A 1,117,389-nucleotide genomic window follows, 5' to 3' on the forward strand; every position below is an offset into this window, starting at 1 on the left:
ACCTGCCCACCGCTGATCCCTCGCCGAGGACCGGTTACTATAGCACAGGTGAATGGCCACCATTTGAAAACAGGACCCCACAATCACAATTACACAGGAAGACAAGCCAAAGGGAGCAAGGGGAGGAAACTTGGACTCTCGAAAACCTGGCCTTCCGTGCTTTTTGTTTTGTTATTCAGTTACAGGATGTGGGCATTTCAAGATTCAAGATTCAAAAAACTTTATTGTCATTCGAACCGTACATCAGCTCTGCAGGGCAGAATGAGACAGTGTTTCTCAGGGGCAGTGCAATCATAACATAACAAACGCAACACTAAATAATAAACATAACAACAAATAGTAAAACACAACAGCCACATGTCAGTTAAAATCAAGTTATAAGTGTTCAGTGCAAGTTAAAAGTGTCTAAAGCAGAGTCAGGTAGAGCAGCTATTTAGCAGTCTGACTGCCTGTGGGAGGAAGCTGTTTAGTAGCCTTGTGGTTTTAGTTTTGATGCTCCTGTAACGTTTGCCTGATGGCAGAAGAACAAACAGTTCATGGGGAGGGTGTGAGGGGTCTTTAATGATGTACCGTGTCTTCTGGAGGCAACGACTCTGAAAGAGGTCTTGGACAGAAGGTAGGGAGACCCCAATAACCTTCTCTGCTCCCCTAACCACCCTCTGCAAGGCTTTTTTGTCGACAGCACTGCAGCTGGAGTACCAGGTTGTGATGCAAAAGGTCAGCACACTCTCAACCACGCCTCTGTAGAATGTAGTTAAAATGTTAGTGGGGAGTGATGCTTGTTTAAGCTTCCTCAGAAAGTGCAATCTTTGCTTGGCCCGTTTCACAATCCCAGTGGTGTTCCTGGACCAAGTGAGATTGTCCATCCCAAGTTGTCCATCCCTATTGCCCATCCCTAGTTGTCCCTTGAGAAGGTGGTCTTACCTGGCCAAGACATTGGGTATATTTAAAGTGGAGGTTAATAGGCTCTTGATTAGTAAGGGTCTCACAGTTAATGAGAGAAGGCAGGAGAATAGGTCTGAAAGGAAAGTAAATCAGCAGTGATCAAACGGTGGGACAGACGCAATGGGCTGAATGCCCTAACTCTGTTCCCATATCCTAGCATCTTTGCTCCGTGTGGGCAGCACAGCAGGGTGGTAGTTAGTGTAACGCTTCACAGCGGGGGAATCCCCACCTGGGGTGGGGTCCATGGGCTATCGGTTAATGGTAGGTGTCCATGACATTAAAGATGTTCGGAACCCCTGCACGCTGCCAGTGAGCCGGGTTTGGCTCCTGCCGCTGTCATAAGGGGAATGTATGTTCACCCTGTGACCGCGTGGGCTTTCCTACGGGTGAGCGAGTTTTGGGTATGCTGTGTGGGCACTGGAAGCACGGCGATCACAACCGCACACCCCCAGACTGTGTTGGCCACTGACACAAACAGCGCACTCCACTCTACGTCTCAACGTGCGCATGGGGGAAAGAGGGTGCACTGAAATAAAGCCTCCTCGCCCGGCAAAGGCTGTCTGCAGCCGGCAGATCCACCTCTCTCCATCCCGGTGGTCTCCCGAAGGACCGATTGTGTGTCCGTTACGCCAGATGTCCGTAACTCAGGGAGGATCTGTACTCCGCTGCAGTATTAGCCAAAACTGTTATATAAAAAACCATAAACAACTTTATCATCTATGAGGTTGTCACTCGTATACAACAGTGACAAAGAAGCCTGTGCCGGAGAGTTTTTAAAGTGGAAAAGCCGTTGCACTGGCCCAGTGGTACGAGTAGTCATCACGACTGGGGTCTCCCTTGGCTGCAGTGGATGACCACGATTGCTTCTGTGCCTTCTCATGCCCTTCACTCTCCACATAGCATTGTGCTCCTGTCCGTGGGGTCTGGCTGTAGATCTCATCCGCCCAGTCCTCCAGAGCGGACTTTTCATGCTAGGACAGGAACGTCGCTATCTCAATGGGGCATGAGACCTGCTGGTTACCCTCACACAGTTTAGCCGCCCCCCCCCCCCCAAGCTGGGTGTGGCCGCTGTCACATGCGAACAGCCACTTGGACTCTCACAGGAGTCAGCTGAGTGTCCAGTGGGGACCAAAGCGAGTGAGCTGGCCCAGAGGGGACACGACAAACCCCTTATCCACCAAAGATATTACCATTCCATACACCCCACCACTGGAGTATAATTGGTCAGCAAATGCCCCAATTCAAGGCTGCACGGGAAATTTCATCACTAGTGGATGGTTCTGCAGCCATATAAATCCACTCTGCCACTTAATGAGATCCCAATTGTTTATTTCCGACCCTTCAGAGTACAACATTGTAAATCTCACTCAACCTTGAACGTACTCTGCATGAGATTTGTATGTTCACAATCCTCGAGATATTTCTTCAGTAGTTGACTTGTTATCCTGAAATACCCTCTCTAGTTGTGGACTCTGCAGCTGGAGGTAACAGCCATCCCCCTCAGAATTTTGTACATTTGTCCTGAGGTTTATTTTTATTCTAAACCAGAAAACGCTCATGTCCGCTCCGCTCAACATTCCTCCGGAGGTTCTCCCATCCCAGCACGTTGCTGCAGTTCCAGGCGCCACCATGCGGCAGCAATCAGAATCGCAGGCAGTGTTGCCTGTTTCAACACAGCACCACCCAGTGGCACATTAGTGACCTGCAGGATCGGAAATTCCTCAATCAGAACAGGAATTACGGCCGTTGGTTCCCTGGTCCTCTGCCAGCTCGCTTGGAAATATTCTCTGTTAGTCCCGCACCATTATTTTCACTCCACAATCCAACAAATGTTTCCTCCTTCAGGTACTTAACCAATTCCCTTCTGAATAACAAATTTCACGACGTACGCCAGTGATATTAAACCTGATTCAAAACTCTTCCAATACACTCCTAAGCAAATCACAACGATTAATCAGATTTATCATTGACATTTGTCGTGAAATTTGTTGTTTAGCAACAACAGTACCGTGCAATACATAAAATATAATAAATAAGAAATATATAACGCAAACACCAGGAAATCTGCAGATGCTGGAAATTCAAGCAACACACATCAAAGTTGCTGGTGAACGCAGCAGGCCGAGCAGCATCTCTAGGAAGAGGTACAGTCGACGTTTCAGGCCCAGACCCTTTGTCAGCACTCATATATGAGCACGAGACTGATTTATATATAAGAAATATATAAATCAATTTAAATAAGTACTGTAGTTGCATAAAGAGTGCAAAAATAGTGAAGTTGTGTACATGGGTTCATAGTCATACTTATTGATCCGGGGGGGAGAAATTGGTTTTCGTTACAGTCGCACCATAAATAATTAAATAGTAATAAAACCATAAATAGTTAAATAGTAATATGTAAATTATGCCAGGAAATGAGTCCAGGACCAGCCTATTGGCTCAGGATGTCTGACCCTCCAAGGGAGGAGTTGTAAAGTTTGATGGCCACAGGCAGGAATGACTTCCTATGACGCTCTGTGTTGCATCTCAGTGGAATGAGTCTCTGGCTGAATGTACTCCTGTGCCCACCCAGTACATTATGTAGTGGATGGGAGACATTGTCCAAGATGGCATGCAACTTGGACAGCATCCTCTTTTCAGACACCACCGTGAGAGAGTCCAGTTCCATCCCCACAACATCACTGGCCTTACGAATGAGTTTGTTGTTTCTGTCGGTGTCTGCCACCCTCAGCCTGCTGCCCCAGCACACAACAGCAAACATGATCGCACTGGCCACCACAGACTCGTAGAACATCCTCAGCATCGTCTGGCGGATGTTAAAGGACCTCAGTCTCCTCAGGAAATAGAGACGGCTCTGAACCTTCTTGTAGACAGCCTCAGTGTTCTTTGACCAGTCGTTTATTGTCAATTCGTATCCCCAGGTATTTGTAATCCTCCACCATGTCCACACTGACCCCCTGGATGGAAACAGGGGTCACCGGTACCTTAGCTCTCCTCAGGTCTACCACCAGCTCCTTAGTCTTTTTCACATTAAGCTGCAGATAATTCTGCTCACATAATGTACAAAGTTTCCTACCGTAGCCCTGTACTCAGCCTCATCTCCCTTGCTGATGCATTCAACTATGGCCGAATCATCAGAAAACTTCTGATGTGTATCTGTACCATGTATATCTGTAGAAATCTGTTAGTCTTTGGTGATATAAAATCTTCTTAAACTAATGAAATACGGCTGCTGGTGTGACTTCAGAAATGAATCAGTATGTTGTGCTCAAGGTAGAGCTTCACAGATGCTGGTAGTCAGGAACTTGAAACTGCTCACCCTTTCCATTACTGATCCCTCAGTGAGGGCTGGTGTGCATTCTTTCATGACCTTCTTGTGTCAGATCTGGTTCTTTTGGGAGTCACATTAACCCTGTGTCCTCTGTTTACTGAGGCTCCTGCCATGGGACAGCCTCTCCAAGTTCAGCCCAATCATTACAATTTATGGCTCTGAATACCTTTATTCATTCAATCTTTCCTTGAACTACCTCCTCAGACAACAAGACTACCCAAACATTTTAATCGCTGGTGAGATTGCTCTGCTACAGAGAGGGGAGACTGCCTTTTTAAAATCGCTGGTGTTAGCGCTCTGCTACAGAGAGAGAGAATGCTGCCCAAGTTTACTGCCTTTTGGATGTGGCCTCAGACTTTGGACTTTTTTTTCAGTCTTTTTTTCCTGCATTGTGCTTTTTGCCTGACCTTTCCCTTTTTTTTTGGTGTGGGGGAGGGGAAGAAGAGGGGGATTTGGGGATCGATGTGCCTGTTCCGTTTTTGTTCTTTTTTTTTGTGTGGAGAGGAGGGATTTTGGGGCTGCTGATCTTTTCTTTCTTGGTTTCACAGAATTGCACAGTTGTATACTTTGATAATAAACAAACCTTTGAAAGGAGTATCTTCAGATTTGTAGTTTCCCTCCCACAGTCCTTCTTTACCTGGTTCAGAGCTGGAATAGTCCACGCATAAATTACAGGTCGACCTTCACTAATCCGGCACCACTGGGACCCAAGGAGTGCCGGATTAGTGAAAATGCTGAATTACAGAGGGATCACACTAAGCATAACCAGTGCCGGATTAGTGAAGGTCAACCTGTACCACAAAGACTAAAACTCACAGCAACAGGCTGCAGCTTCACAAAGCAGGCAGGTTTACTGTATTCAGTCAGAATTCTGACTGCTTGCATCACTGTCAGGTATGGAAGGACCAACACAGAGGATCAGGAAAAGCTGCAGCTCCATAATGGGCAGTACCTTCCCCACCATTGAGGACACCTTCTAAAGATGATGCCTCCAAAAGGATGGTCCACCATTAAAGATCCCCTCCACCCAGGACATGCCCTCTTCTCAATGCTACCATCAACAAGGAGGCACAGGCAAAAGACACACAGTTTCTGTTCCTCTGTCATCAGATTTCTGAACTGACAACGAACGGATGAACACAACCTCTCTTTTTTTTATTATATACATCTTAATCATGGTAATTTTGGTACATTTTAAGTATTGCCCTGTACTACTGCACCAAAACAACAAATTTCACAACAAATGTCAGTAACTCAGTAATAATAAACCTGATTCTGAATGAACTCCCATGACAGTGGAATTAAAGTGTACCTAATGCATGAAATGAACTACTGAGTACTGAAGGACAGGGTCTAAGATTTATCTGCATAAAGAAAATACCATGTGATTTAAATTTTTACTATCTCTTCTTTCAGTTAGTCCTGACAAAGGGTCCCGGCCCGAAACGTCAACTGTACCTCTTCCTATAGATGCTGCCTGACCTGCTGCGTTCCACCAGCATTTTTTGTGCGTGATACTGCGTGATTTAAATTTATAGTATTAGGGGTAATCAGGTGGAGGGTGGAGATACTCCGCTAGTCTATAGTTCACTCTTAGACAAGATGTACTATCTGCTTGCAACCCCCCCCCCCCACCGCCAAGATCAGGGTCATGTGAAGCCATGGGAGCAACTGGTGCAGACCACTAGTCCTGGTTATGCGACCACCGATGCCAGGCAAACGATCTCTGAAGAGTATCCATAATGGCTGGGGTCACCTGTCTTGTAAAGACACTGCCCAGAAGGCAGCAATGGCAAGCCACTTCTCTTGAAAAATTTGTCAAGAACAATCCTGGCCAAGATCACGATTGCCCACATCATAAATAAGGCACATAATGACGGATGCAATAAGGGGTAAAATACCAAAATGATCATAAGGATGCTGAAAGCCGGAAGAACCAAAATGCACAGCACCCCAGACAACATCCGCAGGGAGAGAAACAGTTAGCCAGGGTCAGTAAAGACGTGTGGGAGTCTCAGACCAGAGGCACAGCCTCAGAATACAAGACAGTCCCTTTGGAACAGAGATGAGGAGGAATTTCTTTAGCCAGAGGTTGATGAATCTGTGCAATTCATTGTCACAGGTGGCTCTGAAGGCCAAATCATTGAGTATATTTAAAGTGGAGGGTGACAGGTCCTTGATCAGTCAGAGCGTCAAGGACTACGAGGAAAAGCCAGGAGAATGGGCTTGAGGGGGGGCAATAAATCAGCCTTGATGGAATGGCAGAGCAGACTCAATGGGCCAAATTCTACTGTGTCTTATGATACACTACTGAACGTCAGATATTGTTACCTTTTGTTTAAAAAAAGAGCTAACAGAAAGAGTAGAACTCGTTAACACCTGCTCCCCTCCAACAGATCCACCATAGGTTAAAAGTGCTCTCTCAACCAATGGAAGCCTATTCATTGCAAGTGATCCGCAAGGGCTACTTTTAAGCAAACAAAACGATACTTTGCAAGGAATGCACATTGCAGTAATTGCTTGCTATTTAATACAATTTTGCATTCTAGTGCACAACAGTTGTACAAACACGCAATACTTCAGTCAATGTCATTTAAAACCACTGTGTCAAATTTCAGAGGCTACTATTGACAGACAAACTCTCTGCTGTAACATGATCAGAAGAAATGTGCAAAGTTATGTTGCTAAGCAAACTTGTCAGTCGCTTAGTGTTTTTTAAAGAAGTTTGTAGGACAGTTTGGGGATAGAGAGGGGAGTTGGGGTCAGGTTAGGGTTTTAAGGACAGTGACAGGGGGTGTTAGATAACAGGCCTCCGCTCTGCTCAAAGACATGGATGGGTTGAAAGGGTCATCTGGAGTCTGGGCCCCAGTTTCATATTCAAAGGCCGGCAGTGTGAGCATCACTGCTCCACACAGAGGGAGCTCAAAATCCAGTGACATTGGTGGGTGACGAAGGACATCTGCAGATGCCGGACTGTCCCAGTATCGGACGACCGTGCGCGCAGAAGACATGGGGGTGCAGCCAGAGTTCAAGGCTGGAGTTCAGAGACGCATCATTGGTCTGTACCGAAGGTGAAGCCCAAAGGCCGAATGGGAGTCTAGAAATCAAAGCCAGCTGGCTGAAGCCTAGATTGGAGGTCTGTCCTGAAGTTGGGTTGGAGGAGAGTGTGTGAGCGAGAGTGAGTGTGAGTGTGATGAAGGGAAGGGGTTTGTCTCTGCTGAGCATTGTTGACGTGCTACGTTACCACTGTGTGCGGCAACACTTGTGGGCTGCCCCCGTACATCCCTACGTTGGTTGGTTGTTAACACAAACGACACCTTTCACATGTACATGTGATCAATGAATCTGAACGTGAAAAAAGCACAAGATACTTTTCCTCGACTGTTCAATACCTTGCAAACTCGTGTGGCTGACTTGAATCAGAAGGCGGAATCTCAGATTATAATGTTATTTTGAACTCATTTTAGTCCTGTCATCAGCTGCTGCCTGCTGGAACAAGAGCTGCCGCCTGCCTTCAAACAGTAAGACACACGCTGCCATGGCTGAGTTGAGGCTGTCTACACCTGGAGTCATGGGCACGTACAGTCGTTTCCCTCTGGTCTTCTCCACTAACATGAGTGCCTCCAGGCTGAGTCCATGCGTCTCGCCGCCAACCACAATGGCTGTGCGCTGCCCTGCCCAGGCCTGGTAGCAATTTTGAGCATCCACTTTGGGTAGCGAGAGCAGGAGTTCGCTCTCATCATCCTCGCTGTCGCTCTCCTTGTACTCGACTGCGTGCCGGGACGCGCCCCTCTGGTCACGTGTAGAGAGAGATTCGGGAAGGACAGGTGGGTTCTCAACTGGACAGTTATGGTCTGCCACGTGGACACGAGTGCTGGTAGACAGGTAGTTGGGAACCACTTCCCACTCCAGGTTTGAAAGCACGGGGATGCGGAAGTGAGCACCCATTCCTGCTCGGAGCACTTTGGGTTCCCAAACATCCACACAACCTGGGAGAATGGGGAGAAAGAGAGAAGAAAAATCAGCTTTTAATAATCCCCCGCGATGCTTTTCTCAATATATCATACAGGAACTTGAGTAGGAGTCTGCTTGACGATATCGGCTGCTGTAGCACAGACGTACATTAGGAGCATTGTTTGCACAAGGCTGGGATTGGTATGATTGAGCAGGAGGACCGGGAGCACCTCCTTCCTCACCTTGGCTCTAACTCCCAATAATTATTCATAACTAATCACATTTTTCTTCCTGCCAGAGGAGTGAAAAAGATTTGTGTAATAGGTGTAACTCTACTGGTCGAATGTATTGGAGAACTGAGACAGAGGGCAATAGAACTTTTCAATACAGAATGTGGCTACGAACAAATTATAGAGCTGAAAAATCTGCTTTACCTCTTGTGTAATGGAACCCACAAAGATCTCCGTGCTCTTTAAAGTTAACCTGTCGTGTGTACCTGATGTTGACTGAAGGCTGATTTATACTTTGGCGTAGTACCCTACACAAGTGGGCTACGCCGTTATGAGCATTTATACTTGCGCGTTGGCGTGTCTGATTCGCTCTGCAATTCACTGTCAAAACACTAGTTGGCGGTGGGGTTTCTATGCCACTGTGTTGAGTTTCTTCGTGTTGACACTCAACGCAAAGAAACTCAAACTTCAAACAATGGCGACTGAAACTGAAGGAGGGTGAATTTTCTGTGCTTGTCCAGCCACTGAGAGACATGGACGAGGAAATGCATTTCAAATATTTTCAGATGTCAGCAGGTAGATTTGATGATTTGGTTCATCGTCTCCAACCATTTGAGTTTTAGCTTCAGGTGGAAGTCAACAGGCTGTAGCAGCTAGCTACAAACTGGCGTCAAGCACAGGGTCCTCCATAATTTCGGAGGTCTGTAAAGCTTTATGGAAAGCATTGCAGCCAGAGTTCCTTCCCTGCCCTTCAGTTGCCCAATGGGAAGCTATTGCAGCGTAGGAGGAAATGCGATGCTACCAAGCGGACCAATCACAGTTGCTGCGGTCTGCGTCGCCGCGACGCGTAGTTACATTTTTGGGGAGGTGCGTGTCAGGCTACGGCGTCGATTTGACGCAGAAGTATAAATTGGCCTTGATTCAGCACTGTCGGCAGTCTGATGTCTAATCCTCTCAACTTCTCAATCTCCCTTCCTTTAAGATGTTTCTTAAACTCATCACTGAACAACCCTATGGTCATCTACATGAACATCCGCATGCATGCAGAGTCTTTAATCTGCCTGATAAAGCTCCTGTGGCATCTGGGAAAGTAAAAGTAACACACAAACATGCTGGAGAAACTCAGCAGGTCAGGCGGCATCCATGGAGAGGAATAAAGAGTTGCTATTTTGGGCAGAGACCCTTCAAGAGTTCCTGATGAACATCTAAGGGCTCAGGGGACTATAACAGTCCTGATAATACTAACCTTTTGTCACTAATATTTTACTGCATCCAGCTGCCACAGCAGATCGCAATATTGTGCCCAAATTGCCGGGATCACGGATGTTGTCACAAATAAGGAAAAGAGGCAAGGTATGCTCCTTTTGAATTGGATACTTCATCTTGGAATATTCCGGCTTCAAAAAAATCCCTGCCAGAAACAGCAAGAGGAGGAAAGTTTTAAATCCTTACCCCACGCAGCACCGATGACCTCCAGTGGAAATTCCACACCATGCAATGGTCCGCACACTATTTCTAAGTCAAGATCTTATACTCAAGTTTGGTCTCCAGTTGATGTTAACAATTGCATGGCACTTCTGAAAGGGAGCAGAGGGTTCAGCTTGTGGCCTGGAGAACCAGCCTTCATTACATTCCCCTCTGCCGTACATCAACATGGCCATTCACTGATTCAAGGTTATCATTATACGATGTGGGCAGTCACGGACTTTCTGTGACCATGACTGCTCTTGGCAAATTTTTCTGCAGAAGAGGTTTGCCATCGCCTTTTTCTTGGGCAGTGTCTTTACAAGACAGGTGACCCCAGGCATATCAATACTCTTCAGAGACTGTCTGCCTGGTATCAGTGGCCGCATAACCAGGACTTGTGATATGTTCCAGCTGCTCCCATGGGTTCACATAGCCCTGATCAGGGGAGCTAAGCAGATGCTACACCTTGCCCAAGGGGGACCTGTAGGCTAGTGGAGAGAAGGACAGCCTTACACCTCCTTTGGTAGAGACCCATCTCCACCCCACCACCTGTATTCCAGGTACTCGTATAAAAACACTTTGTGATCGCTCAATGCAACGTGTTAAATTAGGATGTAAACTTGTTATTTCCTCATAGTTTAAGCTTTCCCATGTTTGCTTTATTTTTATATTATCACCTTCCTATAAGCAATTGTTCAGTGAAATTTCCAGTAATTGTGGCACAGCTGCTTCTGTATTTTTCAAGAAACGTATTGGTTCCTCTGTTACAGGTGTCATGCTGTTTGAACCCGCCTACCTCAGAGGTCAATTGTTGTAAATGGAATGTTATCTTTTTAGTCTGAGCTAGTATCACAGACACATCGTGAAATTTATTGCTTTAAGGCCACAGTACAGCGCAATACATAAAATACGCTGGGGCGGGATATTAGGAGGGAGGGGGTGGCAGGGTTGGGGGTGAGGAGGAAGAGGTTGGTGGGGTGAGGGATTGGATGGCGAGATTGGGGATGAGGAGAAAGAGGTGGGGTGGGGGTTTGGGAGGGAGGGGGTGGCAGTGTTGGGGGTGAGGAGGAAGAGGTTGGTGGGGTGGGGGATTGGACGGGAGGGGGTGGAAGGGTTGGGGGTGAGGAGGAAGAGGTTGGTGGGGTGGGAGATTGGACAGGAGGGGGGTGGAAGGGTTAGGGGTGAGGAGGAAGAGGTTAGGGTTAATCAGGGTTGTCGGGGCTGCATAGCTTGAAGGACCAGAAGGGCCTACTCGATGGTTTTCCCTAAATAAATAATCTAAATAAACTGGCTCTTCATATGTGGTGAGATCTAGGTGGTGGCAGGGAGTTCAGTAGCCTCACAGCACTATTGACCCAGGTTACCGGTGCAATAATAACAATACGCTAACAGCTAAGCTACAGTGCCTCTTGGACCTGGCTTATGTTCTGACTCTCAGTTTGCAATGATTCCTCTTTTAATTCCTTTATTTTAATGATGTTTGGTACTTACCCAACGCTCCCTGAGGTGTTACAAGATCAGACCACATCTTAATCTCTTCAAACTTCACTTTGATTAACTCTGCGTGCTTCAGTTTCTCAACAGGCAATTCCTTCAGGCTGTCTAAGTTGCTGAAGAAGAGAGTCTCCAGCCTCGCTCCGGCTCTCAAGGCGTCCGTGATCAACCGCCGACCCTCAAGCAGGACTTTCCCATGCTGCTCACGGAATTTCTTGGACTTTGCAATGATCATAACTTTTCTGTAGACAACAGTAGGGTATATTAGTTTCAAACAAGAGAAACTGCGCAATATGCAATCAACAGGTTCACCATCTGCATCACTTTACAATAGAACCATACAACTGTTGTAGTGCAGGGTAGGCATTTCGTCTTTCCAGAAGCTAGTAGAGTGATCCCAGGAATTCCATTCCACATGTTCTTTTCCTAGCACAGGATGTGACGGCTCAATAGAATAGCGGTTAGTGTTCCGGGTCCAATTCCCGCCACTGTTTGTATGGAGCTTGTCCATTCTCCCAGTGACCATGTTCAAGTTGAAACATGAATACAGTGTTCCTCCAGGGCCAAAGGTGCAAAACACAGAGCCAACAGTCACACCACACAGCACAGATAGCACATATAACCACGATAACAGAAAAAAAGTTACAAAAAGTGTACATTAAAAATAATATAGCCCATGTCCCTGTGTGTGGGTTCCTGCCACATTGCAAAGATGTACGGAAACAACAGGAATTCTGCAGATGCTGGAAATTCAAGCAACACACATCAAAGTTGCTGGTGAACGCAGCAGGCCAGGCCGCATCTCTAGGAAGAGGTGCAGTCGACGTTTCAGGCCGAGACCCTTCAGCAAATTTGAAAGATGTATGGGCTAGGTTTACTAAGTTGTGGGCACGTTATGGCACTGGAAGCATGCCCGCACTTGCCGGCTGGCCCCATCACGTCCCCAGAATGTGTTGGTCGCTGAAGCAAACAACGCAGTCTGTATGCTTCAATGTACATGTGACAGATAAAGCTGATCTTAGATCTTCAGCTCTGCAAGTGATTCCCTCTTGCTTGTTTATTTAGCTGCTTTGCCGGCACCTCCAGCAGGCAGGGAATTCCATTGTATAGATTTTTGTTTACTCAATTCCCCTGGTACCTTTTGCCCAAAATTTTAAACGAGTCTCCAGAATGATCGATTAAAAGAGCTGCCCACTACCAGCCAATCAACAAGATTCAGCACAGCCAACATGGATCTATATAGCAAAAACCACGTCTGACTCAACGGCCATTTGAGGTTGTAAGGAGTAGAACAGAGAAGGGGGAACCTTGGATTTCCAGAAGGTTTTCAATGAGGTCCCAGAGGCTGGTTCAGCATTAGAGCACATGGATTGAACACAGAACAAATCCTCTGGCAACAATGGTGGTCCCATCCTTTTTTAAGATCAATCTAACCCTTCACCCCTACACTACCCTCCATGTGCCTATCGGTAAAAGTTTCTTAAATGCTGATGTCTATGCCTCTACCACCACCCCTGACAGTTCTACACACTTCCCCCTTCGTTCTCAGTCCTGTAAGGTCTCAGCCCAAAACATCAACTGTTTTTTCATTTCCAAAGATGCTGCCTGACCTGCTGAGTTTCTGCAATATTTTGTGTGTGTTACTCTATGTAAAGAACTTAACTCTAACATTCCCCCCCCCTCCAACACTTTCCTCCAATCACCTTAAAATTATGCACATTTGTATTAGCCGCTTCCATCCTGGGAAAAAGCTGCAGGCTGTCCACTCTATCTAGGCACCTTTTCTCTTTTTAAATCTTTTTATTGAATTAGTACACAAAAGGTAAATCATGTAAGCACTGATACACAGTTGCAATATAAATTTACGAAAGATATTCATACAAAAAAAATTAGCACAGACAGTGCAGTTTAAATATAAAATAACCAAGTAATATAATAGTATACTAGTTTTCAAACATGTGAATAAGAGGGAAAAAAAACCCCAAAAAAACTCACTGTGCAACTAAACTAAAAAGCAAAGCAAAGCAATGGGCTAACTAGGTATCAAGTAGAGTTAAACAACTTAAAACAATCATGTCCTCAAACCTGACCTCAAAAAACAGTTAAAAAGCAAGAAGGGAATGTAGATATGGCCAGAGAAAGAAAAAAAAAGTTACATTAAATGAAAATGTTGAATAATAGGCACCTTTTCTCGCACACCTCCATCAAGTCACCTCTCATCCTCATTCGCTCCAAAGAGAAAAGCCCTAACTCACTCAATCCATCTTCATAAGACATGCATTCAAATACTGGCAGCATCCTGGTTAATCTCCTCTGCACCTTCTCTAAAGTTTCCACATCCTTTCTATAATGAGGTGATCAGAAGGGAACACAATACTCCAAGTGCAGTCTAAGCAGGGTTCTGTAGAGCTATAATATTACCTCACGGCTCTTGACCTCAAACCCCAACTAATGAAGACCAACATTATGAAGGCAAAAACTTTGAGGGACCTATTGATTGAGAACTGAAGAGTTGAAATAATTGGACCCATATCATGTTGGTAGGGTTGGAGTGAGGAGGAAAAGAGTTGCTGGGACAGGGATTAGAAAGGAGGGGGTGGTGGAACGGGGTTTAGGAGGGATGGGTGGTGGGTGAGGTAGGGTGCAGGGATTAGGAGGAATAAGGAGGGAGGGAGGGGATGGTGGGTGAGGTAATGAAAGGTGGTGGCGAGAGGCAGTGGCGGGGTTGGGGTGAAGAGGAAGAGGTTAGTGGGGTGGGGAATTAGGAGTGATGGGAAGGGGGGAGATGGAAGAGGATAGCGTGGATGGGAGTGAGGAGGAAAGGATTGGTGGGGTGATGACATTAGAAGTGATGGGATGCGACAACTACCCCTGCACCCATCGTTCCCCGCTGAGGAGATGTTTGATCAGTCACCGTTCCTTACGCCAGCCGCTTGTCCCCGGGGAACGCCCTCTCGAATGACAGCTCGGGCTCTGCGTCAGGGCCGAGGGGCTGCCGCCCGGCCTGACCCCGGGGTCCAGCTCCCTCCGGGTCGCGGGGCCTCTTTACGTCTCCAACAGCTCCCTGCCCGCGGTTATCAATGATCTCAATCGGCCTCCTCCTCAGCGCCCTCACGTATCGTCTCCCCGGGCCGGGCGGCAGCGAGAACCGGACACCCGCCCAACGGCACACGGAGCCCATGAGCGCCGCCATCTTTGCGGGCGGATACACGCATGCGCCGCGAGGGGACGTCACGTGACTCTGGCTGGTCCTGGGACCGCCCATCGAACAGGCAGGGTCGCTCGCTGAATTTGTGCTCAAGTACGGAGATGCGATGGAAAACTTGTTTGCAACAGCGTCAAAGCTGCTGAGCATGTAAGCAACATTCACTAAATGTTGGCTGACGTGAGGATTTGCATAAACACAAGGGATTCTGCAGATGCTAGAAATCTGGAGCAACACACACAAAATGCTGGAGGAACTCTACAGCAGCATCTCTACAGAGGAATAAACTTATATAGGGTCTCGGCCCGAGTGTTCGACTGTTTATTCCACTCCAAAGATGCCGCACCACCTGCTGAGTTCCTATTGTGCGTGTCTCAAACATTGTATCTTTTTAACACAAGTTGGGCTTTTCCAATACTTGGAGCTTTTACTTTTAAGTTTCGCTCTTGTTTACTCCACATTTCCTCAAACAAATACAGAATAAAGAGAGCGTCCGACAGCAGTAACTAATTCTAACTGGCACGCATGCGCCTAGAGCTGCACTTGTAGCAAATCGGCGGGGGTCAGGTGACTTCGCGGTCACGTGAGGCGGCGGCGGCCCGCTCCGGCTGCAGCCATGGTGTCGGGCAGGGCGCTGCATTTTGTCTTCAAAGTTGGCGATCGCAGTCGCAGCGCTAAGTTTTACAGAGATGTCTTAGGCATGCAGGTGAGCTTGATGCTTCTCTCCGCAGCGGGCCGGTGGGTGTCATGCGGCCCAGTCGCGAATTTCCCACCGTGCCCTTTGGCGGGGTTATCTCGGCAGACGATGAGGGGCCTTTGCGGGATTCACAGGCTAAACCACGTGGAGTGGCAGGTGTTCGTTTTTGTTTCAAAAGATAAACAGATGAGCACAGGAGATACTGCAGATATTGGAACTCCAGAGCAATGCGCACACAATGCCGCAGGAACTCAGCAGGTCAGGCAGCGTCCATGGAAAAGAAAGGGGAATTAGTGAGAATAGTAAAGAGCGGGAAAGGAAGGTGTACAGATCGACAGCTGCTGATGAGGCGTCTCGGCCCGAAGCGTCGACTCTTTAGTCTTTTCATAGTCATAGTCATACTTTATTGATCCTGTGGGAAATTAGTTTTCATTACAGTTGCACCATAAATAATAGTAATAGAACCATAAATAGTTAAATAGTAATATGTAAATTATGAAATAAGTCCAGGACCAGCCTATTGGCTCAGAGTGTCTGACCCTCCAAGGGAGGAGTTGTAAAGTTTGATGGCCACAGGCAGGAATGACTTCCTATGACGCTCTGTGTTGCATCTCGGAGGAATGAGTCTCTGGCTGAATGTACTCCTGTGCCCACCCAGTACATTATGTAGTGGATGGGAGACATTGTCCAAGATGGCATGCAACTTGGACAGCATCCTCTCTTCAGACACCACAGTGAGAGAGTCCAGTTCCATCCCCACAACGTCACTGGCCTTACGAATGAGTTTGTTGATTCTGTTGGTGTCTGCTACCCTCAGCCTGCTGCCCCAGCATACAACAGCAAACATGATCGCACTGGCCACCACAGACTCGTAGAACATCCTCAGCATCATCCGGCAGATGTTAAAGGACCTCAGTCTCCTCAGGAAATAGAGACGGCTCTGACCCTTCTTGAAAGCTGATGTCTGACCTGCTGAGTTCCTCCACCGTTCTGTGTGTGTCCAACTCTGTGTTTGTATGACTATACCGTTACAGAAAAAGATCACAGCACAGAGCAGGCCTTTTGGCCCATCTAGTTTGCACCAAAGTCTTACTCTTGTCTAGTCTCATCGACCCACACTTGAACTAAACTCCTCCATTCGCTTCCCAGCCACGTACTCGTCCAAACGTCGCTTGCTGGTGTTTAGCCTCCGCAAAGTCGTGTGTACGGCCCTCCCCGCTATTCAGCGTCTCTACGAGGAGCGCGGCCACAAGAAAGCAGCACCCATCGTCAAGTTTCTGCGCCAACCAGGCCCTGCCTGCTTCTCGCTATCATCGGGGAGGAGGTACAGGAGCCTTGGGCCCCACTCCACCAGGTTCAGGAACAGTTAATACCCTTCAACCATCAGGCCTCCGAACCAGCATGAATAACTTCACTCACCCCAAAACCGAATGGATTACACAACCGATGGACTCCCTTTCAAGGACTCTACAACTCATGTAATTAGTGTTGTTTATTTACTTATTTAATACACTCAGACCCCACAAAGCACTGATATGTTACAACCTGGTTATTCAATTCCTTATTGAAATTTTTAAAAACGACAAAACTTCATTCTGAGCAATACTTGAACCTTCTATTACAGTAAACATTCAATCAGCCAATGAGAGTGCTTTGCTTGCGCTCTGAGCCACTCGTAGCCAATCACGTACAAGTTTACTCTCTGCCTCCCCTGCAGGTGTAAACATTCCTACTCCCTTGCCAGTTCCTTCTGTTTTTTTTCACCCATGATGTCTGGAGAACATTCTGCAACTTCCAGCTAAGGTGTCTAGGAAAAAAAAATCAGCATGGATGGGGAACTGGAAGTGATACGGTGTTTGGAAGCTGGTGAGCGTCAGGTCGATGTTGGTGCCTCTTGAAATTGGCTACATCAACGATAAAAAAAAAATGCAGACAAGATAAAAATGGACCAGTTCATTGGTGATGACCCTGACTGGGAGCGAAGCAATAAAACAAAGAGAGATCTTCTCGACGTGACTTTTTGCCGCTACTTTTTGCTACTGTAAAGATGAAGCCCCATTCTGACATGTCTATCCACGGCCTCCTCTACTGTAAAGATGAAGCCCCATTCTGACATGTCTATCCACGGCCTCCTCTACTGTAAAGATGAAGCCACACTCAGGTTGGAGGAACAACACCTTATATTCCGTCTGGGTAGCCTCCAACCTGATGGCATGAACATTGACTTCTCAAACTTCCGCTAATGTCCCACCTCCCCCTCGTACCCCATCTGTTACTTATTTTTATACACACATTCTTTCTCTCACTCTCCTTTTTCTCCCTCTGTCCCTCTGAATATACCCCTTGCCCATCCTCTGGGTCCCCCCCCCTTTTCTTTCTCCCCGGACCTCCTGTCCCGTGTTCCTCTCATATCCCTTTTGCCAATCACCTGTCCAGCTCTTGGCTCCATCCCTCCCCCTCCTGTCTTCTCCTATCATTTTGGATCTCCCCCTCCCCCTCCCACTTTCAAATCCCTTACTCACTCTTCCTTCAGTTAGTCCTGACGAAGGGTCTCGGCCTGAAACGTCGACTGTACCTCTTCCTAGAGATGCTGCCTGGCCTGCTGCGTTCACCAGCAACTTTGATGTGTGTTACTTGAATTTCCAGCATCTGCAGAATTCCTGTTGTTCAGGCTTATTTGTGTGTTTGTTACTGTGTTTACATAAAATGATGTATGTCTCGGGTTTGATTTTTTTAAAATCAGGCACAGATGTCCATTTATGTGCATAACACTGATTTACAAAGCGCTCCACCTGCGAGGAATGTATCCTCAGCACTAAGCGGTGTCTGAGTGTTTTTTTTTCTATTTGCATTGATTGTCTTCTTTTGAACATCGGCTGTGTCGTTTTTAATTGATTCTGTTGTATTTCTTCGTTCTACTGTGAATGCCTGCAAGGAACAAGGAAAGCTCTCATGGTTGAATATGGTGACGCATACGTCTGTTGCACTTTTCATGGTGTTATCACTTCTACACATCGGCAGTGTTCATAGCACTCGTGGCCTCTTGGGGTAGTACAAATTTCACTCATTTCATCCCCTCCCCACCCAGTCCCCTCAGTGTCCAGTGACAGAAGATCCCTAGACTGCTGTCTTTCTCCTCAAAACCTTTGTGTTGGCTGCACCGAGGTTAACTGGGTCCCTCGGCATTGAATGTGGCAGTTGGCGGCGTTCCTTAACAAACATCTTGTTGGAATGGACGACCGTTGAGTTTCTAAGGCCTGTTGCTGATCAGCAAGTCGGGCAGCGTCTGTGGTGGGAAGTTTTTGGGTGGAGACCAGGCACGTGAACTCGTGAGCACAGTTTCAGTATTGCTTCTTTTGCACTGTTTACCTGAGGATTTCAGGCCCTCGTTGTGCAGTCACAACAGGACCTTAAACTGTGGCCCTTGCCCATAGGGATTTTGTGGCAACTGCGTGAGCTTCAGGATTCCCTGATGTCTCCCATCTCCATCAGAAGTCTCCTTAACCTCCATTCAGTTGAATCCTGGAACTTTAGTGATCCAAAGGTTCTTCAGAAGTCAAGGATGAGGCATAAACTACTGCCGCGATGAGGCCAAACTCAGATCGGAGGAGCAATACCTTGTAATCCGTCAGGGTAGTCTCCAACCTGGTGGCATGAGCATCGATTTCTCCAACTTCTGGGAATTGTCCCCGTCCGTCCGCCTGCCTCACCGTTCCGACATGTTAGTCCATGGCCTCCTCTACTGCTGCGATCAGGCCACGCTCGAGTTGGGAGGAGAAACACCTTATATTCCATCTGGGTAGCCTCCAACCTGATGGCATGAACATCAATTTCACAAACTTGCAGTAATTGGCTCCACCCTCTTCTTCCCCATTCCCTTTTCGCTCTATCACCATATCTCCTTGCCTGCCCGTCACTTCCCTCTTGCTCCTCCCCCTTCCATTTCTTCCTTGGTCTCCTATCGCAGCGGTCCCCAACCACCGTGCCGCGGACCGGCACCAGGTCGCAGAGCATGTGCTACCGGGCCGCGAGGAAACGATATGAGTCAGCTGCGCCTTTCCTCATTCCCTGTCACGCACTGTTGAACTTGGACACAGGGTTGCCAACTGTCCCGTATTTGCTGGGACATCCCATATATTGGGCGAGATTGGTTTGTCCCATACGGGACCCCCCTTGTCCCGTATTTCCCCCGCTAAGGTAGAGCATTCCTATGAAACCGTTCATAAGCCGAAATGGCGTAAAGTGCAGAAGCAATTACCATTAATTTATATGGGAAAAATTTTTGAGCGTTCCCAGACCCAAAAAATAACCTACCAAATCATACCAATAACACATAAAACCTAAAATAACACTAACATATAGTAAAAGCAGGAATTATATGATAAATACACAGCCTATATAAAGTAGAAATAATATATGTACAGTGTAGTCGAGAAGATTAAGCCAAAACCAACTTGTGGGGAAAAAATTGGCACGTACGCGCATGCGCACACAGGTGCCCGCGAAGGCTTCATGGTCATGGTAGTCTTTCCTGGGGTAAAGTGTCCCGGGATTTGACTGCTACTTTTGCCCCTTACTTGGGAGTGAGAAAGTTGGCAACCCTAACTGTAAAAGACATGTTGAAGTGAGTTGAACACTGCCCCCCCCCGCAAGAATATTGTCAATATTAAACCAGTCCGCGGTGCAAAAAAAGTTGGGGACCCCTGTCCTATCGGATTCCCCCTTCTTCCGGCCCTTATCTCTTTCACCAATCGACTTCCCAGCTCTTTACTGCACCCCTCTCCCTCCCGGTTTCACCTATCACCTACCACCTTGTAGACCTACCTCTCCCCACCCCCCCCACCTTCTTACCCTGACCTAATCTGTATTGTTCCTGTTCTGCTGAAGGGTCTCCACCTGAAATGTCGACAGTTTACTGTTTTTCAGCCGCCTGGCCTGCTGAGTTCCTCCAGCTTTTTGTGTGTATTACTAAGCATAAAACTTGTTGCTTGCAATTGTTTTATTAAATGTTATGAGAACAAAGAAGAAAGAAGATGCATCGAGAGAGACAAAGGAAAGAGAAAGACTGAAGAGAAGTCATGGTCTTCTCATACCAGTCTAGAAATGCCCAAAATTCCACCACTAACAATTAGCCCATAAGATTCAAGTGACATGACTCCTACCACTGAAGCAAAGAAGTTTCCAGAAAAAGAGGCCATTGTACCTACTGGAAAACTCACAGAATGATTGAATGTATGGTTCTGTACTTGATGGAGTTTAGAAGAATAATTGGGGATCTCATTGAAACCTATTGAATATTGAAAGGCCTAGACAGAGTGGATGCGGAGAGGATGCTTCCTGTAGTGGGGGAGTCTAGGACCAGGGGCACAGCCTTAGAATAGAAGGACCATACACAAAATGCTGGAGGAACTCAGTAGGTCAGGCAGCATCTATGAAATGAATAAACTGTCGACGTTTCAGACCCAGACCCTCCTTCAGGAATAGAAGGACGTCCCTTTAGAACAGAGGTGAGGAGGAATTTCCTTGGCCAGAGGGTGGTAAGTCTGTGGAATTCATTTGTCACAGACGGCTACAGAGGCCAAATCATTGGCTGCATTTGAAGTGGAGGTTGGTAGGTTCTTAATTAGTAAGGGTGTCAAAGGTTACAGTGGGAATGCAGGAGAATGGGGTCGAGGGGAAAAATGGATTGGCTGTGATGGAGTGGCGGAGCAGACTCGATGGGCCAAATGGTCTAATTCTGCCTCTATGTCTCATGACAAAGTTAAACTCCAAAAATAAATGATTCTGCACCTCAATCCGACAGTTCCATGGAGAGTAACCTATTGTTGGGTGTTTGTACAGGTCCTGCGACACGAAGAGTTTGAAGGAGGCTGTAAAGCAAGCTGCAATGGGTGAGTAGCACAAACAAAATGCTGGAGAGACTCAGCAAGTCGGGCAGCATCTATGGAGGGGGAATGAACAACGGGTGAGAAAAGCCTTGCATTGCTTGTGGGAGTGAAGGGTAATTAACCCAGGGCAGTAAAGTTACTGGTTGCTTTCCAATCACCATTAGTTTTTGGTTGCTTGGACAAAACACAAAACCATGCCAGGAATGTTTAATTGCACCAAACTTTAAATACGTCATTCTTCAGTACTCAAGTGTAAAGGGAAATGAAATGTTTGTTACTCTGGATAAGGTAAGATAAAACTTTATTTGTCCCGAAGGGAAATTACTGTTGCAAAGCTGCTCGGTCAGAAATACAAAATGTAAGCGTTAGAGGTACGAAAAAATACAAAATGTGCATCAAAGAGTACAGATGTGCAATGAAACTATCTAGTTATATACCTAAGGAGGAGAGGTCGTAGAGTCTTAGAGCCGCAGGGAGAGAGGGTCTCCTGTGGTGTTCAGTGGTGTTAGTCAGTGACTAAAGGTGCTCCTGTGTTTGTCCAGTATGTCACGGAGGGGGTGAGAGGGACTGTCCGTAATGCCCCATAGCTTCTGCAGCATCCTCCTGTCAGACACAACCACCAGGGAGTCCAGTTCCACCCCCAGAACAGAACCAGCCTCCCTGATCAACTTACTGATTTTCTTGGCGTCAGCTGCTCTCACCCTGCTGCCCCAGCAGACTGCGGCACAGAATAGATATTGCCGGCCACCACCGAGTCACAGAACATCTGCAGCAGAGTAGTGAGACGTTGAACGACCAGGGCCTCCTCAGGAAGTACAGTTAGCTCTGTCCCTTCTTGTACAGGGCCTCTGTAGCATTCAATGCAGTACTGAAAAAACGCCATAAGCATAAAGAACATAATAAATCTCAAAGTAATCCTCTGAAACACAGTGAGATATAGAAGCAGAATTAGGCCATTTGGCCCATCGAGTCTGCTCCACCATTTCATCATGGCTGATCCATTTCCCCCCTCGGCTCCAATCTCTTGCCTTCTTCCTGTAACCCTTCGTGGCCTGACTAATCAAGAATCTATCAACCTCTGCCTTAAATACACCCAATGACTTGGCCTCCACAGCTGCCTGTGGCAATGAATTCCACAGATTTACCACTCTCTGGCTAAAGAAATTCCTCTTCATCTCCTTTCTAAAAGGACGCTCCTCTATGCTGAGGCTGTGTCCTCTGGTCTTAGACTCTCCCACCATGGGAAACATTCTCTCCACATGCAATATTCCCTCGAAGGCGTGCGCATGTGCACATCTTTTGCTGCTGGCAGACAAAGGAATTTAAACTGCGCACAAAAGGTTGTCAGCCTCTACCTCGTTGGCATGTTAAATATATTTCACGATCGTACACAATCACATAGTCATAGTCATACTTTATTGATCCCGGGGGAAATTGGTTTTCGTTACAGTTGCACCATAAATAATTAAATAGTAATAAAACCATAAATAATTAAATAGTAATATGTAAATTATGCCAGAAAATAAGTCCAGGACCAGCCTATTGGCTCAGGGTGTCTGACCCTCCAAGGGAGGAGTTGTAAAGTTTGATGGCCACAGGCAGGAATGACTTCCTATGACGCTCTGTGTTGCATCTCGGTGGAATGAGTCTCTGGCTGAATGTACTCCTGTGCCCACCCAGTACATTATGTAGTGGATGGGAGACATTTTCCAAGATGGCATGCAACTTAGACAGCATCCTCTTTTCAGACACCACCGTCAGAGAGTCCAGTTCCATCCCCACAACATCACTGGCCTTACGAATGAGTTTGTTGATTCTGTTGGTGTCTGCTACCCTCAGCCTGCTGCCCCAGCACACAACAGCAAACGTGATCGCACTGGCCACCACAGACTCGTAGAACATCCTCAGCATCGTCCGGCAGATGTTAAAGGACCTCAGTCTCCTCAGGAAATAGAGACGGCTCTGACCCTTCTTGTAGACAGCCTCAGTGTTCTTTGATCACATTTCCTTTTCCAGTTTCTGATGTGGATGGTGTTGACAATGCGATATTTTGTGATGATTTGTTTGCAGATTTTAGGACTGTCTTATACTGTTTTTATTGAAGAAATTATTCAGTGCGCACATGTTGTCACGGGGGGGAAATTGCACAGCGCAAGAGTCTTGCGCACACTGGCCTTTCAACATTGTCCAAGTAACTGTGTTAAATATACACAGAGTGATTGTACAAATGTAAAGAGTTGCTAGGTGATGTGTATGTAGTGGTGGAGGGGTAGGTTACCATAGAACCATAGAACATTACAGCACAGAAACAGGCCCATTGGCCCTTCTTGGCTGTGCCGAACCATTTTCTGCCTAGTCCCACTGACCTGCACACGGACCATATCCCTCCATACACCTCCCATCCATGTATCTGTCCAATTTATTCTTAAATGTTAAAAAAGAACCCGCATTTACCACCTCGTCTGGCAGCTCATTCCATACTCCCACCACTCTCTGTGTGAAGAAGCCCCCACTAATGTTCCCTTTAAACTTTTCCCCCTTCACCCTTAACTCATGTCCTCTGGTTTTCTTCTCCCCTTGCCTCAGTGGAAAAAGCCTGCTTGCATTCACTCGATCTATACCCATCATAATTTTTTATACCTCTATCAAATCCCCCCTCATTCTTCTACGCTCCAGGGAATAAAGTCCTAACCTATTCAACCTTTCTCTGTAACTGAGTTTCTCAAGTCCCGGCAACATCCTTGTTAAAGGAACCTTTAATGTGTTCAGTTCAATCTTCTGTATTTGAGGAGTTGGTGTGATGGCGGGGAGCCTGACCTTGCCAGTCCATTATTGCCACTGTGTTTACATCCAGAAACCCCGCTCGATGGCACAGGTAGGTCACCTTCACTAGAAGGACAGTGGTTGAGTGCCATCTTCTCACAGGCTATTAAGGAGGAGGCAGTGAACATTGGCCTTGCCAGCGATGATGAATAACCAGTGGTTGGTTTATTACTGTCACATGCGCTGAGGTACATTGGGAAAACTTGGTCTTGCTTGCTATCCAGACAGATCTCTCCGTACGTAGCTACACTGAGGCAGTATATGGACGTTGCCAGAAAGCGAACAGTAGGAATTGTAAGTGCCCTGAATTCTCTAATCTCTGTTACAGACCCTATGACGGCAAATGGAGCAAGACCATGATTGGCTATGGCCCCGAGGATACGCACTTCGTGTCTGAGTTAACGTATAATTACGGAGTGGGTGAATATCGCTTGGGCAATGACTTCTTGGTAAGGGTGTCTCTTAACCATCTGTCTCTCTCTGTCTGCTTGGGGTGCATGTTTGCTTGATAAGGATGATCACAGACAAACAGGAGGGGTGTTTTTGATTTGCATTTTAGCTGGTTTGGCACGGCGTTGTGGGCTGTACTCGTCCATGTTCTAATTTATTTCAATTTATTTAAAGCTGACTTGTTTTTATGTTCAAGTTCAAGGTTATGGTCAGTCATTAAACCACACTTATGTTAATGGCTAAAAGAAGTATTGTTCCTCTGGGACCAAGGTGGAAAACGGTGCACACCGTCCCACACAGCACATAAAGTCACAAAATAATATCAGCTCCAATCCCTGGGGGTGGCACGTCCTGAAGATTGACAAGTTGACATAGCTTCACATTTCTCTTGTCCTGGAAGATCTTTGCCCTGAAACGTTAAATAGTGCAAAGCAAAGGGATATTGCGTTGACTCTGCTTTCTCCTCAGATGCTGCCTGACCTGCTGAGTGATTATATAGTTTTCTGCTTTCGGTTAAGCCGTGATCTGAGGGTGTGAGTGGGGCGTGGGTAGAGGTTGATCTGCCCGCTGCCTCTCCTACACTGAATACAGAGTGAGAGAGAGTGAGCCCACTGTGCCATCCAACCATTAACACTAATTCTACGTCGATTACTTTTTAATAGAAGCTACAGCACAGACTGCCCTTCAGCCCATCTAGTTCATGCCAAAGTGTTACTCTGCGTCGTCCCATTGACGTGGGACCACTTGGACCGTAGCTGTCCGTACCCCTCCCATGCATGTACTTGGCCGAACTTCTCCTTCGCAGGTACATTGAAAATCAGTGAGATGTGTTGCTTGTGTTGGCAGCCAGCCCGCAAGTGTCGTCGAACTTCGTGGTGCCAGTGTAGCGTGCCCACGATGCTCAGCGGAACAGCAGCCAAAGAAGTTCCTTAACTGCCCACCTGCACACACAGACAGGCCACCTCTGGGTCTCCGACTCCTGGTCCTTGGCCCCAGACCCGCAGACATCGGACGTCCAAACTCCACTCCCCACCTGGACTCTCTGGCACAAGTGATCCCAAAGTACAGTACCTCATATTAGTAGCCTCCAACCTGATGGCATGAACATTGATTTCTCCAACTTCTCCCTCGTCCCCTTTGTGTTTTTCCATTTCCCGTTCTGGCTCCCCCCCTTACCCCTTCTCCTCACCAGCCTATCACCTCCCTCTGGTGCCCCTCCTTCCCTTTCTCCCATGGACCACTCTCCTCTCCTATCGGATTCCTCCTGTTTCGGCCCATTATCTCTTCCACCTATCACCTCCCAGCTTTCCATCTTATCCCCAACTTCTCCCTCACTGGCTTCACCTGTCGCCTGCTGGCTTGTGCTCGTCCCTCTCCTTCCCCCCCCCCCCATTTCTTAATTAATATCAAATCAAATCAAATTTAATTGTCATTCAAACCATCCATAGATACAGTTGAGTGAGACAGCGTTCCCCTGGAGCTGAGGTACAAAATATTCAACATAGCCAGCAACATTCAAAAATAGCGAGTAACATAATTTAAAATATCGAGCAAAGAAGCATATTCACTTGGAAAAAGAAGCATATCTATAGTCCAGGACCCTGAACGACAATGTCCAGCAGCTGATGGTACAGTCTCCCTGCAGTGTGCAGACACATGCAATCGGGCTTGTCATTCCATCACTCGAACACTGGAGGGCAGCACTAGCCAAGCTCAGCGCACACTTCCGCATCTATCACCTGGTCTGTGGCAGCAGGCAAGCCCAAGGCTTGAGGCCTAGTTCTTGCTACAACCAAGGCTGCACAGCTCCCGTGTCGACTGTCCCTTCACCAGACAAAAGGTAACAGGCCTGTACTGTACTGTCCAACAGAGTTGTGCGATCATAAGTGAAATGTCAGAGACAACCTCCCACGGTTATACTGCACCAAGTCCAGGGCTTCCGAGTATAAGGCAACACAGTCTGCAGCCAGGCCAGCTCCTCCGATATCCCGGCTGGACCCCTCCTTTTAGTTAATCTCTACCCGTCCACACTATAAGCCGCTTCCACAACTGTCATGAATTTCCCCATTTTTCCCGCCCCATCTGCATCCTGATCATTTGCGCATATTACAAACAACGAGGGTCCCAGCACGGACCCTTGCAGGGCGGGGCACCACTAGTCACTAGCATCTGATCTTACATTGTTTCTTTCTGTAGGGAATTACGCTCCAGTCGAGTCAGGCGGTGAGCAATGCCAAGAAGGAGGGATGGCCGTTGACTGAAACTCACAATGGAGTGTTTGTTACTGAGGCCCCAGGGGGATACAAATTCTACTTGGTGGATAAGGAGCAGCCTGGGTCAGGTTTGGACACATTCTAGTTCCTTTTAATCGGTTGTTAGAAAATTGGCATGGTTTGGTGCAGTATTTGAACTTGAGGGTGGTGGGTGCAGATGTGTCTCTGCCAAAGGAGGTGTAAGGCCCTCCTTTCCTCCGCTGGCCTGCAGGTCACCCTTGGGCAAAGTGTAGCACCTGCTGACCCCCCCCCCCCCAGGATCCCAGGTCACGGGAGCAGCTGGTGGATGGTTGTATGGGCAGCCGGTGCACATCACAAGTCCTGGTTATGTGACCACTGACGCCAGGCAGACAACCTCTGAGGGGTATTGATAATGGCTGGGGTCACCCGTCTTGTAAAGACACTGCCCAGAAGAAGGCGATGGCAAACCACTTCTGTAGAAAGGATTTGCCAAGAACAGTCATGGTCATCAGACCGTGATCGCTTGATCGCTCACGTCTTGCAACACAGCGCATAATGATGATAATTTGAGCTTAAGACCAGATGTGCCGCAAGTTTTGCCATGCTTCCAGCACCAACTTGGCACGCCCACAGCTTACTGACCGGTATGTCTTTGGAACGTGGGATGAAACGGGAGCACCCGGAGGAAGGTGACGGGGAAAACGTACAAACTCCTTACAGACAGTGATGGGAGTAGAATCCCTGATCTGACTCCTGGCACTATAGAAAAGAAGGAGGCAGGGGTGGGTGCAGAGAGGGTTAAACAAGGATCATGTTCCCAAGATGGAAGAAGAGTCCGATTAGTATTGACTGTTTGATATTTTGTTCGGAGCATAATCAAATCAATATTTGTTCCTCTCACAGGCCCATGTCTCCAGTATTGAGGCCCTAATTATACATTATATTATATAATTATTTTTTATGCCATGGACCAAAATCATTAAGCAAGAAGTTCATGGACCCCAGGTTGGGAACCCCTGCTCTGCGTTAAAAAGATAGGAGATCAGCAGATTCTGAGATACTCAAACCACCCCATCTGGCACCAACAATCATTCCACGGTGAAAGTCACTGAGATCACACTTCTTCCTCATTCTGTCATTTGGTCTGAAGAGCAACTGAACCTCTTGACCATGTCTGCATGCTTTTATGCATTGAGTTGCTGCCACATGATTGGCGGATATCTGCATTAATGAGCAAGTGTACCGAATTGAATTGACTTTATTACATCCTTCACGTACATGAGGAGTAAAAATCTTTACATTATGTCTCTGTCTAAATGTGCGATCTATAGTAATTTATAAAAGCAGAACGGTCAATGAAGTGAGTCACTGAGTGTAGCTGGACGGCTGGGTTGGGAAGACCACGTTGATCTGCTTGGTGCCAGAAATGCTCTTATCTTGGGAAGAGATTGGAAATGGAAATATTCAAGATGTATTCAGAGTTTCTTTGAAGAATTGGAGTATCCACACAGGTTCAGGACCCTTCAAAGTAGAGAAGGAAGGTTTGGGGTAGTATTGGAGCCTGGAGCGGGTGCGTCACGAGCTCACAGAAGCCCCGTGTGAACGGCAGAAGGAGTGGGTCACCACGCTATTCTCCCTGCCAGTACCTGGGAAGCCTCTGGTTCCTGCAGTGTTCTCACCCACAAACCCAGCGCGGAAGGAGATCATCCTTACTCCTGACCGACTGCAGAAGAATGAAGATATTCTTACAGAGGCTATACCGTGCACTTAAATGGGAGTTCTCCAATAGGGAGTTACAGTATAGGCACTAGATTCTGCAGATAGATAGATAGATATACTTTATTGATCCCGAGGGAAATTGGGTTTCCTTACAGCCGCACCTCTGGATGCTGGAAATCCAGAGCAACACAGACAAAATGCTGGAGGAACTCAGCAGGTCAAGCAGCATGTATGGAGAGGAATAAACAGATGTTTTGGGCTGTGACCCTTCGTCAGGAATAATAAAGGATCTCAGCCCAAAATGCGGACTGTTTATTTTTCTCAATAGATGCTGCCTACCCTGCTGAGTTTCCCTGCATTTTGTGTGCGTGTTACGTGACTGTGTTTTTCCTTGGCTGTCACACAGTCCCACCTTGTCCTTTTTCTTGAAGTGTCCATGTCCCTTGTGCTGCAGACCCACCCCTGGTTCTCTGTATCCTCCCTGACTCCCTCCTCCCGCTCTCTTCCCACCATTAATTTCCGCCACTACCCCGCCGGTGGCAACAGCACATTATGGGAAGGCTGCGGAAGCTTTAGAGAGGGTGCGGAGATCTACCAGGATGCTGGTTGGATTAGAGAGGAAAGGTTGAGTGAAAGAGGATGAGAGGTGACCTGACAGAAATCTACAAGATGATAAGAGGCATTGGTGAGTGGACAGCCTGAGACTCTCTCCCAGGGCAGAAATGGCTAACACGAGGGGGTAGAACTTTAAGGTGATTAGAGGAAAGTCGGAGGCAGGTTTTGTATGCATAGAGTGGTAGGTATGAGGAACACACTGCCAGGGGTGGTGGTAGAGTCAGATGCATTAGAGACATTTAAGAGACTGTTAACTAGGCACGTGGATGATAGTAAAGTGGAGGGCTCTGTAGGAGGGAGGGGTTAGATTGATCTTGGACTAGGTTAAAAGGTTGGCACAACATTGTGGGCTGAAGGGCCTGTACTGTGCTGTGGTGTTCTGTTTTAATGTTTATGACACTGCACGTTAATCATTGTGTCTGGCTCAAACGTTAACTTATTGAGGGGGAAGCCAAAGCTCGAAGCCTGTAACCCATCTCAAACTTAGTTGTCCTCAACGCGAGAGATGCTGGAAATCTTGAGCAAACACACACAAAGCAAGTCAGGCAGCATCTGTGGAGGGGAATAAACAGTCGACATTTCAGTCTGAGACCCTTATTCAGGACTGGAAAGGAAGGTGGCGGGGCGAGAGCCAGAATAGAAAGCCTGGGGAAGGTGGGGGTGGAGTTCAAGCGGGCAGCTGATGGGTGAGACCAGGTGAGGGGGAAGATGGGTAGGGGAGAGGGATGAAGTAAGAAGCTGGAAGGTGATAGGTGGAAAAAGTAAAGAAGGAGGAATCTGATAGGAGAGCACAGTGGATCATGGATGAAAGGGAAGGAGGGGCACCACAGAAGCTGACTGACCTGCTGAGTTCCCCTCAACACTTTGAATGTGTGTGTTGTCCTGGATTTCCTTGCAGCAGGGCACCAGGTCTACAACTGGACTGCAGGATGTGAATACATCAGGGAGTTGCTTGCCCGTATCTGGGGGGGAAAGGGAGGTTGAGTACTTGCCTCCACCACGGGAGTACAGCCACTTGATGAGTTTTAAGTGTTTCCATTGAATTTCAAGTGTTGCTTAAAGCCTCTGTTGCTCTGCAGACCCGGTGCAGAAGGTGACCCTGGCTGTGTCAGACCTGCAGGCCGCAGTCAAATACTGGTGCGATTTACTCGGGATGAAACTCTATGAAAAGGACGACGCCAAGAAGCAGGTCTTGCTGGGTTACGCCGACGATCAGGTGAGCTGCGGCCAGTGCACATCCACAAAACGCGGGCAAACGGTGCGAGCTCGGGGAGCTGAGTATTGCGCTCAGTTCCGGTCGCCTCATTATAAGAAGGATGTGGAAGCTTTAGAGAGGGTTCAGAAGAGATTTGCCAGGATGCCGTCTGGTCCAGAGGACATGCTTTATGAAGATAGGTTGAGTGAGCTAGAGAGAAGGAGAAGTAATTCAATAGAGCTGGACGAGATGAAAAGAGGCATAGGTAGTGGATAGCCAGACTTTTCCCTGCGGCAGAAATGCATAATACCAGGGGCAAAGTCATAGTCATAGGAAATTGGTTTTCGTTACAGTTGCACCATAAATAATTAAATAGTAATAAAACCATAAATAGTTAAATAGTAATATGTAAATTATGCCAGGAAATAAGTCCAGGACCAGCCTATTGGCTCAGGGTGTCTGACCCTCCAAGGGCGGAGTTGTAAAGTTTGATGGCCACAGGCAGGAATGACTTCCTATGACGCTTTGTGTTGCATCTCGGTGGAATGAGTCTCTGGCTGAATGTACTCCTGTGCCCAACCAGTCCATTATGTAGTGGATGGGAGACATTGTCCAAGATGGCATGCAACTTGGACAGCATCCTCTTTTCAGACACCACTGTCAGAGAGTCCAGTTCCATCCCCACAACATCACTGGCCTTACGAATGAGTTTGTTGATTCTGTTGGTGTCTGCCACCCTCAGCCTGCTGCCCCAGCACACAACAGCAAACATGATAGCACTGGCCACCACAGACTTGTAGAACATCCTCAGCATCGTCCGGCAGATATTAGACGACCTCAGTCTCCTCAGGAAATAGAGACAGCTCTGACCCTTCTTGTAGACAGCCTCAGTGTTCTTTGACCAGTCCAGTTTATTGTCAACTCGTATCCGCAGGTATTTGTAATCCTCCACCATGTCCACACTGACCCCCTGGATGGAAACAGGGGTAACTGGTACCTTAGCTCTCCTCAGGTCTACCACCAGCTCCTTAGTCTTTTTCACATTAAGCTGCAGATAATTCTGCTCACACCATGTGACAAAGTTTCCTACCGTAGCCCTGTTCTCAGCCTCATCTCCTTTGCTGATGCATCCAACTATGGCAGAGTCATCCGAAAACTTCTGAAGATGACAAGACTCTGTGCAGTAGTTGAAGTCCGAGGTATAAATGGTGAAGAGAAAGGGAGACAAGACAGTCCCCTGTGGAGCCCCAGTGCTGCTGATCACTCTGTCGGACACACAGTATTGCAAGCACACGTACTGTGGTCTGCCAGTCAGGTAATCAAGAATCCATGACACCAGGAAAGCATCCACCTGCATCGCTGTCAGCTTCTCCCCCAGCAGAGCAGGGCGGATGGTGTTGAACGCACTGGAGAAGTCAAAAAACATGACCCTCACAGTGCTCGCTGGCTTGTCCAGGTGGGCGTAGACACGGTTCAGCAGGTAGACGATGGCATCCTCAACTCCTAGTCGGGGCTGGTAGGCGAACTGGAGGGGGTCTAAGTTTGGCCTGACCATAGGCTGGAGCAGCTCCAGAACAAGTCTCTCCAGGGTCTTCATGTTGTGGGAGGTCAATGCCACCGGTCTGTAGTCATCGAGGCGGTTGTAGGAAATTATAGGGGTCATGTCAGAGATCTTTGCAGTTTCTGTAGCTCTGGGTTTTCACGAATGGGGCTGCTAGCATCTGGGCTCAGAGCCGTACAAGTGGAATTCACGTAAATGGTTTGTAAGTGGGAACTGTGGCCGTGGACCAACCTCCCCCACAGCCCTGCAGCAGACAGCGAGTCCATTTCGCTGGCCTCCCCAGCACTCCTCCATGTCTTCATGGATCAGGTGTTCATAAGCTGGGGGAGGACCGGTAACCACAGCAGGTTCTGCAGTCACTGGAAATCCAGAGCAGCGCAAGCAAAATGCCAGAGGAACTCAGTGGGTCGGGCAGCATCTACGGAAGGGAATAAACAGTCGATGTTTCAGCTGGAGACCCTTCCATCAGGACTGGAAAGGGGGGTGGGAGCGGCCAGAGTAAGAAGGTGAGGGAGAGTAAGGAGTACGAGCTGACAGGCGATAGGTGAAGTCTGGTGAGGGAGTGGGGATAAAGTGAGAAGGTGGAGAAGATAAAGGTCTGGAGAAGAAGGAATCTGATGGGAGAGCAGAGTGGACCATGGGAGAAGGAGGAGGAGGAGGGGCAGTGGGGGTGATAGGCAGGTGAGGAGCAGAGAGGAGCCAGAATGGGGAATGGAGAAAGAGTGGGGAGATGGTGGAGAAATTAACGGAAGTTAGAGAAACCGTGCAGTCAGGTTGGAGGCTGCTCAAATGGAATATAAGGTGTTGCTCCTCCAACCTCAATTAGCAGATGATGGCTCCTACCTGAGAGGACCTGTAACTATTCTTCCCTACGTTTCCATCAGGTTCCCTCCAGAGTCCTCCACTCGCCTAGACACTAGCAGCATTCTGCAGTAGGCAGCTCACCGGCCATCCCACACATCTTTGGGACGTGGAGGAGATCAGGGCACACTGAGGCAACTTCGAGGTCGTAGGGAGAGTGCAGACTCCCCGCAGGAGGAACTGAACCCAGGACGCTAGTGCTAGGAGGTAGCCGTTCTACTGGCAGTGCCACGGTACCCCTACCCGCGAGCAGCATTCTGCAGTGGCCAGTTAATTAAATCAAACATGTTGTTTAATTGTCAGTCCAACCATATATGGATATAGCGGAATGAGACAGTGTTCCTCTGGGGCCAAGGTGCAAAACTATACAAGCGCATTCTAAATAATGAGAAAGGAAAAAAAGAAGATAATCATGTAAAAAAACCAAGTTTTTAGACCAAGTTCCTGACCGACAAGCGACAAGTCCTGCTAATTGATTTTTCTTGGCAGTCCAGCTGGTAATTCTGCTGATTCAGCACTGGGGGGCAGTACTAATGGGAGCAACCACCCCCTGACCAAGCCCAAGCACCATGCTACAACACAAGCCCGAGGACTGAGGCCTAGTCCTAGCTATAACCGAGACCACACTGCTCCCTCACCACCAAACAAGGGCAGCAGACCCCCTCGGGCAATCAATGGCCCAGGGTCTTGAGATCGCAGAAGAAACGTCCAAGACAGTCACGGTTTCACTGCGTCCCACCTTCCTGCCAACTTGAAGGCACCAACTCCGGTACCTCTGAGTAGCAGGCAGGCACATGGTCCCCAACAGGTCAGCCGTCCCAAATCCAATCCAGCTTCTCCTGCGGCCCGACAGCTCGGCTCAAACCCCACTGCGCAACGTCCCCTACCAACCCACACGTCTTTGAATGTAGGAGAAGATCAGTTGTGGTTGTAGGGCGACCGTGCAAACTCCACAAAGGCAGCACTGAAGCCAGATCATTAGTGCTGCAAAAGGCAGCTTCTTACTAACAATATGACAGTCGAGGGATTTGGTAAAATAATGGTTTAGTTACTCAACTCACAATCAGAACAGTATCTGGTGTGTTTTTTTTTCATTTCTACATACCAGAGAGACAGAAATTGCTTTAGTGTCTGATGCAGAAGGCAACTCCTTTCATTTCTGTGGCGGTCACCCCCCCCCCCCGCCCTTGCCGGCACGGTAGCGTAGTGGTCAGCACAACTCTTTACAGTACAGATGACCCAGGTTCAATTTCCACCGTTGTCTGTAAGGAGTTTGTACGCTCTCCCCGTGATTGGGTGCTCTGGTTTCCTCCCACATTCCAAAGACATACCGATTGGTGGGCTGGTTGGTCCTTTTAAGTTGTCTCGTGATGAGGCTCAGATTAAGTTGGTGGATTGCTGGGTGGCATGGCTCGAAGGGCAGGCAGGGCCTACTTCAAGCCAAATCGCAATAAATAAATAATTAAATATATTTTGTTGCCCGAGGCGTGGGGCTTGAATCCGCCACCTTCTGACTGAGAATCAGGTGTGCTACAGCCTGAGCTGTGACAGGCGTTGATTGACATTCGGAGGCCAGTCAGCATCTTTCCAGAGTGAAGTGAACTCGAGGGGCTGTGCCGCAGAAGAGCTGACGTGTTGCCTTGCTTGTGTTACAGTGCAAGTTGGAACTCCAGGATATTGGGTGCCCTGTCGACCACGCCACAGCCTACGGAAGGATTGCATTCTCTTGTCCGAGAGAGCAGGTAATGATGGAGCTAACAGACAAAGGAAGGCTAACAGGCCGTTTATTATAAATGACACCTGTTGACCATCAAGCCTCCTATGGTGTAGATCGCAGTGGTCATCTAGTGTTAGGGGTCACTGTTCTGGCCATGGACAGAGGAGAATTCCCCACCAGCTTTTCCCCCAGTTTTAGCTGCCCCATCCCAGGTGCTAAACAAAGGTCATTATTAGTGGTTAGGGATCCTGCCTGGTCCCCTAATTGAAAGTGCTGAAGATTGGTGTTTTACTAAGTTACCAGGTGTAGAGACCCAGATGAGGAAAGAGAAGCAAAAGATTCTGACGGCGTTGGTGAGCCTGGAAACCCCAGGAAAAGCGACGGTGGATGTGGTGATCCTGGCAGATCCGGTGAGCATGACTACTGTGTCGACATGGTGGCTTGTGGATGCTTGGAGTAATGTGTTTGTTACACCGGATGTTTGAGTGATGTCTGGTGCTGAGTGTTTGTTACACCGGATGTTTGGGTGATATCTGGTGCTGAGTGTACAGTCGATACTGTGTTTGTTGCCCTGGTGCTTTGGGTGATGTCTGGTGTAGTCGCTGTGCAATGGAACTCATTTGTGTTCTGTTTCCCCCACCCCACAAGGACGGCCATGAGATCTGCTTTGTGGGCGATGCAGCTTTTCGTGAACTCTCCAAGGTGGATCCCAGTGCTGCCAAACTACTAGACGATGTGAGTCCCAGCATTAACCTCACCTCACTCGGAGTGTGTAGTCAGACTGGATGGGAAGCAAAACATTCAGATGGATAGATGGTTTTCCACTCCCTTCCTGCTGTAACTCAGAACTGGTGTTAAGACAGAGAAGGGGGGCATTGCTAGCTCTGTGAAGGGTCAGTCCAACTAGTCGTGCTTTGCTTGGAAAGCCTTTAACTTTCTAAGGAAACTGAATCAGTGCTTCCATTTTACAGATCTCATTTATCAGACGGTGTGCATTATCTAAAAGTTCACTGGACCGTTGTGGGTGATGAAACACTCGGATCCCAGAGCTATAAATGCAACAAGCCCTCATTCAGTCTAGATAAATATGAGCAGGAAGCTGTGCTGGGAGAGTTTCCATGAGAATCAAGTACATTGTGTTTTGTGTGGTTTGGGTTTAATGTTGAGGTGTGACTGGTGATGTTGAATTAATGTTTGTTACTGGTGGTTTGGGTGATCTTTGATATGGATGCTTTCTAATGGAACTCATTTGCTCCACTAGGGTAACAGGGGCAACTGGGGCAATTGTTCCCCATCTATCTCACCAGTCCCACAAACACTAGTTCATAAGGACGTGTGTGACCTGAGCAGGTCCTGTACTAAAGAGTGTTGTGACTGACTAAAACTGAGTGACGCAGGAGCTGTAACTGGGAAATATAAAAGCCCACTTTATGCACACAGCAAACCTCCAAGAAGCCAGTGGAATCTCACTCTCCTGACAGTTTTATAGTTCTTCATGCTTCTTTGGCTCAAAGATAACAAACATTTGCAATTTTAATTGCTATAATCACCACCTTAACCTTAACATGTGGGATATAGTGAGGTACATTTACAGAATTTCACATTTAGAATGGCAACTAGCAGAATCCCTTTGAATAATTATTACTGGTGTCTGCTTCAAAGGCCACTGAGTCACACTCCAGACACCCAAAATATATCCCTTTTCTTAGTGTTGAAAGACGACACCATGAATATATAACTAACTGGAAGGTTAAATGACAAGCTAGATCTGTCCCGGGTGGCAGGGATAGACCTTCAGCAATGTGTTAATAGCAGGAACATTCATTGAGTGCAGGGGTTCCCGGACCCTTTGCTTAATGGCATTGGTCCATGGCATAAAAGAAATTGGGAACCCCTGCTTTGTTTTGCTTTCGCCTATGTTATTTCAATGGGGGCAGCATCATCAGCTCCTGCACCCAATAATTGCTTTCACTAGCCACGGGGAGTTAAGTTGAGTACAGTTTTTATTTCCTGACGACCGGTTCTCTTTTTAGTTCATCCGTAATTTCATGACTCCAGAGTGATCCCTAGCCCAGCATGGCTTGGGGTGGGTGGATGGATGGGTTTTTAAGCCTGGGGGAGGAGGTGGATGACGTCTGCAGTGTGGGGGACTGAGAGTATCTAATCCACCAGCTGAGGGAGTGACCCTTGCTTTCCTCTTCCCAACAGGCCATAGCAGCAGACAAGAGCAACGAGTGGTTTGCCAAGCATCGTAAGCAAAAGCCGTCTGCGTGAAAGGGGGCTGGAGGTGCTTGTGCATGGATCATGCTGACTGTGTTTCCGAGGGGCTGTGTTGTTTAAGGAATGATTTCATTTCTCTGTTTCCCTGACATGGAAAATGGTCACCAGAGACTTCCACCATGTTCTTTGACAAGTAAACCTGTCCCCCCTACCAAAATTGTTTATTATTTCACAATAAAGTTTGGTTATAGTTACACTGGTTGGTGGAAATGTTGACCCGGTAGTTCTTGTCTCTGTTATTTCATCCCTATGGTGTCACTTCCTTGGTGTTGATAATTGGTTATGGTAACTACGTGAGGGTGTGTGGGCTCTCTCTGGTCTGATTCTTTGTTTAGGTTCTTAACGGAGCAAAAAACGCTCAATTTTACATCTCAGGCTCCCTGTGCTCTTTATGTCTTACATAAGTAAGCACTTCTAACCAACAGTGATAGAAGACTTTTTAAAGATTAGTTTGATTTGTCACAGTGAAATGCATCATTGGTGTCAGCGATTGGCATAGTCTGAAAATGTGCTTCGCCACGCTTCTGGCGCGAACAGAGCGTACCCACAGTTTACCAACACTAACCTGTGTGTGTGTCTTTGGAATGTGGAGGAAACCCATGTGGTCATGGGGGAAACGTACAACACTCCTTACAGACAGCGGCAGGAATTGAACCCGCTGCGGATTGCTGGTACTGTAGATCGTTAGGCTAACTGCTATGCTACTGTGCCATCTCGGATTGTGTTTTCAGGGGACTTCCGGTAGAGCTCATGGAGTGAAGTCGTGTTCTTGACTCGCTCCATTACCTCTGAGTTTTTCTTCTTATGATCAGCTATATTTTAACTAACCATTAAGGCATCGACTTTTACAATACTTTGAAACAAATTGGGCTCTTTGATCATCGGATGCTTTTAAGGTCTGCTATGTCTAAGAATGGAAAAAATGGGAAGGACGGTAAACCTCTGGTCAGACCGAAAGGTACCGATTTTCCTCCGACTGAACCACCGGTGACTTTGAAAGCTATATCGGATCTAATTCAAAGGGAAATTTCAACCTCTATTACGGAGCTGATTCGTGTGGAAATTTCAATTAATTTCCAGAAAATTGCCGATTCAATCGATAAAATACAAACATCTGTTACGGAACATCAGTCGGCTATATCTAATCTTCAAAAATCCACGCAACAAAATGAACTCAAGATGGGGAAAATTGAAGAAATTAATATAATGAAGAAGAAACTTGACTTTCTGACCTTTAAAAACTCTGACTTAGAATCCAGAATGTGACGGCAGAATCTTCTAATGATTGGGGTGCGTGAAGCTGCTGAATCTGATAACCCAATGAAGTTTTTTTCTCAACTTTTAAAAGATGCATTTCCTACTGTATTTCCTGACCAACCACCGTTATTGGATCGTGTTCACAGAGTTCCATCATACTCGTCTAAGTCAGATAAACCTCGACATGTCATCTTACGTTTTCATTACTTTCAAGACAAGGAGGAACATTTTCGATTCGTTCGATCTAAAGGTTTCATTGATTTTTTGGATCTTCATTTCCGGTTTGTGGAGGATTTCAGTAAACCAATTCGGGATCAACGGGTTCGTTACAGATCTGTGATGTCGGAACTCTACAAGATGGATTTAAAACCAGCGCTGCTTTACCCAGCACGTCTAAGGATACGTACGCCTGACGGAGCCCTCCGTTTTTTTGAATCTCCATCGGATGCCCAGAGTTATCTGGATTAATTTTCACCTTCAACATCTTAATCGTAATTTTTAACTCTCCGTTTGATCGGAGGTTGTGAATCTGTCGGCCTTAATTTTTTTTGCCTTTTATGGGCAGAAAAGTTTATTTTTGATTAATTAATATGGTTGCTAAACTTACTTTCTATCTGCTTCATTCCTTTCTTTTTCCCAGGGGATTCTGGGTGGTTATTTCCTCAGTGTCGTTCTACGTATTTCCTTTGAGGCCTTAAATTTTGTAGTTTTTAAATTTTTTTTTGTAGGTTTTCATAACTAGTTTATATAACTTCATTTCTTTTTTTGTTTATTCATAGGGTCTGGGGTTTGTTGCGTTTTTTTTATATTTTCTGGCCTTTTCTCTGTTATATTAAGTGTTTGTTTTAATTGATTTACTTTTTTTATTCTTTTACTGTTTTATAACTAGCTGATCTTTTTTATATTTACACTTGTTTAGTGAGCGTCTATCGGAAGTCATGGGGGTAGTTTTAGTGCTTGCTTCTTTCTGGCTGGTCTGTTTTAGATTTAGCCTTGGGGTCATGTGGTGGGAGGGGCTTCACGTTTTAGTTTTTTTCTTCTTGGGCTATTTACACTATTGAAGTATTGGTTGCGTTCTCCTTCCCGGTATCTCTTATTTGTTCTGTTCCCTTTCCAGGTTTGTGGGTCAAGCCTATCGTCAATCCTCCTTTTTGCAGGTTGATTTTAGGGTTTATGGAGTCTATTATTAATTTTGTCTCCTGGAATACTAATGGTTTTAACCATCCTATTAAAAGGAAAAAAGTTTTTAAAGTGTTCCGGAGACTTAAAGCACAAATTCTATTTTTACAAGAGACCCATGTGCGGAGGGGGGACAGACTATGTTTTTTTAAATTCTGGAAGGGACAACAGTTTCATTCGAACTCTTAACGCTAAGATTCGAGGCGTCTCTATTTTTATAGACTCCTCAGTTACTTTTATACAAGATGATATTATCTCTGATCCGAATGGTAGATTTCTACTGGTTAGTGGTCTACTATTTAATAAAAAGGTAGTTTTGGTTAATGTTTATGCTCCGAATATGGACTGTCTGGAATTTTATAAATCATTATTCAATCAGTTCCCGAATTTGAATGAGTTTTCATTGATCTGGGGCGGAGATCTTAATACCTGTTTATCTCCAGCTTTGGACTGTTTGGCTCCTCTACGGACCTTACCTAATAAATCTGCAACTTTGATTAATTCATTCCTCTCTGATTCTGGGTCGACGGACATTTGGCATTTTTTGCATCCTCAGGAAAAAGATTTTTCTTTTTTTTCACATGTTCACCATTCCTATTCAAGAATTGATTATTTCTTTATTGACTCTCGTCTTATTTCTTCAGTGATTAATTGTGATTATGACTGTATAACCATTTCGGATCATGCTCCACTTAAGCTTTCTATTAAAATTCAGGCCAATACACAAAATAATAGACAATGGCGTTTTAATTCACTATTGCTTCAGGACTCGGACTTTGTTAACTTTATGAATGAACAGATTGATCTTTTTTTTACAATCAACTATACAGGGGATATTTCTGTGAACATTCTTTGGGATACTTTTAAAGCTTATATTCGTGGTCAGATTATCTCGTATTCTGCTGCTTTGAGGAAGAAGCTGAAGCAGGAGGAGTTGGTAATTGTGGACAAGATTAAGGAAATTGATAAGAAATATGTTACAGCTCTGAGGAGTTATATAAACAAAGAACTGAACTTCAAATGGAACACAGTTTATTACTTTCGTCCTCGATTGTAAACCAATTAAAGAAAACAAGAAGTGAATTTTATGTACACAGTGACAAAATTGGCAAACTGTTGGCTAACCAATTGAAGTCTAATTATGCTAAATCTTAAATTAGTCAGATTTATAATCAAAATGATTGACTGATACTTGATCATACGGGGATTAATCAAACCTTCTTTGATTTTTATTCTTCCTTATATCAATCAGAGTCTCCTCGAGACTCTAAATATATGAATGATTTTTTAGATAACCTAGACTTCCCTGAGATTTCACAGGATATGTCTTCTATGCTAGATACTCCCATTACCACTGATGAGATTAAGAATGTTATTTCCTCTATGAACCTGGGGAAAGCTCCTGGCCCTGATGGGTTTACTGTAGAATTTTATAAATGTTTTGCACCTTCATTAATCCCTTGGTTCTGTAGGGTTTTTGAGGCTTCATTAAAACTTGGTAAACTTCCCGAATCTTTCAACAGAGCGTCAATCTCTCTAATATTAAAGAAGGATAAAGATCCTGCTCAATGTGCATCTTATAGACCAATATCTTTATTAAATGTTGATTCTAAAATTTTTTCTAAGTTATTAGCAAACAGATTAGAAAAAGTACTTCCTTTTACTATTTCGGAAGACCAAACGGGTTTTATTAAAGGCCGTTACTCTTTTTATAACATTCGCACACTGTTAAATATTGTTTATACCCCCTCACAAAATGTTCCTGAGTGTGTTATCTCTTTAGATGCTGAGAAAGCTTTTGATAGAGTAGAATGGCCTTACTTATTTAAGGTGCTTGAAATGTTTAATTTTAGCTCGAAATTTATATCCTGGATCAAACTGTTATATCATTCTCCTGTGGCCTCGGTCCATACTAACTCTTTAAGCTCACCTTTTTTCCCTCTTTCGAGGTACTCGACAAGGTTGTCCTCTTAGTCCTTTATTATTTGATATTGCATTAGAACCTCTTGCAATTGCCATTGGAGAATCTCCAAATATTACTGGGATAACTCGGGGCTTAAAGTCCCATAAAATATCACTCTATGCTGATGATTTACTTTTATATATTTCTAATCCTCAAAAATCCATCCCTGCTGTTTTAGAGTTATTAGCACAAGTTAGTCTTTTTTCAGGTTATAAATTAAATCTTAGTAAGAGTGAACTTTTCCCGATTAATAAACAACTTCCCTTATATCATAACTTTCTGTTTAAATTGATTAATAATTATTTTTCATATCTTGGGATTAAAATTACTTGTAAACACAAAGATTTATTTAAGATTAACTTTTTACCCTTAATTGACCATATTATTCAACTTTCATCTAAATGGTTTCCATTATATTTAACTTTGATTGGTCATATTAATGCAGTTAAGATGTTTTTTCTGCCAAAATTTTTATATATATTTCAGGCATTACCGCTTTTTGTTCCAAAATCTTTTTTTGATAAAGTTGACTCAAAAATTTCTTCATTTATTTGGCAAAATAAAAACCCGAGACTGGGTAAAATATATTTACAGAAAGCTAAGAGAGATGGAGGTTTAGCATTACCTAACTTTAAATTCTATTATCGGGCAATTAATATTCGACATATGAAATTTTGGTTACTTGACCAGGATATACTATCCATTCCTAAATGGGTAGCATTGGAATTACAATCTGTTCAGGGCTAGACACTTGGCTCTATTTTAGGTTCCTCTCTTCCTTTTGATTTGAAACGCCTCAAACAGGTTTCTAACCCGATAGTTAAATATACTTTACGTATTTGGTTTCAATTCAGAAAATTTTTTGATCTTAACCAATTTGGGCTAGCGATTCCTATTTTAGGTAACATTTTTTCCTCCCTCTTTTACAGATCGTGCTTTTCAAATTTGGAAGACTAAGGGTATTTCACGGTTTTTGGATTTATTTTTAGATGGTTCCCTTATGTCTTTTGAACAATTATCTAATAAATATAATTTATCAAGAATACATTTTTTTAGATATCTACAAGTTAGAAATTTCCTAAGTACTATACTTTCTTCCTTTCCAATGCTTCCTCCTACATATATTTTAGATACTATAATTAACCTTAATCCATGTCAGAAAGGTGCATTGGCTATGATTTATAATATTATTATGAAACTTAGGAAAGCTCCATTTGATAAGATTAGGGTAGATTGGGAACAGGAATTGGGTTCTATCATTTCCGTGGATGACTGGGGGCAGATTTTACAATTAGACAATACTTCCTCTATCTGTGCTAAACATTCCCTAATTCAATTTAAAGTCGTTCATAGAGCACATATGTCCAAAGATAAATTAGCTCGCTTTTATTCTCATATTAATCCTTTTTGTGATAGATGTCCGGGGCAGATAGCCTCTTTAACTCATATGTTTTGGTCTTGTCCTACTCTGGAAACTTCTTGGAGAGACATTCTTAATATTATCTCAAAGGTATTGAATATAGATATCTCTCCTCACCCTATTACTGCTATCTTTGGACTACCTAAAATTTCCAGTAATCTTTCTCCGTCAGCCCATAGAATGATTGCATTTCTTACTTTAATGGCGAAAAGATGTATCTTACAACATTGGAAAGAGCTTAATGCTCCAACTACCTTTTTTTGGTTTTCTCAGACGATATTATGCTTGAATTTGGAGAAAATTAGAAGCAATCTTTATGATTCCTCACTTAAATTTGAACAGACCTGGAGATCTTTTATTCAATATTTTCATTTAATGTAATTTTTTTTCTTCTCTTTTTTTGCTCCATATTTATATACCCTTCTTGTTTTTTTTTACTGTTTTTAATGGAGGTCGGGTTTGAGGACGTGATTTTAAGTTCTTTAACTCTACTTGGATCCAAGTTAGCCCATTGCTTTGCTTTGCTTTTAGTTTAGTTGCACGGTGGGTTTTTTTTTTGGGTTTTTTTCCCTTTTCTCTATTGATATATATATATATAAAAATTAGTATACTATTATGTTACCTTAGTATGTTATGTTTAAATTACATTGTATCATTTTTTTTCTGTATTAATATCTCCTGTAATTTTATTATATTCTAACAGTGTATTAGTGCCTATATGGCTTACCTTTTTGTATACTTATTCAATAAAAAGATTTAAAAGGATTGTGTTTTCAACCTGGTGAGAATGGAAATCTGTAGATGGGAATGCAGAAGATCAAGGAGGCTACCATACAGTTTGTGGATATTCACTCGGTTATTGAAGGGGATCAAAGGGGAGGTAAATAGTGTTGACCATAAGAAATAGGCCAATCAACCCGTCAGCTCTGCTCTGCCATTCCATCATGGCTGATTTTTTGTCCCTCTCAACCCCATTCTCCTGCCTTTTCCCTATAACCTTTGACACCTTTACTAACAAGAACCTATCAATGTCCGTTTTAAATATACCCGGCCGTCTGTGGCAACGAATTCCACATCACCACCTACTCACTGATTTAAAGGAACATCTTTTTATTTTGAGGCTGTACCTTTTGGTCCTTGACTCTCCCATACTGGAAAATATAGTGGAACTGCACATTGGCTAAGAAGGAGCACAAGTGTTGGGACCCACATTGCAAAGTACGCCAAAACCCTCCGCACCATTGAACACATCTACAGGGAGCACTGCCGCCAGAAAGCAGCGTCCGCCATCAGGAATCCAGACCACGCTCTCTTGCTGCTGCCATCAGGAAGAAGGAAGCCTTGGGTCCCACACCACCAGGTTCAGGAACATTTACTACCCTTCAATCATCAGGCTCTTGAACTCACCTTGACTGTACTGATTTCACAATCTATGGACTCCCTTTCAAGGACTCAACAACTCATGTTCTTAATGTTACAGACAGAAGATGAAATGATTTCCCTACTTCAAAAGGTTAGAAACTGAAAAGAATTTGAAGGTATTAGCAATCATTTTGAATGTTACAATGATGATGAGGATTTGGAGGATGAATTGAATGAAGACAGTCCATTTTTTGCACTAGAAAGATACTTTAATGATCCCAAAGGAAATTACAGTAGATTGCCACCTTGTCATGGTGGAGAAGCTTGTGTGGTCCTGAGATCCCGAGAGCAATGCCGTCTGGAGCTATGCTCCTGGTAGGGTCACCCATGGCGGTAAGGTCGAGGGTGAGGTCCCTGACAAAGAACAATCCAACCAAGACCTCAACGGTGAAACAGGCGGAAGAAGTTACTTCGAACTCAACAGCTGTGAAGGCTGCAACAAATCCATCAGCTCCAATCGTCGTGGTTTCCATGCCATTGGAATCAGTTGGTTGGTTTGTGAAGTATCGTGTGCTTCTTGGAGTGCAACATCAAGTACACGTTAAACAAATACACGCACAGGCGTCTTCACTCTGTGGGCCACTTCTTCAGAACGAAGACCATCATCCTCAACCTCAAGGGATAGCCACGACGACAGTGCCACAGTAGCATTACAAGTGCAGAGATGTACTAATATTAAGAGAAGAAAAAAAAATGACCTCAACAGTCTAACAGGAGAGGGTCATCACTTCCCCAGCTGTAGGTTGACTCATTATGGAGCCTAATGGCCGAGGGTAAGAATGACCTTGTACAGCACTGTTTGGAGCAGCACAGTTGTCTTAGTCTATTACTGAAAGTGCTCCTCTGTTCAGCCAAGGAGGCATGGACAGGGTGAGAAACATTGTCCAGAATTGTCAGGATTTTCCATAGAGTCCTTTGCTCTATCACAGCCTCCTGTGTGTCCAGTTTGACTCCTATGACAGAACCACCTTTCTAATCAGGTTATTGAGCCTGTTGGTATCACCCATGTTGATGCCCTTGCCCCAGCACACCACCGCATAGAAGATTGCACTGGCGACAAATGGCTGGTGGAACATGTGAAGGAGAGGCCTGCATACTCCAAAGGACCTCAGTCTCCTCAGGAAGTAGAGATGACTCTGGCCCTTCTTGTACACAGCCTCTGTGTTGGTGCTCCACTCAAGTCTGTCATCCAGGTGCATCCCCAGATACTTGAGGGTCCTCACCACATCCATGTCCTCACCATCAATAGTAACGGAGCAGTGGAGGCTCAGTCTTCCAATAGTCCATCACCATCTCCTTTGTCTGACTGATATTGAGCTGCAGATGATTCAGCTTTCACCATTTGACAAAGGTATTTGCACTGATTTTACAGGCAATCAACCCACAGCAGTATACACTGTATGAATTCCTCGGTAACGATTAGGGACTAATAGTTTTATTGCACTGTAATAATATTGGTAATTTGTTATGTATTTCATTTAAATACATAATTTGTTGCTTAGTTAAATGGTACTTGGTCTTTTAAATTATTTCTATGAAACTTTGGGTAATTGGGGCAGCCACTTAATTGGGCCAAAATGTACTGGTCTGGATGTGCCCCAGTTAACAGTAATCCATTGTCTATGCAATTCAGTGTAAACGACATCACATCTTGTACATTGGAGAAATGGATAACAGCCTCAGGATTAGACTCACAGGACACACTGGTAACGTTACAGGGGAGAACAGAGCACATCTGTGAGCAGCCTCTTGCAGTGACAAGGGATCCACCCCAGTGACCCTGGGCCTGGAGACTAACATGAACTGGTTGTCCTTTGGAGAGCAGACAGAATATGGACTGCAACATTCAACTCTGCTCACCAAATGATCTGGTGGGCAGTAAGGTGAGAGGGGGACAAATTAATACAAGAATTTTGAGCTATTTTTTTTGTACGCAAAGGGTGGTATCTGTAGAATGAGCTGCCAGAGGAAGTGGTAAAGGCAGGTACAAAAATTTAAAAGACAGTTGGACCAGTATATGATAAACACAAGGGATTCTGTAGATGCTGGAAATCCAGAGCAACACACACAAAATTCTGGAGAAGCTCAGCATCCATGGAAATGAATAAACAGCCAATGTTTCAAGCCGAGCCCTTTCATTGGGATAGGAAAGGTTTAGAGGGAGAGGTTTAAGCATAACTGGGGCTAGGTTGGATGGGGCACCTTTACAGCATGGAGCAGTTGGGCTGAAGGGCCTGTTTTCGTGCTGTACATCCCAACTCTTAATGATCCTTCATTCTCCCAAGAACTTGGGAGAAACATTTTCCCTGAGAGAGACTGGAAGGTGGAAATCGCTGACACGGTTTGAGTGGAAGGACCTGCGTGGGAGAAGAGGTGAAGGTGGAGGAGGCTGGCGATTTGCTGGAACTTCCGGTAATGGAGGATTAAAATGGGGATAGGACGGTTGGGGCTGAATGGCCTGAAGGTGATGTAGTTGTGACACTGGTGGAGAAAAGCAGAGGCAGAGCCTGTTTGTGAAAAGGGTTTAACTCCGGACTCAAGCTCTTCAGCTACACACCGCAGATTAACAGCGTGTGCTGGGCTCTGTGAAGTTCTGGAATTACGAAAATGACTGAAAGTTTTACTCTGTTAAAGTGCCAGTATCGAAATAACTGCTGTGTACATACATCTATCAATGCTTCTGGACACATCTTCAGTGATGTTCCTGGAATCATCGGGTGTTTCAGGTCTTTCAACATCGTACACCCTCCTCCAGGTGACCCAGCCGGGGCTGATCAGACCCCAGCTTGTGTCCAGATGGCTAGCTACTTATGACTCCATGGCTCCCCTCTTTTGAGCCACAGCCATCTTGAGGCCCTCTCTGCCGCATCGGTGGTACTGCGGATGGATCTCCTCTTCCTCTCTCCCTCGATGCCCAAAATGCTGAAGGCTGTAACTAAGGAACGGGCTGCAAATCCCCTACAACCAACCTCCACTGGGCAGCTTCCTATCAACCCCTCCCTTCGCCGTTGCCTCCAGAATTTGGTTAACATCTTCATCAAACTGTTTCCACAGTGAAGTCATGTTAGCTGCAGGCCATTTGATCCGCCTCCTGTTAGACTTGATGTTTGGAGGGATTAGTTTGCAACACTTGGCGGTTTCGGGCACTATGGGGTGACTCCGGGCCTGGCCTCTCCTTCATCTACCAGGTTGGACACCCGCGCGTTGGGCTGCTCCTGCTCCCGCCAAACACTTCATCCTCGCTTGGTGGATCTTCAACCGTGATCGTTCTTGCAGATTTTGCCACATGCACACTGCTTCCTCATCGTCGTTTGTTCATTGCCTGGGTCTGATGTCGTTGTGTCCATCCGACTGGGGTGCTCATCCTCCCCCCCTCGCGGGCACCCCTGGGAGTATCTTTCCCTTAGATTGAACTGAACTGATTCCTCACCTACAGACTCACTTTCAAGGACTCTACAGATAAACCAGTGGGATCACAAACGTGGTGTCAGGTCCAATTTTGCAGTTGGTGTGGAAGTGGTCACCAACACAATAAGTTCAGAGTACAATCAAATCCAGAGCACAAAAATTCTGTCTCCTCACTATCACATGATCCAATTACTAGCCAATATGTTCTGAAATTTGATGCTCTGCTGTTTGACATGTATTAATGCAGCTTGTTAGGAAATTATTGTGGAGAAACTGTTGGGAGTGAAGGATTCAGGTCTTCAATTTTTATTAAACCAACTGTTTTGACAAGTTTGATTAATATCTGTTATATTTACTCCTAGTTGACTCTGGTTTAATGACTTGCATAAATAGAAATAGATTGTTTCATCTTAACTTTGAAATTCTCACTATAGTTGCTGTCAATATGCTGACAACTTGTTAATAAATCTCCAGTTTAATGTCTGCTTCCACTTTTGTTTCTTTGTACTCGTACCTTATTCTCGTCGTTTATTGTCATTTAACTATATACATGTACATAATGTATATAAACATGTAATGTGTATAGAAACAAGCCAACGCTTCCCCTAACCAGGGTGTAAAACACAATACTACACACTAAACACAATAACTTATGATGACATCTACAGATGAATCATGCATAAATAGCAAACTAAAGTGCATAAATTAATTAGTTAAATACTGTAAGGTACAGAACAGATTAACCAGTGATACTTTAAATGCGATGTGGCAGGAAGTCAGAAGTCTAATGGCCTGAGGGAAGAAACGTCCTAACCATTCCTGTTTTTATGCATCAGAGTCTCCTGCCTGATGGTAGGAAGTCAAAGAGGGTGCTGGGTGGATGGGTGGGATCCTTATCAAACAAAAGAAAATCTGCAGATGCTGGAAATCCGAGCAAAACACACAAAATGCTGGAGGAACTAAATCTGGGATCGAGGGGTTTATCATGTGAGGAGCATTTGATGGTTCTTGGTCTCTGCTCTATTCACCCCTCAGAAAAATGAGGGGTTACCTCTTTGAGACCGATCGAGTGTTAAAGGTGTTGATTGAGTGGACGTAGAGGGGATGTTGCCCATGCCTAGAGGACACAGCCTCAGAATAGGGGGACGTCCTTTTAGAACGGAGATTATGAGGAATTTCTTTAGTCAGAGAGGGGTGAATTTGTGCAATTTGTCGCAACAGGCAGCTGTGGAAAGTCGTTGGGTATATTTAAGGCAGAGCTTGATTGGTTCTTGATCAGTCAGAGCGTGAAGGGATACGGGGAGAAGGCAGGAGATTGGGGCTGAGAGGGAAATTGGATTAGCCATGATGAAACGGAGGAGCAGACTCGATGGGCCAAATGGCCTAATTCTGCTCCTATATCTTATGGTCTTAAATCCTCCATATGGATTTACATTTCAGTAAAGTAGGAAATAAAGCCATCCAGAAATGTTTAAAAAGTTTCAGTTAATTACTTTTGCTCACGAATGGAGTCACGGTCTTCTCATTGAACAGACCTGCTGTAAAACTGAGAAGCCATTGAAAATTTACCTGGACTGCAGTCGCAAGTCATTAACCCTGATGTACGAGACTCTAACCAGCTTTAGGGAAAGGCTGAATAGGTTAAGACTATTCCCTAGAGCGTAGGAGAATGAGGGGAGACTTGATAGAGGTATACAAAATGATGATGCGCATAGAGTAAATGCAAACAGACTCTTTCCAGGTTGCTGAGACTAGAACTAGAGGTTAAGGGTGAAAGGTGAAATGTTTAAGGTGGAACCTCTTCCCTCAGAGAGTGGTGTGAGTGCAGAACAAGTCGTACCGGAAGTGGTGCGTGTGGGTTCGATTTCAACATTTCAGAGAAAATTGGATGGGTTCATGGATGGGAGGGGTATGGGGGGCTGTGGTCTGGGTACTAAATTGATGAATAATTTGGCATAGATTTGATGGCCTGATTGTGCACAGTAGCAGTCTATGACTTCACATGTGTTTTGGAAATATATTGTAATCATTATAAAATCATGGAATGTACAAACCAATATTTCATCTCAAGCAGCTGCCAGTAGGTCACAAACAGGAGAAAATCTGCAGATGCTGGAAATCCAAGCAACACACACAAAATGCTGGAGGAACTCAGCAGGCCAGGCAGCATCTATGGAAAAGAGACCAGTTGATGTTTTGGGCTGAAACCCTTCGGCAGGACTGGGGGGAAAAAGCTGAGGAGTAGATTTAAAAGGTGGAGGTAGAGGAGAGAGAAACACAAGGAGATAGGTGAAACGTGGAGGGGGGGGATTATGTAAAGACTGGGAAGCTGATAGGTGAAAGAGACAGAGGGCCATGGAAGAAAGAAAAAGGGGGGAGGAGCACCAGAGGGAGGTGATGGGCGGGCAAGGAGTAAAGTGAGAGAGGGAAAAGGGGATGGGAAATGGTGAAGGAGTGGGGGTGAGGGACATTACCAGAAGTTCAAGAAATCGATGTTCATTTTACAGGTTGGGGGCTGCTCAAATGGAATATGAAGTGTTGTTCCTTCAACCTAGATGCGGCCTCATCATGACAGGCCATGGATGGACATCGGAATGGGAATGGGAAGTGGAATTAAAATGGGTGGCCACTGGGAGATCCTGCTTGTTCTGGCCAACAGGTCAGGCAGCGCCCATGGAGGCAGAGGGGCAGGACACCGCTGACTCATCCAAAGCTGCCATTAGCTCTTTCTCTCCACAGATGCTGCCTCATCTGCTGAGTTCCTCCAGAAACTGGCCTTTTCTTTAGCGCCAGGTTCCAGTATTTCTTGTGGCATTTCCTTCACAAGTCGTGCAATTCCAATGACCTTACAACATCCCATCAGATATCCTTAATGGCAGTCCCCCAACATTTCCTGGGGTATTAACCCCATGAAACTGTCAATGAGATGGCCTTAAACTATGGATTTCTAAAGTTTAATAATAAAAACTGGAAGCGGGGTGACATCAGATGGCAGGTGCGACTTGGACATCAAAAGAAGAATAGTGATGGCAAAAGCCACCTTTACGACAATGAAGAGTATACTGACCAACACTAAACTAGGCATGACAACCCGCCTCAGAGTACTGAAATGTTACGTTTATCCAGTTATGTTATATGGCTCAAAATGTTGGACAATATCTAGTAACATGAGGAAACGAATTGTAGCAGCAGAGATGTGGTTTTTGAGGAGGATGCAAAGAATATCATGGACGAAACAAATATCTATCGAGGATGTCATGAACAGAGCAAGCACAAAAAGAGAAATAATGTATGAGATCATGAAAAGGCAATGTAACTTGATTAGATAGATAGATAAATAGACATACTTTATTGATCCCGAGGGAAATTGGGTTTCGTTACAGTTGCACCAACCAAGAATAGAGTATAAATATACCAAAATAAAACCATAAATAATTAAATAATAATATGTAAATTATGCCAAATGGAAATAAGTCCAGGACCAGCCTAATGGCTCAGGGTGTCTGACCCTCCAAGGGAGGAGTTGTAAGTAAAGTAGATTGGATGTATGATTAGGAAAGAGGAGTTAGAATGCACGGTAATTATGGGAAAGATTGAAGGGAAGAAAGCAAGAGGAAGACAAAGACAAATGATGATGGAGACAGCAGCCAGAGAGCTGGAAATGAATACCAATGAATTGATCCACTTGACCCAAAACAGGAGTGTGTGGGCCATAGCAGTCAAAGCTCAAACTGGGCACGGCACCTGATGATGATGAATGATAAAAAAAACAAGTTGAATAACTCAGCAGATGACAACTGTGGGAAGAGAAACCACGAAAGTTTCAGGTCGACCCTTGGATGAAGGGACTTCTGTCTGGAACATTAGCTCCGTTTCTCTTCCCAAAGATGTTGTCTGGCCTGTATATTTTGTTTTATTTGCTGGAGCTCGATGTTGCCCTAAAGCATTTTGCAGGTAACCGTGGGCTATCGAAACGTGGCCGCCGTTTGACGTGCACGGCGTATCGATGTGTCGGCGGTGGATGCATCGCGCCTGGCGGTCCATCGATGTCTCAGCACTGAATGCATTCCGCCTGGCGGCCGATCGACGTATCGGTGCTGAACGTGTTGCGTCTGGCGACCCATCGATCGGTGAGCCTGGAGGAGTGATCGGCAACATGGCCGGGAGCAGGCTGGAGAAATTCGGCAGCGTCTTCACAAGGTCCGGGGATGACTTGTGGTTATGGCAGGTGGGGTGGGGGCATGGGAGAGGAGTTTGGGGACAATGGAAAAGGTAGAGGGAGAGTTTGGAGAAGGAGGCAAATCCCTGCTGCCAGTATCCCGAATGGTTGTTCATATGCACAGGCTGCTTATAAAGACAAACACGAGAACGTCTGCAGAGGCTGGAAATCCAGAGCAACAGACACAAAACGCTGAAGGAACTCAGCAAGTCAGGCGGTATCTATGGCAAAAAACAACTGTTTACTCTCTTCTGTAGACGCTGCTTGACCTACTGTGTTCCTCCAGTGTTATGTGTGTTTTACTCATTAGCAGACGATTTGAGCCGGGAATGACCTCCAGGAGTAGCAGTGTTTTGCTTTAGTGGGAATTGCGGAGCTTTTTTGAGATTAGTAGCACTGGTACGCCATCCATTTCCCTTAAACCTGTTCGGTTAGATTACAGCTGATACGCTGGTGGCTGAGTATCCTCCCTCTGAGTTGTTAGTTCGTTTTCATTTCCTTGACTCACTTGGTACAATGTGGTATATTAAGAATTCAGAAGGGTAAGATTTCGGATTGTTCACAATGATAAATGCAAAGTGTCCACCAATGCTGATAGTCATGTTGGTTAAACCGTAGGGTCCGAGACTTGTTGCGCTCTGGTGTGCTGAAGGAATCTGAGAAGCCTATCTGGTATGATGTGTATGCTACGTTCCCTCCGAAACGTGAACCTATCTACCGGAAACCAAGAGAACGATTTGGAAAAGCCCAAGACCCAGTTCAGGAGATATTCTACCAAGAAGATGTGATTCGAGCGTAAGTTCTGCTGACACTTTCACAGCCAGCAGGGCAGATAATGTTTGAAAGTATTTCAGTCATACCATTCACTGTATCTCAATTCTGTGATGTAGGAAAACCAGCCGGTGATTTCCGCAAAGCGAGATCTCACAAAGAGCAACCGATGACAACCAGGTCATTTAATTTTGTGTTGTTTGGTAAAGGAGAAGTAATGGCCAGGAGACATTGGAGAACATACAAGCTCTTCAGATTAATGTAATGGGATCTTTAATGCTTGCCTAAGAAAGTCGATGGGTCACTGGAGATTGCATCTTTTGAATGAAATACCTAAGTTTGATATTTCATTCAAGAGACGCGGTCTCTAGTGACACAACACCCCCTGCCTAAATTTTTCTGTAGCAGGACTTGAACCCACAACCTTTTAACTGAGAGGAGAAAAGGCTGCAATAGTTCAGTGGTTCATTGGTTGTAAGGGTGTTGGGGTGGAGATAGCTCTCTACAAAAGAGGTGCAAGGTGCTCCTTCCCTCTGCCAGCCTGCAGGTCACCCTCGGGCAAGCTGTTACACCTGCTTAGCCCCTGATCAGGGTCACGTGAAGCCATGGGAGCAGGTGGTGGATGGTCGTATGAGCAGCTGGTGCATATCACAAGTTCTGGTTATACGACCACTGATGCAAAGCAATCTCTAAAGAGTATTGATAATGACCGGGGTCACCTGACTTGTAAAGACACTGCCCAGAAGAAGGCATTGACAAGCCACTTCTGTAGGAAAATTTGACGACAAGAATCATGGCCATGGAAAGACCACGATCGCCCAAGTCTAATGACACGGCACAGAATGATAATGATTAGTTATAAAATGCTTTGAGATATCTTGGTAATGCAGCAGAGATCATTCTTAAGGCAGACCTCTGATGTACATTGAAAGGAAACACCTGGTCCTTGTGGTTATTGAACAGGTTCACCATTGCTCTGTGCACTTGTACTTCCTGGTTGTCAGGAATTTTGAGAGCTGAAGCAGGATTTGTTTACTTTGGACATGTCATTCATTCAGCTGCTGGGAGTTGGGGAAAGGGTGGAACTTTCAACAGGTCCTGGATGTGAAGGTGGTTGTAGGGTATGTAACCTTCTCCCCACCCATACGAGGAGTGGGAGGAAGGGGACCTGGAGCATTAATGGCTTCGAAAGCATAGACTGAAACTTTAAAACCCTACTTATTGTAATTTGTAGTTTTTTTTTATTATGGCTGCTGCTGGAAAATGGGTTGAGATCTGATCTCCACCTCTGAGCTAAGGGTTTCCTCTTCCACCCTTCTCCAGACACTTCCAATAAGGTTACTGAGTGGGGTGACCTCATCAGAGGAAAAGAGGAAGAAGCTTGTGACAGGTCACGTAAGATGACACTTCACTGTGTGCACAAAAGCAATTCGGACTGATAATGGGTAAGAACAGTTTAGAAGGCTATGGGCCAAGAATGGGCAAATAGAATTAGCTTAGATCGACTTGGATATTAGACAGAATTGTTGGTTTCTGTGATCTCTTGCTCTATGACTTACTATGAGTGATTGCTGGGAGCTGCTTGGAGTAAATATGCCACATTGAGACCCAGTCCCATTTCATTCTAAGGTTCTCTTAATTGCAGGAAATTCTACAAGGTGTATGGAAATGGGCCAAGAGCATTTGACCTTGCAAGATCCAATTTTGTCTCCACGTGCCAAAGGTAAGGGAAGCTCCTGTTTATTTTCCAGCATGCCACCCCGACCAGGAAAGTTGCTTTGCCTTTCTAGCTCGCGATGCCCAGTGACCAACCCCATGATTAACTCTAAAGCACACTGGGTCTCAGACGTGGGCAGGTAAAAATGTGGTGACTATAGGCAATGGTAAAGTATGGTCACGTCAGACAGGGTAAAGCGCGCAGAGGACGGATGTAGTAACACTCGGGCACGATAAATGTTGGTCAGGTATAGATGCGTGTAGTACAGCTCAGTGGGTAGCACTGTTAACCTGAGCAGCAGGAGGGACTGGGCTTCCATGCAGGGCCTAGAGAACAAGGGTTTAGGTTGACTTTCACTGTCGTGCCGAGGGAATGTTACAGTGGCTAGTGCTGTGTTTTGGATGAGATATTAAGCTGAGGCTCCATCTGGCCTCATTGTGTGACAGGTAGATATACAACACTATTTCAAAGGAATTGTGGTCTTTCTGATGCCTGGCCACTCAGTTAACTGTGCAGAGTAGATTATCCATCATCTCTGTAAGAAACTCGGGTTTATATATGGTGACATATATGTATTTAATAATAAATTTTACTTCGAACTTTGTATATTTTTGAAAAAATAAGAATAATTAATTCTTTACCTTTTATATTTATTAATTTCTTGTTCTATCACATTTAAAGAAAAAACTATTGTTAAGTGGAGAGTATTGTTTTTCCACAAACGGAGCCTCGGTTTTGATGTTTAGAGGTTCTCACGTGGGCTGGCGGGAAGCCTCAGAGCAGAGCTGTGCTGGGTTGCTTGCATTCCAGGTTTGGCACGAGAGCTTACAAAACTGTCGAAACTACTGTTTCTAGGTTTGTGGAGAAATACCAAGCTCTGGAGGCAGAAGGCGAAACCGATGAAGAGAAGCTTTTCGAAGGAGCGAGCAGGGCACTGCTGGCGGAGGGCATCATTTTACGCAGGTGGGCCAGCACCAAGGTATGTATGATGTGGTTTGTCTGCCTGTGGCTCCGGTGACAAGGAGAGGAGATGGTCCAGTATCCACATCAGCTGTGACTGAGCTCCATTGTGCTGAGGGGGGACAGGAACTGCAATGTGTTTCTGTTGTTAACCTGTACGCCTTTGGAGTGTGGGAGGAAACAGGAGCACCCTTAGTTTCATTTTTCTGACCTGTTCTCTTTTCCCAAGGCAGTCTAAGAATCTGTCTGCTTCAGTCTTGAGTGATTCTCTCTGGGGTGGGAAGCTCCTGCCACACTAATTAAACGCTCCCAATGGCGTGCGCCTCAAATGGCTGCTGATAACCAAGTCTAATTCCTGGCCTCCACGTGTGGCTTAGCAACCGAGCTCAGTGGAACTGTTTCTGCTGACAGGAGAAGGGGAAAAGGTGGGTTGCTGGCGCCTTAAAATCAGTCGCTTCGGCCAGAAGGGGCTCGACAGCTGTGGTGGGCAGCTCATCTAGGAGAAGGAAAACTCTGGTCTCAAACTTGCGGCTGTATCCGTTCACGGGGAAGGCTTGGAGAGTAAACCCCGAGGGACAGATCTGGTGCTGGAGTCCCTAAGGCAGGCCTACGTTGAGTTCATTGCTGACTGGCAACCCCTGCAATGTCGCTGTTACCAAGCTGTACCGTCTGTCCCTTTGGATTCGGCAGACGCGTGGAGAGGTGGAGTTTGCTACGTGGGCAACAGCCTGCTCTCCATATCGCATCACCCTGGCTTACACATCTAGACAGCAAGGATGCGACATGACTGATCGAGGCCTCACTCATATACTTAGAGAGCTGGGGTGCCTAAGAGTGTTGATGGTGACATAGATGTACTTTGATAATAAATGTACAAACGTTATCTTCATCAAATGTCTTTATTTGAGGCATCGGTGGTAATCAGCGTAGTACCTTTCTACTTACAGAGTACTTGAAAATTACCCTGGTTGCTCCCTGATAGGTAGTGAATCCTCTGTCTGTGACCTCTTGCCTTGTGTAGTATTTTTCCAACCACTGCTGGGATATTCAACACTCATCTGCTGGCTCCTCTTTATCCACTCCGATTGCGGTACCTTCGTAGAATGCCAAGGCATTTGTCAAACACTCGGACCACAGAGGATAATGTTACGTAACCACGTAATCGAGACAGGTTATATGAAAACAACCAAACATTTATTAAACACGGAGAAACAGTAAAACACAAACGAAAACCTTAACTGGAAGTCAACCACTATGCGGCCGTTCAACAAATCGTCACTCGATACTGATTCTTAATGCGATAAATGCGAAAACAGTTCTTAAAGCGGTAAAGTCAAATACAGTTCTTAAAATGGTAAATTCGAAAGTCCAACAGATTTATACATTCAATTGGGGGAGACTTCTCTGGAGAAGGATTTCTTTATAGACGCGACTTTCCTGCTGGTTCTGTCCAAAGGATTAACGATGAAGGAAATAATCAGCTTAAAATAACTGACCTTAATTTCCAGAGAGCACCTTGCGTGAACTTCCTTGCTCTTTTGGCAAGAGTTATCTTCAATGCAGGTCGCTACTTCTTCAACGAAGACTCAATAAGGTCGATCCTTTATTAAACTGCCGAACATTCCCGACTTCTCTTAGTCCTTCATATCCTGTACTTCGATAAAGTCTTCACTCTCCAGTACTACTGGAAAAAGGTACATCAACAAATCTAACAGAAATTGCCAGTCCGGCATATTGTACCTTACAACAGAACATAACACTCCGTTTTAAAAATGAAACTGCGTCATAAAGCAAATACGCAACAGAAACGGAGACACAGACGAACTTTCTAGCTGGAAAACTAAAAACTAACTGCGTCACCTGAGGTCTTCCCTTTTATACCCGTGAACATGTCATCACATGACCTCACATCGGCGGGAAAATTACATCAGGTGACCTCCAAAAGACCATTACATCATTCTCACAAGAAAGTCACAAGATCTCCTTGAGGTATGTAATAATAATAAGAAACCAAGTTCAGGCTACGCTTGGAGTACTGTGTGCATTAGGTGCAAGATGGTCATAGTGTTGCTATCCTGAAGACCCACGTGCAATTATTCAGAAACGGCTTCGTCCTCTCCAGCAGATTACGTCCATGAGTGTTATGTTTTTATTTGAACTTTACGTTAATTTTTGTAATTTATGTTAATACTTTGTCTTTGCTGCCGCAGAACATAATATGTGCCACGGTAGTGCCTTTACAGCTCAAGAGTGTCGGAGTTCAGAGTTCAGTTCCAGCGTCCTCTGTAAGGACGTTTTTATGTTCTTCCTGTGAGTGTGTGGGTCTACTCTGCATGCCCGGGGTTTACCCCCATAGTCCAAAGACGTAGCAGTGAATGGGTTAATTGTAAATTGTCCTGTGATTCTGATTGACCATGGACATTGCACCCTAATTTTCTTGGATACAAACCAGTGCAGTATGGGTTAAATAGGCTAGGGTTGCTGGGGGTTGGGGGGGGTGGTAGGTGAGGCTCGTTGAGCTGGGAGGGCCTGTTCTGCGTTGTACCTCTAAATAAATAAATATGCCAGTGATAATAAATCTGATTCTGATACCGAGGTACTTGATTGTATTGTGATTTTCCAAATGTCCTGCTACAATAATGCATTTCCCAGCCAGTTCCTTTACTAGCTCTTTTTCCCAGTCTGGATGTTGGAGAGGTCATACGAGAGGCAAACGAGGTTAAATTGACCGTTCTTCTGTTGGTTGTTGCTTTCCCATCATTTGCTCCCTCTGCTGGCTGACTCTGGTACTGATAGACAGCCGAGGGTGAATAAAGTCTCTCTGCTGAGTTAGCGGGTGACAGTTGCCATGGCAACAGCCTCCTGTGGTCCCGGTGGTGGTAATAAACAGCGGCTGGACATTTGATCGCGTTCCTAATTGAATAGTGTTTATCAGTTTGCTGCTGTGTCAAAAAAAAATCCTTATTACGCTGGCCAAGTTCCTCAGTAGCCTTGCCCCACCACGTCTCCACAGTCTGTGACAAACCCTGAGTTTAGTGCACCCCTGTTCCAGTCCAGGTTCAACCTCTGTACCCTCGGTGGGCAGGCGTTCAGCTGAGGTGAGACTCAGGACTCTGGAATCCCCTCCATAACCTTGATGTTCAATTTATTATCAAGGTGCGTATGCAACCCTGAGATTAATTTTCTTACAGGCATTCTCAATAAATCCATAATGGAAAAATAACACAGCCGAGTCAATGAAAGACCACACCTTCTGGGCATTCAACCAGTGTGCAAAAGACAGCAAACTATGCAAAGACAAAAAGAAAGAAATAATAATAAATAAATAAGCAATGAACATTGAGAACATGAGATGAGGCATCCTTGACTGTGAGTCCATAGGTTGTGGGAACAGTTCAGTGCCTGGGTGAGTGAAGCGGTCCCCTCTGGTTAAAGAGCCTGATGGTTGAGGGATTATAACAGTTCCTGAACCTGGTGGTGTGGGACCTGAGGCTCCTGCTCCTTCTTTCCCATTGCACAGGGAGACGAGAGCACGATCTGGGTGGTGGGGGTCCCTGATGATGGATGCTGCTTTTCTCCTGAGTTCCTTCACCGTGCACCTCAAAACCTGCCCTCTTAACAAGGTTTCATTAATATCCGTTATGTGTCCTGTTCTGTCGCTTCTGTGTACACATTGGGACAAATTACTGTATTAAAGGTGATATAAAAATGTAAATTGTGGTTCTGCACAGTCCAAGCCCCTCAACCCTCCATTTTTCTTTCATCCATGTGCCTTTCTAGTCTCTTAAACGTCCATAATCTGTCTCCCTCAAACACCATCCCTGGCAGTGCTTTCTAGGTAGATACCACACTGTGTTTTAAAATAAAACTACTGCCTCTGACATAGCTCTTAAACTTTCCTTCACTTATCTTAAAACAGGGGTCCGCGAACGCCCCGGTTAATGGTAGGGGTCCATGGCATAAAAACGCTTGGGAACCCCTGCCTTAAAAGGATGTCGTTTGGTATTGGCCGTTGCTGCCCTAGGAGGAAGGTGCTAAATGTCCACTCTATCTATGCCTCATATCATCTTGTACACCTCTATCAATTCATCTCTCATCATCTGTCATTCTAAAGAGAAAAGGCCCAGCTTGCACAACCTGTCCCCATAAGACCTGCTCTCTAATCCACTTTAGTTAACGGCAGGAAGCTGCTGAGGTTGATCTGCTGTTAGTTTGTCCTCTCCACATGCAGTCTTTGCGTGGGGACTTTGTACGTTTCCCCTGTGACTGTGTGGGTTCCCTTCAGGTTCTCTAGTTAGGTCCCACATCCGAAATGTAGTTCAAGTGCGAGGTGATGGAGCTAGCACTTAAACTAAATTTCAAATGTGGGAGAAGAAATGGTTTAGCAGAGACTAGATAGGCCAAAGGGCCTGTTTCTGTATTGTAGTGCTGTCTAACTCTATGAAAGCTGTGCGGTCTGTTAGGTTAAAATCACTGCTGTTAATTGCCCATAGTTCCCATCCTGGGGTCCAGAGCCCCCTTGATTAATGTTTGGGGTCCCTGGCTCTAGAGGTTAGGTGAATGGGAGTTAATGAAAGTGTGTGGGGCAATAAAATGGCATTAGTGTAAGTGGATGGTTACTGGACAGCATTAACCTCGGGGGTCGGAAGGCCTGTTTCTACGCTGTATGAATCTAACATTGTGCCCTGTTTTGGGCTTTCAGATTTCACCGAAGAGCTTGCTAAGTAATGTTCTCTCAGAGTCGGTGCCACAGGGCTCTGCGTTGGACTCGAAGCTGCAGGATATGCCCAAGGATGTGCAAGAGGAAGACACAGAGAAGGCCAGCCACCCACAGTGACAGGAGCCTGTGCCCTGCATAAATAGTTTCCACTTGGGTACTGTGGACTCGCTCACTTCCAATTCCTGACCCCTGAGCACCAACGTGACCCCTCGAAGAGGACAGAATCTGACTGTTAGCACTTGGTACAATCTGAGGCACGCAAACCTGCTGCCTAAAGCCAGTGTCCGGAAACAGCATGTAAAAAAACATCCGTCTCCACGGCTTCCTGACCTGCTGAGTTCCTCCAGCACTTGGTTTTCTGGCTGCAGGTTCTAGCATCTTCTGTCTCCTGAAATATTGCGTGAAAAAGTATCACCAAACTTCATCCTGTATTTCTTTTTACATTGAGCTTGAGTAGGCACGAAGGAGGGGGGTTTAAGCAGCTGTCGGTGTGTTTGCCAATGAAAGAACAGCTTTTTCATCAAAATAAACTTTAATTGTAATTTAACAAGTATTGACAAGAATAAACAGTTCAATGCTCTTTTCCTAGTCGATGCGTTAAGCTGTGTTCTGTTACATTCCTTTAATCCCTCACGGCCCCGTGAGGTGGTTTACAGGTGGTGGTTGTCCATCGTGACCGACAATGACAGGAGGCCTGTGCGGTAGTTTTCTTTAAGTGGAAAAGTTGTTGCACTGAGGCAGTTTTGCTCTCTTGACCTCAAGTCTGGGACCAGTGGTGCAAATGAGCGTCACAGACCGGGGTCTTCCTTGGTTTCAGTGGATGACCCTGACATCTTCTGTGCCTCATCATGTCCATCGCTCTCCTCGCAGTGTTGCAGAACCGCCTTCCGAGTTATTGGATCTCACTGCAGATGTTCCCCCCACCCCCAGTATGCCGGAGCTGACTTCGCAAGCAAGGACAGGCACGTCCCTCTCTCACCGGGGTATGAGGCCACCGGCTACCCTCACCTGGTTCAGCCCGCCTGTCGAAGTGGTGTGCCGGGGTGTAGCCGCTGTCACATGCAAACAGCTGCTTGGAGCCACAGGTGAGAGATGAGTGTACGGTGCGGACCGGTGGTGAGTGAGTTGCCCCAGAATGGACACGACAAATCACTTCACCAGAGGTGTTATCCTCCCTCAATACCCCAAACACCACAATAGTAATTAGGGGGCTTCCTCTCACAAATTGGACCCTCTGTCTCCAGTAGTGGAAGAACTGTAAAAATAAAATAAACTTTACTCCTAATTATGTAGATGTTTACAAGAATAAAACATGCAATCCTTTTCAAAAGCATGTAAAGAGTGGTACTTTTCTATTGTGTTCCAATACGTCAGTCAATAGCACTGCTGCTACTTGTGGGGTAATACATGACTACAATAATTGAAGGGCTTCCTCCCCCAATCTGCACCCTCCCTCTCCAGTAGCAGAAGAGCCCTACACTATGGTCCTTCCCCACTGAGTCCGTGCGGTGGCCGCACCACACTTCAGTGCGTCCCTCGTCACGTACCCCTGCAGCCTGGGATGGGCCGGCTGGCAGCATTCCTCCACGGACATCTCGACGTGCCGGCAGACCAAAGGGCGTCCTTCACCGAGCTGACGATCTGCCAGCAGCACTCTCTGGGTGTCTCTGTGTGTATCCCTGGGAACAGCCTGTCGACCAGGGAGACCTCTGTCACGCAGCTCCTGTAGTGTTGGAGTGAGTGCCAGTGGGTGCTTTGGACATCTGGGCAGATCCATTACACTTGGTTCTCTCCGCACTACAGTTGTGCACTCCCTGCCAAGGCTCTAAATCTTCCTACCCCTCTCTCTTTTTTCTTTATGTCGCATTTGAACAAAGCTCTTTTAACATTAGAAGCAGTAGCAGTCCACTCATCCCCTCCTGCCCGGCCCTGCCATTCATTCAGATCGAAGCTGAACTTTCATAACAGCAACAGTTTCCTGCTGTGAGCCCAATGCTTTTCTCTTAATGACGAAAAATCCATCTTGCACACACACTATTTCTTTATTTCTTTGGAGATACAGCGTGAAACTGGTCCTTCCACCCCTTCGATCTGTGCTGCCAGCAACTCACGGATTTATACCCAGCCTAATCATGGGACAACACTGCCCAATTAATTTACTGACCAGAACTCAGAGAGGAAACCCACGTGTGTAGGGAGAATGTACAAACTCCTACGCAGACCTCCAGTGAAAAATGATAATCGTATCTGTTAAATAGGGGCCGTGGACAATTCTGATTTGATGGAGAATGGACGTGAAAGCACAGAGGAACATCTGAAGAAATTTCTGAAACGCTCATTCGCTGCTGTTGTTACTGCGTGATTGGGAATCTTTCGGAGGGTAGGCCTCAAAATCCCCAGCTTTGCCTGCTGTTGGCGACCAAGGTTGAGGTTGAATCATTCGGACAGATGGCGCTCAGTACTCGGTGTCGGTGAGCTGATCAGAGCTCGAAGTTTTTGGATGACTCAGAGTCGGACTGTGGTCGGTATGGCAGGGAGAGTTTTTCTTCCTTCTCCCATCTGCGTGAGATGTGGGACATTTGAGAGACTTTCAACTTTTACTGTGCTCATGGACTTCTTCATCAAGTTATGGTATTGTTGCACTGTTGTAACTATATGTTATAATTATGTGATTTTGTTAGTTTTTTCAGTCTTGGTCTGTCCTGTGTTTTGTGATATCACACCGGAGGAAATAATGTATCATTTCTTAATGCATGCATTACTAAATGACAATAAAAGAGGACTACGTGTCTTCATAACCTAAAAAATTAAATCAGAATTGATCTCCAAACTCCAACACCCCAAACTGTAATAGCATCACGGTAGTTGCTAATCTACCGCGGTGCACCATCTACCTCCTGTACCAAATAAAGTGGCCACTGAGTGTATGTTTGTGACCTACTGCTGCTGTAGCCCGTCCACTTGGAGGTTCGACGTGTTGTGTGCTCAGACCTGCTCTTCTGCACACCACTGTAAGAAGGGCATGGTTACTTGAGTTACTCACCCAAAACGCTGGAGGCCAGGCAGCATCCATGCTGAAGAGTAGATGGTCAACGCTTCAGGCCGAGACATTTCATCAGGACTAGACATTTCTGGCCGAAACCCTCCTTCAGGGCTCAGCTGAAGTTTCCATGCGTGAAAACTCACAACTCAATGCATAAAAGCATGCAGACATGGTCAAGAGGTTCAGTTGTTAAGACCAGGCATCAGAACGGTGATGAAATGTAAAAGAACAAAGAACAGCAGAAGAACTGGCCCTCAATGTTGTCCTTGTGCAAGTTATTTTTAATCTTTCATAGGACTTTTAGAAACGCTGCTTGTGTAAAAGTTCTTATTCCACAAGAAGATTTCCCAGTTGAGTATGTATTAAACTTTAAAAATGTTTATGTCTTTTAATTGGTTTTTATTTTAGATTTTAAGAGTTGTTTATCATTTTCTTGAAGCTTGAAAGTTTTAAAATGTATCAGGAATATTTAGAAGCGAGGAGAAGATGACGACGCGACACAGCGCGCGCGGCCGTTCCGAATGATATCGTATGTGTAACTAGGGTGCCGTGCACAATCCGGGTTTGATGGAGACAGCCGTGAGAAGCACGGAGGAACACCTGGAGTAACTTCTGAAATGCCCGCTTCGCTGCCGTTGCTACTGTGTGATCGAGAATCTCCGGAGAGGAAGGCCCCAAATCCTCGGCTTTGTCTATTGCCTGTTGCTGGGGCCAGGGTCGAAAAGCTCGGCAGAGATGGTGCTCGGTGTTGGAGAGCTGGTTGGATGCTTGGAGTTCTCGGACAGACTCTGCGTCGGACTGTGGTTGGATGCTTCCAGGATGCTGCATCGGCAAGTTGGCGGTGCTGGAGGTTCACCGTCTGCGTGAGATGATGGGACTTTCGAGAGACTTTGAGACTTTTACCGTGCCATGGTCTGTTCTTATCAAATTACAGTATTGCTTTGCACTGTTGTAACTATATGTTATAATTATGTGGTTTTTGTTACTTTTTAAGTCAGTTTGTCATGTGTTTCTGTGATATCATTCTGGAAAAACATTGTATCATTTTTTAATGCATGCATTACTAAATAACAATAAAAAAGGACTGCGTGTCCTCATAATCTAATCTAATTGTATTTTTTAACAGCCGTTGCATTCTTGCAAGGATGACTTAGAAAGCTAGAAGTCTTTCCAGCTGTTAAATGTCTGAGGCCTGATTTGGCCACTCATGTAATCAAATTGTGACAAGGAGTTCCTTGTCAATCATTGAACAAAAGTAGAATGCTGCATTCTCACTTGTTCAGGATGGTAACCGACTGGCAGTTTTATGGCGTGAATGTTAACCGCCATATACAAGCCCCTACCTCAATATGGCCTAGGTCTTGCTGCACACAAACACAGACTGTTTCGGTTGCAAAGCAGTTGCTGGTGAACTTCACCACCTCTGACCCTGATGATGAAAGAAAGATCATTAATAAGCACTGAGGACAGTTGGATCTCAGGCAACTGCCCTGATCTCCTCAGGCTGGCACATTGTAGCAGTAATTTACAAATCAGGAGCAAGTTACAATCATTAGTGTTAAGTACCTAATCCTAACTTTAGGTTTATGCTAATGCTAGCATTTAGAACATCTCAGAAACCATGCCCTATCTCAGCTAACCTGTTGCTGAAGACCTCATTTATGTCTTTGTAACCTCTAGGCTTAACACTTTCAAAGTTCAAAGTTAATTTATTATCAAAGTATACGTATGTCACCATATACAGTCCTGAGATTCATTTTCTGATGGGCATACGGGATAAATCCAATAACCATAATGAACGATCGTACCAACCAGTGTGCAAAAGACAACAGACTGTACAAATACAAAAAAAAGCAATAAATAGCAAGAACATGAAATAGAGAGTCCTTGAAAGTGAATCTATATGTTGTGGGAAAAGTTCATTGATGGGGCAAGTGAAGTTAACCTCTCTCCTAAGTGACTTTCATTATGGAATGATTATTGGTGCTAGATGGGGTGGTTTGAGTATCTCAGAAACTGTTGATCTGGGATTTTCACACACAACAGTTTCTAGAGTTTACAGAAAACAGTGTGAAAAACCAAACAAAAAATAATCCAGTGAGTGTCAGTACTGTGGGGAAAATGCTGTGATATTGACAGAGGTCAGATGACAATGATCAGACTAATTGAAGGTGACAGCTTTGTCAAAGTCTTGGATAGGTACATGGATGATAGAAAAATAAAGGAATATGTAGGAGAGAAGGGTTAAATTGTTGTCAGAGTAGGGTAAAAGGTTGACATAACATCGTGGACCAAAGTGTCTGTACTGTTCTGTAATGTTCTGTTTTATCGGGACATACCAAGTTGTAGGACTGTGAAGAAAGAGAAGGGGAGAAACACCATCTACATGGATCCAACAGGCTGTCAGTACTGGACTTGACGGGCTGAATGGCCTCCTCATGGCTCAGTTTCCTCTGCAGGGAAGTGCGTGACTTACAGAAGTCCTGGGTGGCTTGCTGGCGTCAGTAGTTTGCCTGGCTAATGGTTGTAGTCTCAAGCACAGACGCTGCCTTTCTGACAACTCCTCAAGGCTCTGTGCCGCGCACCTGTCCTCTATTTATACGGCAGCTTTGTTTCACAAAATGAGAAGCCAGCGGAATAAATGTTTATTATTCATTCAAAGGAATAAAGAACGAATGACCTAGTAATCACACTGTATCAGTGGAAATGCAATTTTCTTAAATTTCCACTGAGATTTCTCCTGCCTTAGTGTAGGTCAGGCATGAGAGGTTTAACATTTCAAGCATACTGACTGAAGAGTAGTTTTAATGAAGTGACACAAAGGTTTAATCTTGGGAAAATCTCCTGTGAAAATCAATGTTCAGAGATGCAAAGCCCACGACTGAATTGCTCGTTTGCCCGTCTCCCTGTCGCAGTCCTCGGTCTGCCCAGGAGGTGGCAGTGCAGCTCAGCGCTCAGCCTCACAGGGCCGGGGAGCTTTCTGTCAACACCCAGCATTTTAGAGTTAAAAAGCGCAGCTGCTTTGACATTGACACAGCGGAGTGCAGTCACAGTGGGAACAAAATGTTTGTGCTGATGGCTGGATGTAAAGGGAGGGTAGGCAAATTGTCCTGCGCCAGATCTTTAACTCTTCAGTGGAACTGGTGGTGCATTTAACAGTCCTGCTTATCACCACCAGGGCTCGCCAGGGCAAAGCTGGACTGAAAAGCAAGATCTCTGAGAGCCAACATGCATGTGTGGTAAGTAATTAGAAAGGCGAACGTTTTGCAAGCCACACACATAAAAGTTGCTGGTGAACGCAGCAGGTCAGGCAGCATCTATAGGTTGCTTGAGATTCCAGCATCTGCAGATTTCCTCGTGTTTCGTTTTGCAAGCCTTTGTTATTTGGAATTAGAATTGATTTAGGTACAGTACAGCGAGAAGTTCGTCTTGCACGGATGCTTTGGGAGATGTGCGTGGGGCAGCTTCCGTTCACACCTGGCTCCTGAGGTTTACACCAGGGGCTGCTGGCGTGCACAGCGCCATCCCATCCTTCAGAACTGGTTTCCTATGTCACACGTAGAGAAAGTTGTGGATACAGCCTAGTTCACCGCAGGAAAAGCCCTCCCCACCAAAGTTCAATGTAAATTTATTATCAAAGTTGATGTATGTCACTATTAACACCCCTGAGATCAATGTTCTTGCAGGCGTACTTAATAATTCCATAATAGAATATTAACAATGCGAAAATCAATGAAGGACCATTTCCAAATTCTACAACGCAGCCCAAAGTCCAACCTCTTGCCGCACAGCACGTCGCTCAATCACTCCAGAACGTTGGTCTTGCAATCTCAATTCTTCGTCTAATTTCTGTATCACATTTCCCATCCTCTGTGACCATCTGTCCCAAGTACACGAACTTCTTGACTTGAGGGGTAATAATTGTTCTTGAACCTGGTGGCGTGGGAACTGAGGCTCCTGTACCTTCTTCCTGATGGTAGCAGTGAGAGGAGAGCATGTCCTGGGTGGTGGGGGTCCCTGATGATGGAGGCTGCTTTCCTGCAACAACACTCCGTGTAGATGTGCTCAGTGGTGGGTGGGGGAGGAGGCTTTACCTGTGATGGACGGGGCTTATTCACTACTTTTTGTCGGATTTTCCATTCAAGGGCATTGGTGTTTCCATACCAGGCTGTAATGCAGCCGGTCAGTATACTCTCCACCACACAACTATTGAAGTTTGTCAAAGTTTTGGATGCCATGCCGAACCTCTGCAAAATGCTGAGGAAATGAAGGTGCTGCCGTGCTTTATTTGAAATTGCACTTAGTGCTGAGTGCAGAACAGGATGAACAGAATGATAACACTGAAAAGTTTAAAGTAGCTGACCCTCTCCACCTCTGATCCTTGGATGAGGGACTGGCTCATGGACCTCCCGCTTCCTCCTCCTGAAGTCAGTAATCAGCTCCTTGGTCTTGCTGACATTGAGTTGTTGTGGCACCACCCACAGAATTTCAGTCTCCCTCCTGTGTGCTGATTCATTATTGAACATGTTGATAAAGAGCACAGCCACAGGAAAGAAGCATCCATCATCAGAGACCCCCACCGCCCAGGTCATGCTCTCTTCTTGCTGCCGCCATCAGGAAGAAGGTACAGGCCCCACACCACCAGGTTCAGGAACAGTTATTACCCCTCAATCATCAGGCCCCTGAACCAGAGGGGATAAACATCACTCACCCCAACCCTGAACTGATCATCGAACACAACCTACGGACTCACTTTTCAAGGACTCTGCAAGATAGGTAGCAGATAGATAGATACTTTATTGGTCCCTAAGGAAGTGACCTCACAGTAGCATTGCAACATCGCCATTTTGGATACTATTGTGGGGGATGACCTCCCAGGGGAATGCCCCAGAGACCAGTACAGGCACTGACCATGGGTCCATGGTGCAGAAGGGAAAGAGGGGAGAAGAGGGGAGCGATGGTGATAAAGGACTCAATAGTCAGGTGAACAGACAGGAGATTCCGTGGGTGTGAACGGAACGCCCGGATGGTATGTTGACCCCCAGGTGCCAGGGTCAGGGACGTCTCAGATCGTGTCCACAGCATCTTGAAGGAGGAGAGAGAGCAGCCAGATGTTTTGGTACATATTGGTACCAATGACATAGGAGAAAAAGCAATGGGGTCCTGAAGAGAGAATTTAGAGAGCGAGGTAGAAAACTGAGAAGCAGGGCCTCTCAGGTGGTAATTTCTGGATTGCTACCTGTGCCACGCGCCAGTGAGGGTAGAAACAGGGCGATTTGGTAGATAAATGCATGGCTGAGAAGCTGGTGCAGGAGGCAGGGCTTCAGGTTCTTGGATCATTGGGATCTCTTCTGGAGGAGGTATGATCTGTAGAAAAGTGACAGGTTGCACCTGAACCCAAGGGAGACCAATATCTCACAGGCAGGTTTGTTAGAGTAGTTGGGGAGTGTTTAAAGTAATTTCGAAGGGACATGAGAACCACAGTGAAGGGACTCAGGATAGGATGGATGGTAAAAAAACAAAGATAGTGTGCAGTCAGACTGTCAGGAAGGGCAGACAAATGATAGGACATAATTGCAGCCAGCAGGGTGAGTATCAGTGCATTAGGGATGCAGAATCAAAAAGGGAGCAAATACAGTACTCAAAGCAGTAATGGTGGGAGTTTCTGGGAAAAATGAGAAAGGTGCAGGATTGATGTATTCCAAAACTGAAGAAATACTCAAATGTCAAAATAGTACAACTGTGGCTAACAGGGGAAGTCAAAATTAATGTACAAGCAAAAGAGAGGGCATACAACAAAGCAAAAGTTATGGGGAAGATAGAGGATTGGGAAGCTTTTAAAACCGTACAGACAGCAACTAAAAGGATCATTAGAAGGGAAAAGATGAACTATAAAAGCAAACTAGCAAACAATATCAAAGTGGATAGTAAAAGCTTTTTCAAGTATGTAAAAAATAGAAGAGAGATGAGAGTGGATATAGGACCACTAGAAAATGAGGCCAGAGAAATAATAACGGGGGACAAGGAGATGGCAGATAAACTAAATGAGTATTTTGAATCAGTCTTCACTGTGGAAGACTCTAGCAGTGTGCCAGGTGTTGAAGGGTGTGGGGGAAGAGAAGTGCAGTTATTATTACAAGGGAGAAGGTGCTCAAAAAGTTGAAAGACCTAAGGGTGCATAAGTCACCCAGACCAGATGAACTGCACCCGAGGGTTCTGAAAATCAGCAGTAGAGATTGTGGAGGCATTAGTAATGATTTTTCAAAAATCATTGGACTCTGACATGGTGCCAGAGGACTGGAAAATTGCAAATGTCACTCCACTCTTTAAGAAAGGAGGAAGGTAGCAGAAAGGAAATTATGGACTAGTTAGCCTCTCAGTGGTTGGGAAGATGTTGGAGTCAATGGTTAGGGATGAGGTTATAGAAAAACATAGAAACATAGAAAACCTACAGCACAATACAGGCCCTTCGGCCCGCAAAGTTATACCAAACATGTCCCTACCTTAGAAATTACTAGGCTTATACATAGCCCTCTAGTTTTCTAAGCTCCATGTACCTATCCAAAAGTCTCTTAAAAGACCCTATTGTATCCGCCTCCACCACCATTGCTGGCAGCCCATTCCACACACTCACCACTCTGTGTAAAAAACTTACCCCTGACATCTCCTCTGTACCTACTTCCAAGCACCTTAAAGCTGTACCCTCTGGTGGCAGCCACTACAGCCCTGGGAAAAAGCCTCCGGCTATCCACACGATCAATGCCTCTGATAGGTTATGGAGTACTTGGAGACACAGGACAAGATAGGACAAAGTCAGCATAGTTTCCTTCAGGGAAAATCTTACCTGACGAACCAATCGTTAATCCTTATGGCCCAATGCGCCTGAGCTGCCCAATTGCTCCCATGTGACCAATTAACCTGCTGACCCCTACTTCTCTGGGACGTGCGAGGAAAGTTGGAGCACCCGGAGGTAACCCACACGGTCACAGGGAGAGCGTGCAAACTCCTTGCAGACAGTGGCGGGAATTGAACCCGGGTCGCTGGTCTGTAAAAGTGTTTCACTAACCACTGTCATACCTCACCAGGAGATGGGGTCACCTCAAGCAGAAGGAAGACCCTTTCACTGTGTGACCCACCCTGACAACATACCCACCCTGGAGGATAATCCTCAACCAGGAGCCGGCTGCCCTTCCAGCCAGACGCTCTCAAAGGTTAAACATCAAAAGCAGAAGTGAGGGAAAATGGGCTGACACCTCGGATTATGAGATTGTTCACGGGGTCAAGCCTTGCCCTATCCAAAGCACCCTGCCTTCTTTAATGCCAGATCAACGTCCCCGGTCAGCTCGTCACCTCTCCCAGGGCTGCTGTCACTGCCTGGTCTCTTTGTTCAATAATTGGAAGGAATAATTCTCCTGTCTGTACTGAGTCGGCACGTTTCAGCCAAGGAGAATGTGGTGCCAGAAACTGTGCTGGACAGAGGGGAGGTGGAGGAAGTCAGTCACACGTTATTCAGACTGTGACCCAGCATTTACCATTTGAGCATCTGTCTGTGTCTCTGTGTATGTGTACAGACATTTGTCTACTAATGGGTGCTTGTTTGAGTATATACACGCCTGTGCTTGTGAAGTGTGTGTGTGTGTGTGAGTGTGCATTCACAAGTACGTGCACACTCTGCTCTGTGTGTGAGTGTGTCTGTACGATCACTTGCTTTGTATACTCGGTCCTGTGTGTCTATCAACAGGCACGTGCATGTTTGTGTGCCTCTGTATACGTATAGTTTTTAGATTTAGATTATGAGAACACTCAGTCCTCTTTTATTGTCATTTAGAAATGCATACGTGCATTAAGAAATGATACAATGTTTCTCCGGAGTGATATCACAGAAAACCAGACAAACCAAAGTCTAACACTGACAGAACTACATAATTATAACATATAGTTACAGCAGTGCAAAGCAATACCATAATTTGATGAAGAACAAACCATGGGCACGGTAAAAAAAATCTCAAAGTCCCCGAGTTTGATCGACTCCCAAGTCCCCAACAGCAGGCTGCAAAAGGGAGAAACTCCCTGCCATAAACCTCCAGGCACTGTCAACTTGCCGATGCCTTGGAAGCAGCCGACCACAGCCAACACTGAGTCCGTCCGTCCAAAAACTTCGAGCTTCCGACCAGCCGCTCCGATACAGCCTCCCGAGCGCCGTCCTCTGCTGAGCGCCTTCGACCTAGCCCCGGCCACTGAAACATGCAAATCCGAGGATTTCAAGGCCTTCAGCTTCGGAGATTCCGGTTACCACACAGTAACAGCGGCAGCGAAGTGGGCATTTCAGAAGTTTTCCAGATGTTCCAATGTACTCTCACATCTGTCTCCATCAAATCAGGATTGTGCACGGTCCCCTACTTGACAGAAAACAGACATCATCACCGAAGTGGCCGCGTGCGCTTTGTGGTCTTAGTGCATTCACTGGCAAATTTCTACAGATGGACCGTGGAGAGCATTCTAACTGGGTGCTTCACTGTCTGGTGTCGGGGTTGTGTGGGTGGGCGGGGGGGCTACTGCACAGGATCGAAATAAGCTGCAGAGGGTTGTAACGTTGCTCAGCTCCATCTTGGGCACGGGGTTCCGGAGTATCCAGGGCTTTTTTAAGGAGCGGTGCCTCAGAAAGTGGGCGTCCATCATCCAGCACGTAACTTGTTCTCACTGTTACCATCGGGAAGCAGGTACTGAAGCTTGAAGGCACTCAGTCAACAGTTCAGGAGCAGATTCCTCCTCTCTGCCATCTGTTTTCTGATGGACATTGAGCTAATGAATGCTACCTCACTACATTTTAATTTCTATTTTTGCACTATTTATTTAACTATTTTATATTTATTGTTACTCAGTGTTTTATGATCACGTATTGCTTTGTACTGCCGCCACAGAGTCAACAGATTTCACACATATGCCGGTGATATTAAACCTGATTCTGATCTTCTCTGTTTATAGTGTGTGTGTGCTTGGACTCACTTATGGCTGTATGGGCTGCTGATCAGAGCCGTGTGTATACTTGTGTCTGTATTCACAAGTGTGTGCAGACTCAGCTCTGCGTCTGTTTGTATCCCTGCCTTGTTTGTATACCCGGTTCAGTGCGTGCTGTATATACTCAGGTATGTGTGTGCATATTCACATGTGCTTGTATATCTTACAACCATCAGGCTCCTGACCCAGTGTAGATAACTTACTGACTCCACAATCTCCAGGCTCACTACAACCCTGAACTGATCCCACAATCTCCAGACTCACTACAACCCTGAACTGATCCCACAACCTCCAGACTCACTACAACCCTGAACTGATCCCACAACCTCCAGACTCACTACAACTCTGAACTGATCCCACAACCTCCAGACTCACTACAACCCTGAACTGATCCCACAACCTCCAGACTCACTACAACCCTGAACTGATCCCACAATCTCCAGACTCACTACAACCCTGAACTGATCCCACAATCTCCAGACTCACTACAACCCTGAACTGATCCCACAATCTCCAGATTCACTACAACCCTGAACTGATCCCACAACCTCCAGACTCACTACAACCCTGAACTGATCCCACAACCTCCAGACTCACTACAACCCTGAACTGATCCCACAACCTCCAGACTCACTACAGCTCTGAACTGATCCCACAATCTCCAGACTCACTACAACCCTGAACTGATCCCACAATCTCCAGATTCACTACAACCCTGAACTGATCCCACAACCTCCAGACTCACTACAACTCTGAACTGATCCCACAACCTCCAGACTCACTACAACTCTGAACTGATCCCACAACCTCCAGACTCACTACAACCCTGAACTGATCCCACAACCTCCAGACTCACTACAACCCTGAACTGATCCCACAACCTCCAGACTCACTACAACCCTGAACTGATCCCACAACCTCCAGACTCACTACAACCCTGAACTGATCCCACAATCTCCAGACTCACTACAACTCTGAACTGATCCCACAACCTCCAGACTCGCTTCTAGGTCTCATGTTCTCAGTATTTTAATTTTACTATTTACCTTCATTTTTCTTTTTGTCAGTCTTTGTTTTCGTATAAACCCAAGAGATTCTGCAGAAGCTGGAAATCCAGAGCAGCAAACACAAAATACTGAAGGAACTCAGCAGGTCAGGCAGCCTCCATGGAGAGGAATGAAGTGTCAATGTTTTGGGCTGAGACCCTTCATCAGGACTGGAAAGGAAGGGGGAAGAAGCCAAGATAAGAAGGTTGGTGGGGAGGGGGTGGTGAAGAAAGAAGCTGGGAGGTGATCGGAGGAGGAGGAGAAGGGCTGAAGAAGGAATCTGATAGGAGAGGAGAGTGGGCCGTGGGGGAAAGGGAAGGAGGAAGGATCTCAGAAAGAGGTGATAGGCAGGTGAGGAGAAGAGAAGGGGTAAGAAGGGGGCCAGAATGGGGAATGGAAGAAGAGGTTAGGAAGAGGTGGGAGAAATTGCTGGAAGTTAGAGAAATCAGTGTCAGAGAAATTGTTGTTTACGTATAGGATTTTTTGTAGATTCTATTGTACTTATTTTTCTGTAAACTCCTGCAAGAAAATCAATCTCAAGGTCATATATGGCAACATATACGTAGTTTGATAATAAATTTGACTTTGACTTTATGGTGTGTGTGTTTGATGGAGTGGGAGGGGCTCTGTGAGTGTGTGGGGGGGGTGGTTCAGTGTGTGTGAGTGAGTGTGGGGTGGTGGTTCTGTGTGTGTGTGGGGGGTGGTTCTGTGTGTGTGAGTGTGTGTGGGGTGATGGTTCTGTGAGTGTGTGGGGGGGTGGTTCAGTGTGTGTGGGGTGGTGGTTCTGTGTGTATGTGTGTGGGTGGTTCTGTGAGTGTGTGTGGGGTGGTTCTGTGTGTGTGTGTGAGAGAGATTGGTGTGGGAAGGGTTCTATGTGTGTGTGGAGGAGGATGGTTGTGTGTGTGTGAGTGTGTGTGTGTGGGGGGGTGGTTCTGTGTGTGTGTGTGTGTGGGGGAGGATGGTTGTGTGTGTGAGTGTGTGTGTGTGTGGGGGGGGGTGTCTGTGTGTGTGTGTGTGTGGGGGGGGATGGTTTTGTGTGTGTGTGTGTGTGGGGGGGGGTGGGGGGAATGCAGAGCGACCCAACCCCAGCCATGCAAATCATCCTGAACTAATGAACAATCGTGAATTGTACTGCGTCAGATCTCCACAGATTTCTCATCTCCAGATACTTCTGCAAATGACTCCTGTCAAATAAACCAGTGGCGGAACCATGGATCTTTAAAGCTCACACTGGTCACGACAGGTTTGCAAGAAATAAATTGATTCATATTCATCCAACAGGACAATTTTAATTAAACAAGGCACTAAACATCACTCTACTCAAATCACCTCAGGGTGAAATATTCAAAAGATGGTTTGAAACCAAGTATTTCATTAAATACCTTATTCTTCGTATTAATGAGTCTGTCTTCCCTGTCAGGGTCCTTTCAAACATATATCAAATGGAGGGAATTATTCTCTCTCTTGTTTTGGGGTCAAATTGTTCGACGCCTTTTATTCAGATGACAGGCTCTGTTGTTGCATTTATCAAGGAGACGATTTCAATGTTTAGCAAATGTCTCTGTTCTCAGCAATGGGAATGAGTTAAAACCAGAACAACGTTTCATGGTTATCCCTACTGATAATCCAGCTCCCGGCTGCCTCCCGCGTGGTTCCCTCTTCCCCTGGCCGGCCCCCTCCTGAAGGAGGCAACTGACTGGTGTTATTCAGGGAACTGGGAACTCTGGCATGGAGGGTCATCGAGAAAGCAGGCCCTTCAGCCCGACTGGTCCCTGCTGGCCACCCAAGCCAGCCCCATTTACCTGCGTTTGGCAGGTCCAATCAGTGTGCCTGTCCAATCGTCTTTTAGAAGTCTGATGAGGTTCTGATGAAGGGTCTCCAACCTGAAATAGTGAACCTGCCCATAAAACCATCAGACATAGGAGTAGAATTAGGCTGTTCGGCCTATCGAGTCTGCTCCACCATTCTATCATGGCTGACTTATTATCCTTCATCACTTCATTCCCTGGCCTTCTCCCCATAACCTTTGACGCCTTTACTGGCCAAGAATGTATCAACCTCCACTTTAATTATACTGTGTGGGCTTAGCCTCCACAGCTGTCTGTGTCCCTTTCCCCACAGATACAATCCCAATCACTGAGTGTCTCCAGAGTTCTGTCCCTGTTCTATATTCTTTTACATTATCTTAGCAATGTTGCCCTTGGCTTCCTAGGTGGGCAAGTAAAGCCCTGTTTGTTTACTTTACTATACTTTATTGTCGCCAAACAATTGATACTAGAGCGTACAATCATCACAGCGATATTTGATTCTGCGCTTCACGCTCCCTGGAGTACAAATTGATAGTAAATATTAAAAATTTAAATTATAAATCATAAATAGAAAAGGGAAAGTAAGGTAGTGCAAAAAAAATCCGAGAGGCAGGTCTGGATATTTGGAGGATACAGCCCAGATCCGGGTCAGGATCCGTTCAGCAGTTAATGAGGGGGGGTACAGAGAGGCTGCTCCCCCCAACCTCGCTGGGAGATCTTGGAACGAAAGGAAGTGGGGGTCATCTCAGAAAATAGCCTTGAATTGACCATTCAAGAATGAGATGTGGAGGAGTTACTTCTCTCAGGGGGATCGTGAATCGTTCAAGTTATTTACCTCCAAGGAGTTGCGGAGATGGAGCCATCCAACGGCAGTGGTGGAGGTGAACGTACAAGGGGAATGGTGGAGGTCGACCCGCTCAAGGGGAGGGCTGAGATTACTAGGACTTTAGACTAGACCAGGGGTTCCCAACCTTTCTTATGCCATGGACCAATATCATTAAGTGGTGTCGGTGGACCCTGGTCTAGAGCGAGAGGAGAGCATGGCCTGGATGGTGAGGACTCTCGATAATGGATGCTGCTGGTTTTTTGAGCCAATGCCCCTTGTGAATGTGCTGAATGGTGAGGAGTGTCTCGCCTGTGACGGACTGGTCCATATCCACTGCTTTCTGTAAACAACTATTTTGTCAAGATGAAGGGTCTCACCCCAAAGCATTGAACTGTCTGTTTCTTTACACAGATGCTGTTGGACCTGCCGAGATCCTCCGTCACTTTGTCAATCAAGACTCCAGCATCTACAGACTCCATAATAACTACCTGGTAATGATAATCAGTCCAGTCACCCAGGCTCGATCTTCACTGTGTGGGGTTTGTGTATTTTTTCCTATGACCAGCTGGTGGTCAGTGATAGAATCTGGGTGGTGGGAGAATGGGGCTAAAATGGGATTTGTGCGGAATTCAAGCTAGTGGTAAGTGTGAGGGCCTGTTCTGTGCTGTTTGACTTTATGACACTAGGAAGCAGGCAAGGAGTTCAAATCTCTTCCCACAAACCTTAAAGATGTCAATAAAGTTGAAAGAGCACAAGAAGATTTACTCTTGAATGCTACCAGGACTTGAGGACCCAAGTTATAGGGAATTGTTGAATAGGTTAGAACTTAATACCCTGGAGTGTAGGAGAATGAGGGGAGATTTGATGGAGGTGTAACGTCCTGGTTAAGATTTTTACTGCTATGCTGTAGGTATTTCATGTCAGCAGTTCTGTAAGAGCAGTCTGTTCTGCTTTCAGCCTGTTTGGCTTTGAGCTCAGATAAGGAACTTCGTTGTTCAGCTTAGGAATGTGGTGTCAGCCAATCAGGATGGTGGAACTGGGAGAAGGTTCTAGAGAACACTGGGCGGGGAGGTTTTTGTGAGGGACAGTGGTGTGGGTCAGGGTCTTTTTGGCGGGAGCTGGGAGAAGTCAGGAGGGAAGATGGCTGAGGATGCCGACCCTGTTGCACAAGGTGCTTTGTGCAGATGAATGGCTTCAAGGAGAAAGGACCAATACTCCCGTGGGAGAGCCCGTTTGTTCGAGATGGATTTCGAGTGACATTCGGAACATGGTGTGTGTACGTCAGAAACAATGCCATCTGGAAGATGCGAGCTTCTCCATGCACACGTGACTGTTTTAGTATAATGGGTCTTTTATTTTTCTTTCTTTCCTTTAATAACTGGTTGGTTAAGTTAACATTCTTAAATGTACTCCTTTATAACTGTGGGCAGTGCACGACCTGCTATTTCTTGCTGTCGGGCAATTGCCAGGGGCAGTAAATCACACAGCATTCACACAAACTGGGGTTCGGGTGGGCGAGACCTCACGGGTTTGGTGGGACCAAAGTTGTATACACCCCAGACGCATGAAGCTGGAGAAAGGTGGGTGTCTCACCATGGTGTCTGGTGGCTGTAGTGAGGGACCAACGAGCTACGATTCCAGAGACGCCCAGTAAAAAAGGGGTTTCAGAGGTATACAGAATTATGAGGAGTACAGGTAGGGTGAATGCAAGTAGTCTTTTTCTCTTTGGGTTGGGCGAGACTAGAGCTCGAGGTCAGAGGTTTAGAGTGAAAGGTGAAATATTTATGGGGAATCTGAGGGTGGAGTGAGTGAGGAAGGAGGTGGTAGAGGCAGGTTCATTTGTAATACTTAAGAGAAGTTTGGATGGGAGTGGTATGGTGCAGGTACAGGTAGATGGGGCTAGGCAGAAGACCAGGCAGGCAGGCACTAAATGGACCAAAGGGCCTGATTAAGTGCTGTAGTGCTCGATGATTCTCTTGCTTTAAATTATTATCGCAGGATCCTTCAATTCCATCAAGATTTCAGTCCAAAACTCCAGATGAAAGCTGGCTCCTCTAATAGTGCATGAGAGGAAAAGGCAAGGATACTCTCCACAGAGGCATGGTTCATTATGGGACAAGGCTTAACACTGAGACGGACTAACGTCAACCAGGACAACCATCTTGGAACAACCCTCCTCACCATCAAGGACGTCTTCAAGAGGCGGCGTCTCAAGAAGGGGCCGTCCACCATTATGGACTCTCACCACCGGCACGTGCCCTCTTCTCATGACTACCATCAGGGACGAGGTACAGGAGCCTGAAGACTCACACTCAACGTTTCACTCTCCGCCATCAGATTTCAAAATGCTCCACTAGCCCAGGAACTACCACATTATTCATCTTTATACACTATTTATTTCTGTAATTTATTTCAATTTATACTGTACATGTGACAATAATGAACCAAATACCAGTGCCAAAACCAGAACTAGAACCAAATATGTCAGCTCAGCAATGACAGCCCTGATTCGGAATCTTTCCCAGCTGTCTGAGAGGGCAGATTGGGTAAGAGGTCACCTCAGTTTGAGGTGGGGGGGTAGTGAAAGTTTAAGGGAGATGTATGAGGCAGGTTTTTTCTAACACATAGAGTGGTGGGCGTCTGGAACGGGCTGTCACGGGACGAGGTGGCAGCAGATACTATGTGATAGCTGTGATAGCAGACACAGACCACATGGGCAGATGGGGACTGCTGGAGGGTGATGGGATGAGTTTCGTCTTGGATTGGCTGGGGGCTGAAGACTGCCTGTCCTGGGGTTGGAGGGCTGTGTAGATGTGTGAGTGGGAGGGAGTTGCTTTGCTGTTATTGTTTTGTCACTCACTGTGTCCTGTGTTGTTCTGCCGAGCATTGTGAGCCCGCCATGTTGGCGCCAGAATGTGTGCTGACACTTGCGGTCTGCCCCCCAGCGCACCCTCGGGTATGTTGGTCGTGAACCCAAACGACACGTTTCACTCTTATGTTTCGATAAATAAATTTGAATCTTGAATCTTGGATTGTAGTCAGCACTGACATGGAGGGCCAAAAAGCCTGTTTGGGCCGGCACTGCTCTGAGCATCACTGACCATGAGTACTCGCTGGGTACGGCACTGTAGGTGACGTGTAGGTGTTCTGGAGAGGGTTTGAGCTCTCCCTCTGCAGTGAGTGAAACCAGCAGCAAAGCTCAGGAATACATAAAGATCCCATCTACAGTATACCCCCGCCCACCCACCCATCTAGAACTCGTCCATACAGTACTGTGTCATGGTCCGGTCCATGAAGTCCGCATTCCGGTTCACGGTCCGGTCCATCGATCCTTGTTCCGGGTTTTCTTGTTTTCTCCCTCATTCTGTTGGGTGCCTTAATTGAGGCACCTGATTCTCGTTTTGGGCTGACAAATAAATACCTCTGCAAACCAAGGATTCCCTGCTGGACTGTTTCCTTCCCCTCCCCATCTGAATCCCCTGACAGTTTCCTCGGCAGTCATCCCAGCCCTGCGTCCTAGGAGGGTCCAGGCCCTGCTCTCCAAGGAGGAGTCCCGGCTCCGTACCCAAGGGCCTAACCAAGCCGAGTCCAAGAGCTGAGCCTAGCCTAGTCCAAGAGCCAAGTCCTGGCCTGGAGTACCTCACCCAGCCCGGTGCTGGAGATTCCCTCGTCCTGTGCTGGAGTTCCTCGTCCAGTCCAAGCCACATCCAAGTACCTCTTCTAGTCCAAGCCAAGCCCTAGAACCTCGTCCTGTCCAAGTCAAGGGTTTGTGTTCTTGTCCAGTCCAGAAGTTCCCTCATCCAGTCCAGGAGTTTCTCGCCCAATCCAGAAGTCCCTCATCTAGTCCAAGCCATGTCCAAGTACCTCGTCCTGTCCAAGTCAAGGCTCTGTGTTCTCGTCCTGTCCGTGTGCCTCATCCTGTGCAGGAGTTCCATGTCCAGTCCTGCAGCCACGTCCAGTCCTGCAGCCACGTCTTGTCCTCGCCTAGATCCGGGGTCCAAGCCTGAGTCAAGACCTAGATTCCAGGTCCCTGTCCAGTCTCTGGCTCGGAGTCCTAGCCCAGAGTTCCAAGTTCCTTGTCCTGTCCCACTTTCCTAGTCTTAGTCCTAGCCCAGGCCCGGTGTCCTTGTCTCGTCCCAGGGCCTGTGTCCATGTCCAGCATTGTTTCTTCCTGACTCCCCTTGCATTCTTGGTAAACCGTCCTGTTCCTGGTACTTCAGTGTCTGTGTCTTGCATTTGGGTCCGCTCCCAATGCCCCCTTACTGTGCAAAAGCCTTCAGCACATATACATAGCCAGGGTGCCTAAGACCTTTACACAGTATTGCAGTAATTTTACGTATTGCACTGTGCTAGTAAAGACATCCGTTAGTCTTGCAAGACCATGGATCACGCCTGGAAAGTCTTCACTCTCCAGGGCGCAGGCCTGGGCGAGGTTGTATGGAAGACCAGCAGTTGCCCATGCTGCAAGTCTCCCCTCTCCAGGACACCAATGTTGTCCAAGGGAAGGGCATTAGGACCCATACAGCTTGGCACCAGTGTCGTCGCAGAGCAATGTGTGATTAAGTGCCTTGCTTAAGGACACAACACGTTCCCTCGGCTGGGGCTCAAATTCACGACCTTCAGGTCACTAGTCCAATGCCTTAACCATTTGCATTGTTCTACTGCCACACAAAAAAAACCGAATGTCTTGACATCTGTGAGAGACGATAAACCTGATTCTGATATGGGTCTCTATTCTGGCCTGAGACTGTGAAGGGGGACAGGGGAAGGGGAATCATGGTTGGGAAAAGGGGAAGGGTGAGGGGAGGGAGCGGGAAGCACCAGAGAGACATTCTGTAATGATCAATAAACCAATTGTTTGGAATCAAATGACCTTGTTTGGTGTCTCTGGGCTGGGTGTGTCTGCACCTCCCCCACCCCCCACCACCATCCCCACTGCCCCGACACTCTTTCTCTGCCACCTGTCCCACACCCCTCCCGTGGCGCCCCACCCTCACCATTCCCAACAACCTGTGCTCCGCCAGATTTACACACTCGCTCTCCGCACCGCGCTGGCTCATACAGGACTGAGCAAAGATCTTAGGCACCCCCGCTATATAGATATACCTCAGACTTCTGTGCAGCTCGGCACATCTCATTTCCGACTCCAGCCCAGCCCCCATCTCCTTAAACAAATTTGCGAGCTATTAACGGTACCTGTTATTATAAGAACTAGTAGATTACTGTGCTGTGATTTCAAAGCGCTAATGTAATCTCAGGGTTCGGATGACAGTCCCGTCAAGATTTTTAAAAAAATTCTTTCCAGCTCGCAGTTTATAATGTAATTTAAACCCAGAATTAGATTACTGCTTTGAAATGGCTCCCAAGTATCCATTATCATTGTGTGTGCATGGAGGATATCATAATGGTGTGTGCATCCCAGCGCTGTGTTTAATGTATCAGCGCGGCGCTGACAATTCGGGGATTCAGAGTGAGGGCCGAGATAGAATCAGCGGCTTGGCGCTTTTTATCAAATCGCGAATTAAGTGACAGGGCGCTACGCAGAAATTGGCACTTAGTAATTACAGATTAGTCACGGGCGCGGCTAAACCAGATACAAGATATTAGCATTTCCAAATACCAGGCTTCATCTCCAGCTGCAGATTTTACCATCACTCTCTTTGTTACAGATATGAACTTGTCTTTGCTGTCCCAACGAAAGCGCGGCCCTGATTTAAGGCTTTATTAAAAGCAATAACTTTCCCGTGGGAGTTTCTACTTAAACGACAAAATTAAGGATGAAAAATGAAAAGCTGCCGAAGTTTATCATCATTCATGTTACCTGTTTATTTTCCAAACGAGGAACAGATGGTGAGACTTTTGCTTTTAACATAACACTGAGCTCATAACTCTCACTGTTTACAGCACGCGGGCAGTCTGGAGAATTACAAGCGTCTTCTCAATTTAACAGAGAGAGTTTGCTGTCTGTCACCGGTCTCTCATAGTGTTCGACTGTGTCAGACCAGCCTCTCAAGTCTCCGTCCACACCTATTAAACTCTACTTCTTTGGACTGTGGGAGGAAACCAGAGCACCAGCAGGAAACCCACACAGTCACATGCGACTTACAGACAGTGGCAGAATTGGACCTGGGTGGACTTTCCTTTGGACTACACTGGTGAGGCTGAGAGGGGGACCTTGATGACTGGGCATCTCGGGATCTCTAGACCTTCTGCCCAGTCTTGTGATGATGATCATCATCACCCATTGTCCTTCGAGACCATCCAGGTGCCAACCAACCTGCTGTGGTCACGCCATCAACGCATAAGGATTACACGAGCGTGCTGAGGAAATTCTAGCGGTGGTGGATGCCTCAAGGCCAAAGGGCGTGTCACAGTTGCAATCATTTTCAGGAGTTGTCAGTTGCTATAACTTGTTCCTGCCAAAGCTGGCTACTCTGCTCCACCCCTTGAACTCATTACTACAGATCGGGAAGAAATGGCAATGGACATAGCAGTGTGAGGAGGCTTTTGAAAAGGTAAAAGAAGTAGTGACATCAGACACTGTACCCACACAGGTGTCCAGTGAAACTTGCCCAGTGCTTGGGATGCCAACACATCCAGAAGAAAGGTGGCCAGAACTGTCAGAACTACTTCCCACCGTCCCAGAGTCAACTCCTACAACCACGAATGAGGAGGACGCAGAACCTGAGATTGTCTCACAGCCACAAGTCTCACAAGCAGAGTGAACACCCTTGTCAGGAAAGACATTATCCCACAAGAGTATGACAGCCTCCACGGCGACTAAATCTTTAGGCCTGAATGGGACAATTTAAAGTTTACTATGCTGTGGGTGTCTAAACAGTAGCTGCAATTTATATTATTTGTTATTTTATAGTATTTAATATTTCAGTAATATTGTAAATATATTTAAAAACGCAAACACGAGGAAATCTGCAGATGCTGGAAATTCAAGCAACACACATCAAAGTTGTGGTGAACGCAGCAGGCCAGGCAGCATCTCTAGGAAGAGGTACAGTCGACATTTCGGGCCGAGACCCTTCGTCAAGACTAACTGAAGAAAGAGCTAGTATGAGATTTAAGAGATCCCCCTCCCACTTTCAAATCTCTTACTAGCTCTTTCTTCAGTTAGTCCTGACCACGAGCCTACAGGAACACTCAGTGATCACTTGATTAGGTACCTCATGTACCTCAGGCCCAGAACAACAGTGAACACTTGCACCCTTCAGCATAATACTGGGTTGTGCGGAAAAGGGGGACAAACAAAAGTATCGGTACCCACCCCATTGTCTGTGAAAAACCATATGGGACTAACGGCGTTCAAAAGGCAGTTTGGTGTTGGATGCTATAGGTGACACTGGCAACATTGCAGTCTGCTCTCACCACCTCCGCAAACCCCAATGCCTTTCTGTACTTTTTGTCCTTGTGTCTCAGGCCCGCGCACGGAACCTTGACAATAGTTTTGTTTATCAGTGTCCTCCCTCACAGAGCCTGTGGGATCGGCGTGTGTCCTGCTGCTCGGTTTTATTGATTACGAGGAAGCTTTTACTGGATCAGGCTTCTGCTTGTGTACTGGCGATAGTTAGGCAAAATTCCCGACAGCAGGGCGATTACTGTTTCCTGATTCATCCAATGTGAGGACAGAGACAGGCCCTTCAGCCCAGAGTGACCGTACTGTACTAGAGGATGTTTCCCATAGTGGGACCAGAGGGCACAACTCAGAATAAGTGGACGTCCCTTTAGAACAGAGATGAGAAGGAATTTCTTTAGACAGAGGGTGATAAATCTGTGGAATTCATTGGCTGTGAAGGCCAAGTCATTGGGTACATTTAAAATGGTTTCTTGATTAGTAAGGGTGTCAAAGGTTATGGGGAGAAGGCAGGAGAATGGGGTTGAGAGGGAAAATGGCAGGGCAGATTTGATGGACTGAAAGGTCCACGCAGACAGCAGTGATTAGATTATTAGATTAGATTAGATTATGAGGACACTCAGTTCTCGTTTATTGTCATTTAGAAATGTATGCATTAAGAAATGAAACAATGTTCCTCCAGTATGATATCACAGAAACACAGGACAAAGCAAGGCTAAAATTGACAAAAAACACATAATTATAACATATAGTTACAACAGTACAAAGCAATACCGTAATTTGATAACAGCAGACCATGGGCACGGTAAAAAAAAGTCTTAAAGTCCCGATAGCCCATCATCTCATGCAGACGGTTGAAGGGAGAAACTCTCCCGGCTATGAACGCCGCAAACTTGCCAATGCAGCATCCTGGAAGCACCGGACCACAGCCGACTCTCAGTCCGTCCGAAAACTTCGAGCCTCCAACCAGCCCTCTGACACCGAGCACCATCTCTGCCGAGCGCTTCGATGCCGCCCTGGCCGCTGAGCAACAAGCAAAGCTGAGGACTCGGGGCCTTCCCCTCCGGAGATTCTGGATCACACAGTAGCAGTGGCAGCGAAGCGGGCACTTCAGAAGTTTCACCAGATGTTCCTCCGTGCTCCATCAGATCAGGATTGTGCACAGCACCCTACTTGACAGATAACAGATATTCATCACCGGAGTGGCTGCTGCACGTGCGTCGCGCCGCCATCTTCTACTCTCTCATACAAATAAAATGATTGAAACTGGATCGTCAGGGCTGCGAGGCAGAGGGACCCGCAAGCCCCAGCTTGCACACCGCCCCCCACCCCCAGTGTGTGCAAAAGACAAAGGAGGAAGTGTAGCGATGGCCATATTCGGCCCAGCTTCACCCACTCCCCACTAAGTTCGTACAAAGCCAGTGAGAGATTCCGAGTTTCCATTCCAAACTCCACCTTGCTCTTCTGAGGCAGCGAAGTGCCCTGGAAAGGCCAGGTTTATTTTCACCTGGAAGAATGGCACTCCTCCCCCGAGCCGTTTGGCCACTGGTGATGACGAAGGGCGGAAAGGGAGGCCATTCTCACCGAAAGGCCTCCTTGATCAATCAGCAATGCCAGAAGATACTTGCTCCATTAAATCCACTTTGCCACATTATTCGCTTTTAATTTGGAATCACTGTACTGGGAGCAAGTATCATCATCGTCATTATGTGCCGTGTCATATGACATGGGCGATCATGCTTTTCCATCTGCCTTTAACCTAAGAAGTTCTAACAAGCTCTTGGAAACTTTTGCCTGTCCATCCCTTGACTATCACGCACTGTCGACCATGACTTTTTCTTCCATCAATTTTTCCCGTCACTGCAAGATGCTCGAGCTTCTCTTTCCTCAGTACATGTCCCAGAAATTCCAGCTGCTGCTTCCTGATTGATGATATCAGATCTCTTCTTATTCCGGCTCTTTGCAACCCTTCCTCATTTGTTACTCTGCCCTTCCACAATATTTTCATCATTCTTCTACAAAAAAAACACATTTCTGCAGATTCGAGTCTTCCCTTGTTTTGCTTTGATATTGTCCAAGATTCGCTGCTGTGTGTTAGTGTGGGATGAATGTAGCACCACAGCACTCTGAGTTTCGTCCCCATAGAAGTTATAATATTCTTTAGTATCTTGCTCAAATGCTCGAACATGCACTTAGCAATCCCAATCCTTCTAACTTCAACAACAGTCCTACCATCAGATGTAATCACGCTAACTATTTGAAATTCCACGTTTGTTTCGTTGTTTTGTTTCCCACTTTTAATTTGTATTTCTGTATTTCTTTTTTGTTTGAGACAGCCGTGCATTCAGTCTTCTTGCAATTGATGGCCAATCCCTTCTTTGCACCTTCTTCAGTGACTTTATCTAGTGTTTAAGGGAGCAGTGCTCCCTACACCCTCCCTGTGGTGAGCAACACTAAAGTCGATAAATTGTCCTTTCGTTCCTGCTCATGCCATGGGGCATCATGGTGGTTAGTGTGATGCTGTTACAGCTAGTGGTGTCAGACATTCGGAGTTCATCTCCAGTGTCCCCCGTAAGGAGTCTGTGCGTGTCCCCCCTGAGGAATGTGTGGGTTTTTCCCCAGGTGATCCGGTTTCCTCCCACAGGTAGTTTAATCGGTCACTGTCAATTATCCTGTGACTAGGTTAGGGTTAAATCAGTCTCTGTCAATTATCCTGTGACTAGGTTAGGGTTAAATCCGTCTCTGTCAATTATCCTGTGACTAGGTTAGGGTTAAATTGGGGTTGTTGGGGATTTAAAAACGCAAACACGAGGAATTCTGCAGATGCTGGAAATTCAAGCAACACACATCAAAGTTGCTGGTGAACGCAGCAGGCCGAGCAGCATCTCTAGGAAGAGGTACAGTCGACGTTTCAGGCCGAGACCCTTCGTCAGGACTAACTGAAGGAAGAGCTAGTAAGAGATTTGCTGGGGTGGTGGGGCTTGAGGGGCCAGAATGGGCCTACTCCATGCTCTATCACTAAATAAATGAATACTTAGATGACTGAACGAATGATGAATTGTTTAGAGTCTGTTTTGCGGCAATCTAATCTTTAGGTAACTTTTAATTACAACCACCTGGTTCTTGAACAAACATACACAACCCGAACCCTCCGTCAGCAAAGGAGCACTATGGATTACCTGTTGTAATACAATAGATTGGTGTCTCTCGTTTTATTCACACTAAGGAACCATTTATTTTCTCCTTCACTATACAATTGTTCATTCATTATGTACTGTGTAAGCAATCAGGGTCTTTCCATAACCATAATTGTTCTTTGCAAACTTAACTACAGAAGTGGTTTGTTTTTGCCTTCTGGGCAGTGTCTTTACAAGATGGATGACCCCAGCCATTATCAATACTCTTCAGAGATCGTCTGCCTGGCGTCAGTGGTCACATAACCAGGACTTGTTATATGCACTGGCTGCTCATACGACCATCCACCATCTGTTCCCATGGCCCTTGTTGGGGGCTAAGCAGGTGCTACATCTTGCCCAAGGGTGACCTGCAGGTTAGTGGAGGGAAGGAGCGCCTTACACTTCCTTTGGTAGAGACGTATCTCCACCCCATGACCCACACTGTATGTTTAATATCTCTTCTGTGTTTGTCTGGACCTTTGTTCCTGTGATGTTGCTGTGATTTTACCTGTACATCGCCAAACTTGAACAACAAATTTGACTTGAATTGTTTCCCAATTGCAAGGTACTCTGTTTGCAACAGCTTAATCTTCAGGTAACTTTTAACTGCGGGGAGACATTTTGCGATGCCTGACAGCCAGACGCCACAACAGCAAGACCAGAGATCTGGACCAGATGTGTCACTTGAGTAATGTGCCTTTCAAGCCAATAGACACAGGCTAATTAACACAACATCTTCCCTTTTAAGGCTGTCACTAGTTAACTAATGAGTAATAGAACAGTTTACAACACTAGTCTTCAAAAAATGGGGAACTGCTCGTTGACCAGTACATAATGAGGCCCACCCACCCCGGATGTTTTCTCTTCTCCCTTCTCCCACTGGGCAGAAAATACAAAAACCTGAAAACATGTACCACCGGGCTCAAGGACAGCTATTAAATAGTTCTCTAGTGCAATAAGGTGGATTCTTGACCTCACAAGATACCACATTATGATCTTGCACTTCACCATTTACCTGCACTGCACTTTCTCTGTCTCCAGCCATGGGTAAATAGCCCCACCGCCTTGTGGGCAGCCTCGGGAGAGACGAAGGCTGCGGGAGTGGAGTCCCTAAGGCGGCTGGACGTCGTTGGTCATCCTACCAGCAGCTCCTGCAGCCAGACTGGTGCCAAACGTATTGCTTCATAAGCTCTTCTTTGGACCTTTGGACTACACTGGTGAGGCTGAGAGGGGGATCTTGACGACTGGGCATCTCAGGATCTCCATACCTTCCACCCAGGCTTGTGACGATGATCACCATCACCCATTGTCCTTCGAGACAGACGGATGTCAACCACCACCATTTTCTCTGTAGCTGTTACACTTTATTCTGTATTGTTATTGTTTTACCTTGTTCCACTTCAATACATAGCACAATAGTCTGATCAGTATGGACACTATGCAAGTCAAGCTTTCCACTGTATAATTTAGAGATTTTTTTAAAATTTAGAGATACAGGACAGTAACGGCCCTTCTGGTGCAATTACACCCATGTGACCAATTATCCTACTACTGTGGGAGGAAACCAGAGCACCCGGAGGAAACCCATGCTTTCAGAGGGAGAATGTACAAACCCCTTACAGACAGTAACAGAATTGAACCTAGGTTGCTGGCACTGTAACAGAACTGCACTAACCGCCCTGCTACCATGCAGTCCACTTGATCTCCACATACAATTAAACTTTGCCTTATCGTTTTGTCTTAGTTTGGAATCAGTTCCTTAATGTTGTCATAGCTGGGGATAGGGATGGGTATAAATCTTTCACTACCTATTAAATGCTCCCAATGGTAGGTGTCGCAAGTAGCCTCTGACATCCAAGTCCATCTCCTGGCTTCCACGTGTGGCTTAGCCTAGTGGGACCATTTCTACTGACTGGAGAAAGGGCAAAGGTGAGTTGTGGCACCTTCAAACCAGTCACTTTGGGCAGATGGGACTTGTCAGCCGTGGTTGGCAGCTCGTTTAGGAGAAGGAAAACTCTGATCTCAAACCTCCACTGCCTTGTGGCTATACTCACTCATGGGGAAGGCTTTGAGAGTAAACCCTGAGGAAAAATCCAGAGCTGGAGGCCCTTAGGCAGTCCTACTTTGAGTTTAACACTGACTGGAAGCTCCTACGAAGCCGCTGATATCTGTCTCTGCCGTTCCTTTGGATTCATCAGCTGTGTGGAGAGGTGGAGCCTGCCGCACGGGCAACAGCTTGTTCTCCATATCGTACTGCCCTTATCGAGTAGACAGCTGGGACGCAGCATCCATGGTTGATCCCACCAATGGAAGGTCTCACTTTGGAATCACTGTAAAGCAGTGCTTCCCAAACTTTTTAGCCCAACACCCCCTTAAAGCATTTTCATACTTACCAACGCCACAGTATACTTTCCAGTGCCCCCATAGTGCAAAAACATGTCAACCATATGCCAACTTGAGAAAATGATTCTGCTTTAATTTTTCACTTTGTCTTTAAACCTATCTTATACAGTACCTGTGCACTGTACAGCAGCTTCAATATCAATGTGATCCTTAAACTGATGGATGTTTAGCAGGAGTTGAAATATCAGGTTCAAGCTATGACAGCAAAAGCTTTAAGTCCCCACGCATAACAATGTCCAAACGGTTTCTGCTTTTTTGTGAGAACGTGGATCACTGCACTGGGGCCTCTTTCAACAAGGTAGGAGGATGAAAATGCAATGAAGAGTAGTTTGCCTCTTCTCCAAAGACCAAGAAACTTTGTATGACAGTGTAGCCATGTACCACAAAAACTAACATTTTTTAAAGGCATTTTTGCTTCTTCATTCTGAAATTCAATCATTTTGTCTTGCAAGCTCTCTTTCTGTTCTTCCACCTTGCAAAGAAACTAGTTAATTGCCCAATCTGAAATTCCTACTTTGTTCAAACCCTTGCATTGATTCTGAAGATCCTTCTTCAGTACTCTTAGGTATAAACAGCACTCTTGCAAATCACTGTCTGTGAAAGAGAGTGCCATACTTCCCATGCAGGGAAACTGTGAGAACATTCTTCTCCCAGTGTTTTGCATATGTATTTCCAATTTTCCAATAAAAGTGGATACTGCACGTCTTGCCCGATTAAATTGAAATTCTCACCCTGCAGTTTTGTATTTAGAATGTTCATTTTGTCATACAGATCAGCAGGGTATGCCACATCTCCACGTAGAAGTTTAATCTTGTTTCCCAAGCTCTTGTTGACTTTGAGCAAAGATTCAACCAGAAACATTTTAAGCAGCAGCCTTTTGACAGCCAATGCGCTTCAGTGTGACAAAGCAAGCATTCAAACTCTTCCTTGTTATCTCAGCATAATTGGTGAAATATTCTGCTATTTGATGGATGAAATTTAGTTTTGTTGATGGTAGATATTACAAGAGTCATGCTTGAGAAAAGTCACTGGCTGAGGTTTTTGGCTGCGAGATGTTGATGATGAATTACATAATGGACTCAAACAGACTTGGAATTTCTTTTTTCATAAATGCCTCTAAACCAGCATGGTGACTGGTCAAATATGATGCTCCATCTGTTGCACAGGAAATCATGTTCCTAATTAGAATATTTTTATCCTCAATATACATTTTGAGCTTGTCATAGATTGATTCTCCATTGATATTTGTTTTTAACTTTTTACAAAAAAAACTTTTCCATTTTTGATAAACCATACATACGCCATTAGCAATACCTCGTCGTCTCACACAGTTGACTCATCCAGTCATCTCCCAAATTCTGTTGTTTGTAGCTCTGTGCATTGTTGATACTTAATGTCTTCAGTCATTTCATCGATACGATGAGCTGCAGAGTTGATTTTAAAATACTGGTATTCATTTTGAGAACAGTGGTGAGCATTTCTGATACAGCAGACATTATTGATCTTTCACCAATTGTGTGAGATTTTCCACACTTTGCTATCATTTTGGAAATGTTGTAAGAAGCAATGAGACCACTATCAAGGTCATTTTTAGCTTTTCTGGCAAATGATTTGAGTGTGCAATGCTTCTCAAATGCTTCTTTCAACTTCTGGAACCGAGTAATATCGTAAGTAGCCTTTTCAGGGTGTCTTTTACGGAGGTGTTCCTGCAATCTTGATGGTTTCATGGTTTTAGACAGTACAGTATTACAAATAAGACACATGGGGTATCGCTGATCTGACGGGAATGGAAAAGAACGATACTCCAGGTATGTAACGTTGTATTGATGCACTTTCTGTAGGTTATGGTTTTAAGCAGGATTAGAATTCAAGGCTTCACTGCCTTCAGACTCATAGGGATTGCGCCATCCGTACTTATCCATCATTTACAGGGCTAAATTAGGGAGGAGAAGATGGCGGTGTGACGTAGCGCGCGCGGCTGTTCCGAATGATATCGATAGGTGTAACTAGGGGGCTGTGCACAATCCTGATTTGATGGAGACAGCCATGAGAAGTGCAGAGGAACACCTGGAGTAACTTCTGAAATGCCCGCTTCGCTGCTGCTGCTACTGTGCGATCGAGAATTTCCGGAGATGAATGCTCCAAATCCTCGGCTTTGCGTATCGCCTGTTGCCGGGGCCGGGGTCGAAGCGCTCGGCAGAGATGGCGCTCGGTGCTCGGTGTCGGAGAACTGGTCGGAGGCTCGGAGTTTTTCGGACGGACTCGGAGTCAGACTGTGGTCGGATGCTTCCGGGATGCTGCATCGACAAGTTTGCGGTGCTGGAGGTTTACTGTCTGCGTGAGATGATGGGACTTTCGAGAGACTTTGAGACTTTTACCGTGCCATGGTCTGTTCTTATCAAATCACGCTATTGCTTCGCACTGTTGTAACTATATGTTATAATTATGTGGTTTTTGTTAGTTTTTAAGTCGGTTTGTTGTGTTTTCGTGATATCATTCTGGAAAAACATTCTATCATTTCTTAATGCGTGCATTACTAAATGACAATAAAAGGGGACTGTGTGTCCTCATAATCATCATAAATTAAAATAAAAAATGAGCAGAAGCTGGGAATGCCTATCAGATGTTGATGACAACAGAGAGTTGACACTGTCAGTGCTGTTTACCGCTCCCCCTCAAGGATCTTGAATGCCTCCCGATGACTCCTATTTCCCCTAACACCCCCTTTAGGACACATAACCACCACTCTTGTTGTAAAGGGAGCAATGCTGAAGTCAATCATGCATCAGTGTATATATGGCAATAATAAACCAATAATTGTCATCACCATTGTGTGTCGTGTCGTATGATGTGGGTGATCATTGTCTCATGACTATGATTGTTCACGGAATGTTTTCCTACAGAAGTGGCTTGCCATTGCCTTCTTCTGGGCAGTGTCTTTAGAAGACGGGTGACCCCAGCCATTATCAATACCCTTCAGAGATTGTCTGCCTGGCGTCAGTGGTCGCATAACCAGGATGTGATATGTACCAGCTGCTCAAATGGCCATCCACCACCTGCTCCCATGGCGCCACATGACCCTGATCAGGGGGCTAAGCAGGTGCTACACCTTGCCCAAGGGTGACCTGCAGGCTAGCAGAGGGAAGGAGTGCTTAATATCTCCACCCCACCACTCAAATAAACCTATACCAATTCAGTTCCAGGAAGGCTATCCAGATTGCCTTGCTCCGCCAGTTTTTTGCCTGTGGCTCTGTATATGGCTCCTCAACCCAAGGGGACATTTTTAAGTGGCCTGAGGAAGATGTGCCTACATATCATAGCATACTATTTCAGTCATAGAATTATTATCACACATTACAGAATGAGGCTTTTCGGCCCATCAAACATTAAATTACACCAGTGTCTTTCTATTCCCATGAACTCTCCCCAGACTCTACCACCAGGCATTTTTTACAGCAGCCAGTTCATTGACCAACTCACACGTCTTTTGGATGAGGAAGCAACCCAAAACGACCAGAGGAAAATCAGGTCAGTGGGATCATGCAAACTCCACACAGACAGCACCCAAGATCAGGATTGAATCGGGGTCATGGAGTTATGAGGTAGCAGCCCTACTCACTATGCTATTGGGCTTCCCAGTGGGAGAGACATTGCTTGAAAACTTTTGGTCTGATTTTATTGCAGAGCCACACCTCACAGTGCATCGAGCACAGTGGATCTCACAAAGCAAAACCTGTCCTCTACCAGGGAGGTAGGGGAAGCACTTCTAAAGGCAACCCTTTCATCTACGTCCTCGAACAGTACACCAACTACCTCCTCTTCTACAGCCTTTTTAATGTTGCCTCACAAGTATGTTCTCTGAAGGGTTATTGAATAAAATTTGACCTATGAAAATCTGCAGAAGCTAGAAATCCGAAATAATGACAGAGACTGCTGGAAACCCCCAGCAGGTCATGCAGCATCTGTGGAGAGAGAAGCAGAGTTAATGTTTCAGGTTGGAGATCCTCCATCAGCTGGGGAAAGCCCACACATTCCATGGGAGGGCATACAGAGATTCCTTACAGAGGACACCGGAATCGAACTCTGAACTCCGACATCCCATGCTAACCATTACAGTATCATGGCACCCTTGTGTCATGAGCGAGAACTAAAGGAAAGTCTGATTAATTTATTGCCTTTATCCTTGCTCCCTGTTGCTTTTGGCTTCTAACGTGGTCACATCGAGCCCTGTTATGAGTGGACAGAAGCAAACTCTAACGGCAACATAACTTTCAATGTGTTATCAATATCAATTCCAAATCAGTAACATTTTGGGAATAAAATTTTGATGCTTATTGAATTCTTACTGACAAACATAGCCTTATCAGTCACCCATCTGAGCAGGTCCTATTTGCTCATGTTTGGCCTGTAAACCTTTACTATCCATGCACCTGCACACATTGTTATTGTACCCACCTCAACCACTTCTTCTGGCAGCTTGGACCATATACTGACCACTCACTATGTGAAAGAATGTACCCTTCAGCTCCCCATTGTAGTGGTAGCTAATGCATTATTCCTGTGCCACTCAGTTAGCCACTCCCACTTGGGCGGAGTTTAACTCAGTTAGCCACTCCCACTTGGGCGGAGTTTAACTCAGTTAGCCACTCCCACTTGGGCGGAGTTTAACTCAGTTAGCCACTCCCACTTGGGCGGAGTTTACATACTGTACAAGCATAGTTGACAATAAAGTTCAGTTGAATATCCTGCATGCAGTGTGCTGGTGTGTGCTCTGCACAAGCCCCCATTGACAAACACAACATCTATAAAATATCTCCCCTCTCACCTTAAACCAACGTCCTCTCATTCTTGAATCCCAACCCTGGGAAAAAGGCAGTGTGCATTCACCCTATTCGTGCCCCTCATGATTTTATACACCTCCAAAGATCACCCTCATTCTCCTACGTTCCGATGAGTAAAATCCCAACTTTCTCAACCTCTCTCCACAACTCGGCACAGTAGCGTAGTGGGTCGTATAACACTTCTACAGTACCAGCAAACTGGTTTCAATTCCTTCCACTGCCTGTCAGGAGTTTGTACGTTTTCCCTGTGATTGCATAGGTTTTCTCTAGATGCTCTGGTTTCCTCCCACATTCCAAAGGTATATCAGTTGGTCATTATAAATTGTCCTGTGATTAGGCTTGGGTTAAATTGGGGTTTGTTGGGTGGCATGGTTTGAAGGCTCAGAGGGGCCTATTCTGTGTTGTTTCTCAATAAATAAATAAATAACTCAAGAAAGGTTGAGTAAGCTGGGGCTCTTCTCTTTGGAACATAGGAGGGTGAGAGATGACCTGACAAAGGTGTTGAAAATGATAAGAGGCATAGATAAAGTGAACAGCCAGTGTTTGAGCCCTGTCATCCAGATCATGCCTTCTTCTCATTGCTACCCTCAGGAAGGAGGTACAGGAGCCTGAAGACACACACTCAACAACTCAGGAACAGTCCCTTCCCCCCTGCCATCCGATTTCTGAGTGGACATTGAACCCATGAACACTACCTCACTACCTCTTTATTTTTACTTTTACTTTTGCACTATTTATTTATTTAACTGTTTTATATATATATATATGTTTGTGTGTGTGTGTGTGTGTGTGTGTAGTATATACTTACTGTAATTCACTTTATTTTTTCCATTATTATAGAAACATAGAAACATAGAAAATAGGTGCAGGAGTAGGCCATTCGGCCCTTCGAGCCTGCACCGCCATTTATTATGATCATGGCTGATCATCCAACTCAGAACCCAGCCTTCCCTCCATACCCCCTGACCCCTGTAGCCACAAGGGCCATATCTAACTTCCTTTTAAACATAGCTAATGAACTGGCCTCAACAGTTTGCTGTGGCAGAGAATTCCACAGATTCACCACTCTCTGTGTGAAGAAGTTTTTCCTAACCTCGGTCCTAAAAGGCTTCCCCTCTATCCTCAAACTGTGACCCCTCGTTCTAGACCTCCCCAACATTGGGAACAATCTTCCTGCATCTAGCCTGTCCAATCCCTTTAGGATCTTATACGTTTCAATCAGATCCCCCCTCAATCTTCTAAATTCCAACGAGTACAAGCCCAGTTCATCCAGTCTTTCTTCATATGAAAGACCTGCCATCCCAGGAATCAATCTGGTGAACCTTCTTTGTACTCCCTCTATGGCAAAGATGTCTTTCCTCAGATTAGGGGACCAAAACTGCACACAATACTCCAGGTGTGGTCTCACCAAGGCCTTGTACAACTGCAGTAGTACCTCCCTGCTCCTGTACTCGAATCCTCTCGCTATAAATGCCAGCATACCGTTCGCCTTTTTCACCGCCTGCTGTACCTGCATGCCCACTTTCAATGACTGGTGTATAATGACACCCAGGTCTCGTTGCACCTCCCCTTTTCCTAATCGGCCACCATTCAGATAATAATCTGTTTTCCTATTTTTGCCACCAAAGTGGATAACTTCACATTTATCCACATTAAATTGCATCTGCCATGAGTTTGCCCACTCACCCAACCTATCCAAGTCACCCTGCATCCTCTTAGCATCCTCCTCACTGCTAACACTGCCACCCAGCTTCGTGTCATCCGCAAACTTGGAGATGCTGCATTTAATTCCCTCATCCAAGTCATTAATATATATTGTAAACAACTGGGGTCCCAGCACTGAGCCTTGCGGTACCCCACTAGTCACCGCCTGCCATTCTGAAAAGGTCCCGTTTATTCCCACTCTTTGCTTCCTGTCTGCTAACCAATTCTCCACCCACACCAATACCTTACCCCCAATACCGTGTGCTTTAAGTTTGCACACTAATCTCCTATGTGGGACCTTGTCAAAAGCCTTTTGAAAATCCAAATATACCACATCCACTGGTTCTCCCCTATCCACTCTACTAGTTACATCCTCAAAAAATTCTATGAGATTCGTCAGACATGATTTTCCTTTCACAAATCCATGCTGACTTTGTCCGATCATTTCACCGCTTTCCAAATGTGCTGTTATCACATCCTTGATAACTGACTCCAGCAGTTTCCCCACCACCGACGTTAGGCTAACCGGCCTATAATTCCCCGGTTTCTCTCTCCCTCCTTTTTTAAAAAGTGGGGTTACATTAGCCACCCTCCAATCCTCAGGAACTAGTCCAGAATCTAACGAGTTTTGAAAAATTATCACTAATGCATCCACTATTTCTTGGGCCACTTCCTTAAGCACTCTGGGATGCAGACCATCTGGCCCTGGGGATTTATCTGCCTTCAATCCCTTCAATTTACCTAACACCACTTCCCTACTAACATGTATTTCGCTCAGTTCCTCCATCTCACTGGACCCTCTGTCCCTTACTATTTCTGGAAGATTATTTATGTCCTCCTTAGTGAAGACAGAACCAAAGTAATTATTCAATTGGTCTGCCATGTCCTTGCTCCCCATAATCAATTCACCTGTTTCTGTTTGCAGGGGACCTACATTTGTCTTTATCAGTCTTTTCCTTTTTACATATCTATAAAAGCTTTTACAGTCCGTTTTTATGTTCTCTGCCAGTTTTCTCTCATAATCTTTTTTCCCCTTCCTAATTAAGCCCTTTGTCCTCCTCTGCTGAACTCTGAATTTCTCCCAGTCCTCAGGTGAGCCACTTTCTCTGGCTAATTTGTATGCTACTTCTTTGGAATTGATACTATCCCTAATTTCTCTTGTCAGCCACGGGTGCACTACCTTCCTTGATTTATTCTTTTGCCAAACTGGGATGAACAATTGTTGTAGTTCATCCATGCAACCTTTAAATGCCTGCCATTGCATATCCACCGTCAATCCTTGAAGTGTCATTTGCCAGTCTATCTTAGCTAATTCATGTCTCATACCTTCAAAGTTACAATGTATTACATTGTACTGTTGCCACAAAGTCATGGCATATGCCAGTGATATTAAACCTGATTTTTACCCAGGGCAGCAACGTGTAATAGCAGAGGACATGCTTTTACGGTATTGGAGGAAAGTATCGGGTTATGTCAGAGAGTATCTTTACATACAGAGTGCTGGGTCTGTGGAACACACTGCCGGGGGTGGCGGTAGAAGCGGATACATTAGGGACGTTTACGGGACTCTTGGATAGGTGCATGGAGAGAAAGACGGAGGGCTGTGGGAGAGGGAAGGATTAGATTGATCTTGGAGTAGATTAAAGGGTCAACACAATGCCGAGGGTTGAAGGGCCTGTACTGTGCTATAATGTTCTATGTTCTATAGCTTAGTCCCTTGGGTCCCAGCAAGGTCAGTTGTTCACTGCTGTTCAGAATGAACACTGTCCCGTGGGCTCTCCAAGGGAAGTGAATGATAATCATTGCTTCTCGGGAGTATGTACAGCAAGACTGAGAGCGCTGTGTATTACTGCAGACACTCGGTTACCCTCATTAATTGCTTTCAGTCTCCTTCCCCCTGGCAATCATATCAGCTGTCAAATTATTAGAACGGATCTATTTATCGCATAAGGACTTGAGAAGTGGGAACGAGAACGATGTGGTGACCGGCGCCTGTGTGTATTCCCTGCAAAGGCAGAAGCCTTCAAGGGTGCCACGTGATGCCCACGGGCTGACAAGAGCTGCTCAGCCGCCAAGGCCGAGGATTCATCGCGGGAAGCAGCAGATTAGGGAAAAGATAGCCGAATCCCCAGCGGTGAGAGACGTCCCCTAGGTTCACTGTGACGGAGACTCTCAGAGTGAGAGGACGTTGAAGGGACTGAGCATTGAGAACCTCTGTGGTATTAGGTCAGGGAAGGAGACGTGCATCTGCTCACCTGCACACAGCTCTCGTTGCTTTTGCCCTCACTGCAGTGAACTGTGGGCACAGTTCATCACATCACAGGAACCAGCCTCCCCTCCATGGACTCCTCACCGCCTCAGTAAAGCAGCCAACATAATCAAAGACCCCACCCACCCTGGCCTTACCGTCTCCTCTCTCCTAGAAGATACAGAAACCTGGAAGTGCATACCACCAGGCTGAAGGACAGCTTCTGCCCTGTTGTTATAAGGCTTTTAAATGGTTCCCTAGCACACTACGTTGAACTCTTGACCTCACAATTAACAGTACTATGCAAAAGAATATATATGGCTAGGGTACCTAAAACTTTGCACAGTACCATAGTAATTTTACATTTTACACTGTACAGCTGCAACTTAAAAAATAAAAATTTCATGACATAAGATCATAAGAGCAGAATTAAGCCATTAAGCCATTTCATCATAGCTGACTCATTTTCCCTCTCAGCACCTATCGCCTGCCTCCTGCCCGTATCCCTTCATGCCCTGACCAATCCAGTATCTATCAACCCCTACCGTAAACGTACCCAATGACCTGGCCTCCACAGCCGTCTGTGCAACAAGTTGCACAGATTCACCCCTCTGGCTAGAGAAATTCCTCTTCATCTCCATTTGAAAAGAACACCCCTCTATACTGAGGCCGTATCCTCTGGTCTTAGACTCTTAAACACATATATGAGTGACGATAAATCTGATTCTGATATGGGTCTCTATTGTGGACTGAGAGTGGGAAGGGGGCAGGGAGAGGGGAATCATTGTTGGGAAAAGGGGAAGGGAGAGGGAAGGGAGAGGGGAGGGAGTGGGAAGCTCCAGAGAGACATCCTGTAATGATCAATAAACCATTGTTTGGCATCAAATGACCTTCCTGGTGTCTCAGTGCTCGGTGTGACTGTACCTGCACCACCCCCTGCCCCTGGCATTCCTTCTCTGCCACCTGTCCCACATCCCTCCCGTGGCACTCCACCCTCAACATTCTCAACATTCTTTGCTCCCGCCAGATTTACAAACTCATTCTTCAACACTCCATGTTGAAAAATACAGTGCAGTATAAAAGTCTTAGGCACTCCAACTATATATATGAGCCTAAGACTTTTGCACAGTACTGCTCCTCAGACAGCAACTTTGGAGGGGAATAAACAGTTGACATTTTGGGCCAGCCTTGGTTCAAAATATGACAACTGTTTATCCCTCCATAGATGCTGCCTGGCCTGCTGAGTTCCTCCTGCAGCTTGTGTGTGTTGCTTAAGTCTTCCAGCATCTGCAGAATCACTTGTGTTCATGATTTTGCACTTTATTAGCTACCTGCACTGCACTTTCTCTGTGACAATTGTTATTATTTTACCTTGTTCTACCTCAACAACAGACACACCAAATGACCTGTGCAACCCAGTATAATTCATCTTCACGTGGATGTGGCATGTAGACATGAGAGGAATGGGGAAGTAGGATACTGAACCTTCTTGAGTTCCAGCTAACCCAGTTATCCTTCTAAAGAGCATAAGACAGAGAAATAGAATTAGGCCATTCAGCCCATCGAATCGGCTCTGCCATTCCATTATGGCTGATTTATTACCCTTCTCAACCCCATTCTCCTGCCTTCTCCCCATTATCTTTAATGCCCTTACTAATCAGGAATCTATCAACCTCCGCTTTAAATATACCCAAAGCCAGCTGTCTGTGGCAATAATTTCCACAGATCCTTCATACTCTGGCTAAAGAAATTCCTCATCTCTGTTCTAAATGGATGTTCCTCTATTCTGAGACTGTGCCTCTGGTCCGGGACTTCCCGCTATAGGAAACATCCTCTCCACATGTACTCTATCGAGGCCTTTCAATGTTCAATATTTCTAAACATAGAACACAGAACAGCACAACACAGTACAGATGTTGCCAACCTTTCCTATCCATGTGCCTATCCAAGTAGATTTTAGATGTTATTCATGTACCTAACTCAACCACTTCCTCTGGCGGCTCATTCCATTGTTTCAGTGATAAAATTACCCATCAGTTTGCTATTGAACTCTCTCCCCCCCCCACACCCACACCTTAAACCTATGATTCAAAGTTCTAAATAAATTTATTATCAAAGTTCATTTATGTCACCATATACGACCCTGAGATTCATTTCCTTGCGGGCATACACAATAAATCCAAGAAACACAATGGAATCAATGAAAGACTGCACCCAACAGGACTGGCAAATAACCAATGCCCAAAGAGTAACAAACTGTGCAACTGTGAAAGAGAAAATAATAGTAGTAATAATAAGTAAATAAGCAATAAATATCAAGAACATGAGATGAAGAGTCCTTGAAAATTAGTCCATTGGTTGTGGGAACAGTTCAGTGATGGGGCAAGTGAAGTTATCCCCTCTGGTTTAAGAGTCTGATGGTTGAGGGGTAATAACTGTTCCTGAACCTGGTGGTGTGGGTCCTGAGGCTCCTGTACATTCTTCCTGATGGCAGCTGTGAGAAAAGATTCCCCAATACTAGGGGGAAAAAAAACAGTGCTTATTCATTCTATCATCTTAATTCTCTAACTTTAGATAACTGGTTCCCCCCACCACTCACCTCTTTCTGTTTACACCAGGACGAGCCATACACTAAAACCTTCATTAGGTACATTTGTACACCTGCTCATGAATACAAATATCTAATCAGATATTTAATCACGTGGCAGCAACTCAATGCATAAATGCATACAGACATGATCAAGAGCTTCAGTTGTCATTCAGAACAAACATCAGAATGGGGAAGGAATGTGATCTAAGTGACTTTCGCCGTGGAATGATTGCTGGTGCTAGACAGGGTGGTTTGAGTATCTCAGAAAGTGCTGATCTCCTGAGATTTTCACACACAATGGTCTCTGGAGTTTATAGAGAACGTTGCCAAAAACAAAAAAAATCTAGCGAGCGGGAGTTCTGTGAGCGAAAATGTTTTGTTAATGAGAGAGGTCAGAGGAGAATGGCCAGACTGGTTCAAGCTGACAGGAAGGTAACTCAAATAACCATGTGTTACAACGGTGGCGTGCAGAAGAGCATCTCTGAATGCACAACATGTCGAAACTTGAAGTGGATGGGCTACAGCAGCAGACGACCATAAACATACAGGAGGTACTTCGTAAAATGGCCACTGAGTGTATCTGTTCACAATCAATAAGCTTAAATGCAAAATATCTATTAAGTGGCTTGTAATGGTGGGAGACACAGTGCATATAAGTTTAAAATTAATATTCATTTAAGCTGCCCATGTTTAAATGCTATGGGTACAGTCGGAAAATATTAATTGCACTTTCCTTGCTCCTCTTTGACCTCCCCCTCTGAAGTGGCTGACACAGGGTGCCTGCTAATGAGGTATGAGGTTGTGATCTTCACATCGGAGATACAGTTACTTCAGCCTCTGTCGACACACAGGAGGGAAGGGTCTGCTCGAATCAGCCTTCTGGTGTCACCATTGGCCACAGGTTAATCGCACTCTTTATTTAAGGGGAGTTCTTGGCCACTGAGTAAAGAAAGAAGGTCTCTGACCTTTTTCCTTCTATCTGCTTGTCAGTTTAATTCTCCATCTCACTTTCACCCAGACTTCTCTATAATGATGACCTGAATAGTTCCACTGAGGCTTGAGGAAGAGCACCTTACCTTTTGAGTTGGCACTTGGAGCCCTCAGGATCTAACATCGCATTCAACAATTACGGACAGGGCCACTCCAGATCAACACACACTCTCACAAGGAACTCACTGGGATAGGCAGCATCCAGGGAGGACAAGGAACCAATCCTAGTTCATGGTTACATTAACATGTTGGACCCAGAATAGGTCCTCTGAGGTACAGGAACCTGAATTCACACACTCAATGTTTTAGAAACAGGTTCTTCCCCTCTGCCATCAGATCCCGAAAGGTGCACAAACCCATGGACACTTCCTCACTGTTCCTCCTTTGGAATATTACCTATTTATTGTAATACTGTACTGTGCAAGAGTCTTAGACACACACACACACACACACACACACACACACACACACACACACACACACATATATATATAGCTAGTGTGCCTAAGACTTTTGCACAGTACTGCAGTCATTTTATGTATTGCACAGTACTGCTGGAAAAAAAAACAAATTTCATGACATATGTGAGTGATCATTACAGAATGTCTCTCTGGTGCTTCCTGCTCCCTCCCCTCTCCCTTCCCCTCTTCACAACCGTAATTTCCCTCTCCCTGCCCCCTTCCTCAGTCCTCAGTCCACAGTAAAGACCCATATCAGAATCAGGTTCATCACAAATCACGGTTGGGAAGAGGGACAGGATAGGGGAGGGAGCGGGAAGCACCAGAGAGACATTCTGTAATGATCAATAAACCAATTGTTTGGAATCAAATGACCTTGCCTGGTGTCTTAAAACTGGGTGTGCCTGCATCTCCGCCACTCTCCCACCACTGGCACGCCTTCTCTACCACCTGTCCCACGCCCTACCATTGGCGCTCCTTCTCTGCCACCTGTCCCATGCCCTACTGTTGGCACTCCGTCTCTGCCACCTGTCCCACGCCCCACCCGTGGCACTCCACCCTCACCATTCCCAGCACCCTTTGCTCCAGCCATTTTTACAAACTCGCTCTCCACTCCACGTTGTCAGATACAGTACTGTGCAAAAGTGTTAGGCACCCCAGCTATATATATGTACTTAAGACATTTGTACAGTACTGTGTATAGTAAATTTAATATATTGCACTGTATAGCTGCCACAAATCAACACATTTAACAACATACATCAATGATAATAATTCTGATTCTGATGTATTGAAACTCAGCAGTGACAGGGAGAACATGCAAACTCCACAGGGACAGCGGCTGAGGTCAGGGCTGAACCCGGATCTTCAGCGCTGTGAGGCAGTGGCCCCACCAGTTGTGCATGCAGATGCCCACAAACCTTCAGGGCTAGGGAGATGGGACAATTTCTAGTCCCAGAGCCACACCCACTGAATGCAGTCGCTACGATTCAGGTGCAGGACTCAAGGGTATTCTAGGCCTTCACCTGCACACCCTAAACATTTGGCCTTGAAGCCAGCTGCTCACCAAACACCTCGCTTTCTGGATGTGAGATTACCGAGGCAGGCGAACTCAGATGCCGAGGAGGTTTCTCAAGCTCTTGATAAACTGCAGCTTCTTCTTGCAATCAAGAACATTCTACAGGGGCACAATTGAGAGCATCCTGACTGGCTGTGTCACTGCCTGGTATGGGAACTGTACTTCCCTCAATCGCAGGACTCTGCAGAGAGTGGTGCGGACAGCCCAGCGCATCTGTAGATGTGAACTTCCCACTATTCAGGACATTTACAAAGACAGGTGTGTAAAAAGGGCCCAAAGGATCATTGGGGACCCGAGTCATCCCAACCACAAACTGTTCCAGCTGCTACCACCCGGGAAACGGTACCGCAGCATAAAAGCCAAGACCAACAGGCTCCGGGACAGCTTCTTCCGACAGGCCACTGGGCTGATTAATTCATGCTGATACAACTGTACTTCTATGTTATACTGATTATCCTGTTGTACATTATAAATTACTATAATTGCACATTGCATATTTGAACGGAGACATAATGTAAAGATTTTTGCTTCTCATGTATATGAAGAATGTAAGTAATACAGTCAATTCGATCCAATTCAATGTGTATGGGAAACGCTGGCGTTGGCACTTGCGCTGGCCAATGCGTAAAGCAAGCAGACTGGCATGAATTGTACTTCAACGGTTTCAGACTTGAGATGTAATTTGCCTTGGGGATGAGAACTGATCAGTGCTTACACATCCCCTTCTTTAAAATAATGCTCAGTGTGTATGAGACCATCTCCCATTGCTTGTGGGTAATCCAGGGCTCCGAGACGAGCTTATAAGATTATTTATAAACTAGAAAGGACAGACATTTAAAACTTGGTTACATATAATTTTATTCTCACAGAGAACGGTGGATTTCAGGAATAGAGAAGGTGCAGAGATTTACTAGCACACAGCTTGGGTTAGAGGGCATGTCTTTATGATGATCAGTTGAGCGAGCCAGGGCTTTACTCGTTGGAGGGAAAGAGGATGAAAGTCAAATGGACAGGGGAGTGCAAGGTGATCAGAGGCATAGAAAGAATGGCCAACTGGAGACTTTTCCCCAGGGCGGAAATGGCTCATATGAGGGGACGAGGTGAAAGTGTCGAGGGGATGTCAAAAGTTGTTTTTCAACACAGGTTTTGATGTATGTACGTTCTGTGAGAAATAAAGCTAGTCTTAATCTGAATTTAACTGTACATCAATTACACTTGGGTGTCATGGTTGAGCAGCGGTTAGTGTAACACTATTACGGCCAGTGACCCGGGGCCAGTTCTGCTGCTGTTTGTAGAGAGTTTGTATTTTCTCACTGTGACAGTGTATGTTTCCTCTGGGCACTTCGGTTTCCTCCCACATTCCAAAGACGTACTGGTCACATGGGGCTCATCGGGCCTGTTACCGTGCTGTATTTCCAAATAAAAACAAAAATAAATAAAACCAATGTCTCCTAAAAGAAGTACTAGTATCTGATTCCAGTGTCTCCTCTGGCAGCGCGACCCTCTCTGTGTACCATCGTACAGCACAGGACAGTGTCTCCTCTGGCAGTGTGACACTGTCGGTGTACTATCTATCGCACAGCGCAGGACAGTGTCTCCTCTGGCAGCGTGACACTGTCTGTGTACTATCTATCGCACAGCACAGGACAGTGTCTCCTCTGGCAGTGTGACACTGTCTGTGTACTATCTATCGCACAGCACAGGACAGTGTCTCCTCTGGCAGCGTGTCCCTGTCTGTGTACTATCTATCGTACAGCACAGGACAGTGTCTCCTCTGGCAGCGTGACACTGTCTGTGTACTATCTATCGTACAGCACAGGACAGTGTGGCCCTGTTTGTGTACTATCGTACAGCACAGGACAGTGTCTCCTCTGGCAGTGTGGCCCTGTCAGTGTACCATCTACCATACAGCACAGAACAGCCTTTCAGGCCACAATGATGCCAAGTTAAACTGCACCTTTGCCTACACATGGTCTAACTCCTTCCATCTCCTACCTGTTGGTGCACCTGTCTAAATGCCTCTTAAACATCCCTCAGACCCCTCCCCCACTTTTAAAACTCCTTCCTCACCAACCACGCCTCCTTTGTTTCTGGTATCCATACAAGGGAGCAGAGATTCCGATGATCTACCCCAAACATGCCTCTCTGGTAGATACACAAGCCTTCCTAACCACGCACTCTGCGCTGAAAGAGGTGGGGAGAAAAAAACCTCTAAGCTGCTCTCACAGCTAATTCCTCTGTGAAATAGCGCGATTATGCTGGAGAAATTAAAATCAAGTCTGCGCGTATAATGTTTTGCGAAGCGGGAATTGGGTTATACTCGTTGTATAGAACCGCTTGCTATTTTCAGTCGTTGCATTTAATTATGATTGGTATGTTAGTACCCACTGGAGCATTACAAATTGTCATTATGTTATTCGGCTGAGTGTAATTTAATTGCTAAGTTGTCACAAAAGCAATTATCTATCATTTATTTTGTTGCCATAACCACGTCTTTGAGAGCACCTGCCGTCACTGTACGCCTCGCTGCTGCCTGCTGTTTGTAGCTCTCGAATATGGTAGAGCAAAATATCTTTGCTATGGACTTCAGAGATCCTGGAGCTCAGGGGGAGACATGACAGACTTTGGAGACGGTCCAGACACCGGTCATGAGAATGATCCCCGGACTGAAAGGGTTGATGTGTGAGGAGAGTTTGATGGCTTTGGGCCTGTACTCGCTGGAATTTAGAAGAATGAGGAGGGATCTCATTGAAACCTTTCAAATATTGAAAGGCCTACATAGTGTGGATGTGGAGAGGATCTCACTGAAGTCTATCGAATATTGAAAGACCTGGGTGACGTGGAGAGGATGTTTCCTACAGTGGGTGAGTTTAGGATTAGAAGGCACAGACTCAGAATACAAGGATGTCCCTTTAGAACAGAAAGGAGGGGGAATTTTTAACTGGAGGGTGGCAAATCTCTGGAATTTATTGCCTCAGATGGCTGTGGAGGCCAAGTCATTGGTTATGTTTAAAGTAAAGGCTGATAGGTTCTTGATTAGTAAGAGTGTCAAAGGTTACGGGAGAAGGCAGGAGAATGGGGTTGAGGGTGAATAATAAATCAGGCATGACAGAATGATGGAACACACTTAATGGGCAGGAAAGACTGATTTTTCTCTTATATAGTTTGGGCTTATGGTTTTATGAAACCTTTACTTCTGACTTCAGCACCCTCCCATTCGCTCTTATATCAGGGAAACACACACAAGATGCAGGAGGAACTCAACAGTTGGAGGGCAATAACCAGTCAACATTTCAGGCCAAGACCCTTCAGCTGGACTTCATCTTGAGTCTCGATGAAGGGTTTTGCATGAAATGTCGACTATTTATTCCTCTCCATGGATGCTGCCTGACCTGCTGAGCTCCTCCAGCCTTTTGTGTGTGTTACTCTGGGTTCCTAAAAGATATCGGTAGACAATCTGCTCCAGAGATCGAGAAAGGGGAGACTGATGTCAGAGATGGACCAAGTGAATTTAAGGGCAGGGTGGAAGTTGGAGATAAAGACAATGAAATTGACGAGCTCAGCACGAGTGCACGAAGCAGCTCCAGTGCAGTTGTCAATGTAACGAAGGAAGAGTTGGGGAGCATTACCAGCGACCCCGATGAAATTCAAAGTAAATTTATTATCGAAGCACATAGATGTCACCATATACAACCCATTTTCTTGTGGGCATACACATAAAATCCAAGAAACGTAATAGAATCTATGAAAGACCACGCACAACAGGAGAGACAAGCAACCAACGTGCAAAAGCTATAAGGGAAAAGATGAAATATGTGGGCAAACTAGCCAATAACATAAAGCAGGATACCAGAAGCTTTTTCAGTTATATGAAGAGTAAAAGGGAGGTGAGAGTTGATATCGGACCATTGGAAAATGATGCTGGTGAGGTAGTAAAAGGGGACAAAGAAATGGCAGATGAACTTAATGGGTACTTTGCATTTGCGTTCACTGTGGAAGACACTAGCAGTGTGCCAGAGGTCCGTGTGGGTGTTATGGAGCAGGAGTGAGTGCCATTACTATTACAAAGGAGAAAGTGCTAGGCAAACTCAAAGGTCTTAAGGTGGATAAGTGACCTGGGCCAGATGGATGACATCCCAGAGTCCTGCAAGAGGTTGCTGAAGAGATAATGGATGCACTGGTCATGATCTTTCAAGAATCACTTGATTCTGGCATGGTCCCGGAGGACTGGAAAATTGCAAATGTTACTCCACTCCGTAAGAAGGGAGGAATGCAAAAGGAAGGAAATTATAGGCCAGTTAGTCTAACCTCAGTGGTTGGGAAAGTGCTGGAGTCTATTATTAACGATGAGGTTTTGGGGTACTTGGAGACTAATGATAAAATAAGTCAAAGTCAGCATGGTTTCTGTCAAGGGAAATCTTGCCTGACAGATCTGTTAGAGTGCTTCGAGGAAGTAACAAGCAGGCTGGGCAAAGGAGAGGAAGTGGGTGTCATTTACTTGGATTTTCAGAAGGCATTTGATAAGGTGCCATGTGTGAGGCTGCTTAACAAGATAAAACCCTATGGCATTACAGGAAAGATACTGGCATGGATAGAGGAATAGCTGACAGGAAGGAGACAGTGAGTGGGAATAAAAGGGGCCTTTTCTGGTTGGCTGCCAGTGACTAGTGGTGTTCCTCAGGAGTTTGTATTGGGAACGCTACTTTTCACATTGTTTGTCAGTGATTTGGATAATAGAATTGATGGCTTTGAGGCAATGTTTACGGATGATACGAAGATTGGTGGAGGGGTAGGTAGTGCTGAGGAAGCAATGTGATTGCAGCAGGACTTGGACAAATTGGAAGAATGGGCAAAAATATGTCAGATGGAAAGCAGTGTTAGGAAATGTATGATAATGCATTTTGGTGAAAGGAACAATAGTGCAGACTGTTATCTAAATGGGGAGAAGGTTCAAACATCAGAGGTGCAGAGGGACTTGGGAGTCCTCGTGCAAGACTCCCAGAAGATTAATTTACAAGTTGGGTTTATGGTAAAGAAGGCAAATGCAATGTTGGCATCTATTTCAAGGGAAATAGAATATAAAAGTAAAGGGATAATGCTGAGCCTCCACTGGTCAGGCTGCACTTGGAGTATTGTCAGCAGTATTGGGCCCCATATCTCAGAAAGGATGTGTTGTCATTGGAGAGAGTCCAGAGGAGGTTCATGAGGATGTTTCCGGGAATGAAGAGGTTAACATATGACGAGTGTTTGGCAGCTTTAGGCCTGTACTCGCTGGAATTTAGAAGAATGTGTGGGGATCTCATTGCAACCAACTGTATGTTGAAAGGACTAGATAGGGTGGATATGGAGAGGATGTTTCCTATGGTGGGGGTATCCAGAACTAGAGGGCACAGCCTCAAAATTGAGGGGCAACATTTTAGAACAGAGGTAAGGAGGATCTTTTTTAACTCAGAGAGTAGTGAATCTGTGGAATGCTCTGCCACAGACTGCTGTGGAGGCCAAATCCGTGTGTATACTTAAGGCGGAAGTTGATCGTCTCCTGATCAGTCAGGGCATCAAAGGATATGGCGAGAAGGCAGGTGTATGGGGTTGAGTGGGATCTGGGTTCAGCCCTGATGGAATGGTGGAGAAAACTCAATGGGCTGAATGGCCTAATTCTGCTCCAATGTCTTATGGTCTTATACTGTAGTCTAAAAGAGAACAAACTGTGTAAATATAAAAGAAAATAAATGAATGATCAAATAAATAAATAAATAATAACTACTGAGAACATGACATGAAGAGTCCTTGACAAAGGGCCTTGGACTAAAATGTTGGCTGTTTATTCCCCTCCATGGATACTACCTGACCTGCTGAGTTCCTCCAGCATTTTGTATGTGTTACTCTGGATTTCCAGCATCTGAAGAATCTCGCATTTATATAAGACCATAAGACCATAAAATATAGGAGCATAATTAGGCCATTTGGCCCATCAAGTCAGTTCCACCATTTCATCATGGCTGATCCATTTTCCTCTCAGCCCCAATCTCCTGCCTTCTCCTGTATCGCTTCATGCCCCGACTAATCAAGAATCTATCAACCTCTGCCTTAAATATACATGAAGACTTGACGTCCACAGTTGCCTGTGGCAATGAATTCCACAGAACCTCCTTTGAATCCTCTCCAGTTTTAGCACATACTTTCTAAGTTAAAGGGCCCAAAACTGCTCACAATACTCCAAGTGAGGTCTCACCAGTGCTTTATAAAGTCTCAACATTACATCCTTGCTTTAAAATTCTAGTCCTCGTGAAATGAATGCTAAAATTGCAGTTGCTTTCCTCACCACAGACTCAACCTGCAAATTAATCTTTAGGGAATCCTGCACAAGAACTCCCATGTCCCTTTACGCCTCAGTTTTTCATATTTTCTCTCCGTTTAGAAAATAGTCTACCTTTTCATTTCATCTATCAAAGAGCATGACCATGCATTTTCCGACACTGTAATCCATCTGCCATTTCCTTGCCCATTCTCCTAATCTGTCTAAATCCTTCTGTAACCTCTCTACTTCCTTAAAATTACCTGCCCCTCCACCCATCTTAATATCCTCAGCAAACTTTGCAATGAAGCCATCAATTGAATAATCCAAATCATAGTCATATAACACAAGAAGAATTGGTCCAACACAGACCCCTGTGAAAAACCACTTGTCACCGGAAGCCAACCAGAAATGGCTCCCCTTTTTCCCACTCTTTGCCTCCAGCTAATCAGGCATTGTTTTATTCATGCTAGAATCTTTCCTGTAATACTGTGGGCTCATAGCTTGTTAAGCAGCCTCATGTGTAGAAGCTTGTCACAGGCGTTCTGAAAATCCAAGTACACGACATCAACCGATTCTCCTTTGTCTATCCTGCTTGTTATTTCTTCAAAGAATTCCAACAGATTTGTTAGGCAAGAATTTCCCTTGAGAAAGTTATGCTGACTACGGCCTATTTTATCATGTGCCTCCAAGTACCTAACCACTGAGGTCAGACTAATTGGCCTATAATTTCCTTTCTTCGGCTTCTCCCTACTTGAAGAGTGGAGTGACATTTGCAATTTTCTAGTCTTCTGAAACCATTCCAGAATCTAGTGATTCTTGAAAGATCATTATGAATGCCTCCACAGTCTCTTCAGCACCTCTTTCAGAACCCTGGAGTGTACACCATCTTGTCCAGGTGACTTAACCACCTTCAGACCTTTCAGTTTCCCAAGAAAATTCTCTCTAGTTATAGTAACTTCACACACTTTATGCCCCCTGACACGTGGAGCTTCCATCATACTGCTAGCGTCTTCCACAGTGAAGACTGATGCAAAATACTTATTCAGCTTGTCTTCAGTTTCCTTGTCCCCCATTACTACCTCTCCAGCATCATTTTACAGCAGACTGATATCTACTTTTGGCTCTCTTTTCCACTATGTATATGAAGAAACCTTTGGCATCCTCTTTAATGTTACTGGCTAGCTTACTTTTGAATTCCATCTTTACTCTCTTCATTGCTTTTTAGTTGCCTTCTGTTGGTTTTTAAATGTTTCCCAATTCTCTAACCTCCCACTAATTTTTGCACAATTATATGCCTTCTCTTTGGCTTTTATGTTGGCTTTGACTTTTCTTGTTAGCCACGGTTGTGTCAGCATGCCTTTAGAATACCTCTTCCTCTTCGGGATGTATATATCCTGTGCCTTCTGAATTGCTTCCAGAAATTCCAGCCACTGCTGCTCTGCCATCATCCCTGCCAGTGTTCTTTTCCAATCAATTCTGGCCATCTCCTCTCTCATGCCTCCTCTGTAATACTTCTCCTTCTCAAACTTCTGGTAGCAAGGAATTAATTATTCACAATTGATAGAGAGGCAGCTGCTTAAAAGGTGTTAATTAGTCATTGAAACTTTCTATTGCCTGCACCCAAACCACGAATGCTTTAGCTATTGTAACTTCTCCGCTCACTTTTGGTTAAATTCCAGAAAATGATTTTTTGAAGGGAAATGACACAAGAGATTCTACAGGCTCTGGAACTCTTGAGCAATGCACACAAAATGCCGGAGGACCTCAGCAGGTCAGGTAGCACCTAAAATGCTGGAGGACCGTCAGTGTTTCGGACCGAGACCCTTTATCAGGACTGGAAGGGAAGGGAGAAGAAGCCAGAATAAGAAGGTGGAGGGAAGGGAAGAAGGACAAGCTGGCCAGTGATAGGTGAAGCCAAGTGAGTGGGGAGGGGGGTGAAATAAGAAACTGGAAGTTGATAAGAGGAAGAGGTAAAGGGCTGAAGGAGAAAGAATCTGATAGGAGAGGACAGTGGACGATGGAATAAAGGGAAGGAGATGGGGAACCAGAGAAAGTTGAAGGGGAGCCTTCAGTTGCTTTCCAGTAAGACCGAAATGTCGCCATCTGAGAGGAAGACTGGTGAACACAGGACTAGAGTCATAAAGTCATAGGAAAGTACAGAACAGAACCAGGCCCTTCGACCCATCCAGACCATGCCAAACCATTTAACCTGCGCCTGGCCCATAGCCCTCCATACCCCTACCATCCATATACCTATCGAAACTTCTCCTAAATGTTGAACTCTAGCTCAGAGACACCATGTGCGCTGGCAGCTCATTCCATGGTCTCACAACCCTCTGAGTGAAGACGTTTCCCCTCATGTTCCCTTTAAATTTTTCACCTTTCACCCTTCACCCATGACCTCTAGTTGCAGTTCCACCCAAACTATCTCACTGGAACTTCTACGTACTGCTGAGGAGTAATTGTAGGTGCTGTTTTACAGTGTAGATGTCCAGCTTTTGGTCTGTTGCTGTTTACTAGGGTGGAGTGACTGCCCTTGAGACAGTAACTCAAATAATCACGCATTACAACAGCGGCCTGCGGAAAAGCATCTCTGGATGCGCAATACGCCGAACCGTGAAGTGGATGGGCTACAGCAGCAGAAGACCACGGATGTCCACTCAGTGGCCATTTTATTAAGTATAGGAGGTACCTCATAGAGTGCCACTGACTGTAGGTTGAGCATTAGTTGTTCGTCAGTCTTTGTTTCCATTGATTCTATTGTATTGCTTAGTTCTCTTGTGAGGGCGGGAGGAGAGGATGGTGGCGCGACGCAGCGCGCCCAGCTCTCTGGTGAAATGATATCATATTTGTAAGTAGGATGCCGTGCACAATTCTGATTTGATGGAGACAGACGGGAGAAGGCACAGAGGAACATCTGGAGAAATTTCTGAAATGCCCGGTTCGCTGCCGCTGCTACTGTGCGATCGAGAATCTCCAGAAGGAAGGCCCCAAAATCCCCAGCTTTGCCTGCTGCTGGTGACCGAGGCCGAGGTTGAAGCATTCGGCAGAGATGGTGCTCGGTACTCGGTGTCGGAGGGCTGATCGGAGCTCGAAGTTTTCGGACGACTCAGAGTTGGACTGTGGTCAGGCATGGCAGGGAGAGTTTTCTTCCTTCTCCCGTCTGCGTGAGACTTTCGAGAGACTTTGAACGTTTTTACTGTGACCATGGTCTGTTCTTCATCAAGTTATGGTATTGTTGCACTGTTGTAACTATATGTTATAATTATGTGGTTTTGTTAGTTTTTCAGTCTTGGTCTGTTCTGTGTTTCTGTGGTATCACACTGGAGGAATATTGTATCATTTCTTAATGCATGCATTACTAAATGACGATAAAAGAGGACTGCGTGTCTTCATAATCTTAATCTAATCTAAATCTAAATCTAAAATTTTTTATATTTTTAATTTAATATTGTTTTAGAGATTCAGTGTGGGATAGGCCTTTCTGGCCCAACGAGCCATGCTGGCCAGCAATCCTCCAATTTAACCCTAGTCTAATCAGAGGACGATTTACAATGACCAGTTAACCTACTAACCAGTAGGTCTTTGGACTGCGTGAGGAAAACACAAGAAGGACATTCAAACCTTCTTACAGAGGACTTACAGATAGGCTTTTTCCATTGAGAGTGGGGGAGATTCAAACAAGAGGACATGAGTTGAGGGTTAAAGGGCAAAAGTTTAGGCGTAACATGAGGGGGAACTTCTTTACTCAGAGAGTGGTAGCTGTGTGGAATGAGCTTCCAGCAGAAGTGGTTGAGACAGGTTCAATGTTGTCATTTAAAGTTAAATTGGACAGCTATATGGACAGGAAAGGAATGGACGGTTATGGGCTGAGTGCGGGTCGGTGGGACTAGGTGAGAGTAAACGTTCGGCACGGACTAGAAGGGCCGAGATGGCCTGTTTCCGTGCTGTAATTGTTATATGGTTATATAGGACGCAGGAAATGAACCCTGGGCTCCGAGGCCCCGAGCTGTAACAGCACTGTGATAACTGCTGCCCTACTGTGCCCCCAATGACGGCAAGAAAATGAATCTCAGAATTGTATATGGTGACATTTATGTATTTTGATAACAAATTTACTTTGAACCTTGGACTTTGATAGGTCACCAAAATCTTCTCGCAGAGAGGAAAGGATTTGTGTTGTCGGATGTCTGATGAAGAGATTGCTGTAGTAATCTCACTGACCCAAACAAAGAGCTCTGGCTTCCTTCAACTATAATCTTCCTATTGTTCAATATTGCATTTAAAAAGGCTCCCATTCAGCACCCTGCGTGGGGTCTCACCTTTCTGCTGTGTGTACAGATTTTCCAGTTTCTCAATGCAGTTTATAATTTGTATAATTGCAGTGTCATGCGGAGCGGAATGGTTATAATGGCTTTATAATTCTGCATGGTTCAGGGTGGTTCAGCTCACAGCTACCAGGCTGTCCCCGTGTACTTTCAGAGCTGCTGGCAACACCTGATTCCGGCGTCAGTGTTGGGTTGATTTGCCTTTGTCTTTCAACTGAAATTCACCCTGGTAGGGGAAGTCCACTTCACTTCAGCTTGTGTTTTCAGATCAGTTTGGAAAGATGCTCTCTCACCACCCAGCTGTCCACAATTACCTGTTTTGTAGCTTCTCCCTTCTCCCGTTGGACCGAAGATACAAAAGCCAGAAAGCCCGTACCAATAGACTCAAGGACACATTCTACCCCACTGTTATCAGACTATGAAGTAGTTCTCTAATAGGATAAATTGGATTCTTGACGTCATAATCTACCTCGTTTAGATCTGGTATTTTATTGTCTGCCTGCATTGCACTGGTTAACTAATGATTAATGGAACAGTTTGCTGCGCCAGTCCTCAAAAAATGGCAAATGCTCTTTGGCGGAAATCATCCAGGATATAATGAGGACGACCCAATAATCTCTCCAATTTTTTTTTACAGTTATGCAGACCAACATTACTCTGGCAGGAAATTTTTACACGGCCTGAAAACTGTGCATCACTTTAATAAAACATTATATAAAAGAAAACTCCAGCTGCATGGCAACACGGGAGTATTTCATTCACTGCACGGCCATGCACCTGCACCGCTTAGGGGGAACAGTGGGCCCAGCCACCCTGAATATTCTCTCTTCTCCCTCCTCCCACTGGGCAGAAGATATAAAAGCCTGAAAGCACATATACCAGACTCAAGAACATCTTCGGGACTGAAAAAGGGTCTCAGACAGGAAGGCGATAAACACACGCTACATCAGTGGTGTGCAGAAGAGCATCTCTGAATGCACAACACATTGAACCTTGAAGTGGCTGGGTTACAGCAACAGCAGACCATGAACATTAGATCAGATTATGAGGACGCTCAGTCCTCGTTTATTGTCATTTAGTAATGCATGCATTAAGAAATGATACAATGTTCCTCCAGAAAGATATCACAGAAACACAAGACAGACCAAGACTAAAACTGACAAAAACCACATAATTAAAACATATAGTTACAACAGTGCAAAGCAATACCGTAATTTGATAAAGAACAGACCATGAGCACTGTAAAAAAAAGTCTCAAAGTCCCGATAGCCCCATCATATCATGCAGACGGTAGAAGGAAGAAAAACTCCCTTCCATGAGCTTACAGCGCCGCAAACTTGTCGATGCAGCACCCTGGAAGCACCCGACCACAGCCGACTCTGAGTCCATCCGAAAACTTCGAGCCTCCAACCAGCCCGCCAACACCGAGCGCCGAGCACCATCTCTGCTGAGCGCTTCGACCCTGGCCCCGGCCGCCAAGCAACAGGCAAAGCCAAAGACTCGGGGCCTTCCCCTCCGGAGATTCTGGATCGCACAGTAGCAGCAGCAGCAAAACAGGCATTTCAGAAGTTTCTCCAGATGTTCCTCCGTGCTTCTCACGTCCGTCTCCATCAAATCAGGATTGTGCACGGCATCCTACTTGACAGATTACAGATATTAATTCTGGAGTGGCTGCTGTGCGCTGCGTCGCGTCGCCATCTTCAGCTTTTACACTCAGTGGGCACTTTAATAAATATAGGAAGTATCTGAGTGTATAATTTATGTTCCTTTCATGTATAATTTTGTTCTGTGTTGTATGAATCTATGTTACTATGATGCTCCAGCATCTGTACCTCACCGTACGAGTACATATGACAATAAACTTGATCTATTATATGGTAATAACAAGACCATAAGATATAGGAACAGATTTGGCCTTTTGGCCTATCGAATCTGTTCCACAGAATTTTAAATAAAGTTTCTGGTCATCATTGTTTCCCTGTTTGTGGAAGAAATTGACAGCCATGCTTTCTGTATTAGGACAATGACAACACCTCAAAACTAACTTCCCAGGCTCCAAGGTGCTTTACCTCTTCAGATGGTGGTGGGGGGAGTAAGGGATAAGCAAAGAGGGTACCGATCACAGCTGACCCCAGTCCTCCAGTAAGAGGCCAATAGTTACACCTATTGGGACCACAGTTGAGGCTGGCCCCTGCAGCTTACCCTCCTACTGGTGCTGCACTCTAGTGTTCACTCCCTAGAAGACAAGCTGGATTGCCTTTGTCTGCTGGGGAAGATGAAGTACTGCTACATGCTTGTCCTTGCGGAAACGTGGCTACAGTACAACAACCCATGCACCATCAATCTTCAGGCCATGCTACTCAGGGACTTGTGCTAGTATTATTTTGTAACTGAACGTGCCATTGTAAACAGTATGCATTGTGTCTGACAGTATGTACTGTGTTTTGCACCTTGATGATAATCGGTGTTAATTTTAAATAAGAGACAATTCCTGGCCTGGATATAGGTAGATCTCCCCAAGTTCAAAGCAGAGTCCTTGGATCATTTACTGAGATCCATGAACGGAACTCTTGATCTCTCAATCTACCTCGCCAATAAAGCCCTTGCACCTCTTGTCAAAGTCAAGGTCAAAGTATATATTTGTCACCACATACAACCATAAGGTTTATTTTCTTGCAATAAAATATTTAAATTAAAGGCATCCATTAGTCTTGCGAGACCATGAATCTATGCCTGAAAAGTCTTCACTCATCAGGGCACAGGCCTGGGCAAGGTTGTATGGAAATCCGGCAGTTGCTCATGCCCATGCAATAAAATATATGAAATACAATAAAATTTATGAAAATTTAAGCAAAGATACTGATAAACAACCAATGTGCAAAAGAAGCGAGATTGTGCACAAATAAGTAAATAACCAAGCAGATAGCTAACTAATACATAAATAATACTGAGGACATGAATTGCAGAGCTCTTGAAAATGAGTCTGTAGGTTGTGGAATCAGTTCATTGTTGAGGTGAGTGAAGTTATCCACACTGGTTCAGGAGCACTGCACTTTCTGTGTAAATAAGACCATAAGACATAGAAGCAGAATTAGGCCATCTGGCCCATCGAGTCTGCTCCACTATTCAATCATGACCGATCTTGTTTTTCTCTCCTCCTCAACCCCAGTTCCTGGCCTTATCCCCTTAACCTTTGATGCCATGTCCAATCAAGAACCTATCAATCTCTGCCAGGAGGTACAAAGAAATTTCTCTGCATCTCTGTATTGAAAGGGTGCCCCTCTATCCTGAGGCTGTGCCCTCTTGTCCTAGACTCTTCCACCATGGGAAACATCCTTTCCACATCAACTCTGTCTAGGCCTTTCAACATCCGAAAGGTTTCAATGAGATCCCCCCCCCCATCCTTCTGAACTCCAGCAAGTACAGACCCAGAGCCATCAATGTAACATGATATTCTGCATTGTTTTTCGATTTGTACTACCTCAATGTACTCATGTATGGAATGGTCTGTCGGGATGCCAGGCAGGATGAAGTCTTTCACTGTGTCTCAGTACATGTGATGGCAATAAACCAATTACCATCCACCCGAGAGGGTAGTTTGACATCGCATTCAAGGCCGGTAACATCTCCACCACTGCGACACTCAATCCACACTGTGTTGTAACATCAGATTTTGGGCTCGGGTCTCTGGAGTGGGGCTTGAATCCACAGATCCCTGAACAAGGCAGGGAAAGGCCCACAATCCTGGCCCACCATCAGTTTAGATCTGGGAAGTTTTCTTTCAAGTTTATTGTGTGACAGCGACAGTCCCACATTCGTGGACCTACAATAGAATAAGAATCAGCAGTATCTCACTCAAGTATTTGTGATGCTTCAGCAAGTGCAGCAGGCATCATATTGAGACCCTCTTGGAGAATGATGCCTCCCGACCCAATATTACATGGCATCTTTATATGTCAGAGATCAAAGATAACAGCACGGGCAATTCTATAGTTACAATATATCTACAATGCTTCCTTTGAATTAAATACAGTTTTCACACACTCCCTTCTTCGCACCCACACTCCAGATACCCAAAATGAATGTAAATCATCATTGTCTGGTTTACAATTAACTCCAGTCTGCTGATCCAGAAGAATTATTGTTCAGAGCTGCATTTTAAATTTAATCTACAATCCATATTCAGATCTGAAGATTGGTTGTTGGTGAAATTAGTATTTGCTATATACCCTAACAATGTGAAGTCAGCTCTGGCAGTCTGAGCGGATGAGATCTATAGTGAGATCTAACCACCAGGAAGGCAGTACTGCAATGCTCCGTTGAGAGCAAAGAGCACAACAAGGCACAAAAGACGTCAATTGTCATCCACTACAACCTGGTTTGTGATGCTTGTTTGTACCAATGCACCTGGACTTCTGAGGTCGAGAGAGAGGAGAGGTCTGAGTGCAACGGCTTTTCCACATTAAAAACTTTCCTGCACAGGCTTCCTGTTATCCTCAGACGCAACGGACAATCACCACTCTATGGTAATAACAAGGTAGTCTGTGTTAATTCTTGTGATGCGTCCCTTATTCTGAAAGGTGACTACTAGTCTTATTGTAACCTTGACCCTACATTCTTGATGCCTCAATAACCTTTGACCTCCTAGTTTATCAAGAATCAAGTACTGGTAAGTAAAATTAGTACAGGTGGGTACTCGATGGTCAGCACTGATAGAATATACAACAAAGAACATAGGACAGTGGTGTAAAGTACAGGGCTTTCGGCCCACAACGTTGTGCCTATTCCATGTTGTAATTTCAAAACATTACACGAATTCAAAGGAAAACAAGAGAGTCGGAAGATAATAAACACGAGAATTTATGCAGATACTGGAAATCCAAAGCAACATACGCAAGATGCTGGAGGAACTCAGCAGGTCAGGCAGCATCTATGGAAATGAATAAACAGTCAATGTTTCGGGCCGAGACCCTTCATCAGGAATCAGTCGAGTCTTGGCCCAGAATGTCGACTGTTTATTCATTTCCACAGATGACGCCTGATCTGTTGAGCTCCTCCAGCATTTTGTGTGTGTTGAGTTGGGGGATAAGTTGTGTACATGGTTTTTTACTTTAAATGAGGCACCACGTGGTAGCGTCATGATGTATGCCATTCACGTCTTTTTACATATAACCCGTAATGAATTACTTAAACAAACAAGAACGCTTAATCAAACAATATTACTTCAATACTAAATACACAGTATTGCCAAACTTTGCTGGATAAAGTAAGCTGAAGTGCCAGATTCTGTGCTCTGTAACTTTAAGATTGCTCAATGCAGATGAGGGTTCACTTATTCAGAGAGTGATCCCTGCTGTCTCGATGGGCTGAATGGCTTAATCCCACTCCTATCTCTGATGGTGTCCTGAATGAGGAGCTTTGCTGGCTTGCATCTGGCATTAATTACTGGAGTACACATATTCCTGAAGGAATTCTGTGGGTCAGGCAGCATCAATGGAGGGAAATGGACAGTCGACGTTTCAGGTCGAGACTCTTCACCTGGTCTCCAGATTTAATTGCCTATCAGAGCTCGGGTAGAAAGCTGAGGGCCACCTAGTTAGGGAGGAATGAACTGAGAGACTGCCCTTAACTTGCCAGCACTTTGAAAGATGCATGGGTCGCCGCTGTGATATGTCTTTTCCACTAATTACAATCTGTCTCTTTTCTCTGTCTAATTGACGACAGGATACAGCTGGGGGTAGCAGAGATGAACGCTAGCAGAATTGGGATAAGATAAACAATGGCTAAAAGAGACATGTGCATGGCACTTGCACAGAAATTAAACTAGAGTGCATCTAATGCCCTGCTGTTCTCTTCTGTAAACTGCACATCAGAACGTTCAATTCTTCCCTCGGTCCCTGAACAGTCACGACACAAGCTATGGTCATATGGCTACAGAGCTGTAGAGAAGCACATCACAGAAACAGACTCCTCGACCCAGTTAGTCTGCACCAACCGTCAACCACTCATTTTTACATTAATCCATTTTCTTCTCCATATCTTCAGAAATCCAGAATCAGGTTTATTATCACTGTCATATCGTCATCGTCATCGTCATCATCATTATATTCTGCGTCGTACGATGTAGGCGACAATGATTGTTCTTGGCAAATTTTTTCTACAGAAGTGTTTTGCCATTGTCTCCTTCTGGGCAGTGTTTTTACAAGATGGGCGACCCCAGCCATTATCAATACTCTTCAGAGATTGCCTGCCTGGTGTCAGTGGTCGCATAACCAGGACTTGTGATATGCACCAGCTGCTCATACGACCATCCACCACCTGCTCCTGTGGCTTCACGTGACCCTGATCGTGGGGGTGCTAACCAGATGGTACACCTTGCCCAAGGGTGACCTGCAGTCTAGCGGAGGGAAGGAGCATCTTACACCTGCCACCTTGTCTACTGTGGGACAGTACAGGCCAAAGATAAAATGTGACCAGAAGTGACAAAATAAAGAAATAGTGAAAGAACAGGGAATAGTGAGGTGGTGTTGATGGGTTCATGGACTGTGCAGAAATCTGATGGCGGAGGGGAAAAAGCTGTCCAAAAATGTTGAGTGTCGGTCTTCAGGCTCCTGGATCTCTCCCTGATGGTAGCAATGAGAAGAGGGCATGGCCTGGATGGTGAGGGCCCTTCATGGCTGATGCCACCTTCTTGAGTCACTGCCTTTTGAAAATGCACTGCATGCTGGGGAGTGTCGTGCCCGTGATGTAGCTGGTTGAGTCTACAACTGTCTGTGGCCTCTGTGCATTGGGACCCCAATACCAGGAGTTGATGCAACTGGTGAACACCCCCAGATTCTGCCAGTCACCTACACACCGGGGGACAATTACTGTGGCCCGTTAACCAGCAAACTCTGCGTGTTTGGAATGTGGGAGGGAATTGGAGCACCTGGGGGATCCCGTGCATGCTAATTCCACACAGGTAGCAACTGGAGGTTGGGACTGGGGCTGGGTCCGTGGATCCGTGAGGCAGCAGCTCCAGCAGCTGTGCCAGTGGTCCCCTGGGTGCCACCGTGGTGCTTTGTGTTGTCTCCATGGGGTAAGGGAGATTAGGGGGAAACTTTATCGATTGTCTCTCTGTGAGTCGTTTCAACTGCTTCATTTGCACGAAACCACTTGAGAATTCAGTGACTGCTGCCTATGATTTCTCACTGGCTGGGAGAGAAGGTCGAGGTTGGATGGGACTTAGGGTGAGGGTGACGTTAGGTGGGACCTGGGGAGAAAGTTGAGTTTGGCTGAAACCTGGGGATAAGTTGATGTTGGGTGGGACTTGGGGAGAAGGTTGAGGTTGGCTGAGACTTGGGCAGAGGGTGATGTTGGGTGGAATGTGACAGGAAAATGGCATTGGCTGAGAATTGGAGAGAGGGTGACGTTGGGTGATACTTGGGGAGATGGAGACTGTGGTGGGACTTAGGTGAAGGTTGCCTGCAACTTGGGGACTGGGTGACATTAGGTGGGATGGTGGGAAGGCAATATCAGACACAATCACTTTCTCACAGGGATGAGGAGTGAATGGACAGATTGATGTGTTTAAAGCAGGCAGAATTGGAAAGTTCTGGTTCCTGAGATACGTTGCCTCAATGAACCCTCCAGAGTATTGCGTTCCTTCAACTGTAAGCCTGCCACTTGATGTCCACCATTACTTGGACCGATCTCTTCACCTCCTCAAACGGTGATGGTCAGTGAAACAGCAGCTGACCCCACACACCAGGCAGCTGTATCATCACTAATGATTAGATTAGATTAGATTAGATTAGATTATGAGGACACACAGTCCTCTTTTATTGTCATTTAGTAATGCATGCATTAAGAAATGATACAACGTTTTTCCAGAATGATATCACAGAAACACATGACAAACCGACTTAAAAACTAACAAAAACCACATGATTATAACATATAGTTACAACAGTGCAAAGCAATGCTGTAATTTGATAAGAACAGACCATGCGCACGGTAAAAGTCTCAAAGTCTCTCGAAAGTCCCATCATCTCACGCAGGCGGTGAACCTCCAGCGCCGCCAACTTGCCGATGCAGCATCCCGGAAGCATCCGACCACAGTCCGACTCCGAGTCCGTCCGAAAAACTCTGAGCCTCCGACCACCTCCTGACACTGATCACCGAGCACCATCTCTGCCGAGCGCTTCAACCCCGCCCTGGCAACAGGCGATATGCAAAGCTGAGGATCTGGGGCCTTTGTCTCCAGAGATTCTCAATTACACAGTAACAGCGGCAGCGAAGCGGGCATTTCAGAAGTTTCTCCAGATGTTCCTCTGTACTCTCACGGCTGTCTCCATCAAATCCAGATTGTGCACGGCACCCCTAGTTACACATATTGATATCATTCAGAACGGCCACGTGTGCTGCATCGCGCCACCATCTTCTCCTCCCTCCTTACTCCCTAATGAGTCACCCTCCCAACCTCCACACTGAGTTGGCTCCTTGTGGAGAGGGACATAAGGCAGGGGTGGGCAGGGTTGAGGAACCCATGACCAGTTACACACTGTAAATCTACCGCCAGGGCTCGGACAATCAGACACAGGCTGGCTGTTGTGGTGACACAGCAGGTAACGCACCTACCTCACGGCTCCTGTGCCCAAGGTTCAATACTGACCCTGGGTGTTGTTCACGGGGTGTGTCTGCATGGTTCCCCTGGGTGTTCCAGCTCCCTTCCGCTCCCCATTGCCGAGCCTGCAAGTCAATTGTCCGCTGTAACTGACCTGTCAGTGTAGGTGCGTGGCAGAGGGAATCGGGGGAGAGCGTAGATGGGCATGTGGAAAACATTGGTAGGAGGGCCACAGGAAAGTTACCTGGAATATTGTGTTCAGTTCTGGTCACCTCATTATAGGAAGGATGTGAAAGATTTAGAGAGGATATTGAGGAGATTTACCAGGATTCTGCCTGGATTAGAGAGCATGTCTTATGATACCAGGCTGAGCGAGCGAGGGCTTTTCTCTTTGGAATGAAGTAGGATGAGAGGCGACTGGATAGAGATGTTCAAAATGATGAGAGACACGGATCGAGTGGACAGCCAGATACTTTTTCCCAAGCTGGAAATAGCTAATACAAGGGGGCATAATTTTAAGGTGACTAGAGGGGTGGGGTTGGATGTCAGAGGCAGGTTTTTTAAACAGAGAGTGCTGGGTGTGAGGAATGTGTTTCTAGGAGTGGTGGTAGAGACAGATAGATTAGGGGTATTTAAGAGATTCTTAAGTAGGCACAAGGATGAAAAAAATGGAGAGTAATGTTGTAGGAAAAGTACAGAGTAGGTTAAAAGGTCGACACAACACAATTGGCCTGTACTGTGCTGTAATTTCTACGCTCAATGGAATAGGGAAAAGGGGAGTGGGACTGAGGTTGTTCTGTTGGGAACCAGCATGGACCTGATCGGCTGAATGGCCTCCTTCTGTCCAATGATGAATCTTACGCTATAATGCCAGGCAAGCAGGGGACTAACCTCAGTCCCTCCTGAAGGAAATTCTGAAGTCAGCTGACTCTGCGCTGAAGCGTAGTGGCCAAACTCCCAATTCCCTGGTGGAGGGAAAGCGACAGGATCGAGCCTGGGGTAGGCCTCGTCTCCCAGCTCAGACACAGCGTGGGGCACAAAGAAGCCAGACCAACGCACAGTGGAGATGAGACGAGAAATAGCATTGACACATTAAAATGAAGTGTTAAAATCTGTGGGTTAGGAAGTGAAGACAATTATCTGATTTTTTTTATTGAATTTTTTCCAATTGGACTGTTGAGACCTCTTGATTAATGAAAGCCGGATGGGTGTTGATGTACGGAAGCGTTTCCTTGTCAGTAATCATTAAAATATGATTGAGTTTGAAGCGAATAAAAATTACTATCTGGAGCCAAGCGACAGTAATGTTGCAAAATAAGAGCTGTCAACATTTTAATATCTTTATCTGTGAAATTTCAATTTGCTTTCTGTTCAGAGACCAACTCCTGTTTTTCCTTCAAGTAATTTTCAGCTTTTCTGTGTTGAATCTTTGGAGATGTGGAGCCAGGGGGTAGGAGGTGAAGAGCTCCGTAAGGTTCGAGCCTTCACACCCAGGATCCCACACCAAGCGTGTTCCCAGTTTAGACTTTAGAACTTCTTGACTCTCCGGCATGGTTTAAGGGAAGCCCATTCCCAGCAAAGGAGCAGTAGAAATAGAAGATGCTACAGATGCTGGCATTCAAAGCACAAAGTAAATATTATTATCAAAGTACATATATGTCACCAAAGACAATTCTGAGGCTCATTTTCTTTCAGGCATTCTCAACGTCCAATATCCATAGTAGAATCAATGAAAGACCACACCAACAGGGTGTTTAACAAGTGTGCAAAATACAAGAAACTATGCAAATACTAAAAGAAAGAAAGAAAGAGAAGAAAAGCAATAAATATCGAGAACATGGGACGAAGAGTCCCTGAAAGTGAGTCCATAGGTTGTGGGAACAGTTAGTGTCAGGGCAAGTGAAGTTGAGTGAAGTTATCCACACTGGTTCGAGAGCCTGATGGTTGAGGGGTAATAACTGTTCCTGAACCTGGTGGTGTGAGTCCTGAGGCTCCTGTACCACCTTCCTGATTGCAGTAGTGAGAAGAAAGCATGATAAGTACCAAGACGTTTGATGGCTTTGGGCCTGTACTCCCTGGAGTTTAGAAGAATGAGGGGGGGATCTCATTGAAACCTATTGAATATTGAAAATCCTTGATAGAGTCAACATTGAGAATATGTTTCTTATAGTGAGGGAAGTCCAGCACCAGGGGAGAGCAGCCTCAAAACAGAGCAATACCCCTTTAGAACAGAGATGAGGAGGAATTTCTTTAGCCAAAATGTGATGAATCTGTGGAATTCATTTCCAAAGATAGCTGCGGAGGTCATTGGATATATTTAAAGTGGAGGTTGATGGGTTCTTGATTAGTTTGGGTATCAAAGGTTATGGGAAGATCACGGGAGAGTGGGAACGAGGGGGATAATAAATCAGCCATGATGGAGTGCCCGGAGCAGGTTCAATGTTCCCCGGCCGCTGAAACAAGCAAAGCCGAGGATTCGGGGCCTTCTGCTCCGGAGATTCCGGTTACCACACAGTAGCAGCGGCAGTGAAGCGGGTATTTCAGAAGTTTCTCCAGATGTTCCTCTGTACTCTCACGTCTGTCTCCATCAAATCAGAATTGTGCACGGTCCCCTACTTGACAGATTACAGATATCATTCACCAGAGGGGCCGCGCGCGCTTTAAACTTCGCTTAAATGTTACAAGTTAACCCACATCCATCTCATTTCACACTTGCACCACCCTCTGAGCGAAGAAGTTCCCCCTCAGATCCCCCGTAACCTATGTCCTCTTGTCCTAGTTTCACATAGACTCAAGGCTAAAGCCTTGCATGCAATCACCCTTTCTATACTTCTCATAATTTTGAATACTGTACCTCTACGATCTCCCCTCTGTCTCCTGCACTCCAGGGATAAAGTCCTAACCTATTCAACCTTTCCCTATAACTTGTCCCAGCAACATCTTTGCACAGATATTAATATTCAAATAGATAAGTAGGTAGATAGAAAATAATAGACAAATAAATAAACGACCAAATAGATAGAAACTGCGTAAGAGGAATACTGAGGTAGTCTTTATGGGTTCCTGGACTGTTAGCAAGCTGATAGCAGAAGGGGAAGAAGCTTTTCTTAAAATGTAGAGTGTGGGTCTTCAGGCTCCTGTACCTCCTCTCAGTTGGTCGTAATGAGGAGAGGGCATGTCCTGGACGACAGGACCCTTGATGGTGGATAAGTAATTTACTACGGTGAATTAACCGACCAATGTGCCTTTGGAATGTGGGAGGAAACTCCAGCGCACGTGGTCACGGGGACAGCATGCAAACTCCACACAGACAGCTCGCCGGGGTGGGGTGGCAGCTGTACTTCCTGCTGGGTAGAAGCGTTAGAGGAGAGATGAGGAAATTATCTTCTGAGCTGGCTGGTGGTGAGGGTCTCCTGAGGTTTCTGGAGAACTGACGCAGAAGGGGAGCTGGGGTCAGCACAGAGTAGGAAGATTTGAGGGACTTGGTATCCCATCCCTGCTCATATTTTCTTGTGTCTGAAGGTTTTTCATGTGGCACTCACTGCCTGATAGGGTGGCAGAGGTAGGAACCCCCAGAATATTTTACCAGTATCTGAAAGGGTGTAAACCTCTGAGTGATCGGAAGTAAGATTACCTCCAAAATCTCTGAGGTATTTTATGACTAGCATGAACACAAATGGGCCAATTGGTCTCTTTCTCCGTTCTAATCCTGTCTGATCCAGGATTTGCTAGGCCGGAGGATCTGGGTGGTTGTGATGAAATGGGCCAGCCACACCGTACTTGGAATATTGTGAGCAATCTAAAGAAAGCTGTGCTGGCCCTGGAGAGGGTCCAGAGAAGATTCACAAGGAAACATCCCAGGAATGAAGGGCTTTATTTATGAGGAGCGTTTGGGCCTGTACTTGATGGAGTTTAGAAGGACTAGGAGGGATATTGTTGAAACCTACTGGATGCTGAACGATCTGTGTAGAGAGGATGTGGAGAGGATACTTCCATTAGTGGGAGGTTCTTGGATCTAATGACACAGCCTCAGAATAAAGAGATGTCCCTTGAAAATAGGTGAGGAGGAACTATTCAACTAGAGGGTGGTGAATCTGTGGAATTTGTTGCCACAAATGGCTGTAGAGGCCAAGGCATTGGTGCATTTAACTCAGAGATTGATAGGTTCCTGATTGGTAAATGGGGTAAGGGTTACAGGGAGAAAGCGGGAGAACGGGGTTGAAAAACAATCATCCAAGATTGAATGGCAGAGCAGACGCAATGGACTGAATGGCCTTATTTTGCTTAAGGGTTGCTCTTACAAAACTCCACAGGCTCGCTGGGCCTTGTCTACAACGTGACAATTCTCAGATTCCACTTGCTTGCCAAGGCTGCGCACAGCTGTGCACACCACCCAAGTTGGTTAAGTTGTGGGGAACACTGTTGTGCACCCCTTTCACACACTTCACCCTGAGCCCGTATCCTGCAGTAGGTCAGTGAGGGTAGAGACAGCAGTGAAACCCAACCCACAATTCTCCTACCATTGGGAAATACAAGACCATAAGACACAGGAGCAGAATTAGGCCATTCAGCCCATCGCATCTGCTCTGCCATTCCATCATGGCTGATCCCGGATCCCACTCGACCCCATACACCTGCCTTCTTGCCATATCCTTTGATGCCCTGACCGATCAGGAAATAGAGTCATGGAACGGTACAGCATAGAAACAAGCCATTTGGCCCATCCAGTCCATGATTAACTTCTGCCTTAAATATATGCACGGACTTGGCCTCCACTGCATTGCACACTCCAGCTTCTCTCTGCAGAGCGAGCGTGGTGGATCGCTGGAGATCTCTGGATTCAGCAGCTCGTGCATGATCTGTCAGTGCTCGCCACGTGAATTAACTGTGAATGCTTGCATTCTATAAATGGAACACTCTGCCCGAATTTGATAGAGTTGCTGTTTATAGTGGTGGGTGTGTGGTTTAGCAGCAACATCGCTGAGTTAGAGGATTTTTTTTTGCATGTTCTGTGGAAAATGGAATATTTTATCAACAGAATGGATATCTGCACACACAATGCTGGCGAGTATCTTTTTCCCGAACTGGGCGACAGCAGTAGGTTGTGAGGATTAGGGTCCCAGGATGATGCTCCCAATGCATCCTGCTTTTTCCACAAAGGGGTCAGGAAATAGGTTGGTGGAGGTGAATGTCTGAGGGCTGATGGACAGATACCTCCTCCAGCCACACCACAGCCCCAATAACCTTCCTCCTCAGTGGAACAAGGGCAGAAATCCCTGACCCTTCCCACTAGCCTCTGCACTCAACAGATCCTTCACAACTTCCACCAGTTTCTTTAAAATTCCACCTGTCCCTTTGTCTCTTCTCTCTTCCCATCCCACCATCCAGGGACCCAAACTATTCTTCCAGATGAAGCAGCGATTGGAGCTCATACACCATTGAAACAGGCCCTTCAGCCCAACACATCCATGCTGACCAAGATGCTGGTCCCATTTGCCTGTGTTTGACCTACATCCCTCCAAACCAGGGGTTCCCAAACAGGGGCCCATGGACCCCGTGCTTAATAACATTGCTCCATGGTATGAAAACATCTCCTGTTCTAAACCCTCCCAATCCAAGTACCTCTGCAAATCATAAACACAGGAGATTCTGCAGAAGCTGGAAATCCAAAGCAAAGCATATCAAATGCTGGAGGATCTCAGCAGGTCAGGAGGCATCTACAGAGAGGATGAACAGTCAATGCTTTGACTGGAAAGGAAGGGGGAAGAAGCCAGAATAGGAAGGTTGGGAGAAGGGAAGGACTACAAGCTGGAAAATGATAGGTGAAGCCAAGTGGGTAGGGAAAACGGATGAAGTGAGAAGCTGTGAGAGACCTCTGCAAATGTCTTGTAAGTGTTATTATTGATCCTGCCTCAACCATTGATCCAGAGTATCACCTGTCAGGTCACCTTCAGTATGACATGACTGTTCAACCGTCACGATTATCCTCGTCAATTCCGCTCAGTCTCTTGCAGTTACCAGGTAGCTTCCAGGAACATGAAACCTTAATTGTGTTGCCTCCAGTTAACCTGGCTTCTACTGAACTTGGAATGGTCTTTACTTTCATGGAAGATTAAGGAGGTTTGTCATGCCACTGAGCACCCTACAGAGTACTGTTGGAAGTGTCCTGACTGGTTGCGTGACGGTCTGCTACGGTAGTTCGAAAGTGCAGTAGCACAAGAAGCTGCAGGGAGTAATGGATTTACTCCAGTACATCACAGGTATGTCCCTCCCACCGTTTGTGATAGGTACAGGATACTCTGCTACAAAAGGGTAATCTCTATCATCCATCACAGTTCAGCATATCCCCCATGAGTCTTGCCAATTTTTGTCGTCGCACCATCAAAAGCATTCTGTCTGATGTATCATGGCCTGGTACGGTAACTGCTCTGAACATGACCACAAGACATTGTGGGCACGGCTCAGCACATCACAGGAACCAGACCCCCTCCCGTGATCTCTTTCTATACGTCTCACTGCGTCGGTAAAGAAGCTAACATTATGAAAAATCTCACTTTTCCTGGACATTCTCTCTTCTCTGCTCTCCCATCAGGCAGAAGACACGAAGATCTATATGCATGTATAACCAGGCTCAAGGATAATTCTCAGACCCTTGATTGGACCTCTTGTACGATAAGATGGACTCTTGGCCTTACGATCTACCTCGTTGTGATCTTGCACTTCAACATTTACCTGCACAGCACTGTTACGGTGGTTTTTAAACTTTATTCTGCATTGTTATTGTTTTACCTTATTCCAGCTCAATGCACTGTGTAATGATCTGATCTGTATGGATAAGCTTTTCACTGTGTTTTGCTACCTGTGACAATGATAACTAATATCAATACTTATACCAAACATCCGGGCGAAGCATCGTCTTGCAGCTACCACCTAGCAGGAGGTACAGAAGCCTGAAGTTCCACATTACCAGATTCAAGAACGGCTTCCCCCCTTATAACACTAGTTGAGTGGGTGTCTTCGGGCTCTCTATCTCCTCTCCGACGGTAGTAATGAGAAGAGGGTGTGCCCTGAGTGGTGAGGGTCCTTAACAATGGATGCTGCCTCTTTGAGGCATCGCCTTTTGAAGATTCATTGATGCTGGGGAGGCTCGCGCCCGTGATGGAGCTGGCTGGGTTTACAAACCTCTGCCAAGGTTTCCATCGTGTGCAGGGGCCCCTCCGTAACAGGCAGTAACGCAACCAGCTGGAATGCTCTCCACAGTACATCTGTGGAAATTTGCTGGAGTCTTTGGTAGCATACCAAATCTCCTCAAACTCCTAATGAAACATAGCCGATGAATAAGCCGCGATCTTGCCTCCTTCGTGATTGCGTCAATATGCTGGGCCCAGGATGGATCCTCTGAGGATTTGACAGCCAGGAACTTGAAACTGCTCACCCTTTCCACCTCTGACCCTCGATGAGGACTAGTATGTGTCCTCAGCACTTCCCCTTCCCGAAGTCCTTGACCTTACTGACGTTGGGTGCAACGTTGTTGTTGCGACCGCACTCGACCCGCCTCGACACCTTGTGGGGAGAAGGCAGGAGAATGGGGCTGAGAGGAAAAAGTAAATCAGCCATTATCGAATGGGAAAGCAGACTCAATGGTCTGTATGGCCGAATTGTACTCATATGTCTTATGGTCTTTATGGTCGTAGTCACCACGTCTTGAATTTAAATCCCACAGCTCTTTAGGTGAGAATTGCGACCAGCTCGCAGTAATATTAAACACAAGCAGGTGGACGTACTTAGGGGTTAAATGGGCTCTAGCCCTCCGACAGGCAACATTCGGTTAAGTGGGTTGTTCGGAGTGAGAGATTGCGCTCCATAATGAACCAACAGAGGTGCGAATCCACTGCGAGTTAAAGCTCGCGAGCTTGTAACTGCTTTGATGGATTTGCAAATAGATTAGACAACAAGTTGAGCAGAAGAATAGATATTACCTCGGGAAGATAGACAGGCAATAAATTTATCTTCATAAATCACGGGTGAGTGAATTGTAGACAAAAATAATTATACACATATTATATATATTCAATTCACCCAGAGGCCTTTCTACGAAGTGTTACTACTGTGTCCTAAATAACAGAAGCAAAGGTTTCTTGCAAGTGCATTCCTGTTTCAAATATTGGCCCGTATCCTCCCAGATATTCTCCGCAGATGAGGCTTTACAGTATTTATAGGAAAATCCTTGTTCTGCTGGTCTTCCTGTTTCAATGCTGAATGTGGGATAGGCACACTTGTTCTGTTCAATAAAACACAAGAGCACACTCTGCAAATTCAATCCCGCTGTTCGTGCTTGACCATTGCTCTGTGAATCAAGCAGACTCAAACCTCGTTATGGGGCCATTGTAGAGCCTGGGATACAATTCAGCTATATCAGTTCATCGGCTTAGGTAAATAATGAGACATGGGTCCCGTCCATTCTGAGTGCTGGTTGTAGGGGCATTTTCAGGGTTCGGCCAAGAGAAGGAGGAGAGGGGAGAGTATCTACTTTCCTCGAAGCTTAAGGAGCATGTCACCAATTATCTTCTGCAGTTGCGCTTTAGAAAGCATCCTGACTGGTTGCATCACAGCCTGGCAAGGGGGTCCAACAGACAGGATATCAGAGGGTTGTGGACTCAGTCACCTCCATCGTGGGCACAGCTCTTCTTGCCATCAGGGACAACTTCATCTGCATCATGTCCTGTTCTCATTACTACTATGTAGGGGGAGGCTGAAGACACACTGCCTTCCCCTCCTCTATGGTCCATGAACCCAGAGATCTTGTTATTCCTAGATTTGACTGTTTATTTTTGTTACTTATAGTAATTATATGTCATTGCTTTGTACTGATGCTACAAAGCACCAAAGTTCACATCATACCGTACAAGCACTATATTAGATTAGATTATGAGGACACGCAGTCCTCTTTTATTGTTGTTTAGTAATGCATGCATTAAGAAATGATACAATATTCCTCCGGTGTGATATCAGAGAAACACAGGACAGACCAAGACTGAAAAACTGACAAAAACCACATAATTATAACATATTGTTACAACAGTGCAACAATACCATAACTTGATGAAGAACAGGCCATAGGCACGGTAAAAAAGTTCAAAGTCTCTCGAAAGTCCCACATCTCACGCAGACGGGAGAAGGAAGAAAACTCTCCCTGCCATGCCCGACCACAGTCCAGCTCTGAGTCGTCCGAAAACTTCGAGCTCCTATCAGTCCTCCGACACCGAGTACCGAGCACCATCTCTGCCGAACGTTTCAACCCCAGTCTCGGTTGCCAGCAGCAGGCAAAGCTGGGGATTTTAGGGCCTTCCCTCAGGAGATTCTCGATCGCACAGTAACAGCAGCTGCGAACCGGGCATTTCAGAAATTTCTCCAGATGTTCCTCTGTGCCTTCTCCCGTCTGTCTCCATCAGATCAGGAATGTGCACGGCATCCTACTTACAAATACGATATCATTTCACCAGAGAGCTGGGTGCGCTGCATCACGCTGTCATCTTCTCCTCTCGCCTATATAAGGATGGAGGCTCCTGTACCTCCTCCTTGGTGGTAGTAATGAGAAGAGGGCACGTTGTGGGTGGTGAGAGTGATGGATGCCACCTTCCTGAGGCATTGCCATTTGAAGATGCCCTCGATGGAGGGGAGGCTAGTCCCATGAAGGAACTGGCTGAATCTACAACTCTCTGAGCTCTTTCCAATCCTGTGCATTTGGCGCCTCCAGACCAGATAGCAAGGTGACCCATCAGAATGCTCTCTATATGCCTATCTAAATATCTTTTCAATGTTGTTATTGTCTCCACCGCTACAGTTTCATCTGGCAGCTCATTCCATTTCCCCACCAACCTGTTTGTGAGATGAAGAGACTTGGCCTGAAACATTGACTGTCCATCTCCCTCTCCAGGTGCTGCCAGACCTGCTGAGTTTTCCGGCACCCTGTCTTTAGCTCCCCCACCCCTGCCAGAACAGAGGATTCAGTCACCAGGGTGGTCCCGACTTGAAACAGCAACCATCGCAGATGCTGCCCGATCCACTGAGTTTCTCCAGCAAATCACCTTTGTTCCACATTTCAACAACAAGGGAATTAAAGTTCAAAGTAAAATTATTGTCAAAGTGCATATATGTCACCATTTACAACCCTGAGATTCATTTTCTTGCGGGCATTTGCGGTGCCAAGGACAGATAAGACCATAAGACATAGAAGCAGAATTAGGCCATTTGGCCCATCGAGTCCACTCTGCCATTCAATCATGGCCACTCTGCCATTCAATCATGGCTGATCCTTTTTTCCCTTCCTCAACCCCATTCCCTGGTCTTCTTCCGGTAACCTTTGATGCCGTGTCCAATCAAGAACCTATCAAACTCTACCTTAAATACACCCAATGCCCTGGCTTCCAGAGCTGCCTGTGGTAACGAATTCCACAAACTCACCACCCTCTGGCTAAAGAAATTTCCCTGAATCTCTGTTTTAAATGGATGCCCCTCTATCCAGAGGCTGTGCCTTTTTGTCCTAGACTCGTCACCATGGGAAATGTCTTTTCCACATCTACTCTGTCTAGGTCTTTTAACATTCAAAAGGTGTCAATGAGATTCCCCCCTCATCCTTCTAAATTCCAGCAAGTACAGACCCAGAGCTATCAAACGATCCTCATATGATAACCCTTTCATTCCCAGAACCATCCTTGTGAACCTCCTCTGAACCCTCTCCAATGCCAGCACATCTTTTCTCCGATAAGGAGTCCAAAACTGTCAGATAAAGTGCAAAGGTCACATTGAGGTAGATTAGCAGATCAGGAGTCCATCTTTAATTTTTAAGAGATCTGTTCAACAGCAGGACTTTTGGATGAAGTGCTTAATTCACGACCTTATGGATTTTATAGAGCATGCTGAGCACGTTGATTGGATGCAGAAGTGGGCTGAGAAGTGGCAGATGGAGTTCAATCCGGAGAAGTGTGAGGTGGTACACTTTGGAAGGACAAACTCCAAGGCAGAGTACAAAGTAAATGGCAGGATACTTGGTAGTGTGGAGGAGCAGAGGGATCTGGGGGTACATGTCCACAGATCCCTGAAAGTTGCCTCACAGGTGGATAGGGTAGTTAAGAAAGCTTATGGGGTGTTAACTTTCATAAGTTGAGGGATAGAGTTTAAGAGTCGCGATGTAATGATGCAGCTCTATAAAACTCTGGTTAGGCCACACTTGGAGTATTGTGTCCAGTTCTGGTTGCCTCACTATAGGAAGGATGTGGATTGGAAAGGGTACAGAGGAGATTTACCAGGATGCTGCCTGGTTTAGAAAGTATGCTTTATGATCAGAGATTAAGGGAGCTAGGGTTTTACTCTTTGGAGAGAAGGAGGATGAGAGGAGACACGATAGAGGTGTACAAGATAATAAGAGGAATAGATAGAGTGGATAGCCAGCGCCTCTTCCCCAGGGCACCACTGCTCAATACAAGAGGACATGGCTTTAAGGTAAGGGGTAGGAAGTTCAAGGGGGATATTAGAGGAAGGTTTTTTACTCAGAGAGTGGTTGGTGCGTGGAATGCACTGCCTGAGTCAGTGGCGAAGGCAGATACACTAGTGAAGTTTAAGAGACTACTAGACAGGTATATGGAGGAAATTAAGGTGGGGGGTTATATAGGAGGCAGGGTTTAAGAGTCGGCACAATATTGTGGGCTGAAAGGCCTGTACTGTGCTGTACTATTCTATGTTCTATGTTCAAGCTGCTCTTCCTCACGGTGACAAAGAGTTACCTATCTCAGTCATAACTGCTTTATCCCTTATCCTTGGACCATGACCCCTGGTCCTGTAACAAAAACATTTTAAAATTGATTCCTTGTTCATTTTGGATTCAGCAGCAAGAGGTATCCACAAACAAAGGAGGCACTGAACATTTGTTAGAGGTTATAAGAAATTACTTTAGTTCAAAAGTTCAAAGTTCAAAGTAAATTTATCACAAAATAGATATATGTCACCGTATACAATCCTGGGCTTCATTCTCTTGTGGGCATTCATGGTAACTACAAGAAACACAACAGGTTCAATGAAAGACCCCACCCCAACAGGATGGACAACCAACCAATATGCAAAGGATAACAACCGTGCAAATACAAACAGAAAGAAAAAAGAAATAATAAATAAATGGACAGAAAATAGATAGCTAGGGAGACAGACAGGTAGATAGATAGATAAATAAATAAATAAGCAATAGTTATTGAGAATATGAAATGAAGAGTCCTTGAAAGTGAGTCCATAGGTTGAGTCATGGTGGTGTCTGAAAAGAGGATGCTGTCCAAGTTGCATGCCATCTTGGACAATGTCTCCCATCCACTACATAATGTACTGGGTGGGCACAGGAGTACGTTCAGCCAGAGACTCATTCCACCGAGATGCAACACTGAGCGTCATAGGAAGTCATTCCTGCCTGTGGCCATCAAACTTCACAACTCCTCCCTTGGAGGGTCAGACACCCTGAGCCAATAGGCTGGTCCTGGACTTATTTCATAATTTACTGGCATAATTTACATATCACTAATTAACTATTTATTACTATTCTATTACTAGTTATTATTTCTATGACTATTACTATTTACTATTTACTAATACTATTTATTATTTATGGTGCAACTGTAACGAAAACCAATTTCCCCCTGGGATCAATAAAGTATGACTATGACTATGACCATGACTATGACTATAAGGTTGTCGGAACAGTTTAGTGATGGGGTGAGTGAAGTTGAGTGAAGCCATGATCTTATTGAATGGCAGAGCAGACTCGACAGGCCAGATGGCCGACTCCTGCTCCTATTTCTTACGTTCTTATCTGCAGTCTCGCTCGCGTCTCAGTTCCAAGCTCAGTTCCTTTTTTGCCACCGTTCCTGCAGATCCAGTGAACCCCCGTAGATGGCGGCATTTTGCTTCTTAACAGTGATGCGCAGAGAACAACTCTGAGCAACATTGTTAAAGGATCTTACAAATGAGAAGGCCACCTGGCCCATTCTGCCTGTGCTATCCACTCACTCAGCCCCCCCCCCACAGATTCATATTGTTCTTCCCAACAGTCTTTTGAAAGTTACTATTTCAATTCTGGTTCTATTGTTCAGACAGTGCATTTCACGGTTATAAAAGTCCGAGTTTAAAGTAAGTTTATTATCAAAGGGCGAATACAGTATGTCACCATATACTACCCTGAGATTCATTTTCTTGCAGGCATTCACAGTAGAGCAAAGAGATACAATAGAGTAACTGGAAAAACTACCCATAAAGACTGACAAGCAACCAAAGAATACAAATTGCAAATACAATAAAAATAGACAATAATACTAATAATAATAATAATTATTATAAATAAATAAATAGGTAACTAAGTAAATAAATAATACTGAGAAGATAAGTTGTAGAGTCTTTGAAAATGAGTCAGTTGGTTGCAGAATCAGTTCAGAGTTGGGGTGAGTGAACTTATCCACACTGGTTCAGGAGCCTGATGGTTGAGGGATAATAACTGTACCTGATCCTGGTGGTGTGTGTATTAATTCACAGGGTATAAATACCAACAGACACACAGTACTTTGCAAACATAACAAACATGAACTCCCTCACCTCCATTCAGGGCCCTAAAGAGTCCTTTCAAGTGAGGCAACACTTCACCTGTGAATCCGCTGGGGTCGTCTATTGTATCCAGTGCTCCTGATGTGCCTTCCTCTACATTGGTGAGACCCGGTGTAAACTGGGGGACCACTTTGTTGAGCACCGCCACTCCATCTGCCAAAAGTGCAATTTTTCAGTGGTGAACCGTTATAATTCCTATCCCCATTCCTGGTCTGACATGTTGGTCCATGTCCTCCTCTTCTGAATGATAAGGACACCCTCAGGGTGGAGGGTCAACATGTCATAATCCGTCTAGTAGCCTCCAACCTGATGGCGTGAACATCGATTTCTTCTTCCAGTAATTTTGTCCCTCCTCTTTCCTCTTTTTCTATTCCCCTCCCTGGCTTCTTAGCTGTTCTCCTCACGTGCCTATCACCTCCCTCTGGTACCCCTCCTCCTTCCCTTTCTCCCATGGATCACTCTCCTCTCCTATCGGATTCCTTCTTCTCCAGCCCTTCGCATTTCCACCTATCGCCTCTCTACTTCTTACGTTATCATCCCTCCCCCACCCACCTGGCTCCACCAATTACCTTCTAGCTTGTCCTCCTTCCCCTCCCCCACCTCTTTATTCTGGCACCTTCCCCACCTTCCCCCCCACCCCCACTTTCCACTCCGATGAAGGGACTGGGCCTGAAAAGTCGACTGATAATTCAATTCCATAGAAGCTGCCTGACCTCCCAAGTTCCTCCAGTGCTTTTTTTTGTGTGTTACTCTGGATTTCCATCATCTGCAGAATCACTGTGTTTTTTTCACATTCACATAAATTAACATAAATTCTACATAACATACTCGACAAAATTAGTGCAGGCTGAAAGAGAGAGATAAGGAAATGCGATCCAGGATAGTGTTAGAAATTTTCTGCCGGGCTCAACAACTTGACAGCAGTGGGGAAGAAGTTCTGTTGAACCTGGAGGTGTGGGTCTTCATGTTCCTGTACCTCCTGACTGATGGCAGCAGTGAGGAGAGGACATGACTCGGACAGAAGGTGCTCTTAATGGTGGACATCATCCGTCCAGAACATGCAGTGTAGGGAAACTTCTCTCATTGTCCTTTATGGTTCTTTAGCAAAAGCCTGGAATCCACCTCTTTTGAACATTAAGTATCCTGCCAATGGAAATAGTTCTTTTTTCCATGTCCAGAGAAGGCAGACCATCTCCTCATTATCATCTACCTAACTGAAGGAGCTTGGCTGCACAGTTATTACGATTTCTTACAGTCCGACAGCATCTGCACTTCATTGGCTGAAGCCATAACAGAAAGCCAATGGCTGGAAAAACTCAGAGGGTCGGGCAGCATCTGTGGAGGCAGTTAGATGGGCGATATTTCTGGCCCAGATTTTGCATCGGGACAAAATCAGTTCTTGACCATTCATCTGCCTCCACAGATGCTGCCTGACCTGCTGAGTTCCTTGAACTGTTTGTGTGTCGCTCCAGATTCTAGCCACTGCTATCTGTCATGTCACCTCTTAGCTGGCCGTATGTTCTCTGGGAACACCATAAAATTCCAGCCTTCCCGCAGGAGAACCAAGTAACTAGGAAAGCGATAGTAGATGTCAAAGATTGCCGGAAGAAGGCAGGAGAATGGGGTTGAAGGGAAAATAAATCAGCCATGGTCAAATGGCAGAGAACGCTCAGTAGGCCAGATTGCCTAATTCTATCCCGAGATTGTATGATCCTACATTGGCCTGTATTGCAAAGGACTAGAAGTTCAGAAACAGAGAATTATTATGACACTACTACGTTGACTCAGGCCTAGGGGGCCAGCGTTGGGCACAATTTATTATGACAACTGCACAATTAATGTCACGCTTGGAGTAATAGGTATTGTTATGCTCAAAATTCAAAGTACATTTAGATTAGATTATTAGATTATGAGGACACGCAGTCCTCTTTTATTGTCATTTAGTAATGCATGCATTAAGAAATGATACAATATTCCTCTAGTGTGATATCACAGAAACACAGGACAGACCAAGACTGAAAAACTGACAAAAACCACATAATTATAACACATAGTTACAACAGTGCAACAATACCATAACTTGATGAAGAACAGGCCATGGTTACAGTAAAAAAGTTCAAAGTCTCTCAAATGTCCCACATCTCATGCAGACGGGAGAAGGAAGAAAACTCTCCCTGCCATGCCCGACCACAGTCCGACTCTGAGTCGTCTGAAAACTTGGAACCTCCGATCAGCCCTCCGACACCGAGTACCGAGCACCATCTCTGCCGAACGCTTCGACCTCAACCCCGGCCGCCAGCAGCAGGCAAAGCCGGGGATTTTGGGGCCTTCCCTCCGGAGATTCTCGATTGCACAGTAGCAGCGGCAGCAAACCGGGTATTTCAGAAGTTTTCTCCAGATATTCCTCTGCTTCTCACGTCTGTCTCTATCAATACATATTGTCTGTTTACACAATATGTGTAAACTATACATCCTTGAGAATTGTCTCCTTACAGGCAGTCACAAAACAAGAAATCCAGAAGAACCCTTAAAAAAAAATGACCAACAAACACCCAATTCACAGAGAGAGAGAGAGAGAGACAAATTGCAAATCGTGCAAGCAATGAAAGCAAGCAGCAACGTACAGAACCAAAGTGACTCCATAGACACGAGGCCCAGAGCAGCTGGAGCAGGCCGACAGCCTCGGCCTCAGTTCTTCACACAGTGGAGCTCACAGACACGAAACCAGAAAAGGCTGGTCTTCCATCTTAAACTGCAAGTTTACCTATAACTTAATGAAGAAAGAATGCCTGGTGTCAAGAAGATACCTGTTTGTTAACTCCTGGGGTGGGAGGGTTGTATGATCACGAACGGTTAAATAGATCAGATCTGCGTTCTTCAAGTTCTGAAGAATGAGGGGTGTTATTATTGAAATATATAAAATCCTAAAGTGCTATGAAAGGGTGGATATTGAGAAGTTTCCACTGCTGGAAAAGCCTCAAATGAGGGGATATTGGTACAAGAGAGGGCAATCTTTAAAACTGAGGTGTGAGGTTGGGTGAAACTGGACTAGAGGGCGTAGGTTAAGGGTAAAAGGGGAACCTGAGGAGGAACTTCTTCACTCAGAGTGTGGTGGGAGTGTGGAACGAGCTGCCAGTGGAAATGACGGATGTGGGTTCAATTTCAACATTTAAGAGAAGTTTGGATTAGTACATGGATGGATGAGAAATGGAGAGCTGTGGTCCTGGTCTGGAACAATGGGACTCAGGGGGGGAATAACAGTTCAGCACGGACTAAATGGGCTGAAGGGCCTGTTTCTGTGCTATGACTCTATTTAAAATTGAAGTGTGAGGGGATTTCTTTTTGTACAGAGTGGTGAATCCTTGGAATTCTGTACCCTAGTGAGCCATAGAGACTCTCACTGGAGTTACCAAGAGAAGAGGGATGCACTTTTGAACAACTGAGGGCTATGTGGAACTGGTAGAGATGGAAGACAAGGCCAGGGGCAGGTCGGCCGTGACTGTAGTGAATGAGGGTGGGAGACAGGCTTGAGGGGCTGGCCCTCCTTATGCTCTTGGGTCCTTGTGAAGAGCTTTCAAGTCTCCTTGCAGCAGACGAGGGTGTGAGAATATTTAAGAGTCTAAAGTCACGGATCAGGTCCTACCAGCCCTTAGAGCCACGCTGCTCAGAAACCACCGATTTAATTCTAGCCTAGTCACAGGAAGATTTATAATGACCAATTAACCTACCAACCGGTATGTCTCTGGACTGTGGGAGGAAACCAGAGCACCCGGAGGAAACCCACATGCTTACAGGAAGAACATACAGGCTCCTGAGCCTGGGTCGCTGGTACTGTAAACCGTTGTGCTAACCACTACGCTCCTGTGCCTCTCACACATATGTTTGTCTTCTGCTTCTGTAGCCCATCCAGTTTAAGTTTTGACATGTTGTGCGTCTGGAGGTGCTCTTCTGCCCACCGCTGTTGTAACGTGTGGTTATTCGAGTTGCTGTCACCTTCCTGTCAGCGTGAACCAGTCTGGCCATTCTCCTCTGACCCCACAGAACTGCCGCTCACTGGATACTTTTTGTTTTTCGCCCCACTCTCTATAAACTCCAGAGACTGTTGCACATGAAAATCCCAGGTCAGCTGTTTTTGAGATACGCAAATTCTGGCACCAACAATCATCCTACCATCAAAGTCACTTAGATCACACTTAGATCGGCACCCAATTGCCCACCATTGAGAACATCTACCATAAATGCTGCCTGGGCAGGGCGAAAAGCATTATCAAGGATGCATCTCACCCTAACCATGGACTTTTTACTCTCCTCCCATCCGGTAGGTGCTACAGGAGCCTCCACTCCCACACCAGCAGGCACAGGAAGAGCTTCTTCCCTGAGGTGGGACACTGCTGAACCTCACATCACAGTGCTAAGCAGTATTGCATCCATATTGTACTATCTCAGTACTTTTATATTTGTGTGCTGTAGCACTTACTTTTTATTCACAGTTATTTTGTAAATAACAATATTCTTTGCATTTCTGGTCAGATGCTAAATGCATTTCATTGGCTTTGTATCTGTACTCAGCACAATGACAATAAAGTTGAATCTAATCTAATTTCTTCTCCATTCAGATGCTTGGTCTGAACAACAACTGGACCTCTTGACCATGTCTGCATGCTTTTATTCATTGAGTTGCTGCCACATAGCTGGCTGATCAGATACTTGCATTAACGACGGGTGTACAGGTGTATCTAATAAAGTGGCCACAGAGTGTAGATGGAAGTGAGCTGTCTCCGTTTGTTGATGCTTTCACTAATGTGGCCCACAGAGATTTAAACATTGAAACCAGAAAGCAAATTTTTAGGTACGGAATGGTGGTGATTTGGAACTTACTGCCTGAGGGGTGACTGAAAGAAAAACATTAGGTGGCTTCAAATTGGATCAGCGCTCAGGAGGGAAAGGCTCGCGGGGTTAGAGGGAAGAAAATAACACAGATGAGCTCACACTGCCAGGAACCAGGATTACACTCCATGGGCTGATAGCTCCTTTCTGTTCCTGTCACTGCCTGAGCCGTCACACCTCCCATCTCTGAAGATTACCTCATGAAATTGTAAAAGATTTGATTGATTCCAACCCCAACCCCCCACCCATACCCCCCACCCCCAGCCGCTTCTTTCAGTCACGTTGTGTGAAGCCCATTTGGCCAGGGAGACGAACCTTCCTTCAATTTCCCATTCCACTGGGGATCGTCTCATTTGAAATATCAATTTCATTTGCCATTTCCTCTGTTAACTCTGGAAAGTCAGCTTTCACGCTGGGAAGATTACCATGACCTGCTCCAGTAACACATGCAGGCAGACTAAAGAATTCATTCAGTGTGTTTGCTCTCCCATGGTCTGTTGTTCTTCTGTCACCTTGGGCTGTGTTCAATAGTCCCACTGTTTCCTGTTTTCAGCTGTTTGAGGGGAATGCATTTGTTAGAGTTTGTGATATGTCAACTATTATTCCCCGCTACCCCAACCTCACTTACTCCTTTCACTCTACCGACTAATTTCAGGTTTGTTTTTACCTTTACTTCATTTCCCTCTCTGTTGATGCTCCTTTACGTGAGGCAGAATCTCTGTACCACACAAGGCTTCTCCTGAAGGAAAGATCTGTGCTCCTTTCACATCCCTACTGGAATGACCCAATGCATTTCACAGCCAACGCTCTGCTTCTTGACATGTGGCTGCCCTGACAATTAACATCTTCACAGCTGGCTTCCACGAGTACATATACAACACTGAGATTCATTTTCTTGCTGGCATACTCAATAAATCTAATGACCATAATAGAACCAATGAAAGACTACAGCAACCTGGGCGTTCCACCAGTGTGCAAAAGACAACAAACTGTGCAAATACAAGAAGAAAGAATTAATAATAATAATAAATATAAAAGCAATAAATATCAAGAATATGGAATGAAGAGTGCTTGAAGATAAGTCCATAGGTTGTGGGAACATTTCAGTGATGGGGCAAGTGAAGTTGAGTGAAGTTATCCCCTCTGGTTCAAGAGCCTGATGGTTGAGGGGTAATAACTGTTCCTGAACCTGGTGGTAAGAGTCCTAAAGCTCCTGTACCTTCCTCCTGATGGCAGCAGCAAGAAGAGAACATGGCCTGGGCAGTGGGGGTCTCTGATGATGGATGCTGCTTTCCTGCGACAATGCTCCATGTAGATGCACTCAATGGTAAAGAGGGCTTTACCTGTGATGGACTGGACTATATCCATTACTTTTTGTAGGAATTGTCCATTCAAGGGCATTGCTGATTCCATACCAGGCTGTGATGCAGTCAGTCAATGTACTCTCCACCACACATCTATAGAAGTTTGTCGAAGTTTTAGATGTCAAGCCAAATCTTCACAAACTTCTAAGGAAGTAGAGGTGCCACTGTGCTTTCTTCATAATTGCACTTACCTGTTGGGTTCAGGACAGGTCGTCCAAAGTAATATCACCGAGGAATGTAAAGTTGTTGACCCTTTCCACTTCTGATCCTTTGATGAGCACTGGCCAGCTCACCAGTTCCTGCTCTTTTCATGGGTAGAACGTATAAGCCCCTTACAGACAGCGGTGGGATTGAACCCAGGTTGCTGGTGATCTAATACCATTACGCTAACCACTGTGGTGGCCAGTGCGATCACGTTTGCTGTTGTGTGCTGGGGCAGCAGGCTGAGGGTAGCAGACACCAACAGAATCAACAAACTCATTCGTAAGGCCAGTGATGTTGTGGGGATGGAACTGGACTCTCTGATGGTGGTGTCTGAAAAGAGGATGCTGTCCAAGTTGCATGCCATCTTGGACAATGTCTCCCATCCACTACATAATGGACTGGTTGGGCACAGGAGTACATTCAGCCAGAGACTCATTCCACCGAGATGCAACACAGAGCATCATAGGAAGTCATTCCTGCCCGTGGCCATCAAACTTTACAACTCCTCCCTTGGAGGGTCAGACACCCTGAGCCAATAGGCTGGTCCTGGACTTATTTCCTGGCATAATTTACATATTACTATTTAACTATTTATGGTTTTATTACTATTTATTATTTGTGGTGCAAATGTTACGAGAACCAATTTCCCCCAGGATCAATAAAGTATGACTATGACTATGACTATACTAATGTGCCATCTTGTCTAACTCCTGGTTCTTAGTTCCAAATGTGAAGTCCTCCAATATTTCTGAAAGTTCAAGACTGAATTGATCTAGGACTTGGCCTTAGTTAGCATGGACGAGTTGGGCTGAAGGGCCTGTTTCTGTGCGGTATTACTCTGACTCTATGACTTTGATACTCCCTCAGAGAAGAAACCATCTCCTTCCCAGTGGTGCTGTCAAATTCTCGGATTCTACCTCTCTGTTAGTCCCTTATTGTCATTTTACCAATTCTTTTATGCTCCTGTACTTGGCACTGCGTTCGTTGCAGTATTTACGGAATCTGTTTACTCTGTGGGCCTTGCATGAGCAAAGAGCTTCACCGCATCCTTGTGTATACGACAATAGGCTAGTCTGAATCTGAGTCCTTTTCTTTCAGTGGCATGAGGAGATTGACACACAAAAGACTATAGATGTTGGAATCTGACATAGCACCTAAAGTGCTGGAGGAGCTTAGCATGTCAGGCAGCATCTATAGAGATGATTTGGGTTGGATTAAGAGTCTTGACCCAAAACACGGACTAACCATTTCCTTCCTGGGCTGCTGAGTTCCTCCAGTGCTCTGTATGGTGGAATGAAGCCACTAGAGAGACGCAGCTGAAAGATATATAAATCTTTATTCGGGACACCTACAAGCTGACAGTCATTGGAGTCCTGCGCGAGAGAGAGAGAGAGAGAGACTCCCAATCCAACAATATAGCACAATTATAAGTTAAAGAACAAAGATAACATAAAAATTTCTATAGATACAATGCTTTCATAATGCTTCTTTTGGGTTACATGTAATATTTCAAATACCTGAATCTTTCCACCCACACACCCAAAACGAGTGTTACGTATAATTATCACCAATTCATATTCATGTCTATGCAGAATCATAGGTCAATGCGATGTTGATTGCATTCATGCATATACAGACATATCAGTCAATTGGGTGAGTCCTGGTCTGTAATTCAGCTTCAGGAAGACCATTGTTCCGAGCTGCATTTTAAACTCAACCTACAATCCATATTCAGATCTGAAGACTGACTGCCGTTGAAATTAATATTTGCTATAGTCTCTAACTCCAGGATACATCTTAACAGTGCTTTAAAGGATTAGTTCACATGGTATACCTTTTGGAACCCATTTTGGTTAGAAGAGTGGCTTTGTTACACTGCTCTGCATTTTCTCCAGTTACATTCTCATCATCTCCAACAACTTCCACTGTAAATAATAATGTAAACATATTAAAAAATAACATCTTAAAAGTTCTATGCTTGAATAGAAAGGCTCACACATCTGGTCTTATTCACAAAGTCTTCCAGTGTAGCCCACTTGAATCTAAGCTTAATTTTTTTTATTTTTAATTTTATTTGGAGAAACAGCACAGTAATAGGTCCTCTGGCCCAACAAGCCCAATTACACCCATTTGATCAATTAACCTACTAACCCATATGTTTTTGGAATGTGGGAGGAAACTGGTGCACCTGGAGGAAACCCACACGGCCACGGGAAGAGCGTACAAATTCCTTGCACACAACGGCGGGAATTGAACCTGGGTCGCTGGTGCTGTAATAGCGTTACACTACCTCGCCGCCCTAGGGTAGTTTAAGTTAACCTAAACCAATCCCTGAGCTAAATCCTAACTGAGGTCAGAGTTAAAACGAGGGTGGTTCAAAATCAGCCCACAATTGTTCATTCATGCTTGTCAAAGACCTGAAGATTGCTATTTTCTCCAGTGCTCCATCATCTTCTCTCAGGTTTATTGATCATCCTATCTTTGTTGCCAATATTTAATGTATTTTGAAGACAATCAATGCAGAGAGTATGTTGAAACAGAAAGCAATAACCAGGATGCTGTGACTTGTGAAGACTGGTCTGTACAATACTGTGCACGTGCGTTTGTAACATCTATGTATACGGTGCCAAAGTGGAAACTTCCTTTACCAATCTTGCTAATTGCTCTTTGGAAGCTGTGTGGGGCATCGTTGGTCATGGGGATTAGACAAGGGCCAAGTAATTTAATTAAAAGAAAAGGTCAACGTGAGGTTGGAGAGGAGCATGAGTAACACGAGTGACGAATCAACAGAGGCGACATGTGGTGAGATGAAGATAACACAAACAACGAAGGAGATGAGTCATGAAGAGTGCAGGGAGAGCTAATCGTTAACACATGGAGTTCTGGGGGCACCTGCAACTGGTTTTAATTCATGCATCAGATTTTGCCAATTGAAGCAAGATAAGCTCATCCCCCGGACAGGGTAGTGCGCTGGGCCATTTCCTGAGACACTTGCTGTGGGTCTGGAGTCACATATAGACTGGTGAAATACACATATCTTCCAAAAGGGACTTGGATGAAGTAACATACATCAAAGTTGCTGGTGAACGCAGCAGGCCAGGCAGCATCTATAGGAAGAGGCGCAGTCGACGTTTCAGGCCGAGACCCTTCGTCAGGACTAACTGAAGGAAGAGTGAGTAAGGGATTTTGGATGAAGTAGGTGGGTTGACAACAACATGTTCCCTCAGTTTTTATTTTATTTCAAGTTTATCGACTTAGCAGAGTCACTTCCCCAAGTCCAGGAGTAAGATTTGAGTACAATTGAGGCTTATTAGGTTTCTCATACAATAACAGAACAGGGAGTTTTGAACACAGCTCAGCACATCACAGGAACCAGTCTCCCCTCTACGGACCGTCTGCATTTCTTGCTGGCTCAGTAAAACAGCTAACACAATCGAAGACCCCAGCCCCTCGCGGGCATTCTCCATTCTCCCATCTCCCACTGGGCAGAAGATAGAAAAGTCTGAACGCACAGACCACCAGGCTCAGGGACAGCTTCTACCCCACTGTATCAGACTCTTGAAAGGAGCTCTTGCGCAGGTACGATAAGATGGACTCTTCGCCTTGCAATCCATCTCGTTACGACTTTGCACTTTATTGTTTACCTGCACTGCACCTTTTCAGTAGCTTTTACACTTCATTCCATGCTGTTATTGTTCCACCTTGCTCTACCTCAATGTAATGTTTAATAATTACATGCAAGACAAACTTTTCACTGTATCTTGTGCATCTTGTATAAGAGCAAAGAGGTCCTTCTGCAGCTGTACAGGGCCCTGGTGAGACCACACCTGGAGTACTGTGTGCAGTTTTGGTCTCCAAATTTGAGGAAGGACATTCTTGCTATTGAGGGAGTGCAGCGTAGGTTCACAAGGTTAATTCCCGGGATGGCGGGACTGTCATATGTCGAAAGATTGGAGCGACTGGGCTTGTATACGCTGGAATTTAGAAGGCTGAGAGGGGATCTTATTGAACCATATAAGATTATTAAGAGATTGGACACGCTGGAGGCAGGAAGCATGTTCCCACTGATGGGTGAGTCCAGAACCAGAGGCCACAGTTTAAGAATAAGGGCAAACAACAGGAATTCTGCAGATGCTGGAAATTCAAGCAACACACATAAAAGTTGCTGGTGAACGCAGCAGGCCAGGCAGCATCTCTAGGAAGAGGTGCAGTCGATGTTTCAGGCCGAGACCCTTCGTCAGGACTAACTGAAGGAAGAATAAGGGGTCGGCCATTTAGAACGGAGTTGAGGAAAAACTTTTTCACCCAGAGAGTGGTGGATATATGGAATGCTCTGCCCCAGAAGGCTGTGGAGGCCAAGTCTCTGGATGCTTTCAAGAAAGAGATGGATAGAGCTCTTAAAGATAGCGGAATCAAAGGTTATGGGGATAAGGCAGGAACTGGATACCGATAGTGGATGATCAGCCATGATCACAGTGAATGGCGGTGCTGGCTCGAAGGGCTGAATGGCCTACTCCTGCACCTATTGTCTATTGTACATGTGAAAATAATAACCCAGTACCAATATGAGCAACAGTGCCACCAAAGTGTATTCAGCCCATCTATAACGCTCGGTGATAGGGCCACTGGCCCAGATTATTTATATTGGTTGACCTCTTCTTGTGTTGAATGCTGAAGTCCTGCTTTATTTACGGAAGGGGGTTTCCCTTACTGCCCTTGACTAGATGGCCTTGAACTGCCTTATAGCGTCACACAGTCGTACAGTGTGGAAACAGGTCAGACGGCCCAACTGGACTACACCCACCAAGCCGGTGCAGTAGTGTTGTGGTCAGCACATCCCCGGTTCAAATCCTGCCATTGACTGGCGAAAAGGCGAATGGTATGCTGGCATTCATAGCAGGAGGATTCGAGTACAGGAGCAGGGAGGTACTACTGCAGTTGTACAAGGCCTTGGTGAGACCACACCTGGAGTATTGTGTGCAGTTTTGGTCCCCTAATCTGAGGAAAGACATTCTTGCCATAGAGGGAGTACAAAGAAGGTTCACCAGATTGATTCCTGGGATGCAGGACTTTCATATGATGAAAGACAGGATCGACTAGGCTTATACTCACTGGAATTTAGAAGATTGAGGGCGGATCTGATTGAAACGTATAAAATTCTAAAGGGATTGGACAGGCTGGATGCAGGAAGATTGTTCCCGATGTTGGGGAAGTCCAGTACGAGGGGTCACAGTTTGAGGATAAAGGGGAAGCCTTTTAGGACCGAGATGAGGAAAAACTTCTTCACGCAGAGAGTGGTGAATCTGTGGAATTCTCTGCCACAGGAAACAGATGAGGCCAGTTCATTGGCTATATTTAAGAGGGAGTTAGATATGGCCCTTGTGGCTAAAGGGATCAGGGGGTATGGAGAGAAGGCAGGTACAGGGTTCTGAGTTGGATGATCAGCCATGATCGTACTGAATGGTGGTGCAGGCTCGAAGGGCCGAATGGCCTACTCCTGCACCTATATTATATGTTTCTATGTTTCTATGACCGTAAAGACTAAAATCCCATAACCGTGTGGGTTTCCTCCGGGAGCTCTGCTTTCCTCCCACAGTCCAAAGATGTCCCAGTTGATAGGTTAATTGATCATTGTAAATTGTCTTGTAATTAGGCTAGGATTAAACTGGAGGATTGCTGGGCAGCGTGACACCGTATATTCCGCGCTGTACCTCAATAAAAAAAAATTAAACATATAAAAAAGTCATTCATCTAAGCCACTCCATTAAACACAGTGTGCTAACAGGCCTTCTGGCCCAACAAGCCTGCACCACCCAGTTATAACTATCTGACCAATTAACCTACTAACCCATATGTCTTTGGACTGTGGGAGGAAACTGGAACACCTGGAGGAAATCCACGCAGATGTGTGAAGAACGTACAAACTCCTTACAGACCGAGACCGGACCATGTTTGGGCCATATCCCTCTAAATCTTTCCTATCCATGTATCTGACCAAATCTATTTTAAATGTTGTTCTTGTACCTGCTTCATTCAGTTTCTTTGACAGCTCATTCCATATATGAACCACTCTCTGCATGAAGAAATCGCCCCCTCAGGTTCTGTATAAATCTGTCCCCTCTCACCGTAAACCTGTGCCCTCTACTTTTGTTTTTATTCTCTTTCTTTGAGGAAAGAGAGACCTGTGAGAGACTTCAGATGCTGGAAACCTGGAGTAACACACACAAAATGCTGGAGGAACTGAACAAGTCAGGCGGCGTCTAAGGAGAGAAACAGACAGTTGATGCTTCAGGCTGAGAATTGTTCCTTCATGAGGAGAAATTCTGATGAAATAGAACATAGAACATAGAACATAGAATAGTACAGCACAGTACAGGCCCTTCAGCCCACAATGTTGTGCCGACCCTCAAACCCTGCCTCCCATATAAGCCCCCACCTTAAGTTCCTCCATATACCTGTCTAGTAGTCTCTTAAACTTCACGAGTGTATCTGCCTCCACTACTGACTCAGGCACTGCATTCCACGCACCAACCACTCTCTAAGTAAAAAACCTTCCTCTAATATCCCCCTTGAACTTGCCAGCCCTCACCTTAAAGCCATGTCCTTTTGTATTGAGCAGTGGTGCCCTGGGGAAGAGGCGCTGGCTATCCACTCTATCTATTCATCTTATACACTTCTATCATGTCTCCTCTCATCCTCCTTCTCTCCAAAGAGTAAAGCCCTAGCTCCCTTAATCTCTGATCATAATGCATACTCTCTAAACCAGGCAGCATCCTGGTAAATCTCCTCTGTACCCTTTCCAATGCTTCCACATCCTTCCTATAGTGAGGTGACCAGAACTGGACACAGTACTCCAAGTGTGGCCTAACCAGAGTTTTATAGAGCTGCATCATTACATCGCGACTCTTAAACTCTATCCCTCGACTTATGAAAGCTAACACCCCATAAGCTTTCTTAACTACCCTAATGTCTCGGCCTGGAACATTGACTGTTCATTTTCCTCCATAGGCGCTGCCTAACCTGCTGAGATCCTGCAGAATTTTGTTTGTTTTGACCCTGATAAAAAGACGGTTTACATTCATTTATCTTTGCCCCAGATTCCTCTACAGTTGCTACCTTTCTAGCAAATAGACTCCCACAAATTTGTTGGGCAGAGAGCACCAGAATTTAGACCTCAGCAACGAAGAACGACCATATACTCCGTGTCAAAGTGTGATGTTCCCTGTGTCCGCTGCTCTTAGCCTTCCAGGTGGTAGAGGCAGGATTTAGGGTATAGTGCTGAAGAAACCTTAGAAACTTGCTGCTGCACATTTAGTAGATGGTGCACATAGAACACAAGGTACTCCAGTGATGGAGGGTGTGTTTTATACAACTGTATAAGAACTAATACTATAATAACTAAAAATTCATCTCAGCTTCCCCATTCTCTCCACGCCACCCTTCCCCACTTCCTCCCCTTCTCTTTCTATCTGCTACTCCTCTCCCTCCTCTCTCCTCCCAATCCCTTCATTCCCCCATTGTCTTGATCTCTCCTTCCCCTCTTCTTCCTCTCCTCCTTTCCCCTCTCCCTCTCCCTTCTCCCAATCACTTCATTCCCCCATTGTCTTGATCTCTCCTTCCCCTCATCTTCCTCCCTTCCTTCTATCCACTTTCCCTCTCCCTCCTCTCTCCTCCCAATCCCTTCATTCCCCCATTGTCTTGATCTCTCCTTCCCCTCATCTTCCTCCCTTCCTTCTATCCACTTTCCCTCTCCCTCCTCTCTCCTCCCAATCCCTTCATTCCCCCATTGTCTTGATCTCTCCTTCCCCTCGTCTTCCTCCCTTCCTTCTATCCACTTTCCCTCTCCCTCCTCTCTCCTCCCAATCTCTCCATTCTATTATTCTCTCAGCTCTCTCCTTACCCTCTTCCTCTCCTTTTCATCTGCTAGCCCTTCCCACCGCTCTCCCTCCAGCCTCGCCTTCCTTCCTCTTCCCATCCCTTAACCCCACCCCTCCTCTCTCTACCCCTCTGCTCTGTCCCTTCCTGCCCACCTCACCCGATCACTAAACCAGCCACCAGTTTGCAGACCGCCATCTCACAGTATTTAGGTTCCCAGAGAGCGCTGAATATAAATGAAGCGCACAGGTAAAAATTAATTGAGAGAAAATCTTTGAAGCATGCTATTATCGTAATGTGGATCAATAATATCGAAAGACCTAATGTTGTGTAGGAGAGACGGAGCTCCTTTATTTTTTTCTGAGGTTTATACAATCTCTCACTGCAATCCATTTTCTTGTGCCAGGATTAATTGATGTTGAGGTGTTTAACATTATAAAATGCTTTCAGACATGGGATAAAGTGTTCTGATTCATCATTTGATAAAGTCAGAAAAGGCTTTTAAGGGCAAATAAGGATTCTTAAAGATTCCCTTTATCTGACTAAATTGAATTCTAAAAGCTGATTTTCCAAAGAAAAGATTGTATTGTGACAGGGACAAGGCACTTTGTCTAAAGGAGGAGAGATTCAGTGAAACTTATCTGTGCTCCAAAGCGCATTGTTGTTTAATCAGTGTCTCAGCTGTCACGATAATCATCTCCCCTGAAAAAGACACAAACAAAACAAAGCAAACCTGGCTGGGCTCAACTGGCTTTTTGGGCCCGTGGAATGGCTGATTAATGGGAAACGTGCAAAAGGAACTAGGTCTTTGCTGGGCATGATTAATGACCTTTGGTGTTAGCTCGAGGCTCGGTGTCGAAGCCGCGGAGCAGTAATTGGAGCTGGATGGTTCGTTTTCATTGCAAAGGCTAACAACTGAAGTTGCTCAAGGTCTGCTGGCAAATGACACAAGGAAACTTCATTGAGGGAAGATGCACATAGATTGTTCCAGGCCTGTTAGTTCAACCCTTTCATTTACTAGGCTGCCACAAGCTTCAATGTCATTGCTGAAAGCCAAGCCTAGAGTACTTTATACTTTACACTTTAGTGTCGCCAAACAATTGATACTAGAACGTACAATCATCACAGCGATATTTGATTCTGCGCTTCACACTCCCTGGAGTAAAAATCGATAGTAAATATTAAAAATTTAAATTATAAATCATAAATAGAAAATAGAAAAGGGAAAGTAAGGTAGTGCAAAAAAACCGAGAGGCAGGTCTGGATATTTGGAGGGTACGGTCCAGAGTAGACAGTTTTCTCCCAGGGTGGAAATGGTTAACAAAAGAGGGCATAATTTTAAGGTGATTGGAGGAAAGAATCAGGGACGATGTCAGAGGTAGGGTGTTTTATTTTACACAAGAGTGTGGCATTGTGTGTGGAATGAGTTGCCAGGGGTGTTGAACATAGAACAGAACAACAAAGTTCAGGCCCTTCAGCCCACAATGTTCTGCCAACCCCTTAATCTACTCTAAGATCAATCTAACCCTTCCCTCCTACATAGCCTTCCGTTTTCTATCATCTATGTGCCTATCTAAGAGCGTCTTAAATGCCCCTGAAAAATCTGCCTCTATCACCACCCCTGGCAGCATGTTCCATTACTTCTGAGGTTTAAAGATTTCCGAGGGTGTTGCCAGGACTAGAGGGTCTGAGTAAAAGGGAGAGGTGGGGCAGGCTAGGACTTTATTCCATGGAGTGTAGGAGATTGGGAGGTGTATAAAATCATGAGGGGCATTAACGGGGTAAATGCACACAGTCCCCAAAAAGTCGCGGGCACACGTTTAGGGTGTGAGGTAAAAGATTTAACGGGAACCCGGGAGGAAACTTCTTTAAACGTGAGACGCGTATATGGAATGTAATGCCAGAGGAATTGGTTGAGGCCAGTACAATAATGCCATCGTATAATAACATAATTTGGATAAGTACAGGGAACAGAATCAGAATCAGGTTTAATGTCATTGGCATATGTCGTGAAATTCGTTAACTTAGTAGCAGCACTACAATGCAGTACATGATAATAGAGGAAAAAAGAAAACTGTGAATTACAGTAAAGTAAAAGCATCCATTAGTCTTGCGAGACCATGGATCTGTGCCTCTGGAAATTCTTCACTCTCCAGGGCACAGGTCTGGGCAAGGTTGTATGGAAGACCAGCAGTTGCCCATGCTGCAAGTCTCCCCTCTCCACGACACCGATGTTGTCCAAGGGAAGGGCATTAGGACCCATACAGCTTGGCACCGGTGTTGTCGCAGAGCAATGTGTGATTAAGTGCCTTGATCAAGGACACAACACGTTCCCTCGGCTGGGGCTCGTACTCACGAGCTTCAGGTAGCTATTCCAATGCCTCAACCACTTGGCCACGTGCCCACTAGAATTACAATAAGCACATGTAAAATAGTTAAAGTAGTTAAATTTTAAAAAATAGTGAGGTAGTGTTCATAGGTTGAATGTCCCTTCGGAAATCAGATGGCAGAGGGGAAGAAGCTGAGTGTGTGCCAACAATGAGAAGAGGGCATGACCAGGGTGGTGGGCTCTGGCATGATGGACACTGCCTTTCCGATGCATCACTCCTTGAAGGTGACCTGTATACTATGGAGGCTAGTATCCATGATGGAGCTGGATAGGATAGGGGGAGGTTAAAGCAATGCGGGGTAAATGGGACTAAGTTGGAGGGCACACTGGATAGCGTGGATGAGTTGGGCCGAGACTATGCATTATTCCATGACTATGCCTCTATGACTTCCCTTTCTAATTTTCTAATGAAGAAAACACAAAATCTCCAGGTTTTGCTCAAGCCTGCTTTTCTGCACATCAGGCAGCTTCCCCATTGATCCGCACCATCCGGAAGGGAATGCTTTGCATTTCTAGACCACCTTGGTGGGTCCCCTAGCGCCCCACGGTCAATAAAGGATTTCTGAAGTGCAGGGAAAACACACCAACCAATTTTGAAATCAGCCACAGCCGTCTGAAAAATAACTCCCTGGTGGGATTTGAACCTACAACTTGGTTGTCTGATAATAACTAGATAACAATTTTGGTGATAAATATTGGGTAATTCAGAAAGGGATTCTACCTTAATCTTCCAGAAAATAGAGCCAGTGGATCCCTTAAGGCTCACAGCTTAACACCTCATTCAGAAGACAACACTGTTGTATCAACTTTCATATTTTGCTCTCTATAGTGAGCTCTGCTCAGAGGTCATTGTGGCACCCTCTGAGGCACAGAACACAGCCTTGATATCTCGGTGCATAAGTCCACATTAGGTCTGCCAGCTGCCCACACCCAGTGACACTGAGCTCTGGTCATAGAACTTAGCACCAGCTGTGTGGTGAAAAAGGAACAACAGCACCTATTTCACCTCAGACGGTTGAGGAAGTTTGGTATGAGCCCCCAAATCCCAAGAACTTTCTACAGGGGCACAATTGAGAGCATCCTGACTGGCTGCATCACTGCCTGGTATGGGAACTGTACCTCTCTTAATCGCAGGATTCTGCAGAGAGTGGTGCGGACAGCCCAGTGCATCTGTAGTGCTGAACGTCCCATGATTCAGGACATTTACAAAGACAGGTGTGAAAAAAGGGCCCGAAGGATCACTGGGGATCTGAGTCACTCCAGCCACAATCTATTCCAGCTGCTACCATCCGGGGAACGGTACCGCAGCATAAAAGCCAGGACCAACAGGCTCTGGGACAGCTTCTTCCACCAGGCCATCAGACTGATGAACTCACGCTGATTTGAGTGTATTTCTATGTTATATTGACTGTTCTATTTATTATAAATTATGATAAATTACTATGATTGCACATTTAGATGGAGATGTAACGTAAAGATATTTACTCTTCATGTATGTGAAGGATGTAAGAAATAAAGTCAATTCAATTCACAGTACTAGCTCTTCCGTCCCACAATGTTGCGCTGACCGTTTAACCTACTCCACGATCAATCTAACCCTTCCCTAACCCCTCCCCCTCACTTCTCTTTCATCCATGTGCCTATCTACGAGTCTCTTAAATGTCCCGAATGAATCTGGCTCAAACTCCATCCCTGGCAGTGCATTCCAGGCAGATACCACACTGTATGTAAAAAAAAATCCTATCACTGACAAACCTACTCAACTTTCTTTCTCTCACATTTGCTATGTTTCGTAACTTTAAAACATTTACCTAGTTCAGAGGAAGGCACAGAAGTCCGAGAATGCAGGTCTAATTTCCAGTTTACTTTCAGCGAGGCGCGCACATATCACATGGTAGCGTGATAACGTGTGCAATTCACGTCCTTTATGCATACCACCCGTAATGAATTATTTAAACGAACAGGAATACTTAATCAACCAAATTACATATGCACACGATTACTCAAATATTAAGTACACGACAACCTTAAAGGGATATCCTTTGATATTGGCTGTTGCTGCCCTGGGGAAAAGGCACTGAATGTCCGCACTATCCATGTCTCTTCTCATCTAACACACCTCTATCAAGTCACCTCTCATTCTGCTTCACTCCAAAGAGGAAAGCCCCAGCTCCCTCAACCTATCCACAATCAGCCTCCACCACCACCCCAGCACCCACCACTCCCTGTGTCAAAAACCTACCTGTAACATCTCCCCTAAATTTTCCTCCACTCACCTTAAAAGGGTAGCCTCTGGTGTTAGCTGTTGCTGCCTTAGGAAAATGATGCTGGCTGTTCACTGTATCTGCACCTCTTAGACGTGTATATTGTACACCTCTGTCAAGACCCGTCTCATCCCCCTTCTCCCCGAGCTTGCTCAAGCTTCCCCCATAAGACTTCCTCTCTAATCCAGACAGCATCCTGGTAAATCTCCTCTGCACCCTCTCTAAAGCTTCCTGTAATGAAGTTACCAGAAATGAGCACAATACTCCAAGAGCGGTTTAATAAGAGTTTTATAGAGCTGTGACATCTCCTTGGGGCTCTGGAACTCAATCCCCCTACTAACGAAGGCCAACACGCTCTGTGCCTTCTTAATCACCCTAACCACTTGCGTAGCAACTTTGAGAGATCTACGGACGTGGACTTCAAGATCCCTCTGTTCCTCCACACTGCTAAGATCCTGCCATTCACCTTATACTTTGCCTTCAGTGGAAGCTGCAGCAAGGCGAGAGTTAAGATAGTGTCCAGGCAAGGATAGTTTACAAATAGTGCACAGTCAACCCAAGCACCTGAGATCTTTGAAGAGCAGAGCACCCTTTTGGCATACTGAGACAAGATAAGTATGGAAACAAAGGAGTCTAGGGTGATGTTTACTATTGGTCAGTTACCTTACTAATTCTGAAGTATTATTAGCTCTAAATGTAGAGATTCTATTTGTTATTAATACATGTATTATCATAGTGTGATTGGTGATTGATTATGCAAATAGGGTATTTGAACTTACACAATTGGCCAGTATCTGTATTTAACTAGTCAATTCTGTAAACAAATGGCATTTCTTTGTTCAAACTTCAGAGCAGTGTGGTGGCAGGGGCCAGGCAGTTCTTTGTGTGCAGGTGAAGCATGACTGAGGGAAAAGGATGAGTTTTCAGAGTTCGGTTAATCAGCAACAACACCTCCAAAGTGAATCACTTCACACTTCGCCGGATTGAGCTCATATCTGCCATTTCTTACCTGAGCTCTGCATCCGGTCGAGGTGCTGTTGTAGCCAGCAGCTAGTGGCCACTCTCTCCGGTACCCCTGTACTTAATAAAGTGGCGTTGCATGTACATTCGCGGTCTTCTGCTGCTGTAGCCCATCCACTTCAAGGTTCAACGTGTTGTGCGTTCAGGGATGTTCTGCGCACGACTGCTGTAACACCTGATTATTTGAATTGCTGTCGCCTTCCTGTCGGCTTGAACCAGCCTGCCCATTCCCCTCTGACCTCTCTCATTAACGAGGTGTTTACTGCACATTGAATGTTTTTTTTTGTTTCTTTTTTAAGCATCCTTCTCTGTAAACTCTAGAGACTGTTGTGCATGAAAATCCCAGATCAGCAGTTTCTGAGATACTCAAATCACCCTGTCCAGAACCAACAATCATTCCACAGTCAAAGTCAATTCAATCATATTTCTTCCCTATTCTGATGTTTGGTGTGAACAACAACAGAACCTCTTGACCATGTCTGCATGCTTTTATGCCTTGAGTTGCTGCCACAGGATTGGCTGCTTAGATATTTGCATTAATGAGTAGGTGTACAGGTGTACCTAAAAGAGTGGCCACAGAGGGCAGGGGCACATGCTGACCCATCAAACACTTGGGACCTTTTGCAAGAGGAATCAGGCCTACTCACAGCGAGTAAGCCTTAGGTTTTGGATCCCAATGCCTTGCCCCCACATGCCCAATGTCATTAGGCAGCTCATTGATACTTCTGGAACTGTTCTTCCAATTCTGATAGCCAGAGCCTGTTAAAAAAAAAATCTCCTAATAGATTTGAATTATTTTTAAAAAGTTAATTGGTAAATAAAAGTGTTGGCATATAATTACAGAGGCTAGGGTTGACTCTAGATGTCACATGATACACAGGCCAGGGCAGTACGATATGGAGAGCAAGATGTTGCCCATGTAGCAGGTTCCACCTCTCCACACAGTTGATGAATCTAAAGAAATGGCAGAGGGGCCGGCTGATGGCACAATGACATCAGCGCCGGATTCTGGAACGAAGGTTCCCAGGTTCGAATCCAGTCGGAGCCGCTCCCAAGTACGCTTCCATCCGTGCCGGGTTCAGTGTCGAGATTGCAACTCGACCTTGTAAAATAAAGGGAAAAATACTGTGAAATGTTTGTGTGAGGAGTGGCGCGCCACACGGTCTCTCTCTCTCGCTCCACGCCTTGTAAAGGCATGAAAAAGACATTGTCCTGCCAACATCGCACACGCACGGACACACACGCGGATGCACACACCAAAAAATGGCAATGGCAGAGAATGGTATAGTTTGGAACTAGCGGAGTTGCCAGTCAGCGTTGAACTCAATGTAGGACTGCCTTACGGACCCCAGCTCTGGAACTTCCCTTGGGGTTTCCTTCCGAGGCCTTCGCCGTGAGTGGATATAGCTGCAAGGCAGTGGAGTAAGTAAACCTCTTACCTTTGTTTAAAGGGATGGAACCTTGTTCAAGTAAATAGATTTGCAGTTCTTTGGCCAACCCTCCCTGTCGTAGAGGTGAGGGGCCAGATGTGAAGTTCCTGTGGCAGAACAGGAGATCAGAAGTATGGACATCTTGAGCTTCCATATTTGACCATGTGTGTTCAGGAGTGTGAGACGTTCTAAACCAAGACTTGTCCATGGGTGATAGTTCCCTGTGGAGGTGGCACTGAAAGGTAGCTTTGACCTGGTCTTTCATCCTTTCATTGGCATGGAGCCCATTCTGAACTGGTAGCAGGAGGTGAATCTACAACAGTTTAAGACAGGAAGCCTAGATTCCAGCCCCTCACAGATCCCTCACCATCACCCTCGGCTCTTTGGGGTTGAGAGAAGTTGAAAGCTATCACCAGGTTGGTAGAACCTTGTGAGTGAGCTCCAGATTTTGGTATGGAGGAAGGCAAGGATGAAGTCCTCTTCTGAGGATGGCGACTGTGAGAAGGTAGTCAAAGAGGGAATGAAGTCAAAACTCAAAACCTGTTTGCAATGCTCCCTAGCAACCAGTTGACAAGAGCAATGATGAGGGTCCTGGTAGAGTTTCCTAGCAACGAGTTGATGTGGAGAGATCCTGACATGGAAGAGATGATGGACCTAATTTTGATTCCTAGGAATCAGGCAAGGAGATGGGCAAGGTAATGAAAGGCCAGGCACCAATGCAACTCTCCTCTTAGGCAAGGCAGTGGGAGGCCTGTAAGTCTTTCTCAGAGAACAAAGGGGAGATGGAATTTCTTCTAAAAGTCATGAACCACAGGGGCGTGAAGTGCAAAAACTTAGAAATCTATAACTACAAACATAAGTGAATAGTGCAAAACAAAAAGGATTCATGTGGTAGAGCCCATGGTTCATGGGTCATTCTGAAATCTGATGGGGGAGGAGAGAGATGTTCCTAAATCACTGAGTATGTGTGTGGTCACACTCCTGTACCTCCTCGCTGATGGTAGTAATGAGAAGCAGGTATGTCCCAGATGGTGAGGATCCTTAATGATGGATGCCACCTTCTTGAAGCATCACCTCTTGAGGATGTCCTTGATGGAGGGGAGGGCTGTGCCCACGATGGGGCTGTTTGAGTCTACAACCTTCTGCAGCCTCTTTTGATGCTGAGGCTCCAAACCAGTCCGAATGGTCTCTGCCGTACATCTGTAGACATTTGTAACAGTCTTTAGTGACAAACCAAATCTCTTCAAGCTCCTAAAGAATGTCTTCTTTGTGATTGCACCAATGTGTTGGGCCCAGGATAGATCCCCTGAGACGTTGACGCACCAGGAACAATCAGCCAATTCCCAGGCACCAGTTCATTAAATCTTCTCTCAACAGCTTTGTTGAACAAAGAGCCCAGTATTGTACTCGGTGATCCAGGTGTGGTCTCTCCAGTGGCCTGTACAACTGAGACATACCTAAAACAGAAGAGATTCTGCAGAGTCTGGAAATCCAGAGTGACGCACACAAAATGCTGGAGGAGTTTAGCAGATTAGGCAACATCCCTGGAAGGCAATAAGTGGTCAACGTTTCCGGGCCGAGACCCTTCACCAGGACGGGAAAGGAAGGGGAAGAAGTCAGAATAAGAAAGTGAGGGGGAGGGGGAGATCAAGCTGGCAATTGACGGGTGAAACCAGGGAATGGGGAAGGTGGGGGTTGAACTGAGAAGCTGGGAGGTTGATAGGTAGAGAAGATAAAGGGCTGAAGAAGAAGTGAGTTGACAGAAAAGGACAGTAGACCGTGGGATAAAAGAAGAGAAGCAGGAGGGGCATCAGAGAAGGTGATGGGCGGGTGATGTAAGGCAAGGAGTGAGTTATGCCCCCACACTTTTGTATAAGACCGTAAGAGGTAGGATTATGTCTTATGGTGCTATATACAAAAGTGTTCGGCCATTTATTATCGAGTGGCCACTGACAGTAAATACGGTGTTAACCCCAACTGCTGGTTTACACCGTTTGCTTCTTCTTTCTCACTGACTTCTCTCCTGCTGAGATCCTGAAGCAACATGCTCCAAGCACTTGGTCACCAAGTCACTGGGTTGGTTGCTAGGCACTACATTGATTATAAATAATCGAGTGCTGTGGTGGGGAATGATTTAGACCAAGGGTTGGCTTGTCAAAACGGAGGAGCCGTTGTTATTTGTAGAGAGGCCTGCGTCGTCATTGTGAAGCGCATCTCAGGTCTGACTAGTGTAAGAGCCTCATTACATCACGAAGGAGTGGAGCACTTACCTTAAAGTCCAATCACTTCAGGCTGATTTTGGCAATCAGTCGATTCGTGAACTTTAGGGGACTGAAGCCATTTAGGACAAGGAGAGGCCGCGGCCAATCAAGCAGAGAGCTCCTCCATGAAGCAATCAACAAAAGCTCCAAAATGTTTGCTCAAAATCTTTTTCTAGGGGCAGAGAAAGACAATCATTTATCCCTGGTTGTTTATATTCGGGCTGTTCTGGATGTTGTGTTCAGTCACATAGGTGTCCTTTATTCCTTTGTTACTATTCTTCAGCTTTCATTGAGACAGACACTCATGGGCCTCCCTATTAGGTACACCTGTACACCTGCTCGTTATTGCAAATATCTAATCAGCCAATCACGTGGCAGCAACTTAATGCATAAAAGGTTCATTTGTTGTTCAGACCAAACATCAGAATGGGGAAGAAATGTGATCTAAGTGACTTTGATCGTGGAATGATAGTTGGTGCCAGATGGGGTGGTTTGTGTATCTCAGAAACTGCTGATCTCCTGGGATTTTCACGCACAACAGTCTTTAGAGTTTACAGAGAAAGGTGTGAAAAATAACAAAAGCATCCAGTGATCAGCACTTCTGAGGGGAAAATCACCTTGTTAATGAGAGAGGTCTGAGGAAAATGGCCTGAATGGTTCAAGCTGCCAGGAAGGTAACAGTAACTCAAGTAGCCATATTTCATTAGGAGTTTGAGGAGATTTGGTACATCACCAAAGACACTCACAAATGTCTCCAGATGTACTGTGAAGAGCATTCTAACTGGCTGCATCAGTGTCTGCTATGGGGCTGGGGGGCTGGAGGGGGGTTACTGCACAGAATCAAAGTAAGCAACAGAGAGTTGTAAGCTTATTCAGCTCCATCATGGGCACTAGCCTCTGTGGTATCCAGGACATCTTCAAGGAGCGATGCCTCAAAAAGGTGGCGTCCATCATTAATGACCCCATCACCCAGAACATGCCCTCTTCTCATTGCTACCAAGCTTTGGCTAAAGAAATTACTCCTCATCTCTGTTCTAAAGGGATGCCCTTGTATTCTGAGGCTGTGTCCTCTGGTCCTAGAATGACCTAATGAAACATTCTCTCCATGTCTACTCTACATAGACCAATATTCAATAGATTTCAATGAGATTCTCTTTCATTTTTCTAAACTCCAGTGAGTACAGGCCCAGAAACATCAAACGCTGCTCATACATTATCCCTATCATTCCCAGAATCATTCCCATGAACTTCCGCTGCACCTTCTCCAATGCCAGCGGCCCAAAACTGCTCATCATATTCCAAGTGCAGTCTGACCAGGGCCTTATAAGCCTCAGCATCACATCCGTGCTCTTATATTCTAGTCCTCAAAAGAATGCTAACATTGCATTTGCCTTCCTTACCAACAACTCAACCTGCAGGTTAACCTTCAGGGAAGCCTGCACAAGGACACCCACGTCCCTTGGCACCTCTGATTTCTGAATTTTCTCCCTGTCTAGAAAATAGTCTATGGCTTTATTCCTTCGACCAAAGTGCATGACAATACACCTCCCCACACTGTGTTCAATCTGCCGCTTTGCCCATTCTTCTATTCTGTCTGAGTCCTTCTGCAGACTCTCAGCTCCCTCAAACACTACCTGCCGCACCATTCATCCTTGTATCGTCTGCAAACTTGACTTCAAAGCCATCAGCTCCATCATCCAAACCATTGACCGATAGTCTGCAAAGAAACAGTCCCAGCACTGACCCCTGCGGTACAGCACTAGTCACCAGCAACCAACCAAAAAAGGCCCTCTTTATTCCCACTCTCTGCCTCCTGTCAGACAGACAATTACCTATCCAAACACGAGGAAAACTTACCTGTCCATGCCAATTTCTTTTCTGTAATAACATGGATGTTTCTCTTGTTTAGCAGGTTCATATGCAGCACTTTGTCAAAGGCCTTCTGAAAATCCAAATAAACCACATCTACTGACTCTCTCTTGTCTATCCTGCATGTTATTTCCTTAAAGAATGCCAACAGATTTATGAGGCAACATTTCTCCTTAAGGAAATCATGCAGACTATTTTATCATGTGCCTCCAAAAATCCTGAATGCTCATTCTTAATAATGGGCTCCTACATCTTTCCAACCAGGAAACTGTCCTATAACTTCCTGTCTTTTACCTCCCTCCCTTCTTAAACAGTGGAACAACATTTGCAACTTTCCAGTCCCCCGGACCCATTCCAGAATCTAGTGATTCTTGAAACATCACTACTAATGCCTCCATAATCTGTAATGAGTTCTTTGGGCCTGTGTGGGGCGCCACTGAGCATTGGGCGCCGATGTTATTAGAGCACCCGATATGGTTAATTGTTGTCTTACGAACATCGTTAATGGTTTAGAGTTTCTTGTGCTTTTCTCGAGCTACTCGCTCTTTGTAATGTGGTCTTCTGGTGTTTAAGCTTCTTAAAGTTTATTTTGAAAGGCTCCGTGATACTGTATTACTCGTATTGTGATTATGAGGACACGCAATCCCCTTTTATTGTCATTTAGTAATGCACGCATTAAGAAATGATAAAAATGTTTTCCAGAATGATATCACGAAAACACATGACAAACTGACTTAAAAACTATCAAATATCACATAATTATAACATATAGTTACAACAGTGCAAAGCAATAGCGTGATTTGATAAGAACAGACCATGGCACAGTAAAAGTCTCAGAGCCTCTCGAAAGTCCCATCATCTCACGCAGACGGTAAACCTCCAGCGCCGCCAACTTGCCGATACAGCATCCTGGAAGCATCCGTCTACAGTCCGACTCCAAGTCCGTCTGAAAAACTCTGAGCCTCCGAGCACCGAGCACCATCTCTGCCGAGCACTTCGACCCTGGCCCCGGCAATAGGTGATACGCAAAGCCGAGGATTTGGGGGCCTTCGTCTCCGGAGATTCTTGATCACACTGTGGCAGCAGCAGTGAAGCAGGCATTTCAGAAGTTACTCCAGATGTTCCTCTGCACTTTCACGGCTGTCTCCATCAAATCCGGATTATGCATGGCACCCCTAGTTACACTTATCAATATTCATTCGTAACGGCCGCGCGCGCTGCGTCACGCCGCCATCTTCTCCTCCCTCCCTTATTATTTAAGCAGATGCCTGATTAGCATTAATTGCAGGATTCTAGTTTGGGGAATGTTACATCTCATGGTGTCACTTGTCCGAGCCACCAATGTTTTTTTTGGAATTATTATGCATGAACCCTCATCACTGTCTCTACATCAGAGTCTGTTTTTCATCTGCACTTGGTTTCTGATATCGACAGTGCACGTCATGACACAGTCTCTTTAGCTCCCTCTTTCAGAACCCTGGGGAGTAGTCCATCGGATCCGGGTGATACACCTAGTCAGGATGGTGTGTAGCCCCGTGCTATTGCTGTCCTGTCCTTCCAGCTGTCAGAGGTGCTGGTTTTGGAGCTGCAGATTAGGAAGTCTTGTGCATCCTGCGAAGGGAGGCATGTGAGCACTTATAGAATGGCCTTGAGTTGTGGACTGGAAAGTATACAGGCATTTATCTTCGAATCTGAAGGAATGCATCACAGTTGTCACCGACGTTGTCAAGACTTGTGTGGATCAGTGTGTGCTTTCAAGATCATACCGGACATACCCAAACCAAAAGCTGTGGATGAACCAGGAGATAGATAGTCTGTTGAGGGCTAGATCTGTGGCATTCAAGACTGGCGATCCAGAAAATATACAAGAAGTCCTGGTATTATCTACAGAAAACTATTTTAAGAGCAAAAAACAATTCGGACTGAAGTTAGAGACGGAATCAGATACGTGGCACTCTGGCTAGGGTTACAGGCCATTGCCTCCCACAAGGTGAAGTGGCTGTGATGCTTCACTCCCAGACGAGCGCAAAGTCTTTTATGCACGCTTTGAAAGGGAAAATGAAGCTAGAATCCTGCGAATCCCTGCAGCATCTGGTGACCCTGCGATCTCTGTCTTGGAGACCGACGTCAGAATATCTTTCAGGAGAGTGAACTCTTGCAAGGCATCAGGCCCTGATGGCGCACCTGGTAGAGACCTGGAATCCTGTGCCAGCCATCTGGTGGGAGTGTTCAAGGACATCTTCGGTCTCTCTCTGCTGCGGTCGGAGGCTGCCACTGCTTCATAAGGGGGCAAAGACAATACCAGTGCCCAGGGGAACTGCCTCAAAGACTAACACCCAGTTGCACTCACAGTTCTGTGATGAAGTGCTTTGAGAAGTTGGTTGTGGCCAGAATCAACTGCCTAAGCAAGGACCTGGATCTGCTGCAATAGGTCAACAGTGTTTGCAATTTCACTGGCTTTCCACTCAGCCTTGAGTCACCTGGATAATAGCAATACCTACATCAGGCTGCTGTTTATTGATCACAGCTCAGCGTTCAACACAGTAACACCCTCAGTCCTAATCTAAAAGCTCCAAAACCTGGGCCTCTGCAACTCAATCCTTGACTTCCTCACCAGGAGGTCACCGTCTGTGTGGATCAGAAATAACATCTCCACCTCACTGACAATGAACACTGGTGCACATCAAGGATGGGTGCTTAGCCCACCGCTCTGCTCTCTCTGCACCCATGACTGAATGGCTAGTCACAGCTCAAACAACATTTATAAATTTGCTGATAGTTGGCAGAATTTCAGGTGATGTGGAGGCCTACAGATGGGAGATGGATCAGCTGGTTGGGTGGTGCTGCAACAAAATCCTTGCACTCAACGTCAGCTAGGCTGAAGAATTGATACTGGACTTCGGGAAGGGGAAATCGAGGGAACACTCACCAGTCCTCATCGAGGGATCAGCAGTGGAAATGGTGGACAGTTTCAAGTTCCCGGGTGTCAACACCTCTCAGGATCTATCCTGGGCCCAACATATTGATGCAATTATGAAGAAGGCACGACAGCGGCTATATTTCATTCGGAGTTTGAGGAGATTTGGTATGTCACCAAAGACACGCACAAATTTCTACAGATATACTGTGCAGAGCATTCTAAAGGGTCGCATCAGTGTCTGGTATGGGGAGGGGCCACCGCACAGGATTGGAACAGACTGCAGAGGGCTGTAAACTCAACCAGCCCCATCATGGGCGCCAGCCTCCCCGGCATTGAGGACACCTTCAGAAGATGATGCCCCAAAAAGGCGGCATCCATCCTGAAGGACCCCCGTCACCCAGGACCTACCCTCTTTTCATTGCACCCAACAAGGAGGAGGTACAGGAGCCTGAAGACACACACTCAGTGTTTCAGGAACAGCTTCTTCCCCTCTGCCATGAGGTTTCTGAATGGACAATGAATCCTTGCACATTACATTGTTTTCTTTCCCCCTCTTTTTGCTTAATTTAAGTTTATACTTGTATATTTCTTACAGTAATTTATAGATTTTTTATCATGATGTCGCAAATCAGATTTCATGACATATGCCAGAGATACTAAATGTGATTCTGTCATGGTCCGGATCGGGGTCCCTTTAAATTTACCTTGTTTATGTTACGATCTGGACCGTTGATTCCCTGTTTTCCCATGTCCCTCGACTTTGGCGATTAGAGGCAATTAACGTTCGGCTGAACCGGTAGTTTATAGGCTCCGGCTTTCAGCCGTTTGGCGCAGGGGCATTTGCAAAGTCACCAAGGTACAATGTCATCTGGCCAGAGGAAGCCTAGTCTCCGCCTGAAGTGATTGCCAGTAATTCGCCTTTCCTCACCAGAGCAACCTTGTCAAGTTACCTCGCCAAAGCGAGCTTGCAAAATTTCCTTACCGAGGTGGGTCCGTCAGTTAACCTGCTGGAGGGAATCAAGAACCGCTGTCTACTGTTCCCGGGCCGAGTCGAGAGCTTGCCACTACCCGGAGGTTCCAAGTCAAGTCCTGTCCCTGGTGGTCTGTGATTCCTGTCCTACCCCCTGTCTGAATCCCTTCTCTGCCCCTCTCGCCTCTAGCCCTCGTCTGTAGCCCCTGCCTGCACTTCGGTCTAGTTCCATCACCGGAGCTAAATAGGTACTGTCTGGTGTTCATTCGTGTTGGTCTTGTCTTGTCTGGTCCTCACCTCCATGGGGTAAGTCTGGCCATCTTGCTGTTGCCCCGCAGGGGGTCATGTCTTGTCGTGTCTTGTCCTCGCCTCCATGGGGTAAGTCAGGCTGTCTTGCCGTTGCCCCACAGAGGGTCATGAGTCCCGGCCCTATGTCCTGTACACAAGGAGGGGTCCCGGCTCTCTGTTCTGTGTGTGAGTCCCGACCCTATGTCCTGTACCCAAGGAGGGGTCCCGACTCTGTGTTCTGTGTATGTGTCCGTGGTTCCATGTACCTGCTCCCCGAGACCGAGGCTCTGTGTTTCCATGTTCCTCCTCTCCTTAGCCCATGTCATGTACATGCCTGGTTCTGGGGTCCGAGCCCGAGGCAAGACCCAGGTATTGGGTCTTTGCCCAGTCTCGGGCTCGGAGTCCATACTCTAGCCTCTTCATGTCTCCTCTAGTTCTGGGAGCCGATTCCGAGTCCAAGCCCAGACCCCTAGTCCCAGCCTAATCGTAGTCCCCAGTCCTTGTCCAGTTCGCTATTTCCTGCTCCTGCCTAGCTGTCCTGGTATCGAACAATAAACTAAATCTAAGTAACCTCACAAGATGTGTCTTGCATTTGGGTCCACCCTTGCTCCTAATGTCCCCGCCATTGTGACAGATTCAGATTCAGATTCTGGATGGTAAAACCCGCAGCGCCGATGTGTCCGTGATGGATAGTTGTGGACGGGGTGCCAATCAAACAGGTTAAGCCCTGAAAGAATTGGACCAGAAAATGCTGCAGGCACATGGTATTGTGGAGAAAGAGACCGAGTATCCCTGACATTTTCTGTTTAAAGTTTTTTTTTTAACCTCGCAACTGTATCAATGGAAGTTATTACCGCTGATTGGCACATTTATCCGTTTGGATTATCTGTCTGTCCATTTCTTATTCTGTCACTGCACCTGGCTCCAATCGTTGATCACCCATCAGTGTGAAGAAAGATTTCTCCCTCTTCAGGCTAAACTTGGGTCAACGGTGCGGACTTGAGCAGGGGGCCACGAGTAAAATTCACTCCGGCCCTGACTCCAGGATTAAACATGGTGCATAAGTGAGGCCAAATAATAATTTCCTTTTAAAAGAAGCAGCTAGCCCCTTACTTTTTTCTCTGTGGAAGGGCAAATGTGTTCACTGTGACATTAATACTTTAATAGTTTTAGCTTGAGCTTCTTTCGGTTCCCATGGTGATGACTAAGCAGAGAAGTCGCTTGCTGCTGTTGACAGGGCAGTTCGAAAGGTGACTAAATTGCATTCATCTCTTCAGCTGACAGTCTTTTGTAGAAGTGTCTGAAGTGTCTCAATGTCCTGATAGCTTCCATTTCTTCTGAAGGATAGACATTTGGCTCCTGGGATTACTCGCTCCACAGCGGTTCGCTGAACAACGGCACTGTTTTGACACGAAGGTCACAGGGGTCCGAGGCATGCATAGTGGAGCATTAGTACAGCATTGGCAAAAACACACACACAGCATCCACAGAATTGTTATAAATGCCAGACGCCCTGAGAAAGAGCTAACATGTTTTCTTAAAGGACCTGTCATCACCGTTTCACGGCGTCTCTTGGTGAACCGCTTCGGCGGAGAGAGTGTGCAGTGGTTGTCACTGACGGTGGCAGATCCTGTGTGTTATGGAGCGTAGAGCAGTACGCATTGTATGGGCCCTTCGGCTCAGAATGTTGTACCAACCTATCTAACTAACTCTTCCCCCCACAGAGCCCAGAGCTCTTCATTTTTCTTACGTCCATGTGCCTATTTTAGAATCTCCTAAATGCCCCAATTGAATCGGCTTCTACCGCCACCCACGGCGGTGCGTTCCCACACACTGTGTGGAAAAAGCCTATCTCTGACCCCCCCCCCAAACTTTCCTCCAATCATCTAAACGGATTGGTTTTGCCCATTGCTTCGCCGGCTAAGAGGTGTGGGATCTCCATTTTGCCTGTGTCTCTCAAATTCTTATGCACCTCTACCAAGTCACCCCTCGTCTTCCGTCGCTCCAAAGAGAAAAGCCCTAACTCGCTCAACCCTTCCTCAATAGACATGCTCTCTAATCCAGGCAGTATCCTGATAAATCTCCTTTAACCCCTCCCTAATGATTCCACATCTTTCTTATAATTCTTTCAAATGTAGGGATACAGCACAGAGGTGGAGCAGCTCCTTCCGGCACTACCAGCCACCCTGTCCAGCACTCCACAGTAAACACTAGTCCAATCACCAGACAATATACAATGACCAATTATCCTACTAACGGGTTCGTTTTTGGACTGTGCGAGGAAACCCACACGCTCAAGGGAAGGATGTACGAACTTCTTACAGAGGACACCAGAATTGAACTCTGAACTCTGACACCCCAAACTGAGATAGCGTCCCACTAGCTGCTAGCTCCTGAGAAACTGTCCGTGCATTTCCTTTGGGTTAACCCGCTTCCTCCTGTATTCTAACAAAGAACAATAGTGCGTCAAGGTTTTAGGCATGTACGTATAGCGAGGGTACCTAAGACTTTTGCACAGTACTGTAGTAATTTTATGTATGGCAATGTACTGCTGCCGCAGAAAAAAACAAATTTCATGGCATATGTGCGTGATGATTAACCTGATTCTGATATGGGTCTCTATTGTGGACTGAGAGTGGGAAGGGGACAGGGAGAGGGGAATCATGGTTAGGAAAAGGGGAAGGGAGAGGGAAGAGTGTGGGAAGCACCAAAGAGACATTCTGTAATGATCAATAAACTTTTGTCTCGATTACCTTGTGTGGGTCTGCATCCACCCCCCCCACCCCTGGCACTCCTTGTCTACTACCTGTCCCACACCCCTCCCATGGCGCTCCACCCTCGCCATTCCCAACGTCCTTTGCTCCCCGCCAGATTTACAAACTCGCTCTCTTTTCCACGGTGACAAATACAGTACTGTGCAAAAGTCTAGGGCACCCTAGCTACATATACGTTGTGCCTAAGACTTTTGTACAGTTGTAGCGCTGCATATTGACTAATCTCCCGCGACTCTCAGTCCAGATGAAAGCTCTCAATCCAAGACAACAACTATCCATTTCCCTGGGTCCTTCCAGTGGTCTGCGTGTTGTTCTATGATCCAGCACTTGCTGTCCCTGTGACTCTGAGCAGCCGAGAGGTTTTACCGGCCCATGTATCCTGCTAAATTTGTCACGGATTTAGATGTGGATGTTTACCACTTAAGGTAATAGGAACCGTACATTTTCCACGTGGTTGTGGCTTAAGGCCAAAGATAAATTTCTCTGATAAATTTTAAAATCAAAGATATGGGTGTTATGTATTTAATATTTCAGTAATATTTGTGTAATCTTGTTTGATCAAGCATTCTTTGTTTATATGACTCATTAAGGTTATAAGTAAAAATATGTGATTTGCATACAATATACCACGTGATACGTGTGCGCCTCACTTGAAGTAAAGAACAGATTCAGACTTTCATCCCTCGGGCTCATGTCTTTTTCTTCAAGTTAATTTTATGTTTTGGAGTGGGCGTGCTCTGTTGGTGCTGGAAAGTGCGGGTGTATTTACGGGCTGCCCAGCGTAATCCTGGCTGATTTGATTTGATGCAAAGATGTAATCAGAGTATTACAGTAAATTAAAATATGTATGGAAAACAACTGCAGATACTAGAAACCTAAAATAAAGAAAGGACACATTTCGCTGTATGTTTCAATATACATGAGACAAATGAAGCTAATCCTTAATCTTTTCACGACCACAAGAGATTCTGCAGATGCTGGAAACCCAGGATAAGACACACAAAATGCTGGAGGAACTCAGTAGGTCAGGCAGCATCCATCAAAAACAATAAACAATCGACGTTTCGGCCTGAGACTCTTCATCAGGACTGGAACTTTTTTTTAAAAAAAAGTCTTTTCTACCTTTTTGAAAGAAATCAGGAAATGCTGGCACTTAGCTGGGAATTACAACTGATCGAAAGACGCCAACGAAGGGAACTTGGATTAATAACCTCGTAGTAGCAGAGACACAGTCACTATGAGATACTCAAGCTCAGTTCAGTGTATTTGGGAACAGCGAGGGATTAGTGTGGAAACCTTTAATTAACACAGACATTGTTCAAAGTGTTCCATACCAACAGAATGCCAAATACTTAGCACTCTGACCTTATTAATCAAATGCTGCGGCAAATTTCTCTTATTTATAGCTGTGCAGTCACTTCATCAGCCAGCTTGTCAGTGTCTCAGTGGTAGACTCGTACGTCCTGCTGTGCCAGCTCGCTTTCCTTGAAGCGACACAGTTTGTTAAACAGTCTGGAGAGAAAAATGTCTGAAAAGTGAAAGGCAGCGGATGTTTTCTAATCTTTCTGCTCTAGATTCAAGTTTACTTTTCATGGTGTACATTGGAACTTACGCTGAAATGCATTTTTTTTGTGTTAACAACCAACCCACCAAGGGTGCGCTGGGAGCAGCCGGCAAGTGTCACTGCACATTCCAGTGCCCACGACGCTTGGCAGAAAAACACAGACACAACAAGAAACAAACCCGATACAGCAAATCAAACCCCCTGTTCCTCCTTCATGCTAACATGTTAGGTGAGATAGGACTAGAGGGTCACAGGTTAAGGGTGAAAGGTGAAATATTTAAGGGGGATTTCTTCACTCAGAGGGTGGTGAGAGTGTGGAACGAGCTGCTAGGGGAAGTTGTGGATGTGGGTTCAATTGCAACATTTAAGAGAACTTTGGATGAGGGGGGTGGTGGGTGTGGAGGGCTACAGACGGGGTACAGGCTGATGGGAGTAGACAGAATAATAGTTCAGCACAGACTAGAGGCAACAAGCGGCAAATCAATGTCAGAATCAGAATCAGGTTTAATATCAGCATATGTCATGAAGTGTGTTGTCTTCACAGCAGCAGTACAATACAATGCACTGTAATAGTGAGAAAAAATAAATTACAGTAAATATATATATTAAATAGTTAAATTATGCAAAGTAGTGCAAAAATAGAAATAAAATTAGTGAGGTAGTGTTCAATGTCCATTCAGAAATCGGATGGCAGAGGGGAGGAAGCTGTTCCTGAATCACTGACTGTGTGCCTTCAGGCTCCTGTACCACTGGCCTGATGGTAACAATGAGAACAGGGCACGAGCTGGGTGATGGGGGACCTCACTGATGGATGCCGCCTTTTTGAGGCATCGCTCCTTGAAGGTGTCCTGGATATAACGAAGGTCAGTGCCCATGGTGGAGCTGACTGAGTTTACAACTCTCTGGAGCTTTCTTCGATCCTGTGCAGTCGTCCCCGCTTACCGGACTGTCAGACTGCTCTCCAGAGTACTTCTTTACAAATCTGCGAGTGTCTTCGATGACTTACCAAATCTCCTCAAGCTCCTAATGAAATATAGTCGCTCTTGTGCCTTCTTTGTAGCTGCATCAATAACAAGCCCCATTCATCCCTCCAACCCATGCACGTGCCCAGTCCTCTAAGAGCAAGACAACCCATATTCTTCCCTCACATGCATCTGGTCGCCGGTTTCCTCACCAGCCGCAGGAGATTTCCTCACCTTCAGATGGCACCGCACAACCAGACGACAATTTGATCCACCTGGCCATCCCTTGAGCCTGTCAGGTGACCTCTCACCATGGCAACAGAGGTGTGAGACGGTGCAGGGTAAGAGAGAGGGGAAAGTTTAGTAAAGCCATTCAAGATTATGAAGGATTTTGATGGAGTAAATGATGGGGATCGATTTGAAGAGCGTTTGCTGTCTCTGGGCCTACACTCGATGGAGTTCAGAAGGATAGGTAGGAACTCATTGAAACCTACTGGACTCTGACAGGCCTGGATACAGCTGACGTGGAGAGGAAGTCTCCATCAGTAGAGGTGTCTAGGATATAAGGGCAAGGCTCAGAATACAAAGACATCCATGTAAAATTAAGATAAGACAGAAATTCTTCAGCCAGAGGATAGTGAACATGGAATTTCTTACTATAGAGGGCAACTCATTGGATGTACTTAAGGCAGAGATTGACTGGTTCTCGATTGGTAAGGCAATTAAGGGTTTCGGGTGGAAGATAGAAGCTAGGGCTTGAGATAAAATGACAGCTACGATTAAATGGTGGAGCAGACCTGAAGCAAATAGCCCAGTCCTACTCTTACATCTTATGGTTTTTTAATGCCTTCTGTGCAGGTGCTGACAGAGAGGAGCACCGTAGCGTAGTGGTTTGTGTAATGCTATTGCAGTGCCAGTGTTCCCGGTTCAGTACCCATCCCTGTCTTTGTACGTTCTCCTCGTGACTGCGTGGATCTCCTCTGGGTTTCCCCCTCATTCCACAGACGTACGGGTTAGTAAAGTTAAAACAGTCATTTAGGTATAACTGGGCGGCGCGCCAGAAGGGCCTGTTAACATGCTGTATTTCTAAGTAAATAGATAGATAGATAGATAGCTCGGGCACAGAGATCAAAGAGCCAAGGATAGGGAGAAACTTTAATCCAGATAGCAAGTTAGTAGGATCTGGAAGGGGGATGGAAAACACTGTAATCAAAGTTTAGATGTCAAGGGAAGTGACATCACATGGGGTCAAGGGGAAAGAATAGGGAAGTGACAAATGGGGTATATTGCACCTTTCGGAAATCAGGTACCGGTGTGGAGGGCTGAATTGCCTGTGTTATGCCACATAAAACAGGCTCTTTTCAGAGCAGTCATTGGAGTGAGACCTCTGCCTTATTTCCTCTCCCCAGCTCAGTGACGCTAAGTACCAGAACTTCACATTGTATACAGTCCTGGTCGCCTCATTATAGAAAGGACGTGCAAGCTTCCGAGAAGGTGTGGAGGAGATTTACCAGGTTGCCACCTGGGTTAGACAGCATGTCTTCTGAGTACAGGTTGAGCAAGCTAGGAGCTTTCTCATTAGGGCAAAGGAGGATGAGAGGAGACATGATAGAAGTGTACAAGATGATTAGAGACATAGATAGAGTGGATAGCCGGTGCCTCTAACTCAGGGCAAGAATGGCTGATACGAGGGGACACAATGTTAAGGTGACTGGAGGAAAGTATAGGGGGGATGTCAGAGGTGGTTTTATTTACACTGAGAGAAATGGGTGTGTGTAAGAGGCAGGTGCATTAGGAATATTTAAGAAACACAGATAGGGACATGGATGATAGAAAAACGGAGAGCCTTGAGGCAAAGACGGGTTAGATTGATCTTGGAGTAGGTTAAAAGACTGGCGCAATATCGTAGGCCAAAAGGCCTCTTCCTCTGCCTTGTTACCCTCGGAGGAAATCTGGGAGAACTCCCCTGCTCTTCTCCACAATAGCAGTGTGGCGTCTCTTATATCCATTGGTGGGACTTTTGTTTAACAGTTTCCACTCCCTCCCTCCCCCGCCCCCACAGTGCAGGTACTGATCAGTCCTGTAGTGGAGTGTCAATCTCCTTCACTGTGCTCAGCAGTTTGAATCCGTCCTTGTCTCTGCTCAAACCGCACTGAGACTCTGGGCAAGGACGTGAGACATAAACTATGGGTGAAGGAGGCATCTGGTGGCCATAGTTCTATCAACTACCCTATCAATACATGAGCAGGTCAATGCAGAAGAATCTGTTGGACTGGTTAATTGGTTCATTGCTGTCAGATACACTCAGTGATCACTCTATTAGGTACAAGAGTGGAATCCGGTGTGGTCTTCTGCTGCTGTAGACCATTCACTTCACGGTTCAACGTGTTGTGTGTTCAGAGATACTCTTCTGCACAACGTGTCATTGTAACCCGTGGTTATTTGAGTGACTGTCACCTTCCTGTCAGCTTGAACCAGTCTGGGCATTATCCTTTGACCTCTCTCATTAACAAGGCGTTTTCACCCACAGATCTGCCTCTCACTGGATGTTTGTTGTTTCTCGTACCATTCTCTGTAAACTCTAGAGACAGCTGTCTGTGAAAATCCCAGGAGGTCAGCAGTTTCTGAGATACTCAAACCACCCCATCTGGCACCAACAATCATTCTACGATCAAGGTCACTTAGATCACATTTCTTCCCCATTCTGATGTTTGGGCTGAACAACAACTGAACCTCTTGAGAAAATATGAATGCTTTAACGCATTGAGTCGCTGCCACGTGATTGGCTGATTAGATATTTGCACTAACGAGCAGATGGATAGGTGTACCTAATAAAGTGGCCACTGAATGTACCAAGATGCAGTAACAAACTTTGTAGACAGAAAGTGCAGTGCAGGCAGATAATAAGGTGCAAGGCCATAGTGAGGTAGATTGTGAGGTTAAGAGTCCATCTTTTTGCACAAGGTGTCTGGTAACAGTGGGACAGAAGCTGTTCCCAGCTTGATGATATATATTTAGATAGATAGATAGATAGATAGATAGATATACTTTATTAATCCCAAGGGAAATTTGGTTTTGTTACAGCCGCACCAACCAAGAATAGAACGTAAATTTAGCAATACAAAACCCACAAACAATCAAACAACAAAATGCAAACTATGCCAGATGGAAAATAAGTCCAGGGCCAGTCTATTGGCTCAGGGTGTCTGACCCTCCATGGGAGGAGCTGCACGTTCGATGGCCACAGGCAGGAACGACCTCCCGTGCCGCCAAGTGTTGTATCACGGTGGAATGTGGCCGAAGTCCAACAGTAAAAAGTTCAATATCCAGTCTGCAAACACGTTCCTCGATCGTAATATGCCCCAGATTGCACCATCTGTTGTTAACCAGATCAGTAAGCACCCAACTCCTTAATGCTTACCACTCTCAGTGCACTTCCAGTCAGCCAGAACGGTATTACCCACCGAACTCCTCTTCTCCATAAGTCTCTGTTGTCTCGACCCGGTTCTCTTTCCTCGACTTTGTGATCCCCCTCTGCATCCTCTGTGTGTTTTCCTCCAAATTTCAGCAGAGGTGTCCGCCATTCTGCTGGCTCAGGCTTGTGTACCTTTTGCCTGATGGGAAGGGGGCCAGAAGAAAGAATGTCTCAGGTAGGTAGTAGATGGGATTTTTGACTTTATTGAAAGGCCTAGATAGAGTGGACATGGAGAGAATATTTCCTATGGGGTGGTACGGCACAATGCCTTACAGTACCAGCGACCCGGGTTCAAATTCCGCCACTATCTGTGAGGTATTTGTATATTCTCCCCATGACCGTGTGGGTTTCCTCCAGGTGCTTTGGTTTCCTCCCACAGTCCAAAGACGTACAGGTTGGTAGGTTAACCGGTCGTTGTAAATTGTCCCGTACTTAGGCTGGGGTTAAATTGGTGGGTGACTGGGTGGAACAGATTGTAGGGTTGGAAGGGCTCGTTCTGTGCTGAATCTCAATGAAAAAAAATGGTAGGGGAGTTGAAGACCAGGAGGCACAGCTTCAGAATGGAAGGATCTTCCTTTAGAACAGAGATGAGAAGGAATTTCTTTAGCCAGAGGGCGGAGAGTCTGTGGAATTTGTTGCAACAGGTGGCTGTGGAGACCAGGTCATCGGGTATATTTAAAAAGAAGGTTGATAGGTTCCTGATTAGTGTGGACATCAAAGGTTATGGGGAGAAGGCAGGAGAATGGGTTGAGACGGATTATAAATCAGCCATGTAGGAATGTAATGGGCCGAATGGCCGAATTCTGCTCTTATGCCTTCTGGCCTTATGATGTTGGCTGCTTTGAGAAATTAAGTGCGATCAGAAATAAAACTAATTCACGTAGTGGGTCTTAGGCGGACACACTGACAACAGCAACAACTTAGCAGCAACATCATTAGTTTGAGACTCTTTTGTTATTATTTGTACACACAGAACAGCTTGCAGATTAATGAGATTCTCTTCATGGTCATCAGTCAATTTGATTCCACTTGCGTGTAAAACAGTTTGTGTTATTGCAGCAGTCTCTTTAGATTTATTCAGTGCAGGTGCGGGAGCAGTAACTGCGGCGGTGATACGCCAGATGGGATCTCTCCGTCCCTTCTTGTGACGCGCGTGAAGCACGGTGCAATTATCAGCGCTGGCCCTCGGTTTCTTCCTCTGAAGCCCATCACCCCTACCGCAGCCGACAGTAGCTCACCAGCGCGCCAGCACGCTCTGTCCTGGGCCAGAGGCTGATTGTCCCTGCAGCTTCTGCTTTCACTGCACGACTTCATACATCTTCTGGGAGAAAATCCTTCCTCTCCCAGGGGTGAGGTCTTTGGAGCTTCGTTTCTGCAGCTCTGGGTTTTTACAGGGTGGGGTTGTTAGCCCCATGCGCAACTCTCCTCCTTTGGGAGCCAGGCTTGGGACCATCCACACCAGAGTTTGCCCCTCAGCTCCCACAGCTGGAATGCTTATTTATCGAGGTAAGCACAGAATAGGCCCTTCTGGCCCTTCAAGCCACACTACCCAGCATTCCCCAGATTTAACCCTAGCCTAACCACGGGACAATTTACAACGACCAATTAATCTGCCAACTGGCACGACTTTGGAGGGTGGGAGGGCAGAGAAGAGAGAATGTCTTGGGTCGGCAGCCTCTGTAAGGCATGCTGGATGTTAAGAGGATGTTTCCAATAATGGGCGAGTCTAGGACCAGCGAGGACAGCTTCAGGCTTCAAGTTGTCCCTTTGGATTTAGAACAAAGGTGAGGAGGGTTTTCTTTAGTCAGAGGGTGGTGAATGTGTGGAACTCATTGCTACAGATGGCTAAAGCAGACAAGTCATTAATGGTGAGGCTGATGGGTCAACATAAGAACATAAGAAATAGGAGCCGGAGTTGGCCATCTGGCCCATCGAGCCTGCCCTACCATTCAATAAGATCATGGCTGATCTGACCATGGACTCATCTCCACCTACCTGCCTTTTCCCCATATCCCTTAATTCCCCTATTATGCAAAAATCTATCTAACCTTGTCTTAAATACATTTACTGAGGTAGCCTCCACTGCTTCATTGGGCAGAGAATTCCACAGATTCACCACTCTCTGGGAAAAGTAGTTCCTCCTCATCTCCATCCTAAACCTACTCCCCCAAATCTTGAGGCTACGTCCTAGGTTCTTTATTAGTCAGAGCATTAAATGTTATGGAGAGAAGGCTGGAGAATGGGACTGAGAGGGAAAATAATTCAGCCATGTTAGAATGGTGGAGCAGACTCAATGGGCTGAAAGGCCTAATTCTGCTCCAATATCTTATGGTCTTATGGTTTTACGTTAACGTGTCCTTTAGAAACTTTATACATGGCTGACTCTGTTGAAGCTCAGGGCATCAGAATTCAGAGTTCAATTCCCATCACTGTCTGTAAGGAGTTTGTACGTTCTCTGTGTGAATGTGTGGGTTTTCTCTGGGTGCTCCAGTTTCCTTCCACATTCCAAAGACGTGCGGGTTAGTAGGTTAATTGGTCATTGTAAATTGCCTGTGATTTTTTTTATAGGCATCTGTTAGTCTCATGAGACCATGGATCTGCGCCTTGGAAAGATTCCAGGGCGCAGGCCTGGGCCAGGTTGTATGGAAGACCGGCAGTTGCCCATGCTGCAAATCTCCCCTCTCCACAACACCGATGTTGTCCAAGGGAAGAGCATTAGGACCCACACAGCTTGGCATCGGTGTCGTCGCAGAGCTATGTGTGGTTAAGTACCTTGCTCAAGGACACAACACGCTGCCTCAACCAAGGCTTAAACTAGCGACCTTCAGATCACTAGACGAATGCCTTAACCACTTGGCCACGCGCCAACACCTGCCTGTGATTAGGCTGGGGTTAAACAGGTGGATTGCTGGGTGGCCTGGTTGTTTGGGCTGGATGGGTCTGTTCACACTGTATCTCTGAAAACAAACACTGTGGGCCGAGGGGTCTGTTCCTGTGCTGTACTGTTCTATGTTCTATGTTCTAGCTTAGTTTGGCCTGCAAAACTCAGTGTCGCCACTAGTTCAGGACAGCATGAATCTGCTGCCTACAATAAGGCCATAAGACCGGAATCTATAGGGGTAGGATTAGTCCGTATGCCCTATCGAGTCTGCTCTGCCATTTCATCATGGCTGACTATTTTCCTTCGCAGCCCCAGACTCCTGCCTTCTCCCCGCGTCCCTTCACACCCTGACCAATCAAGATCCTGTCAAACTCTGCCTTAAATATACCCAATGACTTGACCTCCACAGCCGCCTGTGGCAACAAATTCCACAGATTCACCTCTCCTTGGCTGAAGAAATTCCTCCTCATCTCCGTTCTAAAAGGACACCCCTCTATTCTGAGGCTGCGTCCTCTGGTCTTAGACTCTCCAACCACAGGATATCTGCTCCTCGTTCAATGTATCGAGGCCTTTCAACACTCAATAGGTTTCCATGAGGTCAGCCCTGATTCTTCCGAATTCCAGTGAGTACAGGCCTTCTTATAACAAGTCTTTCATTCCCAGAATAATTTTTGCAAACCTCGTTTGAACCCTCTCCAATGTCAGCACTTTGTTTCTTCGATAAGGGGTCCAAAACGGCTCACAATACTGTAAGTGAGGCTTCACTCGCGCTTTATAAAGCCTTGCTTTTATAATAACTCCTGCGATTGTCACTTAGACAGACGAGGGAAGGTGTGGGGCTGAGGCGGGGGGTCAGTGGCAAGGAGAACTGTTTCTCAAAGTGATGGATGTTTCCTGAAGAAGTGGTTAAAACTGAAATGCCCTCTGTGTCAGCTTGTGCAAACTCCCTTTTTAAATTCAGACTTTTAATTCCATGAGTGCGGGTGGGGTTAGTGCTTAATGATATTTGAAATGACAATTGTAGAATCGTCCCTAATTGTTTTTAGTGGTATGATTGGAAAAGGATAAGGGTCACTTGGTTAATGCATACTGCAGCCTTCTTGGCTGTTTAAGTACTTCTAAATAACTAATTATTATCAAGCCAAAGTGACAAGTAGACTTGGGCCCTGTGAGATTGTGTTTTTGCTTCTTTCCTGCAAGAAATGCCAATCAATTTGTCACATCAATTAGTATGTGAACACACAATACTGGAACTCAGAAACTCCTCAAAGGCCAACTGGAAAATGATGAGGTTAGGCTGCCTCTTTGTCAGCCAAGGGCGGGGTACAAAAGGACAAAAGAAACAACAGAATACAATTAAAACCACAGCGGTTTGTGCGATGCTATTACAGCTTGGGGCATCGGGGTTCAGAGTTCAAACCCAGTGCCCTCCGTAAGGGGTCTCTGTGTGTGCCCTCCCTGTGGAAAGCATGACTTTACTTCACACCCCCAGTCCAAAGCCATACCGGGTAGATTAGCTGGTCTTTGTAAATCGTCCTGTGATTAGATTCAACACTCAAAGTAAATTTATTATCGAGGTACACATTTGTCACCATATACACCGCTGGGATTCATTTTCTTGCAGGAATACTCAATAAATCCATAATAAAATAATAACTATAATAGAATCAATGAAAGACCGCACCGACTTGAGCGTTGAACCAGTCTGCAAAAGACAACAAACTGTGCAAATACAAAAAGAATGAAATAATAATAATAAATATATAAATAAATAACCAGTGAATGCGGGTAGATAGAGCTCGTCAGCCAGGGAAGGCAGTCCATCTAAGAGAGGGAAAACTCTGATTTCAAACCTCCGCTGCCTTGCGGCCATACCCACTGATGGGAAAGGCTTCGGGAGTAAACCCTGAGGACAAATCCAGAGCTGGAGTCCCTAAGGCAGTCTGACGTTGCCTTCAACCTCGTTCTGGCAACTCCTGCGACGACACTGATGCCAAGCTGTATCGACCCTTGCCCTTCCCTTGGACAACTTGGAGAATCCATGGTCTCGCGAGACTAACGGATGCTACCACCAAACAGTAAATATCGAAAACATGAAGAGTCCTTGAAAGTGAGTCCATAGGTTTGCGGGAACATTTCAATGCTGGGGCAAGTGAAGTTTTGTGACGTTTCCTCCCACAGTCCAAAGCTGTACCCGGTAGATTAGCTGGTCATTGTAAATTGTCCTGTGATTAGGTTGGGGTTGCTGGGGGTTGCTCACAGGGCTGGAAGGGCCAATTCCAAGGTGTATCTCTAACTAAAATAAAACAAACATAAAGAGCACACAAGGAGGTAGCAGCAGGGGTATGTCACCTTGTCCATCAAGCCCAGCTCTGTCCACAGCCCCTCAATTACTCCCTATACACTCACGTCTGCCTGGCCAGACTCTGCACTAACTCCATCTTGCTCTATCAATACGCTGGCATGCTATATTGGCACCGGAATGTGTGGTGACAGTTGTGGCTGCCTCCAGTACTTCCCTAGGTGTGTTCATTGTCAATGCAAATGACATATTAATTATACATTAATGAGTATACAATATAATATTCATCATCATCATTATGTGACGTGGGTGATCATGCTCTCATGACCATGACTGTCCTTGGCAAATTTTCTACAGAGGCAGTTTGCCATTGCCTTCTTCTGGTCAGTGTCTTTACAAGTTGAGTGACTCCAGCCATTATCAATACTCTTCAGAGATTGTCTGCCTGGTGTCAGTGGTCACTGTGATATGCAGGACTTGTGATTTCACCATAAGGAGAAATCAATATTCATACCATATGGTTAGAAGCTACCCAGATGGAATATAAGGTGTTGCTCCTCCACCCTGAGGGTGGCCTCATCTTAGCCCAAGAGGAGGCCATGGACCAACATGTCGGAACAGGAATGGGAATGGGAATTAAAATGTTTGGCCACTTTTGGTGGATGACAAAGTGGTTCCCCTATTTATGATGGGTCTTACCAATGTAGAGGAGCACCGGACACAATAGACGACCCCGGCAGATTCACAGGTAGAGCATTGCCTCACCTGGAAGGACTGTTTGGGGCCCTGAATGGAGGTGAGTGAGGAAGTGTATGGCAGGTGTAGCACTTAGGGCCTGGAGGGAGATTGGTGCAGAGGGACAAATGGCTGTCCACAATGCTGGGGATGCCTGTGCCCGTGATTTTATTTAGAGATACAATGCTGTATCTCATGGGCACAAGCATCCCCCCACCGAGGACAGCCATTTGTCCTTCCGGCCCTTCGTGCTGCATCGCTCAGCAACCACCAGTTTTAACCCTAGCCTTATCACAGGAGAATTTACAATGATCAATTAACCTTCGAACTGGTATGCCATTGGCGAGTGGCGGGAAACTGCAGGACCTGGAGAAAACCAAACACGTTGCGCGGGGAAAACGTACAGACTCCTTACAGATGACATCAGAATTGAACTCTGAACTCCAACACCGCGAATGGTAGTGGCGTCCTGCTGACCGGTACATTGCCGTGGCACCATGCTACGCCACCGTGGATATCTTCAAATGGCAATGCCTCAAAAAGGCAGAATATGTCATGATGGAGCTGAATGAGTCTACAAACCTCTGCAGCTTTCTCTGATCTGGTTCACTGGCGCCTCCACGAAGTGGTAAAGGCTTGCAAAACTTTGCTTTTCCCTGTTGTTGCGATCTGCATCCGACCGCGCCAGCTCCGAGTTTTAAATGCTCCAACTTTTTGGAATATGGATTGCTGGTGTGGCCCCCTTTAAAGACTCTGGCTACCCTGCTAATTGGCAGCCATGTTTTGGTGCCAGGATTTTAATATTTAAAGAGCACCTGAACTGAGTTTCAGTGCTCAGTCGTCGACTTTACCTTGGATTCTCATCTAGCATCTAGTTTAGAACTCCGTCCTTGTTTCAGTCTTGTATCGTGTCTCAATTCTAGCCTTGGGTACTCCAGCACTTGGGTCTTAACCACCCTCGCCTGTCTCTCGTTACACCCATATCTTGGTACATGTGACAATAATAAAACAAAACTAAAGCCAATACCAATAATGATACCAAAACCAATACCAATAATGATACCAAAACCAATACCAATATCAATACCAATACCAATACCAATACCAACACCAAAACCAAAACCAATACCAAAACCAATACCAATACCAATACCAATATCAATACCAATACCAATACCAACACCAAAACCAAAACCAATACCAAAACCAATACCAATATCAATACCAAAACCAATACCAATACCAAAACCAATACCAAAACCAATAGGAATACCACTATCAATACCAAAATCAATAATAATACCAATGCCAATACCAATATGATAATGGCTGATTTTCCCCAGATCTCAATTCCCTGATCTTTCAAAACATTCTTCTTTAGCTACCTCCAGGTACCCAGCATCCATCACCTCTGAAGTTCTAAGAGCAAAAGATATCATGCCTTTATTCAAACTCCTAGGCACTTTATAGCTTCATGGTTGTAATAGGAGGAACTAGAACTCAGGAAAATAGGATCACAGTCAGCCCTCAGGTCACTTCAGCCTGCTCTACCATTTAATTAGATAATTGCTGATCCATGCTGGCCAAAGCTGTGCTATTTCTGTGTACTTCTTGATTGATCAAACATTCATCTGCTTCCATTTTAAATACTATATTTAATGATTCAACTTGCACCTCCTGCCTGGGCAGAGAATTCCGGAGATTCACCAGCCTATCTGGGAAGAGGTTCCTTCACAGGTTGAAGGCTTGTGAAGGTTGATTTAAGAACCGGGTCGCGGAAGGGGAGCAGCTGCTGCTGAACCAGGTGATGTGGGCCTTTGGGCTTCTCCACCTCCGGCTGACGGGAGAATTCAAGGAGAGTGGGCATCTTCAATGACCGTCTTTCGGCAGCACCCTTTCTAGGCTGTGCCCGTGATGGGTCGGGCTGCCCCCACTGCTCTCGGCATCTGTTTGTGTTGGAATTACCATAGAATGCCCTGTTGTGACTGCTTGGAATACTTTCAACAGTGCATCTGTAGATATTAGTGAGAGTGTTAAGAGACTCGACTGAGTTGGTCATGCAGTGACTTCACACTTATTTACACATGCAGCATTGTCCGTTCAAGAGAATGAAACCATTTTAACAACATTTATAGATTTTCAAATGTAACTGGCTTTTGGATTCTCTTTGATCTACGTGACCTCAGTGCTGATGTGATTTACTGATGCACCACTCACAGGCTCACTGAGGGTGTCACTTCCTAGCTTGACTCTGTCACATTCTGTAGTGACTCTTCCTCATCTGGCGAGAAACTCACGGCATTTAAACTCACACTGTGCAAGTTCAGTTTGTTGTTTCTCAACCATCGACATGTATACTGCCAAACAAAGCAACGTTTCTACAGACCAAGGTGCAGAACACAGCACACATAACTCACATACATAACACATAAAGTAATATTACCACAAATAAACTTACAAATAAAGTTAAAGTATAACACTTTTGCCGCTTCATACGTGACGAGACCTGGGTGGTGGGCAGGGAGTTCGGTAGTCTCATGGCCAGGAGGAAGAAGCTGTTTCTCATCCTTGTCCTAATGCTGTGGTACCTCCTGTCTGATGGTAGGGGGTCAAAGAGATTGTGGGATGGATGGGAGGGATTGATTGGATCATTAGGAGGAATCCTCACAATTCTTTCAGGTATCTTGTGCTGAGGTCAAATATTCTGCATGAACCTTTCAGAGTCTTTCACTTATTCCTTCTTGGAATTGTATAGATCACTCTGATATCACATTTTTTTCTCTTTCTGGGGGTGTCAGTAGATGAATGTTAGCATTTAATCTGAAACTCTCCCCTTTACGTCATGTGTTGGGGTGTTTTCTTGCCTCAATTGCGTTTCATAAATTCATGGAGTTCATAGTTTTCATAGTTCATTCAACAGTACATGAATACCCGTAAATACAGCCAAGTGAAACAGCGTTACTCCAGGACCAAGGTACAAAACACAGTACCAACAGTCATACACAGCGCAAGGCACATGTAATAGAGCAAGCACATATAAGATATCAGTAAAATACAGTCACACAAAATATATATAGTCCAAGAGCCCGAATCCATGAATGTTGCAGCTGACTCCAGCTTGGACGCAACATCACACTGCCTCCAGAGGAGCGCACTGACTCTGACACCTCTCACCTGCAGTTAAACAGGTGAAACCGCAGCTTGAGGCCTAGTCCTCGCTATGATAAGGCCACACAGCTTCTCCTTCCATCTGCCGATAAATCAGTGAATCAGACTTGCAGCGTTCCACATTAACAATGTCCAACAGGGTCTTATGATGACAAGGAAAGCTGTCAGATTTCACCCTGCCTTTGCGCACCGACGTCTCTCTAACGCAGGCAACAGCACGGTCCACGCCAAGCCTCCGTCATCAAGCAACTCGCTGAAGGGGTAGGCCTGCAGTACTTAAGCTCTTAATGTCTAGCAGGGTCTTGAGATTGTAAAACAAAATACATTTACAAAGGACAATAACACCTTTTGTTGACCCCATAGAAGCCGCTGCGATCGAACATTCCGCCATCTTACCCGAATTGGAATCAGGTTTATCATTGCTGACATATGGTGTGAAGTTTAGTGTTTTGAGGCAGAGACAAATAAATTATTATAATCTAAAAAAATAAACAAATAATCAAAAAGTCAAATAGTGAGGTAGTGTTCGTGGGTTCCTGAACCATTCAGAAATCAGATGGTGGAGGAGAAGAAGCTGCTCCTAAAATATTGAGTGTTGGATTTCAGGTCCTGTACCTCCTCCTTGATAGTAGCAATGTGAAGGAGGTGGGTCCCGTATGGTGAGGATCTTCAATGATGGATAAAGCCTTCTTGAAGAACAACCTCTTTAGAGTGAGGAGTCAATCGGCAACCCTAGAATAAAATCTACAATTTGGTGCTTCACCTAAAACCAAACTGCCTTGCATGCTTGGGTTCTTTAATACCTCTTCCACTGCATGACCCCCATCTCCCAGTTTCTGTTTGAGGCTGGGTGAGACAGAATGGTCTATTTTCACAATTATTAGGACAGTGTCGAGAGATTCTAATAATCTCCCACAAATGGAAAAGTGCTGGGAGTACTCGTTGGAAGGCTGAATTTGAAGGCAGAGTATTGGGTTAAAGGCACGATTCTCAGCAGTGTGAAGGAGCAAAGGGATCTTGGGTTCTACGTCCACAATCACTTACAGTTGCTGCACAAGTTGATAGGGTGATTAAGATGGTGTATGGTGTGTTAGTCGGGGGACTGCGTTCGAGAGCCACAAGGTATATTAAACTCTGATGAGATGACACTTGGAGAATTGGGTTCAGTTCTGGTTGCTTCATTATAGAAAGAATATGGAAGCTTTAGAGAGGGGCAGAGAAGATTTACTAAGCTTCTGAGGGATTACAGACAGTATCTTATGAGGAAAGGTTGAGCGAGCTTGGACTTTTCTCATTGGATCAGAGGAGGGTGTGAGGTGACATGATAGAGGTGTATAAAATGATAAGAGAAATAGATTGAGTGGACAGCCAGAGACTGGGCAGAAATGGCTAATATGAGAGAGCATACTTTAAGAAGACTGGGGGAAATATGGGGGAGGAGATGTCAGAGGTAGGTGTTTGATGCAGAGGTGTAGTTGCATGGAACGTGGTTGAGGCAGATACATTAGGACATTTAAAACAGTCTTAAATAGGCACATGGATGAAGGCAAAACAGAAGTCTATTTAGGAGGGAATGGTCAGATTGATCTTAGAGTAGGTTAAAGGGTCAGCACAACACCTTGGGCCAAAGAGCCTTAACTATGCTGTAGTGTTCAATGTTTTATGTACTTAGTTGGTCAGGTAACATTTATAGAGTGAGAAACACAGAAAGATCCATTTTGTTTTATAGACTGTTCAAATTGAATTGACCAGAACCGTGGACCATTATATCTGATATAATCTTCTTGGACTATAAGACCATAAGACATAGGAGCAGAATTAGGCCATTTGGCCCATCAAGTCCACTCCGCCATTTACTCATGGCTGATCCTTTTTTCCCCTCCTGTGCTCTATTCCCCGGCCTTTTCCCCGTCACCTTTGTTGCTGTGTCCAATCAGGAACCTATCAAACTCTGCCTTAAATACACCCAGTGACCTGGCCTCCACAGCTGCCTGTTGTAACAAATTCCAGAAATCCACCACACTTTGGCTGACAAAATTTCCACACATCTCTGTTTTAAATGGACTCCCCTCTATCCTGTGCCCTCCTGTCCTAAGCTTCCCCACCATGGGAAACATCCTTTCCACATCCACTCTGTTTAGGCCATTCAACATTTGAAAAGTTTCAATGAGATTCCCCCCTCATCCTTCTGAATCCCAGTGAGTATAGGCCCAGCACCATCAGGCATTCCTCAGATGATAACCCTTTTCGTCCCGGAATCATCCTCATGAACATTCTCCAATGCCAGCACGTCTTTTCTTTGATAAGGGGCCCAGAACTGTTCACGATACTCAAGGTGAGGCCTCGCTTTCCAGGGAGACAGCCTGTCACAATATCTACAACATTTCAGATTGATGTCTTTTGCTGGTAGATTTCACCTGCCCATTGATCGGAATTAATCCGATCATGTTTCCCGAACCATGGCTCCCAGTCACCACCCACGCCCCTGACAGTCCTTATGACCAAACTTATCACCTCTGGCAGCATGGGGTCCACTGTACAGGAGATCTTTACTCCCCCGCACTTCCACCATGGCGAGGGGGTCTCTGACACTCACAGCCCCTCCAACAGTAGAAAATGAGGTCTAGAGCCCCAAATTAGAAATCCCGCTACTCTCAAAGGCAGATTACATTGTTTTAAAATATTCCTAATATTCATGTGTCTCGACATGATTTAAGTGAATTTAAATTAAAGATACAAACATTAATTATTCATGCGGAGCAAGTTTTTTTTCACACAGGGAGTGGTGGGTGTTTGGAACAGACTGCCAGGGATAGAGCTGGAAGCAGATATGATAGTGGCATTTCAGAGTCTATTAGACAGACACATTGAATATGCAGGGCCAGGGTGTGTACAGATCATGTGCAGGCAGAATAGATTTACTTTAATTTAGCACAGACTTGGTGGATGGAGGGTCTGTTCCTGTGCTGTACTGTTCTGGGTAACCCGTGTCCTATGTATGAAACCCCTTTTTAACTGGATGTCTTTGGAAATGGCACTTGTTTGCCCCTCGCTAATAGCCACTGGACTCCGTGGTGAGAAACCTACATTTTTCTCAGATTCCGTACGTCTAGGGTCTATATGACTTTGATCCCGCCAAACCTGTGAGATTGGGATGTCTTGCCCACCCAAACCCCGGTTTGTGTGAATGCTGTGTGATTTACTGCCCCTGGCAATAGGCCATCTACAAGACATAACAGATCATACACTGCCCACAGTTATAAAGAGAGCATATTTATAAATGTTAACTTAACCAAGGAGTTATTAAAGAAAAGAAAGTAAAAACCAAAAATGGCCCATTATAATTAAACATTCAAATGTGCACATAAGTTAGAGCTCATTTTGAAGCGTAACTCAAGCGCTGAACCGTCAATCGGCGTGTACAGCACACACCAACTTCCAAATGTCACTCAAAATCCATCTCGAACAAACGGGCTCTCCCACGGGAGGATTGTTCCTTCCTCCTCGAAGCCATTCATCTGCACGAAGCACCTTGTGCAACAGGGTCGGCATCCTCAGCCATCTTCCCTCCTGACTTCTCCCAGCTCCCGCCAAAAAGACCCTGACCCACACCACTGCCCTTCATGAAAACCTCCCCGCCCAGTGTTCTCTAGAACCTTTTCCCAGTTCCTCAGGTAGACCCAATTAATGAGAAAATGAACTTTATTCATAATAAACTATTCAAGGCCTTCTCATTCTTTCCGTTCACGGTCAATGATCAATGCTCTCTGTGGTGCCGCTGGTGTGGCACTCTGGGATGCTGTACTAACTTCCTACCCCCACCCGGCCTCTCCCTCTCCAGTAGGTCATTCCCAACCGAGCCCTTGCAGTGGCTGCTCAGAGCTTCACGTTCCTCAGCACGTATTCCTGCAGCCTGGAATGTGCCATTTGGCAGCATTCTTCCACGGACATTGTGAACCTCCCTCAGGTCTGTAGACCAGCCACATGTCCGATTTCTGCCCCTTGGCCCGGATCTGTTTCCCTACTGTCATCTTTCCATTTTAATCAGAGGGACTAAATGTCTTTATCAGGGGGAGGTAAATGACTGACAAAAAGAAAAAAGTGTACTTTTTCTTTTTAAAAAGAGGTTTTATTTGAACACTACATGGAGCACTTTGTGCCCGGGGGATGTGGGATAGACAGCAAGGGGTGATGGGAGATCACTGTTACCCAATAACCTTGAAGATCACGAGTGACCTTGGAGTAATGAGAGTGTCTGTTCAATGCTACTTAGCAGCAGCAGAGGGTGCTTGAGTGTGGGCCTTAAGCCTCTTGGAGTGAAAATGCATTATTGCTTCAGTTATTAGCTTTGATAAGCCCCTCTCAGCCTTTTCCAATCAGTTTAACCTATTCAGCGGAGGGAGAATGTCAGGACTGGTAAGATAAACCCTGCACTCTCAGAGTCTGAGTGCCTTGTAGTATATCGAGAGTGTGTTCTGTTAATGAGATAGCTGTCACTGAATGTATATTTTACAGTTCGTGTGCTTTAGTTCAAATCCATTCTCCATCATAAACTCCGCTTCCTGTCACCTTCTGGGTCAGGCACTTGGACTGGGTGGGTGAGGACTGGTGCCTCTGTCTGCCAATGTCACAGTCATATAGTTGTAGATTCAGATTTATTTATCACATGCACATCAAGACCTAGGGTGAAATGTGTCACTTGCGTTAACAACCAATGCACCCAAAGATGTGCCTGGGGCTGCCCGTAAGTGTCACCACATATCCTGGCGCCAACATAACATGCCCACAGAACAGCATAGAACACCAATGTACATACACAGTCCTCTAACCCAGTGATCCCCAACCACCAGGCCATGGACTGGTACCGGGCCGCAAAGCATGTGCCACCGGGCCGCGAGGAAACGACATGATTTGGCGATATGAAACGATATGAGTCAGCTGCACCTTTCCTCATTCCCTGTCACGCACTGTTGAACTTGAACACCCCCCACCCCCAGTCGGCCGGTCTGCAAGAATATTGTCAATATTAAACCGGTCCGTGTGCGAAAAGGGTTGGGGACCCCTGCTCTAACCCCAAGGCAGGCCAGCTTCAGCCTCCAGTCTCCCGCAGACTCATGGACTCACAGCCACTGGGCCTTGACTTCCCCAGTGGACTCGCAGAGATTCACAGACTCAGGTCTCAGGCCATTGGGCCTTGACTTCCGGACTTCTGATCGGTCTTCAGGCTTCGATCTGGGCCTCCAATTGACCTACGGATTTCAATCCAGACCTCCAAATGACCTTCAGGCTTCGCTCCAGATTCAGGTTCAACTTCAGTCTTTAATCTGGACAAACAAACCGCCTTCAGGCTTTGATCTTCAGTATCAACCCAGGACTCGCAGATGATCACAATTGAGGACCCCGAATGAGGGCCTGAACTCCGGGCCTCGAATGCTGGACTAACTGATGACGGGACCCGAACACTAGGCCTCGAACTCCAGTCTCGCTGATGGCAGGTCCCCGAATGTTCTTGCTGTCAGCTGGACCAACATCCAGCCACATCTGTGACACTGTGACACACCTGTGAACACAGAGTGGAGGTTCAGACTCTGGCCTGTTATGTAATGTCGCCCATAGGGTTGCCAACTTTCTTACTCCTAAATAAAGGACAAAAGTGGCAGTCAAATACGGGACACTTGTGTTTACCCCAAGAAAGACTACCATGACCATAAAGCCTTGCGTGGGCACCTGTGTGCGCATACGTGACATGCACATACGTGACATGCACATACGTGACGTGCGCATACATGCGTGTGCATGCGTGTACATGCCAATTTTTTTCTACAAATTGGTTTTGGCTTAATCTTCCCGATTCTATTAAGTGAAACTACACTGGACATACATTATTTCTACTTTATATAGGCTGTGTATTTATCATATCATTCCTGCTTTTACTATATGTTAGTGTTATTTCATGCTTTATGTGTTATTTGGTATGATTTGGTAGGTTATTTTTTGGGTCTGGGAATGCACAAAAATTTTTCCCATATAAATTAATGGTAATCGCTTCTGTGCTTTACGCCATTTCAGCTACGAAATGCTATACCTTAGTGGGGGAATGCTCTACCTTAGCAGGGGAAATACGGGACAAGGGTGGTCCTGTATGGGACAAACCATTTTAGCCCAATGTACAGGATGTCCTGGCTAATATGGGACAGTTGGCAACGCTAGTCGCCCACAACCCTGTTCCTAAACCCTAACCTGACCCTTAACTTCTCTAACAAGAGAAAATCTGCAGATGCTGGAAATCCGAGCAACACACACAAAATGCTGGAGGAACTCAGCAGGCCAGGCAGCACCTAGGAAAAGTGTGTAATCGATGCTTCAGGCTGAAACCCTTCGGCAGGTCTTAACTTCTCTTTCTGTCTCTGAAATCATCCCAAGAACTTAAAGAAAACTAAGAAATATAGCTAAGTCTGAGCCGCGATCTTGACAGAGACCATAGCTCACAGCCATCTTGATTTGAGTAGAGCAGTAGAACACAGAAACAGGCCATTCAGCCCATCATCTCTATGCCAACCCACACACCCATCTATACCTCTCTCACTTCACTGAATTAGTTCCAAGTCCCTCAGCGCCCTGCTCAATTCAAATGTCTGTCCAGATGGCTCCTACATATTGTTCCTGCCTCAGCCACCTCCTCTAGCAGCTCATTCCAAACCCCATATTAAACCTCCTTCATCTAACCTTGAAAATAGTTTTAGACTTACCTACCTTGGGAAACAGGCACTAGCTACCCATCCCACTGATTCCTCAGGTTGATAGGCTTTGTAGTAACTTCTACTTTGAAAAAGGCACACTCAACAACTTCGTGCTCAAAGAACCAACGCTATCTTGAACGTCAAAACCGTTATGTATACACAGAGGCTTTCACAACCCGTACGGCATGGCAGGGATACTATAGACAAAGCACACTGGAAGTAAACCCCCCCTCCACCATTATCCTAATTAGTATTAACTTACTTTTAATAATGTTCACATTACAACAGGATTGGTAAGAAAGTGTATGGTGTGTTGGCCTTCATTAGTCAGAGGATTGAGTTCAAGAACCTCAAGATAATGTCAAACCCTGGCTAGATCACACTTGGGATATTGTGTTCAGTTCTGGTTGCCTCATTATAGAAATGATGTGAAAGCTTTAGAGAGGGTGCAGAGTAGATTTACCAGGACGAAGCCTGGATTGGAGCACATGCCTTCACAGGACAGGTTGAGTGAGCTAGGGCTTCTCTCTTCGGAGCGAAGGAGGGTGAAAGGCAACTTGATAGAAATGTACAAGATGATAGATCGAGTGGACAACAAGCAGCTCACGGTGGGAGAGGATGGGGAGTGGTCTGGCGAGGATCATCACTGGGGCCACAGCAACTGCTGTTGCTGCATCACTGGACCATTGCTGCATGATTGCCATTGTTACATCGATGTTGCATCGCATGTGGTGCTTTAGAACATGCTAACTTTAGGCAAGGTCCTAAATCTGGGCCCCATTTCTAAGGAACCATGTGTTGGCATTGGAGAGGTTCCACTGGAAGTTTGCAAGAATGATCCTAGGAATGAAGGGGTTAATGTTTAAGGAGCATTTGATGCCTCTGAGCTTGTATGCACTGGAGTTTAGAAGAATGATGGGGGTGATCTAATTGAAACCTACCAAATATGGATAGGCCTGGTTAGAATGAGTATGGAGTGGATGATTCCTATAGCGAGTGAGGCTTAGGACTAGAGGGCACAGCCCCAGAATAGAGGAACGCCCATTTGGAACAGAGATGAGGAGGAATTTCTTTGCCAGAAGGTGGTGAATCAGTGGAATTCATTGCCGCAGACGGCTGTGATGGCCAAGTCATTGGGTATATATATCGCCCTGGTAAAGGCTTTACTGCTGGCATTGTAGGTTATTTCCTGCAATGGTTAGGAGATTGCCAGTGGGGGCTAACAAGCTGTTTCCTGAGACGCCCAGGAAGAAAGGGGGGTTTCATATATTTATAGCGGAGAATGATAGGTTCTAGAATCAAGGTGTCGAAGGTTATGGGGAGAAGGCAGGAGACTGTGGTATAATAACTCAGCCATGAAGGAAAGGCGGAACAGACTCGATGGGCTGAACAGCCTAATTCTGCTCCTGTGCCTGATGTCTTATGACTGAAACGCCAAATGAATTCTTGCAGGGTTGTAAAGAGAAACCTGCTTCTAATTCAATGAAGGGCAATGGAGTTTCCCTCAGTGCCCGGGCTGAAGTTTTACAGCATCTGCTAGTCGAGATCAAAAAAACTGATCATCTATTCAAAAGGTTAACGTAGTGCTTAGCGCAATCGCCATACAGTGCCAGCCATCTCTGACTGGGGGTCTATTTCCCGCCGCTGTCTGTTAAGGAGTTTTCTCTGCACTCCCTGTGACTGGGTGGGTTTTTTATGGGAGCTCCAATCTCCCCCGATAGTCCAAAGATATACGGAGTAGGGTTACCGAGTTGTGGTCATGCTGTGCTGCTGCAGGAAGCCGGAAGACTCTTGTGGGCTGCCACCATTGCATCGCAAACAATGACGCAAATGACGCATTTTACTGCAAATTTCAGTGTACATGTGACGGATCTGCTATTTATGAGATCTTCCTGTGCAAAACTTAGCTGACACATACCTGTTACTAAGTAAAATTGCCTTGAAATGCCCGTAATCGGCTGTAGAGGTGCTGTAAAGATGAAGGACGGTTCTCTGCCTCACACTGATACATATGCTGACGCAGGGTAAAGTGTGGAATACTGATACATAGTCTTTTGTGCGGTGTCCTTTCCGTGTAATTACCATGACTGAAGAAGATGCTTTAAAGGCTCTTATCAATGGCACTTTGATTCGATCTCCAGTATGCCCGAGGGTGACTGTAATTTCCTTGTCCCCAAGACCTTTCCCTTCGCAAAATCGCAAATTGGGGAAGAAGACAAAGGGAAGGTAATTCTGGCATTCAACTCGCGTCTTATCGCATCTCTCAAGACGTGTCGCCAAGTGGGTTCCAAAAAAATGCAGCCACCGCCACACGTGGAAAGAAAGGCTTGCATTTCTAAAGCTCCCTTTTGTGTGTGTGACCGAGCAAATCCCAGAGTTTACAATCAGTGTCGCTCTTCTTGAAGTGCGGCCTTTGTTGCAATGTGGGAGAACCCACAGCGAGGGGACAGCGGGGTGACAGTGCCCAGGTAATCTGATACCGACTGAGAGATAAATATGGGCAAGGACGACTGGGAGACTGTCACTGAGAAAGTGATCTCTCCTCCATCTGGCTAAGAAGGCGTGAGGCCCTGTTTTTCACATATATCAAAATATATTTTATTCATAAGACCATAAGACCATAAGACAAAGGAGCAGAAGTTGGCCATTCGGCCCATTGAGTCTGCTCTGCTATTTTATCATGAGCTGATCCATTCTCCCATTTAGTTCCACTCCCCCGCCTTCTCACCATAACCTTTGATGCCCTGGCTACTCAGATACCCATCAATCTCTGCCTTAAATACACCCAATGACTTGGCCACCACTGCCGCCCGTGGCAACAAATTCCATAGATTCACCACCCTCTGGCTAAAAAAATTTCTTCGCATTTCTGTTCTGAATGGGCGCCCTTCAATCCTTAAGTCATGCCCTCTCGTACTAGACTCCCCCATCATGGGAAACAACTTTGCCACATCCACTCTGTCCATGCCTTTCAACATTCAAAATGTTTCTATGAGGTCTCCCCTCATTCTTCTAAACTCCAAGGAATACAGTCCAAGAGCGGACAAACGTTCCTCATATGTTAACCCTCTCATTCCCGGAATCATTCTAGTGAATCTTCTCTGTACCCTCTCCAACGTCAGCACATCCTTTCTTAAATAAGGAGACCAAAACTGCCCACAGTACTCCAAGCGAGGTCTCACCAGCGCCTTATAGAGCCTCAACATCACATCCCTGCTCCTATACTCTATTCCTCTAGAAATGAATGCCAACATTGCATTCGCCTTCCTCACTACCGACTCAACCTGGAGGTTAACCTTAAGGGTATCCTGTACGAGGACTCCCAAGTCCCGTTGCATCTCAGAACTTTGAATTCTCTCCCCATTTAAATAATAGTCTGCCCGTTTATTTCTTCTGCCAAAGTGCATAACCATACACTTTCCAACATTGTACTTCATTTGCCACTTCTTTGCCCATTCTTCCAATCTATCCAAGTCTCTCTGCAGACTCTCCGTTTCCTCAGCACTAATAAAAAAGTTACAAGAATAAATATGAGAAAGCATGGAGATGCTGGAAATCCAGAGCAACACACAGAAGATGCTGCAGGAACTCAGCAAGTCCGGCAGCTCTGACGGAAATGAGTAAACAGTTGCCGTTTTGGGAGGATACCCTTCTTCTGAATAAACCATGGAATCCCTTTCATCAGAGATGCAAAGGGACTTGGGATTCTCCATGCAAGATTCCCTAAAGCAGGGGTTCCCAACTTTTTTTATGCCATGGAACACAGGTTGGGAACCCCTGCCCTGAAGGTTAACTTGCAGGCTGAGTCGGTGGTGAGGAAGGCAAATGCAATGTTGCCATTCATTTTGAGAGGACTAGAATATAAGAGCAAGGATGCGTTGCTGAGGCTTTGTAAGGCACTGGTCAGACTGCACCTGGAGTATTGTGAGCAGTTTTGGGCCCCTTATCAAAGAAAGGATGAGCTGGTATTCGAGAGGGTCCAGAGGGGTTTTACAAGAATGATTCCCCGAATGAAAGTGTTTATACGGGTTCAATGCTGTCATTTAAAGTTAAATTGGATAGCTATATGGACAGGAAAGGAATGGAGGGTTATGGGCTGAGTGCACGTCGGTGGGACTAGGTGAGAGTAAGAGTTCGGCACGGACTAGAAGGGCCGAGATGGCCTGTTTCCGTGCTGTAATTGTTATATGGTTATGTATGAGGAGCGTTTAAAGCATTTGATGGCTCTGGGTCTGTACTCGCCAGAGTGTAAAAGAATGAGGAGGGATCTCATTGAAACCTATTGAATACTGTTTGGTCTTGGTAGCGTGGTTGTGTTTCCTACAGAGGGTGAGTCTAGAACCAGTGGGCGTAGCCTTGGAATACAAGGAAGCCCCTCTAGAACACAGATGAGGAAGAAGTTCCTTAGTCAGAGTGTAGTCAATCTGCAAAATTCATTGCCACAGATGGCATTGGCAGCCAAGTCATTGGGTATATTTAAAGTGGAGGTTGATAGGTTCTTGATTAGTAGGGATGTCAAAGGTTATGGGGAGAAGACAAGAGTATAGGGTGAGAGGGATAATAAATCAACCATGATGGAATGGCAGAACAGACTCGATGGGCTGAATGGTGTGATTTTGCTCCTATGTCTTAAGGACTTGCTTTCAGTAGTGTTCTATTATGTTCCTTAAAACCAAGAGGACTGTTGCCACTCACGTGGCCCGCTGGGGTGGTACAGTACTCCACTAATTATAACCATATAACAATTACAGCATGGAAACAGGCCATCTCGGCCCTTCTAGTCCGTGCCGAACTCTTACTCTCACCTAGTCCCACCGACCTGCACTCAGCCCATAACCCTCCATTCCTTTCCTGTCCATATATCTATCCAATTTAACTTTAAACAACAACATCAAACCTGCCTCAACCACTTCTGCTGGAAGCTCGTTCCACACAGCTACCACTCTCTGAGTAAAGAAGTTCCCCCTCATGTTACCCCTAAACTTTTGCCCTTTAACTCTCAACTCATGCCCTCTTGTTTGAATCTCCCCCACTCTCAATGGAAAAAGCCTATCCATGTCAACTTTTATCAATCCCCCTCATAATTTTAAACACCTCTATCAAGTCCCCCCTCAACCTTCTATGTTCCAAAGAATAAAGACCTAACTTGTTCAACCTTTCTCTGTAACTTAGGAGATGAAACCCAGCCAACATTTTAGTAAACCTCCTCTGTACTCTCTCAATTTTATTGACATCTTTCCTATAATTCGGTGACCAGAACTGTACACAATACTCCAAATTTGGCCCTTACCAATGCTTTATACAATTTCAACATTACATCCCAACTCCTATACTCAATGCTCTGATTAATAAGGATAATTGAGGAGTTTCTTTTCCCAACTCGGTCCCTCCCTCTCCTGTAGCGGAAGACTCCTACACTGTGGTCCTTCCCCGCCGAGCCTGTGCTGTGGCCGCACCACGCTTCAGTGCGTCCCTCGTCACGTACCCCTGCAGCTTGGAGTGAGCCAGCTGGCAGCATTCCTCCACGGACATCTCGACGTGCCGGCAGACCAACGAGTTTCGGGCAGACCAAAGGGCGTCCTTCACCGAGCTGACGATCTGCCAGCAGCACTTGATGTCCGTCTCGGTGTGTGTCCATGGGAACAGCCCGGAGATCAGAGAGCCCTCTGTCACACAGCTGCGTCAGATGATCCGTGACAGGGCCCCTTTCATCTATCGGCCTTAGTTTTAACACTTCAACTGAAAGCCAGCTAACTGAGACTGCAGCAACCGCTCGGTTATCTGCTTGATGTTTGCTCGAGGGTAGAACTTGGACCACCATCTTCGGCCTCAGGCATTGGTGAATATTCACCAAGCTACTTATAACACTGCCTCAGACTATATATGATTTTTGTCTGGGTGGCCATTGTTAGAATGTAGGAAAATTATTCCTTTTGGGTTGCCTGAACATTGGTGGTGGCATCTGCTAGTCTTGCGAGACCATGGATCTGCGCCCAGAAAGTCTGTGTCCTCTCCAGGGCGCAGGCCTGGGCAAGGTTGTATGGAAGACTGGCAGTTGCCCATGCAGCAAGTCTCCCCTCTCCATGCCACCAATGTTGTCCAAGGGAAGGGCAAGGGCTGATACAGCTTGGCACCGGTGTCGTCGCAGGAGTTGCCAGAACGAGGTTGAAGGCAACGTCGGACTGCCTTAGGGACTCCAGCTCTGGATTTGTCCTCAGGGTTTACTCCCAAAGCCTTTCCCATCGGTGGGTATGGCCGCAAGGCAGCGGAGGTTTGAAATCAGAGTTTTCCCTCTCTTACGTGGACTGCCTTCCCAGGCTGACGAGCTCCATCTACCCGAACATTGATTGCTTTAATTTCTGGAAAATTCTCCCCACTCCCACTTCTCTCTTTTATCATTCCTCACTGGTTCTCCTCTCACCCTTTCTCTCCTCACCTGTGCATCACCTCCCTCTGGTGCCCCTCCTTCCCTTTCTCCATCGGTTCACTCTCCTCTCCTATCAGATTCCTTCTTCTTCAGTCCTTGACCTTTTCCACCTATCAGCTCCCAGCTTCTCATTTTACCCCACCCACCCACCCACCTGGTTTCACCTGTCACCTGCAATCTTGTACTCCTTCCCCTCCCTCTACTTTCTAATTCTGGCTTCTGTCCCTTTCCTTTCCAGTCCTGATGAGGGGTCTCGGCCTGAAACGTTGAGTGTTTATTCTTGTCCGTAGATGCTGCCTGACCTGCTGAGTCCCTGCGGCATCTTGTGTGTGTGCGTGTCACTGGATTTCCAGCATCTGCAGCAACTCTGGTGTCAATTTCAGTTTATGTTCAATTATGTTTGTCATATTTGCTATTCTGCTGCTCCAAAAAGCTAAATTTTCATAGCATTTAAATGCTGGGTCCGTGTGCTCCTGAGAACAATAAACTTAGACAGATAGCTGATAAGAGACACAGGCGACTGTGGGTGTCATGAGGCCTGTGGAATTCTGCAGCTTGCCGTAGAGCATTGGCTTCTTGGTTTCTCGAGCACCTATATTTGCTAATTGTTCTCTAAAAGCGAGTCTTTAAGCCTTTGTCCTTTCTGTTTAATCTGGTCAAGTTATTTATTTATTGTTTATTGAAATACAGTGCAGAATAGGCCCTTCTGGCCCTTTGAGCCATGCTGCCCAGCAATCCACCAGTTTTAATCTGTGCCTAATCACGGGACAATTTACAATGACCAATTAACCTACCAACCGGTACGTCTTTGGACTGTGGGAGGAAACCGGAGCACCCGGAGGAAACCCACACAGTCACTGAACATACAAACTCCTTACAGGAATTGAACCTGGGCCCACTCTACTGTAAAGTGTTGTGCTGAGGCTGTCTACAGGAAGGGTCAGAGCCGTCTCTATTTCCTGAGGAGACTGAGGTCCTTTAACATCTGCCGGACGATGCTGAGGATGTTCTACGAGTCTGTGGTGGCCAGTGCGATAATGTTTGCTGTTGTGTGCTGGGGCAGCAGGCTGAGGGTAGCAGACACCAACAGAATCAACAAACTCATTCGTAAGGCCAGTGATGTTGTGGGGATGGAACTGAACTCTCTCACGGTGGTGTCTGAAAAGAGGATGCTGTCCAAGTTGCATGCCATCTTGGTCAATGTCTCCCATCCACTACATAATGGACTGGTTGGGCACAGGAGTACATTCAGCCAGAGACTCATTCCCCCGAGATGCAACACAGAGCGTCATAGGAAGTCATTCCTGCCTGTGGCCATCAAACTTTACGACTCCTCCCTTGGAGGGTCAGACACCCTGAGCCAATAGGCTGGTCCTGGACTTATTTCATAATTTACTGGCATAACTTACATATTACTATTTAACTGTTTATGGTTCTATTACTATTTATTATTTATGGTGCAACTGTAACGAAAACCAATTTCCCCCGGGATCAATAAAGTATGACTATGACTATGTGCTACAGTGCCACCCCATTGTGACTAGCATGGCATTCCTGCCTTCTATGATTATTTAAAGGGGACTGTAGTTTAGCGCATGGCTGGAGTCCTTGTGCGTTTGTGGAGAATGGTTTGTCGCATGTGTGTCACTTGGTCGTGCCTCTGAAGCTCTGTTGGTATTCCAATGTGTAACCTCTTGTTTCTGTCTCCACATGGGAGTCTGCCGTTCATCCACACCTGGGTTCAGCCATTGCCAGCGCTCACCGTGACAGAGTCTGTCGTTCATCCACACCTGGGTTCAGCCATTGCCAGCGCTCACCGTGACAGAGTCTGTCGTTCATCCACACCTGGGTTCAGTCGTTACCAGCGCTCACCGTGACAGAGTCTGCCGTTCATCCACACCTGTGTCCAGTCCTGCCAGTGTACGTCATGGTAATGGATGCTGGAATCTGGAGCAACTCACAAAACGCTGGTGAGACTCAGCAAGTCTGTGGAGGGAGCGGAGCGATCGGTGTTTTGGGTCAAGCTTGCCCTACCTCTGGGCTGTGGGCTCACCGCGCTCGGAACACTGGACAGTAAATATCTAAAACCCTACTCAGTGTTGTGAGCAGTAATTGGTATTGGTTCGTTCTTGCCACATACAGGAACAACGTAACATACGGGCAGATCAACCCATACACGGGGAAAGAGAAGGTAATGTGGAATCTAAGTGTGGCAGCTACCAGGAGAGCGCAGTAGCACGGTGCAGATGGACAAGTAAAGTACAAAGGCCACAGTGAGATAGCTTATTTATTTATTTATTGAGATACAACATAGAACAGGCCCTTCAATCCCCCGATTTAATCCTATTCTAATCACCGGACAATTTACAATGAGCAATTAACCAACTTCCCGGTACGTCATTAGACTGTGGGAGGAAACCGGAGCACCCGGAGGAAATCCACGCGGTCGCGGGGAGAATGTACAAACTCCTTACGGACAGCGGCGGGAATTGAACCCGGGTTACCTGTACTGTAAAGTGTGCTGACCGCTGTGCTACCGTGCCGTCCCATTAAGCCATCAGGAGTCCATCTTTATTTTTTTAACAGCAGGACTTCTGGATGAGCTGTTTAATCCATGACTCTGGGGATTTTATAGAGCATGTGGGAGCTAGTCTATTCAAGGTCATGTTAGCTACTCCTCCTCACAGTGACAAAGCATTACCTATCTCAGACATAACTGTCTTATCCCTTATCCTTAGACCACGACCCCTGGTTCTGTAACAAAAATAATTGAACATTTGTTCCTTGTTCTTTTCTGATTCAGCAGCAAGAGGTATCCACAAACAAAGGAGACACTGTACATGTGTTAGAAGTTGCAAGTTTAATGCCCTGGGTAAGATTTCTACTGCTATGCTGTGAGTTAGTTTATATTAGCAGTTTTCTGTCAAAGCAGTGTGCCATGCTGTAAAGTGTGTTTTGGCTTTGGCTAAGATAAGGAGTCATGTTGTCCAGCTCAGGAATGTGAGTCAGCCAATCAGGATTGTGGGATGGGAGAGAAGGTTCTAGAGGGCCATGGGGAAGAGATTTCTGAAGGACAGTAGTCTGGTTGGGGTCTTTTGGCAGGAGCTGTGGTGAGGGACAGAAGGGAAGGTGCCGCGGAATGCAGTTGGAAAGAGAGTCCCTGTTGCGAGAAGTGCTTTGTGCAGATGAATCATAGTCATAGTCATACTTTATTGATCCCGGGGGAAACTGGTTTTCGTTACAGTTGCTCCATAAATAATAAATAGTAATAAAACCATAAATAGTTAAATAGTAATATGTAAATTATGAAATTAGTCCAGGACCAGCCTATTGGCTCAGGGTGTCTGACCCTCCAAGGGAGGAGTTGTAAAGTTTGATGGCCACAGGCAGGAATGACTTCCTATGACGCTCTGTGTTGCATCTCGGTGGAATGAGTCTCTGGCTGAATGTACTCCTGTGCCCACCCAGTACATTATGTAGTGGATGGGAGACATTGTCCAAGATGGCATGCAACTTAGACAGCGTCCTCTTTTCAGACACCACCGTGAGAGAGTCCAGTTCCATCCTCACAACATCACTGGCCTTATGAATGAGTTTGTTGATTCTGTTGGTGTCTGCTACCCTCAGCCTGCTGCCCCAGCACACAACAGCAAACATGATCGCACTGGCCACCACAGACTCGTAGAACATCCTCAGCATTGTCCGGCAGATGTTAAAGGACCTCAGTCTCCTCAGGAAATGGCTCCAAGGAAGATGGCCAATACTTCTGAGAGAGAGCCAATTTGTTCAAGATGGACGTTCGGACTATGGCGGGTGCTTTCATGCAGACTGTGGGTTCGTGCCATGAGTAACCGTTATACTCAGCTATGGAAGAGATGAGCTCCAATGGTTATGTGCACATTCAGACTGGTCTAACTGTAATGGGCCCTTTTATTTCTTTTCTTTCTCTTAATAACTATTTGATAAAGCAGAAATTTAAAAAATATATTTTCTTTACAATTTTATGCGGTGTGCGATCTTTTATTTCTTGCCAACTGATAATTGTGTATGGGCTATATTGACACAGCAATTTGCCAAACCGAGGTTCCTTTAATCAGAACATCGCAACGCTCCCGTTTGGTTGAACCCCGAATCATACCGACCCTCAACGTGTGTTGTTTATGAAAGGTGACCTGCTCGCCGCTGAGTCATGTGGCTGTTAGCAGAGTTCACTAACGAGCCGAGTTTGTATACCAGTCCGGTGAGAGTGTTAGATAAGAAATCACTTTAGTTCAGAAGTTCAAAGTCAAAGTAAATTTATTGTCAAAACACATATATGTCACCATATTAAACCCTGTGATTAATTTACTTGCGGGCATACTCAATAAGTCCAAGAAACATAACGGTATCAATAAAAGACCGCACGTAACAGGACAGACAAACAATCATTAGAGCATTCGGCTCATCGAGTCTGCTCCGCCATTTTATCATGGCTGATATATTATCCCTCTCAACCCTGTTCTCCTGCCTTCTCCTCATAACCTTTGATGCCCTGATTAATCAAGAACCTGTCAAACTCTGCCTTAAATATGCCCAATGACTAGGCCTGCATAGCTGTCTGTGGCAATGAATTCCACAGATTCACCAGCCTCTGGCTGAAGAATTTTTTTCTCATTTCTGTTCTAAATGGATGTGAGGTGCTACATTTTGGTAGGACTAATCAAAATAGGACATACATGGTAAATGGTAGGGCATTGAAGAATGCAGTAGAACAGAGGGATCTAGGAATAATGGTGCATTGTTCCCTGAAGATGGAATCTCATGTGGATAGGGTGGTGAAGAAAGCTTTTGGTATGCTGGCCTTTATAAATCAGCATTCAGAGTAGGAGTTGGGATGTAATGTTGAAATTGTGTAAGGCATTGGTGAGGCCAAATTTGGAGTATTGTGTACAGTTCTGGTCACCGAATTATAGGAAAGATGTCAATAAAATTGAGAGAGTACAGAGGAAATTTACTAAAATGTTGCCTGGGTTTCATCTCCTAAGTTACAGAGAAAGGTTGAACAAGTTGGGTCTTTATTCTTTGGAATGTAGAAGGTTGAGGGGGGACTTGATAGAGGTGTTTAAAATAATGAGGGGGATAGATAGAGTTGACGTGGATAGGCTTTCTCCATTGAGAGTGGGGGATATTCAAACAAGAGGACATGGTTGAGAGTTAAAGGGCAAAAGTTTAGGGGTAACATGAGGGGGAACTTCTTTACTCAGAGAGTGGTAGCTGTGTGGAACGAGCTTCCAGCAGAAGTGGTTGAGGCAGGTTCGATGTTGTCGATTAAAGTTAAATTGGATAGATATATGGACAGGAAAGGAATGGAGGGTTATGGGCTGTGTGCAGGTAGATGGGACTAGGTGAGAGTAAGAGTTCGGCACGGACTAGAAGGGCTGAGATGGCCTGTTTCTGTGCTGTAATTGTTATATGGTTATATGATGTCCTTTAATTCTGAGGCTGTGCCCTCTTTTCCTAGGCTCCCCCACTATAGCCAATAATAAAATACATCCCGTCCATATCTACTCCATTTAGGCCTTTCAATATTCCATACATTCCCTCCCTCTCCATTCTTCTGAACTCCAGCGAGCTCTTCATATGTTAACCCTTTCATTCCTGGGATCATTCTCGTGAACCTCCTCTGGACCTTTTCCAAAGCCAGCACATCCTTTCTTAAATAAGGGACCCAAAACTTCTCACAATACTCTGTGAGGCCTCATCAGTGCCTTATAAAGCCTCAGCATTACATCCCTGCTTTTGTATTCTAGTCCTCTGGAAATGAATGCTAATATTGCATTTTCTTTCCTCAGCACCAACGCAAGGACGCTCAAGTCCATTTGCGTCTCTGAATTTTGAATTTCCTCCCCATTTAGAAAATAGTCTCTGCTTTTATTCCCTGCACCAGAGTGCATGATCATACATTTCCCTGCAATATATTCCATCTGCCACTTCTTTGCCCATTCTGCCAATTTATCGAAATCCTTCTGCAGACGTCCTGCTTCCTCAACACTGTCTGTTCCCTTGCCTATATTTGTATCGTCAGCAAACTTGATCACAAAGCCATCAATTCCTTCATTCAAATCATTGACATATAATGTGAAAAGAAGTGGTCCCAACACTGACCCCTGAGGCACAGCACTGGTGACTGGCAGTCAACCAGAAAAGGCCCCTCTTTGCCTCCTGCCAGTCCGCCAATATTCTCTCCAAGTTAGTGCCTTTCCCATTATACCATGGGCTCTTATCTTGCTAAGCAGCCTCATTTGCAGCACCTTGTCAAGGGACTTCTGAAAATCTACATAAACAATATCCATTGACTTTCTCTTGTCTTTTCCGCCTGTTATTTCCTCAACGAATTCCAGTAGATTGGTCAGGCAAGAGTCCCCCTTTAGAAAACCATGCTGACTTTTACCTGTTTTATCATATGCCTCTGACTACCTCGAAACCTCATCCTTAATAATAAAACTTCAACATCTTCCCAACCATTGAAGTCAGGCTAACTGGCCTATAGTTTCCCTTCTCCTGCCTTCCTACCTTCTTAAAGAGTGAAGAGACTTTTGCGATTTTCCAGTCCTCTGGAACCATTCCAGATTCTAGTGATTCTTGAAAGATCATTGCTAATAACTCTACAATCTCTTTAGCTACCTCTTTCAAAACCCTAGGGTATAGTCCATCTGGTCTAGATACCTTTAGACCTTACCACTTCCCAAGCACCTTCACCTCAGTAATAGCAGTGATGCTCACTTCTGCCACCTAACATTCTCGAATGTCTAGCATTCTGCTAGAGTCTTCCTTAGTGAAGACTGATGCAAAGTACTTATTAAGTTCATCTGCCATTTCTCTATTCCTCATTGCTAGCTCTCCAGTGTCTTTTTCCAGCTTTCCAATATCCACTGTTGTTTCTTTTTTATTTTTTACATATCTGAAAAATTCTCTTATGTTATTGGCTAGCTTACCTTTATATTTCATCCTTTATCTCCTTATCACTTTTTTAGTTACCTTCTGTTGGTTTTTAAAAGTTTCCTAATTCTCTACCTACTTCTGACTAATTTTTGCAATATTATATACCCTCATTTGCTTTTATGCTGTCTTTGACATACCTTGTCAGCCATTGTTGCCTCATCCTCCCTTTAGAATACTTCATCTTTGGGATGTATCTTTCCTGTGCCTTCGAAATTTCCCCCAGAAGAACTAACCATTGCTATTCTTCCATCCTTCCTGATAGTGTCCCCTTCCAGTCAACTATGGCCAGCTCCATTCTCGTGCCTCTGTAATTACCTTTACTCCATTGTAATACTGATACATCCAATTTTAGCTTCTCAAACTGCAAGGTGATTATTATGATCACAGCCTCCTCAGGGTTCGTTCACCTTAAGCTCCCTAATCAAATCTAGATCATTACATAACACCCAATCCAAAATGGGTTCCAAAATCCAATAAGCCATTCCCCTAGTGGGCTCAATCACAAACTGCTCTAAAAAGCCATCTTGTAGGCATTCTACAAATTCTTTCTCGGGATCCAGCACCAACCTAATTTTCCCAATCTAGCTGCATATTGAAATCCAGCAACTTTGATGTATGTTGCTTGAATTTCCAGCATCTGCAGAATTCCTGTTGTTTGCGTTTAAATTCACTACTGCGAAGCCTCTTCCGGTGATGCCTACACCGAAGAAGTTTAGATCCTCTCTTCGACGGGAGTTCAGTGAAACCATCTCTCACTGCTCCCCATCTGTAATTTCTTCGGCTCTTCAACTTTTCGACCACACTTTGACTCAAACTTGCTATCACAGCCATATATCCTTTCTTGGAACGTGCCTCCTCTCGTATCCCCTTTTGCCTATCACCTGTCCAGCTCTCGGCTCCATCCCTCCCCCTCCTGTCTTCTCCTATCATTTTGCATCTCCCCCTCCCCCTCCAGCTTTCAAATCCCTTACTCACTCTTCCTTCAGTTAGTCCTGACGAAGGGTCTCGGCCTGAAACGTCGACTGCGCCTCTTCCTATAGATGCTGCCTGGCCTGCTGCGTTCACCAGCAACTTTGATGTGTGTTGCTTGAAATCCCCCATGATTATTGCAACATTGCCCTTTTTCCATCTACTGTATATAACTGGTATCAGGATCCTTTTACCCTTGCAGTTTCTTAATTCTACCTACAAGGGTTTGACATCTTCCGATCCTACGTCACCTCTTTCTAAGGATTTGATTTCATTTTTTACAAACAGAGCCTCTGCCTACCTGCCTGTCTTTTTGATACCATGTGTATCCTTGGATGTTAAGCTCCCAACCATAATTTTCTTCCAGCCACGACTTGGTGACGCCCCCAATGTCATACCTACCAATCTGTAGTGCTCTACAAGATCATTTACCTTATTCCATATACTGTGTGCATTCAAATATAACACCTTCAGTCCTTTTATCATCACCGTTTTTTGATTTTGACCCCTATGTTACATTTCAACTCATCCCACCAACTGCAATTTTACCCTATCATCTGCCTGCCCTTCCTCACAGTCTCACTGCACACTGCATCTAGTTGTAAACCAAATGTCCCACCCCACAGCTCTAGCAAACCTGCCGGCATTTTATTAGTCCCCCTCGGGTTCAGGTGTCACCTGTCCTGTTTGTACAGGAGAGACCCCAGTGATCTCAAACCCAGTACTTTCCCAGACAGGCAAGTTTTTCACCATTATCCACTCTGAAGGCTGTCGACTGGTAGTCACACTAAGTTCTCAAAACCGGGCCGCGGGCTAATTTGTTCCCTTGTACTTTCTCAGATCATTCCCACATCCCAGACTAACACCATTTTGACTTACAAACTTTTATTTTTGTATATAGCAAGGAGGAATCAAATCTAGCTCTTTCCTGACAGGTCCCTAACTCCCGAGCCACCATTCCTACATTTAATTGCCCATTCCTGTTGGATTTCATAACCTTTCCCTCATTCTTCCAAACGCTCATGGGCATAATCCAATGTGTCAGGTTCGGTCTGAGTTAGCATACATTGTTAAAGCATCCGTGCCTGGTCAGGTTGAACTAGCTTAGTTAGTGAGCTATCCAGGTCGGAATGATTAACCAACAAAAAAAGATTAGCTTCTGTTGTCACACATCCAGTGAAATGCCTCGTCTTGTGTCAATGACCAACGGGGTTGGAGGATGTGCTGGCGGCAGCCCACAAGTGTTGCCATGCTTCTGGTGCTTCTGGCGGGAGGAAAAGATGGCAACGCGACGCGACGCAGCGCGTGGCCTCTCCAGGGAAATGATATCGTATTTGTTAAATAGGGGGCTGTGCACAATTCTGATTTGATGGAGACAGACGTGAGAAGCACGGAGGAACATCTGGAGAAACTTCTGAAATGCCCGGTTCGCTGCCACTGCTACTGTGCGATTGAGAATCTCCGGAGGGGAAGGCCCAAGATCCTCGGCTTTGCCTGTTGCTGGCAGCCGGGGCTGGAGTCGAAGCGCTTGGCAGAGATGGTGCTCGGTGCTCGGTGTCGGAGGGCTCAAAGTTTTCGAACGACTCAGAGTGGGACTGTGGTCGGGTGCTTCCAGGATGCTGCATCGGCAAGTTTGCGGCGCTGGAAGCTCATGGCAGGGAGAGTTTTCTTCCTTCTCCCGTCTGCATGAGATGATGGGACTTTCGAGAGACTTCGAGATTTTTTTTACTGTGCCCATGGTTTGTTCTTCTATCAAATTACGGTATTACTTGCACTGTTGTAACTATATGTTATAATTATGTGGTTTTGTTAGTTTTTCAGTCTTGGTCTGTCCTGTGTTTCTGTGATATCACACCGGAGGAATATTGTATCATTTCTTAATGCATGCATTACTAAATGACAATAAAAGAGGACTGCGTGTCTTCATAATCTAATCTAATCTAATATAGCAATGCCCACAATTTACTAACCCTCACCCATACATCTTTGGAATGTGGGAGGAAACAGGAGCACCAGGAGGAAATCCACGTGGTCGCGGGGAGAACGTACAAACTCCTTACAGAGAGCGACGGGAATAGAACCCGGGTCGCTGATGTTGTAAAGCATTACTCTCATTGCTGGGCTCTATGATGCCCTTTCACGCTGCTGCGCCACCCTTTATCAGATGATAAGTACATTGGATTAGTGCCAGCGGCTGGTTGATGGTTGGCATAGACTTGATGGGCTGAAGCACTCTGTTCCATGTGGCTCGACTTGATCACCAGTGCAGCAATTCGCGTAACCCTATTAAATCACCAGCGAAGTGGGTTCAATCCCCGCCGACGTCTGTGGGGAGTTTGTGCATTTTCCCAGAAACCGCATGGGTTTCCTCCCACATTCCAAAGACGTACGGGTTAGTCGGGTAATTGGTCACGTGGGTGTAGCTGGATGGAGCGCAGGCTCACTGGGCCGGGAAGGCCTTGTTACCGTGCTGTATCTCCAAATAAAAACCTTCCTTTCAAAGTCAAAGTAAATTTATTACCAAAGTGTTTATTGTATGTCACCATATACTACCTGGAGATTCACTTCCTCGCAGGGATTTACAGGAAAATAAAGAAATACAATAGTATTTATAAAAAATCATAAATACACAAAGACTGACAATCAATGTGCAAAAGAAGACAAATCATGAAAATAAAAATAAATATAAATCAATAAAACTGAGAACCTGAGTTGTAGAGTCCTTGAACCATAAGACATAAGAGCAGAATTAGACAATTCAGCCCATTGGGTCTGCTCCACCGTTCCATCATGGCTGATTTACTATCCCTCTCCATGCCATTCTCCTGCCTTCTGTCGTGGATCAGGCTGTGAAATCCGTTCAGGGCTGTGCTGAGTGAAGTTTAGGATTCTGGTGGTTGTCGGGTAATAGCTTTCCCTGAATCTGGTCCTGTCGGACCTAAGGCTCCTGTACCTCTTGGGTTGTTCCAGTGAAGCAACGCAGAGGGATCTTTAACTGTGGAGATGCTACACAAGCACAGGTTGTTGTGGATTGACAATCGCAAACAGGGGCAGCAAAGCAACAGACGTAAACGTCCCTCAGGATGTAAAAGAAGCCTCAGTCTAAATCATTTTCTTGTTCTGTTGGGGGCTTTCTCAACTTAGTGAATGGCTGGCAAAGTATGTTGAGATTGTCGATGACATTATTGATGAACTGACAGCGTGAAGCGGGTCCGGGTGCTCAGCTAGTTAAAGTGTCCGATTCATGGCTGAATGAAATCTAATTCTGCATCACTAATGCTAACCTTTGGAGTGGTCTCCGGCGCTGACATGATTTATGGTGGTTTATAATTCATAATGACACGATTAATAATTTTTGTCACATCAGAATTCTTCAGAGCTGAGTCAATATCACGATGGCCCCAGGGCAGGAGACATCCGGAGTCCCAGCACCGTTTTACACCAGACAGTGACGCGATGAACCCACGCACAGGTCAGGGGTCGAGGGCGCCGGAGACGTTGACCAAGGAGAAGGTAGATAGATTCCCAATGTTGTTACATCCCACGGAGTGTTAATGGCCTTGAACCCGCGCCAGGACTCTGCGTTCTTTGTGTGATTAGTGGACGGTTTGGGTTCTTTCCAGTATCCTGGCAGAATTTCCATCCCATGGAAGCAGACAAATTGGCCACACAGCTGGATCCAGACCACAGCAGATTGTACCCTGCACTGTTCCAACCAAAAGCAGCAGAGTGTATGATAACCAGCTGCTCCACAAATTCGCAGTTCAAGTCTCTCTGTCTGAACGCCAACCGACAGGGTGAGTCCTTTCCATTCCTCAAATGCAAATCTGGCTCGCACCTTCCCCTGTCCCTGATGTTGAATCTGGAGATAATATCGTCCTAGAAGGTTCTTCAGAAGTCCAGAATGAGTCGCAAGTCTTGTGGTTACTGCGTTTAATTAGATGTTCATGACAAAGAAATTATCATTGTCATCCTCATTACAATGTAGGCAATCATGGTCTTTGGTTTTATTTTTTTACTGTGCCATGGCCTGTTCTTCATCAAGTTGTGGTATTGTTGCACTGTTGTAACTATAAGTTATAATTATGTGGTTTTGTCAGTTTTTCAGTCTTGGTCTGTTCTGTGTTTCTGTGGTATCACACCGGAGGAATATTGTATAATTTCTTAATGCATGCTTTACTAAATGACAGTAAAAGAGGACTGTGTGTCCTCATAATCCAATCTAAGTAATCTAATCTATTTGCACTAAGGTTTTTGCTTTGGGACTGTCACTGTATAATTGTTTGTTTGTTATGTGCCATGTAAGCAATGGTGGTTCTTCCATGACCATGATTGTTCTTGGCAAACTTTCTACAGAAGCGGTTTGCCATTGCCTTCTTCTGGGCAGTGTCTTTACAAGACAGGTGACCCCAGCCATTATCAATACTCTTCGGAGATTGTCTGCCTGGTGTCAGTGGTCGCATAACCAGGACTTGTGATGTGCACTGGCTGCTCGTACGACCGTCCACCAGCTGCTCCCGTGGCTTCACGTGACCCTGATCGTTGGGGGGGGGGCGGCTAAACAGGAGCTACTCTTTTCCCAGGGGTGACCTGCTGGCTAGCGGAAGGAAGGAAGGATGTATCTCCACCCCACCACCCCAACAAAGTAATAGCAGTTACCAAATCATTCTTCTGTAACAAACAACAAAGAAAGAACAGAAGAAGACAATGAATCTTGCCTCGTGGTTGGCTTTGGACAGAAAACTGACTCAAACCAGGTTGATAAGAACGGCCTATGAGACCTTCGCTCTGTCTGCCACAACAGGTGAGATTTCCCAGTGGGCACCCATTTTAGTTCTACTTCACATTCCCATCACGACATGTTGGTCCATGGCCTCCTCTACTTCCACGACGATGCCACTCTCGGGTTGCAAGGCCAACCCCGCATATTCCATCTTGGTAGCCTCCAACTTGATGGCATGAACATCAATATCTCTAACTGCCCATAATTTCTCTCCCCCTCCCCCTTCTTTCATTTTCAATTCCCCATTCTGGCCCTCCTCTTACTCTTCTCTTCTCCTCACCTGCCCATCAGCTCCTTCTGATGTTCCTCCTCCTTCCTTTCTCCCACGGTCCGCTGTCCTCTCCTATCAGATTCCTTCTTCTTCAGCCCGTTGCCTTTTCTACCTACCACAGCCCAGCTTCTTACTTCATCCTCCCTCCCCCTCCAACAAACCCACCATCCCCCTCACCTGGTCTCACCTACCACCTGCCAGCTTGTACTCCTTCCCCTCACCCCATCTTCTTATTCTTGCTTCTGCCTCCCCCCTTCTTTTCCAGTCCTGTTGAAGGGTATGGGTCTGAAACGTTGACAGTTAATTCCCTTGATGCTGCCCGACCTGTTGAGTTCCTCCAGCATTTTATCTGTGTTACTCTGGATTTCCAGCAACTGCAGCATCTCCTCTGTTTAATCCTTCACTCACTCAGGCCATTCCACCTGAGGCCTGGCTTCACTCCCCAAGTGCTGCCAAAGGCCAGGCACACCCTTTGCATCTCTCATCCTCTTCGGGCCCAGGAGACCATTCTCCCGTTGTGTCTGTGCCAGCCTTAAGCTCCCACCATGAAGGCAGACCACAGGGATGGAGATACTGGGAAGCCCTTCCTCTGCGGAGGCAAGAAACGTTCACGGCTAGCACTACAGCACCACCATAAAGAGGGGTAGGTTGTCTGTCTGTGGCCGTCAGTGAACCATTTACAGTGAGAAGGTCAGGGGTGAACTATAACCCTGGGTCATGGGTTGAAAGCTTTGGAGAGACACAGCAGAAGCTATAAATACATGTGGTAACCAATCCCTGTACATAAGATGCACATCTACAGTATGGTAAGTCTGAATTAATGACCCTGCATCTGTGCTGTATAACCTTCACCTCTGATATACATGTTCATTATGTGTGATATACAACCAGAGGAGCTGGGGTATACAACCCCAGTATATATGGTGTACATACATCTGTCAAATGTGTGGCATACCATCCCTCTGTGTATTGCTATTGGTTATTATTGTCACATGTACCAAGATACAGTGAAAAGCTTGTCTTGTTTATACAGATCAGATCATTACACAGTGCATTGAGGTGGAACAAGGTAAAACAACAACAATGCAGAATAAAGTGTAAAAGCTACAGAGAAAGGTAAACGATGAAGTGCAAGATCATTACGAGGTAGACCGTGAGGCCAAGAGTCCATTTTGTTTTCCAAGAGGTCTGCTTGAGAGTCTGATAACTGTGGGGTAGACGTTCTCCTTGGGCCAGGTGGTGCGTGCTTTCATAAACACAAAATACTCTGCAGATGCTGGGGTCAAAGCAACACTCATAACATGCTGGAGGAACTCAGCAGGTCGGGCAGCATCTGTAGAAACGATCAGTCAACGTTCCGGCCCGAAACATTGTCTGATGGTTTCCACGGATGCTGCCCGACCTGCTGAGTTCCTCCAGTGTGTTGTGAGTGGTACATGCTTTCAGTCTTTTGACTCTTCTGCCCGATGGGAGAGGGGAGAGAGAGAAGACTGGTGTGGGTAGGGTCTTCGATTATCTTGGCTGCTTTACTGAGGCAGCAGGCAGCATAGACAAGATCCGTAGGGGGGAAGCTGGTGTCTGTGATGTGCTGAGCTCTGTCTACAACTCACTGTTGCTTCTTGCTGTCACGTGCAGAGTCGTTATGTGTTCAGACAGGACAGAAACCCAAACAGATGCTGCATATCACCTAAAGCTTTGACAATCTTCTATAGATACGCAGTGGAGAGCCTCCTGACTGGTTGCATCTCGGCCTGGTATGGAAACACCGATGCCCAAGAATGGAAAGGTCCACAAAAAGTGGTGAAAACAGCCCGGTCCTATCACAGTAAAGCCTTCCCCATCTACAAGAAGTGCTGTCACAGGAAAGCAGCATCCATCATCAGTGACCCCCATCACCCAGGCCATGCTCTCTTCTCACTGCTGCCATCAGGAAGGAGGTACCGGAGCCTCAGGTCCCACACCACCAGGTTCAGCAACTGTTACTACCTTCAGCCATCAGGCCCCCAAACCAACGTGGATAACTTCACTCACTTCAACACTGAACTGAGTCCACAACCTAGGCTCCCACTTTCAAAACTCTACAACTCATGTTCTCAATATTATTTATTTTTTTATTTGCTCTGTTTCTCTTCTTTGGTACATTGGCTGTTTGTCAGTCATGTGGGGAGTTTTTCATTGATGCTGTTGTATTTCTTTGTTTTACTGAGACTGCATGCAAGAAAATGAATCTCAGGGTTGTATATGGTGACATATAGTGTCTACAAAATGTACTCACCCCCCTGTCTGGAAGTTTTCACGTTTTATTGTTTTACAACATTGAATCACAGTAGATTTTTTTTGCCTTTTTTGACACTGATCAACAGAAAAAGAGTCATGTCAAAGTGAAAACAGATCTCTACAAAGTGATCTAAATTAATTATAAATATAAAACACAAACTAACTGATTGCATCTGTATTCACCCCCATTAATATGACACACCAAATCATCACTGGTGCAGCCAGTTGGTTTTAGAAGTGATATAATTAGTTAAATGTGTGCAGTCAAGGTGTTTCAATTGATCGTAGTAAAAATACACCTGTATCTGGAAGGACCATCTGGGACTGTTACTGGATCGGATGCGTGAATGTGGTTGCAGAACTTGTTGAGGGAAAGAGAGTGGGGAAGGAGTGGGAATTGCTGGGAGGGGGTCGTGCGGGTCCGGTAATGGCAGACAAGGTGAGGCGGAGGGGGGGTTGAGGGAAAGAGAGTGGAGAAGGAGCGGGATAGGGATTCGGGATCAGAGGTAGGTAGCTGGGGAGAAATAGGTTATTGTGAAGGGAGAAATAAAATGAATGAGGAGATAGTGAGGGGATGGATGAATGAAAACCGAGACAAGGGGAATAAAAGAATAAGAAATGACAGCGGAGAGAGCTCTGAAAGTGAGGAAGATGAACAAGTTCAGAGAGAAGGTGTTGTTATAATTAGGTTTAATGAGAAGGCTCAGGGACACATGAAGAAAATTAACCCATTTGTGCTAACAACAACTCTGAGTGATAAAATAGGGGAAATAGTATTTGCAAAGGTCCTTAATGATGGCAACTTATTGGTAAGATGTGCGAATGAGGAACAACTTGAGAAAGCACTCAAGCTAAAAGAGATAGGAAAATGCAAGCTGGAACACACAGGGAGGGTGGGAGCACGAAATGGCGGTGGATGTAAAGGGGTGATCACGGGGATACCAATGAGTATAAATATGGAGGAGTTAAAGAGGAATATCAAAGGAGGAAAAGTAATGAATGTTCAAAGACTGAAAACAACGAAGAGGGAGTGAAAAAGGAAAGTGAAACAGTATCGATTGAATTTGAAGAAGAAAGAGTGCCAAGGAAGGTGTTCCTGGGTTTCATGAGTTACCTAGTAAGGGTGTACGTGCCAAAGCCACTGAGGTGCTATAATTGTCAAAGGTTTGGACACATAGCTAAAAACTGTAAAAGGCAGAGGAGATGTGCTAGATGTGGGGGTGATCATGAATATGGAAAGTGTTGAACAGGAGTGCAACCAAAATGCTGCAATTGTGGAGGAGCTCATAACGTGGCATATAGTGGGTGTGAGGTTGTGAGACGGGAGAATAAAATTCAAGAAATAAGAATGAAAAGAAAGATCACTTATGCAGAAGCTGTAAGAATGTCAAGAGAACAGAATAATTCTCCTAATGAACAGGGAGCAATAGGGATGCGAGAGATGCAACAAAGAACAAATGACAGGATTTATGTAGACAAAAAGGCTCTAGTAACATTCATTGCAGGAGTGATTAATAGTATGGCCGAAGTAAAGTCAAAAAATGACAAAATTCAGCTGGTGACAAAAAGCAGCAGTGAACCATTTAGGGTTAGTAGGACTGACATGGGAAGAAGTGAGGGAGAGCCTCACTAATCAGTCAAGCCAGGAAGTGTCATGAGTTGGTTAACACTAATTACAGTGATTCTTTTGCAATGGAATGCAAGGAGCTTACTGGCCAATAGCCAGGAATTCAAGCACTTCATTAAAGAAATGGTTGTAAAACCAGATGTAATGTGTATTCAGGAAACTTGGTTGAAACCAGCTTTAAACTTTGTGGTATATGGGTATACAATGATAAGGAAAGATAGAAATCTAGGGGGAGGAGGGGGTTGTGCTATGTTAATCAAGCAAGGTATACCATATAGAGTACTGGAAAAAGGAGATGATCAGGAATACATAGTGGTGGAAGTGTGGGAAAGAGGGGTGGGAGTGGTTATAATTAACTACTACAATCCATGTAAAAGGTTGGATTTGGACGGATGGGGGGAGATAGAAGGGAATGGGAATATCCAGTAATGATATCGGAGGAAGAAACCCCAGTCTCCAGTAGGGATAAGGCTAAGATCATGGCCAAGTCGTTTGTACAGATACACAGTTCAGAAAATTTGTCTGGAGAAGGGAAAGAACAATGAGTCAACACCCAGGTGTGTTAAACAGGAGGGAAGAAACAGATGATATAATTGATCCATTTACGTTGGCAGAAATGGTGAGAGCAATAAAGAGATCGAGACCAACATCCCCAGGGAAAGATCTGATATGCTATGTTATGCTAAAAAATCTACGAGAAGGAGCACTCTTGAAGTTGCTGCATTTTTATAACAGTGTGGGAGGAGGGAAGATTACCAAGTGCATGGAAAGAAGCAGTAGTAATTCCAATAAGGAAACCTGGCAAGGATCCATCAAAACCGCTAGCTACAGACCAATAGCATTAACATCAAGTATATGTAAGATAATGGAAAGGATGATAACAGAAAGGTTATCATATGAGCTTGAGAAGAGAGGAATGCTGGCAAGTTATCAGAGTGCTTTTAGAAAAGGAAGGAATTCCATGGACTCAGTGATAAGGTTAGAGACTGAAATAAGAAAGGCCCAGGCAAATAAAGAGTCAGTAGTGGCAGTGTTCTTTGACATTGAAAAAGCCTATGATATGATGTGGAAGGAAGGATTATTAATTAAACTGCACAAGATGGGGGTTGGTGGGAGAGTTTTTTAATTGGATTAAAGATTTTTTGTTTGTTGGAAAAATTCAAGTTTAGGTTGGATCAGAATTATCAAAACAGTACATAGTGGGATATGGCACACCTCAAGGTAGTGTGATTAGCCTGTTACTTTTCATCATTATGATCAATTATGTTTTCACAAAGGTACCAGTGGATATAGGTAGGTCACTGTTTGCGGATGATGGGGCCTTGTGGAAAAGAGGCAGGAACATGGAGCATATAATCAGGAAACTACAAAGAGCAATTGATGAAGTGGTGGAGTGGGGTTATGATTGGGGATGTAGATTTTCAGTAGAAAAAAACCCAAACTGTATTTTTCACCAGGAAAAGAATTGAGGTAGGGAAGAAGTTAAGGACGTATGGGATTGAATTGGAAAGGGTTGGATCATTTAAATTTCTGGGAGTTATATTTGATTCATGATTAACATGGGCAGACCATATCAGGAAAGTTGAGGAGAAATGTAAAAAGGTAATAAATGTGATGAGATGTTTGACTGGTAGGGAATGGGGAGCAAGTTGTTCAGCATTGAAGAGAATGTATGTGGCTTTAGTGAGACCTGTGTTGGACTATGGAAATATAGCATATGGATCTATAGCATATGGATCAGCAGCTAGGTCTCTTATAAGGAAACTGGATGAAATTCAGGCTCAGGCTTTGAGAGTGTGCAGTGGGGCTTTTAAAACATCACCAGTATCAGCCCTACAGGTAGAAATGGGAGTAATGCCTTTGGAACTAAGAAGGACGCAATTGATGGCAAACTACTGGGCTAATTTGCAGGGGCACAATGATTCTCACCCTGAAAAAGGAGTGTTGCAGGAGTGCTGGGAAAATGGGAGGTTTCGGAGGGATAACTTTAGTCAGGTAGGGAATGATATTGCTAAAGAATGTGGAGTGTTTGATCTAAGGATAAGTCCTTCAGTAGTTTATCCGATTGTAGCTCCATGGAAGCTTGTATGGCCTGACATAGACTGGCATTTGTTAGAGGTAAAAAGGAAAAGAAAATATAAAATTGATTTGGTAAGTGCATTTAACTGTCATGTGATGGAAAAGTATAGTGATTATACTCAGATTTATATGGATGGTGCTAAGGAACCTGAAACAGGAGTGACAGGGTTTGGGGTGACTATACCAGCAAAAGAAATTGGAATCAGCAGAAGAACATATAATAAGTTAGGGGTGTACACAGTGGAGATGCTGGCAGTTTTGTTTGCATTGCGATGGGTGGAGAAAGCTAGACAGGTCAAAATGTTGATATGCTCAGATTCATCCTCAGTTCTAGCAAGTTTAAGGTCTTTTCACTCAAACAGTCGGCAAGATGTACTTTATGAAGCCCTTCAGTTAGTCCCAAGAATTGCAAATCTGGGAGGTCAGGTAAAATTTCTATGGGTTCCAGCACATGTAGGGGTGAAGGGGAATGAGAGAGTGGATGAGTTGGCAAAGAGGGTGTTAAAGAAAGAAAATATTGAAATGCACATTAGTATCAGTAAATCAGTGTGTAATCTGGGGAAAAAATCAACCAAATGTGCCAAGAAAGATGGGACAGGGAGGGGAAAGGGAGGCATTTATATCAAATACAAAAGAGTGTTACAGGTACTAGGGTAGGTGGTGGATACAGGAGAGAGGAAACTGTGTGGACTAGGTTAAGACTGGGGCACTGTACGTTAAACAAAACATTGAAAATGATAAGGAAACACCCGACAGGATTGGGTGGGGAATGTCAGGAAGAGGAGTCAGTAGAACATATAGTTCTGAGTTGCAGGAAGTATGGGATACAGAGGGAGATAATGAGAATTAATCTAAGGGAATTGGGGGTGCAGGAATTCACATTAAAAGGGTTGCTGGGTTTGGGTGAGACAGTACAGGTCAGGGTATTTTTAGCTTTCTTAAGGGGTACTGGGGTTTTTATAGGATATGATGGATAAACAGGAATAAGGTAGAGTACTAGGATAGCCAAAGATGGGAGGATAAAGTGTGGGTTAGGGTTTGTGCGTCTGTGTGATTGGGTGAAGGGATTTAGATTGTGAGTCTATTGCACACTCCAGAGCAGAAGGTGGCAGTAATGCACCATTAGGCTGGGTGCCAACCACCATAAAACAAGACGGAGAAGAAGGAAAGAAAGTCCATCCGCTGGTGAGTCAGAATCCTGGCAAAGCTACGCCATGAAGACAAAAAAAACACTCCAAGCAACTCCACAGAAAGATTATTGAAAAACTCAAGTCAGGAGATTGAAACAAGAAAGTTTCCAAGTCACTAAATATTCCTTGGAGTAGAGTTAAGTCAATCATCAAGAAACGCAAAGAATATGGCAGGGCTGTAAATCTGCCCAGAGCAGACTGAACTCAAAATCTGAGTTACCGTGCAAGAAGGAATAGTGAGGGAGACCTGTGATAACTCTGGAGGAGTTACAAGCTTCAGAGGCTGAGATGGGAAGGACTGTGCATACAACAACTGTTGTCCGGGTGCTTCACCAGTCACAGCTTTATGGGAGAGTGGCAAAGAGAAAGCCACTGTTGAAAAAAACTCACATAAAATCTCATCTAGAGTTTGCCAGAAGGCATGTGGGAGACTCTGAAGTGAGCTGGAGGAAGGTTCTATGGTCTGATGAAACCAAAATAGAGCTTTTTGGCCATCACAATAAATGCTACACGAGGAAATCTGCAGATGCTGGAAATTCAAGCAACACACACAAAATGCTGGCGGAACACAGCAGGCCAGACAGCATCCATAGGAAGAAGCACAGTCGACGTTTCGGGCCGAGACCCTTGAAACACCGCACATCATCAAAAACACAGCATCCTTACCATAAGCATGGTGGTGGCTGCATCATGCTGTGGGGATGCTTCACTGCAGCAGGCCCTGGAAGGCTTGTGAAGGTAGAGGATAAAATGAATGCAGCAAAATACAGGGAAATCCTGGAGGAAAACCTGATGCAGTCTGCAAGTGAACTGTGACTTGGGAGAAGCTTTGTTTTCCAGCAAGACAATGACCCCAAGCATAAAGCCAAAGCTACACAGGAATAGCTTAAAAGCAACAAAGTTAATGTCCTGGAGTGGCCAAGTCAGAGTCCAGACCTCAATCCAATTGAGAATTTGTGGCAGGACTTGAAAAGGGCTCTTCACTCAGGATCCCCATGCAATCTGACAGAGCTCAGGCAGTTTTGTAAAGAAGAATGGGGAAAATTGCAGTGTCCAAATGTGCAAAGCTGATAGAGACCTATCCACACAGACTCAAGGCTGTAATTGCTGCCAAAGGTGCAACTACTAAATACTGACTTGAAGGGGTGAGTAATTATGCAAACAATTATTTTGTGTTTCATAACTGTAATAGATTTAGACCAATTTGTTTTCACTTTGACACAAAAGTCTTCTCTGTTGATCAGTGTCACAAAAGCCAAATTAAATCCATTGTGCTTCAATGTTGTAAAACAATAAAATGTGAGAACTTTCAAGGGGGTGAATACTTTTTATAGACACTCTATACATACTTTGATAATAAATTTACTTTGATCTGTGTCTGCTGTGTACAACCTGAGTGTGGTATACAACCTTAGCACCTGTGTTTCAAGCTGGGAGCGGGAGGCGTAGGGGACGATGGTATTTGCAGAGGACAGCTGCACAGAACAGCAGTTTCACCCTGTCAAATGCACATTATACCTCTGCGAATTTGTACAGTGTCTGTCAAATCCTGTGACCCAGGGAACCATCAGTGTGACTCTGAGCACGGAGATGCTTTCAGTGGCTGCCTGTGACAACTCAATCCCTGTCAAGCCATTACCATGGTGTTGAGAACACACTTGGGGATTATTTTAATCCTTCGGAATTGAAAGGAATAATTACATTTCCATTCATCACACACTTGCCTCCTCTCAGTGTACAGCTGTTCACTAAGTTTTAACCTGGAAAAGTCAGTGGTCTGCCGTACCCTCTCATTGTCAGATGAGGCGACAGGGAAACATCAGAGCACTGTGAGACCATTCAACCCTCAACGGTCAAGTTCATTGGCCATAGTATTGGCATGGGGTGGCCGGAGGTTCAAAGGAAATTGATGGGTCGATGAGGTTACTGAGTTCTCAAGGCAAAGAATCGTACAAAACAGAAAATTACCCTTCAATCCATTCAGTCCATATCAAAAATAAAGCATCCAGTTCTGATTATTAAGAGGTTTGTCTTGTCACTGAATATTCTAACAAACTTTTATAAATGTACTGTTGGAAGTATCTTGCATCGTGGTCTGGTATAGCAAACTGAATGAGAAAAGATTTCATAGGGGAATACAAGATTGTGAGGGGAATCGATAGGGTAAATGCAAGCAGGTGCTTTCCATTGAGGTTGGTTGGGACTAAAATGGGAGGTCATAGGTTAAGGGTGAAAGGTGAAATGTTTAAGGGGAGCTTCTTCACTCAGAAGGTGGTGAGAGTGTAGAATGACCTGCCAGTGGAATTGATGGATGCGAGTTCAATTGCAACATTTAATAGAAGTTTGGATAGGTACATAGATGGTAGGGGCAGGGAAGGTCGTGGGCCCAGTGCAGGTCGATGGGAGTAGGCACTTTAAATGGGCTGGCATGGACTGGATGGGCCAAAGGGCCTGTTTCTGTGCTGTGTTCCTCTAAGATACAGGAACGTAAGAAGCTGCAGAGAGCAGGGGACTCTGCCCAGTACATTACCGTCACACCTCTCCTGTCTATCAACAGAATCTACCCGAGGCACTCCATCAAGAAGGCAACATCCATCATCAAAGATCTCCGCCATCCAGGCCGCGCCATCTCCAGGTGGTACAGAAGTCTGAAGTCGCACATCACCAAGTTCAGTTCTTGAACCAATCAGCACAACCTTAATCACTACAGTTAAACAACGTTCCGATCCCTCTGCACAAAAATGTTCTAATTCTGTCCTGCTTGTAAACATTGGGTTTATTTTATGCCTTTCTGGTGAATGCTGCTTACCTGATGCTCTGTGCCTGTGTTACCACTGTAGTGTAAGCTTGCATTGCACCTGTGCGTGCATGTGACTGTAAACTTGACTTTGACCTTGACGTTAACGCTGTTTTAGTCTCCTCACACTCACATCGACTCCTGCCCAAGGTTCTACCACCCATCTGTACACTAGGGACAACTTACAGCGGGTTATTAACCCACCACCCTGCCAGTCCTTGAGGTGCAGGATGCGATGCTTGCAGTGAGAATTAGTAAGAAGCTGTGATGTTGCACGATACCTGATGGACTCCTAACCTCACAATCTTCCTCGTTTTGGTCCCTGCGCCTTATCGCCTGCCTGCACCGCTTTCTCTGTGACTGTAACAGCATGAACAACACTGGAGAGAAGTTAGGACCAATCCTGCTCAGATTCTACACCTCCGCCATCAGATTTCTGAATGGTCCACGAACCCATGAATACTACCTTAATAGTATTACTAGGTCACTTTCAGACTAATTTATTTTCCTTATTGCAACTTACAGAACTATTTTTTAATGTTTTACCCTGTATTACTGCCCCAAAACAATCTGATGATATACGATTGTAGGAAGCTGGTCCTAATGGCTGATTTATACTTGTGCGTCAAATGTACGCCGTAGCCTATGCAAGTGGCCTACGTGCGTTGTGAGCATTTATACTTGTGTGTTGGTGTGTCTGCGTCGCTCTGCATTTCAGGCACATCACGCATGTGCACACACCTGCCCACGCAAGGCTTCATGGTCATGGTAGTCTTTCTTGGGGTAAACAAGTTTAAAGCGAGCGTCTTTTTTCGTAAAAGTGAAATGTGTCCGCCATAATTTCGGAGGTCTGTAAAGCTTTATGGAAAGCATTGCAGCCAGAGTTCCTTCCCTGCCCTTCAGTCGCCCAATGGGAAGTTATTGCAGCGTAGGAGGAAATACGATGATACCAAGTGGACCAATTACAGTTGTTCGGTCTGCGTTGCCACGACGCGTAGTTACATTTTGGGAGAGGTGTGCGTCAGACCACGGCGTAGGGACCTGCGTTGGCTCTGTGTAGGGTTCACGGCAATGCTGTACCTATGGCGTCGAGTTGACGCAGAAATATAAATCAGCCTTAAGGCATTGAGTGTGTACCCTCAGGCCCCTGTGCCTCCTCCTTGAAGGTAGTAATGAGAAGGGGGCAGGTTTCAGATGGTGAGAGTCCTTCATGATGGACGCTGCCTTCTTTGAGGCAATGCATTTTGAAGATATCCTCGCTGGTGGGGAGCCTGGTGCTGTGTCCAACCCTGCAATGTGGTGAATTACAAGGGATTGCTATCAGGGTGAAACACGTATCAAACGGCTTTTGTGTGCAATTTGTACAGAAAGAATGGAACCAGAATCGGGTTTATTACCACTGACATATGTCACAGAACCTGTTGTTTTGTGGCAGCAGTATACTGCAAGACATAAAAATTACGGTAAGCTACAAAATAAATAAATAGTGCAATAGACAAAGAGCGTGGTAGTGTTGACGGCTTCGTTGTCTGTTCAGAAATCTGATGGCAGAAAGGAAGAAGTTGTTCTTAAAAACTTGAATGTAGGTTTCCAGGCTCCTGTACCTCCTCCCTAATGGTAGTAATAAGAATAAGACATACAAAATGCTGGAGGGGCTCTTACCTCTTCTCACCTGCCTATCACCTCCCCTGGTGCCCCTCCTTTTTCCCTTTCACCCACGGTGCACTCCCCTCTCCAATCAGATTCCTTCTTCCTCAGCCCTTTACCTTTCCTACCTATCACCTCCCAGCTTCTTACTTTTGTGTCCTCTCCCACCCTCCTGGATTCACCTGTCACCTTCTACCTTGTCCTCTTCCCTTCCAGACCTGAAGAAGGGTCTCGGCCTGAAACGTTGACTGTTATTCATTTCCGTAGGTGCTGCCTGACCTGCCGAGTTTCCCCAGCACTTTTTTTGTGCAGGAGGAACTCAGCAGGTCAGGCAGCATCTGGGGAGGGGAACAAACAGTCGATGTTTCAGGCCAAGACCTTTCATGAGGACTGGTAGGGATGAGAAGATGGTGTGCCCCAGATGGTCAGGGTTATTAATGATGGGTGCAATCAGATCTCCTTTCTAGTCCTAGACTCTAGAAAGTTTGGAGGTGTTGGAAATCCAAAGCAACATACACAAAATGCACAAAGTGAGTTCCTCCAGCTTTTTGTGTGTACTCCTTTCTCGTCCGCTGTGTGGAAGCTGGGCACAATTTCATATGAAAACACAGCAATAAAACTCCATTAACTGTAAACAGGAAACTTTTTTTGCCAGAGGGTCTTTTTCTTTGCTCTATTACGCTATGGCTCATTAAACATTCCATTCCTGAAGAAAGTTAGGGTGTTGGACATATAGAACCATACAGAACTGAAACGGTCCCTTTAGTTCACAAAGTCCATACGACATTTATACTAATCCTACACTGAACCCATTTTCTTCTCCTCCCATTCCCACCAACACAGTTCAGATTCCATCACTCTCCCACAAACTGGGGGTCAATTTACAATGGCCAATTAACCCACCCAGGGAGGAAACTGGAGCCCCCTGGGGAATCAAACGCAGTCACAAGGTGAATGCGTATTCTCGAACCCTAGACCTTTCCCATCTAACTGGCTTCACCTATCATCTTCTAGCCCAGCCTTTTTTATGCCATGGACCAATACCATTAAGCAAGGGTGTTTTGGGCCCCAGTTTGGGAACCTTTGTTTGAGCTGGCCCTCCTTCCCTTCACCCCACCTTTTAATTCTGGCGCCTTCCCCCTTCCCCTCCAGTCCTGAAGAGGGGTCTCGGCCTGAAACATTGACTGTTTATTCATTTCCACAGATGCTGCCTGACCTGCCGAGTTCCTCCCACATTGTGTGTGCTGGTCTGGATTTCCAGCATCTGCAGAATCTCTTGTGTTGAGGTGTAGCCTCCATACGCAGTGCCTGAGGTCAGGATTGACTGTGAGTTTTAGGAGCTGCGTAGCAGCAGCTCGACAAGTTAAACCACAGTTCCACCCAAATACACTCCGAGGTCACTTTATTAGGTGGAGGAGCGTGGCCACAAAGTGCTCACTGAGTGTATGTTCACAGTCTTCTGCTGCTGTAGCCCATCCACTTCAAGGTTTGATGCGTTGTGCATTCAGAGATACTGGGTATCATCACCTAAGTTACAGAGAAAGGTTGAACAAGTTGGGTCTTTATTCTTTGGAACGTAGAAGGTTGAGGGGGGACTTGCTAGAGGTACTTAAAATTGAGGGGGATGGATAGAGTTGACATGGATAGGCTTTTTCCATTGAGAGTACGGGAGATTCAAACAAGAGGACATGAGTTGAGAGTTAAAGGACAAAAGTTTAGGGGTAACATGAGGGGGAACTTCTTTACTCAGAGAGTGGTAGCTGTGTGGAACGAGCTTCCAGCAGAAGTGGTTGAGGCAGGTTCGATGTTGTCGTTTAAAGTTAAATTGGATAGATATATGGACAGGAAAGGAATGGAGGGTTAAGGGCTGAGTGCAAGTCGGTGGGACTAGGAGAGAGTAAGAGTTCGGCACAGACTAGAAGGGCTGAGATGGCCTGTTTCCGTGCTGTAATTGTTATATAGTTATGTGGTTATATACTCTTTTGCAAACCACTGTTGTAACACGTGGTTATTTGAGTTACTGTCAGCTTGAACCAGTCCAGCCATACTCCTCTGACTCACTCATTAACTATGTGCTTTTGTCCACAGAACTGCCGCCCACTGGGTGATTATTGTTCTTCGCACCATTCTCTGTAAACTCTAGAGGCCGTTGTGCATGAAAATCCCAGGAGATCAGCAGTTTCTGGGATACTCAAACCACACCGTCCAGCTCCAACAATCGTTCCACGGTCAAAGTCACTTGGATCACATTTCTACCCCATTCTGATGCTTGGTCTAAACAACAACTGAACCTCTTGTCCATGTCAGCATGCTTTAATGTATTGAGTTGCTGCTTCATGACTGGCCTATTAGATATTTGCATTTACGAGCAGGTGTAGCGGTTCTGAAGTAGAACTTGAACACAAAACTTTCTAGTGCACCTAATAAAGTGGCCACTGAATGTATACCTACATATTTTATATCAAGTACTGTATAATGGTAATTAAATATTAAAGCACCAACTTATCAGAGTGTCTTCTCTTTCACAGGACTTTAGTCTCTCTATCATTATGAGTGATGAGGCTCTGCAGGGTGGTTACTATGGTAGAGCTGTTGCCTAGCATCTGGAGAAATTTGGGAGAGATTCTTTCCCAGAGGCACTTATTCAGGTACCAATGGCACCACTTTGTCTAGCAGTTAGCGTCTCGATTTACAGGGCCTGCTGTAAGATTTGGCTTCAGTTCCGGTCACTGTCTGTAAGGACCTTATACGTTCTCCCCATCATCGTGCGGGTTTCCTCCGGGTGCTCCCGTTTCCTCCCACATTCCAAAGATTGGGTTTAGTGAGTTGTGGGCACACTCGTAACTATCCTGCAAAATTTGGGATACTGGTCCCACCAGCAGCTGTAAATCTTTCTGGGGTGGTAAAAAGTGGTTGTTTTCATGTTTAAGCAGGAATAAATGGTCTTTGGTTTATTGATGTTACATGTATTGAGATACAGTGAAAATCTTCCAGACAGATCATTCATATATTGAGGAAGTACAAATGAGAAAAAAAACAGAATGCATAATGTAGTGTTACAGTTCCTGAGAAAGTGCAGAGCAGGAAGACAAAGTACAAGGGTCAAGACTTGAGAGATCATAAAACAAGAGTCAAAGTCAAATTTATTATCTATGTACAAGTACATATATGCACATGTGCAGTTAAAAACTGACTTGCATCATAGACAAACTTCTATATATGTGTGTTGAAGAGTATATTGACTGGCTGCATCACAGCCTGGTATGGAAATATCAATGCCCTTGAGCAGAAAATCCTGCAAAAGGTAGTAGATATGGCCCTGTCCATCCCGGGTAAAGACTTCCCCACCATTGAGCATTGTCACAGTAAAGCAACATCCATTGTCAGGGACGTCCACACCCAGGTTGCGTTCTCTTCCCGCTGCTGCCATCAGGAAGGTAGTACTGGAGCCTCAGGACCCACACCGCCAAGTTCAGGAACAGTTATAACCCCTCAACCATCAGGCTCTTGAACCAAAGGGGATAACATCACTCAACTTCACTTGTCCCATCATTGAAATGTTCCCACAACCTATGGACTCACTTTCAAGGTCTCTTTATGTTTTTGATAGTTATTAATTAACTATTATTTCTTTCTTTTTGTATTTGCGCAGTTTGTTGTCTTCTGCACAATGGTTGAATGCCCAAGTTGGTGCAGTATTTCACTGATTCAGTTATAGTTATTATTCTGTGGATTTATTGTGTATGCCCACAAGAAAATGAATCTTAGGGTTATATATGATAACATATATGTACTTTGATAATAAATTTACTTTGAACTTTGAACATGACATCAGATAAGCAACAGTCACAGGAAAAATGTAAATTTAACATAAATTCTAGAAGATTATTACAAGAACACAATTAGAGCAAAGAAAAGATTGACCATTATAGTGTAAAGTGATCATAGTGTTCCTACACTGAGGTGTTTAGGGTTGTGCACGTTGTTTCAAGAACTGAATGGTTGAAAGGAAGAGCTGTTCATGAACCTGATGCTGTGAAGGTAGAAGGAGTCAATTTTAGAAAACCTAGCACATTTATTTTTCAACATAGTCCCCTCCTACATGTACACACTTAGTCCAGCGGTCGTGAAGCATACGTATCCCTTCTTTGTAGAAGTGGTCCACAGCAGGGGTGATTGATAAGTTTGTGGCCTAAGGTAGAAGGTGATGAGTTATTAACTTCAAACTTTCTGCATTTTCACTCAAAGAGTTGAACTGCACGTGCATGTAACGAGAGTGTCTTGGACCTCCAGGTGGTCCACAGCAAGGGTGATTGATAAATTCGTGGCCTAAGGTAGAAGGAGATGAGTTATACAGCTCTCATTACATGCACATGCAGTTCAACTCTTTGAGTGAAAGTGCAGAAAGTTTGAAGTTAATAACTCATCTCCTTCTACCTTAGGCCACAAACTTATCAATCACTCCTGCTGTGGACCACTTTCTGGAGGTCCAAGACGCCAACTTCTACAAAGAAGGGATCCGTATGCTCCACGACCGCTGGACTAAGTGTGTAAATAAATGTGCTAGGTTTTCTAAAATTTACTCCTTCTACCTTAGGCCACGAACTTATCAATCACCCCTCGTATATTTGTCACTATATACTCCCCTGAGATTCACTTTCTTGCAGGCATTCACAGTAAATGGTTCCTTAAGGTTGTTATAGCTGGGGGTGACAATGGGGAGAAGCTCCCATTAACTTCAAAATGCTCCCAAGTAGCCTCTGACAACCAAGCCCAGCGCCTGGCATTCAAGTGTGGCTTAGCTACTGAACCCGAAGGGACCATTTCTACTGACTGGAGAAGGAGAAAAGTGGGTTACTGGTGCCTTAAAACCAGTTGCTTCATCAGCTGTGGTTGGCAGCTCGTCTAGGAGAAGGAAAACTCTGATCTCAAACCTCCGCTGCCTTGCAGCTACACCTACTCGTGGGGAAGATTTCGGGAGTAAACCCCAATGAAAAGTCTGGACCGGGAGTCCCTAAGGCAGTCTTACGTTGAGTTCAACACTGACTGGCAACTCCTGCGATGCTGCTCCTGCCAGACTGTATCGGCCTCTGCCATTCCTTTGGGTTCATCAGAGGCTTGAAAAGGGGGAGTCTGCTACATGGGCAACAGCTTGCTCTCCATATTGTATAGCCCAGGCTTGCGTATCTAGACAGATTGGATGCAACATCCACGGTCGACCGTGACCAAAGGAGGCCTCACAGTAAATAGAAAGACACACAATAGAACCAATGAAAAACTGAACACAACGCAGAAAAAAAAACAGCAGACTTTGCTGGAGAGGCTGTGGCCTAGTGGGAGATTTTGCACATATATTCTGGGACTGTCCCAGATTAAGGGAAGTTTGGTACAAGGTCACTGAGGAAATAAGAAGGATTTTAGATATAAATATTCACTTTAAACCTAGTCATTTAGTTTTAGGCAACCTCCTGCAATCTGCTTTAGAGAAGATGTTAACAGTCTTGATTCTGATCGCTCATAAAATGATAACCGTCAACTGGCTTAAATCCCACCCACCCACTTTGGAACAATGGATACAGAGACTGAAAGAAGTGAACTGTATGGGAAATATCACTGCAAGTTTACAACTGAAAACGGACTCTTACTTGGAAAGGTGGAACTCTGTTATGGTGTACCTGACACAGTGAAAGGCCCACACAGGGGCCTGGTAAAATGTAGGACTTGAGTTGATTTACTGAAGACTGTGATTTTATTTAGAATAGATGTAAATCTACATTGAGGGGTGATGTAAAGTATGTAGATCATGTGTATGTTTGTGTTTGCATGTAATTGTAGATAAGTGCTCTTTGTTTCTTCTTTCTCTTGCTCCAACTCTCTTCTACCCCTGATATTGTTAATATAGGTATTTACCATTGTGCACCAACTGTGGACTGATAGCTGATGCTTGTTTGTAGATATGTGTTTGTTCAATAAAGTTTAAAAAAAAACTGACCGCAACAGAGATGGACAAACGACCAATGTGCAAAAGACAACAAACTGTGCAAATACAAAAAGAAAAGAAAAAATAATAATACTAAATAAATGAGCAATAAGATATTGAGAATACAAATTGTAGGGTCCTAGAAGTAAGTCCATGGGTTGTGGAGTCAGTGAGTGTATGTTCAGCCAGATTGTCAGTATCCCTCCTGTATGCTGACTCGTCACCACTTTGATTCCGCCAACAATAGTGGTGTAGACCGCAAACTTAAGTATGGCATTGAAGGCTTCTGAACCTCCTGTCAATGGTAGCTGTGAGAAGACAGCATAGACCACGATGTGGTGACTGCAGATCGTGGTCTGTCTTTGAGGGCTTTGCTGTTGCTTGGTGGGTGTTGGGCGCTGGCGCTTTTTCCTGAGACGATCGGGGGGAGGGGTGATGGGGGGAGGTAGTTGCGTTGCAGCGTGCGCGGAGGAGTGGCGGGGGGGGTTTAAGGTTCTATCATTTTTCTGTCATTCAATCTTTTGGGGTCCTATTTTTCATGGACGTCTGCAAAGACAAGTATTTCAGGTTGTATACTGTATACATTCTCTGATATAAACAGAGCCATTTGAACCCGTAGGGTGGGGATCGTTGATAATGGATGCTGCCCTCCTGAGGCAGCGCCTCCCACTGGTGGGGAGGAATGTACCCGTGATGTATTGAGCTGAGTCCGCTACTCCCTGCAGCTTCTTGCGGCCTTGCGCATCCAAGTTGCTGTTCCAACCATGATGTAAACGGTCAGGGTATAGCGCAATACTTCAAGTACCCCATTTACATTGGTGGTGCACAAGTGGAACAGGTCAAAAGCTTTAAGTTCCTCAGGGTCAATATCACAAATGACCTGACTTGGTCCAACCAAGCAGAGTTCACTGCTAAGAAGGCCCACCAGCACCTTTACTTCCTGAGAAAACTAAAGAAATCTGGCCTGTCCCCTAAAACCCTCACTAATTTTTATAGATGCACCGTAGAAAGCATTCTTCTAGGGTGCATCACAACCTGGTATGGAAGTTGTCCTGTCCAAGACCGGAAGAAGCTGCAGAAGATCATGAACACAGCCCAGCACATCACACAAACCAATCTTCCGTCCTTGGACTCACTTTACACCGCATGCTGTCGGAGCAGTGCTGCCAGGATAATCAAGGACACGACCCACCCAGCCAACACACTTTTCGTCCCTCTTCCCTCCGGGAGAAGGCTCAGGAACTTGAAGACCGTACGGCCAGATTTGGGAACAGCTTCTTTCCAACTGTGATAAGACTGCTGAACGGATCATGACCTGGATCTGGGCCGTACCCTCCAAATACCCGGACCTGCCTCTCGGTTTTTTTTGCACTACCTTACTTTCCCTTTTCTATTTTCTATTTATGATTTATAATTTAAATTTTTAATATTTACTATCGATTTGTACTCCAGGGAGCGCGAAGTGCAGAATCAAGTATTGCTGTGATGATTTTATGTTCTAGCATCAATTGTTTGGCAACAATAAAGTATAAAGTATAAAAGAATGAAAGTTCATCTTTATTGAGTAAGAGGCAGGGAGAGGAGCTGGTGTGGAAATAGTAAAAAATAGATGAACCGCTGTTTGTAGTTTCGACAAAGGGTCTTGGCCCAAAATGTCGACAGTTTATTCCCCTCCAAAGGTGCTGCCTGGCCTCCAGCATTTTGTACCTATCATTCCAGATTTCCAGCACCCGCAGAATCTCTTGTGTTCATCAGCCACTGTCCATGCTGCATATAAACTCCATCTCACACACACGAGAAATTCTTCAGATGCTGGGAATCCAAAGCGGTGCGCACAAAATGCTGGAGGAACTCAGCACGTCAGGCAGCATCGATGGAACAGAGTAAACAGTTGGCGTTTTGGGCCGAGACCCTCCATCGGGACCGGAAAGGAGGAGGAGGTGGGAGTAAGAAGGTGGGGGGAGGGGAGGAAGAAATACAAGGTGACAGGTGAAACCGGGAGAGGGGTAAAGGGGTGAAGTAAAGAGTTGGGAAGTCATAGCCATAGTCATAGTCATACTTTATTGATCCTGGAGGAAACTGGTTTTCGTTACAGTTGCACCATAAATAATAAATAGTAATAGAACCATAAATAGTTAAATAGTAATATTTAAATTATGCCAGGAAATAAGTCCAGGACCAGCCTATTGGCTCAGGGTGTCTGACCCTCCAAGGGAGGAGTTGTAAAGTTTGATGGCCACAGGCAGGAATGACTTGCTATGACGCTCTGTGTTGCATCTCGGTGGAATGAGTCTCTGGCTGAATGTACTCCTGTGCCCACCCAGTACATTACGTAGTGGATGGGAGACATTGTCCAAGATGGCATGCAACTTAGACAGCATCCTCTTTTCAGACACCACCGTCAGAGAGTCCAGTTCCATCCCCACAACATCACTGGCCTTACAAATGAGTTTGTTGATTCTGTTGGTGTCTGCTACCCTCAGCCTACTGCCCCAGCACACAACAGCAAACATGATCGCACTGGCCACCACAGGCTCGTAGAACATCCTCAGCATCGTCCGGCAGATGTTAAAGGACCTCAGTCTCCTCAGGAAATAGTGACAGCTCTGGCCCTTCTTGTAGACAGCCTCAGTGTTCTTTGACCAGTCCAGTTTATTGTCAATTCGTATCCCCAGGTATTTGTAATCCTCCACCATGTCCACACTGACCCCCTGTATGGAAACAGGGGTCACCGGTACCTTAGCTCTCCTCAGGTCTACCACCAGCTCCTTAGTCTTTTTCACATTAAGCTGCAGATAATTCTGCTCACACCATGTGACAAAGTTTCCTACTGTAGCCCTGTACTCAGCCTCATCTCCCTTGCTGATGCATCCAACTATGGCAGAGTCATCCGAAAACTTCTGAAGATGACAAAACTCTGTGTAGTAGTTGAAGTCCGAGGTGTAAATGGTGAAGAGAAAGGGAGACAAGGCAGTCCCTTGGGGAGCCTCAGAGCTGCTGATCACTCTGTCGGACACACAGTGTTGCAAGCACACGTACTGTGGTCTGCCAGTCAGGTAATCAAGAATCCATGATACCAGGGAAGCATCCACCTGCATCGCTGTCAGCTTCTCCCCCAGCAGAGCAGGGCGGATGGTGTTGAACGCACTGGAGAAGTCAAAAAACATGACCCTCACAGCGCTCGCTGGCTTGTCCAGGTGGGCGGATTTGGTGGCTTGTCAAATATAAGACAGCAGTGAAAGAGTTAATCATATCCTTCTCTGAATAAAGAGCAGTTAGAGTTGTGAAAATACGAGTCACCATAGACACTGTGAAACCTCATAATTAGACAGCAGAGCTGTCCACTGACATATTGTGGGAAGCTACAATCATGTTAATTAATTTAAGCCAGGATAATCAATAGATCTATAGGATTTCTGCCGCTGAGGAGCTCAATCCTGGTGATTAAAGATTAATCGGATCTTTTGAGTCACTGCATTTAATTAGGTCGCAGGCTAAGGTTGCCTTTGCCTTCTCGATTTATACACAATTAGTGTAAGAGTGCTGGCAAACAAGCACGACCCAGGGCCCAGTGTGGCAGCACGAGCAATTCACCCAGGTCTCATCCCATCCTGAGCACTAACTGGGCCGGGCAGCTTAATGACAGCAAGCACACACACACACTACACCACACAATACACACACACCACACTGTACACACACTAAACCACACCACACTATACACACACTAAACCACACCACACAATACACACACACCCCACACTATACACACACTAAACCACACCGCACAATACACACCACACCACACTATATACACACACACACACACACACAATACACACCACACCACACTATACACATACTACACCACACTATACACATACACACCACACTATACACACACACACCACACAATACACACACACACACACACACACACCACACAATACACACACTACACCACAATATACACACACACACCACACAATACACACACACCCCACACTATACACACACACCACACCACACAATACACACCACACCACACTATATACACACACACACACACACACAATACACACACACACACCACACTATACACACAGACACCACACTATACACACACTAAACCACACCGCACAATACACACACTAAACCACACCACACAATACACACACACCCCACACTATACACACACACACTACACCACACAATACACACACACCCCACACTATACACACACTAAACCACACCACACAATACACACCACCCCACACTATACACACACTAAACCACACCGCACAATACACACCACACCACACTATATATACACACACACACACACAATACACACAGACACCACACTATACACACACACACCACACAATACACACACACACACCACACAATACACACACACACACCACACTATACACACACACACCACACTATACACACACACACACCACACGATACACACACTAAACCACACCACACAATACACACACACCCCACACTATACACACACACACAATACACACACACACACCACACTATACACACAGACACCACACTATACACACACTCACCACACAATTCACACACACACCACACTATACACACCACAAACCCTACGCAGAGCTGACACAGATCCCTATGCCAGAGCCTGACGCGCACCTCTCCCAAAATGTAACTACGCGTCGCGGCAACGCAGAACACAACAACTGTGATTGGTCCGCTTGGTAGCATCGCATTTCCTCCTACGCTGCAATAGCTTCCCATTGGGCGACTGAAGGACAGGGAAGGAACTCTGGCTGCAACGCTTTCCATTAAGCTTTACAGACCTCCGAAATTAAGGAGGGGACATTTTGCTTTTACGAAAAAGACACTCGCTTTAAACTTGTTTACCCCGAGAAAGACTACCATGACCATGAAGCCTTGCGTGGGCAGGTGTGGGTGCATGCGTGATGTGCCCAAATTGCAGAGCGATGCAGACACACCAACGCACAAGTATAAATGCTCACAACACACGTAGGCCACTTGCGTAGGTTACGGCGTCGAGTTGACGCAGAAGTATAAATCAGCCTTCAGATAGGCACATGGATGAATGATAATTGGAGGAATATGTAGGAGAGAAGGGTTAGATTGATCTTAGAGTAGGTTAAAAGGCTGACATAACATCGTGGGCGAAAGTGCCTGTACTGTGCTGTAGTTTTCTATGTTCTAAGAGGTCTTATGCATGAAACGCTATCTCTTTCCCACTCCACAAATGTTGAGTGTTTCCGAAATTTTCTAATTTTATTTCAGAATTGCAGATATTTGATTGTCAACCATTGAGGAGAGTTTGACTTCAACACCGGCAGACTACCCCTCTCACAAGTAGATGAGGGCATGAATTCCTGGTTACATCTACTTAAACATATAAACATCTCTATCGAGCCTTCTCTTAGCTTCTTCTGATCCACGAAGAGCCTCAGCAAATGCGGAGAGAAGATAGATCTTTTTTTCACCTCAGTTTTGTGAACTGCTGTTCATCCGAACTTCACACCCGTGAACCTTCTGTAAAAGTGTCCTATTTTCTGCTTATGGAAGACTGTTTAAATTTAGACTCCATTGGCACACGCAGGTGAACTCTTTCCTGAAGATGCAAGAAATTGTGTTTGCTTTGTTAAATGTGAGCTGTCTGCACAAACGCTGATCTTGAACAAAGAGTCAGTGATGCCTCCGAGTTTCGGCTGCGATTTGCTACGCACAGTTCCTTTTGTTTGATTCTGGATGAGAGAGTTTTAAGTCAAGGCAGTTTTGCAGAGGAGCTCTGTCATGAAGTCATGAAACAGGCTCTTTGGCTCATCGAGTTCAATGACTATCAGAGACACAAGAGAGCGCAGATATTGGAATCGGGAGTAAAAATCGAACTGCTGGAATATCTCAGAGGGTCAGACGACATCCGTGGAGGGATAAACTAGAACTAGAGGACATAGACTCAAGATTTGGGGGAGTAGGTTTAGGATGGAGATGAGGAGGAACTGCTTTTCCCAGAGAGTGGTGAATCTGTGGAACTCTCTGCCCAATGGACCACTGGAGGCTACCTCAGTAAATATATTTAAGACAAGGTTGGACAGATTTTTTCATAGTAGGGGAATTAAGGTTTATGAGGAAAAGGCATGGCCAGATCAGCCATGATCTTATTGAATGGCGGAGCAGGCTCGACAGGCCAGATTGCCGACTCCTGCTCCTATTTCTTAAGTTCTTATATTCTTATGAAGGGTCTTGAAAGGTCATCTGTTTATTCTAGACACAAGAGGCACTGCAGGTGCTGGAAATGCAGAGTAATACACACAATGTGTTGGAGGAGCTCAGCAGATCAGGCAGCATCTACGGATGGGAATAAAGAGTCAATGTTTAGGACCAAGACCCTTCATTTGGACTGTTTATTCCCTCCACAGATGCTGCCCGACCTGCTGAGTTCCTTCGACATTTTGTGTGCATTGCCCAAGATTTGCAGCAACTGCAGAATCTCTTGTCTCCCAATTATTCATTCCCTGCCACAGATACTGCCTGACCTGCTGAGTTCTTCTACCAATGTTGGTCTTACTTCAACCATCAAACAGCTAATTAGATGAGATTAGATCGATTATTTATTTATCAGATGTACATTGAAACATCAAAGCATTTACAGTGAAATGTATCATTTATTTATTTCCCATGGTAGGGGAGACCAGGACAAGAGGGCATGACTTCAGGATTGAAGGACATCCATTTAGAACTGAGATGCGGAGAAATTACTTTAGTCAGAGGTTGGTAAATCTGTGGAATTTGTTACCATGAGCAGCTGTGGAGGCCAAGTCATTGGGTGTATTTAAGGCAGAGATAGATAGGTTCTTGACTAGCCAGGGCATCAAAGGGTATGGGGTGAAAGCAGGGGAGTGGGGATGACTGGAAGAATTGGATCAGCCCGTGATTGAATGGCGGAGCAGACTCGATGGTCCGAATGGCCTACTTCTGCTCCTGTATCTTATGGTCTTTACTGAGATTCAGCACTGATTAGGTCCTTCCAGCTCAACCGTCCCCTACTTAACCTGAGCCTAATCACAATGACCAATGAACCTACCAATGGACTGTGGGAGGAAACCAGAACACCTGGAGGAAACCCACACAGTCATGGGAAGAACGTGCAAATTCCTTACAGATAGTGGTGGGTATTGAACCTGTGTCACTGGTACAGTGGAGTGTTGTACTAACCACTGCACTCTTGTGCTGCCCCACAGTAGTGTAATGGGCAATGACCAACTCAGTCATGCCACGGTCGAATGGCAGAGTAGACTCAATGGGCTGAATGGCCTAACTCTGCTCCTATGATTTAATGATATAGTCTATGTTCTAGTCTACTGGGCCGCGGACTGGTACCAGGCCGCAAAGCATGTGCTACCGGGCCGCGAGGAAACGATATGAGTCAGCTGCACCTTTCCTCATTCCCTGTCACGCACTGTTGAACTCAGTGGCGACGCCAGAGATTTTTTTCTTGCTGGTGCTACAGTGGGGCTGAATTATTCAGTGATGGTGCTGAGGGATGTGCTGTATGGTAATATGTATTCACAAGGCCAGACACGTGGCGTTCAAAAGTCAGTTTCAAGCATTATGTGCCTACTATAAGTGCCTCTGTTGATTCACAAGCAACAGCAATTGGTAGATCTAATATAGAAGTGAACTGTGACAGTGTCAGCAGCATCAGAGACAACCCGGGCTACACAGAGCACAAACAAACAAACCAACAGAGCATCCGACCCACAGCGCACAACGAGAATCACGCACCAATCCCGCAATCAGCGTCAAATGCGTGCTTTTCAACTGAAAAACACAACACTAACCCACAATGTCCACTGCTATTCGCATTACATAGACAGAAAATGCCAAAAGATACACTGTTAATAAAGTCAAAAAAGGCAAACAATAGATGCAAGGCTTTACCAGGAGTTGGACAAATCGTACTCTGACCGTGCAATACCTCAATTAATTTGGCTACTGAATTTAAAACAAAAATCAACAGAATTACCGCTTGGAATCCTAAGCAAAACTAGTAGGCTTAATAGCAGTAAATGTAATAGTTTAGTATTTGCAGGAAACATAAGGACTATGGGGTATCCACCACAAAATAATAATAATAATAATAATCAGCATTAGTCTTGGACCAAATTTTTAAAAAATCAACTGCACTCACCATTGATGTTTTCAGAGAAGCACAATCCGTCTGTTGTTGTGATTGGCGGTGAAAGCATCAATGATTTTCTGGATGTCAAGTGCTTTGGTCCTCTGGCTGTTTATGACCAACAGGGCCAAGTTGCTGTTCCGAGCATTGCCACTGCTATTCCTTAGATAGGTTTTGAGGCGTCTGAGGCTAGAGAAACTCCGTTTGCATGAGGCAGATGTCACAGGCAGAGTCAGTGATATGCAGATTAGTTTGTATAAATCTATAAATGCATCACGGTAGGGTCTCATTGGAGCTAGAAATTCCACTGTGTCATTCACTGTCTGTCCTTGCTAGAGACTCAACCACTGCTCTCATATATTCACGATTTTCTTGGACAATCTTTGCATGTCCTTTGTCAAGCATACTTCCCAATCTTGAACCATCTTGTTCTCTCAATATGAATTCGGCCCATGTCTCCATAGCAAACTTATGAGCTGCACTTACATGGTGGGTTTTGAAAGCTGTTGTAGCTTTCTGCCAGTTGTGGTAACCAGTGACAGTGAAGGTAGACTCAGACTGGAACCCATGTCCTCCACACAGGAAATGCCTGCATGCGAAGCAGAACGTAGTATCTTCCGTGATTGAATATTCCAGTCAGTCAAACCAGCCAAGAATAAAACTCCTTTGCTGATTGCCAAACTGTTGTGAGCAGCGAAGGGTACTTTCTCAATGCTGGCCGATGGGGTCCTTCCTCAGGCTGCTGGCTAACATCGCTAACAGTATTCCCACTCACACTAAGAGCAGCTTCATCCACGTTCTCTTCTGAATCCCGCTCCATTTCTTGTTCCTCTACTTCGCCCTCACACTCCTTCGATGAACTGCTGTCGTCCTCATCCCCACTTACTTCTTTCTGCATGTCACTTTCAATTAAGACAGGCTCAGGCTGAGACACCACCGATTCCTCTGGATGAGGTCGTTTTCTCACTAAAAATCGATCCTTTTTTCACGCCGGTCAAAATAATGCACGTGCCAGGCCCACGCTCGCTTGTAAAAGCAGAATGTGCGCGTGTGGCATCCGTTAGTCTCGCGAGACCATGGATCTGCGCCTGGATGTATACTATCAATCTCACGCGTGAGTGAGGGTGAGTGACATCACCACTTTCAGTGATCTTAGATCAGCTTAACTGATCTGAGGACAGCAATGGCAAGACATTGACAACGAACGAAGTGTAAAGTGGATCTGAGGGAGTTTATAACTTTATTGCTGCGTGGGTGCTATGGTAATTGGAGGCGTTGTTTCACTAGATCAACTAGAGAAACAAGCCGTGTTCAAAACTATACAGAGAAAGCAAAGCAGCTGCAATTTGTATGTGAAATTTCAGTTAATTTCTTGGTGGTGCTACGCTGGTGCTATTGCAATTTCTGCTGGGGCTATAGCACCAGCTAGCACCACCTTAGTGCTGCCCTTGGTTAAACTTGAACATAGGGTTGCCAACTGTCCTGTATTTGCCGGGACATCCCGTATATTGGGCTAAATTGGTTTGTCCCATACGGGACCGCCCTTGTCCCGTATTTCCCTGCTAAGGTAGAGCGTTCCTATGAAACCTTTCGTACCGAAATGGCATAAGGAGAAGAAGTGATTACCATTAATTTATATGGAAAAAAATTTTGAGCGTTCCCAGACCCAAAAAATAACCTACCAAATCATACCAAATAACACATAAAACCTAAAATAATTCTAACATATAGTAAAAGCATTAATGATGTGAAAAATACACAGCCTATATAAAATAGAAATAATATATGTACAGTGTAGTCAGGAACATTAAGCCAAAACCGATTTGTGTGGGAAAAAATCGGCACGTACGTGCTTGCGCCCATCACATATGCGAACGTCACACATGCGCACACAGGTGCCCGTGCAGGGCTTCATGGTCATGGTAGTCTTTCTCGGGGTAAACACAAGTGTCTTGTCAACACACACAAAAAATGCTGGTGGAACACAGCAGGCCAGGCAGCATCTATAGGAAGAGGTACAGTCGACGTTTCGGGCCGAGACCCTTCGTCAAGATTTGGCTGCTACTTTTGTTCCTTATTTGGGAGTGAGAAAGTTGGCAACCCTAACTGTAAAAGACATGTTGAGGTGAGTTTAACCTCACTTGGACACCCCCCCCCACCACCGGTCGGCCGGTCCGCAAGAATATTGTCAATATTAAACCGCTCCGCGGTGCAAAACAGGTTGGGGACCCCTGTTCTAGTCTGAGAATATACTGCAGGGCAGCCCACAAGTGCCACCATACGTCCGGTGCCAAAATAGCATGCCAAAAGTTACAAACTCTAACCTGCACACCTCTGGACTGTAGAAGGAAACCAGAGCTGAGGGACAAAACGCAATCGGTCACGGGGAGAATGTACAAACTCCTTACGGACAGCGTTGGAACTGAACCCAGGCAAACGGCACTGTCATACCTTTGCACGAATTGCTACACCCTGAGCCCAATTTATTCTCTCCATTTTATTCCCATAAACTCCCTCCGAATTCTCTCACTCACCTACACACTAGGGGCAATTTTATACCGGCCAACGTGCATGTCCTTGGGACTTGGGAGGAAACGTGAACGTTTGGAGGAAATGGGGAATATTGGGAGGAAACCCATGCAATCACAGGGGAATATGCGAGGTCACCAGGTCATTCATTCTGTTATGGTTATTACATCATAGATTTTTTTTGAGTATGCCCACAAGAAATTAATCTCAGGGTTGTATGTGGTGACACTTTGGTAATAAATTTACTTTGAACTTTGAACTTAAGAATGAACCCAGGTCGGGATCAAGCGCAGGTCTCTGGAGCCATGAGGCAACAGTTCTTCACAGCAAACATAGGGGCAGAATATTTGGGAAAGTTTGATTCTTTTAATTACCTATTTTATTGTAGCATAGTTTAATTTACACTAACAAATCTTGCGCATAGGGTCTCGGCCCGAAACGTCGACTGTACCTCTTCCTAGAGATGCTGCCTGGCCTGCTGTGTTCACCAGCAACTTTTATGTGTGTTGCTTGAAATTCCAGCCTCTGCAGATTTCCTCGTGTTTGCATACCCCCTCTTCCATCTTCTTTCAATAAGGCACACACAACTCTTTTAGCTGCTCCACGCGGGGGGGGGGGTGCTGGCACGGAAGCGTAGTGGTTGGCGTAACGCTTTACAGCAACAGCAATCAGAAGATCGGGGTTTAGGATGGTACGGTAGCATAGTGATCAGCACAACACTACAGTACAGGCGGCCCTGGTTCAATTGTTGCTGCTGCCTGTAAGACATTTGTACGTTATCCCTGTGACTATGAGAGTTGCTTTCGGGGGCTCCAGTTTCCTCCCACAGTCCAAAGGCGTACCAGTTGGTAGGCTAATTTGTCATTGTAAATTGTCCCATGAATCGGCTGGGATTAAACTGGGAGGTCTGAGGGGCAGCACAGCTCGAAGGTCTCAAAGGGCCTATTCTGCTCTGTAGCCCAACAAATAAATAAATAAATAACATTCCTGCCGCTGCCTATAAGGAGTTTGTATGTTCTTCCCATGACTGCACAGGCTTCCTCCAGGCACTCCATTTCCTCCCACATCCCAAAGATGTGAGTACACCCAACCCGACAGGTTACCCACAGGGCTACCAGTTAATTAGTCACATGGGTCACAGGCTCTGCTCTAAATAAATGAGTATCAATGGTAAAATTGCTTAAAGTAATCTTGCCAAATAAGTCCAGATTTATTGGATGGAGCTTGAGGTTCTGTGAAGCTTGGGGAATTACAATGGATGACTTTTAGGTTTCTCCAGATACAACAACTCAGATACAAAATGGCATCACAGTGCCCGGTCAGGACAGACTGGAGTATTCGTCCACTGAGACTTTATGGGTGGAACTGAGGAATAAGAAAGAGATGACCAAATAAATGGGATTATATTACAGGCCATCAAGCAGTCTGTGGGATTTAGAGGAGCATATATCTGTAGAGAGATCGCAGACTGTTGCAAGAAACATAAAGTTGTTAGAGTAGGTGATTTTTAGTTTTCCAAATATCAGAATCAGAATCAGGTTTATTATCACCGGCATGTGACATGAAATTTGTTAACTTAGCAGCAGCAGTTCAATGCAATACGTAATCTAGCAGAGAGAAGAAAAAAATAATGAATAAACAAGTAAATCAATTACGTATATTGACTGGGATTCCCAAACTGTAAGACTTGGATGGGAAAGTTTGTGAAATGTGTTCAGGAAAGCTTCCTTAATCAGTACATAGAAGTCCCAACTAGAGAGAGTGTGATATTAGATTTCCTGTTAGGGAATGAGACAGGGCAGGTGACAGAAATTTGTGTATGGGAATACTTTGCATCTAGTGATCATAATGCCATATGGTTCAAGTTAATTATGGAAAAGGATAAATCCTGTCCTTGGGCTGCGATTCTAAATTGAAGAAAAACTAATTTTGATGCAATCAGAAAAGGATCTGGTGAGTGTGGTGGGACACATTGTTTGCTGACAAAGATGTACTTGCTAAGTGGGAGGCCTTCAAGTGAAATTTTGAGAGTAAAAAGTTTATATATATTTTTTATTCCTGTCAGAATAAAAGGCAAAGATAACAGGTTTAGGGGACCCTTGGTTTGCAAGAGATATATAGGTCCTGGTTAAGAAGAAGAAGGAGGTGTGTAACAGGTATAGGGCAGGCAGGAGCAACTGAGGTGCTTGAGGAGTATAAGGAATTCAAGAGCACACTTAAAAAGGCCATTAGAAGGGAAAAAATAAAAGGTGATGTTTTGGGCCAAGACCCTTCATCAGGACTCAGGGGAAGGAGAATCCTAACAACTTCTACATATATACTAAGAGCAAAAGAATAGCAAGGGACAAAATTGGTCCTCTGGAAGATCAGAGTGGTCATCTATGCATGGAGCCAAAAGAGATGTGGGAGATCTTAGATGGATTTTTTTTTTTGCATCTGTATTTACTCCGGAATTGGACCCAGAGTCTGTAGAAGTGACGCGAAGCAGCAGCGAGGTCATGGACCCTATACAGATCACAGAGGAGGAGATGTTTGCTGTCCTGAGGAAACTTAGGGTGGATAAATCCCCAGGTCTAGTGAGAGGCTAGTGGATAAATTGTAAGAGCCCTAGCAGAGATACTTGAAACCTCCTTAGCCACAGGTGAGGTGGCGGCGGATTGGAGGACAGCTAATGTTGTTCCATTGTTGAAGAAAAGCTCTAACGATAAGCCAGGAAATTGTAGCCTGGTAATCCTGACATTGTAGTGGGTGACTTATTGAAAGGACCAGATATGCTGTGGTTTCCAGTTAACTGGGGCACAACAGGACCAGTACATTTTGTCTCAATTAAGCGGCTGCACCAACTAGCCGAAGTTTCATGGAAATACAGTAGTTAAAAAGTTATAAAAAAGACACACTACAGTTTAAGTAAGTAACAACTCCCATCCAGCAGCACAGAACTCAACAATAACGAAGTGTTCTGAGTAGCTGCTTACGGATCACATTAAATCCCATCTTCCTGCTACAAATGTTCGAAAGTTCATTTATTATCAAAGTACGTATGCAGTATACTACTCTGAGAACATTGGTTCCTTTCCAGTTTGCTTATTACTCAAACTGGTCCACTGATGATGCCCCAGCCTCTGCCCTCCACTCCGTCCTGTCCCACCTGGAAAATGGCGCCTCATACACCCGAACCCTGTTTATCAACTTCAGCACGACATTTAATACTATCAGCCCTCGGAAGCTGGTGGGCAAACTGTCCTTGTTGGGCCACAACACCTCACTCTGTAACTGGATCCCGGACTGCTTGACAGAGAGACCACAGTCAGTCTGTGTTGGCAGAAGCAGCTCTGGCTCCATCACGCTGAGCGCCGGCGCTCCCCGCGGCCGCGTGCTCCGTCCGCTGCCGTTCACGGTGCTGACGCGTGACTGTACTGCCAGATCCAGCTCAAAGCGGATCATCAAGCTGGCTGATGATACAACAGCAGTTTGTCTCATCAACAACGATGACAAGATGGCATACAGAGAGAAGGCAGAGAGGCTGGTAGAATGGTGCGAGCACAACTGAGGCTCAATGTGGCTGAGACTAAAGAAGTGATGGTGGAGGCTCACCGCTCCTCACTGCACATACACAGCTCCTCTGTGGAGAGAGTTAGGGGCACCAAGTTTCTGGGAGTGCACATGATGGATGATCTCACCGGGATCCTCAACACCACCTCATTGGTCAAGAAAGCACACCACTTCATGAGGAGACTGAGGCAAGTGAGGAAAACCCCCCACCCACGTTCTAACCAATTTTTACAGGAGTACCATCGAGCGTATCCTGACCAGCTGCATCACCACCTGGGAACTGCGAGGCACCTGACCGCAAATCCCTACAAAGGATTGTGGGGACTGCGGAGAGGATCACTGGGGTCTCTTTTCCACCCACCAGAGATAGTTATCAGGAGCCCTGTGTACGTCGGGCCCTTGCCATTGTCAGTGATCCCTCCCGTCCGTCCAACAATCTCTTTGACCTCTGCCATCAGGTAGGAGGTACCTTAGTATTAGGACAAGAACTGCTAGGATGGGAAACAGCTTCTTCCCCGAGATGATAAGACTACTGAACTCTCTGCCACCACCCAAGTCTCATCACATATGAAGCAATAGTAGAGTTGTACTGTTTTATTTTTAACTTGTGTCGTAAATGCACCTTATTATTTGCTACACACATAAAAAGTTGCTTCAGCAGGCCAGGCAGCATCTCTAGGAAGAGGTACAGTCGACGTTTTGGGCCAAGACCCTTCGTCAGGACTAACTGAAAGAAGAACTAGTAAGAGATTTGAAAGTGGGCCATCCTCTGGGTTCCCCCCTCCCCCTTTTCTTTCTCCCTAGGCCTCCTGTCCCATGATCCTCTCATATCCCCTTTTGCCAATCACCTGTCCAGCTCTTGGCTCCATCCCTCCCCCTCCTGTCTTCTCCTATCATTTTGGATCTGCCCCTCCCCCTCCCACTTTCAAATCTCTTACTCACTCTTCCTTCAGTTAGTCCTGACGAAGGGTCTCGGCCCGAAACGTCGACTGTACCTCTTCCTAGAGATGCTGCCTGGCCTGCTGCGTTCACCAGCAACTTTTATGTGTGTTGCCTGAAATTCCAGCATCTGCAGATTTCCTCGCGTTTGCATTATTATTTGCTCATCTATTTGTGGTAATATCACTGCAAGTGATATGTGTGTGAGTTATGTGTACTGGGTCGTGCACCTGGGTAGGGAGGAACGTTGTTTCGTTTGATGGTACACATGTGTACGGATGAACGGCAATAAACTGAATTTGAACTTGGACTATAACAATGACATGCTCTCTAATCCAGGAAGGTTCCTGGTTAATCTCCCCTACAACCCTCGCTAGAGGTACGCTCCCTAAAACACACCCCTCGCCGCGTGGAAACATCTTCCCAATGGCACCCGTAAATGCAAAATAATAAATGCACTGATGCTTTCCAGGGAAGAAGCCTCTCCCTGTTTACAATCTCAACAGCATCTTAAAGGAATTTCAAAGTGTGACATTTACAAGAAGTCTATGAATAAAGAGATGTTAACATGTTTCAGTCAGACAAGCAATTAACAGATTAGCATTTGGAAAGGTGAATAAGGCCCATTATCAGTTGTGTGCATGGACTGCAAAACTACTTCAGACTATTTAAATTAAAATAAAAGGTCTTAATCATAACATCAACCTACGAGGAAGAGCAAAACATTATTGAAGTTAAACTACGAGAAGACCTTTGTGCAAGATACGAATTTAAAAAACCTAAATATAAACCTCTGACTGGAAACAGATATTTCGTAGTGTCAATGCCAGATAAGGTACTCAGGTTACAGACTGTGGGGGAATGATGGTGGGACTGAATCAGGCTACATGAGCATTGGCGGCTCGGTGGCACGACGTTATTACAGCTTGGGGTTTCGGAGTTCTCTTCTGTCGCCGTCCGTAAGGAATTTGTTCTGTACTTTCTCCACGTGACCATGTGGGTTTCCTTCCTCTGTGCGGTCCAATTTCCACTCACAGACCAAAGATGTACCGGTTAATAGGTTTTTAAAAATGCAAACAACAGGAATTCTGCAGATGCTGGAAATTCAAGCAACACACATCAAAGTTGCTGGTGAACGCAGCAGGCCAGGCAGCATCTCTAGGAAGAGGTACAGTCGAAGTTTCGGGCCGAGACCCTTCGTCAGGACCCTCTGCCTGCTGTGTTCACCAGCAACTTTGATGTGGGTTGCCGGTTAATAGGTTTATTGATTTTTGTTAATAGTTCTGTGATTAGGTTAGTGTTGAATAGATGGGTTACTGGGCAGTGCAGCTCGTTGGGCCTGAAGGGTCTGCCGTATTTCTAAATAAACTAATTACTGTAAAGTAAATAAGACAAAGGGAAAATGCTGCAGATGCTGAAAGCACAAAATAAAAACAGAATGTGGCATAAATGCTAAGCACGAGAAATTCTTTGGAAATCCAGAGCAACGCGCTCAAAACTCAGCAGGTCGGGCAGCATCTATGGAAATGAATAAACAATCGACATTTCCGGCCGAGACCCTTCTTCAGTTTAGGCAGCATCGGTGGAGGAGGGAAACAGAGCTAATGTTTCATTTTGATCATCTTCAATCAAATTTTTATTTTCATTTTCATGTTGGTGGTTGGTTTATTACTGTCACAAGTCCTGAGATGTTCGCGTGCTATCCAGACAGGTCATCCACACACAAGTACATTGAGGAAGGTTTGCCAGAGGCAGAGAAGGGAAAACAATAAAAATGTGGAATCATAGTCATAGTCATACTTTATTGATCCCGGGGGAAACTGGTTTTCGTTACAGTTGCTCCATAAATAATAAATAATAATAGAACCATAAATAGTGATATGTAAATTATGCCAGGAAATAAGTCCAGGACCAGCCTATTGGCTCAGGGTGTCTGTCCCTCCAAGGGGGGAGTTGTAAAGTTTGATGGCCACAGGCAGGAATGACTTCCTATGATGCTCTGTGCTGCATCTCGGTGGAATGAGTTTCTGGCTGAATGTACTCCTGTGCCCACCCAGTACATTATGTAGTGGATGGGAGACATTGTCCAAGATGACATGTAACTTGGACAGCATCCTCTTTTCAGACACCACCGTCAGAGAGTCCAGTTCCATCCCCACAACATCACTGGCCTTACGAATGAGTTTGTTGATTCTGTTGGTGTCTGCTACCCTCAGTCTGCTGCCCCAACACACAACAGCAAACATGATCGCACTGGCCACCACAGACTCGTAGAACATCCTCAGCATCGTCCGGCAGATGTTAAAGGACCTCAGTCTCCTCAGGAAATAGGGACGGCTCTGACCCTTCTTGTAGACAGCCTCAGTGTTCTTTGACCAGTCCAGTTTATTGTCAAGTGTTGCTCTTACAGAGAGAGTGCAGTGCAGGCAGGCAGGCAATAAAGGTCACGGCCATAATGGGGTAGATTGTGAGGTCAGAGTCCATCTTTTCATACTGGGGGACCACCACTCAATGGTATAGGAATAGAAGGAAGCAGAAAGCCTATGGTTCTTCCCCTCAAAGCCCGTACACTGTCCGCACAAGGCTTCAGTGCATCACTCAACACGTACTAGACCATAAAACACATTTGGCCATTTGGCCCATCGAATCTGCTCCACTATTCAATCATGGCTGATTTATTTTTCCCCTCAGCCCCATTTTCCTGCCTTCTCCCCTTTGACACCCTGACTAATCAAGAATCCATCAACCTCTGCTTTAAATCATAAACAAGAGAAAATCTGCAGATACTGGAAATCCAAAGCAATGCACACAAAATGCTGGAGGAAATCAGCAGGCCAGGCAGCATCTCTGGAAAAAAGCGCAGTTGCGATTTCGGGTCGAGCCCCTTCCGCAGGCCTGCGGGACAGCCGAAGGGTTTTGGCCCGAAACATCGACTGTGCTTTTTTCCAGAGATGCTGCCTGGCCTGCTGAGTTCCTCCAGCATTTTGTGTGTGAACCTCTGCTTAAATATACCCAATGACGTGATCTCCAAAACTGTCTTTGGCAATGAATTCCACAGATTCACCATCCTCTGGGTAAAGAAATTCTCCCTCATCTCTGTTCTAAAGGGATGTCTTTGTATTCTGAGACTATGCCCTCTGGTCCTAGACTCTCCCACTTTCAGAAACATTCTCTTCAAGTCCACTCTACTTGTATCTTTCCATATTCAATGGATTTCAATGATCTCCCCTCATTCTTCTAAACTCTAATGAGTACAGGTCCAGAGCTAACAAATACTCCTCATACATTATCCCTTTCATTCCTGGGATCATTCTCATGAACTTCCTTTGGAATGTGTCAGTTAGCAGTATTCTTTTACGGACATCTTGCTGTACTTCCGTTGCTGAAAACCCTACAAGAAGTAGTGAATATGGCACAGATTATCACGGGTAAAGCCCTCCCACCACCACCATTGAGCACATCTATATGAAATACTGTTGCAGGAAAGCAGCATCCAGAATCAAGGATCCCCACCACCCAGGCCATGCTCCCTTCTCGCTGCTGCCATCAGGAAGGAGGTACAGGAGTCAGGACTCACACCACCAGGTTCAGGAGCAGTTATTACCCCTCAACCATCAGGGAGGAGGTACAGGAGCCTTAGGACTCACCCCATCAGGTTCAGGAGCAGTTATTACCCCTCAACCATCAGGCCCTTGAACCAAAGGAGATAACTTCACTCAACTTCACCTGCACCATCACTGGACTGTTCCCACAACCTGTGCACCCACTTTCAAGAACTCTTCATCTCATGTTCTTGATATTTATTGCTTTTTATTATTATTATTATTATTTCTTTATTTTTACATTTGCACAGTTTGCTGTCTTTTGCACACTGGATGAATGCCCAAGTTGGGCGATCTTTCATTAATAAAGTTATGGTTATTATCCTATAGATTTTTGAGTATGCCCACAAGAAAATGAATCTCAGGGTTGTATATGGTGACATATATTTACTTTGATTATAAATTTACTTTGGACTTTCAACTTGAAAACCAACAATCTTTGGGCAGACCAAACTTTTTGACACCGTATCAAATGCTGAAAGAACTAGATAGGGTGGATGTGGAGAGGATATTTCCTATGGCTGGGGAATCCAGAACTAGAGGCCACAGCCTCAAAACTGAGGGGTGACCTTTTAGAACAGAGGCAAGGAGGAATTTTTTTAGTCAGAAAGTAGTGAATCTGTGGAATGCCCTGCCACAGACTGCAGTGGAGGCCAAGTCCATGGGTATATTTAATACAGAAGTTGATCGTTTCCTGATCGGTCAGCGCATCAGGGGTATGGCGAGAAGGCAGGTGAATCCAGGATCAGTCATGATGGAATGGCGGAGCAGACATGATGGGCTGAATGGCCTAATTCTGTTCCTACGTCTTATGGTCTTATCCCTGATGTCTGTTTCAGTATGCAAGCTTGGAGACAGCACATACGTCAGATGGTCCTCTGTTATGCAGCTGCTCAGGATGAACTGCGATAACTCCCCCTTGCATCTATCCCCAGACCCTCTCCGTGAATACACAGATGACAATGAGGTGGGCAGCCATCTTACCCTCCCCGCCGCAGCCATCCTGAATGTAGAATATTGACAGCAACACTTATACCCCTAGTAGTGGTGAGAAAGCGCAACTTGGCCTCTTGGAGAGTGGCTTACATGATTCCCCTCTTTTAAAAGTTCAAAGCTCAAAGTAACTTTATTGGCCAACCACATATCTGTCATCTTCTACTGCTTCATCCTGAGCCCACCACCCCTGTTGGCAAATAGGCCGCTGACAGAAGCTCGCCAGAGTCCTCTGCCCAGGTTGATCAGTCCTGCGGCTTCCGTTTTCGCCACACAACCTCGTACGCCTTCTAGGTGGAGATCCTGCCCTCTCCCAGGGATGAGGTTTAGGAGCTTCTGGTGGTAGGTCTGTAGCTCTGGGTTTTTCAAATGGGATGAGGTTGTTATCCCCACACCCAACCCTCCTCCTTTCACAGCTGGGCTCGGGACTGTCTGTACCACCCTGAGATTCATTTCCTTGCAGGCATTCGCCGTAGAACAAAGAAGCGTAATAGAATCAGTGAAAAACTACACAAAACCAAAGGAGGACAGACAACCAATGTGCAAAAGACAACAAATTATGCAAATACAAAATCCGAAACAAAATAATAATAGTAAATAATAATATTGAGAACATGAGTTCTCGAGTCCTTCCGAGTGAGTCCACAAGACCGTAAGATATAGGGGCAAAATTAGGTCATTTGGCCCATCGAGTCCGATCCGCCATTTCATGGGTGGCAGAATCAGTTCAGTGTTGAGGTGAGGGAAGTTACCCGTGCTGGTTGAGGGGTAGTAGCTGGCGGCCTGGGTCCTGAGGCTCCTCTGCCTCCTTCCTGATGGCAGCAGCAAGAAGCGACCAAGGCCCAGATGGAGGGGGCCTTGATGACAGACGCTGTTTTCCTGTGGCAGTCACGTAGAGGGGTCACGCACGCCGACACAGCCCTAATGGGCCGAGTGTTTCCACCTCACAGCCGTGATGTAATTCTGTCTAATGTAGTTATTACTACTTACTTTTGCCGTCTGTTCAGATCAGAGAGCCAGGAAACAGTTGACTACAGAATTACTGTGCACACAAGGACAGCAGCAAGCGCGTGAAATTAATAATATGCAATAGTCATTTGATCTGGGCTTATGTAATTTTCCTAGAAACAGCCATAAAATTAGCACTTGCTTTAGTTTCTCATGTTGACTGCAAGCTGAATTGGAATAAAAAGGGACTTGGATCTGTATTGCGTTAGGGAGACAGCAGTGGGAATAGTAGCTATTTAACCTTGTCAGTCATATCAACTTACTGAATTATGTGCACATTATGTGTCTGCAGTACGCCTGAAGGCTTTATGTGGGAGAGTCCTTGGGGGCCTTGTGTCAGCAGTCAAATTTCAATAAACTTTTAAAAAATGAGGTTTCATGAATTGAACACTGCCAGAGTTAAGATGGAGCTGGTGCACTTCGCTCCTTGCTTTACCCACACTGCACCGGAATACTACACATGGATCCCGGATCCTGGATGGGCCCAGTATCTGTTCCACTGGGCCTCTCCTGAAGGGACCGACCCCAGTCTCCCTGGGCAACGGGTTCCCGAGCACACCACGCTTGATTACAATGTTTGCTGGTGGCATAGAATGCAAAAACCTGAAGAAGCTGGCAGCAGAGATGGTGGTGGGGGGTGGGGAGCGGGTTGGGGTTGGTTACAACCCGGTGGACACAAATGCGTGTTGGAAAGAACAAGAGATTCAGCTTCAGGTTTACTTATCACACGTACGTCGAAACAAACGGTGAAATCCATCATTTGCATTAGCAACAAAACACACCCAAGGATGTTCTGAGGGTCAGATTAGAGTAGTCAAGTAAAACGTTCTCCTCAGGGATTGTCTATTAGTGGGTCCTCAGATGTCTACAGAGGCCAGTCCAGGATCCACATACTCTGGTGCGGTGAGGGCAAGAGTGAGTGGTGGCTGTATTCTGTCTAGGTAGCCTCCAACCTGATGGCATGAATATTGACTTCTCTAACTTCTGTTTATGCCCCACCTCCCCTTCGTACCCCATCCCTTATTTATTTACTTATTATAAATTTTTTCTCCCTCTGTCCCTCTCACTATAACTCCTTGCCCATCCTCTGGGCTCCCCTCCTCCTTTCTTTCTCCCTAGGCCTCCCGTCCCATGATCCTCTCCCTTCTCCAGCCTCATATCCCTTTTGCCAATCAACTTTCCAGCTCTTGGCTCCATACCTTCCCCTCCTGTCTTCACCCATCATTTCGGATCTCCCCCTCCCACTTTCAAATCTCTTACTATCTCTTCTTCCAGTTAGTCCTGATGAAGGGTCTCAGCCCAAAACGTCGACTGTACCTCTTCCTAGAGATGCTGCCTGGCCTGCTGCATTCACCAGCGTTTTTTCTGTGTGTTGCTTGAAATTCCAGCATCTGCAGATTTCCTCGTGTTAGTGTCTGGGTCTTTTGATTGTTCAGTCTCTCCTTTCGCAGCTGCCACTTGCTCTCTGCGATACAACGGAGGTCACAGATTTCTTCCAGGTGTATCTACTGACTGCAATGTCTTCCTCAGTTTTTAGATGTAATGTTGACTTTCTTCAGGCTGATTTTGATGTTATTTTGAAGCGTTTACCTTTGCCCACCAGGGGCTCACTGACCTTCCTTCAACTGGGAGTAAGGGATCTGTTGGGGAATCTGAATGACATGACCTATCCATCGGAGTTGGTGTTGCTTTATCGCGGCGGAGATGCTGTCCATGTTGGCCTCCCCTGGTGTGCTGGTGTTAGTTCAAAGTTCAAGGTTCAAAGTAAATTTATTATCAAAGTATATATATGTCACCATATACCACCCTGAGATTCATGTTCCTGTGGATATTCACAGTAAATCCAAGGACCTTAATAGAATGAAAGACCACACCCAATAGGACAGACAACAACCAGCATGCAAAAGACAGCAAACTGCAAATGCAAAAGGAAATAGTAATACTAAATGGTCAATAAATATCGAGAACATGATACGAAGTCCTTGAAAGTGAGTCCATTGGTTGTGGGGACATTTCAGTGATGAGGCCAGTGAAGTTGAGTGTGTTTGTCCTTCCAGCCGATCCTCAAAATCAGAATAGGGTTAAGGGATCGCAGGTATTCTCCCCACTGGCATGACATTAAACCCAAAAGCATGTTCCACATTCAAGAAGGAAAACCACTGCTACAGTGCGTGCAGATATGCAAAGACAACAGACCATTTCTTTAGAGATGGCAGGAAGATGATACCTAGTTAAAACAACATATGGTGTCACTTACCATCGGAATTGGAATCATCGGAAGTCTTGCTAAACTTTCATAAATCACACAGACAGTCCAAGCTCAGAAATTATGCCTGATACTTCACAATGCAATATTAGTAAGGATACACAAGTGATTCTACAGATGCTGGAAATCCAGCTCAACACACACACAAAATGCAGGAGGAACTCAGTATCTGTGGAGAGTCAACATTTCGTGCTGAGACCCTTCATCATTGCTAAGGGTGTAAAGCCTTGGAGAGGGTCCAGTGAAGATTGGAAACAAGGATAAGGATGTGAAGAAGCTGGGGTTGTTCTCCCAGGTGCAGATTATGCAGATTAATGGAGGTGTTCATAACTATTACTGGTCTTGTTAGTGGAATAAGGAGTAACTTTATCCAGCGACTGGAGGGTCAGTCATCAAATAGGAGGGGGGCAAAAGAGGTGGGGGCATGGCTGTGTTGATCAGAGATAGTGTCACGGCTGCAGAAAAGGAGGAATTCATGGGGGATTGTCTATGAGTCTCTGTGGGTGGAAGTTAGGAACAGGAAGGGGTCAATAACTCTACTGGGTGTTTTTTATAGACCACCCAGGGACATCAAGGAGCAGATAGGGAGACAGATTCTGGAATGGTGCAATAGTAACAGGGCTGCCGAGATGGGAGATATTAATTTCCCCTATATTGACTGGCATCTCCCTAGAGCGAGGGGTTTAGATGGGCTGGAGTTTGTTAGGTGTGTTCATGAAGGCTTCCTGACACAATATGTAGATAAGCCTACAAGAGGAGAGGCTGTACTTGATCTGGTATCGGGAAATGAACCTGGTCAGATGTCAGGTCTCTCAGAGGGAGAGCATTTTGGAGATAGTGATCACAGTTCTATCTCCTTTACCAGAGCATTGGAGAGGAATAGGAACAGACAAGTTAGGAAAGCATTTAATTGGAGTAAGGGGAAATATGAAGCTATCAGGTAGGAACTTGGAAGCATAAATAGGGAACAGATGTCCTCAGGAAAATGTACAGTAGAAATGTGGCAAATGTTCAGGGGATATTTGCATGGTGTTCCAATGAGACGGAGAAGGGATGGTAGGATACAGGAACCATGGTGTTCAAAGGCAGTTGAAAATCTAGTCAAGAAGAAAAGAAAAGCTTACGAAAGGTTCAAAAATCTAGTTAATGATAGAGATCTAGAATATTATAAGCCTAGCAGGAAGGAGCTTAAAAATGAAATTAGGAGAGTCTGAAGGGGACATGAGAAGGCCTTGGCGAGCAGGATTAAGGAAAACTCCAAAGCATTCTACAAGTATGTGAAGAGCAAGAGGATAAGATGTGAGAGGATAGGATCAATCAAATGTGACAGTGGAAAAGTGTGTATGGAACCGGAGGAGATAGCAGAGGTACTCAATGAGTACTTTGGTTCAGTATCCACTATGGAAAAGGACCTTGATGATTGTAGGGATGACTTACAGTGGACTGGAAAGCTTGAGCATATAGACATTAAGAAAGAGGATGTGCTGGAGCTTTTGGAAAGCATCAAGTTGGATGTCACCAGCACCAGATGAGATATACCCCAGGCTACTGTGGGAGGTGAGGGAGGAGATTGTTGAGCCTCTGGCAATGATGGGAACGGGAGGGGTTTTGGAGGACTGGAGGGTTGCGGATGTTGTTCCCTTATTCAAGAAAGGGAATAGAAATAGCTCAGGAAATTATAGACCAGTGAGTCTTACTTCAGTGGTTGGTAAGCTGATGAGAAAGATCCTGAGAGGCAGGATTTATGAACATTTGGAGAAAAGGCAGGTCGTGCCTTATGAACCTGATTGAATTTTGTAAGGATGAAACTAAACATGTTGATGAAGGTGGAGCAGTAGATGTAGTGCATATGGATTTCAGCAAGGCTTTTGATAAGGTACCCCTTGCAAGGCTTATTGAGAAAGTAAGGAGGCATGGGATCCAAGGGGACCTCGCTTTGTGGATCCAGAACTGGCATGCCCACAGAAGGCAAAGAGTGGTTGTAGATGGGTCATGTTCTGCATGGAGGTTGGTGACCAGTGGTGTGCCTCAGGGATCTGTTCTGGGACCCCTTCTCTTTGTGATTTTTATAAATGACCTGGATGAGGAAGTGGAGGGATGGGTTAGTAAATTTGCTGATGACACAAAGGTTGGGGGTGTTGTGGATAGTGTGGAGGGCTGTCAGAGGTTACAGCAGGAGATCGATACAAAACTGGACTACGAAGTGGCAGATGGAGTTCAAAACAGTAAATGTGAGGTGGTTCATTTTGGTGGGTCAAATATGATGGCAGAATATAGTATTAATGGTAAGACTCTTGGCAGTGTGGAGGATCAGAGGGATCTTGGGGTCTGAGTCCATAGGACACTCAAAGCTGCTGTGCAGGTTGACTCTGTGGTTAAGAAGGCATATGGTGCATTGGCCTTCATCAACCGTGGGATTGAGTTCAAGAGCCGAGGAGTAATGTTACAGCTGTATAGGACCCTGGTCAGACCCCACTTGGAGTATTGTGCTCAGTTCTGGTCACCTCACTACAGGAAGGATGTGGAAACTATGGAAAAGGTGCAGAGGAGATTTACAAGGACGTTGCCTGGATTGGGGAGCATGCCTTATGAGAATAGGTTGAGTGAACTCAGCCTTTTCTCCTTGGAGTGATGGAGGATGAGAGGTGACCTGATAGATGTGTATAAGATGATGAGACATTGATCGTGTGGATAGTCAGAGGCTTTTTCCTAGGGCTGAAATGGCTAACGCGAGAGGGCACAGTTTTAAGGTGCTTGGAAGTAGATACAGAGAAGATACCAGGGGCAAGTTTTTTTTACGCAGAGAGTGGTGAGTGGATGGAATGGGCTGTCGGTGACAGTGGTGAAGGTGGAAACAATAGGGTCTTTTAAGAGACTCCTGGACAGGTACGTGGAGCTTAGAAAAATAGAGGGCTCTGGGTAACTCTTGGTAATCTCTGAAGTAAGTACATGTTCAGCACAGCATTGTGGGCCGAAGGGCTTGTATTGTGCTGTAGGTTTTCTATGTTTCTAAATGACTGAGATTAAAGGTAATTGCCAAAAACAGGACTAGAGTATGAATCCACTACATGGTCACTTTATTAGGTACCTAATAAAGTGGCCTCTGAGTGTATGTTTGCGGTCTGCTGCTGTAGCCCATCCACTTCAATGTCGACGTGTTGTGCATTCAGAGATACTCCTCGGCACACCACTGTTGTAACGTGTGGTTATTCGAGTTACTCTCACCTTTTGTCAGTTTAAACCAGTCTGGCTATTTTTCTCTTACCTCTCTCATTAACAAGGTGTTTTCATCCAGCGAACTGCTGCTCAGGGAAGCTTCTGTTCTCCTCACCGTTCTCTGTAAGCTCTAGAAACTGCTGTGTGTGAAAATCCCAGCAGCTCAGCAGTTTCTGTGATACTCAAACACCCTCATCTGGCACAAATGGTCAAAATCACCTGGACCACACATCTTCCCCATTCTGATGTTTGCTCTGAACAATAGCTGAAGCTCGTGACCATGTCCGCATGCTTTTATGCATTGAGTTGCTGCCACGTGATTGGCTGATTAGATATTTGCATTAACGAGCAGATAGGCACGTGTACCTAATAAAGTGGCCAATGAGTGTATTTTTCTCTGGGGTCTGTGATTGGTAAGAGGATGTTTGAGGTGATGGAAGCAGATTCAATAGCAATTGTTTAAACAAGTGATTGGGATCTATGAGGGGCATAGATAAGGTAAATTCAAACAGGATTTTTCCCCTGAGTTTGGGTGAGACTAGAACGGAAAGTCGTGTGTTAAGGGTGAAAGGTGAACTGTTTAAGGGGAACATGAGGGGGAGCTTCTTTACTCAGAGAGTGGTTAGAGCATGGAATGAGCTGCCAGCAGAACTGGGGTGGATTTTGGTTTGATTTTAACATTTAAAAGATATTTGGATAGGTTCATGGATGGGAAGGATATGGAGGGCTATGGTCCAGGTGCAGATTGATGGGACTAGGCGCATTAATAGTTTGGCATGGACTAGATGGGCCACAGGGCCTGTTTTTGTCCTGTACTGTTCTATGATATTGTTGGGAACAGGACGTGAGATTATGAATACAGGTCCTTCAAAATGCCAGTACAGGAACAATGGGCTGAGGAGTTTGTTTCCACAACCAGTTCACTGGTATTTTGACAAAGTCTTCACTACCAGTGTCTGAGAAGGAATGTTTAGTCTTGGTTACTGATCACAGCCCTACCCTTCTAACAGAATAAAGTGTGAAAGTTACAGAGAAAGTGAAGGACAGGTAAACAATGAGGTACAGGATCATAATGAGGTAGACTGCATGGCAAGAATCCATTTTATACCCAGCTGTCCTAAAAGCAATGTAAAAACTGCTAATGAAATGCAAATCTTTTGCGTTTCCTCCTTTTTTTAAAAACTTTCCAGCAGTTTTGGCTCTGTGTATTAGATTAAAGTAACTGACAAAAGTACTTTATCATCCTTAATTTAAAGGTGTGACGAAGGAACAGCTGCCCAGAATACGCTTACTGTCATCTAATTTTAAACTTTGGACACAAGAGACCTCAGTTGCTGGAATATGGAGCAACACACAGGCTGCTGGGGGAACTCAGGAGGTCGGGCAGCATCCGTGGAGGGAAATGGACAGTTGATATTTTGGGTTGAGACCCTTCTTCTGTGCTAGCACAGGAGGCACAGTGGTGTAGTGGTTTTCGCATCGCCTTGCAGCGCCAGCTCTAAGATCAGGTTTCAATACCTGTGGGACGTTCTCCCTGTGATCACGTGGGTTCCAGTTTCCTCCTACATCCCGAACATGCACGGGTTGGGGTTAGTGAGTTGCGGGCATCCTGTGTCAGCACTGGAAGCGTGGCGACACTTCTGGGCTGCCCAGCACGGATCTCACTGATTTAATTTGATGCAAACGACACATTTCATTGCATGTTCTGATGTACATATGATAAGACAAAGCTAATCCTGAAGTAGGGTCTCGACCCCAACATTGTCTGCTTATTCATTTCCACAGATGCTGCCTGACCTGCTGAGTTCCTCCAGCATTTTGTGTGTGTTGCTTCGGATTTCCAGCATCCGAAGACTTTCTAGAGTTTATAATCTTTCAAAAATCTTTCTGTTAGCTTGGTCACACCACACATGAAAGTTTGTAAGTTAACAAACTGGCCAGCATACTTGCCACTAAGTTGGGTCAGGAAACTTAGGTCATTCAGGGTGGCTGGTAGTGTGCAAGGGTTATAAATTTAGATGAGAACACTTCAGAGTGATTACAAAATATTACAGCAAATACAGAGTACTGTACAAAAGTTTTAGGCACATATACAGTCTATAGCTAGAAAGACCCTTGTGCAGTACTGTAGTAATTTTATGTATTGCACTATACTGCCACCACAAAAAAAATTCATGGCATCTGTGAGTGATTATAAACCTGATTCTGATCTGGGTCTCTGTTGCGGACTGAGAGTGGGAAGGGGACAGGGAGAGGGGAATCGTGTTTGGGAAAAGGGGAAGGGAGGGGGAAGCAGCAGAAGGTCATTCTGTAATGACCTTGCCTGGTGTCTCAGGGCCGGGTGTTTCTGCACTCGTGCCCCCTCATTCCTTCTGCGCCACCTGTCCCACACCCCTCCCGGAGCGCTCCACCATCATCATTCCCAGCATCCTTTGCTCCCGCCAGATTTACAAACGCGTTCTCCACTCCACATTAACAAATACAGTACCGTGCAAAAGTCTTAGGCACCCCAGCTACTAACTTTTGCACAGTACTGTAATGTTAAAACTTGCTGTTTGTAGGGACAAATCGTAAACACAAGAGATTCTGCAGAAGCCGGAAATCTTGAGCAACACAGACAAAATGCTGAAGGATCTCAGCAAGTCAGACACCAGTGGAGGGGAATAAGCAGTTGATGTTTTGTGCTGAGACCTGATGAAGGGTTTTGGCCCAAAGCGTTGACTGCTTATTCATTTCCATAAATACTGCCTGACCTGCTGAGTTGCTCCAGCATCTTGTGTGTGTGGCTGTTGTTAGGTTTGCTCTTTCCCTGCCTGAAGAATTGAAAAGGGCCTCATAGGATCTGACCTCAGAATCAGATCAGATTTAATCTCACTCTGTTACATGACATGAAATTTGTTGATTTTTGGGTAGCAGTAGACTGTAAAAGCTCAAAATCACTATAAATTAAGAAATACATGATGGAATAAAGAAAGAACAACAAGGTAATGTTACACAGGAGCACCTGTACACATACTACCTGGTCCAAGAATGGGATGCACCCAGGTTCTCTGGAGTTGACAATGGTAAGTGCTGGTTTATTGTGTGAGGACATGTTGTTATTTACCCACAGATTCAGGCCTATCGATTGATTCTGCTTAACCTTAGCCTTCAATTCAGTGGTGGCGAACCAATGGCACACGTGCCCAAGATGGCACGTGTAAAAATTTTGTTGGCACACGGAATGCAGTGCTGCCCCTCGATTCTTTAAACTCCACCCATAATAAAAAAGATACATAATGAATATCTTTTTTTTTGCCAAAATGAAGCAGCAGAAGATGTCTTACAACCCGAAAGCAGTGAGTTATTTTCACAGGAAACGCCTCATGACGGCTTGGTGCCAGCTGGATGGATGTGAGAACATGTAAGACATTCAAAAATCTCCATAGACCTGTTTATGTATCAGTATTTGGATAGTAAATGGTTACAATTACAAAACTACTTAGAACTGATAAAGCCAGTCCTGACGAAGGCTCTCAGCCTGAAACGTCAACTGTTTAATCCTTTCCATAGATGCTGCCTGACCTTCTGAGTTCCTACAGCATTCATGTGTGTTGCTCTGGATTTCCAGCATCTGCAGTATCTCTTGTGTTTACGTATTTAGAACTGATGCTATTTTTCAATTGTTTTTAAAAAGATTAATATTAATTTCTAAAAAGGTTTTCTAAAATGTTTCGTTTATTTAAATCTGTCTCTGTTATGTGGACATGGGGTGGAGATACATCTCCACCAAAGGAGGTGAAAGACACTCCTTCCCTCCGCTAGCCTGTAGGTCACCTTTGGACAAAGTGTAGCATTTGCTTAGCCCCCTGATCAGGGTCACATGAAGCCAAGGAAGCAGGTGGTGGATGGATGTGGACATGGGGTGGAGATACATCTCCACCAAAGGAGGTGAAAGACACTCCTTCCCTCCGCTAGCCTGTAGGTCACCTTTGGACAAAGTGTAGCATTTGCTTAGCCCCCTGATCAGGGTCACATGAAGCCAAGGGAGCAGGTGGTGGATGGTTGTATGAGCAGCTGGTGCATGTCACAAGTCCTGGTTATGTGACCACTGACACCAGGCAGACAATCTCTGTGGAATATTGATAATGGTGGGGTCACTCGAATTGTAAAGACACTGCCCAGAAGAAGGCAATGGCAAACCACTTCTGTAGAAGAATTTGCCAAGAACAATCATGACCAAGATTGCCCCCGTAATATGACAAAGCACATAATGATGATGATACCTCTGTTAAATAAAGGCATCCGTTAGTCTTGCGAGACCTTGGATCTGCGCCTGGAAAGTCTTCACTCTCCAGGGTGCAGGCCTGGGCAAGGTTGTATAGAAGACCGGCAGTTGCCCATGCTGCAAGTCTCCCCTCTTCACGACACCGATGTTGTCCGAGGGAAGGGCAAAGGCTGATACAGCTTGGCACCAGTGTCGTCGCAGAGCAATGTGTGATTAAGTGCCTTGCTCAAGGACACAACACGTTGCCTCGGCTGGGGCTCGAACTCACGACCTTCAGGTCGCTAGTCCAATGCCTTAACCATCTCTGTTACACTCTCATTAACAATAAAACAATGAATACTCGTAAATAAGTAACAGGGCTCAGTCTTTTTCCTTAAACAGGTCTGTAATTATTGTTACTAATTCCTTAATCATTGATCATCTCTTTTCAAAATTACTATGGGATGTGAGAGAATATTTCAGAGGAGTATAACTAATTTGAGCACATGCTATCAAAAGGTTCACCTTCCCAGAATCCTTCCTCAGGAGCATTCCCAACCCCATGCTTTTTTTTGCAAACTTTTCAGTTGGATTTGTGAGGTAGGCTCCATGTACTTGTCATACCACATACAGGCTGAACAGTTCACGTTCTGTTCCTGAGAACAGTGTGTTTTTTAACCCTAAGCTTCACCATGTCAGTGCCAAAATTGCTGGGCAGTTCATTAAATTCCAGGGCTTTCATGTCAGATTTTACTAAGCTGTCAGAGAGAAGGAATGTCAATATCCAGTTTGCAAACAGCAACAATTAATTGCTAATTAATAGTTGCTTAAGAAGCCCAATTAGTAACACACACACAAAATGCAGGAGGAACTCAGCAGGTCAGGCGGGAACTATGGAAATGAATAAACAGTCAATGTTTCCGGCCGAGACCCCTCATCAGGGCTGAGTGGGGAGGGGGAAGATGCCAGAATAAAAAGGTGGGGGAGGGGAAGGAGGACAGCCAGCAGGTGATAGGTGAAGCCAGGTGGGTGGGAAAGGTAAGGGCTCGGAGAGGAAGGAATCTGATAGGAGAGGAGAGTGGACAACAGGAGAAAGGGAAGGAGGAGGGGATCCAGGGGGAGGTGAAAGGCAGGTGAGAAGAGGTTATTAATTATATATTAATTAGCATGGCATCACCAATGACCTATTTCATACTTTAACAAAAGTGTTGTAACATAGTGAATAAATGAAATGTTTTAATTTTATAAATTAATGATTTTTATGTGGTACTGCTGCCACAAAACAACAAATTTCATGACATATACTGAGTGGCCACTTTATTAGGAACACCTGTACACCTGCTCGTTAGTACAAATATCTAATCAGCCAATCATGTGGCAGCATAAAAGCACGCAGACATGATCAGGAGGTCCAGTTGTTGTTCAGACCAAAGACCACAATGGGAAGAAATGTGATCTAAGTGACTTTGACTGTGGAATGACTGGTAGAACATACTGTAGAACATAGAAGTGTCCCAGTACAGTACGAGCACCTTGGTCCACAATGTTTTACCAACCTGTCTCTACTACTCCATGATCAATCTAACTCTTCGACCATAACCCTCCGTTTTCCTTTTTCTTCTTTTCCTTGGCGTGTGCCTGCGTGCGTGCGAGTCTGTGGGTGTGCGTCTGCATGTGCGTCTGTGATGATGTCTTCTTCATGGCTTTTACAAGGCACGGAGCGAGAGAGAGAGAGAGAGAGAGACTGTGTGGCGTGCCACTCCTTACACAAACATTTCGCAGTATTTTCCCCTTTGTTTTATGAGGTCGAGTTGCGATCTCGACACGCAACCCGGCACGGATGGAAAGCGTACTCGGGAGCGGACCCGACTGGTTTCGAACCCGAGAACCTTCGCTCCCGGGTCCGGCGCTGATGTCATTGCGCCACAGCCAGCCCAACCCTCCATTTTTCTTAGATCCATGTGCCTAAGCTCCTTCTAAATGTTCCTATTGTATCAGCCTTTACCACCATCTTGGCAGTGCGTTTTATACCCTGTGTAAAACAAAAGCCTCTGATATCTCCTCTAAACGTTCCCCCACTTGTCTCAAACAAATGTCCTCTGGTACTGGTTATTGGTGCCCAGTGCCCACTCTGCCATTGTGCCAGACGGGGTGGTTTGAGTATCTCAGAAACTGCTGATCTCCTGGGATTTTCACTTGTAACAATCTCTAGAGGTTGCAGAGGAGAATAACTGGACTGGTTCAAGCTGACAAGAAGGTGACGGTAACTCAAATACCCACGCATTGCAACAGTGGTGTGCAGAGGAGGATCTCTGAATGTGGAACCTCGACGTGGTTGGGCTGCAGCAGCGGAGGAACACGGCAGAGTCGACTCCTGTGTCTAAGAAAGTGGCCACTGTGTGTATGTCACTGATAACCAACCTGATTCTGCCATCACGTGTTCCACTATGTCCATGAGTGTAACCTGAGCAACCTCTCAAACGTATCACTGACAACTCACACAAAGTGCTGGAGGAACTCAGCAGGTCAGGCAGCAACTATGGAGGGAAATGAACGGACGACGTCTCAACCAGAGACTCCTCTTCAAGACCCGTACCCCACTTACTACTGTTCCCACAACCAGCAGTGTCAGTTCAAGCGACCCAGGTCCAACTCTGACCTCTGATGCTGTCTGTGTGGCGTTTGCACGTTTTCCTCTGGAATTGCACGGGCTTCCTCCAGGCACTTCGGTTAACTCCTACATCCCAAAGAGGTGCATGTTAGCTGGGTACCCGAGTAGGTGGGTACCTGAGTGGCTGGGTACCTGAGTAGATGGGTACCTGAGTAGGTGGTACCTGAGTAGGTGGGTACCTGAGTATCTGGGTGCCTGAGTGGCTGGGTACCTGAGTAGGTGGTGCCTGAGTAGGTGGGGTAGCGGAGGTGATAGGAACTTGGAGAGTTTAGGTTACGGGGAAATTAAAGAATGAAAGGGTTTGCACTGTGAGTTGGCCCAGGCCCAACAGGACAAGTGGTCTCCAATACCATAAGACGATAAGAAATGTGGAATATGAATTCACTGTACCAAGAGGCCACAAGGATGAGGGGCTGGTGGTAGAAAGGGTGAGCAGCTCCAACAACGTAGAGGACATATCCTGGGCCCAAAATATTGATGCAGTCACGAAGGGGGCACGCCAGCAGGAGGTTGAGGAGATTGAGGAGATTAGGTATGTCACTAAAGACTTTAGCGAATTTCTACCGGTGTACCGCGGAGCGCATTCCGACCATTTGCGTCACCGTCTGGTAGGGAGGCTCCACTGCACAGGATCAAAAGGTGCAGCACAGGGCTGTAAACTCAGCCAGCTCCATCATGGACACGAGCCTCCCCAGCGCCGAGAATATCCTCAGTCGGCAGTGTTTGAAGAAGGTGGCATCCATCATGAAGAACTCTCACCATCTGGGACATGCCTGCTTCTCATTATTACCATCAGGGAGGTGCAGGAGCCTGAAGACCCACACTCAATGAATTCAGAATAGCTTCTTCCCCCCGCCATCAGATTTCTGAACAGTTCACGGACACAGCCTCACTATCCCTCTCTTGAACTGTTTATTAGTTTTTTTTTGTAAATTCTAGTCATTTTTATGCCTTGCAGTGTATGCTCCCACGTAACAACAAATTTCTCGATATAAGTCACTGATAATAAGCCTGATACTAATTTTAATAATGGATATTTGGTAATCAAATGCAGAAATTAGAAATCAAAGGTCTCAGATCTTATTACTTAGAGAAAGTTTTGAGTTTTGTACTGCCAAGAAACAGCAACTTTCTCAACATATTTCAGTGTAATAAGCCTGATTCTGATCTGAAAATGGTTAAAAATACATTCATTATCAATGTACATATATGTCACCATATACAACTCTGAGATTAATTTTCATGCAAGCATACGCAATAAGTGCAAGAAACAGAATCAATGAAAGACCGCACCGAACTGAACAGACAAATGTGAACAAGACAGCAGACTGTGCAAATACAAAAGGAAAAAAAAGCAATATCGAGAACATGAGATGAAGAGTCCTTGAATGTGAGTCCATAGGTTGTGGGAACCAGTTCAGCTATGGGGTGTGAAATTGGAGTGAGATTATCCCTTTGTTTCAAGAGCCAAGTGGTTGAGGGGTAATAACTGTTCCTGAACCTGGTGGTGTGAGCCCTGAGGCTCCTGTACCTTCTTCCTGATGGCAGCAGCGAGAAGAGAGCGTGACCTGGGTGGTGGGGGTCCCTGATGATGGATGCTGCTTTCCTGCAACAACACTCAATGTAGATGTGCTCACTGGTGGGGAGGACTTAACACGTGATGTATCCACTACAGTTTTTAGGATGTTCTGTTCAAGGGCATTGCTGTTTCCATACTAGGCTGTAATGCAACCAGTCAATATAATGTCCACCACTCACCTAAAGAAGTTTTTCAAAGAGTTAGATATTGTGCTGAATCTTCGGATTCTTTGGTGCCTCGTAATGGTGAAGTCATTGGGAAAGGGACGAGGTACAGAGGCACTCTCAGCCCCACGCCGGGGAATGACAGGAGACTTCTTCCTTAAAGGAGATCAGTGAACCAGATTAAGAGTTGCACTCTTCCAATGGTTTAAGGCAATTATCATTACGGTAGCATTGCTCCACATTTCTGTGACTAATTGAATTTAAATCCCAGCTGCCATGGTAGGATTTGAATGCACGTTCTGGATCATCGGAGCAGAAACATCATCCCTCTGTTGGTACCTGCTCCTTCTTCATACCAGCTGAACCTGTTTGAAAATAGAACATACAGACCCTTCGGCCAACGTTGTCGAGCTAACTTTTTAACCTACTCTAAGGTCAATCTAACCCTTCCCTCCCACATTTCTATCAATCCGGTGCCTATCTGGGAGTCCCTTCAATGTCCCTAATGTATGAGCTTCTAATGATACGTCCTCTCTCCAATCCATGCTTTGGTAGCTCAATTCCCTTGCAACGTAAAGGTTGGTAGTGTGATCCCTCTTTCAGATTCTTGCAGATTAATATTTATTTATGTTTATTTTATTTATTTAGAGAAACGGCACTGTAACAAGCCCTTCTGGCCCAAGGAGCCCACGCTGCCCAATTACATGGATGTGACCAATTAACCTACTATATAAGGCATCCGTTAGTCTTGCGAGACCATGGATCTGCGCCTGGAAAGTCTTCACTCTCCAGGGCGCAGGCCTGGGCCAGGTTGTATGGAAGACCGGCAGTTGCCCATGCTGCAAGTCTCCCCTCTCCACAACACCGATGTTGTCCAAGGGGAGGGCAAGGGCCAATACAGCTTGGCACCGGTGTCGTCGCAGAACAATGTGTCGTTACATGCCTTGCTCAAGGACACAACACGCTGCCTCGGCTGGGGCTCAAACTCGTGACCTTCAGGTCACTAGTCAAATGCCTTAACCACGTGCCCACACTAGTTAACCTACTAACCTGTACGTTTTTGGAATGTGGGAAGAAACCGTAGCACCTGGAGGAAACCCACATGGTCACAAGGAGGACATATAAACTCCTTACAAGCAGCAGCAGGAATTGAAGCTACTGCAATAATGCTATGTTAACCATAAGACCATACAACCATAAGACATAGCAGCAGAATTCAGTCGATCACAGCAGATTTATTTTCCTTCTCAGCTCCGTTCTCCTTCTCCCCATAACTTTTGATGCCCTTGCTAATCAAGAACCTATTAACCCCCACCCCCAACACCCAATGAATCCACAACCATCTGTGGCAATAAATTCTACAGATTCACCACCCTCTGGCTAAAGAAGTTTTTCCTCATCACTGTTCCAAAGGGACGTCCTTATATTCTGAGCCTTGCGTTCTTCCGAGTAAGGTAGGTGAGAGGAAAGCTGGAAACGAGGGCAGAGGTCAGTCCCAGCGAGCTGTGAGTTTGCTCCGCCCTCGAGTTGCCACTACGCTACTGAACAGAAAGTAAGATGCACCCTTCTCATCAAAACGTGGATGAAATTCGGGGCTAGGGACGAGTGTGAGAGATTGAGGGAGAGGGAGCTGATGAAGGGTCATGTTTAGAAATAGAGGCCAATAAAGGGGGTGAAGGGGAGGGGATGAAATAAGAGCCAACCAGTAAATCTGACACCTCGCTGATATGCACCGATGGGCTGGGAGGAGAGTGATGCTGAGATAATTCATCTGACAACTTTACTGATCGTCATCATGATCACCCTTGCCTTCCACGGTTTGTAAGCCAGGCTACCAGTTAACCGTTTCATTGGATCCTCAGCCCCAGTAAAGCAGCCTTACAAATGCAGAACTGAGATCCTACGCTGACGGGCAGCAGGGTAGCGTAACTGTTAGTGGAACGCTTTATCGTGACGGTGATCAGGGTTTGATTCCTTGCCAGTCAAAGTACATTTATTATCAAAGAATGTATACAGTTTGCAATCCTAGTATTCGTCCTCCCACAGGGAGCCACAAACCAAGGAGATACCACTTAAAGAAAGCATCAAACACTCAACGTGCAAAAATAAGAACAAATTATTTTTTCTTAATAATAAGAAAGAATAGGTGAGGTCGAAGGCGCTCGGCAGAGGACGGCGCTCGGGAGGCTGTATCTGAGGGGCTGGTCGGAGGCTCGAAGGTTTTGGACGGACGGACTCAGTGTCGGCTGTGGTCGGCTGCTTCCAAGGCATCGGCAAGTTGACAGTGCCTGGAGGTTTATGGCAGGGAGTTCCTCCCTTTTGCCGCCTGCTATCGGGGACTCGAGAGTCGATTGACCTGGGGACTTTTGAGACTTTATTTACCATGCCCATGGTTTGTTCTTCATCAAATTATGGTATTGCTTTGCACTGCTGTAACTATATGTTATCATTACGTGCTTTTGCCAGTGTTAGTCTTTGGCTTGTCCTGTTTTTCTATGATATCACTCCAGAGAAACATTGTATCATTTCTTAATGCATGTATGCATTTCTAAATGACAATAAAAAGAGGACTGAGTGTTCTCATAATCTAAAATTGCGCAGACAGCGAAGAGCGAGAAAATAACACACGGGATTTTAAACGTCAAATCGCAGAGTCCCTGAAATGATCCAGGAGTGCCAGCCACTGAGTCAGCCCAGTTTAGCTTCTGTGTCAATGGTTGCAGGCCTCAGCCGCAGTGTCACTTCCGCACCGAGGCGCTTCGATCAGATTGCACGAGTCTCAAAAGAGAGTATGCAGAAACACACGGAACATGAGCCGCAGAGCCCTCCAAAAACGAGTCCACAACTGCGGAAAGCGTTCAGCACGGAGGATATTAAACATCAAACCACAAGGTCCTCTGAGAAAGGAATCCCACAGCCATGAGCCACGCTGCGGAAGCGATTGAACCTGCACCCACTTCTGGCAGCAGTGAGGGGGAGACCGGTCAAACGCAGGGAAACAGCGCTGAACACCTACTTGCCTTCTGCTCTCGTCCTCATCAACTGCAATCTTGCTCGATGCTTTAATCGGTGAGGAGTAATGGAACTTACCATGGGTTCCTGTTCCGCTATTGAGAAACAATGGCCGCGCCCTCCACTGCCAACCTTGCCGAATTCCTCAAAAGGCAGCGTAAGCTCCAGATTGCCCAAAAAAAATCAACAAAATGGAAATTACAGGCTATCACTTACTGTACATCTATTGTGATGAAGTGTTTTGAGAGGTTGGAGATGAGACATCAAATGCTGCCTGGGAGGTGACTTGGATCCACTCCATTCTGCCTACCGTTACAACAGCAGATGCCAATCCTTTGGCTCTTTACTCAGCCCTGGAATATCCGGACAGCAAAAATGTATACATTGGGATGTTCTTCATTAACTACAGCTTAGCATTCGATACCATCAATAAGCTTCAAGTCCTTGGCCTCAATATCCCCTTGTGCAAATGGATCCTCGATTTCCTCTCATGCAGATCCCAGTCAGTTCAGATTGGCAACATCTCCTCCACAATCTCTATCAGCAGCCCCCTGTTCTACTCACTTTACACTTATGACAGTGTGGCTAAGCACGGCTCCAATGTCGTATCCAAGTTTGCTGATGACACCACTGTCGTAGACTGAATCAAAGGTGGTGATGGATCAGCATATTGAAAATCTGCTGAAGAGATTGAAAATCTGGTTGAGTGGTGCCACAACGACAGCCTCTCACTCAACGTTAGCAAGACCAAGGAGCTGATTACTGACTTCAGAGGAGGAACCCAGAGGCCCATGAGCCAGTCCTCATCAGGAGATCGGAGGTGGAGAGGATCAGCAACTTTAAATCCCTGAGCCTGAGTTATCACTTCAGAGGACCAGAGCAGTATTGAAGGAAGTATGACAGTGCCTCTACTTCCTTGGGAGTTTGCAAAGATTCGACATGACATCTAAAACTTTGACAAACTTCTATGGATGTGTGGTGGACAGTATACTGACTGATTGCATCATGGCCTGGTATTGAAACACCAATGCCCTTGAACAGAACATCCTCCAAAACGTAGTGGATATGACCGAGTCCACCAGAGTTAAAACTCTGCCCACCACTGAGCAATCGACACGGTGTGTTGTCACCGGAAAGCAGCATCCATCATCAGGGATTCACTGGAGCCATCAGGAAGAAGGTACAGGAGCCTCAGGGCTCACAGCTCCAGGTTCCGGAACAGTTATTACCCCTCAAGCAAAAGGTTCTTGAGCTAACTTCACTCAACTTCACTTGCCCCATCAGTGAACTGTTCCCTCAACCTGCGGGCTCCCATTCAAGGACTTGTCATCTCATGATTTTGATATTTGTGTATTTATTTATTTATTATTATTACCTCTTTCTTCTTTTATATTTGCACAGTTAGTTGTCTTTTGCACACTGGTTGTTTGTCTGCTCTTTGGGTGCGGTCTTTCATTGATTCTATTATGGTTTTTGGATTTACTGGGCATGCCTGCTACGAAAAAATCTTGGTGTTGTGTATGGTGAGATATACGTACTTTGATAATAAAATGACTTTGAACTTTGCAATTGATCGCAGCTCAGGAGAAGAAGTAGAAGTGGTTTTGTGAGCTGTCTACAGGGTGTCGCTGTTGGCTGTGTTGGTCGGTGATTCCATCTTGTAGTCTGAACGGAGTTTGGACATTCTCCCTGTGGGCTTCCTCCGAGTGCCCCAGTTTCCTCTCACGCTGCAAAGATGAAGGGGTTAGTGAGTTACGGGCACGCTATGTTGGCGCTGGAAGCGTGGCGACACTTGCGGGCTGGCCCCAGCACACCTTTTGGTCGTTGACGCAAATGACGCATTTTACTGTATGTTTCAATGTTTCGGTTTACAGGTTACAGATAAAGCTAATCTTAACTCTTTTATAGTCTGTAATGCATGTTTTTCTTTGGGATCTTACCAGACAGCAGAGTGCGGAGACACAAGGGGACTGCAGATACAGGAGTCTGAGCGAAGACACAAACTGTTGGAGGAACTCAGCAGATCAGCAGTGAAAGCCTCCACTTTCACCACTTAGCCCTCAAGTGGACTTTGTGTTTTAACTGTGTTATTTCCGGTAAAGACTGGGTCAAATACATGTTTAATTTATGCTTTTTTTATTGCTTATCTGTTGCTATGTGCCCATGACACTGCTGCAAGTAAGTTTTTCTTTGCGTCTGTGCACACGTATACTTGTGTATTAGACCATAAACTTACATACCTTTGTGAGTGTAAGCCTCCTTTGTAACTGTACGGAGTGATATTGGAGTAGAAGAATATTATAGAATAGAACTTTATTGTCTTTGTTCAAGACAATAAGATTGCATTGCTGCTCCAGTCCGTGCAAAACAGATATTTACAACGCATGTGGTACGGCTTCATTTAAAAAAAAATCCCATACTTTACATGCAAATAGTGACTGTGATAGTCTATAACACCCAAAGACCATTGGCAAGTTAGGATGTAGCGTTATTCAACTTCACAACAGCCCTCCGGAAGAAACTATTTTTTAGTCTTGATGGAGGGTCTTGGGCTGAAAGGTTGACTGGTTATTCCCATCAATGGGTGCTGCCTGACCTGTTGAGCTCCTCCAGCATTCCGTGTGCTCTACACTTCCAGCAGCTGCAGTGCCTGTTGTATCTGCGTTTATCAGTCTTAATATCCAGGCTAAGGTGTTTCTGTATCTCCTACCAGACTCCAGGAGGTTGAACCGTCAGTTTTCTAGAGTAGAATATAAACATGCAAATTCTAGTTACGAGGAGCCTCAACATTCACGGAAGAAACCCCTCCTTGTTTATACAGTATCCCAACTGATTAGGAACACAATAGCAAGTATTTTATCACACACCCATTTCAGTCTTTCTCTGACCTCCCCTCCACCTCATGCTTCATTTGGAAATGCAGAATAGAGTGAGCCCGCTGTGTTTGATCAATATTTCTTCCACACATTGCGATTTAATTCTCACTGTCTGCAACACACCGAAAAGATAAGTATCTGAAAAATGCTGGGATTCTGCAAGGCTGTCCTTTGAAAGATTATCAGGAGTATGAACAGCTCCAACTGTAACTGGAGTGTTAACCTCCTAGCAGGCGTCCATCAGAATCTGAGTGATTTTAGCATTTCATTTTGCGAGGAATCTTTACCTCTTTTCACTTCCCTGACAGTAGAACACGTTTCCCGTTATTAGATGTCAAAGTCTATCGCCCATAAAATCAATAAATGACGCCCTTAGGATGATTTCTTATCTGTACCAAAATGCTAAATCTGGCAGGTAATTTTAACATTAAATCTCCCTCATCAATACCTCAGTTCTCATTTCAATAATACATTGTAAAGGCTCCTTGGACATTTCCAGCTCCTTTATATATTAAAAAAAAATTTGTCTGCCTTTTTCTGAAGCACGAATCTGCTTTAATGACATAACTGATTGAATGCTCCTGGACTAAAAGGACCGTTCAGGGCATTACGTTCAAGATTCAAAATTGTTTAATGTCATTTTCAGTACTCAAGTGTAAAGGAGCACAAAATTATTATTACTCCAGATCCGATGCAGCACAAAAAAACACAATAAGATAAAGAACATAATACTAAAAAAAACACAATAAATATAAATACATAAAGTAGCTTGTATATATAGATTGATTGTACGGTCATAAAGTGACGCCAAGCACAGGAATAAGGCCACAACCAATTGACTCACTTGTCAAAGACTCTTCATCTCACGTTCTTGGTATTTATTTGTTTATTTAATTATTATTTATTTCTTTTTGGATGTGCATAGTTTGTTGTCTTCTGCACTCTGGTTGGAACGCCCAAGCTGGGCAGTCTTTCATTGATTCTGTTATGGTCATTATTCTACAGATTTATTCAGAATCAGAGGTCTACTATCACTGGCACATGTCATGAAATTTATTAACTTAGCCACAGCAGTATAATGCAATACATAATAAAATAGAGAAATAAATAAATTACAGTAAGTATATATATATTAAATAGTTAAATTAAAAATAGTGCAAAAACAAAAATGATATATATGAAAAGGGAGGTAGTGTTTACGGGTTCAGTGTCCATTTATTGGTTATTGGGGTCTCCCTACCTTCTGTCCAAGACCTCTTTCAGAGTCGATGCCTCCAGAAGACACGGTACATCATTAAAGACCCCTCACACCCTCCCCATGAACTGTTTGTTCTTCTGCCATCAGGCAAACGTTACAGGAGCATCAAAACTAAAACCACAAGGCTACTAAACAGCTTCCTCCCACAGGCAGTCAGACTGCTAAATAGCTGCTCTACCTGACTCTGCTTTGGACACTTTTAACTTGCACTGGACACTTATAACTGATTTAACTGTTATGCGGCTGTTGTGTTTTACTATTTATTGTTATGTTTATTATTTAGTGTTGTGTTTGTTATGTTATGATTGCACTGCCCCTGAGAAACGCTGTCTCATTCTGCCCTGCAGAGCTGATGTGTGGTTAGAATGACAATAAAGATTTTTTGAATCTTTGAATTTAGGAATTGTACGGCAGAAGGAAAGAGGCTGTTCCTGAATCGCTGCGTGCATGCCTTCAGGCTTCTGTACCTCCTTCCTAACAGTAAAAAATGAGAATTGGGCATGTCCTGGGTGATGGGGGTCCTTAATGATGGACGCTGCCTTTCTGAGGCACCGCTCCTTGAAGATGTCAGAGGCTAGTGTCCATGATGGAGCTGACTAGTTTTATGACTTTCTGCAGCTCCTTTTGATCCTGTGCAATTGCACCCCCTCCCACACCAGCCAGTGATGCAGCCCGTCAGAAAGCTCTCCATGGTATATCTGTAGAAGTTTTCGAGTGTTTTAGGTGACAAACCAAATCTCCTCAAACCCTTGATGAAGTATAGTCGCTGTCTTGCCTTCTTTATTGCTGCATTGGTATGTTGGGACCAGGTTAGGTCCTCAGAGATCCTGACACCCAGGAAACTGAAATTGCTCACTCTCTCTCCACTTCTGATCCCTCTATGAGGATTGATTCTTGTTCCCTCGTCTTAAACTTCCTGAAGTCCTCAATCAGTTCTTTGGTTTTCCTGACATTGAGTGCAAGGTTGTTGATGTGACTCCACTCAACTAGCTGGTATATTTCGCTCCTGTACACAGTTCATCTCCAGCTCAGACTCTACCAACAATGGTTGTATCATCAGCAAATTTATAGGTGACATTTGAGCTGTGCCTGGCCACACTGTCATGGGTATACAGAGAATAGAGCAGTGGGCTAAGCACACACCCCTGAGGTGCACCAGTGTTGACCGTCAGCTAGGAGGAGATGTCATCACCAATCCACACAGATTGTGGTCTTCCGGTTAGAAAGTCAAGGATCCAATTGCAGAGGGAGGTACAGAAGGTTACTGAGTATACCCACAAGAAAACGAATCTCAGGGTACTATATGGTGACATATATGTACTTTGATAATACATTTACTTTGAACTTTGACTCTGACAGGAAATAGTAAAGTAGTGATGGTGGGGTGAGTTAGTGGGTGGAAGTGTTGATCAGTGTTACTGCTCGTTTTTGAGTCTGGTGGTGCTAGTATGGATGCTATGTAGCCTCCTCTCTGACAGGAGAGAAACAAACAGTCCCTGAGCAGGGTGGATGGGATCCTTCATAAAGTTACTGGTCCTTCCTGGCACTTTATATACTGTAAGTAAGTCCTTGATGCTGAGTCGGCTGGTGCTGGTTATGGGTTTCCAACAGCTGATAATGAATAATATTGTTCTGTTGGGATTTGTGATTCTAATACACCTCATGCAATCTCAGATCCTTGAAAACATGATACGTGTGAGTAAGAATGCTCAGTGGCCATTTTATTAGGTACATATGCATCCCTACTCATTAATGCAAATATCTAATCAGCCAATCATGGGGCAGCAACTCAATGCATAAAAGCATGCAGACATGGTCAAGAGGTTCAGTTGTTGTTCAGACCAAACATCAGAATGGGGAAGAAATGTGATCTAAGTGACTCTCACCTGGGAACAATTGTTGGTACCACACAGGGTGGTCTGAACATCTCAGTAACAGCTGATCTCCCGGGATTTTCACGCACAACAGTCTCTAGAGCTTACAGAGAACGGTGCAGAAAACGAGAAATATCAGAGAGCTGCAGTTCTTGTTAATGAGAGAGGTCGGAGGAGAATGGCCGGACTGGTTCAAGTTGACAGGAAGGCAACAGTAACTGAAGCAACCACATGTTACAACGATGGCGTGCAGGAGAGTATCTCTGAACCCACAAGACGAAGTGGATGGGCGACAGCAGCAGAAGACCACAGATGTACACTCGGTGACAAACACAGGACGTACCTAATAAAGTGAAATGTAGGAACACGGCAACCTATTGGGCACAGCAAGATCCCATAAGGAGGAAAATGATAACAACCAGATTTGATCTCCCTGTTTCGGGTACTCCTCGTTCATATGTAGGACAGTGCAGACCAGGAACCGGCTTTTCAGCACACACTGTACAACATGTTAGCGTCAAGGTTAAAGTGACACTACCTCAGAGCCCCCAGTCGCCAATTGGGTTCAGAGTTCAGTTATTATCAAAGTACATATATATCCATCTACCACCTTAAGATTCACTTTTTTTGCGGGCATTCACAGTAAATGCAAGGAAAAAAATAGAATCAGTGAAAGTCCAGCCACAAGAGGACAAACAATGCATGTGCACAAGGCAACAAACACAAAAATAAAATAAAGAAATCGTAATAATAATAAACAAATAAGCAATAAATATCGAGAGCGTGAGATGAAGAGTCCTTGAAAGTGAGCCCATAGGTTGTGGGAACAGTTCGGTGATGGGGCAAGTGAAGCTGGGTGAAGTTATCTTCTCCAGTTCAAGAGCCTGATGGTTGAGGGGTAGTAACTGTTCCTGAACCTGGCGGTGAGAGTCCTGAGGCTCCTGTGCCTTCTTCCTGATGGCAGCAGTGAGAAGAGAGCGCGGCCTGGATGGAGGGGGTCGTTGATAATGGATGCTGCTTTCCTGCAACAGTGCCCCATTGCAGAGGTGCTCAGCTGTGGCAGGGGCTTCCTGCCACTGTCTCTAGGAGTTTGTACATTTTCCCCATGACCGCGTGCGTTTGCTCCCATATTCTACAGATGTGTGGTTATGGTTAATGAATAGCAGACATGTTTTGTTGGTGCCAGAGCATGGCAACACTTGCACAATCCTCAATCCTCACTGATTTTAATTTGACACAAATGATACATTCCACTGTATGTTTCGAGGTTCATGTGATATGTAAAACTAATCTTCTTAATTGCGATAATGACACATTACTAAACTGCCTACACAATGTCCATATCCCACTATTCTCTGTTCATCCATGGGCCTATCTGAAACGCCACCACCCATGACAACCCATTCCAGAAACCCATTACTCTCTGTCTCGAGAAAAGCTCGTCCCACTCAGCTCCTTTGGACTTTTCCCCTCTCACCTTAGATACACATCCTTGAGTATTAGACATTTCGACATCAGGAGAAGCGGTGGATGTGGGTTCAGTTGTAACATATAAGAAAAGTTTGGATCGGTACGTGGGTGGGAGGTGAGGAGGGGCATGGCCCAGATGTGGGTCAATGGGACTAGGCAGAGTAATGGTTCAGCATGGATTAGATGGGCTGAAGGTCCTGTTTCTGTGCTGTAGTGCTCTATCTAGAAAACAAGGATATTTATAATTTTAAAATGTTGTAATTTGAAAGTTGCAACTTTTAAAAAATAATTTACGCCTCTCAAAACTTTATAAATTTCTATCAGGGATATCACTGTAGATCATAGTCTGGTCAAAAAGTAGTGCTGAGTTACCCATTCTGGGTCTAAGCTGTTGAATTCCAATAACAGAACCATATTTCTGTGCGCGTAAGTACCTAAATTGTTAGTAAGAACAGAATAAAACCTCCTTGTTTTCTAAATAGAGAACTACAGCGTATGGACCTTTTGCCCACCTAGTCCATGCCGACCCGATTTCCATCTAGTCCCATCACTTGCACTCAGAGCACATCCCTCCCATCCCTGTACTTATCCAAACTTCTCTACGTGTTACAATCGAACCCACATCCACCACTTCCACACCCAGACCTTCCCTCTCAGACTCCCCTCGGAGCAGTGCTGCCAGGATAATCAAGAACACGACCCACCCAGCCAACACACTTTTCGTCCCTCTTCCCTCCGGGAGAAGGCTCAGGAGCTTGAAGACTCGTACGGCCAGATTTGGGAACAGCTTCTTTCCAACTGTGATAAGACTGCTGAACGGATCCTGACCCGGATCTGGGCCGTACCCTCCAAATATCCGGACCTGCCTCTTGGTTTTTTTGCACTACCTTACTTTCCATTTTCTATTTTCTATTTATGATTTGTAATTTAAATTTTGTATATTTACTATTGATTTGTACACCAGGGAGCATAAAGCGCAGAATCAAATATCACTGTGATGATCGTACACTCTAGTATCAATTGTTTGGCGACAATAAAGTGTAAAGTATAAAACATATTTCACCTTTCACCCTTCTATAGATGGGTGGTTGCACTAGTGGAGAATATATTGACTGGCTGCATCACAGTCTGGTATGGAAACACTAATACAAATGGAAAATCCTACAAAAGCTAGTGGATTCAGCCCAGTGAATTACAGGTAAAGCCCTCCCAACCATTGAGCACATCCACACGAAACGCTGTTGTGGGAAAGCAGAATCTGCCATCAGAGATCCTCACCACCCAGGCCTTGCTCTTTTCTCGCTGCTACCATCAGGTAAAAGATACGAGAGCCTCAGGACTCACACCAATATGTTCAAGAACAGTTACTACCCCTCAACCGTCAGGCTCTTGAATAGAAAGGGATACCTACACTCACTTGCCCCATCATTGAAATGCTCCTACAACCAATGATCTCACTTTAAGGACTCTTTATCTCATGTTCTCGTTACTTTTCCCTCTTTATTTATATTCACATTTGCACAGTTTGTTGTCTTCTGCACTGTAGTTGATACTTCATTGATCCTGTTATACAAACCCCATTTCCAGAAAAGTTGGGAGATATTCCAAAATGCAATAAAAACAAAAATCTGTGATATGTTAATTCACGTGAACCTTTATTTAACTGACAAAAGTACAAAGAAAAGATTTTCAATAGTTTTACTGACCAACTTAATTGTATTTTGTAAATATACACAAATTTAGAATTTGATGGTTGCAACACACTCAACAAAAGTTGGGACAGAGTTAAAATAAAATTGAAAAGTGCACAGAATATTCAAGTAACACCGGTTTGGAAGACTCCACATTAAGCAGGCTAATTGGTAGCAGGTGAGGTATCATGACTGGGTATAAAAGTAGCGTCCATCAAAGGCTCAGTCTTTGCAAGCAAGGATGGGTCGTGGCTCACCCCTTTGTGCCAAAATTCGTGACAGAATTGTTAGTCAGTTCAGAAGGAACATTTCTCAACGCAAGATTGCAGAGAATTTAGGTTTTTCAACATCTACAGTACATAATATTGTGAAAAGATTCAAGAGAATTCAGAGACATCTCAGTGCGTAAACGGCAAGGTCGGAAACCACTGTTCAATGCGCGTGATCTTCAAGCCCTCAGGCGGCACTGCCTAAGAAACCGTCATGCTACTGTGACAATTATAGCCGCCTGGGCTCGGGAGTACTTTGGAAAACCATTGTCACTCAACACAGTCTGTCGCTGCATCCAGAAATGTAACTTGAAACTGTATTATGCAAGGAGGAAGCCATACATCAACTCTATGCAGAAACACCGGGGAGTTCTCTGGGCCCGAGCTCATCTCAGATGGACCGAAAGACTGTGGAACCGTATGCTATGGTCAGATGAGTCCACATTTCAGCTAGTTTTCAGAAAAAATGGGCGTCAAGTTCTCTGTGCCGAAGACGAAAACGACCATCCAGATTGTTATCAGCGAAAGGTGCAAAAGCCAGCATCTGTGATGGTATGGGGGTGCATCAGTGCCCAGGGCATGGGTGAGTTGCATGTATGTGAAGGTACCATTGACTCTGAGGCGTATATTAGGATCTTAGAGAGACATATGTTGCCATCAAGGCGACGTCTTTTCCCGGGACCTCCATGCTTATTTCAGCAGGACAATGCCAGACCACATTCTGCACGGGCTACAACAGCGTGGCTTTGTAGACACAGAGTGCATGTGCTTGACTGACCTGCTGCCAGTCCGGATCTATCTCCTATTGAAAACGTATGGAGCATCATGAAGAGGAGAATCAGACAACGGAGACCATGGACTGTTGAGCAGCTGAAGTCTTATATCAAGCAAGAATGGACAAAATTTCCAATTGCAAATCTACTACAATTAGTATCCTCAGTTCCAAAACGATTAAAAAGTGTTATTAAAAGGAAAGGTGATGTAACACAATGGTAAACATGCCTCTGTCCCAACTTTTGTTGAGTGTGTTGTAGCCATCAAATTCTAAATTTGTGTATATTTACAAAATACAATTAAGTTGGTCAGTAAAACTATTGAAAATCTTTTCTTTGTACTTTTGTCAGTTAAATAAAGGTTCACGTGAATTGACATATCACAGATTTTTGTTTTTATTGCATTTTGGAAAATATCCCAACTTTTCTGGAAATAGGGTTTGTAGTTACTATTTTATAGATTTGCTGAATATACCCACAGAAAGTGAATCTCAGGGCTGTATATGGTGACATATATGCACTTTGATAATAAAATTTAGTTTGAACTTTAAACCTATGTCCTCTGGTTCTGGTCTCACCCAACCTGAGGAGAAAACACCTGCTTGCATTTACCTTATCTTTACTCCTGATAGTTTTGTTTCTCCCCTCAGTCTCCTACACTCCGAGGAGTAAAGACCTAACCTGATTAACCCTTTCCTGTAACTCAGATCCTCAGGCGCCGGCAACATCTGTGTAAACTGTAAATTTACAAGTCTGTGTGAATCTGTGAGGACGTTTCCCCTCAGATTCCCCTAACATGATTACGTTGTACCATGGAGCTCTAATGCCTAGCTGCAAGGGCAGAGTCTCACGTTAAGGTCTCATCTAAGACCTGAGTCACGAAGGGCATCGGTTCGATCGTTACTTCTGATGCTGGCAGTGTGGAGTTTGAACGTGTTCTCTACTACGACGTAATGCTCCCGTTCCCGTCCACGTCCCAAAGACATGCTGGAAAGTTCATCGGTCACTGTAAATGACCCCCGGTGTAGGTGGGTGGTATAAGAGTTGGAGGAGAGATTGGGAATGCAAGAGGGAATATGTTGCAGGGGAATTGGGATACTCGAAGAAGTTCTGAAGCTACTGACACACTTTCAAATTCTGCTGTAACGTTGGAAATGCAGCGGCCAATTCATGCAAGCAAAGCTCCACATTACTTTATTTCATTACTTCTCACAACACAGAAATAGGCCATTCAGCCCCTCGAGAGAATGCTGGCTCCTCGTGGTTGTGGACCTAAGACAGAGCTTTGTCACATTATCCAATGCCAGAATTCTGCAATATGCTCTTTCATCCTCCCTGCCTATTTTTTCCCTTTTAAGGTCTCCTTCTCCTTCAAAAGTGACATTTCTGTTCAAAGTTCTGTCAAACTTCTTAATCTCACTAAAGGAACTCATCTGCCCATTACACTGCTAGCTTTTAGGGTAGCAGTGAAGATCCTGCGTCGCTGTCTTTGTTCATTGCTGTTCATTATTCATTGCTGTATCTGTAACAATTGTTTTTTGACCAGTCAGAGTTGTTAACCTTGAGCTGAACCTCCAAACCTGGAGGACTGGTGGACCACTCTTAGTCTGGCCTCTACTTTTTGACCTGTTTGGCATGGGTGACCCTATCAAGAGCCAAAGCATAAAGCCCTGACTCCAGCCGATATACTGTAGCCTCCGGGTCATTGTGGCACGCAAGCCTCCAAACCCTACGACAAGGTTATGGCCTTCTTGGAACATCACTAAAGGGAGCATTTTGATGAGAATAATGTATTTTACCACATTAAGGACAGAATATTAATGACTTATGTCAGAAACTCTTGCACTGATAAATCCACATTAAAGATCCGCAAATCATCAAACCTCTTCTTGTAGTGAAACACAAGAACAATGTTAGTAATAAGATATTTCCTGATGGGTCTTTGTTCATTTTCTGACAGAATCCTTGTGATATTTCCTGTTAATTTTCATTTCCTTCAGCAAAAGGTTCATCTAACCCAGATCATGGGTGAAAGAAATTAATTTAATTTAAATGAGATTTTTTTTTTAACATTCCCTCTGGAATCCTGTCCTCTTTTCTTGGATCCATTGTCTCTCCTTAGAAAAAAAGGTTTTAAAAAAAATTCTTTCTTATTTATTTGGAGATAGAGCATGGAACAGGCCTTTCTGGCCCTTTGAGCCTTGCCCCCCAGCAACCAACTGATCTAACCCTGGCCTGATCACAGGACGATTCACAATGACCGATTAACCTACCAAGCAGTACGTCTTTGGGCTCTGGGGGAAAACAGGAGCCCCCACCCAGGGGAAACACACACATACATGGGAAGAATGTACAATCTTGTTTACAGAAGATGGCGAATTGAACCCCGAACTCCGGCGCCCCGAGTTGTAATAGTGTCGCTCGAAACACCGCTTTTGTCCAAGAGGATCACACTGCGTGCCTCAGTGACCTAGAGAGCTATATCGGCTGGAGTCAGGGCCTTGTGCTTTGACTCTTGGTAGGGTCACCCATGTCGAACAGGTCAAAGTGTAGAGGCCAGACTAAGAGTCAGGAGTTCAGCTCAGAGCTAACAACACTGACTGGTAAAACAAATTTGATATGGAAACTGCAATGCAGACGGAAACAGCAATGAAGAATCCTTAAAGGACCTTCAAAGCTGACCTAAATGCCAGTGGTGTAACGGGCAGTAAGGAAACAACCGCCATGTCACCATGGCGCTGGGATGAGGTGAGTATCCATTGAACTTGATCTAACCGGTCTGCTGTGGAGGGCAGATCAGCTACCTTACTGTGGCCTGGGGTCGTATGTGAGCCAGATCAGGAAAGGATGGGAAGATTTCTTTGCCTGAAAGACAATGGTGAACCAGAGCTGATTTTATGGCAATCACATCTGCTACCCCTGTCTAAACCCATACCAAAAACCCCAGTTCACAAATCTCCATAGATCAGATGAGGTTTATTTGTTAATCATATGTACATTGAAACATACGGTGAAATGTTTCATCTGGGGGATGAATTTGAGGGGGTATAATTTTAAATTGATCGAAGGAGAGTATAGGGAGGATGTCAGAAGTAGGGTTTTTTTGACACAGAGAGTGATAGGTGTATGGAACGTGCTGCCAGGGCTGGTGGTAGAGGCAGATACATTAGGGACATTTAAGAAACTCTTAGATAGGCACGTGGATGATAGAAAAGTGGAGGGCTATGCAGTGGAGGGCTATGCAGGAGGGAAGGGTTAGATTGATCTTGGAGTAGGTTAAAAGGTCACCACAACATCATGCACTGTACTGTTCTACATTCCATGTTCTGTGACCTGAAACCTGAGTCCTGGAGGCTATATTGTGCCAAGATGAATTGCTGTTTTTTGAGCCCATATTGAGCTTTGCCTGCCTCTCTTCCCCCAAGCAGATGGGTGTAAGGGAAATGGAGGGTTATGGGCTGTGTAGGAGGGGAGGGTTACTTGATCGAGGAATTGGTTAAAAAGTTGGCACAACATCATGGGTCAAAGCACCTGCACTGTTCTCTGTCCTATGTTGTTTATAGAATATAGAACATAGAACAAACAGACTGCATAGTGCGGGCCCTCCGGTCCACAACGTGATGACTCCTCATCCACCAGGCTCCTGAACCAAACGGGATAACTTCACTCAACTTCACTTGCCCCATCATTGAAATGTTCCCAAAACCAACGGACTCACTTTCAGGACTCTTCATCTCATGTTCTTGATATTTATTGTTTATTTATTTATTATTATCTCTTTCTTTTTATATTTGCACGGTTTGTTTTCTTTTGCACACTGGTTGAATGCCTGAGTTGGGAGGTCTTTCATTGATTCTGTTATGGTTATTATTCTAAGGATTCATTGAGTATGCTTGCATGAAAATGAATTTCAGGGTAATATATGGTAACATATATGTACTTGATAATAAATTTACTTTGAACTTTGCATTACTATTCTCCTTTATACTGTGATGAGAGTCCTTGCTGAGGGTGAACTGGACCCAAATGCTGGCATATCTGAAGTGAGGTTTGAGGCACGATATTACCCTAGATCTGAGCTCAAAACAAACACTAGACGATATCCCAAGTAGGCTTACGATTGAGCACTGAACCTAAGTTCAGGTGTTCCTTAAATACTCAGTTCTTGGCACTCAAAACATGATTAGCAGGACCGTCCTGAGCCCTTAAAGGGGCCACCTCAGTTATCCGTACTCCAAGGAGTTTGAGCATCTAAATCCTGGAAGCTGGTTCAGTTGTGGGGGCGGGGGGTGCGTCTCGTAACACACACGATGTAGATGTAGTGATGGGACAAACTGATCTGTATGGACTGCATGCAAAGCCAAGTTTTAATTTTTTTTTGTAACTTATTTTTTATTAAAGTTAATCATCAAACAAACATTTCCATAAGATGTAATTCAGATACTGTACATATATATCATATTTGTCACAAATCTCCACATAATATTTGTCTGAGGTATACACTTATAGAAAGGAGAGGAAAGAAAGAACAATCGAAAGAAGAAAACTATGTACAGAGTAGGGAGTGATCTTTTTTACAACAAATTCATTGACTTGAGAGAATAAAATCAGGCCTATGAGGCGTTATGTAGTTAAACCATTTTTCCCAGCATGAATCAAATTGTTCCAATTTATGATTAACAGATGCTGTTATCTCCTCCATTTTGTAAATGTCCCTTGTAATTTCCATCCATACATTTAAAGTTGGGCTCTCCTGTGATAACCATTTCCTGGTAAGGGTCTTTTTACCAGCCACCAGCAGTACATTCATTAAATATTTATCTCTTTTTCAATCATTCTTGAGGTATATACCCAAAATATATGGTCTTACTCTCTAAGGGTATTTCACATTTAAAGATGGCTTGTCGGGCATTATGTATCCCACTCCAATAGTCTTTGATAACGGGGCATTCCCAGAAAATATGATAATGGTTTGCATTTTGATTCCCACAATTTCTCCAGCAAACAGGGAGGTTAGTATCATAATGGGATTTCTGAGAGGGTGTAATAAAATATCTTATCAAGTTTTTCCACCCGAACTCCCTCCATTTCTGTGAACTGGTACACTTCCATTGATACCTCCATATTATTGTCCAGTCTTCCTCAGATATTATTATCCCTCCTTCCTTCTCCCATTTTGTTTTAATGTATGAAGTCGAATGTGCAAAGCCGAGTTTTTCACTGTATCTTGGTATCTGGTAATGATAAACCAATTTACCAGCTTCAGATTGTCCTTGAAGTTCTTGTACAGCTGATCCTTCCTCCCACGTTACTTTAGCTACCCTTTCATGCTTTGCGAAGTTGCAATTGTTCATTCTCCACTGGAAGCTCGTTCCACCCTCCCTTTAAGTGCTCCCATGTCACTCATTCCAACTCTTCCCTGTAGGAGCAAGTTCTCCGTTCCCGTTCTTCGGCAAGCTAGCCTTTCCTGAATGCTGGTGGATTTATTGGTGACTGGCTTAGTTTGGTCCCCGTTTTCATCTCTGAATATTGGCACACTGCGGCAGTAAGGGAAAAGCCTGTTGAAACCAAGAAACAGATTGCAGGACCATCCTTGGACTAATACTATCTACAAACTTTCAAGGACCCTACAAGTCGTATTCTCAGGAGTACTATTTATTTATTCATTTATTTATTATTTGCATTATGTATTTGCAGCTCGTCTTCTTTTGCACATTATTCGTGTGTAGCTTTTCACGGATTCCGCTGCATTTCTTTGTTCTACTGTGAATGCCTGCAAGAAAACGAATCTCAGGGTGACATGATGACATACATGCACTTTGAACTTTGAATAATGCACAATCTATGGCCACCATTATTTATAAAGGAGCTTCCATAATATTACTACATTTGAAAGCCCAATGTACACCCAGTAGCCACTTTATTCTGTACCTCCTGTACCTAGTAGAGTGGCCACTGGGTGTACATTTGTAGTCGTCTGCTGCTGAGCCCATCCGTTTCAAGGCTCGACGTGTTGTGCATTCAGAGATGCTCCTCTGCACATCACTGTTGTAACGTGTGATTATCTGAGTTACTGTCGCCTTCCTGTCAGCTTGAAACGGTCTGGCCATTCTCCTCTGACCTCTCTCACTAACAAGGCAATTTCACCCACAGAATTGCTCCTCACCAGATTTGTTTATTCTTTGCCCCATTCTCTGTAAACTCTACAGAATTGTGCATGAAAATCCCAGGAGATCAGCAGTTTCTAAGATACTCACACCACCCCATCTGGCACCAACAGTTCAAAGTCACTCAGTTCATATTTCTTCCCCATTCTGATGGTTGGTCTGAACAACAACCTCTTGACCATGTCTGCATGCTTTTATGCATTGAGTTGCTCCTTGTGATTGGTTGATTCGATATTTGAATTAATGAGGAGTAGAGGTGTGCCTAATAAAGTGGCCACTGAATGTACTTCGGTTTCTACAAACAGAGCTAGTTTTGTAATTATTCTTTCTTATCAGTTTTATGTATTTTTGACACAATTTTTTACCAAACTGTGGAGTTGTGATCACCATATTGTGTGATTTTGTGTATTTTCCGATGCAAGAACAAAATCAAATTATGGACGGCTGCAAGAATGAAACCAATTCATTGTCAGGGATGGTGTTCTTGTTTGGATAATAGCATTTGAAATTGTTTTGAAATCAGGCAAAATGAGAGGACCAGAACCATTCAGGTAAATCAGTGAGAGGAATTAAAATAAACTTCTTCAGGCAAAGGGTGAGGAACATATCCCTCCAAACCGATGAACAGGCATGGTGCTCGATGCAGGGCTGAGAGGCTGGGCACCACTCTCCAACAGAATGATCGATTCACTTGTTTAATATCAACAAAAATCACTCAGCAGGTCAGGCAGTATCAGCGGAGGGAGAAAGGGAATTGACATTTCAGGTTGAGAACCTCTCTTCAGAACTGGGAAAGATAGAAAGCAAGTCCGTGGGAGTTACTCTCAGTTCAGGTGTAAGGCCTTCAGCCTGAAATGTTAAGTGTTTCTCTCTCTGTGGATGCTCTCTGGCCTGTTGAGTGCTTCCTGCCTTTTCTGTTTTTATTTCAGATTTCCAACATCTGCAGTTTTTTTTTACTTTAACTTACAGGTCTTCACTTAAGATCATTAGACATAGGAACAGAATTAGGCGTTTGGGTCTGCTTATTAGGTAATGAATAGATTTTGTTTTTATAGATGTCTGTAAGTCGATTTTGGAAATCTTGGAAAAATACACAAAAATCACTCAATATATTTTTTATTTAGAGAAACAGCATGGTAATAGACCCTTACAAACCAATAAACCCATACCGCCCAGTTACACCTGTATGGCCAATTAATCTATTAACCTGTATGTCTTTGGAATGTGGGAGGAAACCTCCTGGGAGTATGAATGAACTCCTTACTGACAGTAGCGGGAATTGAACCTGGGTCACGGGCACAGCAAGAGTGTTAAGCTAACCGCTATACTGCCTTGCTGCCCCAGGTGTGGTGGTGCTCACATCTCCAGTGTGGTAATGAATGGCTTCACAAGTGCATAAGGCTGATAAAATGGAACGCGAGGGAACTGTTTCTAGTACTCACAGTGAGTCTCTTATCAAAAGCCTGCAGCACAGACTTCCATTTTGGTTCTACAAATGCATGACATTTCAGTACGTACAGTACTGCACTGAAGTCTTAGGCAACCTTATGATTTTACATGGTTTCAGATGGTGTGGCCTCTGATCTCAACATCATCGAGGCTGTCTGGGTTTACCTGGAGAGACGGGAGCAAGCAAGACAGCTGGAGTCTGCAGAAGAACTGTGGCAAGCTCTCCGAGATGCTTGGAACAACCTACCAGCCGATTTTCTTATAAAACTGCACAACAGTGTACCTAAGAGAATTGACGCAGTTTAAAGCCAAAGGATGGTCACACCAAATATTGATCTGATTTAGTTTTTTACTGTCTACTACTCTTGATAGTAATTTTGTTTGATATTTAGAAACTTTTCATTATTTTTGAAAGCATCTTCACTTTACAGAATTTTATTACATGTGCCTAAGACTTTTGCACATTACTGTATGCATATTGGATTTTTGAATTTAATAATATCAGAGGAACTCATTTGTTTGTACAGCGGTCCTTAAGGTGAGTGTTTGCAACCTCTTGCCTGTCTAGAGTGGATGCTTTCTATGATGGGCACGATAGAATGAAGAGTTTATAACTACATAACTTTACAGATGATAGAAAGATTGGTGGTGGTGTAGATAGTGTAAGGTTGTCAAAGGTTACAATGGGACACTGGCAGGATACAGAGCTGGGCTGAGGAGTGGCAGGTGGATTCAGTCTGGAAAAGTGTGAAGTGAGATACACTTTGGAAGGTCAAACTTGAAAGCAGAGTACAAGGTGAACGGCAGGATTCTTAACAGTGTGGAGGAACAGAAGGATCTTTGGGTAAACATCTGTTGATCTATTGAAGTTGACTGGGAGGTTAGGAAGAAATGTTTATTTATTTATTGAGATACAGTGTGGAACTGCTGCACTGCCCAGCAGTGCCCCGATTTAATCCTAGCCTAATCACAGGACAATTAACCTACCGACTGTTGAGTCTTTGGAGTGTGGGAGGAAACTGGAGCACCCGGAGGAAACCCATGTGGTCACGGGGAAAACATATAAACTCCTCACAAGCAACAGTGGGAATTGAACCCGGGTCCCCGGTGCTGTATAGTTTTTTGCCAACCACTACGCTACTGTGCTGTCAAATAAGTTCTGGTTAGCCCTGACGAGGCCACACCTGGGAGTATTGTGTTCATTTCCGGTGTCTTGTTATGGAAAGGTTGTGAAAGCTTTAGACAGGGCGCAGAGGAGATTTACCAGGGTGCTGCCTTGATTAGAGAGCATGCCTCATGAGGAAAGGCTGAACGAGCTAGAGGTTTCCTCTTTGGCATGAAGGAGGATGGGAGGCAACTTGATAGAGGTGTACAAGATTGTAAAGGAGCATAGATAGAGTGGACAGACAGTACCTTTTTTCCAGGGTGGAAATGACTAATATAGGAGAACATTGTTTTAAGGTGAGTGGAGTAAAGTTTAGGGAAGATATCAGAGTTAGTTTTTTCGCAAAGAAAGTGGTAGGGCCTGTAATGCATCGCTGGGGGTGGTGTTGGAGGCAGATACATAAGGGACATTTAGAGACTCTTAGATAGGCACATGGATGAAAGAAAAATGGAGGCAGCTACGTGGGAGGGAAGGGTTAAATTTATCATTGAGTAGATTTATACAGCTTGACACCAACACTGAGTGCCAAAGAGCCTGAACTGTGCTCTGTCCTACTGGCAAAGTCGAACAGTTGGTGGAGACTGTGTCTAGATTGGAGAGTAAACGGTAAACGTAGTGTCAACAGGAGTTCCCAGCCTGGGGCCCATGGACTCCATTAGTAGTAGGGGTCCACGGCATAAAAAGATTGGGAACCTCTGGTCTACAATAAGCAGAACTACTAACAGGCAGGGTCTGTAACTGGGTGGAGTTTGGGCAGACCCGAATCTGCCAATCGTGGGCAGAAGCTGGATTGCGTTCACCTCTGACTGCACTAGTGCACGATGAGAGCTTCACCCTCATCTTTCACAACAGGGCTCAGTTAGCCATACACAGAACCTGTAAGGTGCCTTCACAATTTGCGCTTACACTGCTGCTGCTTTCGACTTTAGTGAGGTGAGAGCGAAGGAGCGGAGGGGAAGAAAGTGAGCAAACATCTATCCCTGCTGCCAGGCCACCTGTAGACGGTCAAATGGCACCATGGCTGTCTTTAACTCTGAGTCAGCTGGGTTGAGGTACTGCTGCGTGCTTCTTCTTGTAGAAACATGGCTCCAGGACAACATCCCATGCACCATCAATATACTGACCAGGACTCTCGGACTTAGGCTACATATTTTATGAAACCATACGTTTTGTTTTGCAATTGTAATGTGTTAAACGTGCCCTGTGTGGTGTGTGACTGTCTTTTGCACCTTGGCCCTTGAGGAACAATGTTTCATTTGGCAGTGTTCGTGTGTAAGGTTGAATGACAATTAACCCTGTACTTGAATATAGAGGGACTATTTATGGACCCTGAAAAGTGGTGAGGGAAAAGGTGTAACACTTAGTGCTGCTGCAGGGGTAACTGCCCAGACGGGAGAATCAGTAGGGAGGGACAAGAGCAGGGAAAGTCACGGAGAGAGGGACGAGAGCAGGGAAAGTCACGGAGAGAGGGATGAGAGCAGGGAAAGTCACGGAGAGAGGGACGAGAGCAGGGAAAGTCACGGAGAGAGGGACGAGAGCAGGGGAAGTCACGGAGAGAGGGACGAGAGCAGGGAAAGTCACGGAGAGAGGGACGAGAGCAGACAAAAGTCACGGAGAGAGGGACGAGAGCAGGGAAAGTCACGGAGAGAGGGACGAGAGCAGGGAAAGTCACGGAGAGAGGGACGAGAGCAGACAAAAGTCACGGAGAGAGGGACAAGAGCAGGGAAAGTCACGGAGAGAGGGACAAGAGCAGGGAAAGTCACGGAGAGAGGGATGAGAGCAGGGAAAGTCACGGAGAAGGGAGGAGAGCAGAGGAAAGTCACGGAAAGAGGGATGAGAGCAGGGAAAGTCACGGAGAGAGGGATGAGAACAGAGGAAAGTCACAGAGAGAGGGATGAGAGCAGGGAAAGTCACGGAGAGAGGGAAGAGAGCAGAGGAAAGTCACGGAGAGAGGGAAGAGAGCAGAGGAATGTCACGGAGAGAGGGACGAGAGCAGGGAAAGTCACGGAGAGAGGGATGAGAGCAGACAAAAGTCACGGAGAGAGGGATGAGAGTAGAGGAAAGTCACGGAGAGAGGGATGAGAGCAGACAAAAGTCACGGAGAGAGGGACGACAGCAGGGAAAGTCACGGAGAGAGGGACGAGAGCAGGGAAAGTCACGGAGAGAGGGACGAGAGCAGGGAAAGTCACGGAGGGAGGGACGAGAGCAGGGAAAGTCACGGAGGGAGGGACGAGAGCAGGGAAAGTCACGGAGAGAGGGACGAGAGCAGGGAAAGTCACGGAGGGAGGGACGAGAGCAGGGAAAGTCACGGAAGGAGGGACGAGAGCAGGGAAAGTCACGGAGAGAGGGACGAGAGCAGGGAAAGTCACGGAGAGAGGGACGAGAGCAGGGAAAGTCACGGAGAGAGGGACGAGAGCAGGGAAAGTCACGGAGAGAGGGACGAGAGCAGAGGAAAGTCACGGAGAGAGGGATGAGAGCAGGGGAAGTCACGGAGAGAGGGATGAGAGTAGAGAAAGTCACGGAGAGAGGGATGAGAGCACAGGAAAGTCACGGAGAGAGGGATGAGAGCAGGGAAAGTCACGGAGAGAGGGAGGAGAGCAGAGGAAAGTCACGGAGAGAGGGAGGAGAGCAGAGGAAAGTCACGGAAAGAGGGATGAGAGCAGGGAAAGTCACGGAGAGAGGGATGAGAACAGAGGAAAGTCACAGAGAGAGGGATGAGAGCAAGGAAAGTCACAGAGAGAGGGAAGAGAGCAGGGAAAGTCACGGAGGGAGGGACGAGAGCAGGGAAAGTCACGGAGAGAGGGATGAGAGCAGACGAAAGTCACGGAGAGAGGGATGAGAGTAGAGGAAAGTCACGGAGAGAGGGATGAGAGCAGACAAAAGTCACGGAGAGAGGGATGAGAGCAGGGGAAGTCACGGAGAGAGGGATGAGAGCAGGGAAAGTCACGGAGAGAGGGACGACAGCAGGGAAAGTCACGGAGAGAGGGATGAGAGCAGACGAAAGTCACGGAGAGAGGGATGAGAGTAGAGGAAAGTCACGGAGAGAGGGATGAGAGCAGACAAAAGTCACGGAGAGAGGGATGAGAGCAGGGGAAGTCACGGAGAGAGGGATGAGAGCAGGGAAAGTCACGGAGAGAGGGACGACAGCAGGGAAAGTCACGGAGAGAGGGACGAGAGCAGGGAAAGTCACGGAGGGAGGGACGAGAGCAGGGAAAGTCACGGAGAGAGGGACGAGAGCAGGGAAAGTCACGGAGAGAGGGACGAGAGCAGAGGAAAGTCACGGAGAGAGGGACGAGAGCAGGGGAAGTCACGGAGAGAGGGACGAGAGCAGGGAAAGTCATGGAGAGAGGGATGAGAGCAGGGAAAGTCACGGAGAGAGGGATGAGAGTAGAGAAAGTCACGGAGAGAGGGATGAGAGCAGACAAAAGTCACGGAGAGAGGGATGAGAGCAGGGGAAGTCACGGAGAGAGGGATGAGAGCAGGGAAAGTCACGGAGAGAGGGACGACAGCAGGGAAAGTCACGGAGAGAGGGACGAGAGCAGGGAAAGTCACGGAGGGAGGGACGAGAGCAGGGAAAGTCACGGAGGGAGGGACGAGAGCAGGGAAAGTCACGGAGAGAGGGACGAGAGCAGGGAAAGTCACGGAGAGAGGGACGAGAGCAGTGGAAAGTCACGGAGAGAGGGACGAGAGCAGGGGAAGTCACGGAGAGAGGGATGAGAGCAGGGAAAGTCATGGAGAGAGGGATGAGAGCAGGGAAAGTCACGGAGAGAGGGATGAGAGTAGAGAAAGTCACGGAGAGAGGGATGAGAGCACAGGAAAGTCACGGAGAGAGGGATGAGAGCAGGGAAAGTCACGGAGAGAGGGAGGAGAGCAGAGGAAAGTCACGGAAAGAGGGACGAGAGCAGGGAAAGTCACGGAGAGAGGGACGAGAGCAGACAAAAGTCACGGAGAGAGGGACGAGAGCAGGGAAAGTCACGGAGAGAGGGACGAGAGCAGGGAAAGTCACGGAGAGAGGGACGAGAGCAGACAAAAGTCACGGAGAGAGGGACAAGAGCAGGGAAAGTCACGGAGAGAGGGACAAGAGCAGGGAAAGTCACGGAGAGAGGGATGAGAGCAGGGAAAGTCACGGAGAAGGGAGGAGAGCAGAGGAAAGTCACGGAAAGAGGGATGAGAGCAGGGAAAGTCACGGAGAGAGGGATGAGAACAGAGGAAAGTCACAGAGAGAGGGATGAGAGCAGGGAAAGTCACGGAGAGAGGGAAGAGAGCAGAGGAAAGTCACGGAGAGAGGGAAGAGAGCAGAGGAATGTCACGGAGAGAGGGACGAGAGCAGGGAAAGTCACGGAGAGAGGGATGAGAGCAGACAAAAGTCACGGAGAGAGGGATGAGAGTAGAGGAAAGTCACGGAGAGAGGGATGAGAGCAGACAAAAGTCACGGAGAGAGGGACGACAGCAGGGAAAGTCACGGAGAGAGGGACGAGAGCAGGGAAAGTCACGGAGAGAGGGACGAGAGCAGGGAAAGTCACGGAGGGAGGGACGAGAGCAGGGAAAGTCACGGAGGGAGGGACGAGAGCAGGGAAAGTCACGGAGAGAGGGACGAGAGCAGGGAAAGTCACGGAGGGAGGGACGAGAGCAGGGAAAGTCACGGAAGGAGGGACGAGAGCAGGGAAAGTCACGGAGGGAGGGACGAGAGCAGGGAAAGTCACGGAGAGAGGGACGAGAGCAGGGAAAGTCACGGAGAGAGGGACGAGAGCAGGGAAAGTCACGGAGAGAGGGACGAGAGCAGGGAAAGTCACGGAGAGAGGGACGAGAGCAGAGGAAAGTCACGGAGAGAGGGATGAGAGCAGGGGAAGTCACGGAGAGAGGGATGAGAGTAGAGAAAGTCACGGAGAGAGGGATGAGAGCACAGGAAAGTCACGGAGAGAGGGATGAGAGCAGGGAAAGTCACGGAGAGAGGGAGGAGAGCAGAGGAAAGTCACGGAGAGAGGGAGGAGAGCAGAGGAAAGTCACGGAAAGAGGGATGAGAGCAGGGAAAGTCACGGAGAGAGGGATGAGAACAGAGGAAAGTCACAGAGAGAGGGATGAGAGCAAGGAAAGTCACAGAGAGAGGGAAGAGAGCAGGGAAAGTCACGGAGAGAGGGATGAGAGCAGACGAAAGTCACGGAGAGAGGGATGAGAGTAGAGGAAAGTCACGGAGAGAGGGATGAGAGCAGACAAAAGTCACGGAGAGAGGGATGAGAGCAGGGGAAGTCACGGAGAGAGGGATGAGAGCAGGGAAAGTCACGGAGAGAGGGACGACAGCAGGGAAAGTCACGGAGAGAGGGACGAGAGCAGGGAAAGTCACGGAGGGAGGGACGAGAGCAGGGAAAGTCACGGAGAGAGGGACGAGAGCAGGGAAAGTCACGGAGAGAGGGACGAGAGCAGAGGAAAGTCACGGAGAGAGGGACGAGAGCAGGGGAAGTCACGGAGAGAGGGACGAGAGCAGGGAAAGTCATGGAGAGAGGGATGAGAGCAGGGAAAGTCACGGAGAGAGGGATGAGAGTAGAGAAAGTCACGGAGAGAGGGATGAGAGCAGACAAAAGTCACGGAGAGAGGGATGAGAGCAGGGGAAGTCACGGAGAGAGGGATGAGAGCAGGGAAAGTCACGGAGAGAGGGACGACAGCAGGGAAAGTCACGGAGAGAGGGACGAGAGCAGGGAAAGTCACGGAGGGAGGGACGAGAGCAGGGAAAGTCACGGAGGGAGGGACGAGAGCAGGGAAAGTCACGGAGAGAGGGACGAGAGCAGGGAAAGTCACGGAGAGAGGGACGAGAGCAGAGGAAAGTCACGGAGAGAGGGACGAGAGCAGGGGAAGTCACGGAGAGAGGGATGAGAGCAGGGAAAGTCATGGAGAGAGGGACGAGAGCAGGGAAAGTCACGGAGAGAGGGATGAGAGTAGAGAAAGTCACGGAGAGAGGGATGAGAGCACAGGAAAGTCACGGAGAGAGGGATGAGAGCAGGGAAAGTCACGGAGAGAGGGAGGAGAGCAGAGGAAAGTCACGGAAAGAGGGATGAGAGCAGGGAAAGTCACGGAGAGAGGGATGAGAACAGAGGAAAGTCACAGAGAGAGGGATGAGAGCAGGGAAAGTCACAGAGAGAGGGAAGAGAGCAGGGAAAGTCACGGAGGGAGGGATGAGAGTAGAGAAAGTCACGGAGAGAGGGAGGAGAGCAGAGGAAAGTCACGGAAAGAGGGATGAGAGCAGGGAAAGTCACGGAGAGAGGGATGAGAGCAGAGGAAAGTCACAGAGAGAGGGATGAGGGTAGAGGAAAGTCACGGAGAGAGGGATGAGAGTAGGGAAAGTCACGGAGAGAGGGATGAGAGTAAAGAAAGTCATGGAGAGAGGGATGAGAGCAGAGGAAAGTCACGGAGAGAGGGATGAGAGTAGGGAAAGTCACGGAGAGAGGGATGAGAGCAGGGAAAGTCACGGAGAGAGGGATGAGAGCAGGGAAAGTCATGGAGAGAGGGATGAGAGCAGGGAAAGTCACGGAGAGAGGGATGAGAGTAGAGAAAGTCACGGAGAGAGGGATGAGAGCACAGGAAAGTCACGGAGAGAGGGATGAGAGCAGGGAAAGTCACGGAGAGAGGGAGGAGAGCAGAGGAAAGTCACGGAAAGAGGGATGAGAGCAGGGAAAGTCACGGAGAGAGGGATGAGAACAGAGGAAAGTCACAGAGAGAGGGATGAGAGCAGGGAAAGTCACAGAGAGAGGGAAGAGAGCAGGGAAAGTCACGGAGGGAGGGATGAGAGTAGAGAAAGTCACGGAGAGAGGGAGGAGAGCAGAGGAAAGTCACGGAAAGAGGGATGAGAGCAGGGAAAGACACGGAGAGAGGGATGAGAGCAGAGGAAAGTCACAGAGAGAGGGATGAGGGTAGAGGAAAGTCACGGAGAGAGGGATGAGAGTAGGGAAAGTCACGGAGAGAGGGATGAGAGTAAAGAAAGTCATGGAGAGAGGGATGAGAGCAGAGGAAAGTCACGGAGAGAGGGATGAGAGTAGGGAAAGTCACGGAGAGAGGGATGAGAGCAGGGAAAGTCACGGAGAGAGGGATGAGAGCAGAGGAATGTCACGGAGAGAGGGATGAGAGCAGGGAAAGAAACGGAGAGAGGGATGAGAGCAGAGAAAGCCACGGAGAGAGGGATGAGAGTAGAGGAAAGTCACGGAAAGAGGGACAAGTGCAGAAGTTACGGAAAGAGTGATCCCTGCGGAGAACCGAGGTGGACAGTATGGAAAGGTGATCCCACCGAAGATGGCGGAAGTTGTGGATGTGTTGGAGATATTGAATGACATTCGTCACCCACCCCACCTCCCACCACACTAACACTGAAAGCATTGACAAGAGCTGAGTTGAAAACAGTTTTATTTTTTTAATTTTTCGGACAAACACATTGATTTCTGGACCACGTAGAGGATGGAAACCTTTCACAAACTTTTTTTATTATTTTGAAAATACAAATATAAAATTATACTTTCCCCATCTGTGATGTGAGAGAGCCCCATCCACATATTTTACAACAGGGCTTAGTTAGCCGTACACAGGGACCTGAAAGATGCCTTCACAATTTGTGTTTACAGTGTTGCTGCTTCGGACTTTAGTAGTGAGGTGAGATCAGAGGGGCGGGGGGATGGGAGGGAGTCACAGTGACCAAACATCTGGGGAACATCTGTCCCTGCTGCCAGTCCACCCACAGATTGGTCAACTGGCACCATTGCTGCCTTTAACTCTGGGTCATCTGGGTTGAGATCTGTGCTAAAATGGAGGGAGGAGCACTACCCGAACTAAGGACTGTATCTGTCGCTGACCACCAGCGGCCTGGCCATTCCCGTCCAGCAATGTACTGAGTCGACAGGACTTCCCACCCGTGTCAGTCTGGAGAAGTTGATCTGTCAGCAGACATCTTACCTCCCACCAGCCGGCAACGATTAACTCACTGGTTACAACCGTGCAGGGAGCGTGAGATTAATTCTCGGCCTGGGAGCTAAGCTTAGTAAAACAATCAAAAGAACGTCAATTGTTATCATTTGCTCTTCACCAGAACCAGGATAAAACTTCAATAGGTACGACCCTTTGTTCATGTAGTGCCTTTCCTGACCACAGTATTTCCCATAATGCACTTGACAGCGACCCTCTTGAAAGTGGCCAGAAAGATTCTGACAGAAGACGGATAAAGACAAGAGATACACACAGAACACTGCAGGGATTCTGCAGGTCAGGCTGCATCCGTGGAGGGAAATGGTCAGTCAACGGTTCATCTGGACTTCCTGGATCCAGGTGAAGGGTCGTGGCCCGAAACGTCGACTGTCCCCCACAGATGCTGCCCGACCTGCTGCGTCCCTCCAGCGTTTTGTGTGTTGCTCAAAGCACACGGCACCTGCAGTCTCTTGTGTCTCCACAAGGACAAGGGAAGGCAACTTCGGATGTTGACCTTAGAGGAAAGGGAATTGGGGGGGGGCATGGAATGGGGCTCAGTATCCCACAGCGGGCCTGTGCGGAGAGATGGCACAACACCAGCTCAAAATACTCCTGCATCTAAAGTGCTGCGATATCTCAAAGATGAGGTTCCTTGGCAAGGTGCCCTTTGCCAGGCGGAGTAAAGAAGAAGGGAAGTTCTCACCCCCCAACCTGATGCAGGTGGGTGGTCTTCACATTATCATAATAAGGTCAAGGACCCCAGCACGGCCTTAGTCAGACGTCCAGGCCTCTGAATAGACACTTGGCTCACGATGTAAGTGTGTCACCCCCTGGGACTGGGGACAGCAATTCAATCCAGCTGATGGGGCCAAGGTCCCCTCTGGGGTACTTCTGAGTCCTCGATGCTGTCAAAAACAACCTCTGCTCATCTGGGAATACGATGGACACGACACAACAGAAAACCTTCAACACCACCACTGCTCACTCAGAAGGTTTTTCAATACAATTCCTTTCCTGAGGGCAGAATTCACAGGAAGATAGCGATTTAGTTTTGCTTTCATGGTGCCCACTGACGGCTTCCCCAGCCACAGAAGAAGGGAACAGAAAGTGTAGCTTCAGGAAGGGGGAAGCCGGGGGAACACACCCCAGTCCTCGTCGAGAGTTCAGCAGTAGAAAGGGTGAGCAGCTTCAAGTTCCTGAGTGTCAGCATCTCTGAGGATCAACCCTGAGCCCAACAAATCGATGCGATTACGAACAAGGCACGCCAGCAGCTTTATTTCATTAGGAAGTTGAGGAGATCTGGTATGCCACCAAAGCCTTCAGCAAAATACAGCGGAGAGCGTTCTAACATCACCATCTGGCATGGAGGGGCCATTGTACAGGATCGGAAAAAGCTGTAGAGGCTTGTAGACTCAGCCATCTCCTTCATGGACACTGGCCTGCCCTCCATCGAGGAAATCTTCAATAGGCGATACCTCAAGAAGGCAGCATTGGCCATTAAGGGCCCTCACTATCTGGGACATGCCCTCTTCTCATTACTACCATCAAGGAGGTGGCGCAGGAATCTGAAGACACACACTCAGTGTTTTAGGAACAGCTTCTTCCCTCGCACCAACAGATTTCTGAATGGACCACGAACACTACTTCACTTCTTGCTCCCTTTTGCACTGTTTTATTTTTTATACCATAGTAACTTTTTAATATATTGCACTGTTCTGCTGCCTCACAACGACAAATTTCATGACGTAGGTCAGTGATACTAAGCCCGATTCTGTGCACCGCACGATTTTAAAGCAATCTAGAGGCAACGGGACAAGGAAACTGGCAGTCTGATTCGGGCAGAGAAACCTACAGGGGGGAAGCAAGTCCTTGTCTGTGCTGGGATTCAGCAATGTTCTTTATTTTGTTTGTGTGTGTGTGAAAGCAACTTTGCATTTGGTGCTGCCTCCCGTAGCCTCAGCACGTCCCACCACGCCTCACTTCGGGATGGATTGCTGAGATTTAGTAAATATTTGGGAGGGAGCCAGTCAGAACAAACCAAGCAGGTTAGGGGTAACGCATACATACAGCGTATTCCTTTCTCCCAGGGTGGAAATGTCTAATACCAGAGGACATAATTTTAAGGGGATCGGAGGAAAGTAGAGGGAGGGATATCAGGGGTAGTGTTTTTTACACAGGGAGTGTTGGGAGCATTGAACGCGCTGCCAAGATTGGTGATAGAGGCAGATACCTATCTGGGACACCTGGGTAGGCACATTATGATAGAAAAATGGAGGGCTATGTGGGAGGGAAGGGTTAGGTTGGCCATGGAGTAGATGAAAGGACTGTGGGGCAAAGGGCCTGTGCTATGCTGTGGTATTCTATGTTAAAGCAGTGGAGTAACTCAGCAGGTCAGGCAGCATCAATGGAGGAAAATGAACAGTTGACATTTCAGGCTGAGACCCTTCATCAGAAGTTTCTTCAGACTATTGAACATTTGGGATCTCCTTCCTCGGGATCGAGGTTTACACTGGCCTTGTGCGTCCTGGGGTGGGCGACGGGGTCAAGATCTGAGCCGTCGTGTGATAAGAGCTATACATCAGAGAAACAGGTTGCTGGCCCAGTCCGTCCCTGGTGAGCAAGTTGCCCAACTGGGTTAGTCCCACTTACCCGGGTCTTTCACAGACACGACGGGAGATGCCCCACTGGGGCAGGTATTCTGTGAGAAGCTTACTGAGGACTTCCCAGTGCATCTGATGCAGGGATTCCAGGTTCTTGATATCACCCCAACTGCTCCCTCTGCACTTTGCGCCGACTGTGGGCCAGGCATTTCCAGGAAGCACTGGGAATGTTGCCTTTCCTCGAGGAGATGCTGTCCACATCCTTAAACGTTTTCCTGCGCGCTGCTTCCCATGACCCAACTCGGAGCAGAGCGTCTGGGGTCGAGAATGCAGTGTGGCAGCAGCCACTGGCTTCCAGACTTCGCAACGACGTATGATTTTAAACTCTTACTCCTATCCTGCTTCAAGGGCGAGCTTGGTCTCTCAGCGCCTGTCACTCCCAAGATCTGCAAAGTTATGGAAGGCAGTGGGGTCAGTGGAAGCCTGTAGCTGTTGAGAGGAAATAAAGCTGGTGATCCCGACTACCAGATCTGCTGTTCACTAAAGCCACCATCCTGTGCTCTGGAACGATTTCCTTCTCCAGTTCTCACATCTCTGCATTTTCTTGGTGTTCAAAACTCTTTGAATGTTCATGTACTTTCAGTTATACGCTCCAGTAGAGAAATCCGCAGTTTCCAAGATCCTGTTGTTACAGAGAGGAGTTACTGCGGTGGGAGGTGTGTGGAAAGTACTCCTAGTACCTTCCGAGTATTTACTACCTGAAATAGTCAGGAACACGAGGTTCGACGACCAGCAGTGAAACTTCCCACTGTTTTCTCACAGGTGGCGGCATGTCACACAAGTAGTGTTGTCCAACGACGTCACGGGCTATGCCGACGATTAAAGGAAGCACTCTCTTTTGGCTGGAGTTCTCTTTCTCCAGGTCCCGGCTGGGAAGAACTGTGGTGATGGAGGAGAGGGGAGACGAGCTGTGCCAACCCCTCCCCGCAGCCCCAAGGAAGCCTGGTGTGATGTATTAACAACAAGGTTCTGTAAAAGGCAGGGAAGTTCAAACACAACAACAGCTTCTGTAGCATCTTCCACAAATCTCTGGCCATGACAGTACTTTCATTGTGCAGAACTTGTTGCAGTGTAGGAAAAACATTGCTGCACAGCAAGATCCCACTAACGACGTGATCGTGACAGGTGACATTCATATCTGCTGCTGCTGGGTGATACTTTCAGGGGACCTTCCTCATCCATTCATAGAACCTTAGAGCACAGAAACAGGCCCTTCGGCCCATCTTGTCAATGCTGAATGAGTTGAGGCAGCTGGGTTCGAAACTTTCACCCAAAGGATGGCACCATGTTCTGCATGGGGGGGGGTCAGGGGGAGGGTTAAGTCAGCCCGGATTTTTGTGCTTGAGATCCCCGGATTGGGATTTGAACCCTGGACAGCTACTGAGGCAGTTTGCACCGGGCAGGGAATTTGTGGGGAGCATCATGGTGCTGACTATGTGTTGGGGAAGAGAGAAAGTTTTCAGCATGGAATTTGGAAACGGGGGGCAAGTCCACCAAGAGGAACAATCTGCTCGAGAAGCTCAGTGAGCTGAGTAGCGTCTGTGGGGGGCGTGGGAGGGGGTGCAATTGTCAGCGTTTCTGGTTTCAGGTTGAGACCCTGCACGATTCTGACTGGCGATTACCTCCCCCACCCCTCACCCCACAGATGCTGCTCGGCCCACTGGGTTATTCCAGCAGATTCCAGCACCTGTAGTGCCTTGTGCTCCGATAATCCACCCGTTTGCCTCTATTTCCCTAAACTTTTCCGAAAATGTTTTGGGCTCTCCTACATCAGTGCACCACATGTATCAGAGGCACTTCACAAACCTTCATCATTTCACCTGCAACCCAAACTCCTGAGCAAACAACACCGGGCGAAGAAAGTCAAGAGTAGCTGCTTAGCAGAAACAGCAGAACTGTGGCCAGCTAATCAGTAGGACTGCCATCAGACCCCAACATCCAATCACCCCTCTGCAAACAACTTGGATGCGTCCTTTTCAGATCGATGTTTGACCACCTGTTGAAAAATTCTGCGGATGAAATGCAACTTTCTGGTGGATTATATGAAGAAATGGTGGCGGAGGGGGAGAAATGCCTGAGAATAAATGCGGGGGCATCAGTCCTGATGATCACAGGGTCCTGCATAGGAAGGCCTTCCATCAGCATTCGGTGAATGTCAAAGATCTCCTCTGTCCAAGGACAAAGCCGAGCAGTTAGCCTTCTTCTAATTGGAACTGCAGACTTCTGCTCAATATTCGGAAGCCAGTACCCTGCCCCAAAGCATCACAGGTTTCAAGGAAGACGAGCCTGGTTTATCATTTCTGCCCAGGGTGAGCAAGGGTAACTGGTATGCAGTCTGTGAGGGTACTGACGGACAGCAAGAGAGGCAAACAAGAGGCCACGTCCTATTTCACAACTGTCATCAGGTAGGAGGTACAGGAGTCTCAGGTCCCACACCACCAGGTTGAGGAACAGTTCCTACCCTTCAACCATCAGGTTCCTGAGCCGGAGTGGATGACTTCACTCTCCTCAACGCTGAACTGATTCCACAACCCACAGACTCACTTTCAAGGACTCCACAACCCAAACTCATGTTCTTAGTACTGCTTATATTTTACTTACACAATTTGTCTTCATTTGCATATTGGCTGTTTATCAGTCTTTCTTTATGCATAATTTTTCATGAATTCTATCGCATCTCTTTATTTTCCTGTAAATGCCTGCAAGAAAATGATCTCGCGGTTGTATCCGGTGCCATATACACACTCTGATAACAAACTTACTTTGACTTTGATTTACACGGCACCAGAAAAGATTGTGCTATTGTCCTCTGGACTGAGACAGGGAAGGCTTGGAGCACAGTGAGGAATGGCAGCCGCTACGTCTTGTGTGGCCTCTGCTCAGGTCTTCAGTCAAAGGCTGAGCTGGTCACGGGGCTCTAATCAGTGCACCGTATGGGCGTTCTACACAACAGCCACTCTCAGGTCTGCTGTGTGCAACTGGAAGGTTATCCTTAGGGGCGGAAGCAACTTGAAATTCCTTACAGTTAAATCACTAGCACTGCCAATTTTGTCCTGAACACATGAAACACCTCCTCACCAATACACAGTTCCAGGCCACTTTCACTTTCCCACAAATCTACCCTGCTTATTCTGCTTGCCAACTCTGGAATGTCCAGTTGAAAGAGTCAGTAGATGTGCAATTCAGAAGTTAAAGGAAGGGGTTAGATTTTACGGTGCCTTTACACCTTTTCAGAATGTCCCTAAGAATTTCACTGTCAATTCCAGGAAAAATTGGTCACGATGAGTCAAAGAATTCGTTCCCTGATGCCACAGCAATAGAGCTACTGAAACCAGATGCAGAGGGGTGGGGGAGGGGGGAATGGGGGAAGGGGTGACACGCCCAGCCTCTCAACCCAGAACCAATTCCAAATCTTGCGTGACCTTGGTCACACTATCTCCCCCACCGTCCGCCATTTTAAACCCCGGGGCGGTCACTCTAAAGCGGGGTGGGGTATCACGATTTGAGCGTGCCACATGGAACGAAGGGCACTAGACTCAAGAGTGCCCTGTCACAGTGACCCGCCCTGGGTCCCCTGCCCACGTCCAGCCCCGTCACCTCATGTTCCAAGTCCAATCAGCGAGTTTAGTCAAACACCTTTCAGGTCAAAGGAACAAAATCACCAACACTTACCCAATGAATTGAAACTAGCCTAAGCAAGATGTATGACATTCATCAGCTGTTAACTGCTGTACAATGAAAAATAAAACTTGAGCAAATTACAGAGCCATGCTACCTTAAAGTCCAAGCTACAGATCAAATTAAAAATTAAAAATAAACCATATGGACTGTCTTAAAGTGACAGAATTCAGTCACAAAAAAAACCTTAACAAACCCAATGCTTTAGACGAGTGAGAACTAAAGGAAACCTTACTATATAGGCAGACACGTCAAAACATACTTTATTTCTTGAAAAATATTTGTGCTGTGGGTCACTGGGACAGTGGTTTATGTGTATATAAACATTAAAACTTATCACACAATCACTTTTTTTTTATCAATTTCATCTGAGCTTTTAAAAAAATATGGATTCTTTTCTTAATAAAATCATTTTCATAATTATAGCTTGCGTCCCTCTTAAAAATAATAAAAACCCAGTCTTGCATATCTAGCATTAGCATTTAAGGTAGTATGGCGACCCTTTTAAGAGACAAGGGTGGGGAATCCACTTAATGCCTTCCAATTGGCCAGCATTAAAATGTTATGAAAGCTTTGGTTCATTGAAACCACGTCAGATCAGCAGAATTGCCCCAACATTATTATGGTTAGTATTTGCCTTTATCTTTTAATTATTAATTATTAAATACAGGAAATCCTATCCTTACCGGTCCTAGATCTCACTTAACTACATCTAATAGTTTGTATTTAACTTTTATTTTTTTTTAAAAAAAGCTTTTTTTAAACTTTTTTTTTAAAGTTACAATACATCTACTACTAATACAAGATTTATTATTGGAGAGAGAATTAATTTTGTCTTAAAAATCACTAGGCTAAGCATCAAAGACAGCACTCCAGAACAATAGCAATTGTACACACTAGCAAAAAATACATCGATGTCTAATGACGTGGGGGAGGAGGAATGGGGCAGAGGAGGAGAAGGAAGTGGGGGGGGGGTGGTGTTCCAGGAGGGGGAAATGTATCTCCATGATGTGAAAGGGAAGGAAGGGTTAATGAAATAATCTAGGAAATACAGTACAGAATTATCAACAACCCCCCAAAAATATATATAATATATATATTTATATTATGTATGTATATCAATACAAATGTTCCCCAATTGTAATCTGAATTTAGGGAACCACTTTAATTCCAAGAACAACCTTTTACTTTTAAAATGTGTATTATTATTTCTTGTTTTCACTCCTCAAACAAGTCTTTTCTCATTTACAAAAATCTCAAACATTTTCAGCATTTTACAAACCAGTTGTTCCGAAGGCAAAATAATAAAACAGGGGTTTCTCTAACGAAAATAAAAAAAATCCCTGTCAAAAATCCACCAAAATCTAACGTTGTAATAATAGATAGACACTGGCTTCAATCCCTAGTCAGGCTTGTATCAGTCTGAAACCCAAAGTCATTCCGGAGTGCAGCAGCTACGCTTTGTAATAGTTTTCTCAACTATTTAACAGTGTGTTAACAAAGGGTCTTTAGTACCAGTTTCTGCGTGTTAAGGTGTTACTTATTTGTCTCTTTAAAACTAAAGATGTGGCATTGCTTTATAAAGGTAGTAAGACTCTTTAACTTAACCTTCAACAATCCTTTTCCGATTGTTCCACCGAACAAGATGCCACCCTCGCCTTACTTGTCCCAATTTAATTATAAAAAAAACAAAATGTTTACAAAAAAAGAAATTCGAATATCCTTCACACCTTGCCCCCCTGTCGAAGGGGAGCAAAGGTAAAAATGCCAAGTAATCAACATGTGCAAATAGGAATTGTCAGTTGCTTCCTACTAATCACAGTGCAAAAATGTTTTTTTTAAATTTTAATTATCTTTACGTCTACAATAAATTAATCTTTAGAATGCTTCTATGCTGAAACCAATACAGCACTGAGGTATTCGTAAAATAACTCATGTTTTTGCACTATTTCAGTACGTGGATAAAAGGTGTCTGTGAGCCATGCTGCCACTCAGCATGGTTAGACAGGCAACGCTTTCAACGGCAGGGTTCTTACCTAACATTTAGATTAAGGAGAGAAAATAGAATGCCTGAAATGTGGAAAAAAATTAGAAAAGCTATTGTTAATTCCAAGGCTAAAAGGGAAATTACAAGCCTTCCCCTTTTTCATAAAAAATTAATGATTTAATTAATTGAATCTTGTATAAATTAGCATTTAATTTCATCTATTTCAGACAATGAAGTGAAAAATATTTTTTTCATTCCTGATGTGAAATATTCAATTGGTTTCTTTTTAAAAACTACACAATTGAGGTAACGCCAGTCTAACAGCTGAAGGCATCTCTCTCTTTTGTGTTGGCCTGGGCCTGAAATCGACCGGAAACTAATGTAATGATTTGAGGGCAGTCAACAGTTCTATTGGAGATAACTACAGAACAGGCTGTACAGTGTTAAACTAGGTATCATCCAAGGGCAGCTTGGGTGATCAGACTTGGAGGGATTCCCAACTCACTCCCAGTTTGAGAACCCTTATCTCGTCAAGTTCATGACTACCCTACAGCAGCACCAGTTTCAAAAAACCAAACCCCAAATATTTGTACCCCATCTCTCTCTCTCTCTCTCTCGCTCAATCTCTCTCTCTTTGAATAGAATAAATCCAGCTACTTGGAATTATTATTTACAGTATTCGAGAATTCACAACAACAATAAAATAAACTCCAAACACCTTTTTTTTTTAAACGACGACCCAATAAAAGCCTCAAAAAATGTGAGAAAACGGCACTTATAGAAAAACGATCAGGAAAAGAATTTTCACAGTCCCGACCTTATTGCCAAAAGTAGAGCTGATTAAGATACTGTCACAGAACAAAAAAAATAGATTTATTTCTGGTTGCTAGTCGAGCTACTTCTCTGCTCCTTATTGACGTTAACATTAAGAAGCAGGGCAGATTCTCCCTTGTCCTGTTTCAGTGTCTCTAGAAAGTAACTCACCCAATGTCCCACCACTCACTCTCCCTCCAAACGAAGACAATCTTCACTGTCTCCTCTATCAGTGTTAACTTCACCTCAGCCAATCTCCCTGACCTCCCCTGCTCTCTCTCTCTCCCTTGTTTACCATTCCAGCAGATCAGTAAAACCCCAGGGGCGAGGGGGTGGGAGGGGAGGTGGTTAGTGGAAGCGGGACAGGTGGGGGGGGGTGAGAGCGGGTGGTGGAGGGGCTGTTACTAACTGGAATAGGAAGCTTTTTCCCAGACAGATAATTGCATGTGTGCACACACACACACACACACACAGTCTGAAGAGATTACAGTGCAGAATTAATGGTATTTCAGAACTATAATACACAGACTAAAAACTACATCACTACATAACACAAAAAGGAGGCAAAAAAATCTGTGATTCAAAATTAATTTCAAAATAAATCAAGAAACACTAGAAAGACTATTATTATTAATCATTTAAAATGCCATTTTCTCTTTTTTTTAATCCTAAGATTATTATAATACAGTAGACCACTGAGATGATGCAAGTTCTAACACATTATGTCCACTGAAAGCCACCTTCAGCTTTTGCTGATCAGTGAAGAAATATGTAGTGCTCGTTATCTTTAGGCGTCTGCTTCGCTTTGATGACATCACCTGAATCTGGGACCAGTCAGAAAGGTCGCCCGGGCTTGCCTTGAGCTCCTAGAGATAAACTCTGGTGGGGGGAAGGTGGAGGGGGAGGGGGGTCGGGGAGGAGGAGGAGATAAAAGGAGGCAGAGAGCACAATGAGATCATGCCACTTTGATGAGCACATCCCGAGCCACCGATTAAATAATCACAATAAAAACACAACAATGTAATGATCTACGGTGGAAAAGAGGCAAAAAGAACTTAGAATTGAGGGAGGAGAGATATACAAGAGCATGTTCTATGAGTGGCAGAGGGAGACAGACAGACAGACAGACAGACAGAGAGAGAGAGAGAGAGATAGAAAGAGCTTCATGCAGTTCCTCAAAGTGTTGGAGAGACTCAGCGGCTCCACCTGCTGGTGACCCACTGAGTTCCTCCCAGTGCTTTGTGTGTGGAGCCAGATTCCAGTATCCACAGTCACTTGTTTCTTGTTTATACAAAGCTGATTGGACTTTGTCTACCCTTCCACTGCCTGAGCAGACAACATAACCATAGATTCCCTCTTACCCTGGCTAGTTTCTCTTTACTCCTCCTTCCCATCGAGCAGAAGATACAAAAACTTGAGAGCAGGTACCACCAGGCTAAAGGGCAGTTATTGTTATAAGAATCTTGAATAGGCCTTTTATACAATCACTCTATCTACGCCATGTGGGCCTTGCACCTTTTGCTTGCCTGCACTGCACGTCCTCTGGAACCATAACTCTATATTCTGCAGTCTGTGGAGCAAGCAAGAACTCCTGGAGCAAGTCAGCAGGTCAGGCAGCATCTACGAAGAGGAATGAACTCTTTGGGCCAAGACCTTTCATCTGGAGTCCTGATGAAGAGTCTCATCCCAAAACATTGACTGTTCATTTCCCTCTATAGATGCTGCCTGACCTGCTGAGTTCCTGCCGCGTTTTGTGCGAGTCACCCTGGATTTCCAGCATCTGCAGAATCTCTTGTATTTATGATTCTGCATTCTGTTATAGTTCTCCGTTTGTACTACCTCGATGTGCTGACGGAGTATATGGAATGATCCGTCTGGGTGGCACGCAAAAGATTTTCAGTTTATCAACAATAAATCCAAGTACCAATTGGTAGGAACCCTGTTTGCTCACTCACTTAGGAAAATCATTAATTGAAGAGCTCTGATCTGCATTTATGATTTTATGATCCTGAGGTAGCAGTGTTATTTGAACATTCATTTGGAAAGTTTTGTCACTGAGCTTCTGTTTGCTAAGCATTTTAACATCTCCATCTCACTTGTTTCAACTTCGCACACCGCTCCAACAAAGCCCAAAGTGAGCACCTCATCTCCTGACTGAGCACATTTCAGCCTTCCACACCCAACAATGAACTAATCAGCTAGTTCACTTTTTTATTTCTCATTCCAGCATTCACACTTTCTTCCTCCTTTTCCAGTGATGATTTTGCATTTGCTCTTTTTGATGATTTTCATCATTTGTAATGATCTGATCTGTAAGAACAGTACGCAAGACAAGCTTTTCACTGTTTGTCAGGACATGCTACAATAATAAGCCCACAGCAATTCTTCTCTAGTTGATAGATTCCTCTCGCCACTTCCTTTGTTTCCTCATTTACTGACTCTTCCACCCCTTGATGCCAATCTTCCTGCTCTCCAGACTTCCAAGAGTTTTTTCTTTGCATCTAAAAAACATGATTCATCTCCAATCTTTCCCAGTCCTTCTGGCGTGCTCGACCTCAACAATACTGTGCAATATTCCACCTGGTGACAAATCTCTATTCCGATTGACTGTATCACCTCATCTTCTTTAGTCCATTTGGAGAATTGGAAGATGGTGCGGCCAAGTCGGAAGAGCACCTGATCGCATCAGCTCAGCATCTCCACCTGGTGCTATGGGTGAAGCTTTCATGTGGAGAACTGCATCAGCCCACCACACTCAAGACTTCACTCCCCTGTAAATCTCCTTCCCTCTAACCTAATGCTCCCCACACTGTTTGCTCCCCTGTAAATCTCATTCTCTAACTTAATGCTCTCCACAACTTTCTATCTCCAATATAAGCCAAACTAGACATGAATCTTAAAAAGAGTACACGTGGTATATGAGTCTTGCTAAAGGGTCTTGGCCTGAAACATTGACTGTACTCTTTTCCATAGATGCTGCTTGGCTTGCTGATTTCTCCAGCATTTTCCGTGTGTTGCTTGGATTTCTAGTATCTGCAGAGTGTTCGAAGATAAGAATATTTTCATTTTTGTATTTAACAATCTTAATCCAGTACTGTTTATAGAAATTCTGCTCAAGGGAATGTCAGTTTGATCTGTGCTTTATCTCTCTCCAAATTCCACAAACATTGAAGGGTTAATACTTTGTCCCTGTGATTTGCACTGAAACTTCTGTGCCTGGCTTTAGAGTCTTCCTGAATAATTTAGCAATCTTTTTAAGTATATTCACAAGACGAGGGTGGTGACTTGCTGGGATCTACCCTTTGCATTATTCTATCATTGAGGACCCCACTGTCCAGGACATACCCTCTTCGCATTACCATCAGCCTGAAGACACACAGTCAACGTTTCAGCAATAGCTTCACTCCCTCCGCCATCAGATACCTGAACAGACAATGAACCCACAAACACTGCCTCACTATTCTTGCTCCTGTCTTGCACTACTTATTTATCTTCTTATATATACTTTTGATTGTAATTTATAGCATGTTTTATGTATCACACTGTACTGCTGCCGCAAAACATCAACTCTCACGACATATGCCAGTGCCTGTAAGGAGTTTGTATGTTCTCCTTGTGACTGCACGGGCCTTCTCCGGCTGCTCCTGTTTTCTCCCACAGTCCAAAGATTAATTGGTCATAGGCTCATAGAAATCTACAGCACATTACAGGCCCTTCGGCCCACAATGTTGTGCTGACCACATACCTACTCTAGAAACTGCCTAGAATTTCCCTACCGCGTAGACCTCTATTTTTCTAAACTCCATATACCTATCCAAGAGATCCTTAAAAGACCCTGTTGTATCCGCTTCCACCACTGTGGCTGGCAGTGCATTCCACACACCCATGCTCTCTGCGTAAAAAACGTACCTCTGACATTGTAAATTGACCTGTGATTAGGCTAGGGTTAAACCAGGGGATTGCAGGGCAGCACGGCTCCAATAGGCAGAAGGGCCTATTCTGCACTGAATCTCAAAAATTACATAATAAGTCAAGTCAAGTCACTTTTTATTGTCATTCCAACCATAACTGTTGGTACAGTACACAGTAAAAACGAGACAACGTTTTTCAGGACCATGGTGCTACATGAACAATACAAAAACTACACTGAACTACGTAAAAAGAACAACACAAAACTACACTAGACTACAGACCTACCCAGGACTGCATAAAGTGCACAAAACAGTGCAGGCATTACAATAAATAATAAACAAGACAGTCGGCACAGTAGAGGGAGGTAGGTTGGTGTCAGTCCAGGCTCTGGGAATTGAGGAGTCTGATGGCCTGGGGGAAGAAACTGTTACATAGTCTGGTCGTGAAAGCCCAAATACTTCAGTGCCTTTTGCCAGATGGCAGGAGGGAGAAGAGTTTGTATGAGGGGTGCGTGGGGCCCTTCATAATGCTGTTTGCTTTGCAGATGCAGCGTGTGGTGTAAATGTCTCTAATGCCGGGAAGAGAGACCCCGATGATCTTCTCAGCTGACCTCACTATCTGCTGCAGGGTCTTGCGATCCGAGATGGTGCAATTTCCGAACCAGGCCATGATGCAGCTGCTCAGGATGCTCTCAATACAACCTCTGTAGAATGTGGTGAGGATGGGGTTAGGAGATGGGCTTTTCTCAGCCTTCGCAGAAAGTAGAGACCCTGCTGGGCTTTCTTTGCTATGGAGCTGGTGTTGAGGGACCACCAAGAAATTTCTTGCAGGTGAACACCAAGAAATTTGGTGCTCTTAACGATCTCTATGGAGGAGTCATCGATGTTCAGCGGAGAGTGGTCGTTCCGTGTCCTTCTGAACCTGATAATAAACCTGATTCTGATTCTAATTCTAATTCCAATAGATGAGAATTGGCGGTGAGCTGCTTCTTTAACTGTGGCAACCTTTCTGGTGAACGTGTATTTGGAAAGGAATTCCCGGGCTTCAGACCCAGCAGGTGTAGAGGCACAGCGAGCAGAGCAGAGGCCTCTCAGCTTCAAACCTGACCTCAGGTGCTCTCCGTGTGGAGTTTGCACGTTCTTCCCAGTGACCATGTGGGCTTATCCCAGCTGCTCCCATATCCCAAAGATTTGCAGGCTGCAAACTGCTTCCAGTGTGAGTGAGTCCTTGAACCTGGAGGAGGTTGATTTTAAGATACAAATATGTAAATGCTATTAGTTTATTGGACAAGGCTTCCTCACGATCGTGTGGGTTTCCTCCAGGTGCCCCGGTTTCCTCCCAGAATCCAAAGACACATGGGTTAGGCTTAGTGAATTGTAGATATGCTATGTTGGCACCAGAAGCACAATGGCACTTGCAGGCTGACCCCGGCACACCCTTGGGTGGTGTTGGTCGTTGACACATCAGAATATTTTACTTGTGTGACAAATGAAGCTGGCCTTTATGAGAATCTATCTGAAGTTAAGAAGCAAGAGATACAACGCGTGGGATTGGTAGCGAGCAGCAAATTTGTGGGAAAGTCGCAGAGGTGCGCTAAAGGTATAGAGTTGTGATAAAGGGGGTCCCGAAGAAGACAAATAGGACGTGAATTACTCATGGGTCCAAGATGGGGGAGGGGATTCAAGAGAAATTTATTTATTTAGTTATGTTTCTGACCCAACAAAGAAAGTGGCATGGTGGGACTGAGGAATCAGGAATGGGAGGGGGCACAGGGTTCAGGTGAGAATGGAAGTCTGAGGAACGACGTTCTCACTGGGGATTGATCAGTATATGGAATGCTTTGCCAGGGGAATGGTTGAGGCAAGTACATGAACAAAATTTAAAAGGTACATGGTTAGGAAATATTTAGAGCAGGGGTTCCCAACTGAGGCTCCACGGACCTCTTGGTTAAAGGTATAAAAAGGGTTGAGAACCCCTGATTTGGGGCAAATTCAAGCAAGTGGGTCTAGTTCAGACGGGAATTCTGTTGGACTGATGGGTCTGTTTCCTTGCCATAAGATTGACTTCGACCTCAATCTGGGAAAGAAGCCAGACCAACTATCAGTGACAGAGCATCTAGGGAGCAATAATCATAATAAATTGTATGGTTAAGAAATATCTAAGGACGTAGGTCATTCCAAGATAAAAACAGACAATTATGGAAGGGGAATTAGATTAACTGGAAAAAACTGTTGGGAAGTCTAGCCATCTTCTCAAGAACACTGTTCGACAAAGGGGCACAACTTCAAACTAGTCAGTTTGATCTAACTGGTAGGGAAAGATTTAGAAACAAAAGTTCCAATAATTCTAACCAATACACAAATCGGCATTAGTGCACAGGGATACCAAGGGGAATCAATAGTAAATGAGTTCTGCTTGTGGTGGGGGGTGTTCAGAATGGGGATCAGAGTCTAAAGGTTAGAGCCCAGGTCTTGTTGGAGGGGGTGCTGGTGACTGGGTGGGACTGGCACTCCCTGTGCTGGCAGCATTTGATGTCTGTTTCAAGTGTCTTAGTGATAGACGTTTGTTAGAGGACAGGGTTCTCTATCACCGCCTGGGTGAAGGGAAGACTGCTTATTGATTCATTCACACTCAGACCCTCGGTGTCGAAGAAAGACCTGCTCCCCTCCCCCAGTGAACTTCTGTCCAGTATCTGGACACTCTGCTTTCAACAGTAACGTTTGATTTCAACATTTAGGAGAAGTTTTTGTCAAGTATATGAATGGGAGAGGTAGGGACAGCTATGGTCCATATTCAAGTTGATGGTACACGCAGAATAACAGTTGGGCATAGACTAGATGGGCCAAAGGGCCTGTTTCTGTGCTCTAGGGCTCTATGACTATGACAACAAATGCTGGCTAGTAGCCACGTTAAATATCCTGTTGATGCAGGTTGCTGTGACTGACGAAGATGTGGAATTTACACGACTTGTAGGCAGGATCGTGCCAGGAACGCTGGATAATTTTCCGTTGTTTGGCTCTGGGATATTGAGTCATGCTGCAGCCACTCTTCAGCTAGTTGGAGATTTCCCAATGCAAACCATTTCCGCTGCCTTGCTCCGTACAATCGGCTTACAGTTTAGTGCTGTTCTACTTCCATACTGGGCTCAAATTCTGCAATGTTTATGTTTTTCCCTTTTTCTCTGCATTCAGCAATAGCAGGTGGGTTTCTAGTTATTAAAAAATAAAATCAGTCAAGGGCTGCGTTGTGTTCACAGAGAGAGAAAAACACAGCACAGAAACAGGCCCATCCCTCACAGAGTCCACACGGCCTGTGAGGAGGTGAAAGAGCTCAAGGTCTACTGCCAAGTAATTAACCCCTTCCTTAATGTCAACAAGACAAAGGAGATGGTTATTGACTACGGGAGAACCCACACCCCTCCTTTACATCGGCAGCACTTCAAACTCCTGGGAGTGCACATCTCACACAACCTCTCATGGTGCCAGAACTCATCCTACACAGTCGGAGAAGCTCACCAATGCCTCTACTGTGAGGAGAGCTGGATTTTGCACATCTGTACTCATGACCTTCTACAGATGTGCAGTGAGGGCATCCTAACAAACTGCATCACTGCTTGGTACGGAAACTGCACTGCAGCGGACAAGAAGGCTCAACGATGCGTAGTCAGAACTGCCCAATGCATCACTGACACCAGCCTACCCACCATCAAGGACATATATAGAGAAAGGTGGCAGAAAAGGGCCAATAATGTCATCAGAGATCCTACACACCCTGTCACAGACTGTCTGTCCCACTCCCATCAGGGAGAAGGCTACGTAGCACCCACACCAGGACCACTAGACTGAAAAGCAGTTACTTTCTGCAAGCAGTAAGGCTGATCAACACCTCCAGCCACTAACTCCACCACCACTTTACTGTTTCCCATCATTCACCTTACGTACAGCCTAGAGTCACTTTATGGACATACAACCAATCTATTTATATAAGCTGCTTTATGTATTTATGTTTTTTTTAATTATTGTGTTCTTTACATTTTGTGTCTTTTTCTTGTGCTAATTCGGATCCAGGTTAATAATTATTTCCTTCTCCTTACACTTGTGTACAGGAAATGACATTAAACAATCTTGACAATAAAGCTTGTTGAAAATAAACTGATCACCAACAAGCTATTTACAGCAATCCTCTTTCCTTTACCCTCACCCTTCACCTGCCCTCACGTTCTCCCACTCACCCACACACTAAAGGCAATTTAACCTCCTGATACGCACGCCTTTGTGGACCTGGGAGGAAACCGGAGCATCTGAGGGAAAACCATGCGGTCATGGGAGGAATGTGCAAACTCTACACACACACACACACATTGAGCTGAGGGTCAGGATCAAGCCTGGGAGACCAGAGCTGAAAAGCAGCAACTGTACTAGCTGCGTCACACTGCCTGGGTGAACTGAAATCAGTAATGCAAAACAACACATGCAAGTCGTGTTAACTTACTAATAGTTGCAGCTGTCTACCAGGTCATCTCCATCATGCCTCTGACCTGTGCATTCCACAAATAAGAGGGGTTTCTATATAGTGAGAACACACTCGACCTCTGGATGTGTGGGATGAACGTGAAGGCTCAGACTGACATTTTTTTGCTGGAATGAAGTTTTACTGGTGTTAAAAATAAAATCCAAGATTTCCACTTAGGGCTTTGGGAGTGTTAGGAGCAACACACACAAAATGCTGGAGGAACCTAGCAGATCAGACAACACCTACGGAGAGGAAGAAACATCCGGACTGGTGGGCCGCGGCCTGAATGGCTGACTGGTAATTCCTCTCCAGTGGTGGTGCCAGGACCTGCTGAGTTCCTCCAGCATTGTGAGTGTGCTGCTCTGGACTTGTAGCACCTACAGAGTCTCTCGTGTTATTTCGGGGTGTTCATTGTCATTGGTTAAAACTGAAACGTAGTGCACTCCTCTGAATTGTCCTCTCTTCATCTCACTAAACCAGGGCTTCACGACCTCTTTTTGTGCCATGGACCCTTACCATTAACCGAGGGGCCCGCCCATGAACCCCAGGTTGGGAACCCCTGCACTAAACTGATTCCTTCCCTCTCACAAGCTCCTTCAAGCTGGTAGAATTCCTGTCTCCCTTTGCCACCCCCCCCCCCAACTTCTTTATCAAGCTTTCAAAGCTGAATCTTTATGGTCTCCCTATCTCATTACGGCAATGACCTTTAACCTTGGCACTGCCTCTCCATAACGAACGTCTCCAAGGGTAGAACGTGGGCCTTCCTGAACAGTACGAGATTGTCCTGTATCTGTTCAATTGTGGACCTTCTGTAAAGAGCGAGTGTCACAGATAGGTCACCACGGTAACGTAGTGGTTAGCGCAGCACTGTTACAGCTCCGGGCATCAGGGTTCGGAGTTCAATTCCAACGCCGTCTGTAACGAGTCTGTACGTCTTCCGCCTGAATGCCTGGGTTTCCTCTGGGTGCTCTGGTTTCCTCCCAGAGTCCAAAGATGCACAGGATAGTAAATTGTCCTGTGATTGGGCCAGGTCAGGGGTTTCCAACCACTTTTATGCCATGGTGGTCCGTGTACCCCTGCTGGGAGCCCCTGGGCTAGGGTTAAGTAGGTGGGTCACTGGGTGGTGTGGTTTGTTGGGCCAGAAGGGCCTGTTCTCCACTGTATCTCTAAATAATAAATAGCGCTAAACTAGGAAAAAGGAGCTTGAAATTAATAGACTCTGTGCTCGTTAAGCTCCCCTACATTGACACAACACCTTGTATTCCCAGATGGATCCAGGGGGAAGTGTTGGCTGGGAGGAACTCAACTGGTTTTCTTCCAACCGTAAATGGAGCCCTTCCCAACCACGATGTTGCAATGAGTTTCTTCACTCACACACGATCTAAATCAGAGGTTCCCAACCGGGGTCCATGGACGCCTTGCTTAATTGTAGGGGTCCAGGACATTAAAAAGGTTGGGAACCCCTGATCTAAACGGTCTTCCCTTGTGCATTTCTTAAGGGATACAGCATTATTAGCAGTCCCTTCTGACCCAACGAGCCTATGCCGCCAAATTACACCCACGTGCAGGATCGAAGCCAGATTGCTGGTGCTGTACAGCATTATGCTAACCACCATGCTACTGTGGCAAGTGCTACACCTGCTATTTCCCTATAGAATTCAATTATCTCAATATATCACTCTCAAACACCCGTTCACGGCAGGGAACCAAGTCCTCGCCTGTCCAAGCATAATTCAGTCACGGAGGATCCAGGGTCCAGAAGCTACCTGATGCTTTTGGGAACCCTCCTCCTTGATCTGACGAACACAGGAAAAGCTTAAACAGCGGAAAAGGGAATGAATAGGTAAGATAAGGAGGAAAGAATGGAAGTGTGTGCATTGACAGTGATTAGCTGTCTCAGGAAAAGCAAAGGGAGGGAATGGGATGGAATATATAACATTTAATACCTCAAACCTGAGATGGCAACCAACCAACACCTGTCTGCTTTCAATGGTATCCGTTTGTAAATGCAGTCGCAATCAATGGCCCCTAAAATTGTACAGTTATTAAGTCTGTCAGTGCTTAATACATATTTATAAACAAGGACACATTTCTCTCTCTTCTCAAAACAAAAACTTGCAAAAAAATACTGATATGAATGAAAGACTTAAGCTACAGGACATGACTGGGCATTGGATCGAGTATCATTATTGAGTCCCACTAACTATCAGCCTCAAAGTATTGGTGAGGAATGGGAAAACCTTCACAAAAAGGGTTGGTAGACACCAAAGATCCAATCGTTGCTCAATAATAGAAATTGTTATTACATTCCCCTTTACTTCAATCATCTTCCTCCAATACAGCAACCCTTTGGCTGAGGTAGGAGAAGAACTGGAATTTTAAACTGTACCCTAAACCAGTTTATTACCTTGGTAACAGGTAAGTAATACTTTTAGCCCGCTATGTTCACTATAAGCATGTAATCTACAGAAAATGGAGCTGCATTTTCTACACATTCTCATTTTAATCAAGGTGATTAGCAATTCCAAATGTCTGTGTAATTCCAGAAGGTACTTATTTTTAAGAAATAAATGTGTATTTAAAAGTTCTACCTTTGCAGATGTGCTCAGCACACTGCGATAAGGATTAACACCTCTGTACATTGGGGAGCTGCACTATTCTGTGCGAGACACCCGAATCCTTGTAGGGGACGCGAACCTCAGATTTTAGCTTCAGAAACAACATGATACTGGGATCCTGATTCTCCCTACACTGGAGCTTGAACCGGTTTGTTTTAGAAAGATGAACCCCTAACAAAGATAAACACCAGTTTATGGGGGACAGGAACTCTTATACACAAGGAGATGAACCCTGTTTCATTAATACTGGAACCCCTGTCTGTAGGAGGATTGAACCCCTGTTTATGTTAGACTGGAACTCCTGTCTATGGGACAATTGATCCCAGTTTATTTCAGAGTGGAACCCCTATATATTTAAGACTGGAATTCCTGTCTGTTAGGAGACTGAACCCCTGTAAAAGGGGGACCTGAACAAATATTATGGGCATGAACCCTGTACAGTGCCAGAACCCCTCTCGGTTACAGGCCTGAATCCCAATGTACTGAAACTTTGTGTTTTAAAGACGGATAATATTACCAGCTTGAGTCCTGTGTAATAGGGATCTGTATTCTGTACTTTAAGGACCTCAACTTCAACATATCAGGGACATGTATTTCTGTATTTATGGGAACGGAGTGGTAAATAGGGACTTAAAACCCTCAACAATGGGGACTGAACCCAGCTTTATTATAGACCTGAACCCCTGTATATTATGGACCAGAACTCCTGTATATTACGGACCTGAACCCCTGTATATTAGGGACCTGAACCCATGTATATTATGGACTGGAACCCCTGTATATTATAGACCTGAACTCCTGTATATTATGGACTGGAACCCCTGTATATTATAGACCTGAACCCCTGTGTATTAGGGACCTAAACCGCTGTATATTATGGACCTAAACCCCTGTATATTATGGACCTGAACCCCTGTGTATTAGGGACCTGAGCCCCTGTATATTATGGACCTGAGCCCCTGTGTATTAGGGACCTGAACCCCTGTGTATTATGGACCTGAACCCTGTGTATTAGGGACCTGAACCCCTGTGTATTAGGGACCTGAGCCCCTGTATATTATGGACCTGAGCCCCTGTGTATTAGGGACCTGAACCCCTGTGTATTATGGACCTGAACCCTGTGTATTAGGGACCTGAACCCCTGTGTATTAGGGACCTGAACCCCTGTGTATTATGGACCTGAGCCCCTGTGTATTAGGGACCTGAACCCCTGTGTATTAGGGACCTGAACCCCTGTGTATTAGGGACCTGAACCCATGTGTATTATGGACCTCAACCCCTGTGTATTAGGGACCTGAACCCCTGTATATTATGGACCTGAGCCCCTGTGTATTAGGGACCTGAGCCCCTGTGTATTATGGACCTGAGCCCCTGTGTATTAGGGACCTGAGCCCCTGTGTATTAGGGACCTGAACCCCTGTATATCATGGACCTGAAGCCCTGCGCACGAGGACCTGGATTCCCTATATACTGGAGCTGAACTCCTGTATTGTAGGTTCGAGGCCCTATGCCTATACTTAAGGAATTATCATGGCAACATTAACACACAGTACTGAGATGAAGCTGCCAGCTACCCTGGAGACATGGCACTGGAGCTCCGGTCTCCCAACATTCTCTACTTTGAATCGACCGTTTCTTCAGTGCATTACACTTTGGAGAGGCTGTCAATCCTGTCTGGCCTGATAATTTCTCCCAATGGGCAAGTAGCCCCACCAAAGTCCTCCTGGTTTTGACCTGGGCTCGATCAGCCTTCACCTTCTTTTGGCTGACAGGCCGTGGGCTTTCTGTAGTCAGCTGACAAAGATGGGGAATGCGTACTCCTGCCTCTCTTTCCATTCCAATTCTCACTGTCCGCCCACCAGTGGGGGTCCCAGGGAGTGCCCACATCTGGGAACCTCTGCTCAAAGTCTGTGGCAACTGCCACCTCAGTGATCGAGCCATTGCGCCCGGTACATCATCGACAGAACAAGGAAGCGGGGAGGCTGGCCATCAATGGGCTGGACTCCCCAAATGAATCATCAGTAAGCTACAACGGTCCCAGTGGCTTGAAATTTGGATGGGCCTTCGAAACCTTTGCAGTGGAAATAGAAGCTGCAGTAGTAAGTGCAGATGAAGGGTCATGACTAGAAACATTGACTCTCTATTTCCCTCCTGTCTAACTATTGAGTTCTTCCACCATCTTGTGAGGAGAGCACCAGAAGGTTCAGGAGACATTTGATGCTCTAGTCATGAAGTTGTGAGGGGTTGGCTCCCTGGGGCACATTGGGAATCAATTAATGAGAAGGGTCGGTGAAGAGGAAGGTTGTGGTTGTGGAGATTATTTCTCTGAAGATAAAAAGTTTGAAGATTGGATGGCTGTGTCCTCTCTTCTGTCAGGGAGGTGACTAAACCTAGGGAATAAATTACCCCGCCAAGGGACAGCACGGAATGTCTCACAGGGCTGTGGCCCCGTGACGCTCTGGTTTGCTGGACCTACGCAAAGGAACCCCCTCATCAGGACTGACAGCCTCTCCTCATGACTACTATTGGTTCATGCCAACACATCTAATATCAGAGCATAGCACAAACACGTACAATTAAGAGGCAGGTTTCAATTCCAAAGCTACAGCATTTCATGTTATTGGTCTATATTGGCTGGATTGAAACTGAGTAGAACAAGCCCGTTTGCTCTGGAGTTTGGTAAGAAAATAAAGAGGAGACCTCATCAGAATATATTCAATTCTGAGGTGCCAGGGTCTACAGAGTCAGGTGCTGAGAGACTGCTTCCTCAGGGTAGAGAGTCTAGAACTGGGAGGCACAGACAGGGTAAAGGTCTGCCTGTTTAGGCCTGAGATAAGGCAAATCTCCTTCACTCAGATGGCTGTGAAAATCAGGAATTCTCTCCATGGGGTGCTCTGGATGCCCAGCTGTTGTGTGTAGCCGAGACGGAGATGGCGTGATATTCAGAGGCTGGGGAATTGTGGGGACGAGAGGGGAAATTGGGTTGAGGCGGAAACTGGAACGGTAGAGCAGACCCACTAGCTGGCTCCTGCTCCTGTCCTCTAATATCGAAAACAGGACGCAGTTCCTAGTAGAATGGATCCCAAGACTTACTGCAACCTCTCAGGAGACCTCTCTGTAAGCCTCGTGGATAAATGGCATGTGGAATTTGATGCTGGCAAGTGTGAGGTGTCGCACTTTGAAGGGTAGGTCTTACACAGTGAACGGCAAGGCACTGAGCTGTGCGTGGTAGACCAAACGGATCTTGAAACACACATTCATAATTCCTTGAAAGTGGCACCACAGGTACTTAGGGTTGTAAAGAGAGCTTTTGGCACATTGGCCTTCATAAATCAAAGTACTGAGTACTGGAGTTGGGATGACATGTTGAAATTGTATAAGATGTTGGTGAGGCTGAATTTGGAGTGTTTTGTCACCTACCTACAGGTAAGGTATCAATATGCTTGGAAGAGTGCGGAGAACATTTGCAAGGATCTTGCTGGGACTTGAGGTCTTGAGAAAGGTTGAAAAGGTTAGGGTATTATTCCCTGGAGCGCAGGAGAATGAAGGGAAGATCTTATAGAGATATACAAAACCATGAGGGGTATAGATACGGTGAATACGTGCAGGTTTTCTCCCCCTCAGGTTGGGTGAGACTAGAACCAGAAGTCACAGATTTAGGGTGAAAGGTGAAATATTTAAGGCGAATCTGAGGGGGAGCTTTAGAGGGTGGTGTCAGTGTGGAATGAACAGCCAGCAGAAGTGGTGAATGTGGGTCTAGCTGAAAGATTTGGTTAGGTACTTGGATGGGAGGGGTATGGTGGGCTATGGTCCGGGTGCAGATCGATGGGAATAGGCAAAATACTGGGCCTGCATGGACTAGGAAGGCCGAAGGCCTGAGTCTGAGCTGTAGTGCTCTCTATGTTTGCTGAGGGATGGAGTCAGAGGAGGAAACGGAGCTCGAACCTGTGGAGGGAAAGGTGGGTCAAGGGCAGGTTGAACAGGGCACTGGTTGGGGTGTTTACTGTTGAAGTAGATAAAAGCAATTGAAGTGGAGATCCTCTGCTGCGGTAAACTGCAAAGTCTGACCAACCATCACAGTAAAGGAGGTTGTTTGGATAGGTCTGGGCTGGGGGAGGCTAGAACTAGAGGTCAGGGGTTTAGGGTGGAAGGTGAAATATTTACGGGGAATCTGAGGGGGAACTTCAGAGGGTGATGCAAGTGTGGAAAGAGCGGGCAGTGGATATGGGAGATGCAGGTTCAATTGTAACAAATAAGGGGCAAGTCCTCCCCGCTGAGGAGTCAGACTCAGCAAACACCTCCATCTTCAAGGAAGTTAATGTGGGTTATGTAACTGGGGTGGGTGTGGGGGGGGGGTTAAATCCAGTAGGAAAGTTCAGGCGGGATTGGGAATAAAAGATCACAGCCTCCACAGACCAACGCAAACACTGTCCACTAGGATTATCAGTAAGGCAATCGTTCAGCCACACATGCTGCACACAGTATAAGGTCATCCATTAAAACAAGCCTTAAGGAAAACGCAACAAAAGCATTTCTGTCGCTTTGCCAATTCAAATCGCATTGACAAAATCATATCGTGGCTTGATCCGAAACATAACCAATCTGCTTTGGTGTTATTTTTGAGATCTGAGGTGATATATGTATTTAATTTCTTAATGAAAAAGCACATACACCAGTTTGACCTTTATTCTTAATTGTAAATGTGGTGTGCACGTAAACTAGGTCCCCTTCACATGAGTAAAAGGTTCAGACAGCTCAAAGCAGGGGTCTAACAGTGCTGCTGTTACAGCAGCCCTGGTTAGTTATTGTTCTGTGTAATGTTCGATATCTCTGCCTTTATAACATTGTGTAATGTCCAACAATCCACTATTGTACATAGTATAAAGCTTAATATTCCCCTCTTGTGTCCTATGCAACATATAATGTTGTGCATTATGCTCTTCCTTCTTCCATGTCATTTGTCACATTTAATACTCTTTCTTGTGTTATATATAATGTTTAACATTTCCCTTCTTGTGATATACATCAAGTTTAATAATCCTCCTCACATGATGTTTGTGACATTTAAAACTCCCCATTTCTTGGTAAGTGTAATGTTTAACATTCATTCTCTTATGTTGTGAAAAATACTTATATTCCCCCTCCGTATTGTGAAAAAGATTTAATATTCTCCCTCACATGTTGTGTATATTTAATATTCCCCTTTCCAAGTTGTGTGCAGTTTCATGTTTCTCCTTTTATGATGCTCAGAACGTTTTTATATACCCCCTCTTGTGTTGTGAAAAATATTTAATATTCTCCTCACATTTTGCATATTTGGAGTTCAATTCCAGTTCCGTTCTGTAAGAAGTCTTTGCACGTCTTCCCTGTGGAATGCATGGGTTTTCGCTGGGTGCTCTGGCTTCCTCCCACAGTCCAAAGACGTAGCAGTTGGGTTAATAGGTCACTGTAAATTGTGCTGTGATTAGGTTAGGGTTAATCGGGGGTTGCTGGGGCAATGTGGCTCGAAGGGCTGGAAGGGCCTACTTTGCAACGTATCATTAAATAATTTCTTAAAACATTTAGTATTCCCTCTTTCATGTTGTGTAAAACATTTAATTTTCTCCCTCTCCTGTTGTACATAATGGTTCATATTTTCCCACTCACATTGCTCAGAATATTTAATATCCTCCCTCACATGTAGTGTGTAACATTTAATGTTCCCTCTCTCATGTTGTGTGTAACATTTAATTTTCCCCTTCTCATGTTGTGTGTAACATTTAATGTTCCCCCTCTCATGTTGTGTGTGACATTTAATGTTCCCCCTCTCATGTTGTGTGTGACATTTAATTTTCCCCCTCTCATGTTGTGTGTAACATTTAATGTTCCCCCTTTTCATGTTGTGTGTGACATTTAATGTTCCCCTCTCATGTTGTGTGTAACATTTAATGTTCCCCCTCTCATGTTGTGTGTAACATTTAATGTTCCCCCTCTCATGTTGTGTGTGACATTTAATGTTGCCCCTCTCATGTTATGCGTAACATTTAATTTTCCCCCTCTCATGTTGTGTGTAACATTTAATGTTCCCTCTTTCCTGTTGTGTGTGACATTTAATGTTCCCCTCTCGTGTTGTGTGTAACTTTAAATATTCCCCCTCACATGTTGTGTGTAACATTTAATATGCCCCCTCTCATGTTGTGTGAAACATTCAACAATCCCCCGTTCATGCTGGTTGTAACATATAATTTTCCTTGTCCTGTTGCTGGCTCACATACCAAATTTCTCATGTGCAACATCCTACTTCGAGGCTGAGATTCAGGCTTAATTTTTCAGACAGAAATATTTTTGTTTCCCTTTCTTTAAGCAATGCTAACCATGCATTTAATTAAAAATAAACTGCAAGGTAAACAACAAACATTCAGTATTAATTGTTAGAGTTACTGAACCTTCTGGAGTGTGACATTGTGATTCATCCACATGGGATGTGTGCCCTAACTGTACCTCGTAGGCTTTCTGTTATATACCTGTACAGGACGCCTGTGCCTTGGATATGAAAATTATTACCGTTACATGGCTTAACAGCTAAAGGACAAAACGTACGTAATGGAACTTATAAAATCCACACACACTGAAAATATATCTCTCACACTTTTTCTCAAAATATTTCCCTCCCCCCAAAAAAATCCCATTCAAATCAACAATTACATTGTTAAACTAACAAAAAGAAAGTGAAAATACAACAACATAGCTGCTCAGGAGACACAGATAACACACTCCAGATGTAAGTCCCCATGACCTCTGACCCTGCCTTGCATCCAGAATGGGGGATGTAGTGTTCATTCCTAAGGACATCCCCAAGGTGGGCTGTGGAGCTCTGCCGATCGGCTTTTGGAGAGGGAGGAATAATTTGCGAAGGGATAGAACCTTCTGAGCTCAGTAAAGTGGCCCTCGATAAAAGCCACAGAAGATGTCCATACGAATCTCATTCACCAAACATACAGGCATTTTCCTCTGGTTAATTGACTTTCGCTAAATTGCCACTTCTCTTTTTGGAGAAGAGTAAATCGTCTTTCTCTTTGGCCTGGTTCTTAAACTCACACCAGACTCGGTTACCAAGCACGTTAAGACGTACACGTAGGCGTACGTCAGTTGGTTTCAAAGAGCCATGCAGCCGATGAAAGGAAGGCATCAGTTTTGGTCAGAGGTCATGGTTGTAATCGTCTCATTTAGTCTAAGGCATTACAGTTTAGTTTCAGACCAAGTGCTTGTATTAGGCAAGAATGGATGGAGCAGGGGTTGGGGGGAGGGGAGGAGGCAGAGGGGGTGGGGGTTTGTGATGGGAGTGGAGGGTGGGGGTGAAACAAAAGCTCACTTACCCCGATGCTGTGTCCAAAACCGGAGCCAGGCTGGGGGCTGGTGGCGCTTATGTAGTTACCAACACCAGAGTCTTGACTGGCCGTGCCATAGATCTCAGCCACTGGGCCAGGGCTGTTGGCTCCAGGGAATCCACCATGCCGGGCAGGGTTGGTGCCTACTGGGGAAGCAGGGGCGCCATAATTCGGCTGAGCACTGTAGCTATTCAGGACTGGTGTGCAGAGAATAAATTGGGAGATGAGGCTCGGGCCTGGCATGCACAAGGTAAAAAAGCCAAATACTACAACAGGCTAAGGCGCAATTGTCTAACACTCAATCCAAGGCCATGCGATAAGACAACAGCAGTACTTACGAGAGTCAGCCCATCACTACGGCTAAGAAGCTCAGAAGACCCCACCCCACGCACCCCTCCACCCCCACCAGCCCTCCTCAGAAGCAGTCACCCGACACAGACACCGCTGTGTCTGCCCTCCATCACTACAGGTCTGATGCTCATGCAGAGGGAACAGTCCGTCAACCAGGCCGTGATGAGCCAGCATTCACATCTCATGCAAATCTACAAAGGAGCTAGTGTTCTACCACACAGCGGGTTAATAAATGGCAGCTACGGTGAACAGGGTCTAGAGGCGGCGGCTCGGGGACAGGGTTTGCAGGCAGACGGGCTGGTTTGCGTGAGGGCTGGGCTCACTTAATCGTCCCCTCCCTTCCACCCACAGCTCCTCCGTCCTCTCCGGGACAGTAAACAGGGAAAGAGATTTATTTTCCTGTGGCTAGCCAGAGGGCCGTATGTGGGGAGAGAATGTCACCAAGAAAAAAAGAGAGAGAGAGAGAGATAGAGAGAGAGAGAGAGAGAGAGGAGAGAGAGAGAGAGGGGAGAGAGAGAGGGGAGAGAGATAGAGGGAGAATGGAAAGACGGGGAGAGATGGAGAGAAGGAGAGTGAAAGGGGGAGAGGGAGGTGGGGACAGAGGGGTGGGAGAGAGAGAGAGAGAGAGAATGGAAAGATGGATAAAGAGAGAGGAAAAGATGGAGAGGTGGAGAGAAGGAGAGTGAGAGGGAGAGAGGGAGAGGGAGGTGGGGGGAGAGAGAGAGAGAAAGAGCAAGAAGGTGAGGAAGACAGAGATCATCCCAAAGTAGGAGATAAACAGCTGTGGTAATGGGGTGGCAGACACTACAGTGAACTGAGAGCCCGGTTAACAACCCCACACCCACCAAAACCTGACTGGCTCTCCTTCAAAACAGAGCTACATAGGACAGATATCGGACCTAGTGTAGAGGGGCTGAGCGGGGGCTTTGCTCACCCCCACTGAGTCTCACACAGCCACGAGAGTGGGAAGCTCAAAAGTCTTCAGAAAACACTTGCAGCAGGTCCCAACGTCTCTGTTACTTGGTGGCAAATGGGTCCTGCTTTGCCAACCAAGCAACCCAACTCTGGACATTTCAATGAGGAGCCAGCTCCTCCTTCAAAAACCCATCGACACATCTTCTCTCCTCCTTGTCCGGTGAGACGTGCTGGTGGAGGAGAAGATGGCGAGGGGTTACATCTCAGCATTCTCACTGAAGGAGCTCACATTGGGTGGAGGAAACATGCACAGCTGGTGGACCACCATGGCCCTCAGGAACCCAAACCTCCTCCGGGGCCAAGTACTTCACATCAAAGTTTGAAACGTTCGATCTTGAACCAAGTTTAGCCCAGCCAAACCTGTTTGTTTGCCACTTCCTGCTGGGTCTTTACAGTTAAAAAAGTTACCATGACAACTATGAGGAAAGTAACCTAACCTTTTTAGCGCTGGAGGGAGGGGAGGTTGAAAGGTGAAGATCAAAAATCAGAGCTGGGAAGTTAACCAGTCCACATGGGGACACCTCAACCTTTGCTCCCTCTCAAATGGCCAGAATACTGTTCAGTGTAGACGTTCAGACACTATCAAGATCGAGAGAGACAAACTCAACTCTACCATTTCCTCACACCCCATCCCTCCCCACGGGATGACCTCTGTCCTCCGCTGACCTTAAACCAGTCCACATGCTGGCTAGAATCCACAAATCCACCAGTGCCCCCTGACGTTGACGATGTCATTCCCGAAAGGAACGAGTATTCTGCAGTCTCCATTTTCCCTTCCTCCTGGTAATCCCAGAGCAATCAGAAAGTAGCAGGTAACGGATGAGCCCAAATTCTGGTTAGGCTTGGCACCGAGTCTCCTCTCCATTTTCCGATGGCAGCAATAGCCCCCCACCCATCCCAGCCCAGACCACTCTGCCCCCCCACCACACCAGCTCCATGTGGGGCACTGCTCACTGAAATCAAGCTCCACATCAGATTACAGTGAAACCTGTTTTAAACGGTCACCTTCGGGGGGGGGGGGGTGGGCTTGGACCAAGTGGGTAGTTGATGAGGGTGCTTGGAGGTGTTCCAGATGGGAATGTTGGGAGGTAGGGGAGGGTAATTAAGGAGACGCCCTACTTCACCAACTCCTGTCCCCCCAGGGTGGTCATCCTAACCGGGTGAGTTAATCTCTAAGAACACAGGATCCAATTTACTTACTTTGCTTACCTGTCATTTTTACCAGAGGTTGGGGCCACGCTAGCAGCTGGTTGTTTAATCCAGGTGTGGACCCTATTTAATTAAATTAGAAATCTGTTGGTTCGGAGAAGAGCTAGCTGCAGCAGACAGGTGACTTGAATCAAGGTGACCATTAGGACAGGTTTGACTGTACCACCGTCACACCAATCTCCCCATTTTACCCCCTCAACCCCCACCAATTCACAATAAATTGCTTGACACTCCACATTTTTTTTTAAATCCAAAAAGCCTTTGCCAGCTTGCTGAAAACCCCAGGAATGATCTTGCTGCTTTACGCTGAGCATGATGTCACTACTCCACAACTGTTTCCTAGGAAACGCAAGCATCTGAAGGGGGAAGGCCCTCGTTTGTGGCTATTCAGCAAATTGGAGCTGGTCCCGTTCCTCCACAATGTCCCCATTCTCCCAACTAACCAACAAGATGACAAACCTCATTAGAAATAGCCAGTGATGTTATTGTTCTTTGCCAGTAGGGATGACAGAGAAAGTCGTCTCAACTTTTCCTGCCCTATCCACTCTGAGTCATGCCAGGCTCTTGCCAGGAAACCCAGTTGCCTCTGAGGCATATTAAGTTTCCCTCAACCTCTTGGTGAAGCTTGAAGGTTCCAGCTCCCCCCTGAGACAGGCACATCACTCTTGGACACAGGGAACAGACTAGAGCATAAATCTGTGGGCCTCTTCTTACCCAGGGACAATCCTTCCATCATAGAATCACAGAGTTATACAACTTGAAAACAGGCCTTCCGGCCCGACTTGTCTGTGGTAACCAAGAAGCCCATCTACACTAATCCCATTTAGATCATAAGGCACAAGAACAGAATCAGGCCATTCAGCCTATCGACTCTGCTCCACCATTCCATCATGGCTGATTTATTATCCCTGTCAACCCCATTCTCCTGCCTTCTCCCCGTAACCTTTGACACTCTTACTAATCAAGAGCCTATCAACCTTTGTTTTAAATATACCCAATGACCAGGCCTCCACAGCCACCCGTGGCAATGAATTCCACAGATACATCACCCTCTGGCTACAGAAGTTCCACCTCATCTCTGCTCCAAAGGAATGTCCTTCTCTTCCAGGGGTTCCCAACCTTTTTTATTCCAATGGACTAATACCATTAGTAAATACCAATTCAGTAAATACATTTAAGACAAGGTTGGATAGATTTTTTGCATAGTAGGGGAATTAGGGGTATGGGGAAAAGGCAGGTAGGTGGAGATGAGTCCATGGCCAGATCAGCCATGATTTTATTGAATGGTGGAGCAGGCTCGACGGGCCAGATGGCCGACTCCTGCCCCTATTTCTTATGTTCATTAGCAAGGGATCCATGGACTCCGGGTTGGGAACCCCTGTTTATTCTGAGGCTGTGCCCGGTGGTCCTAGACTCCCACCACTATAGGAAACAACATTTGCCAGCATTTGGACCGTTTCCCCCTTACACATCTTTTATCCATCACCCGTCCAAGTTCCTTTCAAAACAATGGAATGGTACGTGCCTCAGGCAGCTGTCTAGCAACTGGTTCTGCAGCGTGCAATGGGTCGCTGCAGCAGTGCCAGAGGAGATGCAGAATATTGACTGCACTGGGAGTAGGGAGAGAGCCCTAGTTATTCAAAGTTCAAAGTTCAATTTATTAACAGAGTACATACACGTCACCACATACAACCCTGAGATTCTTTTTCCTGCGGGCACACTTAGCAAATCTACAGAACAGTAACTGTAAACAGGATCAGTGAACAACAGGCTGTGTAAATGCAGATGTAAATAAACGAATAAAGCAATAAATAACGAGTATGAAATAACAAGATAATGAGTCCTTAAAGTGAGACCATCAGTTGTGTGAACACCTGAAACAGAATGAGTGTAGTCATCCCCTTTTGTTTAAGAGCCTGATGGTTGAGGGGTAGTAACTGTTCTTGGACCTGGTGGTGTGAGTCTTGAGGTTCTCGTATCTTCTACCTGATGGTAACAGCGAGAAGACAGCATGGCCTGGATGGCGAGGATCTCTGATAATGCTTTCCTATGACAGCGTTTCACGTAGATGTGCTCAATGGTTGGGAGGGTTTTACCTGTGATGTACTGGGCTGAATCCACTACCTTTTGTCGGGTTTTCCACTCAAAGGCATTGGTGTTCCCAGACCAGGCTGTAATGCAGCCAGTCAGCACACCTCCCACCGCATCCATAGAGGTTTGCCAACGTTTTTGATGACATGCCAAATCTCCGCAGACCGGTGAGAAAGTAGAGGCATTGTCGTGCTGCTTCTGCAATTATATTTATACAACGGGTCCAGGGCAGGTCCTCTGAGATACTGACACTCAGGAATCTGAGTTACTGACCTTCTCCACTTCTGTTCCTCTCATGAGTATTGACATTGAGTGAGAGGTTGTTGTTATTACACCAGCGGTCCCCAACCACCGGGCCGCGAGGAAACGATATGACTTGGCAATATGAGTCAGCTGCACCTTTCCTCATTCCCTGTCACGCCTACTGTGGAGCTTGAACACACACGAGGTCATTAACAGCGCGTCGTCCATGTCAGCGCGGGAAGGAGATCAACTCCTCGAGCTTGCAAATGACGGCGGGCTGAGAAGTATGTTTGACATAACATCTCTGCCAGCATTCTGGATCAAAGTCAAGGCTAAATATCCTGAGACAGCCACGAAAGAACTGAAAACATTGCTTTCATTTCCAACATATCTCTGCAATGAATGCGACGAAAACTAAATAGACTGGACATAAGGAACCTTCTTCAAGTATCGCTGTCTCCCGTCACCCCTCGATAGGACCGTCTTGTTGCAGGGAAACAAGCCCAGGGCTCCCACTGATTCAGCGATATTGGTGTGTTGCAATGATTTTATATGTTCATATGGGAAAATATGTGCTGTGTGTTTAATATCCAAATGTAACTTAAAATGTTATGATGCTATTGACTGATAGTGACTTATATAACCATATAACAATTACAGCACGGAAATAGGCCATCTCGGCCCTTCTAGTCCGTGCCGAAAGCTACTCTCACCTAGTCCCACCGACCTGCACTCAGCCCATAACCCTCCATTCCTTTCCTGTCCATATACCTATCCAATTTTTCTTTAAATAATATCGAACCCGCCTCTACCACTTCTACTGGAAGTTCTTTCAACACTTCAAGCTCCCCGTCCTCCCCTGATAATTGACTTATCACTATATTCATGCGAGGAAAATATGTGCTGTGTGTTTAATATTAAATTCGTTAGATAATCCCTTTTAGAAACGAAATTGAGTGTATTAGCCCCTTATTACCAATATTCCGGTCGTGATGAACACCCCCCCGAACAGAATCGCCAAAAACGCTTTGCAGAAAATAATATCGGCAGGTACACGCATGCGCACTGGTGCCCGCGCAAGGCTTCATGGTCATTGTAGTCTTTCTTTGACTGCTACTCTTGTCCGTTGGCAACCCTACCCCCCGGGTCGGCCGGTCCGCAAGAATATTGTCAATATGAAACTGGTCTGCAGCGCAAAGAAGGTTGGGGACCCCTGTATTACACCACTCGGCCAAATGTTCAGTCTCCCTCCTGTGTGCTGATTCACCGCCACGCTTGATACAGCCCACAACAGCGGCGTCATCAGCAAACTTGTATATGGTGTTGGAGCTGTACTTAACCACACAGTCACAGGTGCAAAGTGAGTAGAGCAGGGGGGCTAAGTACACATCCCCGTGGTGCTCCTGTGTGGATGGAGATTGCGGAGCAGATAGTTTTACCGATCCAAACTAACTGGGGTCTACAAGTGAAGAAATCCAGGATCCAATTACACTAGGAGGTATTGAAGCCCAGGCCTTGAAGTTTACTGATTAGCTTTGAGGGGATGATAGTATTAAACGCTGAGCTATAATCAATAAAGAGCATCCTGATGTTTGCACCTTTGCTGTCCAGATATTCCAGGGTTGTGTGAAGAGCCAGTGAGATGGCATCTACTGTAGACCTGCTGTTTCGGTAGGTGAATTGGAGCAGATCCAAGTCACTACTCAGACAGGAGCTGATGTGCTTCAACACCAGCCTCTCAATACACTTTATCACTGTGGGTGCAAGTGTCCCTGGCCAACAGTCATTCAGGCAGGTTACCTCGCTCTTCTTGGGCACCAATATGCTTGAAGCAGGTGGGTACCAAACACTGCTGGAGCGAGAGGTTGAAAATATACACCAGTTGGTCAGCTTAGGTCTTTGGTACTTGGCCAGGTAGTCTGTCTGGACTGGATGCTTTCCTTGGATCCACTCTCTTGAAGGCAGCCTGCGGGTCATTTTCAGGTCCTGAGACCAAAGGATCATCGGGAGACATGGGTGTGCGCGTTTGAGATGACAGTAAGTGTTCAGATTCATTACCCTACATGGAGGTCAGCTACAGGCTGCCCCCCTCGCCGTTAATGAATGCATTCTGTTTTTATAGACACCTATAAGTCAACTTTTCCAAATGTGTGTAAAAATCACTCGATACAGTAACCCTACCTCCACAGTACTGTAATGAATGGCATTAAAAGGAAAGTAAGCCTGAATAAGAGAGAAATATTGCTAAAAGTGTGAAGAGAGAGAGGAAAATGGTTCTGCCGTCCATGGTATTGACTGTTTATATGTACTTTGGGCTTTTGAATTTAATCATATGAAGGGAGTTTTGTGTCCAAACTCTGGCATCCGTAGTCGCAGGGCAGTCTAAAGTTGCATCATTGGCCTCTAACCCTTGTATATAAAATAGGGTGTCATGTGGGCAGTGGGAAAATTGCCCATTGTGTTTCACGATCTTGTCACTGGCGATTCAGTGTCACTTGACCCTGCCCATGCCTTCATAAACCTGGCCCAACACTACTTGCCTTTATTGACCATAAGCCCATAAGACATAGGAGCAGAATTAGGCCATTTGGTCCATCGACTCTGCTCCGCCATTCAATCATGGCTGATCCTTTTTACCCTCCACTTTTCCCCTCCTCAGCACCACTCTCCCTGGCCTTTTCCCCATAACTTTTGTTGCTGTATCCAATCAAGAACCTATTAAACTCTGCCTTAAATACACCCAACAACCTCCACAGTTGCCTGTGGTAACAAATTCCACAAATTCACCACCCTCTGGCTAAAGAAATTTCTCCACATCTCTTTTTAAATGGACGCCCCTCTATCCTGAGGCTGTGCCTTCTTGTCCTAGACTCCCCCACCATGGGAAACATCCTTTCCACATCTACTCTGTCTAGGCCTTTCAACATTCAGGAGGTTTCAATGAGATCCCCCTTCATCCTTCTAAAATCCAGTGAATACAGACCCAGAGCCATCAAACATTCTTCGTATGATAACCCTTTCATTCCCAGAATCATCCTTGTGAACCTCCTGTGAACCCTCTCCAAGGCCAGGTGGACATCATTGGCACTACCAGCATTTCTTGCTCCTCCCTGATTGCCTCTGAACTGCAGTGGGAAGTTAAGAATTGGTAGCCGTGGGTTTAGATACAGGCCAGGTCAGATCAGAGGGGTAGATTTCCTTCCCTGAAGGGTGGCACCATAGCACAGCAGCTGCTGTAACACTTTATGACGCAGGCGATCAGGGTTCAATTCCCACCCCTGTCTGTACGGAGTTTGCAACTTCTTCCTGCATGACCGCGTGGGCTTCCTCTGGGTGCTCTGGTTTCCTCCCAAAGACCTACAGGTTAGGGTTAGTGAGTTGTGGGCACGCTATGTTGATGCCAGAAGTGTGGCAACACCCGTGGGCTGCCCCCAGAACATCCTCGGATGGCATTGTCTGTTGACATAAACTTCGCATTGATGTACATGTGACAAATAAAGCTAATCTTTTATCTTTAGTTAGTGAAGAACAGTAACATTTATAACAATCTGGGAGTTCCATGTTCATGTTTACTGAGAGCACAAGAACACAGGGGAAAGAGACATTGCTTGGACGCTCCCACCGTCCCCCACCACTCCAAACCTATCCCAGCCTTCAAAAGGATCATGGCTGATCTGCACTAGGCCTCAAATCTTCTGTGCCAGTTCCCTTTGATTCCTGGACCTTTCAAAAACTTATCTTCTTCCTGTGATCTCACCTCCACAATTGCCTGGATTAGCGAATGCCAGAGATGCAACACCCTTAGTATAACTTCTTAAAAAATAAGTTAAACCAACATATTTATTTCAGTTCAAATTCCCCAACTGTCATAGTGGGATTCAAAATAGGGTGTGACACGTTAGTGCGATGCTTTACAGCCCCAGCGATCGGGATTCAATTCTTGCTGCTGTCTGTAAGGAGTTTTATCTTCTCCTCGTGGCTGTGTGGGCTTCCTCTGGGTACTCTGATTCTCACATCCCAGAGATGTACGGGTTAGTGGGCTGCGGATCTGCTATGTAGGCACCAGATGCATACCAACACTCGCAGGCTGCCCACATCAAAGACTGTGCTGGCCATTGACCCAAACAACGCATATCACCGTATGTTTGGGTCCTTTGATGAACATGTGACAAATAAGGCTAATCTCTGAATGTTTAATATCATTAGAGAGGTGGTTTTGACTACTGATCTCGATTACTGCAGCATCATACTCCTGAGTTTGTCCTATTAGATTAATAAATGACAATGTGTCATTATGATGGAGTTTTGGGCAGGTGGCGAAAACGTGGATATCTCTTTATAACTTAACGTAACCGAGCAGCAATAGCTCGGAGCAGGAACTACAGCCAGTCATTAATCACTGGATCAAATGGTATTAGTTGACCATCTGTTGTGTTATCCCCTTCCTAGTCACACTAGGGTAAGGAGCAACCATGCTGGGATGGTCAGCCCAATATCATTCAATACGCTGGGTCAGATCACACTTACGCTGTGCCTTTAGTTTGTTCTCTGCAGCCACACTGACCACTTGCGCCCCCTTGGGTCAAGTGAAGCTGGAGGCTGATCTGTGGGTGGCAACTACGCCTCACGTGACACAGATCCTGAGGTCCGACCATGAACGTTTTACAAGCCTGCTGTCGAACCGTTCAACTACTTCAAAATATCTCTGACAATCAGAACTATTTACAAGTCTTTTTAAATGAAGAAAATTTAAATTACTTTTATAAAATAGTAATTATTTATAAGCATACTTAACTGATATAAACTAAAAGACAGTAAAGTATTTAACTTTTTTATTTATTTAGAGATACAGCACAGTAACAGGCCCTTCTAGCCCAATGCATCTACACTGCCTAATTACACCCATGTGACCAAGTAGCCTACTAACCCTTATGTCTTTGGACTGTGGAAGGAAACCGGAGCACCCGGAGGAAACCCACTTGGTTACAGGGAGAACGTACAAACTCCTTACAGACAGCAGAGAATTGAATCTGGATCAATGTCACTGTAATAGCATTAAGCTAACCATTTCACTGCCATGTCATCTATTAAATTTATAGAAATAAATACATTTATTAAAATAAATTTAAATATACAGTGCCAATAAAAAGTATTCATCCACACCCCCCCCCACCCCGGAAGTTTTCATGTTTTATTGTTTTACAACATTGAATCACTGTGGATTTAATTTGGCTTTTTTGACCCTGATCAACAGAAAAAGACACTCACATTAAAGTGAACACAGATCGCTGCAAATATAAAACACAAAATAATTGATTGCATAAGCATTCACTCCCCTTTATTATGACACATCAAAATATCACTGGTGGAGCCAGTTGGTTTTAGAAGTCACATAATTAATTAAGTGGAGATCTGTTTTTGGAGACCTGTGTGCAGTCAAGGTGTTTCAATTGATTGTAGCAAAAATGCACCTGTATCTGGAAGGTCCAACTGCTAGTGAGTCAGTATCCTGGCAAAAACTACACCATGAAGACAAAAGAACGCTCTAAGCAACTCTGTGTAAAGGCTACTGAAAAGCACAAGTCAGGAGATGGACACAAGAAAATTTCCAAGTCACTGAATATCTCTTGGAGTACAGCTAAGTTAATCATCAAGAAGTGGAAAGAATATGGCACAGCTGTAAATCTGCCCAGAGCAGGTTGTCCTCAAAATCTTAGTGACTGTGCAAGAAGGGGACTAGTGAGGGAAACTACCAAGAGACCTATGACAACTCTGGAGGAGTTACAAGCTTCAGAGGCTGAGATGGGAAGGACTGTGCATACAATTGTTGTCCGGGTGCTTCACCAGTCACAGCTTTATGGGAGAGTGGCAAAGAGAAAGCCACTGTTGAAAAAAACTCACATGAAATCTCAGCTAGAGTTTGCCAGAAGGTATGTGGGAGACCCTGAAATCAGCTGGAAGAAGGTTCTATGGTCGAATGAAACCAAAACTGAGTTTTTTGGTCATCAGACTAAATGTTATGTTTGCAAAGTCAATGATCTGGAGTGACCAAGTCAGAGACCAAACCTCAATCCAGTTGAGAATTTGGGGCAGAACTTGTAAAGAGCTGTTCACTCACGATCCCCATGCAATCTGACAGAGCTTCAGCAGTTTTGTAAAGAAGAATGGGGAAAAATTGCAGTGTCCAGATGTGCAGAGCTGAGAGAGACCCAACCACACAGACCCAAGGCTATAATTGGTGCCAAAGGTGCAACTACTAAATACTGACTTGTAGGGGGTGAATACTTATGCAATCAATTATTTTGTATTTTATATTGGTAATTAATTTAGATCATTTTGTAGAGATCTGTTTTCACTTTGGTATGAAAGAGTCTTTTTCTGTTGATCAGTGTTAAAAAAGCCAAATTAAATCCACTGTGATTCAATGGTATAAAACAATAAAACATAAAAACTTTCTAGAGGGCGGTGAATAATTTTTTTTATAGGCACTGGGTACACAAATAAACCATTCACTTTTTCAGTTCAAATTGAATAATGGTATTGAGTTGCCCCTTTCAAAGGAATGAGGCATACCTCAAAGCACTAGTTAAGCGGCTGATACAAGGTGTATGCAAAAGGACAGCAGTGTAAAGGGTGAGAAGTTTCAAGTTTCTATGTGTCAACATCTCAGAAGTTCTATCCTGGGTTCAATATATTGATGCATTTAAGGTAAAGACACACCAGTGGCTGTATTTCAGTAGGAGTTTGAGGGATTTTGGTATGTCAACAAAGACTCCAGAGGAAATTTCTTCTCAACTCTACAAGAGTGGTTGACTCTATTTGAGGACTGGGCCCTCTAGCCCCAGCTCAGCAGATCTCCATGACCCAGCCAGGGGACAACATCCTGATGCATCCACCCTGCCAGGCTGCAAAAGAATGATGACCAGAGACAGCAGCTTGCAATGCGTCAAAATGTTCCAACACTGGCTTGCTAAATGAATTTTGATGCACCAAAGAAAGCATCCTATCCTCCCCTCCACGGACTCTATCGATACTTCTTGCTGCCTCAGCAGTGCAGCCCGCATAATCAAAGACCCCCACCCCAGACAGTCTCTCTTCTCCCCTCTCCCATCAGGCAGAAGATACAAAAGCCTGAAAGTCAGGCTCAGGGGCAGCTTCTACCCTGCTGTGAGACTCCTGAATGGTTCACTAGAAAGATGCATTACAGCTCGGTGTGGCAAATACTCTGCACGTAACTGCAAGGAATTGCAGAGAGACGTGAAAACAGCTCAGCACGTCACGGAAACCAGCCTCCCCTCCATGGACTGTCTATACTTCTCTCTCACCTCAGTAAAGCAGCCAGCATATTCAAAGACCCCACCCATCCCAGATATGCTCCCTTCTCCCCTTTCCCATCAGCGGAAGATACAAAAGCCTGAAGGCACGTACCACCAGGCTCGGGCCAGCTTCTACCCTGCTGTTGTAGGATTATTGACCGGTTCCCTAGTGCAATAAGAATGGACCCTTGCCCTCACAATGTACCTCGTTACGACCTTGTGCCTTTTATCTACTTTCTCCATCGCTGTTACACTTTATTCTGCATCGTTATTGTTTTACCTTGTTCTATCTCAATGCACGGTTGATTTATAGATTTAGAGACACGGCACAGTGACCGGCCCGCCCAGCCCAACGCACCTGCACCGCCCATTACACCCGTCTGACCAATTAACCTACTGACCCGTACGCTTTTGGACTGTGAGAGGAAACCAGAGCACCCGGAGAGATCGGACGTGTTCGTGGGGGGAACAAACAAACTCCTCACTGATAGGGGCGGGAATTGAACCCGCGTCACTGGGGCTGTGCAATAATTTGCCCTAAATGAACAGTATACAAGACAGGGTTTTCACTGTACCTCGGTACACATGACAATAAAACCAATTCCTTTCTCAATGGGTGTTTCGGTGAAATTACCACACCTTCTTCCAAACTTCAGACAGCATAGGCCCAGTAACTCTGCTCCCTACGTCCATTATTTAAGGAGTACAATATGTAAATGGTTTCCTTAGTTTTTATCTGATTCATAAACACTTTTAAAGGTGATTAACATAATCTGCATCGTGAGCATTGCTACTGCAGCAATTGCCGCCCTGTTAAACCTCCAAGCTGAAGGGAGATGTGCCTGTGTAGATTCATTACACACAGAGAGGTGTCTGATTAAATCTCAAAAGCCAGGCCCAGCAGTTGTAATAGATGCATATAATTAAATTCCACCCTTAAATGCCTTCATGGATATTAATAAGGAGGCAGAAGTCATTAAAGAGGCAGAAATTTTCATCGCTAACCTGTTTTTAAAGCACATTTGGTTGTTGGGACCTTATCTGTATTTTATGAGAGCTAGTTCATTGTTGCCCAGTAAGAATAAAAACTATTTTATTGAACTCCCTCTGGTAACACCGCTTTCTCCCATGGTCCACTACCCTTCCTATCAGACTCTTTCTCCTTCAGCCCTCTGCCTTGTCCACCTATCACCTTCCAACTTCTTACTTCATCTCCCCTCTCCTACCCACCTACCTTTTCCCTCAACTGGCTTCATCTATCACCTGCCAGCTCGTACTCCTTTTCCCTCCTCCCCGCCTTCTTATTCTGTCATCTTTCCACAGATGCTGCCTGACCTGCTGAGTTCCTCCAGCATTTTGTGTGTGTAACTATTTTATTCGCCTGGTCTTTCTATTGTCTCAGGGAGTCATAAAATCTCAGAACAGAAATAGGCCCTACCGTCCATCCAGTCCATGCTGAACAATTTATCTGCTTAGATCCAGACCGTAGCCTTTCATACCCTTCCCATCCATGTACCTATCAGAATTTCTGTTAAACGTTGAACTCTAACCTGCATCCACCACTTCTGCTGTCTGATTTAATTTTATTTTAATTTACTGTCTTGTGACAATACCAGCATTTATTGTCGCTCCCTCTTTGCCCCTGAACAGATGGGGCAAGAGTCAACCACACTGACAGGCCTACACCCACAGGGCAGATGAGGCAAGGAGGACAGATTTCCTTCCCTGAAGGACATTGGTGAGCCAGATGTGTTCTATTACAGTGACAAAGGGCATCTGTGGATGTCAGGCCGTCCCAGGTTGCTGGGTCCTGGGAATGGATGTGCATGCAAACAGGAGGCCTGAGGGCCGGTGAGTCAGCAAGGCCTAAGTTCAAGCCTGGAGTCCTGTCATTGGCTTGACCAGGAGTCAATCCTGAAGATCAAAGCCCAAAAGTCAATCAGGCGTCCGGACGTCAAAGCCTGGGAACGGGGGCTGGAGAACTGTCCGTGTACGTGGGTGAGTGGGAGGGAGGAACGGGGCTTATCTTTCTGTTGTTGTGTTCTGTGTTGCTCTGCGGAGCATTGTGGCAGGCTTTGTTGGTGCTGGAATGTTTGGTGACACTAGTGTGCTGCTCCCAGCACATCCTTAGGTTGTGTTGGTTGTTAATGCAAATGACACCTTTCTCTGTGTGTTTTCATGTGATAAATAATCTGAATCTGTATCTGACAGGTTCATGGTCACTGTTACAGATATTAATTTTAAAACTCCTCATTTATTTAATCACTTTAATTAAAATTTCCTAGTTGCTGTGATGGGATTTGAACCTGTGTATCCGGATCAATGATCAGAACTCTGATTGCTACTCCAGAGACTTAACCACTGTGCTATCATATTTCCCACAGATGGAGGGTTGGAAGGTTGTAGCTTTGTAGAGATATAGAAAGTGGTTCCAGAAACTGCAGGTGAATACAGCCCAGTCCATCACAGGCAAAGTCCTCTCCACTATTCAGCACATCCACAAAGAGCAGCCACAAGAACCCAGCATCCATCATCAAGGACCCCACCATCCAGGCCATGCTCTCCTCTTAATGCTGCCATCAGGAAGGATGTACAGAATGCCAGGCCCCACACCACCAGGTTCAGGAACAGTTATTAACCTTCAACCATCGAGCTTCTGAACCAGTGTGGATAACTTCACTCGCCCCAACACTGAACTGATTCCACAACCTATAGACTCACTTTTAAGGACTCTACGACTTGTGTTCTCAGTATTAGTTAGTTACTTTTTTTTTTGCAGTGTATTTGCACAGTTTGTCTTTTTGCATATCGGTTGTTTGTCAGTCTTTGTGTGCAGTATTTCATTGATCCTATTGCATTTCTTTGTCCTACTGTGAATGCCCACAAGAAAATGAATCTCAGAGTAGGAAATGGTGACGTGAACATTGATAATAAATTTACTTTTAAGTTTGAACTTTTTTGATCATGAAACAATTAACTTTTCCTGAATAAAGCATTCAGGGACCGTTCTGTGGTCTGGTCAGTCAATAGCAGGTGGCGTACCATTCAATGGTTGACAGTATAGAGTCAATTACACACCATACAAAATCAAATTAATCAGAAAATTAGGTTAATTTAAAGAGCAGAGGGAGCAAATGGATGGTGTATAGGATGTGGCATGGATAAAGTCGTTAATGAAATTCTTTTTCTCATACCGAGTGGCATTCAACGTCGCACTGCCTGTGACTGACCGGTCTCTTGACTGGTCAAGGCAAGAAAGGACCTGGGAGGAGGACAGGAAGGGACACGGGGAGAAGGCAGGAGATTGGGGCTAAGAGGAAAATTGGATCAGCCATGATGAAATGGCAGAGACTCGATGGGCCAAACGGCCTAATCCTGCTCCCCTATCTTTTGGTCTTACGGGCTCCCTCTCGCTGCTGCCAGCAGAGGGCGCTGGAGCCTTGGGTCTTGTGCTGCAAGGTTTGGACGTGGACTCACTTTCGGATGGGGCTTGACATTGAGTGACCTGAGTGCTGAATCTATTTCACTATTGGTGTGATTTGATCGAGGCGCTTCGGCTCGGAACTGGATCTGCGGCTGTGGCCTGCAGCCATCGACGCAAGCGCTGAACTGAGTGGCCCATGGGCTCCTGGACCGGCTTCACTTGCTTCAGCGGCTCATGGCTGTGGAAATCACTTCTGGGGACTCGGCGATTTGATGTTTAATGTTCTGCGTTTTACTTGCTTCCTTTTTGTTTCTTGTGTGATTTGCTCTTTTCTCGCATGTTTGATGGGCTTGTTGTGTGGGTGTTTAACAGGTTCTATGGTGTTTCTTTGCTTTGTGGTCGCCTGTAAGAAGACGAATCTGAAGGTTGTACACTGTCCAGTACTTTGATAATAAATGTACTTTGGACTTTGAGAACAAGAAGGCGTAGCTTTAAGGTGAGAGGAAGGGGTTTTAAAGGTAAGTTTTTTTTTAAAACACAGGGAGTGGGTGATATCGGAAACGTGCTTCCAGAAGAGATTGTGAAATCAGATACACTGAGGTGTTTAGACAAGACACTTCAGTAGGGCGAGGTACAGGTGGATACGGTCCTAACGTGGGCAAATGGGATTGATGTAGAGGGGCGTAAGGGTCGATATGGGATGATGGGCTGAAGGGCCTATTTGTGTGCTGTACAGATCTTTGACTGTGACATACAGCAGCTTCTCTTAATAAAGATTGATTCTCCAGAAGCTGACAGAGAGCATGGGCTAATTCTGTGTAGGAAATGAATCTCGTGGCCACCAGGTTTGAAGGGTGAGGGGATTACTTTGCACTTTCAGCGATGCAGCACAGAGTAGGCCGTTCGAGCCCTTCGAGCCACAACGCCCCAGCAACCCCACTACCCCGATTAACCCCAACTTAATCACAGGGCAATTACCAATTAATCTATCCTGTACGTCTTTGGGCTGTGGGAGGAAACCGGAGCACCCGGGGAAAACGCACGCACCCAAGGGGAGGACGTACAGAGACCCCTCACAGAACAGCGCCGGATACGAACTCAGAACTCCAGAACGCTCTGACTGTTTTAGCGCTGTGCTAACCGCAATGCTGCCATGGCACCCGATCACCTCTGCGCTGGCTGGCCATACCATTATCAGCACATACTGTTTCTGAGGAATGCAGAACACCTCCATTAGTAAGGAAAACCTGTCTGCCCTTGCCCAATTTTCTCGCCTTCCTGTGTCTTCAGGCCCATTTATGTGATTGATTGTTAATTGTTCCTCTGAATGGAAAGAAGTTACAGGAGCCTCAGGAACAGTTATTACCCCTCAACCATCAGACTCTTGAACCAAAGGGGATAACTTCACTCAACTTCACTTGCCCCATCACTGACATATTCCCACAACCTGTGGACTCATGTTCAAGGACTCTTCATCTCACGCTCTTGATATTTATCGCTTATTTACTCATTGCTATTATTTCTTTCTTTTTGTATTTGCACAGTTTGCTGTCTTTTGGGTTGAACGCCCAAGCTGGTGTGATCTTTCACAGATTCTATTATGACTTTTATTCTATTATGGATCAATTGAGTATGCCCGTAAGGAAATGAATGTCAGGGTTGTATATGGCGACAATATGTAATTTGATAATAATTTGAACTTTGAATGGGCAGCCACTCAGTTCTGGTCTAATGAGGGATGGACAATATCTGTTGGCACTGCTGAAGCACTGTAAATGAATCAAATGCTGGGCCTTCACGTCGTGTATGAGCAGACATCAGTTCCTGCTGGAAACCCAGGACTTCTCCGTGGAGTTACAGAACTGTTTGCTTTTCTCTGGTCAAATCTCACCTTCTGGTGTTGTCATAAATAGCAGGATATACTGAGCACCGCTTAATATAATGAGATGAGCAGGGCTTCTGACTGATCTGGTGAGTGGTTTCAGGACACCAATATGACTAGGATGCTCAATTTTATGGGGATACCCAGAGTGCCTAGAAAACCCGTTGTAACCGCGACACCCAATGCAGCTACAGTGACCAGTGTGACTCAGACACTTCATACGATCAAGACAGCTCATACAGTTAGGGTGTAAATATGATTAATGGAACCAATGAGATTAGGAGACCACTGTGAGTATGACAGGAACATCCAATACTAAGTACTGGGTTGGAGATCTGTCAGTGTGCGTGAGGGGACGAGAAAGAGGTTTGTTTTGCTATTGTTGTCTTGTTTTGTTCTGTCATTGTGCTGATCTGCTGAATATTGTGGGCACGTTATATTGGTGTTGGAATGTGTGGCAAGGCAATACCTATGGACTGCTCCCAGCACATCCTTGGGTGTGTTAGTTGTTAATGCAAACAATGTTTTCACTGTATGTTTTGATGTATATTTGATAAATAAACCCGAATCTGATCTGAATCAATATGTCTAAGGCACCAAAGGTGACAAGGACACTCGTGTGAATGGGGCACTCAAAATGAATTGAAAGCCAAATGTAACCAGGACACCCAACATATAATTTATTAACAAGTAAGTGGTCTTGAGAACCAGTGACTGTATTCCCTACTGCTGGTTTGGGAGCCAGTGACTGTTCCCTACCGCTGGTTTGGGAGCCAGTGACTGTATTCCCTACTGCTGGCTTGGGAGCCAGTGACTGTATTCCCTACTGCTGGTTTGGGAGCCAGTGACTGTTCCCTACTGCTGCTTGGGAGCCAGTGATTGTATTCCCTACTGCTGGTTTGGGAGCCAGTGACTGTATTCTCTACCGCTGGTTTGGGAGCCAGTGACTGTATTCTCTACCGCTGGCTTGGGAGCCAGTGACTGTATTCTCTACCGCTGGCTTGGGAGCCAGTGACTGTATTCCCTACTGCTGCTTGGGAGCCAGTGACTGTATTCCCTACTGAGGGTTTGGGAGCCAGTGACTGTTCCCTACTGCTGGTTTGGGAGCCAGTGACTGTATTCCCTACTGCTGGTTTGGGAGCCAGTGACTGTATTCCCTACTGCTGGTTTGGGAGCCAGTGACTGTATTCCCTACTGAGGGTTTGGGAGCCAGTGACTGTATTCCCTACTGCTGGTTTGGGAGCCAGTGACTGTTCCCTACCGCTGGTTTGGGAGCCAGTGACTGTATTCCCTACTGCTGGCTTGGGAGCCAGTGACTGTATTCCCTACTGCTGGTTTGGGAGCCAGTGACTGTATTCTCTACCGCTGGTTTGGGAGCCAGTGACTGTTCCCTACCGCTGGTTTGGGAGCCAGTGACTGTATTCCCTACTGCTGGCTTGGGAGCCAGTGACTGTATTCCCTACTGCTGGTTTGGGAGCCAGTGACTGTTCCCTACTGCTGCTTGGGAGCCAGTGATTGTATTCCCTACTGCTGGTTTGGGAGCCAGTGACTGTATTCTCTACCGCTGGTTTGGGAGCCAGTGACTGTATTCTCTACCGCTGGCTTGGGAGCCAGTGACTGTATTCCCTACTGCTGCTTGGGAGCCAGTGACTGTATTCCCTACTGAGGGTTTGGGAGCCAGTGACTATTCCCTACTGCTGGTTTGGGAGCCAGTGACTGTATTCCCTACTGCTGGTTTGGGAGCCAGTGACTGTATTCCCTACTGCTGGTTTGGGAGCCAGTGACTGTATTCCCTACTGAGGGTTTGGGAGCCAGTGACTGTATTCCCTACTGAGGGTTTGGGAGCCAGTGACTGTATTCCCTACTGCTGGTTTGGGAGCCAGTGACTGTTCCCTATTGCTGGTTTGGGAGCCAGTGACTGTATTCCCTACTGAGGGTTTGGGAGCCAGTGGCTGTTCCCTACTGCTGCTTGAGAGCCAGTGACTGTATTCCCTACTGCTGGTTTGGGAGCCAGTGACTGTATTCCCTACTGAGGGTTTGGGAGCCAGTGACTGTATTCCCTACTGCTGGCTTGGGAGCCAGTGACTGTTCCCTACTGCTGGTTTGGGAGCCAGTGACTGTTCCCTACTGCTGGTTTGGGAGCCAGTGACTGTTCCCTACTGCTGGTTTGGGAGCCAGTGACTGTATTCCCTACTGCTGGTTTGGGAGCCAGTGACTGTATTCTCTACCGCTGGCTTGGGAGCCAGTGACTGTATTCTCTACTGCTGCTTGGGAGCCAGTGACTGTATTCCCTACTGCTGGTTTGGGAGCCAGTGACTGTATTCCCTACTGAGGGTTTGGGAGCCAGTGACTGTATTCCCTACTGAGGGTTTGGGAGCCAGTGACTGTATTCCCTACTGAGGGTTTGGGAGCCAGTGGCTATTCCCTACTGCTGCTTGAGAGCCAGTGACTGTATTCCCTACTGCTGGTTTGGGAGCCAGTGACTGTATTCCCTACTGCTGGTTTGGGAGCCAGTGGCTGTTCCCTACTGCTGGTTTGGGAGCCAGTGACTGTTCCCTACTGCTGGTTTGGGAGCCAGTGACTGTTCGCTACTGCTGGCTTTACTACTGGCAAGGATTGATCAGCAGTCAGTCTCTACCCAGGACATTCTCTCGTTACTCCCCTCCCACTGGGCAACATTACAAAAGCCTGACAGCATGTACCACCAGGCTTAGGGACAGCTTCTACCCTACTGATATAAGACTATTGAATGGTTTCCTAATACAATAAGATGGACTCTTTACCTCACAATCTACCCTGTTATGACCTTCCACCTTATTGGTTACCTGCACTACACTTTCTCTGTAGCTGTTACACTTTTTTCTGCATTGTTAAGTTTCTAACTTTTTCTACCTCTGTGCCCTGTATAATTATTTGATCCATGTGAACAGTATACAAGCTTTTCACTATATCTTGGTAGATATGGGCAAAAACCAATTCCAAACTTGATGTCTGGTGGTTGATCTGTATAGTTTCAAAATAGGGGGTCCCACCCTGGTGTCCACAGACCTCTCAGTTAATGGTAGGGGTCCATGGCATAGAGAAGGTTAGGAACCCCTGCTCCAAAAGGTCTTTGCTTGAGAGGAGACTCCAAAGCTAGGGCTGCTGATTGAAAGGCGATTGGCAATAAACCCAGCAAGACTTTTTATTTTATTAGTAGTAAGAGATTAGGGCTTGCTGCCTTGGGGAATGGCTGAGGTGAACTGTCCAAAGTCATTTGGAGGGGAAACTGGATATATAGACAGAGGAGAAGGAAACAGAAGGGACATTGATTTCAGGATAGATGAAGCATAAAGGCCAGACCAGTGAAGCTAAATGCCCCTGGTGTTGTAAATCAAGATAATGCAGGTGCCAGGTATCTGAAATAAAAACAGAAAATATTTGGAGTACTCAGCTGGTCAGGCAGCATCCATGGTAGGAGAAGCAAGAATTAGTGTTTTGGGTCATCAGAGACCTTCTGATAATCTGACACACTAAATCTGATTCCCTTTTCAAAGATTCTGCCCGATCTAGCAAGCATTCCCAGAATATTCTGTTTCCTATTTGCCCTGATCTTGTGATATAAATTATATATTGACTCATTAAATATGTATAAAGTCCACATCGTGAATAATATTGATGGTATCCTAAGTAAGCAGGCTGGGGTAGGTTTTATTTATTTTATTTGTGGGTCACTGGTCTTGAGAACCAATTAAAGTAAAATGGTTAAATCGGTTCATTCCTGTAGCTGGATTGAATTATAAGCTCAGGGTTGTTAGCTAGCCTGCTGCTCAGTAATGTTACCATCATCATTTTTGAAATCACTCGAGGAAAAGTGTCTGCAGAATTTGGACTGCAGTGATTCAATTGGTGTAAGGTCACCATTACCCGACTAAGGGCAATGAAGAATGGGCAACAAACACTGCCCTTGCTGGTGACTCCAACATCTTGAGAAATGGCTAAAGTAAAGGCACATTTCCAGCAGCTTTTATACTTTATTCTGCATTGTTATTATTGTATCTTATTCTAGCTAAGGCACTGTATAATGATCTGATCTAAGGAGCGTTTGTTGGTTCTAGAAATGTACTCGCTGGAGTTTCTCGCTGGGGGGGGTATCTCATTGAAACCGATTGAATATTGAAATGTCTAGAAAGTGTGGACATGGAGAGGAGTGGGAGAGGCTAGGACCAGAGGGCACACCCTCAGACTAGAGATGAAGAGGAATTTCTTTAGCCCGAGTGTGGTGAATCTGTGTCATAGACGGCCGTGGAGGCCAAGTCACAGGGAATATTTAAAACGAAGGTCGATAGCTTCTTGATTAGTGAATGTGTCAAAGGTTATGGGGAGAAGACAGGAGGCTGGGGTTGAGAGAGATAATAGTGGGGCACCATAGTAATGTAATGTATTACAGCTTGGGGCGTCGGAGTTTGGAGTTCAATCCCAGCATCCTCAGTAAGGAGTTTGAATGCCCTCCCTGTGGAATGCGTGGGTTTCTTCCAGGTGCTCTAGTTTGCTCCCACAGTCCAAAGGTGTACTGGTCAGTAGGTTAATTGATCATTGTAAATTGTCTTGTGATTACGCTAGGGTTAAACTAGGGGCTGCCTGAAAGGCCAGCAGGGCCTGTTCCATGCAGTATCTCCAAACAAATTTCAAAAATCCGCTTTGATGAAATGGCACAGCAGACTCGATGGGCTGAATGACCTAACTCAGCTCCTATGTCTTGTGGTCTTATACAAGCAAGACAAGCTTTTCACTGTACCTTGGTACACGAGACAATAAACCAATACCAACACCAAAAATCAGGACAAATGGGATGGATTACAACATGGGACCTTCAGCCCACTGTGTTGTACTGACCTTTTAACCGTTTCTCTAAGATCAATCAACCCCTTCCCTCCTGGATAGCCCACCATTTCTCTATCGTCCACGTGTCCAGCTAGGAATTTAAATGGGGTTAAAGAGCTTAAGTAGGTTAAACAGAGTGCAGCTGCTTGCTCAACGAAACACCCAGCTCAATTTTGCCACGGTGATATCATCAAGCATCACGATGGCTTTTGTTGAGGACATGTTTAGTAGTACCGAACTTCTGAAAGGCCTCTTGTAGATCAAGTGCTTCTATGCCGCCTTCTTTAGTGACTGAATCCTTTGTCCTTTCTACTCAGTGCAGGGAGCCTCACATATGTTTCCATATGAAACCTTCCCTGATGGACATGGGCATGGGCTGAGCCAAGATCTCTGCTTTATTCACTGCCCAGAAGTTCTTTGTCACTTTGAATGGTGGGTTAATCGTCCCCCGTCACGGTGCACTGACGCCTAAGGCCACCAAATTACTCTCACGTGAGAGAAGAGCTTTCTGCTGCTGCATCAGACCAGGGACACCGTGCTGGCATGACTTAAGTCAACAAGGCCACGGTACTGCCCAGGTATGCACAACAGTGTAATGCTTGGCAGCGCTGGTGACTGAAAGATCGGAGTTCAATTCCTGCCGTCTGTAAGGAATTCATACTTTCTCCCCGAGATCGCTTGGTTTCCTCCGGATCCTTCAGTTTCCTCCCACATTCCAAAGACCTATTGGTTAGGGTTGGTAAGCTGTGGGCACGCTACGTTGGCACCAGAAGCATGGAAACACTTGCAAGCTGCCCCCAGCATATCCCTGGTCTGTGTTGGTCATTGTTGTAAACGACGCACTTCACCGTATGTTTCAACATTTCAATGCACAAGTGACAAATAAAGTTAACCTTTAAAGCTAAACGTCTGAAGCCTGGTTATCTAAGCTGAGCCCTTTAGCACCGACACACAGTCGTGACATTAGGTGCTGTCTATGTGGAGTCTGCATGTTCTCCATGCAACCACATGAGTTTCCCACAGGCGGTCCAGCTTCCTCCTGCATCCCAGAGATACGGAGTTAGCTGGCCAGTCAGTAAAGCATCCAGCATAATCACGTAGGTTATTGTTCCTTGTGTGCTGGTGATTGTGGAGTCTGGGAGAGGGCCGTGTTGATATGAATGTGGGTAGAATAAAACATGGGATTAGTGTAAATGGGTGGCTGGTGGTCAGTGCAGAGCTGATGGGCTGAATGGCCTGCCCCTGGTGCATCTCCCTGTGACTCAATGGATCACCACTACGTGCTGGTTTTGGGTTGGATATTCAAACAACTACAAGCTCTAACACATTGACGCTCTGGTATCAGTATTGGAATTCGTCTGTTATTGTCACAACTTGCATTGTCACAGCTTGTCTTGTATACTTTTAATATAGATCAGATAATTACACAGTGTATTGTGGTAGAACAAGTTAAAACAGCAACAGAGAAAGAATGAAGTGTAACAACTACAGAGAAAGTGCTGTGCAGCTGGGCAATAAGGTGCAAGATCACAGTGAGGTAGATTGTGAGGTTAAGAGTTTTGTAACAGTGGGGCTGTTTCCGTAATGTGCTGAGCTGTGTCCACAACTCTCTGCGGTTTCTTGTGGTTACCATGCATCTGGATAGGATGCCTTCTAACTTGTCCTACTAGTGAATCATTCAATAGTCTTACACCAAAGGGGTAGAGGCTGTCCTTGAGACGAGTGGTTTCAGGCTTTTGTATTTATTTATTTACTTATTTTATTGAGATACAGCGTCAAATAGGCCCCTCCAGCCCCTCAAGCCACGCCTCCCAGCAATCCCCCGACTTAATCCTCGTCCAATCATGGGACAATTTACAATGACCAATTAACCTGCCAACAGGGCCAACCTTGGACTGTGGGAGGAAACCCGGGCACCCAGAGGAAACCCAGGCAGTCACGGGGACAACGTGCAAACTCCTTACGGGTACCTTCAGGCTGTTGGGAGAGGGGAGAAGAGGGAACAGCAGGGGTGGCTGGAGTCTTTGAATACATTGGCTGCTTTACTGAGGCAGTGGGCAATACAGACAGAGCCCACGGAGGGGAGGCTGGTCCCGCGATGGGCTTTAATTACAGGTCAATCGGCTGTGCTCGGTTCTGTTACAATAATTTGGATCCAGATGGCTGCGGCTGAGGGAGATTTTGAGTTTTAATCTGAGCCGCATCAGTGAAACGCATGGCTCAGATTTACACACATCAGAACACAGCAAATGGTTTTCAATCCCTCAAGCCTGCCATCTATAAATTCACATTTGGCCAACTTCTCTTAAACCATTTTGTGGTTAAAAAAAAAATCAATCAGTGGCTCACACTGAAGAAACAGGGCCTTTTCAGTGCTGATGAAGGGTCTCGGCCTGAAACATCAACTGTTTATTCCCCTCCATAGATGCTGCCCGACCCGTATGCGTTGTTCTGAATTTCCAACAGCTCCAGAATCTCCTGTGTAGCTAATGGTTGGGAATTCCATTTCTATCGCTAGCTGGGTGAAGGAATATTTGCCAACCTCTCTGAAAGACCTTGTCCCAAACATTTGATTAGGACCCACTCAAAGTTTCCCAAGCAAGCAGAGGCATTTAATCTCCCTCCACCCTACTAGTTCCCAGCAGTATCATGAAAGCTTGGGTCAAAGCAGTACTTGACTTCCTAAATTCCAGGGAAGACAGTGTTAGCTAACAGGCAGGAGTGCCACAGTTTGTAAAGCTGCTGCCTCTAGTGCTGTTGGTGTGGAGTTTGCACGTTCTGTCCGTGGCTACACGGGCTTCCCCCAGGTGCTCGGATTTCCTTCACAAGTGCAGGTCGGAAGGTTAACCGCATTCTGTAATTTCCCCCGGTGTGTGGATACCATCTGGGTGAGAGGTTGGGTATGTGAGAAAAAAAAAAATGGTTACAGGGAAATTTAGAGAGGGAATGGATCGCTCTATGAGCTGGCATTGATTTGATGGGCTGAAAGGCCCCCATGTCATCAGGAAATGTGGCTGCTTGTGCAATCTTGCCGACTAATTTAACTCTTCGGATTCTGGAAGAATTCATTTAAACACTTCACCACAAACAGTAAAACAAAATTGCATTCTAACAACACCTTACGCAATGCAAGCCGATATGCATCGCAGTTAATTAATTACTCTCCGAGGTATAGTTGCAATTATTACATAAGGAGACAACATCCATTTTGCACTTGGAAAGATCCCACAAACAACAAAGAGATGTATGTTTTAACAAAGGGATGCCTATTTGCTTGGTGACTTTGGACAAGGAGATGGGCAAGTGCCTACTCCCTCTGGATTCTCCATCCACCTGACACATCTGATGGACACGGATGCTTAAGGCCTCATCTTAGGCCTCAGCCCTTCAAACCCGCTTAGAGCAACTGTCCAAGTTATGGATGCAAACGTCTGGAGTGTGGACATTGGAGTGTGGACATAGAACTGTGCAGCTCAGTACAGGCACCTCAGCCCATAACCTTGTGCCGAACGATTTGAATACTCTATGATCAATCCAATCCTTCCCTGCCTCTCTTCCTGCAGGCAGGTGGATGTAAGAAATATGGAGGGTTATGGGCGGTGACCGTGGAGTAGGTTTATAAAGGTGCCACGTTACCACCTCTCTGTGTGTAAAGAACTTAGATCTGGCATCCCCTCGATACCTTCCTCCAATCATCTTAAAATTAAGCCCTCTCGTGTTAGCCAAGAACAAGTGAGGCTTGACTCCCGAACCTCATGCCTCAGCAGCAGAAGTGCAGTCCTCTACACTTTCCAAAATGGCCGAGTGCTTTGCGGCTCCTCTCTGCGAGTCCTGCACAATGCACCTACTGCAAAGGCAGAGCGATCACTGCAGAGGCTAGAAGCCCGAGATCACAGGTTGGCACTGGGCAGCCTCCCTGGAGGCAGAAGGTCGTTGTCTGAGGCTGATGGCCTTTCGTGAGACGAGTTGCCACTTCCACTTCTGGCAACGGTCATAACTCTGAAACGTCAACCACTTTACCACGGCAATTACTCTCACTCTAGGCAGCCCCAACAGACAGATATACAACGTTCTCCTAACAATGCAAAGTGACTAGACAACCGTTCTTGTAATGCAAGGGGCGGATTTAACTCCTTCCCTCCCTCACTTAGTCATAACGCGAAGATTTTGGCTTCCTCACGTTGTGGGATGGATGTAAGATTTAAATGAATCCTAGCTCTCAAACTGAATATTCCTTTCTCCTGTACATGGATGGGAGGGGCATGGGGGCTATCGTCTGGCTGCAGTGGACGGGACTAGGGAGAAGGGGGCAGATCGGCATGGACTTGATGGGCTGAAGAGCCTGCTTCTGTGCTGTCGTGCACTCTGACCCTGTGCTGTGTTGGGGGAAGGATGACGTTTCACACGCAAGACTGTTTAGTGTCACTTCCAGTACGAAGGAGGGGGTACGGAGGACAAAATAATTGTTACTCCAGTCCGATGCAGCACAAAATAAACACAAGATAAAGAACAGAATAATAAAAAAAACAATAAATATAAATTCATAGGATAGCTTAGTACATGTCCATAAAGTGACACTAAGTGCAGGAGCGTCTGTACATAAGATGACAAGGTATTAGGGCGTTACAGAGGATCCAAGAGACAACAGGCTTGCTGCATCTGTGCGCTGGTGCCTGTAAGTTGGCCACAAAGTAACGTGTGTTTTATACTATATTATATATTTTTAAAATTAATTTCTATTGAATTTAGAGGGGAATAGGGTTGCTCTGCGAGCTGGTATTGACTCAGTCACTGAAAGCAAGCATGCAAGTACAGCAGGCAGTGAGGAAAGCTAATGGCATGCTGGCCTTCATAACAAGGGGAACTGAGTATAAGAGCAAAGAGGTCCTTCTGCAGCTGTACAGGGCCCTGGTGAGACCACACCTGGAGTACTGTGTGCAGTTTTGGTCTCCAAATTTGAGGAAGGACATTCTTGCTATGGAGGGAGTGTAGTGTAGGTTCACAAGGTTAATTCCCATGATGGCGGGACTGCCATATGTTGAAAGATTGGAGCGGCTGGGCTTGTATACTCTGGAATTTAGAAGGCTGAGAGGGGATCTTATTGAAACATATAGGATTATTAAGAGATTGGACACGCTGGAGGCAGGAAGCGTGTTCCTGCTGATGGGTGAGTCCAGAACCAGAGGCCACAGTTTAAGAATAAGGGGTAGGCCATTTAGAACGGAATTGAGGAAAAACTTTTTCACCCAGAGAGTGGTGGATATGTGGAATGCTCTGCCCCAGAAGGCTGTGGAGGCCAAGTCTCTGGATGCTTTCAAGAAAGAGATGGATAGAGCTCTTAAAGATAGCGCCATCAAAGGTTATGGGGATAAGGCAGGAACTGGATACTGATAGTGGATGATCAGCCATGATCACAGTGAATGGTGGTGCTGGCTCGAAGGGCCAAATGGCCTACTCCTGCACCTATTGTCTATTGACTCACTGGCAGTGGGTGGATGGTAGGGCTGTTGGCGGATTGTTGTACAAGGGTCAAGGATTAACTTTAACCAACACACACAAACTGCTGGCGGAACTCAGCAGGCCAGTCAGCGTCCATGGAAAAGAGTACAGTCACCGTTTCAGGCTGAGACCCCTCAGCAGGACTTGTTCAACTTTATTCGCCTTATACGTTTACACGGATTAGGAATTTGCTGTGGTGTGTTGGCATGACGTGCAACAACAAAAAACGGCATTCAATAATTATAAAGAATTTTATAAAAATAAAGTTAGAAGTACAGACATGGAATAAAATGCATATAAATACATAATACCAGCATGTAGTTACAGTGGAAACAGCATGAGAAAAAGTGTTTACAGGGCAGAGAAAGGGGTAATAGTATTGTGGGGGTGAGGGGTTGATTACATTAACTGCTTGGGAGAAGAAACTTCTAAAATGGCCTCGTTTTTTTTAATAGCCTTGAAGTGCTTTCTGGAAGGGAGTGTTTGGAAAAGGCAGTGTGTAGGGTGGGTAGAACATACAACGTAGGAACAGAACTGGGCCATTCAGTTCACCCAGTCCGCTTCGCCATTTCATCATGGCTGGTCCACTTCCCTTTCAATTCCCATTCTCCTGCCTTCTCCATAACCTTCCACGCTCTGACTAATCAAGAAACTTATCAATCTCCGCCTTAAATGCACCCAGTGAACAGGCCTCCACGCCGCTTGTGGCAACGAATTCCACAATTCACTAGCCTCTAGCTAAAGGAATTCCTCCTCATCTCTGTTCTAAATGGACGTAGGCTCCTCCACCAAAGGAAACATCCGCTTCACATCCACTCTAACACCCGATAGGTTTCAATCAGACCTCCTCTCATTCTTTGAAATTCACGTGAGTACGGGCCCAGAGCCTTCAACCGCTGCTCATATGATAACCCTTTCATTCCTGGAATCATTCTTGTGAACCTCCTCTGAACCCTCTCCAATATCAGCAAAAAAGGGGCTCAAAACTGTTCACAATAGTCCAAGCGAGGCCTCACCCTGGACCTCATACAGCCTCAGCGTTACATTCTTGCTTTAATATTCCAGTCCTCTTCAAAGGAGTGCTAACACTGCTTTCGCCTTCCTCACCACCGATTCAACCTGCAAGTTAACCTATAGGGAATAGTCTTGCACGAGGTCTCCCAAATCCCTTTCCACCTTGGATTTTTGAATTTTCTCCCCATTTAGAAAATAGACTTTTGTGCCTTCTATCAAAGTGCATGGCCATACACTTCCTGACTCCGTATTCCGTATGCCACCTCCACAATTACTTTTCCAGCCCACTTCTTTGCCTACAAGTCCTGCAGTGAGGTAGACTGCAAACAATGACCTTCTCAGCTGTCCTGACGGTTGGCTGTAATTTTCGTTTACTGCGAGAGGATGCTACACCAAACCAGACAATATTGGCTGATGCTCACAAGAAGTTCAGGCGAAGTAGAAACTATAAAAGCAGGAAATCATAAACACAAGAGATTCTGCATGCTGGAAATTCAGAGCAACACACACAAAATGCTGGAGGAACTCAGCTCGTCAGGCAGCCTCTACGGAGAGGAATGAACAGTCAATGTTTTGGGCCGCATTCCTCCAGAATTTTGTGTGTGTGTGTGTGTGTGTGTGTGTGTGTGTGTGTGTGTGTGTGTGTGTGTTGCTCTATAGAAGCAGGGACAATGTAATCAGCATACTTGTGGACATGTCCTGGAGCTCAGCTCTTTGGGAATACCTACACCTTCGCTGGCGGCCCAGGCAGAGTTTGACACTGTAGTCACACTCCGACGTGACGGGGATTGGGAACAAGGAAAGGGGCGGGGGGGGGAAGTAAGATGGGTCCATGATGAGACAGTCACCAAACCTTCATTGAAAGGGAAAGAAACCACGTTAACCCTGTGTGACAGCACATCCATGCAAGATCCCTATTCTACCAGATCACCAATGGAAGTGTATCACTGCCTGGTATGGGAATTGCAATGTATCAGATCGCAAGTCCCTGCAATGGTTAGTGAGGTCTGCTGAAAACATCACCCCCACCCCCACACCCCCCATTCAGGACATAAATCAGAAACGCTGCGTACGCAGTTCCTCCAGTACTATCTAAGACCCCCTCCCATCCTTCCCACAGACGCTCTGACCTCCTGCCGGCAGAGCATCAGAACTGTCAGGCTGGACAGAAGCATCTCTCCCCCCGCAATCCCCACCAGGGCTGTTAGACTTCGCAACACCCCGCCGCCGCCCAGCACTCACGTACACCCCGTCTGAATGCCCTACCGCACCCTCACCCCCATCCCCAACACACAGGCATATTCCCACGCTCCTTTTCTGTCACTTGTCATCTTTTATTGCTGTTGATTCACACATGCATATGCGCCTCACATTTTATGTCAACCTGTCAAGCTTCAGTCCAGGCCACTCAGGGACTTGTGGTAATATTATTTTGTGACTGTATGTGACACCTTGGCCCAGAAGAACAGTGTTTTGTTTAGCTGTATACATGTGTATGGTTGAATGACAATTACACCTGAACTGGACGGGCTTCAACAATAGGACACAACGCAGCATTGCTTTGGTTTTGGAAATAAAGGATTTGCATTCTAAAATAACAGAAAAATGATACAAAATCGCTTTTTTAGGTTTTACAAAGGCAAAGTATCACTGCAAGGAAGGAGAAGTTGCTTTATTTCCAGCACACGCACCAACAATAGCAATATATTTTTCTGGCAATAATTGCTCACTTTTCCTTCTATGTGAGGAGGGAAGGGATGTCGATGCTGTTGTGGAACAAGTTTTGAAAGCCTCTGCTCCACTCTCCCATCCCGTCCCCCAGCCCACACTGCAACAGACTGGACCCAGCCTCCTGGGCCCCCAGTTAGACCAAGAGACTCTCGACACCCCTCCCACCTCCAACTTCTCCCACCCCCCCCGCACCGCCTTCCCCGCGACCTCACCCGCCCCGCCCCCACCGTCAAAGGAAATGAACGTGTAGCACAAACCTGGGTTCTTAAATTGATCCGGGTTGGACACATGGTGCAGGGAGGGGCTGCTCGCTGCCGGAATATGCTCACTGCGTAGCATCTGAGTGGCCCGCAGTCCGACCGAGCTGTAGTCCGCAAACGAGTACGAAGCCCGCTGATCGCCGGGCGTGGAATAGAAACCGTAATCGGGGAACCCTGCGGGACACAGGGGGGACCTTTAATCATTGTCCGAGCGGCACAGAGACTCACCACAGAGCTGAACCGCAGCCCACATCACAGTAAGAATACAACGTTGAGGTTTAAGCAGAGTACAGGTACGCGGACACACAGCAGACTGAAACTACTCCGTACGGAAGTGTAGGCGACTCCCAGGGCGGTAAGGAGGCTTCCCTGCTATAGGCATTCCCATCCTGTCTCAAGCTCCCAATCCCCCATCCTTTTGAACCCCGGCACCTGGCCACAACTGAAGGCGAATTCGTTTTCCTGCATGGACACACTCTTTCTGTGCATCAGATCCGGCAGAACTGTGGCTGAGTTAATCTAAAAGCCAACGTTTTCTCCTATCAGCGAGTACCTATCTCAGTGAGCCTGCTGGTGTGACCTTCTGGTAGGCATGGCAGGACCCTAATTCAGAGGCAGGGCTTGTGGCCTCCCTTCCACGTGCGTTAGTGGCAGTAGGCTGCTCACACACTGAGGGCTACTCTATGAGGATCACTCTCCTCTCTTGCCCCTTTGACCCGGGCATGTCATGAAGCCACACCAAATAACTCCTGGTGGACTCTATATCGGTGCGGGTTTGCCTGGTTAATCCACTGTGGGCTTAGGGGTCATACATCTGTGGCTACGGTGGGGCCTGGTGCAATGCCTCATGAAGACAAAGCCTGCAGCGAGGGAGTGCAGGCCTTTTATTGCAATTGTTTTGTTTTAATTGTCACATGTACTAAGATACAGTGAAGAGCTTGTCCTGCAGGCTGTTCACACAGATCAGATCATTACACAGTGCACTGGGGTGGAACAAGGGAAAACAATAACAATGCAGAATGAAGTGTTAAGGCAACCAAAAGAGTACCGCGCAGAGAAACGACGAAGTGCAAGATCATCCCCAGCCAGGATTCCCAAACGTTTTTATGCCATGGACCACTACCAGGAAATGAGGGATCTGGGAACTCCTGATCTCCAGCCCGCCAGCTTGTACTCTTTCTCTGTCCCCTCCCCCTGCCTTCTTCCTCCTTCCTTTCCGGTCCCGATGAAGGGCCCTGGCCCGAAGCACCGACTGTTTATCCCCCTCCACGGATGCTGCCTGACTTGTTGAAAAGTTTGAGGATCAGTAGGTTAACTGGTGACTGCACATTGCCCCTGGCATGCAGCTGAGAGGGGAACTGATGGAAATGTGATGGGTTAGTGTAAAAATGGGAATCCCAATAACACTTTGGGACACTGACACTGTTGCCACCACCTATGGGTGGAAGATTATTTGTTTATCTCATTTTATTTATTGACTGATTCGTAGATAGAGTGTGGAACAGGTCTTTCTGGCCAATGAACTGCACTGCCCAGCAACTCACCTACTGACCATCGAATCCACTAATCAGAACATCTTTGGACTATGGGAGGAATCCAGGGCACCTGCAGCAAAGCCACGTGCTCACGATAAGAATGTACGAAGATCTCTTACTGAGGACGCCGGAACAGAACTCTGGGCTCAGACGCCCTGCTCTGTAATAGATAGGGCGGACTTTTCCTCTCCCTGTTGTTCATCCTGCAGCAGGGGTAACTGGTATCTGCTTTCAGTACCGTGAAGTCACAGGTTGTGGCTACTGGGTGTGGAAGTGAGCGTGGGTGGACGTTGATCTGGGTTTGGGACAGGAGTCAGGTGACAGGCAGCAGCAAGAAAATGGACCCCGTCAACACAGAAAAGGTGGGAGGTGGGGAGACGTGGCGACTGGATGCCAGAACAATAGAGGTAACTAATGAATGGCTTGATAAAGATTAAGCAACTTCTCTCCAGCTCATGGACGCGCCTCTCAAGAGATTAATTTCCAAAACTCTAACATTCCTCAGCACCTCCCAAAGCCACAGTCTGTCCCACCAAGAAGAACAAGAGGAGCAGGCTCCCCATAAAAGCCACGCATCATCCTGAGTTGGAACTACAGCGCTGGTCCCTCACCGTCACTGTGCCTAAACACTTGAACTGCCTCCCCACGCACCGCACGCAGCGGAAGCACCTTCACCGGTACTGCCACAATTCGAGAAGATGGATCAGCTCTCGTTTCTTTTTTGTTTCTCTTTCCGTGACCCGCTGAGTGCTCTGGGGTGGCATGGCAGTGTAATGGTTAGTGCCACACCTTCCGGGGGAAATCTGTTAGCGCCAACCATCGGAAGATCAGGGATCAATTCCTGGCACCGTCTGCAAGGGGTTTGTACGTTCTCCCTGTGACCGCATGGGTTTCCTTCGGGTTCTCTGGTTTCCTCCCACATTCTCAAGATGTAAGGGTTAGGTTTAGTAAGTTGTGGGCATGCTACTACCGGAAGTGTGGTGACACTTGTGGGCTGCCCTCAGCGCATTCTCGGACTGCGTTGGTCGTTGACGCAAAACAACACACGTTTCACTTTGTTTCTGTGTTTCAGAAGCAGAATCAGGTTAATATCACTGGCACATGCTATGAAATTTGTTTCAGCGTATATATGTCAAAAAAAAGCTAATCAATCAATCTCTGAGTAAAATTCTGCTTTTATTTCAGGTATCTGGTGTCTGCAGTGCTTTGATCTACAATATTGGGAGCATTTAACACCTAATGCTTGACCTATCTTGTTTTGGTCTCCACCTATCAAGGGAACCTCTCTTTTCTTTTCCTCTATCTATAGTTCTGTGCAAAAGTCTTCGGCACATATATATATAGTGAGGGTGTCTAAGACTTTTGCACAGTACTGTAGCAATTTTATGTAATAATAATTAATAGGCATCCGTTAGTGTCATGAGACCATGGATTTGCGCCTTGGAAGGTTTCCAGGGCGCAGGCCTGGGCAAGGTTGTATGGAAGACCAGCAGTTGCCCATGCTGCAAGTCTCCCCTCTCCACGCCACCGATGTTGTCCAAGGGAAGGGCATTAGGACCCATACAACTTGGCACTGGTGTCGTTATAGAGCAATGAGTGGTTAAATGCCTTGCTCAGGGACAAGTAATTTTATGTATTGCACCAAAAAAAACAAATTTCATGACATATGTGAGTGATGATAAACCTGATTCTGATATGGGTGTCTATTGTGGACTGAGAGTGGGAAGGAGGCAGGGAGAGGGGAATCATGGTTGGGAAGAGGGGAAGGGAGAGGGAAGCACCCAGAGAGACATTCTATAATGATCAATAAACCAATATTTGGAGTCAAGTGACCTTGCCTGGTGTCTCAGGGCTGGGGGTGTCTACTACCCTCTGCCCTGGCACTCCCTCTCTGCCACCTGTCCCACACCACTCCCTTGGCACTCCACTCTCGCCATTCCCAACATCCTTTACTCGCACCAGATTTACAAACTCACTCTCCACTCCACATTGACAAATACTGTACATCACTGGGCAAAAGTCTTAGGCACCCTAGCTAATTATGCAGTATATGGCCAAAGACTTTCGCACAGTACTGCACATATCCAGCTTCTTTACACAGTTCACCTTAGCCAATCCCTGTGGCAGCAAGCCCCACACTCTCACCACTAATTAAACAAGAAGTCTTACTGCACTTATGAATACTGAGTGATACATGCACAGTACATGTAGAAAACAGGGCAAAACCAGAGGCAACTGCACACCCAAAGGCTTCAAAGGTGAGGAAGATTTTCCTCTGCCCCCGATGGTACCTTGACTGATCGATTCAATTGGCTCCTCAACAGTTAATGACAAGGAAAATCAGCACCTATTGTCCTCGGAGACGAGTGTACTCGACGCAACACCGCACACCTTGTTTCAGTCAACTAGCGGCCTACCATCTCATGTCTAGACCACTCAAGGGGTCAGATCCAAGTCCTTCGAAGTCCAGGCCTGCCCTGGGGTTGGAGGACTGTGTACGTGGGTGGGAGGGTGGACTGGAGGGAGGAACAGGGCCTGTTTTGATGTAGTCGCTATGTAATTTGGTGTGTTCTGTGTTGTTCTGCCAGGTGTGGTGGGCATGCTATGTTGGCGGTGGAATGTGAGGTAACACTTGCCCATCTTTGGTTGTTAATGCAAATGACGCATTTCTCTGCATGCTTCGATTTACATGTGAGAAATAAATGAATCTGACTCGCAAGCCCACGTTCTATGGAAAAATAACATATAATTTGAATGGGGTAGTTGGAATGGAAAGATGTGAATCTACTTTAGTGATGTGGAACTACCGGTCTCCATTTGGCTCACAATGGGAAGGCCTACCAAGCATTAGAGTTGGGAGCTGCAGCTGTTCGCTGCTCAGCACTGGCAGAGAGATACTGTTATGGGTTATGGGGTCTGAATGTTGGCCGCTCACCAGCAACACCCCACCTTTTGCCAGCATAACAATCACCCCTCAAATTAGTGGGGCCCATGAAACTGCTCCTAAAAAGGAAGTAAGGGTTAGCTTGTAAACAGAGGAAGGCTTCTCCATTAAAGATCAGCTCTCTGGTCACATCGGAGGACTGCGGCAAAACCTGAGACCTCCCCACCAGACGAGAGGGAGGGGGCAGAGGCCAGCTGCAGGGGAATGATTCAGGTGTTAGTGGCAGAGGCAATGGATACCCTACCCAGCCACCATCCATCCTCTGCTGAGGAGACTACTTGTCAACCCAAACTGCCAGCTGAACTCTTCCCAAGGGAGTGCACGACACTGTTTACATCTGCAGTGGTCAGTGGACTTATTAAAGAAAATTAAAGAACTTTAATTAAGCTTTAATAAAACTAAAGGACTGTTAGGCTGGGAAGCAGCTTATTCCCCAATGAGACAACTGAACTCCCTGCCACCACCCAGGCCTCACTACGTATGAAGTGCCAGTGGTGTTATACTGTTTACTTTTTAACTTGTGCCTTAAATGCACCTTATTATGTGTTAATTTATCTGTGGTAATATTACTTCATTTCTTGTGTATGAGTCGTATGCACTGTGTGTGCACCTTGGACCAGGGGAACATTGCATCATTTAGCAGTACACATGTGCACGGTTGAATGACAATAAACTTGAAGTTGAACTTCTCTAAAACCCTGGAATAAACAACTGCTGAAGTATTGATTCAGTAACGAACAGTGAGTGGGACGTGCTGGGAGAGTGGCTGGTGTCTGAGAACCTGGCGTTCAGTCCAATGTAAGGAGGATGTGGAAAACATTAATCAAACACCAGGAGTATTGAAACTGTGGAACCATGTGGTGGGAAGAGAGAGGAAGGCCAGCCAGAATGTTTTTGTCAACCCAGACCACATCGGATATCAGCAGGGAATTATAACCCATCTCTTTAGAAACAGGAAGGCTGACCATTCCAAATTCTAAACGTAAGAGATTCTGTAGAACCAGGGTAGCACACAAAAAAATGCTGGAGGAACATAGCAGGTGAGGCAGCGTCTATGCAGAAGAATAATGAGTCATCGTTTCAGGCCGAGACCCTTCATCAGAACTCATTCCAAATTCTGACTTGCAAGGATCAAGGATCAAGGATGAAATTTCTTTGCCATATACATTTACATGCATCTGCCCTTATAGGGGCATGGAGTCACAGAGATATGCACTACAAAAATGGGTTCTTCAGTCCATTACATCCATGCCAACCTTTTTGCCCAGCTGTGCTGATCCCATTGGCCTGCATTGTCCATATCCTACTACATTTAGCCAGGGGGTGATGACCCTGTGGGTTTCATTGCCAAAGATGGCTATGGAGGCCAGGTCTTTGGGTATATTTAAAGCAAAGGTTGATAGGTTCTTAATCAGTAAAGTTGTCACTGGTTATGGGGAGAAGGCAGGAGAATGAGGTTGAGAGGGATAATAAATCAGCCATGATGGAATGGTGGAGCAGACTCAATGGCCCAGTTCTGCTCCTATGTCTTATACCAGGCCTATTTAAGTCTGTCAAAATACTTCTTAAATGTAGTGATGATACCACTGCATTCCAGATATCAGCCACTTTCAACGTAAATGAGTTATTAACTTCAAACTTTCTGCATAATCACTCAAAGAGTTGACTTGCATGTAACAAGAGCTGTATTACTCATCTCCTTCTACCTTAGGCCACAAACTTATCAATCACCCCTGCTGTGGACACTTTCTGGAGATCCAAGATCCGTATGCTCCACGACCGCTGGACTAAGTGTGTGAATGTAGGAGGGGACTATGTTGAAAAATAAATGTGCTAGGTTTTCTAAAATCGACCCCTTTTACCTTAGGCCACGAACTTATCAATCACCCCTCGTATTTTTACATGGGGAAAAGATTTTGGCTCTCTACCCTACCCATGCCTCTCATGGTCCTCTGTATGCAGAGATCGGTCATTGGTCATCAGCATTAAACAGAGGCTTGGAGTAAGGATCACCTACTCCACTTCTGGGATTCAACTCTAGCACGGGTGGTGAGAAAACACTTAGTAATTGTTCTTTATTTTATCCCAGGACGCAAGCCAGAGAAACAAGATACTGCGATGCAGGTAAGGTGAAAGTATTCAGGGATGTTGACAGCTCAGTCAGACATATCATCGTCATAAAGCGACAGAGGCCCTTTGGGCTAACTTCACAAAGACCTTCACCTTGTTGGGCTGAAGAGCCTGAGGCCATGCTGTGTGTCTCTATGTCTATGTCGCCCGGCGAATTGCCCCATCTGCGCATATTACACAAGCTGCTATGGGAACCAGGGGAGCAGATTGTTGGAGCTATGAGAGAAGTTATCAGACATCCCCTGGCTTAGAGGAGGGGTCCCCTGCACTGCCCCATTAACCCTAACCTGGAAGGCACCTGCCCATTAACCTAAGGTACAAACTGGAATTGACACAAGCTCGTGCATTTACTTGTTTACATCTCCAGTGCTCCAGAAATAAAATAACTCAGCAAAAGGTTGCCTTTGCATTCACAGATAAAGAATTAAACTGGAAAACATGGTGCCTTCATTCAAGCCAGCAGGGGTAAATCTGGCAATCGCAGGCAACTGAGTCTAAAATCATTGGTAGGGAAAACGGAAGAAATTCTGAGGGTTCTGAGGATTAATCTGTGCTTGGATTGAACAAGAATAGTCCGACTGGCTTTATTAGGGGAGATAATTCCTTATTTGATTGAATCTTGAGGAGGTGGTTAAGTGTGCCCAAGTGGCTGGTGCATTTGATGAACTTCAGGAAGACCTTCGACCACAACGCCAAAAGCCCAAGGGATCCAAAGCAGGCTGACAGACTGGATTGAAAGTGGCTTGGTGACAGGAAGCAGAGGATAATGGCTTTGTGATTGGGGGTTTGTGACCCCTAATATTCTCAACATGATCAATGCTGGGACCCTGATCGCTTGTGAACCACATTAATGAATAGATGTGAAAGCAGCAGGTTATGATTGGAATGGTCACAGATGACACAACAATTGGTGGTGCTGTTCATAGCGAGGATAATCTGCCGTTACGAAATAACATTGATCAGACAGTGAGAAGGGCAAGTAAATGGCGGATGGAATTCAAGTCTGAATGATGTGGGGAGATGCATTCTGAGGGGACAAACAAGGCTGTGATGTACGGTACATTGTGAATGGCAGGGCTCTAGAAAGTGCTGAGGATGTGTTGTTCATAGCAACGGATCTTCGAAGGCAGCCGACAGGTAGGCAAGGGTGGTAGTGAAGGCATATAGGACGCTTGCCTTCGTCAGGCACAGTATAGAATCCAGGGCGGCACTGTTGTGTAGTGGTCAGTGTAATGCTACTACAGCACCAGCGACCAGCAGTCAGGGTTCAAATCCCGCCACTGTCTAAAAGGTTTGTACATTCTCCTCCTGACTGACTGCCTGGGTTTCCTCCCACATTCCAAAGACAATACAGGTTAGGGCTACAAACAACAGAAAATCTACAGGTGCTGGAAATCCGAGCAACGCATACAAAATGCTGGAGGAACTCAGCAGGCCAAGCAGCATCTGTGGAAAGGAGTACAGGTGACGTTTCGAGCCGAAACCTGTCATCAGTCCTGCTGAAGGGTCTCAGCCTGAAACATCGATTGTACTCTTTTCCACAGGTTAGGGTTAGTTGTCTCTGTGTGTGTCTGTAGAAAATAAAGGGGCTTGTTTGCTGCCATTGCTGTTTGTGTTTTCTGCTAAACATGGCGGGCAGGCTATGTTAGTATCTTTCAGTCAGCTTCCCACTAGGGACATCTGTCTTTAAGGGAAAGAAACTCCTCTCACAGCTAAAACACTCCATCCCAGGTAATGTCCTGGTGAATCTCCTCTACAAACTGACCAGAGCAATCCCAGCATTCCCATAGTGTAGGAACCGAACCCATCCACAGTGGCTTGACTGGCAGAGCTGACGTTTATACCATTTGTTCTTTATGTGTCGTGTCGTATTGATGTCTTTCCATGATTATGATTGCTCTGGAAAATTTTTCTACAGAAGTGGTCTGCCGTTGCCTTCTTCTGGACAGTGTCTTTACAAGACGGGTGACCCCAGCCATGGTCAATACTCTTCAGAGGTTGTCTGCCTGGTGTCAACGATCGCATAGCCAGGACTTGTGATATGCACCAGCTGCTCATACAACCATTCACCAGTTGCTTCCACGGCTTCACGTGACCCTGATCGGGGGGCTAAGCAGGTGCTACATCTTGCCCAAGGGTGACCTGCAGGCTTGTGGAGGGAAGGAGCACCTTACACCTCCTTTGGTAGAGACGTATCTCCACCCCGCCACCGTACCCCGATGCGTACGTGTGATATATAAATGAGTCTGAGCCTGAATCTGTTATGTCAGTCTTCCATCACCTACTGCTTTTAAGCTGTCCCAATGAGTTAGCCTAAAAGCCATCACTTACTTTCTGTCAACTGCACACCCTGAGCTCAATCCTCTGTCTATGAGCTTAGAAGAATAAAGGGCTATGGGCAACCCTAGTAATTTCTAAGGTAGGGACATGTTCGACACAACCTTGTGGGCCGAAGGGCCTGTATTGTGCTGTAGGTTTTCTATGTTTCTATTCCTTATCTATTCACTCTTTAGATATGGCCAAATCACTGATGTATACCACAAAGCGTTAGGGACCTAGTACCTGAAGTCTCTCAACTGGGAGATCTCCTTTGTAGACTCTTCAAAGGCTTGATATCCACATGGCAGTGTGGCGAAAGAACTGCACAAGATCTTAATGTGCCAACAGTGTGCAAGTGGGACAAGTGCTACACCTGTCCCTTCACCTCCCTCCTCACCATCATTCAGGGCGCTGAACATTCATTTCAGATGAAGCACCACTTCACCTGCAAGTCTGTCAGGATCATGTATGGCATCTGGTGCTCCCGGTGCAGCCTCCTCTGCATCAGTCAGACCCTACGTAGACTGGGGGAACTGCTTCATCCAGCACCTTTCGCTCCGTCTGCCACAACAGGCAAGAATTCCCGGTGGCCACCCATTTCTTCCCAATTCCCATTCTGACACGTCTGTCCGCAGCCTTCTCTACTGCATGATGAGGCCGCTCTCAGATTGGAAGAACAACACCTCATATTCTGTCTGGATAGCCTCCAATCTTTTGGTATGAACATCGATTTCTTTAACTTTTGGCAATTTCTTCCCCCTCCCTTTCTGTCTTTTTCCATTCCTCATTCAGGTTCCCCTCTCTCCCCTTTTCTTCACCTACCTATCACTTCCTTCTGGTGACTGTCCTCCCTCCCTTTCTCCCATGGTCCACTCTCCTCTCCTATCAGATTCCATCTTCCTCAGCCCTCTACCTATATCCCCCACCCACCTACCTTCCCCCTCACACGGTCTCACCTCCTTACTCTTCTGCCACCTTTTAAATCCTGGTGTTTTCCTCCCTTCCTTTCCTGTCCTGATGAAGGGTCTCAGCCTGAAATGTCAACTATTTATTTCCCTCCACAGATGCTGCCAGACCTGCTGAGTTCCTTCAGCATTTTGTGTGTCGGTCCTAATGTGCTCCCCTTGCAAGGTTTCTCTTTCTAATGGTGGCCATTTCTCTCCCACTGTCCTTACTTTTTTTTAAAACAAAGTATACTTTTCTTAGCTCCAATAATCTTTCCGTCAATTTCCCTTTGTTACTGCTAATCAAGCCCAGATGATTGCTAGATAATAGCATTATGGGCTGAGCCATGATATTTATTATTCACTGAATTAGTTTAGCTCGATGCAGAGGAGTCCCATTTTGACAAGAGCTTCATCAGGCTCCACAGGGTCACCACACAATTGCAAGGACCCAGTCCATCTTGAGCAGCTTCAAATAACACAGATGGTCTTGAAAGGCTTTGAAGGTTTTTTTCTTTCTCTGATGTGAGAGTTTAAGGCTTCATGCCCTTGGGTGTTTAAACAGATCCCAGTGAAGTGGCTAATTAATTGAGCAGGGGAACCATCTGAAGGCACTTAGCACTGAAATTAAAAGTAAAGAAAATCAGCCAACAAATGTGGGGCTGGGTCTCATCCCCTTGCTCCTCAGATTGAGATCACAAACAAGAGAAAATCTCCACATGCTGGAAATCTGAGCAACACACACAAAATGCTGGAGGAACTCAGCAGGCCAGGCAGCATCTAGGAAAAGGGTACAGATGACGTTTCGGGCCAAAACCCAGATGTATGTATCACAGGTACGTAGAAACACGCAGTGAAATGTGTCATTGGTGTTAACAACCAACACAACCAAGGATATGCTGGGGGCAGCCTGCAAGTGTTGTCACAAATCCCAGTGCCAACATAGCAGAGTTCAAAGTTAAAATAAGTGTATTATCAAAGTGCGTATATGTCACCATATACTACCTTGAGATTCATTTTCTTGCAGGCATTCATGATAGACCACAGAAATACAACAGAATCAATGAAAAAAACATTACTGACAAAGAATTAACATGCAAAAGACAAGCTGTGAAATACAAAAAACTAATTAAAATAATATATAAATAAGATTGAGAACAAAAGGCATAGTCCTTGAAAGTGAGTCCATAGGTTGTGGAATAATTTCAGAATTGAGTGAAGTCATCCACGCTGGCTCAGGAACCGATGGTGGAAGGGTAATAACAGTCCCAGGACCTGGTGGTGTGGGACTTCCTCCTGATGATGGCAGCGAGGAGAGAGCCTGGCCTGGATGGTGGGGGTCCTTGATGATGGATGCTGCTTTCCTGTGGCAGTGCTCCTTGCAGATGTTCTCAATAGTGAGAAGGGCTTTTCCAGTGATGGAATGGGCTGCATCCACTGCTTTTCGTAGGCTTCACTGTTCTTGCGCATTGGTGTTTCCATGCCAGGCCACCACGCCACCAGTCAAGATACTCTCCCCTAGAAGTCTGTCAAGGTTTTAGATGACATGCTGAATCTGCACAAACTTCAAAGAAAGTACAGGTGCTGCCGTGCTTTCTTCGTCAAGGCACTTAGGTGAAATGATAACGATATGCGTTAAAGCCGACTGGTGGTGTAATGGCTTCCACACCTGATTTCAAGGCGAGTGGTCCTGGGTTCGAATCTGCATGATTTCCATTGCTGGGTTGAGCATTGAGCTAGCAACTCGGCCTCGTAAAAAGCAGACAAACGCTAAAGGAACTGCAAGGTTGCCACCTGATGCGCCACGGGGCACTGAGAGGAACACAAAAAAACATGCACACAGCTAGAGTGCCTAAGACTTTTGCACAGTACTGTATTTGTCAATGCGGAGTGGAAAACAAGTTTGCAAATCTGGTGAGAGCAAAGGACATTAGGAATGGCGAGGGTGGAGCGCTACAGGAGGGGAGTGGGACAGGTGGCAGAGAAGGAGTGCCAGGAGTGGGGGGTGGTGCAGGTGCAGACACACCCAGCCCTGAGATAACAGACAAGGTCATTTGATTCCAAACAATTGGTTTATTGATCATTACAGAATGTCTTTCTGGTGCTTCCTGCTCCCTCCCCTCTCCCTGCCCCCTTCCCACTCAGTCCACAACAGAAACCACATCAGGTTTATCACTCATGAAATCTGTTTTTTTTTGCGGCAGCAGTACAGTGCAATACATAAAATTACTACAGTACTGTACAAAGCTCTTGGTCACTCTAGCTAAGACTTTTGCACAGCACTGTATATAGCCATAACGCTCACCAGAACAATAGAGTACAATAAAACAGAATATAGCAGGCAACAAAGCAACATCAGTGAAGCAAGCCCCATTCCTCTCTCCCTCCCACCCACGCAAGAACATCCACTCGATCTATGCTTCTTATCTTGCGACACCTCAGTCAAGTCACCTCTCATCCTCCTTCACTCCAAAGAGAAACACCCTACCTCGCTCTTCTTTTCCTCATACAACAAGCTCCCACATGTCTCAAATGGTATCTGGGTGTGGAGGAGATTTACCAGGATACTTCCTGGATTAGACACGCTTTCTAATCCTGGTAAGTCTTATCTGCACCTTCTCTAAAGCTTCCCAGTTCTAGTTATTACCATCAGACTCCTGTACCAGTGTGGATAACTTCACTCAGCTCAACACTGAACTGATTCCACAACCTACACACTAATTTTGAAGGAATCTACAATTCATGTTCTTAGTATTTTTTTAATTTGTACAATTAGTTTTCTTTTGAACATTGGTTGCTTGTCAGTCTTATATACAGTTTTTCATAATTCTATTGTAATTCTTTATTTTCATGTAAATATCTGCAAGAAAATGAATCTCAAGGTGTCATATATGAATTTTGATAATAAACGTACTTTGACTGCTTCCTAATAGTGAGACGACCGGCACTGCACACAATATGCCAAGTGTAGTCTAACTTGTGAGTTTTATAAGGCTGACAAGGTCAAGCAGAAATGGCTTACTTCAAACACTCCAGCCCTCGTGGTGTGTGAGGAGGGCTTGCTAAGTTAGTTGGACTTTGCAGCAGGACCCCACACTGCACCCATTCAGAGCAAAGCACCCACCTACTGAAACAAATCCTCTCGCGGGGGCGGGGAGAAGAGTCCACAGGCACGGGGCACTGCCCTGGCTAAAGCAAGAATTGTAGCCCCTCCCCAGAAAGCCGACAGCTATTTATGTCTCAGTTATAAGTAAGTCAAATATCTGAAGAGAAGGCTTGTGCCTAGGACCAGAAGGCTCTGCTTTAGAATAGAGGGACACCCATTTGGAACAGAGATGAGGAGGAACTTCTGTAGCCAGAGGGTGGTGAATCTGTGTAATTCATTGCCTCAGATAGCTGTGGAGGCTAAGTCACTAGGTATATTTAAAGTGGAGGTTGATAGGTTAAAAAGATACAGGGCTGGAAAACCTATCAACTTCCCGCTGTCCACTCCTGGTTTCTCCTATCACCTACCACCTTGTGTTTCTTCCTCTCCTCCCCCCACCTTCTAACTGACGTATCTTTTTTTCTCCAGTCCTGAGGAAGGGTCTCTGCCTGAAACTTCGACCGTACTCCTTCCCATTAGATGCTGCCTGGCCTGCTGAGATCCTCCAGCATTTCGTGTGCTGCTCTGGATTGCCAGCATCTGCAGGTTTTCTCTTGTTTGTGGTCGATAGGTTCTTGATTAGTCATGGCGTCACAGGTTACAGGGAGCAGGCAAGAGGATGGGGTTGAGAGGGAAAATAAATCAGCCATGATGAAATGGTGGAGCAGCCCCAAAGGGCCAAATGGCCAAATTCTGCTCTTACGTCATATGGCCTGATGGTTTTATGGGAATTTTCTGGCATCTGAGACGCCACACTATCACACAACCCACACATTGCTTTGAGAAGATCCAAGCATTAAGCTACTTTTAGAAATTTTCTCTGACCAATGTCTGTACCCCTGAGGGGTTGCCATGTGGTTGGACGGGATCTTCCTGTCTGTCTGAACCCGGTCCTTGGTCTTTGCTGCTGCTGAACATTCTCTCCCTCCTTCCTCTCCTGTTTTCACTTCCCTCCTTCCCATCACTTCCGCAGGACTTCCCTCAGATGCTCGGGTGGTTTATTGTCACTATCCAACATGTTTCTGGGACTTAAAATGCTCAGATGAGAACGCGGATCAGAGTCAGCCTTAACCCCAATCCGAGACTGGACTCAATGGGCCGAATGGCCTGCACTTACTTTCCCTCGATGGGCCGAGTGGCAGTTTGTCACCAGAGGGGTTCTGAGACTGGGGGGTGGTGGGGGGGATGACAGGCAGATGGGAGGAGGGAAGAGTGGAAAAGGTGACCTCTGTCTTATTTGAGCACTTTAGCTTGTTGGCTGTTGAAACATCAGAGGTGGCTACAAAGAAAGGCTGTCTGTTGGGACAGGAAGCTGATCACTGGTGGGACGTGACATCTGAACCAGTTGGAATGGGAAACCAGGAGCAACACACAAAAATGCTAGAGGAACACGGCAGATCAGATAACATCAATGAATGGGAATAAACAGTCAATGTTTTGAGCTGAAACCCTACGCCAGGCCTGGAAAGGAAGGAAGAGGGAAATTAGCTTTGGAAGCAAAGCCCAGGAAGCAGGGTACTATGTGGTTGTTACCAGGAGAGAGATCATGTGGTAAAATTGTCCGGAATTTGCCCAACAGGATTTGCTGGTTTTGGGCAACCCAGATTCCCAGGATCAGGATTATTATCATTGGCAGATGTCGTGACATTTGTTGTTTTGCAGCAGCAGTACAATGCAAAACACAAAAAAATCACTATAAATTACAAAAAGAATAGTTATTTTAAAGAACAGTACAAAAAGAGATCTAAATAGTGAGGCAGGATTCGTGGACCATTCAAAAATCTGATGGCAGAGAGGAAGAAACAGTTCCTAAAAAATTGAGTGTGTGTCTTTAGGTTCCTGAACCTCTTCGTGATGGAGCTGGCTGAGTTTACAACTGTCTACACCTTCTGATCCTGTGCACTGGCGCCTCTGCACCAGGCGGTGATGTGACCAGTTAGAATGCTCTCCACAGTACATTTGTAGAAACCTGTAGTATGGCAGGAGGAAAACTTGGAGGAGAACTTAACAGCTCTCTCTCCATGCCATGCTTCTCATGGTGAACACTACTGGCCAACGATAACACATTGAATCCTGGCCATTCCCGTACCAAAACTGAGTTCTCTGACAGCATCTACAGCCTGAGCTTTTGACTTCACCTCCAAGCCCGTGTCACTACTCCTGCTCTTCCCTGCCCCATCTGACTATCAAACCCCCTCTCGCCTGGACCCATGTACCACCTGCCAGCTTTTCCTCTATCGTTTCCCCTAACCCAGGGGTTCCCAATCTGGGGTCCACAGACACCTAGCTTAATGGTTTTGGTCCATGTCATAAAAAAGGTTGGGAATCCCTGGCTAACCACTTCATATTGTCTCTTTTAGTCCAGATGAAGAGTCTTAACCCAAAGTGATGACAGTTCATTTCTCCCACTGAGTTCATCTACCTTCCTGTTTGTTGCTTCAGATTGTGGCATCTGTGGTCCCTTGTATTTCCACTTACTCCTGATGCTCAAAGTACGGGACATATCCCATACTGTCTGCAGCCCAATACCCGCTCAAAACCCACAGCCAGCGGAAAATTCATTGGTGGCACAGCAACATAGCAGTTAGCATAATGCTTTACAGTGCCAATGATCAGCTATCTGGCTTCCATTCCTGCCACCTGGAAGGAATCTGTACATTCTCTCCGAAACCACGTGGGTTTCCTCCCACATTCCAAAGACATACAGGTTAGAGCCAGTAAACTGCTGGCGCAAAAGTATGGAACATCCTCGGGGTGTGTTGGTCATTAACATTAAAAAAAACAAATTTCCCTGTATGTTTCAATGTAGTTGTGACAAACAAAGCTAATCTTTAAATCTTTGAAATCCTCACAGTAATAAAATGTTACCGCACGCATCGCACTCTCCATCTCATTCTGCACTGATTTAATGATCTGAAAAGCAGCAGCCGCCGCCAAGAACTATTTAAGGACTCCATATATAGTCTAAACAATGCTGGTGTGTGTCAGTGGTAATCCCACTGCCAGACAGGCACCATCCTTTCTGATCCCTCTGACAACAGGAGATTCAATTAATGCCACAAACTCTTTGCTCAGTACATTGTATATTATTGTTTTGGGCATGGTTTGTGTAGCTCAGAATCAGAATCAGGTTTAATATCACCGGCACGTGTTGTGAAATTGATTAACTTAGCGGCAGCAGTACAATGCAATGCATGATCATATAGAGAAAAAAAATATAGTGGTAAATCAATTACAGTAAGTATGTATATTAAGTAGTTAAATTAAAAATAAAGGAAAAACAGAAATAATGGAAAAACATAAAAAAGTGAGGTAGCGTTATTGGATTCAGTGTTAGTTTAGGAATTGCACGGGAGAGGGGAAGAGTCTGTCCCTGAATTGCTGAATGGGTGCCTTCAGGTTTCTGTACCTCCTTCCTGATGGTAGCAATGAGAAGAGGGCATGTCTTGGGTGATGCGGATCCTGAATAATGGATGCTGCTTTCTGAGGCACCGGTCCTTGAAGATGTCTTGGATACAATGGAGGCTAGTACCCAAGATGGAGCTGACTAACTTTGCAACTTTCTGTAGCTTCTTTCGATCCAGGTTCACTCTTTGTGGAATAGTTAACAGGTGAGAAAAGCCCTGACAATCATGGTGAGATATTTACTCACAGGACACATCCTGGCACTCTTCTGCAAAGCTCATATGAATCAACATCACTGACAAAGCTATAAATAGAATGTTTCACCCAGAACCCTGGGTTGTTATCAATAGTCCTAGTTGAATAGGGTGGTCTACACTTAAAGGGGGAATTGGTTGCCCTGTATAATATCTGTATGGGATGCTCTACATTTACAATTCTGGAATGTTCCACCAAGGTGCTCCTTCCCTCTGCTAGCTTGCACGTCACCCTTAAGGTGTCACACCTGTTTAGCCCCCTGATCAGGGTCACATGAAGCCACGGGAACAGGTGGTGGATGGTCGTATGAGCAGCTGGTGCACATCACACATCCTGGTTATGCGACCACTGACACCAGGCAGACAATCTCTGAAGAGTATTGATAATGGCTGGGGCCACCTGTCTTGTAAAGACACTGCCCAGAAGAAGGCAATGTCAAACCACTTCTGCAGAAAAATTTGCCAAGAACAATCATGGTCATGGAAAGGCCACGATCGCCTGTGGCACAGCACATGGTGAACAAACGATCCAGAAAGAGGCAAAAATTAGGATTCTGAGGTCTGTCTCACCACCGGCCTATGAAATGTATTGGAATTTAATTACAGGAAAAGAATCAGGCCTTTCGGCCCATTGAGTCTGCTCCACCATTCAATCAAGGCTGATTGTTTTTTTTTAAACCCCATTCTCCCCTTCATCTTAATTCCCTTATCAATCAAGAACCTATGAATCTCTATAGTAAATACACCCAGCAGCCTCTAACAGGCAACAAAGTCCACAGATTCACCAGCCTCTGGCTGGAAATTGCTGCTCATCTCAGTTTTAAAAGGACGACCCTTTATTCTGAGGCTGTGCCCTCGGATCCTAGACTCTTCTGCTAAGGAAGACATCCTCTGCATGTCCAGTCAGTACCTTGGTAGCTTTCAATGTGATTCTCCCTCATCCTGCTAAACTTCACATCGAACCCTCCTTATAGGTTAAGCCTTTCATTGCTGAGATCATTCCCGTAAACCTCCTGTGGACATTCTTCATTAGATACGCAACCTAAAACGTCTCACAACATTGCAAAGGTGGTCAGCCCCAGCAGCGTGTTCTTGCCTACTCCTCATGAAATGAATCCAATCACCAGGAACTTCTGGAAGCAGCAGGATAGGAGCCAACTTTCAACACTTTCCCACTTTTCTCAGCGCAAAATTTCTCACTTTCAAGGACTCTACAACTTACGCTCTCAATATTATTTACTTATTATTAATTTTTAATATATTTGCAGTTTGTCTTCTTTTGCACCTTGGTTGTTTATCAGTCTTTGTTTTTCATTTATTCTATTGCATCCTTTGTTCTACTGTGAATGCCTGCAAGAAAATTAATCCCAGGATAGTATATGGCGATGTACATGTACTTTGCTGATAAATTTACTTTGAACTTTGAAATTCCTTCTACTGGGACAAAACAAGATCTGCCATTTATGGCAAGCCCTGCCCATGATCTTTTAGGTATACCAGTGTTTCCTCTAATCTTCCCTAATCACTAATGGTTCAGCATGAGCAGGCAGTGGAACATAGTTCAAAGTACATGTATTATTAAAGTATGTGTACTATATAAAACCTTGAGATTTGTTTCTTTTCAGCAGCCACAAAACAGAAGAAACCCAATAGAACTCATTTTTAAAAAAGGACTGTCAAACACCCAATATGCAGAAAAAAAACAGATTGTACAAATAATAAAAGTAAACAAATAACATTCAGAACTGAAGTTCACAAGAGTGGGCCACAGCCACAAAACCTTTCATTACCTCAGGCGATCCGGGAGCCATAGCCTCAGTTCAACCCAGAGACAAAAAAAATCTGACAGAGCAGCAAGGTGATCCCTCTCCTCCAGACTCAACACCCTAACCTTTTCAATCTGGCCAAGTGATTAAATTGGCCAAACGCCAAGTCGTTTCTCACTCTCGGACCCGGGCCCTGCTGCGTCGATGTGTTCTTGGGCCTGGGCCTTGCCGTCGGAACAAAGTGCTGGGGAAGCAGAAACCTGCCTCAGAGGACTGAAAGTGGTCTTCACCCAACTCTGGCCGCGGCTGGAGCTTGACAAGGTAGATATTGAGAAGTTTTCACGAGTAGGATAGTTATGAAAACGGTGAAATATTTGAGGGGAGCTTCTTCACTCAGAGAGTGTTGTAAGTGTGGAACGAGCTGCCAGCTGAAATGGTGGATGCAGGTTCTAGTGCAATACTTAAGAGAAGTTTGGATAAGTACATGGATAGGAGGGGTATGGAAGGCTATGGTCCAGGTGCAGGTTGATGGGAATGGGCAGCATAACATTTCAGCACAGACTAGATGGCCTGAAGGGTCCACTTCTGCTCTGTAGTGTTCTATTATTCTAAGACTCTATGAGGGGACAAAACCACAAAGCATTTAAACTGAGAGGTGTATAAATGTATTTTTTCATAAGGTGGTGAACCTCTGGAATTCTCCGTTCGCGAAGGTGGTGGAGGTCAGATCTTTCAATACATTTCAGCTGGAGATAGATAAATAACCAAAAAATTGAGCAAGATGGCCACATCCCGAAAGTCATCCTCTAATGGTAAGCTGGCTTCAGGCAAGAGAACCACTGGCCTTCCACAACTGCGCTACAAGGATGTCTGCAAGCGGGACATGAAGGTGCTGAACATCAACTTGAGTCCTGGAAGGAACCTGCAGTCGACTGCACCAGATGGAGAAGCATTCTGAAACAACACCTTAAGTCAGGTGAGGAAAAATTCCTGACAGTGGCGGAAAACAAACGGGCCCAGAGAAAGGAATGCTCCATCTCCAGCAGAGTTGAGGCCATTTATAGATGCAACCTTTGCAACAAAGAGTGCCACTCTCGCAGTGGTCTCATCCAAAAGTTAAAAGACCCAGTGATGGTTCCTGCTCCAAGGTACAGAGGCAAGAAATGGCACTGCCAAATAGATCAAAATGGGAGGGAGGGAGACACAACACAAATGATAAGATTTTCCTGTGTGATCAGTTGTCTGGCAGATGTGAAAACATCTGGTGCCTCCACATTGTTGGCTCTGAACTGGGAAATGAGTCCAACCGGAATCAGTTTTATTATCATGATCCCGTACGGATCTCATACAGGGCTTTAAAACAAATCACCCCATTCAACATGGACTATCGACAACAACCCAGGGGTCCGGATGAAATGCCCCCAGCACAATCTTTGGACTACGTTGATCGTTGACACAAACTGTATGCTTCATCGTTTCAATGTACATGTGAGAAATAAAGCTGTTCTTTCATCTTTACTCAATCTCCTCTCATTGGAGAGCGTCTCCACTTAGACCTACACTCTAATGTCTTCAAAGCATCATGGTAAGGTGTTGAAAAATCACAGTGGTTCCAAGGATGAATGTTTCCAATAGCAGAAGGGTATGTAAGATACAGACAAGTGTTCAGTAACAAACTGAGTCATGGATAGATTGGACTTGCTGTCTCTTTACTTTGATCCTGCTGATGCACTTACCCCTGTGCAACCACTGCCACGGTTAACTGGATTTACATCAAATGTTTACAACAGTTTTGACAGCTCTTTCATTAATATTAATGACTAATCGGCAGCAAAGGGTTGCATTATTTTTAGTCCTCTCTAATTGGGTAGACATTGCTCATCTGTAAACCAAATGAGACAATCTCCGTAGCCATGGAAACAGGACCACAGTCTCTTCGCTAACCGTCACTTGCATTAAAATATCACCCGCTACAAAAAGGCTACGAGGAGCGAAGGGTTTGAAGGTGCTTTTCCTGCATACTGCCTCTAGGAGCCACGTGCGATGTGACTCGTACACCATCCGGCCCCAGGGTATTAAATTGTCTTGGAGCTGAAGATGGACACACTCAGGACCATCCGAGAGGCTTTTACTGAGGTGGTCACACCCGGAGTGCGGGCTTTAGAGGGTAGGTGGGTGACCAGCAGGAGAAGTATGGGGTGCAGGTAGATAGTGAAGGATTCCCCTGTGGCTACCATCAGGGAGGAGGTACAGGAACCTGAAGGCATGCAGTCAGTGATTCAGGAATAGCTTCTTGCCCTCTGCCATCCGATTTCCGAATGGACATTGAACCCATGAACACTACTCACTACTTGTTTAAATTTCCATTTTTGCACTATTTATTTGATTTAAATTTAAAAACATATATACAATTCTTGCAGTAATTTACAGTTCTTATTACGTATTGCAATGCGCTGCTGCCGTGTAACAACAAATTTCACAACATATGCCATGATATTAAACCAGAGATAACCATATAACAATTACAGCATGGAAACAGGCCATCTTGGCCCTTCTAGTCCGTGTCGAAAGCTACTCTCACTTAGTCCCACCGACCTGCACTCAGCCCATAACCCTCCATTCCTTTCCTGTCCATATACCTATCCAATTTAACTTTAAACGACAACATCGAACCTGCCTCTACCACTTCTACTGGAAGCTCGTTCCACACAGCCACCACTCTCTGATTAAAGAATTTCCCCCTCATGTTACCCCTAAACTTTTGCCCCCTAACTCTCAACTCATGTCTTCTTGCTTGAATCTCCCCTACTCTCAATGGAAAAAGCCTATCCACGTCAACCCTATCTATCCCCCTCATAATTTTAAACACCTCTATCAAGTCCCCCCTCAACCTTCTACGCTCCAAAGAATAAAGACCTAACTTGTTCAACCTTTCTCTGTAACTCAGGTGCTGAAACCCAGGTAACGTTCTAGTAAATCTTCTCTGTACTCTCTCTATTTTGTTGACACCTTTCCTATAATCAGTGACCAGAACTGTACACAATACTCTAAATAAACCCCACTAAGATTCTGGCCATTCTCCTCAGCAACAAGTATACCCCTTTGGATGCTACTGGGGAGGGCTGGGGGAATGACCTACCAGGCCACAGCAGCAGCCAGGCCAGTAGCACTCTGACCAGCACTGAGGCTCAACAGGGAAGGGTAAAGTCAGGTCGAGCGATCGTGATAGGAGATTCGACAGTCAGGGGGAAGGACAGGAGATCCTGTGGTCACAAGAGACACCAGGATGGTGTGCTACCTCCCAGGTGCTAGGGTTAAGGATGTTTAAGTGACTGCAAAAATTTCTCAAGGTGGATAGTATGCAGCCAAAGGGTGTGGTACACACGTGGGTAGAAAGGGGGAAGAGGTCCTGTGCAGTGAGTGCAGGGAGGTAGGGAAGAGGCTGAAGAACAAGACCTCCAAGGTAGTAATCTCTGGAATACACCCAGTGCCACGTGCTAGTCAGGGCAGGAAGATGACAATGATAGAGATGAATGAGTGACTGAGGAACTGGTGCAAGGGGCAGGGTTTCAGATTTCTGGATCACTGGAACCTCTTCTGGGGAAGGTACGACGGCTACAAAAAAGACCGGTTACACCTAAACCCGAGGGAGACCAACGTTCTTGCAGGTAGGGTTGCTAGAACTTCTGGGGAGCAGTTAAACTAATTTGGCAGGGGGATAGTAATCAGCTTGACAGGGCTGAGGATGGGGTAGTTGCTATACAAGTAGTTGCTGTGTGTAGTGAGACTGTGAGGAAGGACAGGCAGATGATAGGGCAAAATTGCAGTCGGTGAGATGAGCTGAGGTGTAACAGGGGGCCAAATTGTAAAAGGTGATGAGTACAGGTCTGAAGGTGTTACATTTGAATGCAGACAGTGTACGGAATAAGGTAGATGATCTTGTAGTGCAGTTAGAGATTGACAGGTATGATGTTCAGGGCATCACCGAGTCATGGCAGAAAGATAATATGTAGGAGCTTAACATCCAAGGATATGCATTGTATCGAAAGGAATGGCAGGTAGGCAGAGGAGGTGGGGCAATGTACCCTCTAAGGTGTCTGCGTGCATACATCTTTTGCTACTGGCGCACAAAGGAATTATACTGCACAAAAGGTTGTCGCCCTCTACCTCATTGGCATGTTAAGTATGTTTCACAATCGTACACAATCACATTTTCTTTTCCGGTTTCTGATGAATTTACAATGATTTGTCTGCATATTTTATACTGTTTTTATTGAAGAAGTTATTCAGTGTGCACTTGTTGTTGTCTCTGGGGGAAAAATGCACAGCACAAGATTTTTGCACATTTGGTCATTACAAATTAGAGGGAACATCGGGGTGGGGCGGCTCTGTCGGTAAAAAATTAAATCAAATCCTTAGAAAGAGGTGACATGAGATCATAAGATTTAAAATCTTTGTGGGTAGAGTTAAGAAACTGCAAAGGGTAAAAGGACCCAGAAATGAGTTACATATAGACCTCAAAACAGTAGACAGGATGTGGGATATAAATTATGATGGAAGATATAAAAGGTATGTAAAAAGGTCAATGCTATGATAGTCATGGGGGATTTCAATATGCAGGTAGATTGGAAAACTCAGTTCTACATCACAAGGGAGGGAATTTGTAGAATGCCCACATGATGACTTTTTAGAGCAACTTGTGGGTGAGTCTACTAGGAAAAAAGGCAATTGTGGACTGGGTGTGTAATGAACCAAATTCGATTAGGAAGCTTAAGTTAAAGGAACCCTGAGGATACAGTGATTAGAATATGATAGGATTCACCATGCAGTTCAGAGGGAGAAGATTAGGTCAGATAAAGCTTTAGAACAGAGATGAGGACGAATTTCTTTAGCCAGGAGATGGTGAATCTGGGCATTCATTGCCACAGAAAAGCAATTAGGTATATTATAAAAGGAGGTTGACAGGTTCTTGATTAGTCAGTGTCAAAGGTTACTGGGAGAAGGCAGGAGAATCGAGTTCAATGCCAGCACATCTTTTCTTAGATGAGGAGCCCTAAATTGTTCACAATACTCAAGGCGAGACCTCACCAGTGCCTTATAAAGCCTCAGCATCAAATCCCTGCTCTTGTATTCTAGACCTCTTAAAATGAATGAATAACATTGCATTTGCCTTCCTCACCACCGACTGAACCTGTAAGTTAACCTTTACAGTGTTCTGCACAAGGACTTTAAGGTCCCTTGCATCTCAGATTTTCTCCCCATTTAGAAAATAGTCTGCACATTTATTTCCACCACCAAAGTGCATGACCATGCATTTTTCAACATTGTATCTCATTTGTCACTTTCTTGCCCATTCTCCTCATCCAAGTCCTCTGCAGCCTCTCTGTTTCCTCAACACTACCTACCCTTCCTGCCGATCATCCAACGCTCTAACCATGCCAGTAACTTTTCTGTAATACCATGGGCTTTTAACTTGGTAAGCAACCTCATGTGTGGCACCTTATCGAAGGCCTTCTGGAAGTCCAAATATACAACATCCAAGGCACCCCCTTTATCTATCCTACTTGTAATCCCCTCAAAGAATTCCAACAGGATCGTCAGGCAAGATTTTCTCTTAAGGAAACCATGTTGACTGTGTCCTATCTTGTCCTGTGTCACCAAGTACCCCATAACCTCATCCTTAACAATCGACTCCAACATCTTCCCAACCACTGAGGTCAGGCTAACTGGTCTATAATTTCCTTCCTGTTGCTTTCCTCCTTTCTTATAGAGTGGAGTGACATTTGCAATTAATAATGATCTCACCATGCCAGAGTCCAACGAGTTTTGAAAGATCATTATTAATGCCTTCACAATCTCTACTGTTACCTCCTTCAGAACCCTAGGGTGCAGTTCATCTGGTCCAGGTGACTATTTACCCTTAGGTCTTTCAGCTTTTGGAGCACCTTCTCCCTTGTAACTGCACTCACTTCTTTTCCTCACACCCTTCAACATCTGGCACATTGCTCGTGTCTTCCACAATGAAGAATGATGTAAAGTACTCATTTAGTTCATCTACCATCTCCTTGTCCCCGTTATTTCTCTGACCTCATTTTCTTGTGGTCCTATATCCACTCTCATCTTTTTTTACATCCTTGAAAAAGCTTCTACTGTCCACTTTGAAATTCTTTGCAAGCTTGCTTTCATATTTCATCTTTTCCCTCCTAATGATTCTTTTAGTTGCTCTCAATAGGTTTTTAAAAGCTTCCCAATCCTCTATCTTCCCACTAATTTTTGCTTTGATGTATGCCCTCTCTTTTGCTTCTACAGTAGGTTTGACTTCCCTTGTCAGCCACAGTTGTACTATTTTGCCATTTAAGTATTTCTTCATTTTTGGAATATATTAACCCTGCACCTTCCTCAGTTTTCCCAGAAACTCATGCCATTACTGCTCTGCTGTCATCCCTGCCAGCATCTCCTTCCAATTTACTTTGGCCAACTCCTCTTTCATATCACTGTAATTTCCTTTACTCTACTGAAATACTGCTACGTCAGACTTATTGAATTTCAAGTTCAACGCAATCATATTGTGATCACTGGCTCCTAAGGGTTCTTTTACCTTAAGCTCCCTAATTGCCTCCTGTTCATTACATAACACCAAATCCAGTATGGCTGATCCCCTAGTAGGCTCAATGACAAACTGCTCATTGGCATTCAACAAACTCACTCTTGAGATCCATTACCAACCTGATTTTCCAATCAACCTGCATATTAAAATCTCCCATGACAATCATAACACTGTCTTTTTGATGCGTCTTTTCTATTTCCCGTTGTAATCTGTGGTCCACTTCCACTATATACAGGTTGGGAGGCCTGTATATAACTGCCATCAAGGTCCTTGTACCCTTGCAGTTTCTTAACTCAACCCACAAGGATTCAACATCTTCCGATCCTACGTCACATCTTTCAAATGAAAGACTGATGCCATTCTTTACCAGCATAGCCACGTCACCCCCTCTGCCTACCTTCCTATCCCTCTGATACAATGTGTAACCATGGACATTCAGTTCCCAACTACAACCATCCTTCAGCCAAGATTCAGTGACGGCCACAACATCATACCTGACAATCTGTAATAGTGCAACAAGATCATCCACCTTATTTCTTGTACTCCATGCACTGAGATATAACACTTGAGTACTGTATTTGTTACCCTTTTTGATTCTGCATTCCTAATGCATGGATACTCATCTTGCTGGCTTCAACTTTGTCCTATCATCTGCCTGCCCTTCCTGACAGTCTGACTGCACACTATCTTTGTTCTTTTACCATCCGTCATATCCTAAGTCCATTCACTCTGGTTCCCACTCCTCTGCCAAATTAGTTTAAACCCTCCCCAACAGTTCTAACAAACCTGCCTGCGAGAATATTGGTCTCCCTCAGGTTCAGGTGCAACCTGTCACTTTTGAACAGATCATACCTCCCCCAGAAGAGATCCCAATGATCCAAGAACCTGAAGCCCTGCCCCCTGCACCAGCTTCTCAGGCACGCATTTATCTGCCAAATCATCCTGTTTCTACCCTCATTAGCATGTGGCACAGGTAGCAATCCAGAGATTACTACCCTGGAGATCCTGCTTCTCAGCTTTCTGCCAGGCTCTCTAAATTCTCCCTTCAGGACCTCATTGCTTGTCCTGCCTATGTCATTGGTTCCAATATGAACCAAGACATCTGGCTGCTCTCCCTTCCCTCCAAAATGCTATGGATACAATCCGTGACATCCCTGACCCTGGCACCTGGGAATCAACATACCATTCGGGTGTCCCGTTCACATCGACAGAATCTCCTGTCCGTTCCCCTGACTATTGGGTCCCCTATCACTACTGCTCCCCTTTTCTCCCTCTTTCCCTTCTGCACCATGTACCCAGGTGCAGTGCCAGTAACCTGGTATCCATAGCTTTCCCCTGGTAATAATATTGTTTCCTTTTGAATTTCAAAGTAAATGTATTATCAAACTATTTTACCATCGTACTACTGAGTTCATTTTATTGCAGAACAAAGATATGCAACAGAATCAATGAGAACCTACACAGAAATACTGACAATCAGTATGCAAAAGACGACAAACAGTGCAAATATAGAATATAATAAAATAATTACGCAAATTAAAAATACTCACGGCATGAGTTACAGTCCTTAAAAGTGAGTCTATTAGATGCAGAATCAGTTCAGTGTTCGGTGAAGTTATCCTCATAGCAGTTGCATCAAGCCTAGACCCTGGACAGAACTCTCCCATTTTTTCTCTCAGCCTTGGCTGTGAGATCTTCCACAGCCAGCAGATAGATGGGAAGGGTAACAACTTGCTGCCCTTGTGTAACTGTGTGGAGTGGCTCCCCTGGGCAATAACCCTGGTCCAACCTCTGGGTAGCTTTGTGTTCCACCAGCCCCCGCTCCGAAGCCTCTGCTTGCTGACAAGGCCAATTATGTTTCTGCCCAAGGCATCTCCAGCTTATAGAACTCAATTTCCTTTTCAAATGAGACCCTAATTTAAATAAGTTCCTTGTAATTTGAAAGGGATCAGCTGAAGATGCATTGTAAAGTCACACCAAGGGCGGGGAGGAGGGTGGGTGGGAACCTTATAGGCACTGGCATCACTGCCTACACAGTCTCTTAGGATATAAATGCACACTAGTCACGATTCTCTCATTAACACAGATACCAAAGCAAACTAGCCCTGTTGAGAGCTCACCTATCACCAGAACAATTCCTGATATTTCCCTAACCTGTCATGAAACACACACACACAGTTAGCGGCTGAATCATTAAATCAGGAAATATGAAGGCCATAAGACCCTAAGATATGGGAGCAGAATTGGACTATTCAGCCCATCAAGTCATCATGGCTGATACATTTGCCTCTCAGCACCAATCTCCTGCCTGCTCCCCGTAACCCTTCGTGCCCTGACTAATCAAGAATCTACCAACCTCTGCCTTTTCTATACCCAATGACTTGGCCTCCACAGCTGCCTGTGGCAACGAATTCCACAGATTCACCACCCTCTGAGTAAAGGAATTCCTCATCTCAGTTCTAATTGGACATTCCTCTATTCGGAAGCTGTGTCCTCTGTCTTAGACTTCCACACCACAGGAAACATCCTCTCCTCATCCACGCTAATGCGTCCTTTCAACATTCAATAGGTTTTAATGAGATCCCCCCTCATTCTTCTGAATTCCAGTGAGTACAGGCCCAGGGCCATCAAACGCTCCTCATATAACAAGCCTCTCAATCCCAGAATCATTCTTGAGAATCTCCTTTGAACCCTCTCCAATGTCAGCACAACCTTTCTTAGATAAGAGACTCAAAACTGCTCATATCATTCCAAGTGAGGCTTCAGCAGAACCTTATAAAGCCTCAACATTACATCCTTGCTTTTATATTCTAGTCCTCTCAAAATGAATGCAAACATTGCATCTGCCTTCCTCACCACTGACTCAACCTACAAATTAACCTTTAGGGAATCCTGCACAAAGACTCCCAAGTGCCTTTGAATCTCAGATTTTTTTAATTTTCTCTCCATTTAGAAAATAGTCTACGCTTTTATTTCTAATGCTTTTCTCTCCCACACACCACTGTTCCACCAACAATACTGGAGGAACTTAAGTATAATAGAGACAACAGTAAAGAATAATGGTGGAACTGAGCAAAATAAAACTGAGGGAATTCAGTGGGTCGAGCAACATCTGTGGAGATAAAGAGATGGTGCAAGTTTTGAGCTGGGAAGCAGCATGAGGTCCTGAGACTCAAGGGACCTTGCCGATGCTGGAAGTTTTGAGCAACACACACAAATGACCATAGGACATAAGAGCATAAGTAAGCCAGTCAGCCCATTGAATCTGCTCTGCCATTCGATCATGGCTGATTTATTTTCCTTCTCAGCCCCATTCTCATCATAACCTATGACATCCTTACTAATCAAGAACCTATCAACCACTGCTTTAAATATACCCAATGGTTTCAACCCCACAGTAATCATTGGCAAAAAACTCACAGATTCACCATCTCTTGGCTAAAGAAATTCCTCTATGAGCACCAACCTACCCACCATCAAGGACACGTATACAGAAAGGTGCCGGAAAAAGGCCAGTAACATCATGAAGGATTCCACCCAGCCTGTTCATGGGCTGTTTGTCCTACTGCCATCAGGGAGGAAACTACATGGCACCAACAGACCCAAACAGTTACTTTCTCCAAGCAGTAAGGCTGAGCAACACCTCCACCCACTAACCCACCCCTCTACACCCCCCAGCCACCACTACTTTATCATTTCCTGTCAAGAGTCACCTTATGTATAGATACTCCTGTGCCCATCATCACTTTAAGGATATAAAATCAATGCACGAGCTAGTTTATGTATTTATATTGTTTTTATAATTATTATTGAGCTCATTATCTTATTGTGTTTTATTTTTGTGCTGTACTGGAGCAGAGTAACAATTATTTTGTACTCCTTTACACTCATGTACTGGGAGTGACATTAGTCAATCTTTAATCTTGAGTTTTAAAAAGATCTGAACGCAATGCCTGACTGGCTGTCCACAGAGAGATGCTGGCAATCTAACATCGTGCAATAGAAGGTTGATGTCTTCTCTCTGCTGACATTGGGTAGGAAGGAGGTACAGGAGCCTTAGGTCCCACACCTCCAGGTTCAGAAATAGTTATTACCCTGCAACCAACAGGTTCCTGAACCAGCGTGGATAACTTCACTCACCTCAACTCTGAACTGATTCCACAACCTACAGATTCACTCTCAAGGACTTCGCAACTCAACTTCTCGGTATTATTTATCTATCTATCTATCTATCCACCTATCCTACAACATCTATCTGTTTATTGTTTGCACAGCTTGTCTTCTTTGCGAGTAGTTTTTCATTGATTCTATTGTAGTTCTCTGTTCTACTGTGAATGCCTGCAAGAAAATAAGTCTCAGGGTGGTATATGGTGGCATATATGTGCTTTGATTATAAACTCACATTGAACTTTGAAAGGGATGGCATTATTAGCAGACTGTTGTGGGGGTTAGTGCAAGGGTTGGGTTGTGGGCAATTAAACACTCCTGTCGCAACTAGATAACTTGACACAGCAAGAAGGAAATTGTTGTAATTAACTCATTTTACCTTGTAATAATGTATAATTGCAAATGCATGCTGTATTAATTATAACAAAATTATCATTCTGAATAATCCAGAGTTTTCTGATTTAGTGGCCAATGACACGCTCTCTCTCATTAAAGATTAAAGCTTGTTATTAAATAATTCACGGCTGGTATTGGCCCAGTTCTTGAGCTCACCAGCATTTCTGATGGGTTCTGTTAAGTTTCTGTATGTGATAAAGTATAGGTCCATTGTCAAACATCGTTGTGATTTGCTCAAATCCATTGCCTGACAAGATACTGCTGAACCCCAGCACACCGTGCACTTCCACTCTCCGACAACAGCCGACCTGCTTTATACCCAAGACATGCCCTCTTCTCACTACCATCAGGGAGGAGGTACAGACACTCAATGTTTTAGAAGCAGTTTCTTCTCCTCTGCCATCAGAGTCCTCAACGGACAATGAACCCAAAACACCACCTCACTAATTTTGCTCTCTTTTGCACTAGTTATTTATTATATATTCAATATTGTAATTTATATTTGATGTATTGTACTGTACCGCTGCCGCAAAACAACAAATTTCATGACATTCTCTATGTTAGTGAATATTACTGATTCTGAATTATATTTAGCAGGTGCTATGGTAACGCAGTGGGTCACCACTGCAGAACTGGGTTAATATGTCTCAGATCGATGACCTCCTTCGAACTAAGACCTGGCTGCCTGCTCCTAATGCAATTAACCCTCTGTCTCCCTTCTCCTGCTTTCAGAATACCCTTCTCAAAACCCTGCACTTCCTTCAGCTCTCTTGCTGAATACCTATTTTACACAGAACACTGACAAGGTGAATGCACTCAGTCTTTTTCTCAGTGTTACGGAATTAAGAACCAGACGTCACGGGCTAAAGGTGATGGGGAGTGGAAAAGAATTAATAGGAACTCGAAGAGGCAACTTTAAAAAAACACACACAAAGGGTACTGTGTTTGTGGAACAAGCTGTCAGACGAAGCGGTTCAGATTCAGATTTACTTACACATGCACATCGAAACATAACAGTGAAATACAGCATTTGCATTAACAACCAACACAAATTTTGCCACAAATTCCGGCGCCAGTTGAAGGAAGAACAACAATAACTTTAAAAAGACAGCTGGACAGGCACATGGATGAAAGAAAAATGATGGACCATGGGAGAAGGAAAGGTTGGTTACATAGAATAGTACAACACAGTACAGGTCCTTCGGCCCACAATGTTGTGCCGACCCTCAAACCCTGCCTCCCATATAACCCCCCCCCACCTTAAATTCCTCCATATACCTGTCTAGTAGTCTCTTAAACTTCACGAATGTATCTGCCTCCACCACTGATTCAGGCAGTGTATTCCATGCACCAACCACTCTCTGAGTAAAAAACCTTCCTCTAATATCCCCCTTGAACTTCCCACCCCTTACCTTGAAGCCATGTCCTCTTGTATTGAGCAGTGGTGCCCTGGGGAAGAGGCGCTGGCTATCCACTCTATCTATTCCTCTTATTACCTTGTACACCTCTATCATGTCTCCTCTCATCCTCCTTCTCTCCAAAGAGAAAAGCCCTAGCTCCCTTAATCTCTGATCATAATGCATACTCTCTAAACCAGGCAGCATCCTGGTAAATCTCCTCCGTACCCTTTCCAATGCTTCCACATCCTTCCTATAGTGAGGCGACCAGAACTGGACACAGTACTCCAAGTGTGGCCTAACCAGTGGTTCATAGAGCTGCATCATTACATCGTGACTCTTAAACTCTACCTCTCGACTCATGAAAGCTAACACCCCATAAACTTTCTTAACTACCCTATCTACCTGTGAGGGAACTTTCAGGGATCTGTGGACATGTACCCCCAGATCCCTCTGCTCCTCCACACTACCAAGTATCCTGCCATGGTTCTTGGAGTAGGTTAAAAGGCTGGCACAACATTGTGGTCTGAAGGGACTGTACTGTGTGCGATGTTCTGTGTTCTATGTTGCTTGAATTGGAGAAAATTAGAAGGTTATGGGGAAAATGGGACTCGCTTGGATGGGCATATTGGTTGGCATGGACCAGTTTCTGTGCTATATGATGCCACAATCAGTGGCCACTTTATTAGGTCCCTTCTCTACCTAATGAAGGGGACACTGAGTGTATGTTCATGATCTTCTGCTGCTGTAGCCCATCCACTTCAGGGTTCAATGTGTTGTGTATTCAGAGATGCTCTTCTGCATACTGCTGTTGTACTGTATGGTTATTTGAATTACTGTTGCTTTCTTGTCAGCTTGAACCAGTCTGGACATTCTCCTCTGGCCTCTCTTATTTGCAAGGCATTTTCACCCACAGAGACGCTGCTCACTGGATGGTTTTTCTTTCACACACCATTCTGTGTAAACTCTAGAGACTGTTCTACATTAAAATCCCAAGAGATCAGCAGTTTTCGAGATACTCAAACCACCCTGTCTAGCACCATCATTCCACGGTCAAAGTCACTTAGATCACATTTCTTCCCTATTCTGAAGTTTGGCCTGAACAACTGAACCTTTTGACCATGCTTGCATGCTTTTATGCACTGAGTTGCTACCACATGATTGGCCAATTAGATATTTGCATTAACAAGGCGTATGGGTATACCTAAAAAAGTGGCCACTTGTGTATGAACCCCTGATGGAAATCTGAGGCAAAAACAGAGTATGCTTGAAAGACTCAGCAGGTCAGATCAAGGTCATAGCCTAAATTATTGACCGTTTCTCTCTCCACAGCTGCTGCCTGACCTGCGGAGATTTTCTAGTAAATATTGGGCGAAGCCTGCAGATGATACAAGCTAAAAAAATAACCTTTAAACTAAAAATATAAAGTGTCTGGTTTTTTTTTTAACAACTTCTGTCTCTCTGGAGACCAATAACCACATCAGGGCCAGTTCTTCAGAAGACACGGAGACACGAGTGGATGTGAATGGATTTCCCAACTCACGGCCTAACCGAGGAGCCATAAACGGTTGTTACGCAAGCCAATTAATTCCCACTGCTGTGCTCTCCCATCACATCCCTCTCTTTTTCCTCAATTATACCAAAATGCAGAACACCTGCCAATCAAATCTCTCCTCCAAAAGGACTTTCTTTAGAGAATTCCACCAGATTGAGTGATGCCCAATTGCTCCCAGCTGAGTACTCCAGCTGCTTGCCCCTGTCGGAAGCCTTTGCACTCAGCACTGCCATTTCTGAATCTTCACTCATTATTTGCTGGTAGTCATGTTCAGAGAATTAAATTCCCTCAATCCACTGTCACTGTTTGCTCAGAGACTGCAGTGTGATTAAGACATCTCATTAGTTTAATCTAAAATGCAGAGGTTGTTCAGTCGTTTTGTTTAGAGTCAGTCCCTGAATGACTGATGAACAATAAGGAATAGTGATTGCTAATTGGTTATTTTTAAAAAATCTTTACTTGAATTAACTCTGACCAGCAAACCAGCTTTGAGTTCATTTAAACTACGTATGAATGAGTCGAACCAGCAATGAGTTAACCAGACCAACAAACTATTGATTGATTATTAGCAATGAGCTAATCAAATTCTACGATTTTATGAAACTAGAAGCTAGGTATGAAACACATAACAGGTTAATCGGCTATCAGGTGGTTAACACCAGTAACACAATCCCAATGAAGAAACAACAAAGATTCATCCGACGAGGAGTTCACAACCCATTTATGCCATGGACCCCTACCATTAACCGAGGGGTCCATGAACCCCAGGATGAGAATCCCTTCATTAGACCATAAGACATAGGAGCAGAATTAGGCCATTTGGCCTATCGAGCCAGCTCCGCTATTCCATCATGGCTGATTTAGCATCGCTCTCAAACCCGTTCTCTGCCTTCTCCCTGTAACCTCTGTCGCACTTACTAATCGAGAAGCCATCAACCTCCACCCATTGACCTGGCCTCCACAGCTGTCTGTTGCAATGAATTCCACAGATTCACCACCCTGTAAATTCATTTGGATCAGGGTTTCCCCAACCCTTTTTTATGCCATGGACCCCAGGTTGGGAACCCCTGATTTAGATCATTTGTTTTCGATCCCATAGAGATATAACAATGTCCAACCCCCAATGTCCTCTTGTTGCTCTCACGGAACGTGACTCAGCAACAGCAAGGAACGACAATCACTTCCTTTTGCTCAGTGGTTTCAAGTGTAACTCTGGCACGACAGGCGTGGCTAAGATCTCAAATGACCCTCACGGTGGACCAGAGAGTTCCACAACAGGCTGAGGTGTACAGAAAACACAGGTGAGAGATGCACACTCAGTTCATTAGATACCTCCTAAACTAATAAAGTGGCCACTGAGTAAATGTTTATGGTCTTCTGCTGCTGTAGCCCATCCACTTCAAGGTTCGATGTGTTGTGCGTTCAGAGATGCTCTTCTGAACACCACTGTTGTAACACATAGGTACTTGAGTTACTGTAGCCTTCCTGCCAGCTTGAATCAGTCTGGATATTCTCTTCGGACTTCCCTCATTATCAAGGCATTTTTGCCCACAGAAAATTCTGGTCATTGGATGGTTTTTGGGTTTTTTTTGCACCATACTCTGTAAACTTGAGAGCAGGGATTCTTAACTTCTTTTATGCCACAGATCCCTACCATTAATTGAGGAGACCATGGACCCCAGGTTGGGGACCCCTGCTCTAGGGACTGCTGAGCATGAAAATCCCAGGAGATCAGCAGTTTCTGAGATACTCAAACCACCCTATCTGGCACCAACAATCATTCCACAGTCAAAGTCACTTAAGTCACATTTCTTCCCCATTCTGATGCTTGGTCTGAACAACAACTGAACTTTTTGATCACATCTGCATGCCTTTATGTATCAAGCTGCTGCCACATGATTGGCTGATCAGATATTTGCATTAATGAGCAGATGTACAGGTGTGCCTAATAAAGTGGACACTGAGCGTAGAGGGATGGCGTGACCGGGTCAACTTGGCACTGAAGAGTGGCACAAATCGGGAAGTGGGTTACAGCAAAGGAAGCCCATTTGCAAACGTGTGCTCTCTGCCCTTGCACTAGGGTCAAGACATCCAGGAATGGTGCTGGAAAATGTTACAGACCAAATGCAAGGATAATACAACTAATAATTTTATACTGTCTTCTCCAGGGATCTAATAATGGGCTCTGTTAACTGGGAAGATCTTGGTGCCCTACTCTAAATATTTCAGAAATTCCTCCTGATCTTTCATTGACGTCCTCTGTTTACAAGATCAAAACCCAACTAAAGTGATTCAAACTATTTTCAGATTCAAGGATGAACCTTACAAATGTAATAAGCATGAAGTTTGGGAGGCTGACAAAAAACAGCATGCCAATAGGAAGGGTCATGGTATGGCAGTGATTGCAAGGAGCCTAGAGTAGAAGAACAGGGAAGGATTACTTCCACGTGTAAGGCCCAGAGACAATGTCTACTCTGCAAGCCCATAGTTAATACAGAAGGATCGAACGATTAGACAGGGAAATAGCTTGGGCATGATACTGAATAGGGGAAACAGCCTCAAGATTTGGGGGAATAGCTTTATGACAGGGATGAGGAGAAACTGCTTTTCCCAGAGACTAGTGAACCTGTAGAATTCTCTGCCCAGACAGCAGTAGAGGCTGCCTCAGTAAATATATTTAAGACACTGTTCGATAGATTTTTGCATAGCCGATGATTTAAAGGCTATTGGGAAAATAACTCCACCTCGATGGTCCCTGAGCCTGGCTACAAAAACTGCAGGGTTGGGCATGGGGCTAGTAACTCCATCCCATAAAAGCCCAGAGCTACAGCAATGCCGACAGAAGCTCCAAAGATCTCATCCCTGGGAGAGGACAGCTACATCAAAAAAAACCAGCTATACTTGGGGGCAATTTGAAAGACTGGCCCAGGACAGAGGACTCTGTCAAGCTGCCGTCGGCACCCTATACCCCAGAAGGTGTGATGGGCTAAGTAAGTAATTACTGTAAGTAAGGAGAAGGCAGGTGGGTGGTGATGAGTCCATGGCCAGATCAGCCACCATCTTATTGAATGATGGAGCAGGCTCGACAGGCCAGGTGGCCCACTCCTGCTCTGAGTTCTCACATTCTTACGAATAGGGGATCAGATCTGAAGGGTTCAATGCCTTCTCCTACATATGGTGCTCTTGCGTAGCTCACTTCTGGTCTTGTCCATTCACCAGAGCCTTGATAATGCTGACCCCTATTTTTGATCTTGTACTGTCAAGGCATTAAGCTAGAACTCTACATTTGGCTAATACCTGTCCCTCTGTTTTGGAGAGAATGTCACCACCGAGTGTCAAATCTCCAAGCAGCCCACCCCACCACTGGGTACGTGGTGCCTTCTGTTCTTATGAAATGTCACCTTACTACGAACAAACGGATGTGCACAGATGCCAAGCTGTTGAGAGCCAATACTCTGTCTACCCTCTTTGACAGTCTCCTAACTAATCAATACATTTATTGAAAGAATACTTCAAGTGCGCTCACAATACTCCAAATGTAAGACCAATGCTCTAAAAAGCCTCACCATTACATCTTTGTTTTTATATTCAAGTCCTCTAACATCGCATTTGCCTTCCTTACTCAACGTGCAAATAAGGCTTTAGGGAATTGTGCACTAAGAATTCCAAGTCCCTTTGCATCTCCCAAGAAGGTTCATGGAAAATCCTAGATGACATTAAATCCTGCAAGAGTCTTGTGGGACTGAATAGTTCACTGCATTCTTGTATCTCTAGTATGGCTTCATTCTGTTTCCTTTTTGATTTTTGTTTCATTTATTCTCCAGAAGACAGTAACACTATAGGAAAGGCCAGCATTTACCGTTCATCCCCTGTGAAGTCTGATTCTGCACAGTCAAATTCAGCCACAGATCTGTAGGCAGTCCAGGTAAGGAAAACTGATTTCCTAAAGGACATTAATGAACCAGATGGGTTTTTAATAACAATCCAATAGTTCTATGAGTGACTTGTATTTAATTAGTTTAATTTAAATTCCCTGGTTGCCACAGTGGGATTCGAATTTCTGTCTCCAGATCAATGGACCAGAACTCTGGCTGCTGGTCCAAAAACTTAACCACTACACTGCCACTGCCCACATCCCCCACTTAACCACTACACTGCCACTGCCCACTACACCACCCACTTAACCACTACACTGCCGCTGCCCACCACATCGCCCACTTAACCACTACACTGCCGCTGCCCACTACATCCCCCACTTAACCACTACACTGCCACTGCCCACATCCCCCACTTAACCACTACACTGCCACTGCCCACATCCCCCACTTAACCACTACACTGCCGCTGCCCACTACACCGCCCACTTAACCACTACACTGCCACTGCCCACATCCCCCACTTAACCACTACACTGCCGCTGCCCACTACATCGCCCATTTAACCACTACACCGCCACTGCCCACATCCCCCACTTAACCACTACACTGCCACTGCCCACATCCCCCACTTAACCACTACACTGCCACTGCCCACTACACCGCCCACTTAACCACTACACTGCCACTGCCCACTACACCGCCCACTTAACCACTACACTGCCACTGCCCACTACATCGCCCACTTAACCACTACACTGCCGCTGCCCACTACATCGCCCACTTAACCACACTGCCACTGCCCACTACACCGCCGCTGCCTACTACACCGCTACACTGCCCACTTAACCACTACACTGCCGCTGCCCACTTACTGTCTGTATGGTTTCCTTTTTATTAGACAGGGTTGATGAGAGTATCGGTTCCAGGGAGCTGCTTTCTTTCAAACATTTTAGTGCTTTAATCATGGTGTTCAAACGGACCTCTCCCTATTTTACAAGGGTGCATTAAGACCTCCCAGCTTGTTGCAGCCTAGAGGCTGGCTTCATGATAAGACTACCAGGTATAAACGAGGACACCACAGTGGACTCGTTCTCCCATAACCAATTTTGTTCAATGTCAGCAAAGCAAACACAAGTCTTCAGTCTTCTTGAGAATCAGAGAGAAAACTAGGAAGCAACTTAGCACCGAATGTGGCTATTGACTCAGTGGGTCAATGATGGTATTTACGGTCTGCCTTTCTTTCACCATTCTTCAACCCCTCCCCCCCCCATTGCCTTTGTCCAAAGGGTAGTTAATGCGTCCAGAGTTAACTACCTGTTCACTTAATCAATAACAGTGAATATCATTGGATAAGGAAGCATTGCCTTTGTCCAATGGGTAGTTGATGTACCCAGAGTTAACTACCCATTCACTTAATCAGTAACAGTGAATGTTATTGGATAAGGGAGCACTGCCTTTCTCCAATGGGTAGTGAACGTGTCCAGAGTTAACTACCTATTCACTTAATCAATAACAGTGCAGGTATTGGACAAGGGGAATGAAACTGAGTATTCCGCAGTACCCATCGATGAGATGGCAATCAGCATGAGCCTGCTGAAGGCAGAACATGGTGGTTGTTGTGCAATCACAATTCATTGGCTGACATGCAAGCGTGGTCGCCTGGCCAAGAACAAAACGGCTGGTGGCATAAGACAACCAGGAGTCTATGAAAGGATGTGAAGGAAGAGGGAGGCCTTCAATGGATTGGATTGTCTCAACATAGACACCTCCACCCTCACGCTTGCTACTCCCACCCCAGCAATCCCCCACAGTTGCATAGACCTTCATGGTTGAAGAGACCAGGTGTCACTACCTCATGAGCCGGAGCAGTCCCCAAGAGGCAACTAGGCTCAGGTAGCAGATCCTGACGCCCAGTCTCCAGCCATCCTGAATGGCCTTGGCAGCTGCCTGTTGTCAATGACTGCCTCAACTCTTTTCAAACGTCCATGAAATTCAAAAGCATTTAAAAACGGCCAAGACAGGTTTAAGTATGCCAAAATATTATAAAAACATTATGAATATTGAAATTATGCATGAGGACATTGAACAGGTCAAAAAAATTGTTTAAAGATATAAATATTACTTAAGATAAAGGACAAAATCCCAAACCATTTCTCTTTCCTTCCCCATCCAGGTTGATAATCCCTTTCAAAACAATTGATCTGTCAACCACAGAGTGAGGAGCCAGATGCAAAGTGCATCTGGCTCCCCACGGCCACTCTCAGCTCAGTGCTAAGTTCAGGGGGTTGACTGCACCAGAGTCTGACCCCAGCCCAACAGATTTGTACCCAAGCCTTTCTTTAACACATGGCACGATGGGTTAATGGTGATATCATACAAACAGCAGTAAAATGCAAATTGTGAACTTTAAATATACAAGTATCACAAATTCATAAATTTATGCCATCTAGTGGTGTACAACACTCGTGATACATTATTCCCTAGTGAGTCTGCCATTCTGCCATGGCCCAAGTTATGGGCCCTCTTCCTCACCTTGTGTGACCACTACAAAGATTCAGCTGAACAACACAATCTCGCTTTCTGGTTTTTAAACTTGGCATTACTGAGTAATTACAACGAATTTATCTCCCTACTACAGAATACTTCCCCCTTAAGAGAATATCTCCTAACTGAGGAGTATTTCCAGAAAACATTGTCCTGAGTCCTGTTGAGGATTCAACACCTGTGGACACCAGAACTTGTGAAGATCATATGTGAAGGTTGAAGAAGAACATCAGGACTGATGGAATCCGAGATCGACCTTGCTATTGGCTTCCACACTCCCAGGTCAGTGTAAGGGTATGGCAAGAGTGTAGCAAGGATACTACCCCGCTTCTTCTGACTGCAGATAGGTTTGGGATCAGGACCAGGAACTGGCACTGGCCTGTCTACTCAGTGCTCATTGGGAGATGGTCCATTAGTTGAAGCCATGCCAAATGTGTATCATTGATCACATCAGCCTTGCCTGTCCCGAGTTGAGAGGATGGAGTCTCTGGGTGAGATGGGGAGGGGATGAGTTATGGGGTCAGGCTCCATACTTGGGAACGAGTCAAAGGGGGATTTGGTCCAACACATGAATGGTCTGGGTACCGAGAAGATCTGGCACTGTGATGGTTATAGGAGCTGCCAACGACATCTCACATAAGCATGCATCTCAGCTCCAGAGGCAGAAGAGAGACATACAAAACTAGAGGCAAATGCAGGCAGAGAGGACAGAGGGAGATGTTTCATGAAACTGGAGACAAGGAGCTGAAGAACAAAAAGAAATCGAAATAAAAAAGGGTGCAAGAACTGAATGAAAAATAGACATTTCTCTCAAGTAGGTATGAATGTTTCTCATTTCTCTGTTTGTGCAGTGTGTTGTTTTTCTCTCGTAAAGAACAAGCGACATGCAGCTAACGTTGGAAGTTGGACATGTGACAGGATTAAGAGGCAAGGACAAACCTTCCCGCTGAGCACGCTCAGTAGAGTGTTTGAGATGGAGGTGCGCAGGTCCGAGTGAAAGAGAGGTGGGAAACACTGCCTCAGAAACACTCTCTCACAGCGGCCCAACCATTCGAGGGAATAAAAAAAAACAACAAAAAGACATAACTACTCACACACCTACCGACAGAGTCATGTATTTACGTTGATTATGTTCCAGCTGGCAGATCTGAGGGAGCAGCCCAGGGGTCCTGCAGGGCATGTCCTACAGAAAATAAGCCAATACTCCAGACCCATGATGGGATGGGATTTTTGTTTTCCAGTGTGTTTGTTTGTGGAGATGAATTGATCTCCCTCCCCTCCCTCTCTCCCCATCATCGCTTTATTCCCACCCTCACTTCTCTCCCATCAACCTTCCATGACCAAACTCAAAGTTCAAGCTCTGAGGATGAGGTGATGAAGATGATGCCTCAACTCTTCAGCTTCTTCCATTAAAGCTCACACTAAGGTGTGGGCGAGTCAAGGGTCATTTCCGGGGCCAGGTGATAGCATGGCAGTTGGCTTAACTGTTTTACAGTGTCAATGATCACCGATTGGGGTTCGATTCCTATCGCTGTCTGTAAGTGATCGTGCGGGTTTCCTCCATTTTCTCCCAGTGACGTGTGGGTTTCCTCCGGGTGCTTCAGTTTCCTCCCACATTCCAGAGATGTACAGACGTGACACCAGTTAGTGAGTTGAGGGCCTGTTATGTTGGCAGATCTTGTGGGCTGCCCCAGTATAATCCTCACAAATTTGATTTGATGCAAACAATGCATTTCACTGTATGTTTCGATGTACATGTGACAAATAAAGTTAATCTTTATCGTTAGAGGAAAGCATCAATTCTTCCCTTTCATACTGGTGAATGCTCGGTACCTTCCCACCGCTGGGAATCCAAAAGGCCAGGAATTTCATTGTCCCGCAGACACTAGAACCCATTCTGCTATAGTAAGCAGTGCTAGGCCAAACAGTGAGAAGCACTGTGTGTATCTCTGTCTCTTGAGTCAGTCAGAGTGAGGTGAGAAAGAAGCAAGAATTTTATCCTTCCAAGATATTTTTCAATTCCACCAACTGGGAAATTAACTGGAAAGAATTTAAAGGAATCATAAATAGCTAGTTGGAATCATTTCCATCGAGCAAGTTCAACATACTTTGCAGGGGACTAGGATTAAGGCAGAGTCCACAGCTTCCGATGGGAGAAGAGCTGATGTAACTTCAGCAGACGACAAGGAGAGGAAGCGGGATAGTGAAATTACTGCTGCATTGTTTCTGCAGAGCAGATACAATGGGCTGAAAGGCCTCCAGTGAGTCACTACCTAACCGAAGAGTTGGTCGGGTAAAGTGGAGTCGTCAAGCAAGGTTGTACAGTGCCTATAAAAAGTATTCACCCCCCCCCCCGGAAGTTTTCATGTTTTGTTGTTTTACAACATTAAATCTAAGTGGATTTAATTTGGCTTTTTTGACACTGATCAACAGAAAAGACTGTTTCGTGTCAAAGCGAAAACAAATTTCTACAAATTGGTCTAAATTTATTATAATCATTAAAACACAAAATAATTGACTGCATAAGTACTCTCCCCCTTCAAGTCAGTATTTAGTAGATGCACCTTTAGCAGCAATTACAGCCTTGAGTCTGTGTGGATAGGTCTTTATCAGCTTTGCACATCTGGACAACACAATTTTTCCCTATTCTTCTTTACAAAACTGCTCAAGTTTTGTCAGATTGCATGAGGATTCATGAGTGAACAGCACTTTTCAAGTCCAGCCACAAATTCTCAATTGGATTGAGGTCTGGACTCTGACTTGGTCACTCCTGGACATTAACTTCACTGTTTTTAAGCCATTCCTATGTAGCTTTGGCTTTATGGTTGGGGTTATTGTCTTGCTGGAAAGACGTTCTTCTCCCAAGTCACAGTTTTCTTGCAGACTGCATGAAATTTTTACTCCAGGATTTTCCTGTATTTTGCTGCATTCATTTTACTTTCTACCTTCACAATCCTTCCAGGGTCAGCTGCAGTGAAACATCCCCACAGCATGATACAGCCACCACCATGCTTCACAGTAGGGATGGTGCGTTTTTGATGATGTGCGGTGTTTAGTCTGATAGCCAAAAACTCAATTTTGGTTTCATCAGACCATAGAACCTTCTTCCAGCTGAGTTCAGAGTCTCCCACATGGCTTCTGGCAAACGCTTGCTGACATTTCATTTGAGTTTTTTTTTTCCCCAAACACTGGCTTTGTCTTTACCACTCTCCCATAAAGCTGTGACTGGTGAAGCACCCAGGCAACAGTTGTTGTATATGCTGTCTCTCCCATCCTAGTCACTGAAGCTTACAACTCCTCCACAGGAGGAGGCCTCCCTCAACTAGTCCCCTTCTTGCACGGTCACTCAGTTTTTGAGGACGGCCTGCTCGAGGCAGATTTACAGCTGTACCATATTCTTTCCATTTCTTGATGATTGACTTAACTGTACTCCAAGGGATATTCAGTGACTTGGACATTTTCTTGTATCCATCTCCTGACCTGTGTTTTTCAATAACCTCTTTGCAGAGTTGCTTGGAGTGTTCTTTTGCCTTCATGGTGTAGTTCTTGCCAGGATACTGACTCACCAGCAGTTGGACCTTCCAAATACAGGTGTATTTTTACCACAAACAGTTGAAACACTTTGACTGCATAAAGGTAATCTCCATTTAACTACTTATGTGACTTCTAAAAAACCAACTGACTGCACCAGTGATGATATGGTGTGTCAGTATAAAGGGGGTGAATACTTATGCAATCAATTATTTTGTGTTTTATATTTGTAATTAATTTAGATCACTTTGCAGAGATCTGTTTTCACTTTGACACGAAAGAACCTTTTTCTATTGAACCTTTTTCTATTGATCACTGTCAAAAAAAGTCAAATTAAATCAATGATGAGTCAATGTTGTAAAACAATAAAACATGAAAACTTCCAAGGGGGGGGGAAGGTGAATACTTTTTATAGGCACTGTACAATGACAAACAGAGGATCAAGTCTCTCTTCCTTCATCTAATTCCCATTTGCCTCTCGAAAGTGCCAGAGTGAAGCCAAGTTTGACTTTGCCCGGGCTGGGACATTCTCATGTTTGGAACACACAAGAAAAGATGCTTGTTCTGCAGCTTAGAGAAAAATACTCTGACCAGCCATCTCCCAACCCCACCCATCATCAGCTGGTCTCAGTGCCCTGTAGCTAGGAAGTGGGAGATAGTTCGGATCCTGAAGGGGTGGAGGGGTGATGACATTTTTTTAACATGCAATAAGTTAAGGTCTTCTCACAGGGGCCAGCTTCCAAAATGACAGTGAGGTGTCACCATACTCTTCCTGATTCTGGCACTGTCATGTTGTGTGGACCACAGGGCCTTCCTCACCTGACGCCTCAGACTTAGGGTATAACCTCACTCAGCAGATGGGTAATCTCCCTCTGTTCCAAGCAGGAAAACAAGTAGGTCCTCCAGAAAGAGAGGGTCAAAATGGCTACCCAATACAAAATGGTTGCCTTGGCAACAAAGAGGGGTTCTGAGTCAAAGCGGGTGAAGTGCTGTGGCTGTCTCTCTGTGATTTGAGTCAGCCAATGGGAGGTGAGAATGGTCCTTACACTTTGGGGTGACATGTGTGATCCTAGTGCCTGCCTATCGCTTCCTGTTCACTGCCCTTCGAGACAGAGGCTGGTAAGTGGCCACGTAGGGGTACAAGGGACAGCATCGTGTCAAAGGAGAGCATCATGTGCCCTCTCCAGTAACGAAACGAGGCTTTACTCCACCGGGACACAGCAGACAATGCAAAGAACGTTGGCCAAGTCCCTTTCAGAAGGAGTTAAAGCTTTGTCCGGAGCTAGTCAACGAAATATTCAGCCTAAGCCCGTGAGGCTGAACTAGAATGTAATGATAATTTGTGGAGTTTGGCAGACAGCCCTCATCCCAGCACCCAGTACACATCAGGAACCACTGTAGTCCATCAAATCTGCCAACCAGAGCCACCTTCATGGCTGTCAAAGTTCAGTATATTGCAAAGATATTAATACCCATGTCAACATTGTTAAATGGTTCAGGCACAGAATTTTCAAATGCTTTAGTATATATATTTAAAAATGCACCAAAAGCACTCTAATTAAATAATGGAAGCAAGTTTTAACGTCATCTCTACCGACTCCAGGCAGAGCAATCATGAGCCAGGTTAGCTGGTTAGGACAATGACAGCAGGACAACTAATGAGAGGGGACATGGGGCGGGGGGTGAGGGTAGGTGGGGATATGGAGGGGAAGGGGAGAAAGAAAAGGGAGAGAGAGAGACTGAGAAAGAATGGGAGAATGAGAGAGATAGCGAATAGGAGCGATAAGAATTAGAGAGAATGAGTGACAAACGAGACAGAACGAGAAAATAAGAGCAAGAATTGAGAGAGAATTCGAGTGAGAAAGAGAGAGAATGAGACAGATAAGAGAGAGAAAGTGAGCGAGAGTAGAAGATAACAAGAGAAAGGGAAAGGGAAAGAATGAGAGAGAGGGAGAGAATGAGAGAGAGAGGGAGAGAGAGAATGAGAGAGAGAGGGAGAGAGAGCATGAGAGAGAGGGAGAGAGGGAGAGAGAGAGGGAGGGAGGGAGGGAGAGAGGGAGGGAGGGAGGGAGGGAGAGAGGGAGGGAGAGAATGAGAGAGAGGGAGGGAGGAGAGAATGAGAGAGAGAGGGAGAGAGAGAGAATGAGAGAGACAGGGAGGGGGACAGCGAGTGAGGGGAGAAGTGTGGGATGGAGGAAGGGAGGGGCAGGCCAAGACGTGAGGGGAAGGGAAAGTGAGATGGGGAAGGGGCTTGGAGAATGGAAAGCAGACGTTAAAAAAGATGACGAAGAGGGAGGGTGAGGAAATAAAGTGAAGAAAGGGACTATGGGAAAGGGCAAAGGAATATATCTACAGAGAGAACAGTGAGTGAGAAGCTGGGTTAGGGACTCAGGTGACAACAAAGGAGGCAGGGTGAAGGAAAGGAGGAACGGGGAGGAAGGTTGGTGGGAGAAAGCAAAAGTAGAAAGCAAGCACATGAAAGAGAAAGACTCAAACTTAGACGGTGCTTGAAGAGGTGGGAAGCAAGGATACAGGAGAGAGACTAGGAGTGGGATGAATGGAATGAAGCAAAAGAGGGAGAGATGGGTTCTTCTCATTTAAGCCAGAAAGACTTGCTAAAGGGGCAACAATTATCTTTGCTCCCTCAGAATCTTTTCTATTGCTTCCCAAAAGAAGCAGCTTGGGATTGAACGGGCCCTGATCCAGTAACTGGCCAATCACTGCTCAGCACCACAGTTAAAACCAGCACACCAAAATCTAGGAAAGTCATTTTTATGTTTGCAAGCAGCACACGTTGGCATAGGAATTAAATTTAGAACCACACCATAACTCTTGAAACAAGCCAAATAGCCTGGTCAGCCCACTCTCCCTGGTAACAATGTGCCAAGCTAGGGCCTGTCCTGTTGCCGTGAACCAGGACATGACCATTCCAGGCCGGAGCTTGTGGCTTTGGGTGAACCCACTCTCCCACCCCCCCCACACCGCACCCCCACCCCCAAGAGCGCAGCGAGAGCTGACAGAGACCCGACAAGAGAGTGACGATGGACAGCTGCAGCCACACAGAATTCCAACGGAGCTTTACCTGCCCGTACATTCTGAGGGTATGCCATGTAGCCGCCTCTTCCGCGGGTGCCCCTACCTGAGCCTCGCGTCGCTGCCGTTGCTGCTGCCACTGGGCCATAGGCTGCTGCGGGAAAGCCTGCGTACAGGGGGAAGAGAGAGGCAGGAATGTGTAAATTGATCGGGCAGTCACAGCACTGCAAGACGTTGGAGCAGAATTCATGTAGTTTCCTCTTTTCCCTCTCTATCTCTCTCATTCCTCATTCTCTTATTTGCTTGAGCAAACAAATCTCAAGGTTGTATAATTTATACATTCTTTAATAATAAGTGAATCTTGAATCTTGTTTCTCACATTCTCTCTCTCCCTCTCTTTTTCTTTTTTCATTCTCTTTCTCATCCCTCACTTTCTCTCATTCTTCATTCTCTCTCATTGTCTCTCTCCCTTATTTTCTCTCTCTCTCTCATTACCTCTTTCTTCCCCAGTCATTCTCTCATTATCTCTCTCTCATTTTCCCTCCCTCTTATTTTCTCTCTCGCTCTCGTTGTCTCTCTCTCTCTTCCCCAGTCCTCATTCTGTCTTGTCTCTCTCTTATTCTCCCCTTCTATCTCTTTCTCACACAATCTTCATTCTCTCTCCCCCCACCTTCCCCCTCTCTCTCAGAGAGAGGGTATCTGGAATGAGGTGTCGGAGTGCTGGAGGAGATAAGAGCGATGGCGGTGTCTAAGGGCTCTTTGATAGGCACATGAATATGCTGAGGTTGGAGGGATACAGACATCCGTGTTGGCAGAAGGGGTTAGTTAGTTAGGGATTTAATTACAGGTCTAATTAGCTTGGCTCAACATTGTGGGCAGGATTTCCTGTTCCTGTGCTTTACTGTTCTATGTGCTTTAGGCCATTCAGCCCATCAATTCTTCTCTGTCATTCAATCGTGGCTGATTTTTTTTTGCAACCCCACTCTCTCTGTAACACTAACCCCCCACTTATCAATCAACAATCTATGCCTTAAATACACCCAATGGTAGATGCAGGTTCAATTATAGCATTGAAGAGAAGTTCAGGTAGGTATGTGACTGGAAGAAGTCTGAAGGTCTTGGTGCAGGTAGATGGGACTGGGCAGAAGATCAGGTGAGCATGGATTAAATGGGATGAAGGGCCTGTTCATTTCTACTGTAACTATTATAGTAGCTACTGACTCTATGATATGTGGACGGGTTATTGAATAGGAATGGTTTAGACCAGGGGTCCATGGACCTCTTGCTTAATGATATTAGTTTATTGTATAAAATAATCGGGAACCCTTGGTTTAGATGTATATGGGCCAACGCCGGCAAATTGGTCCAGCTCAGGAAAGCACCTTCGATGAATTGGACTGAAGGTTGTGTTTCTCAACTGTCTGACTTGATGACACACACAAACAGGTAAACTCTCACATGTATGTGTGTGCTTTTGCACACAGCCCTTCATTTCCCCTTTAAACCCTTCCAGTAATCTAGTTTTTGTAACCTCACTGCTGTCAAAATTTCCAGGAATTTACTATCCTTTGTGCAAAGACAGTCTTAGCATCTCAGTGTTAATGTCTGCCCCCTTAATTTGTAAGCCGTCAACTTGTTCAAAACTCCCCTACTTGTGAAAAAAATTAAACATCTTCCCTCTTATACCTCCTCAGGATGTTAAACCTTTCAATAAAATTATCTATCATTCTTCTAAACTCTAACTTCCTTTGCCTCTTTTGATGCGACAACCCTTTCATCCTTGGAATTAGGAGAGTGCACTTCTTCTGGAATGTCTCCTCTGCAGTTATTCTTTCTTAGGAAGGCAATATTGCTTTACTTTTCACTTCAAATATGAAGTGGATGCATATAAATTTTCTTTTTGGATGCACATAAAATGGGAAAACATAGACAAATTTGATAACAAGCATGATAACAGGTGCACCACAAAGCTGTGAGCTTAGCCCCTGCTCTACTCACTTTACACTTATGTTTGTGAGGCTAACCACAGCTCCAGTGGCAAATTTAAGCTTGCTAACAACACCATTGTCATTGGCTGAATCAAAGGTGGTTGATGAATCAGCACACAGGAAGGAGATTGAAAATCTGGCTGAGGGGTGTCACAACAACAACCTCCCACTCAATGTCAGCAAGACCAAGGAGCTGATTATTGACTTCAGGAGAAGGAACCCAGAGGTCCATGAGCCAGTCCCTCATTGGGAGATTAATGGTGGAGCAAATTTAAATTCCTTGATGTTATTTCAGAGAATCTGTCCTGGATCCAGCGCATATGTAGGTGGATTAAGGAGAAAGCACAGCAACGCCTCTACTTCCTTAGGAGTTTGTGAAGATTCAGGATGACATTTAAAACTTTGACAAACTTCTATAAATGTGCGGTGGGGAGTATTTTAACTGATTGCATCACTGCCTGGTATGACAATACCAGTGCCTTCAAATGGGAAATCCTACAGAAAGTAGCCAGTCCACATGGGTAAAACCCTCCCAACCAGTGAGCACATCTACACGGAGCGTTGTCGCAGGAAAGCAGCAGCCATCATCTGGGACCCCCGCCAGCCTGGACACGCTCTCTTCTCTCTGCTGCCATCAGGAGGAAAGTCTAGGAGCCTCAGCATCCATACCAACAGGCTCAGGAGCAGTCACTACCCCTAAGTCATCAGACTCAATTTCACTCACTCCATCTCCAAACTGCTCCCACAACCTATGCACTCAACTTTCAAGGACTCTTTATCTCATGTTCCTGATATTTATTGTTTATTTATTAATTATTATTATTATTTTCTCTTTTATATTTGCACAGTTTGTTGTCCTTAGCCCACTGGTTGTTTGTCCTGTTGGATGTGATCTTCCATTGATTCTAGCGAGTTTCTTGGATTTACTCTGTATGCCCGCAAGAAAACAAATCTCAAGGTTGTATACAGTGACATATATGTACTTGAATGATAAATTTACTTCGAACCTTGGTTGGATTTCAGATCTGTCAAAATAATTAGACTGCCACATTTGTGTAAAGTACTTTGAATCCTTAGGAAATATCCTGCACTATCAGTGTAATCCACCAGGTGGCAGTAGTGTCCACCCCCTCATCAATCAGAGATCAGTTTGAAGGTCAGTGCATTGACTAACAATCACCAGTTAGCAATGGTAAACAGTACTAAACGACAGTGCCACACTCCCTCAGTATTGCACAGTGTTAAAGTGGTCCAACTCCCGTTCAACAGGCTTGGGCAAGTACAGGCGGAGGTTGTAACTAAGTTTCCAGTAATTTTTTTTCTGTCAGTACATAGTGCGCTAAGAATGGATGTAGAGTTAGTGGTATTCCTTGTGTGAGACATAGGAACTTTGGGAGTCATCCATTCTCCCTGATAACTCCATATGCTCGAAGTACACCTTAGAGACAGAATTAAGGATCTGGAGCTGCAGCTCCTCAGAGACTACGTTAAGCTGCAGCTCGATGACCTTCAGTTCATTCAGGAGAACGGAGAGGTGATAGATAGGAACAAAAAGGAGTTTGTCAACCCTAAGTTGCAGGAGGTAGGTACCTGGCTGACTGTCAGGAGGGAGAAAAGGAATAAACAGGCTGTGCAGAGAACTGCTGTGGTCATTCCCCTTAATAATAAACACACCACTTTGGATACTGTTCAGCGGGGAGGGGGAACAACCAACCAAGGGGAAGCCACAGCGAGCAGGTCTCTGGCACTGAGTCTGTTTCTGTGGCTCAGAAGGGAACGGGGAGGAAGAGGAGTGTTGTAGAGATAGGGGAGGAACAGAAAGCAGGTTCCATAGACGTGACAAACATACCCGGATGGTATGTTGCCTCCCAGATGCCAGAGTCAAATCGGGTCCACGGCATTCTAAAGGGGGAAGGTGAATGCTAGAGCTGGTGGGGAGGGTTTGAACTAACTTGGCAGGGGAGTGGGAACCAAAGTGATAGGGCTGAGGATGGTGCCGTTGGTTTATAAACAAAGGCCGTGTGTAGTGAGATTGTGAGGAAGGGCAGGCAGACAATAGGGCAAAATTAGTCATAGTCATACTTTATTAATCCCAGGGGAAATTGGTTAAAATTGCAGCTAGTGGGATGTTTTGAGGTATAACATGGGGGCAAAATCGAAAAGGGTGATGAATAGAAGATGGAAGGTGTTATATTTGGAATGCACACTGCATACGGAATAAGGTAGATGATCTTGTAGCACAGTTAGAGACTGGCAGGTACAACATTGTGGATATTGCTGAGCCGTGGCTGAAAGAAGATCATAGTTGGGAACTCAACATCCAAGGATATACCTTGTATCAAAAGGACAGGTAGGTAGATAGAGTGGGTCGGTCTGTTGGTAAAAAATGAAATTGAATGCTGATGGTTAGGTTAGAGTTAGATGACATAGGATTATAAGATGCAGAATCCTTGTGGGTAGAGTAAAGAAACTGTAAGGGTAGAAAGACCCTAATGGAAGTAGTATATCAGTCTCCAAGCCAGGATGTGGGATAGAATTTACAATGGGAGATAGAAAAGGCATGTAAAGGCAATGTCAGGATAGTTGTAGATTGGAAAATCAGGTGGTGCTGGATCCCAAGAGAAGGAATTGGTAGAATGCCTAAGAGGTGGCTTCTTAGAGCAGTTTGTAGATGAGCCCACTAGGGGATCAGCACGTCTGGATTGGGTGTTGTGTAATGAACCAAATTTGATTGGGGAGATTAAGATAAGGAACCCTTAGGAAGCAGTGATCATAATATGATAGAATTCACACAGGAGGGAGAAGCCAAAGTCAGATGTATGAGTATTACAGTGGAATAAGTGGAACTACAAAGGCATGAGGGAGAAGCTGGCCAAAGTTGATTGGAAAGGGCACTAGCAAGGATGTTGGCAGAACAATAACGGCTGGTATTTTTGGAGACGCAGTTTGAAAGATGCAGTATAGACACATCCCAAAGTTAAAGTAGTATTCTAAAGGGATGGTGAGCACCATTGCTGACAAAGGAAGTCAAAGACAGCATAAAAGCAAATGAAAGGGCATACAATATCGCAAAAATTAGTGAGAAGGTAGAGGATTGGGAAGCATTTAAAAACCAACAGAAGGCAACTAAAAAAACCATAGGTAGAAAAAAATGAAATATGAAGTGAAGCTAGCCAATAATATAAAAGAGAATACCAGAAGTTATTTCAGACATATAAAGAGTAAAAGGAAGGCAAGAATGGATATAGAACCACTGGAAAATGATGCTGGAAAGGTAGTAATGGGGGATAAAGAAATGGTGAAGGAATTTAATTAGTATTTTGCATCAGTCTTCACTATGGAAGACACTAGCATTATGCCAGAAATTTAAGAACGTCAGGGGACAGAAGTGAGTGTTGTTGCTATTACTAAGGAGGGTATTTGGGAAGATGGAAAGTCTAAAGGTAGATAAATCACCTGGACCAATAGAATACACCCCAGGGTTCTGAAAGAGGTAGCGGAAGAGAATGCGGAGGCATTAGTATGATCTTTCAGGAATCACTAGATTCTGGAGTGGTTCATGAGAACTGGAAAATTGCAAATGTCACTCCATTCTTTAAGAAGGAAGGGAGGTAAAAGGAAGAAATCGTAGGACAGTGGTTGGAAAGATGTTGGAGGCCATTATTAAGGATGAATTTAAGGGGCACTTGGAGGCAGCTGCTAAAATAGGTGGAAGTCAGCATGGGTTTCCTTGAAATCATGCCTGACAAATCTGTTGGAATTCTTTGAGGAAATAACAGGTATGATAGACAAGGGAGAGTCAATGAATGCTGTTTTTCTTGGATTTTTAGAAGTCCTTTGACAAGATGCTGCACATGAAGCTGCTTAACATGTTAAAATCATGGATAGAAGTTTGCTGACTGGCGGGAGGCAAAGAGTAGGAATAAAGGGGAGCCTTTTCTGGTTGGGTGCTGGAGATCAGTGGTGTTTTCCATAAGGGTTGGTGCTGGGACCAAGTCTTTTTGCATTATATGCCAATGATTTGGATGATTCAATTGATAGCTTGTTTGTGTTGATGGCTTTGTGGCCAAGTTTGCAGATGATACTAAGAAAGGTGGAGGGGCAGGTAGTGTTGAAGAAGCAGGTAGTCTGCAAAAGGATTTAGACAGATTGGGAAAGTAGGCAAAGAAATGGGAGGTGGAATATCATGTACAGCTGTGTATGGTCATGCACTTTGGTACAAGGTATAATGGCATAGGCTATTTTCTAAACAGGGAGAAAATTCAAAAATCAGAGATGCAAAGAGACTTGAGAGTCCTTGTGCAGGATTCCCTCAAGGTTAACTTATAGGTTGAGCTGGTGGTAAGGAAAGCAGTTGCAATGTTAGCATTCATTTCGACTAGAATATAAGACCAAGGATGTAATACTGAAGCTTTGTAAGGAATTGGTCAAATCGCACTTGGAGTACTGTGAGCAGTTTTGGGCCTCAAATCTAAGAAAAGTTGTGCTGGCATTGGAGAGGGTCCAGAGGAAGTTTATGAGAATGATTCCGGGAGTGAAATAGTTAATGTATGAGGGGCACTTGATTGCTTTGTGCCTGTACCCAGCTGAGTTTAGAAAGAGGGGAGATCTCATTGAAACTGAACAAATATTGAAAAGTCTGGGTAGAGTGGATGCAGGGAAGATGTTTCCTATAGTGAATGAGACTGGGACCTGAGGGCACAGCATCAGATGAGACGGACATCCACATAACACAAAGATGAGAAGGAATTTGTTTAGCCAGAGGCTAGTGAATCAGCGGAGTTCATTGCTACCGGCAGCTAAGAGGCCAAATCACTCAGTATATTTAAAATGGTTGATAGGTTCTTGATTAGTGGTGTCAAGGGATATGGTGAGAAGGCAGGAGAATGAGATTGAGAGGGATAATAAATCGGCCATGATGAATGGCGGAGCGTGCTTGATGGGCCAAATAGCCTAATTATGCTCCTATGTCTTATGATCTGAAATTTTGGTCAGGAGGTCAGGCAGCATCAATGGAGGGGAATAAACACTCGACGTTTTGGGCTGATACCTATAATCAGGAGTTATTCTTGCATTTTGTGCCTGTCGCTCAAGATTTCCAGCATCCGCAGAATCTCTCAGGTATATACAAATATATCTTCTCAATCACAGTCACAAACGGCACCAGTTTAGCAGATCTAGCAATAGCAGGTGCCAACGTCAGCATCCTGAACACAGGCCAGTAGAGTATTGATTGCCTTTGCATGAGACACTAAACCAGGGCCATTTCCACCCTCTGTAAAAATACTGACACACTACTTCAGAGAAGAGCTGGGAGGTCTCCAGCATGTCCCGGCCAATATTTCTCCATCATTTAATATCACTGAAGAAACTGGCCATCTGTTCATCACTATGTTTATGGGAGCTGTCTGTGGGAGAACTGATACAGACAGGAAAAGTTTAGAGGGATATGAGTCAAAGACCATTAAGACGCCTACCGTCCAGGACATGCCCTCTTCCCATTACTTTTCTCTTTATCTCTCTCTCTCCCTCCCTCCCCTCTCTCTGTCTCTCTCTATATCTATCTAACCACCCAAGACATGTCCTCTTCTCATTATTACCATCAGAGAGGAGGTACAGGAGCCTGAAGGCCAACACTCAATGTTTTAGAAACAGCTTCTTCCCCTCTGCCATCAGATTTCTGAAGGGCCACGAACACTACCTTGCAACTCCCTTCCCTCTCACCCTCTCTCTGTGTCTATCTATCTATCTAACCACCCAGAGCATCTCCTCTTCTCATTACTGCCGTCAGAGAGGAGGTACAGGAGCCTGAAGACCAACACTCAATGCTTTAGAAACAGCTTCTCCCCATCTGCCATCACGTTTTTGAAAGGCCCATGAACACCACCTCATGAATTATCGTTTTGTCTGTCTGTCTATCTATCCAACCACCCAGGATGTGCCCTCTTCTCATTATTACCATCAGGGATGAGGTACAGGAGTCTGAAGACTCACACTCAACGATTCAGGAACAGCTTCTCCTCCTCCACCATCAGATTTCAGAACAGAATAAATTAATCCATCAACACTACATTATTTTGTATATATATTTTTCACAATGTAACGATGATTTTTATGTATCACACAGTACTGCTGCCACAAATCTATAGATTTCACAACATACGTCAGCAAATAATAAACCTGATTGTGACCCTGAAGATCTGCTTGCAAGGTTTCCTTTTTAATTCTCCCACATTCCCCTCAGCTCTCTCATCCACACAGCGCAGGGAACTTACACTGCCCAATTAAACTCCCGACCTGCATGTCTTTGAGACGTGGGAGGAAACCAGAGCACCTGGAGGAAACCCTTGCAGTCACAGGGAGAGTATCCAAAGTGGATGTGGGAATCAAACACTTGTCCCTGATCCTGTGAGGCTGTGGGCTTACCAACCATGTTACTATTCCGTCGCTAATGGTGTCAGGGTTCCCCACTGTTGGGTAACTGAGGGGCTTATAAGATTTATTCGGGCGCCATAAACCAGCCTTGCAGTTGGAAACAAACTAAAGAGATATTGTCCCCGAATGAATCAGGAGGATTTACTTTTCTCTCAGTATGGAAGAATAAATGATATCAAAGCAGGTCAGAGCTCTGAGATGAGGTTGTGTGTTCAATTCTCAGTCCAGGCTGACACTGTGGCGCCACACAAAAGAGATCAACACTGTTGGAAGTGCAGTCTTTTGGATAAGATATGAAACTGAAACATCTGCACTTTCAGGTGGACAGAGACGATCCCACAGCTCTATTCTAAACAGCGGGGGAATTTTCCATCTATGCTCTGGCTTCTATTAATTCCTCATTCAACCATACTAAAAAGAAATCATCGCATTGCCATTTATGGGAGCCTACTGTGCGCAAATTGACTGCTGCCAATTTCCCTTTTTATAACCTTTACTGGACAGAGGGCCCTCCCTTGGCTGTGAAAGGCTTTGGAAGGCCTTATGGCCATGAGGGTTACCGTGGAAACACAAGCCTTTTCCCATCATTTCTTTCTGAACACCCTCCACCCATTTGACAGACTCAAACAGATGTACGACTTCGTTAACACACAAAGGCTTATTAATAAACTTACTTCAAATAGTCAGAGCAGACAGCGTAAGCATGAAGGGCATTTGTCGTCGGAACTTCAAAGGTTTCATAACCCTGGGAAAACAGGACTCTGTCTGGGAATTCGCTGATGTGGTCCAGGAGAGATTTTGTTTAACTCATTCCTGGTCGAATTAGTTAAATTAGCAAGTGCACACAGTGGCTACCTCAACAACAGGCCACACCAGCCCTTGCACAAGCTGGCGCTGACTTAACCCATGGGAGCTGGAGATGATAACGAGATAATTAAGGTACAGGGTGCAAAAGGTGGCTGAGGTCTACTGTCCTCTCCTATCAGATTCCCTCAACGTTAGCCTTTTCCACCTATCACCTGCCAGCTTCTTACTTCACTCCCCTCTCCCCCCTCCACCCTCCTTCCCCCTCACTTGGTCTCACCTATCACCTGCCAGCTTGTACTCCTTCCTCCCTCCCCCCACTTTCCTATTATGGCTTCTGCCCCCTTCCTTTCCAGTTCTGATGAAGGGTCTTGCCCCGAAAAATCGACTCTTTATTTCCTTCCATTGGTGCTGAGACACCTGCTGACTTTCCCTACGATTCTGTGTGCGTGGTGTTTATGACAGTTGCTGAAGACGCTCACACAGGGAATTACTGGCTTTATGCTAGCAATTGTTAATATGCTGGACTGGTTACAATTAAATGTATTTGTTCCACAAACATTCCACAAGAACTTTTGTAGAAACTCAGGCTGACTCCAACTCCTTCTCCACTCACAGTTCAGATTCAAAGTTCAAAGTAGGGATATGTCACCATATCCCGGCTTGAGGTTAATTTTAGAAACCATAGAAAAACTACAGCACAGAAACAGGCCTTTTGGCCCTTCTTGGCTGTGCCGAACCATTTTCTGCCTAGTCCCACTGACCTGCACACAGACCATATCCCTCCATACACCTCCCATCCATGTATCTGTCCAATTTATTCTTAAATGTTAAAAAAGAACCCGCATTTACCACCTCGTCTGGCAGCTCATTCCATACTCCCACCACTCTCTGTGTGAAGAAGCCCTCCCTAATGTTCCCTTTAAACTTTCCCCCCTCACCCTTAACCCATGTCCTCTGGTTTTTTTCTCCCCTTGCCTCAGTGGAAAAAGCCTGCTTGCATTCACTCTATCTATACCCGTCATAATTTTATACACCTCTATCAAATCTCCCCTCATTCTTCTACGCTCCAGGGAATAAAGTCCTAACCTATTCAACCTTTCTCTGTAACTGAGTTTTTAAAGTCCCGGCAACATCCTTGTAAACCTTCTCTGCACTCTTTCAACCTTATTAATATCATTCCTGTAATTTGGTGACCAAAACTGAACACAATACTCCAGATTCGGCCTCACCAATGCCTCATACAACCTCATCATAACATTCCAGCTCTTATACTCAACACTTTGATTAATAAAGGCCAATGTACCAAAAGCTCTCTTTACGACCCTATCTACCTGTGACGCCACTTTTAGGGAATTTTGTATCTGTATTCCCAGATCCCTCTGTTCTACTGCACTCCTCAGTGCCTTACCATTAACCCTGTATGTTCTACGTTGGTTTGTCCTTCCAACGTGCAATACCTCACACTTGTCTGTATTAAACTCCATCTGCCATTTTTCAGCCCATTTTTCCAGCTGGTCCAAATCCCTCTGCAGGCTCTGAAAACCTTCCTTACTGTCTACTACACCTCCAATCTTTGTATCATCAGCAAATTTGCTGATCCAATTTACCACATTATCATCCAGATTATTGATATAGATGACAAATAACAATGGACCCAGCACTGATCCCTGTGGCACACCACTAGTCACAGGCCTCCACTCTGAGAAGTAATCCTCTACTACCATTCTTTGGCTTCTTTCTTGAGCCAATGTCTAATCCAATTTACCACCTCTCCATACCTAGCCACTGAATTTTCCTAACTAACCTCCCATGCAGGACCTTGTCAAAGGCCTTACTGAAGTCCATGTAGACAACATCCACTGCCTTCCCTTCATCCACTTTCCTGGTAACCTCCTCGAAAAACTCCAACAGATTGGTCAAACATGACCTGCCACGCACAAAGCCATGTTGACTCTGCCTAATAAGTCCCTGTCTATCCAAATGCTTGTAGATTCTGTCTCTTAGTACTCCCTCCAATAATTTACCTACTACCAACGTCAAATTTACCGGCCTATAATTTCCCGGATTACTTTTCGATCCTTTTTTAAACAACGGAACAACATGAGCCATTCTCCAATCCTCCGGCACCTCACCCGTAGACACCAACATTTTAAATATATCTGCCAGGGCCCCTGCAATTTCAACATTAGTCTCCTTCAAGGTCCGAGGGAATACCCTGTCAGGTCCTGGGGATTTATCCACTTTAATTTGCCTCAAGACAGCAAGGACCTCCTCCTTTTCAATCTGTACAGTTTCCATGATCTCACTACTTGTTTCCCTCAATTCCAGAGACTTCATGCCAGTTTCCTTAGTAAATTCAGATGCAAAAAACCCACTTAAGATCTCCCCCATTTCTTTTGATTCCGCACATAGCCGACCACTCTGATCTTCAAGAGGACCAATTTTATCCCTACCAATCCTTTTACTCTTAATATACCTGGAAAAGCTCTTTGGATTGTCCTTCACTTTGACTGCCAAGGCAACCTCATGTCTTCTTTTAGCCCTCCCGATTTCCTTCTTAAGTATTTTCTTGCACTTTTTATACTCCTCAAGCACCTTATTTACTCCCTACTTCCTATACATGTCATACAACTCTCTTTTTTTTATCAGAGTTGCAATATCCCTTGAGAACCAAGGTTCTTTATTCCTATTCACTTTGCCTTTAATCCTGACAAGAACATACAAGCTCTGCACTCTCAAAATTTCTCCTTTGAAGGCTTCCCACTTACCGATCACATCCTTGCCAGAAAACAACCTGTCCCAATCCACGCTTTTTAGATCCTTTCTCATTTCTTCAAATTTGGCCTTCTTGCAGTTTAGAACCTCAATCCTAGGACCAGATCTATCTTTATCCATGATCAAGTTGAAACTAATGGTGTTATGATCACTGGAACCAAAGTGCTCCCCTATACACACTTCCATCACTTGTCCTAACTCGTTTCCTAATAGGAGATCTAATATTGCATCCCCTCTAGTTGGTACCTCTATATATTGATTTAGAAAACTTTCCTGAACACATTTTACAAACTCTAACCCATCTGGACCCCTAACAGTATGGGAGTCCCAATCAATATGTAGAAAATTAAAATCCTCTACCACCACAACTTTATGTTTCCTGTAGTTGCCTGCTATCTCTCTGCAGATTTGCTCCTCCAATTCTCGCTGACTATTGGGTGGTCTATAATACAACCCCACTAATGTGGCCATACCTTTCCTGTTTCTCAGCTCCACCCATGAGGACTCAGTAGGCAAGCCCTCTAATCTGTCCTGCCTGAGCACTGCTGTAATATTTTCCCTAACAAGCAATGCTACTCCCCCACCTTTCATTCCTCTGCCTCGATCACATCTGAAACATCGGAACCCTGGAATATTAAGCTGCCAGTCCTGCCCCTCCTGTAGCCAAGTTTCACTAATTGCTATAACGTCATAATTCCACGTGTCAATCCACGCCCTCAACTCATCTGCCTTCCCCACAATACTCCTAGCATTGAAATATATACACCTCAGAAGATTTTTACCACCACTCACAACCTTTCTATCAGCGGCTTTTCTTGAACCTTTAACATCATTTATTTTCACCCCAGCCACACTGTCAGCTCTGGCACACTGGTTCCCATCCCCCAGCAAGTCTAGTTTAAAGCCTCCCCAATAGCACTAACAAACCTCCCTGAAAGGATACAAGGAAACTCCCCTTGTAGTTCAAGTGTAACCCGTCTCTCTTGTACAGGTCCCGATGATCCTGAAATCTGAAACCCTGCTCCCTACACTAGTTCCTCAGCCACTTGTTCATCCTCCAGAGCATCCTATTCCTACCCTCACTGGCATGTAGCACAGGTAACAATCCTGAAATTACCACCCTCGAGGTCCTGCTTTTCAACTTCCTACCAAGCTCTCTATACTCACTCTCCAGGACCTCCTCACTCTGCCTTGCTATGTCATTGGTACCGATGTGCACCATGACATCTGGCTGATCACCCTCCCACTTCAGAATGTCATGCAATCGATCAGAGACATCCTTGACCCTGGCACCCAGGAGGCAACAAACCATCCTGGATTCTCTGTCACGACCACAGAACCTCCTATCTGCACCTCTAACTATCGAGTCCCCTATCACTACCGCTCTCCTCTTTTTTCCCCCTCCCTTCTGCACTGCAGAGCTAGACTCAGTGCCAGAGATCCGGCTACTGCAGCTTGTCCCTGGTAAGTCATCCCCCCCAACAGTATCCAATGCGGTATACTTGTTGTTGAGGGGAGTGGCAGGCATTCACAGTAGAACGAAGAAGTACAATAGAATCAATCAAAAACTACACAAAACAAACAAGCAAATAATAAATACTGTAAAAACAATAATACAGAATGAGTTGTAGAGTCCCTGAAAGTGAGTCTGTTGGTTGTGGAATCGGTTCAGTGCTGAGGTGAGTGAAGTTATCTACGCTGGTTCAGGAGCCTGATGGCTGTTGGGTGATAACTGTTCCTGAACCAGGAGGTGTGGGACCTAAGGCTCCTGTACCTCCTCCCCGATGGTAGCAGCAAGAAGAGAGCCTGGCCTGGATGGTGGGGGTCCTTGATGACGGATGCTGCTTTCTTGTGGCAGGGCTCCTCGCAAATGTTCTCAGTGGTGGGGAGGATTTGTCCTGTGATGGATCGGGCTCTATCCACCTCTTTTTATAGCCTTTTCCATTCTTGGGCATCGGTGTATCCCTGCTGGGTCGCGATACTCTCAGGAAACTCCCCACTGTACATCTCCAGGTGTTTGTCACAGTTTTGGATGATAAGCGAAGAGGATGTGGCTGAGTTCTCTATTAATTACCGTGGAGAGCATTCTGACAGGCTGCTCTCACGGAGGGGCTACTGCACAGGACCCAAAGAAGCTGCAGAAGGTTGTAAACCTAGTCAGCTCCATCTTGGGCACTAGCCTACAAAGTACCCAGGACATCTTCAGGGAGTGGTGTCTCAGAAAGGCAGCGTCCATTATTAAGGGCCTCCAGCACCCAGGGCATGTCTTTTTCTCACTGTTACCATCAGGTAGGAGATACAGAAGCCTGAAGGCACACACTCAGCGATTCAGGAACAGCTTCTTCCCCTCTGCCATCCGATTCCTAAATGGACATTGAATCTTTGGACACTACCTCACTTTTTTTTAATATACAGTATTTCTGTTTTTGCATGTTTTTTTAATCTATTCAATATACATAATTCATTTACTTGTTTTTTTTAACTTTTTTTTTTCTCTGCTAGATTACATATTGCATTGAACTGCTGCTGCTAAGTTAACAAATTTCACGTCACGTGCCGGTGATAATAAACCTGATTCTGATTCTGATAATGTGCTCTAGTTGCACTGTTATGCAGAGTGATTCTCTCAGGGTCAAGCCTATCGAACCCACTGATGACCTTAAAGGTCCGTGGAGTCACCCATCAGCTGTCTCTTTGCGGAAAACAGTCTGGCTACTACAAGCCAGTCAGCATCTGTAGGAAGAGGTACAGTCTACGTTTCAGGCCGAGACCCTTCGTCAGGTCCTGACGAAGGGTCTCGGCCTGAAACGTCGACTGTACCTCTTCCTAGAGATGCTGCCTGGCCTGCTGCGTTCACCAGCAACTTTGATGTGTGTTGCTTGAATTTCCAGCATCTGCAGAATTCCTGTTGTTTGGCTACTACAGCATGCGTTTCCAATTCTGTTCTTGTGAAATGTCTGAACTGACTAACGGAGATATTGAAACCATTCATGAAATTCCTTTTTCTATATCCACGGAGTGAAACTCCTAAATATCACCGTTGGGTCTGCTTTCACCATTTCCCTGAACAGCAGTGTTCCAGGCACCTGCCACACTCTTTGTCAAAAACCTACCCAGCACTTTCTTTTTAAATCTTTCCCCTCTCAGCCTATCCTGTGCCCTTGATTCCTCCCCCATGGAAAAAAAAGTGCACATTCACCTTAATAAAAGCTCCTTATAATTTTATAACATCTCCCCTCATTCTGCTCTGCTGCAATGAATGAAGTCCCAACCTGTTCAAGCTGTCTCCATAACTCAGACCCCTGAGTCCAGGCAACATCCTTGTAAATCTCCTCTGCTCTCTATCCAGTTTTTAGCCGAGAGTGGTGAAAATTTGAAATTCATTGTCACAGATGGCCGTGAAGGCCATGCCATGGGGTATATTTAAAGCGCAGGTTGATAGGTTCTTGATTGGTAAGGGCAACAAAGTTTATGGGGAAAAGTTAGGAAAATGGGGTTCAGAGGGCAGTAAATTGGAAATGACAGAATGGTGGAGCAGACGCGATGGGCTCAATGGCCGATTCTGCTCTCGAGTCTTATGGGACTATGACCAGGAGCAGATCAATGGGACTAGGCATAGCATGGACTAGATGGGCTGAAGGGCCTCTTTCTAAACCAATGTGCTCTCTGACTCTATGAGTGTGAACTCGAGAGCTGAGAGAGTGTTATTGGTCTTCCATGATCGAATGATAGAAAGGATTCAATGGGCTGAATGGCCTAATTCTGCTAGTAATTCTTCAGTATTTGCTGTACACTCTGCTCACACATAACTACATGGCCAAACACCCGAGTAATCACACTGTCAAGGTCACCAATGACATGACAGAGGTGGGTCTCATCACCAACAATGGTGAGATGGTCTACAGAGCAGAGGCGGAAGAGCTTGAAGCCTGGTGCCAGGCAAGTAACCTTTTCCTCGAAGTCAGCAAAACAAAGGAGAAGATTATTGAATTCAGGAGAACCTGCGCCACTCACAGCCCTCTTTACATCAGTGGCACAGCAGTGGAAACTGTGAGCAGTCTCAAACTCCTGGGAGGGCACACCTCGCACAACCTCTCATAGTCCTGGAACACATCCTAAACAATCAGGAAAATGCACCAACCCTACTACTTTCTGGAGGAGGTTGAAGAGAGCTGGATTATGCACACTGATACTCACGCCATTCTACAGACGTGCAGTAGGGAGCACCCTGACATGCTGCATCACTGCACGGTACGGAAACTGCAATGTGGCAGGCAGGAGGGCTCTACAACGTATTGTCAAAACTGCCCAATGCATCACTGGCGCCAGCCCACTCGCCGTCAAGGACATATAAACAGAATGGTGCTAGAAAAGGGCCTGCAATATCATAAAGCATTGCATCCACCCTGCTTACGGTCTGTTCGTCCCACTCCATCAGGGAGGAGGCTACGTAACATCCACACCAGGACCACCAGACTCACCTCCCCAAGCAGTAAGGCTGACCAACATCTCCACCCGCTAATTCACCCCTCCTCCACTACTTTATCATTTCTTGTCAATCACCTTACGTACAGACACTCCTGTGCCTAGCATCACTTTATGGACATACAATCAATCATGTATATAAGCTGTCTTTTGTACGAGGGGTGATTGATAAGTCTGTGGCCTATGGTAGAAGACGATGAGTTATACAGTTCTCATTACATGCACATGCAGTTCAACTCCTTGACTGATTATGCAGAAAGTTTGAAGTTAAAAACTCATCAGTTAATAATGCATCAGGGGTGATTGATAAGTTCGTGGCCTAAGGTAGAAGGAGATGAGTTATTAACTTCAAACTTTCTGCATAATTACTCAAATGGTTGACCCGCATGTGCATGAAATGAGAGCTGTATAACTCATCTCCTTCTACCGTAGGCCACGAACATATCAATCAGCCATGCTGTGGACACTTTCTGGAGGTCCAAGATCCGTATGCTCCACGACCGCTGGACTAAGTATGTAAATGTAGGAGGGGACTATGTTGAAAAATAAATGTGCTAGGTTTTCTAAAATTGGCTCCTTCTACCTTAGGCCACGAACTTATCAGTCGCCCCTCGTATATATCTTTATTGTTTTTCTTATTATTGTTCTGATCTTTATCTCATTGTGTTTTATTTCTGTGCTGCATTGGATCCGGAGTAACAATTACTCCGCTCTCCTTCACACTTGTGTCCTGGGAATGACATTAAACAATCTTCAATCAGCCTAGTTGCATTCGTGACATTTCTTTACATCACATGTAGGTGACACCTAATCTGGCATCATGCTCAGCACAGATACTGTTTGCTCATTAACTTATCTCAGAGATAAGTTTTATTTGTCACATGTACATCAAAAAAACACAGTTTTGCGCCTAAATCAAATCAGTGACAATAGTGCTGGGCAGCCTGCACCGGGTGCTAACATAATAGCATGCCCATAAATCACTAGCCCTAACCTATACGGTACGTCTTTGGAATGTGAGAGGAAGCCCACACGGTCACGGGCGGAACGTACAAACTCCTTTCAAACAGCAGCGTGATTCTAGCGTGATTTTACAGCGTGATTCTAGCTCTGATTTTACAGCAGGCTGCTGCAAAACCTTGCACTCCTTTTTTACACACAAAGTTAGAATCAGTTGCTCTTGCCATGCTGGCATGATTAGTATGGGCTGAATGGCCTCTTTCTGTGTTATCAATCCCTGCAGCCATTTGCCCTCTTAACCTGAAGGCCACTACTGGATCTGCCTCCTCCCTCTCGGGCAAGTCCCCGGCCCCAGCCACAGGATGTGCCAAGAGGTTTCTTACTCTCATTTTGCTGCCTCACACTCTCGACGAAGAGGCACTGGCACTGCGAGACAGCCAGCAGGGGACTGACTAAACAAAAGTAGATGCCAGAGGGATTCCAGAGTCTTAATTTCCTTCTCCACTTGCTTTTCCCCGCTCGCAGCTTTTTTACGTTTTTACTTCTCCGCTGCTGTTGCTAGGGAAGGGGGAAATGCACGAATGAGTCCTACCTTCCAAACCCCCTCCCCCGCAACCACCCCACCACCCTTCAGTTCCCAAGCTCGAATCACGACTACCGAGGGGGCACCCGCATGTCAAGGGGCCAAGAGTCCGTTGCTGGGTGATCCGGAAGAAGCTGTCGTCATGGTGATGAAAGACCCCCTGTACACTGAGAGGAGAGGTCACTACAGCCAGCAGGAGAGCAGTGGACAATGGAAGAGTGGCGGACACACTGCAGACTGTCCTGGCAATCTTTTTAATAGAGCTCATCTCTCCAGCCTCTCGGAATGTACAACAATGTTCTGGTTCCTCTCCTCTGAATGGTTTCATCGAGTCAGCCCAATAAGCTGAGCCAAACATTTAACATCACTTACATTAACCCTACTTTATTATCCCCAAAGTGCCACTAACCCACTGCTCACCCATACACAAGGCCAATTAACACACCACCCTGCATGACTTTGGAATGTGGGAGACACCCACCCAATCACAGGGAGAACATAGAACATAGAACAGTACAGCACAGTACAGGCCCTTTGGCCTACAATGTTGTGTCGACCCTCAAACCCTGCCTCCCATATAAGCCCCCACCTTAGATTCCTCCATATACCTGTCTAGTAGTCTCTTAAACTTCACTAGTGTATCTGCCTCCACCACTGACTCAGGCAGTGCATTCCACACACCAACCACTCTCTGAGTAAAAAACCTTCCCTCTAATATCCCCCTTGAACTTCCCACCCCTTACCTTAAAGCCATGTCCTCTTGTATTGAGCAGTGGTGCCCTGGGGAAGAGGCACTGGCTATCCACTCTATCTATTCCTCTTATTATCTTGTATACCTCTATCATGTCTCCTCTCATCCTCCTTCCCTCCAAAGAGTAAAGCCCTAGCTCCCTTATTCTCTGATCATAATGCATACTTTCTAAACCAGGCAGCATCCTGGTAAATCTCTGTCCCCTTTCTAATGCTTCCACATCTTTCCTATAGTGAGGTGACCAGAAATGGACACAGTACTCCAAGTGTGGCCTAACCAGAGTTTTATAGAGCTGCATCATTACATCGCGACTCTTAAATTCTATCCCTCAGCTTATGAAAGCTAACACCCCATAAGCTTTCTTAACTACCCTATCCACCTGTGAGGCAACTTTCAGGGATCTGTGGACATGTACCCCGAGATCCCTCTGCTCCTCCACACTACCAAGTATCCTGCCATTTACTTTGTACTCTCCCTTGGAGTTTGTCCTTCCAAAGTGTACCACCTCACACTTCTCCAGGTTGAACTCCATCTGCCACTTCTCAGCCAACTTCTGCATCCTATCAATGTCTCTCTGCAATCTTCGACAACCCTCTACACTATCTATAACACCACCAACCTTAGTGTCGTCTGCAAACTTGCCAACCCACCCTTCTACCCCCACATCCAGGTCGTTAATAAAAATCACGAAAAGTAGAGGTCCCAGAACAGATCCTTGTGGGACACCACTAGTCACAATCCTCCAATCTGAATGTACTCCCTCCACCACCACCCTCTGCCTTCTGCAGGCAAGCCAATTCTGAATCCACCTGGCCAAACTTCCCTGGATCCCATGCCTTCTAACTTTCTGAATAAGCCTACCGTGTGGAACCTTGTCAAATACCTTACTAAAATCCATATAGATCACATCCACTGCACTACCCTCATCTATATGCCTGGTCACCTCCTCAAAGAAGTCTATCAGGCTTGTTAGACACGATCTGCCCTTCACAAAGCCATGCTGACTGTCCCTGATCAGACCATGATTCTCTAAATGCCTATAGATCCTATCTCTAAAAATCTTTTCCAACAGCTTTCCCACCACAGACGTAAGGCTCACTGGTCTATAATTACCCGGACTATCCCTACTACCTTTTTTGAACAAGAGAACAACATTCGCCTCCCTGCAATCCTCCGGTACCAATCCCGTGGACAACGAGGACATAAAGATCCTAGCTAGAGGCTCAGCAATCTCTTCTCTCGCCTCGTGGAGCAGCCTGGGGAATATTCCGTCAGGCCCCGGGGACTTATCTGTCCACATGTATTTTAACAACTCCAACACCTCCTCTCCCTTAATATCAACATGCTTCAGAACATCAACCTCACTCATATTGTCCTCACCATCATCAAGTTCCCTCTCATTGGTGAATACCGAAGAGAAGTATTCATTGAGGACCTCACTGACTTCCACAGCCTCCAGGCACATCCTCCCACCTTTATCTCTAATCGGTCCTACCTTCACTCCTGTCATCCTTTTTTCCTGCATATGATTGAAGAATGCCTTGGGGTTTTCCTTTACCCTACTCACCAAGGCCTTCTCATGTCCCCTTCTTGCTCTTCTCAGCCCCTTCTTAAGCTCCTTTCTTGCTTCCCTATATTCCTCAGTAGACCCATCTGATCCTTGCTTCCTAAACCTCATGTATGCTGCCTTCTTCCACCTGACTAGATTTTCCACCTCACTTGTCACCCATGGTTCCTTCACCCTACCATTCTTTATCTTCCTCACCGGGACAAATTTATCCTTACATCCCGCAAGAGATCTCTAAACATTGACCACATGTCCATGGTACATTTCCCTGCAAAAACATCATCCCAATTCACACCCGCAAGTTCTAGCCTTATAGCCTCATAATTTGCCTTTCCCCAATTAAAAATTTTCCTGTCCTCTTTGATTCTATACTTTTCCATGATAATTATAAAGGCCAGGGAGCGGTGGTCACTGTCCCCCAGATGCTCACCCACTGAGAGATCTGTGACCTGACCCGGTTCATTACCTAGTACTAGATCTAGTATGGCATTCCCCCTGGTCAGCCTGTCCACATACTGTGACAGGAATCCATCCTGGACACACTTAACAAATTCTGCCCCATCTAAACCCTTGGAACTAATCAGGTGCCAATCAATATTAGGGAAGTTAAAGTCATCCATGATAACAACCCTGTTATTTTTGCACCTTTCCAAAATCTGGCTCCCAATCTGCTCCTCTGTATCTCTGCTGCTACCAGGGGACCTATAGAATACTCCCAACAGAGTAACTGCTCCCTTCCTGTTCCTGACTTCCACCCATATTGACTCAAAAGAGGATCCTGCTACATTACCCACCCTTTCTGTAGCTGTAATAGTATCCCTGACCAGTAATGCCACCCCTCCTCCCCTTTTTCCGCCCTCTCTGTCCCTTTCAAAGCACTGAAATCCAGGAATATTGAGAATCTATATTGAGAACGTGGACAGCTCCAGAGATCAGGATTGAACATCCGATCACAGGGAGAGGGTGCAGACAGTCCCGGAGATCAGGATCAAACCGGGGTCTCTGGTTCCCTGAAGAGCTGGCTTTACTAACTGGGGAGGAGGGAAGTACTAGATCGCAGGTGACAGGTGAGACCAGGTGAAGGTGGGGGGTGGATGGTGACGTCAGAAGCTGAGAGGGGATTGGTGGAAGAGGTAAAGGGCTGAAGAAGAAGGAATCCATGACTGTGAATTTCAGCTGTCATCATCATCATCATGTGCCGTGTCGCATGACGTGGGTGATCATGGTCTTTCCATGACCATGACTGTTCTTGGCATATTTTCTACAGAAGTGGTTTGCCATTGCCTTCTTCTGGGCAGTGACTTTACAAGATGGGTGACCCCAGCCATTATCAATACTCTTCAGAGATTGTCTACCTGGTGTCAGTGGTCAAATAACCAGGACTTGTGATATGCACCAGCTGCTCGTACGACCATCCACCACCTGCTCCCATGGCTTCACATGACCCTGACCGTGGGGGTAAACAGGTGCTACTCCCTGCCCACAGGTGACTTGCAGGCTAGCGGAGGGAAGGAGAGCCTTACAGCTCCTTTGGTATAGACATACCTCCACCTCACCAGCCGCAGTAGTCCTAAACGGGAATATTTGATGATTCCCATTGGAGCTGCACACAAGGAGTCGCCGCTTATCAGTGCCATCAATGAACCCTCGTACACAACCTCATTCTTTTTTCCCCTCTCTTTTAGCACTACTTTTAAAATTATATGTACAGAGAGAGATACTGTGCAAAAGTTTTCAGCATATGTGTATAGCGAGGGTGCGCAAGACTTTGGCACAGCACTATAGTAATTCCATGTATTGCATTGTACTGCTGTCACAAAAAAAGCAAATTTCATGATATTAAACCTGATTCTGATAGGGTCTCTATTGTGGACTGAGAGTGGGAGAGGGGGATTATGGTTGGGAAAAGGGAAAGGGAGAGGGGAGGGAGTGGGAAGCACCAGAAAGACATTCTGTAATGATCAATAAACCAATTGTTTGGAATCAAATGACCTTGCCTGGTGTCTCGGGGCTGGGTGTGTCTGCACCCGTGCCACACCCCACCCCTGGCACAACTTCTCTGACACCTGTCTTACACCCCTCCCACAGCACTCCACCCTCGCCATTCCTAACATCCTTTGTTCCCGCCAGATTAATAAACTCACTCTCCGCTCCCATTGACAAATACAGTACTGTGCAAAAGTCTTAGGCACCCAGCTATATATATATATATATATATATATATATGTACCTAGGACTTTTGCACAGCACTGTATATCTTACTGGATTTTTTTTTGTGTATTGCACTATACTTCTGCCCTAAAACAATAAATTTCACAATGTATGCCAGAGTATTAAACCTGATCCTGAAGCGGGAGGAATCTAATAGGTGAGGACAATGGAGAATGGAAGAAAAGGGAGGAGAAGAGGCACCAGAGGGAAGTGATGGGCAGGGGAGGAGAGGGTAGCCAGAGTGGGGGATGGAAAAAGAGAGCGAGGGGGAGTAATTATTGGAAGTGAGAGAAATCGATGTTCACACCATCAGGTTGGAGACTCCCTAATTATACTGATCCCTTCCATCTGCACACAGTCCACCTCCCTTCACCCTTTGCACATTCACGAGCCTCCTAAACACCTCTATCGTACCTGTCTCCACCATCACACCCAGAAGTGTACACCAAGCATCTGCTACTCTCTGTGTAAGAATCTTATTTTTTTAAAAAAAGGTTAGCTTCATTTGTCATATGTGCATCAAAGCATACAGTGAAATGCCTTGTTTGCGCTCATGGCCAACTCAGTCCAAACGGTGCTGTGAGAAGCCCACAAGTGTCTCCGTGCTTCTGGCACCAAGGTAGCAGGCCGATAACTTACTAATCCTAACCAACACATGTGTCCTCCGAATGTGGGAGGGAACTGGAGAATCCAGGGGAAACCCATGTGTCACGGGGAGAATGTACGAATTCCTTACAGACAGCAGCAGGAACTGGTGTCGCTGGTGTAATAAGATGTTAAGGGTCTGTGCTGTCCCTTCATGTATCACCCTCTCCCTTCTCAATAGGGAAAAGCCTATCTCTGCCTCTCATAACTTTATCAACTTTTGTCAAGTTTCCCCTCATTCTCTGCTGCTCCAGAGAAAACAACCTGAAGTTTGTCAACATCTCTTCGTTCTCCTGCGCTCCAGGGAATAAAGTCTAACCTATTCAACCTTTCCCTGTGACTCAGACCCTCAAATCCAGGCGACATCCTTGTAAGTTCTTTCTGTCGACCATCCTTTAGGTGTCTCTGGAGTTCCCTCTCGAAGCTTCCTTCCTCCTACAAATCGCTTCTTAACATCCATCTCTGTTGGTTGCCAGTCTGCCATTCAGGGGGCAGATCAGCCTAAAATGTCCCTATTGCAGTGGCGAGTAGCGTTATTTGCTGACCTCACCCTTCCTAATAGGTGGGTACAACAGAAACGAGGCTCAGCAAGTGGCTGCAATACATCCTGTAGAGACGGTACACAGTGTAGACAGATTTCTGAATGTCACCCTCCCTGACATTAATTCAGCCCACGGCTGTTACAAAACGCTGTCCTTTAACCAACAGCCTGCCTTCCCCCGTCACAATAAGGTCGAAAACAGTCAATAGCTAAGAATAAAACGCTTTCCCCCAAAGACAGCCGCAGACAACAGAACATGCTAATTCTCGATTTCTTTATAAATACCTGAACTTTAAATCCAGCTTTATCATCTGCTATTTATTCCTGTGTGGGAGATCTCAGTATAAAGAGACTGGGGAAAGGTTACCAATCGTAAAGGTTAGACTCACTGTGCCTAGTCATAGGGTTGGTGTGGTGCCAGGAAGGGGCAAAATATTGTACAGTGAACAGGTGAAGTGTTTCTCTGGTATAGAACTCGACTGAAACAGAATGTGTCTCAATCACTCCTCACACCGAGAACTCACACGCACTATCTCATTCGCCGCCTGACAAGCAGACTCTGTTTTTCTGAACAGATCCCTTGACAACTGCCATTTCCATCTCTCTTTCAAAGATCAAGGATCAACTTTATTCACCTAATACATTTACATGTTTAGGAATTTGCTGTGGAGCACTGACATGACATGCAACAAAAAACAACATTCAACAATTATAAAGAAAAAATTATATAAAAATGAAGTTAGAAGTACAGATATAGAATAAAATATGCATAAATACATAAATACCATCATGTACAAAAGTGGTTTAAAGTGTTTAAGGTGCAGTGACTGAGGTAATAGATAGAGGGGGGTGGTGGTCTAACTAGAATGGTTGATCAGATCAACTGGGAGAAGAAACTTTTAAGATGGTGTGAAGTTTTTGTTTTAATAGCCCTTTCCTGCCCATCTCCCATTGCGAAGCAGAGCAGGGTGCTCTGGCCGGTATTGTTTTCCTCAATTAACACCAGTGACAACAGATTACCGCAGTACAGATGTGGGAGCTGCTGTGGCAATTACGGCAATGCCCACACTGTGAAGAGCTTTGGGGTGTTCAAGGTTCAAAGTAAATTTATTATTAAATTACATATATGTCATCATACACTACTCTGAGATTCATTTTCTTGCAGGCATTCACAGTAGAACAAAGAAATACAATAGAATCGATGAAAAACTACACACAAGCAAAGACAGACCAACAGCCATTGTGCAAAAGAAGACAAACTCTAGAAATACAAAAAATATAACAATACTACTACTACTACTACATAAATAATTAAATAGATAGATAGATAGATAAATAAATAATACTGAGAACTTGAGTTGTAGAGTCATTGACAGTGAGTCCATAGGTTGTGGAATCAGTTCAGAGCTAAAGAGGGTGAAGTTATTCACAATGATCGAAGGGTAATAACTGTTCCTGAACCTGGTGCTGTGGGACCTAAGGCTCCTGTACCTCTTTCCTGATGGCAGCGGTGTGAAGAGAGCATGGCCTGGATGGTGGAGGTCCTTGATGATGGATGCACTGAACTGACATAACGTAACAGACACATCCAACGTCTTTGGCTTCTCCTTCTCCCGCCGCCACCGAACATACTTCCTCTCCCTGGTGTCCTCTGACCTTGTGCACAAGTTACGACTTTTCCTCATGCGATCAGAATGTGAGTGCTGTGGGCTTTTGCAAACATCAACGGGCCAGTCCCTGTTCCTGTCCCTGTCTACATTCACAGTCTTATTGCTTTCCTGTGGATGGAGACGGCAGTTTGCGATCATCAGCTCCGTGTGTAGCTGCTGACAAGTATACGGAGGTCACATCCTTTACACGGATTGCTCCAAGCACTATGAGCATCACTCTGTGCTCGAAACGCACGCCGCCCGTGCAAAACAGACATTGCTCGATTCAGAACATGGTGTACTGCTCCAAGCAAAACACAAACCAGCCCATGTACAAATGCACACTGCTTCCACACACAACACTGTTCTGTCCTAAACACATACCATTCCACACAAAAGACACACTGCTCCACACAAAACACATACTATTCCACACAAAACACATACCATTCCACACAAAACACATAGAATTCCACACAAAACACATACCATTCCACACAAAACACATACCATTCCACACAAAACACATACCATTCCACACAAAACACATACCATTCCACACAAAACACATAGAATTCCACACAAAAGACAGACTGCTCCACACAAAACACATACCGTTCCACACAAAACACATAGAATTCCACACAAAACACATACCATTCCACACAATACACATACCATTCCACACAAAACACATACCAATCCACACAAAACACATACCATTCCACACAAAACACATAGAATTCCACACAAAAGACACACTGCTCCACACAAAACACATACCATTCCACACAATACACATACCATTCCACACAAAACACATACTATTCCACGCACAAACACACAAAGAGCAGGCCTTGCTCTTTTCTCGCTGCTGCCATCAGGTAGAAGGTACAGGAGCATCAGGACTCGCACCACTAGGTTCAAGAACAGTTACTACCCCTCAACCAACAGGCTCTTAAACAAAAGGGGATAACCACATTAATTCTATTTCTGGTGTTCCTACAACCGATAGTCTCACTTTAAGGACTCTTTATCTTGTTATTTCATGCTGTTTCATTTCATACTCGTTATTTATTACTATTTATTTATATTTGCATTTGCCCAGTTTGTTGTTCATCGATTCTGTTTACAGTTACTGTTCTATACATTTGCTAAGTATACACACAGGAAAAATAATCTCAGGGTTGCATGTGGTGACATGTATATACTCTGGTAATATATCTTACTTTGAACTTTGAACATACCATTCATACAAAATACACACTGCTCCACAGACAAACACTGTTCTGTCCTGTTCCCAGTTAAACACATATTGTTCCATGTAAAACACATACACAATACATACAAGTCTGTGTACAGCCAATGCTGTATATTGAGAGACTATTGCGACTGTTCATGAAGCTAACCCATCGGAATTTGAATCTATGTTACCAGACATCCCACCTCTCCCGGAAGTTCCGGAGTCTCCTGCATATTGATAGTGGCTCCCTGATGCCCACAAATGATATACAATATCCCGGAAATCAATTTTTTTGAGAGAGAGCACCCGCCATGGCAGAGTGTTCCAAAGAAAGAAAATATAAAATATACGTCACCCCAGACTACACTAAAGTGTACCCCTGCCTAATAGGGGTCAAAAATAATGACAGTGTTGCTCACTGCACTGTTTGCAACAGTGACTTTTCTATTGCCCATGATGGGTTAAGACTGTAAAAGACATGTTGAGGTGAGTTTAACAGGTGTCATTCGTTCATTAGTATAGCTAACGTTATTTAAACTAGCTGGCCAGCTGCTAAGGAGCTACTCTATTGCAGACATCCCACCTCTCCCAGAAGTTGCCCAAAAATTCGACCGCATGGAAAATGTTCTCAAAAACCCACCACATTTAACAGCACCCACTTAAAAGCGTACAGCTCCTGTGAGCATTAGCCAATATCATAACTTGATTAACAGTTGACTAGTCAATTTACACAGCTCTCTTGTGCACTTATTGGCTAATGGTATTTGGCACCTTACATTTCCAATCCAGCAACTAATCTGATGCGCTATTGACTTCAGAATTAATAATATTTCTAAGAATTTTGTTTTGTCCAATAGACTCTGTTCCCTTGGACAGAAACACAGAACGTGGAACATTACAGCACAGTACATGCCATTCAGCCCATGATGTTGTACTAAGATTTTAGCCTACTCCAAGATCAATCCAATCCTTCCCTCCCACATAGGCCTCCATTTTCTTTCATCCACCTGTCTATCTATGAGAATGTTGCTGTCCAAAAGAACAGAGTCTATTGAACAAAACGAAATTCTTAGAGATGCTCCTATCTAAGCTCTTGTGCACTATCAATCAGTCTACCTATCCATCTGTCTACTTGTTACACAGTAATATTTTATGTATTGCACTGTACTGCTGCCACAATTTCATGATATATGTCAGTGATAATAAACCTGATTCTGATTCTCAATCTGGTGCTGTATGAGTGGGAGTATGCGAAGATGTGGATTTCCTCTGCCTTGTCTGGTTCCCAATAACATCCCTTAGATAGGGGGTTCCCAACCTTTTTAATGCCACGGACCTCTGTCATTAACCGAGGGGCTCGTGGACCCTAGGTTGGGAACAACCTTAGATGCTTAGGTTGGGAGGGTAATTTACAGGTGTCAATTGCCCTGAGTGTGTAGGTGGGTGAAAATTGCCCCAAGTGCACAGACGTCTGATAGAATTCGTGAGGGGCAGGAATAGCTGGGGAGAGTGTCGTGAGAATCAAGTGTGAATGGTGTAGGATTAATTAAGGTGGCTGGTGTAGAGTCAGCACACTGAAGGACTCGGTTCTGTACTCTATTTCACACTCTACATCTGCAAAGAAAGGCCAGACTGTCGATAATGGTAGGAGGAGGGGAATTTATCTTCTAAAATATTAAAATATTACAGCTGCAGCTTAAAAGGAACAAGTGACTTTGGTCTGGTTTTCAAGAGGCAGAGAGCCATTTGTAAGAGTATCAAGGAAAGATTTCAAAACTATCACATACCCAATCGGAAATACCTTCAACATATGCTGAATCTCACAATGAGAAAAGGAAAAAAAACTTCAATCAGGCTATTCATGAATTCAGCTGAACACATTACAAAGTCATTTTATACAGCCGTGCTTCTCAAGTTCTATCTTCTCTGAATGAATTTATTTTCAGCTGCTTTAACCTCTTCTGTTCCTTCACTTTTCCCATCTGTGGCGGCAAACGCACTGGCCTGTTTTGTCAGACTGATTATTCTTGAACTCTGCCCAATCATTTTCAAAGAAACATTTTCCCTTAACTGGTTTCTTTAACCCGCTCTCCCCAGCCTTCAAACACTCCAAACGTTGCAGTGTTTGTTTTATATATCTGAGACAGATTCTGCCTGACAACAATCATCATTGATCTCTTCGAGCGTTCTCTCTGCTTTGTTTGGCTTCTGTGACATCTCAGAATTTTAAGATAACAACAGGAGGAGACTGGACCACCCCAGCCCCTCCTGCCTGCCCTTGCCATTCAGTAAGATCCTGGATAATCTAGTACCTCATCCACTTGTTTATTTCTCTTGCTATACAGCACAGAGTAGGCCTTTCTGGCCCTTCATGGTATGGCGCCCAGCAACCCCCAATTTAACCCAAGCCTAATCTTTGGACAATTTACAATGACCAGCTACCCTATCAACCAGTAGGTCTTTGGATTGTGGGAGGAAACCCACACAGTCATGGGGAGAACGTACTTACAGGGAATTGAACCCGGGTCATCAGTACTGTAAAGCGTGGTGCTAACCACCACACTACCATCGCATCCATATTCCTCCCATATCTCACAGCCAGACGCCTACATGTCTTGAATAAAAACAAGTACCGAGTCTCCGTAGCCCTCTGGGAGAGGGCACCCCAAAGACTTGGAGTGAAAAGGAGACATACAGGAGCAAGATAGGAGCTGGCAAAGTGGTGTCACGACATCAACCTTATACTCAAAGATGGAGATAAGGAGGAACTGCTTTTCCAGAGAGTACGGTGGAGGCTACCTCAATAAATATATTTAAGACACAGTTAGAGGGAGGCACTAAAGATGGTACCAAAGGGTGACTTCTTCCAGCAGTTCTGCGAAACAATTTAAATTCCTCTCTCTAGTGCCTCTTCCTTCCTTTTCAAGGTGACTGAGGTCCTGTCGGAGTACGCGATCTACAGCTGTACTCAGACTGCGGTTCTTGCACAGCGGGTGGTGGTGGTGGTGGGGAGCTGAAGCTTTTGCGGAGGCAGGTGGGGGCAGGTTGATGCTTTGCTGCTGCTTGTTCATGGGAGGGGGGTTCTAATGTTTTTCTGTCATTCATTCTTTGGGGTTTTCCTTATGTTTTGTGGATAACTGCGAAGAGTAAGAATTTCAGGTTGTATACTGGATACTTTCTCTGATATTGAATGCTTTCATTGAACCATCAATGGATTTTTCTTATTTTTTATTTAGCGACACAGTGCAGAGTAGGCACTTTCAGCTCTTTGAGCTGCGCTGCCCCAACAACTCCCAGCAATCCGTATTAAACCAAACTTAATCACAGGATAATTTACAATGACCAGTTAGCCTACCTGGTACGCCTTTGGTCTGTGGGAGCAAACCAGAGCACTAGGGGGAAACCCACGCGTTCCACGGGGAGGACGTACAGATTTCTTACCGATGCCACCAGAACTAAACCCTCAACTCCGGAACACCCTGAGCTGTTATGGTGTCATGCTAACCACTAGGCTAACGGAGGAATTAAGGGTTATGGGGAAAAGGCAGGTAGGGGGAACTTAGTTAACAGTCAGATCAGCCATGATCTTATTGAACGGTGGGACAGGCTCGACGGGCCAGTTGGACGACTCGTGCTCCTGTTTGTTGCGTCCTTATGTGCCCAAGATGTGAGATTTGTCCAGGGCTCCTCGGGCATTGAAGGGGGAAACATGTTGCATATTGCAATATTACATACAGAGAGCCACCTCCTCCTTCCCTTTCTCCCATGCTCCACTCTCCTCTCCTATCAAATTCCTTCTTCTTCTCTTCTTTACCTCTTCTACCTATCATCTCCCAGCTTCTTACTTCATACCGTCTCCCACCCACCTACCTTCCCTCTCACCTAGTCTCACCTATCACCTGGGTATATACTCCTTCCCCTCCCCCCACCTTCTTGTTCTGGCTTCTTCCTCCTTCCTTTCCAGTCCTGACGAGGGATCTCAGCCTGGAACATCAAGTCTTTATTCCTCTCCGTGGATGTTGCCTGACTTGTGTTACTCTGGGTGTCCAGCAGCTGCAGAATCTCCTGTGTGTACACATCACTAAGCTCATTGAACAAACTCTGGAATCTGCTGAGTACACAGGATAGTTGAGGTAAAGGTCTGGAAAGGAGAGCTCTAGGGGCGGGGTGCTGGAGAGCAGAGAAAGTAATAAAAAAGAAGTTTAAATTGGCTCAGTTTCAACAAAATAGTTCCTTTAACAGCAACTGATGAAAAGCTGTGTGTGAGAGAATGAGGCAATTTCCAGTGGACAATGCTCAGAGCTGATCGAACTCAATCTGCTCGGGGATTGTGAAAAGGATATTGTGTCCTTCACTCTGAAGAGAGGCAGCTTCCTGGCACTGACACAGTCCAAGGTCCTGGCTCTCGTTCAGGTTTCTGAGTGGGATGCTGAAAAGAAGCTCTCTGCAGCTTCAAAGAAAGCTGTGCTAGGCCTGTTGTTCAGTCCAGCGAGTGGGCCCAGTACGGAGAACCTCTCACTGATCCCACTGCACTCACCGGCTGGGTCCCCACTGCTGGCTCAGTAATGTGGGCCAGTAGGAAGGGACTCTGCTTTTAAATGTAGCAGAATGACAGCTTCCTGCATTCTACCTGCTCTGTCAGTGGCTTTAACAGCAGGAGAATGTGACCTTTCTGTGTTCTACCTACGTCATTGGTACCCACACGGGCCGCTGAAGCCAGATTGTTCCTGTCCAACTCTAAATTCCTATGCAGGTCAGATGAGATGTCACCGCCATGGGCACCTTTTCTGCAAACATCAGTGAAGTTTTGGATCAATTATTGACATGACTCTGAGATGGACAGGTGTTTGCTAACCATTGGTGTTGAGGATTATGACATAAAGTAGTCACCTTATGACCATATGACATAGGAGCAGAGATAGGCCATTTGGCCCATCAAGTCTGTTCCACCACTCCATCATGGCTGATACATCATCCCTCTCAACTCCAGTTTTTTGCCTTCCATCCATAATATTTGACCCTTTCTAATAAAGAAACTATCAGCCCCTGCCTTAAGTATACCCAATGACTTTGCCTCCAGAGATTCACCACACTCTGGCTAAGGAAACTCCTCCTTGTCTCCATACTAAAGGGACATCCTTGTATTCGGAGGCTGTGCTTGTTGGCTCTAGACTCCCCCCACTACTGGAAACATCCTCTCCATATCCACTCTAACCAGGTCCCAGAGCTTGGAGCAGTCTGTTTCAGCAACGTACCGCAGGGCAGATATTGTGTGGTGTCCCAAACTGAACCAGGGCGGCAGTGGCTAATGTGAGGGGGCATAATTTTAAAGTGATTGCAGGAAAGCATGGCGGGAATGTCAGAGATCGATTTTTCACACAGAGAGTGATGGGTGTAGGGTGGCGGTAGAGGCAGATACATTAGGGACATTTAAGTAATTCTTAGATAAGCACATGGATAACAGAAAAATAGGGTGCTTTGTGGGAGGGAAGGGTAAGATTTATCCTAAGAGTAGGTTACGAGGTCGGCACAACATTGTGGGCTGAAGGGCCTGTACTGTGCCATAATGTTCTGTGATCCCTTGCTACGCCTCCACAGATGCTGCCTGACCCGCAAAGAGAGCAAGTTTCACGATATATGCCTGTGATATTAAACGTGATTCTGAGTTCCTCCAGCAGATACCACCATCAGAAAGGACGTACAGAAAACTGAAGCCCCTCATTCAACATTTTAAAAACAACTACCTCCCCTCCACCATCGGGTTTCTGAACACCACCTCATTATTAGCCTTTTGCGGTGTTCATTTATTTCTGCAACTTGTCGTAATTTTCATGCCTTGCACTGTACTGCCGCCACAAAACAACAAAGTTCATGGCGTAGAGTATGCCAGTGATATTAAAGCTGATTCTGTTTCAGACTCAGTTCGTTTGCAGCATCTACGGTCTCCTGTGTCTCCAGAGTTACTCATCTTTCCTTCACCCTGAGCCTAGTCCCGAATTTGGGATTTGGACCGTGGAACATTTGGTTCCTCAGGCAGCCAGGGAGCATGATAGGTGGTTGGGATTCTGCCCTGGCTTCCGAGAGATGGGAAGCGTTCCATGTTTTCCAAGGTCCTGATGATCGGAAGGGGGAGCTGTATTTTGAGGTGGGGAGATTGGTTGAAGACCTTTGCCTTCTGAACGTTTCTTGTAAGGGGCATTCTTCTGTACACTTCAATAATGACGTAGGGCTCAGTCTCTCAACTGCACAGATATACATACATATCACCTACACGCTTCACCTATGCATTTTGAGTTAGATGTGGAAACTAGATGGCCGGACTGTTTTCCCTGGAGTGTAGGAGGCTGAGCTGTGGCTTTCAAGTGGCGTAAGATATCATGAGTGGCATAGACAAGGTAGTGATAGTTTTCCCCCCCTGGCAGGGGGCATACAAAAACTAAGGGAGAGGAGATGGATTTCAAAGGAACCTAAAGGGCAAGTTTAAGCTTTAAAGATAGGTTTTCTTTTGCAGATGTACATTGAAACATATATCGAAATGTGTCATTTGGGTCAACAACCTACACAGTCCGAGGATGTGCTGGGGGCAGCGGGCGAGTGTCACCATGCTTCTGACATAGCTCGCCCACAACTTACTAACCCTAAACAGTACGTCTTTGGACTGTGGGAGGAAAGCGGAGCACCTGGAAGAAATCCACGCGGTCACAGGGAGAACGTACAAACTCCTTACGGACAGCAGCAGGGCCTGAACCCCGTTCGCTGGCGCTGCAAAGCGTTACACTGACTGCTGTGAGTTCTTCCACACTGAGGGTGGTGGGTACACAGAACATGTTGCCAGAAGAGGTGGTAAGGGAAGGTACAAACACAAAGGTTGAAAGACATTTAGACAGGCATGTGGATATCAAAGATTTTGAGGAATATGGGCCAAATGCAGGCAAATGGGACAAGACATAGTAGGCAACTTGGCTGGCATGGATGAGCTGGGTCAGATTCTGTGCTGTATTCTGTGCTGGTTTTGAGGAGAAGTCAATAAAGGCTCAACACATTGCATGTTGGTTTATTGCATGCTGCACATACCAGAGCCATGAACTGAGTGTCCAACTGATGTAGAGGCTGGAGCTTTATCACAGGTCTCATCACCTACTGCCCAGAAAGCAGTAACCAGGTCCCCAAGTCACTAATCCAGGGACCTCTGCCGAACTGCTGTTGTATACCATATAAAGTTCATTAAGTTCAAATTCAATTTATCATCTAAGTCCATATATGTCACCATATATTACCACGTGGCCGAGTGGTTAAGGCATTGGACTAGCGACCTGAAGGTTGTGAGTTCGAGCCCCAGCCGAGGCAACGTGTTGTGTCCTTGAACAAGGCACTTAATCACACATTGCTCTGTGACGACACCGGTGCCAAGCTGTATGGGTCCCAGTGCCCTTCCCTTGGACAACATTGGTGTCGTGGAGAGGGGAGACTTGCAGCATGGGCAACTGCTGGTCTTCCATACAACCTTGCCCAGGCCTGCGCCCTGGAGAGTGAAGACTTTCCAGGCGCAGATCCATGGTCTCGCAAGACTAACGGATGCTTTTATTATTATATATTACCCTAAGATTAATTTTCATTCAGGAGAATGGGGTCTAGGGGATTAATAAATCAGCCATGATGGCAATTGCAAGAAAGACTTGATGGGCCCAATGTCATATGGTCTTATGGATTTGGTAACTATGCAGAGCTTTTCCACAGAAGCAGAGAGGCTGGGGGACCAGGGGGCTCAAGTCTACATTCAGTGTTTCATTTGGATATCAGGTCAAGGTTTGGACAGAGAGGTGGGGACAGTGGTGGCGGCGGGAGTAGGGCAGAGCTGACGGGATCACCGCAGAGCTTTATGCCTTCTGTTGGCCAACACCCAAAGAAGAGTCGGCTGCCGCCCCGATCTGCGATCCTCCCGCCGCCAGAACAGGTTGCTCTGCCTCTCTGTGGGATCTTGCTGGACAGTCATGGCGTCTGAGCGCCAGCTGCTCCCTGTGCCGTCCCTGAGGATGCAGCAAGCACTTTCCACCGCACCTCAGTGCCGTCTCCCTGACAGCGTACAGACGACACAGGCACTGCCCACTCCCTGCCACTGTTAAATCGGCTCCATGTAGCACAGATTAGCTCCTGAGTAATAGTCATTAAAGCCACCACATTAGCCAGTGATTATTAGGTTTTGTTAATATTAGTCTATATTAGATATTAAGCAGCTTGATCTGTGGCCACTGTTAGCTCATTCACGCAGTAATTACATAAGAAATGACTGTGCCGAGAGCAAGACTGTGGAAATCGATCTTAAATGATCACAGCTAAAGTGATGGTCCTCCAGACAGAAATCAGTCTTCTGTGATACCTCGCATTTCCAGCTCGGGGGAGTTCGTTCCTGGCTATTTTTGTCTCTGTCGCGGGGGACTGGCTGTTGCTAGGAGCCTCGTTCGGGTCACTGTGGTCTCTCCATGAGAGGACACAGCACTGGGGGAGGGGGCGGATGCAGTGGGTAGGGGCAGGTGAGGTTAGGGTGTGGTGTGATGATCAGAATGGTGGTGGTGGGGAGGGGTACCCAAATGGTCGGTGTGGAGCTCGGGGCCAAAATCGGACAGGGACATGGAAACCGCTACAACAATGAACTGGTCCAGTTGGAGAGAAGGAAAATCTCAGTCAGGGCTTAAACAAAAGCTGGTGAGGAACTTACACATCAGCAGTCAACAACAAAAAAAAACGTGAGAATGTACCTTTATAATCTCACCACATACTTTAATACCGGGCTGTCAAAAGTCCCAGAAAACTGAAATGGGATCTGACACCATTAAGTGACGCAACTGTACCGAAATAAAAAGCCTCCACACAAAATCAGACAGTTGATAATTCCCTCAGGTTCCCCTTGGTCTCGCTCCCTTCCTAATTGCGTCAATCCTGTTTGCTCTCATCAAGGGTCACCGAGCTGTGACGCTCTGCCTCTTATGGTCTTTTGTATGACAGGCCTGTGGTTAAGTGTCTTAATAATGCGGTGTGACACAGAGGGAGGTGACAGTCTCTGGCCCCGGCCTTCCTCTCCCATCTCTCCCCGGTGCCCACAACTTACACACGGCGCCGTCGCACTGCATTAACTCAGTCTGCCCGTCGACTTTCAACTAAGCACCCCACGTTCACATCGGGAGGAGGACAGACCAGCCTGCGGATTCCTGCTGCTTCAGACCAATCTCCTCAGCACTTCTCGGTGCAGGGTCCCAGAAGAAGCGCATTGAAAAGAATCTGATTTGTGATAGCTTTGCCCCTCCCCAGCTCCCCTCTGTTATATCGAGAGATATTGAGAGGGATGGAGGGTGGGAAGGAAGGATGGCCAGAAACCTTAATTATCCATTCACGGAGTCTGTACGCTGACTTTTTTTTCTCACCTAGGCCGAACCTGATGGGCTGAAGGGCCTCTCTCTTTGCAGCCCTCACATGATCTAACTGGGGGTGGGAAGGCTGAGTGCCTGAGATCAGAGCCTGTTGCTCGAGGCCAGTGGAACATCTTTATTGATTCTATTTAGAGACACAACACGGTAACAGGCCCTTCTGGACCAACAAGCCTGCACCATCCCATTGCACATATGTGACCAATTAACCTGCTAACCGGAGCTCCCAGAGCAAACCCACATGGTTATGGGGAAGACATAGAAAACTCCTTACAGACAGTGGCAGGAACTGAATCAGGGTTGCTGTCGCCTTAAATGCATTACTCTGACCGTTGCACTATCATGTCACCCCAATAAATAGTCATAGAATCACACACGGCAGAAACAGGTCCTTCATCCCAACTCATCCATGCTGACCAAGATGCCCGCCAAACCTAGTCCCATTTGCCTGCAGTGGCTCACACTCCTCTAAACCTTTCCTAAATATGAACCTGCTCAAATGTCTTTTAATGATGGGTGGCGGGGTAGAAATTCGTCTCCACCGAAGGAGGTGTGAGGTGTTCCTGCTCTCCGGCAGCCTGCAGGTCACCCTTGGGCAAGGTGTAGCACCTGCTCAGCCTCCCTGATCAAGGTCAGGTGAAGCCACAACAGCAGGAGGTGGATGGTCGTACGAGCAGCTGGTGTATATCACAAGTCCTGGTTATGTGACCAATGATGCCAGGCAGACAATCTCTCAAGAATATTGGTGATGGCTGGGGTCACCCGTCTTGTAAAGACACTGCCCAGAAGAAAGCAATGACAAACCACCTCTGTAGAAAAGTTGGCCAAGAACAATCACAGTCATGGAAAGACCATGATCTCGCATGTCAACGACACGGCACAAAATGATGATAATGATCTTTCTCAACGACTTCATCCAGTAGCTCATTCCTTTATGGACCTTCTGGATGAAAAAAGTTTCCTATTAAATCTCTTCCTTCTCACCTTAAACCTCATGTCTCTGTTGTCTCTTAATTCCCCAAGGCTGAGAAAAAGACTGTCCGTGTTTACTATTGAAATGTCCAAGAGTACAGCCAACAAGGGCTGCCACTCCCAGCTGGAAAAGTGGGACAAACGTGTTGGCTGGTTTTCATAGATTCCGAGCTGCCCAGGACCCAGTTCAAACATCCCCAGATTCAGCAGAGAAGAAAGAAACTTGGTATGCCTCTCATTCCTCTCATTCGCTCTGGGTATTCCATAGTGCTCCATAGCCTCACACTTGCTTCCATTGATAATCATCGTAGAAGAAAGAGGGGTGATTTGATAGAGGTATACAAAATTATGAATGGTATAGATGCAAGCAAGCTTTGTCCACTGAGGTTGGGTGAGACGAGAACTAAAGGTCATAGGGTATGTGTGAAAGGTGAAATATTTAACGGGGAACTTTTTCACTCTGAGGGTAGTGTAAGCATGAAATGAGCTGCCAGTGGAAGTGGTAGATGTGGGTTCAACTGCAACACTTAAGAGAAGTTTAATAGGTACATGGATGGGAGGGGTGTGGAGGGCTATGGTCCAGGTATGGCAGAACAACAGTTCAGTACAAACTAGATGGGCTGAAGGGCCTGCTTCTGAGCTCATTGTCTCTATGATATGGCTACCACCCGGGATAGGGACTCCTTCCATACTCCTGGCTGCAATTTCAGCACGGAATTTCAGCTTTGTAGGGAAATTCAGTGGACTATGGCTCCACTAACACCAGTCACGCACAGTAATCAAATACTTCATCTCTGGGGTCAAAATAACTCAGGCAGAGGTGGGTTGGCCAAGGGGGTGGGGTTCAGCCACAATATCCATCAGTGTGAACAGCCAGTGAGACGGGCAAGTCCCTCTCCGAAATCAAAGGGATTTTGAGCCTGGCGCATTGTCTCACTGTGTTATCTATTTGGCTCATTCTAACCTGCACCAGGACATAAGAAGTTAATGAAGTCTCCCTCAGACACAAGGCTTTTTATAGATTATTTCAAAATGAGAATGATATCATTGGAAAGAGGGGGAAAAAAAAGCACACTGATTATATGTCACAATCTTGCAGACACACCGGGACTGATGTGCTTCGAAACTAATCATTCCTCATTTAGTTGTGCCTCACAATCCAATCTGTGAGAGATCCTTATCTGCCAGGACGGCAATGGGAAGACTCTTGTTTATCTGAATTCAGCCGTTTGCCCATCGTGCGGTGTTGATGCAGTTGCCCCAGCAACGGAACAAAATGGCCTTGAAAAACCTTCCAGCTTGAAGGTCAATATTGGAGAAAAAAAAAACTGAAGCGGACTCAGGGAGGAAGCCTGTGCTTCAGAGGGCAGTCGCTCGGCCGTGCTCTTTGGTGGGACTCAACCTCCTCCCACCCCCCTCACCCCCTTCCCGCTGAGATCTGCCCCTGGACAATTCAGTACACCTAAACATACTGGAAAGGACTGGGCCGCTGGACACCAGGCTAAGATTATGTCACTCAAACTGTTTGTAATTTACATTATAATGAGAAATTTAAGGTAACTTAAGTGCCCCTTTATCTAGCTCTGACAAACACTTCCATCGATTTATACATCAGATAAATATGGTTAGATGTTATGTGTATTTTTAATATATTTTTATGCCATTATATTTGGATATACAATCAGTGCCCACTTTATTAGGTACAGGAGATACCTGTTGTAAAAAGTGGTTGTTTGATTTGAGTTACTGTCGCCTTCCTGTCAGCTTGAACCAGTCTGGCCATTCTCCTCTCTCCCTTCTCGTTAATAAAGCATTTCTGCCCACAAAATTGCCACTCAAAGGATTTATTTTTTTTTTGCTTTTCACACTATTCTCTGCACACTCTAGAGACTGTTGTGTGTGAAAATCCCAAGAGATCAGCAGTTTCTGAGATACTCAAACCACCCCAAATGACGCCAACAATCATTCCACAGTCAAAGTCACTTGGATCACGTTTCTTCCCCCATTCTGATGTTTGGTCTGAACAACAACTGAACCTCTTGATCATGCACTGAATTGCTGCCACATGGTTGATTAGATATTTGCATTAACGAGCAGGTATACCTAACAAAATGGTCACTGAGTCTATGTGGACATGAATATAACCAGAAATATATGTGTATATATATATATGAATTGGTGCAGATGAGATTTACTACTGGATGCTGCCTGGATTATAGAGCATATCCTATTATGATAGGTTGTGCTAGCTAGGGTTTTTCTCTTTGGAAAGGTGACTTGATAGAGATATACAAGATGATAAAAGGTATAGACTGAGTGGATAGCTGGAGATATCTTCCCAGGTCAGAAATGGCAAATGCAAGGTGGCATATTTTAATGTGTTGTTAGGTCAGTATGGAGTTTAAGTACTTTACACAGAGAGTGATGAGTGTGTATCACTAGCCTAGATACTACTAGATAGGATGTTTTCTATGGTGCATCAATAGAAATTAGCACAGGTCAAAGGGGACTTGTCAAATTTTTTTAGCCTCCTGAGGAAGTAGAGGTTTTGGTGAGCTTTCCCACCTATGGCACATACATACACATAGACATAGTCATCCAGTTGCATCACTATGTCACAGGCTGTGGACTGCTGACACCACCAACATATATTGTCCATGAACATAGATTTCTCTGATGTCTGGCAATACCTCCTCTCCCCCTTCCCTCTTCTTCCATTCCCCACTTTGGCTCCCTCTTTCCTCTTCCTCACCTGCCTATCACCTCTCCGTGGAGGCCCTCCTCCTTCTCTTCCTCACATGGCCCAATTCCCCTTCCTATCAGATTCCTTCTTCTTCAGCCCTTTGCCTTTTGAACCTATCACCTGCCATCTTCTCACTTCATAGTTCCCCCTCCCCCATCCACCTGGTTTCACATGTCACCTGCCAGCTTGTACTCCTTCCCCTGCCCCCACCTTCTTATTCTGGCTTCTTCCCCCTTCCTCTCCAGTCTTGATGACTGCTTATTCCTTTTCATAGATGCTGCCTGATCTGCTGAGTTCCTCCAGCATTTTGTGTGTTCTACTCTACTTACTGAGTGGCGGGGTTCAGACACATCTTTACCAAAGGAGGTGTAAGGTGCTCCTTCCCTCCGCGAGCTTGCAGGTCACCCTTGGGCATCTCCCATCCGCCCCCCCGCCCCCCCAATCAGGGTCACGTGAACCCATGGGAGCAGGTGGTGGATGGTTGTATGAGCAACTGGTACATATCACAAGTCCTGGTTATGTGACCACTGACGCCAGGCAGACAATCTCTGAAGAGTGTTGATAATGGCTGGGGTCACCCGTCTTGTAAAGACACTGCCCAGACACCGCTTCTGTAGAAAGACCTGCCAAGAACAAGTACGATTATGGAAAGGTCGTGATTGCCCACGTCATACGATGTGGCACACAGTGATGATGATGGCCCATAAATGAGGAGAAGGAGGAGATGAGTCCTGTCTGAGTACACAGTCCAAATGTGGCACTTTATACCATCAGTTGTATTTCCTACACCATTATTATTTCCTGCCACATTTCCTCCTCATAAGAACAGAAGATGCAGTCCTCCAGTCAGCTCCTCATACCTGCCATTCAATAAAATCATGGCCAATGTATTAACTCCATGCTATCTCCTGTCTTAAATGCTCCCCAGTGACTCTACCTCCATAGTCCTCTCGGATAGTGAATTCCAAAGAAATTTCTTTTTCTCTCTGCCCTGAATGGCTAACTGAGACTGTGATCCCTCTCTCTAGACACTCCTGCTAAGGAATCAATACCCTACATTGAGAACATAGACCATCACAGCCCAACGTAGGCCTTTTGGCCCAAAGGTCGTGCCAACCTTTTGACCTACTTCAAGCCTTCCCTTCCACTTAGCTCTCCGTTCTTCTGATATCTCTGTGCCAATCTAAGACTCTCTCAAAATGTACGCCATGTAACTGACTTTACCACCACCCCTGGCAGTGCACTCCATGCACCTACCACTTTCAGTGCAGGAGTTTCAGGGCAGGAGATTCAGGGCAGGAGTTTCAGGGCATGAGATTCAGAGCAGGAGATTCAGGGCTGGAGTCACTCTCTGTGTAAAAAAAACCTACCTCTGACATCCCCTCTATATTTTCCTCCATTCACCTAAAAATCATGCTCCCTCGTATTAGACATTTGCACCATGGGAAAGAGTCTCAGGCTGTCCACTCAATCTATGCCTCTTATCATCTTGTACATCTGTGAAACGGAGACACCTCTTTCTCCCTTATTAGGGAGAGAGAGAGCCTGTGGTATGTCGAATACCGGGTGTACGAGTAGTCTTTGGGGTACTGCAAGTCTATGTCTTTCCTGATGCTTTGCTGCACGCTTGAGTGCTCGGTGGTGGGCGCCGATACCTTTATTTTGCTGGTGGGGGAGGGGGTCGTTGCTTTACTGCTGCTTATGCATTGGGGGGTGGAACTGGAGAGGGCTCTGGGGGTCTAACATTTAACTGTCATTGATTCTTTGGGGGCACTCCTCTGTTTTCGCGGATGGTTGCGAAGGAAGGCATTTCAGGATGTATACTGTATACATTTCTCTGACATTAAATGTACCTTTGAAACCTTTGTAAGAAGTCACCTCTATCAGTCAGGCTCCTGAAGAATTTTGCATGGCTCTATGAGATCACCTCTCATTCTCCTAAAGTCAAGTACAGACTTAGTCAAATTAATCTCTCCCCACAGACGAACCTGTCATCCCAAGCATAAAGTGAGCATCACTGCACATCCTCTTTGTTGTCTGTCAAAATCAGGCTGGGTCTGTTATTTTAAACACAAGAGATTCTATGGATTAACAGATTTTTTAAAATTTAGAGATAAAACACAGAATACCAGCCCAACGAACCACACCGCCCAGCTCCCCACTGACTGAACCCTAGCCTAACCACAGGACAATTTTCAATGACCAAATAACCTACTAGCCAGTATGTCTCTAGACTGTGGGAGGAAGCCCACACGTTTCACAGGTACGATGTACAAACTTTCTCGCAGAGGACGCTAGAATTGAACTCTGAACCCTGACGCCCCTATCTGTAACAGCGTCGCACTAACTGTTATGCTACTGCGGCGACCACATCTCGTGTTTAGATTCTGCAGATGGTGGAAATCCTGAGCAACACACGTAAAATGCTGGAGGAACTCAGCAAGTCAGGCAGCATCTATGGGGGTGGGGGGTGGGGGAATAAATAGTTGACGTCTCCAAGTTTGCAGATGACATGAAGCTGGGCGGCAGTGTTAGCTGTGAGGAGGATGCTAAGAGGATGCAGGGTGACCTGGATAGGTTAGGTGAGTGGGCAAATTCATGGCAGATGCAATTTAATGTGGATAGATGTGAGGTTATCCACTTTGGTGGCAAAAACAGGAAAACAGATTATTATCTGAATGGTGGCCGATTAGGAAAAGGGGAGGTGCAACGAGACCTGAGTGTCATTGTACACCAGTCATTGAAAGTGGGCATGCAGGTACAGCAGGCAGTGAAAAAGGCGAATGGTATGCTGGCATTCATAGCAAGAGGATTCGAGTACAGGAGCAGGGAGGTACTACTGCAGTTGTACAAGGCCTTGGTGAGACCACACCTGGAATATTGTGTGCAGTTTTGGTCCCCTAATCTGAGGAAAGACATTCTTGCTATAGAGGGAGTACAAAGAAGATTCACCGGATTGATTCCTGGGATGGTGGGACTTTCATATGATGAAAGACTGGATCGACTGGGCTTATACTCGCTGGAATTTAGAAGATTGGGGGGGGGGGTCTGATTGAAACGTATAAAATTCTAAAGGGATTGGACAGGCTAGATGCAGGAAGATTGTTCCCGACGTTGGGGAAGTCCAGAGTGAGGGGTCACAGTTTGAGGATAAAGGGGAAGCCTTTTAGGACCGAGATGAGGAAAAACTTCTTCACACAAAGAGTGGTGAATCTGTGGAATTCTCTGCCACAGGAAACAGTTGAGGCCAGTTCATTGGCTATATTTAAGAGGGATTTATATATGGCCCTTGTGGCTAAAGGGATCGGGGGTATGGAGAGAAGGCAGGCAGAGGGTTCTGAGTTGGATGATCAGCCATGATCATACTGAATGGCGGTGCAGGCTCGAAGGGCCGAATGGCCTACTCCTGCACCTATTTTCTACGTTTCTATGTTTCAGGACAAGACCCATCTTCGGGCCTACAGATGCAGTTTCAGGGACTCTACAACTCATGCTCCAAAAATATTTTTTATTTATCCAATTTGTATTTTCTTGCACATCACTTGTTTATCTGTCTCTGCTTATGTATAGTTTTTCAAAAGTTCTGTTGTATTTCTTTATTCTCTTGAAAGTGCCTGCAAGAAAATGAATTTCAGGGTAACAGATGTGCACTTTGATAATAAATTTACTTTGAACTTTGAGCTCCTCCAGCATTTTGTGTGGGGTCAGATATTTGCTACTGTTCGGAACAGCTTTGTGGGCCGAAGGGCCTGTATTGAGCAGTAGGTTTTCTATCTTTCTACTGTAGGTGACCCCTGTGTAACAGGAGTCTGAATAATGGAAGACTGGCCTTACAGACTTCACAGTTCACTACCAAAATAATCTGATATACAAAATAAAAATATGCTCGCATTGAATTTACTTGCCAATTTTTTTCTCAACTCGCATTGCTTGGCGCACGTGCAGGTAATGTGATTTTGCATTATGGAAATTGCATTGCAGATAGCTTTCTGGGAACGTAGCTCCCTCAACACAGAGGTCCTGGTACTTATGCAGTCAGGAACTCTGCTTCCTAAATTGAATTGTGTTGAACTCAGTGGACTACATGTAAATCCCTTCTTACATCAGCGGTTCATCAATTTCTACCACTGACATTCTTCCTCTGTTTGCCGGCCCGCATTGGGGTCCTGGACCATTCAGTCTCAGAAAGGCACAGGTCACTGCACTCGTTTCCAAGCTATGATAAATTCGGCCTTACCAATCCTGTGCCTGGAGTGGGACTGTGGAAAAAATTGAGCCGTGTCTCTCAGATTTCAGGCATTCTATGTGAAAATTACTGTTCCACACTTTTTGACAGTACGTCCAAAACAGAAGATCAAACTCCAATCATTTCCTGAAAATGCCTCAATCCAACTAAAAGCAATTAGCCTCTAGCTGACCTTGAGATAGTCGTATTTACAGCAATAAGCCTTTTCGGTCTTCAGGGGACATATGGGTGCATCTCATCAGCAGAATAATACTATGGATGTGATGGTCCTGATACCAGGCAGAAGCAAGTTGTAACACAGAGCGCAGAACATTACAGTACAGTCCAGGCCATTCAGCCCACAATGCTGTACTGACTTTTTAACCTACTCTAAGATCAATCTAACCTTCCCTCCTACATTGCCCTCCGCCTTTCTATCATCCATGTGCCTATCTAAGAGTCTTTTAAATGCGCCTAATGTATCTCCCTCTACCACTACTCTTGAAAGGATGTTCCACACACCCACCTCTCTCTACGTAAAAGACCTACCTCTCATATCCCCCCCATATGTTCCTCCAATCATCTTAAAATTACACCCTCTGGTATTAGCCATAACTTTGGCTGTCCACTTGATCTATGCCTCTTATCTTCTTATACACTTCTATCAAGTCATCTCTCATCCTCCTTTATTCCAAAGGGAAAAACACGAGCTCACTCAACCTACCCTTATAATTTACGTTCTGTGGTCCAGGTAGCATCCCGGTAAATTTCCTCTGCACCCCCTCTAAAGCTTCCACATCCTTCCTATAATGAGGTGACCAGAAGTTAGCAAAATACAACATGGGTGGATTAACCACAGATGGTAAAATTCAGCAGAGGCATCACACAGGGGTTGCTGTGGCTCAGGGCCAAGTTTGTCACTTCTTATCATAGAAACATAGAAAATAGGTGCAGGAGTAGGCCATTCGGCCCTTCGAGCCTGCACCGCCATTCAGTATGATCATAGCTGATCATCCAACTCAGAACCCTGTACCAGCCTTCCCTCCATACCCCCTGATCCCTTTAGCCACAAGGGCCATATCTAACTCCCTCTTAAATATAGCCAATGAACTGGCCTCAACTGTTTCCTGTGGCAGAGAATTCCACAGATTCACCACTCTCTGTGTGAAGAAGTTTTTCCTCATCTCGGTCCTAAAAGGCTTCCCCTTTATCCTCAAACTGTGACCCCTCGTTCTGGACTTCTCCAACATCGGGAACAATCTTCCTGCATCTAGCCTGTCCAATCCCTTTAGGATTTTATACATTTCAATCAGATCCCCCCTCAATCTTCTAAATTCCAGAGAGTATAAGCCTAGTCAATCCAGTCTTTCATCATATGAAAGTCCTGCCATCCCAGGAATCAATCTGGTGAACCTTCTTTGTACTCCCTCTATGGCAAGAATGTCTTTCCTCAGATTAGGGGACAAAAACTGCACACAATACTCCAGGTGTGGTCTCACCAAGGCCTTGTACAACTGCAGTAGTACCTCCCTGCTCCTGTACTCGAAAATCCTTAGGTTATCGGCTATAAATGCTAGGCTAGCCAGCAAGATCCACATCCCATGAGTGAGTAATGAACGGTGATGTGTTTGGAAGACCATTGCCTCACAGATCCAGTGCCCCTCGGTCAATACACACCACTGGACCGGGGAGGGAAAGGTGGAAATATTAACAAGAGGTCGGGAGGTGATAGCTGGAGGCTGCAGATGACAGAGTGAGTAAAGGCCAACTGACAAACACAAAGATCCTGCAGGTGATGGAAATCCAGAGCAGCGCACACAAGATGGTCAGGCAGCATCTATGGAGAGGAATGAAAGTCGACGTTCTGGGCCAAAACACTTCCGTAGGACTGGAAAGGAAGGTGGGCGGGGGGGGGGGGTGGAATAGAAGCCAGACTAAGAAGATGGGGGAGGAAGGAGGAGTACAAACTGGCAGGTGATAGGTGAGACCTGCTGAGAGGAAAGTTGGGTGGGTGGGGCAGATGGAGATGAAGTGAGAAGCTGGGAGGTGATAGGTGGAAGTGGATAAGGGATGAAGAAGGAGGTATCTGATAGGAGAGAGAGTGGACCATAGGAGAAATAGAAGAAGGTGTACAAGAGGGAGACGATAGGCAGGTGAGGAGGAGGGGATAAGAGAGGAGCCAGAATGGTAATGGTAAATGAAAGAAGGGGGAGCGTGGAGAAGTTATGTTCATACCATCAGGTTGGAGACTACCTGAATGGAATATGAAGTGTTGTTCCTCCAACCTGGGAATTGCTCCATCATGGCAGTACAGGAGGCCATGGACTGACATATTGGAATGGGAATGCGTAGTCAGATTGAAATGGGTGACCATCAGGAATTCCCACCTTTTGTGGCAGATGGGGCAATCAAACACCCCTCATAGATAGGATAGGTTTCAATGAGATCCCACCCTCAATATCATAAACTCCGGCTGGTACAGGCCCAGAAGCATTATCGTGTGTCAAAAGCAAGAGAACAAAGGTATAAGGTGATAAGTTGGAGGTTTAGATGAGATCAGAGGTATATTTTTTCACTCAGAGAGAGAGAGTGATATGATAAGGAGCTCACTGCCTGAGGTGATAGTGGAGCAGAAAGTCTCATAATGTTTAGGAAGCATGTGGATAAACAGTTGAATTCCCAAGACACAGAATGCTAGTAAATGGACTAGAACGGATAAGTACAATAGTATGAAATGATGGGCTGAAGGGCCTGTTTACCGAGCTGTACAACTCTATGACTTCTAGTCTGTAAAGACAAACAGCAGCAGAGGCCATCACACCCAGAAAACACCACATGCATTCTGTCTGTACTTCTCGCTGCCTCAGTAAAGCAGCCAATATAATTGAAGGCCCTACCCAACCCAGGCATTTTCTCATTCTCCTCCTCCCATCAGGCAGAAGATACAAAAAAGCCTGAAAGAACCTACAAGAAAGGGGCATGGACAGCTTCTATCTCACTGTTATAAGACTGTTGAATAGTTCCCTAGTACGATATGATTGACTCTTTACTTCAAAATCCATCTTGTCATGGCCTAGCACCTTATTGTCTGCCTGCACTGCACTTTCTCTGTTACACTTCATTCTGCAATCTGCTGTTATTTTCCTTTGAACTACTTCAATGCGCTGTTGTAATGACGTTATCTGAATGATTTTAAGATTTAAGATTAGCTTTATTTGTCGCATGTACATCAAAACAAACCTCTAGGATTCCTACCATCTATCCTATCTATGAGGGGTGTTTGAAGGCTCTGGGCCTGTACTCACAACTCACTGGAGTTTAGAATATTGAGGGTGGGATCTCACTGAAACCTATCCCAGACATCCCACCTCTCCTGGAAGTTCTGGGAGTCTCCCACATATTAATAGTGGCCCCCTGATGCCCACAAATTATATACAATATCCCAGAAATCAATTTTTTTGAGAGCGAGCGAGCGCATGAGAGAGGGAGAGCGATCCAGCGAGAGAGAGAGAGAGAGAGAGAGAGAGAGAGCGAGCGAGAGCACGAGAGAGCCATGGGAGAGTGTTCCAAAAAAAGAAAATATAAAATGTACGTCACCCCAGACTACACTGAAGTGTACCCCTGCCTATAGGGGTCAAAAATAATGACAGTGTTGCTCGCTGCACTGTTTGCAACAGTGACTTTTCTATTGCCCATGGTGGGTTAAAATGTAAAAGACATGTTGAGGTGAGTTTAACAGGTGTCATTCGTTCATTAGCATAGCTAACGTTATTTAAACTAGCTGGCTGGCTGCTAAGGAGCTACTCTATTGCAGACATCCCATCTCTCCCGGAAGTTCTGGGAATCTCTCACAAATTGATGGTGCTACCTTCCTGAAATGAGTTTCTGCAGGGTGGGATGTCTGCTATCCTATCTATGAGGGGTGTTTGAAGGCTCCGGGCCTGTACTCACTGGAGTTTAGAATATTGAGGGTGGGATCTCACCGAAATGCCTCGTTTGTGTCAAATCAAATCAGCGAGGATTGTGCTGGGAAGAACACACGTGTCACCACGCTTCTAGTGCCAACATAGCATGCGCACAACTCACTAACCCTAACCCGTACGTCTTTGAACTGTGGGAGGAAACCAGAGCACCCGGAGGAAACTCACACGGTCACGGGGAGAAGATATAAACTCTTCACAGGCAGTAGCGGGAATCGAACCTCAATCGAGCAGCTAGCTGCTGTAAAGCGATGAGCTAACCACTATGCTACCGTGCTTCCCTATGGATGACATGCAAAGCAAAAGATTATCATTGTGCCTCAGTACGTGAGACAGTAATAAACTAATCTAGAGAGAAAGCAATAACTTCCTCCGCCTCATGCAATCTTATCAACCCAGTTCCTCCCTAACTTACTGAAGGAACCTACTACATCAGTGCAAATAGGGAAGAAGTGTCAAAAATGCTAATGTGACATTTAGAAAGCCTGTGACATTAGTGCGATGTATTTGTCAAGCTCCTTCGCATCCTCATTAGGGTCTGCAGCTGGATCCCTTTAATGACTTGGCCAGCTTCTGTAGAGCCTGGTTGCTTCCTTTCATCTATCTCAGCTCCACTGTCGCCCCAAACTGTCAGGCCAAACAGATTGGAAACAGACCCTCTCCCAGCCTCCTGTCTTCTTCAGTTCATCACAGGGATCTCCACAGGCAGCGCGGGGGAAGCAATCCTTCCTCATTTCATCAAGCAACAAGCATTAAAGCCAGAGGTTTTCGCACAGCAGCCAGTATAACTCATTCACTGATGACTGCATCACTGGAGGCCACTCGGCCCATTGGGTCTGTGCCTTCCAGTCCCAGATCTCAGCAAAAGTTTCCCCAGAGGAAAGGTCTTGATCCGAGATGTCGATTATCGCCTACAGATGTTGCTTGACCTGCTTAATTCCTCCAGCATCTTGCTTCCAGCTCAGGAATTCAGAATCTGCAGCACTCTCTGGTGACTTAACCTTTTATATATTTACCTATTATTTACCCATTTAAGACACTTTTAGATTGGCCCATGGATGATAGAAAAATGGAAAGCTATGTAGGAGGGAAAGCTTAGATTGATCTTAAAAAGTTGTCAATAGACAATAGGTGCAGGAGTAGGCCATTCAGCCCTTCGAGCCAGCACCACCATTCACTGTGATCATGGCTGATCATCCACCATCAGTACCCTTTTCCTGCCTTCTCCCCATATCCCTTCACTCCGCTATCTTTAAGAGCTCTATCTAACTCTTTTTTGAAAGAATCCAGAGAATTGGCCTCCACTGCCTTCTGAGGCAGAGCATTCCACAGAACCACAACCCTCTGTGTGAAGAAGTTTTTCCTCAACTCCATTCTAAATTGTCTACCCCTTATTCTTAAACTGTGACCTCTGGTTCTGGACTCCCCCAACATCGGGAACATGCTTCCTGCCTGTAGCTTGTCCAATCCTCTAATAATCTTATATATTTCAATCAGATCACCTCTCATCCTTCTAAATTCCAGTGTATACAACCCCAGTCGCTCCAATCTTTCAACATATGACAGTCCCGCCAGCCTGGGAATTAACCTCGTGAACCTACGCTGCACTCCCTCAATAGCTAGAATGTCCTTCCTCAAATTTGGAGACAAAAACTGCACACAATACTCCAGGTGTAGTCTCACCAGGGCCCTGTACAGCTGCAGAAGGACCTCTTTGCTCCTATACTCAGTTCCCCTTGTTATGAAGGCCAGCATGCCATTAGCTTTCTTCACTGCCTGCTGTACCTGCATGCTTACTTTCAGTGACTGATGAACAAGGACACCTAGATCTCGTTGTACTTCCCCTTTTCCTAACTTGTCGCAACATCATGGGTCGAAGGGCCTGAACTATGTTGTAATGTTTGATGTTCTACCTTTCGAAAACTACAATTGTATTCTAGTCTGCTCTATCCAATCCCAGTATGAAGCTTTCTCAATTTCTCAGTAAATAAAAACAAAAAAAAGTCATTACTTAAGTTAAAAAGTCAACCCTAGAGACAGGGGAGGTACCAGTTTTTGTTCATTTTGGCTTCTGAAGAGGGGCTGGATGTGAAGTGATAATTGGTTAAGAAGAGGATCCTAGATTCCTTACAGAGCCTCTTTGGACCCAACACTTTTCTTATCTGACTGCTGATTTCTAATAATTTACTGCAGACACTAATCTTCTGTTGGGAAAAAAAGGTTCCACATATCCTGGTCTCCTAGCTAAAGGAAAGATATCAATAAGATCGAAAGAGTAGAGAGAAAATTTACAAAAATGTTGCCAGGACTTGAGGACCCGAGTTATAGGTAAAGACTGAATAGGTTAGAACTTTATTTTCTGGAGCATAGAAGAATGAGGGGAGATTTGATGGAGGTACAAAATACTGGGGGTGACGGGGTAGAGATATGTCTCTACCAAAGGTGGTGTAAGGTGCTCTTCCCCTCCGCTAGCCTCCAGGTCACCCTTGGGCAAGGTGTAGAACCTGCTTTGCCCCTCAATCAGGGTCATGTGAAGCCACAGGAGCAGGTGATGGATGGTCGTATGAACAGTCGGTGCATATCACAAGTTCTGGTTATGCGACCACTGACACCAGGCAGACAATCTCCGAAGGGTATTGATAATGGCTGGGGTCACCCGTCTTGTAAAAACACTGCCAAGAACGCGGCAATGGCAAACCACTTCTGTAGAAAAATTTGCCAAGAGCAATCATGGTCAAGAGAGGACCATGATCGCCCACGTTATATGACACGACACATCATGAGTGATCGATACAAAATTATGATGGGTATAAATAGGGTAAACGCCAGATGATTTTTTTTTCCATAGAGGTTGGATGAGGCTAGAATCTCAGGTCATAGGTTAAGGGTGAAAGGTGAAATATTAAAGAGGAATATGAGTGGGAACTTCTTCACTCAGAGGGTGGATCGAGCTGCCAGCGGAAGTGATGGATGTGGGTTCCATTGCAGCATTTAAGAGAAGTTTGGGTAAGTACATGGATGGGAGGGGTATGAAGGCTTATGGCCCAGGTCTGGGTAGATGGGACTAGACAGATTAATATTTCAGCATGGACTAGACAGGCTGAAGGGCCTGTTTCTGTGCAGTAGTGTTCTATGATGTTATATGGAGACATTCTCAGGCATCTGAGGGTACAGTTAACACAACAGGGTAAAAGGAGCTGAAGGTGCCCGAGGAAGGGACCGGGTGAGAGAAACAGAGAGTCTGAGGAAATATGCAGACTTCGGGAAAATCAAACAGTGACCGCGCATTCACTGACAAAAAATTCCATTGAAAACTTTTGTCTTCAAGCGAGGCAGGACACAGTGAGGAACCAGTTCTCTATGTGTAGGTGCTCCAAGCCTGAAGCAAACCGTCAGACCGTGAGATAAGATGACTCGCCCAGGCCTGCAGAATGAGCCAAGCATGAAGGAGACAGCAGATTAATATTGGCACTGGCAACATGCAAGACCCAAAAAAGATGAGATACAATATCCTTGTGACCTACTGAGAAACATTAGAGAAAGGGCCCTTGCACCAGAATTCTGTGACAAAGCCAAATGCAACAGTTGGCTATGATAATCTGTAGACGCATCTCAGCACCTTGATACCGGGGCTCTTTGAACACACCTCCGTTGACTTCTGGATGAGACTAGAAATAGAGGTCATAGGTTAAGGGTGAAGTATGAAATATACCTGAAGGGGAACTTCTTCACTCAGAGTGTGGTGCGAATGTGAAATGCTGCCTACTGAAGGATCTCAGCCTGGAACATCGATTGCCTGTTTCCTAATGCTGTCTGGTGAAGGATCACAACTGCATAGTTTTTGCTTGTAGTTGCAAAGCTGTGCATGGTTCCAGTTCACCGCTTGCTGCAACGCTGCTGCCTTATTAGGACAAGGTGAGGATAGTAACACTGAAATCTCCTGAAACTCTACAGGGGTCGAATCCAATTTTGTGTGGCCTTCTGTTTATTCAGGCAGAATGGGGACCACCTACCAAGAAGCATAGATGATACAGCAAGGAACAAGGCCATTCAGCCCATCATGGCTCTGCTGGATCTTCAGTAGAGCTGGCCAACCACTCCTACATCCTTACCCCTTCCTCATGGTCCTGCATATCAAATGAAAGATACTACTCAACCTGCTTCCAGGGCCTTTTCGGTTAGTGGATTCCGGCTCACAATAGCTCACTGTGTAAAGCAATTCCTCACCTCACCTCTGGTCCTTTGCTGTTTAATTTACATTGATATCCTCCATCACTGAGGAGAAATTCTCCTTATTCATTCATTGGGACTTATTAGGCCCTTCAGCCCACAGTCTCTGCTAACCACCAGTCACTTGCATTATCCTACATTAATCTCCATGCTCTTCCATCAAATGTCCCCAATTTTATCACACACCCACACAGTAAGTGTCAACTTGTCATGGCCAAACGGGATGTCTCTGGGATGCGGGAAGAGACTGGAGCTCCTGGAGAAGCTCACACAGACAGTGCCCGAGGTCGGGATTGAACTGGGGACTCTGGTGCTGTGAGGCAGCAGCTCTACCGCTGTGCCATTGCGACCTCTCCAGTTCCACTTAACCCTCGCCTGCTGCAGTGCAACTCGGGCTTAATCCTTCTTCAGAAGAATCCAATGGATTAATGCATTAATTATTTACCTAATTTATGTGTTATTTACTTAATCACAGGGTTTGCCTGCCAGTTGCAGAAGCTGCTTTTATTACATGTTGATGAGTGATCTTGAGCGAATACCTTGCTGAACCCTTTCAGTGGGCGGTTGAAGGTCCAAAATTCAAACAAGTTTATTTCAAAGTACGTACACGTCACCACATACCACCCTGAGATCCATTTTCTTGCAGGCATTCACAGTAGAACAGAGGAATACAACAGAAACAATGAATAACTACACACAAAACTGACAAACACACAAGAGATTCTGCAGATGCTGGAAATCCAGGGCAACGCACACAAAAGGCTGGAGAAACTCAGCAGGTCAGGCAATGAATGAAATGAATACAAAGTTGACGTTTTGGGCTGAGACCCTCCTTCGGGACCGAGAAGGAAGGGCAGACGTGCCAGAATAGAAAAGTGGGAGGAGGGGGAAGAGGTAAGCTGGAAGGTGCTCGGTGAAGCCAAGTGGATGGGACAGATCAAGGGCTGGCTGCAGCAGACAGAATCTGATAGGAGAGTGGCCAATAGGAGAAAGTGAATGAGGAAGGGGCCCGGGGGGAGTAATAGGTAGTGAGAGGAAGTGAAAAGTCAGAGTGGGGGATGAAAGAAGGTTGGGGGGGGGGGACTTGTTCACCAGAAGGAGGAATTGATATTCATCCCATCAGGTTGGAGGGTACCTAGATGGAATAGAAGGTGTTGTTTCTCCACTCTAGGGATGACAAAATTGCACAACACTAAACACATAGACAAACACTTAATACTGGGAACACGAGTTGTAGCGTCCTTGAAAGTCCATAGGTTACGGAATCAGTTCAGAGTTGAGGTGATGCAGAGTCTGGATGGTTGAGAAATGGAATGGAGTCACCTACAGATCAAAGTGTTGAAAGATGGTCAACACTGAAGGGCAACAGTGAACAAGGTGGTTTTGTAAATGACATTTCCAGAGCTTCACCATCATTGATGCTTGGTTTTATTACAGACAGATTTAATTTAACATCCTTAGATTTCATGATGGGATTTGAACTCCTGTCTCCAGATCAATAGTCCATGCCTCTGGATATTACTTTCGAAAGCTTTGAATACTTCTACTAAATCTCTCCTTAATCTTCTCTAAGCAGAACAACCCCTTCTCCGCATTACTGAATTCCCATGTAACTGAGCCATTCAAACACACAAGAACACCAGGAGATAGGAGCAGGAGTAAACACAAGAGTTTCTGCAGACGCTGGAAATCCAAGCAACACAGACAAAAGGCTAGGGGAATTCAGCAGCTCAGGCAGCATCCACGGAAATGAACAAAAGGAGCAGTACACCATTCGGCCCTTCAAACCTGCCCCACCATTCTACGTGATCCTGGCTGACTGACACTGGCTCTGTACTTCTGCCGCAAAACAACGTATTTCACATCATTCCCTGAATTACAGGGAGGGTTGAGTAGGTTAATACTTTACTCCCCAGAGTTCAGGTGAGTGAGGGGAGATTTTATAGAGATATACAAAATATGCAGGCTTTTTCCACTCAGGTCAGGTGAGATTAGAACTGGAGATCTTAGCTTTAGGGTGAAAGGTGAAATGTTTAAGGGGAAAATCTCAAAGGGATATACAAGTGTGGAACAAGCTGCCAGTGGAAATGGTAGATGCAGGTCTAATATGTGCAGATAGATAGGTTTAATGTGTCATCATGGTTGGAATAGAGATGATGGGCCGAAGGGCCAGTTCCTGTGCTATGTTATTCTGAGTTCTAGAAGCTTACTATGGTGTGATTTGACCTCTTGCTCAGGCCCATGGGTGCCAGTTAACATTATAATCACCTAGCATGGAAATAGCCCATCTCTGTCCTACAGCTGTGGATCGGTGGTTGACTACAGGACAGTCAGCCTCTGAGACACTAACAGAAGATGCTGGAAATATTGAACCCACAATATGTTGAACCTTGAAATTTATGGGCGACAACAGCAGAAGATTGTGAACGTACAAAATACACTCAGTGGCCACTTTATTAGGTACCCCCTCTACCAAATAAGGTAGATACTGAGTGTAAGTGCAATCAATAACTTACGACAGACTTGAGACTAGTACGCTGACAAACTCCCTGCAAACACTTGGAGCTGTGTCGCCTCTGCTCCGGGCATTCTCATACAAAGATGTTGATGAAGCAATGGTGCAGTAAGCCTACAGAGAGCTGAGGAATTGGGGGACGAGGAACCGGAAGGCCCTCATGTGTGTTCCTACTGTGCAGACACCTGTAGATGTGCAAAGTGTGTGACTGTTGGGTGGAAATGAGTAGGTGAAGGGAGAAAACAGACACACAGACACAGACATGCACAAGCATTGATCAAACCCAAACGAAGCAAATGCCAGTTTCATGCAAATGATATTCATGCAAGATTTAATGAGGGTGTTTGTTTAGTGAATAAATTTCAAATTTCAACTTTAAATGAAGCGTGAATTGGGTCAAATTTAGCGTGAAGAGTAAAGCTGATTGGTTCTTTGCTGAAATTTAACCATTTAACAGGCAGATAATTTCTCTAAAGAGAGAGCAGGGGAATTCAGAGACACAGGGTGAGCACATGCGCTCTGAAATATGTCAAGATGTGGGGTGGGAGGGGGGAAGAGAGTAGGGGCAGTGGGCGATTGGGGCACAGAACTGTCAACGAGCCAAGAAGGACATTGCTTTGCTGGTTTTAAAATCCATGCCACTGAGAAACCGGAAGGTAATCTCTCAGCAGCCAGATTCCTTGGACCCCTCACCCACTGGACCCCTTCCTGCAGTGGCCAGATCAATAATCAAGCTTAACATTACAGCCCAGAAACAAAGGTATACCATTTACTCATTTATATAGTTCCCTATATTAGAGTGAGCTATGGAACATTATAACTCACGTTAGGGAGAACCATGAGCACCCAGGTACAAAAGCTTGAAGACACACACTCAACGTTTTAGGAACAGCTTCTTCCCCTCCGCCATCAGATTTCTGAATGGATACTGAACCCTTGGGCACTACCTATTTTTTTTGCTCTCCTTTTGCACTACTTACTTAATTTATATTTTTATTTTTAATATAAAATAAAAATTATATTTTTATTTTAATATTTTTGTATTTCTTACTGAATCTATAATTTAATTTAAACATATATATATATTTCTTACTGTAATTAATAGCATTTGATGAATTGCACTGTACCGCTGTCGCAAAACACCAAGTTTCACGACAAATGCCGGCGATATTAAACCTGCTTCGGATTCGGATTCCCTAACCAGAATGGACACCTCTACAAGATTCTTGTTCCACTAGGAACATTACACAGGATGTGTTGCACGAGGATCAATCCTGTGCTGATCTTGACCTTGATGTTGAGATTCACTTACGCCCGGGACACAGTCTGGCCTAGAGTGACCACTCCTCCTGCGTGAACTCACACTGGAAGTTAGTGCGGGGCAAGCCACCCAAAGAAGCTCACCTGACCACAGTTTTTCCCTGAGCTGAGCTGCGGTGAAGATATCACCAGCAGTAACTAGGCTGGGAACACAGGGTGATTTTTCAGACCCTCCCCCTCCATACACCTCCACTACCTTCCCTAGTTCAAGGGAGCTCTGGTGCCCAGTGGCAGGCTGGGCTTTAATTCTACCTCTCGGTTGGATTGTGGTCACACTCCAAAAGCTTAAAGCACAACATTGTTGGGCTAGGTTTAACGGAACTGAGTGATTGGGACACGGCAGGAGGAATTGTCTCCCATGAGATGCCATCCCATAAATGTTCGCCCAGGTTGACGTACAATTCCATGGCACTATTTTGAGGAAAGGGAATAATAGCTGGCATCCCATTTTAAAAGGAAGTGGCCAACATTGGTGGGGACCTTGCCTTGTAATATCTACTGTTATTTTCCTGTACTATAACAATGAATATACTCATTTGATTTGTCACATCTAGAGCTCATGAAGATTATTTTTTTTAAATTATCATCAAATTTAGGTGGGGGGGGGGAAGATGTCAGTCCTTTACACAGAAACTGGTGGGTGCACGGAATGCCCTGCCAAGAGTGGTGGTAGTTGTGGGTACAGTAGGGGCAGTTAAGAAATACTTTGATTGGCACATGGATGAAAGAAGAAAATCTGCCTGGGTTGTTGGTAGAGGCAAATGCATTAGGGGTATTTAAGAAACCTTTAGATAGGCACCTGGATGATAGGAAAATGGAGGGCTATGAGGGAGGGAAGGATTAGCTTGATTTTAAACTAGGTAAAAACCCGGTACAACATTGTGGGTTGAAGGGTCTGTACGGTACTGTACTGCTCTACGTTCTAAATTAAAAGCAATTCCAATTGTGCTCAGTATGACACTAAATCAGGGTTCCCAACCTGTTTTATGCCTGGGACCCCTACCATTAACTGAGAGGTTGGGAAACCCCCGGTTGGGAACTTCTGCACTAGGTGATTGTATAGATGGGTGGGGAGAAGCGGGGTGGGGGGATTGGGGTTAGGAGAGAGGCTGCTGTCTGTTAAATGGTCAAAAAAAATCAGAAGTGCAGTAAAAGAGGAGCACACACACAGCACACACTGCATGAGATTTATTGAAGGATATTATCTTTATTTGTCTATCTATGTACAGCAAAAATACGCCCAGTTTTTTTTAAAAAAGTGAAATTTAAAACAGAACACATGAACGAAGTTTACAAATAAATGAGAATGGGACCATTTCAATCTTTAACAGAAAATTAAAAGTTTTAAACATAACAGCAATCAGTGTTTAGGGTTTTACTGCCACAGAGTATGAGGCAGTAAAGAGACCAGTGTCTTCACAAAGTAAAACATACACATTAAAAAAAAGCCCAGTGTCGTCAATACTATTTCAAACTACACAATTAATTACATCAAGCATGTTTAATTAACAGGAACAGATTGACATGATAATTTCAGCTTGTTTAGCTTCCATGACTTTTAATTAAATGACCTTCAAAAGCGAAAAAAAGAAGTAAGTTTTCCTTTCACTGGCTTGTGTGGACTGATCTCATTAAAGGTTTTAAGACTATGACCAAATCCATTCAGCAATCTCTGTTGAGCTGGATTCATGTAGTGAGTTGCTCAAAAGCAGGTGGTCCCGACAAAAAAAAGTTAGCCAAATTAAACAACTGGATTTTGCTGAGAAGGTGAATGATTTTAGTCCTATTTACTGCTCGATTGCACTAGTTATGAAAAAATACTGTTTGGAAAAATGTTTGGTCATTTACTGGCCCCAAGCTACAGGAGTCCACAGGGTCAAAAAGGAACCATTTTGTTTTATATAGTTTCACCTTAAATGTTAATAGTGATAGAACACAGCCTCAGTCCGCCAAGAAAAGGGAGACTTTTTAAAAATGTACAATTAATCCTTTTACTCACATCACACTTCTCACAATTCTTTCATGTAGTGTTGATTTACCCCCACTCTTTAAAAAAATAGTCCCTGAAGATTATGGCATAATCTCTCATTAAAAGGGGTCCAATTTTGCTGCCCCCCTCTCTCTTGAAGGGACAGACGTGCTGGGTGGTGTTCCAAAAGGCCAATTGACATGCCCCAGGGGCTGTTACTCATTTTGGAAATCAAAACAAAACTGCAGATGATGGAAATCGGAAATAAAAGCAATCTGAAATGGGGGGAAAAGACTCAGCAGGTCAAACAGCATCTGTGGAAACAGAAACTGTAAATACTTCAGATGAAACAGCTTTCATTGGAATAGGAAGATTCTAATGAAGACAGTGGACCTGAAACCTTGATTGTTTTTCTTTCCACAGACGCTGCACAACCTGTTGACCGCTTTCAGCATTTTCTGCCGTTTTCTTTGGTCTTGACCCTAAGCCATTGGTTATTTAGCAGCACAGGAATTTAAGGTGGGGGCTTATATGGGAGGCAGGATTTGAGGGTCGGCACAACATTGTGGGCCGAAGGGCCTGTACTGTGCTGTACTATTCTATGTTCTATGTTCAGTCAAATTGCATAATGCACAGGCTTGAAATTCCTGCCCAGTTAAATTTAAAAGCCTATTCTGAAAGCAGTGAGAGTACGGAAATGCATCAGTTGCTTACTGGAATTTGATCGTGGTGGGGAAGCAAGTCATATTCCGTCATAGCAACTGAGAAATTCAAATACAATTCATTAAATGCATTAAATGTAAACTGAATCAGGAACTGTGACCACAGCTGGGGGGTGGGGGGGTGGAGGGGGGAGTATGAAAGCTCATCAGTTGCTAACCGGACCTTGATTCGGGGTGGGGGTGGGAGGAGCAAGTTCATATTCCGTCACAGCAACTGAGAAATTCAAACTCAATTCATTAAACCCGAACTGAATCAGGAACAGTGACCTCAAAACTATCTAGGCACTCACAAAAACCCACTTGATTCATTAAAATCCTTTGAAGGTATAGAGGAGGGGTTCCCAACCTGGGGCCTACAGACCCCTTGGTTAATGGTAGGGTTCACGGCATAAAAAAGATTAGGAACACCTGGTATAGAGGGATAACTATAATCTTTACTTAATACTATATGCAACACTAGAACCACGACAATGTTGGCTGATTCATCAATTGATTCAGCAAGTCTCTAACTCCAGGAAATAGTAAACAGCAGAACAGGACATTCAGTCCAAATGACACCCATTTGGACCAATCCCATTTTATGTCTCCCCCCCACCCCCGCCAGATTCTACCACTTCCCTACAAACTATGGGGCGATGTACAGTGGCCAATTACCTACTAACCCACATGTCTCTGTGATGTGGACAAAACTTGGTCCAAGTCCACATCCCGAGGAAGAAAAACCAAATTAAGTAATCCAGGATGCTAAGATCCAAATGAATCACAATCACTACTGCAGAGAGAAACAAACACCTGTACTTGCCCAGGCTGGTTCCCTCTTATCTAAGAGCATTTCCATGCAGAGCTTGCCCACTTTGGGAGATGGAGAACTGCAAAATATAACCATTAACTTAAGGCAGGAGTTCCCAATCTCTTTTCATGCTATGGACCAACACCATAAAGCAAGGTTGGGAACCCTTGACTTCGAGGAACACCCTCAAAAAGATTATGACACATTGCTTTAGGGACTGCTATAAAAGCAGTAAGTTTTACTCTTAAAAAAAAAGCTGAAAGATTGTGAGAAGGGAATGTCATTCAGTCAATATGGAAATAGATAGCCAACACTGTCCGCAGCTGATGGAATAAAGAGAAGAACAAGAAAGCAACCATTTATACAATAAAGGAAAAAATAAAACAAGCTTTTAAATTAGAAGCTACTAAATCATGCAGGAAGCAAAATGGTGGACAGCTGATGGAATGTGCTTTAAAAATAATTAAAAAATATATATATGTATATATAGAAATATATAAAAGAGGTGATGGGCCCAGGCAGTTATTATTAGTGATAATTACAGCAAAAGGCAACAATTAATCACAGCCAGTCACCCAGACTCTCATTAACACTGTTGGAAACCTCACTAATTTGCAACAGAAAAATAATTAGTTGATAAAAATAATATCTTGTGATATCTGGAAACAGTCTGAAAAGTGAAATAAGAACAGAAATTAATGGTGTGATCGCCCCAAAAGGAAAAGAACCCAAAGAAATTATAATTTAAAAAAATAAATCATTAATGAAACAGGTGGTGGATGATTATTCATAATATAATTAAATATTATATATCAATATATAATTGATGCTCATTCATTTGATCAGCATGAAACCAAAAACAGCCAATAAAGGATGGGGAGTGAGATGGTGGTTGGTTAGAAATTATGCTGTGTACCATGGACACATTTGGTCCACTTACAGTGATGCTATATGAGAGTTTGTGCTTTTGCAATGACACACACCTAAGGCAGGCAAATAGTTCTCACACAGCCAAGTTTTAAGCATTGCAATGCATGATTACTTCCAGTTAAACAGATCTGCTCCTTCCAGGTGCTGGTGAGTGTGTTCCTGAGTCTAATACAAATACAAAGGGGGACACAGCTAAATTTTGGGTGGCACGGTAGTGCAAAGCTACCACAGCGCCAGCAACCAGTATTTAATTCCAGCTACTGTCTGCGGGGAGTCTGTTCTCCCCATAACCGCACAGATTTCCTCTGGGTGCTCCGATTTCCTCCCATATTCCAACAACGTCCAGATTAGTAGGTTAATTGGTCACAAGGGTGTGACTGGGAACATCAGCAATCCAATTTGTTGTTTAGTAATCAGAATTTTCAACTCATTAGGTTTTTCCTCTTCCCGTTTTTTTTTGTTTTCTGAATATTAATGCAGAACACAATTCTATTTTTGTCTGTTCAGCCAGTCTTTGAAGACGTGACTTCACTGAGGGAACTATGGGAGTACCTTGCATAAAGACGCAAAATTTTGACAAATACTGGGAATCGGTAACCTTTGTACAGAATTCAAATTTGGAAAATTGAGATTAACGCTGTACAGGCCTTTGGCCCACATCATTGTACCGACCTTTTAACCTACTCCAGAATCAATCGATTCCTTCCCTCCACATAGCCCTCCAGTTTTCTTTTATCCATGCGTCTAAAAGTCTGTTAATGCCCCTAATGTTGCCCCTAATATATCCGCCTCCAGCAGCGCTCCTGGCAGTGCATTCAATGCACCCAACACTGTGTAAAAAAAAACCTGTCACCCCCTTCTATACTTTTCTCCAATCACCTTAAAGCGATGTCCCCTCATATTTGCCATTTCTGCCCAGAGAAAATGGCACTTCCATTCTTCAGTGGATGTTAAAATTGGAAACCAAGGCTCATTGATGGCTAACTCTTCAACCTGCAAAACTCCCTGCCAGGAAATACCAATGATATCACTGGGGAATGATACTGAGTGCAATTGTGAGAGAGAGCCAGATTAAATACTGTGTTGTATTAAAGCAGCCAGGTGTGCAAGAGCGAAGCAGACTCACTCCACATTAAATGCACAGAGTTGCTGAGAAAGAGTGCCCTCAACTCTCCAGAGAGAGCGTAGCGGCCAGGGATTATTACAAATATTGACACAAGGCTCCCTGTGCAATCCAGAATTACATTTCACAATTACCTCACCGTGTGGCTATTACCAGAGGCAAATAGAATGATCTGCCTTGTGCAAGCTTTGTACAGCATGATGGGTCAACTCTGTTAGCTCATTACTGTCGCACAAGCCTGAATTATCCCCTTATTACTTTGTGCGGCTGTGACAGTCGTTGCAGCAAGGCAAAGGCTCAGCAGCCCAGGCAAGAGAGGGCTTTGAAGAGCAGAGCTTCCCTTTACAGGGGACCGGGGCCGTTTGGCATACAGAGACAAGAGAAGGATGCAAGTAGCAGAAGGGACAATTACACAGTGCCGGCCCGACACACCCAGATTGCACTTAAGTGGTCGCTTGAAAGAGATTTATCTATTTAGAGATACAGCACAGTAGCAGGCTCTTCTGGCCCAACAAGCTCGTGCCACCCAATTGCACCCATGTGACCAACAAACCCACACACCTTTGGAATGTGGGATAAAAGCCAGAGAACCCGGAGCAAACTGCGCAGTGACCATCCAGGACGTGCTCTCTTCTCATGGCTACCATCAGGAAGGAAGAGCAGGAGCCTCAGGATCCACAGCCAGGTTCAGGAACAGTTACTACACCTCAACCTTCATGCTCTAGAACCAGTGGGGATAACCTCACTCACCCCAACACCGATCCTACAATCTTTGTTTTTCTCAAACTATATCTTGCTTAAATTTGGAGAAAATCAGAAGTGGCCCCTCTGATCCTTTGGTTAAATTTGAAGGAACTTGGAGGCCATTTATTCAACATTTTCATATGATGTAGTTTGACCTTTCTCGAATCCTTTATTTTAAAACTAAAGATATACGGATAAAGGAGTGGAGTTAACGACATCAATGATTGTATCCAATGTAATATGTTAGCCCGACTTTGTTTTAGTTTTGTTTAGTTTAGTTTTGCATTGTTCAATTTAGTGTGTTTGTTTTCTTTTCTAGTTTGGGGTTTTTTTTAAGGTTTTTTTCCATTTATATTTTACTATGTTCAATTATACTTGGAGTTGGGGTGATCTAATATACTTGTATTATCAGCAATTTTATATTTGCAAATGTTAGCTATTAATAATGTAATCCCATTCTCTGTTTACCAATATTATTGTTATGTTTATAATTTTGAAAATTAATAAAAAGACTTGAAAAGAAAGATCCTACAATCTTTGGACTCACTTTCAAGGACTCTTCAACTCATGATCTCGATCTTTATTGCTTCATTGTTTGTTAATATTTTTGGTTTTTTTTTGCTTTTTGCATTTACACAGTTGTCATCTTTTGCACGTTGGTTATTTGTCCATCTTTGTTGGTGTGGTTTTCAACGATTCTATTGTGTTCCTTTGTAGTTACCGCGAAGCCAGAGCACCCAGAGGAAACCCACGTGGTCATGTGAAGAATGTACAAACTGCTCACAGGCAGCAGAGGGAATTGAACCTGGGTCGCTAGCGCTGGAATAGCATTAAGCTATTGTGCCGTCCCAATTTTGTCTGAATAAGACTCAGCTGAGTCCCAAGAACCAGAGTTGAGCAAGTTCTATGTCCATGCGCAAATGCTGAGGTTTGGGTTGGCAAAGAAGGGAAGCTCTGGCCCCAAGAGTGGATCATTCCCGGATTTGTCATCGCATTTTCATAGGAAATATGATCAAGCTGAATCCTTCTAGTCCCTCCTATCTGCCAAACAAAATAATGCACTGGCTTTGATTCCCCTTTCCTGTCTGTTTCTCTTAACGGTCAACCCCCTCTGTGGTCCAGTAATCTCCCCCAGCTTTGAAAATGTTCAATGGCAGCCACCATGGCTCTCTAGGGTAGAATTGTGAAGATTCACAACCCTTAGATAAGGAATTCCTCCTCCTACGTCCCTTAAACAGGCAACCACCAACTCTGAAAGTATGGTCATTAGTTCCATATGCATCTGCATCAATGACCAAAACAGACTGAGGATTGTGCAGGGGGCAGCCTACATGCATCACCAAGCTTCTGGTGCTAACACGACATGCCCACAACTTGATAATCCCAACCTGTAAATCTTTGGAATGTGGGAGGAAACCAGAGCACTGGGAGGAAACATTTTCACAGGGAGAACGTACAAACATCTTACAGACTGTGGCGGGAATTGAAGTGTGATAGTGTTACATTATCCACAGTGCTAACCTGCCACCCCCTACATAAATTCGGTGAGCACAGGTCTTACAACACACCTCAAATTTCTAGGTCGTGATTTCTGAATGTATCTGCCTCTATCACCAGTAGTGGGGAAGCCAGACACCCACCACTCTCAGTGTAGAAACCCTATATGTGACGTCCTCCCTGTACTCTCCAAATACATTAAAGTTATGCCCCCGGTATTAGCCATTCTGCCCTAGAAAGAAGTCTGCCTCTTATCCTCTATCCAGTCAACTCTCATCTCTCCTCTGCTCCAAAGAGAAAAGCCCTACCTCAGTCAACTTGGCCTAGAAGTGACTGTAGAATAGTCAGAGGGGTAGGAATGTTTCCTGGTCATATGAGGTACAAGCACATTAAAATAGTACACTTGTATCCTTCCTCTGGGATTCAGCTCAGTTACTTCAGTAAAGTAGAATTCAGTGGCTACTCATTCAGAACCAAACTAGGCCCTTCAGCCTAAACTATTCCCACGTTAGCCAAAAGCTATTTAAACCTTTCTTATCCATGTACCAATCCAACTGACTTTGAAAAGTTATTAGTATATCTGCCTCAACCACTTCCTCTGGCAATTCATTCCACCTGTATACCACCTTTTGCATAAAATAGTTGCCCCTCAAGTTCCCAGACATCCCACCCTGCAAAAACTCATTTCAGAGAGGTAGCACCATCAATTTGCGGGAGACTCCCGGAACTTCTGGGAGAGGTGGGATGTCTTCAATAGAGTAGCTCCTTAGCAGCTAGCCAGCTAGTTTAAATAACGTTAGCTATGCTAATGAACGAATGACACCTGTTAAACTCACCTCAACATGTCTTTTACAGTCTTAACCCACCATGGGCAATAGAAAAGTCACTGTTGCAAACAGTGCAGCGAGCAACACTTTCATTATTTTGACCCATATTAGGCAGGGGTACACTTTAGTGTAGTCTGGGGTGACGTACGTTTTATTTTTTTTTGGAACACTCTGCAATGGCGCGCTCTCTCTCTCTCTCTCTCGTGGTCGCTCTCGCGCTCTCTCTTGCTTTTCTCTCGCTTGCCCTCAAAAAAAAATTGATTTCCGTGATATTGTATATAATTTGCGGGCATCAGGGAGCCACTATTAATATCCGGGAGAGGTAGCATGTCTGAGTTCCTGTTAAAAGTTTTTCCCTTCCAGCTTACACTAATGCCCTCTCGTTCTGGATTCCCTAATATGGGGAAAAAAGATTCTGTGCGTTTACCCCATCTATGCCCCTCATAATTTCATACATCGCTGAAGATCATCTTTCAATCTCCTACACTCCAAGGAATCAAATCCTAGGCCTCTCCACCCTCTCCCAAGAGCTCAGTCCCTCAAGTCCTGCAATATCCTTGTAAATCCTTTCTGCACTTCTCCAGTTTAATAACATCAGACCTTTACAGCAGAGTGATCAAAACTGAACATAGTATGACTTCGCCAGCCTCCTGTACAACCACACCATGATCTCTCAACTTTTACACTCAGTGTCCTGACTGATGAAGGACAGTGTAGCAAAAGCCTTCTTTACCACCCTGTCACATGTGACTCCACTTTCAGGGAACCATATCCTTTAACACCAAGGTCCATCTGCTCTACAACACTCCCCAGAGCCCTACCATTAGCTGTGAAAGACCTATATCACCCAAGAACAAATTCATCCTCACGACAGAGAGCCAACAGGGTGCCATACACCATCACCAAGCCGATCGGTTATTCTGAGACACATCATAACTGGCGTATTTGATGTCACTCAGGGCATAAAATCAAAATGCTGACTGAATCAGTTGGGTAACCTCTTCACTGTGCAGATAGGATAATATGTGTGCCATTGACATCAAGTGGATTATTGTAGATCATCATGGATCCAATCAGAGCTGATTGGATAATACGTGTGCCATTGACATCAAGTGGATTTATTGTGGATCATCATGGATCCAATCTGAGCTGATTGGATATCTTAATAACCTCATTAGTTACCTCGCTAGACATTTTGAGTGACCTTATGACTGTACTGATTAGATATCATAAAAGTGTTATTGACATTGAGATGATTGATTATCAAGTAAATTTATTACCAATCCAATCAATGAGCAGATTGGATACCTTAATAACATCATTGCTCACCTAAATAGTCATCCTTTTTGACATTATCACTGATCTAAGAATCTTAACCTCGATAGTAACCAGCTGACTCTAACTTCCATTGTACTTTTTTCACTAATATATTTGTGAAGTTAACATCCAAACTCTCTAAATCCCATTTTACCAGGGAATAAGAGAATCATTCTCTAAAACATGTATCAATATATACTTATCAGAAAATGACTCGTGGATTGAGGCCCCTCCCCCTTGACCATTCTATTAGGGTGGATCGATCAAGACCATAAAACGTAGATGCCGAATCAGGCCATTCAGCCCATCGAGTCTGCTTTGCCACTCCATCATGGCTGATATACTATGTGCCTCAACCCCATTCTCCTGCCTTCTCCCCGTAAACTTTTGACACTTTGATTAATCAAGAACCTAACAACCTCTCAAGAACCTAACAACCTCTGCTTTAAATATACCCAATGGTTTGGCCTCCACAACCATGATTAAATTGGGCAGGACACTTATTACAAAATAAACCACCCCTTTTGCACTGCTGAACCCTAATAAACTGGTCTGTTAGCAAGAAATATTCTGGCTACCTCAGCATGTCTGTAAGATATTAATAAATGTAAACTACCCAGTTGTTTAATCAGCTGCTTCAAACTAACTCTGTAGTAGAAAACAAGCACAGTGTGATTAGAATGGTTGTACTTTGGTGATGTATAGGCACCAGGTTCAGGACAGTTATTACCCCTCAACCATCAGGCTCCTGATCCAGAGAGGATAACTTCACTCACCCCAACGCAGATCCAACAACCTATGGACTCACTTTCAAGGACTATGCAACTCATATTCTTGATATTATTAATTTTATTTTTTTCTGTTTTTGTATTTTTACAGTTTGCTGTCTTTTGCACACTGGTTGCTTATCTGTCTTTGTTGTGTGCGGTTTTTCACTGATTGCATTGTGTTTCTTTGTATTTACTGTGAATGCCCAGAAGAAAATGCATCTCACTCTAGTATATGATGACGTATGCAGTACTATGCAAAAGACGCAGACACATACAGAGCTACGGAGCCTAAGACTTTTGCACAGTACTATAGTAATTCTGTGTATTGCACTGTACTGCTGCTGCAAAATTTCATGACATATGTGAGTGATTTTAAGCCTGATTCTGATCTGGGTCTCTACCGTGGACTGAAGAGTGGGAAGAAGGCAGGGAGAGGGGAATCATACTTGGGAAAAGAGGAAGGGAGAAGAGGGAGAGCAGAAAGCACCAGAGACATTGTGTAATGATCAACAAATCAATTGCTTGGAATCAAATGACCTTGCCTAGGTGTCTCAGGTCTGGGTGTGTCTGCACCCGCACCACCTCCCGCCCCCACCCTGACACTCCTTCTCTGCTACCTGTCCAACACCCCTCCCATGGTGTTTCACCCTCAGCATTCCCAACATCCTTTGCCCCTGCCAGATTTACAAACTCACTCTCCACTGCATGTTGACAAATACAGTACTGTGCAAGAGTCTTAGGTGCCCTAGCTGTATATACGTGCCTAAGACCATTACACCGGCTGGTGGCACAGTGACATCAGTGCTGGACTCCCGGGCACGCTTTCCATCCGTGCCAGGTTGAGTGTCGAGCTCGCAACTTGGCCTCGTAAAGAAAAAGACTGCGCTGTGAGAAGGACGTAGGGGACCACTCACAGGATCTTTCCTCCAAGACAACCACTTGAAAAAGTGGTCGCTGAGGCTCTGGCAGAGTATGACACACGAAAAAAAAAGACCTTTGCACAGGACTGCATGTACTTTGATTATAAATTTACCTGGAATTTTGAAGGAACAGATATTGGGGAGCAGTGTGCAATTGGACAGTGAGTGTGTAATACAAATGCTAACACTTTCCAACAGGAATCGTGGTCGATGTTAATGGATGGAAACACTTCATTCCATTAGAATTTTCACACAATGGAGGTGAATGGGGAATGAGTGAATGGAACAGAAACAAGCCCCTCAGCCCATGTTGACCATCCACAGGGTCCGGCTTCTCCTAACTACAGGTAGTCTAACGATCGTGTTTTTCCTCACTGAAACTACCCTCAAGAGGAGAGAATTTGAGAATTATAGAGCACTACAGCGCAGAAACAAGCCTTTTGGCTCCTCTGGTCTGTGCTCCTTAGTCCCATCTACCCACACCCTGGTCATAGTTCTCCATACCCTTCTCACCCATGCAATCATTCAAACTTCTCTTAAATGTTACAATTCAACCAACTTCTACCACGTTTGCTTGTGGTTCATTCCCCATTCACACCATGCTCTGAGTGAAGAAGCCTCTGCTCAGATTCCCCTTAAATATTTCATCTGTCACCCCAACCAATGACCTCTAGTTCTCGTCACACCCAACCTGAGGGGGGGAAAGGCCTGCATTTATTCAGTCTACCTATACCCCTCAGAAATGTGTAAACCTCGGTGAGACCCCCCCAATTCGCCTGCGCTCCAGTCAATAATGTACTAAACTATTCAACCTATCACTGTAACGCAGGCATTGACAATATCTGTGTGAAGTTTCTCTGCACTCTTTCAAGCTTATTGATATCTTTCCTGTAGGTTGGTGACTGGACTACACATAGTATTCTAAATTTGGCCTCATCAACATCTTATACAACTCCAACATAAATTATCCTCATGATTATGCATCAGGGCACACAAAAGGTTCTTCTGACACCTGGATGCGCCTCTTTACCTGCTCTGTGATGTCCGTCCCACCTAGAACTTAACTTGAGCAGCTCCACCACCCCTTCACAGTCAGTGACATTCAATCTAAACCTGCCTCGTCAACGCTGCGCCTTACAAATGAATTCCACGTGCTCTAGACACTCTGTGCCTTGGCAGGCAGCAGACGCTTGGGTAATTCCCAATGGTTGGTGGCGCTCTGCCATGGGTGAGTGGGGTCGTTATTTATGCACACAATTTGTGTGATTATCCTCGACTCACTGCTTTTTTTTTTGGAGGTGGTACCCTGCATTTACCTGGGAGAGTTGCTGTGGTGTCTTTTCTGCTCTTTAAACAGAGCCTGTTTTCCAAGTAAACTGACTTTCTTTGCTGTTCAATAGCAAGTTTCTTTGTAAATCCTAATCCTGTAATAACTCCATCTCTGACACAGTGTTGTCAATAAATACTGCTCAGTACTGTGACAATTCAGATAGGGTGCCACCCAGCACACATGCACACCCTGCCTGAATGCCCTGCTAACCCCCACACGCCAACTAACAGACACACTCTCACCCTGCACTAGTCACTATTCACCTTTTATTGCTGCTGTTTCACATTTTATACGACTGCTTGTTCTATTATAATTGTGCCAGTAACATTATACTGTCTAACATAAATATGCACCTCACACTTTATGTTAAGCTTCAGGCCAAGCCACTCTCAGGGACTGGTGTTAATATGATTTTGTGACTGTATGTGCCGGATCCTAACTGTATGTACTATGCTTAACACTTCGGCCTCAAAGGAGCAATGTTTCGTTTAGCTGCATACGTATGTATGGTGAATTACAATAAAGTGGAACTTGAAGGAAGTACCATTAGCACTTAGGACTTCTAAGACAGGAAGATCTGCAGGAGGGCTGTAACAGTGCTGGTGGATCAGGACTGCAGAGGCCAACAGAGAGAGAGGCTGGGGAATGGGAATAAGGACAGGAAAAGGATATCTCCACTGCTGTCTTGGTCCGGAAAAAAGTTTGGCATTGGGAGACCGTAAAGGAAGAATTAACCAAACTAAATGCCACATGAGATATTGGAGCAAAATTATCCACATTGACGCAGCTTCTTCCTATGCAGAGAACCTCACCTGGAACCGAGGGACGAACTTCCATACGGAACAGACCGAATGACCGGTAGCAGCAGGAATGTCACAGAAATCCGACAACTGAAGGGGTAGTGGAGGGAGCAGGGGGAGCGGAGAAAGGGTGGGCGATGGGACATAGAATTGAGGGTCAACATACCTGGGAACTGGTAGCTGTAGCCTGGTGTGAATCCTGGGTATCCACGACCGTACGTTGCAACAAAGTTTGGGTAACCTTTAAAACAGTATTTAAAAGAAAGAAAAAGTGTCAGTTTAAGGGTAATATGGGAAGTTGTGGCTGGTGTTTGAGAATTAACATGATAGTAATCATGTACTTGTCTCATTCTTCTCACTGTTATGGAAACAACAATGCCCAGGAACAGAAAATGGTACAGAAAGTGGAGGATACAGTCCAGTCTATTACAGGCAAAGTCCCCCCAATAGTTAAGCATATTGAAATGAAATGTTGCCACAAGAAAGCATCATCCATCATCAAGGAACCCCACCATCGCTACTACCATCGGGCAGGAGATACAGGAGCCTTAAGTCCCACACCACCAGGTTCAGGAACAGTTATTACCCTTCAGTCATCAGGCGCATGAACCAAACTTCACTCACCACAATTCTGAACTCATTCTACAACTTGCAGACTCACTTTTGAGACTTTACAATTCATATTCTCAATATTATTTTTAATTTATTGGCACAGTCGGTCTTTTGCACATTGGTTATTTGTCAGTCTTTGTTTATGTATAGTTTTTCATAAATTCTATTGTATTTCTTTACTAGTCCTGTAAAGCCCAGTCCATCACAGGTAAAGCCCTCCCACCACTGGGCACATCTACACGCAACGCCGTCGCAGTAAAGCATCATCCATCATCCGGGACACTCACCACCCAGGCCATGCTCTCTTCTCGCAGCTGCCGTCAGGAGGAAGGTACAGGGGCCTCAGGACTCACACTCCCAGGTGCAGGAATAGTTACTACCCCTCACCTTCAGGCTCTTGAACCAAAGGAGATAACTACACTCGCCTCATCACCGAAATGTTCCCACAACCAATGGACTCACTTTCAAAGACTCTTCATCTCTTGTTCTCAATATTTATTGCTTGTTTATTTATTATTATTATTATTCATGTATTTTTATACTCGCACAGTTTGTTGTCTTCTGCACACTGGACGCACAAGTTGGGTGGCCTTTCATTGATTCTGTTATGGTGATTATTCTATAGATTTATTGAGTATGTCTGCTTGAAAATGAATCTCAGGGGAGTATATGGTGACATATGAGGGGTGATTGATAAGTTCGTGGCCTAAGGTAGAAGGAGTCAATTTTAGAAAATCTAGCACATTTATTTTTCCTACATTTACACACTTAGTCCAGCGGTCATGGAGCATACGGATCCCTTCTTTGTAGAAGTTGGCGTCTTGGACCTCCAGAAAGTGGTCCACAGCAGGAGTGATTGATAAGTTCGTGGCCTAAAGTAGAAGGAGATGAGGAGAAACTTCAAACTTTCTGCATTTTCACTCAAAGAGTTGAACTTCACATGCACGTAACGAGAGCTGTATAAGTCAGCTCCTTCCACCTTAGGCCACAAACTTATCAATCACCCCTGCTGTAGACCACCTGGAGGTCCAAGATGCTCTCGTTACATGCACGTGCAGTTCAACTCTTTGAGTGATAATGCAGAAAGTTTGAAGTTAATAATTCATCTCCTTCTGCCTTAGGCCACAAACTTATCAATCACCCCTTGCATATGTACTTGATAATAAACTTACTTTGAATATGAACCTCAGGGTAGTAAATGCTGACATATATATATCTTAATTTTACTGTGACTTTGGCGCTTGCTAGGAGAGTATTAAGTCAAGGCGAGGGGAGAGAAGGGAACCAGATCAAAGATGCAGGGAGAGGGAAGTGGGTGGTTTACACTGAAGGCAACTTCATTCCAACCTCTTCTGAAGGATGAGGGGTATGAAGAATACCTTGCACCTCACCACAATTCTAACAGTTTTCTGTACTGACCATCGACCAGTACCGGTGGTTGCTGTGAGCAGCTCCCCCCGTTGGCTATACCTTAACACTAAGAACACTTGAAAAATGAACCTTGGATCTCAAGGTCAAGTTTATTGTCATCTAAGTCAAATTTCAAAGTAAACTTATTATCAAGTGCATATCTGTCACCAAATACAACCCTGAGATTCATTTTCTTGTGGGCATACTCAATAAATGTATAGCATAATAACCAGAGCAGAATCGATGAAAGATCATGCCAACTTAGGCATTCAATCAGTGTGCAGAAGACAACAAACTGTACAAGTACAAAAAGGAAGAAATTATAATAAAAAATAAATAAGCAATAAACATCAAGAACAATAGATGAAGAGTCCTTGAAAGCAGGTCAAGTGGTTGTGGGAACATTTCAGTGATGGGGCAAGTGAAGTTGAGTGTAGTTATCCCCTTTGGTTCAAGAGCCTGATTGTTGAGGGGTTATATCTGTTCCTGAACTTGCTGATGTGAGTCCTGAGGCTCCTGTATCTTCTTCCTGATCGAGCAGTGAGGAGAGAGCATGTCCTGGGTGGTGGGGGTCCCTGATGATGGATGCTGCTTTCCTGCGACAACACTCCGTGTAGATGTGCTCAATGGTGGGGAGGGCTTTACCTGTGATGGACCGGGCCATATCCACTACCTTTAGTAGGTACATATACGCAACTAAAAGAACCAACCTAGCTAATATACCTCATTGTCTTCCCACTTTGTCTACCTGCACTGCACTTCCACTGTAAATACAACACTACATTCTATTTTCCTTTTACTACCCCGATGTAATAATGTACATAATTGATCACACAAAAGCTTCACACTGTTTTTTGGTAAATGTGGCAACTGAAGATTCAAGATTGTTTACTGTCATTCTTCAGTACACAAGTTACTCTGGATCGCACCCGGACGTGGGTATAGTTGCTATTACTAAGGGGTAGGTGCTGGGGATGCTGGAAGTTCTCAAGGTAGATAAGTCACCTGGACCAGATGGTCTAGACGCCAGAGGCAGCTGAAGAGATTGTGGAGGCATTAGTAATGATCTATCAAGAATCACTGGATCCAGGAATGGTTCCAGAGGACTGGAAAATTGCATATGTCACTCCACTCTTCAAAAAGGGAGGGAGGCAGAGGAAAGGAAATGATAACACGAGGAAATCTGCAGATGCTGGAATTTCAAGCAACAAACATAAAAGTTGCTGGTGAACGCAGCAGTCCTGACGAAAGGTCTAGGCTCGAAACGTCGACTGTACCTCTTCCTAGAGATGCTGCCTGGCCTGCTGCATTCACCAGCAACTTTTATGTGTGTTGTTTGTCAAAGGTAATGATAGGCTACTTAGTCTGACCTTAGCGGTTGGGAAGATGTTGGAGTCGATTGTTAAGGAGGAGGTTTCAGGGTAATTGCAGGTGCATGGTAAAGTAGGCCCACGTCAGCAAGGTTTCATTAAGGGGAAACCTTGCCTGACAAACCTGTTGGAATTCTTTGAGGAAATAACAGGTAAGATCGACAAAGGAGAGTCAGTGGATGTTGTTTACTTAGATTTTCAGAAAGCCTTTGACAAGGTGACACACATGAGGCTGCTTAACAAGATATGAGCCCATGGTATAATAGGAAAGATACCAGCATGGATAGAAGATTGGATCACTCTCTCCACAATTTCCTTGTCCATTCATTCTTCCTCACAAATCTGCCTCCCTGCACTTATTCCTGCAAGCAAAGAAAGTGCTACACCTGCCCAATCACCTCCTCCCTCATCTCCATTCAGGGCCCCAACAGTCCCTCCAGGTGAGGCAACACGTCACCTGCAAATCTGCTGGGATTGTCTATTGTATCCAGTACTCCCAATGTGGCTTCCTCCACATTGGTGAGACCTGTACTAAATTGGGGACTGCTTCGTTGAGCACCTGCATTCCATCCACCAAAAGTGGAACTACCTGGCAGCCCAACATTTTAATTCCAATTTCCCATTGCCATTCCAACATGTTGGTCCATGGCCTCCTCTTGTGCCATGATGAGGCCACCTTCAAGGTTGAGGAGCAACACCTTATATTTCGTCTGGGTAGCCTCCAACCTGATGGCATGAATATCGATTTCTCCTTCCGGTGAAAACATTTTTTCTCTCCCCCACCCTTCTTCTATTCCCCACTCTGCCCTCTTTTCACCTATCATTTCCCCTGGGTCCCCTCCTCTTTCCCTTTCTCCAAAGGTCCACTCTCCTCTCCTATCAGACTCCTTCTTCTCCAGCCCTTCACCTTTCTCATCCACCTGGCTTCTCCTATCACCTTCTAGCTGTCCTCCTTCCCCTCCCCCCCCCAACCTTTTTATTCTGGCGTTTTGTCCCCTTCCTTTCCAGTCAGTCCCGAATAAGGGTCTTGGCCCTAAACGTCAACTGTTTGTTCATTTCCATGGATGTTGCCTGACTTGCTGAGTTCCTCCAGCATCTTCTGTACGTTGCTATGGATGGAAGATCAGCTGGCTGGCAGGAGGCAAAGGGTCGGAATAAAGGGGGCCTCTTCTGGTTGGCTCTGGAGACTAGTGGTGTGTTGGGGCCGCTTTGTTTCATGTTATATGTCAGCAATTTGGATGACGGAATTGATGGTTTTGTGGCCAGGTTTACAGACAATCCAAAGATAGGTGGAGGGACATGTCAGTAGTGTTGAGGAAGCAGGGAGTCTGCAGAAGGACTTGGATATATTGGGAGAATGGACAAAGAAGTGGCAGATGAAATATAGTGTATGGTGATGCACTTCTGTATAAAGGTATAGCCTATTCTCTAAACAGGGAGAAAATTCAAAAATTCAAGGTGCAAAGGGATTTGGAAATCCTTGTGCAGGATTCCCCAAAGGTTAACTTGCAGGTTGAGTCAGTGGTAAGGAAGGCAACTGCAATGTTAGCATTCATTTCAAGAGGACTAGAATATAAGAGCAAGGATGTGATGCTGAGTCTTTATAAAGCACTGGTCAGACTGCACTTGGAGTATTGTGAGCAGTTTTGGGCCCCTCATGAAGAAAAGATGTGCTGGCATTGGAGAGGGTTCAGAGGAGGTGCACAAGAATGATTCCAGAAATGAAAGGGTTAAGATGTGCAGTGTGTTCGATGACTCTGGGCCTGTATTCACTGGAGTTTAGAAGGAAGTGGGTGGGCTCTCATTGAAGCCTATTGAATATTGAAAGGCCTCGTCAGAGTGGATGTGGAGAGAGTATTTCCTACAGTGAGTGAATCTAGGACCAGAGGGCACAGCCTCAGAATAGAGGGGTGTCCATTTAGAACAGAGATGAGGAGGAATTTCTTTAGCCAGAGAGTGGTGAATCTGTGGAATTCATTGCCACAGACAGCTGTGGAGAACAAGTCATTGAGTATATTTAAAGCAGAGGTTGATAGCTTCTTGGTTAGTCCGGGCATCAAGGTCTACAGGGAGTCTACAGTCCATTTTCTGGACTACACAGTGATGCAGCGTGTTCAGAAGCTGTCCATTCCAATAATAAACCAATACCAACCCCCCTTCCCTTTGAAAACATCCATTAAAAATTAGATGGGACTTCAGTTTTAATACCTCTAATTAGCTCATCTGACAACACACAGGAGCACCAGGCCACAACTTGTGCCTCTGTGTCTGGAGCAGGATCTGAACTCCCAACCTCTGAGCCAGTGCTAACTGGGGAGCTGCTATTGTGACTGTTGAGGACACCCTTGCCAACAATTTGTGGACAAGCTCCCTGTGAACCGTACCCTGTGGGGGGTGGGGGGGGGAGAACATAAACGTACAGATTAATTAGCCTCACATTTAGCAAACAAGAGAAAACCCGCAGATGCTGGAGGTCCGAGCAACACAGACAAAATGCTGGAGGAACTCAGCAGGCCAGGCCTGCCAAAGGGTTTCGGCCCAAAGTGTTGACTGGCTTGCTGAGTTCCTCCAGCATTTTGTGTGAGCCTCCCACTTAGACCCAGGTTGCCGGGAGTTTAGATGCTACATGGTCAAGAACTCTTTGCCTGTTGTGCCCGCTCCCATGTATCCCTGCCACCTCTACTTGACCTCTCTCCCTTGTTTGTGGTGCTCTACAGTGCTGGACTTCTGGTGGCCAGATAGGAATGTGAAGGGGTAGGTGGGTTGAAGGATGTATGAGAATACCCCTGCACCAACCACTGCCTGTCATCTACACGGCCACAACGGGTGCGTTTAGATCAAGGCAGAAGCTCCTCTACAGGACGCCTGATGATTCAGAGCCTGAAAGGTTAAGTGTGATTTGACAGAGAAATTCCTAATGGGACAAAAATAAAAGAAAAGGCACAGATGTTGACCGTGTCATTTAAGCAGGCGTTTGATAGTGTAGATTAATAATTCAACGCTCATTTAATGGGTTATTAATTTTTCATGGCTTCTTTTAAAAAAAGAAGCTTGTTACATTTATCTCGGACCTCTTTTCTCTTTCCACTTCTAATTTCCCTTGTTGCTTGATGCCACTCTTGACAGGTCTGCTTGTTATGACACCTGCTGCCAAACTGGACAAACACTGGCTATCACAGAGGAAAGAACAAAGCCTGAAAAGGAGGAAGGCATTGCAGACTGACATGCGACAGGGGAAGGGTGACTTGCTTTAAGCCATAAGAACACCCCTAGATGTTCACTCCAAGACTTGCACTCAACGAGGGGGCATACATCGGCCATATCAAGTTGTCCCCTTGGCCCCTCTGTGCCTTTGCGTTGGGTTGGAGTCAGAGGTAGACCAGACTGGGAAGAGGAAGCAGGGCTTCTTCGGTGCCTGGAATAAGCCATTCAGCCCCTTAAATTACACTTTTAAATTCATGAAATGGAGCTGGTTCTCCCAACACCTGCCACTGCCCAAGTCTGGTACTTCTCCTTTAGATCTCACTCTCTCTACCTCACCATTTTGTCTGCCTTACCTCACCATTTTGTTTTCACCTATATTTGCTCACTTCTCACCTCACTTTTTTTTCGCTTTTTTACCTACTTTTGCTCTCTTTTTGCACTAGTTATTTATTTACATTTTTACATTTCTTATTGTAACTTGTAGTAATTTGTTTCTGTACTGCTGCAGATCAACAAATTTCACCACACGTGTCAGTGGAAATAAACCTAACACTCTGATTTGGACTCTGATTCCAAAGGGTGTGTAGTGACGCTACTGAGCCCGCAGGTAATCCTTCTCAGCGTGTAATTTCCTATAGGTGGCGATCAATAAGGGGAAGAGTAATGATTAATTGGTAAGTGAGCACTATTTGGATACGAGCAGGTTTTCTAGACGGCAATGGAAACCGGGCCATGAGACCTCCATTTCACAGTGGGATTTTGATGGATCCACAATGTTTACAGAGGGAGAATTCCACACTAATATTGTAAAGAATTTCCTGACTTCATTCCCTAAGCTGTTCCAATTTTAAGATCATTTCTACCTGTCGGGAATTTCCCTCCCAAAGAAAAATTCCCTCAAATCCTTCATCAGTTCAAAGTCATCAACCACCGCTCAGATCTCCAAGTTCAAAGGAATCTAACCCAGGTCTCTGCAACTTGTCCTTGTAACCGACTGGAATCACTCCAGTACACCCACATTCTCTCTTCTCCCCTCTCTCATCGGGCAGAAGATACAAAAGCCCAAAAGCATGTGCCACCAGGCTCAACGACAGTTTCTACCCCACTGTGAACAGACTCTTACACAGATCTCTTGTATGTTAATATGGACTCTAGGTCTCACAATCCGCCACATATGATCTTGCACTTTATTATTTACCCGCACTGCACTCTCTTTGTACCTGTTACACTTTATTTATTTATCGAGATACAATGTGGAACAGGCCCATTCAACCTTCAAGCTGTGCCGCCCAGCAACTCTCGATTTTACCCTAGCCTAATCTCACGGGACGATTTACAGTGACTAATTACCCTACCACCCGGTACGTCTTTGGACTGTGGGAGGAAACTGGAGCACCCGGAGGAAACCCACATGGTCACAGGGAGGAACGTATAGACAGCGGCGGGAAGTGGACCCAGGTCACTGGTACTCTAAAGCAGGGGTCCCCAACCTTTTTTGCACCGCAGACTGGTTTAATATTGACAATATTCTTGTGGACCGGCTGACCAGGGGGAGTTAAACTCACCTCAACATGTCTTTTACAGTTAGGGTTGCCAACTTTCTCACTCCCGAATAAGGGACAAAAGTAGCAGTCAAATCCTGGGACACTTTACCCCAGGAAAGACTACCATGATAATGAAGCATTGCGCGGGCACCTGTGTGCGCATGCGTGTATGTGCCGATTTTTTTTCCACAAATCGGTTTTGTCTTCATCTTCCCGACTACACTGTACATATATTATTTCTACTTTATATAAGCTGTGTATTTATCATATCATTCCTGCTTTTACTATATATTAGTGTTATTTTAGGTTTTATGTGTTATTTGGTATGATTTGGTAGGTTATTTTTTGGGTCTGGGAACGCTCACAAATTTTTCCCATATAAATTAATGGTAATTGTTTCTTCACTTTATGCCATTTCAGCACGAAAGGTTTCATAGGAACGCTCTACCTTAGCAGGTGAAATACGGGACAAGGGCGGTCCCGTATGGGGCAAACCAATCTCGCCCAATATACGGGATGTCCCAGCAAATACAGGACAGTTGGCAACCCTAAGTTCAAGTTCAATAGTGCGTGACAGGGCATGAGGAAAGGTGCAGCTGACTCATAGCGTTTCCTCGTGGCCCGGTAGCACATGCTTTGCGGCCCGGTGGTTGGGGACCGCTGCTCTAAAGCATTGTGCTAACCACTACGCTACCATGCTGTCCCACTGCATAATTCTGCATTGTTACTGTTTTACCAGGTACTACCTCAATGCACTGTGCAATGTTCTGATCTGTAAAGACAGTCTGCAAGTCAAGATTTTCACTACATGTGACAATAGTGGACCAATACCAATAAAGTACACCCACTCCATGAGTGAGAAATCTCTCCAGAGCTGCAAGAAACAGAAGTGGAGGAACCATCGTGTTGTATATAATAATCTGACAGATTTCAAAATCATGAACACTCTGTGACAGATGCAAACAGACTGAGCTGAGCTTTTGGCCTGTGGGTACCAAATGTAGTCAGCTCCAAACATCTAATATTCCTGCAGGTATGGTCATAAGTTCTTTCAAATGCCTGGCTGGTCAAATAGCTTTCACTTTCCAGTCTTTGCCATTTTTAGAATCAAAGGGCAAAGAATTTGTTTAAACACCCTTATGTTTTTTTTTTAACTCAGTTTTTGTTCCCAGCAACTATCCTTGATTCCTGAAAGCTCCAGGGTAGCTGGAGAGTTGGCAAATCTATTATAAACATGCTGCACCCAGGGAAGGTTCAGGTCAGATTTGTGATGCATCAAGTTTTTTACCGTGTCCTGGTGCAAGTGACAGAAATAAACCACTGGCAATACCCGCTCCATGACTCAGAGATTCCTCCTGAGGTGCAAGCAGCAGAAGTGGAGGAAATTACTGAAACCATTGCATTGTATATAATAATAATCTGACAGATTTCAAAATCATAAACATTCTGTGACAGACTGAGCTGATCTTTTTTGGGCTTGTGTACCAGGGGTAGTCAGCTCCAAACATTTAGTACTCCTGCATAAGTTCCTTCAACTGCCCGGCATATCATATTCATCATTAAGGACCCCCTCCACTCAGGACCTGCCCTTTTCTCATTGATGCCATCAAGGAGGAGGAACAGGAGCTTGAAATTCAACGTTCCAGTAACAGCTTCTTTCCCTCCACCAACAGATTTCCGAAGAGATAATGAGCTCATGAACTCTTCCCCAGTACTTTTTCCCTCTCTTTTTGCACTACTTATTTTTATATATTTAGTTCTTATTGTAATTTATAGTTTTTATTACTGTGTATTGCAATGTACTGCTGCCATAAAGCAACAACTTTCAGAACATATACTGGTGATATTAAACCTGATTCTGATTTTTGACATAAGGTTTCAGTTTCCCATCTTTGCCAATACAAATATCAAATCCTTGAGCTGTAGAATAATGTGCTCCACCACCCATTATCTTTATCAGCAACTTTCGTGGACCAAGCACCTGCTCAAGAGCTCATTGGAAAGTGCGCATTCGGGTGATAAATGGGATTTGTTGAATGTTGACTCATCATTGTGCTCGTTAAGGCATACTATCTGCTTCAAGCTTATTCAGCAAATTTTAGCAGCTAACCACAAGCAGAAACATCAAGAGGGACAAAAGAGAGCACATCAACACCCTTACGTCCCAAGCAGAACAAGCCTCAGCAAATGGGAATATGAAAGAACTATACGATACTACCAAGAAACTAACTAGCAAATTCAACCAAGTCAACACCCAAGTGAAGGATAAAGATGGAAATGTCCTAACTAAAGAAGATGAACAGCTCCAGCATTGGGCACAGTATCTCACTGAGCTTCTGAACAGACCAGCTCCTCCGGAATCTCCTTTAATTCCAGATGCACCATCAGACTTTGAGGTGAATTGTGCCAAGCTATCGAAGAAGGGAAATCATACAGGCAACCAAGGGGCTAAAGTCAGGAAAAGCAGCTGGCTCAGACAGCGTACCATCAGAGGCATTGAAGGCAGACCCTAAACTTTTGGCAAATATCCTCTAGACTCTGTTCTGCAACATCTGGGACAAAGAAGAGATGCCTCATGAGTGGAAGGAAAGTCACATAATCAAGCTTCCTAAGAAAGGTGACTGACGAGACTGTAAAATCTACAGAGGTATATCCTTAAAGTCTGTGGTTGGAAAGGTGCTAAACAAGATTATCCTGCAACGCCTTCAACACGCTGTCGACACAACATTACGGGACCAGCAAGCACCTTTTAGGAAAGATCGCTCCTGCACAGACCAGATAGGAACCTTAAGAATAATCACAAAGCAGTCAATCAATTGGAATACTTCTCTCTACGTCAACTTCAATGACTACGACAAAGCTTAGACAGAAACACTCTATGGAAACTTATGAAATATTATAGAATACTGCAGAAATTTATCAATATCTTCAGGTACTCCGACAACAACATGCATGCAAAGTCAACAGACAATAGACACCAGACAATAGGTGCAGGAGTACGCCATTCGGCCCTTCGAGCCAGCACTGCCATTCACTGTGATCATGGCTGATCATCCACCATCAGTACCCCGTTCCTGCCTTCTCCCCATATCCCTTGACTCCACTATCTTTAAGAGTATCTAATTCTTTCTTGAAAGCATCCAGAGAATTGGCCTCCACTGCCTTCTGAGGACCACAGGTCCACAACTCTCTGGGCGAAAAAGTTTTTCCTCAACTCCGTTCTAAATGGCCTACCCCTTATTCTCAAATTGTGGCCTTTGGTTCTGGACTCCCCCAACATCAGGAACATGTTTCCTGCCTCTAGCGTGTCCAATCCCTTAATAATCTTACATGTTTCAATCAGATCCCCTCTCATCCTTCTAAATTCCAGAGTATACAAGCCCAGTCACTCCAATCTTTCAATATATGGCAGTCCCGCCATCACGGGAATTAACCTCGTGAACCTACACTGCACTCCCTCAATAGTAAGGATATCCTTCCTTAAATTTGGAGACCAAAACTGCACACAATACTCCACGTGTGGTCTCACCAGGGCCCTGTACAACTGCAGAAGGACCTCTTTGCTCCTATACTCAACTCCCTTTGTTATGAAGGCCAACATACCATTAGCTTTCTTCACTGCCTGTTGTACCTGCATGCTTACAGTCATACATGCAGGAAAGCTGTCAGAAAGCTTCAGTGTCAACACTGGGGTGAAGCAGGGATGCTCCTTTCCTGTTCCTGTTCTTGTTGGCAACAGACTGGGTTATGACACAGACAAGTGAAAAATGAAATGAAACCCAGCGGACTATGTGGCAGCAACTTGATGAACTAGAGTTTGCAGATGACATTGCTCTCCTGTCCAGCTCTAACCAACAGATGCTGGAGAAATCAACACTCCTGACTGCTAACTCCACCATAACACCAAATGTAGATAAAATGAAAGTGATGAAGATAAACTGCACCAGCAACAGACCCGTAGTGATGAGAAATACAACCCTGGAAGAAGTGACTTCCTTTGCCTATCTTGGAAGCTTTGCGAATATATTTGGTGGAAAGGATGAGGATGTCAAAGCCAGGACCACCACGCCATAGTTGTTTTCAACATCTTAAAGAAAGTGTGGACATCCAGAGTCATATCAAGGAAAACCAAAATCAGAATCTTCAACTCGAATGTTAAAACATTGCTCCTAAGTGGCTCCAGAACTGGAGATCAACAAAGAAGACACGACAAAAACTGCAGGTTTTCATTAACCAGTGTCTGAGAAGGATCTTAGACATCAGATGGATTAACGAAGGAACCAACCAGACACTGTGGGAAAACACTAACGGAGATACAAATACGCAAAATGGAAATGGAGGTGGACTGGCCCCACCTGCCGAAGCCAACCAACATCACCAGGCAGGAATTTAAATGGAATCCTCAAGGAAAGAGGAAAAAGGGACATCCAAAGGACACATGAAGGAGAGACATCGAGGCAGAAATTAGACAATGGGGACACCCCTGGTCCACCATGGAAAAACAGGCTCAGAACTGAGGACGATGGAGATGGGAGTTTATTGATGGACTATGCTCCACTGGGAGCTCAGGGCCCAAGAAGAAGAATTTTTTAATATATATATATTCATATTGAAATTTATAATCATGATAATATGTATTGCCACGTAATGCTGCCACAAAGCAACAAATTTTATTATGTATTCCGGTTCTGATTTTGGAACAGTTTTTTAGTTTCCCATCTTTGCCAATACAAATAATCAAATCCTTGAGCTGTGGAATAATGTGCTCCACCCATTATCTTTATCAGCAACTTTCGTGGACCAAGCACCTGCTCAAGAGCTCATCGGAAAGTGCGCACTCAGGTGATAAATGGGATTTGTTGAATGTTGACTCATCATTGTCCTCTTTAAGGCATACTATCTGCTTCAAGCTTATTCAGCAAATTTCATCAACTAACCACAAAACAATGCTTCCAAATGTACTTTCTGTGCAGAACAAACTGAAAATGCCACCCAATAACAGCAAGAATGTAAGATGATGCCAATGAGCCAGTCCCCGCATGCAGTGAACTAAATTCACACTGAGACACATAACTTCCCTCAAAACCTTTAACGCATTTGGTTAACTCAAACACCATCCATCTCTGGTTTAAGATCAACTATTAATCTGTTTTAATCTCCTCTAGGCAGAAGAGAGTTTTAAATTTCAATCACCCTCTGGTGTATAGAACTGTTTCTCAATTTCACTCTGAAAAGCCGTCTACTACCAATCACCAGGGGTCTCGGCCTGAAACGTCGACTGTACCTCCTCCTAGAGGTGCTGCCTGGCCTGCTGCGTTTACCAGCAATTTTGATGTGTGTTACCAAAAATATTGGCTCACTGATGGTTCCCTGTCAAAAGATGAAAATTATTGCATTCAGGGAGTGCAAAATCTAAATTTCAGTATTTCCCCGAGTAATTTAACCTATGGAATCTAGATATGTAGAATCTAGATATTGTGCTGGTAGATATACACAGCATCCTTTCATCCTGCCTCACCCCAAGATTACTGTATTCTTCCAATTGAAGGCCTCTTGTGTCACCCCAGTTTTAATCATCTCATCAGCAGTGGCTGTTTATTCAGCTGTCAATGGCTTATACTCTGGATCCCTTATTACTCAGTCCCCTCCACCTGCTCCCTCCCTCCTTCCTTGCGGACAAACCCTATGCTGGCCTTTTGTTCAATAAATTTCAATAGGTATATTTAATGTCAGAGAAATGTATACAATATACATCCCAGAATTCAGTTACTCACTAAAATCGGTACAATAATTCGATAGAGTATACAAGCATGTTTCTAGGACCAAAATTCTTGAGTTATGGGGAGCGCCTGGATAGACTGGAATTGACTTTTTTTCTTGGAAAAGAGTGACCTTATCGATATTTAAAAATCAGGAGAGGCTGGAGGGTCACAGTCCTTTCCCCAGGGCAGGAAATTTAAATCAAGAGGGTACAGGTGTAAGGTGAGAGGGGAGGATTTATTAAACGAGATCTGAGGGCAGCACGGTAGCTAGTGGTTAGCGCATTGCTTACAGCGCCAGCTGCAAGATTGGGGTTCGATTCCAGCCACTAACGTCTGTAAGGCATTAATATGCTCTCCCCATGACCGCGTGTGCATCCTCGAAGTGCTCCAGTTTCCTCCCTCATTCCAAAGATGTACCGGGTGGGTTAGTGAATTGTGGGCACGCTGTGTTGACACCTGAAGCATGGCCACACTTGCAGCCTGCCCCCAGCACTTCCTCGGACCGTGTTGGTCAATGCTGCAAGCAACGCATTTCCCTGTATGTTTCGACGTACAAGTTTAAGTTAATCTTTAATTTATCAGAATAGCAGAGGATGTTGACTCCCACACATAGCTCCTACATTTGTTATGTATGTCTCCATATGTCACTTGGTATCAAGTTTTCCCAGTCATGCCTTGGGATGTTTTACAATATTAAATCCAGTGCACACTTGCAAGCTGTTCTAAAGCAGAAGAGAATGCCTGATAGCAAACCCTTTCTCTCTTACTGCTCTGATCCTCCTCCCCATTCCCCACTCTTCCATGGCCTTATGTCCTCTTCTATCAGATTCCCCCCTCTCCAGCCCTTTGTCTCTTTCATCAAATCAACTTCTCAGCCCTTTACGTCACCTCTCCCGGTTTCACCTATCACCTACTACCTTGTATTATTTCCTCCCCTCCCCGCACCTTCTTACGCTGACCTCATCTATTTTCTCCAGTCCTGATGAACGGTCTCAACTGTTTACTCTTTTCCATCTATGTAAAAGGCGATTCAGCTGGTGGCCTGCTGAGTTCCACCAGCATTTTAGATCATAAGACAAAGGAGCAGAAGTCAGCGATTCGGCCCATCGAGTCTGCTCCACCATTTTATCATGAGCTGATCCATTCTCCTATTTAGTCCCACTCCCCCACCTTCTCACCATAACCTTTGATGCCCTGGCTACTCAGATACCTATCAATCTCTGCCTTAAATACACCAAATAACTTGGCCTCCACTGCTGCCTGTGGCAACAAATTCCATAGATTCACCACCCTCTGACTAAAAAAAATTTCTTCGCGTTTCTGTTCTGAATGGGCGCCCTTCAATCCTTAAGTCATGCCCTCTCGTACTAGACTCCTCCATCATGGGAAACAACTTTGCCACATCCACTCTGTCCATGCCTTTCAACATTCAAAATGTTTCTATGAGGTCTCCCCTCATTCTTCTAAACTCCAAGGAATACAGTCCAAGAGCGGACAAATGTTCCTCATACGTTAACCCTCTCATTCCCGGAATCATTCTAGTGAACCTTCTCTGTACCCTTTCCAACGTCAGCACATCCTTTCTTAAATAAGGAGACCAAAACTGCCCAGAGTACTCTAAGTGAGGTCTCACCAGTGCCTTATAGAGCCTCAACATCACAACCCTGCTCCTATACTCTATTCCTCTAGAAATGAATGCCAACATTGCATTCGCCTTCTTCACTACCGACTCAGCCTGGAGGTTAACCTTAAGGGTATCCTGTACGAGGACTCTCAAGTCCCGTTGCATCTCAGAACTTTGAATTCTTTCCCCATTTTGTGTGTGTTGCTTGGATTTCCAGCATCTGCAGATGTCCTCTTATTTGAGGTTAGCCATACGATCAACCAGGGAGTGAAAGGATTAACGTGTGAGGATGATTCTGAGCCTGGACTCACTGGTGTTCAGAAGAATGATGGCAGGAATCCCATTGAAACCTATTGAATACTGAAAGGCTTCGACAGAGTGGGCATGGAGAGGACGTTTCCTAAAGTGGGAGAGTCTAAGACCAGAGGGTACAGCCTCAGAATACAAGGGCATCCATTTAGAATAGAGATGAAGAGGAAGAGGTGGCGGGTCAGATTTTGACATTTAAGAGAAATTTGGATAACTAGGTGGATGAGAGAGGTATGCAGGGCTATGGTCCAGCTGCAGCTCGTTGGGACTAGGCAGAATAATAGTTCAGCATAAACTAGATGGACAGAAAGGCCTGCTTCTGTGCTCAATGACTCCATTAATTTCTTTAGCCAGGGAGTGGTGAATCTGTGGAATTCATTGCCACAGACCGCTGTAGCAGCCAAGTCAATGGGTATATTTTAAAGTGGAGGTTGACAGGTATATGATTGATCAGGATGTCACAGGTTACAGGGAGAAGGCAGGAGAATGGGATAATCATTCAGCCACGATAGAATGGCGGAGCAGACTCGATAGGCCAAACAGCCTAAACCCCCAATGTATTATGGTCTCACGATTTCTACATATTTAACGAGGCAGAGCATTTCACAGCTTCATCACATCTCATTCTGTTCCATGTTGAAGCACCAGACTAGGACGATTAGGATGACAGAACAGCAAATCTGTTTGTGTTTACAAAGCAAATAATTGGCGTCGTCTAACCAAGGCTCTCGGTAGCCAACAGTCTGCATTTACTGATCTGCCTCTCACTATCTGTCTGTTTCTTGATGCTCTCCTCATCTGAATCCATTATTGACTTATTTATTGATTGAGATACAGCACAAAATAGGCATTTCTGGCCCGTCGAGCCACGCCACCCAGAAATCCCCCCCCCCCCCGATTTAAACCTACCCTAATCCACAGGACAATTTACAACGACCAATGAACCTACAAATCGGTACATCTTTGGACTTGTGGGAGGAGGAAACACACATGCGATCACGGGAAGAACGTACAAACTGCTCATGGTCAGTGGCAAGCAACAACTCCTGTCGCTCTCTCCCCTAGTTCTGAGGCCCAAAGTCTCCCAGTCAGTTTAATTGAGCCATGGCGTGGTGTTCTTGGTCTCCAGTAACCCAGCGGGCAGGGGAGCAGGCACAAATGTGTCCTGGTAGGTTTGTACTGCACTTTCACTTGGAACTGAGTCAATCTTCACTGAATCTAAATTCCAGAATCCCATCCATCAGCACCGTAGGAGAACCTTCAACAAGTGGGCTTAGTCATTCTCACTACTTTCTCAGGGAGAGCTCAAAATGGGTAATGAATGCTGGCTTTGTCAATGTGATGCATAACTTTCACAAAAATCAATGATCTTCCATCCTGGATAAGAATCCTGAATCTGAAACAGAATCAGATTACTGCTACTGACTTAGATGCTGTGATATCTGGTTCATGACAGCAGCACAGTGCAAAATACATTTAACCGCATTACTTTTCAACAACTTCAACATCTCTAAGATGTTCGAAGGTGCCATAAAGGAGGCAAGGCAGCAGCTATATTTCACTGGGAGTTTGAGGAGATTTGAAATGTCACCCAAAACACTCGAAAACTTCTACAGATGTACTGTGGAGAGCATTCTGACTGGCTGCATCACCATCTGGTATGGGGGAGGGGGTGTGGAGACTACTGCACAGGGTAGAAGTAAGCTGCAGAGAGTGGTAAAATTAGTCAGCTCCAGCATGTCAAATGGTGCACGCTGAATCATCTGCAGCTCAACATCAGTAAGACGAAGGAGATGGTGATGGACTTTAGGAAGACTAAGCCTACATAGCTCCCTGTTACTATTACTGCTGAGGACGTAGATGTGGTGAGGACCAACAAGTACCTGGGGGTGCACCTGAATGACAGACATGAGTGGAACACCAACAAAGAAGCTGTGTACAAAAAGGGCCAGAGTCACCTCTACTTCCTGAGGAGACTGAGGTCCTTTGGAGTACACAGGCCTCTCCTTCACACGTTCTACCAGTCTGTTCTATGCGCTGGTGTGCTGGGGCATTAACACGGGTGTTGCCAACAGGCTCAATAAGCTCGAAAACTTCTATAGATGTACTGTGGAGAGCATTCTGACAGGCTGCATCACTGTCTGGTATGGAGGGGCTACTGTACAGGACCAAAAAAAGCTGCAGAAGGTTGTAAATCTAGTCAGCTCCATCCTGGGCACTAGCCTACAAAGTACCCAGGACATCTTTAGGGAGCGGTGTCTCAGAAAGGCAGCGTCCATTATTAAGGATCTCCAGCACTCAGGGCATGCCCTTTTCTCACTGTTATCATCAGGTAGGAGGTACAGAAGCCTGAGGGCACACACTCAGCGATTCAGGAACAGCTTCTTCCCCTCTGCCATCCAATTCCTAAATGGACATTGAAGCTTTGGACACTACCTCACTTTTTTAAATATATAGTACTTCTGTTTTTTGCACATTTAAAAAAAATTATTCAATATACGTAATTGATTTACTTGTTTATTTATGATTATGTTTTATTTTAATTATTATTATTATTTTCTCTCTCTGCTAGATTTTGTATTACATTGAACTGCTGCTGCTAAGTTAACAAATTTCACATCACATGCCGGTGATAATAAACCTGATTCTGATTCTCTGTTATAGGAGTCAAACTGGACACGCTGGAGGCTGTGGTAGAACAAAGGACCCTACAGAAAATCCTGGCAATTCTGGACAATGTTTCTCACCCTCTGTATGCCACCTTGGCTAAACAGAGGAACACTTTTGATAATAGACTAAGACAACTGTGCTGCTCCAAAGAGCGCTATATGAAGTCATTCTGACCCTCGGCCATTAAGCTCTATAATGAGACAACCTATAGCCAGGGGAGTGACGACTCCTTCCTGTTAGACTCTTTGAGGTAACTTATTTTTTATTCATTTGTATATCTGTGCATTTGTAATGCTACTATGACACTGTTATATCCTTTGGGATCAATAAAGTATTGATCTGTCCATCTAGCCTCCATAGTATCCAAGACATCTTCAAGGAATGATGCCTCAGAAAGGTGGTATCCATCATTAAGGACCTCCACTTGCCCTCTTCTCACTGTTACCATCAGGTAGGAGATACAGAAGCCTGAAGGCACATCTCAGCGATTCAAGAACAGCTTCTTCCCCTCTGCCATCCGATTTCTGAACGGACATTGAACCCATGAACGCTACCTCACTACATTTTTTAACTTATGTTTTTGCACTACATTGTACCGCTGCCACAAAGTTAACAAATTTCATGATATATGCAGGTGGTATTAAACCTGATTCTGATGTTAAAGTTGGATGAAAACTGTGAAATTTACCGTAATTTTGACAAAGAATGTACGTGTGTGTGAAAACCGCTGTATATGTTCAGTGGCCACTTTATGAGCCCTATAAAGTGACAAGTGAGTGTATGTTTGTCTTTTGCTATTCTCGCCTATCCACCTCAAAGTCTGACATGTTGTGCATTCAGAAACGCTCTTCTGCATGCCACTGTTGAAACGTGTGGTTACTTGCAGATTTTCTCTTGTTTCTGATTCTGACCACATTTCTTCTGCATTCTGATGTTTGGTCTGAACAACAACTTTTATGTACTGAGTTGCTGCCACGATTGGCTGACGAGAATCTTGCATTAACGAGCAGGCGTACCGAATAAAGTAGCCACTGAGAGTATGTGCGACTGAGCAGGTGAGAAACTGGTGGTCAAATAAAATGAACGATCCAAGTCATTATTTAGAAAATCCAATTTTACTCCTGCCTTATATTTCGCTGCCCAATTCCCTTTGCCAAGGTCTTGTTTTCTGTGATTTAACAAGTCGTTTAGACAACTTGGGTCAATAAAAGAAATTGGTTACCAGCCCAACGTAGTCAGGCTGATGCTGTGTTTGAAAAATGAATTTAGTGCTCTGAGGTAAAACCATTTGAATGTTCAAGGGATGGCTACTTCACAACTAAAGCTGCTAACAGCATAGCAGATACTTCTACAGGCAGACTTATTACATGTACATTTTAACAGGCTTATATTGAATTCACTTCTCCAGCACTCTTATGAAGATTTATTTCAACCCCGTTATAACAGCAGGAGAAGCATCTAACACAGGTTTCTTAAGCATTAGCACAAAGTTTCCTCTTAGTCATGTCTACTTGGTATTTTTCCATTAAAAATTAAAATAAAAAATGTTTTCAGATGTACCTCCTGCAGTGAAGGACAGAGTAGAAAAACACAGGAGATAACCACTCAGTGGCCACTTTATTAGGTACACCTGCTCATTAATGCAAATATCTAACCAATCAATCATGTGGCAGCAACTCAATGCATAAAAGCATGCGGGCATGGTCAAGAGATTCAGTTGTTGTTCAGACCAAACATCAGGATGGGGAAGAAATGAAATCTAAGTGATTTGTGAACGTGGAATGACTGTTAGTACCAGATGAGATGGTCTGAACATCTCTGAAACTGCCAAATCTCCTGGGATTGTCACACAACACAGTTTATTGGGTAACAAACAAGAGGAAATATGCGGATGCTGGAAATCAAAGTAATACACACAAAATGCTGGAGGAACTCAGCAGGACAGGCAGTATCTGTGGAAAGGAGTAAATAGCTGACGTTTTAGCTGAGACCCTCCTTCAGTCCTGATGAAAATTCTCAGCCCGAAATGTTATTGGGTAAATTGGGTAAGTTTAGTGGCTACTTTATTGGGTAAAGGAGGTGCATAATAAAGTGGTCTTCCAGTGTATATAAAAAGTGGAAAGAAAGGATGGAAAAATGAACAGATGGCAAATACACAGAAATAGAATTTGTAGATAGTCATAAAAATTGGGAAAAAAGAAAGGTACAAGGCTATTTTTAGCACAGCATTAATGCATTTCCATCAGATTTCCAATGATTGAAAGAGACACTTGAGTGACTTTAGGGATAGTGGAGAGAGGTAGGAACTGGCTGGCTCTGTCCTGGAAATAGCAGATAAAATTATCTAATCCCAGATGAAACAGACGGTCAAAAGAAAATGCAGGAGGTGGAGTTAAAGGGGAAGAGGGAAAACAGATGGGTGAGAAGGCAAGAGGAAGAAAGAGAGGAAACAATAAGAAACAGGGCACTCAGACTGACAGAACGGGGCTGAGACAGGGAGAGGTGCAATAGTGTTCACCACCAGGGGGCTGAGAGAGGGCGAGTGACACCGTTACAATGCTAGCTGTGAGATCGAGGTTCAATTCCCATCACTGTCTATGAGGAGTTTGTACGTTCTTCCCTGACTGCATGGGTTTCCTCTGGGTGCTCTGATTTCTTCCCATATTCCAAAGACATACTGTTAGGGTTAGTGAGTTGTGGGCATGAAATGTTGGTGCCGGAAGCGCGGAGACACTTGTGGGCTGCCCAGCACGATCTTCACTGATTTCACTGAATGTTTCGATGCCCATGTGACAAATAAAGCTAATCTTTATCTTCAGGAAAATGGGACAATTCCTTCCAGATAAGAAATGGATTGAAGTGCAGGGAATGTTGAAGACTCTGTCTTTTCCTGCTCCTGATAGATGATTTGAAAGCTTAGCATCAAAACGTATGCAAAATGCTGCAGTGGACTATTGTTTGTGTCAACAACCAACACAGTCCAAGGATGTGCTGAGGACAGCCCGCAAGTGTCACCATGTTTCCAGCGGCAACGTAGCATGCCCACTACTCACTAACCCTAACCCATACCTCTTTGGAATCTGGGATGATACCGGAGCACCCAGTGGAAATCTATGGGGTCACAGGGAGAATGTACAAACTCCTTACAGACAGTGGCAGAAATTAAACTCCAATCGTTGGTGCTGTAATAGTGTTACACTAATCCCCATGTTACCATGCCCCGAGTCAGCGGGTCCTGAAGGTGTCCCAGCACTTTCTACAGCGCTGGCAGTGGACAAAAGGAACGTGTGCGTGGGATGTGAATGCAGCGGGGACTGAGGCTCACTGACACTCAAAGAAGAGTTCCGTCATCCAGCCAGAACCACGAGGGAAGGATGCTGTGACTGGACGAACCTGATCGCTGACTCTCATCAGAGAGGGAGAGGCAAAGAGGAAGTTAGGACAGGCTGGGGCTTGTGAGGAAGCGTCAGTAGATGGTGAATCTCAGTCGATATCTGAGCAGTCTGAAGGAGCAATCCAAAGATCTGCACCAACAATACTAGTTTCAAATCCTGCTGTGGCAGTGCAGAATTTAAAATTTGGATAACCCTTTAAAAGAATATTATTGAACATAGAGCAAAGTACAGACCTTTTTATCCCACTGTGGGTGCTGACCTTTTAACCTACTCTACCATCAATCAAACCCTTCCTTTCTAAAAGCCTATAACTCTATATATTTCTTCCACCGGTATCACTCACGTCCCCATCTACATCAACGGAACTGGAGTGGAGCGTGTATCAAGCTTCAAATTCCTTGGTGTCCACATTTCCGAAGATCTCACCTGGTCCCTGAACTCCTCCATCCTGATCAAAAAGGCCCAACAGCGCCTTTATTTCCTGCAGAGCATGAAGAAAGCTCACCTCTGTCCCAGGATACTGACGGACTTTTACTGCTGTACCATTGAGAGCATACTCACCAACTGCATCTCAGTGTGGTATGGCAATTGTCCCATATCAGACCGCAAAGCACTCCAGCGTGTGGTGAAAACTGCCCAGCGGATTATCGGTACCCAATTGCCCACCATTGAGAACATCTACCATAAACACTGCCTGGGCAGGGCGAAAAGCATTATCACAGATGCATCTCACCCTAACCATGGACTTTTTACTCTCCTCCCATCCGGTAGGCGCTACAGGAGCCTCCACTCCCGCACCAGCAGGCACAGGAAGAGCTTCTTCCCTGAGGCTGTGACCCTGCTGAACCTCACATCACAGCGCAAAGCAGTATTGCATCAGCATTGTACTGTCTCAGTACTTTTACATTTGTGTTCTGTAGCACTTTTTATATTCACAGTTATTTTGTAAATAACACTATTCTTTGCATTTCTGGTCAGATGCTAAATGCATTTCATTGGCTTTGTATCTGTACTCGGCACAATGAAAATGAAGTTGAATCTAATCAAATCTAATCTGCATCTACCATCACTCCTGACAGTACTTTTCTGGCACTCTCTGGAATAAAAAACCTACCTCTGACATCTCCCCTAAACTTTCCTCCGCTCATCTTAAAGGGATGTCCTCTGATATTCGCCTTGCAGCCCTGAGAAAACGGCATTGGCTGTCTTATAGACAATAGACAATAGGCGCAGGAGTAGGCCATTCAGCCCTTCGAGCTAGCACCGCCATTCACTGTGATCATGGCTGATCATCCACTATCAGTATCCAGTTCCTGCCTTATCCCCATAACCTTTGATTCCGCTATCTTTAAGAGCTCTATCCATCTTTTTTTTGAAAGCATCCAGAGACTTGGCCTCCACAGCCTTCTGGGGCAGAGCATTCTATATATCCACCACTCTCTGGGTGAAAAAGTTTTTCCTCAACTCCGTTCTAAATGGCCTACCCCTAATTCTTAAACTGTGGTCTCTGGTTCTAGATTCACCCATCAGCGGGAACATGCTTCCTGCCTGCAGCGTGTCCAATCCCTTAATAATCTTATATGTTTCAATAAGATCCCCTCTCAGCCTTCTAAATTCCAGAGTATACAAGCCCAGTCGCTCCATCTTTCGACATATGACAGTCCCGCCATCCTGGGAATTAACCTTGTGAACTTTGTCTTCTATCTATCTCTCCTATCCCTTTCCACACCACTATCAGGTCGCTTTGAATACAATAACCACAAACCTTCATACACTGTCTCAGGAAACTATCAAGTTCAATAACCTCTCTGAGGGGAGGAACTTGCTGTCCTCACCCAGCCTAGCCTGTATATGACTGAACACCCACTGACACGTTTGATGCTCAAGCACTCTCCAAAATGTCTGAGCAAGCCACTCAGTTCAATTAGGGATGGTTAAAACATGTTGACTTTTCAAGTGAGGTACTGAAGTAATAAAAGACACCCTCAGGCAAGGATGTGACAACTTGTGAAAAGGTATCATTGGGACCTGAGACTGAGGCGGTTTGGTTATGAGAAGGGATTAGTGGTTTTGGGTTGACTTCAAAGTTCAAAGTTCAAAATAAATTTATTTTCAAAATATATGTGTCACCATCCTGAGATTCATTTCCTTGTAGTAGGCATTCACAAAGAAACTCAATAGAATTAATGAAAAACTACACACAAACACTGACTGACAAACGACCAGTGTGCAAAAGAAGGCAAATACAAACAATCGTGAATGAATTAGACGTAAATAGTATTGGGAACACGAACAAACCCCTCCTGAAAAAACTATACTCTTTTCCTAGATGCTGCCTGGCCTGCTGAGCCTCTCCAGCATTCTGTGTGTGTTGCTGGGAATATGAGTTGCAGACTCCTTGAAAGTGAGTCCATAGGTTGTGAAATCAGTTCAGTGTTGTGGTGAGTGAAGTTATCCACACTGGTTAAGAAGCCTGATGGTTGGAGGGAAACAATTGTTCCTGAACCTGGTGGGGTGGGACCTGAGGCTCACGTACCTCCTTCCCAAAGGTAGCAGCGAGGACAGAGTATCTTTTTTTATTGTTTAAGGCTGGCTTTCTTCAGAACAGAGGGTTGAGGGGAAATTTAGCCATCGTTATAGAGAGCCGACAGGAGGGAGCAGAGATTTAAGGATTACAGAGAAGATCTGGAGTAGCGTTTTCATGGGTATGGTGCTGAGGGACTGGATTTTGTTGCCTGAATGGGCAGTGGAGGCAAAAGCAAACATTGTGTTTAAAAAGCAGCCAGAAGAACGACTGAAATTGCCTTACTCAGAGAATTGAAGAATAACCAGTGACATCAGCTACCACAAATGGAAGCCAGAAGTTCGTTAGGCAGCACACATCAAAGTTGCTGCTGAACGCAGCAGACCAGGCAGTATCTCTAGGAAGAGGTACAGTCGACGTTTCGGGCCGAGACCCTTCGTCAGGACTAACTGAAGGAAGAGCTAGTAAGAGATTTGCAGAACAGACTTCTGGAGTGACGGAGGCTGAGGAGAGATCTGATAGAATTTTATAAGATTATGAGAGGCGTAGATAGAGCAGACAGACAGTATCTTTATCCCGGGGTTGAAATGCCTAATACCAGAGGGCATGATGAGAGGGGGTAAGTTCAAAGGAGATGTGAGGGGCAAGTTTTTTATACAGAGAGTGGTGGGTGCCTGCAATGCCCTGCCTGGGGTGGTGGTTGAGGCAGATACATTAAGGACTTTTAAGAGACATTCAGACAGGCACATGAACGTGAGGGGAATGGAAAGAGATGGACACTGTGTAGGCATAAGGGTTAAGTTTAGCTGGCCACTTGACTACTAATTTAATTGGTTCAGCACCACATCGCAGGCCGAAGGGTCTGTTCCTGAGGTGTAATATTCTATGTTCATAGATGTGATGGGTTGAATGGCTTCCTTCTAGAGCGTGAGTTTCCATGGTTCTACATCTACATCCTGGGGGGCTTGGCATGGTAGCGTAATGCTTTACAGCGCCATTTGTAACATCGTGGTTCGATTCCCACTGTTGTATGTTCTCCTCGGGACTGCTTATGTTTTCTCCGAATGCTGTGGTTTCCTCCCACATTCCAAAGACAGACGGGTTACGGTTAGTAAGTTGTCGGCATGCTATACTGATGCCAGAAGTGTGACATCTCTATTGGATTTCCCCAACACATCTTTGACGCAAACAACACACTTCACTGTACACTTTGATGCACAAGTGACAAATAAGCTCACCTATATAAAATCAGATCAGATTATTCTTTATCCATTCCTCGCTGTGTAACTCCCAGTGAATTCAGTATCATCTATCTATTATGCACTGGACCCCAGAGCCAGCTGCTGTAATCCGAAATCCCTCACCTCTCAGTGCAAGCTCTCAAGCGAGAGACATTTCCAAATGTGATAGCTAAGCCCCAGCAAACAGCAACCTGCTCAATTGCTCTCCCGCTCTGCCCAGTCGGACCTGACGGAAGTGATGTGAAGTTAACGATGTGAGCTTGCAGGCCTTTCCCTCCGAGGCCAGGCTACCTGAGCAACGAAATGAGCATTGCTGGTAGGAACAGACGATAACCAGGAGGCCACTCTGGCATTCTATCTGTTCTATCCCTCTAAAAGGATAGAAGGTCTAAAACAATCGTAAACAACAAGTTTTATGTCTCATTCCTGATTTCCAAGGAACGTTTGGATCACAATAGCAACAGGATCTAATATGGGAGTGTAGCACATGCAGCATCTGGTGCTGCTGCCTCACATCTCCAGGGACCCCGGTTCGATCCTGACCTCCAGTGCTGTGTACCAGGACTGTTTAAGTTCTTCCTTTGACCATGTGGGGCTGCCCTAGTCTGCTCCCACACCCAAACACGTGCTGGTTGCTTAACTAACTGCTGTAAATGACTCCTTACTCTAAATTAGGGGTCTCCAACCTTTTTTATGCCATGGAGCCTTACCATTGACTGAGGGATCTGTGAATCCCAGGTTGGGGAACCCCTGCCCTAAACGGTAAAAGAATCAAAGAAGAGTCGACGGGTTTGTAGGAGAGAAGCTGAACTGCAGGGAAACGAGGAGAAGTGGAAATGCAAGGACAGGATTCGTAAACACAGGAGTTTCTGCAGATGCTGAAAACCTAGAGCAACGCACACAAAATGCTGGAGGAACTCAGCAGGTCAGGCAGTATCTGTGGAGGGGAATAAACAGTTGGCATTTCAGGCTGAGAGCATCATCAGTGAGAGGATTGCTCTCCTGGGAGTCAGCTTGGTCTTTGTCTGTGTCATTCTAAGATCTCTAAACTCAGCAGCTTTGTATAGTGGGGGGGGGGGGGCAGTATCCATTGTCTAATATGCCTTCTGGCATCATTCTTGAACAGCCTGGCTGTAATTTTAAGGCCACTTCATCTTGCTCTGGACTCCCCAGTTCCTTTCTGTCCTCTCCTCCTCTGTCAGGTCCTTTACCATCTTGAATATCCCAGCACTTGAACATAGCACCACTGGTTTTCAAAAGGGAGGCTCATTTCACCTGTAGGCCAACTGTGTGGACTATTGAGAAAGCAGGTTCCCTTGTTCTGCTCTTCACCGGCATGATCATAATTTCCAACTTGTCTGTTGCCCCTCTGCTGACAGACCTATACCACCTCCCACCTACACAAAACTTTGTTTTCTCAATTGCTTCCTCCGCAGTCTCTCAAGCTGACGGAGTTATTTATTTATTTAACGATACACTGCAGAGAAGGCCCTTTGAGGCACTCCACTCCAGTAACCCCGCAATCCCGCTTAACCCTAACTTAATCACGGGACAATTTACAATGACCAATTGACTTCCCCGGTACATTTTTAGACTGTGGGAGGAAACTGCAGCAGCTGGGAAAATCCACTCATTCCATGGGGAGGACGTATAAGGACTCCTTACAGAACGGCACCATAACTGAACTCCAAAACGCCCCGAGCTGTAATAGTGTCTTATTAACCACTACGCTACCGTGGCCCCTGATCTCTGGAATCATCTACAACCTCCTGGGATGCCTGCTCTCCTTCAGTTCTGGCTTCCAGGGAATCCCACGATTACTCCGCCAGTAATGTGTACAATTGTCAAGGACCTAGGTTCTAGGTTCTGAAATCCCCTGCCTCTCTATCTCTCTATGGATAAGGCACTTGTAAACAACAATTACTTCTGTGATGAGGCGCCTTGCCCCATTGTAGCTTCAAATGTCATACTCCCAGGAAACACCCTTGAGCCCTTCTGTTGCATTAAAGGTACTAATAAATAGAAACTCTTTCTTGCAAAGGTCCGGCATTTATAGAGCTACACAGTCAATGGCCTGCCTGAGCTCAGACCACTTACCTACATTTAGGCCATATCACTTTAAACTAGGGGGTTCCCAACCTGGGGCCCATGGACCATACGGTTAATGGTAGGGCTCCATGCTATAGAGAAGTTGCTCTAAACCTGTCCTATCCAGAGAGCCATACAGCACTACAGCATGGGAACAGGCCTTTCACCCCATCAAGTCTATGCCAAACACCTGCCTAGTCCCATCGACCTGAAACTGGACCATAGACCCTCCACACCTCTCCCATCCATGCAAACCTCTCTTAAAGGCTGCAGTCGAGCCTGCGTTCATTACTTCCACTGGTGCTCATTCCACACTCCCACCATCATGAGTGAAGAAATTCCCTCTTAAATATTTCACCCTTCACCTTCAACACATGGCCAGGTTCACCCAACCTCAGCTGGGGAGAAAGCCTGCTTGCATTCACCCTATCTATACCCCCTCATGATCTTGTATCTCTCTATCAAATCTCCCCTCATTCTCCTACGCTGCAGGGAACAAAGGCTCAACCTAGTCAACCTTTCCCTCTAACTTTGATCCTCAAGTCCTGGCAAAGTACCTGTCCAAATGTATGTTAAATGTGATTCGTAGTATTGTCTTTGCCATTCCAATGTAGCACGGGAGTATTTTGTAAAGAGTTTAATGATACAGGGTTCTAATGCCAATTGTGTGTCCAGTTGGCTAACCCCAATTGGACAGTGGTCTTACTCTGAAGACCGAGGGAAGGGACTGGGAGAGGACAGATCGTCCGAGACCAGGCAGTTCAGAACGGGATACATGTGGAATTGGAGCTAGCGTGGGAGCAGCTTCAGGCACAGTTGTGAGACCCTCTGCACTTGAGTAATCAAAGTGGATCTTCTGATTCTGGGTTACAAACAATTGGGAATGTTTGGTGTAGGAATTAAAGCAGCTTCTGATGCCCTTTACAGGTGAACTTTGGAACAAATCTGTGTGTTGCAGGCATATGCAGACACACAAAATTTCAACTTAAAAAGGCATCCATGTGTGTTTCTGTCTGTCTGTGTTTCTGTTTGTCAGTGTTTCTGTCTGACTGTCCGTGTGTGTGTGTGTCAATGTTGTTTTTGTGTGTGTGTGCAGAGAAAGGGAGGCAAGGCACAGAGGAAATCCAGACAAATAAATCATAGATTCCCCCTGCCTCTGCTGATAATTATCCATTTTACTTAATTTTGGAATTCTGCTTGTATTAATCAGTGGTGTTCACGCAGACTGCTGGAACTCTGTTATTCAGCCATGTGGTTTATTCAGCAATGAGCCGCATGCTCGTAGTTCATTTGACCATATTAAACCCACCGAGAGTCAACAGCCAGCCCTCGCCCGCACCCCCCCGAGGCATGAAGAAGTGTAACCGTGACCTTACCCAGCATACCCATACCCAACATGAACGCGTCCATGGTGTAAGGCAAACCCCGTGGACGGCCTCGAGTTCCTGGGGGGAACATTACTTCCTTCGGCTGTGCTTTCTTACATTCTACCTGTTGGGGGAGGGGACGGTGGGGGAGGGGAGGGGGGAGGGGATGGTGTGGGAGGGGAGAGGGGTGGGAGGGCGGGGGAGGGGAGAAGAGTGGGAGGGTAGAGGAGGGAAGGGGGTTGGGAGGAGGGAAGGGGGTTGGGAGAGGGGAAGAAACAGAAGACATCATCAGAAAAGCATTAGAACAAACAACCTAGCCAGTTGATGGGCTGAAAGTAGCATCGCGGTTGGCATTTACAACATTGACGCATACAAAGACTCTGGGTCACAGACAGAAAAGTACCTCTCCACACTCTCATCCATCTCTTGAGGCTAAGCCAGTTTCGGCTCCAGTTTAGCAACTGGCCGTGCACCCTGTGTGACTTGATCCCAACGAAGCATACCCGCAACTCACTAACCCTAATCGTACGTCTTTGGGGTGTGGGGTGGAAACTGGAGCATCTGGAGGAAATCGACGCAGTCACTGGGAGAACGTACAAATCTGCAGAGCGATGCGCTAAGCACTGCGCTATGGTGCCGCCCCATTTCGATGGAGAACATTTCTGCTCATTTGGATGTGAACGGCCTGATAACGTGAAGTCATTGAGAATGAGAGACAACACAGGAGGTCCCTCCATGTCTTTGCTGGTGGAGCCAACCAATTAGTCCCGGTGCACTCTGTAGTATAGACTCTGCCAGTCATGTCCAAGCCCTCCAGCTAGAAGTGAAAGGGTTAGAACTGGTGAATCACACTGAGCTACTGATGGCAGAGATTGGCAGCATAAACTACGGCCCCTGATATGGAATTATATTTTCTCAGAAATAACAACCAGGAGATAACAAGGAAAAGCATTACATCAAACAAATTTAAATTGTGTTTGCTTTTTTGACAAACAGCTCAGGTAATGGGAGCTTGTGAGTCAACTTGCTTTGTGCTCTGAGTTAGAAAATGACAAGTTTATTGCAGCAACCTTTATTTATAGACCTCTAAATCCAAGCCAGCGCACAGACAGAATGTGTACTGATCCTGTTCATAACGCCGGAACGTCTTAACAAAGCAGGGATTTAACAGGAGTTAGTTTCTGACAGGAAATACTTGTAGGGGACCAGTCAGCAAGTGTCAGTCTTCTGTCGCTACAATGACAGTATCACAATGCACATTATTCCTTTGTGCATGTACTGAAACAAATTTTCCCTATCACTCTGCCTAGATAATTACCCAGAACGTATAGCACGGTAGCTGGTGCATGTACTCCCCAGCGAGCCTCTACCCACCTATCCTCATCCCCCCCCCCCAGGGTAATCTTAGTCCCAGCCTTAAATTCCTGACCTCAGTTCACGGAGAGTATCTGCTAAAAATGCAAAGCCTTTTATTGCAGAATCTGAAGGGGAACGTGACAGGTTCATTATACAAAGGAAATGCTAGGGCTCTGCATTTTTGTAAGCTGAATTTGGAGTGGAACAGGATCCCCAAGTGTGATTAGTTTTTGTTAATTACGTCAAATTCAAAGTAAATTTATCATCCAAGTATGTATATGTCACCCTCTGCTACCTTGAGATTTGCTTCTTGCAGGCATTTACAGGAAAATAAGGCAATACAACAGAATTTATGAAAAACTATACATAAACAAAGACTGACACGCAGCCAACATGCAAAAGACAGATTGTGCAAATGGCTAAGTATATGGATAGATGGATAAATTATACTGAGAACGTAAGTTGTAGCGTCCTTGAAAGTGGGCCTGTAAGTTGTGAGACTCATTCCAGAGTTGAGGTGTGTGAAGTTAACCATGCTGGCTTAAGAGAGAGGTGGTTGTAGGGTAACAAATGTTCCTGTACGTGATGGTGTGGGACCCCAATGCAATATTTAGGTTTGCTGAAGACACCACTGTTGTTGGCTGAATCAAAGATGGTGACAAATGAAGATATAGGAGGCAGATCGAAAAACTGGCTGAATGGAGCCACAAAAACAACCTCTTACTCAATGTCTGATAATTGACTTCAGGAGGAGGAAACCAGAGGTCCATGAACCAGCTCTCATCAGGGGATCAGAGGTGGAGAGGGTGAGCTACTTCAATTTCCTCAGTGTTACTATTTCAGAGGATCTGTCCTGGGTTCAGCACATGTGCAATTACGAAGAAAGCACGGTAGCACCTCTACTTCTTTCGGAGTTTGGCGTGACATCCAAAACTTTGACAAACTTCTATAGATGCGTGGTGGAGAATATACTGACTGGCTGCATCGCAGACTGGAACGGAAACACCAATGCCCTGGAATGGAAAATCCAACAAAAAGCAGTGGACACGGCCCAGTCTATCACAGGTAAAGCCTTTGCACCATTGAGCACATCTACATGGAGTGCTGTTGCAGGAAAGCAGCATCCATTATCAGAGACTCCCACCACCCAGATCATGTTCTCTTCTTGCTGCTGCCATCAGGAGGAAGGTACAGGAGCCTCAGGACTGACACCACCAGGGTCAGGAACAGTTATTACCCCTCAACCAGCAGTATCTTCAACCAAAGAGGGTAACTTCATTCAATTTCACTCAACTGAACTGTTCCCGCAACCAATGGACTTACTTTCAAGTACTCTTCATCTCATGTTCTCAATATTTATTGCTTATTTTATTATTTTTAGTCATAGTCATAGTCATACTTTATTGATCCCGGGGGAAATTGGGTTTTCGTTACAGTTGCACCATAAATAATTAAATAGTATCAAAACCATAAATAGTTAAATAGTAATATGTAAATTATTTATGCAGGAAATGAGTCCAGGACCAGCCTATTGGCTCAGGGTGTCTGACCCTCCAAGGGAGGAGTTGTAAAGTTTGAATGCAGGAATGACTTCCTATGACGCTCTGTGTTGCATCTCGGTGGAATGAGTCTCTGGCTGAATGTACTCCTGTGCCCAACCAGTACATTATGTAGTGGATGGGAGACATTGTCCAAGATGGCATGCAACTTGGACAGCATCCTCTTTAGTTCTTTTTTTTTTCTTTTGCATTTGCAGTTTGTTGTCCTTTTCACTCTGCTGTCCGCCCTGTTGGATGAGGCCTTTCATTGATTCTACTGTGGTTATTGGATTTATTGAGTATGCCCGCAAGAAAACGAACTCAGGGTTGTATGTGGTGACATGTATGTACTTTGATAATAAACCTACTTTGAACTTTAAGGCTCTTGTACCTCCTGCCCAATGGGTAGTAGTGATTAAGCAGTGGAAGATGGGGTTGGGTAACCAAGAGCTTAATTCTTAACTACATTTTTCAAAAGGTGAATCTTTTTTAAATTATATGTTTGACAGGGCAACTCAGTCCTCTGTGTTGTTATGCCTTGCATTAGGTGGAACTTGTGAGGTGCTCTTGGCGGGTCAGACGACTTCTCTACAGGAATTGTTACTGGTCTGTTCAGACATACGTCTACAGGAAGTGTTACCTGTCTGACTAGACATATGTCTACAGGACCAGTTACTGGTCTGACCAGACGTACGTCTACAGGAAATGTTACCTGTCTGACCAGACATATGTCTACAGGAAGCATTACTGGTTTAGGCAGACATATATCTACAGGAAGTGTTGCCGGTTTGACCAGACAAATGTCTACAGGAATTGTTACTGGTTTGGCCAGACATATGTCTACAGGAGGTGTTCTCGGTCTGACTAGGCATACATCTACAGGACCAGTTACTGGTTTGACTAGGCATACATCTACAGGAGGTGTTACTGGTCTGACCAGAGCGCCAGGATTTAGTGCTTGAGTGGCAGCTGGAGGCATTATGGAGCTTTGGATGGCCGTGAATTACATGACTGAAACGGAGATGGTATTCCTGTAACTTACGTAAATAGACAGGGAAGGAATGTAAGAGGAAATGGAAGAGGGAGGTCATGGATGCTTTGGGTGCATCTCATTTCAAAGCTCAAAGTAAATTTATTACCAAAGCACATACTGTATATGTCACCACATACAACCCTGAGATTTATTTTCTTGCAGGCATTCACAGTAGATCAAAGAAATACAATGGAGTCAATGAAAAACTACTAAGACTGCAAACAGCCAATGTGCAAAAGAAGACAAACTGTGCAAATACAACTAAAGAAACAAACAGACAAACAAACAAAGTAAATAAACAACATTGAGACATATGCACTACATCAGAACCAGTGAATAATCTGTTGGGAGAAACTCAGCAGATCGAGTAGTACCGTGAAGGGAAAAGAAATGCCGACGTTTCAGACTGAAACTCTGCATCCGATGACCCAAAATGTCGACAATTTCTTCCCCCAAAGAGATCCACTGAATTCTCCCAGCAGGTTTTGCAGCTCCAGAGGATCTCGTGACCTACTTCAGGACCGCTTATCTGTGATGGAAGAGAGCGGAGCCCAGTGTTTCCCTGAGGACCGCAGTCACAACCAAGAACATGGCATTGTGGGAAGGGGCAAGAGGCCTATGTTGCCATGGGAGGGGACTCAATAATGTGGGGAACAGCCACATGCTTCTGCGGTCATAGGTGTGAACCCAGGATGGCCTGCTGCTTCTCTGGTGTCAGTTTCAGGGATGTCACAGGCTGGCTGCAGGGCACTCTGGAGGGGAGCAAAGCCAGGCGTTATGGTTCACATTAGTATAGCAATGTGAACCCAAATAAAAAGAGGGCTGAGATCATGCCACGTGAAGTTAGAGAGCCAGGCAGCAGATTACAAAGCAGGACCTCAAAAGCTGATACCACCAGAGTACAGGAGCCTAAGACACACACTCAACTTATTAGGAATGGCTGCTTTCCCTTCCCTCATTAGATTTCTGAACAGACAATGAACCCATGAACACTACCTCGCTAATTTTTTTAATACTTATTACTAGTTATTTAATTTTTTAAAGGTATATTTCCTATTATAATTGATAATATATTTTAGGTATTGCACCGCACTGCTGTCGCAAAACAACACATTTCACAACACGTCAGTGATAGTAAACCTGATTCTTTTACTACATACGAGTAGGAGGAGAGGTTGGATGAACGTGCGGTCGAAGGGAGAGTTTCACTAGGAGTGTTGGGACTTCTATAAACTGGATGGATTGCACGTGAACCAGAATGGGTCCATCATCCTGAGGGGGGTGGACTAACTTGGGCCACAGAGAGTAGGAAAATGGTAGGGAGTGAGGAAGAGTCAAATACAGAAAATGAAGTCCATCCAGGAGGCAGACATGATAAGAAATGTGGAAGGAATACAAGGCTGAACTGCAGCAATGAACAGAAGTAGTTCGACAAGTTGAAGAGATGAACTGAAAGCGCTGATTAGCAGGAAGGAATATATTGTTGCTTTTATGGAGGTGCATTTGAGAGAATGTGCTGGACTAACAACTCACTGTTCTAGGGTATGGAATCTTTAGAGAAGGGGGGGAATTAGAAATGTAAATGACATTTTAATATTAGGCAAGGAATCCATTACTTCAGTGAAGAGGTAAGGATACTGTAATAATACTGTTCCAAGTATTATTTATTAATTATTTGTTTATTTTTGTATTTGCATAGCTTGTCTTTTGTACATTGGTTGTTTGTCAGTCTTTGTGTAGTTTTCCACTGATTCTACTGAACTTCTTTTCTCTACTGTGAATGCCTGCAAGTGAGTAAATTGCCGGGTAGTATACGGTGACATGGAGGGACTTTAGTATATTTATTTTTACAGTGACTTTGGTGCTTGCTGGAAGAGCATTAACTCAAGGTGAGGGGAGAGAAGGGAACCAGATCAAAGATGCAGGGAGAGGGAAGCGGGTCGTTTACACTGAAGGCAACTTGGTTCGAATTCCTTCTTTAGAAAAATGACATGCTACAAATTCCTCAAATGAGGCCAGGTGGATAGAAATTAAAAAAGGGCCGACCACTTCTCCGAGGGTGTGCAGTCAGTGCCAAAGAGTCAGTGGGAGCTGGAGGAAAAGATAATGGGGGGAAATCGCAGAGGAGCATCCAAATAATCAGACAATAAGAGCTTTCATCATCCCCAATATTAACTCAGATCATGTTGGAGTGAAAGGCTGAGATGGAGGAGGATTTCTAAGGCTTGTCCAGGAGAGGTTTTTGAATCGGTGTGTAGATAGATCCACATAGATGAAAGAAAAATGGACAGCTATGTAGGAGAGAAGGGTAAGATTGATCTTAAGAGTAGGTTATAAGATCAGCAATAACTGTCAGGACAGTGGAAAGGGTAACTGGCTGCTGTCCACCATTACTTCAGAGCCTGTATGTGCCCAGGACAAAGGAACAGTCAGGAAAAATCACTATAGACAATATTCACCCAGAAAACTGCCTTTTCCAAAAGCTCCCTTCAGGAAAGCACTATAGAGCTGTGAATACAAAAACTTCATGTTGTCTTAGAAGTTTCTTCCCCCAGGGAGTTAATCTGATCAATCACCCTAACTAGCCACCCCAACTTCCGTCTACCTATAACTCCTGTCACTACACTGAAAACACTTAAAACTATCTATCAAATTTGTTCCACCATTCCATCATGGCTGATTTATTTTCCCTCTCAATTCCATTCTCTTGCCTTTTCTCCGTAAGCTTTGACACCCTTACTAATCAACAACCTATCAACCAACCTCCACTTTAAATATACGCATTGACTTGGCTTCCACAGCTGTCTGTGCAATCAGTTCTGCAGATTCACTGCCCTATAGCTAAAAAAATTGCTCCTCATCTCTGTTCTAAAGGGATGCCCTGTTATTCTGAGGCTGTGCCCTCTGGTCCTAGAGTGGAGAAGAATAAACAGTCAACGATTCAGGCCATGACCTTTCATCAGGGCAGACACAGACCATTTATCTAGCTCAATTTTACAGCTTTGCTTCCCTCTCCCTTTGTGAATGATACAGAGTCACAGCCGTGACCACTGACCTAATGACCATCACTCCTCCTCATGCCGTTGAACAGCTGTCCATCCATGGGGAATAACCAGAACAGCTAATCCATTTGTGGAGCTTGGTTTCCCTTTAGTACAAGAAATATTTATTCTTTACAGCCCCACTGTACAGCATCCACCTTGAATGGAGCTCCTGTGAGCTGAGGTCCTCCTCCAATTCCTTCCTGCCTCACATCTCTGGGACGGTTTGTCTGCTAATGAGACCTACAGTTTGACATTCCAACCCAGCTGTCTTGCCAGCTGTCCTTATTAGCGCTGAATGTATCTAGGACACCTCGGCTTGTCAGCTGTGGCATCCTTGCACCCTTTGCTTTGGCAGTCCAAAGTATGTGTCACAACGTCCTGTTGTACGAATTTTTACGAGGTTTCGCATAGCCCACTGATAAAACAAAAAGATTAAGACGGGCACAGGTTCTGAAGGAGACTATGATGTCAGTTGACAATTTCCTCTTGCCTTGGGGAGTCCAGTGGCAGGATTTGTTGCTGAGCAGACTGCTAAGTCATGATATGATTGGTCGGAGGTTCCCTCATGCTGGGGAGGGCACTTGGGGGAAGTTTAGAAGTAATCTCTCCATAACAGCAATTCCTAGGTTAAAACAATTTCTAAGGCAGGGAATAGAAAATTTCAGGGGAACAAATGGGTTTCTTTTTTTATAATTCACAAGGCAAAGAAATGAGTTTTTATTAAACATATTGATCCAGAAATCCTCTTTTTTCTCTCTCTCTCTCATTGCTCCAGTTTTCATTTACAGTTTGCAAGGAAATCGCAGATGAGAAACCCCAAATGAAACAGGACAAAGACATTTCATTAGCACAGTCTGATGTTGTTAGCAACCACGTCCCTCGCTACCTTTGTGCTGTAGAATTTACAAGCCAAATACACAGACAAGATTGTTGCAAACAGCTCCCCGGATGAAAGCTTTGATCTGATCTGCACTCAAAGCTCTATTACCAGATAGAAGCTCAATCAGTGAGACAAGCATGTTCCTCCCATTATGTAGATGCTTAGCTGCATATTATAGTTGCTATGCTACACTGACAGAGGACTTGGAATGTTTTAATTGCAAATAGCAGTACAATTGGTTTTCCTAGTACAGCAAAAGTGAAAGATGGGTATGCAAAGGAATTGTGATGTGGGGGAGTGTGGAGAGTGCCTAACAGGAGCTGTGTGTTGAGATATCACTGACTGCAATTTCCATTCACTCTCTCTGATTCGTCTGAACTCCAGTCAGTATAGTCCCAGGGACTCAATTTCTCCTCATAGGCTAACCTCCTCATGTCCAGAATCAATCTGTTCTTTCCTCTTACTATACAAACTCTGTGGCTACTTTATCTCCTCCTGTACCTAATAAACCAGGACAAGTCCTCTGAAACAATAACACCGAGGAATTTAAAGTTGCTGACCCGCTCCATCTCTGATCCTCCGTGGACCTCTAGTTTCCTTCTCCTGAAGTTTATAATGGTCTTGCTGACATTGAGTGAGAGGTTGTTGTTATGGCACCACTCAGCCAGATTTTCAATCTCCCTCCTATGTGCTGATTCATCATCATCACCTTTGATCTGGCCAACAACAGTGGTGTCATCAGCCAACTTGAATATGGGATTGAAGCTGTGCTCAGCCACACTGTCATAAGTGGAAAGTGAGTAGATCAGGGAGCTAAGCACACAGCCTTGTGGAGTACCGATGCTGGTGGAGATTGTGGAGGAGATGCTGTTGCCAATCCAAACTGACAATGCAAGTGAGGATCCAACTGAACAGGAGGTGTTGGGGCCAAGATCTTGGAGCTTATTGATTAGTTTTGAGGGTTTGATGGCATTGAATGCAGAGCTGTAGTCGATAAAGAGCATCCTGATATATTTGCACCTTTGCTGTCCAGATGATCCAGGGTTAAGTTAAGAGCCAATGAGATGGATATCACTCCAGTAGGCAAATTGGAGCAGATCTAGGTTGATTCTCAGGCAAGAGTTGATGTTTCATCGCCAACATCTCAAAACACTTCATCACAGTGCCTATAAAAATTATTCACCCCCCGTGGAAGTTTAAAACGCAAACAACAGGAATTCTGCAGATGCTGGAAATTCAAGCAACACACATCAAAGTTGCTGGTGAACGCAGCAGGCCAGGCAGCATCTCTCGGAAGAGGTACAGTCGACGTTTCAGGCCGAGACCCTTCGTCAGGACTAACTGAAGGAAGAGTTAGTAAGAGATTTGAAAGTGGGAGGGGGAGGGAGAGATCCAAAATGATAGGAGAAGACAGGAGGGGGAGGGATGGAGCCAAGAGCTGGACAGGTGATTGGCAAAGGGGATATGAGAGGATCATGGGATAGGAGGTCCGGGGAGAAAGACAAGGGGCGGGGGGACCCAGAGGATGGGCAAGGGGTATAGTCAGAGGGACAGAGGGACAAAAAGGAGAGTGAGAGAAAGAATGTGTGTATAAAAATAAATAACGGATGGGGTACGAGGGGGAGGTGGGGCTTTAGCGGAAGTTAGAGAAGTCAATGTTCATGCCATCAGGTTGGAGGATACCCAGACGGAATATAAGGTGTTGTTCCTCCAACCTGAGTGTGGCTTCATCTTTACAGTAGAGGAGGCCATGGATAGACATGTCAGAATGGGAATGGGATGTGGAATTAAAATGTGTGGCCACTGGGAGATCCTGTTTTCTCTGGCGGACAGAGTGTTCGGCAAAGCGGTCTCCCAGTCTGCGTTGGGTCTCGCCAGTATATAGAAGGCCACATCGGGAGCACCCCGGACGCAGTATATCACCCCAGTCGACTCGCAGGTGAAGTGTCGCCTCACCTGGAAGGACTGTCTGGGGCCCTGAATTGTGGTAAGGGAGGAAGTGTAAGGGCATGCGGAAAGCAGGGATCGCTCCCTACGCGACTCCCTTGTCCATTCGTCCCCCTCATCCCTCCCCACTGATCTCCCTCCTGGCACTTATCCTTGTAAGCAGAACAAGTGCTACACAGCCCTTACACTTCCTCCCTTACCACCATTCAGGGCCCCAGACAGTCCTACCAGGTGAGGCGACACTTCACCTGTGAGTCGACTGGGGTGATATACTGCGTCCAGTGCTCCCGATGTGGCCTTCTATATACTGGCGAGACCCAACGCAGACTGGGAGACCGCTTTGCCGAACACCTACACTCTGTCCGCCAGAGAAAGCAGGATCTCCCAGTGGCCACACATTTTAATTCCACATCCCATTCCCATTCTGACATGTCTATCCACGGCCTCCTCTACTGTAAAGATGAAGCCACACTCAGGTTGGAGGAACAACACCTTATATTCCGTCTAGGTAGCCTTCAACCTGATGGCATGAACACTGACTTCTCTAACTTCCGCTAATGCCCCACCTCCCCCTCATACCCCATCTGTTATTTATTTTTATACACACATTCTTTCTCTCACTCTCCTTTTTCTTCCTCTGTCCCTCTGAATATACCTCTTGCCCAACCTCTGAGTTCCCCCCCCCCTTGTCTTTCTCCCCGGACCTCCTGTCCCATGATCCTCTCATATCCCCTTTGCCTATCACCTGTCCAGCTCTTGGCTCCATCCCTCCCCCTCCTGTCTTCTCCTATCATTTTGCATCTCCCCCTCCCCCTCCAGCTTTCAAATCCCTTACTCACTCTTCCTTCAGTTAGTCCTGACGAAGGGTCTCGGCCTGAAACGTCGACTGCACCTCTTCCTACAGATGCTGCCCGGCCTGCTGCGTTCACCAGCAACTTTGATGTGTGTTGCGTGGAAGTTTTCATGTTTTATTGTTTTACACCATTGAACCTCAGTAGATTTAATTTGACTTTTTTGACAATGATCAACAGAAAAACTCTTTTGTGTCAAAGTGAAAACAGTAAAAACAAAGCCAAATTAAATCTACTGTGATTCAATTCAATGTTGTAAGACAATAAAAAATGAGAAGTTCCAAGGGGAGGGGTGAATACTTTTTATAGGCACTGTAAGTGCTACTGGACGATAATCATTGAGGCAGGTTATTACATTCTTCTTAGGCACCGGCATCGCTAAAGCCCACTTGAAGCAGATGGGTACCTCCGACTACTGAAGCCAGAGGTTAAAGATCTCAGTGAACATTCCAGCCAGTTGATAAGCACAGATTTTTAATACTTGGCCAGGTAACCCTTCTGGGCTAGAAGCTTTCTGTGGATTCACCTTGCTGAAGGCTGCGTGCACATCGGCCTCAGAGACTGAAATCACCGGATCATCGGGGGCTGTGAGAGTTTGTGAACAAAAATGCCTTATTAATGAGAACAGTCAAAGGAGAGTTCCTCCATGTTTTGACAGTCAAAGCCAGTGTAGAAGGCATTGAGCTCTTTGGGAAGGAAGCATCCTTCATTGATTCAAGTTTAGTTTGGAATTGCCACTTTCCTTGTGAGATGGTTTTCCGGAGATCATACCCCGACCTCTTGTAACTCTCTTGGTCACCAGAATTGAATACCTCTGATCTGGCCCTCGGCAGGTTGTGGAAGTTTGTTTACAAGTGGAAGTAATCTTCCTGCCTCTATCTTATCTATCTTTTTCATAATTGTATATGCTTCTACAAGATCACTTCCCATTTGTCTGAATTGCAGACAGAAACACTTCATCACGGTGGATGTAGATGCTACTGGACATTAGTTATTGAGGCAGGACTCAATTTCTTCTCATAGATTAACTCCCTTCTTTCCAGTTTGTACATACTGAAAACTCACTGAGTGGATGTTCATGCTCTTCTGCTGCTCTAGCTCATTTGCTTCAAGGTTTGAAGTGTTGTGTGTTGACAGATGCTGGTCTACGCACCACTGTGGTGATGTGTTACTGTCAGCTTGAACCAGTCTGGCCATTCTCCTCTGACTGTTCTCATTAACAAGACAGTTTCACTCACAGAACGGCCGCTCACTGGAGGTTTTTTGTTTCTCGCATTGTTTTTTGTAAGCTCTAGACTGTTGTGCATAAAAATCCCAGGAAATCAGAAGTTTCTGAGATACTCAAAACACCCCATCTGGCACCAGCAACCATTCCACAGTCAAAGTCACTTAGATCTTATTTCTTCCCCGTTCTGAATTCGGTCTGAACCATGCCTGCATGCTTTTATGCACTGAGTCGCTGCCACATGATTGGCTGATTAGGTATTTGCATTAATGAGCACACGTACAGGAGTATCTAATAAAGTGGCCACTGCATGTATATCTTTCTTCAAGTGAGAAGACCAGAACTGCATGCAGTAGGCCAAGTGTGGCCTCACCAATATCCTGTAGAGTTGCAGCAGCTTCCTGCTCGAGATGGGACCATGCAGGATTCCAACACTTAGAACACACAATAAAGCCAGCTTTCTTGTCCTCCAGGTGGCAAACAAAACCAGAATTCAGACACTGTCTTTGTAAGTCCTATATTAAACTGTCAGGGAGTGCGATGAGATTAAGCCTTTGGAAGCTGTTTAGTAGATGTGCAGACATGCACACAGATCACAGTTAAACAACTTATCTATCCACCTGCCCTACTGTTTACATCCGCCACTGGCCTTAATTAGTGCTTCAGATATAACTGTTTAAGGCCATAAGATAAAGGAGCAGAACTAGGCCATTCGGGCCATCAAGTCTGCTCTGCCACTCCATCATGGCTGATGTATCATCCCTCTGAACCCCATTCTCCACCTTTTCCCCATAACCTTTGACACCCTTGCTAATTAAGGAACTACTAATCTCCTCTTTAAATATACCCAATGACTTGGCCATCACACTTGCCTGTTGCAATGAATTCCACAGATTCACCATCCTCTGGCTAAAGAAATTGCTCATCTCTGTTCTAAAGGGATGTCCTTGTATTCTGAGGTTGGTCCTAGACTCCCTCAGAATATAGGATTCATCCTCTCCATGTCTACTCTATCCAGGGCTTTTAATATTCAACAGCTTTCAATGAGATCATTCTTCTAAACTCCAATGAGTACAGGCCCAGAGCCATCAAACACTTCTCATATGCTCACCCTTTCAACCCCGGGATATTTCTCATGAACCTCCTCTGGACCCTCTCCAATGTCAGCACATCCTTTCCTAGCCAAAGGGCCCAAAACTGCTCACAATACTGCAAGTGCAGTCCGACCAATGCCTTATAAAGCCTCAGCACGCATAGCTCAAAATGTTTCACTACAGTGAAGGCAACAGAGTGGGGGTGTGAGAGTGAGAGGCTGAGTGTGCAAAACAACAGAGTGAGGGTGTGAGAGTGATAGAGACTGAGTGTGCACAACAACAGAGTGAGGTTGTGAGGGTGAGAGAGACTGGGTGTGCAAAACAACGGAGTGAGGGTGTGAGGGTGAGAGAGACTGAGTGTGCAAAACAACAGACTGAGTGTGCAAAACAAGAGTGAGGGTGTGAGAGTGATAGAGACTGAGTGTGCAAAACAAAGTTTCCAAGCAAATAATAACAGCAGAAAGGATGGGAAACACTCAGCAGGTCAGGGCTCACCTGTGGGAAGACTAACAGGACCATTCTGACATTGGGTCTCCAACCTGAAATGTTAACCTGTTTCTCTTCCCACATATGCTGCTTGACCTGCTGAGTATTTCCTGCATTTTCTGCATTTAAAAAACAGATTTCCAGCGTTTGTGGCTCTTTCCATTTTGATGTGCAAACAATAAAGCGAAAGTGGCTGATGGAGTAAGATGGTGACCATGTGAGTGTGTGACAGAGTGGGTGGGTGATACACAGAGAGACCGTGTCTGCGGGAGACAGAGAGAACCACAGAATTGAATCAGAATGATGCAGCAGAAACCATTCAGCCCATTAGATGTGTTCTGCAGAACAATGCCATCAGCTTTATCTCCGCATTCTTTCCCCTGCAGCCTTTTCTTCTTATAGGACCATAAAATATAGGAGCAGAATTAGTCCCTCTGACCCATTGAATCTGCTCCGCCATTTCATCATGGCTGATCCAATTTTCCTCTCAGCCTCCAACTCCTGCCTTCTCCCCGTATCCCTTCATGCCTTGACCAGTCAAGAATCTATCAGCCTCTGCCTTAAATATACATAAAGACTTGGCCTCCACAGTTTGCCTCTGGCAATGAATACCACAGATTCACCACTCTCTGGCTAAAGAAATTCCTCCTCATCTCTGTTCTAAAAGGATGACCCTTTAACTGAGGCTATGTCCTCAGGTCTGAGACTATACCACCACAGGAAACATCCTCTCCACATCCACTCTATTAAGGCCTTTCACCGTTTGATAGGTTTCAATGAGATCACCCTTCATTCTTCTGAATTCCAGTGAATAAAGGCCCAAAGCTCCTCATATGATAAGCTATTCAATCCTGGATCATTTTCGTGAGCCTCCTTTGAGCCCTCTCCAGGTTCGGCGCATCCTTTCTTCTTGGTAAGGGCACAAACCTGCTCAGAATACTCCAAGTGAGGCCTTACCAGCGTTTTATAAAATTTGAACTTACATCCTTGCTTCTATATTCTAGTCCTCTTGAAATGAATGCTAACATTGCACTTGCCTTCCTCACCACAGACTCAACCTGCAAATCAACCTTTAACGAATCCTGCACGAGGACTCCCAAAGCCCTTTGCACCTCAGCTTTTTATATTTCCTCTTCATTTATAAAATAGTCAACCCTTTCATTTTTTTCAACCATACACTTCCCAATACCATATTCCATTTGTCATTTCTTTGCCCATTCTCCTAATCTGTTTAAGTCTTTCTTTGGCCTACTTTCCTCAAAACTGCCTGCCTCTCCACCTATCTTCATATCCTCAGCAAACTTTGCACCAAAGCAATCAATTCCATCATCTAAATCATGGACATATAACGTAAAAAGAATCGGTCCCAACACTAACACCTGTGGAACACTACTAGTCACTGGTAGCTGGTCAGAAAAGGCCCCCTTTATTCCACTCGTTGCCTCCTGCCAATCAGCCACTGGTTTATCTTTCCTGTAATACCACAGGCTTGCAGCTTGTTAAGCAGCCCCACGTGTGCCACTTTATCAATGGCCTTCTTAAAATCCAAGTATGCAACATCAACCAATTCTCCTTTGTCTATCTTGCTTGTTATTTCTTCAAAGAATTCCAACAGATTTGTCAGACAAGATTCTCCCTTGAAGAAACATTGCTGACTATGGCCTATTTTATCATGTGCCTCCAAGTACACTGAGACCTCATCCTTAATACGTAATCAACTCCATCATCTTCCCAACCACTGAGGTCAGACTAACTGGTTTATAGTTTCCTTTCTTCTGCCTCTCTCCCTTTTTGAAGAGTAGAGAGACGTTTGTAACTTTCCAATCTTCCAGAACCATTCAGAATCTAGTCATTCTTGAAAGATCATTACTAATGCCTCCACGATTTCCTTGGCCACCTCCTTCAGTACACCCAGATGCGGTGTACACCATCTGGTCCAGGTGACTTATCTACCTTCAGACCTTTCAGTTTCTCAAGAACTTTCTCTCCAGTTATGGTAACTTCACACACTTCATGCCCCCGACACCTGGAACTTCCACCATACTGCAAGCGTCTTCCATAGTGAAGACTGATGCAAAATACTTATTTAATTTGTCTGTTGTTTCCTTGTCCCCCTTTACTACCTCTCCAGCAATATTTTCCAGTAGTCCAATATATACACTTGCCTCTCATTTACACTTAATGTATCTCAAGAAACTTTTGGTATCCTCTTCAATATTACTGGCTAGCTTACTTTCGGATTGCATCTTTATCTTCTTAATTTTTGTTTTAGTTGCCTTTCGTTGGTTTTTAAGAGCTTCCCAATCATCTAACTTCTCACTAATTTTTGCTCTATTATATGCCCTCTCTTTGTTTTTTATGTTGGCTTTGACTTCTCTTGCAAGCCTTGGTTGTGTCATCTTTCCTTTAAAATACTTCTTCCTCTTTGGGATGTATATATCCTGTGCCTTCCAAGTTACTTCCAGAAATCCCAGCCATTGCTCTGTTATCATCCCTGCCAGTGTTCTTTTCCCAGTCAATTCTGGCCAATTCCTTTCTCATGCCTCTGGAATTCCCTTTACTCCACTGTAATGCTAATACATCTGACCTTAGCTCCTCCTTCTCAAATTTCAGGGTGAACTTGATCATATTATGATCACTTAACTCTAAGAGTCCTTTTACCTTAAACTTTCTAATCAATTCTGGTTCATTGTATAAGACCCAATCCAGAATAGCTAATTCTCTAGTGGACTGAACTACAAGCTGTTCCAAAAAGGCATCTTGTAGGCATTTTAGAAATCCACCCCCCTAGAATCCAGCACCAATCTGATTTCCCAATCTACCTGCATATTGAAGCCCTCCCCCCATGACTATTCTAACATTGCCCTTTTGGCATGCAATTTCTATCTTCCATTGTAATTTGTAGGCCACATCCTTACTCCTGTTTAGGGGAGGGTCTGTATACAACTCCCATCAGGTCTTCTTACCCTTGCAATTCCTAAGCTCTACCCACAATGATTCAACACCTTCCAACCCTGTGTCACCTCCTTCCAATGATTTGACTTCATTTTTCCAACTGAGCAATGCCACCCCCTCTGCCTTCCTGCCTATCCTTTCGATACAATGTGTATCCTTGGACATTAGCTCCCAGACATAATTTTCTTTCTGCCATGATTCAGTGATGCCTATAGCATCATACCTGCCAGTCTGCAACTGTCCTACAAGTTCATCCACAAAATGCTGGAGGAACTCAGCAGGCCAGGCAGCATCTATGGAAAAAAGTTGAGTCGATGTTTCGAGCCGAAACCCTTCTGCAGGATGGGTTCCCTGGGTTTCCTGCCATAGGGTTTCGGCCTGACACGTCAGCTGTACTTTTTTCCATAGATGCTGCCTGGCCTGTTGAGTTCCTCCAACATTTTGTGTGCATTGCTTGGATTTCCAGCATCTACAGATTTTCTTGTTACAAATTCACCTACCTTATTCTGTATACTGTGCGCATTCAGATACAACACCTTCAGTCCTGTATTCACCCTTTTCGATTTTGTCCGCCTTTTCCATTGCAACTCATCCTGTTGACTACAATTTTGCTCCATCAACAGCCTCTACTCACTACACATTGCCTCCGTTTGTAATCCAGCACTACACATTGCCTCCGTTTGTAATCCAGTTTGTAATCCTCATCTTCAGCACTATCATCCACCTTTCCTACGATACTTCTTGCATTGAAATATACGCAGCCCAGGACACTAGTTGCACCGTGCTCAACCTTTTGATTCCTGACTTTGTCTGAGGTCTTACCAACATCTGCCTAAACAATCACTCCACTGACTGTTGGCACTCTGGTTTCCATCCCCCTGCAACTCTCGTTTAAACCCCACCAATGTGGCATGAACAAAATCTTCCCTCTAGGATATTAGTCTCCCTCCAGTTCAGGTGCAAACCGTCCCTTTTGTACTGGCCCCACCATCCTTGGAAGACAGCCCAATGATCCAAAAATCTTATGCCTTCCCTCCTGCACCAACTCCTTAGCCATGTATTAAACTGTATGATCTTCCTAGTTCTGGCCTCACTAGCACATGGCAAGGGCAGTGATCCTGAGACCATAACTCTGGAGATCCTGCTCTTTAATTTAGTGCCTAACTCCCTGAACTCCCTATGCAGAACCTCCTCACTTGTCCTTCCCATGTCATTGGTACCTACATGGACCACAGTTTCTGGCCGTTCAGACCCCCATTTAAAAATGCTGAAGACTCAATCTGAGATATCCTGGACCCTGGCACACAGGAGGCAACGTACCATTCGGGAATCTCATTCTCGCCTACACAACCTCCTGGTCATTCCCCTACTTACGAATCCCCTTTATCACCACAGCGTGCCTCTTCTCCCCACTTCCCTTCTGAGTCACAGAGGTAGACTCAGTGCCAGAGACCCAACCACTGTGACGTTCCTCTGTTAGGTCATTCAGACGACAGTATCCTAAGTGATATGCCTGTTGTTGAGAGGGATGGCCACAGGGGTACTCTGCACTGGTTCCTTAACCCCTTTCCACTTCCTGACTGTCACCCAGTTTCCTGCACCCTGCACCTTGGGTGTAACCACCTCTCTATATGCCCTATCTATCACCCCTTCAGCCTCCTGAATGATCTGGAGTTCATCCAGTTCCAGCTCCAACTCTTTAATGCAGTTTGTTAGAAGCTGCAGCTGGATGCACTTCTCGCAGTTGTAGTGGTCAGGGATGCTGGAGATCTCCCTGCCTTCCCACATCCCGCAAGAGGAGCATTTCACTATCCTGCCTGGCATCCCTACTGTTCTAGCTGAGCAGATACAGAGAAGGAAGAAAAACAAAATAATCTGCAGATGCTGGGATCAAAGCAACACTCACAACACACTGGAGGAACTCAGCAGGTCAGGCAGCATCCGTGGAAACGATGAGTCGACGTTCCCACGGATGCTGCCCGACCTGCTGAGTTCCTCCAGTGTGTTGTGAGTGATACAGAGAAGGAAGAAACTTGAACTTTTTTTTCCTTTGCTTTCTCTGAGTGAAGCCTCTCTTCGCTGAAGCCTTGAAGTGCTAAAGCCTTAAGATCACCACTCTGACTCTGTCCACTCAGACGACTGCCACTGCGCTTGCCCCTGCCTCCCTTTAACTTGCTCTTGCTAATCAATCCCAAACACTGATTGGTCACTGGTCAAAGCTCTGTTACACTGCCGCGACCTGCTCCTGCCTTTTATCCTCAGGCAGTGGACCCGATTGAGGTCCCCTCCTCTCCAAACTTCCAATATCCAGATTAGCCGCTGGTCAAAGCTCTATTACACTGTCTTTCATGTGTCTTTCCAACTCACTCTTGAAAAGTTCTATGTCTACGGCTCCTACAACAGAGAGTCTGGATCATAACTGGTCTTGTAGAGCCATACAGCAGAGGAACAGGCCTTCCTCTGTGTCTGTGCCGACCATCAAAACCCATCTACACTAATCCGATTTCAGTGTGTAACCTTCAATGCACTGGCAATTCAGATACTTCTTAAATGCTGTGAAAGTATCTGCCTTCATCACCTGCACAAACAATAAGATTTCCTTTGCCTGAAAAAAAAATTTCCTCTTGGATCCCCTCTTCGTCACTTTAAATTTCCATTCCTGGTCCTTGCAATGTCGCCAATGGGAACAATTTCATCCTACGTTCACTTTTTATGATCATATACATCTCTATTCAGTCTCCTCTGCACTGCGATCATATCTGAACCCAGCTTGAGACAGGCTTGGAGTAGTAACTTCAAAGGTGAACCAGCTGGGACCTCTCTGTGCTTAATCCCTTTTTAAAGATGTCAATGCGTTTAAAAATAAATATTTGAGTAAATGTGCTGATTCGGAATTTGTTCTGTGGTTGGTTTGTGTTGGGCCATCAACTGGTTGTACTGAGGCTCCTCTGGGCCCAGACTCTGGCCTGCCAATTATCTCTGATACTACTGCCCAGAACAAATAAAGTTGGGGGTTGGTGGGAGGGGGTTGGGAACAGGATTGTGAGTGAAGACAGGCTGATACGCCTTCTCACTGTTTCAGTAGAGGATCTACAAGGCTTACTGAAGGCCTGCAGTTAGCATTGCAGCCCTTGGGCCTAGCCTCTGCCAAGCCTGTGGCCTCTGCTGAGTGCTGTAGGTAATAGAAATAGAAGCTTAATCTCTGAAACATTAGTCAGAAGGGATGTGACCATATGGTTTTTAAAGGGGAACATCATTTGATGTGATTTTTTTTCTTAATTGCAAGTTAAAATTAAAATTCAATGAGGCAATTATAAAAAAAAACTCAGCCTGCGGCTCCCTGCAGTACATTATTGGCGAGGGTGAAGCAACTGTGAGTGCAGCAGGTAGTTTCCACACTACACCCGTCAGCCGTGCTCTTGGAAGCTCATTATCATGTGTTTGATATGTAACATGATTCACAGCAGCTTTCTAAACCATTGTGCTAAAATCCACAGAGTAAATGCTCACATAATTCAGCCCACTGACCTGGCAAAATAGACTCCCACAACAATCTTCCTGTTCCACACCGCCTTCCTTGTGAAATCCAAGCATGTTTCTGGGGCAGGTTGCGGATGCAAGTTAATCAGTGACAATTCTATGTTCCCTCCTCTACATCCTTTACTCCCTGGGCCAAATCTGGTACCTCTAGTCTACACCTGGTCTGTGGAACTTCAAGCAAAGGTGCAAGGCGTTTGAACAAAACGGAGGGATTTTGCATCACTGTTGGGGGTACAACCAGCTTATAGTGGGTGACAGAGGCCCGTTGTGGAATAAGAAATCCTTCCCCGCCTGTTCTCTGAGAAACACTTCAAAAATTATTTTTTCTGGACCAAGTGTCTGCCACCTGTCTTAATATCTGCTCAGGTGGTACCACAACTGTTTGATCTTTATTCCAGGATGTACCCGGGAGCTTTCACATGGTAGTGGTTAGCATAACACTTTAACAGTGCCAGCGATCTCGATTGGGGTTCAGTTCCTGCCGCTATCAGTAAGGAGCTTGTACATTCACCCCACGACCGTATCTGCTTCCTCCGAGTGCCCCAGTTTCCTCCCACTTTCCGAAAGACGTGCATACTAGGTTCAGTAAGCTGTGGGCAGGCTGTGCTGACACTGGGAGCACAGTAACACTTGCGGGCTGCCCCAGCACATATTCGGACTGCGTTGGTCGTTGATGCAGGCACATTTCACTGCATGTTTCGCTGTTTCAATGTACATCCTACAAATAAAGCCAATCTTTATCTTTATCCTACCGCCTGGATTCCCCTGAAAGCTTTGCTCTATTTTCCTCAACACTGAGAATTTGCACACTGTTGCAAATTCTCAGCTCCCTCTGCAACAAATCCCAAATTTCCTCGCTGGATTTAGCAGGAACCCTAGCAAGTTAACACATAAAAAGCTGGAGGAGCCTGGCGTTGCTCCAGATTCCAGCGTCTGCAGTCTCTTGTGTCTCCCTGAACAAGTTAAATCAGATTTCTTTTCTCTGGCCTCTCTTCAACATTTATTTCTCTGAATGTTCAGGATGATGAACGATTCTGCAGGTTTGACATGAATGTTGGGGAAAGGATGTGCTCCACAAGGAAAACCTCCCTTTCTATTACAGATTTCCCAAACTCAAAATGTTCACCAGCGTTGGTGAAGAACCCAGAGCACTTGGGATAACTCCCCTAACCCTCTAAATGGTACCACGAGCTCTACATGAGGGGGTGGACAGCATTTCAGTCCAATACTCGACCAGAGGTTCTCAACCTGGGATCCACGGACCACTCGGTTAATGGTAGCGGTCCATGACGTAAAAAAAGGCGTACTAGACAACATGTACTTTATGTAGCCGGGGACAAGTTCAAAGGAGACACGCAATTTCTTTTCTTGACACAGGGAGTGGTGGAAGCCGGGAATGTGCTCTCAGGGGTGGTAATGAAAGCAGATATGATAAAGGTGTTTAAGAGGTTCATAGACAGGCTCGGGAATATGCAGAGAATTAAGGGATAGAAGGAATGAGGTGACACTAGCATTTCATTGTGGGCTGGAGGTCCTTGGAGGGGTATGGGGGGCTGTGACTTGGGTGCAGGTCAGGAACTAGGTAGCATAATAGTTTGGCATAGACTAGATGGGCTGAAAGGCATTTTTCTGTGTTGTAGCATTCATGACTCAATGCCTCTAAGTTGTACTGTTCTACATTCTAAACCCAGTAGTATTCACTCCTCATAACCCCACCGCCACCCCCCCCGATTAATTGGTAGTAATTTGTGCTGTGTTCTGGACACCTCTGATCTGTCAGCCCACACAGCAGCAGGCCCAATGTATGAACTGTACAAAGGGTCACAGTTCATCACTAAATGATGGAGCAAAAATAGAGCTGGGACACAATTTCACAGGATCGCACGCCCACTTAAGTTTAAAAGTGGAGATCAGGAGCTGTAATCCGGAGAGTACTGAAAACTATTTCATAAATGGGGTATTTGGAGTTCAGTGATTTCACCTTAGCCCTGCGTTTCAAATACTCTTGATGATTCAAAAGCAGGTGGATAATAACAGGGTGTTAGAACAGAGTTATTCAGCATGGACCTTCAGACTAACTCATCCGTACTGTCAAAGGTGCTTACCCGAGCTAGTCCCACTTTCCTATATTTAATCCGTATCCGTATTTCCCACTTATGTTCCCATTGTAAGCTTCTAACATATCATCCCTTTGCTTAAATTCTCACCACCTCTTCAACGTGTTTCTCTTCCTTGCCACATGTTGTTTGTCTACATTTAAGCGCCTGTGAGATTTTTTAAAGTGCATGCTTATTTATATTTGTGTCTGTAAAAGTATTTTTACACATACTTCTATACGTATCCTCCAAGAGGACCACATCCTTGTCGTGGTTTGGAGGCTCGTGTGCCTCAATGACCCGGAGAGCTGTGTTGGCTGGAGTCAGGGCTTTATGCTTTGGCTCTTGGTAGGGTCACCCATGCCAAACAGGTCAAAGGGTAGAGGCCAGACTAAGACTGGTCCTTCAGGGTCGGGGGGTCAGCTCAGAGCTAACAACTCTGACTAGTAAAACAAAATTGTTACGGAAACAGCAATGAAGAATCCTTCTACATCCATGTGCGATGGTAATCTTGAGTCTCCACCCGAGATTTGCATGACTGACGGTAGTGAAAACAGAGAGGAAGCTACTGACATGATGAAGGAAGCCCTGAACGCCCATGGTGTAATGGTTAGTAAGTAGGTTCTATGTGCATATTGAATTGCCTTTAGGTATTTTAATGTGCACGTACTTTGGTGTGTGCTGACTCTGTGTGTGTGTGTGTGTGTGTGTGTGTGTATAAATGTGAGTGTGAAACACCCAGCCCACACCAAGAGCCTCCTTCTGGATATTCCGCACAACGCCTTTGCAACAGCCCTCAGCAGGCATGAGAGAGGGGGAGTAGGGAAGAAAAGGATTCATTAAATAAATTTATTAAAAATTAAAATGGATTTATTAGATAAGGAAACTTACCATTTTGTTATTGATTTCGTGGAAATGGATTTCACAGACTTTTTCAACAACTTCTTCATTTTCAAAAGTGACAAAGCCAAATCCTGAGAGGGAAACAGAAGGGAGAGGAATGTTAGCTGCCGCTGGCTAACGAGGACCACCCAGGTTGTTGGCCTCACTTGGGACTGGGGATCAGGCAGGTATTTCCTGCACCCAGCCACTAATCTCCAGCTACTCACAGGCACTAATTAGTCTCCCAAGGACTATTAACATATAATGAAGGTTAAGAATACACAGCCAGTGGACAACAATTGCCCGGGTGTGCTCACTCATCATGAAGTAATTGGCTTGTCTATCTTTTTTCGTGCTCTAGCCCCTGTGGGCTTCCTGTTCGGGCAATTTTCACACACAGAAGCATACAGTTAAACATGGAACACAGAATGCAGAACAGTGGAGCACAGTACAGGCCTTTTGGCCCACAACCTTTTAAACCACTGCATGATCAATCTAACCCTTCCCTCCAATTTTCTTTCATCCATATGCCTATCTAAATCTCTTAAATGTCCCCAATGTTTCAACCTCGACCAGCACTCCTGGCAGAAGTCAGTCAGAGGTAGGTGAGACACACAGACTGGTATTGGATTGGCAATCAGCGTGTAAAATATGCACCTCTTAAACTTTCCTCCACTCACCTTAAAAGGGATGTCCTCTGATATTAATCATTACCACTATGGGAAAAAGGCACTGTCTGTCACTATCTATGCTTCTTAGAATACGCCTTTATTAAGTTACCTCTCATCTTCCTTTGCTTCAAAGAGAAAAGCCCTAGCTCACTCAACTTTTCCTCATAATGCATGTTCTCTACACAGGCACCATTCTGGCAAATCTCCTCTGCACCTGCTCTAAAACTTCCACTTCTTTCATATAATGAGGTGACCAGAACTGAACACAACATTCCCAGTGTGGTCAAAATTCAGCTTTATAGAGCTGCAATATTACCTCATGGCTCTTGACTAATCTCCTGACTAATGAAGGCCAACACACCATACGTTCCTAACCGCCCTATCAACCCGCACAGCAGCTTTGAGGGATCTATTCTCTTGGACCCCGAAATCTCTCTGTTCCTCCACACTCCTAAGAATCCTGCCACTAACCTTGTACTCTGCCTTCAAGTTCGACCTTCCAAAGTGTAATATTTCACACTTCTCTGAACTGACCTCCATCTGCTACTTCTCAGCTCAGCTCTACATCCTACCTAGTCCAATCGTAACCTAGGACAACCTTCTACACTATCCTCAATTCTACCATTCTTTGTGGCATCTGCAAAGTTAAGGCCACTGTGCTTGCAAAGCATGGAGATGATTGCCTAGCTTCTTGGTTAGTCGTTCCTGGAGATCAGGCGACAGTGATTGACTGATAGAACAGAAGAGACAGCAGCAATGGGCCATTCAGCCCCTCAAACCTGCCCTACTATCCAATACAATCATTGTGAACATCCTACTCCTGCAAAATTTTCCTGCCTTTAACTCCTTTGATATCTGGAAAACTGTTGATCCCTGAATGACTGTGTTGGGTTGGAAAATTCCTGAAACTCAACAGCCTGAGGGAAGAAGCTTCTCCTCATCTCAGTCCCAAATGGCCGATGGTTTATTCTAACACTGGGATCTCTTTGTTCAATAATTGTGACTTCTGACGCGAACATCCAAGGTTGATTTCAACACCGATTAATATTGTGTGTGACTTCCCACCATCATGTTTGCAGGAAAAACCACCCTGGGGAACAACTACCCTGTCTCAGTTAGCTGTAGCCTTTATTGAAAATCTTTTCAAATAGACTCTGCAGACTGTTTGATGCATTTATGTGAAGTAAGTAGGCTCTATCTATTGAGTAAATAGACTTTCCTGTAAAATTAGACTGTTGTGTGTGGTGTTGTAGGGCCCCAGCCCATCTCTACATCCCTAACATACACTGTAATGTGGACACTCAACATACACAGAGGACTCCTCTCCCTGGCAAAGACTCACGCACATCAGTAATACCAAAACACTCATTAGATAGATTAGACTGGTTATTACACCCATTTTTTTCGTCGACTCTTGAATTATAGACTGTGTTTGCTCATCTCAGTGCAGCACAATGGCTGGCATTATGCTTTATAGCACCAGCTGTGAGATCTGGGTTCAATGCCCACTGCTGTCTGTAAGCAGTTGGTAAGTTCTCCCATGGGCTTCCTCTGGGTTCGCTAGTTTCCATAAGACCAGAAGATATAAGAGCAGAATCAGGCCATTTGGCCCATCGAGCTTGCACTGTCATGTCATCGTGTCTGATCCATTTCCCACTCAGCCCCAATCTCCTGCCTTCTTCCCAAATCCCTTCCTGCCCTGACTAATTAAGAACCTGGATTAGGGTAAATCTTGGGCAGGTTACGTTGTGGGCGGTTCCCAGCACAGTCCTTGGACTATGTTGGTCATTGATGCAAACAATGCATTTTACTGTGTGTTTCGATGTACACGTGATAAATAAAACTAATCTGAATCTGGTCTTGCTTTAATGGACGTTACTTACTGGTAACAGACACTGGGTTGAGTGGGACATTTCTCTCATAGTCAATAACCAAGTTCTGACCACTTTGGGCTCTCAAAGTCTTGCTCCACCACTAGGTTATTCCATCTCTACTGCCTCACAGGGCAAGAGTGGGACTAACCTCAGCCTGTTCTGAATTAACACCGCCCCAGCATCAGGTTTATTTTAAGTGGGTTACAAACACATTAAAAGAGTACAGACAGAAATTTAATGAGAGCACATTATCCTGTCAGCTAAAAATGGCAAACAGGAAATTAAGCCCACGTCCTGAGATTTCACTGGGAAGGAACGTCTGGGCAGGCTGACAAAAGGGGACGTGGCCCCTTTAAAGCACAGCTGGTGTGGTCCAGACTGGGCAATCCGCCTGCTGCCAAACGAGAGTCCGCTGAAGCTCTTGGATCCCGGCAACACCAGGCGCAAGTCCGTGCTCTCACTCCTGACGCATCACCAGCTCCATAGTTAAGCTTCACTAAGTGCTCAACAGACGAGTTAAACCTAGCAGTTTTACACAGCATTTTCCACACACTGCATAATTAGATTTAATTATAACTGCACACACTTAGGGCGCATTACAGCTTGCAAAAGACAGAACGGAGATTAACCTCTTAGGTTATGTTTTAAAATGTGTTGTTATCAACAGAACATTATTGAAAATAAATCTGCTTAGTGGACTGTGAGTATGTTGTACCCTCACAAAATCTCCTTTATGGCTGAGAGGAGTGAGTCATGACACTGGGGTGAAATTATGATCACAATGAATCTGTGTTTATGCCCATGAAGTACCATATTAGAATTTGCTTACTGGTTTTCAGACACCCTGTTATCGACCCTGCCTACTTCTGTAACCCCCCCCACCCCCTCAGCCTCTGACAGCAATGCCCCTCCGTCTCAGGGGTTTATATCCCTGAATTTAACAATTCCAGCTCTGATAGCTGAACCAAGGGTGTGTAGTGGCTTTCTTCATTGTAGCTTCAAGTTCCAATTTTCTTTCATCAAAACAAATTTTATTCATAATGAAAAACACACAAGAATAGACAACCCAAAGCCTTTTCATCCAAGGACAACGCACTAAGTAGTACTAGTTTACATTTTTAGAACTGATATCACTGTCGCCTCTCCTGTGGTTCCCTGGGGTGACATGCTAACACAATATTTAATGTGCTTCCCCGCCCAACTCAGCTCCGTGTGGCTTTCCTCCCGGTACTGCAGTTTCCTCCCACATTCCAAAGACGTACGGGTCAGGGTCAGTGAGTTGTAAGCATGCTACATTGCCGCAGGCAGCAAAACGACACTTGCGGTCTGCTCAGCACAACCCTTGCTGATTTGATTTGATTCGATGCAAACAATGCAATTTGCTCGATGCTTCGGGTAGTCATAGTCCTGTCGACTGGGGTCGACCACGGATGTTGCATCTTGGCTGCCTATACAAGCCAGGGCAGTACAATATGGAGAGCAAGCTGTTGCCCACGCAGCTGATGAATCCAAAAGAACATACAGTTTGGCACCAGGAGCCAACGTACTGTACATGTGACAAATAAAGGTAAGGCTAATCCTAGTCTATTCGAGTGCTTTGCTATTGCTAACTTGCTGGGTGGTGCACCTGATGCTTCTTGCTGGATGGGAGGAGGCAGAGTTGATGCTTTATTGCTGTTTGTGTGTGGGAAAAGTGAGGGGGGGGGGCTTTGTGTTCTAATGTTTCTCTGCCATACATTCTTTTGGGTTTTCTTCTGTTTTATGGATGTTTGCGGAGTGCAAGAATTTCAGGCTGTATATTGTATGCATTCTCTGATATTAAAAGGAACCAGTGAACATACAGTGCCTATAAAAAATGTTCATCCCCCCCCGGAAGTTTTCATGTTTTAATTTAGTGTAGTTAACTTAGATCACTTTGTAGAGATCTGTTTTCACTTTGACATAAAAGAGTCTTTTCTGTTGATCAGTGTCAAAAAAAGCCAAATTAAATCCAGTGTAATTCAATAATGTTGTAAAATGATAAAACATTTATCGGGGGGGGGGAGGGAAATACTTTTTATAGGCACTACATACATCCAAACATTGAAACGTACAGTGAAATGCATTGCTTCCATAAATGACCAACACAATTCGAGAATGTGCTGGGGGCAGCCCACAAGCGTAGCCACGCATTTGGTGCCTAACATACGTAGCATGTGCACAATTTACTAACCCTAACCCAGTCAAAACCACAAGAAACCAACACTGAAGTATCTGATCTGATCGGATCTCTCTGGGAAAAGATACCTCAGTGGGTTTCTGTTGGATTTAAGAAGCAATCATCACTGAACCAATAGAGGATTAAACTAGGGATGGTGGTAGAAACATTTTCACACAGATTATTGTGGTTTACAGACAACAGGGCAAATCCTGGCAAAATGCTCAGTGAGATTACAGCGTGTGTCTGACCCAGGGAGCGTCAGCACAGAGAAACAACAGACGGAGACATTACTGCATGCATGACTAAGTGGGAGGAGAGATTGTGTCTGATGCAGCACCCAACTCGACTAGGCATGCATAAAAGTGCAGATAATGCAATAATGCATCAGAGAGGAAGCAAGTGACTGTGAGGGAACAGTGAATGTGAAGGCTTGTCTATTTTTAAGAGATTATGGTAAAGAGGAAATACCAGATCAACATGTTATTCCAGTCCCTGTTACCTCATCCACATCCTTCAACCCAAAAGCATGTGTTTTGTTGCAGCAGGAGAGTATTTACAGCCGGTATTTGCTGGTGTTAGCCGTCAGCGCAACACTACTTCTGCGTCAGCGACCTCCTCTGTCTGTAAGGAGTTGCACATTCTCCCCGTGGGTTTCCTCCGGGTGACAGACACGCATGCACACACACCAGCAGCTAGTGATTATGAACACAAGGTAGCAGCTGCTGATCAGACCCACTTTACTCTTAAGCACAGTCCTTGCCTGTGAAGGGGATCTCGTGAGACACTCCCCCCCCACCCCCCAACTTCAAAAAGGATCCTGCTGAGTAGAACAAGAGCTCATGAGTGAACTGGAGACAGAATCTAGCAGCCGGCCCGTCATAATGCTAAGTGGATGGGACAGTTGGGATGCAGTGGCCATCTGGGCCCTGTATCAGGAAGCGTTAATCCATATTGAGACAGGCACCAGTGAGTGTTGCACATCCGTGTAGTTAGGTTCAGAAAACCGTGATGGGGATCGCCAGCTTCGAGTTGGCTCCGGTTCAGACGCTGAGCTCCACGCGGGGACAGGAAAGGAGGGCACCGTGAGAAGCAGCAAAGAATGTTCCTCGCAGGAGGGGAACTGAAGGAATAAATCAGAAGGAAAAACAAATGCAGTCAGCTAACCTGGGCAGGATGGTTGGTATCAGCTGTGATCATAATTCCTTTCCAGAAGCTGAGCCAGCCCAGAGGGAGAAGGCCAGAGAGTGCCAGCCCTGCGTATGGCCGGAGAAATCCAGTGGAAAATTATCCTCTAAACCCCGAGATCTTGGAAACAGAATCAAATCAGGGCTTTCAAAGCTGGAGGGAAAATAATTTGCAGAGCTACAGGGAAAGGAACAGGAACCAGAATAGACTTGATGAGCCAAATAGCTTCCCTTCTGAGCCCTTAGCAATCATAAACTCAGTTGCCACTTTATTAGGTACACCTGCTCATTAATACAAATATCTAATCAGCCAATCATGTGGCAGCAACTCAGTGCATAAAAGCATGCAGACATGGTCAAGAGGTTCAATAATTGTTCAGACTATACATCAGAATGGGGAAGGAATGTGATCTTAGTGACTTTGACTGTGGAATGATTGTTGGCGCCAGACAGGGTGGTTTGAGTATCTCAGAAGCTGCTGGAATTTTCATACACAACAGTCTCTAGAGTTTATAGAGAATGGTGCAAAAATCAAAAAAAAAAGCTCAGCACATCTTCTCACATCCATTCGCTTTCCCCAAACCATCCTTTCCGCTTGTCCCTGGGTGATAGAAACAGATGCAGAGTAGGGGAAACACCACACAATTCACTGGAGGAACTTGGCATTTCAGGCAGCATCTATGAAGGGAAGTGTGCAGTCAACGTCTCAGGTCGAGAGTCTTCATCAGGACCGGTGAGATAGCAAGAATAGAGAAGTGGAGGGAAGGTACGGAGCAAGAGCCAGAAGGTGATAAGTGGATCCAGGAGATGTAGGAAGGGAATGACGTCAGAAGCTGGGAGGTGATAGGTGGAAGTGACAAAAGGTTGAAGATGATGGAATCTGATAGGACAGTGGAGCGTGGAATAACAGGTGGGGAGTGGGTGATGAGCAGATGGACAGGGTGAGAAAAGGAAAGATAGGATGAGGAGAGAGTGAAAAAAATTGGGGAAAAGGAACGGGGAGAATGGTTACTAGAAGTTTGGGAATTTGGTGTTCATGCTGCAGGTTGGAGTTTGCCCGTAACCTGGCAGTAGAGGAGGCCATGGACACACAAGTTGGTGTGGGAATGAGAGTAGAATTGAAATGGTTGGTCACTGGGAGATCCCGGCTGGCATAGTAGATGGAGCGAAGCCAGTCAGAACTAGAGCTTCGCATCAAGAACTCTCGAGGCTTGTATACCAGGGTGTGTGCCTGCCCCACCACCTCCGCCGTGAGAGCACAGTGTTCTACAGCCTCACGAGAAGCCGGCGTGCACTCCGTCAGCCTCACCATCCTGCGAAGGATTCACAACGGTCTAATTTACAGCTTGGTGGCAACAAGACAGACAGGGCACCATCTGCCGCGGAGCATTTGAGGCCAATGCGAGCAGACAGCTGAGCTGTTCCTGAGCTGTAACTGGACAGACACCAACACCAAGGTGCCTTGGCTACAACGGCTGATTTGCATGCCTGCAGCAAACATGATTAACACCGTCACATGCTTTTCACAACAATTTAGACAGAGAGGTAGCCATGGGAATTTAACCCCTCGACTGGCATCTTAATGTCATCATCTCAGCTTCACTTTACAATGCGCCCATCGCTTTCTGCTTGTCCCTTCACCCCAGAGACGTCCGCAATCTCTTCATCTAACAATCAAATTGGAATTGGAATCAGTCTTGGTTTATTACTGTCACAGCACCAAGATACAGCGAGAAACATTTGTTTGTGTGGGCTCGAGACAGCTGATTCCATACACAGGTTCATCAAGACAGTGAAAAGGAAAACAGAATGTTGAATGTAGGATGCCAGAGGTATGTTTTTTTTTTGCAGCATTAGGGGCTTTTAACAAATTCTTAGATTGGCACATGACCGAAAAATAGAAAGGGAAAGATTAGATTGACCTTGGAGTAGGTTAAAATGTCGGCACAACTTTGTGAACAGAATGGTTTGTACTGTGCCGTTACGTTCTATGGAAATGAGTAAATAGTCGATGTTTTGGACCGAGACCTCTCTTCAGGACTGGAGAGGAAGGGGGATGACACTAGAAGTAAAAAGGTAGGGGGTGTATGGAGGGAGAACAGTTAGAAGGTGAAGCCAGGTGGGTGGGAAAGATAAAGGGCCAGAGAAGTAGGAATCTGATAGAAGAGGAAAGTGGACTATAGAAAAAATGGAAGAAGGAAGAAGGGTGAGGTGACAGGCAGGTGAGAAGAGGCAAGAGGCTAGAGTGAGGAATAGAAGAGAGGAGGGGGAAGGAATTTTTTTTTACCGGGAAGAGAAATTGATATTCATACCATCAGGTTAGAGGCTATCTAGATGGAATATAAAGTGTTGCTCCTCCACCCTGAGGGTGGCCTCATCTCGGCACAAGAGGAGGTGATAGACCTAGATGTCGGAATGGGAATGGGAATCAGAATTAAAATGTTTGGCCAGCGGGAAATTGGGTTTTTGAAGTTCCCCCAATTTACAACGGGTCTCACCTATGTAGGGGAGTCCACATTGAGAACACCAGACACAACAGATGACCCCAGTAGATTCACAGGTGAAGTGCTGCTTTTATAGAGAGACGGGAAAGACTGGAATCTGGAGTAACCCAAAAAAAGCTGAAGGAACTTAGCAGGTCAGGCAAATGGACAGTTGATGTTTTAGACTGAGACACTGAGTCTTTGAAATGGGAAACATTTTCCACCCACAGATGATGGTGGAAACTTCAAACCCACTTCTACGAAAGTCTATTTTTCACTTGATCAGTTAACTTTAAAGCTGAGTTTAGAAAGTTTTGTTATTGAAATGAGACAATACAGAAGTAGGTTAGGAGACAGTAGTGCATTCACTAAATGCCTTCAAAGTTTAAAGTTCAAAGTTCAAAGCAAATATCTGAACAGATAGGAGGGGTTGAATGACCTACAGGCATCTCCCCCTGAATCCTAGCCTTTCGGTCCTCTTGCAAGACCTCTGCACACCTCACTTGCGTTCCTCACACCGTGCAGCCACACAAAGCTCCTCCCCGCCAAGCCAAGATAAGAAGGAAGAGGGACAAAGTGGTGCTCGAGTTAACCGAGTCCACACACACCCTGAAAAATTGTGAAGGCAGTAACCTTAACTATGGTGGGAATGGTGGAGCAATGCACTGAGGCAAGACTACAGGGGACCAGCTACAGTGGGTCAGGGTGGAAAGCAGTAAGAGTAACAGAATGAAGAGTGCGGTAGAGGGCTCAGACAAGGACTACGAGAATGATCCCAGGAATGAAAAGGTTAATGCACAAGAACTGTTTGATGGCTCTGGGCCTGTACAAGCTGGAGTTTAGAAGAATGAGGGGAGAATTTCGTTGAAACACACCAAATATTGGCAGAGGGACAGCAGATTCTGTGTCCATGAGGGAGAAGCCATGATGGTGTGTTGCCTCCCAGGTTCTAAGGTCCCGGTTGTTTCCGAGTATCTGCAGAAGATTCTCAAAAGGGAGGGTGAGCAGCTGGAGGTCATGGTGCACAGTGACATTGGTAAAAAGGGAGCAGAGGTCCTGTACAGTGAGTATAGGGTGATAGGGAAGAGGCTGAAGACCAGAAACTCCTAGGTAGTAATCTCTGGATTACTCCCAGTGCCATGTGCTGGTAAGGGCAGGAATCAGATGGTAGTGCAGATGAATGAGTGGTTCAGAGGCCAGGGTTTTTCAGATATATAAAGAATCAATGAGAGGTGAGAATGGATATCAGACTGCAGGAAAATGACAGTGAAGAGGTCAAAGAGGTGGGAGACAAAGAAATGGCAGACAAACTCATAATAAATATTTTGCATCAGTCTTCACTGTGGAGGACACCAGCAGTATACCATAAATTTAAGAGTGTCAGGGGACAGTAGAGAACGTAGTTGCTATTATTAAGGAGGAGGTGCTTGGGAAGCTGAAAAGGCTGAAGATAGGTAAGTCACCTGGACCAGATGACCTGAACCCAGGGTTTTGAAAGTGGTAGCTGAAAAGATTAGGGAGGCATTAGTAATAATCTTTCAAGAATCACTGGATTCTGGAATGGTTCCAAAAGACAGAAAAAATGCAAATGTCAATCCACTCTTCAAGAAGGGACAAAGGCAGAAGAAAGGAAATTATAGGCCAGTTAGCCTGACTTCAGTTTGGGAAGGCATTGGGGTTTATTATTAAGTAAGGAATTTCAGGGTACTTGAAGCAGATGATAGAGTAGGCTAAAGTTGGCATGGTTTCCTTAAGGAGAATTTTTGCCTGGCAATTCTGTTGGAATTCTTTGAGGAAATAACATGCAGGATAGACGAAGGAGAGCTGCTGGATGTTGTTTACTTGGATTTTCAGAAAGCCTTTGACAAGGTGCCCCACATGAGACAGTTTACAAGAGCCCGTGGTACTACAGGAAAGATACTAGCATGAATAGAAGATTGGCTGACTGGCAGGAGGCAGAGTGGGAATAAAGGGAGCCTATTTTGGTTTGCTGCTGGTGACTAGTGGTGTTCTGCAAGGGTCAGTATTGAGTCATCTTTTCATGTTATATGTCAATGCTTTGGATGATGGAATTGATGGCTCTGTGGCAAAGTTTGCAGACGATACAAGGGGCAGGTAGTATTGAGGAAGCAGGGAGACTGCAGAAAGACTTAAGGCAAATTGAGAATATAGTGTAGGGAAGTGTATGGTCATGCACTTTGCTAGAAGTGCTTACACAAGTGTATTCATGATTTTTGTATTCAATTTGTATCAGAGCATCACTGTTGTGGGACAGGCAGCCATTCAGCCCACAGATTCTATGCTAACATCTGGTACAGGATTCCTATCAATCTCCTTTTCTGGCTTTTCCTACAAATTATTCTTTCTGTTGTCTGTTCTCTTCCCTTTGAAAACACTGATTGGTTCTGTTTTCCCTGAAGACAATGAATCCCAGACAAAGTATTAATGATTTTCCTCACAACCCCCTCACATATGCTGTTTTTTCATATAAATGGCAGCAAGTTAATTTAAATGTGCCTTTTCCCTTATTAATTAGCACAACAAGTAAGTGGCAGAATTGACACAGTTTTCCTGTCACACTACCTGCCTGTTCAGCCTCTGGTGTGGGAGGGAGTCATTTATAGTGCAATAAAAAGGGAGAGGGTGGGGGTAAGGGAGGGAGAAGGAGAGAGGGGGAGAGGGGAGGGGGAGGGGGAAGGGTGAGGGGTGAGCGGGGAGGGGGGAGGGAGAACCAGGCCAGGCAGACAGAGATTGAGGGAAACAGACAGACAGAAATAATGTGATTGTGTGTGTGAGAGAGCAAGAGAGGGAGAGACAGAGACATAGAGAGAAAAATATAGACAGAAAGAGTGTGTACAGTATGTGTGAGATAGACAAGAGAGACAGACAGAAAAGAGAGAGAAAAAAAGGCAGATGTACAGACTGAGAGAGAAGCAAAGTTAAAGAAGAAAACATCAAGAGACAGAGAGAGAGTGAAACAGAGAAAGAAAAAGACAGAGTAACAACAGTCAATGTGTCAGTTTGGATTTACTCACGTTGGGACATCTTAATGTACCACATACAGATAATCAGTATGGAGCTGGGGATCCTAACACCAGCAAGAGAGGAGACGAAGGCAGGTCTGAGGGTGCAGATGCTAAGAAATGTTTTAATTTCTAGAGAAAGGATACACAATTCCACAGCATCATTCACAAACTGAGACCACTGAAAGAGTCAGTAAAGTGCTTCTAAATTGGTCACAGCTGTACACGAAAAAGGGAGACAGAAGGAGAGAGAAAAACCAAGAAATTGCTGTGGGAGGAGTTTTGAGTTTGTGGATTGGATGAAGCCTACTAGGCTTCTAAGCATGAAAAAGTTGCTTCAGTGCACCCCAGAAGGGTAGAAATTTCTCTCTCTCCCTCCCTCACACACACACTTTCACATAGGATGGGCTGGCCGGCACCTTTCAGGTGCAAAAACTAATTATTAGTCTTTTCAACTGCACTCGATACTGGTTAATGTCTGTCAAAAGAATTCACGTTACAAAGGGAGACAGCCGAGCCTGAGAGGGAGGGGTGAAAGCAAGGAAGAGAATGACAGTGACAGCAGGCGACCAAGTATGAGTGGAAAGTTTCCTTTTATATCCGTGCCTATATCTGATCTCCGAGACCAGCAGTGTGAGATGTCGTCAAATTTTCCTGAGATGGACCAGGTTTGGTACAGTTTGTTACAGATACAACTAACTTCAGCTTTTACACTAGATCAGGTTCAAAGTTCAAATTTATTATCAAAGTACGTATATGCCATCATAAACTACCCTAATTCATTTTCTTACAGGCATTCACAGTAAGACGAAGAAATACAATAAAATCAATGAGAAACTATATATAAGTAAAGACTGACAAACAGATCAGGTGGGCAACACAGCCAGAGGGCAGAAATGAGGAAAAGCTGGATGGATTTGTTAAATAGCTGCGATATAGTGTGAGGCCTGGCTCCTGGTCAAAATCAGAAGATGGTATCGGGGAAACAAGAGAGAATCTGCAGATGCTGGAAATCTGAACAACACACACAACATGATGGAGGAACTCAGCAGGCCAGGCAGCATCTGTGGAAAAGAATACAGTCAACATTTTGGGCCGAGATCCGGGATCTGGGAACATGCCTTCGAGAGTGCAGGATTGGGAGTTAGAGGGCAACAGGAATGAAGGAACTGAAAAAGTTAACAGTGGGGCTTCCAGATGGGAACAGGAGACAGAGACTGGAGCTGAACATTCGGGGGGGACCGGCTGGGAAAGGAGAGTAGGTAGGTGCATGGGATAACACCACGATACAAACAGCCAACAGCTACGGTGGTCCACAGCTGTGAATCAAAACCCCGAGGGGGCTTTCTGTCTCAGAGTCTGGCATGAGTGAGTAAGAACATTTTGTTTGATAGCTCTGCAGATAGCCTCACAGTATTGGCGCCACAGCAATGTGGATTGGCAGTGAACTGGCACAGCGGTTAGCGTAATGCTTCACAGTGCCAGCAACCTGGGATCCATTCACACTACTGGTTGTAAGGAGTTTGTATGTTCTCTCCTTGACCACATGGGTTTCCTCCACAGTCCAAAGCCGTCCAGTTAGGATTAGTAAGTTTTAGTCATGGCAACAGCAGCATGGCAGCATTTGGGCATTCCCCAGCGCATCCTCACACTGTAGTGGTTGTTGACGCAAAATCAACACATTTTATTGTATGTTTCGATGTACGTGTGACAACTAAAGCTCATCCTTATCATCAGAAGAACCCAATGCGCCTCAGAGCCAGTGAAGAACAACTGATATCTGGTCACTGTGAAACACAGCAGCCAACGTGCACACGGCAAGAACCCCTCTGTCTGTAGGGTTTGCTTCAGTGATGTTAGAACAGTGTTTTGCAATCCTCTGCAACCATCTCACAGAGCAAATGGGACCCCGGTTCAATGTCTCATCCAAGAAATGAGACCAATAATACAGAAACTAGAATGCACGACTAGGCTGTCATTTCAGAGTAATGTTGAGGAAGTGCTGCATTGTCCGAGGTACTGCCTTTCACATGAGATTAGAGGTGAAAAAGATCTGATGGCAGAAGAAGAAGAAAAATAAAAAGAATTGGAGGAAAGTATCAGGGGCATATCAGAGGAAGGTGTTTTACACAGAGGGCAGTGGGTGCATGGAACATGTTGCTAGAGGCAGATAAGTTAGGGGCATCTAAGAGACTTTTAGGTGGGCTCATGGATGGAAGAAAACTGGATGAGTACGCAGAAGGGAAGTTTTAAATTGATTTTGGAAGTGTTACATTGATTGTTGAGCACCTCCGCTCCATCCGCCACAGGTGGGACTCCCCAGTGTCCAAATATTTTAATTCCAATTCCCATTACCATTCCAATGTGTCGATCCATGGCCTCCTCTTTTGCCAAGATGAAGCCACCCTCAGGGTGGAGAAGCAACACCTTATATCCTGTCTGGGTCCCCTCTAACCTGATGGCATGAACATCGATTTCTCCTTCCAATAAATGAATTTTCCCGCCCCTTCTTCTATTCTCCACTCTGACCTTTCACTTCTTCTCACCAGCCTATCACCTCTCCCTGAGTCCCCTCCTCCTTCCCTTTCTTGTACTGTCCACTCTCCTCTCCCTTTAGATTCTTTTTTCTCCAGCCCTTGACTTTTCCCACCCACCTGGCTTCACCTTCCAGTTAATCTCTACCCCCCCAACTTTTTGTTCTAGCATCTTCCACTCCCCCCCCACCCCTTCTCAGTCCTGAAGAAAAGTCTCAGCTTGAAACGTTGATTGCTTATTCCTTTCCACAGATGCTGCCTGACCTGCTGAGTTCTTCCAGCATTTAGTGTGTGTTGCTTTGGATTTCCAGCACGATCTTTGCCAATCTGATTTGACGCAAATAATGCAGAGACAAAGTCATTACCCTGACACAGTGGTGTCAAGAAAACAACTTCTCCCTCAATGTCGCAAAAACAAAGGAGCTGGTTGTGAACTACAGGAGGATTGGAGACGGGCTAACCTCTATTGACATCAATGGATCTGGGGTTGAGAGGGTGAACAGCTTTAAGTTCCTTGGCATAAACATCACTGAGGATCTCACGTGGTCTGTACATACTGGCTGTGTGGTGAAAAAAGTACAACAGCACCTTTTTCACCTCAGACGGTTGAAGAAGTTTGGTATGGGTCCCCAAATCCTAAGGACTTTCTACAGGGGAACAATTGAGAGCATCCTGACTGGCTGCACCACTGCCTGGTATGCTGGTATGGGAACTCCCTCAATCGCAGTATTCTGCTGAGAGTGGTGCGGATAGCAAAGCGCATCTGTAGTTGTGAACTTCCCACTATTCAGGACATTTACAAGGACAGGTGTGTAAAAAGGGCCCAAAGGTTCATTGGGGATCCGTGTCACCCCACCACAAATTGTTCCAGCTGCTACCATCCGGGAAACGGTACCGCAGCATAAAAGCCAGGACCAACAGGCTCCGGGACAGCTTCTTCCACCAGGCCATCAGACTGATTAATTCATGCTGATACAATTGTATTTCCATGTTATATTGACTGTCCTGTTGTACATACTATTTATTACAAATTACTATTAATTGCGCATTGCACATTTAAACAGAGATGTAACGTTGCTCCTCATGTATGTAGTCAATTCAAATTTAAAGTTCAAAGTACATTCTTTATTGAAGTATATATACATTATACAACCTTGAGATTCGTATCCTAACAAGCAGCCACAAAACAAAGAACCACAAAAGAACCCATAAAAAAGACGGTTCATCACCAAATGTGCAGAGAGAAAATAAAAAACGTCATGCCCATAAAAAGATAAAAGAACCCATATTGAAAAAAGATTGTCGAACTCAATGTGCAGAGAGAAAAAAAACCCAAAAGCAAATAGCATTCTGAAGTCCGCAAGACAGCCCCATAGTTCAAGGCAGAGCTGAGACAAACTCGCGGAGCGGTTATCTGAACCAGCCCGTCCCGCGCCTTGTGCCCCGACACCTTGACCTTTTCAATCCGGCCTGGCACCTCATCTGTAGGTTTCGATGTACATGTGACAAATGAAGCTAAATGTTTTTAAAATGAGCAGAAAGATACTATGGACATGCAAGTCTCAATCACCCAGAACTGGCAAACAGAACAGGGCAGATTTAAGATAATTGACACACGTGCCGGGGGCTAGAAGAAGGATCTTATTGTTGATAAAACACAAGTTGTGATCTGGAATAAGCTGCCTGGATGACTTTCAACAGTAAACAGAGATAGTTCTGATATAATACAATTCTGCTCCTATGTCTTATGTTTCCATAATGTGAATTGGTTATAATATGTCAGTTAGATTAGGGAACAGTATTTCATTGTACTGGTGCGTACACGCCTATGACAGTAAACTCGACTTTATCAGGAAAACTCCATTCCAGTTGGGATGGTAGTGCTGCACATTCTGATTGGATGGATTCCTGGAGATACTGTCACATGACCCTCTCAGGTCCCCGTGCCTGTTCCTGTCCCCATCCTTCCAATTGGGCAAGGGTATGTCCATCACCATCCCATATTTCACAGGAAGTGAGCGACCTTTACAACACAAATGGCAATTTTTGACTTCCTTCTTCCTTATAGCCAATATCTTTTTGGGAAAACTATTTATTTTCAATGTCCCAAAGCATTTCTTCCCATCAGTGGATGAATTTTGAATTCTTGTAAAATCTGGAGAGACAAGGAGAGCAGAGCTTGCTAGAGGGCGCTTGGGTTAACAGACTTTTCACTGCAGAATTGGAATCTGAATCAGAATCAGGTTTATTATCACTGACAAATGTTGCGAAATTTGTTGTTTTACGGCAGTAGTAGTCGACGCATAAGATATTTGATAAAATACATTAAGAAAAATATATTTAAAATAAATTAGTGGTGCGAAAAGAGAAAAAAAATAGTGATATAGTGTTCGTGGACTGTTTGAAATCTAATATGGAGGCGCTGTTTCTAAATGTGTGGCTTCAGGCTCCTGTACCTTCTTCCTGATGGTGGTAAAGAGAAGGCATGTCCTGGGTGGTGGGGGTTCTTAATAATAGATGTCGCCATCTTGAGGCATTGCCTTTTGAAGATGTCATCGATGGTGGGGAGGCAAGTGCCCATGATGGGCCTGGCTCAGTTTGGAACCCTCTGCAGCTTTTTTCGATCCTGTGCATTGGTGCCTCCAAACCAGACTGTGATGATAGATAGATAGGTAGATATACTTTATTGATCCCGAGGGAAATTGGGCGAAAGGACAAAATGGGTCCCTACAGCTAAGGCAATGGGAATTGTACTGAATAACCTGCAACACAACAACGGTGGGCTTGGCTTCAATGTGGAGCTGTCCTGGATTTTTTTTTGTTCTTGGCTCAGCCCAGACTCTTTGGGACTATGAGGATTTCTGAAAGCTTTCCTATCCCCCCTTCCACCAAAGCTGCCAATTTTTGATAGCCACCTGTGGCTTTGCAGGCCCTAAATGCTGCCCGAGAGACCAGTCAGAATCGAGCCGAATGCTTGGAATGCTCTCAAATATCTTTTCAATTATCAAAACGTTGGAGGCTTTAAAGATGTTATATACTAAAGCGCTGCCATCAAGTTAATGATACCTCAGTGATTTCTTGACATTGCTTCTTGATTTTAACTCATGCACGTCATAATAATAGCCTTGGTGTTTCCTTAGAAAATGCTAACTTTGTTTTAAAAGATAGCTAAGTGGTGATCTGTAATTTCCTTCCATGTGTGAATTCCTTAGATTTTGTTAGCATCTGAAAAAACACATCAAGGTGGAACCTGGTTCAGAATTCAGACAACTCAATATAGCTTGTGGGTGTCCTCTATACAGCGATGATAGCATATAGCATCAAAACATTGAAATGTGTGTTTGTGTCAATGACCAACACAGCCCCTGCGGGGCAGGCCACAAGCGTGGCTATGCTCTTGTTGCCAACCTAGCACACTCACAACTTACTAACCCCTCCCCCGCTTCCACTATTCCCCAGTCTGACCTTTCCTCTTTTCACCTACCTATTACTTGACCCTGGGTTCCCTCCTCCTTCCCTTTCCCCTACTGTCCACTCTCCTGTCCTATCAGATCCCTTCTTCTCCAGCCCTTGACCTTCCCCACCTACCAGGCTTCATCTATCACCTTCCAGCTAGCCTTCTTCCCCTTCTCCCACCTTTTTATCTTACCCCTTCCTTTTCAGCCCCGAAGAAGTGTCTCAGCCTGAAATATCGACTATTCAGTTCCGTAGACGCTGCATGACCTGCTGAGTTCCTCCAGCATTTCGGGAATCAGAATCAGAATTATGTCCTGCATATGGCGTGAACTTTGTTAACTTAGCAGCAGCAGTACAATGCAACATATGATAATATACAAAGAAAAAGAATAAGTAAATCAGTTGCAGTAAGTATATACCAGGGGTGATTGATATGTTCTTGGCCTAAGGTAGAAGAGTCAATTTTAGAAAACCTAGCACATTTATTTTCATATTTCATCTTGTTACATGCACATGCAGTTCAACTCTTTGAGTGATTATGTAGAAAGGTTGAAATTAATAATATCTCCTTCTACCTTAGGCCACAAACTTATCAATCACCCCGATGCATTATTAACTGATGAGTTACTAACTTCAAACTTCCTGCATAATCAGTCAAGGAGTTGAACTGCATGTGCATGTAAAGAGAGCTGTATAACTCATCTCCTTCTACCCTAGGCCACGAACATATCAATCACCCCTGCTGTGGACACTTTCTGAAGGTTCAAGATCCGTATGCTCCACGACCGCTGGACTAAGTGTGTAAATGTAGGAGGGGACTATGTTGAAAAATAAATGAGCCAGGTTTTCTAAAATTGACTCCTTCTACCTTAGGCCACGAACTTATCAATCACCCCTCGTATATGTACGTGTGTTAAATAGTTAAATTAAAAATAGTGCAAAAACAGAAATAATATATTTAAAAACTGAGGTAGTGTTCATGCATTCAATGTCCATTCAGGAACAATGAGAATAGGGCATGTCCTGGCGATGGGGGTCTTTAATGATGGATGCCGCCTTTCTGAGGCACCGCTCCTTGAAGATGTCTTGGATACTACAGAGGTTAATACCCAAGATAGATCTGACTAATTGTACAACTTTCTGTAGCTTCTTTCAACTCTGTGCAGTAGCCCTCCCATACCAGACAGTGATGCAGCCCGTCAGAATGCTCTCCATGGTACATCTGTAGAAGTTTTCGAGTGTCTTAGGTGACAAACCAAACTCCAAATGAAGTATAGCCACTGTCTACTTTATAACTACATCGATATGCTGGGACCAGGCTAGATCCTCAGATATCTTGACACCCAGGAACTTAAAATTGCTCACTCTCTCCACCTTTGATCCCTCCATGAGGATTGGTTGGTGTTCCCTTGTCCTACCCTTTCTGAAGTCCTCAATCAGCTCTTTGGTCTTATTGATGTTCATGGAAGGTTATTGCTGTGACACTACTCAGCTAGCTGGCATATCTCGCTCCTGTATGCCCTCTCGTCTCCACCATTTTGTGTGTCACGAACCCTAATCTAACTGTGCATCTTTGGAATGTGGGAGGAAACACACACGGTCACTGGGAGAATGTACAGCTCCTTAGGCAGAATTAACCCCCCCCACCCCCCAGATCTTACAGCTGCTGCAGTAAAGCGCTACTCTGTTATAATACCACGCTTCTCCTATTACTGTGCCACCACGGCAGGCAGACAATAAGGTGCAGGTCACAATGAAGTAGATTGTGAGCTCAAGTGGTCATACAGTTATTGGCCACTTCAGTAGGTACACCTACTTCCTCATGCAAATATCTAATCAGCCAATCAAGTGGCAGCAACAATGCATAAAAGCATGTAGACATAGTCAAGAGGTTCAGTTGTTGTTCAGACCAAACATCAGAATGGGGAAGAAATGTGATCTAAGTGACTTTGACCATGGAATGATAGTTGGTGCCAGACAGGGTAGCTTGAGTATCTCAGTAACTGGGTCTTTTACGTAAAACAGTCACTAGAGTTTACAGATAATTGTGCAAGAAACGAAAAAACATCCAGTGATTAGCAGTTCTGTGGGCGAAAATGCCCTGTTAATGAGAGAGGTGAGGGGAGAATGGCCAGACTGGTTCAAGCTGACAACAAGCTGATAATAACTCAAATAACTACACATTATAACAGTGGTGTGCAGAAGAGCATCACTGAACGTACGCCATGTTGAACCTTGAAGTCGATGGACTACGAACATACACTTTGTGGTCTCTTTATTAGGTACAGGAGGTACAGAATAATGTGACCATTGAGTGTAATTTCCAGATCAGGGTGCCGCCCGTCTCGGAGGAAAATCTGCTGGCAATAGTGGTCTTGTTCAAAACCATGGATTTGTAAAAGGTGATTGAAGAGCTTATAAAAAGAGGAACCTAAATGGGGTAGGAAGGAGGTTTGTTTTCTCCTTAGACAGATGAAAAGCTGAAGATCAAGAAATTAGAGGATTCAAGGGAACAAAGGGAAAATTCTTCAAGTTTGGGACACACCATGCCTTGAATGTCAGTGGCAGCTGAAACCCTCACTGCAACTAAAAGGTGAAGACACAAGAGTGACTGCAGATGCTGGAAATCTGGAACAGTGCATACACGAGGAGTAACTCATCAGATCAGGCAGCATATTATTTTTTTTAAATTGGGAGATACAGCATGGTGACAGACCTTCCCAGCCCAACGAGCCTACTCCGTCCAATTACATCCACGTGACCAACGAAACCATACGCCTTCGGACTGTGGGAGGAAACCCACACGGTCACGGGGAGAACGTACAAACTCATAACGGTCAGTGGTGGAAATTGAACCCCAGTCACTGGTGCTGTAAAGCGAAGCACTAACTGCTGGGCGACCACTTATGGAGGGAAGTGAACAGTCAAATTTTCAGACCTCCCAGTCCTGATGTCAATGAGGCAGGGTCAACTTTATCCACCACACACACTTACACGTATTAGGCTTTTGCTGTGGTGCGCTGGTCAGGGCATAACGTGCAAGTCGGCACTTGGCCCGTGGCGTCAACTGTTCATTTCCCTCTATAGATGCTGCTCGAGACCAGCAGAGCATTTTGTTTGTATTGTTTGACATTTTTACAGGAGGAGCAAGCTGCTGGGTTAGAGAGTGCGAGATGGGAAGCTGGGTTTCATACTCCCATCTGTCACTGCAGATTTTAGGCAGAACGACCTTCTGAAAATGACCACAATTCTACGAAGGACAGTCCTGGTGAGCACCCGAAACCTGCTCTCTTCACTTCTCACTGGCCATGCACCTTACTGAGTGAGCCCTGCTCATACCTCCTTTGGCCTGACGAGACGTCCCCCCTCCCTTACCGCCCTGGGAAGCACTCGCTGTTTAACAGATGCAATGGCGCCTGCCCGATGCTCTCTCTCCCCCCCACACAAACTACACCACCACCTGTCACTCAAGAGCCATCACCATGGCAACAAGGGATTCCAGGGCATTCCCTCGCCTCAGTGCTACAATTGTTCTGAACAAAGCACATTTGAGAGGTATTGAGATGACAGCAAATACTGTGACACTTCTCTGCCAGTGAGAGGCAAGGAGGAGATACAGACTCAAGACTCTCACCCACACTCACACTCTCTCTCACGTACACACACACTCAGACTCGCTCTCTCTCACTCACGCTCCCTTTCAGGAATATTCATGCTTGTTCTCTCAGATTTGCTCTGTCATGCACATACACACACTCCATCTCTCTCTCTCACACACAATCGCACTCGCTCTAACATAAACACACACTCATGACACAAACCACACTCTCTCCTCTCACACGTTCCCTCTCATACAGACTCTCACCCTCGCACTCTCAAACACATGATGCTCTCTCACACTTACATTCCTATGCACACTCACACACACTAATGCTCTCACACTCTCTCTCACTGACAGACTCACACCCTCTCTCACTCACACACTCATTCGCAGACACACTCTCTCTCTCATTCTGTCTTCTGCTGATATTGCACTCAAACAACAGGATGCTACATTTTTATTCCAGGCCGTAACCTCTCCCAACCCCGGGAGCTGCTACGGAGCTATCAGTCCATTTAAATTGATTAGCAATCGGCCCTGCTGCACCTTTAATATATAATTAAATGTGCACTGCTGTGCTGACTTGGATTTTGTGCACGCCTGTCACCAATGATGAAGACTGACATTTCATTACTCTATCAGACACAATCGCAATCATCTCCGCGGGGTGACAGGCTCCTGGGAGCCTCTATATATGCAAGGAATCACATGATATTACTGCCCTGTGTAAATCAGATAGGATGCCTCTTCACACTTAAAGTGACAGTAAAGGGCCCAGCAGTGGGTTCTGAAAACAACCCCCCTTCCCCCATCTCTGCACTTCACAACAGGTTACATCTTTGAGATGCAGCCCAGGGCTTTGTCCTGTGTCTCATTATGATTGAGAAAATCCCGGTGTGGACTGAGCTAACTCGTCTATAGTTACCATGGATATAGAAAAGACAGGCAGAATCTTTGTCCAAGGGTAAAAATACCAAGTACTGGAGGACAAGCTTTTAAAGTGAGAGAGAGGGAAACTTGAAGGAGATGTACAGGGCAAGTGAGTGGGCAGCACTGTGGCCCAGCAGTTAGTGTAACACTTTACAGTGCTGGTTGTAAGATCAGGGTTCAATTCCCGCCGCTGTCTGTAAAGAGTTTGTATGTGCTCCCTGTGACCACATGGGTTTCCTCCAGATACTCTGGTTTCCTCCCAAATTCCAGAGATGTATAAGATAGAGTTAACAAGCTGTGGGTCTTCCAGGTGAGGCAGCATCTCACCCGTGAATGTGCTGGGGTCGTTTATTGTGTCCAGTGTTCCCGATGCGTCCTCCTCTACATTGGCCAGACCAGTCATAAATTAGGGGAGCCACTTCACTGAGCACCTCCGCTCCATCTACCAGAAGCCGAACTTCCCGGTGGCCAAACATTTTCATTCCAGTTCCCATTCCCATTCCAACATGTCGGTCCATGGTCTCCTGTTGTGCCAAGATGTGACAACTTTCAGAGTGGAGGAGCAACACCTTATAATCCGTCTAGGTAGCTTCCAACCTGATGGTGTGAATATTGATTTCTTCTTCTGGTAAAAAAAACTCCTTTCCCTTCCCCTCTTCTTCTATTCCCCACTCTGACCTATTAACTCTTCTCACCTACTTATCACCCACCGCGCCCCTCCCCCCCGGTGCCCCTCCTCCTTCCCTTTCTCCTATGGTCCACTCTCCTCTCCTATCAGATTCCTTCCTCTGCAGCCCTTTAACTTTCCAACCCAACTGGCTTTACCTATCACCTACTAGCTACACCCCCTTCCACTCCCCCCACTTTTTTATTCTGGTGTCTTCCCCCTTATTTTCCAGTCCTGAAGAAGGGTCTCGGCCTGACACATCGACCGTTTGCTCTTTTCTATGGATGCTGCCTGACCTGCTGAGTTCCTCCAGCATCTTGTGTGTGTTGCTTTGGACTTCCAGCATCTGTAGACTTTCTCAAGTTTATCAGTTGTGGGCAAGCTGTGTTGGTGACACTTTCAGGCTGTGTTGGCCATTGACACAAACGACATACTTGACTATTTCACTGCATGTTTTGATGCACGAGTGACAAATAAAGCTAATCTCGTCAAAAGCTACTGGAGGAACCCAGCACGTCAAGCAGCATCTGTGGAGGCAGGGGTTTCAGGTCAAGACACCCCTGCTTCAGGACTGAATTGATTCAATCCTTGAAGTAGACTCTCAATATGAAACATCCACCACCCCTTTACCGCCACAGATGCTTCTTGACCTGCTCAGTTCCTCCAGCAAAATATTTTCTTGCTCAATAATCTAGTCTCTTGATGTTTGCTTCCTGTTAAAAAAAAGTCAGCAGCCATTTTATGCAAAACAAAGAAGCTGCTTAAAAGATAGTTGGACAGGTACATGGATTGACAAGGTTTAGGTTATGGGCTGAACTTTGGCAAATGGCAATAGCTTGGAAGGATCGTGCTGCTTGCATGGACCAGCTGGGCTGAAGGCCTGTTTCTGTGCTATCTGACAAGCAGCACTGTCATACTGAGCAGATGCCCGATCTCAATGATGACTTTGGAGTAAGTGCCTTCTGACACAACCTCCCTCCTGCACACACGCAGGGATTCGGGATCAGCTTCTTCCCCTCTGCCATATGATTCTTAAATGGACATTGAACCCATGAACACTACCTCAGTTTTTTTTAGTATATAATACTTTTTATTTGCACTATTGAATATACATATATTACTTACTGTAACTGATCTACTTATTTGCTGTTTCCTTTTCTATATTATCATATATTGCATTGTTCTGCTGCTGCTAAGTTAACAAATTCCACGACACATGCCGGTGACAATAGACCTGATTTTGAATCTGATTCATCTTCAATCCAAGAGACACAGAAATTTCACAGCAAAGGGGGAGGCTATTTGGCCCAACCTTTCTACGCTGATTACATTACAGCACAGTAGAAGCCCTTCGACTCAAAATGTTGTGCCTAACTTTTCAGCAGCTCTAAAATCAATCTAACCTTTCCCTCCTACAAAGCCCTTCATTTTTCCATCATCCATAAGCCTATCTAAGAGTCTGTTAACTATCTCAAATGTATCTGCCTCGATCACCCCCCACCCCCGTTCCACATACCCACCACTCACTTCCCTCTGACATTCTCCCTAGACTTTCCTCTAATTAAGTTAAAATTATCCCCCCTCATATTAGTCATTTCTCCCTTGGGAAAATATCTTTGGCTATCCACATATTATCTATGCCGTGTATTATCCTGTACAATTCTATCAAGTCACCTCTCATCCTCCTTCATTACAAACAGAAAAATTCTAGCCCGCTCAACCTACCCTCATAAAGTGTGCCCTCTAGCCCAGGCAACATCCCGGTAAACCGCTGCACCCTCACTAAAGTTTCCACACTCCTACTATAATGAGGTGACCAAAACCAAAGACAATGTTCCAAGCAACAGGAATTCTGCAGATGCTGGAAATTCAAGCAACACAGTCCTGACAAAGGGTCTCGGCCTGAAACGTCGACTGTACCTCTTCTTAGAGATGCTGCCTGGCCTGTTGCGTTCACCAGCAACAATTTTCCAAGTGTGGTCTAACCAGTGTTTCATAGAGCTGTAACATTACCTCCTGGTTATGATCCTACAGTATATCTGCTTAAGAGCCGAAGCGTTCCTTGGTTTATCACACACAAAATACTGGAGGAACTCAGCAGCTCAGGCACCATCTATGGAAGGGAATGATCAACAATGAAGGCACAGACCCTTCATTCAAGGATTCAAAGTACATTTATTATCAAAGTATGTACAGAGTACAACTCTGAGGTTCATCCTCCCACAGGCAGCCAGGAAACAGAGAAACACCATGGAACCCCTTCAAAGAAAAACATCAAACACCCAACGTGTGAAAAAAACAAATTGTGCAACTGGCGAAAAGCGAGTGGACAGCAGATAGAATATCAAACATTGAACCAGTAGTATTCAGTTTAGTTCCTTTCAGCGCTGTGCTGCACCACTAGCCAATGCAGGCTACCCAGCCATTCTTTGCTGAAGTGCCCAGTCTGCATCAATCGCCCTGATCAAACCACTCAAAAACAGCGGAAAAAGAAGTAACCAGAATTTAGAAACGCATACAACATGAATCTAAGTCCCCTCAAATGAGTCCACAGCCTCGCCAACCAATCCTTGCAACGTGGATCCCTACACTCCTGCACCTTCCTTTGACAGCAGCTGGGGACAGGGAGAGGAAGACCTATTGAGACTCATCTGAAAGACTGCACTCCTAAGGTGTCACACTCCCGCAACTCTGTTCTGGGGTTTCAGCTTGAGTTGTATTTCCAAGTCTTTGTGCAATTCCTAGTCAGGATGCTTCTGCAGCTGTGCTCCCCTGAAACTTAATGATGCTCCCTATTAAATGTTATTGTGAGAACCGTCAACATCACGTCCACAAAAAGTGAAAAATCACACAGCAAATCAGCCTCTCCACTTTTTAATAAACCTTTGAAAAATACTTCCAGCGGACTCTAATTTTTAATTCTCCTACTTTTGCTTCCTCTGACTTTGTGACAAAATGCCAGTTTGAATTAAAATGAAGTGCTACCGCCTCAGGGTGAGAGTCAGGCATGAAATTTCTCAACGTTAAGGCAAGATCACTGTCCTTTCGTAAGTGGGATCCACTCCATGTCCTCAGATAGTTCTACTGTGTCATTGGTTCCTCCCACCCGCCCCTCACCATCTACGCAAGAGATTCTGCAGATGCTGGCTATCCCGAGTAATTCACACAAAATGCTAGAGGAACTCAGCAGGTCAGGCAGCATCTATGGAATGGAATTAAAGAGTCAACATTTTGGGCTGAGACCCTTCATCAGGACAGTGAAGTTTAGTTTGAGGGTCTTGGCCTCAAACGTCCCTTCTATTGATGCTACACGACCTGTTGAGTTCCTCCAGAATTCTGTGTGTGTTAAACCAAGAGATCTATTGCTCCTCTTAAGTGAATATAAAACCATAGCAGCATAGAAGCACTGGGGCAAATGGCCTCACATTTAGCGGGTGCTGCTTGATGTTACGATGAAGGGTCTCAGCCTGAAAGATTGATGTGATATCCCTTTCCATAGATGCTGCCTGACCTGCTGAGTTCCTCTGGTATCTTGACTGTGTTACCCTCACCATTCACGTTCCCCACTCCCCCAACCCCATCAACTCCAAATCACGTTCCTGAGTCACAGTTAGTTTATGGATCAAATTCATTCACCATATATGGTAAATTGAAAAGGAATTTGCTGTGGTGTGTTGGTCAGAATGTGACATGCAACAAAAACAATGGCATTCAACAATAATAAAGAATAAAGAATTATTTTAAAAAATAAAATTAGAGGTTAAAGTATGGATATGGAATAAAATGTACATAAATAGATGAATATCACGTGTTTACAATGTTATTTGTTAATGTTAATATTAGCTAATATACAATGTAAACAACACTATAAATGTGGTTTAAAGTGTTTAAAGTGCAGTCCAGTGATGGGGATAATAGATAGAGAGGGAGTCGTCATCATCATAATTATGTGCCATGTTGTATGACGTGGGCGATCACAGTCTTTCCATGACCATGATTGTTCTAATTGCTGTTGGCAAATTTTTCTACCAAAGTGGTTTGCCTTCTTCAGGGCAGTGTCTTTACAAGACGGGTGACCCCAGCCATTATCAACACATTTCAGAGATTGTCTGCCTGGTGTCAGTGGTTGCATAACCAGGACTTGTGATATGTACCAGTTGCTCATACGACCATCCACCACCTGCTCCCGTGGCTTCACGTGACCCTGACGTGATCATCTGTAAGGCCAGTGATGTTGTGGGGATGGAACTGGACTCTCTCACGGTGATGTCTGAAAAGAGGATGCTGTCCAAGTTGCATGCCATCTTGGACAATGTCTCCCATCCACTACATAATGTACTGGGTGGGCACAGGAGTACATTCAGCCGGAGACTCATTCCACCAAGATGCAGCACAGAGCGTCATAGGAAGTCATTCCTGCCTGTGGCCATCAAACTTTACAACTCCTCCCTTGGAGGGTCAGACATCCTGAGCCAATAAGCTGGTCCTGGACTTATTTCCTGGCATAATTTACATACTACTATTTAACTATTTATGGTTTTATTACTATTTAATTATTTATGGTGCAACTGTAACAAAAACCAATTTCCCCCGGGATCAATGAAGTATGACTATGACTATGACCAGGGGTAAGTGGGGGGGGGGGTGCAGTTAAGCAGGTGCTACACCTTGCCCAAGGGTGACCTACACATTAGTGGAGGGAAGGAGTGCCTTACGCCTCCTTTGGTAGAGATGTATCTCTACTCCACCACCCTAGAGGGGGTGGGGGGAGGTCTAACTAGAATGATTGATCAGATTAACTGCCTGGAGGAAGAAACTTTGAAAATGGCGTTAAGTTTAAAAAAAATTTTAATAGCCGTATAGTGCTTTCCAGAAGGTCAGAAAGGAGCTTTTGGAAAAGGCAGCTTGCAGGGCGGGCAGTCTCCACAATGATCAGTTTTGGCTTGATCTGACTGCTTGGAGAGCAGAGCAAGGAACCAACATTTGGCAGTGTCAGTCACATCAACACCAGAAGGGGTTAAGGAGGTGGAATCAGGAAACGGGAATGCAAAGTTGGAAAGAGAGCAAAAAAGAATGCAAGACAAGCTTTTCACCGTATCTTGGTAGATATGACAATAATAAGTCACTGCCAGTTCCAAAGGTTTACAAGAATGTTGCCAGGAGTGGATGGCCTGAGTTGGACAGGTTAGAACTCTACTCCTTGGAATGATGGAGAGTGAGGGATGACCTTATAGAGGGTGAGAGTGTAAAACATAGGTGGCAAATGAACTCAGCCCTTTTCCCTGACAATGGGTGTCTAAACTAGATGTAGGCTTAAGGTGAGAGGGGAAAGATTTAAAAGGATCTGGAGGAGTAAATTCTTCAAGCAGAGGGTGGTGTGTGCATATATAGAATTGTCAGAGATAGTTGTTAAGATGTTTACAATATCGTCATTTAAAATAAATTTGGGTAAGTATACGGATAGGAAAGGTTTAGAGCAGGCTTCTTAACCTTTTTATGCCATGCGTTCCCACCATTAACTAAGGAATCCATAGACCGCAGGTTGGGAACCCTGATTTATAGGGATATGGACCAAAGAAGGACACATAGGACTAGCTTAGGTGAGTTCATTGGTCAGTATGGACAAATTGGGCCGAAGGGCCTGTTTTTGTGCTGTATTCCTCTATGTCTCCAAAGGAAGTGCTTACATTGAGGTAACTTCCCTCACCACCTCAGGATAGTTGAGAAGTCTTCTTTGCCAAGTCTTCTCTTACCTTCCTTTGCTCCAAAGAGAAAAGTCCTAGCTTGCTTGTTCTATCTTCCAGTTAGGTCAAAGGACCTGTTTCCCTGCTGCTTACTCTATGGCTCTCTGAGGCAGAGCTGACAGTACCCACACTGAGTCACAAGTGACAATGTACAGCGTTCTCCAGCTGGCAAGCCTTGTTGCTGTGCACCGATGACAAGCACGTTTAACCAGACAAACAAGCTCCTTGCACACACTCGGTGACAGCAGCTCCCTCACTGAGTACAGGAGCCTTCGTTGACAACAGAGTTTTCAACCTTCATCTCTGCTCTCCCTTTTACACCAGATTGGGTCAGCAATTTCATAGTGTGGGAGTCTGAAGAGTGGCCCTAGAGGGAAGGGGAATCAAAAACTACAGCTCACTGGTTTAAGGTGAGAGGGGAAAGAATTAAAAGAGACCTGAGAGACGGTTCTTCATGCAGAGGTTGATGCATGCGTGGAACGTGCTGCCAGAGGAAATGGTTGTGACATAGATAAGATAGGTTTAGCGGGATATGGGCCAAACGTGCAGAAATGGGACTAGCTCAGATGGGCACACTGGTTGGCCTGGACAAGCTGAGCTGAAGGGCCTGTTTTCATGCTGAATGACTGTGGGATATAGGAACAGAATTAGGCCCTTTGGCCCATCGAGTCTGCTCCGCCATTTCATCATGATTGATCCATTTCCCTCTCAGCCCCAATCTCCTGCCTTCTCCCCGTATCCCTTCATGCCCCGACTAATCAAGAATCTATCAATCTCTGCCATATGACTCTATGAACACACGGGCGAGAAGCTAAAAAACCCTTCCATCGCTTTCTGTCATTTAATTAGATGAGTTGATTGTAACCACATTCCCATTTACCTCTGATAGCCTTTCAGCGCCATGATTATCAAGTTCCTTCCTCTGCCTTCAAAATATCCAGAGGCTGTTTCCATCACTCTTTCAGGAAAAGATTTCCAAAGACTCACGAACCCTCAGAAGGAAAATAAATTTCACCTCACCTGTCATAAATGGGAGTCCCCTCATTTTCAAACAGTGACCCGAAGTTATGGACTATCGCAGAATTCTCCCACAATCTGGGTGGGATGGAGGGCCTGTCGACTGCAGGGCCTGTTTCTGGCAGTATTCCTGACTTTGACTCCGACCTCTCAGCATCTTACATGTTTTAATCAAGTCCACCCTCACTTTTCTAAATATCAGTAGAAGCAAACTTAAGTTGTCCAACTTTTCCTTATAATCAAAATCAGAATTAGATTCAGAATCATTTATTATTATGCTCTGAAATCTGATGTTTTGCAGCAGCAGTACTATGTTATAATAAAAAATATATAAAAATATTAAATAAGTAGTGCAAAAATGGCGAGGTAGTGTTGATGGGTTCATTGTCCATTCAGAAAGCTGACGGTAGAGGGGAAGGAGTTGTTCCTAAAATGTTGAGTGCCTTCAGCCTCCTGTACCTCCTCTTTGATGGTAGTAATGAGAAGAGGAGATGTCGTGGTGGCGCGGATTCTTAGTGATGAATGCCATCAACCTGTAGTTCTACATATCAGACCAGTAGGCCTTCCCTGAACTTCCTAAAGCAGGGGTTCCCACCCTGGGGTCCACAGACCCCTCGGTTAATGGTAAGGGTCCAATGGCATAAAATAATGTTGGGAACCCCTGGTCTTATGTACTTATGTACATCCTTGTTTAACTGTGGAGACCAAAACTCTACAGATGTTATCACTGTAAGACCAACGCCTGATTTAGCTGAACACAATCTCCCTACTTCTGCAGTCAATCTCCCTACTTCTGCAGTCAACTTCCCTCACAAATAGACAAGGAATTCCACCTCACAGGCAGGCTCCACTGTGTCAAGTCTCACCACACTGGGGCTTGGAAGGATGGGAGGGTGTTCTGTACCGCTCAGACCTCGATCCAGTACGCAGCGCGGAAATAGGAGTTTCGGTCTACTGAGTCAATGCTGACCAAATCCATTTGCACTGGATCCATTTTATCCTCAAAGTTCAAGTTCATTGACATTTCAACCGTACATACATATACCAGCAAACGAAACAACGTTCCTTGGGACTAAGATGCACAACACAGTAAAGTTCGTTGACATTTCACCTGTACATACATATACCAGCAAAGGAAACAGTGTTCCTCGGGACCCAGGTGCACAACACAGTACCTTATAATGCACACATAACATATAAAGTAACATGACCACCAATAAGTTTACAAATAGTAGGTCGCATTTATGACATAAGTAAAAGCGACAGGGCCCGGGTCCAAGAACGAGGAATGACCTGAGGTTTGACCGATTTAAGTGCTGGGCCAGATTGAAAATCTCCGGGTTTCGGGGCCAAAGGAGAGGGATGGAGCAGTGCTTAGCTCGCTTGTCCACAAGGTTTACTCGCCTTTGCGCTGACCTGTGGCTGTGGCCTGCAACTAATGGGCTCCTGGATCGGCTGCACTGATGACTGACTTTGTGTTCTTCCACAGTTCTTTGGGCTAAAGAGTTCCTAAAGCTCAGAGCCCTCCAAAATGAAATTATCTCTCAGTATCTCAGTCCACTTGGCTGACCCTTCATCCTGGGACTCTGACTCCTAGTTCCAGGATCTCCAGCCAAGGATAACAGCCTCTCAAGTTCCACCCCACCAAGCCTCCCAGTGTGTTATGTTTCAGTGAAGTGCAGAGTCTGCTGTTAAGGAGGTATTGCCATCCATATAAACCTGCTTGTGTTAACAGGAATCTAAAAGACAAGTAGCAATGGCATCGGAATGATTTCATTAACAAACTCCATCACAAGAGATTACTGAGAAAAGGAAAAAGGCGCAGTTGTACAAAAATATACCACTAGGCCAATGAACAGTTCTATTGCGTACACACCACAAAATCTACCTCTGATCTCTCCTTCCCTTCACCCTTCACCTACACTGTGGGGCGCCACAATAGGCATAGCGGTTAGCGTGATGCTGTTACAGCTCAAGGTGTCAGGGTTCAGAGTTCAATTCCGATGCCATCTGTAAGGAGGTTGAATCAGGCTGGGTTTCCTCCGGGTGCTCCGGTTTCCTCCCACAGTCTAAAGACGTACCGGTTAGTAGGTTAATTAGTCACTGTAAATTATCCTGTGATTAAGCTGGGGCCAAATAGGTGGATTGCTGGGCAGTGCGGCCTGTTAGGCCAGAAAGGTCACTTTTCCCTCAAAACAAATAAATAAATAACAATCTATTTGACCTGCTTTTATTTGGTTTTCCCCAAGAACACTGAGTACTGTAATTGTCAATCATCCAATTCTAGTGGATATTGTACACGTAAATGAAATTAACAAAAAAATGCAGTTTATCTTCAAAAAGGCAGCCTCCATCGTTACGGACCCTTATTACCCAAGACGTGCTGCCATCAGAGAAGAGGCACAGGAGCCTGAAGGCCCACATTCAACACTTCAGGAACAGCTTCTTCCCCTCCGTCATCAGATTTCTGAACAGACTACGAACCCATGAACACAACCTCACTGCTTTTGCCCTCGCTTTGCATTACTTAGTTCATTTAAATTTTACATCAGAATAGAATTGGGTTTAATATCACTGGTAAATGTCGTGAAATTTGTGGCCGCAGAACAATGCGATACACAATAATCAAAATAAAACTGTGATTTATTGTAAATATATATTCATATTAAATAGTTATATTTCTCATTGTAATATATAGTATTTTTAATGTATTGCATTGTATTGTTACTGCAAACAAATATTAAATAGTTATATTTCTCATTGTAATTTATAGTATTTTTAATGTATTGCATTGTTACTGCAAACAAATATTAAATAGTTATATTTCTCATTGTAATTTATAGTATTTTTAATGTATTGCATTGTATTGTTACTGCAAACAAATATTAAATAGTTATATTTCTCATTGTAATATATAGTATTTTTAATGTATTGCATTGTATTGTTACTGAAAACAAATATTAGTTATATTTCTCATTGTAATATATAGTATTTTTAATGTATTGCATTGTATTGTTACTGCAAATATTAAATAGTTATATTTCTCATTGTAATTTATAGTATTTTTAATGTATTGCATTGTATTGTTACTGCAAACAAATATTAAATAGTTATATTTCTCATTGTAATTTATAGTATTTTTAATGTATTGCATTGTATTGTTACTGCAAACAAATAGTAAATAGTTATATTTCTCATTGTAATTTATAGTATTTTAATGTATTGCATTGTATTGTTACTGCAAACAAATATTAAATAGTTATATTTCTCATTGTAATTTATAGTATTTTTAATGTATTGCATGGTATTGTTACTGCAAACAAATATTAAATAGTTATATTTCTCATTGTAATTTATAGTATTTTTAATGTATTGTATTGTATTGTTACTGCAAGCAAATTTCATGATTTACGTCAGTGATTATTAAACCTGATTCTGATTTAGAGATGGTGGAAATCGGAATTAAGTAGAGAATGCTGGAAACACTCAGGCAGCATCTGCGGAGGAGAAAGTGAACGAACATTCCAGATCCAAGACTCATCATCAGACCTTGAAAAATGAGGAAACAGGTTAGATTTAAGTTGAAGTGAAGTGAAGGGAGAGGTAGTGTTGGATCCTGAAGGCTTTGGTGATCCAAAGGTTCTTCGTAAGTTAAGGGTGAGGCATAAAATCTGTTGCTTACGATCATTTTATTAGTGTAATGGGAGCAAAGATGACGAAGGGAGAAGAAAGATGGCGAGAAACAAAGTGAGAGAGGCAGACAAGGGAAAGAGCAGGTGAAAAGAGAAAGACTCAAAGTAGTGTCGTCTTCTTATATCAGACAACTGATAATAGAAATTCCATTGATAACATTAACCAATAAAATAGCCAGATTTAAGTAACGTGACACCTGCCACTGAAACAAAGAACTTTCCAGCAAAATACAAAGACAACTGTAACCACTGGAAATCCTCACTGAACAATACACTGCACACTCAGTGGCCACTTTATTAGGTACACCTGCTTGTTTGTGTAAATCTCTAATCAGCCAATCATATGATAGCAGCTCAATGCATAAAAGCATGCAGACATGGTCAAGAGGTTCAGTTGTTGTTCAGACCAAACATCAGGATGGGGAAGCAATGTGATCTAAGTAACTTAGACTGTTGAATGATTGTTGGTGCCAGATGGGAGAAATTGCTGATCTCCTGGGGTTTTCATGCACAACAGACTCTGGAGTTGACAAAGAGTGGTGTGAAAGAGCGGCAGTTCTGAGAGTGCAAACACCTTGTTAATGAGAGAGGTTAGAGGCAAGTGGCCACACTGGTTCAAACTGACAGGCAGGCAACAGTAACTCAAGTAACAGTGCATTACAACAGTGATGTGGAGAAGAGCATCTCTGAATGCACAACATGTCAAACCTTGAAGTGGATGGGCTACAGCAACAGAAGATAATGAACATGCACTCAATAGCCACTTTATTAGGTACAGGAGGTACCTAACAAATGGCCTCTGAGTTTATACAGGTGAGTATTTCAAAACAATAAAACATAAAAACAGCTTATCAGCACAGCTACCCTGGCAGTCCATATCATAGTTACCCTCTTTGCCCTATCAACACCACGTCACCCTTTTGTAACTCAAAAGTAACTTCTCTTTCTGGTATGGAAGTACCTATGTCCAAGAATGGAAAAGTCTACAAAAAGTACTGGCTACAACCCAGTATATCACAGGGAAATACTTGCCCCCAATCATCGAGCACATCTATAAGGAGTGCTGCTTCAAAAAGCAGCATCCATCATCAAGGACACCCATTCTCTAGGCCATACCGTCTTCTCACTACTACCATTGGGCAGGAGGTACAGGAGCCTTAGGTGCCGCACCACTAGGTTCAGGAACAGTTATTACCCTACAGCCAACAGGCTCCTGAACCAGTGCAGATAACTTCACTCAACTCAGCACTGAACTAATTCTACAACCTATTTTTAATTTTTAAAAAAAATTATTTGCACAATTTGTCTTCTTTTGCACATTCGTTGTCTTTGTGTATAGTTTTTCATAAATTCTATTGTATTTCTTTATTTTCCTGTAAATACCTGCAAGAAAGAGAATCTCAAGATAGCAGCACATGGTGACGTAGATATACTCGGATAATAAATTGCCTTTGACTGAATGAAGATTGAAACATCAAGGCAAATGCGGAGGAGAGCAAGCAGTTCTCAGAGGGGCCGCTGGGTTCAAGTTGCTGCCCTCAGACGAGCTGCTGGTTCGAGTCACTGCCCTCGGAGGAGCTGATGGGTATGAGTCGCTTCACTTTGAGTCGATGCTCTTGGAGATGGTATTGAAATTCTACGATTTATGGATTGGACTGTAGTTTATATTGGTCTCTTTCAGTTCCATGTTCTTTTCCGTGTTCTCATCCATTCTTTCTTATTGCCAATTGGTGGGCTTGGGGTTTGACATTTTTGTTATTTCTCCATGTGGGTGATCTGTTAGTTTTTGCGTGAGGGAGGGGTTGGGGAGTTTGGGGATTGTTGAGTTTTTGTTTCTTTTTCTTTTCGTGCCGGTGGGGGTGGGAATTCTTGTCTTTCTTTCAACTACTTCTATAGTTTTCTGTATTTTTATGGCTATCTGGAGAAGACAAATCTCAGCATTGTATTCTGCATACATACTCTGATAACAAAATGAACTTTGAACTTGCTATTGATCATGAGGTTTTGACCTGAAACATTTGGTGTTTCACTCTCCATAGATGCTGCCTGACCTACCGAGCAGTCCCAGCATTTTATGTTTTTTAGTGTGCAGTAAACATCACTTTGCTAAATTGCTCACACAGATATTGCAAGAGCCTTCAACCATCAAGCCCTTGAACTAGAGGGGATAACTTTACTCAACTTCACTCGTACTATCAATGAACTGTTCCCTCAACTATGGACTCACTTCATGTTCTCTATGTTTATTGCTTGCTTACTTGTTTGTTTGTCTATTTATTTATGTTTTTCTTTCAGTATTTGCTCAGTTTGTTCTCTTTCGCACATTGATTGCTTGTCCACCCTGTTGTGTGTGGTCTTTCATTGATTCTATTGGGTTGCTTGTATTTACTGTGAATGCCCACAAGAAAATGAATCTCAAGGTTGTATAAGGTGACATCTATGCACTTTGATAATTAATGTATTTTGAACTTCGGTACCTGATGGCCAATGCACAAAGGGAAAATTGTTATCTTTACAAGGTAGCAGCAGGTGAGGATCATGTTTTATTGACAGATGAACAGTAAGTAGTTGTATTTATCAGATATTAAAAGCCAGAATGTTTATTGGCATATTAACAGGAAATGAGTTGCAGGTGGCACAGAACTTACGGCAAATGATTAATTTACAGATGTTTTGCCTACTTTCAGAGCCTATTTGATAAAGTACAGCAATTTGTAATAAACATGATCTCTGTGAACTTTAAGCGTCCTCAGAGTGCACTTAAAAAGCTTCCACATTCTACAGCAGAACCACCTCCATCTGAACCACCTCCACAACTTACAGCATTCTACATGGGTTACTTAGAGTCACGACAAAATATGGCAAACAGTCTGCATGTTCTGAGCTGAAACATCTCTATGAACTACAGCAGGCTACAGATTCTATCTTAAAGTTCAAGTCACAGCTAATTTATTATCAAGGTACATATACGTTATCATATACAGTAGATTCCAGTTAATTAGGACACATCAGGCCTGTACTTTATAGCCCAATTAGCCAAACTTTCACGGAAATAGTTAAAAGGCATAAAAAGGACAAACTGAGTAACAAATTACGTATTTAAATGAAATACAGAGCAAATTAGAGCACTACCAATAGTACTTCAGTACTATAAAACTGTGTATTAGTTCCTAGTAGTTATTAACAGATGAATTTATCCGGTGTGCCCAATGCACAAAATCAGTGCAGACACCTAGAGCAGTCAATGAACTGCCGTCATGCAATGCTTTCAATGATTGTGTCCTCCAAATCTTCATTTTCATTGTAATATTCAAGATTATTGTCGATATCTTCAAATTCTTCATAGTTCCTAACTTGTTGAAGTAGTGAAACTCCCAGCCATTTCTGGCATCACCAAGCCTGAATGCTTGAAACTGCAGCGAGCAAAACAGTTTTGAATTGTCCAACTGCTTATTTCTATTATTAGTGTTATTATTATTATTATTATTATTATTACAACTATTAGTGACAAAAATCACTGTTTACTGAAAACAAACAGGCACACGTGACGCTATTTAAAAAATTGTTCACTTTGAGCATGGTGTAGCATCTAACAGCAACACAAGTACACGTGACTGATGCTGGTTAGAATCTGTTTGGCAAGTCTCCTGCTCCAATTAAGCAGCATAGTATCCTAAATAAATGAAGGGACTCCTGACAATTTTCTTGATTTGTTTTTGTTCTTTGTCCCAAATATGCAGCTGCCCCGATTAACCGATGGCCCAATTAACCGGAATCCACTGTGCTACCTTGAGATTCATTTTCTTGCAAGCATTTACAAGAAAATAAAGAAATACAATATAATTTATGAAAAACTATACACAAATAAAAACAAACAACCAATGTGCAAAGAAGACAAATAATGCGAAATAATACTGCAAACATCAGTTGTAGACTTCTCGAAAGTGAGTTTGTAGATTGTGAAATCAGTTCAGAGTTGAGGTGAGTGAAGTTATTTACACTGGTTCAGGAGCCTGATGGTTGAAGGGTAATAACTGTTCCGAAATCTGGTGGTGTGGGAGCCAAGGTTCCTGTACCTTGCAGCAGCACGAATCTTAGCCAAATAAAGAAAAATCTGAGCACATTTCACTGGCTTTGCCATCTGGATGCCTTTGGATCAATTTTAAAATACTCTTAACTACATCTAAGACTCTGAATAATCTAGCTCCTCTGTATATTTTGGAGTGTCTATCCCCTTACATCCCTAATCGTAATCTTAGATCCACGAATACTGGTTTGCTTAGTGTTCCTAGAGCCAATTATATATGCCCTTCTGCTCTTATACACCAAAAGATCAGGAATATTCAGCCGGCTGACATATACCAGGCTTGGAACATTTCGGAACACTTCCAAAAACATTAATTTGGCCTGCTTATAGGAGTACTTAATGCCTGTTGATGTTGATTATGTTTATATAATTTGGTACATTCGATTAATTTTACTCTATATAATGTTTGTCTTTATTTATGATTTTTAATTTTGTCTCGTATCTTTATGACTATATTGATTTATCTTTACATAAAAGTTGCTGGTGAACACAGCAGGCCAGGCAGCATCTCTAGGAAGAGGTACAGTCGACGTTTCGGGCCGAGACCCTTCGTCAGGACTAACTGAAGGAAGAGCTAGTAAGAGATTTGAAAGTGGGAGGGGGAGGGGGAGATCCAAAATGATAGGAGAAGACAAGAAGGGGGAGGGAAGTTTGAGAAGTCAATGTTCATGCCATCAGGTTAGAGGCTACCACTAATTCCGCTAATGCCCCATCTCCCTCTCGTACCCCATCCGTTATTTATTTATATACACAAATTCCTTTCTCTCTCTCTCTCCTTTCTCTCCCTCTGTCCCTCTCACTATACCCCTTGCCCATCCTCTGGGTTTCCCCCCTCTCCCTTGTCTTTCTCCCTGGGCCTCCTGTCCCATGATCCTCTCATATCCCCTTTGCCAATCACCTATCCAGCTCTTGGCTCCTTCCCTCCCCCTCCTGTCTTCTCCTATCATTTCAGATCTCCCCCTCCCCCTCCCACTTTCAAATCTCTTACTAGCTCTTCCTTCAGTTACTCCTGATGAAGGGTCTCGGCCTGAAACGTCGACTGTACCTCTTCCTAGAGATGCTGCCTGGCCTGCTGCATTCACCAGCAACTTTTATGTGTGGTGCTTGAAATTCTGGCATCTGCAGATTTCCCTGTGTTTGATTTATCTTTATACTCTTTGTAAAGCATTTTGAGCCTGCATCTTAATGTAGGAAAGGTGCGATATAAATAAAGTAGTTATTATTATTACTCTCGGCCCATCAGTAGTAGGGGGAAGAGGGCATGGTTTGGATGGTAGTGATCCTTGATAATGGATGCTGCTTTCTTGTGACAGTGCTCCATGAGCTACAGCAATCTACAGAGGCTACTTACATTGTTTGCAAACAGTCTACACAGCCTTAGTTGTGAAGCTAAGTGGCCTGCTTTAAGACGGAGCTGGTGATGCCTAGAGACTACTTATTGGTGGCAAACAAAACAAACAACTAAATACTCTATTACTAACAATTATTTCCTGCTAAAGTTTAAGGTAAATCATCTCTGTGAACAACAGAGAGGCAGGCGGAGGCGCAGAAGAGTCGAGGGTCAAAGTGAGCAGGTGCGAGGCGATGCCGAGGTGAGGGCGGGACAGATTTGAGGCGAAGCAAAGTCGGGGTAAGTGGAGGCAAGGAAGATTTGAGGCCTGCCCACCTAAACCAGGGGTCCCCAACCTAGTGTCCATGGACCCCTTGCATAATGGTATTGGTCCATGGCATAAAACAGGTTGGGAATCTCTGGTTTAGGTGGACGGGCCTTGACCCTTCCTTGCTTTCACTCACCCCAACTTTCCCTCGCCTCAAATGACCTAAACTGAGAACAATGTTCGATCAATCGAAGCACCAGGCCAATTTGGAAAGGTTAGGTACCGGCCGAAATGTGGCGTCGGGGTCCAGGCCTGGAGCATATCCAAGTGAGAGGGCCTGGATCCGAGAGTGAGTAATACTGGGCCAGGTTCAAAAAGCAGGGTGTCAGGACCAAAGGCAAGGGTTGGGCCAATTCTGTTCTTTACTCTGCATCGTTTACTCAGCTCTGCACTGAACTGAGGCTGACGCTGCGGCCTGCTCCGGGCTTCATGCATGGGCACTCACTTTGGTTCTGAATGCTATTTGCCTACTTATGTTGTTTGCATGACTTGTTTCTTTTTTCTCTCTCTGCACGGTTGACGGTTTTTTTTTATAAGCGTTCTTTTGGGTTTCTTTGTTTTGTGACTGCCTGTAAAGAGCTGAATCTCAACGTTGTATAATGTACACATACTTTGATAATAAATGTACTTTGTACTTGCACTTTGAAATTTGAAGTATCCAAAAAGTATGTCTACAGAGACAATTTGTAAAGCCTCCATAAGTGCAGCAGCCTACAGCTTCTAATAAAAAAAACACCCACAAACTACAGCAATGTCTACAGAGTTTAAGGGATCTCCACAATTACAACAAGTCTACATTATTAGTTAAATAGCCAAGAGTGGCATATCTCAAAGTCCACATGAATTACAGCAACCTGCAGAATCTGCTTAATGAGAGTTTTTACAAACTACAGCAAAAATATCTATTGAGTGGAAGGTCAGAGATTTTGCTCATTAATTTCTTTCTTCAGCAGGAGTAGTCATAACAGTCATATCAGCAAAATTAAATGCATTTCATGAAATACACATACTTAAATCCAGGCATGGGTGATGGGGGAATCACCAGACCACATCTACATTGGGCAGCAAAAGCAGAAATCTTAAAAAAACACACAATTTTGGGGGATTTTGGTCTTGCCAGCCAATACTACTGACTGTCCCTGATTGTCCTTGAACTTAGAAACTTGAACGACCTTTTCAGAATTAACCACATGGAAGGGATTCTGGCTGGTGCGAGTCATGTAGGCAGGTTTGCATAATTGTGCCCCCAAGGGGCATATTTTTAAGGTGTTTGGAGGATAGTATAGGGGGAAATGTTAGAGGTAAGGTTCTTACACAAAGAGCGCTGGGAGTGTGGGACTTGTGCCAGAGATGGTGGTAGAGGCAGACCATGAGGGACATTTAACAGACTCTTACAGAGGCATAAGGATGATAGGTGAAATGGAGGGGTATGTGTAAGAGAAGGTTTAGATTGATCTTAGAGTAGGTTAAAAAGTCAGCACAACATTATGCACCAAAATGCCTGTTCTGTGCTATTATGTTCTATATTTGGGAAAGAGATTAAAGACCTTAAGGGTTAGCTTTATTTGTCAGATGTATATCGAAACATAAAGTGAATTGTATTATTTTGCATCAATGACCGACAGAAGCTGAGGATGTGCTCGGGGGGGGGGGGGGGGCAGGGGGAGACACTAGCATTGTCATGCTTCCATAGAATGCCCAGAACTTACTAACTCTGACCCATATGCCTTTGTAATGTCAGCACACCTGGAGGAAAACCCACCAGTCATGGGGAGAACATAAATCTTCTTACAATCAGGGGCGGGAATTGAACCCCCTGCTTGGGCAAGTGGCCAAGTGGTTAAGGCATTCGTCTAGTGATCTGAAGGTCACTCGTTCGAGCCTCAGCTCGTGGCAGCGTGTTTGTGCCCTTGAGCAAGGCACTTAACCACACATTGCTCTAGTCTGTGTGAGGAGTGGCGCCCCACACAGACTTCCAATCTGCACCTTGTAAGGGATGAAAATGCCCGACGCAGGCCTCTCATGGTCTGAGTCGAACCCGGGACTTTGGCAGGCGGGTCCAAGGCTTTGAATCACTCATCTGGTGACTTAACCCTGGAGCCAAAGCCAATGCCAAGGCTCCTGAGGACAGTAAATGGACCTGACTTCCAGAGAGTGGAAGTCGCAGTGACACAGCTTTCCCAAGCTGTGCGGTCTTTCATAGATTTTATGACGATTATTATACTATTATGGATATATTGAGTATGCCCACAAGAAAATGAATCTCAGGGTTGTATACAGTGACATATATGTATTTTGATAATAAATTTACTCTGGAATACCAGTTCCAGAGCAACACACACAAAATGACGGAGGAGCTCAAACAGGAGAAAATCTACAGATGCTGGAAATCAAATCAACATACACAAAATACTGGAAATGTATAAACAGTTGATGCTTCGTCCCGAAACCCTTCATCAGGACTGGAAGGAAAGAGGGAAGACACCAGAATAAAAAGGTGGGGGGAGCAGGAGGATAGCTAGAAGACGGGTGGGTAGGGAAGGTAAAGGGTTGCAGACGAAGGAATCTGATAGGAGAGGAGAGTAGACCATGGGAGAAAGGAAAGGAGGAGGGGACCCAGGGGAAAGCAATAAGCAAGTGGATGAGGGGAGGGAGAGGGAATTTCTTTTTATATCAGACGGAGAAATTGATATTATTGCCATCAGGCTTGAGGCTCCCAGACGGAATACAAGGTGTTGTTCATCCACCCTGAGGGTGGCCTCATCTTGGCACAAGAAGAAGCCATAGACAGGCATGCCGGAATGGGAATGAGAATACCAATTCCAATTCCAATCCCACCCTAACCAATCAAATGGGAAGCAGCAACACTGAAACAAGACTACATTTGATCACACGACCGTCCAAGAGATCAGATGTCAAGATCAACGGAGATCAAAACTGAGAAAAAAATCCTGCGCGCGCAAAGCTTTGTCGCAGAAGAAAGCAGAATTTTCAAAGATCTCACCCAGCTGCCAGCGTTGCCTGTGTTGTGTGGAGAAAGGGAACACTCCAGAGTGTCTCACACGCACGGTTTTGACTGAGAGCTCTAATGGTGCAGGATTGCACCTATTCTGTCAAGATGATAAACAACGATTGGAAGAGGGGTGAAAAGATCAACACCACTCAGATAAAGAAAATGAATCAGCCGCAGTGCTGCCAGTTTGATTTCTTTCAACAGCGCAGCTCTATTTTCCATGCTCAGTGTAGCCAGCTCGACAACAACAGCCTAACTTTGACCATCTTTAATGCAACATAACAACCCAAGGGACTTGGTAGAAGTGGTGCCCTGCAACCTTCGCCACGTAGCCATGTGAGGAATCTTTATTTGGCTACCTCACAATGTTCCTGCACTGCACCCCAGGAACAAACGCTTCTTGTGTTGCTCCTCAAAGCTTCTTTGCTGACTGTGAAGCACACGGCAATGGAATAAGCTGGTGATAGGTGCTACAGAAATGCAGGAGCTTCTTTCAAGGTCCAAAGCTCAAAATAAATTTATTATCAAAGTACGTTTATGTCACCATATACTACCCTGAGATTAATTTCTTTCAGGCATTCACAGTAGAACAAAGAACTACAATAGAATCATTGAAACACTGCACACAACAAGCAACCAATGTACAAAAGACAAACTGTGCAAATACAACAAATAGATAGATGGATAATTAACACTAAGAACATTAGTTGTAGTGTCCTTGAGAGTGAGTCCATAGGTTGTGTTCAGTGATCAGTTCAGTGTCGTGAGGAGTGAAATTATCCATGAGGTGTATGGGGTTGGAGGAGAGATAGAAAGTCCATGTTGGTTTTGCTTTATTCCACTGTGGACGATTTCACTCACCTCATTGCTACAATCTACAGACTCACTTTCAAAGTCCTCAGCTCATGCTCCCAGTATTATCCTTTACTTTTAAAAAAATATTTTCATGATGTCTTCTTTTGCATATTGGTTGTTTGTCAGTCTGTATGTATTGTTTTTCATAAGTTCTATTAATTTCTTTATTTTCCTCTAAATACATGCATGAAAATGAATCTGAAAGTAGTACATATAGTAATATATATAGTACTGTGTAAAAATCTTAGGCACATATATAACTAGGGTGCCTAAGACTTTTGTACAGTGTTGTATTTGTCTACGTGGAGTGGAGAGCAAGTTTGTAAATCTGTCGGGAGCAAAGGATGTGGGGAATAGCGAGGGTGGAGCCCCGTGGGAGGGGTGTGGGAAAGGTGGCAGAGAAGGAATGCCAGGGGTGGGGGGTGGCATGGGTGCAGACACACCCAGCCCTGAGACACCAGGCAAGGTCATTTGATTCCAAACAATTGGTTTACTGATCATTACAGAATGCCCCTCTGGTGCTTCCCGCTCCCTCCCCTCTCCCTTCCCACTGTGTTTCCCCTCTCCCTGCCCCCTTCCCACTCTCCGTCCACAATACAGACCCATATCAGAATCAGGTTTATCATCGCTCACACATGGCATGATTTTTTTTTGCAGCAGCACAGTGCAATACATAAAATGACTACAGTACTATGCAAAAGTCTTAGGCAACCTAGCTATATATATGTGTCTAAGAGCTTTGCACAGTGCTGTAGATAATTTGATAATAAATTTTCTTTGTACACTGAGGTTTTGAAGCTGGAGCATCAACACTTTCCCATTAAACACCTGAGCCAGATCACCATTCAACACTAGCCTTGGCACTGCTGTTGGATCAGGGGTGTAGAATTGTTAGTTTTCTTGTAGTTTAACTTTCTTATACAAGCTTGTATTTTTATATAACCACCCATATACAAGTCACTGTTCTATGAGTTTTCCAGCAATTATTCTGTGTTTTTCTATAGCTTTCTGTAGCAGGAGTGACATTACTGGAATTTGGCTAATTTACAGGTTAATTGTTATCACTGGAATACTTTTTATCTCCAGTCTGAGTATGAGCAAGGACTTCTTTTTCCTTTGTCCTTTCTTTGTTCTCTTAGCTCTCTCTGGTTCATTTTCTGCTCTTGTTACAACTGTAAGCAACAAGTTTTATGCCTCATTCTTTACTTCAGAAAAACCTTTGGATCGCAAAAGCATCAGGGTCCGCGACACCCAACAGTGTCTTCAATATTAAATGTGTTACAGCCCACACACTGTTCCTGTATTTCACCCATTCTAGGATCATAAGAGACAGGAGCAGAATTAAGCCATTTCTGCCCACCATTTGATCATGGCTGATTTATTTTCCCCCTCAACCCCATTCTCCTGCCTTCTCCCCATGACCTTTGACGCCATTACTAATCAAGAACCTGTCAACCCCTGCTTTATGTATATCCAATGTTTTGATCTCCACAGCCATCTGTGCCAATAAAATCCACAGATTCGTCACCTTGCATTTGGCCCATACCTGTCTAACCCCCACCACACCCCCGCCCATCCATGTACATATCCAAATGTGTTCTGAATGTGCCTCAACCACCTTCTCTGGCAGTTCATTCCACGTACCCACCACCCCCTGCATGCCAAAGATGGTGATTAGGGGCGAAACCATGTCTGACACTGGTTCAAGTGCAGTACAGGAGATTCTGAAGTTAGATCCCTTGTTATTGTAGAGAAAAACTTGTGTAATTTCTTTCATGCTCTCCTCCTCCCCCTTCCCACAACAGTTAAGCCTTAACGCCAAGCTACTGACTCCTCTGGCAAACTCAGTGAATAACCACCCAGGAAGAACAATCCTGTAAACACAAGAGATTCTACAGATGCTAGAAATCCAAAGTAACACCCTCAAGGTGCTGGAGGATCTCAGCAGGTCAGGCAGCATGCTTAGTGGGGGATAAACAATCAACATTTCGGGATGAGACCCACCATCACTGACAGGATTGCTCTCCTGGCAGTCAGCGTGATCTATGCCTGTGTGACCTCCAACCTTGGCAGCTTTGTGCGGTAGGGAGAGTTGACTATTTATTCATTTCCACTGACGCTGCCTGGCCTGCTGAGTTCCTCCAGCATTTTGCGCTGGGTCACTGAGAACAACGCTGTCTTTGCTTGCTGTTAATTAGCACAGGGCGAGCTGGGAAGAGGAGTTTGACAGATAAGAGACAGGTAACTGGTGACGAGTCCTGAATCTGCCCATTCATCCCCATCCCCACTGGACTGCAGATGCCATAACTCTCTGTCCCATCACAGAGTGGCTCACTCATTACCTCATGATAAACAGCTGCATCCCCCCACCCCAGGGAAGCCACAAACCCCAGTGAGCCAGGTAAGGTGAGACGGGAAGGTTGCCTATTCTCTACAACCCATTTCTCTAACACCCCGTGCATCATATAATTTATTAATTTTAATTTAGAGATTCAGCACAGTAATAGGCCCTTGCGACCCAATGAGCCCAATTACACCCATGTGACCAATTAATCTACTAACCCTCCTGGAGCACTCGGAGGAAACACGTGGTCACAGAGAGAACATACAAACTCCTTACAGACATCAGCGGGAATTGAACTCGGGTCACTGGATCTGTAATAGTGTTACACTAACCACTACACTACCGTGCTGTCCTATAATGCCCCCCCCCCCACACACACACACACACACGTGTGCACGACACACAAACACAGCTGAAAATCCAACTTGATCAAACATGACAATGTCAATGCACACCCAGAGGCCACTAGATGGAGTCTGGTGCCAGTTTAAAGATATTCACATATACTTTTAAAAACATTAAACGCTTGTGGAATAACCCGTAGTGTGTGGCGATCGCTCGCCTGGTGATTAAGGCTGCGACTTGCACAGGACGAAATGACCCCTCTGTGCCAACATTTCATCTCTTGGCACAAATCATAAGACCGTGTAAAACACAGAAGCAGAATTAAGCCATTTGGCCCATCGAGTCTGCTCCATCATATGTCCTGAGGAACCATTGAAGGAGATCAAAACCAGAGCAGTCAGAGTGAAAGCGGAATGCAGAATTAAAGAAGCTCAGGATCAGTCTTATGGATTGAACAGAGGTGTTTTTCAAAGCAGTCGATAAATTTGTATCTGGTTTCTGCAGTAGACAGGAGACCAACATTGTCAGCACAAAATGCAGTACATTAAGCTGGAAGTTTAATTGGAGCTCAGAGCGGGAAGTTATGGGTTCAAGGTCCCAACCTGGAGATTTGAGTAATCCAGATTGAGACCCAGTGCAGAATGAGGGAGAGTCACATTTCAATGCTACCTTCTGACCAAGGCTGTGCCTGCTCCCTCGGGCAGTTGACTGAATTTAATTTGGCACTTTGTTCAGCACAGCCATCACTGGCCACAGGGGTTGTTCCTGTGCTGTACAGTTTCATGTCCTACATTCCCTGCTTCACTTGGGACAGAGAGCTTGGGTCCTTCGGTGGTGGCAAGGAATGATATTTTAAAAGCCCAGGGACTGCATTATCATGGTAGAGTTTGGTGAGCACAGTTGAGATGACAGAAGGCTAGTTATTTTATTTAGAGCAGGGGTTCCCAAACTGGGACCCATGGACCCCTTGCTTAATGGCATTGATCCATGGCATAATAAAGGTTGGGAACCCCTGATTTAGCGATACAGCACGGTAACAGGACCTTCTGGCCCAACGAGCCTGCGCCATCCAATTACATCCATGTGACCAACTAACCTTCTAACCTATATGTCTTTGGAATGTGGGTGGAAACCAAAGCACCCGGAGGAAACGCACGCGGTAACAGGGAGAACGTGCAAACTCCTTACAGACAGCGGTAGGACTGAACCTAGTTAGCTGGCGCTGTAATAGTGTTACGCTAACCGCTAGGCTACCATGTTGTCCCTTACAGTCATGGTTATAGTCAACATTTCCCTTCGACCAGCGGAATGGAACGGCAAATTACCAATAACTTCACCACTATAGCTGTAAATTCAACCAGGGTTCAATTCTCACCGCTGTTTATGAGGAGTTTGCACATTCTCCTTCTAAGTGTGCTTCAGTTTCCTCCCACGTTCCAAAGATGTACAGGATAGGATTAGTAAATTGTGGACATGCTATGTTGGCAGCAGAAGCGTGGCGATGTCTTTGGGATGCCCCTGGTACATAGTCGTTGATGCAAACCATGCATTTCACTGTATGTTTCGATGTATGTGTAACAAATAATAAAGCTAGTCAAATTTGAAAATTGCTTTCCTCCATAGTGAGGGATATCAAATCCCTGCACACCCAGCCCTTCCAAACCCCAACACCCTGCCATCTTCACAAATCCCTACACCACCCTGCCCTCTTGCCCCTCCAAACCCCATCACCCTGTCATCTTCACAAATCCCTACACATCCTGCCCTTCCAAACACCATCACCTTGCCATCTTCACAAATCCCTACACATCCTGCCCTTCCAAACACCATCACCTTGCCATCTTCACAAATCCCTACACATCCTGCCCTTCCAAACCCCATCACCTTGCCATCTTCACAAATCCCTACACATCCTGCCCTTCCAAACCCCATAACCCTGCCATCTTCACAAATCCCTACACATCCTGCCCTTCCAAACCCCATCATCTTGCCATCTTCACAAATCCCTACACATCCTGCCCTTCCAAACCCCACCATCTTGCCATCTTCACAAATCCCTACACATCCTGCCCTTCCAAACACCATCACCTTGCCATCTTCACAAATCCCTACACATCCTGCCCTTCCAAACCCCATCACCTTGCCATCTTCACAAATCCCTACACATCCTGCCCTTCCAAACACCATCACACCTCCCCACCCTGCCATCTCCGCAAACCTACTTCCTTCAAGATAGCTTTGGTGGCCCAATTCCAGTCTCCTGAGCATCCCCAATATTAACAGCTGCACCACTGCTGGCCTGAAGTTGTTGAACCCTTAAGTCCTGGAAAGTAGCCCCAAATTCTCTCCAACCCACCCCTTCCATTTTTCATATACCTCTCAAACCCTGCCACTTTAAGCAAACCCTTGCTCTAATATCTCTTTAAGTCACTCAGTGAAAATTTGAACTTCAAGGGCCTTGAGCTGTTTTGCCATGTTCAAGGCAATACATAAATCAAAGTGACAGATGAAGAGCATACAGATCTGTTGATAAGATAAGAACTACTGTAAGCCTTTTACCAAGTCACTGAAGGCCAACCAGAGATGTCCGCAAATACCAGTAACTGAAATGTACCTGCCCCTTCTCTAACCAGATTCACCAGTCATAGAGAGCTACAGTACAGTAATAAGCCCTTTGGCCCATCTAGTCTGTGCCAAACCATTATTCTGCCCAGTCCCTTTGACCTGCACCTGGACCATAGCTATCCATACCCCTCCCATCCACGTACTTTTCCAAACTTCTCTTAAATGTTGTAATCAAATGTTTGTCCACTACTTCCACACTCTGAGTGAAGGAGTGCCTCCACAAATTTCCCTTAAATATTTTACCTTTTACCCTTAATCTAGAACCTCTAGTTCTAGTCTTACCCAACCTCAGTGCTGGCATTTCCCCTATCTAGACCCCTCATGGGGTGTCTAGGGAGGCGCAGCACCTCTGGTGGGGGGGGGTGCCTGCCGTGCCCTTTTTCAGGGCAGCTCGTTCACCTTTGGTCCCCACCTGGTGCTCAGCTCTCACCTGTGGCTCCAAGTAGCTGTAACACGCGCAGTGACCAAACCCCGGCAAACCGTCCTGGTAGATGGGCCAAACCAGGTGAGGGTAGCTGATGGGTCTTCGACCCTCGGTGAGGTAGGGAATCTGCCCGTCCCAGCGTGTGAAGTCTGGCCATGGAGGATTGAGTGGAGGAGTCCAATTAATGGTCCAAGGGTCAAGAAGGCAGGCCAGCAGGCGTTGGTGGAGCGCTAAGAGCACAACATCCTGGTCATCCACTGCAAGAGGTGGTGATCTCTTTAAACTCACCCGGCAGAAAGCAAAGGCAAAATACTGCTGTAACCTGCCATGAACATGATTTCCCAAAATGTCAGAGCAGCGTGGAGGGAAATCGTCCGTCAACTGGAAATTCCAGATGCGACCTAACAACGGGACCCCTCATGTCTTTGTATACTTCTAACAAATCTACTCTCATTCTCCTACAGTCCAGGACCTGTTCAACTTTTCCCTTTAGCTCTGGAGCTTCCAGTTTTGAGACTAATTCCTGAAACTTTCAACTTTGTGCTAATGGATATTAACCCTGTATCCCAGAAGGGTTAAGTGAAAAGACACTAAAACCCATTCTGTAAAGCAGCTGAACTTCCTTCAGTCTGCAACGTAGGTACATGAAGAGCATCCACCTCTGGTTCTATTCACCAACCACGCCTAGACCAGACTGAAGCATCTCATCTGGCCGAACAACTATTTTTAAGAGGCATTTAGACAGACAGCTAAATAGACAAGGCATAGAAGATTACAAAATTCAAAGTAATTTCATTATCAAAGTATATGCCACCATACTGTATATTATTCTGAGATTCACTTTCTTCGCAGTAGAACAGAAATACAATAGTCAATGAAAACTACACACACAGACTGATAACCAATGTGCAAGAGAAGACAAACTGTGCAAATACAATCAATAAATCAATGAATAATAAGTAAATAAATAATACTGAGAACATGAGTTATAGAGTCCTTGAAAGTGAATCCATAGGTTGTGGAATCTGTTCAGTGCTGATTATCCACACTGGTTCAGGAGCCTAATGGGTAAACGGTTCCTGTTCCTGAAACTGGTGGTCCTAATGTGAACCTGGATATGGTTCTAATTAAGGCAAATGGGATTAGTGTATATGGGCAAAATATTTGGCATGCACTTGATGGGCTGAAGGGCCTTCTTGCATGCTGTACATCAACGAGATGGCACAGGTAAACATCAGTGATGTTCTGTGCGCTGTAGAAATTTGTTCCAAGTTCATTGTTGAAATATACCCACAACCTATGGGCTCACTTTCAAGGACTCTTCATCTCATGTTCTCGATATTTATTGCTTATTTATTCATTATTATTGTTTCTTCTTTTGTACTTGCATAGTTTGTTGTCTTCTGCACGCTGGTTGAATGCCCTAGTTGGGTAGTCTTTCATGATTCTGTTATAGTTATTATTCAAGAGATTTGTTGAGTATGCCCACAAGAAAATGAATCTCAGGGTTGTAAATGATGACATCTAAGTACTTCGATAATAAATTTACTTTGAACTTCGACTCAGTCAGCTGAGTCTCGTTTACTGACGGGCACCCCGGAGGTCAACCATGAAAACTCAGCAAAGTTATGCCAACGGATTAAAGGCTCAAACTGGCACTGAATAGGAACTGGATTCTTTTAATCGAGTTGGTTTGTGCAGAACAACATAAAAAGGCCCAATTTAGGTAGCACAAATATAAAACCCAAGATACAATACCTTAATCCATTATTCTTACAGAAATGTCTAGCGACTGCTTATATTAACTGAAGGCACCTGTCAGAACACATTACAGTCAAGGCGGGCTAAGAAGAGAATACCTCACCATCTGGCCCTACCAACCTTGCTTTTATTCCAGCCTCTGGAAGCTTTCAAGGCCATTACCGAGAAGCACATCAAAACGGAGCAATCAGTGGTCTTATCAGAGGAAAGCAGCAGCCAATCAGTGTAATCACGACTCTCTGATACACACGATGCTTGGCAGGCTATTTGCTGAATGAGTGTGGTTTTTTTTTGTTGTTGGGGCTACTTTGTGCTTTTATCAATTATTAGCTGAAGGTTTTATTTTTGGAGAAAATCTACCAGCATAGACACACAGAAGCATTGGCTTCCAGAGGCCAGTGCAAACTCTCGGCATTAACCCCTCATTTATGTGGGTTTACAGCAGGGATTCACAAGCTGGGGTCCACGGCATAAAAAGAGGTTGGGAACCCCTGGGTTACTGTATGTATAGGGTCACCAAAATTAAGATTAAAAATTAGATTTTTTTTCACATGTACATCCAAATATACAGTGAAATGCGTCGTTTGCATCAAATCAAATTAGCAACGATGTGTTGGGCAGACCGCAAGCATCGCCATGCTTCCAGCACCAATATAGCGTGTCCACAACTCCCACACCTTCGGAATGTGGGAGGAAACCCATGCAGTCACAGTGAGAACATACGGACTTCTTACAGACAGTGTCGGAATTGAACTCTGAACTGGGCAAACTACAGTTAAACCAGATTGCGAAGTCCACTTTGGTCCACAAGGCTACCAACTATGTACTCAAAACTGAATGTTACTGCGGTTAATTTCAAAACTGAAAGCTCCAGGCTCATCCTGAAAAGCAGAAACCCTGGCCACTCTGGAGAAAGGGTGTGGTTAGTGATAAGCAGGTAACAACACAACAAGGAGACCATACATGCAAGAGATTCTGCAGATGCTAGAAACCCAAAGTAACACACACAAAATGCCGGGGGATCTCAGCAGGTCAAGCAGCAGCTATGGAGAAGAATAAACTGTTCCCAAGACACTTCATCAGTCGATGTTCCCTGCTTTTACCCTGTAATCCATGGTCCACTGTCCTCTCCTATCAGATTCTTCTTCCACCTATCATTCCAGCTTCTTAATTTGTCTCCCCCTCTCACCCAACCTGGCTATTTCCCCCATCCTTTTCCAGTCCTGATGAAGGGTCTTGGCCCAAAATGTCAACTATCTATTCCTGCTGAGTTCCTCCAGCATTTTGTATGTGTTACTAAGGATAGGAAGCCATTCAGCCTACTGGGTTCATGCTAGCTCTCAGGAGCAGTGCCACTGCCCTTCTGCTCATCTCCCTGTAGTTCTGTAACTTGTTGTTGCTCATGCACCTCAGCTTCCCCATGATTCTTTAGAATCAGAATCAGAATCCTTTATTATCGCCAAGTATCTGGACACATACAGGGAATTTGATGCCAGTTTCTCTGAGCTCTCGCTGTACAGAATCAAAAAGCAAACAAAACAATAGTGCAAATAATCGTGAACTATATACAATGAGGTATACCTGTGTATGTACAGGTGGACTTGGTTTATAATAGACTAAAATTCAAGTGTTCATAAGACTGATGGCTTACGGAAAGAAACTGTTCTTGTACCTATATGTCCTGGCATACAGTGATCTAAAGCGCCTGAAAGAAGGAAGGAGTTGGAACAGGTGATGTCCAGGGTGTGATGGGTCTACATTGATGCTGCTTGCTCACTTCCTGACTTTAGATGCATATAAGTCCCGGATCGAGGGCAGCTTCACACCAATAATCCTTTCCGCAGCCCTGACGGTTCTTTGGAGTCTATTCTTGTCTTGTTTGGTAGCTGATCCAAACCAGACAGTGATGGACGAACAGAGAACAGACTGGATTATTCCTGAATAGAATTGAATCAGCAGCTCCTGAGGCAGGTTGTACTTCCTGAGCTGACGTAGGAAATACAACCTCTGCTGAGCCTTTTTGATAAGAGGTAATTAACAGCAGGAGGAAACGAAAACTCCTAGGGAAACACTAGGAAGACTGGGAATGGCACGACAGCGTAGTGGTTAGCACAACGCTTTACAGAGCCAGCAACTCAGGTTCAATTCCCACAGCTGCCTGGAAAGGAGTTTGTACATTCTCCCCTTGACAGCACCGGTTTCCTCCGGGTGCTCTGGTTTCCTCCCACAGTCCAAAGATATGCTGGATGGTAGGTAAGTCAGTTACTGTAAATTGTCCCGTGATTAAGCTAGGATTGAATTGGGGCAACCATCTGCAGATTGTCTCTTGTTTGTGATTAAACTGGGGGATTGCTGGGCGGTGTGGCTTGAAGGGCCAGAGGGGCTTCTCCATGCTGTATCTCAATCAATCAATCAATCAATAAAGCAAGCAACGGTGATCAGGATCAAACCCAGGCTGCTGGAGCTGAGAGGGTGAAGGCCTACAAGCATAGTGCTGTCCTGCACTCATGGTATCAGTATGTCTTCTCATGGATTCAGAGTAATTCTACCAATGGCTCAATAGCAAATGCCAACACCTTAAGCTGATAAGATTAATCCTCGTACTTTGAAATGCCAACAGACGCTGCAAGTCTCTAATCGGGGGTTCCTATTATAGTTTTACCAAGGACCCTTTTTGCTCATGGATTAGCTACTTATTTCGAGATGCAGCGCCGAACAGGCCCCACACGGCCCACCGAGCCGCATCGCCCAGCATTAAGCCTTGCCTTGTCATCGGACAATTAACAACATCCAATTAACCTACTAACTGGTTCATCTTTGGAATGTGGGAGGAAACCGCACCACTTAGAGGAGACCCACACATTCACAGGGGTGATGTGTAAACTCCTTACCGATGGCGTTGGAAATTTACCCCAAACTCTGATGCCCCGAGTTGTAATGGCGTTGCTCTAACCACTACGCTTCTGTGGAATCCCTGGAATAAATGGAGATACTCAAGGAAAGGCAGATCTGCATGAATTTCCCTCACTAGAGGGTGTCAGTGAAGATACAGGAAGAGAAGGGGATGTGGGAACTGCCCACAGTTTCCTCCATGAAATGCACAGCACAGACAGACGTGGCTCCATCCTGTGTTTCAGATATGCTCTGTTTCACTCAGGACAATGGAAACCATCAAGGTCCACTATCACACATTTGGCTGAAGTGACCATGTACCATCTTCTAACGTGACCACTTCGAGCAGTTCCTGCAGTTCACTGCACCTACTGCTGGTCATATGTGTGAGTGACCTCCGCCACATGACAGGATACACTCATCTTTGAAAAACGAAGAAGTTCCAATTCTGCAAGTCAATTTTGTCTGTAAGTCCGCAAATACATAAAAATAACCGAACCTGGATACATCACGGCTTGGTGCATCAACTGTTCATCCCAAGACCATAAGAAACTGCAGAGAGTTGTAGACATAGATCAGCACATCATGGAAACCAGGCCCTTCTACATGAACTGTCTATACTCCTTGCTGCCTCAGTAAAGCAGCCAAAACAGGCAAAGATCCCACCCATCCTGGGCATTCTCTCTTCTCCTCCCTATCACTGGAAAGAAGATACAAAAGTCTAAAAGCACGCACTACCAGGCTCCAAGGACAGTTTCTAAGCTGCTGATATAAAACTATTGAACTATTCCCTAGTACGATAAGGTGGCCTCTTGAACTCACAAAGGTCAAAGTACACTTATTATCAAAGAATTTATATTATATACAACCTTGAGATTGATCTCTTTACAGGCAGCCACAAAACAAAGATTCATTGCGGATGTGGAGGCCAAGTCACTGGGTATATTTAAGGCAGAGGTTGATAGATCCTTGATTAGTCAGGACATGAAGGGGTACGAAGAGAAGGTAGGGGATTCAGGCTAAGAGGGAAATTGGTCAGCAAACTCAATGGGCCAAACAGCCTAATTCTGCTCCTATATCTTACAGTCTTAAACCCAATAGAACCCATTAAAAAAAAAGACCGTCGAACACCCAGTGTGCAGAAAAAAAATCTAATTGTGCAAACAAAAGCACAACGACTGAAGTTCATGAAAATGAGTCTACCTAGCTATGGCCTTATGCCTTATTGTCTGTCTGCACTGCACTTTCTCTGTAACTGTAACACTTTGTTCGCATTCTGTTATTGTTTCCTCTTGCACTGCTGAATGAACTGTATGGATCTGAACTGAATGGAATTGACTTTATTTCTTACATCCTTCACATACACGAGGGGTAAAAGTCTTTACGTTACGTCTCCGTCTAAATGTGCAATGTACAATCATAGTAATTTATAATAAATAGTATGTACAGTAAGATATACAACAGAACAGTCAATATAGCTTAGAAGTACAGTTGTGTCAGCATGAATTAATCAGTCTGATAGCCTGGTGGAAGAAGCTGTCCCGGAGCCTGTTGGTCCTGGACTTAATGCTACGGTACTGTTTCCTGAATGGTAGCAGCTGGAGCAGTTTGTGGTTGGAGTGACTCGGGTCCCCAATGATCCTTCGGGCCCTTTTTAAGCACCTGTCGCTGTAAATGTCCCGAATAGTGGGAAGTTCACATCCACGGATGCGCTGGGCTGTCCGCACCACTCTCTGCAGAGTCCTGCGATTGAGGGAAGTACAGTTCCCATACCAGGCAGTGACACAGCCAGTCAGGATGCTCTCAATTGTGCCGCTGTAGAAAGTCCTTAGGATTTGGAGACTCATACTGAATTTCTTTAACCATCTGAGGTGAAAGAGGTGCTGTTGTGCCTTTTTTTCACCAAACAGCCCGTATGTACAGACCGAGTAAGATCCTCGGTGATGTGTACAACGAGGAACTTGAAGCTGCTCACCCTCTCAACCCCAGATCGACTGATGTCAATAGGAGTTAGCCTGTTTTCATTCTTCCTGCAGTCCACAAGGTTTTTCACTGCACCTTGGTACAGGTGACATTGATAAACCAATAGACCAATTAGCCATATGGTACCCACACCTGCACAGTATTGGAACGATGGTCTCAAGAGCACATAAAACTGATAAGAAAGAACATTTACTGAAAACAAATGAGAGAGAGGAAACTAGTCCTATTGTTTGTAAATTAGGAACAAATGCATGTAAGTATATCAGACTTTTGAATTCAAAGATATTATAGGAGTTCTGTGTGTAGGAGAGTCTAGGATCTGAGGTTTAAGTTGCAGAAGAGAGATATCCCTTTAAAACTGAGGTGAGAAGGAAGTTTTTCAGCCAGAGGGAGGTGAATCAGTGGAACTCACTGCCACAGAGGATTGTGGAGGCCACATCACTGGGTGTGTTTAAGGCAGAGATTGACAGGTTATTGATTTGTAAGGGTGTCGAAGGCTGCGAGAATAAGGCAGGAGAATAGGGTTAAAAAAAAAATCAAAGCATGATTAGATTAGATTATATCTATTTGTCACATGTACATTGAAACACACAGTGAAATGCGCCATTTGCATCGAGGATGTGCTGGGGGCGGCCTGCAAGCACAGTTCCCTCTAAGCTGTGCAAGTGTGTGGCCGCACGGTGATCCCACGCACATACATAACCTTTGTTGCCATGCAGCTGGAATTGGAAGCAGCTAGAAAAAGTTTAAGAGAAGTGAAAGACTTTCTTTGTATTTCATTATACCCTTCAATTAATAAACAAAATCAAAAGTATGCGATTTTTCAATTTTCATTCTAAATATTCATAGTAGGCATATTATTTTAAAAATCATTCAAAGTCCCGCCCATATTTTGGGCTGTGTAAAACATTTCCTGCTCAGCACAATGGTTGGTCTGCACAGCTGTAAGAAGTATCAGAGGGAACGTTGCCTGCAAATATCGCCATGCTTCCAGTGCCAACCTAGGATGCCCACAACTCACTAGCTCTCTCTTGTATGTCTTTGGAATGTCGGAATAAACCGGAGCCTCCAGAAGAAACCCACGCAGTCACAAGGAGGGCATACAAACTCTTCACATACAGCGGTGGAAATTGAACCCCGCTCTTACAGTTGGCACACTGTAGAGCGATATGCTAACTGCTGTGCAGCTGTGCTGTGATTGATGTCCTGAACCTGCTGGTGTGGGACCTAAGGCTTCTGCAACTCCTGCTCAATGTAGAGAGCATGGGTTGGATGCTGGGGGTCCTCGATGATGGATGCTGCTGTCTTCTTGTGGGAGCGTTCCATGTAAGTGTACTCTATGTCTAGGGAGGGCATTACCTGGGCTGCATTCATCACTTTCTGGTCATTGGTGTTTCCATACCAGGCCAAGATGCAACCAGTCAGGATACTCTCCACTGTGTACCCACGCAAGTTTGTCAAATTTTTTGGTGACATGCAAATCAGCGCAAAATTCCAAGGAAGCAGAGGTGCTGTTTGCCTCCTTTGTGATGACACATGTGCTGGTCCCAGGACAGATCCTCTGATCTGTTAACAACAAGAATTTAAAGCTACTGACCCAATCCACCCCGTTCCCCTAATGAAAGCTGGCTTATGGTCCTCCAGCTTCTTCCTCCAATAATCAGCTCTCTGGTTTTGCTGACTTTGAGTGAGAGGTTATTCCTCTGGTACCATTCAACCAGATTTTCAATCTCCCTACTATATGCTGGTTCGTCACCACCCGCGATTCAGCAGGCTGGATGTCAAGTATCACAGCTGCAGATAGTTTATATCCGGTCCATACCTGCTCGAGTACTACACAGAGGCAGGGAACCTCTGATCTGATTAAGGGCAGCAGAGCTGGCGACATTGAATCAGTTTGTAGTTTGCTGCTGCTGATTCTGGAAACTGTTCACATGGGAGAACACACAGCAGGCCTCACTGAAGGGTCAGCAGTAGAAAGGGTGAGCAGCTTCAGGTTCCTGGGCATCAACATCTCTACAGATCTATTCTAGGCTCAACATATTGATGCAATTGCAGAGAAGGCATGCCGGCAGCTATGTTTCATCAGGAGTTCGAGGAGATTCGGGACGTCATCAAAGATTCAGAGCATCGCTGTCTGGCATGGAGGGGCCACTGCACAGGATCGGAAAAAGCTGCAGGGGGCGGTAATCTCAACCAGCTCCATCATGGACATTAGCCTCCCCACCATCGGGGAAATATTCAACAGGTGATCGATGCCTCGAGAAGGTGGCATCCATCATTAGGGACCCTCAATGAGAAAAAGGAGCATGAAGACATGCTCTCAACGTTTTATGAATAGCATTTTCTCCTCTGCCCTTAGATTTCTGAATGATTCAGAATCAGAATCAGGGTTTATTATCACCGGCATGTGTCGTGAAACTTGTTAACTTAGCAGCAGCAGTTCAATGCAATACATAACAGAAGGAAACAAATAAAATAATAAGAATAAATAAATAAATAAATAAATAAATAACGATATATCTATATTGAGTAGATTAAAAATCGTGCAAAGACAGAAATAATATTTAGTGTTCAAGGGTTTAATGACTATTGAGGAATTGGATAGCAGAGGGGAAGAAGCTGTTCCTGAATCGCTGAGTGTGTGCCTTCAGGCTTCTGTATCTCCCACCTGATGGTAACAGTGAGAAAAGGGTATGCTCTGGGTGCTGGGGGTCCTTACTAATCGATGTTGCCTTTCTGAAACACCGCTCCCTGAAGATGTCCTGGGTACTTTGTACGCTAGTACCCAAGATGGAGCCATGAACCCAAGAACACTACCTCACTTTGTGCACTACTGATTTTTTCATATATTTCTTATTTTAACTTATAATATTTTTTAATGTATTGGTCTGTACTGCTGCTGCAAAACAATAAATTTCATGACATATGTCAGTGAAATCCACCTGATTCTGCAAATTCACTTGCAACAGTGTCGGTACAGTTAAGTCAGTCAAATCTGGGGGGGTAATCAGCAAATTCATTACTGTAATAACACTCAGACAAGCTTTTTGCAGAGAAATGACTGGACAGGCCAATAGCTCAAACTCAAGCAGGACACATGAAGCTTTCCTTAGTGAATATCACAAAGGCTTCCCAAGAAATTGAACCCAACTGTTGATACGCAATCATGGAAATTGTCCTACCACAGGCACGGAGTATTCAGCCCAAGATGACAAGACCACTCTTCTCTCCGCAGGACACAAACTAATCTAATCCCACTCTCTGTACCAGTCAGTGTTCAGTTTATTAACTCTCTGTTCTCCATACTGGAAGACTTCAGAGAGTCTGGCAATAATAGTTTGTGAAGGAAGATCTCTTATTCCCCGTAATGAACCTATCTTTCGAAATACCTGCATGCATGTTCCATTCCTTGTCATGTTGCCAGTATTTTTTTAGTTGCACAATTTATCTACTTTTGCAATTTTTTTTTTCACTCTTTTGTTTATGCATAGCTTTTCATAAACTCTATTTTTTCATAAGTTTACTGTTTTTATTTTCAAGTGATACTACTGTACCTGCCTTAACCACTCCTCTGGCAGCTCTTTCCACACACCCACCACCCTCTGTGTGAAAACATTACCCTCAGGTCCCTTTTAAATCATTTCACTCTCTCCCCAAACCGCATGGGGTCTGTCAAAGCTTAATCCCACCAGAGCTCCAATTACCCAAGGTTGCCACGTCGAGCACTGTGGACCTAGGGTGGAGGAATCCGCCTTTGACTGGCTGTAATGAACAGATGTTGGTTACAGAATGCCCTCAAGTCACCTCACACTTATTTTCTCTCCCCACCTTTTAAATCTACTCCTCAGCCTTTCTTCCTCCAGTCCTGCCGAAGGGTTTCGGCCCGAAACGTTGACTGTACTTTTTTTCCACAGACCTGGAGTATTGTGTGCAGTTTTTGTCCCCTAATCTGAGGAAAGACATTCTTGCCATAGAGGGAGTACAAAGGAAGTTCACCAGATTGATTCCTGGGATGGCAGGACTTTCATATGATGAAAGACTGGATCGACTAGGCTTATACTTACTGGAATTTAGAAGATTGAGGGGGGATCTTATTGAAACATAAAATCCTAAAAAGATTGGACAAGCTAGATGCAGGAAGATTGTTCCCGATGTTGGGGAAGTCCAGAACGAGGGGTCACAGTTTGAGGATAAAGGGGAAGCCTTTTAGGACCAAGATTAGGAAAAACTTCTTCACACAGAGAGTGATGAATCTGTGGAATTCTCTGCCACAGGAAACAGTTGATGCCAGTTCATTGGCTATAGTTAAGAGGGAGTTAGATATGGCCCTTGTGGCTAAAGGGATCAGCGGGTGTGGAGAGAAGGCTGGTACAGGGTTCTGAGTTGGATGATCAGCCATGATCGTACTGAATGGCAGTGCAGGCTCGAAGGGCCGAATGGCCTACTTCTTCACCTATTTTCTATGTTTCTATGTTTGTATGCTGCCTGGCCTGTTGAGTTTCTCCAGCATTTTGCGCGCGTTGCTCAGATTTCCAGCATCTGCAGATTTTCTCTTGTTTGTGATTTGACCTCACACTTATTCTCACCTTTTCTGAATTTGGAGATACAGCACAACAACAGGTCCTTCCAGCCCAAAAGAGGCTGTGCCACCCAAATACACCCAGGTAACCAACTAACCTATTAACATGTACGCATGTGAGACGTGGGAGGAAATGGGAGCACCCAGAGGTCACGGGGAGAACCCATAAACTCCTCAGAGTCAGCGGTGGGAATGGAACTGGGGTCGCTGGCACTGTACAGCGTTACACTACGCTACGGTGTTGCACAATGGGAATTAAAGCAAAAAGATGGCACCTCATGTTTAGTAACACTGGTGACCAGAAATAAATACCTAATCCCCTCCCCCTCCATCAGTAAAAATTCAGGAGAATGAACTTGCATCAGAGATCATGATATAAAAAATAGAAATACTCAGCAGGTCAGGGGTCATGGGGGTTGACGTGGACCACGAATGTCCAAAACTAATTCACTGAAATATCAACTTGGACACCATGGTTAACAGGAAGTCAAACCTTTCTTAACTGTGCTGTTTCTTTCTTTTGTGCTGATAATGATTACTGAGCCTACCTATTACCTTCTGTGAAACTCTCTCCAGTTCAATACATTTAAGCCAATGAGGCAAAACTCCACAAGCAACTACTGAGGAAATGTATTCCCATTACCTCAGCACTGGTACTCAGAGCCTGGGTTTCTGACAGAAAATCTATAATTGCACCCGGAGCACGGAAGAACTTACTTCCCCAGCTTTAGAATGACTTTAGTTTATGTTAGTTAGCTCTGTGTTTGAATCAGTTTTTGTGTTTAATCTTTTGGACTGTGATACTGCCTCATGCATGACCAGCCATTAAGGACATTTACACAGAAAGATGCTGGAATAAGGTGCCAACACCCTGAAGGATCCCTTTCACCCCACCCTACTTATAGACTATTTGCCCCACTCTCATCAGGAAGGAAGCTATGTAGCATCCACGCCAGGACCATCAGACTCAAAAACTGTTACTTTTCCCAAGCAGTAAGACTGATCAACATCCATCTACCCACCCCTCCAGCTCTACTTTATCATTTCGGGTCAGTTACCTTATGTACAGACACTCCTGTGCCTAGCGTCACTTTATGGACATACAATCAATCTATGTATATAAGCTATCTTATGTGTTTATATTTACTGTCTTTTTCCCATATTGTGATCTTTACTGTTTTTTTTGTGCTGCATCGGATCTAGAGCAACAATAATTTTGTTCCCTTTTACATTTGTGTACTGGAAATGACATTATACAATTATGAACCCTTGAGCTCAGAGATTCTTGTGGAAAGTTGGCATCACCTTAGAAGGGGCTGCGTCACCACCCCTTAGAGTGCAGACCCTTTGACGACAATCTGCAGGCAGGACTGGAGCATCTGGTCACCTTGCTCCTCACAGCAATCAATGGGAATTGTATCCTCCTTCCCTGCCTCCAGAGAACGAGTGGAAAAATTGAAAATGTTTTGGTCTTTTCTTTAGTTGCTCACTCCCATATCCTTCTCTTCTCTACCATACTGTCCCATGCCGGCCTGCTCTTCTGCCGAGACCCATCTCCTTGTACTCAGACAACAAGCCCTCTCATCCATGTACCTATCCAAACTTCTTTTAAGTGATACAGTTGAACTGGCAGCTCATTCCACACTCACACCAGCCTCTGATTGAAAAAGTTCCCAATCAGGTTCCCTTTAAAGTTTTCATCTCTTACCCTAAACCTACGAATTCCAGTTCTAGTCTCACCCAACCTGAGAAAATGTATGCTTGCATTAACCCTATCTACACCCCTATTAATTCTTTATACCTCTATCAAATTTCCACTCATTCTCCTACACCTCAGGGTATAATGTTCTAACCTATTCAACCTTTTGCTATAACTCAGGTGCCGATGTTAACTCCTAAGTCCAATCTGTGCAGTGCAGTGTCACTGCAGTGTTTTAACTTCCAATGTACGACAATGAGACATAGGAGCAGAATTAGGCTATTCGGCCCATTGAGTCTGCTCCACCATTTGATCATGGCTGATTTATTATCCCTCTCAACCCCGTTCTCTTGCCTCTTCCCTGTACCCTTTGGCATCCTTACTAATTAGGAACCTATTTTAAACATACTTTAAACATACCCAACGACCTGACCTCTACAGCTGCCTGTGGCAATGAATTCCACAGCTTTACCAGCCTCCGGCTAAAGAAAGTCTTCCTCACCTCTGCTCTAAAGATGGGCAGCATGATCGCGTAACTCAATGATAGTGCCAGCAACCCATGTTCATTTCTGCCACTGTCCCCATGACGTGCTCACACTGACTGTATGGATTTCCTCTGGTATTCTGGATATCCTTGTTTGCTCCCACCATTCCAGCAACATCCGGGTTAGTGGGGTAATGGTCACCTGGGTGTAATTGAGCAGAGCAGGCTCATTAAGCTGGAAGGGCCAGTTACTGTGCTGTATCTCTAAATAACGACATAATAAAGTGATGCCCTTCCATTCTGAGGCTGTGCCCTCTGCTCCTCTCCACATCCACTTTTAGGCCAAGATACTTCTTCAGGAATGGAAAGAAAGGGGGAAGGCGTCAGAATAAAAGGGTGGGGAGGGGGGCAAGGGGAGAGGAGGGAGGATAGCTTGAAGGTGATAGGTTACGCCAGGTGGGTGGGAAAGGTAAAGGGCTGGAGAGGAAGGAAACAGTTTGGATAGGACAGTGGACCATAGGACGAAGGGAAGGAGGAAAGGATCCTGGGGGACGTGACAGGCAGGTTTGAAGAGGTAAGAGGCCAGAGTTGGGAACAGAAGAAAAGGACGGGGGAGGGAATTTTTTTGAAACCACATTAACCAGGGCAGCCCTGGCATGGAAGGAAATTGCCTTTTAAACTCACGAGAGAGCATAGGCAATCAACGTTTTGCTGTTGATGTTTCTGTAGCAGGCAATTTCCTTTTTATTAGGTCAAGTTGCTAGCTCGACGCTCCACCCAGCACAGGGGAGCCGGCTGGATTCGAACTTGGGAGCCTTCACCCCGAAGTCCGGCGCTGATGCCACTACGCCACCAGCCGGCAGCCCTGGCATAGAATATACACATTATCACAGTGACCCAATGCTGTACCTTGACTCACCTTCTAAGCATACAATCAGTGACAGAGAGTAGGTAATAGCATTGCACTAACCGCAATGCTAACGTATTGAGGCTGCATGGTGATGTAGTGGTTAGCCTACATGAGAAGGCACAATTCTAAGGTGCTAGGAAGTAGGTACAGAGGAGATGTCAGGGGTAAGTTTTTTTTAACGCAGAGAATGGTGAGTGCGTGGAATGGGCTGCTGGCGACGGTGGTGGAGGCGGATACAATAGGGACTCCTGGATAGGTACATGGAACTTAGAAAAATAGAGGGCTACGGGTAACACTAGGTAATGTCTAAAGTAAGTACATGTTCGGCACAGTATTGTGGGCCAAAGAGTCTGTATTCTGTGTAGGTTTTCTACATTTCTATGTAACGCTATTACAGCGCCAGCAACCCAGGTTCTATTCCCGCCACTGTCTGTGAAGAGTTTGTACGTTCTTCCTGTGATCATATGGGTTTCTTCCAGTTTCCTCCCACATTCCAAAGGCGCAAGGCTTAGTAGATAGCAGTAGTAGATTCTGGCACCTTCCCCCTTCCTTCTCAGTCCTGAGAAAGGGTGTTGCCCTAAAATGTCGACTGTACTCTTCTCCATAGATGCTGCCTGGCCTGCTGAGTTCCTTGTGTGAGTTATTTTGGATTTCCAGCATCTGCAGAATCTCTTGTGCTTGTAGTAGATTAATTGGTCACATGGGTGTATCAGGCAGTGCATGCTTGTTGGGTTGGAAGGACCTGCAACCGTGCTGTATCTCTAAATAAAGATAAAACAATAAAGCCACTCCACTCAGCCTGTCCCATGCAATGACAACAAACTTGACTACAAGCTGCTGCCCCAACCCACTAGAGCAAATATAGACTCGAAAGTGGTCAGAAACAGTAATGTCAGGACGACCACTATGCCCAATTATGTCAGGTCAGTGAAGAAATGGAACAACTACTCAGGCTGGTGGACCTTCAACGCCACAGAGCCTTTAATTTGAATGATTGCTTGAGGAATTATTTCACACCCAAGAGTCTTATTATTTCAATTACCTGTAATCACTGCAGAAGACGCCCAATAGATCTCATTTAATCATCCGGTTTGACCCTTAATAAAGTGAGTCAAGCCATTGTACAAACCACAGTGACTTTGACAATCTGGTACCATCTGCAGTTGATAGGGCCTTTCACTTTTTCCTGGCAACACAATATATTTAACAGCCTATAAAGTACTTCTGCACAAAAAGCGATATTCAATGAAAGTGTAATGAAAGAGTCTTCACACTCCTGTAGAAAATTAAGGAGTCAGCTAGTGAAGAGTACCTATATCCAGGTTTGAAGTTAGTAATTTCCCTCACTCAGAATTTACTATAACAACCAGAGTGGGAAATTGATTTATTATTGTAGTCCGATATGGGTGATTTATGAGGGAAACATTAAGTAAAGCATCTCAAATTTTGGAATTCATTGCCTCAGCGTCTTTGGAGGCCGAGTGGAGGTTGACAGGTTCTTGATTAGTAAGGGTGTTAAAGGTTACAGAGAGAAGGCAGGAGAACTGGGTTGAGAGAGACGATAAATCAGACACGATGGATCAGCGGAGTGGACTTGATGGGCCGAATGGTCAAATTCTACTTTGCCTTCAGGTCTTATGGTTGTATTAATTATCTAGGAAATGCAGCTACCATTAAGTTGCCACAAGCAATAAATTAATCTGTTTGAGTGACGTTAATTAATAAAGAGCAGTAGGAACATGAAGTGAGTTCCCTAAAATTATGCCAAGGCACCTTTGATGTGTATCAGAGAGGGGAAGATGGGCCCACAAACTTTACTGCTCCTCTGAAAAAACAGTGCCTGTGATATTGTAAACATAAGAGATTCTGCAGATGCAACACACACAAAATGCTGAAGGAACTCAGCAGGTCCGGCAGCCTCTATGGTAAAGCAGCAAAGACGTAGCATTCGCCAGGAAGGAGCACAGTGTAGGGTTCTTCTATTCTAGAAACGGAGGGGCCAGTTTAGGTGAGGAAGCCCCTCAATTATTGTAGTAGCATAACCACCTCATTGGGCCATATGAGTAGCAACAGTCCTATTGGTTTTAAGGAACATAATAGAACAGTTGGGTGGCAGGGGTGGGAGAGATACATCTCTACCAAAAGAGTTGTAAGGCACTCTATCCCTCTGTTAGCCTGCAGTTCACCCTCAGGCAAGGTGTAGCACCTGCTTAGCCACACCCCCACCCCACTGATCAGGGTTTTATGAAGCCATGGGTGCAGGTGGTGGATGGTCGTACGAGCAGCTGGTGCATATCACAAGTCCTAGTCATGCGACCACTGACACCAGGCAGACAATCTCTGAAGAGTATTCAAAATGGCTGGGGTCACCTGTCTTGTAAAGACACTGCTGTAGAAAAATTTGTCAAGAACAATCATGGTCATGGTTGGAGAAAAGAATAAGAAGAGAATGAGAGATGGAAGGTCATGATTGCCCACGTCATATGACATGGCACGTAACAATAATGATGAATAGAACAGCACTTAACACATAGTCTCTGAATGAAAGAATGAAAAGGCATTGTGTGGTTTATTCCTGTAAATATTTTATCTTATGAATAAACTTTAATTTGATAATAAAAAATAGTATTCCACCAGATCATGAGGTTCAGCTGCTGGAGTGGGAAGAGGAGATGAGAACCTTTCAACTCTGATGGTTCAACTTCATTTCACAAGTGACTGGTATCAACCATCTAGAGTGGAAATGCTCTGTGGAAGTTGGACGGTCAATGACCCTGCATCAGGACACAGTGAAAGGGTCTCAGCCGGAAATGTCCTGCTGTCCAGTTCTCTCCATAGCTGCTCTGTTCCTCTGGCATTTTACGTGCGCTGCTCTGGATTTGCATCATCTGTGGAACGTCCAGTGTTTGAGAATTAACCGGTCTGTGTTCAAACAGGGAGCACTCTCTGGCATTATTCAAAAAAAGTAAATCTACTCTCATTTCAGACGTGGGGAAGGGGAATCTTATGGGAACTGGAAAGTGCTTTCAAAAGCTCCACCTATATCAAGCACCGTGCCACATCTTTCACAGGACTGCTTTCCACACTGGGCAACATGCCCTCGTTCAAAATCCTTCCATGCCTCGATTACTTCTGTCTCCATGACCCACTCTAGCCTGGCATCCCACTGAGATCACTGTGCGTTGATCCAATCTACTCTGTCTTTCCTCAAAGAATAAGCCCTCATCCCTGCACTGATTTGACAAGACAGCATGGGATTAATGTATGTTTAATGTAAGTGGTTGGTTGATGGCCAACACAGATTGGGTAGGCTTTCTCAGAGTTCTGTTCTTTTGTATTTTCTGAAAGTTTGGTCTCTCCACAATGAATGGCCGTCCTTCAACAGCCAATCTCTGGAACTCCCTTCCATATACCTCTGCCACTTCTTTAAAGAGCTCTGGAACCATAAGACCATAAGGACATTGAAGAAGAATTAGGCCATTCGGACTACTGAGCCTGCTCTTCCGTTCCATTATGGCTGATTTATTATCTTTCTCAACCTCTTCCATCTGGCTTCTTCATGCTCTTATTAATCAAGAACCTATCAAACTCTCCTTTAAATATACCCAATAACAGCCTCCAAAGCTGTCTGTAGCCATGAATTTCAGTTTCACCACCCTTTGGCTGAAGAAATTCCTCTTCATCCCTGTTCTAAAAGAGACAGCCTTGTTTTCTGAGGCTGCGCCCTCTGGTCCTAGACTACCCCACTATACGAAACATCCTCTTCACATCCACTCTATCCAGGCCTTTCAACATTCCATAGGTTTTATTGAGAATCCCCCCTCATTCCCCTAACTCCAGTGAGTACAGGCCCAGGAGCAGCTAACACTCCTCAAACATTAACCCTTTTATTCCCAAGATCATTCTTGTGAACTTCCTCTGGACCCTCTCCCTCAAAGACAGAGGTGACACCTCCCCCTCTGATTACATTTTAAAAATTCTGTTTCACAACACAGTGAGGCACCTTGGAATATTTTATTGTAATAAATGTGATGCATTAATGTAACTTGTTGTGGGTGATCATTGGCCAAGAGTTGGTAAGGGCATCAGAGCTTTCCTTCCAAACACTTCCCTGATTAGACCCACTAGAACATCAGACAATTAATTTAGCTGAAGGTCACATCTCTGATAGAGGCTACTTTCAGTCACCCAGCACTGTGTGTTCAGATGCAATGGCATCTACGATACTGTGCGGATAATCCCAGATCTTGGCCTCATCATAAGGAGATTGTAGGTTCACATATGCCTGACCCTGGCAATTTGGGAAGCCAAATGTAGCTTAGAAATAAATAAGGAATGAAATATTGGTAGCCCTATGAAATATAAAACATGGCAGGTTCGGAAACGTCTTTGTGAAAAGGGCACAAGACGCCTGCAAGAGACATAACAAGGTCCATGTTAAACTTGAGACTTATCAGGGCATCTTCACAGAAATGTACAGGGTTGGAACAGGTCCTTCAGCATGAGGAACTCAACAGGTCAGGCAGCATCTATGGAGGGGAATAAACGGTTGATGCTTTAGACCAAGACCCTTCATCAGGATCGAAACAGAGGGGGGGAGCGCCCATTTTCCCCCCCCCACACACACACACACTACCTTACGTCTTCAACTCTAAGACAGGCTACCTCTGGGCCTCCAGCTTACAGACCCTGGTCTGGATCCAGGCTGAAGGAGACAACTCCAAGATGAACTACTGGCCAGACCTTAGGTACCGCAGTGCAGAATGGGAGGAGGGGAGAGAGATCAGCCAGTACGCACTGCTTGAGAATGTGGGGGAAGGGATGCAGGTACTCTCACGACATGGAAGCAGCCAGTCCTCATCAGGGGATCAGAGGTGGAGAGGGTCAGCAGCTATAAATTCCTCAGCATAATCATTTCAGAGGAGCAGACCCAATGGGTTGAGTGGCCTAATTCTGCTCCTATGTCTTATGATTTTACGAGCATTTAGATCACCGGAGGTTGCAGAGCGAGTGCAGACAAATGGGATCAGTACACAAAGCTGGGCCGAAAAGCTTGTTTCAGTGCTGTCTGACTCCATGATCATGGACAGATTTGGAAAGAAGAGGAAGAATTCTGAAACTAAGACTCAGCTGGGACCCAGATTTTGTGGGCTTCACGTTTTTGATCTGGGAAGAGGCTGCCTGAGGGAATGGGTACAACTCCCATCTTCTGGGAGTGAGGTGTGCGCACGCACGCACACACACACAGAGCATCCTGTCATAAGCGATAACAAAATGGAAGCATCCTCCCTAGGGCCTGACAGCCTGTGAAGATCATCACTTATTATCCTGACAGAAGTACTGACACCGCTCAAAATAACTTCCAGCCTATTAATTACCATCCTCCATCACTAGGTGTTGGAGCAGAAATGCAGACGCAGCTAATCAAAAATGCAGGGGTCCGGCCTACCCCTCCAGGGCAAAGATCAAACTGCAAATAAAAAGGCCAATAACGGTGGGAATTGGGGAATTAAAAGAAAAATCTACACTAAATGAAGCAGTAAAGATACAAGCCGTGGGGCAACAAACAAGATACCGGGGGGAGCTCGGTAGATCAGGCAGCACCTGTGGAGGGAAATGGACAGTCAATGTTTAGAGACGGTGGTTAATGGTTTGAAGTATTACCGCTGAGAGGACAGTCGTCAGTAGTGAGGTGAAAACAAAATGGCAAAGTTCAGACGTACATGAGAGCTAATCCTGTCCATACCCTCTACCCATCCATGGCTGTGGTATTAAGGCAGCAGATAGGTACTGCACCGGAGAAACTCACTTAAAGAGAAACTACAGGAAAGAAAAAAAAGTAACAAGCCTGTCATTCTGCTCACGAACTGTCAAACTCAATTCGCTTTTCAAAAAAAAATCATATCATGACATAGTAATAACCATTTTAAAAAAGATTATGATAATAGACCATTTATATTATAACAAGTTTATTACCTATTTTATTAATATATTTATATAGAAATCTTGGCACTGGTAATTTTTTTCTCTCCCTTTCTTAGAAGGGAGAATAAAACAGTGTAAGCGTTTCTGCTGAAACCACCATTTAATCGTCTGGCTCTGAGAGCCAGTGTTGTCAGGGTAATTAAAGGGAGATGAGGCTCATGCAATGACTCTCTGCTGTGTTGTTCCTCTTATCTGCTAACTCCTCATTACAATAATATTGCACGCTCACTCCCCACACTATTTGGACGCTCAATCAAAATGCAAATGGGAGCGAATGCGGCAGGTGATGAAGACAGCTGCTTCTTCGCCACATCCTCCTCCAGCCTCCTCTTTGGAGGCAGCATTCCACACACCCCTCGCCAGCTCCGCCTCACCCAACTGCACAGAGGCGATGGCCACTTGTCGGCACTGGTGTGGTAGATCAGAGGAGCAGAGGAAGAAGTTCCCCTCGCCAGCATAGCCCAGAATGAGATGGAAGGGTGGACGCACCTCAGAGAGTGGTAGCAAAACAGAAAAAGGACATCGCCGGTGAGACTGCAGGCTTGGGAAGAGCAGTAGCTCAGACCACCCCCCCCACCCCACTGCCTCGGGAAAGCAGCCCACACACTCACGGACACCTCCCACCCCAGTCATTCTCTCTTCTCCCCTCTCCCATCGGGCAGAAGATACAAAAGCCAAGTTCAACAACAGCTTCTACCCCATTTTTATCAGACTCTTGAACAGACCGCTCACCCACTAAAAAACAAGATGAACACTTGAAAACTCTGAAAACTCAAAGTACATTCATTATCAAAGTATGTATGTGGTTTACAGCTCTGAAACTCATCTTCCCACAAACTTTATTTGTCTACCTTCACTGCACTCCCTGTGGAACTGTAACACAATAGTCTGCATTTTGTTTATTCCTTCTGTACTAAATCATGGTGGTGGGGTGGAGGTACATCTCTACCAAAGGAGGTGTAAGGTGCTCCTTCCCTCCGCCAGCCTGCAGGTCACCCTTGGGCGAGGTGTAGCACCTGCTTAGCCCCCCAGTCAGGGTCACGTGAAACCATGGAAGCAGGTGGCAGATGGTTGTATGAGCAGCTGGTGTATATCACAAGTCCTGGTTATACGACCACTGACACCAGGCAGACAATCTCTGCAGTGTATTGATAATTGCTGGGGTCACCCATCTTGTAAGGTCACTGTCCAGAAGAAGGCAAAGACAAAGCACTTCTGCAGAGAAATTTGCCAAGACCAATCACGGTCATAAAGACTATCATTGCCCACGTCACACGACCCGGCACATGATGTTGATGATATACCACCTGGATGAACTTATATATAGAATGATCTGTTTGGACAGTATGCAATCTAAAGCTTTTTACTGTATCAGAGTAACCATAATTAACCAGTACCAAATACCATCTAGCAGAGAAGACAAAACTTTGAGGGAGAGAGGGAAGATTATAAGGGATTGTTTCTCGGTTAGGGACTTAGAAGAAGCATCTATGGTCCAAGGAGTGAAGGTGGAGAGAAAAGAGAAATTTGTCAAATTTTAGGATTCTCTACCAGGGCAGCTAGAGTCACTGAGCTCATTTAGGTCTAGATCAGTGATATTTTTGACAATGGAGAAGGTCAAGGCTTGTGTGGAACTGAGACCCAAATTAGATTGAGCACGATTGTGTTCAATGGCACAACTGAGCTGAGGGTCATATGGTGTGCTCGTGCTATTCCTTATGTGATTGACTCTTCCTTAAGACTTTGACTCCTCCAACAGCAGAAACGTTGGCAGGAAAAGCATGCATCCCAAAAGCACAAAGGTCAAGTGAAGCATGAAGCAACCTCTGACGTGTTACCACAGTCACACAAGAGTGTGGGAGACACATCGACCCAACAAATCCCCTCAAAAGTGCAATTTTATAATAAGCTCAGGGGAAAGAAAAACACTGTGGAAAATGCCTGGTTTTCTCTCTGCAGATACTGCCTGGTCTGCTGACAATTTCCAGCATTTTCTGTTCATATTTCAGATTTCCAGCTCTGCAGTCATTTTTTTTTTGCTCTTTATTACCACACTTTCTCAATGTCTCTCATGTCAGAGAGCCCACCTTGCATTATCAATCTTTGTAGTATTCTGTGCCAACTGCGCACAATGCAGCTGAGATTTTTTTAAATTCTTCTTGTATGACAGTAAATTTCTTAGCTGTAGGAGCTGCGCAGACAAAATCTCCCGGCTCCTCTCAAGACCTTTAAATCTTTTGCCCATTTATGGGGGTTAAAAAGGTCATTTCCCACCCTCCTCCCCTGCAAACTCACCCCCCTCCCCACACACACACATATACACACACTCCTGTCTCAACAGGTCCCGCTAAACAACACTGGCCACACAACCTTCCCTCAAGCTCATATGCCCAGGGAGCTTCCCATGACTCCGGCAGCAGCTGGTTATTTCCACTAATTCATTATTTATCAAACCCATTTCCACACGCGCGCACACAGTGAGAAGAGTTGCCCCTACAGCTGGCCTCACCTATCCGGCACAGCTGCTGTGCGCTCGGCAGCCAATTAGGCCCAACCACGGTCTTTTGCTACCCAGGTCTATTAATACACCTGACTGACTCTCAGGTCTCACTCCCACGGGGTCAAGGGAACAAACAGACCAAACCTTTGATTGCGCTGCTAAGTGTCGCAATAATGAGATCTATCCCATCAATTTTTCAATCTCCACTCAGTTACATTTTTTTTTGTCCTTCATGCAAAGCCATTTGAATTCTGTATCGCCTCAGTGCCTCTTAAGATGTGCCTCTGAAATGGTATGTTGTAACAAAAAGGATATCCGTGCATGTGTTTTGTGAAGTTAACCCACTACTTGGTGAGACAGACTCTTTATAATTCTTCACAAAGTGTGAGCAAAGCCAGAATTTATTGCCCCATGTGGCTATTCAAGAGGACCAAGGTCTAGATTCACATATAGGCCAGACTGTCCCCTTCCCTGAAGGAGATTAACAAACCAGGTGGAGCTTTATGGCATTTCAGTTGTCCTGTGGCAACCATTATTGGAAAGGTTCAGAAGGTTATAAGCCAAATGCAACTAGCTTGGAAGGGCATATTAGACAGCATGGATTGAATGGGCCGAAGGGCCTGTATCTGTGCTGTACGACTCTATGACACAGGACGTTGCTCCTAATGCGCAAACAGATTAAAGATTTCAAAATTTAAAGGTTAGCATATTTATGTCGAAACACACAGTGAAATGCGTCATTTTGTACCAACGACCCACATAGTCCGAGGATGTGTTAGGGGCAGCCCGCAAGTATCGCCATGCTTCCCGGTGCCATCATAGCGTGCCCACAGCTTACTAACCCTAACCCATACGTCTTCGGAATGTGGAAGGAAACCGGAGTGCCCAGAGGAATCCCGCAGGATCATGGAGAGAATGTAGAAACTCCTTACAGGCTGCAGTGGGAAATGAACCGATCTTACAGCTGGCTCTGTAAAGAATTACACTGACTGCTGCATTACCGCGCCTCCGTTCCAGCTGAGATGGGTATTTACAACAAAGCAACAGCTTCACGTCCTTATTACTGAGACTAATCCAGAGTTACACTCAGTGGCCAGTTTATAGGTACAGGAGGGTACCTAATGTTTGCACTCTTCTGCTGCTGTAAAGTTCAAGGTTCGATGTTTTGTCCATCCGGAGATGCCCTTCTGCACACCACTGTTGTAAACTGTGATTAATTGAGTTACTGTCGCCTTCCTGTCAGCTTGAACCAGTCTGGCCACTCTCCTCTGACCTTTCTCATTAACGAAGCATTTTTGCCCACAGAACGGCTGCTCACTGGACATTTTTTTTTGTTTTTCACACCACTCTCTGTAAACTCTGGAGACTTGTGTGCGTGAAAACCCCAGGAGATCAGCAGTTTCTGAGATACTCAGACCACCCCATCTGGCACCAACAATCATTCCACAGTCAAAGTCACTTGGATCACATTTCTTCCCCATTCTGATGTTGGTCTAAACAACAACTGAACCTCTTGACCATGCCTGCATGCTTTTATGCATTGCTGCCACATGATTGGCTGATTAGATATTTGCATTAACGAACAGGTGTGGTGTACCTAATAAAGTGGCCACTGAGTTGATTTAATGGTTGTCGTCTGAATTCTGTCAGAGTTGAATTTGTTGACAGCTCAGTACTCCAGGCATCTAGACACTCTTTTAGCTACCATTGTATTACTGTGCCCTTAACCTGACATTGGCAACATTACCTTTAAAACTTTTTAAAAAATTTATGATACCAAAACTAGTCTTTTTTTATGATACCGAGAGCGTGTAAGAATGCTCTGACAAGCTTCCACTGAGCTATGTCCCCTGTGCATTCTTCATGATGTTGTTCCACAGTTAGTGGCCATGTATCAAGTGACGGGCATGCATCACTGCACATTCCGGAGATTGCGACTGATACTACCGTGATTTATCTACGCCTCCCTTTCAAAACCAGTGCAATGTATCCAGTTGATTAAGGCAATGCAATAATTAACTAACTAGCCCTGTTGAAGATACAGCCTTATTCTCCAAGTCTAGCAACTCTTGTGTGAACGCAGGGAGCATTCTGCTCACTTGTTTATTTTTTTATTTAGACATACGACACGGTAACAGGCCATTCCGGTCCTACAAATCCGTGCCGCCCAATTATACTCATCTGACTAATTAAGCTACTCACCTGCATGTCTGGAATGTAGGAGGAAACTGGAGCACCTGGAGGAAACCCACACGGTCACGGGGAGAACGTACAAACTCCTTACAGACAGCTGGCATTGTAAAGCATTTTGCTAACTGCTATACTACCATGCCATCCCCTCTCGGGGGAGAATCCAGAATAAGGAGATACTGTTTAAAAATAGGGACTCGTTCGTTTAACACAGGGACTGGGGGACCTGAGTTATGAGGAAAGATTGACTAGGTAGGACTTTATTTCGTGGAACATAGGAAGATTGAGGGGAAATTTGATAGAGGTATATGAAATTATGAGCGGTATAGAAAGGGTAAACGCAAGCAGGCTTTTTCCACCGAGGTTGGGTGGGACTACAACTAGAGGTCATGGGTTAAGGATGAAAGGTGAAAAGTTTAAGGGGAACATGAGGGGAAACTTCTTTGCTCAGAGGGTTGTGAGAGTGTGGAATGAGATGCCAGCACAAGTGGTGCATGCGGGCTTGATTTCAATGTTTAAGAGAAGTTTGGATAGGTACATAGATGGCAGAGGTATGGGGGGGCTATGGTCCCCGTGCAGGTTGATGGGAGTAGGCACTTTAAATGGTTTGGCACAGACTGGAAGGGGCAAAGGGCCTTTTTCACTGCTGTACTTTTTAATGACTCAATAATTTTTTTTCAAATAGATTCATTTAATCAAAGCTGGATTATTGTCAGAAGAGTAGTTTTGAAAGATGGTCATTGTTGCCTTGCAGGGAAAGTAGCAACTGGTTGATAAACCTGACCAGATGATCTGTTTTCAGAGCTGTTGACTGCGAATGAATACTGACCCAGGACACCCAATATTTATCAAAAGGAGAAGCTCAGAAAAGGAGAAGACCTTGAACTAACAAGTGAGGAGTGAGGATAAAGTTCACCTTCTCCAATCCCTGATCCCTGCCCTGCTCCAGCAGGTTGAGCAATTATTGCATCTAGTGTTCGAAGTCTTGTTGAGCTGACTTCCGCTGGGTACAAGGTCAGGAAGTTTTTGCTGATGTTCCAGTCTTTAAGTGAAATACACCACTAGCTCAGTTAAATAAGCACAAGATCTTCGAACACAAGGGATTCTACATATGCTGGAAATCTTGACTAACACACAAATAAATGATGGAGGAACTGAGCAGGTCAGGTAGCATCTATGGAAGGGAATAAACAGACAAGGTTTTGAGCTGAGATGCTTCATCAGGACTGGAAAGGAAGGGGGAAGAAGTCAGTGGGGGGAGGGGAGGCGTACAGACTGGCAGGTGATAGGTGAGACCAGGTGAGGGGTAGGGTGGGTGGATGAGGGAGTGCGGATGAAGTGAGAAGCTGGGAGTCGATCGGTGGAAAAGGCGAAGAGCTGAAGATGGGAGTCTCAGATCGATTGCAGGAAGGTAGCCAGTGTGCATGCAGCTGGTCGATCATGCAGTGAATCATCTGTGTCTCCGACACGTGAAGGGCTCTCTCTGTTTTCGTCTTGGTGGGTCTGGTTTGTAGCTCCCACATTATTAGTTGCCTAGAGCAGACAGTGACTAATGTGACTCAGTAAGGATGTTTAATCCTACTACTCCGTGGTTGTTCCTGCTCTGCAAATACAGAACAGGGAGAAAGGGAAGGAGGAGAGGGGCACCAGCGGGAGGTGACGGGCAGGTGAGAAGAAGGAAAGGGGTGAGAGAGGAACTAGGATGGGGAATGGAAAGAGAGAGAAGGGGGAAGGAGGGAAAATTACTGGAAGTTAGAGAAATCGATGAAAAGAGACCTGTTGACCCTCTTTGAAAGAGGACTCAATTGTTTCCGGAGCTGCACATGAACACTGTGGGAACAAATGTCAAGTTCAAGGACAGCCCGGCACGCCACACCTTGCCAGAAAAGATCGTGGAGGATCGAATGGACAAGTAGCCCAGAGCTATTCCTATTAAACTTGAGCAGAACATTTTACAGTAATCCACAGCAGTGCTGTACTGATCAGCTCCAAAGTATGGTCACGTCCATGGCAGAGTCTCTCATTTGATCAAACATCACAAGGCACTGTGCAGTACAATGGGAGATAATCATGTATTTCAGCTATTTACGATTGGCACTGTTTTCAGAACACTCTTCAAACAAATACCTTTGATTTTATCCCAGAACGCTGCAAAATTCCCTTTCATAAAGGTTAAATAGGCATTAAAACACCTTGTTATTGACCTATCCAAATATTTCATCTGCTAAGCTTGTCCCACCATTCAAACAGATTGCAGCTGAAATATCTTGTGACATCACAGCTCTGTGACCATTCAAACTCCTGCCCAATGTAAATGGATCAACTTCAACTCTGAAATCTTCTGTTGACTCCCAGACAGATTTTCTCTTTGGGTGGGGGATGCTAGGTAGGTAGGTAGGTTAGTGGGTAGATGGGTAGGTAGGCAGGCAGGTAGGTAGGTGGGTCGGTAGGTAGATAGACTGGAATGTGAGTAGGAAGGTGTGTAGGTAGATAGGTAGTACTAAAGCAGAATAGTGAGGTAGTGTTCCTGGATTCATGGACCATTCAGAAATCTGATGACAGAGGGGAAGAAGCTCGAGTGTGGTTCTTCAGGCTCCTGCACCTCCTCAGCGATGGTGGTGCTGAGAAGGGGGCATGTCCCAGGTAATGAGGGGTCCCTGGCGATTGTAGTGCTCTAGGGAGGAGGTGTGGGAAAGGGATGAATCAGAGAGTATTCAAGGACATAGGATGCTTTGATATAGAGAAAAATGCATTGGACACTAATGTCTGCACATTATTCTGTACAGGCACGACAATTCTGCACACACTGCACCTCTAAAACAGAGGACAAACACCCAAGTAATCACACTGCGATGTTTGCCGATGACACAACAGCGCTGGGGCTCCTCACCAACAACGACAAGACGACCTACAGAGAAGCACGTGGAAGAGCTCAAGCAACAGGAATTCTGCAGATGCTGGAAGTTCAAGCAACACACATCAAAGTTGCTGGTGAATGCAGCAGGCCAAGCAGCATCTGTAGGAAGAGGTGCAGTCGACGTTTCAGGCCGAGACCCTTCGTCAGGACTAACTGAAGGAAAAGTGAGTAAGGGATTTGAAAGTTGGAGGGGAGGAGGAGATCCAAAATGATAGGAGAAGACAGGAGGGGGAGGGATAGAGCCAAGAGCTCGACAGGTGATAGGCAAAAGGGGATACGAGAGGATCATGGGACAGGAGGTCCGGGAAGAAAGACAAGGGGGGGGGGGACCCAGAGGATGGGCAAGAGGTATATTCAGAGGGACAGAGGGAGAAAAAGGAGAGTGAGAGAAAGAATGTGTGCATAAAAATAAGTAACAGATGGGGTACGAGGGGGAGGTGGGGCCTTAGCGGAAGTTAGAGAAGTCGATGTTCATGCCATCAGGTTGGAGGCTACCCAGACAGAATATAAGGTGTTGTTCCTCCAACCTGAGTGTGGCTTCATCTTTACAGTAGAGGAGGCCATGGATAGACATGTCAGAATGGGAATGGGATGTGGAATTAAAATGTGTGGCCACTGGGAGATCCTGCTTTCTCTGGCGGACAGAGCGTAGATGTTCAGCAAAGCGGTCTCCCAGTCTGCGTCGGGTCTCACCAATATATAAAAGGCCACATCGGGAGCACCGGACGCAGTATATCACCCCAGTCGACTCACAGGTGAAGTGTTGCCTCACCTGGAAGGACTGTTTGGGGCCCTGAATGGTGGTAAGGGAGGAAGTGTAAGGACATGTAAACGCCATCCCCTTCTCGCAATTCCTCTGTCTCCGCCGCATCTGCTCTCAGGATGAGGCTTTTCATTCTAGGACGAGGGAGATGTCTTCCTTTTTTAAAGAAAGGGGCTTCCCTTCCTCCACTATCAACTCTGCTCTTAAACGCATCTCCCCCATTTCACGTACATCTGCTCTCACTCCATCCTCCCGCCACCCCACTAGGAATAGGGTTCCCCTGGTCCTCACCTACCACCCCACCAGCCTCCGGGTCCAACATATTATTCTCCGTAACTTCCGCCACCTCCAATGGGATCCCACCACTAAGCACATCTTCCCTCCCCCCCTCTCTCTGCATTCCGCAGGGATCGCTCCCTACACAACTCCCTTGTCCATTGGTCCCCCCCCATCCCTCCCCACTGGTCTCCCTCCTGGCACTTATCCGTGTAAGCGGAACAAGTGCTACACATGCCCTTACACTTCCTCCCTTACCACCATTCAGGGCCCCAAACAGTCCTTCCAGGTGAGGCAACACTTCATCTGTGAGTCGACTGGGGTGATATACTGCGTCCGGTGCTCCCGATGTGGCCTCTTATATATTGGAGAGACCCGGCGCAGTCTGGGAGACCGCTTTGCTGAACATCTACGCTCTGTCCGCCAGAGAAAGCAGGATCTCCCAGTGGCCACACATTTTAATTCCACATCCCATTCCCATTCTGACATGTCTATCCACGGCCTCCTCTACTGTAAAGATGAAGCCACACTCAGGTTGGAGGAACAACACCTTATATTCCGTCTGGGTAGCCTCCAACCTGATGGCATGAACATCGACTTCTCTAACTTCCGCTAGGCCCCACTTCCCCCTCGTACCACACGTGTTACTTATTTTTATGCACACATTCTTTCTCTCACTCTCCTTTATCTCCCTCTGTCCCTCTGAATATCCCTCTTGTCCATCCTCTGGGTCCCCCCCCACCTTGACTTTCTTCCCGGACCTCCTGTCCCATGATCCTCTCATATCCCTTTTGCCCATCACCTGTCCAGCTCTTGGCTCTATCCCTCCCCCTCCTGTCTTCTCCTATCATTTTGGATCTCCCCCTCCCCCTCCAACTTTCAAATCCCTTACTCATTCTTCCTTCAGTTAGTCCTGATGAAGGGTCTCGGCCTGAAACGTCGACTGTACCTCTTCCTACAGATGCTGCTTGGCCTGCTGCGTTCACCAGCAACTTTGATGTGTGTTGCTGGAAGAGCTCAAGGCCTGGTGCCAGGCAAATGACCTCTTCCTCAGTGTCAAAGGAGATAGTTATTAACTTCAGGAGAATCTGCACCACTCACACCCCTCTTTACATCAGTGGCACAGCAGTGGAAACTGCAAGCAGTTTCAAACTCCTGGGAGTGCACATATTGCACAACCTCTCATGGTCCCAGAACACATTCTGGACAATGCACATCAATGCTCCCGTCATTCAACAGATGTGCAGTCGAGAGCATCCTAACATGCTGCATCACTGCTTGGTACAGAAACCACACTGCGGCGGACAGGAAGGCTCGACGATGCGTAGTCAAAACTACCCAATGTATCACCAGCACCAGCCCAGCCACCATCAAGGAATCTACACAGAAAGGTGCTGGAAATAGGCCAGCAATATCATGAAGGATCCCAGCAACCCTGCTCATGGACTGCTTGTCCCACTCCCATCAGGGAGAAGGCCACACAGCATCTACACCAGGACCACTGGACTCAAAAGACAGTTACTTTCCCCAAGCAGTAAAGCTGATCAACATCTCCACCCACTAACCCACCCCTCCACACCCTCAACCATCACTACTTTATCATTTTCTGTCAGAAGCACCTTATGTACAGATACTCTTGTGCCTTGCATCACTTTATGGACATGCAGTCAATCTATGTATATAAGCTATTTTATGCATTTATATTTATTGTGTTTTTATTATTATTGTCTTCTTTAGCCTATTGTGATTCTTTCTTAACATTTTAAGTATTTATGGAAATGGCATTAAACAATCGTGAATTTTGAATCAGTGAGTGAATTCCTTCCCTATAACAACAGAAATCCAGAACTCCGAACCAAGTCTCTCGCCCCACTGAACGCACGCACACCAGTGACATCATCAACATTAACATGTCGCCTTTTAAACAATTACTAATCAGAATTTTTTTTAAAAAAAGCAGAGTGTTATGGCAACAAAAGAGTGAGGTTAAACAAAGAGGGAGGAACAACAGCACTGAAAGACAGCCCATGACTGGGCGCCATTGTGTAAGGAGGCTAGAGAGCACACTCACAAGAAAGAGCTGTGCTGTGTTGGTTTACCAGCAGTACGGACAGAAGCAGAAACGGTAGATAATCAGTGGAAACAAAACAGGGCAGGAGTCCGCAAGTCCCTGCTGCAAATGGCTCCTGCTGCTAGATCGATAGTCATGTCTAAATCCAGGAGTGATCCATTCTTGTTAAGCAAAGTAGATGGAGGCATTGAGAGACAGAGCAGAGAAACAGACTGTTATCCCATCATGGCCACAACAACCATCCAATTACACTAATATCACATGAATCCCTTTCATCAGCCATTCCCACTCACCAGCACTCGATGTGAGATTTACAGTGAGCAATTAACCTACACGTGCTTGGATCACTGTTGTAGAGGTGTCCAGCACAGACACAGATCATTCGGCCCATCATGTCCAGGCCACCCCTTTCTCCTGCTTCAGAGCATCTTCCTTCCGTCCCCATTCGAGTTAAAGTGTAAATGCCTCTTGGATTGTACCCAATTCCACCACCTCTTCTTGCAAGTGCGTTCCAGATATCAACTACCCTCTGTGTAAATAGATTCAGGCTTCTCAAGTGCATTCATCCGCACAGGTGAATTCTATTCCATCGCAGCCCTGACTTGGTGGAAAACTTTGGGGTCAGGAACATAGAACATAGAGCAATACAGCAGAGTACAGGCCATTCGGTTCATGATGTTGTGCCAACCTTTTAACCTACTCCAAGATCAATCTAACCCTTCTCTCCTACATCGCCCTCCATCTTTCTATCATCCATGTGCCTATCTAAGAGTCTTTCAAATGTCCCTAATGCATCTGCCTCCACCACTAACCCTGGCAGTGTGTTGAAGTTTATCGTCGTTCAATTGTACACATGTATACAACTAAACGAAACAATGTCCCTCAGAGATCAAGGTGCAAAACACAATGCATACAGTACTGTGCAAAAGTCTGTGGCGCACACACACACACACATATATATATATATAGCAAGAGTGCCTAAGACTTTTGCACAGTACTGTACTTGTCAATGTAGAGTGGAAAGTGAATTTGTAAATCTGGCAGGAGAAAAGGGATGTTGGGAATGGTGAGGGTGGAGCGCCGCAGGAGGGGAGTGGGACAGGTGGCAGAGAAGGAGTGCCAGGGACGGGGGGGGGGGTGGCGCAGGTTTAAACACGCTCAGCCCTGAGATACCAGGCAAAGGCATTTGATTCTAAACAATTGGTGTAGTGATCATTACAGAATGTCTCTCTGATACTTCCCGTTCCCTCCCCTTTTCTCAACCATGATTCCCCTCTCCCTGCCCCCTTCCCACTCTCAGTCCACAACAGAGACCCATTTCAGAATCAGGTTTATCGTCACTCATATATGTCATGAAAGTTGTATTTTCTTCTAGCAGTAGAACAGTGCAATACGTAAAATTACTACAATACTGTGCAAAAGTCTTAGGCACTCTAGCTATATAGATGTGCCTCAGCATTTTACACAGTACTGTATATCACATACAGCACATATAATAACAGGTAAGAAATGAGTCTCTGTGTTAAAAAAAAACCTACCTCTGACATCCCCCCTAACTTCCAATCACCTTAAAATTATGCCCCCCTCGTATTAACCGCTTCCAGCCTGGGAAAAGGAAGCGAATATTTCCAGGGTACTGCTCTTGTGGCCAGTCTATTCACCTGCCTGGCTAATCCTGCTGAGTCAAATATAATTGGCAGGCAATAAGGGAAAAGGTCTAGATAGCTCAGGAAACACTTCCACAATCGTTATCTCACAGCACACGCCAAACTGTACAAGGTAAAATCAGAATTAAAGTCACCCAATCCACAACTTGCAGTGTTGATTCTTGATTTTACAGGTTCACAAACAACTACTCCTCTTCAACCATTTGGATCTTGAACTGACTGGCACAATCTTATTCACTCCAACTCTGATCACTAAAACAGACTTTTTTTTGCTCTAATTATGTTCTTTCTTCTAAAAATTGGGTATAATTTATGTTTTTCTTGTGAATGCTGTTTATATGATGCAATATGGCAATGATGTTACTGCAAGATTTTCATTGCATACATGTACTTGTGACAATGACAATAAACCTGACTTTGACTTTGAAGTGAGTCTAGGGGCACAGCCACTACTGTATGTTGTCTTTAACTGGCCCAGTTGGAATCGCAAGTGCTATATAAACGCAGATACTGGGCAGTAACAAAGGTCATTAGAAAATTCCCTGCTTCTGTCAACAGAGTTGTGCTTTCCCTTGCTCTGAATTAGTTCTGTGATTTTACTGTGTCCCAGGGCACTGAAGATTTGGGATGGTTACATTTAATTTGACCACTCACATATGAGAACCATATTACTGCATATTACTGCAGTCTGTCTCAGCAGATAAAAGCAACACATTCTTTCCCTGAAGGCCTATCTGGATTAGAAAAGTATTTTTTCCCCTAAAATGTCAGTACATTTTATCATGGTTGCCCCTAACAAGAAAGTTAGACCATAATTAAGACCATAAGACATAGGAGCAGTATTAGACCATTCGTCTCATCGAGTCTGCTCCACCATTTCTTCATGGCTGATTTATTATCCCTCTCAACACCATTCTCTCTGTAACCTTTGACATCCTGACTAATCGAGAAGCTATCAACCTCCGCACTAAATATACCCAACGACTTGGCCTCCACAGCCGTCTGTGGCAGTGATTTCCACAGATTCGCCACCCTCTGGCTAAAGAAGTTCCTCCTCATCTCTGTTCCAAAGCTTTGGGGTCAGGAAGGTAGAACATCGAGCAACACAACACAGTACAGGCCCTTCGGCCCACAGTGTTGTGCTGACTTTTTAACCTACTCCAACCTTTTTTAATGACCTTTGTACCGACAGATCTATTTAACTTACCTACATTAAGTACCCCTATTCATGATGTGAATGTGCACTGGTGCATCCTTATAGGTTTACGGTTCCAATAATGTAACAATAATGCTAACTATATGCTTGTAAAACTAAGGATTGAAGCTTGCATGGCCTTCCTCTTTGAGCAAGTAGTTTATATATCGGGGATACAGACAGCTGAAGGCGAGGGGAGTGGAAGAAGACTGCTATGCTGCCCAGACTGGGAAAGGGGTGCCACAAGGAAGCACGTGTGTCCGAGTAGCTTTGGGCCACTACTGTCCACAGGAGATGACCGGTGGCGGCAGGGCCAGCACAGTAGCACAAGTGGTACGCGCAACGCTTTGCAGTGCAGGCCACCTGGGTTCAACCCGTGACCACGTGGGTTTCCTCCGGGTGCTCCCAGTTTCCTCCCACGTTCCAAAGACGTATCAGTTGACAGGTTGATCACTCGTTGTAAATTGTCCCATGTTTATGCTAGGGTTACATCGGGGGTTGCTGGGAGGCATGGCTCAAAGGATTGAAAGGGCCGAAACCTCAATAAAAATAGACAGCAATTATACCTTCAAGAGAAAACTGTCTAAAACCAAAGGGAACTCAACACAGAAACTTCAGAGCACTCACTTTGAAATGTAAGGTTCTGTTTGGAGGGCAGAGATACACCACAAATAAGAGATAACTTTTAAACAGACAAAGAGGGAGCAATTCTAAATTTAGCTGCGAGAAATCTGTTCTGAAGCAGTGAATAATGGAAGACGAACATTTCAGCAAACATGCAATTTGACAGAAACAGCTTTGAATCTTCTGGGGCCACTGCTCTATTTAATTTGTATCTTTATATTCAATAGCAATAAAGTACATTTTCATTTATGTTTAAAAGAATGAATCTATTATAATCTTCACAGCATGTTGAAAGCGAGTGTTTTTGCCAGATATATTAAAATGATTTCTGCCAATTCCTTCCTCCTGAGATGCCTTACTATCTAAAAATAAACTTTTATTATTTAAATGCAAAACAATTGCTCATCTACATTTAGATCATCCGTGGTGTCAGTCCTGGTTTGTAAGCGTGCTGTTTTCCGTCACAGGCCTCACATGGATCAATCAACTCACACATACACCGCCCGTAAGTGACCAGTGTCAGCACTGAGTTGTACAGAATGTGCTGATCACAAACTGGCCACTTGGCCCAACAGTTCTCTACTAGTTTTTCTGCTCCAAGCCTTCTCCAACTCTACTTCGCCTCAATCTATCTGGTCTTTACCCCTTCTTGTGCTTGTCCTGATTGAGTTTCCCTCTAAATGCATCTATGCAGCCAAATATCTCCAATCTACTAGATTTCTCAGTGGGTGAGCACTTCATAGACAGTGACCAACACAACCCCCTGACCTTTAGCATTGCCTTGGACAGGGATAGGAGCAGATGGCGTTGGAAAATATTTAATTGGGGGAGGGCAAATTATGATGCTATTAGGCAGGAATTCGTGGGCGTAAAATGGAGATGGAAGCGCTCATGGAACTGTGGAAATGTGGGGTGGCACAGTGGCATGGTGGTTAGCACAATGCTTTACAATACCAGTGACCAGGGTTCAATTCCCGCTATTGCCTGTAAGGAGTTCATACAGTCTCTCCATGACCACATGGGTTTCCTCCCACAGTCGAAAGATGTACCGGTCGGTAGGTTAATTGGTCATTGTGAATTGTCCGGTGATTAGGCTCGGGTTAAATCGGGAGACTGCAGGACAGCGCAGTTCAAAGGGCCAGACGAGCCTATTACACGCCGTATTTCAAAAAATAAGTGACTGTAATTTAGGGAGCACTTGCAGGGGGTTCTGGATAGGTTGGTCCCATTGAGCCAGGGATTGGATGGTAGGGTGAAGGAACCATGGTTGGCAAGAGAAGTAGAGCGTCTAGTCAAGAGGAAGAAAGAAGCATACTTAAGTTTTAGGAAGCAAGGATCAGACAGTGCTCTAAGGTAGCCAGGAAGGATCTTAAGAGTGGTCATAGGAAAGGTAGCAGGGGACAAGAGAATGCTTTGGACCTTTTCATCCAGAGGGTGGTCCATATATGGAATGAGCTGCCAGAGGAAGTCAATGAGGCAGGTGCAATAACAACTTTTAAAAGAACTTTGGATAACTATATGGATGGGAAAAGTTCAGAGGGATATGGGCCAAACATGGGCAAATTGGTGCAGCTTAGACAGGAGTCTAGGTCGGCATGAACCAGTTAGGCCAAAGAACCTATTTCTATGGTGTATGACACAAATTCCACCTGGATGCACAGTTCTGCATGTCTGTTACAGCTAACGTACACTCCTGACTGTTCAAAGCCTCTGCATAAACCATATTTAATAACAGTGTGCTGATTACAGCCTGTGCTTCAAGTCAGGCTTTCCTTTGTAAAAGGGAGATCAAAATTATTTCAGTCTACTCCGCTTTTATCCTATCAAAAACATATTCTAAAAATAAATGATATTGTTTAAATGCAAAACAATCTCTAATCTACATTGCAATCAGCTGAGATGTCAGTCCTGCTCTCTAACATGCTGTTTCTATTGCTGACTCTTTGGAGAACCATTTTAGAAGCAAGTAGGGCAAATTAAAGTATTTTAAAAATGTGGCTCCAAATAACACTCTTAGTTCCTGTGACAATTCTGATGTCATATTTCTGCAGATGCTCATGGCAAGCTCTGGCACTGGAGGTCTACGAGCAATGGGAGCTGTCTAGTCTCTGTCAGCTGCAGACTGGGGGAGCTGCCTGGCAAAGCAGTGGTGACTGTGATAACCACCACCCAGAGGTACGCCAGCATAATGAATACTCTGTACCAGCACACACCAGGCAAAGCCCTCCCCACAACTGAGCATTATTTACAAGGAGCGTCGTCACAAGAAAGCAGCGTCTGTCATCAAAGACCCACACCATCCAGGCCATGCTCTCTCCTCACTGCCGCCATCGGGCAGGAGATATAGGAGCCTTAGGTCCCACACCACCAGCTGCAGGAACAGATATTACCCTACAACCGTCAGACTGCTGAACCAGTGTGGATCACTTCACTCACCTCAACTCAGATCTGAGAAAGTAAGTAACACTGTTCAGCCTCTGGGTGCTCTGGTTCCCCCCCCAGTCTGAAGAAATACGGGTTAGGGTTAGCGAGTCGTGGGCATATTATGTCGGGGTCGGGAGCACGACAACAGTTGCGGGCTGCATAGCGCAACTTCCGCTGCTTTGATTTGACACAAAGGACACATTTCACCATATGCTTTGATGTACATGCGACAAATAAGGCTGATCTTTATCACAATGAAACCTTGACCACCTGAATGTCAGAGTCCCTTGCACTTTAACTTTTTTACTTGTGCTGTAACTGCAACATTCTCTCCTCATTTCCCCCCCCCCCACACACCCACCTTCCCCTCACCTGGTTTCACCAATCAGCTGCCCCTTCCCCCACCTTCCTGTTCTGACTCCTGTCCCCTTCCTTTCAACTCCTGATGAAAGGTCTCGGCCTGAAACGCCCATTTCCTTCTTTAGATGATGCCTGGTCTGCTGAGTTCCCCCAGCCTTTTGAGTGTTCTGATCCGCACTCTGTTTTTCCTTTCAGTACCTCAATAAGACCATAACACACGAGTAGAGTCAGCCCATCGAGTCTGATCTGCCGATTCATCATGGCTGTTTTATTGTCATTCCAAACCTCATTCTCCTGCCTTCTCCCTTTTGACATTCTTACTAATCAAGAACCTATCAACCTCCACTTTAAATATACCCAGCCTCCACAGCCTTCTGTGGCAATGAATTCCTCAGATTCATCTTGCTCTGTCTAAAGATATTCCTCCTCCCCTCTGTTGTCCTTCTACTCTGAGGCTGTGCCCTCTGGTCCAAGACTCAACCACCATAGGAAATTTATGTACAAAACATAATGTACTTATGTACGGTGGGTCAGCCTGGATGGCATCCAAACAAAATCCTGGTACTCATGACAAAAACAGACTAATACAAGTAATATTATTGAATGGTACATTGCAGGAGGCAGCAGTCAGCCCATGAATCTGTGCATAATTACATCACAGACAATACAAAACAAATTGAAAGACGGAAACCTATGTCAACATCAATATCACAAAATCTGGATCCTCGTTCTCATGATATTTAGCAGCTTCATTGTGGTAGCTCCAAAACTCCCGCTGATGAGCAAGAATATGAAAGACGTCTCTTATTGGAATGTCAAATGGTGTTGATATAATAGATTATTTGAATGCTATTATGAGGTGGCACCTTACTTAATCTTTGCGGTTCCATACTGACAAGAGGCTGGCTTGAACCCACCACTTGGTGACTGCCTGGCTTCTCCAGTGGGCACCCAAGCTAATTCTGTACAAACATACTCCACCGACTCTTGGTGCCCCTGATCCATTTACCCCTCTCTTCAATTCAGTAAGAACTAAGTTAGTGTCAGGTATACAGCGTGTGTGGGATAGATATTTCCCAGGAACCAATTGTGCTATTGCTCTGTTATCTTGGCACAAAAATGGTTCATATCAAAATTGGCAGTCACCCCATAAGGTTGAAGAATGAAGATGCCCAGCCCACTCTGTAATGCACAAGTGTGTATAGGCTCACATTAGCCAAGGGATGTGCTGAAGATCTCTCTTACCTCTATGCCTGTTTGTTGTCTTATCAAACATCAGCATGGCATCCTCTACCTGCAATACATAAAGGAGTTCAGGTTAAATTAACCCTTAGAAAGATCAGCAAGGCAAAACCTCAAAGCAATCCTTGGAACAAAGGAGGCTGAGAGAAGATCTCATGAGATCTCAAAGTTATGACTGGTGAAGTTAGCTAGGGTGATAGGGGGAAGATGCTTCTAATAACAGATGTTGGGATATCGAAAAGCGGGTAGTTGGGAGGCTCTGGGAGTGAGTCCCACCGCCGCAAAGAACTGAAGTCTGAGTGTAACTCCAGGTCAGGGTCTTCAACAGAACCTATCCACCCTGAGAAGGAAAAAGATGTTTCAAGGATTGGGGCTACAGGTGCAAAACTTTGGACAAAAGGAAGATGTTGAGGAGGAGTACAGGAGTGAGATAGATCAGCCAGTTGAGTGGGTGTCGCAGCAACAATAGCCTTGCACTCAACATCATTAAGACCAAGGAATACTGGATTTCAGGAAAGGGAACTGAAGAGGACACACATCCAGGGGTCTGCAGTGGAAAGGGTGAGCAGTTTCAAGTTCCTGGGTGTCAACATCTCTGAAGATCTATCCGGGACCTTTTGAAGGCGGCATGCCAATGGCTATAGGAGGAACTTTGGTTGGTCACCAAAGACTCTCACAAATTTCTATAGATATACTGAGGAGAGCATTCTGACTGGTCGCACGACTGCCTGGTACGGAGAGGCCACTGCACAGGATTGGAAAAAGCTGCAGAGGACTGTAGACTAGCCAGCTTCATCATGGGCAATAGCCTCCCCAGCATCAAACACATTTTCAAAAGGTGATGCCCCAAAAAGGTGGCATCCATCATTAAATACCATGCCCCCAACACCCAGGATATGCCCTCTTCTCATTATTGCCATCAGAGGGGAAGAATTCGGAGCCTGAAGACACACACTCAATGTTTCAATAACAGTTTCTTCTCCACAACCATCAGACTTCTGAACAGACAATGAATACTGCATCACTATTTCTTGGTCCTTTTTTTGCACTAAAAAAAATGCACTTAAAAGTTTTAAACATAGCAACCAAATCTCCCATACATATGGTTTAATCAATATAATTATTTGACCCAATTGAGATAACATCAGAACCTTGATGAGATTTGGTATAATCTTCTCAAGACTGTCCTGCCTCTTCTGAAGGATTCTAGTCTGACCAATGGAAATTGAAGGGAATGGCCCAGATGGTTCAGTTGCTAATTTTATGACAACATGCAATCAAACTCCTCTGGTAAGATGGCAGCGTGCCTGGACACAACGACCTCTCTGCTAACCCAAGGCATTTTTGTCTTTTTTTTTACAATTGTAAAGACACTGTGGTACGTTATGTCTACCCATCATCAGTGAGTTGCTGATACTGGGGTAGCTGGAGGAGCTGGACTTGGTGTGGACCGTGTTCTTGCCTGCTATAGAAAGGCATGGGGAGTCGTTGCGCAAAGATGGTGTGCAGCCTAACAGTGACCGATTGTCTTGGATGTTTTTCTTGTGATCGCCAAGACCCCATTGGACATTGGTAACGTAGAACACTGCAAGCCCGGTTCCCTGGTTTATTGCTGAGACTGACGGCAGGGCAGCTGAGTGGCCTCAGTTGTAGCACAAACTAGGCCTCATGCAGTGGGCTTGCCTGTTGCAGCCGCCCAGGTGAGGAAACATGGGAGGAGCTGAAACACGGCGTCCACGCTAGACTTGGGGGGGGGGGGTGCGGTGGAGGAGCTGGGCTCTCCCATCAGTGCTGCCCTCCAGTGTTCGCTCAGTGCAAGACAAGATGGATTACATTCATACATGCATTCATCTTCAGATTGCTGAAGGCTTGTGCTTGCCAGCAATCATCAATCACCATCAATCTGTAGGACACGTCTTTCAGGGACAAGGGCTAAATAATTTTTTTTGTGACTGTATGTTTACTGCTATCTTATAAATGCTATATGTGTCTTGTGCCATGTATGACTGCTGGTTCTGTGTTATGCATCTTGGCCCCAGAGTAATACTGTTTCATTTGGCTATATTCAAGGGTATTCTTGTATAGTATGGTTGAATGATAACTAAACTTGAAATGGGATAGGAAGGTGCCAAAACGTTGACCCTTGGTGTATCTCAAGATGGGATCTCAATTGAGGGCACATTCTGGGTGAAGACAGCAATAGTGTGAAGGTGGTGCGATTATTCTGATCACTATCCAGCTCACTCTTTGGGAAAGAAGGACTTGGGTCACACTCACACAAATGAGGATTGGCCAGCTCAGAGATGAGGGCAAAGGTCACCCATCATATCCAAGCAAGACAGGAAACAAGACCCTTGGGCATGGAAGGGAAATTCTCTGGAGGGGATGGAGAGCAGTGTTAAATAACATGCAACAAATCTGACTATTGTGCAGCTACCGGACTCTTATATAAAATGACATTGGATGCTTCTTAATGCAAAAAGAAAATCCAATTCTTACTGTGAGCTTCAGTGTGAAATAACAACTCAATTTCTTTTCACTTCAGTGGTTTGCAACCTGGATCTTATTTTATCTGAAAACACTGCATCTCACTGTTGACCGACTTGGGCAATAATGGATTGCCAAGTGCTTAATCCCAGGCGCACACCTGCAGCCCAAGCGTGTCTGCCCGCGTCTGCATCGCCCTCCCATCACAGCGTCTCCAGACACCTTCCGGAGCTTGCATGGACGGTGCGCGCTGTCGATTTAAGAGAGTAGTTCCCCAGCACTTTCGCTAATGGAGAAGCAGCAGCTGCCTCCACCATAACAGTTTGATCAGACACACTTACACAGATGTGGAAGTGTGCTTCACAGGCATGCAAGTACATTAATGTGATATAATATAGGCGATATGCAGGAAGCACCCATAAACAGAAAGATGATAATGAGCAGATTACCTGCCTTGGTTGTTGTTGATTCATTTAGAGAGAAATTTATCCCCATGACACTGGGGAGAAACTTCCCTGACCTTCTATTAATGCTGCTCTTGCACCTTTCACATTCATTCAAGGTCCTGATGTTTGATCTGATGGGATCAAAAATCCATTTTAATTAAACCCTTCTCCCATTCAGCATTAATAGGCTTACGTAATGTAACACGCACAAAATGCTGGGGGATCTCAGCTGGTCAGGCAGCATCCACGGCAATGAGCATACAGCCAGCGCTTCAGGCCGAGACCCTTCTTCAGGACTGGAAAGGAAGGGGGAAGGCACCAGAATAAAAGGGTGGGGGGAGAAGGAGGATAGCTAGAAGATGGTGAGTGAAGCCAGGTGAGTGGGGAAAGGCAAAGGGCCGGAGAGGAAGGAATCTGATAGGAGAGGAGAGTGGACCATAGGAGAAAGGAAAAGTGAAGGGGCACCAGATGATAGGCAGGTGAGAAGAGGTAAGAGGCTAGAGTGGGGAATAGAAGAAGAGGGGAGGGGAAGGATTTTTTTTACTGGAAGGTCGATACTTATGCCAGCAAGTTGGAGACTACCCCCAGATAGAATTTAAGCTGCTGCTCCTCCACGCTGAGAGTGCGTCATCGTGGCACAAGAGGAGGCCATGGACCAACATGTTGGAACGGGAATGGGAATCAGAATTAAAATGTTTGGCCATTTGGATGTTCTGCTTCAGGTGGATGGAGCAGAGGTGCTCAACAAAGCAGTCCCCCAATTCACAATGGGTCTCACCATTGTAGAGGAGGCCATATCAGGAGCACTGGATACAATAGACAACCCCAGCGGATTTGCAGCTGAAGTGTTTCCTCACTTGTAAGGACTGTTTGAGGCCCAGAATGGAGGTGAGAGAGGTGTATGGGCAGGTGTAGCACTTTGACTACTTGCAGGAATAAGTGCCCAGAGGAAACCCACACGGTCACGGGGAGAACGGACAAACTCCTTACAGTCAGCGGTGGGAATTGAACCCGGGTCACCTGTACTGTAAAGCGTTGTGCTTACCACTGCACTACCATGCTACCAATATGTGTGACACTTGTGAGCTGCCCTCAGCACATCAGTGAGGGTTAGTTGTTAATGCAAACGATGCATTTTGCTGTATGTTTCAATGTACGTGCGATAAATCAATCTGAATCTGAATTGGCTGAAGGGTGGTAAATAATATTTTCCTAGTTTGTGTGTGTTTCCCAGCCTACCTCCAATAAAGAGCAGTCTGACAAATACGCTTCTCATTCAAAAACAATTCCATGTTCCCTACTATGACACAGGCCACCACTGGTGAGAAATTCAACCAGACCAGCCAAATAAATGCTGTAGCTACAAAGTAGGTTAGAGAAAAAGTGCCTTGCTGCTAGTGATTCACATAAACACCCCAAAGTCCGACCACTGTCTTCACAGCATAAGTAAGAAGATTACTGAATACTCTTCCCACTTGTGTGGACAACACTCAGGAAGTTTAACACTGTCCACAACAGAGTAGTCCTGGTGACTGGCAACCCTTCCTCTTAACCAACTAAACATGCTGTTCCTCCATTACCAGTACACTGTCATTGGCTGTGTGTGCTACTACCTCATCCATTGCATTCACTACATAGAACAGAAACAGGCCCTTCAGCCCACAATGTTGTGCTGAACCAAATAAATTAGTAATCGAATGGCCAACAAAACTAATCCCTTACACCTACACAATGTCCATATCTCTCCATTTTCCTCACATTCATATACCCATCTCTTAGAGTTCTTTAGTGTCCCTAAAGGTGTACAAGAGCAAGATAGATCAGCCTGTTAAGTTGTGTTGCAGCAGCAACCCTGCATTTAACGTCAGTAAGACCAAAGAATTGATTGTGCACTTCAGGAAGGGTAAGATGAAGGAACATAGACCTGCCCTCATCGAGAGATTAGAAGTGGAAAGAGTGAGCAATTTCAAGTCAACATCTCTGAGGGTCTATCCTGGACCTAACATATCGATGCAGTTACACGAAAGGCACGGCAGCGGCTATATTTCATTAGGATTTTGAGGAGATTTAGAATGTCACCAAATACACTCAGAAATTCCTACAGATGTACCATGGAAAGCATTCTAACTGGCTGCATCACCGTCTGGTACAGAGGTTGCGGGCCAGAATCCCCAGCATCCAAGACATCTTCAGGGTGCAGTGCCTCAAAAAGGCAGCGTCCATCATGCCCTTTTCTCATTGCTACATTCAGGAAGGAGGTACAGGAGCCTGAAGACAAACACTCAACGATTCAGGAATAGCTTCTTCCCCTCTGCGTGGACAATCTGAATGGACATTGAACACTATCTCACTACTGTTTTTTCTCGTTTTGCATTATTTATTCAATTCCATGTATAAATTAAATGTATATATTTCTTACTGTAATTTATTGTTTTCATTAGTATGTATTACAATGTACTGCTGCAGCAGAACAACAAACTTCATGACATTTGCCAGTGACATTAAACCTGATCCTGATTCTGATTAATGTATCTGCCTCTACCACCAACCAGGGCAGTGCATTCCAAGCACCCACCACTCTCTGTGTAAAAAACTTGCCTCTCACATCGCCTTTGAAATTAACCCCTCTCACTTTAAATGCAAGCCCTCTTGCTATTAGACATTTCAACCCTGGGAAAAAGATACTGTCTGTCTACTTGAGGGGTTCCCGACCTTTTTTATGCCATGGACCAATGTCATTGAGGAAGAAGTCCATGGACCGATACCATTGAGCAAGGGGTTCATAGACCCCAGGATGGGAACCCCTAGTCTACTCTATCAATGCCTCTCATAATCGTACAAACTTCTATCAGGTCTCCCTTTAGCCTCCAGAGAAAACAACCCAAGTTTGTCCAACCACTCGTTGTAGCACATTCCCTCTAATCCAGACAGCAGACAGCATCCTAGTACCCTACATCAAAAGGCATGAGAGTGGATAAGCTCTTGCCAGCGTATAAAGAATATTTGCAAGAAATATTCTTTGGATTTATGAAGAATAATGATTTGCAGCAAATATCCTTCAAGGCAAAACAACACAACAGAAGACATGGCCCAACCATGAATCATCAGAAAAATTACTGAATTATTATTATTAAATCTAACAAAAAGGCTTATAAAGTTGCCTGCAGAGAAACAGTAATGTAAGTATTTTAGAATTTAGCAAATAACCCAAACATTGAAAACAATAGAAGGGAAAATAAAATACGTGAGAAAATTAAGAATTTATTAAGAGCTTCTATTGGTCCATACAGAAGAAGTTTAAAGGAGATTAGCTCAATTTGTCACACGTACATCTAAACTCACATTACAGTGTAATGCGCCTTTTGCGTCAAGTCAAATTAGCAAGGATTGTGCTAGGGAACTCTTAAGTGTCGCCACACTTCTGGAGCTAACACAGCACGCCTGCAACTCACTAACCATAACCCATACGTCTCTGGAACGTGGGAGGAAACTGGAGCACCAGGAGGAAACCCAGCCGGTCACGGGGAGAAAGTACAAACTCCTCACAGACAGCAGCGGGAATTGAAACCGGATCTTACAGCTAGCACTGTAAAGCACTGCGCTGACCACCACGCTATTGTGTTGCTCTCATTATCAGTTCATAATGGGGAATAAATAAGTGGAGGAAAGAGAAAAAAAACATATATCTATTTATTTATTGAGGTCAAGTGCGGAATAGGCCGCGCTGCTCAGCAACGTCCAATTTAACCGTAGCCTATCCACGGAACAATTTACAATGACCAATTAACCTACCAAATGATACGACTCAGGACTGTGGGGGGAAACCGGAGGAAACCCATGGGGTCAAAGAGAAAACTTACAAACTCCTTCCACATCTGAGAAAGTGGTGAGCTGAAAACTGATAAATTCTTAGAACCTGATGATGTATAGCCAGAGCTTTAATAGAAATAGCAATGGAGGTAAACTATAAGATCATAAGACAGTGTAGAATTAGGCCATTCAGCACATTGAGCCACTCGATCATGGCTGATTTAGCATCCCCTGCAACCCCTATTTTCCTGCCTTCTCCCTGTCACCTTTGACACCCTGACTAATCAAGAACCTATCGACCTCTGCTCTAAGTGCACCTAATGACTTAGTCTCCACACTCTTCCGTAGCAATGAATTCCACAGATTCACCACCCTCTGGCTAAATAAATTCCTTCTCATCCCTGTTCTAAATGGACACCCCTCTACTCTGAGGTTGTGCCTTCTGGTCCTAGACTCCCCCACTAGGCCTTTCAATATTTGATAGGTTTCAATGAGATCCTCCCTCATTCTTCTCAACTCCAGTGACTACAAGCTCAGCAACGTCAAACACTCCTCATATTTTAACCCTCTCATTCCCAAATCATTCTCATGAACCTGCTCTGGACCGTTTCTAACGCCAACACAACTTTTCTTAAACTGCTCACAATACTCTGTGGTCTGATCAATGCCTTATAAAGTCTCAGCATTACATCCTTGCTTTTATATTCTAGGCCTCTAATGCTAACATTGGATTGCATTTGCCTTCCCTACCAACCTGCATTATGGATAAATGTTCCGCTTAAAATCTTCCGAAATTCTGTAATGTCCCCACAAACCACTATTGTCACATTAGCTTTTCCTTTTACACAGGTTCAACTTGCACTACGATGCATCATTCCATTGTTGTGTGTGGGTTGCTGTATTTATGATTTCTATGTGCATTGTTAACTCTGTGATCTTCATGTGAGCAAGAAATTTCATTGCACCCGAGCGTATTGGACAATAAACTAAACTGAATCTAGAGTCAAAGCATCTCAGACACAGGGCAGTAACAGAATTATGTTTCCATGTTGGATGCAGGAGGATTAAATGCAGGGCAAAGCTCCACTTAACACCGGCTACGTGCTTCAACCTGTTTTATTGCACGATGGCGATATTGCCCAGCTCCCTTACCAACCTCCTGCTACTTTATCCAAGTGAGACAGAACACTAGCCAAACACTTCTATTGATGTGCAGAGCTCTGGCCTCATGTTAGGGATGGCACAGTAGTAAAGCGGTTAGCGTAACGCTATTACAGCGAAAGTGACCCGGGTTCAATTCCCGCAACAGTCTGTAAGAAGTTTGCACGTTCTCCCCGTGACCACATGGGTTTCCACCAGGTGGTCTGCCTCCCTCCCACATCTCAAAGGCGTATGGGTCGGTAGGTTAATTACACACGAGTGTAATTGGGAGGCTTGGGTTTGTTGGGCCAGAAGGGCCTATAACCGTACTGTATCTCTAAGTCAATATTGTAAAAAAAAAACTAATGGGAGCAGAAAACGGACAAAAAAATTACAACCATTAGAAAAGTGTGTGGAGGCAGAGGCTCTTTCACACGTTAGGGAAGACTAGTGTAAACCGATTTCGATTTGAAGGAACACACACAAAATGCTGGTGAATGCAGCAGGCCAGACAGTATCTATTGGAAGAGGCACAGTCGACGTTTCAGGCCGAGACCCTTCATTAGGACTAACTGAAAGAAGAGCTAGTAAGAGATTTGAAAGTGGGAGGGGGAGGGGAGATCCGAAATGATAGGAGAAGACAGGAGGGGGAAGGATAGAGCCAAGAGCTGGAATCTTGTATCCCTTCTGCCAATCAACTTTCCAGCTCTCAGCTCTATCTCTCCCTCTCCTGTCTTCTCCTATCATTTTGGATCTCAAATCTCTTACTATCTCTTCTTTCAGTTAGTCCTGACGAAGGGTCTCGGCCCAAAACGTCAACTGTACCTCTTCCTATAGAGGCTGCCTGGCCTGCTGCGTTCACCAGCATTTTGTGTTTGTTGCTTGAATTTCCAGCATCTGCAGATTTCCTCGTGTTTGCGTCAATTTGAAGGGATTGTTGTTGAGAATATACAAAATAGTCACTAATAAATCCACAAGGAAAAATGGAATAAAGACCTTCCATTAGAAAGGCCACTAGAGTGGAGATACGTCTCTACCAAAGGAGGTGTAAGGCTCTCCTTCCCTCCGCTAGTCTCCAGGTCACTTTGGGTAAGGTGTTGCACCTGCTTGGCCCCCTGCCACCCTCCTTCAGGACCTCAAGGGTGGTAATCTCAGGATTGCTACCTGTGCTAGGTGCCAGTGAGGGTAGGAATAGGATGCTCTGGAGGAGGAACGAGTGGCTGAGGAACTGGTGTAGGGAGCAGGGTTTCAGATTTCAGGATCATTGGGACCTGTACAAGAGAGACTGGTTACACTTGAACCACAGGGGGACCAATATCCTTTCAGGGAGGTTTGTTAGTGCTATTGGGGAGGCTTTAAACTAGATTTGCAGGGGGATGGGAACCAGAGTGCCAGAGCTGACAGTGTGGTTGGGGTGAAAATAAATGATGTTGAAAGTTTAAGCAAATCCGCTGATAGAAAGGTTGTGAGTGGTGGTAAAAATCTTCTGAGGTGTATATATTTCAAGGCTAGGAGTATTGCGGGGAAGGTGGATGAGCTGAGGGCATGGATTAACACGTGGAATTATGATGTTGTAGCAATTAGTGGAACTTGGCTACAGGAGGGGCAGGACTGGCAGCTTAATATTCCAGGGTTCCGATGTTTCAGATGTGATCGAGGCAGAGGAATGAAAGGTGGGGGAGTAGCATTGCTTGTTAGGGAAAATATTACAGCAATGCTCAGGCAGGACAGATTAGAGGGCTTGTCTACTGAGTCCTTATGGGTGGAGCTGAGAAACAGGAAAGGCATGGCCACATTAGTGGGATTGTATTACAGACCACCCAATAGTCAACGAGACTTGGAAGAGCAAATCTGCAGAGAGATAGCAGGCAACTGTAGGAAACATAAAGTTGTGGTGGTAGGGGATTTTAATTTTCCATATATTGATTGGGACTCCCATACTGTTAGGGGTCTAGATGGTTTAGAGTTTGTAAAATGTGTTCAGGAAAGTTTTCTAAATCAATATATAGAGGGACCAACTAGAGGGGATACAATATTGGATCTCCTGTTAGGTAACAAAATAGGGCAAGTGATGGAAGTCTGTGTAGGGGAGCACTTTGGTTCCAGTGATCATAACACCATTAATTTCAATTTGATCATGGAAAAGGATAGATCTGGTCCTAGGGTTGAGGTTCTGAACTGGAAGAAGGCCAAATTTGAAGAAATGAGAAAGGATCTAAAAAGCGTGGATTGGGACAGGTTGTTCTCTGGCAAAGATGTGATTGGTAGGTGGGAAGCATTCAAAGGGGAAATTTTGAGAGTGCAGAGTTTGTATGTTCCTGTCAGGATTAAAGGCAAATTGAACAGGAATAAGGAACCTTGGTTCTCAAGGGATATTGCAACTCTGATAAAGAAGAAGAGGGAGTTGTATGAAATGTATAGGAAACAGGGGGTAAATCAGGTGCTTGAGGAGTATAAGAATTGCAAGAAAATACTTAAGAAAGAAATCAGGAGGGCTAAAAGAAGACATGAGGTTGCCTTGGCAGTCAAAGTGAAGGATAATCCAAAGAGCTTTTACAAGTATATTAAGAGCAAAAGGATTGTAAGGGATAAAATTGGTCCTCTTGAAGATCAGAGTGGTCGGCTTTGTGCGGAACCAAAGGAAATGGGGGAGATCTTAAATAGGTTTTTTGCGTCTGTATTTACTAAGGAAGCTGGCATGAAATCTATGGAATTGAGGGAATCAAGTAGTGAGACCATGGAAACTGTACAGATTGAAAAGGAGGAGGTGCTTGCTGTCTTGAGGAAAATTAAAGTGGATAAATCCCCGGGACCTGACAGGGTGTTCCCTCGGACCTTGAAGGAGACTAGTGTTGAAATTGCGGGGGCCCTGGCAGAAATATTTAAAATGTCGCTGTCTACAGGTGAAGTGCCGGAGGATTGGAGAGTGGCTCATGTTGTTCCGTTGTTTAAAAAAGGATCGAAAAGTAATCCGGGAAATTATAGGCCGGTGAGTTTAACGTCAGTAGTAGGTAAGTTATTGGAGGGAGTACTAAGAGACACAATCTACAAGCATTTGGATAGACAGGGGCTTATTAGGGAGAGTCAACATGGCTTTGTGCGTGGTAGGTCATGTTTGACCAATCTGTTGGAGTTTTTCGAGGAGGTTACCAGGAAAGTGGATGAAGGGAAGGCAGTGGATATTGTCTACATGGACTTCAGTAAGGCCTTTGACAAGGTCTCGCATGGGAGGTTAGTTAGGAAAATTCAGTCGCTAGGTATACATGGAGAGGTGGTAAATTGGATTAGACATTGGCTCGATGGAAGAAGCCAGAGAGTGGTGGTAGAGAATTGCTTCTCTGAGTGGAGGCCTGTGACTAGTGGTGTGCCACAGGGATCAGTGCTGGGTCCATTGTTATTTGTCATCTATATCAATGATCTGGATGATAATGTGGTAAATTGGATCAGCAAGTTTGCTGATGATACAAAGATTGGAGGTGTAGTAGACAGTGAGGAAGGTTTTCAGAGCCTGCAGAGGGACTTGGACCATCTGGAAAAATGGGCTGAAAAATGGCAGATGGAGGTTAATACCGACAAGTGTGAGGTATTGCACGTTGGAAGGACAAACCAACGTAGAACATACAGGGTTAATGGTAAGGCACTGAGGAGTGCAGTGGAACAGAGGGATCTGGGAATACAGATACAAAATTCCCTAAAAGTGTCGTCACAGGTAGATAGGGTCGTAAAGAGAGCTTTTGGTACATTGGCCTTTATTAATCGAAGTATTGAGTATAAGAGCTGGAATGTTATGATGAGGTTGTATAAAGCATTGGTGAGGCCGAATCTGGAGTATTGTCTTCAGTTTTGGTCACCAAATTACAGGAAGGATATAAATAAGGTTGAAAGAGTGCAGAGAAGGTTTACAAGGATGTTGCTGGGACTTGAGAAACTCAGTTACAGAGAAAGGTTGAATAGGTTAGGACTTTATTCCCTGGAGCGTAGAAGAATGAGGGGAGATTTGATAGAGGTATATAAAATTATGATGGGTATAGATAGAGTGAATGCAAGCAGGCTTTTTCCACTGAGGCAAGGGGAGAAAAAAACCAGAGGACATGGGTTTTAGGGTGAGGGGGGAAAAGTTTAAAGGGAACATTAGGGGGGGCTTCTTCACACAGAGTGGTGGGAGTATGGAATGAGCTGCCAGACGAGGTGGTAAATGCGGGTTCTTTTTTAACATTTAAGAATAAATTGGACAGATACATGGATAGGAGGTGTATGGAGGGATATGGTCCGTGTGCAGGTCAGTCGGACTAGGCAGAAAATGGTTCGGCACAGCCAAAAAGGGCCAAAAGGCCTGTTTCTGTGCTGTACTTTCTATGGTTCTATGGTTCCCCGATCAGGGTCATGTGATTAAGTCCTGGCTATGCGACCACTGATGCCAGGCAATCTCTGAAGAGTATTGATAATGGCTGGGGGTCACCCTTCTTGTAAAGACACTGTCCAGAAGAAGGCAATGGCAAACCACCTCTGTAGAAAAATTTGCCAAGAACAATCATGGTCATGAAAAGACCATGATCGCCCACGTCATGCGACACGGCACATAAAGAACAAACGAGGGAGAAAGCTGAGGTGGGAATTTGATGGGGGAAATGAAGGGAGAACATACTGAAGACAACTCTGAGATTCAGAAGATGTTGGAAATCTTGAGCAACACACACGAGACGCCGGAGGAACTCAGCAAGTCAGTCAACATCTATGGAGAGGAATAACCAGTCGACATTTCGAGCTGAGACCCTTAATCAGGAGAGTGCTTCCCTCCACAGATGCTGACTGACCTGCTGAGATCATCCAGCATTTTGTGAATGCTGAACAATGAAAATCTGGCTTGATGCAGCATCACAGGACTGGAAAGGATAGGGGCAGTTCTGGCTACGTTTGTTCGTTCACTCAGGGTTGGATTTGGAGCTTGGCTATTGATCGTTTGTTCTGCTCAATAACTTAACGTCTCTTTCCATGAGAGGGCTCTGAGAAATTATCTCTCTTTCCAGCCTAATGCTCTGTGCAGCAGAGGGTTAACATTTCACGCAAGTTCCCCCAACCTCAAATAAGTGCCATTGTTTCCGGCCCACCGCCTCTCAAAAGCCCTGGCGTCTCTGCTGATGAAAGATGTGACTAAATGTTTTAATGACTGCGTGCGTCCCAGCAGTAATTGCCTGACCTCGGTAGAACTCTCATCAATTGGACCCAATCAAGCCTGTGAAAACAAAACTGACCTGCGCATTGCCTGAAGTATTGCTAGGGACCAGCAGGCAGAGGTCACCTGTTACAGAGTGACCACCACATCAAGTAGTTCAGCAGACCAATGACTCACACCCACAGCAGCCCCAGCCCAACTTCCAACTCAACTGATCCCTCGATAGGGTGGTTAAAAAGATGCACGGTATGTTGGCCTTCATTAGTCAGGAGATTGTGTTCAAGAGCAATGAGGTAATGTTGCAGCTCTATAAAAACTCTGGCTAGACCACAATGGATAATACTGTGTTCTGTTCTGGTCGTCTCGTTATAGGAAGGACGTGCAAGCTTCAGCAAGGGTGCAGAGGAAATTTACTGCCTGGATTAGAGAGTAGGTCTTATGAGGAAAGGTTGAGCAAGCCATTTTCTTTGGAGCAAAGGAGGACAAGAGGCGACTAGACAGATAAGATGATAAGAGGCATAGATTGTGTGGACAGCCAGCGCCTCTTTCCCAGGGCATCAATGGCTAATACGAGGGGGCATAATTTTAAGGTGACTGGAGGAAAGTATGAGGGGGGATGTCGGAGGTAGTTTTATTAAGAGAGTGGCAAGTGCACGGAACACAATGCCAGGCAGGTACATTATACCCCTAGTTTGGAACATAGCTAAAAGAAAAATGGACTGTATGTGGGAGGGAAGGGTTAGATTGATCTTGGAGAAAGTTAAATGGTCAGCACAATGCCATGGGCCGAAGGGCCTGTACTGTTCCATGTTCAATCTTCTCTCTTCCTCTTTCACCATCTCTCTTTCCCACTTGCCCATCCAAGGGGGCAATAGGGTCAGAGGGAATTCCATGAGGCACCCTCGCACAAGCCTCTGTTTATGTGAACAGGTGGTGGTCTTGGAGGAAGGTGACAGGAGAAGGCTGGGTGAGGTGGGAGCTCACTGAGTAATTAATCCGATTTCAAGAGAAATCAGTGGCCAGTCCAAAGTGTCCAGACTCAGGACATGAACAGACATTGGCTATCAGATCTACAATAGATTAATCACCTAGAAAATCTCATAGTTCTGGGACTCAGCATTACATAAAACATTAGAGGTACTACAAAGATTTTTAACATAGAACACTTAGCAAAGAATAATACAACAACAGATGAGTCCTTTAAAATCCTAAGAGGGCCTGCTGAGGTAGAGAAGAGAGTTTCCACTCACAAGAGAGATCAGATCAGAAGCAGGGGCATAAATGTGCATCAGAGCATACAAAAATCCACGAGGAGCTCCGAGAGGACTGGAAAATAAAAGCAAGGATGTAATGCTGAGGCTCTATAAGGCATTGGTCAGAACACATTTGGGGTATTGTGACCAGTTTTGGGCCCCATATCTAAAAAAGAATGGCTGGCACTGCAGAGGGTCTGGCGGAGGGTCATGACAGTGATCCTGGAAATGGGTAACATATGAGGAGTGTCTGACGGCTCTGGGCCTGTTCTCGATGGAGTTTAGGAGAATGGGGGAGGTGGAGGGATCTCACTGAAACCTACTGAAAGGCCTAGGTAGAGTGGATGCAGAGAGGATGCTTTTAAGAGTAGGAGAGTCTATGGCCAGAGGGCACAGCCTCAGAATACAAGGACGTCCATTTAGAGTAGAGATGAGGAGGAATGTATTTAGCTTAGCCAGAGGGTGGTGAGTCTGTGGGATTCAATCCCACATATGGCAGTGGAGGCTAAGTCATTGGGTATACTTAAAGCCGAGGTTGGTAGGCTCTTAATCAGTAAGGCACAAACATGGGATTGAGAGGGATAATAAGTCAACCATAATGCAGCCGATTTGATGGGCCTAATTCTGCTCCGATGTCTTATGGAAATTCCATGGAAAATTGCCGAGTGGCTTGAACTTCGAAGTTGGGTTCAGGGGAACAATTGCAGCACAGAGCATCAATGCCTACGAATGCAGGGGGATACACAAATGCAGGAGAGAAGGCTATTTTGCTGGGCTGGGGTGGATAGGTATGAGGCGACTCATAAGGGCACAAACACTGCATGAACCACACGGGCCGAATGGCTGACTGTAACGTGAAATTTGACACAGAATTTCAACAGCGAGATGGGCTGTACACCCAATGGCCACTCTTTTAGGTACATCTGTACACCTGCTCGTTAATGCAAATATCTAATCAACCAATCATGTGGCAGCAACTGAATGCATGAACGCATGTAGACATGGTCAAGAGCCTCAGTCGTTATTCAGATCAAACATCAGGATGGGGAAGAAATGTGATCTAAGCAACCTTAACTGTTGGTGCCAGATGGGGTGGTTTAAGTATCTCAGAAACTGCTGACCTCTTGGGATTTTCGGGCACAACAGTCTCGAGAGTTTACAGAGAACGGCGCAAAAAGAACCAAAAAACAACATCCAGTGAATGGGAGCTCTGTAGTGCCTTGTTAATGAGAGAGGGCAGAAGAGTACGGCAAGACCGGTTCAAGCTGGCAGGAAGACGACAGTAACTCAAATGATAACGACAGAGGTGTGTCGAAGAGCATCTCTGAACACACAACACATCGAATCTTGAAGTGGATGGGCTACAGCAGCAGGTGATCTCAAACATTCACTCAGTGGCCACTTTATTAGGTACAGAAGGTATCTAATAAAGTGGCCACTGAATGTGTGTCATGGTCTTCTGCGGCTGTAGCCCATCCACTGAGTGTAGAATAATCACTGACAAAACCTTCGCTCCCACCAACCAGGCAAGTAATTGAGAGAATTACACAATAATGAACCTTTAAGTCAATGGTTTACATTCTGCTCCTTCCCCAGTGAATCGAAAGGTCTCCTGCTGTTGGTCAGGGCATCATAAATACTCAGTTAACAGTAGGAGTCAAGCCTGGCCAGAAACTTCCTATCATGCTTTGCTCCAAAATCAGCCAGGTGCTCGAATCCCCTGAACGCTCTGGCCGAGAATTAAAGAGGAGTTTTTAGTATGCCAGTCAATAACTGCCAATCCCACTTGGATAAACACGAGCCTAATCCTGTGTCACGGCTGAAAAGGTGCTCGTGAAACAGCTGATCGAAAGCATCTGTACTTAGCAGCCACATCAGAACTGCCAAAGCACGGCTTACTCAACTCCCAAATCACTCCCTTGACTCTATCAATCTTACATCAGCAGACACACTGCTGCTCCTAATTAATTGGATATCTCCATTCTCAAACAGTAGAACCAGGAGGAATTTTCCATTTTTAGTGTTTGCCCCCTCGGCCTCTCCTGTCGTTTCCTAAAGGTGATGACCTCAGCTTCAGCTGAGATGTTGCTATTCACACCTAGCCCTCAAGCCTCAGTCATCCAGACCAGAGCAGAACCAGATCCTCAGTTGGGTTTTCTCTTCAATCACCAAGCAGCCCACACTCAGTGGCCACTTCATTAGGTACATCTATACACCTGCTTGTTAATGCAGATATCCAATCAGGCAATCGTGTGGCAGCAACTAAATGTATAAAAGCATGCAGATATGGTCAAGGGGTTCAGTTGTCGTTCAGACCAAATTTGAGAATAGGGAAGAAGTGTAGTCTAAGTGACTTTGACTTGGCGCCAGATTTGCTGTACACTGAGTGGCCACTTCTTTAGGTGCAGGAGATACCTTCATTAGGTAGGGGAGGTACCTTCATTAGGTGTGGGAAGTACCTAATAAATTGCCCACAGAGTGTTCAGCAACAATCTAGAACAATCGTCCTCAGAACCACACACAAAGAAACTTAGCAAATCAGGCTGCACCTACGGAGGGGAATAAACAGTCGAAGGTGTTGGGCTGAGACCCTTCATCAGGACCGGACAGGGAACAGAAGCCAGAATAAGAAAGTGGAGGGAGGGAAGGGAGTACAAGCTGGCAGGTGATAGGCAGAGCCAGTTGAGGGGAAGGTGGGAGTGCAATGAAATAAGAAGCTGGGAGGTGGTAGGTGCAAAAGGTAAAGCTGCTGAACAAGAAGGAATCTGAAAGGAGAGCAGAGTGGACCATGGGAGAGAGGAAGGATGGGCACCAGAGAGAGGTGATTGGCAGGTGGGGAGAGGGGTAGGGACAAGAGGGAAGCCAGAATGGGTCATCCTTGCTTTCAAACTCCGCCCCCCACCCTTGGTCTCAATTCACCTTCTATATCTACATCCTCCATATGTGCAGAAACCTTGGTGATACCAATGGATCCCCAACAACTTCCACGTCCTTCATTTTCTTCATCCCGCCTCCTGCTGTCTATCCATAGTGATTAGAATCACAGTGACCAAAACTGGACAGGAGTGCTAAGCGAGGGCATCTCTGGGGACATCATCCAAACTACAGGATTAAATGGCTCAGCTTTAAACCAGAGGAACAAAGTGTTGGATCAGGGTGTAAAAGTATTATTTTTCTTATATTTTCCTTGTAGTTTAGCTTTCCTATCCTTGCTTGACAGTCCTGTGCAAACATCTTAGGCACATATATACAGTACACTTCTGTCAATATGGAACAGAGAGTGAGTTTGTAAACCTGGCGGGAGCAAAGGATTCTGGAAATGGTGAGAGTGGAGTGCCGTGGGAACAGTATGGGACATGTGCAGAGAATGAGTACCAAGGCCAGAGGTGCCATGGGTGCAGACACCATGTAAGGTGATTTGATTCCAAACAATTGGTTTCTTGATCATTACAGAATGTCTCTCTGGTGCTCCCCTCTCCCTTTCCCTTTTCCCAACTGTGATTCCCCTCTCCCTGCCCCCTTCCCACTCTCAGTCCACAACAGAAATCCATATCATTACCAGGTCTACCATCACTCACATATGTCATGAAATATTTTTTGTGGCAAGCAGTACAGTGCAATACACAAAATTACTACAGTACTGTACAAAATTCTCAGGCACCCCAGCTACATAGATGTGTGCCTAGGCCTGTACTGTGTTATTTTGTGCCAACAAACAATATAGTCCAAGGACGCGCTAGGTGCAGCCCACAAGTGTTTCTGGCATCAACATAGCAAGGCCACAGCTCACTAATGCTAACCCCTAAGACTTCTGCACAGACCTGTATTTTTATATAATCACCTACTGTATACATGTGTAATTGTTCAGTGAATCTTCCAGTAACTATAGTATAGCTGATCCTCTATTTTTCTAGAAGCTTCCTAGTTTTCCTGGAGAAGGACGTCAGGGGTAAATTCTTTACACAGAGACTGGTGGGTGCTTGGAATGCCCTGCCAGGACTGGCGGTACAGACAGATACATTAAGAAGATTTAAGAAGTTCCAAGATAGGCACAGAGTTGACTGGAAAATGGAGGGATACATAAGAGGAAAGGGGTCAATTGATCGTAAGCTAAAAGGTCTTCACAACATATGAGCCAAAGAGCCTGTACTGTGCCATAATTTTGTATGCCCTATGTGTTACAGAGTCATTGAAAAGTACAGCACAGAAACAGGCCCTTTGGCCCATCTAGTCCATGCCAAACCATTTAAGCTGCCTACTCCCATCGACCTGCACGGGGACCATGGCCCTCCATACCCCTACCATCCATGTACTTCTCTTAAACGTTGAAATTGAGCCCGCATGCACCACTTGCGCTGGCAGCTCGTTCCACACTCTCACGACCCTCTGAGTGAGGAAGCTCCCCCTCATGTTCCCCTTAAAACATTTCATCTTTCACCCTTAACCCATGACCTCTAGCTGTAGTCCCACACAAGCTCAGTGGAAAAAGCTTGCTTGCATTTACCCTATCTATACCCCTCATAATGTTATGTTCCTCTCTCAAATCTGCCCTTAAACTTCAAGACATGCCACCTGATCTGGCTGTTCTATAGGTTAATTGTTATCACTGGAATGCTGTTATCTTTTCAATCAGAGTTTGTTTCTTTATATGAAACAACCACCACTTCACTTCTGCTCTTTTTGTTCTTGTAACGCTTAATAAAACTGCCGTAAGCAGCAGGTTCTATATCTCATTCTTGACTTCTGAACCTCTGGATTGCAAAATCACCAGCATTCAAAAAAACATAAACATGAGAAATTCTGCAGACGCTGGAAATCCAAAAACAACACACACATACACAAAATGCTGGAGGAACTCAGCAAGTCAGGCAGCATCTGTGGAAAAGAACGAACAGTCGACATTTCGGGCCGAGACTCTTCTTCAGGACTGGAAAGGAAGGCGGAAGATGACAGAATAAATAAGTGGGTGGAGGGGAAGGGGGATTGCTGGAAGGAATAAATGTAATTTATTTAATTATTAATATAATTGTTGAATGTTTGTTGCATAATGCACCAACACACCACAGCAAATCCTTAGTGTGTGTAAATGTACATGGTGAATGAAGTTGCTTCCTGTACAGGAACCCCTCGCTCACTGCCATAGTTCTAGTCAAACAGCAGCCCTTGTTGACAACATCCACGGTGTAGGTATGCATGGGTCAGAGGGTCCGGTGAAGGGCTTAGCTGGCGGTTTATCTTCTCATGATGTATGGATTGAAAGGATCATCATGGCAAGTCTCACTATTTGATCTTGTAGGAACTGATTCTAGGCGGCTTTGAGCAAGATTTATTCCCCCCATTGCAGAATCGAATCATAAAACAATCTCATCAAACACTATATTCCCAAAGCTGGTGATAAAAGGAGGCAGAAATAAATCAGCAGATTTTTCTTGCAACAACTCTGTGCTTCTTGCACATGCTACTACTGTGCTGGTTCCCTGCTTCAGAACCTAAAACACTATCATCCAGTTGTGAGGCATTCATCGGTCACTGCGGTCCGCAGTTTGACCCAATAATCCACCATAGCCTGTGGACACGGTCCTTAAAACGGGAGGAGATTGAAAGAAGCGGAGTAGAAAATGGGGAATTATTTCCCCATTAAATAGGGAAAATGGGGAATCCTTGCCCATCCTCTGGGTTCCCCCCCCTCCCCGTTTTCCTTCTCCCTGGGTCTCCTGTCCCATGATCCTCTCATATCCCTTTTGCCAATCACCTGTCCAGCTCTTGGCTCCATCCATCCCCCTCCTGTCTTCTCCTATCATTTTGGATCTCCCCCTCCCCCTCCCACTTTCAAATCCCTTACTCTTCTTTCAGTTAGTCCTGACGAAGGGTCTCGGCCCAAAACATCGACTGTACCTCTTCCTAGAGATGCTGCCTGGCCTGCTGCGTTCACCAGCAACTTTGACGTGTGTTGCTTGAATTTCCAGCATCTGCAGATTTCCTCGTGTTTAAATTATTGTCTTAAAATCATTCCCCATTTAAAAATGCGTAATGATTTCTCAGCAGGAATTTGAGTCTGCTGGAGGCTGGAGAAGACAACGTCTTCAGGTTAGAGGACTGTGCGTATTGGGTGGGTGGGCGGGAGGAGCGGGGCTCGTTTTGCTGTCGTTCTTCTGTTGCTTGTTGTGTTCTGTATTGTTCTGCCAAGCATGGTGGGCAATCCACGTCGGCGCCAGAATGTGCGGCGACACTTGCTGGTTGTTAATGCAAACGATGCGGTTCGCTGTATGTGGTACAAGCCAGAAGCAAATTTGAATCTGGAATGATGGGGCAGGGAGGGTCGTGGGGAGGGGAGGGTGGTGGGGAGGCAGGAATGTGAGATGAGAAGAGAAGCCGAGGCACAGACAGTAGAGGGCTTGAGATGGGAGAGTAAGGTCACAACAGGGCGGCCAGAGAGCAACTCAGATTCCAAAGGCAGCAAAAAGTTAGGATCTATCCCCAACCCACCTAGAATCTGACCCAACTCATAAAACAAAACACGGCGGTGATGAACCCCCACACCAGGGCAAATGCCCAAGCCCTGCCTCTGATAGCTCAGCAGTTAAGTTTAGATTTAACTTTATTTCGCACATATGCATCAAAATATCAAACTGTACAGTGAAATGCGTCCTTTTGCATCAATATCTAATACAGCCTGAGAATGCAGTGGGAGACAGCCCACAAGAGTCACCATGCTTCTTGCGCTAACAGAATGCCCACAACGGCGCAGTCGCGCAGCGGTTACTGTAACACTATTACAGCGCCGGCAACCTGCGTTCAATTCCCGCCGCTGTCTGAAGGAATTTGTACACTCTCCCCGTGATGCCACGGGTTTCCTCCGGGTGCTCCGGCTTCCCCCCACGTTCCGAAGAACTGCCGGTTAGTCGGTTAATCAGTCCCATGAGTGGAACAAGGCAGTGTGGGCTCGTTGGGTCGGAAGGGCTTGTTACTGTGCTGTATCTCTGATTAAATAAAACCCAGACATCTTTGCAGTGTGGGAGGAAACTGGAGCACCCGGAGGAAACCCACGCGGTCATGAAGCGAACATACAAACTCCTACAGACAATAGCTGGAACTGAACAGCAATCGCTGATACTGTGATTTCGTTATGCTAACCACTGTATTACCATGCTGATAAGAATGGTGATATCCAAATAATTAGAAGAACTTAACACAAATACGTAGTTCTCAATAAAAGTATTGTTGATAAATCTGATATCTGTTTCGCTTCCATGTGGTTGAAATTGATTTTATATTACAGCTGGAGCATCAGCCAGGGTGCCTGCCTATATAACTATCAGAGAACAGAAGTGGGATGTTGCATTTAGGGCTGATCTCAGCTGCCATACCAGGATGGTCCCCTGAACACTTGATACTTTATTGTCGCCAAACAATTGATGCTAGAACGTACAATCATCACAGCGATATTTGATTCTGCGCTTCATGCTCTCTGGAGTACAAATCGATAGTAAATATTAAAAATTTAAATTATAAGTCATAAGTAGAAAATAGAAAAGGGAAAGTAAGGTAGTGCAAAAAAACTGACAGACAGGTCTGGATATTTGGAGGGTACAGCCCAGATCCGGGTAAGGATCCATTCAGCAGTCTTATCACAGTTGGAAAGAAGCTGTTCCCAAATCGGGCCGTATGAGTCTTCAAGCTCCTGAGCCTTCTCCTGGAGGGAAGAGGGACGAAAAGTGTGTTGGCTGGGTGGGTCGTGTCCTTGATTATCCTGGCAGCACTGCTCCGACAGCATGCGGTGTAAAGTGAGTCCAAGGACGGAAGATTGGTTTGTGTGATGTGCTGCGCCGTGTTCACGATCTTCTGCAGCTTCTTTCAGTCTTGGACAGGACAACTTCCATACCAGGTTGTGATGCACCCTAGAAGAATGCTTTCTACGGTGTATCTATAAAAATTAGTGAGGGTTTTAGGGGACAAGCCAAACTTCATCACACATGATGGCTGAGCAACACAATGCAGGTTATGGAAGCCCAAGTCTGCCTTCAAAGGCTTTTGGATTATAGATACAGAAAGCAGGGTTTAGAACAGGAGGGTAATAGGCTTAGAAGGCAGAAAGGCACAGGGAAATGGAAAATTGAGAACAAGTAAGAGAGAGAGAGGGTGTGAGAAAAATGAGAAAAAGAGGAGCAGCGATCAGAAAGTGTACAGAAAGAGAGAGAGAGAAACGAGAAAAAGAGAAGGGAGAGCAAGGATCAGAAAACAACAGAAATTCTAGTTAAACTTCTTTATTCAGGGAATGAGAATGTGGACTAAGCTATAGACAGAAGTAAAATGTGGAATTACTTTCCCACTTTAATGGGAAATCTATAGCAGCAGATGAGGGATAAGAAAATAGGAGCTACTTTAATTTTCTCCAGGGTATGGGTTAGACTGGCATTTATTAACCATGTCCGATTACCCTCAAGAAGGTAAAAAGGCCAGTACCATTACGAAGGATCCCAACCACCTGGCTCATGGTCTGTTTGTCCCATTCCCATCAGCAAGGAGGCTACGCTGCATCCACAGCAGGACCACAACGTTCAAAAATAGCTACTTAAGCAGTAAGTCTGATCAACATCTCCACCCACTAACTCCACCACTATTTTATTACTTTCCATCAGTCACCTAATGTCCAGCTTAGCGTCACTTTATAGACTCACAATCAATCTACGGATATAAGCTATTTTATGCATTTATATTTATTGTGTGTAACTTCTAAATGTTGTTATTGTGTTCTTTATCCTTTTTTGTGCTGCATCACATCCAGAATAACAATTAATTCATTCCCCTAACGCTTGGGTTTAGGAAATAACATTAAACAGTCTTGAATCTTATCATCTTAAAACTTGTGGATAAGGAGTTACAAGAGTTTACCCAAATAACACTGAAGAAACAAGGGGCATTTTCCCCAATTAGCATAGAATGCAAATAAAGGAATCATTCACATACACATAGTAGTCCTGACGAAGGGTCTCGGCCCGAAACGTCAACTGTACCTCTTCCTAGAGTTGCTGCCTGGCCTGCTGCGTTCACCAGCAACTTTCATGTGTGTTGCTTGAAATTCCAGCAACTGTGGATTTCCTTGTGTTTGCGTTTTTAAATTCACATACACCTGTTGACATTGGGAGCTGGCTGGAAGAGTTCAGAGATCTGCGAGGAATCTCAGTAAGTTGCCTGAGTGCATTCTGCGGAGAGGACAGACTCCAGTAACAGGGGCAGAGGAATGGAAGGTTCAGGGGGTGTTATGGAGCACCAATCGAATCGACTGGCTGCTATTCTAGATTTAAGAATCAGAATTAGCTTTATTATCAAGCAAATGTGAAATCTGATGTTTTGCAGCAGCAGTACAGTACTAGGCATAAAAGTTTACGGTAAGGCCATCGATATAGGAGCAGAAGTAGATTATTCAGCCCATCAAGTCTGTTCTGCCATTCCATCACGGCTGATTTATTATCCCACTCAACCTCATTCTCCTGCCTTCTCCAAGAACCATTGATGTCCTTACTAATCAAGAATCTATCAACCTCCACTTTAAATATACACAATGACTTGCCCTCCAAAGCTGCCAATGGCAACGAATTCCACAGATTCACCACCCACTAGCTAAAGAAATTCTTCCTCATTTCTGTTCTAAAGGAATGTTCTTGTATTGTGAAGCAGTGCCCTCTGATCCTAGACTCTCCCACTATTGGAAACATCTACTCCACATCAACTCTATCTAGGCCAGGGGTTCCCAACCTTCATTATGCCATGGACCAATACCATGGTCAAGGGGTCAAGGGATGCCAGGCTGGAAACCTCTGACCTAGGCCTTTCAATATTCAGTAGGTGTCAATGAGATCCTCCCTCATTCTTCTAAACTCCAGTGAGTACAGGCCCAGGGCCATCAAGAGATATATAAAAAGTAAACAGGCAGAGGAAAAAAAAAGAGAGCAAAATAATGAAGTAGTTCTCCAGGTGTTCTGACTAAAATTTATCTATCTATCAGTATCATTAACACCTTGCTGTGTGTGGGAACTTGCCATGCATACATAGTCTGCCACACTTCACTGATCACATCTTAAAAAAATAGACTCAAGGTTAAAGAACTAGGAAGCTATGAAAGGAGCACACTGGTTTTCAAAGTTAAAGTTATTTATTATCAAAGTATGCATACTCGCAGTAGCTACTTCACGAGGTACCTCCTAAATCTAATAAAGTTGCCCCTGTATGTATTGCTCATAGTCTCCTGCTGCTGTAGCCCATCCACTTCACAGATGCTCTTCTACACACCACTGCTGTAACACGTGGTTATTTGAGTTATTGTCACCTTCCTGACAGCTTGAACCAGTCTGGCCATTCTCCTCTGACCTCTCTCATTAACAAGGCATTTTCACCCACACAAGTGCCGTTCACTGGCTGTTTTTTGTTTATCACACCATCCTCTGTAAACTCTTAGAGACTGCTGTGCATGAAACCCCCGGGAAGATTAGCAGCTTCTGGGATACTCAAACCACTCCATCTAGCACCAACAATCATTCCACAGTCTAAGTCACATAGATCACACATCTTCCCCATTCTGATGTTTGGGCTGAACAACAACTGAACCTGCTGACCATGTCTGCTGCTCTTATGCATTGAGTTGCTGCCACACACTTTTATATATAGACATATATTTCTATAGGTTTCAACGAGATCCCCCCCACATGACTCTCATTGTCTGTTTACTATCGAGCTGGGGGGGGCATGATGGAGTATCCTTGGTTCAATGAGGAGAGGTGGAACCAGAATCAGATGCGCATAAAATGAGAAACTGCTACACACAGTGTGCACGTGCTGAACTGCCAAAGTAGTATGCAATAGACAGAGATACATGGAGTTTTCAACCGGCAGATCTTATCGAAGCTCCGCAGTCCAATGGTGAAAGGTTGACTTAAAGAGGAGCACAAGGTGATAAAGAGGCATAGATAGAGTGGGTCGCCAGAGACTTTGCCTAGGGTGCAAATAGCTAATAGAGAGGGCATAATTTTAAGGTAGTTGGAGTAAAGTATGGGGGGGGGGGCGGAACGTCAGAGATAGGTTTTTTTTTTACACAGAGAGTGGTGAGTGCATGTAATACTCTGCCAGGGCTGGTGGTGGTAGAGGCAGGTACATCTGGGACATTTAAATAACTCTTAGATAGGCACGTGGATGATAGAAATGTATATGATGAATAAAGTTGAATCCTGATCCTTGAAAAATACGGGTCCATGTAAGAGGGAAGGGTTAGATTGATCTTAGAGTAAGTTAAAAGGATGGCACAACATTGTGGGTCATAAGCCCTGTACTGTGCTGTACTGCTCTATGTTCTCACAGGAAGCGGAGGTTCCAGGAAAGTTCCCATCCTTGTGAGCAGAGAGACCCATCCTGTGAGTGTTAAAGTCAAAGCTAAAACGGTAGTATTGAAGACCTGCATTCCAGAACTAATTGTGCAGTTAACCAAGCTGTTCCAGCACACTAACAGCACTGGCATCTTACCCAACATGATGGAAAACTGCCCAGATTTCTCTCTTTCACCAAAAGCAAGTCAAATCCAATTTGGCTAATTAGCTCCCTATCAGCCCGCTCTCTATCATCGGCAAATTGATGGAAGGTGTCACTGACGGGCTTTATAGAGTCGCACTTACTTCACCAACAACCTATTTAAAGGGTACCGCAGTTACCACCCCAAGCTACTGCACACAAACTGCTGGAAGAACTGAGCAGGTTCAGGAAGCATCAATGGAAATGAATAAACAGTCGATATTTCGGGCCAAGATCCTTCATCACGACTGGAAAGGAAGGGGGAAGAAGCCCTTGTGTTTCTGAATTGCTGCTCCTGGACTATCAGATTATTTTCTGTTATTAAGAGATACAATACCCTTCTGGCCCAAAAAACCCATGCTGCCCAATTACACCCCTACGACCAATTAATCTGTACATCTTCAGAATGTGGGAGGAAACCAGAGCACCTGGAGAAAACCCATGTGGTCACGGGGAGCGTGCGCAAACTCATTACAGACCGTGGCAACATCCTGCATTCTGTTTTCTCTCGATGCCTTATGTACAGAAATTACCTGTCTGCATGGCGGGCAGATCAAAAGCTTTCCACTGTACCTCAATAGATGTGAAAATAATAATCCAACCAACATAATGTCAGAAAAAGCTGACCACGTCGTCACGGGGGCAAATAGGAGTGGGGAGTAAATGCTATTCTTGTTAGTGATGCCAGGTTAAAAAAACATGGTTTTAAAAAGAAACAGAAGGAATGAGTCAGCAGCATTGTGTTAGTCATCAGAAGGTTGAAAGAAAGGGTCAGTGGAATATCTTCAATGCAGAGAGTATCAACACATGAACAGCTTTCCAGAGAGCTCAGGATAGGCAATATTAACCACAACGACACACACAAGATGCTGGAGGAACTGAGCAAGTCAGGCAGCATCCATGGAGGGAAATGGAGGACTGTGTATTTCCTCCATACATCAGAATCAGATTTAATATCACTGGCGTATGTCGTGAAATCTGTTAACTAAACGGCAGCAGTACAATGAAATACAGGATAAGTAAATACAGTGAACACAAAACTGAATTACAGTAAGTGTATATCTGTCTATTAAATAGTTAGGTTAAAATAAGTACTGCAAAAAAATAGAAATAAAAAAAGTATTGAGGTAGTGTTCATGGGTTTAATGTCCATTTAGAAATCGGATGGCAGAGGGGAAGAAGCTGTTCCTGAATCGCTGAGTGTCTGCCTTCAGGCTTCTGTACCTCCTTCCAGACAGTAATAGTGTGAAGAGAGCATATCCTGTGTGCTGGGGATCCTTAATGATGGACGCTGCCTCTCCAAGGCACCGCTCCTTGAAGATGTCTTGGATACTACAGAGGCTGCTACCCATGATAGTGCTGACTAATTTTACAAGTTCCTGCAACTTATTTCAATCTTGTGCAGTAGCATGCCCCCCCCCCAACCCATACCAGAGTGCTTTCCACAGTACATTTGTAGGTTTTCAAGTGTTTTAGTTGACAAACCAAATCTCTTCAAACTCCCAATGAAATATAGCAACTGTCTTGCTTTGTTTATAGCTGCATCAATATGTTGGGACCGGGTTAGATCCTCAGAGATCTTGACACCCAGGAACTTGAAATTGTTCACTCTCGCCACTTTTGATCCCTCTATAAGGATTGGATTTGTGTTCCCTCGTTTCACCCTTCCTGAAGTCCACAATCAGCTCTTTGGCCTTGCTGAGGTTGAATGCCAGGTTGTTGCTGCGACATCACTCAACTAAATGGTAATCTCGCTCCTGTACATTGCCTGATCTGCTGAGTTTCTCCAGTACTTTGTGTTGCTCAAGATTTCCAACATCTGCAGAATCTCATGTCTAAAATCAACCACAGCATTTGAAGGGGAATATTTATAACTAAAACTCTCTTAATCCCTTCTCGTCACCTCACCAGCCCATCACCTCCAGCTGGTTCCATCCTCCTTCCCTTTCTTCCATGGTCCACTCTCCTCTCCTACCAGATTTGTTCTTCTTCAGTCCTTTACCCCGTCTCTTTATCATCTGCCAGATTTTTAATCATCCTCTCTCTCCTGCTCCCGCTCACTCCCCCTCCCCCTCACCTGGTTTCACCTATCACCTGCTAGCCTGTACTCCTTTCCCTTCCCTCACCACCTTCCTACTCCAGCTTCTTCCCTCTTACTTTACAGTTCTGGTGAAGGGTCTTGGCCTCAAACGTTAATTGTTTATTCCTCTCCATAGATGTCTGACCTGCCCAGTGCCTCCAGCATTTTGTGTGTATTGATCAAGGTTTCCAGCGTCTGTAGAGTCTCTTGTATTTATGATTTGAGGAGACAAACAGCTAGAGAATAAGACCAGTTAGATTAATCTTACAGACAGCATCAAAGGAGTTGACCATTTACAATATAATTCTGATGTTTGCTTTTGTTCCTCTTGGCTGTAGTCTTCCTGAACAATTGTCGCTGTTGTCGTGGCTATCCCTCAAGGTCGAGGATAATGGTCTTCGTTCTTTCAGAGCAAAGATGTCTGTGCGTGTATTTGTTTAACGTGTACTTGATGTTGCACTCCAAGAAGCACACGATACTTCACAAACCAACCAACTGATTCCAATGGCATGGAAACCACGAAATCCCTGTGGGGACGATGTCCCCTAAACCTTCTTCCAAGCTTCAGACCACAACTAGGAAAGAATGGCCAACGAATGGCCCGGTGAGGGAGCTACAGGGGTTCTGAGGGATCCCAGTGCTTCCGTGTACCTGCCACCACAGTCCTGGGTGGGCAGCGACTGGCAGAACAGTAGAAAATCATCAAGCAATCCCATTGTTAGTCGTGCACCTACACTCAGGCTCCTGACCCACGATCCAGTGTGGTCTCCAGCCTGCCAGTTTTCTCCAGCTTGGCGTTTTCATGTTCAACGCGTTCTGGAGAAAAGCCCACAATCACGTCAGTGCTTGGTTCGGGACGATAAGTGATATCAAAGTGTTTGATTTGAGACTCTTCACTCAGAATGCAGTTCAAACATCGACTTCACAATAAAGAAAGACCGGGTGAGTGGCAGAGGTCACAAGGCCAGCACCCCAATGCCATCCCTTCCTCTCTTTTTGCTGGGAGTAGCGAGGTGGGCAATTCCAGAAATTAAACCCAGTGAAAACTGAACACCTGAACGGAGAAATCCAAACTCCTTTGGAGATCTATCCACATCCTATTAAAACGCTGAAATTCTGCCCCACACCACAATGGGGAGCATCGAGGATGTTTCATCGGGGATCCTCTGGGTTAACCTGATAGCCTCAGGTAATTTATTGTACTGCCATTTACTCCAGAACACCTAGATCTGATTTCAGGACTGACAATGAGCCATTCTGCAGGCAGGTCACACTCTCTAAAATTACCTCCGCCTCCCAAGAATGGAGGCCTGAACATCAGCAAGACTGGACCAGTGCCTTACACATCCTGAAAAGATTTCAGGATCAGCTTCCTGGATAAGTAGGCAAAGATTAATATGATCCATCAGTGAATAACAGTCAACGCACTAGCAACCAACCCGCAGCTGGTTGGAGGCAAGATCCCTTTGAACGTGGCTGGAAAATGAGGAGGAATCCCATTGAAACTATCAAATATTGAAAGGCCTAAATAGAGTGGATGTGGAGAGGATGTTTCCTATAGTGTGGGAGTCTAGAACCAGATGGCACAGCCTCAGAATACAATAACGTCCCTTTTAAAACAAAAATGAGGAGAGATTTCTTTAGCCAGAGGGTGGTGAATCTGTGGAATTCATTAACGCGGACGGCTGTGGAGGCCAGGTCATTGAGTATATTTAAAATGGAAGTTGATAAGTTCTTAATTAGTAAATGTTAACATATATAACATAACATATAACAATTACAGCACGGAAACAGGCCATCTCGGCCCTTCTAGTCCGTGCCGAACTCTTACTCTCACCTAGTCCCACCGACCTGCACTCAGCCCATAACCCTCCATTCCTTTCCTGTCCATACAGCTGTCCAATTTAACTTTAAACGACAACATCGAACCTGCCTCAACCACTTCTGCTGGAAGCTCGTTCCACACAGCTACCACTCTCTGAGTAAAGAAGTTCCCGCTCATGTTACCCCTAAACTTTTGTCCTTTAACTCTCAACTCATGTCCTCTTGCTTGAATCTTCCCCACTCTCAATGGAAAAAAGCCTATCCATGTCAACTCTATCAATCCCCCTCATAATTTTAAACACCTCTATCAAGTCCCCCCTCAACCTTCTACACTCCAAAGAATAAAGACCTAACTTGTTCAACCTTTCTCTGTAACTTAGGAGATGAAACCCAGGCAACATTTTAGTAAACCTCCTCTGTACTCTCTCAATTTTATTGACATCTTTCCTATAATTCGGTGACCAGAACTGTACACAATACTCCAGATTTGGCCTTACCAATGCCCTATACAATTTCAACATTACATCCCAACTGTTGTGGGGGAGAAGGCACGAGAATGGGTTTGAGAGGGATAATTAATCAGATATGATGGAACGGTGGAGCAGACTCCATTAGCCGAATGGCCTAATTCTGCTCCTATGTCTTATGGTTTTATGAAATCCAGTTACATAGACTCAAGAGACTCGAGATGGTAGAATCTGGAGCAATAAGCAACAGGAGAAACTCAAAAGGTCAGGCATGATCTGTGGAGGAAAATGGACAAGTGGACATTTTGGGTGGAGACCCTTTGGAATTCTGGTTCTGCTGTCTTTAATCCAGTTTGCATACCCCAAAAGGCAGCAGGCAATTTAAAGATTCCAAGGACCATGTCTGGAATTGAGGCAGGCAGAAGAGAAAGACTGTGACGGAAGGGTGTCAACTGGAAACGGCAGTTCTGTTTCGCTCTAAACAGATGCTGAGGATTTCCAGCATTTGATGTTGAAATGTCAGAGCTTCAGCAAGGGCAGTACCTTGCTGTGGATCAGAAAGGTCACGGACTTGGCAAGAGCCACTACCTCAAAGTCACGGAAGTGAAGATCAAGTGCAGATAGGAGGTCAAGATCTTGGGGAGCCAGGAGATCCCAGGTAGGGCTGAGGAAGAGTTACAGAGCGAAGCTAGGGACCCTAGAGAAATACCTAAATGAAGAGTGAGAGATTTAAAACTGAACTGCTGCCTGCCTGGGGTATGGTGTGGCTTAGTTAGCACGGAAATGTTAAAGATCTTTCAAAGATTAGCTTTATTTGTACATCAAAATATACAGTGAAATGCATCACTCTGCATCACTGACCAACACAGTCCGAGGACGTGCTGGGGGCAGCCCGCAAGTATCGTCATACTTCTGGGGTCAATATGGCATACCCACAACACGACAACCCTAACCCTTACCTCTTGTAGATGTGGGTGGCAACCGGACACCTGGGGGAAACCCGTGCGGTCAAACAGAAAACAGACAAACTCCTTACAAAGAGCAGCGGGAATCGAATCCTGATCGCAGATCGCTGGCGCTGTAAAACGTTTGTGCTAACCGCTACGCAACCGTGCCACCCAGTAGGTGAAATGGTAAATATGCTACAAGGAAGGATTTTTCACCAGGCAAGTATCACTTCTCTGTAACATCGACGAATTTGAAATCTAACCAGGGATTTGAGGGGCTGCCTGCTTCTGAGCTGTTTTGTACTTAGATGGAGATCAGCTCCCAGTAACAGCGGCTTAACCTGTGCAGTATCTCCACACAGCATGAGAATGATCTGATTTAAGAAAGGATTACACATCACAATACCTCCTTTACATTCAGGCAGTAGACAAAGTCTCTCTCTGTTCAGCTTCACCTAATTACTGCACAAGCCTTGCCGTGCACATTAACTGTAGCCATTGTGGTCAGACAAAAGCCGCCTCAGCTGTAACCAAACATTCCCCGGACAAAAGTTTTGTTATCGCTTTAATCCAGGCTTTAACAAAATGCCAGGTCACATGCAAACAGGTCACAGTCTCCTTAACAGCAACAAAAAGAGACAGTGTCTACAAATGGCAGTAATGGTAGAGTCATCATCCTGTTCTACACATGACAGGTCCACTCAGCTACAGAATATGTCGCACCATTGATATTTTCACACATTAATCCAAGTTCTGCTCTAACTCAGGAGATACAGGGAGGATGTACAGGCATCCAATCCAGGAAGTCATTATTTTAGGAGCAGACATAAAATGCTGGAGGAACTCAGCAGGCTCAGCAGCAATGGAAAAAGTACAGTTGACATTTCGGGCCGAAACCCTGTGGCAGGTCCTGCCGAAGGGTTTTGGCCCGAAACGTCGACTATACTTTTTCCATAGATGCTGCCTGGCCTGCTGAGTTCCTCCAGCAGTTTGTGTGTGTTGATTGGATTTCCAGCGTCTGCAGATTTTCTCGCTTGTGATTCTAGAAGCAAACCTTGACTTATGAACAAAATAAAAACCAGAAAAACTGAAGACACTCGGCAGGTCAGGTAGCATCGGATGAGAGAAAACTGAGTGAGTGAGTGAGTGAGTGTGTGTGTGTGTGTGTGTGTGTGTGTGTGTGTGTAGTTATCCCCGTTTGTTCACGAGCCTGATGGCTGAGGGGTAGTAATTGTTCTTGAACCTGGTGGAGTGAGTTCTGAGGCTCTTGTACTCTTTCTACCTGATGGCAGCAGCAAGAAAAGAGCATGGGACTTGGGCTGCAAATTGGGCTGGATGGAGGCGAGAGCCACACCACAGGTAACTGATGTTTCCCCTTTTCCTGCATCTTCTCTCCAGCATCCTTTTCGCAGCTGTTGGGTAAAGGTTGGTTTACAGGTGGAGCAGAAATGAAGAAGGGAAACGGAACGTGACCAGTGATTTGGGTCCAACCTTGATGTCATTTACTGTGTGATGTTTGTAACAGTCGTTAAGGTATTTTTGTGTGACTGTATTTTACTGATATCTTATATGTGCTTGCTATTTCCCTTATGCTGGGTATGACTGTAAGTACTATGTTTTATACCTTGGCCTCGGAGTAATGCTGTATCGTTTGGCTGTATTTATGGGCATTCGTGTAAAGTTGAATGACAACTAAACTTGAACTTGAATTTGAAGATTGGATCTGGATCACTGGTCACATCCATTTCCCTTCTTCGTGCCTGTTGTAGCTATAAATCAATCGTTACAGCTGCAGCTGAGGAAAAATACACTGAGGGAAGATGCAGAGAAAAGGTAAGCATCAGTCTTCCGTGGTGTAGCTCACCTCCGCCCAGCCCAAGGTCTATTCCATGAGGATTCCTCCTACAAGCCAAAGAATTGGGATAGTAGGTCAAGTGGGCACTCTGAGTATGTAGGTGAGGAGCTGAATCTGGAGCAATTTGAAGGCAAAAGGGATGTTGGTCTCTCAGGGGATTGAAGTTACAGTACCATGCAAAAGTCTTAGGCACATAGATATATATATAGCTAGGGTGCCTAAGACTCTTGCACAGTACTGTGTTTTGTTAATGTGGAGCGGAGAGCGAGTTTGTAAATCTGGCAGGAGTAAAGGATGTTGGAAATGGCAAGGGTGGAGCACCACGGGAGGGGTGTGGGACAGGTGGTAGAGAAGGAGTGCAGGGTGGGGGTGGGGGTGTGGCACTGAGACACCAGGCAAAGTAATTTGCTTCTAAACAATTGGTTTATTGATCATTACAGAATATGTCTCTGGTGCTTCTGCTCCCTCCCCTCTCCCTTCCTCTTTTCCCAATCACAATTCCCCTCTCCCTGTCCCCTTCCCACTCTCAGTCCACAATAGAGACCCATATCAGAATCAGGTTTATCATCACTCACGTGTCATGAAATTTGTTTTTTCTGCAGCAGCAGTACAGTGCAATACATAAATTACCACAGTACTGTGCAAAAGCCTTAGGTACCCTAGCTATGTAGAGGTGCCTAAACGATTTGCACAGTACAGTAGGAGCAGGGAGGTTATGCTGCAACTGCACTTGGTACTGGTGCGACTGCACATGGAGTACTGCTTGCATCTCTGGTCTCTTTACTTGAGGAGAGATGTACTGGCTTTAGAGGCAGTGTAGAGCAAGTTCACCAGGTTGGTTCTGGAGATGAGGCAGTCAGCCTATGAGGAAAGATTGAGTTGCCTGGGACTACACTTGCTGGAATTCAGATGAATCTGAGATATCATACAGAAACAAATAAAATTATGTAAGGGATAGACAGAGACAGGAAAGTTGTTTCTACGGTTGGTGAAATTAGAACTAGGGAAAAATAAACTCTTCTCGGGCTTCCAGCTGGGTATGGGTATCGATTAGAATTAGGGCATATCACCTCAAGATTCAAGGGAATAGATTTAGGACAAAGATGATGAGAAACTACTTTTCCCAGACTGTAGTGAATCTGTGGAATTCTCTGACCAGCGTAGCAATAGTGGCCACCTCATTAAATATATATAAGACACAGTTGAATAGATTTCTGCACAGCAGGAGAATTAAGGGTTATGGGGAAAAGGCAGGTAGGTGGAGATGAGTCCATGGCCAGATCAGCCATGATCTTATTGAATGGCAGAGCAGGCTCGATGGGCCAGATGGTCAACTCCTGCTCATATTTCTTATGCGCTAATAGAGAGATGTTTTAAGGTTTGACTGCTCATCCAGCAATCAACGCGGCAGCCACAAGCTCCCGCTATGAACCAGAGTGCCACGCATTCTGTGTTGTGCTTAACACCATTTCTGCCCAATTTCGCATGGTGTTTTGGGAGATCCACACAGGCATCAGTGCCCTATCTGGCCCATTTAACACCAAAAGAGAACACAAAAAAATCTATTTCTAAGTATCAATTTTCAAACAAGCACACACTTCTTCTACATGGTTCCATGATTAAATCTCTCTATTGACTCGATCTTATTCTAAAAGCTTTTCTTTTCACATCTAAAAATATTACTTTTCTGGTACGTGCACTCAAAAGCCCACAGGAGAATCGAGGAGCAAAAACACATCTGTTGTGAGCACCAGAGATTCAAAACAGTGGCAAATCTCTGGATTCCAATTAGAGAGAGTCTTCCAAGTATGGCTGGAGGGGAGCCAGTGTTTCTGGAAACACTGTGCACGTAAATCACTGGCTCTCGCCACACCAACACACGCACACACAGTGGAGTCACACACATGGAGCAAAACCTGGAGCATGGTGGGCAGTCAGTGCCGGTACACAGAGAGTGTCACACGAAAAACACATCTACACACACAAAGGGCAGAGCCAACACACAGACGTGAGTTCTTGGAGATTCAGATTTATTTATTACACGTGCATCAAAACATAGAGTGAAACGGGTCATTTGTGTTAACAACCTCTACACTCAAGGATGTGCAGGGGGCAGCCCACAAGTGTCACCACACATTCTGGTGCAAGCACAGCATGCTCACATTGTTCAGCAGATCAACACAAGCAGCAACAACAAAACAAGACAACAAGAGGAAAGCAAGGCCTCTCTCACCCTCCCACTCTGGCTGTGTGATGTCACAACAACAACCTCTTACTCAGTGTCAGCAAGACCAAGGAGCTGATCGTTGACTTCAGGAGGAGGAAAGCAGAGTTCCAGGAGATCAGAGGTGGAGAGGGAGAGCATCTTTAAACTCCTCAGTGTTCTATCATTTCGGAGAACCTGTCCTGGGCCCAGCTTGTAAGTGCAAATACAAAAAAAAAATGCAGCACCTCTACTTCCTTAGGAGTCTGTGGAGATTTGGCATGACATCTTTGACAAACTTCTATAGATATGTGATGGAGAGTATACTGACTGGTTGCATCTCATACTGGTACAGACACACCAATGCCCCTGAATGGAAAATCCTACAAAAAGTAGTAGATACAGCCCAGTTCATCACGGGTAAAGCCATCTCCACCATTTAGAGAATCTACACGGAGCACTATCACAGGAAAGCAGCATCCATTATCAAGGACCCCACTACCTCTCTTCTCGATGCAGCCATCAGGAAGAGGTACAAGAGCCTCAGGACTCAGACCACCAGGTTTGGGAACAGTTATTACCCCTCAACTATCAGGCTCCTGAACCAGAGAGGATAAATTCACTCACTCCAACACAGATCCAACAACCTATGGGAATAACTTCACTCAACTTCATTTGCCCCATCACTGAAATTGTCCCATAACCTATGAACTCACTTTCAAGGGCTTTTCATCTAATTTTCTTGACACTTATTGTTATATACTTCTTGTGTTTTTTTTGTATTTGCAGTTTGTTGTCTTTTGGATACCAGTTGAACATCCAAGTTGATGAGGTCTTCATTAATTCTATTATTGTTATTATTATATTATGAATTTATTGAGTATGCCTGCAAGAAAATGAATTTCAGGGTTTTATATGGTAACATATATGTACTTGTATAACAAATTTACTTTGAAATTTGAACCCACTCAGACTGTCTTTCAACCCTATGACAAGCCCTCCCTGGGTCTCCAATCCTTGAGCCTGGAGGCTAAGGAAAGATCTAGCAATGATAATGGAATGGATATACTGGGGTTCAAAGAGCAAGGTGGAGAATGATTAAATCACAAAATCCTTAGGGACCTTGACAGTGTGGATGTGGAGAGGATTCTTCTTGTGGGAACATCTAGAACTAGGGGCTCACCATTTAAAGTGCGGGGTTTTCTGATTAATACAAGGGCTAGCCAATTATTTTTCTCTATATATTGGGAGTCTTGGAATCTCTCTTCACCCAAGCAGAGTCTCTAAATATTTTTAAGTATGCGATGGATTAATCCTTGATAAGCAAGAGGGTGAAGGATATCTTTGGAAGACAGGCATGCAGAGACAAAGTTACAATCAGATCAGCTATGACTTTATTCAGGATAGATTAGATTAGCTTTAGTTGTTGTATGCATATTGAAACGTGCAGTGTGATGCATTGTTTGCATGAACGACTAAAAGGATCCGAGGATTGTGCTGGGAGCAACCTGCAAGTGAAGCCATGCCTCCAGTACCAACATTACATGCCCACATCTCACTAAGCCTAATCCATGCCTCTTTGGAATGTGGGAGGAAACTGGACCATCCGGAGGAAACCCACATGGCCACAGGAAGAACGTACAAACTCCTTACAGACAGTGGCAAGAATTGAACCCTGGTCTTACAGGTACATGAATTGGAGGGCAAAGATCCGAGTGTGGGTAGATGGGACTAGGCAGGAAAACTGGTCAGCATGGAGAGGACGGGCTGAAGAGCCAGTTTCTGTGCTGCAGTGCACCATCACTCCATAAAGTCCATTTCTAAGGTTAGACAGCGGCCATTCTGAATACAAAAGGTCCCACAGGTACTGACATTTTAAGGCTTGACTAGTGCTTTAAGAATGAATATTGACCAGTGCTTACCCGTCTGCATAGTATAATTATCATAGCCATCCAGTACACGGAGAACTCTCCCCCACCCCATTAAAAAGCACTGAAAACAGGAGGGCATACATACAAGGTGCAAGGTGCAGTTTTAAAGACATCTGCGTTTTTACACAGAGAATGGGAGATATCTGGACTGTTCTGTCAGAGGAAGTGGTGAAGTCAGATGCAACTGTGACATGTAAGGGACATTTAGACGCACCTAAATCAGTAGGATATGGATCCTAATGCAAGGAAAAAGGGTTTTGGGTCAGCATGGTAGTGTCGCAGTTAGTATAACACTATTACAGTGTCAGTGACCTGGGTTCAGTTCCATCTCAGTCTGTAAAGAATTTGTACATTCACACCGTGACCATGTGGGTTTCCTCTGGGTGCTCCAGTTTCCTCCCACGGTCCAAAGATTCCAAAGGTTAATTGGTCACATGGGAGTTACCAGGTGGTGTGGGCTCATTTAGTCAGAAGGGCCTGATACCGTGCTATACAACAGGGGTCCCCAACCTTTTTTATTTTTTGCACCGCGGACCGGTTTAATATTGAAAATATTCTTGCGGACCAGCTGACCGGGTGGGGGGGGGGGAGGTTGCCAACTTTCTCACTCCCAAATAAGGGACAAAAGTAGCGGTCAAATACAGGACACTTGTCCCCGAGAAAGACTACCATGACCATGAAGCCTTGCGCGGGCACCTGTGCGAGCATGTGTGACATGCGCATGTGATGGGCACATGCGTGTACGTGCCGATTTTTTTTCCCACAAATCGGTTTTGGCTTAATCTTCCTGACTACACTGCACGTACGTTATTTCTAATTTATATAGGCTGTATATTTATCATATCATTCCTGCTTTCACTATATGTTAATATTATTTTAGGTTTTATGTGTTATTTAGTATGATTTGGTAGGTTATTTTTTGGGTCTGGGAACGCTCAAAAATCTTTCCCATATAAATTAATGGTAATCGCTTCTTCGCTTTACGCCATTTCGGCATGAAAGGTTTCATAGGAACGCTCTACCTTAGCGGGGGAAATACGGGACAAGGGCGGTCCCGTATGGGACAAACCGATTTCGCCCAATATACGGGATGTCCCGGCAAATACGGGACAGTTGGCAACCCTACGTTCAAGTTCAACAGTGCGTGACAGGGAATATTGCAGCTGACTCATATCGTTTCCTCGCGGCCCGGTAGCACATGCTTTGCTACCGGGTGGTTGGGGACCGCTGCTATACAGTAATGTAAATGGCGTAAGAGTCAGCATGGAGATGGTGGGTCGAAGGGCCTGTTTTGTGCTGTACAACTCCCTGACAATGACACCATCAATTTCAGCTTCCTTTCCTGTCCAACAGACGGGTCTCTGGTGTTGTAATAACATTATGTCTTGCTGCTCCTAAATCCATTCACCCCTGAACCCAGAGTAAGACCAAATCCTGCTATACCCTTCCTATTTAGAATATAAGACATGGAAGCAGAATTATTCCATTCAGTCTACTGAGTCTGCTCCACCAGTCCATTAAGGCTGATTTATTATCCTTCCTAATCCCATTCTCCTGCCTTCTCCCTGTAACCTTTAATGCCCAAACTAATCAAGAACCTATTCAACCTCTGCTTTAAATATACCCAGTGACTTGGCCTCCACAGCTGTCTGCGGCAATGAAATCTACAGATTCAACACCCACTGGCAAAAGCAATTCCTCCTCATCTCTGTTCTAATCTGAGGCTGTGCCCTCTGGTCTGGACTCCCCCCAGTACAGGTAACATCTTGTCCACGTCAACTCTCTCTGGCCGTTCAACGACCTCTATTTCGGTGTGTCTATGTGTTCCTTAAATGTCACAACCGCACCTGACTTCACCACCTCCTCTGATGGTGTAGCAACTTCCCCGATCAGTTTAACCCCGTCCCCTTTTCTTTCGGATGCTGACCAACGTACATGATATTTCTACCATTTAAGTATCATCTGTTAATAAACATACAGAGCTTTCATAACTAAAAGAAACAGCATCTTCTGTAGAAGTGCACCCAGCTGTTCAGCCAGATGATTACAAAATGTCAGTCACATCAGGGATCCTTATTATTCATAGACAAGAAAATAATCAGTACTGTACAGTTAGCCAAAGGCTATTGGCCTGTTTTGATATTCTTTGGAGGATTGGGATCGGGAAAGGTTAAATGATCACATTTCGAATCAAAATTGCCACTTTCGAATTGCTTTAGGAGGCTTGGGCTTTCAGTACCAAGGGGAAGCCCCATACGGGATTTCGACCCACACACTGGTCGTTTCTACCCTTTCACCAATAACACAGATCCGCCCCCCCCCCACCCTCCCCAATGGGGTTTATTCCTGTTCTACCACTATGTAGATACAGTGAGCCTCCCTCACTATAAAGTGCTGGTGCCATATTTAGAGCGGGTTAAGGATATAAAGAGTAAAAGATAAAGATTGGCTTTATTTGTTACATATACAATGAAGCATACAGTGCTACGCAGAAGTTTTAGGTGTATGTGTATACATATATAAAGCCAGGGTGCCTAAGACTTTTGCACAGTACTGTATTTGTCAACATTTCTAAATCAACGAGTTTCTAAATCTGGTGGGAGCAAAGGACATTGGGAATGGTGAGGGTGGAGCGCTGCGGGAGGGCTGTGGGACAGGTGGCAGAGAAGGAGTGTCAGGGGCAGGGGGTGGTGAGGGTGCAGACACACCCAGCCCTGAGACACCAGACAAGGTCATTTGATTTTAAACAATTGGTTTATTGATCATTACAGAAGGTCTCTCTGGTGCTTCTGCTCCCTCCCCTCTCCCTTCCCCTTTTCCCAATCACAATTCCCCTCTCCCTGTCCCCTTCCCACTCTCAGTCCACAATAGAGATCCAGATCAGCATCAGGTTTATCATCGCTCACAAATGCCAAGAAATTTGTTCTTTTTTGCAGCAGCCGTACAGTGCAATACATAAAATTGCTACAGTCCTGTGTTAAATTCTTAGGCACACTAGCTATATATATATGTGTGTGCCTGGGACTGTACTGTGTGTTAGTTTGCATCAACAAGCAACATAGTCCAAGGACATGCTAGGTGCAGCCTGTAAGTGTTACTATGTTTCTGGCGTCAACATAGCAAGCCCACAGCTCAGTACGCCTTTGGAATGTGGGAGGAAACTGGAGCACCCTCAGGAAACCGACAAGGTCACAGGGAGAATGTACAAATTCCTTACAGACAGCGGTGGGAATTGAACCTGGATCAGTGATCGCCGGCGTTGTAAGGTGATGCATTAACCACCGCACTACTGTACCACCCTAATAACCTTGGTGTCAGATGAAACAATTCATGTCCGCACCGAGCCACGCAACACTTGATGAATTGAACGTAAAGGATGGGGTGGGTGTGGTTACTGGGCCCCGAGATTGAGGACACCCTGCTTCCACTCTCCATGAGGGGTTGAAGGTGGTAAGTAAGGTCAATTTGTAAAATGCGGTCTCTCCCACAGATGGGATTGGAGGAACTCAGTGGGGAAGGTGGGCCTATGAGGTGGTACGTTCCTTCGGCTGCTTCACTTGGGCTTCAGCAGGCTCCCAAACACAAGGACTCAAGATTCTCAAAACCTTCTAGATTACTCCTCCTCCTCCACTTTGTGTGGTTCTGGAGGGTGGGGGTGTTCCATGTCACCACGGATGCTCTGCGCCTGTCCTTGCATATTTATCTTTGTCCAGCTGAAAACCTCTTGCCCTGCTAAATCTTGGCACGGTGTAGTGGCGTGGCAGTTAACGCCATGTTTTACAGCATCACTGATCAGCAACTGAGGCTCAATTCCCAATTTTATGGAGGTCGTACATTCTCCCTGTGATCAACATGTACGGGTTAGGGTGAATATACTGGCACCAGACAACCCTTGCCACAGCACATTCGCGGACTTGTAACACACGTTAAGAATTGCTGGTGAACACAGCAGGCCAGGCAGCATCTCTAGGAAGAGGTACAGTCGACGTTTACGGGCCGAGACCCTTCGTCAGGACTAACTGAAAGAAGAGATAGTAAGCGATTTGAAAGTGGGAGGGGGAGGGGTTAGTCCTGACAAAGGGTCTCGGCCTGAAACGTCGACTGTACCTCTTCCTATAGATGTTGCCTGGCCTGCTGCGTTCACCAGCAATTTTTACGTGTGTTGCTTGAAATTCTCAGACTTGTGTTGGTTGTTGATGCAAATGTCACATTTCACTGTAAAACACTCCAGATGTTAACCATACCTCCACAGTATCGTAAGTAACCGGATCAAAAGTACATCAAACTAATTTGAAAGAACAATTCTAAAAATGGAGAGAAAGAGAGGAGTATAGTTTTGCCATTACGCTAACCCGTTTTCCCCAGGAGCTCCATTTTTCTCCCACGTTGCAAAGACTTAAGGTACGGGTTAGTGAGCTGTGGATACGCTGTGTTGGCGACTCCTGCACAATCCTCACTGATTTTATTTGATGCATTTCACTGTATGCTTCAATATGCACGTGACAAATAGAGCTAATCTTTAAAAAACACAATATGTAAGTACATCAGACTTTTCAATTTAACAGCAGCTTGTTTTTATGTAGAGGTGTCCATAAGTTGGGTATTCTTAACCCAGGGATGGCCTGTGCTGGGAACCACAAGTACACACAGAGGGGGTGGACAACGAAGTGTAAACAGTGAAGGTATCACAAGGCCTCTCCAAATGCTCACCCATCATCCATCAGACATCTCCTGCCCCTCTATGCAAGAGTCTACAGATCCCCTGTACTGACCTCTAGATCCAGAGTGAAAGCAAGTCATCAGTGACCCTGAGGATGTGCCTGGGGTGACAACTATTGGCCTCCTTATTTAAGGATGGATGTCAATGCTTTGGCAACTTTTCAGAGTTGGTTTACTAAACTAATACATGGAATAGGTGGGTTGTTATGAGGAAACATTAGACAGGTTAGACTTGGATCTGCTGGAGCCTGAAAACTGAGAAGGGACTTGATTGAATGGTAGAAAATCCTGAGGATAAATATTTACCCAAATGATTTCACTGGACAGTATGCTGCCTCTCCTAACCACAACCCCAATCTGAGCATCACGCTGGCAAAATTAAAGACATCGGCTCGCACAAACTAAGTATCCCAGGCTGAATATATCAATGTGATTGACCTTTGGATAATTAGAGGCTTTGATGATGATGAAAAGAATTGATGGGTTAAAGAGAGACTGCAAGAGAGTGGAGCGGGGGGGGGGTTGGTCGTGAGGTTAGGACAAATGAGGGATTAATAATAACCTTTATAGTTGTGTCACTGGAAACGTGCTCTGCACTAAAATAGCACAAATCTGGGTGGCATGGCAGTAGTGTGGTTAGTGCAATCACTTTACAGCCCCAGTGATCAGTGATCAGGGTTCGATTCCTGCCTTTGATCTCCCTGTGACCATGTGGGTGAGGAAAATCAGTCAAATGAAGACTCGATGGGTCGAATGGCCTAATTCTTCTCCTGTATCTTATGTTTTTACGGCATAACGCAATGAATCTATAAACCCAGATTGCACTCTTCCCATATCTCCTCTAGTTGTGGCCCAGGCAAGGCAAGGCTTTTAACAGCTGCAACATCACATCACTGACTTGCACTACAGACTTGCAGATATATAGATATATAATACATGCTTTTATTTTGTGACACAGCACAGTAACAGCTCATGACCAATATTCCATCATCTTCACAGCATTCAGAATATATCCTGTTCTTTTTGTTTAAAGATGATGATATTCACCTGCACTGATTTCCATTTGCCAAGAGTTTTGCTTATTCGCTCAATCAATGTCTCTCAATTTACTTCGCACTGCTTACAATGATACCCCATGTGATTCCACTAACTTAGATCATAGGATAGACCATAAGATCATAAAATAATAAGATAGAAGATTAGGCCATCCAGTCTTATCGATTCTGCTCTGCTATTCCATCATGGCTGATTTATTATTCCTTTCAACCCCATTCTCCTGCCTTCTCCCCATACTATTTGACACCCTTACTAATCAATAATAAATGACCTATCAATCTTTGCTTTAAATATATCCAATGACTTAGCCTCCACAAACGTCTGTTTCACCACCCTCTGGCTAAAGAAATTTCAGCTAATCTCTGTTCGTAAGTGACATCCTTCAATTCCGAGGGTGTGCCCACTTGTCCTGGACTCCCTAACTACTGGAAACAACCTCTCCACATCCACTCTGTCTAGACCTTTCAATACCCAATAGGTTTCAATGAGATCCCCTCTCGTTCTTCTAAACTCCAGCATACACAGGCCTAGAGCCATTCAACGCTCATCAAATGTAGAAAGCAAATGCAGAAAGCATTTCAAAATCAGTAAGACAAAAGAAGCACCTTCAGGGACAAAGGAGATAGAGAGGACAATCAGTCCATAAAATAAGTCACCAGCTCTGGGACTTGAATCTGTGGCACTTATGCTGGGGCAAAAGAATCTATGATCAAGTGCAACTCCTAAGAGCATTATTGATGGAAACTAAACACCAATTATTGATCATCACAAAACATCATTGTCATCATTATGTGCTGTGACATATGATGTGGGCAATCATGGTCTCGTGAACATGATTGCTCTTGGCAAATTTTTCGACGGAAGTGGTTTGCCATTGCCTTCTTCTGGGCCGTGTCTTTTCAAGACGGGTGACCCCAGCCATTATCAATACCCCCCACAGATTCTCTGCCTGGCAACCATGGTCATATAACCAGGACTTGTGATATGCACCAGCTGCTCATACAACCATCCACCACCTGCTGCCATGGCTTCACGTGACCCTGATTGGGGGCTAGGCTGGTGCTACACCTTGTCAGAGGGTGACCGGCAGGCTAGCAGAGGGAAGGAGCACCTTACTCCTCCGTTGGTAGAGACATATCCCCAGCCAATCACCTGCGTCACAAAGCACAAAAGAGAAAAAGGCTGCTTTAAAACCAGGTGGGAGAAGAGAAGCGAAGCTCTAAGTTGTAATGGCAACCATAAATAGAAGCTTTGTGCAGTCGTCACAGAAAACGGAAAGAGAGGACGTGTTCTTAAGGCTCACAGGTCACCCTATGCGATGGCCAAAAGTAACTGATGTCACAGCTGAGTTTACATTGCCATCACTGTTGGTTATTTGTGGCTTTCCGGTGGAGTTCAAGGTTTCTCTTACTCATGGAACAGGCCCAAGGCTCTTTTACTCACAGAACACAGCAAAACTTTACTCACAATGAGTCTCTTTCAAAGGCTGCATGAAGGACGTGATTGGAGTACCACACAAATCTAAGCAGGAGAACAGCATAGAGGAACTGAAAAGGCAAACCTCTGGAGGAAGTCAGCAGGTCAGGCAGTACCGACTGAGAGAAATGGACAAGTGTTGTTTCGGGTCCAGATGAAGGATCCCAAACCAAAATGCCGACTATCCATTTCCACCCACAGATGCTGCCTGACCCACTGAGTTCATCCAGTGGTTTGGTTCTTGTTGCAGATTCCAGGTGTCTGCGGTCTCTGGTGTCTGCAACACAGACGGAGCTGTGGCACTGACACAGGAATCCTTACACCAAGGCTATCCTGGGTATAATTAAGACTCTGTACCTTATTATAAAGAACCATGTCCTTATCCCAATGTCCTGCCCAATATATAATCCTCAATCAACACCATTGCCAAGAATCAACTACCAAATTTCTCCAGATGTACAGCAGGGAGCATGCTCATTGGTTGCATTACCGTCTGGCACGTAGTGGCCATTGCACAGGATCAGAAAAAGCCGCAGCGGGGTGCAAACTTAGCCACTGGCATCATAGGCACGAGCCTCCCCACCATTGATGACACCTTCAAAAGGTGACGCCTCAAAAATGCACCATCAATTATTAAGGACCCCCATCACCCAGGACAAGCCCTTTTCTGATTGCTACCAACAAGGAGCCTGAAGACACACACACACACACACAGTGCATTAGGAAAATCTTCTTCCTCTCTGCCACTAGATTTCTGAATGGACAATGAACCAACCCATGAACACCACCTCACTATTTTTGCTCTCTTTTTCCACTACTTAATTTATCTATATCTATAATTATTGTTTTTTTTAATGTATTGCACTGCACTGCTGTCGCAAAACAACAAAGTTCACGACATGTGTCAGTGGTAATAAACCTGATTCTGATTCAGAGTGGTGTTGGCAAGTGTTTGCTCTTTGTAAATTGCCTATAATATGTTACTGAAGTGATTCATTGGCTACAAAGTGTGGCATTTGGAGACTGTATTTACACAAAGGCAAGTTCCTTCTCCCTTGCTGTTGCAGCTTTCCAGACAGGGACTTGGCCGCACTAACTTGCCCTCAAAGTCACTGGACAGCAGACTGTGAATACAAAGGCTCAGGGGATAGGGACTTTTCAGTCTGGCTGGCAAACAAAGGAACAAAGATCCAATGCTCTCAGGGAGGACAAGATGAATCCAGGGACAGAGGCAAAACTTGGAGTCCTTTAGTGATTTTAACCCAGCAGGAAGTTTGGCAGGACTAGCTTTACCCAACAAAGATATCAATCCACATGGAGAGATATTAGAACAGAGAATCAACAAATGTTAAAGAGAACCTTCAAAGAGGAAAAAACAGCCGAAACGTCGACCAATCTTTTCCACGGATGCTGTCCGACCTGCTGAGTTCCTCCAGCGTGTTGTGAGTGTTGCTTTGACCCCGGCATCTGCAGATTATTTTGTGATTGTGAGCCGAATCAGATTTTTTTTTATCACTGACATATGTTGTGAAATTTGTTGTTTTTGTGGCAGTACATTTCAAAACCTGAAAATTACTTTGTTACAACATAAAATAAGTCAGTTGTGCACAAGTGGAATATTGATATATTGTTCATGGACTGTTCAGAAATCTGATGGCAGAGGGGAAGAAGCTGTTCCTAAAACAATGTATCCTGCTGAGGGGTCTGGGCCCGAAACGTCGACTCTACTCCTTTCCATAGATGCTGCCTGGCCTGCTGAGTTCCTCCAGCATTTGCAGATTTTCTCTTGTTTGTGATTGGCCTAAAACAATGAGTGTGGGTCTTCAGGCTCCTGTACCTCCCCCCAATGGCAGTAATGAGAAGAGTGCGTGTCCTAGAAGGTGAGGATCCTTAATGATGGATATCACCTATTTGAGGCACTGCTTCTTGAAATTGTCCTCACTGGCGGGGGAGGCTAGTGCCCGTGATGAAGCTGGCTGCGTCTACGACCCTGCGCAGCCTCTTGCCATCCTATGCTTTGGACCAGACTGTGATGCAATAGAAACTTGCAGGAGTCTTTGCTGACATTTAAGGAAGGAGGTGGAAGCTGAAGACATGGCCTCTAACGATCAAATTTAGGAAAGGTGAGAGACCAGAAGCGTAGAAGTTTCAACCTCACCACAGACAATTACAGACATGGCGGTGAGTGGGGGGAGGGGGGTGATTGTTGGTGGGTCTTAATACAATTCTGGGAATTTTAAATTGAAGGTACTGATTAACCAGGAGCTAATGTATGTCAGAGAGCTTCAAGTAAAGAGATGAGCAAGACTTAATGAATCAGACCTTAGTCACAGAACAAAACACATTAGAAGTGAAGATTTCAATAGATGGTGATAACAGTTCTCTAATTCAGAATCAGGTTTATTTTCACTGACATATGTCATGATATTTGCTGTTTTGTGGCAGCAGTACGGTGCTAAATATAAAATATACTATATGCTAAGAAATATATAGCCAGTCACTACTTTATTAGGTACATCTGCACACCTGCTTGTTAATACAAATATCTAATCAGCCAATCACATGACAGCAATTTGATGCATAAAAGCATGCAGACATGGTCAAGAGGTTCAGTTGTTGTTCAGACCAAACATCAGAATGAGGAAGAAACGTGATCCAAGTGATTTTGACTATGGAATGATTGCTAGTTCCAGACTGAGGTGGTTTGCCTATCTCAGGAACTGCCAATCCCCTGGGAGTTTCACACACAAGTCTCCGGCGTTTACTGAGAATGGTGCGAAAAAAACAAAAAAATCATTCAGTGAACAGCAGCAGTTCTGCGAGTGAAAACGCCTTGTTAATGAGAGAGGTCAGAGGAGAATGGCCAGACTGGTTCAAGCTGACAGGAAGGCGACAGTAACTCAAATAACCACACAGCGGTGTGCAGAAGAGCATCTCTGAATGCACGACGCGTCGAACCTTAAAATGGATGGGTGACAGCAGCAGAAGACCACGAACGTGCACTCAGTGGCCACAATATTAGGTTCGGGAGGTATCTATTAAGTGGTCACTGAGCATATATATAATTTAATGAAAAGATAGTGCAAAAAGAGAGCATACAACAGATTCAAATCTAAGGAAAGATACTAAATGTTCTGTGGTAGGGGGAGGACTCAGGAAATACCATTCATCTGCACTGAATCCCTCTCGAGAGCTCTTCACAAGCTAGAGCAAAGGCAGTATAGAGACAGGGAGGAGGTTACCCTCTGCCTTTCACCTCCTACGGGGAGCTGGCTCCTCGAGCATGGCAGGCAGATAAACGGTATGGGAAATCCAAGCACCTTCAGTGTTTGGGATGGAGAGTTCTCTGTATCTCGTGCCCTGCTCATCTGTTTCCTCTCCTCTCCACAACCCCCACGCTCACCCTTCCTCCTCACGCCTAAGCTGTGGCTCCTGCCAATCCCCAAACGCACAAGGGAGGCTAGGAAGTGCTGCAGGGCAGTGGATGCGTCACATGCAGTAAACTGCACCACCAGTCGCCTCTTGCTGCTTATTTTTAGAACTCTTTGCAATAATTTCAATTCAGAAATGCTCGGGCTGGCTCGATGCAAACATTCCCATGGACCAGTTCCCAGATTTAGCAGCAACTGGAGAATGGCATTTAACCATTTCAGCGAACCCGCTCCTCTCGGCACAGTAGTGTAGCGGTTAACACAACACTTTACAGTATCAGTGACCCAGGTTCAATTCCCCCCGCCACCCGTAAGGAGTTTGTATGTCCTCCTCATGACCAGTGGGCTTGTTCCAGGTGCTCTGGTTTCCTCCCAAAGTCCAAAGACGTACTGGCTGGTAGGTTAAATTGGTCATTATATAAATTGTTCAACGGTTCGTTTAATATCAGAGAAAGTTAAGGCATCCGTTAGTCTTGTGAGACCATGGATCTGCGCCTAGAAAGTCTTCACTCTCCTGGGCGCAGGCCGGGGCAAGGTTGTATGGAAGACCAGCAGTTGCCCATGCTGCCCCGACACGAATGTTGTCCAAGGGAAGGGCATTAGGACCCATACAGCTTGGCACCAGTGTCGTCACAGAGCAATGTGTGATTAAGTGCCTTCCTCAAGGACACAACATGTTGCCTCGGCTAAGGCTCGAACTCATGACCTTCAGATCACTAGTCCAATGCCTTAACCACTTGGCCACGTGCCCACACAAACCTTCAGAGAAAGTATACAGTATACAACCTGAAATTTGTACTCTTCACAGACATCCATGTAACAATAATTGGGGTACTGATTGGCGATGATCAGCCATGATCACAGTGAATGGCGGTGCTGGCTCGAAGGGCCGAATGGCCTACTCCTGCACCTATTGTCTATTAAACCTCATAGAATGAATGATAGAAACATCAAAGCCCACCCCTCCCTTCACTCAAGCAGCAGCAAAAGTATTGCCCCCCCCAATTGTACTGATTCCCCCAACCCCTCCTAGCATGCAGAAGCCCCTCCAAAGAGACCTTGATCCAGAGCCCACAAACCATCACTTTGGTGTCTCAGACGGCTCTCTCTCTCTCTCTCCAGAGAGGACAGGATGGAATTGAGCGATTGCTGGGTGGAATGGCTCGCAGGGCTCAAAGGACCAGAAGGGCCTATTCTGCACCGTCCTTCAATAAATAAAACAAATAAATCCCCCCTTCTTCCCAACCTGCAGCCCAGCTAGCACCTGTCAACAGCAGCTGTGACTTTGCAACAGTGAACAGGGGGGATGAATAATAACTGGTGTGAATGCCACCCAAGCTCGGGCAACCAAACAGTAAGAGAGAAAAACTGGGCTTAGATAACAGATTCATATGATTAAACAGCATGAAAACACGCCCTTCACCCTGTTGCATTAGAGTCTAAAACTGTTGTTTTTCTCATACTTTAACTTGTTCCATGGCTGCTTATATTTTTATACAATCACTTGTATGAGCGTAATTGTTCAGCAAACTTCCCATAATTGTAGTGTGGCTGATTTTGTATTTTTCTAGCAGTTTCTCTGCAGCCTGTGTCACACCACCGAACCTGACTACTTCATAGGCTACCTCTTCAAAGTGCAAAGTAAATTTATTATCAAAGTACATATACGTCACCATATACACCGCTGGGATTCATTTTCTTGCGGGCATACACAATTGAATTTTGAAATGAATTGACTTACATCCTTCACATACATGAGGAGCAAAAATCTTTAAGTTAAGTCTATAAATCCACAGTAGAGTAATCACTATAGTACAATCAATGAAAGACCGTGTCAACTTGAGTGTTCAATCAGGGTGCAAACGACAACAAACTGTGTACATATAAAAACAAATAAATAATAATAATAATAATAATAAATAAGCAATAAATATCAAGAACGTGAGATGAGTCTTCACCATCGGTATGGGATTGGGTGAAGTTATCCCCTTTGGTTCAAGAGCCTGATGATTGAGCCAAAGGGAATTATTAATCCACTTATCAATGAAATGTTCTTTCTCTGACTAGCTTTATAAGGCATCTACCCTATAGCGCAGTAACAAGAACTGAACGCCTACTGGTCCAACTAATGGCTGAGCAGCAGTGAACCACCTGATTGGCCTATCAGAGTTCTCTTTGGGAACTAGTTGACTTGGTCAGCATTTCTGATCTGGCTATTGTTCACAATTGCACTTAATTAAAAAAATGGATGGGAAGAAACATGGGTGGACAGACCAGTTAGACACAACAGTCCTCTTCTCCACAAGATTCAACACAAGTCTTTACAGATAAACACCAGACTTTCTACCAATCCAACCTCCCTGCATTGTCTATATTCCCTCTATAGTCACTCCTGGTGGGGCAGGGTCTCAACTCAAAATGTTGACCATCCCTCTACCTGCACAGACACCATAAGACCACAAGACACAGGAGCAGAATCAGGCCATTCAGCCCATCAAGTCTGCTCCGCCATTCCATCATGGCTGATTCCAGATCCCACTCAACCCCATATACTTGCCTTCTCGCCATAACCTTTGTGCCCTGACCAATCAGGAAATCATCAATTTTCACCTTAAATATACCCACAGTCTTGGCCTCCACAGCTGTCTATGGCAGAGCATTCCACACATTCACTACTCTCTGACTAAAAAAATTCCTTCTTATCTCTGTTCTAAAGGGTCACCCCTCAATCTTGAGACTGTGCCCTCTAGTTCTGAATACCCCCACCATAGGAAACATCCTCTCCACATCCACCCCTATCTAGCCCTTTTAACTTTTGGTAGGTTTCAATGAGATCTCCACGCAGTCTTCTAAATTCCAGTGAGTACAGGCCCAAAGTTGCCAAACACTCACGTGTTAACCCTTTCATTCCCAAAATCATCCTTGTGAACCTCGTCTGGAATCAATCCAATGACAACACATCCTTTCTGAGATATGGGACCCAAAACTATTGATAATACTCCAAGCAGTACTCCAGTCTGACTAGTGTCTTATAAATTCTCAGCATTATCTCCTTGTTTTTATATCCAATTTCCCTTGAAATGAATACCAACATTGCATTTGCCTTCTTTACCACAGACTCAACCTGTAAATTAACCTTCTGAGTGTCTCGCACAAGGACTCCTAAGTCTCCTTGCACCCCTGATGTTTGAATTTTCTCCCCATTTAGTTAAGTCTGCACTTTTGTTCCTTTTACCAGAATGCATTGCCCAACACTGTATTCTATCTGCCACTTTTTTGCCCATTCTTCCAATTTGTCTATGCCCTTCTGCAATTGCATTGCTTCCTCGGCACTACCTACCCCTCCACCTATCTTCGTATCAATCGACAAGATTTTCCCGGTGGTAAGGCCTGCACTCATTCCTGTCACTTGTATGGCAGAGGCATAAATACATTATGTAGTGAGTCATGGTACTGAAACCCTTCTGTATCTCAACTGTCTTGTTAATGTTTGAGTCTGACTTGGCACACCCAAACTCAGATGCTATCAGCTGCAATTCCTGACAAAAAAGGACCCGGAGGTATCCGTGCAATTAGAGCAATGAAACTTTATGATTACTTCTGATCTCGGTAGGGCAAGTCATCACAAATTGTTCAGCTTCCCTCATGTCCCTGCCTTGCCTCGTGGTCCATTGGCAGCTTGTAATTACGTTCTGCCTTTCAGGTGGAAAACTGCCTGCAAGCGCCCTCTGTATCACAATGGTGGGAAGTACGATGTGCATTGGATGGGGGGAAGGGACCACAACCAACTACAGAGGCTGGAAACTTGAAGCAGTTAAGACAAACTGGGGGAACTCAGCGGAACGTAATTACGAGTCTGAAGGGAGACTGCCAAGTCAGGCTCAAACTTTAACAAGACAGTTGAAATACAGAAGGGTTTCAGTATCCTGTCCCACTACATAATGTATTTATGCCTCTGCCATACAGGTGACAGGACTGAGCACTGGAGACAGGGGGCAGGCAGATATCCTAGTGCGGAACAGCCCCTTAACCCAATCTGCCCGTGTTTGACCATTTGCAACTAGATCAATTTCCTCATCGCATGACCACAGTCAGTACAGATCAGAAATAACATCTCCTCGCTGACAATCAACACCGGCACACCTCAAGAATGTGCACTTAAACCACTGCCCTACCTGCTCTGCACTCACGACAGCACAAACATCATCTACAAATTCACCAATGTTTGGTAAAAATGTCAGATGACAACGAGGAGGCGTACAGGAGCGAGACAGATCAGCTGGTTGAGTGGTGTCGCAACAACAACCTTGCACTCAACATCAGTAAGACCAAGGAATTGACCGTGGACTTCAGGAAGGGGAAGTCGAGGGAACACACTCCAGTCCTCATCGAGGGATCAGCAGTGGAAAGGGTGAGCACTTTCAAGTTCCTGGGTGTCAACGTCTCTGAGGATCCATCCTGGGTGAGACGTATTGATGCAATCATGAAGAAGGCATGCCAGCGGCTATACCTTGTTAGTAATTTAAGATGATCTTATATGTCACCAAAGACAGTTTCAGATTTCTTCCCATGTGCAGTGGAGAGCTGGCTAGTTGCAACACAACCTGATACAGAGCCTCCAGGCCTGCAGAGGATTGCAGATGCAACCAGCTCCATTACGGACACAACCCTTCCTACCATCAACAGCATCTTCAAGAGATGGTGCTTTAAGAAGGTGGCATCCATTGCTAAAGACCCTCACCATCCATGACATGCTCTCTTTTTGTTACTACAATTGGGAGGAGGTGTAAGAGACTGAAAACCCATACTCAATGATTCAGAAACAGTGCCTTCTCCTCCACTATCAGATTTCTAAATGGTCCATGAACTGATGAACACTAACTTGTTATTCCTTTTTTTGCACTATTTATTTAATTTGTAATTATAGTAATTTTACTGTACGTCTTTCCACTACACTGCTGTTGCAAAATAGCAAATTTCACCTCCTATAAGACAATAAAAACAAACCTGATCCTGACTCTTCTAAGCACTTGCTACCCACGTGCCAGTCCACATGCCTTTGCAAATGTTGTACTCAGTGCACTGACCTATGAAGGCAGGTGAGCCATCTACCATCTTCACTATCCTGTCTATCTGCGGTGCCCCTCTCAGAGCGAGCCAGCTCCATTTACAATTGGTGTCAATAATTTTGTGTTCCTACCACACCTAGTGGTCAGAGCCTTGATTTAAAGTCTCATCCTGAGGTTGGTACCTCCATCAGCATCCATGACACCCTCAAAAGGGTGATGCCTCAAAAAGGCAGCATTTAGGACCTCCAGCACCCAGGACCTGCCATCTTCTCATTGTTATCACCAGGCAGGAGGTACAGGAGCCTGAAGACACACAGTCAACATTTCAGCAACAGCTTCTTCTCCATTGCCATCAGATTTCTGAACAGACAATGAACCCATGAACACTACCTCAATTTTTTTTTACTCGCTGTCTTTGCAAAACTTATTCATTTATTTTTCAACATATATATTTCTTATTGTAATTTAGTTTTTATTATGTATTGTATTGTATGAGTGTTGTAAAACAATAAATCTCACAACATATGCCAGTGATATTAAACCTGATTCTCCTCCTCCCATTCCTTGAGATCTGCCCCTCCCACAGTGTGAGGCTCCCTCAGCTCTGTCACTGGTGTGGTCTTTCATTGATTCTATTATGGTTACTATTCGATTCCAGATTTATTGAGTATGCTTATGAGAAAAGGAAATTGAATCTCAGGGTTGTATGTGGTGACATATGTGTACTTTGATAATAAATTTACTTTGAACCTCCCACATTGAGACTACCTCAGCTCTCTCTCTCCACCAGTGTGAGACACCCTGAGCTCTGTATGTCCCTCCCACAGTGCAAAACTCCCAGATCTGCTCCTCCCACAGTGTGACGCTCCCTCAGCTCTGCCCCTCCCACAATGTGAGACTCCCTGAGATCTGCCCCTCCCACAGTGTGACGCTCCCTCAGCTCTGCCCCTCCCACAGTGAGACTCCCTGAGAGCTGCCCCTCCCATAGTGTGAGACCCCCTCAGCTCTGCCCCTCCCACAGTGTGAAGCTCCCTCAGCTCTGCCCCTCCCACAGTGCCACCTCTCCTACAGTGAGTCCATCCCTCCACCAGTGCAGACCTCCCTCCAACAATGCAGCCCTCTGTTAGCGTACCCTGTCCAGCAATGCGGCTCTCTCCTCACCCCACCACACGGTATCCCCTTAGCTCTCCAGAAGAATGGAAGCTTAAACACGGAAAAAAGATCCAAAACTGTTCTCTATTAAAGCAGTTCTCAGATTCCAACAGGCCATACATGATAGATTTTAATGTGAATAGCTCACGGCAATATTGGATAGTGTCAAGCGCCTGCAGTGAGTAATATTCCACAGCCTGAATATTGCTTACTTAATAGGAGCTGACCAACAATTCCCCCCACCCTCAGCGCACAGATTCGCTCCCTATCTCTTTCCATTATCTTGCTGCCGCATGGTATTAATTGTGATGGATGGCACATTTTGCCTCCCCTGCTCTTCATTCTAATGCAAACCTCTTTTCTCAGCTTAACCACTATGTGTGGATAATTGGTGTAAACACTCTTTCAATACTGGGCAGATCCCGCACACAAATTAGGCCAACTTCTCCTCCATCGAGAGCTGAAACCAGTTAGCACTTTGCTTTATGTCGTTAGCTGATCATAAAAGCGAATCAGGTTGTTCAGCTACCCCGTGCACATAAGTGCACGTGAGCTGTACACACACATGCACAAATAAATCAAAGTCATAAAAGTTCTTTTTTAATCACTGACATAGACTCCGAGGCCACTTTATTAGGTACTTGCTTGCTAATGCAATATCTAATCAGCAAATCATGTGGCCCCCAACTCAATGCATAAAAGCATGCAGACATGATCAAGAGGTTCAGTTGCTGTTCAGACCAAACATCAGAATGGGGAAGAAATGTGATTTAAGTGACTTTGACTGTGGAATGATTGTTGGTGCCAGATGGGGTGATTTGAGTATCTCAGAAACTGCTGATCTCCAGGGATTTTCATGCACAGCAGAGAGTGGTGTGAAAAACAAAAAAAAAATCCAGTGAGTGGCAGTTCTATGGGTGAAAACACCTTGTTACTGAGAGAGGTCAGAGGAGATTGGCCAAATAGGAAGGCAACAGCAACTCAGATAACAACAAGTTACAACAGTGATGTGCAGAAGAGCAACTCTAAACGCACAACACATTGAACCTTGAAGTGGTTGGGCTACAGCAGCAGAAGACCACAACAGAATTCCACACCAGCCACTGAGTGTATGTCATGAAATTTGTTGTTTTGTGGCAGCAGGACATAAGAATAACTATATTACAAGATAAATATGTGCAAATAATGGATAACGAGGCAACCAGCAATGTACTCTCACAAAGCACCACAACCTCACACACACAAGCGCACACAAACACACAAATTCACAGAAATTATAATCAGAATCAAGTTTATTATTGCTGACATGTCATGAAATTTGTTCAAAGTTCAAAGTAAATTTACTATCAAAGTACGTCACCATACACAACCCTGAAATTCATTTTCTTGCAAGCGTACTCAATAAATCCAATAACCGTAACAGCAGTGTGCAAAAGACAACAGACTATGCAAATACAAACATAAAGAAATAATAACAACAAACAAATAATAAGCAATAAGTATCAATAACATGAGATGAAGAGTCCTTGAAAATTAGTCCATAGGTTGTGGGAGCAGTTCAGTGATAGGGATAGGTGAAATTGAATGAAGTTATCCCCTCTGGCTCAGGAGCCTGATGGTTGGGGGGTAATAACTGTTGCTGAACGAGTCTCCTGTACCTTCTTCCTGATGGCAGCAGCAACAAGGAGAGAGCATGGCCTGGGCGGTGGGGATGATGGATGGTGCTTTCCTATGACAATGCTCCATTTAGATGTGCTCAGTGGTGTTTTGCAGTAGCAGTATAGTGCAATATATTAAAAACATATATGTTACAAGAAGAAATATACAAAATAAGTAGTGCAAACACTGAGCAAAATAGTGAGGTAATGCTCATCGGTTTGTGGACTGCTCAGAAATCTGATGGCGGAGGGGAAGAAGCTCTTTCTAAAACTTGCACGTACATGTACAATAACCATCCACATGTTAAAAGACCTGAACTTGCAGAAGACTACATATTAAGCACAGTGCATAAATGTACATATGCGTTCACACCTGCATGTATACACACAGGCACATGAACATACAGCAATACACACAATGTGCTGGAGGAGCTCAGCAGGTATCTATGGATGCAAATAAACAGACGATGCTACAGTTCTTGATGAAGGATCTCGGTCCGAAACGCCGACTGTTTATTCCCATTCTTAGATGCTGCCTGACCTGCTGAGTACCTCCAGCACATTGTGTGTATTACTCCAGATTTCCAACATCTGCAGTACCTCCTGCATCTAAGGACAAAGATATACACATGTACACACAGGTATGTGCATAGATGCACATGCAAAAACACTGAGACACATGCGCACGCACGTGCACACACACACACACACACACACACTAATGCACTTCAAATATTGGCAAAGCAAGTTTAATAATAGAAAAATATCAATTGTGCATAGAAATGTTCTGAAAAACCCATGATATTAGCAGTAAATAGAGAGCTACTGCTTGTTTTGAAACAAAGTTCACAGGCTAATTACACAGTGTAATTCATCTGTTAATCTGGCCGTTTACAAAGTAATAACACATAATGCACCAGGGCAGGGTCACTCAGCAATATTTGATTCAATTCTCACAGCGGTGTAAACACACACAGTGGGGTTCTGTGCTGAAGTGGGATTGGAACACAGGCCCTCTCTGTGGGCCTTTTCAAATCTGCGCATTGCTTTTCCCCGCCACAGGATCCCACTGAAGCATTGTTACAGGGGAAAACGATTTGGGTTTCCAGCTAGAAGCCCACTCCCACTGAGGGCAAAGTGGCACCAACGACAAATGCAACTGTGAAGCCGCCACTGTGACTCTGGTGACTGAAGGGATATGGGTTACGGGCAGCCAATCTCTCCCGGCCAATAAACGTGGCACAGCAACAGAAGCCATTCAGCCCTTTGAGTTGACGTTAGCACCTTGCAAGAGGAACTCAATTACTACCGTCAGGGAGGAGGTACAGGAGCCTGAAGATCCACACTCAATTCTTCAGGAATGGTTTCTTCCCCTCTGCTATCAGCTTACTGAATGGACAATGAAATAACTGATGAACACCACCTCGCTAGTTTTGCTCTCTTTTTGCATAACTTATTAAAATTAATTTTGAAATATATGTTTCTTATTGTAATTTAGAGTGTTTTTTTATGTGTATCGCACTGCACTGCTTCCGCAAAACAAGTTTCATGACACGTATCAGTGATATTTATCTATTTATTGGTATAAAGCGCGGAGTAGGCCTTTCCAGCTTAATGCTAGTCTAATCGCAGGACAATTTACAATGACTAATTAACCCACTAACCAGCAAATCTTTTGACTGTGAAAGAAAACTAGAAAACCCAGAGCAGCCCCCACCACACGGTCACGGGGAGAATGTACATACTCCTTACAGGCAGCAGTGGCAATTGAACCCGGGTCACCTGTACTGTAAAGCATTGTGTTAACCACTGTGCTAGCGTGCCAGATTCTATTCATCCCATTCTCTTGCACCGCACCCCTCCCCCGTAAAATGCAATCTTCCCCCCATGTCGGTGCCTTGACCTCTTCCCTCGTGATCCTTGACTAAGCATTTCACTGCATGTTTCGAGGCACGTGTCACAAATAAAGCTAGTGTTTAATCTTTAGGGCATGGTTGAGGCAAAAGATTAATAACTTTTAAAAAACAGTCGGACAGTTGCGTAGATAGGGAAGGTTTAAAACAATATGAGCCATGTTTTGGCAAATGAGACCAGCTTAAACAGAGCATTTTGGTCAGCATGGGCCATATGGATCAAAGGGCCTACTTCTGTGCTGTAAGCCTTAAGCCCAATTTATACTTCTGCGTCAAATGTACGCTGTACGTACCGCGTATCCTACGACGTAGGGTAACATGCACCTCCCCAAAAGTATAATTCGCGTGTTGCAGCGACGCAGACCGCAACAACTGTGATTGGTCCGCTTGGTAGCATCGCATTTCCTCCTACGCATTTCTGGTTGCTGTTCTCTGCCATGTCTGTACACTGATGTGAAATAAATGGTTGGAGACGATGAACCAAATCGTCAAATCTACCTGCCGACATCCGAAAATATTTGAAATGCATTTCCTCGTCCATGTCTCTCACGAAGGGACTCAACACAGTGGCAAAGAAAGCCCACCGCCAAAACAAAGCGACGCAGACACAGCTACGCGTGCTCGCTACGGCGTAGGGCTACGCAAAAGTATAAATCAGGCCTACGGCGTAGCCCGCACACACAAGCATAAATCAGCCTTTATATAACATCATCTGCTCTGCTAAATACGAAAGATCTCAAAGAAGAGAAGGAGTGTCAAAGGACAATACCGCTCCCTCGCTCAATATCACTAAACTGGGCTGCCTGATTTGTGCTCACTTGTCAGGGTGCACTGGGCACAGAGGGGCTGTCACTTTTCCTACAGCGGTTTTTTCTAGAGATACATCACGGTAACAGACCCTTCCGGCCCAATGAGCCTGTGACACCCAATTACACCCACGTGACCAATTAACCTGCTAACTGTACGCCTTTGGAATGTGAGCAGAAACCAGGGCACTCAGAGGAAACCTACGCGTGGTCATGGGGAGCATGTACAATCTCCTTACAAACAGCGGCAGCAGTTGAACCCGGGTCGCTAGCGCTGTAAAGTATTACAGCAACTGTTACACCACTGTGCTGCCCACATCCTCGGGAGATCTCACAAAGTACAAGACATTGTGAGGCCGTGAAAGGCACTACAAAAAATGCAGGTTTAGTAAGAAACATTCTCAACGGATGCATCCTCCATGTCATAAGCTCTGTCTCACTGGGCAGCAGTTTAAACATTCCGGCCCAAATCTATTCTCTCATATATTTAAGGGCAGCTACAATGCTCTGCGCTTACAAAAATCATTTTATTCAGCTGCAAATGTACATTATATCAAGTTACAAATGTCTGAACGTTAATTCACCAAACTGCTGAGCCAGTGCTGGGAACGTTTTATGACAACGCTGACACAATTAGGCTATTGTTAGATGGGAGGAGGGCAAGTGGGGCTTGTGATTGGCTGCCAATAGCATCACTCTTGGAGCATAATTGTGACTCGTGGGAACAGCTCCATTGCATCAGCCGTGACCTCACTCCATGGCAGCGCGGGCTCGAAAAGCTCGGTCCTCTGTTCCGCTTAAGGGTCAACAGTTGCCCGTCGCTGGGATGCACCACCGGGGCTCCATCACCAGTGCAAAGCCCTGGCCTCTCGGTGCATCAGCTGCTTCCATCAGCCAGGCTGTGAGATGGATCGATGACAGGTGTGAAGCTGAGATGTAACACCATACCATTCAATGTACAACCAACACTTTCAGCACGAGATAAAGGAGGTTTGGATCATCAGCACCAGAAGGCCCTTTATAGCCATAAGGCCATAAGGTATAGGAGCAGCCTTAGGCCATTCAGCCCATTGAGTTTGTTCTACCATTCGAACATGGCTGACTTGTTTTCCCTCTCAATCTCATTCTCCTCCACTTTAAACATACCCCAATGACTTGCCCTCCACAGCCACCAGAAGCAATGAGCTGTACAGATTTGCCACCCTCTGGCTAACAAAATTCCTCCTCATCTCGGTGAGTTTAGACTTTGGTGGGGGTGTTGGACCTGCTTCTGTACAGCAGACTCCATGGCCTTCCTATAACCCCTTCGAACCTTCCTTGAGTGCCAAGTGTACCTCAGTGGACAGTATTCTCAACTCTACAGCTGAAAATTGTGGCTGAAATTCAACTGCAGAGCCTTTAAACACAAAAGTCCAGGCTGATGTTCAAGTACAGTACTGAGGAAGTGCTATCCTGTGCAATGGACAATCATTTTTCCTGACTGGACAGAACAGATAGCTTGGAACTCTTTTAAAGATAAATGGAGATCTTACTTAGAATAACACACTCAAAATGCTGGAGGAACAAAAGAATACAACAATAGAAGGGAATAAGCAATCCATGCTTCAGGCTAAAACCTTTCATCAAGACTGGAAAGGAAGAGGGCAGAAGCCAGAATAAGAAGCTGAGAGGACAGGAAGGAGTACAAGCTGGCAGGACACCCAGAGTCACAGCCAATATTCAGTCTATACTTGTAATACAGATTATTTTAACGTGAAAGAACACGGCATTATTGAAATGCAAGTCTCGTATTTTCCACCAACTTTTGAAACGGCAAGGAAGGGGGAAACCAAAGACCAATTCTCGCAGATCTAAGAGAGCCCACTCATTGTCGTTAACCACAAGCTTTATTGCAGGAATGTAACATGTTAAAAACTGTCCCTCCTTTATCAGGAAACAGCCCTCATTGGCACTGGGTTACAACCAACAAAAGGAAGCAGTTTTGAGGCCAGTTATAAAATAAGATGTTGTAGAAAGCAAAACAAAGCAGCAAGATGACCAGACCGGCATGTACTGTATACGACCACCGACATCGCCCACTCGATTCTAACAGAAGCAGTGAACCCAAACACTCAGATCGGCAGGAAATGCAAGATGCTTCACGAACGTCCAGAAATGGCGATAGGCGGCACAGCAGCACGATTACTGCAGCCGCCACAAAAACTCCACAGTCCCAGGTTCAATTCTGAGCACAGGGGCTGTCCATGTGGAGTTTGCATGATCTCCCTGCGACTGAGCGGTCATAGAGCATGAAGGCACAGCAACAGGCCCTTTGGCCCATCTAGTCCCATCAGGATCGGAAAGGAAGAGGGCAGAAGCCAGAATAAGATGTGAGGATGGGGAAAAAGTACAAATTGGCAGGTGATAGATGAGACCAAGTGAGGTGCTGAATAATTATTCTGCCTAGCCCCAACAACCTACATCTAAGACCACAGCCCTCCATAGGACCATAAGACACAGGAGCAGAATTAAGCCATTCTGTCCTTCGAGTCTGCTTCACCATTCCACCATGGCTGATTTATTATCCCTCTCAGCCCCTTTCTCCTGTCTTCTCCCCATAACTTTTGATGCCCTGACTAATTAAATACCAATCAACCTCTGCTTAAAAAAATACCCAATGATTGGCATTTCTCTGTCTCCTCCCTCATCTCAAAGACATGTTGGCAGCTCAGCTCGCTGGCCACTGTGAACTGCCCCGGGGTAAAATGCTCTGTTGGCACCAGAAGCCTGGCGGCAACTATGGGCTGCCCCCAGCCCAATCCTCAGACCGTGTTGGCGGCTGACGCAAAATGATGCATTCCATGGTATTTCTCAATGTTTCGATGTACATGTGATAAACAAAGCTAATCTTATGGTGACGAGGAGCAAAGTGCGAGGCGAACAATACAAAAGGAGAGATGTACTGCCCGCACAAAGTTGAATCGCGAGTACACAGGATTAGCCCTATCAGTGAGGAAGCATAGGTGTCACACTAACCCATTCCAGCAATGAGCCTGAGGAGAAGGTGTGGGGAGAATAGTTTGGTTTGATCTGTGGCCATCACTGCACAAACCAACCAAAAATTAAAAGATGAAAGAACAAATTCTTCTCCCCTCCTCGAAAACCTTCCTATAAATCCTCGGGGGGGGGTGGAAATCTGGGAAAGACCCTTCAACCCTGGGGGGTGGGGGGGAGAAAAAAGCATCTACATGTCCGTCAGTAATTACTTGTCATAATTAAATAATGTTTCCATGGTGACCATTGCCAAAAAAACACCTCTGCACATGACAGCAATTTGTGATGGGCGAGCAGATGCGGAGATAAAGGACGACTCAGGCCGGTGTCTGACAGAGTCGTTGTTGAGCCTGTTTCCAGTGCAGCTGCGCAGGAAGTGGAAACAAAGCCCTCATGCAACCTCACATAAAGAAATTAGCCACAGATCATTCCTCCTGTCAGAAGCTGCCATCAATTGGAGTTCAAAATTCAAGCTAAGTTTATTATCAAAGAACGCATACGTCACCATATACTACCCTGAGGTTCATTTTCTTGCAGGCATCCACAAAGAAACACAATCCAATCAATAAAAAACAAAAAGGACAAACAACATGTGAAAGAAGACAAACTATGTAAGCACAAAAAAATTAAAAAAATAAATAAAGAGCAAGAGTGTGAGCTGTAGAGTCTTTGAAAGCGAGTCAATAGGTTACATTGCACAGAAACAGGCTCTTCAGCCCATAATGGCGTACTAAATTAGTAATCAGTTTGCAGAATCGGTTCAGAGTTGAGGTGAGTGAAGTTATCTACACTGGTTCAGCAGTCTGATCATAAGACCATACGACCCATAAGACAAAGGAGCGGAAGTTGGCCATTCAGCCCATCGAGTCTGCTCCGCCATTTTATCATGAGCTGATCCATTCTCCCATTTAGTCCCACTCCCCCGCCTTCTCACCATAACCTTTGATGCCCTGGCTACTCAGATACCTATCAATCTCTGCCTTAAATACACCCAATGACTTGGCCTCCACTGCCGCCGGTGGCAACAAATTCCATTGATTCACCACCCTCTGGCTAAAAAATTTCTTCGCATTTCTGTCCTGAATGGGCGCCCTTCAATCCTTAAGTCATGCCCTCTCGTACTAGACTCCCCCATCATGGGAAACAACATTTTGATGGTGGAGAGGTAGTAACTGTTCCTGAACCTGGTGGTGTGGGACCTAAAGCTCCTGTGCCTCTTGCCCAACAGCAGCAGCGAGAAGAGAGCGTGGCCCGGATGGTGGCGGTTCTTGATAAGTGGCTACTGCTTCCTGTGACAGCACTCACTGCAGATGTACTAACTGGTGGGAAGGCAGTTGCCAGCAATGGAGTGGGCTGTATCCACCACCTTTTGTAGGCTTTTCCATTCATGGGCGTTGATGCTTCCATACCAGGACGTTATGCATTGCGTCAGATCAAACTGATTGCTGCTTTTGTCATCAGAGGAATCCATTCTCCTGGATTGCCAGCTCTCCCTCCCACACTTCAACACTTCAGCATGTTGAAGAAATCAACGCAAGGGCGACGAAAGGACCAGGCTGATGTTCCTTTTCACTACTGATCAGCATGCTTGCCCTTTTCAGCTGTGGGTTCAAATTCCTTTAAGGGATCCAGCCCAAAGTTCCAAGATGACCCCACTGTCTGTGGGATGGAGGGAGTGCCGCACTGTGTGGGACGGAGGGAGTGCCCCACTGTCTGTGGGATGGAGGGAGTGCCGCACTGTGTGGGATGGAGGGAGTGCCCCACTGTCTGTGGGATGGAGGGAGTGCCACACTGTGTGGGACAGAGGGAGAGAGTGGCACACTGCCAGAAGGCCACACTGTGTGGGATGGAGGGTGGGAATGGCACACCGTCAAAGATTTCTTCCTCCCCTCCCCGCCACCTTCTTACTCTGACTTCTCATTCTTTTTCCTCAGTCCTGCTGAAGGGTCTTGGCCCAAAATGTTGACTGTTTACTCTTCTCCACAGATGCTGCCATAGAGTTCCTCCAGTGTTTTGTGCATGTTACAGATTTTCTCTTGTTTGTGAAAATAAATATTCTAATTTTCAATTTCTTTGTAATCCTTAAGTGCTCCTGTTAATTGCAGATGTTTAAAGACAGTTCAAGGGCTTTTAACACCAGTTAGCAGTCAAAGGCTCAGCAGGACCTCCAGAACAACTACACACTCAGGGCCACCAGTGTAACATGGCCACAAGGATAGAGGGGGGGATTGGCCAGCATAAGCGCAGTCCAATTTAAGGTATCTAAATTCTCAAGCTGCCAGGTGCAGGGAGCCAGAAGGGAAGAGGAAGACGAGGGGGTAGGGGAGTAGTGGGGGAGGATGGAGAGATGAGGAAGAGGACAGGTTGGGGAGTAGAAGAGGAGGAGAGGGCGGACAGGTAAGGAGGAAATTGGAAGCCACAGAGCAGAGTGGTTCGGGAGAGGAAGGGGGATAAAGGAAAAGGAGGGGTCCTTCAGGGAAAGAGGTGGAGGTGGATGATGGGGCAAAGAAGGTGGTGAAGTAGAGTCCGGGGAGAAGAGAGGAGAAAGCAGGGGCTGGGGAGAGAGGAGGATGGGGGGTAGGGGGTTAGGGAGGGGGATCAGGAGAGAGGAGAAGGCGCTGCGGATTGGAGAAAGATGGGACAGGGGAGTGAGGGAGTGGGGGAGAGAAGGAGGATGTGGTTGGCAGGGCAGAAAAAAAAAGTTTTGGGAGATCAGGGGAGTGTGAGAAGGAGAGGGTGGGGAGAATGAGGAGGAGGAGGATGGGAGAGAGGGAGCGAGGGAGTCGAGGAAGAAGAGGAAGTGCAGGGTTGGGAGTGAAGGAGTGGGGCTGGGGGCAGTAGAGGAGGGGATGGAAGAGTGAAGGGGAAGAGGGGAACGAGGGGTACTGGGTAGGAGGAGGAGCGAGGGTGCAGAAGAGAGTAAAATGAGTGGGGGATAGAAAGGAAATGGGATCTATTTTCATCGACACTTGAAACACACTCATTCCAAACTGCGAACATCCCCAGCACAGCCTTTGCCATGAATTAACCGTCATGACAGAGGACAGAAAACTCAGCTGTGCATCAGTTTCTAAGTGTACAGTGTAAACGATGAGAGTCGATTTCCAGCAGCAGAGAGGCTGGTAACTAGAGGGCAAAGATTTGATGTGATTGGCAATGCACCAGAGGACAATGAGAAGAACTGTTACCTCAGACGCTGTGAAGTAGAACACCCTGCCCGATATGGCAGTGGAAGTAGATTCAATAGTCACTGTGAAAAGAGGAATTGGATAAAGGCCTCTTCAGCAAACAATTCAAATGACTAGTGGGAACTGATAGGAGTAGATAAAAGAAACTTTTTCACTGGTAAAGGCAAAATTAGAAGCAGGAATAAAGCTTCAAAAAAAAAATTCTAAAGCAATAAGAATGAAAATTAATTCTAATCCCACAAGTGTCAATTCATGCTGTAAGGACTGCTAAAGTCTCTGACTGGTAAGATATTTGTTAACCACAGTTAATGAAGGTAACATGGTAGCATCAGAATCAGGTTTTAAATCACTGGCATACATCATGAAATGTGTTGTTATGTAGCAGCAGTGCAGTACAATACATGTTAATAAAAGCCTGTAAATTACAAATAAAGGCTGGCTGGTGGTGTAGTGGCTTCAGCACCAGATTTTGAGGCGAGCGATCCAGGGTTCGAAACCAACCAGCTCCTTGCACACTTTCCATCCGTGCTGTGCTGAGCTGAGCGTCGAGCTAGCAACTCAGCCTTGTAAAAAAGTCAAAATGCTAAAGAAGGGCCGGCTGGTGGCGCAATGACATCAGCGCCGGACCCAGGAGCGGAGGTTCCCGGGTTCGAAACCAGTCGGGTTCGCTCCCGAGTACGCTTTCCATCCGTGCCGGGTTGGGTGTCGAGATCGCAACTCGACCTCGTAAAATAAAGAGAAAAATACTGTGAAAATATCTGTGTGGGGAGTGGCGCGCCACACAGTCTCTCTCTCTCTCTCTCGCTCCGCACCTTGTAAAAGCCATGAAAAAGACATCATCACGGACGCACGCACCCAGGCACACGTCAAAAAAAAGTCAAAATGCTAAAGAAATGGTAAGGTTGCCACCCGATAAGCCACAAGATGCAGAGAGGAATTAAAAATTAAAAGTAAGTATAAACATATGCTGCGATTTAAATTAAATAAGTAGTGCAAAAATTAGGAATTGAAAAAAGTGGTGAGGTACTGTTCATGAGTTCAATGTCCATTCAGAAATCTGATGGCAGAGGGGAAGAAGCTATTTCTGAACCGTTGAGTGTGTGCCTTCAGGCTCCTGTACCTCCCTCCCGATGGTAGCAACCAGAAGAGGGCATGACCTGGGTGATGGGAGCATAGCAAATAGCCGAAAGCTTAACAGCGCGAGCAATCAATGGTCAGGGTTCAATTCCCGCTGCTATCCATAAGGAGTTTGTACTTTCTCTCCGTAGCCATGTGGGCTTGTTCCGGGTGCTCCAGTTTCCTCCCACATTCAAAGTCATGCGGTTAGGAATATTAAGTTGTGGGCATGCTACGTTAGCTCTGGAGGTGTGACGAGACTTTTAGCTGCCCCCAGCACATCCTCAGACCTGGGCTGGCCATTCACACAAACGACACATTTCACTACATGAGACAAGTAAAGCTAATCTAACTCTATCTTTGAATGTTTCTTCTACACAGTAAAGTAGTGGGGACAGGAAGCAGCCATTCAGAAACTTCTTTATTCAGAGAGCAGCAAGTATTTCAGTTCTGTAGCCTGCGGGATGTGGATGTGTGGAATGCATTTGAGCGTAGGGCACAGAGAATCAGAGAGATGGGGACTGACCACAAACCTGCACTTCATTTTAGTCCTCTCTGGACTGTGGACACTGCGCTCATGTCAACATTTATCGCCCATTTTCTGTCTCCTCCACTCAATACTGGTACAAACACAAAATTTATTTTCCTGGAGGACTTTAGTGAATTACATATCGATTTGGTGGTTTTATGGATCACCATAATCAGACATGCCTTTTCCTTCTGGATTTATCTAAGTCCAACCATGAATGTATTTGAACTAAAGATAAAAGGTGAGCTTTATTTGTCACATGCACATCTAAATGCAGTGATTGCGTCAGTTGCATCAAATCAAATCAGCGAGGATCGTGCTGGGGAAGCTTGCAAGCGTCGCCATGCTTCTGGCCCCAACACGACATACAGTTGAGTGGGATCTGGGATCAGCCATGATGGAATGGCGGAGCAGGCACGATGGGCTGAATGGCCTAATTCTGCTCCTGTATTATGCCCACAACTTACTAACTCTAACCTTAACGATATGTCTTTGGAACGTGGGAGGAAACTGAAGCATCTGGAGGAAACACACTAGGTCACAAGGAGAACATACAGACTCCCAAAAGACAGCGATAGAAATCAAACCCCATTCGGTGATTGCTGTGCTAACTGCTACAGTACCATGCTACCAGATGTATCTCTCATCAGTGATCCTGGACACTCTATCCTTGCCCAGTAAATAAATCACTATTCTACCATATCCACACCCGAGTGGAAAGTCTGTATCAGGGATTGTCAATCTAGGGTCCACAGACCTCTTAGTTAATGGTAGGGGTCCACGGCATAAAAAAGGTTGGGAACCCCTTGTCTATATGGTACTGACCCAGAGTAAAGGTTGAAGGGTTAATAATAGTCCCTTTGCAGGAACTCTAGGCCAAATGGCCTTCTCTTCCACTGGGTAATTCCAATTCTGTCACAGCAGAGCCAATCTCATCCTATTTACAAATTCTCAGAAGGTGAGTCTTCCAGCCAGCACATCAGGACTACCAATTCAAAAAAGCATCCAGGAATTTTTAATTAGGTGCTTGAAAATGAAAGGTTGTCCTGACCCTCAAGTACTCTTTTTTTTGAAGCCAGTGAAAAGAGAAAATTCTATTTTCCACGGGCTAGAAGCCAGACGATCAACACTTGAACACAAGACTACAGCACTTCCTAGATAACTTCAACCCTTTTGACACCAGAGTTCACCTCCCTTCATAGGAAGACCTTCAGACCCATAAGACAGAGGAGCAGAATTAGGCCATTCAGCCCATCAAATCTGCTCTGCTGTTCAATCATTTTCCCTCTCAACCCCAGTCTCGCCTTCTCCTCACGACCTTTGACACCCTGACTAATTAAGAATCTTATCAAGCAATGACTGGTGCTTTAAGCTCCCCAACTTTGGCAGATCCTGACTATCTTTTTCATCCCTTCCTTTTACATGTGAATAGTTTTTAACCACCGGAATCACATATGTGTATATGGATTGGCATGTACAGAGATACTGTGAAAAGCTTATCTTATGTACTGTTCATATGGATCAGATAATTACATAGTGCACTAAGCTAGAACAAGGTGAAAACATAACAGACCACATAATAAAGTGCAACAGCTAAGGAGAAAGGGCAGTGCAGGTATACGATAAGGGAAAGGGGAGAGAACGTCGACTCAGACCATGAGAGGCCATTTTCATGCCTTACAAGGCGCAGATTGGAAGTCTGTGTGGGGCGCCACTCCTCGCACAGACTAGAGCAATGTGTGATTAAGTGCCTTGCTCAAGGGCACAAACACGCCGCCAAAGCTGAGACTCGAACTAGCGACCTTGAGATAACTAGACGAACGCCTTAACCACTTGGCCACGTGCCCAACACGATAAGGAGCAGGACCACGATGAAGTGGATTGGTTTGTGGACTGTACTGTTGATGGACTCTGGATAGGGACTCTTTGGGAAGGCTGCTGTTACGTGCATGGTGGGAGTTGGGGGGGGGTGTGCTTTTCCTATCGCAAGTGGAGGCGGGGGGCTTCAGAGCTTCGATGTTTCTATCATTTATTCTATGGGGTTTCTTGTTTCGTGGGTGTCTGTGCAGAATAAGAACTTCGGGTCCTCTGATACTAAATAAACCTTTCAACCTTTGATCAAGAGGCCAAGCGTCCATCTCATCATACATGAGGTTTGTTCAAGAGTCTGATAACAGCAGGACAGAAGCTGTCCTTGAGCCTGGTAGTGCGTGTTTTAGGCTTTTGTCTCTTCTGCTGGATGGCAGAGGGGTGCAGAGAGGTGGATGGGGTCCTTGACCATGTTGGTTGCTTTAGTGAGGCTGAGGCAGTGACAAGTATACACAGAGTCCACTGAGAGGAGGCTGGTTCCTGTGATGTGCTGAGCTGTGTCCACTACACTCTGCATTTTCTTGCGGTCATGTGCAGAGTGGTTGCTATATCAGGCCATTATGCATCCAGATGGAAACATAACAGTGTGTGTGTGTGTGTGTGTGTGTGTGTGTGTGTGTGTGTGTACGCATGCATGCCCTGTGTAGTCAGAACACGTCAGTGTGGGCATATGTGTCGAAGTATGTCCCTCAGAACCGGGACCAGGACTGAAGCTTTCCTCAACCCCAATGGACAGCCCCAAGAAGATGATGATTTGACTGTCCCTGCATGAACAGCCACAGAAACCGCAAACACACAGCCATAGCCTGAAGGGAGGTGAGAATGGAATTAGAAGATTTCCAGGAACATCATCAGCACAGACCACTGGAGCACCAGTAAAAACTTACACTGTTTCCTCATGTTGCCAGAGCAGACCCAGAAGGGCTGGTGGTGGGGGGATTAAGCCCCTGTCACACAGACACAGTGCAACTCTTTGCATATGGTTCATTAACACTTTCTACTCACTACTCTTCAGTGTCCTTCCACACAGCTCCCTAACACATTAATCAATAGTTATTAGCCGAGATGGAATTGTTAGAATCAGCAGCAAATATTACGACATAAACGAGTTCAGCACCTGCACTGATAGGTCTGCAGTGATCATCAATCATTATATAAAGATGTTGGCATGAGAATAACTCTGGTCTGGGAACGCCACTGACAAGGAGACCGAAGACAAAAGATGAGCTTTACTTTGCCACGCGTGCATCCAAACATCGACACGTACAGGGAAATGCATTGTTCGCGTCAATGACCAACAGAGTCTGAGAAAACGCCGGGGACAGGCCACGAGCGTCGCCATGCTTCCGACGTCAACATAGCATGCCCACGCCTTACTAACCCGTGCATCTTTGGAACGTGATCACGATCTTACTGAATGGCGGAGCAGGCTCGACAGACCAGGTGGCCGACTCCTGCTCCTAGTTCTTATGTGGGAGGAAACCGGCGCATCCAAAAGGGTTTCAGGCTGAGGCCTCAAGGCCGAGGCTTAAAACTTTTCATCGCGAAACACCGACTGTTTTCTCTTTTCCATAGTTGCTACCTGGTCTGTTGAGTTCCTGTTGTGTGTGTTGCTCCTCTGATCTCTCTCATTATCAAGGTGTTTTCAGCTACAGAACTGCCACTCACTGGATGATTTTTGTTTTCTGCACCATTCTCTCTAAAAGAAGTATAGGCGTGCCTAATAAAGTGGCTACTGAGTGTGTGTCCATATCTTCACTGACAAACGCCAGTCTGGGAGCGTACACCTCCCCTCTGTATTCCTTATCCCTGCTGCTTCTGAGTTTGGTGCCCAGGCACAGGACAAATCTAACCCAGTGTGTGAGTTATTATTTTGCATTTAATCCATTTTACCCCTTCCAGCCAGGCCACACACTGAAAAAAGAGCCTTAACAGAGCAGAGTCTCTATAGAAAGTGGACTCAATCCAACCAAAATGCACACACATTAACATATGCATTTATCCACACGCACCAACACATCATGACACAAAGACTGACACAGGTACAGTTATCAACTTACATAAGAGGTATTGTTTAACACCCATATACTAACGCGCATACACCGACAGACACATAACGTTCAGAAATATTCAGCCTCTTCTGAAAATACTGAAAGGTACATTCACTAACATACACAGAATACAGAAAGAAAATACTGTTCGAGGTCCACGTACACAAACAGAATGATACAGAAACAAATGCGGAGATATCCTGCGATGTATAGCCCGATAGTAATACAGAGGTAGCTTTAAAGTGAGCTGTGGGGAGGACAAAAAAAAAGTTTGTGAAGGCATATACACCCAGTGGCCACTTTATTGGGTCCACCCATTTGTCAATACAAATATTCAATCAGCCAATCATGTGGCAGCAACTCACTGCATAAAAGCATGCAGACATGGTCAAGAGGTTCAGTTGTTGTTCAGAACAAACATCAAAATGGTCACGAAATGTGATCTAAGTGACTTTGACTGTGGGATGATTGTTGAGACCAGAAGAGCCCAACAGAAACTGCTAATCTCTTGGGATTTTCATGGCCAGCAGTCTCTAGCATTTACCGAGAATGGTGTGAAAAACACAAACAAAGATCCAGTGAGCAGCAGTTCTGTGGGTGGAAAATGTCTTGTTAATGAGAGAGGTCTGAGGAGAATGACCAGACTGGTTCAAACTGACAGGAAGGTGACAATAACTCAAATAACCACACCTTGCAATAGTGGTGTGCAGAAGAGCATCTCTGAATGCACAACACGTCGACCTTGAAGAGGATGGGTTTCAGCAGCAGAAAACCAAACCAGGTACTACTCCTGTGGCCATTTTGAGGTACAGGAGGTACCTAACAAAATGGCCACTGAGTGTAGATCCAGTCATTTTGGAAAACCATGAAACATTTTACTATTCCAATTATGTACTTGAAAGATAATTTAAAATGTAAAGGAGAATTTGCATAAAATTTGATTTCTATAAGTCAGGTCAAGCATAACATGTGGAACTCTCGTATAATGTTCTTTGTGATTCCATTGTAATGTTCTGTTATGGATTACCTCAGTCAGAGTTTCTTTTGGGACATTGTTTGACATCCTTACACACATCCTCTCTTCTGAGCGACCGCGGCAGAAGACCACAAATGTACACTCAGTGGCCACTTTATTAGGTATAGGAGGTACCAAATTAAGCAACCACTGAGCAGACTAGAAAGATGGCAGGTAGAAAATGAGGGGACATGTTAGATGTGCACCTTGGAAGGCAAAAAAACAGCACTGTTTGAAATGGTAGGATGGAGAAATCCATGTGTCACTCTGTGCCAAACATTAGCATGCAGACACAGGACTTTACTGCAAGACAGGAGTTTATACAAGAGTAAGAAGTCTTGATACAACAGCGCAAGACTGTAATGAGGCCACACCAGACCACTGTGCACAGATCTGGTCTCCTTATCTACGGAAGGGTACTCGTATTAAGGGCAGTACAAAAAAGGATCACCAGTCTGATTCCTGGAATGAAACGGCTGAGGAACAACTGAGGAGAGTCTGAGTGTGTTTCTTTGCTGGTCCACAGGTACATTTCTGCACCGCACTGGCCAGCCCAGCAGTGTGCCGATCTTTTGCATGGAACTATGAGAGAATGGTCTGTGGTTGTGTACAAACATCTACCTGTGTGTGCGTGCATGTGTCTGTCTGTCTGAGTATGAATGCATGCGTGTGTGAGCACGCACACCTGCACAATTTATTTACGTGTGTCTGCCTGTAAGTATGAGTGAATCTCTGTGAGTGTGTCTGTACCGGTATGTGTCTGTCCGAACATCCACCTCTTACAATAATCCACCTGGGATCTCTACACAATCAGAGAGATTCCCATTTTTCTATAACTGGCACAATGGAAAATTTATTAGATCCTATTGACTAGCCGGAGTCAGGAATCCTGTCGATATAATCGGTGTCCCACTCAGGTCTCCTGCTGACGGTCCCAGTGCAGCTGCCGAACCAGACTGGGCAGCTGTTCCTGTGGTCAGACCTCCCGCTCTGAACAAACCACCCAACACAGCTCCTCTGCCTCTTAACCCATCTGGCAGTGGGTTCAAATCCCATGGCAGGAAGTTCCAGCGCAGAATTCTTGAGCTCTAATGCAATGAAGAGGGAATGAGATACACAGTCCAAGGACTGGATAGGTCCTGATGAAGGGTCTTAGCCTAAGACGTCAACTGCTTATTCCTTTCCACAGAAGCCGCCTGACCTGCTGAGTTCCTCCAGCATTTTGTATGTGTTACTCTACATATAATGGATCTGAGGGAGAAGATCCAGGCCAAAAATGATTACAGAAGCTGAAGGAACTCAACAGGTCAGACAACATCGATGGAGGGAAATGGAGAATCAGGATCAGAAAGAAAGCGGCCAGACAGCCAGTGTAAACAGATGGAGGAAGGGGTGGATCTGGGAGGTGACAGGTAGATCCAGGTGCGGGGAGGATAACAGGCAGGTGAAGAGGGAGGAGGAGAGTGAGAATGATGTCAGAAGCTGAGAGGTAAGAGGTGGAAGTGGCAAAGCACTGAAGAAAATGGAATCTAACAAGAGAGGACAGAGGACCATGGAATAAAGGGAAGGAGAGGGGGAGGGGAACTGCTGCGAGTAGTGTGTGGGTGATGGGCAGGTCGAGAAGGTGGGGGAAGGGGAAGAGATGGGGTGAAGGGGACAGGTGGGATAAGGAGAAAAAAGGATATGAGGGGACCAGCTACAGGAAGTTAGAGAATTTGATGTTCAAGACATGAGGTCAGAGTCTAAATCTGAGGTGCTGGCCAATAATGATCTCAACTTTACACAAATATACCTGCTCATTTACCTCGTTTATGTCTGACCATCAGATCTAACATGCGTAGTTTGGCTGCTCATATTTCCTTTGTTGTAGGTGACTACACTTCAAAGTTAGTTAATTGGCTGTAAAGGTACTCTTGGACATCCTGAGACTGCAACAGGCACTGTAGCAAAACAGGTGTTAATTTTTTTTCCAAGTTGTCGCCTGGTCTCATTGTAAAGACCTTGTGCAAAGTTGATCAAAACAAAAATCCCCCTGCTGGTCACCTCTGAAATTACACCCTGTCCAACAAACTCACCAACAAAACAGCTGGAGTTTAAATAACCCAGCATTCAGAGACGAGAACATACGACAGGTTCAGATTATGGCATGCTCAGGCCCGGGCTAAAACTGCAAATGTGAGGAACATCTCATTCAATGGTGAAATAAAGCAAATCATGACTACAATAGGTTCTGCAGATGCTGGAAATCCACAGCAAAATACATACATAAATGCTGCGGGAACTCAGAAGGTCAGGCAGCATCCACGGAGAGGAATGAAGAGTCAGTGTTTTGGGCCGAGGTCATTCATCAGGACATCAGAAATGCAGCAATGTGGGTATTTTTTAAAGTGCACCTTTTAGGTGGACAGCATTCTAACCGGTTGCATCACCCATCTGGTGTGGAGGGGCCACTGCACAGGATGAGAAAAAACTGCAGGAAGTTGTAAACTCGGCCAGCTTCATCTTGGGCACTAGTCTCCCCAGCATCAAGGATACCGACAAAAGGCGATGCCTTGAGAAGGCACCATCCATCATGAAGGACCTCCATCACTCAGGACGTGCCCCTCTTCTCATTGCTACCAACAGGGAGCCTGTAGACACACTTCAATGTTTTAGAAATAACTTCTTCCCCTCCACCTGTTTTAGCACTATCTCCCTTTGGGTGGCGGGACGGAGCTACATCTCTACCAAAGGAGGAGGTAAGGCTCTAGTTCCTTCCGCTAACCTGCAGGTCACCCTCGGGCAAGGTGTAGCACCAGCTCAGCTACCCCTGGTCAGGGTTACGTGAAGCCATGAGAGCAGGTGGTGGCCGGTCGTATGAACAGCCAGTGTATATCACAAGTCCTGGTTATGCGACCACTGACGCCAGGCTGACAGTATTGATAATGACTGGGGTCACCTGTCTTCCAAAGACACTGACAATGGCAAACCATTCCTGTTGAAAAAAATTTTCCAAGAACAATCATAGTCCTGAAAAGACTGTGATCACCTACATTATATGACACAGTACAAAACGAATGAATGAACTATCATCTTATTGAACCTTACAGTAATTTTTTTATGTCTTGCACTGTATTGCTGCCACAAAGCAACAAATTGCACGGCATGATAATAAACTTGATTATGATTATGATCGGGGAGTACTGATGGAAACGTGGGTAGAATTTAAAAACAAGAGATGGTGAAGGATTAGTGTAAATGGGTGTTTGATAGTCGGAGTGCACTTGGTGAGCTGAAGTGTCTGTTTCTGGGCTCTCTATTAGGTACATAAATCAGCGAGGCCAGAGTTTGATGCCTAACGTTTGGGGTCCCATCAACAGGTGATTGGCAGGTCCTGGGGTCGATGCCTGGGATTGAGGCCCAAGGGTCAATCAGAAGTCCAGAAGGCAAGACCTATTGCCGGAGCCCTGAGATGGCCGATCTCTTTGTCCACTGGGGAAGTCTCAGCCGAGTATCTGTGAGCCCGAGTCTGAAGGTGGCTAGTCAGGGGGTTGGAGGACAGTCTATATGCATGGGTGGGTGGGAGGGAGGAACGAGGTTTGTCTTGCATTGTTGTTTTGTTGTCTGATGTGTTCTGTGTTGTTCTGTGAGAATCGTGAGCATGCTATGTCGGTGCCCGGAATGTGTGTCGACACTTGCACCAGCACATCCATAGAGGTGTTGGTGTTTAACACAAATGACTTAGTTCATTCTATGTTTCCATTTACACGTGGTAACTAAATTTGAATCTTGGATCTATCTCTCCATGAATCAGTGCACATAGTAGAGGGAAAATTTGATGCTGTCTTCTAATTCATCCAGTGAAGTCATTAAACCCTTGTCGAAGAGCTTTGCCCACAACGATGTGGCCGCCTCGGCCACATCACAGTGTAGACTGCAGTGTGGAGTAGGGATCAAAGCTAGAGGCAGTCTCGCTTGGTCAGGTGGGCAGATCAGATGCAGCAGGCACCTGGACTACAGGAAGGGCACCCAGCTTCTGCTGTTCTTCAGGGTACTGGTCTGTTCACGGGGGCCTTGGGTCTGAGGTGGGAGTGCTCTGACCTGACTCACAGCTCTGCACTGAACAACAATTACTTTGAGTCATTTCCATCCCCGTACAGAGAACTGGACCGGTTATAGAGGAGGCAGTATTCCTGGGAAGTGGTGGCAGCCGGTCTGGGAATACTGCATTTTTTAAACACAAGAGTTTCAGCACATGCTAGAAATCCAGAAAATTACTGGAGGAACTCAGCAGGTCAGGCAGCGTCTACGAAGCGGAATGAACAGTTGATTCTCCAGGCTGAATCCTTTCATTAGGACAGGAACTTAAGGGGGAAGAAGACAGAATAAGAAGATTGGGGGGTGGGGGGACAAGCTGGCAGGGGATAAGTGAAACCAGGTGCAGGGAAAGGTGGATGTGTATGATACTGTATCTTTTCTCAGTTGTGACCTCTCACTCTCTCTCTCTCTCTCATCTAGTATTTGCAGCCAGCAACTGAGGACATTTATTATTGAACAAAACAAGGCGAGAAAAGCAGCTCGCTAACATCCCCCGAACACTAAACCCAGAGCAGAGTGTAAGAGAGATTTATAGTTCAGGAAACAACCCATCCGCTTGTCAGCACGCCTTCACCTGGCCCTGTCAGTGGGGGAGTGAAACGACAGAGAGAGTGATGCGTTTGGATACAGAGGGGGATCTCCACAGGAGGTGGGAGGGGACTTAGAGGAAAGACAAATGGGCCAAGTATGGAATTCAGAACAGTCGAATAGGTGGAACTCAGGACATAGATGAATGGGCAAGGGAGGGGGAAAGACCCTAGATGAGGGGAAAGGACCTGGGGGGGGGGGGAGATGAGTGGGGGCAAGGGGGCAATCATGAATGAAATAGAAGGTGATAGAAGGGCAGAGAACAGGAATGAATAGGGCTGTTGTAAATGAGATGGAAAAGAGAGGCAGAAAATAATACCAGAGAAAGGAGGGACTGCACAAAGATCCTGGCAGAACATAAATCAAAAATTAGATTTAATGAGATTTTGCCTCTTGATGATGTAAACTTTAAACACCTGTTTAAAAACAACAGGAGGCACAAGGAAGGTATTCCATGACTGATGGTCTACTGGCAGCTCTCACACCAGAAGTCTCCAGAAAATATCTGAAGGATTAGTTTCTAAAAAAAAGCACAACTGTGCACATGAAGACTTCCTCAAGCTGAAACCTGATGCCGAACCTCGATGGAATTCAGGTTCACTTAACCCCAAGGTCAGAGTGTTGCCACACGGAACTTCCTGTAATCTTACCCCGCAATTTCTCCCCAATCGCTAAAACGCTAAGTGAAGGAGTTGTGAATGGTGGTGAAGGCGGCACCGGCTCACCCGCTCCCTTCCTTGCCCCCTCATCTTCCCTCCAAGATTCTCCCCACTGCCACATTTGGCCTGAGGAAGAGACAAAGCCCTCAGGTGACACTGGTCACAGAGTGACTCCAGGTAATGAGCTAACAATCCTCAGCCAGGTCACACCCTCATGCTTCTTCAGTTATCAAACACTTGAGAGGGTTCCAGCAAGATGACAAATGCCCAGGATGGAACCAGAAACAAAAAATTTGGTAAAATCACATTGTGGGTTGGACTCGGTAGTTCATATTATGACGTGTATCTGCTTCTGGTCATTCTTTTTTTTGTTGCTATTTTGGACGATTTTGATCGAGGCGGCCTGCAGACACTAAACTGAACTGAATATGCCTGGACTCTTTCGATTTTGTGCTTTATATTCTGTGTTTTTCGCTCACATTTTTTGTTGCTATTTGCACAATTTGTTTTTTTTTGTGGGGGGGAGGTTGATGCTTTTCTTTGAATGGGTTCCATGGTTTTCTTTGTTTGGTGGCTGTTGGCGGGAAGACGAATCTCAGGGTTGCATCAAGTCAAGTCAAGTTTATTGTCATTTCGACCATAAGCTGCTGGTACAGTATACTGCATACGTGGCTTGATAATAAATGTACTTTGACTCTTTGAACTTTTGCATTTTCACAGAAGCCCTGAATATCAGATCTTCCTTCCTCCAATTTTCCCAGCTGCGCTCCAACGCCAAACTTCTTGTCCAAGCTGTGGCAGCTTCCCACAACTGGGGGTGGCTGAACCTGGCATGGAATCGTGCTCCACTGATGACAGTACAGAGGAGCGGGAACAGTACTACATGACAATACCGTGGGAGGAACGGTTAGGGTCTCGACCTCATACATCGACTGATGCTGTTACAGCTCGGGGCGCTCCAGAGTTTGGAGTTCAATTCCGGTGCTGTCTGTAAGGAGTTTGTACGCTCTCCCCATGATATGCCTGGGTTTCAACCGGGTGCTACAGTTTCCTCCCACCTACCGGTTAGTAGGTTAATTGGTCATTGTAAATTGTCCTGTGATTAGACTAGTGTTAAGCAGATGGGTTGCTGGGCGCTGCGGCTTGTTGGGCTGGAAGGCCCTGGTCCACAACGTATCTCTGAATGAATGAGTGAACTAACGAATGAATGAATAAATAACCCTCTGCAGATGCTGCCTGACCTGCTGAGTTCCTCCAGCAGTTTGCCCTCCCCAGGCTATGAATGTTGCTTAATTGTTTGTTTGTTTATTTAGCAGCGCAGCACAGCATAGGCCCTGTGAGCCATGCCTCCCCAGCCACATCCAACAAACACAATTAACCCTAACCTGATCACAGAACAATTTACAATAACCAATTAACCTACCCAGTACCTCTTTGGACTGTGGGAGGAAACCAAAGTATGCAGGGGAAACTCATTGAAACTTAACAGAATATTGAAAGGCCTAGATACAGTAGACATGGAGAAGATGTTTCCTACAGTGGGAGAGTCAAAGACCAGAGGGCACAGCCTTAGAATACAAGGACGTTCCTTTTGAACAGGGATGAGGAGGAATTTCTTCATCCAAAGAGTTATGTATCTGTGAAATTTATCGCCACAGATAGCTGTGGAGGCCAGGTCATTGGGTATATTTAGAGCGGAGGTTGATAGTTTCTTGATTAGTAAAGACGGGGAGAAGGCAGGAGCATGGAGTTGAGAGGGAAAACAAATCAACCATGATGGAATGGCACTGCAGACCTGAAGGGCCAAATGGCTTAATTCTGTTCCAATGTCTTATGGTACCCCTGACTAAAAATAATTCATTTGTAGTGGAAGGGAGATTGAGATTTATTTTAAGTGTAGCCTAGAGATCACTTCAGCTATATTCCTTGGTTCAAAATGAAGCCCTGGTAAACTATTCCTGAGGCTTCTCCTCACACATCGAGTTCCTGGTGAAAGGCAGCATTAAACTAACACATCAAACTGCTCTAACCAACTGTGGGAGGGAAAGATTTGCTCTCCCACAACAAGGCAATTGACCCCTCCTACTTAGCAAGAGTTAGTCAATTAGTCAATTGGTCACTTGCATAATTGTGAATTGTTAGGAGAGATTTAAATACCATTTAAGTGTACTTAATATGGTAACAGGTTTAGCATTATGATGTTTTATGGTTCTCCCGGGACCACCCCTGCATGCTCTGCTACTGCTCTACTGGTGCAAAACCTCTCCCATTCTTTGTACGGCAACACACATCAAAGTTGCTGGTGAACGCAGCAGGCCAGGCAGCATCTCTAGGAAGAGGTACAGTCGACGTTTCGGGCCAAGACCCTTCGTCAGGACTAACTGAAAGAAGAGCTATATAAATCAATGTTCATGCTATCCGTCTGGGTAGCCTCCAACCTGATGGCATGAACATTGACTTCACAAACTTCCGCTAATGTCCCACCTCCCCCTTGTACCCCATCCGTTATTTATTTATTCTTTTTCTCTCTCTGCTTTTTCTCCCTCTGTCCCTCTCACTATACCCCTTGCCCATCCTCTGGGTTCCCCCCCTTCCCCTTTTCCTTCTCCCTGGGCCTCCTGTCCCGTGATCCTCTCATATCCCTTTTGCTAATCAACTTTCCAGCTCTTGACTCCATCTCTCCCCCTCCTGTCTTCATCTATCATTTCAGATCTCCCCCTTCCCCTCCCACTTTCAAATCTCTTACTAGCTCTTCTTTCAGTTAGTCCTGACGAAGGGCCTCGGCCCGAAACGTCGACTGTACCTCTTCCTAGAGATGCTGCGTTCACCAGCAACTTTTATGTGTGTCGCTTGAAATTCCAGCATCTGCAGATTTCCTCGCGTTCCCATTCTTTGTATGTTGATTATCTTTGATCAGTGGCTCCCAGCGCCGTCAGTAAGGAGTTTGTACGTTCTCCCCATGAACTTCATGGGTTTCTTCCGGGTGCTCCCATTTCCACTCCAAAGATGTCCCAGTTGCTAGATTACCTGGTCATTGTAAATTGTCCCGTGATTAGGCTAGGGTTAAATAGGGGGAGGTGCTGAGCGATACAGCTCATTAGGCTGGATCTCTAAATAAATAAATAAATCCAAAAAATCTCCAGCCCTTTCTAAACTGAATTATAATAATCAGCTTGCATACAGATTTTCCAGAGTAGGGTGAGAATTTCCTAGCAATCCTCAAACAATGGACAAGACAGAACCAAGCACTCCTACAAGCTTTATAGTTCCCTTTTCCAGAGGTTTCTGAAGTTCCAATGGAATTTGTTAATACTTCATTCAACCTTGATGCCAGCAGACCGTTGCGAAACCTCCACACCCAAACTTAATCCGGTGACGTGCTGGTTTTGAGAAGTCATTTTCGTAGTGAACATCTGCTGTTGTGACACATGCGATGAGCTCCATTTCTGAAACTTCATTCCAAAATCAATTTTCAGAAGCAGGCTTCAGCCCAACTGCAACTATATCACACGTCTGGCAGAGAGGTGAACTCTGTCTCCAACTATCTTTGTTGTCTGCGAGTGTCAATGTTCACCAGTCCAGTTCTGTTCAATATCACTCAGAGTAAATTGGGGCCACAGTGTCCCATTTGAAAGGAGCACTGTTGACCTTTCCTCGAACAATCAAAGACTAAAATAACTGAGTCAGGTCACTAATATAAACTTATCTCAGTTCTTTGCGATATTGCATGGGCAGCTTTTAGAAAAATAACTCTTCAGCACCTTCCCCTTTTAATTCCCTGACATTCAGAATCCAGTCAATCAATCACGATGACTTAGCTTTTAAGCTAACACTGACCATTGTGGATTTCAGATTTTTGTAGAATAAATAATCCAAAGAGTGTAAATACCAATGTAACTTCCATCAAAGAAAGAAGTTGCTTTAAAATACAACAGACATCCTCTCCAGGGTACTCTGGGTGTTAAAACTAATCTCCAGGTAATTGCAGATTGAAAATCCAAGGGTAAAAGCACAGAACCAATAAAGAATTGAAAACAGTTTTAATGTTGCATGTCATCACGACATTATCATCAGACTATTCCAGGTGGCGTGGCAGCATAGTGGTCAGTGTAACACTACAACAGCACCAGTGACCCCTGTTCTATTTCCACCAATGACTCCAAGCAGTTTGCACACTCTCCCCATCATCACGAGGGATTCCTCCAGGCAGGGGTATGTAGGTAGGTAAGTAGATTGATAGATAGATAGATAGATAGATAGATACAGTATTGTGCAATAGCGCTAGGGTGCCTAAGGCTTTTGCACAGTGCTGTGTTTGTCAACATGGAGCGGTGAGCAAGTTTGTAAATCTGGTGGGAGTAATGGATGTTGGGAATGGTGAGAGTAGAGCGCCATGGGAGGGGTGTGGGACAGGTAGCAGAGGAAAAAGTGCTAGTACAGACACACCCAGCCCTGAGACATCCAGCAAGGTCATTTGATTCCAAACAATTGGTTTATTGATCATTACAGAATGTTTCTCTGATGCTTCCTGCTCCCTCCCCTCTCCTTTCCCCTTTTCCCCAACTATGATTCCCCTCACCCTGTCCTCTTCCCACTCTCGGTTCACAATAAAGACCCATATCAGAATCAGGTTTATCATCACAAAACGCTGGAGGAACTCAGCAGACCAGGCAGCATCTATGGAAAAGAGTAAACAGTCATCGTTTCAGGCCGAGACCCTTCATCAGGACATACATATGTGCCTAAGACCTTTGCACAGTAGACAGACAGACAGACAGACAGACAGATAGATAGATAGATAGATAGATAGACGGACATGCAGACATGATTGGGTAAATCCTCAATTTATTAACTGTCTTAAAGATTTTCTTAAAGATGTTTAAAGATTGTCTTTAAATGTCACATGTATATTTAAACATACAGTGAAATGTGTCATTTTGCATCAAATCAAATCAGTGAGGACTGTGCTGGGAAGCCCACAAGAGTTGCCACACTTCTTGTGCTAACACAACATACCCACAATTCACTAACCCTAACCCGTACGTCTTTTAGGAATGTGGGAGAAAACTGGAGGAACCCAGAATACCACAGGGTCACAGAGGGTACGCAGAAATTCCTTACAGACACCGGCAAGAATCAAACTCTGTTCTTGCAGCCGGCACTGTAATAATGTTACACTGACTGCTGCTTGTTTTCCGATCACTCTTCAAGCAGAGATACTTCCACAATCCCCACACTGTTGAAACACATCAACCGCTTCCATAAATTAAAAAAACACAACTAATAAATCTCAGGATTTATTAAAAAGGGATTGCAAGGACTGCTGAGAAGAACATCAGGGTCTCTCTTCCACCCACCTGAGATACTTAACAGGAGTGCTGCGTACGCAGGGCCCTTAGCATTGTCAATGACACCTCCCATCCGTCCCACAATCTGACCATCAGGCAGGTAGTTCCATAGCATTAGGACAAGAACTCTTAGAATGGCAAACTGCTTCTTCCCCCAGGCCGAGAGACTACTAAACTCCCTGTCACCACCCAGGTCTCATCACGTATGAAAAGCAAGTAACATTTTACCGTCTACTTTTAGACGTGTCATAAATACACCTTATTATTTGTGAGTTATATGAACTATGTGGTGCACCTTGGTTCAGAGGAACAGTGTTTTGTTTGACGGTGTAGATGTATACAGTTGAATGACAATGAACTCGAACTTGAATTTGAACTGGCACTCAGTTCAGCTCATTAGCTGCAAAGCTCTGTGCAAAGTCGGACTTTTCCTGAGAATGCGCTGGCAACAGTTGGCAACACTCAGATACTGGTAAGAATAAACATGGGATTGCTAGCCTCTGCTAATAAAGCAGCTCCAACCAGCCTAAACTGGGGATTTGGACAATATCCAGGCTTGGTCTGATAGGTGGCACCAAAACATTTGTGTGTGTACACACACACACACATCTCCATCTCTCTCCATGCCATCACTCTCACTGAGGAGAGGGGCACTGTGCCAAGAAAGATACTAGCACCTTACCAACTGAGCAGGATAGTGAGTGAGCCTTCTCTGCAGTGAGGGTCTAACCTACAGAGCCCCTCAAACACTCTCAACCACCTGCCAGCTTTAAGACTAGGACAAAATACTTCTGAATGGCACCAAAAGTCAAAAGAAAACACTCAACATTCTTTTCTGTCTCCTTCATTTTATTCCATGGTCCACTGTTATCTCCTATCCAATTCCTTCTTCTTCATCCCCTTAACCTCTTCCACCTGTCACCTGAAAGCTTCTCACTTCATCCCCACCACTCACCTGGTCTCACCTATCACCTGCTTGCTTGTACTCCTCCCCCTCCTCCCACCTTTTTAATCTGACTTAGGCCTCCTTCTTTTGGGGTCACAGTTCAAATATATTTTTTTTAACTTATTTAAACTTTTAATGCCGTGGATCAATACCATTAAGCAAGGGGTCTGTGAACTCCCAGCTGGGAACCCCTGATTTAGAGATACATCCGATAGCAGGCCCTTCCTTCTCAAAGAGCCTGCATTGTCAAATTATACCCACATGACCAATTACCCTACTAACCTGCACATTTTGGAAACTGGAAGAAAACCAGAACACCCAGAGGAAACCACGTTGTCATGGGAAGAATGTACAAATTCCTTACAGACAGCAGCAGAATTGAAGCTAGATCGCTGGCGCAGTGACAGTGTTACACTAGCCGCTGTGCTACAGTGCCGCCGGACTCAGCCCGAAACTCAACTGTTTATTCCCCTCCAGCATTTTGTGTGTGTTGCTCTGGATTTCCAGCAACTGCAGAATCTCTTGAGACTCAACATGCTCTTAGGCAGAGCAGTTAGATGAGACATTAGCTTCTATTCTGAATTTAGAAACTACCCCTCCCATTTATCTCATTGCCTCCTTCCTTTCTAGTCCTAATGATGGGTCTCGGCTGTTTATTCCCCTCCATAGATGCTGCCTGACCTGCTGAGTTCCCTCAGCATTTTGTGTGAGTTGCTCAATATCTACCCACTGTGGCTGGAGCCATGTACTCACCAACTTTCAAAGTTCAAAGTAAATTTATTATCTTTCTTTTCAAATCCTTTTATTATTTTTTTCCAAAATAAACATGAGTACATCAAAGTAAACAACACTTACAATGTCTCAAGAAAAAAATCACATTATATAAAGATTGAAAAAATTTTGTGATGGAAAAAACCCTTAAGCAAGAAAAGTGGGAAGAAAGAAAAACCCCATTAGGTGTTCAACCCTAGAGCCATGTGTCATACATAAAGCTTCTGAAGATAAACCACCAGCAAAAAAAAAGTAGCAAAAAATTTATGTAAATTAATATCAAAGTACATATACGTCACCATGTACCATCCTGAGATTCATTTGCTTGTGGGCATTCACAGTAAGTACAAAGAAGCACAACAGAATGAATGAAGATGCTCACATAACGAAGGTGGACAAACAACCAACGTGCAAAAGACATTGTCAGCTAATCTCAGTCGCAATTCTCAACATCAAAGAGGTCAAAGCTGTGCACACACAATTAAGTTCCTCCTTCTTGACCCTTGCCTTCTGGCCTCAGACTACTTCAACCCCCATTTCTTCCAAATGATTACCAGTGGCAAACAATGACCACATTTAAGAAATAATCCTGAGCACAGAGGCACATCCTCCAAACTGAGTCATGAAACATGCAGCGAACTGGAGCCACACTGGGTCGGGCAAGCAGCCATCTTAGAGCATCTCAACATCTGAACATCCAGTATTCAGCAGATGCTTCATTCAAAACACATCAAACGAATAGCAGCTTTGAAGTTCAGCTCTAATCCACCTCCTTAAACAGTGCTGGTGGAAATGGCAACATGATTAAAGCTTAAGGATTGCATAGACAGTCCTTTAATTAACTTGGTGTTCTCCAGCCCCATCAGATGGAACCAGTAGTAGAACAAACACCTCAGCCTTGCACTGAAGTCAGGCAGAGGCCTTGGGTAGACACTGTCTCCATCTGGACAGAACAGTGAACACTCTGGTGTGGATTAGAGATATGAAAGTGGGAAGATAAAAGCCAAAGCAAACCTCTCTTCTGGGCCCAAGTTCTTCCCAAATGAATGAGATGCGATTCAGGTCTCTCTTTTGACCATTTCAGGCTATATGTGAAACACATCTCATGCACAAGTCTAAAGCAGGAGACTTTAGACAATGCTGATTCCATAACACCATAAGACATGAGAGAGGAATTATTCCATTCAGCCCATTGAGTCTGCTCCAACATTCCATCATGGCTGATTGATTATCCCTCTCAACTCCATTCTACTGCCTTTTCCCTGTAATCTTTGATACCCTGACTAATCAGGAACCTAGCAACCTCCGCTTTAACTACACCCAATGGCTTTGCTCTCCACAGCCGTCAGTGGCAATGAAATCCACAGATTCACTACCCTCCTTCCTACTAAAGAAATTCCTCCTCATCTCTGTTCTAAAGGGACATCCTTGTATTGAGGCAGTACTCTCTGGTCTGACACCCCCACTTTAGAAAACGTCCTTTCTAAGCCCACTCATGTATCCTATCCTGGCCTTTCACTATTTGGTAGTTTTTCAATGAGATCCCTCCCCCCTTCCCTCTTCCTTCTAAACTCGAAAGGAGTTCTTGGCATATGTGCCAGAGAACAGAGTTCTCACACAAGATGTGCACTTGTAACAGAGAGGGTCACAGGTCTGGAAGGTTAGTTGAAGTCATTTGATGATGAGCTTAAGTTGAGAGAAGAGATATCTGGAGATAGATACAAATGAAGAGTCATAGAACACTACAGCACAGAAAAAGGCTCTTCGACACATCTAGTCCTTGCCAAACTATTAATTTGCCCAGTCCCATCAATCTGTACCCAGACTACAGCAATCAATAAGCCTCCCAACCACATACCTACCCAAGTTTCTCTTAAATATTGAAATCAACCCGGCATCCGCCACTTTTGCTGGTAACTCGTTTCACACTCTCAACAGCATCTGAGTGAAGAAATTCCCCCTCAGATTCCCAATAAATATTCACCTTTCACCATTAACTCTAGTCTCTAAGTTCCAGTCTCACCCAATATCATAGAAAAGATGGAAAAACAAAATAAAAAGAATTGAAATAAAGTGAACAGCAATAATAAACCATCATCATTATGTGCCATGTTGTATGACGGGGAGATCATGATCTTCCATTTGTCATGTCTATGATTGGTGTGGGCAAACTTTTCTACAGAAGTGGTTTGCCATTGCCTTCCCCTGGGCAGTGTCTTTCAAATATCAATACTCTTCAGAGATTGTCTGCCTGGCGTCAGTGGTCGTATAACCAAGACTTGTGATATGCACCAGCTACTAATAAGACTATCCACCACCAAATCCCATGGCTTCACATGACCCTGATCGGGGGGCTAAGCAGGCGCTACACCTTGCCCAAGGGCGACCTGCAGGCTAGCGGGGGTAAGGAGTGCCTCACACCTCCTTTATGGAGACATACTTCCACCCCACTCCACCCTTCAGTTTAATGAATACAGTCTCTAATCTAAGCTAATTGTCTAAATTAGATCAGAGATAAGATTTGAACAACTGACCTACAGCTTTCGACACAAAAAGACTTTATCCTGGATTCAGGTATGTAATACTTATTTACTGTTTGTTGACCACTGGTTTTACAGTTCAGGCTTCTGAAAAGGGCCAAAACCTTCTGAGAAATGGTTGGAGAGCTCAGAGAGGTTTCTGCTTTTCTGCATTTGTAGACATTAGCACTTATCAGAGTAAAATGATTCTGTCTACATTTCAGGGGCCAGTTTGAGTGGCCCACCATTCAGGGGAATATCAACGTTTGGAGATAATTTGATAGGACAGGAATTCCCAACCAGGGGTCCATGGAGCCCACTTTAATGGAAGGGATCCATGACATAAAAAAGGTTGTGAACCCCTATAACAGAATGTGTCAACACCTTCCAGGATCCAGTGAAGATCTCATGAGTCAAGTTTTACTGATTACCACAACGGAAGCACCACTGAAATACCTCATTCAACACAGACCAGTACAGCACAGGAATAGGCCATTCGGCACAATGCTGGGGGCTAAACCAGCTAAAAAGCAAATCAAAAACACTCAAACACTAATCCCTCCTACCTACACCATGTCCATATCCCTCCATCTTCCTTACACCCATGTGCCTATCCAAATGTCTCTTAAAAGCCTCCAATGTATTTGCCTCTACCACCATACCAAGCATTCCAAGCATCCACCACTCTCTAAGTAAAAAAACTTACCCCTCACATCCCCCTAGAACCTACCTTTCCTCCCCCCACCTTCAATTCATGCTCTCTAATATTAGACATTTCAACCCTGGGACTGCTCTGTCTATGCCTCTCCTAATCTTATAAACCTCTACCAGATCTCTCCTCAGTCTTTGCCACTCCAGAGAAAACAACCCAAGTTTAGCCAACCTCTCGTGATAGCACATGCCCTCTAAATCAGGCAGCATCCTGGTAAACCTCTGCTGCACCTTCTCCAAAGCCTCAACATCCTTCCTATAGTGGGGCAACCGGAACAGTATGCAATACCCCAGATCTGACCTAACCAGAGTTGGCTAGTAAATGCTTCAGAACTTTGTGTAAGGCTCAGCCTTCTCACCCAGACAGCAATAACATGAACTGAGCAATAACGATGTTTTCCACCTGCTCCCTCGATGTGTGGGACTAGCAACAGAAGCCTCTCCTGTAGGATTCCCTAAAAGTTAGTTTGCAGGTTGAGTCAGTGGTACCTCACTTTTTAAATCTATATTCTTTCTGTTTTTGCACGATTTTTAATCTAATCAATATAAGTATACTGTAATTGATCTTCTCCGTGGATTGTCACCTTGTCGTGGTGGAGAAGCTTGTGTGGTCCTGAGATCCCGAGAGCAATGCCGTCTGGAGCTATGCTCCTGGTAGGGTCACCCATGGCGGTAAGGTCGAGGGTGAGGTCCCTGACAAAGAACAATCCAAATAAGACCTCAATGGTGGAGCAGGCGGACGAAGCTACTTCGAACTCAACGGCTGTGAAGGCGGATGAAGGCTGCAACAAATCCGTCAGCTCCAATCGTCATGGTTTCCATGCCATTGGAATCAGTTGGTTGATTTGTGAAGTATCGTGTGCTTCTTGGAGTGCAACATCAAGTACACGTTAAACAAATACACGCACAGGCGTCTTCACTCTGTGGGCCATTTCTTCAGAACGAAGACCATCATCCTCGACCTCAAGGGATAGCCACGACGACGACGACTGTAATTGATTTACTTATTTATTACTATTATTATTATTTCTTCTATATCATGTATTGCATTGAACCACTGCTGCTAAGTTAACAAATTTCATGACACATGCCGGTGATAATAAACCTGATTCTGGTAAAGAAGGCAAATGCAATGTTAGCCGTAATTTTGAGATGACTAGAATATAAAAGCAAGGATGCAATGCTAAAGCGTAATAAGGCATTAGTTAGACTACACTTGGGAACACTGAGCGATTTTGGGCCCCATTTCTAAGAAAGGATGTGCTGGCATTGGAGAAGTTCCAGTTAAGGTTCTCAGAAATAGTCCCCAGAATGAAAGGATTAACCTTTGATGGCTTTAAGCCTGGAAGTTAGAAGAGTGAAGGAGGGGCCTCACTGAAACCTATCAAATATTGAAAGGGCCAGATGGAGTGGATGTGGAGAGGATGTTTTCTGTAGTGGGTGAGACTAGGACCAAAGGGCACAGCCTCAGAATAGAAGGACGTCCCTTTACAACAGCGATGAAAAGGAATTTCTTTAGCCAGAGGGTGGTGAATTGGCAGAATTCATTGCCACAGATGGCTGTGGAGCCAGGTCATTGGGTACACTTAAGAACATAAGATTTAGAGTAGAATAAGGCCATGTGGCCCATCAAGTTTGCTCCTCCATTTCATCATAGCTGATCTATTTCCCTCTCAGCCCCAATCTCCACCCCATATCCCTTCCTGCCCTGACTAATCAAGAATCAATCAACCTCTGCCTTAAGTATACATAAAGACTTGGCCTCCACAGCTGCCTGTGGCAAAGAATCCCACAAATTCAGCACTCTCTGGCTAAAGAAACTCCTCCTCATTTCTGTTCTAAAAGGATGCCCTTCTGTTCTGAGGCTGTGTCCTCTGGTCTTAGACTCTCCCACCATAGGAAACATCCTCTCCACATCCACCCTATCAAGGCCTTTAATCATTTGATAGATTTCAATGAGATTACGCCTCATTCTTCTGAAGCAGAGATTGGTAGGCTCTCAATTAGTAAGGACATCATTAAGTGACAGAAAGGAGGCAGGAGAATTGACTTGATGGGCCGAATGGGTTCTAATTTTGCTCCTATGTCTTATGGTCTCTCAATCTCACACAACAGGCCAACACTCATGCAAGAGGAGAAGATCAGGTACGGCGCAGGTGGAAAAGGGTAAAGAGTAAGATTTGATGGAATTGAACTGAGCGGGTAAGTTTTGCTATCTTGCTTGAACATTGCAGCCTGACAAAGCAAAAGAGGCAACACTCTGCGTAATGTTTACTGTCAGAACAGATTGGATCCTTGCCTTGTGTAATACAAGATGAAAGCTGTGCACATACGAAGCTGGTGCAGCAGAACAACACCCGACCATCAGCAGTGACGTACAGCCCATGGGCGGTAGTCTAAATAAACGTATGCCCTTGAAGGAAGCTTAAAATACTTTACTGGGGCAGTTTAATTTATTCAAGGGGGGGCGGGTCTTGCAAAACTCACATCACCCAATAGGAGGAAGGCTGCACAATGAGTCACAAGAGAGCAAGAACATTTGCATGGTGCTATTTATACAAAGGACACCATCTGCTATTTTTAACCTCTCACTCTGTTTTCAAGTGGCATCAAAGCAAACCAGGCAAATGTAGTCCTATAACCACAACCACTTTATTTACTGAACAAGGTGGGATTGGTCAGGGTCGGGAGGGGAAAGACATGTGTCTTTACTTTCCCATTGAGCCAATTCCTTTGGGTTCCTAATTTGGCCTCAAGAGTGGCCAATGACACAATCAGCAACACTCTCCCCCCTCCCCTTGGGTCATTATGTCAGCACTGCTGACAGTACACTCACACAGAAACACTTCAACTCAGAGCAAGAGTATCATCAAACTGATTAACTATCTGATGGCTGCTTGAAGTAGCACGTCCTGAAAGATGTAATTACAATCTGTGTGTGTGTGTGTGTGTGTGTGTGTGTGTGTGTGTGTGTGTGTGTGGAATATATGGTACGTAGGCACTGGAAGCATGGTGACACTTGCAGGCTGCCCCCAGCACATTTTGGGCTGTGTTGGCCATTAACACAGAACAACACATTTCACTGTATGTTTTGATGTAAAACCATTTCCCCAACTCCCCCCCCCCACCTCAACAATGAGTACATCCACATGAAATGTTGTCACAGGAAAGCAGCATCCATTATCATCGATCCCCACCACCCAGGTCATGGTCTCTTCCTGCTGCTGCCATCAGGAAGAAGGTACAGGAGCCTCAGGACTCTCACCACCAGGTTCAGGAACAGTAACTACCTCTCAACCATCAACCAAACTTCACTCACCCAATCACTGAAATGTTTCCACAACTAATCGACTCACTTCCAAGAAGAACTCTTCATCTCCTGATCTCGATATTTATTGCTTATTTATTTTTTTTTGTATTGCACAGTTTGTTGTCTTTTGAATACCCAAGTTGGTGCAGTCTTTCATTAATTCTGTTATGGTTATTATTCTATAGATTTATGGTGTATGCCCACAGGAAAATGAATCTCAGGGTTGTATATATGGTGACATATATATGTACTTTGATAATAAAATTTACTTTGAACTTTGATGTTTTGATGTGCATGTGACAAAGTTAAAAATTAATCAGGGTAAGAAGGGTATGAATATTTAAACCTTTATGGCTGTGAAAGTGTGCACATGGAAGAGTATATTGCTGTGACAGTCAGCATCGGTGTGTGCTCTTGAATCGGAATCAGGCTTAGTACCACTGACATATGTCACAAAACCTGTTGTTTCGTGGCAGCAGTACAGTGCAAGACAAAAAAATTACAGTAAGCTACAAAATAAATAAATAGTGCAAAATACACTTCCCTGCCACCCTCCCGTCACAGAGAAAATACCTTTCTCTGCTGCCTCTATTATACTTCCACAGGGAGTGACTTGAAGTAAATGGCACAGGTACACAGAGCATAACAGCACAGTACAGGTCCTTTGGCCCGCAGCATTGGATATTCCACAATCTAACCCGTCCCTCCTACATTGCCCTCCATTTTCCCTTCATCCATATGCCTATCCAAGTCTCTTAGTGTATCTGCCTCCACCACCAACCCCTGCGTTCAATCCACCCACCACTCTCTGTGTAAAAATATTATCTGTGACATCCCTCCTTTACTTACCGCCAATCACCTTAAAATTATGCCCTCCCGTATTAGCCATTTCAGCCCTGGGGAAAAGCTACAGGCTGTCCACTCCATCAATGCTTCTGATAATCTTTATTAATTTAGAAATAGAGAGTAGAACAGGCACTTTCGGCCCAATGGACCACACCACTCACCCATCAACCCATCTGTTTAACCCTAGCCTAATCGCAGGACAGTTTAACAGTCACCAATTAACCGACTAACCGGTATATCTTTGGGATGTGAGAGGAAACCAACTCACTCATAGGAAGGATGGACAAACTCCTTAGACACGACATCAGAACTGACCTCTGCACTCCGATGCCCTGAGCCGTAATAGTGTCGTGCTGACCGCTATGATACTGCGGTATCCTACCATGTGTGCACCTCTCACCCCCACATTTAAGGGGGCATTGGACAACATAAGGGAGAGTGGAATAGTGAGTCACGGTAATAGATTTTGATGAGGAGAGATGGGAAGGCTTTGTAAAGTGTGAAGTATGGTAGTTGGACCGAGTGACCACTTTGGGCCTACTTTCTACATAACTCTGCCCAAGATCGCAAGGTGTCTAACACGATGGAGTGGGTGTAGGCACGTGTGGGATGCTTGGTGTAACAAGTGAAGCACCTTGGTCACAGGCAGCATGGTAGCGTAACGCTTTACAGTGCCAGCAATGAGGGTTTAATTCCCGCAGTTGTCTCTAAGGAGTTTGTACGTTCTTCCCGTGACCGTGTGGGTTTCTCCCGGCTCCTCCCACATTCCAAAGACATATGGATCAGTAAGAGTATTAAGCGGTGGGCATGCTGTGTTTGTGCCAAAAGCATGGCAGCAGAACTTGTGGGCTGCCCCCAGCACATTTTCAGATTGTGTTGGTTGTTGACGCAAACGACGCGCCTCACTGTACGCTTCGATGTTTTGGTGGACATGTGACAAATAAAGCTCATTCCTCTTCACTGAGCAATCCCCGCCATTGTCTGTAAGGAGTTTGTATGCGTGGGTTTCCTCCGTGTGCTCCGGTTTCCTCCCACAACCCAAAGACGTACCGGGTAGATTAACTGGTCATTGTAAATTGTCCCATGATTAGGCGAGGGTTAAATCGGGGGTTTCTGGGTAGTGTGGCTCAAAGGGCCGGAAGGGCCTGTTCCTCATATAGATATATATAGGCATCCGTTAGTCTCATGAGACCATGGATTTGCGCCTTGGAAGGTTTCCAGGGCACAGGCCTGGGCAAGGTTGTATGGAAGACCAGCAGTTGCCCATGCTGCAAGTCTCCCCTCTCCACGCCACTGATGTTGTCCAAGGGAAGGGCATTAGGACCCATACAGCTTGGCACCAGTGTCATCACAGAGCAATGTGTGGTTAAATGCCTTGCTCAAGGACACACACGCTTCAGCAAAGGCTCGAACTAGCGACCTTCAAATCACTAGATGAACGTCTTAGCCACTTGGCCACGCGCCAACACACACACACACACAGAAAAGGCCCTTCGTCCACTGATGTTATCACATTGTCAGAATATCACAGATAACACAGATGAACTCAGTGCCTTGATTAGTGTGTGGAAGCATCTAGTTGTGGCCATTTTGAGAGAGGAACAAGAACTGCCAGCTCAGTGTTTCAGGGTTTCAACGTTTCAGACATGATAGAGAATGAGAATGGGGGGAGTGGCGTTACTGATCAGGGAGAATGTCACAACTCCACTCAGAGAGCAGCTCAGGAGGGGGTGGGGGCTGAGTTAATTGGGCAAGTCTTCATTTGACATGTGGTAGTCCGTTAAAGACTAATTGATCACAATTCAGAACCAGCATGTTCCAATGAGGATGACCAGCAAGGCTGACAAGGTTCGGGAACCCTGGATAACAAGAGATGTAAATGTAGTCAAAAAAAGGAGAAGATCAAATGATCTTAAAGATTAGCCTTACTGAACAAAATTCAAAGCTTAGGAAGCTTAAATCCAACGGGGGCCTTCAGGTTTACAAAGAAAGCAGGAACGAACTCAAACAGGAAATCAGGAGGGCCTAAATGAGCCATGAAATGTCCTTGGCAAGTAGGATTAAGTAAAATCCCAAAGCATTTCATACAACATAAAACAAAAGAGAAGCTAGGGAGAGGGTAGAGCCAACTCAAAAACAAAGGAGGGAGTTTACAACTCAAGCCAGAAGAAGTGGGCAAGGTACTGAATAACTTCTTAAATTCTCGTGTTTCTATTTTGCACAGAGTGGTAGGTAGGTGCCTGGGATGTGCTGGGGTGAGGGACCGAAGCAGGTACAATAGTTTGAAGAGGTATTTAGGCAGGCACCTAAACAGGTCAGAATGGAGGGATATGGACCACGTGCAGGCAGACAGAATCGGGGTTGGAACAGACATCATGGCCGAAGGGCCTGTTCCGCACTGTACTATTTTATGCACTACATTCTAAAGGGGTGTGTGTGCGTGTGTGTGTGTGTGTGTGTGTGTGTGTGTGTGTGTGTGTGTGTGTGTGTGTGTGTGTTGCTCTACATTTCCAGCATCTGCAGAATCTCTTCTGCCTAAACATTAACCAGCTTACGGAAGGTTACAAGACTCCCAGGAAGTCTGATCGTAATCTGCAGATACACCTGTACCAGTCTGTGGAGGCAACAGGGAACATGAGGATTGACCCTAATGTGTTCCCTCACCTCCATTTCCATATATCACTCACAGTCCTGTGCTAGGACCCTGAAAGGCTTACAAACTTCCTTTTTAAATGTCCTCCCCAAACCATGAAACAGTCAACAGTGCAATTAAAAGTTCACTAACAAATCTGAGTAACCAGCTTAATAAACAACTGTCCAGGTGATTAATTCCTGTGATTCCCAATTACCTCACACCAGCAACCCTGTAGCAGGTCAGCCTATAATAAGCCAATCGTCTTTATAGAAGCAAAGTAAAGTCTTTCTGATACCACGCTGCCCCTTGTAATCGCCACTAAACATCTCACAGGGGTTATCATTCAAAAGGCTCGCACAAGTGGAGTCACGGGTGGACAGGGTGGTGAAGAAGGCCTTCAGCAGTCAAGGCACTGAGTATAGAAGTTGGGAAGCTATAGTATAACAGTCCAAGGTGCTGGTGAGACATGATTATGGTCTTACAATATTTTGTGTAGTGTTCAATTTTGGTTACTCCGTTATAGGAAAGGTGTTAATGGATTGTAAAGAGTGCTGAAAGTCTGCAGGCCTGTATGCCAACATTGCCGGATGTCAAGGGACTGAACGATTGGGAATTGTTAGACAGGCTAGGACTTTATTTCTTGCAGTATAGAAGACAAAGAGGCGGCCTCTTAGAAGTGTAGAAGATCATGAGAGGTATAGATAGGATGAATGCACACAGCTTTTTTCCCCAGGGTTTGAGAATCAAGAACTAGAGAATCAAGAATTAGGGTTTAAGGTGAGAGGAGAAAGTTAATAGAAACATGTGGGGCAACTTTTCTTTTTACACAGATGGTGTCACATATGTGGAGTGAAAAGCCAAAGGAAGTGGTGGAGGCAGGAACAATAGTAACTTCTAAAAGATACTTGGATAGGTACATGGGTAGGAAGGATTTAGAAGGTTAAAGGCCAAATACAGATAAGTAGGAGTGGATGGGCATCTTGGTTGGCGTGGACCAGTTGCGCCAAAGGTCTGTTCCCGAGCTCTGCAACTCAATGACCTCTATTCTGTCAGTTTAGCTCATGATGGCAAAGTATACACAATTACAGGATTTATACAATGGCCAGTTTGAAAACAATTGCTGAATAGAACCGCATACCTCCAGCGTATCCTTGGTATCACCTAGGGCCCATACAAGAGAATCAGGTGCATGCCTGGGAGGAATGAGGAGAGAATCTAATTGAAACCTATTGAATATCGATAGACCTAGAGAGAGTGGACATGGAGAGGATGTTTCCTATAGTGGGACCAGGGGCACAGCCTCAGAGTACAAGGGCATCCCTTTAGACAGAGATGAGGAGGAATTTCTTGAGCCAGATTGGTGCTGAAACAGTGGAATTCATTGCCACTGAGGGCTGTGGGGGCCAAGTCATTGGGGGTATTTAACAAGGAGGTTAATAGTTGCTTGATAAGCAAGGGCGCCAAAGCTTAGGGGGAGAAGGCAGGAGAATGGGGTTGAGAGAGATAATGACTCAGCCATGATTGAATGATGGAGAAGACTTGATGGGCTGAATGGCCTAATTCTGCTCCTATGTCTTATGCCCTGTGAATGACCTGCCCAGTGAATCATGACCATAACCATGGTGAGGTCCTTTATTGATTCTGTTATGGTAATTATTCCATTATGGATTTATTGAGTATGCCCATAAGAAAATGAACCCCAGGGTAGAATACGGCGATACTTTGATAATAAATTTACTCTGAACTTTGAATTGCGACCATCTTAAACTCGCACCCAGATCTCTGTTCCATCAAACATGTGCTGCACTGGCAACGGGCCAAATTGAACCAACTTTCTTCCTTTCCAGTCCTGAAGAAGGATCTCGGCCCAAAACGTCGGCTGTTCATTCATTTCCATGGACGCTGCCTGACCACCGGCATTTTGTGTGTGCTAAACCAACTGTGACCAGTCTGCCCAAGGGACTAAAGGCTCTCTGTTCACAAGCACCCAGCCACCCATCCCACCTGCCCCTGGACCCCTGGACCCTGCTTGGCACCAACTGAGGATTTAAGCATGATGCACTAGAACTCCAGCTTACACACATCACGAACAGGAGGAGCTCTGGCAACCTGTTCAAAATCTCTCCACAATCATGACTAAGGCATTATAAATCCCCTCCAGCTAAGGGATAAAAAGGGCAGGCTAATTAATGGCCGTGCTGTTGCTAGTTAAAGGTCAACTGTTTGCACGTGGTTTGGACCTCCCGAGAGCTTGGCAGCTCACTGAGAGGGGAGGAACTGATAATTCACCCGTCTCCTGTGCTTCCTGACGTGTTGAGAAAAAATGGTTGGAGATGCCGGGCGGCAGGCACTACACTGGGACTAACGATGACCCTGGGATGGACGTGGAGGACACTCTCCTGGCAGCAGCGTACCTGGTACAGGCCAGCCTGGGGTTACAAACAGGTCCTATTTTTACCAACGTCCACAAGAGGATTTTGTACACAAGTTGGTAAATGTACAAAAAAAAACACTCGATACGGTAACCATGCTTTAAAACACAATTAAAGACAAGCATCTCTAAAGATCGGCTTTATTTTGTCACATAAACGTTGAAACATAGAGAGAAATATTCTTTTGCATCGAGGATATGTTGGGGATTCAAGTGTTGCCACACTGCCAGTGCTAACATCGCTTGCCCACAACTTAGCAACCCTAATCTCTACGTCTTTGTAATGTGGGAGGAAACCAAAGCACCCAGAGGAAACCCACATGGTCAGCGAGAGAAGGTTAAAAAGAAACTCTTTGCAGACATTGCAGGAACTGAACCGCAATCTTATGCAGGCGCTGTAAAGCATTACACTACCGCACCACTAAAATTACCAAGCAATTCGTAAAACTGGAGAGAAAAGAGACCTGCTATTCGTAGGAACAAACCCATGTACGAGGGTATCGGCCCAAAACGCCAACCATACTCTTTTCCATAGTTGCTGAGTTCCTCCAGCATTTTGTGTGCGATTCTCGGATTTCCAGCATCTGCAGATTTTCTCGTTCATGTGCGTTCGTCGGACTTTTGGTATTAAATAATATTATGGGATCTTGGTCATATACAGAGGTGTCTTCAAGTGGGTGTTTGTAAGCTGGGATGGTCTGTACTGAAGGGCAAATTGTCTGGCCCCTGAAACACTTGACATTAAAGCAGTGACTGTGGAAATAAATCTAATTTGTTTAACGAGAGCTCCTTGTTGGAGGTGACAAATGGAAATAAAAATTGTCATTTGCTTTTTCTGAAAACAGAGAAAAAAAAAGGTAAAATGACCCTGAGCTAAAATTAATTGCACTGGGATTGCATCATCATTACTGTAGTAATAACCTCTTCAACCTTTGCACTAATTAGATTCAGCACTTAGTACTAAGAGGTTCTTACTGTGGTTAATACCCTACTTCGTTATTCATCAGTATGTGAGAACGTCACCTTCCTCTGGGGACACGGAACAAAGAGATGCGTTTTATCAGCCACTGCTTTTGGTCGACAAGCCCAGGCGTGCAATGCTCTCTTCCCAGCATCCAACAGGAACCAGCCTTCACTCAATAACTGTCCCGCTGATTGCCGCACAGCCAGAACCACTACTGCTTCCAGCACAAGGATATTGAAATATCCCCCAGGTTGGGGATTTACAGCGAGGAGTGGGATGTGCAGGAGAAAAGAGCAAAAGAGAACATAAGGAGGGGGAAAAATAGTCCAGTATTCTTCCAGCATCTTTCTAAAGATTCCAGACTGCTTCCCAGCCAGAGAAAAGCTTTTGAAACGTAGTCATTTCAAAATTTTTGGAAACAAGGAGACAATTTGGCTGCAAGATATATGTTGCCCAGTGTACCAGAGAATTCTTCCTCTCTGCTCTCCTTCAAACAAATAAGTGGCCTTAGGAACATTTCCATCAATCAGACAGAAGAGACAGGAAATTGAATTGAAATTAAAAGCCGTTTGAAGAGCAGAACAGGGGACATTCTCCCCCTGACTACATGGGTTTCCTGTGGGTGCTCCAGTTTCCTCACACATTCCAAAGACGTATAGGTTAAAATTTGCCAGAGATGTCAAACTCACCAAATGTCAATATCAGCCTGTCAACTGGAAGATCAATATCAGCCTGTCAAATCCTCCCATGTCCAAGCTCACAAATCCATGCAGTTCACTCACTAATGGGTGGGTAAAGGATACTCCCACGCACTGTCTTCCCACCAATTCTATGCAAGAGGACCACAACCTTGTCATAGGGTTTGGAGGCTTGTGTGCTTCAATGACCCAGACAGTTAAGTTGGCTGGAGTCAGGGCTTTATAGTTTGGCTCTTGGTAGGGTCATCCATGTCAAACAGGTCAAAGGGTTGAGGCCAGACTAAGAGTAGTTCACAAGTCCTGCAGGTTTAGGGATTCAACTCAGGGCTAACAAACCTGACTGGAAAAACAAAATTGTTACGGAAACAATGATGAAGAATCCTTCCATATATGTGTGTGACGGTATGGACAGAGATGGAGGACCTTCATTGCAGCCCTAAATACCAGGGGCGTAAATGAATATATAGATGTATAAATATACAGACGTCAGTCAAGAATGTCACTGGGCCAAAACTACCCCGCACCTCTCAAAGTCAATAGAGTAGTGGCAGTCAGACGATGATGTATATTTTACATGGTATATAGTTTTAAGCAGAACTTGAACCAAAAAGGAGGGTGGTGTTTCAAAAATCCAAAGTACATTTATTATCAAAGTATGTACAGTTTACAACCCTGAGATTCGTTCTCCTGCAGGCAGCCATGAAACAAGGAGACACCATGGAACACATTGAAAAAATTATCAAACACCCAACATGTGAAAAAAAAGAACAAATGGCTCATACAGCAAAAAGAGAGTGAATAAGATACAAAATATTAAATATCAAACCGTAGAGACTTCGAAACAGCCTAGGAGTGTTCAGTTCAGTTTAGCGCTGTGTCGTTCATTGACTGCAAGCTGCTTCCAGTCCGTCTGTGCCGAAGCACCCCGATCAAATGGGCGAAACAGCGAAAAGAAAAGTAACCAGAAACACGTGCAACATGGACTTCAGAGTCCTTCAGAAACCAGTCAACGGCCGTGAGCCACACCAACCAAACCCTGCGGAGCAAGGAAGACTCCTCCATCTTCCTCAGGCAGCCGCAGGTGAGGAGAGGGAGAGTGCTTGAGTGATTGGCCACTATCAGAGCCTTTTGACTCGAAATGTTGACTTTCCATTTCCATCCACAGGTGCTGCCTGACCCTCTGGTTCACCCCAGCATTTGTGTTTTGCACTGGGTGCTGCTATCTGCAGTCTCCTGTCTATCAAACGTTATGTTTTACTATCAAAATGCTGAAGGATTCAGCAGGTCAGGCACCATCTATGGAAAGGAATGAACAGTTGACATTTCAGACCCAGACGCTTCATCAGGACCTTTATCAGGTCTCCTCAGAACAAGAGCAGGCCATTCATTTCAATTATGCTGATTAGAAACATTTAATGGGTGTAACAGCTTGTCTGTCGTAAAATACACAATGCTCTTTCCCGTTGCTAAGGTGTTCCTGGATGTCTGCTGTTCAGTAAACACTGGGGTCAAAGTTTAATCGTGAGACAAATGCTGAGGGTGAGGTCAGCTGGAGTTTAATTGATCTTTACTCTGCAAAGGAAAACACTGTGATGCTTTTTTTTCCTGAAACTGTTATAAACCATGGTTGATCAGAGATGACAAATAGCCAGGCTCTTGTGCAGAGAAGCAATTTTCTTACGGTGGAAACGTCCCCAGTTCTGATTGGCCCAGAAAATGGCCTGAGCCAATCACGTGCATGATTCTGCAATGGATGGATATGTTCCCACTGGGAGAGGAGACAAGAACCAGAAGACCTAGAAATAAAGCCAAAGGAAGCAAAAGTGACAAGACGACGTCTTGAGACACATAGGGCAGTTGGAGACGGATTGCACCCACAGGGGCAGTGGGTACATCTGTAGCACTCCAACACAAGCTGCATAAGTAGCTAAAACAAAAGAATTTGAAGATCTACGGCGAGAAAACAAAAGTATGGGAGTAGCTACGTTGCTCTTACATTGAACCAGTATAGGCCCGCCGGACTGAATGGCCTCCATCTGTTTGGTATCATTCTCTCAATCTCCAATACTGCTGGACAGGATGGAAAGGTAATGTGCCTGACAGAAAAACTGTAGGTCTAGTTACATAGCTTTTGGTAAACCTAGTAACATTCATGCCCTCGCATTTAATCTCAAAGATGGGGGGGGTGGGGTTCTGCACTCTCAGGGGCACAGTGTTTCAGAACAGACATAAACCGAGCTCCTTCCTACTTTGTCAGATAGGCATAGAAGATCCCCTGGTACTATTGCCCAAGCAGTAGAGTTTTCCCGTGTTCTGCTTAAAATGTCTCTCTCACGCAATGTTGATGAATTGGATTGTCTAGCAACCACTGCCAGTTCAACCACCTCAAGTTCTTGGGTGTCAACATCTCAACTGACCTATCCTAGCCCCAACACGTGAATGTACTCATGAAGAATTCACACTGGAGTCTCCACCTTCCTTGAAGTTTAAGGAGTTTCGGCATGTCATCAAGATCAGCCAACAGTGAAAGGCATCCTGACCGGTCTGGTATGGAAACCTGACTGGTCTGGAAACCCTGATGAACATGAACACAAGAGGCTACAGAGTGTGGTGGACTCAAGCTAAGTCCAATACAGGTACAGATGTCCCTACCCTTGAGTGTCTCTACGAGAGATAATGTTTCAGGCAGGCGAAACCCACCATTGTTACACCCGCCACCGAGGCCATGCCCTTTTCCCAAAGCTTCCATCAGACGGGGCTTACGGGAACCTGAAGACACACATCTCAAGCTTCAATAAGAGCCTCCACCCTACTGCCATCAGGTTCTTCAAACAGCCTGGGAAACTCTTACCTTCGCTAGTGCAATTATGATTATTTTTGGCAAATGTAAGTTGTACACAACTACTAACTATTCTATTAATCACACTTTTTCTGGAAACAATCACTGTAGCCTGTAACTTCCCCTTCGGAGCTGAGCTTTTGAATCACCTGTACGACCCGGCATTTTTGCAGTGAAAACTGAAGTCTCGAAGGTACGGGCCAAATCGAGGTGGCGAGGCCAGGGCCCGAGAGCGGACAATGAGCCAATGCTTGGCCGTTGCTGGAGCAGACTTGCAAGCAATTTGAAGTGGCAGAACTGAGGCGAGGCGAGGCAGGGTCAAGGCAGTGGGTCCCAGGTTCGAGAGCCAGCAATAAGCTGTTGCTTGACCCATTTAAGCGCTGGGCCAGATTAGAACGGTTGGATATGGGCCAAATTGAGTCGGCGGGTCCCAGGCCCAACAGTGTATCGAAGCAGCAGGGCCCGGGTTCGAGACCACGGAACGAGCTGATGTTTGGCGGATTTGAGTGCGGGACCAGACTGTAAAGGTCGGGGTGTTGTTGAGGCCAGAGGAGAGGGATGGGATGGAGCTCAGCTTGCTGCTTTCGAGGTTTACTCATCTCTGCGCTGAATTGAGACTGTGGCCTGCAACTATGGGCTCCTGGACTGTCTGTGGCTGCGGACTCACATCTGTGAACTTCAGTTCTGGATGTTACTTGCTTACTTTTACTGCCTGCATGCTTTGTTTTCTTTTCTGCACATTGGGTCTTCGATGGTTTTCTTTTTCAAGATACATTTATGATCAAAGAATGCATAAGTTATACAACCTTGAGACTTGCCTGCTCACAGGTAGCCACAAGTAAGAAACCCAAAAGAACTCAATTAAAGAAAAAAAAAGAATTATAAAAATAAAAATAGAAGGCCATCCCACAATGCGCAAGAGAATGAAAAAATACAAATCATGCAAATAACTGAAGTGAATAACAGGTTCTATTGGGTTTCTTTGCTTTGTGGCTGCCTGTAAGGAGATGAACCTCAAGATTGTATCATCTATACATACAATGATATTACACTACGATAATAAATGTACTCTGAGTTACTTTGAACTTCAATTTATGTTAATTTCAAGTCTGTTCGCTTATGTTTGTCATGCTGTGCTGTTATTTTGTTATTTTGCTGTGCTGCTGCAAAATAAAATCTTAAATTTCATGGCATTTATAAGAACTTAACAACTGTGTGCAAAGGGGAACGTCGACTCAGACCATGAGAGGCCTGCGTCGGGCATTTTCATGCCTTACAAGGCGCAGATTGGAAGTCTGTGTGGGGCGCCACTCCTCGCACAGACTAGAGCAATGTGTGGTTAAGTGCCTTGCTCAAGGGCCCAAACACGTTGCCACAGCTGAGGCTTGAACTAGCAACCTTGAGGTAACTAGACGAATGCCTTAACCACTTGGCCACGTGCCCAACCCAAAATGGCTGCAAAATGGCTGCTGAATTCCTGACTATACAACCTAGGAACCGAATTAGGCCATTCGGCCCATCGAGTCTGTCCACCAATTAATCATGGTTGATTTATTTTCCCTCTCTAACCCATCCTCTGGCCTTCTCCCTGTAACCTTTGACACTGGTGCTGTAAAATATTACGTCAATCATTACGCTACCACGCTACACAATGGACTTCTACTTATGAGTGATGAGGTTAACACAGTCTGCTTCTCTCTAAACAAGATCATCCAACTTTACATCATGAAGTTAATAGCAATGCTCAGGTTGTATGATCTCCAGGTTGGAAATGCACCCCGCCCACAACCTACCAACTGAAGTCAGAAGCTTTCTCCTTCAAGTTATTAAGTTGACTGGGATGGGCTCCTCCCCCTGACCAAACTCTGCCACCTCAGATCGCAATGCACTGTGATATTCCACAGCTCCATGCGGGAACTGACAGTTTCCTCAAAGCGTTCTACCTTGAATCACACATGGCAACTTCTCACAGACCAACAAAGGCATTTCACTCAGGGCTTGAGGTCATTCGATTACTTCAACAAGACAATTAGTGCGCGCGCACACACATACACACACACAAAATGAACCACATTCACAGTAAATATCAAAACAACACTAAATTATTAAAGGAGGTAAGGTCCAAAGGACTTTCAGAGCTAGCATCGGGGTAATTTAAAGACACTTAAACCAGGATTGGTGTAAAGAAATAGTTTACCTTTCAATGCAGCACTGAGAAAAACATGAAACTATAGCAACTTTATGCTTATGTAGGACATAAGATATCTCAGAACCAATACATTACTTCTGATTTACAATCACAATTATTTAATAAACCTACTCAGCTGTAAGATCCCACATGATCATCGAGTTGTGAATGCAGCCCAGTCCATCACACAAACAAACCTCCCTTCAATGGCTCCGTCTACAGTTTCCACTGTGTCAGGACGTAGTCTAGGACCCCTCTAACTCCAGTATTCCCTTGTCTCCCCTCTCCAATCAGACAGTCGATACAAAAGCTTGAAGGTGTGTATCACCAAATTCAAGGACAGCTTTTTATCAAAGTCAAAGTAAATTCATTGTCAAAGTACAAAGTATACACGACTTGAGATTCACTTTCTTGCAGACGTTTACACCAAAATAAAGAAATACAATAGAATTTATGGAAACTATACATAATCAAAGACTGACAAAGAACAAATACGTAATACGCAAAAGTAGACAAATTGTGCAAATAGATAGTTAGACAGACAGACACAGAGGCAAAGTGCAGTAATCTTCCTTGTAGATGTGCTCAATGGAGGGGAGAGCTTTGCCGGTGATGGACTGGTCTGTATCTACCACTTTCTGTAGACTTTACCATTCCCGGTACTGGAGTTTCCATACCAGGCTGTGATGCTACTCTCCACTGTGCATGTATAGATGTTTGTCAGAGTTTTAGGTGACGAAGTTTTAAGTATCTGACCATTATCAATCTCTGGAATAGACCTCTCGTACACAAAATGATGAACTCTTGATCTCCCAGCCACCTCACTGTGGCCTTTGTACTTTATTTGTCTACCTGCATTGCCCTTTCTTTGTAATTCATTCTTTCATTATGTGCTGTCTCTTATGGTGTTGGCAATCATGGTCTTTCCACGACCATGTCCATTCTTGCAAATTTTTCTGCAGAAGTGGTTTGCCATTGCCTTCTTCTGGGCAGTGTCTTTACAAGACGGATGACCCCAGCCATTATCAATACTCTTCAGAGATTGTCTACTTGGCACCAGTGGTTGCATAACCAGGGATCTGCACCGGTTGCTCATACGACCATCCACCACCTGCTCCCATGGCTTCACATAACCCCGACTGGAGGGATAACCAGGTGCTACACCTTGTCCGAGGGTGACTTGCAGGCTAGCAGAGGAAAGGAGTGCCTTATACCTCCTTCGGTAGAGACATACCTCTACCCACCACCCGGTTCTCTATAACTGCATTCTTTTCCACCTCAGTGTAATTATCTGTCTGGGACACATGCAAATAGAAGTTAATCAGTGCATCCAGGTACATGCAGCCATAACCATACATAAACCAATACCAACCTCTTTCCCTCGTCCTTGGCCAGGGAATAAGGAAGATTTCCCACTTCAGATATCATGATGGAAGTTCATTCTCCACCCAGACCACTTCAGCTCCAGGCTCAGTGTGTAGCAACCCAAGTCCTGCCCATTTTTCCATCTGGCCACTCAATTATCAGTCCCAGAATACAAGCCCCAACCCCCTGAGATGCATCAAACCTTCAGTTTATGTATTTATTGAGATGCAGTGCGGAATAGCCCCTTCCAGTCCTCTGAGCCGCGCTGCCCAGCACCTCCCAACTTAACCCTAGTCTAATCTTGGGACAATTTACAATGACCAATTAACCTACCAACTGGTACGACTTTGGACTGTGGGAGGAAACCGGAGCACCCAGAGAAAACCCATGCGGTCAAGGAGAGAACGTACAGACTCCTTAAGGACAGTGGCGGGAACTGAACCTCGGCCGCTGCTACAGCAAAGCATTGGGCTAACTGGGTGATACAAATCACTCGTGAGTCAAATTGTTCTCAGTTAACTTTAACAGGCTTCCACTCAAAAAATTTCTGGGGACCACACAGCTGTGAGGTTATTGGACTTGGACTCTCACTTTTTCTGTGGTTTAAACCTCTTACGAGAATGGAACATTGACTTCAAATCTCGCTTCAATGTGTGAAGTGCTTGACTACCAAGAAAGGATATAATGAAAGTAGAGAAGCGTCTATTATCAGTTCAATCCGTGATGCTGTGACAAGTTGGCATTTAAATGCTTTTAAAGAGACTTTTCCCCCCTCCCTCCTCTCTATTATTGCACTTTCATCGACAGGAATTAAACATCTATGAACCGCTGAGGCTGCTATGTCAAAACTCTAATTGGCAGCTGTAAGGCTGATGCAGATCCTTTGGTAATTTGCTAAGGAAATCCCACTAAGTATTTTGAATGTGCCTTTCTTAGCAGAGAGTGGCATGTAAATTCTCAGTGGACTATAAGTAGAATTGGAGAGGATCCAGAGATTCATGAGAATGATCCCAGGAATGAAAGGGTTAATACACAAGGAGAGTTTGATGAAGAATGGGTTGGGGGGGGTGGAATCGCATTGAAACCTATTGAATATTGAAAGGCCTAGATGGAGTGGATGTGGAGAGGATGTTTCCTATAGTGGGGGAGTCTAGAGGGATGCCCATTTGGAACAAAGATTAGGAGGAATTTCTTTAGCCAGCGGGAAGTGAATCTGTGCAATTCATTGCCATAGATGACTGTGCAGCCAAGTCATTGGGTATATTCAAAGCAGAGGTTGACAGGTTTTTGATTAGTCAGGGCATCAAAAGTTACGGGGAGAAGGTACGAGAATGGGTTGAGAGGAATAATAAATCAACCATGATGGAATGGCAGAGTGGAGTCAATCACTGAATGGCCTAATTCTGCTCCTATGTCTTATGGTCTAACCAGGAATTCCAAGTCAAGAGCACGCACAAAAGCACTGGAGGAACTCATACAGCATCTAAGAAAGGAAATGGACTGAGACCCGTCACCTGTGGTAGTGTGACGGATATTATAGCTCGGGCGTGTTCCTGGGTTCAATTCTGGCACCTCTGTAAAGAGTTTGTACATTCTCCCTGTGAGCAGTGTGGATTTCCTCCGGGTGTTCCAGCTTCCTCCCATGGTACAAAGATATACCAGTTAATTGGTCATTATTAATTGTCCTGTCATTAGGCTAGGAGTAAACAGGTGAGTTGCTGGGCAAGGCGGCTTGCTGGGTTGGGAGGACCGTTTCATGACATATCTCTAAATAATGAAATAAATCAATAGTATTTGAACTGAAGACCATTAAGACATAGGGGCAGAATTAGGCCACTCGGCCATCAAGTCTGCTCTGCTATTCCTTCATGGCTGATATATGATTGCTCTTAACTCCATTCTCCTGCCTTCTCCCCATAACCTGTAATGCCCCGACTAGCCAACAACTTATCAACCTCTGCTTTAAATATACCCAATGACCTGGCCTCCACAGCTGTCCATGGCAATGAATTTCACAGATTCACCACCACCTAGCTAAGGAAGTTCCTCCTCATCTCTTCTAAAGGGACGTCTGTCTATTCTGAGGCTGTGCCCTTTGGTCCTAGACTCACCCACTATTGAGAACATCCCCTCCACATCCACTCTATCTAGGCCTATCAATATTCGATAGGCTTCAATAAGATCTGCACCCCCCGCCCCAACCAAATCTTCTAATCTCCAGCAAGTACAGACCCAGAACCATCAAACACTCCTCATACATTAACCCAGCCAACACACACACAAAATGCCGGAGGAATTCAACAGGCCAGGCAGCATCTATGGAAAAAAGTACAGTTAACGCTTCAGGCCGAAACCTTTCGCCCGAAACAGCAGCTATACTTTTTTCCATAGATGCTGCCTAGCCTGCTAAGTTCCTCCAGCACTTTGTGCGTGTTAGTCAGATTTCCAGCATCTGCAGTTTTACTCTTGTTCACACATTAACCCTTTCATTCCCGGAATCATTCTTGTGAGCCTCCTTTGGACCCTCTCCAATGCTTGTGCATCTTAGATAAAAGGCCCAAACTGCCTACAATTCTCCAACTGCAGTCTGACCAATGCCTTATAAATCCTCAGTATCATATCCTTGTGCTTATATTCTAGTCCACTCCAAATAAGTTATAAACATAGAACAGTACAGCAGAGGAACACACATCAAAGTTGCTGGTGAACGCAGCAGGCCAGGCAGCATCTATAGGAAGAGGCGCAGTCGACGTTTCAGGCCGAGACCCTTCGTCAGGACTAACTGAAGGAAGAGTGAGTAAGGGATTTGAAAGCTGGAGGGGGAGGGGGAGATCCAAAATGATAGGAGAAGACAGGAGGGGGAGGGATGGAGCCGAGAGCTGGACAGGTGATAGGCAGAAGGGGATACGAGAGGATCATGGGACAGGAGGTCCGGGAAGAAAGACGGGGGGGGCGGTGACCCAGAGGATGGGCAAGGGGTATATTCAGAGGGACAGAGGGAGAAAAAGGAGAGTGAGAGAAAGAATGTGTGCATAAAAAAGAGTAACAGATGGGGTACGAGGGGGAGGTGGGGCATTAGCGGAAGTTAGAGAAGTCGATGTTCATGCCATCAGGTTGGAGGCTACCCAGACGGAATATAAGGTGTTGTTCCTCCAACCTGAGTGTGGGCTTCATCTCTACAGCAGAGGAGGCCGTGGATAGACATGTCAGAATGGGAATGGGATGTGGAATTAAAATGTGTGGCCACTGGGAGATCCTGCAGAGTCTTGGCCCTTCAGCCCACAATGCTGTGCTGACCTATACTGGGTCCAGTGCTGCTCAAGCGGAGCAGCACAGAGATTATGGGCACCTGGGAGAGATGGAGAATCAGTTTAAAGACTCGGGCTCTCTGGGGAACTCTCCACACTCATGGTGAGCAAGCACAGAGTGAGACAGCGGTAAGTAGGGGCCTACTTCCCAAGGCAGAATCATCATGACAAAGTAAATCTGTTGCCCACCACCACCAACCAGCTCCTCCTCCCTCACAGATCCCTGCCCACCCGAAGCAAAAAAAAAGGCAGCTATGGTGAGAAGAGTGAGGAAAGGCAAATACATAAAGACATACTTGTCATCTTTTCTCCCACCTGTAGTCATCTGGATTCCCTGTCAAAACATCTCTATCATTTATATCCCTCACTTTTAGTGGGAGTAACATCCATATCCTCACTGCACTCTTAGCAAAGAGGTTTCTCCTAAACACAAGAGGTTCTGCAGATGATGGAAACATTGAGCAACACACATGTGGGAGCCATGTATCTGTTCTCTATCTGCATTGTGTGTTTATTATGTTCATTACAGTACTAGTCACACGAATGTGAGCAAGCTAAAAGTGATGGAAATAAGTTATGTATTTCTGCTTTGTTCGTGGCAGCTTATAGCCGGGTCCGGTGCTTGTCCTATCTTTTCCTGACCGCTCTACTGCACTTAGCTTACAGTTGGGTATGCTTAGTATTTCATCATTTCAAGATTATAAGTCTGGATCAAACAAAGAATTTAACTTTTGGAGGAATCACTGGAGCTGGGGACACGTCATTCAAGTGTAACAATTCTGTAGGGTTGCAGGTGGCGGCAATTGTTCTGGTTTGGTTTTGCTGCCACAACACACAAAGTGCTGAAGGAGCTCAGCAGCTCAGGTGGCATCCATGGAGGAAAACAAACAGTCAATGTTTTGGGCCGAGACTCTTTCTGGATTAATTCCTGACAATCTAATACCTAGACCCCGGCCTTTCCTTTATTACCATGAATATATTTCCGATGCTGACTCCATTAATGCTTTTCCCATTTACTAAGGATGTCTCCACTGTTTTTTAACATCACAGTTAAGGGGTCAGAGTTCCTGATCTGTGTGCCTGCACGGGAGGGAAATAAGACCATAAATATGTTTAACTGGTCTACAGCAGCAGGCTGAGAATAATCACCTTCTGCACCATATGCATTCCCTGATTCTAAATACAATAAGAGCTGGGTTTAACCACCAACAGGAAGAGAGGTTCATTTAAGAGGCACAGAAGATTAGAGAGAGGGAAAATCAAAACAAGACACACAGATTAAAATCTCCGACAGCTGCCTCCTCTCATTTCAAAATAGTCACCCCCCCACCAAGTGGGAGCTCCTGTCCATTGGTGGTGGCCGCAGCATTTCTTGTGAGGGTTCAGATGACCGGTGGGGACAACCTGTAGTCCGTCAGCCTTCCCGTGTTATGACCAGCAAAAGGCAATCCAGCTAATTAAGACCAGAGGCATTGCCCACAGCAATAAAATCGACCGCGCACTGCTTCTTCAGTGCTTACTGTGTGCATTTAACACTTCGACAGCTGGGATCGCTTTTCCATCCCGCATTAAAAATAGAAAGCCAGTCGCCAACAAATGGTAGGTCTCTCTAACACTTAACTCTTCGAAGCATCCAGATACGGTGTGCTCTGTAAGAAAGTCTGCTTGTTCTTCCTGTAAGCACGTGGGTTTCCTCCGGGTGCTCCAGTTTCCTCCCACCATACAAAGGTGTACCAGTTAGCACAGTACAGGTCCTTTGACCCATGATACTGTGCTGACCTTGTAACCTACTCCAAGATTAATCTAACCCTTCCCACCCACACAGCCTTCCATTTTTCTTTTATCCATGTTCCCAGCTAAGATTTTTCATATGCCTCACATAGCTGCCTCTATCACCACCCTGGCGGGATGTTCCACACACCCACCGCTCTCTGTGTTAGAAACTTACCTCTGACGTCCTCCCATACTTTCCTCCAATCACCTTAAAATGATGCCCCCTCCCTCCCCGATCAGGATCACGTAAAGCCACGGGAGCAGGTGGTGAATGGTCGTACGAGCAGCTGGTGCATATCACAAGTCCCGGTTATGCGACCACTGACACCAGGCAGACAATCTCTCAAGAGTATTGATTATGGCTGTGGTCACCCATCTTGTAAAGACGCTGTCCAGAAGAAGGCAATGGCAAACCAGTTCTGCAGAAAAATTTACTAAGAACAACTAAGGTCATGGAAAGATCATGATCACCCACGTCATACAACATAGCACATAACGAGTGAACCACTAGGGATAAGATTATGACTGTCTCCCCTGTTTATGCCTCTCATAATTGTATAAACATCTATCAGGTCTCCCCTCATATAGAACCATCTACAGTATAACGAAGCCAATGCTCCCTTAGAAATCTGTGGAATCCACTACTGTCTGGCATTCAGTCAGGGAGGGGGAAAGATCAGGGTAACTGGCCAACCTAAGGGCCATCTGGTGGAGTGGAGGGGGTGGGATGCACTGAGGGATTAAACAGTGAAGAATTATCAAGCAGGTGCACTACAGACTGTCCCTACCCACCCCCCCATCACCTTTTCCACCCCTCCTCTGGCCCTGGAGTCCCAGTACCCTGGCAGCATCATTAACCTGAAAAGAAAAGCTAATTAAACATTTGGGAGTGATGCTCTGACATTCGGAGTACCTTCATTATCCACTGTTTAGGCAGACAGATGCGACACTTAACTCCCTCTCCAAATATACCTCTGCGCCACTGTTTCCCTGTGTTCACATTTATTTGGTCACCCACCCTCCTGTCACCCACAGCAGTGAGGCAACTGATTACATCCCCCCCCAACCTCTCAGCAACTCCCTATTACAAATGTCCCAGCCATTTCCTTCCTGAATGACCCAACCCTCTGGGAGCGTGAGGCACGAGTGTAAAAACTGCAGCTCAGCACATCACGGAAACCAGGCCCCCTCCGCTCTGTGGACTCTGACTACACTTCTCACTGACTCAATCGAGCAACCAACATAATCACAAAGATCCCACCCACCCACGGCATTCTCTCTTCTCCCCCTTCCACCAGGCAGAAGACGCAAAGGCCTGGAAGCGTGTACCGCTAGGCTCAAGGACAACTTCTATCCCGTTGTTATAAACTTTTCCAGTACAATAAGTTGAATTCTTGACCTCACAATCCACCTCATCATCTTACACCTTATTGTCTGCCTGCACTGCACTTTCTCTGTAGCCTTTGCACTTTATTCCGCATTGTTATCGTTTAACCTTGTTCTGCCTCAAAGCACAGTGTAATGATCTGATCTGTATGAACAGTATGAAAGACAAAGTTTTCACTGTACCTTGGTATGTGTGACAGTAATAAACCAGTTCCACTTCCAATCCATTCTCAGCTTGGCTTGGCCCACATCTGTCATTCATTACAGCATCTTGCAGCACTTGAACAGGAAACTAGGGGGGAAGTGACCATTTACTTACCTTCTGGTCCCTTCCCCTTTCCCCCAGGCCTCTTGCCCTCTCCCACTCATCATCCTCTCCTTGGCTGTGACTAAATCCACAAACATACTCTCCAGATAACCGTCTCTAAAAGGATGGGCTGAGGTGTAACTCTCCATCCTGGTTGAATAGTCAAGTGAATACTGATACACTGGGCTCTCAATATTGAGAGCTGTGAACGCAGTCTAATCTGTTACACAAACCGTTCTCCCCCCCAATAACTTCACTTGCATTTACTGCTGCCTTCAGGAAAGTAGCCAAGGAATTTTCTGATCTTGCTACATCACCAAAGACTCTAAAAATTTTACTACCTCATTTTCTAAATTTTAAATATATTGAAGTAGGATTTTTTTGAACTAACGCACAAAGCATTGTGCACCATGTCAAATCAAAAGAAAAATTCCAAAACCTGTCAACAATTTGCTAAAAATTAAAACCCAAAATTGTTAGGCTGAAGAAATATTCATCCCTTTCGTAATTTCTATGCTAATTTTCCTACATTACCACTCACCCAATTTGGTGATATAGAAAAGTGGAAGATCTCCTGTTTTCAATGCGTTCATGAGAATAAATTCCCCCTCACTCTGTAAGGTCCAACAGCAAGGTGGATTTTCAATAGACCAAACCAAAATGAAGACAAACGAATATTCAAGACAAATCAGGGAAATGATCATTGAAAAGCACAAATCTGAGGAAGGGTACAAAACCATCTCAAAGGCCTGACATATCCTGGGGCTCAGTATAGTCCATTGTGAACAAGTGGGAAAAATATGAAGGCACAGCCACACTGCTTCGCTCAGACCACCCTTCGAAACTCCGTCGCCGGAGAATCATGGCACTTGTAAGAGAAAGGTTACAGTGATGCCAACAGTCACCCTGAGTGAGCTGCTGAAGTCAGTGGCTGCAACTGGAGATGAAGTTCATGGCTCCACCATCTCTAAGGCCTTGCTCAAAAAGGATATTTATGAAAGAGTGGCCAGGAAGAAGCCCTGGCTAAGTAAAAACATACCCTTGCCCGTAAATAGTTTGCAAAGCGTCACTTGGATGATATTGTAAAGATGTGGAAGAAGGTGTTGTGGTCAGCTGAGACTAAACTGGAACTTTCTGCCCTGATCACTAAGTGGTACGTGTGATGTAAGTCTACTACTGTGCACCAGCCAGGTACACTATCACTACTGTAAACTACGGCAGAGGTAGCATCACAATATGGCGATGCTTTTCAGCAGCAGGAACAGGAAATCTGGTCAGGGTTGATGAGAAGATGAATGCTGCTAAATACAGAGAGATCCTGGATAAAAACATGCTAGCCTCTATCAGAAAACTTAAAGTGGGGAGGGAGTTCACCTTGCAGCAGGACAACTGTGGAGTGACTTCAAATGAACAAAACTGACGCCTTTGAGTGGCCCAGTCAGAGGCCTGACCTCAACCTGATCGAACATCTCCAGCAAGACCTCGAGATTGCCGTCCATCACCACTCCCCAATTAATCTGGCACAGCTTGAGCAATTTTGCAAGGAGGAATGAGCAAATCTTGCTCCATCACATTGTGCAAATCTAATACAGACTTATCCAAAAACACTACTGGCTATAATAACTGCAGGAGGTGGTTCAACTAAGCACCGAGCAAAGGGGGATGAATATTTTCAAACTGTTGACATTCTGGTTTTTGAATTTTTAGTTTTTCATGTTTTACCACAGGGGTTCCCAATTATCTTTTTTTATATGCCACGGACATCTACCTTTAACCAAGGGGTCCATGGACATCAGTTTGGGAATCCCTGCTTTACAAATTTCCTTTTTTTTTGGCTCCACTGTGGGGAAAAAAAGGAGCATGAGATTCACAAATAAAAATTCTCAGTTAAATTGATCAAAATCCCTGGTTGTAAAGCTCACTTATGTGAACAAAGGTTTGGGGTTTGAATATTTTTACAAAACACTACAGTATAGAAACAGTCCCTTCCGCCCATCTAGTCCATGCCAAACTATTATTCTACCGAGTCTCATTAACCTGTACCTGGTTCACAGCCCTCCATACCTCTCCCATCTATGTACTTATCCAAACATCTCTTCAATATTGAAAACAGACCCACATCCACTTCTTCCACTCAGAATGTTCCACACCCTCACCACCCTCTGAGTGAAGAAGCTCCCACTTAAATACTTCACTTTTCATCTTTAACCTTTGACCTCTAGTTGTAGTCTCACCCAACCTCAGAGGAGAAAGCCTGCTTGCATTTACCCTACCTATACCCCTCATAATTTTGTATACCTCTATCAAATCTCCTCTCATTCTCTACACTCCAGAAAATAAAGCCCTAACCTATTCAACCTTTCCCTATAACTTAGATCCTTGTTGGTCTCACTTCCAGCATCTGCAGACTCTTGAGTCGACCACAGAATCCAATATTTTAACAAGATAAAATGTCATTATTTTAAATTTCAATGAATATCACAGCTTGGTATAGAAACCCTACTGCTCTTGAATGGAAAATCTCACAAAAAGTAGTGGATACGACCTAGTCCATCACAGGTAAAGCCCTACCCAATACTGAACACATCTACATGAAATGTCACAGGAAAGCAGCATCCATCATCAGGGACCCCCACCACCCAGGACATGCTCTCTGTTCACTGCCGCCATCAGGAAGAAGGTACAGGAGCCTCAGAACTCACACCACCAGGTTCAGGAACAGTTACTATTCCTCAACAATCAGGCTCTTGAACCAAAGGGGATAACTTCACTCAACTTCACTTCCTCCATCATTGAAGTGTTCCCACAACCTATGGACTCACTTTCAAGGACTCTTCATCTCATGTTCTCACCATTTATTGCTTATTTATTTATTTTTATTGTTTCTTTCTTTTTGTATTTGCACAGTTAGTTGTCTTCTGCACTCTGGTTGAACGCCCAAGTTAGGCAGTGTTTCATGGATTCTGTTATAGTCATTATTCTATAGATTTACCTGAGTATGCTCACAAGAAAAAGAATCTCAGGGTTGTATATGGTGACATATATGTACTTTGATAATAAATTTACTTTGAACTTAAATCTGCTCAAAACCTCTTCATATACCAATGTCCTCATCCCAGGAATCAAGCTATCTTCAGTAGAAGCTCAACGTTCTTTAAGCATAGAGATGAGACAGGGAAAACAAGCAGAAATGGACGAGAGAATTATAAGGACATAAATAAACATAAGAATTGGAGCAGGAGTTGGCCATTTTCCCCGTAGAGCCTGCTCCACCATTCAATAAGGTCATGGCTGATCTGGCCGTGGACTCAGCTCCTTTCCACATTATCCTTAATACCCTTGCTATGCAAAAATATATTCAACTCTGTCTTAAATATATTTAATAAGGTAGTCTCTACTGCTTCCCTGGGAAGGGAATTCCACAGATTCACTATTTGCTGGGGAAGGCAGTTTCTTCTCCTCTCCATTCTAAATCTATTCTCCCAAATCTTGAGGACATCTCTCCTAGTTCTGGTCTCACTTTTCAGTGAAAAGAACTTTTCTGCCTCTATCTTAATTAACCCTTTCATATAAGACTGGAAAATTTGAGAGAGAGAGCACAATATTATAGAGAGATTTATTTACAAGGGTAATAATTTCAAAATGGAGGTATTAACTAACTGAGAGCCAGCAAAGACAAGGAAAATAGATGAATAGGGTGCTGTGTAAAATAGAAGTCACCCCTTCAAGTTTTGGAGGAGCAAGTTTACAGATGAAGGAGGAAGAAGGTGTGCAGGCAGACAGCTGAAGGCCAGAAGCAGTGAATAATTGGGATGGAGAAAAGGAGAGTCAAAGTTCAAAGTACAAAGTAAATTTATTGTCAAAATACAGTACCTCCTATGGAATACTAAGAATATCAAGTACTACAGGGCTACCCAAATAGCGAGTTGCTCGATAGGGGTGAAGCTGGACTTATTGCATAACGTGTTGCCGAATGCTACAGGAAGGCATCGGAAGCAATATGCAAAGGCGGTGCACAGTCCAATAAATGGTGGAAATGATTGTCTTGGATGTTTTTCTTGTGATCGCAAGACCCTGTAGGACATTGGTAATGTAGAGTACTGAAAGTTCAGTTCACTGATTTATTAGCAACATCGATGGCAGGGGAGCTGCGTGGACTCCGTTGTTGCACAGACCATCTAGGGGAGGTAACACCGGAGGTGGTGTGGCACAGCGGGCATCCACTTTGTGTTCGGGGCTGGCACTTCCTGCCAGTGCTGCCCTCCAGTGTTTGCTCAGTGGAGGACAAGCTGGATTGTGTTCGCCTTCAGCTGCACTTGTGCTGGATAATCAGACTGTTGCAGGCTTGTTCTTGCCGACAACTTCCCATGCACCATCAATCTACAGGATATGTGTGACTGTGTGTTTACTGCTATCATATGTGTGGTTTGTGCTATTCGTGACTGTTGATACTGTGTTTAGCACCTTGGCCCCGGAAGAACACTTTTTTTTGGCTGTATTCATAGGTGTTCATGTGTGGCTGAATAACAATTAAACTTGAACCTGAGAATTATTTTCTTGTGGGCATTCACAGCAGAACAAAGAAATACAAGAGAATCAATACACATCGGTTGCTTGCCACAAAGATTGACAAACCACCAATGTGCAAAAGACAACAAACAAGTACAAAACAAAATAATAATAAATAAGTAAATAAATAATATTGAGAACACGAGTTGTAGGGTCCTTGAAAGTGAGTCCATAGCTTGTGGAATCAGTTCAGTGTGAAGATGAGTGAAGTTATCCACACTGATTCAGAGCTTGATGGTTGAAGGGTAATGACTGTTCATGAACCTGGTGGTGTGGGACCTAAGGCTCCTGTACATCCTGCCTGTCAGTAGAGTTGAGAAGAGAGCACGGTGTGGATGGTGGGGGTCCTTGATGATGGATGCTATTTTCTTGCGGCAGAACTCCTCGTAGATGTGCTCAGTAGTGGGGAGGGCTTTTCCTGTGATGAATGGGGCTGGAGCAGGCTGGAGTGATCAGAAGCCTTGCCAAGTGCAGGTGTAAGGGACAATCTGGCAGAGAAAGGAAATTAACTCATCAGTTGGCACAGCTTTGAATCCTCGTACTTAGCTCCATCCCCAGTTAGAATGATTGCTCCTTCAGAGCACTGGAGGCTTCAAACAAGATTACAAAGTATTGTTTATTTAAGGAAGGCCATAAATGATGAGATCCAACATCATCTCTGGACAACCTCCCCATTTCTGCTTTGTACTTTTCAACAGTAGATATATTGGCCTGCAAATCTATATACAGTATTTTAATTAATAATTTTTTTCCATTAAACAGAGGGCTTGTCTGCTCTCAGCTGAATGTAAAAGATCCCATTACACTGTGTTTAACTGTAAAGGCTACTGTCTTTTGGCCAATATTTGTTTCTGAGCCATCACCAGAAGCGAATCATCAGCTCTTTGTCACGTTGTTATCTCTGAGACACGAGATGCCTGCCAAATTCTACATTTTTCAGAATTTGGGATGATCTAAAGGCACAGTGGGATTACTCTAGAAATGATTTTCTTTTCCCTTTTTTAATGCTTCTATTAACCATTGAAAATCTAGATGTGGTGAATTACAGATTTTGTTACTGACAGGTTCGCAACAGAGGTATGTACAGGCCTTCCCTGTGTTATAAACACCCAGCTCATGGACATATCATTGAGTACCCATGATATTATTAAATTCAAGAGTTGGATGTACATATACTCAAACGAAAGAACTAGCTTCCTCTCTCTCCCTCTCCCACCCACCTTCCCTCCCCGTCCCCTCACACTCTCTCTCTTTCTCTCTCTCTCCCGCTCCACTCTTTCTATTTTTAGCAACTGTTCTTTCTTAACAGTAGAACAAGATTTCGATGCCATTCACTGCACAATAGTGAGTGGAGGTACAGTTACCATAACAAGTGATTGCGCACTTTCCAATTTAGGGGAGGCCAGGTAGCTTAGCAGTTAGCACAATCGCTTCACACTGCCAGCATTCACAGGTCAGGGTTCAATTCCCACCACTGCAGTGCCTTCCTCCCACATTCCAAAGACATTCACGCTAGGGTTAGTAACCCGTGGGCGTGCTACGCTGACGCTGGAAGCTTGCAGGCTGCCCTTGGCACACTCTCAACATAAAAGCATTTCGGTCATAAAAGTATTAAATGGTGAAAGGCCCCGACAGAGTGGATGTGAAGAGGATGTTTCCACACAGCCTCAGCATAGAGGAACGTTCATTTAGAACAGAGATGAGGAGGAATTTCTTTAGCCATAGGGTGGGGAATCTGTGGAATTCGTTGCAACAGGCAGCTGTGGAGGCCAAGTCATTGGGTTTATTTAAAGCGGTTTATTTAACAGGTTCTTGATTAGTCAGGGCATGAAGAGATATGGGAAGAAGATTGGGACTGAGAGGGAAATAGATCAGCCATGATGAAATGGAGGAGACTGATGGGCCAAATGATCTAATTCTGTTCCTATATCTTAAGGTCTTATAAAGGTAATCTTTTCTTTAACCTTTAATCTTAAACATCAATTTACGGATATCTGTAGAAAGCTGACCCTGTTCCTTACCCAGGGATGGCCAGTCAATAGAATGAAGCTACAAATCAAACATACTGAACAAACACATGATCTGGTTGGCCTCCTCTTAGCCCTGTTTGAGAGGAGGCCAACACACCACAGCAAACTCCTAAGACATGTATGTGAATATGGTGAAGGAAGTCGATCCTTGAAGAACCAGCAGCGTTATCAGAGACACAGGAGAAAAGCCAGTGAAGATGTTCTCGGTTGAATATAAAAGATCCCATTACACTGTGTTTACCTGTAAAAGGCTACCGTTTCTTAGCCAATATTTGTTTCTGAGCCATCACCAGAAGCCGATCATAAGGCTAGCAGCACAGTTCAGTGCTTAGGTCATGCAGTCCCTTGGTTAAACACACCAAGTTCCGGCTAAACAATCTCAGGCTCGGGCCCTGATGACGAGTGTTGCAGACACAAAAAGAGATTTCTTGTTTTCATGGCAGAAACTTGGTCTTGGAAACTCATCATGAATTTTATCATTACTGCCATCTTCCATTCCAGCTCCCTATTCGTCTACCTTTGGAAAAAGGTCTTCAATTTAAAATCAGCCAATCTCTACTCAGTACAGTGGGCTGATTTACAAGCAGATCTTGGAAGTAACTGATTTTATGCTACAGGAGATTTCAGTAACACTAAGAGAAAATGATCGGCTTAAACAGGGTCATAAATATGCCCAGAAAGTACTGTAAATATTCCTCCATCAGGGATTTAAATGAAGATTTAGAAGGACTAATTGAGAAGGACTTTGGACCTAGTCAGAACCTGACCACATTTCCAGACAGGGGCTCATCTTAGGGACCAGGCTCTAATCAAAATCAGACTTATTATCACCGACATATGAAATGAAAACTGTTGTTTCGCAGAGGCAGTATAGTGTAATACATAAAAACGACTGCAAGTTACAGGGTTACAATAATAAGTAGCTAGATAGACAGAGAGACACAGAGAGATAGATAGATAGACAGGTAGATAATCAGATAGACAGAGAGGTAGAAAGACAGACTGATAGATAGATAAATAGAGATAGCTAGATAGATATAAATAGATAGGTAGATAAATAGAGAGACACAGAGACAGAAAGATAGAAAGCTAGATAGTTAGATAAATGAACACACAAACAAATAGGGATAAAAGTGTGGAAAATAGTGAGGTAGTGTTCACGGACCATTCTGATGGCAGAGAGGAAGAAGCTGTGTGGCTTCAGGCTCCTGCACCTCCTCCCTGGTGACAGTAATGAGCTAATAATACTCCAGACTGGTGTTCGGACGTGGACTCAGTAATCGCCTATTTCTTCGTTGTATAAATGTTAATGCATGGGACTGTTGGTCAGCGGCAAAGGGACAATGGCTACACTGAAAGATCGATTCTATGTCAGGTTTGTGTGTATTTAACCTAAAGGGAATGTCAATGTTTCTGGTCAAGGCCTTGCATCCGGACCGAGGCAGAGCCATGACCTGATATGTCGGCATACACTTCCTTAGCTGCTTGACTAGCTGAGTCCTTGCAACCCTCCTGGAATTTGCTCGGATGAACATTCAAATACAGTCAGTGTGGTCTGAGTGAGACCATAAGATGTAGGTGCAGTGTTAGGCCATTTGGCAAATCAAGTCTATATTCTTCCATTCGATCATGGCTAATTTAATTTCTCTCTCAACTTCTTTCTCCTGCTTTCTCCCTGTAACCATTGATCTGACTAATCAAAATCTATCAAACTCCATCTTAAATATACAGGTTTCCCCCGCCATCCGAAGGTACAGCATTCCTATGAAACGGTTCGTAAGCCGAAATGTTGTAAAGCAAAGAAGCAATTACCATTTATTTATATGGGAAAATTCTGTGAGCATTCGCAGACCCAAAAATAACCTACCAAATCATGCCAAATAACACATAAAACCTAAAATAACAGTAACATATAGTAAAAGCAGGAATGATATTATAAATACGCAGCCTATATAAAGTAGAAATACTTTTCTACAATCATTACTGCACTGTTCTCCGTAGCGAAAATCTCACGCAAGCACTGTTGGCAAAAACACAGCGCAAGCACTCTCCAGTAACCTTTAAGCTATGAAGCTGCCAAATCGTACCAAATAACACTTAAAAATACACTACCTACATAAAGTAAAAATAATGTATGTACAGTGTAGTATCACTTACCGGAATTGGGACAGCACCGAGCACACTAGTGATGGTGTATTAGACTGTGTTGTCGGAGTTTGGGTGGTACAGTGGCCCCCACCCTCCAGGCCACCGACCGATACATTGCCACGAAGCACGCAGCGGTACAGCGGCAGCCAGAAGGCACCCAACACATCTTTAAGAAAAAAGCCGAAATAAACATGCTAATTAATTAGGTGCCGCTCAGCACATAATTGTCAGCCCAGATCAGAGGCGATTGCCGATTGCGTCGTCTCTGATCTGGGCCGACATTTACGTGCCAGGTGGCACCTAATTAATTAGCATGTTTATTTCGGCTTTTTTCTTAAAGATGTGCTGTGTGCCTCCTGGCTACTGCTGCATTCTCTGCGAATCGGTATCTGTCTGCAGCATGGGGGTTGGGGTGGTGGGACAGAGGGGTGTCATCTCATCGTCAATCAGGACAGGCAGTTCATCTTCCCCTATGACTGCCCGCCTCGATGTTGAAGGTCGAGGTTCGTCGTCTGCTGTGGCTGATGTGGAAGGCTTGCTTGACTGCTGAGCCGCGCGCATTTTTCTATCATACAGTTCTTTGTAAGCACTCAAACCATCTTGCAAATATCCCCTAAACCTACGTACCCTTTCAAAATTAAAGTCATACTTTATCATTGCAGCGAAAATCTCACGCAGTTGCTTCACGTTCAGTTCGCTACTGCATTCGGTTTCGATTGTTATCCTTTCTTCTGCCAATTGCATCAGCTCTTAATCTATCAGTTCTTGGTCATGGGATGCCAAAACCTCTTCAACATCATCTTCGTCAGCTTCCACAAGCCAAACTCACTTTGTCCTTACTTCGTTCACCACGATCGAAAGGCTTAATTATGTCTAGTTTTACGCTAAGTGTAACACCCTTACTAGCTCTTTTAGGCTTTTCCGATACCATAGAACTCATCTTGCAAATGGCTGCTCACAGGCACATGTTTAAGCAATGCCAGCGAGAATGCCGTTCCCAGGGAGGGTGGCTGCTCAGGGCGCGCGCCGCGCTGCTTTTTTTTCGTAACAGTGAAAACACCTTCTGAAAGCGAAAACAGGGAACTAATGTAGGTCTTTCGTAACAGTGAGGTTTCGTAAAGCAAATGTTCGAAAAACGGGGGACACCTGTACCCAATCACTTGGCCTCTGCAGTTGTCTGTGGCAATGAATTCCACAGGTTCACCTCCCACTAGCTAAAGAAATTCCTCATCTCCGTGAAAGCATGCGTACTCACACACACACCATTAAAAAGTAACTTGCGTTTCCAATCTCTCTCACTTTAGCTGGCTTCTGTAGATCTTAACATGCTTTCCCGTTAACCCAACATGACCAAACAACATTGTACCTTTCAGGCTCTCTCAATAGACAAGCTAATAGTCCTCTGTCCAATGTCATCTAGTGTGACTGGCAATTCAATTTAGTTTAATAAAACAGCTTTGAAACATTTAACTACGTTAAAGGCTCCATCCAAATGCAAATTGCTATTGGCATCAATGGAAAGAGCAACTGCTTGAGACAGGCAACTTCCTCGGCTGCCTGTCAGAAAGTCCCTGTCAGGGTAACAGCGGTAAATGCTGCCATGGTCTCAGTATGTTTTATTTACTATTGGCATGGTTTGTCCTCTTTTGCACATTGGATGTTTATCAGTCTTTGTTATGTAAAGGTTTTCACAAATTCTGTGGTGGAGGCTCTCATCTTGTTTCATGCCATGGACCCCTACCATTAACCAAGGGGTCCGCAGAGCCCAGGATGGGAACCCCTTCTCTATTGTATTGTAATTCATAAAGATTTTTACTCCTCATGTATATGAAGGATGTAAGTAATAAAGTCAATTCAATTCTTCATTTTCCTGTGGATGCCTGCAAGAAAATGAATCTCCAGGTAAAAAATTATGACATATATATACTTTGATCATGAAGTTACTTTGATATGCTGACCAAATTTTCCAGTGGCTGGTATCAATTTGGTCAGCACTAATTCTAACTTGACTAGCTGCTGAAACCCAATGGTGTCGCGTGCCGCCAAATGGCACAGAAAGTTGACGGCCAGCCAGCCAGTTCCCTGTCTTCAACAACCTGCTCTAATAACGGAAAGTAACAGCTGAGCACACAAGCCCGCAAGTTGGCGAGTCCAGCTCAGGGGCACGGTTCCCCGTCGATAGGCCACCTCTGGGTAACTCCGTGACACGGCGCCCTGCCTCAGGAACGCAGCAACACAAGTCTGACATGACTTTAGAGAGTCTGACGTGACTTTAGAGATGAGAAGCAAAATGAACAAGGAAGGATGGGCTGAAATGGGAAGATGACAAAACACACAAATCACCATCATCGATGACTGGTGTGAATTCAGTCCCCAATTAAGAGGCAACAGAAGTCTGACAGGCAATTTGGCTGCAGCAGAGATGTCATCCTTGACATCCATGGACCTCCATCTGTAATAACAGCTCCTAAGCTGTCAACAGCTGCAGTAATAACAGATCCAGAGCTCCACCCTGATGTAGGGTGCAAGGCTGAAACATACCGTGATGACACACACCACCCAATCACAAAGTAGAGATTTTATTTGTTGCAAGTGGTTCTCAGATTAATTTAATCAAAATGAAATAATATAGATTTTCCACCCTGCTTATTTGCCACCTTGGCTGCTATAGTCATTACTCAACCATCAGGCTCCTGAACCAGCCTGGATAACCTCACTCACCTCAACACTGAACTGATTCCACAACTTACAGACTCACTTTCAAGGAGTCTACAACTCATGTTCCTACTATTATTTATTACCTATTTATCTATTTTTCTATTTGCACAATTTGTCTTCTTTTGCACACTGGTTGTTTGGTCAGTTTGTGGGAAGCGGTTTTCTATTGTATTTCTTGTCCTACTGTGAATGTCTGCAAGAAAATTAATCTCAGGGTAGTATACGGTTGATATATATGTTACTTTGACAATAAATTCACTTTAAACTTTGAAACCTGTAAATGTCATCTTGCTTTTGACTTCAGGTGGGCAGTGGGCTCAATAACAGAACATAGACAGGAGACACAATAAAATGCTCTGGATATGGCATATGACTCTATAACTTATGTTCTCGGGGTGGGGGGATCCTCTTTGTTTATTTGTTTATTCATCATTCTATTTATTTGTTTGTTTTAATTTTTTTATTTGCACAAGTTTGTCATTTTTTGAATATTAGTTATTTGTCAATTTTTGTGTGCAGTTTTTCATTGATTCTGTTGTATTTCTCCGTTCTACTATGGATGTCTGCAAGAAAATGAATCTCAGGGTATGATCACATATACATACTTTGATAATAAATTTACTTTGAAGTTTAAACATTCTGCTTATGAAAAAGGCAGAACTACCACTTAATTATGGAATCACACTCTGCAAGGGATTCCATTGGCCCATCCTGTCTACGCTGGCCTTTCCTGGAGCTACAAGTCCAAATGCTTTTGAAAAGATCCTCTGGAATCTGATCACACCAACCTTTGTGGAGGTCAAGTCATTGGGTTCATTTAAACCAGAGATTGATAAGTTCTTGATCAGTAAAGGCATCAAATTTGAATCACTGAAGGATGGTCACACCGTGGAAGGGCTTGAATGCTATCACTTACTACAAAGTAAAAGCAGGCGACCATAAGATATAGCAGCAGAAGTAGGACATTTGGCCCATCAATCATGGGCTGAACCAATTCTTCCAGTCATCCCCACTCCCCTGCCTTCACCCCATACCCTTTGATGCCCCAGCTAATCAAGACCTATCTATCTCTGCCTTAAATGCACCCAATGACTTGGCCTCTGCAGCCGTTCGTGGCAACAAATTCCACAGATTTACCACCCTCTGACTAAGGCAATTTCTCCGCATCTCAGTTCTAAATGGACCTCCTCCAATCCTGAAGTCGTGCCCTCGTGCCCTAGAGTCCCCTACCATGGGAAATAACTTTGCCATAGCAACAGAGGTGACCACAAGGTTTCGCTCCCAGATAAGCTCGATGCCCTTTATGCTCGCTTTGACCATCAAAACATGGAGGTGCCTTCACTAACGTCCACAGCACCCGATGACCCTGTGATTTCAGTCTTTGAGGCCAATGTGAAAGTGTCCTTCAAGAGGGGTGAACCCACGGGAAACATCCAGCCCAGACTGGGTACCTGACCAAGTACTACAGAGCTGTGCTGATCAACTGGCTGGAGCGTTCATAGATATTTTTAATCTCTTGCTCAGGCAATCTGAGGTACCACCTGCTTCAATTACACCAGTTTCCCTAAGAAGAATGAGGTAACCGGCCTCAATGACTATCACCCAGTAGCACTTACATCCACAGTGATGAAGTATTTTGAGAGATTTTGGTGATGAATCATATCAAGTCCTGACTGAGAAGTGACTTGGATCCATTCCAATTTGCCTACCGTCACAACAGGTCCACAGCAGATGCCATTTCATTTCCTCTTCACTCAATCCTGGAACATCTGGGCAGCAAAGGTGCACAAATCAGAATGCTCTTTATTGACCACAGCAGTTCAGCATTCAATACTATCATCCCCTCAAAACTAATCAATAGGCTTCAAGACCTAGGCCTCAAAACTTACTTGTGTAACTGGATCTTTGATTTCCTCTCTTACAGACCCTATTCAGTTTGTATTGGTAACAACATCTCCTCCACAATCTCTATCAGCACAAGTGTTTAGTCCACTACTCTACTCACGTTATACTTATGACTGTGAGACTACGCACAGTGCCAGTGCCACATTTAAGTTTGCTGATGACACCACTGTTACTGGCTGAAACAAAGGTCATGACAAATCAGCATATAGGAAGGAGATTAAAAATCTGGCAGAGCAATACCACAGCAACAACCTCTCACTCAATGTCAGCAAGACCAAGTAGTTGATTACTGACTTCAGGAGGAGGAAATGGGTGGTCCATGAGGTCCAGGGGGTCAGAGGTGGAGAAAGTCAGCAACTTTAAGTTCCTCAGTGTTATCATTTCAGAAGATCTGTCCTGGGCCCAGCCTGGAAGTGCAAATATGAAGAAAGCGCCTCTACTTTCTTAGAAGTTTGTGAAGATTTGACATGACATCTAAAACTTTGACAAACTTCTATAGATGATGGGCTGTTGAGTATATTGACTGGTTGCATTACACCCTGGCATGGAAAGACCAATGTTCTTGAATGGAAATGCCTACAAAAGTAGTGAACACAGTCCAGTCCATCACAGGTAAAGCCCATGCCACCGTTGAGCAAATCTACATGGAGCATGTCGTAGGAAAACATCATGGACCCCGTCCCCCCCGCCACCATCCAAGCTATTATCTTTGCTGCTGATATCAGAAAGAAGGTACAGGAGCCTCAGGACCTATGCCACCATGTTCAGGAACAGTTATTACCCCTCAACCCTCAGGAGCTTGCTGGACAACTAGCCAATTGGAGAGAATATTTTTCAGAGAGATTCAGATTCGTCACTGTGACCACAGTGGAGCAACAAAAGGAAGTTGGAATTATCGCAATATGTATTTGGTGGACAGTGAGTCAAAGAGTAAACAAAACCCATTCATCTGAAGCTAGACAGGTGTCTCGCTTGGGAAACCGAAGTATTTATGGGGCTTTCGTTTAGACCAAGAACATTAACTGTGGAGGAAATCCAAGGAGCTTCACCACAGTCTAATCACAGTCCTGATCCTCCTGACCTAGGCTGGGAATCCGGCCAAATCTCCCCAATACGCAATTGCCATTTTAATTCCCATCGCTGACTATGAGGGGTTTGCACGTTCTTCCCGTGACCGTGTGGGTTTCCTCCGGGTGCTCCTGTTTCCTCCCATATGCCAAAGGTTGATTACTTATTTTAATTTAGAGATACAGCGCAGAACAGACCCTTCCAGCCCAACAAGCTGCACCACCCAGAAACCACCCCCCCCCGTAAAGATTAGCCTAATCACAGGACAATTTACAATGACTAATTAAGCAAAGTTTCATGCCTTTGTACTGTTCCTAGGTCAATTGGTCAGATAGGCAGATAGGTATGATTGGGTAGCGCAGGCTTACGGGTCAGAAGGGCCTATAACCGTTCGGTACGTCTAAATAACCAATAAATAAATGGAATTGATTCTGAAGGAATTAAACTTCTAGTTTAATTAAACTTCATAAATTGAAAAATGACACCAGATTTTTCTTGTGAACGATGAGGTGGTTTTGCTGGTTAGAAACCCACGATGCACACCCAAATAATGACCACCCAGGGTGGCTGCTTTACCACGCCTGCTGCAGGTTTAGCTAGCAGGTTCCTAGCCCATATTAAAGTATGTAAACCCTGGGGATTAGGAACTGTATCTAGTCGATGGAAAGGACTGCAATGCAAAGTGGAACTTCTTCACTCAGAAGGTGGTGTGAGGCTTTGAACTGTGAGCTGCCAGCAGAGGCGGTGGATGCGGATTTGAATGCAATGTCTCAGAGATGTTTGGATAGGGACATGGATGGGAGGGGTCAGGAGGGGGTCGATGGGACTAGGCGCAATAGCAGTACAGATGGACCAGATAGGCTTACAAGGGCTGGTTTCTGTGCTCTATTACTCTCTGGTGGCTGAAATCATATTAAGAGTTTCCAAACTAAGTAAGTAATGAAAACTACACAGGATTTTCAACTCAAAAGGAAGAGTGCTCTGATGCTGGGGTTTGGCTACGTGCTCCCCACTTTCCTTTTACTTGTGATCGATGTTCCACCAAAGGCTCGAAGAAAACAGGTGAGTCATATGCTAGGATAAAGATGCCTCAGAAATGTAGCCAACATTGCGGGGCACAAACCAGCGAGCAAGGAGAAAATCCTTGGATCTCACTCCAATCTGAGCAGATTTTAACAGGCCCAAATCTGTGTGCCCAATATCTCATAACACACGGCTCACCAACTAACTCAGACCGGCAAGGAAGTGAATTCCTAGACAGTTGTGTCACTCAGAGGGCAGGCAAAAAGAGTGTATCAACATTGATGATGATTCCTACAGATCTGGCAAACAGAGACTTGGGTTGTGGGGAGGAAGAGAGAAATAAATCGATGGATAAGTAGAGAAAGATATAGAGAGACAGAATTTGGGAGAGAGAAAGATAGTAACTGAGAGACAGAGGAAGGAAGGGAGAGGGAGAGGGGAGGGAGGGAGAGAGGGAGGGAGGGAGAGAAGGAGAGAGGGGGAGAGAGAAGGGAGAGGGGGAGAGAGGGGAGAGAGGGGGAGAGAGGGGGAGAGAGGGGGAGAGAGGGGGGAGAGAGGGGGAGAGAGGGGGAGAGATGGGGAGAGAGGGGGAGAGATGGGTAGAGAGGGGGAGAGAGGGGGAGAGGGGGAGAGAGGGGGAGAGAGGGGGAGAGAGGGGGAGAGAGGGGGAGAGAGGGGAGAGGGGGGGAGAGGGGGGAGAGAGGGGGAGAGAGGGGGAGAGAGGGGGAGAGAGGGGGAGAGAGGGAGAGAGGGGAGAGAGGGGGAGAGAGGGGGAGAGGGGGAGAGAGGGGGAGAGAGGGGGGAGAGGGGGGGAGAGGGGGGAGAGGGGGAGGGGGGAGAGGGGGGGGAGAGGAAGATGGAGAGAGAGAAAGACAGACAGTAGGAGAGGCAAACAGGCATAGAGTGATACAGAGGGAGAGAGAGAGTTAAAGAGATACATGAGGCGAGACAGAGAAACAGGCACAGAGTGAGATTGATAGAGAAAAAGAGAGAGAGAGAGGGAGGGACAGAAAGAGAGAGGCAGAGTGAAAGGTTAAGGGGGAAGCGGAAGAAAATGTGAGAGTATGATAGTAGGGAAGAGAGCAGTGGAGACAAGAGGCATGGGAACTAGTGCAGCTGCTTTATAAAGGAGCTATTGTGGTGAGCCACTGGATTGGAAATGACTTGTACAGTCAAAGAAAAACTAGCTCAAAATATGAGAGAAAATGAATTGCAGAAAAACAACAAAGAGACAGGAGTTATTGCAGCTTAGCAGAATAAGCTCACTTTGTTGAGCACAGACAAAGCTGATTAAGCTAAACCGCTGAGTAAGGAGAGGCCTTCGAAACTAATTATTCCGTTCAACCGTGGCTGAGGAGTTGCAAGAGAGAGACTTGGTCTCCATCACAGCATTTCAAAGAAGGTTTGGTTCCTGCTTCAGTCGATGTTTAACAACTCTGCATTTCCAACCTCTTATCTCTGCATGCTTCTGTTAGGGGTTACCTCAAAGTAGACACATTTGCAAACTTTCGCTACTTTTAACACTGGGCATTTAACAACATCTCTAGCTAGAAATAAAAATATGCAACAATTTATTCGTCACCATGTCACACTGTAACACATCTTATAGCTCTTCAGTTACATTTCTTCTGAGAGCCAACTACCTTGTTACTTTGAAGGAATACATCAGACACAGGAGCAAGATTAGGCCATTCAGCCCATTGAATCTGCTCCACCATTCTATCATGGCAGATTTATTACCCCTTTCAAACCCATTCTCCTGCCCTCTCCTCATAACCTTTGACGTCCTTACTAATCAACAACTCTGAAACTCTGCTTTAATATACCCAGTGACTTGGCCTCCACAGCTGTCTGTGGCAATGAATTCCCGCAGATTCACCACCCTCTGGCTGAAGAAATTCCTTCTCATCTCTGTTCTAAAGAGACGTCCCTCTATTCTGATGCTGTGCCCCCTGCTCCTAGACTCCCCCACTGCAGTAAACATCCTTTCCAAATCCACTCTATCCAGGCCTTTCAATATTCAATAGGTTTCAATGAGATTGACCCCCATCCCTATTATTCTAAACTCCAGCGAGTACACGCACAGAGGCATCAAATGCTCCTCATACATTAATCCTTTAATTTCTGGGATAATTCTCATAAACCTTCTCTGTACCGTCTCCATACAGAAGCTTGTGGACTCAAAACATCCATCTCTGCACAGGCTGCCTAACCTGCTGAGTACTCTCAGCAATCTCCACGATATTGTTTACTGGCATCAGCAGTATTTCAGCTTTCCATAAGCTCCAACAAAACGCGAAAGAAATGGCAAAGCAGTAGCCCTATTATTTCTCAACACTGTCGGCATTAAGCAAGCCCGAGCGAAGCACAGTGAGAAACTCAACATCCACCTTTATTGTTCATGCTAAGCACTGAGGTTTCAAAGTTCAAAGTAAATTTATTATCAAAGCAGGTATATGTCACCATTTACTGCAGGGAGATTCATTTTCTTGCATGCATTCACAGTAGAACATACAACAGAATCAATGAAAAACTACACACAAAGACAGACAGCCAGTGTGCAAAAGATAAAACAGTGCAAATAGATAGATAAATAACGTGGCAATTCTGGAAATCAGTAAATTGGTTTATTATTGTCACATGTACCAAAGTACAGTGAGAAACTTCGTTCTGCGTGGCATCCGTTTCATCACAACGGTGTACTGCGGTAGTACGAGGGGAAACAACTATAGAATGCAGAATATCATATTACACTCAGTCTTTTACCCAGCTTTAGGAATCAAGAGGTAGAGAACATGGGTTTAAGATGACACCAGAAAGATTAATAGGAACTTGAAGAGCATTCTTTTTAAAACACAGAAGGTGTCACATACATGTGGAATGAACTACTAGAGGAGGTTGCTGAAGCAGGTACTATAACAACTTTTAAAGAGAGTTGGACAGGAAAAGAGAGCTGGACAGGTATATGGATAGAAAAAGAGAATTGGACAGATATACAGATAGGAAAAGAGAGTTGGACAGGTATACAGATGGGAAAAGAGAGTTGGACAGGTATACAGATGGGAAAAGAGAGTTGGACAGGTATACGGATGGGAAAAGAGGGTTGGACAGGTATAGAGATAGGAAAAGAGAGTTGGACAGGTATACAGATGGGAAAAGAGAGTTGGACAGGTATACAGATGGGAAAAGAGAGTTGGACAGGTGTGTGGATAGGAAAAGAGAGTTGGACAGGTATACAGATGGGAAAAGAGAGTTGGACAGGTATACGGATGGGAAAAGAGAGTTGGACAGGTATACGGATAGGAAAAGAGAGCCGGACAGGTGTATGGATAGGAAAACAGAGTTGGACAGGTATACAGACGGGAATAGAGAGCTGGACAGGTATACAGACTGGAAGAGACAGGTATACGGATAGGAAAAGAGAGTTAGACAGGTATACAGATGGAAAAGATTTAGAATGTAAAACACTGGCAAGTGGGACTAGTCTGGATGAGCATCTTATTCAGCAGGTCCAGTCAGGGTGAAAGGCCTGTTTCCATGTTTCATGAACTCATCAATCCTGTCTCTTGGGTTCATCACCTCACCTCTTAGAATAAGTGTGTGTGTGTATGTGTGTGTGTGTGTGTGTGTGTGTGCGCGCGCGCGCGCGCGTGCGTGAGAGAGAGAGAGAGAGAGAAGCAGTGAGTAAGAGAGAGGGAGTGAGGTAGGGAGAGAGAGGAGGAGGGTGGGAGGAAGAGGGGGAGAGAGAGAGGGATTGGCAGGAGGGAGAGAGTGAGGGGGAGAGAGAGAGAATGAGAAAGGGGAGGGTGAGGGAGAGATTGAGAGAACGAAACATCATTTGGAGGAGGCACCTAGCTCCCACGATGTACTTGTCAGGGTGGAGATTTTTATCTTTTACATGTTCCACAGTCCAGTAACTTTCACTTCCCAATGCCAAGGAAGTCAGGGAGCTCAAAGCCTATGGTGAGCACTGGTTAGCAAAATTCTCAAGTCACCTCATCCCTCACCAGGATGTACAAAAGATCATTGTGAGCCTGTAGCCACCAGTATGACAAACAAAGGCAAAGCATAATCTTGTTACCTTCCCAGGCCAGGGGCCAAACTGAAATACTATACCAAGGAGCCACAATTACTAAATGCCCTTCTATATAACAGACATTTTGCAAACCTGATCAATCATTTTCGGTTGGCAGGGCCTTCCGTCTCTGGCACTTCAGTAATACATTCCAAGAAAGTACCTGTAACATTTTGACATGAAGTAGTGGTGGAGACAGGTTTCTCTAACTCATTTATAATCTCACTGCAGAGAATGGTCAGAAGAATTCCAACAGTGACTCAATTTTTTACTTAAACCTCTATAAACACCTATGCTTGGGGTTCTGGACTACATATCCCTATGGGGAGATCAATTTTAAATTAAGCCTCAGTGCCAAAGGGCACTTGTACAATGTGAAAACCAAAGGAAGGGGGCTAACATCAGAAAACATTTCCTCACACAAACAGCAGCCTGCAGGGCAGTAGGAAAGAGACTGACAGTGGGGTGGACGAGGCTGTTAGAAGGGAAGAGAGACAAACAGAGCTTTTTTTAACAGCTTCACTTTTTTGAAATAAGAGACCGGTAGGAAAGAGAGTGGGGGGGGGGAGAGGAATGAGAGTGAAAAAGAAAGGGGGGAGGAGAGAGAGAGACAGATAATGAGAGGGGAAAGAGGAGAGAATGAGAGAGAGGGGAAATGAGAGAAACAGAGCGAGAGAGACTGAGAAAGAGAAAGACGGAGAGAGGAAAAGAGAAAGGGGAGGAAGAGGATAGTGACAGAGAGAGAGGGGGGGGGAGGGAGGGAGAGCCGGGGGGGGGGGGGGGAGGAGGAGGGGGGGTGAGAGAGAGAGAGAGAGAGAGAGAGAGAGAGAGATAGATTCCTTTACAGATAATCCCTCCTTTGCTGACAACAAGATTTCATTAACAAAAGCCCAAAGACCCTATTCATTGCCAGGATGTGACCAACATTTCAACATAAGCTGCCCAAGTGCAAATGCTGTCGTGGGTGGAATCTAGCAAAATGTAGGTCTCATCTCAGTAAATAATTTTTGGCATTATATTTAAAAACCCTCCTTTGCTTCCAGACCTCAGTAGCTCTGCAAACCCTGTCATGTTTATACCTCCAGCAGCCACAGCTGATTCACTTCCAGCCAAGATCCACCGGAATGCCAGGGTGGCAATACTTTGGTTGCAAACACAAGGGAATCAGTTCCAGTGACGATTAATGAAGGGTGCAAGACCATAACAGAATTTGGCTACTTGAACCATCCCAATTCTCCTGCCTTCTCCCTGTAACCTTGACACCTCTGACCAATCAAAAATCTATCAACCTCCGGTTCAAATATACTTGGCCTCCACAGCCATCTGTGGTAATGAATTCCACAGATTCACCACCCTCTGGCTAAAGAAATTCCTCCTCAACTTTAGTCTGAAGGGAAGTCCTGTTCTGAGGCTGTACTATCTGATCCTAGACTATTTTGAACACCCTCTCCAAATCCATTCTACCTGGGCTTTTATATATTCAGTAGATTTCCACGAGGTTTCCCCATGCCCACATTCTTCTAAACTCCAGTGATTACAGGCCCAGAGCCATCAAACACTCCTCATAATCCCGGGATCATTCTCATGGACCTTCTCTGGATCCTCACCAATGCCAACATACCCTTTCCTAGATAAGGGGTCCAAAACTACTCACAATATTCCAAGTGTGGCTTTGTTGTTGTTGATGTTGCTTGTGTTGGTACGCACATTACGTTGGCATTGGAATGTGTGCAAGCTGCCCCCCAGCACTATCTAATGTTGTGTCGGCTGTTAACACAAATTGGCAGGTGAGTGGAACGTGTTACGATAAAGGTTGGTGAAAGCAATTAGGGACATTTAAGAGACTCTTAGGTAGACACATGGATGATAGAAAAATGGAGGGCTATGTGGGAGGGAAGGGTTAGATTGACCTTGTAGGTCAAAAGGCATTGTGTGCAGCAGAGATATTGTCAGCTAAAGGGTCTGTTCCTGTATGATACTGATTTTATGTACTTTTGTTAGATGGAGAATGACAACAGGCATCCAATAGGCCACATGGCCAACTACATCATAATTAAGCAGCACATTCACACGGAAGAAGTGTATATTGTGCCAACACTGGGGGCCGAAGGGCCTGTTCTGTGCTGTAAGGTTCTATGTTCAATGTTACAACACTAAACTAGCGGGTATTTATAGTAGATACATAGAAACACAAGAGAATAAAAGAAAAATCACACATGACAAAGACAGACAAATAACCAAAGTACAAAAGACAACTGTGCAAATACAAAAAAAGAGAATAAATAAATAAGAAATATCAAGAACACAAGTTGTAGAGTCCTTATAAGTGAGTCATAAGTTTATGAAATCAGGTCAGCGTTGGGATGAATTAAGTTATCCCCTCTGGTTGAAGAGCCTAATGGTTGAGGGGTAATAATTTTCCCAAACCTAGTGGGGTGGCACTCGAGGCTCCTGTCCCTGGTAGCAGTGAGAAGACAGCAAGGCTTGGCTGGTGGGGGTCCTTAGTGACAGATGCTGCTTTCTTGCAACAGTGCTCCTTGTAGATGTGCTCAGTGTTGGGGAGGGCTTTACCCATGATGGACTGGGCCGTATCCACTACTGTTTCTAGGATGTTCCGTTCAAGGGCATTGCTGTTCCATACGAGGCTGTGATGCAACTTGTCAGTATTCTCTCCACCACACATCTGTGGCTGTTTGTCAAAGTTTTAGACCTTTGTAAACTTCTAAGGAAGTAGAGGCACTGCTGTGCCTTCTTTGTAATGGCATTTACATGCTGGATGCAGGCCAGATCCTCTTAAATGACAACACCAAGGAATTTCAAGTTGCTGACCCTCTCCACCTCTGATCCCCTGGTGAGGACTGGCTCGTGGACCACCAGTTTCCTCCTCCTGTAGTCATTAATCAGCTCTTTAGTTTTGCTGACATTGAGTTGTGGTTGTGGCACCACTCAGTAAGATTTTCAGTCTCCTTCCTATATGCTGATTCATCACCAACTTTGATTCGGCCCACAACAACGGTTGCATCAGCAAACTTAAGTATGGCATTGGAGATTTGCTTAACCTCGTAATCATAAGTACAAAGCAAACAGAGCGGGGTTAAGCCATAGTCATAGTCATACTTTATTGATCCTGGGGGAAATTGGTTTTCGTTACAGTTGCACCATAAATAATTAAATAGTAATAAAACCATAAATAGTTAAATAGTGATATGTAAATTATGCCAGGAAGTAAGTCCAGGACCAGCCTATTGGCTCAGGGTGTCTGACCCTCCAAGGGAGGAGTTGTGAAGTTTGATGGCCATAGGCAGGAATGACTTCCTATGACGCTCTGTGTTGCATCTCGGTGGAATGAGTCTCTGGCTGAATGCACTCCTGTGCCCAACCAGTACATTATGTAGTGGATGGGAGATATTGTCCAAGATGGCATGCAACTTGGACAGCATCCTCTTTTCAGACACCACCGTCAGAGAGTCCAGTTCCATCCCCACAACATCACTGGCCTTACGAATGAGTTTGTTGATTCTGTTGGTGTCTGCTACCCTCAGCCTGCTGCCCCAGCACACAACAGCAAACATCTCCGCACTGGCCACCACAGACTCGTAGAACATCCTCAGCATCATCCGGCAGATGTTAAAGGACCTCAGTCTCCTCAGGAAATAGAGACGGCTCTGTCCCTTCTTGTAGACAGCCTCAGTGTTCTTTGACCAGTCCAGTTTATTGTCAATTCGTATCCCCAGGTATTTGTAATCCTCCACCATGTCCACACTGACCCCCTGGAAGGAAACAGGGGTCACCGGTGCCTTAGCTCTCCTCAGGTCTACCACCAGCTCCTTAGTCTTTTTCACATTAAGCTGCAGATAATTCTGCTCACGCCATGTGACAAAGTTTCCTACCGTAGCCCTGTACTCTGCCTCATCTCCCTTGCTGATGCATCCAACTATGGCAGAGTCATCAGAAAACTTCTGAAGATGACAAGACTCTGTGCAGTAGTTGAAGTCCAAGGTGTAAATGGTGAAGAGAAAGGGAGACAAGACAGTCCCCTGTGGAACGCACAGCCTTGTGGTGCACCTGTGCTGATGGAGATTGTAGAGGAGATGTTGTTGCCAATCTGAACCGACTGGGGTCTGCAAGTGAGGAAATCAAGGATCCAGTTGCACAAGGAGGCATTGAGGCCAACTTTATTGATTAGTTTCCAGGGGATGATAGTGATGAATGCAGAGCTGTAGTCAATGAAGAGCATCCTGATGTATGCATCTTCACTGTCTGGATGTTCCAGACTTGAGTGAAGAGCCAATGAAATGGCATCTGCTGTTGCCCTGTTGTGCTGGTAGACATTTTGGAATGGATCCAAGTCGCTCCTCAGGCAGGAGTTGATGTGCTTCATCACAGTGGATGCAAGTGCTAATGGACAACTGTCATTGAAGCAGGTTACCATGTTCTTCTTGGGCACTGTTACAACTGAAGCCTCCTTGAAGCAGGTAGGTACCTCAGACTGCTAACGCGAGAGGTTAAAGCTATCAGTGAACACTCCAGCTAGTTGAATAGCACAGATCTTCAGTACTCGTCCAGGCATCCTGTCTGCGACAGATGCTTTCCATGACTTCGCCCTCCTGAAGAACGCTCTCACTTTAGCCTCAAAGACTAAAATCAAAGGGTCATCAGGCGCTGTGGTTGAAGGATAAAAACTGTTCCCGTACCTGGTGGTGTGGGACCTAAGGCTCCTGTTCCTTCTTCCCAGTCAAGAGGCAGAATCTACTCCTTTGAGTTCCCTGATAAAGGCAGAAAGTGGAAACTTAAAGCACTGAGGGCGAGCCATTCAGCCCATTAAACCATGCTAGAAAAGACAGAAGGTCTGAGTAAAAGGTAGTTTCACAAGGATAGCAGGAACAGAACGAATCACTTGCAGTGGGAATATCTCCAGATCAACCACGGCCAGTCTCAAACAAGTGACCATCAATGAGAAACCCATCAACTGAACGGTGGTTGAAGTGCTGATTGAGGAAGTGAGTCACAGAAGGGCGAAGACCCTCATTAATGAGACTCTGTACACTGCATTACCTGAGGGCTGGGTTAGCACTTAATCCTTTAATTTTGTTGATAATGGGAACATTTCCTTTTGTACTTTATACTCAGTATGGGAGGGAATTCCTCTTGCTTCCTTCCTCTCAGCTTGAAAGCACAGAGTTTTGTCGGGGCAGAAAGTAGCATGAGCCAGAACAATCTTCATACTTCACTGTTCCAGTATCGTCCTGGCAGGGTCTCCATCTCTAACAATCTGCCTTCAGCTACAACACATCCCATTTGCTCGGCATCCCAACGCTGGTCAATTCAAAGGCCTTTTCCTGTACGTCAAGCCCCTGATCTGAAGTCCCTAAACATCAAGCCCCTGATCCAGAAATTCCTCATCCTCAACCCTCGTTTCCCCATTGCTGATCTCTGTACTCTTTCAATCTTATTGGTATCTTTCCTGTCGGTAGGTGACCAGAACTGTACACAGTACTCCAAATGAGGCCTCACCAACGTCTTATGCAACTTCAACATAACATCCCAACATCCTGTACTCAATACTTACATTTATGAAGGCCAATTTGCCAAAACCTCTCTTTTTGACCCTACTTATCTGTGATATTACTTTCAAGGAATTATGGATCTGTATTCCCAGATCCCTATTGCAAAGATAGAAGCAGGAAGTGCGTGGATGGGGCGCTACGTGGAGCGGAGTCCTGAACCAGGACTTTCACCTGAGACATTGACAATTTCTTTCTGCTCATGGATAATGTTTGACCTGCCCGGTTCTTCCAGCAGATTATTTATTGCTCAGATTCCAGCACCTGCAGTCTCATGAGTTCTTCCTACAATATTAGTTAGCCAGACAATGCTTTGTGTACCCAACAAATGTTGAAACCAACTGTTTTACTCAGTTCCTCACAAGAGAGACCTTTCATTGTTATTAACACACTGTGAGTGAGGGGGTAGGGGATTCTGGAGTCTGCGTGTTTTGTTTCTTTCCTTTTCACGCCGGGGGTGGGGGGGGAGGAGTGGATAACTTTTCTTTCATCAACTCCATTGGTCTTCCTGTATTTCATGGCTATCTGGAGAAGACAATTATCAGAGTTGTATTGTACATTGCATACTTTGACAATAAGTTAAAAAACTGAACCTTTGAATGACCCAGCGAGCCATTAAACAAGCTTGTAACCAATGTTCTGGAGGGCCAGACTAAGTGGACAGTACAGCAGCTCAATGTTTTAACAGTTTCTGTTCTTCCATGGGAATGCCAAAGTAGGAAGTCAAATCGTTACTAGAATCCTCCAAGAACTTTTTAGGAGGCGCTATGTGATACATTTCATCACTTTATAAACAGATCAGCGTTCTCCCAATAAAACCACAGCTCTGCCTTGAGCCTCGTGTTGCAGTTTTACAAGAATCAGACTGCTACACATACAGTGCTCTGTGTCATTCTGCAACCAAGGTACAATTGTGGCTTCTTAAGGAGATTAATAAATATTATAAATAAACGGGACGGCACGGTAGCGTAGTGGTTAGCACGATGCTTTATACTGCCAGAGCCCTAGGTTCAAATCCCGCCACTGCCTGCATTCTCCCATTCACTGTGTGGATTTCTTCTGGCTGGTCCGTTAATTCATTATTGTAGATTGTCCTGTAATTAGACTAGGGTTAAATGGGGGGGATGGCTGGGCAGCTTAGCTCAAAGGGCTGGAAGAACCTATATTGGTAAATATGGTCACTGTTCAATCAGCATTTAAGAGGGATGGCAGCACTTTGGGGCTTTGTGCTCTAAATCAAAAACACTTTATGTGGCATGGGTGACTTCTCATGACCTGATGAAAGGTTTTGGTCTGAAACATTGACTCTTCATTACTTTCCACAGACCCGCTGAGTTCCTCCAGCATTTTGTGTGTGTTATTCTGGATTTCCAGCATCTGCAGAATCTCTTGTGTTTACGAGTGCCTTCTTTTTTCTTTGCGGGAGAAAATAAGACAAAGCAGGTAGACCTCGAGGCACATTGGTGGTGGTTCTCTGGATGGGTTCATGCGAAGAACAAGGCAGTAAAATAGGTAGGGGAGAAATTTGACAGCACGAAGGAAGAAAACACAACTGTTTTCCCATCAAGAATCTTTATGAGGAACAGTCCATGGAGAACAACCACAGAGTCACAAAGCAAAACAGCATACAGAAACAGGCTCTTCAGCCCATCTTATCAATGATGACCACGCCAGTCCCCTTTGCCTGCATTTGGCTCTTATCCTCTGAACATTTTCTATCCATAATCCATTTATCCAAATGTCTTTTTTTAAACGCTGTTTCTTTTTATTTATTCTTATTTATAGACACAGCAACGAGCGAGCCTGTGGGTGCCCAATTACACCCACACGGCCAATTAACCTACAAGCACCGGAAGAAACCCATGCAGTCATGGGGAGTACATACACTCTCTTTTTAGACAGCAGCAGAATGGCACCCGGGTCACTGACGTTGATATAGCATTACTTCCACACATGAACTTAACCAAATGTCTTTTAAAAGTTCAAATACTTCCACTAGTGTAGGGGTTCCCAACCTGGGGTCCACGGACCCCTCGGTTAACGGTAGGGGGGCATGGCATGAAAGGGTTGGGAATAACTGCTCGATCAGCTCACACAATACGTACAACACCCTCTGTGTCAAGAAGTTGCCCCCTCAAGTCCCTTTTAAATCTTTCAACTCTCAACTTAAAGCTCTGCACTCTAGTTATTAGTTCCCCTTCCCTGGGAAAAAGACTGTGTGCATACACCTCTTTAAGGCCATCGATCAGTTTCCTGTACTCCAAGGAACAAAGTGCCAGCCTTCTCAGCCTCTCCCCTATAATCCAGGTTCTTGAATCCTGGCAACATTCTCAAATGCATTCACAGAGTGATACAGTGTGGAACGGCTATGCAATTCTCTGAAAGTGACGCCAGTCAGAACCACTCCTTTTGCTCTTGACCCAAGAAGTTTTTTTTTTGCAAGTGTTTCACCATTCCTGCTGTGTCCCATTAACTGCAAAATCTGTGAAGTGACCTCTAAGTTAAGACAAAGATGAATGAATCACAGACATTTATGGGACAGAGAGGGGACACCATATTAATACTAGCCAAATGTGCTCATTAATCACAGTTCCTGGCCATTGGTCCATAGTCAGGTGAGTTATGGCACCTTGAGTGATCGCTGAGTACATTTTGACTGTGGGCTCTGAATTTGTTAGCTAGAAGGTCATTTTAGGGCCTGAAGTCACTTCACATTGTTAAGTTTGTCTAACTTTGCAAAACTGGCTTTTTGTTCAGTTACTCATAAACACAAAAGATTCTGCAGAGGTTGGAAATCCAAAGCAACAAACACAAAATGCAGGAGGAACTCAACAGGTCTGGCAGCATCTATGCAGAGGAATAAAGAATCGACATTTCAGGCCGAGACCCTTCATCAGGACTGATCAGGGTCGTATTCAGTTTCTTGCTCATGTCTAACAGAAGTTGCTTGGTGTGTGACAAGAGGCAGAAAGAATGTGGACACATAGTGCCTGTAATATTTTATAGGTGCACAAACACACTAGGTGGTCACTTTATTAGGTACAGGAGGAACGTAATAAAGTGGCCATTGAGTATACGTTCATGGTCTTCTGCTGCTGTGTGCAGCCCATCCACTTCAAGGTTCAAAGTGTTACACATTCAGAGATGCTCTTCAGCACACCACTGTTGTATCGCATGGTTACTTGAGTTATTGTCACCTTCCTGTCAGATTACTCCAGTCTGGCCATTCTTCTCTGACCTCTCTCATTAACAAGGCACTGTCGCCCACAGGACTGGAGCTCACTGTTTTTTTTCTTTTTTTCCTCACCATTCTCTGTAAACTCTAGAGACCATTGTGTGTGAAAATCCCAGGAGATCAGCAGTTTCTGAGATACTCAAACCAACCCATCTGGCACCAACAAAGTCACTTACATCACATTTCTTTCCCATACTGATCTTTAGTCTGAACAACAAATGAACCTCTTGACCATGTCTGCATACGTTAATACACTGAGCTGCTGCCACGATTGGCTGATTAGATATTTGCATTTATGAGCAGGTGTACAGGTGTACCTAATAAAGCAGCCACTGAGTGTATTTAGGATGACTGTAATAATGGCAGGTGACTGGATGCCCCCGTGATGTGGCAATCAAGCCCAGACGCAAGCTGATTTACAGGGAGGAAGCCACTTCACCAGAAGAACTAAAAATGCATTTTGTTCTAGTCTGACCCCATGTACTATGCAGCTGCTAACCACAGCAACGAAACCAATACTTTCATATCAAACATCTTTAGCAACAAAAATATCCCATTCAAATTCTACAGCACTACATGTAGACTAAATCAGGATTACCCAGTGAAGCAACTATGCAAATAAACTCAACATATGGATTTATTCTGAAAGATCGTTAATCGCATTAAGTCAACAGTCAAGGATGCGCTCCTGAATCAACAGCAAGTTCAAACTCAATTCATATTCCTAACCTACGGAGCTGATTCCACAACTTACAGACCCAATTTCAAGGACTCTACAACTCATATTCTCAATATTATTTATTTACTTATTATTAGTTTTATTTTTCTATTTGTGCAGTTTGTCTTCTTTTGTACATTGGTTGTTTGTCAATATTTGAGTGTATTTTTTCTATCATATTTCTCTGTTCTACTAGGAATGCCCACAAGAAAACATATCTCAGGGTTGTATATGGGGACATAATGTACTTTGTTAATAAATTTACTTTGAACTTTGATATCCCATTGAGCTCACTCTGGGGTACTAGGGAATAAAATATTCAACCCACATTTTCAACCTCTGCATGTCCACGCCAGAAAGTTGTCCATTTATTATGACTCTACTGCAATGCCTGCTGACATTTTGTTTTCCTAAGAAATACCCTGTTAAGGGCAATCCAACGGCAAGTCAAACTTTTGAACACTTAGGATGCCTCTAAAGGGAGGTTGCAATATGTCCCAATGAGGAAGCAGCTAAGGCCTATGATCACTTAACACTTCCAAATGAATCCCTAATTAGTGAAGACTTCAAGTGAGACACCATCTAGATCTGGACAACACTGCTTCCTGCTGTGACCCTCAGAATCCAGGAGAAGCCAGTTAATTCCACATTCCACCAATAACTTATATCACAAAAACTCTGGATCTTAAACTCATGACCCTGCCTTTGTTCATTAAACTTGGGTCAACGTTCCTGCAGTGGTCATTTCTCATCTTTTACTGCTGCTGTTTCACAAATTTATGACTACTTGTTTTATTATAAAAGTGCCAAAACCATTATTCTGTTTTCAAAAACATGCACCTTGCAGCTGCATCTTTTAGGGAAGTGGGAAGTATTCTAGTGTTTTCCTGATGAAAGCAGAAGGTCAGTAAGTTGTGAAGGTCTCAGGTTGTGCCGCTTGCTACAGAGTACCTAGCCTCTGCCATACTCTTGCAGTCACCAGATTTATAAGACTGGTCTGTTTCAGCTTCTGGATGTGAACGGTCTCCAAGATGGGCATTTATTGTCCATCTGTAGCTGCCCATGAGAAGGTGGTGGTGTGCCAAAGCTAGCAACAATCAAGGAATGGGAATTTGCGGACGGTGGTCCCACGCACCTGAAACCCTTGTCCTTGGTAGTAACGGTTGAAAGTTTGGGCAAAAGGTAGAAGGTTGCCGCAAAACAGTAAATTTCACAACATTATAACAGTGACATAATATGATTGTAAATAAACTTGCAACTCTCATTTTATGTCAACCTGTCAAGCTTCAGGCCAGGCCACTCAGGGTCTTGTGCTCATATTATTTTGTGACTGTATGTGCTGGATCGTAATTGTACGTGCTGTGTGTGACTGTATGTACTGTGTTTTTTACGTTGGCCACAGAGGAACAATGTTTCATTTAGATGTATTCACATGTATGCTCAGTGATAATAATCTAGAACTTGAACTTGAAACAACACGAGGATGATGATGCAGTGATTGAGATGCTGGGCAGAGGTTTGCAAGCATTTGTCCAAATTGATGATCTTAAAATATGCTCTTGAGTATGCCTACAAGAAAATGAATCTCAGGGTTGTATTAGTGGCAAACACTGTATTTACTTTGATAATAAATTTACTTTGAACTTTGAATGCTATACTAATTTTGAGCAGAGTTCATTATTGATTAATGAAATGCTAACAATAATTATGGACTTTTTAAAAGGAAAAAGGATGAGTCCTGTTCTTATTTATGTGTATTCATTGTTTTACTGTTAATAAAAGTATAACACAGACAAGACTCAAATATACGAAGCATTTTAGAAAACTTGTTCAAAAATTAGTAATCTTTTAAAGAGACAGTTGAAAATAACATAATTTCTTAGTAGTATAGCTATAGTCACCGTTGACTATCCAAATACTGATATGTCCACCAGGTCTGCAAGGTATTCAAATGTCACGTGTTCTCGCAACCACTAGTTGGTACTAAACTGGCATGAGACATTTCTTGTGAAAACATCCCACTGCTCTAGGATTGTAAAAAAATCATTCATGACTTCGTTTGGCAATAAATATAATCATTATGTATCTTTTTATTATGTAGAGATGATAGAATTGAGGGGCACCACTGCTTGCTCTATTTTTGTGCATGCCATAGGTTCACCATTCCTGTACCAAAGGGTGTTGAGAACCTGTTCTGCAAGTGAAATAACCACGTTCTCCAATGAAAAGACAGAGAATTGGTCATAGTTGAACAAACAAAGACTTCTAACACTAGCTCACAGTCTCTGAGCAGCCACTTTAAGTCTCACTCTGAACAGTTACCAGTTGTCAGTGGTTCTAGTTTGAAACCATCATCCATGTCAGGAGAAAATATTGCAATCTTCGCTAAAGAGTGGGGAGGTGGGGGTGTTCGTACTTTACAAGAAAACCAGGTCATGTGACAGGAGACACCCTGCCCATTATTACAGTGTTCCTAAAGCCAAGCCTCCAACATGTTTCAATACTCCCTTGTTAATAAATTACCACTGACCTCATCCCTCAAGGTGATTATCAAGGCCTGACCAATCCCACAAAATGAAATTAATTGCTCAATTTAATAAGCTTCAAGGTGAAAAGCCATTGTTCTCTGCTAGGTATGGCACCAATTAGCATTCAAAGTTGAAAGTAAATTTATTATCAAAGTACATATATGTCACTACACACCACCCTGAGATTTGTTCCCTTTCGGCCATTCACAGTAGATACAAAGAAACACAACAGAACCAATGAAAACAACACACAAAGATGGACAAACAACCTAAGGTGCAAAAGAAAACAAACTATGCAAATGCAAAAATCAATTAATTAATTAATTAGATTGAGAGCATGAGTTGTAGAGTCCTTAACTGTGAGTTTGTAGGCTGTGGAATCAGTTCATCGTTTAGGTGAGTGAAGTTATCCACGCTGGTTCAGGAGCCTCAAGGCTCAAGGCTCAAGGGTAATAATAACTGCTCCTGAACCTGGTGGTGTGGGACCTAAGGCTTCTGCACCTCCTTGCCGATGGTAGCAGTAAGAAGAGAGCATGACCTGGATGCTGGGATCATGATCTCTTCTCACTGCTGCAATCAGGAAGGAGCTACAGGAGCCCTGGGTGGAACCAAATATGATACTGAGCTAAGACAGGTGGTTGGAGATATGGCAGCTCTCACCCATACACCTAAAGGCATCCGTTAGTCTTGCGAGACCATGGATCTGCGCCTGGAAAGTCTTCACTCTCCAGAGCGCAGGCCTGGGCAAGGTTGTATGGAAGACCAGCAGTTGCCCATGCTGCAAGTCTCCCCTCTCCACGACACCAATGTTGTCCAAGGGAAGGGCATTAGGACCCATAAAGCTTGGCACCAGTGTTGTCGCAGAGCAATGTGTGGTTAAGTGCCTTGCTCAAGGACACAACACGTTGCCTCGGCTGGGGTTCGAACTCACGAGCTTCAGGTCACTAGTCCAATGCCTTAACCACTTGGCCACCATACACCCGCTTAATGCAGGGGTTCCCAACCTTTTTTACTCCATGGACCCCAGGTTGGGAACCCCTGGCTTAACGCATTGAATGACAGACTTCTCCTAAGATAAAATTTGGGATTTTGGGAATTCCAGCAGCTGGGAATCACATACTCGAGCACAGTACAGACAGAGAACAAGTGCCAACTCCTGAAACAACAAACTTCGTCATTCTTCGTCATTTACATTGCTGTTTCAATTCTGCACTTTCCACTCTCTTAAATCACTCTTACCTTGCCAAACTGCTCAAAGTACTGCTTTACGTCATCCACTACTGTGTTCGCAGATAATCCGCCTACAAATATTTTCTTTGTTCGTGTGACCATCTGGGAAAAGACCAAAAAAAAGGTTTAATTTTTATAATTTACTGAAGAGCAGTTTGATTACCCCAGATATAACCCATCCAAGGAACATGTCATGATGAACAGACACTCCATTGTTCGAGCTCAGTCAAATTAGCTCTCTTAAATTAGAAAATATTCAGAAAGAGAATGAAATAAAAGGTACTTTAAATTTTCAGACTGAAAAGACTGTAGGATAAATTCCAGAACAGGAGTGATATTTATGGAGTAGGGGTCCCCAGCCTTCTTTATGCCATGGAGCCTGACCATTATCTGAGGCGGGCATGGACGCCAGGTTGGGAACCCCAACTACAGAATCATAGAAAGCACAGACACAGAAACAGGCCTTCTGCCCTATCTAGTCCATGCCAAAGTTATTAATCTGCCTAGTTCCATCGACCTGCACCCGGACCATAGCCCTCCATATCCCTCCCATCCATTTATCCAAATTCCTTTTAAATAAACACGCATTGACCACTTCTGCTGACAGCTCATTCACACCATCCTCTGAGTAAAGTTCTCCCTCATGTTCCCCTTGAACGCTTCATCTTTCACCCTTAACCTATGACCTCTAGTTCTAGTCTCACCCAAAGCAACACGCACAAAATGCTGGAGAAACTCAGCAGGCAACATCTATGGAAATGAATAAACAGTCAAATCTTCAGGCTGAGACCCTTCTTCAGGACCAGAAAGGAAGGAGGCAGAAGCCAGAATAAGAAGCTAAGGGGGGGGGGGGGGGAGGAGGATAGCTGGAAAGCGATAGGTGAAGCCAGGTGGGTGGGAAGGGTAGAGGGCTGGAGGGGACCCAGGAGGAGATGATAAATGCAAACACTCATTGAGAAACACACAGCAGCACCGTCATGAAGAGAGGACAGTGGAGCAAGAAGGAGCCAAAGTGAGGGTGGGAAGGTTGGACAACAAAATAATGACTGAATTATAGAGCTACAAAGGCAAGAGATTGTGCAGATGGGTGGAAATCCAGTTGACACAAACAAAATGCTGGAGGAACTCAGAAATTCAGACAGCGTCTATGGAGGGGTAAAAAAGAGTCAATATTTCAGGCTGTGAACTTGCATCAGGACTGGGAAGGAAGGTGGAAGGAGCCAGATTAAGGTGGGGGGGGGGGCTGTGGACAGAGTACAACTGGTAGGTGAGAGGTGAAGCCAGGTGAGGGGGAATGTGGAGGAAATGGGTGGGTGGGTGGAGAGGAGAAAATGAAGTTAAAATCTGGAGGAAATGAAGTGAGATAGATGGAAAAGGTAATACAGTTCTAGAATATCTGTATACCACATTTAATATCCTGTCATGTGCACCATATACTGAATACTGTCCTTCAGCGCTACAAGGTTCCTTCACACTCTCTGAAACAGGGGTTCCCAACCTTTTTTATACCACTAACCAAGGGGTCCACGGACGCCAGGTTAGGAACCCCTTCTCTGGAGGAACAAAAGCTCTATCCTTTTGACTGCTAATTTTACCCCATCCTTACATTGCTGATGGAAAGAATTAAGTCGGGAGGAGGAAGCTGTCGCTTGGCGAAGTGCAGTACCAGGCTGGAGTTGCTGGCATGCTTTAGAGGCCACCTTGCCAGGCAGGAGAAGAACATGTCTTTGCATGACTGAATCTGACAAGTTTACTCGATGCCTTCCAAGACAACAATACCCACGTATCAGGAGCCAACAGCAAACACCATTAAAGCGTGTTCACAAACAACTCAACAGACACAGATAAGGAGCAGTGGCAGGTGAGGTAGAACAGAGAGATCATGATGGACCAACACACACTCAAAAGAGATACTGAATGCCCCAGGGACAGATCTTCACTCCATCCCGGCACCCAAAGCAACAGTAGTGGTTACACTTGTACAGAGTTCTATACATCTAATAGGAAGGTCAGGAAACAGGATCTTCTGCCTACACTTCCTACTCTGTTTAGACTGTGCCACACCATCTTGTGTGTCAATGTAGCCTCAAAGACAACTTCTTTGAACATTCTCAAGGCACAGAAAGTGCAATATAATTTCCCTTTCTCACCTTCTCCATATCTGTCCTACCAACCTCTATAGAAACTTTATAGTCTTCATTTTTTTCCAAGTAAGTCAAAATCCGAATCAGAATCAGGTTTAGTATCACTGACATATGTCATGAAATTTGTTGTTATGTGGCAGCAGTACAGTGCAATGCCTAACAATAAAACAGTAAATTACAGTAAGTTTATATTTAAAAAGTTAAATTAAGTAAGTACTGCAAAAAGACTTTTTTTAAAACAGTGGTAAGGTTGCGTTCAGTCACAAACAAGAGAGATCATGATGTCCTGCCGAAGGGGTCTTGGCCCAAAACGTCGACTGTACTCTTTTCCATAGATGCTGCCTGGCCTGCTGAGTTCCTCCAGCTTTTTGTGTGTGTTGTTTGTAAGGTAGTGCTCATGGGTTCAATGTCTATTCAGAAATCTAATGATAGAGGGGAAGAAGCTATTCCTGAATAGTTTCCCAAACTGCTCAGTCCTTCCTGGTAGGATCTATCTCTCAGGGTTGGTATCATTCCTGAAAATCTTTCCTTCTACTTTCACAACATCCACCAAACCATCACCCTTTTGTAATGTTAGCAGGACTGGGCACCCTCCTACCCCTCCCCCCACACACAAACATATTCTAACCTAAAACATTCCATAAACCCAAGAGATTCTGCAGATGCTGGAAATCCAGAGCAACACACACAAAATGCTGGAGGAGCTCAGCAGGTCAGGCTGCATCTATGGCAAGGACATAGATAGTCAATGTTTCAGTCTTCCCCCTTCCTTTCCAGCCCTGATGAAGGATCTTGGCCTAAAATATTCCTTTCCACCGATGCTCCCTGGTCTGCTGAGTTCCTCCAGCATTTTGTGTGTGTTGACATTTCTCTTCACAAATACCCTCATACTCAGTACTTTATAAAAAACGTTATTTTTATTTCTGCTTTACTAGCATCTGCAGAATTTCAGTCTTACAAAGGGAGTTCTATTGACATAATTGGAATGCGACATATATGGAAAACTGGGATTCCAATGACCACATGTCAGTCAGTGTTGCAGTGAAACCTGTTTGCTCAGAAAGCCTGACATAATGAAAAGTTCAGAAGTAAATTATTATCAAAGTATGCATATGTCACCATACACCACCCTGAGATTCATTTTTGTGCGGGCATTCGCCGTAGATGTGAGGAAACACAATAGAATCAATCGATAAGCTACACACAAAGACAGATAATGAATGTGCATAAGAAGACAAACTGTGCAATTATGAAAAAAACGCAATGGATAATACTGAGAATAAGAGTTGTAGAGCTGTGAAAGCAGTAGTGGAGGAGATGAGAGCCTGCAAGGCGGTGGGAATGAAGCAACAGGGAGCTTGGACAAGATGGGAGAATGCGGTTGAGAGGAAAGTGACCTGGGCTGATCTTTGGAAAGCCGAACCACACCACATCCAATTTCTCATCCAGGCAGTGTATGATGTGTTTCCAAGCCCATCAAACCTGCACACATGAGGCAAGGCAGAGTCATCTGTGTGTCCACTGTGCTCCAAGCAAGGAACCCTGGAGCACATCCTCAGCAGTTGCGCAAGGGCACTTGGTGAGGGACGGTACAGGTGGAGGCATGATCAGGTCCTGAAGACCATCACTGAAGCCGTCGGCGCAGGAGTTGAGTGGGCGAAGCGGTCCCGACCCTCCGAGCAGACCATTGCCTTTGTCAGAGCTGGGGAGCAGCCAATACCTGCCAAAAGAACATCTGCAGGCATTCTGACCTCTGCAAGGGACTGGCAGTTGTTGGTGGACCTCAAAGGGCAGCTGAAGTTCCCCAACTATATCGCAGCCACCACCCTGCGACCAGACATTGTCCTAGTGTCTGAGTCTACTAAGCAAGTGGTGCTGCTGGAGCTGACAGTCCCATGGGAAAATAGCTTGGAAGAGGCCTTTGAAAGGAAGCTCTCCAAGTACACAGGACTGGTCAGCAACTGTCAGCACGCTGGATGGAGAGCGAGGTGTCTCCCAGTGGAGGTTGGTTGTAGGGGATTCGTAGCCTGTTCTTTAGTTAGAGCCTTAAGCATTTTGGGCATCAAGGGAGAGAGGAAGAGGAGAGCCATCCGCAGTACCACCGATGCGGCAGAGAGGGCCTCAAGATGGCTGTGGCTCAAAAGAGGGGAGCCATGGAGTCATAAGTAGCTAGCCATCTGGACACAAACTGGGGTCTGATCAGCCCCGGCTGGGTCACCTGGAGGAGGTTGTATGATGTCAAAAGACCTGAAACACCCGATGATTCCAGGAACATCACTGAAGATGTGTCCAGAAGCATCAATAGATGTATGTACACAGAATAAGAGTTGTAGAGCCCTTGAAAGTGAGTCCACAGGGTTTAGGACAGGTCACTCATAATCAAGGAGGCAGATGAAAGATGTTTGGGCCAGAAACCACTGCGGATCTAGGCTGGAGGGCGAATGGAACAGTAAGGGCAAGCTGAAACACAAGTAGCAAAGTTTTGGATGCAAGCTTTAGCCCAGGTTCTGCATCCCAGTGTCCCTGTGGCTTGGGCATCACCTGTTGAAATACTTGGAACTTTACCCACTTTTCAACAACTGTAAACCACAGTTGCCTGTCCCAGAGGGACCAGAGAGCCAGTGGAATTAGACTGGGTTGCATGAGTACATTCCAAGGAAGAGGGTATGTGTAAGCAGTCAGAATGCTTCTCTGACTGAAGTATTCCATAACAGGACACTTACAATGGAATCACAAAGAACATTATACAGGGGCTCTGCATATTATGAATGACCTGATTTACAGAAATCAAATTTTATGCAAATTCTCCCTTACATTTTTAATGTATTTTTCAAGCTAGTAATTAGAATAGTAAAATATTTAATGGCATTCTTTAATGCATAGGTGCTTAGCCCACTGTTCTACTTTCTCAACATCCACAACTATGTGACTAGACACAACTCAAACACCATTTATAAATTTGCTGACGACACAATTATTGTTGACAGAAATCCAGATGGTGACAAGGAGACATACAGGAGTGAGACAGATCAGCTGGTTGAGTGGTGTCACAACAACAACCTTGCACTCAACATCAGCAAAACCAAAAAATTGATCGTGGACTTCAGGAAGGGGAGGTCATTATCGAGGTCACACACCAGTCATTATCGAGGGATCAGAAACGAGAAGTTTCAGGTTCCTGGGTGTCAGCATCTCTGAGGATCTATCCTCACATATTCATGCAATTATTTAAAAAAAACACATCAGTATCTATATTTCATAAGGAGTTTGGGGCAAATTGGTATGTCACCAAAGACACTTGCAAATCTAAGGGGCATCACGGAGAGTATTCTAACTGTTTGGATCACCTCCTGGTATCGAGGGGCCACTGCGTAACATCAGAAAAAGCTGCAGAAAGTTGTAAACTAGTGCCCAGCTCCACCATGGGCACTAGCCTCCCCAGCTTCAAGGACACCTTCAAAAGACAAAGCCTCAAAAAGACAGCATCAATCATTTTCCCTTTATTTTTGCAGTATTTATTTAATTTAATTTTGCTTTTATATAAACTTATTGTAATTTATAGTTTTTATTACTATGTGTTGGAATGTACTGCTGCAGCGAAATGACAAATTGCATGATATACGCCAGTGATATTAAATACGATTCTGATTCTGACTGGATATTCATTCAGTGCCCACTTTATTAGCCACAGGAGTTCAAGGTTCTATCCATTTTAAGGCTCGGCAAGTTGCGCATTCAGAGATGCTCTTCTGCACTCCACTGTTGTAACGCGTGGTTATTTGAGGTACTGTTGCTTTCCTGTCAGCTTGAACCAGTCTGGCCATTCTCCTCTGACCTCTCTCGTTAACAAGGCATTTTCGCAACAGAACTGCTGCTCTCTGGATGATCTGTTGGTTTTGGCACAATCCTCTGTAAACTCTGGAGATGGTTATGCGTGAAAACCCCAGGAGATCAGCAGCTTCTGAGATACTCAAACCACCCCGTCTGGCACCAATGATCATTCCACGTCAAAGTCACTTGGATCACATTCCTTCCCTATTCTGATGTTTGGTCTGAACAACAACTGAACCTCTTGACTATGTCTGCATGCTTTTATGCATTGAGTTGCTGCCCCATGAATGGCTGATTATAGCTATTTGCATGACCCAGCAAGTGTATAGCTGTACCTAATAAAGTGGCCGCTGAGTACAGAATAAATTCCATTGGGTTAATTATGGGTAATGTAGGGGTGATTAATGAATGAAAAGGAAGAATTATAGTAAGTGTAAAGGAGGGGTATAATAAGGGTGCCCACACATTCAGGTATTTGGACAGGTTCGTGGATAGGAAAGGTTTAGAGAGGTAATGGGCCAAATTCAGGGAAATTGGACCAGCTCAGGTAGACACCTGAGTTGGAAGAGTGGGCTTTGCACGCCATAAAACCCCATGAACCTATGAGTGCAGATATGTACAGTAAGTGTTCAGAATGACATGAACAGTGAATGAGGCAGTTTGTGCCCACACAAATCCAAGGGAGGTTTTAAAAAACTGTAATTATACACAGAGCAAAACCAACAGCTTTACCGTTACAACCACAGCAGTCTAAGTATAGAGGAATGAATCAGCCCAGAGCTGAGGGTACTGCTGTTCCAAGTACTCCCAGACACCCCTCTATGCACTAATTAGGCCCTGACCTGTGGCTATTTAAACAAGGGCCACTGGTAAACAAAGTAAATGCTCAATTTATTAATTTCATCTGAAAACTTAATCGGGAAACACAAAATTGCAAAACAGACCAGCTCACTCAGACTCTGTAATGAAGATCATTACAGCTCAATAATAAACAGAATCATCAAGGTTTACTACATAGACTGTTTGAGGGCATTCTCCCTTGTACTTTATATTAAATTGCTTGCCCAACTTAATTTTCTGGCTTTAACATGATCCAGCATCCTGGGAAAACTTGTAAATATTCAGCACGGGCTCAACAGGAAGCCTCTGGGATTAACCACATCAGTGCCAGAGGCTGCCGCCCATCACTCAATAAGAATTCTGCATCAATAGGAAAGGACATCAAGTTGCATCCAGAGAGCCTCCAACCTGATTTCTTTCAACTTCCGGTAGTTTCTCCCCCTTCCTTCTTTCTTTTTCCATTCCCCATTCTGTCTCCCCTTTTACCCCTTCTCTTCTCCTCACCTGCCTATCATCTCCCCAGGGTGTCCCCCACCTCCTTCCCTTTCTCCCATGGTCCACTCTCCTTTCCTATCAGGTTCCTTCTTCTTCAGCCATGGACCTTTTTCCACCTGTGACCTCCCAGCTGCTTACTTCATTCCCCCCACTCCCACATTCACCCACCCTCCCCTCACTTGGTCTTACCCATCACTTGCTACTTGTACTCTTCCCCCCCCGCCCCCCGCCCCCCGCCCTTCTGGATTCTTTCCCCTTCCTTTCCAGTCCCGATGAAGGGTCTTGGTCCAAAACTTCAACGCTTTATTCGCCTGCATAGATGACCCTGACTTTCTGAGTTCCTCCAGCATTTTGTGTTACTGAAGGTTTCCAGCATCTGCAGAATCTCTTGAGTTTAGGATCCATCAAACAGTCCCTTTGTGTGTGTTGTTCTGGCATAGGATATGTCCTGTTAGTAACAGTGCAGGAATGACAATGCTCTGACTTTGTCTAACCCCTTCAAATCTCCAACAGAGGCCTCTCAGCCCATCCAGTCTGTGCTGAACTACTAATCTGCCTAGCCCCACTGACCCACACCTGGATCATCACCCTCCATACCCCTCCCATCCATGCTCTCACCACCCTCTGAATGAAGAAGTTCCCCTTAAACACTCCACCTTTCACAATTAACCTATGACCTCTAGTGCTGCCAGGATAATCAAGGACACGACCCATCCAGCCAACACATTTTTCGTCCCTCTTCCCTCTGGGAGAAGGCTCAGGAGCTTGAAGACTCGTACGGCCAGATTTGGGAACAGCTTCTTTCCAACTGTGATAAGACTGCTGAACGGATCCTGACCCGGATCTGGGCCGTACCCTCCAAATATCCGGACCTGCCTCTCGGTTTTTTTTACACTACCTTACTTTCCCTTTTCTATTTATGATTTATAATTTAAATTTTTAATATTTACTATTGATTTGTACTCCAGGGAGCACGAAGAACAGAATCAAATTTCGCGTGAGGATTGTACGCTCTAGTATCAATTGTTTGGCGACAATAAAGTATGAAGTATAAAGTAGTTCTAGTCTCACCCAACTTCAGTGGGGGGCGGGGGGGACAGCCTGCTTGCATTTACCCTCTCAATACCCCTCATAACTTTGTATATCTCTGGAGGCCTCTTCAATCAGGCAAAGCTCAAAACTGAGTTGCAAGTGATAGGGGGGAGTATCCAATTTACATCAGATATTTCCACACTTAGACATTTATCAGACCAGTAATAGACCACACACTGAGAGAAAAGATCCACTTACATGCACCAGGAATTTGCCTGATACCATCATGGCTGTTAAGTGCTGCACAGCTCAATGTTTTCTGAAGCAGGTCATAAATATGTGTCAAGCATGTAATCTATTAATCAGTTATTAGCCAGTATCAGACCGGACACTCCTGAAATGTAGAACTGACATTATCAGGTTCACTGCATTCTACACCTGTCGGCCAAACCTCAAGTCCTAACCACTTGTTTCACTAAAAGAACTGACTCTCCATCAATTCCACCACCGTGCACTGCCAGTGGAATGACTTTAGTACGGATGAGACAGTTGCTCACCTCCTTGCAGACTGTAGGTTTGCAAAGAGGGTGTGAGAAAGATGCAAGGGCCCGTGTGACAGCTCCGTGACAGAGGACTCTCTGGTCAACGGTCTGTCCCCAGAGACACACACAGAGACATCAAGTGCTGCTGGCAGATTGCCAGCTCAGTGAAAGACACCCTTTGGTCTGCCCAAAAGTTGTTGGTCTGCCGGCACATCGAGATGTCCACAGAGGAGCCCTGCCGATTGGCACATTCCAGGCTGCAGGAGTACGTGCTGAGGGACGCACTGAAACTTGGTGCAGCCACCGCGGGGGCTCAGTGAGGAAGCAACACAGTGTAGGGCTCTTCTGCTACTGGAGAAGCTCCTCAATTATTGTAGAAGTGTACCACCGCTCGGGGAGCATGAGTCTTATGGTTTTAAGGAATGTAATACAACTCTACCAAAGCATTGACTATGAATGTAAGAATGAAAGAGATTGCAGAGTTTATACTTATAAATGTCTTTTTCACACACACAGATTTTGAAAGACTTCTGAAAGAGAACAACCTGCAAAGTGGGTCATTTTGTTCCCTTATTCAGTATACACCACGGACAGCTAAGGAGGGCAAATCATTGGGCATATTTAAAGCAGAGGCTAATCAGTTCTTGATGGTGGAGCAGACTCGATGGGACAAATGGCCTAATTCTGCTCCTTTGTCCAATGGTTTTACATTTTGCAGTGTGTTAGCAGGACTTCAAAAGGAAACACATCTCCAAAACAAATCCTACTTTTTACTAAGCTGGCTTAACCATCAGTTCAGCTAGACAGAAGGTCCTTGCTCAACGTCATACCTAAATCCCTAGAAAATGGATAAATATTTATTCTTCCTGGGCCAAGGCCAGACTTGAGAGACAGGTTGTGGGCAGATGGACTGGGGGAGAGATCAGAGAGTCAGGGTACAGTGGATGGGGTAAAGGATAGAAGGTAAACTTCCAGTTTAAAATGACACTACTGAAGACGTGCAACAGCTTACTGGTAGTTCAAAAACAAAGGAATTAAATTAAAACCATTGTTAATAACACTTTTTTAAAAAAGTAAATTGTGGTAAACTATCACTGGAAGCAATGAAGAACCAAGCGAAGGTAAAGCGAATTCGCAGCATGTGCCCTGCTGGTGTGCTGCAAAATCAATGCACTTGGAGTTGAAGCCGTCCAGGTTGGAGTGAACGATTTGGAACGGAGAAGACAGGACAGAGGAGTTCCAATGCCCATTCCAACTAACCCAGGTAGGAAGGTGGATTGCTCTAAACGGTGAGCTTACTTGGAGAGGTCAAGAACAGTTCTTTGGTAGCGCAATTCAGGTCTGAAGCAAACCAGTGGGCGGCGTGTTCAAGGCCCGAGTCCTAATGTGAGGTACAATCTGCAGTTTGGACAATCTAAATGCTGGCCAATAAATACTGGAAAGGCAAGGCGTTGAGATTCGAATGAGGTTGGATCACTCTGGGCACTGAGCCAGTTTGGAGAGGTCAAGAACAGCTCCCTCGACAGCAAAATCCAGGCATGGTGGCGGGGCCCAGGTCCTGGTACGAGGTTCAGACAATTTAAATGCCGGCCCAGATAGTCTGAGGGCTTTCCTCTCCTCGACGCTGAGGCTGTAAGACTGCCCCCGGCTGCTATGCTTCGTGTCTGCAAACTTTGCAGCGGCTTGCACCACTAATATGATGAACTGAATACCGAGGCTTTGGGCCTGCTTCAGGGATTTGGATCTAAGGAGTCAATCTGGTTCGGAATGCTGTCGTCGTTGCTCGCTTCGACTGTCTGCATGATTTGTTTTGTGTCTTTTTTTCTCTTTCCCTGTGGGCACTGGGGGGGCGGGGGGTGTTGGTCTTTTTTTAAAATTGGTTTATTTCGGGTTTCTTGCTTTGTGGCTGCCTGTAAGCAAACAAATCTCAAGGTTGTATAATTTATACATTCTTTGATAATAAATCCACCTTGAAACTTTGAAATATGGCACTTCGTGAGGTATTAGTCTGATTCACAACAAAGACTGAGTCACTGCCACCCTATTGAATCAGAATCAGGTTTATTATCACCGGCACGTGTCGTGAAATTTATTAATTTAGCAGCAGCTGTACAAGGCAATACATGACAATATAGAAAGAGAAAAAATAAGTAAATCAATTACAGTAAGTACATATATGTATATTAAATATATTAAAACACAGGCTGGTTTATTACCAAGCTACAGGGCAAAACTGTTTTGCATGTCCCCCACACAGATCACTTCATTTTAGCAGTGCACTGAGGCAGTACAATGGAAAATAAATAACCAAAGACAGAGTATAGTGCTACACTTAGAGAGAAAGTGCAAGGCTGGTAGACAATAGGCTCAAGGCCCTAGCAGGGTAGATTGTGAGATCAAGAGCCCGTCTCATCAAACGAGAGAACCACATTCAATAGTGCAATAACAGCAGGATTGAGCCTGGTGGTACGTGATTTTAGGCTTTTGTATCCTCTGCTGATGGGAGTGGGGAGAAAAGAGAATGCCCCAGGTGGGTGGGGTCTTTCATTATGCTGGTTGCAGTGAGAAGTGTAGATGGAGTCCATGGCAGGGAGGCTGGTTTCTCTGATGTGTTGAGTGTGTTCACAATGCACTGCCAATTCCCGCAGCCACAGACACAGCAATCGCCATACCAAGCCGTGATGCATCCAGACCGGATGCTTTCTGTGCTGCATCAATAAAAATTGGTAGCAGCGAGATGAGTGCTTGGCCTGGAGGGAGGGGATCCTTGATGATGGGTGCTGCCTTTGTTTTGAGAGAATCTGCAGGAGCTTCCATGTTCAGTCTGGAAGCATTTAAAAATACCGCACAGGAAGGGGTGCCATGGTAGTGTAGTGGTAAGTCTAAGGCCATCACAGTGCCAGCAACCCAGGTTCAATTTCACCATTATCTATAAGGACACTCTATAAGAATTACACCACTGTCTATAAGGACACTATAAGAATTTCACCACTGTCTATAAGGACACTCTATAAGAATTACACCACTGTCTATAAGGACACTCTATAAGAACTTCACCACTGTCTATAAGGAGCTTGTACATTCTCCCCATGACTGCTTGGGTTTCCTCCGGGTGCTCCAGTTTCCTCCACATTCTAAAGATAAAAGGGTTAGTAGGTTAACTGGTCACATGGGTGTAAATGGACGGCGCGGGCTCATTGGGCTGGAAGGGCCGGTTATTGTGCTGTATCTCTAAATAAATAAATTTAAAACAGTTGTTGGTTCCTGCTTTGGATCTCGGGGATGAAACCCATCTATAGTTTGAATGCCTATGCAAACTCAGAAACCTTATTCTTAATAAGTTGGCAACACCAATGCAGGGTGGAACTCAACAGACTTGGTCCTGAAAGGTGCAGGCCTTATCACACAAGCAGGAAGTTGTCTGCGAGACTCCTGTGCAGCCGACTGTTATCTCGAGCTTTAATTGCATTATGACTGAACAGCCAATCTAAATTACAGGATGAATTTCAATAAGTTCCAACGCAGTGTGGATAAGACTGACAAGACTGTGGGGAGGTAATATTTACTTCCTATTAACTGTGGCCTTGTACAAAAGCCTGCCACGGGAGCGAAGTAAATCTGGGATTACACAGACAATCTGGAAGTCCAGCAGCCACTCTGGGCTGCAGGAATGCAGGTGGCATCTGAAACTCTGGACTGATGGTCCAGTCTATAGAAAATCTATTAGTTGCCTAGTGAAAAAATTATAATACGTATCGTGCGATATCATCTCAGTATCTGGAATAGAGACCAGGCAACTAATTAAAACCTGGTCACAAGAGTAAGTTTCTTTTCTTTTACGCAGAAAGTGGTTGATATCTCGAACGTATTACCAGCGATGGAGGTGGATTCATATATTTATTTATTTAGTTTTATTTGGAGATCAAAAATTTATACTATGATCAAAAGATATTTGAACAGGCACTTCAATAGTACAGGCGGAGAAGCATATGGTCCTAATCCAATAGGATTAGTACAGATGGGCTAAAAGATTGACATGGATGGGGTGGGGGGGGGGTGAATCAAGGGGCCTCTTTCTTTTATTTATTCACTGAGATACAGCGTGGAATAGGCTCTTCTGGCCCTTTGTTCCACCCCAGCTCCGATTTAATCCCAGCCTAATCACGGGACAAGTTACAATGACCAATTAACCTACCAACTGGTACGTCTTTGGACTGTGGGAAGAAACCGGAGCACCTGGAGGAAATCCATGCGGTCATGGGGAGAACGTACAGACTCCTTATGGACAGTGGAGGGAACTGAACCTGGGTCGCCAGTACTGTAAAGCGTCGTGCTAACCAGTGCGCCACCGTGCACCTTCCTCTGATATTGGTTGTGGCTCAGGAAGCAGTACCGACATCCGGGTCTGAAGGATACATACGAAAACATGAAAATCAAAACACTACAGAGGTTAGAAATCTGAAACTTAAAAACAAAACCAGAAAATGCTGGAACGGCTCGGCAAATGAAGCTGGCACAAAAATTAACACTTCAGGTTGAGGTCATCTGGTCAAGCTCTTCAACCAGAATCATTAAATCTGCTTCCCTTTTCACCATACTGCCTGACGTATAGGTACACTCCTTCCTTTTGCACACATTTGAAGTGGAAGTTGGTTGCATTATGGAGAAGTGTTCAAACATTGATTCCTCTCAGGTACACCCTTGACAGTTCCCACTCTCCAACTAACCTCAGACAACCAGGTTGATCTCTGTGCTGTGCTCGATCCCATTGGCACACTGCCTTAAAAGTCGCACTTTTTAACAGCACAGGAGATTCCTGAGCATTGCAGCAATTGTAGAATGGACAACTTCATGTTGAAATTTTTTTGGTCAATTGATCTGAGTTACTGAGCAACACACACCAATTGCTGGAGGAACTCAGCAAGTCAGCGAGCATCTATGGAGGGCAATAAACAGTCAATGTTTTGGGCCAAGACCCTTCATCAGGACTCAGTATTCATCAGAAGTTCTGATGAAAGGTAGTCCAAAACATCAATTATTTTCTTTTCCTCTCCATAGATGCTACAGTTCCTCTGCTATTTTGCGTGTGTCGCTCAGTGTTTTCAACAGATCAATTTACCAAAGAATTGCAACCTAAATAAAGTTGTCAATTCCACAAATGCTACAATATTCTGACAGATTACCTCATAATGCCATGGTCTGAATCTCAGCCTTGCTTCTGTCATAAACCCACAGTGACAACAAGTTCCTCCATTTACAAATGTACCTTTAACATCGCAAAATGCCCCGAGGCACTTCAGGAGAGTAATAAACAGTTTAGACTGACTGATCCTATATTAAAAGGAACAAAGGGAAATAGCAAGGTGTAAATATTTAGGGAATTCCAGAAGCCAAGGCCCAGGCATCTGAAAGCACAAGCCATCAATGGACAAGCAAGAGGCCAAAGACAGTTGGGAATGTGGAACTCACAAACAGGAGAGGTGGTTGAAATTAGCAGAGTAAGTGTATTTAAGAAGACACACACAAAATGCTGGAGGAACACAGCAGGTCAGGCAACATCTATGGAAAAGAGTAAACAGTCGACGTTTCAGGCCAAGACCCTTCTTCAGAAAGCCTGGAGACACATAAGAAGGGAATAGTGGGCTATGCCAATAGTTTTATTTGAGGAAATGGTGCTGATGGGGTGGTGGTGGCAATGAAGTGTGAAAGGATCAAAGACCATCATGAAAAGTGTGAAATAGCCCATCCCTCTGCATAGCAGTAATATTGCTTAAATATTTCAGACAGTTATAAGACTGAAAGAAATTACACGGAGAGGGAGGACTGAGAGAGTTAAAAGTAAGGAAGAGAATTTGAACACCTTTGTGTTTCTTAACCAAGAGCCAATATTGGTTGCCAGGTGTTGAATGACTGGGACTCAGTACAACTTATGGTGTGGGTACAGAAGTTCTAGATGGCCAGATTCAGAAAGAGCAGGTCAACAATTTTGTGTGTGTTGCTTAAGTATTATTGTGGAAGCCAGGCTACTGGAAGTGTTGCCATGGTCCTGGGCGTAGTGCCTAGGGGTCTCTTGCATCCCTTCTACCAAGTAGATGGAATCTCAGTTTAACATCTCATCAGGTTCTTTATTAGTAAGAACGTCAAAGGTCATGGGGAGAAGGCATGAGAATAGGGTTGAGAGGGAAAATAAATCAGCTGCGATCAAATGCTAGAGCAGTTTTGATGGTCCAAATGGTCTAATTCTGCTCTTATGGTCTGAATGCACCAGATTTATGCATGTTGTGTTGTATTAACAATTGCACTTAAAAATAATGTGGTAAGTCTATGGGAAATGATGGTTTGGTGGGAGAGGCACACAGAAGAAATAGATGGGATGACTTATTCTGTGTCTATGACAATGCTTACAACGTGATTATATCCAGTTTCAGCTTCATCTTCCCAACGTGTACACTCTGTGTGGTAACTTCTACTTTAAGAAAAGCACACTCGACAACTTCATGCCAAAGAAACAACTTACGCTCACATTACAACACTCTGGACCTATACCTTTTCCTCTGAATCCTTGGGATTTTCAAGGCCATGTGATTTCCTCAGCTAACATTCATAATCTGGAGCAACTCACACAAAATGCTGGAGGGACTCAGCAGGTCAGGTGGTATCTAAAGAAATTAATAAATAGTCGACGTTTCGGGCCAAGACCCTTCTTCAGGACTTCAAGAGTTTCATAATTCAATTCTCTGCCTAAGCTCTTACAGCAAGAAAAAAAGAATATAAAATGTAATAGTGCATTTCCCAAACTCAGACAAAGTGCACTCTAAGCAATAAAGAATTAGGTGAAATGTAGCCTTCATTCTAATGTGATGGGCGATGGGGTGGATATACGTCTCTACTGAAGGAGGTGTAAGGACCTCCTTCCCTCTGCTAGCTTGCAGGTCACCCTAGGGCAAGGTGTAGCCCCTCCCCACCCCCGATCAGGGTCACATGAAACCATGGGAGCGGGTGGTGGATGGTCATATGAGCAGCTGGTGCATATTACAAGTCCTGGTTATGCGACCACTGACACCAAACAATCTCTGAAGAGTATTGGTAATGGCTGGGGTCACCTGCCTTGTAAAGTCACTGCCCAGAAGGTGGCAATGACAAACCATTTCTGTAGAGAAATTTGCTAAGAACAATCATAGTCGTGGATAGACCATGATCGCCCACGTCATACAATGGATGTATGATTCTAATGTAAACAATGGATTATCTTATATCTAAGGTGATGGATTTCTGTTCAAGTTCAAATTTATTATCAAAGTAAATATATGTCACCATATCCTACGCAGCAGGCATTCAAAGGAGAACAAAGAAATACAATATAATCAATGAACAACTATAAAGACTGACAAACAGCCAATGTGCAAAAGACAAACTGTGCAAATACCAAAAAAATGAAAGGCTACGTAGAAGGAAAGGATTAGAATGATCTTAGAGTAGGTTAAAAGGTAAGCACAACATAGTGGGCCAAAAGGCCTGTACTGTGCTGTACCATTCCATGTTCTATTTGGAGGCAGCTCTTGCATAAAATGGTTCTTTAAGGTTGTTATAGCCAGGGACTCCGACTACCTATTAAACGCTCCAAATGGCGTACGCCTCAAATAGCCTCTGACAACCAAGTCCAGCTTCTGGTCTTCACATGTGGCTTAGCTACTAAGGCCAGCAGAACCATTTCTACTGACAGGAAAAGGGACAAAGGCGGTTTACTGGCACTTTGCCTTAAAACCGCTTGCTTCAGGCAGATGGGGCTCGTCTGCCGTGGTTGGCAGCTCATCTAGGAGAAGAAAACCTCCGCTGCTTTGTGGCTATACCCACTCATGGGGGAGGCGTTGGGAGTAAACTCCGAGTGAAAAATCTGGAGCTGGAGTCCCTGAGGCAGTCCTATGTTGTTTTAACGTTGACTGGCAACTCCTGCGACGCTGCTGGTACAAACCGTATAAGTCTCTGCCGTTCTTTTGGGTTCAACAGATGCGTGGAGAGGGTAGGCTTGCTACATGGGCAACAGCTTGCTCTCCAAACATCCCAAGTTTGTATATCTAGACAGGGAGGACGCAGCATCCCTGGTCGACCCTGACCAGCAGAGACTCATTCATTCTTGCAATAGAACCAAAGGCAGATTAATAGGTTAACTGGTCACATGGGTGCAATTAGATGGTACAGGATTGAGCCAGAAGGGCCTGATAACATGCTGTATCTTTACATAAAACTAAAAATTGGATTGACGTAAGATTAGTATAAATGGATGGCTGATAACCAGTGAAGGTACAAGAGGCTGAATCAACATCCCTCTCCAGCACTACCACTGGTTTATCATTGACAATTGTTCCAAAATACAGTGAAAATCTTTGTTTTCCATGCCATCCAAACAGAGTAATTCATCACAGTAGATCAAGGTAGTACAAGGGAAGTCAATAACAGAATGGAGAATAAAATGCTACAGTTACAGAGAAAGTGTAGTGTGGACAGACAGCGCAGTGCATGGGCCATGTCGAGGTAGCTTGTGAGATCAAGAGTCCTTCTCATTGTACCAGAGGTCCACTGAATAATGATAACAGCAGGACAGAAGCTGTGTCTCAGTCTGCTGGTACATGCTTTCCAGGCGTTTGTGTCTTCAGCCCAATGAAGGAGGGCGGAGGTGAGAGGACTCCCGGGGGTTGGGTGAGGTCTTTGATTACGCAGCCTGCAATACCGAGCCAGCACACTTCTATCTTCCACCAAGATATCAACTCTGCACAGAACCAGGACAGGACTTCCACATAGCACCACTCGAGCTGCCTAACACAATCTAGTTCTCCGCCTGAGAGTTATGAGGGTAGGAAATGCAGGTATTTATTGACAGGCAGTACTCGGTGGTACTGTTGGAGTTAAGTGAATAGGTATATTTTGGTAAAGGAAACTGTAGTGGTTGGGCTTGAACTGGGGTAAGACTGGAAGTGAAGAGGGGTGAGAGATTAGAAACTGTTTTCAACTAAATATAGCCATAACTGGAAGTTATGAGATGAAAAAAAATGTTCATCTGGTTTGGCTGTCTGAAAGAGTATTAGAGGCAGTAACCCTAATCAAATTTACTTGAGTGTGTACACTTGAAGAGATGTGACCTGCTGAATGACAGACTTGGTGCTAGAACGTGAGATTAGATCAGGTAGCTCTTCCTCTACTAGCACAGATACAATGGTCCGAATGGCCTCCCTCCATGGTGAAAAATTTCATTAAACACAGAAAGCCTACAGCACAATACAGGCCCTTCGGCCCACAAAGCTGTGAATATAAGCTGTGCCGCACATGTTCTTACCTTAGAAATTACCCAGGGTTACCCATAGCCCTCTAGTTTTCTAAGCTCCATGTACCTATCCAGCAGTCTCTTAAAACGACCCTATCGTATCTGCCTCCACCACCGTCGCCAGCAGCCATTCCACGCACTCATCACTCTCTGCGTAAAAAAACTTACCCCTGACATCTCCTCTGTACCTACTTCCAAGCACCTTAAAACTGTACCCTCTCATGTTAGCCATTTCAGCCCTGGGAAAAAGCCTCTGTCTATCCACACGATCAATGCCTCTTATCATCTTATACAACTCTATCTGGTCACCTCTCATCCTCCGTCGCTCCAAGGAGAAAAGGCTGAGTTCACTCAACCTATTCTCATTAAGGCATGCCCTCCAAACCAGGTAACATCCTTGTAAATCTCCTCTGCACCCTTTCTATGGTTTCCACATCCTTCCTGCAGTGAGGCGACCAGAACTGAGCACAGTACTCCAAGTATGATTCTACAAAAGGAAAACAAGACATCACCTCAGGATCCTGCAGGCAGTTAACTCACTCCTTCCAAAAAAACACAGAATACAGAAACAGTGGCTGCTAATTTGTGAACAGCAAGCCCCTACACAGCAAGGGGACGACAGATTACTTGTTCTGATGACGTTGCACAAGGGATAAATATCAGCGTCACATGTTCGCCTCAATTTGGCACAGCATCATGTAATTATCTATGTCCACCTGAAGTGGACAGATGTGACTGACCCAAAAGATGCAAAAGAAGGAACAGGAGAGAGGGAGAACATGGCGATGAGGAAGGAAAGATCTGTGGCTTCTTATCAAATACCACATAATGAGAGAGACAGAGGGAAACAAGGGGCCTCAAATCCATGAAAAATACTCTCTTTGCAAACTGACAAAAACATTTCAGAGCTTTTGAAAACTGGTGTATTCTCTCTTGCTGACAGACGACAAAAGTTAAACAACAGAAGCTGTACACACCCTATAAATTTTATTCCCTGTATTCAATAGCTGAGCCCAATGAAAGAGGTATACGAAGAGAAACTGCTCCTCTCAGTATCATTCACCAACATCAAAAAGAACAACGCAAACACGAGGAATTCTGTAGATGCTGGAAATTCAAGCAATACACCTCAAAGTTGCTGGTGAACGTAGCAGGCCAGGCAGCATCTCTAGGAAGAGGTACAGTCGACGTTTCGGGCCGAGACCCTTCATCAGGACTAACTGAAAGAAGAGCTAGTAAGAGATTTGAAAGTGGGAGGGGGAGGGGGAGATCCAAAATGATAGGAGAAGACAGGATGGGGAGGGATGGAGCCAAGAGCTGGACAGGTGATTGGCAAAAGGGATATGAGAGGGTCATGGGACAGGAGGCCCAGGGAGAAGGAAAAGGGGGAGGGGGAAAAACCCAGAGGATGGGCAAGGGGTATAGTCAGAGGGACAGAGGGAGGAAAAAGGAGAGAGAGAGAGAGAGAAAGAATGTGTGTATATAAATAAATAACGGATGGAGTACAAGGGGGAGGTGGGGCATTAGCTAATCCCTCCCCCTCTCCATCCCCACCCCCTGTCTCCTCCTATCATTTTGGATCTCCCCCTCCCCCTCCCACTTTCAAATCTCTTACTAGCTCCTCGTTCAGTTAGTTCTGACGAAGGGTCTCGGCCTGAAACGTCAACTGTACCTCTTTCCTAGAGATGCTGCTTGGCATGCTGCGTTCACCAGCAACTTTGATGTGTGTTGCTCAAAAAGAAGAAACAATCTTGGCAGAGAATAAGCTTGCTTGCTCTTATTGAAATAAATACCTTCAGCATTTTTGGTAATGCAGTATACAAGCTCATGAGACTAGTACTGCGAGACACAAGCTTGAACAGCTTTCAGAATCAGAATCAGATTTAATATCACTGACATATATCAGGAAATTTATTGTTTCATGGCAAAAAAATGAATGGTGCAAAAAATTGAGCAAAACTAGTGAGACAGTTTTCTTGGGTTGGTTCACTGTCTGTTCAGAAATCTGACGGCGGAGAAACCTCAACAATGACAGAGTCATATCGATGTTTATTATTTATAAACTTCACTTCATGTTTCTGGGCATTACTGAATCAGATTTAATATTATTGATATATGCCATGAAACTTGTTGTTTTGTGGCAGCAGTACAGTGCAATGCATAAAATATACTAAAAATTATAATAAGAAGCACAAGTAAAAAATTAAATAAGTACTGCAAAAATAGTACATCCATTCAGAAATCTGCTGGTGGAGGGGAAGAAGTTGTTCCTAAAACATTGAGTGTATGTTTTCAGGCTCCTGTACCTCCTCCTCTTTGAGAAAAGGGCATGTCCTGGGTGGAGGGGGCCCTTAATGATGGATGCTGCTTTGTTGAGGCGTTGTCTGGTTAAGCTGTCCTCCAGGAGTGGGGAAGCTGGTGCCCATGATGTAACTGAGTTTGCACTGCTCAGCAGTGGCCCTTCCATACAAGACCACGATACAACCACTTAGAATGCTCTCCACTGTACATCTGCATAGATCTTGAGAGATGTTGACACCCAGAAACTTGAAGATACTCACCCTTTCCACTGTTTGTCCCACAACGAGGACTGGTGTGTGTTCTCTTGACATTCACTACCTGAAGTCCAAAATAAGTTCCTTGTTGACGCTGTATGTCATTTTGTCCCTTCATCTTTGCCCCTGCCCCCCAACTCATGCTTTTCTCCCATTTGAGCCCACCATCAGTGAGAAGGTCTCTGCTTCCCAAAGGCGTCAGCAGCAAGGAGCACCTGCGCTGAGCCTGTATGAGCCCTGGGCCAGCACCGTGGCACAGCTAGAAGAGCTGCTCCCCCTCACCACCCGAGAGACCTGGGTTCAGTCCTGACCTTGGGTGCCGCATGTACAAATTCACATTCTCCAACATGGGTTTCCTCCCACCTCTGAAAGACATGCTGGTCAGTAGGTTAACTGACCAAAGGAAATTGCCCCTCGTCTGTGGGTGAGTGGTAGAATCTGACCGGCGGGGTGCGGGCGCGAAGAAAAATAGAAAATATGGGAAGATCTTTTTAAATGGGATTAATGCAGGATTGGTGGAAACAGGCAGCCGACAGGTGACAGGTGGCTGTGGATGGACTGTTTGTCCCACTCCCATCAGGAAGCAGGCTACGCAGCATCCACTTTAGGACCACCAGACTCTTTTTGAGTTCCTTTCCCCAAGCAGTAAGGCCGATCAACACCTCCACCCAATAACCCATTTCTTCGCACCCCCAACCACCACTGTCAGTCACTTTATGCACAGACACTCCTGTGTCTAGTGTCACTTTATGGACATACAATCAACGTATATAACCTATCTTATGTATTTATATATATTGTGTTTTTCTGCTGCATTGGATCTGGAGTTAACAATTATTTTGTTCTCCTTTACCCCTATGTACTGGAAATGACAATAAACAATCTTGAATCTTGATAGTCAGTGCAGACTCAGTGGGTCAAAGAGCCTATTTCTGAGCTGTACTATATGTCTCAATAATTAAATGGACAAGATCAGCCCCGCCAACCAACTACAACCATTCGAGATATCTCAAGCCTTCCTTCATGATCTCATCCAACTCGTTGCCTCCAGTGTTTTGGTCTTCCTTGGGATAATTCAAGTGCAAGGAATAGAAATGGAGGTGCCGCAGGGTTCTTGCCCACCACTGGCACAAAGTCCTGAATGAACCTCAGACCCCATTCACAAAGTGTGCTGGGATAGCCGGTGACCAACCATGGGAGCCCACAGCAGGTTGGGAAAGGAAGAAAATCCACCAGGGCTGGATTAAACCTTGTGGAATAGAATTACTTGCTACTTAGATCTGACCAAACCTTCAACCAGGTTAGCCTGAAGAAGTCTCTGGCCAATTGTCAAATGCGGAAACGGAGGAGCCAACACCCTTGATCGCTGATACACCATCATCATAAATGCTTACTGTGCTGTCCCATGCCCGGACTTTGGCAAATTCACTCACTTAGCAGTGCTTCTACCCCCGGTGTACAGGCAGAGACTGAGGACCACAGCGCCAGTGGTGAGGTCTCAGTATGGTCAAGGAAGGCGGAGCAGCGAGTACAGGACTGCTTTGATTGATGAATGGACCATATTCAGAGATTCATCTTCACATCTGAATAAATATGTCACAGTTGTCACCGACTTCATCAAGGCCTGCATGGATGAGTGTGTGGCTTCAAGAACATGCTAGAAATACGAAAACCAAAAGTCCTGGATGAACCGGGGACTCACGATGTCTGGTAAGGACTAGATCTGTGATGTTCAAGAGCAGTGATCCAGAATCCTACAAAAAGTCTAGGTGCAACCTACAGAAGGCCATCATGAGAACAAAGGTGATGCTGGAGACTGAATCAGGTGCTCAGCGGTTGTGACAGTGTTTGCATGCCATTATTTCCTATAAAGCAAAGCTACATTGGAGGTCATGCCTTGCCACAAGGTATCTTCTGGCTGCTCCGGTTCCCTCCCATATTCCAAAGAGTTGTGAGCATGCTACGCTGGTGCCAACCCCTGGCACATCTTCACACTGCGTTGGTCATTGATGCAAAATGATGCATTTGACTGCATGCTTCAAAGTACCAATAAAGCTCATCTTAAATCTTAACAGCACAAATGGCAGTAATATTTCACTCCCTGATGAAATCAAGATCTTTCATGCAGGCTGTGAAAGGGAGAGTAACGCTACACCTGAGTAAGTCCCCACAGCATCCTCTGATCTATGTCTTGTCCAAGCATCCTTCAAGAGCGTGAACCCTCACAAAGCATCAGGCCCTGACAGCATACATGGCTGGGTACTGAAGACCTGTGCCGATCCACTGGCTGTAGAGTATTCAGGTCACATTCAACTTTTCACTGCTGAGTTATAAGCTCAGCCAGTTCCATCATGGGCACAACCCTCACCACCATCAAGGACGTCTTCAAAAGCCGGTGCCTTGAGAAGGCGACATCCAGCACCAACCAAGACATGCACTCTTTGCGTAACTACCATCGGAAAGGCAGTAAAAGAGCCCGAAGACACACCTCAACAATTTGGGAGCACTTCTTCCCCTCCGCGATCAGGTTTCGGAATGGTCCACGTACCCAGGAGTGCTTCCTCACTTTTCAACTTTCGCGCTATTTATGTACTTTTATTGTAACTTAAGGTGGGGGCAGCATGGTTCCGAGCAGTTAGCGCAACACTATCACATCCCCAGCAACCCAGGTTCAATTCTGCCTCCATCTGTAAGGAGGTTGCACATTCTCCCTGTGACCATGTGGGTTTCCTCCGGGTGCCCCTGTTTCCTCCCACACTCTAAAGACGTGTGGGTTAGTAGGTTAATTGGTCACATGGATGTAATTGGGTGGCACGGGATCACTGGGCCAGAAGGGCCTGATACTGTCCTGTTTCTCTAAATATCTAAAAAGAATATGTTATCATTGTAAGTCACACTGTACTACTGCCAGAAATAAAAAAAATCATGACTAATGCTAGTGACAATAAACCTGATTCTGATTCAGATTTGCATTAGTATAAGTGCATGCTCGAAGGCCCTCACATTTGTGAGTCTGCGTTGTCGCTGAGAGACACTTACAGGGGAAAAGGAGGAAGGAGAATAAGACTAATGGATTCCTCCAGGTGGACATGGACAAGATGGGCTGAATGGCCTTCTTGTGTTGTTTTGAAAGACAATGCAGGATATTCAGATATTGTGAGATACAGGTCACATACCCATTCCACCCTACACTGTCCTATCTGCTCCATCTCCACATAGCGTTGGAGGATCTGCAAATGTGGCTGCGTAAGTGAATCAGGTTTCCCGATTCTGACAGACAAGGGAGCATGCCGACAACATAGAACATCACACATTACAGCACAGCACAGGCCCTTCAGCCCACAGCCCACCCTGTTGTGCCAACCTTTTAACTTATTCCAAGATCAATCTAACCTTTCCCTCCCACACAGCCCTCCATTTTTCCTTCATCCACCGGGGCCTGATAAGCCTCCTGTTCCCTCAGGCTTGTAAAGCTTTCAGCTGCATGGCAGACACACACACACACACACACACACACACACAGCCATGTACTATTCAAGCCTGAGGGAGTTTGTTCCACTGTGAGAAGGTGCAAATGTTTTTACCTTTTCCACCTATCACCTCCCAGTTTCTCACTTCACCCACCATTCCCCTCACCTGGTCTCAGCCTATCACCTGCCAGCTTGTACTCCTTCCCCTCCCTCCACTTTTTTTTTATTGTGGAGCATCAACTTTTTATTCCCCTCCGCAGACCTGCTGAGTTCCTCCAGCACTTTGTGCGATTTGCAAGGTTTCTAGCATCTGCAGAATCTGTTGTGTCCACAAAAAGGGAATCTGCTTACTAAGCATGGGTTCGATCAGGACAGGAGAGGTCAGCATGGGGCTTGATCTGCCACTTTGTGAACCTCTCCGGCTCTCGGTATGAACTTCTCTCACCATACAAAACAACAACAACGCTCGGTGTACCAAAAGGGGAATGGGATAAGCTTCTCCTTCTCCACTGCCAACGGGCCTCAGGCAGGGTCTGGTGACAGAGTGGATTTCACTAAACGGGACAAATTCAACCCAGCTTTGAGACTTTTATGCTCAAGAGCGAATATGGGCAGAACATGGAAACACTCAGCTCCTTTAATGTGGATCTGCATCAAAATCATTCCCAGTTTAATACCCCAGGACATCATTCTTACTCTCGCTGTACTTGGCACAAAGCCACACTGCATTTGATGTTTGGGATGGAGAAATCACATTATTGATTGCTTAACAACAAATAACATTATTGACTTTTAAATCAAAATAAAATCAGTACTGCAACAAATTGGTCTAATCATCTCATCTGTCCTCAAATTGGACATTGTAACAATTGCTACCACTGCGACACTGTAGTGGACAGGAAAGCTCTACACCGGGTGGCCAAAACTACCTAACGCATCACCGGCGCCAGTCTACCCACTATCAAGGACATATATACGGAAAGGTGACGGAAAAGGGCCAGTAATATCATGAAGGGTCCCACCCGCCCTGCTCACGGACTGTTTGTCCCACTCCTATCAGGGAGGAGGCTAAGCAGCATCCACACCAGGACCACCAGACTCAAAAACAATTACTTTCTCCAAGCAGTAAGGCTGATCAACACCTCCACCCACCAACCCACCCCTCCACCACGACTTTATCATTTCCTGTCAGAGTCACCTGATGCACAGTCACTCCCACGCCTAGCGTCAGTGTATGGACATACTATACAATCAGCGCATAGAAACTACCTTATGTATTTATTGGGTGGTGGGGTAGAGATACATCTCTACCGAAGGAGGTGTAAGGTGCTCCCACCCTCTGCTAGGCCTGCAGGTCATCCTTGGGCAAGGTGCAGCATCCACTTAGCCCACCACCCCGGATCAGGGTCACGTGAAGCCCTGGGAGCAGGTGGTGGATGGTAAAGAGCTGCCAAGTTGATTGGTGAAAGAGATACAGAGCTGGAGAAGGGGGAGTCTAATAGGAGAGCACAGAGGGCCATGGAAGAAAGAAATGGGAGAAGGAACACCAGAGGGAGATGATGGGCAGGCAAGGAGATAAAGTGAGAGAGGAAAATGGGATGGGGATGGTGGGGGGGGGGGGGGGCATTACTGAAGTTTGAGAAATCAATGTTTATGCCATCAGGTTGGAGGCTACCCAGACGGAAAATTAGGTGTTGCTCCTCCAACCTGAGTGTGGCCTCATCAGGAGGCCATGGATGGACATGTCGGAATAGGAATGGGAAGTCAAATTAAAATGGGTGAACACTGGGAGATCCCACTTTTTTTCTGACAGACAGAGCGTAGGTGCTCAGTGAAGCAGTCTCCCAATCTACATCGGGTCTCACTGATATACAGGAGGCCACACCGGGAGTACCGGACACCAACAGGCTCGCAGGTGAAGTATCACCTCACCTGAAAGGAATGTTTGGGGTCCTGAATGGTAGTGAGGGAGGAGGTGTGGAGGCAGATGTAGTACTTATTCTGCTTGCAAGGAATTGTTTGCGATTCAATCTTGCAACCCCATTCCAGAATCACCACTTTCCCTTTGGCTTTAGCCATGTATGTGAGAGAACACAGTACAACAACACTGAATTGAAATGAATCAAATTGACTTTATTTCTTACATCCTTCACATACCTGAGGAGCAAAAATCTTTACGTTACATCTCCGTCTAAATGTGCAATGTGCAAATTATAGTAATTTGCAATAAATAGTATGTACAGTAAGATATACAACAGAAGTCAATATAGCTTAGAAATACAATTGTGTCAGCATGAATTAATCAGTCTGATGGCCTGGTGGAAGAAACTGTCCCAGAGCCTGCTGGTCCTGGCTTTTATGTTGTGGTACCGTTTCCCAGATGGTAGCAGCTGGAACAGTTTGTGGTTGGGGTGAATCGTGTCCCTAATGATCCTTTGGGCCCTTTTTAACGCACTTGTCGCTGCAAATGTCCTGAACAGTGGGAAGTTCACGTCCACAGACGCGCTTATTAAAGAGTCCTTATTTATAGCAAGGGCCCAGAAGAAATGGAAAATTCAGCTCTATTTTTGGCCATGAAACAGAAGGATTCATTAGAAATCAGAGGATTAGAGCATTAGTCTTGCATCAGTGACATTCAGAAAGCTCACGATCGACCAGCACATCTATTTTCACCCCACTATTTGTGTCTATAATTTTTAAAAAATCCTCCACCCCTCTCGCTTCCAAATATATGTTTGCTTTAATTATCACACTATCAGGGGAAAAGGCCGCTTGGACTGGAGAAATCGCGCACCTTGGGGCCACTGAACTGGTACCCTGAATGACTAAATTTTTCCTGATGCTTCATCAACTCACGGACCTTAACTGGGTTAATTCACTAGGTCATGCCCAATGATACGACTATTGACTTTGCTGAAATGCCACTGTAGCCAATCTTTCCTCACCCCCTACCACCAAAAAAAAATCTAAAAAAAAATCTTTCAGCAACAAAGGAAATACAAAGCAATTTTCTCCTTGAGCAGCTGCAATTTTTTTTTACACTGACGTACAATCCCAGGCTCTGGCTGCCCTTCAAACAACCACCCTTCAACCACGGACCTCGATGGTGTGTCAGCAGCAGGCTAAACGACAGGACGCTGGAGCCACATCCAGTCCCGCTGTCACCGGACAGACAGGCAAAGGCACGCACATGAACAGTAATCACCACCGAACCTTTCCTCTCTCAGCTTCAGACAGCATTTAGACGGGTAAGGATCCATTCTTCCAGCACCTCAAGTCAAGTCGTCACTTTTTATTGTCAATTCAACCATAACTGCTGGTACAGTACACAGTAAAAATGAGACAACGTTTTTCAGGACCATAGTGCTACATGAACAATACAAAAACTACACTGAACTACGTAAAACAACACAAAACTACACGAGACTACAGACCTACCCAGGACTGCATAAAGTGCACAAAACAGTGCTTTGTGTTCAGAATTTCACAGGGTACAGATATTGTCAGCATTCAGGGTTTCACAGGGTACAGATGGGGTCAGCATTCAGAATTTCACAGGGTACAGATAGGGTCAGCATTCGGAGTTTCATAGGGTACAGATAGGGTCAGTGGTCAGAATTTCACGAATTTCAGAATGAAACGTATAAGATTATTAAGGGATTGGACACACTGGAGGCAGGAAGCATGTTCCCACTGATGGGTGAGTCCAGAACCAGAGGCCACAGTTTGAGAATAAGGGGTAAGCCATTTAGAACGGAGTTGAGGAAAAACTTTTTCACCCAGAGAGTGGTGGATATACGGAATGCTCTGCCCCAGAAGGCTGCGGAGGCCAAGTCTCTGGATGCTTTCAAGAAAGAGATAGATAGAGCTCTTAAAGATAGCGGAATCAAAGGTTATGGGGATAAGGCAGGAACTGGGTACTGATTGTGGATGATCAGCCATGATCACAGTGAATGGCGGTGCTGGCTCAAAGGGCCGAATGGCCTACTCCTGCACCTATTGTCTATTGTCTATCTATTGTCTAAAACAGTGCAGGCATTACAATAAGTAATAAACAAAACAATAGGCACAGTAGAAGGGCGGTAGGTTGGTGTCAGTCCAGGCTCTGGGTATTGAGGATTCTGATGGCTTGGGGGAAGAAACTGTTACATAGTCTGGTCGTGAGCCCGAATACTTTGGTGCCTTTTGCCAGATGGCAGGAGGGAGAAGAGTTTGCATGACGGGTGCGTGGGGCCCTTCATAATGCTGTTTGCTTTATGGATGCAGTGTGTGGCATAAATGTCTGTAATGGCAGGAAGAGAGACCCCGATGATCTTCTCAGCTGACCTCACTATCTGCTGCAAGGTCTTGCGATCTGAGATGCTGCAATTTCCGAACCAGGCAGTGATGCAGCTGCTCAGGATGCTCTCAATACAATCTCTGTAGAACGTGGTGAGGATGGGGGGGGGTGGGAGATGGACTTTTCTCACCTTCGCAGGAAGTAGAAACGCTGCTGGGCTTTCTTTGCTATGGAACTGGTGTTCAGGGACCAGGTGAGATTCTCCGCCAGGTGAACACCAAGAAATTTGGTGCTCTTAACGACCTTTCACCTTTCATCCAAATCTGAAAGACTGGGGCACCAAGGAGGAGTGCCAGCCTGGAATGGTATTTGCTGCGGAGGTTAGAGTCTGCAACCCTTCTGGCTTAAGAAGCAAGAACATTAACGGCTAGCTTAACACAGGAGTTCCCAACCTGGGGTCCACAGACCCCTCGGTTAATGGTAAGGGTCCACGGCATAAAAAAGGTTGGGAACCCCTGGCTTAACATTATTACAGTGCCATCTGTCCAGGTTCAGCATCACGGTGATTTGCCCCTCTACGTGATGAACTGCGACCGAGGCTATGGAACCTGCTCCAGCTGCTCTGGGCTTGTGGACTCAACTTCATTCTGAATGCTGTTGCTTGATTTATTGTTTGCATGATTTGTTTTCTCTCTCTCTCTGTGCATTAAGGTGTTGGTCTTTTTTTTAATTGGGTTCTGTTGGGTTTCTTGTTCTTTGGCTGCCTGTAAGCAGACAAATCTCAAGGCTGTATAATTTATACATACTTTAATAATAAATATACTCTTAACATTGCCAGTGTCCGTAAGGAGCTTGTACATTCTCCCCGTGACTATATGGGATTCCTCCGGGTGCTCTGGTTTCCTCCCACATTCCAAAGACGTACAGTTAGGGTTAGGGAGTTTTGGGCATGCTACGGTTGGCCCCAGAAGCGTCTCGACACTTGTGGGCTGCTCCCAGAACAATCCTCACCAGTTTGATTTGATCCAAGTGACGCATTTCACTGTAAGTTTCGATATACATGTGACAAATAAAGCTAATCTCTTTAAAATATTTTTTAAAACTCTACTGGGGTTGGAATACACTGAGAAGTCACAACGTGGAACATGTTAGCAACAGGACTAATTGAAGAGTAGATACATTTAAGTGGAAGTGTGTGAGAACAGAGAGCATTGGTTACCATTGTGAGTTCACTTGATGGAGAAACCCGTGTACAATAAGTACTGGGGTAAACCAACAGGTGAAAGTACTTTGGGTGGGGGCACCGATTCTTCTGTATGAGGTATCTGGTAGTCTCGGTGACATGACAAATTGCACCGTATTTCAGATACCTGACTGTATTACTGGGCCATCCCCAAATAGGCCAATGACAGGAAGATCTATGAGACCACACCTTTTGTGCACAATGTAAGAAAATGCAATTTCTTCATCGGGGTGAAGGCAGATGCACTTGACACTTGGCAAAAAGTGCACCAGCAACCTCAAACCAAAATGACAGGATCTGCCAAGTTCACGTTCAAGAGTCAGCAAGCTATGCTGCTACTTTAGAAAACTCCGGTTAGGCCTCAACTGCTGCATACAATCCTGATTACCTCATCATTAGGAAGGATGTTTAATTTGGCATCATGCTCGGCACACACACCTTATTGCTTGCCTTGACTCTTGCAATGGGTTAAAACAACAAGTACAAGAAATCTCTGTGTCAGGACAAAGCAACACCCACACAGATCCGAAGCTGTACAACCTGAGCAGAGAGCCAAGCATTCCCATTATCTTCTTGCCACCAGTCCCCAACTGGATCATGGTGGCTCGAGACCAAGGCAGGCAGGCACTATGCATTAGTTAGGTCACCTTAAGGACTTGCGGGCTGCCTCCCCCCATATATCCTCATACTTTTAACGCAAACGACCTTCACTGTATATTTTAATGTACATGTGACAAATAACTCTAGAACATAGAACATAGTTCACTATAGCACACTACAGGCCTTTCAAGGTCGTGCCAGCCTTTTAACTTACTCTAAGCTCAATCTAACCCTTCCTTCCTACATAGTTTCCAGTTTTCATCCATCCGCTGGCCTATCTAAAAGCTTCTCAAATGTCCCTAATGCCTCTACCACCTACCACTCTATGTAGAAAAAACTTACCTCTGACATCCCCTTACACTTCCCTTCATTCACCTTAAAGTCATGCCCCCTGGTATTAGCAGTTTCTGCCCCAGGAAAAAGTCTCCGTTACCTGCTGGATCCTTGCCTCATATCATCTTGGACATTAAAGTCACCCCTCAGCCTTCTCTCCAAAGAGAAAAGCCTGAAGTCGCTCAACCTATACTTAATTGACATGCTCCTAATCAAGCCAGCATCCTGGTAAATCTCCTCTGCACCCTCTCTAAAGCATGAAACCTGCACACTTGGGGAAGCAGTCAGCAAACTAATCCCTGCAACACACATCAAAATTGCTGGTGAACGCAGCAGGCCAGGCAGCATCTCTAGGAAGAGGTACAGTCGACGTTTTGGGCCGAGACCCTTCGTCAGGACCTAATCCCTGCAAATGTTCTCACTCCCCTATGACAATGGAGGATGTATGTGTTTAACACATCCTTCTTTTCAGCAGAGAACCTCCAACTTGAGGATCTGAGTTACAGTGAAAGATTGAATAGGTTAGGACCTTATTCCCTACAGCGTAGGAGAGAATTGATACAAGATTATGAGGTGTATAGCTAGGGTGGATGTAATCAGGCTTTTTCCACTTGGTTGTTTGAGATTACAACTAGAGGTCATGGGTTAAGGGTGAAAGGTGAAATGTTTAAAGGCAACATGAGGGGGAATTTAACCAATTTCCCCCGGGATCAATAAAGTATGACTATGACTAATTTCTTCACACAGAGGGCGGTGAGAGTGTGGAATGAGCTGCCAGTGCGAGTGGTGGATGAGGGTTCAACTTCAACATTTAAGGGAAATTTGGATAGGTACATGGATGGGAGAGGTATGATCTGAGGGTAGGACAATGGGAGTAGACGGAGTATTAGTTTGGCATTGACTACATAGACCGAAGGGCCTTTTTCTGTGCTCTAGTACTCTATGACTCCATAATTACTCTAGACCAGGGGTTCCCAACCATTTTTATGCCATGGACCTACCAGTAACTGAGGAGCCCATTGACCCAGGATGGGAACCCCTGCTCTAGACCGTGTTTACACTGAAGCACGTTCCAGCTCAAGATTTCAGTTCTATATAGCAGCCAATATTAGACACACAAGTAATGATGTACTTTTCATAATGCTACACAGGGACCAGTATGAGCAAGCCACTGCACTCCTGGCCATTAGTCACTTCACTGCCTCACCAGCAAATAAGAGGCTCAAACTCGAGAGAGAAGAATCAATGACTTGAGTTCACTGCCAGCTCCTACTGGCTAATTAGCAAGAAGATATTCTAAAAATAGTTGTGTTAATTTTTTATATATGGGGAGGGGGGAGTGGAATCGCAGGCTTGAGTGCAGTCTTTGAACACCTGAGATCAGAGAACAAAATTCTCAATCAGCCTCCCGCCCTTAGCACGAGTACCAGACTCGTTGACAACATACCCAAGCAGCTTAACAGGATTGGATGCACAGCCACCTGCGTTTCGGTGCCTGTGTGACACAACATAACCAGCCAGTACGTGGAGCATTATTCTCCTAACACGTTTCTGTATTTCTCCAAGCTCCCTGTGTGTCTCTCCCCTCGTGACTTTTATTGCACCGACAGGGAAAACTCAACAGGGAAATTTAAATATAAATTTGGTGACTTCTCTCTGCGGCGAGGAGTTTCAGCATTCACGCATTAACATTCTGAATATTGCAGGGAGGGAGGATTTATTTTTTTCTTTAATGTCACTAAGCAGACGTACATAGGGTAGACAGACAGAATCTTTTTCCCATGAGACTACAAGTCATAGAAGCAGATTTTAAGCCATTCAGCCCATCGAATCTACTCCATCATTCTATCATGGCTGATTTACTTTCCCTCTCAACCCCATTCTACTGCCTTCTCCCCGTAACCTTTGACTCTCTTACTAATCAAAAACCTATCGACCTCTGCTTTAAATATACCCAATGACTTGGCCTCCACATCTGCCTATGGCAATGAATTCACAGATTCATCCTCATCTCTACGCTAAGGGGATGTCCTTGTATTCTGAGGCTGTGCCCTCTGATGCGACACTCTCCCACTAATGGAAACATCCTCTCCATCTTGGTCTTTCACAGGTTACAACGAGATTCCTTCCCCCACCCCCGCTTTTCAGTGAGTACAGGCCCAGAGCCATCAAATGCTCCCCATACGTTAACCCTTTCATTCTCAGGATCAACTTCATGAACTTCCTCCAGACCCCCTCCGAATGGTAGCAATATTGAATACTGGAAGGCATATCTTTAGGCGACAGGAGAAGGTGTGTGAAGCGAGTTTATTTTACTTCACGCAGAAAACGGTGGGTGCCTGGAAGGGGTAGTTTTGTCTAAGAGGCTTTTAGACACATGTAGGGAATGGAGGGATACAGATCATGTGTAGGCGGAAGGGATTAATTAGTTTGTCATCATGTTCAGCACAGTTCCTGCGCTGTACTGTTTAATGTAACCGGGGGCACAGATTCAATTGATAGTGCTTGGGGGAAAATGTCTGCATCCAAAGGTTGGAGGGTGTCCAGAATTCACTGCTCAAAATTCTATGTAAATTTATTTTCAAAGCACGTACGTCACCACATTCCACTCTGAGATTCATTTCCTTGTGGGCATGCAAAGAATCAATGAAAAAGTACACAGAGAGACTGACACACGGCCAATGTGAAAAGGAAGACAAACTACAAATACAAAAAAAACTAATAATAAACAAATAGACAGACAGATAAATAAATAAACAGTAAATCAATGTTATTGAGAACATGAGCTGTAGTGTTTTTGGAAGTGACTGAAGTTATCCACGTTGGTTCAGGAGCCTGATGGTTGTAGGGTAATAACTGTCCCTGAACCTGGTGGTGTGGGAACGGAGGCTCCTGTACCTCCTTCCTGATGGTTTTAGGGTAATAACTGTCCCTGAATCTGGTGGTGTGGGAACGGAGGCTCCTGTACCTCCTTCCTGATGGTTGTAGGGTTATAACTGTCCCTGAACCTGATGGTGTGGGACCTGAGGCTCCTGTGCCCCCTTCCCGGTGGCAGCGTGAGAAGAGAGCATGGCCTGGATGGTGGGGGTCCTTGATGATGGAGGCTGCTTTCTTCTGGCAGCGCGCCTTGCAGAGATGCTGAAGGTGGAGGAGGTAGACCATCCTCGTCGATCCCCGGAAGAGTAGGATCAGTATCTCACAGATCAAAAACTGCAAGCTACTGTACAAGACTACAGACTTTGAACATAAGACATTGGAGCAGTATTAGGCCATTCAGCCCATCGAGTCTGCTCCACCATTTGATCATGGCAGATCAACTTCCCTCTCAACCCCATTCTCCTGCCTTCTCCCCATAACCTTTCACGCCCAGATTTATCAACAATCTATCAACCTCCACCTTGAATAAACTCAGTGACCTGGTCTCCACAGCTGCCTGTGGCAATGAATTCCACAGATATACCGCCCTCTGGCCAAAAAAAAAATCCGTTCTAAATAGGCTCTAGCCTGAGGCTGTGCCCTCTGGTCCTAGACTCCTCTGCCATAGAAAACATCCTTTCCACATCCACTCTATTTAGGCCTTTCAATATTCGGTAGGTTTCAATGAGATTCCCACCTTCATTCTTCTAAATTCTAGCAAGTACAGGCCCAGAGCCATCAAACGCTCCTCATATCATAAGCTTTTCAATCCCAGAATCATTTCCTTGAACCTCCAACGTCAATACATCCTTTCTTAGATAAGAAGCCAAAACTGCTGCTCATAATACTCCAAGTGAGGCCTCACCAATGCCTTATAAAGCATCAGCATTACATCCTGTTTTTATATTCTAGTCCTCTTGAAATGGATGCTAACATCGCTTTTGCCTTCCTCACCATCAACTCAACCTGCAAGTTAACCTAATGTACGACAGTACAACAGAAGAACATGCCTTTCTCCCCATGACACTATTTAAGCTAATGCCACCTCATCTGTTCTGTCTGCACATGGTCCATATCCCTCCATTCTCTGCATATTCATGTGCCTGTCTACGAGCCTCCTAAACACCTCTATTCCATCTGACTCCACCACCATTCCTGGCTGCACTTTATAGGTACCATTACTATCTCTGGAAAATAAAACTACCCGATACATCTCTTTTGAATTTTCCCCTCTCACAGTACAAACACTCTGTCTAATATTAGACATAGCAACCACGGGAAAAAATACTGGCTATAAATGTTTCTCATAATTTTATAAAACTACCTGGTCTCCTGTCAGCATCTGCTGCTCCAGAGAAAACAACTCATCTGTCCATCCCCTTATAGCACATGATTAGATGGGCTAAAGGGCCTATTTCTGTGTTTAGTGTCCTATGATTCTATGCCCTCTGATACCAGACAGCATCCTGGGGAACCTCTTCTGGCTCCTCCCTATAGCCTCCACATCCTTCCGAACAATGGGGGCAAACAAAATTTTATGAAATATTTCCAGTGAGGCCAAACCACTGTTTTATAGAGCTGTAGCATAACTTGCCAGCTCTTGAACTCAATGCACAATGGGCTAAAAGACAATTTTCTTTGGTGAAAATTCCCCATTATTTTACAAACTGAGTGGTTAGAGCCCTGTACATATCAAGTCAGAAGTTGAGATGTGTTCGCTGCCGTCTCCTGGCTTTCAGCACCACACAGCAAGCAACATCACACACAGCAAGGAATATATTCAATATTGATCTGAAAAGGGTCTGTGGCGCTTACAAACCGAGCTGCGAATCTGTGGTGACTGTCACCATCTCTCCCTGCTGCCCCTGGCCAATTATCACCTTTACTTCTCAACCTAGCACAATCACCTGTCCCGAACATACCCTCCTCTTCGATTCTCCTGGAGCTGGATGCCGGGAAAAGTAAATAGCAACAGGACGAAGGTACAGTAGTCGGGCATATGGAGCACATGATGTCACAGGGTCAAAAATACATCCGTATGGTTGTAATGGGAGCTCGTATCGAGTTCCCTGCGCAGGTTATAATTAGCGAGGCATTGCGGAAGTAGCTAAGTGAATGAGAACGATCAAACAGAAAACTCTTTTGCATCTTTTATACCAGTAATCCAGGAAATGCCTTGAAATTCCCAAAGTTTAATTCCTTGAGTTCACCCAAGGCCCTCAAGATTGTTCTGGCGTTCATAAACTCAAGAGATTCTACCAATGCTGGGTATCCAGAGTAACACACACATACAAAATATTGGAGGAATTCAGCAAGTCAGGCAGCATCTGTGGAGAGGAATAAAGTGCTGACGTTTCAGGCTGAGACCCTTCATCATCTCTCAGCACGGTAGCATAGTGGTTAGCACAAAACTTCAACAGTACCAGCGACTCAGGATCCGTTCCCGCCGCTGTCTGTACGTTCTCCCCGTGACCGCGTGGATTTCCTCCTTGGGCTCTGGTTCCCTCCCACAGTCCAAAGACATGCCAGTTGGTAGGTTAACTGGCCACTGTAAATTGTCCTGTGATTAGCCAAGGACTAAATCGGGAGATTGCTGGGCAGCGTGGATTGAAGGCCCAAAAGGGCATATTCCGCGAGATGGATAGACAGATAATTCCTCAACGTAGATGCTGCCTGACCTGCTGAGTTCCTCCAGCATTTTGTGTGTGTTCCAAAGTTCAGTTACATCATGGACAATTTACACTTTAACTCCATTTGCCTTGATTGGTCCAATATCACTTGATGCTCTTAAGTCAGTCTGGATATGTCCAGATTTTGCATATTGCTGGTTTGTCAGTTTTTGGTTTATGTATTCTATTGTATTCTCTCCCTGGAGCACAGGAGAACGAAGAGAGATTTGATAGAACATCACAAAATTGTGAGGGGTACAGATAGGGTAAATGCAAGCAGGCCTTTTCTACTGAAACTAGAATTATGGGTCATAGGCTAAGGGTGAAAGGTGACAAATTATATTTAAGGGGAATGAGGGGGAGCTTTTTTGCTCAAAGGTAATGAGAGCATGGAACGAGCCGCCAGTGTAAGTGGAATTGATTTCAACATTCAAGAGAAATTTGAATTAGTACATGGATGGGAGGGGTATGAAAGGCTATGGTCCAGGTGCGGGTTGATGGAACTAGACAGAATAAAGGTTTGTCACAGACTAGATGGGCTGAAGAGCCTGCTTTTGTGCTGTAGTGCTCTATGATTATATCTCTTTACTTTCCTGTAAATGCCCGGAAGAAAAGTGAATCTCAAGGTAGTATATGGTAAAATATGCAGAGTTTGATAATAAATTTTACTTTGAACTTTGAATTCACCACAGTACGAAGAGAATCTTACATATTTCAAATACTGTATTTATTTTTAGCATGGAATCAGCCAGTATGTTGGAGGTAGGGATGAGTTACTTGACACAAGCTCCCACGAATGGCAAGGTGATTATGGGGGAGATAAGACAGTTTATAAGTGAAAAATGGAGAGGTGGTATGTTTGGGGACAGGTGTTTGTGGTGGGTGGGTGGGAAGCAAACTGTATGCATTTCCTGAGAAGACAAGCAACATAGGAAATTAAAACTTCAGAAATTTCTTCCAATAAAGCTGGGTAATTGCTTTATAAAAAGTAAGTGGGAGATTATTATATATACATCAGGTTCATAAAATCAATAGCAAACATTTGCAGCAATGTAGTATTTTATTGAGTGATAAAGGTCATCTGTCCAAAGTGCCAATTGTTTCATACTCTGTTGATCCACCAAGAAGACCACAACCTTGTTGTAGGGTTTGGAGGCTTGGATGCCTCAACGAACTGGCTGGATTCAGGGTTTGATTGGCTCTTGACAGGGTCATCCATGCAAAACGGGTCAAAGGGTACAGGCCAGACTCAGAGTGGGCTACTGGTGCTCCAGGTTTGGGGGTTCAGCTCAAGGCTAACAACCCTGACTTGTCAAAAAAATTGTTATGGAAACTGCAATGAAGAATCCTTCTATGTGGCCAAGGACAGACAGAGATGGAGAACCTTCATTGCTGCCCTAACCACTAGTGGTGTAATGAGCAATTAATTAATTAAAACTCTGTGCATGCTGCGTGATCTGAGTGATTCCAGCAATTTTTGTCTTAATTCAAATTTCTAGCATACACAGTATTTTGCCTTGGCTGATTGACAGAGAAACTGCCCAATCGTATCCAGTTTGACTGGTCAGGTGTCATAATATGAAGTCCTACAAATACCCATATGTGACAAGTTCACCTTGTTACCTTCAAGGACTCTACAAATCATGTTCTAAAAATTATTTTTAATTTTTTCCCCACGATTTGTCTTCTTTTGCACAGTGGTTGTTTGTCAGTCTTTATTTATCATAAATTCCATTGTATTTTATTTTCTTGTAAATACTTACAAGAAATTGAATCTCAGGGTCGTATATGGGGACATATATGCACTTTGATAATAAATTTACTTTGACTTTGACACCACCTCGGAAGAATCCAGTTGTAATTTTAAACCTCCTTCTTCCCCATTTCCATCACTCACTCAAGAAATTGCATTCATCCACCCCTTCGAATCCTTTAATCATCTCAACTCAATCATTCTATAATCTTCTAAGATCAAAGTTTTGGAAACTTCGTCTTTGCAACAACTCTTCTGAATTGTACCTTAAGCAATGGTATGTTTTATTCATTCCATGCCACATCCACTCGAGGACCAACATATCCTTCTGAGCTATAGTGACCGTGAATGAATGCAGCTCCAAGTACACTCTAATCCTTGCGCTCGGATAAAAGAACAGGTTCCTGGTGTCATACCCAGTTAGAATAAAGTGATGATGGATGCTGCTTTCCTGTGACAGTGTTTCATGTAGATGTGCTCAACGGTGAGGCGAGTGTTACCTGTGACAGACTGGGCCACATCCATTACTTTTTGTAGGAATTTCTGTTCAAGGGCACTGGTGCTTCCATACCAGGCTATGCTGCAGCCAGTCAATATACTGTGCACCACACATCTATAGAAGTTTGTCAAAGTTTTAGATGACATGCCAAATCTTCGCAAACTTCTAAGGAAGGAGAGGCACTAGCATGCTTTCTGCGTAATGAGCATGCTATGTTGGCACTGATAGCATGTCAACACTTGCGTATTACCTCCAGCACGCCTCAGACACAAACAACGAACGCACTTCACACAGGTTGAGATGCACATGTGACAAATAAAGCTGATCTTTAAAACTTTAGTATGTTTTCAGTGTGTTGACCCAAACTTTCAGTTTACACCTAGCAAGTCCCCACAAATGACAAGATTATTCACGGGCAGATATGACAGTTTTAATGTGGTGCTGATCAAGAATTATTGGGCAACGTTGCACAAGACACCTTAGAGGAGCAGTCAGGCTCTCGGCCTCACTCAAAAGATCTCTGGTAGGTAGGGCCATATTCCTTCAGTGCCACACCACACAGTGATAATCTGTTTTTATATGGGAGTGGGGTTTCGACACTCAACTCTATAAGCCACTGTGAGTCGTAGAGCTGAATATCCTGCACCATCTCACACGCTCTTCTTGCTCTTCAGAGCTCTTTCCAGAGACTATTGACATGCTGAATCAGGAGGAGGAGGGTGTGAGTGGAACTCTATAGCTAAAGATTAGTTGTGTAGTGAAGAGTATATTGACTGGCTACATCACAGCCTGGTACGGAAACACCAAAAGCAAATACATTAGGAGGCTTTTAAGATATGTTATGAGGAAGTTGGAGGGATATGGGCATTGCGTAGATAGGGATTAGTTTTTGGGGTTTTTTTTTTAAATTTAATTTTTAGTTGGTTCGGCACAAATTTGTGGGCTGAATGGCCTGTTCCCATACTGTACTGTTCTATGTTGTCACACGTACATCGAAACATACAGTGAAATGCATCATCTGTATCGATGACTAACGCAGTCCGAGGATGTGCTGGGGGCAGCCCACAAGTGTTGCCGTGCTTCCAGCGCCAACACAGCATGCCCACAACTTACTAACCCTGACCCTTACATCTCTTTTGGAATGTGGGAGAAAACCCTGGTGTACCCGGAGGAAATCCACGCAGTCATGGGAGGGGGGGGAGCGCCCAAACTCCTAACATGCAGTGCACTTTGATCTTCAGATCGCTGATGCTGTAAAGCGTTATAATAACCACTGTGGCACCATACCACTCTGTCCATGGTAAGCTGCCACATTCGCAGGAAGTAGTGATTAAGAATTAACCATGGCTATGATGAGACTGTGGATGAATAAACTAAAGTCGTCACTTTAAAATTGGTTGGTGACCAGGTTATATCTGTCTCATTTCCCTTTAGTAGCAAGTTAGGAAATTATTAGGTTCATTGACCCAAAGCGTTAACTGCTTTCTCCTTCTACACTTGCTGGCTGACCAGCTGAGTTCTTCCAGCATTTGTTTTCGTATGAAATTAGAAAGGGCTGGCGTCCACCACAGAAGATCTTCCTCCTCGGACTGTTTTGGTCATTGACACCAACAATGCATTTCTCTGTATGTTTCGACGTTTTGGACGCACACGTGATTAATTGGTGTGCCACGGTGGTGCAGCAGTTAGTGCAGTGCTATTACAGCTTGGGGCACCAGAACTCGGAGTTCAATTCCAGCGTTCTCTGTAAGAAGTTTGTATGTCCTTCCCGTGAACGTGTGGGTTTCCTCCTGCTGCTCTGGATTCCTCCCACAATCCAAATACGTACCACCAGCTAGCGGGTTAATTGGTCATTGTAAATTATCTTGTGAGTGGACTAAGGTAAAACAGGTGGGTTGCTGGGGTGGTGTGAGACAGAAAGGTCTGCTCCACGCTGTATCTCTCTAAATCTTTGATGTTGATCAATATATTACAACCACCCAGAACACTAAAGTTAACATCTCCCCTGGAGTACAGCCATAAGTTCTTTCACACAAAAGGCTGCTCTGGAATTTCAGGTTAGGCTATTGTATTTGTGTCTTTGGAGTGAACAATCTCAAAAGGTGTGTGTTATTAATTGACACACAAGAAGTGAGACTATCCAACTCGGGCTTGCTGAAACCAGCTGCGGCCTCAGCTACCACTCCTGCCCATTACTGGCTCAGCCAGGTAATCCCGGTTCATTATTAACGGCAGGTCGGTGCCATAGCACAGCCAGTAGCGCATCACCGGTTGGGGATCAAATCCCCTCGCGTTGTCCGTAAGGTGTCTGTATGTTTACCCCATGACCACATGCGTTTCCACAAGACCCTAAGACACAGGAGCAGAATTAAGCCATTTAGCCCACCGAGTTAGTTCCGCATTCCACCATGGCAGATTTACTCTCTCTCTCAACCCCATTCTCCCGCCTTCTCCCCGAAACCTTGGATGCCCTGACTAATCAAGAACCTATCGAGGATACGGGGTCAACCATGAGTGAACACAATAGGCCGAATAGCCTAATTCTGCTCCTTTGTTTTATGGCCTAACCTCCGCTTTAAATATACCCAATGACTTGGCGTCCACAACCGTCTGTGCCAATAAATTCCACAGATTCACCATTGTCTGGCTGAAGAAATGCCCCATCTCCGTTTGAAAGGCATGTGAGGCCATGCCTTCTGGTCCTAGTTTCCTCTGGGTACTCTGGTTTTCTCCCACATTCCAGAAGAAGTTCAGTCAGGTTTAGTGAGTTGCGGACATGCTATATTGGCGTCGGAAGCGTAATAACACTTGCAGGCTGTCCAGCACAACACTCACTGATTTGATTTGACACAAAGGATTTCACTGTATGATTCAATGTACGTGTGACAAATAAGGCTAATCCTTGACAGCTACAAAGAGCCATGAAGCAGTGAAGTGCTGGTGGGGGCTGGGGTGAACAGAGGGAAGCAGAGACCTCTCTTTTGATTCAGACTTACGCCCCATTTCAGGGAGGGGAAGACAATTCCCACCTTCTGAACAGTACATACATTACCCTTGCCTCAGCCACAATCTCACCGTTCCTTGCACTAATCAGTGAAACCTGATCATTAAGCACAGTCACTTCCCGTTAAACTGATCGCCTGTTTGTTGACAGCTGAGTCACATTTTGCGTGACAGAACTCTGACATTCAAGCAATTTATTTCAGACACACTCCAGCGAAGAAAAAGGTGCAGTCAGCAAGGTTCCAACAAAGTGTAATTGCGAGTTGGCACTGTGATTTCTGTTGTGCACCCCCACCCCACCCCCAGAACCGTGCAGAACTGTACCCACAACAGTTACCAGTTACTTAACAGCATCAGCACAGCAATTTAACTCAGCCATGGTCAAGCAGCCAGAATTGGGAAAGCACAGGTATCCAAAGCTGCTTCAGGACTTCACAATTGCACAAGGAGGGAGGATGTAGGTAGGTAATGGTGAGATTTCAAAATGAATACATCAGTAAGACTCTAACTAGAGCTTAGCAACACTATGACGACTTTGCACTAAAATCAACACGAGCGGATGCTGGAAGTCCCGAGTGACACATGCAAAATGCTGGAGGAACAAAGCAGGTCAGGCAGCATCTATGGAGGGAAATGAGCAGTCGACATTTCAGGCCTGTTTATTTCCCTCCATAGAAGCCCCCTGACATGCTGAGTTCCTCTGCACTAAAATAGACTTTGTTCTTTTTAATTCTAATTGCATTTTTTCTTGAGAGGATTGGGTATTAATAGTTGGGTTGAGTTGTTCTCTGTGTGTTCTTTTCTCCCGGTTTGGCTCAGAACCAAGCTACTGGACAAGACCAAGGTGGTCTACAAAATCCAACGCGATGAGTGCAACAAATATTACGTCAGCCAAACAGGGAGAAAACTATCCACAAGGTTCCATGCACATCAACTGGCTGTAAAGCGGCATGATCACCTCTCCCTTGTCTCTACCCAAGATCATCAAGAGGGGCACAAATTCAACTGGGCACCAGTGAAAATCATAGCACAAGCAAATACTCGGCATGTAAGAGGATTCCTAGAAGCGTGGTTTTCCACAAATAATTCTGTAAAGAGACATGTAGACCTCAATCCTATTTATGAGACAGTGCGGGCAAAATTCCATACCACAGAGTTCACCAGGTAACCAATCAGCAACAACATCTTCTCCCTATATCACAATTGAGTATCCACAATGATGACCAGTCAGCTGATTGATAAGTATATAAAGGCCAAGCGTTCAGAGGACACAGCACAACTTAACTGTGCACTGATGATGTCTCCTCGTATGGTGATGAAATGCTTGCAAATGAATTGCCAAGATTGGGGAACAACTCAACCCAACCATGAACCACCCGAGCTACATATTTTCCAAATTATTTCCATTGAGTATAGTTTATATTTACATTTTATTTGTGTGAACGTTGCTTCACTGCTGCTATGTGCCTGTGATGCCCCTGCAAGCAAGGGTTTCATGGCACTTGTACATACAAATGCTTGTGCTTTTGACAACAAACTCAGCTAGTGACGTGCAAGGGTAGACAGAGAGGTGATCTATCTCCTGACTGGATTGTCCAAAACCAGGGGACACTGTTTCAAAACGGGATGTCAGACATTCAAAGATCAACTGAGAAGAAATTCCTTCTGATAGAAGTTAATCGATCTTTAAAACTCTGTACACGAAGAGAACTGTTGAGTCTCAGTTGAGAAGTCTGTTTCAGAATGAGATTGATGGGCTCCTGGATATTAAGAGATTCAAGGGACAATGGTTTAGTGAAGAAAAGTGGCGCTGAGTTAAAAGTTCAGCTGCGATCTTATTGAATGACAGAGCAGGCTTATTTCTTCACGTTCTTATGTCTAAAATTCTTTAAAGATATCTTGGAAGGAATGAGGAAAAATCCTTTGGAAATGCTTGTAAGGTTGCGATTACTAATACCTGACTAATGTAAAAGTTCCTCATTTTTGTTTTGTTTGCATTGTCTGTTTACAAATACAACTCAAGCTGTTTATAACTATTGACTGATTTCTAAAATTAAATTGCAATCTTACATCCTGTCCCTGGAGTTGTTTTTTTTTAATAATATGTATTGGTTTAATTTTACTCTCCTTTCTGCCTGAATTTGTACAGCTTGCATCCATTACTGTAGCCACCTGTAGTGTGTGTTCCATTCTCAATGCACCGCGCAGTGTAACAAATGCGATGTTATCACTGCAGGTTCGTTGATAAATTATGCATGGGGCATTGACAGGAGAATTTTGTCTCCAGATCAGTGCAGCTATTGGCCTGGAAGGGATCTTTATTTCAATTTAATTCCTTTATTTTAAAATTGAACGTTAATTCTCAGAGTGCCAGCAACAACACTAGCTTGCATTTATATAGCTCTTTTTTTAATAGAAAAAATGTTCCAGTTAATGCTTTTCCAGCCTGATGCAAAATCCTTAGACCTACTGAAAGAAAGGGCATTAGGCACCCCTGGAGTGAAAAAGGCCAGACTCTAAATCTTTCATGTCATGTCAGTTTACCATTGAAGAGGAAGCCCATTAGTAAATTCCATGAACCCAGTGGTTGCAAAGCACTTTGTGATACTGTGATGTTGTGAAAGACACTGCACTAGTACCTTTTCTGTTAAAAGATATATTCTTATCCCAACATTAGATTGATGCTGCAAGTTGTTTCCACAGTTTGAGAAGTTTGGCAGTCAGCTGCATAGACTAAAGAAAGGAGCAAAGCGTTTTGGGAGACGGAGACACAGCTGGAGGGATAGAATGGTGAAAACTGGGAAAGGCTTCCAGAAAAGAATCAACTGGTCTTTTGCCTTTGAGCGTCTGAAATCGATAAGGATGGACTTCTGTTCATGGAAGACATTGAGAGATGCAAGGACAGGAAGAAAACTGGTTTGTAGAGTCATAGAGCACAGAAACAGATCCTTCAGCCCATCATGTCCAACAAGTGTGTAGCTCTACTCATCTCAGTTCCAGAAATCAAAATCAGAATCAGCTTTATTATCAGTGACATAATGTCGTGAAATCTGTGGTTCTGCGGCAGTACAGTGCAATTCATGAAGTTACAATAAAATATACATATAATTAATAAGTGGTGTAAAAAGAGAGCATGAAGTGAAGTAGTTTTCATGGGTTGTATAGAACTCTGGTGGCGAAGGGGAAGAAGCTGTTCCTAAAACATTTGAGTGTCTCTCTTCAGGCTCCTGTACCTCCTCCCTGACCGAAGCAATAAGAGATGGCACAGTAGCATAGCGGTTAAGTTCAAAGTGAATTTATTATCCAAGTACACATATACAACCCTGAGGTCTGAGGTTCAAGCTTCAGATTTACTTTGAACTTTACCGCTACACTACTGTGCTGCCTCTTTCTCATTGCCACGGTCAGGGAGGAGCTACAGGAGCCTGAAGAGACACATCGCTTTACAGTACCGGCGACCCAGGTTCGATTCCGGCCGCTGCCTGTAAGGAGTTTGTACGTTCTCCCCGTGACCGCGTGGGTTTCCTGCCACGGCCCAAAGATGTACCGGTCAGTGGGTTAATTGGTCATCATAAATTGTCCCGTGATTAGGCTCGGGTTAAATCGAGGGATTGCTGGGCAGCACGACTGGAAGGGCCAGAAGGGTCTACTCCATGCTGTAGCTCTATAAATACATAACTAAATAAATAGGGGCTGTCCTGGGTGATGGGGGTGCTTCGTGACAGACTTGTTCCTTTAGACTTCTCACTTCCTTTAGGCAGTGAGAATACCTAGTCCCACCAACCTCTCACGCAGTGCACTCTACATTCCAACTATCCTTTGTGTCAAAGGATTAATGCTCAAAAATACCTTCAAAACCACCTGCCTGTACCTTAAACCTATGCCCTCAGGTCAGGTGACATGCTGACCTGGTCTTACTGAATGATGCCTATATCCTCCCTACCTGGCTGATTGTGAACTCCTAGAGCCTGTCCTTTTCTAATTTTGGCTGCTTAACCATCCCTGGATTTAATTGCTATGTTGACGGTGTTATGAAACTGGAGGCTCTTTAACTAAGTGACCTTTCCCTGAAATCTATTGTCTGGGCCCCCGACAGGCATCAAAGGCAAACAAACAAGTGTATTCACAGGACAATCTTTTTGTTTTATTTAGAAAAGGTCCTTCCACCAAACGAGCTGCACCACCCAACAAACCCGCCAATTTAACACTAGCCTAATCACAGGGCAATTTAACCCACAGATCTGTACATCTTCGGAATGTTGGAGGAAACTGGAGCACCCACAGGAAACCCACGTACTCACAGGGACAAACTCCTTAGGTACCGCCGGAATTGAACTCCGCACTCTGACACCTCGAACTGTAACAGAGTCACACTAACTGCTACGTTACAGTGGTGTTATTATTTAATGTCTTTTTAAAGGCGGCATCCATCATTAAGGACTCCCATCGCCCAAGGTCATGCCTTGATTTCATTGTTACCATCAGGAAGGAGGAACAGAGGCCTGAAGGCACACACTCAATGACCTGGAAACAGCTTCTTCCCCTCTGCCATCCCATTTCTGAATAGACATTGAACCTACAAACACTACCTCACTACTTTTTAAATTTCTATTTTAGTACAACTTGTTTATTTTAACTTAATTCATGTTTTCCCCTATCGTTATGCATTGTATTGTACTGCTGCCACAAAGACAACAAATTTCATGACTTTTAACGCAATTCTGATTCTGTTTGGTGATAGGGAGAACTGATCATTGACAGAGACCCAGAGTTGGGGTGAGGTTGTTTTTTTTTGCTTACCAGCTGGGAGGAGACAAGAGCTGAAGATTGTTTCTTGAACAGTCAATGAGCCAGATAAGACTCATTTTCTCTCCAATTTTACACATTGCTTGCCGATGAAATGAGATTAACTTACTAATAGGGCTGGAGTGATGTACTTTTTTATTTTCCATTTTACATATTGACGTGAAATAAATTGAATTGAAATAAATTGAAAAAAACAATACTGTGTTCAGTCATGTACTTCCTGTAAAATAAACCAGTTTAGTGGGTTACATGTTGTCCGCAACCTCACTAGATTGGCTTCCAATTCAGCTCATTGGAGAAGATTGTTGTCATACACAAGTTACTGGAAGGTCTTGTAGGGCAAATTCCCATAAAGAGCAGTGCAAAGATAGCCTGATAAACTAGAAATGGTCTTCGCTATTAACCAGGATACCAGGGATACCATCCAAACTTGCTACTAAAATGGTAAATTGGTTTATTATCGTCTCGTTTACTGAGACAGAGTGGGGAAAACTTTGCTTTGCGTGCCATTTACACAGATAGTTTCATTACATCAGTAGTGCGAGGAAAAGCAATATGAGGATGCAGAATACTGTGTGTATAGTTACAGGGAAAGTGCAGTGCAGGTGGGCAATAAGGTGCAAAGACCACCATGAGGTTGATTGTGAGGTCAAGAGTCCATCTTATTGTACAAGGCATCAGTCATAGGAGCAGAATTAAGCCATTCGGCCCATTGAGTCTGTTCCACCATTCCATAAAAGCTGCTTTATTATCCCTCTCAACCCCATTTCCCTGCCTTCTCCCTGCAACTTTTGACACTCTTACTAATCTAGAACCTATCAACCTCCAATTTAAATTTAGCCCATGACTTGGCCTCCACAGCTGTCGTGGCAAAGAATTCCACAGATTCATCACCCCATGGCTAACGAAATTCCTCATCTCTAAAGGGACGTCCCTCTGTGCTGAGGCTGTGGCCTCTCAAGCTAGACACCCCCACTATAAGAAATATCCTCTCCACGTCCACTCCATCTAACCCTTTCAATATTCGATAGGCTTCAATGGGATCCTCCTTCATGAGGTGTGTTCAACAGTCTCATAACATCGGGATAGAAGACCTCCTTGTGCCTGGTGTCGTGTGCTTTAGGTTTTTATATTTCTGCCCGATGGTACGGTTGTTGGGTATTCGGTGCACACTCAAGAGGGCAGACTGGTCCTTGATTTAATATCTTTACAGAATCCCGCAGAACTGCATGGGTGGGTCCAGCCCGGATATGCCAAAATCACTTGAATGAGACTTGAACTGTGGCTTTCTGAGATAAATGTGCATTGATTGGGCGTATGGAAGATCACAAAATCCTGCAATAAAGAGTCTTATTGTAATAGCAAGAGTTTTGCATGATCAAATATAGGGCAGTATAAATATATGTAAGTATATTTAACTAAGTGACCTTTCCCTGAAATCTATTGTCTGGGCCCCGACAGGCATCAAAGGCAAACAAACAAGTGTATTCACAGGACAATCTTTTTGTTTTATTTAGAAATGCAGCACGGGACAGGTCCTTCCGTCCAACGAGCTGCACCACTCAACAAACTGTTTTTATGCCATGGATCCCTACCATGACCTGATGGGTCCGTTGACCCCAGGTTGGGAAACCCTGACGTAAGTGAAAGCCATTGGTGATGCAGACTCAGTGATTATGGTTTCTGACCGTGGAATGATCATTGATGCCAGATGGGGCGGTTTGAGTATCTCAGAAACTGTTGATCTCCTGGGAATTTCACACACAACAGTCTCTGGAGTTTATAGAGAATGGTGTGAGAAACAAAAAAAAATCCTGTGGGCGGCAGTTCTGAGGATGAAAACCCCTTGTTAATGGCAGGGGGCAGAGGAGATTGTCCACATTGGTTCAAGCTAACAGGAAGGCCACAGTAACTCAAATAACCATGCATTACAAAAGTAGTGTGCAGAAGAGCATTTCTTAACACAAAACGCATCGAACCTTGAAGTAGATGGGCTACAGCAACAGAATACCATGAACGTACAGGAGGTACCTAATAAAGTAGCCACTGAGCATAAAATGCTATTATAATTCCTTTAGGATCAATCCCAATAGCCTTCTCATTCCTGGGGAAAGCACTTTAAACTCTTAAGGACTGCTTAGGAACTATAAAATGAAAGAATATTTCCCACTCCTTGACCCTTCTTAGCTCCCATCCCGTCAATTCCACTTCTTGACAGAATAGCAAGGTTCTGTTTTGGATGTGGACATTGTCAGAACACGGAAAACATAGCAGCCATTCTACACAGCAAGATCCCACAAAAGGCAACATGGCCGTGACTAAATAACCAGGTTCTGTGATAATGGCTGTTTAGTCAACTTTGAGGTAAAACAAAGTTACAAGTAGAACAAACAACCGAGTAAGAACTAATTGTACCTTACAAGCGTGAGCACATTGCAAGTCAACATAAATTAACACAAATTTAAAAGGAACCCAGCAATTGGAACAAGGTGACTGGAAACTTGATAATTAGCGAAGCAGCTGAAACGGACTGAGCAGGCAGTGATAGTCAGTCAGTACGGTCTTCAATTCTGGTGGCCTCGTTATAGGAAGGATGTGAAAACTTTAAAGGGTGTGTAGAGGAGATTTACCAGGATGCTGCCTACAGTAGGGAGCATGTCCTCCAAGAAAAAGGTTGAGTGAGCTCGTGCTTTTCTCGTTGGAGCGGAGGGAGGATGATGAGAGGTGACTTGATAGAGGTGTACAAAATGATAGATTGAGCGGACAGCCAGTGACCTTTCTCCAGGATGGAATGGCTAATATGAGGGGGCATAACTTTGTGGGCATGTGGCCAAGTGGTTAAGGCATTGGACTAGCTACCTGAAGCTCGTGAGTTCGAGCCCCAGCCAAGGGAACGTGTTGTGTCCTTGAGCGAGGCACTTAATCACACATTGCTCTGCGACGACACTGGTGCTAAGCTGTGTGGGTCCTAATGCCCTTCCCTTGGACAACATTGGTGTTGTGGAGAGGGGAGACTTGCAGCATGGGCAACTGCTGGTCTTCCATACAACCTCGCCCAGGCCTGCGCCCTGGAGAGTGAAGACTTTCCAGGTGCAGATCCATGGTCTCGCAAGACTAACGGATGCCTTAAAAACTTTGAGGTGACTGGAGGGAAGTATTGGGGGAGGGGTGGATATCAAAGGTATTTTCTTCACACACACACACACACACACGCAGTAGTTTGTGTTATGTGGAATGTCCTGCCAGGGGTAGTGGTTGAGGCAGCATTTTAAAGCCTCTTACACAGACACGTGGACGAAAGAAGAACGGATGGCGATGTGAGAGGGAAGGGGTACACTGTTCTTGGGGTAGTTTAAAAGGTCGGCACAACATCATGGGCCGAATGGCCTGTACTGTGTTCACTTCTGATCACCTCATTATGGGCAGGCTGAGGAATCTTTAGAGAAGGTGCAAGAGGTGATTTACCAGGACGCTGCCTGGATTAGAGAGCATGTTTTCTGAGGAAAAGTTGACCCAGCTAGGGCTCTCTGCAGTGAAGGAGGATGAGAGGTGACTTGGTAGAGGTGTACAAGACAAGAGGTACTGATAGAGTGGACAACCAGCACATTTGTTTTCCCAGGGTGGAAATGGCTAATAAAAGAGGGCGCAATTTTAAGGTGGTTGGAGGGAAGCAGAGATGCCAAATGAAGTTTTTTTTTTAAAAACACAGAGTGCTAGGTGTGTGGAAAGGGAGAGGGAGTAAGTGCAGAGGATGTTTCCAATACTAGGAGAGTCTAGGCACAGCTTCAGAACAGAAGAATATCCCTTTAGAATAGAGATGAGGAGAAATTTCTTTAGCCAGAGGTCGGCGAAACTGTGAAATCCATTGCCACAGATGGCTGTGGAGGACAAGTCACTGGATATGAGACAGGAGAACAAGAGGGAAAATTATCCATGATGAACTGGCAGATCAGTCTCAATGGGCCGAATGGCCTAATTGTACTCCTATGTCTTATAGTCTTAATAGAATGAAACGAATCCTCTGCGAGCTGTAAGGTGATTTTGGTGGTTGGAAATGCATGATGAAGAACTGCTCTTCTTTTTGCCAGTATCAGTCAGAGGACACAAAGGTACAATTCACTGCATTTTCTTCACAGCTATAAATTATTGGGAACCATAAGGGCAAATCTTACAAGTAAGTGACATAGATGTGCTCAAGGGAACAGCACAGCCAGAGCTTCGCTCAGCATCTATCCCAATGCACAACAAATATTTCCCACTGATTTATCTATCACACCCTCTGAACATCCCATTGCGTTCACAATCGATGTCGAGTTGAACTGTTTATGAAACACAGCCACTACTGAAACGTCACCAACACGACATCCCATCAAATGTCAAGGGTTCGAAAGATTGGATCAAACTTGGCACCGTCCCAGAGTCTCTTACTCACTGCAGTGGGTGACACCAAAACATTTCTGAACTGCTGCCATCAATCTTTGCTGTGTGATATTGTTCAGACGAGCACTTGCAGGAGAAAGCCGTTGGTTACAGGAGTCAATTCCAAGAATCCAGGGACAACCTCATTTAAATTACTGGAAGGACATGAAATGTCAGCCGGCAGAAATTAACTTGTGACATACACTGAAAGGCTGGTTACATCCCCTCCACCACAGCCCCTGATTAGCAACAATTCCAATTGACTCACAAAACTGAACACAGGCCAAGGGCAGAGTTACCTATGAAGCAGGCTGAGCCATTAGCTGCTGAAAAAGCAGAAAACAAGTTGCTTCTTCAGCCCTTTAGCCCTTCCACCTTTCACCTCCCAGATTCTTACTTATTTTCCCCTCCCCCTAGTCACCTACCTTCCTCTCATCTGGTTTCATCTATCACCCCCCAGCTTCATTCCCCTTCCCCTCACCTGGTCTCACTTATCACCTGCCAACTTGTCCTCCTTTCATTTGCAGTCCTGATAAAGGGTCTTCACCCAAACTGTCGACTGTTTATTCCCCTCCATAGATGCTGCCTGACTTGCTGAGTTCCTCCAGCATTTTGTGTGCTTTAACGAGACTTCCAGCATCCGCAGCACTTGTGTTCATGCATTGTTGCGGGTGTTATCCTTCTGAGTGAGATACTGAGCCAAAGGCCCATTTGGGTGGATATGACAGAACAATTCGTCAGGGTCATTTCATAGGAGAGATATCTCAGTACCCTGGTTTACACAGCTCAAAATCAGAGAGAAAGACATGCAGAACAAGAGAGCAAGCACATATTATTATAACTTCTAGTAATTTTTTTAGGTGATGCACTGCTGCAAAACAACGGATTTCAAACCATGTGTCAGTGCAGAACTCACACTTACAAATTTCTACAGGTGTAGCATGAACAGCAGTCTAGCTGGCCCCATCAGTGAACGGTATTGGGGGTGGGGTGGATGCTGCACAGGATCGAGTTGTAAACTTAGTCAGTTCCATCATGGGCACCAGCCTCCGTAGCATCCAGGACATCTTCAAGGAGCGATGCCTCAAAAAGGCGGCATCCATCATTAAGGGCCCCCATCACCCTTGTTCTCATTGCTACCATCAAGGAGGAGGTACAGAAGCCTGAAGACACACACTCAATGACTAAGGAACAGCTTCTTCCCCTCTGCCATCCGATTTCTGAATGGACATTGAACCTACAAACACTACGTCACTACCTTTTTATTCCTATTTTTGCACTGCTTATTTAATAGTTAAATTAAATATATATACTAACTGTAAATCATGTTTTTTTCTATTATGTATTGCATTGTACTGCTGCTGCAAAGACAACAAATTTCACGACATACAAACGTTTGTATGTTGGTGATATTAAACCTGATTCTGATTCCGATAATAAACCTGATTCTGACTTGTCACATGATACTCCGCATTGACTTTTCCCCCCTCTCTTTTGTACCACTTCGATGTACTTGTGTAAGGAATGATCTGTCTGCGTGGCACGCAAACAGAAGTTTTTTTTACTGTATTGCGTTACGCAGGACAATAATAAACTAATTACTATTTATCAAACAGGTTGTGCGAGCACATTCAGTGCTCATTAAACAACTAACAGGAATTCACCGTCCTGTAACTTGTAGAACACTGGTTTGTTTGTCACTTCAAATGAAAGCCAGGGATGAATGCGGCATGCGCGAGATTTCCCATAACAGTATGAAAAAGAAAGAAACGCCCCTTTGGAGTTCAGGGGAGGATCTGAAAGGGTCTGAAGAATGTCTAGACCCAGGCTGACAAGTGGTTTGGAATACTGTGTAGACTGAGCTACTGGAAAGAGATGCTATGGTCTTGGGAGTAATGCCTAGAGGTCTCTTGTATCTCTTTTTCCAAGTGGATGGAGTCTCTTTAATATCTCATCAGACCCTTCATTAGTAAGGATGTCAAAGGCTATGGGGGTAAAAAGCCAGAGAATGGGGTTGAGAGGGAAAATAAATCAGCCATTATCAAATGGTAGAACTGACTAGGTATGCCTAATTGTGCTCTCATGTCTTATGGTAATGTATGCAAGGAACTCAACAGCTATTCTAACCTTGCTAGAAAGTTACACAGGATGGCATCCCAATATCCACAAACCTAACCACTCTACGGAATAGATAATATCACGGAATTATTACAGTGTCGGAGGTTATTTGACCCATCTGGTTACCTGTAGATCAATCCTGCCAGGTCCTTTCCCTGTTCTTTCTCCCAAGTTCTGCAAATTACTCTCAAAAATGTCTGTGGTGTGTTGGTCTTCATCAGTCGGGAAACTGAGTTCAAGAGATGCTGCAGCTTTATAAAACCCTGCTTGGACCACAGTTGGGAGAAAGGAGTTCTGGTCACCTCATTTTAGGGAGGATGTGGAAGCTTTAGAGGGTTCAGAGATTTACCAGGACATTGCCAGGATTAGAGAGCATGTCTTATGAGGGTAGGTTGAGCGAGCTAAAGCTTTTCTCTTTGGAGTGAAGGAAGCTGAGAGGTGTCTTGATAGAGATATACAAGAGTCATTGATAGAGTGGACAGCCAGTGCCATTTTCTGAGGGTAGAAATGGCTAAAACAAGAAGGCATAATTTTAAGGTGATTTGAGGTAAGTATGGCGGGGGGGGGGAATGCAGGGGGTAAGGGTTTGTTTGTTTGTTTGTTTTTTATTTTACGCAAACAGTGGTGGGTGCCTGTAATTCACTGCCAGGGTGGTGGTAGAGGCAGATACATTAGGGACATCTGACTCATAAATAGGCACATGGTTGAAAGAAAAATGGAGGGATATATTGGAGGAAATGGTTAGATTGATCTTGGAGTACTAGTAGTAGCTCTGCGATAACTCGAGTCGAGTACAAAATTCTCCCAAGGGGTTGTCTATTAGTAGGTCCTAAGGTGGCTGTACAGGCCAATCCAGGATCCACATACTCTGGTGCAGTGTGGTCAACAGTAAGTGGTTGGGTCTTGGAGTAGGTCTAAAGCTTGGCACAACATCATGAGCCAAAGGGCCTGCACTGTGCTGTACTGTTCTACATTCTATGCTCAATTCTCTTGCTAAAAGACTGGTCGATTGCATTACATTTGTAGGCAGGGAATGCCAAATCCCAATTACTCTGAGCTTAAAGTTAAAGGGTTAGCAGCAAATTTAAACTGGTGCTCAAAGACAAACAATTTCTCTCTATATACTCTCAAAACAGGTCAGGATCTTCCACAGATCCATCACATCTCCCTTCAACTTCCTTTGCTTCCCAGTTTCTCCAGACTGACCTGCTCAAACCAAGTATCGGGGCCTCAATTATTTTGCTTATGGTATAGCCAACTGGTGTTGTGGCATCAGCGCCAGACTTCGCGTCAACCTTACAGTTTTGTTTTCTCCTATTCGTTCAGTGATAGCAGGGAGACAGCGTTGCTCTGAATACATGGGGCTGAACAACGTCGACCATCTTTAATAGCTCAGCATCGTAATGCAAAGTCCAAAAAGTAGGGATAAGCAATAATCAAGTCTTTACAACTAGCTGTGCCTTGAGGCAATGGAATGCATTTTATTTTCATACCTGCTGCGCAAATACAGATGCCTTCCATAGCCCAACCACTGAAAACAGATTGGCCAGTCACTAATCCACTGTTTGTGGGAGATTGCTATGTGTGTACTTACAAAAGTGGCTATATTTCAAAAAGCAAAGTGTTGCTGAAAGTACAGCCTGACATTGTGTACAGCCTGACATAAGCAAAAGACATTCCTTTCACAAGCCCAGGGGTGGTAAAGTCACGCAGCGAGTAGATCTGCTGCCTCACAACTCCAGGTGATCCGGGTTCAATCTTGACCTTAGGTGCTTTCTGTGTGGAGCTTGCATGCTCTCCCCTTGTTCGGGATGCTCACATTTCCTTCCACATCCCAAAGTCGTGTGGGTCAGTATGCTTATTAGTTGCTGTAAATCGCCCCTATTGTGACTGATAGAATCTGGGTGGAGTTGAAGGGACTGAGAGAGACTGAAAGTACAGGATTAATGTAGGATTAAAGTAAAATTGAGGATTAATGGTCAACACAACCCGATGGACCAAATGGCCCATTCCTTGGCTGGATAATCTGAGACTGCAAAAGTTATAGACTGCTTGGACCTGGAACTCAGTGGCTTATACCTTGAAGAGCGCGCTTACCACGATCCCTGATTATACCTTCAGCATATTCTGAGGCAGCACGGTAGCGTATCCATTAGCATAATCCTTTACAGTGCCAGCAATCAGAGTTCAGTTCTAGTTGCTGTCTGCAAGGGGTTTTGTACATTCTCCATGGGTTGCTTCTGGGTGCTCTTCTGTTTCCTCCCACATTCTAAAGATCTGTGGGTTAGGGGTTAGTAAGTTGTGGGCATGCTATATTGCTGCCGGAAGCATGGAGACACTCGCGCATCCTCGGACTGCGTAGATCGTTGATGCCATCACCATATTCCACACTGTATACTTCAAGGAACATGTGACTAATAAGGCTGATCTATTTTTCTCTAAACTAGCCCATGAGAACTTTCAGATAAAAACAAGGCAATATGAGATTCTTTACAGCGCCAAGCCTTGAACCTACAATCTCACCACACAAACCCTTTGTCTTTGTACACTGTAGAGTTGTGGACTCCAACGACAGCACAACCCATTTAAGGTACACTTTTAAGATGCAAAGCTTCAGGAAAGCAGCATCCATCTCTAAGGAGCCTCACCATCGGGGACATGCATTTATTATTTGGAAGGAGATGTAGGAGCCTATAAGCCCACACTCAGAGGTATAGGAACAGATTCTACCCCTCCGCCATCAGATTTCTGAATGATCTGTGAACCCATGCAGACTGCTTCATTATTCCTTTTCTTTGTGTTTCTTATTTAATTTTGTAATTTATAGATTTTGTGTCTTTGGCACAGCACGGCTACTACAAAACAACAAATTTCACGTCATATGTCTGCGATAATAAACTTCACTGACAAGTCCCATTGAATGCCACTTATTTCTCGTTAAGGTATTCCTCTGCAATGGAGGCGTTTCGCCAACGAGCCTTTAGATCCACATCAAACACGCTTTCACAGTCAGTTCCCAAGCTGAAGCTCAAAGAGCAACTTTTGCATGCTAATTACCAGCACATCTCATCCAAATACAACAAGCCCCGAGATACACACAGCCCAAGTGTGCATCAAGGTTCTTCTGAAGAACTCTTTTGCAAACAGATTCCCTTTTGTTCTGCTTTAACACCACTCAACTCTCTGTGGCATGTAAATGAGTTGAAAGGAAGGCACAAAGTATCTCAAACCCATTCTGCTCTGAAGTGAATGATAAGTGAGGAACTCTTCAAACTGCCTTCACTTTCTGTACTGTTCATGCTCTTGATTTTCAAAGGAGCTTTTGTGCACAGCCTAAATGTTCTCATCAGCCACAGCCTCATAGGCCACAAGAAAGCAGCATCCATTATCAAGGACCCTCAAAATCCAGGTCGTGTACTCGTCTCGCTGTTGCCATCAGGCAGGAGATTCAGGAACCCTTCAACCATCAAGCTCCTGAACCATTGTGCTTAACTTCACTCAATTGATTACACAACCAATGGACTCATTTTCAAGGAGTTCCCAACTTATTTACTCAAGTATTATTTATTTACCTATTTTTTATTATCATTATTTGTTGTATTTGCAGAGTTTGTCTTCTTTTTTGCACAATAGCTGTTTGTCAGTCTGTGTGTAGATTGATTCTATTGCATTTCTTTGTTCTACCTGTGAATTCATGCAAGGAAATTAATTTCAGGGTAGTATATGGTGACATATACATACTTTGAACTTACAATGCTGGTTTTGAGCTGAATGAGAAAGACAGGGGATAGTTAGAACATTGAGGAACTCAGCAGGTCAGGCAGCATCGATGGATAGGAATAAACAGTTGACATTTCGATCCGAGACCCTTCATTAGGACATAAACTCAACTTGAAGTAAAACAATATGAGCTTAAAAACCTAATGGATTTAAAACCACACACAAAATGCTGGAGGAATTCAGCAGGTCAGGCAGCATCTATCAAGGGAAATAAATAAAAGCTACTTCAGAATGAGACCCTTCATCAGGTCTAGAAAGACAGCTAGAGTAAGGAGGTGGGGGGTGGGGGGGTGGGGAGGGAAAGGGGCACAAGCTGGCAGATGACAGGTGAAACCAGGTGAGGGGGAAAGTGGGTGGGTGGGTGGTTGGATGAAGTGAGAAGCTGGGAAATTATAGGTAAAGGGCTTAAGAAAGAATCTGATAGGAGACCATGAGATAAGGAGAAAGAAGAGGGGCATCAGAGGGAGGAGATGGGCAGTTGAGGGAAAGAGGTGAAGGGGAGGCCAAATGGAAAAAAAAAGAGGGAGAGGGGGTGAGTAATTACCATAAGTTAGAAAAATCAATGTTCATGCTTGGAGGCCACCAAGATGAGGTATTGCTCCTCCAACCTGAGTGTGGAATCATTACTGTAGACAAGGCTATGGACCGATATGTCAGAATAGGAAAGGGAAATAGAATTAAAATTGATAGCACTGGGTTGGCCCAAAACATCAACTGTTTACTCCTCTCCACAGATGCTGCCTGATCTGCTGAGCTCCTCACCACCTTGTGTGTAGCTCCAGATTTCAGCGTCTGCATTCCCCTGTGACTCTAAAAAGGACTGGATACAGCAGATTTGGAGAACCTGGCAGATATTCAGAATTGAGATCAGTTAGTATTTTCTGTAGAGTAGAGGTTCCAACCTGGGGTCCATGACCCTCCTCAGTTAACGGCAGGGGCCCAAGGCATAAAGAAGGTTGGGAACCCTTGCTTTACAATATCAGAGGCTGAGTGGAGATCAAATAGAATTTGATTATGATAGGCATAGATGAGCAGTCAATATATTTTTCCCCATGGTTGAAATGTCTGCTACTACAGGGTATATGTTTAAGGTTGGGGTTGGGGGGTGTGGTGCTGGCAGTCTCAAAGGAGATGTACTGGGCAAGTTGTTTTTGAAACACACAGAGTGGTGGGAACTTGGAATGTGCTGCCAAGAGTGGAGGTGGAGCCAGATGTGATAGAGGCGTTTTAGATAGGCAGATGAATATTCAGAGTCTAGGGGGATATGGATCATTTGCAGGCAGAAGGGATTAAGTATCATTGGCATAATTACTTCAGCAGAGTACCCCGAGCCAAATCAGAATCAGAATTATCACTGACATATGACGTTGTTTCATGGCAGGAGTATAATGCAAAGGCATAAAAATCTAGCAATAATAACAAAAAGGGAATAACAAAGTAGTGTTCATTATCCATTCAGAAATCTGGAGGCGGAGGGCAAGAAGCTGTTCTTAAATGGTTGAATATGGGTTTTCAGGCTCTTGTACCTCCTCCTTGATGGTAGTAATGAGAAGAGGGTAAGTCCCGGATGGTGAGGCTCCTCAGTGATGGGTGCTGCCTTTACTGAGGCACAGCCTCTGGAAGACATCCTTTCTTTTTTTAATGTACAGTATTTCTGGGTTTTTTTGCACATTTTTTAAAAAATCTATTCAACATACGTAATTGATTTACCTGTTTATTTATTATTCGTATTTTTTAATTGAATATATTATTTTTTTCTCTCTGCTAGATTATGTATTGCATTGAACTGCTGCTGCCAAATTAACAAATTTCACGTCACATGCCAGTGATAATAAACCTGATTCTGAATTATGTCCTCAAAGAGCCTATTGCTGTGCTGAATGGCGATGTATCTGTCAATTTAGTTATTTATTGAGATGTAGCATGTTATAGGCCCTACCGGCCCTTCAAACCACGCCAACCAGCATCCCCCAATTTAACCCTCGCCTAATCATGGGATAACTTTCAATGATCAATTAACCTACCGACCGGTAAGCATTTCGACTGCAGGTGGAAACCGGAGCACCCAGAGGAAACGCACGCGGTCGCAGGGAGAACGCACAAAGTCCTTACTGACCGTGGTGGCAATTAAACCCGGGTCACTGGCACTGTAAAGCACTGTGTTAACCACTATGCGACCATGCTGCCTACATGAGGCACCTCTTGAAGATGGCCTCAAAGAGCCTATTCCTGTGCTGGGCCACAGAGGTTCTTACTGATGGACGTCGGCTTTCTCGAGGCACCGCCCCTGAAGATGTCCTCGAAGAGCCCACTCCTGCGCTATCCCAGTTATCTGGTAAAAGGGACATTGAGGGAAATGGAGGGGAATACAAACTGGTGGAGAGACTCAGCAAGTCGGGCAGCCTCTGAGGAGAAAGGGTGGTCATTCTGCATCAGGATAGAATAGGTAGAGGGGAGATAGATGGTATAAAGTGGCGAGAGGCAAGGACCTTTCACACTCTTCTCTTAACATCATTCAGCCTTCCAGGCAGTAAGTGGCATCTGCCGCTATGGTGATAAAATATTAATCAAAATATTAGTAATAATTTAAAAACACAAGCCACTTTTTCATTTTGGTTTCACACTCCAAAAATATGATTGTCTAATTAAAACAAACACATTGCTGCTTCCCTATGTGACAATCCAGGCAGCAGCAATGTAACACATGCTGCGCTCTGGAAGGGATCCGGAATATTCCGCACAATTTGGATGACGTTTCATCAGTTTGTGCTCCTCCACCGTGCCTTTGCCAATCCAAGTTCTGTTGCCAAGAAATCTCTATCACCAGGAGCATGTGGTTAGGGTTGAGGGAAGGGAAATGAATTACGCTTACACATGTAGACGAAGGGGAGGAGGAGGAGCAGGAGGTGGAGACAGACAAGATAATTAGAAAATGAAAAATGTATTTTTATAATTAAACTATTAACTTTAAATTGATCAGTTTCCCAAACAACTGGTGGCACACTGGAAACACTTCAGAATGTGTCATATTCACCAAGGATCTCAAAGGAAACACAGATTGGTAAAGTCATACAGTACAGATAAAGGCCCTATGGCCCAACTCACCCATCCCAACTGAAGTGTTTATCTAAGCTAGTCCCTTTAGCCTGCATTTGGCCCATAACCCACTTAAACCTTTTCCATTCATGCTCCTGCCTAAACGTCTCTTAAACATTGTGATTGTACACACTTACACAGCTTCCTCTGGCAGCTCGTTCTGTATATCCATGACAGTGGTGTCTGAAAAGAGGATGCTGTCCAAATTGCATGCCATCTTGGACAATGTCTCTCATCCACTACATAATGTACTGGGTGGGCACAGGAGTACATTCAGCCAGAGACTCATTCCACCGAGATGCAGCACAGAGCGTCATAGGAAGTCATTCCTGCCTGTGGCCATCAAACTTTACAACTCCTCCCTTGGAGGGTCAGACACCCTGAGCCATTAGGCTGGTCCTGGACTTATTTCCTGGCATAATTTACATATTACTATTTAACTATTTATGGTCTTATTACTATTTAATTATTTATGGTGCAACTGTAACGAAAACCAATTTCCCTCGGGATCAATAAAGTATGACTATGACTACACCCTCTGTGAACTTGTATACCCCCATAACATCACCCTTCAGCCTCCGATGTTCAAGGGAAAACAGTGCCAACCTATCTAGCCTCACCTTATAACTCAAGATCCCAGTGACAAATTTGTGAATCTCTTCAGCTCCCTTTCTAGCTTAATTCCCAATCAACAAAGATTGATTTATTGTAGTTTATGCAATTAATTTTGCACATGGGATCATTTTTATTGAAACATTGGTATAACAGAAAGAGAACCTTGCTCTCTTTCCTTGATGAATAATATTCCACCACCCCCCCACCACCACATTTCAAACTTGAGCGAAGATAACTTCCATCAGATGGTTGTTCTATAATACAGATCCATTGTGGCCACAGCTTCTCCTTTAGTTCAAGGGAACAATGTCAGTAATAAACTCAAACAGAAGAAAATATTCATTTGCATAGCAGCTTCATCAACACTTTAGGGCACCAAGGAAGTGTAGCTGTACAGTGCGACATTATTACAGCTTGGGGTGTCGAAGTTTGGGGTTTAGTTCCAACGAATTGGTGAATGTAACCTGTCCCGTGATCAGGGGTTGCTGGCGGAGTCTTTTGAAGGACTGGAAGGGCCTATTCCACTCAGTATTTCTAAATAAAGTTTCAAAGCTTAGAGCCAAAGATGCAGAAAAGGAATCAGTCAATTTGCACGCAATAAGAACCCAAATTGTGACAAAGCCCTGAGAAATGGTTCAGTAATTTAGATGAATAAAATAAGATTTCCAGGGTAGACATGGAGATTAATTACCTTGCTCCTCCTCAAATTGATATTGGTTGTTGGTTTATTATTGTCACAAATGGTGAAAACCTTGTCCTGCATGTTGTTCATTCAAATCAGATCACTACACAGTGGACTGAGCTAACTGAGTTGCTATTAAGATTGGAAACAGAGAAGAGCAATTGCATGATCACACTGTGGTGCATGCAGTGAAGTGGAGGAGTTGAATTGGTAATGAAGGTCAGTGCTGGTTTCATGCAATGGTCAGTGCTGAAAGTCCACATACGCAGACAGACATCTGGACTAACTTGTGTAAACAGGGTAAGACTGTCTTGCTTCACTCTTCTGACCAGAGGAATTGGATTACACAGGTGAAATTAGAATTAGTAGCCACCCCCCCCAAAACAACCCTTTCACCCTAACATCAATAAGACTCCTAATCCAAATGCGAGCGCAGCTTCTAAGCAGCAAGAATCCACCAGCAAGTCCATCCGTGTAGATTTTAGATATCAATCTGCTTTCCTTGCTCTGCATCCCACCCTATCTCCCCCCTTCATTCCATTAAGGACTACATCCAAAGGCAGGAAGAAGATACAAAGAACTAAATACCCAACCTTAATGAGTTGTTGCACTCTAGAATGTAGCACTTATTTGTGCAGGGGGAGCAGATTCAGTGGAGACTTCTAAAGGAAAAATACTTGAGCAACACTAGACAGGCCAGGAGGAAAAATCAGGAGAGCAGGTAGCAGTGGACCACATTTAGAAAATGTAGAAGGCACCAAAAAAAAACAACAGAAATAGAGTTGGGATATTCTTTGAAGTGGGTATAACAGCAGTGGAGAATAAATACTGTTCTGTCTACAACCAGCGGTAAGATAGATATACAATCCATCTGGATGAAGTTTATAAAAATCTCAATCTCATTGATGGGGTGCCATCAAATGGTGCAAGAGCAATCAGAAAGGAGGATGCAAACAAAGTCAGGGAAATGAGGAAAAAGCAAAATAAATCATATAATCCCTCTACCCTGAAATTAACTCCACACAAAAGGTAGGGAAGGATGTGAAGGGAATGACGTTTGCTGGATTCATTTAAAACCAACAATTTAAGGTGCTCAGCAAGGAAGGATTCATTGGTGGCTATGGCAATGGGGAATGAATCACACATGGTAAGGAGGGGAGCATATAGTCAAGAGTAACCATAATACAGATTTTGATGATAAACTATGTGAAACCCTGTGCCATACAGTTTAATTTATTAATTGTTCTGCTGCTTTACTGTTATTTGACTTCAGTGATTTGAGGTAGGCAGATCAAGTTAGCATGAAACCATAAGACAATTTCAGAAATCATATCATCACAATTAAAATTAAAGGAAACATTAAATTAATGTGGGTAAAACTACTGAACCGTATGGACTGCGTCTGTAAATTTACAAAAAAAAATCCAGTGAACAGATAGCAGCTGCACTATCACGTTTAATAATTTGTTAGAATGTGGTGTAATGCCAGGGGACTGTGAAGAATAAACGTCATAACTAAATTTAATGAGGGAAATTGAACAGATCCAGGGACAAAAAGACAGACCAGTTTAATGTATGCATAGGAAAGATAATGGAATTCCTGCTAAAAAGGAGTTAAAAAATGTAAAAACTGAAACAGAATAATGAATAAACCGGGCGGATTTGCTTGATGAACCACAGTGAATCCTTTAACTAAAAACAACAGCACATATAATTTATTCATATATAATAATTTTGACTTCCCAGAGGCCTTTGATAAGATGGTACATGCACCGTGACAATTTATTAAAACGGTAAACTTTGCAGATGCTGGAAATCTGAAGTAAAAACAGTAGACGCTTGAACTCAGTAGTTCTTTCACTACAGATGCTTCCTGGCCTGCTAGGTCAGGGGCTCCCAACCTGGGGTCTACACACCCCTTGTTCAATGGCATTGGTCCGAGGCATAAAAAAAAACGTTGGGTACCACTGTGCTACATACTTGTGGTATTTTCTATTTTTACTGCACAAGGGTAGCAACCAAGATCAGATCATACAGGGTCAGGGAAGCTGCTCCAGAATGGAGATCTAGTTGGCAGCAACGTAAATCACTTGGTAAGGGTTCACCTTGGGAACATTGCTGAATTATATAAATGATTGAGACTTTGGAATTAATTCACTCAATTTCCACTCTCCTGGATGACGCAGATATTTTTTTAAAAATCTAGGAAGAATAGATGGTCAAAACTGAGCAGCACAACAACATAATAAATTAAAACAGCGCAGAAGCTTGCTCTTCCATTCAATCAGCTTAAGCTGATCCTGTAAATTCAAGCCCTCATCATCCTGATATCCACTGTCCAGCACCTTCGCTCCATCCGCAATAAGCAGGATTTCCCAGAGGCCATTTTAATTCTAATCCCCATTCCAACATGCCAGTCCATGGCTTCCACTGACCTGAGGCCACCCTCAAGTTGGAGCAGCAACACCTCACATTCCAGCCAACCTGACTGCATGAACATCGATCTCTCTAACTTCCAGTAATCTGTCCACCCTCCCCCTCCTCCTTCTCCATTCCCTCTTCTGGTTCCCCTCTTATCTCTTTGCCTCACTTATAACCTCTCTCTAGTACCCCGTCTCCATCCCTTTCGCCCATGGTCCACTCTCCTCTTCAATCAGATTCCTCCTCCTTCAGTCCTATACCTTTTTGGACCATCACCTCCCAGCTTCTCACTTCATTCCCCACACCCCCCCCACTCACCTTCCCCCTCAGCTGGGCTCCCCCATCACCTTCTCCCTTGTACTTCCCCTAACCCCCGGCCCTGATGAAGGGTCTCTGCCTGACTTGCCATTCCTCCAATATTTTGTGTGTTTTACTGATTATCTGCTCATCCCCTTTGCGCTTAAATACCTATTCATCTCAGCCTTGAATATATTCAACAGAATATCCATATTTCTCTGAAGTGGAGAATTCCAAAACACCCAATTCCCTGTATAAAAGCAACTTCTTTTCCATCTCAATCCCAAATCCTTATCCTGTTCTTGTTCCCCTAAATTCTGGAATCTCCTAAGAGATGGCCTCAAAGCAACTAACTTATCATTCGATTCACAATAGTGCACGCCTCCATGAGATCATCTCTCGCTCCTCTAAATTTCAACGTAACTACAAAACAATCAATTTCAACCTGTCCTCGTATCTCATGCGAGGAGTTAAACTAAAATAATCTATCCTGCTGATACCTAGGCACTCTTGCCCTTTTAGGCACGGGACCAAATTGTATCTCCATAAGGGGTCATTCTAATTCCGTTAACTCCTCCTTTCTTTTGTGTTTCAACTCCTATGCAATAAATCCAACATACCATTTCTTTGCCACTGCGAAGTTACATCTGACGAGGCATAACCAACACCAAGATTATGAAGGGCACAGAGGGGGTGAATGCACAGGCTTTTTCTCAGGATTGGGGAAATCAAGCGTTAGAGGGCATAGGTTGAAGGTCAGAGGAGTAAGATTTTGTACGAACCAGAGGGGCAAGTTTTTCCCACCCAGAGAGACAAAGTGAATGTAATATCTATGTGTAAACCGTACTGTGCTAAAAGTCTCAGATAAGACTTGCACAGTACTGTGGTAATTTGATGTATTGCACAGTACTGCTGCCACAAAAAAAAAAATCAAATTTCACAACATATATGACTGAAGATAAACCTGATTCTGATTTGGGTCTCTACTGTGGACTGAGAATGGGAAGCCGGTAAGGAGAGGAGAATCATAGTTGGGGAAAAGGGGGAAGGGAGAGGGGAAGAAGTGGGAAGCAGCAGAAAGACATTCTGTAATGACCAATAAACCAACTGTTTAGAATCAAATGACCTTGCCAGGTGTCTCAGGGCTGGGTGTGTCTGCGCCCCCCATACCGGCTCTCCTTCTCTACCACCTGTCCCACAGCCCCTCCCGTGGTGCTCCACCCTCACTATTCCCAATGTCCTTTGCTCCTGCCAGTTTACAAACTCACTTTCCACTCCATGTTGACAAATACAGCACCGTGCAAGAGTCTTAGGCACACACACATATTACACATTAAAAAAAAGACTTACTGTACAAAAGATGACAAATTGTGCAAACAAATAGTTCAACGGACGGACAGATAGATGCTGTTTTCTCACGGCAGCATTCCTTGCAAATGGGCGCAAAAGTGGGGAGGGCTTTGCCTGTGATAGACTGGGCTGTATCCATTTCCTCATGTTTGCGTTTTTAAATCCACCACTTTTTGTAGACTTTCTGTTCCGAAGCACTGGGTCTCCATACCAAGCCACAAGGCAAGCAGCAAACCGGGCATCTCCAGAGTGATCAGTATGTGGAATGAACTGCCAGAGGAAGTGGGTCAATACATGCAAGTGAGACTAGCTCAGATGGAGACCAGATGGGCCAAAGGGTCTGTTTCCATACTCAAACAACAGGAATTCTGCAGAATGCTGTAAATTCAAGCAACACACATAAAAGTTGCTGGTGAACGCAGCAGGCCAGGCAGCATCTCTAGGAAGAGGTACAGTCGACATTTCAGGCCGAGACCCTTCGTCAGGACTAACTGAAGGAAGAGTGAGTAAGGGATTTGAAAGTTGGAGGGGGAGGGGGGGATCCAAAATGATAGGAAAAGACAGGAGGGGGAGGGATGGAGCCAAGAGCTGGACAGGTGATAGGCAAAAGGGATATGAGAGGATCATGGGACAGGAGGTCCGGAGAGAAAGACAAGGGGGGGGGGGACCCAGAGGATGGGCAAGGGGTATATTCAGAGGGACAGAGGGAGAAAAAGGAGAGTGAGAGAAAGAAGTTAGAGAAGTCAATGTTCATGCCATGCATCAACATTGACTTCTCTAACTTCCGCTAAGGCCCCACCTCCCCCTTGTACCCCATCTGTTACTTATTTTTATGCACACATTCTTTCTCTCACTCTCCTTTTTCTCCCTCTGTCCCTCTGAATATACCCCTTGCCCATCCTCTGGGTCCCTCCACTCCGCCCTCCTTGTCTTTCTTCCCGGGCCTCCTGTCCCATGATCCTCTCATATCCCTTTTGCCAATCACCTGTCCAGCTCTTGGCTCCATCCCTCCCCCTCCTGTCTTCTCCTATCATTTTGGATCTCCCCCTCCCCCTCCAACTTTCAAATCTCTTACTCACTCTTCCTTCAGTTAGTTCTGACGAAGGGTCTCGGCCTGAAACGTCGACTGTACCTCTTCCTAGAGATGCTGCCTGGCCTGCTGCGTTCACCAGCAACTTTGATGTGTGTTGTTTCCATACTCTATGACTTTCATCAGTTTCTCGCTGCATATAAACTATTGCTTTTCCTTTTATTCCTTTCATATTTTCCCAAATTCTACTATTTGCCGTTAAGTTGCCTCAGCGGTCTCCTGCATTCTTCAAATCTTCTGTTCAGCTCACTACCAGGAGTGCAATAAAAATCAAATACTGAACAGGCATTTAATCAGTAAATGAATTTTAATCCAGATAAGGGTGAAGTGTTACTTTTCTTAAGCGGAAAAAAAATCAGCCATATATTACATAGGAAATAGGTAGACAAACAAAAGATTTGAAAATATCCTAGTTACTAAATAGTTGCAGTGCTGGAAAATAATGCCTTACCAAAAGCAAAATCTTATTTCTGAGGAAGAGAATTGACATGCAGTTGAGGCACTTTGGCTAGTTCACTCGTGATTCCCTGTACAGGATTATGAGAGGATATTAAGGAACCAGAGAGAGCGTAATAAAGATGTACACAGGGATTTGTTAAGTGAGAGTTTGTACCCATTGGGAAAGTACAAAATAAAGCTCGCAAAATAATAAAACAGGATGCTAGAGGAACTCAGTGGAGGGAAACGGATAGTCAACATTTCAGGTCAAAACCCATCACCTGGGCTAATTCAAAGTAAATTTATTATCAAAGCACATACATGTCACTCTACATGTTTTCCTCTGGGCATACTCAAAAAAATCCATAAATTGAATAATAGCCATAATAGAATCAATAAAAGGGTGCCCAACTTGGGTGTTCAGCCAGTGTGCAAAAGACAACAAGCGGAGGAAAAACAAAAAGAAAGAAATAATAATAGTAAATAAGCAATAAATATTGAAAACATGAGATGCAGAGTCCTTGAAAGTGAGTCCACAGGTAGTGGGAACAGTTCAATGAAGAGGCAAGTGAAGTAATAAAAGGATGTAGATAGCATCTCCCCAGATGAAGGGTCTCACTCCCAGATATTGACTATCAACTGTCCATCTCCCTCCTCAGAAATTTGTCAAGCTGCTCTGTTCCTCTTGAATGTGTGCCAGATTCCAAGATGAACTCTTTCTCTAAATACATACACACCATCATCACCATCATCAAGGACTTACACCCCCCACCCCCCCCCACACCCACCACCACCCAGGCCAAGCTCTCTTCTCATTGCTGCCATCGAGCAGGAGGTACGGAGGCCCTAGGTACCACACCATCAGGTTCAGGAACGTTATTAACCTTCAACCATCAAGCTCCTGAACCAGCATGGATAGCTTCACTCCCCTCAACTCAACTGATTCAACAACCTATGGACTCACTTTCAAAACTCTATAACTCACGTTCTCAGTATATTTTTTATTTGCACGATTTTTTTTTTGCAAATTGGTTGTCAGTCCTTGTTTGTGTAGTTTTTTTCATAATCTGTATTGTAACTATTTTTCTGTAAATATCTACAAGAAAATGAATCTGAAGGTAGTATATGGTAACACAGATTATACATACTTTTGATATTAGGCTAATGACAACCCCTTCTGCTTACACACCATCTCTATCCCTCTATTCTCTGAACATTGAGAATCAGACTTATTATCACTGGCCCATATGATGTAAACACCTCTATCATATTGAATTGAATTGACTTTATTACTTACATCTTTCATACATATGAGTAAAAATCTTTACATTACATCTCCATCTAAATGTGCAATTTATAGTAATTTATAGTAAATATTACATACAACAGGACTGTCAATATAACATAGCAATACAATTGTATCAGCATGAATTAATCAGTCAGACGGCCAGGTGGAAGAAGCTGTCCCGGAGCCTGTTAGTCCTGGATTTTATGCTGCGATACCGTTTCCCGGATGGTAACAGCTGGAACAGTTTATGATTGGGGTGACTTGGGTCCCCAGTGATCCTTCGGGCCCTTTTTACACACCTGTCTTTGTTAATGTCCTGAATAGTGGGAAGTTCACATCTACAGATGTGCTGGGCTGTCCGCACCACTCTCTGCAGAGTCCTGCGATTGAGGGAAGTACAGTTCCCATACCAGGCAGTGATGCAGCCAGTCAGGATGCTCTCAATTGTGCCCCTGTAGAATGTTCTTAGGATTTGGGGGCCCATACCAAACTTCTTCAACCGTCCGAGGTGAAAGAGGCACTGTTGTGCTTTTTTCACCACACAGTCAGTAAGTAGAGACCACATCAGATCGTCGGTGATATGTATGCCGAACTTAAAGCAGTTTACCCTTTCAACCGTCTGCATTCACCAGAATCCATGGGAACACATTCCAGGCATCCACCATGCTTCATATATATAAAATATTTATATATAAATATAAAAAAGGCCCCAATATCTCCTTAAAACTTTCTGCCTCTTACCTTCAATGTCTGCCCTCTAGTATTAGATATTTCAACCCCAGGATAAAGCTGAGTACTTTATTTATAATTCTCAATTTTATAAAACTTCTATCCAACTTCCAACAGCCTCCATCGCTCTTGAGAAAACAACCGTTTGCCTTGCCACTCAATATAGAGAGTAGTGACTACAGGCTGACCCAATTAGAGTTTTGGAAATTATGGGAGGTTTGGTTTTGATCATTTCAAAAGGGAATTGAGAATCACCTGCAGCTCAGTGTAGACAGGGTTATTATTGAGTAAAGTGGAGCCTGTGCATTATATTGCTTCTGCTCTGGGATCGGTCTCAGTGTGCCTTCCCCCAAGTTTGGTTAACAAGGCAGGTTTTAGAATATTATACAGTAATTTACTGTCATCATTAACACTAGATTATGTTACAGAAACATTAAACTTACATCTCCCAGCTGCACGAGCAGGATTCTTGACTCCTTCCACAATACAGCCCAATAACTTAACGATTATTCCACTGTATTTCTTACTATCACCAATATAAACTCCTTCAAATCTTCCCACAACCTTTCCTGCTCTTCTGAGAACAGTCTCTGTTGGTTTATTTTCTCTGTACACTTGAAGCTTTTGATTCCCACTATTCTCTAGCTCATCTCATGGTAGCACAGCGGTTAACGCAACGCGATTACAGCTCAGGACACTGGAGTATGGAGTTCAATTCCAGCATCCTCTGTAACAAACTTAGTATGTTCTTCCCATGTGTGCATGTCAGTTTCCTCCAGGTGCTCCAGTTTCCTCCCAAAGACCAAAGACATACTGGTTAGTAGGTTAATCGGTCATGGTAAATGATCTGGTGATTAGACTAGGGTTAAAACAGTGGGTTACCGGGCAGTGTGGTTCATCAGGCTGGAAGTCCCTGTGCCATGCTGTATCTCTAAATTAAAACAACTCTCCTCTGCAGTCTCTCTTCAGTCCTCCTCACCTCCCCCCCCACCCCCCACCTACGAAGTGCAGTGCTCAGCTGCCATTTATACACAGAATAATTCCATGATAGGTGACCTTTCCCAACAAGATTATAGGTCGCAATGTGTTGTGGCATGACTCGGCGCAGAGCAGCACTGTTAAACCAACCCAATGTTGCCAGTGACAGACTTTTGAGCCCATTATTACTCTCTGTTTAAACAAAAATCAATTGTGGGGAATTATTCTTTTAATAACGCTCCAGGCATATCAATACAAAAGATTCCAATTTGCCAAACTCAAATTGACAGGCTTCCCAATCTTACAACACATGAATGATGCAACTGATTATCAAACCATAATGAATATATCAATAGATAGACAGACGGACAGATAGATATAGAGGGAGAGAGCACGCACGCACGATGGGGGGGGGGAGGAGAGTGGGTGAGGCGGCGAGAGAGAGAGAGTGGGTGGAGGAGAAAGACAGAGAGCGAGAGCGTGTTTGTGTGTGAGTGAGAGACAGACAGAGAGGGAGAGAGACAGAGAGACCTGCAAAATGATTATTTTTAAAAAAACAAATAATCTTCCTGACTCAGCATGATACACTAAAATAGAACAACAGCTTCTTCACTGTGACTTGAGCCGAGCCTTTCCATACGAGCTGCTCCCAATATTCTGCATGAGTACTGTTGCTGGTGCTGATGTTGCCAAATCTTCTAGAGTGCAACAAGACGACTCAGGAGAGGTTTCAATACAATAACTGAGCAGAGACCCAATTCCTGCTAGTACCAAAATAGCTGGGGCTATTAGCACTGGGAGTGGCAGGACATCTCTGGGAAGTAATGTTGAATCAATATCTGTGGGACACCATAACTACAACCCCTGCCTCACTACAACTGTCTTGGTAGCAGAAATAACCAATTTTACCTTGGTTCCCACTTACGTCCTAAGGGTGAGTAACAACAATGGCCAAGAAAGTCTACCAGATCTCTAGTTGCTCGAAAGGCAAAGTCCCCTTTGACCCTCACGTGTTTTTAATAGATACATTACAGAAAGCATCCTACCTGGAGCATCACAGCCTGGCACGACAACTGCTCTGCCCAGACCACAAGTAGCCGTGGACACATCATGGGAAAGCATTTTTCCCTCCAAGGCAGGAGAATGTGGAGTTGAGAGGGATAATAAATCAATCATGATGCAATGGCGGAGCGCACGATGGGTCCAACGGCCTCTGCTCCTCTGTCTTAAGTACCATGTCTATGCTTCGCACCGCCAAAGGAAAGCAACCAGCATGGTCAAACACATACACCCCAGACACCGTCTCTTCTTACCCTCCCCACTCAAATTGGACTGAAGACACAAAAGCTTGAAAGCACACATCACCTTGGCTCAAGGATAGTTTCTACCCCTTTGGTAGAAAACTCTTCAAAGAGGTCTTGTACAATAAAGATGACCACTTGATTTCCCAATCTACCGCATTGTGGCCCTTACACCTTACCTGCACACCAGCACTACGCTTCCTCTCAAAGTGAAAACCTATATTCTGCAGGAACTCAGTGGGTCAGGCTGCATCAATGGGGAGGAATGTAGACTGACCTGACCTGCCGAGTTCCTCCAGCATTTTGCGTGTGTTAATCTGGATCTCCAGCACCCAGATCAGCAGAGTAACACATCCTCTCCATCAATGCTCCCTGACCTGCTGAGTTCCTCCAGGTGTTTGTGTGCTACATTACTCTGAATTTCCAGCACCTGCAGAATCTCCTGCATCTACTGTATTCTGCCTTTTGTTACTGCTTTTCCTTTTCACTGCCAAAATATTCTCAGGAACAGAATGATTTCTATGGAAGGCATGCATATCAAAGATTTTCACTTCATCTCAGTACACGTTACAATCATAAATTAAATTCCAATTACATTCTAGGAAATATTAAAACAAGTTTTGTTTGTTTCCTAGAGATGATGAACACGGATCTAAGAAATATTCCAAAATTTGTGAAATGATTGGACAAGGCAGTTTTTCCTCACCACAAGCAGCTGCGCCATTGTCATGTTTAAGCACGTGCCAGATTGGGATGATCCACATCCTGGCCTCGTCAAGCCAAGCCAATGTTTGTGGAGCAGAATCACTTCCCTCTTCTGCCAAATGGTCAAGATGGCACCAAACTGCTGTCTATATCAAGGTCATGGCTTTAGACCTAGTTTTTTTTTAGGTTTGCAGGGATGGTTTTAGGGTCAGAGAGGGGAGTTAGGGTTTAGGGAAGGTCATGCCTGAGTTTAGGCCTCCAATCTGTTTCCAAAGGCCAGCAATGACAGGGACGGACAACATCCGGGGATGGATGTCGGGCAGGTTAGTGCTGTGGACAAAGATAAGGAAGGACACAGAAGTTCACGTGAGCAGGAAGCTAGAGGGCCAGGAATATTTAGGCACACGAGTCTGAAGTTCAAGGCCTGGAGTTCGGGATCCGGTCATCAGTGAGTCTGAAGATTGAGGATTGAAAGTCAGGGTCCCGCTCTTGGCAAGTCCTGGGGTCGATAGCGAAGATCCAAGTCCACAGGTTGAGCAGAACTCAAAGCCCTGGGGCTGCGAGTCTGCAAGTCCACGGGGGAAGTTGGAGGCCCAATGTCTGTGAATCCACTAGACCAATGCAGGCTGGAGGCCTGGAGATGGCCTATCCTGGGGGTGGAAGAATGTCTGTGTGGGTGAGTGGGTAGAATGGGAGGTAGGAATGGGGTTAGTTTTACTGCTGTTGTTTTGTTACTGCCCGGTGAACACAGTGGGCATGTTATGTTGGCACCGGAATGTATGGTAACGCTTGTGGGCTAGTCTCTGCGCACCTTCTGGCTGTGTTACTTGTTATTGCAAACAACACATTTCACTGTACGGTTTGATGTACATGTGATGTTTCAATATACGGTGCTGTAGGGAGGGATGTGGGACAGATGACAGAGAAGGTGTGCCAGGCGTGGGGAGTGGTGTGAGTGCACACACCCAGCCCCAACACACGAAGCAAGGTCATTTGATTCCACACAATTGGTTTATTGATCATTACAGAATGTCCCTCTGGTGCTTCCCGCTACCTTCCCTCTCCCTTCCCCTTTTCCCAACCATGATTCCCCTCTCCCTGCCCCCTTCCCACTCTTAGTCCAGAATAGAGACCCATATCAGAATCAGGTTTATCACCTCTCACATGTCATGAAATTTGTTTTTGTGGCGGCAGTATAGGGCAGATAATAAAATTATGGCAGTACTTTGTAAAAGGCTTAGGCTTCCTAGCTGTATATATATGCCTAAGACTTTTGCACAGAACTGTACACTGCAATAAAGACATTAATCTGAACCTGAACCACTGATTGGAGGAGCAGTTTGTCTTTGCCATGGCCTTCACATGAGAGGAGCCCACGAAACCACTGTTCTTTTATTTACCTATAGGGAGGGAACGTCGACTCAGACCATGAGAGGCCTGCGTCAGGCATTTTCATGCCTTACAAGGCGCAGTTTGGAAGTCTGTGTGGGGCATCTATAATGCATGTTTAAATCTATGATATTGAACTGAAGCTTTATGTAGTGGCTACACGAGATTGGATTTAGTTATGAGATAGCACAGGAGCAGACCCTTTAGCCCACAAGGTAATGCCGAACTAACTGAACTAGGAATTGAATATCTAATTAAACTAATCCCTTCTATCACAGTGAATATACCCCACCATGCCCTGCATATGCTCGAGTCTCTCTCCTACTTGCCTCTACCACCACCTCGGCAATGCATTCCAAGAACATACCACTGTGTAAAAAATTACCGTACTTGCCTCACACATCTCCTCTGAACTCAAATGCATATGCTCCGGTATTAGACATTTTGCGAGTTTCTGTTTGTGTTTGTGCTTGCCAAGGTGGGCTCAGAGCTGGTTCCAAACACTCCCACATCACAGACGTCATTAGTTTCCATACAAGACGCCGCCTGAGGGACTGCCAGGTGACCTCTCCACTCCACCCAGAGGCAAGCTGCTCACAGGATGAGGAGACGTACATGCGGGAAAAGGATTTTAATGCCCGCACGAGTGTGCACACAACTGCAAAGGCAGCAGCTTTGTGCTTCCCCACCTTCCCTATCAAATGCACGTTTCTGTTGTCAGGCCTACCTTCATCGTTGTTACTCTGCGTCTACATGTACACATCTTTAAATGTCTCTCTCAATCCTTCATAGAATGCTGCAGCACAGTACAGGCCCTTCAGCCCACAATGTCATGCTGACCCTTTAACCTACTCTAAGATCAATCTAACCCTTACCTCCTACATAATCCTCCATTTTTCTATCACTCATGTGCCTATCTAAGAATCTCTTAAATGCCTGTAATACATCTGGCTCTATCACCTGACCTGGCAGGGCATTCCACGCACTCACCACTCTGTGTTAAAAAGCTACCCCTGATAGCCTCCCTTTATTTTCCTCCGATCATCTTTAATGCCCCTGGTATTAGCCATTTCCACCTTGGGAAAAAGTCTCTGACTATCCACTTGATCTACAACTCCTATCATCTTGTACACCTCTATCAAGTCACCTCTAATCCTTCTTCGCCCAAGCAGAAAAGCCCTACTAGTTTGTTCAATCTACCCTTGTGAGGCATGCTCTCTAATCCAGGCAGCATCCTGGTGAATCTCCCCCACATTCTCGCTAAAGCTTCCACACCCCTCCTATGATGAGATGACCAGAACTGAAAGCAATATTCCAAGTGTGGTATAACCAGAGTTTTATTGAACTGCAACATTACCTCCCGGTTTTTAGTCTTAAATATTATACTGCCCGTTTCAGTGGACACTTAACACACCTTTCAAACCAGGTCTGGACAAACAGGTCCAACCTGCACACATGAAAGGAAATAATTTGAGAGGCTTCAAGACAGAAATAGGAGCAGACGGATTGTTCTTCATCAAGTTAGCACGGACTCAATGGGCTGAATGGGCTCCTTCCATTTTGTGCCATTCTGTGACATCAACTGGACCTTGCATTGCTTCTGGAGAACGCGAGGATCTATTAGTTCCTCAGTGATCGATGTGCCAAGATTGGGGGTGAACCAATAACATGAGAGGTATGGAGATGGGGTTCAATTTGAACTCAGGCTCAGCCTAATCACAGAATCGGTCACTTGGCCATGAAAACACACAAAGGGGGAAGAGACCCGAGCCGTGAGTCGGCAAACAGCTTTGCTCTGCACAATTTTCCCAGTCCACTCTCCCCACTTCATTCGTTTGTGCTGACTAAACTTCATCCCTGCTCAGCACCAGAGTGCGGTGGAACAGCGCCAGTTTACATTAGCAGAGGATTTGGGGATAGTGATTGGTGTACGTCACTAAGCTGGAGGCTCACAGATCCTTCTGTTTAGACAGTGATCTATTCCAGGTCCTGCTGATGGCAAGGCAGTGCTCAAATGAAACTGTATAATCTAGCATTATCGATGTTATTAAATACCCAAAAGCACAAAGCTTCAGTTGGGAAACACAGTTTGTGCACGGAATGTGGTCAGCTTAAAAATAAACATAATTAAATACATTCTGGCTCAGATGATCTCAAAGTCTGTAAGTACAGTCTTTTATTTCTATACCACCTTTCCCCTTCCTTTCCAAATGGTGCAGATTACTGAGTGCAGATCTGGCTGTCCCACATCAGGAAGGATGTTGAGGCTTTGGAGCGGGTACAGAAGAGGTTTACCAGGATGCTGCACAGATTAGACGGTACGAACTACAAGGAGAAGTTGGACAACTTTGGATGGTATTCTCTGGAGTTTCACAGACTGGGGGGAGCCCCGATACAAGTTTATAAAATTCTTGATAGGGTAGACAGTCAGAATTCGCCCCCCCCCCCACCCCCGGGCTGATATGTCACATACCAGAGGACATGCAAGGTTAAAGGGGATGAGTGGGGCCTGAAACTGGCTGCCAGGGATAGTGGTAGAATCCAATAAATGTGTTTAGAATACTGTTAGACAGACACATGACAGTGCAGGGAATGGAGAGAAAGTAGTGGACACCACCAGGTCTATCACAGTAAAGCCCTCCACACCACTGAGCACATCTACATGGAGTGCCGTCACAGGAAAGCAGCATCCATCTTCAAGGATTCCTATCATCCACGACATGCTCCCTTCTCCCTACTGCCATCAGGAAGAAAGTACAAGTGCCTTAGGTCTCACACCACCAGGTTTAGGAACAGTGATTACTCTTCAATCATCATGCTCTTCAACAACCAGGACAGCTTCACTTGCCCCATCATTGAATTGCTCAACCCACGGACTCACTTTTACAGACTCTTCATCTTATTTTCTTGTTATTCATTGCTTTTTAAAATTCATTATTATTTCCTCTTTCTGCTTCTGCACTCTGGTTGAACGGCCTAGTTGTGCAGTCTTTCATTGACTCTGTTATGGTTACTTTTCGATAGATTTGGTGAGTATGCCCGTAGGAAGATGAATCTCAGTGTTGTATATGGTGGCACTTTGACAAACTTTGAGATATGGATCAGGTACAAGCAGAAGGGGCAGATTAATTTAGCAACATGTTCAGTATGGACACGAAGGGCTGAAGGGCCTGTTCTTGTGCTGTACTGTTCTGTTCAATGCTCTATATTCCAGACAATGTTCTTTTTTTAAAAAAAAGTGTAGTGATTGCTGCAGCACTTGGAACATGTCATCCTGAGTAAATCCCTCTCTCACCCCCCCCCCCGAAAAATGTGACAGAGGCCAAGTCATCTACTTTAAAAGAGTTAATATAATAATTATTATTCAGAGGCCAGAGAAAACTCACCTGCTTTCTTTCAAAATTGCTGTGGAATCTTTCACATCTAACTGAGGGTGGACAGACTTCAATTTACAGGGAGCGACCATAGAGCACACCCTGGAAGATGTCTGGAGAGCTGGACTGAATTTTTCTGCACAAAGTTAGTCAAAAACTTTAAATTCCTTGGTGCTATCATTTCAGAGGATCTGTTCTGGGTCCCGCATGCAAGTGCCATTACACAGAAAGCACGGCAACACCTCTACTTTCTTATAAGTTTGTGAAGATTTGGCATGACATCTAGAACTTTGACAAACTCCTATAGATGTGCAGTGGAGAGAGTCCTGGTTGGCTGCATCACAGGCTGGTATGGAAACACCAATGCCCTTGAACAGAAAAGCCTACCAAAAGTGGTGGATACAGCCCAGTCAGTCACAAGTAAAGCCCTCCCACCACTGAGCACATTTACAAGGAGCTCTGTCGCAAGAACACAGATTCCATTATCAAGGGCCCCCCACCATCCAGGAAGTGCTCTCTTCTCACTACTGCCACCAAGAAGAAGGTGGTACAGGAGCCTCAGGACCCACACCACCAGGTTCAGGAACAGTTAATACCCCTCAGGTTCCAGAACTGCAGGGGATAACTTCACTCAACTTCAACTTGCCCCATCACCGAAACGCTCGCACAAACTGTAGACCCACTTTCAAGGACTCTTCATCCCATCTCCTCCATACTTGCTGCTTATTTATTCAATTTATTTAGTTTTTTTTCCTTTTGTATTTGCAGTTTGTTGTCATTTGGACAGTGCTCATTTGTTTACCTTGTGTGCAGCTTTTCATTGATTCTATTGTGTTTCTTTATATTTACTGAGAATGCCCATAAGAAAATGAATCTCAGGGTAGTGTGTGGTGACACTCACATACTTTGATAATATATTTACTTTGAGTGTTGTGAAAAGTAAGCTTTTGTGGGGCATAAGGGAGAATTGTATCCAAAACCAATTCAATGGCAGAAAACAAAAGGTAATATGTGATGGGTGTTTTTATGACTGAAGGTGTTGCAAGGATCACTACTTGGGTTTTTGAATTGCAGACTTAAATAGAAACATAGAAACATAGAAAATAGGTGCAGGAGTAGGCCATTCGGCCCTTCGAGCCTGCACCACCATTCAGTATGATCATGGCTGATCATCCAACTCAGAACCCTGTACCAGCCTTCCCTCCATACCCGCTGATCCCTTTAGCCACAAGGGCCATATCTAACTCCCTCTTAAATATAGCCAATGAACTGGCCTCAACTGTTTCCTGTGGCAGAGAATTCCACAGATTCACCACTCTCTGTGTGAAGAAGTTTTTCCTCATCTCGGTCCTAAAAGGCTTCCCCTTTATCCTCAAACTGTGACCCCTCATTCTGGACTTCCCCAACATCGGGAACAATCTTCCTGCATCTAGCCTGTCCAATCCCTTTAGGACTTTATACGTTTCAATCAGATCCCCCCTCAATCTTCTAAATTCCAACGAGTAAGCCTAGTTCATCCAGTCTTTCATCATATGAAAGTCCTGCCATCCCAGGAATCAATCTGGTGAACCTTCTTTGAACTCCCTCTATGGCAAGGATGTCTTTCCTCAGATTAGGGGACCAAAACTGCACACAATACTCCAGGTGTGGTCTCACCAAGGCCTTGTACAACTGCAGTAGTACCTCCCTGCTCCTGTACTCGAATCCTCTTGCTATGAATGCCAGCATACCATTCGCCTTTTTCACCGCCTGCTGTACCTGCATGCCCACTTTCAATGACTGGTGTACAATGACACTCAGGTCTCGTTGCACCTCCCCTTTTCCTAATCGGCCACCATTCAGATAATAATCTGTTTTCCTGTTTTTGCCACCAAAGTGGATAACCTCACATTTATCCACATTAAATTGCATCTACCATGAATTTGCCCACTCACCTAACCTATCCAAGTCACCCTGCATCCTCTTAGCGTCCTCCTCACAGCTAACACTGCCGCCCAGTTTCGTGTCATCAGCAAACTTGGAGATGCTGCATTTAATTCCCTCATCCAAGCCATTAATATATATTGTAAACAACTGGGGTCCCAGCACTGAGCATACATACAGCTGAAATACAGCACGTGAGAAGGAAACCCGCAGATGATAGACTATTATCAGTACATAATAGTATATCAAAGTTTGTCCAAGTATCAGGAACCTCATGGTTAAGGAGTAATAACTTCTCCTCAATAGCAAAGAAGGAAACTCTAGATGGCAAAATAATATCATTGCATTGATTATTTGGCAAAAGGAACCAGCGAATGGAATTCCAACCGAAGAATGGTGGAGTAGTTGATCTGGGGAGAAGAAAAAGAAGAGAAGGAAATGTCCATTTAAACGAGAGGACACCAAGAGATGAAGGGGAACAGAGGGCTATGTCCACAGATCCCTAAAAGGAGGCAGCTCATCAAAAAAAAAGCAGCATTCCTTCTGGAGCCTAAAAACAGACTGTAACAACCCAGAGGCTATGCCAAAATTATGTTCATTAGTTAAGACAAAGCTTGAGAACCGTGCATGTTTTGGGATTTACGAGAATGATCCTGGGAATGAAAGGGGTAACGCATGATGTGTATTTGATTACTCTGGGCCTGCACTTGCTGGAGTTTAGAAGAATGAGGGGAGGGGGAAGAAATCTCACCGAAATCCATCTAATATTGAAAGGCCTAGATAAAGTGGACATAGAGAGGATGTTTCCTGTAGTGGGGGAGTCCAGAAAGAACAGCCTCAGAATTAAAGGAAGGCTCTTTCAAACAAGATGAAGAGGAATTTCTTTAGCCGGAGGGTTTTGAATCTGTGGAATTCATTGCCACAGATGGCTGAGGAGGCCAAGTCTTTGGGTATATTTGAAACACAGTTTGGTAGATCCAGAATCAGAATATCACCAGCATATCTCATGAAATTAGCTGTTTTGCAGTGGCAGTGCACTGCAATACATAAAAAATTTAAACTATAAATTACAATAAAAGTATATATTAAATTTTAAAATAAGTAAGTAGTGCAAAAGGAGCAAAAAATAGAAAAAAATAGTGCGGTAGAGTACAGTGGTTGTTATCCATTCAGAAATCTGAAGGCGGAGGGGAAGAAGCTGTTCCTGAAACGTTGAGTGTGGGTCTTTGGGCTCCTGTAACTCCTCCTTGATGGTAGCAATGCAACAAGGGCCCTGGGTGAAGAGGGTCCTTAATGATGGATGCCATTTTTCTCTGAGGCTTCACCTTTTGAAAGTGTACTGGATGCTGGGGAGGCTCGTGCTTATGATGGAGCTGGTGGAGTTTACAACTTTCTGCAGCTTTTTCCCGATCCTGTGCAGTGGACCCTCCATGTCCAAGGGCAACCAGTTAGAATGCTCTCTGTGGTATATCTGGAGCAAATGGTGCCAGTCTTTAGTGACATACCAAGAGTCCTTCTAATGATTAGCAAGGGTGTCAAAGGCAACAGGGGGTAAGGAGAGCAACACACATCAAAGTTGCTGGTGAACGCAGCAGGCCAGGCAGCGTCTCTAGGAAGAGGTACAGTCCACGTTTCAGGCCGAGACCCTTCATCAGGCCTAACTGAAGGAAGAACTGGTAAGAGATTTGAAAGTGGGAGGGGGAGATCCAAAATGATAGGAGAAGACAGGAGGGGGAGGGATGAAGCCAAGAGCTGGACAGGTGATTGGCAAAAGGGATATGAGAGAATCATGGGACAGGAGGCCCAGGGAGAAGGAAAAGGGGTGGGGGGGGGAACCCAGAGGATGGGCAAGGGGTATAGTCAGAGGGACAGAGGAAGAAAAAGGAGAGCGAGAGAAAGAATGTGTGTATATAAATAACGGATGGGGTACGAGGGGGAGGTGGGGCATTAGCGGAAGTTAGAGAAGTCAATGTTCATGCCATCAGGTTGGAGGCTACCCAGACGGAATATAAGGTGTTGTTCCTCCAACCTGAGTGTGGCTTCATCTTTACAGTAGAGGAGGCCGTGGATGTCAGAATGGGAATGGGATGTGGAATTAAAATGTGTGGCCACTGGGAGATCCTGCTTTCTCTGGCGGACAGAGCGTAGGTGTACCTGTCCAGCTCTTGGCTCCGTCCCTCCCCCACCTGTCTTCTCCTATCATTTTGGATCTCCCCCTCCCCCTCTCAAATCTCTTACTAGCTCTTCCTTCAGTTAATCCTGATGAAGGGTCTCGGCCCGAAACGTCGACTGTACCTCTTCCTATAGATGCTGCCTGGCCTGCTGTGTTCAGCAGCAACTTTGATGTGTGTTGCTTGAATTTCCAGCATCTGCAGAATTCCTCATGTTAGGGAGTAAGGAGAATAGTGTTGAGGGGGTTAATAAATCAGCCATGATGGAAAGGCAGAGCAGAGTTGATTGGGCCAAATAGCTTAATTCTCCTTTGTTTTAAGTTCTTATATTTGTGGCTACACAAGTGAAAAGGTGTGAATGCACTGGAGAGAGTGCAAAGAAAATTCTACCAAAATTCCAATCCTACGAGTGACAGTTTAGGGAGGGCACATCCAAAAACAATGGTGCAAAAATTTCCACTTCGACCATCTTTCCAGCTGCGAGTTCCAGAACCTTCCACCTGCAGGTGTTATAATATTTAATCATTTGCCTTTTAAACCTTCTGCCAATTACTTTGCCTATGTCCTCTAGTTTTTGACCTCTTTGTGGAGAGAAATTTACCTTCATTTAAACTCCCCACTGCCTCCTGCGTTTCCAAATAAAAATGCCCCAGCCAATATAACGTCTCCTTAGGTTAAAAAGTTTCCAATCGGGCTTGAAAATTTGTGGTCAGAGGGGAATAGTGGGCTGCAGATGTTGCTTCACAAGTATATTCTTTTTCTCGAGTATCAGCTTAACTTCCATGGAATAGACCCATAAGCTTTGTACTCCTTGTGGGAGGGCGAGGGTCAACCACCTGCTCCGAGTGAGGGCTTAAATAAATAATACGCTTGTATCTGCCCATTAGGAGCCATCCATATGCTCTTTCTACACGCAATGTAAGTGAGACTGAATTACCTCTTCTATTGACAAAGACTTTTCACTGACTTGGAAACAGTGGTGACAAAACAATTCAGTAATAAACAGGGTGAAAAGGTCACACAATATGCAGGTTGAAAGAAACAAGCCACTTAGCTCGATTATGTGAAAATTGCCACGTCATTCTCACTGAGGCCGACACAGCACAGCTGTGTACCCATCCAACAGGCCCTACAGAGGCACCTCTCCCACAGTGGGAGGCCAGCAGGGGGCAGCCTCTCCCCCAGCGCAATGCTAGCTGGGGTCACCCAGGAGGGAAGCAGGACCAACAGAACCCATCATCACACCAGCAGGTTCCCCTCCCAGCCACACACCACCCCGGGTCAACAACACGAATGCCATTCTTTCGTCAAGCAAGATCTGACCCTCCCAACCAAACAGAACTTCAGCGGAGGGGGGCTTGCTGCAGCAGCTGAAGGGAGCAAGCTCACCATTTCTCAGTGACAGTACAGGATGAACAATAAATACAACCAGGCCCAAATCCAAAAAAAAATTAAATAAAGTGGTAAATCATGAAGCCATAGACACCCAACTCTCAGCAGCAACCCCACAGGAGGAAAGCCACACTAAGCTACCTCACACCATTCCCATAGAGATTCCTCAAGACTCCAGTGTCTTGGCAACATCCCCAATACCACCACCAAAGTGGGAACTGTGTTACTGCACACACATCCACACCCCAGCAACTACCCTACCCATGTGTACAAGCCTCCACAGCCCATGCCTCTCGAAGACATGCACTCAATCTCTCTTTACTGTCTGCAATAACATGCTTTCTGCCCAAGGAACCCTGTCCTCAGCCTAGCCCAGTACCCAGAAGATCAAAGGACAAAGAGTTTTCCCAACAGCAGATTAGCTACCCTCGGATGGCCTGCCACTTTTAGGTTTTCAATTTCTATATTGTGCCCAGAGTATTCATCAGTATGTTCCTAGGCACACAACAGTGAGCACTCTGCAAACTTTCACATCTTGCCTTTCACTGTCTTCCGTTGCCTCTTTAAGAATTAAAAGGCTTTATTTTATTTATTTTTATTTCTGGATCCATCTTGTAGCAAGCCATTCGGGCCCCAATGAGCTGCAACCCACCTACCTTAACCGTAGCCTAATCACAGACAATTTACAATGGCCAATTAGCATCTTCGGACTGTACACCCCTCTATTGCTGACTCCCGGTGAGACAGCAGCCTGCTCAGATGCAGTGACCTCTTCAGGGTCAGCCAAAGTTATTTTGGTCTTTTTTTTAAAAAAAATGTCTTTTGTATGATCACAAGACACACCGCTGGATGTTCAAAACTTAAAGTACTGCATTGTCTACCCCATCAGTGAGTTGCTTGCTGGGAAAGAAGCCGGTCTTGGTGCACATCATGTTTGCTGCCTGCTAGAGGAAGGCATCGGAGTTGGTACACAAAGGCGGTGTGCAGTCCAACTCGGAGTGATTACCTTGGACGTTTCTCTCGCAATCGCAAGACCCTGTTGGACATTGATCATGTACAATGCTGCAAGTCCATTTCACTGGCTTAATTGGTGAGGCAGATGAAGCTTTGGGGCGGGGGGGGGGGAGAAAAGGAAACTGAGAGACTTCAGGACTAGGCCTCATGCCACAGGCGTGCCTGTTGCAGCAGACCAGCAGGAGTGATGGCAGAGGCAGTGTGGCATGGCATCTATGCTGGGTTGGGGGGGGTGGGGTCCGACCCCTCTTGGTGTTGGCTTCCAGCGTTTGCTAAGTGGAAGACAAGCCGGATTGCTTGCTTGTGTGCGCCCATTCATCTGTGGACCGCTGAGAACTTCACGTCCTGGAAGTTGGTGGTGCATGGGTGTGACTGGCAAGAACATGTCACTCAGGGACTTGGGGGACATACATATCTTTCCTTGTGTAACTGCTACTTTTTCTGCTATCTTACATGTGCGAAATATGCCTTCTGACGTGCATGACTGTTGGGACTGTGTCTTGCAGCTTGGCCCTGGAGGAACACTGCTTCGTTTGGCTGCATTCATGGGTATTCATGTATGGTTGAATGACAATTAAATGTGAACTTTTTCCTCTTCACTGTTTCAGGCCAATTTGAGCTTACTGCTATGAACACAAGTACAGTGGTACAGCACCGGTGCTTTACGGTGCCAGTGGTGCTCAATTCCTGCCACTGTATGTAAAGCAACACACATAAAAGTTGCTGGTGAACGCAGCAGGCAAGGCAGCATCTATAGGAAGAGGTACAGTCAACATTTCGGGCCCAGACTCTTCCTATGGATGCTGCCTGGCCTGCTGCGTTCACCAGCAATTTTTATGTGTGTTGCTTGAAGTTCCAGCATCTGCAGATTTCCTCGCGACTGTACGTAAAGAGTGTGTAGGCTTTCTCCAAAAGCTCCAGTTTCCTCCCACATTCTAAAGACGTACGGGTTACGGGTATTAAGTTCTGGGTACGCATGTTTGCATCAGAACATTGGTGGCACTTGCAGGCTGCCCCCAGTACACCCTCGGACTGTGTCGGTTGTTGATGAAAACAACGCATTTCACTGACTAGAGAAAATGTGCAGACGCTGGAATTCCAAGCAACGCGCCCAAAGTGCTGGAGGAGCTCAGCAGGCCAGGCAGCCTCTACAGAAAAGAGTATAGTGATAGTTTCAGGCAGAGACCTTTCATCAGGATTGATGAAGGCCCCTGCTGAAGGGTCTCTGCCCGAAATGTCAACTGTTTACTCTTTTCCGTAGATGTTGCCTGGCCTGCTGAATCCCTCCAGCATTTTGGGCGTGTTGCTTGAACGTATTTCACTGCATACTTTGATTCTTCAATGAGCATATTTGAATTAAATCTAATCCCTACTTTGTCCTCTTTATAGTGAAGTGTACAGCTACAATGAAAACCACACTTGCAGCAGCATCACAGACAAGTAGGTACAGACAACGCACTAAACAAAAAGTGATGCACACAATTATACCATAAAATGGAAAACAGACTGTGCAAAAGCAAGAGCTCTGTGCAAATAAGCAAAGAGAATCAGAAACAAGTCCATGGTGATGCAAGAAGTCCTCCCTACTGTTCCACTGCTGAGGTAGAGCTAGGGTGTCAACAGTTAAAACCCTTCACCAGCCCCACACACATCAAAGCCCCTGGAACAAAACTATTTCCATCAGCCCTGTGGGCACCTCGCCTGTGTATTTTGCATTATGTCTGTAGAAGGCAAGCCAGATGAGTACAGGAGACATAGGAATATTTTTGCAGCAAAGCCACAGAAGGGGAGACCAATTAACCCATGCAACACTGGAGTCATCAAGTCCTGGTGGGGGCCAACAAGTCACACGGCCTTGAATATTTTGGCTCATCTCCTACCATCGGGCAGAAGGCACAGGAGCCTTTGGTCCCACACCACCAGGTCCAGGAACAGTTACAGTCGACCTTCACTAATCCGACTACCTGTAATCCGGTTCCTTCGATAATCCGGCACTGATTATGCTTAATGTGATCCTTCTGTAATTCGGCATTTTTCACTAATCCGGCATTCCCCAGATCCCAGTGGTGCCAGATTAGTGAAGGTCGACCTGTATTACCTTTCGACTAGCAGGCTCCCAAACCTGTTTGGTTAACTGCATTCACCTCAGCACCGAAATGACATCACAACCTGTAGACTCACTTTCAACTCATGTTCTCAGTATTATTTATTTTGGCACGATTTGTCCTTTTTTGCACATTCGATGCTTGCCAGTCTTAATTATGTATAGTTTTTCATAAACAGTATGGTATTTATTTTTCCTGTAAATGCCCACAAGAAAGTTAATCTTAAGTATACAGTGACATATACACTCTTTGTTAATAAATTTTCTCTGAATGTCTTGAAAGGCTAATACTGCTCAGCGAAGTCGTTGCTGTTGTAACAGAGGTCAAAGGACAATGTGAGGTCGGCTGCAGTGGTACCAGTGCCAGGCCACACTAAAGATTTAGGCATCAAATCACTCCAATGGTACATTTTTGAATGACGACAGGGAAAAAAATAAGTCATCAGACATGTATTTAGAAGCGAATTGTAATGGACTACCAGCAATCTAGCTGACAGGCCTGTTACCAACCTGCTGAAAGTTAGACATTCTGTCATAGACTTACAAAAGATCAAACCCCCATAAATACATGCTCAGTGTCTATCCGGATGCCTCTGAATCATATTTAATTATATCCTTGTGTGATGCATGGACAATATTTGAAGAAACTTTTCAACAATGACGCACAGGGCCTTCAAGCATTTTCCTTTGTTTGGCACTCCAGCAATAAGACTCAGAATTCCATATTCAGTAACATCGATCAGAAATTAAAAATAAAACATGCTTTTCATTAGGTAGAAAACACAAAACAGATATCTTTAGTCACTACGCAATCCAACTCACTAATCAATGAAGACATAGGAGATTGTGTATGCTAGTACATGGAGCATCGAACGAAATGCTGGAGGAACTCAGCAGGACAGGCAGCATCTATGGAGGGAAATGGACAGTCAAAGTGTTTCAGGTCAAGACTCATCTTCACTTGTCCTGAAGGGTCAAACCCAAAACGTTGACTGCCCATTTGTATCTATAGACGCCGCCTGACACGGAGGGTTCTTCCAACACTTTGTGTTCAATGAAGCCACCATACTGAGGGGAGTTGTGCAAAGATGCTTGAGTAACAATCCCTTCCATCCGTCCAGTCTCCGACTCCCCTACCTTCAGGCAGGATGTACCACAGCATCAGGAAAAGGACTGTCAGGAAGTGAAACAGCTTCTTCCCGCAGGTGACGAGACAACTGAACTCCCTGCCACCACCCAGGTCTCATCATCTGTAAAGTGCTAGTCACGTATATGGCTTACTTTTTGACTATGTCATAAATGCACTTTAATATTTGTAATAATATTACCTTATGTGTTATGTGAGAGTTATATGTACTGTGTTATGCACCTTGGTCTGGAGAAACATTGTTTCATTTGGCAGTATACCTGTATGCAGAATGTACACCAATAAACTTGAAATTGAGACAAGAGACTACAGGTGCTGGAATTTGGAACAACACACAAGTTGCTAGAAGTCCCAGCAGGTCAGGCAGCACGTGGTGCTGACACACCAAGTTAGTCCAGCAGACTGTCTGTTGAGCAAGGATGTTCTCTGGAGCTGCTCCCTCAAGACAACTATTCTCTGAAGGGAGCTGAGATAGGGGCATGCGACCTTACAGTATCCTCCCATAAGAATCATCTCAAACGGTGGAGCGTGGATTGCAGCCAGAGCCTGCAATCTTGCAGTCACGAGATCTACTGGGATACACAGGCAATCTCTTACTGTAGATGGTCTGCAGGAACACTGTAGAGGAAGACACCTCATATGCAGCCCAAAGACTCAGCTTTAAATAGAGACAGAAATGGAGGCTGGCCTTGAGAAATAAATGCCAATAGACACCTTGCACTTCTGATCTATATTAAAAAGAACCCTCAAATGTGGTTGTACAAGATACTGGTGAGGTCACATTAGAATATTATGCTCCATTTTGGTCAACCCACTGTACGAAAGATGCTAGCAAGCTAGAAGATTGCAGTAGTGATTTACGATTTGTCAGGACTCTGGGAACTGAGTTATACAGAGGGGTTTATTCACTGGTGTGCAGGAGAGTGAGAAATTATCTCATAGAGATGTATGATATCAAGAAAGACATGGGTAGGATCAATGTGCACACAAGTCTTTCCCCCCACCGCATCAAGGTTGGCAAATCAGGATCTAGAGGACAGAGGGGTGAGGTTCAATATTAACACGAGGAGCAGGTTTTTCACCCCGAGGACCTTCCCAAGAGGAAGTGGTTGAGCAGGTGCTGACGAAGGGTCTCGGCCCGAAACGTTGACCGTACTTCTTCCCATAGATGCTGCCTGGCCTGCTGCTGTCCACCAGCATTTTGTGCGTGAGCAGATACATTAGCATTTATAGTCACCTGGACAGTTACATGGATAGGAATGGTTCTGAAGGATATGGACCAAATGCAGGCAACCAAGACTAGCTTAGATGGGCATCTTGGTTAACCTGGACCAGTCCTATGTAGCTTTATACCTTTCCATGATCTTGTGGTTGCCATCACACTTAAAACTGAGTACTGCTGTAACGGTTAGCACAATCCTGTTACAATGCCAGTGATCACTGATCGGGGCTCAATTCCACTGAAGATCGGTTTCCATGCTGTACACCACCAGGTCCCTCCTTGATTCAAATGGAGACTTATGGCTGTGATCATTCCTAAAACTGAATACTGCACCAATCTGCATATTCCTGTTAGCAGCATTCATCTCTAACAGCTATTTTAAAAAAAGCATACAGTTGCGCGTACAAATGTGTGCGTCCGTCTGCAAGAACACAAATGGCAGACAAAATATTAATACAAACGTACACAACCCCAACCTTGCATACTCTGCACACAAAGACAAGGTGCCAATTGCAGCCACGATTGCCCCAAATCCGCAAAATGCAAAGCAACATAGTCGCCCTTCAGCTCAGGGACAGTCTCTTCTGACGGAACCATGATGAGCAGACAGCACCAGACTGCAACCACAGACACCTGGGTCTGTACAGGAGAATTTTAAGTAACATCCGTTTGAAGAGTTCCTCACAGGCCTGTTCTGCTTGATAGTTAGTACAGCTCCACCGACGAGTACAAACCTTCCTTCTCGCCACATCAAATGTTCAGTCTGACCAGGCCAGAGCTAGTATGATGCAGCAGCAAAATCTTAAATTGAGTAAGGGTGAAAAAGCAGGCTTTGCCAGGAATCCTCTGTGCTCATCATCTTTACTAGGTGTAACAGTGTAGAAAGTACAATTCGTTTTCTCAAAGTTTTAAAATGAGTTTATTGTCATCTCACAAGTACACGTATGCACAGGTGCAATGAAAAATTTGCTTGTGGCAGCTTCACAGGCACAGAGTATTAAAGGCACCAAAAAAAAAACAAATTATACAAAAATCTCAAAATATAACTTGTAATAGTTGAGATGTTTTGTTGCTCATTCACAAGAATCTATAAATTTAAGGTTCCCCCAGCATAAGCAATGATGAAAGGTCTTTGACCTCAAACAGCAACGGTTCAGATTTTATGCCTTTGTACTACACTGCTGCAACAAAACAACAAATTTCAAGTCGCACAAGTCAAGGATAACAAAACTGATTCTGAAACATTAATACAAACATACACCGTAGATGCAAATTAAAAATTGCATAAGCTTACAGGAAAGGAAATGACAGCCAGGACTCAGAATGAATGGTCGTCTTCTGTTTGTAGCATTTCTGAGATATCATACCCTGACTAACATTTAACCTTCAAGATCACTCATTAAAATTAAGGAAGTGGTAAGGAAATCAAAGCTTTGCATTTATATAACACATTTGATAACCTAGTGTACCATGCATTATACTCAGTAGCCACTTTATTAGGAACCTCCTTTAATTATGGGGGCCACTGAGTGTACGTTCATGGTTATCTGCTGCTGTAGCTCATCCACTTCAACGATGCTCTTTTGCACGCCACGGTTGTAATGCGTGGTTATCTGAGTTACTGTTGCCTTCCTGTCTGGCCATTCTCCTCTGACTTCTCTCATTAACAAGGCATTTTCTCCCACGGAACTGCTCCGTGGATGATTTTTTTTGTTTCTCGCGCCATTCCCTGCAAATTCAAGGGAATGTTCTGCGTCAAAATCCCAGGAGTCTCTGAGATACTCAAACCACCCCATCTGGCACCAACAATCATTCCACTGGCACTTGGACCACAATTCTTCCCCGCTCTGATGTTTTGTCTGAACAAGTGAACCTCATGACCATGTCCACATGCTTTAATGAACTGAGTAGCTGGCCCATGATTGGCTGATTAGATACTTGCATTAACGAGCAGGTGTATAGGTGTACCTTTGCAGGAAGGCAACAGCAACTCAAATAACCATGCATTACAACAGTAACTCAACTCAGTTCAGCGCACCTCTGAATGCACAATGAGTTGAACCTTGACGTGGATGGACTACAGCAGTAGAAGACCACAAAAACACACACTCAGTGGCCTTCTCTTTAGTTACCATAGGTACCTAATAAAGTGCCACTAAGTGTAGATTTCTTCACTGGCATGATGATCAACCCAAAGCACCTCCCTTCTAGAGGCATCATTACCACTCCCCCAGTTGCCCTTTTGAAGCTGTTGATGAACCACTTTCCAAAACTACTACAGTGAGAGGCAGGGATGCTCTCTCTCTCTCTCTCTGCGATTAGGGATTCCACAATTTCATCCCAGTAAAGGAAAAGCATTACATTAGGCAGTCAAGAGCTCTGCCTGGCCCTCTTCCAGGTTTACGTTCCTGCCCGGGTGTCCTAGGAAAGAGAGCATGCAGTCACCATGGGTAGACTGGGTGGATTTCTGGGGGCGGTGGACCTGTTTTATAGACAGTGATAATCATATTCTAAGTTGAATTTGTTCACAGTCTTGTAAATAGTTCATGTATGTATTTTGTGTGTGAATAAACTTTTGCAGTTTTTTTTGGGGCGGGGGGGGAGAGAAGCAGTACTGTGGCAGGACGGTGTGCAGTTTGCAGAGGGTGACTTTCCTGGGTACTTCTAGACTACAGCTTTGGGAGATGCTGTTGAAACAGTGAAGGAGTATTGATAGTGCATTGGTGAAAGTAGTACATGTCTAGGTGGTGATCTGTTGCCCAGTAGTTGGGCTACTTTGTTCCAGATGGTACGAACTTTCTTTGCTGATGTTAGTGCTTCAACTCAAAGGCAAATGAGATAGTATTCCTAGAGACCCTGGATTTGTGCTGGGTAGACAGTGGAAAGTCTTTGTGTGTCAGTGGGCGAGTTGCTCACACCAGACAAACCAAACTTCTGACTTGATCTTATAGCCAAAGTACACAGCAGGGTAAAACAGTAGCATAGCAGTTCACTCAATTGCTTTAAAGTGCCGGATATCACTAATCAGGGTTCAATTCCCACCACTGTCTGTCAGAGAAGTTTGTACGTTCTCCCCGTGACCGCATGGGTTTCCTCTGGGTACTCTGGTTTCCTCCCACAGTCCACAGACAGGTTAGGGTGAGGGCTAGTGGGTGACACCTGTGGGCTGCCCCCCGGTCACAATATTCGGACTGCGATGGTCACTGACACAAAAAGACGCATTTCACTGTATCAACACAAACATGAGAAAACCTGCAGATGCAAAGTACACGTGACAAATAAAACTCATCCTTATTATTAGGTGTCTGCACTTTTAGGTTTCTGGTGGGGGAACTTGGTGATGGTCATGCCCGAGGGTAGCTAGTTAAACAGTCTCCATCTGGAGATGACCATTGTGCAGCTACTTCTCAGCCCAGGCTGAGCATGGACAGGGCCTGCATTGTTACCAAAGAGATAGTAAATAAAGATCTTTTTGACCTTCTGATGGAAGGGAGGTCAATGATTCTAGCTCATTTCTACAGGTGTACCACAGAGTATTCCAACTGATTACATCATCGTCAGGTATGGAGGCTCCAATGCACAGGATCAGAAAAGGCTGCAGAGGGCTCTTTTCTCCCACCCTCTGTACCTTCGAGGACATCCTCAAGAAGGCAGTATTCATCACCAAGGACCCTCACTATCCAGGTTAGGCCCTCTTCCCAATACCACCACCTGGAATGAGGTACTTGATCCTGAAGACGCACACTTACAAGTTTTAGGAACAGTTTCTTCCACTCCGTCATCAGATTTATGAACACTACCTCACTATTTTGTTTTTTTTTTGCACTTTATTTATTTTTAATGTATTTCTTATTGTAACTTACATTAATTTACTTCTATTGCACTGAACTGCTACCACAAAACAATAAATGTCATGACACACAGTCTGTCAGTGATAACAAGTCTGATTCTGATAGAGCAGCTGAAGATGGCCAAGCCTAGGACATTTCCCTGACAAACTCCTGCGGTGACCTCCAGGAACCATGATTTCCTCCCAGCAACAAAAACAATCTTTCTTTCTGCTCTGTGTGACGCCAGGCAGTGGAGAGATTTCCCCTCAGTTCTAGTTTTACCAGGGAACCTTGATGCGTTTTCAAATCGTGCCACTACTGCAATGTGCTGTTAAAGTTCCTTTGCAGGCTGCAATCTCTCACAAACAGAATTATGGCAACAATCAGAAAATGTGATCATTTACTTTTGGTCGAGGAGGTACAAGCCTGTCGGAGGTACTGAGTTTCGTGCTCACCTTTATACCAAATCCAGAAAATACAGGAGAAGGATTAGAGCATCTGGTCCATCAAGCCTGCTCCATAATTGAATTGTGTCTGCTTTTTCTTCCCCCTCCCCCCACTCTCCATCCTGCCTTCACCATAACCAGCCAAGAATTTACCAATCTCTGCCCAAGTATACACATGCAACTTCACCTGTGCTTTTTTATTTTGGGCGTAAGGGATCGCCTGACACTCTCAGCATGCCTGCTTGTCCCTGCCAATACTTGTCCCTCAATCATTATCATTAAGACCACAAGATATAGGAGCAGAATTGTGCTTTGTGACCCATTGAGTCTGTTCCACAGAATTTTAAATAAAGTTTCTGATCATCATTGTTTTCCTGTTTGTGAAATTGACAGCCATGCTTCCTGTATTAGAACAGTGACAACAATTCAAAACGAACTTCCCCCAGCTCCAAGGTGCTTTACCTCTTCAAATAGATGGTGGTGGAGGGGGCAAGGGATAAACAAAGGGGGTACCAATCACAGCTGACCCAAGTCCTCCAGTATGGGGCCAATAGTTACACCCCAAGTTGGGACCACAGTTGAGGCTAGCCCTCCCACTAGTACTGCACTCTAGTGTTCGCTCCCTAGAAGACAAGCTGGATTGCCTTTGCTGCAGGAGATGAGGTACTGCTATGTGCTTGTCCTTGCAGAAACACGGCTACAGGGCAACATCCCATGCACCCATCAATCTTCAGGCTGTGTCACTCAGGGACTTGTACTAATACTCTTTTGTGACTATATGTGCCATTGTAATCAGTATGCATCTGACTGTATGTACTGTGTTTTGCACCTTGACCCCAGACAATGCTGTTTCATTTAGCTGCATACAGGAATGGTTGAATGGGACTTGAACTTGGTCGTGGGAAGGTGTGTTAATGGGATGGCCAGGAAGTCAGTAACAGCACCGAGGTGACTGGGTTCCGGGACTCCTCAATGAATAACAGAAAGTAAACTTTATCCACGGGAAGCAATCACTTTGTTCTCCAGGAAGCAAAGTATAAATCACATCTGAAAAGAGGGAATGTCATCACTCTGCTCTCCTGGCAGCAGCACCAAATTTACAACAAGTGCAAAACAAAAATCAGCCCTTCACATCGTAGTGTTGGTGTAATGCATCTCTGGCACCGACTTCACAGCACATTGCTGCTGCCACACCTGTCACCACATCGGAGGTGTGAAGTCCAACACTGTCAGTACAAAAATAGCTGTGTTATAAGGGACACTGGACCGCACAGAAGGAGCCACTATGTATAGGGTTAAAGGCTGGACAAGGTGTCTGCAAGTGAATTAAAAGCCCCCCCACCCATTAACTGTGTTGTCAGTAAAGTACTTACCCCCCCCTTCCAATACAATGCCACTCTACACACCATAAAGCCCACTCCACCTTCCCCCATCCCATGTCCCTCAAAAATTGGTACCTGCATGACATACAAAATATCTGCAGTATCCTGAGGAGGGACTGAAGTCATTCCAGAGCAGAGGATGGGGAAAGAAGGACGACATTCTCTTGCCCTCTTCTTAATACTACCATCAGGCCTAAGGCATAGTGTCCCACACCACCACCAGGTTCAAGGACAGTTATTACCCTACAACCATCATGCTCCTGAACCAGCATCGATAACATCATTCACCGCAACACTGAACTGATTCTTTGACCTACAGACTCACTTTCAAGGACACGTTACAACTCACATTTCAGTTATTTTTATTTGCATCGTCTGTCTTTTGCACATTGGTTGTCAGTTCTTTGTAAGTTTATGCATAGTTTTTTTTGTAAAATTCTTGTGTTTTTCTTTTTTCCTGTAAATTGCAAGAAAATGAATCTTTAATGATAAAGTTACTTTTAACTTTAAACATTCTGGGAAGGGTCTTGGTCCGAAACGTCGATTGTTTATTTCCTTCTCTAGATGCTGCCTGACCTGCTGAATTCTCCCAGAATTTTGTGTTGCACTGGGTTCAAGGACTGATGCTGCCCCAGGTTCAGTTTTAAACTGAGCACCATTGTGTTCATCTTCTGCAACCATGGGGCCAGTGCAAGGTGCCAAAACAAACAGTGACTGTACAGACATGCAGCCACAGAGGAAGAGACCAATTCTCCACATCACAGTTGGCAAAACCATCTAATTTTATTTTTAATTACTACTGCGATCACCAAGAAGCCATCTTGTTTGCACTGAGGTGTGAACGATCGCCGAATTGGACTCCTGTTATAACTTGTCTCACAATTTAAATTAGAAATAAAGTGTTCAAGCAATTAAAGACTTGCCTGAGTCGGTGCAGAGCCCTGACTATGGTTTAACGAGGAAACATTTGAGTCCCCATCTTCAGCACACCAGCAACCCCCCTAGCCTAGGCTCAGTGCCACTTGCTGCCTTGTTCATTCACATCCAGTGAGAGAGAAGAGAAAAAATTCCAGCCTCCCACACATCAGGGAAACTGAAATGCATCCAACTGTAAAACAAACAATAAATAACCTTCAAAGAGTCATGTGGTACTGGCTGGCCTCCCCAGTTCGGAAGCTTCTATGAATGAAGTCTTGAAAGCCATTCAATCGACTTCAGCTCGGGTTCCTGAGAATGTCTGGCAATTTCTGGAAGTTCACCCAAGGGAGTCGATCAGAATTTCAGCCTCTCACCCCAATCCATTTTCCTATCAGCGATGCTTTGTGTACAGCTGCAGTACCTTTGAATAAGGGTCCTGATTTGCATCATAGGTATGGGCACTCTGCATCTTTAATAGGTTCATACACTGAACTGTCACCGTCCATCACTTGGACTATTGTAACACACACAAAATGCTTGAACTCAGCAGGCCAGGCAGCATCTATGGAAAAGAGTAAACAAACAATCAACATTTCAGGCCAAGACCCTTCATCAGGACTGGGCTATTGCATTCAGTTCTGGTTGCCTCATTGTAAGAAGGATGTGGAAGCTTTAGAGAGGGTGCAGAGGACAGCTACCAGGATGCTGCCTGGACTAGAGAGCGTTTATGAGATGCAGTCATGAGTTGGTGCTCTCCTGTTTGGAGCAAAGGATAACAGACGTGCGAAATGATAAGAGGGATAAGATAAAGTGGACAGTCAAAGATTTTTCCCCAGGCTGTAAGTCACTAGTACAGTAGGGCATAGTTTTATGATTGGAGGAAAATAGAAGGGAGGGTGATTAAGGACATATAACATTATAGCATAGTGGAGGCTCTTTGACCCATGATCACCTCAAGATCAATATAACCCTTCGCTCCTACATAACCCTCGTTTTTCTATCATCCATCTGCTTATCTAAGGGTTTCTTAAATGACCCTAATATATCTGCCTCTACCGCTACCCCTGGCAGGAGGTCCCAAGCAGCCACCACTCTCTATGTAAAGAATGTACCTCCAACATCACCCCCCCCATACTTTTTTCCAAACACCCTTTGTATTAGCCACTTCCACCCTGAGAGAAAGTCTCTGGTTGTCCACTCAATCTACGCATCTCATCATCTTAAATGCCTTTCTCAAGTCACCCCCTTCCTCTTTCGCTCCAGCGACGTTTCCATTTCCCTAGCAAAGAGACTGTATGCATTCACCTTACTGATGCCTCATGAATTTATGCTCGTCTACAAGATCACCTCTCAGCCTTCTTTTCCACTCTGAGGAACGAAGTCCTGCTAGCCCATCCAATTGATATCAGAGTTGCTGTCAGTTTTCAGCCCCCCGCCCCCACCAAACCCCCAGTCATTGTGCATTTATTTTATTACTTGAATTTAAATTTTCATAGCCATGATGCTGACTCCCATCACTGGATCAGTATCCTCAAATCTCTGAATGATTTCATAACTGGTCTGCGAGATGGCATTCCTGCGGAGCGGGACACTGAACCACGATTGGGAGGCATTTTGTGGCAGCACATTGGAGAAGAAGTAATCAGACGTTCTCCATCAAAATCTGCAGCTGAATCAAATTGGAGGATACAGCTAATAGCAGAGAAGGAAAGCCCTGACAAAACAGGACTTTAATAAACTGGCAGAGTGGGCGTGCAATTGGCAAGTGATCATTATAGACAAGTGCGAGATGGCAGATTTTGGAAGAATATTAAGGCCACGTTTCCCCTCAGGAGTACCTAAAATGAGGACAAAGGGGATTTAAACAAAATTTAAAATCAGTTTTGCCCCATATTCCTCAAATTCCTTCCTAAATCTGCAGGTAATCTTAAATTGCCTCTATAATTTCCTTAGAAGATAGTACAGTGCAGAACAGAAGCACTCTTCAGCCCACAGTGTCTGTGGTGAACATATGGCAAATTAAATCTCTTCAGGCACGGACTGGAGATCAGCAGGTTGATGTCAAGGCACCTCGACCTTAACGTCAACCTTTCAATCTCCAGGCCATGCCACTCAGGGACCTGTGATAATATTATTTTGTGACTGTATATGCCGGATCATAACTGTACGTGCTGTGTGTGACCGTGTGCACTGTGTTTTGCAACTTGGGCCCAGAGAAACAGTATTTCATTTAGCTGTATGCGTATATGGTTGAATGACAACAAACTTGAACATGAACCTGCACATGAACCATGTCTCTCCAGTCACTGCGTCCATCTAAAAGCTTCCAAACACCATTATTGCAGCTGTTCCCACCACTATCTTGAGTAGTTCGTCCCAGCATCTACCATACTCTTTAAAAAAAAACACACTGCCCTACACATCCCCTTAAAGCTTCTCCCCTCTCACCTCAAATGCACATCCTCTAGATCTGACACTTCAGGGAACATCAAAAGATGCAGAAGAGGTTTTTAAGAAAGTTGAACTATAGTAAAAAGCTGTCTGAACTATACAGAAAATGTTCAGAAAACACTCAGAAGATCAAGCAGCATCTGTGGGGAGTAAAATGGAGTCAAGGACACTTCACCTTCCCTTCTCTGCAACTTCAACCATGCCATGGAGTTTAGATGAAGAGTCAGTGATGATGAGCTGTTGTGCTTTCCCTCCCCACAGATACCAACCGAGTGCTTCCACCACTTTCTATTTTTATTTCAGATTTCCAGCAAAGGTTTTTTTTTCCTCTCCCCCGCTCCAAAAATGCTCTGAGCTGAGGTAGGTTTCTTTGGAAGGAGACTCAAAGGAAGTTTTAATGAACAAAATTGAGGGAGGCCTCAAAAGCATAAACAAGTACCACCCATGTTCTTTAGTACAAAGCTCAGTAATCAGGGGTCAAGAATTTAAGTAATCAGGGGTCAAGAATTTAAGTTATTTGATAGGATTCATGGGGTGGCACAGTAGCGTGGAGGTTCAGCACAATGCTTTACAGGACCAACGATCACCACTCAGCGTTCAATTCCTGCTACTGTCTGTAAGGAGTTTGTAAGTTCTTCCGTGGACCACATGGGTTTCCTACGGGTGCTCTGGTATCCTCCCACATTCCAAAGACATACGGGTTAGGGTCAGTAAGTGTGGGCATGCTATGTTGGCACAAGAAGAATGGCAACACTTGCTGACTGCCCCCAGACCATCCCCGGTCAGCGCTGGCCGTTGACACGATTGACACATTTCACCGTACGCTTCAATGTTTTGATATACATGCGATAAACACACATTATAATTAAAAGATTATTGACAAGTGGTAGGTTTGGAATTCACTGTCTGAAAGTTCTGGTCCTTCAGCAGAAATGCTGAAGAGTCCCAAGCTGTCGGGCTACAGGCCCGGAGCAGGGGAGGGGATTCACCTCCAGAGACCGCAGATGCTGGGACTGGAGCAACAAACAATCTGCTGGAGGAACTCAGTGGGTCGAGCAGCCCTTGTGAGGAAGGAACTGTTGACATTTCCAAATTTCACACAGACACAGTGGGCTAAATAACCTCCTCCAGTCCTCTATGACCTCGCACCCACTTTTTATAATCAGTCAACCCACAAGACGCGACTGAATTTTGCAGCGCTCACTTCAAGCCAACATAACCTTTTAATGATGTGAAATTGATCCATTTTCAGTACTCCAGATGTGTACTGAACAGGGCTCTGTGTAACTGGATGAAACCACCATCATTGGGGCCTCTCTCCACACCCACTCCAATTCAGGACAAATCAGAAGCACTGCCTCCAGCATTCTCAAAGACCCCCTCACGTCTTTCCCACAAATGCTTTGACTGCCTGCCATCAGGCAGAAGGTACTGCAGCACAGAACCGTCAGGATGGGCAACAGCTTCTTAACACCCTGTTGTCACCCAGCACACATATGCACCCTATCTGAAATCCCTGCCACCCTCTCCCCACCTCATCCTACACTGGTCACTTCTCATCCGTTTTTGTTGATGTTTCACATATGTATACAACTGCTCGTTTTTATTATTATTTCATTATACCATCTGACATAAACATACACCTGGCATTTTATGTGAACCTGTCAATCTTTGACCCCACAGGAACAATGTTTCATTTAGCTCTATACATGTATGGTTGAACAACAAGCTTAACTTTTATTCTAGTCTCCATTTGTAAAGGCCAACATTTCATTAGCCACCCCGATTAGTTTCTTTTTCACCTGACCACCATGCCTCAGAAATCCACATCTCCACTGCATCTGCGGGTAAGCAAACCAGTGTCCATGCAGCCAACCCTGGCCAGGATAGTGAATCAATCCCCCTGTCATCACCCCTCTAATTCCATCAAAACCCTGATTTAGCCAACTCCTTTACCCATGAGTCGCCACACCTTGCAAGGCAGGCAGACACTAATGAAATCTCAAGTGCTCACAACCAGTTGATAACGCTGTCAGGAGAGTCCTCAATGAAACTCTGGTTAGAAACAGCATGACGATAAATCTCTTCTTAAAAAAAATTCAGTTTAACCTCTATGTAATGAACCTGCCGGCCTTAACTGCTGATAGTGCAGCATTTGAAAGGTAATACAGTGCTTCACCCACCAGCTCCTGGTCACTCACTCTCCAAGCTCTGGAGAGCTCTCACAGATCTTTGGAAAGGTTTCGATGACAGTAACTATAGCCTTCGAGTAGCTTTTGTGCAAATGAGAAGCGCTATCTGTCACAGAAGAGATGGATGAAAAAGGAAACACTCAATAGAGAAAAAAAAAGAACATTACAGAAGGCATCAGAAACTAGAAAGCTGACTTAATGCCAAGGCTCTAATCTGTCATGAAAGGCATTATCCCCAGTTTACAGCAGCACCTCTGTTATACAGCATCAGAATCAAGGTTAGCAGATACTTTCCTTTTACTTGTGATGTGGTACAAATGACAGAAGTAGATCTATGGAATCTTTGATTCTATTCAATACATTATCAGATTTTTTTTTACCTCCGCCTTTCCTTCCCTGCCTCTCTGCACAAGGGTGCTGCCTTTGAATAGACAATGCCTCAGCTTAGCTTAACACACCAACAATGTTGAGGCAGCTCAACTGGCTGGTTGAGAAATATCTCTCCAAGGGCAAGCAATTTTCAGATTTCAGATCCAGATTTATTTATATGTTCATGGAAACATACAGCAAGATTTGCATTAGCAACCAACACAAATGAAGGATGTGCCGAGGAAATTTCTACAGCAACTTCCAACTTCATGAGACCAACAGACATTGGAGCAGAATCAGGCCATTCGGCCCATCATATCTGCTCCATCATTTGATTGCGGCTGATCCAATTCCCCTCAGCCCCATTCTCCTATCTTCTCCTTGTAACCTTCCACACCCTGATCTATCAATCTCTGCCTTAAATAGACAAAGACTTGGCCTTCACAGCCATCTGTGGTAATGAATTCCACAGATTCACTGCCTTCTGGCTAAAGGAATTCCTCCTCATTTATGTTCTATATGAACGTCCTTCTATTCTGAGGTTGTGCCCTCTATCTAGGCCTTTCAACATTTGATAGGTTTCAATCAGAACCACCCCCCCTCCTCCTGACATTCTTCTAATTTCCAGCGAGTGCGGGCCCAGAACCATCAAACACTTCTCATATCATAAGCCTTTCAATCCCGGAATCCCTTTTGTGAACTTCCTTTGAACCCTCTCCAAATGTCAGCACATTCTTCAACCTACACTCACTTTCAAAGACGGCACAGGACTCTACAACTCACGTTTTCAGTTTTTTTTTGCACAATTTGTCTTCTTTTGCACACTGGTTGTTTGACAGTTTTCCATAAATTCTATTGTATGCATTTTCCTGTAGAATGTCTGCAAGAAAATGAATCCCAAGGTGGTATATGTTGACACATATGCACTTTGACAACAAATTTGCTTTGACTTTAATCTCGTAGCCAATTCATGCATGGCTATCTCCTACAAACAGCAACATGTTAATGACCAGGTAAGTGGTTTTGTGATGTTGGCCAAGGGGTAAACATTGGTCAAGCAACCAAAAAGAACCTTCTCTTGAAGGTAGCGTCACAGGTCTGCCGTGGGTGTCCAGATCTCCTTCAGTCCTGCAATTTTTAGGCTCAAGTGCAGCTTAGAAGAGCTCTTACAGACTGAGCCACAACTACCACTCAAATATCTTCCAGCTGTTGACAGGAATTATTTCAAATGGATGTATGCACCCCTGCTCAACAAAGGTCAGAGAGCTCCTACAGCTCCAAGCAACAATGCAAGAAAGCATGTTCAACCTCTCTTCTCATCTTCAACCTTTTACTATTTTCTTAATTTATCTTTGAGATTTCTACATCCATCACTTCTCTCACTGCAAATGCATTGCCCCATTTTCTCCCTTTTCACCTACATTACTCAACGTTCTAGAAGCAGCTTCTTGCCCTCTGCCATCAGATTTCTGAACAGTCCATCATCACGACCTCTTTACTCATCTTCGGCACCATGTCATTATTTTTGTGACTTACAGTAACTTCGATGTCTCGCACTGTATCTACTGCTGCAAAGCAACAAATTTTACAATATACATCTGTCATAGTAAACCCGATTCTGTTTAAAACTCACTGGCCAAGTCACTGGGTATATTTAAAGCAGAGGTTGATAGGTTCTTGATTAGTAAGGATGTCAAAGGTTACGGGAAGAAGGCAGGGCAGGGGTAATAAATCAGTCAGGATCAAATGGTGGAGCAGACTCGGTGGGACGAATGGCTGAATTCTGCTCCTATGTTGTATGGTCTTAAAACTCTGGCTAATCTTTAAACTGTGCTCATAGCTGCCCACTTCATACACAACTTTCGAAGCCAATACTCAGACTGCTGCCTTTCAGGAACAACTCCTTGCACCGTCATAAAAGACCCCATGGCATCAGTTGCAGAAGAGAAATTTTCCCCAAGAGGATTCAATTTTTATTTTAAATCTAGCTGTTATGGCATCACTGTTTATGAAAACTGCGTTCAAATGTTCCCACGTTACAGTAGTGACTTCTGCAATAATACTCCATTAACTACAGGCAACCAGCTCAAAAGGCTTTGAAAGTAAACTAGTTGATTATGGAATACATACAATTCAATTTTCACTTGGTGTTACATTTTTTTTAAATGATGGGTAATATCCAAGCAGCATGGTTTGGCATCATATCATGCCAACATTGAGCAGGCTATAATCGGAAGTCAAAGAGTCATTTAGTCACAGAGAAATGAAGCACAGAAGCAGACACTTCAGCATACTGGATTTGTGCTGACACTATGCTCAATGGCTGACAATGCCCCCATAAACCCATCTACACTCCCCCCCAGACCCTGATCCTACCACTCATCCGTATATAAACAGGCCATTTGGCCCATCTAGTGTGCCAAACTGTTATTTTTGTCTAAAACTGGATGCTTCCTGATTGGCACAGACTCTAGGTCAAATTTATTGTCACATGCACACATGTATGCATGCAGAGATGAAACTGAAAAAAAGCTTGCAGTAGCATCAGTGGCATTGTTTAAGCACCATTTCACAGATCAAACACAGATTGCGCCTAAATTAAACAATTTTGCAGGAATGAGCACAATTCAAACCAAGAATAAAAGGTCCAGTTGTATGCTAAGTGACTGTAGCTGTTGTTTCCTCGGTCACAAAACACCACAGCACAAAGCAGACCCTTCAGCCCATCTAGTCCATGGATGAACTGCTAATCTGCCTGGTCCCATCAACCCACACCGGGACTAGAGCCCTCCATACCCCTCCGATCCATGTACCAATCCAAACTTCTTTTTAAGTGTTGCAATCCAACCCCATCTACCACTCCTACTGGGCAGCGAGTGCCATCCTGACTGAAGTTCCTCAAGTCCCCCTTAAATATTTCATCTTTCACCCTTAACCTATGACCTCTAGTTCTCATCTCACCCAACCTCAGTGGGAAAAACCTGCTTGCATTTACACCATCTATTCCCCTCAATTTTGTACAACCATTACCAAATCTCTGCTCATTCTAAGCTCCAGGGAATAAAGTCCAAACGTATTCAACCTTTCTAGAAATAATTATGTCGGGTCCTCAACTGCCAGCAACATTCTTGTAAACTTTCTCTACACTCTTTCAATCTTACTGATGTCTTTCCTGTAGGTGAGCAGAACTGCAAACGCTTCTCCAAATTAGGCCTCACCAACATCTCATACAACTTCAACATAACATTCCGACTCCTGTATTCAATACTCTGATTTATGAAGGCCAATGTGCCAAAAGCTCTCTTTATGACCCTATCTACCCGTGATGCCACTTTCAAGGAAATTGAAAAGGAAATATTACAAGCAATTTACAGAGAATCACAATCAGATTTATCATCACTGACTTATATGACATGAAATTTGTTTTGCATCAGCAATACAGTGCAAAGGAATAAAATTATTATAAATCACAATAATAAATAAAGTGAGAAAAGGAATAACAAGGTAGTGCTCAGAGGCCAATTAACCAAATGACCTGCTCAATTTTTTGGTATGTGGGAGGGAACTGGAGTAACCCTTGCAGTTGCAGGCGAATCATTCAGACTCCAACCAGTATCTGGACCATCGGCTTCAGGGGAAAGAGCCTGCATTTACCCTGCCTATGCCACTCATAATTTGTATACCTCTATCAGATCCCAGCTCATTTCACCCATGCTCCAGAAAATAAATTCCTCACCGATTCAACCTTTCCCTACTGCTCAAGTCCTCAAGTACAGACAACATCCTTATAAATCTTATACATCAAGGCAGCAACTCCTGTAAATACTACCAATGGGCTGATGGGGCTGCTTGTTAACCGTGGTTAACAGCTCATTTAGAAGGAAAACTATACCCACTCATGGAGAAGGCTTCAGGAGTAAACTATGGAAGGAAAAAATCCAGAGCAGGGGTCCCCATTGGATTCCTACGTCGGTGGTGCCGAACTGTATCGGTCTCTGCCATTCCTTTGGGTTCATCAGATGCGTGAGGGCGGGGGGGAGCTTGTTACACGGGCAACAGCTTGCTCTCCATATCGTACTGCCCTGGCTTGTGTGTCTGGATAGCTGGGGCACAACACCCACCGTCGGCCCTGACCTACGGAGGCCTCGGGAAGAGGGATGCGCCATGACACAAGGGGTCGAGACTGTGACTCTGCAGCTTCTCGTGTCCCTGCACATTTGGATTGCCATACCAAATCATAATTCAACCAGTCAGAATCCAATGCCCAGTTTTAGTCTAAAGCCCAAGTCCTCTCTTATTAAACAAGCCTCATGCACCTAAAACTCACAGAAAAACACTGACCTAGTGATATATTATTTAGAACTGACAAAAGAAAGAGGAAAGCTACTCCATTTAAGACGATCCATCTACTGAAAGAGGACAAAGCTAATGGCAGTGAAACTGGTTGCTTTCAGATAATATCCAACAATATGCCTCTGAAGGTATATTCATTTGCATCTATTAGACAATATTTATCTGCTTTTTGGAAAAAGAAAAATTATTATTGAGCATTTTATCAGTGGACCCTGAGGTAACTAAGGAGCTACACAAAAATAAATCTCAGTGAGTGGGCTCGTACATAATCTATTTTTTATGCTTAATTATGTGGAGCCTGGGGATAAGGAAGCAGCACTTTGAGACAAGTTTAGACACGTTGTGTTTTGTCTGAAAGCCTTACTGTCCATATAAGCTTCTCATCTTCAAAATGAGATCTGATTTTTTTTAAAAAAAAACAAAATTACACTTGAGAAATGCAGTTTTGTCTCTGCCAACCACATGAAGTGGTACTAATATGCAGCAGTCTAGAGTGGGGAGCCCCGTTGCTCACTGCTCTAGGCAATGATGGGAGATCATTTTCCATCCACCCCTGTGACAAAGGTGAAGGGTCGTATCAGCAACTCGCAGAAAGTCAACAGCACCACCTACCTAGGAAGCGTGGGGCGTTGGCCAAACGTGACAAGGATTCTCTATGACACCACGCCCAACAGAATATAGGCTCTTAATGCTCACATATGAACAAGGGCTGTAATGCCCCAAGAACACTCATATACACTGGGTATGGAGGGAGAGGGATGGAGAGAAATTTCTGTTTGTGTGTTCTTTCTAGAGATACAGCAGGGTAACAGGCTCTTCTGGTACAACAAGCCTACGCCATTCTATTCCGCCCATTTAGCCAATTAACCTGTCTTTGGGAGGAAGCTGGAGCACCCAGAGGAAACGAACACAGACATGGGGAGAACATACGAACTCCTTATAGACGGCAGTGGAATTGAACCTGGGTTGCTGGCACTGTAATAGCATCATGCTCACTGCTACACTACCGTGCTGCACACCCCAACCCCCCACCGAAAAGGAGCGAGGAAGAAAAAGAACCAAAGAGCAAATGACATTTGGGGGTGGGGGCAAAACAATATAAAGAGGACAAGGGATAGAAGCCAAGAGAAGAACTGAATTCCAAAAGAACATTACAACCTAAAGATACAAGAGCCTGAAAGCAGGTACCACAAGGCTCAAGGAGGACAATGTCTGGTCTATCCTGCTGGTTTAAACCTACTGAACAACCAAATGGACTTCTGACCTCACAATTTACCTCATTATCTCCTCACACCTACTGCCTACCTGAACTGCAATTTGTTTTCCCTTTGTACTACCTCAATGTAGTGATATAATGCAACGATCAGCATGGACCGTGTCCAGGACAAGACGGTACCGTTGTGCATGTGACTATAATAAAACACTTTGTTTTGAAGTATCGTCTTTGCTGTAATGTCAAAAATCGCAGCAGTTCCCACGAGTAGCTGAGTAATATCGAGCAGGTAAGCCTGTTATTTATAGCGATGTTGGGTTGAGTGATAAACATTAGCCCGTACACCAGGGAGAACCACACAGCTCTTAAAACAGCTACCAAGGGATCTTTTACGCAAGACAGATGGGGCCTTGATTCGGCACGTTAAGCAACAATGCAGCATCCTCTCCGTACTGCAGAGCACCAGACTGGATTCAGAAGTCATCTTCAGAAGTTTTTGGATGACTCTGCCATAGTTGGATGCATCAGCAAGGGAGATGAGGCTGAGTACAGGGCTACGGTAGGAAACTTTGTCACATGGTGTGAGCAGAATTATCTGCAGCTTAATGTGAAAAAGACTAAGGAGCTGGTGGTTGACCTAAGGGGAGATAAGGTACCGGTGACCCCTGTTTCCATCCAGAGGGTCAGTGTGGACATGGTGGAGGATTACAAATACCTGGGGATATGAATTGACAATAAACAGGACTGGTCTAAGAACACTGAGGCTGTCTACAAGAAGGGTCAGAGCTGTCTCTATTTCCTGAGGAGACTGAGGTCCTTTAACATCTGCCGGACGATGCTGAGGATGTTCTACGAGTCTGTGGTGGCCAGTGCGATCATGTTTGCTGTTGTGTGCTAGGGCAGCAGGCTGAGGGTAGCAGACACCAACAGAGTCAACAAACTCATTCGTAAGGCCAGTGATGTTGTGGGGATGGAACTGGACTCTCTCACAGTGGTGTCTGAAAAGAGGATGCTGTCCAAGTTGCATGCCATCTTGGCCAATGTCTCCCATCCACCACATAATATACTGGTTGGGCACAGGAGTACATTCAGCCAGAGATTCATTCCACCAAGATGCAACACAGAGCATCATAGGAAGTCATTCCTACCTGTGGCCATCAAACTTTACAACTCCTCCCTTGGAGGGTCAGACACCCTGAGCCAATAGGCTGGTCCTGGACTTATTTCATAATTTACTGGCATAAATTACATATTACTATTTAACTATTTATGGTTCTATTACTATTTATTACTTACGGTGCAACTGTAATGAAAACCAATTTCCCCCGGGATCAATAAAGTATGACTATGACTCTGCAGCTCAAGATCCATCGGCCAGAGTTGGATCAAGAACCTGCAGCAACAGCATCCATCATTCAGGACCCCAACATCCAGACCATGCTCTCTTCTCGCTGCTGCCATCAGGAACGAAGTGTGCCTTACAACCAGGTTCCATACAGTGGTTACCCTTCAACCATCATCAGGCTTCTGAACGAGCGAAGATAATTTCACTCACCTCAACTCTGAAGTGTTTCAGCAACCTATGGACTCACTTTCAAGGGCTCTACAGCTCTTGTCCTACCCCTCTCTCCCCCCATCTACCTCCCTACATCAGCAGTTTGACTTCTTTTGCACATTTGTTTGTGTGTAGCTTTTCATTGATTCTGTTGTGTTTCTTTGTTCTACTCTGAATGCCTGCAAAAATGAATCTCATGGTGCTATATGGTGACACCTACGTACTTTGACAATAAATTTATTTTGAACTTTGAAAAGCAACCGCTCAAAGTGCCCTCAGGAGAGAGTGGAACCACCTTAAGAGTCAAGGCCGCAATTGTCAAGCCCACACTGGAAGTGTGCTCCCTGCAGCCTCTTGGAGGCTGATAATGTTCTCGGGCCGGGGAGAGTACAGCTGCATTAAGGTGGCAGTGCACAAAGACTTGTTAAATCCATTAGGTGTTGGTATTTGCCTATGCGATCACTACATTCCAACCACAGTCTTGCCAACATAGAACTACAGCCTCAAAGAGACAGCGGAAGGGCATGAGAGCACAAGAGAAGGAATGGAATTCCAAGAGTATCCTTCATGACCTCAACATCCCAAAATGCCTTACAAGGAATGAAGTAAAGTCACTTCATAGGAAAAACAGCAGCCAGTTCATGATAACAAACCCGGTTTGTTTTTAATGCTAAAACAGTTAAGAGATCATTTTTGGCCAGAACACCAAGGACAACTTCTCATCAGGCAAAGCCTTGGTTTAACATATTAACTAACAGACACCACCTGCATCCATACTACATTCCTTCTGTGGCTCGGGAAGTGAACCAACTCCCTCCTAACCCTGTGGTAAGTGTCATACGAAGGCTCACAACCAAAGGCAGGAGATGCAGATTCGAACAGAGGAAGAATACACTCCGTGGCCACTTAATTAGGTAGCTCCTGTACCTAATAAAGTGGCCACTGAGTGTATGTTCATGGTTTTCTGCTGCAGCAGCCCATCCACTTCAAGGTTCAACGTGTTGTGCGTTAAGAGATACTCTTCTGCACACCACTGATGTAACACGTGGATAGTTGAGTTACTGTCGCCTTCCTGTCACCTAGAACCAGTCGGGCCATTCTCCTCTGACCTCTCTCATTAACAAGGCGTTTTCACCCACAGAACTGCTGCTCACTGGATTTTTTTTTGTGTTTTCTGCACCATTCTCTGTAAGACCATAAGATATAGGAGCAGAAGTAGGCCATTCGTCCCATCAAGTCTGTTCCATCATTTAATCGTGGGCTGATCCAATTCTTCCAGTCATCCCCACTCCCCTGCCTTCTCCCCATACCCTTTGATGCCCTGGCTAATCAAGAACCTATCTATTTCCGCTTTAAAATGCACCCAATGACTCTAAACTCCAGAAAATTCCAGAAGATCAGCAGTTTCTGAGATACTCAAACTACCTCATCTAACACCAACAAACATTCCACAAAGTCACTTAGATCACATTTCTTCCTCCATTCTGATGTTTGGTCTGAATGACAACTGAACCTCTTGACCATGTCTGTATGCTTTAATACATTGAGTTAGTGCCACATGATTGGCTGATTAGATACTTGTATTAATGAACAGGTGTACCTAATAGTGGCCATTGAGTATTAAAATGAGTGAGATGGGGAAAACTTGATTGATACGGCTAGTAATGGAGAGATCAGATTCCTAAACCGTGTTAAGCATATTCCAAGAGGATTCAGCACATGGTACCCTGGTTCAGAAGTTGGAAACCCGATGTCTGAGTCTGGTCAGAGGCCCAGAGCTGGTTTGTACAGAGGTTGGCGGCCTGCCTGTGTGTGTGGCTGGCATGGATGTTAGGAAAATGGTTTCTTTTACTGTTGTTGCATATTCTATGTTGGCTGCCTGTTGCTCTGCTGAACATTATGGGCACGCTACATTGGCACTAGAATGTGTGGCGACACTTGCAGGCTGCCCCCCGCACATCATAGGGTAGCGGCTAATGCAATGCTTTGCAGCACCAGTGATTGGGGCAGGGCAGTGCGGTAGCGCAGTGGTTAACACAACACTTTACAGTACCAGCGACCCAGGTTCAATCCCCACCACTGCCTGTAATGAGTTTGTACGTTCTACCCGTGACCATGTGGGTTTCCTCCAGGTGCTCCAGTTTCCTCCCACAATCCAAAGACGCACTGGTTGGTAGGTTAACTGGTCATTGTAAATTTTCCTGTGATTTGGCTAGGGTCTGCCTCTCCATCCCCCCACCCACCACCCCTCTCTGAAAGGATCACTGTCTGTCTATAAGTATTTGTAAGGATCTCTCCAAGGATCGGTGTTTGGAAGGTTTTCTATCGTCTTCTCAAAGTTTATACATCCTCCCTGTGGTGATGTGGGCTTGCACTGGGTGCTCTACCTTCCTCCCACATTGCAAAGACACACGGTTAGGGTTAGTGAGTTGCTGGCAAGCTATGTTGGTGCGAGAAGCGCAGGAACACTTGCAGGCTGCCCAGCACAGTCCTCACTGATTTGACACGAATGAGAAATTTCAGTGCAAGTTTCAATATACACGTGACAAACAAAGCTCATCTCTGTTTCTTCAGATTGTGCTGGCTGTTAAGGTGAACGACACGCTTCACTGTTTCAATATACAGTACATGTGATTAATCTAAACCCTAACAACTGCCTTCTCCCCATCACTGGTCACCTGGAGTGTCATCTTCACCACTCACTGCTGTCCCTTTGGGAGCATTAATCCAAGACAGGACTATCTAACCATGTGAGCTTTGACCGTCGGAGACTCCTTCACAAATCCAAATATATTTCAATGCATAACATGTGTTCAAAGAAGATGGGGGAGAAAAAGAGTGTGTGTCCTTTTGAGTGACCTTGACACTATCCCCCCAACTCGCAGCAGTCGTTTTGGAGATTAAAGATTAGCTCTTGAAATGGAAGGAGAATGTTGGGAGGTGGGTGAGGGGGAGGGCGGGTGAGAATGCAAGAAGGTGGCAAGGAAATAGAAGGAAAGTATTAGAAGTGAGGAAACAAAATAGGCAGAACAAGGGCAGGAGCAAGAGATTAAAAGAAAGACGGATCAGGAAACAACCCATGTTCACAAACATGCCATCTGTAGAAACCACAATTGAAACAGCTAGACAGACAGAAGACAGCAGCCTCAGAACAGAAAGCTCAGCCTCTGTTCAAGGATGTATGACACTCGAGAGATCTGGATGACGTTCAGAAACCCCTGGAGGGTGTGACAGCCTCTGAATGCACTCAGTGCCAGCTGTTCCTCTGCCTTAAAACACCCAGCGATCAATGATTGCTCTGTGTGCGATACACTTCCGAACTTCCTGCTTCAGGAGTGCCGTTGGGAACCCATGCTGGGCTTTTAGCCAGTGTGGGAGCTGCCTCATGTAACTAGAGAATCTCAGAGCCGAACCAGTTAATCAAGTGAGCGTGACCCATAGCTCCCATATTTTCCATCAGCACAGTGATTCAGCAGTAGCCCAGAAGCTTTTCGTGTTTGATTTGAAGTTTATTACAGGGGCTACTGTTTGCTTAAAATTATTCTGTCAACAACCTGCCCCATTCTTTCCCAGCCCACCAGAAAAGGTCCATTTACAGCAAGGTCTGACTGACCAGTATTTAGCACTGATCTTCCCTTCTACACAAGCTTGAAATAACACAGGGCACCGTTAAGCATCTGCAGATGCTTTGAAATCCAAAGCAACACACACACACACACACACACACACACAAAATGCTGGAAGAACTCAGCAGGCCAGGAAGCATCTATGGAAAAGAACAAACAGTTGAAGTTTTGGGCCAAGACTGTTCTGACCTGCTGAGTTCCTCCAGCATTGTGTGTGTGTTGCATGGGGCACCATTATTTAACTCTAGACCTGTGTCTGTGGCACACTGAACTGTTCATCCTTGCCTCTAGTCAGCAGGTTGCACAGTCAAGTCCCACTGCAGAGCCATGCGCACAGAGATCATGGCTGAGCTCCAATGTGCCACCGAGGGAGTGCTGCGCTGTCAGGGAAGGGTGTTAAAACAAGACTCAAGGTGGGCGCAAATACAAACGGCATCAGAGGCATTCTTTTCTGTGATGATTCTCTTCTTCAGCCTTTCACTTCTTTGCCCCCGCGCTTCTCAGTTCATTGCCCACCCACTCCTCGACCCATCCACCTTCTCCCTCGCCTGGAGGTGCCAGAGAGCAGCTTCAAGAGGCAGTGCCTCAGGAAGGTGGTATCTATCATGAAGGAGCCTCACCATCCAGGACAAGTCCCCTTCTTATTGCTACCATCAGGGAGGTGGTACAGGAGCCGGAAGACCCATATTCAACAGCTCCTTCCCCTCCGCCAGCAGATTTCTGAACGTTCTAGGAACACTACCTCATTATTCGACTTTTGCACCATTTATGTAATTAAAGTACAAATTATGTCTTGCATGGTGCTACTGCCGCAAAACAACAAACTCCATGACATATGAAGTGGATATGCTGTCCAAGTTGCATGCCATCCTGGACAATGTCTCCCATCCACTACATAATGTCCTGGTTGGGCACAGGAGTACATTCAGCCAGAGACTCATTCCACCGAGATGCAACACAGAGCGTCATAGGAAGTCATTCCTGCCTGTGGCCATCAAACTTTACATCTCCTCCCTTAGAAGGTCAGACACCCTGAGCCAATAGACTGGTCCTGGACTTACATCCTGGCATAATTTACATATTACTATTTAATTATTTATGGTTTTATTACTATTTATTATTTATGGTGCAACTGTAACAAAAACCAATTTCCCCCAGGATCAATAAAGTATGACTATGACTATAATAAACCCGATTCCGATACTCTACCCTCCAAATCCAATTCCAAGCCAGCCCAGCCATTCCAAAATGTATGCAGATGCACACTTCCACTGTAGGAACAAGTCAAGAGTCCTGCTTCTGTTCGCACTTTCCTGTCCTTTCGACAGAAACCCCAAAGCCAAGACCAAACTCAACCCCTCTTTCGGCAGCTGAAGTTTCACAGATTCCAATGCTAATCATCATATCAATTATTTAACAGCTTGCCCACTACAGTATCTCAGACAGGGAAGCAAGGCTGCCTGGATTTGTGTGTTTTGGTCTCTATATATAAAGAGATAAAGTGCTGCAGCACAGAAACAGGCTCCTTGGCTCATCGGGCTGGTCCACTTGACCCACAACTGGACCGTAGCCTGTGAGCCACTGTGCATTACACATACAATCTCGAGGAGGTGGCTGGAACGCGCTATGACTATAGAAAGGGAAATTAAGAGACAGAGACAAATACATTTGAGGCTTTTAAGAGACGTCAGATGGGCACATGACTATGAGGAAGAAGGATGGATGGATGTGGACATTGTTTTAAGCAGGAGGGATATGTTTTTGAGGTTCTTTTTTAAATTTACTTTTTAGCTGGTTCTGTACAACACTGTGGGCTGAAGGGCCTGTTCCTGTATGTTCTAAGCTAAAACGGGATCGAAATAAAAATGCGAAAGGAAACTCTTTGGAGAAAAGAAATATACACAGAGGACACCACAACATTACAGTGGTGTACTTCCCCTTTAAGATGATGTCACACTCAAGGAAGCTTTGCATGAATTCCTCATCGCTGGGTGACCTTCAGACTCCAGCCTGCACGATGGGATGTCTGCTGTGCGCCACTGCAAATCCTCACCGGCAAAACAGAGTGAACACTGGTACCAGTGACACAGCCCTGCATAAATACATCCACAGCCATCAGTTACAGGAACACAAGTACGTTTCCAAAGGCCCTCACAATTTAAACAGAGAGAACAGTGACACGCCAAGAATTTCCAAACACAGCTCGGGGCTGATTGGCAGGGAGTCCAGGAATGTCGAATGCAAATTTAGCAATTTAAAAAAATATTCCTGTCATTTCCTCATAGTTTATTCAGAGGGCTCAGTCACGAGATACATCATGTCATTTTCACCAGCAGTAGAGGGGAGAAGGAGCCGGGTTAGCCATTTAATGAGAATTTGGTGTTTACCTCAATCTTTTCATCATCTTAGGTAGAGGTTCCATGGCTGGAATGGATCACAGTCCCACGTCTGAATCATTTTTTGGCACATTAGCCTTCACAAGGAAAAGTATCAAGTACAAGATTTGGGATGTAATGTTGAAGTTGTCTAAGACATTGGTGAAGCCTAATTTGGAGTACTGCGTGCAGTTCTGGTCACCTACATACAGGAAAGATGTAAATATGATTGAAAGGGTACAGGGAAAATTTACAAAGACATTGCCAGGTCTGGAGTATCTGACTTATGAGGGAAACACTCAATAGAACAGGACTTTATTCCCTGGAGCACAGGAGAATGAGGGGAGATTTGATAGAGGTATACAAATTTATGAGGGGTAAATGCAAGCAGGCTTTTTCCACTGAGGTTGGGCATGAGTACAACTAGAGGTCATGGGGTTAAGAGTGAAAGGTAAAATGTTAAAGGGGAACATGCGAGGGAACTTCTTAACTCAGAGGGTGGTGAGATCTGCCAGTGGAAGTGGGGGATATAGGTTTGATTTCAACATTTAAGAGAAGTTTAGTTAAATGCATGGATGGGAGGGGAATGGAGGGCCAAGGTCCAGGTGCAGGTCGATGAGATTAAGCAGAATAATAGTTTGGCATGGACTAGATGAGCCAAAGGGCCATTTTCTCTGCTGTCTTTCTTACTAGATGAACGGCTTCAAGTTCAGTTCAGACACATCAGTGTGGTGTCATTAACAACCAACACACTCAGGGATGTGCTGGAGGCAGCCTATAAGTGTTGCCACACACTCCAGTGCCAAAATAGCAAGCCCACCGTGTTCAAAAGAACAACAAAACAAACACAACGAGCAACAAAGCAACAACAGCAAAACAAGCCCCGTTCTTCTCTGCCACCCACCCACACGAACAGGCTTCCAACTGCAAGACAGACCTCCAGTCTTTGGTTATCAGGCCTCCGATCAACTTTCAGGCTCCGATCTTCGGTATCGCTTCCCCCCGCCCGGACTAATCGATGACAGGCTCGAACTCCTAGTGCGCCGACTAACCAGCCCTCGTGCCTTCTGCTCACATGGGCACCCAATTCACGGGGAGGATGTACAGACAGACAGTCTCCTTCCAGATGAAGTTGGAATTGAACTCTGCACTCCAGCGCCCTGAACTGTAATAGTGTTGCGCTAACTGCTACAGTACTGTGGGGTCCCTGGGTCCTCTTAACTCCCTAACATCACTGTCCCTAAACCCTAACCTGACCTCCCATGCCCCTCTGTCTCCAAAAGTATCCCTACGTTGAGCCATGATCTCAACGGAGACTGCAGCTTGGCATCACTTCCGATCATTATAATCATTTTATAACACCATTGAAACACCTCAAGATCTGTTGTAGAATCACCTAACATAATTGAATATTGAGCCACAAATGGAAATATCAAAAAAGGGGGACCATACAGCTTTGTAAATCAAAACAGCAAACTTAAAGATACCCAAGGGGGGGTTTAGGAAAGGAATTCCAAAGTTGACCCACCAACAATATAAATGATGGCACGGGTAAGTGCACAAGATGTCAGAAACTACAAAGTGCAGGGACTTCTGTAGGTTATTGGAGTGGAGATACTCCTGTAACATACACTATAGTGCAGGGGTTCCCAACCTTTTTCATGCCATGGACCCTTACTGTTACCTGAAAGATCCATAGAGCCCAGGCTGGGAGCCCCTGCTATAGGGGACAGTCTTAAGAGTTCCCTTCAGTTGTTCCTGAATCCCTTATCCTGAGGCATCACCAGATTGGAAATCACTGTAGGTCAATGAGCAGAGGAGTTAGGACAGGCAGCGGGGTTTTGGACAGGCTACGGAGATTATCGAGTCCGCTCAGTCATTCAATCATGGCTGTTTTAGAGTCAGAGCACCACAGCACTGAAACAGGCACTTTGGCTCATCTAGTCCATGCCAAAATGTTATTCTACCTCATCCCAACCTGGACCATCGCCCTCCCATCCATGCACTTATCCAAACTTCACTTCAATGTCGAAATCGAACCTACATCCACAACTTCTGCATTCCACACCCTCACCGCCCTCTGAGTGAAGATTCCCCAGGTTCCCCTTAAATACTCACCTTTTACGCTAAAGCTATGACCTCTAATTCTAGATTTATCTTCCCTCTCAACCCCATTCTCCTGCCTTCTTCCTTTAACCTTTGTCACCTTTACTAATCAAAACCCTATCAACCTGCTCTTTAAATACACCCCACGACTTGGCCTCCACAGATTCATCAACTTCTGGCTGAAGAAGTTCCTCCTCATCTCTGTTCTAAAGGGGCATCCTTGTAGTCTGAGCTGTGTATTCTGGCAAACTCAAGCCGTGTGAAGTGGGTCATGGGAAAGCTACAAACAAGGGTATCAGTCAATCTCAGCAAGCCTTAGACCAATTCATTACCAGGATCACTCTCATGAACCTCCTCTGGACCCTCTCCAACACTAGCACATCCTTTCTTAAATAAGGGGCCCCAAAACTGCCCTCGAGTCGAATCCTGCGTCTCATCCACTTTACTACCTGACCTCCGTATCAATTTAATTCCTCCAGGATCCAACTCACTATAAATCTCAACAATGAAACAATGCACTCAGCACTTCCAGCTTGCCAAACTGGAGAATTCTAAAGAGCCTCCAGTGAGCAGATCTTTCAGCCGACTCCCAAGATAGTTGGCTCCTGACCCCGGGATCAAGCCTCAATGGCTCTAGATCATCTAGCCCAAGGAGAAAACAGACTCTTACTTTCTAAAGGCAAAATATTACAGGTACATCTTTAAAGGGAGAAACAATAAACGCTTCCAGGTTCTTGATATTTCCTCAGGAGAGAAGTTAAGGATTAAATAACTTTAAAGTCACAGAGGAAACAAAAGGAAATGCCTATAAAAGGCCAGAGAGTCATTGAGATAGAATGACACAAGAAGTGGTGATCCCAGCTGAGAGAGGGTGGAAAGACAGGTGAATAAAAGAAGCTATGCTCTGGGGAGACGTAAAGGGAAGAATAATGTCTCAAATTACCTATAAGAAAATAAACACGAGAGCTGGCAATGTGAGCTACACGGCTGGAATCGCCAATTATCTGAAATTTCCAAATTTCATGAGGCTCCCGGGTTCTAAAATGTGCCAAGCTGAAGATAAACTTATGTTAAGCTTCATTCAAACAATTTAGGAGAGCAAAGACAGAGAAGTTAAGAGTGGCTGTGCAACAGAGTTATTATCCTCTTTTTCCAGTTCTGATAAAGGATCTTTTATCTGAAATATTCATTCTCCCTCCCTCCCACCCCACTCGAGATGCTGCTCGACTTGCTGGCTATTTCTAGCACATGATGATTCTTTTTCTTTGAAAAAAAATCCAAATATTTCAATTTATATTTTACTTCAATAGGTAGGCTCAATGATAGCAGGTTGTTCTCTGGAAGAATGCATACCATGAACTAGCTGCTCCTGAGCAATGGGGGAAAACCAACCCATAACGCATTGCCTGCCCCTTTGTGCCGAGAAGTCTCAGCCTGGTGCATTCCTGGTTCACAACTCTAACTCCAGGTGAAGAGTCTTGACCGGAAAGCTTGACCGTCCATTTCCGTCCAGAGATGCTGCCTGGCCTGCTGAGTCCCTCCAGCATCTCACTCGTGGCTCCAGATTCCTGTACATGCATTCCCTTGTATCTCCAACCTCTCACCCTTGCAGCTTGGGCACAAAGGCATGGCTGGACCTTGCAGGCTGTCCATCATTCCCCTCCTCAGCAGGCAGCTGCTCCAAACATCCTCATGCCAACATTGAGCTCAATCCAGCAAACCCAATGTGAAATCACCTCTCCTCCTAATCCGGGATGATGTCTGGATCAGTGATCGTGTCTTACGAGGAACGGCTGAACAAGCTTGGAGCAAAGGAGGATGAGGTGAAAGGTGCATAAGATGATAAAAAGGGCATAGATAGAGTGGCAGCCAGCAGCTTTTCCCCCAGGGTGGCAATACCTACTATGAGAGGGCATAATTTTATGGCAATTGGAAGTATTGGGGGGGGGGGGGGGCGATGGAAATACCTGAAACAACTTTTTCTCCCCTTCACACAGGGAGGTGGAACACTCTGGCAGGGTGGTGGTAGAGGCACATACATTAAGGACATCTAAGGGACTCTTACATAGGCGCATTTATGACAGAAAAATGGAAAGGTTGTGTGGGAGGGAACAGTTATTTGGTCTTAGAATAGATCGAAAGGTCAGCACAACATGGTGGGCTGAAGGGCCTACACAGTGCTAGGTTCTAAACTAGAAGACAGAGCACAGTGGAGGAATACTTTAGTTCAAAGAGATAAAGTAATGAAAATTACTCAAAATGAGAAAGTGAATTATTGGCCACGTGGTACTTTGGGGAACTCCCAGGAACATAAGAGGTACAATGCACATAATTGGAAAAGGCTGCAGAGGGCAGTAAACCTGGCCAGCTCCATCACAGACATGAGCCTCCTCAGCATCGGGGACACCTTCCAAAGGAGGTGTCCCAAAAGGCAGCATCCATTATTAAGGACCCCCATCACCCAGGACATGCCCTCTTCTCATTGCTACCATCAGGGAGGAGGTACAGGAGTCTGAAGACACACATTCAAGTTTTAGGAGCACCTTCTTCCCCCCCACCATCAGATTTATGAATGGACAATGGACCCCCGAACACTACCTCACTATTTTTGTCCTTCACTTTCATGACGTACATACATATGCATATATACAGATTCCGGTTAACTGGGACACATTAGGACCTGTACATTTTTTTTGCCCAGTTAGGTGGCTGTCCCAATTAGCCAATGTTTCAGGGAAACTTTAAAAAAGTATATTAAAAAAAAAGACAAAATGAGTGTGCCGGGCAGCCCACAATTCACTAAATGGTACATCTTTGGAATGTGGGAAGAAATTGGAGCTCCCAGATAAATTGGAGCTCCACATAACCAAAAGGGAGAACATTAAAAATTTACAAACAGTGGCAGGAATCAAACCCTGATCAGTGATTGCTGCCACTGTAAAGCGATGCACTAACCACTATACTGTCCTTCAAAAGAAAGTGAAGATCACAGTGAAATGCATCACTTGCATCAACAGCCAACACAAGTCTGGTGTGCTAGAGGCAGCCCACAAATGTCATCAAGTTTCCACCGCCAACACAGCATGCCCACAACTCACTAACCTCCTAACCAGTACATCTTTGGAATGTGGGAGGAAACCCGAGCACCTGGAGGAAACCCACGCAGTCACGGACAGAAAACGTGCAATCGCCACACAAGCAGTGGTGAGTTTGTGTGTGCCAAATGATCTCTCTTTAAGACGTTGGGCAAGGGATGGAGATTGATTAGGCCACTGGGGAGAATCTGCCTGCACTTCAAAACGATGGTGTCTGTGGACATCTGTCAAACTGCAGTCACTGATGTACATCTTTAATGTACAGTGGTGGTCAGAATTTGCAAGTTGAACAATGAGACTACAACTGCACTAAAAAGACAGCAGAGAAAAGAACATGGCAAGTTTCAATTGTTGGAAACAGCTTACAATTTTATGGCACACAGCACCTGGTGTTACAGTAATACCACCCATTACAGCTAAATAGAGGTTTATGTTATATGTGGTTTAGAATACACTCTATAATTCAAGGCTCTTGAGTCCGCCTTTTCTCTAAAGCGATTTTGAAAATCTGTGGACACCCACTGTGCTGACCCCCTATTAACACTTCACTTTCACTAGCCACTTCCAATTGACAAATCCTTTGTATGCCATTAAAAATCCATTTGACCGAGTCATTGGCGGTACAATGCGCAATTTTTATTTTTTTAATAAATAGCACATTAAAGTGATTTAAAAACTGCAGTAACCTAAACAGTACACGGCTCAGCAAGCTCTGGGTCCAATTAAATAAGTCCATTTTTAAATAAAACTTAAATCACAATTAATATTAGGTTTCAACGTCGGTTTAGGCAACTGGGCGAACATCTCAGATCTTCAATGATTCTATTGTATTTCTTTGTTCTACTGTGAATGCCTGCAAGAAAATGAATCTTAAGGTAGTGTATGGTGACATTTACATTCTTTGATAACAAATTTACTCTGAACTTTGAAACATTCCATTCAGGAAGATACTACTTGCTTACTGACTAGAGTCAGCAATAATGACTTCTTTCCAACACATGACCAGAGTGAGCGTGGCAGCAGAGAGACAGAGACAGAGTCAGAGTCACACAGCACAGGAAGAGGCTCTTTGGCCCACAGACAGAGATACAAGATGCTGGAATCTGGAGCAACAACTAATCGACTGGAGGAATCCAGCAAGTCAAGCAGTAGCTGCGGGAGGAAAGGAACCACTGACATTTCAGAATAAGCCCTGACGTCACGATGGTCACCATGTCCTGATGCGGGGTTTTGACAATCCCTTTCCCCACCACAGATGCAGCCCAACCTGCCGAGTTCTTCCAGCAGATTGGTTGTTGCTCCTTCATCCCAGTAAGTCCACGTTGAGCATTAACTATCCACATACACTAGAAAGGACTGCTAGAGTCTTCTTCCCAGGACAGAAATGGCTAATATGAGGGGCATAGCTTTAAGGTGGTTGGGGGAAAATATAGGTGGAATGTCAGAGGCAAGTTTTTTTATTCTTAAACAGCGTGGTAAGTGCATGGAAAGGAGGAGTGGTCGGGGCAAATACATTAGGGCAGGGATTCCCAATGTTTTTAATGCCATGGACTCCTAATATTAATTGAGGTTGGGAACCCCTGCATTAGCAACATTTAAGAAATTTAGATAGGCACATGGATGAAAGAAAAATGCTGGGCTATGCAGGAGGGTGGGTGACAGGGTGGTGATGAGTCTCTCCCAAAGGAGATTTCAAGCACTCCTTCCCTCCGCTAGCCTGCAGGTCCACCCTTGAACAAGGTATAGCACCTGCTGAGCCCCTCCAGTCAGGGTCACTTGAAGCCAAGGTAGCAGGTGGTGGATGGGCATACGAGCAGTTGGTGTATATCACAAGTCCTGGCTATGCGGCTATTGACGCCAGGTAGACAATCCCTGAAGAGTATTGATAATGGCTGATGTCACCCATCTTGTAAAGACACTGCCCAGAAGGCCGCAATGGCAAACAACTTCTGTAGAAAAATTTGCCAAGAACAATCATAGTCATGAGAGACACTGATCACCTATGCAATGTAATACAGTACACAATGACAATGATCTGGGAGGAAAGGGTTAGATTGATCTTAGAATAGTTTAAAGGGTTAGCACAACATTGTGGGCTGAAGGGCCTGTACTGTTCTGTAATATTCTATGTTCTACATTAATCCCATTTCATTCGCCCCACATTCACCAACACTGCAGGGGTAACCAATAGTGGTAAATTAACTCACCAACACACGTCTTCGGGATGTTGGAGGTAACTGGAGCCCCGGAGGACACTCACACAGTCACAAGAATGACAAGAAAACTCTACACAGTTCTTCATTTGTAACAGTAACTTTCAAGAATTATGAAAATTCCCAAATGCTTTAGATAAAATGAAGTATTTTATTTAAGAAACAGCCAATTTGTGCACAAAACTGACTGGTTCATCTGTGTGTAACACAGCCAAGAAGAACAATTAGTCTGGGCACTAGGGACCATTTGAAAAATCAAAACAGAAAACTGCACAGAACGACACAGCTCAGGAGCAGGCTCCTCAGATCACGGTATCTGTGCCGAGCGTGATGCCAAATTAAACTACTCCTTTCTACCTGTACGTAGATCTAAACCTCTCCATTCCCTGAATATTCATGTGCTTCTTCTCCGAGCATCATCACCTTGCCACGACGGAGAGGCTCGAGCACCTGAGAGCAATGCCATTTGGACTTTAACTCCTGCAAGCTCAGAGGGGAGACTCCAGACAAAGTTCAATCCAACCAAGACCTCAATGGCGGAGCCGGTGGAAGATGACAGCACGTCACAACGGCGGTGAAGGTGGAGGAAGGCCACAGCCGCGTAGGGTCCCCCGTCATCGTGCATCCCATGTCACTGGACCCTGACCCCGATCTGTCAAGGACACTATGGTGGCTGTCTGTGCATCAGCCTCCCCACATTAAACAAAGAGAATCCACCCTAAATATGCAGATCCCAGATAAGCCACCTAAGGACCCACCAATAGACAATCCCTTAGGAGAACACGATACTCAACTCAAGTGATTGCACTGAGACTATTCATGTGCCTCTCTCTATAACTCTTCAACACCACTATTGCACAAGCGTCCACCATCACCCCTGGCAGCACATGCCAGGTATCTTACCCTAAAGTCATGCCCTCTACGATTTGGCATTTCTACCTGGGGGAAAGAAATGCAGTTGCTAGAAGTCTGAAATAACACTTGGGCGATCTCCCTGGAGCAGAGGCTGAGGGGAGACCCATTAAGAGGTTTTTAAAATTATGAGAGCCATAGAAAGGGAAGACAATCAGAATCATATATTTTTTTTTTGTTTTATTCAGGTGCAGCACAGAACAGGCCTTTCCAACCCTTCAAGCCACACCACCCAGCAATCACCCAATTTAATCCCAGCCTAATCACGGGACAATCTACAATGACCAATTAACCTACCAACCGGTACGTCTTCAGACTCTGGGAGGAAACCGGAGCACCCGGAGGAAACCCAGCTGGTCATGGGGAGGACCACAGGGTTGTACAAACTCTACAAGCAGACACAGGGTAGAAATGTCAAACACCAGAGGACATGGTTGGGGTGGGGGTGGAGGAGGATGAGGAAGGATGGAGCTTGAAGGCAACATAAGAGCATAATTTGGAGGCGGGAGGAGAGAGAGCAGTGCGCCGCGCATGCGCAGCCCTCCGGTGAGAAATGATATCGTATCCATTAAATAGGGGCCGTGGACAATTCTGATTTGATGGAGACGGGCGTGAAAGCAGAGAGGAACATCTGGAGAAATTTCTGAAACACCAGTTCGCTGCTGTTGTTACTGCGCGGTCGGGAATCTTCCAGAGGGAAGGCCTCAAAATCCCCAACTTTGGCTGCTGTTGGCAACCAAGATTGAGGTCGAATCGTTCGGACAGAGATGGCTGTCAGTACTTGGTGTCAGAGAGCTGATTCGGAGGCTTGAAGTTTTCAGATGGCTCAGAGTCGGATTGTGGTCGGCATGGCAGGGAGAGTTTTCTTCCTTCTCCCGTCTGCATGAGATGTGGGACATTTGAGAGACTTTGAACTTTTTACTGTGCTCATGGACTTCTTCATCAAGTTATGGTATCGCTGCACTGTTGTAACTATATGTTATAATTATGTGGTTTTGTTAGTCTTTTCAGTCTTGGTCTGTCCTGTGTTTTGTGATATCACACCAGAGGAATATTGTATCATTTCTTAATGCATGCATTACTAAATGACAATAAAAGAGGACTGCGTGCCTTCATAACCTAATCTAATTTTTTTTTATCTTACAGAGAGGGACTGCCAGGTGCCTTGTATAGGTTACCATGGGTAATGGTGGGAGCAGGCAGTTTAGAAGAGTTTAAAAAGGCATGTAGATAGACTCATGAGTATGATGGGAATGGAGAGGTGTGGATGATTAACAGGAGGAGAACACAACATGGGCAGAATGGCCTGTACTGTTCTAAAATAGAAAATCATGCACACTCAGCAGGTCAGGCGGTGTCCGTGGGGAAGAGAAGCAGATTCAGCATTTCACCTCCAAGATCCTGATCTAGGATAACTCACCACTGTTCAAAATAACGCCCCACCCCAGAAAAAAACAATAGAGGTGCCAGTTTAGTATCTCAGCTGAATGACTGAATCTGGAGTGTCATTAAAATCCATCCAGCTGAGAGAGAGATTTCACCGACAGCACCCAAGCGGCAGGGATTTTAATGCAGCATGGCACTTCTCTGAAAGAGGTCGCAGTTGTAAAAATACAGAAAGAACTTGGAGCCTCTTTCACTGGCCTACTTAAAGCTGGATAAGTAAACCTTGCTGTATGCAGCAGATCCAAATAAACACCAATTGAGAGGCCTCTGGGTTACTACCAGGCACAGTCCAGGGCTGAGCGAGGGACCTGCCGCACATGCCAGTGTCTTCATTAGCATCGGAACAGTACTTGAGGAGTTTACACACCATGCCCTCAGCTGGAAATCATCAGCTTTCAATGATGTGCTTTGAATGAGTGTTTTTACAAAAAATGTTCAGTGAAGGTAAACAAGAAGGCCATCTTTACTGAAGAGAACTGCTACTCTTTTTGAACAACAGTACAGGCCCTTCAGCCCATAATATTGTGCTAATCTTTTATACCCAAGCCAAGATCAATCGTAACCCATCCCTTGCACATAGCCCACATTTTTTTTCTTTCATCCATGTGCCTATCTGAAAGTTTGTTAAATGTCTCTAATGTATCTGCCTCTACCAAAACCCCAGCAGTGTGTTCCACACACCCACCACAGTGCAAAAAACTTACCTCCGACATCCTCCCTAGGCTTTCCTCCAGTCACCTTCAAATTAGCCCCCCCCCCCCCCCGGCTTTAGCCATTTCCACCCTGGGAAAACTCCTCTGGCTGTCCACTTCATCCATGTCTCTCAAACACAAGAAGATCTGCAGAGCACACAACATCTGGCAGCTCTGAGCAGGGCAATATCAGAATTTTAAAGTTTCAGAATCTTCTGCACCAGCGAGAAGAGTTCTGATCCTGGGTAGTATGGTTCTTGATGTTGGATGATGCTTTCCTGCAACAGTGCTCTGTGAAGATGTGCTCAGTGGTGGTGGGGGGGAGGCTTCACCCATGATGGACTAGGCCATATCCACCACTTTTTGCATGATTTTCTGTTCAAGTGGATCGCTGTTTCCATAACAGGATGTGCTGCAGCTGGTCAACATACTCTCCACTACACTTCTATAGAAGTTCAGCAAAGTCTCAGGTGTGAACTTGGCTGCACATTAGGACCATGAATAACTAACAGCTGGACAAAGAGGCATATTTCAAGCAATACATTAAAAAGGAAGATCGGGGTTGGTGGGGGGGGGTGGAAAGAGGGGCAGTTCTTAATGGAAATTTGCCAGTTCATCAGATGAATTCAGCCGATCACAACCTGAGTATTGGCAAGTGTCGTGATCCCATCTTCACTAAAGTTCAGGACAGTTGATGTTGCGGACAGAAAGTCAGCCAGACCAGCACAGAGTGGGGCGACCTGCCCTGCATTTCTCCAAACAGAAACTCGTGTCATGTACTGCTGTGAAATCGCAGTAGGTGAAACTCGATTTGTAGTAACTACAGTAAGAATCCAATTCACAAATCATAAAGAAATAATGAGAATGCCTCTACTTTTTTTTCCCCAAAAACAAAGTTTGTGCAGATTCAGCATGTCACCTAAAACTCTTGACAAACTTCTATAGATGCACAGTGGAGAGTATATTGACTGATTACATCACAGCTGGTGTAGAGGTGGATACAGCCCAAGCCATCACAGACAAAGCCTCTCCACCATTGAGTACATCTCCAAAGAGCCCTGCCACAAGAAAGCAGCATCCATCATCAAGGACCCACATCATCCAGGCCATGTTCCTTTCCTGATGTGACCATCAGGAACAAAGTACAGGAGACCTAGGTCCCACACCAACAGGTTCAGGAACAGTTATTACCCTAGAACCATCAAGCTCCTGAACCAGTGTGGATAACTTTACTATTTTAACTGTTTCTACAATCTATGGACTCACTTTCAAGGACTCTGAATTAAAACTGCAGATGCTGGAAACCTAAGATAAGACACTGCCAACATTTGGTAAATCAGGCCTCATCTGTGGAAGTAAGCAGGTAAATGAAAAATTAACTGTTTCCTTTTCGACAGATGTTGCTAGATCTGTCGAGTCATACGGCCATAGAGAAATACAGCACCAAAACAAGCCCCCGATCTGTCTGATCTGTAACTCAGCATAAACCATCCTCCCCCCGCCCCCCAATAATCCCACCTGAACCCATTTGATTCTCCTACATTTCTGTCAACTGTCCCAATTTCCACCAGCCTTCATCACATTAGGGATAACTTATGGTGAACAATTAATCTCCCAGCTCCCCAATTCCCCTCAATTCCATGGCATTTTATTTTTTCCCTCAAAAATCCAAGTTGGAGCCGAGCAGTTTCTAAAACTAAACTTTTTCCAGGCAAGGAGACAGGCAATCAGAGATCTCTTTTCAAATTTAGTTAAACCTAGGCAAATTAGTTAGGGACACAGAATCAGGTTGAATATCATCAGTACGTGTCGTGAAATTTGTTAACTTGCAGCAGCAGTACAATGCAATTCATGACAAGAAAAAAAACTGATTATAGTAAATACATACATTAAATATAAATACAATAGTTAAATAAGCAGTGCAAAAATAGAAACAAAAAAAAGGTAGTGTAGTAGTGTTCATGGGTTCGAAGGCCATTCAGAAATCAGATGGCAGAGGGGAAGAAGCTGTTCCTGAATTGTTGAGTGTGTACTTTCAGCCTTCTGTACCTCCTACCAGACGGTAGCAATGAGACTGCAGAGTAACAGACCCTTCTGGCTCAATGAACCCGCACCGAACTACAACACTCATGAACCTACCAACCCGTACATCTTTGGAATGCAGGAGGAAACTGGAGCAGGCAGTGGAATCCCAGGCGGACAAGGGCAGAACATACAGACTCCTTACAGGCTGCAGCAGGAACTGAACCCCGGGTCGCCGGCACTGTAAAGCATTACGCTAACCGCTAGGCTGCTGTGCTGCCAGTGAATACTTGATGTAAAAATCGCACATCTGCACTTATTCTGCATTGAATTCATAATTAATTTTTAAGCCCAGCTAGCTAGCTGTCACCGACAGCTGGTACTCTTGATCCAAGAAGCATTTTGAGAAAATATTGAGTCCATATTTGATGTACAACAATATGCAAGTGATGAAAGGAATAAGCCAACTTACAAACCAAGCCACCTGATCATCCTTGCCCCATGTGTGGAAGAATCAACTGTTCCCACATTAGCCACCTTAGAACCCACAAAAACTAGACTGCATGTAAGAAATAAAACCAGAAAATATCGGTAGCACCTGGCAGATGAAGGAGAACCTTTGGAAAGCGAAACAGAGTTATAAAACTTCAGGTCTGTGACTCGTCATCAGTCTGACTTGTTTTTAAATTTTCAGCACCTGCAGTTTTTTTCCATTCACACAGCGGATGCCATTATCAATTCCAAACCTAAAGCAACCCACAAATCTCTAATGTGTTAACTGGGGTAGAGGCCTCAAAAGGCTATTAGGAGTCTTTTAAAAATTCACTGCAACTTTTCAGAAGGTTTGCACAAGGTTAAGCTTCGACTTGGGGTTTCCTGCACGGACCAGTTGCTACTAGAATGAGAAGCAGGTTTATTTTTACTGAAATATGGCATGAGATTTGTTGTCTTGCTATAGCAGTCCAGTTCAATACATAAAAATACCATAAATTACAATAGGAAATAAATATGAAAAATGAAATTAAATTAGTTTTGCAAAAAGAGATCAAAATTAGAGAGGGAGTGTTCATGGGTTCGTAATTGTCCATTCGGGAACCTGATGGCTGAGGAAAGAAGCTGTTCCTAAAATGTGTGCATCTTCAGGCTCCTGTAACCTCTCTCCAATATCAGTAATAAAAAGAAAGCATGTCCTGGGTAATGGGGGTCCTTAATGACTGACTACACCTACGAAATACTTGCACTCCACACTTTAATAATTGTCTTCTGACCAAACCGTGCAACAAGTTTTCTCCCATGTTGGTTTTTCCTGTCGCCTTCTCGCTCTCCTCAAACATCAGTTCTTCATAATTCTGATTCCCTTCAGATCCTCTGCTCTAAAATGCCGTACTAAGTGTGCAAGTCCAAATGACCAGTGGCCAGCTGTCCCATTGCGGGAGCACCATATCTCACACTCAGAGTCTGCAGGGGGAAGTCTTTCCAATTCACAGGGGTAGAGGCTTGTATTCCAAAGCTGCTGGAGTACAAGCTGAGGGATGCAGAGACACTACAAAGGGTTTGTGTGGAAGGGCTGCAGTCCAGTGTGCTTTAGTCACTAGGCATTACAGGGCTAAGCCTCTCAAATGCTACCAGTTTTATACCACCTAAGGGGCCACAAGGATGGCAAGTGTCCTATACAGCAGGACATGCCCGCACTACAAATGTATTGAACAAGTAACACTATGAAAGTATGGACAAAAAAAGCTAAAGACATGCACTGTATTTTTCTCTCTCTCACACACAAAATGCTACAGAAACTGAGGAAGTCAGGCAACTCGGGAGAGGAATAAAGAGTGGACGTTTCAGGCAGAGATCCTTCATCAGGACTCTGCGTTTGTCATTGATGCAAAATGGCACATTTCATTGTTTCAATTTACATACGACAATTAAAATTAATCTTCATCTTTTTAAATCAAGACTACTTTTATAAATATTAACTAGAAACCTTAATGCTCAGAAGGGAACAGAGGAACAGGTGGTATAAAACACAGGCAAATTTCCTCATGGTGTTCAATGGATTCTTTCCCCAGCTTTCCCGGTAATTAAGAGACTAATCATTCATTCCTGGAAATTTGAGGACAATCCTGGTGAGCTGGTAATCCATCACGAGTAAGTGCAGGGCCACAGAGTTTCAGAGTGACTGCCTTTGAACATTTCCAAGAAATAAAACCAAACAGAAATTATACCATGGAAAGCCCCCTGGTTCAGCTTGTTATGATCAAAGCCCTTTGTGTTTGTCCTTGTGGTTTCCTTCATCACTTGGTAAGGAGAACTGACGACCTTAATCAGCATCTCACACAGCCATTGATTCACCACCACTCGGTCTATCGCTGATAATATACTCCTTCCTCCCTCCCCCCTCTCCCCTCACTCTGAAAGCTTCAGGCACTTTTGATTCAAATTGACCATAATTAGCGGTACATCTGGGACCAGGAGGGAGGCAAATTATCACCATTACTAACAGTCAGAGCTCACACAATCCTTTGGGGGCACTTGGACCATAAGACATAGGAGAAAATTAGGCCATACGGTCCATCAAGTCTCCTCTGCCACCCCCAGCATGGCTGATCCATATTCCCATCTCAACCCCATTCCCCTGCCTTCTCCCCATACTAATTTTGACATCCTTACAGATCAAGAACCAATCAACCTCTGCTTTAAATATTTCCAATGACCATCTCCAACAACAATTTGTGGCAATGAATTCCATTCCATGCTCTTACTAAAGAAATTCCTCCTCATCGCTGTTCTAAAGATACAACAGGGTCTTTTCAGAGACTCTTAGATAGGTACATGGAGCTTAGAAAAAAAAAAGAGGGCTATGCAGTAGAGAAATTCTAGGCAGCTTCTAGAGTAGGTTACATGGTCAGCACAACATTGTGGGCTGAAGAGCCTGTAATGTGCTGTAGATTGCTATGTTCTATAAAAAGATGTCCTTCTATTCTGAGGTTGTGCCCTCTAATCGTAGACTCTCTCACTATTGGAAACATACTCTCCACTTCCACTCTATCTAGGCCTTTCAAAATTTGAAGATTCCAGTGAATCCTCCCTCATTCTTCTATACACCAGTGAATACAGGCCTAATGCCATCAAACAGTAACCCTCAAGTTAGTCCTTCCATTCCCAGAATCATTCTCATAAACCTCCTCAGGCCCCTCTCCAATGCCAGGACATGCTTTCTAAGATACGGGGCGCGAATCTGTTCACAACACTCCAAGGCAGGAGAATGTGGGTTGAGAGAGAAAATAAATCAGCTATGATCGAATGGCAGAGCAGTCTCAATGCACTGAACAGCCCAATTCGGCTCCGAAGTCTCACGGTCTTTTGAGTTGAGCCTGGATACACAAAAGGCACTTGTAGGCAGTTCATTCCTTGAGATGCGTTCACACATTGTATCAATGTGATAAAAAGCCGTTCTGAAAAAGATCCACTCTTTAGCATTTACACTTTTGTTTCCTTCATCATTCAACCCACTCGAGTCCTGAGAGTATGTGTCGTACTGAGTGGAGGCTTCAAATCAAAGCACCGCTGGACACTCAGGCAAGTTTACAAAAAATCCTATCACGCTTCTTGGGGAATTCTCCCTGCTGTCCTGGCCTATGCTTATCTTTTAAGCAGGATCACGGAAACAGGTCAGCAGGCAATGAGCACATTTCCGCTTCAGAAACCCCCCAGCACCACAAGGGTTTCCTCCAGGTGCTCTGGTTTCCTCCCGCATTCTGAAGTTGTGGGACATGCTACGCTGGCACTGGATGTCAGGCCCCACCATCCATGCCATGCTCTCGTCTCGCTGTTGCCATCAGGGAGGAGGCACAGAAGGGACATTTTTAAAAATTCTTAGAAAGGCACATGGATGAGAGAAAAAGGGAGGGCTATGTAGGAGGGAAAGGTTAGATTGATCTTAGAGGAGGCTAAGAGATTGGCACATCATGGACCAAAGGGCCTGTACTGTAGTGTGATGCTCTATGTTCTACAACCCCGCATTTTAGGGGACTGTTGTAAATGTGGTAAACATTAGAAGTACAGACCGAAGCCTGCGGTGATACTCAACATCAGCTCTGATAGTCAACCTCAACACTACTTTCCCAACCAGATGCCAAATCCTTGATGATCAAATAGTTATAGCTCTATTCAATGCTCACAGAATTCATAGCTGTCTAACTATGAAGCACAGATTTCCCAGCCCACCACCTGGAATACAGAAATTTCCCTGAAATTCTCTCTAAAATGGTCACATTTTTTCCCAGGATGGACGTCACCAGCAGAATATTCTGCAGCCAAAACACAACACTGGTCAAAACAGAGGAGCATTCAAGATTACTCTGATAACTTCAAAGTCCTTTTGCTAAGGACATTCCAAAAGAACGTGAATGGTAAAACCATCTACCTCACAAACTGCTCATCCAGCTACACCCACCCCCCACCCCGTCAACACCTTCTGCCCCATCTGTGCAGAAGTCGGCAAGTCCCATTCTGGCCTCATCAGATCAGTCACCACAGAATCCTCAAATCTAAAATGGAAGTCATGATGATGCCCAAGGGAATCAAAATTTTTTAAAAAGGCTGAAAAAGTCTCACAAACCAAATACAGGCATTGTGCACAAACTATTCAAATTTACTTGTGCCTGCATTAAGCAAAACTGAAATTTTTGCTCTGAAAATAAGTCAGTAGCTCACGTTAGACACTGTCCAGATAACAGGAGAAATCCGGTTGGGAGCTAATTAAGAGCCAAGTATCCTTAATGCCAGTTGCCCAGGGATTTGCTACTTGAATGAACTTTACAAGGCTGGCAAACAGCCTATGGTTTAGAAGTGGGCTGTCCTATATTCTAAATTGTTATAGAGTCATACAGCACTGCTACAGACCCTCAAAGGCAACTAGTCCAGGCCAACAACACTCACCCAGCTAGTCCCTATATCCATAGACCATTAGACTTAGGAGCAGATTTAGACCATTTGGCCCATCAAGTCTGCTCACCCATTCTATCATTGATGGGTATCATCCCTCTCAATCCAATCCTCCTGCCTTCTCCCTGTAACCTTTGACACCCTTACTAATCAACCTCTGCTTTAAATGTACCCAATGACTTGGTCTTCACAGCTGCTTGTGGCAATGAATTCCACAGATTCACCACCCTCTGGTTCAAAGCTCCCCTAGTATAAAGAAAAGTCCTCTCCAACTCCACTGTATCTAGCCCTTTAAATATTCGATAGCTTTTTTAAGCTCCACCCCTCTCCACCACCAATCCAAGTGCTTCTTGAATGATACCCTTGTACCTGATTCATTCACTTCTGGCAGCTCATTCCAGATACTCACCACCCTCTGCATAAGTGGAGAGGATGTTTCCAGTAGTGCGAGAATCTAGGACAAGAGGGTATAGACTCAGAAGAGACAGACCATCCCTTCAGAACCGTGATGAGGAGAAATTTCTTCAGCCAGAGTGTGGCGAATCAGTGGATTTTATTACCACAGACAGTTTTGAGGCCAAGTCATTGGGTCTATGTAAAGTAGAGATTGATTTGCAAGGGCAAAGGTTACGGGGAGAAGGCAGGAGAATGGGATGGAAAAGAAATCGGCATTGATGGAATGGTGGAAAAGAGTCGACAGATCAAATGGCCCAATACTGCTCCTATGTGTAATGGTAAAAAGTGGCCTTTCAGATCCCTTTTAAATCTTTCCCCTCTCCACTAAAATCTAAGCCCCTAATCTGGGACAGACATAGAGACAGGTAAACAATATTCATTAGATTTTGGGGTCAATAAGGCTAATCTCAGTTTTACCATAATCCACTGGCCACACAATGCACTCTGATACTCTTACCTGCCCTCTGGAATTAGAGAAGGGGATGAATTACCATCCCAAAGTAGTATATGGTGACATATTCACTCAGTGACCACTTTATTAGGTAACCTGTACATCTGCTCGTTAATGCAAATATCTAATCAGCCAATCGGGTGGCAACAACTCGATGCATAAAAGCATGCAAACCTGGTCAACAGAATGAAGCTCAAATCTGATTGGTCAGTGTCCTTCTGTACAGGTTTTTCAATGAAACAGCTTGTTTAAAATCAGCTATTTACATATATTTTCCCCTATACAAAAGGAATCTGACCCTGCTGGTACACAGAGTTGAGGTAGGGATTAATCAGAGTGAAGCCAATTTGATTCAAGTATTAAAGAGTTAATAACCATGGTCCCATTAGAAAAGAAATGAGAATTTCTTAAGCCAGTGGAAGGTGGATCTGTGGAATTTATTACCACAGACAGCTGTGGAGACCAAGTCATTGGGCATATTTGAAAGCCGAGTTTGATAGGTACTTAATTAGTAAGTGTGTCAAAGGTAATGGGGACAAGGCAGGAGAACGAGATTGAGAGGGAAAATAAATCAGCCATGATCGAATGGCATAGCAGGCTTGATGGCCCAAATGCCCAATTCTGCCACTGTCTTTTGGGTCCCAGATGTCATCACCTAACAAGAGTTGGGCTGACAGGTGTGGAAAGTTGGCTGGAGCTGCCACCAGAGGGGCTGCCCGGTGCTGAAAGAGTTAAATCTCTCGACAAGCCAGCCAAGGTCAGCCCTCTGTGAATCCACCCCCTCGCCAAAAAGGGCCCTGCTACACCAGCCAACTGGCGACTCCACAGCAACCACTTCACGTCAAGCCAGGACACCGCCTTTTGCTGAGTCACCATGGTGACCAAAAACTCCTCACACACACAAAAGCCAAGCCTGACTTGCAGTGCAATAACCCCAATGGAATGTAGATACTTCAACTTCAAGGAGCTGGGGTTGAAAGGGGGAAGCAAGAAAAATGAAGACCTTTTATCATACTTCACTCAGTGAACACATTATTAGGTACCTCCTGCACCAAATAAAGTGGCCACTGAGTATGTTCATGGCCTTCCGCTGGTGTAACCCACCCACTTCAAGACTCAACATGTTACTCATTCAGAGAAGCTCTTCTGCACAGCACTGTTGTAACGTGTGGTTATGAGAGTTACTGTCATCTTCCTGTCAGCTTGAACCAGTCTGGCCATTCTCCTCTGACCTCTCATTAACAAGGCATTCCCCCCACCCCCACAACAGAGCTACCGCTCTTTGGATTTTATTTTTTAATTTTCACACCACTTCTCTGTAAACTCTAGAGCTGGGGGTCCAACCTGAAGCTCGTGAACCCCCTCAGTCAATGGGGTCCATGGCATATTAAAAAAAGGGGTTTGGAATCCTTGCTCTAAGAGTGTTCTGTGTGAAAATTCCAGGAGATCAGTAGTTTCTAAGATACTCAAGTCACCCCATCTGGACCCACAGTCACAGTCACTCAAATCAGATTTCTTCCCTATTGAGGTTTGGTCTGAACAACTGAACCTCTTGACCATGTCTGCATACTTTCATGCACCGGGTTGCTGCCACATGATTGGTTGATAGAGATTTCATTGAAAGTGGTGTCACAGGTAGACAAGGTTGTAAGAGAGCTTTTGGCACATTGGCCTTCATAAATCAATGTACTGAGTACAGAAGATGGGATGTTATGTTGAAGTTTTGCAAGACGCTGGTGATGCCTAGTTTGGAGTGTTGTGTGCAATTTTAGTCATCTACCTACAGGAAAGATATAAACAAAGTTGAAAGAGTATAGAGAAAATTTACAAGAATATAGCCAGGTCTGGTGGACCTGAATTATAAGATTGAATAGGTTAGGACTGTATTCTTTAGAACATAGAAGATTGGGAGGTAATTTGATAGAGGTATACAAAGTTATGAGGGAGATATATAGGTAAATGCAAGCAGACTTTTTCCACTGAGGTTGAGTGGAACTTCTAAGTGGAGGTCATGGGTCAAGGGTGAAAGGTGAGGTTTAAGGGGAGCACAAGGAGGAAACTTCTTTACTCAGAGTGTGATGAGCTGCCAGCACAAGTGGTGCATGCGAGCACAATTTCAACGTTTAAGGGAAGTTTGGATAGATACATGGATGGTAAGGGTATGGTCCTGGTGCAGGTCAATGGGCGGAGGGAGCTTAAATGGCTTTGGCATGGGCTAGATGGGCCAAAGGGCCTGTCTCTATGCTGTACTTCTCTATGATTCTATTATCATGGTATATCTAATAAAGTTGCCGCTGAGACTGTATCTTTAGCCTTGGTTGGGGTTAGTTTGAAGACAGGCCTTCCCAGTTTCCTTCAGACAAGCCTAAAAATCACCACTGGAATACATTATGCAAATGAGTTTCAGGCTGCGCCACTCTGACATCTTCATGAATAACTTCACCAAATTGCAAACCAGCTTTCTTCTTTGTCCCAGATTCCTACACACTAAATAATCAATTCCTTTCCATCAAACCATCATTGCAAGACAGTGAATTGTTTAAATCCATCATCCCACCATTGCACACTCATTTCCTCTCCCCCTCCCACTTCGCCACAGAATTTCTTGAACAGTCCACCAACACTACCTCATTATTCTTTTTTCTTTGCACTTTTTTTGTAATAGATTCCATGTCTTTGCACTGTACTGCTGCCACAAAAAAAAATTTCATGTCATATGTCAGTGATAATAAACCTGATTCTGAAGTGTCTCTCTTTCCTCGCCCCTCCCCTCTCAGCCTCTACAGAAATCTGATTAATGAGCCGCTCCTTGTGTTGGTGTCCTTCATCAATTCCACTCCTCAAACAGCATCAGGTAAAGACAGTGCAAGCACCTTTAACACCAAACGATCCCTGGCTCTTCAAAGGAGCAGTATCAAACAAATTTAAGGGAGGAGAAAAGGTCCACAGGGATTGCCAGACCAAAGAAGTCTTGGCAGCCGAAGTCAAAGCCAGTAATGATGAGACAATAACATTCATGGACAAGTAAGAACTGGAAGACAGCAGAGATTGCAGAGTCTATGAGCAAGGCCATATATGAATAGAAAAACAGGCACAAGGATTTTAAAAACAAACTTTAATTTGAGAAGTAGTACTTAAAGCTGTGTGATCAACATGAACTAAACAAGGAAGTTTCCTCTGAGTAATTGATTTTGGTCATTGTTCCCTCCTTTCTAATGTTCAATAATGTAAGCTCATTAAACTGAGTCACACTGCTGCAAGAATTCAGCTACACTCCTAGAAGCAAATCCGAAAGTTTAATGGTCTCTTTCCCACCCATCACCTCCCAGTTTCTCACTTTATCTCTCCCATCCATTCACCACCCACCCCCCCACCTGGTTTCACCTATCACCTGCCAGTTTCTCACTTCATTCCCAACACACACCCCCACCCCCGTCTCCCACCCATTCACCAGCCCCAGTCACCTGGTCTCACCTATCATCTGCCAGCTTGTACTCCTCCCCCTCTCCCCACCTTATTTCTGGCTTCTTTACCCTTCCTCTCCAGTCCTGATAGAGGGTCTCAGCCTGAACTGTCGACCATTTATTTGTTTCTACAGATGCTACCTGATCTGCCAGTTCCTTGGCATTTTGTATGGTGCTCTATGACAAGAATTCTTCTGTTTTAGTCAGAAGTATTCTTTCAAACAGATTCTTAACTATTAGCTTTAAATCCTCCTAATTAAATAACACAAATTTATGAAGTACATTTAATTAATATGTTATGAAAAGGAACTTGTATCCAGATTTTCCTCATGGAGAGGAAAAAAAAAATCGCTCAACAAACAAGTGGAAATCTGACCATAATATCTCTTGAACAGTCATACATACCCCACCTTCATTCATGAATCTCCACCACACCCTCAGTGCAAGACATGCCCCATCTCCATTCATTAATCTTTCTCATTCACACTTCACCGCATGCAAACTTGCCCTAAGTAGCATCCTTTACAATTCCCTTAATCAGAAATGCTCTGACGTCACAACCATTGCGATCTTCATCATCATTATACAGTGTTGACAAAAGTATACACCCACAGGAAGTCTTCATGTTTTATTGTTTCACAATATTGAATCACAATTGATTTAATTTGGGTTTTTTTACACTGATCAACAGAAACCCACCCCACCCCCCTTTAATATGACACACCAAATCATCACTGGTGCAGCAAATTGGTTTCAGAAGTCACATAATTAGTTAAATGGAGATCTGTTTTTGGAGACCTGTGTGCAGTCAAGGTGTTTTAATTGATTGTAGTAAAAATACTCCTGTATCTGGAAGGTCCAACTGCTGGTGAGTCAGTATCCTGGCAAAAACTACACCATGAAGATAAAAGAATACTTCAAGCAACTCTGCGAAAAGGTTATTTAGAAGCGCAAGTCCGGAGATAGATCAAAGAAAATTTCCAAGTCAGTAAATATCCCTTGGAGTACAATTAAGTCAATCGGGAAATAGAAAGAATAGGGCACAGCTGCAAATCTGCCTAGAGCAGGCTGTCCTCAAAAACTGAGTGACTGTGCAAGAAGGGGACTAGACCACCAAGAGACCTATGGCAACAGTGGAAGAGTTACAAGCTTCAGGGGTTGAGATGGAAGAGACTGCACATACAACTGTTGCCTGGGAGCTTCATCAGTTGCAGCTTTGTAGGAGAATGGCACAGAGAAAGCCACTGCTGGAAAAAAACTCACATTAAATCTCAGACAGAAGGCATATGGGAGACTCTAAGGTCAGTTGGAAGGAAGTTCTATGGTCTGATGAAACCAAAATGGATCTTTATAGCCATTAGACTAAATGCTACATATGGCATAAGCCAAACACCGCACATAATCAAAAACAAACCATCCCTACTGTGAAGCATGGTGGTGGCTGCATCATGCAGTGGGGATGCTTCACTGCAGCAGGCCCTGGAAGGCTTGTGAAGGTAGAGGATACAATAAATGCAGTAAAATACAGGGGAATCCTGATGCAGTCTGCAAGAGAACTGCGACTTGGGAGAAGCTTTGTTTTCCAGCAGACAATGAGCCCAAGTATAAAGCCAAAGCTACACAGAAATGGCTTAACAACAACAAAGTTAATCTCCTGGAGTGGCCAAATCAGAGTCCAGACCTCAATCCAATTGAGATTTTGTGGCTGGAAAAGAGCCGTTCACTCACAATCTCCATGCAATCTGACAGAACTTCAGCAACTTTGTAAAGACTGGGGAAATACTTCAGTGCCCAGGTGTGCAAAGCTGATAAGAGACCTATCCAAGGCTGCAATTGCTGCCAAAGGTGCATCTACTAAATACAACTTGAAGGGGGTCCAGTAATCATGCAATTATTGTAATAAATAACTGTAATCAATTTAGACCAATTTGTAGAAATTTGTTTTCACTTTGACACGAAAGTCTTTTCTGTTGATCAGTGTCAAAAACGCCAAATTAAATCCACGCAACATACATCAAAGTTGCTGGTGAACGCAGCAGGCCAAGCAGCATCTATAGAAAGAGGTGCAGTCGACGTTTCAGGCCGAGACCCTTCGTCAGGACTAACTGAAGGAAGAGTGAGTAAGGGATTTGAAAGTTGGAGGGGGAGGGGGAGATCCAAAATGATAGGAGAAGACAGGAGGGGGGAGGGATCCGTTCACCAGCAACTTTGATGTATGTTGCTTGAATTTCCAGCATCTGCAGAATTCCTGTTGTTTAAATTAAATCCACTGCAATTTAGTGGTGTAAAACAATAAAAAATGAAAACTTCAAAGGGAAAAAGAATACTTAAAAAAAAATAGGCACAGTAGCTTCGGTCACAGGCACTATTACCTGCCATCAAATAATTACAACATGGCAAGAATCTACTAGCCCACTATTAGAATAATTAGACTGCAGTTCTCTGTCACCAAATATCACCACAATTTATTCTTCTCAAGTCTGGGCCGACTTGTGATTTCCCTCTGCAAACCCACACCCCACCATGTGAATCAATTAACAGCACAACTCTCTATTTCCTGGTACATGTGCGGGCACGTTCTTGTACGCATGAAGCTACAGACGACAAATTTCACTAGCAATGGTAATTTGTTGATGATGTACATTTGTTTTTAATTGAACTCCCTGTACGTGTTCCAAAATGGCTTTTCCATCGACAGCGATCATTTCTTTCTTCATTAGCGTCCTTGACCGTCTACACGGATTTTAGTATCCTGTCTCCGATGCTCAAATGTCACTGAGATTCTGTGGCAATATCGAGTTCAGTTGCTCCACAACACAAACACAAAACCCAAGATCCAAGATCCAAGTGCAGTTCCAAGGGATGTACCGCACTGTGAGAAGCACTGTCTTTTGAAGTTTGAGGTCAAGTCCCAGGAAGTTTTCCAAAGACAACCAAAAAGCAGTATGGGAATCGTAAACACAAGAGATTCTGCAGATGCTGGGAATCCCACTGCAGCACAGATAATCAGCAGGTCAGGCAGCATCTATAAGAGGGGAATAAATGCCCGTTTGTGAGATCTTCCCAAGCACAGACAGGATGTAGCTCATCTTAAAATGATGCTTAATTAACTGAAGTACTCCAATGTCACTCCTTGTGCATCATGAATGCAAATTCCTTCCTATCCAGACGCATTGTGATCTATGGTGAGACTGCTCTATTACCCTAGTTATTACCATTAAAATCTCTATGCCAAGGTGGATTAAAACAATCTTATGGTGCTAATGGATAAAAGATGAGGCAGTTCTGTCCATGTCATGCTCTCAGCTCTCACAATCAGAATAATTTACTGGTGACTTTGGGCATGTACTCACCAGAGCTTAAAAGAATGAAGAGGAGGGTATTTAATTGAAACCTATTCAATAATAAAAGGCCTAGAGGACATGGAGGGGATGTTTCCTATCGAAAACGTGGAGAGGATAGGTGGTTTCCTGTAGCAGGGGAGTTCAGGACCAAAGAGCACAGATTCAGAATACAAGGATGTCCATTTAGAACAGAGATGAGGAGGGTGGCGAATCTGTGGAATCCACTGACACAGTTGACTGTGGAAGCCAAGTCATTGGGTATATTTAAAGCAGAGGTTGATAGGTTCTTGATTAGTAAGGGTGTCAAAGGTTACAGGAAGAAGGCAGGAGAATGCGAGACAGACTCAGTGGGCCAAATGGCCTCACTTTACTCCTATGTTATATGGTTCTATGTTCCAAGTCCTTCACCATTATCAGACTCTGAGTTTAAACCGGCCACTATTTGGTCTGTGCAGTAAGCAATGTTATTGATACTTCACTGTCACAGCCAGCTGAGGGGAAATGTGGGTGAGTGAGAGAGCTGAGAGGGTTGAAGAAGGACAGAGAACCCAGGAAGATAAAGGAGGAGGGGAACCAGAGGGAGGTGATGGGCATGTCAGGGGAAGAGAAAGGGTCAGAGGATAAAACTTTCAGAGACACCTCGACTGGTCTCACTCATCACCTGCCAACTTGTAGTCCATCCCCCTCCCCTCATTCTGGCTTCTTCCCCATGCCTTTCCAGTCCTGAAGAAGGGTTTCAGCTTGAAACATCTCCTGCTTATTCTCTCCCCCCCCCCCATTGATGCTGCCTGACCCGAGTTCCTCCAGGTGCTTCTCGGAATGTGTGTCGACTATTTACTGAGCCCCTGCTGTCAATGTACAGATTCTGCAAATACTTAAAGGGCTGGCTTATTCCTCAAAAACCTCGGAAACATATCAGCTTAAAAATAACTCATGACAGAGGTGCAAGAGGCACGAGACAGTCAAGATATATTTGTTATCTCGACTGGAATGTCCCACTTGAGAAAGGAGTAACAAAGGCAGACATCGTGGATAAAATAAAAGCAGAAGGTGGAGTCAGAATCCGTGCAGAGTAACAGCTAACATTTCAGGGATCCTTCAGCAGAACGAAGCATCCTCAACCTAAAATACCAGCTTTGTTTCTCTTCAGACGCTGCCTGACCCGCTAAATTTCCAATTTTATACCCACTTTTCAGCATCTGCAGTTTTTTTTTGCCGAATTTTCCACAGATATCACGGTCCCTCGATTACCAAATGCATTTCAGATAACTTCACTTGCCCCATCATTGAAATGTTCCCACAACCTATGGACTCATTTTCAAGGTCTCTTCATCTCATATTCTGTATACAGTACATATTGCTTATTTTTATTATCATTTCTTTTTGTATTTCCACAGCTTATTATCTTCTGCTCTCTGGTTGAACGCCCTAGTTTGGGGGGGGGGGGGGTCGGTCTTTCACTGATTCTGTTTTAGTTATTACTCTATAGATCAGGTTTAATATCACCGGCATACATCATGAAATTTGTTGTCTTTGCAGCAGCAGTACAATGCAATACATAATAATAGGGGAAAAAGCGTGAATTTCACTGTATATATACACACACACACACAAGATGCCCACAAGAAAATGAATCTCAGGGTTGTACATGGTGACATACATGTACTTTAATAAAATGTACTTTGAACAATTTTGTAGTCAATGTATTTTAACCAAACAAAATAGAAAGTCATTTATACATCCTTTAAACAAAGATGTACTATCAAAAAAAAATGATGCAGCATGCAGAAAAGAGTGAAGGGGATACCGAAAGTTTCAGAAATTACATTTTGAAGAGTGTATTAGAAGGGTAAAGACGGGGAGCTTTTGTGAGGCTTTTCCAGTGGAAATACAATGGCTGATGGAGAGAGAGAGAGAGAGAGAGAGAGAGAGAGAGAGAGAGAGAGAGAGAGAGAGAGAGAGAGAGAGACAGAGAGAGACAGAGAGAGACAGAGAGAGACAGAGAGAGACAGAGAGAGACAGAGAGAGACAGAGAGAGACAGAGAGAGACAGAGAGAGACAGAGAGAGACAGAGAGAGACACACACACCCAAGAGACCACAAGAAGATGATAGAAATCTGGGCAGGTTCCAGTCCGAGGTCAAAGACAGACAAGGTCAAGAGTTTACACAGCAGCTCTGCATTCAAAATTTTACAGTCACCTGCACACTCACTTTGCTGACACCTGCACAGAAACAGCACACCAGAGATTTGCATGCAGTCAGTACACATCAGGCTCCTGGCCATGAACCCACCCTCACAGAACACCCCACCACACCGATGGTGTGCCCAAATTTTCACTGCACATTCTTTGCCACAGCCCTCCTAATGCTCAACTGGCAATTGTGGACATCAGATATTCACCTTTGCAGTGCACAGACCAATGCTTACCCTGGAAAACCCCCAAGTTTTGTGTGTATTGTCTACGTCTTACTGTGTAGCTAGGCAACTGGCCATGTTCAAATGGCAGAACAGACTCGATGGGCCAAACAGTCTAATTCTGTTTCTACAGTACTGTGCAAAAGTCCTCGGCACATATATATAGGTAGGGTGCCCAAGATTTTTGTGCAATACTGTAGTAATTTTATGTAACACAAACACACAAAACATTATGTTTAATACAAAAAACAAACAAATTTCATGGCATCTGTGAGTGATGATAAACCTGAACAACAGGAACTCTGCAGACACTGGAAATTCAAGCAATACACATCAAAGTTGCTGGCCCTCCCCCTCCCACTTTCAAATCTCTTACTAACTTTTCCTTCAGCTAGTCCTGACGAAGGGTCTCGGCCTGAAACGTCGACTGTACCTCTTCCTAGAGATGCTGCCTGGCCTGCTACGTTCACCAGCAACTTTGATGTGTGTTGATAAACCTGATTCTGATGTGGGTCTGAGAGTGGGAAGGAGGCAAGGAGAGGGGAATCATGGTTAGGAAAAGGGGAAGGGAGCAGGAAGCACCAGAGAGACATTCTGTAGTGATCAATAAACCAATTGTTTAGAATCAAATGACCTTGCCTGGTGTCTCTGGGCTGGGTGTGTCTGCACCTACCCCTACCCCCACCCCCACCACCCCTGGCACTCTTTCTCTGCCACCCGTCCCACACTCCTCCTGCCTCACTCCACCCTCGCCATTCCCAACAGCCTTCGTCCCCACCAGATCGAAAAACTCGCTCTCTGCTCCACATTGACAAATCCCACCACTTTATCTACAGTCAGAATTAAACAAAAAAAATTATACGGCCGTCTGCCTTTTGAGGTTAATAGATTTATTATGAGGTGGCAGGGTCCTTACTGAAAGGACGTCACTGAAATGCTCACCTTTTTGAAGTAATCATGGTTAATTCTTCAGTTACAAACACTGACTACAGAAAGATGCCAAAATACAACTTGAACTTGTAACTCAGCACGTCCAATGCCAGAATAAAGGCAGCACTATACAGATCTTACCAACAAGCTGAGCTCCAAATCCAGGGCTGGCTCCTGACAGGCAAGAGGGAATGAGCTAACAGTAACACTATTCCTTCCCCTCAAAACAGATCTCCACGCATCCAATCAGGCAACTATTGGCACGTAGACATTTGGCATCTTTGTCCTCCCCGATTCAGAGAGTGTGCTACAGGCAAAAGCCTACTAGAAATTGGACGTTATTGGACATGGCATATACGTGGAACGAGAGTTCCTGTGAACAAGCAGGTACATATTGGAAATCTGGCTGCTTCACCGTTGCTGCTATTCAGTTACTACTTTAAAATAGAAGGCACAACAAATTATAGACAAAATATGTTTTAATATAAACTGTCAAGGGCAAAGTGTTAGAGAGACATGTCAGGCAGCAGCTGGGAGAGATTGGCTCCAGGACACCATAAAACTTCACTCATTAAAACTTCACTCTGCTATCTGTTTCTCAGTCTAATCAATAAAACTGCACAAAATACCACTCTGATAAATCTTATTAAAGCTTTGGGTGTTTCTCTGTCAGCCTGTAGTGACCAGCATTCTTCTCTGTTTGCCTGCTTCAATCAAGTAAATCTCCCTTGTAATGAAGTTCCAATCAGTTTTCAGAAAGGAAAATACTTCAAACTGTTCAGGTATTTTAACAATAAAGGAGAATCTGGTTAAGATAAACAAGTTATAAGCACCATGAATTCTGCAGGTGCTGGAACCCCAAAGCAAAAAAAACACACACAACGCTAGAAGAACTCAACAGGTCAGGCAGCCCATCTATGGGGTTGACGCCCCTTCATAAAGAGGGAAAATATTAAACCAGCATCTTAATTGTTGACATCTGCTTCCTTAAAGTTGTCATAGCTGAGGGTGTAGTGGGTTAAGTTCCCACCACCTATTAAATTGTTCCCAACAGTGTGCGTCTTGAGTAGTGGTGTGCAGATACATCTCTACCAAAGGAGGTGAAAGGCACTCCTTCCCTCCGCTAGTCTGCAGGTCACCCTTGGTCAAGGTGTAGCACCTGCTTAGCAACCCCCAGTCAGGGTCATGGGAGCAGGTGGTGGACGGTCGTATGAGCAACTGGTGCAGATCACAAGTCCTGGTTATGCAATCACTGACGCCAGGCAGACCATCTCTGAAGAGTATTAATAATGGCTGGGGTCACCCATCTTGTAAAGACACTGCCCAGAAGACGGCAATGGCAAACCATTTCTGTAGAAAAATTTGCCAAGAACAATCATGGTCACGAGACCATGGTTGCCTATGTCAAATGACACGGCTGATGATGATGACGTGAGCCTCAAATAGCCTCTGACAACCAAGTCCAGCTCCTGGCCTTGACAAGTGCCTTGGCTACTAAGTCCGGCAGAACGATTTCTACTGACAGGAAAAGGTGGGTTATTAGCACTATAAAACAAGTCACTTCGGACAGGTCAGACTCACAAGCCATGGTTGGCAGCTCATCTAGAAAGAACACTCTCGATCTCAAACCACTTCTGCCTTGCGGATAAACCCACACATGGGGAAGGCGTCAGGAGCAAACCCAGAGGGAAAAATTCAGAGATGAGTGGAATCCCTATGTTGAGTTCAATGCTGCCTGGCAACTCCTGTGATACCAACTGCATCAATCTGTCATTCCTTTGGATTCATGAGCTATGTGGAGAGGGGGATCCTTTTGCATAGGCAACAGCTTGCTCTCTATATCGTACTGCCCTGGTAGCACATCATGTAGGCAGCTAGGATGCAACACCCATGGTTGACCCCAACCAACACAGGGCCTCATGTCACTTGTTAACTGTAAACTCTTTCTCTCCCAAATCACCTAGGTCACTCCATGACAGTGCAGAACTGTCCCCAACTGTAAGCTACACATCCCATGAAACCCACTAGTAAAGGGCACCCTTTCCCCACCATGCAGGGGGCAGGGCTGGGCTCCAGTTAGCCACTGTTGGGTAATCCCCCTGCCACCCCACCATAGTCTCCTCACCTCCCCGAGTATAGAGAAGCAGGAAAGAAAGCATGCGCGAGGGGCAAGGGGGGAAAGGGAGAGCACGTGAGAGGAAGAGTAGCAAAGGAAATGGGAAGATTCCACCAACTTGAACACAGGAGATTCTTTCTGCCCCCCTCCCCATCCACCGCCATCTCTCCAGGGATACCTCTAAATGTCAGTTAGGTTAATTAGTCTATGATTACAACAAGATTCAAAAGAGGACAGCATTCTTGAGACAGAGCAGCATTTATCTTTAGCAAAAGAGGTCCTTCAGAGATTGGTGGGGCGGACAAGGGAGAGGGCAGACAAACAAGGTCACTATCATCAATCAGTAGAGAGACAGAGAGACAATCAAGTGCTCTTTGACCTCCCTCCAACCTGTCAACATCTAGCTGGGACAAGCCCGTTAATCTTGACCAAGAACACAACAGCTTGGGGGGAAAAAGTGCAGAGAACACAAGGCCTAAAGGTGGACCCTTGTTGAGTTGCTGAGAGGACAAGTCGAGGGTGGCGATGTACCCAGTCTAGGGGGTCAACACATACAAATCCAGGAGAATGGGGGGGGGAGGGGCCATGAGCTTTGTAGCATAGGCGAATAATGGGAGATTTCATTGAGGTATAGAAGTTTGAGGGGTATGGATAGGTTTAGTGCAAGCAAGCTTCTTCCACGGAGGTTGGGTGAGACTAGAACTAGGAGGTCATACATTAAGGATAAAAGATGAACTAGTGAAATATTTAAGGGAACCTCTTCAGAGGGTGGTGAGAGCATGGAATGAGCTACCAGCAGAAATGATGAAAATAAACTTGTATCCAACATTTAAGAGAAGTTTGTATAACTACATGGATGGGAAGGGTATGGAGAGCTAAGGTCCAGATGCAGGTTAATGGAACTAGACAGAGTAACAAGTCAGCATGGGACTAGATGGGCCAAAGGACCTTTTCCCTGTCCTCTCATGCACAGGACTCCACAGTGCAGCTGGTGCGTTGCTGACTCACAGCAAGAGCAAACACGAGTTCAATCCCAGCCTCTGCCTGTGGACTCTCCCTGTGACCAGGTTGCCTTTTGTCAGGTGTTCTGGTTTCTCCAACATCCCAATTTCTGCAGGCTGGGAGATTAACCGGCCACAGTGAATTGCCCCTGCTAAGGTTGCTGGCTGAATCTAGAACGAGCTTTTGAGAACGTTGGAAGAATAAAATGGATTTGGATAGAAAAGTTGATTGTTGGTGCAGGCCAATAAGCTAAAGGACTTGTTTCAATGTTGTATCTCTCAGTGACTATGAATTATACAGAGACTATGAAGCTGCAGAGGGTCATAAGTTTAGTTGGCTCCAGCATGGGTACTAGCCTACAAAGTACCCAGGACACCTTCAAGGAGCGGTGACTCAAAGGCAGCGTCCATTATTAAGGGCCTCCAGCACCCAGGGCATGCCCTTTTCTCACTGTTACCATCAGGTAAGAGGTACAGAAGCCTGAAGGCACAGACTCAGCGATTCAGGAACAGCTTCTTCCCCTCTGCCATCCGATTCCTAAATGGACATTGAACCTGTGAACACTACCTCACTTTTTTTTTTAAATATATATTATTTCTGGGTTTTTGCATGATTTTTAATCTATTCAATATGTATACGGTAACTGATTTACTTTTTTTTGTTTCTTTTCTTCTATATTATGTATTGCAGTGAACTGCTGCTCCCAAGTTAACAAATTTCACAGCACATGCCAGTGATAATACACCCAACTCTGATCCTGAAATAAAATTCAGGGGGAACTTTGTCACTCAATATAACTAAGCACAGCCCAAACATCTTCAAATCTCTGTGGGAGTGAGGAACAGTCCATTCTTCTCAGGGACATCCAGGGATAAGGAATGATTTTGAGGTGGCTGAAGGAACAATGGAGACTCAAGAGACAGCTGATGCTAGAATCTGGACAAACAAACAATCTGCTGGAAGAAGCCGGCAGGTCAGCCAGCATCTGTGGGAGGAAAGGATCACATAGTAGATGGTGGTTCACCCCTCCTGGAGGACCTTTCCCTGCTCCCAATACATTGAGGCTTTGAATCCCATCCCAAATGCTCCTTCTCCAGAAGTGACTGGGAATGCTGCATTTCCTGAAGAACTGACAGGAGAGCTTGAGGCTTTGGGAATTGAACAAATAGCTGTCAATACAGAAGCAATTAAAATTGGGCATGATCCAGAGTCCAAGGATGAGATGGCGCAGTATAGTGATTAACTCAATGATTTACAGCACCAGCTGCAAGAACAGGGTTCAGAATTCCTGCCACTATCTGCAAGGACTGTGCACACGTTCTTCCCAAGAATGTGTGGGTTTCTTCCGAACTGCTCCCACATTCCATGGTACAGTGGAGCCGAAAGCATGGCAATACTTGCAGGGTGCTGAACACAATCCTCGTTGATCTGATACAAACAGCACATTTCACTGTATGTCACAATGTATGCATGAGAAATAAAGCAATTCACTTTACCTTAATCAGGATGCAGGCACACAGACTTGTGGGGCTATGGGGCAAGGAAATTTACAGAAGTAGGAAGAGGCCACACCGTAAAGATTTGAAAATATGCACAAAATGTACAGGAAATAACAAGCAAGCACGGGGGTGATGGATGAACAGAATTTGGAGAGTTAAAGATGGGCAGAATTGAAATAATTGGAAAGAGCATTCAAGTCTATTGTCATCTGACTCTACGCATCTACAAACAAATGAAATGACGTTCCTCTGAACCACAGTGCACCCACAATCACACAAAACACTGCCACAAATAAGTTAAAAATATAATTCAAAGTGCACGTACTGTGCAGCACAGATAAACTGTAAACAGTAAACAGATCGCTGTCTTAGTAACGAGAGCTTAGTGGTGGCAGGGTATTAATTGTCTCCTATCTGAACAAGAGCGAGCACGGTAGTATAATGATCTGCCACCGGATTAGTAATCCAGGAGATGTAGATTTATGATCTTGATCGAGACACAAGTTCAAATCCCACTAGAGAAGCTAGGTAGAATTTAAATTCAGTCAATTAAACAGGGAATTTAAAATGTCAGTATCAATATCGGCGATTGTAAAACTACCAAATTCTAATTATAAACTGACCTGGCTCACCAATGTTCTGTGGGCAAAGAGAGCCACCACTCTCCTCTACCCTGGCCTCCGTCACTCCAGATGGGCACATGCACGAGGTCATTTCTCAGTTACCCACACAAGTTATTCTGTTGAAGAGGAATATATACAGGGCAAGCCAGCTATGCCCTCATCCCCTGAATGAATAAAGTGAAGTGCCATCCGTCAAAAACGCATCATTACACCAGAAATTGAGCCATCTATCCTGCTGGGTACATCAATGCACACCCCTAATGGTACAGAAAAATACCTCACTGTATCTTTGAGCTTTTCCCCCCCTGGATTGGATAAGGCGGTTACAAGGGTCTTTAAGACAAGGGAGAGCAAAAGTCTGCATCTGAGTGCAACTGTACACGGGCATACAAGCACATATGAAACCGGGGGATCTGCATTTGTGGAGTTTATTAGGCCATCTGACAGGAATTTAGGAGCTTTGGTATTCGGTGATAATCTCATATGAGCATTACAGCCCAGGCAGAGACCTTGTGCTAATTTTAGCATTGGATTTATCAGGCTGCTGTGTGGAGCTGGAATCCACCACCCTGTCCATGCAGCAAAGTTCAAAGTAAATTTATTATTAAAGTATGTATACATCACTGAGGTTCACTTTCTTGAAGACATTCACAGTAAAACAAAGAAATAAATAGAATCAGCGAAAAACTACACCAAAGTTCGGTGGGTAATACCGTTCCAGCTGACCGGAAGTGCACTGACAGCAGTAAGCGTAAAGGAGTTGGGTGCTTACTGTTCTGGCTAACAACGGATGGTGCAATCCGGGGTATATTACGATCGAGGAATGTGTTTGCAGACTGGATATTGAACTTTTTACTGTTGGACTTCGGCCACATTCCACCGTGATACAACACTTGGCGGCACGGGAGGTCGTTCCTGCCTGTGGCCATCGAACGTGCAGCTCCTCCCGTGGAGGGTCAGACACCCTGAGCCAATAGACTGGTCCTGGACTTATTTTCCATCTGGCATAGTTTGCATTTTGGTGTTTGATTGTTGGGGTTTTTTGTATTGCTATACTTACGTTCTATTCTTGGTTGGTGCGGCTGTAACGAAACCAAATTTCCCTCGGGATTAATAAAGTATATCTATCTATCTATCAAAGACCAACAAGCCAAAGACAGACAGACAAATAAATAAATAAATAACACTGAGAACACAAGTTGCAGACTCCTCGAAAGTGAGTCCATGGGTTGAGTTCAGTGACCAGTTCAGCATTGTGGCAAGTGAAGTTCAGAAGCCTGATGGTCGAAGGGTGATATCTGCTCCTGAACCTGGTGGTGTGGGACCAAAGGCTCCTGCTCCACTCTCCCGATGGTGGCAGCAGGAAGAGAGCATGACCTGGAGGGCGAGGGGGTCTCTGATGATGGACGTTGCTTTCTTGTGGTAGCAGTCCTTGTAGATGTGCTCAATGCTGAGAAGGGCTTTTCTGGTGATGGACTCAGTTGCATCTACCACAGACTAAGGAGAACTCCAAACCGAGTAGATCAATCAACACAGCAAACAAAAAAAAAAGAAAAAAAATACAATTTAGGAGAGGTGACAAAGAACTTGGAGCAGTGCAACACAAGGATCAAGCTAGACAAACCAAAACAGCCTTCTCTTTGTCTTGGTCAAGATGGCTGCAGGGGACCAGAATCCTCACAATCACCCACTGTCCTTCTCTCAGAATGGCCCCACTCCATCAGCAAGACATTTAACCTGCTGCTCTGGCTCTGGCACACATTTCTCCAAGGCAGCACAGCAGCATAACACTGTTACAACACCAGCAACGCTGGTTCAAATCCCGCCACGGCCTGTAGGGAGTTTGTACGTTCTCCTCATGACTCCATGAGCTTCCTCCGATTGCTCCAATTTCCTCCCACGTAACAAAGACTCACAAGTTAGTAGGGTAATCGGTCACATGGATATAATTGGGCGGTGTAGGCTTGTCGGACCAGAAGAGCCTGTTCTGTGCTGCGTCTCTTTTTAAAAATAATTATAACACCTTACATGACACGTAGACTGCTGAAGGTAGAACATAACTGCAAGTGAATTGATGCTGCAAGGGTCAATTCACTGTCCTTGTGCAAGGAAATGGAAGGTAGGTTGTAGTATCATTAAGTAGCCTCTCTATTAACAGGCTTACTTGCTTCACTCAAAATATGTCAATAACTGCGTGGGCTATCAAGGAAACTGCCACTTCTCACCTGTAACCCAGTCTCTCTAAAAAGGGCTCCACTCCCTCAATGGATACACTTGGGTGACGAGAGGAAGTTCTCCCCCCCCCCCATGTAACAGCAGCAGGTCCTACAGACAGGGGTGGGGCATCAAACAGCAGAGGGAGGAGATTACTGGACAGTTGCTGGGATGGACGAATTCTCCACCTTCTTTTCCCCTAGCCACTTGTCACTCTATCCAAGGTGTTTGTTCCAGGAAAACTAGGAAATCAAAACAAGATATCGGAACAAGAGTACAGCCTACAGATTCTCAAAGCTCCTTGGCTAGTTAGTAAGATCTATTGGAGTCATAGAGCACTACAGCACAGAAACAGACCCCTCAGCCCATCCAGGCTGTGCTGTATGTGTATATACACTTATATTCAAGGGACGTGGACTTTACAGGTTGAGGCAGTGTTTCATTGTCCATCCCTAGTTGCCCTTGAGAAGGTGGTAGGTAAGCTGCCTTCTTGAACCACTGCAATCCATAAAGTGTGGGTACACCCACGATAATGTCAGGGAGGTTTTAGGATCCTGACCTGGGGACAGCAAACGAACAGAGAAATATTCTGAAAGGGCAGTTTCTGTCATTGTTGTTTTTCGGTGCCTAGGTCAATTCCAGGTGATCCATTCAGTCTTACCTCCTCGTGCTCAACACTGCAGGAACACCTTCTTCCCCTCCCCATCAGATTGCTGAACGGACCACAATTTTTGCTCTTTGTACCACTCAATTTAATTTTCTTTTTTATTATAACTTGTCATATTTTTAATGTATTGCACTTTACTGCTGGTGCAAAATAATAAATTTCACAACATACATGTCAGTGATAATACACCTGATTCTGATTCTAAGATTGAGCAGCTTATTTGACTCAATAGTTTGATAAACCTTTTCACAGGATATACAAGAGCCAACCACTTTGCTGTGAATCTGTAGTCACATGCAGGCCAGTTCAGGTGGAGTGGCAGATTTTCCTCTCTAGAGGACCACAGTGAACCCGACAGGTCTTTACAACAGACTATGACTTGCATTAGATTTTCAAATTCCAAAATTTTCTTTTTTCACCATCTGCCCTGGTAGGATTCGAACCAAGGTTCTTGGGATTCTGGATTATACTGTGCCATTGCCTCCCTCAAGTTACCCCTCCAGCACAAGTCCACTTTCCACACCTTACAATCTCTACACCCCATAAATTCAAAGCCCACACATCCAAGTCTTCTCAACCTGAAGTACACTCAACAACTGAGCCACCAATGGCACAAAATTCAAAATCATAAGATCCAAAAGAAAAATAGTACACTTTGTGGCTGGATGATATGAGAGAAAGCAGTGTCCTGAGAGGGAAGGTGGTGTCTTTGTTTGAAAAATCTTTCTTCGAAAGTGCACTGCTCAGACTGCAAGAGAGCTTAGAACTATTAAGATACTCTCAAAAGTTGTAAATACTTGTCCTGCTATGCGGAAATGCAATCAGATTATACGCCAGCAATACCAAGTACAGATCCTCCTCTGAGTATCAATAAATGCGATCAGAAGACTCGTATGGACAGATTTGGGAACAGCTTCTTTCCAACTGTGATAAGACTGCTGAACGGATCCTGACCCGGATCTGGGCCGTACCCTCCAAATATCCGGACCTGCATCTCGGTGTTCTTGCACTACCTTACTTTCCATTTTTCTATTTTCTATTTATGATTTATAATTTAAATTTTTAATATTTACAAATTTTTACTATTTTTAATATTTAATATTTGTAATCCAGGGAGCGGGAAGCGCAGAATCAAATATCGCTGTGATGATTGTACATTCCAGTATCAATTGTTTGGTGACAATAAAGTATAAAGTTGTCGAGCAATTTCAGAGACAACCTCTTCACTCATACATTCAGCACAGGACACTGTCTAAGCAAACTTTGCTCTGTTAAGCCCAAGTCAAAGCAAATTTATTATCAAAGTACATAAATGTCACCATATACTATCCTGAGATTCATTTTCTTGCAGGCATTTATAGGAAAATACAAAATTTATGAGAAATTATACATAAACAAAGACTGACAACCAACACGCAAGACAAGACAAATAGTGCAAATAAAAAAGATAATAATAGTTCTAAATAGTCCTGACAGTGAATGTACAGGTTAGAGAATTTGTTCAGAGTTAAGCAGAGTGGAGCATCACAGAATGCCACAAATAAATACTCTGAAAACAAGAGTTGTAGAGTCCTGGCAAGCGAGTCTGTAGGTTGTGGAATCAGTTCGGAATTGAGGTGAGTGAAGTTATCTATGCTGGTTCAGGAAGCTGATGGTTATAGGGGAATGACTGTCACTAGAAAGAGAATTTATTTATTTATTTATTTTTAAACAAAGTGTTTTCCAACTGGGGAAAAAAGTAAGTTCTGACTTTTGGAAATGAAAAGCTCTTCAAGACTCTCCCTCCCTATGCTTCTAAAATGTTTGACCCTCCTGACATACATTAAGTATGCCTGAGAAAAACTCATGACCCGTGGCAGATATTTCTCAATCACTCTGTAGACAATTTAAGATCTTGCTAATGCAGTCTTGTAGAACCACAAACAGTAGCTTTTGATGCATTTTAATCAATTTCAGGCCAACTGTACTAGAAAATTAACTGCAATTTCCTGTGGGAGCTGAGGCTCACTGAACACATCCAGCAGATGCAACACGCAGCCCTGACCAAGTACCCGCCACCTGAAATGTTAGCCGACTCCTCCCACAGATGCTGCCTGACCTGCTGAGTATCGCCCACATTGTTTCGTTTTATTTTAGATTTCCATTATTTGCAGGGGTTTTTATGATTTTCACTTGATAGTTTTATTTATTAGTTTACAGAATGAGGACAGCACTAACAAAGTCAGCATGTACTGCCCAACTCCAATTATCCCTTTCAAAGGGTAGTTTACGAGTGAACCACATCACTGTGAATCTGCAGACACGTACAGATCAGGAAAAGGAATGGGATCAAAAGAAAGCTGTGGAAAGTTGTGAACTCAGTCAGTTCCACCATGGGCACGAGCCTCCCCAGCATCCAGGTCATCTTCACAGAAGGGATGCCTCAAAAGGGCAGCATCCATCATTAAGGATGTCCTTCATCCAGGACGTGCTCTCTCCTCATTGCTACCATCAGGGAGGAGGTGCAGAAGCCCAAATGCACACACTCAATGATTCAGGAACAACTTCTTCCCCTCTGCCATCAGATTTCTGAATGGCATTGAACCTACAAGAGAACACACACACACACACACACACACACACACACACACACTCTCTCTCTCTCCCTCTCTCTGCAGTTTATTATGCATTGCTATGTACTGCTGCCACATAACAACACATTACATGCATATACCAGTGAGGTAAAACCGGATTGTGAATCTTCCATTAACGACATAGCAGTTTCTGGATTATCAACACAGATGCCTAGATTACCAGTCTCTAAATTCCCCTGTACACCAGTGCAAAGCAAAGCCCGGGAACATCCGGCCTCAAGTGTCCCGTCACATTTCTCCTTGTCACCTCTGGCAGATTGAACAACCTTTGCTTTCATCTCCAGCCATTCCCGCTTCGTCATCTTCAATATCAGTTTAGAACCTATTTTGAAGAAACACACACACAAACCGACGGAAGGTTGTGGTTGACGAGGGAACATTCCCAATCAATCCATTCCACTTCAGCAACTACTCAATTAAACTATTTCTGTTCAGCAAATAAGTAATGCAGAGAGAGCACTTTTCTAACATCCCCCACCAACATGTCAGAATCAGGGTTGTTATCACTGACATGTTGTTTGTTGATCTGCAGCAGCTGTAAAATGCAAAGACGTAAAAATTACTATAAATTACAAAAACAAACAGAGCAAAAAGGGGATAACAAGGCGACATTCACGTGTTCAGAAACCTGATGGCAGAAGGGAATAGCTGTCTGAATTTAACTCATAACATTCGGTTCAAAGTTCCAAAAAGAGAGGGAAAAAAAAGGAACTGCTACTAATGCAGCATCAAGTCCACTCCCGTTGCTTAACAACAACAACAAAGTCTACCATAGTCCATAGCAAGATCCCACTTTCATAAATTCACTAACCAACAATGAGCAGCTCATCTCACTTCATTTTGGTGACTGTGATTCAGGGAATGGTTATGACCTCGATCCTGATACCTCCATTGAATTGTTAGTAACCAGCAGGAATTGGGCAAGCATTGTGCAACTCCTCAGCTGAGGGCTCAACACCCAACATACTGCAGCCCCCATTCACTACTGCCCTGAAGATGAAGTCTAGAATTTCCTTTTCAAGTCACTAAAGTGGGATTTAGACCCACAACCTTTTGACCCCAGGGGTAAAATTATGACTAATTGAGCCTCATTTCTACAAAACCAAATGTTTCAAGTCAGATAGGCTAGGTCACCCTGAAATCAGAATTCACGCATACCACTATCATTCCCCCACACTCAGACAGTATATGCATTAATGTGTAAGACTGTGAAAGAGTTTTACAATTCACAGAAGAGAGGAAGAGGAGGCAGTGCCCTGGTCGAGGGCATCTGGCTCTCACTAAAGCGGTAGGAGGTGTTTAGCTGCCAAAAGTTATGGAAAGGACAAAATCAAGAGCATGATAACAGCATCTTCAAGCATTTTCACTCTGTCTGCCACAAAAGGCAGGATCTCCTAGTAGCTACCCATTTCAATTTGACTTCCATTCCAACATGTCAGTCGATGGCCTCCTCTACTGCCATCTCTGGTTGGAGGAATAACACCTCATTCCTTCTGGGTAGCCTCCAACCTGATCGCCTAAATATCGATTCCTCTAACTCCGGTAATTTCTTCCTCCTCCCTACTTCTCTTTTTCCATTCCTTGGCATCACCCTCTGGTTCCTCTCCTCCTTCCCTTTCTTATCCAAGGTCCTCCCCTATTAGGTTCCTTCTTCAGCTTTTCCACCAACCCCCTGCCAACTTCTTCCTTCAACCACCTCTCCCCCACCCCCACCTTCCCCTGATCTCACCTTTCACCTATCAGCTTGTACTCCTTCCCCATCTTCTTATTCTGCCCCCTTCCTTTCCAGTCTAGATGAAAAGTCTCAGCTGAAACATTGATTGTTTATCCCCCTGATTTGCTGAATTCCTCCAGTGTTTTGTGTGCGCTGCCCTGGATTTCCAGCATCTTCAGAATCTCACATTTATCTCTGTAACTAAGCTTACAATCAATACACAAATTCAAAGGACTTTACGTAAAACTGGCATAAACAACGGCACGAGAAGAAAACTGCTAAATTACAAAGAGTTGCACAAACTAGAGACTTATCCTAGGTTCGGGGTGGGGAAGAGATAGTATTTGATCAATGTTTAGAATTATGTGAAGATACGCAAGAGGTAACAAAGATCGGAAAATATATATGAAAAAGCCAAGCCTTTGAGAAGTGGTTAAGCAACAACTCTAACATTCATAAGCTGGCTGAAGCAGCCTGCTTTCGCAAATGGCAATTGGATCTGGGTCGATTTTACTATTGGTACAAGGGTGACTGCAGATATTTGCAGATAGATAACAGATCAGCAATCAGACTGCCTGGCAAACAGCTAAATAGGATTGCTCCAGCTCCCGTATTGCTGGAATTAACACCATCTTCAGAAAGGTCCTTTAGTACACAATTTAGTCAACAGATCCCAGATGCTAAATTGAAGAAACAACAGTTGGCATTTCACAATCACTGACCAGCTTCCTGGATGGAGGGATAAATTAAGATAGACCAAAAGAAAACCTGTGCACAAAAGAAACTCAAAGTACCATGTCTGGATGCACAACAGCTTGGTATGGCAACTGCTCTGCAAATGACTGCACAAATCCTAGACTGGGACATTACTGAAAGAATCAATGGGACAGAGTAAATCTTCAACAGCAAGCTACCTTTTGGAACCCATGTATACGGGAAGTTATAGAACAGACTTTGGGTTCTTCCGCCCATGTTGTCCAACCTTCTGATATGATAAACCTAACCCTCTTCTCCCACTTGGGCCTCCATTCCTTCTTCATTCATGTGCCTAAGAGTCTCTAAAATATCCCTAATGTATCCTCCTCTCCCAGCACTTTCCATACACTTACAACACTGAATAAAAAACCTAACTCCAACATACCCCTATATTTTCCTCCAATCACCTTGTCCTCTAGTATTAGCCACTTCTGCCCTGGGAAGAAGGCCAACCATCTGATCATCTTGTACACCTCTACCAAGATGCCTTTCATCCTCCCTTGCTCCAGAGAAATGCCTTTCCTCATGACGAGGAGAACAAGACTGCTTTTATTTCAGAGGAACCACAAAGGAGGAAAAAAAATACTGATCCAAGTATGAATCAGACAGGGAGTGAAGCACACAACTGCTCAGCCCTCGAAAACAGCACAATTTTGAAACAGACAGAATAGACATCGTCAGAAATCCATCACCATTCAGTGGTCCGCACTCCAACTTGCAATTCCCTTTGTGGGTCCTCCATTCAGTGAAGGTATACATTCCTTCAGTATTTACCTCCACCCCACGATTTCCCCGACAGGGGCTGGGCCGAGCCAAACACAACTTTCATGACCACATCTCATTTCAGAATGCTGGCTTATCTGTACATGGGGCAGGCCAGCCGGGGGTGGCGGGGGTGCGGGTGTGGTCAGCCTCTGGTAAGAGAAGTCCTTTGCTGTGATTACCAAGTACAAATGCAAGGCAACACCACACAAGGGTAGGTGAAGCACTGGACTAGAGTTAAGCCAAACAAATTAGCCCAAATAGCACTGCACACTTAGCTAAACTGCTGTACAGCCAGTGGGACCACAACAAACACCCGTAAAGAGCAAATAAGGCAAACAGGAAATAACCAGGTTACAATTCTTGACCCAAACACTGCAGCAAACTTCCTACTCTTGTATCGAATACTCTTGGATACTTTACATCAGCCTCACAAGCAGGTAGCATAACTCTTTACAGTGCCAGCGATCGGAGTTCAATTTTCTGCCGCTCTCTGCAAGGAGTTTGTACGTTCTCCCCATGACAGCGCGAGTTTCCTCGGGTGTTCTAACTTCCTCCCACATTCCAAAGATGTACAGGTTACGAGTAGTCAGTTGAGGATATGCTACATTGGCGCTAGAAGCTCGGTGCCACTTGCTGGCTACCCCTCCCACCCCCCAACCAATCCACAGAGTGTGTTGGCCGCCAGCACAAACTGGCACCTTCACTATATGCTTTGATATACATTGGGGTGGAACGGAGGCACAGTGGTTAACTCAACGCTTTACAGTACCAGAAACCCAAGTTCAAATCCACGCCCACTGCACCCCCCCCCCGCTGTCTGTAAAGAGTTTGTACGCTCTCTCTGTGACAGTGTGCGATTCCAGTTTCCTCCCACAGTCCAAAGACATGCTGTTTGGAGGGTTAATTGGTCATGGTAAATTGCCTCATGATTCAACTAGGGTTAAATAAGGGAATTGCTGGCAGGTGTGGCTTCAAAATTCAGGGCAGTAGATTTAGGACAGAGATGAGGATCTGTGGAATTCTCTGCACAATGAAGCAGTGGAGGCTACCTCAGTAAATGTACTTAAGACAAGGTTGGATAGATTTTTCCATAGTAGGGGAATTGAGGGTTATGGGGAAAAGGCAGGTATGTGGAGATGAGCTCATGGCCAGATCAGCCATGATCGTATTGAATGGCAGAGCAGGCTCGAAAGGCCAGATGGCCGACTCCTGACCCTATGTTCTTATGTAAAAGCGCTTCTTCCGCACTGTATCTTAATAAAAAAAAACAAAACTGATCCAAACGTACAAGCCTCACCTTACCAGTTATCTACAGACAACACTGGCAACAAGGCAGCACTCCTTCAAGACTGCACTGGGAACAGAAGCCTCACGTCTCAGGAATGAAACCTGAGCCCACAAACTTCTGACTCAGAGGCACACACACACACACTGCCCTCTTTGCCACAGCTGACAGTGTGGGAGTACAAGTAAACAACGTGGCCCAATTCCATTCATTAAGATCATGGTTGTAGCCTCACTCCCATTAACCTTTCTCTTCGTAGGTTAAAAATAACTTATTTATCTCTTCCTTACAACTATTCAAAGAACTCTGCTTCAACGCTCTCTTAGCAAGAGTATTTCAAAAACTCGTGAGCATGACCCCCGAGAGCCGATTTTAACTCATTTCCATCTTACGTGGCAGCCAATTTAAAACCATGATCCAGCCACCACTCCTTCCCCACTGCAACAGGGGCTCCCAAATTGGGGGTCCACAGACCCCTCAGTTAATGGCAGGGGTCTATGCCATGAAAGAAATAGGTTGGGGACCTCTGTCTTAGGATCTGGATTCTCCCACATGGGAAAGGCCCTTTCCAAATCCACCCCATCACACCACTCTTCTTGCCCAAAAGTTTATCCAAACCTTCCTCAATAGACAGCCCACTCACTGTGGGCCTTAAGTCTTGTAAACCACCTCTGAACTCCTTCCAGTGCCCTGTTACATTGATAACCTGTATTAAAATGAGGTCGAACTGTATACAGGCTGCAAATGTGGTCTGGCCCATGAGCCAAAATAACTGAAACAAAACCCCCTTCTTTCTGTGATCAATTCCTCCTCATGATATACAAGTTTTGCAAACTTTCCTATTTGCTGTACCCACATATATAAAAATAAAAATTGCAGATCCTGCACTGGTGCACCTCTGCACCTCTGCACCTCAGAGCTCCACAATCTCTCACCATTCAGAAGTGTTTTGTTTAAAAAAACTCTTCCTGCCAAAGAGGACATCACAGCCGATATTCAATCCAACAGTTACTCAACTTCACTTGTCACATCATTGAATTATTCCCACAACCTATGGACTCACTTTCAAGGACTCTTCATCTCATGTTCTCAATATTTATTGCTTATTTATTTATTCATTGTTTCTTCTTTTTGCATCTGCAGAGTTTGTTGCAGTCTGCACCCTGTTTGAAAGCCCTATTTTGGGCGGTCATACATTGATCCTGTTATAGTTACTATTCTATAGAGTTAATGAGTATGCCCACAAGAAAGTGAATCTCAGGGTTGTATACGGTGAATATATTTACTTTGAACATCAGATACAAAAAATACAAAAAGTTTAAGACTTTTCAATACTCATCCTTGTACAAAAACCCCATGAATTTGGAGTACTACACGCTGTTAGACAACCAGATTTCCCACACATTTGGATGTTATTTCATTAAAAACAGTTTTAAGAATGTTTAAATACATTATACAGTAGAATCGAAGTTTCCAGCAAATCCGGCAACAGGTCTCAAGCGAGTACAGGAAAACGGAAGCATTTGAATTTCAAGGGAGTGTGGTGACTAGGCCCCGACAAGTGGGACAGGAGCACGGAATAGGGACCCTTGTATGTTAATGGGAATCTGGGATTCTGCGCCCAAAGTACCAGATGACGAATAGCTAGCACTGTTGAATAGTCAAATTCAAAGCAGCAAAGAACATTTATTATCCAAGTATGCAGTATACAATGCCTAGATTCTTCTTCTAAAAGACAGCCAGGAAACAAATACAACACCATGGAACCTGTTCAAATGATACATCAAGCACCCAACAAAAACACCGCACAAAATGACAAACAAAGAGTGAAAAATGCACAGAACGTTTGTATGTGTATCTTATATATGGTGTGTGTGTGTGTGTGTGTGTGTATATATATGTGTATATATATATATATATATATATATATATATATATATATATATATATATGTGTGTGTGTGTGTGTGTGTGTGTATATGTGTGTGTGTGTATATTATATATATATATATACACACACACATATATATATATACACACACACACACACACACATATATATATATACACATATATATACACACACACACACACACACACACAATGCATATACACACAGTGACATACGAATGTTTGGGCACCCCGGTCAAAATTTCTGTTACTGAGAATAGCTAAGCGAGTAAAAGATGAACTGATTTCCAAAAAGGCATAAAGTTAAAGGTGACATATTTCTTTAATATTTTAAGAACACTTTTTATTTGCATCTTTTACAGTTTCAAAATAACAAGGAAAAAGGGCCTGAAGCAAAAGTTTGGGCACCCTGCATGGTCAGTACTTAGTACCACCCCCTTTGGCAAGTATCACAGCTTGTAAACGCTTTCTGTAGCCAGATAAGAATCTTTCAATTCTTGTTTGGGGGATTTTTGCCCATTCTTCCTTGCAAAGGTCTTCTAGTTCTGTGAGATTCTTGGGCTGTCTTGCATGCACTGCTCTTTTGAGGTCTATCCACAGATATTCGATGATGTTTAGATCATGGGACTGTGAGGGCCATGGCAAAACCTTCAGCTTGCACCTCTTGAGGTAGTCCATTGAGGATTCTGAGGTGTGTTTAGGATCATTATCCTATCGTAGAAGCCATCCACTTTTCATCTTCAGTTTTTTTTTTAAACAGACGGTGTGATGTTTGCTTCCAGAATTTGCTGGTATTTAATTGAATTCATTCTTCCCTCTACCAGTGAAATGTTCCCTGTGCCACTGGCTGCAACACAAGCCCAAAGCATGATTGATCCACCCCCGTGCTTAGCAGTTGGAGAGATGTTCTTTTCATTAAATTCTGCACCCTTTTCTCCAAATATACCTTTGCTCATTGCGGCCAGAAAGTTCTATTTTAACCTCATCAGTCCACAGGACTTGTTTCCAAAATGCATCAGGCTTATTTAGATGTTTCTTTGCAAACTTCTGATGCTGAATTTTGTAGTGAGGATGCAGGAAAGGTTTTCTTCTGATGACTCTTCCATGAAGGTCATATCTGTGCAGGTGTCACTGCACAGTAGAACAATGCACCACCACCCCAGGGTCTGCTAAATCTTCCTGAAGGTCTTTTGCAGTCAAACAGGAGTTCTGATTTGCTTTTCTAGCAATCCTATGAGCAGTTCTCTCGGAAAGTTTTCTTGGTCTTCCAGACCTCAACTTGACCTCCACCGTTCCTGTTAACTGCAATTTCTTAATTACATTACGAACTGGCTACCTGAAAATGCTTTGCTATCTTCTTATAGCCTTCTCCTGCTTTGTGGGCATCATTTTTTTTCCCCCTAGAGTGCTAGGCAGCTGCTTAGAGGAGCCCATGGCTGCTGATTGTTGGGACAAGGTTTGAGAAGTCAAGAGTATTGATAAAGCTTTGAAATTTGCATCACCTGGCCTTTCCTAATGATGACTGTGAACAAGCCATAGCCCTAACAAGCTAATTTATGTCTGAGACCTTGGTAAAAGTTATCTGAGAGCTCAAATCTCTTGGGGTGCCCAAACTTCTGCATGGTGCTTCTTTCCTTCTCCCCCCACTCTAAAATTGTACAAAACAAAAATAATACCCTATTATTTGTTAAAGCATAAATTTGCTCCAGTCTCCTTATGCTCCAAATCAGCACCACTGAGGAAAAGAAAAATCACCTCCTAACCCCTCTCTAAATCCCCTTACAAATTAACCCAAATCAATGCCAGTTTCCCTTCATTACCACAATCCTCCAGCTCCAACAACCTCTTCCTAAATCTCCTCTGCACCCACTTGAATGTTATCACATCCCTCCTGTAGTAACAAATAGATCTAGCCTCTAATTTCAGGGAACCATAGGAGCTGCTCCACCATTCAATCATGACTGATTTATTTTCCCTCTCAATCCCCATTCTCCTGCCTTTTCCTCATAACCTTTGACACCCTGACTATATTGTGGGAACAGCTTCACCAGAAGGCTTGTAACCGGACACTCTTGCAGGCCAGGCCAATGACAAGTTCCCAAAAATGAATTTTCAGATATAAAAATTGTCTGAATAAAAGGCATTTTATTATCACTGCGCGCTTTTGGCAGCTTGCTATGTGCAAACGAGTCGGTGGGTCTACTACATGGCAACAGTTAGAGACAGCAATGAAGTCAGTAAAGTGCTTGCACATTCTCCCCGTGACTGCGTGGGTTTCCTCCAGGGTTTCTTCCCACATCCCAGCACAAATCCTCGCTGATCTGATTTGTTGCAAATGACCACATTTCACTGTTTCGATGTACGTGTGACAAACAAAGCTAATCTCCAAATCTCAATGGCAGTAATGAAAGGAGCTATGCAATAATGGCTTGATTTATGAAAGAGACGGCGTTCCTGGAGAACAGTTCATTGTACAAAATTTTGTAAAACAAATGACCAAGTGAAACGTGTCAAAGCCACCATACCAAAAATAACAGTAAATCAGAGACATTAGTTAATGGCAGTGTATTGGAAACCCTTAAATCAATAGTTCATAAATCAAGGAATTATTGTACGTATGAAAGTTTTGTTTTTGCAAATATGTTTTCTTACTTATTCATAATCAACAAATGAACAGTAGAAGATGAAATTAACCACGATGAGCTGGCAGCACTGATATATGTAGGTAATAACTAAGAAGGTATACAAAATTCTGAGAGGCACAGATATAACAGAGAGCGAGAAGCAGGTCCCCATAGCAGATGCATAGTTTTCTGGGAAGGTTAAGAGAGATGCCCTCCAAGAGAACCACAAACGATGTGTCACAGGGTTTGGAGGCTGGCATACCTCAATGACCCGGAGAGCTGTGCTGGCTAAGGTTGGGAGGGAGGTATAAACAAAAAAGAGTTTGATGTTTTCCTTTGAACTGGTTGGTTCTGTGGTTCTTTGTTTCATAACCATCTGTGGGGAAGACAAATTCCAGGGGTGTATACTGCGTACATACTTTGATAACAAATGTGCTTAGAACACGTTGCCACATACAACCCTGAGATTCAGTTTCTTGTGGGCATACTCAATAAATTTATAGAAGAGTAACCATAACAGAATCAATGAAAGATCGCCCAACTTAGGTGTTTAACCAGAGTGCAGAAGACAACAAACTGGGCAAATACAAAAAGAAATAACAATTATAAATAAATAAATAAATAATAAATATTGACAACTTGAGATGTAGAATCCTTGAAAGCGAGTCCATTAGTTTTGGGAACATTTTAATGATGGGGCAAGTGAAGTTATCCCCTCTGGATTCAGAGCCTATTGATTGAGTAATTGCTCCAGAACCTGGTGGTGAGATTCTTGAGGCTCCTGGGCCACCTTCTTGATGGCAGCAACAAAAATAAAAGAGCATGCCCTGGGTGGTGGGGGGTCCTCGAGATGGATGCTGCTTTCCTGCAAGAACATTTTATATGGATGTGCTCAGTGGTAGGGAAGACTTGGTCATATGCTCTACTTTTTGTAGGGTTTTCTGTTCAAGGGCATTGATGTTTCCATACCAGGCTGTGATGCAGCCAGTCAATATACTCTCTGCTATACGTCTACAGAAGTTTGTCAAAGTTTCGGATGTCATGCCAAGTCTCCGCAAACACCTAAGGAAGCAGAGGCACTGCCATAATTTCTTCGTAATTGCATATGCGTGCTGGACCCAGGCCAGATCCTATGAAATAATAACACAGGGGTCCACAGGTGCTGGAGGAACTTGGCAGGTCAGGCAGTGTCTATGGAGGGGAATGGACAGTCCAACATATCAGGCTAGCAAGTGCTGGTAAATGGGATTAGTACAGATGAACGCTTGCTTGCTGGTTTGGACAAGGCCTGCTGGATGACCAGTTTCTGAGTGCCAGACTCTATGAATTTATTTCCCATCCTTTGAAAAGAGCTGTCAGCATTTTCCCCTTCCCATTGATCCCTTGCTCAGCTTCCCATCCACACACGGTCTCCATTCTCTGAAGCAACCGGCCATGCTATCCAAGCATAGTTGAATAACTAAGCCACCGAGGGGAAGGGATGGTCACCAGCCCTCGTCATTGGAGCACACCAACCACATGTAATGCTGGTCTTTGCCATCAGGGTCTGTAACCCAGCCCCTGGATATCACAGGCCATCAACCATGGAGCACTTGGCCATTGGTTCTTGGCCCCCAACACTTCACTTACTACCCGTCGTCCCTGGTCCTAAACTCTAACCTGGCCTCTAACTCCCTGCACTGTCCCCAAAACCAACCTAAAACAAGCTCAGGACTAAGCCATGACCCACAGTTCGACGCCATCTTGACTCATATCAGTGGGAGCATCACAGTTGCTCAAGAATGTGATCAGCGCCACCTTCAAGGCTGGTAAACAATGGACCATGAACAAAGACCTTGCCAGTGGTAGCAACCATTCTAAACAAAATGAATTACAGAAAACAAATACAAACTTTGATAGTTGTGGCCTCCTTAGAAGCTAAAGCAACCAAACTTGATCACAACACACCTAAATCAATCTAGAACTTACCAGGCAGTATGTCTCAGACCTACTGTCCTAATGAACCATTAGAGTGATGCAAGAAACCACAAATCCGTTCAGCGCAAGTCTACAGAAAGCAAACGTAATGCCAAGCTTTGTTTGGAATTTCACCTGCAAAATTCCGATAGCATAAAAAAAAAAGGTTGTGTTTTACCTCAGCATGAATCCGAGCTTTTGATTCTTTGAAGTGACCTGGCAGGTGCCAGAACTGAACAGGTTTCACTGCATTTGAACGGAAATCGATCCATAACCTTTAAGAGTAGGAAAAAAGCTTACATCCGCAGACTCTGCAAGGGGCAATGGGGAAAACACGATTTCTTCACATTTAATTAGGCCCCTGTAGAAAAGAACAGGCAGCCAGATAAAGGATGGACAAAGTTATAGATGACCAAAAATATTGCAATCTTCCAACCACTCAGCTGTGTAGTAAAATAGCCTATATTTAACCAGTGATTGATGTGTCCATTCTGCTACGAATTATTTTAGCTGGAGCTGCTACAATTCCTTTATGATTTTATTATAAGCAAATAAAGTGTTCAGAAATGTTTAGCGTGCTGCATTTCCAGGGTGTTAACCCTCTGCCCACCTGGTGCTTGGAAGGGCTTTTAATAACAGGTGATCTCTCAAACAGGAATTTCAGGACATCAGGTACTCCAGCAAATTTCTACAGAAGAACAGTGGACGGCATTCTTACTGGATGCATCAGCATCTGGTATGGAGGGGCCACTGCACAGGATCGAAAAAGGCTGCAAAGGGTTGCAATCTCAGCCAGCTCCATCATGGGCACTAGCCTCCCCACCATTGAGAATATCTTCAAAAGACGATGCCAAAAAAAAAATTGCAGCATCCTCCATCACCCAGAACCTGCTCACTTCTTATTACTACCATCAGAGAAGAGGTACAGGAGCCCAAACATACTCAACATTTTAGTTACAGCTTTTTCTTCTCTGCCATCAGATTTCTGAACAGACAATGGCCAACCCATGAAAACTACTTCACTGTTTTTGCACTACTCATATTTTACTATTTTTTAAAAATTATACACACACAGTGGCCACTTAATTAGGTACACCTGTTCATTAATGCAAATATCTAATTAGCCAATAATGTGGCAGCAACTCTATGCATAAGAGCATGCAGACATGGTCAAGAGGTTCAGTTGCTGTTCAGACCAAACACAAGAATGGGAAAGAAATGTGATGCGAGTGACATTGACCATAGGAAGACTGCTGGTGCCAGATGAGGTGGTTTGAGTATCTCAGAAATTACTGTTGTGCATGAAAATCCCAGATCAATCTCTAGAATTTACAAAAGATGATGCAAAAAACAAAAAAAATGCAGCAAACAGCAGGTCTGTGAGCAAAAAAAAACGGCTTGTTAGTGGGGTTAGTGGAGAATGGCCAGACTAGTTCAAGCTGACGGGAAGGTGACAGCAACTCAAACAACCACAGTGGTGTGCAGAAGAGCATCTCTGCACGCACAGCATATCAAACCTTGAAGAGAATTTACTGCAGCAGCAAATAACCACGAATACATGTTCAGTGGCATTTTATTAGATACAGGAAAAACTGAAAGTGGCCAGTGTATATTTCTTACTGTAATTTTTGTTTAAATTGGCATTGCACTCTCATATTGCTGCAAAGCAATAAAAAAAATCTCGTCATATGTCAGTGATATTAAACCTGATTCTAATTCCTCTGTGAAGAATAAAGAAGTGGAATTGAATGAAGCACCATCATTGCTGGTGTCACGAGAGGATTGTCATAGAATTGGGCACTCAGCACAGGAACAGTCCCTTTAGACTATTGTGTTTATGGCAATCATCAACTCCCTTGAGATTCTGCCACTTGGTGGCCAATTACCACACCAGCACGTCTTCTGGGGTATGCAGGGAAACCCGCGTGGTTACAGGGAGAATGGGAAAATTCTACACAAGTTACACAGAGGTTTGAATCTGAATCACTGAGGGCTGTGAGGCAAAAGGTCCACTAGCCTCATCATTTCATGGTTTATTTTCACTTGCTTATCTACTGAGAAAGAGCACAGAATAGGCCCTGCGAGCCAGGCCGCCCAGCAATCCCCGATTTAATCCCAGCTTAAGCACGGCACAATTTATAATGTGCAATTAACCTACCAACCGGTATGCTTTTGGATTCTGGGATGAAACTGGAGCAATCCCACGTGGTCACAGAGAGAACATACACACTCCTTACAGGCTACAGCAGGAATCAAACCCGGGTCGTCTGTACTGTAAAGTGGGGTGCTAATCACTACACTACGTGCCCTCTCTCAAGCACCACGTCGGAATGTATTCAACCTCAGGACTTCCAATTACAGTACATACTGTGATCAATGCTGACCAACAGGCCATCTCAGGAATGTTAAGACCCTCCCTCGTATGTAATCTGTCCTTTATAGCTCAAAGGTGTACAGCAGACATTCTACCAAAAGGGCAGAAGTAAAGACTTACATTTCTATGATACTTTTCACAACCAGTAGGCATTTTCCTCTTCTTGGCAGCCGTTGGTTCCTTAAGGTTGTTATAGCTGGGGTTGGTAATGGGGATAAACTCCCACTATGTATTAAATGTTTCTAATGGTGTGTGACTCAAATAGCTTCTGACAACTAAATCCAACTCCTGGCCTTCACGTTTGGCTTAGCTACTAATCCCAGTGGAAACGTTTCTACTGACAAGAAGAGGGGCAAAGGCAGGTCACAGGTGCCTTAAAACCAGTCACTTCAGGCAGATGGGGCTCATCGGCTGAGGTTGGCAACTCATCTAGAAGGAAAACTCTGATCTCAAATCTTCGCTGCCCTGCACCTACACCCACTCACAGGGAATGCTTCAGGAGTAAATCCGAAGCTGGAGTCCCCAAGGGGGCAGTCCTACGTCAAGTTCAGTACTGGCTGGGAACTCCTACGATGCTGCTGCTGCCAAAACTGTATCAGTCTATGCCGTTCCTTTGGGTTCATCAGCTGGGTGGAGAGCAGGAGCTTGCCACGTGGACAACAGCTTGCTCCCCGTATCGTACTGCCCTGGCTTGCCCATCTAAAAAAAAAACTAGAGCGCAACATCCATGTTCAACCCTGACCTACGGAGGACTGCAACACAACTTCACAGCCAGTTTGTATACAACATGCTGCCACAACAGCAATGTGATACTAACCAGACAATCAGTTTTAGTGATACTAACCAATCAGTTTTAGTGATATGACTGAAGATCAGGTGAATACCTCCCTGCATTTCTCTGCTTTTTCCTTTGTTGCATCTTTCTCCCTGTCCACATTCTGGGAACACACCCATTATTACTGTTTTGCAAATTCAAAACATAAAATTAATTTAGAGTCTCCAGAAATATGGGTGTAACTTCAAGTTTACTTTAAGCAAAGAGCATACGTATCACGTGGTGGTGTGATGTGTGCAGTTAATGGATTTTTACGTATAATCTATAATTAAACCCACACAGACAGACACAAGGCTACTCAAATATAAATAATATTAAAGCATACAGCACCCATCTCCTTTTCTGTCTATCTTTCTGTATTTTCTCATGGTTCACAAAGACATAGATGGATGCCACTCTGCCCATTAAATCCATACTAACCCAAGAGAACTGAGTCTGTCCCATTCCCAAGGACTTCTCTTTCAACTAGTGCACAGAAGTCTTTGTTCTACTGTGAATACCCACAAGAAAATTAATCCTAGAGCTCCTCCAGTATTTGTGTGTTACTCTGGATTTTCAGCACCTGCAGAATTTCATGTACCTACTGAAGTACAAACCCTCCTTATGCCCTGTGGAAATATACTTCACACCTCACCCATCAAACCAAAGTGTAAACTTGCAGTTGTGTATCAACCCAACTCTCACACTTCTCCCCTTTTTCCAAGTGAGACACTGCGTGATCCAAAGTCAGTCCAGTTTATGGCCCAATGCACATGTCTGTGCACACGGATGTAATGAAAAGATCAACATCAGTCACACTTACATCACAACACACAGTGAAAAATGTCGTTTGTGTCAGCGACCAACACACACAGTTCGAGGATGTGCTGGGGGCAGCCTGCAGGTGTCGCCAGGCTTCCAGCACCAACATGGAATGCCCACAACATACTAACCCTAACCTGTACCTCTTTGGAAGGGTGGAGGAAACTGTAAGGAGCACAAGACATGGGAGCAGAATTACACCATTCGATCATTGCGGATTTATTTTCCCCTCTCAATCCCATTCTCCTGCCGTCCCCCCTTAACCTTTGATGCCCTTGTTTTATGCTTTAAATATACCCCATGACTTGGCCTCCACAGCTATAAATGGTAATGAACTTGAGATATTAAACTGAGGCTCCATCTACCTGGACGAAGAGATGCAAGCGACCCCTTGGCACCATGCCCAGGAACATGACTACTCTTCCAGTGGCCTTGCCTACACAGCAAGACCTAAGCGACACACAAAAACAATGCAACATCTCTAAAACATACAAAACAGGCCTAGCTGCTTCACAGAAGCATTATCAAACGAAACATGGAGCCGAGACACAAAGGACATATCACGGCAAATGTCAATCATAAAGGAGTGCCTTAGAGAGAGGGAGGGGAGGAGACGTTTAGGTTGGGAATTCCAGAGCTCAGGGCCTTGACAGCTGAAGGGTTGACTGCCAATTGAAGAGCAACTAAATTTGGGGATGACCAAGTGCCAGAATTAGAGAAGCACAGATACAGCAGCCTGCTGCGACGCCAGAGATTACAGAGGCAGCGAGAGCGAATACCAAGGAGAAATTTTTAAACGGGGTTGAGAATTTAAAATCAAGGCATTGCTAACTTGGTATGCGCTGAATGACACACTTATTTCCCCAAGCAGGCTACAAGTTAATACACAAAGCAGACATCCACATGCACTACAGAATTTCACAAAACCTTCCGAATCCAAGGGGCGTGGGGGGAACAATTTCTCAAGTGTTTACAGTAATATAATGTTTCCTATGATACACTATAATCTCTTACTTTGAGTTTGAACATTCAAATAAACTTTAGATAATGTCTGGATTATCCTCATTTGAGTTACACACAGCAATTACATCCAAACTGCAAGATTTTATTAGAATGTGAAACATTTGCCATACAATTAAGAAGAGTCCATGTATATACACACACATTGGGCAATGAATAAAAGGTCCATCTACACCAGGGGTTCACAACCTTTTTTTTTAAATGCCATTGAGCCTCACCATTAACCGAGGGGTCCATGGACCCCAATATGGGAACCCCAGATCTACACTTTATTAAGTACACCTGCTTACTAGTGCAAATATCTAATCAGCCAATCATATGGCAGCAACTCAATGCATAAAAGCATGCAGACATAGTCAAGAGGATCAGTTGTTGTTCAGACACCAAACCTCAGAATGGGGAAGAAACATGATCCAAGTGACCTTGACTGTGAAATGATCGTTGGTACCAGATGGGGTGGTTTGAGTATCTCAGAAACTGTTGATCTTCTGAGAATGGTGCAAGAAACAAAAAAACAATATCCAGTGAGCAGCAGTTCTGTGGGTAAAAACAACCTGTTAATGAGAGGAGTCAAAGAAGGGCCAGACTGGTTCAGGCTGACACGAAGGCGACAGTAGCTCAAATAACAGTGGTGCACAGAAGAGCATCTCTGAATGTACAACACATCGAACCTTGAATGGATTGGCTACAGCAGCAGAAGACAACATTGGGGTCCACTTCTGTACCCAATAAAAGTGGGGACTGAATGTATATAGCATTAATGGACAATGAACAGGAGTCCAACAGTCACTGGTCAAGTTTAAGATACTATATATAAATTTGCAAATAGTTTCATTACTGTGATAAGAAAAAATTGCACTTCCTCAAAGCCTAAAACTTGCAAGCTTTACATAAGCAATAAACTATTCTACAATCATGTTCTGATTTAACAAGTGTTGGGGTTTATGACATGAGAGACCTTTCAAGGACTCTACAACTCATGTTCCCAATATTATTTACTTATTATTTGGCTTTTCTTTTTGTATTTGCATAATTTGTCATCTTCTGCACACTGACTGTCAGTCTTTGTCATGTATAATTTTTCAATGATTCTATTGTATTTTTTGTATCTACTGTGAATGCCCACAAGAAATTACACTCACTGGCCCATCTATTGAGATGCTCACACAACAGATGATCTCATGTTAAGGACTCGACTCTATCTCATGTTCTCTTTATTTATTGCTATTTATTTAAATTTGCATTTGCAGAGTTTGCTGTCTTCTGCACTCCGGTTGATCTTCCACTGATCCTGTTATAGTTACTATTCTATAGAATTGCTGAGTATCCCACAGGAAACACATGGTAACAAATGTACTTTGATAGTAAATTTACTTTGAAATTTTGAAAATACCTTAGAATAACATTATACAGAACAACACTCATAATCAAAAAGGTATAACTGAATGAAGCAGAAAGTAACCTACGTGACCAAGTCTACTGGGTTTGCCTATCTGAGTAGAGCAGTGAGGGACAGTTGTGAACAGACGTTTTAATGGAGCAATGGTAGAGGGCAGAACTCAGATGGGTAAAATCAGTTTGGGGACGTTCAATGGACATGCTTCCATCAGGCTACTGGCTACAAGCACCTTGCAAGATCCAACTCAAATCGACTTGCAAAGCAGAACATTTGAAAGCAATTGCAAACAAATCGCTTCCCCTCTTCGGCTCCTTCACGTAAAACTAGGCAAAGCTTTCACTCATTTGCATCCTAGATTTTGGTACATTATATGAAATGCTGTGTTTGCCTCCTTTAGATCAGCAGGGACAAATTATTTTTCCCTTTGAATAAGCACCATGAGATGAATCTGATGTGGCAAATAGATTCCACCCCCCCCCCCCGCATTCAATGCAACTGATCAAGACCCTGCCACCTGGGAAACAGAGACCCCAGACTACAGATTTATACCAATCTCACTTTATTCTCCCGCGCCACCATCAATTTTTCAGATTATGCTACATTGTGGCCAATACCATCTGCTCCTACAATATATCGCTCTTGCTTGCTATGTTCCAAATATGCCACGGTCAACATAATGCTAGCAAATCAGAGACAGAAATCTCAGCACATCCATCCACCACTGATCTACGCAGAGCCTCAAGGCAGATTACCAACCCGCCTACCCACAATGCACTGACATCATTGACAAGGCACCACATTATAACAGCTGAATGGGTTTGGAATCACGGGCACTAATTAGCTTTCAAGCACCTTGGCTCAGCCACAAATAGAAACCATTTTAATAACTGAAACGTTGATTGTCCATTCCCCACCACAGATAATACACACAAAATACTGGAGGAACAGTTGAGGTTTCAGACCGAGACTCTTCATCGGGACTAGAAAGAAGTGGGGCGGGGGGGGGGGGGAAAGAGAGAAAGAGGAGGGGAACAAGTACGTGCTGGAAAGTGATAGGTGAAGCCAGGTATGAAGCGAAAAGCTGGGAGGTGATAAGTGGAATAGGTAAAGAGCTGAAGGAATCTGACAGGAGAAGAGGGTGAACCATGGGAGAAAAGAGAAGGAGGAAGGCACCAGGTGAGGTGACGTGAGAAGAGATCAGAAGGGAGTCAGATTTGCCCCTCCACAGGTGACCTGAGTTTCTCCAGCAACTTGTTCATTGCTAGATTCCAAAATCTGCAATCTGTGCACCACTCTTGTGTTCCACACAGCAAACACAGTCACGGTAAACCTCTAGAGACAGGCATCCTAGGCAACCATTGCTCCAAAGTCACCCGTTTCTCCCAAGCCAGGTAAGCTTGCCCTGCGACCACAGAAAGAATCATCCTGCGACCTGCCCTCAGAAAGTGACTGGATTCACAATGTAAAAGATGGAGGCTGCACCCACAGAAATGCTGGTACGTTTAGAATGCTCACACCTCACTGGATGCAATTCCACCCAGGGTTCACTGAAGGTGTGATGCACACTGTGCAAAGTACAATTTTTTTAAAAATCCCCTAGGGGAAAGGTAAGATTGGCACCAATAAACCAGGATTGTCTGTGGGCTACAGACAATACCTCTAAATGTACCTCTTTCGAATTACTCTCACCGGAATCTACACCATGTAATTTCCCTTTAAGGCAGGGATGCCCAGACCGAGGTCCACAGACTCTTTGCTCCAGAGCATAAAAAAAGTTGGGAGCCACTGCTTTAACGTCTTTTACACACTGGCTGAACACCCAGGTTGGTACTGTCTACTATTCTATAGATTTGTTAATATAGGTTATTATTCTACAGATTCAGTGAGTATGCCTGCATGAAAATTAATCTTGGGGTTGTACGTGGTGACATAGATGTACTTTGATAATAAATTTACATTGAAATTTTAAAGAGAAGGTTTTAAGGACATAAATTTATTGAGATACAGCAGGGAATACGACCCTCCAGCCCTTCGAGCACGCCACCCATTAACCCTGGAATTAATCCTAGCCTAATCATAGGACAGTTTACAATGACCAATTAAGATACCAACCGGTACATCCTTGAAACGTGGGAGGAAACTGGAGCACATAGAGGAAACACACGCGGTCACATGAAGAAAGTACAAACTCCTTGCAGGCGGCAGCGGGAACTGAACCCTTGTCGCCTGCACTGTGAAGCGTTGTGATAATCACTACGCTGCCGTGCCACCTTGCAGAATTGCAGAAGGGCACTTGGCACCGCCATGGTTAATGCTCCTCCACTTCTGCAAGATGAGCACAAACAACATTTGCAAATGCAACCTCTACGTCAACACCTGGTCTCAGTGTTACCTTCGGAGACTCCGATCCAGGAACACGGCAGATGCACATGGCAGTAATGCTTTCTCAAGATTAATAAGTCTCTCTTGTCCACATGATGTATTGATGTCACATGGCCTTCAACCAGGGTTACTAGCTCTTGCAAAACACTTCAGGTCAAAATTGTACCAAATGACAGAAAACCAATAGACATGTTTCCATAGGCATATGACAAAAAAAAAGCTAATCTTTATCTTTAAAAAACAGTATTAAAACAATTTCACCACCAATGGCCATTTTAATGTTTAATGACATCTGACTGATTTCAAACACAGGAGATTCTGCAGATGCTGGAGGAACTCAGTAAGTCAGGCAGCATCAGAACTGATGAAGGGTCTCGGCCTGAAACATCGACTACTTATTGCTTTCCATAGATGCTGACTGACCTGAAGTGTTTCTCCATTTTCTATAACAACCTTAAGGTTATTATTACCGGGGTGGTAATGGGGACAAGCTCCCACTACCTATTAAATGTTCCCAATGGCATACACCTCAAATAGTCTCTGACAACCAAGTCCAGCTCCTGGCCTTCACATGTGGCTTAGCTACTAATCCCAGAGGAACCATTTCTACTGACAGAAGAAGGGGCAAAGGTGGGTTACTGGCACCTTAAAACCAGCTGCTTCGGACAGATGGGGTTCATCAGCCATGTCTGGCAGCTCATCTAGGAGAAGGAAAACTCTGATCTCAAACCTTCGCTGCCTTGCTGCTATACCAACTCATGGGGAAGGCTTCAGGAGTAAACCCCGAGGGAAAAATCCAGAGCTGAAGCCCCCAAGGCAGTCCTATGATGAGTTCAACACCGAATACAACTCCTGCAATGCTTTGGGTTCAGATGGGTGGAGAGGGGGAGCTTGCTACATGGGCAACAGCTTGCTCTCCATATTGTATTGCCCAGGCTTGCACATCTAGACAAGACAGCTGGGATGCAGCATCCACGGTCAAGTCTGACCCTGACCCCTCACTGGTTTTGAGGTTTAAGCTGCTAATATAGCAAAAAGAGGTGGCTGTGTTCAGCACTAGTAAAGTTCCTATGATTCAATTGCATTTCAGAGCAGATTCGGTGTAGGATTGGGTACTTCACAAACTGCATACAGCTCTAATACCTAACATGCCAAAAAGCTAACCATATCGTATCACCTCATGGTATATAAAATTACATTTTTTTTTTAAATTGAGCAATCACCTTCTAGCCAAAGGCACAACAGGGACAAGGGGTGCAGAACTCGTATGGTAATTGAGCAAGTGAAGAATAAGCCTGCACAACGGGAGCCTACACGATTCTGCATCTGCAGAAAGAGCCATCAAGAACCCACAGGAGACGCAGCCACAAACTGTGTCACAAAGTGCACATTCACGGCGCAGGAGAGGCAGCCTGCATCAATCAGAAGTTCAGGCGGCAACAAAGCAAGATCATGTGGCGAAGCTCATAAATTCCCCAGCTGCACCAAGGAGGAGGAGAAAGATGAGAGAGACTGTGACAGGGAAAACAAAATGGTTTGGGGAAGATTAGCTCTCAAGATAATCCCCGGAAAGAAAAAAAAGCAAAGGGTCAAGAGGCATCTCTTTTGACTTAAACAACTACCACACCTCCACTGGGGGAAAAAGGAAAACACAGGGCACCCAGGCTAAGGCAGCACCAACAGCACAGATTCATTAACATCACCATCTGGACTTGGGGTCATCACCAAGGCCCCATCCACTGCACAGCACAAAAATGCTACCTTGTAGATTTTTATGTGAGTTTATTTTTACAAAAGATTATTCCAACTTCGCAGTGGGAACCAAAAAGATAAGGAAAAAGATAAGGAGATTGGGTGCTGAACTCACACTGCAGAGTCAAGAATAAAACCTTCAGCTGGCACAAGTGCAGCACTGAAGGTCTGTCACATTCGGTAACGTCAATGTGTGACTGTCTCAGATACATGCAAAAGACTGCACCTTGACGCGGCGCAGGTTAATTCTCCCCAGCTTCCAACAAGTATTTCTTCCTCTTTCAATACATTGCCTGGTCACAAGACCATAAGACAGAGGAGCACAATGAGTCCATTCAGCCCTTTGAGTCTGTTTCACCATTCTATCACAGCTGATTATCCCTCGTAACTCCGATCTCCTGCCTTCTCCTCCAAAAACTTTGACACCATTACTAACCAAGAAGCCATCAACGTCTGCTTTACATATACCCAATAGCTTGGCCTCCACAACTGTCTGTGACAACAGATTCCATACATTCACCACCCTCTGCCTAAAGAAATTTCTCATCTCGGTTCTTGTATTCTGAGGCTGAGCCCTCTAGTCCTAGACTCCTCCACTGTTGGAAACCTCCTCTGCACATCCATTCTATCTAGGTCTTTCAATATTCAATAGGTTTCAATGAGATCCATCTTATAAATTGCAATGAGTACAGACCAAGGGACATCAAAAACACTCCTCTTATGTTAACCCTTGCATTCCCAGGATTATTATCATGAACCTCCTCAGGACCGTCTCCAATGCTGGCACATTCTTTCCGAGATAAGGGGCTCAAAACTGTTCACAATGCCCCAAATGCGGACTGTCTGATGCCTAATAATGCTGTTAGTTCTCCACTGTCTAGGAAATTAGCTGTAAGCTAAACTTGCTGATGAATTTCCTACATCACATTGAGCTTCCAAAGTATTACACTGACTGGAAAGTACTTTGGGTAAATGCCGTTCCAAGGCAAAACACCACAACCAGCCTTCACAAAGGAGGATCAGCAAGATCAACAGTTTCCTCACTGCATCTTTTCAATTTCTCTCCCCTGTTGACAGACCCCAGGAAGAAAGTTTTGATGCAAGGTTTATTCATTTTACATGCACAGGGCCGGTGGAAGAACCAACAATGGATGCAAGGTTGGATCACTATGCAAGATGGATGAAGGTACCACTATTTGATCCAAGGTTTACCCATTGAAAGGGTCTTTGTCAATGACCCTCATGTGCTACTAACACGCAGACTAGAAATTCTCCCAGACCAAATGCTGAGCGGTTAAAGTCAATCACAGTGATATTATAAATGCTCAATTAATCACTTTGATATTTTTTTAAAAAAACAGGAAGCACATTCAGAAAGCACAAGTGTAAAGGGACTTGGGATTCCCCAAAGGTTAACTCATAGGTTGGGTTGAAGGTAAGGCAGACAAATGCAATGTTAACATTCATTTCGAGAGGGCTGAAACATAAAAGCAAGGATATAATGCTGAGGCTTTATATGGCACTGGTCAGACACTGTGGAACAGAGATGAGGGGGAATCTTTAGCCAGAGGGTGGTGAATCTGTGGAATTCATCATCACAGAGAGCTTTGGAGGTCAAGTCACTGGGTATATTTAAAATTGAGGTTGATAGGTTCTTACACGAGGAATTCTGCAGATGCTGGAAATTCAAGCAACACACAGAGTTGCTGCGTTCACCAGCAATTTTGATAGGTTCTTGATGGGTGGAAAATGTTAAGGGAAATGTAGGAGAATAGGGTTCAGAAGTGAAAATAAATTAGCCATGATCAAATGGTGGAATAAACTTGATAAGACGACAAGAATGATATTCAAGGGGAATACCAAGCAGCACCTACAGCCCATGAACACCCACCTTATCAAGAGTCAATGACTTCCAAAAGAGGGAAGCAACTGATAGGGATGGAATAAAAACAGCAATATACTCCAGAGAAATGATAACATTGGAGTGAAGAAATCAACATAACCAAGACAATAAATGGGAAGCTGATAAATTCAAAAGGGGCGAATATCAACCACACAAAAATCATTAATGGAAATTCCAAAATGTAATCAAAGTGTACTCCATGGTTCCCACTACTCCACAATGGTATTTGCTTCTATATTTTAAAAAAGGAAAATGAAACCACTTGCTTTCTTGATAAATCACCTCATTTCTACCTGTATCCTTCACTCCCCAATCACAAACAGATATTTTAAAAAGGCTCAAGAGATCACAAACAAGAGAAAACCTGCAGAAGCTGGAAATCTGAGCAATACACACCAAATGCTGGAGGAACTCAGCAGGCCAGGCAGCATCTATGGAAAAAAGTACAGTTGATGTTTCGGGCGTCCTGCCGAAGGATCTCAGCCTAAAATTTCAACTCTACTTCCCCCCCCCCCCATAGATGTGTTGTCGAGAGATCATCCCTTTCTGTACCATTCCTCCACAGCTGTTGTTTTTTTTTGATGCATCTTTCTACAGAACTTCTCCAAGATCCAACGCCACAATGGTGTACCCAAGCAGCCGAGAAAGACCATGGCTATCGGAGAGCATGGAGTTCAAAACTCCAGAGTAGCACCTTCTTTGCTGTATCAAGTGCAGAGGTGAAGCTCTTTTGGCCAGATGGGCATCACGTCACCCTAATGGAAGCTATTACCGTATCTGCACAAGACGTGCGGGCACATTGGAGTAACGTGTGCAGCAGAGCACAGAATGGATAACAAATATGGTGCATACCAAAGGCATACTCATTGTTCCATTTGTCTCTCCAGCATCTTTGAAAGCCTCCTTTCTGATTAAGTCAATAAGTCTATTCTAATACAAAGTTAATGGCTTCCCCAGAGATATCCACCACCTGTCAGAGTCAGTGCCCTCCCATTATTTATCACCTTCTCTCCTCAAACAAGAAGTGCACAAATCAATCCCGGAAGAACCAACCATTTGAAATTCAATCTCAGCCAGGGGGGCACGGTGAGCAAATTAAAAGATATTCGTTATTTATTTGACAAAATGATCACTGTGCGGATTCAAAGAGGGAAGAGTGACATCACACCCCAAGTTTCGTCACCATCAATTCCATGCTTCCCGATTTTTAAAACTGACGCACCATAGAAGGCATTCTGTCTGGATGCATTAACGGCTTGGTGTGACATCTGCATTGCACATGACCACAAAAACACAGCAGAGAGCTGAGGACACAGCTCAGCACATCACTGTGACCAGCCTCCCCTCAATGGATTCTGGGAATCTCTCTCACTTGCTCCATAAAGCAGCTAGCACAATCAGTGACCTCACCCACCCCAGACATTCTCCCTTCTCCCCTCTCTCACTGAGCAGAAGATACAAGAGCCTGAAAGCACAAACCAGCAGGTGCAAAGACACGTTCTATCCCGCTGTTATCAGACTCTTGAACAGACCTCCTGTACAATAAGATGGACTCTATCTTCACAATCCAAATGTGGGGGTGACCAATTACTTGATCAATTTAAACGAAAGGTCAGATGGACGGAAAAGGCACTGTGTCAAGACCAGGGGCAAGGATCCAGTCGATCCTGCTCTGCGACATATTACTCCGCTTTCCTTGGCGCTGAGGCCGAGAAACTGCTCCGGCTGCCACGCATTTCCTGTCTGCGAGCTTTCCAGCAATCTGTCCTGGCATATGATGAACTGACGGGCCTACACCGGCTGCTCTGGGTCTACAGACTCAATTTGGTTCAGAATGTTGTTGCTTGCTTTTATTTGTTTGCATTACTTGTGCTCCCCCCCCCCCCACTTTCTGTGCTCATTGGGTTTTGATCTTTGTTTAAAAATTGGGTTCTTTCGGGTCTCGTGCTTCGTGGCTGCCTGTAAGCAGACAAATCTCAAGGTGTATAACTTATACATACTCTGATAACAAATGTACTTTGAATTACTTTACGTTATTATGACTCAGCACATTATATTTACCTACACTGAACTTTTAGTTCTGCATTGTTATTGTTTTACCTAGCTCAATACACTATGTAATTATTTAATCTGTATGAACAGTACACAAGACAAGCTTTTCACTGCATCTCAGTGCATGTGACAGTAATAAATCATATATGTTAATTTCAATGTTTGGAAAGGAAGCCCTCAATTATGAAAGTCAAGCCATGGATGTCCCACCTTGCTCTCTGAAGGTCACTCACGCTTTAGTCTAGGAATTGAAGCAGCCAACAGAACAACAAACCAATAACCAGATACATTTGTTTTAGTGCTGCTGGTGACTCTTCATCCCCCTCCACCCCCACCACTATCCACCTGTTTGTCTTTGAAATGCTCCCATCCAAGGTAGTAGAAGGATTTGGTATCTCATCCAAATGCTGCATTTCACATTTGTGCAACACCCCATTAGAGTGACAGTGGTGAAAACTGCACACAAGCACAAACCAAAAGGAAGGCTGGAGACCATAAGTACCAGTGCAGTGAGAGAGCTCAAGTTAAAGTGTGGATTATGCTGGCAAGATAATAAAGGGGGCTGTGCTGCACTTACTGGCCACCAGTCCATAAACCATGATTCTATCTGGAGCAACAGAGGACTGAGCGAGTTAGGCAGCATTTACACTGGGGAAAAGACCGAAGTTTCCGATCGAGACCCTTCCATCAGACACAGGAGCAGAGTTAAGCCATCCGGCCTATCGAGTCTGCTCCACCATTGAATCATGGCCGGTTTCTTAACCCCACAACCTTCGACACCCTTATGAATCAAGTACTTATCGACCTCCACTCAACAGCCAGTGCAAATGAGCATCACACCCACACAAAAGCAACTACAAAACCCTGCAAGCAGTCAAGTTCTGATGAAGGATCTCAGCCCAGAACGTTGATTCCTCTCTATAGATGCCATCAGACTTGCTGAGTTCCTCCAGCATCGTGTGTTTGAAATTTACAGCATCTGCAGGATCTTTTCTGACAATGTGCAAGGTGCCATTTTGATGATCGCACTTTAAAACCCAAGAGGTGGAAATGCTACAAAAGCAAATTCCTTACTCTAATCAAAAATTCACCCCTCCCCCCAATGTTGGTACATCTTTCTGGGGAGAGGGTGGGTGAAAAGGTCAGGTGATAATAGAGTTATTTTTAATGCACATGGTTGCAGCTCTCCTCATGAACAATGCTGCCCAGAGATGGCGATAAGCCGAGGGCTGACAGAAGCTGCGTGCTACTGTCAATCACGCATCAGTCAATAAGACACTAGCGTGAAACTGCTGCAGACAACGGTGACAACGTGTAAGATCTACAGGGAGCAAAACAAAACAAGTCCCTACGTCAGAAATACCCAATACAACAAACTCAAAGGTAATAACCCCCAAGTAATTGGCAACGAGGGAGAGAAAGCCCATAGGATTTCAGTAGACCATCCAAAACCTGAAGCAATACAGGCAAGTACTTAGCCATTCCATGACACAACAGCATTCAGTACAGGTACAAGAAATCAGTTAAGTCAATACACTGATGTGGTGCCAATAATATACTCGAGCTCTACTGACTCCAAATTAGATTACTTTATCATGTGCATCACAGTGAAATCTGCTGTTTATGTTAAAAACCAACACAACTCAAGGATGTTCTGGGGGGCAGCCCACAATCGTCACCACACTCTCCAAAGTTACACTCACAATTGCCAATGCCACCTGCTAAGTGTTCTTGTCCTATTGCCACTGAACCCGATACAATCTGAACAAACATGTTCCATATTGCAAGGATAGACTCAATAACTACTAGTGCCAGATATAAAAAAACTGGTGGAACTCAGTGGGTCAGGCAGCATCCGAGGAGGGAAATGGGCAATGCACATGTCGGGTCATGACGCTTCATCCAGACACATAGTCTCAACCCGAAACGTCAATTGTTTATTCATTTATACACCACCGATGCTGCCTGACCGTGTGTGAGCGAGAGTGTGTTTCTGTATGAGTCTACCACTATTTTACCTCATCTTCAGCGGACTTAATCAGGTTTATTATCACTTACACATGTTGTGAAATTTGTTGTTTTGCAGCAGCAATACAGTACAACACATTAAAAATACTATAAATTGCAATAATTTATATATAAAAAAGTAGTGCAAAAAATGATCAAAAATAGTGAGGTAGTGTTCATGGGTTAGTTTACTGTCCATTCAGAACTCTGATCGCGGAGGGGAAGAAGCTGTTCTGAAAGACTGTGTGCCTTCAGGGTCCTGTAGCTCCTCTCCAATGGCAGCAATGAGAAGAGAGCATGCCCTGGCTGGCTGATGGGGGCCCTTAATGATGTAAATGCCTTTTTGAGGCACCATCTTTTGAAGATGTCCTCGATGCCAGTGCCCATGGATGGAGCTGGCTGAGTTTACAGCCCTCTGCAACTTTTTCCCTCCATATCACAAATGTGATGGAACCAGTTAGAATGTTCTCAGTGAACCCACTGAAATATCCCAGCCACATCTGCAGAGAAGCCAGCTTAGTAACCTCTGGATCTGAGCAGTTCCATTACCAGGGAAATGCACCTGGGAAGATGCATTGCCTCCACGGACTACCTTTAAAAGGGATGATTAATGCTCTTGCGTCAGCGTTATTTTAATCTGTTACGTGATCATTAAAATCAGCTAACATTGGCACAAATGGCGAGTTCACTTGAACTCTTTAGTCAGCACCCTGAAGACAGTGCAGAAACGAAATTAAATCCCGTGCTCTTACATCACCCCTCGCTTAAATCTCAGGAGGACTGAGGGTGGGCTGTGCTCAGGGCCCACTACCAATACAGCTCAAGTGCTTTGCAAATAACAGTCTGCATTCATTAACCCCTCGGTCTTCAGTAAGCCTCTGCTGAACGTAAAAACAAGTGCCAGAGTGAAAGAGTTAAACTCAGAAGGGAGTGGGGGGATTCAGCAAGGCATACAGGTATACCACTGGGGCTATCCATCAAGCAAGATGTGGAGCTGTGCGCGCAGGTAGCTGGACGAGGTAAACCACAGCTCCTAAATCATTGTTCTCTCCGCAAGCAAAATGGGTCAGCAACAGAAACTGTCCTGATTGGAATCTTTGAAAACAACAAACAGAAGACAGAATAAGGGGGGGAGAAAAAAAGGCTCACATTTCGTGCACTTCCACCACACCAGAAAGGAAACAAAAATCAGACTGCACATACACAAAAACCAATCTAGTAACCTCATTACTGTCACTCAACATTAGCTTTTCCCTCCTACCCCCACCCCCCAGCACTGGTCCCGTGGTTCTAGTTCTCTCTTCTCTCCGGGCCAGAGTCCCATTGTAAGCCCTGTATAAAATAACTGTGGGAAATTAAGCTGGATCCGGTGTTTAACAAAAAGCTTTACAACCTCACCTAAGCTCCCCTCCCCAGCGTCCTTTTACTCCCCAACTCCCTGTGATCAATCTCAAGCACATCACCGCTCCTTACTTTTCTTTATCTTTCACCGCACAGAGTTGATTTATGCACCCGGGTCACCCCAGCTTTATTTTAAAAGGTTTCTCCACAACATTTTTTTTAAAAAAATACACATAAATGTGCACATATAAAATACAGGAGACTTCAAAGCAAATCTAAATTGGATGCAGGTGTAGAAGGCGGAGGTCTCGGAAGGTAGTGAGAAGCTGGGCTTCATTTCTGATGTATAGGTAGGACTTAAAAGCAGCCGTGGTTGTCAGGGAATTTTCGGCTTGCTAGTCACATCTAAACGTACCTCCAAGGGAGTGGGGCTGATTTAGGAAGGGGCTGGATATTCTATCTGTGTTCTCTCAAGAATAGCAAAGTAGTAGCAGACTCACATAGCAAAGGATAGTTCAACTTAACGTGCGCAAACCCAGAAAAACAAACTAATTTGCTAATATACTCTTTTCCAAATGCCAATTGCTTTCGCCTTTCAAAACAAAAAAAAAGCTGCCATGGTTCATACTCACTATTGCCGACAGAGCCCCAAGCATTAACCCTATAGAGGGCTGCATCCTGAAGAAGTCTACAAAAGAGACATAGAAAGGACTAAAGGTGGAGGCAAAATACACCCGCACAGAACAGATTGAACCTCAGACTCGAGGGAGAAAAACCTGGGAAGTCTATTCTTGGATTTGAGAGCTCCCAGCACTCTTTCAATTAAAAAAGGTCTCAGATGACAGCACTGATCTGCTGTGTTAGACGCACTTGTATCGCTTTCTTTAATGCAAGTTGTACTGAAAGTGACCATAAGACAAAGAAACACAATCAGGCCATTCAGCCCATCACCTTTGCTTCACCATTCCACCATAATTGATTTATTCTCCCTCTCAACCCCCTTCTACTGCCTTCTCCCTGTAACTTTTGAGGCCTTTACTAACAAAGAGCCAGGTGCAATGTTAAAGCAAGGCTCCAGTCTGTCTACCCAGAAGAAATACAAGAGACTCCCTAGGCACTATGCCCAAGACCACGAGAACTCTTCCCAGGAGCCCAGTCTACACAGTAACACACAAAACGCCGGAGGAACTCAGCTGGCCAGGCAGCATCCATGAAGGGAGACAAACAGACATTTTGAGCCTTCACCAGGGTTTTCGCCTGAAGTGTCGACTGACTATTTCCCTTGGTGTGATTTATTTAATCAAGGTGAACAGTACAGTGGTGTCGTCACAAGTGGAAGTGATGGTGGACAGGAAGAACTCTCGCCTGTCCTGGTCGTCCCATGGCAGAATATCAGTGTGCACGTGCGCACAAACAAGTTAATGAAGAACTCGTGTGGGACATGCCTTGGGGAGTTTCACCCCACAAGGAGATGTGAAAGTTAAAAAAAGTATTATTGAAGTACCCATATACCACCAGATAATACCCTGAGATTCATTTTCTTGCAGGCGTTCAGAAGAGAAGGAAGAAATACAACAGACCGAATGGAAAAACTACATACAAGCAAAGACTGGCAAACAACCAATCTGCAAAAGACAACAATCTGTGCAAATATATTAAAAAGCAAATAATATTAATAAACGGTAAGTAAATAATATTGAGGACAAGCTGTATATTCCTTGAAAGCAAGGTGAGATCAGTTCAGTGTTGGGGGCAAGTGAAGTTATCCACCCTGGTTCAGAAGTCTGATGGTTAAAATGTCTGGGCAGAGTTAAGTTCACCAGCAACATGACAGAAGTCAGTGGCATTGTCCAGTTCAGTGCAGCCCAGCCTCCACGAATGCAATAAGGAAGCATTACGCTGGAGGCGCTGGGCTGGCATCTAGTGAACAACACAGGATCTCAACCCGAAACACCGACTGCCCATCTTCCTCCACGGACGCCGCCTGGGCTGACCCTCCAGCATCCCGTGTGCTGCTCCTGATTCCAGTATCCGCAGTCTCACGTCTCCAGAGAGAAAGCAATGCCCACCGATGACATGTGACCATAGAGACTAGGAAAGCAACCAAACTCTCGTGGTATTGAAATTAATCCTTAATCAATTTTAACACCAGAGAAAACTTCCCAGCAGATGCAGTCACAACCCAGAGTCACTTTTTAAGCTGTGGTTACTCATTCTGCTTGGCCTTTCACTGCCCACTGCTGAACACTGCGTTCCCACAATGAAGCATCCCAAGGGTTAAAGCACAATGCCAGTTTATAGAAACCCTATAAACTAGCTGAACCAGAGAAATTAAATGGGCAGCCAAATAATCCACCTCAGGAGGTTTGCAAAGCCTTTCCTTCTAGTCAGCACCTTCTTACCAGGGTGCAGACGAGATGATTGGAGTAAAGTATGGGCAGTGGGGGCAGCCGGAACCTGTCACAAATGGCTGTGGAGGCCATCACAGATTTATACAAGACAGAGATTGATAGGTTCTTGATTAGTAAGTGTGTCAAAGTTTACGGGGAGGGATAATAAATCAGCCATGATAGAAAACAGAGCAGACTTGATGGGCTGGGTGGCCTCATTATGTCTTAGGAGCTTCAGAGGTAGTTCTGTGTTTTTTTAAAATATAAACAGAGAGAGAGCAGTGGGTGCGTGGTAGGTACGGCCAGGGTGGTGGTAAAGGCAAACACAATAAGAACATTAAGTGACTGTTAGATAGGCACATAAATGAAAGGAAAGTGGAAAGCTATGTGGAAGGGAAGGATTAAGATTTGAGCTTGGAGTAGGTTAGGGTCAGTACAACACTATGGGCTGAAGGGCCTGTACTATCATGTACTGCTCTATGCTCCCATCTCAAGCACTTAATTGCTGCTACATGCACCCAACTTTGCAATACCTGCCAGCACAAAGTCGAGTACAGGTTTATATACAGTTCATTGTACACAGCCAGTTGTATTACACATTGTACAAAGCTCAGTGCGCAGAACACAGCATCACAGATCAAACAGTTCTCACATTAACATCATTTCAGTGCTATTCACACAAGGGCTATTGAGCGAGTTTTTTTTTCCATTACCATCACATTATGTTCAATGGGCGGTTACTGGTGTGTAAAAGTCCCATTAAACAAAAAGAAGTGATTCCCAGGAATCTGTTTGAAGGGGTGGGGGGTACTCCCCTCATTAAAAGGTTAGTGAGCAAATTGCACACTCAAAAATTATCCTGCTCTTTTAAAATGCGGAGTAGCCCCTTGTGGCTTCCCGCTTTGTGAAGCAGTGGTATCACTGCTGGTTATTAAAGACGATCATTTGTAAAATAAATCAGAGAGACTCCCCATTCTGGGCAGTATAGATACAAGTGTAATTGCTCCCCCAAACCCAACATTGAGCAGATGCCAAGTTAGATGGTGGGCACGACATGTACCCAAGTCATTATACCGCATCACAATGCTTTGCGTATATGCTGTGGTAACAAAGTGCAAGCCAGACTCTGCCTCTATTCAACACAACAGCCAGAAGATGATTGGTTTTATATTAAAAAAAACAATGGAAACACACCCTTGCAAGAGCACTCCAATTACCTCAAAGTCACTGATAGTTAATGCAATTGGGCTCCAAGAATATTTGCATAATCTTCCCCTGACCCATTCACATCCTGTCAGCCAAGCACCAAACATTAAGCAACTCCACATGTTGACCCTCTCAATCCAAGAGGTCAAAGGGAACCGGAAAGTTCAGGCCCCATCCTCACAGGACAGCTGTGGTTCAGTAGGCAATGCACCTCTTGTTAGCAGGGTCTCTGCACCAACTTTTGCCAACCCCCCCAGACCCAACCTTTTCCCTGCTAATTGAACCTAAATACAGAGCATTAATCCATCTCTTGTGATTATACCTCAACAAGATCAGAAGCCTCAAAGTAGTTGCATAATAAATCATGACAGCAAGTAAAACAGCCTCATTTAGCTTGTTAACGGCTGAGAAGCCACAGGACAAGGCTGCGAATCAGAATAAAATAAAAACACAAACAAACATAGCATCTCAGGACCTCAGAGTGGACACAATCATTAAAAGAGTTCATCACCAACTCAGAAAACTAACTCACTCCAACAGAGCACCGCCAAAACACCACCATGCCCTGGAAGAAAGGCAGAACCAGGAAAGAGACTGAAAGCAATGAATCTTCAACTTACCTTGGGTTGTGTTCTTCGAGGAAATGCAACCTTTGGGTCAATCTGTTGAAGCAAATCAGAGAACAATGAGGAAACCATTGGCAGCATCTCTGCTTCAGGCCATTTCATACTAACACGGGTTTCTCAGGCAATGAACACAGAACAGACCTTTAAGGCAAGGCCTGACCTTCACAGAGAACTAGTTACTGCTTACTTCCTACACTGCTTTTCCTTTTAAAAGACCGTGGCTGAGATTATTTAAGCCTTGATGCTATTTAGTGGCCGGTTGTTTAACTCAATGGTAATTCCTGATCAAGGAAGTTCAAACCTTCTCTTTCCTGTTGGGTTATGCATTCTGAACTTTATGAGCTAATTAAGTCATTGCTTGTGGAATTAAGATGGACTAGGCAACTCCCCTGCAAGAGGGCAATATGCAAAATGGAAAGAAATATGGGTCAACGTGTCTGGCTGAGACCTTTCAGCAGTCCTTATGCAAGGTCTTGGCCTGAAAAGTCCACATTTTATTCCTTCAGATAGACACTGTCTGACCTGCCAAGTTCCTCTGTTATTTTGTGTGTGTTACTCTGGATTTCCAGCATCTGCAGAATCTGTTTAATACTTGCTAATAATTGACTCACTATGAACCACATGCTGGTTGTAAACCCCCACCAGCATATTCCACAACCACATTTGCTGCCAACATGCCTCTGGGTAGCCTCCCTGTTTTTTTTTTGCACAAAAAGCACATAGCTCTTCCCAATTCATTCCGTCTACACTGTACTACCAGAGTGACACACCCTCCCCATAGATGCTGCCTGACCTGCTGAGCTCCTCCTGCATTTTTATTTATTGAGATACAGCCCTTTGAGCCGTGCTGCCCAGCAACCTTCTCCCCCCACCCCCCACCCATCCTGGTTTAATCCTAGTCTAATCACAGGACAAATTACAATGACCAATTAACCTACCAACTGGTGAGTCTCTGGATTTCCAGCATTTGCAGAATCTGTTTAATACTTGATAATAACTGACTCTCGATTTGTTTGATGTGTTTCCCCTCCCCCCCCACCCAAACTTTGACGATCTCTTCCTTAACCACATGCAAACCCCCACCTGTGCACTGTGGGAGGAAACCGAAGCACCCAGGGGAAACCCACACAGTCACGGGCAGAACGTGCAAACTCCTTACAAGCAGTGGCGGGAATTGAACCCAGGTAACCTGTCCTGCAAAGAGTTGTGCTAACCACTATGCCAGAGGTGTGTGTAACTCTGGATTTCCAGCATCTGCAGAATCTTGTGTGTTATTATCACCAGAATAACTCTTAAAACAGAAGTTGTATTAGCACTGGCACTCTCTCACTTCCAAATCATGCATAACTAACTTTTAGTGAAAAAGTTCCCATCTGAACATCTTGTCCCACACCTATCTGAAACTTACTGAGTCCTAGTGGGACACTAGGACACTCAGGGCCAAGTCAGCCTTCAAAAGTTAAAATAACAAGGCATTAGCTCCCACACAAATATTCCCTGGTTATTCAACCATGGAAAGTCACAACTCCCAGCAACCATAGAAATTCACTTCCAGCAGAGGCTGTTGGCAGAAATGACACCAGGACCCTGGCAATTTTCCCACTGAACCACCACTCCAAGAGCACAAGAAATTCACCACGCAGACTGGGAACTTCCCTAAACCTTGTGGCTCGGTGTTCTGTACATACAGGCACAGGGCCAGCAGAAATGCCACAAAACAAACTACCCTACCAACCCTCTTGCATGCCTGGTCCTTCAAATTGCACACTGGGTCAGAATGCAGGATATAGAGTTACGGTTAGAGAGACATTAACTGCAGGCAAGTAACTGTGTGTGGCACAGTAGCGCGGCGGTTCGCACAACGCTTTACGGTGCAGGCAACACGGGTTCAATTCTCATCACTGCCTGTAAGGAGTTTGTATGTTCCCCCATGACCGCGTGGGTTTTCTCCGGGTGCTCTGATTTCCTCCCACAATCCAAAGACCGGTTAATTGGTCAGTGTAAACTGTCCAGTGATTAGATGAGGATCAAATTGGGGGAATTGCTGGGCTTGAAGGGCCGGAAGGTTCTACTCCGCACTGTATGACAATAAATAAATAAATCAAGATCCAAATTTTTTTATAAATCAGTTTCAGTATCTCAGAGGGGTCAATGAAAGCCACACACACAAAATGCTGGAGGAACTCTGCAGGCCAGGCAGCATCTATGGAAAAGAGTACAGTCAACATTTCAGGCTCAGACCTCCCACTCCTCAAAACGTCGACTGTACTCTCTTCCACAGATGCTGCCTGACCTGCTGAGTTCCTCCAGCATTTTGTGTACGCTGCTTGGATTTCCAGCATCTGCAGATATTCTCTGGTTAATTAATGCAGACTGTTATTTCACATTGGAAAATGGGGGAGGGGGGTGAATACGCCGGGGTGAAGGTAGGGATTGGTTGGGAGACAATGCTCTAATGAGCACATTATTAGATTCAACTATGCACTGCTGCAGATCAGCAAGTAAAGCACAATTTTTTTTAAATAAGAGACATAGATCAAACGGATAGCCAGAGAACTTTATTTCGAGGGCTGAAGTAGCAAAATCCAGGGACATAATTTTAAGGTGATTGGAAGAAAATCAGAGGCAGGTTTCATTCATTCATTTAGTTTTACACGGAGAGTGGTGGGGGAGTGAAACGCCTGCCAGGCAGATACATTAGGGACATTTAAGAGATGCTTAGACAGACACACAGATGAAAGAGAAATCTAGGGATATGTGGATAGAAAGATTAGATTGATCTGGAGAAGTTAAAAGGTTGGCACAACATTGTGGGGAGGGGGGGTGATGACCCTTTACTGTGCTGTAATGTTCTACGTTCATAAAAATAATGTAATTAGGCCATTCGGCCCATCGGGTCTGCTCCACCATTCCATAAAGGCTGACTTATCAACCCCATTCTAAACAATGCTCTAAATATCAGGAACCAGCTGCCGACATAAAGGGGCCAACACTTCAAAATAAAAACCAAACAAACAACAACAAAGTCACAGGGGAGAGGACCTTGGCAGGAACATCATTTAGAATTAGAAAACAGCACCAAAACAGGTCCTTCGACCCAGCAAGTCCATCAGCTACTTGTTAATTTTTAAACCTGTATGATTCAATTCCCCCCGCCCCAATTCTTCCCACATTTTCATCAACTTTGCCCAGTTTGCTGCAAGTTAATTACTTAATAATAATAAATCAGCGTCAGAGCAAGAACAATGGGGGTGGGGGGGGGGAGAAGAGAGACAGGGAGGAAGCTTTAAGATTCCTCTAGAGCCCTGACAGAACTAAATTCCAGCTCACAGCTCCAACAGGGCAGAATTGATTAACCCTGGCATGGATTGGCATCTACCAAGTGGTCTGAAAGAGAATCAAACACAGCCCCCCCACATCCCTTCCACGGCTCTAGAGGGTATCAGCCAACCACGTCCATGCCAAGTTTTTTGCCCTTCTGCACAAATCCAATTCACACAGACGCAATCTGTATTCTTCTGTGTGCCCTGTCTATTTAAATATCTGTCTAATTGTTGCTTAAATGTCATGACTGTAGCTGACTCCGACAAATATCTCCTCTGGTAGTGAGTTCCAGATATTAACTTCTGTGCAGGGGGAGAAAAAAAACTTTTCCCTTCAAATCTCTCACAAATCTGACTTCTCTATGCTCTTTTGTTTTCAATACCCCTTCACCGTGTCATTCATTATGTGCCGTGTCATATGATGTGGACAATCGAAGTCTTGACCATGATCATTCTTGGCAATATTTTCTACAGAAGTAGTTTGCCATTGCCTTCTTCTGGGCAGTGTCTTTACAAGACAGGTGAGCCTGGCCATCATCAATACTCTTCAGAGATTGCCTGCCTGGTGTCAGTGGTCACATAACCTAGTTTTGTGATATGCACCAGCTGCTCATTTGACTACCCACCTACTCCCATGACCCTGATCGGGGAGCTAAGCTGGTGCTACACTTTGCCCAAGGGTGACCTGCAGGCTAGCGGAGGGAAGGAGCGTCTTACACCTCCTTTGGTAGAGGCGTTATCTCCACCCCACCACCCTGTGATACCCACACCACAGGAAAAAGATTTCCTACTTGTGCTATTTTTGCTGCTTAAAATCTTATACACCTCTATCAGGTCTCCTCTCAGTCCCCCTTGCCTATGGGGAAACAAACCCTGTCTATCTAATTACAAGAGATTCTGCAGATGCTGGAAACCCACAGTAAAACAGAGCAACACACATCAAAATTAGAGTGCGGCAGCATCTATGGAATTAAGAATGAAGAGTCAACATTTCAGTCTGAGACTCTTCATCAAGGCCCTGCCTATCCAATCTCTCCCTGTAGATATAGACCTCCAATCCAGGCAAAGTCTTGGTGAAACTCATCTGCACTCTCCCAGGGACAACTACAACTTCCTACAATGTTGTACCGGGGTGGCCAACCTTTTACATTCCATGTGTCCCAATTTTTTCACACATGAGTTCTATATTAACATATTTTCACAAGAATTGAATGGGGGTACAAGCGTTGTATGGCGCATCTGAACTCGTGAGTGAAAAATTTGACGCATGTAATGTAAAATGTCGGCCACCCCTGCTGTAGCCAGAACTGCACATAAAGCTCCAAATGCAGTTTTAACCAGTGTTCTGTAAAGCTGCAGCGTCACATCACAAACTTTCTGCTTTATGCCCTGATTTATGAAGGCAAGCTTGCCACATGCCCTTCTTCACCACTTTCAGGAAACTAATCAATACGAACCCCAAAAAAAGCCCTCTGCTCATCATTAAAATCTGACTACAAAAATTGAAATAAGGTCAGGAGGTCGTTGGTACACAGATTACCCGGGCATTATTACACAGAACATAGGACCCTATAGCACAGTACAGATTCTTCGGCCCACAATGTTGTGCCATCCTTATAAGATATTCAAAGATCAATCTAATCCTTTCCTCCAAATTAGCCCTCTATGTTTCAATCATCTATGTGCCTATCTTAGAGATCTTTAAGTATCTGCCTGTATCACCACCTTTGGTAGTGTGGTTCATGCACTCACTACTCTGAAAACTACTCACCTCCCTGTACTTTCCTCCAACTTTCCTCCTAATACCTCAGTATTAGCCACTTCCTTGGAAAAAAGTCTCTTGCTGTCCAGTTGATCTATGTCCACTATCACCTTGTACACCCCTCATCCTGCTTCGCACCAGACAGAAAAGCCCAAGCTCGCTCCACCTTTATGCACAAGACATGCTCCCTAATCCAGGCACAACACATGCTGGTAAATCATCTGTTGGAAATATCTCTATAGGTGTAAACTTCCACCCATAAAAATCTCATTCTTAACAGCATCATCACAGCATGAAACCGTAACCAGCAAAGCATATGATCCAGACCAGTCCCTGCCCCAATTACTTGCATGGGAATAAACTTGGAAAAAACCCGGCACCAGCCTGTGAATCTGCACAGGACACATACGAGTTCAGCTTCAAACACAAGTTTCACAACCTCTCCCCAAAAGACACACCAAACTATACTCCTGATAAAGGATTTGATGGAAAGCATCACCATAACCTTACTCTCTGGAGTCTAGGCGAAAACCAAAATGCATGGTAATTCCACAATCCCCTCAACTCTGATGCCTATACTCCCCCCCCCCCCCAAACAATAAGTACAATGCAGGACAAGCACCAGGGAACACTCTAACCTATGACACCTATCAAATATCGAAAGGCCCAGACAGAATGGACATGGACAGGATGTTTCCTATGGTGAGATAGTCTAGAACCAGAGAGCACACAAGGATATCCCTTCTGGACAGAGAAGAGGAATTTCTTTAGCCAGAGGGTGGTGAATCTGTGGAATTTATTGGCATAGATGGCCGTGGAGGCCAAGTCAATGGGTAAATTTAAAAGCAGAGGTTGACAGGTTCTTGGTTAGTCAGGGCATCGACAGTTATGGGAAGAAGGTAGGACAGCGGGGTTGAGAGGGATAATGTGGGGCAACACAGTAGCATAGTTGTCAGCACAACACTTTACAGTACTGACAACACGGGTTCAATTCCCGCCGCTGCCTGTAAGGAATTTGTAGTACGTTCTCCCTGTGACCTCGTGGGTTTTACAGTATCAACGACACAGGTTCAATTCCCACCGCTGCCTGCCACGTTCTTCCTGTGATTGTATGGGTTTCCTCCCACAAGGATGTACCAGTTGGTAGCATAATTGGTCATTATAAATTGTCCCCTGATTAGACTAGGGTTAAATCAAGTGTTGCCAGATCGTGAAGCTTGAGGGGCCCATTCTGTACCGAATCTCAATAAGTAGATCAGGCATGGAAAGCAGACTTGATGGGCCGAATAGCCTAATTCTGCTCCTATGTCTTGTCATTTTCAGTTGAATATATTAATACAAAAGATAACCATCTCATCAGAAGCAAACCAGATATGTTGCAGGAACAATATTACTTCCTCAATAGACACTAGTTCCAACATACTATTATCACAATCATGAAAAGATCTGGTTCTCTTATGAACACCCAACACCAAAGGGAACAGTGGTGGCACAGAATACGCAGCACTCCTACTGAGGCATTCTGAGCAGAGAGGCCATAAAGTAGAAAAGAAACCACTGACATTTCTAAGACTTTTAAAGAAATTAATAAAAAACTGTACACATACAGTGTGCACCTTCTAGTGTTTAAAACAGGTCAGTACCACAGCTCCTTTAAGTAGGAATGATGCTTCAGTGAAAACTATGCACTAAACTCAAACACTTCATTATTCCCCATACAATGTTTTCAACACTAAGGTGTTTCCAACTCTGAACACTCAATCTCCTTTGTGCAGTCCGATACCTCGTGTGGTTCAAGGGCATCAAATCCAGCCTACCAAACAGAATTTAAAAGAGTGGGAATTTTAATTATCTCACCCACTGTCAGCAGAAGTTGCCTGAGAAACCAATTTCGCACCCTGAAGAATTTTTGTTTCATTGCGCGCACACACAGAGAGGAGGGGTAAAAAAAAGGACTGGGAAAATGTGCTAAAACTAGAAATGGATTATCTACTCATGACTAGCCTTCTGTGTCATTCGCCTTTTAAACAAAACTACAAAAATTAGCACTGTCTAAATATTACGTTGCAAATTTATGAACTAGTTATTTTTGAGACTACGATTAGTTAGTTAGCTCTAACTACGTAGAAAGGATATTTTAAACTAAGTCTTCTAGAAGGCACTAGACAGAAAAAAAACAACTATTTCTGGAGATTGTCATTACCTAAATAAAACGTTAATGTAACTGTAAACAACAGGCTCTCCTTTCGAGGTGATTACCCCAACAGATCGGTTTCCCGCCCTGAATCTTAAAACAAAGTCGAAAGGGTATAGAACGCCACTAAACAAATGCTAAGACACAAGAACAAAGCATGGTCAACAAGCAACTCATTCATGCGATCACAGTCAGGCTCAGCTTGGGGTGTCAGTAAACTTTCTGTTTGCTCCAAGTTGGAGAGCCGCATCTCTTGAAAAGGGGGAGGAATTTGCCTGTCTTTACTTCAGTGCAGAATCAACCCCTTACCGTCTGCCATTTGCGTCTCATCTTGATCGTACCGCTTTGGAAAGCGATTAGAATTTAATTGCAAAACCTCCATTTAACAGGCAATTTAATCGACCACTGGGTGGTTTGATTGTCAATTTATGCTGCTGACATGAGAGTGACAGTTAAGATGTTCCGATGGGCTAGGCAGGACATCAAACGTATCTTCCTTCTTAAAGAGGGGGCAACACTAATTCGAGATGTAGCAATGTACATTTTCACATTTGAACCTAATATTGGAAGATATTTTTGATTTCCAATAACAAAAGACACACCGGGCATAAATGACCTTAAGAGAGAGGGTGGGGGAACAGCTCGTTACAATTTTACACTTAAGGAAATTGAGACAGAAACACACAAACATACCGTCTTTGAATCTAGTTCGTGATGGGGCTGAGCTAAGACTTTATCTACACTTGCAGAATCGGCAAACGTAACGAAACCGAAGCCTCTGAAATGACACAAAGAAACAAGAACACGATGAGTCTATAAACGTGCAACAGGAAGAGGGGTTTAAAAAAATACAAGTATCAAAATATCGCTTCGAGGAACGAAGCGTGGAAAAGCGGGAGAGAGAGAGAAAAAGAGAGAGAGAACGGGCTACAAACGTAGCGAAAAAAATGCGAAGCTGATATACACAAAGTATCACCTCCAAACATCAGGACAATGTCAAAAAATAAGCTCATTGCTCAAAGACTCTTAGGTTGGAAACAGAGCCACAATTATAAGCGGACGCACTTTCGGTCTTCAAGATGTAATCAATATCAAACTTGTTTTAAATCCGTGAATTCTTTCCCCACAACAACAAAAAAAAATAAAGTAAAATTCGCGATCTTACCTGGACCGTTTCGTGGTCGGATCTCGCATTACCATACACTCTCTGATTTCGCCAAATTTACTGAAATAGTCCCTAAGGCTGTCTGTAAAAATATAAATTTGAAAAGAAAGGAAGAGAGAGACAAAATACAAGGGGGAAAGCCGGTTACTATGTTGGCAGTGGGAGATTTCAGATGCACTTAAGAGACAATAATTGAACGTAGGGGTCGTCTAGAGGACCAAAGGAACTCCATGATGTTACCATTACAATAACCCGGCCGCAATCAAAAACAACCTTGTAAAACTGGAACTAAAGAGCGATCGCTCAATTCCTCACACCTCCTCTCCTCCCATTCCTTCATCACCCACCCCACCTCTCCTCCCCACCCCCTCCCCTCCCCTCCATTGCAAGGTTATTTATATTTTAAAAAGCGCTAGAAATAAATTGAGAAATACTTTGCCCGGGCTCGCTTACCTGGTGATGTTTGCCAGCTGAGGCCGCCGATAAACATTTTACTGGGGGGAAACACAGCAGAAGTGAGCACAGATGTCAGATCGGCCATTTTGACGTGTAAGTTAGAGCTAAAAAGGAAGAGAGAGAGAGAGAGAGAGAGAGAGAGAGAGAGAGAGAGAGAGAGAGAGAGAGAGGGAGGGAGGGAAAGGTAGGAGGGAGGAGGAGGAGGAGGGAGGAAGAGAGGTGGAAGAAAGGGGCCTGCCCATTCTACAGAGTGCAGTTTAAAATAAAACTAGGTGCAGGGGAAAGAGTCTCCAGAGAGGAGGAAGAGAGCGAGAGAGAGAGACAGAAACAAAACCAAAAATAAAAGTCAGGTCAGAACATACCCTGGGTCATGTTGCGAGTCGCTGGGACTGCCAGAGGTGGCTTGGCTGCCGTCTGCCTCCATGATCTAGCAACTAAAAAGGACAAACACACATAGACACACGCGCGGAGCTCCCCCCACAAAAAAATAGAGAGATCAGCCCCGCTCAGAGAGTCGACTCGCAGCCGAGAATGAGCTCGTCACACGTGGGATCAGCTCGGTCCGAGCGCCGCCGCTGCCTGAGCCCCCCACGTGGGCGGGCACTGAGCCGAAGCCACGCCCCCCAGCTGCCTCTCTCAGCCCGTGGACCGAAAGCGTCGCCTTCCCACCGCCCGCCGCCCATTGGCCGCGTCCCGCGCGCCGCCGCGCCGCCGTGCCTGGCGATTGGTCGTTCCGGCTGTCCATCGCTGCCCCGCTCTCCCTCTCTCGCCCTCCCCCCCTCCCGCACCAGCTCGCGCCGGGACTCCGCCCACCGCCTTGCCAAAAAAAATACACAAACACACACCCTCCCACCCCGGCGCCGCGTTTGATTGACAGCCGGACTGCGCGCCTCGCCATTGGTCCGCTCGCGCCCCGTTGTCATGGAAAGCGGCATCGATGCAAATGACGTCATTGCACAACAGTTCGGGAAGAGAGAAAAAAGATACTTTGCAAAAAATAAAATATATTTGAAAGAAGTTTTTTTTTCCCTGTTCTCCTCACCGTTCGGTGCAAACTGCGGGAGGACGTCGAATCTGCCTGCAGTCCCGGAGAAGTGTGATTGACAGGTCGCCTCTGAAAAAAACGAACCAAGTGATTTCAAACTCGTCAGAAAGTGCTTTATAATAAAATCCACCGTGAAAGATCGGTTGCACATTAAATAACATCTGGATCTGCAGCCCCCGCGCTAGGGACAAATGAATTGTTGCATGTGGGTGATTAACGCAATTAACCTTCCTATCGAGCCGCCCTTTTAGACTTTAATTACACTATTTTACAACGTCGTCTTTCCCCACTGTCTTTTCCTTCCGGCTCCATTTAATCTTGATTCTTTTACTCAAGAATGAACACACAACAAAGCATTGATTATTCAGCCAATATTAAGAAAACCCACTCCAGCCTTACAGTTGGAAGCCCGGTGTAGATGCCTGGAATTTCACTGTGCACTGATTTGCTACCACAGATTTTGCTTCGTTGAATTAATCCTGTGTTTTAAGTCTGAGTGGCGGGTTGGCAGGCTGGCTTTACCAGGATTGCGAGGGCGCAGGATTATTTGTGTTAATGCATACAGTAAAATATATTTATTGTATGATGTTCCGATCATGTGAGGGGATACGTGTACAGTTTCAACAGTATTGTCATACACACCTTTTTCGACCCAGCAAGCGGTTTTTAACTACTCCGTCAAACGCTGAAATGCAAAATTCACACGAAATAAAGCGAGTTTAGGGAAAACGGTATATTTTTGGCCATAAAGCCGATATAGCCATTGTCAGCGGTTGTTTGTAAACGCGGGGACAGTTTCTTTATGGCATGAAAGCGTAGATATTTTCACTCCCCAATCGTTCCTCGTTTTTCTCGTTTCCATTATTTCCCACAGACTTCTTTGTCTATTTTAGTCAAATAAAGATCTGAGCAAAGTTTCGCCTCATATTCCCCCTCCTCTCACAGAATGAATGGAAATTCTAAATTAACACAGAACCCCACGCCACCTCAGAAATGTCTGAAAGTACTAGGTTAAAATATTCTAGTTGTAACAGGTTAAGAAAAAGCCGTTAGCTCTACCAAACACCGCCGGTGACGAATGGCCAACTGTTGCTGTCGTTTCAGGGAGAGATATAGAACAGGACGCTAAGAATAATCCCAAACTCTTCTTCAATTAGAGTTCTATGTTCTCCTAAAGTCTCCCGCACAGACATGACATCATTCTTCATTCGAAGGGTAGTCATGAGACTTTGTCTAGTTGTGGAGGGAGGTAACTTTTTCCCGTTCATTCATGGGTTGCAGATTCCACAGGCTCAGGCAACATTTCATTCACCGCCCATAATTAGCCTTGAGAAAGTGGCGACGGCGATGAGCCACCGCAGTCACAGGGTTATACAGCACGGAAACAGGCCCTTCTGCCCGTCTTGTCTGTGCCAACCTAGTTGCCTAACTAAGCTAGTCCTATTTACCCGTGTTTCACCATATCCCTCTTAAACTTTCCAAACTGTGTAACAATCCTGATGATGGGTCTCAGCCCAAAACATCAACTGTTTATTCTTCTCCACAGATGCTTCCTGGTCTACTGAGTTCCTCCAATCTTACTCAAGATTTCCAGCATCTGCAGAATCTCTTGTGTTCATGGAACTATTTTACAGTTGTCCCCGCCTCTGCCAGGTCATTCCACATACCCACTAACCCAGTGTGAACGTTGCCTCTCAGGTCCCTTTTAAATCTTTCCTCCCTCATCTTCAATCCACGCCCTCCAGTTTTGGACTCCTTTGCCAGAGAGGAGTACAGGGATGGGGTTATATTCAAAACACCATGAGAAAGTTAGTTCCCTGATTCTGACCCAACAGTGGTGAACGAACAATGCTGTACTTACAGTGGTGTTTATACACAGTCTGATTAACCACTCCACCAATTAACCAACCCAACCACCTCTACCTAGTGTCACTTAACGTATATACAATAACTCTATGTAAATACAATATGTAGCTGGTATATACTGTCTATAACAGTACATTGTTTCTACAGGATTGCTTTTATATTGATAATTATTGAGATTTGAGGAGGGGCTTTTAAAATTGTGTTCTTTGTGCTTATTGTGATTTTTTAAATCCAGAGTACCAATCATTTTGTTCTCCTTTACACCGTTGTGCTGAAGGGTGCTGATAAACCATCCTGAATTCCGATCTTGAATACTTCAAAGTCAGGATGATATGTGACTGGGAGGAAAGTTCCTAGGCTGTAGTGCCTCCTTCCTTGTCCTAGCTGGTAGAGGTCAAGGGTTTCAAAGTTTTGTCTGGGTAGTCTTGGTGAGTTCCTGCAGCACAGTTCCTACAGATTCACACTGCATTCTAGCAATAAACATTTTTACAAGTTGTTTTCCTGGCTTCCTTTTTGGCCAATGATCCAAAAATCGTTAATACATCTGTTCAGATTCAGATCTATTTCTCACATGTACATTGAGACATGCAGGGAAATGCATCGTTTGTGTTAACAATCAGTACAGCCTAAGGATGCACAAGGGACAGCCCGCAAGTGCTGTCATGCATTTCAACGCCAACACAGCGCAAGCAGCAACAAGAAAACCCAAAACAAGACAGCAACAGTAAAACTATCTCTTTTTCCACCCTCTCACCCCTTCACAAACATAGGCCTCCAACCCCAGCAGAGGCCACCCGTGGCCTCCAGTCCAGACTCATAGACATTATGAGTGTTACAGCAGATCAACATTAGATTTCACCTGTAATGTGAAATCGGTCTATAGGGCTTGCCAGAAAATTTGGTGAGGATATTACCTCCAGCTATAGAGCGTTGAAGTAGAGGGACACAATCTTAAACTAAGGGTATTTACGACTGAAACAAGAACAAAATCTCTTCACCCAGAGGATAGACAATCTGGAAACTCTTCACCCAGAGGGTAAAGGATCTGGAAACTCTTCACCCAGAGAATAGAGAATCTGGAAACTCTTCGTCCTCAGGGTAGAGAATCTGGAAACTCTTCACCCAGAGGGTAGAGGGACTGTCCTATCTCAGACTCAGACTTTCAGTACAAATCTAAGTCTTGTCACTTGCAGAAGTTCTCTGATGACTCTGCGGTGGTTGGGTGTATCAGAGATGGGCAGGAGTTGGAGTACAGAGGACTGGTGGACAAGTTTGTGGAGCGGTGAGGGAGGAATCACCTGCTCCTGAATGTGGCCAAAACCAGGGAGATGGTGATTGATTTTAGGAGGATGAGGACTGTGTTGGGTCCTATATACAAGTCCTGAGAACAAGTTGCAGTGGTGGAGGAGTACAAATACTTGGGTGTTCACTTTGACAACAGACTTGACTGGAAAACTAACACCGATGCTGTTTACAAGAAGGGGACGAGCAGACTCTATTTTCTAAGGAAGTGGTGATCCTGCAATGTGTGCAGCAGGATGTTGGAGACCTTTTACCAGTCTGTTGTAGCGAGTGCAGTCCTCTTTGTGGCTTTATGTTCAGGGAGCAGCATTGGTGCTGGTGAGACAAAAATGACTAAATAAACTCATCATAAAGGCTGGATCCATCGTTGGTGATAACCTGGACTCAGACTTTCAGTACAAATCTGAGTCTTGCCACTTGCAGAAGTTCTCTGATGTCTCTGCGGTGGTTGGGTGTATCAGAGACGGGCAGGAGTCGGAGTACAGAGGAACGGTGGACAAGTTTGTGGAGTGGTGAGGGAGGAATCACCTGCTCCTGAATTCTCAAAAGAGTCAGTGGTGGAGAGGAGGTAATAAACAAACTGTTATCCATTATGGACAACCTGGCACATCCTCTCTGTGACCTACTGAATAAGCAGCAGAGCACCTTTTCGAATAGACACATTCAGCTTCGCTGTCACAAGGATCGTTACAGAAAACCTTTCCTACCAAATGTTAAGTTAAGTTAAGTTAAAAAGTTAAAGTCTGTCCCGAGCCTTATAGACACATCAGGCCGGTGCTTATGCCAGTTTCCGTTGTGTGAAGTGACTAAGAGTACGAGACTCCCCCCCCACCTCAGATAGGACGCCAGTCTATCACGAGGTTAACCCCCAGCATTTTTTGCCGGTACCCATTTTCAGCTGGGTGGACTGGAGCAGTGGGTGGTTAAGTGCCTTGCTCAAGGACACAACACGCTGCCTCGGCTGGGGCTCAAACTCACAACCTTCAGATTGCTGATCCAACACCTTAACCACTTGGCCACGCGCCACACAAGTGCAATAAGCATATACAGCAATTCATCTCTGTGCAACAGGAAAACAGATATGATAGTACAATAGCCTCTGGTTTATTATTTCATACATTATATTAGTAAATTGTTACTGTGGATATTACTATTCTGTACCTTATTATTAGTTAATTTATTATTAATGTTATTATTATTTATCATTATTGTGTGTTTTAAATGTTGCTGCTGTAATGAAATAATTTCCCTCTCTGCATCAATAAAGTACTTACCATTATTATTATTATTAGAGAATCTGGAAACTCTTCACAGAGTGTAGAGAACCTGGAATTTTCTGCCACAGATTTCTGTGGAGGCTCAGACGTTGATTGTATTTAAAACAGAGTCATTAAAGTGGAGCAATAGGTCTGACTGCCTTTTGTCTGTACTGCAGAACTCTAGGACTCTACCTAAGGGTGGATTTCTGGATACTAAAGAATCCAGGTATATAAGAATAGTGCAAAAAAAGTTTTTGTTTCGCGTAGATTATTACAATGCAGAATCGCAGAGCAACCCAAGGGACTGAATAGACTATTGATGCTCCCATTTCCGATGTTTCTTTTAATACAATCATTTCCTCACTTAATTTAAATTGCCTTCAATCATATAATTAATTATATAATCATATCTTCACCAGTTGTGATGAAACGTCGACTGTTTATTCCCCTCCATAGAAGTGACCTGACCTGTTGAGTTCCTCCAACGTTTCGTGTGTGTTGTTCAAGATTTCCAGCATCTGCCAAATCTTTTGTGGTTACATATTCAATTCTCTCTTTCATGTTACCAGCTTAATTAATATTATTTTTTACATCTGCTTGCACTTTTCCTTCAGTACAATGTAGAGATTCTGTAGATCCACGAACATCACAAAGTTTGCTGCGTTACCCCAGTGTCTGAGTTGGAGTAACAGTGTGTCTCTTATTGGGGACACAGAGGATGGAGTGGCAGGGAGGGGTTGATGAGGGGACAGAGGAACAGAACAGCCCAATGATCATTTAGGCCACACCGATCTGTACACCACATCTGTCAGAAAAGGTTTAAATTTAACCCCCTGTGCACGATCCTGCCTCATATTCGTGCACCGATTTTGATATGGCTTCATTTCTGTCACCTCTCATCTAGTGGTGGCACTCTAACCTCTCAGTCAGAGGTTTTGGATTTGTCCATAAGAATTCAGACTTAACTTTTAGGACAGCTCTGAGGACAAACTCTGGACAGAAAAGATTCTATGGTACTTCATTGAAAAAGGGTTAATGCATACCCTTTATACAATTTATACATTTTAATTCTGATTCCCATTCCCGTTCCGATGTGTCGATCCACGGTCTCCTCTTGTGGCAAGATGAGGTCACCCTCAGGGTGGAGGAGCAATATCTTATATTCCATCTGTGTGCCCTCCTAAAGGATGATATGAATGTCGATTTCTCCTTCTGGTGAACAGAATTTCCTTCCACCCATTCCCCACTCTGACCTTTTATTTGTTCTCACCTGCCTATTAATTCCCCCTGGGTCCCCTCCTCCTTCCCCTTCTCCTATTGTTCACTCTCCTTTCCTATCAGATTATTTCTTCTCCAGCCCTTGACCATTCCCACCCACCAGGCTTCATCTATTGCCTTCCAGCTAGCCTCTTTCCCCTCCCCTCCCACCATTTACTCGGGCATTTTCCCCCTTCCTTTCAGGGTCTCGGCTTGAAACATCGCCTGTTTACTGTTTTCCATAGATGCTTCCTGAAATGCTGAGTCGCTCCAGCATTTTGAGCGTGTTGCTTTGCATTTCTAACTAGCATCTGTGGATCTACTCGTATTTGTTAGTACATGCCCTCTTCTCACTGCTACCATCAGGGAGAAGCTACAGGTGCCTGAAGGCATGCATTCAGTAATTTAAGAACAACATTTTCCCCTCTGCCATCAGATTTTTGAACAATCCATGAAGTGAGGAACATGACCTTGTTATTCATTTTTGTGTACTATTTATTTATTTTCTGTTATTTATAATAACTTTATGTCTTTGCGCTGTACCGCTGCCGCACAAATTTCACATCATATAACTCAGTGATAACAAATTCGATTCTTATTCTGAATATTTATCATTAAATCAACATAGAGAATGAAAATGATTTTTTCATTATAATATTGCTCTTTGGTGTGTGAAGTCTGCCTGTCATTATAATAGAGATCAAATGCAAAGAGGTTCCTTCTTGGCTACAAAGCAATTGGAAGCAACCTGAAAGACCTATAGGGACTTTTCCTTCTTGTTCTAATTTATTATGTAAAATCTACCTGTGACTGTAAATTTTGGTTCACTTCCACGGTCACTTTAACCATCTCCCGCTTCAACCTCTTTGAAGAACTCTACAATGCTGGCGTATAGTCAAGCCACAATATTTGGCAAACTGCAGGTTGTTGAATGAATAAATGTAACAACTGGGGGATAGGTTACCTTCATGATCTCTATATACTTCAAGTCATTTCTTTTCACCAAAGCCATTTCCACCAAGAGACAGGAGTCACTGATGAATTAATTTGCCCTGATCTGTTTGGTCCTGCCAAACCTCAGAATGCACACCTGAGATCAAGATGAAACACAGGTATTATACACATAACCAGGAGGTTCTGCAGCCCTGTTTTAACATGCTCCACATCCTAAAACTCTTCATTATTTATCATGGGTATTAATAAAGAATTGATAATTGCATTATTACATTACAAACTTTCCCCTTGGGTCTTCCTTCTCACCTTAAACCCATGCCCTCTAGTTATATATTCCTCTTACTGAAGGAAAAAGACCTTATCTACACTATCCACACCTTGCACAGTTTTACGATCTTCAGTAAGGTCACCCCCAGCCTCCTATGTTCCAGTGAAAATAAACTCAACTATTCAATAACTCCTCATAACAACAGCCCTCCAACCCAGCCAACGTCCTGGTGGATCTCTTCTGTGCTCTTTCTAATGCTACCATATCCTTCCTGCAGAACTCTGCACAACAGCCAAAATGTGGTTCAACCAATGTTTCAACAGCTGCAACATGACATCCCAGCTCCTGTAAATGCCGAATGCCTCCTTAACAACCCTATCCACCCGCAATGCTACTTTGCTATGAACTTCCAAACTTCGCCATGGACAGTCCCAAGCCTAGCTGTAAAAGGCGGAGTTGGGCATGGGACTAGCAACCCCATCCTGTAAAAACGCAATGCAGCAAAAATTACAGCAGAGGCTCCAAAGACCTCATCTCTGGGAGAGAAAGGATACACCAAGAAGATGGGCAATACCTGGGGGGAATTTGAAAGACCGACCCTGGGCAGAGGACTATGTCAAGCTGCTGTTGGCAGCCTGTGCCCAAGTACAGGTGATGGGCTTAAGTAAATAAGTGTGCATGAACTTCCAAGATTCAATTTATTCAACACGTCCAACAATTTATTCCATATGTCCTGATAGCATTTGATATCCAAAAATGCATACTCTCGCACTTGTCTGGTTTAAATTCCATCTGCCACTTGATCTCTGAACCTCTGTATCCTTTGACAACCTTCTTTGCTATCTACTAATCCACTAGTTTTAATGTCATCGCCTATATTTAGTGGCCACTTTATTCGGTGCTTCCAGTACCGAATAAAGTGGCCACTGAGTGTTTGTTCGTCATTTTCTGCTGCTGTAGCCCATCCACTTCAAGGTTCAACGTGTTGTGTGTTCAGAGATGCTCTTCTCCACACCACTGTTGTAACACGTGGTTATCTGAGTTATTGTCGACTTCCTCTCAGCTTGAACCAGTCTCACCATTCTCCTCTGACCTCTCGTTTTTGCCCATGGAACCCACTATTCACTGGATGTTTTCCATACTATTCTCTGTAAACTGTTGTGTGTGAAAATTTCAGGAGATTAGCAGTTTCTGAGATACTCAAACCACCCTGTCTGGCACCAGCAATCATTCCACGGTCAAAGTCACTTTTAAATCACATTCCTTCCCCAGTCTGATGTTTGGTCTGAACAACAATTGATCCTCTTGACCATGTCTGCATGCTTTTATGCATTGAGTTGCTGCCACGTAATTGGCTGATTAGATATTTGCATTAGCAAGAAGGTATATACATGTACCTAATTAAGCAGTCACCGAGTCTATATTCTCATCCAAGCACTTGTACGTATGTCAAACAGTGACAATCCCAGCGCTAATTCCTGCAATCCATTACTGATTTCAAACTTCCAGTTGGAAAATCACCCATTGACCTGTGCCATCTGCCTCCTATCACCAAACTAGTGTTGGATCCAGTTTGACAACCTACTATAGAACATAGAAAATTATAGCTCAGTACAAGCCCTTTGCCCCACCATGTTATGCTGACCTTTTAACCTGTTTTAAGATCAATCTAAACCTTCCTTCCTACATAATCCTCAATTTTTCAATCATCCTAGTGCCTGTCTAAGAGTTTCTTAAATGCCCCTGATATATCTGCCTCTACCGTCATTCCTGGCAGAGTTTTCCATGCACCCACCACTCTCTGTGTAAAGAACTTACCTCTGACATCCCCCCCAATACTTTATACAATCACCTTAAAATTATGATTATGATTATGATTATGATTATAAGGACAACCAGTCCCCTTTTATTGTCATTTAGTAATGCATGCATTAAGAAATGATAAAAATGTTTTTCCAGAATGATATCACAAAAACACATGACAAACCAACTTAAAAACTAAGAAAAACCATATAAATATAACATATAGTTACAACAGTGCAAAGCAATACCGTAATTTGATAAGAACAGACCATGGCACATTATTCCCCCTTGTATTTAACCATTTTCGCCCTGGGGAAAAAGTCTCTGGCTATTCACTCTATCTATGTCTCTTATCATCTTGTACACCTCTATCAAATCACCCCTCATTCTCCTTTGCTCTAAAGAGAAAAACCCGAGCTCATTCAACCTCTAGAACAAGAAGCATCCTGGTAAGTCTCCTCCGCACCCTTTCTAAAGCATCCACATCGTTAATATATTGAGGCGACCAAAATGGAAGACAATGTTCCAAGTGTGGTCTAATCAGGGTTTTGTAGAACTGTAACATTACTTCACGGCTCCTGAGCTCAGTCCCCTGACTAGTGAATGCCAACACCCCATATGCCTTCGGAACAACCCTCTGAACTTGAGTGAGTCAGGCACCAGGTGCATCCTAGATCTCTTAACCTTCTGATCCAGCCATGCTCTTATCAATTATTTAGCTGCAGTGCTGAACAGGGAAGGAAAATAGGCCGTAAATCATGGCTGAGCAAAGCCATACTGTATCCCACTGGTATCGCAGGCTAGGGATCAAGAATGAAATCTGGATGATACTTCCTTTCATTAACCTTGTTTAACCAGGGATTGTTGTAGGCTTCCTAACTTTCTAGCACAAGTATGGTCAGGCAGCCGACACGCTAAGCCAATCAATTACTATGAGCTTCATTAACGTTCACAATGCCTTCCCAACAACACATTTTCTAGATGTAGTCCGTACTTACTTTCAGACTGTTATGAGAGATTAATTCTCAGCTCTGTAAAAAATTTATTGGTTCTACTTATGATCCATTAGCAAAAGCAATAGAAACTCATTGAACTAACTCCTTTCTCTGAAAGTCCACCTCCTTACTGTTTCTTTTTTTTCTCCATGAGCATCCTCCAGTGACGAATGTAAATGTCCAAAGACACTGCTGGGGCTCAGAGTTATCTTCATTATCCAAACTTACAACCGCTGTGCCGGCAGTAGCCAGTGGAAAAGGGACATTCAAGATTCAATATTGTTTAATTTGTCATTCCTCAGTACCCGAGAGAAAAGGAGAACGAAATGATTGATACTCCGGATCTGATGCAGCCTATAAAGACAATAAAAGAACACAATTAAGACAATAAAAGAACACAAAAGAACATAATTAAATTTAAAGCAATGATATCAAGCACCATGCACACATAACTGTTCTATACATAGACTGATTGGATGTACATAAAGTGATGCTCAGTGATGTGGGTTGGTGGGGTGGGTTAATAGATGGAGCCTATACCACTGTAATTATTTATTTATTTATTGAGATATAGCGCGGAGTAGGCCCTTCGCACCACGCTGCCCAGCACCCCCCGATTTAACCCTAGCCTAATCACAGCACAATTTACAATGACCAATTAACCTAACAACCGGTACGTTTTTGGACTGTGGGAGGAAACCCCACACAGTCACAGGGAGAACATATAAACTTTTAGGCAGTGGCGGGAATTGAACCCGGGTCACCGGTACTGTAAAGCATTGTGCTAACCACTACACTACCCTGACTCTCCTATCACCATCACTATATATCACTATTCCTTCATCATTGCTGCGTTAGAATCACGGAACTCCTTTCGTAACGCCGTTTCAGGAATAACTGCACCTCTGTGACTCTGTGTTCTGTGGTAAGGAAGTTGAAATCTAGAGGGCATGGGTTTAAGCTGGGTAGAAGTGTTGATCAGCCTTTTGGCTTAGGGGAAGGAGATATTTCTGAGTCTACCGGACCTGACGTAGACGCAGCGTAGCCTCTCGTCTGATGGGAGTGGGACAAACACTGCCTGGCTTGGCTCATCACTGCTGTTGACTGATATCCATGGCTAGGTTCATGATGCGGTCAATTATAATGCTTACGAACTCTTGGACTTCCACTAACGACGCACAGACCTTGCAGCTTCAGGGATAACGTGGAAAATGTAAATCGTATCTCTCTCTCCCCAACCTGAAGTGAAGTTATGTTGGCACGGTTGTGCTATGGGCTATCAGACTGTCTCTTTCCCCAGTGTAACAACCACCAAATCCTGTATTAGTGTGAACTTCTCAAATTCACAAACTAGCAATTCTGTATGTCTTCCAAATGAAACTATCAATTAGTGTCAGGTTAGAGGTAGCCTTGTGCTGAGTCCTGGAGGGAATGAGTTTCAGACTATGTCTAACTCAATTCACTTCAAACCTTACAGTTAGCAGAGGAAAGACACATCATCCATTCAGTTTGGCGAAGTTCCAGCCTACATTCCTGAGAAAAAAATCCAAATAAAGCACTTTATGAGTTTCGGGTTTGGTAATACATCACTAGATCGCAATCTCTGGGTGACTATAGGATTGGCTCAAATTCCCATTCCATTCTTTAGGCCATCTGATAACGTCACCAAACTGAAACAGATCTCAATGTCTCTCTCTCACAGACACTACCTACTCTACAACTCATGTTCTCAGTATCATTTATTTACTTTATCTTGTATTTGTGCAGTTTGTCTTCTTTTGCACATTGGTTGCTTGTCTGCCTTTGCGAGTAGTTTTTCATTAATCGATTGTATTTCTTTGTTCTACTGTCAATGCCTGCAAGGAAATCAATTTCAGGGTAGGATTTGGTGACATATGGTAGTTTAATAATAAATTTACTTTGAATATTGAACTTGACATCTAGCATTTTCTACTTTATATTCTATATTTCTTGCCTCTATAAAATTAGTAGTAAGAAATAAGGCTTGCAAACTTGGGCAGCTTCATCATGGGCACTGGCCTCCCCAGTGGAGAGCGTTAAATTCCTCAGCACTTTCATTTCAAAGGATCTGTCCTCAGCTAGCAAGAATTACAAAGAAGTTATGGCAGTGCCTCTATTTTCTTAAGATTTTGCAGAGATTTGGCATGTTATCTAAAACTTTGACAAACTTCTATAGACGCACAGTGGGAGTATCCTGACTGGTTGCATCATGGCCTGGTATGGAAACATCAATTCTCTTGAACAAGAAAACCTACTAAAGCTAGTGAACGCAGCCCAGTCCACCACAGGTAAAGCCCTCCCCGCCATTGCGCACATCTACTAGGAACGCTGTTGCAAGAAAGTACATCCATCATCAAAGAACCCTGCCCTCTGAACCATGTTCTCTTCTTGTTGTTGCCATCAGGAAGAAGGTACAGGAACCTCAGGACCCACACCACCAGGTTCAGGAACAGTTATTACCCCTCAACCATCAGGCTCTTGAACCTGAGTGGACAACATCACCCACACCAATGGTGAGATCTCAACTGATTCCCCAACCTATGGACTCCCATTCATGAACTCTACAACTCCTGTTCACAAGATTGCTTATTACTTGTTTATCTATTATTATTTTGTTTTTCTTTCTTATTGTATTTGCACAATTTGTTGCCTTTTGCACATTGGTTGTTTGTCCATCTTTGTGTGTAGTTTTTCATTGATTTTATTGTGTTTCCTTCTACTTATTGTGAATGCCCACAAGAAACGAATCTCAGGGTTGTATGTGGTGACATATATGTACTTTGATAATAAATCTACTTTGAACTTTGAGCGTCAAGAACATCTTCAAAAGGTGATATCTCCAGAAGCCGTCATCTATCATTAAGGACCCCACCACCCAGGGCATGCCTTCTTCTCATTAACACCAGCAGAGAGGAGGTACCCCACTCAATGTCTTAGGAAAAGCTTCTTCTCCTCCAGGATCAGATTTCTGAATGGACAGCGAACTAACCCATGAACACTACCTCACTATTTTTGCTGAATTTTTGTCCTACTTACTAATTTTTTAAAGAATATTTCTTACTTAAATTTGTAGTATTTTTACGTGCTGCACTGTACTGCTGCCACAAAACAACAAATTTCACAACATAGGTGAGTGACAATAAACCTGATTCTGATTCTACATATTTTTTTGTAATTACTGCTGAGATTTTTTTTATTGCCCTGAGTTTTTAATCTGTCTTCACTTTCCTGAAGTTAAGGAAAGAGCTGAGGGCTAGAAAGTGTTCCACAAGTGGTTAACCTTAATGTGTGAATCCATACAGTCAATGTCACCAGGATATTCGGCTTCAGAAATTTCACTGGGAAATCTAATGCCACCTTCACCCCAAATCAACCGTGCATCTTCAAGCAGTGGGTGCTGTAAAATGACAAGCAGTAGGGGCTGATTCCCAAACACTCCAGACCGACTGCAGAAACATTAAAGAATTGCAGAGCCCAAGGTCAGGAAATTGATACCTTCCTCATCATTATGACTCACTACCACAGTTTACCCATTGAAACTTCCAAATGCATTGCACACACGTGAACAGTTAAACATTCTGCCAAATGCTGATAAGCCCAATCGTCTCCTCGGGTCTAAGCACTGTTTAAAGGTAACGCGTAAACACAAGAGATTCTGCAGATGCTCAAAATCCAGAGCAACGCACACAAAGCGCTGGAGGAACTCAGCTGGTCGGGCAGAATCCATGGAGAACAATAACCAGCCAATGTCTTGAAGCGAGATCCTTTACCAGGACTCAAGCTTCAAGGAAACACTACATGTGAAGATACAATGTGTAAACAGCATCAAACAATTATGAACCATACAATGAATGAAGGAATCAACAAAATATGATTTCTATATATTATTGTGTAAAGAATATAATAGCTTAAGCTCTTTTTTTGACTGCATTAGTATTTATTATTTCCATATCCAAAAATTATCAAGTTCAAGTAAATATTGTGATCAAAGTACATATATGTCACTGTATATAACCCTGAGATTCATTTTCTTCTGGTCAGACTCAGCAGATTTATAGAATATTAATGATCAGTGAAAGATCAACCAGAGTACAGGAAATAACAAACTGCACAAGTGCAAATATAAATAAATAGCAATAAATAACAAGAAACATAAGATAATGAAATAAGGAATCCTTAAAGTAGGATCAGTTGGTTGTAGGAACATCTCAATGTGGGGCAATGAGTGTAGTTATCCTCTTTTGTACAAGAGCCTGATGGTTGAGGGGTAGTACCTGTTCCTGAACCTGGTGGTGCGAGTCCTGAGGCTCCTGTACCTTCTACCTGTTGGAAGCACCGAGAGGAGAGCACGGCCTGGGTAGAGAGGATCTTTGATGATGGGTGTCGCTTTCCTATGACAGTGTTTCATGTCAATGTGCTCAGTGGTTAGGAGGGTTTTACCTGTGATAGACTGGACCAAATCCAGTATCTTTTGTCTTCATAAAAGGGAATACACCTACCCTTTATATTACATTATTATATGGAGTGATTATATAAGAATATAATATAAGAACATCTCAGGATCTCCATATCTTCTGCCCAGGCTTGTGATGATCATCATTATCACCCATTGTCTTTTGAGACTGACAGATGCCAACCAATATAAGAAAATGGTATAGTGGGTGAGTCTCTTTAGACCAAAGATGTGGAGGGATTTCTTTAGTCCGAAAGTGGTGAATCTGTCGAATTCACTACCACAAATGACTGTGGAGGCCAAGTCAATGGGTATATTTAAAGCGGAGGTTGATTGATTCTTGATTAGTCAGGGTGTCTAAGGTTACGGGAAGAATGACATTGAGAAGGATAATAAATCAGCCATGATGGAATGGCAGAGCAGAAACGATGGGCCGAATAGCCTAATTGTGCTCCTATATCTTTTGGTCTAATAAACAAAAGCTTTTCTTTAAAACTTAGGATTCAATACACACTATACATCTTCAGAGGTTTAATGTAATTATATGCAGTATTTCATTTGAAGAGTGCACTAAGGCATCCGTTTGTCTTGCGAGACCATGGATCTGTGCCTGGAAAGTCTTCACTCTCCAGGACGCAGGCCTGGGCAAGGTTGTATGGAAGACCAGCAGTTAGCCCATGCTGCAAGTCTCCCCTCTCCACGACACCAATGTTGTCCAAGGGAAGGGCATTAGGACCCATACAGCTTGGCACTGGTGTCGTCGCAGAGCAATGTGTGATTGAGTGCCTTGCTCAAGGACACAACACGTTCCCTCGACTGGGGCTACGAACTCATGACCTTCAGGTCGCTAGTCCAATGCCTTAACCACTTGGCCACGTGCCCACACAAGAGTGCATTAGTGCTCATGTAATCTACACATCTGATCTCTGCTGAAGTCTGCTCACGGAAATATCATAGAAAGAAAGTTAAAAACAAACAGATGTGTGTAATGGAAGCGTACTGATTCCTAACCAATGTATACTCAGTGGTGACTTTATTAGGTCCATTTGTACACATGCTCGTTAATGCAAGTAACTAATCAGTCAATCATGTGGCAACAACTCAATGTATAAAAGCAAGATATTTGGTCAAGAGGTTCAGTTGTTTTTCAGACCAAACATCAGAATGGGGAAGAAATGTGATCTAAGTGACTTTGACAGTGGAATGATTGTTGGTACCAGACAGGGTGGTTTAAGTATCCAGAAAATGGATCGCAAGTGTGGGTATTTGTTGAATACCTATGAGATGGTTTTTTAGAGCAGCTTGTGATTGAGCCTGCTCAGGGAAAAGCTATCTTAGATTGGGTGTTGTGTAATAACCCAGATCTTATTGGGGAGCTGAATGTAAAGGAACCCTTAGGGGACAGTGATCATAATAAGATTGATTCCATACTGCAGTTTGAGAGGGAGAAGTGTAAGTCATATGTATCAGTATCACAATGGAATAAAGGGAATTACAGAGGCATGAGAGAGGAGCTTGTCCAGGTGGATACTGGCGGGAATGACAGCAGAGTAGAGATGCCAGAAGTTTCTGGGAATAGTTCACAAGGCACAGGATAGATATGTCCCACAGAAGAAGTTCTCAAATGGTGGGGGTAGGGAAACATGGCTGACAAGGGAAGTTAAGGACTGCAATGAAAGGGCATATAAGGTAGCAAAAGTGAGTGTGAAGTTGGATGATTGAGAAGATTTTGAAATCCAACAAAAGGCAACTTAAAAAGCTATAAGAAGGGAAAAGATGAAATATGAGGGCAAGCTAGTCAATAATATAAGGCAGGATACTAAAAGTTTTTTCAGTTATATAAAGAGTAAAAGGAAGATGAGAGTTAATACTGAACCACTGGATAATGATGCTGTAATGGGGGACAAAGAAATGGCAGATGAACCTAATGGGTACTTTGCATCTGTCTTCACTGTGGAAGACACTAGCAGTGTGTCAGAGGTCCATGAGTATCAGGGAGCAGAAGTGAATGCCATTGCTATTACAAAGGAAAAAGTGTGAGGTAAACTCAAAGGTATTAAGGTGGATAAGTCACCTGGACCAGATGGACTACATCCCAGAGTCCTGAGAGAGGTTGCTGAAGAGATAACAGATACATTGGTCATGATCTTTCAAGAATCACTTGATTCTGGCACGGTCCTGGAGGTCTGGAAGATTGAAAATGTCACTCCACTCTGGAAGAAGAGAGAAAGGCAAAAGAAAGGAAATTATAGGTCAGTTAGTCTAACCTCAGTGGTTGGGAAAATGTTGGAGGTGAGATGAGGTTTCGGAGTACTTGGAAACTAATGATAAAATAAGTCAAAGTCAGCAAGGTTTCTGTCAAGGGAAATCTTGCCTGACAAATCTTTTAGAGTTCTTTGATGAAGTAACAAGCAGGGTGGACAAAGGAGAGAAAGTGAATGTCAGATACTTGGATTTTCAGAAGGCATTTGATAAGGTGCCACACGTGAGGCTGCTTAACAAGATAAAACCCTATGGCGTTACAGGAAAGATACTGGCATGGATAGAGGAATGGCTGACTGGCAGGAGGCAGTGAGTGGGAATAAAAGGGGGCCTTTTCTGGTTGGCTGCCAGTGACTAGTGGTGTTCCTCAGGAGTTTGTATTGGGACCGCTGCTTTTCACATTGTTTGTCAATAATTTGGATAATGGAGCTAATAGCTTGGTGGCAAAGTTTTCAGATGATACAGAGATAGGTGGAGGGGTAGGTATTGCTGAGGAAGCAATGCGTTTGCAGCAGGACTTAGAAAAATTAGAAGAATGAGCAAAAAAGTGGCAGATGGAATACAGTGTTGGAAAATGCATGATAATGCTTTTTGGTAAAAGGAACAATAGTGCAGACTATTATCTAAATGGGGAGAAGGTTCAAACATCAGAGGTGCAGAGGGACTTAGGAGTCCTCGTGCAAGACTCCCAGAAAGTTAATTTACAGGTTGAGTCTGTGGTAAAGAAGAAAAATGTAATGTTGGCACTTAATTTCAAGGGGAATAGAATATAAAAGCAAAGGAGATAATGCTGTGCCTTCATGGCACTTGTCAGGCTGCACCTGGAGTATTGTCAACAGTTTTGGGGCCCTATATCTCAGTAAGGATGTGTTGTCATTGGAGAGAGTCCAGAGGAGGTTTATGAGGATGTTTCTGGGAATGAAGGGGTTAACATATGAGGAACGTTTGGCAGCTTTGGGCCTGTACTCACTGGAATTTAGAAGAATGCAGGGGGATCTCATTGAAATCTACCAAATTTTGAAAGGACTAGTTAGGGTGGATGTGGGAGGATGTCTCCTATGGTGGGGGTATCCAGAACTAGAGGGCACAGCCTCAAAATTGAGGGGTGACCCTTTTAGAACAGAGTTAAGGAGGAATTTTTTTTAGCCAGAGAGTAGTGAATCTGTGGAATGCTCTGCCACAGACTGCGATGGAGGCAAAGCTCGTGGGTATATTTAAGGCGGAAGTTGATCATTTCCTGATTGTTGGGGCATCAAAGAATATGGCAAGAAGGCAGGTGTGTGGGGTTGAGTAGGATTTGGGATCAGCCATGATGGAATGGCAGAGCAGAGCCGATGGGCTGAATGGCCTGATTCTGCTCCTATGTGTTATGGCGTTTTCTGGGAATTTCACGCACAGCAGTCTCCAGAGTTTACAGCGAATGGTGCAAAGAACAAAAAAGCATCCGGCGAGTGGCATTTCTGTGTATGAAAATGCCTTTTCCCATTTACCATGTTTGGCCCATAACCTTCCAAGACTTCCTATCAGGAACAGCTTCTTCCCCTCTGCCATCCGATTTCTGAATGAACACTGAATCCACGAAGACCACCTCACTACTTTTTTATTTCCATTTTTGCACTACTTTTTTTAACAATTCAGTAAATATATATACTCACTGTAATTCATGGCTTTTCCACTATTATGTATGGCATTGTACTGCTACTGCTAAGTCTACAAATTTCTCGACATATACCAGTGATGTTAAACCTGATTCGGATTCTGACCAATGTACCCGCCCAACTCTCTTTGAAAAGAGTTTCTGACAAAATATGCCATAAAGTTCTGTCTTCTTAATTCCAACATGGATTACATTCTTCATTGGTCAGAGAGACAATTAACCTGACCTTTTCATGGTGTCAGTTCGCAATCAAGGTGAATGTTCCATCCTTTATACACAATATATAATTAGAGGTACAAGTTATGGAGTTTGACATCAGAGTTGTACTCACACTATTATTCAAATATAATTTTTTTAATGGTTTAATCCCATGATTTATTACAGTTTATTTCTTTTATTTAGAGATACAGCATGTTAACAGGCCCTTCCAGCCCAATGAGCCCGCACCACCCAATTACGCCCACGTGACCAATTAACCTACTAACATGTCCGTCTTTGGAATGTGGAAGGAAACCGGAGCACCCGGAGGAAACCCAGGTGGTCATGGGGAGGATGCACAAACTCCTTACAGGCAGAAAATCTGGCTGAGTGGCGCCACAACCACTTCTCGCTCAATGTCAGCGAGACCGAGGAGCTGATTATTGACTTCAGGAGGAGGAAACCATAGGTCCACAAGCCAGTCTTCATCGGGGGAATCAGAGGTGGAGGGGGCCGGCAACATTAAATTCCTCAGTGTTATAATTTCAGAGGGTCTGTCCTAGGGGCTTCAGCATGTAACTGCAGTTATGAAGAAAGTACAGCAGCGCTTCTACTTCTTTAGAAGCTTGTGAACATTTGGCATGACACCTAAAACTTTGACAAACTTCTATAGGTGTATGGTGATGAGTGTATTGCTTAGTTGCATCACAGCCTGGTATGGAAACGCCAATGCCCTTGAACAGAAAATCCTACAGAAAGTAGTGCATACAGCCCGGTCCATCACAGGTACAGCTCTCCTGACCACTGAGCACATCTACATGGACGTGTTGTCACAGGAGAGCAGCATCCATCATCAGGGAACCCCACCATCAGATCATGCTCTCTCCTCACTGCTGCCATCAGATAAAAAGGAACACTCACAGCACGCTGGAGGAACTCAGCAGGTCGGGCAGCATCAGTGGAAACTGATGACTTTGACCCCAGCATCTGCAGATTATCTTGGATCAGATAAAAAGGTACAGGAGCTTCAGACTCACACCACCAGGTTCAGGAACAGTTATTACCCCTCAACCATCAGGCTCTTGACCTTTGGGGCAACTTAACTCGCCCCATCACAGAATTGTTCCCACAACCTATGGACTCATTTTCAAGGACTCTTCGTCTCATATTCTAGATATTTATTGCTTATTTATTTGTTATTATTATTTCAGCTTCCCTTTCTTTTTGTATTTGCGCAACTTGTTGGCTTTCGCTTACTGGCTGTCTTTCAGTGTGGTCTTACATTGATTCTGTTGTGTTTCTTGTATCAATTGTGAATACCTGCAAGGAAATGAACCATAGGGTTGTATATGGTGACATATATGAACTCTGATAATAAATTTACTTTGAATTTTGAAAGTGAGAAATAATGTGTTTATATTTCAGGAATGCAGAGATCAAATTAATCCATAACAGAGAAGTGAGGACAAAATGAATAAAATGAAAGTTACAGATAGAGGAAAGACAGAAAAGGAGTCAACAGCCTTCTGTTAAGCTCTCAGCGTCTTATCAAAATCCACAGCGCCTTTACACAAAGCCCGGTGATACCAGACATCGACATTATTGTTTGTTGTGCTTGATCCTGTCCAAGGTGACGGGAGCCGTGGTTATCAGGAGCTGTTAAATGATGGCTGTGTGCTGTGGTTCCCTCGTAGCTCACAATAACTCTGCTGTAAGAAATCAGAATCAGGTTTAGTCTCACTGACATGCAGTGTGTCATCAAATCTGCTGTTTGGCAGCAGCAGTACAGTGCAAGTCACAGAAATGACTATAAGTTACAAACAAAAAGTAGAAAGCGGGAAAGAGGAATAACAAGATAGTGTTCATTTGCTGTTCTAAAAAGCCTGTTGTGTGGTGTTTAACAAGACCCTTGGAAGTAGTTTTAGTTCATTTAGAAATACAGCATGAACAGGCCCTCCTGTCCCAACGAGCCTCACCACCCGGCATCCCATCTATTTAACCCTAGCCAAATCACACACAATTTACAATGTCCAGCCAGCCCACTAACCGGTATAGCTTTGGCCTCAAACTCGATACATCACTGTTTTTGGTTTACTTTTCAAAGGCGGTAATGATTACACAAATACCTTGACGTTCTAATGGCATGTTGGTGCTCTGGTTTATTGTTGTCACATGTGCTGAGACAGAGTGAAAAAAACTGTTTTGACGGTGCGTCACCCGGATCGTGATGAGTACATCGAAGAAGTAAAAGAAAGCAAAGGGCAGAATATGTTCTTCCATTCCCCACTTCTGTGTCTCCCGCCTTATCTCTTCCTTTCTCTTCAGAGGGGCACCTCCCCCTGGTGCCCCTGCTCCTCCTTCCCTTCACGCACAACATGCTGGAGGAACTCAGCAGGTCGGGCAGCATCCATGGAAACGAACAGTCAACATTTCGGGCCGAGACCCTTCGCCAGGACTCCTCCTTCCCTTTCTCCCATGGCTTTCTCTCCTCGCCAATCAGATTCCTTCTTCTTCAGCCCAGCCCTTCACCTTTTCCACCTACCACCTCCCAGCTTCTTATTTCATTCCCTCCTCCCCCACCCACCTGCCTTCCCACCCCCTCACCTGGCTTCACCTATCACCTTCTGGCTTGTAACTCCTTCCCCAATCACCACCATCTTACTTTGGCTTCTTCCTCCTTCCTTTCCAGGCCTGAAAAGTCGACTGCTTATTCCTCTCCACTGACCTGCTGAGGATTTTGTGTTCTTTAAATTTTTTTTTGGCGTGTGCCTGCATGCGTGCGAGCCTGTGCGTGTGCATGCGTGCATCCGTGATGATGTCTTTTCCATGGCTTTTTACAAGGTGCGGAGCGAGAGAGAGAGAGAGAGACTGTGTGGCGCACCACTCCCCACACAGACATTTTCGCAGTATTTTCCCCTTTATTTTCCGAGGTCGAGTTGCAATCTCGACACGCAACCCGGCACGGATGGAAAGCGTACTCGGGAGCGGACCCGGCTGGTTTCGCACCCGGGAACCTCCGCTCCCGGGTCCGGCGCTGATGTCACTGCGCCACCAGCCGGCCCGAGGTTTTTTTTTAAACAAAATAAACCTTATTCACAATAAAAAATTATTTACAAGGCTAAACCGTTCCACGTCTTTCCATTCTTTATGTATATGGTTAATGCTTCCTGTACGGTTGTAGCACAGCCACCACTCATGTGGCACTCTGGAGTTTTATATTAAATACTTTAATAATTGAGGGGTTTCCTCCCCCCACCCAGCCACCCTCTCCTGCAGGAGAAGAGCCTTACACCGTGGTCCTTCGCCACCGAGCCTTTGAGGTGGCTGCACCAAGCCCCAGTGTGCCCCTCAGCACGTGCTCCCGCAGCCTGGAATGTGCCAGTCAGCAGGGCTCCTGTGTTGTGGACATCTCGAAGTGCTGGCAGACCTGCTGAGTTCCTCTAGCATTGTACGCCAGTGTAGCAGCTACAGAAAAAAGTGCAAGTAAACAAATCGAAGTGGCCTGGCCAAGATGAAGGAGATGGAGAGATCAATCAAGAGCTCATCTCCAGCATATGAGAGCTCCATTCAAGAATCCGATGTGGGATAGAAGCTGTCCTTGTGTCGGGTGGGGCATGCTTTCAGATCTTCGTATCTTCTGCCCAGATGGGAGCGGGGAGAAGAAAGAATGGCCTGGGTGGAAGGGACCTTGATTGTGTTGGCTCCTTTCCCGAGCTTGCAGTAAGTGTAGGCAGTCAGTGCAGGGGAGGCTGGTTTGTGTGATAGACTGGGATGTGTTCATAACTCTTTACAATTTCTTACACTCCTGGCCAGAGTGATTGACCTACCTGGATGTGATTCAAGACAAAGTGAGGAAAATTGAGGCAAGAAAGATTGCCCACGAAAACAAATTGCACTTATATGTAACACAAAATGCTGGCGGAACTCAGCAGGTCAGGGAGCATCCGTAGAGAGGAAGAAACAGTCGACGTTTCGGGTTGAGACCCTTCATTGGGACGGGAAAGGAAGAGGAATAAACCAGGTAGTTGCCTGATCTGCTGAGTTCCTCCGGCATTTTGTGTGTGTTGCTCTTGATTTCCAGCATCTGCGGAATCTCTTGTGCTTATGATTTTTTGCATTTATATGCACCGCCTTCAACACGGAAAAATTTCAAGGCGTTTCAGAGATTCAAAGTACACTTACCGAAGTTGCAATAAACAGAATAAATGGGTGAAAGTAACAATATCACCAAAGCAATAAACAAAACTTAACACTAATTACTCCCCCCCCCCGAGAACATTAAAACAATTGACCAAAAACTTGGTCAGAGAAGTTGGTTTAATGGAGTTAGAGAGAGGCTAACTTATCACGTTGACTATTGAGACCAAGATGGAGCAAATCAAAATCAAAGGGACAGAATACAACACTAATATACAAGTAAATCAACTCTTCTGTAAGTGGTCTCAACTCTGAGGGGTCATATTGAGAGTTAAGTTCAATTTCTAGTATATTCTGCACAGCAGCTCAGGATCCAACAAAATCACCTCCTGAAAATTAATTTCAAAGTCTCTGGAAGTAATTATTTAATTAGTCCATTTGGCTTAGATGCAATTTAATGTCATTTATGATAATCTTAGAATATACGCAGTAAAACTGTTCATAATTACACTGAGTTAAAAGAGGTAACCCAGTACAGAGACAGAAAGGGACAGTTTCCCTTTAAAAGCAGGAATGATTAGGAAAATGATAATTTTGGAAACCATTCATCATGCAGGGCAAGCAGTTCACACTAGTAAATATGGTACTAAAATAATTTTTGGAGTTTTATTGAAAAGGTACATTGAAAAGATTATTCCAGTTGTAGTTTAAAGGGGAAATGTACCCAAGTGTGCAGAGTTAAAGAAACGTCATTGTACTTCCTCAGTGTAAATTATAGTTTAAAAAAGTATCTTACACCTTTGTTTTCTCGTGAACTCCAGGCATGCAACTGGTATAGTAATATATTTACTGACATGTAATGTGGAATAGGCCCTTCCAGCCCTTTGAGCTGTCCCACCCACCAATCCCGTGATTTAATCCTAGCATAATCACAGGGCAGTTCAATTAACCTACCAACCCGTGCGTCTTTGGACTGTGGGAGGAAACCAGAGCACCCGGAGGAAACCAACGTTGTAACGGGGAGAACATACAAACCCCTCGCAGACAGCGGCGGGAATTATGGGATACTTCTTTCCTCCTCTGGCCTGACCTACTGTTAGGTGTCGATTCATTCAACTTGTTTGTGGAAGTTTTACAATGGAGAAAAAGAGATTAAACCTGGCATCCTGTGCACAAATGTGCACACCACACCCCTTTGCTTCTAAGGACCTCCAAGGGGTTTTAAGCCTCAGATAAAACGACAGTGAGAAGAATTTGGGGCAGGTCCGTGAAGGGTGGATGTGCTGGTATCTCACAGGGCGATTTCAGAAAGCCTGTACAAAGAGCAATCGCATTTAGAGTTTGGGATCAACATGGTGGTGTAGTGTTTGTACACAGCATCAGCATCAGCAGCCCGTGTTCAATTCCTGCCACTGTCTGTAAGGAGTTTGAAGGTTCTCCCTGTGACCACGCGTGTCTCCTCTGGGTGCTCCGCTTTCCTCCTGCATTCCAAAGACGAGGAGAGTCAGTAGGTTCATTGGTCACATGGCTGTACTTGGGTGGTGCAGGCTCTTTGGACTGGAAGGGGTCTGTTACCCAGCTGGATCTCTAAAATATAAAAAAAAACAGAGATAGACTTGGGCTTAGGGTAATGCAAACTCTCCCGTGGGATGGGTTTTATATCATACTTGTCCAACGTTTCCATCAACCTCTGTTCCAAGTAAGGAACCGAGATTGTTACTGGTTCTAAGAGTGAATACAGTAATAGGCAAGCTTCCGCTTTGCCTTTAAAACCATGACACATGAGTCCTTAACATTTCATTGATATAATTTTATTTATTGGGATATAGCACAGAATAGATCCTTCCGGCCCTTCGAGCCACGTCACCCAGCAATCCCCCAATTTAACCCTAGCCTAACCATGGGACAATTTACAATAACCATTTAACCTACTAGCTGGTAGGTCACTGAACTGTGGGAGAAAATCCTCACAGCGATGGCGTACAAATTCCTTACAGGCAGTGTCAGGAATTGAACCAGGGTCGCCTGTACTGTAAAGCTCTGTGCTAACCACTACACTACCATTCTGCTCTGGACTTTTGCATCCAGAGCAGCAGTAAGAATCACTCCAAACTATTGTTACTTGTTTGCAATGTTTCTGTAAAACATCCCGGCACCAAGAACCGGACAAGTCTTTCTGAAGCTCAGGGCCAAACTGGCTGTTGGTCATAAAGAGCACAAACTTATTTCGTTCCGATTTGAAACTTATCACCACAATAATTTGGAGTCAATTTGTGCCATTAAAAAAAAAGATTTCTTTAGAACTGTTTTAGACCAAGGCAAAAACTAATTACAATTGTTTAAAAAAACATATTACAAATGTATCATTAATTTTTGGAGAGCGTGAGTTCTTATCCTTCCTCAGAATGACATTATACAACCACACAGCTCTTCAGCTAAATTGTATTTCATGTCACCGGTTAAAGAGATGTTGTTAACTGCTATAATTTACTTCATATCAGCATTCTGTTTCCAAGGGTCCGCTCACGCTGCAGCTTTAGTAGTGTTGAACTTAAGTGCCCGAAGGGAATCAAGAACCCTGTCTCATTGAGACCACCTCCTCACTGACCTCCAGATCCCACTGCTGCCTCCACGTGACCACTTATTTGCTGAGATCATCCGCCACCCGCAATGCGTCCTCGACTGATGTCCGGTGTGTGCATTCACCAAACAGCAGGCAGAAAATAAAGGTTCATCCTCTTTTTTAACCGTAGCCCCTTTTCTGTGTCCTTTACCAGACAACCCTTAAGCTTCAAAGCCTGGCAGGTGAACCCAAAGCGTGGTCCTTGTTGTAGGGACGAGGGCGACCACAGTGCGCACAGTAAGATCCCAGGGTCACACTCTTGGCGACATTGATAAACGTCTCCTGCGACACTGGGAGTATCTGCCCCCTTCTTTGAACTAGGGCGGTAAGATCTCTAATGCCTACCCCGAGAGAGAGCAGGAGTCTAACTGGGTTTTAGTCTCCTGTCCAAAGGTTGGCCAAAAGCTTAGAAACTGTTTGGGAAGAAGTTACGTCGGAGGATAAGTGGCGGGGGAAATTTGATGGAAGAAGAAAGGGAGAGGTTCTGACGTTTTATGTCCCTCCACAGAGAGGCAGAAGACTGAAGATGCATTGACGTGGAGCAAGGAACAATCAGCTGGAGAGGAATTCAGATCGAACCAGATTAGTTTATCGTCACATGCACCAGGGTGCAATGAAATTCCTTGCTCACCAGAGGCTCACAGGGTAAACAGTATCCACGGTAGTAGTACACTAAACATGGACGATAGAACACAGAACAGTACAGCACGTGAAAAGGCCATTCAGCCCACTATTCTGTGCCAAACTTATTAAACAAGTAAGTAAAAGAATCCCATTCTGCCTCCACTTTCTGCACATTCATGGGCTTATCCAAGAGTCATCTGAACGCCTGTTCCATATCGTTCTCCATGATCACTCTTGCCAGTGCATGCTAGGCACCCACCACCCTCTCTATGTAAAAAAGCAACTTGCCCTCCACTCCTCCTTTGAACTTACCTCAGATATAAGGATATAACAATACATACCACTCAGTGGCCACTTCATTAAGTACCTCCTGTACCTAATAAGGTGGCTACCGAATGTATTTCGTGATCTTCTGCTGCTGTAGCCCATCCACTTCAAGATTCGATGTGTGGTGCGTTCAGAGAGGGTCTTCTGCACACCACTTTTCTAACATGTGTTTCTGAGAGTTACTGTCAGTTTGAAACAGTCTGGTCATTCTCCTCTGTCCTCTCCAATTAACAAGGCATTTTTGCCCACGGAACCGCCACTCACTGGATTTTTAAAAAATTGTTCACACCATTCTCTGTAAACTCTAGAGACTGTGTGAAAATCCCAGGAGATCAGCAGTTTCTGAAATACTCAAACCACCCCGTCTGGCACCAACAATCATTCCATGGTCAAAGTCACTTTGATCACATTTCTTCCCCATTCTGATGTTTGTTCTAAACAACAACTGAACCTCTTGACCATGTTTGCATGCTTTTATACATTGAGTTGCTACCACGTGATTGGTTGATGAGATATTTGCATTAACGAGCAGGTGTACCTAATAAAGTGGCCACTGAGTGTACGATGACAAAGGCAAAAACAACTGGATGGTACAAAGCATAGCAGTGCAAAATGCAATAGTACGAAAAGAAGCTAACGTGATGATAATGGAAGAAGTTTAATTAAAGGGTTGAGATGGACATTTATGAAAATGGAACCTGTTCATTACCTGGGTGTGACCCATGGCTGATCTCTGCTGCCATCCACCACAAGTCACGAAGAACCATGAATCTGAGCACTTAATGTCTTCCCAAACCACACAACCCTCATCCAAAATAGCCTTTTCCAAAAGTGCTACAGGGCTTTTCAGAAGCAAGAACTTCACGCCATCTTAAAAATCTCACCCGCCCTCCCAGCTGTTAATCTGATCGTCCATTCTATTTAGCCCCTCACCCCTTCTATCTATTACTCCGTCACTGCTCTGAACTGTAAACACTTCAAACAACTTATTATAATGATGTTACCATTGGAAATAAATGCTGTATTTATGCACATTTTATTCCATGCCTGTGCTTTAACCTCTAATTTTATTTTCTGTATAATTATTTATGCTTTGTAATTGTTGAATATTGTCTGTTGTTGGCATGTCACACCAACACACCACAGCAAATTCTTAATACGTGTAAATGTATACGGCAAAAAAAGTTGATCCTGGACTCTCCCTGTTCCTGGGGCGGTATTAAGGCGGTATTCCTCATCTCCACTGGCACAGCTTCCAAAGGGCACCGAAGAACCCGATCCCTTCAGAACCAGTCTCCAGGGGAGCTGCTAAAGGTGGGCACAATTCCATCGTTTGAAATACATTTCAACGGGCACCTGGGTAAAAAGGATGAAGAGCACGTAGCACGCGTAGCCCCTCCGGTGAAATGATATTGTATTGTTAAGTAGGGTCCGTGCACAATTCTAACTTGATGGAGACAGCCATGAGAGCACGGAGGAACATCTGGAGAAACTTCTGAAATGCCCGGTTCGCTGCCGCTGCTACTGGAATGTGAGATGAAGCCGGAACAGGTGGAGGAAACCCATGTGGTCATGGGGAGAACACACATGCTCCTTGCGGATATCAGCAAAATTAAAACCAGATCGCTGGCGCTGTGGTGGCATCATGCTAACCACTATGCTACCATGCTTCATGGTTGGCATGGTCAAGTTGTGCCAAAGAGCGTGTTTCTATGCTGTTTAACTCCATAAATCCATCTATAATCTTGAACATGGCGGCACCGCCAGTCGGAAGGTGTGAAAGAGGAGACTGATCAGAAGCTGTTCTTGAGTTTGGTCTTCTGGGCTTTCAGGCTCCTGTATCTTCCTCTGGAAGATAGAAGAGAGAAATGGAATGGCCAAGGATGCAGCCATCTTTGACAATGTCATTAGCCATCCTGATACAACTTAGGAGGTTCAGAAGCTTGAAGTCCCACATTACCAGCTTCGGTAAACATCAGATTCATGACAACAAACTCACCTTGAACTTAAGGCAATATGCAAGATTGTTAAGAGGTCCCTTCATTGGTTGGGGTCAACCATGGTTGTTGCTTCCCAGAAGTCTACATGATACGTAAGCCAAGGCAGTACAATATGGAAAGCAAGCTGTTGCCCATGCAGTAACCTCCCTCTCTAAAATGCGGCTGACAAATCCAAAGGATTGGCAGAGGCCAATACTGTTTGGCACCAGGAGTTGTCAGTCAGCGTGGAACTCTACCCTGGGGGCTCGAGCTCCAGATTTTCCCTCGGGTTTTACTCTCAAAGCCTTCCCCATGATTGAGTCTGGCCACAAGGCAGCAGAGGTTTGAGATCAGAGTTTTCCTTCTCCGAGGTGAGCTGCCAACCACGGCTGATGAGCCCCATCTGCCTGGTTCTAATGCACCAGTGATCTGCCTTTGCCCCTTCTCCTGTCAATAGAAATGGTTCTGCCGGGTTTAGTAGCTAAGCCACACGTGAAGGCCAGGAGCTGGTCTTAGTTGTCAGAGGCTATTTGAGACACATGCCATTGGGAGCATTTAATAGGTAATTGGAAATTATCCCCATTACCACCCCCAGCTGCAACAACCTTACGGACCTTAAAGGTAGTTAAAATATTTCACATAAGGAGGAATTATTAATTCCCAAAATACATCCCTTTTCTTACTCAAAGAAAAGCTCACAAAGCAGCAGCCATATCCCAAATCCATGTTATTATTTAACCTCCTGTGCTGAGGGAACTGGCTTCCACTGGAGTTTGGATTCTGTGGGTAGTCCCTGCATACTCGAGTAATGACTATTGAGTTGTAAGTGACTGTGGGCGTTAGTGATCCACGAATGGCAGCAAGTATTATTATTTATCTGTAATTATATTAATGCTACAGGTGAAAACGTAGATGTTCTAATTGGTAAGTTTGCAGATGACGCAAAAATGGATGGGGCAGTAGATAGTGAGGAAGGTTGACAAATGATGCAGCAGGATATATAGATCAATTGGGAACTTGGACAGAGAAGACGCCAATGAAGATGGATCTGGACAAGTGTCAGGTGTTGCATTCTGGGAGGCCTAATGTAGCAAATGGTGAAGTAATGGCAGAAGCCTGAGGAATATTAAAGCACAGAGGGATCTTGGGGTGCAAGTACATAGATTCTTAGTGGTGGCAACACAAGTGGATGGGGTGGCAAAGAAAGCAGAAGGCATTCATTGATTAAGGCACTGAGTATGACAGTTGACAAGCCATGTTTTATTTTATTTATCGAGATAGAAATTTAATCCTAGTCTAACCACAGGACAATTTACAACATCAAGACGTACCAACCGGTACGTCTTTGGACTGTGGGAGGAAACCGTAGCACCCGAAGGAAACCTACGTGCTCACAGGGGAAAACGTACATACTCTTTCCAGGCAGCAGTGGGAATTGAACCCGGGTCACTGGCACTGTAAACTGTTGTGCTAACCACCATGCTACCATGCGCCATATCTTAATTCGTCCTCTAAGAAAAGCTGCATCAAGATTTTCCTCATTTCCCTTTTGCCTCAAAGTTAGGGTGGAGAAGTCTTTAACTGGGAGGCAATTCTGTCCAGTTGAACAGCAGACCAGTAGAACAAGTTCTGTGACCAACAATCCACAGTGTCCTCCTGTTATTGGTTTGAAAGTCTCAAAATAGCTCAGGATTTTGCCAACAAGTAGGAGAAAGTACTTCCTCTGGCAAGTAGGTCAGTAATCGCCGATCAGGATTTAAAATAACTGGCAATTAGAAGATTTTTTTTTGTTCCTCACAGAGGATGTTTAAGATCTAGGACACATTATCTGACAAGGTGATGCAATCAGAATCCAGAGGACCTTTCAGAAGTCAATCGGATTTGCATGAAGATGGTGAGTTTGGAGTTTGTGGGAGGAAAGGAAAGCTGGGCTCTGGGCAGCTGCATCGAAAAGCCAGATCATGCAGAAGGGTTATGTAAAGAGGCTACCTTACATAGAGTCATTGAAAAGTACAGCACAGATACAGGCCCTTCAGCCCATCTAGTCTGTGTCAACATATTATTTTGCCTACTCCCACTGACCTGAACCGGGACCATAGCCCTCCGCACCCCTACACCCATGTACCTATCCAAACTTCTCTTAAGTGTTGAAATCGAGCTCTCGTGCATCACTTGAACCAACAGCTCATTCCATGTGGCACAGTTCTTGTGTTCTTTAGTGCAAGTGCTGCAAGTTTGTGGATGCATTTGGGCATACAAATGTAATTCTTTCCCCAAGCTTAATATAAAACAAATCCTATTCTTGCCTTTATATTTTATTTTAAGTGCCTATATCCACATATGACGTCATTCCCTTCTGGTCACGAGCTGTAATGTTTCTGTTGGTCCTAACATTATGGCAATTTGACAGAGTCTATTTCCTTTATACGTATGGGAACAGAACTTCATTATAGAAGTGAAGGAGAAACAGATAGTGTCATATACAGTAATCCTGGAGCACTACAGAACAGAAACAGGCCATTTGGCCCATTTACTCCATGCAAACTTAGTATTCTACTCATCAACCTGCACCTGGACCATAGCCTTCAAAACCCCTCCCATCCATGAACTATCCAAATTTCTCTTAAATGTTGCAATGAATCTAACATTGAACCACTCTCTGATTGAAGAATTTACCCCTCATGTTCCCCTTAAACATTTCACCTTTCACCCTTAAGCTTATGACCTTTAGCTCCAGTCTCACCCAACTTTAGTAGAAAAAGCCTGCTTACATGTACCCTATTTCTACCTCTCATAGTTTTGTATACCTCTGTCAAATTTCCCTTCATTCTCCTGTGCTCCACTGAATAAAGTCCAAACCTATTCAACCTTTCCTTATAATTCAGATCCTCTAGTCCTTGCAGCTGTAGTAAATTATAGATTTAACTGGGTGGGACTTTAAGGTGCAAAGAGACGTAGACCATTTCAGCGAGCTGGCAAGACTAAAGCAGTTGCTATTTAATTTTGGCAGTTATGAGGTTTTTGGATGAAATGGAGACATGCACTAGAATTTAAATTGGAGGGTCATGTGTGAACGTTCCTAAAGCAATGGGACAAACATGAGTACGTGCTAATTCAAAGAGCATGGCAGCGCCTCCTCTTTCTGAAGTTAGCACAGGTTCAGCATGTCACCTAAAACTTTGACCAACTTCTATAGCTGCACAGTGGAGAGTATCCTGATTGGGAGCACCATGGCCTGGTATGGAAGCACTGATGCCCTTGAACGGTAACGCCAACAAAGAGTGGTGAACAGAGCCAGTCCATCGCAGCAAAGCTCTCCCCATCTTTGAGCGCATCTACAAGGAGAGCTGTCGCAGGACAGCAGCATCCACCATCTAGGCCATACGCTCTTCTCATTGTTGCCAATGGGAAGGAGGTACAGGAACCTCAGGTCCCACATAACCAGGTTCAGGAACAGTTATTACCCCTCAACTATCATGCTGGTGAAACAGCGTGGATAACATCACTCACTTCCAACACTGAATTGATTCCATGACCTGTGGACTCACTTTCAAGCTCAAGCTCATATCACAATGTTATTTATTTATTGTAATTGTAGAGTGTGCCTTCTTTTGTGCATTGACTGTTTGTCAGACTTTGTTTGTGTGTACTTTATCATTGATTCTATTGTATGCCTTTGTTTTACTGTGAATGTCCACAAGAAAACAAGTCTCAGGGTAGTATATGGAGACATATACGTACTTTGATAATAAATAATAATCTCACAATAGGAAGATTTGTCAGATAATTATTCAGGGTAGAGGGCAGGCGTAGCTCTGATTCCTCCCACGCCTCCAACTCAACCAACTGTTCCCTCCAACCCCCTCACCATCCTGTGCATGTCAAATCAAGAAAGAAAAGGAGTCAGCATTTTAATTACGCACAGTAGAGGATTTTTTTTTAAACTGCAGGTGCTGGAAATCCAAAATGAAAAAAGCAGAAAATGCTGGAAACACTCAGTAAGCCAGGCAGCATCTGCAGAAAGAAGAACAGGCCAGAGAACCCCTTTGTCCCAGAACACACATTATCTAAAGCAAATAGGCAGGAAGATAAAATTAGGTTTTATTGTTAGTTGGGGCTAAAATGATGGAAGAATTGGTCAGGTAGTATCTGGATTGGGGAGCATGCCTTATGAGAATAGGTTGAGTGAACTTGGCCTTTTCTCCTTGGAGGGACGGAGGATGAGAGGTGACCTGATAGAGGTGTGTAAGGTGATGAGAGGCATTGATCGTTTGGATAGTCAGAGGTTTTCTCCCAGGGCTGAAATGACTAATGAGAGGGCACAGTTTTAAGGTGCTTGGAAGGTAAAAAAGGAGATGTCAGGGGTAAGTTTTTTACGCAGAGAGTGGTGAGTGCGTGGAATGGGCTGCCGGCAACGGTGGTGGAGGTGGATACAATAGGGTCTTTTAAGAGACTCCTGGATAGGTACATGGAGCTTAGAAAAATAGAGGGCAATGGGTAACCCCAGGTAATTTCTAAAGTAAGTACATGTTCAACACAGTATTGTGGGCCAAAGGGTCTGTATAGTGCTGTAGGTTTTCTATGTTCTAATGCCTCTATAATCTCTATCGCTATCTCTTTCAGAACCGTAGGGTGCAGTTTATCTGGTCCGGGTGACTTACATACCCTTAGGTTTCTCAGCCTTTTGAGCAGCTTCTCCCTTGTAATAGAAACTGGACTCTCTTCTCCCTCACACCCTTCAACATCTGGCTCACTGTTAGTGTCTTCCACTGTGAAGACTGATTCAAAATACTCATTTAGCTCAGCTGCCATCTTCTTGTCCCCTGTTATTATTTCTCCTGCCTCATTTTCTAGCGGTCCTATATCCACTCTCATCTCTGTTTTATTCTTTACATACTTGAAGAAGCTTTTACTATCCACTTTGATATTGTTTGCTCGCTTGTTTTCATATTTCATCCTTATCCTCCTAATGACTCATAGTTGCTCTCTGTAGGGTTTTAAAAGCTTCCCAATCCTCTATCTTCCTGCTAATTTTTGCTTTCTTGTATGTCCTCTCTTTTGCTTTTACAATAGCTTTGACTTCCCTTGTCAGCCACAGTTGTACTATTTTGCCATTTGAGTATTTCTTCATTTTTGGAATACATCAGTCCTGTACCTTCCTCAGTTTCCCCAGAAACTCATGCCATTACTGCTCTGCTGTCATCCCTGCCAGCATCTCTTTCCAATTTACTTTGGCCAACTCCTCTCTCGTACCACTGTAATTTCCCTTACTCCACTGAAATACTGCTACGTCAGACTTTAGTTTCTCCCTTTCAAATTTCAAGTTGAGCCCAATCATATTGTGATCACTGCCTCCTAAGTGTTCTTTTACCTTAAACTCCCTAATTTCTTCCTGTTTATTATATAACACCCAATTGGGGATTATATAGCTGATACCCAAGTAGGCTCAATGACAAACTGCTCTAAAAAGCCATCTCTTAGGCATTCAACAAATTCACTTTCTTGAGATCCATTACCAATCTAATTTTCGCAATTGACCTGCATGTTAAAATCTCCCATGACTATCATAACATTGCCCTTTGACACGCATTTTCTGTTTCCTATGTGTAATCTGTGGTCCACATCCCAGCTACTGTTGGGAGCCCTGTATTTAAATGCCATCAGGGTCTTCGTACACTTGCATTTTCTTAACTCAGCTCACAAGGATTCAAATCTTCTGATCCTATGTCACATCTTTCTACTGACTTGATGCTATTCTTTACCAGCAGAGCCATGTCACCCCCTCTGCCTACCTTCCTATCCTTCCGATATAACGTGTAACCTTGGATATTCAGCTCCCAACTACAACCATCCTTCAGCCATGATTCTGTGATGGTCACAATGTCATACCTGACAATCTGTAATAGTGCAACAAGATCATCCACCTTATTTCTTATACTCCATGCATTGGGATATAACACTGAGTGTTACATTTGCTACCCTTTTTGATTCTGCATCCCTAATGCACTGATACTCACCCTGCTGGCTGCAATTATGTCCTATCATCTGTCTACCCTTCCTGACAATCTGACCGCACGCTATCTTTGCTTTTTTACCCTCCGTCCTATCCTGAGTCCCTTCACTCCAGTTCCCACCCCCTCCTGCCAAATTAGTTTAAACACTCCCCAACTACTCTAACAAACCTGCCTGTGAGAATATTGATCCCCTTCGGGTTCAAGTGCAACCCGTCACTTTTGTACAGGTCATACCTCCTCCAGAAGAGATCCCAATGATCCAAGAACCTGAAGCCCTGCCCCTTGCACCAGCTTCTCAGCCACACATTTATCTGCCAAATCGCCCTGTTTCTACCCTCACTGGCGTGTGGAACAGGCAGCAATCCAGAGATTACCACCCTGGGGGTCCTGCTTCTCAGCTTTCTGTCTAGGTCTCTAAATTCTCTCTTCAGGACCTCATTGCTTTTACCAATATGTACCAAGACATCTGACTGCTCTCCCTCCCCCTCCAAGATGCTGTGGACGCGATCCGAGATGTCCCTGACCCTGGCACCTGGGGGGCAACATACCATCCGGGTGTCCCGTTCAGATCCACAGAATCTCCTGTCTGTTCCTCTGACTATTGAGTCCCCTATCACCATCGCTTCCCTCTTCTCCTTCTTTCCCTTCTGCACCACTAAAGGCCCAGAGCCATCAAACACTCCTCATACATTAACCCTTTCATTCCCAGAATCCTTCTCATGAACCTCTTTCGGACCCTCTCCAGTCCCAGCACATCTTTTCTGAGATAAAGGGCTCAGAACTGCTCACAATGGAGTACAGTCTTCATAATTGGAAGGACTGATAGGTGGAATCGGTGAATACATATCAAAATGTTACCAGTGCTCAGAGTGTTAAATTATTGCGACAGGTTTCATAAAGTTGATGTGTAATTCCTTCAAGGGTAGGAGGCAGATGATTGATTTGTTTAAAGGATTCAACAGGATAAGTAAAGAACAAATATTTATCAGGAGCAAAACATTTACGGGGGTGGGGGGAGATCGGTAATTACTTATTCACACAAAGGTTCGTTGCAATCTGGAAAAGTGGCCAGCCGAAGGGTTCTTAAATAAAGCCTTCAAAACTGCGATCGGCTGAGATTAGTTAGGCAGCAGTTTCAAGGGAAATGAAGCCCAGGCAAGCAAATGAAGTTGAAGTACAAATCAGGCAGGATCTAATTGAGTGGCAGAGTTGGCTCGAAGAGTTGAATGGTTTTCCCCAGTTCCTAATGGTTATCAAAATCACCTCATAACACAAATTCTTGTGCATACATCATCTGGTGCAGGAACAGCCCTCTCCTTCACGGACAGATAACCAGAATATGTTTACTGAGGCTATCTGTAGGACGAATGGGCCAGAACAGTGAGGGATCTTTTATCAGATTTCTGGGAGTGTTTTCTCACTTTGGCTTACTCACCACATTGGAAAGGCCAGATAAGGTGAGTTATTTTTCACCGCACTTTGACACAATCGCATGGATATACTGACATTAGAATTCCAGGCTGAAATTCAGCTCTGGCTTCGACTTCCAGTGGAAAGAGATTAGTAGTGTATGGAATAACTCAAATCAGGTGTAATATCAGCAGCACATGGCTTTGTGGCCCCAGTACAATGCTGTACATAATAGTAGAAATAAAACCTCTGAGTTACAGTAAGTGTACATATATTGAATAGTTAAATTAGTGCAAAATTAGAAATTAAAAAAATAGTGGGGTAGTGTTCATGGGTTCAATGTCCATTCAGAAATCGGATGGCAGAGAGGAAGAAGCTGTTCCTGAACCATTGAGTGTGTGTCTTCAGGCTTCTGTACCTCCTTCCTGATGGTAGCAATGAGAAGAGGGCATGTCCTGGGTGATGGGGGTCCTTAATGATGGACGCCACCTTTTCGAAGCATCACTCCTTGAAGATGTCCTGGATACCACGGAGGCTGGTGCCCATGACTGAGTTTACAACTCTCTGCAGCTTATTGATCCTGTGTAGTAGCCACCTCCACTCCCCCTCATACCAGACTAATACGAAAATCACTCAGAAATAGACATTGCAATGGAGTTCATGAAGATGGTTTGAGTGGAACTGCCCTGATTATATTAACATGAATATATCAGACTAAACTAATGGCAAAATTTACTGATATTTTCAAATATTCCCTTCTCCTGTCTTTTACTGTCTTTTGGTCCTGGGCTATAGTCTCTCAGGCAATGCTTTAACACAGGGGTTTTTATGCCATGGACCAATCGCATTAGGCAAGGGGTCCACGGACCCCAGGTTGGGAACCTCTGCTTTAGCATCTCCTCTATGGATGAATCTAGACTGACTATCAGTGGTTAAGTATGCACCCTTACTGGGGATGTTCCCTACACCTGAACTCACTGGCTTCTGATCACAAGCAGATTCCCTCTCTGAAGAGCTGATAGGTTGATCGAGCTAGGGCTTTTCTCTCTGGGGCGAAGGAGGGAGAGAGGCAACTTAATAGAGGTGTTTAAGATGATAAGAAGCAAAGATTGACTGTATTGCCAAAGACTTTTTTCCCAGGGTTGAAATTGCTAATACAAGGGGGGCATAACTTTAAGGTACTTGGAGGAAAGTATAGGAGGTGTCGGTGTAGGTTTTATACACAGCGAATGGTGGGTGCATGGAAGGCCCTGCCAGGAGTGATGGCAGAGGCCCTGCCAGGAGTAGTGGTTGAGGCTTTACCAGGAGTAGTGGTTGAGGCCTTACCAGGAGTAGTGGTTGAGGCCCTCCTGGGAGTGGTAGCAGAGGCCCTGCCAGGAGTAGTGGTTGAGGCCTTACCAGGAGTAATGGTTGAGGCCCTCCCTGGAGTGGTAGCAGAGGCCCTGCCAGGAGTGATGGCAGAATGGGGCATTTAAGAAACTCTTAGATAAGCACGTGGATAATAGAAAAAAGGAGGGCGATGTAGGAGGGAAGGGTTAAATTGCAGACATCCCACCTCTCCCGGAAGTTCCGGGAGTCTTCCGCAAATTGATGGTGCTACTTCCCTGAAATGAGTTTTTGCAGGGTGGGATGTCTGAGATTGATCTTGGATTAGGTTAAAAGGTCAACACCATGGGCCAAGGGGCCTGTACTATGTTGTGATATTCTATGTAAAAGTCGGTTTCTGTTAGCCCAACAACAAGACAGCTCTCTCAGTGGCAGTCTGATGGCGCTAGGCAAGCACTCAATGGAGCTCAGAAGAATGCGGGGGATTTCAGTGAAACCTATCAAATATTGGAAGGCCTGGATAGAGTCAAGTCAAGTCACTTTTTATTGTCATCTTGACCATAACTGCTGGTACAGTACACAATAAAAATGAGACAACGTTTTTCAGGACCATGATGCTACATGAAGCAATACAAAAACTACACTGAACTATGTAAAACAACACAAAACTACACTAGACTACAGACCTACCCAGGACTGCATAAAGTACACAAAACAGTGCAGGCATTACAATAAATAATAAACAAGACAATAGGCACAGTAGAGGGCAGTAGGTTGGTGTCAGTCCAGGCTCTGGGAATTGAGGAGTCTGATGGCTTGGGGGAAGAAACTGTTACATAGTGGATGGAGAGGATGTGTCCTATAGTGGGGGAGTCTAGGACCGGAGGGCACAGCCTCAGAATAGAAGGACAGAGATGAGGAGGTAATTCTTTATGCAGAAGGTGGTGAATCTGTGGAATTCATTGCTACAGGTGGCTGTGGATGACAGGTTGTTGTACATATTTAAAGCAGGGGTTGATAGGTTCCTCGTTAGTCAGGGTGTTCAAGGTTATGAGGAGAAAGTAGAGGAAGGGGACTGAGAGGGATAAAAACTCAGGGTGATGGAATGGCAGAGCAGACTCGATGGGCTGAATGGTCAAATTATGCTCCTGTGTCTTATGGTCAGTCTCCTACATAAACAGGACTACCCATGAAGATCGAGAGGGGCACAAACTTGACCGGGCGTTAGTGAAAGTCATGGCACAACCAAACACGTGGCATGCAAGAGAATTCCGAGAAGCGTGGTTTTCCACAGACAATTCAGTAAACAAACACCTAGCCCTCGATTCTATTTCAGAGCTGATGTGGGCAAAATTCTAGACCAGAAAGCATGAAGTTCACCGCACAGCCAAACAGCGAGGACGTTTCCTCCCCCCGTCACATTTGAGTTTCCAAAATGACGTCCAATCACCTGATTGAAAAGTTCCTGAAAGCCAAGAATTCGGAGGGTACGCCACTACCGACAGTGCACTGACGACGTCGCGTCGCACGGTGACAGAAACGCTTGCAAGTAAATTGTCAAGATCGGACAACGACTCAACCCAAGCAGGACTGTTATTGTTTGCAAAAGTTGAATGGCGGACGTTAGCAAAGTGAAGTGATGCTCTGACCTTTGCTCTGTTACCACGGCCAGTTCGTTACAACATTGTTGCAATAATTTCTGACATCTCCACAGTCACTGATACCGAAACAACTACAGGGATAAATGGGATGGAGGGAGGCCATTTGTCTTTGAAAGATTTATCCAAAATGGTCTGATAGGGATGATAGAGGTCTGATTTAAAGAGTATCTTTACTTTTCACATGTACATTGAAACAGACAGTCGAATGCATCGTTAGTGCCAACGACCAGCGCAGTCTGAGGATGGGCTTGGGTCAGTCCGCAGCTGTCCCCATGCTTCTGACGCCAACATGGTCTGCTTACTATCTACTAACCCAAGCCCATATGTCTTTGGAATGTGGGAGGAAACCGGAGCACCCGGAGGAAACCCATGCAGCCACAGGGAGAACGTAAAACTCCTTACAGACAGTGGCGGGAATTGAACCTCTGGAGTGGCCTATTTTGCGCTGTATCTCAATAAACAAACAAATAAATAAATGTGTGATACTTTATGCTTCTCTATAGGTTTTCGGTGGCTATGATCTGTTCCGAAATGGAATGGCAGAGCAGACTCAATGGGCTGAATGGCCTCGTTTTGACCCTCTGTCTAATGGTGCAATGGTCACAGTTTTAGAAGATGCAACAGGAGGAACTTTGCAGGCCAGGCAGCATCTATGGACAATCAACATTTCAGAAGGAGACATCCTGATGATGGGTCTCTACCAGAAACATCAAACGTCCATTTCCCCTCTCATAGATCTGCTGAGTTCCTCCAGCGATTTGTGTGATTCTCCAGTATCTGCAGTCTCTGGAGTTTTAGAGGGCATTGATTTGGGTTGAGAAGATAGACAGCTTCAAGGCTTAAGGCTGATTTATACTTTTGCGTCAACTTGACACCGTAAGTACGGCGTCGCCGTGAACCTACGCGGAGCCTATGCGGATCCCTACGCCGTAACCTGACACGCACCTCTCTCAAAATGTAACTATGCGTCGCGGCAACGCAGACCACAACAACTGTGATTGGTCCACTTGGTAGCATCGCACTTCCTCCTACGCTGCAATAGCTTCCCACTGGGCGACTGAAGGGCAGGGAAGGAACTCTGGCTGCAATGCTTTCCATAAAGCTTTACAGACCTCCGAAATTATGGAGGACACATTTCGCTTTTACGAAAAAGGACGCTCACTTTAAATTTGTTTACCCCGAGAAAGACTACCATGACCATGAAACCTAGCGCGGGCAGGTGTGTGCACATGCGTGACGTGCCCGAAATGCAGTGCGACGCAGACACACCAACACACAAGTATAAATGCTGACAACGGGCAAAGGCCACTTGCGCAGGTTACAGCGTCAAGTTGACGCAGAAGTATGAATCAGTCTTCAGGGTGTTTGCATTTCCAGAACAATGGTTGCCACCTTCTGCTTCATTCTGTCTAACGATGTGGGAGTTTGCCAGAAGGGCCTGAATTTATTTTGCATCCCTCATTGCCTTAGAGAAAAAGTTGGTGAATTGACTTCTCAAGCATTCTTAATTCCAAATGGCTTTTCCTGGAGCCTCATCACATGACCTTGAGTCTTAGCTGCCAGCTATAAAGTACCCATCATTGGTTTATCCACAATGCTTCCCTCCAGCACTTGGGGGGAAAGGGAACCAGTTCTTTACAATGTAATTAGATGAATCACAACCATAATAGAACAGCATTGAAACTGGTGAATGAGAACAATATGGGCTATACAAGGTTAACCCTCTGGTCAGGCCATGCTTGGAATATTGTGTTCAGTTCTGGTTGTCTCTTTACAGGGAGGATCTGAGCTTTAGAGAGGGAGTAAAGGACACCACCTGAACTGGAGAGCAGGTCGTATGAGGATCGGTTGATTGAGCTCGGGCTTTTCCCTTTGGACCGAAGGAGGTTGAGAAGTGTCCTGATAGAAATGTAGAAGACAATAAGATTCACTGATAGAGTGGACAGCCAGAGACTTTCCCCAAGGCAGAAATAGCTAATACAAGAAGGCATCATTTTAATGTATGGGAGGAAACTATGGACTGGGGGGGTTGGGATGTCAGAGATAGGCTTTTTACACAGAGATTGACAGGCGCATGGAATATAATGACAAAGGTGATGGTAGAGGCAGATACTGTTGTGTATTTAATATTTCAGTAGTATTGTAAAAATATATTGTTTGTTTAAGCATTCTTGTTTGTTTAAATAATTCATTATATGTATAAATATGTGAATGGCACATGTCATCAGACTACCATGTGGTGTGTACACTCCTTGCTTAAAATAAACATGAAGTTACACTCACTTTTCTGGCTTTCTTGGTTTCCTTTGAATTAGTTTAATGTTTTGAAGTTACAGAATATAGCAGATACAATTGGGACATTTTAGAGACTCTTAGGCACAGGCCGGCTGGTGGCGTAGTGGCATCAGCGCCAGACTTCGGAGCGAAGGCTCCCGAGTTCGAATCCAGCCGGCTCCCTTGCTCGCTTTCCAACCGTGCTGGGTTGAGCGTCGAGCTAGCAACTCAGCCTTGGAAAAATAAGAAAGCCTGCTAAAAAAATGCCGTCGTGACGGCATCCCGATGACTCCACCCGGAGTTAAGGGCTTTCTTCTTCTTAGATAGGCACAAGGATGAAAGAAAAATACCAGACTATGTGGGAAGGAAGGGTTAGATGGATCTGGGAGAAGGTTAGAGGGTCAGCATTGTGGGCCAAAGGGTTTACACCATACTCTAGCGTTCTATGTTTTACGCTCAATGTTATCCACACTGATGAAGTGGGATATTGTTTAAGTGGGGAGGGATCTGAGTGCGCATGTAAACGAAACTTAGGGAGTTAGCGTGTAGATACACTGAGTAGGGAGAAAGGCGAATGGTTGGACCAACACGCAAAGCACTGGAGGAACTCAGCGGTTTGGGCAGCATCTGTGGAGGGAGATGGGCAGTTGACGTTTCGGGCCGAGGCCTTTCGTCAGGAATGCAGAAAAAGAGGTGGAGCAGGAGCTGGTAGGTGATGGGTGGATGCAGTTGTGGGGAATGATGATAGGAAGGAGAGAGTGGGAGTGATGTAAGAAGCTGGGAGGTGACAGGTAGAAGGGACGACTGGCTGAGGAAGGTGGTTTAGTCTGTATTCTTCCTCCTTCCATTCTGTGCTGATCAGAATCAGAATCAGGTTTATTATCACCGGCATGTGTCATGCAGTTCAATGCAGTATTTAATATAGAAGAAAACAATAATAAATCAATCAATCAATCAATCAATCAATTACAGCATGCATATAATGAATAGATATTAAAATCACGCAAAAACAGAAATAATATATATTTAAAAAGTGAGGTAGTGTTCACGCGTCCAATGTCCATTTAGGAATCGGATGGCAGAGGGGAAGAAGCTGTTCCTGAATCACTGAGTGTGTGATGATGAAACGTTGACTGTTATTTCCTTTGCATAGATATTGCCTGACCTGCTGAGTTCCTCCAGCAATTTGCTCTGCATTTCCAGTATCTGCAGATTTTCCTGTGTTTGGAATCTGATGTGACAGTGAAATCTAGACCCATTTTCCCAGGTCATGCTCCCAGTGATAGCTACCTGAGGAGTGACTATTGAATTTTTTTTTCAGGCAGAAACTGGGCAGCCCAAAATGAGAGTTTGCTTACCCGTCAGCAGTGCTTCAGAAGTTTTAATAACATCATGGCTGCCATTTCTTGGCCTCAGTCCCATGACCTGCTTTTGCCATGGAATCCTTGACTCCTCACAGACAAAATCCTCTCTGAATCTCTTGACTTTTGATATATTCACTAGTTCAGACCCCACACGTCTCCAGGGCAGGGAACTACACAGACTCCTAACATTCCAAGATGCGTGCAGTCACCCAGGAAGATGCTCCATTGAAGGAGGGGCACACTGTTCGTTTCGGGATGAAGTCAGTTTGTGAATGATAAATATTCAAAGACCAGGGAAGTTATCCTTCATCTATCGCCATTAAGTTGAATTGTCACGATCTGTATAAGACTTTTCTGGGATCTATGTGTGCACATTGGCTGTTCCATTTCCTATATTGATAAACTAGCCACTCTTTAGTAAATTTGGTGGAGCCCCTAAGACCAAGAAGGGTACTATGTAAATGGAAGGCATCTTTTTAAAAAATCATAGCTTAAGCACTGGATCAGAGATTCGAAACAAACCTATATAACATCAAAACCTAAACAGAAAGCACAAGAAGATACTCGGCAGGTCAGGCAGCATCTGTGGAGAGAGAAACAGAAGTTATCATTTTGGTCAGAGCTGGGAAAGAGAGAAAACAATTTAGTTTTAAGTTGCAGAGGAAGTTCAACAGGAATGGACAGCAAGGGAAGTATCTCTGACAGGGTGAGACAATGATCTGATCTGTACGAAGAGAACGCAAGACAAGCTTTTCACTGTATCTCAGTACATGGTAAAGTAATAAATCAATTCTAATTCCAATTCCAGTTGGGCTATTTTACTTTTATTTTTATTTAAAGGTATGGCACGGTAACAGGACCTTCCTGTCCAATGAACCCACACTGCCCAATTACACCCATGTGACCAATTAACCTACTAACCGGGACGTCTTTGGACTGTGGGAGGAAACCAGAGCACCCGGAGGAAACCTACGTGGTCATGGGGAGAGTGTACAGACTCCTTACAGACTACAGTGGGAACTGAACTCGGGTTGTTGGCACTGTTATAGTGTTACACTAGTCGCCGCACTACTGTGCAAAGCCCCAGCCTCTCCTTATAACCAATTCCCAAGTGTAGGGCTGCGTGCAAAGTCAAAGCTGTTACCTGGCAGAATGCCTCCTTACCTGACCTAGAACTTTCCTGGCTGGCAGTGAGAGGGGCCCTGCCGGGCAGACCCTTCCTGCAAGCCCAGAGCACCACTGGCACGGCGCGCTGCCAGCAGGACGGCTGTAGTGGGGGAGGTCCGGTAGGTAGCTCGCCTTTTCGCGGACTGTGAGGCTCGGAGGAAGATGCAAGGGCCTGTACCGCGGTTCGTCCAGACAGAGGATCCTCTGATCTCCGGGCTGTTCCCAGAGACATCAAGTGCTGCTGGAAGATCGCCACCTTGGTGGGAGATGCCCATGGAGGAATGCTGCTGACTGGCACACTCCAGGCTGCAGGAGTATGTGGTGAGGGAGGTTCTGAAGCTTGGTGCGGCTGCCACAAGGTCTCGGTGAGGAAGGACCACAGTGTACGGTTCTTCTGCCACTGGAGAGGCAGGGACTGGGCTGTGCGAGGAAGCCCCTCCATTACTGTAATAGTATATCACCGCAGAGTGGCAGCAATGCAGGAGTGTAAAAGAACAGCACTGAAACCGTTGAGTATGAATGTGAAGAATAAAAAGGCTTTGAATGGTTTAGTTTTGAAAACATTATTTTATGGTGAATAAAGTTTATTTTGATTTTAAAAAATCAACGTTGTTATCATTGATGGAAGGGGGTAGAAGTGCAAGGGATGGGGACTTTGTGGCATTGATAATGATTTGATGGGGACCTCATGTAAGAACTGGGCCACTGAAGTGACACTCATTACAAGTAATGACCACTATTTTCACAAGAGTCAGTATTAGAGAACAGCACAGCCCCATAAGTTTAAATAGATTTTTAATCAGCATCACTGTATAACTTTTAAAAATTTATTCATGGAAGGTTGGCTTCACTGACAAGGCCATCTTGACCTTTCCCTGCCTTTGAACTGAATGCCTAGCTCAGCCTTTTTAAAACAGCCAGCCACTTTACTGTGGGCTCGCAGAGATACCTGGACCGGGCTGGGTGCCGAAAGCAGATTCCTTTCCCAATGCGTCATCTTTTCTTCCCTTTACAACCATCCAGAACTGGATTTTAATTTCGCAAACACGAAGAAATCTGCAGATGCTGGAATTTCAAGCAACACACATAAAAATTGCTGGTGAACACAGCAGGCCAGGCAGCATCTATAGGAAGAGGTACAGTTAACGTTGCCTGCTGTGTTCACCAGCAATTTTGTTCACCAGCAATTCTTATGTGTGCCTGAAACGTCGACTGTACCTCTTCCAATAGATGCTGCCTGGCCTGCTGTGTTCCACCAGCAATTTTTATGTGTGTTGCTGGATTTTAATTTAATTCACGACATTTAACTCATTGTGGGACTTGAATGTGGTTCTCCAGATTTATTAGTTCGTGCCTCTGGTGTACTAGAAAGGCACCAATCCTTTGTACCCCGCAGATTTACAGTGGGGAATCATGAAGGGAGACCATTTGGCCCACTGACAGCATGAACATGGATCTTTCCCATGCCCGGTAATTCCTCCCCCCTCCCCTCCCCATTCTCTTTTTTCCCATTCCTCGTTCCGGCTCCCTTATCACCCCTTCTCTTTCCATCCCATCCCTCTGGTGCCCTTCCTCTCTCCCGTTCTTCCAGGGCACCAAACATGGACAGCGCAAAATTGCAGCTGTCACTGAAAACGATGGAAATGATCAAACATTCTCATTTTAGTCACACACTCAGTGGTTCAGGAACAGCTTCTTCCTCTCTGCCATCTGATTTCTAAATGGACATTGAACTCGTGAACACTACCTCACTAGTTCTTTATTTCTGTTTATTTTGCACTGCTTACTCTAACTTAACTATTTAATAGACATATATATTTACTGTAACACAGTTTTTTCCTCTATGTTTATTTATCATGTATTTCATTGTCAGTCAGTGGGTACCGTCCCGAATCCAGGGTTGGCAGCTATGCACCTCCATCTTCTTCGACCTTGTGACAGCACCGAGTACAGCCTCTCCTCCAGTTTGTTCTCGCTGGCTGCCTTGGCACCGCCCGCCGCCGCCCCCGCCGAACTCGATCCCCTCGTATCGGCCTCCAGCCGTGGCCGCTTCTTCGAGCTCGGCCCTTCCTTAGGCGGAGGCCTTGGGCAGGTCCAGGCACAGGGTGCAGCGCCCAAGTTCATCATGTCTCTTCTAACTAGGTGCACAGCATACGATTCGTAGATACATGGTGAGGCTTTAATCTCTTCCACGGAAGATGTCCGTTGGTTCACAAGAAGCTCATCCGCCCTTTGTCAGGTCTTGTTTTTTTTCAGTCCTGCTGGGTGTCCTCACACCCTCCTCACCAGACTAAGTCCAGTGGGGGAGCCAGCCCAAGTCACCGACCACTCGACCACGGCCCCATTGTACTGCTGCCATAAAGTTAGCAAATCTCATGACATGTACCACTGATATTAAACCTGCTTCTGACTCTCCCATGGTCCACTGTCCTCTCCTATCAGATTCCTTCTTCTTCAGCCTATCCACCTATCACCTCCCAGCTTCTTACTTCATCCTTCCTCCCCCACCCGTCCACCTTTCCCCTCACCTTGTACTCCTTCCCATCCCTCCACCTTCTTATTCTAGCCTCTGGCCCCCTCCTTTCCAGTCCTGGTGAAGGGCCCCTGCTGGAAACCTTGACTCTTTATTGCTCTCCACAGATGCTGCCTGATCTGCTGAGTTCCCCCAGCACTTTGTGTGTGTGTTACTGTGAGAAGTGAATTAGTTCCACTCTGCTGCCTTTAGCCCCTGGGCCCGCAGTTTCTTTTTGTCCTTTTCAAGTTCGTGTATATCCAGTTCCTTTTCAGAGGTTGAGTCAGCTTCTGACTATATATTCCAGATGATCAAAATGCGCTGAGATTTCTCCAGGATGAAGGGAGATAAGCTCAGTGGCCACTTTAGGAGGTACATTAAGCTGTGATACCAAAACACCAAAACTCACACCTTAAAATAGGCTTATAAATAGAAAACACACTCGGTGGCCACTTTATTAGGTACACCTGAAATGGTCTGTACTGAAATATGCCTTCTGTGTTTTATATTCTGTGTTTCTGGTCTTTTTTAGTTGCTGTTTGCTCAATTATTTTTGTGCATGGACTGGCGGGGGGGTTGATGTTTGATGTTTTTCTTTGAATGGGTTAGTTCCATGGCTCTTCTTTATTTCGTGACTGTCTGTAGGGAAGACAAATTTCAGGGTAGTATACTGCATATGTGCTTGGATAATAAATGGACTTTGAACTTTGAAGCTGTACACCTGCTTGTTACCTAGTCAGCCAATCACGTGGCAGCAACTCAAGGCATAAAAACACGCAGACGTGGTCAAGAGGTTCTGTTGTTGTTCAGGCCAAACATCAGAATGGGGAAGAAATGTGACCTAAGTGACTTGGACCATGGAATGATTGTTGGTGTCAGATGGGGTGGTTTGAGTATCTCAGAAACTGCCTAACTCTTGGGATGTCAGCAGTCTCCAGAGTTTACAGAGAATGGTGTGAAAAACAACAAAAAAAAAATCCAGTGAGTGACAGTTCTGTGGGTGAAAGCACCTTGTTAATGAGAGAGGTCAGAGGAGAACGGCCAGACCGGTTCAAGCTGACAGGAAGGCGAGAGTAACTCGAATAACCGCACGTTACAACAGTGGTGTGCAGAAGAGCATCTCTGAAAACACAACATGTCGAACCTTGAAGAGGATGGGCCAGAGCAGCAGAAGACCATAAGCGTGCATTCAGTGGTCACTCTGTGAGGTACAGGAGGTACCTCATAAAGTGGCCACTGAGCGTAGCTTGCCCTGCACAGGAGTCTGAGTAGCAGGCAGAGACGGATGTGTTGAATGTCTCTTTCCTATTCCTGCCTTAAGTTATGTAAATCAATGCTGTTGTGATTTTATTTCCGACTGAACAAGGGTATCACGTGCTTCACAGGCAATTATAATAAAGGAATTATTTTGCAGTTCTGAAGCAACATTACAGCAGAATTAAGAGCCTGGTATAGGTTATAATTGCAATAATTGTCAAAGATGAATCGAAAAACACTACAAGACTAAAAAGGTACTTAACTGCAGAGGGGAAGGTTTCGTCACAAGGAATCAATGATGACAATAAATTACATGCTGAAATGTTGAGATGCTAAGTATAGACCACAAATTTATGATTACAGCAAAGCTTCTCGATAGCTCATGGTTACCAATGGGGGATGTAGTCCCCTTGTTATTGGCTAAATATTGCCTCTTGTCTAGAGGTGCCACAGTCGTGTGGCGGCTAGCACGGCGCTGTTTCAGTTCAGGGCGTTCCAGAGTTCAGAGTTCAATTCCGGAGCCGCCTGTAAGGAATTTGTTCATTCTCCCTGTGGAACGCCTCCGGGCACTCTGGTTTCCTCCCACAGTCCAAAGAGGTACTGGTTAGTAGTTTAGTTAGTCATGTTAATTGTCTAGTGTTAAATAGGTGGGTTGTTGGGCAGTGCAGCTCATTGTTCCAGACTGTATCTCAAAATAAATGAAAAATAAAATAAAATCGTTGGGTATATTTAAAGCGGTGGTTGAAAGCTTCTTGATTAGTGAGGGTGTTAAATTTAATGGGGAGAAGGCAGAAGAATGGGGATGAGAGATGTAATAAATCAGCCATGATGGGATGGCGGGCCAGACTGACTGTGTCGAATGCCCTAATTCTGCTCCCCTGTCTTGTGGTCTTATGGCTGAAAGGGATCACGTTCTGGTTCAGACGTTACTGTAGCAGGAAGATCCCAACAGCTCAGTGGCTGTTTCAGAGAGTCACAGCTTGAAGAATGCAACGTGACCCACTTGCCTAACCAGCAGGGATCATCTCTTGCTCCTCCTGTTTGCCATCCTTGGACAGATAGACAGTTGGAAGTGTTGAGGGACAACAGACAAGATGCCAGAGGGAACTCATTCCTCATTGTCCCAGGCATTCTGCTGTCTGGATCCCAAGTTCGGGAATTCCCTTTCTATTTTTCTTGAACACATTCCTTAAGTCAAGTTCCACGAGGTTTCAGTGTGTCATTGTTGCCTTGGGGTCAGTTTTCTACTGTTGATGTTTCTGTGAAATCCCGCAGGCGTTTTTCTAATACTATTATTGTTCTTGTTAAATTAGGCTGACCTCCGCATTTGACTTGTTGATTGCAACTTACATATAAGAAATGACAGATCACAGTATGATTTATCGCACAAGAATATAGAGGCATTTTTGACTTGGAGCCCAATACATGACCGATTCCTATGGAAGCAGGCCCTACAGCCCAACCCACCTATGCTAAGCAACGCACACAAAATGCTGGAGGAACTCAGCAGGCCAGGCAGCATCAATGGAAAAGAGAATACAGTCAACGTTTTGGGCCAAGACCCTTTAGCAGGACCTTTTATACTTTCTTCCACAGATGCTGCCTGGCCTGCTGAGTTCCCCCACCATTTTGTGTGTGATTTCCAGCATCTGCAGATTTTCCCTTGTTTTCCATCTATGGTAATCCTGTTTGTGTTTGCCCCATATCCCTCAACAAACAAGATGCTGATGCCCAGGAACCTGAGGCTGCTCTCCCTTTCCACTGCCGGCCCCTCAGTGAGGACTGCTGTGAGTCCTCCCAACTTTCCCTTCCTGAAGTCCACAGTCGTTTCCCTGCTCTTGCTAACGCTGAGTGCAAGGTAGCTGTTGTGACACCACTCAGTCACCTGATCTACGTCACTCCTGCGCACCTCCTCGCTGCCACCTGAGATCCTACAAAAAACAGCGGTGTCACCTGTGAGTTTATAGCTTGCGTTTGAGCTGCTCTCTGCCACCGTGTCGTGGGCGTAGAGCAGTAGGTTCACTGCGCATCCTTAAGACGTTTCTGTGCTGATTGTCAGTGTGGAGATGCTATTGCCAATCTGCGCTGACTGTGGTCTCCCGATAAGGAAAATATATGCAGAGGTACAATGAAAACATTGTAATGGCCTCAAAGGCGTGTGGCATATTCACAAGAAAACATAAATTAACAATACAATAAAGAATGCCCATTGTAGTGCAAAGTGGTTCCAGTGTTGCTATGCGGAGCTGGTGATTAGGTTTATGTATCCTATGGACATTGAACCATGGGCACTACGTCACTACTTTTCAAAATTTACTCTGTTTCTCTTTTTGCGCTACTTGCTTTAACTTAACTGTTTAATATACACATATATACCTTCCGTAGTTCAGTTTTTTTTCTGTGTTTATCATGTAGTGCATTGTCCTGCTGCTGCGAAGTTAGCAAATTTCACGACATATGTCGGTGATATTAAATCTGATTCTGATTCTGATTCATGTGATTGTAGAGCATCGTAGCAGATAGTAGAACTTAGACCAGTACAGGCCCTTCAACTCATGATGATTTGTCAATCTTTTAACCTACTCTAAGATCAATCTAACTCTTCCCTCTCACATAACCTTCCATTTTCCTTTCACCTACGTTCCTATCGAAGAGACAATTAAATATCCCTAATATATCTGCCTCTACCATCTCCACTGGGAGAGTGTTCCATGCACCCACCACTCTCTGTGTAAAGAAACTGCCTCTGACATCCCCCTTGTACTTCCCTCCAAACACATTAAAAGTGTAACCCTCTTATGTTAGCCTTTTTCACCTTGGGATGCAAGGCACTGGCTGTCCACTCTATCACTGCCTCTTATCATTATACTTTATACTTTATACTTTATTGTCACCAAACAATTGGTACTAGAATGTACAATCATCACAGCGATATTTGATTCTGTGTTTCACACTCCCTGGATTACAAATATTAAATATTAAAGATATTTAAAATAGTTAAAATTAGTAAATATTAAAAATTTAAATTATAAATCATAAACAGAAAATAGAAAAATGGGAAGTAAGGTAGTGCAAAAAAACCAAGAGGCAGGTCTGGATATTTGGAGGGTACGGCCCAGATCCGGGTCAGGATCCGTTCAGCAGTCTTATCACAGTTGGAAAGAAGCTGTTCCCAAATCTGGCCGTACGAGTCTTCAAGCTCCTGAGCCTTCTCCCGGAGGGAAGAGGGATGAAAAGTGTATTGGCTGGGTGGGTCGTGTCCTTGATTATCCTGGCAGCACTGCTCCGACAGTGTGCGGTGTGAAATGAGTCCACAGACGGAAGATTGGTTTGTGTGATGTGCTGCGCCGTGTTCATGATCTTCTGCAGCTTCTTTCGGTCTTGGACAGGACAACTTCCATACCAGGTTGTGATGCACCCTAGAAGAATGCTTTCTATAGTGCATCTATAAAAATTAGTGAGGGTTTTAGGGGACAAGCCAAATTTCTTTAGTTTTCTCAGGAAGTAGAGGTGCTGGTGGGCCTTCTTGGCAGTGAACTCTGCTTGGTTGGACCAAGTCAGGTCAATTGTGATATTGACCCCGAGGAACTTAAAGCTTTTGACCTGTTCCACTTGCGCACCACTGATGTAAATTGGGTCGTGCGGTCCGCTACTCCTTCTGAAGTCAACAACCAATTCCTTCATCTTGCTGACGTTGAGGGATAGGTTATTGTCTTTGCACCATGCCACCAGGTTCTTAATTTCCTCTCTGTACTCAAACTCATCATTACCCGAGATACGGCCTACAATTGTTGTGTCAGCTGCAAACTTATATATTGAGTTTGATGGAAACTTGGCTACACAATCATGGGTGTACAGTGAGTACAGCAGGGGGCTGAGTACACAGACTTGTGGGGCACCGGTGCTCAGAGTGATTGTAGAGGAGAGCTTGTCCCCTATTTTTACAGCCTGGGTCCTGTCTGTGAGGAAGTTGAAGATCCAGCTGCAGATCTGAGTGCTAAGGCCCAGGTTACGGAGCTTAGGAATCAGTTTATTTGGAACGATGGTATTAAAGGCAGAGCTGTAGTCAATGAAAAGGAGCCTTACGTATGCGTCTTATACACTTCTGTCATGTCACCTTTCATCCTGTTTCGTTCCGAAGAGAAAAGGTCTAGCTTGCTCAACCTATCCTTGTAAGACAACCTTTCTAGTACAGACAGCATCCTGGTAAATCTGCTCTGCACCCTCTATAAAGCTTCCACGTCCTTCTGTAGAGGCAACCAGAACTGAACACAAAATTCCAAGTTTGGTCTAACCAGAACCTTATAGAGCTGCAATATTACTTCGTGGTTCTTGAACTGGATCCCCCGAGCAATGAAGGTCAACACACCACCCTATCAACTTGTTCAGCCACTTTGAGGGATCTGTGGATGTGGACCCCAAGATCCCTCTGTTCCCCTACACTGATAAGAATCTTGTCATTAACCTTGTACTTTGTTTTCAAATTCAACCTTCCAAAATGTATACTTTTCCGGATTGGACTCCATCTGCCACTTCTCAGCCCAGATCTGCATCCTGTCAATGTCCTGATGTAACCTATGACAACTTCTAAACTATCCACAAAACCGTCAGATTATTTTGTGTTCACAAAGCCATCATTTCATCTGCTTTATTAATCCCCTAATTTTCCAAAGATCCAGGAAAGAACAATCTAATCCTGACTGGAAAGAACAATTTTATCCTGACTGATCTTATCCTGTTGATTGTCTTCATATGTGTCTTTGCATTACTCACCCACTTTGAGTTCCATTGTAGCCTCATAGCAATGATACTGGCATTTAAGAGGCTTTTCGAATATGCAGGGATTGGAAGAATATGGACCATGTGCAGGCAGAAGAGACTTGGTTTAAGTTAGCATTGTGTTTGCGGAAGGCTTAGGTAGTGATTTTACACAATTTTGCTTGGGGTGGACTGGCTCTGTGGCCTTGTCAATGAACGACAGAGCACTATACTGAACTGAACTGAACTAAACTGAAAATCTGAACACCCCTAGACTGTTTCAAGGACTCTTCTGATGTTTAATATTCTGTGTGTTACTTGCCCGATTTTTACCCTTTGTACAACTGTTTATTTCGTGTGTTGGGTATTTGATGTTTCTTTGTTTTGTGGCTGTTTGCAGGAATCTCAGGGTTGTGTATTACATGCACACTTTGATAATAAATGTACTTTGACTTTGAAGGGATTCTTCCTATGCTTTACTGTCCTTCATTCTTGTTCTATAACATTCCACCTGTGGCCACAACTAAGGTCAACTATCTCAGCAAGTCTCAGTCTAGCTGTCAAGTGTCAGACTGTAATTCTTACATTCTGTAATTCTTATCGTCCCACAAATGTCAAGAGTTCTGAGTACTTTTATTTCCTAATTCCTCATCCAACCATGATTACAGTTGCTTAACTGGAACTTGACACGAACCACAAATTGAACCTCGGGACTCAGTGAGCTGAAAGCTTCAGTTTGTTTAAGATCATATCTGACAGTCTTCACTAGGCCTGATGGTGCATTTGGATGTCTACCAACTGTGTGACTCACAGATTGTTTAAAAGACTAACTTTGCTTGTCTTAACATACATCGAAACATCAAAGCATACAATGAAATGCGTCATTTTGCGTCAATGACCAATGCAGTCCAAGTATGGGCTTGCGGCAAGTGTTGCCATGTTTTCGGTGTGGGAGGAAACTGGAGCACCTGGAGGAAACCCACACAATCACAAGGACAGTGTAGAAACTCTTCACAGACAGTAGCGAGAATTGAACACCAATCGCAACTGCCAGAGCTGCTAAGTGTTACACCAACCACTACACGAGCGCGCCACCCACAATCGTGGTTTGGGCCAACATGACTGCAGTTTACAGGCCTGAAGGGTCTGTTTGACACTCACCCAAGAACGGCAAGCTGGGCCTCTGGTGACCTCTGTACCACTCACCAATCATTGGCTGGCAGGGGTGGGGTTGGGGCTGACCACATGATTGGCCTCTGGCCATGCTGCTCACCTGAAGTGCCTGGTCCTCCCCAATGATCGGCAAGGAAACCGTTGGAGACGTTTCTTGGTTTTTGTCCTTCCTCGTGTTGAAAGTTACACATACCCGACCCTGGCCCAAATAAGGTCACAACAGAGAGACAGCACCAAGGCTTCCCTAGATTGGGGGGGGGGGGCAGTGTTCCCCACCTTCTCAGGAGCTGAAAGAAACTAAACGTGCTATCGAAGACTCGGACAAACTTGTACAGACCTACAGTGGAAAACGTTCTGACTAGCTGCATCGCGGGTTTGGTGTGGAAACCCCAATGCGCAGGAAGGCAAGAGTGCGATGGACTCTGCCAGATCCCACACAGGTACACCTCTCCCTGCTATCGCGGACGTCAACAGGAGGTGATGTCTCAGGAAAGTGACATCCATCATTCTGGTGTAAGCCATGACCTCGTCTCACTGCTACCATCAGACAGGAGGTACAGGAGCCTGAAGACCCACCCGCAAGGTTCAATAACAACTTCTTCCCCAATACCATCAAGTTCTTAACCTGACCTGAAACACTCTCATTCTACCTTGGACTGTATTTCACTCAACTTGCTCTGGTTGTTTTTGTTTATCGTGTCCTGTAAGTTATGTATAATTTATGTTAATTTAATTTACATAATTTATACTTGTCGTGGTTGTAACCTACTGTGCTGCTGTTGCAAGCGGCTAATTTTTATGGCACTTGCATCCTGGCTGTGTATGCCCAAGACGATAAAGCCGAATTTGTCACTGGCCTGAGATCAAAGGTATATGCAAAAACATTAAAAAAAATTAATCTTGCTGCCAATTTTACCCTTTCGTAAAAAGATCAATATCCTCTCACTGATAGCAATGCAGAGCACTCTGACAATGCCACTCCCTGACACTGTGACCATGAGGTCCCCTACCCCCACCCCCCCAGACACACCCCTGTAGACATCCCCCAACTCTCTTGTGTATCAGACTGAGTTTTCCTTTCTGGAGCTCTCAGTCTGAGATTTGACACCATCCAGTGAAGCAGGTGATGATATTAACCACACAGCTACACAGCAAGCGGCTGGCAAGGGACCTGGGTCACCCGGTGGTCGGGGAGTTAGGGCTACCTTCACCAATGTGGCCACCTTCTCACTCAAGTGAAGGCAGTTACTCCTGTAAGTTGCTGGTCCATGGCCAGACAATCCAGCCCATTATTAACTGAGGTCCAGCAATTAACGGTCTCGACATTAAACTTTGTGGGTTCAAGTCCCACCCAAAGATCTGAGCATAAAGCCTACACTGCCAGTCCAACACAGCACTGATGGATGGAGTTGAGTTTATTGCCATATTTATAAGTACAAGTATGCACAGGTGCAATGAAAGACTTAGTTGCAGCAGTATCCCAGGCTTTAGAGATATTCACAAAAAAAATAAATTAAATATAAATTATACACTTAACAGTTCACTTACTGCCAAAACATTTCCATGGTAGACACCATCTTCCTTGCACTTCACCCATCTCTGGATTTTTTGGATAGGTAAGACACTTACATTAGACTATTGTTTATGGACTACAGCTCTACCTTCAATATATAATTCCGAGTGAACTCATCTCCAGGCTCTGGACTCTGCGAGTTAATACCGCCACCTGCAACTGAACCCCTGACTTCCAGATTGCAATCAGTAAGGACAGGCAATGATGCCTCCAACCACGATTATTCTAAACACTGGTGCTCCACAAGGTTGTGTCCTCAGACCCCTACTCTTCTCCCTGTGCACACATTACTGCGAGGCCAGATTCTGCGTTAACTCCAGATACACAGTACTTTGTCAGTCTTAGGCACTAATATAGCTAGGGTGCCTTTGACCTTTGCACAGTGCTGTAGTGACTTTTTTGTATCATGCTGTACTGCTGTCACAAAAAAAATAATAATTTCATGACACATGTGAATGATAATAAACCTGACTCTGATATGGGTCTCTATTGTGGACTGAGAGCGGGAAGGGGACAGGGAGAGGGGAATCATGGTTGGGAAAAGGGGGAGGGAGAGGGGAGGGAGTGGGAAGCATCAGAGAGACATTCTGTAATGATCAATAAACCAACTGTTTAGAATCAAACAACCTTGCCTGGTGTCTCAGGGCTGGGTGTACCTGCACCTGTGCCAGCCCCACCCCGGTACTCCTTCTCTGCCACCTGTCCCACTCCCCTCCCGCGGCACTCCACCCTTGCCATTCCCAATATCCTTTGCTCCCGCCAGATTTACAAACTCATTCTCTACTCCACGTTGACAAATCCACCATGCAAAAGTCTTAGGCACACTAGCTATATTGATGTGCCTAAGACTTCGGCAGAGGATTGTAAGTTTGCAAATAATACCACCATTGTGGGCCATATTTCAAATAATGATGAGCCAGAGGATGGGAAGAAGATAGAGAGCTCAGTAACATGGTGTCATGACAACAACCTTTCCCTCAAGGTCAGCAAAATAAAAAATCTGGTCATTGACTTCAGAAAGGGGGTGTCAGTGAACGTGCTCCTGACTGTATCAATGATGCTGAGGTTGAGGGAGTTGAGAAGTTTCAAGTTCCTATGGGTAAACAATACTTCCAACCATGTAGACGCTATGGCCAAGAATGCTCACCAAATCCTCTACTTTCTCAAGAAGTTTCCACGTCCCCATTAACCCTTGTCAACTTTTCTCAATGAAGGGGAGGAAGCACCCTATCTGGATACATAACAGCTTGGTATGGTAACTGTTATAGGACTGCTGAATAGTTCCCCTAGCATGATAAGATGGACTCCTGACCTCACAATCTCCCTAGTTATGACCGTGCACTTCACTGTTAACCTGCACTGCACTTTCTCTGTAGTTGTTACACTTTATTTTGCACTCTCTTATTCTTCTACCTCGAAGCACTGCGTAATGATTTGATCTGTATCAGCAGAATGCAAGACAAGATTTTCACTGTACCTCAGTACATGTGACAACAATAAACAATTCCAATTCCTATCCCAATTGTACATAAAAGAACACAACTGGAACAAAAAAAAGCGAAGTCTATCTTAGTGGAAAGTATTGCTATATTGAGTTGTGCCCATGGCTTTAAGAACCAAATGGTTGTGCAGTGAAGTGTTGTTTTTCAGATGGAGACACTAAACAGAGCATCTTCCAGGCAGATGGAAAAGCAGAGAATTTCTCCATGGTCACTACGTCGTTGGTGTTTTTGGGTCAGGCTGCTCTGTTTCCCTGTGCTGACGGTAAAGGGTATTGGGAAACACTGTGTTGTGAGCGGCGTGATACGAAGTCTATCACTTCCTTCATTCCAGCTTACTCAATACAGAGCAGGGATTCAATGGTGGACTTCTCATATCTGAATGGCTTCATGGCACACTACAGGAGAAAAAATAGCTTTTCTCCTGGTAACAACGAGCTGCTGGAAATGATTCACCACACTGCCTTCAGTTTCATTGAAGTCACCAAGATATACATGCCAACGGGAGAACACATTCATACTACGTTTGAAACTGAACTCATTTAGCAGCTGATATAAGCACGTTAGAGGCTTTATTCACAGCTAATGAAGAACATTATAGCTGTCAAAAAACTTGTTATAATACTTATAAAAGCTATCATAATTAAAAAAGACTGAACCTCCAACAGTAAAATTGTTCCTTGCATCAAACTTCTCACTACCTACTATGTAATTAGTCTAAATGTAACACTCATGACTCATTGTCCCTGTAATACGCAATCCCTTCCTGATCATCAGCTCGTAGTTGCAATGCCTTCCTTGGCTTTAGGGAGTGTTACTTTATTATTCAGAGATTTGTGACCATTTTGAAAGTTTGACATATTGTAGAGAAGTACATGACAAGATATGTTCCTATCATTACAACTATATAGGGTCCTCACTTTACCAAACCTCAAATAGCTCAAAGGTCAATGTAGATTTATTATTAATAGGTCAGGAAGCATCTATGGAAAAGAATAGCAGTCAACGTTTCAGGTCAAGACCCTTCTTCAGACCTGATAGAGGTGTATAAGATGATGAGAGGCATTGATCGTGGGGGGTAGCCAGAGACTTTTTCCCAGGGCTGAAATGGCTATCACAAGGGGGCATAGATTTAAGGTGCTTGGAAGTAGGTACAAGGGGGATGTCAGACATAAGGTTTTCACACAGAGAGTGGTGGGTGTGTGGAATGCACTGTCAGCGATGGTGGTAAAGGCGGATACACCGGTGTCTTTTAAGTCACTCTTAGATAAGTACGTGGAGCTTAGAAAAATAGCGGGCTATGCAGTAGGGTAAGTCTAGGCAGTTTCTAGAGTAGGTTACATGGTCGGCACGACATTGTAATGTGCGGTAGATTTCTTAATTCTTTGCTCTATGTTCTAAACGTCAACTATTTATTCTTTTCCATAGATGCTGCCCGGCCTGCTGAGTTCCTCCAGCATTTTGTGTGCGTTATTTTTAGATTTCCAGCATCTGCAGACTTTCTCCTGTTTATCAGTAATATAATTTTATGTACATGTCACCATATAGTACCTTGAGATTCATTTTATTTCAGGCATTTACAGGAAAATAAAGAAATGCAATAGAATTGCAATAGAATTTATGAAAGACTGTAAATAACAAAGGCTGACAAACAACCAATGTGCAAAAGAAGAGAAATCATGCATATAATAAATAATAAAAAAGTAAATAAATAATACTGAGAACGTGAGCTGTAGAGACCTTGAAAACCAGTCTATAGGTTGTGGAGTCAGTTCAGCGTTGAGGTGAGTGAAGTTAACCAAGGTGGTTCAGAGGTGCAACAGTTGAAGGTAATAATTATTCCTGAACTTGGTGGTGTGAGACCTGAGGCTCCAGTCCCTCCTTCCCGATGGCAGTAGCGAGAAGAGACCATGGCCTGGATTATGGGGATCCTTAATGATGGAGGCTGCCTTCTTGTGACAGCATTTCTTGTAAATGTGCTCAATGATGAGGTGGGCCCGTGACGGACTGGGCTGTATCCACCTCTATCTTAGACTTTTCTGTTCCAGGACATTGCTGTTTCCACGCAAGGCCATGATGAAAACCAGTCAGGATACTCTCCACTATGCATCTTGTGGTAAAGCATATATATATATGTTGTAACTGGGTTACCTGTCTGGACACGCTCCTCTGCTGACTGCTCCTGTGGCTCCTCCCACAGACCCCTGAATAAAGGCGATTGTGTCACTGCTCCTCCCTCAGTCCAGGACAGATACGCAGCATGGACGTTGGACCATTTTACTGTTAATAAAAGCCTTTCAGTATTTACTCTACTTCCAGCCTTTTGGAGTAATTGATAGTGCATCACATCTATAGACATTTGTCAAAGTTTTAGATGACATGCTGAATCTTTTAAGAAAGTAATGTGTTCGGGTCTGGTCTCCTCACCTAAGGAAGGTATACCGTGACAGAAGGAGTTAAGCACGTTGTTTCATGGGATAGGCATTTGGAATTTGAACTGGAATTGAATTATTATTGTCAAATGTACTGAAATACAGTAGAAAGCTTGATTTGCATACTGTTCATACAGATCAGATCATTGGCTTCAGTTGTCTCTCCTCAATTACCCAGTGAGGAGACAAAAGAACATAAGAAATAGGAGGAGGAGTAAGAGTCGGCCACCTGGCCCATCGAGCCTGCTCCACCATTCAATAAGATCATGGCTGATCTGGCCATGGACTCATCTTCACCTGCTTGCCTTTTCCACATAACCCTTCATTCTTCAACTATGCAAAATTCAATCCAACCTTGTCTTAAATACATTTGCTGAGGTAGCTTCTAATGCTTCATTGGGCAGAGAATTCCACAGACTCACCCCTCTCTGGGAAAAGCAGCCCCTCCTCATCTCTGTCCTAAATCTACTCCCCCAAATCTTGAGGCAATGTCCCCTAGTTCTAGTCTCACCTAACAGTGGAAGTAACTTTCCTGCCTCTACCTTATCTATCCCTTTCATAATTTTATATGTCTCTATAAGGTCTGTTCTCATTCTTCTGAATTCCAGTGAGTACAGTCCCAGGTGACTCAATCTCTCCTCATAGTCTAACCCCTCATCTCTGGAATCAACCTAGTGAACCTCCTCTGCACCACCTCCAAAGCCAGTACATCCTTCCTCAAGTCAGGAGACATTAAGCAGGTTGGGCCCACATGAGTTTAGAAGAACGAGAGGTGATTTCAGTGAAACATAAAATTATTGCGGTAGATGTAGGGATAATGTTTCTCTTTTCTGGGGATGTTTAGAATCAGAATCAGAATCAGGTTTATTATCACCGACATGTGACGTGAAATTTGTTAACTTAGCAGCAGCAGTTCAATGCAATACATAATCTAGCAGAGAGAAAAAAATAATTATAAATAAAATAAAAGATAATAATAAATAAACAAGTAAATCAATTATGTATATTGAATAGATGTTTTAAAATGTGCAAAAACAAAAAAACTGTGTATTAAAAAAAAAGTGAGGTCGTGTCCAAAGCTTCAATGTCCATTTAGGAATCGCATGACAGAGGGGAAGAAGCTGTTCCTGAATCGCTGAGTGTGTGCCTTCAGGCTTCTGTACCTCCTACCTGATGGTAACAGTGAGAAAAGGGCATGCCCTGGGTGCTGGAGGTCCTTAATAATGGACACCGCTCCCTAAAGATGTCCTGGGTACTTTGTAGGCTAGTACCCAAGATGGAGCTGACTAGATTTACAACCATCTGCAGCTTCTTTGGGTCCTGTGCAGTAGCCCCTCCATACCAGACAGTGATGCAGCCTGTCAGAATGCTCTCCACTGTACAACTATAGAAATTTTTCAGTGTATTTGTGGACATGCCAAATCTCTTCAAACTCCTAATAAAATATAGTCACTGTCTTGCCTTCCTTATAACTGCATCGATATGTTGGGACCGGGTTAGATCCTCAGAGATCTTGACACCCAGGAAGTTGAAGCTGCTCACTTTCTCCACTTCTGATCCCTCTATGAGGATTGGTGTGTGTTCCTTCGTCCTACCCTTCCTGAAGTCCACAATCAGCTCTTATGTCTTACCGACATTGAGTGCCAGGTTGTTGCTGCAGCACCATTCCACTAGTTGGCATATCTCACTCCTGTACACCCTCTCGTCATCACCTGAGATTCTACCAACAGTGGTTGTATCGTCAGCAAATTTATAGGTGGTATTTGAGCTATGCCTAGCCACATAGTCATGTGTATACAGAGAGTAGAGCAGTGGGCTAAGCACACACCCCTGAGGTGCGCCAGTGTTGATTGTCAGTGAGCAGGATATGTTATCAAAATCTGCATAGATTGTGGTCTTCCGGTTAGGAAGTCGAGGATCCAGTTGCAGAGGGAGGTACAGAGGCCCAGGTTCTGCAACTTCTCCATCAGGGCTGTTTTTCAACCATGAGTGACAGTTTCCCAGGAAAGTGCTGGCCATTTAGGAAGAAACTAGGAGAAATTCCTTCATCTGTGGAGTGGTGAATCTTTGCAATTCTCTATCTGAGACACAGGGGAGGTCTAGTTGGGTGAGATTCGAAGGTCAAAGTCCTGTGATCGGTGAGTCTGGAAATCGAGGCTGATGGTCAAAGTCCTTTGATCGGCAAATGCGTGTTGGAGGCATGATGTCTGCGTGTCTGTGGGTCTGACCCAGAGGCTGGAGATTGAAAGTCTGATGTCAGAGAGTATGAAAGCCCAGGGCCAAGGTCTGGAGGCCTGCAGGCAGTCTGCCCTGAGGGTGCAGGCCTGCGTGTGTGTGAGTGTGAGTGTGAGTGTGAGTGTGTGCCTGTTTGACTAGGTGGGAAAGGGCTTGTTTTGTTGTTTTTGTTTTGTTTTGCTTTATTATGGTTGTTGTTGCTCTCGTGTTGTTCTGCTGAACATGGTGGGCATGCTGCATTGGCAGTGGAAAGTGTGCTGACACTTACTGACTGCATTGGGTGTGTTGGCTGTTGACGCAAACGATGTATTTCACTGTATGTTTTGATGGAGATGTGATAAGTAAATCTGAATCTGAAAGGTAGATTTTTAAACAGTGAGTGAATCAAACACTCTGGGATTGGTAGAATTTGGTGCTCAAGTGGAACGCAAGCCTTGGTCCTACTGAAGGACAGGGAGTGAGAAAGAGGTATTGAGTAGAATGCTCCTGTTTCACACCTTTCACAATCGCAAAGATTTTTTGGAATTGGAATTTCTTTATTGTTGTCCCAGGCACATGGATACAGCGAAAAGCTTGTCTTGCATACTGTTCATACATATCAATTTATTACACATTGTGTTGAGGCAGAACAAGATTAAACAATAACAGAATGCAGAGAAAAATAATTCCCTCCTCCTTCCCTCTAATTCTGTCCCCACTCTGTCCTCTCACCTCTCCTCACCTGCCTATCACCACCCCCAGCGACCTCCTACTTTTCCCTTTCTCCCATGGCCCACTCTCCTCTCCTGTCAGATCTCTTGCTCCCCAGCCCTGGACCATTTCCACCCACTCGGCCTCACCTCTCCTCCTCCCACTCCCCCCCACCTTCTTACTCTGGCATCTTCCCTCTCACTCTCCAGTCCTGAAGGAGGAGTCTCAGCCCGAAACATCGACTGTTCGTTCACGCCCATAGATGCTGCCTGACCTGCTGAGTTCCTCCAGCACTTTGTGTGGGTTGCATTCAACAGAACGCAGAATAAAATGTAACAGCTACGGAAAAAGTGCAGTGCAGGTAGGCAATGAGGTGCAAGGTCATTACAGGCTAGATTGTGAGATCAAGAATCTACTTTATCATATGAAGGAACCATTCAATGGTCTTATAACAGTGGGATAAAAGCTGTTCTTGTGCCTAGTGGTACCTGCCTTCAGACTTTTCTATCTTGTGTCCATGAGAGAGGGGAAAAGAGAATGTTTGGGGTGGGTGGGGTCTTTGGTGATTTCAAAACCAATGAAGTGCTTTTTAAAGTGTAGTTATCTGCTTCACTGTCGGGATTCGGGCAATTATTTTGAACGTATCCAGGCCCCAGTGAGGAGTCCAAGCAAATAATCTGTTTTAGTGATATTGGTTGAGGAATAATAGTGGCCAGGACAACACCACCAACAGTAGCAATTGACATTATATAAAGTCTTTAACATCGCAGAACATCCAAAGATTCAATGTGCACTTATTATCAAAGAATGTGTAAGTTACACAACCTTGAGATTTGTTTGCTTACAGGCAGTCACAAAGCAAGGGACCTGGAAGAACCCAATTTAGAAAAATAAGACCAACCTCCAGTGCCCACAGAGAAACAAAAAAAAAGTTATGCAAACAATCAAAGTGAATTGAATTGAATTGAATTGACTTTATTCCTTACATCCTTCAGAAATATATGAGGGGTAAAAACCTTGACATTATGTCTCCATTCAAATGTGCAATGTGCAATTATAGTGATTTATAATAAATATTATGAACAACAGGATAGTCGATATAACATAGAAATACAGTGGTATGAATTAATCAGTCTGATGGCCTGGTGGAAGAAGCTGTCCCGGAGCCTGTTGGTCCTGGCTTTTATGCTGCGGTACCATTTCCCAAATGGTAGCAGCTGGAACAGTTTGTGGTTGGGGTGACTCAGGTCCCCAATGATCCTTTGGGTCCTTTTTACACACCTGTCTTTGTAAATGTCCTGAATAGTGGGAAGTTCACATCTACAGGTGCGCTGGGCTGTCTGCACCGCTCTCTGCAGAATACTGCGATTGAAGGAAAACTTCTTCTTTCTTCATGTGCCTCGCCCGTTACACACTTTGGCAATCATGGCTCTCCACATCGAACGATCCCTCGCAGCGTCAATGATATCTCGCACACTTAGATCTGTTAGTTCTTTCACAGTGTCCATATATTTTCTTCTTTGTCTTCCTCTTCTGCGTTTCCCAGGCATACAGCCTTGTAATGTAAGGCATTCTATTTCTCCCTTTCTGATGACATGGCCCAGGAATTTAAGTTTCCTCTCATTTAATGTTCTCATTAAAGATCTTTTTGTATGGGCACATTGGAGTACTGTCTCGTTAGTTACCCTATCTCTCTATAAGGCGAATGCAATGTTGGCATTCATTTCTAGAGGAATAGAGTATAGGAGCAGGGATGTGATGTTGAGGCTCTATAAGGCGCTGGTGAGACCTCACTTGGAGTACTGTGGGCAGTTTTGGGCTCCTTATTTAAGAAAGGATGTGCTGACGTTGGAGAGGGTACAGAGAAGATTCACTAGAATGATTCCGGGAATGAGAGGGTTAACATATGAGGAACGTTTGTCCGCTCTTGGACTGTATTCCTTGGAGGTTAGAAGAACGAGGGGGGACCTTATAGAAACATTTCGAATGTTAAGAGGCATGGACAGAGTGGATGTGGCAAAGTTGTTTCCCATGATGGGGGAGTCTAGTACGAGAGGGCATGACTTAAGGATTGAAGGGCGCCCATTCAGTACAGTGATGCGAAGAAATTTTTTTAGCCAGAGGGTGGTGAATCTATGGAATTTGTTGCCACGGGCGGCAGTGGAGGCCAAGTCATTGGGTGTATTTAAGGCAGAGATTGATAGGTATCTGAGTAGCCAGGGCATCAAAGGTTATGGTGAGAAGGTGGGGGAGTGGGACTAAATCGGAGAATGGATCAGCTCATGATAAAATGGCACAGCAGACTCGATGGGCCGAATGGCTGACTTCTGCTCCTTTGTCTTATGGTCATATATGATATTTTCAGCATTCTTCTAAGAAATCACATTTCTGTTTCTTCTAAGTTTCTTTGGAGTTCTGGTGTTGTAGTCCGTGTTTCGGAAGCATGACCAGATGCAACATTTTAGTAGCCTTAGCCTTGTTATCATAGAAACGTGTCTGTTGGTAAAAATGGGTTTCAGTTTTTGGAAGTTGGTTTTGGCAATGACAATTCTTCTTTTTATTTCTACTTCACTTCTAGCATCTTGTGATATAAAGCTACCAAGGTAAGTAAAGCTGGTCTTTTGTTCAATCTCTTGGTTACCGATATACAATTGGCAGTTGGGAGTATCCTGCTGTTTTGATATTACCATACATTTGGTTTTTTTACAGTCGATGGTTAGACCAAAATCTGCAGTTGTTTGTACTACTTTATCTAGGAGGATTTGTAGGTCTTCTGCAGCACTTGCTGTTAGGGTGGTATCGTCTGCATATCTTATATTGTTGATGTTAACACCTCCAACTTTTATCCCAATTAGGTCTTCTATTTCTCTGAGGGAAGTACAGTTCCAATACCAGGCAGTGATTCAGCCCGTCAGGGCCTGTCAATCGGGCCCCTATGGAAAGTTCTTTGGATTTGTGGGGAAGCACAGCAGCTGGGGCAGATGAGACCCCAGACTATCTGGGCTGGTATTTAAATTGTCCAAACCTCACACCAGGACCTGGCTCCACTGCAGCAAATCACTCTAGGCCTAGATTTTGTTTGCTGGCGAAGCCATTCTCAACCTCTCCAAATCAGCTCAGTGCCCAGCGCGATCCAGCCTTGCCCAACACCCTGCCTTCCAGTCTATCTGGGCTGGCATTTCGATTGTCCAAGCAGCATACAGTACTTCGCATTAGGACCCTGGCATCACCATGGTGAATTGCTTCAGGAGAAAGGGGAAGAAAAGGAGAAAAATGGGAGAAAAGGAGAAAAATGGGAGGGGGGAGAAAGGGGGGGGGAGAAAGGGGGTGAGGGAGAGAGATAGAGAGAGAGGAAGGGGCAGGTAGATGTGCTGTGGTTATGTGCTGTGAGAATAAGTCATTAATTAGTACAAGGCAGACAGGAAGAAGTAGCACTTTTGACAAATAACTGACTTATACCTCCTCGATGATGTTGGGAATTCCTGTCTTCTCTTGGGGGAATTCCACAGAATCATACAGACAATGGCCTGCACCAGTCCTAGAGGAAAAACACAAGAGCAGGTGTAGGCCACTCGCCTCTGTAAGCCCGACCCAGCATTTAATAAGATCATTGATGATCCACACTGTTCTCAATTCCTCCTCTGTGCCCCGTTCCCCGGTACTGTCAGCCCCTGGTCATTCAAAGGTTTATCTATCTCCACCTTAGATACATCTCATAATCCAGCTGCCACAACCCTTTGGGGCACAGAACTCCAAAGATTCACCATCCTCTGTGGAAAGAAATTTCAGTTTAAAATCACCAGCCATGAGGTAATGTTAAAGTTTTTAAAAAAATAAGACCTTAGTTAGACCCCACTTGGGGTATTGTGTTCAGTTCTGGTCACCTCACTTCAGGAAGGATATGGTTACTATAGAGAGAGTGCAGAGGAAATTTACAAGGATGTTGCCTGGATTGGGGAGAATGCCTTATGACAATAGGTTGAGTGAATTTGGCCTTTTCTCCTTGGAGTGACAGAGGATGAGAGGTGACCTGATGGAGGTGTATAAGATGATGAGAGGCATTGATTGTGTGGATAGCCAGAGGCTTTTTCCCAGGGCTGAAATGGCTAACACGAGGGGGCACAGTTTTAAGGTGCTTGGAAGAAGGTACAAGGGGGATGTCAGGGGTAAGTTTTTCACACAGATAGTGAGTGGTGGTTGCATGGAATGGGCTGCCAGCGATGGTGGTAGAGGCAGATATAATAGGGTCTTTTAAGAGACTCTTAGGTAGGTACATGGAGCTTAGAAAAACCGAGAGCTATGTGGTAGGGAAATTCTAGACTGTCTCTAGAGTAGGTTACATGGTCGGCACAGCATTATGGGCCGAAGGGCCTGTAACATGCTGTAGATTTCTATGGTCTATGGTCTTACCTTGTATCTGTGTCCCGTAAGGAGTTTGCTTAGCCAGTACCACCTGAATGGGAACTCCATATATTTCACATTATTAAGTTCTCTGATCGTCCCAGTGGGTGGCAGGGTGGAGATACATCTCTACCAAAGAAGGTGTAAGGCAGTCCTTCCCTTTGCTAGCCTGCTGGTCACCCTTGGGCAAGGTGTAGCCCTGATCAGGGTCGCATGAAGCCACGGGAGCAGGTGGTGGATGGTCGTACGAGCAGCCGGTGCACATCACAAGTCCTGGAATATGCGACCTCTGACACCAGGCAGACAATCTCCAAAGAGTATTGAATATGGCTGGGGTCACTCGTCATTATCATGGTCATGGAGATATCTATGTCTTCTGACAAGGCACATAATGAATGAATAACCAGCACAGATAAAAACCTGAAATCACCAATCATCTGACTCAGGGGCAGTGGCTATCCCACTATGATCAGACTCTTGTACAATAAGATGGGCTCTTGCCCTCACAGTCTACCCTGTTATGGTCTTGCAAGTCATCATTTAGCTGCTCTTCACTTTCTCTGTAGCTTTTACATTTGATTCTGTATTGTTATTGTTCTACCTCAATGCACCGTGTAATGATCTGATCTGTATGAACAGTATGTAAGACAAGTTTTTCACTGCATTGCACATCATGTGACGATAATAGACTAATTCCAATACCAATAAATTCTAATTCGTTTTCAGACTCTATCAGAAGTAAAGACAATAATTGCTCCAGATTGTTCTTTGTCAGGTTGGTTTATTGCCAGATGTGCCAGTATGAAGCTCATGGAATAAACTGTATACATGAGAATAATTTACTTTATACTTTACTTTACTTTATACTTTATTGTCGCCAAATTGATACTAGAATGTACAATCATCACAGCGATATTTGATTCTGCGCTTCCCACTCCCTGGATTACAAATATTAAATATTAAAAATATTAAAAAATAGTTAAAATTAGTAAATATTAAAAATTAAATTATAAATCATAAATAGAAAATAGAAAAATGGAAAGTAGGGTACTGCAAAAAAACCGAGAGGCAGGTCCGGATATTTGGAGGGTACGGCCCAGATCCGGGTCAGGATCCGTTCAGCAGTCTTATCACAGTTGGAAAGAAGCTGTTCCCAAATCTGGCCGTACGAGCCTTCAAGCTCCTGAACCTTCTCCCGGAGGGAAGAGGGATGAAAAGTGTGTTGACTGGGTGGGTCATGTCCTTGATTATCCTGGCAGCACTGCTCCGACAGCGTGCGGTGTAAAGTGAGTCCAAGGACGGAAGATTGGTTTGTGTGATGTGTTGCGCTGTGTTCACGATCTTCTGCAGCTTCTTTTGGTCTTTGACAGGACAGCTTCCATACCAGATTGTGATGCACCCTAGAAGAATGCTTTCTACGGTGCACCTATAAAAATTAGTGAGGGTATCAAAAATTTGATCTCTAGGGCTGTGAAGTAATGTTGTAGCTCCATAAAACCCTGGTTAGACCACACTTGGAATATTGTGTTCAGTTCTGGTCTCCTCATCATAGGAAGGATATGGAAACTTTTGAGAGGGCGTAGAGAAGATTTACCAAGATGCTGCCTGGATTAGAGAGCATGTCTTATGAGGGTAGGTTGAGTGAGCCAAGAGGAGCAAAGGAGACTTGACAGAGGTCTTCAGGGTGATAAGTGGCATAGATAGAATGGATTGCCGGAGACTTTTTCCCAGGATGGAGATGACTTATACCAGGGAACGTAATCTTAAGGTGATTGGAGGAAAGTATAGGGAAAGTTTCTTTACACAGAGAGTGGCAGGTGCTTGGAACACCCTGCCAGGGGTGGTGGTCGAGGCAGGGCCTGTACTGTGCTAGCATGTTCTATGCACCACTATCAACGAGCTTTTCTATGGGTCACTGTGTTCCTTCCCAGCATGAAACGCAGACCATCTGGAATATTTTGCATTGATATTTTTGGGTCATTGGTAGAAATTATTCACCAGAAATACATTTATTGCCATTTGTCTGGAGGAGCTATTCAAACTACCACTGGGTTTCAATGATACATATTACATTTAGGCTTGTCCTAGAGTTTCCAGTATCTAAAGAATAATCCCTTAGACCATATCACCAGAAGAACCCAGGCCTGACTCTCCAGACCAGCTTTCCTCATTCCACTCTCTATAAAACCTTGCCTCATCCTCTCCCACCAAATTCTCTTCACATTCTGCTTTGGGCTCATAATGGCCCAGTTTTAAACTTTTCCTTTCCTGTTTTTACATAGCAGCTTGGTATTACCCCTCTCTCTCTATGGAAAATCTCTTCTCATTCTGATCTTGATCTTAAGTGCCCATTGCTGGTAGACGTGCTTCGTGCATGTCCTAACCTACTTACTTACTGCCATTACACCGCTGGCATTTAGGGCAGCAACGATGGTCCTCCACCTCTGTCTGTCCTTGGCCACTCAGATGTAGAAGGATTCTTCATTGCTGAAAAAGGATCTAGTGCTTACCCGGTGTATATGATGCATAAACTCTTCCCAGGCTTCCAGCCGGGTCCCGTTGTCAATCTTAACTGATGTTTTGCTGACAACTTCTGCCATCTTTGTCAGGGATGATGCCTGGGCATGTCTAGTCCAATGGTATATGTACTCTTCTCCCAGCGCCCGTCCCTCCTGATTGGCTAGTCCTCAACCAATCAGGATTTTGAGACCGCCTGGTGAAGGAAGCCATTGAAATAAGACTAGAGAATAAGAATTTCAACAGAGACTTGCTCTAAGTAAGAATTGGAATACAATTTCAAACAAGATGGGACAGTGGAATCCTGATTGGTTGAGGACTAACCAATCAGGAGAGATGGATGATGGGAGATGAATATATATACCACCAGACTAGACATGCCCAGGCACCATCCCTGATGAAGATGGTGGAAAATCAGTTAAAATCGATACCAGGACCCGGATGGAAGCCCGAGAAGTGTTTATGCGTTCTTCATTGTTGTTTCCGTAATAGTTTTGTTTTAGCCAGTCAGGGTTGTTAGCCCTGAGCTGAACCCCCAAACCTGGTGGACCACTCTTACTCTGGCATCTACTCTTTGACCTGTTTGGCATGGGTGACCCTACCAAGAGCCAAAGCATAAAGCCCTGACCCCAGCCGACATAGCTCATAGCAGGTCCTAAGCTCCATGTACAAGTGCTGGAAGAACTCAACGAGTCAATAAGGGGAAAGGAACTGTAGATACTTCGGGTCAAAAGCCTGTATCAGGACAGAGGACAGAGGACAGAGGGCGGAGAGGGGAGGTGGTTAATATAAAATGCAGAGGGGAAGGGGTGAGACAGGAGTCCGATGTGATTGGTAGTCTGACGAAGGTGTGAAAGATAATCGGTGGTGGAGTAGGCAGACAGAACCATTTCACTTTATCCAACTGCTTCTCTCTTTAGACCAGTCAATCTCCCTCTTTACTCACAGTCCTGATGCAGAGTTTCGACCAGAAACATTGAATGCCTTCCCCTTCCACAAATGCTACATGAGGGGCTGAGTATCTCCAGCACACTGTGTGTTAATGAGAGAGCAAACAGCATTATCCTGCAACCATCAGCCCCAGAATGGTGTTGACCTAGTCATAGTCAGTCATACTTCATTGATCCCGAGGGAAATTGGGTTTCATTACAGTTGCACCAACCAAGAATAGAGTATAAATATAGCAATATAAAACCAGAAAAAATTAAATAATAATATGCAAATTACACCATATGGAAATAAGTCCAAGACCAGCCTATTGGCTCAGGATGTCTGACCCTCCAAGGGAGGAGTTGTAAAGTTTGATGGCCACAGGCAGGAATGACTTCCTACGATGCTCTGTGCTGCATCTCGGTGGAATGAGTCTCTGGCTGAATGTACTCCTGTGCCCACCCAGTACATTATGTAGTGGATGGGAGACATTGTCCAAGATGGCATGAAACTTGGACAGCATACTCTTTTCAGACACCACTGTCAGAGAGTCCAGTTCCATCCCCACAACATCACTGGCCTTACGAATGAGTTTATTGATTCTGTTGGTGTCTGCTACCCTCAGCCCAGCACACAACTGCAAACATGATCGCACTGGCCACCACAGACTCGTAGAACACCCTCAGCATCATCCGACAGATGTTAAAGGACGGAGTGTCGACTGTCCATTTCCCTCCACAAATTCTACCTGGCCTGCTGAATCCCTCCTGCAGATACCGTAGTTGTCGCCCCCGATTCCACCATCTGAGTAGGGTGGGAGTCTTGCGTTGTCCTACACATGTGATGTTAATCTGAGCTCCTAGAATCAGAATAAGGCTTATTATCACTGACATACATTGTGAAATGTCTTGTTTTACGGCAGCAGTACAGTGTAATGCAATAACTCCTTCCCGAAAACTATTTGCCCCATTTCCTCGATTCAGATGTACAGTATCTTACAATCAATTTGTCTGGACAAGCTTTTCGTCTCCAGCCTCAATATTTACTCTGAACACAGGAAATCCTGCAGGCACTGGAAGTCCAAAGCAACACACACAAAATGCTGGAGGAACTCAGCAGGTCAGGCAGCATCAATGGAAATGAATAAATAGTCGACGTGTCAGACTGAGGCGGGCTGAGTTTCTCCAGCATTTTGCATGTGTTGCTTAATATTTACTCTTGTGACTCAAAGTTAAACTTTGGGACAAGTTACTACATTCAGCGGGATATATACTGTAAGTGCAAATTGCTGTTGTTGTTAGTCAAAGAGTTTGCCAAAGTAACTTTACGCAAGCGTTTTGAGAAGTGGTGGCCCCGTGGGGCTTTTTGGTGCTGTTGTTGTTTTATAGCTTGTGTCCTGTGTTGTTCTGCTGGGCATTGTGGGTATGCTCTGTTGCTCTGCCGGGCATTGTGGGTATGCTATGTTGTTCCGCCGGGCATTGTGGGTATGCTATGTTGGCGCTAGAAGGTGTGGGGCCATTTGCGGGCGGCCCTTCCTCCCTCTGTCATCCTCAGACTGTGTTCCTTCTTGACATAAATGACTCACTTCCCTGTTTGTTTTGATGCACAATAAATCTAAATCATGCTACCCTCAAGGAGGTACAGGAGCTTGAAGACACACACTCACCGTTTCAGTTGCTTCCCCTCTGCCATCACATTTGCGAATGGACAATGAACCCTTGTACACGATCTCATTTTTTTTTTCCTTTTCCTTATTTCCTTTTGCACTTATTTAATTTAATTTTATATATTTCCTATTGTAATTTATAGTATTTTTTACGTATTGCATTGTAACACTGCAGCGAAAACAGAGTTCACGACATATGCCAGCGATAGTAAATCTGATTCTCATGTAAATCTAAGTTTAACTTTTCACTTTATTGACAAGAAGCTGGCAGCTTCAGAGCAAGAAGGCACCATCGGAGTAGAAGGAAATTAAAGGATGCATTGTGCTTACAGTTGATTAAAGTGAGAGAGAGCTGCAGTCCGTCTAGGTGGGGGTCTCCAGAAGCAAGCCAGCTCCCAGATTAAAGCAGAGTTGTGCACCATCCAAACTTAAAGGATTGACGGTGGATATGCAATGGCAAGCATTTAAAGGTTGCATGGATGAACTACAACAATTGTTCATCCCAGTTTGGCAAAAGAATAAATCAAGGAAGGTAGTGCACCCATGGCTGACAAGGGAAATTAGGGATAGTATCAATTCCAAAGAAGAAGCATACAAATTAGCCAGAGAAAGTGGCTCACCTGAGGACTGGGAGAAATTCAGAGTTCAGCAGAGGAGGACAAAGGGCTTAATTAGGAAGGGGAAAAAAGATTATGAGAGAAAACTGGCAGGGAACATAAAAATGGACTGTAAAAGCTTTTATAGATATGTAAAAAGGAAAAGACTGGTAAAGACAAATGTAGGTCCCCTGCAGACAGAAACAGGTGAATTGATTATGGGGAGCAAGGACATGGCAGACCAATTGAATAATTACTTTGGTTCTGTCTTCACTAAGGATGACATAAATAATCTTCCAGAAATAGTAGGGGACAGAGGGTCCAGTGAGATGGAGGAACTGAGCGAAATACATGTTAGTAGGGAAGTGGTGTTAGGTAAATTGAAGGGATTGAAGGCAGATAAATCCCCAGGGCCAGATGGTTTGCATCCTAGAGAGCTTAAGGAAGTAGCCCAAGAAATAGTGGATGCATTAGTGATAATTTTTCAAAACTCGTTAGATTCTGGACTAGTTCCTGAGGATTGGAGGGTGGCTAATGTAAATCCACTTTTTAAAAAAGGAGGGAGAGAGAAACTGGGGAATTATAGACCGGTTAGCCTAACGTCGGTGGTGGGGAAACTGCTGGAGTCAGTTATCAAGGATGTGATAACAGCACATTTGGAAAGCGGTGAAATCATCGGACAAAGTCAGCATGGATTTGTGAAAGGAAAATCATGTCTAACGAATCTCATAGAATTTTTTGAGGATGTAACTAGTAGAGTGGATAGGGGAGAACCAGTGGATGTGGTATATTTGGATTTTCAAAAGGGACAAGGTCCCACACAGGAGATTAGTGTGCAAACTTAAAGCACACGGTATTGGGGGTAAGGTATTGGTGTGGGTGGAGAATTGGTTAGCAGACAGGAAGCAAAGAGTGGGAATAAACGGGACCTTTTCAGAATGGCAGGTGGTGACTAGTGGGGTACCGCAAGGCTCAGTGCTGGGACCCCAGTTGTTTACAATATATATTAATGACTTGGATGAGGGAATTAAATGCAGCATCTCCAAGTTTGCGGATGACACGAAGCTGGGTGGCAGTGTTAGCTGTGAGGAGGATGCTAAGAGGATGCAGGGTGACTTGGATAGGTTGGGTGAGTGGGCAAATTCATGGCAGATGCAATTTAATGTGGATAAATGTGAAGTTATCCACTTTGGTGGCAAAAATAGGAAAACAGATTATTATCTGAATGGTGGCCGATTAGGAAAAGGGGAGGTGCGACGAGACCTGGGTGTCATTATACAGCAGTCATTGAAAGTGGGCATGCAGGTACAGCAGGCGGTGAAAAAGGCGAATGGTATGCTGGCATTTATAGCAAGAGGATTCGAGTACAGGAGCAGGGAGGTACTACTGCAGTTGTACAAGGCCTTGGTGAGACCACACCTGGAGTATTGTGTGCAGTTTTGGTCCCCTAATCTGAGGAAAGACATTCTTGCCATAGAGGGAGTACAAAGAAGGTTCACCAGATTGATTCCTGGGATGGCAGGACTTTCATATGAAGAAAGACTGGATGAACTGGGCTTGTACTCGTTGGAATTTAGAAGATTGAGGGGGGATCTGATTGAAACGTATAAAATCCTAAAGGGATTGGACAGGCTAGATGCAGGAAGATTGTTCCCGATGTTGGGGAAGTCCAGAACGAGGAGCCACAGTTTGAGGATAGAGGGGAAGCCTTTTAGGACCGAGATTAGGAAAAACTTCTTCACACAGAGAGTGGTGAATCTGAGGAATTCTCTGCCACAGGAAACAGTTGAGGCCAGTTCATTGGCTATATTTAAGAGGGAGTTAGATAGGGCCCTTGTGGCTACAGGGATCAGGGGGTATGGAGGGAAGGCTGGGGCGGAGTTCTGAGTTGGATGATCAGCCATGATCATAATAAATGGTGGTGCAGGCTCGAAGGGCCGAATGGCTTACTCCTGCACCTGTTTTCTATGTTTCTAAACCACTTCAGAAAGAAAGATTTAACCACAAACTGTAACCGATTCAAAAGTTTCTGCCTAAATTTGCTAATACAAGCTATTTTGGAACTGAACAAAACACTTAATCACATACCTGGGTTTGTCTATAAAATAAGAAATAGATTGCAATTGAATGGTACCTTTCAGGGCTTTACAATGCTCTACGTATGACGCACAGTGGCCTTGTTCAAAGTTCAAAGTAAATTTATTATCAAAGTACATTTATATCACCATATGGTACCCTGAGATTCGTTTACTTACTGCCATTCACAGCAGAACAAAGGAATACAACAACATCAATAAAAACACTGACAAGCAACAAAAGTGCACAGATAAAAATACAAATAAACAAATAAATACATAAATAAATCTGGAGGGATTAAAGGATGTTGGTAATGGTGAGGGTGGAGCGCTGCCGGAGGGATGTGGAACAGGTGGCAGAGAAGGAGTGTCAGGGGTGGGGGGGTGGTGCAGGTGCAGACACACCCAGCCCCGAGACACCAGGCAAGGTCATTTGATTCCAAACAATTGGTTTATTGATCAGTACAGAATGTCTCTCTGGAGCTTCTCAATCTCTGCCCTCTCCCTTCCCCTTTCCCCAACCATGATTCCCCTCTCCCTGCTCCCTTCACAATCTCAGTCCACAATGGAGACCCAGATCAGAATCAGGTTTATCATCACTCACATAGGTCAAGATTTTTTTTATTGCGGCAGCAGTACAATGCAATACATAAAATTACTACAGTACTGTCCAAAAGTCTTATACATGTGCTTAAGGCATTTTGCACAATACTAATATATATATGGGTAAATATAGAAAAAAACTTGTATATAGAAAAAGAAAGTGTATATACATCTGTATATTAAATAGTTAAATTAAATTAAGCAGAGCAAAAACAGAAATAATAAAAAAGTAGTGAGGTAGAGTTCATGGGTTCAATGTCCATTTAGGAATCGGATGGCAGAGGGGAAGAAGCTGTTCCTGAGTCACTGAGTGTGTGCCTTCAGGCTTCTGTACCTCCCTCCCGATGGTAACAGTGAGAATAGGTCATGTCTTGGGTGACGGGGGTCCTGAATGAAAGACACTGCTTTTCTGAGGCACTGCTCCTTGAAAATGCCTTGGATACTATGCAGGCTAGTGCCAATGATGGAGCTGACTAATTTTGCAACTCTCTGCAGCTTGCTACGGTCCTGTGCAGTAGCCCCCCCCCCGCCCCCATACCAGACAGTGATGCAGTCCGTCAAAATGCTCTCCGTTGTACATTTGTAGAAGTTTTTGAATGTTTTAGGTGACAAACGATGTCTCCTCAAACTCCTAATGAAATATAGCTGCTGTCTTGCCTTCTTTATAGCTGCACCAATATGTTGGGACCAGTTAGATCCTCAGAGATCTTGACACCCAGGAACATGAAACTGCTCACTCTCTCCACTTCTGATCCCTCTGTGAGGATTGGTATGTGTTTCTTTGTCTTACCCTTCCTAAAGTCCACAATCAGCTCTTTGGTCTTACTGACGTTGCTGCAACCCCAACTAGCTGGTATATTTCGCTCCTGTACGCCCTCTCAACACTACCTGAGATTCTGCCAACAATGGTTGTATCATCGGCAAATTTATAGTTGGCACTTGAGCTGTGTTTAGCCACACGGTGATGAGTATACAGAGAGTAGAGCAGTGGGCACACATCCCTGAGGAGCGCCAGTGTTGATTGTCAGCGAGATGGAGACGTTTTTACCAATATGCACAAATTGTGGTCTTCCTGTTGGGAAGCCGAGGATCCCGTTGCAGAGGGAAGTACAGAGGCCCAGTTCTGTAGTTTTTCGATCAAGATTACAGGAATGATGGTGTCAAATGCTGAACCATTGTCAATGAACAGCATCCTGACCTGGGTATTTGTATTGTCCAGGTGACCCAAGGCTGTGTGAAGAGCCTTTGGGATCGCACCTGCTCTAGACCTACAGGCCGATAGTCATTAAGGCAGCTCACACTGCTCCTCTTGGGCACTGGGAATACAGAGAATAATACTGAGAACATGAATTGTAGAGTCCTTGAGAGTGAGTCCATAGGTTGTGGAATCAGTTCAGTGTCGAGGTGAGTTCAGAACGGGGACTGGCTCAGGGATCTCCAAATCATTCCTCCTGTAGTCAATAATCAGCTCTTCGGTTTTGCTGACATTGAGTGAGAGGTTGGTTCAGTGGCACCGTTCAACCAGGTTTTCAGTCTCTCTCCTATACGCTGATGGGGTTGAAACATAGAAATCTACAGCACGTTACAGGCCCTTCGGCCCACAATGTTGTGCTGACCACATACCTACTCTAGAAACTGCCTAGAATTATCCTACCTCACAGCCTTCTATGTTTCTAAGCTCCATGTACCTGTCCAAGAGTCTCTTAAAAGACCCCATTGTATCTGCCTCTACCACCTTCACTGGCAGTGCATTCCACACACCCACCACTCTCTGTCTGAAAAACTTACCCCAGACATCCCCCTTGTACCGACTTCCAACACCTTAAAACTATGCCCCCTCAGGGGGACTCCTACAGAATAGAAATGCTTAAATGTTACAACAAATGGCGGACAAAATCTCCAAAAGAATGACAAAGCAATTTGAAAAGTTGAACTTGAGATTATTGTCAAAGGCACAGGTGGGGTGAAAAACCATCAGCAGCTTTGCTGTAAGTTTTTACCCTACTTACTTAACTTCCTACAGCATCAGATACACAACATTTGCCAGAAAAACATAAATTAACAAAAAGAAATGAGGCTGTTTAGCCCATCGAGTTTGCTCTTCTTTATGATCATGGCTAATCCATTTCCCTCTTCCTACCTTCTCCCCATAACATTTCACACCCTGACTTATCAAAAAACTGTCGACTTCTGTCTTAAATACACTCACAGTTGTCTGTGGTAGGAAAGTCCACCAATTCACCATTCTCTGACTAAAGAATTTCCTCCTCTTCTCCTTTCCAAATGGATGTCCCTCTATTCCGATGTTGTGCCCTCTGGTCCTAGCCCATATAGGAAACATCCTGTCCACAGCCACTCTATCCAGGCCTTTCAACATCCAATAGGTTTCTGTGAGATTACCCCCCATTCCTCTAAATTCCAGCAAGTATAGGCCCAGAGCCATTAAACACCCAAACACATTGTACTCCACTGCTGTCATAAAACATATGTCAGTGATAATCAATCTGATGACATATGTCATCAGATCTGATTCTAGAACCTCGGATTAGTATCTCTTGCCATACTCCCATCCTGCTGCACGGAAGAGAGGAAAGGGTAAGCGATTGACAGATAAAAGAAACTAAACCGTGTTCTAACTGGTCAACAAATTGGATGAAATGCAAGTGTTCATATAAATCAACTGCATAACCTGAATACTTGCATGCGATGAACTGAGCAACCTAACTAATGTGAAAGTGTGAATTATGCATCAGAGAGTAAGGTAATTATCTTCCAACATCCAGACGTTAAGCCTGCATGTGGGTGCTTCCTGCAGTATGGTTAGAACTTTGTTCCCTCTGGTCTACATCCTGAATGGTGCCAGAATAATGGGATGAGACATGCTTTGTCCTGCAGATCCACTGAGCCTAGGGTTTTGACCATTGTAAGTAAATCAGTACAGAAAATGCAGGCCCACAGTGCAGAGTGCTCGAGATCCCATTAGGAACAGATTTGCAATATACATTCAGCAGTCACTTTATTAGGCACCTCTTGCATCCAATAAAGTGGCCACTGTGTACTGTATGTTTGTGGTCTTCTGCTGTTGCAGCCCATCCAGTTCAACGTTTGACCTATTGTACATTCGGAGGTGCTCTCCTGCACACCACTGTTGTAATGCATGGTTATCTGGGTTGCTGTCAGCTTGAACCAGCCTGGCCATTCTCCTCTGTCCTCTCTCATTAACAAGGCGTTTTCACCCTCAGAACTTCCATTCACTGGATGTTTTTTTGTTTTTCTTACAGTTCTCTATAAGCTCTAGAGATTCTTGTGTGTGAAAATTCAGGAGATCAGCAGTCTCTGAGATACTCAAATCACCCCATCTGGCACCAACAATTATTCCACGATCAGTCACTTGGATCATATTTCTTACCCGTTTTGATGTTTAGTTTGAGCAATTACTGAACCTCTTGACCAGCCCTATGTGCTTTTTTTTTGCATTGAGTTGCTGCCACACGATTGGCTGATTACATATTTACATTAACGAGCAAGTGTACCTAATAAAGTGGCCACTGAGAGTATCTCAGAGAGCCAAGGAAGAGGGTGCCACTGTTCCAAGGGTTCAGTCAGGGTTATTTTCTAAAACTGCGTCTTTTTATGTTGGTGGGGGGATGAATGGAAGGGATATGAATATATACGTACCCTCGAGAACTTCTTCCAAAATATCTGCAAAGGAACGTGCTCTAATGCAAAATTCCCTGCAGTAGTTACAGCATACTACAATAGGCTGTATTTGACTACATATGAATCATTGTGCACTCTATTTAATTGATCTCACGCTATCATTAGGGGATCGGAGGTGGAGAGAGTCAGTAGCATTAAATTCTTGGCATTAACATACCAGAGGTCTGTCCTGGGACTAGCACGTTAACTACCATCACAAAGAAGGCACAGAGGCACCTCTACTTTCTTAGAAGTTTGTGTAGGTTCAGCATGTCACCATAAACTTTGGCAAACTTCTCACTGGTTGCATCATGGTCTTGTATGGAAACACCAAAGGCCAGGAATGGACAAGACCATAGAAATGAAGGATACAGCCCAGCCCCTCACAGGCAAAGCCCTCCCCACCACTGAGCACATTTACAAGGAGCGCTGTAGAGGCATCCGATCGAATTGAGGTCTGAGTGGGAGGTGGCAGGGACCGTGGTCTGTATACAGAGGATCTTCTGATTCTTCCTGGCCCCGAGGAAGGCAAAGAACTGGTGGTTGTAGGCATGGGGGTCGGGTGGCGGACGAAATGTCAGAGAGGTGCATGGCAGGCAGAAGAGAGAGAGGCCCAGAGCTGTGGCAGAAACTGAGATAGGGCCTACAGATATCTCTGCATAGTTGGAAAGATTAACGCATAGAATTGGGAGGGAGAAACAGTAAGAAAGGCAGTCAGTCGAACGAATGTGTGTACCTCGGACCTTCAGTGGTCCAAACAGGGAGGCTTGAAACTGGGAGCTTCCAGAACAGTTTTCAGATTTCACTTGACTGCACACAGAAAAGAGATAATGGAGAGCATGGAATACCACCAACTTACGAACTTGTTAATGTATTGATGATGCATTAATGATGTCATTGATGTATCGATGATGATATTCCTGTTGCTATAATTTACTTTCGAGGCTATTTCAGTAAAAATAGCAACACTGTATTTTGATAGGCTGAGATTCCAACCCAAAGGGTACAAGTACAGGAAAATCTTCTATCTCATAGATAGCAGATCAGAAGGAAGCATCACAAGATCTGTTTTAAATAAATGTTTCTACAAATGTGTGGCAGAGAGCATTTTGACTGGTTGCATCACAGCCTGGTTTGGAAGCTCCAACACACAGGATTGCAAAGGGCTGCGGGGGGTTGTAGACGCAGCCAGTCGACGATGGGGACAATCCTCCCCAGCAGTGAGAACATCTTCACGAGGTGGTGCCTTCCATCCATAAACCCTCACCATCTGGGACGTGCCCTCTTCTCATTACCGTCTCTGGGGAGGAGGTGCATGAGTCTGAAAGCCCACACTTAACCATTCAGCAACAGTTTATGCTCCTCTTCCATTAGATTTCTGGATAGTTCAAGATAGATAGATAGAAAGATAGATACTTTATTGACCTCAAAGGAAATTACAGTGTCACAGTAGCATTATGAGTGCACAGATATACAAATATTAGAAGAGAAGTAATAAAGAATAAAAAAAAAGTTACTTCAAATAGTCTAACAGGAGAGGGTCATCACTCCCCTGGCTATAGGTTGACTCATTATAGAGCCTAATGGCTGAGGGTAAGAATAACCTCATATAGCGCTCATTGGAGCAGCACAGTTGTCTTAGTCTATTACTAAAGGTGCTCCTCTGTTCAGCCAAGGTGGCATACAGAGGGTGAGAAACATCGTCCAGAATTGCCAGGATTTTCCGCAGGGTCCTTTGTTCTATCACAGCCTCCTGTGTGTCCAGTTTGACTCCTATAACAGAGCCAGTCTTTCTAATCAGTTTATTGAGCCTGTTGGCATCACCCGTGTTGATGCCCTTGCCCCAGCACACCACCGCATAGAAGATTGTACTGGCAACAACAGACTGGTCGAACATGTGAAGGAGAGGCCTGCCTACTCCAAAGGGCCTCAGTCTTTTCAGGAAGCAGAGGTGACTCTAATCCTTCTTGTACACAGCCTCTGTGTTGGTGCTCCACTCAAGTTTGTCATCCAGGTGCACCCCAGGTACCTGTAGATCCTCACCACATCCACGTCCTCACCATTAATAATAACAGGGAGCAGTGCAGGGTGAGTTTTCCTAAAGTCCATCACCATCTCCTTTGTCTTATTGATGTTGAGCTGCAGATGATTCAGCGTGCACCATTTGACAAAGTCCTCCACCAGGGCCCTGTATTCATCCTCCCATCCTCCCTTTATACACCCAACTATTGCTGAGTCATCAGAGAATTTCTGCAGATGACATGACTCAGTGTTGTATCTAAAGGCTGATGTATACAGGGTGAACAGGAAGGGATCCAATACAGTCCCTGTGGGGCCCCAGTGTCGCTTATAGCCATGTCTGACACACAGCGCTGAAGCCACACAAACTGTGGTCTGTCAGTCAGGTAGTCCATGATCCTGGATACAATGGAAGTGACAACCTGCATGATTGGAGCTTTTCCCTCAGCAATGAGGGCTGTATGGTACTGAAGGCACTTGAGAAATCAAAAAACATGATCGTTACAGAGCTGCCCTGCTTATCCAGATGGGGGTAGGCTGAGTCCAGCAGCTGGAAGACAGCACGGACATTTCCTTCTTATTCCTAACTTTCTGCACTATTTACTTATTTTGTAATTTATAGTAATTTTATGTTTTTGTACTGTTCTTCGGCACAAAACAACAAATTTTGTCGTGTACAAGTGACAATAAATCTGATCCTGACTGTGATTCTGAGGAGCCTTGTCTTAAGTACAGTGGATAAGGGTTGTACAGGGAGAATTCTGACCCCGATACACCGCTGGGGGTCTGGTATTGGCCCGGGGGTGTGTCCGAGAGAGGTGAGGTGGGAAGTAATGGACAGGTGGAGGAGGTACTGGAGGCAGAGGAGGAGTTGGACAGAGAGATTGAAATGTGGACAGACTATAGGGAATAACAGAGGGTTTATCAGAAGCTAAACTGCAGGGAGCACTGAACCAGACAAACCAGAATAGGGACACTAGGGTTAAACTGTGTGTGTGTGTGTGTGTGTGTGTGTATGTGTGTGTGTGTGTGTGTGTGTGTGTGTGTGTGTGTGTGTGAGAGAGAGAGATTGGGGATGGTAGTTACATAAATATTGGGAGGAGAAAGACTATTAGTCAGGACTACTAAGTGATGGGGGTGAGTACTCATCATTAGGCACACTGTAAGAGCAGGTCTGAGAGACAATCTGCCCGAGAGATGAGGTACAGATTTCAGGAGGGCATAATAGACAAATTAGAGGGTTTACTTGTTGGGAGGAAACATTACTGCATGCTTGAAATGATTGGCCGCGCTTGCTTTATGGATCAGGACTTTCCCATCTCCTGTGAGCTGCTGACTACCCCATGAACTCTACAGCAGAGGCACGTGATTTCCTGTAACTATTGCAGAGCCACATCATCTCCAGAGTTTAGCACCCACGTGGAGCTTCCCACCACCAACCACAATGAGAACAGAAGTTGGATGGCTTGGTTTTGGTAAACTAAACATGGCACGCATGCCATGAATGTATAGCAACACTTGCCGGCGCCCACCGCACATCTTTAGATTGTGTTAGATGTTTATTCAAATGATACATTTCACTGTATATTTTGATGTACATGTGATAAATAAATTAATGAATCTGTTTCCCCGTAACGTTAATTCCCCCCACCTACTCCAAAATTAATCAATTACTTCTGACGTGTCAATGTCTACTGGGAGCTTTGCTTACTGTAAGAGAACAGTGCCTAATACACCAGAAAATATCGGGTTAACTCACCAAACTGGGGATTAGTAGCTGGAAGCCCAACGCAATTCATCCCTGGCATGCCTGAGCCCAGGCGCGGAGGAATGTCGAGCTCCCACGTAGAAACAGAAACAAGAGCTTATATATAGGAGTCCCAACAGAATATCAGTGAACTTGATCGAGTGACTGTGAGACAAATCATTCTCAAAACAAGGACCCCCGCGATAAGCGCTAATTGAGAGACCACTTTAAATAATTGCAGTGTGCAGAAAACACTCACCAGTCAAAATAAACTTGACAAGATTAAGCACAAGGGCGTAAAGACTCTGGACAAGACAGCAATAAAAAAATAGAGGTGCTCTAGAAACCTCAGAGCCCTACGCCCTACGGCTCGATGCACAGGCCTGCAAGGCTCATGACGAAGATTCACTGGGTTGTAACTTGCCAACCAGAAAATACGTATTTCCATTCAGTCTCTGTATGAGTTTGTACTGTGAAGGGAAAGAAATAAAAGATATTTTATGTGAGTGGGTTAATGTGGGAAGAGATGCATAGAGAAGAAACGAAAGGAATGCCACTCCAATTGAAGAGGGTATGCAATTAAGGTGAGAAAGATTAAGTTCAAAGAAGATGTAAATTAAGAGTTGAGGGGCAAGTTTTTTTACACAGAGATTGGGGAAGTTGCCAGGATTGCACTGCCTGGGGAGGTGCTAGACACAGAAACATTAGGGACTTTCAAGAGTCATTTAGATAGAGACGTGAATGTGAGGAAAATAAAGGGATATGGACCTTGTGTAGTTTAGTAGGCCATTTGATTACTAATTTAATTGTTTCAGTACAACATTGTGGGCTGAAAGGCCTGTTCCTATAGTCATAGTCATAGTCATATTCATACTTTATTGATCCCGGGAGAAATTGGTTTTCGTTACAGTTGCACCATAAATAATAAATAGTAATAAAACCATAAATAGTTAAATGTAAATTATATCAGGAAATAAGTCCAGGACCAGCCTATTGGCTCAGGGTGTCTGACCCTCCAAGGGAGGAGTTGTAAAGTTTGATGGCCACAGGCAGGAATGACTTCCTATGACGCTCTGTGTTGCATCTCAGTGGAATGAGTCTCTGGCTGAATGTACTCCTGTGCCCAACCAGTACATTATGTAGTGGATGGGAGACATTGTCCAAGATGGCATGCAACTTGGACAGCATCCTCTTTTCAGACACCACCGTCAGAGAGTCCAGTTCCACCCCCACAACATCACTGGCCTTACGAATGAGTTTGTTAATTCTGTTGGTGTCTGCTACCCTCAGCCTGCTGCCCCAGCACACAACAGCAAACATGATAGCACTGGCCACCACAGACTCGTAGAACATCCTCAGCATCGTCCGGCAGATGTTAAAGGACCTCAGTCTCCTCAGGAAATAGAGACGGCTCTGACCCTTCTTGTAGACAGCCTCAGTGTTCTTTGACCAGTCCAGTTTATTGTCAATTCGTATCCCCAGGTATTTGTAATCCTCCACCATGTCCACACTGACCCCCTGGATGGAAACAGGGGTCACCGGTACCTTAGCTCCCCTCAGGTCTACCACCAGCTCCTTAGTCTTTTTCACATTAAGCTGCAGATAATTCTGCTCACACCATTCCTGAGCTGTGTACTGTTCCATTTTCTATGTTCTAAAGAACTTTAAGGAGATTGGAGGAGAGTATAGCAGGGTACGTCAGAGAGTGGTAAGTGCCAGGGTTGGTGGTAGAGGCATATACTTCAGGGGTATTTGCATACCTCTTAGATAGGCACATAGATGATAGAAAAATGGAGAGCTGTGTAGGAGCAAAGGGTTAGATTTAAATGTCGCACAACATTGGTCGCTGAAGGGCCTGCACTGTACTGTGATGCTCTATGTTCCATACTCTGTGCAAATGAGAGTGGGGAGAGATGTCAAACCCAGCAAAAATTAAGAGATTGAGTAGAGTAAAGCATTCAAAAAAAAAGTAATCTGTTTGGGTCTCTTTATTACTTTTGTACTCCATCTGTTACTGTTCTCCGGAAAAATAAGTAATAGACTCATTGTGATGACATTGACACAAGGAGGGAGGGGGGGGGGAAGGGAGAAAATTTCATGATTCAGAAGTACCTCGTATTTAAATGAAATTTGCATATAAATGGATTTGACTGTAACAGCCAGAATGGTGGGAAGAACTGTTGTATTCTCAACAAGCTGGTTAGTGCCTGACAAGCACATTGCTCCTTATAAAAGAAATGCAGTCAGAAAGCCAGTGACTTATTATCAATCCAAAATAACATTAGTGTGGTCATAAGGCTTTCAACTTTGAACGTCATCTTCTAAACCAGGGGCGACAGCAGGGGTAGAAACATTAGGGACATTTAAGAATACAAGACGTTCTACAGAGTAAAACACAGAAAATGCTAGAGGGACTCCAGGTCAGGCAGCGTCTATGGAAATTACTAAACAGTCAATGCTTTGAGCTGAGACTCTTCTTGAGGACTGGAAAGGAAGGGGGAAGAAGTCAGAATAGGAATATGGTGGCGGGGAGGAGAAGGAGTACAAGCTGAAAGGTGATAGGTGAAGCCAAGCGGGTGGGGCAGGGGAGATGAAGTATGAAGCTGGGAGGTGATAGGTGGAAAAGGCAAAGGGCCGACGAAGATGGAATCTGATAGGAGAGTTCAGTGGGGAAAAGGGAGGGGCAACAGGTGGAGGTGATAGGCAGCTGAGGAGAAGAGAAGACGGAGCCAAAGTGGGGAATGGAAGAAGAAGGGGGAGGGGGAGAAAAAATTACCGAACGTTAGAGAAACCAATGCTCATATTCTACAAATGCTGGAAATCCGGAGTAACACACACAAAATATAGGAGGAGCTCGGGGTGTCAGGCACCATGCATGGAGAGGAATAAAGAGATGATGTCGGGACATTTAAGAAGCTCTTAGAGATAGACACACAGATGATTAAAAAATGGAAGTCTATATAGAAGGGAAGGATTAAATTGAGTAGGTTAAAAGGTTAGCAAAATATCTTGGGCTGAAGAGCCTGTATTGTTCTATGTTCTATGTTCTGTGTTCTAAAGGTAAGTATTTTTTTTCACTGAGACAGTGTCCAGCCTACACCTGCCTCTATAGCTTACACTCAGACCTTGACCCCACCGACTGTTGTTCCTTGTCTCCCTGCAGAAGGAACAATCTATGAGCTGGTGTTGCCAACCAGCACATTCCAGGGCCCCATACATATCTGCTGTGGGACATGTTCCCACAAGTGGGGTAGGGTTGGTGTACAGAACATGACAACGGAAGAAAACCTTGGGTAGTGCCAATCCCAACTGTGTGCGACTGCGCCTTCACACAACGGGTGGCAGGGTCTGGCTACGCGATATTCATTAAAATTAAAATTGTTCCATGCACAAGAGCAATTAGAGTCATTGAGTCATAGGGTCATAGGGCATGGAAACATGGCCTTTGGCCCAACCCGTCCATGCGGAGCAAAATTCCCATCTCAGCTAGTCCCATTTGCCCGCTTTTGGCCCAGATTCCACTTAAACTTTTCCTATCCACGCTAATTAAGGTTAGGGTACTGAAGAAAAGAAGTACTAGGAGCAGGAGTCGGCCATCCGGCCCATTGAGCCTGCACCACCATTCAATAAGATCATGGCAGATCTGACTGTGGATTCACCTCCACCAACCTGCCTTTTCCCCATAACCCTTAATTCCCCTGCCACGCAAAAATCCATCTACCTGTGTCTTAAATATACTCCGTGCACCCGTGAAAGAGCTTTTTAAATGTTGCTCATTTTCCTGCCCCAATCACCTCCTCTGGCAGCTCGTTCCATATATTGATCACCCTCTGGGTAAAAAAGTTACCTCCTCAGTTTCCAATTAAATCTCTCCTCTCTGACTCTAAACCCATGTCCTCTGGTTCTTGATTACCTAAGCCTCGCAAAAGACTGTGTGTATTCACCCTGCCCAAGCCTCTTGTGATATTCTACACCTCCATATGATCACCCCTGGAATATCCTACACAATCAGGAAAGCTCACCAATGTCTCTACGTTCTGAAGAGGCTGAAGACAGCTGGACTATGCAGATCCATACTCACATCAGGCGGGAGGAGAGAGATAGCAGCGTACCGTGCGCGCGCAGCCCTCCGGTGAAAATGATATCATATCCGTTAAGTAGGGGCCGTGGACAATTCTGATTTGATGGAGACAGACGTGAAAGCACAGAGGAACATCTGGAGAAATTTCTGAAATGCAGGTTCGCTGCTGCTGTTACTGGGCGATCAAGAATCTTCCGAGGGAAGGCCCCAAAATCCCCGGCTTTGCCTGCTGTTGGTGACCGAGATTGAGATCAAATCGTTCGGATAGAGATGGTGCTCGGTACTCAGTGTTGGAGGGCTGATCAGAGGCTCGAAGTTTTCCGATGACTCAGAGTCGGATTGTGGTCGGGCATGGCAGGGAGAGTTTTCTTCCTTCTCCCGTCTGCGTGAGATGTGGGACATTCGAGAGACTTTGAACTTTTTTACTGTGCCATGGACTGTTCTTCATCAAGTTATGGTATTGTTGCACTGTTGTAACTATACGTTATAATTATGTGGTTTTATTAGCTTTTTCAGTCTTGGTCTGTCCTGTGTTTCTGTGATATCACACTGGAGGAATATTGTATCATTTCTTAATGCATGCATTACTAAATGACAATAAAAGAGGACTGCGCGTCTTCATAATCTAAATACTAAATACATCATTCTACAGATGTGCAGTAGAGAGCACCCTAACATGCTGCATCACTGCACAGTACAGAAACTGCACTGCTGTGGACAGGACGTGTCTACAACAGGAAGTCAAAATGTCCAATGCATCACTGGCACCAACCTACCTGCCCTCAAGGACACATATGCGACACTGTGAGGGTCATGTTTTTTGACTTCTCCAGTGCGTTCAACACCATCCACCCTGCTCTGCTGGGGGAGAAGCTGACAGCGATGCAGGTGGATGCTTTCCTGGTGTCATGGATTCTTGATCATCTGACTGGCAGACCACAGTACGTGTGCTTGCAACACTGTGTGTCCGACAGAGTGATCAGCAGCTCTGAGGCTCCCCAGGGGACTGTCTTGTCTCCCTTTCTCTTCACCATTTACATCTCCGACTTCAACCACTGCACAGAGTCTTGTCATCTTCAGAAGTTTTCGGATGACTCTGCCATAGTTGGATGCATCAGCAAGGGAGATGAGGCTGAGTACAGGGCTACGGTAGGAAACTTTGTCACATGGTGTGAGCAGAATTATCTGCAGCTTAATGTGAAAAAGACTAAGGAGCTGGTGGTAGACCTGAGGAGAGCTAAGGTACCGGTGACCCCTGTTTCCATCCAGGGGGTCAGTGTGGACATGGTGGAGGATTACAAATACCTGGGGATACGAATTGACAATAAACTGGACTGGTCAAAGAACACTGAGGCTGTCTACAAGAAGGGTCAGAGCCGTCTCTATTTCCTGAGGAGACTGAGGTCCTTTAACATCTGCCGGACGATGCTGAGGATGTTCTACGAGTCTGTGGTGGCCAGTGCTATCATGTTTGCTGTTGTGTGCTGGGGCAGCAGACTGAGGGTAGCAGACACCAACAGAATCAACAAACTCATCCGTAAGGCCAGTGATGTTGTGGAGATGGAACTGGACTCTGACGGTGGTGTCTGAAAAGAGGATGCTGTCCAAGTTGCATGCCATCTTGGAAAATGTCTCCCATCCACTACATAATGGACTGGTTGGGCACAGGAGTACATTCAGCCAGAGAATCATTCCACCGGGATGCAACACAGAGCATCATAGGAAGTCATTCCTGCCTGTGGCCATCAAACTTTACAACTCCTCCCTTGGAGGGTCGGACACCCTGAGCCAATAGGCTGGTCCTGGACTTATTTCATAATTTACTGGCATAATTTACATATTACTATTTAACTATTTATGGTTCTATTACTATTTATTATTTATGGTGCAACTGTAACGAAAACCAATTTCCCCCAGGATCAATAAAGTATGACTATGACTATGACCATGACCATGAAAGGCGCCGGAAAAAGTCCGGTAACATCATGAAGGATCTCACCCACCCTACTCATGGACTGTTTGTCCCACTCCCGTCAGGGAGGAGGCTACACCAGGACCACCAGATTCGAGCAGTAAGGTTGATCAACACCGCTACCCACTAACCCACCCCCACCACCGCTACTTTATCACTTCCTGTTAGAGTCACCTTATGTACAGACTCCCCTGTGCCTAGCGTCACTTTATGGACATGCAAACCATCTTTGTATATAAGTTATCCTATGTATCTATATTTATTGTGATTTTTTTATTGTTGTGTTCTTTATCTTATTGTAAATACGGAAAATTCTGCAGATTCCGGAAATCCAAAGCAACACACACAAAATGCTGGGTGGTTTCAGCAGGTCAGGCAGCATCTACTGCAATGAATCTGTCGACGTTTTGGGCTGAGAGCCGGGGTGTGCGGTTTTACTTTATCGTCTTTCTTTTGTGCTGCATTCGGTCCAGAGTAGCAGTATTTTCTTCTCCTTTACACTTGTGTATTGGAAATGACATTAAACAATCTTGAATCTTGATATTCTCTCATATTCCAATGAAAAAAGTCCCAGCTCACTCAGCTTCTCCTCATAACTCAGTCCTTCGTGTCTCGGCAACATCCTTGTAAATTTCCTATTATTGTACCATATGTATTGTCTCTATGCATTCAGAATTGTACAAACAGCTTTATTGTGATTTTTCTATGAAATAAAGTTTACTTTTGCTTCAAAGAGCAAGCAACTGCACTTCAGCAGTTACATATTTGAGCTCGGTTGTGTTCTTCACTGTGTGTCTTTGATATGAAAACTGACAGATAGACTATAACCACATTATTCTCAGTAAACCCTTGGTCACTCAGGGGACCATTGCTTGGAATGAATGTCAATAAAAACGATACTCTTAAAGTGGTGAACAGGATGGATGCAGTGGAGTGGATTTTTCCAGCGTCTGAGGCCCCTGGAGCCAGGAGTCACCAGCTCAACATTAAGGTAGGTCATTTGAGAACATAAGAACGAGGGGCAGGAGTCGGCCGTCTGGTCCATTGTTCATGCTCCGCTATTCAATAAGTTCAAGCGTAATCCCTTCTGCTTGATGTGGTCAATACCCCTTCATTCTCCGCATTTTCACGTGCCTTTTTAAGAGCATCTGAAACACCTGGAATGTGGCTCCCCCCCCCCACCCCTGACAGCTCAGTCCAGGCACCCACCACGCCGTGTAAGAAACTCGCCCTGCACACCTCCTTTCAACTATCCCCTTTTGCCATAAAGCTGTGTCCTCTAGCGTTAGATCAGGGGTTCCCAACCTAGGGTCCACGGACCCCCTCGGTTAATGGCGAGGGCCCATGGCTTAAAAAAGTTTGGGAACCGATCCTGAGGAAAATATACTCAATCTCCGGCTCTCACCAGTTTATAATCTTCTATCAGCTCTCCCCTCGGCCTCTGCTGCTCCAGAGAAAATAACCCTACTGTGTCCAGTGTCTTCTCATAGTACACCCCCTCCAATCCAGGCAAACCCCTTCTGAACCCCTCTCCAAAACATCCTCCCCGTTGTGGTAAACCATATATATATATGTTGTAACTGGGTTACCTGTCTGGACACGCTCCTCTGCTGACTGCTCCTGTGGCTCCTCCCACAGACCCCTGAATAAAGGTGATTGTGTCACTGCTCCTCCCTCAGTCCAGGGGCAGACACTCAGCATGGAGGTCACATTTTACTGTGAATAAAAGCTTTTCAGTATTCACCCTACTTCCAGTCTTTTGGAGTAATTGAAGGTGCATCACCCGTAATGGGACAAGCAGATTTGAATGCCTTATTGGTGAGTGCATCTGAGGAGATGCAGGTGTAAATGCCACTCACCAAAGTAAGACACTGTCAAAAGGGGCATCCATTTGCGTTAAGGTTTCCGCTGCCAAAAGCCTGATGTGACAAAGGGATTTCAAATTCATCGTGAAAACAAAAATCGCTCCAAAAGCTGGTTCTGACCTCTCTGTGTTCCCAGTTACTAAAGCCGCATCCCCTTAAGATCTGCGGACTAAAACAGCAGAAGATATTCTATAAATTAACAGGGCTGTTAATGGTGAAGTTGCTGTCTGCATCAAGGACTCAAGGTGCTAAGAATAGCTGTGCATAGACATGGAAGTGACAGTGATTGAAGTCCAATGGGTAAATGTCAGAATGCAGAGCTCTTTGCAAGCCGTAGCAAGCATAAAGCACAGAATCTGGCCCTTCAGCCCAAGTCATCCATGCTGACCCCCCTGAGCTAGCTCCATTTGCCAGCAAGTCAAGATGCAGCCGGCTGGTGGCGTAGTGGCATCAGCGCCAGACTTCAGAGCAAAGGCTCCCGAGTTCGAATCCAGCCGGCTCCCTTGCACGCTTTCCACCCGTGCTGGGTTGAGCATCGAGCTAGCAACTCGGCCTCATAAAAATAAGACAGCCTGCTAAAAAAAAACGCCATCATGAATGGTGTCCCGACGACTCCACTCAGAGTTAAGGGCTAAATAAAATAATACAAGATGCAGCAATATCCAAACCTTCAGCACAATTTAAAGTTCGAGTAAATTTATTATCAAAGTACATATATGTCAACATATACAATCCTGAGATTCATATTCCTGCAGGCATACTCAATAAATCTATAGAATAATAACTATAACAGAATCAATGAAAGACCGCCTCACGTTGGCTTCAACCAGAATTCAGAAGACAATAAACTGCGCAAATACTAAAATAAATAATAACAAATAAATAAATAAACAATAAATATCAAGAACATGAGATGAAGAGTCCTTGAAAGTGAGTTATCTGTTTTCATCCCCTGTGACATACAATTTCAAATGCTGATTCGATGCAAACGAACTCGCAGTATAATTGAAATGGGAACGTTGACAAAGGTTCATCAGAACGCTGGATAGAGGGACCTTTTGGATTAAGTTCACCACACAACAGCAAAAAGCAAATGGAAGCGTTGTGGCTCCAAATAGGTTCCACTTCAACATCCCCAGTCTGGAAACTGGTGAGTTTGAATGTGTGTGAGTGGCCCATCAGAACGTGAGAAATGGGTGAACAGTTAGAATAGGGGCAGTAGAGTCTAATTGAGCTTGCTGGCTGGGTGACAGAGAAAACTCTTGTGAGGAATTGAAGATTAGCTTCCTTTGCCACATACACACCGAAACATTGATGCATACAGTGAAATGCGTCATATTGCATGAACGACTAACAGAGTTCGACTATGCGCTGGGGACAGTCCGCAAGTGTTGCCATGCTTCCATCCCAACCATAGCATGCTCACAACTTGCTGACCCTAACCTGTGGGAGTTTGGACTGTAGGACTCAGACCAGGAGCTCCCAACCGTTTTTTTATGCCATGGACCAATACCATTAAGCAAGGGACCCGTACAGTAACCACTACACTACAATGTGGTCCCATGTCCAGACCGAAACGCAACATCTCACTGTGTCTCAATCAACACTCACACACCATCTAATTTTTTTAGAGTCCGTTGGGCCACTCAAAACATTGGAACTCACCAGTCTATGAGGAAACTGAAACCAGGAGTTACCCACTCCAAGATTTAAGTTGGAGAAAGATCTTCGGTGTGGAACATTTGGAATTCTCTGCTCTCCTTGAGCAGTGGAGCCTCAGTAACTGAGTTTAATCAAAATGCAGACTTGATATATTTCCAGATAATAAGGGAAATAAGTTAAGATGGCGCTTTATGTATAAATATATATAAAGCAGAAGAGGGTGGCTAAAGTCAACGTAGGCCCCTTGGAAGACGATAAGGGGAAATTGATATTGGGTGATAAGGAAATGGTTGAGGCATTGAACGGCTACTTTTTGTCGGTCTTCATGGTGGAGGACACGTCTAATATGCCAAAGAAGGATGTTATGGAGGAAATGGGAGGTGAGGACCTCGATAAAATCACTGCCACTAAAGAGATAGTGATGAGCAAACTAGAGGGCCTGAGGGTAGATAAGTCCCCTGGTCCTGATGGGATGCACCCCAGGATGCTGAAGGAATTGGCAGAGGTTATAGTAGACGCGCTGGTAATCATTTGTCAACACTCTCCAGACTCTGGGCAGGTCCCAGTGGATTGGAAGACAGCAAATGTTACACCACTTTTTAAAAAGGATGTAGGCAAAAGACAGGCAACTATAGGCCAGTTAGCTTAACATTTGTAGTCGGGAAAATGCCTGAAGCTGTCATTAAGGAAGAAACAGCAAAATATTTAGAAAAGAGTGGTTCCATTAGACAGACACAGCATGGATTCAGAAAGGGCAGGTCCTGTTTGACAAACTTACTGGAGTTCTTTGAGGACACAATGAGTGCAGTGGATAGAGGGGAACAGGTGGATGTCATACACTTGGATTTCCAGAAGGCGCTTGATAAGGTGCCGCACAAGAGACTTATAAATAAGGTACGGATGCATGGAGTTGGAGGAAGTGTACTGGCATGGATAGTGGATTGGTTAACCAATAGAAGGCAGAGAGTTGGAATAAATGGGTGTTTCTCCGGTTGGCAGTCAATGGTGAGTGGGGTGCCACAGGGGTTGTGCTGGGCCCACAGCTGTTTACCATTTACAGTGATGATTGGGAGAAGGGACTGAGTGTAGTGTAGCAAAATTTGCTGATGACACTAAACTGAGTGGAAAAGCAAATTATACAGAGGATGTGGAGAGTCTGCAGAGGGATATAGATAGGTTAAGTGAGTGGGCCAAGGTCTGGCAGATGGAATACAACGTTGGTAAGTGCAAGATCATCCACTTTGGAAGGAATAATAGAAGAGCAGATTATTATTTAAATGGTGAAAGATTGCAGCATGCTGTTGTGCAGAGGGACTTGGGAGTGCTTGTGCATGAATCGCAAAAAGTTGACTTGCAGGTACAACAGGTTATTAAGAAGGCAAATGGAATGTTGGCCTTCATTGCTAGAGGGATTGAATTCAAGAGCAGGGAGGTCATGCTGCAACTATACAGGGTACTGGTGAGGCTGCACCTGGAGTACTGTGTGCAGTTCTGGTCTCCATACTTGAGGATGGATATACTGGCTTTGGAGGCAGTGCAGAGGAGGTTCACCAGGTTGATTCCAGGGATGAAGGGGTTAACCTATGAGGAGAGATTGAGTCGCCTGGGACTGTACTCTTTGGAGTTCAGAAGAATGAGAGGGGATCTTATAGAAACATACAAAATTTTGAAAGGGATAGATAAGATAGAAGTAGGAAAGTTGTTTCCATTGGTAGGTGAGACTAGAACTCGGGGACATTGCCTCAAGATTCAGGGGAGGAGATTCAGGGCGGAGATGAGGAGAAATTGTTTTCCCCAGAGAGTGGGGAATCTGTGGAATTCTCTGCCCAGGGAAGCAGGTGAGGCTTCTTCACTAAATATATTTAAGGTACAGTTAGATAGATTTTTACATAGTAAGGGAATTAAGGGTTATGGGGAAAAGGCAGGTAGATGGAGCTGAGTTTACGGGCAGACCAGCCATGATCTTATTGAATGGTAGGGCAGGCTCGATGGGCCAGATGGCCGACTCCTGCTCCTATTTCTTATGTAAACGGCAACTCCTTTGTTTGCAACTTCAGAAAGAGCTCTATTTCCATCTTTAGTATCTTTACTTTTCCCTTTCAGGGTTCTTTTGAAGACCCTGACCTGGAGTTACACGCAGACTTCGGTTCTTTGCAGGAATGGGACCCGTTCTCAGGGTTTCAGGACTGGCCATTATTGTTCAGCATGCCGAGGATTCAGCTTTGTGTTTGGAAGCCTAAGATCTCGGGGCTCTGGAGACGGGCTGATTGAGGGTCGGTGTCATGGCAGGAGACCCGTGTGTCATCGGGGAGGCCAGAAAACCTTTCGCTGTGGGCCCGAAGACCTGAGATCTTTGCGATCTCCAGGCACAGAGCTCGTAAAAAGTGACGAAACGGACTTTTTAACATCGTAAACCAGCGGCTTGTTGTTATGTCTCCCGCTCGCTGTGAAAATGGGGGACACCTCCTTCGTCCTTATTAGGGAGAGAGAGAACCTGTGGGTTGTTGAATGCCGGATGAAATGCTGTAGTCTTTGGGATAACTGCAAGGTCAGTGTCTTTTCTATCGTTTAGCACACGCTTGTGCTCAGTAGTGGGTGCGCTTCTTTTTGTCGGGGGGAGGGGGATCGTTGCCTCGCCGCCGCTTACGCGCAGGGGGGAGGGGGGACTTTGGGGTTCTCACATTTAACTGTTGTTCGTTCTTTGGGGCACTTCTCTGTTTTTGTGGATGTTTGTGAAGAAAAAGCATTTCAGGATATATATTGTATACATTTCTCTGACATTAAATTGAACCTTTGAACCTTTGAAATAGGGAATGTGGTTCTGAGGTCGATCAGCCGTTGTCTCAGTGAGTGGTTCGAGGTACTCCCTTCTCTCCCTCCCTCACTCTTTGCTCTCTCTCTCTACTCCCCTCCTTCTCCACCTCTCTCTCTCTTTCTCTCCTACCCCCTTCTCTCTCTCTCTACTCCCCTCCTTCTCCACCTCTCTCTCTCTTTCTCTCCCTCCCCCCTCCCCCCATCTCTCTCTCTCTATCTCTCTCCACCATCCCCTCCTCCCTCGCTCTGCAGTTTCTCCCTGCCCATTACATCCCTGAAGTCGAAATCTAAAAACCGAGTTCTCACAGATTGAAAACATCTACTGTTTCTCTTTGCTGAGAGACTTCAAGGTTCAAGTTTACTTGTCATGAGTACACTGAAAGATAATTTCCAGGATGTGCTGCAAATACTCAGCCAGCCTCACTTTCATCCCTCACACACAGGAAACCTGCCCAGTGTCCTTGGGGAAGTGAGTGGAGTGCCTTTCCAGTGTCACCCACGGACCGACCAACAGAGTTTGTTTTGCTTTGAAGGTTAGTGCCCTGGGTACAGTTCTGCTAGAAAAGCAGAGATAAGCAAGGGAAACCAGGAGGAGAAGCTACAGATTTTGAATCTGCACAACTTGGAACCCAGCTCATGCTGACAATTGAGATAATAGATGAGGTACAACATGAAGAAGGTCAGGGATGATAAAAGACTATTTGGCTCATTGTAGCTCCCCCTCAACTCGATTAACTCTCCCATCTGACAACTAATTGTATTTTGAATAACTCAGAGAGTTCTCTCTATTACCTGTATTGGCTGATCATCCTAAGTATTTATCACTCACATTCTCTGCAATTTGTTCCAAATGGACATTTCACATTTCTGTCTCTGTCTCAGGGCCCTAACTCACCTTGAAAGTCTGTAGTTATTTTATCTCCGTCGTTAAATATTTTACAGACTTTGATGAGCTCCCTCCTCCCAAGAGCAGCCTTATAGAATGCTTGGCCAGTTTTATTTTTGAGGCCTCACGTTCGTCTTGCCTCTGGTTCTTTTCCCCACCGCAGTGTGGGAGGGGACAGATGGGGGAATTTGTCGCCATGGTACCTGGAGACAGTCTGGTTAGTTTTATTATTGCTTCATGAACAGAGATACAGATCAAAGCTTCTGTCTTCCAGACAGATCATTCTGTGCATAAGTATACGGAGGCAGCGAAATGAATAAAATAGGACGGTTTATGTATACTATCACAGAGCTAGCGATCCAGGTTCAAATCCCACCTCTGTCTGCAAAGAGTTTGTACGTTCTCCCCGTGACCCTGTGGACTTGCCCTGGGTGCTCCTGTTACCTCCCACAGTCCAAACTTGTATGCGTTAGTAAGTTAATTGGTCACATGGTTGTAAATGGATGGCATAGAAGGGTCTGTTACCTTGTTTTTTTTTAGATTAGATTATGAGAACACTCAGTCCTCTTTTATTGTCATTTAGAAATGCATACATGCATTAAGAAATGATACAATGTTTCTCCGGAGTGATACCACAGAAAAACAGGACAAACCAAAGACTAACACTGACAGAACCTCATAATTATAACATATAGTTACAGCAGTGCAAAGCAATACCATAATTTGATGAAGAACAAACCATGGGCACGGTAAAAAAAATCTCAAAGTCCCCGAGTTTGATCGACTCCCAAGTCCCCAACAGCAGGCTGCAAAAGGGAGAAACTCCCTGCCATAAACCCCCAGGCACTGTCAACTTGCCGATACCTTGGAAGCAGCCGACCACAGCCAACACTGAGTCCATCCGTCTGAAAACTTTGAGCCTCCGACCAGCCTCCCGAGCGCCATCCTCTGCCGAGCGCCTTCGACCTCACCCCAGCCGCTGAAACAAGCAAAGCTGAGGATTTCAGGGTCTTCTGCTCCAGAGATTCCGGTTACCACACAGTGGCAGCGGCAGCAAAGCGGGCATTTCAGAAGTTTTCCAGATGTTCCTTGGTACTCTCACGTCCGTCTCCATCAAATCAGGATTGTGCACGGTCCCCTACATGACAGATTACGGATATCATTCACCAGACAGGCCGCGCGCGCTGCCATCAGGCCGCCATCTTCTCCTCCTCCTGTGAGTAAATAAAAAATTTAAAAGTAACAGAGATGCAGCTACGGAGGAGGTGCAGTGCAGATGGACAAATGAAGTGCCAGGGCCACGACAAGGGAGGTTGGGAGAATAAGAATTGACCTTCAGGTCCGTTCAGGAGCCTGAGATTCAAGAAGCTGTCCTTGAATCTGGTGGCTCTCACTCTCAAGCCTGTCAGGAAGGAACGTGGAAGAGAGAGCAGCCCGGGTGGAAGGGGTCCTTGATTATGTTGACCGCTTGCCTGAGGCAACAGGAAGCATAGACTGAGTTAGTGGAGGGGAGGCTGATTTCCCTGCTGTATTCACAACTCCTGGATTTTCTTGTGGCCTTAGGCAGAGCTGTTGCCATGCCAGGCTGTGGTGCATTCGGGGAGGATGCTTCTGTGAAAGATGCACCATCGATGGGTGAGGGCCGTCAGGAACATACCCCATATCCGTGGCCTTCTAAGGAAGTAGAAAAGTTGGTGTGCTTTCTTGGAAATGTGTGGAGAATTGACAGAGGGTTACAAAATGATGAGGGGTATAGATTGGGTAAGTGCAGACAGGCTTTTTCCACCGAGGTTAGGTGGGACTAGAATTAGAGGTCATAGGTTAAGAGTGAAGGGTGAAATATTTCAGGGGAAATTCGTCACTCAGGGGTTGGTGAAAGTGAGGAACAGGCTGCCAGCAGGAATAGTGGATGCGGGTTTGATTTCAACATTTAAGAGAAGTTTGGATAAGTACATTGGGGGGAGGGGTGTGGTGGGCTATGGTCCATGTGTAGATCAGTGGGATAGAGGAGAATAACAGCTCGGCTCTGACTAGATGAGCCAAAGGCCTTGTTTCTGCATTGTAATGCTCTATAACTCTCGGGCAGTGCTCCACTAGGCAAATACTCAGTACAATACTGAGCATTACACTAGGTTGTTGCAATCAGGTCTCTGGAGTGAGATTTCCGCGCACCCTTCCAAAACAAATCTAGGTTGCTATGCATCGAGCTACGGCTGATAACAATGAGAAAGCATTTTGACAGTTATAATGAATCCATTCTGTAATCAGCGAGAAAGTTTCAGACAAACATCAATTTCACTCAGCTCAATACTTATTACACAGTGTCCTGTCAATCAAATACTTTTGCCAATTACTTCCTTAGCATAGACAATTTTTTAAAGGAAAATCAGAGAACTGGAAAGCCAGAGCAATACTTGAAAACTCAGTGAAAAAACTAATGGATCGATGGTTTATTTTAACTCAAAATCACAGAAATATCACAATTGCATCAGTACAACAAAAAAAAACAATTTCTAACCATTCCAGACATTGAAATGTTGCTGAGTGTTTAATAGGAGTATTGTTAATCACAAGTTTGATATCAAGTTGTGTGGCACGGTACCATAATGCTTTACAGTGCCCTGTGACCCGGGTTCATTTCCTGGTGCTGTCTGAAAGTTTATAAGTTCTCCCCATATTTGTGTGCGGGATTCCTCTGGGATCTCTAGTTTCTTCTCATTTTCCGAAGACGTACAGGCCAGGGTTAATAAGTTGTGGACATGCTATGTTGGCGAAACTTGTGGGCGGCCCCTGGCACATTCTCAGACTGTGTATGTCATTGACACAAGCAACACATTTCACTGTAAATGCCAATGCTTATGTGATAAATAAAGCTAATCTTGAAGACAATGGCCCAAAGAGGTCTACCATGCATCTTGACGGAGGAGAGGTGCAGAGGGAGACGGGTTTAGGCGAGGAATCCGAGAGCCTAGGATGAAGATGTCTGAAGACATGACAACCAGTGGGGAAGTGATTTAAAAACTGTAGATGCTCATGAGATGAAGAACATGAAGATCCAGAAGGCAAGAAAAGCTGGAAGAAGTTACAAAGTTTTGAAGGTTACGAAGGGAGGGACAAGGAAGCTAAAAATCAAACTTTTTAGGATGGAAGACAGTAGAACAAATGAGTGCAGGAGGTCAGGCTCAGTAAGTTACATAGGGTGGGAGTAGGCCAGCAGGCCAGGCTGGAGAGTAATGACTGGGCCAGTGTAGTGATAAAGTCAAAATCAAAGTAAGTTTATGATCAAAATACATATATGTCACCAGATACATCCCTGAGATTCATTTTCTTGTGGGCATTTACAGTAGAACAAGGAAATACAATAAAATCAATGAAAAACCACACACAAAGACTGACAAACCACCAACGTACAGAAGAAGACGAACTGCGAATACAAAAAGAGTGAAAAATAATTAATACTGATAACATGATAGAGAGTGAGTCTACAGGTCGTAGAAGCAGTTTGGTGTAGCAGGTGAGTGAAGTTATCCTAGCTGGTTCGAGATCCTGGTGGTTGAAGGGTAATAACAGTTCCTGAACCGGATATTGTGCAACACAAGACTCCTGTACCTCCTTCCTGATGGCAGCAGTGTGAAGAGAGCATGGCTAAGCAAAGGGACGTGGAAAGGAGCAAAGATATGGATGAAGTTTTCTCAGCGGATCAGCTGCTGTCCATGTGGTGGGAATGGTTTAAATCTTATCCAGCTTGTGTGACATTGCACAAAACTCAACGGGAGCATGTAGAGAAATGGGCAGTTGACGTCTCGGTTACAACCCTTCCAGATCATTGATATGGATTGTGAAGAGGTGGGATCCAATGAACCTGAGGATCAATCCATTGCCATTCATTGATTACTGGCCAATAACCAATTCTGGGTAAGAGGCATAGATCGAGTGGAGAGCCAGAGACTTTTTTCCAGGGTGGAAATGGCTAATTTTAAGGTGATTGTAGGAAAGCATAGCTGAGGATGTCAGAGGTAAATTTTTTACACGGAGAGTGGTGGGTGAGTGGAATGGGCTGCCAGGGGTGGTGGTAGAGGCAGATCCATTAGGGACTTTTAAGAGATTCTAAGTTAGGCAAGTGGATGATAGAAAACTGGAGGGCTATGTAGGAGGGAAGGGTTAGATTGATCTTAGAGTGGGTTAAAAGGTGGGCCAAAGGCCTGTACTGTGCTGTAGTATTCTCTGTTCTATGTTCTGTGAACAGCTGGGTTCCAATCAGCCCGATTGGCTAGGAGGATCAATTTATTCCCATTCATTGATTACTACCCAGTAGTCAGTTTTCATTATATTACCCGTAATTCTGTGCACTCTAACCTTTCAAGTCAAGTTTATTGCTTTTTAACTATATACACATATACTGTCAAACGAGACAATGGCTCGCTGAACCAGGGTGTAAAGCACGGTGATATACATGACACATATACAACTTAGGAAAGTAAGAATTAAATCTACAAATTAATTACATGTAAATAAACAAAGTAAGGTGCGGACATTTAAATATTGCAGGGTACAGCACAAATTAGCCGGTGACACTTTGAATGCGATGCTGCTGGGAGCTCCGAAGCTTGAGGGAAGAAACTGTTTCTCATCCAGACCGTTCTTATTTTTATGCTTCAGGGTCTCCTGCTTGATGGTAGAAGGTCAAAGAGGACGCTGGATAGATGGATGGGGTCCCCACTCCCGATAAATGTCTCCGATGGACGGTGGGGAGATCCCAATGATCCTCTCAGGCTGTTCTCACACTCCTTTGTAGGGACTTGCAGTCTGACGCTTGGCTGCTCCCACACCAGATGGAGACGCAGCCTGTCAGGACCCTCTCAATGGTGCTCCTGTAAAATACAGTTAAGAATGGGGGAGGGGGGGAACCTCGGTTGCCTCAATCCTCTGGAAGTGTAGGCTCTGCAGAGTCCCCTGTGTGAGACCTCACCAAAGGCTCTCTGAAAATTCAACTGCACCATATTAGCCAATTCCACTTTATCTATTCAACAGAAAGAGCTCCAGAGCATCCGTCAAACATAATGTTCCTTTCTTAAATTAATGCTGACTCTACTCAAACCTATTACGCATTTGAAGGTGTCTGTGTTATATCCTTCATTATAGATTCCAGCATTCTCCCTAATACTTGCATAAGGCTAATAGTGCTCTCCCCCCACCGCCTCTGCTCTTATATTATCAAATCAAATTTTTAAATAGGTTTGTTCATTATATGCCGTGTCTTATGACATGGGTGATCGTGGTCTTTGACATGTTTTTGGCAAATTCTTGGCAAATTTTTCTACAGAAGTGGTTTGCCATTGCCTTCTTCTGGGCAGTGCCTTTACAAGATGGGTGACCCGAGCCATTATCAATACTCTTCAGAGATCGTCTGCCTGGCATCAGTGGCCACATAACCAGGGCTTGTGATGTACACCAGCTCGTACGACCATCCCCCATTTGCTCCCTTGGCTTCATGTGACCCCGATCGGGTGGAAGGGTGAAGGGTTAAGCAGGTGCTCCACCTTGCCCAAGGGTGACCCGCAGGCTAGCGGTGGGACGGAGCGCCTTGTACCTCTGTTGGTAGATACGTATCTCCAACCTGCCACCCGTTTAAAATAGGAAACACCCAAAATTTAAAGAAATTTGGAAGTTAATAACAAATGCATCCATTATCTTTATAGCCACCTGTTTCAAAACTTTTAGACCTAAATTGTTACATCCTTGGATTCATTGGTTTCCTTGCACTCAGCCTTCTTAAGTGGAATACCTTGAAAAATATTGTCGGATTGATTCCAAAACATCAAAAGACCTCCTGGTTATCTTTTAAAGGCATCAAAAAATCTCTTTTTAAAGCCACGAAAATAGGCCTTAGGACAGGGATTTGTCTCCTTAGTATTCAAGAGGCAGCAACAGGAACGAATGATTACCACAGCAAGATGCCCATACATAACACCGTTCATGTTCTCACAGTAACAGTTTCTTACCGCAAGCTCTCCATAAAACAACAATACAACAGCCAGAGGAAGGGGCGGCTGGGTAGCGTAGTGGTTAGCGTAATACTATTACAGTTCCAGCGATTCCACTGTGAGGAGTTTCTGACTTCTCCGCGTCCACATGCGTTTCCTCCGGGTGTTCTGCTTTTCTCCCGCATCCCAGAGACGTTTGGATCAGTAGGCTAATGGGTCACATGGGTGTAATTAGGAGGTGCGGCCTCGATAGGCCGGAAGGGCCTGGCACTGTACTGAATCCCTGAATAATCAGTAAAATGGGGACACAAGAAATGACGGACGCTAGAGCGAAACAAGGCTGGAGGAACTCACCAGTTCAGGCAGCATCTGTGGAGGGAAATGGACTGGCGACGTTTTCTGTTGCCTTCCCCACCTCCCTCCCTTCGTTCCATGCTCAGCCTTCCTCTCCTGTAAAATTCCATTATCTTCGGTCCTTTGTCACTCCCACCTATCACACCCCTGTTACTATTCCCGCTCTCCTCGTGTCCCCCCACTTCAGCACCTGCTGACACTTGCTCCACCCCTTCTCTTCACTCTAATCCTTCAATCCAAATGGAAGGTCTTGACCCAAAATGTCTCCTCTCCAGTTCCCTCCATAGATTCTCTCTGACCCACTGAGTTCCTCCAGTGCTTGGCGTGTTCTAGTAATGTTTTCCTGTTTAGTAATCAACAGTTTTTAATTAATTAATTATTTAGTATTTGTTGTGTATTTAATATTTAAATAATGCTTGAGTAATTTTGTATATACAGTACATTGCTTGATTAAGCATTCATTTAAATAATTTATTATTGGTTATAAATACGTGAGTTGCATACATCATTATGTTACCACGTGATACGGGCACAGCTTGCTTACAGTAAACGCAAAGTTCGACCTGCATTCCCAAACTCCCGTCTTCTTTGAATTAGTTTAATGTTTTGAAGTTACAAAACATAACAGTAATGTTGTTGTTCATAAGACCATAAGACATAGGAGCAGAATTAGGCCAGTCAGCCCATCGCATCTGCTCTGCCATTCTACCATGGCTCTCTCAATCCCATTCTCCCGCTTTCTCCCCTTAACCTCTGATGCCCTTGCTTTATGCTTTAAATATGCCCCACGACTTGGCCTTCACAACTATCTGTGGTAATGAGATACTAAACCAGTCCTGATGAAAGGTCTCGGCCCGAAATGTCGACTGTTTACTCTTTTCCATTGATGCTGCCTGGCCTGCAGAATTCCTCCAGCGTTTTGTGTGCGTTGCTTTGGATTTCCAGTGTCTGCACACTCCCTCGTGTTTGCATTGTCCTTGTTGCTTGTGTGTTCTGCGAACATGCTGGATATATTACGTTGGTGCTGAAGTGTGTGGCAATGCTTGTGGGCTGCCCCTGACGTATTGTTAGGTAGCATTGGTTGAGAACACAAACGAGTCACTTCACTGTATATGTCAAAGTAACAGAGATTCATAGAGCCCTACAACACAGAAAAGGCCCTTCAGCCCATCAGTCTGCGGCAATCTGTTATTCTACTGGGTTCCATCAACCTGCTCACGGTGCATAGACCCCTCATCCATGAACTCATCCCAAATGTCAAAATCGAACCCACGTCCACCACTTCCAATGGTAGCTTGTTCCACATTCTCATCACCCTTTGAGTGAAGAGTTCCCCCTGCCCCCAACAGGTTCCTCTTAAGCAGTTCACGTTTCACCCTTAACCTACATCCTCCAGTTCTAGTCTCATACAACCTCAGTGGAAAAAGACCTGTCTACATTTACTCTATCTATACCCCTCATAGTTTTGTATACCTCTTACAAACCTACCCTCATCCTCCTACACCCAAAGATATTAAAGTCCAAACCGATTCAACCTTTCCCTTTAACTCAGGTACTGAAGTCCTGGCAACATCCTTGTAAATTTTCCCTGCACTCTTTCAATATTAGTATCTTTCCTGCGGTTAGGTGACCAGAACTGCACACAATACTCCAAATTAGGCCTCACCAACAACTGTACAACTTCAACATAATATCCCAACTCATGCACTCAGTACCTCGATTTAAAAAGGCCGACGTGCCAAAAGCTCTTTCCTGAGATAAACAAACAAGTCTGAATTTAAAGTTGATGAAGAGCAAAATAATACACAGGAAGCTGAGGAGAACTCTGCTTTTGATTAAAGTATTACCGAGAGATTACTATTATCTGAGAGGAGAGACCAGGAATTGATGTGCAGTCTCATCCCTGTGGTTGTATCGCTGGATGGGGCAAAAGTAAGAATTGTACGCCCAGCCGCAGTGGGTCTTAGTGTGGGATTGATTCAGAGTCTGGGACGTGCTGAACTTTATGCTAAACCTGCTTGCGCATTTTGTTTTCATTCCCAATCTTGGCAGGAGTGAAGATTTAAGATGAGCTTTGCTTTGTGCCTCTTCACTATTAGCTGGAGACAGGTTTCTTGCAGCCACCCTTCTGCGAGCCAAAATTACCCTGCAGCAGAGCAGTGAGATACATTCACAGAAGCTGCACCACCCACCGAGGTGCCAACATAAATGTACACTCACTGATATCAGTCAGCAGCATAGGAGCCAACTTTTCCCAATGCTCAAACCTCGCACACACCTTCAAGATAACATACTCTGTGCTGGTAAACCCAGTCACCATTCCACAGAAAGTACATAGTGTCGTATCACAGTCCGAACCCTACCCATCTATCACGTGTCCAACAAGGACTCAGACAGATTAGGACAATGGGCAAAGAAGTGGCAGGTGGAAAAGGGCGTAGGGAAGTATATGGTCGTGCACTTTGCTCGAAGGAATAAAGTCAAAGACAATTTTCTAAACGGAGAGAAAATTCAGAAATTGGAGATGCAGAGGGACCTGGAAGTCCCATGCATGATTCCCAAACCTGGAGGTTGAGTCGGTGGTGAGGAAGGTAAGTGAAATGCTAGCATTCACTTTGAGAGGACTAGAGTATAAAAAAAATAGGATGTAGTGCAGACGGCCGAGGATGACAAGTCATTGGGTATGCATAAATGGAGGTTGATAGATTCTTGATTAGTAAGATTGTCAAAGGTTATGGGAAGGCAGGAGAATGGGGTTGAGATGGACAATAAATCAGCCATGATGGAATGGCGGAGCAGACTCAATGGGCTGAATGGCCTAATTCTGCTCCTATGTCTTATGGTCTCGTGGCCATAAAATTAATGCAATATTTTAAACACAAAAGAAGTGTCTGCTTTTTGATACAACTGTGGCTGTCCTTCTACCATAGTAGTTATCTTCCCAGTCAGGGAGGGGATACAGGAACTGGAAGACAACGCATTGACATTTTAGGAACAGCTTTTCCCCTCCTGTCATCAGATTCCTGAATGGCCCACGAACCCCGAATACTAACTAACTACTTTGTTCACTTTTTGCTCTATCTGTATTTGTCTTATCTTTCATATTGCCATTTATTGTAATTTTTATACATTCCACTATACCGCTGACCAAAACAACAAATTTCATGACATGTCTCAGTGACAATAAACCTGATTCTAATTCCTCATTCCATTGTAGACAGATCCCTTAACCTGTTGAGCGATCAGACCTCTTTCCTGTTCCCATCCCTCTGTCCTGAACATATTTCCCCCCGGTCTTCAACTTCTACCCCAGAAGTACTGATGGGTCTACTTTCTTGTCAGCTACAACAGAACTCCCCCCTCATCTATAGGGTATCATGGAAAAGTTTTAGGCACAAAATTAATAGCAAGGGTGTCTAAGACTTTTGCACAGCCCTGTATTTGTCGACGTGGAGCGGAGAGCTAGTTTGTAAATCTGGCAGGAGTAAAGGATGCTGGGAATAGTGAGGGTGGAGCGCCGTGGGAGGGGTGTGGGACAGGTGGGAAAGAAAGAGCGCAGGGGTGGGGGAAGGGTGGTGTGGGTGCAGACAAACCCAGCCCTGAGGCCCCAGACAACGTCATTTGATTCCAAACAATTGATTTATTGATCGCTACAGGATGTCTCTCTGGTGCTTCCCACTCCCTCCCCTCTCCCTTCCTCTTTTCCCATCCATGATTCCCCTCTCCCTGCCCCCTTCCCACTCTCAGTCCACAGTAGAGACCCAAATCAGAATCAGATTTATCATCACTCACATATGTCATGATTTTTTTTTGCAGTAGTACAGTGCAATACATAGAATTACTACAGTAACGTGCAGAAGTCTTAGACAGCCTCGCTATATATACAGTATGTGCCCAAGACTTTTGCTTTGTATTGTAACTATAGTGTATCTGTAAAAGGATTATTATTACAATATAATGTCTTCTTTAGTTCCATTATTTATTACTTGGCTGTTCCTGTTTGGTCCCTTTTGAGTGTTGCTTTGCAGTTGGAAACGTGGTTGCTAATACGAGATAATCACATCTGTGGAGTGAGCCAAGTGCCCTTGCTGGTGAAAGATCTGTGCCCAAAACATTGACTGGTTATTCCTATCCGTAGATGCTGCCTGACCTGCTGAGTTCCTCTGGCATTTTGTGTGTGTTACCAGACTCCCTTGTCCATTTGTCCCTCCCCACTGCCCTCCCTCCTGGCGCTTATCCTTGCAAGCGGAACAAGTGCTACACCTGCCCCTACACCTCCGCCCTCACTACCATTCAGATCCCCAAAACAGTCCTTCCAGGTGAGGCGACACTTCACCTGTGAGTCTGTTGGGGTCACATACCGTGTCCGGTGCTCCTGGTGTGGCCTCCTGTATAATGGTGGGAGCAAATGTAGATTGGGAGACCGCTTCGCTGAGCACCTACGCCCCATTTGCCAGAAGAAACCGGGATCTCCCAGTGGCCACCCATTTTAATTCCACTTCCCATTTCTATTCTGATATGTCAATCCATGGCCTCCTCTACTGTTGCGATGAGGCCACACTCAGGTTGGAGGAACAATGCCTTATATTCCGTCTGGGTAGCCTCCAACCTGATGGCATGGGCATTGACTTCTCTATCTCCTGGTAATGCCCCACCTCCCCCTCCTACCCCATTCCCCATCCCTTTTTCACTCTCTCACCTTATCTCCTTGCCCGCCCATCACCTCCCTCTGGTGCTCCTCCCCACTTTCCTTTCTTCCATGGCCTTCTGTCCTCTCCTAATCAATCCCCCTTTCTCCAGCCCTGTATCTCCTTCACCAATCAACTTTCCAGCTCTTTACTTCACCTCTCCCCCTCCCGGTTTCACCTATCACATTGTCTTTCTCTCTCCCCTCCCCCCACCTTTTAAATCTACTCCTCAGCTTTTTTTCTCCAGTCCTGCCGAAGGGTCTCGGTACAAAACGTCGACTGCACTTTTTTCCACAGATGCTGCTTGGCCTGCTGAGTTCCTTCAGCATGTTGCTTGCAATTTTTTTTGTGTGTTCTTTTGTGCTCCTGAGTTCCTTGTCTCAGCACAGCGGCTACTACAGCGCCAACGCTCCATATTTTGTAATGAAGAGTCCCAGAGGAGTTATGTGCTTCCGACTTTTGCACAGTGCTGTATCTTCTCCTGCCCCTCCTTGTTCTGCACTCGAAGGGAAGGTTCCCGTTGCGAATCCATAATCTGCTTTTCGATCCCCACCTACTGGTCCCTTTCTTACGACACTTTCCCAAGCAGTCACCTGCTGTTTCTCTTCTTCCCTTCCCAGCATCCAGGGAGACCCGGACTTTCCAGGTGAAGCAGGGATTCGTTTACATTTCTTCCAACTCGGTGTTCGCTGTGTAGTGTCCTCACCGCTGGAGAAACCCAAAATGGATTGAATGATGAATTTGCGGAGAATCTCAGGGGTGGTCCAGAGCCTGTAATTTTAATTCCACTCTCACTCTGACCTCCCTGTCTGTCACCTCCTGTACTGTGATAATGACCCAGTGGAACCTCGAGGAAGAGCACCTTATCTTCCACCTGCTGCCTTCCAGACCCAACAATGAAACCTTCGACATCAGGTAGTCCTTTACCCTTTCTCTATCACAACTGACTATTTCTGCTGTAAATATGTATCACTGACTTGGTTTTTATCTCTCACCTGCAATTTAGCCTCACCTGTCGAAAATGTTCCACCACCCTTGTATCTGCAAAACATTACACTTCCCTGCCTATATTACCACCTCCTAACTTCTCCCAATGGCCCAATTGACTAGGGAACCTCACCGGCTTATCCTCACAGCAATCCTGCCCTCACCTGTCATGGGCATTCCCTTTGTCCTATCCATCCTTCCTCCCACCTTCTCTGCAACTTAAAGCCCACTCATTTTCCTTCCATTCCCAGTTCCGACAAAAGTCGCTAAGTCTGTTTCTCTTTCCACGGATGCTGCTCGAGTGGTTTTCAGCCTTTTCTGTTTTTAGTTCTGATAATCACAGCATGCAATAGTGGTCAGACCCAAAATGTAAAACAGATCCGCATTCTGCAGGAGCTGAAGTCAAAGTAATGTGTGGATCAGAGACTGGAATCTTTAACAGAAAACCAACTTTAATTTAAGTTCTGAAGGAAAGGCTAATCCAACTTGTTTTAATGCTTGGTATTCCTGATAGAGTCATTGAAAAATTCAGCACAGAGCTTCTCCGTGGATTGTCACCTTGTCGTGGTGGAGATGCTTGTGTGGTCCTGAGATCCCGAGAGCAATGCCGTCTGGAGCTATGCTCCTGGTAGGGTCATCCATGGCGGTAAGGTCGAGGGTGAGGTCCCTGACAAAGAACAATCCAACCAAGACCTCAACGGTAGAACAGGCGGACGAAGTTACTTTGGACTCAACAGCAGTGAAGGCAGATGAAGGCTGCAACAAATCCATCAGCTCCAGTCGTCGTGGTTTCCATGCCATTGGAATCAGTTGGTTGATTTGTGAAGTATCGTGTGCTTCTTGGAGTGCGACATCAAGTACACGTTAAACAAATACACGCACAGGCGTCTTCGCTCTGTGGGCCACTTCTTCAGAACGAAGACCGTCATTCTCGACTTCGAGGGATAGCCACGATGATGACGACACAGAAATAAGCCCTTGGGCCTACCTAGTCCGTGCTAAAATATTTAAACTGCCTGCTCCCATTGACCTGCACCCAAACCATAGCCCTCCATACCCCTACCATCCACGAACCTGTCCAAACTTCTCTTAACCATTGAAATCGAGCTTGCATGCACCACTTGCACTGGTAGCCTCAGAGGATCAAGAGCGAAATTCTCTTCAAGAAAGGATTTGAGTACCTATTGCATTGTTTGCAAAGTCCCAAAGTGCTTTACAACCAGTGAAGTATTGTGATGCAGGAAATAGAGCCAACTTGTACCAGAAAACCCTGAGGCAGTGACCAGACAGATCTGTCTCAGTTATGCGGAGGGTTAGTGCCACTGATGGTGCTTGTTTTGTGATCCCTCAAGTCGAGTACGATGTTCTCCTCAGGGGTTGTCTATTGGAGGGTCCTCAGGTGTCTGCAGAGGCCAGTCCGGGATCCATGTACTCTGGAGAAGGGCGGGCAAGAGGAAGTGACTATTTTGATCCTGACCTCAGGCGTCGTTGGTTCTGGAATTTGCAAATTCTACCTGAAACCATGTGGGCTTCCCTCAGAGGGTCTGGTTAGTGGTTGGGTCTTTCAGTTGTTCAGTCTCTGCTTTCATAGCTGCCACTTGTTCTTTGCAGCACAGTGGAGGTCGTTCTCACATAGAGGAGGCCAGAGGTCATCGTCATGTAGGGGAGGCCAGAGGTCGTCGTCATGTAGGGGAGGCCAGAGGTCGTCGTCATGTAGGGGAGGACAACATGAACGGCATCTCGGCCATGATAAAGCAAAACCAATTTGCATGGATAGGTCACGTCATCTGGATGTCTAACTAGTGTCTCCCTAAGCAGATTCTTTACTCCCAGTTGAAGGAAGGTTGGCCCCAGTACACAGCTCCAGTGAATCTGCCTTGACCCTGACCTCTGGCATCTTCTCGTTCAGCCTCTAACTCTGTGGGTTTCCCTCAGAGGTTCCAGTTTCCCCACACATCACAAAGGTGGGCTGGTTGTCGGGTTAATTGGTGTGTAGAAGGATGTCAGGAGTTGATGGACATCCTAGGACATGCTAAGTTACAGGAAAGTAAGTGGGGGAATCAGAATGATGGGAATGCCACGAGAGCTGGCATTAACTTGATGGGCCAAATGGCCTCTCCCACAGATCCCCTCCCATCTTACTTCAACTCCCTTCCCCCATCCATCCACCTTCCCCCTCACCTGGCCTCACCTATCCCCTCCCATCTTTTTACTTCATTCCCCCCCCCCTTCCCCTTCACCAGGTCTCACCCATCAGCTGCCATCTTGTACTCCTCCCCCTTCGCCCACACCCGCCTTCTTATTCTGGCTTTGCCCCCTTCTTTTCCAGTCCCGACGAAGGGTCTGAGCCTGAAGCATTGGCTGTTTATTTCCTCCCTCAGGTGCTGCCTGGCTGCTAAGTTCTTCTAGTATTTTGTGTGTGCAGCTTGGATTTCCAGCATCTTCAGAATCTCTTAAAATAGCCTCTTTCTATGTCATGCAAAAGTATGAATTAACTCTCCTGGCACTCTTCAGCACAAAAATATGGAACGTTTTATGTCCACTAAGATAAGGAAAAGATGCCTGGTTTAAATGTCTCCCAAAGATAGCATTTGGAAATTGCAGAGTCATTCTCATCAACATTATGTGCCATGTCATAATGACATAGATGATCACAGTCTTTCCATGACCATGATTGTTCTTGGAAATTTTTTCTACAGAAGTGGTTTGTCATTGTCTTCTTCTGGGCAGTGTCTTTACAAGACAGGTAACCCCAGCCATTATCAATATTCTTCAGAATGACTGGTGGGGGCAGGGACCGAGCAGGTGCTCAAAGGTGCAGGCTAGCGGAGGGAAGGAGTGCTTTACACCTCCTTTGGTAGAGAACGTGCCCCCACCCCACCACCTATATTACAGAGTAACACATACAAAATGGGGGAGGCGCTCAGCAGGTCAGGCAGCAGTTATGGAGGGGAATAACAGTCAATGTTTCGGGATTAAACTCTTCATCAGGACTGGAAAGGAAGGGGGAAGAATGGAATTTGCAACACCCACTTGCTAAAGCACTGGAGTGTGTCTTGAACATACTGACATCTACCTCTGAGGTGAATCTGCTACCAGCTGAGCCACAGCACCAACTCCTACAGAATGACGGCTTTAACTAAGACATTAACATAAGACCATAAGACATAGGAGCAGAATTAGGCCATTCAGCCCATCGAGTCTGCTCCACTATTCCATCATGGCTGATCCCGGATCCCACTCAACCCCATTCACCTGCCTTCTTGCCATATCCTTTGATGCCCTGACCGATCAGGAAATGATCAACTTTCGCTTTAAATGTATCCACTGCAGTCTGTGGCAGAGCATTCCACAGATTCACCACTCTCTGGCTAAAAAAAACCTCATTCCCTCTGTTCTAAAAGGTTGCACCTCAATTTTGAGGCTGTGCCCTCTTGTTCTGGATACCCCCATCATAGGAAACATCCTTTCAAAATCCACCCTATCTAGTCCTTTCAACATTTGGTAGGTTTCAATGAGATCCCCACACATTCTTCTAAATTCCAGTGAGTACAGGCCCAAAGCTGCCAAAAGCTCCTCATATGTTAACCCCTTCATTCCCAGAATCATCCTCTTGAACCTCCTCTGGACTCTCTCCAATGACAACACATCCTTTCTGAGATATGGGGCCCAAAACTGTTGACAATATTACAAGTGTGGCCTGACTAGTGTCTTATAAAGCTTCAGCATTATCTTCTTGTTTTTATATTCTATTCCCCTTGAAATAACTGCCAACATTGCATTTGCCTTCTTTACCACAGACTCAACTTGAAAATTAACCTTCTGGGAGTCTTGCACAAGGACTGTTAAGTGGCTCTGCACCTCTGATGCTTGAAATTTCTCCCCATTCAAATAATACTCCGCACTATTGTTCCTTTTACCAAAATGCATTATGACACGTTTCCCAACACCGTATTCCATTTGCCACTTTTTTGCCCATTCTTCCAATTTGTCTAAGTACTTCTGCAATCACATTGTTTCCTCAGCACTACCTACCCCTCCACTTATCTTCGTATCATCTGCCAACTTTGCCACAAAGCCATCAATTCTATTATCCAAATCACTGATAAACAATGTGAAAAGTAGCGTTCCCAATACTGATCCCTGAGGAACACCACTAGTCACTGGCAGCCAACCAGAAAAGGCCCTTTTATTCCCACTCGCTGCCTCCTGCCAGTCGGCCATTCCTCTATCCATGCCAGTATCTTTCCTGTAATGTCGTAGGATTTTATCTTGTTAAGCAGCCTCACGTATGGTACCTTATGAAATGCCTTTTGAAAATCCAAGTAAATAACATCCAATGCCTCTCCTTTGTCCACCCTGCTTGTTACTTTCTCAAAGAACTCTAACAGATTTGTTAAGCAAGATTTCTCTTTACAGAAACCATGCTGACTTTGATTTATTTAATCATTAGTCTCCAAGCATCCTGAAACCTCACCCTTAATAATAGACTCCAGCCCTTTCCCAACCACTGAGGGTAGGCTAACAGGCCTATAATGTTCTTTCTTTTACTTTCCTCCCTTCTTAAAGAGTGGAGTGACATTTACAATCTTTCAGGCCTCTGGGACCATGCCAGAATCAAGTGATTCTTGGAAGATCATTACCAATTTATCTGTTAATCTCTTCAGCAACCTCTCTCAGGACTCTGGGATGTAGTCCATCTGGTCCAGGTGACTTATCCACCTTAATACCTTTGAATTTGCCTCACACTTTTTCCTTTGTAAGAGCAATGGCACTCATTCCTGCTCCCTGACACTCATGGCCCTCTGGCACACTGCTAGTGTCTTCCACAGTGAAAACAGATGCAAAGTACCCAGTAAATTCATCTACCATTTCTTTGTCCCCATTACTACCTCACCAGCATCATTTTCCAGTTGCCCAATATCAACTGTCAATTCCCTTTTACTCTTTATATAACTGAAAAAACACTTTAAGTATCCTGCTTTATATTATTGGCTAGCTTGCCCTCATATTTCTTCATTTCCCTTCTTATAGCTTTTTTAGTTGTCTTTTGTTGGATTTTTAAAGTTTCCCAATCATCCAACTTCCCAGTCACTTTTGCTACCTTATGTGCCCTTTCCTTGGCTTCCATGCGTTCCTTAACTTCCCTTGTCAGCCACGGTTGCCTGCCTCTGCCATTTGAGAACTGCTTCTTCTGTTGCTCATATCTATCCTGCCCCTTGTTAAGTTTTGCCAGAAACTTCAGCCACCTCTGTTCTGCCATCATCCCTGCCAGTATCCTCCTCCAATCCAGCTGGGCAAGCTCCTCTCTTATGCCTCTGTAATTCCCTTTATTCCACTGTGATACTGATACATGTGATTTATGCTTCTCCCTCTCAAATTTCAGTATGAATTCAATCATATTATGATCATTGTTTCCTAAGGGTTCCTTTACATCAGCGGTCCCCAACCACCGGGCCGCAAAGCATGCGCTGCCGGGCCGCGAGGAAACGATATGATTTGGCGATAGGAGTCAGCTGCACCTTTCCTCATTCCCTGTCACGCACTGTTGAGCCATTACGCATCGTGAGGTCATTACCCGCGCGTGATCCATGTCAGCGCGGGAAGAAGATCAACTCCTCGAGCTTGCAAATGACGGCGGGCTGAAAAGTATGTTTGATACTTTTCATCTCTGCTGGCGTTCTGGATCAAAGTCAAGGCTAAATATCCTGAGATAGCCATGAAAGCACTGAAAACGTTGCTTCTATTTCCAACATATCTCTGCAATGAATGCAACAAAAACTAAATTGCGGAATAGACTGGACATAAGGAACCCCCTTCGAGTATCGCTGTCTCTCATCACCCCTCGATGGCACCATCTTGTTGCAGGGAAACAAGCCCAGGGCTCCCACTGATTCAGCGATATTGGTGTGTTGCAATGATTTTATATGTTCCTACGGGGAAAATATGCGCTGTGTGTTTAATATCCAAACGTTACTTAAAATGTTATGATGCTATTGACTTACTTATATAACCATATAACAATTACAGCACGGAAACAGGTCATCCCGGCCCTTCTAGTCCGTGCCGAACGCTACTCTGACCTAGCCCCACCGACCTGCACTCAGCCCATAACCCTCCATTCCTTTCCTGTCCATATACCTATCCAACTTTTCTTTAAATGATAATATTGAACTTACCTCTACCACTTCTACTGGAAGTTTGTTCAACACTTACTTCAAGCTCCCGCGTCCTCCCCTGATAATTGACTTATCACTATATTCATGCGAGGAAAATATGCGCTGTGTGTTTAATATTAAATTCGTTAGATAAACTTTTTAGAAATGAAATTGAGTGTATTAGCCACTTATCACCTATATTCCGGTCGTGATTAACACCCCCTTCCTCCCAACAGAATCGCCAAAAACGATTTGTAGAAAAAGTCACGCAAATCACGCACGTGCACTGGTGCCCGTGCAAGGCTTCATGGTCATTGTAGTCTCTCGGGGTAAACAACGTACTTGACTGCTACTCTTGTCCCCCACCACCGCCCCCCCCCCCCGGGGTCGGCCGGTCTGCAAGAATATTGTCAATATGAAACCGGTCCGCAGTGCGAAAAAGGTTGGCGACCCCTGCTTTACATTAAGCTCCCTAATAAGATCTGGGTCATTACACAGCACCCAATCTAAGACAGCCTTTCCCTTAGGCTCAATTGCAAGCTGCTGTGAAAAGCCATCTCGTAGGCATTCAACAAATTCCCTCTCTTGCCATCTAACCCCAACCTGATTTTCCCAATCCCTTGCATATTGAAGTCCCCCATTACCCTTATTATATGCCTTTTCCAGCTCCCTTTGCAATCTCAACTCCACATCTTGGCTACTATTTGGAGGCCTATATATAATTCCCAAAATGTTTTTTTTACCCTTTCAGTTTCTTAACTCCACCCACAAAGATTCGACATTCGCTGACCCTACATCACCTCTTCCTAAATATGTAATTCCAACTTCTTACCAACAGAGCCACACCACCACCTATGCCTTCCTGCCTGTCCTTTCAATACAAAGTATATCCTTTGATCCTTTCAATTGCATTGAAGGCCGAGCAATAAATCGTTCCATGGAAGTTCTTCTTATCCGTGGGATCTGCCTGCAGGCCTATAAGCACCCAATGGTAATCAAACATGGATACCAAACGATTAACATCATAATTAACTCCATTCAAGATTCCTCTCTACAATGTACATTATGTTCCCAAAAACCAGACTGACCAGTTCCTGTAATATGTATTCCCCACAGGTATGACAGAATTACATTTAAAATTTCTATTGCTGAAAGCCGTGCGCAAAAGCTATTGCTCGTCTGATAGATGATCTGCTTTTTACTGCTTCTGGGATCTTTCTGTGACCAAAATACACCTCCTCCCTTTGTTTTCCCACATTCTGGTGACCCTCTCACCGCTCTCTTCTCCTGCCCTGTCCTCATGACCAGCCCATTATCACTGGAGGGGAATATACAGTTGACATTTCGAGCCGAGATCCTTCATTGGGACTGAAGAGGAAGTGGGAAGAAGACAGAAAAAGAAGATGGGACATTACCTCCCTCTGGTTCCCCTCCCCCTTCCCTTTCTTCCACGGTCAACTGTGTTCTCCTGTCAGATTCCTTCCTCTTCAGCCCTTTGTCTCTTCCATCTATCAGCCTCCCCTGCCCCCCGAGCTTCTCACATCATCATCCTTCCCTCACCTACCCACTCACCTATCACCCGCTTGCCTATACTTCTCCCCCTCCCCCTGATTCTGGTTTCGGCCCCCTTTTTTTCCAGTCTAGCTGCAGGGTCTCAGCCCAAAACATCAACTGTTCATTCCCCTCCATAGACGCTGCCTGAGCTGCTGAGTGTTCCCAGCATTTTCGGTGAGATGCTACATCCTTTCCACTTCATTACACTCCTTGTTGCCGCTATGAAAGTCTCTATATAAGTAATTCGGGCGGCAGGGTAGCGTAGCGGTTAGCGTGAAGCTGAAACAAAGCCAGCAACCCAGTTTCAGTTGCTGCTCCTGTCTGTAAAGAATTACAGTCTCCTAGGGTTTCCTCCAAGTGCTTCAGTTTCCTCCCATCTTCCAAAGACATACAGGATAGTAGGTTAGTTGGTCACATGGGTGTATTGGACAGAGCGGGCTCGTTGGGCCTGTTACTGTGCCGTATCTCCAAAATGAAAAAATTGGCATAGAATCATCTGATGACATTGTATGAAAGGCCTGTGGCGGACAAGCTTCTTGCTGGAAGCCGCTGACTTACCTTGTGGGACTTACGGAGATCATTCAGATGATGTGGAGAGGTATCCCCTGAGAGTGGAATGCAGAACTAGGTTTTGCCTGGTTTCAGAAAAGATGTCACCTTCTTGCAGTCATAGAAACAACACAGAAACAAGCCCTTCCGCCCATCTAGTCCATGCTGAATCATTTAAATTGTCTAATCCCATTAACCTGCACCTGGACCATAGCCCTCCATACCCCTACCATCCATGTACCCATCCAAACTTCTCTTTAAGGCTGAAATTGAGCTCGCTGGCACCACTTGCACTGGCAGCTCGTTCCATACCCTCACCACCCTCTGAGTGAAGAAGGTTCCCCTTAAACTTGCGATGAGGATGAGGAAGAATTTCTTCTCTGAGGATTGTGAGTCTTTGGGATACCCTGCTCACAGAGCTGGGAAAGCTGACTCTCTGAAGGCAGAGACGGACAAATCTTCGGACCATTGTGGAGTAAAGTGCGATGAGGAATGGAGTGGAGGCCCAGAGCATTTTGGCCTTGGTGGCTGATGGAGCAGATGCAGGTAAGATCACCTTCCGGTTTGCTCCCACATCCTGAAGAGAAGCTGTTTAATCGGCCACTGTAAATTATTCTTCATGTAGGTGAGTGGTGGGGAGTTGGGTTTGTAAAGGCACAGCCGCTATCAGGCAGGAGTTACTCAATGCAATGCTATAATGAAATGATCTGAATGGACGGCATTGGGTGGCACAAAGATTAGCGTAACCTTCTTACAGCACCTGCAACCCAAAGACGTACGGGTTAGTAGCTTAATTGATCATGTGGGTGTAACTGGGTGGTGCCGGCTTGTTGGGCTGGGAGGGCTTGTTACTGTGCTGTATCTCTAAATAAATTCTAAAAACTGAAACCAGTTTTTCCCTGTACCTCGGTACATGTGACAATAATGGAAGAATTTTCCAATTTACAGAGTAAAGTGTTACAATTACAGAGAAATTGCAATGTAGACTAACAACAAAGTGCAAAGCAATAATGAGGTAGATTGTGAGGTCAACATTCCGCCTTATCAGAATCAGTTTTAATATCACTGGTTAATTAGTCAGCTCCATCTTGGGCACCAGACTCCGTAATATCCAAGACATCTTCAGAAAGGCGGTGTCCATCATTGGGGACCCCCCACCCCCCATCACCCAGGGCATGCCCTCTTCTCATCGTTACCATCAGGAAGGGGTACAGGAGCCTGATGGCACACACTCAGTGATTCAGGAACAGCTTCTTCCCCTCTGCCATCCGATTCCTCAATGAACATTGAACCCAGGAACACTACCTTACTTTTTAAAATATGTTATTTCTGTTTTTGCACTATTTTTAATTTAACTATTTAATATACATATATATACTTACTGTCGCTGATTGCTTGATTGAGTTTTCTATACAGTACTTATCAATGTACTGCTGCCACCAAGTTTCATGACATGCCGATGATACTAAACCTGGTTCTGATTTATGTAGTGAAATGAAATTTGTTGTTTTGTGGTAGCAGTACAGCTCAAAAAAATATATATACTATACACTACAATAAGAAATACACAGTATATTAAAAATGAATTAAATAAGTATTGGAAAAAGAGAGCTGAAATAGTGAGGTAGTGTTTGTGGGTGGGTTCATTGTTCATTCAGAAATCTGATGGCGGAGGGGAAGAAGCTGTTCCTAAAACATTGAGTGTGTGACTTCAGGCTCCTGTACCTCTTCTCTGATGGTAATAATAAGGAGAGAGGATGTCCTGGGTAATGTAGGTGCTTATTGTATTAGGGGACCATTCAATATCTCATTTGCCCCCTTTGGGTCGATATCCATCGATGCCAGGCTTACTTAAGAACCTGTCTGAATGCCTTTTAAACAGTAATTGTATCTGGCTCCAGCACCTTCCTGCGGAATGGTACAAATATAAAGCAGTTTTCTCCTCAGATCCCCCTTAAAATTCCTCCTTATCACCTTAAACCCCTGCCCTTTTTGACACCACTGTGAAGGGATAAATATTATGACTATGCCCCATCATGATCTACTGAGATTTACCCACAGAGTTGTGAATGGTTGAACAGTTATACTTAACAAACGTCCTGCCATTTAAGTGAGAAAGATATGTATCCCATTAATAAAATGTGTATTATATAGAAGTTTTATTCATAGAGTAATCAAACATGACAGTACATAAACCTTCAGCCCATCTAGTCCATGCCAAACAATTATTTGGCCCTTCAACCCCCTCCCGTCCATGTACCCATCCAATTTCTCTTAAGTGTTGAAGTCAAACCCATATCTATCACTTTCACTGGTGCTTGTTCCACACTCGCACCACGCTCTGAGTGAAGGTCCCCCTCATGTTTCCCTTAGACAGTTCACCTTTCACCCTTAACCTATGACCTCTACTTTCAGTCTCACCCAGCTTCAGTGGAAAAAGCCTGCTTGCGTTTACCTCTCATACAGCAACCATCAAACCAATCCCAAAACCGTCAGCAGTGACATATCTCAACGACTACAGAGCAATTACACTCAACCCCATAGCCGCCAAGTGCCCAGAGAGACTGGTTATGTTCCACATTGAGAATGCCATTCCTGTTAGTCTGCACCAGCGCCAGTTTGCTTATAAGGCAAAGAGATCAGCCAAGGGCACCATCTCCAACGCTCTCCACGTTGTACTGGAACATCCAGAGCATAAGGACACGTAGGCCAGAATGCTTTTTATCAACTACAGTTCTGTCTTCAACACCACACTTCCCGACAAGTTGACCGTTAAACTACTCAATCTGGGACTCAACACATCAATTCACAACTGGATTCTGGACTTCATTATCCACTGCATCCAAACGGTCAGACTTAGACCAGTACACAACAACCTCCCTGACCCTGAGCACAGGTGCACAGCAGGGATGTGTACCAAGTCCACTCCTTTATACTCTGTTCACCCCTGACTGTGTCCCTGCCTACGCCACCAACTCCTCCATCAGATTTGCAGATGACACCACAGTGACTGGATTAATTACAGGTAACAATGAAACAACATACAGAGAGGAGGAGCAGAAAGTGTTTGACTGGTGCAATAAACACAACCCTTCAATCAACATCAACAAAATGATCATTGATTTCTGGAGATCAAGAAGGCATGGACAAACTCCACTACTCATAAACGGTGAAACAATGGAAAGAATCTCCGGCTTTAAGTTCTCTGGAGTGAACATCCCAGAAGGCTCCCTAAGACCACCAACACCTCCTTGACAGCAGGGAACACTCAGCAGCACCTGTACTATCTTGAGTTTAAAGAGAGAAAATCTGCCCCAAAAGCTGCTGTCAAACTTTTACTGATGTGTTATTGAGAGCATCCTGACTTACTACATAATAGTATGGTACACTAGCTGCAAAAAAAAACTTCAACGGGTGATCAGGACTGCACAGAACATCAATGGGACACAGCTAATAGATATGGAAACCACCTATAACTCTCCATGTCTATGGTGGGCTTGTGAAACCACGATGGACTCATCCCATCCTAGTAATCACCTGTTCAATCTCTTACCATCCAGCCGGAGATACAGAAACATCCCTGCACAGACACCTTTCTCCCCAGAGCTGTGGTGTTACTGAACAATGCCCGTCCCCCACCCACCCATAGTCCATAGGCACTATGGACAATCTCAAAGTCCAATACCTGGGCATTATGCTTGTTGCCATTTTATATCTAATAGTGTATTTTATAATATAGACATGTGCAACAGTTGAATGGAGCAGCCACTGTTTCTTTTAATTTTCAAGTCGTTTGCTTTTAATTCAGTTATAACTTAGATGTCATTGTAAATAATTCAGATGTTATTTTAAATTTAGTCATTATGTTTTAGTAATTGAATTGCCAATATGCTGGTTTGTATTGAGCACAGCATTCTCATAGTCCTCAGCCATGACAATGACAATAAAGCTCTAACTTAACAATTTAACATATAATTGTGTATATTTATATCAAATCTCCCCTCATCCTTCTATGTTCTAGGAAATAAAGTCCTAATCCTATTCAACCTTTCCCTATAACTCGGGTCCTCAAGTCCTGGTAGCACCCTTGTAAATTTTCTGTGCACTCTTTTAATTTTTTGATATCTTTCCAGTAGGAAGGTGAACAGAACTGCACACAATAGGCCTCACCAATGTCTTTAACAATACAACTTCAACATGACATCCCAACTTCTGCACTCAATACTTTGATTTATGAAGACCAATGTAGCAAAAGCTTTCTTTATGGCTCTGTCTACCTGTGGTGCCGCTTTCAAGGAATTATGGATCAGTAATCCCAGATCCCTCTGTTCTTCAGCTCTCCTCAGTGCCCTATTCCCATCGTGTGTTGATGGTCCTCCTAAAGTGCCACACATCACCCTTGTCTGCATTAAATTCCACATCTGCCATGTTTCAACCCAATTTCTCAGCTGGTCCAGATCCCGCTGCAACCTTAAATAGCCTTCCACTCAGTGCCGTGCTTATGACCCCCTGCAGGGTTTTGTGGACAAGAATCTAGAGTGTCGTACTTTGAAGTGCAGGTGGGTTCTTCCCAGTCTCCTAGGCAACATTTATCCCCTTAAAATAGATTATCTGCCGGTCATCAGAATTCCTCTGTGCGGAACTTCACTGTGCCTGACGACTGTTTTGTTCTGCGCTGCAATTGTGGTTACACATTAAAATTATTTACTTTGCCAGTAAGTGTTTTCGGACGTCCTGATCTTGTGAAAAACATTACAGCCTAGAAATCCAAACACCTAAATCTGTTTTAATCCCTTGAGTTCTGAGCAGCTGAATTTCTAAACCAGTATAATTGGAAGTCTTTCTTCCCACCAATCATCTAAAATAAGTTCCAGTCTATCTACTGACTAAGAACGGCTTTACTGTTTCTCTTTATATTGAGGCATTATCTGCTCAGGAGCCAATTGTTGGGTGTACAACAGCTAATTCTCTAATTTATTGTAACCTGTTTGCTATTGTGCTTAACACAATTCAATTCAATTTAATTTGCAGTGCTTAATTCAATCCAGAGTCATAGTAATCACAGCACCAAGTCTTTGACACCAATGTCAAAGCAAAGTGCCTAGTTCTTATTAAACACGGCAGCTCAAGCATCATTCACAGACTCTTTCTAATCCCTGTTGAAGAAATTCACCATTGTGTGTCTTTTGGAGGACAAATTCACAGTGGAGCTTTAGGAGATCAGTTTTCACATTTTCAGGCCTTCGGCACAACAATTTTATTGTTCTGTAATTCACGTAATGGATAGGTGACACCTCAGACAGAAACAGTAGATTAGGTGAGATCTCGTCTCAGAACAGAGCAGTCCTTGGCCTCCAGCAAATAAATTCGCAATACCATTTGCTCTTTAATTTGAAATTCTAGGTGTGAATAGTGTCTTCAGTTTAAATTAACCCCAGTTTTGTTTTGTTACAAACTACTACCCCTGAAGACTGAAGTCACCCGTATGTGTGCTGTCCTTGTCCAGACTCACGATGTTTACCCGTCGGCTTCTCGTTAACAGCACCTCCATCATAAAACCCTCATATCCATCCATGACGTAGGTTGGGGAAGAGGGCGTTTGGCACGTTTTCATTCATCAGCCAGAACACTGAGTGCTGAAGTTGCAGCGTCATGTTGCAAATCTACAAGTCGTTGGTGAGACCACACTTAGAGTTTGTGTGTAATTCTGGTTTCCCGGCCTTAGGAAGAACGTCATTGAGAGGGAAGTCATAAATACAAGAGATTCTGCAGATGCTGGAAACCTTGAGCAACTCAAAAAGTCAATCAAAGTCAAAATCAAAGTCAAATTTATTATCAAAGTATCTATACCGTATGCCACCCTGAGATCCATTTCCTTGCAGGCATTCACAGCAGAACCGAGAAATGCAATCGAACCAAAACTGCACACAAACATCCAACGTGCAAAATGGAAAAAAAAAATCAAAGTATGTAAATGTTTCAATGACTTCACCTACCCCGTCACTGAAATGTTCCCACAACCAGTGGAGTCACTTTCAATGACTCTTCATCTCATGTTTTCGCTATTTATTTACACTGGCATTTGCACAGTTTGTTGTCGTCTGCACTCTGGTTGATCTTTTATTGATCCTGTTATAGTAACTATTCTATAGATTTGTTGAGTATGCCCTCAAGAAAATTACTCTCATATGTATACTTTGATAATAACATTTACTTTGAACATTTGAAGTTTGTTACTATATTCTACTTACTTACTTCTAATTACGCCGCTGGTGTTTAGGGTACCAATGAAGGTCCTCCATTTCTGGCATGTTCAGCACTTCCTTCATCGTGTCAGTAGCTTCCTCTAACTTTTCACTACTGTCAGTCATGCAAGTCCTGCCCGGAGACTCAGGAATACCGTTCCACTCAGGATTCTTCATTGCTGTTTCCGTAACAATTTTGTTTTTCCAGTCGGTCGTTAGCCCTGAGCTGAACCCCCACCTTGGAGGACTGGTGGACCACTCTTGGTCTGGCCTCTAACCTTTGACCTGTTTGGCATGGGTGACCCTACCAAGAGCCCTGACTCCAGCCAACATAGCTCTCCGGGTCACAGAAGCACACAAGCCTCCAAACCCTATGGCAAGGTTGTGGTCCTCTTGGAGATACATTTTCTTGCACGCATGTACAAGAAAATAAAGAAATGCTATAGAATCCGTGAAACACTATGCAAGGACCAACAAACAATCAATGTGCAAAAGAAGACAAATTGTGCAAACAGAAATTATTGACAACATGAGTTGTAAAAAGTCCTTGAAAGTGGAACTGAGACTCAAGCATTGGTTCAGAGTAGTGGTAAATGAAGTTATGCATGCCAGATTAGGAGCCTCGGGATTGTAGAGTAATAACAGTTCCTGAGCCTAGAATGACTCAGAAATTATTCCATAATCCATGGACTAACCTTTAAAGGACTCTAAATCTTATGTTCTCAACATTTTTAAAATTTTGCATGGCTTGTTTTAGTTTGTACATTGGTTATTTGTCAGTCTTTGTGAGTAGTTTTCCATTGGCTCTATCGTATTTCACTGTTCTACTGTGAATGCCCGCGAGAAAGTGGATCCCAAGGTAGTCTATGCTGACATAAAATATACGTACTTTGATAATAACTTTCAAGTTAAATATGCAATACTGCAGATACATGCAGATCGAGCAGCTTCTGTGAAGAGGGGAACCTATTTAACATTTCCGATCAAGAACCCTTCTCTGAAAATTGAATCCTGATGAAGGATTAGTGGGCTGTAACAGTAACTCACCACAGTTGCCTTAATTCAGATTTCCAATGTCTGCAGTTTCTTTTCTTTGCTTATCCTACCACTGATCTTGAGTTGCCAATGCACACGCAGGGAATAGTACACTCACTAACCTGCCGTAAGCAGCGTCACAAGAGATTTGCTATCACGATCAAAATAAAAATTAGACGATGCACGAAGGAAAGTGGAAGAAACATATAAAATCAATGAAGCAATTTAACACATGTGAAGGGAATTGTGGAAATTTGAAAGTGCCCTCAGAACCTATTAATGTATTCAGTGGCTGATATACAGTAATAGCTTTTTAAAAGATTTTGCAATCGTGCACATTTTATTTTCATATCAGCACAATTTGCATTTTGTTTGATCTGCGATATTGGGCGTGCAATGTTATAAAAACACAGGCCGGACATCATTCCGGAGGGAGCTCTCTACCTCCCCGCAGGTGCTATTCACACCTCCTCGCAATCTCTACAACAAATCCGGGCAAGCACCGATCAATAGTGGGGTCAGCCATTGCTCTTTGCAGACTCTCCATTTACACCTGTTCCCTGACCTGCAGCAAGTTAATCTACACACAGTGGCCTCTTTATGAGGTACATCCTGTACCTCATAAAGCGGCCACTGAGAGTATGTTCGTGGCCCTCTGCCCACCCGCTTCAAGATTCAGCGTGCTGTGCATTCAGGAGTGCTTTTCTGCATACTGCTGTTGTGATGCATGGTTACTGTCACTTTCCTGTCAGCTTGAACCAGTCTGGCCGTTCTCTTCAGAATCAGGTTTAATACTGCTCACTTATGTCGTAAAGTTTGTTGTTATCAGACCTCTCTCACTATCAAGTCATTTTCGCCCACAGAACTGCCGCTCACTGGATTTTGTTTTTGGTTTTTGCACTATTCTCTGTAAACTCTAGAGACTGTTGTGTGTGAAAATCCCAGGAGGTCAACCACTTCTGAGATACTCAAACCACCCTGTCTGGCACCAACAATCATTCCACGGTCAAAGTCACTTAAATCACATTTCTTCCGCGTTCTGATGTTCGGTCTGAACAACAACTGAACCTCTTGACCATTTCTGCATGCTTTTATGCACTGAGTTGCTATCAGACGATTTGCTGATTAGATACTCGCATTAACCAGCGGGTGTACCTAATAAAGTGGCCACTGAATGTATAAAGATCCTAGCCCCCTAATAATCAGAGCTGGTTTCCTCTGTTGTGAAGGTGGGTGGATGCAGTGAGGAGAGATGTACGGGAAGTCAAAGCGAGGCGAGTGGGAACTGCGTCGATAGCAGTGGGGTGGGGGGGCAGAGGAGCCTGTTTTCTGAACACCCAGATCCAGGCATCCCGCCACGTCGCCCAGCTCATTGACTGCACCTCTGGTGCACCATGGCTGCGGTACACCATCTTTAAAATGCACTGTCGCAACTTGTCTGCAGCAGCGCATCCCAGCTCCATGACATCCACCACCTCGGACAAGAGCAATCAGCACATGCAAACATGCAGGTTCCCCTTCATCTCATACAATATAGAAATATGGAAGTATTATCACCAAATCTCATCAAACTCCAAATAAAGTATAGCTGCAGCCCTCAAAGTTCAAAGTTAATTTATTATCAAGGTATGTAAAATATGTCACCATATTCCATGTTGTGATTCATTTTCTTGCAGGCAAATAAACTGGTTCAGGAACCTGATGGTTGAAGGGTAATAACTGTTCCTGAACCTGGTGGTGTGGGACCTAAGGCCCAATGGAGGTAGGGAGAAGACAGCATGGCCTGGATGGTGGGGTCCTTGATGATGGAGGCTGCTTTCCTGCGACGGCACTCCGTGTAGATGTGCTCAATGGTGGGGAGGGCTTGGCTGTGACGGACTGGTCTTCGTGGCACGAACTTCTTCACGATTGCTTCCATATGTTGGGCCCGGAATAGATCCTCTGAGGTGCTGATGCCCAAGAACTCGAAGTTGCTCACCCTTCCCACTGCTGGGCCCTCGCTGTTCTTCCCTTGTCACCAAGTCAAATCCTGTAATCTCCTCCCCTGCAGTACTGTGCTAGCACCTTCATCACATGCCTGCAGTGGCTCAGCACCCCTTGTCTGCCTCAGGAGCACACCCACATCCAGGAAAAAGGGAGAATCTCTACATTATTTTCCATGGCAGAACTGGCATGAAGTCATGAGTGGAATTGGAATTGGTTTATTACTGTCACACGTGCCAACACACATTGAAAATCTTCTCTTGCGTACCATCCATACAGAGCAGATCATTACACGGTGCACTGAGGTGGGACAATAACAGAATATAGAATAAGGATTGTGAGGTCTATCTTATTGTACCAAGGAGCCATTCAATAGCTTATGACAGCAGGGTAGAAGGTCTCCTTGATCCTGGTGGTACGAGCTTTCAGGCATTTGTATCTTCTGCCTGATGGGGGAGTGGGGAGAAGAGAATCACAGGCGGTGATGAATCAGCATACAGGAGGGAGATTGAAATTCTGGCTGAGTGGTGTCACAACTGCAACCTCTCACTCAATGTCAGCAAAACCAAAGGGCTGATTACTGAGTTCAGGAGGAAGAAACTGGAAGTCCGTGAGCCAGTCCTTACCGGGTGGGGAGGTCAGAGGTGGTGAGGGTCAGCAGCTTTAAATTCCTCAGCGTTATCAGTTCAGAGGATGTGTTCCGGGTCCAGCCCATAAGTACAATTACAAAATAGGCACGGCAGTGCCTCTACTTTATTAGAAGCTTGTGCAGGTTTGGCATATCACCTAAAACACCGACAAACATGGATGCATTGTGGAGAGTATACTCACTAGTTGCATCATGGCTTGGTATGAGAACACCAAAGTTCTTGAATGGAAAAGCCTTCAGAATGTACTGGATATGGCCCAGTCCATCACGGGAAATGCCCTCCCCACCATTGAGCACATCTACACTGAGTTCCCTCACAGGAAAGCAGCATCCATCGTCCAGGACACCCACCATCCAGGCCATGCTCTCTTCTTGCTGCTGCCATCAGGAAGGAGGTACAGGAGCATCAGGACTCACACCACAAGGTTCAAGGACAATTGCTACCCCTCAACCATCAGGCTCCTGAACCAGCGTGGATAACTTCACTCACCCCAACACTGAGGAGGGAGGGAACGTCGAACACAGAACTAATCCCATAAACCCATGGACTCACTTTTAAGGACTGCACAACTCATGTTCTCTATTTATTTATTTATTTATTTATTTATTTATTTCCTCTTTTTTTGTATTTGCAGAGTCTGTTGTCTTTTGCACATTGGTTGTTTGTCTGTTTTTGTTGTGTGCGGTTTTTCATCAATTCTATTGCATCTCTCTATATTTACCGCAAATGCCCACAAGAAAATGGATCTCATTTTCATCTTAGGACTCATGAATATGCAGTAAGTACTTTGATAATAAATTGACTTTGAATGTCGGGGTGGCTGGGATCTTTGATTATAGTCACTGAGGCATATGCACTAAGTACATCGATTCACTGAGGCAGTGAGAAGCGTAGACAGAGCCCATGGAGGGGAGGCTGATGTCTGTAACGTGCTGTATCCACATCGTTCTGCAGTTTCTTGTGCTCATTTGCTGTGATGCACCCAGAAACGATGTTCTGTATTGTGTAGTTTTGAATAATTTGATTTCGGAGAAGTCATCAGAAGGCTTTGCATTTCCGTCCCATTCCAGGAGTCCACCGTGTAATCCAAGGTGACATTTCATTTCTGCACCAGAGCAGGGCATAAGGGCAGGAGATGTTGCTTGTATCCTGGCGAAATTCCCTCTTCCAACTAACACAATCAAAATGCTTAATTGACTTTTCATCCTATCAGTGTTGACAGGACCCTGTTATGTGCAAAATGACAGTGTCCCATGTGTTTCTAAATTATTTTCTGGGAACAAAGTGCTTTTGTTGTTCAGCTGTGACTTTGCAGGCAGTAATCCAATCCGATCCAAATGGATGTGGATTCAAATCCCATTTCAGAGATACAAAAATCCAAAATGCTGGAGGAACTCGTCAGGTCAGGCAGCATCTACAGAGAGGAAAAAACAGTTGACATTTTAGGCTGATACCCTTCAGCAAGGGTATTGCATTGTGTGTGTGTTGCTCTAGATTTCCAGCGTCTGCAGAATCTTTTGTATTTAGAGCAATCCCTCCCTTATTGTTCCCATCTGCTCTTCCCACCTCCCTTATTTAGTACCATACTCCACCTTCCTTTCTTGTCAGATTCCATCATCTGTAGCCCTTTCCTTCCTCCTCCTATCCCCTTCCAGACACTATTAACACTCTTCCCTCATCCATCAGCCTACCACCTTCACTCACCTGCATCCTGTTGTCTCTTGATCCAGCTTTCCTTCTCGTGGTGTGTAGCTGCATCACTGCCCGGTATGGAAGCACCGATACCCTTGAACAGAAAATCTTACAATGGATACAGCCCAGTCCATCATGGGTAAAGTCCTCCCTACCACTGAGCGTATCTACACGGAGCACTGTCGCAGGAGAGCATCCTACATCAACAGCATCCCCACTACCCAGGTCATGCTCTCATTTCTTTGCTGCTATCAGAAAGAAGGTACAAGAGCCTCAGGACTTGCACCACCAGATTCAGGAACAGTTACTGCCCCTCAACCATCAAGCTCTTGAACCAGTGGGTACGACATCACTCATCTTCACTCGCCCCATCATTGAGATGTTCCCATAACCTCTGGACTCACTTTCAAGGACTCTTCATCTCATGTTCTCTTTATTGATTGCTTATTTATTTATTTATTGTTATTATTTTTTTCTCTCTTTTGTATTTGCACAGTTTGCTGTCTTTGGCACACAGGTTGTTTGTCCGCCCTGTTGGGCGTGGTCTTTCATCGACTCTATGATGGTACTTGGATTGCTTAATGTGACACGGCCATCCCTGAATTCCCCCACCATCAACATTCTGAGGTGAGCCCCCACTGATCAGAAATCTAACTAGATCACTCATATAACCAGCATGCTGACACAACCAGGCAGGGTTTGGCTCTGTAAGAAGCTTGCAAGGTCTTTCAGAAGCTTCTAAGCACATGCCATAGGTCCAAGACAATATTCCCCACTTGGCTGGTAGAGCGTATAGCGTCAATATAGAAATAGGCCTTTATCATAAAGGGAAATATGTTAAGGGATTTTTTTTTCCTTTTTCTTTCTTTACCAAACAGCTTTGATCTTGGTAGTGGGTTTAGATTTTTTTTCTGTATAATAAAATTATTACATTACAATATTACAATTTAATTTAATTTACATGAATATAGGGTAATGTGATTGCAAGTGTGATTCTAATATAATGTATTTGGAATTATATATTTTTTTGATTTATAATATATATCTTCTTGTACTCTGTATTCTTCTATGTAGAAACTAATAAAAATATTGAAAGAGAGAAATAGGCCCCTCGACCCATCTCATCAAAGATGCCCACCTACTGCAAATGCTCGCAAGAAAATGACATTTACTGTGCTTTGATAATAAATTACTTTGAACTTTGAACCTTTGAAGAATTCTAACATTTACTTTTTCCTCTCTTTGCATAGTTTCTAAGATATTTGATAGGACACCAAATACACATGCAGTTGTTTTGGTACAAGAGGAGCATTACTCATCCATAAAATAGGCAAAAGAATGCTTCTCCACAATCAGATGGTACAAGGGATATTGGAGGGAGTGGGCTGATTCACACGTACATCAAAACATACAATGAAATGTGTTGTTTGCATCAACAACCAACTCAACCCGAGGATGACATAGCGTACCCACTATGTTTGGCAGAACAACACAGAACACAACAAGACAGAGCACAGCAAGCAACAAACCAGCAACAACCAAAAAAAAAAGCCCCGTTCCTCCCTCCCGCCCACTCACACACAGAGACAGTCCTCCAGCTTCCAGCTGTCTCATGGACTCGCAGACTGTGGGCCTCCAATTCCCCCAGAGGACTTCAACTTGTGCAGCCATCGGGGTTCGGTTTACATCCAGACTTCCGATCGTGCTCCGGGCTTTGATCTTCGGTACTAGGTTAGATTAGATTAGATTCAACTTTATTGTCATTGTGCCGAGTACAGATACAAAGCCAGTGAAATGCAGTTAGCATCTGACCAGAAATGCAAAGAATACTGTTATTTACAAAATAACTGTGAATAAAAATTAAGTGCTACAGAACACAAATGTAAAAGTACTGAGACAGTACAATATGGGTGCAATACTGCTTAGCGCTGTGATGTGAGGTTCAGCAGGGTCACAGCCTCAGGGAAGAAGCTCTTCCTGTGCCTGCTGGTGTGGGAGTGGAGGCTCCTGTAGCGCCTACTGGATGGGAGGAGAGTAAAAAGTCCATGGTTAGGGTGAGATGCATCTGTGATAATGCTTTTTGCCCTGCCCGGGCAGCGTTTATGGTAGATGTTCTCAATGGTGGGCAATTGGGGGCCGATAATCCGCTGGGCAGTTTTCACCACACGCTGGAGTGCTTTGCGGTCCGATATGGGACAATTGCCCTACCACACTGAGATGCAGTTGGTGAGTATTGACACCAGGACCAACCGATGTCGGGATGCCGAACTCCAGACTCGCCGATGAGGTGGTCACCCGAACCGCTGGACTCGCTGATGTTCATGACCTAAATGGATCTAGTGGGCTGTCCGCCAAGTACCTTAGCAAGGGTCTCCTGGTCCTGAACCGTCGACTATCTATTCACTTCCAGAGATGCTGCCTGACCCGCCGAGTTCCTCCGGCATTTTGTATGAAATGCCCTGGCACTCTGCGGCCGACTCACCGTGGCTGGCAGATATGAATGGCAGGAGGCAGTTTGGGCACAGCATTCCTGGAATCAGATATAGTGCCATCTGGGGAGGTTCAGTAAAGAAGTTTTCATGTCAACAGCTGTTGCCTCATGTACGTATTTTGCAAACTGGGAATGCAGCTGCTGAAAGCCTTGTGAAACTGATCATATTAACGACAAACAAATGAGCTTTCACAAATCAGTAAGAGTGCACAGCCCACTGAATGAAGACTGAATACCCACCGCATTATTCATTATCATACTGGCTGCTATCAAAATCCAAATAGATTACAGTAAATTGTGCTTTAGAAAAACTTGCATTTACATATCACCTTACACTTGGCCTATTTTTTCTAATTCATGTGCAGGATTTTGGCATCCATGAAAAAGGCAGTGTTTAATCCCTAGTTTGTTTGGAGGCTTGTGTGCCTCAGTGACCCGGAGAGCTCTGTTGGCTGGAGTCAGGGCTTTATGCTTTGGCTCTCGGTCGGGTCACCCATGCCATAAACAGGTCAAAGAGTAGAGGTCAGAGTAAGAGTGGTCCACTGGTTCTCCAAGTTCGGGGGTTCAGCTCAGGGCTAACAACCCTGACTGGTCAAAATGCAGTTGTTACAGAAACAGCAATGAAGAATCCTTCTACACAGACAGAGATGGAGAACCTTCATCGCTGCCCCAAACGCCAGTGGTGTAACGGGCTGCAAGTAAATCAGAGATTTGAGAATCCCACCCACCCTGTTGTTTGCCCCACTCCCTTCCAGGAAGAGGCCACACAGCATCCACGCCAGGACCACCAGACTGAAAAACAGTTACCTCCCTTAAGCCTGACGTCAGGCTGATCAGCGCCTCCACCTAATAACCATCCCCACCACCTGGCATCACACCCACTGCGTCGTATCTGGAGTAACGATTGTTTTGTTCTCCTTTACACCAGTGTACCGAAGAATGACCGTAAAATACCTTGAACCTTGTATCGTGAGCACTTGAGAAGGAGTTTATTCATTTACTTATTGGGATACAGTGCGGAATAAACCCTTTGAGCCGTGCTGACCAGCAATCCCCTGATTTATTCCGAGCCCAATCACGGGACAACTTACAGTGACCAATTCATCCACCAACCAGTACATCTTTGGACTGTCGGAGGAAACCAGAGCACCTGGGGAAAACCCTCACATCATGGGGAGAACGCACAAACCCCTTACAGACACCACAGAGTGAACGTACAAACTCCTTACAGACAGCGGCGGAAATTGAACCCGGTTGCTGGTACTGTAAAGCCTTGTGCGAACCGCTATGCAACCGTACTGCCCACAGTTAGAGCACAGAATATAGAACATTACAGCACAATCCAGGCCCTTCAGCCCACAACATTGTGCTGGCCTTTTAACCTACTCTAAGATCAATCTGACTCTTCCCTCCCACGTTTTTCTATCATCCCTGTGTATATATACGGTAGTGTAGTGGTTAGCGCAACGCTATTACAGCCCAGGCCCAGGGGCCGCCGGAGTTCGGAGTTCAAATCCGGCTTCCCCTGTAAGGAGTCAGTACATCCTCCCCGAGGTAGGCGAGGGTTTCCTCCCACAGTCTAAAGCGCGCATCAGTTCGTAGGTTAGTTGGTCATTGTGAATTGTGCTGTAATGAGGCTGGTGTTAAATAGGTGGGTTGTTGGGCAGTGCAGCTCGTTGGACCGGGGGCCCGTACTGCACTGTGTCTTGGTTCAGAATGGTTCAATTCGTTGCATGATATTTTATTTTTTTAATCTTTCTCTTGCACATTGAATGTGAGAATCTTACTTTAATTTTTATTCTTTAAAGTGGACTCTTTCAACTTTCTTGCTTTGTGGCTACCTGTGAGCAGGCAAATCTCAAGGTTGTATAATTTATACATTCTTCGATAATAAATGAATCTTGAATCTTAGCTACTTTAATGAAAGTAAATTTATTAGCTAACTTGAATGAGCTGCCAGAACCAGAGGTTGCATTGGGCAGTTTTGTGAGTGTGGAACGGGCTGCCAACACAAGTGGTGCATGCGAGCTCGATTTCAATCTTTAAGGGAAGTTTGGATAGGTGCATAAATGGTAGGGATATGGAGGGCTGTGGGCAGGGTGCAGGTGGATGGGAGAAGACAGTTTGTGGTTCAGTACAGACTAGATAGGCTGAAGGGCCTGTTTCTGTGCTGTAATTTTTTATGACTCTGACTCTAACACACACAAAATGTTGGAGAAACTCAGTAGGCCAGGCATCTGTCGGGGGGAATAAACCTGACACTTCAGGCCGAGACTGTTCCTTTCCCTCCATAGTTGCTGCCTGACCTGCCAAGTTCCTCCACCATTTTGTGTGTGCTCCTCAAGATTTCCTGCACATTGTGTCTCCAGTTTTGGGTCCTTGACAAGCTGATTCATTTCTGAGGGTGGCTGACTATTCGGAGAAGCTCTCCCTAATGGCTACCTTCAGCAGGACTTCCAGATGTTTCCAAGAGACATGTTAATATGTTCCACCCCAAATATTATACTGGAGCCCTCAAGCTAGTAGCTCTGGACATACACTGAGAAGCAATATTAATAAACACAAGAGATTCTGTGGAGGCTTATTCCTCTCTATGGGTGCACAGCATTTCATATTCCGTCTAGGTAGCCTCCAACCTGACAGCATGAACATCGATCGATTCCAACTTCTGGTAATTTCTTCTGGCAAATGGAGTTCAACCCAGCTAAGTGTGAAGTGGTTCATTTTGGGAGGTCAAATATGATGGCAGAATATAGCATTAATGGTAAGACTCTTGGCAGTGTGGAGGATCAGAGGGATCTTGGGGTCTGAGTCCATAGGACACTCAAAGCTGCTACGCAGGTTGACTCTGTGGTTAAGAAGGCATATGGTGCATTGGCCTTCATCAACCATGGGATTGAGTTTAAGAGCCCAGAGATAATGTTGCAGCTATATATATAGGACCCTAGTCAGACCCCACTTGGAGTACTGTGCTCAGTTCTGGTTGCCTCACTACAGGAAGGATGTGGAAATTATAGAAAGAGTGCAGAGGAGATTTACAAGGATGTTGCCTGGATTGGAGAGCATGCCTTATGAGAATAGGTTGAGTGAACTTGGTCTTTTCTCCTTGGAGCGACGGAGGATGAGAGGTGACCTGATAGAGGTGTATAAGATGATGAGAGGCATTGATCATGTGGATAGTCAGAGGCTTTTCCCCAGGGCTGAAATGGCTAGCACAAGAGGGCATAGTTTTAAAGTGCTTGGAAGTAGGTACAGAGGAGATGTCAGGGGTAAGTTTTTTACGCAGAGAGTGGTGAGTGTGTGGAATGGGCTGCCGGTGACGGTGGTGGAGGCGGATACGATAGGGTCTTTTAGGAGACTCCTGGATAGGTACAAAGAGCTTACAAAAACAGAGGGCTATGGGTAAGCCTAGGTAGTTCTAAGGTAAGGACGTGTTCGGCACAGCATTGTGGGCCAAAGGGCCTGTATTGTGCTGTAGGTTTCCTATGTTTCTATGTTTCTACCCATTCTCTGTTTTTCCATTCCCCATTCTGGCTCCCCTCTTACCCCTTACCCCTTACCTTCTTCTCACCAGCCCATCACCTCCCTCTAGTGGTCCTCCTCCTTTCCTATCTCCTGTGGTCCACTCTCCTCTCCTATTAGATTCCTTCTTCAGCCCTTTACCTCTTCTGCCTATCACCTCCCAGCTTCTTACTTAATTCCCCCTTCCCCCCAACCTACCTCCTCCCTCACCTGCCAGCTTGTACTCTTTCCCCTCACCCCCTCTTTCTTATTCTGGCTTCTTCCCCCTTCCTTTCCAGTCTCAGCCCAGAGCAGGCCCAAAGCCTCGCTTATCAGTTCATCATATTAGCAGGCACGGAGCACAGCAGCTGGGGCCAGTCTTCATAACCTCGGCACCATGGAGATGACCATCGCGGAGAACAAGCGAAAACGACTCTCGTCCCGACCGACACCCTATCTTTTCAGTCTATCTGAGCTGGCATTTAAACTGACCAAACAACAGGACAGTGAAAGGCTCCAGCGCCCTGGAGACAGGAGTGAAGATCGCAGGGACCGAGTGAAATAATTTCTCACCTCTGATCTGGGCCAGCGTTTAAATTGTGCCTTGCTCTAGAACCCGGCTTCTTCAAAGGACTCAGCGCCTAGAACACGCTGTCCAGCGATCGGTCCAGGCCCAGGTTCCATTGCCCAGCCCGAAGCTGTTGTCAAACACTTCAGATCATCTCAGAGTCCAGTGTGATCTAACCTCACACCCGGGCCAGCTGAACGTGCACCGAACCTCCTGTGGCCCGACTTCTCCTCTCAGCACCCGGAGCAATCGAGCCTCGCACGGGCCAGCTGAACGAGCATCAGAACTTTTCCGCCCGGGCCCTGACTTCTCCCCTTGGGGCCTGGAGCGATCCAACCTTGCTCCCAGGCCAGTCGTATGGGCGTCGGAAGTCCAGCAGGAATGATTCTGCAACACATCATCTTGGCTCATCACTCAAACTTGCCCCTTTACTGTTTGCAGCAATAATTTAACACAATTCACCTCAGAAGAAGTATTTTTTGTGACGTTTTTAAGTACATATATGCCACCAGATACAATGCTGAGATTGATTTTCTTGCGGGCATACTCAATAAATCTATAATAACCGTAATAGAATCAAAGAAAGACCACACCAACTGGTTGTTCAACCAGTGTCCAAAAGACAACAAACTGCAATTGTTGCAGAATATTCCTTTCTAATACTTTACTAGTACTAATACTTGTCATAATGCAGTACTCCTGATGTAAACTTTCAAAAGCTTTATGCATAGTTAGGAAACATTTGAACTCTTTACACTCTCGAAACCTTGCTACAAAGTTCGAAGTTCAAAGTTCAAAGAAGGCTAACATTCCATTTGCCTTTCCTGTTGTTTCTTAACCCAGTCACAACCTTTCAGTGATTCAGTTCACTTACACTTAAATCTCTCTGCTGCTCCGTGGATCCACAAGACTCATTAAACGTTCAGGCCTAACTTTCTCGGCTGTTAAATGCTGACCTTTTCCCTGCAGTCGTGCGATAATTTGGGATATATGGCTTCATTCTTTCATCCAAGTCTTTGATAAATGTATCCCTGGCAGACGCAACTGGTCTGACCAACCCATTATTTAAACTAGAATTGTAAGGTCAGTCATACAGAAGGGAAACAGGCCTTTCGGCCCAAATCATCCATGCTGACTGTGTTGGCCAGTAAGCAGTTCCTATCTACCCCTGTTTGGCCCGAAGCCCCCTAAACCTCTCCACCTCTCCAATCCACATACTTATCTAGATGGTTTTCAAATGTTGTTAATGTGCCCGTCTCAACCACTGTTTCTGGCAGCTCATTAAAGTTCAAAGTAAATTTATTACTAAGTACATGTATATTACTATATACAACCCTGATATTCGTTTTCTTGTGGAGATACCCAATAAATCTTTAATATCTGTAAAATAATCAATAGACAACTGCACCAACTGGTTGAACCAGTCTGCAAAAGACAACAAACTATGCAAACACAAAAAGAAAGAAATATTAGTAATAAATACATAAACAATAAATATTGAGAACATGAGATGAAGAGTCCTTGAAGGTGAGCCCATAGGTTGTGGGAACAGTTTAATGATGGGACAAGAGAAGTTGAGTGAAGTTATCCTCTCTGGTTTGAGAGGGGTAATAACTGTTCTTGAACCTGGGAGTGTGAGCCCTGGGGCTTCTGTACCTTCTTCCTGATGGCAGCAGCGAGAAGGGAGCATGGCCTGGGTGGTGGGGATCACTGATGATGGATGCTGCTTTCCTGCAACAATGCTTCATGTAGATGTGCTCAGTGACGGACTGGGCCATATCCACTACTTTTTGTAGGATTTTCCATTCAAGGATATTGGTGTTTTCATACCTGGTGGTGATGCACTCTCCACTACACATGTATAGTACTTAGTCAAAGTTCTAGATGTTATGCTGAATCTTCACACACTCCTAAGGAAGCAGAGGCAGTGCCGTGCTTTCTTCATAATTGTACTTACATGCCGATCCCAGGACAGGTCTCCGAAATAATAGCCCTGAAGAATTTAAAGTTGCTGACCCCAGGACTGTGTTGGTCATTGACACAAGTGACTCATTTCACTGATTGTTTCAATGTTTCGACATACGTGTGACAAATAAAGTTAAGATTTAATCTTTAAAGAAGCTGCCCCTAATGTCTCTTTTAAACCTGTCATCTCTGATCTTTACCCTATGTCCTTTTGTTTTTTAGCATGCCTTCCTTGGGAAAAAGACGGTCTATGCCACCCACAATTTTATATACCTCCATTAAGTCACCTCCTCAATCTCCTATGGTCTAGACAAGCTCTTCATGTAACTCGGGGCCAGGTCCCGACAATATCCTTGGTTAGATAGCATACTTCCTGTAACCATTATCTAACCAATTCCCACTCTATATCCTCTCCAATTACGCAAACTTTTATTTTTGCTGCCTATTTCTAATGTGGAGTCCTATAACAGGCTTTTCAGAACTCTGTGTAGAAAATGGCCACTGATGCCTTCATCTTACACATTAAAAACGTCGCCTCTAATTCAGCCAGGTCACCTTTTAGGTGTCTTTTTTCTACCTGGTTCATTTCTGAACAAGCACTAAGGCAACATCCAACATTAAGGACCTCTCCATCTGAGCCATGCCCTCTTCTCAGCCTTCCATCAGGCAGGAGGTTCAAAAACACCTTCTCCCCCTCTGCCATCAAGTTCTTGAACTGAGCTGAAAAACCCTGACATTACCTCTGAGTGTATCTCTTTTGTCTCGCTCGACTCGCACTAATGTCATTGGGGTTTGTTTTAGTCCATGATCATAATGAAGCCATTGAGTCTGCTCCACTTGGATCAAGGCTGATATATTATCCCTCTCAATTCCCATTCTCCTGCCTTCTCCCCATAATCTGCCTAATCAAGAACTTGTCAACCTTCGCTTTAAATATACTCAATGACTTGACTTCCACAGCCATGGCAATGAATTCCACAGCTTCACCAGTGTCTGGCTGAAGAGATTTCAATGCATCTCTATTCTGAAGGGACATCCCTCAATTCTGAATCTGTGCACTCTGGTCCTAGACTCCTCTATTTTGTTACTTCAGTTATGTATAAATTATATTTATGTTTACTTGTTTTGTCATAGTTGTTGTGTGTTGCTGCTGCAAAAAGCAAATTTTACAGCATTTATAACCCTGCCTATGTGTGCCCATGACAGTAAACTTGAACTTGACGTCATCCTGACCTTGGAAGTAAACCTGATCTCACTTTTCTAGCTCTACTACATAAACAGATGGTTTATATATAAACATAAACAGGGGTGTATGGGGTGTCAGGGAGGGGTAGCACCTCTGGTGGGGGAACATGTTGTTTCCTTTTCAGGGCGGTTAGTCAACCTTTGGTCCCCACCTGGCACTCAGCTCTCACCTGTGGCTCCCCGTAGCTGTTTACATGCGAACCTGATCTCACTTTTCTAGCTCTACTACATAAACAGATGGTTTATATATAAACATAAACAGGGGTGTATGGGGTGTCAGGGAGGGGTAGCACCTCTGGTGGGGGAACATGGCAGCCACACCCCGGGCAACGGCTTCGACAAGCCGGCTAAGCCAGGTGAGGGTAGCTGACGGGTCTCAAACCCTCGGTGAGATAGGGAGTTGTCTATCCCAGCATGTGAAGACAGACTCTGGCGGATTGAGTGGACGAGACCAATGGAAGGTCCAACGGTCAAGAAGGTGGTCTCTGCAAGCGTTGTGGAACGTGTAGAGCAGGACAAGACACAGAAGATGTCCTGGTCATCCACTGCGCCTACTCCCATCTCCAGTCGTCTAGACTCTTGTCTTGCCGCTGGATCCAGATGGGAATTGGGAAGAGAGAGTGAGGCTGACGCTACGCAACTCTCCCTCACTTAAATCCAAATCACGCGCCAGTCTCGACATCATCATAATGGTGTCGAGGTCTTCATCGACGACAACGATGGACGAACAACGACATAAACAGAAGGAATTCTGCAGGTGCTGGAAATCCAGAGTAGCACACACAAAATGCCAGAAGCCACAGTGCAGGGTTCTTCTACTGGAAAGGGAGGTGCTATAGGAGAGGTGAGGAAGCCCCCATCTATTGTAGCAATCTGCCAGCTCAGAGAGTCACACAAGTGGCGGCAGTGTTATTGATGTGTCAGATCTTCCAGTTAGATGGACGCTCGGATACAGCAGCTTCTACTGGGTCAACCAAAGGTCTCTTTTAAGTGTATTTATCTTACATTCACTAGATGCTGCTGGACATTAAGAACGATCAGCAAGTTGCTCGTTGGCTGAGAAACCGGAGGAGCTGGTATTGGCGTGGACCGTGACGCTGCCTGTGTCAGTGTGCAAAGGAGGCGCGCAGTCTAACAGTGAGCGAAGGTCTTAGTCGCTTTCCTTGTGATCGGACTGAGACGCTGTCGGATATTGGTGGTGTGGAATTACGCGACTCTAATCCATTGGATTATTGGCAAGCAGCGAGGGAGATGCATGGCCTCGGTTGTATTAAGGACTGGGCCTCAAGCCGAGGTGTTACCTGTTTGCAGCAGCTCAGCGGGAGGCATCGGAGTCAGGCATTCCACCGGAGTGGCGGTGTCGGTGTGGCACGGTGTCCATGATGGAGTTGGTGCTGCCCTCCAGTGTTCACTCAGCAGAAGACAAGCCATATTGTGTTCAACTGCAGACTGCTGCAACATTCATGGACTCAGGGACTTGGACTATATATATTTTTCTGTGGGACTGTATATTACTGCTATCTTATATGTGCTATATGTGTTTTGTGCTGTGTATGACTGTTGGTATTGTGTTTTGTACCTTGGTCTTGGAGTAACACTGTTTCATTTGGCTGTATTCATGCGTGGTTGAATGACAATTAAACTTGAATTTGAATGTAATAGAATGACACTGAAAGTATTGACTATGAATACAAAGAACAAAAAGGCATTGCACAGATTAGTCTTGTAAATATTTTTAAGAGTCAAGTGTATTTTATTTTTAAAAATGCTGGAGGAACTCAGCAGGTCAGGCAGCATATAAGGAGAGAAACTAACAGTCAATGTTTCAGGCCAAGACCCTTCATCAGTTGAGTGTGTTTCCAGATCTATTGAAAGATCATTGACCTGAAATGTTAACCTTGTTTCTCTCTCCACTGTTGTCTGAAGATGTGACGTTCGTTCATTATGTGCAGTGTCATGTTCTTGGCAAATTTTTCTACAGAAGCGGTTTGCCATTGCCTTCTGCTGGACAATGTCCTTACAAGGCGGGTGACCCCAGCCATTATCAATACCCTCCAGGGATTGTCTGCCTGGCGTCAGTAGTCGCATAACCAGGACTTGTGATATGCATTGACTGCTCATACGACCATCCACCACCTGTTCCCATGGTTTTACGTGACCCGGATCGGGGCTACACAGGTGGTACACTTTGACTAAGGGTGACCTGCAGGCTAGCAGAAGGAAGGAGCACCTTACACCTCCTTTGTAGAGATGCATGTGTACCCCGCCACCCAGACCTGAGTATATTCCAGTATTTATTGTTTTATTTCAGATTTTCAGCATCTGCACTGTCTTGTTTTTCATTTCTAACTACTTCACTAGAGTGACACATCTGCACCATCTTCATTGCAACCTGTTTAACCTCTTCAATGACACTGACAATTTCCCAGTCTCACGCAGATAAGCAGGTCAATATAAGGGTCTTGGCCTGAAAATTAACTGTTTATTCCTCTCCATAGTCGCTACCTGACCTGCTGAGTTCCTGCAGCATTTTGTGTGTGTTACTGTGGATTTCCAGCATCCGCAGAATCTCGTGTTTAGGATTTGGACAATCATCTAATATTTCCTTACTCTGTTCTAGAGATTGGGGATTTTTAGTCTTAATATTTCCTCCATTATATTATAAATATTGTAAAGCTCCTCCATGTTTTTTAAACTTTTTTTGGTATTGGTATTATTTTGTTATTGGCGCAGTGAAAAGCTTGCCTTGCATACTGTTTATACATTACATCATTACACAGCAATGTGCAAGATCATAATGAGGTAGTTTGTGAGGCCAGAGAGTCCACAGTATCATATGGTTACCTAAACCGTGAGGGAGGTTTGATGGATCTTAGAGCCAGGCGGATTTGGAAACATGGTGGTGGGGTCCGGGCCCAAAGTGTATTGATGCAACAGAGCATGGTCTTAGAGTGAGCAACGACCTGATTTAAACGCCAGGCTAGATGGATTGAAAAGGTAGCGCGTTGGGACCAGAAGCAAGGGGTGGGCCAGTTCTGCTTATTTACTCCAGTCTGTGCTTAACTGAAGTTGGGGCTGTGGGCTGTTCCACACTTCGAATCTGAGGACTCCCTTTCGTTCTGAATGCTACTTGCTTACCTTTATTGTTTGCACGATTTGCCCTTTTTCCTCTCCGCACATTGTGTGTTTGATGGCCTTTTTCTCATACAGGTTTCTTTGGGATTTTTGTTTTGTGGCCGTCTGTTAGGATACGAATCTCAACATTGTATAACGTGCACACACTGTGACAATAAGTGCACTTTAAACTTTGATTAACAGTGGGATAGAAGCTATGTGCTTTCCGGCTTCTGTATCGTCTGCCTGAAGGGAGAGGGGAGTCCAGGCTGGGTGGTGTCTACCATGATGCTGGCTGCTTTATGGAGAAGTAAAGGCAGAACTCGTAGAGGGAAGACTTGTTCCTGTGAGGTGCTGAGCTGGGGGCTCTCCACAATCTCTTGCAGTCACTTGCAGAGCAGTTGCCGTCAGACCATCATGCAGCCAGACAGAAGGCTTTCTATGGGTCATCAATAAAAATTGGTAAGGATCGACGGGTGGGTGCTTACCGATTTCTTCAGCGTCCTGAGGAAGCAGGTGATCTTTCCTGGCTGTGACATCATCACAAACTATTGGTGGTGTTCACTCCTAGGAACTTGAAGTTCTCAACACTTAACCCCCAAACCATTGAAGTAGACAGGAGCGTGTGTACTGCACACCTCCTCCCACCCGCCCTTCTGAAGTCAATGACCAGCCCTTTTCTTGTTGTTGACATTGAGAGAAAGGTTGTTGTCATGACACCAGGACTCTGAGCTCTTCATCGCCTTCCTGTTCTCCGACTCATTGTTATGTGAATTGCAGATCCACTGACGTGTCGGGTCTATTCTCTTCTTCCTCCACCGCGAAGACCAATTCAAACAAGGACATGACCATCGCAAAGCTGGTAGATTCACCGCCCCGTAGTCCCAGAGACCCAGGTTCAATCAGGTTCAATCCTCATGCTTGCATGGAGTTTGACCTCTGCTCCCTGTCACCACACAGACTTGCCCCCCGCATCCAAAACACATGCAGGTCCGTGGGTAGATTGAAGGTTGCTCCAAGTGAGCGGCAGAATTTGGGGGCAGTTGAAGAGAAGGTAGAGAGGAAACAAAAATAGGCCTGGTTGTTGGATTAGTGTAAATGGGAACTTGGTGAGCTGGGCCTCTTTCATTGCTCCATCTCCGTGTGTCTGTCAAAGCTAGCAGCACCTTACACTCAGAATGAGCACCTGTACCTAATGAGCTGGCCACTGAGTACACGATTCTGCTCTTCTGCTGCTGTAGCCCATCTGCTTCAAGGTTCAATGTGCGGTTATTTGAGTTACTGTTAATGCCCTCTCAGACTGAGCCTATTCTCCTCTGACCTCTCACATCAGCAAGGCGTTTTTGCCCACAGAACAGCCGCTCACTGGATTCCACGGTCAAAGTCACCTAGATCACCGTTTCTTCCCCCATTCTGATGTTTGGTCTGAACAACAACTGAACCTCTTGACCATGTCAGCATGCTTTTATGCATTGAGCTGCTGCCCTGTGATTGGCTGACTAGATATTTGCATTCGTCGTGGCTATCCCTCAAGGTCGAGGATGATGGTCTTCGCTCCGTTGATCTATTTACGGGCTCTCAAGTGGTATTTGCATTAACGAGCAGGCGTACACGTGTACCTAATAAAGTGGCCACTGAGTGTACTTCTTATCAATGGGACTAAAGTTATTTTCATTCCTGAGGTTCCCCATTTGTGAAAAATGGAATATGGTGGCAAAAAATGGTGAGAAACTAATCTCTGGCCATTAGCAACAAAACCGTTGCAAGAGTATCATGTTAATATCTCTTTTGTGCTTTTGTGTCAAATTGTGTTTGATAATGATTCTCTTAAGTACCTTCCAATGTGCGTTGAAGGTGCATTATGAGTGCAAACCGTTGGTTTGTATATCACTTCCCACAGATAAACAGAAATGATATATCTCTGTCAGATAATTTTGTTTTACAAATACGAATGCAAGTAATATTTTGTAATATACGGGATACTAAGCCTATAGTTATAGATTATGAGTCATACACAAGTTATCTATTCTATAACTATAGGCTTAATAGCTTCTGGCTTCTTTGCAGATAGAAATAAAAATAAAGTAGAACAATTGCCCAATCACTACAAGGCATCATTTGGATATGGACTGCATTAACTTATAATTATATATTTAAATTCATTCATTCAATTTTCTTCATGCCTCAGATGGCTCCATAGAGAAACCACCAAAGATTCAAGATTCAGGATTGTTTAATGTCATTTGCAGAACACAAGTGTAAAGGAGGACAAAATAATTGCTGCTCTGGAACTGATCCAGCACGAAGAAACACAATAAATATAAATACATAAGACAGCTTATGTGCACAGATTGCTGGTATGTCCATAAAGTGACACTAGGTGCAGGAGTGTCTGCACGTGAGGTGTGGAGGGGTGGGTTAGTGGGTGGAGGCGTTGATCAGCCTTACTGCTTGGGGAAAATAACTGTATTTTAGTCTGGCGTGAATGCTACGTAGCCTCGTCCCTGATGGGAGTGGTTCAAACAGTCCATGAACAGGGTGAGTGGGCTCCTTCGAGATATTGCTGGCCTTTTTCCACCACCATTCTATATATTTATCGATCAAGAAACAAGATGGAACAAGGCGGCCCTTCGAGCCACGTGGCCCAGCAATCCCCCGATTCAACCCCAGCCTAATCCCGGGACAATTTACAACGACCAATTAACCTACCGACTGCTATGCCTTGGACTGTGGGAGGAAATTGGAGCACCCAGAGGAAACCCACGTCACCAGAGGGAGAACACACAAACTCCTTACAGACCGGGACAGGAGTTGAAACCGGGACGCTGGCACTGTAAAGTGTTACTCTAACCATCATGCTACCAAGCCACCCCTGTGTATGTCCCTGATGGCAGGTAGGCTGGTGCTGGTGACACGATGGACAGTTTTGACTAACCGTTGCTGTAATGTTACAATGTCGGGCTTCTTTATATTCAGCCTCCCCTTGGTGGACCTTGCCTCCACTCCCTACTGCTTTCAGAAAGCAGCCAACGTAATTGAGGACCTCTCCCGATCCTGGACATTCTCTTGACTCCCCGTCTCTTTGGGTAGAAGATAGATGTGCGACCATTGTCAAGGACAGCTTCCATCCCACGGCTATCAGGCTCTTGAACGGAACTCTCATGTACCAAGAAATGAGCTTTTGATCTGCCAATCCACCTTGGCAAGGCTCTTTAACTATCTATCTATTTATCTGTTTATCTATCTAGATATCCATTTATATATTTATTTATTTGTTTGTTTGTTTATCGATGGGGAACAGACCCTGCCAGCCCTTCAAGCCGTGCCACCCAGTAATCCCCCGATTTCTACCCAATGAAGCAGTGGAGGCTACTATTAAGTATATTTAAGACAAGGCTAGATAGATTTTTTACATAGTAGGGGAATTAAGGGTTATGGGGAAAAGGCAGGTAGGTGGAGATGAGTCAATGGTCAGATCAGCCATGATCTTATTGACTGGCGGAGCAGGCTCGACAGGCCAGATGGCCGACTCCTGCTCCTATTTCTTATGAACTTAAGTTTAATCCAATCACAGGACAAGTTACAGTGACCAATTAAGCTACCAGACAGTATTTCTTTGGACTGTGGGAGGAAACAGGAGCACCCGGAGGAAACCCACGCGGTCACGTACAAACTCCTTACAGTCGGTGATGGGAATTGAACCCGGGTCACTGGTACTGTAAAGCATTGTGCTAACCACTACGCTACTGAGCCGCCCACAGTTGCTTTACTTGCATACAGTTAATTTCCCCATAACTGTGACATTATATCTTGCATTGTTTTCCTTTATGTTTCCTCAACATAATTCCATATGGAATAATCTGTCTGGATGACATACGAACAAAAGCTCTTCACAGTATCTTGGTACATATAACAAGAATAGATTAATTTAATACCAATTCCTCACTGTGAGCCATTAGCTCTGTCTTTTTGACTCTTCCTAGCTGGCATCCAGCCCAAGGCACCGTACCTGCTACCTTTCCACAACGGCGTCCACCTCCTCCTCTTCACTGGTGAGGTAGATGGGCCAGTTGAGTGGTGTCGCAGCAACAACCTGGCCCTCAACATCGAGGAATTGACTGTGGACTTCAGGACAGGGAAGTTGAGGGAACCCACACCAGTCCTCATCGAGGGGGTCGGTTTGCTGATGACACAACAATTGTAGGTTGTACCTCGGGTAATAATGAGTTTGAGTACAGCGAGGAAATTAAGAACCTGGTGGCATGGTGCGAAGACAATAACTTATCCCTCAACGTCAGCAAGACAAAGGAATTAATTGGTTGTTGACTTCAGAAGGAGTAGCAGACCACACGACCCAATTTACATCAGTGGTGCACAAGTGGAACAGGTCAAAAGCTTTAAGTTCCTCGGGGTCAATATCACAAATGACCTGACTTGGTCCAACCAAGCAGAGTTCACTGCCAGGAAGGCCCAACAGTGCCTTTACTTCCTGAGAAAACTAAAGAAGTTGGCCTGTCCCCTAAAATCCTCACTAATTTTTATAGATGCACCGTAGAAAGCATTCTTCTAGGGTGCATCACAACCTGGTATGGAAGTTGTCCTGTCCAAGACTGGAAGAAGCTGCAGAAGATCATGAACACGGCGCAGCACATCACACAAACCAATCTTCCATCCATGGACTTACTTTACAACGCACGCCTTCGGAGCAGTGCTGCCAGGATAATCAAGGACACGACCCACCCAGCCAACACACTTTTTGTCCCTCTTCCCTCCGGGAGAAGTCTCAGGAGCTTGAAGACTCGTACGGCCAGATTTGGAAACAGCTTCTTTCCAACTGTGATAAGACTGCTGAACGGATCCTGACCTGGATCTGGGCCGTACCCTCCAAATATCCGGTCCTGCCTCTCGGTTTTTTTGCACTACCTTACTTTCCATTTTTCTATTTTCTATTTATGATTTATAATTTAAATTTTTAATATTTACTAATTTTTACTATGTTAATATTTTTAATATTTAACATTTGTAATCCAGGGAGTAGAAAGCGCAGAATCAAATATCGCTGTGATGATTGTGCGTTCTAGTACTAACTGTTTGGTGACAATAAAGTATAAAGTATATCCTCCATCAGGTTTGGAGGTCAGACCTGCAAAATGCACTTCAGGAACGGTCTCATCACGGCCGGAGAGGATTGCAAGGAGACTTGCTTGCTCTCGCACCCCAGCTTCCTCACAGTAAGGCCCGGCAGACTAATCGCCTTCTTAACTTCTTACTGCATGAGCATGAGGCTTTTTGTGAATCACAAACCAGGAATCTGATAAGTCGGTTTATTATTGCTAAATGCAGCAAGGAACAATGAAAGCATGCCATGAATCTGGATCATTTCCTTAGGATCAGTACTTTGGGGCAGCACAAGCAAAAATAATAACAGAATGGAGAATGAAGTGTTAGAGTTACAGAGAAAGTGCAGTGCAGGCAGACAAACAATAAGACACAAGGCCACAACGAAGAAGATTGCAAAAGCGAGAATCCATCTTATTGTAATAGGCGACCGTTCAACAGTCTTATAATAGCAGGATTGAAGCTGTCCTGAAGCCTTGTGGTACATGCTTTCAGAATTTTATATCTTCTGCCTGTTGGGAGAGGGATAATATGGGATGTTTTCGGTTACGTTAACCAGCAGTGAGTGTAAACTGAGTTCACGGAGGGGTGGCTGGTTTCCGTGATGTGCTGAGCTGTATCCACAACCCTCTGCAGTTTCCTGTGGTCACAGGCCAAGCCGTCACCACACCAGGCCCTGGTGCATCAATAATAATTGGAGTTCTTCCAAATTCTTTCAAAAAGGTTTTAAATTCTTCAATCTGCATTCCCAGCCTCATCAGCTGCTTTACTTAATGAGAAATAAAAGAGGCTGGAACGAGTAACTCACAGATGTATGGCTTTTGAGGGTCAAACTTAGCCTGAAGGTTGGGTGCATCGGTGAAGCACTGGTGGCTGGTGTGATCCTGCCATCTAGTGGCAGAAAGTGTTATGTGCTCACCAGCCAGAGACAAGTACATCCCCGTATGGTTATAAAGCTTTCGTGAAGGTATCTAAAGTGACTTCAAGAAATTCACAGTGGAGTGTTGACTCTGCGTAACTCATCCCTGGATCTGATATCAAATTAACATTTAGATACTGGAAAGTCAGATGTAAGTGCTTTCTGCTTTTCAAGAAAGCTCACCAATGGCTCTACGTCCTTAGGAGGCTGAAGAAATTCGGCATGTTCCCCTCAGCCCTTACCGAATTTGATCAATGCACCATAGGAGGCACCCTATCTGGATGCATAATGGCTTGGTGTGGCACCTGCTCTGCCCATGACCGCAAGAAACTGCAGAGTTGAGGACACAGCTCAGCACATCACAGAAACAGGCCTCCCCTCTATGCACTCCGTCTAAACTTCTCACCGCCTTAGTAAGCAGCCAGCATAATCAAATTATTACCTCATCTGCCCGGACATTCTCTCTGCACCCCTCTTCCATCGGCCAAGTGAAAACATGTACAGCTTGTACTCTGCAGTTATAAGACTATTAAATGGTTCCCTAGCACAATAAAATAGACTCTTGACCTCACAATCCACCTCGTTATGACCTGGTACCTTATTGTTTACCTGCACTGCACTCTCTGGTACACTTTTTCTGGTACACTCTCTGGTACACTTTATCCTGCCTTGTTATTGTTTTACCTTGTTCTATCTCAATGCACTGTGTAATGATCAGAAATGAACTCAGCCACAATCTGCAGTAACCTCACGGCCTGCTCTACCATCTTCGACAAGCCTCGTGTCCGTACCCCCGGGACTGCAGTGGTCTAAGAAGGCGCCGCGACCTCGTAGCAGTTGGCGCCACACGATTACAGCTCAGGGAGTTCCAGGGTCGGAACTCAATTCCGGCGCCATTCTGTAACGAGTTTGCACGTTCGCCCCATGAACCACGCGGGTTTCCTCCAGGCACTTCCGTTTCCTCCCACAGTTCAAAGACGTACAGGCTAGTAGGTCTTGTAAATTGTCCTGCGATTAGGCCGGGGTTAAAATAGTTGGGTTTCTTGGTGGTATGGTTCGCTGGAGCGGAAGGGCCTGCTCCACACTGTATCTCTAAATAAAAGCAGCTTACTACAAGGACAAACAACAGGAATTCTGCAGATGCTGGAAATTCAAGCAACACACATCAAAGTTGCTGGTGAACACAGCAGGCCAAGCAGCATCTATAGGAAGAGGCGCAGTCGACGTTTCAGGCCGAGACCCTTCGTCAGGACTAACTGAAGGAAGAGTGAGTAAGGAATTCCTTATTAATCTTCTCTACACTCTCCCCAGCACAAACACATCTTTCCCACGCCACAACAGCATACCATACCTCAAATGCAGTCTAAACAGTGAGCCGTAAAAGTGCACCATGACATCCCTACATTTATATTCTGTGCCTTCACCTATAAAGACAAGTAAGTAATTTGCCTTCTTCACTATCCTATCCTGCTATGTGACTCTTACAGAGAACTATTGTCTTAAACCCGAAGGTCCCTCTATTCATTAACATTCCACATTGTCCCAATATTTACTTGTTCCTATTTGACTTCTCAAAATGTTTCACCTTGCACTCGTCAGGATTAAATTCCATCTGCCAGCACTCAGCCCAACCTCCCATCTCACTTACATCCTGTGATAGACTTAATCAGCCTTCCTTGCTTCCTGCAACATTTGCAAAATTGCTAATGATTCCTCTAATCATCCCACTATAAGAAGAAACATTTCAGATATTTTGCAAATGAAACTGATTTATCACAACACAGGAGACCACTTGGCCCATCATACTCATGCCAGCTCCTAGTAGACCAGTCCCATCAGTTCCCATTCCACACTGCCGTCGTAGAGAGCATCCTCACATCAGCCATTACTGTCTGATTTGGTGCAGCGTTCTCTCATGATGTACGAAGATGACAGTGAATTGTCAGGTCAGCTGAAAAGGTCACTGGCTGCTGTCTACCATCACTGCAGGACTGGTATGTGTCCAGAACAAAGAAGTGGGCAGGAAAAAAATCATTGTGGAAACCATCCACATTGCAAGCTGCCCATTCCAAAAGCTCCCTTCTGGAAAGCGCTATAGAGCTATTAAAACAAAATCTTCGCACCATCTGAAAAGCTTCTTCTCCCAAGGAGTTAATCTGATCAACCATTCTAGTTAGCCACCCCCACCACCCTCCTCTATCTATTACTTCAGTCACTGAACAGCACTGCAAACACTTAAACCACTCTTTTTAAAGTTGTTTACATTGTAAATACATGCTAGTATTTATGCACATTTTATTCCATATCTGTACTTCTAACTTTATTTTTAAATAATCTTTTATTCTTTATAATTGTTGAATGTTAGTGTTTGCATGTCACAATCTGATCAACACGCTACAGCAACTTCTTAATACATGTAAATGTTGTTATTCCTCTCTGTGCCCTGTGGCAGCAAACATGCCATCTCATTCCCATTCTGTCTGTTTTTTTTACAAGGCTGAGTTGCTAGCTTAACATTCAACCCAGCACGGATGGAAAGTGTGCAAGGAGCTGGCCGGATTCGAACCTGAAAAACACTTGCTTTGAGGCCCAGTACTGATGCCTTCACACCACCAGACTTCTGGCAAATAAAGCTGATCCTTACATTCACGTTCAAATCATTGATTATTACACACAAACAGCTAAGGTCCCAGCACCGATTCCTGTGATATAAACTGGCCACAGAGTTCCAGACAGAACTGCAGCCTTTCACTACCACCCACTGCTTTCCATCACCAAGCCAATGTTGGATCCAATTTTAGCCTTGCATCCCGTGTGTCTGACGCTCTTGGACCAGCCTACCATGCAGGGACCTTATCAAATACCTTTCTAAAAACAAGCAACCATGTGCTACAACAGTGGTGTGCAGAAGAGCATCTCTGAACACACAACGTGTTGAACCGCGGAGTGGATGGGCTACAGCAACAGAAGACCACGCCAGACACTTGTCCTCACCTACCACCCCACCAGCCTCCGGGTCCAGCACATTATCCTCCGCAACTTACGCCACCTTCAACAGGACCCCACCACTAAGCACATCTTTCCCTCTCCACTTTCCGCAGGGATCGGTCCCTCCGCGACCCCTGGTCCCCACGGATCTCCCACCCGGTACTTATCCCTGTAAGCGCAAGTTCCACATCTGTCGCTACACCTCCTCTCTTGCCACCATTCAGGGCCCCAAACAGTCCTTCCAAGTGAGGCAACACTTCACTTGTGAGTCTGTTGGGGTCATCTATTGCATCCGGTGCTCCCGGTGCGGCCTCCTCTACATCAGTGAAACCCGACGCAGATTGGGGAACCACTTCGTCGAGCACCTCCGCTCTGTCCGCCACAACAGACAGGATCTCCCAGTAGCCACCCACTTCAACTCTGCTTCCCATTCCCATTCAGATATGTCCATACATGGCCTCCTCTACTGCCATGATGAGGCTAAACTCAGGTTGGAGGAGCAACACCTCATATACCGTCTGGGTAGTCTCCAGCCCCTTGGTATGAACATTGAATTCTCCAACTTCCGGTAATTCCCTCCCCCTCCCTTCCCCTATCCCTATGTCACTCTGCCCCCTCCCCCAGCTGCCTATCACCTCCCTCATGGTTCCGCCTCCTTCTACTAGAAAGATTCACACAGAGTGGTGAATCTGTGGAATTCTCTGCCACAGGAAACAGTTGAGGCCAGTTCATTGGCTATATTAAAGAGGGAGTTAGATATGGCGCTTGTGGCTAAAGGGATCGGGGGTATGGAGGGAAGGCTGGTACAGGGTTCTGAGTTGGATGATCAGTCATGATCATACTGAATGGCGGTGCAGGCTCGAAGGGCCGAATGGCCTACTCCTGCACCTATTTTCTATGTTTCTATGTTACTACCCATTGTGTTTTCCCCCTATTCCTTCGTCACCTTTCCTGCCTATCCCCTCCCTGCTTCCCCTCCCCCACCCCTTTAACTTTCCCCTTACTAGTTTTTCACCTGGAACCTTCCAGCCATCTCCTTCCCACCCTCCCCTCACCTTCTTTATAGGGCCTCTGCCCCTTCCCTCTTCAGTCCTGACAAAGGGTTCTGGCCCGAAACGTTGATCGATCTTTTCCACGGATGCTGCCCGTCCTGTTGAGTTCCTCCAGCGTGCTGTGAGTGTTGTGAAGACCACACCAGGTTCCACTCCTGTACCTAACAAAATGGCCACCGATTGTAGGGTGTATTGTAACTGGCACTGAGTTTAAACATGACGTCACTGATCTTATATTCTATGCCACAGCTAATAAGGAAAACAAATACTCAGTGCCTTCTTCTTAAGACAGGTTCTACCTACCTGCCCGATCCACGGGGATCTGAAGGCAGTTGTTCTATATTTAAGGATGGAGGCTATGGATCAGGCTCCCTGCTGCTTTTTCACACCAGTACTATTATTTTTCTCATGAATGTTCCAAAGAACATCAAATACAATAAATTGCACTCAAAATAAATCATAGAAATTACTTAAGAAAACACAGAGGGAATTTGATTGATAAATGATCAGATAATTTGTTTTCTCATTGGTGTTGATGGGGGGAAGAGTATTAGCCAGGATGTTGAGGAAAATTTCTGAAATAACACTAGGGGATTATAACAATCATCTGCACCACAGGAATAAAACTAGTCATCAATCATTTTACAGCAGATCAAAAATTTTGAAAACACTTTTTTAAACCGCATGTCTTTTTGTTTCAGAACATGTGACTGCACCACAGATCAGGAGCATATGTACAAAACTGTACATTCTATCTGCTACGGGTGGTGTGGTGGGGGGCAAGGGCTGCTGTACGTGATTGAAGTAAGCTGCAGGGAGTTGTAAACCTGGTCAGCCCCATCGTGGGTATTCGCCTCCGTAGTATCCGAAAGTGCAAGGAGCGGTGCCTCAAAAAGGCAGCATCTATCATTAAGGGCCCCCACCACCCAGGACATACCCTCTTCTCACTGCTACCATCAAGGAGGTACAGAAGCCTGAAGGTACACACTCAACGATTCAGGAACAGCTTCTTCCCCTCTGCCACCCGATTTCTGAATGGACATTGAACCCATGAGCACTACCTCTACTTTTTTTTATCTCTATTTTTGCACTTATCTATTTAATATACATATACTGTATGTACTTACTGTAATTTACAATTTTTTTCTATATTTATCATGTATTGCATTGTACTGCTGCAGCAAAGTTAGCAAATTTCACGACATGTGCCGGTGATATTAAACCGGATTCTGAGTTAATGATGCAGATATTTTGGAAGCTTTGGAAAGGAGATTTATCAGGATACTGCCTAGACTATAGGGCATGTCCTGCAAGGAAAGGTTAGGCAACCTAAAGGTTTTGCCTTTGGAGCAAAGGAGGATGAGAGGTGACTTGATAGAGATGGACAAGATAATAAGAGGCATTAACTGAGTGGACAATTAGGCAGAAATCTCTAATACAAGGGGGCACAACTTTAAGGTGATTGGAGAAAAGTATAAGGGAGATCTCTATGGTAAAATTCTTTACACAGAGAATGGTGGGTGTGAGGAACACCCTGCCCTTTAAGAGATTCTTAAATGCCCCTACTACATTTGGGCATTTAAGAAACTCTTAGGTAGGCAGATGGATGATAGAAAAATGGAGGGCTATGTGGGAGGGAAGGATTAGATTGTTCTTAGAGTACGTTAAAAGGTTGGCACAACATCACGGGGCAAACAGCCTGTACTTGTAATGTTCTGCTATATGTTATTCGTTCCATTAAGGAATGACTACCTTCATTGACTTTCACCACTTATTATCATTAACAGAGTGTGTGGAGATTTCAGGTAATGGTACAGTTATTGGTTTAAACTGAAGTGACTACTTTTAATTAATTTCACTAGCAATTATCACAATTGTAGATTGTGTGAAGATTTCACATCTATTAGAACAATTCCACCGATGAGGGATTTTCAGCTCTAAGGTTAGAGCTGGAGGATCTCAGCGGGATGGGGGCCATCAATGGATGGGGAATAAACAGTCAATATTTCAGGCTGAAACTCTTCACCAGTCTTGATGAAGGGCCTGAGACACCCAATGTTTGCTTCCCCCCATAAATGCTGCCTGACCTGCTGAGCTCCTTCAACATTTTGTGTGTGTTGCTCAAGATTTGCAGCATCTGCAGAATCTCTTGTGTTTATGGGAAAAGCTGGAACTCTCTTGGGTTAAATCCATACAACCATGCAAAACAGGTTTAAGTCATTAAGAGATGCAAATATGCCTAAAAATAGAATTCATTTTTTTTATTATGTGGTATCTTAATTATGGGCAATGCATTGGGTGGTGGAAATCAGGAATTTTAAATGGACTATGAACAGGAAGTTGACAATACTTCCCCGGGCTATTGTGAAAGGAGCAAGGGAATGAACTGCTCCATCAGGAGCTAGTATTGATTCTTTGGGCCGAATAGCCAACTAGGTGTACAACTTGCTGTGACAATTTTCTATTGACTTGGGTATGGACTCAGTTCAACACCTTGTTTGTGGAGATTTGGTATGTCACCAACGACTTGAAAGTTATATAGTTCACAATAGAAAGCATTCTGACTGGTTGCATCACAGCCCAGTAATGGAAGGTCCAACACGTGGGATTGCAAGAGACTGTAGACTCAGTCATCTTCATCATGGGCTTGACCCTCCCCACATTGAGAACATTTTCTAGAGGTAGTGCTTCAAGAAGGACCCTCACTATCCGAGACACGTCCTCTTCTCATTACCAAATTGGGGAGGAAGTATAGAAGCCTGAAGACCCACACGCAATGATTTAGGAACAGTTTCTTCCTCTCCAGTATCAGGTTTCTGAAAATTTCCAGGATCCCCTTCATTTATTTGAGGCACTATGCTGCTTAATGGGGGCAGGAGACTGTTGCTGAACCGTCTAACGGCCACATACTGTAAGTGTGTGCAGGCTAACTAGTGTACACTTGCGTAGCCTGTAGATACTGCACCGTACTTAAAGTGAACAGCTTTTAAATAGTGTCAGTTGTGTATGTTTGTGTTCAAAAAGCAGAGATTTTTGTCACTGATAGTTCACGAGAACTAATCAGTCAGACAATTCAGAACTGTTTCGCTCACTGCAGTTCCAAGCATACAGGGACGGAGATGCCAGAAATGTCCGGGAGTGAAAATGAAACGGTTTCACTACTTCAACAAGTTGAGACCTACGAAGAATTTGAAGGTATCGACAATCTCCTTGTATGTTACAATGAAAATGAAGATTTGGAGGATGAAATCGATAGCATTGTATGAAGGCCGTCCATTATCTACATTAGGTGTCTGCACTGATTTTGTTCACTTCACTGTGTACACTGGATGAATTCCTCCATTAATAACAATTAGGAACTAATATAGTTTTATAGTACATATTTTATTTTATTACACAATTTTCCTTTTTTACATACCTTTTTAACTATTTCCTTGAAACTTTGGCTAATTGGGAAAGCCACTTAATGGGGCCAAAATGCACTGGTTCAGTTAACCGGAATACATTATTTATCTTTGTAATTTATAGTTATTTTATGTCTTTGCATTGTGGGGCTGCAAAACAACAAATTTTATGTCATTTTAGTCAGTGATAATAAATTTGATTCTGATTCTGAAGGATGCTCCCTTGCTACCTGGTAAACTACAATATACACAAAATGCCAGTGTCATAAGGTGGTGGCTGGGAACGGACCCATGTGCAAGACACAGAAGTACTAGGGACAGGACTAGGATACAGGGTGAGGGCTAGGACATGGACACAAAAACCGGGAACCCGGAACAGGACTGGACAAGAGAGCTAGGAGCCAGGGCTTGGACTCCGAGCCAGAGACTGGACAAGGACCCGGAACCTGGGTCTTGCCTCTGGCTCGGACCCCAGAACTAGGCAAGGACGTGACTAGGCTGGCAGGCAGGACGATGCTGCACACCAGAGACTAGAGGCGAGGCGAGGCGAGACCAGAGACCTGAGACCTGAGGTCTTGCAGCTCCTCCTGGGCAGGGCGCGGTACTCCACCCGACAGAGGCAAGGGACAGGAAGGGACAGAACCCACTGCAGGGTAACCGCAATCTGGCCTGACTTACCCGACGGAGGCAAGGGACAGGAAGGGACATAGATACAGGGTAGCTCCAAGACAAGACTTCAGGCAAGGCGAGAGGTAACGGCAAGACAAGGCAAGGCTGCAGGCAATGTGAGATGAGACAAGAACTTCAGTTGAGGCGAGAGTTACCAGCAAGGCAGGGCTTCAGGCGAGGAAACAGAAGGCAGGGGAAGGGATACAAGGAGTAAGGACAAGAACAATCCGGCAGCTGCGCCCTGGTCTCTGGAGGTATTTATGCAGCCAGCCCCAACGAGCATCAGCTGCCTCAATTAGTGCTCAACAAGAACAGAAACAGGGTAGACAGGAAAACCTGGAGCAAGAGTCGATGGACCGGACCGTGAACCGGAATGCAGACTTTACGGACCGGACCATGACAGCTAGGGGAACGTAGCATGTCAGGCAGCATCTATGGAGAGGAATAAACAGCTGACATTTTGGGCTCAGGCCCTTCATCAGAACTGGAAAGGAAGATGCAGAAGCCAAAATCAGAGGGGGAGGAGTGCAAGCTTGTGGGTGATTGGTGAATGCAGGTGACGGGGAAGGTGGGTGATTGGAGGAAGGGAGTGAAGTAAGACTCTGGGAGGTGATAGGTGAAAGATGTAAAGGGCTGAAGGAGGAGGAATCTGATTGGATAGGAGAATGGAGGATGGGGGAGAGGGAAGGGGGGCCACTGGAGGGACATGACAGGCAGGTGAGAAGAGAAGGGGTTTGAGGGACACCAAAATGGGGAGTGGGGGAGTGGTAAAAGGGGGTGTGGGAGAAATTACTGGAAGTTAGAGAAGTTGATGTTCATGCTGTAAATTACAACCTGTGTTGGAAGGAGTCCACTTGTTCAGGAAACTCTGCCCTGTGTCGAATAACCAGTACCCTAAGACAACACTGCAGCATTAACTTCAGATATATATACAAACACACATATATGCACACATACATATATATACATGTACTGTATATACACACACACACACACACACACACACACATACAGATTACAACATTTTAATCTGGTACCTAACGCATACTGAGCTCCACATGGCACAAATATCTTCTTACTGGACTCACGGATTTATTCATCTGCACCCATTAGATGGAAATTCTGAAGCACTAATTAATTAGGAAGACTGAGCTGTTCAGAAAATTGCACCAATTCTAATTCCTATTTCCATTACGTTTAAAGTGCTTTGATTGTGGTTGCTTTTAAGGGGAATCATCTGTTATTAAGCAAACAAGTCTGATTATTTGTGATTGCACTGCACTGAGGAAGATTAAAGAAAGGGGGAATATTTTTAGTATCTTGGTTTATCTACATGCCGTTGCCACAAAGCATACGCCGATCAACCACAGCACAGGGTAGCGAGGAATTGTCTTCTCCCGTACAAATAGAGCGCTCCCATTTTCATTCAAGTGGCACCAACGGGGAGTGCTGTGCCAGAGACACATGCTCTGACTCCCTTGTAGAGCCCTTGGCAATTGTCGAAGCGAGCCAGAAATAGTGGTTGAGGCAGATGCATTAGCTACATTTAAAGGCCATCCAGATACAAGAACATGGATAGGATTAGAGGCTATAGGCCAAACACAGGCAGATGGGACTAGCTCGCTGGACCACACAGATGGCATGGACAAGTTGGGTTGAATGGCTGTTTCAACGCTGCATCACCCAATGATCAATAAGAGGTCAAAGAACAACTTTCAACTTTTTCCGGTGGAGGATTCCAAACCCAAAATGTTGACCGAGATGTGCCTGACCTGCTGAGTTTCCCCAGCATTTTCTGTTCTTGTTTCCAAGGACATTTATTTTCCACCTTGAGGTTCATTTTCTTTCAGTCACCCACGGGAAAATAAAGAAATACAATTGGATCCATGGAATCTATACATTTCAAAGGCCGTGTCCCTGAAAGTGAGTCTACAGGCACCCCTCTTCATGGCTGGAATAAACAAAATATTACCTGCAGGCTTACGTTTCCCAAATTTTCCAGGCCCCCTCTTGCCAGGTAGAGCGGAGCATTAATATATAGTAATGCTCCACTGTCAAGAGATGTTGCTTCTGCAGGTGAGACATTAAACAGAGGGACAAACAATTCTCTCAGTTGAGTACAAAGGTCCTACAATACTGTTTTGAATAAAGCTAGGGGAGCAGTCCCCACTGTTTGCCAACATTCACCCCTTGCTCAAAACAGATAATCTGGTTATTAACATATCACTGAATGTGGAGTCACGCTGTGTGCAAATCGGCCACCAGCATTTCCCCAATACAATGAAGACGGTTTATAATTCACTCAGAAATGTGTGCAGAGTATGATGAAAATAAATTTGTCACTCAACTAATGAGCTTGGACATGTAATCATTAAAGTTTACTTCTCAGACTTGGTGAACTTCGTTGTCCAGCATGTAGATCAGAAGGAATGTTGAGTTATTGGGAAAGAGTGGACAAAAGCTAGATTTCTTTTTCTGGGAGTAAAGGAGGCCAATAGCTGGAGCAGATAATCAATGTCTTACCCCTGCATGGGACCGGCACTCACTGGAGTTTAGAATAAGGAGGGATCTCATTGAAACCTATTGAATATTAGAAGGCCTAGATAGAATGGATGTGGAGGGGATGTTTCCTATAGCAAGGGAGTCTAAGGCCAGAGGGCACAGCTAAAGGGACCAGAGGTGTCCCTTTGGAACAGAGATGAGGAGGAATTTCTTTAGCCAGAGGGTGGCGAGTCTGTGGAATTCATTGCCACAGACGGCTGTGGAGGTCAAGTCATCGGGTATATTTAAAGTGAAAGTTGACAGGTTCTTGACTAGTAAGGGTACCAAAGATTATGGGGAGAAGGCTAGAGAATGGGATTGAGAGGGATAGTAAATCAGCGGTGATGGAATAGCATAGACTTGATGGGCGGAATGGCCTGATCCTGTTGCTATGTTGTATGGTGGTCTAAGATTAGAGAGAATAATTTTTAAGGTGAGAAGGGAATCCGAGGGGTGATTTTTTGATGCAAGAGTAGCTGGCATCATCTGGAACGAACTGCCAGAGGTGGAGGCGGCAGCAGGAACTGTAACAGCATTTAGTAAACATGTTGACAGGTACCTGAATAAATAAGGTAAGAGAGATATGGAAAGAAAGCAGGCAAGTGGGATTAGTATAGTTAAACATGACAGCCTGTTTCAATACTGTACAGTTATATGACTAATTTTTTCATCCATCCAGATTACCCAAAGCTTTATATCTGTCAACTTGATATTTTTGGTAACTGTCTGGTCAGTTTCTCTGCAAGGTGGGGCCAGTTGGCGTAGACAGCCTTTCCGAGGTGGTAGCTGTAACTAATTTCTTGTGTGTCCCACCTCATTGATGAATGAAAATATTCCCAATGAAGGTTGTGATGTAATGATCACATTGATCAAGCATATGTCACCGTTTTGGGAGCAGATCCATCACTCTGCACTTATTTTCTGTGACAACTTTTTCATTATTAATTCCCTTTATCATAGAACATGCATAAATTTACACTCACCTGGCAGTAGTGGAACAATAAGTTTTCAATTCTCAGGCAGCTATATTTTATCCAAATCAAATTCCTAATTTGCCTTGATCTTAGCTAATTTGATTTAATGTGGTCACCCATTTCAATACTATTTCCCTTTCCCATTCCAACATGCCAGTCCATGGCCCCTTCACAATAAGGCCACACTCAGGTTGGAGAGCAAAACCTTATATTCCAAGCTGATGGCATGAACATCAATTTCTCAAACTTCCCTCCTCTCCTTCACCATTCCCCATTCTTGGTTCCCTCTTACACCTTCTCTTCTCACCTGCCCATCACCTCCCTCTGGTGCTCCTCCCCCTTCCCTGGTCTTCTGTCCTCTCCTATCAGCTTCCTCCTTCTCCAGTCCTTTATCTCTTCCACCAATCTGTTGGAAAAGATTCTTAGAGATAGGATCTATAGGCATTTAGAGAATCATGGTCTGATCAGGGACAGTCAGCATGGCTTTGTGAAGGGCAGATCGTGTCTAACAAGCCTGATAGAGTTCTTTGAGGAGGTGATCAGGCATATAGATGAGGGTAGTGCAGTGGATGTGATCTATATGGATTTTAGTAAGGCATTTGACAAGGTTCCACATGGTAGGCTTATTCAGAAAGTTAGAAGGCATGGGATCCAGGGAAGTTTGGTCAGGTGGATTCAGAATTGGCTTGCCTGCAGAAGGCAGAGGGTGGTGGTGGAGGGAGTACATTCAGATCGGAGGATTGTGACTAGTGGTGTCCCACAAGGATCTGTTCTGGGACCTCTACTTTTCGTGATTTTTATTAACGACCTGGATGTGGGGGTAGAAGGGTGGGTTGGCAAGTTTGCAGACAACACAAAGGTTGGTGGTGTTGTGGATAGTGTAGAGGATTGTTGAAGATTGCAGAGAGACATTGATAGGATGCAGAAGTGGGCTGAGAAGTGGCAGATGGAGTTCAACCCGGAGAAGTGTGAGGTGGTACACTTTGAAAGGACAAACTCCAATGCAGAGTACAAAGTAAATGGTAGGATACTTGGTAGTGTGGAGGAGCAGAGGGATCTTGGGGTACAGGTCAACAGATCCCTGAAAGGTGCCTCACAGGTGGATAGGGTAGTTAAGAAAGCTTATGGGGTGTTAGCTTTCATAAGTCGAGGGATAGAGTTTAAGAGTCGCGATGTAATTAATGATGCAGCTCTATAAAACTCTGGTTAGGCCACACTTGGAGTATTGTGTCCAGTTCTGGTCACCTCACTATAGGAAGGATGTGGAAGCATTGGAAAGGGTACAGAGGAGATTTAGGCTGCCTGGTTTAGAGAGTATGCATTATGATCAGAGATTAAGGGAGCTAGGGCTTTACTCTTTGGAGAGAATGAGGATGAGAGGAGACATGATAGAGGTGTACAAGGTAATAAGAGGAATAGATAGAGTGGATAGCCAGCGCCTCTTCCCCAGGGCACCACTGCTCAATACAAGAGGACATGGCTTTAAGGTAAGGGGTGGGAAGTTCAAGGGGGATATTAGAGGAAGGTTTTTTACTCAGAGAGTGGTTGGTGCGTGGAATGCACTGCCTGAGTCAGTGGTGGAGGCAGATACACTAGTGAAGTTTAAGAGATGACTAGACAGGTATATGGAGGAATCTAAGGTGGGGGCTTATATGGGAGGCAGGGTTTGAGGGTCGGCACAACATTGTGGGCTGAAGGGCCTGTACTGTGCTGTACTATTCTATGTTCTATGTTCAATCAACTTCCCAGCTCTTTACTTTACCCCCCTTCCCTGGTTCCACTTATCACCTGCCACCTTGTACTTCCTCCTCTCCCCCCCAACTTCTTCCCGCTTCCTTTCCAGTACTGATGAAGGGTCTCGGCCCAAAGCTCCGACTGTTTATTCATAGATGCTGTCCAAACTATTGAGCTCCTCCAGCACATTATGCATATTGCTAAAAACCAAATGTAGTTTTAAAATGAGAGAGGAAACAAATTGCATAATGTATTAGTGCCCAGTTATCTTTTGATATTTCACTTACTGACGAACACATTGCTTGGCTGCCTCCTGTGCCAGAGAAGAGGAGATTAATATTGCTTTTGTGCGCTAGTCAAAGTTTGCAACTTTGCAGTTTAGTTCTGTTGAGTGCACTGTTCACGTTTCTTGCATGTTTGGCTTCTGGGTGGACAGCTGCACGATCCAATCCGACCACAAACAATCCACTCAACAGGGAAATGGTCTTATTAGCAGCCGCTATGGGAGGGAAGCAGTAATTACAGCAATCAGCCATATGCCATGAAACATGGTGAAGTGGACGTAATTCTCATCTGTACCCTTTTAAAAGCCATCTCCACTGTGATGAAGTGGCAAAACTTAGATCCGCATCTCAAGCGGACAACCTTTTGTCTGTCTTGAGCTCCACTGTGCCAAGTGACATCTTGTAACGTTTGCTAGTAGATTCCAGCCAAAAGTCAACATCAGTCTGAGCATTGTCACAGAGTGGATCATTTCTGACTACATCATTCTCAAGGGGGGGAAAAAAAAGTCATGGTGGAAAGATTCAGGTAGAGCTTCCATCAGTACCTGCACAAGTCTTTGAAGTAGGGGCAGATTTAAATTGATTTATTATGTGTACATTGAAACACACCATTTGCATTAAGAACCAGCACAACCAAAGGATACACTGAGAGCAGCCTCCAAGTGTTGCAACACATTCTGGCCCCAAAGTAGCATGCCCACAGTGCTTAGCAGTATAACACAGGACACAAGCAATAAAACAGGAAAACAAACCCAGTTCCTCTCTCCCACTGACCCACTCATGCACAGAGCCCTCCAGCCCCTGGATAGGCAACCTCTGACCTCCGGTAGACTTAGATTCGCATATATATAGGGCTTTGAATTCCCCAGTGGATTCACAGTAGCCGGAGCCCTGAATCCATCAGCCCTCAACTTCTGATCGGCCATCGATCTTTGGTATCGACCCCAGGACTCGCCAACGTATGAGGACCCGGAATTCCAGGCCTCGACTCTAGACTCCCTGATACCGCTAAATAGTGTTCCAATATCACAGAGCTCTTCGTATACTGTCCCTGTGCATCAAGTCTAAACCTGTCATGGTGACCTGCAGATTGATATTTGTAACATGGTGGTGGGAATTCTGTCCAAAGTCCGTCCTGGTATTCCATTAGATCATGGCACCTTTCCCTGTATGCAATTTCCAACATACAACCCAGTGACAGGTCAGATCTGAACCATGGTTTTCAACCACATTGTACAGTCTGTTGAGTGTTCCAACAGCTGGGAAGGCAGTTCTACAACACTAGACTACTAGACAGGTATATGGAGGAATCTAAGGTGGGGGCTTATATGGGAGGCAGGGTTTGAGGGTCGGCACAACATTGTGGGCCGAAGGGCCTGTACTGTGCTGTACTATTCTATGTTCTATGAACTGCAAAGGGCATGAGAAGGCATAGAAGTAGTCATGGTCGTCCACTGTAACCAAGGAAGACCCCAGTGACCACTGGACATGGTGGAGAGAGTGGAACTGCCCTAGTGCCATGTCTTTTCTGCTTTAAAAACTCTCCCTCACAGGTTTCATCCATCATTGACCATCGTTGGCTATGATGGACAACCAATCATTCCAAGCCAATCTTTGAATGGGATCTCAGGTTTAAAGTTACTTAGAACATAGAAATCTACAGGCCCTTCAGCCCACAATGTTGTGCTGACCATGTAACCTACTCTAGAAACTGCCTGGAATTTCTCTACTGCATAGCCCTCTAGTTTTCTAAATTTTCAGCTCCCCCCACCCCCCAGTGTCCAGTCTCGGAAATGAGATTTGACATTCTTATTGGCATGTGTGGGTATGTCCTGATTTGCTCCAAATAGCTCAACACAAAATTTATAATATTATATTTATTTTGGAGATACAGCACGATGACAGGCCCGACTGGTCCAATGAGCCCGTGTCACCCAATTACACCCATGTGACCAATTAACCTTACCCATATTGTGTAGTATCTTTAGAATAGAGCCATAGAAAAATACAGCATAAAACAGGCCCTTCAGCCAATGCCAAACCAATTAAACTACCTACTCTGATCAAATAGACTCACAGAAAAGTACTATGTGGGAGGAAACAGGAGTACCCAGTGCAAACCCACACAGTCACGGGGAGAATGTACGAAATCCTTAGACAGTAGTGGGAATTGAATCCTTGTTGCTGCCCGCATTATGTTCCCTCGTTCTAAACTCTCATTCCAATGCAGCAGGCAGTGTTTAATCTGGGTGCACAAAACTGACTCCATCATTCAGAGCGGGCTCTCGCTGATAAATACAGATGGCCGTGAAGCCAGATTTATTTTAAGCACAATTACTCAGTTACTATTTCAAAGAGCAAGCAGACTGTGCTAGATCTCAGCAGCTGCATGGGGTCTTGTGCATAGCTACAGGGTTCCAGGACGCCTATACCAGCCTTGGCAGTCGGCATTTATAAAGTCCCATTACCTGCAGAGCGCTCACACTGAGCACTTCCTCAACTTTGTCTTCTGCCTGCACGGGGAAGTAAGGGATGGGGGTGGGGGGGTGATGGGGAGAATATTTTCCACATTGTTCATTGCCCAACATACACCGAATTAAATTCAAGCAAGTAGACTTTAGCTCCATCATGTAGGACTCCGGGCCCCTAGCCACGTTAATACTTCATTGCAGTTCAGATCCCAGCCCAAAAACACTGCCCATCGACTCACGGCGCACTCAATATAATCAATCCCCTGTCACCTTCCATACAGCGACAACCCATTTAAAAGCTAAAAGTCTAATCTGTCGTCTGTAAAGCTGTTAATTCTGCTTTTGTTTAGACTACACTGTTGAATGATTTAGCAGGTGTACACAAAATAGGGTAAAAACAATGTCTGAAGCCCTGTATGAAGGTTTGGTATACAGTAATGGTTTTGTCCCAGTTTGTGACATCTGATGGCAAATCCCATCATCTTGGGAATGACAGCTTCAAATCTTTCTTGCTACTCAGTTAATATTTCTTCTACAACCTGCTCAGAATCATCATTCAGCCTCAATTCATGGACACTGCCCAACTCAGTAGGCCTCAATTCAGAACTGTCATCCTATGGCCTCACTTTCAAGGACTCTACAACTCATGTTCTCAGTATTTATTTATTATTTTGTTTTTGTCTTTTGCACGTTGGTTGTTTGTCAGTCTTGGTGTGTAGTTTTTCACTGATTCAGTTGTACTTTTGTTCTATTCTGAATGCCTTCAAGAAAACAAATCACAGGGTAGTATATGGTGATGTATGTATTTTGAACTTGATCATCCTCCCTTGTTTTGCAAATATCTGAGACCATAACATATAGGAGCAGAATTAAGCCATTTGTCCTATCAAGTCTGCTCTGCCATTCCATCATGACTGAATTATTGTCGCTCTCAACCCCATTCTCCTACCTACTTCCTGTAACTTTTGACACCCTGACTAATCAAGAACCTATCAACCGCCAATTTATTGAGATACAGCATGTAATAGGCCCTTCCTGCCGCACTTATTCCTAGCCTAATCACGGGATAATCAATTGGTAGGTCTTTGGACTGTGGAGGGAAACTGGAGCACGCAGAGGAAACCTACACAGTCACAGGGAGAACATACAGACTCCTTAGAGGCAGTGGTGGGAAATGAACCCAGATTGCTGGTATTGTGAAGCACTGTGCTAACCACTATGCTACCTTATTGCCCAATATACCCAATGACAATGACAAAATCTCCCTTTTGACCCACCACCCAATCACAATATATCCCCGTATTCACCCCTAACTCTGCAGAAGCTCTATTGTGAACTCTTGAATTTTATTAACATCTCCGCTCCCTCCTGGATTCCATGATCCATGCACTCCCCTCTGACTTGGGAGCCATCAACCTTTCTCTCCTGTCCCACCTCTCAACCTTCAGCATCCTCCATCTCCAGTCTTCCCAGAGAGCGACTGAATCCTTTCTCAGCCCATGCACCATTCATTAGTTCATGACCATAAATCCACAATCAAGCAGACTTACCTATCCAGCTTCTGGCAAATAGGAGGCATCTCAAACTCTATCTGTATCCTTTACATTATTTATTTTAGAGCAAGTTGGATAACAACTGGCTCCTCTAAATCAGTCTGAGGTGTGGAGGGAATGCAATTTTTAAAATTGTATTTATTAGAGATACAGCACGGTATCGATCCTTCTGGTACATCATGCTGTGGCGCCCAACGACCAACCCTAGCCTAATTACGGGGCAATTTACAGTGACTAATTAACTTACTAACCAGTAGTTCTTTGGACTGTGGAAGGAAACCAGAGGAAACACACGTACTCCTGGGAAAGACGTACAAACTTTCTTACAAAAGACACTGGAATTGAACTCTGATCCCTGAGCTGTAATAGTGTTATGCCAACCGTTACGAATTTTGATGTAGTGTTTCTCTCCTAAAAGATCAGAAAAACCTATTCTTCACCTCCATGACTAGTGCAAATAGCATAACTCTGCCAGATGTGCAAAAGACTGGTTGGAGGAACATCAAACAATGTGGTTAACAATTTAATTTAGGAAAGCTACCTGTACCAATCCCTGCATTCTGCAAGGAAACATGAGCAAATGTAAATAGACATGTCAATTAGCTGGTCAGGCAGTGTTTATGGAAAGGAAAAAAAATATCAATGTTTTGGGCCAAGACCCTTCACCAGGACCATTCATGAAAGGTCTCAGCCTGAAGTGACAAGTCTTTATTCCACTCCATAGATGCTGCCTGATCTGCTGAGTTGCCCTAGCATTTCATGTTATTCTGGATTTCCCACATCTGCAAAATCTCTTGTGTTTATGTCAGTTAGTTGGTTATGGAGAGGTGATGTGCATAGAGAGAAGGGAAACAATGAGATACTAAGTTTAACTTTGAAAATAATAGTGACTAGAGGAAAAGTGCATATTAAGCACAAATGCTTCCTCTGGGTAATTTCATCTCCAATTAAAACAAATAAATGAAAGCCTACATGCTATCACTCAAAACATTCAGCTTTAAGATGCTACAAGCAGAGGGGAAAACACATCTCACCACTTTAATTGCTCATAGGAAAGAGAAGAGCGAGGAAAGATGGCAGCAGCAAACTTTGTAGACCAGGCGACTTCTTCTAGTTCGTCCACTAAACGCATTATTTTTCTTCTCTTGTCTTTCTTTTTTCAAGGTGATTGGGGTTCTGTCAGAGTTTGTGAACTGCAGTTCAAACTATGGTTCTTAGCAAGCAATGGGGTTTTGGACTGACTGTGCAGCCTAGCGCTTTGCTATCTCCAGGAACAGCCTGGAAGACCCGTGCCCTTGGGATTGCGAGGTCAGAAATTGGAGAATGACCCCCCATGGATGACCCAGTTCCTTGCCAAATTTGCTGACTGAAGTGTCAAGGGAGATGAACATCGAGAACACCAAGACAGCAGGCGGTGCGTTTGCAAGTCGCCGGCTTCTCTCGGAGGTAGGCCCCTCCACTCAAGTGATCCCTCTTTCTCTCTCAGAGAGTGAGAGCCTGCCAGTCCTCGGGGGCTTGGAGAAGTGACGCGGAAGATTGTAACTTTGGAACAGCAAGCTGCTAGTCACCACTTTTATTGTTGTAGACTCTCTCATTGGACAGAGAGAGCCTGTCTGAGGTAGTGAAGTGCTGGGTTATGGACTGTAGTTTTGATGGACTCTGGATAGAGTCTCTTAGGGAGGCTTCTGCTTGCATGAGTGGGAGTGGAGGTTGATGCTTTTATTGCTGCTTGTGCGAAGGGAGGGGGTGGGGGGCTTCAATGTTTCTATCATTGATTCTACGGGATTCTTGTTTCATGGATGTCTGTGAAGAGCAAGATTTTCAGCTTGCATGCCGTACACATTCTGAGATATTAAAATGGACCTTTGAACCTTTTATAGCCCTTCCACGGAAAATGTGGAATAAATGTGGAATGAATTCGAATCTAGTACCTCAAAAGCAAAACTGTTCAGCAGTTCCAAATTGTACAGACCAGAGGAACAATACAGTTTCCATGTATTCATCCTACCGTCACCACAGCCCTTCCATGAAGATTTGAGACAACAATCCAGCTTGCCAGTGGCCAAGTAAATTTCAATATAGAAACTGAGTTCAAGGTAAATATACTGCCCAATTTTTGAGACAAACTGATAATTAAGAGATCTGCAAGTTCAGATAACAACAAGGATTTAGTTTGTAGGCAGACAAATCCAAGCCTCCATTACCATAATGATGTGAAAGGACCTCACATTGAAAAAGACGCTTTCAAACAATCAGTAAAGAACTATCAGTAAGGGCTTGAGAGAGATAAATTGAAAGAGGCCTCTTCAACATGTTGGTCTGTGATTACGTTGCAGTGGCAATAGCAACTCATCTTCAAAAGAAGGCTCATGTTGGGATTATTAATTGCATATTTTAATAAAGCACAGAGAAACAGATTGCTCTGACTGCAAAGATTACTGAATATGTATTTTATGCAAATACAGCTTGTTTAATGCTGTGGCTCACCTTAAAGAATCTTTGAATCCAGCCAATCAAAAAAAAGGGAGCACATGTAATTTAGTTCATTGTATACAGAGAAAGCAACCTCTGGACCCTTGTGCTACTGAACCAATACACACTCAGTGGCCACTTTATTTGGTACACCTGCTCATTAATGCAAATATCTAATCAGATAATCATGCAACAGCAACTCAATGTGTAAAAGCATGCAGACATGGTCAAGAGAGTCAGTTGTTGCTCAGACCAATCAGAATGGGGAAGAAATGTGATCTAAGTGACTGACTGTAGAATGATTGTTAGTGCTATTCAAACTATGGGATGACATGACCCACTAATGAAGCGAGACACTGGAAAAGATGAATCCCCTGTACATGAGAAATAGTTGAGTATAAAGGATGCACTCAGATCAGATCTGTTAGTGAAAAAGAAAAAAAGTTTCAAGTTCATGATTCCTCCATCCTAAAATCGTTGACCTGAAATTTCTTCTTCATTCTGCTTTCATGTTATGTTGGTGCTGGACTGCGTGGAAGCACAAAGACTGCCTCCAGCACATTCTTGTGTGTGATGGTTGTTAACACAAATGACACATTTTAAGATAAATAAATCTGAACCTGGATCCTAAGTGCTTTAAGACCATAAGACAGGGGCAGAATTAGGCCATTTGGCTCATTGAACCTGCTCTGTCATTCCATCATGGCTGATATATTATCCCTCTCAACCCCATTCTCCAGCCATCTCTTCATAACCTTTGAAACGCTGTCTAATCAAGAACCACTTTAAATTTGCCCAACGACTTGTCCTCCACAGCCATCTGTAGCAATAAACTCCACAGATTCACCACCCTCTGGCTAAAGAAATTCATCCTCATCTGTTCCAAATGGATGTCCCTCAATTCTGAGGCTGTGCCCTCTGGTCCTAGACTCCCCCAACCTAGGAAACATCCCCCTCCCATCCATCTCCATAGGGTTCAATGAGATCCCCCTTCATTCCTTCTTCTAAATTCCAGTGAGTACAGGCCTCGAGACATCAAAAGATCCTCATATGCTGACCTTTCAATCTTGGGATCATTCTTATGAACCTCCTCTGGACCCCTCTAATGTCAGCACTTCTCTTTATTTAAATGAGGGACGTAAAACTGCTCAGAATATGCCAAGTGTGGTCTGACCAATACTTTATAAAGTATTACATCCTTGCTCTTAAAATGAATGATAACATTGCATTTGCCTTCCTTACCATCAACTTAACCTGCAAGTTAACTTTTAGGAAATCCTGCATGAGGACTCCCAAGTTCCTTTGCACTTCTGTTTTTAAAATTTTCTCCCAGTTTAGGAAAGTCTAGACCTTTACTCTTTCTACCAAGGTGCACGACCATACACTCCCCTACACTATATTCAATCTGCCACTTTGCCCATTCTCCCAATCTGTCCAAGTCCTTCTGCAGACTTCCACCTTCCTCAACACTACCTGCCCCTCCACCTATCTTTGTATCGTCCGCAATCCTAGCCACAAAGCCATTAATTCTGCCATCCAAATCACTAATATATAACATGAAAAGCAGTCCCAATACTGACTCCTACAGAACACCACTAGTCACTAGCAGCCAAGAAAAGGCTCTCTTTATTTCCACTTTGCCTGTGCCAGTCGGCCAATCTTCTACAGTATTCATGCTAGTATCTACACTTATTTCTGCTCTGATACTCTAATTTCTGGTAATTGCTAGTGTCTTCCAGTGAAGAATGATGCAAAGTACTTAAAGTTTGTCCAAAATTTCTTTGTCCCGCATTACTACCTCTCCAGCATCATTTTTCAATAGTCTATCACTCTCACCACTCTATTATTCTACATGTCTGAAGAAACATTTTGCATTCTCTTTTATTATTGGCTAGCTTACCTTCACATTTCACCTTCTCTCCTTACGGTTTTTTTTTTTAGTTGCCTTCTGTTAGTTTTTAAATGCTTTCCGAACCCTCTAACTTCCCACTAATTTTTGCTATACTATATACCCTCTCTTGCTCTTATGCCTTCCAAGTTGCTCCCAGAAACTCCAACCTTTGCTGTTCTGTTATCATGCTGTGTCCTTTCCAATCCACTCTGACCAGCTCTTCTCTCATGCCTCAAATTCCCTTTTATAATACTGATACTTCTGACTTTAGCTTCTCCCTCTCAAAATGCAGGGTGATTTCTACCATATTATGATCACTGGCTCCCAAGGGTTCCTTTACCTTCTGCTCCCTAATCAAGTCTGGTTCATCACACAACACCCAATCCAGAATTGCTATTCCCCTAGTGGGCTCAACCACAAGCTGCTCTAAAAAGCCATCTCATAGGCATTCTACAATTTTCCTCTCTTGGGATCCAGCACCAACCTGATTTTTCCAATCTACCTGCAGATTGAAATCCCCCATGACAATTGTAACATTGCCCTTTTTACATGAGTTTTCTATCTCCTGTTATGTAGCCCATATCTTGGCTACTGTTCAGAGGTCTGTATACAATTCTCATCAGGGTCTTGTTATCCTTGCAGTTTCTTAACTCTACCCACTGTGTTATTCTAAAAAAAAATCAGGTTACTATCAGTAGCACCTTTGAAATACTTAAGCGATCCAAGAGCAAAAATTCAGAAGGGAAAAAATGTCAGACATAAAAATATCCAGGTGGCTCCAAACTGTTTAAAGCAGCAGAGACTGACAGGAAATATGAGAGGTTTATAAGATGAGAGGCGTTGATAGGCAGCCAACATCTTTACCTCAGGGTTGAAATGTCTAATACCAGAGGGCATGGATTTAATGTGAGAGGTGGCAAGTTCAAAGATGTTTGGGGCAAAGTTCCTTTGTATATACACAAGTAATGATAGGTGCCTGAAATACACTGCCTCAGGTGATGGTGATAGAATCTCAACCCAAGGACCAGACGTATTCTTTTCAATTATTCCTTAATAGGACATCTCATATCACACTCTCTCTAGTTGGGACTTCTATGTACTGATTAAGCAAACTTTCCTGAACACATTTGACAAACCCTTTCCCATCCAACTCTTACCGTATGGGAGTTCCAGTCAATATGTGGAAAGTTTCCATCACCTATTACCACAACCTTATGCTTCTTTAGACTGTCTGCGATTTCTACAAATTTGCTTTTCTAAATCCCGCGAATTGGGCAGTCTATAATATAATCCTATTAACATGACCATACCTTTCTTATTCCTCAGTTCTACTCATCAAGCCTTACTGGACAAGCTCGTGCGTCCTGATTTGAGCACTGCTGTCATTTTCCCTGACTAGTAATGACACCCTCCCCATTTAATCCCCCCCACTCTATCACATCTAAAACAGAACCGTGGAATATCTGAGCAGCCAGTTCTGCTGCCCCTCCTGCAAACAAGTCTCACTTATGTCATAATTTCACATGCTGGTCCATGCCCCAAGCCTTTTCCTATAAAACTCCTTGCATTGAAATATATGCAGCTCTGAACGTTAGTCCCACCATGCTTGGCCTTTTGACTCCTGACTTTGTATGTAGGCTTAACAATATCTTTCTGCACAACTACTCCACCATTCCCATCCTCCTGCAAATTTAGTTTTCCCCCACCCCCGTGCAGCACTAGCAAACCTTCCCACTAGAATATTAGTCCCTCCCCCTCCACCCCCAGTTCAGGAGCAAACCACCCCTTCTGTACAGGTCCAACATCTCTAGAAGAGCTCAATGATCCAATGACCTGAAACCCTCCCTCCTGCACTAACTCCTTGGCCACATGTTAAACTATATGATCTTTCTATTTCTGGCCTCACTCGCACGTGGCATGGGAAGCAATCCTGGAGATGAAACCCTGGAGGTCCTATCCTTTAACTTAGAAGCTAACTCGCTGAATTCACTTTGCAGGACTTTATCAGCCCTCCTACCCACATCACTGGTACTAACATGAGCCACAAGGTACAGCTACTCACCCTCCCACTCAAGAATGCTATGGACTTGAACTAACATGTCTCTAAACCCGGCACGCGGGAGGCAACATACCATCTGAGAATCTTGTTTTTGACCATGGAATCTTCTCCCTTAACCAATGAATCCCTCATCACTCTCCCCCACCCCCCAACCCACGAATTTTCTCCGTGCCACAGAGCCAGACACCTGACTGCTGTGGCTTTCCTAGGACATCCTCCCTTTCTCTCCAACCACCCTCTCCACAGGAGCCAATGCATTTGACCAGTTATATATACCACCATCAAGAACACTTACCGTGCTAACCCACATCTGCATTTTGGAAAGTCTGATCACCTAGCTGTAGCTTCTACACTCAGCAGACAGGCCGAAGCAGAGAACCCCAGTACCAGTGGTCAAGGGAAGTGGAAGAGCACTTACAGGACTGCGTTGAGTCGGTAGGCTGGACATTATTCAGGGATCCATCTTCGAATCTGAATGAATATACCACCGTTGTCACCGACTTCAAGACCTCTGGGTGAGTGTGTGCCTATGAGAACACTGGATATAACCAAACCAATAGCCATTGATGAACCAGAAGAACCAAGCTGAGGGCGTGGATTGATACATGGAATTACAACATACAGCCATTAGTGAAACTTGGACACAGGAGGGGCAGGACTGGCAGCTTAATGTTCGAGAGTTCCGATGTTTCAGACGTGATAAGAGGCAGAGGGATGAAGAGTGGGGGGTGGCATTGCTAGTCAGGGAAAATGTTACAGCTGTGCTCAGGCAGGACAGATTAGAGGGCTTGTCTACCAAGGTCAAATGGGTGGAGCTGAGAAATAGGAAAGGTATGACCACATTAATGGGGTTGGTATTATAGACCACCCAACAGTCAGCGAGAATTGGAAGAGCAAATCTGCAGAGAGGGAGCAAATCTGCAGAGAGATAGCAAACAACTGCAGGAAACAAAATTCTGATAGTAGGGGATTTTAATTTTCCACATATTGATTGGGACTCCTATACTATTAAAGGTCTAGGCAGGTTAGAGTTTGTAAAATATGTTCAGGAAAGTTTTCTAAATCAATACATTGAGGTACCAACGAGAAAGGATGCAATATTAGATCTCCTATTCGGAAACGAGTTAGGACAGGTGACAGAAGTGTGTGTAGGGGAACACTTCGGTTCCAGTGATCATAACACCATTAGTTTCAACTTGAACATGAATAAAGATAGATCTGATCCTTGGGTTGAGGTTCTAAACTGGAAAAAGGCTAAATTTGAAGAAATGAGAAAGGATCTTTATTAATCAAAGTATTGAGTATACGAGCTGGAATGTTATGATGAGGTTGTATAAGGCATTGGTGAGGCCGAATCTGGAGTATTGTGTTCAGTTTTGGTCACCAAATTACAGGAAGGATAAGGTTGAAAGAGTGCAGAGAAGGTTTACAAGGATGTTGCCAGGACTTGAGAAACTCAGTTACAGAGAAAGGTTGAATAGGTTAGGACTTTATTCCCTGGAGTGTAGAAGAATGAGGGGAGATTTGATAGAGATATAAAAAATTATGATGGGTATAGGTAGAATGAATGCAAGCAGGCTTTTTCCACTGAGGCAAAGGGAGAAAAAAAACAGAGGGCATGGGTTAAGGGTGAGGGGGGATAAGGGAACATTAGGGGGGGCTTCTTCACACAGAGTGGTGGGAGTATGGAATGAGCTACCAGCTGAGGTGGTAAATGCGGGTTCTTTTTTAACATTTAAGAATAAATTGGATAGATACATGGATGGGAGGTGTATGGAGGGATATGGTCCGTGTGCAGGTCAGTGGGACTAGGCAGAAAATGGTTCGGCACAGCCAAGAAGGGCCAAAAGGCCGGTTTCTGTGCTGTAGTTTCTATGGTTCTATCTGAAAAGCGTGAATTGGGACAGGTTGTTCTCTGGCAAGGATGTGATTGGTAAGTGGGAGGTCCTCAAAGGAGAAATTTTGAGGGTGCAGAGTTTGTATGTTCCTGTCAGGATTAAAGGCAAAGTGAGTAAGAATAAGGAATCTTGGTTCTCGAGGGATATTGGAACTCTGATAAAGAAGAGAGAGATGCATAACATGCATCATGGAGAGGAAGAGAAGATGGCGCGAAGCAGCATGCGTGGCTGCTCCAAAATGATATCGCATTTGTAAGTAGGGGCCGTGCACAATCCTGATTTGAAGGAGACAGGCGTGAGAAGCACAGAGGAACATCTGGAGAAACTTCTGAAATGCCTGCTTCACTGCCGCTGCTACTGTGCGATCAAGAATCTCCAGAGGGGAAGGCCCCAAATCCTCAGCTTTCCCTATTGCCGGGGCCGGGGTCGAAGCACTCGGCAGAGATGGTGCTCAGTATCGGAGGTTCGAAGTTTTCCGATGGATTCAAGAGTCGGCTGTGGTCAGGTGCTTCATCAGCAAGTTTGCGGCACTGGAAGTTCATGGCAGAAATAGTTTTTCTTCCTTCTACCATCTGCGTGAGATGATGGGACTTCCGAGAGACTTTGAGACTTTTTTTTTACCGTGCCCATGGTCTGTTCTTTATCAAATTACGGTATTGCTTTGCACCGTTGTAACTATGTTATAATTATGTGGTTTTTGTCAGTCTTTTTAGTCTTGGTTTGTCTTGTGTTTCTGCGATATCATTCTGGAGGAACATTGTATTATTTCTTACTGCATGCATTACTAAATGACAATAAAAGAGGACTGCATTTCCTCAATCTAATCTAATGTATTGGAAACGGAGCAAATGAGGTGCTTGAGGAATATAAAAAGTGCAAAAAACTTAAGAAAGAAATCAGGAGGGCTAAAAGAAGACATGAGGTTGCTTTGGGAGTCAAGGTGAAGGATAGTCCAAAGAGCTTCTACAGGTATATTAAGAGCAAAAGGATAGTTAGGGATAAAATTGGTCCTCTTGAAGATCAGAGTGGTCAGCTATGTACGGAACCAAAAGAAATGGGTGAGATCTTAAATAGGTTTTTTGCATCTGTATTTACTAAGGAAACTGGCATGGAGTCAATAGAAATAAGGCAAACAAGTAGAGAGGTCATGGAACCTATACAAATTGAAGAGGAGGAGGTGCTTGCTATCTTGAGGCAAATCAGAGTAGATAAATCCCCAGGACCTGATAGGGTATTCCCTCGGACCTTAAAGGAGACTAGTGTTGAAATTGCAGGGGCTCTGGCAGATATATTTGAAATGTCAGTATCCACAGGTGAAGTGCCGGAGGATTGGAGGATAGCTCATGTTGTTCTCTTGTTTAAAAAAGGATCAAAAAGTAATCCGGGAAATTACAGGCCAGTAAGTTTGACATTGGTAGTAGGTAAATTATTGGAAGTACTACTAAGAGATAGGATCTACAAGTATTTGGACAGACAGGGAGTTATTAGGGAGAGTCAACATGGCTTTGTGCGTGGTAGGTCATGTTTAACAAATCTATTAAGAGTTTTTTGAGGATACCAGGAAAGTGGATGAAGGGAAGGTAGTGGATGTTGTCTATATGGACTTCAGGAAGGCCTTTGACAAGGTCCCGTATGGGAGGTTAGTTAGGAAGATTCAGTCGCTAGGTATACATGGTCAGGTAGTAAATTGGATTAGACATTGGCTCAATGGGAGAAGCCAGAGTGGTAGTGGAGGATTGCTTCTGAGTGGAGGCCTGTGACTAGTGGTGTGTCACAGGGATCAGTGCTAGGTCCATTGTTATTTGTCATCTATATCAATAATCTGGATGATAATGTGGTAAATTGGATCAGCAAATTTGCTGATGATACAACGATTGGAGGAGTAGGAAGGTTTTCAAAGCTTGCAGAGGGATTTGGACCAGCCGGAAAAATGGGCTGAAAAGTGGCAGATGGAGTTTAATACAGGTGAGGTATTGCACTTTGGAAGGACAAACCAAGGTAGAACATACAGGGTAAACGGTAGGGCACTGAGGAGTGCAGTAGAACACAGGGATCTGGGAGTACAGATACAAAATTCCTTAAAAGTGGTGTCACAGGTAGATAGGGTCGTAAATAGAGCTTTTGGTACACTGGCCTTTATAAATCGAAGTACTGAGTACAGGAGTTGGAATGTTATGATGAGGTGTATAAGGCATTAGTGAGGCTGAATTTGGAGTATTGTGTGCAGTTTTGGTCACTAAAGTACAGGAAGGATATTAATAAGGTTGAAAGAGTGCAGAGAAGGTTTACAAGGATGTTGCCAGGAGTTGAGAAACTGAGTTACAGAGAAAGGTTGAGTAGGTTAGGACTTTATTCCCTGGAGCGTAGAAGAATGAGGGGAGATTTGATAGAGGTATATAAAATTATGATGGGTATAGAGTGAATGCAACCAGGCTTTTTCCACTGAGGCCAAGGAAGAGAAAAAAAGAGGACATGGGTTAAGGGTGAAGTGGGAAAAGTTTAAAGGGAACATTAGAGGGGGCTTCTTCACACAGAGAGTGGTGGGAGTGTGGAATGAGCTGCCAGATAAAGTAGATGCTGGGTCACTTTTAACATTTAAGAAAAACTTGGACGGGTATATGGATGAGAGGTGTATAGAGGTGTCCAGCTGCAGGTCAGTGGGACTAGGCAGAAAAATGGTTCGGCACAGCCAAGGGTCAAAAGGCCTGTTTCTATGCTGTAATGTTTCTATGGTTTCTAAGATTCATAGGCTGCTAAGGGCTAGATCTGTGGCATTCAAGACCAGTGATCCAGAATTATACAAGCCCAGGTACGACCTATGGAAGGATATTCTACGAGCAAAAAAACAAATCAGACCGAGGTTACAGACAGAATCGGATGCCCGTCAGCTCTGGTAGGGTTTGTAAGCCATAATTCAACATCATGAATGGCTCCAATGCTTCACTCCCAGATGAGCTCAGTACCTTTTATGCACACTTTGAAAGGGAGAAAATTAGATCCATGTGAATCACTGCAGCATCTGGATCTGTCCCAGAGGCTAATATCAGAACATCTTTCATGAGGGTGAACCCTCACAAGGCATCAGGCCCTGATGGCATACCGAGTAGGTCACTGAAAACTTGTGCCAACCAACTGGTGGGAATGCTCAAGGACATCTTCAATCTCACTGCTACAGTTGGAGGTTCCCATCTGCTTCAAAAGGGTGACAATCATATCATCAAGGGCAGGGTGAGTTGTCTTAACAACTAGTGTCCAGTGGGACTAGAGTGCTTTAAGAGGTTGGTCATGGCTAAACTCAACACTGAGCAAGGAGCTGGACACTGCAATTTGCCTATCACCCCAGTAGATCTACAGCAGAAGCAGTCTCACTGGCTCTCTAATTGGCTTTGGATCACCTGGACGATAACAATACCTACAGTCAGGCTGCTGTTTACTAA

General features: G+C 44.9%; 4 protein-coding genes across 17 annotated transcripts; 2 read left to right on the forward strand and 2 right to left on the reverse strand.

Annotated features, from left to right (window-relative positions):
• Window positions 1–5,244: 5,244 nt before the first annotated feature.
• Window positions 5,245–14,461, reverse strand: mrm3a (mitochondrial rRNA methyltransferase 3a). Its single transcript, XM_063031874.1, has 4 exons — window positions 14,336–14,461; window positions 11,419–11,663; window positions 9,707–9,871; window positions 5,245–8,265 (listed from the first exon to the last, which is right to left on the reverse strand). Exons 2-4 carry the CDS (start codon window positions 11,654–11,656, stop codon window positions 7,724–7,726), a joined length of 945 nt encoding a protein of 314 aa, XP_062887944.1. The 5' UTR covers window positions 11,657–11,663; window positions 14,336–14,461; the 3' UTR covers window positions 5,245–7,723.
• Window positions 14,462–15,199: 738 nt separating this feature from the next.
• On the forward strand, window positions 15,200–36,882 carry glod4 (glyoxalase domain containing 4). The gene is made up of 9 exons (XM_063031097.1): window positions 15,200–15,332; window positions 21,165–21,214; window positions 24,363–24,483; window positions 26,681–26,825; window positions 30,132–30,268; window positions 34,325–34,411; window positions 34,683–34,796; window positions 35,035–35,121; window positions 36,595–36,882. Exons 1-9 carry the CDS (start codon window positions 15,243–15,245, stop codon window positions 36,658–36,660), a joined length of 897 nt encoding a protein of 298 aa, XP_062887167.1. The 5' UTR covers window positions 15,200–15,242; the 3' UTR covers window positions 36,661–36,882.
• Window positions 36,883–51,373: 14,491 nt separating this feature from the next.
• mrps23 (mitochondrial ribosomal protein S23) lies at window positions 51,374–61,031 on the forward strand. Of its 2 annotated transcripts, XM_063031246.1 has the most exons (6): window positions 51,399–51,515; window positions 52,153–52,329; window positions 53,951–54,028; window positions 54,878–55,001; window positions 57,193–57,267; window positions 59,685–61,031. In XM_063031246.1, exons 1-6 carry the CDS (start codon window positions 51,472–51,474, stop codon window positions 59,817–59,819), a joined length of 633 nt encoding a protein of 210 aa, XP_062887316.1. In that variant the 5' UTR covers window positions 51,399–51,471; the 3' UTR covers window positions 59,820–61,031. The 2 variants fall into 2 exon arrangements, with proteins under 2 accessions (XP_062887315.1, XP_062887316.1); XM_063031245.1 differs by lacking the exon at window positions 57,193–57,267 and having other exon boundaries at window positions 51,374–51,515; window positions 59,685–61,016.
• Window positions 61,032–290,892: 229,861 nt separating this feature from the next.
• On the reverse strand, window positions 290,893–941,863 carry msi2b (musashi RNA-binding protein 2b). 13 transcript variants are annotated; one of them, XM_063031615.1, is made up of 17 exons: window positions 941,617–941,863; window positions 941,252–941,292; window positions 940,799–940,880; window positions 940,327–940,411; window positions 932,349–932,390; window positions 747,938–748,030; window positions 604,196–604,244; window positions 517,250–517,332; window positions 494,323–494,437; window positions 465,360–465,434; window positions 395,457–395,573; window positions 389,783–389,857; window positions 349,855–350,031; window positions 321,535–321,597; window positions 318,988–319,196; window positions 310,961–311,042; window positions 290,893–301,469 (listed from the first exon to the last, which is right to left on the reverse strand). In XM_063031615.1, exons 1-16 carry the CDS (start codon window positions 941,676–941,678, stop codon window positions 311,001–311,003), a joined length of 1,410 nt encoding a protein of 469 aa, XP_062887685.1. In that variant the 5' UTR covers window positions 941,679–941,863; the 3' UTR covers window positions 290,893–301,469; window positions 310,961–311,000. The 13 variants fall into 13 exon arrangements, with proteins under 13 accessions (XP_062887685.1, XP_062887688.1, XP_062887687.1 ...); XM_063031618.1 differs by lacking the exon at window positions 389,783–389,857 and having other exon boundaries at window positions 321,526–321,597; window positions 395,514–395,573; XM_063031617.1 differs by lacking the exon at window positions 389,783–389,857.
• Window positions 941,864–1,117,389: the final 175,526 nt, after the last annotated feature.

Source organism: Mobula hypostoma, chromosome 23 (genome assembly GCF_963921235.1).
Source record: "Mobula hypostoma chromosome 23, sMobHyp1.1, whole genome shotgun sequence".
Lineage (NCBI taxonomy): Eukaryota > Metazoa > Chordata > Chondrichthyes > Myliobatiformes > Myliobatidae > Mobula > Mobula hypostoma.

Coding starts and splice junctions, on each gene's coding strand:
- mrps23 (XM_063031246.1), top strand. CDS start 51,472: ATGGCCGGGAGCAGGCTGGAGAAATTCGGCAGCGTCTTCACAAG. Junction 52,330..53,950: donor CAAGAAGATGTGATTCGAGC/GTAAGTTCTGCT, acceptor TCTTAATTGCAG/GAAATTCTACAAGGTGTATG. Junction 57,268..59,684: donor GTTCAGTTCCAGCGTCCTCT/GTAAGGACGTTT, acceptor TTGGGCTTTCAG/ATTTCACCGAAGAGCTTGCT.
- msi2b (XM_063031615.1), bottom strand. CDS start 941,678: ATGGAGGCAGACGGCAGCCAAGCCACCTCTGGCAGTCCCAGCGACTCG. Junction 932,391..940,326: donor ACGAACTAGATTCAAAGACG/GTATGTTTGTGT, acceptor TTGCTTCAACAG/ATTGACCCAAAGGTTGCATT. Junction 311,043..318,987: donor GTTTTGGACACAGCATCGGG/GTAAGTGAGCTT, acceptor GTACAATTTTAG/GGGCCATTGATTGCGACTGC.
- mrm3a (XM_063031874.1), bottom strand. CDS start 11,656: ATGATCATTGCAAAGTCCAAGAAATTCCGTGAGCAGCATGGGAAAGTC. Junction 9,872..11,418: donor AACACCTCAGGGAGCGTTGG/GTAAGTACCAAA, acceptor TGTTTCTGGCAG/GGATTTTTTTGAAGCCGGAA. Junction 8,266..9,706: donor TAAAATATTAGTGACAAAAG/GTTAGTATTATC, acceptor CCATTCTCCCAG/GTTGTGTGGATGTTTGGGAA.
- glod4 (XM_063031097.1), top strand. CDS start 15,243: ATGGTGTCGGGCAGGGCGCTGCATTTTGTCTTCAAAGTTGGCGATCGC. Junction 15,333..21,164: donor GAGATGTCTTAGGCATGCAG/GTGAGCTTGATG, acceptor GTGTTTGTACAG/GTCCTGCGACACGAAGAGTT. Junction 34,412..34,682: donor TCTCTTGTCCGAGAGAGCAG/GTAATGATGGAG, acceptor TGTTTTACTAAG/TTACCAGGTGTAGAGACCCA.